At 45.0% G+C, this 1,153,433-nt stretch overlaps 4 protein-coding genes and 1 long non-coding RNA gene across 9 annotated transcripts; 3 read left to right on the top strand and 2 right to left on the bottom strand.

The window, feature by feature from the left end:
- Positions 1–70,249: 70,249 nt before the first annotated feature.
- On the top strand, positions 70,250–88,449 carry MSTN (myostatin). Its single transcript, XM_073647853.1, has 3 exons — positions 70,250–70,785; positions 77,453–77,820; positions 83,476–88,449. The coding sequence occupies exons 1-3, from the start codon at positions 70,425–70,427 to the stop codon at positions 83,854–83,856; spliced, it is 1,110 nt and encodes a 369-aa protein (XP_073503954.1). The 5' UTR covers positions 70,250–70,424; the 3' UTR covers positions 83,857–88,449.
- Positions 88,450–209,243: 120,794 nt separating this feature from the next.
- On the top strand, positions 209,244–384,370 carry LOC141162106 (growth/differentiation factor 8-like). The gene is made up of 3 exons (XM_073647852.1): positions 209,244–209,724; positions 286,661–287,025; positions 371,916–384,370. The coding sequence occupies exons 1-3, from the start codon at positions 209,370–209,372 to the stop codon at positions 372,291–372,293; spliced, it is 1,098 nt and encodes a 365-aa protein (XP_073503953.1). The 5' UTR covers positions 209,244–209,369; the 3' UTR covers positions 372,294–384,370.
- Positions 384,371–654,395: 270,025 nt separating this feature from the next.
- On the bottom strand, positions 654,396–674,399 carry LOC141160955 (uncharacterized). Its single transcript, XR_012250595.1, has 3 exons — positions 674,084–674,399; positions 660,220–660,343; positions 654,396–656,736 (listed from the first exon to the last, which is right to left on the bottom strand). It is a non-coding gene; the product is annotated as an uncharacterized lncRNA (long non-coding RNA).
- An 11,779-nt stretch (positions 674,400–686,178) lies between these two features.
- Positions 686,179–1,068,120, bottom strand: PMS1 (PMS1 homolog 1, mismatch repair system component). 3 transcript variants are annotated; one of them, XM_073647846.1, is made up of 14 exons: positions 1,067,985–1,068,093; positions 1,060,488–1,060,672; positions 1,049,513–1,049,658; positions 1,012,769–1,012,951; positions 1,002,870–1,002,972; positions 975,458–975,621; positions 874,297–874,413; positions 838,496–838,618; positions 806,606–806,743; positions 787,909–788,720; positions 760,548–761,024; positions 739,360–739,490; positions 708,204–708,361; positions 686,179–686,852 (listed from the first exon to the last, which is right to left on the bottom strand). In XM_073647846.1, exons 3-14 carry the CDS (start codon positions 1,049,642–1,049,644, stop codon positions 686,685–686,687), a joined length of 2,706 nt encoding a protein of 901 aa, XP_073503947.1. In that variant the 5' UTR covers positions 1,049,645–1,049,658; positions 1,060,488–1,060,672; positions 1,067,985–1,068,093; the 3' UTR covers positions 686,179–686,684. The 3 variants fall into 3 exon arrangements, with proteins under 3 accessions (XP_073503947.1, XP_073503948.1, XP_073503946.1); XM_073647847.1 differs by lacking the exon at positions 1,060,488–1,060,672 and having other exon boundaries at positions 975,485–975,621; positions 1,067,985–1,068,120; XM_073647845.1 differs by lacking the exon at positions 1,060,488–1,060,672 and having other exon boundaries at positions 686,180–686,852; positions 1,067,985–1,068,120.
- On the top strand, positions 1,068,100–1,151,616 carry ORMDL1 (ORMDL sphingolipid biosynthesis regulator 1). 3 transcript variants are annotated; one of them, XM_073647848.1, is made up of 4 exons: positions 1,068,100–1,068,282; positions 1,089,071–1,089,251; positions 1,129,525–1,129,676; positions 1,144,963–1,151,616. In XM_073647848.1, the coding sequence occupies exons 2-4, from the start codon at positions 1,089,078–1,089,080 to the stop codon at positions 1,145,096–1,145,098; spliced, it is 462 nt and encodes a 153-aa protein (XP_073503949.1). In that variant the 5' UTR covers positions 1,068,100–1,068,282; positions 1,089,071–1,089,077; the 3' UTR covers positions 1,145,099–1,151,616. The 3 variants fall into 3 exon arrangements, with proteins under 3 accessions (XP_073503949.1, XP_073503951.1, XP_073503950.1); XM_073647850.1 differs by lacking the exon at positions 1,068,100–1,068,282 and adding an exon at positions 1,068,365–1,068,464; XM_073647849.1 differs by lacking the exon at positions 1,068,100–1,068,282 and adding an exon at positions 1,068,368–1,068,473.
- Positions 1,151,617–1,153,433: the final 1,817 nt, after the last annotated feature.

The following is a 1,153,433-nucleotide window of genomic DNA, read 5'->3' as shown; positions in this document are numbered from 1 at the left end:
AATAGACCCAATGACGCTGGCCGGCCAGCCAATCACAGTAATGCCAAAACCAAGATGTCTGCGGCATTACTTTGATTGTGTAGCGCCGGCGTCCCTGCCCTCTGCTAGGCAGGGACGCTGTTCCCCTCACCCCTCTGCTCCGAGCCCGGCGTCCTCCTCCCGCTCTGCTGGCAGCGCGCGCTCCCTCCCTCTTAAAGGGGCTGCGCGCGCCGTCCTAAGGAGTCCCCGGCCAATGGCCGGAGGACTTCACCATATATAAGGCACCTCCTCCAAAATGGAGGTGCCCGAGCAATGTTGTTGCACTGTTCACTACTCTGCTTCAGCCCTCAGGTCCCGTTGCCAGTTACCTGCCAGAATCCTGCCAGTTTGCTGTCTGTTTCCTGCCTGACATTCCTCCTACCTGCTTGCTAGCCTGAGGTCCGACGGTCTGCCTTCCTACTCCTGTCAGTCTGTCTATGGACCAGCTTGCCCGCTCACCTGGGAGCGCACATCTGCTACCTGCCTGCTAGCCTACCTGGAGGCCCCGCCATCACGTGCTGTGACCACCTGCCATTCCAGAGACTCCTGCCCGCTCACCTGGGAGCGCTCATCTGCTGCCTGTCTGTTGGCCTACCTGGAGGCTCCGCCGTCACGTGCTGTGACCACCTGCTATTCCAGAGACTCCTGCCCGCTCACCTGGGAGCGCTCATCTGCTGCCTGTCTATTGGCCTACCTGGAGGCTCCGCCGTCACATGCTGTGACCACCCGTTTATCCAGAGACTCTCGCTTGCTCACCTGGGAGCACACATCTACCATCTGCCTGCTAGCCTACCTGGAGGCTCAACCATCACAGGTCGTACCTACCCTTTACCCAGAGACTGCCCCGGTCACTTGCCGTGACCTCCTGCCCGTTCATCCAGAGACTGCCCCGGTCACTTGCCGTGACCTCCTGCCCGTTCATCCAGAGACTGCCCCGGTCACTTGCCGTGACCTCCAGCCCGTTCACTCAGAGACTGTCCCGGTCACCTGCTGTGACTGCCTGCCCGTCTTCCCTGGTCACCACCCGCTCCCTTACAAGGACCGCCCCCTTGTATAGTAGCTCAGAGGTTCCGCCTCCCAGACCCGTTACAGTTTGCTCGGGCCATGGAACCCGGTGGCACCCAAGCTCCCTCACTCTCGGACCTGTGTCATGAACTGTCCCGTCAGAGGTCCCAACAGGAGTCCATCCTGGGTCACCTGCGGAATGTCAATTCTCGCCTGGACACTCTGACTGCTCCACCAGCAACCACCGCCAGTGCCATAACTCGCAATCCGGCAGCTCCGCTGCCCACCAATACTATGGTATCCTACCCCGGACCCCGGCTTTCTGCACCTCCTCGCTTCGGAGGCGACTCCGCTCAGGCTCGGGGCTTTATAAATCAGTGCACCCTGCACTTTGAACTCCTGTCCCACCAGTTTAACTCCGACCGGGCCAAAATTGCCTTCATCATGTCCCATCTCACCGGGGAGGCCCTGGCCTGGCTAAATCCTCTATGGGAGAGAGGAGACCCCCTGGTGTCCGACTTGCCTGCCTTTCTCACGGCTTTCCGGAAAGTCTTCGACGAACCCGGACGGAAGACCTCATCCGCATCATCTCTGCTACGCCTCCGTCAGGGAAGTCTCACCGTGGGCCAATATGCCATACGGTTCCGTACCCTTGCCTCGGAGCTGGCCTGGGATAACGACGCTCTGGTATCTGTCTTCTGGGAGGGTCTGTCCGGCCGTATTAAAGATGAACTCGCCGGTCGAGACATTCCTACCACTCTCGATGACCTAATAACTCTCGCCACCCGGATTGACCTATGGTTCCAGGAGCGTGCCAAAGAAGTCACCCGTGAGAGGAGGTTTCCACGTCTAGCTCCTACTTTTCAGAAACCCGTCACTCCCTCCGTTTCTCCCCAGGTACACTCCCCTGAGCCTATGCAGGTCGACCAGACCAAGATGGTCAAATCCCGTCAGGACTTACGCCGTGCCGAGGGGAGCTGCTTCTACTGTGGCAGTAAGGAGCACCGGATCCGTACCTGCCCGGAGAGGTCGGGAAACGCCTGTGTCTAGGTTCGCTCAGAGAGGTCGACCTAGACAAGAATAAATCCTCTCCATCTCTGCTGCTGTCAGTCTCAATTATCTGTGGGGAGAATCGTTATTTCGAACTAGCCCAACTTGACTCTGGAGCGGCCGGAAATCTGATTTCACAGGCCCTGGTAGAAAAATACCGCATTCCCACCAAACCTCTGGCTATACCTTTATCTGTCGCTGCTGTGGATGGGGGCCTCTTACCACGTCCCATCCAACTCATCACCGAATCCATAACTCTGCAGGTGGGAATGCTGCATTCTGAGAGCATCTCTTTTCATGTTCTGCCTGGACTCTCTCACGCCCTCTTACTAGGTCTACCTTGGCTCCAGATACATGCACCCGTGCTTGACTGGCAGACCGGAGAGGTCCTTCGCTGGGGACAGGACTGTCATAAGACTTGTTTGGTTCCTGTTCATCCCGCCCGTCCTTCTCCTACCCCAACTAATCTACCTGGACTTCCGATTCCCTATTGGTCATTTGCTGATGTCTTTAATAAAAAGGAGGCAGAGACATTACCCCCTCATAGACCATGCGACTGTCCTATCGACCTGTTACCCGGTACTACGCCTCCCCGTGGGCGTATTTACCCATTGTCCGCTGCTGAGACCCGGTCGATGTCCGAATATATTGAGGAGAATTTGGCCAGGGGATTCATCCGGAAATCTACCTCCCCGGCGGGAGCAGGCTTCTTTTTCGTTAAAAAGAAGGACGGCTCTCTCCGTCCCTGTATAGACTATAGAGGTCTTAACCAGATCACGGTGAAGAATAAGTACCCCCTTCCGCTCATTCCAGAATTATTTGATCGTCTGAGGGGGGCTAGAATCTTCACCAAACTGGACCTCCGTGGGGCGTACAACCTGGTCCGTATCCGTCAAGGGGATGAATGGAAGACTGCATTCAACACCCGGGACGGCCACTATGAATATCTGGTAATGCCCTTTGGTCTCTGTAACGCTCCTGCCGTCTTTCAAGAGTTGGTCAATGACATCTTCCGGGACCTTCTCTACTCCTGCGTAGTGGTGTACCTGGACGACATCTTGGTCTTCTCTCCGGATCTCCAGACTCACCGGAGGGATGTTCGTCAGGTCCTGCTCAGGCTCAGGCAGAATCACCTCTTCGCTAAATATGAGAAGTGCCTCTTTGAGCAGACCTCGCTTCCGTTTTTGGGCTACATTATTTCTCAGACCGGCCTACGAATGGATCCAGAGAAACTGTCTGCCATCGAGAAATGGCCCCGACCGGAGGGGTTGAAGGCCATTCAGCGGTTCCTGGGCTTCGCCAACTACTACCGCCTCTTCATACCGCACTTCTCTTCCCGGACTGCCCCAATTTCCCTGCTCACCCGTAAGGGCACTAATCCCAGAGAGTGGCCGCCTGAAGCAGAGGAGGCCTTTCTTTCCTTAAAACAGGCCTTCTCTTCCGCCCCGGTGCTGCATCGCCCAGATGGCAACAAGTAGTTCTTCCTGGAGGTTGACGCCTCCTCCTCTGGAACCGGAGCGGTACTTACCCAAAAATCATCTTCCGGGAGAATGGTAACTTGTGGCTTCTTCTCCAAACTCTTCTCCTCTTCTGAGCGCAACTATTCCATAGGAGATCGAGAGTTATTGGCCATCAAGCTGGCATTGGAGGAGTGGCGTTACCTGCTCGAAGGGGCTCTTCACCCGGTAATAATTTACACTGACCACAAGAACTTGGCTTACCTCCAGCATGCCCAGAGACTTAACCCGCGCCAAGATCGGTGGTCCTTGTTTTTTGCTCGCTTTGATTTTATTCTTCATTTTCTCCCGGCTGACAAAAACATCAAGGCGGACGCCTTGTCCCGATCCTTTCTGGTGTCTGATCTCGAGGAGGAACCGAAACACATCATCGATCCCGCCAGAGTAATGCAGGTGGCTCCCGTGAGTCTAAATCGTCTCCCTCCCGGTAAGACGTTCGTATCAGTACCTGATCGGGAGAAGATCCTACACTGGGGTCACTCGTCTAAACTAGCTGGCCACGCCGGTCAGAAAAAGACCCTCCAGCTTATTACCCGGCACTACTGGTGGCCTACCCTGCACAAGGACGTAATAGACTTTGTTTCTGCCTGTGTGTCCTGCGCTCGCAACAAGGTTCCGAGACATCTGCCAGCCGGTCGCCTCCTTCCGCTTCCAGTACCTGCTGCCCCCTGGCAGCATATAGCAATGGACTTTATAACTGATCTCCCCGTCTCTGCCGGTTGTACGGTCATTTGGGTGGTCGCTGACCGCTTTTCCAAGATGGCTCATTTCGTTCCCCTACCAGGCCTCCCGTCTGCACCCGAGCTGGCTAAAGACTTTATCCGCCACATCTTCCGTCTTCATGGACTGCCACTCCACATAGTGTCGGATCGTGGGGTACAGTTCACCTCACGCTTCTGGAGAGCCACTTGTAAACTGCTAGACATCACCCTGGACTTCTCCTCCGCTTACCACCCACAGTCTAATGGTCAAGTGGAGCGGATCAATCAGAACCTGACCAGTTACCTCCGGCACTTCGTTAATGCCCACCATTCAGACTGGGTGGATCTCCTGCCATGGACCGAATTTTCTTACAACAATCACGAGAGCGAATCTTCCTCCAAATCCCCGTTTTTTGTAGTCTTCGGTCAGCATCCTCGGATCCCATTTCCCGTCTCCACTTCGGTGGACAATCCGGCTGCGGAATCTCTTGTTAACAAATTTTCCTCCATATGGGAGAGCACCCGGTCCGCACTCCTTCTGTCATCCGAGCGTATGAAAAGACATGCTGACAAAAAACGTCTGGATCCTCCTCAATTCCGTCCAGGGGATAAGGTCTGGCTCTCGTCCAAGTATGTCCGGCTCAAGATTCCTTCCTATAAGTTAGGGCCTCGGTTCATCGGTCCTCTGGAGGTCATCAGTCAGATCAACCCGGTGGCCTATAAATTGAAACTCCCGGCCAACTTGCGGATCCCTAACTCCTTCCATGTATCTCTCCTCAAACCTGTGGTACTTAACTCTTTTTCCAAGTCTACAGGTACGCCTCCTGCTCCGGTTTCCGCTGAAAACGAATTTGAGGTAGAGAACATTCTGGCCACCAAAAGGGTAAGAGGGAAGACCTTTTTTCTAGTAGATTGGAAGGGGTTTGGTCCTGAAGAGAGAACGTGGGAGCCCCGGGAGAACATCCATGCCCCTCTCATCCTAGCTAAATTTCTCTCTGACCTAAAAAAGGGGGGGGCCTAAAGGGGGGGGTACTGTAGCGCCGGCGTCCCTGCCCTCTGCTAGGCAGGGACGCTGTTCCCCTCACCCCTCTGCTCCGAGCCCGGCGTCCTCCTCCCGCTCTGCTGGCAGCGCGCGCTCCTTCCCGGCCACTGTGCTTAGGGCGCGCGCGCGCTCCCTCCCTCTTAAAGGGGCCGCGCGCGCCGTCCTAAGGAGTCCCCGGCCAATGGCCGGAGGACTTCACCATATATAAGGCACCTCCTCCAAAATGGAGGTGCCCGAGCAATGTTGTTGCACTGTTCACTACTCTGCTTCAGCCCTCAGGTCCCGTTGCCAGTTACCTGCCAGAATCCTGCCAGTTTGCTGTCTGTTTCCTGCCTGACATTCCTCCTACCTGCTTGCTAGCCTGAGGTCCGACGGTCTGTCTTCCTACTCCTGTCAGTCTGTCTATGGACCAGCTTGCCCGCTCACCTGGGAGCGCACATCTGCTACCTGCCTGCTAGCCTACCTGGAGGCCCCACCGTCACATGCTGTGACCACCTGCCATTCCAGAGACTCCTGCCCGCTCACCTGGGAGCGCTCATCTGCTGCCTGTCTGTTGGCCTACCTGGAGGCTCCGCCGTCACGTGCTGTGACCACCTGCCATTCCAGAGACTCCTGCCCGCTCACCTGGGAGCGCTCATCTGCTGCCTGTCTGTTGGCCTACCTGGAGGCTCCGCCGTCACATGCTGTGACCACCCGTTTATCCAGAGACTCTCGCTTGCTCACCTGGGAGCACACATCTACCATCTGCCTGCTAGCCTACCTGGAGGCTCAGCCATCACAGGTCGTACCTCCTGCCCGTTCATCCAGAGTCTGCCCCGGTCACTTGCCGTGACCTCCAGCCCGTTCACTCAGAGACTGTCCCGGTCACCTGCTGTGACTGCCTGCCCGTCTTCCCTGGTCTCCACCTGCTCCCTTACAAGGACCGCCCCCTTGTATAGTAGCTCAGAGGTTCCGCCTCCCAGACCCGTTACAGATTGGTTAAGAAGGCCAGCATGTTTAGTGGCTGCATAGAAGGCGCCAAAACTGCAGGGCGGGACATCCGAATATAGCGAGCGAGTACACAAATACTCGCAGAATAACGAGTAACCCGAATACCGTACTATCCGTGCAAATAGCGAATAGTAACGAATACACTCGCTCATCACTAGCCCTGATATCTAGGGCTATTGATAGGAGTTCCAGCAGCAGAAAGAATGTGCAATGGACCCTGTTCTGTATCATACAAGGTCTCCACAAACTCTGCCTAACTAGTGCTATCAGCAGGATTAATATTTTCTTCAGAATGAGCCCTTACAAGGACTGTTAGAGTAGATTTATAATAGTGGTGTGGAATCTTTATTTAAAATAACTGACAATTCTCTCCCTCGATCAGCTGCAGCTCACGCTACTCTGTGTCTTTGAACGGTAGACTGTGATGAGCATGGGTTCCCGGGTCTTATATAGACACGATGACGCTATGCGGCCAGTCAATCACTGTAATGCGCCAACCAACATGGCTACAGCATTACAGTGACTGTCAGACAATCCTGGCATGTTAATTGGCTGCCTAACATGTGGCAACAATGCAGGGTGGGGACTCGAGCTCCCGCCCGAACATTCAAAAAATACTCGCTGTGTAACGAGCATCTCGAGCACTCTGATGCTCGGGCGAGTAACGAATAGTGGCGAGCAAGCTCGCTCATCACTAATGGCTATGCAAAGCATAGCCAGCTGATGGCCCTCTAACAATAGTGAGAGCTGACTGCTGGCCCTTTATCAATAGTAACGGCCATCTGATGGCCCTGTAAAATTAGGCTTTGTGACTTTCAGAGTCCCACTTTAATAAATGAAACTTAATGTGTCTGATCATGTCTCACACAGCACATAGAAAGATAAAGTATTAAAATGTTAAAATTACATTTACTGGTGAACGTATTTTTCACCATTGAAAGAAATGCAAAAGTGCAAAAACGTATCAAAAACACTACGTGTGAAAATAGCCCAAGCATTACGATTTACTCAACCCGAGTGATGAGTACCCGTTAATTTTAGTATTTGCTCATCACTAATCAGCAGCAGCAGTAACAGCAGGCACAGAAGCCATGACAAAGATGTCACGGACTGCAATAACGTGAGATCAATGCAGCACACTAAAAACTACTCCATCGCCTAGTCTGCACAGTCTGCAATTGGGGTGCAAAAGTCCTTGAAGATCCATGACTTAATGAAAGTTAGGCGGTCTACACTTTAAGGAGACAGCCGTATGCGCTTATCCATCTGGACACCACCAGCAGCGCTGAAGACGCGTTCTGAGAGGAGAGAGCACTGGCTGCCAGGCATGATAAAACATCCAAGACGTGACAGGCAAGCTCAGGCCACTCTTCCATCTTTGAAGACCAAAATGTAAAAGGGTCCAAACCCTCCATGATGGTAATGGTATTGATATTGGGCTCAAGAAACTCCTGCACCATCCTTTCCAGTCGTTCACTACCGGCTGGTCTAAAAAATGTGTGAAACGACTCACAGAAATTGCTTCTGCCACTTACACTGCTGCTAATGTTTTTTCGTTGACGAATTGAAGTTCCCAGAGTTTGAAGTCTAGAACTGCGATGCACATTGTGTGCCTCACTGCTGTCTTGGGGAAAACACTCTTAATATTGTTTAAAAGTGTGTTTCGATACTCCAGCATGCGCGGGTCCCTTTCCAGGGCGAGAAGCATCTGGCAAAATTTACTCTTCTACTATGGATCTAACACAGTGGCAACCTAGTAGTCAGCACTATTTTGAATCCTAACAATATGGGTATCATTTTGAAGATAGAAGGAGCTCATGTGTCGGGCTCTTCCATGTGGTCCAAGCCCATGGTGTGTTGGTCACTGGGTAACATTGATGCTTGCTTCTTCCGTCCCCGCCCACCAACCATGGAAAACAGAGAGGGGATCATTATGCTCTTTATCTCCTGACTGTTGCTCGTCCATCACCTCCTCCTCCTCCATTTGTTCCTCGGCTCCTGCACCTTCACTACCAGATTGTCTGATACCACAAGCCCCCCTTGATCGCTGTAATCCACCCTAACCTTGTCACCTGCCTGTGTGATGACAGTCTGGAACTTAGCGATATTGATATCCCTTCCGCATCCTTCTCTGCTTCCTCCTCTTCGGACCATTACCTCCTCCCACAAACTATTCAAAGTATGCTCCAGCATGTAGATGACCGGAATAGTGATGTTGATGATGGCACCTGTTAGAACCCTCCTGTTTGTTTTTGTTTCTATCTTGTGTTTTGCGGTCACGTGACCATCTTCCTATATATTCCAGCTCCGCCCTTCTGGCTTTGCTGGACTTCAGTGTTGTTTTGACTGTCTCTCTAGCCAGGTGCTTTTGTGCCTATCTATCTCTAGTTTGCTTGGTCCTCTGGGACCTCTAGTACTTTTGTCAGTTTATCTTTTGCTCTGCAACAACTTCTGTTAGGAGGTGTCCCATTTTTGTCCCAGTCCTTAGTTCTTTTAGGGACCCCTCCCTTTCTCTATAGGTCTCCGTTCAGGCTAGCCGAGGACGAAGGCGGGTCTGTTCACAAGGAACAGGTTGCCCGCTACAACGTAGGGACTCAGCTTAGTCTTACTGTATAGACAGCTCTCCCCTTCTTTCCCTAGTTTATGTTGCAGATCATAACAGCACCGTCAGTACTAATCATATTAGTAGCCATTTCAAAAACTGTGCAGAAGGGTGCAGACGTCCTTAATCTGTGCCCACTCTGCAAACATGATTTGCACCATGTTCATACTCTGTTGGATCCAGCAATGTGACATGAGATACTGCGTCATGGCTTGTCGCTACTGCCACAGTTGCTGCAACATGTGCAGAGTAGAATTCCACCATGTCGGCTCATTGCATATCAACCTATTAACTGATATAACCAAAGACCTCTGTACCGATGCAAGTCGATGACCCACGGGGTGCGAACGACGGAAGTGAGCACATAGTAACAGTGCTTTCTGCAGCAGTGCATCCAGGCCGGGATAGTGGTGTAGAAATTGCTGTACCATCAGGTTGAGAATGTGAGCCATGCAAGGAACATGTGTGAAGTTGCCCCGGCGTAGGGCCGCCACCAGTATCGCACCTTTATCGCACACAGCCTTCCCTGGCTCCAGGTTCATTGGAGACAGCCATAGCTCAAAGTCGGCCTGGATAGCTGTCCACAACTCTTCAGCTGTATGACTGCGTCCAAGGCATATTAATTTTAAGACTGCCTGATTGTGGTGAGCCCTAACTGCGCAGTACAGAGGTGGGGGGGATTCTCTCTGCAGTTTTGGAATGCGTAGCTCATTAAGGCACAGGTTAAGGGCGCAGGTGCAGGCCCTAGAGGAGGGCGCCCACAGCCACCAGAGTCACCCATTGCCCAGTCAGCGAGATGTAATGCCCCTGGCCATGCTTGCTCGTCCAGGTGTCTCTGGTGAAATGCACCCTGGCAGACATAGATATTTTTTTCAAGGAACGGCTTTCTTAGAGAAGTAATGGTGACTGGTCAACTGGTACTGGGGGGCTGCGATGGCCATCAGCTTTCGGATACCGTCTGTATCCACCAGGTGGAAAGGCATAATTTCCGTAGCCAACAGATTGGAGATGGTGGAATTCAACCTCTTAGCTTTGTCATGAGTAGGATGAAACAATCTTTTACATGACCACAACTGCGGGACTGAGGGCTGGCTGCTGTGTTGAGAGAGGGTGGTGTAGGGTGAACACGACAAACTGCTGGACCGTGAGTGAGGTGCAGTCAGAGATGTTACGGTGTATCTAGAAAGATGTGGTGTAATCATTGAAATAAAAACAGCAGGCATGTCCACTCTCATTACAGCTGATGGGCTGTCAGTCACCCTGACTGGAGTGGGTAAACAAGTGGAGATTCTGTGGCCTGTGCGAACACACTTGGCATGGTGATGGAGGAGGAAGAAGCAGCAGATGCAGTGGATGGGGCGGCCGATGGTTGGTGAGACTTGCTGGTCCGCATTTTATCGCAATGAGATTCCCAGACTAATGCATGTTGATCGTGCATGTGCGGGTTCATGCAAGTAATAGTCAAAGTTTTGCTACTTTTCCGTCTTCTGAGTCGTTTTTTGCAAAGTTGAGAGATAACTAGTGATGAGCGAGCATGTTCGCCACTGCTCGGTGCTTGCCGGAGCATCTCACTGCTCGAGATGCTCACCGCTCACTGAATATTTCCGGGGTTGCTTGGGGGGAGCTCGGGTCCCCTCCCTGCATGTTTGGCGCTCTTTAGAGAGCCAATGAACATGCATGGATTGTCTGCCATACACTGTAATGTCGCAGCCATGTTGGTTGCGGCATTACAGTGATTGGCTGGCTGCACAGCATCATCAGGTCTATATCAGACCTGGCGCCGCCATGCTCGTCACAGTCTACTCCGGAATTAGGCAGTGTAGGGAGAGGTGCTGCTGAGATAGGGAGAGATTTGCTTGTTTCTTAGTTAGTGTAGGTATACCACCATATATTATTCACATATCCATCTCAACTAACAGTCCTTCTGAGGACTAATCCAGCTGCATAGATATTAGTTCTAGGCAGACAAGCAGTGTATGTGGCAGACTGCTGTGCATATAGCAAGAGAGTCCATTCCAGTTCTGTCTGCTGGTGCTTTTACAGATATTACTAGAAATAGCTCCAGGTATAAGGGGCCAGGAATAATTTTTTTGGGGATCTTAATCCTGTTTATTTGCTTAAAAAGCAATCCAGAGAAGGCAGTTTTTCTGCTCCATTTGCTTGTTGGCACTGCAGAATACAGCCAGATCCTTTCCATATTACAGCGCTAAAAATCCATCTATTTAAAACTGTGATTTGTCCGTCACACGGATCACATATAAGTGCGCTCCAAATTCAGCCATTTCTGGCCTCCATTTAAATTTTGTTGCAGTGTGTCAGTGAAGTTATTGACACGAGGTCACTGTGAAAAATAGTAACTTACAGGCCAGCTATTTAAAACTGTGGTTTTCCGTCACACGAATCACATATAAGTGCGCTCCAAATTCTGCTATTTCTGGCCTCCATTTAAATTTTGTTGCAGTGTGTCAGTGAAGTTATTGACATGAGGTCGCTGTGAAAAATAGTTACCTACAGGGCAGCTATTTAAAACTGTAGTTTTCCGTCACATGTATAACATATAAGTGTGCTCCAAATTCAGCCATTTCTGGCCTCCATTTAAATTTTGTTGCAGTGTGTCAGTGAAGTTATTAACACGAGGTCGCTGTGAAAAATAGTTACCTACAGGTCAGCTATTTAAAACTGTGGTTTTCCGTCACATGTATCTGACTCGCCCCTGGGCCGTGGGGTACCCGGAACCGGGCTTCTATGCGATGCTGGGGGTAGAAGTGGCAACCCGATCCCGTGGATCAGGGTGGTCAGACCAAATTGTGGCAGTCTATTTATCAGTGTTTTGAATGTCCAACTACGCCACCCGTGGATTGCGGTCAGGGATGACCGCCGCTGCGAGGCAGACCACTGAGGCTGATGTTTGTGTGCAGCACAGGGGTAGGACAACTCCCCACGGGAAGAGTGTAGCCTCAGGGCAGTGTAGGTGAATGCTGGGGGTGATAGTGCAGGCCGCAGTAATAAGAGTTCAGAGTCCGCTTCAAACAGTCCATCGTCTTTATTGTAGGTATTACTACTGACCCAACAGGAGTACCGGACAGGAATGGGCCTGGGTGTCTGAGAGCATTCTGGCGAGCCCCACTGGTCAGGGTGAGTGTGAAGGCCTACCGTGCTCTCTCTGCCCTTGCTGACTATCCCCCTTTTCGTGGTGTAATAGCCCACGTCCCTGAGCTGGCCGTGTACTTCGCCTGTATGGCTTGCGACTCGGGCCTTAGGTACCTTTTGCTTCTCCGTGCTGTACTGGTCCCTCTATGTGGCAGAGCCTCCAGGCTTCTTAGGCCAAGGGACCTGAAATCCCTCGCGGGTTGGTTCTCTGCTGCTGGGCTTACAACCCTGACAGCCTCGGACCCCAATGTCCGGTAGTGTAGTTCTCTCAGCCAGGACCGGCTCTCGTCGCCTCTGTCCCTGGCTCGCAGCTTCTCCTCTGCCTCACGGACTCCTTGGCTACAGCTGAACTGTTTTTAAAACTGTGGTTTTCTGTCACACGAATCACATATAAGTGTGCTCTAAATTCAGCCATTTCTGGCCTCCATTTAAATTTTGTTGCAGTGTGTCAGTGAAGTTATTAACACGAGGTCGCTGTGAAAAATAGTTACCTACAGGTCAGCTATTTAAAACTGTGGTTTTCCGTCACATGTATCTGACTCGCCCCCTGGGCCGTGGGGTACCCGGAACCGGGCTTCTATGCGATGCTGGGGGTAGAAGTGGCAACCCGATCCCGTGGATCAGGGTGGTCAGACCAAATTGTGGCAGTCTATTTATCAGTGTTTTGAATGTCCAACTACGCCACCCGTGGATTGCGGTCAGGGATGACCGCCGCTGCGAGGCAAACCACTGAGGCTGATGTTTGTGTGCAGCACAGGGGTAGGACAACTCCCCACGGGAAGAGTGTAGCCTCAGGGCAGTGTAGGTGAATGCTGGGGGTGATAGTGCAGGCCGCAGTAATAAGAGTTCAGAGTCCGCTTCAAACAGTCCAGGGTCTTTATTGTAGGTATTACTACTGACCCAACAGGAGTACCGGGCAGGAATGGGCCTGGGTGTCTGAGAGCATTCTGGCGAGCCCCACTGGTCAGGGTGAGTGTGAAGGCCTACCGTTCTCTCTCTGCCCTTGCTGACTATCCCCCTTTTCGTGGTGTAATAGCCCACGTCCCTGAGCTGGCCGTGTACTTCGCCTGTATGGCTTGCGACTCGGGCCTTAGGTACCTTTTGCTTCTCCGTGCTGTACTGGTCCCTCTATGTGGCAGAGCCTCCAGGCTTCTTAGGCCAAGGGACCTGAAATCCCTCGCGGGTTGGTTCTCTGCTGCTGGGCTTACAACCCTGACAGCCTCGGACCCCAATGTCCGGTAGTGTAGTTCTCTCAGCCAGGACCGGCTCTCGTCGCCTCTGTCCCTGGCTCGCAGCTTCTCCTCTGCCTCACGGACTCCTTGGCTACAGCTGAACTGTTTTTAAAACTGTGGTTTTCTGTCACACGAATCACATATAAGTGTGCTCTAAATTCAGCCATTTCTGGCCTCCATTTAAATTTTGTTGCAGTGTGTCAGTGAAGTTATTGACACGAGGTCACTGTGAAAAATAGTAACTTACAGGCCAGCTATTTAAAACTGTGGTTTTCCGTCACACAAATCACATATAAGTGTGCTCCAAATTCTGCTATTTCTGGCCTCCATTTAAATTTTGTTGCAGTGTGTCAGTTAAGTTATTGACACCAAGTCGCTGTGAAAAATAGTCACCTACAGGCCCGCTATTTAAAACTGTGGTTTTCCGTCACACGTATCACATATCACTGAGGTTCAAATCCAGCCATTTGTAGTGAACGTGGAAAATATTGTCCTCCATTTAAAATGGGATAATAGAATAACTATAATCTGCTTAACATACGGCAGACAATTTTCCTGTGTTATCAACATATAACAGCCACGAGGTATCTCTTAAAATATAACCTTTAATAATTCTCTAAAAAGAGAGTATTTAGTAAATACCTCCAAAATTTGATACCAGTCCTTAATTACATCCTGTTTATATCCAAATTGACAAATACTACCTCTAAAAATATCAAACAAGAGGCAGAGGATGCCAAGCAAAAGCAAAAATAATTCTAAAACATGTAATGCCTAGACCGCCCTATTAGAATGCAAACACATGACCTACAAAAAAGGCCAATAATTTCCAACCAATCCTGGTCAGTAAATGAAAAAACATACAGTGTTATCAAATATTAGTGACATGTGTGGATCTCACCCATTTCTTGTGCATGTGGGCATCGTTCGGGTTTCTTCATCCCCTTCAGTCCATTGGTTCCTCAGGAGAACATCTACCCTGTCGTGCCTCTGGTGTTAGCTCCCGCCCTAACAAGGGCAGTACCCAAATATGTCCTAACAATGTCACCCACAAAAAAGATCCCTCCCGACGCGTTTCTTCCTCTTTATCCGGGATTCATCAGGGGAGTATATTTGGTATTTTTTGGGGGGGGGCATCGGCCATACAGAAGAGCAAAAAAGTGACTCTGTGCCTTAAAGTGCCAAGTGACTTAAAAAATGTAATGAACCTCACAATGGTGATTACACACAGCCGAGCCTCATCTCATCCCAACGTGGATTGGGTGACAATGAGGAAGAGGAGGAGGAGCTAGTTTCATGCGCTATAGATGGTACTACCTGCACAACTGTCATACCATCTGTATGACAGGGAGGAGGAGGAGGAGAGCATGGTCAGTCGTCCTCTTAGTGAGGACACGGAAGCCTTGCCTGTTAGCAGTCTGGCACGCAGGGCTGAGTTTATGTTACACTGCCTTTCCCATGACCCTCACATTCTCCAAATTTTGGGTGACAGTCATTACTGGTTGGTGACACTTCTACACCCACGCTACAACGAGAACTTTCTATCTCTTATTCCCGAGGCGGACAGGTCTACTAAAATGGGGCAGTACCAGAAGGCCCTTGTTGCGTAATTATCTAAAAAATTCCCATTTGAAAACGTTGGCGGCAGAGGTCACAGTTCGTTGGACAACCAAGGAGTACAGGCAAGAGAGACACAACTCCAATCCAGGAGAGGCAGGGGAACACTGTCAAGGTTCTGGGAGAATTTTCTCAGCCCCTTCCATCGCACAGGCCCTGAGGGGCGGGGTACTCTCACAAGGAGTGCAAAGTTTGAGTAGATGGTGAGGAAGTACCTTGCTGACCGTACCAATGTCCTCCGTGATTCCTCTGTGCATTATAATTATCCAAGCTGGACATGTGGAATGAACTGGCTCTCTACGTCTTGGAGGTCTTGGCTTGCCCTGCCGCTAGCGTTTTATCACAGCGGGTTTTTAGTGCCGCCGGTGGAATTATAACCGATAGGCGCATCTGCCTGTCAACTAAAAATGCTGACAGGCTGACTCTTATAAAAATGAACAAGGGCTGGATTGGGCCAGACTTCTCAACAGCACCGAATGATAGCAGCGTAACCTAAACTCAAAAACAGTGTATTTTTTTGGGAGGTCTAATTCTATTCCCATGCACCTCTGTCTTCACACCCAGACATGGGTATACGCTTCCTGATTTTGTCTATTTGCCCTTGTCCTCCTCTTTCTCCTCATCCTCCATCACCATATCATTCACCACCATATATACCATATCACCTCCTCTACGTGTCTTGCAACCGGCATTGGAGTGCCTCCAAACTATTGGCAGCTTTTGCATTCACTGCATAGGCAAACACTATGGGAGACCCACTTCCTAATAATGGGAACATTGTTTTTAGGAGGCTCTCCGACCTCTACGTGTCTTGCAAGGGGCATTGGAGTGCCTCCAAATTTTTGGCAGCCCTTGCAGTCGCTGCATACGCAATAACAGCATAGGAGACCCACTCGTTAATAATGGGAACAACAAATCATAGCCGGCTGATGGCTCTCTAACAATAGCGAGGGCTGACTGCTGGCCCTTTAAGAATAGTAAGGGCCGCCTGATGGCTCTATAAAAATAGGCTTTGTGACTTTCAGAGTCCCCATCATAAATGAGATAGGATGTGTCTGATGATGTGTCACACACCACATGGCCAGATAAGTTTGAAAAATGTTAAAATTAAATTTCCCAGTGAATGCACTTGTCTTGGTTGAAAGCAATGCAAAAGTGCAAAAACGCATCAAAAACGCTACGTGTGAACATAGTCCAAGGTGTGGAGGAGCATTTTTATTTTTGTATATTTATTTTGCCTTGTGTACAAGTCATTACCCTGGAAAGGATGTTCCTTAACATATTTCCCAGGAAAATCCATTTTGGTTTCATTTTTGTATGTTTTATTTTGAGTCCGTAAAAGTGGCGTAATACCTCTGACAACGTTGTTGACAGCAGTTACCTGGGTGTAATAAATGTTTCCAGTGGTCTTCCCCATGCTGTACCCGTGTCATTTGAGCACTGTTCCCATCAATTTGAGCAATTTTTAGGCCCTCTGCAGACCGCCGGGAGGAGCCGCCTGAAAAATGCTCAAGTTTCCCATAGACTTACATTGGGCTCATTGCTCGGGTCGAGCACCTGAGCATTCCAATTTGCTCGACCCGAGCATCGAGTACCCAAGCATTTTAGTGCTTGCCCATCACTACAGATACCGTGAGATGGGTCATCCTTTGCGGACTCAAAAAAATCCTAGTCTAGGCTACCCTTCCCGCTCCTGCAAACTATAGACCCACAACTGCTGCTAGTCACAGTTGTGGCTGAGGATGCAGTGCTCATTGTGGTTGCATCACTCTGTGTCTGTCGCAACATAACCTTCTCATCTTTCTCCTCCTCCACCTCCTTTGCTGAGCTACTCAGCTGCATGCCTCTGGGTTCACACTAAGTGGGATCTACAACCTCATCACGATCCTCTCTGTTACTCCCACTCCTCGCCCTGAGAGTCACCCTCCTCCTCTTCCTGCCCTGACAGCGCAGTACAGTCCGCCTGTGCCTCAGGTATCTGAGCCTCATCAGGATCACCTCCACCCCCAGGGGTTAATGGCTGGTGACAAGGGTCAGGATTCTGCTCGGACCCTACTTTGACCTGCCCTGGATCCAACAGAAAAAAATTTGGGCACCGGTACAGATACTTTCCGCCTCTTGAATCTGTGAATCTTTGGAGCAGACCTCTGATGCCCATGGCATAGAATGTGTGAACAGCTCTGCAGACTCGCCCATCTGTGGTTCCCTACAGTCAGTTGAGTGGCTACAGAGTTGTGACGCTTGGGGAATCAAGGGTAATTAGGGTGCCACCTCTGAGGACTGTACTGTGTGTGATGTTGAGGTGGAGGAAGAGGAGGAGAGGCCACTTGATGCAGTGCTTGCCATCCACTGGAGCACATGCTCTTTCTGGCCCTCATCTACAAGGCGTACTGCTGTGTGGCTGCCAAAGAAATGGAGTGGAGTAGCCCGACCAGTTGCAGAAGTTGTCAATAGAGATGAGCGAATCTTTTGATGTTCGGGTTCGGCGGCTAAACCCGAACATCAAAAAAAGATGCCCAAACACGAACCCAAACAACTGTAGTTTCCCACGCTGTCATCTGCTGTGATCAGCGGTAATATTGTTACCGCAAGTCACAGCGCTGCGGGATCACACTCTCAGGTGTGAGTATGATCCCACAGCTGAGACTGACCTGTGGTGAAAAGCTTACTGCGGGTCATAGGCGCTAGCTAATGGGACAACAAAGCCCATCATCTGGTGCCTGCTGTCACAGTAAACAGCCAGCGCAAGGGCTGCTGATGAGAGGAGTAATGTCTCATCAGAGGCGCTTGCACAGTGAAAGTGAAATTAAAAAAAAAGTTACAATTAATAATTCTTTAACCCTAGAACGCATACCTGGGGCCTCGCAGGCCCGCCCTGTAAATTGTTTTCTATTTTCTACAAGATTTCTTTAATTAGAATTTTGAAACTCTAGGTATTCCTCAGGTATATAGTTGTTTATCATTTCCAGTTGGTCATTTATTTATTATTTGCACACGGGCCTAAAAGGCCCCAGGTATGTGAAAGTGTAAATTTTTATGGTCATGCGTTCTAGGGTTAAATAAAAATAAAAAACACTATATACTCACTTACACCTTATCCCCAATGCCCTCGTCCCCTGAAAAAAAATAAAAACACCATATACTCACCTTAACACCTAAACCGTGATGCCCTCGTCTCCTGTAATAAAAAAAATAAATAAACCACCATAATCCTCACCTATTTTCCGTAGTCCATATAATAGCGAGCGTCCCACATCGATCTCATGAATAGAACGGCCACATTGTGAAATGTGACCGCTCTATTCAGCAGCCGTGATACACCGACATCACTCCCACAGTGTATCATAATGAGCTGCCGGCAGAGAGGTCAGACGATTTCAATCAGCTGATGAACTCATCTGACCTCAATTGCGGCAGCACTGCTGCGTGAAAAAATTATCACGCAGCAGTGCTGCCGTGAGGTCTCCGGAGCTCTCAGCTGATTGAACTCCGATGACCACTCTGTCAGCAGTGCAGCGCTATACACTAACACAGGAGTGATTACACTTGTTCAGGTGAGTATATGGTGTTTTTTTATTTTTTTCAAGGGATGAGGGCATCGGGGACAAGGTGTAGATGAGTATATGGTGTTTTTTATTTTTATTTAAAGAATTATTAATTGTAACTTTTTTTTACTTTCACTTTTGCATGTGCTGGCTGTTTACTGTGACAGCAGGCACCGACTGATGGGGGTAGTAGTCCCATCAGCCGGCGCCTTCGACCCTTGGTAAGCTGTTTACTGCAGGTCACTGTCACAGCTGTGGGATCATGCTGACACCTGACAGTGTGATCCCGCAGTGCTGTGACTGGCTGAAACTATGTTACCGCAAATTACAGCCCCTGTTTCCCACGCTGTCACGCAGATGACAGCTTGGGAAACCAGGGATATTTGTGTTCGGGCCGAACCTGAACACGAAGGTGTAATCCTGCATGAAGCACAATATCAGCACTACAGAGTTGTATGCTGAAATGTGGCCAGTGTCTCTGTCTGGACAACACTAACAGCAAAAACGATTGATCTGCTGAAAGGTCAATTTCACAGTCACACAGGATCCTATTTATCTAAACTGTCTGACTTACAAGCAACCACTTAGCTAACTATCTCACTCTCTCACTATCCAGTTGTAGCAGCAGGAGCAGCCTCTCTGCGCTTTTATACTAACAAAATGGCACCAAAACAACATGTACGCTCCTTGTGTCTGGACGTTGTGGTTGGTTCCTGCGCTCTGATTGGCTGCCGGAATCTCCACACATTAACTTAAGGAGAAAAAAAAATTAAGAATAACAGTACGCCACTCCTCTGCCTCTCCCCCACCCCTCCCCTCATCAAATACGTCCCTCCTGCTCATCATACTGAACCATTATCCTAGCCAAAGTCCTAAAAAAACACTAGTGGAAATGTGATCATTTAATGCCCTTTGGACGATTTTTGACGATTTTTAGAAAAAGTACTCGGGGGGTCTGTTTTGCCAAGTTTTTGACACTAAGGTTCGGATACGGCTTTAAAGAAGGCAACCACTTGCGATATAACCCAATTTTATTTATAATAGTTAATTTAAAAGATAAAATACACAATTAAAGGAATAGTATGATATTATGATATTGCGTACACTTTTGTATATGTTTACATACAAAGATTAAGGACACATGTACATATACTCATGTCATCACCAAGGAGCTTTTAAACATTGTCAGGGACGCCAGAGAGACACCGGGGAGATCACACAATATCCCACCACTGCTGTCACTTTGTCAAGAATTCCCAGGATTGAGCAGGGATCCGTGCGCACATGATCCCGATTGCTCACTTCATACAGTTAGTTCCATATATATTTGGACAGAGACAACATTTTTCTAATTTTGGTTCTAGACATTACCACAATGAATTTTAAACAAAACAATTCAGATGCAGTTGAAGTTCAGACTTTCAGCTTTCATTTGAGGGTATCCAAATTAAAATTGGATGAAGGGTTTAGGAGTTTCAGCTCCTTAACATGTGCCACCCTGTTTTTAAAGGGACCAAAAGTAATTGGACAGATTAAATAATTGTAAATAAAATGTTCATTTCTAGTACTTGGTTGAAAACCCTTTGTTGGCAATGACTGCCTGAAGTCTTGAACTCATGGACATCACCAGACGCTGTGTTTCCTCCTATTTGATGCTCTGCCAGGTCTTCACTGCGGTGGTTTTCAGTTGCTGTTTGTTTGTGGGCCGGCCTTTCTGTCTGAAGTTTAGTCTTTAACAAGTGAAATGCATGCTCAATTGGGTTGAGATCAGGTGACTGACTTGGCCATTCAAGAATATTCCACTTCTTTGCTTTAATAAACTCCTGGGTTGCTTTGGCTTCATGTTTTGGGTCATTGTCCATCTGAAGTATGAAACGACGACCAATCAGTTTGGCGGCATTTGGCTGGATCTGAGAACACAGTGTGGCTCTGAATACATCAGAATTTATTCGGCTGCTTCTGTCCTGTGTAACATCATCAATAAACACTAGTGACACAGTGCCACTGGCAGCTATGCATGCCCAAGCCATCACACTGCCTCCGCCGTGTTTTACAGATGATGTAGTATGCTTTCGATCATGAGCTGTACCACGCCTTCGCCATACTTTTCTCTTTCCATCATTCTGGTAGAGGTTGATCTTGGTTTCATCTGTCCAAAGAATGTTCTTCCAGAACTGTGCTGGCTTTTTTAGATGTTTTTTAGCAAAGTCCAGTCTAGCCTTTTTATTCTTGATGCTTATGAGTGGCTTGCACCGTGCAGTTAACCCTCTGTATTTACTTTCATGCAGTCTTCTCTTTATGGTAGATTTGGATATTGATACGCCTACCTCCTGGAGAGTGTTGTTCACTTGGTTGGCTGTTGTGAAGGGGTTTCTCTTCACCATGGAGATTATTCTGCGATCATCTACCACTGTTGTCTTCCGTGGGTGCCCAGGTCTTTTTGCATTGATGAGTTCACCAGTGCTTTCTTTCTTTCTCAGGATGTACCGAACTGTAGATTTTGCCACTCCTAATATTGTAGCAATTTCTCGGATGGGTTTTTTCTGTTTTTGCAGTTTAAGGATGGCTTGTTTCACCTGCATGGAGAGCTCCTTTGATCGCATGTTTACTTCACAGCAAAACCTTCCAAATGCAAGCACCACACCTCAAGTCAACTCCAGGCCTTTTATCTGCTTAATTGAGAATGACATAACGAAGGGATTGCCCACACCTGTCCATGAAATAGCCTTGGAGTCAATTGTCCAATTACTTTTGGTCCCTTAAAAACAGGGTGGCACATGTTAAGGATCTGAAACTCCTAAACCCTTCATCCAATTTAAATGTGGATACCCTCAAATGAAAGCTGAAAGTCTGAACTTCAACTGCATCTGAATTGTTTTGTTTAAAATTCATTGTGGTAATGTCTAGAACCAAAATTAGAAAAATGTTGTCTCTGTCCAAATATATATGGACCTAACTGTAGCTATTGGCAAGCGAGCAGAAAGCGTATGGTGTCACACTTCCGATTCCAACGCATGGAATATGTCAATACGCCCCTGTAGGTCACTGCCAGCTTCACAATAGCCCAATTAATATTATTTGCTGCCACCACCGGTCAGTTTGAAATATAATACAGGCATTCTGGTAGCGTATGGCTTCGGGGGAGGGAACGATTACAGGACAAAAGAAACAGATCTATTAAATTTTATATTTAATCCAAAAGGGAGGATAAGGATTAAAGAAGACTTACTATAAGATCACAGAGATGATTCAATATAGCTGGAGGGGGGCACCCCACTTTGATTTGAACATTATTGAACGTGATCCGTTGCTTATAGTCTGTCTCTATGCACCCCGGCAATGAATACTGATCCATCCTTAGTGAGGTCTTTTATGCCAATGGGGAGGATGGCCACACACCCCCTGTGCTGGCATCATGTGGGCTGGGCTCCAGCCTTCACATTTTTATTAAAATCGCTAGCTTCTGGGATAAAGCTTGCAAACGACACCATCATTTCCATTATGAATTTGCCTTTCTTTAGAGACCACACACAACATAGTTGTGGTCTGTTTTTCTGGTACTGTTGCGCCACAGCTCCCCAGAGGGGCTTACAGCTATGGGAAAATAAGCATATGGTTTCTTAGCTGACCCTGTCACTACAAATATGGGCCCCATCATTATCGGACGTATGAAACTTTCGTTATTCCATAGTCTGTGTCGGCTTCGGCACGTCTGCAGACCTCCGTTAAATTCCCTTTGACGTCCTGGGAATACAACCTTCTAAGCTAGATGTAGACTTATCACAAACCTGTGTTAATTGGGTTTGGTAGCACCTTTTGGGCTAGCATTTGCTTACAAGGCATTTTTCATGTGTGTTCATTTGCATACAGACAGATGGTAGATTATCAGCTCTTCTCTCCTGACAAATATTACAGGAGAGGGGGGAGAAGAAGAAGGGTCTGGGAGGGAGAAATTCTCAATATTTTTCTGACAAACATCATCAGTCTGGAATATCAGAGAAGCAATTTCACCAAGATAGAGAAACCCCTGGAAGTCTTACAACACTGCATGGGCAGGTATCACAACACTGTACATATCAGTACAGGTCCAACAGCTTCTGCTCAGTAATTTTTTCTCTGGCCTTATATAGTGAATGTACACTACTAAGTCTAATTCACCTTTGCCCCCACAGTGGCCAGTTATTGGAAGAAAAGGTAAATCAGATAAGACTCTTACATAATAATCGTACACAGTTCAAAAAGCTCTTAGGAATCAAGTAACTAAACTAAACTAAACATAAAAGGTTATGTAAAACTTCATGTTTGCCAACTCCAATTTGCATTAATTCCTGTGTAGTTTGTGAAGGGTTAAAAAATTTACTGACAACAGTTTTAAAGTATATGTGGTGCGGCTTTTAAAATGGTATCACTTTTGGGGAGTTTCCAATATAAAACCACCTCAAGGTCCATTTAAATCTGAATAGGACCCTAAAAAAACAGGTTTTGTAAATTTGTTGAAAATATGAGAAATTGCTGCTAAACCTTTAACCCTTCTAACATCCTAACAAAATAAAATGACGTTTGAAAAATGATGCAGATGTAAAGAAGACATATGGAAAATGTTATTCATTAATTCTTTTCTACAGCATGATTAACTGGTTTATAATCATACTGAGCAAATTTTACCACTACCATGAGGTACAATGTGTCATGAAAAACAATCTCAAAATCACTGGGATCCTGTCACAACTACAGTTGACAGAACTGGCCGCGGAGCGCGGGGTCGTTTCGCTTAGAGTCTATGGACCACCTCTGAAACTCAGAGCAATACTACTCCGCCGGCCGGTCTCCCTGCTGAAGCTGGCATAGCGTGGACTTGGCCAGGGAGATGTAGTTGGGGTCATTGTAAACTTCCCCGCAATCTGGGCTCCTTAGTTTTCCCGTGGATGTTTACGGTGTGGAAAGGGAGGACAAGCACCCACACAATGACTCTCTCCACAGCAGTAAAAACACACTCCACTTTACGCCAAACTACAGTTGGAACCAACAGAACAAGTCGCCGAACCTAACTGCATGGGTTTCTCAGTTGACTCAACCCCCGCGAATTGAAGTGTCTCTTTATGTCTCTGGTGAAGATGGCAATCCACCTGGATAGCCAGAGACATGGCTACCTTAAAGGAAACCGGAGTTTCATACAAAGCAAAGGCATCATTTACTCTTACAGATAGCCCTTGACAAAACTGGCTAGGGAGCGCAACGTCATTCCACTTAGTGTCTGTGGACCACCTCCAAAAGTCAAAGCAATACTCCTCCAGTCGGTCTCCATGCTGAAGCGGATGTAGCGTGGACTCGGCCAGGGAGAAGCAGTCAAAATCGTCGTATATATGACCCAGCACCTGAAAAAAATTCCTCCACCATCTGGAGCAACTGAGAGTCCAATGGGAGAGAAAATGCCCATGCTTGAGGGTCACTCTGAAGGAGTGAAATTACTATCCCTACCCATTCCTACTCGGTTCCTGAGGAGTGAGGAAGTAACTTCACATGTAAAGCGCCATGGAATAAATGGCGGTATAATAATAAATAATAATAATATCAATAACTTAAAGTAAAGCTTACAGGCCTCCCTAAAAACAACAAACTTGTCATCCCCCTAGAAAACCTGTCAGGCAAAGCAATCTTGGGCTCCAACAGGGATTGTCTGACAGGTTAGGGTGCTGCAACACAACAATTCACAGACCTGCAACATCCAGGCTAAGTTGCTGCAGCTGCTCTGCCAAAGCTGTCATTGGATCCATGATGGATAAAAAAAATGGTTACGGCCATAGTTAATGTCACAACTCTCTTTTCAGGTATCCTGGGGCAAGGGGTTCCTTCCCTGTCCCTAGCACTAGCTATCCCTGCTCCCAGGATTACTTCTAATGGCGAAGACACTGGGGCCACGGACCTTGCTCAGCTCCTGAAACCACCCTTATTCTGTTCCCTTTCCCCACTCAGGGAAGAGGGAAAAACTAGTGTATGGCAATACACCAACCAAACTTATAAGGTAATAGGAACAGGGATAAAGGAAAATACCAATCATAAATATATGCTCTCACAAACAACAGAGGGAAACACCGGGGAGTGAATCAAGTGAAAAATAAAAGTAGGAGAAAAAGAGGATTTGCACTCAACCAAAACCAAGCAACAGTCTTTAGATAAATCCATCAAACACATCCTCAAACAACAAAACTCCACCAACTCCTGAACCATGCAGCATGAAGCAAACTCTGGCAATGCCTGCTAGCCAGAGGTGAGTATATATAAGAGAGGGGAGTGACTAACACTAAACAGCTGAGAGCATCAAGGTAGGCAAGGTTCCAGGATCTCTCAACTGAACAGATTAACCCTTGCACATATTAAACCAGCACCGTTTAATATGAAGGCGAAGTGCTTTTAATCAGGAGTAGGAGAAATCAGACAGCATGATCTTCTGGCTGCTCTTTGTGGCGGTAAATCCGTGACAGATCCATTGAAGCATTCCAGAAATATTACCACATAAAGTGACACTTGTCAGATTTCTAAAATTTGGTCTAGTCATTAAGTTCAAAATTAGCTCGGTCACTAAGGGGTTAATAGACCTTTTTATTTATATATATATATATATATATATATATATATATATATACAGTACAGACCAAAAGTTTGGACACACCTTCTCATTTAAAGATTTTTCTGTACTTTTATGACTTTGAAAATTGTACATTCACACTGAAGGCATCAAAACTATGAATTAACACATGTGGAATTATATACTTAATAAAAAAGTGTGAAACAACTGAAAATATGTCTTCTATTCTAGGTTTTTCAAAGTAGCCACCTTTTGTTTTGATGACTGCTTTACACACTCTTGGCATTCTCTTGATGAGCTTCAAGAGGTAGTCACCGGAAATGGTTTTCACTTCACAGGTGTGCCCTGTCAGGTTTAATAAGTGGGATTTCTTGCCTTATAAATGGGGTTGGGACCATCAGTTGTGTTGTGCAGAAGTCAGGTGGATACACAGCTGATAGTCCTACTGAATAGACTTCTAGAATTTGTATTATGGCAAGAAAAAAGCAGCTAAGTAAAGAAAAACGAGTGGCCATCATTACTTTAAGAAATGAAGGTCAGTCAGTCCGAAAAATAGGGCAAACTTTAAATGTGTCCCCAAGTGCAGTTGCAAAAACCATCAAGTGCTACAAAGAAACTGGCTCACATGAGGATTGCCCCAGGAAAGGAAGACCAAGAGTCACCTCTACTTCTGAGTATAAGTTTATCTGAGTCACCAGCCTCAGAAATCGCAGGTTAACAGCAGCTCAGATTAGAGACCAGGTCAATGCTGTAGCGTCGGCGTCCCTGCCCTCTGCTAGGCAGGGACGCTGTTCCCCTCACCCCTCCGCTCCGAGCCCGGCGTCCTCCTCCCGCTCTGCTGGCAGCGCGCGCCCCTTCCCGGCCACGGTGCTTAGGGCGCGTGCGCGCTCCCCCCCTCTTAAAGGGGCCGCGCGCGCAATCCTAAGGAGTCCCCGACCAATGGCCGGAGGACTTCACCATATATAAGGCACCTCCTCCAAAATGGAGGTGCCCGAGCAATGTTGTTGCACTGTTCACTACTCTGCTTCAGCCCTCAGGTCCCGTTGCCTGTTACCTGCCAGTTACCTGCCAGTTGCCTGCCAGTTTCCTGCCAGTTTGCTGCCTGATTCCTGCCTGTCATCCGCTTTCCTGCTTGCTAGCCTGAGGTCCGACGGTCTGCCTTCCGACACCTGTCAGTCTGTCTATGGACCAGCTTGCCCGCTCACCTGCTACCTGTCTGTTAGCCTACCTGGAGGCTCCGCCGTCACATGCTGTGACCACCTGCTTATCCAGAGACTCTCGCCTGCTCACCTGGGAGCACACACCTGCCATCCGCCTGCTAGCCTACCTGGAGGCTCCGCCGTCACAGGTCTTACCAACCCTATACCCAGAGACTGTCCCGGTCACTTGCTGTGACCCCCTGCCCGTTCTCCCAGAGACTGCCGCGGTCACTTGCTGTGACCTCCTGCCCGTTTACCCAGAGACTGTCCCGGTCACTTGCCGTGACCTCCTGCCCGTTTACCCAGAGACTGTCCCGGTCACCTGCTGTGACTACCTGCCCGTCTTCCCTGGTCACCACCCGCTTCCTTACAAGGATCGCCCCCTTGTATAGTTGCTCAGAGGTTCCGCCTCCCAGACCCGTTACAGTTTGCTCGGGCCATGGAACCCGGTGGTACCCAAGCTCCCTCGCTCTCGGACCTATGTCATGAACTGTCCCGTCAGAGGTCCCAACAGGAGTCCATCCTGGGTCACCTGCGGAATGTCAACTCTCGCCTGGACACTCTGACTGCTCCACCAGCAACCACCGCTAGTGTCATGACTCGCAACCCGGCAGCGCCGCTGCCCACCAATACCATGGTATCCTGCCCTGGACCCCGGCTTTCCGCACCTCCTCGCTACGGAGGTGACTCCGCTCAAGCTCGGGGCTTCATAAACCAGTGCACCCTGCACTTCGAACTCTTGTCCCACCAGTTTATCTCCGACCGGTCCAAAGTGGCCTTTATCATGTCCCACCTCACGGGGGAGGCTCTGGCTTGGCTGAATCCTCTATGGGAGAGAGGAGACCCTCTGGTGTCCGACTTGTCAGCCTTTCTCATGGCTTTCCGGAAAGTCTTCGATGAACCCGGACGGAAGACCTCATCCGCATCGTCTCTGCTACGCCTCCGTCAGGGAGATCTCACCGTGGGCCAATATGCCATACGGATCCGTACCCTTGCCTCGGAGCTGGCCTGGGATAACGACGCTCTGGTGTCTGTCTTCTGGGAGGGTCTGTCCGGCCGTATTAAAGATGAACTCGCCGGTCGGGACATTCCTACCACTCTCGGCGACTTAATAACTCTTGCCACCCGGATTGACCTACGGTTCCAGGAGCGCGCCAAAGAGGTCTCTCGTGAGAGAAGGTTTCCACGTCTAGCTCCCATCTTCCAGAAACCCGTTATTCCCTCCGTTTCTCCCCAGGCACACTCTCCTGAGCCTATGCAGGTCGACCAGACCAAGATGGTCAAAACCCGTCAAGACTTACGCCGTGCCGAGGGGAGCTGCTTCTACTGTGGCAGTAAGGAGCACCGGATCCATACCTGCCCAGAGAGGTCGGGAAATGCCTGTGTCTAGGATCGCTCAGAGAGGTCGTCCTAGACAAGAATAAATCCTCTCCATCTCTGCTGTTGTCAGTCTCAATCGTCTGCGGGGAGAACCGTTATTTCGAACTAGCCCAACTTGACTCTGGAGCAGCCGGGAATCTTATTTCACAGTCCCTGGTAGAGAAATACCGCATCCCCACCAAACCTCTGGCTGTACCCTTATCTGTCGCTGCCGTGGATGGGGGCCTCTTACCACGTCCCATCCAACTCATCACCGAATCCATTACTCTGCAGGTGGGAATGCTGCACTCTGAGAGCATCTGCTTCCATGTTCTGCCTGGACTCTCTCATGCCCTCTTGCTAGGCCTACCTTGGCTCCAGAAACATGCACCCGTGCTTGACTGGCAGACCGGAGAAGTCCTTCGCTGGGGACAGGACTGCCATAAGACTTGTTTGGTTCCCGTCCATCCCGTCCGTCCTTCTCCTACCCCAGCTAATCTACCTGGACTACCGATTCCTTATTGGTCATATGCTGATGTCTTTAATAAAAAGGAGGCAGAGACACTACCCCCTCATAGACCATACGACTGCCCTATCGACCTGTTACCCGGTACTACTCCTCCCCGTGGGCGTATTTACCCTTTGTCCGCTGCTGAGACCCGGTCTATGTCCGAATATATTGAGGAGAACCTGGCCCGGGGATTTATCCGGAAATCTACCTCCCCGGCGGGAGCAGGCTTCTTCTTCGTTAAAAAGAAGGACGGCTCTCTCCGTCCCTGCATAGACTATAGAGGCCTAAACCAGATCACGGTGAAGAATAAGTACCCCCTTCCGCTCATTCCGGAATTATTTGATCGTCTGAGGGGGGCTAGAATCTTCACCAAACTGGACCTTCGTGGGGCGTACAACCTGGTCCGTATCCGTCAGGGGGATGAATGGAAGACGGCATTCAACACCCGGGACGGCCACTATGAATATCTGGTAATGCCCTTCGGTCTCTGTAACGCTCCCGCCGTCTTTCAAGAGTTGGTCAATGACATCTTCCGGGACCTTCTCTACTCCTGCGTGGTGGTGTACCTGGACGACATCTTGGTCTTCTCTCCGGATCTCCAGACTCACCGGAGGGATGTTCGTCAGGTCCTGCTCAGGCTCAGGCAGAACCACCTCTTCGCTAAATATGAGAAGTGCCTTTTTGAGCAGACCTCGCTTCCGTTTTTGGGCTACATAATTTCTCAGACCGGCCTACGAATGGATCCTGAGAAACTGTCTGCCATCGAGAAGTGGCCTCGACCGGAGGGGTTGAAGGCCATTCAGCGGTTCCTGGGCTTCGCCAACTACTACCGCCTCTTCATACCGCACTTCTCTTCCCGGACTGCCCCAATTTCTGCGCTCACCCGTAAGGGCACTAATCCCAAAGAGTGGCCGCCCAAAGCAGAGGAGGCCTTTCTTTCCTTAAAACAGGCCTTCTCTTCCGCCCCGGTGCTGCATCGCCCAGATGGCAACAAGCAGTTCTTCCTGGAAGTTGACGCCTCCTCCTCTGGAGCCGGAGCGGTACTTACCCAAAAATCGTCTTCCGGGAGAATGGTAACTTGTGGCTTCTTCTCCAAACTCTTCTCCCCTTCGGAGCGCAACTATTCCATAGGAGATCGAGAGTTATTGGCCATCAAGCTGGCATTGGAGGAGTGGCGTTACCTGCTCGAAGGGGCTCTTCACCCGGTAATAATTTACACTGACCACAAGAACTTGGCTTACCTCCAGCATGCCCAGAGACTTAACCCGCGCCAAGCCCGGTAGTCCTTGTTTTTTGCTCGCTTTGATTTTGTTCTTCATTTTCGCCCGGCTGACAAAAACATCAAGGCGGATGCCTTGTCCCGATCCTTTCTGGTGTCTGATCTCGAGGAGGAACCTAAACACATCATCGATCCCGCCAGAGTAATGCAGGTGGCTCCCGTGAGTCTAAATCGTCTCCCTCCCGGTAAGACGTTCGTATCAGTACCTGATCGGGAGAAGATCCTACACTGGGGTCACTCGTCTAAACTAGCTGGCCACGCCGGTCAGAAAAAGACCCTCCAGCTTATTACCCGGCACTACTGGTGGCCTACCCTGCACAAGGACGTAATTGACTTTGTTTCTGCCTGTGTGTCCTGCGCCCGCAACAAGGTTCCGAGACATCTGCCAGCCGGTCGCCTCCTTCCGCTTCCTGTACCTGCTGCCCCCTGGCAGCATACAGCTATGGACTTCATAACTGATCTCCCCGTCTCTGCTGGTTGTACGGTCATTTGGGTGGTCGCTGACCGCTTTTCCAAGATGGCTCATTTCGTTCCCCTGCCAGGCCTCCCGTCTGCACCCGAGCTAGCTAAAGATTTTATCCGCCACATCTTTCGTCTTCATGGCCTGCCCCTCCACATCGTGTCGGATCGTGGGGTACAGTTCACCTCACGCTTCTGGAGAGCCACTTGTAAACTGCTAGACGTCACCCTGGACTTCTCCTCCGCTTACCACCCACAGTCTAATGGTCAAGTGGAGCGGATCAATCAGAACCTGACCAGTTACCTCCGGCACTTCGTTAATGCCCACCATTCTGACTGGGTGGATCTCCTGCCATGGGCTGAATTCTCGTACAATAACCACGAGAGCGAATCTTCCTCCAAATCCCCGTTTTTTGTAGTCTTCGGTCAGCATCCTCGGATCCCATTTCCCGTCTCCACCTCGGTGGATAATCCGGCTGCGGAATCTCTCGTTAACAAATTTTCCTCTATTTGGGAGAGTACCCGATCCGCACTCCTTCAGTCGTCCGAGTGGATGAAAGGACACGCTGACAAAAAACGTCTGGTTCCTCCACAATTCCGTCCTGGGGATAAAGTCTGGCTCTCGTCCAAGTATGTCCGGCTCAAGATTCCTTCCTATAAGTTAGGGCCTCGGTTCATCGGTCCTCCGGAGGTTATCAGTCAGATCAACCCGGTGGCCTATAAATTGAAACTCCCGGCCAACTTGCGGATCCCTAACTCCTTCCATGTATCTCTCCTCAAACCCGTGGTACTTAACTCTTTTTCCAAGTCTACAGGTACGCCTCCTGCTCCGATTTCTGCTGAAGACGAGTTTGAGGTAGAGAACATTCTGGCCACCAAAATTGTAAGAGGAAAGACCTTTTTTCTAGTAGATTGGAAGGGGTTTGGTCCTGAAGAGAGAACGTGGGAGCCCCGGGAGAACATCCATGCCCCGCTCATCCTTGCTAAATTTCTGTCTGGCCTAAAAAAGGGGGGCCTAAAAGGGGGGGGTACTGTAGCGTCGGCGTCCCTGCCCTCTGCTAGGCAGGGACGCTGTTCCCCTCACCCCTCCGCTCCGAGCCCGGCGTCCTCCTCCCGCTCTGCTGGCAGCGTGCGCTCCTTCCCGGCCACGGTGCTTAGGGCGCGTGCGCGCGCGCTCCCCCCCTCTTAAAGGGGCCGCGCGCGCAATCCTAAGGAGTCCCCGACCAATGGCCGGAGGACTTCACCATATATAAGGCACCTCCTCCAAAATGGAGGTGCCCGAGCAATGTTGTTGCACTGTTCACTACTCTGCTTCAGCCCTCAGGTCCCGTTGCCTGTTACCTGCCAGTTACCTGCCAGTTGCTCCGCCGTCACGTGCTGTGACCATCTGCCAGTCCAGAGACTCTTGCCTGCTCACCTGGGAGCGCTCATCTGCTACCTGCCTGTTAGCCTACCTGGAGGCTCCGCCGTCACATGCCGTCGCATGCTGTGACCACCTGCTTATCCAGAGACTCTCGCCTGCTCACCTGGGAGCACACACCTGCCATCCGCCTGCTAGCCTACCTGGAGGCTCCGCCGTCACAGGTCGTACCAACCCTATACCCAGAGACTGTCCCGGTCACTTGCTGTGACCCCCTGCCCGTTCTCCCAGAGACTGCCCCGGTCACTTGCTGTGACCTCCTGCCCGTTTACCCAGAGACTGTCCCGGTCACTTGCCGTGACCTCCTGCCCGTTTACCCAGAGACTGTCCCGGTCACCTGCTGTGACTACCTGCCCGTCTTCCCTGGTCACCACCCGCTTCCTTACAAGGATCGCCCCCTTGTATAGTTGCTCAGAGGTTCCGCCTCCCAGACCCGTTACAAATGGCACACAGAGTTCTAGCAGCAGACACATCTCTACAACAACTGTTAAGAGGAGACTTTGTGCAGCAGGCCTCCATGGTAAAATAGCTGCTAGGAAACCCCTGCTAAGGACAGGCAGCAAGCAGAAGAGAATTGTTTGGGCTAAAGAACACAAGGAATGGACATTAGACCAGTGGAAATCTGTGCTTTGGTCTGATGAGTCCAAATTTTAAATCTTTGGTTCCAACCACCGTGTCTTTGTGCGACGCAGAAAAGGTGAACGGATGGACTCAACATGCCTGGTTCCCACCGTGAAGCATGGAGGAGGTGTGATGGTGTGGGGGTGCTTTGCTGGTGACACTGTTGGGGATTTATTCAAAATTGAAGGCATACTGAACCAGCATGGCTACCACAGCATCTTGCAGCAGCATGGTATTTCATCCGGTTTGCGTTTAGTTGGACCATCATTTATTTTTCAACAGGACAATGACCCCAAACACACCTCCAGGCTGTGTAAGGGCTATTTGACCAAGAAGGAGAGTGATGGGGTGCAACGCCAGATGACCTGGCCTCCACAGTGATCAGACCTGAACCCAATCGAGTTGGTTTGGGGTGAGCAGGACCGCAGAATGAAGGCAAAAGGGCCAACAAGTGCTAAGCATCTCTGGGAACTCCTTCAAGATTGTTGGAAGACCATTTCCGGTGACTCCTCTTGAAGCTCATCAAGAGAATGCCAAGAGTGTGCAAAGCAGTCATCAAAGCAAAAGGTGGCTACTTTGAAGAACCTAGAATATAAGACATATTTTCAGTTGTTTCACACTTTTTTGTTAAGTATATAATTCCACATGTGTTAATTCATAGTTTTGATGCCTTCAGTGTGAATGTACAATTTTCATAGTCATGAAAATGCAGAAAAATCTTTAAATGAGAAGGTGTGTCCAAACTTTTGGTCTGTACTGTATATATATATATATATATATATATATATATATATATATATATATATATATATGTTTTGTGATACTTTTAAAATGTTCTAATAATTATTGTTTTTATGCTGCTTGGTGGATTATGGCTATTCCAGCATCTGTGTGTTTTTTATCTCCATGTGTCCAGAAAAGTCTAATCTTTCAATAATAAAACTAACTAATATGTTCAGTGAGTGCCATAACATGAAAAAATCTAAAACACCAGAAATGCGTATTTCTGGTCATAACTAGTGTTGAGCCACCCCCGTAGTGTTCGAGTTCGGTTCGGTTCGTCGAACACCCGTGTGTTCGCCGAACTGTTCGCCGAACTGTTCGTCGAACTGTTCGTCGAACACCTTCGAACACCGTTAAAACCAATGGCAGGCAAACAAAAACACATAGAAACACATAGAAAACACCTTCAAAGGTGTCCAGAAGCTGACAAACTGCTCAGAAGACATAACTAACACATGGAAAAGTGACAAGTACATATAGTCATGCGAAAAGAAAAGAGGTGGAGGAGTAAAAGGAGGGGGAGACACAGATATAGGCATGTCATGCCCTTCTAAAATCCAAAAAGTGAGAAGCCGACACGGCCAGTCCGTTCCTGCCCGTGCCACCTCCGTGTCGCCGGGTTTGTGCCAGAGCCGCGGTGGACCCTGACGGCCAGCCCCCCTCTCCCAATACTGGTGCCTGTCCGCTGGTGGGTCGAGCGAGCCCCCCTGTGGTGGAGGCAGCTCTAAGCTTTTTAATTTAAATTGTCTCTCTAATTTGAATGAATACACTTTAAATCCATTTACAAGGATCTATTGGAGGGCAAGTCTCATGCCAGCAGCCGCGTAATTCCAGCTCCAGTAGCGTCCACTAAAGCTGCTGCAGTTAAAAAGCTTTTATAAGGATCGAGCTCGGCTGTCCACCGCAAGGCATCCTACTGCCAGTCCCAGCCCCTATGCCTTGGGGTTCCTCCTGATGCTCTTCACTGAGTATCCCGTGGTCCCGAAGCATTTCCTTTGAAAAAATGAAGTGTCCAAACTACAGGTGGTGTAGCTTGCTTAACAGCCGGGATAATCCGCTGACTAGCAGACCCTGCTACTAGGCACAAAGTATTTCCTGGGCTAGATGCAGTTAAAAATTTGTAATTAGATACTCTCGTTGGATGCTGAGAAAGCATTCCATAGAGTCTCCTGGCACGCCATATATGATTCACTTAAAAAGCTTGGGGTAGGGGTCTAGGGGACCCTTTTATAACCAAAATCACGGCCCTGTATCGCAATACGTCACCTAGGCTGAAGATAAATGGAACTGTAGCACCCTGAGGGCTCGGTTGCTACAGAGGTATTGCACCTCACCCAGAGGTGTGATATTTCACTCTCAGGTAAGGATGTAGTGTGGATCAGGACCCGACACCTGCATGCATTACACCACATTGCCGTGGGGCAGGGCGACCAATATGCCCCTGAGATGGGCACGACAGTCCCTGTCCCTGGCAGGAGTGGGGGGAGGGAACACTGAGGAAGGGGAACCCTGTAGTGCAGGAGCAGGGGGAGTATAAAAGGTGGGCACCATCTTAGTTCAGTGCAGAGAAGTCTGAGCAGAAGTGGCAGGGAGCAGGGGCTCTGCATGAGCTCTGCTCCGGAGGCGGGCCTAGTAACAGAGGCCCAGGCCTGGAAGAGGGAGAAGGAAGGAAGAGGAGCGGAGAAGGCTCCAGGAACGAGGAACGAAGGGATCTCAGGGGTGCGGATGGGCGAGTCGCCACCGCACGCCAGAATCCACCTGCGTGGAGGGGTCAGGCCAAAGGGGGAGACCGGTCCCCGAAACTAGTGGAGGCAGGAAACGACCCTCAGCTAGAAACAGGAGGCTGTGACATTTTATGTGGCGCAGCCCCTCGCTACACCCGCTAGGAAGGCACCACATAGGGTCAGGGAAACTGGCGCCAAGTTTACCAAGAGGAGGCCCGAGGCAGCCGGACAGAAGGGTTGGTAAGAAAGGCCAGACAAAGGACACACAAAGGGGGTCCTGTGAAGCGCTCCAAAGTTATCTGGGAGTTGTCTGAGCCCCTCACCTGGTGAGCACAGTACGACGTGGGCAGCCGTTACCTGCAGACGTGGTCTGGATAATAAGAACTGTGAGTAAAGGCCCTGGACTGCATCACTGACTCCGTGTCATTACTGCTGCTGCCCTGCACCATCACCCCCATCCTCCGCATACACTGCCCTGAGGCTATACTCCTCCCGTGGGGAGTTATGCTACGCTCTGCTGCACCCACAACACCAGCCTCAGCGGTCTGCCCTGGAGCGGCGGTTCACTCTGACCGCAATCCACGGGTGGCGTAGTCGGACATTTAAACATCAAAACCACATAAATAGTTCCGCCACTGGTTTGACCGCCCTGAGCCACGGAACCGGGTTGCCGCCACGGAGACTACAACCACAAGCATCCACCAAAAAGGGTCCGGCTCCGGGTGTCCCAAGGCCCAGGGGGCGCGTCAGAACATTTTCATCACCTTTCACAATCACCAATGGGACAAGGCAGGGATGTTCTCTGTCCCCTCTCTTATACATCCTAGTTACGGAGCACCTGCTCTCATCAATTCGCCATAACCCCAATATTAGATGGATTGAGGTGGGAGGCACCGAGTACAAGTGCTCTCTATTTGCTGATGATGTCCTAGTATATATCACTCAATCACATATATCCATCCATGCTGTTATGGCTGAAATAGATCACTTTGTTACATGGTCAAATTTTAAAATCAATGCAGCGAAGTCTGAGGCCCTCGATGTCTCCCTCCCCAAATCCATATAGGATTCCATCCAGTCCAACTTTCCCTTTGCCTGGCCCTCACAGGGTATCAAATACTTAGGAATTCCTATTCATAGAGACCTCTCCCATCTATGTTATCTTAATTTTGGGCCCTTTATTGAACAACTCCATACAGACCACGGTTGGCAAGTTAGAACTGTAAGATTCACTACGTGAACCACTGGTGTTTTGTGGAAAAGCACATGTACACTGTGTTCCAAATTATTATGCAAAAAGTGTTTAGGAGTGATAAGGGAAGAATTTGTTTGTTTGTCAGTTAAACTCATTGATGGTGATGTGTGTCAGGGCTCTTTATATCACTGTAAGCAATTGCAGACACCAGTGCTAATTAGTTTGTCAGGTGTGTCCAATGAAAGGCAAGACTACTTAAGAAGGCTCTCTCACATTATTCAGCAGCCTACATTTTCTGCCAAAATGGGAAAGAAAAAGGATGTGTCGGCTGCTGAGAAGCAACAAATTGTGGAGTGTTTAGGTCAAGGCATGACTACAATCAACATTGTGCGATGATCAGGATGAAGTGTCTTGGCAATCAAGAAGTATGTAGCTGATTCACAGTACACACGTGTGCGTGCTGATAAGGGCAAATTGAGGACTCTTTTCTACAGGCAATTACGTCAGGTTGAAAGAGCAGCGGCAAAAAAGCCTTGTCATAGCAGCAGACAAGTTTTTGAAGCTGCTTGTGCCTCCAACGTCCCCCGAACAACAAGATGCAGGGTCCTTCAGAGGTTTGCAGCTGTGCATACGCCATCCTGTCGACCTCCTCTATCCACTTCACACAAGCAGAAGCGGCTCCAGTGGGCCAAACATTACATGAAGACTGATTTCAAAACTGTTTTGTTCACGGATGAGTGCCGTGCAGCGCTCGATGGTCCAGATGGATGGAGTGGAGGATGGCTGGTTGATGGACACCCCACGCAAACACGGCTACAGCGCCAACAAGGAGGAGGTGGAGTAATGTTTTGGGCTGGAATCATGGGGAGAGAGATTGTCGGCCCCTTTAGGATCCCTGAAGGCGCTAAAGATGAACTCCATAATGTATGTGGATTTTCTCAAACAGCACTTCCTGCCATGGTTCAAGAAGAAGAACCGTGTATTTCACAGCAAGATCATTTTTCTGCATGATAATGCACCATCTCATGCTGCACATAAAACATCTGCATCTCTGGCTGATATGGGCATAAAAGGGGACAAACTTATGGTGTGACCCCCATGCTCCCCTGACCTCTACCCCATTCAGAACCTTTGGAGCATCATTAAAAGGAGTGTCTATGATGGCGGGAGGCAGCTCACATCTAAGCAACAGCTCTGGGAGGGTATTCTGTCCTCATGCAAAACAATTGAAGCAGAAACCATCCAAAACCTGACAAATTCAATGGACGAGAGAGTTCAGAAGCTCCTTTCGAACAAGGGGTCCTATGTGAAAATGTAACATCACCTAGAATAAAGTTTTGAGTTGAAAACTGTTTGATTTCAGTTTCTAACAACCTGCTAATGCTTATAATTTCAAAAATGACCATTTTTTTGGTCTTTATTAAAATGAAAAGGTTGATCGAAAAGTTTGGGGGATCTAAGAGTGTGGCAACCCAGTAGTCATGATTACTTCGAATTCTGACAATATGAGGGTCATGCTGCAGGTAGTGCAGCAAGAAGGCACTTATGTGTCTTGCGCATCTCGGAGCCCCAAAATTATTTTCCGGGCTAGATGCAGCTAAAAATTATTTTTAATTTTAAATCTGGTGGAGCTTATTATAGATGGCCTAATAGGATCAGTGCTGCACACTGCTACAAAGCCCAAATTATTTTCCAGTCAAGATACAGATAAACATGATTAGTAATTTGAAAGCTTAAAACGGTTGGTAGGGTGATTTTAACCAATCATCAAGCTTTTACTCTCCCCAGGATGACACAGGGGTAGAAAAGTCGTTTCGGATCCATGATTTGTTCATCTTTATGAACGTGAGTCTGTCTACATTATCAGTGGAGAGCCGCGTGCGCTTATCTGTCAGCACACCACCAGCAGCGCTGAACACACGTTCAGACAGAACGCTGGCTGCGGGGCATGACAAGATCTCCAAGGCGTAAGTGGCTAGCTCCAGCCATTTATCCAGATTGGAAGCCCAAAAAGAGCAAGGGTCCAGTGACACAGTCGTGGCTTCAATGTTTACTTGGAGATACTCCTGTACCATCGTCTCTAGGCGTTGACTATGTGTCAGACTTCTTGTCTCCTGTGGCCTTGCAAAGGATGGGCTAAAAAAGTGGTGAAATGATTCCGCAAAATTGATGTTACCACCAGATACTGTGGTTCTGTTACGGTTTGAGTGCTGAACACTTGACGGTCCCACGGTTGGCAAGTTGGAACTGTGAGATTCACTACGTGCACCACTGGTATTTTGTGGAAAAGCACATGTAAGATTCTGCAACAGTCTCTGCTGATACTCCTGCATGCGTGCATCCCTTTCTATGGCAGGAATAATTTCTGCAAATTTACTTTTGTACCGGGGATCTAACAGTGTGGCAACCCAGTAGTCAGGATTATTTCTAATTCTCACAATTCGAGGGTCATGTTGCAGGTAGTGCAGCAAGAAGGCACTCATGTGTGTTGCGCATCCAGGAGCACCAAGTCCCTGTTGTGTTGGTGGCGAGGTAACAATCATGCTTTCTTCCTCTGTCCTCTCCCCCCAACCTCGCACAACAGAAATGTGATCAAGGTCTCCCTCATCTGATGAGTCTTCCATCAGTTCGTCCTCCACTTCTTCCTGGGCTCCTGCACCTTCTTCACTAGTTTGGCTGCTACCATGCGCCCTGGTAAAACCATCTCCCCCACCCTCACATGCCTGCCGCCTTGGTGCTGCCGACCGTCTGGACCTTGCAGATGTTAGCCCTTCCGCATACAACTCCTCCTTCTCTACTTCCTCCACCTCCTCTTGTGCCACCACCTGACTCCGAATTCTGTTTAACATGTGCTCCAGCATGTAAATCACCGGAATAGTCATGCTGATAATGGCATCGTCAGCACTAAACATCTTCGTCGCCATTTCAAAACTGTGCAGAAGGGTGCATAGGTCCCTGATCTGAGACCACTCCTCCAGCGTGATTTGCCCCACCTCTGAATCTCGTTGGCCCAGGCTATACGTCAGAACGTATTGCACCAGGGCTTGTCGGTGCTGCCACAGTCGCTGCAACATGTGCAGAGTTGAATTCCACCGGGTAGGCACATCGCATTTTAGCCGGTGAAGTGGCAGGCCCAATGACTTCTGTAGAGATGTAAGTCGCTGAGCTGCGGGATGCGAACGGCGGAAGTGAGCACACAGCGACCGTGCCCTCTGCAGAAGGCCATCTAGTCTGGGATAGTGGGCTAAAAATTGCTGGACAACCAGGTTCAACACGTGAGCCATACAAGGCACGTGTGTGACATTGCCCCGGCGAAGGGCCACACCCAAGTTTGTAGCATTGTCGCACACGGCCTTCCCTGGTTTCAGGTCCAGTGGAGACAACCATTCATGAAATTGGTTCTCCAGAGCTGACCACAACTCCTCAGCTGTGTGACTCACATTTCCCAGACATTTCAATGTAAAAACCGCCTGATGACGTTGAGCCCTACTGCCAGCATAGTAAGGAGGTGTGCAGGATCCCTTCTGCGCAGTTAGAAAGCTTGTGGCATGACCAGACAGGCTTTGGGTGCAGGTGGAAGACCGAGAGGAGGTTGAGGAGGCAGAAGCAGTGGAGGAACTTTGACATAAAGAGGATTGACGCACAACTCGTGGGGACGGCAAGACTTGGACAGCAGCCCCTTGTCCTGCTGTCACCATAGTTACCCAGTGCCCAGTCAGCGACATGTAACGCCCCTGTCCATGCCTACTCGTCCAAGTGTCTGTGGTGAAATGCACCCTGTCACACACAGAGTTTCTCAAAGAAGCGGTGATGTTGTGTGCGACATGCTGGTGGAGCGCAGGCACACCTTTCTTTGAGAAGTAGTGCCGACTGGGCATCTGGTACTGGGGCACTGCGACAGACATAAGGTCTCGAAAATCCTCTGTGTGTCACGGGTGTGTTGCCACGAAGATCGTCACGAGTACACAGCCTGACTTCTCGCAGCTGACTTGTTGGTGCTTTGTGTTTCTCGGCAGTGAGGGAGTTAATTCTCTCTCTCTCTCTGGGCTAGATGAGGTCCAGCCTCGCCCAGCTGCAATCAATACTTCTGTAGTGAGACTCCTTCATATACCTGCTGGTCTGTCTGGGAGGTGTCGGTGAAAGCATTTCATTCAGACTGACAGAGCGGATCGTGGTGTTTGGAGTTGCTGAGATAAGTGTACTTGGAAGTGTTTTTTCCCTTTCCTCGCTTTATCATTTATCTCCTTTCCCTTTGGTTTTCCCTCTGTTGTAGTTGAGAAGTTGTTTGTATGCAAGGTGGTTTTGGTTTTTCCCTTGTACTGTCTCGTTCGTCTAAATACTGTGTTTGGGCATATTATTTCTTGTTCCCTTTGGTTGTGATCGGGGTCCTTCTCAGGACTAGATTACTGAGGTGCAGGGATCTTCAGGAGGTAGGGGTTACGCTGGCGGCCTGGACCTCTGTACCTTTAACAGTACCTCCAGGTTGAGGGATTAGTCAGGGCCCCAGCTTAGGGTCAGCTTAGGCCCCCTACCTCCAGTATACAGAGACAGCGTGACATTTTCACCGACCATCTTAGTTTTTCTCCAGCTACTATGAATCCAGTAGCCGGTCTAGCCCGGCAATTGCAGAGTTTGTCCATGGAGCTGGCGGACGTTAGGTCCAAGGTTTGGCATCCTCAGGAGCAAGCCGGACCAGAACCTAAAGTAGCTCTCCCTGATAGGTTCACTGGGGGGCGGGACAAGTTTTTTGTTTTCCGGGAGGCATGTAAATTGTACTTTCGGCTGCGGCCTCGGTCATCGGGGAGTGAAGAACAAAGGGTGGGAATTGTCATCTCGCTCCTACAAGGGGACCCACAATCTTGGGCGTTCTCTCTTCCCCCGGGTTCCCCGGCTCTCCAGACAGTGGATAGGTTTTTCGCTGCCCTGGGACTCGTATATGATGACCCAGATCGGATCTCCCTTGCTGAGTCTAAGTTACGTAGGATCCAGCAGGGAGATCGTCCGGCGGAGGAATTCTGTTCGGAGTTCCGTAGGTGGGCCACGGACACCCAGTGGAATGACCCGGCTCTTAGGAGCCAGTTTTGTCATGGTTTATCCGACAAATTACAGGATGTGTTGGCACAGTATGACTCTCCCGTGTCTCTGGAAGCCGCTATGGCCCTCGCTATTCGCGTGGACAGACGGCTTCGGGAGAGGTGCGGGATAACTCTACCCCCTGTGATGACTCCACCTCCTACAAGGTCCCCTCATATGGTGGTTCCCCTGGTCAGTCCAGAGGAGCCTATGCAATTAGGAGGGACATCATTTCGGGGGAGGGGACCGGTGGTGCGCCATAAGGCAGGAAGGTGTTTCTTCTGCGGGAGAAAGGGACATTTTATTGGGGGGTGTCCATCCCGTCCCTTGCAGAGTGAAGAGTCGTCGGAAAACTGTTGATCCCAGGTTGTGTGGTGGACGGCAATCTGGGAGTAGGTATTTCGTCCCTAGGTTCGTCTCAGTTTCTCGTACCGGCGGAGGTGGTGGTGGGTACGAGAACTGAGAGGATATCTGTTCTTCTGGATAGTGGGGCCGGGGCTAATCTGGTTGATGCTCGGTTTGCCCGGGTTCAAGGTATGCGGTTGAGTGAGTTGGCTAAACCCATCCCCATATTCTCGATCGATGCCAGGCCTCTCGGGCAGGGAAGTTTTTTGCAAGTTGTGCATGACGTAAAACTTCAAGTGGGGGCAATACATAAAGAACTGTTGTCTTGCTACGTGTTGGAGGGTCTTCCCACTCCTATTGTGTTGGGCCTTCCTTGGTTAGCTAAGCATAACCCGGTTATTAATTGGCAAACCAGGGAGATAAGCCAATGGAGTAAATTCTGTAATAAAAACTGCATGAACACGGTCATTGGTGCGGTTACTCCTTGGGTCTTACCTCCATTTCTGGCGGACTTTGAGGATGTATTCTCGGAGAAAGGGTGTCAGGAACTACCTCCTCATCGCGTGTATGACTGTTCTGTAAAACTGCTCCCAGAGGCCAAGTTACCTAAAGCTAGGTTGTATAACCTTTCTGGTCCTGAGAGGCAGGCCATGAAGGATTATATCTCAGAAAGTCTGGCTAAGGGGCATATTAGACCTTCATCTTCACCGGTGGCTGCGGGGTTCTTCTTTGTTAAGAAGAAAGATGGAGGCCTACGCCCTTGCCTGGATTTCCGTGAACTTAATCGGATTACGGTCCGAGATCCGTATCCGCTCCCACTTATTCCCGATCTCTTTAATCAGATCGTGGGCGCCAAATGGTTTTCTAAGTTGGATCTCAGGGGGGCGTACAATCTGATTAGGATGAAGGAGGGGGATGAGTGGAAGACGGCGTTTAACACTCCGGAGGGGCATTATGAGAACCTTGTCATGCCATTCGGTCTGACTAATGCCCCGGCGGTGTTCCAACACTTTGTTAATGACATTTTTCGCCGCTTGGTGGGACAGTTTGTTGTCATATATCTGGATGATATCCTAATTTACTCGCCGGATCTGGTGTCTCATCAGGAGCACGTTAGGCAGGTGTTACAGATCTTGCGGGATAATAAACTGTATGCCAAGTGGGAAAAGTGTGTGTTCGCCGTACAGGAACTCCAGTTTTTAGGCTTCCTGGTTTCAGCGTCCGGTTTTCGTATGGACCCTGGGAAAGTGCGGGCAGTTCTTGAGTGGGATCGGCCAGAGAATCTTAAGGCACTACAACGTTTCCTGGGGTTTGCTAATTATTACCGAAAGTTCATTCGTAATTTCTCGTCCATGGTTAAGCCTCTCACTGACATGACTAAAAAGGGGACGGATTTTTCTAGGTGGTCTGACAAGGCTTGTCAAGCATTCTCCTCTTTGAAAAAATGCTTTGCCTCGGCGCCCATACTCATTCAACCTGATGCGTCTCAGCCATTCATTGTAGAGGTAGACGCTTCCGAGGTAGGGGTGGGAGCAGTATTGTCACAAGGTTCGTCCCCTGGTAAGTGGCATCCGTGCGCCTTTTTCTCTAAAAAATTGTCGTCCGCTGAGAGGAATTACGATGTCGGCAATAGGGAACTCTTGGCCATTAAGGTAGCTTTTGAGGAGTGGCGCCATTTTCTGGAGGGGGCAGTTCATCCGGTCACCGTCATCACCGATCACAAGAACCTGCTATATCTGGAGTCCGCGAAACGTCTGAATCCCAGACAAGCTAGGTGGTCATTGTTTTTTACCAGGTTTAATTTTGTCGTTACATATCGTCCTGGGTCAAAAAATGTAAAGGCGGATGCCTTATCTCGTAGTTTCCCGGGGGCCGGGAATACGGACGACCCGATTCCTATCCTTCAGGAGGGGGTGGTGGTTTCGGCAGTATGCTCTGAGCTGGAGGAGGAGGTATTGGAGGCTCAGGGGGACGCCCCTGTTGGACCTCCGGGGAGACTGTTTGTTCCAGATCAGTTGCGACAAAAGGTGATCGAGGCACACCATAACTCAGTTTTTGCAGGACACCCGGGGAGTAAAGCAACTGTGGATCTCCTCTCGCGTCGGTTTTGGTGGCCTAATTTACATAAGGAGGTGGTAACTTTTGTCGCGTCCTGTGGGGTTTGTGCGCGCTCTAAGACCTCACATACCCGTCCGTCTGGGGCCCTCTTACCTTTGAAGATCCCGGAGCGTCCTTGGACTCATCTGTCTATGGACTTTATTACGGACCTCCCTCCGTCTTCGGGTAAAACGGTCATACTCGTTGTAGTGGACAGGTTCAGCAAGATGGCACATTTTATCGCTCTTCCGGCTCTCCCTAATGCTAAAACTCTTGCGCAGGTGTTCATTGGGGAGATTGTGAGGCTTCACGGGGTACCCTCCGAGGTGGTGTCTGATCGGGGGTCTCAGTTTGTGTCTAAGTTCTGGAAGGCGTTTTGTGCACGGCGGGGGATGCAGTTGTCATTCTCATCGGCTTTTCATCCTCAGACCAATGGTCAGACGGAACGTATGAACCAGAGCTTGGAGACATATCTCCGGTGTTTTGTGTCAGAGAACCAGGAGGACTGGGCTTCTTTCTTACCTCTGGCAGAGTTTGCTCTTAATAATAGGCGGAGCGAGTCCACTGGTAAGTCCCCGTTTTTTGGGGCATATGGTTTTCACCCCCAGTTTTGTACTTTCAGTGGGGGGGGCTCTTCGGGGGTTCCTGAGGAGGAACGATTTTCCTCATCACTCGCTTCAGTATGGAGAGGGGTGCTGAAGAATCTGAATACTATGGGGAACCGATACAAACGTATGGCTGATAGGAGGAGAGTGTCTGGTCCGGACCTAAGTGTGAACGATCGGGTATGGTTGTCTACCAGGAATATAAAACTTAAGGTTCCCTCCTGGAAACTGGGTCCCAGGTTCATCGGGCCGTACAGAATCAGTTCTATTATTAATCCGGTGGCATTCCGTCTTGACCTCCCCCCTACGTTTAAAATTCACAACGTGTTTCACAGATCATTGCTTAAGAGGTATGTGGCGCCGGTGGTACCGTCACTTTTACCTCCCCCTCCAGTGGTTGTCAATGGTAACTTGGAGTTCCAGGTATCGAGGGTCATTGATTCACGCTTTAATCGCCGGTCCCTTCAGTACTTGGTTCATTAGAAGGGGTATGGTCCTGAGGAGAGGATGTGGGTTCCTGCGTCGGATATTAACGCAGACCGATTAGTTCGGGCCTTCCACGCGACTCACCCGGATAAACCTGGCCCTGAGGGTCCGGAGGCCCCTCGTAGAAGGGGGGGTACTGTCACGGGTGTGTTGCCACGAAGATCGTCACGAGTACACAGCCTGACTTCTCGCAGCTGACTTGTTGGTGCTTTGTGTTTCTCGGCAGTGAGGGAGTTAATTCTCTCTCTCTCTCTGGGCTAGATGAGGTCCAGCCTCGCCCAGCTGCAATCAATACTTCTGTAGTGAGACTCCTTCATATACCTGCTGGTCTGTCTGGGAGGTGTCGGTGAAAGCATTTCATTCAGACTGACAGAGCGGATCGTGGTGTTTGGAGTTGCTGAGATAAGTGTACTTGGAAGTGTTTTTTCCCTTTCCTCGCTTTATCATTTATCTCCTTTCCCTTTGGTTTTCCCTCTGTTGTAGTTGAGAAGTTGTTTGTATGCAAGGTGGTTTTGGTTTTTCCCTTGTACTGTCTCGTTCGTCTAAATACTGTGTTTGGGCATATTATTTCTTGTTCCCTTTGGTTGTGATCGGGGTCCTTCTCAGGACTAGATTACTGAGGTGCAGGGATCTTCAGGAGGTAGGGGTTACGCTGGCGGCCTGGACCTCTGTACCTTTAACAGTACCTCCAGGTTGAGGGATTAGTCAGGGCCCCAGCTTAGGGTCAGCTTAGGCCCCCTACCTCCAGTATACAGAGACAGCGTGACACTGTGTCCACCAGGCGGAAAGGCAGCATTTCTGTAGCCAAGAGCTTGCAGATGGTGAAATTCAACCTCTTAGCTTTCTCATGGCTAGGAGGAAATGGTCTTTTACTTGTCCACATCTGAGGGACCGAGGGCTGGCTATTGTGCTTAGACGGGGTTGATAAGGGTGTCCCCGGCAAGCTGCCGGTCTGTGAGGAAGATGCAGGCGGACATGTTAGGTTGCCTTGATCCAAAGGTGGTGCTATCGATGTCGGACAGCGCTCAACACCAGCTGGTGTTACCACCTCCAAAGAAAATGATGACCTGCCAATCACGCTGGCTGTTGCGGGTAAAGAGGTGGCAGGTCTGCGCCCCAAAACAGGTTTGACTGCTGTCCCCCCAGTCACAGAGGATGAAGAGGCCGCGGATGCACAAGATATGGCAGACGGTGGTTGGCCCGGCCGGCTAGGCCGCATTGTAGCACACTGAGCTTCCCACTGCAACTTATGCTTCATGTCCATGTGCCGGTTCATGCATGAAGTACTCAAACTATGTATTTTTTGGCCTCTACTTAGCTTTTGCTGACAAATGTTACAGATAACACGAGTTGGGTCATCTTTATCGATCTGAAAAAATGCCCAGGCTATGCAAGGCTTAGCACCCATGCGACCTGAAGAGCCACCACGACTTGTGGTGAGAGGCAGAGTTGTGTTTGAGGATGCAGTTGTTGACGTGCTTCCAGTACTACGTCTCTGTCCAGGAAGGCGCAACCTGACCTCGTCGTCACTAGCATCTTCCTCCACCTCCTCTGCTGACCTCATCTCTTGGCTGACTGTGGGTTGACAGTAAGTGGGATCTCCAACCTCATCATCATCACCCTGTGTGTTATCACACCCGTCGTCCTCAGAGCCAACCTGTTCCTGCCCTGACAAAAAACTAAAGTTGTCGCTCCAATCAGGTATTTGAGTCTTATCATCGTCTTCCTCATTGTCTCCACCAACAGGAGTTACAGTTTGGGAATGAGGGTCTACATTATGGTCAGAACCTTCTGCGTCTGGTCCTGGATCCGACTCATAAAGATTCTGGGCATCAGTGCAGATCATTTCCTCATCTGGATTCACAGAAGCGCTGGAGTCGACCTCTGATTCCCAGGCTATAGTATGAGTAAACAGCTCTGCAGACTCAACCATCTGTTCTACCTCATACTCAGACGGGCAGCTGGAGATTTGGGAGCTGTGAGGAAGCAAGTGCGATTTGGGTGACACCTTTGAGGACTGGAGTATTTGTGATGTTGAAGTTGATGTGGAGGAGAGCCCACTTAAAGGAGCACTTGATATCCGTTGAAGCACCTGCTGTTTTTGTGCCTCATCTGGAATTTGTAGCGATTGGCGTGGCCGTAAGAAAGGGATCTTATCACATTGTCCGCTAAAAGAAGTAGACATTTTAGTTTGGCTGGAAGATGGTCATTCTTCTGCAGATGTTACTGTTGCTTTAACACCTACCCCACGGACACAACCTTTTTTCCCCTTCCCAACACGCCTATTACCCTTTCCACCAGCAGCAGGCCTTTTTCCACTCATTTTGGTGGTTAACTAATTCACAACTCTGGAGTTGTTTGCAAAAAAAACAATGGATGGTAACCGAGCAGAGCTGAGTGGCCAAACTGTGGTATTAGGCCAAAACTATTGGCTGGGTTAGATGCAGAAAAAAATATATTCAGTTTGCAACCTGATGGAGGTCAGTATAGATGGATTAATAGAACAAGACCCACACACAGCTAGAAGCCCAATATTTTTTCAGAGGTAGATGCAGAAAAAATTATATTCAGTTTGCAACCTGATGGAGGTCTGTATAGATGGATTAATAGAACAAGACCCACACACAGCTAGAAGCCCAATATTTTTTCAGAGGTAGATGCAGAAAAAAATATATTCAGTTTGCAACCTGATGGAGGTCAGTATAGATGGACTAATACAACAAGTCCCACACACAGCTAGAAGCCCAAATATTTTTTCAGAGGTAGATGCAGAAAAAAATATATTCAGTTTGCAACCTGATGGAGGTCAGTATAGATGGACTAATACAACAAGTCCCACACACAGCTAGAAGCCCAAGTATTTTTTCAGAGGTACTGTAGATGCAGATACAAATTATTTTTAATTTGCAACCTGATGGAGGTCAGTATAGATGGACTAATACAACAAGTCCCACACACAGCTAGAAGCCCAAATATTTTTTCAGAGGTACTGTAGATGCAGATAAAAATTATTTTTAATTTGCAACCTGATGGAGGTCAGTATAGATGGACTAATAGAGAAAGTCCGACACACTGCTAGAAGGCTAAATATTTTTTCAGAGCTAGATGCAGAAAAAAATTATATTCAGTTTGCAACCTGATGGAGGTCAGTATAGATGGATTAATAGAACAAGACCCACACACAGCTAGAAGCCCAATATTTTTTCAGAGGTAGATGCAGAAAAAAATATATTCAGTTTGCAACCTGATGGAGGTCAGTATAGATGGACTAATACAACAAGTCCCACACACAGCTAGAAGCCCAAATATTTTTTCAGAGGTACTGTAGATGCAGATAAAAATTATTTTTAATTTGCAACCTGATGGAGGTCAGTATAGATGGACTAATACAACAAGTCCCACACACAGCTAGAAGCCCAAATATTTTTTCAGAGGTAGATGCAGAAAAAAATATATTCAGTTTGCAACCTGATGGAGGTCAGTATAGATGGACTAATACAACAAGTCCCACACACAGCTAGAAGCCCAAATATTTTTTCAGAGGTACTGTAGATGCAGATACAAATTATTTTTAATTTGCAACCTGATGGAGGTCAGTATAGATGGACTAATACAACAAGTCCCACACACAGCTAGAAGCCCAAATATTTTTTCAGAGGTACTGTAGATGCAGATAAAAATTATTTTTAATTTGCAACCTGATGGAGGTCAGTATAGATGGACTAATAGAGAAAGTCCGACACACTGCTAGAAGGCCAAATATTTTTTCAGAGCTAGATGCAGAAAAAAATTATATTCAGTTTGCAACCTGATGGAGGTCAGTATAGATGGACTAATACAACAAGTCCCACACACAGCTAGAAGCCCAAATATTTTTTCAGAGGTACTGTAGATGCAGATACAAATTATTTTTAATTTGCAACCTGATGGAGGTCAGTATAGATGAACTAATACAACAAGTCCCACACACAGCTAGAAGCCCAAATATTTTTTCAGAGGTAGATGCAGAAAAAAATATATTCAGTTTGCAACCTGATGGAGGTCAGTATAGATGGACTAATACAACAAATCCCACACACAGCTAGAAGCCCAAATATTTTTTCAGAGGTACTGTAGATGCAGATACAAATTATTTTTAATTTGCAACCTGATGGAGGTCAGTATAGATGGACTAATACAACAAGTCCCACACACAGCTAGAAGCCCAAATATTTTTTCAGAGGTAGATGCAGAAAAAAATATATTCAGTTTGCAACCTGATGGAGGTCAGTATAGATGGACTAATAGAGAAAGTCCGACACACTGCTAGAAGGCCAAATATTTTTTCAGAGCTAGATGCAGAAAAAAATTATATTCAGTTTGCAACCTGATGGAGGTCAGTATAGATGGATTAATAGAACAAGACCCACACACAGCTAGAAGCCCAATATTTTTTCAGAGGTAGATGCAGAAAAAAATATATTCAGTTTGCAACCTGATGGAGGTCAGTATAGATGGACTAATACAACAAGTCCCACACACAGCTAGAAGCCCAAATATTTTTTCAGAGGTACTGTAGATGCAGATAAAAATTATTTTTAATTTGCAACCTGATGGAGGTCAGTACAGATGGACTAATACAACAAGTCCCACACACAGCTAGAAGACCAAATATTTTTTCAGAGGTACTGTAGATGCAGATACAAATTATTTTTAATTTGCAACCTGATGGAGGTCAGTATAGATGGACTAATACAACAAGTCCCACACACAGCTAGAAGCCCAAATATTTTTTCAGAGGTACTGTAGATGCAGATACAAATTATTTTTAATTTGCAACCTGATGGAGGTCAGTATAGATGGACTAATACAACAAGTCCCACACACAGCTAGAAGCCCAAATATTTTTTCAGAGGTACTGTAGATGCAGATAAAAATTATTTTTAATTTGCAACCTGATGGAGGTCAGTATAGATGGACTAATAGAGAAAGTCCGACACACTGCTAGAAGGCCAAATATTTTTTCAGAGCTAGATGCAGAAAAAAATTATATTCAGTTTGCAACCTGATGGAGGTCAGTATAGATGGATTAATAGAACAAGACCCACACACAGCTAGAAGCCCAATATTTTTTCAGAGGTAGATGCAGAAAAAAATATATTCAGTTTGCAACCTGATGGAGGTCAGTATAGATGGACTAATACAACAAGTCCCACACACAGCTAGAAGCCCAATATTTTTTCAGAGGTAGATGCAGAAAAAAATATATTCAGTTTGCAACCTGATGGAGGTCAGTATAGATGGACTAATACAACAAGTCCCACACACAGCTAGATGCCCAAATATTTTTTCAGAGGTACTGTAGATGCAGATACAAATTATTTTTAATTTGCAACCTGATGGAGGTCAGTATAGATGGACTAATACAACAAGTCCCACACACAGCTAGAAGCCCAAATATTTTTTCAGAGGTACTGTAGATGCAGATAAAAATTATTTTTAATTTGCAACCTGATGGAGGTCAGTATAGATGGACTAATAGAGAAAGTCTGACACACAGCTAGAAGCCCAAATATTTTTTCAGAGGTAGATGCAGAAAAAAATATATTCAGTTTGCAACCTGATGGAGGTCAGTATAGATGGACTAATAGAGAAAGTCCGACACACTGCTAGAAGGCCAAATATTTTTTCAGAGCTAGATGCAGAAAAAAATTATATTCAGTTTGCAACCTGATGGAGGTCAGTATAGATGGATTAATAGAACAAGACCCACACACAGCTAGAAGCCCAATATTTTTTCAGAGGTAGATGCAGAAAAAAATATATTCAGTTTGCAACCTGATGGAGGTCAGTATAGATGGACTAATACAACAAGTCCCACACACAGCTAGAAGCCCAAATATTTTTTCAGAGGTACTGTAGATGCAGATAAAAATTATTTTTAATTTGCAACCTGATGGAGGTCAGTACAGATGGACTAATACAACAAGTCCCACACACAGCTAGAAGACCAAATATTTTTTCAGAGGTACTGTAGATGCAGATACAAATTATTTTTAATTTGCAACCTGATGGAGGTCAGTATAGATGGACTAATACAACAAGTCCCACACACAGCTAGAAGCCCAAATATTTTTTCAGAGGTACTGTAGATGCAGATACAAATTATTTTTAATTTGCAACCTGATGGAGGTCAGTATAGATGGACTAATACAACAAGTCCCACACACAGCTAGAAGCCCAAATATTTTTTCAGAGGTACTGTAGATGCAGATAAAAATTATTTTTAATTTGCAACCTGATGGAGGTCAGTATAGATGGACTAATAGAGAAAGTCCGACACACTGCTAGAAGGCCAAATATTTTTTCAGAGCTAGATGCAGAAAAAAATTATATTCAGTTTGCAACCTGATGGAGGTCAGTATAGATGGATTAATAGAACAAGACCCACACACAGCTAGAAGCCCAATATTTTTTCAGAGGTAGATGCAGAAAAAAATATATTCAGTTTGCAACCTGATGGAGGTCAGTATAGATGGACTAATACAACAAGTCCCACACACAGCTAGAAGCCCAATATTTTTTCAGAGGTAGATGCAGAAAAAAATATATTCAGTTTGCAACCTGATGGAGGTCAGTATAGATGGACTAATACAACAAGTCCCACACACAGCTAGATGCCCAAATATTTTTTCAGAGGTACTGTAGATGCAGATACAAATTATTTTTAATTTGCAACCTGATGGAGGTCAGTATAGATGGACTAATACAACAAGTCCCACACACAGCTAGAAGCCCAAATATTTTTTCAGAGGTACTGTAGATGCAGATAAAAATTATTTTTAATTTGCAACCTGATGGAGGTCAGTATAGATGGACTAATAGAGAAAGTCTGACACACTGCTAGAAGGCCAAATATTTTTTCAGAGCTAGATGCAGAAAAAAATTATATTCAGTTTGCAACCTGATGGAGGTCAGTATAGATGGATTAATAGAACAAGACCCACACACAGCTAGAAGCCCAATATTTTTTCAGAGGTAGATGCAGAAAAAAATATATTCAGTTTGCAACCTGATGGAGGTCAGTATAGATGGACTAATACAACAAGTCCCACACACAGCTAGAAGCCCAAATATTTTTTCAGAGGTACTGTAGATGCAGATAAAAATTATTTTTAATTTGCAACCTGATGGAGGTCAGTATAGATGGACTAATACAACAAGTCCCACACACAGCTAGAAGCCCAAATATTTTTTCAGAGGTACTGTAGATGCAGATACAAATTATTTTTAATTTGCAACCTGATGGAGGTCAGTATAGATGGACTAATACAACAAGTCCCACACACAGCTAGAAGCCCAAATATTTTTTCAGAGGTAGATGCAGAAAAAAATATATTCAGTTTGCAACCTGATGGAGGTCAGTATAGATGGACTAATACAACAAGTCCCACACACAGCTAGAAGCCCAAATATTTTTTCAGAGGTACTGTAGATGCAGATACAAATTATTTTTAATTTGCAACCTGATGAAGGTCAGTATAGATGGACTAATACAACAAGTCCCACACACAGCTAGAAGCCAAATATTTTTTCAGAGGTAGATGCAGAAAAAAATATATTCAGTTTGCAACCTGATGGAGGTCAGTATAGATGGACTAATAGAGAAAGTCCGACACACTGCTAGAAGGCCAAATATTTTTTCAGAGCTAGATGCAGAAAGAAATTATATTCAGTTTGCAACCTGATGGAGGTCAGTATAGATGGATTAATAGAACAAGACCCACACACAGCTAGAAGCCCAATATTTTTTCAGAGGTAGATGCAGAAAAAAATATATTCAGTTTGCAACCTGATGGAGGTCAGTATAGATGGACTAATACAACAAGTCCCACACACAGCTAGAAGCCCAAATATTTTTTCAGAGGTACTGTAGATGCAGATAAATATTATTTTTAATTTGCAACCTGATGGAGGTCAGTATAGATGGACTAATACAACAAGTCCCACACACAGCTAGAAGCCCAAATATTTTTTCAGAGGTACTGTAGATGCAGATACAAATTATTTTTAATTTGCAACCTGATGGAGGTCAGTATAGATGGACTAATACAACAAGTCCCACACACAGCTAGAAGCCCAAATATTTTTTCAGAGGTACTGTAGATGCAGATACAAATTATTTTTAATTTGCAACCTGATGGAGGTCAGTATAGATGGACTAATACAACAAGTCCCACACACAGCTAGAAGCCCAAATATTTTTTCAGAGGTACTGTAGATGCAGATAAAAATTATTTTTAATTTGCAACCTGATGGAGGTCAGTATAGATGGACTAATAGAGAAAGTCCGACACACTGCTAGAAGGCCAAATATTTTTTCAGAGCTAGATGCAGAAAAAAATTATATTCAGTTTGCAACCTGATGGAGGTCAGTATAGATGGATTAATAGAACAAGACCCACACACAGCTAGAAGCCCAAAATTTTTTCAGAGGTAGATGCAGAAAAAAATATATTCAGTTTGCAACCTGATGGAGGTCAGTATAGATGGACTAATACAACAAGTCCCACACACAGCTAGAAGCCCAAATATTTTTTCAGAGGTACTGTAGATGCAGATAAAAATTATTTTTAATTTGCAACCTGATGGAGGTCAGTATAGATGGACTAATACAACAAGTCCCACACACAGCTAGAAGCCCAAATATTTTTTCAGAGGTACTGTAGATGCAGATACAAATTATTTTTAATTTGCAACCTGATGGAGGTCAGTGTAGATGGACTAATACAACAAGTCCCACACACAGCTAGAAGCCCAAATATTTTTTCAGAGGTAGATGCAGAAAAAAATATATTCAGTTTGCAACCTGATGGAGGTCAGTATAGATGGACTAATACAACAAGTCCCACACACAGCTAGAAGCCCAAATATTTTTTCAGAGGTACTGTAGATGCAGATATAAATTATTTTTAATTTGCAACCTGATGGAAGTCAGTATAGATGGACTAATACAACAAGTCCCACACACAGCTAGAAGCCCAAATATTTTTTCAGAGGTACTGTAGATGCAGATAAAAATTATTTTTAATTTGCAACCTGATGTAGGTCAGTATAGATGGACTAATAGAGAAAGTCCGACACACTGCTAGAAGGCCAAATATTTTTTCAGAGGTAGATGCAGAAAAAAATTATATTCAGTTTGCAACCTGATGGAGGTCAGTATAGATGGATTAATAGAACAAGACCCACACACAGCTAGAAGCCCAATATTTTTTCAGAGGTAGATGCAGAAAAAAATATATTCAGTTTGCAACCTGATGGAGGTCAGTATAGATGGACTAATACAACAAGTCCCACACACAGCTAGAAGCCCAAATATTTTTTCAGAGGTACTGTAGATGCAGATAAAAATTATTTTTAATTTGCAACCTGATGGAGGTCAGTATAGATGGACTAATACAACAAGTCCCACACACAGCTAGAAGCCCAAATATTTTTTCAGAGGTAGATGCAGAAAAAAATATATTCAGTTTGCAACCTGATGGAGGTCAGTATAGATGGACTAATACAACAAGTCCCACACACAGCTAGAAGCCCAAATATTTTTTCAGAGGTACTGTAGATGCAGATACAAATTATTTTTAATTTGCAACCTGATGGAGGTCAGTATAGATGGACTAATACAACAAGTCCCACACACAGCTAGAAGCCCAAATATTTTTTCAGAGGTACTGTAGATGCAGATAAAAATTATTTTTAATTTGCAACCTGATGGAGGTCAGTATAGATGGACTAATAGAGAAAGTCCGACACACTGCTAGAAGGTCAAATATTTTTTCAGAGCTAGATGCAGAAAAAAATTATATTCAGTTTGCAACCTGATGGAGGTCAGTATAGATGGACTAATACAACAAGTCCCACACACAGCTAGAAGCCCAAATATTTTTTCAGAGGTACTGTAGATGCAGATACAAATTATTTTTAATTTGCAACCTGATGGAGGTCAGTATAGATGAACTAATACAACAAGTCCCACACACAGCTAGAAGCCCAAATATTTTTTCAGAGGTAGATGCAGAAAAAAATATATTCAGTTTGCAACCTGATGGAGGTCAGTATAGATGGACTAATACAACAAATCCCACACACAGCTAGAAGCCCAAATATTTTTTCAGAGGTACTGTAGATGCAGATACAAATTATTTTTAATTTGCAACCTGATGGAGGTCAGTATAGATGGACTAATACAACAAGTCCCACACACAGCTAGAAGCCCAAATATTTTTTCAGAGGTAGATGCAGAAAAAAATATATTCAGTTTGCAACCTGATGGAGGTCAGTATAGATGGACTAATAGAGAAAGTCCGACACACTGCTAGAAGGCCAAATATTTTTTCAGAGCTAGATGCAGAAAAAAATTATATTCAGTTTGCAACCTGATGGAGGTCAGTATAGATGGATTAATAGAACAAGACCCACACACAGCTAGAAGCCCAATATTTTTTCAGAGGTAGATGCAGAAAAAAATATATTCAGTTTGCAACCTGATGGAGGTCAGTATAGATGGACTAATACAACAAGTCCCACACACAGCTAGAAGCCCAAATATTTTTTCAGAGGTACTGTAGATGCAGATAAAAATTATTTTTAATTTGCAACCTGATGGAGGTCAGTACAGATGGACTAATACAACAAGTCCCACACACAGCTAGAAGACCAAATATTTTTTCAGAGGTACTGTAGATGCAGATACAAATTATTTTTAATTTGCAACCTGATGGAGGTCAGTATAGATGGACTAATACAACAAGTCCCACACACAGCTAGAAGCCCAAATATTTTTTCAGAGGTACTGTAGATGCAGATACAAATTATTTTTAATTTGCAACCTGATGGAGGTCAGTATAGATGGACTAATACAACAAGTCCCACACACAGCTAGAAGCCCAAATATTTTTTCAGAGGTACTGTAGATGCAGATAAAAATTATTTTTAATTTGCAACCTGATGGAGGTCAGTATAGATGGACTAATAGAGAAAGTCCGACACACTGCTAGAAGGCCAAATATTTTTTCAGAGCTAGATGCAGAAAAAAATTATATTCAGTTTGCAACCTGATGGAGGTCAGTATAGATGGATTAATAGAACAAGACCCACACACAGCTAGAAGCCCAATATTTTTTCAGAGGTAGATGCAGAAAAAAATATATTCAGTTTGCAACCTGATGGAGGTCAGTATAGATGGACTAATACAACAAGTCCCACACACAGCTAGAAGCCCAATATTTTTTCAGAGGTAGATGCAGAAAAAAATATATTCAGTTTGCAACCTGATGGAGGTCAGTATAGATGGACTAATACAACAAGTCCCACACACAGCTAGATGCCCAAATATTTTTTTCAGAGGTACTGTAGATGCAGATACAAATTATTTTTAATTTGCAACCTGATGGAGGTCAGTATAGATGGACTAATACAACAAGTCCCACACACAGCTAGAAGCCCAAATATTTTTTCAGAGGTACTGTAGATGCAGATAAAAATTATTTTTAATTTGCAACCTGATGGAGGTCAGTATAGATGGACTAATAGAGAAAGTCTGACACACAGCTAGAAGCCCAAATATTTTTTCAGAGGTAGATGCAGAAAAAAATATATTCAGTTTGCAACCTGATGGAGGTCAGTATAGATGGACTAATAGAGAAAGTCCGACACACTGCTAGAAGGCCAAATATTTTTTCAGAGCTAGATGCAGAAAAAAATTATATTCAGTTTGCAACCTGATGGAGGTCAGTATAGATGGATTAATAGAACAAGACCCACACACAGCTAGAAGCCCAATATTTTTTCAGAGGTAGATGCAGAAAAAAATATATTCAGTTTGCAACCTGATGGAGGTCAGTATAGATGGACTAATACAACAAGTCCCACACACAGCTAGAAGCCCAAATATTTTTTCAGAGGTACTGTAGATGCAGATAAAAATTATTTTTAATTTGCAACCTGATGGAGGTCAGTACAGATGGACTAATACAACAAGTCCCACACACAGCTAGAAGACCAAATATTTTTTCAGAGGTACTGTAGATACAGATACAAATTATTTTTAATTTGCAACCTGATGGAGGTCAGTATAGATGGACTAATACAACAAGTCCCACACACAGCTAGAAGCCCAAATATTTTTTCAGAGGTACTGTAGATGCAGATACAAATTATTTTTAATTTGCAACCTGATGGAGGTCAGTATAGATGGACTAATACAACAAGTCCCACACACAGCTAGAAGCCCAAATATTTTTTCAGAGGTACTGTAGATGCAGATAAAAATTATTTTTAATTTGCAACCTGATGGAGGTCAGTATAGATGGACTAATAGAGAAAGTCCGACACACTGCTAGAAGGCCAAATATTTTTTCAGAGCTAGATGCAGAAAAAAATTATATTCAGTTTGCAACCTGATGGAGGTCAGTATAGATGGATTAATAGAACAAGACCCACACACAGCTAGAAGCCCAATATTTTTTCAGAGGTAGATGCAGAAAAAAATATATTCAGTTTGCAACCTGATGGAGGTCAGTATAGATGGACTAATACAACAAGTCCCACACACAGCTAGAAGCCCAATATTTTTTCAGAGGTAGATGCAGAAAAAAATATATTCAGTTTGCAACCTGATGGAGGTCAGTATAGATGGACTAATACAACAAGTCCCACACACAGCTAGATGCCCAAATATTTTTTCAGAGGTACTGTAGATGCAGATACAAATTATTTTTAATTTGCAACCTGATGGAGGTCAGTATAGATGGACTAATACAACAAGTCCCACACACAGCTAGAAGCCCAAATATTTTTTCAGAGGTACTGTAGATGCAGATAAAAATTATTTTTAATTTGCAACCTGATGGAGGTCAGTATAGATGGACTAATAGAGAAAGTCTGACACACTGCTAGAAGGCCAAATATTTTTTCAGAGCTAGATGCAGAAAAAAATTATATTCAGTTTGCAACCTGATGGAGGTCAGTATAGATGGATTAATAGAACAAGACCCACACACAGCTAGAAGCCCAATATTTTTTCAGAGGTAGATGCAGAAAAAAATATATTCAGTTTGCAACCTGATGGAGGTCAGTATAGATGGACTAATACAACAAGTCCCACACACAGCTAGAAGCCCAAATATTTTTTCAGAGGTACTGTAGATGCAGATAAAAATTATTTTTAATTTGCAACCTGATGGAGGTCAGTATAGATGGACTAATACAACAAGTCCCACACACAGCTAGAAGCCCAAATATTTTTTCAGAGGTACTGTAGATGCAGATACAAATTATTTTTAATTTGCAACCTGATGGAGGTCAGTATAGATGGACTAATACAACAAGTCCCACACACAGCTAGAAGCCCAAATATTTTTTCAGAGGTAGATGCAGAAAAAAATATATTCAGTTTGCAACCTGATGGAGGTCAGTATAGATGGACTAATACAACAAGTCCCACACACAGCTAGAAGCCCAAATATTTTTTCAGAGGTACTGTAGATGCAGATACAAATTATTTTTAATTTGCAACCTGATGAAGGTCAGTATAGATGGACTAATACAACAAGTCCCACACACAGCTAGAAGCCAAATATTTTTTCAGAGGTAGATGCAGAAAAAAATATATTCAGTTTGCAACCTGATGGAGGTCAGTATAGATGGACTAATAGAGAAAGTCCGACACACTGCTAGAAGGCCAAATATTTTTTCAGAGCTAGATGCAGAAAGAAATTATATTCAGTTTGCAACCTGATGGAGGTCAGTATAGATGGATTAATAGAACAAGACCCACACACAGCTAGAAGCCCAATATTTTTTCAGAGGTAGATGCAGAAAAAAATATATTCAGTTTGCAACCTGATGGAGGTCAGTATAGATGGACTAATACAACAAGTCCCACACACAGCTAGAAGCCCAAATATTTTTTCAGAGGTACTGTAGATGCAGATAAATATTATTTTTAATTTGCAACCTGATGGAGGTCAGTATAGATGGACTAATACAACAAGTCCCACACACAGCTAGAAGCCCAAATATTTTTTCAGAGGTACTGTAGATGCAGATACAAATTATTTTTAATTTGCAACCTGATGGAGGTCAGTATAGATGGACTAATACAACAAGTCCCACACACAGCTAGAAGCCCAAATATTTTTTCAGAGGTACTGTAGATGCAGATACAAATTATTTTTAATTTGCAACCTGATGGAGGTCAGTATAGATGGACTAATACAACAAGTCCCACACACAGCTAGAAGCCCAAATATTTTTTCAGAGGTACTGTAGATGCAGATAAAAATTATTTTTAATTTGCAACCTGATGGAGGTCAGTATAGATGGACTAATAGAGAAAGTCCGACACACTGCTAGAAGGCCAAATATTTTTTCAGAGCTAGATGCAGAAAAAAATTATATTCAGTTTGCAACCTGATGGAGGTCAGTATAGATGGATTAATAGAACAAGACCCACACACAGCTAGAAGCCCAATATTTTTTCAGAGGTAGATGCAGAAAAAAATATATTCAGTTTGCAACCTGATGGAGTTCAGTATAGATGGACTAATACAACAAGTCCCACACACAGCTAGAAGCCCAATATTTTTTCAGAGGTAGATGCAGAAAAAAATATATTCAGTTTGCAACCTGATGGAGGTCAGTATAGATGGACTAATACAACAAGTCCCACACACAGCTAGAAGCCCAAATATTTTTTCAGAGGTACTGTAGATGCAGATACAAATTATTTTTAATTTGCAACCTGATGGAGGTCAGTATAGATGGACTAATACAACAAGTCCCACACACAGCTAGAAGCCCAAATATTTTTTCAGAGGTACTGTAGATGCAGATAAAAATTATTTTTAATTTGCAACCTGATGGAGGTCAGTATAGATGGACTAATAGAGAAAGTCCGACACACTGCTAGAAGGCCAAATATTTTTTCAGAGCTAGATGCAGAAAAAAATTATATTCAGTTTGCAACCTGATGGAGGTCAGTATAGATGGATTAATAGAACAGGACCCACACACAGCTAGAAGCCCAAAATTTTTTCAGAGGTAGATGCAGAAAAAAATATATTCAGTTTGCAACCTGATGGAGGTCAGTATAGATGGACTAATACAACAAGTCCCACACACAGCTAGAAGCCCAAATATTTTTTCAGAGGTACTGTAGATGCAGATAAAAATTATTTTTAATTTGCAACCTGATGGAGGTCAGTATAGATGGACTAATACAACAAGTCCCACACACAGCTAGAAGCCCAAATATTTTTTCAGAGGTACTGTAGATGCAGATACAAATTATTTTTAATTTGCAACCTGATGGAGGTCAGTGTAGATGGACTAATACAACAAGTCCCACACACAGCTAGAAGCCCAAATATTTTTTCAGAGGTAGATGCAGAAAAAAATATATTCAGTTTGCAACCTGATGGAGGTCAGTATAGATGGACTAATACAACAAGTCCCACACACAGCTAGAAGCCCAAATATTTTTTCAGAGGTACTGTAGATGCAGATATAAATTATTTTTAATTTGCAACCTGATGGAAGTCAGTATAGATGGACTAATACAACAAGTCCCACACACAGCTAGAAGCCCAAATATTTTTTCAGAGGTACTGTAGATGCAGATAAAAATTATTTTTAATTTGCAACCTGATGTAGGTCAGTATAGATGGACTAATAGAGAAAGTCCGACACACTGCTAGAAGGCCAAATATTTTTTCAGAGCTAGATGCAGAAAAAAATTATATTCAGTTTGCAACCTGATGGAGGTCAGTATAGATGGATTAATAGAACAAGACCCACACACAGCTAGAAGCCCAATATTTTTTCAGAGGTAGATGCAGAAAAAAATATATTCAGTTTGCAACCTGATGGAGGTCAGTATAGATGGACTAATACAACAAGTCCCACACACAGCTAGAAGCCCAAATATTTTTTCAGAGGTACTGTAGATGCAGATAAAAATTATTTTTAATTTGCAACCTGATGGAGGTCAGTATAGATGGACTAATACAACAAGTCCCACACACAGCTAGAAGCCCAAATATTTTTTCAGAGGTACTGTAGATGCAGATACAAATTATTTTTAATTTGCAACCTGATGGAGGTCAGTATAGATGGACTAATACAACAAGTCCCACACACAGCTAGAAGTCCAAATATTTTTTCAGAGGTACTGTAGATGCAGATACAAATTATTTTTAATTTGCAACCTGATGGAGGTCAGTATAGATGGACTAATACAACAAGTCCCACACACAGCTAGAAGCCCAAATATTTTTTCAGAGGTAGATGCAGAAAAAAATATATTCAGTTTGCAACCTGATGGAGGTCAGTATAGATGGACTAATACAACAAGTCCCACACACAGCTAGAAGCCCAAATATTTTTTCAGAGGTACTGTAGATGCAGATAAAAATTATTTTTAATTTGCAACCTGATGGAGGTCAGTATAGATGGACTAATAGAGAAAGTCTGACACACAGCTAGAAGCCCAAATATTTTTTCAGAGGTAGATGCAGAAAAAAATATATTCAGTTTGCAACCTGATGGAGGTCAGTATAGATGGACTAATAGAGAAAGTCCGACACACTGCTAGAAGGCCAAATATTTTTTCAGAGCTAGATGCAGAAAAAAATTATATTCAGTTTGCAACCTGATGGAGGTCAGTATAGATGGATTAATAGAACAAGACCCACACACAGCTAGAAGCCCAATATTTTTTCAGAGGTAGATGCAGAAAAAAATATATTCAGTTTGCAACCTGATGGAGGTCAGTATAGATGGACTAATACAACAAGTCCCACACACAGCTAGAAGCCCAAATATTTTTTCAGAGGTACTGTAGATGCAGATAAAAATTATTTTTAATTTGCAACCTGATGGAGGTCAGTACAGATGGACTAATACAACAAGTCCCACACACAGCTAGAAGACCAAATATTTTTTCAGAGGTACTGTAGATGCAGATACAAATTATTTTTAATTTGCAACCTGATGGAGGTCAGTATAGATGGACTAATACAACAAGTCCCACACACAGCTAGAAGCCCAAATATTTTTTCAGAGGTACTGTAGATGCAGATACAAATTATTTTTAATTTGCAACCTGATGGAGGTCAGTATAGATGGACTAATACAACAAGTCCCACACACAGCTAGAAGCCCAAATATTTTTTCAGAGGTACTGTAGATGCAGATAAAAATTATTTTTAATTTGCAACCTGATGGAGGTCAGTATAGATGGACTAATAGAGAAAGTCCGACACACTGCTAGAAGGCCAAATATTTTTTCAGAGCTAGATGCAGAAAAAAATTATATTCAGTTTGCAACCTGATGGAGGTCAGTATAGATGGATTAATAGAACAAGACCCACACACAGCTAGAAGCCCAATATTTTTTCAGAGGTAGATGCAGAAAAAAATATATTCAGTTTGCAACCTGATGGAGGTCAGTATAGATGGACTAATACAACAAGTCCCACACACAGCTAGAAGCCCAATATTTTTTCAGAGGTAGATGCAGAAAAAAATATATTCAGTTTGCAACCTGATGGAGGTCAGTATAGATGGACTAATACAACAAGTCCCACACACAGCTAGATGCCCAAATATTTTTTCAGAGGTACTGTAGATGCAGATACAAATTATTTTTAATTTGCAACCTGATGGAGGTCAGTATAGATGGACTAATACAACAAGTCCCACACACAGCTAGAAGCCCAAATATTTTTTCAGAGGTACTGTAGATGCAGATAAAAATTATTTTTAATTTGCAACCTGATGGAGGTCAGTATAGATGGACTAATAGAGAAAGTCTGACACACTGCTAGAAGGCCAAATATTTTTTCAGAGCTAGATGCAGAAAAAAATTATATTCAGTTTGCAACCTGATGGAGGTCAGTATAGATGGATTAATAGAACAAGACCCACACACAGCTAGAAGCCCAATATTTTTTCAGAGGTAGATGCAGAAAAAAATATATTCAGTTTGCAACCTGATGGAGGTCAGTATAGATGGACTAATACAACAAGTCCCACACACAGCTAGAAGCCCAAATATTTTTTCAGAGGTACTGTAGATGCAGATAAAAATTATTTTTAATTTGCAACCTGATGGAGGTCAGTATAGATGGACTAATACAACAAGTCCCACACACAGCTAGAAGCCCAAATATTTTTTCAGAGGTACTGTAGATGCAGATACAAATTATTTTTAATTTGCAACCTGATGGAGGTCAGTATAGATGGACTAATACAACAAGTCCCACACACAGCTAGAAGCCCAAATATTTTTTCAGAGGTAGATGCAGAAAAAAATATATTCAGTTTGCAACCTGATGGAGGTCAGTATAGATGGACTAATACAACAAGTCCCACACACAGCTAGAAGCCCAAATATTTTTTCAGAGGTACTGTAGATGCAGATACAAATTATTTTTAATTTGCAACCTGATGAAGGTCAGTATAGATGGACTAATACAACAAGTCCCACACACAGCTAGAAGCCAAATATTTTTTCAGAGGTAGATGCAGAAAAAAATATATTCAGTTTGCAACCTGATGGAGGTCAGTATAGATGGACTAATAGAGAAAGTCCGACACACTGCTAGAAGGCCAAATATTTTTTCAGAGCTAGATGCAGAAAGAAATTATATTCAGTTTGCAACCTGATGGAGGTCAGTATAGATGGATTAATAGAACAAGACCCACACACAGCTAGAAGCCCAATATTTTTTCAGAGGTAGATGCAGAAAAAAATATATTCAGTTTGCAACCTGATGGAGGTCAGTATAGATGGACTAATACAACAAGTCCCACACACAGCTAGAAGCCCAAATATTTTTTCAGAGGTACTGTAGATGCAGATAAATATTATTTTTAATTTGCAACCTGATGGAGGTCAGTATAGATGGACTAATACAACAAGTCCCACACACAGCTAGAAGCCCAAATATTTTTTCAGAGGTACTGTAGATGCAGATACAAATTATTTTTAATTTGCAACCTGATGGAGGTCAGTATAGATGGACTAATACAACAAGTCCCACACACAGCTAGAAGCCCAAATATTTTTTCAGAGGTACTGTAGATGCAGATACAAATTATTTTTAATTTGCAACCTGATGGAGGTCAGTATAGATGGACTAATACAACAAGTCCCACACACAGCTAGAAGCCCAAATATTTTTTCAGAGGTACTGTAGATGCAGATAAAAATTATTTTTAATTTGCAACCTGATGGAGGTCAGTATAGATGGACTAATAGAGAAAGTCCGACACACTGCTAGAAGGCCAAATATTTTTTCAGAGCTAGATGCAGAAAAAAATTATATTCAGTTTGCAACCTGATGGAGGTCAGTATAGATGGATTAATAGAACAAGACCCACACACAGCTAGAAGCCCAATATTTTTTCAGAGGTAGATGCAGAAAAAAATATATTCAGTTTGCAACCTGATGGAGGTCAGTATAGATGGACTAATACAACAAGTCCCACACACAGCTAGAAGCCCAATATTTTTTCAGAGGTAGATGCAGAAAAAAATATATTCAGTTTGCAACCTGATGGAGGTCAGTATAGATGGACTAATACAACAAGTCCCACACACAGCTAGAAGCCCAAATATTTTTTCAGAGGTACTGTAGATGCAGATACAAATTATTTTTAATTTGCAACCTGATGGAGGTCAGTATAGATGGACTAATACAACAAGTCCCACACACAGCTAGAAGCCCAAATATTTTTTCAGAGGTACTGTAGATGCAGATAAAAATTATTTTTAATTTGCAACCTGATGGAGGTCAGTATAGATGGACTAATAGAGAAAGTCCGACACACTGCTAGAAGGCCAAATATTTTTTCAGAGCTAGATGCAGAAAAAAATTATATTCAGTTTGCAACCTGATGGAGGTCAGTATAGATGGATTAATAGAACAAGACCCACACACAGCTAGAAGCCCAAAATTTTTTCAGAGGTAGATGCAGAAAAAAATATATTCAGTTTGCAACCTGATGGAGGTCAGTATAGATGGACTAATACAACAAGTCCCACACACAGCTAGAAGCCCAAATATTTTTTCAGAGGTACTGTAGATGCAGATAAAAATTATTTTTAATTTGCAACCTGATGGAGGTCAGTATAGATGGACTAATACAACAAGTCCCACACACAGCTAGAAGCCCAAATATTTTTTCAGAGGTACTGTAGATGCAGATACAAATTATTTTTAATTTGCAACCTGATGGAGGTCAGTGTAGATGGACTAATACAACAAGTCCCACACACAGCTAGAAGCCCAAATATATTTTCAGAGGTAGATGCAGAAAAAAATATATTCAGTTTGCAACCTGATGGAGGTCAGTATAGATGGACTAATACAACAAGTCCCACACACAGCTAGAAGCCCAAATATTTTTTCAGAGGTACTGTAGATGCAGATATAAATTATTTTTAATTTGCAACCTGATGGAAGTCAGTATAGATGGACTAATACAACAAGTCCCACACACAGCTAGAAGCCCAAATATTTTTTCAGAGGTACTGTAGATGCAGATAAAAATTATTTTTAATTTGCAACCTGATGTAGGTCAGTATAGATGGACTAATAGAGAAAGTCCGACACACTGCTAGAAGGCCAAATATTTTTTCAGAGCTAGATGCAGAAAAAAATTATATTCAGTTTGCAACCTGATGGAGGTCAGTATAGATGGATTAATAGAACAAGACCCACACACAGCTAGAAGCCCAATATTTTTTCAGAGGTAGATGCAGAAAAAAATATATTCAGTTTGCAACCTGATGGAGGTCAGTATAGATGGACTAATACAACAAGTCCCACACACAGCTAGAAGCCCAAATATTTTTTCAGAGGTACTGTAGATGCAGATAAAAATTATTTTTAATTTGCAACCTGATGGAGGTCAGTATAGATGGACTAATACAACAAGTCCCACACACAGCTAGAAGCCCAAATATTTTTTCAGAGGTACTGTAGATGCAGATACAAATTATTTTTAATTTGCAACCTGATGGAGGTCAGTATAGATGGACTAATACAACAAGTCCCACACACAGCTAGAAGTCCAAATATTTTTTCAGAGGTACTGTAGATGCAGATACAAATTATTTTTAATTTGCAACCTGATGGAGGTCAGTATAGATGGACTAATACAACAAGTCCCACACACAGCTAGAAGCCCAAATATTTTTTCAGAGGTAGATGCAGAAAAAAATATATTCAGTTTGCAACCTGATGGAGGTCAGTATAGATGGACTAATACAACAAGTCCCACACACAGCTAGAAGCCCAAATATTTTTTCAGAGGTACTGTAGATGCAGATAAAAATTATTTTTAATTTGCAACCTGATGGAGGTCAGTATAGATGGACTAATACAACAAGTCCCACACACAGCTAGAAGCCCAAATATTTTTTCAGAGGTACTGTAGATGCAGATACAAATTATTTTTAATTTGCAACCTGATGGAGGTCAGTATAGATGGACTAATACAACAAGTCCCACACACAGCTAGAAGCCCAAATATTTTTTCAGAGGTACTGTAGATGCAGATAAAAATTAGTTTTAATTTGCAACCTGATGGAGGTCAGTATAGATGGACTAATAGAATGATGCTATGCCCAAAAGATTTTACTTCACTAGGTGCAGTAAAAAAATTGGTATTCTATACACAGGTGGTATATCTTGCAGCACAGATAGGCTACTCCACTGACTAACACACTTTGCAATAGGCCAAAAAGGATTAGCTTTGCTAGATTCAGCCAAATGCTGTGAAAAAAACTTGCACAGCACTGGCACAGACCTGCCTGGCAAAAACTGATAGGAACTGATGTAACCTAGTCCTGAAAAGGACTCCAATTACAATTAGTCTTTACTCCCACAACCTATCTATTTAAGAGCACAGACCTCCCTGATAAAAGTCGTAGGAAATGCTGTAACCTAGTCCTTAAAAGGACTGCAATCACAACTATTCCCTACTCCCAAGCTATCTGTATATTTGTGCGAAAATTGGCTTGAAATTAACAAGGTATAGCGCACACAGCAACAGCGGTGCCGTCTAACACGCAGCTGCAGCAGTGAGAAAATGGTGGCGACGGGGAAAATGGTTTGGTCTTATAGGGCAAGGACATGTGACATACACTGCCAATGACACATGCCCTTGCTTGTGTGAAAAAAAGCACTTCGCTCCGTGTGTGCGCTGCTGATAGGCTGACAGATTGCACCTCCCCACTGCAAATGCGGGAAAGAGAAAAAAAAATGGAGATCTTCATTGTTCCTGCAGAGATCCATCCCCTGCCCCTCCCCCCACCCCGCTGTACACTCAAACTGCGTATTAACATTAATTTTCATCATTACTGAGAAAAAATCCAGTTATGATTTTGGTGCACGAACAGTTATCGAACATAACCTCGAACAGCCGAATTTTTCTCAAATTGTTCGTGTTCGCCGAACGGCTCGAACACCGCCCAAAACAGCTCGAATTTGAGATTGGCGAACAGTTCGAGTAGAACAACGCTCATCTCTAGTCATAACGCTTCCCTGACAAATTTGTAATTAGAGAATATCAAAAACATCATATGTATCGCTAAATGGTATAAAAAATAATCTCAGTCACCACCCAAAATACAAGCCCCTTTACAACTCCATTGACAGAAAAAATATATATAATGTCTCAGAAAATTGCAACACAAATCAATTTGTTTTCATGTTACAATTTTCACAATTTTTTTTACTATATATTAAAAAATACTATGCAAGTTTGGTATCACAGTAATTCATCAATATAGACCTAGAATGTAATGTTAGGTAATTTTTACAGCACAATGAACATCATAAAAACAAAAGAACAAAACCCAATTACAATGGTGGAATTTAATTGTTTTTTCACTGTCTTTAGATTTTCTTTTCCATTTTCAGCATATTACCGTATATTGCACGATGTGTCATTCAAAACTACAATTTGTCTTTCAATAACAAGTCCTCTTGTGGCTATGTAAATGGAAAAAAATAGAAAAAAAAAAGTTTACAAGAAGGAAAAATTACCTGGTCTTGAAAATATTAATATGTAGCAATTGCCCTTGTGAATTTCAAAACTTACTACTGTGATTCATCATCGTGAATCATTTGACGCTTATACTGTCACATTGCAATCCTGTCATATTCAAACTGTTCTGAATGTGTGCATTACATCCACTTCTAAATATACATATTAAAAGGCAAAAAAACATTCTTTAAAAAAAATAACCTATTAAAAATGTTTCTTATAGAAAGTTTTTCTTATTATTAATTTTACTTATATAGTGCCAACATATTCTGCATTGCTGAACAGCGACTGTCTTTACTCATATCTCTCTGTCCTCAATAGGACTCATATACTAAAGCCAATTTCACAAGAAGCCAATCAACCCCTTAGGCCTTGTTTAAATGTCTATTTTTTCATTTATATAATTAATAAAAAAAGAACAGACTCATTTTCATCATTGTTTTGGATCAGATTTTCATCAGTTTTGGGTAATTTTTTTTCTGTTTATACTATCAGTGTTTCATCAGTTTTTCTTGTAAAAAAAAACTGATGAACATTTATCACTCTTCTCCTATCAGTCAAACATTAAAATAGACAGCACTAGGAGGCAGCTTGGATGGGATTAGTGTGCTGTCCGACTTTTTCATAAACTCATAGACTTGAATAGATCACTTTGATCCATGAATAAAATAAAATATTGACATGTCTCTGTCACATAGAATATAATGGGTGCATGCAGGGTCGGCTCCAGGTTTTTCTGGGCCCCGGGCGAAAGAGTCTCAGTGGGCCCTTTTAACACATACACGATTCATGATGCACAGATATGGCGGAGAAATATATAGTACACAGGGCCCAGCCTGCCACCTCATCCTTCACATGTGCAGACATGTGCACGCACACACGGTACGCAGACACGCGCACGCGCACACACGGTACACAGACATATGCGCGCACACACGGTACACAGACATATGCGCGCACACACGGTACCCAGACATATGCGCGCACACACGGTACCCAGACATATGCGCGCACACACGGTACCCAGACATATGCGCGCACACACGGTACCCAGACATATGCGCGCATACACGGTACCCAGACACATGCACGCACACACGGTACCCAGACACATGCGCGCGCACACGGTACCCAGACACATGCGCGCACACACGGTACCCAGACACATGCGCGCACACACGGTACCCAGACACATGCGCGCACACACGGTACCCAGACACATGTGCGCACACACGGTACCCAGACACATGCGCGCACACACGGTACCCAGACACATGCGCGCACACACGGTACCCAGACACATGCGCGCACACACGGTACCCAGACACATGCGCGCACACACGGTACCCAGACACATGCGCGCACACACGGTACCCAGACACATGCGCGCACACACGGTACCCAGACACATGCACGCACACACGGTACCCAGACACATGCACGCACACACGGTACCCAGACACATGCACGCACACACAGTACCCAGACACATGCACGCACACACGGTACCCAGACACATGCACGCATACACGGTACCCAGACACATGCACGCACACAGACATACACATATTTTTACACAAATTCTTAAAGACATATATAAAACAGACAAATATATATACACAGTTATACACACTGACATTCACATACATGCACTCACACAGACCCATTACAAATATTTTTAATATGGGGATAGGGGAAGCCTCACTCACCTGTCCCCGGTCCAGTGTCCTGTCCAGCAGCTCCTCAGGTATGGGGCAGTGCAGGGCCCCCGGCATGTCACAGACATCATGTCCCTGGACCATCAGAGGGGCCCACTTGCGGTCGGGTCCAGGCCGCTTCCCCCCATCTGTGCAGGACCTCCGACGGTGTTTGATTGCCGGCACTCCCCCAGACATGGCCGCGCGCTGTGCGGCTGTGTCTGCTAGTAATGACGCGGCAGGAGCGACACACAAGCACAATTAAAGGTGCAGTGCCGTCGACCCTGCCACGTCATTACTAGCAGACACAGCCGGACAGCGCGCGGCCATGTCTGGGGGAGTGCCGGCAATCAAGCGTCCCTGAACAGGTGCCGAGGAAGCGGCCAGGGCCCCGACAGTGAGTGGGCGGGTGGGTGTGTGGGCCCGGCCCCGACAGTGAGTGGGCGGGTGGGTGTGTGGGCCCGGCCCCGACAGTGAGTGGGCGGGTGGGTGTGTGGGCCCGGCCCCGACAGTGAGTGGGCGGCTGGGCCCGGCCCCGACAGTGAGTGAGCGGTGGGCCCCTCTGATTTTCCAGGGCCCCGGCACTTGCCCGGGTACGCCGGGTGCTGACGCCGGCCCTGGGTGCATGTTCTTTCTGTAAAAAGCATGAATACAACTCATATGTGAAAAACTGACATTTGAATGAGAACTAAAATATTCAGTTTCAGTTCAATAACAAAAATTGAAAAATAAAATTCATATCAGGAACAGATTAATTACTTGACAGGGCGTCAAATGGACTTCACTAATAATGAGGTCTGTCAGGTTTCATTGATAGTGTCTGTCATCTTACTAGAAAAACATTACAACAGGTTTTGATATTACTTTTGAATAAAGTTTTTACATTTTTCGCATGTTAAAGCTGTTAAACCTCTGCATATGTACAGATCATAATTCAAATCCATGTATTTGCATTAAATGAAAAAATAGTATTAGATTAATGAAAAATAAAACTATTTCCAAGCTAATAATGAAAGAAAAATAAACAAAGCATTCTAAAGTGTGAAGAAATAGTGCTGATACAATAGCAAACTTAAGAGACTTAAAGAGACTTTATTTAAATGTGAATTTACATTCATAAAAAATCAAAACTTTCCATGAAAAGCTGAGCAATTTGAAAATCCTTCCTTTGACAGCAATAATATATCTCTTGCCAATAAAATTCTTTGTCTGTGCAGCAGCCAATCACTGGCACTGATGACAAAATCATAGCCCAAGTTGGGAGTATAAAAGTACACCTAAGAAATGCATGATTTAACACTGCAGTTTTTTTTTTATTTTGCAGAATTCTTATTTTTCCGTAAAACATTTATTTTTATAATATAAAAACTAAATATATAGAAAAAATAAATATCTTTTAGTTTTAGAGAGAACATGATAAAGGTACGTGTTTGCAGTTGTATTTACTTAGGTGTTCTTGTAGCACTTACTTCAGTGGATCTGAACAGCAGCAATCAAGCAACAGAAGACACCCTTTGCAGTTCTTGTAACTGGAGGCAGAACACCAAATCCTCAAGGCTAGAAGCCATAAAAATGCAGATACTAAGCAAACTGCGACTGGAACAAGCACCCAACATCAGTAAGGATGCAATAAAACATCTTTTGCCTAAAGCGCCACCATTAGAAGAGCTAATTGATCAGTATGATGTCCAAAGCGATGACAGCAGTGAAGGATCTTTGGAGGATGATGATTATCATGCCACCACTGAAACCATTATCACTATGCCCACAGAGCGTAAGTAAAGAATAACAATGACTAGCAAGAAAACTTCCAGTTCTTTCATTCATTAAAGAATACTAATACTGTGCATTTTCTCACCAAGTACAACTAGGCTGCTTTCCTAACACTGCATCCTTTCACAGTGTTGAGAAAGCATTACATTTTTGAGGATTGTATTACAAATGTGGAACTTGCTGTAAGTGCCCATGTAAAAATCATTATAATCACATGGGAAAAGGTTTAGAAGTAAGGGGATGTAATATATAAGTTGCAGACTAGTTTTGGTTGAAGCAGCTGGCTATTTTAGAAAAAAATATATAGTGTGCACATATCTTCCTATTCTGTTTGTTGCAAACTATCATTCTGTTTTGTGCCTAGTTTATAAATTTACTTCAATGCTATTTAAAAAAGCTCAGAACTATTTTTGTTTGTAAAAAATTGTGTGTTTGTATGAATGGATTTTGTGTCGGATGGAAACAGTTTAGTTATATGATTGAAACTTGTGTAATAATATTTATTTCAGGCAGATTTGTGTGATTTAATACCTCTTTTCACAATACAATATATATAGTTTTTACCATTTAATGGACATTTAGATTGTATTTTTGTAATTTCAAGACATAGAATAGATGAAAGTTGTAAGTCATTTTTGCAACATAGTGCTCTTAAGGGAAAGGTTTTGGCCAACTGTAAACTTAAGAAAACCCATGACAGCTGAAATATGCTAAATGAGTTCTGTGGCTGGAATCAAAGGTGCATATTATAAGCAAAACTTATTAAAGATGCCTATGTCTTGCCATCAAATATTTACTATTTAAATATGCATGTGCTGACCACTAGGAAAATAGACAGTTATGTAAGAGAAACAAGTTTTATCTGAAGGAAGGTGGTCGTTGTAAAGTTCAGTTAGAGAATCCACAGTAGCTCGGACGTCCTATTCTCATGAAATCAACTCTCTGAAAATGTATTATATGAAAGAAAAGGGTGTCCTGGAGAACAGCATTTACATGCTCTCTTTTTTGGAGACAGAAAGTTACTTATAAGTAAACTAAAAACATTTTACAAAATTGCTAACCAGATAACTGTCCAGGCACAAGCAGTGAATGCAAAATATCAGATAACAATTTCACAAATTTCCTTTCTTGTCCTCAATCTGTAGACAAGATTTCTGTATAATTTATGCTTGTAATATAGAATCTAATATATATATATGTATATATCTAATGTAAATATAACTGATGTAGAAAAATAACTGTTACTACAGTACAACTGAATGCTGAAAACTTTTGCCAGTCAGTAGTTGTTCATGCTGATGAATTATTTTACAGACTACTGAAAAGTCGATGAACCAGCTGCCTGCTGTTCACAGCTTCGCTCTGGCGCATAGATCATGGATCATGTCCCAGCTGAGCATATTTCTAAGCCAGAAAAATAGCAATATCCAGCGTTCAGGAGTAAAAAACTTTATTTTTATTGGGACATCATGTGGTCATAAAATCTATTCAACTGTGAGGATAGACACAAGCTTTGAAGTGTTTCTGATGCACCTTGCATCCTTAAACTTGTCATATTGCTATAACTAAGGATATATTGTGCATTTAAAAATGTAAAATACATAAGAGCTGTACATAATCTCTTAGTTTGAAGGATTTTTTGACCATTTTACTTTTAGCTGTATAGAAAATGGCATTTAACCATGCTGTTCAATACAACTGTATTATTAAAAAAAATGTATAAATGCACAAAGATTCATAAGGAGCCATTAACATATCTGTTCTATATTTATATAGCACTTTTGTTCTGTTTCTAACCAACCTTACTTGGTGTACACCAACATCCTCCTCTCTATCATGCATTGATCTTTTACTCATCTTTTAGTTATCTTTAAGGAAAACATAACCCTAAGTTTTAGTATTAATAATAAGGCCTTTATATTTATTTAATCTCAAACACCCAGTATTTCACTTTTATACAGAGAAAAATTATTATAAACAGAGCAATAAAAATGTTTGTTTAATTTCTGTACCTTGCACAACTTTTCAGTTGTTCCATTTTCTTTATTTGTCCATTAACTGAAGCCAAGAAAAGTATTGAATGTAATTATCATGCTGCCTACACATTCAAATAAATGCATTTAAGACTTATTCCTTAAACGTTTAACTTGGAGATAACTTTACTTAAGTATAGTAAAACTTTAACTTACTTAACTTTACTTAGGTAAAGTAAAAAAAAAACATTTTCTCAATTAGCACCAGAATCCTTTTTTCCCAGAGGTAAAATTTCACTTTTCAATCTAATTTTGTCCCAAACATCATTTAGTAAACCCTACATAATGGCCTTGCAACAGATGGAAGACAGATTATGCTACCTAAAATAATTAACTTTCTCATTAATTCTCAAATTCACATATTTTCTGAGCAAAATGCTATCTGTAATTCACTTCACCATATATTTCACTGTCAAATAAATTAGAACTATTTAGAAAGGGCATTCTCTTTTCCATGAACAATGAAAAGTGAAATATTTGAATATAAGTGTGAATTTTGCCTTAAAGGGAATTTGTCATGTTATGTATGCAGTCCGATCTGTGGACAGCATTGTATAGAGGACAAGCTGAGCAGAATGATATGTAGGCTTGTTGGAAAAGATTCAGTATAACCTGTATTTTATTCATTAAAATCCTGCAAATCAGATACATTTTCAACATGACAGGTTCCATTTAAAGGGCTTATCTCAACATGTCAGGAACACACCCTTCTACTGCCTGAACACTTCCTGTGTAATGGAGGCACTGCTGCTCTATTGACAGTTCAGTAGCATCATGATTGAGCCGTTGGCCCATACTGTGCACCCTCCAATGCTTCACGCTTTACATCTTCAGCATTGGAGGAGTGTAGTGACACTGAAACTAGATTGTTCCAGTGATTCGACCTGCTTCAAAGCAGTGCTTACAAGCTCTATAGCAGAGAGCTTGCATGCGCTGTGCACCTTGCCCAGAAGATTGCTACCACTGATAGACTGCAGCACTAACTGGTGACATTGGCAGCAAGCAATACACAATAAAATTAAAAATGTCTCTATTCCTGAGAACATAGAAGATTTTTATTAACAAGTAAATTACAAAGTTTTTACAAGCACTTTTCGCTTTTTCCACACTTAAGAACTTGAGAATAACTAATTAATTGAAAAACTACAATGCACAACAGTGCTACTTATAAAAAAATAATAGTGTAAGCCTTGCAGGACTTCATCCATGGGTCTCTTTAGCTGACATAAAACGAAACCAAGGCTGCACTCCACTTGAAATATTTCTAAATTAATATATTGTTGCAAATATAAGGAGGACCATTAATATTCTTAATACTTATAAACAGTTACGCTCTGCTGAATCTGCTTGTAGATTGTAAGCTCTTAGGAGCAGGCTCATCATTAATTTTGTTTTAATTATTGTATTATCTTTAACTTTGTTACTTATGACTATTGTATATGAACCTCTGAATTGTAAAGTGCTGCAGAATATGTTGGCACTATATAGATAAAGATTATTATTATTATTATTATTAAAAGAAAATCACATACCTCATTATATTTTTACTTTCACTGTATGGCTATGTGCTCCGGATTTTTCCTGAGCGTTTCTGCGTCTCTCTGGCAGAAAAAACGTATGCGGAATTTACATGCGGATTGTACATGCGTTTTTCCTGCCAGGTAGAAGCGTTTGTCCCACGTTTTTCACATGAGATTTCGCATGTGGGTTATCAAGCGCTTTTCCAAGCGATTTTAGCATCACTTGGAAAAGTGCTTGACAACTTGGTCACACTATATAAATCCATGCAAACGGCATGGATTTTATATAGTGTGACCAAGTTAGTTAAAAGAAAGAATAAAAATGGTAAAAAAAAAGAAAAACATACTCACCTTCCGATGGCCCCCGGAGCCAGGACGCATCGCTAAGGAGACCGCGGGCCAGCAGAAGGGGAGTATAATGTTATTTTTTATTTTAGATTCTTTTTTTTACAGGTACTATGGTACCCGGGTCTGGAGGAGAGTCTCCTCTTCTCCAGACCCGGGTGCCATCCGCACATTGAATCGCTTTATATCCGCATGTGCACATGTAGTCATGCGGATATTAAGCGTTTCAATGCAAGTCAATGGCGGCAAAAATGCCGCGCTTACGCAAAATAATTGATAGTGCTGCGGATTTTTCCGTAATGATAATCCGCAGCGGAAATTTCCGCAGCATGCGCACAGCACATGCGGATTATCATTGGGGAACATGGCAGGCCTTCCTTCTACCATGCGTTTTTTAAGTGTTTCTGCGGCGGAATTGCCGCTGTGGAAACGCTTAAAAAACGCATAGTGGGCACACAGCCTTAAGGTCCCCATACAATTATAAATCATAGGTGGATCTCTCCCGACTCCCCCATACACATAGATATTTGCATCAGCCAAATATTCATGCGTTTTCAGTGATGAGAGCAGAGAAAACTGTTGACATACAGCTCTGCCATTGACTTATCTCCTGAGTAAAAAAAGGGTTTGGCATTAAAATTTAAACTGCTTTTTGCATATCTCTCCTGAAATCATCTGTCGGGGGAGAATCTGGAGGCCCCCATACATATTAGCTTGGCATCAGTTAATGCTGACATCTGTGGGTTTTGACAAATTTAATCTGATATGTATGGGGCTCTAATGGGAAAATAGTGGGGCTGTGAGCATTCAACCCTCTGGACACTATAAATCTGTAACCATTCCCACTGATCCTTGATTGACATCCTGCTCAGCAGCTTGTGTGCTAAGCAAGTGCCAGTGAAGGAGCAGGTAGTGATTACAACATGCTCAGTATGTACAGAGCCCTGAATATTCACAGCCCTTGGCCCCACTCATTTGGATGGAGACTGGAAACGAGCGTCTGCATGGAGAATATAGCTGCATTTTCTCCCTGCAGACACACTTTAAAACAGTATTTACCTAAAAATTAACAGTATAGCTGCAGATAAACACTGTTTCATGCCAAATTTTGATTAAATCTTGTGGGCTAAGTTGCACACATATCCTAGCTATTTAACCCAACTTCTGGGGGTTCTCTTTTACCCATATATCTGCAAATACCCACATCTATAATGTAGACTTTGGCATAAGAAAGGGTGTTTATTTGGAAGACATTGTACATAGGGTAAACTAACACTTAAGCAGAAATTATCATTGGCCTCCCTTTGTACATGAAGTGTAATCTTTACCTTAATTGTGTACTATATACAGGGTTAATCAGAATGATAGAACAAAATTATAGCCTTAGTATTTGTTACTAAGAGAACATAACATAAATTTATTAACATAAAAAGACACATTAATGATCTAAGTTTTATCTACACACTTTAATTGTTTAAAGTGATTTCCATTTGTGACAGCAGGTGGCTAGGCGGTGGCTCAGTTCTCTCCAGAGGCATATCCTTGGGCATAGACTCCACTGTTTCAGTAATATGTTGTCTCAGGTCATTCAGATTCAGACAAATACACTGAGTCCTTCATATAACCCACATAAAGAAGTCACAACATTTTATATTTGGTGATTCTAGAGGCTAGTGCCACACTGGTAAATTGACCTGAGCCAATGTATCACTTCACTGAAACAGTGGAGTCCATATCAGGCCTCTGGACAAAATTGGACTAGACATCAGATGGGTCGTCACTTGGCACAGATGCCCTGTTGTAAGACTTATGAAAAGTTTTATGAGCTGAAACTTTGCAACAGTGAAGTTCACTGAAGTAAAACTATTGTGGAACCAAATATAGCACAAGTTTGCACTTACAAAGATATGACTACTCAAGTGCACCACAAAGTATATATTTGTAAATATGAAGCCACACAAGGTCTCCTTGACAAAATTGACCCTTTGGGGAACATTGATTTCATACAATCATAAATTAGCATGGCCTTAAGAGATAAATACATTTTTTTTTACATTTTTTATGTATATTGAAGGGCTAATTTTAATTTTCATCTAGTTAGTATATGTTAAAGGGGTTTTCCACTACTTGGACAACCCCTTCTCAATTCCTATATTTCCCCCATGTAAAATAATAGCAGCTATACTCACCTCCAGTGTGAGCGTCATTTTAGCTATGTCAGTGCCTGGTTTCCCAGGGCTCTTGTGACATTGATATATCACATGAGCCTTACAGACTAATCAGTGGGCACTTCACTTTCACTTCCTTTGGACAAATCTGACACATGGAAGAAGAGCAGTTGTTTCTGACATTCTCCTGATGTCAACTACATTAGAAGGAAGTAAGAGTGAAGTGTTTGCTGATTGGCTGCAGGGCTCACATGGTATTACAATGTCACACAAGCCCCAGGAGACCAGTCACCGACATAGCTGAAACGGCACCTGCATTGGAGGTAAGTATAGCTGCAATTATTTTACATAGGGGAAATATAGTGACTGAGAACGGGTTGTCCAAGTAGTGGAAAACTCTTTTCATAGATACTAACTCGATGAAAATTAAAATTGACCTTTCAGTATACATAGAAAAAAATGTAAAAAAAAAACTGTTAGAAAACATATATAAATCTGTAATATATAAATTGGGAAGCTAATATATTACTAACAATTACTATATGCAGATATTGTAGCATCAATGTATTTTGATAAATATTTGTTCTTCTTTTGTTTTTCAGATGATTTTTTGACACATGAAAAGCAAAAATGCTGTTATTTCAAGTTCAGCTCTATAATGCAATACAATAAAATAGCAAAGGCTCAACTATGGATATATTTGAAACCTGTTCAAAAACGCACAACAATTTTCATACAGACCTTTAGATTACCCAGATATTTGAATGATAATTTACGGTCTACTGGAATAAGGCCACTAAAGCTTGAAATGAACCCTGGGCCTGGGATTTGGAAAAACATTGATGTGAAAAATGCTCTTCAAAACTGGCTTAAACAAGTTGAATCCAATATTGGTATTGAAATTAAAGCTACTGATGAAAACGGAAGAGATATTCCAGTTGGTCATCGTGGTTCAAGTGAAGAAGGTCTGGTAGGTTATAGAAAATGGAAAATCTATGTCACTTATGGTACAAAAAAAAAACTATATTATAATTCTATGGGGGTAGATAAAGAACAAGAGAGCACATCCAGTGCATAGGGTCTTGTTCAGGTGATCTGACTCATAATGGAAATCTAAATTATTGAGTATATCTGAATGTCGAGCTACCTCACCCTAAAAATAACTGGTTGAGTAATTTTTGAAGTAGTGATGACAGAAACCCCAATCCAGTTATATACTTCCTGTACTTCCTGTGCTGCATTAAACTTCCACACTGCCATGAAAATCAATGCCTTCACCGGAGTCCAGGAAGGACCAAATTAGCTGTTGCTCAGATTCCTAACCACAAAGAGAGACACAGATAACAGAGCATCAGATGTGGAACAGCTTTGGAATGTAAGAACAATGCATAAAGTGCATGGGTTTTCCAATGTTTAATCTCTGTTTGGTCCTGTATTTTTCCAAAATATGTCTCATTGTTGCCACATTAAATTATGTCAGAGATATATTTCACAATATATTATACAAAAATATCGATGCACTTTAAAGCATTTTTCAGTATGTGTGCTTTATAATGTACAGTGGGTATGGAAAGTATTCAGACCCCTTTAAATTTTTCACTCTTTGTTTCATTGCAGCCATTTGGTAAATTATAAAAAGTTTTTCTTTTCTAATTAAAGTACACTCTGCACCCCATCTTGACTGAAAAAAAAACAGAAATGTAGAAAGTTTTGCAAACATATTAAAAAAGAAAAACTGAAATATCACATGGTCATAAGTATTCAGACCCTTTGCTCAGTATTGAGTAGAAGCACCCTTTTGAGCAAGTACAGCCACGAGTCTTCTTGGGAATGATGCAACAAATTTTTCACACCAGGATTTGGGGATCCTTTGCCATTCTTCCTTGCAGATCCTCTCCAGGTCCATCAGGTTGGATGGTGAACATTGGTGGACAGCCATTTTCAGGTCTCTCCAGAGATGCTCAATTGGGTTTAAGTCAGGGATCTGGCTGGGCCAGTCAAGAATGGTCACAGAGTTGTTCTGAAGCCACTCCTTTGTTATTTTAGCTGTGTGCTTAGGGTCATTGTCTTGTTGGAAGGTAAACCTTCGGCCAAGTCTGAGGTCCAGAGCACTCTGGAAGAGGTTTTCATCCAGAATGTCTCTGTACTTGGCCGCATTCATGTTTCCTTCAATTGCAACCAGTCATCCTATCCCTTCAGCTGAAAATTACCCCATAGCATGATGCTACCACCACCATGTTTCACTGTTGGGATTGTATTGGGCAGGTGATGAGCAGTGCCTGGTTTTCTCCACACATACCGCTTAGAATTATCACCAAAAAGTTCTATCTTCGTCTCATCAGACCAGAGAACCTTATTTCTCATAGTCTGGGAGTCCTTCATGTGTTTTTGAGCAAACTCTATGCGGGCTTTCATATGTCTTGCACTGAGGAGAGACTTCCGTCGGGCCACTCTGCCATAAAGGCCCGACTGGTGGAGGGCTGCAGTGATAGTTGGCTTTGTGGAACTTTCTCCCATCTCCCTACTGCATCTTTGGAGCTCAGCCACAGTGATCTTGGGGTTCTTCTTTACCTCTCTCACCAAGGCTCTTCTCCCACGAATTCTCAGTTTGGCTGGACGGCCAGGTCTAGGAAGACTTCTGGTGGTCCCAAACTTCTTCCATTTAAGGATTATGAAGGCCACTGTGCTCTTAGGAACCTTGAGTAATACAGAAATTCTTTTGTAACCTTGGCCAGATCTGTGCCTTGCCACAATTCTGTCTCTGAGCTCCGTGGACAGTTCCTTTAAGTTCATGATTTTCATTTGGTCTGACATGCACTGTGAGCTGTGAGGTCTAATAAAGACAGCTATGTGCCTTTCCAAATCAAGTCCTATCAGTTTAATTAAACATAGCTGGACTCTAATGAAGGAGTAGAACCATCTCAAGGAGGATCACAAGGAAATGGACAGCATGTGACTTAAATATGAGAGTCTGAATACTTAAGACCATGTGATATTTCAGTTTTTCTTTTTTAATACATTTGCAAAAATGTCTACATTTCTGTTTTTTTTCAGTCAAGATGGGGTGCAGAGTGTACTTTAATGACAAAAAAAAACTTTTTAGAATTTACCAAATGGCTGCAATGAAACAAAGAGTGAAAAATTTAAAAGGGTCAGAATTCTTTTTGTACCCACTGTATGTACATTGGGGGAAATAAGTATTTGATCCCTTGCTGTTTTTGTAAGTTTGCCCATTGACAAAGACATAAACAGTCTATATTTTAATAGTAGGTTAATTTTAACATTGAGAGATAGAATATCCCCCCAAAAAATCAATAAAATCACATTGTATAAATTACCGTATTTTTCGGACTATAAGACGCATTTTTTTTCCTCCAAAATTTTGGAGGAAATTGTGGGGTGCGTCTTATAGTCGAATACCATATACATGGCTGTGTGCGGTGGTGGGTGTGGGGGAGCGGCAGCGGGGGATCAGCGTGGCACAGGAGGCAGCAGCCACCTGCTGCAGCCTACCCTGTGCCCGCTACTAAAGAAAATGAATATTCCCTGCTCCCCATGCCCATGGGCGTGGAGAGCAATGAATATTCATCTTTCTTAATAGCCGGCACACTGCACCACAGTGCATCTCCTGCTGCCGCTCTGCGGTCTGTGTGCCCGCCATTAAAGCTCATGAATATTCCCTACAACACAATCCTATTGGTTGTAGTGAATATCCATGGTCTTTAATAGCAGGCACACTGAACGCCGGCCGCAGCAGGAGCCGCGCTGCGGTACAGTGTGAACAGACTGAATGGTCACTGCTCCCCACGCACAGAGTCCCGGCATGTGGAGCAGTGACTATTCCAGCACAGCGTCTCACACTGTGTGAGGGCGCATGGCAGGGACGCAATGCGCGCCTTGCCATGCGCGGCTCACACAGTGAGAGTGTCGGCAGCAGAGTGGGACTGCGCTTGGGGAGAGAGGAGGTGAGTATGATTGTTTATTTTTTTTGTAAGCAGCATGATGGGGGCTCAGAGGGTGCCATGCATACCAGGATGGGGGCTCAAGGGGTGCCATGCATAGCAGGATGGGGGCTCAGAGGGAGCCATGCATACCAGGATGGGGGCTCAAGGGGTGCCATGCATACCAGGATGGGGAATCAAGGGGTGCCATGCATACCAGGATGGGGGCTCAGAGGGTGCCATGCATACCAGGATGGGGGTTCAAGGGGTGCCATGCATACCAGGATGGGGGCTCAGAGGGTGCCATGCATACCAGGATGGGGGCTCAAGGGGTGCCATGCATACCAGGATGGGGGCTCTAGGGGTGCCATGCATACCAGGATGGGGGCTCTAGGGGTGCCATGCATACCAGGATGGGGGCTCTAGGGGTGCCATGCATACCAGGATGGGGGCTCAGAGGGTTCCATGCATACCAGGATGGGGATGAGGGCCAGGTATACCAGGATGGGATGGGGGCCACTTATACCAGGAAGGAGGGGCCATACATACCAGGATGGAGGATATTAATAGAATTGGGGGACATTACTCCAATACCAGTGTCAGCAGCAGATCCCTTCCCCCATAACAGGGCATCATGACCACATTTTTTGCTTACATTTTTTTGTCCTATTTTCCTCCTTTAAAATCTAGGTGCGTCTTATGGTCCAGTGTGTCCTATAGTCCGAAAAATACGGTAGATAATTCTTTTGCATTTTGCAGTGAGAAATAAGTATTTGATCTCCTACAAACCATTATGAGTTCTGGCTCCTACAGACCAGTTAGAAGCTCCTAATCAACTTGTTACCTGCATTAAAGGCCACTGTCACCTGTATATAAGACTCCTGTCCACAGACTCAATTAATCAGTCAGACTCTAACCTCTACAACATGGGCAAGACCAAAGAGCTTTCTAAGGATGTCAAGAACAAGATCATAGACCTGCACAAAGCTGGAATTGGCTACAAAACCATAAGTAAGACGCTGGGTGAGAAGGAGACAACTGTTGGTGCAATAGTAAGAAAATGGAAGAAATACAAAATGACTGTCAATCGACATTGATCTGGGACACCATGCAAAATTTCACCTCGTGGGGTATCCTTGATCATGAGGAAAGTGAGAGATCAGCCTAAAACTACACGAGGGGGAACTTGTTAATGATCTCCAGGCAGCTGGGACCACAGTCACCAAGAAAACCATTGGTAACACATTACGCTTTAAAGGTTTAAAATCCTGCAGAGCCCACAAGGTCCCCCTGCTCAAGAAGGCACATGTGCAGGCCCGTCTGAAGTTTGCCAAAGAACCTCTGGATGATTTTGTGAGTTATTGGGAGAAGGTGTTTTGGTTGGATGAGACAAAAATTGAGCTCTTTGGCATTAACTCAACTCGCCGTGTTTGGAGGAAGAAGAACATCGTCCCAACCGTGAAGCATGGTGAAGGAAACATTATACTTTGGGGGTGCTTTTCTGCAAAGGACGACTGCACCGTACTGAAAGGAAGATGGATAGGGTCATGTACTGCGAGATTTTGGCCAACAACCTCCTTCCCTTAGTAAGAGCACTGAAGATGGGTCGTGGCTGGGTCTTCCAGCAAGACAATGACCCAAAACATACAGTCAAGGCTACAAAGGATTGGCTCAAAAAGAAGCACAGTAAGGTCATGGAGTGGCCTAGCCAGTCTCTAGACCTTAATCCCATAGAAAACTTATGGAGGGAGTTGAAGCTCTGAGTTGCCAAGCGACAGACTCAAAATCTGAATGATTTAGAGATGATCTGCAAAGAGGAGTGGACCAAAATTCCTATTGACATGTGCCAAACCTCATCATCAACTATAAAAAACGTCTGACTGCTGTGCTTGTCAACAAGGGTTTTGCCACCAAGTATTAAGTGTTGTTTGCCAGAGGGATCAAATACTTATTTCTCACTGCAAAAAAAATATCTCATTTATACAATGTGATTTTCTTGATTTTTTGGGGGGATATTCTATCTCTCAATGTTAAAATTAACCTACCCTTAAAATTATAGACTGTTCATGTCTTTGTCAGTGGGGAAACTTACAAAAACAGCAAGGGATCAAATGCTTATTTCCCCCACTGTATGTACTATATGACATAAACAAACATTAAAGGGAAACTGGCACCAGGATTTTGCTACCTCATCTGAGAGCAGCATGCTTTAAGCAAAGAGACCCTGCATCCAATGATGTATCACTTAGTTTACTGGGTGCAAGCAGTTGTGAAACAATCAGAGTTTTTAGATGCAGAATGCAGCAGAGTTGAGATAGCTAACCCTGCCCACACCAGGGTGTCTATGCACATAGCCTATAGGTAGTGAGCTGCTTATCACAGGAGGGTGCGTGGTCGGTCTAGCAACCGCGTGCCATGTAGTCTGGACAATGATAATCACCAGGTGATAAAACCTTCATAGTAAGTAAGGAACAAGGAAGTAAGGAACAACACCCAAATTCTATGTTTTAACCTCTACTTCATGCTGCCCTCAGGTTACTTTGCAAAAAACCTGCTGACAAATTCCCTTTAATTATTTTTCAAGTAATAAACAATTTTCTTAAAATCTATGTCTACATTATAGACATTTTTTGTGTGTATGCTAAACTCTAATTAGCATTTTAATCTTTGTTGTTCCTCATCAGAATCCATTCATAGAAGTCAAGGTTATGGATACTCCCAAAAGAACTCGTAGAGATTTTGGCCTAGACTGTGATGAGCACTCTACAGAGTCTCGGTGCTGTCGATATCCACTGACGGTAGATTTTGAAGCTTTTGGATGGGACTGGATTATTGCACCAAAAAGATATAAAGCTAATTACTGCTCTGGGGAATGTGGAGTTGTATTTTTGCAAAAATATCCTCATACACATCTGGTTCAGCAGGTAAACCCTAGGGGATCTGCAGGCCCCTGCTGTACGCCAACAAAAATGTCTCCAATTAACATGTTGTATTTCAATGAAAATGAACAAATTATCTATGGGAAAATTCCAGCAATGGTGGTAGATCGATGTGGTTGTTCATGAGCATTTTACTGATACAATAAGTCATTGCACCTATTTTTTTTGTTTCAAAAGTTAAAGAACTGTGAAAAATGAATATATTAAGTCAGAAACAGTAAAGATGATATAGACTTTAATTGGCTATTCTCATCTGGGATATTTATGGCATTTCCAGAGTGTAGATATGAAACATGGTCACATTGGACCTGCAACTATAATGATGACAAGAGTGCTAAAAACTGTAAAATCAGCATGGTTACCAATTTTTCTAACTCCCATACTGTAGAAGTAAATTGAGAGACATTCCTGGGTATCCTATAAATATTCTAGATAAGACAACTCCTTTAAATTGAAAGGCAATGGTATTGTAGAAAGTCCATCAGGCATAGTTTTTTAGAATCCTGCCAAAATCAGCCCTTTTAAAATCAATATATATATATTTACACAGACATGGGCAAAATAGCTGCTAAAATAATAAAAATCCACAATGGTCACTGAAATAACCTAAAACTGACAAAAGTCATTTTCAATTTAAATTTACAGAATTTCAACTAATGAGAATCAGACATTGCTTTTGAATTGTGGTCCGACAGAAAAATAAAAATAAAACAAACTAATGAAAATGGCCTGGATGAAAGTGATGGTACCATTAATAGCTCACTGCAAACAAACAATTTTTGTAACTGTCAATGAGATTTCTGCTCCTGTACACAAGCATTGTGGTCCATCTCTTATGAGCAAACTGCTCCAGCTTTCTCAGGTGTGAAGGTTGCCTTCTTCAGACTGCATGTTTCAGCTCCTTCCACAAATGTGCAATAGAATTCAGATCAGAGCTCATAGAAGGCCACTTCACAATAGTCCAATGCTTTGCTCTTAGCCATTCTTTGATGGTTTTAGTTGTGCTTTGGGTCATTATCCTGTTCGAGGACTCATGAGTCATGACCTATAAATCAGGCCAAGCTTTCTGACACTGGGCAGCACATTTCACTCCAGAATACCTTGTTAGTCTTGAGATTTCATTGTACCTTAAGAAATTCAAGACCACCTGTGCCAGATGAAGCCATGCAGGTCCAAAACATAACTGAGCTTTCTCCATATTTCACAGTAGGCACGTTCTTTTCTTTGTATGCTTCGTTTTTGCATCTGTGACAACAATGTAACTTGCCAAAAAGCCCCTGTTTTGTCTCATCTCTCCAAAGGACATTCTCCCAGAAGCTTTGTGAGTTGTCAATATATATTTTGACAAATTCCAGACTCGCTTTTTTAGGATTTGCTTCAACAGTAGTTTCCTCATCGGTCATTTTTCATGAAGTTCACTTTGGCCAAGATCACAATTAAGGGTGCAATCTGACACTGATCTACCTTGACCTTGGTCTCTTTGGAAATTGTGATAAGTTCTTTGGTTACCATTTGTATTAACCGTCTTTTCAATTTGTCATCAATTTTCATCTTGCGGCTAGAGAGGTTGGCTACAGTGCCATAGACTTTAAAATACTGAACAGTATATGAAACTGTAGTAACACAAACATCAAGCTGTTTAGAGATGGTCTTATAGCCTTTAACTTTAACTTGTTTCTTTCCAATCTCCTGAGACACCTCTTCTTAGCTTTCTTTGGTCCACTTTCATTGTGGTACACACCATGATACTAAACAGCTCAGAGACTACTTTTCACCCTTCAAATAACAAGAGGGACTGATTACAAGTTTGTAGAAACCCATCATGCTAATTACATGATACACCTTAGTTATCATGTCCCTATGGTGAAATTATTTTCAATCTTTTCAAGGGGTACCATAATTTATGTCCAGGCCATTTTTATTATAGTTTTTTTTGTTGAACCACAATTCAAAATCAATGTCTGATTTTCATTAGTTCAGTAAATTTAAAGTGAAAATTACTTTAGGCAGTTTCAAGTTTTTTCAGTGACCATTGTGGGTTTTTATTACTTTAACAGAAAGGTGCCAACAATTTTATCCATGTTTGTATATATCATGGTATACATTGCCAGCACAGTAATACCTACATCATACAGTGCCCAAGTAAAATACCAAAATAGTGGAAATAAAATTCTGCCAGCCATATTATTATATTTCCAATAATACCGTCTCACCTAATTAGCAGTTATGATGCCCACATAATTCTACTGATCATAGTGTCCATATACTATTACCAGACATAGTGCCCATATGACAATTTCAGACATATTATTCACATCATTATTCCAGCCTTAGTGACCATACAGGTTATCCCCATTGCTCTCCACATGCAGAGAAATACAGAAGATCACATGCAGAATATCAGCTGCTGCTCCATTCTTATTTCATGTGACAGATTTGAGCTCTGATATCAGAGATCACCACAAAAAGCAGCAGTCTTTCATTATTCATTTCCACCTGTGCAGGAATGTTCAGTTCTAAGACGAAACAATAGAGAGTCATTAATGTTTGAAGGACATTATTGCGACAAATTGTAAAAGCTTTAGAGCTAGTAGGAATGGTGCACTGTCCAGATACATCATTAGTCAGAATAATCTAAGGCTCAGTTCACACTAATGATTTATGGAGAGCTCACAGTCTAGCAGAGGGGGAAAAAAAGCTACATATAAGTTGTTTGGGACAAAGAAAAGAAAAGGGAAGAATAATTACCCTCAAATTCAAAGATTACTGTTCAGATTGTGAAAAAGTTTTTAAGAATGTTAAATGGCAATGCATACATTTGGAGCATTAGATTAAGGTGCAAAAGATAAAAAGTTAGTTCTAGTTTTAGGAAGCTGATGTTGTGTGGATCATCTACTCTTTGAATGCCCTGACAATGGTAGGTTTTGAGCTTTCTATTGGAGCATAAGTTTAAGTTAAAAAAGCATATAGCTACCCATCATTGGGACATTAATTTTAGCCTAAGTTAATCAATAGAAAAAAATTACTTCTTAAATTGATATTATTTCAATTGTGATTATTTAAACAGATAATTAACAAACTGCAGAAACTGAAAAATCTTACAGATCTACCTCTGACTGAGGAAGATGCCGTGCCCTTTGGAAACACAATGCATATCCCATTTTGGACTGAGATGAGTTGACATTGAGTCAGTCAAAATAAATAGAAGATGTTTCATATTTTCATAACTCATAACTATTAGATTGGCTGTAAAAGTTAATCTAATAGTCTGAATGTAGGCAACCACCAATTTACAGAGTTGGTATATTCTGAGCTCTGCATGACTGAAAGGTCCAGGCATTTCAGTGCTCTGGAGGAAACATCTAATGTGCTGTGTGTATATGAGCTATTTGAGCAGGTTCAGCTCCACTAACCCCTTCACACCTGTAAAGTTTAGTGTGAAGGGAAAGGGTAAGGGCACTGTAGTTTGCCATATTATGGGCTACTGTAACTGGTGTTGTGTTGGTGCACTGCTGCTGGTATTGCCGTACTGTACAAATGATGCTTCAAACTATAAGTGCATCTTATGGCCCAGTGTGTCCTATACCCTGAAAAATATCATAGATTTTGTGACATATGCTATGACCTATTGGTTTCAAACCTAATGGATACTGTATTAGCAAAATCTTAGATTTTGCAAAAGATTAGGCAATGCACAATTGAAAAAAATACACAAAAATGTCTTCTTTCAGAAGGAAAAAACATGTTTCTAATGTCTTCTACAGATGACGTCCATGAAAATTAATGTCTTAAAAGCTTTTCCACAATATACTTTACAAAATGAAAAGCTTTAAAGGAAAACAACAACCAAAACTAGGGTTTAACTTGGGTTTCATTAAAGAATTCCATATATCAATCTCTTACCTGTTATTTTTTGCTGCTTTCCTCATTAAATATTACACTGGGACCATTGCAAAGCAACTGGCTGAATCAGACTTTGACTACACATTTGAGTCTATGGAGACCAGAGCGGAGCTACCATTGGTGTAACCTGTGCAGCTGCATAGGATACCAAGAAGTAGGGGGTCACTTCCAACATTCAAAGGAGCAAGCCGCTTCTGTCACAGACACATAATGGTGTACATTATGATAAGCTATTCCACTGCATAGGGGCCTTCTTCTGTCTGTGTCAATGCATAGAGATCTGTCAGATACAGGCACCAGAACTTTCTATATGATGACATTGCATGGCCTATTACATACTGTTTCTTCGACAATGGAAAAAAAACTCATGACGATGTTCAGACAGGTACCTTTCACGCACTTAAAATAAAGAAGGTGATGATGATCATCAGCCTGATGATATAATTTTGGTCTCTTAGCCTATTTAGGAGTATAGAAGGGGGAAAAAAATGAGACTGTCCTCCCAGCAGGCAGAGGTTGTACTGCTCCATCTGTCCATGCAATGCTGTGATAATGGATCATAGGAATGATTGCAGAGCACACCGAAAGAGAAAGCAGAGTGAAATATCAATTCAAGAAGTGTCTGATCTGAAGCGGAGTACACTATAGAGAAAATAAACTCAAAATTTGATAGACGATTAGGTAGAAGATATTACTATAGAAAATAGTATTTGCAATGGAGGTTTCAGCAATCCGTAGAGAGTGGAAATAATGAAATATTTATATAAGACAAAAGCACAACATTACTGGTTTCACACTTTAAAATACATTTCAATGTTTGCTTACCTTGTAAATAAAAGAATTAATGCTAAAATTATATTTTTGTATTGTAATCTTTGTCCAGTTTTCCAATCAGCTGCACTGTAGCACATTTAGAGGCAGATTTACTAACTAAAATACACCAATATTATGTCTCAAATTGAGCCACTATTCTAATGAATTTGCCATCTGCCACATTAGGATTATGTCTCCTTGTTATCTATTTAGACAGGTATGGGTTGTAACCTGTCTAAAAAGTGCACAATAAACACTAAAGTGTCTTTTAACTACTTCACATTTCCAAATAAGTGACTAGATCATTCTTCAGGCGGCTTCTGCTCACTAGTTTATTCAGTACAAGTAAAAAAAATGCCGGCGGCAAAGATGTTGCAAAAGACACTGGCGTTTCTTACTTCTATAGAAACTCAGTAGGTACACACATGTCTAAAATACGTAATGTGCACATACACTACTAATGGTTTTATCCGCTTCCCGACCGCCCACTGTACATAAACTTTGGAGCTTGCTGGGCTCTGTGAAGCGCCAACATTTATGAACGGTCGGCGGTCCCACAATGCTCAGGACTAGGCATGAGCTAACATGTCAATGTTCGGTTCGGAAAAGTTCGCCGAACAAATTGATATTCGGCAAATTTATTCACCGAATGTTCGTCGAACATTTTCGAATCCCATAGGAGTCAATGGGGAGACCAAAAAAATGCATATACAACACCTAGAAACGGGACCAAAAGCTGCCAAAACACATCAAATTAGGTGTAGACACCAGGGAAGTGCCATCAATTGACCCAGAGTACAAGTACTAATGTGGCACCCCTGTGGGGGATTACCACAGGATCCATAGGTGCAGGGGGACATGTACGCTTGGGCACACACAACACCTTCCACCCCAGGTCTGAGGGGAGGAGTCAGTTTCCAGGGAGACAGCAAAGTGGCAGTTAGTCTGGAAAACAGGGGTGAAGGAAAGATGAAAAAGAGAGCTGTTGGCTGGGGACCAGTTAAGCCCTGAACTAGGAAACTTGCCTTTGTTGTGAAAGTGTAGTGCCCTGCTGCGCATTGGTGCCACAGATCCTAGAGGGGTGCATGGATGGATTCCTCCACAAGAGGCCCTCGTAGCATTCACACACCTCCACCTTCCACCTCAGACCACCAGAGGGAGCCCGTTAGGGATATAAAAAGGGAAGGTGGAGCTAGGCAGTTCAGTCTGATCTGAAGTCTGAAGTCTGCAAGGAGTCCAGTTACAGTCTGGTCTGGAATCTACAGTCTGTCTGCTGCACCCAGAGAGGTTGGCAGTCCAGCCCAGACTCAGTGAGCTCAGTTAGTGAGCCTAAGGCGTGCCGACGCCATAAGAGCAGTGAAGAGTAGCGAGGCCTACTGCCAGTGTGAAGCCTAGTGAGGGCCCCGAGCGCGGCCGAAGGCAAGTGGAGTAAGTGAGCTACATAGGGGGCAGAGGAGCTAAGTCAGCTCACCCCAAGACCATATACCGGACACCGGGTCCGTGTCTGCAGGGATCTCTACGACCAGCAGAAACAACCAGAACCCCTGGCGAACTATATGTCCCAGGAACACCAAAAGCTGACTGTCATACCAGGGTCAGGAGTCACTGAGGCCCAAGAGACCAGGGAGTGTGATCTCCAACAGAAGGCCATACCACCAGGTCAGCCAGTGCAAGACAGAGACCAAGTTAGGCCTAGCTCCAAGCAGGTCATAAACTTATCAGGAAAAGGCAAGAAACAGGAGGCCTCACACCCGCTCACTGGGGAGAGTCCTGAAATGCACCCTTCACCCTACAGTGCCCTGGATCATGCTTGAAACACCACCAGTAAAGGTACTGAAGTGAACTCCGGTGTGCATGCCTATTCTACTACCCTTATTCCGACCTGGCTGGGTCCCCTCTGTCCTACATCCCTTCTCCTACGCTGCCCTGAGGCCCCGCTCCACCTGTGGGGAGTCGCACCAACTAAGCTGCCTGACCACCGGCCTCAGAGAACTGTAGTAGCGCTGGTGATCCTCACCAGACACCACAGGTGGCGTCACGAACTTTTCCTATCCCATACACCTTTCCCCCACCATTCCTTGCTTTTTAAGAGTGACCCCAGGGTACGGGCCTGGGAGCCGACCACCGCGACATCCCCATAAACCAAAACAGCAAGTCCCCCATCCCTTGGCCATGTCAAAAGCGCCCTAGAGAGAGGGACAGAGGCTAGTAGGAGAAAGAAAGAGATAAAACGATTATCCCTTTAGCTCACCTGGAAACCGGAGTCCGAGATTGCTATTAATTTAGGAATAGCATAGAAAACCCGAACAGATCAGGAGGATCTATTCGCCCTGAAGAAAAAGGGGAGAGTTGCCAAACTTGACCAAGTATAGGACCAGGGGCTTAAAAAGAGAATTGGTAGCCCCAAGGAAAGGTCCTCATTGTCAGCTGTGGAGAAGGACCCCGAAGAAAGTCAAGGTGGCAGGTTCAGCTTAAGACAGAACTGACACCAAACAACGCACACAGTGTTAGAGGAGACCTCACAAATCCCCAAGGTGAATAACTCTACCTGCACCGAAAACCTGGTTACCCTCCTGAACTGTACTTGTTACCGGACATCAGTAAAAAAGGTACTGAAACAAAGACTTAATGTATGTGTGTGTGCCTACTTTGCGATTATTGCCTATAGCGTTCGGACAAGCCGTGTGCCGATCACCTCAGCGACCATTCACAGCGCTGGTAACCGATTTTACCAGCTACCACAGGAGGTGTCTTGACACAGTACTCCCATCATCCTAACCCCCATCACTTCACTGAGGGTCCAGGGCACGGAACCGGGAACTGACCAACCGTGATCCCCACCGAAGTAGCCCATCCATCCCGGTATCTGAGTATCCCTACCCTGTCGACCGAATCACTATAATTATTATTACTGTGACAGCGACATTTATTCAGTTGCGCTTTACATGTCAAAAGGGGTCACCGACTGGTACAACAGGAGAGAGGACCCTGCCTGTGAGGACGCACTGTTACGGACGTGGTTTGTGGAACCACTGTGCCACGGACCCCGGAGAGCTTGGAGGGGCGTGACTAAGCGAGCACCGGACTGTTCACTAGAGCCTCTGATGGTGAGGTTAGACTTGGCTCCCGATTAATGTCTGGTGCCACTCTAGGATAGACCAACGGATGAGCAGCAGCTGGACCCAGTAGGACAGACTAGATGGTGTAGCAGACAGAGTCTGTATCAGGAGTGCAGCAAGCAGAATCTGTATCAGGAGTGCAACATGAAGAGTCTGTATCAGAGTGCAGCAGGCAGAGTCTGTATCAGAGTGCAGCAGGATTAGTCTGTATCAGAGTGCAGCAGGCAGAGTCTGTATCAGGAGTGCAGCAGGCAAAGTCTGTGTCAGAGTGCAGCAGGCAAAGACTGTATCAGGAGTGCAGCAGGAAGAGTCTGTATCAGGAGTGCAGCAGGCAGAGTCTGTATCAGAGTGCAGCAGGCAGAGTCTGTATCAGAGTGCAGCAGGAAGAGTCTGTATCTGGAGTGCAGCAGGCAGAGTCTGTATCAGGAGTGCAGCAAGGACTGGTACACAACCTTACACAACTTAGACTGCAGAACAGGAAGGTTCCACTACAGCCAACCCAATAGATGGAGACCCAATCAGGATTCCCCACATTGAAAAAAATTAGTGGCAGACGCCAGCAAAGTGGCACTGTAGAAATAGTGTAAATAAGACCCACAACTCTTCCAGTATAGCCAACCCAGGAGATGAAGACCTAACCAGGAGTGTTTACATTGCCCTAAATGATGGCCTAACACCACTGAAGTGGCATCAATGTCATCAGACTACAAGTAGTTTAACGCAGACCCAAACCTGGTCTTGGAGATCCATGACTTGTTCATCTTGATGAAAGTTAGGCGGTCTACACTTTCAGGGGACAGCCGGGTGCGCTAATCCGTCAAGACACTACCAGCAGCACTGAAGACACATTCAGAGAGAACGCTGGCTGCTGGGCATGATAAAACCTCCAAGGTGTGAGAGGCGAGCTCAGGCCATTCATCCATTTTTGAATACCAAAATGTAAAAGGGTTAAAATCCTCCCTGATGGTATTCATATTAAGCGCTAGATACTCCTCCACCATCCTCTCCAGTCGTTCACCACGTGTCAGACTTGTACACTGTTGTGATGGTACACGAGCTGGTGCAAAAAATGTGTGAAAGGACTCCCAGAAATTGCTTCTGCCACTTACTCTGCTGCTGCTAATGTTTTGGCATTGACGAACTGACGTGCTGGAGGTTTAAAGACTACAGCTGTGATGCACACTGTGTGCCTCACTGTTATCTTGGGGAAAACCTCTATTAAGGTTGCTTAAAAGCTTGTTTCGATACTCCAACATAAGCTGGTCCCTTTCCAGGGCCGGAAGCATCTGGCAAAATTGACTCTTATAACGTGGATCTAACAGAGTGGCAACCCAGTAGTCAGCATTATTTCGCATCCTAACTATATGGGGATCATGTTGCAGATAGTGCATCAAGAAGGCATTCATATGTCGGGATCTTACAGGAGGTCCAAAGCCAGGCTGTGTTGTGGGCTGCGTAACACTGATGCTGGTTTGCTCTGTCCCCTCCTGCCAACCACAATCAAACAAGAGGGGATGATTATCCTCTTCATCCTCTGACAGCTGCTCGCCCATCACCTCATCCTCCTACATTAGTTCCTTGGCTCTTGCACCTTCACTAACAGCTTGCCTGGTATCACTAAACCCCCTCGATCACTGTAATCCACCGTCACTTGGCATCCGCCTGTGTGACGACAGTATGGAAATTTGAGACATTAGTATCCCTTCTGCATCCTCCTCTTCTTCTAGGGCCACCACCTCCTGCCGCAGGTTATTCAAAGTTTGCTCCAGCATGTATATGACCGGAATAGTGATACTGATGACAGCATTGTCAGCGCTAACCAGTTTAGTAGTCATTTCAAAACTGTGCAGAAGGGTACAGAGGTCCTTAATCTGTTCCCACTCCGCAAACGTGATATGCCCCAAGTTAGTACTGCGTTGCCCCAAGCTATATGTCATGACATACTGCGTCAGAGCTCGTTGCTGCTGGCAAAGTCGCTGCAACATGTGCAGAGTGGAATTTCACCACGTCGGCACATCGCAGATCAACCTGTTAACTGGCATGGAGAAAGACCTCTGTATCGATGCAAGTCAATGTCATGAGGGGTGCGAACGGCGGAAGTGAGCACGCAGGTTCCATACTTTGTGAAGCAGCTCATCCAGGCCAGGATGAAATCGCTGTACCACCAGGTTGAGGGCGTGAGCCATGCAAAGCACATGTGCAAGCTTGCCTCGGCCTAGGGTTCGCACCATTATCGCACACGGCCTTCCCTGGCTCTAGGTTAAGCGGAGACAGCCATTGCTCAAACTGAGCCTGGAGAGCTGCCCACAACTTTTCACCTGTATGACTGCGATCTCCAAGGCATATTAATTTGAAGATTGCCTGATTACGGTGAGCCCTGACTGCGCAGTACGGAGGTGGTGTGTATTCGCTCCGCACCCTTGGATCGCGTGTCTCGTTAAGGCAGAGGTTGAGTGCGCAGGTGGAGGCCCTAGAAGAGGTGGAGGACGCAGAAGCAGAGGAGGAAGTGGAAAATACAGAGGTTTCTTCTGCAAGCCTTGGGGATTACAAGATTTGTGGAGCAGCCCCTTCCCCGCCTGCCCCCACAGCCACCAGAGTCACCCAGTGCCCAGCCAGCGAGATGTAACGCCCTTGGCCATGCTTACTCGACCAGGTGTCTGTGGTGAAATGCACCCTGGCACATGTAGATTTAGACAAGGAACGGGTGATGTTGTCTTTGACATGCTGGTGTATCGCAGGCACAGCTTTCTTAGAGAAGCTGGGCAACTGGTACTGGGGGACTGAGACGGCCATCAGTTTTCGGAAACCGTCTGTATCTACCAGGCGGAAAGGCAGCATTTCTGTGGCCAACAGGTTGGAGTGTTAGAACCCTCCTGTTTGTTTTTTTTCCATCTTCTGTTTTGCGGTCACATGACCATCTGCCTTTATATTCCAGCTCCACCCTTTTGGCTGTGCTGGACTTCAGTGTTTGACTGTCTCTCTAGCCAGGTGCTACTGTGCCTTTCTCTGTCAGTTTGCTTGGTCCTTCTTGGTCCTACCTTTTTGTCAGTTTGTCTTTTTGTGTTCTGCAACAACTTCTCTGTTTATGAGGTATCCCATTTTTGTCCCAGTCCTTAGTTCTTTTAGGGACCCCTCCCCTTATTTTATAGGTCTTCGTTCTGACTACCCGAGGACTAAGGCGGGTCTGTTCGCTAGGAACAGGCAGCCCGCTACATCGTAGGGATTCAGCTTAGTCTTACTGTAGGGACAGCTTTCCCCTATCTTTCCTTAGTACATGTTGCAGATCATAACATGGAGATGGTGGAGTTCAACCTCTTAGCTTTGTCATGCGTAGAATGAAGCAATCTATTATGTGACCACAACTGCGGGACCGAGGGTTTGCTAAGGTGCTGAGATAGGGCGGAGTATGGTGTATTGGAAAAACTGGTGGAGCGTGAGTGAGGTGCAGATGTTATTGTGGCACCCCAGGGGTCTGGTTTCCACAGTAACAGCAATGTTATGTCTGAGAGCAGGTGGGAGGTCTCTTGGTCAGGAATCCTATGCATGCCACACCTCCTGCCCAGTCCTGGGAGGGGAAGGACTTCCCCTATATAAACCTAGTCCTGAGGCAGGGTTAGTGAGTAGAGAAGAAGTAGAGACAGAGAAGAGAAGCAGATATAGGAAAAGAACATCAGGAGCTCTGTGGGCGCAGTGCTACAAGGAGTCAGGGGCTGGCAGCTGCAGAGCTCGCCCTGACTGAGAAGCTATCACCGGACCCGGAGTCCGAGGCTGTGGGGACTAACTCCTATCCAGCAGCAGAAACCGACCGGCAGGGGATTTCAGGTCCTCTGGCCAAGAAACCCGAAGGCACGGTCACACGCGTGGGACCAGCACCGCCGTCGTGGAGCGGAAGCTACTAGAAGACCCCGAGTCACCGGCCATACGGGTGAGCACCACACGGTACACTCAGGGACGTGGGTGTTATGTTCTGCTACCAAAGCTAAGGAAAGAGAGGAGATCTGTCCCTACTATAGGACTCAGCTGAATCCCTACGATGTAACAGGGAACCTGATCCTGCGATCAGACCTGCTAAAGTCCTAATCTAGTCTGTACGGAGACCTATAGATGTGGGGAGGGAATCCCTACAAGTACTAAGGACTGGGAGGAATATGGGACACCTCCTAACAGAAATAGTAGCAGACAGACGAACAAACAAAATAGATAGAACATAGAGGTCCGTAGACCAAGCAAACTAACAGAGCTAGATACAGAGCACAGGCTAGCTAGAAAGTAGATATACAATGAAGTCCAGCAAAGCCAGAAGGGCGGAGCAGGATTAAATAGGCCAACAAGGTCATGTGACCAGCAAAGGAAAAAAAACCTAACAGCAAGGTTCTAACAGTACCCCCCCTTCTAAGAGGATCCTCCGGATCCCCTAGGACCAGGCTTATCAGGAAATCTCCTGTGAAACGCTCTGATAAGTCTGGACGCGGAAACATCATCTGACCTCACCCAAGAGTTATCCTCGGGTCCGAAACCTTTCCAGGCCACAAGATACTGCAAACTACCTCTATACCGTCTAGAGTCAAGGATGCGAGAAATTTCATATTCCCCGTCCTCCACCACCGGAGGAACAGAGGCAGAGGCGTCACCATCCGACACAACAGCTTTTTTTAACAGAGAGACATGAAAGACCGGATTAATTCTCCAGGAGGTAGGAACCTCCAACCTAACAGCAGATTGGTTGACAACCTGAAGCACCTTAAAGGGCCCTACAAACTTGGGACCCAATTTCTTAGAAGGAATCCTCAACCGCAGATTCCTAGAGGACAACCAAACCATGTCACCAACAGCGAACAAAACCTCCTGTCGTTTCCTATCAAAGTAGTCTTTAGATTTTCTGTTGGCCTCCTGAAGATTACCACGCACATCCGTCCAAACTCTTTCCAAATCACCGGAAAAATTCTCCTCCTCAGGCACGGGAGATCCCAACTTGGAGAACGACCCAAACGACGGATGTCTCCCAGAACAACAAAAAAAAGGCGAACAACCAGCAGAAGAAGATGTATGATTGTTCAGAGCAAATTCGGCAAGTGGCAGAAACTCAGACCACCCCTCTTGATTGTCTGCCACAAAACAACGCAAGAACTGCTCAACATCCTGGTTTTTCCTTTCTGTCTGGCCATTAGATTCAGGATGATATCCGGACGAAAACGACAAATGAATTCCCAACCTGTCACAAAAGGCACGCCAAAAACGAGCCACGAACTGAGGACCCCTATCAGAAACAATGTCAGTAGGAACGCCATGAAGTCTGACAATTTCCTTGACAAAGGCCTTAGCGAGAGTTTTAGCGCAGGGCAGTTTGACGAAGGGAACCAAGTGACACATCTTGCTAAAACGGTCCACGACCACCCAGATGACAGTAAAACCCTCAGAGGGGGGAAGGTCAGTTATAAAGTCCATAGCCAAATGTGTCCAAGGAGCACTGGGGACCTCCAAAGGACAAAGTAACCCCGCAGCAGGAGTATGTGAGGACTTAGATCTAGCACATATAGTACATTGGCGCACCCACTTAATGACTTCCTTCTGCCATCCAGGCCACCAAAAACTGCGACCCACCAGTCTCTTGGTCTCAGAGATTCCGGGATGACCTGCCAACTGAGATTCGTGACACTCAACAAACAAATCTCTCCTAAAGGTCCCAGGCACAAACAACCTCCCATGAGGAGTGTTAGATGGGGCATTCTCCTGAGCTTTAAGAATCTCATCTTCCAAAACGGAGTCTAAAGCAGCTATCACAACACCTTCTTGTAAAATGTTTTCCTCTTTCTCAGCACCGACTATGGGAGAAAAACTGCGAGACAAGGCATCCGCCTTAACATTCTTAGTACCAGGGATGTAAGTAACGGAGAAATTAAACCGCGAGAAAAACAGTGCCCACCTAGCCTGACGGGCATTCAGGCGCTTGGCAGCATCAAGATATATCAGATTTTTATGATCCGTAAGAACCTGAACGGGAAATTCCGCACCTTCCAAGAAGTGGCGCCAGTGTTCAAATGCGAGTTTAATAGCCAATAATTCCCGATTACCAATATCATAATTCAATTCAGTCTCCGAAAATTTTTTTGAAAAAAAGGCACAGGGATGTAATCCATCCCCGTTATCCTGAGACAATACTGCGCCAACCCCCACAGAGGAAGCATCAACCTCAACCAAAAACGGCCTAGTAACATCAGGCTGCATAAGGATGGGAGCAGAGGTGAACCTCTCCTTGAGATACACAAAAGCTTCAATGGCCTCAGAAGACCACTGAACCGCATCAGCACCTTTCCTGGTGAGATCAGTCAGAGGTTTGACAATACTAGAAAAATTTTTTATGAATTTTCTATAGTAATTGGCGAAACCCAAAAACCTCTGTATCGATTTCAAACCAATAGGCCTAGGCCATTCCTGCACAGCCTGAACCTTAACCGGATCCATCTCAAAACCTTTGCTGGAGATAATGTAGCCCAAAAAACTAATTCTCTGTACAGCGAACTCACATTTCTCCAGCTTAGCAAAAAGCGAATTATCCATTAATAACTGTAATACCTCACGCACGCTCCGCCAATGAGACTCCAGATCTGGCGAATAAATCAAAATGTCATCCAAATACACAACCACATTTTTACCGATCAAAGGTCTAAGGATGTCATTAATCAGATTCTGAAAAAATGCAGGAGCATTAGTAAGACCAAAAGGCATAACCAGATTCTCAAAATGACCCACAGGAGTGTTAAAAGCAGTCTTCCATTCATCACCCTCCTTCATGCGCAACAGATTGTATGCCCCCTTAAGGTCAATTTTAGAGAACCACTTGGCCCCCAATAACTGGTTAAACAGATCAGGAATCAATGGCAGTGGGTAAGGATTGCGTACCGTAATTTTGTTAATCTCACGAAAATCCAGACAAGGACGTAAACCGCCGTCCTTTTTTTTTACAAAAAAAAATCCAACCGCCACAGGAGACTTAGAGGGCCTAATGTGACCGGCGGCCAAACTTGTCTGTATGTATTCCTCCAAAGCCTTCCTCTCAGGAATAGTAAGGTTAAATAAACGACTTTTAGGAAGAGTCGCTCCAGGGACAAATTCAATAGAACAATCATAGTCTCTATGGGGAGGCAAAACCTGCGATTCCTTCTCAGAAAAAACTCTCCAAAAATCCTGAATAGGAACAGGCAATTCTCCCCTATCCAAAGCTGCAATACGCCCGTTACAACACTTGTCATAACATTTATGGCTCCAGGATTTAATTTCACTGGTAGACCAATCCAGTACAGGATTGTGAAATTTTAACCAGGGCAAACCCAATATTACTGGAGAAGGCAAGTTATTCAACACTACCAAATCCAATTTCTCATGGTGAACACCATTAATAGTGAGAGGAAATTCACTGACCTTGAGAGTAATATTCTTCAAAGGGGAGCCATCCACAGAAACCACAGCAATGGGGGATGATAAAGGTTCAGGTTTTAAATTGAGTTTTTCCACAAATCCCCCATCAATTACATTCAGTGTAGACCCGCAATCAACAAACACCCGAAATTCCATTAATTTTTCCTGAGCAATCGTGGAAGCAGCTAAAAATATACCCTTGGAATTTAAACAGGCAATACGGGCGTGACTGACCATTTTTTTTTCTTTCTTCATACGAAGCTCACAGCCTTTAATCAAATGACCAGATTTTCCGCAATAGAAACACAAGCCTTCCGAAAAACGACGGTCTTTTTCTTGAGAGCGAGGTGCCACCGATCCAATCTCCATCGGTTCACCACTGTTAGTACACACATTCTCATAACCAGAAACTGACATAGCAGAGGATTTGCTCTCATTAACCCTAGCACGCAGTCTTCTATCCACCCGTATAGCTAATTGCATAGCCTGTTGCAAATCCTCAGGTGTAGGATAAGCAATTAGCAGGTCTTTAACCCTTTCACTGAGCCCAGCAAGAAATAGACTTTTCAGAGCAGAATCGTTCCACCCTGTTTGAGTGGACCAACGACGAAAATGAGTACAATATTTTTCCACATTACCTGATCCTTGTTTTAAACGTCTCAACTCAGTCTCAGCTGATGCCACACGGTCAGGATCATCATATAATAATCCTAAAGCAGAAAAAAAACTATCCACTGATCTGAAGCATGTATCACTAGGTTGCAAAGAAAAGGCCCACTCCTGAGGCTCTTTGCGCAAAAGTGACATTATGAACCCTACGCGCTGGGATTCATCCCCAGAGGACTTGGGTCTCAAACGAAAATACAATAAGCAAGCATTTTTAAATGAAAAAAATTCTCGATGTTCACCAAAAAATAAATCCGGCAAACATACCTTAGGCTCCAAGAAATATGCTCCAGGACAGTTACTCACGTGCTGACGGAGCTCGGCCACTTCCAGAGAGAGTCCCTGCAGGTGTTTAGCCAAATCCTGAACCGACACCATGATGGAACAAAAAAAAAAAAAAAATCTTTCCTTAGAGAATTTGCAGGCTGGACTTACTGTTATGTTCTGCTACCAAAGCTAAGGAAAGAGAGGAGATCTGTCCCTACTATAGGACTCAGCTGAATCCCTACGATGTAACAGGGAACCTGATCCTGCGATCAGACCTGCTAAAGTCCTAATCTAGTCTGTACGGGGACCTATAGATGTGGGGAGGGAATCCCTACAAGTACTAAGGACTGGGAGGAATATGGGACACCTCCTAACAGAAATAGTAGCAGACAGACGAACAAACAAAATAGATAGAACATAGAGGTCCGTAGACCAAGCAAACTAACAAGGCTAGATACAGAGCACAGGCTAGCTAGAAAGTAGATATACAATGAAGTCCAGCAAAGCCAGAAGGGCGGAGCAGGATTAAATAGGCCAACAAGGTCATGTGACCAGCAAAGGAAAAAAAACCTAACAGCAAGGTTCTAACAGTGGGCTACTTATACCCGCCTCTAGCAAGGTAGCCAGAAGAGTACAGTTAGTTTGGGAGGCCTACAACTCCGCCTGGCCAGGGGAGATCCCATCTGCTCAAGGACTGACCAGGCCCCAATCGCTAGCAGTACTCCGGGAGGGTCTATCTTTGTCACCAGTAAAGACCCTGAACTACACCGTACCGTCTCCGAGTGGTTCCTGCTACCCCCATCATCCACGTCGGCTGCCCTGAGGCCATACCCCTCCCGTTGGGGGTGATACTATCACGCTGCACAATCCTACCACCGGCCTCAGCGGTCTGCCCTGCAGCGGCAGCTCCTTCGCTGCATTCAACGGGTGGCGTAGTCGTACAACATCTACCGCTAATACAGCGCCACTTAGTCTGACTCCCTGGGCACGGACCGGGTCACCGCCACGAGACTACAACCCTCAACAGATCCGGCTCCGGGTAAGCTCCCGCGTGCGCAACGCTGCGCGACACAAGCCCAGGGGTGCGTCAACTTTTGGCGTAGTCGGCAGGATCTCGTGCCCGCAACCACCGGGTACTGCGTGCCTGAAAAAGACTGTTCGAACTTACCTGTGGTGAAGATTCCCGCCATCCGGCGCCATCTTCCGCTTCCTTCCCGCCATCGGTGGAGTTTTCCCGCCATTCGGCGCCATCTTCGGCCTTCTTCCCGCCAGCCGTGGAGTTTTCCCGCCATTGGACGCCATCTTGAGGACGCCGCGCGGGAAGAAGAGGGGCGTGGACTCCGAAAGCGCGCGAGAACTGAAGCCCCGCCTCACGTCCGGACGTTGCGTAAGGTCCTGGAAGGAGCCCAGCAGACGCCGACGTCACAGGAGCGCGACGGAAGGTCCTCAACCCTGACGATCCACTGCGGAGCCGCGGCCTACGGAAGAGGATCATCGCAAGGTAGGCCACGGTCCACTAGGGGGGAGAAGGATGTCGGATACGGAGGAGAGCTTCACCGCTTCAACCCCCGCCAGCGCCACCGCTGTTGCGGTCATGCCTTTCACCATGCCCTATATCCCGGGGGCAGCCTGGCTACCCCAGTACTCAGGGGAGTCACATACCCTGCATGACTTTAGAGAAAAGCTGGATAGCGTCTTCCAGGTGTATCCCCTCACAGAGGAGCAAAAAGTGAGCATCCTGGTGGCCCAATTAACCGGGGCAGCCCAAAGGGAGGTAAAGTCCTGGCCACCTGGGAGGAGGACTGTCGCAGAGATACTAACCCGGCTGAGGGACACCTTTGATACCCGCACCTCAGCCGAGATCAAGCTTAGATTCTACGGGTGCAAACAGCGGGCACATGAGAGTATAAGGGACTATGCCCTGAACCTACAAGAGGCCCTGAGAGCCATTAAGCAGACCGACCCTGACGGCGTGGGAGACGAGGACAGGCTGTTGACTGAACAATTTATAGAGGGTTTATATTGCAATGCCCACTGAACCCAGTTGCGGGCAATGGCCTTACAGGACCCTCATCTGGGATATGCACAGTTCAAGGACAGAGCCATTCGGGTGCTCCGAGAACCGGCACCAGGTGGCGTTGTGACCCACAGACGCCCCACTACCACTTACTACCAGGAGGCGGCGCCCTTGTCGGCAGGGCCTGTGGGAGCTGATGCGCAGGCTTTGAACAATGACCCGGCTCCAGACCTGCACCATCAGGTCCAAGAGCTAGCTAAAAGCGTTGCCGCGCTAACCCGAACTGTGCAGTCTTTACAGGTTTCCACTCCAGGGAAGATCCAACTGGCATCCGGACCGGAGGACATCCCGTGGCGTCGACCAAGGAGGACCCCACCGGCCAGAGGAAGACCCAGCGACCGATACAACGAGGACGGACAACCCATCTGCCGCCGCTGCAATCAACCCGGACATATGGCAAGGTACTGTCGTTTAAACTGGCACAACCTGGGGTAGAGGGCCAAACCCCAGGAAAAAGATCATCAGGCCCATCGAACTGGCGCGACAAATATGTGGGAGGACGTCCAGTCTTGCCTGTGGTACTGGATGGCATCCCTATGAGTGCCCTACTGGACACCGGGTCACAGGTTACCACTATCCCGTACGTGCTCTTCAAGCAGTACTGGAATGACTCGGATATCACCCGCTACCCTGACGACGATTTGAGTATCATCGCCAGCAATGGTCAGCCCGTGCCACAGATTGGATTTAAAGAGGTGACCATTAAAATCGGTAGGGTTGAACTGGCGGCACAGGGACTGATCATTGTAGACATTGACAAGCACGAGAGTCACCCAAAGATAACTCTAGGAACTAATGTAATTGAAAATTGTCTTGCAGAGGTGATTTTCCTTTTACAGCAGGTTGCCAAGAACGCCAGCTCCGGCCAGCAGCGAGTGCTCCAGAAAGAGATCCGGGCACTGATGCGACGGCAACAGATAGAACTCTCCGGTGGTGAGATTGGTAGCGTAAGAATGTGTGACCCTTTCCCTATTGCCATGCCCCCAAAAAGTGAAATGATGATTTGGTGCCGGGCAGCTATTGGTCTGAGAGGTAGAGATTACCAGGCAATGGTAGAACCAGTTTACTCAGACAGTAGGCCCACCATTTTGACAGCACGGGGGGTGGTCAATGTACGCCATGGGAGGGTGCCCGTTCGCATAATAAATATCGGGAAGAGGGAAGTGTACCTGCCCCGGTATGCCACGCTAGCCAAATTGTATACCATCAATCAAAATTCCATACAGTCCGTAGAACCCTTGCCTCCATCTTCCCCGGAGGAAGGTAACGGCTCTAAGGAAACAATGGAGGACTGGTGTCAGCAACTACATTTGGGTACTGACTCCACTCCCTCACACCAGAAACAGGGAGTCTATCGGGTGGTTCAAGAGTACGAGAGAGTGTTTAGTAAACACCCGTTAGACTTCGGGCGAGTCAAAGGGGTAGAACACCACATCCCCACGGGAGACCATCTTCCCATAAAAGAGAGGTATCGACCCGTACCCCCTGCACACTACCAACACGCCAAGGGGATGCTTAGGGACATGAAGGAGGCTGGGGTGATCAGGGATAGCTGTAGCCCCTGGGCAGCTCCACTAGTCTTAGTCAAAAAGAAAGACAACACCATGAGGATGTGTGTAGATTACCGGAAAATTAACCGTATCACACACAAGGATGCGTACCCCTTACCAAGGATAGAGGAGTCTTTGGCTGCTTTAAGATCTGCTAACTTCTTCTCTACCTTGGATCTCACTAGCGGGTACTGGCAGGTTCCTGTAGCAGAGGCGGACCGGGAGAAGACCGCATTCACCACCCCGATGGGACTTAGCGAGTTTACCTGCATGCCGTTCGGACTCTGCAACGCATCGGGAACCTTCCAACGATTAATGGAGTGCTGTCTGGGCCACAGAAACTTCGAGACGGTCCTGTTGTACCTGGACGATGTCATCGTATATTCCAAGACTTATGAGGACCACCTGAAACACCTGGCGGAAGTGTTCGAAGCTCTGGCAAGCTACGGCTTAAAGGTAAAACCCTCCAAGTGTCACCTCTTGAAACCAAAGGTGCAGTACCTGGGACACGTGGTGAGCGCTGACGGAGTGGCTCCCGACCCTGATAAGATCACCGCAATTAAGGAATGGCCAAGTCCCTCCAGTGTAAAGGAAGTGCGGCAGTTCCTCGGGTTGGTAGGCTATTACCGCAGATTCATCCCCGGTTTCACCAAAAAGGCAGCTCCTATGCAGGACCTCCTGATAGGCCAGTCCCGGAAGGCCAAGAACCAGAAGCCGCCCTTCAAATGGGAGAAGTTAGAAGAAGAGTCCTTCCGCCAGCTGAAGATGGCCCTCACGGGGGATGAAATCCTGGCGTACCCTGATTACAGCCAGCCCTTTATCCTCTACACCGACGCAAGTAACATCGGGCTAGGAGCCGTACTGTCCCAGATCCAGCAGGGGAAAGAACGAGTAATCGCTTACGCTAGCCGAAAACTGCGACCCACCGAAAGAAACCCTGAGAATTACAGCTCATTTAAGCTAGAGTTCCTGGCAGTGGTGTGGGCAGTCACCGAACGCTTTAAGCACTACCTCGCTTCTTCCCGGTTCACCGTGTACACGGATAACAACCCGTTGACACACCTGGACACGGCAAGACTCGGTGTCCTAGAGCAGAGATGGATGGCCCGTCTGTCCAACTACGAGTTCACAATCAAATACCGGGCAGGACGCTCCAATACCAACGCGGTCACCCTGTCCAGGATGCCAAACCTACCGGACGTAGGAGAAGATCCAGAGGGACTGGAAGAAGTCGAACTCCCCGCGTTCCACCGTCATGGGACTATCCAGTATTCCCATCGGGTAAGGAGTAAGCAAGCCGCTACGTTTAACCCCTTGCCTCACTACAACTGGGAGGAAACGCAAGACAGTGACCCTGCCGTCCGGCTGGTAAAGGAGATGCTGACTCGGCCAGAGGCTCGCCTTGACCCAGACGCTCCGGAGGAAGCCAAGCAACTGTGGGCTGAGAGGAGTCGACTGTTCCTTTACAAGGGGAAGTTGTGCCGCAGAATGGTTAACTCCCGGACGCATGAACTAATCTGGCAAGTAGTGGTGCCACGGAGAGACGCAGCCATGGTGATGGAGGCATACCACGACGGGGCTGGACACTTCGGATGGAAGAAGCTGGAGTTCCTGCTGCGTGGGCGGTTCCACTGGGTAGGCATGAGGGGAACCATCGAGAGGTGGTGCAGAGACTGTGGCCCGTGCAACCTAAGAGGGAAGGACCGTGCCAGCCAGAAGACTCCCCTGCAGTCCATCGTCACTCGGCAGCCGTTGGAACTGGTAGCCTTGGATCATGTAAAACTGACCCCAAGCAGAAGTGGCTACGTCTACACGTTAACCATTGTGGATCATTACTCCCGGTTCTTGGTTGTCGTCCCCGTTAAGGACTTAACAGCTCAAACAGCAGCTAGAGCCTTCCAGCAGCACTTCTGCCGTCCACACGGGTACCCGGACAAAGTGCTGACGGACCAGGGACCTGCCTTTGAAGCGGAGGTCTTCCAGGAATTCTGCAATCTGTATGGCTGCCGGAAGATAAGGACGACACCCTATCATCCGCAAACTAATGGACTTTGTGAGAAAATGAACCAGGTGGTAATGGATCTCCTGAAAACGTTGCCCCTGGAAGAACGCAGTCTGTGGCTTGAGAAGCTGCCCGATCTGGTGGACCTATACAACCACATCCCGGTAGGTTCCACCAACTGTACCCCGGCTTACCTAATGAGGGCGAGACCTGGTAAGTTACCTGTTGACCTGGAAATGGGAGTCCTGACACCCGAGGACACTTCACCAGAAGCAGACTGGGACACAGAGGGGCAGCAGCAGTACCGGAAAGTACAGGAGAGCGTGGAGCGAAGTCTCTGTCAGGCTAGGGAAAGACAAGAGAAAACTTACAACCAGTATGCTCCCGCTGTTCCCCTGGTACCCGGAGAGCAGGTCTTGAAGAGGAAAAGACGGCTCCACAAGTTGGACGACCAGTGGGAGAAGGACCCGTACACCGTACTGCCCTCAAGCCACGAGAACCCGAAAGTCTGTACCATCAGTAAAGACGGAGGGGAGACCATAGCCATTGTATCCCGGGATCACCTGAAGAAGTGTCCTGAACAGCTACGGAACCCTGAAGAGGAACAAGAAGACCATCGACCCGTAGAGGAAAGGGAAGATATGGTTAGTACTGTGCTCGGAGACTTCCCTCGGTCCTGGACTCAAGTCAATGGTGCAGTTGTGGTACCCGTCCTCACGTTCCTCCAACCAGCATCCCAAGTGCCTACGGAGCAACAGGTAGAGCTGGAAGAGCAGCCGGTCCAGGAGGCAGAAGACTCCACACAAGCAGAACAGGAGGATCAACCCTCTGCTTATAGTGAGCCTGCCGTACCCCTAGTGAGCCAAAGAGCCGGTAGACAGCTGCCCAGTTTACCCTTGACAGCTCCTACACCCTGTAGTTCAGGGCTAGACAGTCAGCTCCGTAGGTCCACTAGGGCCACTAGAGGCCAGTTACCCGCACGTTGGAGGATTTGAAGTGTATAAATTGTTTTATTTGTGGTTACCTGTTTTTCTTGCTGCTTGTGTATAATTATGTGTTTCTAGTTATTTATAGGAGTCCTTGGTGGATTTACTGGGAATCCTTGTACATGGTTGGAGCGTAACCTAGGAATGGACTAAAGACTGTTAAGGACTCGGGGCAGGACAGACCCCTACCTGGTTACGTCTCCCTGTTTTGGTGAAATGGACACCTTGCTTTTCTTCAAAAACTGCACCCGGTTGCGGACACGCCGTGACCATCTTTATATGTTTTTCTTATTGTACTATTATTGTTTATACCTTGTTATGTTTAAAAAAAATATGTTTAGTCCCGGAGTACTAAATTTCACTAGGGGGGAATGTGGCACCCCAGGGGTCTGGTTTCCACAGTAACAGCAATGTTATGTCTGAGAGCAGGTGGGAGGTCTCTTGGTCAGGAATCCTATGCATGCCACACCTCCTGCCCAGTCCTGGGAGGGGAAGGACTTCCCCTATATAAACCTAGGGCTGAGGCAGGGTTAGTGAGTAGAGAAGAAGTAGAGACAGAGAAGAGAAGCAGATATAGGAAAAGAACATCAGGAGCTCTGTGGGCGCAGTGCTACAAGGAGTCAGGGGCTGGCAGCTGCAGAGCTCGCCCTGACTGAGAAGCTATCACCGGACCCGGAGTCCGAGGCTGTGGGGACTAACTCCTATCCAGCAGCAGAAACCGACCGGCAGGGGATTTCAGGTCCTCTGGCCAAGAAACCCGAAGGCACGGTCACACGCGTGGGACCAGCACCGCCGTCGTGGAGCGGAAGCTACTAGAAGGCCCCGAGTCACCGGCCATACGGGTGAGCACCACACGGTACACTCAGGGACGTGGGCTACTTATACCCGCCTCTAGCAAGGTAGCCAGAAGAGTACAGTTAGTTTGGGAGGCCTACAACTCCGCCTGGCTAGGGGAGATCCCATCTGCTCAAGGACTGACCAGGCCCCAATCGCTAGCAGTACTCCGGGAGGGTCTATCTTTGTCACCAGTAAAGACCCTGAACTACACCGTACCGTCTCCGAGTGGTTCCTGCTACCCCCATCATCCACGTCGGCTGCCCTGAGGCCATACCCCTCCCGTTGGGGGTGATACTATCACGCTGCACAATCCTACCACCGGCCTCAGCGGTCTGCCCTGCAGCGGCAGCTCCTTCGCTGCATTCAACGGGTGGCGTAGTCGTACAACATCTACCGCTAATACAGCGCCACTTAGTCTGACTCCCTGGGCACGGACCGGGTCACCGCCACGAGACTACAACCCTCAACAGATCCGGCTCCGGGTAAGCTCCCGCGTGCGCAACGCTGCGCGACACAGGCCCAGGGGTGCGTCATTATGGTGGATTGAGAAACATGCGATGTACTCAGTGTAACAAACACAGTAGGCATGTCCGCTTCTGTTACAGCTGACAGGCTGTCACTCAGCCTGACTGGAGCGGGTAAAGAACAGAAGTTTCTGCGATGGATCAGGCTAGGGTGAGGTTGTGGCAACTGCACAGAACGTCTGCGGGCTGGAACAGAGTAAAACACGGTATATTGCAGACTTGCAATTTTTAGAATGCATTCGCATATAAGATTATAAACAAAACATTTCTTCCCTTTATGGGAGGCACCTTTTCTTAAACGTTACTGGTTACATTTAGCAAAACATTATAACACTTTTAAATAACATTTTTCTTTATACTTATAAAACATTCTCTTAAAGTTACAGTGAGTCCCAATATCAGGTGTCCATCTCACTCGTAAAGGTGCAAAATGAGCAGCATGAGGGACCTGTCCGAAAACCCTCAACGTAGGCCCTGGGCGTGGCTGCAAGGCTTAAGTGATCCAGGTGTTGGACACCGTCTTCGGCCACGCCAAACGGGGTTTTGTTCTGAGGTCTTTGGTTGCAGATATAAAACCAATAGAGGGCACTTTAATAAGTGCAACTATTTACAAGGGAAAGTTTTTGGCTGCTCACAGTCCTCAACCTACAAGTCTCTATACCCTCACGGGTAACTAAAGGCACACATAATTATTTTTAGTTCACACAGAAAAACAAGTTTTAACTCTTAAACTATCTTTATGTACCCTTATGGGTAACTATTTTACAGTTTGTCCACTCACTTTGGCTTAGTGGTGGTGTCCCCGCCGGGGGTAAGCCTGATTTTTGCCGACTGACCCAGCTGGGTCATCAGCCTCAGGCTGCAGAGGCATGTCCTCCTCCTCCTCGACCACTCGATGCACTTGGAGGGCATACCACCCGCGTTCCCCGTGGTGCCTGGTGTAAGTGATACGGTCACCAGGGTACAAGTTCCGGTCAGGATGGCCCTGTTCCAGGTGGGGCTCGACATCCCGCCAATTTACAAAATTGTCTCTGTCGAACTGGGGGTCGCGGATAAAGCCCCATCCGGCTTCTAAGTCAAACTTGACTATTAATCCCTCTGCACGGGGACTAGGCCGGGCGGACTCCACTTGTCGGACGTGGGCTTTGGCGGCCTTGTTCCTGGCCTCCATCTGTTCCCAGCGCACCCGCCGGGTGCGCCGTTCCCTTGCCAGATGCAGGAGCTACTGTCTGCAGAACTCCTCTCTCTGCAGAGCTTGGGCTTGGGTCTTCTGTGGGAACCCCATCAGGTCCCCCCCCCTGTTTGTCCCACCTATATTCTTCTCCTTCATGGCGGGCAGCCGGGGTCTCTGGTGCGGGGAGTAGAGGGCGTTGTTGCTGGTCCTCGTACTTGGCAGACCAGTCAAACGAGGGAGCTCCATACACCCACTCGGGTTCCGGGGCTGGCGGTTCCGGGAGAGAGCCGAGCAGCAGGTCCGCAGAGTCTGCGTCCGGGGGTGGAGGTTCCAAGCTCAGGAGTTGCTCCAGAGCGTACGCGACCGGGGACGGAGGGTGCTGCAGGAAGCCCAGGAGCAGGTCGGCGCTTTCAGCGCCCGGGACAGGGGAACTTCTCCTTCCTGCTCCTGTGCTGGACACGGCCTCCTGGCGCTCATCAGGCTCCGCCAGGGCTGGGGTGCCGCTGGTGGCATGCAACGCTGACTGCCGCCGGTCTGTGATTTTCACCAACAGCTCCTCCTTCCACAATCCGATCGCTGCTTGCTGGGCCCTCTCTACACGCTGGCTCAGCTCCTGTACTTCACTCTGGAGGAATTCGGCATCCTCCGGGGACAGCTTGCTTGTTGCTCCCTCCTGAGTGAGGGGGGGCACCTGTTGCTGCAGGCCAGAGGCGGAGGCTTGATCCTGGCTTCCTTCCATGCTGGCTGCCAGGTGCGGTCTGTCTAGACTGGTTAAGACCACACCCTGTCTCCACTGCTTTTCTCCTCCTCCTCTCCCCTTTCGGGGTCTGTTCCATGGCAGCCTGTTGTCGGTCACTCCTAGGAAATGCCCCCCCACTTTGACAGACACATCTACATACATGGTCACTGTTGCTTGGGGCGGGCCTTGCTTTTGGCGCCATTCTGGAAGCCGGCCCACGATGGGAGGTGATTCCTTGTTGTCTGAGTACGCACATAATGGCGCCCCTTCTTCTGGGGCGGGCGCCACATTCAGTGAAGAAAAACAGTTCAAATACGGCACACAGTACCCGGTGATAACGGGCACGAAATCCTGTTCGCGACGCCAGGAAGAGCTGACTCGCCCAGGGGGGATATGGGGGACTCAGTACCTGGGCCTTTACCTCCTCGGGATGTCACGGCAGTCGGCTCCTGGGCCCGTACCCTGAGGTCACTCTTTAAAAGGGGGTTTGTTAACAGTTTTTGTCTCGTGACGCCACCTTTCGTTCCCGGTAATGAGTACCAGCACTGCTGCAGACCTCCGGGGGTGATGGGATGGCAGCTGGGATGTTTCTGCTCCCCACAGGCGGAGCGGGCCCCCGGGGCAGGGTAGTTGCAGATGGTGATGCTGGGCGTTGTAGTGCAGGCGTGGTAGCATGGTGGAAATAACTGACAGAGACAGTGGAGTGCAGTCATCCGAGTTTACTCACAGTTCTTAAAGGTTCCTTAGGTACACTGTCCAGGTGCCAGACTCCCGCGTCGTACTGCGTTTGCCAGGCAGGGGTTCAGCACTCCTTCAGTTATATTAGAAGCACTTAACGGGGCTCCCTGTTCCTTCTTTGACCGACTTCCCACGCTGGGTGTTCTCCTTCTTGCCCTGTTCTCCCCCACACACAGTCCCGATCGGGTACTCTGAGATCCCTCTGGGCAACCTGGAGTTCCCGGACCTAGTTGGTGCTTGACTCTGGGTTCACACCAAGTAGGATCTTCAACCTCGTCATCATCCAATGTGTGATGCCATTCCTCACCCTCAGAGTGACCCCTCTCCTCTTGTTGCCCTGACAGCACAGTACAGTTCGCATGAGCCTCAGGTATCTGAGTCTCATCAGGATCACCTTACTCACCTGGGGATAACGTCTAGTGATGAGGGTCAGGAACCTACTGTCACGGGTGTGTCGCCACGAAGATCGTCACGATTACACAGCCTGACTTCTCGCAGCTGACTTTTTGGTGCTTTGTGTTTTTTGGCAGTGAGGGAGTTAATTCTCTCTCTCTCTGTGCTAGACGAGGTCCAGCCTCGCCCAGCTGCAATCAATGCTGCTGTAGTGAGACTCCTTCAAATGCCTGCTGGTCTGTTAGGGAAGTGTCGGTGAAAGCATTTCATGCAGACTAACAGAGCGGATCGTGGTATTTGGAGTTTCAGAGATAAGTGTATTTGGAGCGTTTTTTCCCTTCCTCGCTTTATCATTTATCTCCTTTCCCGTTGGTGTTCCCTCTGTTGTAGTTGTGTAGTTTTTGTATGCAAGGTGGTTTTGGTTTTTCCCTTGTACTGTCTCGTTCGTCTAAGTACTGTGTGTGGGCATATTATTACTTGTCCCCTTTTGTTGTGATCGGGGTCCTTCTCAGGACTAGATTACTTAGGTGCAGGGATCCTCAGGAGGTAGGGGTTACGCTGGCGGCCTGGACCTCTGTACCTTTAACAGTACCTCCAGGTTGAGGGATTAATCAGGGCCCCAGCTTAGGGTCAGCTTAGGCCCCCTACCTCCAGTATACAGAGACAGCGTGACATTTTCACCGACCACTTAGTTTTTCTCCAGCTACCATGGATCCAGTAGCCGGTCTAGCTCGGCAGTTGCAGAGTTTGTCCATGGAGCTGGCGGACGTTAGGTCCAAGGTTTTGTATCCTCAGGAGCAAGCCGGACCAGAACCTAAAGTAGCTCTCCCTGACAGGTTCACTGGGGGGCGGGACAAGTTTTTTGTTTTCCGGGAGGCATGCAAGTTGTACTTTCGGCTGCGGCCTCGCTCATCGGGGAGTGAAGAACAAAGGGTGGGAATTGTCATCTCGCTCCTACAAGGGGACCCACAATCTTGGGAGTTCTCTCTTCCCCCGGGCTCCCCGGCTCTCCAGTCAGTGGATAGGTTTTTCGCTGCTCTGGGACTCGTATATGATGACCCAGATCGGATCTCCCTTGCTGAGTCTAAGTTACGTAGGATTCAGCAGGGAGATCGTCCGGCGGAGGAATTCTGTTCGGAGTTCCGTAGGTGGGCCACGGACACCCAGTGGAATGACCCGGCTCTTAGGAGCCAGTTTTGTCAAGGTTTATCCGACAAATTACAGGATGTGTTGGCACAGTATGACTCTCCCGCGTCACTGGAAGCCGCTATGGCCCTTGCTATTCGCGTTGACAGACGGCTTCGGGAGAGGTGCGGGATAACTCCACCCCCTGTGATGACTCCACCTCCTACAAGGTCCCCTCATATGGTGGTTCCCCTGGTCAGTCCAGAGGAGCCTATGCAATTAGGAGGGACATCATTTCGGGGGAGGGGACCGGTGGTGCGCCATAAGACAGGAAGGTGTTTCTTCTGCGGGAGAAAGGGACATTTTATTGGGGGGTGTCCATCCCGTCCCTTGCAGAGTGAAGAGTCGTCGGAAAACTGTTGATCCCAGGTTGTGTGGTGGACGGCAATCTGGGAGTAGGTATTTCGTCCCTAGGTTCGTCTCAGTTTCTCGTACCGGCGGAGGTGGTGGTGGGTACGAGAACTGAGAGGATATCTGTTCTTCTGGATAGTGGGGCCGGGGCTAATCTGGTTGATGCTCGGTTTGCCCGGGTTCAAGGTATGCGATTGAGTGAGTTGGCTAAACCCATCCCCATATTCTCGATCGATGCCAGGCCTCTCGGTCAGGGAAGTTTTTTGCAAGCTGTGCATGACGTAAAACTTCAAGTGGGGGCGATACATAAAGAACTGTTGTCTTGCTACGTGTTGGAGGGTCTTCCCACTCCTATAGTGTTGGGCCTTCCTTGGTTAACTAAGCATAACCCGGTTATTAATTGGCAAACCAGAGAGATAAGCCAATGGAGTAAATTCTGTAATAAAAACTGCATGAACACGGTCATCGGTGCGGTTACTCCTTGGGTCTTACCTCCATTTCTGGCGGACTTTGAGGATGTATTCTCGGAGAAAGGGTGTCAGGAACTACCTCCTCATCGCGAGTATGACTGTTCTGTAAAACTGCTCCCTGAGGCCAAGTTACCTAAAGCTAGGTTGTATAACCTTTCTGGTCCTGAGAGGCAGGCCATGAAGGATTATATTTCAGAAAGTCTGGCTAAGGGGCATATTAGACCTTCATCTTCACCGGTGGCTGCGGGGTTCTTCTTTGTTAAGAAGAAAGATGGAGGCCTACGCCCTTACCTGGATTTCCGTGAACTTAATCGGATTACGGTCCGAGATCCGTATCCGCTCCCACTTATTCCCGATCTCTTTAATCAGATCGTGGGCGCCAAATGGTTCTCTAAGTTGGATCTCAGGGGGGCGTACAATCTGATTAGGATGAAGGAGGGGGATGAGTGGAAGACGGCGTTTAACACTCCGGAGGGGCATTATGAGAACCTTGTCATGCCATTCGGTCTGACTAATGCCCCGGCGGTGTTCCAACACTTTGTTAATGACATTTTTCGCCGCCTGGTGGGACAGTTTGTTGTCATATATCTGGATGATATCTTAATTTACTCGCCGGATCTGGTGTCTCATCAGGAGCACGTTAGGCAGGTGTTACAGATCTTGCGGGATAATAAACTGTATGCCAAATGGGAAAAGTGTGTGTTCGCCGTACAGGAACTCCAGTTTTTAGGCTTCCTGGTTTCAGCGTCCGGTTTTCGTATGGACCCTGGGAAAGTGCGGGCAGTTCTTGAGTGGGATCGGCCAGAGAATCTTAAGGCACTACAACGTTTCCTGGGGTTTGCTAATTATTACCGGAAGTTCATTCGTAATTTCTCGTCCATGGTTAAGCCTCTCACAGACATGACTAAAAAGGGGACGGATTTTTCTAGGTGGTCTGACAAGGCTTGTCAAGCATTCTCCTCCTTGAAAAAATGTTTTGCCTCGGCACCCATACTCATTCAACCTGATGCGTCACAGCCATTCATTGTAGAGGTAGACGCTTCCGAGGTAGGGGTGGGAGCAGTATTGTCACAAGGTTCGTCCCCTGGTAAGTGGCATCCGTGTGCCTTTTTCTCTAAAAAATTGTCGTCCGCTGAGAGGAATTACGATGTCGGCAATAGGGAACTCTTGGCCATTAAGTTAGCTTTTGAGGAGTGGCGCCATTTTTTGGAGGGGGCAGTCCATCCGGTCACCGTCATCACCGATCACAAGAACCTGCTATATCTGGAGTCCGCGAAACGTCTGAATCCCAGACAAGCTAGGTGGTCATTGTTTTTTACCAGGTTTAATTTTGTCGTTACATATCGTCCTGGGACAAAAAATGTAAAGGCGGATGCCTTATCTCGTAGTTTCCCTGGGGCCGGGAATACGGATGACCCGATTCCTATCCTTCAGGAGGGGGTGGTGGTTTCGGCAGTATGCTCTGAGCTGGAGGAGGAGGTATTGGAGGCTCAGGGGGACGCCCCTGTTGGACCTCCGGGGAGACTGTTTGTTCCAGATCAGTTGCGACAAAAGGTGATCGAGGCACACCATAACTCAGTTTTTGCAGGACACCCGGGGAGTAAAGCAACTGTGGATCTCCTCTCGCGTCGGTTTTGGTGGCCTAACTTACATAAGGAGGTGGTAACTTTTGTCGCGTCCTGTGGGGTTTGTGCGCGCTCTAAGACCTCACATACCCGTCCGTCTGGGGCCCTCTTACCTTTGAAGATCCCGGAGCGTCCTTGGACTCATCTGTCTATGGACTTTATTACAGACCTCCCTCCGTCTTCGGGTAAAACGGTCATACTCGTTGTAGTGGACAGGTTCAGCAAGATGGCACATTTTATCGCTCTTCCTGCTCTCCCTAATGCTAAAACTCTTGCGCAGGTGTTCATTGGGGAGATTGTGAGGCTTCACGGGGTACCCACCGAGGTGGTGTCTGATCGGGGGTCTCAGTTTGTGTCCAAGTTCTGGAAGGCGTTTTGTGCACGGCGGGGGATGCATTTGTCGTTCTCATCGGCTTTTCATCCTCAGACCAATGGTCAGACGGAACGAATGAACCAGAGCTTGGAGACATATCTCCGGTGTTTTGTGTCAGAGAACCAGGAGGACTGGGCTTCTTTCTTACCTCTGGCAGAGTTTGCTCTTAATAATAGGCGGAGCGAGTCCACTGGTAAGTCCCCGTTTTTTGGGGCATATGGTTTTCACCCCCAGTTTTGTACTTTCAGTAGGGGGGGCTCTTCGGGGGTTCCTGAGGAGGAACGATTTTCCTCATCACTCGCTTCAGTATGGAGAGGGGTACTGAATAATCTGAGTACTATGGGGAACCGTTACAAACGTATGGCTGACAGGAGGAGAGTGTCTGGTCCGGACCTAAGTGTGAACGATCGGGTATGGTTGTCTACCAGGAATATAAAACTTAAGGTTCCCTCCTGGAAACTGGGTCCCAGGTTCATCGGGCCGTACAGAATCAGTTCTATAATTAATCCGGTGGCATTCCGTCTTGACCTCCCCCCTAAGTTTAAAATTCACAACGTGTTCCACAGATCGTTGCTTAAGAGGTATGTGGCGCCGGTGGTACCGTCACCTTTACCTCCCCGTCCAGGGGTGGTCAATGGTAACTTGGAGTTCCAGGTATCGAGGGTCATCGATTCACGCTTTAATCGCCGGTCCCTTCAGTACCTGGTTCATTGGAAAGGGTATGGTCCTGAGGAGAGGATGTGGGTTCCTGCGTCGGAAATTAACGCAGACTGATTAGTTCGGGCCTTCCACACGACTCACCCGGATAAACCTGGCCCTGAGGGTCCGGAGGCCCCTCGTAGAAGGGGGGGTACTGTCACGGGTGTGTCGCCACGAAGATCGTCACGATTACACAGCCTGACTTCTCGCAGCTGACTTTTTGGTGCTTTGTGTTTTTCGGCAGTGATGGAGTTAATTCTCTCTCTCTCTGTGCTAGACGAGGTCCAGCCTCGCCCAGCTGCAATCAATGCTGCTGTAGTGAGACTCCTTCAAATGCCTGCTGGTCTGTTAGGGAAGTGTCGGTGAAAGCATTTCATGCAGACTAACAGAGCGGATCGTGGTATTTGGAGTTTCAGAGATAAGTGTATTTGGAGCGTTTTTTCCCTTCCTCGCTTTATCATTTATCTCCTTTCCCGTTGGTGTTCCCTCTGTTGTAGTTGTGTAGTTTTTGTATGCAAGGTGGTTTTGGTTTTTCCCTTGTACTGTCTTGTTCGTCTAAGTACTGTGTGTGGGCATATTATTACTTGTCCTCTTTTGTTGTGATCGGGGTCCTTCTCAGGACTAGATTACTTAGGTGCAGGGATCCTCAGGAGGTAGGGGTTACGCTGGCGGCCTGGACCTCTGTACCTTTAACAGTACCTCCAGGTTGAGGGATTAATCAGGGCCCCAGCTTAGGGTCAGCTTAGGCCCCCTACCTCCAGTATACAGAGACAGCGTGACACCTACTTCGTCCTGCCCCGAATCCAAGCTAAAAAAAATTTGAGCATCGGTGCAGATGCTTTCTTCCCCTTGACTCTGTGACTGTTTGGAGTACACTTCAGATGCCCATGGTGTAGAATGGGTGAAGAGTTCTACAGACTCACCCATCTGTGGTTCGCTACAGTCAGTTGGGCAGTTGGCCAGTTGTGACGCGGGGGGAAGCATGAGTAATTGGGGTGCCACCTCTGTGGACTGTACTGAGTGTGATGTTGAGGTGGAGGAAGAACAGGAGAGGGCACTGGAAGCAGAGCTTGCAATCCACTGGAGCACCTGCTCTTTCTGGGCTTTCTCAACAAGGCATATCGCTGTGCAGCTGCCAAAGGAAGGAAGTGCAGTAGGACGTCCACTAACATAAGTTGTCAGTTGTCTTTAAATAGGACATGTTTGTGTTGGTTCACTAGTGCTTTCACTAACATTACCACGTACTCCACGTTCACCTTGAACACCAAGCCTATTCCCCCTTCCACCACGCCCTCTCTTTTTCCCACTCATGTTGGTCAGATACAGTGGTAGGAGCATGCAATTAACTAAACAAAAATACGCTTTTTTCCTGTGCAATAGCTCAGCACACACCGGAATTTCAGTGACACTAAATGACAAGGTAAGATATGGCCTGCCGTATAACGTTACTAACAGACAAAAGAAATTTGTTAGTGTGCATGAGGCCGATAAAACCTACGAGATATTCTCCAAACAATTTCAAACTGAGATGTCCCCTGCTGTATTACTTTAGGAACAGAAGAAATTTTTTTTTTGAATGTGGATGAGGCCAGTATGACATAGCATATATGCTCCAAACTATTTCAAACTCAGATCTAGCCTGCTGTATCACTTTACTCAGAGCAAAAAATATTTTTGGGTTTCTCTGCATAAGCTCTGCATCCAGCTGACTTTGACCGCCACTGACGTAGTAGCTGGCTTATAGCACTGTATGACTTTTGGCACAGGAAAAAATATTTTTTGGGCTGGGCCTAGTAAGAGAAGTTTTTTTTTTTTTGTAAAAAACCTTTCGTGGACTCTGCCTGCCAACCAAAAATATATATAGGTTTGACTGTGCGTATAAGCTGAATTTGACCGCCACTGACGTAGTAGCTGGCTTATAGCACTGTTAGGACTTTTGGCACAGGAAAAAAATATTTTTTGGACTGGGCATAGCAAGAGAAAAAATGTATTTTTTTTACTCTGAAACCACCTGAAGTTCAACTCCACTAAAATAGTATCTGACACTAAAAAAACCTTTAGTGCACACAGCTTTCAATATCACAATAGCAACATAAGGACAACAATAGCAATGGTGCCATTCCAATGAGATTTATAAAGATGACTGCATGAAGAGAACATTCTAATTTCTACAGTCATTGATGATATGGGGCTGCATGTCAGGTAAAGGCACTGGGGAGATGGCTGTCATTACATCTTCAATAAATGCCCGAGTTTACATTGATATTTTGAACAGTTTTCTTATCCCATCAATTGAAAGGATGTTTAGGGATCAAGACATCATTTTTCAAGTTGATAATGCATCCTGCCATAGAGCAAAAACTGTGAAAACATTCCTTGAAAGAAGACTCATAAAGTCAATGTCATGGCCTATAAATAGTCCGAATCTCAATCCAACTGAAAATCTTTGGTGGAAGTTGAAGAAAATGGTCCATGACAAGGCTTCAACCTGCAAAGCTGATCTGGCAACAGCAATCAGAGAAAGTTGGAGCCAGATTGATGAAGAGTACTGTTAGTCACTCATTAAGTCCATGTCTCAGAGACTGCAAGCTGTTATTAAAGCCAGAAGTGGTGCAACAAAATACTAGTGATGTATTGGAGTGTTCTTTTGTGTGTTTGTTTTTCATGATTCCATCATTTTTTCCTCCGAATGATTCCATAATTTTTTCCCTCTGCTTGGTCTGAAAAAAATTACCCTTACTGAGTACCACATTTTTTATCTTGATTTCTTTTCATGTTTCTTAAAGCCCTAAAGTTGCCATTTGAAATTATTTTAGTTTTGTGCCATGTCTGTGATCTGCTTTTTTTCAACAACATTAAACAACTGAATGAACATCCTCCGAGCCCGGTGATTCCATAATTTTTGCCATGGGTTGTATAAGAAAAAACTCAAAAAACAAATCATGAATTGCTGGTTATTGTTCATTCTACCTCCCAAAAAAATGGAATAGAAAGCGATAAAATAATGTCACGTACCCAAAAATGGTACCAATTAAAATGTCAACTCATCCCGCAAAAAAAAGCCCTTACATGACTCTGTTGGCTGAAATATGGAAAAATTATAGCTCTCAAAACATGACGATACAAAAACTAGATTTTGAAAAACAAAGTATGTGACAGTGAAAGGGACTCAGGGTAGTAGTTGCGGCCAACGGCTGATGTGTTCCCATACCCTGGTCCCATGACAAAGATAAATGTCCCAAATCTCCTGTGTTGTGTGTGTGGTGCAGAACACTCACGTTTTGATTGCAGCTCTCTGTTGTCTTCGGTTCTTTCACCTCAGGAACCGCCGCACACACATTTAGGGATTTCCATTCCGTTTTATAAAAAAGAACTTTACTAGAACACTTGTAATCATCTTCACACAGCATACAGCATTGATCACATACTTTTCCAGGGTTACCGTCTAATACAGCGCACGTATAGATGTTCACTGTCCGTTTGTCCTGAGCTGACCCTTCCATAGCGGACGTTCCTGGTCTATGAGACCCTCGCAGTTTTAAGAATCCCGTACTGACTATTTCCCGTCCGACTTCCCCTTCAATGAAGCCTTTTGGACACACACCTCACTGTGAATCCTGTGGACCGTAGGTCCCGAACGTTCGAAAATGTCTGTATCAGAGTATCTGAATACGGGTCCTTTTCTGCTGGACAGATTGTACCAAAGGTGCCCCCTGGACCACAAACTGTAATCACCTTACATCTCTCTTTGTTCCTCTAGAACTGCCTGCAACCAGGAGTCTCTGTGCTTCACTGAATCTGCTCCTCCCACACTGAGCAGCTCACAAACCGCTTAACTCTTTCCTAACCTGCAACTATATCTGCTTTAAGCTATAGTGCCTCCACTTAGCCTTACTCTTCTACTATTCTAATACCCCATCTGCACTAACCTATACTGACCCTATAACTGACACATCAGGCAATTGATAATAACACATGTTTACATTTAAGACAGGATATAGTGTTATGTGTATATATACAGACAAGGTGCATGACCAGATCCTGGTCACCCTCTTACAACAGCAGCCAAGCATAAAAACACAATATAAATCTGGTATCGCTGTAATCGCACTGACCCAAAGAATAAAGTCGTCTAATCACTTATACTGCATGAGAAACGGCGTAAAAAATAAATAAAACCAATTCTTCACCTGCTGCTAATTTGTTCATTCTGCTTCCCAAAACAACGCAGTAAGGCACGGCACACATTTATTCTGCACTCTACGTTGAGCGCTTACATCGGGGTTTCCGTGTAAATCTCTGAAATACGTGACTCAGACAGAACGATTCCCTGTAATGAGGCAGATGGAGGCACCGTGGACGCCGTCTGGCCTATGATCCCACAGTGTCAGTTTTTTTAGGAGTGCATAAAACTGCCGTCAGCCACAGTTTTGTGCACTTCTGAAAAAAAGGATACCGCTAAACAGAGGCCAGACTGAGTCCAGAGTAACTCTGCTGCCTCATTATAGTGAATGGATCCTGCAGGGGTTTCATCTGAATTACATCACTTGGAGATTTATATGGAAAACCCGATGTAAATGCCTAGAGCACCGGATAAACGTTATGTAAAATGTCCCCAATAAAAGCTTCAACTCAATCTACAAAAAAAGCAAGTCCCCACTCAGGTCTGTCATCTGTTAATGAAAATATAAGGGACTTCCAAGTTACTGGTAGCACAAAGGCTCTGGAAAAGCCAAATAGCCCTTGTCCCCGAAAAGAAATTCAGAAAATTCTGTGCTCCCAAATCCAAATGCCCCCTTTCCTTCTGAGCCCCACAATGTGCCTAAACTACATTTAGGGTCCACGTTTGGTATTCCTGTAGCGATGAGAGCTAATTTACAGGTACATGTCTCCAGAAGCATGAGCAGGGCACAATGTACTAGTCACTATGGCAGTTTGAAATTTTCACTCAGCAACATCCATTACTGCTTGTTTCTGGAAAACACCCATGAAGTCAAAATTGTCACTACACCTGCAGGTAAATTCTCAAAGGGGTATAATTTCCAAAATGGGGTCGCTTGAGGGGGGATTCTGCTCTTCTAGCACTTAGGGTCTATGTATATGGAGTCCTCAAACTATTCTAAAATAATTTGTTCTCCAAGAGCCAAATAGAGCTCTGTCCCTCCCAGGTTTTACCATATGGCTAAGTGGTACTGTACAGCCACATATGGGATATTGCCACGTTTATAAGAAATTGTGTGACACATTTTGGCACCATTTTACCCATTGCCCTGTGTGAAAATGTAAAATCTGAGGCTAAAAATGTTTTTGTGGTAAAACTAAAATTATTTTTTCTTCACTGTCTAATGGTATAAAATTTTGAGAGTCAATTGTGGTGCCAATATGATCACTGCACCCCTAGATGAATTCATTGAGAAGTGTAGTTTACAAAATGGGGCCACTTGTGGGGGTTTCTGCTATTTCGGCATATCAACGACTCTTCAAATGTGACATGGTGTCTGCAACCTATCCCAGCCAACATAGCGCTTCTTTCTCTTCCAAGCCCTGCCGTGCGCCAAAGCAGTAGTTTTCTACCACATATGGGGTATCAGGATAAATTGCACAACAGTTTTGGTCGTCCACTTTCTCCTCTTACTCTTGTGAAAATAAAAAATTTGGGGCTAAGAGATCATTTTTGTGGAAAAAGTTTGATTTTTTGATTTTTACAGCTCTACGTTACAAACTTCTGTGAAGCACCTAGGAGTTCAGGGTGCTCACCACACATCTAGGTAAATTCCTTGAGGGGGTCTAGTTTCCAAAATGGGGTCACTTGTGGGGGGTTTCCACTGTTTAAGCACATCAAGGGCTCCCCAAAATCGACATGGCATCCGCTAATTATTCAAGAAAATTTTGCACCCAAACAGTGAGTTTCCCCCACATATGGGGTATCGGCGCACTCAGAAGAAATTGCACAGCAAATTTCATGGTGCAATTTCTCCTGTTACCCTTATAATAATGCAAAATTGGGGTATGAAAAACATTTTTGTGGGAAAAATGTGAAAATTTTATTTTTACGGCTGAATATTCTAAACTTCTGTGAAGCATCTTGGGGTACAAGGTGCTTACCACACATCTAGATAAGTTTTATTGAGGGGTCTAGTTTCCAAAATGGGGTCACTTGTGTTTTTTTTTCACTGTTTAAGTACATCAGGGGCTTCCCAAACGCGACATGGCGTCCGCCAATTATTCAAGCAAATTTTACATTCAAAAAATCAAATGTCTCTCCTTCCCTTCCGAACCCTGCCGTGCGCCCAAACAGTGGTTTTCTCCCACATATGGGGTATCGACTTACTCAGGAGAAATTGAACAACAAATTTCATTGTGCAATTTCTCCTGTTACATTTTTGTGGGAAAAATTTGAAAATGTTATTTTTATGGCTCAATGTTGTAAACTTCTGTGAAGCACCTGGGGGTTCAAGGTGCTCCCCACACGTCTAGATAAGTTCCTTGAGGGCCCTAGTTTCCAAAATGGTGTCGCTTGTGGGGGTTTCCACTGTTTAAGCATATCAGGGGCTCCCCAAAAGCGACATGAATTATTCAAGCAAATTTTGCATTCAAAAAGTCAAATGGAGCTCCTTCCTTTCCGAGCCCTGCCGTGCGCCCCAACAGTGGTTTTCCCTCACATATAAGGTATCAGCCTGCTCAGGAGAAATTGCACAACAAATTATGTAGTCCATTTTTTTCCTGCTACCCATTTTTGTGAAAAAAAGTTAAATGTTCATTGTTTTCTTCCACATTCCAAAAATTCCTGTGAAGCACCTGAAGGGTTAATAAACTCCTTGAATGTGGTTTTGAGCCCCTTGAGAGGTGCAGTTTTTAGAATGGTGTCACTTTTGGGTAGTTTCTGTCATAAAGGCCCCTCAAAGTCACTTCAAATAATAAATTTGATTACGATAGTCTCGTTTTATATTGTACGGAATCAATCACAGTAAACCCATGAATGACATGTATGCTAGCAAAAAGGAAAGATGTGCATTACATATTCAGTGGCTACTAGTATTCAGACTCCTTTAAATTTGTCACTCTTTGTTTCATTGCAGCCATTTGGTAAATTCTAAAAAGCTCATTTTTTTTCTCATTAAAGTACACTCTGCACCCCATCTTGACTAAAAAAAAACAGAAATGTAGAAATTTTTGCAAATTTCTTAAAAAAGAAAAACTTAAATATCACATGGTCATAAGTATTCAGACCCTTTGCTCAGTATTGAGTAGAAGCACCCTTTTGAGCTAGTACAGCCATGAGTCTTCTTGGGAATGATGCAACAAGTATTTCACACCAGGATTTGGGGATCCTCTGCCATTCTTCCTTGCAGATCCTCGCCAGTTCCCTGTGTATTCTGACTTTGATGCGAGCTGTCACGCCAAGCCTGCATCTTTTCTGGCATGTCATGGCTGATTTAAAAGTTCAAATCACCCCCATTTTGTCCCATTAAAAATAAAACTATTTCAAAAAATAAAAATACACATATTTGGTATTGCTGCGCTCATAAAAGTCCAATCTATTAAAATATAAAATAAAGTAATCCAACCACAAAAACTGCATAATTAGAAAAAAAATCGAAACACCAAAATTATGTTTTTTTTAGCTTCTGCAACATTGCAATAAAATGCAATAAAAGCCATCAAAACATTGTATCTACCCCAAAATTGTACCAGTAAAAATGTCAGGTCAGGGTGTAAAAAATAAGCCACCACACAGCACTATATTCCAAAAAGTTTAAATATTACGGGTTCTGGAAAATGGTGACAAAAGCAGATTATTTTTTTTACAAATTTCCAAACCTTTTTTCAACACTTAAATTATTTTTTTTTACATGTTTAGTATCTATGTACTCTTACTAACCTGGAGAATTATATTGCCAGGTCACTTTTACCATATAGTAAACATGGAAGATAAAAAAAAAACAAAAAAACAATGTGAAACATATCATAGAATATACAGACATGAATAAAATATACCGGCACAATAGAAAACAAAGTTTAGTGAGGACATACCACAACCCCCTCACACCACTCCAAAGTGGATTGTGGTATGTCTGCACTAAACTCTGTTTTCTATTGACATTTATTATCAAGTCCTGTAATCATTTGTCTGTATAGTCTACAAATCCATACAATGTATTGTTGTATTTTCAACTTATATACACCTTTTGATCTCATTAATACATTGTATTCATAGTTTGTTCAATCATGATTCCAGGGACTCTAAATTTCATGAGTTTTCTGATTGCACTAGCACTTTAAATATACAGTTGTGCTCAAACGTTTACATACACCGGCAGAATTTTTCCTTTCTTGGCCTTGTTTCAGAGAATATGAATGATAACAAAAAACCTTTTTCTCCACTCGTGGTTATTGGTTGGATGAAGCCATTTATTGTCAAACTACTGTGTTTTCTCTTTTTAAATCTTAATGACAACCAAAAACATCCAAATGACCCTGATGAAAAGTTCACATACCCCAGTTCTTAATACCTTGTATTGCCCCCTCTAACATCAATGACAGCTTGAAGTCTTTTGTGGTAGTTGTGGATGAGGTTCTTTATTTTCTCAGATGGTAAAGCTGCCCATTCTTCTTGGCAAAAAGCCTCCAGTTCCTGTAAATTCCTGGGCTGTCTAGAATGAACTGCGCGTTTGAGATCTCCCCAGAGTGGCTCAAAGATATTGAGGTCAAGAGACTGAGATGGCCACTCCAGAACCTTCACTTTCTTCTGCTGTAGCTAATGACAGGTCGACTTGGCCTTGTGTTTTGGATCGTTGTCATGTTGGAACATCCAAATGCGTCCCATGCGCAGCTTCCGGGCTGATGAGTGCAAATTTGCCTCCAGTATTTGCTGATAATGTGCTGCATTCATCTTTCCTTCAACTTTTACGAAGTTTCCTGTGCCTTTGAAGCTCACTCATCCCCAAAACATCAACGATCCACCTCCGTGCTTTACTGTAGATATGGTGTTCCTTTAATCACAGGCCTTGTTGACCTCTCTCCAAATGTAACGTTTATGGTTGTGGCCAAAAAGTTCAAGTTTGGACTCATCACTCCAAATTTCCTTGTTCCAGAAGTTTTGAGGCTTGTCTCTGTGCTGTTTGGCTTATTATAGGCTAGATACTTTATGGCATTTGCACAGTAATGGCTTTTTTCTGGTGACTCGACCATGCAGCCCATTTTTCTTCAAGTGCCTCCTTATTGTGCATCTTGAAACAGCCACACCACTAGTTTTCAGAGAGTCCTGAATTTCAGCTGATGGTATTTGTGGGTTTTTCTTTGCATCCCGAACAATTTTCCTGGCAGCTGTGGCCAAATTTTTGTTGGTCTACCTAACTGTGGTTTGGTTTTTACAGAGCCCCTGATTTTCCATTTGTTAATCACAGTTTGAATGCTGCTGACTGACATTATCAATTCCTTGGATATTTTTTTTGTATCCTTTTCCTGTGTTATACAGTTCAACTACCTTTTGCCATAGATCCGTTGACAATGCTTTTGCTTTCCTCATGACTCACAATCCAGAAACGTCAGTGGCTGGATGAAAAATGCAAGAGTCTGTCTGGATCCCAGAAACTCACTCAGCTTTTATGCACACACACTGATTACAAGCAAACAGGTCACAGGTGAGGATGTTACCTTTAGTAGTCATTCAAACCCATTTGTGTCAAATTCTGTGCATGTTATCAGGCCAAAATCACCAGGGTATGTGAACTTTTGATCAGGGTCATTTGGATGTTTTTGGTTATCATTAAGATTTAAAAGAGAAAACACAGTGGTTTGACAATAAATGGCTTCACCCAACCAATAACCATGAGTGGAGAAAAAGTTTTTTTGTTATCATTCATATTCTCTGTAACAAGGCCAAGAAAGAAAAAATCCTGCCCGGGTATGTAAACGTTTGAGCACAACTGTATGTGGATTTCATTGTAATTTCCCTGTAGCATATATTTATAAAACTTTGATTAATTAAAATATATATGTTTTTGTTATGACACTAATGGTAATTGATATAGAACAATCATGTAGATAACATCATTGGAGAAGCAGATACATATGGACAAACTCTGATATTACAATTGTTCAAATGTCATACTAGCATACTGATTTTCTGGCAGGAGTATTATTGTTGTATTTTTTTATTTTTGTTTTTGTATTTTAATATGTCCTTGTCTTGTGTTGGTTTTATATATGATTTAATTAATTAATAAAGTGTATTTACAAGATTGGTTTTGTTCTCTTCAACACCATTTTTTGGTTGTATCTTTGAGTTTTGGTATTTTGGACTTATAGTTGGTATTTCCTTCTGTTTTGTAGGATTTATAGTGCTACTTTGTGGCAGGATGGGAGAGGTTGCGAATCTCTTACCTTCCAGCGCCCCCAGTGTGGCTTTTGATCACGCAGGGCTGGTGGGACGTCATCTGTGCATCCTGCTCATCTCTAGTTCAGACCTGTGGACTTAATTTTTGTTAATTCATTCATAGTCGAAGCCACCAGAACTTTCTTCACTTTATGTAGCGTCACTATTAGTGTTGAGCCACCCCCGTAGTGTTCGAGTTCGGTTCGGTTCGTCGAACACCCGTGTGTTCGCCGAACTGTTCGTCGAACTGTTCGTCGAACACCTTCGAACACCGTTAAAACCAATGGCAGGCAAACAAAAACACATAGAAACACATAGAAAACACCTTCAAAGGTGTCCAAAAGCTGACAAACTGCTCAGAAGACATAACTAACACATGGAAAAGTGACAAGTACATATAGTCATGCGAAAATAAAAGAGGTGGAGGAGTAAAAGGAGGGGGAGACACAGATATAGGCATGTCATGCCCTTCTAAAATCCAAAAAGTGAGAAGCCGACACGGCCAGTCCGCTCCTGCCCGTGCCACCTCCGTGTCGCCGGGTTTGTGCCAGAGCCGCGGTGAACCCTGACGGCCAGCCCCCCTCTCCCAATACTGGTGCCTGTCCGCTGGTGGGTCGAGCGAGCCCCCCTGTGGTGGAGGCAGCTCTAAGCTTTTTAATTTAAATTGTCTCTCTAATTTGAATGAATACACTTTAAATCCATTTACAAGGATCTATTGGAGGGCAAGTCTCATGCCAGCAGCCGCGGTAATTCCAGCTCCAGTAGCGTCCACTAAAGCTGCTGCAGTTAAAAAGCTTTTATAAGGATCGAGCTCGGCTGTCCACCGCAAGGCATCCTACTGCCAGTCCCAGCCCCTATGCCTTGGGGTGCCTCCTGATGCTCTTCACTAAGTATCCCATGGTCCCGAAGCATTTCCTTTGAAAAAATTAAGTGTCTAAACTACAGGTGGTGCAGCTTGCTTAACAGCCGGGATAATCCGCTTACTAGCAGACACTGCTACTAGGCACAAAGTATTTCCTGGGCTAGATGCAGTTAAAAATTTGTAATTAGATACTCTCGTTGGATGCTGAGAAAGCATTCCATAGAGTCTCCTGGCACGCCATATATGATTCTCTTAAAAAGCTTGGGGTAGGGGTCTAGGGGACCCTTTTATAGCCAAAATCACGGCCCTGTATCGCAATACGTCACCTAGGCTGAAGATAAATGGAACTGTAGCACCCTGAGGGCTCGGTTGCTAAAGACGTATTGCACCTCACCCAGAGGTGTGATATCTCACTCTCAGGTAAGGATGGAGTGTGGATCAGGACCCGACACCTGCATGCATTACACCACATTGCCGTGGGGCAGGGCGACCAATATGCCCCTGAGATGGGCACGACAGTCCCTGTCCCTGGCTGGAGTGGGGGGAGGGAACACTGAGGAAGGGGAACCCTGTAGTGCAGGAGCAGGGAGGAAGCAGTTCCTGGGTGCATTGAGAAGGGAGTATAAAAGGTGGGCACCATCTTAGTTCAGTGCAGAGAAGTCTGAGCAGAAGTGGCAGGGAGCAGGGGCTCTGCATGAGCTCTGCTCCGGAGGCGGGCCTAGTAACAGAGGCCCAGGCCTGGAAGAGGGAGAAGGAAGGAAGAGGAGCAGAGAAGGCTCCAGGAACGAGGAATGAAGGGATCCCAGGGGTGCGGACGGGCGAGTCGCCACCGCACGCCCGAATCCACCTGCGTGGAGGGGTCAGGCCAAAGGGGGAGACCGGTCCCCGAACTAGTGGAGGCAGGAAACGACCCTCAGCTAGAAACCGGAGGCTCTGACATTTTATGTGGCGCAGCCCCTCGCTACACCCGCTAGGAAGGCACCACATAGGGTCAGGGAAACTGGCGCCAAGTTTACCAAGAGGAGGCCCGAGGCAGCCGGACAGAAGTGTTGGTAAGAAAGGCCAGACAAAGGACACACAAAGGGGGTCCTGTGAAGTGCTCCAAAGTTATCTGGGAGTTGTCTGAGCCCCTCACCTGGTGAGCACAGTACGACGTGGGCAGCCGTTACCTGCAGACGTGGTCTGGATAATAAGAACTGTGAGTAAAGGCCCTGAACTGCATCACTGACTCCGTGTCGTTACTGCTGCTGCCCTGCACCATCACCCCCATCCTCCGCATACACTGCCCTGAGGCTATACTCCTCCCGTGGGGAGTTATGCTACGCTCTGCTGCACCCACAACACCAGCCTCAGTGGTCTGCCCTGTAGCGGCGGTTCACTCTGACCGCAATCCACGGGTGGCGTAGTCGGACATTTAAACATGAAAACCACATAAATAGTTCTGCCACTGGTTTGACCGCCCTGAGCCACGGAACTGGGTCGCCGCCACGAAGACTACAACCACCAGCATCCACCAAAAAGGGTCCGGCTCCGGGTGTCCCAAGGCCCAGGGGGTGCGTCAGAACATTTTCATCACCTTTCACAATCACCAATGGGACAAGGCAGTGATGTCCTCTGTCCCCTCTCTTATACATCCTAGTGACGGAGCACCTGCTCTCATCAATTCGCCATAACCCCAATATTAGGTGGATTGAGGTGGGAGGCACCGAGTACAAGTGCTCTCTATTTGCTGATGATGTCCTAGTATATATCACTCAATCACATATATCCATCCATGCTGTTATGGCTGAAATAGATCACTTTGTTACATGGTAAAATTTTAAAATCAATGCAGCGAAGTCTGAGGCCCTCGATGTCTCCCTCCCCAAATCCATATAGGATTCCATCCAGTCCAACTTTCCCTTTGCCTGGCCCTCACAGGGTATCAAATACTTAGGAATTCCTATTCATAGAGACCTCTCCCATCTATGTTATCTTAATTTTGGGCCCTTTATTGAACAACTCCATACAGACCACGGTTGGCAAGTTAGAACTGTAAGATTCACTACGTGAACCACTGGTGTTTTGTGGAAAAGCACATGTACACTGCGTTCCAAATTATTATACAAAAAGTGTTTAGGAGTGATAAGGGAAGAATTTGTTTGTTTGTCAGTTAAACTCATTGATGGTGATGTGTGTCAGGGCTCTTTATATCACTGTAAGCAATTGCAGACACCTGTGCTAATTAGTTTGGCAGGTGTGTCCAATGAAAGGCAAGACTACTTAAGAAGGCTCTCTCACATTATTAAGCAGCCTACATTTTCTGCCAAAATGGGAAAGAAAAAGGATGTGTCGGCTGCTGAGAAGCAACAAATTGTGGAGTGTTTAGGTCAAGGCATGACTACAATCAACATTGTGCGATGATCAGGATGAAGTGTCTTGGCAATCAAGAAGTATGTAGCTGATTCACAGTACACACGTGTGCGTGCTGATAAGGGCAAATTGAGGACTCTTTCCTACAGGCAATTACGTCAGGTTGAAAGAGCAGCGGCAAAAAAGCCTTGTCATAGCAGCAGACAAGTTTTTGAAGCTGCTTGTGCCTCCAACGTCCCCCGAACAACAAGATGCAGGGTCCTTCAGAGGTTTGCAGCTGTGCATGCGCCATCCTGTCGACCTCCTCTATCCACTTCACACAAGCAGAAACGGCTCCAGTGGGCCAAACATTACATGAAGACTGATTTCAAAACTGTTTTGTTCACGGATGAGTGCCGTGCAGCGCTCGATGGTCCAGATGGATGGAGTGGAGGATGGCTGGTTGATGGACACCCCACGCAAACACGGCTACAGCGCCAACAAGGAGGAGGTGGAGTAATGTTTTGGGCTGGAATCATGGGGAGAGAGATTGTCGGCCCCTTTAGGCTCCCTGAAGGCGCTAAAGATGAACTCCATAATGTATGTGGATTTTCTCAAACAGCACTTCCTGCCATGGTTCAAGAAGAAGAACCGTGTATTTCACAGCAAGATCATTTTTCTGCATGATAATGCACCATCTCATGCTGCACATAAAACATCTGCATCTCTGGCTGATATGGGCATAAAAGGGGACAAACTTATGGTGTGACCCCCATGCTCCCCTGACCTCTACCCCATTCAGAACCTTTGGAGCATCATTAAAAGGAGTGTCTATGATGGCGGGAGGCAGTTCACATCTAAGCAACAGCTCTGGGAGGGTATTCTGTCCTCATGCAAAACAATTGAAGCAGAAACCATCCAAAACCTGACAAATTCAATGGACGAGAGAGTTCAGAAGCTCCTTTCGAACAAGGGGTCCTATGTGAAAATGTAACATCACCTAGAATAAAGTTTTGAGTTGAAAACTGTTTGATTTCAGTTTCTAACAACCTGCTAATGCTTATAATTTCAAAAATGACCATTTTTTTGGTCTTTATTAAAATGAAAAGGTTGATCGAAAAGTTTGGGGGATCTAAGAGTGTGGCAACCCAGTAGTCATGATTACTTCGAATTCTGACAATATGAGGGTCATGCTGCAGGTAGTGCAGCAAGAAGGCACTTATGTGCCTTGCGCATCTCGGAGCCCCAAAATTATTTTCCGGGCTAGATGCAGCTAAAAATTATTTTTAATTTTAAATCTGGTGAAGCTTTAGTATAGATGGCCTAATAGGATCAGTGCTGCACACTGCTACAAAGCCCAAATTATTTTCCAGTCAAGATACAGATAAACATGATTAGTAATTTGAAAGCTTAAAATGGTTGGTAGGGTGATTTTAACCAATCATCAAGCTTTTACTCTCCCCAGGATGACACAGGGGTAGAAAAGTCGTTTCGGATCCATGATTTGTTCATCTTTATGAACGTGAGTCTGTCTACATTATCAGTGGAGAGCCGCGTGCGCTTATCTGTCAGCACACCACCAGCAGCGCTGAACACACGTTCAGACAGAACGCTGGCTGCGGGGCATGACAAGATCTCCAAGGCGTAAGTGGCTAGCTCCGGCCATTTATCCAGATTGGAAGCCCAAAAAGAGCAAGGGTCCAGTGACACAGTCGTGGCTTCAATGTTTACTTGGAGATACTCCTGTACCATCGTCTCTAGGCGTTGACTATGTGTCAGACTTCTTGTCTCCTGTGGCCTTGCAAAGGATGGGCTAAAAAAGTGGTGAAATGATTCCGCAAAATTGATGTTACCAGCAGATACTGTGGTTCTGTCACGGTTTGAGTGCTGAACACTTGACGGTCACACGGTTGGCAAGTTGGAACTGTGAGATTCACTACGTGCACCACTGGTATTTTGTGGAAAAGCACATGTAAGATTCTGCAACAGTCTCTGCTGATACTCCTGCATGCGTGCATCCCTTTCTATGGCAGGAATAATTTCTGCAAATTTACTTTTGTACCGGGGATCTAACAGTGTGGCAACCCAGTAGTCAGGATTATTTCTAATTCTCACAATTCGAGGGTCATGTTGCAGGTAGTGCAGCAAGAAGGCACTCATGTGTGTTGCGCATCCAGGAGCACCAAGTCCCTGTTGTGTTGGTGGCGAGGTAACAATCATGCTTCCTTCCTCTGTCCTCTCCCCCCAACCTCGCACAACAGAAATGTGATCAAGGTCTCCCTCATCTGATGAGTCTTCCATCAGTTCGTCCTCCACTTCTTCCTGGGCTCCTGCACCTTCCTCACTAGTTTGGCTGCTACCATGCGCCCTGGTAAAACCATCTCCCCCACCCTCACATGCCTGCCGCCTTGGTGCTGCCGACCGTCTGGACCTTGCAGATGTTAGCCCTTCCGCATACAACTCCTCCTCCTCTACTTCCTCCACCTCCTCTTGTGCCACCACCTGACTCCGAATTCTGTTTAACATGTGCTCCAGCATGTAAATCACCGGAATAGTCATGCTGATAATGGCATCGTCAGCACTAAACATCTTCGTCACCATTTCAAAACTGTGCAGAAGGGTGCATAGGTCCCTGATCTGAGACCACTCCTCCAGCGTGATTTGCCCCACCTCTGAATCTCGTTGGCCCAGGCTATACGTCAGAACGTATTGCACCAGGGCTTGTCGGTGCTGCCACAGTCGCTGCAACATGTGCAGAGTTGAATTCCACCGGGTAGGCACATCGCATTTTAGCCGGTGAAGTGGCAGGCCCAACGACTTCTGTAGAGATGTAAGTCGCTGAGCTGCGGGATGCGAACGGCGGAAGTGAGCACACAGCGACCGTGCCCTCTGCAGAAGGCCATCTAGTCTGGGATAGTGGGCTAAAAATTGCTGGACAACCAGGTTCAACACGTGAGCCATACAAGGCACGTGTGTGACATTGTCCCGGCGAAGGGCCGCACCCAGGTTTGCAGCATTGTCGCACACGGCCTTCCCTGGTTTCAGGTCCAGTGGAGACAACCATTCATGAAATTGGTTCTCCAGAGCTGACCACAACTCCTCAGCTGTGTGACTCACATTTCCCAGACATTTCAATGTAAAAACCGCCTGATGACGTTGAGCCCTACTGCCAGCATAGTAAGGAGGTGTGCAGGATCCCTTCTGCGCAGTTAGAAAGCTTGTGGCATGACCAGACAGGCTTTGGGTGCAGGTGGAAGACCGAGAGGAGGTTGAGGAGGCAGAAGCAGTGGTGGAACTTTGACATAAAGAGGATTGACGCACAACTCGTGGGGACGGCAAGACTTGGACAGCAGCCCCTTGTCCTGCTGTCACCATAGTTACCCAGTGCCCAGTCAGCGACATGTAATGCCCCTGTCCATGCCTACTCGTCCAAGTGTCTGTGGTGAAATGCACCCTGTCACACACAGAGTTTCTCAAAGAAGCGGTGATGTTGTGTGCGACATGCTGGTGGAGCGCAGGCACACCTTTCTTTGAGAAGTAGTGCCGACTAGGTATCTGGTACTGGGGCACTGCGACGGACATAAGGTCTCGAAAATCCTCTGTGTCCACCAGGCGGAAAGGCAGCATTTCTGTAGCCAAGAGCTTGCAGATGGTGAAATTCAACCTCTTAGCTTTCTCATGGCTAGGAGGAAATGGTCTTTTACTTGTCCACATCTGAGGGACCGAGGGCTGGCTATTGTGCTTAGACGGGGTTGATAAGGGTGTCCCCGGCAAACTGCCGGTCTGTGAGGAAGATGCAGGCGGACATGTTAGGTTGCCTTGATCCAAAGGTGGTGCTATCGATGTCGGACAGCGCTCAAGACCAGCTGGTGTTACCACCTCCAAAGAAAATGATGACCTGCCAATCACGCTGGCTGTTGCGGGTAAAGAGGTGGCAGGTCTGCGCCCCAAAACAGGTGTGACTGCTGTCCCCCCAGTCACAGAGGATGAAGAGGCCGCGGATGCACAAGATATGGCAGACGGTGGTTGGCCCGGCCGGCTAGACCGCATTGTAGCACACTGAGCTTCCCACTGCAACTTATGCTTCATGTCCATGTGCCGGTTCATGCATGAAGTACTCAAACTATGTATTTTTTGGCCTCTACTTAGCTTTTGCTGACAAATGTTACAGATAACACGAGTTGGGTCATCTTTATCGATCTGAAAAAATGCCCAGGCTATGCAAGGCTTAGCACCCATGCGACCTGAAGAGCCACCACGACTTGTGGTGAGAGGCAGAGTTGTGTTTGAGGATGCAGTTGTTGACGTGCTTCCAGTACTACGTCTCTGTCCAGGAAGGCGCAACCTGACCTCGTCGTCACTAGCATCTTCCTCCACCTCCTCTGCTGACCTCATCTCTTGGCTGACTGTGGGTTGACAGTAAGTGGGATCTCCGACCTCATCATCATCACCCTGTGCGTTATCACACCCGTCGTCCTCAGAGCCAACCTGTTCCTGCCCTGACAAAAAACTAAAGTTGTCGCTCCAATCAGGTATTTGAGTCTTATCATCGTCTTCCTCATTGTCTCCACCAACAGGAGTTACAGTTTGGGAATGAGGGTCTACATTATGGTCAGAACCTTCTGCGTCTGGTCCTGGATCCGACTCATAAAGATTCTGGGCATCAGTGCAGATCATTTCCTCGTCTGGATTCACAGAAGCGCTGGAGTCGACCTCTGATTCCCAGGCTATAGTATGAGTAAACAGCTCTGCAGACTCAACCATCTGTTCTACCTCATACTCAGACGGGCAGCTGGAGATTTGGGAGCTGTGAGGAAGCAAGTGCGATTTGGGTGACACCTTTGAGGACTGGAGTATTTGTGATGTTGAAGTTGATGTGGAGGAGAGCCCACTTAAAGGAGCACTTGATATCCGTTGAAGCACCTGCTGTTTTTGTGCCTCATCTGGAATTTGTAGCGATTGGCGTGGCCGTAAGAAAGGGATCTTATCACATTGTCCGCTAAAAGAAGTAGACATTTTAGTTTGGCTGGAAGATGGTCTTTCTTCTGCACCTACCCCACGGACACAACCTTTTTTCCCCTTCCCAACACGCCTATTCCCCTTTCCACCAGCAGCAGGCCTTTTTCCACTCATTTTGGTGGTTAACTAATTCACAACTCTGGAGTTGTTTGCACAAAAAAACAATGGATGGTAACCGAGCAGAGCTGAGTGGCCAAACTGTGGTATTAGGCCAAAACTATTGGCTGGGTTAGATGCAGAAAAAAATTATTTTTAATTTGCAACCTGATGGAGGTCAGTATAGATGGACTAATAGAACAAGTCCCACACGCTGCTAGAAGCCCAAATATTTTTTCAGAGATAAATGAAGAAAAAAATTATTTTTAATTTGCAACCTGATGGAGGTCAGTATAGATGGACTAATAGACCAAGTCCCACACACTGCTAGAAGCCCAAATATTTTTTCAGAGCTAGATGCAGAAAAAAATTATTTTTAATTTGCAACCTGCTGGAGGTCAGTATAGAAGGACTAATAGAACAAGTCCCACACACTGCTAGAAGCCCAAATATTTTTTCAGAGCTAAATGAAGAAAAAAATTATTTTTAATTTGCAACCTGATGGAGGTCAGTATAGATGGACTAATAGACCAAGTCCCACACACCGCTAGAAGCCCAAATATTTTTTCAGAGCTAGATGCAGAAATTTTTTTTATTCAATTTGCAACCTGATGGAGGTCAGTATAGATGGACTAATAGACCAAGTCCCACACACTGCTAGAAGCCCAAATATTTTTTCAGAGCTAGATGCAGAAAAAAATTATTTTTAATTTGCAACCTGATGGAGGTCAGTATAGATGGACTAATAGACCAAGTCCCACACACTGCTAGAAGCCCAAATATTTTTTCAGAGCTAGATGCAGAAAAAAATTATTTTTATTTGCAACCTGATGGAGGTCAGTATAGATGGACTAATAGAACAAGTCCCACACGCTGCTAGAAGCCCAAATATTTTTTCAGAGATAAATGAAGAAAAAAATTATTTTTAATTTGCAACCTGATGGAGGTCAGTATAGATGGACTAATAGACCAAGTCGCACACACTGCTAGAAGCCCAAATATTTTTTCAGAGCTAGATGCAGAAAAAAATTATTTTTAATTTGCAACCTGCTGGAGGTCAGTATAGAAGGACTAATAGAACAAGTCCCACACACTGCTAGAAGCCCAAATATTTTTTCAGAGCTAAATGAAGAAAAAAATTATTTTTAATTTGCAACCTGATGGAGGTCAGTATAGATGGACTAATAGACCAAGTCCCACACACCGCTAGAAGCCCAAATATTTTTTCAGAGCTAGATGCAGAAATTTTTTTTATTCAATTTGCAACCTGATGGAGGTCAGTATAGATGGACTAATAGACCAAGTCCCACACACTGCTAGAAGCCCAAATATTTTTTCAGAGCTAGATGCAGAAAAAAATTATTTTTAATTTGCAACCTGATGGAGGTCAGTATAGATGGACTAATAGACCAAGTCCCACACACTGCTAGAAGCCCAAATATTTTTTCAGAGCTAGATGCAGAAAAAAATTATTTTTATTTGCAACCTGATGGAGGTCAGTATAGATGGACTAATAGAACAAGTCCCACACGCTGCTAGAAGCCCAAATATTTTTTCAGAGATAAATGAAGAAAAAAATTATTTTTAATTTGCAACCTGATGGAGGTCAGTATAGATGGACTAATAGACCAAGTCCCACACACTGCTAGAAGCCCAAATATTTTTTCAGAGCTAGATGCAGAAAAAAATTATTTTTAATTTGCAACCTGATGGAGGTCAGTATAGATGGACTAATAGACCAAGTCCCACACACCGCTAAAAGCCCAAATATTTTTTCAGAGCTAGATGCAGAAAAAAATTATATTCAATTTGCAACCTGCTGGAGGTCAGTATAGAAGGACTAATAGAACAAGTCCCACACACTGCTAGAAGCCCAAATATTTTTTCAGAGCTAAATGAAGAAAAAAATTATTTTTAATTTGCAACCTGATGGAGGTCAGTATAGATGGACTAATAGACCAAGTCCCACACACCGCTAGAAGCCCAAATATTTTTTCAGAGCTAGATGCAGAAAATTTTTTTATTCAATTTGCAACCTGATGGAGGTCAGTATAGATGGATTAATAGACCAAGTCCCACACACTGCTAGAAGCCCAAATATTTTTTCAGAGCTAGATGCAGAAAAAAATTATTTTTAATTTGCAACCTGATGGAGGTCAGTTTAGATGGACTAATAAACCAAGTCCCACACACTGCTAGAAGCCCAAATATTTTTTCAGAGCTAGATGCAGAAAAAAATTATTTTTAATTTGCAACCTGATGGAGGTCAGTATAGATGGACTAATAGAACAAGTCCCACACGCTGCTAGAAGCCCAAATATTTTTTCAGAGATAAATGAAGAAAAAAATTATTTTTAATTTGCAACCTGATGGAGGTCAGTATAGATGGACTAATAGACCAAGTCCCACACACTGCTAGAAGCCCAAATATTTTTTCAGAGCTAGATGCAGAAAAAAATTATTTTTAATTTGCAACCTGATGGAGGTCAGTATAGATGGACTAATAGACCAAGTCCTACACACCGCTAGAAGCCCAAATATTTTTTCAGAGCTAGATGCAGAAAAAAATTATATTCAATTTGCAACCTGCTGGAGGTCAGTATAGAAGGACTAATAGAACAAGTCCCACACACTGCTAGAAGCCCAAATATTTTTCCAGAGCTAAATGAAGAAAAAAATTATTTTTAATTTGCAACCTGATGGAGGTCAGTATAGATGGACTAATAGACCAAGTCCCACACACTGCTAGAAGCCCAAATATTTTTTCAGAGCTAGATGCAGAAAAAAATTATATTCAGTTTGCAACCTGATGGAGGTCAGTATAGATGGACTAATAGAATGATGCTATGCCCAAAAGATTTTACTTCACTAGGTGCAGTAAAAAAATTGGTATTCTATACACAGGTGGTATATCTTGCAACACAGATAGGCTACTCCACTGACTAACACACTCTGCAATAGGCCAAAAAGGATTAGCTTTGCTAGATTCAGCCAAATGCTGTGAAAAAAACTTGCACAGCACTGGCACAGACCTGCCTGGCAAAAACTGATAGGAACTCATGTAACCTAGTCCTGAAAAGGACTGCAATTACAATTAGTCTTTACTCCCACAACCGATCTATTTAAGAGCACAGACCTGCCTGATAAAAGTCGTAGGAAATGCTGTAACCTAGTCCTTAAAAGGACTGCAATCACAACTATTCCCTACTCCCAAGCTATCTGTATATTTGTGCGAAAATTGGCTTGAAATTAACAAGGTATAGCGCACACAGCAACAGCGGTGCCGTCTAACACGCAGCTGCAGCAGTGAGAAAATGGTGGCGACGGGGAAAATGGCTTGGTCTTATAGGGCAAGGACATGTGACATACACTGCCAATCACACATGCCCTTGCTTGTGTGAAAAAAAGCACTTCGCTCCGTGTGTGCGCTGCTGATAGGCTGACAGATTGCACCTCCCCACTGCAAATGCGGGAAAGAGAAAAAAAAATGGAGATCTTCATTGTTCCTGCAGAGATCCATCCCCTGCCCCTCCCCCCGCCCCGCTGTACACTCAAACTGCGTATTAACATTAATTTTCATCATTACTGAGAAAAAATCCAGTTATGATTTTGGTGCACGAACAGTTATCGAACATAACCTCGAACAGCCGAATTTTTCTCAAATTGTTCGTGTTCGCCGACCGGCTCGAACACCGCCCAAAACAGCTCGAATTTGAGATTGGCGAACAGTTCGAGTAGAACAACGCTCATCTCTAGTCACTATATGACATCAGGCTTTTTTATGCCTGTAAGGCCATGTTCACATGTTGCAGAAATACTGTGGGGGATTTTTCTGCAGATGTCCGCACCGAACTACACAATAACAATCTTCTCTTCCTTATTTGATGCGTTTGTGGTGCAGATGTGAAGCCGCGATTTTACCGTGTTTTTTATAGTACAGAAAAGCTTTGATTCTGCACTTAAAAAAGAAACTGCAGTTTTTTGCATGCATTTTTTTAGGCTCCACATAGAAGGCAAGAGAAAAAAAAAGCATCAAAGCCGCACAGTTCAGCAGCATTTTCGGAAGCACAGCATGCACAGTTCTCATGAAATCACATCCACTTTGCTTGGACAGTAAAACACAGCAGAATTTTTGTGCAAAAAAAAACAACAGAAAATACGCTAGATTTACGCTACATGTGAACAAGGTCTAAATATCTAAGCAAAGTGGGATGTGATTCCATGAAAACTCCGCCCTATGTGGTCTGAAGATGCTGCAGAACTCTGCGGTTTTGGTGCATTTTCTCTCTATAGGCTTCTTCTGAAAAAAACGCATGAAAAAAAAAACACAGTTGCATTTTTAAGAGCAGAATCAAACTTTTCTGTAATATTAAAAAAGCATTACAAACTCTGTTAAACATCTGCAAATCGCATCAAATAGGGGGGAAAATGCATAAAAGAAACACATCAAACACGCATTAATCAGAAAAGATTGTTATTGCATTGTGCGGTAAAGACACCTGCAGAAAAAAAGCAGCAAAAAGAATGCAGCATTTAAGCTACGTGTGAACATTGCCTCAGCATTACAATTTTATTATATTTTTTATGGTTTATTAGAGAAAAATATCAATCACGCCATTTTTTTTACGGCATTTACCGATCCCCGTAAATAATCTGATCGCTGTGTTGTGCGGGTCGTTATGATTACAGGGCCACAAAATAGGTCTGTGTTATTTAAAAAAAAAAAAACACATTAAAAATGACAATATTTTTTTCATTATCAAGTGTTTTTCATTATTATTTAGTAATTTTATAGGATCAATGTTAGGAAACGCCAGTGACGACATCGGGGAGATCACACAATATCTCACCACTGCCATCACTCTATCAAGATTGAGCAGGGATTCGCGCGCTCACGTTCCCGATTACTCTCTACATAGGTATCGGCAAGCGCGCAGCGAGCGTATGGCGTACACACCTCCGGATTCCAACGCATGGAAAATGTGTATACGCCCCAGTACGGCCACTGCCAGCTTCACGATAACCCACTTATTATTATTCGCTGCCACCACCAACCAGCTTTTTAAGATAATACATTCCGGTTCGGACGCCTGCATTCTGGTAGCATATATGGATTCAGGGGAGGTAACAATTACAGAGCAAAAGAAACAGAACTATTAAATTTTATATTTAATCCAAAAGGGAGGCAGTGTTTATGACAATATACAAATATTTTACAAATGGACATTTACAGTACAGAATATACAGATACACTAAAATAAACAGGATTAAAGAAGACTTACGTACTAGACAGATCACAGAGATGATTCAGTATAGCTGGAGAGGGGGTGCTCCACTTGATTTGACCGTTATTGAACGTGATCCTTTGCTTATAGAATCTATACCACCCGGCAATGTACACTGACATTGTGTCTTTTATGCCGAACTAAGAGACCTGGCCACACACCCCCGACGATGACCTCACGTGGGCTGGGCTCCAGCCTTCATATTTTTATTAGAATATCTGGTTTCTGCGATAATTTCTCGCTGGTTGATCGCAGAAGCAAGTAAGTGATACCATATTTTCTATTATGAATTTACCTTTCTGTAGAGACTGCTGCATGGAGTGTCAGTTTTTCTCCTGTGACAAATACTATAAGGGAAGGGGGATGAAGAGGGGCTTGGGGAGAGCGACATTTTCTTAATATTTCCTTAATATTTTCTATGACAATGAAAAAAATAAAAATACATATATTGAACATAGCAGTGTATTTCTATCAGTATAATCTGCCTGTGGAGTCATATCAAGTGCACAAAATTCTCCCCCTGTACATCAACAGAGATTTTGGCTTAGTATCTTAAGTGCCTGTCTGTAATGTTAAGGTTGTGGGTTTGAGACCTGGGGATACTTGAAAAATTACGTTTTTATAAATGCTTTTTATTATTTCTACTACTTTTATAGGAACAAAAGCAATTATTTTTCTTCATCACAGTATACAGGAACCATAAAATTACATTGTTAATTGTTATACACAATGTATTTCTATGGACTTGTATAAGCTGCTTCTGGCTTGTTGCCTGCAATAGAAGTCAAGGTTACTAAATTCTCCTATCTATATCATTGTGGGATGTAGCTCATTGGTAGAGCACCAGCCTGCAAACATGGAGATGTGAATTCAAGTACCAGGCAGACCTGATCACAGGAGGGAGCAGAAGTGAATATATAATTTAATTTATGCACTCAGCGGAGAGAAGCGGCCCTTCACCTAAGGAGGAGGTGCTACGGAGCAATGAAGACTTGGAGAGGTGAGTATAGAAGCCAGGACCAAAGCTGTGATGTGACACGGGACAGTCCCGCTGAATCTGGGATGATTGGGAGCTATGTAACTAGTCACCTCACTCATTTCACACCATACATACTCCAGCACTAGAGTAAATGATTGGATGCAGAGGTCACATATCCATGTATCTGGACCACCATCGCTGCTGTAGGAAAACTGTAGGAGACCGATGGGGAACCAGGCATCATGAGAACAGAAGCCACAGAGAATCAGTGAGATGAGTATTGTTTTTTTAGGCTCTTTCTGAGCCTTTATGCAAAAAAAATGTATTGGCCAGAAAACCCCATTAAGTGTTTCCTGAAGTATACAACACAATAGTCATTCACAGTGCTTTCAGAGGATTTCAAATTGTATCAGAGCTCCCCTATTTCATATTGTACAGACTTGTAATAGTAATATTTACATAACTTAAACATTCTACAGGACAATTAATGAAAACAAACAAAAACAGAAATATACTCTATTAGAGTATTCATATTTATCGGATGTCATAGAAAATATGTGTGATAGACAATTTTTGCAGCTCTGCATCCCCACCAGAGAGGAACATTCTATCCCCTCCCCTCTCTCAGTTGCAGCACCACACAAGAGCTTACAATCAAAGCTGCCTTTATGTAAAATGGCAGTGGACAAAAAAAAGTGACAATCCTAATTAAAATGCATGGAGTCCTTTTGAAGCTGGAGGACTGAAAGAAGATGTCTTTTGTAAGAACAACTGAGATTTACAATTGACCCTGGCATACTAAGGAGAGTGTCCATTGTGTATAGACAAAGAGTACAGATTGGACAAATAGTTAAGACAGGAAAAGGCCTTTTAAGTTTTGAGAGCATTAAAGCAGATACCTCACACCTGCTGTAAAGAGCTATGGTCACCCAGTATACACATTTATTTCATCAGAACAGCTTCACTTAGACTTAATGTCTCCGAAAGGAAATATTGAATATCGAAATTTGTATAAATCCGATTGTGATGAGACATATATTTTTAGCGGCAGGGCTAATAGAGGAAGAAGACACATAATTTTTCATAACTGTGTAACTGTAACTCCTGCCTATGAGCCACAAATCCACAGTGAACAGATAACTGACAAGAGCTATGCCATTTTTAGTATCTATGGAAAGGCAAAATCCCAATGGAAAATATGGCAGCAATCTCGAACTGCTGTGATCATCAGGAGTGAAGTTATCGCATAAGTTGGGGATTTCATAAAATCCTTAAGGCTTGAGGACAGCCCACAACCCTGCCCTCATGAGGTCATCAAGGGGAGGGTGCGTGGGTTGAACTCAAGGGCTGATAAAATATCAAGCCGAAATATGATCTGGGTTCATGTCAAGAGATACATATCGTGTATGCATGAAGCCCATTCTCTGAACGTCCCTAAGCGAAGCACTCTCCTTCTCCTTCCTCTAAGTTTACTCGTCTCTCCACACTTAAAACTGTGGGTATTGGGAATTAATCAAATTGTCTGGGGAAGTGCATTCCTGAAAATTGGTGCAGTACACAAGAAGTCTCAGAGAAGGGAGTGGGAGGTTTGGATTATTAAGGATGTTAGTCTTATGTCATTAGTGGAATGGAGGGCATGGGTAGGGTGATAGACAAATATGAGGGAAGAAATGTAAGGTGGAGCAGAACTGTATTTTATAGCGGATGGGCAACCAGTGCAATGACTGGCACAAGGAGAAGGTTTTGCAATAGCGGTTGAACAGGGATTTGATCCTGGCTACTACATTCAGGATGGATTGGGGAGAGGAGAATTTAGTAAGAGGGAGACCGATTAGTAGAGAGTTGTAATAGTCCAGACAAGATTGAATAAGGCAACAGTAACAGTTTTTGCAGAATCAAACGTAAGAAATGGTCAAATTCTAGACATGTTTTTGAAGTGCAGCTGACATCATTAGATGTAGGGAGGGAAGGAAAGATCTGAGTCAAATATAACCCCAAGACAGCGTGCATGCTGCTTGTCAGTTATGGTAGAACCACACATGGAAGTGGCAATATTGGGTTTAAGAAGGTTAGTAGAGAGAGAAAACACAAGGAGCTCAGTTTGCTACAGATTCATTTTTAGATATGTAATGCAGGTGTCAGAATGCAACGCGCAGAGTCACAAAATGGGGGCAGTCAAATAGCTATAAATAACAATTTATATATGTATATATATTAAACAAAGCTGATAGGGATTGCAACAGGGGTTAGTAATGAGAACAATAACAAATACTTCTAAAATAGAAATAAAATCCTTCTCTAAAATTCTGTATCTAGCCCAAATATGGGATTAATCACTGAAGTCCATTGGTTCTGCAAATGGCCTTAAAGGGGTTTTCCGGTTGTTCCCGCTAGGCCTTTAAGTCTTTTTCTGACAAAGTCAATTAGATCCAGTTTGGCTTGTTCCACCTCACCAGTCCCCTCCCAACCTGATACCCTAAACCCGATTGCTCCCGGTACCGTGAGGGAGTGGTTGAAGTGACAGCCCTGTTCAGTGACGTGATCTCTCTGGCACGACTCGTTTCTATCCTCTCTTAGTCCTGTCAATTGGGGTGGTTTACCACATCGTGGGTAGGAGCGTCTTGTACATTTCCTTAATATCGATCCGGGTGGTGGAACCTCTGTGCTGTGGTGCAAGGAGGGACCCAGAGGGGCGTAACTAAGTATCAAGCCGGACCGACCCTGGTTGTACGGCGGCTAACGACTCCGTGACCAGGGAGGGATCGAGCAGAGGGACCAGGTGTTACTCTGGGAACGACCTTGTAAGAGAGCAGGTGACTCCCACGGGTCAGATGGCTGAGACTGACCGATACTGCAGATGGGTACAGCAGGCAGGCTGACGAGAGGTCCGGGTAGATGAACTGGCAGAGACAGCAGGCGACAGGCGGAAGTCTCTAGGTAGGCTGTCAGGTGGTCACGGCAAGTGACGGGCAGGAGCCTCCGGGTAGGCAGACAGGTGGTCACGGCAAGTGACGGACAGGAGCCTCCGGGTAATAAACCATAAAAATCACTGCGCACGTAAAGAGGTATGGTATGCTTTAGGTGAAACTTTATTTAAAGGGTGATGCTTGAGGCGACTAGTGAACGTTTCGGCCAACACTGTGGCCTTGATCACAGTGTCGCAAGTAGATAGACGCATTCGGGAAAAAAGGGAGAAGAATTACCAGTCAAGAAGAAGTGAGGCCTCCGGGTAGGCAGACAGGTGGTCACGGCAAGTGACAGGCGGGAGCCTCTAGGTAGGCTGTCAGGTGGTCACGGCAAGTGATGGGCAGGAGCCTCCGGGTAGGCAGACACGTGGTCACGGCAAGTGACAGGCGGGAGCCTCCAAGTAGGCTGACAGGTAACAGGCAAGTGCTCCCAGGTAAGCAGGCGGGCGAGGCCCATAGACAGACTGGCGGACTGAACGGAAGACAGACTGTCGGGCTGGAGAGTAGTCAGGCTGGCGGACTGGACTGATAGTCAGGCTGGCGGGCAGGACTAGTAGTCAGGCTAGCAGTGGGGCCTGAGGGCTGAATCAGAGGTAAGTACACTGTGCAACAACTATTGCTCGGGCACCTCCATTTTGGAGGAGGTGCCTTACATATGGGAGGACCTCCGGCAATTGGCTGGGGACTCCTTAGGGTGGCGTGCCCGGCCCATTTAAGAGCAAGGGAGCGCGCGCCCTAAGCACAGTGCCCGGGAAGCTGCGCGCGCCGGCAGCAGAAGCAGGAAGAGGAGCGCTGGAGGATGCTGGGCAGGGAGCGCGGCGGTGAGAGGGACGGCGTCTCTGCCTGGTAGGGGACAGAGACGCCGATTCTACAGTACCCCCTTCCTTACGCCCCCCCTTTTTTAGGCCAGAAAGAAATTTTTCAAGGAGAAGCGGGGCATGAATGTTCTCCCTGGGTTCCAAGTTCTCTCCTCTGGGCCAATCCCCTTCCAATCCACCAGAAAAAAAGGTTTTTCCTCTTACCCTCTTGGTGGCCAGAATGTTCTCTACCTCAAAAACGTCCTCAGCGGAAACCGGAGCAGGGGAAGTACCTGTATTGTTGGAAAAAGAATTAAACACAACTGGTTTGAGGAGAGATACGTGGAAGGAGTTGGGAATCCGTAAGGTGGCCGGGAGTTTTAACTTGTAGGCCACTGGGTTGATTTGTTTGAGGACTTCAAATGGACCGATGAACCGAGGACCCAACTTGTAGGAAGGTATTTTGAGCCGAACATGTTTGGAGGAGAGCCAAACCTTGTCTCCCGGATGGAATTGAGGCGGATCCAGACGTCTCTTGTCAGCATATCTCTTCATCCACTTGGAGGACTGAAGAAGTGCGGACCTAGTATTCTTCCAAATGGTGGAAAATTCGCTGACCAGAGACTCCGCGGCAGGGTTGTCCACAGAAGCGGAGACGGGAAACAGAATCCGGGGATGTTGACCATAGACTACAAAGAACGGGGACTTGGAAGTCGATTCGCTCTCATGGTTGTTGTAGGAGAATTCGGCCCATCGTAGGAGGTCCACCCAATCGGTATGGTGAGCATTAACAAAGTGCCGGAGGTAGCTGGTAAGGATCTGGTTGATACGCTCCACTTGGCCACTGGACTGTGGATGGTAAGGGGAGGAGAAATCCAGGGTGACATCCAGCAGCTTACACGTAGCTCTCCAGAAGTGTGAGGTGAACTGAACCCCTCGATCCGACACAATGTGGAGGGGTATGCCATGGAGACGGAAAATGTGAAGGAAGAAGTCCTTAGCCAGCTCTGATGCAGACGGGAGACCAGGCAGAGGGATGAAGTGGGCCATTTTAGAAAAGCGGTCGGCGACCACCCAAATGACTGTACAGCCGGCAGAAACAGGAAGATCTGTAATAAAGTCCATAGCAATGTGCTGCCAAGGGGCAGCAGGTACGGGAAGAGGCAGGAGGTGACCGGCTGGAAGATGTCTGGGAACTTTGTTGCGGGCACAAGACGAACAGGCTGAGAAGAAGTCTACTACATCCTTGCGCAGGGTGGGCCACCAGTAATGCCGGGTAATGAGCAGGAAAGTCTTCTTCTGACCAGCTAGTTTAGATGAATGACCCCAGTGAAGAATCTTCTCCCCATCTGGAACTGCTACAAACGTCTTACCGGGTGGGAGACGAGTCAGATCTAAGGGGCCATACTCATTACTTTGGAGGGGTCAATGATGTGCGTAGGCTCCTCCTCTAGATCAGAGGACAGGAAGGATCGGGACAAGGCGTCAGCTTTAACATTCTTGACCGCCGGGTGGAAATGTAGAATAAAGTCGAAGCGAGCGAAGAACAAAGACCACCGGGCCAGACGCGGATTAAGTCTTTGGGCATTCTGGAGATTTGCAAGATTTTTGTGATCAGTATAGATGATCACTGGGTATAGAGCCCCTTCAAGCAGGTAACGCCACTCCTCCAGCGCCAATTTGATGGCTAGCAGTTCTCGGTCTCCTATGGAGTAGTTGCGCTCAGACGAGGAGAAGAGTTTGGAGAAGAAGCCGCAGGTTACCTTTCTCCCGGATGAAGATTTTTGGGTGAGCACCGCTCCGGCTCCGGAGGAGGAAGTATCAACCTCCAGGAAGAACTGTTTATTGCAGTCCGGATGGTGCAGCACTGGGGCAGAGGAGAAGGCTTGCTTTAAGGAAAGGAAGGCCTCCTCAGCTTCGGGCGGCCATACCTTGGGATTTGCTCCCTTACAGGTGAGCGTAGAGATGGGAGCAGTCCGGGAAGAGAAGTGCGGAATGAAGAGACGGTAGTAGTTGGCGAAGCCCAGGAATCGCTGAATAGCCTTCAACCCCTCCGGACGGGGCCATTTTAAGACAGCAGAGAGCTTCTCGGGGTCCATTCGTAGACCTGTCTCGGAGATAATATAGCCCAAGAACGGAAGGGAAGTCTGCTCGAAGAGGCACTTCTCAAATTTGGCATAGAGGTGATTCTGCCTGAGCCTAAGCAGGACCTGACGAACATCCCTCCGGTGTGTGGGAAGGTCCGAAGAGAAGACCAAGATGTCGTCCAGGTACACCACCACGCAGGAATATAGAAGATCACGGAAGATGTCCTTGACCAATTCTTGGAAGACGGCGGGAGCATTGCAGAGACCGAAGGGCATAACACGGTATTCATAGTGACCGTCCCGGGTATTAAATGCCGTCTTCCACTCATCTTCTTGACGGATCCGGACCAAGTTATACGCCCCACGTAGATCCAGCTTGGAAAAGATCCTAACGCCTTTAAGGCGGTCAAACAACTCAGAGATGAGTGGCAGGGGGTATTTGTTTTTGACCGTGATTTGGTTGAGTCCTCGATAGTCTATACAGGGGCATAGAGTACCATCTTTCTTCTTAACAAAGAAGAATCCGGCTCCAGCCAGGGAGGTAGATTTCTGGCTGAATCCCCTAGCCAGATTCTCCTTAATGTATTCCGACATGGCCCGGGTTTCGGGTAAATACGGCCACGGGGTGGAGTGGCACCGGGTACTAGGTCGATCGGGCAATCATATGGCCTATGAGGTGGCAGTGTCTCTGCTTCCTTTTTGTCGAAGACATTTGCATAGGACCAGTAAGGTGCCGGTAAATCGGGTAGATTAGCCGGGGTGAGGGGCGGACGAACCGGGCGGACCGGGACCAGGCAGGTCTCATGGCAATTCTGCCCCCAACGGAGAACTTCACCAGATTGCCAGTTCAGCACGGGTTCATGTCTCTGAAGCCAAGGTAGACCTAGCGATAGGGAGTGAGAGAGACCGGAAAGCACATGGAAGGAGATCCTTTCAGAGTGCAACATTCCCACCTGCAGGGTTATAGGTTCTGTGACGAGCAGGATGGTCACCAGAAGGAGTCTTCCATCCACGGAGGCGACTGCCAATAGTTCAGCCAGAGGTTTGGTGGGAATGTGATATTTCTCTACCAGGGACTGGGAAATGAGGTTCCCAGCAGCTCCAGAATCTAGGTGTGCAATTTCAAAGTAGCAGTTCTCTCCCCAGGAGATGGAGACAGACAAAGTCAGGGAAGGAGAGGGTTTACTTTTGCTTAGGACGACCTCTCAGAGCGGCCCTAGGTACTGGCGTTTCCCGGCTTCACCGGGCAGGAACGGATGAAGTGCTCGTTACTGCCACAATAGAAACAGCTCCCTTCGGCTTGGCGAGATTTGACCATCTTAGTCTGGTCAACTTGCATAGGTTCGGGCGAGCATGCCCAGGGAGTAGCTAATTGAGAGACAGATCTCTGGAAAGTCAGAGCAAGGCGAGGAAATCTTCACTCCCGGGTAGTCTCTTTAGCACGTTCCAGGAAACGGATGTCGATCCGGGTAGCTAGCGACACAAGGTCATCCAGGGTGGTAGGAATGTCCCGGCCAGCCAATTCATCCTTAATCCGGCCGGAAAGACCCTCCCAGAAGATGGACACCAGAGCCTCGTTGTCCCAGGCAAGCTCAGAAGCGTGGGTACAGAACTGTATGGCATACTGGCCCACGGTGAGACTCCCTTGGCGGAGACGGAGCAAAGAGGAGGCAGTAGAGGATTTTCATCCTGGTTCATCGAAGACTTTCCGGAAAGCAGCGAGGAAAGATGATAGATCGGACACCAGGGGGTCCCCTCTCTCCCACAGGGGATTTAGCCATGCCAGTGCCTCCCCAGTGAGATGGGACATGATGAATGCCACCTTGGCCCGGTTGGAGATGAACTGATGTGCCAAGAGTTCAAAGTGCAGGGTGCACTGGTTAATGAAACCTCGAGCTAAAGCGGGGTTGCCAGCAAAACGTGGAGGTGCCGAGAGCCGGGGTCCATACCCGGATGCCATAATAGGACTGGGTTGTGGTACCGCGGAAGCAGGCGCTACTTGACCAGAGACGGACACAGACGGGTTGGACAATGCGCCTAGGCGAGAGTTAACAGACCGCAGAAAGGACAGGACCGACTCCTGTTGAGCCCTCTGACGTAAGACCTCCTGTCACACCTGATGAAGGCTCTATGAGCAGAAACGCATTGTGTGATCCTTTTTAAAGACTCCCTTCCCCTTTTGTACATCCATGTCCCTTATGTATATTCACGGTTTTATGTTTTTTTTAATAAACCTACAAATATTAATCCCTCGTGGAATATCCTCCATGTGATTGCACCACAATTGGAAGATTCAACAATTTTTTGGTTACTCTTTAATCCACGGGAGCGCCTCCAGAATCCATTTGTCTCAATTTGACGCATAAACTTATAATGGATGAAATTGTCAACCAAATTGGATTTTCTCCTCAGACAATCAGCATACCTAAAGCACTGCTGGAGAAAATGTGTTTGCAGTTTTTACCAGGTGTGAACAACAAACCACAAGGCCCACACAATGGTCAGTTAATATATTTAGCAAACATCCATTGTTCAATGACCCTGCGTCTCTGTCTTGTAAAGTTAGCAGACAATATGTTGCAGTAAATATCAACTTAAGTGTCAACATCCATGCTTATTCAAACAATAGTGCGTTTTTCTTGACCAACCAAAGAAAAACACATAAATTCAAAAGTCAATATAAAGATAATAGCGTATGTCTCCTGGCCTATGGAATATACGTCTGGATAATTAAGATTAAATGCTGTGTCATCACACCAGGGTTGCCATCATCTTTGAAAAGTTATTCTTTGTGTAGGAAGTGCAGCTTCATCCAGGGCACTTTGCAGTGCTTCCTTATAATGTTTCATTGCAGAGTCAGAACGTGAGAGGGAGGAGATTGGGGCCAATGATGGCTGCAAAGTCTTTATAAGTTTCTGGGTATCAATGGCACATATATTTGTATAAGTGTTGTAAGTGGGTGTGTACAGAAAGGGGTGATCGTTTTTGATAGAGAATGAAAGAAGGTTGTGATCAGAGAGTTGGAAGAGGAGTTAGTAAAATCATGCACTGAGCAGAGCCGGGACTGTTAGCTCCACACATCACACCACTGAGCAACAATCTCCTTCATCTTTTGGCAATATGGAGGTACAGTATCTCAAGTTGTTTGATGGGTAAAATTGCTAAGTACTTTTAAGAACAAGCAACTTTTCAATTTACTTGTTATTAAAAAAACCTCTCAGCTCTCAATAACGGAGGAATTGATTATTTTTTACTTACTGTTCTTTACTTATGTACTAGGCGTCACTGCAGTCTATCAGGGGTAGCTGGGCTCCTACACAATCGCAGAAGTTCTTACAATCTCTTTGCTTAAGAGCTTGTAAGGGCTGGTCTGAAGCCTGCACTGATTCTGAACAACTTGAGTGTCACTATTCTTTTTCGAAGCTGCAGTGGCAAAGTAGCCTTGCCTTTCGGCATTAGAGAACATACAATTCAGGTCAGTAGTGCAACCATGCCACTGGTCTAAACAGGTAATTAATAAGGAGTGCACCATCCCTCAGCTAAACTTGAACAAAATCTGAACAAAAAAAGAAAATTTAGAAATAACATTTCAATTAAAATCAAATGCATTAGAAGCTGACCTATATCCTTGAAAGCTGCACAATGTCCCAGAGTGTAGAAAGCTGTTCTAATTGCATTACTATTGAAAAAAGGATTGGAGCTAGGCCCTGAGGAGTGCTCTAGATTACAGTGAAAATATATATTTTTGTACCGTGTTAGCGAATAGATAGAAAAATATTTAGATTTGAGAGTCCTCAGTGGTTGATACCTTTCAATGGCTAACTGAAAAGATGATAAAAGTTGCAAGCTTTCAAAACTACTCAGGTTTCTTCATCAGGAATAGTATAACACAAAATCTGAAGAGTCACATATTTATACACAACAGGATACAGAAATAATGCAATAGATGAGACAAGTGACGTAAGGCATAACTATTGCTATGAGAAAGGGATAAACAGTTGTAGCTGTAAATATTGGATTAGTTCATAGATAAGGAGTGTGAAAGTTGTATTGTCCTGTGATTGAAGTCTGTTCCGTGGCTGTGATGCCCCCACAGTTCTAAGGATCACATTCCTTAGTTGATGTAGAATGACATAAATACATGCAACACATTCATTCCTGCTCTGAAGGTGTCAAAGGTCATCATGAGTTTATATTCCCAAACTTTTCTGTCTCTCTGAGACTTGAAATTACCTTTTAATACCAGTAATTTATTGTCTGTGATGCTGTAATCAGGGAAACAAAAATGCTTGGCCACAAGTAGATCTATTCTTTTTTCTTTTATTGTGTGGCGATGAGAATTCATCCTTGTTCTAAGTTTTTGCCCTGTCTCCCCTACATAGAGACCCCCAGTTGGACATTTGGTACATATAATTACGTGCACTACATTAGATGTGATACAGCTGTACCTGGGATCTTGTAGTCCTGATTTGAATTGGGGATCTTTATCTTGTCTGTGGTCATTATGAATGAACAGGTTTTACATTTTTTCTGGTTGCAGGAAAAGGTTCCTGTAGCTGGTGGAGATGACAGGGAGCTTCTGACAAGGATGCTTCTTAAATTTGGGGGCTGCCTGAAACACAGAAGTGAGAAATATGTCTAGAAATAGGTCTAGAAATATGGATTGTAATCAGGCATCTTTTTGTAGTGAAGGTTGTAGTTTCCGTGCAGATCTCCTTAGCGTCTCCAGATTTGGATTGTAGGTGATTAAAAGGTATCAACCACTGAGGACTCTCAAGTCTAAATATTTTTCTAGATTACATCACGATCCTGACCAGATTACAGTCATATTTTAAGTGTCATTTGTAAGTCAATGTATGAGTGACATATAAATTGTGAATGGCATGTGACCAATGCATCCAGTTTGATCTTTGTTTGCTGTATCCGACATGTGAGATGTGTATGATATCTGTTCTGAACTTATCTTATGTTTGATGTGTGATGTGAAGAAAAAAAACAACATGATTTATTCCATAGTAAGTATCTTATGCAGTGTTCAAATCAAGTACTAGACTGAATATAATATCTATTATCCAGAACATAAGAAACAATCATAACGCATGAGTGCACATCCACAGCCATTTTCATTCCCCGGTGGCATGTGACTCATTAGTATTACAAGGTCTCAGGTGTGAATGGGGAGCCGGTGTTAAATTTGGTGTTATCGCTCTCACACTTTCTCATACTGGTCACTTGAAGTTCAGCATGGCACCTCATGGCAAAGAACTCTCTAAGGATCTGAAAAAAAGAATTGTTGCTCTACATAAAGATGGCCTAGGCTACAAGAAGATTACCAACACCCTGAAACTGAGCTACAGCACGATGGCCAAAACCATACAGCGGTTTAACAAGACAAGGTCCACTCAGAGCTGGCCTCTCCATGGTCAACCAAAGAAGTTCAATGTACGTGCTCAGCATCATATCCAGGGGTTTTCTTTTCAAAATAGATGTATGGGTACTGCTAGCATTGCTGTGCAGGTTAATGTGGTGAGGGTCAGCATATCCGTGCTGAGAACAATATGCCGCACATTGCATCAAATTGATCTTACATGGCTGTTGTCCCAGAATGAAGCCTCTTCTAAAGATGATGCATGTAGCGTCGGCGTCTCTGCCTCCTGCCCGACAGAGAAGGCGATCTACTCACCACCGCGGCTCCAGTGCGGCGTTCCCCGCTCCTCCCCCTGTCCTCATTGCGGCGTCTGTCCTGGGTGCGCGCACCGAGCGTAGATCCCCGTTCTCTGTACTTAGGGCGTGCACGTTCCCTTCCTCTTAAAGGGGACGCGGGTGCCGTCCTAAAAAGTTCCCCGCCATTGGCTGGAGGACTGCCCCTACTTAAGGCACCTCCTTCATAATGGAGGTGACTGTGCAAAGTTGTTGTTTGTGTGCTAACACTCTCTCCAGCCCTCAGGTTCCAGTGCCCGCCAACCTGTCTATCAGCCGTGCCCGCCTGCCTGTCTATCAGCTGTGCCCATCTGCCTGTCTATCAGCTGTGCCCACCTGCCTGTCTATCTGCCGTGCCCGCCTGCTTGTCTACCCGCATCACCTGCCTGTCTACCAGCTGTGCTCATCAGCTGTGCCTGTCGGCTTCGGCCATCAGTCTAGTGGGAGTCGCCTGCTCTCACAAGAGATTGGTCCCAGAGTGGCACCTGGTTCACCTTCCTGGTCCCTCCTTGGTTCATGGAGTCGACTAAGCCGCCGTGTGGCCAGGATCGGTCCGGGTAGGCACTTAGTTACACCCCTCTGGTCCCTCCCTGTATCCCAGCACATAGGTTCCACCACCCGGATCCATAACAATGCACAAGAAAGCCAGCAGTTTGCTGAAGACAAGCAGACTGGGGACATGGATTACTGGAACCATGTCCTGTGGTTTGATGAGACCAAGATAAACTTATTTGGTTCAGATGGTGTCAAGCGTGTGTGGCGGCAACCAAATGAGAAGTACAAAGACAAGTGTGTCTTTCTTATAGTCAACCATGGTGGTGGGAGTGTCATGCTTTGGCGCTGCACGAGTTCTGCCGGTTGAGGGGAGCTACAGTTCATTGAGGGAACCATGAATGTCAATATGTACTGTGACATACTGAAGCAGAGCATGATCACTTCAATTTGGAAACTGGTCCCCAGGGAGTATTCCAACATGATAATGACCCCAAAAACACCTCCAAGATGACCATTGCCTTGCTAAAGAAACTGAGGGTAAAGGTGCTGGACTGGCTAAGCATGTCTCCAGAGCTAAATCTTATTGAGCATATGTGGGATATCCTGAAATGTAAGGTGGAGTAGAGCAAGGTCTCTAACGTGCTCCTTGATGTAGTTATGGAGAAGTGGAAGAGCTGTGACACTCTACTGAACTCCATTCCCAAGAGAATTAAGGCAGTGCTTGAAAATAATGGTGGCCACACAAAATATTGACACTTCGGGCACAATTTGGCCATTTTCACTTAGGGGTGTACTCACTTTTGTTGCCAGCGGATTAGACATTAATGGCTGTGTGTTGAGCTATTTAAAGAGCACACCAAATTTCCAATGTTATACAAGCTCTACACTGACTACTTTACATTGTATGAAAGTGTCATACCTTCAGTGTTGTCCCATGAAAAGATCTAATAAAATATTTACAAAAATGTGTGGGGTGTACTCAGTTTTGTGATATACTGTACACTGATTCATAATTCACTTTAGAATTCAAAACAAGACTTTGTCCACAAAGATGCGTGTTCCTTCATCTCTTCCCTTCTATCTAGTGTACTCAGGGGTGGATTAAGAGTAGCCAGGGCCCCGGGCAGTTTGGAAGGCATGGGCCCCCCAGGGACCCGATGTATCATGTCACATAATCTCCTTTGATAGCTCATGTGATGGGTCATGTGAGTAACACACAGGTGCTCTAGTTCACATCTGTAGATGGAAAACGACAATTTTTTTCCCTTATGTACAGCACTGTACATAGTGCTACATAAAATAGAACAGAGTGATCAACCTATGGGGGCTCTTATACATGTAAACCATAACCAAAAAAAAAACTTAAAAAAAATCTCTATTTAGTTTAAAAACCCCATACATAAATGCAGACACTTTGCACAGAAAAACAGTGACATAAAATAAGAGCAGAAATGAGGGGAGATAGGGATTCGTTTTGGCCTTCACAATTCTCTTCCTGACAGCGGAGGTTGCCACCCTAACTTGAAACAGTATGGCGCCCCTGCTCCTCGCCGACTGCCCCTATGTAGCCCTACCACTACTCTAACTGACCAGGCATCCTCAGTAGGTGATCAGATAATATGTAATGAACATATACAAATGTATACAGGATAGATACTAGTGGGCTGAGGGGTATGTATCAGAAATAGTATTCAACTATCTGATCAGAAAAAAACCCTAACAAAGTCCAAGAAGAAGTGTATATTATGTCCTTGTCAAACAAAGAATAACCCTTCAGATCATAAATGACCGGTCATGTGGCAGTGCAATTAAAACACCAAAACATCCATATACCTCAGTCACGTTTCTATGGACATTGAATGTTCTATATATGTATATAGCCTGAACACTTGTGTACTTAGCTTATTGGCATTTTCTTCCAACGCGTTTCCCCCCTCTTTTGGTCATTCAGGGATTCATAAGGTTATTCCTTCAATCAGGACAAGAAAAAGAGACCATAAGCTGTACTGCAATGAGGACACAGCCCCCTATATACAGTATGAGCCCGCACATAGCTCCCTAGATACAGTATGAGCCCCACATGCATATATACATTATATACAGTACAGACCAAAAGTTTGGATACACCTCATTTAAAGATTTTTCTGTATTTTCATGACTTTGAAAATTGTACATTCACACTGAAGGCATCAAAACTATGAATTAACACATGTGGAATTATATACTTAACAAAAAAGCGTGAAACAACTGAAAATATGTCTTATGTTCTAGGTTCTTCAAAGTAGCCACCTTTTGCTTTGATGACTGCTTTGCACACTCTTGGCATTCTCTTGATGAGCTTCAAGAGGTAGTCACCGGAAATGGTCTTCCAACAATCTTGAAGGAGTTCCCAGAGATGCTTAGCACTTGTTGGCCCTTTTGCCTTCACTCTGCGGTCCAGCTTACCCCAAACCATCTCGATTGGGTTTAGGTCTAGTGACTGTGGAGGCCAGGTCATCTGGCGCAGCACCCCATCACTTTCCTTCTTAGTCAAATAGCCCTTACACAGCCTGGAGGTGTGTTTGGGGACATTGTCTTGTTGAAAAATAAATGATGGTCCAACTAAACGCAAACCGGATGGAATAGCATGCCGCTGCAAAATGCTGTGGTAGTCATGCTGGTTCAGTATGCCTTCAATTTTGAATAAATCCCCAACAGTGTCACCAGCAAAGCACCCCCACGCCATCACACCTCCTCCTCCATGCTTCACGGTGGGAACCAGGCATGTAGAGTCCATCCGTTCACCTTTTCTGCGTCGCACAAAGACACGCTGGTTGGAACCAAAGATCTCAAATTTGGACTCATCAGACCAAAGCACAGATTTCCACTAGTCTAATGTCCATTTCTTGTGTTCTTTAGCCCAAACAAGTCTCTTCTGCTTGTTGCCTGTCCTTAGCAGTGGTTTCCTAGCAGCTATTTTACCATGAAGGCCTGCTGCACAAAGTCTCCTCTTAACAGTTGTTGTAGAGTTGTGTCTGTTGCTAGAACTCTGTGTGGCATTGACCTGGTCTCTAATCTGAGCTGCTGTTAACCTGCGATTTCTGAGGTTCGTGTGATCCTGATATGGCACACGGACACATGGATATTTCCTGTACCATGTGAATCCTGCCTAATGCTGAGCGCTAGGGTGTGGTTACAGCCATAAAGCCATGCTAGACGCACATCTATGACGGAAAGCCTGAGGCAGCTGAGAGGAATAAATTATAATTACTGCTGGCAGCGGGACTCTTAGTGCACTGGTCACATCGCTTCAGAACGCTATTAACTGCATATTTGCATGTGAAATAGTGACAATGGTATAAATACACAGAAGCAGAATTTGCAGCATTGCAATCTGCACACTGTGCCCTCCACTTTGGCATTTTGCTTGCATCATATATTTATAAACCACATAAACAGATCCCAGCTAATTAAATGAAATATTTTACTGGGCTGCCAGCAGAAATTCCTCTATTACCCATCTCAAATGAAAGGGGTGATCCAGGCTAAGAGGAGAAGCCTGAGGTCACACGGAGACTGAAAACATTACATCTATTTAACTGTGATCTCTTCATGTGCTATATAAATACATGATACAAGCTAATTCCCAAAGAGGAGGGCACATTGTGAGGGGCATCTGCCCCATGTAGTTCAATCACACTCCCATCCCCACACAAGTTTTAGTAATTACAATGGCCCCCAGCTCCCTGCCTTTACATACTGAGCACACTCCCAGTCTGCCACATAGATACTTTACACTCCTTGCGCACACAGGAAGCAGACGGTGATGTGCAGAGGACTGAGAGACCACGCAGGCAGGCACAGCTTCTCCTGACTTCAGGAGCAACGCCATTACATGCTCCTCTCCGGCAGAGAGATGGTAGGTGTGACTTAAACAGACGCGCCCGCGCTCTGTATGCTGGGTACGTCCTGCCAGACGTCATTCAGCAGGGCGGACCCAGCTTTATTCAAACAAGCTGCGGCTGCGGTGGCCGCTGTGTGGATTATAATGGGGGCAATTACTCTGGACAATGGGCCCTTGTGAACGGTCGGGCCCCGGGCGGTAGCCCAGATTGCCCTCATTATAATCTGCCTATGAGTGTACTGTCCAGGTTGTAATCGACTATATGTTCTGCCAATGATTAAAAAAAAATTTATTTTAATAATCTGAAGCTCTCGCGCTATCCATAAGATGTTGGCAATATTATGCCTGCTAGTAGCACAATCACATAATGTGAAAATAGTGCTTCATGCCTCTGGATTGTTTCACTGTTAATTTTATGACTATATTTACATTATAGTACACACTGTATTTTTCTTCTTTCATTAGGTATCATACTAAAAATCAAGCAATTTGGCCTGTTGTGTAACCCCTCATTTCCTCTTAGATTGTAAAATCTTGTGCAGAGGCGTATCTAGGGGGGGCAGGTGGGTGCGTGCCATCGGGCCGCCTGATGCCGCAGTTTGAGGCATCTCCCCTGCGGCTGCATTTTTCTGCTTCCTGTAGTGGGAGTCGGCCGTTCTCTGAGCCAACTGTCAAGCTGACAAGCCGCTCAGAGAAGGTGCTGCGCGCCGACACCCAGAGATCAATTGTACTGATATCTTTCAGAAACAAGTACAATTGAAGCCCTGACCAACGGGTTAGGGCTATGTCAGCAGCATGATCAGGTCATGCGATCGTTATTGCCGGCATGCAAACATGATTGGTGGTAAGTGCGCCAGTGGAGTTGAAGACACTGAAAATTTAGTGAAGTGCGGGGGGGTGGGGATAATTTAGTGAAATGCGGGAGCAAGAGAAATTTGAGGACACAGTATTAGAAGCAAGGTTGGAGATGGGGGCATGTATGAGGAAACAGTATGTGGGAGGATGGCTGTGGACACAGTATGGGGAGTTAAGGGAACAATGCATGCAGACACATTATGGGGAGCGAGGGTGATAGGATGGGTGCGGGCACAATATGGGGAGTTGGGGGGATGTGCAAAGGGGTAAATATATGAGAAAACAGTATAGTTAGCAGGGGGGACGTGAGAGAAGACAGTATGAGGAGGGAGGGGGAAATGTGTGAGGAAACTATTGAAGGGAATACTGTGAGGAGGCAGTATGGGGAGGTGAAAACTGTGAGTGGGCACAGAATAGAGACTAAGTAGTGTGGGGCACAGCCAGGAGGGGACAGTATGCCAATGAGGGGGAGAGGGATATGGGGGCATAGTATAGAGACTGGGCCCTATAGGGGGGACACAGTGTGACAGAACAGTGTGAAGAGGGGGCCACATATGGAAAGGAGAGGGCAGTGTGGACAGCATGTACCACAAGAAGGACAGTGTGTGTGTCATATTTTGTGCAGGGAGCACAGTGAGGGGCAATTATTTAACCAAAGGCTCAGGGTAGGGCAGAAACTTTTTTTCAGGAGGATTATAAAGACACTGCTATCTTTAAGCACATCATGTGGGGATGTACTGCACAAGACCGGAGAAGATGGAAGTCTGCAAAGATAGGATGTAGATGTGAAAAGTCATCATGACGTCTGGACAAGATGAAGAAAAGAAAGAGAACAACTCCAATCAGAGACAACGTCATCTATAAGATACCTGGATGTAAATATTTTTTGTGATACTGACTAATTCTCATCAGTACTGTAGTTCCTGTATGGTCCGCAGTGTGATGATGACTGGTAACAACAACTCTCAGCATCTCTTTATTATAGTTAAAGACGTACTGAAAGTTATAAGTTCATGCGATACAAATGTATATGGGTCTGAACTGACATTACAATTGATGTACCATGAACTGATGGATGTAGTTACGTGATACATGTCTATGTTAATAAAGTTCAAACAGGTTCCAGATAGTATCCAACCGGAAGAATTAGTCTCCCCACCAAACTCTAAATCAATCTAGTAACAACTTGTGTAGGATACATACATCCAAACAACCACAAAGAGTATATTAGGTTAAAATATAATATATTTATTGATATTCTTTAAAAAAGAAGAAATTTAAAAAACAAATAAGTACCCATACCACAGATATAGGGGGTTTTCACCATACATCATTCCAAGAAAATTTATGTATACTTGGCACAATACTTTTGAGGCAAGTAATAACAGGTTTGGCCCTAATATGCATAAAAATATCCTATAAAATAGGTAGGCACATCAATCCACGTCACAGGACATACAAATGCACAGTATATTAAACAGGAGCCATCATTACCTCAAGCTAGTGTTGTGAAGATAGACATATGGGAACCACCCACCACTCCGACGCGCGTTTCGACACCTTTCTCAAGGAGCGCTACATATGGTATGTGCTTGTGTTGATTTATATAGAGGTGATGCCAATGGATTAATGTCATACAGCTGTGTGAGAGGAACTGCAGAGCCGTACGGTGCACATGCATGATGACTGCTTCCTGTCAGGCAGACTTCCTTCCACGGGCGGTGACCAGCAAGCACTCGGTTGCTAAGCAACGTGCGTGCCAGCGATCACATGGTCCGTGTGGGGAAGTGCCGGAAGCCAAAGACATCCTGCATGCGCGACCTGTCTGCTAGAGTATCAGTAAGTGTATTGAGTACATTAGTGAGTGGATGAGAGACATAAGTATATAAGAGGGCTGAATAAATAAACATTAGCGCTGGTGAGTAGAATATGTACGTGTATAAATAGGAAAATAAATAAGAAACAGTTACTTGAGTGCACCTAGCATATATATATATATATATATATATATATATATATATATATACACATCTATATATATGGTGTGTAATACTATTTAATGCATATCAACAAGACCCGCATATAAATACCTAAGCATAAATAAAATAATAAACAACCACATGTGCCCACCATATCTCACTATGCACAAATGCACAATATTACTAATAAATAATAAATCAAAATAAAATGGATAATAAGATATCACAAGGCCAACCATATACATATTCCAAGCGATCTACAAATAATGATTATAAGAGGAATCATAAAATATACTGTGATAAGTGATAATAAGGTTCATAAGTTGCAACATTGAAATAAATATCCAATACTACATAAAGTGCATAGGCGTAAAATAAAACATGTCCAAAATGTGATAAGTGATGAATAAGTAAAAAATGAATCCATAAGGTGCATTGTTGCAATAAAATATAAAAATCACGGAGTAAATAAATAATCATTTGGTCGCAGTGAACAACGAAACCAAACGCGCACATGCGTTCACATATAAATACAATATTAAAATAATACCTAAAAGTGCAATATGTGCATAAAAGTGCGGTATATCGTATTAAATATATAAAATTTGCAGGAACCAAAGTACACTATAATAATTGACCAAAGATAATTAGTATTAGTCCATAGTAAATTATAATAATATCATTATGCTCTTTTTCTTCGCTCTTTTCTCTCCTTTTTTCGTCTTTACTCTCTCACTTTCTCTTTCCTTTTTGTTAATCTCCGATGCTTAATCATTCAACAGATGTTTCAGACAGCCGTATCCATAGAAACCATGTCATCACAGCAACACAAGGTAAGTATAACAACGTCACTAAATAAAAAATAATAAAAAAAATTAAGACCATATAAAAACATGAAGTAAAAAAGTACACTATTGATCTACAAGAAAGAGGCAAACCCCAAATTCTCATTTAATCCATACGGCACAATTGAGTTGAGTTGATAGATCCATCGACTTTCAATACGTGTGTAATGCACACGCCCGGGCTGAGCGACGTGTGCGTGTGTATGTAGTGATTCCACTGTGCCATGAACCGGAGAGTGCCTGGAGGGGCGTAGCTAAGTATCTGCCCGATCCGACCAGGGTCGCACGACGGCATACGACGCCAGTGCACCAAGGAGGAACCGAGCAGAGGGACCAGGTGCTACTCCAGGACAGACCCCAGACACGGCTGTTGACCCACACATGGGGAATACAGGAACAGGCAGGTTAGGCTGGCACACAGACTGGTGGGTATAGGCAGGCACGACTGGTATGCAGGCAGGCGGGTATGCAGGCAGGGGGGTACAGGCAAGCACGGCTAGAGTGCAGACAGGGAGGCACTAGCAGGTAGGAACACAGGCGGGATAGGACCCAGTACACACTGGGACTCAGGAACAGAACCACAAATGTGGCGGACAAACACAGCAGAGTGAGGCCGCCCAGAGTGGTGAGCGAGAGCAGGGCAAGACGAGACCGCCTAGAGCGGTGAGCGAGAGAAGAGCAGGACAAGGCCGCCTGGAGCGGTGAGCGAGAGTAGAGCAGGACGAGGCCACCTGGAGCGGTGAGCAAGAGTAGAGCAAGACGAGACCGCCTGGAGCGGTGAGCAAGAGTAGAGCAGGACGAGACTGCCTGGAGCGGTGAGCAAGAGTAGAGCAGAACGAGACCGCCTGGAGTGGTGAGCAAGAGTAGAGCAGGACGAGGCCGCCTGGAGCGGTGAGCAAGAGTAGAGCAGAACGAGACCGCCTGGAGCGGTGAGCAAGAGTAGAGCAGGACGAGACCGCCTGGAGCGGTGAGCAAGAGTAGAGCAGGATGAGACCGCCTGGAGCAGTGAGCAAGAGTAGAGCAGGACGAGGCCGCCTGAAGCAGCGAGCAAAGGGTCAGAGCAGAGCGAGACTGCCAGAGCAGCGAGCAAAGGGTCAGAGCAGAGCAAGACTGCCGGAGCAGCGAGCAAAGGGTCAGAGCAGAGCGAGACTGCCGGAGCAGCGAGCAAAGGGTCAGAGCAGAGCGAGACTGCCGGAGCAGCGAGCAAAGGGTCAGAGTAGAGCGAGACTGCCGGAGCAGCGAGCAAAGGGTCAGAGCAGAGCGAGACTGCCGGAGCAGCGAGCAAAGGGTCAGAGCAGAGCGAGACTGCCGGAGCAGCGAGCAAAGGGTCAGAGCAGAGCGAGACTGCCGGAGCAGCGAGCAAAGGGTCAGAGCAGAGCGAGACTGCCGGAGCAGCGAGCAAAGGGTCAGAGCAGAGCGAGACTGCCAGAGCAGCGAGCAAAGGGTCAGAGCAGAGCGAGACTGCCGGAGCAGCGAGCAAAGGGTCAGAGCAGAGCGGAAACCGCAGGAGCGGAGAGCGAGGCAGGGCAGAGGGGACAGGGCTCTGTTCACACGGAACAGACAGGAAGGGAAAGACAGAACCAGATACCCACAGGGTACTTGCAGTGAAGTAGCGAGTGGACCACAAACTCACAAACGGAAGTACAGTGACAACGAGCAGGAGTTAGGTACGAGTTCAGACTCTGCAGAAAAAGGAAAGGTTCGGACTTAGAGAAAAACAAGAAACAGGCTAGAAGAGTATTCAGACAAGAACAGACACAGTAGCAAGATACAGGAGCGGGTCTAGGTATGCAGCCCCTAGAAGGCGGAAGGAACAGGCTAGGAGCGTGTTCAGACAGGACAGATGAGATACCGGAGCGGGTATAGGTATGCAGCCCCTAGAAGGCAGAAGGAACAGGCTAGGAGCGAGTTCAGACAGGCCTGGAAATACAGCCTCCAGGAAAGGCAGGCAAGCAAACACAGAAAGGGACCTGGCACATTCAGAGTGAAAGAGCACACTGAATGAAACACAATGCTCAGGCAGGGTTTCCTGGGAGGAACTGGGTTAAATACCAGGTGACAGACAGCAATAAGCTGAGGACGCACAAGGGGTGTGCCCGCAGCAGGTACAAGAAACAGGAAGTGATTGGGCGCCGCCCTTAAGCAGCAGAAACAGAGGCAAGCAAACAGCATGGAGGGAAGCCAGGCTAGCAGACTGGACTGGAGATCAAGTGCGCGCTCTTGCACAGTGGGAGATGGACCACTATGCAAGGACGCCACCAGGTATGTTACAACGTGATAGAGTTTTGAACAGGTCTCCTCCCCTAGCTCCCAAAGATACCTTGTCAATGGCTTTCACCCGCAAGGAAGATGGATCAGAATTATGAAAATATTTAAAGTGTCTAGGGAGGGTCTTCAAGTGGTCAGTGCCCTCAGAATCCTTAGCTTTTTCAATGTCCCGTATATGTTCACTTACACGGACTCTGAATTCTCGGGTAGTCATGCCCACATAAATCTTGTGGCATGGACATTCGGCCACATAAATTACCCCTTTTGTGGAGCATGTAAGAAACTGTCTGATAGTAAATTTACGATTCCTAGAGGAATTAAAGAATTCCTTGGATCTTTCGGTATTCAGACAGGCTTTGCATTGCCCACAAGGACAAAATCCTTGGATCTGTTCGCTAAAAAGTAGTGAATTTTTTCTTACTGGCTTGTATTCGCTACGTACAAGAAAATCCCTCAAATTTCTTGACCTTTTAGCAGTGATGCATGGCTTGTCTGATATAATTTTATTTAATACCGGATCCATTTGCAAGACGTGCCAATGCTTGTGATTAATGTTCGAGAAATTTCTCCACTGAGGGGGGTAATCAACCTAACTTGATCCGAACGGGTTTTCAAGGGTTTAGTGGAGTACAAAAGCTGGTTCCGATTGCTCTCCTTTGCCCTCTGATATCCCCGACAGATTTGCCTGTGACCATACCCACATTCTCTGAATCTTGTATAAAGATCAGAGGCCTGTTGCTCAAAAGTCTCATCCGATGAGCAGATTCTTCTTGCCCTCAGATATTGTCCGACGGGTATACCACGAATGGTAGAGGGCAAATGTGAAGAATCTGCCCTTAAAATTGAGTTAGTGGCAGTAGGTTTGCGAAATATGTTTGTTTGCACCAAGCCTTACGTGGACACTGTAATTTCAATATCCAGGAAATTGACCTTACGCCCATAGGTATAGGTCAATTTGATATTAAGATCATTATTGTTGAGTTGACACATCAATTTTTGGAGATCATCCAGGCTACCATCCCATACAAATAGTATATCATCGATATACCTAATCCAGTTGAAGATGTTCTCACAGCCGGGTATGGGAGAGCTTTGAAAAATCTCTCGCTCCCAGGCCCCAAGGAACAAATTAGCATATGAGGGGGCACAAGCCGCCCCCATTGCTGTCCCTTGTGCCTGTAGGAAAATTTCATCCTTAAACATAAAACAATTATGTGTCAGGATGAACTCAAGTAGTACCATGATCAGATCACTCAATTCAGTGTCCAAATTGCTATTGTATAGGAACCAAGATACAGCTTTCAAACCATGTGTATGCATGATGGAGGTATATAGTGCCTCAACATCAGCTGTTACAATTAACATTTGGTCCTCTAGATGGAGTTGGTCTAAATGTTTCAAAGCTGCAGTAGTATCCTGTATATATGAAGGAAGCGTGGCTACAATGGGTTTAAGGTAAAAATCAATTACACGACAAACCATTTCACACAAACCCCCATTGCCCGACACAATGGGTCTGCCAGGAGGATCATTGATGTCCTTATGTACCTTGGGAATGAGATATAAGGTAGGCATCCGAGGTTTCAATTTTTGTATGTAATCAAGAAATTTTTTGGGAACAATGCCATTTTGATATGCTTGTTCCAAAATTTGAATCAACTCCAATTGAAACCTATCAAATGGGTTGTGGAAAAGTTTCCTGTAACACTGGTGATCAGATAACAATTTGTATGCCTGCTTCTCATAGAGATGATTAGGCCAGATGACCAAATTCCCACCTTTGTCGGCAGCTTTCAGTACACAATCGTCCCACTTCCCAATTTCCTGGATAACCTCTCTGAATCGCCTGCTATCCTGATGTCAAGGACCTATAGTTCTCAACTTTTCGATGTCATGGGTTACGAGTTTGACAAAAGTGTCAACCGCCGAACATGTATTGAGGTTGGGAAATTTACTAGACTTATTCATAAAAGAAATAGGAAAATTATTCGTTGATTCACCTTCCTGATCGGCCAATGTCTCAAGAATTGCCTCAGTATCAAATGTGAATCCAAAATTAGATTTTTCATGTAACCTTTTTAAAATAAGTTTACGTGCAAACAAATGCACATCTTTCACAGCAGTGAAAGTATCAAGAGATTGAGGAGGGGAGAACGTGAGGCCCATTTCCAACAAATACTCCTGCTGAGGTGTAAGAGTATGAGTAGATAAATTGATTACCTTTGGTTGGTTGCTGCGCTTTTGACTGTGATTGGGTCCATCATAATCTCGGAATTTGTTTTTGCCACCAAATCTTGTGCGAGTAGGTCTACTATTCTGAACTTCATGCTCAAGACCTGAAACAGTACTACTGGCTGCAGATGAGATGGATGACATGGAGGAATTCCTCAGCCTAGTGTTCTTGTCATCGGCTTTTTTATATTGCCAGCGAAAAACTCTTTTATTTTCGTAATCACTGATGTCACACTGGTATTTTTTGAATTTAGTTTTACTGATATTTTCCTCCCATTTTTCCATCTCTTTGTCCATATCAGCAAGGAATTTTTCCAGCATTTCAGCTGGAATATCCTTCAGCATCTGTTTATGTATTAAGTCCAGCTCCTGATCAATCTCTCTCAAAACATTAGAATTCCTCTCATTGATGATTTCAATGAAAGTCATTGAACAGGAAGAAGCAGCTACTTCCCATTTTTTATTTAGCTCTACATCCTCCAAACCAAACGAGGGAAAAAGTTGAATACCTAGCCCCCTTGGAATAATTTTTTGCATATAATAATTTTCCAAGGAAGCCTTAGTCCACCAAATTCTTGTTTTTTCTGTAACAGGTTTTTATATTTTTTAAAGAGTTCTTTTTGATCAGTTTGTGTACTAATAAAAACACCTGAGGTACCGGGTTTGAACAATTCAGACGCCTTGTCCTGCCAGGACAACATTCTGGCTTTTAGGTCCATGTTCCGGCACTATATCTGTTATAAAACAGAACATCAACATTAACGATCCAAGCAGGTTCCAGATAGTATCCAACCGGAAGAATTAGTCTCCCCACCAAACTCAATCAATCTAGTAACAAATTGAGGGATTTTCTGTGACGTTGTTATACTTACCTTGTGTTGCTGTGATGACATGGTTTCTATGGATACGGCTGTCTGAAACATCTGTTGAATGATTAAGCATCGGAGATTAACAAAAAGAAAAGAGAAAGTGAGAGAGTAAAGAAGAAGAAAGGAGAGAAAAGAGCGAAGAAAAAGAGCATAATGATATTATTATAATTTACTATGGACTAATACTAATTATCTTTGGTCAATTATTATAGTGTACTTTGGTTCCTGCAAATTTTATATATTTAATACGATATACCGCACTTTTATGCACATATTGCACTTTTAGGTATTATTTTAATATTGTATTTATATGTGAACGCATGTGCGCGTTTGGTTTCGTTGTTCACTGTGACCAAATGATTATTTATTTACTCCGTGATTTTTATATTTTATTGCAACAATGCACCTTATGGATTAATTTTTTACTTATTCATCACTTATCACATTTTGGACATGTTTTATTTTACGCCTATGCACTTTATGTAGTATTGGATATTTATTTCAATGTTGCAACTTATGAACCTTATTATCACTTATCACAGTATATTTTATGATTCCTCTTGTAATCATTATTTGTAGATCGCTTGGAATATGTATATGGTTGGCCTTGTGATATCTTATTATCCATTTTATTTTGATTTATTATTTATTAGTAATATTGTGCATTTGTGCATAGTGAGATATGGTGGGCACATGTGGTTGTTTATTATTTTATTTATGCTTAGGTATTTATATGCGGGTCTTGTTGATATACATTAAATAGTATTACACTCCATATATATAGATGTGTATATATATATATATATATATATATATATATATATATGCTAGATGCACTCAAGTAACTGTTTCTTATTTATTTTCCTATTTATACACGTACATATTCTAGTCACCAGCGCTAATGTTTATTTATTCAGCCCTCTCATATACTTATGTCTCTCATCCACTCACTAATGTACTCAATACACTTACTGATACTCTAGCAGACAGGTCGCGCATGCAGGATGTCTTTGGCTTCCGGCACTTCCCCACATGGACCATGTGACCGCTGGCACGCACGTTGCTTAGCAACCGAGTGCTAGCTGGTCACCGCCCGTGGAAGGAAGTCTGCCTGACAGGAAGCAGTCATCATGCATGTGCGCCGTACGGCTCTGCAGTTCCTCTCACACAGCTGTATGACATTAATCCATTGGCATCACCTCTATATAAATCAACACAAGCACATACCATATGTAGCGCTCCTTGAGAAAGGTGTCGAAACGCGCGTCGGAGCGGTGGGTGGTTCCCATATGTCTATCTTCACAACACTAGCTTGAGGTAATGATGGCTCCTGTTTAATATACTGTGCATTTGTATGTCCTGTGACGTGGATTGATGTTCCTACCTATTTTATAGAATATTTTTATGCATATTAGGGCCAAACCTGTCATTACTTGCCTCAAAAGTATTGTGCCAAGTATACATAAATTTTCTTGGAATGATGTATGGTGAAAACCCCCTATATCTGTGGTATGGGTACTTATTTGTTTTTTAAATTTATTCTTTTTTAAAGAATATCAATAAATATATTATATTTTAACCTAATATACTCTTTGTGGTTGTTTGGATTTATGTATCCTACACAAGTTATTACTATGTTAATAAAGTGTTATGTCGTCTGACAAGTTTAGGGTTACTATGTTTTTATCTATGTTAGAAGCATTAAAGGGGTTGTCCAAGTTTGTGATGAGTCTGCCGTCATTGTATGTGACTTCAGACTTCTGAATTCTCACAGTGCGTACTGCTGTCAGAATTCTCTGGTGTAGGCAGTAGTGTTGAGCCACCTCCGTAGTGTTCGAGTTCGGTTCGGTTCGTCGAACACCCGTGTGTTCGCCGAACTGTTCGTCGAACTGTTCGTCGAACACCTTCGAACACCGTTAAAACCAATGGCAGGCAAACAAAAACACATAGAAACACATAGAAAACACCTTCAAAGGTGTCCAAAAGCTGACAAACTGCTCAGAAGACATAACCCTGACGGCCAGCCCCCCTCTCCCAATACTGGTGCCTGTCCGCTGGTGGGTCGAGCGAGCCCCCCTGTGGTGGAGGCAGCTCTAAGCTTTTTAATTTAAATTGTCTCTCTAATTTGAATGAATACACTTTAAATCCATTTACAAGGATCTATTGGAGGGCAAGTCTCATGCCAGCAGCCGCGGTAATTCCAGCTCCAGTAGCGTCCACTAAAGCTGCTGCAGTTAAAAAGCTTTTATAAGGATCGAGCTCGGCTGTCCACCGCAAGGCATCCTACTGCCAGTCCCAGCCCCTATGCCTTGGGGTGCCTCCTGATGCTCTTCACTAAGTATCCCATGGTCCCGAAGCATTTCCTTTGAAAAAATTAAGTGTCTAAACTACAGGTGGTGCAGCTTGCTTAACAGCCGGGATAATCCGCTTACTAGCAGACACTGCTACTAGGCACAAAGTATTTCCTGGGCTAGATGCAGTTAAAAATTTGTAATTAGATACTCTCGTTGGATGCTGAGAAAGCATTCCATAGAGTCTCCTGGCACGCCATATATGATTCTCTTAAAAAGCTTGGGGTAGGGGTCTAGGGGACCCTTTTATAGCCAGAATCACGGCCCTGTATCGCAATACGTCACCTAGGCTGAAGATAAATGGAACTGTAGCACCCTGAGGGCTCGGTTGCTAAAGACGTATTGCACCTCACCCAGAGGTGTGATATCTCACTCTCAGGTAAGGATGGAGTGTGGATCAGGACCCGACACCTGCATGCATTACACCACATTGCCGTGGGGCAGGGCGACCAATATGCCCCTGAGATGGGCACGACAGTCCCTGTCCCTGGCTGGAGTGGGGGGAGGGAACACTGAGGAAGGGGAACCCTGTAGTGCAGGAGCAGGGAGGAAGCAGTTCCTGGGTGCATTGAGAAGGGAGTATAAAAGGTGGGCACCATCTTAGTTCAGTGCAGAGAAGTCTGAGCAGAAGTGGCAGGGAGCAGGGGCTCTGCATGAGCTCTGCTCCGGAGGCGGGCCTAGTAACAGAGGCCCAGGCCTGGAAGAGGGAGAAGGAAGGAAGAGGAGCGGAGAAGGCTCCAGGAATGAGGAATGAAGGGATCCCAGGGGTGCGGACGGGCGAGTCGCCACCGCACGCCCGAATCCACCTGCGTGGAGGGGTCAGGCCAAAGGGGGAGACCGGTCCCCGAACTAGTGGAGGCAGGAAACGACCCTCAGCTAGAAACCGGAGGCTCTGACATTTTATGTGGCGCAGCCCCTCGCTACACCCGCTAGGAAGGCACCACATAGGGTCAGGGAAACTGGCGCCAAGTTTACCAAGAGGAGGCCCGAGGCAGCCGGACAGAAGTGTTGGTAAGAAAGGCCAGACAAAGGACACACAAAGGGGGTCCTGTGAAGTGCTCCAAAGTTATCTGGGAGTTGTCTGAGCCCCTCACCTGGTGAGCACAGTACGACGTGGGCAGCCGTTACCTGCAGACGTGGTCTGGATAATAAGAACTGTGAGTAAAGGCCCTGAACTGCATTACTGACTCCGTGTCGTTACTGCTGCTGCCCTGCACCATCACCCCCATCCTCCGCATACACTGCCCTGAGGCTATACTCCTCCCGTGGGGAGTTATGCTACGCTCTGCTGCACCCACAACACCAGCCTCAGTGGTCTGCCCTGTAGCGGCGGTTCACTCTGACCGCAATCCACGGGTGGCGTAGTCGGACATTTAAACATGAAAACCACATAAATAGTTCCGCCACTGGTTTGACCGCCCTGAGCCACGGAACTGGGTCGCCGCCACGAAGACTACAACCACCAGCATCCACCAAAAAGGATCCGGCTCCGGGTGTCCCAAGGCCCAGGGGGTGCGTCAGAACATTTTCATCACCTTTCACAATCACCAATGGGACAAGGCAGTGATGTCCTCTGTCCCCTCTCTTATACATCCTAGTGACGGAGCACCTGCTCTCATCAATTCGCCATAACCCCAATATTAGGTGGATTGAGGTGGGAGGCACCGAGTACAAGTGCTCTCTATTTGCTGATGATGTCCTAGTATATATCACTCAATCACATATATCCATCCATGCTGTTATGGCTGAAATAGATCACTTTGTTACATGGTAAAATTTTAAAATCAATGCAGCGAAGTCTGAGGCCCTCGATGTCTCCCTCCCCAAATCCATATAGGATTCCATCCAGTCCAACTTTCCCTTTGCCTGGCCCTCACAGGGTATCAAATACTTAGGAATTCCTATTCATAGAGACCTCTCCCATCTATGTTATCTTAATTTTGGGCCCTTTATTGAACAACTCCATACAGACCACGGTTGGCAAGTTAGAACTGTAAGATTCACTACGTGAACCACTGGTGTTTTGTGGAAAAGCACATGTACACTGCGTTCCAAATTATTATACAAAAAGTGTTTAGGAGTGATAAGGGAAGAATTTGTTTGTTTGTCAGTTAAACTCATTGATGGTGATGTGTGTCAGGGCTCTTTATATCACTGTAAGCAATTGCAGACACCTGTGCTAATTAGTTTGGCAGGTGTGTCCAATGAAAGGCAAGACTACTTAAGAAGGCTCTCTCACATTATTAAGCAGCCTACATTTTCTGCCAAAATGGGAAAGAAAAAGGATGTGTCGGCTGCTGAGAAGCAACAAATTGTGGAGTGTTTAGGTCAAGGCATGACTACAATCAACATTGTGCGATGATCAGGATGAAGTGTCCTGGCAATCAAGAAGTATGTAGCTGATTCACAGTACACACGTGTGCGTGCTGATAAGGGCAAATTGAGGACTCTTTCCTACAGGCAATTACGTCAGGTTGAAAGAGCAGCGGCAAAAAAGCCTTGTCATAGCAGCAGACAAGTTTTTGAAGCTGCTTGTGCCTCCAACGTCCCCCGAACAACAAGATGCAGGGTCCTTCAGAGGTTTGCAGCTGTGCATGCGCCATCCTGTCGACCTCCTCTATCCACTTCACACAAGCAGAAACGGCTCCAGTGGGCCAAACATTACATGAAGACTGATTTCAAAACTGTTTTGTTCACGGATGAGTGCCGTGCAGCGCTCGATGGTCCAGATGGATGGAGTGGAGGATGGCTGGTTGATGGACACCCCACGCAAACACGGCTACAGCGCCAACAAGGAGGAGGTGGAGTAATGTTTTGGGCTGGAATCATGGGGAGAGAGATTGTCGGCCCCTTTAGGATCCCTGAAGGCGCTAAAGATGAACTCCATAATGTATGTGGATTTTCTCAAACAGCACTTCCTGCCATGGTTCAAGAAGAAGAACCGTGTATTTCACAGCAAGATCATTTTTCTGCATGATAATGCACCATCTCATGCTGCACATAAAACATCTGCATCTCTGGCTGATATGGGCATAAAAGGGGACAAACTTATGGTGTGACCCCCATGCTCCCCTGACCTCTACCCCATTCAGAACCTTTGGAGCATCATTAAAAGGAGTGTCTATGATGGCGGGAGGCAGTTCACATCTAAGCAACAGCTCTGGGAGGGTATTCTGTCCTCATGCAAAACAATTGAAGCAGAAACCATCCAAAACCTGACAAATTCAATGGACGAGAGAGTTCAGAAGCTCATTTCGAACAAGGGGTCCTATGTGAAAATGTAACATCACCTAGAATAAAGTTTTGAGTTGAAAACTGTTTGATTTCAGTTTCTAACAACCTGCTAATGCTTATAATTTCAAAAATGACCATTTTTTTGGTCTTTATTAAAATGAAAAGGTTGATCGAAAAGTTTGGGGGATCTAAGAGTGTGGCAACCCAGTAGTCATGATTACTTCGAATTCTGACAATATGAGGGTCATGCTGCAGGTAGTGCAGCAAGAAGGCACTTATGTGCCTTGCGCATCTCGGAGCCCCAAAATTATTTTCCGGGCTAGATGCAGCTAAAAATTATTTTTAATTTTAAATCTGGTGAAGCTTTAGTATAGATGGCCTAATAGGATCACTGTTGCACACTGCTACAAAGCCCAAATTATTTTCCAGTCAAGATACAGATAAACATGATTAGTAATTTGAAAGCTTAAAACGGTTGGTAGGGTGATTATACCAATCATCAAGCTTTTACTCTCCCCAGGATGACACAGGGGTAGAAAAGTCGTTTCGGATCCATGATTTGTTCATCTTTATGAACGTGAGTCTGTCTACATTATCAGTGGAGAGCCGCGTGCGCTTATCTGTCAGCACACCACCAGCAGCGCTGAACACACGTTCAGACAGAACGCTGGCTGCGGGGCATGACAAGATCTCCAAGGCGTAAGTGGCTAGCTCCGGCCATTTATCCAGATTGGAAGCCCAAAAAGAGCAAGGGTCCAGTGACACAGTCGTGGCTTCAATGTTTACTTGGAGATACTCCTGTACCATCGTCTCTAGGCGTTGACTATGTGTCAGACTTCTTGTCTCCTGTGGCCTTGCAAAGGATGGGCTAAAAAAGTGGTGAAATGATTCCGCAAAATTGATGTTACCAGCAGATACTGTGGTTCTGTTACGGTTTGAGTGCTGAACACTTGACGGTCCCACGGTTGGCAAGTTGGAACTGTGAGATTCACTACGTGCACCACTGGTATTTTGTGGAAAAGCACATGTAAGATTCTGCAACAGTCTCTGCTGATACTCCTGCATGCGTGCATCCCTTTCTATGGCAGGAATAATTTCTGCAAATTTACTTTTGTACCGGGGATCTAACAGTGTGGCAACCCAGTAGTCAGGATTATTTCTAATTCTCACAATTCGAGGGTCATGTTGCAGGTAGTGCAGCAAGAAGGCACTCATGTGTGTTGCGCATCCAGGAGTACCAAGTCCCTGTTGTGTTGGTGGCGAGGTAACAATCATGCTTCCTTCCCCTGTCCTCTCCCCCCAACCTCGCACAACAGAAATGTGATCAAGGTCTCCCTCATCTGATGAGTCTTCCATCAGTTCGTCCTCCACTTCTTCCTGGGCTCCTGCACCTTCCTCACTAGTTTGGCTGCTACCATGCGCCCTGGTAAAACCATCTCCCCCACCCTCACATGCCTGCCGCCTTGGTGCTGCCGACCGTCTGGACCTTGCAGATGTTAGCCCTTCCGCATACAACTCCTCCTCCTCTACTTCCTCCACCTCCTCTTGTGCCACCACCTGACTCCGAATTCTGTTTAACATGTGCTCCAGCATGTAAATCACCGGAATAGTCATGCTGATAATGGCATCGTCAGCACTAAACATCTTCGTCGCCATTTCAAAACTGTGCAGAAGGGTGCATAGGTCCCTGATCTGAGACCACTCCTCCAGCGTGATTTGCCCCACCTCTGAATCTCGTTGGCCCAGGCTATACGTCAGAACGTATTGCACCAGGGCTTGTCGGTGCTGCCACAGTCGCTGCAACATGTGCAGAGTTGAATTCCACCGGGTAGGCACATCGCATTTTAGCCGGTGAAGTGGCAGGCCCAACGACTTCTGTAGAGATGTAAGTCGCTGAGCTGCGGGATGCGAACGGCGGAAGTGAGCACACAGCGACCGTGCCCTCTGCAGAAGGCCATCTAGTCTGGGATAGTGGGCTAAAAATTGCTGGACAACCAGGTTCAACACGTGAGCCATACAAGGCACGTGTGTGACATTGCCCCGGCGAAGGGCCGCACCCAGGTTTGCAGCATTGTCGCACACGGCCTTCCCTGGTTTCAGGTCCAGTGGAGACAACCATTCATGAAATTGGTTCTCCAGAGCTGACCACAACTCCTCAGCTGTGTGACTCACATTTCCCAGACATTTCAATGTAAAAACCGCCTGATGACGTTGAGCCCTACTGCCAGCATAGTAAGGAGGTGTGCAGGATCCCTTCTGCGCAGTTAGAAAGCTTGTGGCATGACCAGACAGGCTTTGGGTGCAGGTGGAAGACCGAGAGGAGGTTGAGGAGGCAGAAGCAGTGGAGGAACTTTGACATAAAGAGGATTGACGCACAACTCGTGGGGACGGCAAGACTTGGACAGCAGCCCCTTGTCCTGCTGTCACCATAGTTACCCAGTGCCCAGTCAGCGACATGTAACGCCCCTGTCCATGCCTACTCGTCCAAGTGTCTGTGGTGAAATGCACCCTGTCACACACAGAGTTTCTCAAAGAAGCGGTGATGTTGTGTGCGACATGCTGGTGGAGCGCAGGCACACCTTTCTTTGAGAAGTAGTGCCGACTGGGCATCTGGTACTGGGGCACTGCGACGGACATAAGGTCTCGAAAATCCTCTGTGTCCACCAGGCGGAAAGGCAGCATTTCTGTAGCCAAGAGCTTGCAGATGGTGAAATTCAACCTCTTAGCTTTCTCATGGCTAGGAGGAAATGGTCTTTTACTTGTCCACATCTGAGGGACCGAGGGCTGGCTATTGTGCTTAGACGGGGTTGATAAGGGTGTCCCCGGCAAACTGCCGGTCTGTGAGGAAGATGCAGGCGGACATGTTAGGTTGCCTTGATCCAAAGGTGGTGCTATCGATGTCGGACAGCGCTCAACACCAGCTGGTGTTACCACCTCCAAAGAAAATGATGACCTGCCAATCACGCTGGCTGTTGCGGGTAAAGAGGTGGCAGGTCTGCGCCCCAAAACAGGTGTGACTGCTGTCCCCCCAGTCACAGAGGATGAAGAGGCCGCGGATGCACAAGATATGGCAGACGGTGATTGGCCCGGCCGGCTAGGCCGCATTGTAGCACACTGAGCTTCCCACTGCAACTTATGCTTCATGTCCATGTGCCGGTTCATGCATGAAGTACTCAAACTATGTATTTTTTGGCCTCTACTTAGCTTTTGCTGACAAATGTTACAGATAACACGAGTTGGGTCATCTTTATCGATCTGAAAAAATGCCCAGGCTATGCAAGGCTTAGCACCCATGCGACCTGAAGAGCCACCACGACTTGTGGTGAGAGGCAGAGTTGTGTTTGAGGATGCAGTTGTTGACGTGCTTCCAGTACTACGTCTCTGTCCAGGAAGGCGCAACCTGACCTCGTCGTCACTAGCATCTTCCTCCACCTCCTCTGCTGACCTCATCTCTTGGCTGACTGTGGGTTGACAGTAAGTGGGATCTCCGACCTCATCATCATCACCCTGTGCGTTATCACACCCGTCGTCCTCAGAGCCAACCTGTTCCTGCCCTGACAAAAAACTAAAGTTGTCGCTCCAATCAGGTATTTGAGTCTTATCATCGTCTTCCTCATTGTCTCCACCAACAGGAGTTACAGTTTGGGAATGAGGGTCTACATTATGGTCAGAACCTTCTGCGTCTGGTCCTGGATCCGACTCATAAAGATTCTGGGCATCAGTGCAGATCATTTCCTCGTCTGGATTCACAGAAGCGCTGGAGTCGACCTCTGATTCCCAGGCTATAGTATGAGTAAACAGCTCTGCAGACTCAACCATCTGTTCTACCTCACACTCAGACGGGCAGCTGGAGATTTGGGAGCTGTGAGGAAGCAAGTGCGATTTGGGTGACACCTTTGAGGACTGGAGTATTTGTGATGTTGAAGTTGATGTGGAGGAGAGCCCACTTAAAGGAGCACTTGATATCCGTTGAAGCACCTGCTGTTTTTGTGCCTCATCTGGAATTTGTAGCGATTGGCGTGGCCGTAAGAAAGGGATCTTATCACATTGTCCGCTAAAAGAAGTAGACATTTTAGTTTGGCTGGAAGATGGTCTTTCTTCTGCACCTACCCCACGGACACAACCTTTTTTCCCCTTCCCAACACGCCTATTCCCCTTTCCACCAGCAGCAGGCCTTTTTCCACTCATTTTGGTGGTTAACTAATTCACAACTCTGGAGTTGTTTGCACAAAAAAACAATGGATGGTAACCGAGCAGAGCTGAGTGGCCAAACTGTGGTATTAGGCCAAAACTATTGGCTGGGTTAGATGCAGAAAAAAATTATTTTTAATTTGCAACCTGATGGAGGTCAGTATAGATGGACTAATAGACCAAGTCCCACACACCGCTAGAAGCCCAAATATTTTTTCAGAGCTAGATGCAGAAATTTTTTTTATTCAATTTGCAACCTGATGGAGGTCAGTATAGATGGACTAATAGACCAAGTCCCACACACTGCTAGAAGCCCAAATATTTTTTCAGAGCTAGATGCAGAAAAAAATTATTTTTAATTTGCAACCTGATGGAGGTCAGTATAGATGGACTAATAGACCAAGTCCCACACACTGCTAGAAGCCCAAATATTTTTTCAGAGCTAGATGCAGAAAAAAATTATTTTTAATTTGCAACCTGATGTAGGTCAGTATAGATGGACTAATAGACCAAGTCCCACACACTGCTAGAAGCCCAAATATTTTTTCAGAGCTAGATGCAGAAAAAAATTATTTTTAATTTGCAACCTGATGGAAGTCAGTATAGATGGACTAATAGACCAAGTCCCACACACCGCTAGAAGCCCAAATATTTTTTCAGAGCTAGATGCAGAAAAAAATTATTTTTAATTTGCAACCTGATGTAGGTCAGTATAGATGGACTAATAGACCAAGTCCCACACACTGCTAGAAGCCCAAATATTTTTTCAGAGCTAGATGCAGAAAAAAAATATTTTTAATTTGCAACCTGATGGAGGTCAGTATAGATGGACTAATAGACCAAGTCCCACACACCGCTAGAAGCCCAAATATTTTTTCAGAGCTAGATGCAGAAAAAAATTATTTTTAATTTGCAACCTGATGGAGGTCAGTATAGATGGACTAATAGACCAAGTCCCACACACTGCTAGAAGCCCAAATATTTTTTCAGAGCTAGATGCAGAAAAAAATTATTTTTAATTTGCAACCTGATGGAGGTCAGTATAGATGGACTAATAGACCAAGTCCGACACACCGCTAGAAGCCCAAATATTTTTTCAGAGCTAGATGCAGAAAATTTTTTTATTCAATTTGCAACCTGATGGAGGTCAGTATAGATGGACTAATAGACCAAGTCCCACACACTGCTAGAAGCCCAAATATTTTTTCAGAGCTAGATGCAGAAAAAAATTATTTTTAATTTGCAACCTGATGGAGGTCAGTATAGATGGACTAATAGACCAAGTCCCACACACTGCTAGAAGCCCAAATATTTTTTCAGAGCTAGATGCAGAAAAAAATTATTTTTAATTTGCAACCTGATGTAGGTCAGTATAGATGGACTAATAGACCAAGTCCCACACACTTCTAGAAGCCCAAATATTTTTTCAGAGCTAGATGCAGAAAAAAATTATTTTTAATTTGCAACCTGATGGAGGTCAGTATAGATGGACTAATAGACCAAGTCCCACACACTGCTAGAAGCCCAAATATTTTTTCAGAGCTAGATGCAGAAAAAAATTATTTTTAATTTGCAACCTGATGTAGGTCAGTATAGATGGACTAATAGACCAAGTCCCACACACTGCTAGAAGCCCAAATATTTTTTCAGAGCTAGATGCAGAAAAAAAATATTTTTAATTTGCAACCTGATGGAGGTCAGTATAGATGGACTAATAGACCAAGTCCCACACACCGCTAGAAGCCCAAATATTTTTTCACAGCTAGATGCAGAAAAAAAATATTTTTAATTTGCAACCTGATGTAGGTCAGTATAGATGGACTAATAGACCAAGTCCCACACACTGCTAGAAGCCCAAATATTTTTTCAGAGCTAGATGCAGAAAAAAATTATTTTTAATTTGCAACCTGATGGAGGTCAGTATAGATGGACTAATAGACCAAGTCCCACACACCTCTAGAAGCCCAAATATTTTTTCAGAGCTAGATGCAGAAAAAAAATATTTTTAATTTGCAACCTGATGGAGGTCAGTATAGATGGACTAATAGACCAAGTCCCACACACTGCTAGAAGCCCAAATATTTTTTCAGAGCTAGATGCAGAAAAAAATTATTTTTAATTTGCAACCTGATGGAGGTCAGTATAGATGGACTAATAGACCAAGTCCCACACACCGCTAGAAGCCCAAATATTTTTTCAGAGCTAGATGCAGAAAAAAATTATTTTTAATTTGCAACCTGATGTAGGTCAGTATAGATGGACTAATAGACCAAGTCCCACACACTGCTAGAAGCCCAAATATTTTTTCAGAGCTAGATGCAGAAAAAAATTATTTTTAATTTGCAACCTGATGGAGGTCAGTATAGATGGACTAATAGACCAAGTCCCACACACCGCTAGAAGCCCAAATATTTTTTCAGAGCTAGATGCAGAAAAAAATTATTTTTAATTTGCAACCTGATGGAGGTCAGTATAGATGGACTAATAGACCAAGTCCCACACACTGCTAGAAGCCCAAATATTTTTTCAGAGCTAGATGCAGAAAAAAATTATTTTTAATTTGCAACCTGATGGAGGTCAGTATAGATGGACTAATAGACCAAGTCCCACACACCGCTAGAAGCCCAAATATTTTTTCAGAGCTAGATGCAGAAAATTTTTTTATTCAATTTGCAACCTGATGGAGGTCAGTATAGATGGACTAATAGACCAAGTCCCACACACTGCTAGAAGCCCAAATATTTTTTCAGAGCTAGATGCAGAAAAAAATTATTTTTAATTTGCAACCTGATGGAGGTCAGTATAGATGGACTAATAGACCAAGTCCCACACACTGCTAGAAGCCCAAATATTTTTTCAGAGCTAGATGCAGAAAAAAATTATTTTTAATTTGCAACCTGATGTAGGTCAGTATAGATGGACTAATAGACCAAGTCCCACACACTGCTAGAAGCCCAAATATTTTTTCAGAGCTAGATGCAGAAAAAAATTATTTTTAATTTGCAACCTGATGGAGGTCAGTATAGATGGACTAATAGACCAAGTCCCACACACCGCTAGAAGCCCAAATATTTTTTCAGAGCTAGATGCAGAAAAAAATTATTTTTAATTTGCAACCTGATGTAGGTCAGTATAGATGGACTAATAGACCAAGTCCCACACACTGCTAGAAGCCCAAATATTTTTTCAGAGCTAGATGCAGAAAAAAATTATTTTTAATTTGCAACCTGATGGAGGTCAGTATAGATGGACTAATAGACCAAGTCCCACACACCGCTAGAAGCCCAAATATTTTTTCACAACTAGATGCAGAAAAAAATTATTTTTAATTTGCAACCTGATGTAGGTCAGTATAGATGGACTAATAGACCAAGTCCCACACACTGCTAGAAGCCCAAATATTTTTTCAGAGCTAGATGCAGAAAAAAATTATTTTTAATTTGCAACCTGATGGAGGTCAGTATAGATGGACTAATAGACCAAGTCCCACACACCGCTAGAAGCCCAAATATTTTTTCAGAGCTAGATGCAGAAAAAAATTATTTTTAATTTGCAACCTGATGTAGGTCAGTATAGATGGACTAATAGACCAAGTCCCACACACTGCTAGAAGCCCAAATATTTTTTCAGAGCTAGATGCAGAAAAAAATTATTTTTAATTTGCAACCTGATGGAGGTCAGTATAGATGGACTAATAGACCAAGTCCCACACACCGCTAGAAGCCCAAATATTTTTTCAGAGCTAGATGCAGAAAAAAATTATTTTTAATTTGCAACCTGATGTAGGTCAGTATAGATGGACTAATAGACCAAGTCCCACACACTGCTAGAAGCCCAAATATTTTTTCAGAGCTAGATGCAGAAAAAAATTATTTTAAATTTGCAACCTGATGGAGGTCAGTATAGATGGACTAATAGACCAAGTCCCACACACCGCTAGAAGCCCAAATATTTTTTCAGAGCTAGATGCAGAAAAAAATTATTTTTAATTTGCAACCTGATGGAGGTCAGTATAGATGGACTAATAGACCAAGTCCCACACACCGCTAGAAGCCCAAATATTTTTTCAGAGCTAGATGCAGAAAAAAATTATATTCAGTTTGCAACCTGATGGAGGTCAGTATAGATGGACTAATAGAATGATGCTATGCCCAAAAGATTTTACTTCACTAGGTGCAGTAAAAAAATTGGTATTCTATACACAGGTGTTATATCTTGCAACACAGATAGGCTACTCCACTGACTAACACACTCTGCAATAGGCCAAAAAGGATTAGCTTTGCTATATTCAGCCAAATGCTGTGAAAAAAACTTGCACAGCACTGGCACAGACCTGCCTGGCAAAAACTGATAGGAACTCATGTAACCTAGTCCTGAAAAGGACTCCAATTACAATTAGTCTTTACTCCCACAACCTATCTATTTAAGAGCACAGACCTCCCTGATAAAAGTCGTAGGAAATGCTGTAACCTAGTCCTTAAAAGGACTGCAATCACAACTATTCCCTACTCCCAAGCTATCTGTATATTTGTGCGAAAATTGGCTTGAAATTAACAAGGTATAGCGCACACAGCAACAGCGGTGCCGTCTAACACGCAGCTGCAGCAGTGAGAAAATGGTGGCGACGGGGAAAATGGCTTGGTCTTATAGGGCAAGGACATGTGACATACACTGCCAATCACACATGCCCTTGCTTGTGTGAAAAAAAGCACTTCGCTCCGTGTGTGCGCTGCTGATAGGCTGACAGATTGCACCTCCCCACTGCAAATGCGGGAAAGAGAAAAAAAAATGGAGATCTTCATTGTTCCTGCAGAGATCCATCCCCTGCCCCTCCCCCCGCCCCGCTGTACACTCAAACTGCGTATTAACATTAATTTTCATCATTACTGAGAAAAAATCCAGTTATGATTTTGGTGCACGAACAGTTATCGAACATAACCTCGAACAGCCGAATTTTTCTCAAATTGTTCGTGTTCGCCGACCGGCTCGAACACCGCCCAAAACAGCTCGAATTTGAGATTGGCGAACAGTTCGAGTAGAACAACGCTCATCTCTAGTAGGCAGTGAGAGTGGGAGGTCACAAAACTGCAAATATGCAATTTGCTTACATGTGGTCACGTGGTGACTAGATATGCATGGCCTAACTCAATGAAAATGAATTGAGCAAGATCAGATATGTCTAGTCTGAATATGGCCAGAAATATACAAATCGCATACTTGTGTCCACATGACCGTCAATTCTTGTCACCGTCTAGAGAGAATACTAAAAGTGTGTTTGCAGACTTTCATCTCGAACCTGGAAAAGCCCTTTAATTATAAAATGAAGCACTGTAGAATGCCAATCCTAACAGCGTGTACAGGGTCGGACTGGGGTGTCTGGGGCCCACAGGAGGAATTGATCCTAGGGGCCCACCCTACATCTATATGCAAATACCTGTTATCCGTTACCCCTGTTATAGTGGAGCGTTGACTGTAAATCACAGGAGGCTCCTACACATCTACTGTGCACCACTATAACTGGAATGTACAATTACGAAAGTTTACATCACAGTGGTTCTTTGATGAAAACAAATTATCACCGAATCACAGGTTAGGTAGGAGATATCTTATTGATCGGTGTAATCTGTCCATTGAAAACAGCACTGATCAGAAGAATGTGGAATTTTATACCTGACAGGACACTTTTATCCCCATTTTAAAATGCAGCGGCAGATGGGACGTCTGACCGCAGCCTCATTCATTCTTTTTGGGGCTTCCAGAAAAAACAGGAACAGCCACTGAGGGAATGAATGGATCAGTGGGCAAGTCGCACATGAGCTCCAGTCTAATTGGGAGAAAAGCTCCACATTCTGCAGATAGGTGCAGGTCCCAGCATTCAGACCCCCACTAATCAATAACTTATTCTTAGGTCAGGTTCACATGTTCAGTATTTTACATCACTTATTTGTAAACCAAAACCAGAAGTGGAACAATCAGAGGAATAGTATAATAGAAACACGTCACCAATTCTGCATTTATCACCCACTCCTGGTTTTGGCTTCCAAATACTGATGTAAAGTACTGACCAAATACTGAACGTGTGAATGTGGCCTTAGGATCGGTGATTACTTGTTTTCACTGGAGAACCTCTCTAAGTGCATGTTTGCTAATGTGTAATAGACACAGGACAGGGAGGGGTTAAACGTCAAAGCAATTAATCTCTATTGGACCACATATTAGCATTACATAGTAACCGAATAATACCACATACAAGAAACAAATACCGCCACACCATGACCAGACTACATATTATCACCACATAGTGACCAAATAATACCACATAAAAGGAATAAATACCGCCACACCATGACCAGACCAAATATTACCACTACATAGTGACCGAATCATACCACATACAAGGAATAGATACCGCCACACCATGACTAAACCACATATTACCACCACATAGTGACCAAATAATACCACAAACAAGGAACAAATACCGCCATACCATGACCAGACCACATGTTACCATTACATAGTCAACGAATAATACTACTATAAGGATCATGAATAAAAAACACAATACTAATAACATAAATATTACCACTGGTGATATTATACACAGGAGCTCTGTATATACTGTCAGTGTACAGGTAATACAGGGATCACCAATGACATTATACACAGGAGCTCTGTATATACAGTGTATAGTGTAGCGGTAATGCAGGGATCACCAGTTACATTACACACAGGAGCTTTGTAGACATTGTATAGTGTGCATTTACATGTAATAGACCGACTCACCAGTGACATCTCTAGTTGAAGTCCTTCATCTTCGCTTTTCTTTTTCATCTGGCACAGACCGCCATCACTTCTTCCATCCAGGACTTGTCGCTGCAGAAAATAACACACAGTTATCTATAGCTGATCACTTCTAGAGCACATTCCACACTTATTCCCTGATTTCTACACTACACCAGATAAAGAAAAAAAGCGACATAGTGCCGCCCTGCACAGTAACAGGGGCCTGTCTGTATCCTCCCCACCCATCCTGGGTCTGTACGTATCACCCCTCATCATGGGCCCCCATGTATCATCCTCTTTACCCCCCCATCATTGGCCCCTATGTGTGATCCGCTCTCTCGCCCCCCTCCATCATGGGCCCCTATGTGTGTTTGGCTCTCCCCCTCCTCCATCATGAGCCCCTATGTGTCACCCCCCCTCCATCATGGGCCCCTATGTGTCATATCCCCCCCCTCCATCATAGGCCCCTGTGTGTCATATCCTCTCCCCTCCATCATGGGCCCCTGTGTGCCACCCCCCCATCATGGGCCCCTGTGTGCCATATCCACCCTCCTCCATCATGGGCCACTGTGTGTCATATTCCCCCTCCATCATGGGCCCCTGTGTGTCATATCTCCCCTCCATCATGGGCCCCTGTGTGTCATATCCCCCCCTCCATCCTGGGCCCCTGTGTGTCATATCCCCCCTCTCCCTCTCCATCATGGACCCCTATGTGTCATATCCCCCCCTCCATCATGGGCCCCTGTGTGTCATATCCTCCCCCCCTCCATCATGGGCCCCTGTGTGTCATATCCCGCCCCCTCCATCATGGGCCTCTATGTGCCATCCGCCCCCCTCATTCATATAGGAAAAAAAAACTTCTTACCTTCCTGTGCTCCCCCGGCAGCATCCTCTGCAGCTTCATAACGGCGTGGACGTGTGGTCTGCAACAGGGTCGCCGATCCATCGGAGGCCGCACTCTGTCAGCAGCAGGGGTGGATTAAGAGTAGCAAGGGCCCCGGGCAGTTTAGAAGGCGCGGCCCCCCCCCACACACACCTGATGTATCACATGTCACATGATCCCCTGTGATAGATCATGTGATAGTTCACGTGAAATTAATTTGGCACAATATTATAATATTTTTTTTTAGGCTGTGTGCCCACTATGCGGCAATTCCGCTGCAGAAATGCTTAAAAAACGCTTGGTAGAAGGTCTGCCATGTTCCCCAATGATAATCCGCATGTGCTGTGCACATGCTGCGGAAATTTCCGCTGCAGATTATCATTGCGGAAAAATCCGCAGCACTACCAATTATTTTGCGGAAGCGCGGCGTTTTCACCGCCATTGACTTGCATTGGAACGCATGGAATCAGCATCACTGCATCTGTACATGCGGATTCCATGCGTTTCAATGTGCGGATGGTACCCGGGTGTGGAGGAGAGGAGACTCTCCTCCGGACAGGGGTACAATAGAACCTGTAAAAAAAGAATAAAATAAAAAATAAATATTATATTTACCTTCTGATGGCCCGGTGTCTTTATACGATGCGTCCTGGCTTGCTGGCAGCCTGTGATGGTCTGAAAAGGACCTGCCGTGATGTCATTTAGTCATGTGACGGGTCACGCGACCGCTGACGTCGGCAGGCCATCAGAAGGTAAATATATATTTATTTTTTATTTTTTACCATTCTTTTACCATCACACTATATAAATCCATGCTGGTTGCATGGATTTATATAGTGTGACCAAGTTGTCAAGCACTTTCCAACTGATGCTAAAATCGCTTGGAAAGCTCTTGTCAATCCGCATGCAGAAATGCATGTGAAGAACGCTTCACTTCTGCTTGTTGCTGGCAGGAAAAAACGCATGTAAAATCCACATGCGTTTTTTCTGCCAGGGAGATGCAGAAACGCTCAAAAAAAATCCGGAGCATTTCTGCAACGTGGGCACATAGCCTTACATTAATTGTATGGCTTAATATTGAGCACACGTAGCCATCTATACACGGCGGGAGGCTGCACGGTGCCATCTATACACAGCGCGAGGCCGCACAGCGCCATCTATACACAGCGGGAGGCCGCACGGTGCCATCAATACACAGCAGGAGGCCGCACTTAGCCATCTATACACAGCGGGAGGCCACACGTAGCCATCAATACACAGCAGGAGGCCGCACATAGCCATCTATACACAGCGCGAGGCCTCACGTAGCCATCTAAACACAGCAGTAGGCCGCACGAAGCCATCTATACACAGCAGAAGGCCGCACGTAGCCATCTATACACAGCAGGAGGCTGCACGTAGTCATCTATACACAGCGTGAGGCTGCACGTAGCCATCTATACACAGCGGGAGGCCGCACGTAGCCATCTATACACAGCGGGAAGCCGCACGTGGCCATCTATACACAGCGGGAGGCCACACAGCGCCATCTATACACAGCAGGAGGCTGCACGTAGCCATCTATATACAGCGGGAGGCTGCACGTAGCCTTCTATATACAGCAGGAGGCCGCACGTAGCCATCTATATACAGCAGGAGGCCGCAAGTAGCCATCTATAGACAGCAGCAGGCCTCACGTAGCCATCTATACACAACGGAAGGCCGCACGGCGCCATCTACACACAGCAGGAGGCCACATGTAGCTATCTAAACACAGCAGGAGGCCGCACGGCGCTGTCTATATAAAGCGGGAGGCCACACATAGCCATCTATACACAGCGGGAGGCCGCACGGCACCATCTATACACAGCGGGAGGCCACACGTAGCCATCTATACACAGCAGGAAGCCGCACGTGGCCATCTATACACAGCGGGAGGCCGCGCGTAGCCATCTATACACAGCGGGAGGCCGCACGTAGCCATCTATACACAGCGGGAGGCCGCACAGCGCCGTCTATACACAGCGTGAGGCTGCACGGCGCCATCTATACACAGCAGGAGGCTGCACGTAGCCATCTATATACAGCGGGAGGCTGCACGTAGCCATCTATATACAGCAGGAGGCCGCACGTAGCCATCTATATACAGCAGGAGGCCGCACGTAGCCATCTATAGACAGCAGGAGGCCTCACGTAGCCATCTATACACAGCGGGAGGCCGCACGGCGCCATCTGCACACAGCAGGAGGCCACATGTAGCCATCTATACACAGCAGGAGGCCGCACGGCGCTGTCTATATACAGCGGGAGGCCGCACGTAGCCATCTATACACAGCGGGAGGCTGCACGGTGCCATCTATACACAGCGGGAGGCCACACGTAGCTATCTATACACAGCAGGAGGCCACATGTAGCCATCTATACACAGCAGGAGGCTGCAAGAAGCCATCTATATACAGCAGGAGGCTGCATGTAGCCATCTATATACAGCAGGAGGCCGCACGTAGCCATCTATATACAGCAGGAGGCCGCACGTAGCCATCTATAGACAGCAGGAGGCCTCACGTAGCCATCTATACACAGCGGGAGGCCGCACGGCGCCATCTGCACACAGCAGGAGGCCACATGTAGCCATCTATACACAGCAGGAGGCCGCACGGCGCTGTCTATATACAGCGGGAGGCCGCACGTAGCCATCTATACACAGCGGGAGGCCGCACGGTCTCATCTACACACAGCGGGAGGCCACACGTAGCTATATATACACAGCAGGAGGCCACATGTAGCCATCTATACACAGCAGGAGGCTGCACGAAGCCATCTATATACAGCGGGAGGCTGCACGTAGCCATCTATATACAGCAGGAGGCCGCACGTAGCCATCTATATACAGCAGGAGGCCGCACGTAGCCATCTATAGACAGCAGGAGGCCTCACGTAGCCATCTATACACAGCGGGAGGCCGCACGGCGCCATCTACACACAGCAGGAGGCCACATGTAGCCATCTATACACAGCAAGAGGCCGCACGGCGCTGTCTATATACAGCGGGAGGCCGCACGTAGCCATCTATACACAGTGGGAGGCCACACGGTGCCATCTATACACAGCGGGAGGCCGCACGTAGCCATCTATACACAGCAGGAGGCCACACGTAGCCATCTATATACAGCGGGAGGCCGCACGTAGCCATCTATATACAGCGGGAGGCCGCACGTAGCCATCTATACACAGCGGGAGGCCGCACGTAGCTATCTGTACACAGCAGGAGGCCGCATAAAGCCATCTATACACAGCAGGAGGCCGCACGTAGCCATCTATACACAGCAGGGGGCCGCACGGCGCCATCTATACTCAGCAGGAGGCTGCACGGCACCATCTATACACAGCAGGGGGGGCGCACAATGCCATCTATACACAGCAGTGGGCCGCATGGCGCCATCTATAAACAGCGGGAGGCCGCACGTCGCCCCCCAGATACAGCGGGAGGCCGCACGGTGCCCCCCCAGAGACAGCGGGAGGCCGCACGGCGCCCCCCCAGAGACAGCGGGAGGCCGCACACAGTCACGCACACACACACAAACATATACAGACATATACATGCATACGCGCATAAACACATTGGAAACACAAAAATACATATAAACAGACATCACACAATGATATCTGCCGGCACACACACACACATACTCACACACACACTCTCACACACACTCTCACACACACTCTCACACACACACACTCTCACTGACGCGCCCCCTGGGACATATTCCTTTTTGAGGGGAATACCCGGCACCGGATCAGATGGGGGGGGTTGTAGTCTCCGAGCGGCTGTGACCCGGCCCGTGCCCAGGGCGTCAAGCTCAGTGTTATGTGGCAGTCCTACAGATGTTATTAAGAGTTCTTTTGTGTCGACTACGCCACCCGTTGAGATGCGGTCACTGTGGCCGCCGCTGCAGCAGGGTCCGCTGAGGCTGATGGTGGGTGCGCAGCTTGGTGAGATAACCCCCAACGGGAGGGGTATAGCCTCAGAGGGGACAGGCGCAGAGGATGGGGGTTGTGGTGGTGTAGTGCAGACGGCAGTGAAGACAGAGTCGGGTTGTGCAGTTAAGGGTGTTTACTTACTGCAGATGTTGTACTGGTCACTCCAGCTGCTAGTGAGCACCCGAGCCGTGCTGCGTCCACCAGGTCCTGGATCCAGCCAACCCCCAAACAAGTCCGGAGCGTGGCCCTGAGCTCTCCTTCTGTCCCGTTCTTCAGCCGTCCCCACCAGTGATCCACCTAGGTCCAGCTCCCTCGGGCCTTCTGTTGGGACACCCTTGGCCTTAGGTTCCCTGACCCTTCATGTGGTGTGCCTTCGGGGTGAATGTGGTGGGTGGCCGTGGCAGATGCTGCCCACGGCCTCCGGTCTCTGGCTGGGGATTGTTTTTACCCCCACCAGTTTGGGTTCCGGTACCCTTTTGCTGACTCCTCACCCGGTGCTCTAATTTGGGTTCTTGGGTCCCTTCAGTCTTCCCCCTCTGGGTCTTTCTCTGCTCCACTCTCTCTCACTCAGGGTCTCTCTTCTCCCTTGCTGCAGGCTGACTTCCTCTCTGCTTGCTGTCTGCTCCTCTGCAGCTGTCTTGCTGTCTCCAACTGACTTGTTCTCTGCATCTGACTTGTTCTCTGCATCTGACCCTGATCTTTGATGGTGCCCACCTTATATACACCCTCTATGTGTGAGCTCAGGTGACCAGCACCCAATGAGCTCCTATCTTTACCCAGGCTGCTCCCCCTATCTGCCCCTACACTACTTGGGATGTACCACCCCCCTCCCACTCCAGCCAGGAACAGACTCGGTCGTACCTGCACATTTCTAAGTGGGAGTACCGTCGGCCTGTTCCTCGGAAATGGGATGTGTGTAGTGCATGCAGCCTACCGAGCTCAGTTCCACACTCCATCCTTACCCGGGAGTGGAATATCACACCTCTGGGTTGAGGTGCAATACCCCTGTAGCAGCCGAATCCTCAGGGTGCTACATTCCCCCCTGGTAAATCACAGCACGTCCTCGGGCTGTAAGACATAAAACACCAAACATACATTTTTTTTTATAAACATAAACATATAAAACATCATATAAAACTTTTCATATAAACATTCTCGTAGTCGTTTCTTGTTTCAGGTTCCTCCTCCGGACACTGTGCAACGTGTGTCCGGGAAAAGTGCGACAGTCTCTTAGAAAAACTGGTTTTCCTATAAAACCGGTAGGGGGCGCTTTAGGACGCGCAACTATATACAGGGGAAGTTGGCCGCTCTCAGTCCTCGGCCAGGTAGAGGGAAGGGAATGGCTGCTCACAGTCCTCAGCCTGTGGGATTAAGGGGTTAACGGGTAAACAGTTCACACTTGCTGGTCCCAACGGGGACTATATATATATGTATCAACAGTTTCTTTGGTACCCGGTCGGGTAACTATTTACATCACTTGCTCTGCCGCACTCAACGGCGTCTTCCTCCTGCTCTTTGAACTTCAGACCCGTCCGGGTCCTCTTGCTCCTCCTCCTCGCACCGCAACTCCTCCTCCGTCAGGCGGTGTACGTGGAGGGCGTAAGGTCCTTTGGCACACTTGTGCCGGGTGAAGGTGACCTCGTCTCCGATGTAGAGGTCACGACCTCTGTGCCCCTCCGGCAGATGGGACTCCACGTCTCTGCGCGTGACAAAGATGTCGCCGAGGGTGTTGTTGTCTCTGATAAAGCCCCACCCGTGCTGCTGGTTAAACTTGATTACAGTCCCGGTGGTACGGGGACTGTGCGCTGCACGGGGGTCCCTCCTGGTCCGGCTCTTTTGCTCGGCGCTCCTTATTTGGGCCTGTTGTTCCCGGACCCGCCTCTCTCTCCGCTCCCTCGCGAACTCTTCGAGCTGCTGTCGGCAACACTCAGCGCGCTCTGCTGCAGCTGCCCTAGTTTCCTGAGTGAACCCCATTAGATCTTCTCCGGTGGGGTCCCACTCAAACTGTGCTTCCGCTAGCGGGGGCGAGATCCGTGCCACGGGCTTCGGAGCCGGAATCAGGGGTTCATCCAGGGGTCTTAGTTTCTGCTGCCGTTCCAGCTCATGGTATCCTTCGGGCCAGATGAAGGGCCGCCCGTCCGGCCATGTGAGCTGGCTGAACAAGTCCTTCCCCAGGTGTGGCACCCTTGGTTTTACGGGCGCGGGCGCGGTGGTGGTGGCGCCCGGGTTGCCCAGGCCTTGCGGCCAGGCCTGGGGCACCTGGAAGGTGAAGGGCACCGTTAGGACGGCGGCACCCTGGGCTACCTGGCCTTGCGGCCAGGCCGGAGGCTCCGCGGAGGTAGGGGGCGCTGTTGGTGATGCGGCGCCCGGGGGTACTAGGCCTTGCGACCAGGCTGGTGGTATTTCCTGCTTTGTCACGCTCCGGGTCGAGGCGCGTGACGTCACAGGGGTCGCTGCGGCGGCTTCCGGTCGGGGCCTAGTCCATAGCGGTGACATGGCGGCTACAGGCACAGCAGGGGGACTTTCGGGCTCTGCGACGGGGAACCGGGGCAGGTGGGCGGTCTCTCGGTATGGGGTATAAGCGTCCCCTTTACCTGCCTTCATACGTTCGGCTCCCTTCTCAGCGCCGTCTCCGACCTTGGGTCCTCCCGCGTCATCCGTAGAGGCAGTTGGTGTCCTCTCCCAGGGGAGCATGCTCCGTGGACGGGTTCCAGCTTGCTGGGCCATCTCCCGGCTCCACTCCGTCAGTATCTCACGCTGTACCCGGGCCATCCTCCTTGCGAGGCCCTCCAGGGCAGTTTGTGCACACTCCCGGTCTCGGGGGAGCTGCGCTAAGATCTCCGCTAGACCTAGCGGGGTTGTGGACTCTAGCAGGCTCCTGACCATCGGGTCGGTGCTGCTCTGCTCTTCTTCCGGCAGGCTCCTGGCCAACGGGCCGGTGCTGCTCTGCCCTCCTTCCTCGGTCTCTAGCAGACTCCTGGCCAGCGGGCCGGTGCTGTTCTGCTTTCTCTCCATCTCCGGGTGAGCTCCTCCGCTACTCCTCGTTAGACCTCTTGCCTCCGGGTGCGCTCGCTCCAGACTGCTCCAGGCGGCACCCATCTTCGTTCTTTTCTTTCGTCTCCTCCCACTTCGAGGGCGGTCCCGGGGCAACTCGGTGACTGTCAGCTCCAGGGGCAGTTCTTTCACGCTGACAGACACCTCTAGCATCACAGTCTCTGTTGGTGGGGGCGGTTTCCACTTTTGGCGCCATTTTCTGTCCCGGCCCACGATGGGAGGTGGCCTCTTGCCCTCCTTTGGCACGCCCATAATGGCGTCCGCTGCTCTTCCAAGGCGGGAAATCTGCGGTTTTGGCGGGAAGCGTCGCCCAGTGGCGGGAAACTCTGCAGATGGCGGGAACAAGCTGGAAATGGCGGACAATCGGCGGGAAACGACTGGTGATGGAGTCCGATGGCGTGGACCCTCCGGAACCGGCGGGAGACTTCTTTCTGAGGTAAACTTGCACTTTTCTTCAGGCACGCAGTACCCGGTTGTTGTGGGCACGTAATCCTGCCGACTACGCCAAAGTTGACGCGCCCCCTGGGACATATTCCTTTTTGAGGGGAATACCCGGCACCGGATCAGATGGGGGGGTTGTAGTCTCCGAGCGGCTGTGACCCGGCCCGTGCCCAGGGCGTCAAGCTCAGTGTTATGTGGCAGTCCTACAGATGTTATTAAGAGTTCTTTTGTGTCGACTACGCCACCCGTTGAGATGCGGTCACTGTGGCCGCCGCTGCAGCAGGGTCCGCTGAGGCTGATGGTGGGTGCGCAGCTTGGTGAGATAACCCCCTACGGGAGGGGTATAGCCTCAGAGGGGACAGGCGCAGAGGATGGGGGTTGTGGTGGTGTAGTGCAGACGGCAGTGAAGACAGAGTCGGGTTGTGCAGTTAAGGGTGTTTACTTACTGCAGATGTTGTACTGGTCACTCCAGCTGCTAGTGAGCACCCGAGCCGTGCTGCGTCCACCAGGTCCTGGATCCAGCCAACCCCCAAACAAGTCCGGAGCGTGGCCCTGAGCTCTCCTTCTGTCCCGTTCTTCAGCCGTCCCCACCAGTGATCCACCTAGGTCCAGCTCCCTCGGGCCTTCTGTTGGGACACCCTTGGCCTTAGGTTCCCTGACCCTTCATGTGGTGTGCCTTCGGGGTGAATGTGGTGGGTGGCCGTGGCAGATGCTGCCCACGGCCTCCGGTCTCTGGCTGGGGATTGTTTTTACCCCCACCAGTTTGGGTTCCGGTACCCTTTTGCTGACTCCTCACCCGGTGCTCTAATTTGGGTTCTTGGGTCCCTTCAGTCTTCCCCCTCTGGGTCTTTCTCTGCTCCACTCTCTCTCACTCAGGGTCTCTCTTCTCCCTTGCTGCAGGCTGACTTCCTCTCTGCTTGCTGTCTGCTCCTCTGCAGCTGTCTTGCTGTCTCCAACTGACTTGTTCTCTGCATCTGACTTGTTCTCTGCATCTGACCCTGATCTTTGATGGTGCCCACCTTATATACACCCTCTATGTGTGAGCTCAGGTGACCAGCACCCAATGAGCTCCTATCTTTACCCAGGCTGCTCCCCCTATCTGCCCCTACACTACTTGGGATGTACCACCCCCCTCCCACTCCAGCCAGGAACAGACTCGGTCGTACCTGCACATTTCTAAGTGGGAGTACCGTCGGCCTGTTCCTCGGAAATGGGATGTGTGTAGTGCATGCAGCCTACCGAGCTCAGTTCCACACTCCATCCTTACCCGGGAGTGGAATATCACACCTCTGGGTTGAGGTGCAATACCCCTGTAGCAGCCGAATCCTACACACATACTCACACACACACTCTCACACACACTCTCACACACACTCTCACACACACACACTCTCACCATCCCCCGGCTCCCGTCGTCCAGCTCCTCTCCGATGCAGCAGTGCAGGCCGGGCGCGCACTGGGTGACGTCACAGCTAGGAGACACGGCCGCGCACAGGGCCGTTTCTCCTAGCAGTGACGCGCCCGGGCCAGCACAGGGAAGTTAACAGCTGCAGCGCTTGCCAGGCCGAAGAAGAAGTAGCGGCCGTGCGCCGCTGCTGGGGGAGCGGTCCGGGGGCCCCCCCCGTCACTATCTGCCGGTATGTGCCGCGGCGCCGCACATATAATGAGGGCAATCTGGTAGCCCAGATTGCCCTCATTACAATCAGCCTATGGTCAGCAGCCCGCCGGCTGGAGGGCATCTCCACATCGCTGCTATGTGCTGCGCACTGACGTCAGCGCCCGGTGCGTAGCAGTGACGTTTTATGCCTGCCGGCCTATCAGAGGCCGAACACTGACGTGCGCCGCTTTGATTGACCGGTGGCCTTTGGACGTCACTGCTATGCGCCATCTGTGCGCAGCGCATAGCAGAGAGCAGATGTTCCTGGCGGCGGCAGCAGCCATCAAGAGGTATGCTTTCTGACCACAGGCAATCAGAGGCCGACGCGCAGCGCCCTCTGATGGGCCCATGGTCAGAAAGATCACTGACTGTTTATCGGAGGGCGGGTCCCACTATATCCATCATGGGGGCCCACCGAGGACCCCGGGCCCACCGGGGGATCTCCCGGTGTCCTGGTGGGCCAGTCCGACGCTGAGCGTGTATTATACTCACTGTCAGGATTCAGCTCTACTTGCAGGTTCCAGCAGTCATCACATGGCCACTTCACTCATATGCGATTTTCACACTTAGTCATGTGACAATGAGCTTCTCTTACTGCTTCTCTTGGTTTTTCACTGAACATTGAGAGAATTAGGGAAAGCAGCTCGTCGGCACGTGACTGTAAGTGTACAAATCACATTTGTGCTGGGGGGGGGTGCGCAAACTGAATTGTCTTGTGTGACAGGCCCTCTTCTCTTGTTTGAAATGCTATTTAGTTATTACTGTGTAATGCATGGTTTTCTTTGCATGTGTACCTTATGTGACTCACACTTGTGGGTAATATGATGATGCTATAAAACAAGCAAAGAATATTAATAATAATAATACTAACACCATATAATGAAGGAATACAGTATATTTCTTCAAGCATAATTTATGTCTGATTTGTATATTATTTAATATTCTGCTTCATTCCAGTTCCAGAATCTCATTATCATGCACAGAACATCTTGGTATTTCTTAGCTGTTGATGTATTTAAGTGTTATACAATTATCTGCAAGGTCAACAGTTTTTCTCACTGCAACTCCTGCCAATGTGCTTCCCTCTTCTCAAAGTCACTAAGTAACTTACTTTAGCTATGCTTGCAAAAAATAGTCACAGTATATAGTTACAAATTGTTATCCTAAAATATCTTATCTGTCCGCTACTTGAGCTTTAGATTAAGTTTTAAATACAATATGTTAAAGAAATGTTCTTTGTAAAATATTTTATATTAGTATAAACTAGCATTTAAAAAGGAAAAGGAAGCATATGCACAAAAATAAAAAATGATATCATTTAAACAACCCATCAACTTCATGTACAACACCCTATTCAATATTTTATGAATTTCATACTTTCTCTGTTTTTGCAAAAATACTGACCCTGTCCCTTTCAGGGCTGCCAGGTGCATTAGGAACATTGTGCCTTTAAATCACAGACAGCCGGATTATAATCTGTAAAAGGTTGCAGTGCATCCTCCAGATTGTGATGCAGCCACAAGTGATTGAAAGCAAGGTACCGCAACACTAAAGCACCCAGTGACCCTGGACGCTGGGCGATATATCAGTGCTGTACCTCTGAGTGACCATTTACAGCACCACGCTATATGTGACACACTATTCTCTTACCCGCCGAAGAAGAGCTCTTGTCCTGCGGAGGAGACACAGGCCTAAGCAGATGCCTCTTTGTATGTCATTGGGCCTGGTCGGCAGTGACAGAAGAGCCAGATGAGGACAGATTCATCATGGTAGGGTTGTTGAGCGCTGTTGTCAGTTGGCATCTTGTAGTGTCACACTGGCAGCATAGCTCTGGATCCTTTGTAATGATGGGGGTATGATCACGGGGTTGACTGATTATTTATGCTGTTGGGTATGAGATTATAATTCTATTGGATGGGATAACTACTGTAGTGGGGTATGTGATTAGGATGGTATGATTATTATTGTAAGGGGGTAAATAATTATTGCAAAGAGGTAATTGCCTATAATCCTGAAGGAAGAGGGATGTTGAGGGACTAGGATTACATAAACACTGTAGGGAAATAAAGCGCACCAGACCATAGGGTGATACCTTAATAAAAAGATATATTAAAAGCAGGTAATATGCTTACCTGAATGAGTTGTGTAGGCACAACTCCCGTGAATGCTCAATAACGGTTGCTGCTAACCTGTGGTGAAGGGCTCGCTCTCAATTGCGATTAAATCGGACGAAAGCAATTCGATAAAAAATCAGATTGTATTTGTGCCAATTTAATCCTATGATGGTGTGCTCAGTGGCGTTTTTTTTCCAGCTCCGATCGGATTGTGATAGGGCAGAAAAAAAATCGCAGCATGCTGCGATTGCATGCTGGATTCAAATCGCACGCGTCCATCTAAACCTATGGGTGCTTGTGAAACATCGCACTGCACTCTGACAACACCCAAGTGCATTGCGATTCCCGCCTACACCAGCAACAAAGGAGATGGAGAAATTGATTTCTCCGCCCCCTCTGCAGCCGTGCTGCGATCCTCTCAGTGTGAGAGGATCGAAGAACAGAGCACTGACATTCGGCTCCCGCTCGAAGCAGAGCAGGAACCGAATGTCATTAGCATATTGCATCCAATGACCTCGCATCGGATGCCATACGCTAGTGGGACCCCGCTTTAAGGATGAACTCCACCAGGATGATTGAAGGAAAAGACAATTCACAGCTTTGGGCTGCTCTAATTGAAATGATGATGTTTGTAAGGGTGTGAACTACCCTGTCCCTGCCCCTGAAGACAGCATCATATTATAAGAATAGTGTTTTGCGGTTTTACTGCGTTTTATTGTGATATGTGAAATGTGAACTGTGCCATGCTGTTTTTAGTAATGTAAGGTAACTAATGTATAGTGTTGTGAGGTACTGATGCTGCAGTGTACATACTGTAAAAGTCATGCCTATTGTGAGTAACATGCACTCAGGTCAGGTGTAGGGAAAGTATAGGATATAGTTTAGTGCTTAAGTTAGAGATAGTGACAGCAGTTAAGTAGGTGAAAGGTTAAGTTTGCCCAGCAACAGACTGCCCACAGTGGGAGGGGTTAGGGCCAGTGAAAGGGAACCACTTCCCAGTTTTAGTCAGTGAAAGAGTTCGTTGATATCAGTGACAAAGTCAATTTCAAGGTGCAGTGGGCTGAAAGTATGCTGTGGGCAAAATGTTCCGGCGGTAGCAGGCCTTACTAAACTCCCTGCGGACATTCCTGCAAAGTCTGGAGCTCTAGGCTTAAGTTGGTGACTATGGAGAGCACTGACTACCCTTCCGTACATTTTGGTTAGGGCAGCCCAAAATCGTGAATTGTCTTTTCCTTCGAGGGACTAGGATTATGTAACATCCCTGGCGGCGTTCTTGCATGCCTTACCACCTCCCACCATGCAAAACCGCAATCTTATCTATTAGGCCTGATTCTTAAAGCTGCAGTGTGCGCAGTCCTAATGCGCCCCCAGCCTATTGCTGTGAGTCACTGGATACTTAAACCCCCTCCACCCAGTAGGAGGTGCCTGAGCAACACTTTCACCCAGTTTATCTTTTGCAACTGAGGTGCCAGGTCCTGTCCTGACTCTAGTCTGTCCGCCATCCTGGGGGCTGAGTACCCAGGGCCTTTTCCTGTACCTGTGACTTCCAGTCTGTTTCCACCACCCTGGGGGCCGATTAACCAGGGCCGCTACCTGTATTTCTGACTTCTAGTCTGTTTCCGCCACCCTGAGGGCTGAGTTGCCAGGCTCGTTCCTGTATCTTGTTCCCGGTTCAGTTCCTGTCTGAACAGAGTCCTAGCCCATTACTTGTTTCTCTCTATGTCCATACCTTCCCTTTGCCTGCAGTGTCTGAACCTGCACCTAACTCCAACTCGTTGTCTCTGTACTTCTGTTTGTGAGTTTTGTGTCCACTCGCTACTTCATTGTAAGTACCTTGTGTGTATCTGGTTCCTTGTTTACCACACCTGCGGTTCTGTTCTGCTCTGCTTGGTCACCGCTCCGGCGGTTCCGCTTGTTTACCGCACCTGCGGTTCTGTTCTGCTCTGCTTGTTCACCGCTCCGGCGGTTCCGCTCTGCTTCGCTTGTTTACCGCACCTGCGGTTCTGCTCCGCTCTGCTTGTTCTCCGCACCTGCGGTTTTGCTCTGCTCTGCTTGCTCACCGCACCTGCGGTTTTGCTCCGCTCTGCTTGTTCACCGCCCTTGCGGTTTTGTTCCGCTCTGCTTGCTCACCGCCCTTGCGGTTTTGTTCCGCTCTGCTTGCTCACCGCACCTGCGGTTTTGCTCCGCTCTGCTTGTTCACCGCACCTGCGGTTTTGCTCCGCTCTGCTTGTTCACCGCACCTGCGGTTTTGCTCCGCTCTGCTTGTTCACCGCACCTGCAGTTTTGCTCCGCTCTGCTTGCTCACCGCACCTGTGGTTTTGCTCCGCTCTGCTTGTTCTCCGCACCTGCGGTTTTGCTCCGCTCTGCTTGTTCTCCGCACGTGCGGTTTTGCTCCGCTCTGCTTGTTCACCGCACCTGCGGTTTTGCTCCGCTCTGCTTGTTCATCGCTCCTGCGGTTTTGCTCCGCTCTGCTTGTTCACTGCACCTGCGCTTTTGCTCCGCTATGCTTGTTCACCGCTCCTGTGGTTTTGCTCTGCTAGTCCACCGCACCTGCGGCTCTGTTCCTGTACCCCAGTCTGTACTGGTCCCTATCCAGCCTGCGTTCATACCTGCCAGTATCTGTCTGTCTGCATTCCAGCCGTGCCTGTCAGCACCCGCCTGTCTGCATACCAGCGCACCTGCCACTACCCACCTGTCTACATACCAGCCGTGACTGCTAAGTACCCACCTGTCTGCATACCAGCTAACCTGCTTGTTCCTGCATTCCCCGGTGTGGGTCACCAGCTGTGACCAGGGTCTGACCTGGAGTAGCACCTGGTCCCTCTGCTTGGTTCTTCCCTGGTTCACGGAGTCAACTGAGCCGCCGTGCGACCTTAGTCGGACCGGGTTGATAAATAGTTACGCCCCTCCAGGCACTCCTCGGTTCATGGTTCAGTGAGATCACTAATCACGCTCACGCCAGTCAGTCCGGGCACGAGCGTAACAGTTTGCTCAGGCCATGGTTCCCGTTGAGCGCCACGGCCCTTCGCTCTCAGAGACATTTGAATCCTTGTCTGGCGAATACGTGCACCAAGGAAAAATTTTTTCTTAAGCTGAGGTCCAAGCGATTTACGCACCAGCCCAAATGGAGCTATCAGCACTTGTTCCTGAGGATCCACCACGGTATTATGGGGACCCAAAACAAAGCCGTGCGTTTGTGGAGCAATGCATGCTACATTTCAAATTTTATGCTCACTATTATCCCACTGATCGGGTTAAAGTAGCATTTCTGATGTCCTGCCTTGCGGGTGATTCCTTGAAATGGATCACCCCCCTATGGGAAGCATGGGATCCTATCATCTTGGACCTGCAGGCCTTCCTGGTGGCCTTTCTAATGGTCTTCGATGACCCTAATCCTGAAGCTTCTGCTAAAGCTTCCCTTCCCAATATCTTGGAGCAGCCCCGATGGGTAATGTGAGTAGGTAGCCTACCAGTTCTCCAGCCTGAAGAGACTGCTGCCCACACAGAATCCACACAGGATGACAATGCTCCACAGAATACTTCTCTTCCCAACCTCAAGAGGCAGTCCAGACGTGCAAGGCGTAGAGGTAAACCATCACGCCAGGTCCTGTCCTCCCAAAGACCTCCTGTTCCCCAGCCTGTAGAGGCAGCTATCCGCACAGAATCCATGAAGGATGACTATGTTCGTCAGGCAAAGCAGAGGCCAGAACTCAGTCACAAAATCGGATTGCGGCCCCGCTGCAGTTGTTTGGGACCCCCTGACGGTCTTTGTCCAGCGAAGGTTGGAGAATCCCAAGACGTTAGGCCTGTGGGAGAGGCTGCCCTTGGCGTTAGTGTTTCCTCTCCACAGATGACCATGACTGTCTCCGTGGCAAGTGAAGGCCTCGGATTAACCGGAAATTTCGGGCTTAAAGCCTTGAAGAGTCTGTTTCTGATTCCTGTCCGACAACTCCAGAAGCCGTTTTGGGCATTGTCAGCAGAACGACGAGCCCTACTCAGAAACAGTCAAAATATGTCTGTACAAATTAAGCTCCAGATTGGAGCATTACACATGAAGAAGTTCACATTCCAGGTGCTGTCTGGTTTACCCACAGGTCGTCCAGAGCCGAGAGATCTAGTCCCAGCTCAGGTCTGGAGATCCTGAATGGTGTTTCCTGGGGGACAGCTGAGGTGCAAGGGGTGTCCAGTTCCCATATCTTCAGGAAAGTCAGCAGTTTCTGCTTCTTCTTCACCAGATCTGCTAGTCGCTGACTCGCTGTGCGTTGAAGTCTGAAGGAAGGGATGCGGAGGCAATGTCCCCACACAGTCTCGACGATTGTACCAATGATCTGGCTTCAGGTACCACCCCTCCTCGCAGACGTGTCATCTCCGAAACCAGACTGAAGTTGGTCCCTAAGCAAGGATCCTCTATCTCTAATAAATATGGCAATATGTCCATCAAGGCGGTGGCTACCTCCAAGTCTCTGCACCCCTCCAACCAGGTGGAGGACCTCCTGTTGTCTCCTCAATCCTCCGGGGTTCTACCTGATAACAAATGGAGTGAGACTTTTCTACACCCTGTTCCTGGTACTTCGCCAACTTCATCCAGTAAGCTTGGCAAAGTGTACGTCAAAGCGGTGGTTAACCCCGAGTCTCTGCACCCCTCTAACCTGGTGGAGGACCTCCAGTTGTCCTGTGAATCCTTTGGGGTACTACCCTATATTAACAAATGGAGAGAGACTCTCCTGTGTCCTATTCCTGGTGCTGCACCCACTTCATCTGTTGCTGAGGATGGCTCGATAGGAGGAAGCATCCTAGTCACCAAGATGGTGAGACCACTTTCATTCCCTCTAGTGGACAGAAGAGGTAATCTTCTTGAAGAGAAGGATCGGCCTCCAAATTCTCTGCAGGAAATCCTTGCAGGCTTGAAGAAGAGGGGGTGTAAAGGGGGGGGGGTACTGTAACATCCCTGGCGGCGTGCTTGCATGGCTTACCATCTCCCACCATGAAAGGCCGCACTCTTACCTATCAGGCCAGGCTGCATACTTTGCTCCAGTACCTACTGTTTGTATTTCTCTTGCCTGCTGGCTTAGGGCGGCGGCGCTGTTACTTCCTGATTCTTAAAGCTGCAGTGTGCACAGTCCTAATGTGTCCCCAGCCTATCGCTGTGAGTCATTGGATACTTAAACCCCCTCCACCCAGTAGGAGGTGCCTGAGCAACACTTTCACTCAGTTTGTCTTTTGCAACTGAGGTGCCAGGTCCTGTCCTGACACTAGTCTGTAGGCCACCCTGGGGGCTGAGTACCCAGGGACTTTTCCTGTACCTGTGACTTCTAGTCTGTTTCTGCCACCCTTGGGGCCGAGTACCCAGTGCCGCTACCTGTATCTCTGACTTCTAGTCTGTTTCCGCCACCCTGAGGGCTGAGTTCCCAGGCTCGTTCCTGTATCTTGTTCCCGGCTAAGTTCCTGTCTGAACAGTGTCCTAGCCCATTAATTGTTTCTCTCTATGTCCGTACCTTCCCTTTGCCTGCAGTGTCTGAACCTGCACCTAACTCCAACTCGTTGTCTCTGTACTTCTGTTTGTGAGTTTTGTGTCCACTCGCTACTTCATTGTAAGTACCTTGTGCGTATCTGGTTCTGCTTGTCCCCTTTCGCTGCTTCCGTATCTACCTCCTGTGTTCTAACCATCTTCCTGTATTTTCCAGTCTGCTCCATGTGAACAGAGCCCTGTCCTGTCTGCCTTCACCCTCTGCTCTGTTCTGCTCTGCTTGTTCACCGCTCCGGCGGTTCCGCTCTGCTCCGCTTGTTTACCACACCTGCGGTTCTGTTCTGCTCTGCTTGTTCACCGCTCCGGTGGTTCCGCTCTGTTCCACTTGTTTACCGCACCTGCGGTTCTGTTCTGCTCTGCTTGTTCACCGCTCCGGTGGTTCCGCTCTGCTTCGCTTGTTTACCGCACCTGCGGTTGTGCTCCGCTCTGCTTTTTCTCCGCACCTGCGGTTTTACTCCGCTCTGCTTGTTTACCGCACCTGCGGATTTGCTCTGCTCTGCTTGCTCACCGCACCTGCGGTTTTGCTCCGCTCTGCTTGTTCACCGCACCTGCGGTTTTGCTCCGCTCTGCTTGCTCACTGCACCTGCAGTTTTGCTCCGCTCTGCTTGTTCACCGCATCTGCGGTTTTGCTCCACTCTGCTTGTTCTCCGCACCTGCGGTTTTGCTCCGCTCTGCTTGTTCACCGCTCCTGCGGTTTTGCTCTGCTAGTCCACCGCACCTGCTGCTCTGTTCCTGTATCTCAGTCTGTACTGGTCCCTATCCAGCCTGCGTTCATACCTGCCAGTATCTGCCTGTCTGCATTCCAGCCATGCCTGTCAGCACCCGCCTGTCTGCATATCAGCCGCACCTGCCAGTACCCACCTGCCTACATACCAGCCGTGCCTGCTAAGTACCCACCTGTCTGCATACCAGCTAACCTGCCTGTTCATGCATTCCCCGGTGTGGGTCACCAGCTGTGACCGGGGTCTGACCTGGAGTAGCACCTGGTCCCTCTGCTTGGTTCCTCCCTGGTTCACGGAGTCAACTGAGCAGCCTTGCGACCTTAGTCGGATCGGGTTGATAAATAGTTACGCCCCTCCAGGCACTCCTCGGTTCATGGCTCAGTGAGATCACTAATCACGCTCACGCCAGTCAGTCCGGGTGCGAGCGTAACAGATTATTATACTACTAGCTATTGAACCAGTTCCACGCCCAGGTGGTGAGCATTTTTATTGATACATTTCCGGCACCATTTTTTTTTTAAGACACTGTGTCTGTGAATTCGCATATACAGTGTCTTCAATAAAATGGTGCCGGATAGCGCAGCATGTGCACGCGCTGACTCTGGCACCATTTTATTCAAGTAATGTATATGCGCCAGCCATAGGGATAATGGCAATGGGTGGTGCATGCGTACTGCTATGTTGACTATGGTAAAGCGACTTGCTCGGCTCTCCGGAGTTCGGTCGTCTCCTGGTGCTGCTGCTGGCTTTGCAAGTGCTATTGTTGCATCTGTAGTTGTGGCTCTACACCAGGTGCTTAATGAGCTCCTTCACGTTGCCGGACTTCTCTGGCTGGCGGTCTTCACCCAGGACATCCACCGGTCTCTGTGGCAGGTACACGTGTTCCTGGAATCTTGCATGCACTCTCACACCAACTGTGGTAAAGTGCCGCACAATAGTAGGTCTTCTTAATTCACACAGGAGAGCATCCTGAGTGACATATACCTCCCCTCGCATATAATACCAGTGACTCTGTCACATATTCCCCCCCTCTGCCCAAAGCCGGGGGTTTGGGCACCTTCAGACACCAAGCAGGGAATTCTGGAGAGGGCATCAGCATTAGCATGTAACTTCCCGGGTCTATGTTTCACGTGAAAATTAAAGTCTTGGAGACCTAAGAACCACCTACAACCCCTGGCAAAAATTATGGAATCACCGGGCTCGGAGGATGTTCATTCAGTTGTTTAATGTTGTTGAAAAAAAGCAGATCACAGACATGGCACAAAACTAAAGTCATTTCAAATGGCAACTTTAGGGCTTTAAGAAACATGAAAAGAAATCAAGATAAAAAATGTGGTACTCAGTAAGGGTAATTTTTTTCAGACCAAGGAGTGTGGTAAAATGAACTTCTCCGAAGGTAGACACAGGACACACGGTTTGGGTAAACTTCCTGGAGGTTTATTGTGCGGCATAAACTCCAGCAGCATCCCATAAAAATAAACAGTCCCTCTCGGGGTTAACGGGAAAACAAAAGATGAACTATAACAGAGTCCTCTAGCCAGCAGGGCCTTTGCCGGCTGCAGATAGTCTTGTGAAGTTTCAACAACACCAGTCCTCCGGTGTTGCTCTCTGGCATCAGCCACACACAGCCTGGAGACTTCAAGCTCCAGACCACACACTCTACACAGGAAAACAAACTGACTGAACATTTAAACCCTGTTCAGTCACACCCTGAGGGAGAGGTATGGGGAATGACTTTCCTCCCATCTCTACCTTATTCTCATAAAACCACACCTTTTAAAAGAGCAAACTCCCAGCACATAACATGCTGGCAGAAATTCAGTAGGTCTTAATTCACACAGGAGAGCATCCTGAGTGACACATATCTCCCCTCGCACATAGTACCAGTGACTCTGTCACATGATGTTGTAGTACATTACTTCAATAAAATGGTGCCGGAGTCAGCATGTGCACATACCGCGCTATCTGGTGCCATTTTATTGAAGACTCTGTATATGCGAATTTGCAGACAGAGTGTCTTAAAAGAAATTGCGTCGGATAGAGTGGTATGCGCATGCTCTGACTCCGGCATCATTTTATTGAGGTATTGTACTACAAAATTAAAGGGATCCTGTCATCAGAAATAACAATATTAACCTGCAGATAAGCGGTTAATCTGCAGGTTAACAGCATTATTATGCTGTCCAGTACCTGCATGCAGCCCAATGCAGTGGGGAGAAAATTAACTTTATTCTCTCCACCAGCATTTGGCTTCAGTAATGGAGGCGGGGGTGGTGCCGGTTCAGTCTCCGCTCTGAGTATACAAAGCTGCCGCTGTAATCGCACTCCCGCCCTGACTGACACTGGCTCTACATTGAGGCCGGCTGTCAGTCAGGCCGGGGGCACAGTTAGAGCGCTCGCTCTGTATTCTTAGAGCAATAACTGAACCGATGCCGCCCCCAACCCCATGACTGAATTCGAATGTTCTCTCATCCTGGTCCGCCATCCAATTTTATGTCCCCCCATCTTTGTATATGCTCGCCCATCCTGGTATATGCTTTCCCATCCTGGAATATGCTCCCCCATCCTATTATATGCTCCCCCATCCTGGTATATGCTCCCTCATCCTATTATATGCTCCCCCATCCTGGTATATGCTCCCTCATCCTGGTCCCCAATCCTGGTATATGCTCCTCCATCCTGGTCCCCATCCTATTATATGCTCCTCCATCCTGGTATATGCTCCCTCATCCTTGTATATGCTCTCCCATCCTGGAATATGCTCCCCCCTCCTGGTAGATGCTCACCCATCCTGGTCCCCCATCCTGAAATATACTCCCCCATCCTGGTACTCAATCCTGGTATAAGGTCCCCCATCCTGTTCCCCCATCCTGGTATATGTGCTCCCATCTTGGTATGTGCTTCCCTATCCTTGTATATGCACCCCCATCCTGGTCCCCCATCCTGGAATATGCTCCCCCATCCTGGTCCCCCATGCTGGTATATGCTCCCCCATCCTATGCTCCCACATCCTGGTCCCCCATACGGTATATGCTCCCCCATCCTGGTCCCCCATCCTGGAATATGCTCCCCCATCCTGGTATAAACTCCCCCATCCTGTTACCCCATCCTGGTATATGTGCCCCTATCCTTGCATATGCTCCCCCATCCTGGTCCCCCATCCTGGTATATGCTCGCTCATCCTGGTATATGCTCCCCCATCCTGGTCATTCATCCTGCTCCCTCATCCTGGTATATGCTCACCCATCCTGATCCTCTATCCTGGTATATGCTCCCCCATCCTGGTATATGCTTCCCATCCTGGTCCCCAATCCTGCTCCCCCATCCTGGTAAATGCTCCCGCATCCTGGTCCCCTATCCTGGTATATGCTCCCCCATCCTGGTACAAGCTCCCCATCCAAATACGCTATCATGCTCCCCAATCCTGGTATATGGTCCCCCATCCTGGTTCCCCATCCTGGTATAGGCTCCTCATCCTGGTTCCCCATCTTGCTCCCCCTTCCTGGTATATGCTCCCCCATCCTAGTATATGCTCCCCCATCCTGGTCCCCCATCCTGGTATATGCTCCCCCTTCCTGGTATATTCTCACCCATCCTGATCCTCCATCCTGGTATATGCTCCCCCATCCTGGTATACGCTCCCCATAGTGGTCCCCATCCTGCTCCCCCATCCTGGTATATGCTCCCCCATGCTGGTAAATGCTTCCCATCTTGGTCCCCCATCCTGGTATATGCTCCCCCATCCTGGTTCCCCATCTTGGTATATGCTCCTCATCCTGATCCCACATCCTGGTATATGTACCCCCATCCTGGTATATGCTCCGCATTCTAGTCCCCCATTTTGGTATATGCTTCCCCATCCTGGTCCCCCATCCTGGTATATGCTTCCCATCCTGGTCCCCAATCCTGCTCCCCCATCCTGGTAAATGCTCCTGCATCCTGGTCCCCTATCCTGGTATATGCTCCCCCATCCTGGTACACGCTCCCCATCCTGATACGCTATCCTGCTCCCCAATCCTGGTATATGGTCCCCCATCCTGGTTCCCCATCCTGGTATAGGCTCCTCATCCTGGTTCCCCATCCTGCTCCCCCTTCATGGTATATGCTCCCCCATCCTAGTATATGCTCCTCCATCCTGGTCACCCATCCTGGTATATGCTTCCCCATCCTGGTATATGCTCACGCATCCTGATCCTCCATCCTGGTATATGCTCCCCTATCCTGGTATATGCTCCCCATCGTGGTCCCCATCCTGCTCCCCCATCCTGGTATATGCTCCCCCATGCTGGTAAATGCTTCCCATCCTGGTCCCCCATCCTGGTATATGCTCCCCCATCCTAGTTACCCATCTTGGTATATGCTCTTCATCCTGGTCCCCCATCCTGGTATATGCACCCCCATCCTGGTATATGCTCTCCATTCTGGTCCCCCATTTTGGTATATGCTTCCCCATCCTGGTCCCCCATCCTGATATATGCTCCCCATCCTGGTCCGCCATCCTGCTCCCCAATCCTGGTATATGCTCCTCATCTTGGTCCCCCATCCTGGTATATGCTCCCCCATCCTGGTCCCCCATCCTGGTATATGCTCCCCCATCCTGGTCATTCATCCTGCTCCCTCATCCTGGTATATGCTCCCCCATCCTGGTATATGCTTCCCCATCCTGGTATATGCTTTCCATCCTGGTCCCCAATCCTGCTCCCCCATCCTAGTAAATGCTCCCGCATCCTGGTCCCCTATCTTGGTATATGCTCCCCCATCCTGGTACACGCTCCCCATCCTGATACGCCATCCTGCTCCCCAATCCTGGTATATGGTCCCCCATCCTGGTTCCCAATCCTGGTATAGGCTCCTCATCCTGGTTCCCCATCCTGCTCCCCCTTCCTGGTATATGCTCCCCCATCCTAGTATATGCTCCCCCATCCTGGTATATGCTCACCCATCCTGATCCTCCATCCTGGTATATGCTCCCCCATCCTGGTATATGCTGCCCATCGTGGTCACCATCCTGCTCCCCCACCCTGGTATATGCTCCCCCATGCTGGTAAATGCTTCCCATCCTGGTCCCCCATCCTGGTATATGCTCCCCCATCCTGGTTCCCCATCTTGGTATATGCTCCTTATCCTGGTCCCCCATCCTGGTATATGCTCCCCATTCTGGTCCCCCATTTTGGTATATGCTTCCCCATCCTGGTCCCCCATCCTGGTATATGCTCCCCATCCTGGTCCGCCATCCTGCTCCCCAATCCTGATATATGCTCCTCATCTTGGTCCCCCATCCTGGTATATGCTTCCCCATCCTGGTTCCCCATCCTGGTATATGCTTCTCATCCTGGTTCCCCATCCTGCTGCCCCATCCTGGTATATGCTTCCCCATCCTGGTATATGCTCCCCCATCCTGGTATATGCTCCCCCATCCTGGTCCTTCATACTGCTCCCCATCCTGGTATATGCCCTCCTAACCAGCTCTATGCTCCTCCATCCTGGTCCCCCATCCTTGTATATGCTCCCCCACCTTGGTCCCCCAACCTGGTATATGCTCCCCCATCCTAGTCCCTCATCCTGCTATATGGTCTCCCATCCTGGTCCTTCATCCTGCTCCCTCATCCTGGTATATGCTCACCCATCCTGGTCCTCCATTTTGTTATATGCTCCCCCATCCTGGTATATGCTCCCCCAATCCTGGTATGTATGGCCCCCCTCATCCCTATCCTGGTATGTATGGCCCCTCATCCTTATCCTGGTAAGCATGGTACTCCTCATCCCCCCAACCCTAGTATGCATGACCCATCTTCCCCATCACGCTGCACACACACAAAAAAACAAACACTTCTACTCACCTTTCTTCCCTGTGTTCCAGCGCTGTGTCCCATTCTGCCGGAGGCCAAGATAGGGGTGTGGCGTCGGAGAACGCGCGTGCCCATACCGCGCTGTCCAGCGCCATTTTGTTGCAGACACACTGCAAATGTGTCTTCAGTAAAATGAAATGGCACCAGATAGCGTGCTATGTGCATGCGCCGGTTCCGACGCCACAATCCGTCCAGAACAGAGGCGCCGTGGCAACACTCCATCGGATCAGGTAAGTATGTCCTCATGGCGCCGGAGTTCACGGTATGCATTCAGTGACTACACATACCGCGATCTCCGGCGCCATATGCTCCTCTTACCTGTAACGACTGGATGCGGTCTTCTGTCTGGAGCCAGACTACGCAGGCGCGTGGCACTTGTTCAGTCTATAGAGGCTTCGGACAGAAGGACGCATTTAGCATTATATTATAGATTATACTACGGGGAGGGTTTCTATATGTGATTACACTATTGGGACTCTGTATGTACTTATACTACAGGAGGGGGGGCTCTATATGTGAATATACTATAGAAGTGAGGGGGCTGTATATGTGATTATACTAAAGGAGGGGAGGCTCTATATGTGATTATACTATGGGAGTGAGTATCCTCAATATGTGATTACACAATAAGACTGGGGGGCTTTATACGGGCCTATACTCCAGGAGTGAGGGGGCTCTATATGTGATTATACTATAAAAGTGAAGGGGCTCTATATGTGCTTATACTACAGGACCAGGCTCTGTATGTGATTATTCTACAGGAGGTAGACTACTGTTGGCTAAACCCGCCGATATTGAAGAGTTCAGCCGAAGGTCTAATGTGTATAGTGGTGCCGGCCAACTGATGATCGGGAGAGATGTCGATCAGGCATCATCCAATTTTGGGGTGCTTATAGCTTTTTTCTCTTAGAGATAAGATGCTGCCGGATGTTTTAGTTGGCAACTTTCTCATAGAGAAGACAGAAGCTCTTGGCTGAATGAATGTTCCTGTGTATGGGAGAGTCAGCTGAGATGGTTGTCAGCCGAATGATCAGCCGACAGTCATCTGATGTATATGGGCAGCTTAAGGATGGGCCACACCACTAATGGGCCAGTGCATTGTGCTTACACCTCAGAGTAAAACTTTCCAGCCAATCCCTGTAAACGAAACAATAGCAAAAAACTATTAGAAGTGTCTGATATACTGTGAGTCACAGTGCACCAATATTTCCACACTTGTTGATGCCAGCCAATATATTTTTCTCACAGAGTTTCAAAAAAATGTAAAAAGTGCATTAATCCATCAAAATGGGTATTGTATTCACGTTCTGTGTAATATTGGTTCTGAAAATGACCATATGCATGAGACCCAAGGCTATTATCACAACCATTAGAACTGAGCTCATGAAAACAGAGATGCTAATAATATAATTCTACACTTACCAGAAATATTATTGCTTTATGTCATCTACAGCAGCCAGGAATATTTTCTAACTCACAATAAGAAACAGCTCTTAAATAGTTTCCAACTTTTTGGTTAATTTGAAGCATGAAATTTTGTATGCGACTACTACAGGTGCATCTCACTAAATTAGAATATCATCAAAAAGTTAATTTATTTCAGTTCTTCAATACAAAAAGTGAGACTCATATATTATATAGAGTCATTACAAACAGAGTGATCTATTTCAAGTCTTTATTTCTGTTAATGTTGATGATTATGCCTTACAGCCAATGAAAACACAAAAGTCATTATCTCAGTAAATTAAAATAATTAACAAAAAACACCTGCAAAGACTTCCTAAGCATTTAAAAAGGTCCCTTAGTCTGTTTCAGTAGGCTCCACAATCATGCGGAAGACTGCTGACTTGACAGATGTCCAGAAGGCAATCATTGACACACTCCACAAGGTCCCAGAGTTCCAATTTTCATTTGGAAATCAAGGTCCTAGAGTCTGGTGGAAGAGTGGAGAGGCACACAATCCAAGCTGCTTGAGGTCTAGTGTGATGTTTCCACAATCAGTGATGGTTTGGGGAGCCATGTCATCTGCTGGTGTAGGTCCACTGTGTTTTATCAAGACCAAAGTCAGCGCAGCCGTCTACCAGGAAATTTTAGAGCACTTCATGCTTCCCTCTGCCGACAAGCTTTTTGGAGATGGAAATTTCATTCTCCTGCAGGACTTGGCACCTGTCCACACTGTCAAAAGTACCAATACCTGGTTTAAAAACAACAGTATCACTGTGCTTGGTTGGCCAGCAAACTCGCCTGACCTTAACCCCATAGAGAATCTATGGGGTATTGTCAAGAGGAAGATGAGAGACACCAGACCCAACAATGCAGACAAGCTGAAGGCTGCTGTCAAAGCAACCTGGGCTTCCCTAACTCCTCAGCAGTGCCACAGGCTGCTCGCCCACATGCCATGCCGCATTGATGCAGTAATTGATGTAAAAGGAGTCCCAACCAAGTATTGAGTGCATTTACTGAACATACATTTCAGTAGGCCAACATTTCGGATTTTAAAAACATTTTTCAAGCTATTGTTATAAAGTATTCTAATTTACTGAGATAATGACTTGTGCGTTTTCATTGGCTGTAAGCCATAATCATCAACATTAACAGAAATAAACACTTGAAATAGATCTCTCTGTTTGTAATGACTCTATATAATATATGCATTTCACTTTTTGTATTGAAGAACTGAAATAAATTAACTTTTTGATGATATTCTAATTTAGTGAGATGCACCTGTATATTCAGGTGTCAAAATCTGTGTCAATGGACAAAAAAATAATTTGTGGCTTCTAAAAAGCTGCCATCATACTAACCAACTTAATGTATCTGCCAGCTGAATTAATTGTTTATGTGGCAAGCAATCATTGGTTGTGATGATGCAAGTGAAACTTAAGTTGCAGTATAAAAGTACAGGTTGTCTGAACGTGTTGTATTAGTATGACAGCTTCTTCAAATGGTCTTGACAGAAAAGTTTAGTAATTATATTTTTCAGTTATTACTTAAGACAAAAAGAAAAACTATTTCAGTTTGACTAAATGAGAAGATGACAAAGATATGTGTCTATATTTACATGTGTGTTCTGGTAGTATTTCCCTTTGTGGATTTCAGCAAGTGCAACCAAGCAGATGATAAGGACACTCAATGCACTGCATGTACCTGGAGGGAAAGCACCAAATTGTCAAGATTAGAAGCTATAAAACTTCAGATACTTAGTAAACTTCGACTTGAGCAGGCACCTAACATCAGCAAGAATATAAAACACAGTTTGCCAAATGCTCCACCTGTGCAAGATATAATAGACCAGTATGATGTTCAAAGAGATTCTGGCAGCGATGGCGCACGAGAAGATGATGATTACCATGCCATTACTGAAACAGTCATCATTATGCCCACTGAAAGTAAGTAATAAATAGGGAAATGTTTTCATTTTTAGTGTGTTTAAGTTGTAAGTGATGTGTTTAAGCTATCTTAAACTGCCCATAAAGAACCATTTCACCGGGGGAATTTGTATGGCATTTTACTGCACTTTTTATATTTACACACTCTGTAGCAAATTCCTTGTATTCATTTTTACCCATTATCCATGTCATATAAAACATGACAGTCTTTAAAGTTCACATCCCTTTTAAGTTAAAAAAAATGAAAGTCTTTTTGTTCATGATGGTTAATTGTTCATGCTATTTATTTCATGGTTTCTTAATATTTCTAATAGTATTTTTCTTTGTACCTGAATTATGGACATTTATCTGACATTTGAGTAATTATTATATTCAATTGACTTTTAGTGAATATGGAAAATAATATGAGTACATGCTCTGGGAAGATAATTACAAAGTTTGTGCAGATCATGTAGCATCAACTCTAAAAAGAATGACTGTTAGGTCTACATAAAGAAAAATAATATATATGTAAATTGTGAACCTGTCAGGGACCACCTGGTCAACAAGTCTCCTGGCATATAAAGTATGAAGCATTTCAGAGTCAAACACACCTGGTTGAGATCATACAGCCAGTGCCGGATACCTGCTGCCTGTGAATTGTCAGCTTTCAGGTTCTATTTAATAAAAGGAGATGTATGTATTAAAAATATTATGACAGTAAAAAAATGGCTAATGGCTCTCAATATTTTTACATGCATATGTATAGAGTAGATGTCTAAAAGAGATTTATTACTGTAATAGGAATAAATTGTAGATGAATAAACAATTTTACATTCTGGGTTCTATGGAATAAATTATAGCTACTGTGATAATTGTGTCACATAAAATTATCATATGGAATTTCATGAGGATGATCGTGTCATGTTCTTCATAGAATGTAACCCAACAAAATTTAAGGGCTCTCATAGTAGGGAGCAAGGAAACATTTTTAATATCCCCTTATTCAAATTTTAATTATAAAATTATGACCTTGGCACTCCTATTACTTTCTAATCACCGGATGATCACATGGTACTGTGTTAGCCAGTCAAAAAAAAGTTTTTATAATGTTAACAGTAAGAGATGCAAAATAACAGTGTTTCACATAAGAGACCTTTTAATGGCTAACAAAAATATATGATGTTACAAGCTAGCTGGTGAGACAGCTCTTTATGATATATACACACTGGAGATGAGCAAATTTATATGAGTGGAATTGAATTCTAAAATTTCATATTCCCAGAATATAGATTTTTTTTGCAGTTTGCTCTTCCTGATAGCTAGCATTATGCTGAATCTCAGAGGACCAGCCAGATGGTTTAGAAAAAAATAACAATACTCACTTCATCACTCACCTTACCTTCTGCCCCTAAAGCCCTTCCCCTATTGTGGATAAGTATATATATAAATATATATATATATATATATATATATATTTATATATACAGTGGTGTGAAAAAGTGTCTGCCACCTTCCTGATTTCTTCTTATTTTGCATGTCTGTCACACTTAAATGTTTCAGATCACAAAACAGGTTTAAATATTAGAGAAAGATAACACAAGTAAACAAAAATTGCAGTTTTTAAACGAAGGTCTTTATTATTAAGGGAAAAAAAATCCAAACCTACAGGGTTCTGTGTGAAAAAGTGATTGCCCCCTAAACTTAATAAATGGTTGGGCCACCTTTAGCAGCAACAACTGCAATCAAGCGTTTGCGATAACTGGCAATGAGTCTTTTACAACGCTCTGGAGGAATTTTGGCTCACTCATCTTTGCACAATTGTTGTAATTCAGCCACATTGGAGGGTTTCCGAGCATGAACTGCCTTTTTAAGGTCATGCCACAGCATTTCAATTGGATTAAGGTCAGGAATTTGACTAGGCCACTCCAATGTCTTAATTTTGTTTTTCTTAAGCCATTCAGAGGCGGAGTTGCTGGTGTATTTTGGATCATTGTCCTGCTGCATAACCCAACTGCACTTCAGTTCAAGATCACGAACAGATGGCCGGACATTCTCCTTCAGTATTTTTTGGTAGACAGCAGATCATGGTTCCATTTACGACAGCAAGTCTTTTCAGGTCCTGAAGCAGCAAAACAGCCACAGACCATCACACTAACACCACCATATTTTACTGTTGCAATGATGTTCCTTTTCTGAAATGCTGTGTTACTTCTACGCAGATGTTATGGGACATACATCTTCCAAAAAGTTCAACTTTTGTCTCATCAGTCTGCAGAGCACTCTCCCAAATGTCTTGGCAATCATCAAGATATTTTCTGGCAAAAGTGAGATGAGCCTTTATGTTCATTTCACTCAGCATTGGTTTTCGTCTTTTAAATCTGCCATGCATGCCATTTTTGCCCAGTCTCTTTCTTATGGTCATGAACACTGACCTTAATTGAGGAAAGTGAGGCCTGCAATTCTTTGGATGCTGTTGTGGGGTATTTTGTGACCTATTGGATGAGTCGTCACTGCGCTTTTGGGGTAATTTTGGTCGGCCGGCCACTCCTGGGAAGGTTCACCACTGTTCCATGTTTTCACCATTTGTGTATAATGGCTCTTACTGTGGTTCTCTGGAGTACCAATGCTTTAGAAATGGCTTTATAACCTTTTCCAGACTGATAAATTTCAATTACTTTGTTTCTCATTTGTTCCTGAATTTCTTTTGATTGCAGCATGATGTCTAGCTTTTGAGGATCTGTTGGTCAACTTCTCTTTGTCTAGCAGGTCCTATTTAAGTAATTTCTTGATTATCAGGCCTGTGTGTGCTAGGGAAATTGAACCTCCTTTCCCAAAGATGTGATAAACCATAGTTATTTATGTTTTAAGAGCACTTTTTCACACAGGGCCCTGTAGGTTTGGATTTCTTTTTCCCTTAATAATAAAGACCTTCATTTAAAAACTGCATTTCTGTTTACTTGTGTTATCTTTGTCTAATATTTAAATTTGTTTTAAACATTTAAGTGTGACAAACATGCAAAAGAATAAGAAATCAGGAAGGAGCAAACAGTTTTCCACACCACTGTATATATACAGTAAATATATATTATATACATATATTTTTTTTTCTACATCCTATGTTTGTCATGCTCCGAGGTCTGGAGAGTTCCTGTGGCATTATAAGGAACATTCAATTCACAGAGAATAACTTAACGGCAATTCAAATTTCCTTGTAAAATCCATACGGTTTGGGAAATTCAAATCTTGTCAGATTTGATCATATCTAACACACACACATTGTATATAAATACAGCCACAAGAGAACAAACCTGTTGTATAATAAATCAAAAATTTCACCACGCATTTGCAGACTGCCAATCACTCACCGATAGCTACTTTCCACAAGTGAGTGGGTGCTAAGGGAACTGCTGTCACATCCAAATCTGGTGCTCAGAATGCCACTTGAGCCAGCACACTAGGTCTGTTCACATTTCTTGAGTCGAGAAGTATGTGGTGCGGGGCTCAATGGAATCTTACTGAGAACAGACAGCCAATCAGCCTACTGCTAATCAACAGCTAGGGAGAGTAAAGGGGGATAGCCATTCTGCCAGCTGGCTCACTGTAGTACTCTTATAGAAGTAAGGTGTTAATGCTAGCGGGGACTTTACCAACTAAGTTCACATACTGGAGAGCAGTAGGTGGCAGGTGTCTAGAAGGGGGAAGTAACTGAAAGAAAGAGCTAAATAAATCATACTAGAGCTCTTTATGTTGCATTGAAAACTCCCCTCCTGCTTGATCTTAGGGCAAGGTCCAAGCACTGCTGCTACTGTGGTCTTTTTATCTTCTCACATGCTGCATGCAGGTCAACTTGCTGTGTTGGGGGTGAGAATAAGATGGATCTGGCACTGAGATTGTAACAGAGTCTACTCTCTTTAGACATGTGTTGGGACATACACAATCTTTGATAGACAGTGCCAGCAATTCAGGAGGGCCACACAGAGAAGGAAGTATGTCATTGAGTCCATCTGATGACAGACTCTACCATCATAGGAGAAAGCATTGACTTCCTATGATCAGGAATGGTCAGCGCCATTCACTCCTCATTCACATTCACTTTTCATCCAGATTCTTCCTTCTCCCTCTCTGTGCTCTGAGCACTGTATTCAGAAGAAACTGCTTCTAACTGCTGTAATTTGAGACAAGAAGGTACAAATCAGAGCCCCAATTGCAAAAATAGGGGTCACCCTGCATCAATGCCAACAAAACCACAAAATTTCATCACTCATATGTGCACCTATATAGCGAATGTCCCTTAGTCACAGAGCCCCAATTGCAAAAATAGGGGTCAAACCTGCATCAATGCCAACAAAACCACAAAATTGCATCACTTATACGTGCACCTATATAGTGAACGTCCCTTAGTCATGTTTAAGGTCCTTAGAAGTAATGAATCATGTGTCAGTTCTTTGTGTTGACCACATGTGTACATGTATACTGTATGTGTCTGTGTGTGTAATTTATATGTATTTGTGTAATGTGTATTTATATTTGTATGGGTGCAGTTTATAGTATAGTATAGTGGTACAATTTATGTGTATGTGTAGCAGTAATAACAAATTCAAATAGAGCTATTTTTTAGATGTACAATGTAGTGCTTTATCCACTTGTGTTTTATGTGCCTATAGATATCAGAAATCCAAGTTTTAACACAAAAATAAGCCCCATGGCAATTCAATAAGACTAATTTGTGGCTTCCCCGTGTAGACGATAATGAACATGCCTGGGATTTTAAATAATGTGGCACATTTTTCGGTGTAGACTTTTTCTGCTGCATGTGAGCAGAGTATAAATTAACCCATTCACATACATTTTCTGTTAAGTGTCAGAGGATTCTACCAAATGAAATTAATACCTGTCAGAATCCTAAACATGTAAACACAATCTAATGGTACTATTTACGTGTACGCTTAGCAGTGCTAATTGCGTACTGTGACGCTGAGTCACTTCTCACGGACATGCTGTCAGTCGGCATAGTCGAGGAGTCCAAGGTCAAAAGTCAGGAGGGTATGTCATAAACAGAGGGAAGAGACAAAGTCATAGTCAGGTAAGGGTATGAGGTAAAAATATCAGGAGGATAGCATATCAGAGCAAAAAGGTTGAACGGATGACCAGAATGTCGTCCAAAGTCAGGCAGCGATACATCTGCAAGCAAAATACAAGGCACAGAGTAAACCAACCACACTAAGCTTAAGCTAAGGCTGGCAGATATCTGAGACTGGCAGCTCAGTTAAATAGCTGAACAATTAAGGGAACCGGGAGCACCTGACAAGAGCTCAGCACCTCATAGTCTAAGATTGGACGGCTGAGCTGTCAATAAAAACACAGAAAGCTCAGCACGTCCTTGCACCAAACTGGACAACTGAGCTGTGAACCACCATACAGACAGCTCAGCACTGAGGGGTGGAATCGTTACACGTACATAGTATAGTGCCGCTGTTTATTTAGACTACATAGCTGCATTCTTCACTCGTATTGTATACAGTTGTGCTCAAAAGTTTACATGCCCAGGCAGAATTTTTCCTTTCTTGGCCTTGTTTCAGAGAATATGAATGATAACAAAAAATCTTTTTCTCCACTCATGGTTATTCGTTAGGTGAAGTCATTTATTGTCAAACTACTGTGTTTTCTCTTTTTAAATCTTAATGACAACCAAAAACATCCAAATGACCCTGATCAAAAGTTCACATACCCCAGTTCTTAATACCGTGTATTGCCCCCTCTAACATCAATGACAGCTTGAAATCTTTTGTGGTATTTGTGGGTGAGGTTCTTTAATTTCTCAGATGGTAAAGCTGCCCATTCTTCTTGGCAAAAAGCCTCCAGTTCCTGTAAATTCCTGGGCTGTCTAGCACGAACTGCACGCTTTAGTGGCTCAAAGATATTGAGGTCAGGAGACTGAGATGGCCACTCCAGAACCTTCACTTTGTTCTGCTGTAGCCAATGACAGGTCGACTTGGCCTTGTGTTTTGGATCCTTGTCTTGGAACGTCAAAGTACGTCCCATGCGCAGCTTCCAGACTGATGAGTGCAAATTTACCTCCAGTATTTGTTGATAACGTGCTGCATTCATCTTTCCTTCAACTTTTACCAAGTTTGCTGTGCCTAGCTCACACATCTCCAAAACATCAGTGATCCACCTCCGTGCTTTACTGTAGGAATTGTGTTCCTTTCATTATAGGCCTTGTTGACCTCTCTCCAAATGTAACGTTTATGGTTGTGGCCAAAAAGTTCAATTTTGGTCTTATAACTCAAAATTACCTTGTTCCAGAAGTTTTGAGGCTTGTCTCTGTGATGTTGGGCATATTGTAGGTGAGATACTTTGTGGCATTTGCGCAGTAATGGCTTTCTTCTGGCGACTCGACCATGTAGCCCATTTTTCTTCAAGTGCCTCCTTATTGTGCCTCTTGAAACAGCCACACTGCTAGTTTTCAAAGAGTCCAGAATTTCAGCTGATGTTATCTGTAGGTTTTTCTTTGCATCCCGAACAATTTTCCTGGCAGTTGTGGCTGAAATTTTTGTTGGTCTACCTGACCGTGGTTTGGTTTTTACAGAGCCCCTGATTTTCCATTTGTTAATCACAGTTTGAATGCTGCTGACTGGCATTATCATTTCCCTGGATATTTTTTGTATCCCTTTCCTGTGTTATATAGTTCAACTAGCTTTTCCCGTAGATCTGTTGACAATTCTTTTGCTTTCCCCATGACTCACAATCCAGAAATGTCAGTGGCCGGATGAAAGATGCAAGAGTCTGTCTGGATCCCAGAAACGCACTCAGCTTTTATGCACACACACTGATTACAAGCAAACAGGTCACAGGTGAGGATGTTACCTTTAGTAGCCATTCAAACCCATCTGTGTCAAATTCTGTGCATGTTATCAGGCCAAAATCACCAGGGTATGTGAACTTTTGATCAGGGTCATTTGGATGTTTTTGGTTGTCATTAAGATTTAAAAAGAGAAAACACAGTAGTTTGACAATAAATGGCTTCACCCATCCAATAACCATGAGTGGAAAAAAAGTTTTTTTTTATCATTCATATTCTCTGAAACAAGGCCAAGAAAGGGAAAATTCTGCCAGGGTATGTAAACTTTTGAGCACAACTGTACACTAGGCTTAAACATACAGTATAAAGTTGCATTCATCATATAGAGAATTCAACAAATCTTGCATATTTTACCAGAAAATTTGATTCGCAGCTATTCTCTGCGAATTGAATGTTGTTTATTATGACCCCCGGGGCTCTTCAGTCCCAATACCAACATATGTTCTGCAAAATTACAGAGACATGTTAGTTTTTTATATGAGTCTTGGATAAAAATTACCCATACAAGTCTATGTGTCCATCAAAAATCATTGACAGAACACATTGCAATTGCATTGTAAGGCTATATGGCTATATTCACAAAACCGTATTTTTGATCTGAATGCTCGTGGTTAAAAAAAAAAGACTATTTTTTTAATACACAAGAGGGAATTTAGCCTCATTGGATAGGAGAGATGTTGCGTTTTTTTTTCGTTTCATATAAGAAAAATCACTGATGAAACACTGATGGTAAAAACAGAAAATTACGGCAATACCAAACTTGTGAAATTTATTTTTTATTTAAATGTAGAAAAAAATGGTAAACTCATCAAAAAACTTTTTGGCTTGTGTCGCCATTTTATAAGATCTGTAGCATTCTCTTTTTCATTTGGTGGGGGCTTGTTTTTTGCAGTGCATTTTTAAGTTTTAATTGCCACCATTTTGGGCTACATGCAATGTTTTCATCACTTTTTCTTTCATTTTTGATGGCAGTGACCAAAAAAAATCAACTGGCATCAATTGCAACTGGTGAGCAAGGGGTAAAAGATGATTGGAACATGTAATGGTGGACCACTCAGACCGTTAAACGCTGCTATCAAAGATTAACACATTAAATGCTGCTGTCAAGATTGGCAGCCGCATTTAAGGTATTAACACTTTTGCGCCAGAGCTTGTTTTCACCTTCGTGGCCAGGCCAATTTTTTCAATTCTGACCAGTATCACTTTATGAGGTAATAACTCTAGAACACTTCAACGGATCCCACTGATTCTGAGATAGTTTTCTCTTGGTATATTGTAGTTTATGATAGTGGTAAATTTAGAATGATATTTGTTGCATTTATTTGTGAAAATATTGGAAATTTGGGAAAAATCCTGAAAATTTTGCAATTTTCAAACTTTTAATTTTTATGCCCTTAAATCTGAAAGTTATGTCACACAAAATAGTTAATAAATTACCTTCACGACATGTCTACTTTACATCAGCATCATTTTTGAAACATATTTTTTTTGTTAATAAGTTGGAAGGCTTAAAAGTAGATAAGCAATTTCTAATTTTTCCAACAAAATGTACAAAACCATTTATTTAGGGACCACATCACATTTGAAGTGACTTTGAGGGACCTATATAACAGAAAATCCCCAAAAGTCACACCATTATAAAAACGGTACCACTCAAACTGCTCATAATCACATTCAAGAATTTTATTAACCCTTCAGGTACTTCATAGGGATTAAAGCAATGTGGAAGAAAAAATGAAAAATTTACTTTTTCCCACAAAAATGTAACTTTAGCCCCAACTTTTGCATTTTCACAAGGATAAGAGGAGAAAATGGACCCCAAAATTTGTTGTGCAATTTATCCTGAGTACGTCGATACCCAACATGTGGCAGAAGACTACTGTTTTGTTGTGTAAATTCTCCTGAGTACGCAGATACCATATATGAGGTGGAAAACTACTTTTTGGGCACAGGGCAGGGCTCGGAAGGGAAGGAGCACCTTTTGGCTTTTGGAACGCAAAATTGGCTGGAATCGATAGAGGACAACATGTTATGTTTACCGAGTCCCTAATGTGTCTAAACAGTGGAAACCCCCACAAGTGACCCCACTTCGGAAACTTCACCCCTTGAGGAATTCATCTGCTGATGTGATGAGCATCTTGATACCACAGGTGCATTACAGAATTTTAAAATATTAGGACGTGAAAAATAAATATTACGTTTTTTTCACGAAAAAGTTGATTTAGCCTTAATTTTCTCATTTTCACAATGTTAAAAGAAGAAAATGGACCCCACAATCTATTTTGCAATTTCTCCTGAGTGCGCCAATACTCTATATGTGGGCAGAAACTACATTTCAGCCACAGTGCAAAGCTCAGAAGGGAAGGAGCGCCATATTGGAGAGCAGATTTTGCTGGAATGGTTTGTGGGTGAAATGCCACATTGGAAAAATCTCGAGGTGCCAGAACAGCAGAAACCCCCCAAAAGTGACCACCATTTTACAACCTACTCCCCTGAATTAATTCATCTAGAGGTGCAGTGAGCATACTGACACCATAGCTGTTTCATAGAATTTTATACTATTGAGTGTTGAAAAAAAATTAAAATTTTTACCACTAAAATGTTGTTTTAGCCCCAGATTTTACATTTTTACATGGGAAAATAGGTAAAAATGGCCCCTTAATTTGGCTCACAATTTTTGCAAAACCCCAAATGTGTCTGTGCAGTACTATTTGGCAACATGGCAGGACTGAGGAAGGAAGGAGTGTTATTTGACTATTGGAGCACAGATTTTCCTAGAATAGTTTGCGGACTCCATTCATCTATGGCAGTGATGAGCGAGCACTAAAATGCTCGGGAGCTCGTTGCTCGGGTTTAGCATATTGGAATACTCGGGTGCTCGAATCGCGCAATGAGCCCATTGTAAGTCTATGGGAAACTAGCATTTTTCCGGCAGCCCCCTCGGCGGTCTGCAGAGGCACTGGAAATTGCAGAAATCGATGGGAACAGTGCTCAAATGACATGGGAACAGCATGGGGAAGACCCCTGGAAGCATTTCTGACTCCCAGGTCACTGCTGTGAACAATGTTGTCAGAGGTATTATGGCACTTTTACGGACTCACAATAAAACATGCAAAAACGAAACCAAAATGGATTTTCCTGAGAAATATGTTAAAGAACATCCTTTCCAGGGTAATGACTTGTATGTAAGGCAAAATAAATAACCAAAACCAAAAATACTCCTCCATACCTTGGGCTATGTTCACACGTAGCGTTTTTGATGCGTTTTTGCATTGCTTTCAACCGTGACAAATGCATTCACCGGGAGATGTAATTTTAACATTTTACAACCTTATCTGGCCATGTGATGTGTGAGACATGATCAGACGCATCCTGTTTCATTTATGAAGGAGGGACTCTGAAAGTCACAAAGCCTATTTTTATAGGGCCATCAGGCGGCCTTTACTATTCTTAAAGGGCCAGCAGTCGGCCCTCACTATTCTTAGAGAGCCATCAGCCGGCTATGCTTTGTTGTTCCCATTACTAAAGAGTATGTCTCCAATACTGTTATTGCGTATGGCAGCCCTGCCCAAAATTTGGACGCATCCCAATACCCCTTTGAAAATTTGGATGCACCCCAATACCCCTTTGAAAATTTGGACGCACCCCAATACCCCTTTGAAGAGACTTAGAGGAGGGCATCCTGAAAACAATGTTCCCATTATTAGGAAGTGGGTCTCCCACAGTGTTGGCCTATGCAGTGAGAGCAAGGGCTGCCAAAAATTGGGAGGCATTCCAGTGCCCCTTGGAAGAGACGTGGAGGAGGGCCTCATAAAAAAATGTTCCCATTAGAAAGGAGTGGGTCTCCTATACTTGTAATGCCCATGCACTAAGTGTATGGGCTGACAAACATTTACCCCTGGGGAGTATTCATGAACATACTGTATAAAAAAATGTTTTACGGGCATCATAAACATCCTTTAAAAAAATTATGTGGGTGTTGCATCACGGACCATGGTCACCCTGGTGATATGGTGGTGGAGGATGAGGATGAGGAGAAGGAGGAGGACAAGAGCAAATAGCCAAAATCAGGAAGAGTATACCCATGTGTGGGTGTGAAAAGGTGCATGGGAATACACCTTCCAAAAAACGACACTGTATTTGAGTTTGTTATGTTGCTATCATTCAGTGGCGTTGAGAAGTCTGGCCCAATCCAGACCTTGTTCATTTTTATAAGAGTCAGCATTTTCAGTTGACAGGCGGATGCGCTTATCAGTTATAATTCCACCAGCGGCACTAAAAACCCGCTCTGATAAAACGCTAGCATCAGGGCAGGCCAGGACCTCCAAGGCGTAGAGAGCCAGTTCATTCCATGTATCCAGCTTGGATACCCAATAATTATAAGGCACAGAGGAATCTTGGACGACGTTGGTACTGTCGGCAAGGTACTCCCTCAGCATCTTCCCAAACTTTGCACTCCTTGTGAGAATACCCCGTGCCTCAGGGCCTATGCGATGGGAGGGGCTGAGAAAATTCTCCCAGAACTTTGACAGTGTTCCCCTGTCTCTGCTGGATTGGAGTTGTGTCTTTTTCGCCTGTAGTCCTTGGTTGTCCAACGGACTGTGACCTCTGCCGCCAGCGTTTTCAGATGGGAATTTTTTTAATAGTTCCGCAACAAGGGCTTTTTGGTACTGCCCCATTTTTGTAGACCTGTCCGCCTCAGGAATAAGAGATATAAAGTTCTCCTTGTAGTGTGGGTCTAGAAGTGTCACCAACCAGTATAGAAGTGTCACCAACCAGTAATAACTGTCACCCAAAATTTTGAGAATGCGAGGGTCATGGGAAAGGCAGCGTAACATAAACTCAGCCATGTGTGCCAGACTGCTAACAGGTAAGACTTCTGTGTCCTCACCAAGAGGATGACTGACCATGCTCTCCTCCTCTCTGTCCTCAGGCCATCCATGCTGAACAGGCGGTATGACAGTTGTGCAGGTAGTACCGTCTATAGAGCATGAAACTAGCTCCTGTTCTTCCTCCTCCTCCTCTTCCTCATTGTCACCCAATCCACGTTGGGATGAGATGAGGCTGGGCTGTGTATAATCACCCTGTGTGGTTCCTTGCTCCATCTCATCGTGCTCCGCCTGCAATGCATCCTCTTTGATTGTGAGCAGACAGCATTTCAGAAGTCAGAGAAGTGGGATGGTGATGCTAATTATGGCGTCATCGCCGCTCACCATCTTGGTGGAGTCCTCAAAGTTTTGGAGGATGTTACATATTTCTGACATCCATGTCCACTCCTGAGGTCTTATGTGTGGAGTCTGAACTGAATACCGACGGCCTTGTTGATGCTGGTACTCAACAACTGCCGTCTTCTGCTCAAAAATCCTTCCCAACATCTGCAGTGTAGAGTTCCAACGCGTGGGGACATCACACACCAGTCTGTGAGCTGGAAGCTGCAAATGCTGCACACGGCAAGGGTGTCGGAAGCTGTAGGTGACTTTCTAAAATGGGCACACAAGCGGCGTACTTTAACAAGCAGATCCGGCAGCTCTGGGTAGGATTTGAGATACCGCTGAACCATGAGGTTAAGCACATGGGCCAGGCATGGTACATGTGTGAGCTTGCCTCGCCTCAGAGCCTCCACCAGGTTCCGGCCATTGTCACACACGACCATGCCTGGCTGTAGGTTCAGCGGTGTGAGCCACAGATCTGCCTGCTCTTTCAGAGCTGCCCACAACTCTTTAGCATTGTGCGGTTTGTCACCTAAGCATATTAGCTTAAGCACAGCCTGTTGCCGCTTGGCCGAGGCAGTGCTACAGTGCTTCCAGATTGTGACTGATGTGGTCATTTCGGAGATGGAGGCTGAAGAGCAAGAGGAGGCTGAGGAGGATGAGGTGCAGGAGCTGTAGACTGTGGGGGCAACCCTGATTGACATACTGACTATGTTACTCAGAGATACTTCTGAGAAGCGAGAGCGAAACGATGTTGGGGCGAGGGAGACAGCCCACACCATTTCTCCTGCGGTGGCCTTTACTTTAAAGGTAAAATTGACAGTACTTATGACGCGCCCCCTGGGCCTGTGTTGTGCAGGGGAACCCGGAACCGGGCCTGTTGTAGAATGCTGGGGGTTGTAGTCTCCGTGTGGCGGTGACCCGGTCCGTGCCCAGGGTGGTCAAACTAGTGGCAGTCTTAATGTATAGCAAATGTCCGACTACACCACCCGTGGATTGTGGTCAGTGGGGACCGCCGCTGCGCTGCCGACCGCTGAGGCTGATGTTGTTTGCGCAGCCGAGTATGGGATAACTCCCCAAGGGAGAAGTATTGCCTCAGGGCAGCTAATGTGAGAGATGATGGGAGTGATGGTGTGAGGGTCCCAGTGCTAATGGTGCTGGTGCGGCAAAGGAATCACAGAGACGTGAGGTGCAGTTCAGGGTCTTTACTGATGGTACAAGGCAGACCCTCCCGGGAGTACTGGCTAGTATAAGGGGCCTGGTCAGTCTGCGAGCAAGCAGGAGTTCCCCTGGCCAGGTGGAGTTGTAGGCCTCCCCGTTTATCTGCACTCTTCCTGGCTACCTTGCTGTCAGCGGTTACAAGTAGCCCACGTCCCTGAGTATACCGTGTGGTGCTCACCCGTATGGCTGGTGACTTGGGGCCTTCTGTTAGCCTCCGCTCACAGCCCCTGGCCTTCAGCTGCTGCTCCTACAGAGCTCCTGTTCTCACTTTCCCTCTCCAGGCTCTGACTCACTTAATCCCGCCCCGGACCCAGTTTATAAGGGCAGATTCCTCCCCTCCCAGGTCTGGGCGGGCAGTGTTGCATGCTTAGGGCTCCTGACCAGAGAAACCTCCCACTTGCTCTCAGACATAATATCTCTATTACTGTGGCAACCAGACCCCTGGGGTGTCACATTCCCCCCTAGTAAATTTTAGTACTCTGGGACTAAACACATTTTTAAAACATAATAACATAACAATAAACAATAATACGATAACATATTTACAAGAAGCTGTAGTTCTTTAAAGGTCACGGCGTGTCCGCAACCGGGTGTCCATATCACCCAAGGTGAAGTTTTTGAAACAAGAGGGTGTCCATATCACCCAAGGTGAAACTTTAAGCGAAATAGGGGACCTGTCCAAAGCAAACCCCTTGCGTTGGCCTTGGGCGTGGCTGCAAGGGTAGACTAACTACTTTGGGCCGCAAGGAGGCCACGCCAGACAGGTTTTTCTCTTCTGCGGCCGTCTTTGCAAGAGGCACCAAGGTGCAACTATCTACAAAACTGTTCCGGTTATCCAGCGTCCATGACCTGTTAGTCCATAAAAATCTGCAGGGTAACTGAGAAACATAATTAACAACAGGCAACAAACATAAACCATAAACAGTTAACAGATAAATTCACAGTGCATTAGTTTAGATTCTCCAGCGAGCGGGCATCTGACCTCTAGTGACTCTAGTGGACCTACGGAGCTCACTAACTGGTCCTGCACTACAGGCTGTAGGAGGTGTTATGGGTAAGCTGGGCAGCTGTCTGCGCACTCTTTGGCTCACTAGGGGCACGGCAGGCTCACTACTAGCAGAGGGTTGATCCTCCTGTGCTGCTGGTGTGGACTCTTCTGCCTCTTGGGCCGGCTGCTCTTCCAGCTCTACTGGTTCCTCTGTAGGCACTTGCGGGGCTGGCTGGAGAAAGGTGAGGACGGGTACCACGACAGCGCCGTTTACTTGTGTCCAAGACCGGGGGAAGTCTCCGAGTACGGTACTGATCATTTCTTCCCTTTCCTCTGCGGGTTGAGGGTTTCCTTGATCTTCTTCAGGGCTTTGCAGCTGCTTGGGACACTTCTTCAGGTGGTCTCTGGGGACAATGGCAGTGGTTTCTCCTCCATCCTTACTGATTACGCAGATTTTTGGGTTCTCATGGCTTGATGGCAGTACGGTGTACGGGTCCTTCTCCCACTGGTCGTCCAACTTGTGGAGCCGCCTCTTCCTCTTCAAGACCTGCTCTCCAGGTACCAGGGGAACAGCGGGAGCATACTGGTTATAAGCCTTCTCTTGCCTTTCTCTAGCTTGAGTCAGACTTCGCTCGACGCTCTCCTGTACTTTCCGATACTGCTGCTGCCGTTCTGTATCCCAGTCTGCCTCTGGCGAGGTGTCCTCAGGCGTCAGGACTCCCATATCCAGGTCAATAGGCAGCTTACCAGGTCTTGCTCTCATTAGGTAAGCCGGGGTACAGTTGGTGGAACCTACAGGGATGTGGTTATACAGGTCCACCAGATCGGGCAGTTTCTCAGGCCACAGACTGCGTTCTTCCAGGGGCAATGTTTTTAGCAGATCTATCACCACCTGGTTCATCTTCTCGCAGAGTCCATTGGTTTGAGGGTGATAGGGCGTTGTTCTTATCTTCTTGCAGCCATACAGGTTGCAGAACTCCTGGAAGACCTCCGCTTCGAAGGCTGGTCCTTGGTCTGTCAACACTTGGTCCGGGTACCCGTGTGGACGGCAGAAGTGCTGCTGGAAGGCTCTAGCTGCTGTTTGAGCCATTAAGTCCTTGACCGGGACCACCACCAGGAACCGGGAGTAATGATCTACGATTGTGAGGGCGTAGACATACCCAGATCTGCTTGGAGCCAGTTTCACATGGTCCAGGGCTACCAGTTCCAGTGGCTGTCTGGTGATGATGGGCTGCAGGGGAGTCTTCTGGCTGGCTCGGTCTTTTCTTCTCAGGTGGCACGGGCCACAGTCTCTGCACCACCTCTCAATGGCTCCTCTCATGCCTACCCAGTAGAACCGTTCACGCAACAAGAACTCCAGCTTCTTCCATCCGAAATGCCCTGCTCCGTTGTGGTATGCCTCCAGAACCATAGCCGCGTCTCATCTTGGGACCACTACCTGCCAGGTCAACTCATGTGTTCGAGAGTTAACCATTCTCCGGCACAGCTTCTCCCTGTAGAGGAACAGCTTACTTTTCTCCTTCCACGGTTGCTTGGTCTCCTCCGGAGCATCTGGGTCAAGACGGGCATCGGCCTGGGTCAGCATTTCCTTCACCAAATGGACTGCGGGATCACTGTCTTGCGTCTCCGCCCAGTTGTAGTGGGGCAAGGGATTGAACGTCACGGAGCGCCTGTCCTTCACACGGTGGGAATACAGGGTAATCCCATGACGGTGGAACGCAGGGAGCTCAACTTCTTCCAGATCTTCTGGATCTTCCCCTACGTCCGGTAAGTTCGGCATTTTAGACAGGGCATCCGCGTTGGCATTTGAGCGTCCTGCCCGGTATTTGATGGTGAATTCAAAGTTGGACAGGCGGGCCATCCATCTCTGTTCCAGGGCACCGAGCCTTGCAGTGTCCAGGTGTGTCAACGGGTTGTTATCCGTGTACACGGTGAATTTGGAGGAGGCAAGGTAATGCTTGAAACGTTCGGTCACTGCCCACACTACTGCCAGGAACTCCAGCTTGAATGAGCTATAATTCTCAGGGTTCCTCTCCGTGGGCCATAACTTTCGGCTGGCGTACGCGATTACCCGTTCTTTCCCTTGCTGGATCTGGGACAGTACGGCTCCTAGCCCGATGTTGCTTGCGTCCGTGTGGAGGATAAAGGGCTGGCTGTAGTCTGGATATGCCAGGATTTCATCCCCCGTGAGGGCCATCTTCAGCTGGCAGAAGGACTCCTCTTCCAGCTTTTCCCACCTAAAGGGCGGCTTCTGGTTTTTGGCTTTCCGAGATTGACCTATCAGGAGGTCCTGCATAGGGGCTGCCATTTTGGTGAAACTGGGAATGAATCTTCGGTAGTAGCCTACCAACCCGAGGAACTGCCGCACTTCCTTTATCCTGGAGGGTCTTGGCCAGTCCTTAATCACGGTGATCTTATCAGGGTCAGGAGCCACTCCGTCAGCACTCACCACGTGTCCCAGGTATTGCACCTTTGGTTTCAGGAGGTGACACTTGGAGGGTTTCACCTTTAGGCCGTAGTTTGCCAGAGCTTCGAACACTTCTGCCAGGTGTTTCAGGTGGTCCACGTAGGTCTTGGTATAGACGATGACATCGTCCAGGTATAACAGGACCGTCTCGAAGTTCCGGTGTCCCAGACAGCATTCCATCAACCGTTGGAAGGTTCCTGGTGCGTTGCAGAGCCCGAACGGCATACAGTTAAATTCGCTGAGACCCATCGGGGTGGTGAATGCGGTCTTCTCCCGGTCCGCCTCTGCTACAGGAACCTGCCAGTACCCGCTAGTGAGATCCAAAGTAGAGAAGAAGTTAGCAGATTTTAATGCAGCTAAGGACTCTTCTATCCTTGGTAACGGGTACGCATCTTTGTGTGTGATACGGTTGACCTTCCTGTAGTCTACACACATTCTCATGGTGTTGTCTTTCTTTTTCACTAAGACTAGTGGAGCTGCCCAGGGGCTACAGCTGTCCCTGATTACCCCAGCTTCCTTCATGTCTCTAAGCATCCCCTTGGCGTGTTGGTAGTGTGCCGGGGGTACGGGTCGGTATCTCTCCTTTATGGGAGGATGGTCTCCCGTGGGGATGTGGTGTTCTACCCCTTTTACTCGCCCGAAGTCTAGCGGGTGTTTACTAAACACTCTCTCGTACTCTCGAACCACCCGATAGACTCCCTGTTTCTGGTGTGAGGGAGTGGAGTCAGTACCCAAATGCAGTTGCTGACACCAGTCCTCCATTGGTTTCTTAGAGCCGTTACCTTCCTCTGGTTGAGATGGAGGCAAGGGTTCCACGGCCTGTACAGAGTTCTGGTTGATGGTGAACAATTTGGCTAGCGTGGCATACCGGGGCAGGTGTACTTCTCTCTCCCCGATATTTATGATGCGAACAGGCACCCTCCCATGGCGTACATCGACCACCCCCCGTGCTGTCAAAATGGTGGGCCTACTGTCTGAGTAGACGGGTTCTACCATTGCTTGGTAGTCTCTACCTCTTAGACCAATAGCTGCCCGGCACCAAATCATCATCTCACTTTTTGGGGGCATGGCAATAGGGAACGGGTCACACATTCTCACGCCACCTATCTCACCACCAGATAGTTCCACCTGTTGCCGCTTCATCAGTGCCCGGATCTCTTTTTGGAGCACACGCTGCTGGCCGGAACTGGCGTTCTTGGCAACCTGCTGTAAAATGAGAATCACCTCTGCAAGACAATTTTCAATCACATTAGTTCCCAAGGTTATTCGAGGGTGACTCTCATGACGGTCTATGTCCACTATAATCAGTCCTTGTGCCGCCAGTTCGACTTTACCGATCTTAATGATCACCTCTTTGAATCCCACCTGCGGCACGGGCTAACCATTGCTGGCGATGATACTCGGGTCGTCATCTGGGTAGCGGGTTATGTCCGAGTCATTCCAGTACTGTTTAAAGAGCACGTACGGGATGGTGGTCACCTGTGACCCAGTGTCCAGTAGGGCACTCATAGGAATGCCATCCAGTACCACAGGCAAGATTGGACGTCCCCCTACGTATTTATCACGTCAGTTTGATGGGCCTGATGGTCTTATGCCTAGGGGTTGGCCCTCTACCCCAGGTTGTGCCCGTTTAAATGACAGTACCTTGCCACATGTCCGGGTTGATTGCAGCGGCGGCAGATGGGTCGTCCATCCTCGTTGTATCTGTCGCTGGGTCTTCCTCTGGCCGGTGGGGTCCTCCTCAGTCGGCGCCACGGGACGTCCTCCGGTCCGGATGCCAGCTGGATCTTTACTGGAGAAGAGACCTGTAAAGACTGCACAGTTCTGGTTAGCGCGGCAACGCTCTTAGTCAGCTCTTGGACCTGATGGTGCAGGTCTGTAGCCGGGTCACTGTTTAAAGCCTGCGCATCAGCTCCCACAGGCCCTGCAGACAAGGGCGCCGTCTCCTGGTGGTGAGTGATAGCAGGGCGCCTGTGGGTCACAGCGCCACCTGGTGCCGGTTCTCGGAGCACCCGGATGGCTCTGTCCTTGAACTGTGCAAAGTCCAGGTCAGGGTTCTGTAAGGCCATTGCCCGCAACTGGGTTCGGTGGGCATTGCACAGTAGACCCTCAATAAATTGTTCAGTCAACAGCTTATCTTCATTTCCCACGCTGTCAGGGTCTGCCTGCTTAATGGCTCTCAGGGCCTCTTGTAGGTTTAGAGCATAGTCTCTTATACTCTCATGTGCCCGCTGTTTACACCCGTAAAATCTGAGCTTTATTTCGGCTGAGGTGCGGGTATCAAATGTGTCTTTCAGCCGGGCTAGTATTTCTCTGACAGTCCTCTTCCTCCCAGGTGGCCAGGACTTTACCTCCCTTTGGGCTGCCCCGATTAATTGGGCCACCAGGATGCTCACTTTTTGCTCTTCTGTGAGGGGGTACACCTGGAAGAGGCTATCCAGTCTTTCTCTAAAGTCATTTAGAGTATGTGACTCCCCTGAGTACTGGGGTAGCCAGGTTGCCCCCGGGATATAGGGCATGGTGAATGGCATGACTGCTGCAGCGGTTGCGCTGGCGGTGGCTGTGGCAGTGGAGCTCCCCTCGGTATCCGGCATCCTCCTCCCCCCTAGTGGACCGTGGCCTACCTTGCGATGCTCTTCTTCCGTAGGCCGCGGCTCCGCAGTCGATCGTCGGGGTTGAGGACCTGGCGTCGCGCTCCGATGACGTCAGCGTCGCTCTTCCTCCCTTCCAGGACCTTGCGCAGCGTCAGAGTGTGGGGCGGAGCGTGGGGCGGAGCTTTGGATCTCGCGCGCTTTCGGCGTCCACGCCCCTCTTCTTCCCGTGCGGCGTCCCGAAGATGGCGTCCGAAGGCAGGAAGCAGCTGCGGATGGCGGGAATCGGCTCCGGATGGCGGGAAACTTCACCACAGGTAAGTATAAAAGTCTCTTTTTCAGGCACGCAGTACCCGGTGGTTGCGGGCACGAAATCCTGCCGACTACGCCAAAGTTGACGCGCCCCCTGGGCCTGTGTTGTGCAGGGGAACCCGGAACCGGGCCTGTTGTAGAATGCTGGGGGTTGTAGTCTCCGTGTGGCGGTGACCCGGTCCGTGCCCAGGGTGGTCAAACCAGTGGCAGTCTTAATGTATAGCAAATGTCCGACTACGCCACCCGTGGATTGTGGTCAGTGGGGACCGCCGCTGCGCTGCCGACCGCTGAGGCTGATGTTGTTTGCGCAGCCGAGTATGGGATAACTCCCCACGGGAGAAGTATTGCCTCAGGGCAGCTAATGTGAGAGATGATGGGAGTGATGGTGTGAGGGTCCCAGTGCTAATGGTGCTGGTGCGGCAAGGAATCACAGAGACGTGAGGTGCAGTTCAGGGTCTTTACTGATGGTACAAGGTAGACCCTCCCGGGAGTACTGGCTAGTATAAGGGGCCTGGTCAGTCTGCGAGCAAGCAGGAGTTCCCCTGGCCAGGTGGAGTTGTAGGCCTCCCCGTTTATCTGCACTCTTCCTGGCTACCTTGCTGTCAGCGGTTACAAGTAGCCCACGTCCCTGAGTATACCGTGTGGTGCTCACCCGTATGGCTGGCCTTCTGTTAGCCTCCGCTCCTGGATGGCGGCGCTGGTCCCTTCTTTGTGACTGAGCCTCCAGGCTTCTATGGCCAGAGGACCTGGAATCCCCTGCCGGTTGGTTTCTGCTGCTGGGTATATATCAGTCCCCACAGCCTCGGACTCCTGTGTCCGGTTTTAGTAACTTCAGCCAGGGCGAGCTATATCTCTGCTCACAGGCCCTGGCCTTCAGCTGCTGCTCCTACAGAGCTCCTGTTCTCACTTTCCCTCTCCAGGCTCTGACTCACTTAATCCCGCCCCGGACCCAGTTTACAAGGGCAGATTCCTCCCCTCCCAGGTCTGGGCGGGCAGTGCTGCATGCTTAGGGCTCCTGACCAGAGAAACCTCCCACTTGCTCTCAGACATAATATCTCTATTACTGTGGCAACCAGACCCCTGGGGTGTCACACTTACATCCGATGGATTATCTACTCCATATACAGGGTGGTCCAAAAATAGGTGGCCAGAAAATGATAACATTTGTTTTGATTTATATATAAAATTATATTTACTAACACAAGCATAACATTGACAATTAAATTTTATTCTGAACAATAATACAAAAGCCCTTAAATTTTATCAACGCAGGTGCTCAAACTGTTTTCCATTACAATTTGCGCAGCTTTGAAGTCTGCCTCTTACGCTTCGACAAACTTTTTTGCACAAGTCTCTTTGGGTATTAAATTCTTGAAATGCATCTCTTATGTAATTTTTCAAATCACTGACACTTTTTGGTTTTCGACTATAAACTTTGTCCTTGAGTACTCCCCAAAAGAAAAAATCCATTGTGGTCAAGTCTGGTGAAAGTGCTAGCCAATGAAGTGGGCCTCTTCGGCCAATCCATTTATTAGGAAATGTTTCATCAAGATACTCACGGACTACTCTTGAATAATGTGGAGGGGCCCCATCTTGTTGGAAATAAAGGTCATTTGAATTAGGCTGTTGCTGTAACTGGGGAACAACTTGATTCATTAGAATTTCGAGATACTTATCTCCTGTGACTGTTCCATCAAAAAATTTTGGTCCTAAAACACCAAAACTTGAAATACCACCCCAAACATTGACACCATGCTCATTTAGTTGTTGCGCTAATGTTAAATGCATGTTCTCATTATACCAGTAAATACAATTATGTCTGTTAATATGGCCAGATAATTTGAAAGAAGCTTCATCACTAGTGTTGAGCCACCCCCGTAGTGTTCGAGTTCGGTTCGGTTCGTCGAACACCCGTGTGTTCGTCGAACTGTTCGTCGAACACCTTCGAACACCATTAAAACCAATGGCAGGCAAACAAAAACACATAGAAACACATAGAAAACACCTTCAAAGGTGTCCAAAAGCTGACAAACTGCTCAGAAGACATAACTAACACATGGAAAAGTGACAAGTACATATAGTCATGCGAAAATAAAAGAGGTGGAGGAGTAAAAGGAGGGGGAGACACAGATATAGGCATGTCATGCCCTTCTAAAATCCAAAAAGTGAGAAGCCGACACGGCCAGTCCGCTCCTGCCCGTGCCACCTCCGTGTCGCCGGGTTTGTGCCAGAGCTGCGGTGAACCCTGATGGCCAGCCCCCCTCTCCCAATACTGGTGCCTGTCCGCTGGTGGGTCGAGCGAGCCCCCCTGTGGTGGAGGCAGCTCTAAGCTTTTTAATTTAAATTGTCTCTCTAATTTGAATGAATACACTTTAAATCCATTTACAAGGATCTATTGGAGGGCAAGTCTCATGCCAGCAGCCGCGTAATTCCAGCTCCAGTAGCGTCCACTAAAGCTGCTGCAGTTAAAAAGCTTTTATAAGGATCGAGCTCGGCTGTCCACCGCAAGGAATCCTACTGCCAGTCCCAGCCCCTATGCCTTGGGGTGCCTCCTGATGCTCTTCACTGAGTATCCCGTGGTCCCGAAGCATTTCCTTTGAAAAAATGAAGTGTCCAAACTACAGGTGGTGTAGCTTGCTTAACAGCCGGGATAATCCGCTGACTAGCAGACCCTGCTACTAGGCACAAAGTATTTCCTGGGCTAGATGCAGTTAAAAATTTGTAATTAGATACTCTCGTTGGATGCTGAGAAAGCATTCCATAGAGTCTCCTGGCACGCCATATATGATTCTCTTAAAAAGCTTGGGGTAGGGGTCTAGGGGACCCTTTTATAGCCAAAATCACGGCCCTGTATCGCAATACGTCACCTAGGCTGAAGATAAATGGAACTGTAGCACCCTGAGGGCTCGGTTGCTACAGAGGTATTGCACCTCACCCAGAGGTGTGATATCTCACTCTCAGGTAAGGATGTAGTGTGGATCAGGACCCGACACCTGCATGCATTACACCACATTGCCGTGGGGCAGGGCGACCAATATGCCCCTGAGATGGGCACGACAGTCCCTGTCCCTGGCTGGAGTGGGGGGAGGGAACACTGAGGAAGGGGAACCCTGTAGTGCAGGAGCAGGGAGGAAGCAGTTCCAGGGTGCATTGAGAAGGGAGTATAAAAGGTGGGCACCATCTTAGTTCAGTGCAGAGAAGTCTGAGCAGAAGTGGCAGGGAGCAGGGGCTCTGCATGAGCTCTGCTCCGGAGGCGGGCCTAGTAACAGAGGCCCAGGCCTGGAAGAGGGAGAAGGAAGGAAGAGGAGCGGAGAAGGCTCCAGGAACGAGGAACGAAGGGATCTCAGGGGTGCGGACGGGCGAGTCGCCACCGCACGCCAGAATCCACCTGCGTGGAGGGGTCAGGCCAAAGGGGGAGACCGGTCCCCGAAACTAGTGGAGGCAGGAAACGACCCTCAGCTAGAAACAGGAGGCTGTGACATTTTATGTGGCGCAGCCCCTCGCTACACCCGCTAGGAAGGCACCACATAGGGTCAGGGAAACTGGCGCCAAGTTTACCAAGAGGAGGCCCGAGGCAGCCGGACAGAAGGGTTGATAAGAAAGGCCAGACAAAGGACACACAAAGGGGGTCCTGTGAAGCGCTCCAAAGTTATCTGGGAGTTGTCTGAGCCCCTCACCTGGTGAGCACAGTACGACGTGGGCAGCCGTTACCTGCAGACGTGGTCTGGATAATAAGAACTGTGAGTAAAGGCCCTGGACTGCATCACTGACTCCGTGTCATTACTGCTGCTGCCCTGCACCATCACCCCCATCCTCCGCATACACTGCCCTGAGGCTATACTCCTCCCGTGGGGAGTTATGCTACGCTCTGCTGCACCCACAACACCAGCCTCAGCGGTCTGCCCTGGAGCGGCGGTTCACTCTGACCGCAATCCACAGGTGGCGTAGTCGGACATTTAAACATCAAAACCACATAAATAGTTCCGCTACTGGTTTGACCGCCCTGAGCCACGGAACCGGGTTGCCGCCACGGAGACTACAACCACCAGCATCCACCAAAAAGGGTCCGGCTCCAGGTGTCCCAAGGCCCAGGGGGCGCGTCAGAACATTTTCATCACCTTTCACAATCACCAATGGGACAAGGCAGGGATGTTCTCTGTCCCCTCTCTTATACATCCTAGTGACGGAGCACCTGCTCTCATCAATTCGCCATAACCCCAATATTAGGTGGATTGAGGTGGGAGGCACCGAGTACAAGTGCTCTCTATTTGTTGATGATGTCCTAGTATATATCACTCAATCACATATATCCATCCATGCTGTTATGGCTGAAATAGATCACTTTGTTACATGGTCAAATTTTAAAATCAATGCAGCGAAGTCTGAGGCCCTCGATGTCTCCCTCCCCAAATCCATATAGGATTCCATCCAGTCCAACTTTCCCTTTGCCTGGCCCTCACAGGGTATCAAATACTTAGGAATTCCTATTCATAGAGACCTCTCCCATCTATGTTATCTTAATTTTGGGCCCTTTATTGAACAACTCCATACAGACCACGGTTGGCAAGTTAGAACTGTAAGATTCACTACGTGAACCACTGGTGTTCTGTGGAAAAGCACATGTACACTGTGTTCCAAATTATTATGCAAAAAGTGTTTAGGAGTGATAAGGGAAGAATTTGTTTGTTTGTCAGTTAAACTCATTGATGGTGATGTGTGTCAGGGCTCTTTATATCACTGTAAGCAATTGCAGACACCAGTGCTAATTAGTTTGTCAGGTGTGTCCAATGAAAGGCAAGACTACTTAAGAAGGCTCTCTCACATTATTCAGCAGCCTACATTTTCTGCCAAAATGGGAAAGAAAAAGGATGTGTCGGCTGCTGAGAAGCAACAAATTGTGGAGTGTTTAGGTCAAGGCATGACTACAATCAACATTGTGCGATGATCAGGATGAAGTGTCTTGGCAATCAAGAAGTATGTAGCTGATTCACAGTACACACGTGTGCGTGCTGATAAGGGCAAATTGAGGACTCTTTCCTACAGGCAATTACGTCAGGTTCAAAGAGCAGCGGCAAAAAAGCCTTGTCATAGCAGCAGACAAATTTTTGAAGCTGCTTGTGCCTCCAACGTCCCCCGAACAACAAGATGCAGGGTCCTTCAGAGGTTTGCAGCTGTGCATACGCCATCCTGTCGACCTCCTCTATCCACTTCACACAAGCAGAAACGGCTCCAGTGGGCCAAACATTACATGAAGACTGATTTCAAAACTGTTTTGTTCACGGATGAGTGCCGTGCAGCGCTCGATGGTCCAGATGGATGGAGTGGAGGATGGCTGGTTGATGGACACCCCACGCAAACACGGCTACAGCGCCAACAAGGAGGAGGTGGAGTAATGTTTTGGGCTGGAATCATGGGGAGAGAGATTGTCGGCCCCTTTAGGATCCCTGAAGGCGCTAAAGATGAACTCCATAATGTATGTGGATTTTCTCAAACAGCACTTCCTGCCATGGTTCAAGAAGAAGAACCGTGTATTTCACAGCAAGATCATTTTTCTGCATGATAATGCACCATCTCATGCTGCACATAAAACATCTGCATCTCTGGCTGATATGGGCATAAAAGGGGACAAACTTATGGTGTGACCCCCATGCTCCCCTGACCTCTACCCCATTCAGAACCTTTGGAGCATCATTAAAAGGAGTGTCTATGATGGCGGGAGGCAGTTCACATCTAAGCAACAGCTCTGGGAGGGTATTCTGTCCTCATGCAAAACAATTGAAGCAGAAACCATCCAAAACCTGACAAATTCAATGGACGAGAGAGTTCAGAAGCTCCTTTCGAACAAGGGGTCCTATGTGAAAATGTAACATCACCTAGAATAAAGTTTTGAGTTGAAAACTGTTTGATTTCAGTTTCTAACAACCTGCTAATGCTTATAATTTCAAAAATGACCATTTTTTTGGTCTTTATTAAAATGAAAAGGTTGATCGAAAAGTTTGGGGGATCTAAGAGTGTGGCAACCCAGTAGTCATGATTACTTCGAATTCTGACAATATGAGGGTCATGCTGCAGGTAGTGCAGCAAGAAGGCACTTATGTGTCTTGCGCATCTCGGAGCCCCAAAATTATTTTCCGGGCTAGATGCAGCTAAAAATTATTTTTAATTTTAAATCTGGTGGAGCTTATTATAGATGGCCTAATAGGATCAGTGCTGCACACTGCTACAAAGCCCAAATTATTTTCCAGTCAAGATACAGATAAACATGATTAGTAATTTGAAAGCTTAAAACGGTTGGTAGGGTGATTTTAAACAATCATCAAGCTTTTACTCTCCCCAGGATGACACAGGGGTAGAAAAGTCGTTTCGGATCCATGATTTGTTCATCTTTATGAACGTGAGTCTGTCTACATTATCAGTGGAGAGCCGCGTGCGCTTATCTGTCAGCACACCACCAGCAGCGCTGAACACACGTTCAGACAGAACGCTGGCTGCGGGGCATGACAAGATCTCCAAGGCGTAAGTGGCTAGCTCCGGCCATTTATCCAGATTGGAAGCCCAAAAAGAGCAAGGGTCCAGTGACACAGTCGTGGCTTCAATGTTTACTTGGAGATACTCCTGTACCATCGTCTCTAGGCGTTGACTATGTGTCAGACTTCTTGTCTCCTGTGGCCTTGCAAAGGATGGGCTAAAAAAGTGGTGAAATGATTCCGCAAAATTGATGTTACCACCAGATACTGTGGTTCTGTTACGGTTTGAGTGCTGAACACTTGACGGTCCCACGGTTGGCAAGTTGGAACTGTGAGATTCACTACGTGCACCACTGGTATTTTGTGGAAAAGCACATGTAAGATTCTGCAACAGTCTCTGCTGATACTCCTGCATGCGTGCATCCCTTTCTATGGCAGGAATAATTTCAGCAAATTTACTTTTGTACCGGGGATCTAACAGTGTGGCAACCCAGTAGTCAGGATTATTTCTAATTCTCACAATTCGAGGGTCATGTTGCAGGTAGTGCAGCAAGAAGGCACTCATGTGTGTTGCGCATCCAGGAGCACCAAGTCCCTGTTGTGTTGGTGGCGAGGTAACAATCATGCTTCCTTCCTCTGTCCTCTCCCCCCAACCTCGCACAACAGAAATGTGATCAAGGTCTCCCTCATCTGATGAGTCTTCCATCAGTTCGTCCTCCACTTCTTCCTGGGCTCCTGCACCTTCCTCACTAGTTTGGCTGCTACCATGCGCCCTGGTAAAACCATCTCCCCCATCCTCACATGCCTGCCGCCTTGGTGCTGCCGACCGTCTGGACCTTGCAGATGTTAGCCCTTCCGCATACAACTCCTCCTCCTCTACTTCCTCCACCTCCTCTTGTGCCACCACCTGACTCCGAATTCTGTTTAACATGTGCTCCAGCATGTAAATCACCGGAATAGTCATGCTGATAATGGCATCGTCAGCACTAAACATCTTCGTCGCCATTTCAAAACTGTGCAGAAGGGTGCATAGGTCCCTGATCTGAGACCACTCCTCCAGCGTGATTTGCCCCACCTCTGAATCTCGTTGGCCCAGGCTATACGTCAGAACGTATTGCACCAGGGCTTGTCGGTGCTGCCACAGTCGCTGCAACATGTGCAGAGTTGAATTCCACCGGGTAGGCACATCGCATTTTAGCCGGTGAAGTGGCAGGCCCAACGACTTCTGTAGAGATGTAAGTCGCTGAGCTGCGGGATGCGAACGGCGGAAGTGAGCACACAGCGACCGTGCCCTCTGCAGAAGGCCATCTAGTCTGGGATAGTGGGCTAAAAATTGCTGGACAACCAGGTTCAACACGTGAGCCATACAAGGCACATGTGTGACATTGCCCCGGCGAAGGGCCGCACCCAGGTTTGCAGCATTGTCGCACACGGCCTTCCCTGGTTTCAGGTCCAGTGGAGACAACCATTCATCAAATTGGTTCTCCAGAGCTGACCACAACTCCTCAGCTGTGTGACTCACATTTCCCAGACATTTCAATGTAAAAACCGCCTGATGACGTTGAGCCCTACTGCCAGCATAGTAAGGAGGTGTGCAGGATTCCTTCTGCGCAGTTAGAAAGCTTGTGGCATGACCAGACAGGCTTTGGGTGCAGGTGGAAGACCGAGAGGAGGTTGAGGAGGCAGAAGCAGTGGAGGAACTTTGACATAAAGAGGATTGACGCACAACTCGTGGGGACGGCAAGACTTGGACAGCAGCCCCTTGTCCTGCTGTCACCATAGTTACCCAGTGCCCAGTCAGCGACATGTAACGCCCCTGTCCATGCCTACTCGTACAAGTGTCTGTGGTGAAATGCACCCTGTCACACACAGAGTTTCTCAAAGAAGCGGTGATGTTGTGTGCGACATGCTGGTGGAGCGCAGGCACACCTTTCTTTGAGAAGTAGTGCCGACTGGGCATCTGGTACTGGGGCACTGCGACGGACATAAGGTCTCGAAAATCCTCTGTGTCCACCAGGCGGAAAGGCAGCATTTCTGTAGCCAAGAGCTTGCAGATGGTGAAATTCAACCTCTTAGCTTTCTCATGGCTAGGAGGAAATGGTCTTTTACTTGTCCACATCTGAGGGACCGAGGGCTGGCTATTGTGCTTAGACGGGGTTGATAAGGGTGTCCCCGGCAAACTGCCGGTCTGTGAGGAAGATGCAGGCGGACATGTTAGGTTGCCTTGATCCAAAGGTGGTGCTATCGATGTCGGACAGCGCTCAACACCAGCTGGTGTTACCACCTCCAAAGAAAATGATGACCTGCCAATCACGCTGGCTGTTGCGAGTAAAGAGGTGGCAGGTCTGCGCCCCAAAACAGGTGTGACTGCTGTCCCCCCAGTCACAGAGGATGAAGAGGCCGCGGATGCACAAGATATGGCAGACGGTGGTTGGCCCAGACGGTGGTTGGCCCGGCCGGCTAGGCCGCATTGTAGCACACTGAGCTTCCCACTGCAACTTATGCTTCATGTCCATGTGCCGGTTCATGCATGAAGTACTCAAACTATGTATTTTTTGGCCTCTACTTAGCTTTTGCTGACAAATGTTACAGATAACACGAGTTGGGTCATCTTTATCGATCTGAAAAAATGCCCAGGCTATGCAAGGCTTAGCACCCATGCGACCTGAAGAGCCACCACGACTTGTGGTGAGAGGCAGAGTTGTGTTTGAGGATGCAGTTGTTGACGTGCTTCCAGTACTACGTCTCTGTCCAGGAAGGCGCAACCTGACCTCGTCGTCACTAGCATCTTCCTCCACCTCCTCTGCTGACCTCATCTCTTGGCTGACTGTGGGTTGACAGTAAGTGGGATCTCCAACCTCATCATCATCACCCTGTGTGTTATCACACCCGTCGTCCTCAGAGCCACCCTGTTCCTGCCCTGACAAAAAACTAAAGTTGTCGCTCCAATCAGGTATTTGAGTCTTATCATCGTCTTCCTCATTGTCTCCACCAACAGGAGTTACAGTTTGGGAATGAGGGTCTACATTATGGTCAGAACCTTCTGCGTCTGGTCCTGGATCCGACTCATAAAGATTCTGGGCATCAGTGCAGATCATTTCCTCGTCTGGATTCACAGAAGCGCTGGAGTCGACCTCTGATTCCCAGGCTATAGTATGAGTAAACAGCTCTGCAGACTCAACCATCTGTTCTACCTCATACTCAGACGGGCAGCTGGAGATTTGGGAGCTGTGAGGAAGCAAGTGCGATTTGGGTGACACCTTTGAGGACTGGAGTATTTGTGATGTTGAAGTTGATGTGGAGGAGAGCCCACTTAAAGGAGCACTTGATATCCGTTGAAGCACCTGCTGTTTTTGTGCCTCATCTGGAATTTGTAGCGATTGGCGTGGCCGTAAGAAAGGGATCTTATCACATTGTCCACTAAAAGAAGTAGACATTTTAGTTTGGCTGGAAGATGGTCTTTCTTCTGCAGATGTTACTGTTGCTTTAACACCTACCCCACGGACACAACCTTTTTTCCCCTTCCCAACACGCCTATTCCCTTTTCCACCAGCAGCAGGCCTTTTTCCACTCATTTTGGTGGTTAACTAATTCACAACTCTGGAGTTGTTTGCACAAAAAAACAATGGATGGTAACCGAGCAGAGCTGAGTGGCCAAACTGTGGTATTAGGCCAAAACTATTGGCTGGGTTAGATGCAGAAAAAAATATATTCAGTTTGCAACCTGATGGAGGTCAGTATAGATGGACTAATAGAGAAAGTCCGACACACTGCTACAAGGCCAAATATTTTTTCAGAGGTAGATGCAGAAAAAAATTATATTCAGTTTGCAACCTGATGGAGGTCAGTATAGATGGACTAATACAACAAGTCCCACACACAGCTAGAAGCCCAAATATTTTTTCAGAGGTACTGTAGATGCAGATACAAATTATTTTTAATTTGCAACCTGATGGAGGTCAGTATAGATGGACTAATACAACAAGTCCCACACACAGCTAGAAGCCCAAATATTTTTTCAGAGGTACTGTAGATGCAGATAAAAATTATTTTTAATTTGCAACCTGATGGAGGTCAGTATAGATGGACTAATACAACAAGTCCCACACACAGCTAGAAGCCCAAATATTTTTTCAGAGGTACTGTAGATGCAGATACAAATTATTTTTAATTTGCAACCTGATGGAGGTCAGTATAGATGGACTAATACAACAAGTCCCACACACAGCTAGAAGCCCAAATATTTTTTCAGAGGTAGATGCAGAAAAAAATATATTCAGTTTGCAACCTGATGGAGGTCAGTATAGATGGACTAATACAACAAGTCCCACACACAGCTAGAAGCCCAAATATTTTTTCAGAGGTACTGTAGATGCAGATACAAATTATTTTTAATTTGCAACCTGATGGAGGTCAGTATAGATGGACTAATACAACAAGTCCCACACACAGCTAGAAGCCCAAATATTTTTTCAGAGGTACTGTAGATGCAGATACAAATTATTTTTAATTTGCAACCTGATGGAGGTCAGTATAGATGGACTAATACAACAAGTCCCACACACAGCTAGAAGCCCAAATATTTTTTCAGAGGTACTGTAGATGCAGATACAAATTATTTTTAATTTGCAACCTGATGGAGGTCAGTATAGATGGACTAATACAACAAGTCCCACACACAGCTAGAAGCCCAAATATTTTTTCAGAGGTACTGTAGATGCAGATACAAATTATTTTTAATTTGCAACCTGATGGAGGTCAGTATAGATGGACTAATACAACAAGTCCCACACACAGCTAGAAGCCCAAATATTTTTTCAGAGGTAGATGCAGAAAAAAATATATTCAGTTTGCAACCTGATGGAGGTCAGTATAGATGGACTAATACAACAAGTCCCACACACAGCTAGAAGCCCAAATATTTTTTCAGAGGTACTGTAGATGCAGATACAAATTATTTTTAATTTGCAACCTGATGGAGGTCAGTATAGATGGACTAATACAACAAGTCCCACACACAGCTAGAAGCCCAAATATTTTTTCAGAGGTAGATGCAGAAAAAAATATATTCAGTTTGCAACCTGATGGAGGTCAGTATAGATGGACTAATACAACAAGTCCCACACACAGCTAGAAGCCCAAATATTTTTTCAGAGGTACTGTAGATGCAGATACAAATTATTTTTAATTTGCAACCTGATGGAGGTCAGTATAGATGGACTAATACAACAAGTCCCACACACAGCTAGAAGCCCAAATATTTTTTCAGAGGTACTGTAGATGCAGATAAAAATTATTTTTAATTTGCAACCTGATGGAGGTCAGTATAGATGGACTAATACAACAAGTCCCACACACAGCTAGAAGCCCAAATATTTTTTCAGAGGTACTGTAGATGCAGATACAAATTATTTTTAATTTGCAACCTGATGGAGGTCAGTATAGATGGACTAATACAACAAGTCCCACACACAGCTAGAAGCCCAAATATTTTTTCAGAGGTAGATGCAGAAAAAAATATATTCAGTTTGCAACCTGATGGAGGTCAGTATAGATGGACTAATACAACAAGTCCCACACACAGCTAGAAGCCCAAATATTTTTTCAGAGGTACTGTAGATGCAGATACAAATTATTTTTAATTTGCAACCTGATGGAGGTCAGTATAGATGGACTAATACAACAAGTCCCACACACAGCTAGAAGCCCAAATATTTTTTCAGAGGTACTGTAGATGCAGATACAAATTATTTTTAATTTGCAACCTGATGGAGGTCAGTATAGATGGACTAATACAACAAGTCCCACACACAGCTAGAAGCCCAAATATTTTTTCAGAGGTACTGTAGATGCAGATACAAATTATTTTTAATTTGCAACCTGATGGAGGTCAGTATAGATGGACTAATACAACAAGTCCCACACACAGCTAGAAGCCCAAATATTTTTTCAGAGGTACTGTAGATGCAGATACAAATTATTTTTAATTTGCAACCTGATGGAGGTCAGTATAGATGGACTAATACAACAAGTCCCACACACAGCTAGAAGCCCAAATATTTTTTCAGAGGTAGATGCAGAAAAAAATATATTCAGTTTGCAACCTGATGGAGGTCAGTATAGATGGACTAATACAACAAGTCCCACACACAGCTAGAAGCCCAAATATTTTTTCAGAGGTACTGTAGATGCAGATACAAATTATTTTTAATTTGCAACCTGATGGAGGTCAGTATAGATGGACTAATACAACAAGTCCCACACACAGCTAGAAGCCCAAATATTTTTTCAGAGGTAGATGCAGAAAAAAATATATTCAGTTTGCAACCTGATGGAGGTCAGTATAGATGGACTAATACAACAAGTCCCACACACAGCTAGAAGCCCAAATATTTTTTCAGAGGTACTGTAGATGCAGATACAAATTATTTTTAATTTGCAACCTGATGGAGGTCAGTATAGATGGACTAATACAACAAGTCCCACACACAGCTAGAAGCCCAAATATTTTTTCAGAGGTACTGTAGATGCAGATAAAAATTATTTTTAATTTGCAACCTGATGGAGGTCAGTATAGATGGACTAATACAACAAGTCCCACACACAGCTAGAAGCCCAAATATTTTTTCAGAGGTACTGTAGATGCAGATACAAATTATTTTTAATTTGCAACCTGATGGAGGTCAGTATAGATGGACTAATACAACAAGTCCCACACACAGCTAGAAGCCCAAATATTTTTTCAGAGGTAGATGCAGAAAAAAATATATTCAGTTTGCAACCTGATGGAGGTCAGTATAGATGGACTAATACAACAAGTCCCACACACAGCTAGAAGCCCAAATATTTTTTCAGAGGTACTGTAGATGCAGATACAAATTATTTTTAATTTGCAACCTGATGGAGGTCAGTATAGATGGACTAATACAACAAGTCCCACACACAGCTAGAAGCCCAAATATTTTTTCAGAGGTACTGTAGATGCAGATACAAATTATTTCTAATTTGCAACCTGATGGAGGTCAGTATAGATGGACTAATACAACAAGTCCCACACACAGCTAGAAGCCCAAATATTTTTTCAGAGGTACTGTAGATGCAGATACAAATTATTTTTAATTTGCAACCTGATGGAGGTCAGTATAGATGGACTAATACAACAAGTCCCACACACAGCTAGAAGCCCAAATATTTTTTCAGAGGTACTGTAGATGCAGATACAAATTATTTTTAATTTGCAACCTGGTGGAGGTCAGTATAGATGGACTAATACAACAAGTCCCACATACAGCTAGAAGCCCAAATATTTTTTCAGAGGTAGATGCAGAAAAAAATATATTCAGTTTGCAACCTGATGGAGGTCAGTATAGATGGACTAATACAACAAGTCCCACACACAGCTAGAAGCCCAAATATTTTTTCAGAGGTACTGTAGATGCAGATACAAATTATTTTTAATTTGCAACCTGATGGAGGTCAGTATAGATGGACTAATACAACAAGTCCCACACACAGCTAGAAGCCCAAATATTTTTTCAGAGGTAGATGCAGAAAAAAATATATTCAGTTTGCAACCTGATGGAGGTCAGTATAGATGGACTAATACAACAAGTACCACACACAGCTAGAAGCCCAAATATTTTTTCAGAGGTACTGTAGATGCAGATACAAATTATTTTTAATTTGCAACCTGATGGAGGTCAGTATAGATGGACTAATACAACAAGTCCCACACACAGCTAGAAGCCCAAATATTTTTTCAGAGGTACTGTAGATGCAGATAAAAATTATTTTTAATTTGCAACCTGATGGAGGTCAGTATAGATGGACTAATAGAGAAAGTCCGACACACTGCTAGAAGGCCAAATATTTTTTCAGAGCTAGATGCAGAAAAAAATTATATTCAGTTTGCAACCTGATGGAGGTCAGTATAGATGGATTAATAGAACAAGACCCACACACAGCTAGAAGCCCAATATTTTTTCAGAGGTAGATGCAGAAAAAAATATATTCAGTTTGCAACCTGATGGAGGTCAGTATAGATGGACTAATACAACAAGTCCCACACACAGCTAGAAGCCCAAATATTTTTTCAGAGGTACTGTAGATGCAGATACAAATTATTTTTAATTTGCAACCTGATGGAGGTCAGTATAGATGGACTAATACAACAAGTCCCACACACAGCTAGAAGCCCAAATATTTTTTCAGAGGTACTGTAGATGCAGATACAAATTATTTTTAATTTGCAACCTGATGGAGGTCAGTATAGATGGACTAATACAACAAGTCCCACACACAGCTAGAAGCCCAAATATTTTTTCAGAGGTAGATGCAGAAAAAAATATATTCAGTTTGCAACCTGATGGAGGTCAGTATAGATGGACTAATACAACAAGTCCCACACACAGCTAGAAGCCCAATATTTTTTCAGAGGTACTGTAGATGCAGATACAAATTATTTTTAATTTGCAACCTGATGGAGGTCAGTATAGATGGACTAATACAACAAGTCCCACACACAGCTAGAAGCCCAAATATTTTTTCAGAGGTAGATGCAGAAAAAAATATATTCAGTTGCAACCTGATGGAGGTCAGTATAGATGGACTAATACAACAAGTCCCACACACAGCTAGAAGCCCAAATATTTTTTCAGAGGTACTGTAGATGCAGATACAAATTATTTTTAATTTGCAACCTGATGGAGGTCAGTATAGATGGACTAATACAACAAGTCCCACACACAGCTAGAAGCCCAAATATTTTTTCAGAGGTACTGTAGATGCACATAAAAATTATTTTTAATTTGCAACCTGATGGAGGTCAGTATAGATGGACTAATACAACAAGTCCCACACACAGCTAGAAGCCCAAATATTTTTTCAGAGGTACTGTAGATGCAGATACAAATTATTTTTAATTTGCAACCTGATGGAGGTCAGTATAGATGGACTAATACAACAAGTCCCACACACAGCTAGAAGCCCAAATATTTTTTCAGAGGTAGATGCAGAAAAAAATATATTCAGTTTGCAACCTGATGGAGGTCAGTATAGATGGACTAATACAACAAGTCCCACACACAGCTAGAAGCCCAAATATTTTTTCAGAGGTACTGTAGATGCAGATACAAATTATTTTTAATTTGCAACCTGATGGAGGTCAGTATAGATGGACTAATACAACAAGTCCCACACACAGCTAGAAGCCCAAATATTTTTTCAGAGGTACTGTAGATGCAGATACAAATTATTTTTAATTTGCAACCTGATGGAGGTCAGTATAGATGGACTAATACAACAAGTCCCACACACAGCTAGAAGCCCAAATATTTTTTCAGAGGTACTGTAGATGCAGATACAAATTATTTTTAATTTGCAACCTGATGGAGGTCAGTATAGATGGACTAATACAACAAGTCCCACACACAGCTAGAAGCCCAAATATTTTTTCAGAGGTACTGTAGATGCAGATACAAATTATTTTTAATTTGCAACCTGATGGAGGTCAGTATAGATGGACTAATACAACAAGTCCCACACACAGCTAGAAGCCCAAATATTTTTTCAGAGGTACTGTAGATGCAGATACAAATTATTTTTAATTTGCAACCTGATGGAGGTCAGTATAGATGGACTAATACAACAAGTCCCACACACAGCTAGAAGCCCAAATATTTTTTCAGAGGTAGATGCAGAAAAAAATATATTCAGTTTGCAACCTGATGGAGGTCAGTATAGATGGACTAATACAACAAGTCCCACACACAGCTAGAAGCCCAAATATTTTTTCAGAGGTACTGTAGATGCAGATACAAATTATTTTTAATTTGCAACCTGATGGAGGTCAGTATAGATGGACTAATACAACAAGTCCCACACACAGCTAGAAGCCCAAATATTTTTTCAGAGGTAGATGCAGAAAAAAATATATTCAGTTTGCAACCTGATGGAGGTCAGTATAGATGGACTAATACAACAAGTCCCACACACAGCTAGAAGCCCAAATATTTTTTCAGAGGTACTGTAGATGCAGATACAAATTATTTTTAATTTGCAACCTGATGGAGGTCAGTATAGATGGACTAATACAACAAGTCCCACACACAGCTAGAAGCCCAAATATTTTTTCAGAGGTACTGTAGATGCAGATAAAAATTATTTTTAATTTGCAACCTGATGGAGGTCAGTATAGATGGACTAATACAACAAGTCCCACACACAGCTAGAAGCCCAAATATTTTTTCAGAGGTACTGTAGATGCAGATACAAATTATTTTTAATTTGCAACCTGATGGAGGTCAGTATAGATGGACTAATACAACAAGTCCCACACACAGCTAGAAGCCCAAATATTTTTTCAGAGGTAGATGCAGAAAAAAATATATTCAGTTTGCAACCTGATGGAGGTCAGTATAGATGGACTAATACAACAAGTCCCACACACAGCTAGAAGCCCAAATATTTTTTCAGAGGTACTGTAGATGCAGATACAAATTATTTTTAATTTGCAACCTGATGGAGGTCAGTATAGATGGACTAATACAACAAGTCCCACACACAGCTAGAAGCCCAAATATTTTTTCAGAGGTACTGTAGATGCAGATACAAATTATTTCTAATTTGCAACCTGATGGAGGTCAGTATAGATGGACTAATACAACAAGTCCCACACACAGCTAGAAGCCCAAATATTTTTTCAGAGGTACTGTAGATGCAGATACAAATTATTTTTAATTTGCAACCTGATGGAGGTCAGTATAGATGGACTAATACAACAAGTCCCACACACAGCTAGAAGCCCAAATATTTTTTCAGAGGTACTGTAGATGCAGATACAAATTATTTTTAATTTGCAACCTGGTGGAGGTCAGTATAGATGGACTAATACAACAAGTCCCACATACAGCTAGAAGCCCAAATATTTTTTCAGAGCTAGATGCAGAAAAAAATATATTCAGTTTGCAACCTGATGGAGGTCAGTATAGATGGACTAATACAACAAGTTCCACACACAGCTAGAAGCCCAAATATTTTTTCAGAGGTACTGTAGATGCAGATACAAATTATTTTTAATTTGCAACCTGATGGAGGTCAGTATAGATGGACTAATACAACAAGTCCCACACACAGCTAGAAGCCCAAATATTTTTTTCAGAGGTAGATGCAGAAAAAAATATATTCAGTTTGCAATCTGATGGAGGTCAGTATAGATGGACTAATACAACAAGTACCACACACAGCTAGAAGCCCAAATATTTTTTCAGAGGTACTGTAGATGCAGATACAAATTATTTTTAATTTGCAACCTGATGGAGGTCAGTATAGATGGACTAATACAACAAGTCCCACACACAGCTAGAAGCCCAAATATTTTTTCAGAGGTAGATGCAGAAAAAAATATATTCAGTTTGCAACCTGATGGAGGTCAGTATAGATGGACTAATACAACAAGTCCCACACACAGCTAGAAGCCCAAATATTTTTTCAGAGGTACTGTAGATGCAGATACAAATTATTTTTAATTTGCAACCTGATGGAGGTCAGTATAGATGGACTAATACAACAAGTCCCACACACAGCTAGAAGCCCAAATATTTTTTCAGAGGTACTGTAGATGCAGATACAAATTATTTCTAATTTGCAACCTGATGGAGGTCAGTATAGATGGACTAATACAACAAGTCCCACACACAGCTAGAAGCCCAAATATTTTTTCAGAGGTACTGTAGATGCAGATACAAATTATTTTTAATTTGCAACCTGATGGAGGTCAGTATAGATGGACTAATACAACAAGTCCCACACACAGCTAGAAGCCCAAATATTTTTTCAGAGGTACTGTAGATGCAGATACAAATTATTTTTAATTTGCAACCTGGTGGAGGTCAGTATAGATGGACTAATACAACAAGTTCCACATACAGCTAGAAGCCCAAATATTTTTTCAGAGGTAGATGCAGAAAAAAATATATTCAGTTTGCAACCTGATGGAGGTCAGTATAGATGGACTAATACAACAAGTCCCACACACAGCTAGAAGCCCAAATATTTTTTCAGAGGTACTGTAGATGCAGATACAAATTATTTTTAATTTGCAACCTGATGGAGGTCAGTATAGATGGACTAATACAACAAGTCCCACACACAGCTAGAAGCCCAAATATTTTTTCAGAGGTAGATGCAGAAAAAAATATATTCAGTTTGCAACCTGATGGAGGTCAGTATAGATGGACTAATACAACAAGTACCACACACAGCTAGAAGCCCAAATATTTTTTCAGAGGTACTGTAGATGCAGATACAAATTATTTTTAATTTGCAACCTGATGGAGGTCAGTATAGATGGACTAATACAACAAGTCCCACACACAGCTAGAAGCCCAAATATTTTTTCAGAGGTACTGTAGATGCAGATAAAAATTATTTTTAATTTGCAACCTGATGGAGGTCAGTATAGATGGACTAATAGAGAAAGTCCGACACACTGCTAGAAGGCCAAATATTTTTTCAGAGCTAGATGCAGAAAAAAATTATATTCAGTTTGCAACCTGATGGAGGTCAGTATAGATGGATTAATAGAACAAGACCCACACACAGCTAGAAGCCCAATATTTTTTCAGAGGTAGATGCAGAAAAAAATATATTCAGTTTGCAACCTGATGGAGGTCAGTATAGATGGACTAATACAACAAGTCCCACACACAGCTAGAAGCCCAAATATTTTTTCAGAGGTACTGTAGATGCAGATACAAATTATTTTTAATTTGCAACCTGATGGAGGTCAGTATAGATGGACTAATACAACAAGTACCACACACAGCTAGAAGCCCAAATATTTTTTCAGAGGTACTGTAGATGCAGATACAAATTATTTTTAATTTGCAACCTGATGGAGGTCAGTATAGATGGACTAATACAACAAGTCCCACACACAGCTAGAAGCCCAAATATTTTTTCAGAGGTACTGTAGATGCAGATAAAAATTATTTTTAATTTGCAACCTGATGGAGGTCAGTATAGATGGACTAATAGAGAAAGTCCGACACACTGCTAGAAGGCCAAATATTTTTTCAGAGCTAGATGCAGAAAAAAATTATATTCAGTTTGCAACCTGATGGAGGTCAGTATAGATGGATTAATAGAACAAGACCCACACACAGCTAGAAGCCCAATATTTTTTCAGAGGTAGATGCAGAAAAAAATATATTCAGTTTGCAACCTGATGGAGGTCAGTATAGATGGACTAATACAACAAGTCCCACACACAGCTAGAAGCCCAAATATTTTTTCAGAGGTACTGTAGATGCAGATACAAATTATTTTTAATTTGCAACCTGATGGAGGTCAGTATAGATGGACTAATACAACAAGTCCCACACACAGCTAGAAGCCCAAATATTTTTTCAGAGGTACTGTAGATGCAGATACAAATTATTTTTAATTTGCAACCTGATGGAGGTCAGTATAGATGGACTAATAGAGAAAGTCCGACACACTGCTAGAAGGCCAAATATTTTTTCAGATCTAGATGCAGAAAAAAATTATATTCAGTTTGCAACCTGATGGAGGTCAGTATAGATGGATTAATAGAACAAGACCCACACACAGCTAGAAGCCCAAATATTTTTTCAGAGGTAGATGCAGAAAAAAATATATTCAGTTTGCAACCTGATGGAGGTCAGTATAGATGGACTAATACAACAAGTCCCACACACAGCTAGAAGCCCAAATATTTTTTCAGAGGTACTGTAGATGCAGATAAAAATTAGTTTTAATTTGCAACCTGATGGAGGTCAGTATAGATGGACTAATAGAATGATGCTATGCCCAAAAAATTTTACTTCACTAGGTGCAGTAAAAAAATTGGTATTCTATACACAGGTGGTATATCTTGCAGCACAGATAGGCTACTCCACTGACTAACACACTCTGCAATAGGCCAAAAAGGATTAGCTTTGCTAGATTCAGCCAAATGCTGTGAAAAAAACTTGCACAGCACTGGCACAGACCTGCCTGGCAAAAACTGATAGGAACTGATGTAACCTAGTCCTGAAAAGGACTGCAATTACAATTAGTCTTTACTCCCACAACCTATCTATTTAAGAGCACAGACCTCCCTGATAAAAGTCGTAGGAAATGCTGTAACCTAGTCCTTAAAAGGACTGCAATCACAACTATTCCCTACTCCCAAGCTATCTGTAGATTTGTGCGAAAATTGGCTTGAAATTAACAAGGTATAGCGCGCACAGCAACAGCGGTGCCGTCTAACACGCAGCTGCAGCAGTGAGAAAATGGTGGCGACGGGGAAAATGGCTTGGTCTTATAGGGCAAGGACATGTGACATACACTGCCAATGACACATGCCCTTGCTTGTGTGAAAAAAAGCACTTCGCTCCGTGTGTGCGCTGCTGATAGGCTGACAGATTGCACCTCCCCACTGCAAAAACGGGAAAGAGAAAAAAAAATGGAGATCTTCATTGTTCCTGCAGAGATCCATCCCCTGCCCCTCCCCCCACCCCGCTGTACACTCAAACTGCGTATTAACATTAATTTTCATCATTACTGAGAAAAAATCCAGTTATGATTTTGGTGCACGAACAGTTATCGAACATAACCTCGAACAGCCGAATTTTTATCAAATTGTTCGTGTTCGCCGAACGGCTCGAACACCGCCCAAAACAGCTCGAATTTGAGATTGGCGAACAGTTCGAGTAGAACAACGCTCATCTCTATTCATCACTCCACATAATGTTATCTAAAATTACTGGATTTTCTTCAATTTCGTTAAGCATATTCTCACTAAATTGCAGCCGCCTGTCCGGATCATCCTCCAATGAATTAGACGTGGACGATAAGCTTTCCACCCAATAGATTTCAGGATTCGAATGATAGAAGCTCGTGAAATTCCCAATTCCAAAGAGGCTCTTCTGGTGGACTTTTTTGGACTCTGAACAAATGTTTCAGCAACAAGTTGTTTATTATCTTCTGTACAGACTGTTTTGGGTGGACCAGTTTTTGGAGCATTAAGGATTGAGCCAGTGGCACTGAATTTGTCACGAATGCGGTAAATGGTTTGTCTCTTTGGGGCTTGAGCACCAAATGTTGCAACCCAATTTGCTCTAACTGTACAGCATTTTGAGATTTCCAATACTCTGTTAAAATCCATTTTCTTTGATCTGTATTTAAATTATTTGCCATTATGTGTTATCCGAATTATCCGAATAGAAAACCGATTTGGGGGAGATCTATCTGTGAAAACTAGATCTGTGAAACTGGCTCAGTTGCCCTTAGCAACCAATCAGATTCCACCTTTCATTTTCCAAAGAGTCTGTGAGGAATGAAAAGTGGAATCTGATTGGTTGCTAAGGGCAACTGAGCCAGATTCACTTTACAACATGTTTGATAAATCTCCCCCTTCATAACCTTATTACACTTTCTGTCCACCTACTTTTGGACAATCCTGTATATTGTGCCTTATCATTGGTTGTTTTGCTGATGGACGTAGTGTACACTGTATCATCTCTTTATAGCCCATTTTGGTATTTGGTTGCAGGCAACCCACTAACCATTACATAATAATGACATCTTTTTATGGGGAAGACTTATTATGCACAAAGCACTTTATCTAGAGGGTTTTTTTTATCTACAGTATATCCTTGCATTGATTCACTAGAGGTAGATATTGAATAGACATGCATTATGCACATTACTTAGTCCTGGTGTTTACAATCAAAGATTAGTATAGTTCATGGTTGTTATATATTTTCTTGCTCATTATTTTTTGTCATTGACAACCACCAATAGAATGTATTGTGTGTGTGGACAGCTATGATTTCCCCTCCACAGTGAGGTTCCCTATTTCCTTGTGTGTTTTGTTCAACTTTTTTATCTATTAACAAAAATTGTATTTTTATGGAAAATTTGAGCTGGAGTCTCTTTTATCCTCGGTCCATTATTGGGACTAATGGGGATCTTGGAAAATATAAATTTGATGTAGCATAACAAGATCGTGGATTCTGACTGATAAATTGGGAAGCATATAAATTTGTTTGGAGGACAATATGGTCAAGCAACCTATCTGTCATAAACAAATAAAAAAAAATTAACTGGTCCAAAATCTTCCACCCCTACATTCATACCAGGAATGGCATTAAAATCAGGGATGAATGGGGTAGCTGAATCTGAAGCCTCCCATCTGGGAAATGCTACATCAAGTGGCAAAGCCCCTTGTACATTGGCATGCGCAAATTTACTAGTACTATGGGCATCACTTGTCCTGTGCATTGTTCTCTGATTTGGAGACATTTCTCCAGTAGCGCTATGTGCCTCTCTTGTACTGGTTCTTGTCGTTTTTGAGGATGGACCAGAATGACTGCTTATTTCTGAGCTATCACTATCGCTGAAACTAAAGCCCTCAAAATCATCATCATCAACATTATACTTTCTTCACTGTCAGAACATAAAAATGCATACGTCTCCTCCAGTGGCATAACTAGAGTCTGATGGACCCTGGTGCAAGATTTGGACTGGGCCCCCCCCCATCCTGAGTAAATTTTATATATATATATACTGCTCAAAAAAATAAAGGGAACACTCAAATAACACATCCTAGATCTGAATGAATGAAATATTCTCATTGAATACTTTGTTCTGTACAAAGTTGAATGTGCTGACAACAAAATCACACAAAAATCATCAATGGAAATCAAATTTATTAACCAATGGAGGCCTGGATTTGGCGTCACCCCTAAAATTAAAGTGGAAAAACACACTACAGGCTGATCCAACTTTGATGTAATGTCCTTAAAACAAGTCAAAATGAGGCTCAGTATTGTGTGTGGCCTCCACGTGCCTGTATGACCTCCCTACAATGCCTGGGCATGCTCCTGATGAGGTTGCGGATGGTCTCCTGTGGGATCTCCTCCCAGACCTGGACTAAAGCATCCGCCAACTCCTGGACAGTGTGTGGTGCAACGTAACGTTGGTGGATGGAGCGAGACATGATGTCCCAGATGTGCTCAATCGGATTCAGGTCTAAAACATCCGTCAACTCCTGTACAGTCTGTGGTGCAACGTGACGTTGGTGCATGGAGCGAGACATGATGTCCCAGATGTGCTCAATCGGATTCAGGTCTGGGGAATGGGCGGGCCAGTCCATAGCTTCAATGCCTTCATCTTGCAGGAACTCCATGTAGTATCCTTGTAGTATCCATGTAGTATAATGCCCAGCTCATAGACATCTATATTAGTATAATACACAGCCCACATCCTTCATATAATATAATGCACAGCCCATAGTCATCCATAAAGTATAAAGCACCCCCATAGTCATTCATAAAGTAAAATGCACCCCCTTCGTTATCCGTAAAGTAAAATGCACCCCCCATAGTCATCCATAAAATATAATGCACAACCATAGACATCCATAAAGTATAATGCATCCCCATAGTAATCCATAAAGGATAATGGACAGCCCATAGTCATCCATAAAGTATTATGCACAGCCCATAGTCATCTATAAAGTATAATGCATAACCCATAGTCATCCACGTACTATAACACACCCCCATAGCCATCCATAAAGTATAATGCACCCCCACAGTCATCCATAAAATATAATGCACCCCATAGTCATCCATAAAGTATAATGCACCCCCATAGTCATCCATAAAATAGTGATCCATAAAGTTTAATGCACCCCCATAGTAATCCATAAAGTATAATGAACCCCATAGTCATTCATAAAATATAATGCACTCCCATAGTCATCCATAAAGTATAATGCACCCCATAGTCATCCAAGTACTAGCATGGCCACTGATTTAAAAATATATATAAATAAATAAATACTCACCTTTCCTTTGCTCCCCCGCCACATGGCGGCACCTTGTGAGTTATGAAGCCGCTGGCCTTTGATTGGTCTGCAGCATGTATTGCGGTACATGGACCCGATGGGATGCACATCCAGTGAAATTTCTGCTGGCGTCGGCGGGCCCCTGACCCGCCGGGCTCCAGCGCAGTGGCGACCGCGGTTGTTGCACCCCTGGCCTCCTCTACAGTATAAAACTGGAGTGCCATTTTGACGCGCCCCCTGGGCCTGTGCTGTGCAGGGGGATACCCGAAGCCGGATCGCTGGGGGTTGTAGTTCTCCGTGGCGGTGACCCGGTCCATGCCCAGGGCGGTCAAACCAGTGGCAGTCTTAAGTACTAACAATGTCTGACTACGCCACCCGTGGATTGCGGTCAGTGGGGACCGCCGCTGGGCTGCCGACCGCTGAGGCTGATGTTGTTTGCGCAGCCGAGTATGGGATAACTCCCCACGGGAGAAATATTGCCTCAGGGCAGCTAATGTGGATGATGGGAGTGATGGTGTGAGTGTCCCAGTACTGATGGTGCTGGTGCGGCGATGAACCACAGAGACATGCAGTTGCAGTTTTCAATGCTTTACTCACAGTTCTTTATCAGGTCACTTGTGCGCAGTTAGGACCGCCCGAGTCATGCTGCGTCCACCAGGTGAGGGGCTCGGTCAACTCCCAGGCAACTCCAGAGCGTGGCACAGGGCTCCCTTCCTTTCCTTTCTCTGGCCGTCCCCACCAGTGACCCACCTTTGTCCAGCTCCCTCGGGCCTTCTTTGGGCACGCTGATCTCTGCGTCCCTGACCCTATATGGTATGCCTTCCTGGTGGATGTAGTGAGGGGTCGCACCAAGATGTGGTAACAACCTCCGGTTTTGGCTGAGGATTAGTCGCCTCCACCAATTTGGGTTCCGGTACCCTGCTCTGCCAACCCTTCACCCTGTATCTCCTGGGCATATGGGGTTCCTTCTGTCCTCGTGTCTCTGGGCCTTTCTCTGTGTTCCTTGCTTCCTTTCTCCTCTGTTACAGTTCCTTTCTTACTTTCCTTTCCGTTCCTTCTCCTCTCTCTTTCTGCTGTTTCTGGCCTCCACTCCAGGCCTGCCTCTGGAGCTGGGCCCAGACTGAGCCACAGCTCCCTGTCAGCCCTCTCTGGCTGAGCTCCTGTCTTCTTCTCCTCCTCTCTGAACTGAACACTGTTCTAAGATGGTGCCCACCTTATATACCTCCCTCTATGTGTGAGCCCAGGTGACTAGCAACCAATGGGCTCCTATCTATGCCCAGAGACCCACCCCTATCTGCTCCTACACCACTGGGTATTCCACCCCCTCCCCACTCCAGCCAGGAACAGATGCTGTCGTGCCTGCACTTCTGTCTAGTGGGAGCACCGTTGAGCTGTCCCTCGGAAATGGGGTGTGTGTGATGCATGCAGCCTACTGAGTCCTGGTCCACACTCCATCCTTACCCGGGAGTGGAATATCACACCTCTGGTTTGAGGTGCAATACCCCTGTAGCAGCCGAGCCCTCGGGGTGCTACATTCCCCCCTGGTAAATCACAGCACGCCCTCGGGCTGGAAAAGAGCAAAACAATTTAAAACATACAAATTTTTAAAGTGCACTAGCATATAAGACATTAACCAAAACTCATCCCTTTATGGGAGGTACTCTTTTCTTTTTTTCTTTTACGTTACTGGTATAAAACATTTTACTAATGCCACCGCAACTCTTTTATAAAATACTATATAAAACTTTGGCATTATTATTTTAGCAGCATATTAAACTTTTCAATTTAAGACATTTTCAAGTAAAACATTTTCAAACAGATTCTTGAACTCTGGCCGCTGTGCAACTTGCGACCAGGTAAAGGTGCAACAGTCCATTTAATTCCGAGGTAGACGTTGCAGTTTCGTATAAAACCAGTAGGGGGTGCTTTAAGAATCGCAACTATGTACAGGATGGCCGCTCTCAGTCCTCGGCCAGTGGGGATAAGGGAGTGGCTGCTCACAGTCCTCAGCCTGGTTTGGGATTAGGGGCAATTTTTAAACAGTCAACAGTTCACTATTTGTCCCAACGGGGACCACACTTTCACAAACGGGAACAGTTCCATTTTACCGTTTACTGGTAACGGTGTCCTCCTGATGCTCCTTGCTCTTCCGGGTAGTCTTCTGGTCCGTCCGGGCCCTCTTGGCACTCGGCCTTGCGACCAGGCCGGTGGTCGCTGGTTGGTCGCGCCCGTGGGTGGCACCGCCAAGGTAGGGGGCGCTGGTGAGGCAGCGGCGCCCTGGTGTGCTGGGCCTTGCGTCCCGGCCTGTGACGTCTCCTGCTTTACGGCGCCCGGGTTCAGAGGGCACAGCGCGGGGCGGGGCGTGATGACGGTTCTTGCTGCCTGAGGCCTAGCTGGCGGCGGTGGAGGCGTGGTGTCAGGTATGGTCCCCTGGGCTTCGGGTCCCGCAACGGAGGATGAGGGCAGGCTGGTGTTCCCAGGGCTTGGGGTGGTGGCGTCCCCATTACCTGCCTCGGTCTCCGTGGCCTCCTCCGCGGCGTCTTCTGCAGCTGCCGGTCCCTCTTCTCCGCGCCCAGCGGTAAGCACTCTGCCCGGTCCCGGTGGGGTCCTCCACTGGCTGCCTTCGTGCTGCCGGCCATCTCCTCTCTCCACCCAGCAAACACATCCCGCTGCGCCCGGACCATCCTCCTGTTCAGGTCTTCCAGCGCTGCGCGCGCACTGCCCGGGTCTCTAGGCAGCTGGGCCAGCAATTCTGTCAGGCTGCAAGGTGGCTCCGCTTGCAGCAGGCTGCGGGCCAGGGTGCTGGTGGAGTTCTCTGCTCCCTCCATCTCCGGGTGCAGCAGGTCCAGACTGATCCAGGCCGCACCCAGCCCCTCAGTTTTCTTTCCTATCCACCCCCATGGGGGTTGGTCTTGGGGGCATCTGCTGACAATCACCTTCAGGGGCAGCCCCCCCACGTCGATGGACATCCCCACTGCTGCATTCATTGCTGGTGGGGGCGGACTCCTCCTTTGGCGCCATTCTGGGACCTGGCCCACGATGGGAGGCGGCTTCCTGCTGTCTTTTGGTGCGCACATAATGGCGTCCGCTCTGCCAGGGCGGGAAAAACTGATGAAGATGGCGGGAAACGGTCCAAAATGGCGTCTGATGGCGGGAATCGGCTCCGGATGGCGGGAAACGACTCCGGACGGCGGGAAACTTCTGGAAATGGCGGGAGACTTCCTTTTAAGGTACATGTGCAGTTTTCTTCAGGCACGCAATACCCGCTTGTGGCGGGTTGGTAATGATCCTGCCGACTACGCCAAAGTTGACGCGCCCCCTGGGCCTGTGCTGTGCAGGGGGATACCCGGAGCCGGATCGCTGGGGGTTGTAGTTCTCCGTGGCGGTGACCCGGTCCGTGCCCAGGGCGGTCAAACCAGTGGCAGTCTTAAGTACTAACAATGTCCGACTACGCCACTCGTGGATTGCGGTCAGTGGGGACCGCCGCTGCGCTGCCGACCGCTGAGGCTGATGTTGTTTGCACAGCCGAGTATGGGATAACTCCCCACGGGAGAAGTATTGCCTCAGGGCAGCTAATGTGGATAATGGGAGTGATGGTGTGAGTGTCCCAGTACTGATGGTGCTAGTGCGGCGATGAACCACAGAGACATGCAGTTGCAGTTTTCAATGCTTTACTCACAGTTCTTTATCAGGTCACTTGTGCGCAGTTAGGACCGCCCGAGTCATGCTGCATCCACCAGGTGAGGGGCTCGGTCAACTCCCAGGCAACTCCAGAGCGTGGCACAGGGCTCCCTTCCTTTCCTTTCTCTGGCCGTCCCCACCAGTGACCCACCTTTGTCCAGCTCCCTCGGGCCTTCTCTGGGCACGCTGATCTCTGCGTCCCTGACCCTATATGGTATGCCTTCCTGGTGGATGTAGTGAGGGGTCGCACCAAGATGTGGTAACAACCTCCGGTTTTGGCTGAGGATTAGTCGCCTCCACCAATTTGGGTTCCGGTACCCTGCTCTGCCAACCCTTCACCCTGTATCTCCTGGGCATATGGGGTTCCTTCTGTCCTCGTGTCTCTGGGCCTTTCTCTGTGTTCCTTGCTTCCTTTCTCCTCTGTTCCAGTTCCTTTCTTACTTTCCTTTCCGTTCCTTCTCCTCTCCCTTTCTGCTGTTTCTGGCCTCCACTCCAGGCCTGCCTCTGGAGCTGGGCCCAGACTGAGCCACAGCTCCCTGTCAGCCCTCTCTGGCTGAACTCCTGTCTTCTTCTCCTCCTCTCTGAACTGAACACTGTTCTAAGGTGGTGCCCACCTTATATACCTCCCTCTATGTGTGAGCCCAGGTGACTAGCAACCAATGGGCTCCTATCTATGCCCAGAGACCCACCCCTATCTGCTCCTACACCACTGGGTATTCCACCTCCTCCCCACTCCAGCCAGGAACAGATGCTGTCGTGCCTGCACTTCTGTCTAGTGGGAGCACCGTTGAGCTGTCCCTCGGAAATGGGGTGTGTGTGATGCATGCAGCCTACTGAGTCCTGGTCCACACTCCATCCTTACCCGGGAGTGGAATATCACACCTCTGGTTTGAGGTGCAATACCCCTGTAGCAGCCGAGCCCTCGGGGTGCTACAATTTTATTACTGTTGATGTTTTTTTTTATCTATAAATGTACGCTTTACAGTATTAGTTATATTTTAGTAGAAAACATGTTTCTATCAAATTATGTATATCGTATATATAATTTTGTATATAGTATTTGTATGTGTATATTAGTACAAAAATGAACAAATTGATTAACACAACTAATTGATTAATGCATCTGTAACACTAATGCCTGTGCCCCTGCATGGTTCCCCTACCCCCTCCATGCAGGGATACCAACATATTCACTGCCCAAGCAAGCTCCGCATCTACTGCTTTCCCTTGCCTGTATCCTGTGTACGCCACACAGGCCTATTGGGCACGTGCAGGCACAAGCTCCTTTGTTCTTAAAGGGACAGCACACACCGTGAAAATGCCCCCAGCCAATAGCCTGGAGGTATCTTGTATAAAAGGCACACTCCACAGTAGGGGGGTGTCTGAGCAACCCTTGTAGTTTCCTTACAACTCTTGTGTGTGCAACTCTATGCTGCCAAATCCCCTGTCCTAATCCATTTTAGTTAGTTTGTTATACTGATACTGTTCTTATATTCCTATATTCCTGAATAGTGTGTACATCACTCTGAAGCCGCTCAGGCGGTGCCTGAACCCTGAAGCCGCTCCGAAGGTGCCTGAACCATGAAACCGTTCCGGTGGTACCTGAATCCCTGAATCCTGAAGCCGCCCTGGCTGTACTGAACTTTGTAGCCGCTCCAGTGAACCCTGAACCTAAAGCCGCTCCAGCAGAACCCGAATTCTGAAGCCGCACCTGTCAGAACAGGCATTGAATCCAGACTTGTCTGTGACTCTGAATTCTGCCCATGTCAGCATACCTGCCTCTTTGGGGTCAGCAGCTGCATAGGGACTGCCCAGGAGTAGTACCTGGCGGCAAATCAAACCTGACTCCACCATCAGGAGCTGAGTGATAATCAGGTAGCCGCTTAGCTACGCCCCTCTTAGGTAAGCCCGGCCCCATGGCACAGTGGGTCCATGAACCATGTGCACCACCTGCGGGCGTGAAAACAACCAAATGATTAAAGTAACTGATTAACGTAACTAATTGATTACTGTAACTAATTGATTAACATAACTAATTGATTAACTTAACTTTTTAAAGCAACTAATTGATTATCGTAACTAATTGATTAATGTTACTAATTGATTAACGTCACTAATTGATCAGGTAGGAGTATAATTCATCAGTGTTTTAACTTAAAGTTGCTGCAAAGATGTGGCTACGCCCTTTGCGAAAGCCAAGGCGAAACTGCGGCATCTCGGGGTGGTAGCGGGGTTAGCCACAGGTCTGCAGCAACTGTAAGTTAAAACACTGATGAATGATACTCCTACTTGATCTTGTGCTTCACTGAACTTTCTAATACACAGAAGGTGATTAGACTACAGGATTAATACTGAGTGTTTAAATTAGCATTGGAAATGCTTGGTAACTATAGCCACTTGCACCTTACTCATAACCATAGCATGTCCAGGCTCTAATCCCATTCTAGCATTATGCACTTTAAATTTATATTTTCTTGACACTCTTAAAATACTGAATTCTCAGTAAAACAAGGGAAGTGGACCTCATTTATAAATTTATTAGATCTGTTTTGCGGCCTGTTTGCTAGCCTGTTTGCTACAAAACGATACCTCATGCTTATTTATTTTAATGAATTTAATTTTATATTTATTATACGAATAAAAATCAAATTTTTAACCAATTCACTTGTGCTTCATTAAACGAAGATGTATGACTTTCTATTACTGTTTTTTTGATCACATGAACAATGGTCTATGTCTTCTGACCTACTGAAAAATACTTCTGGCTTAATTAAGAATAAATGCTGTTTCATCACAACTAGTGATGAGTGAGCATGCTCACAACTGCTCGGTACTTGCCCGAGCATCTAAGTGTTTGGTGCTCGGCGAGTACTTCCTGAATACTCGGGTGGGAGCTCAAATACCCGCCCCGCATGTTTGGCGCTGTTTAGACAGCGAATTAACATGTGGGGATTCCCTGCCAGTCGCTGTAATGCCGCATCCATGGTGGTTGTGGCATTACAGTGATTGGCTGGCCGCATAGCGTCATAGGGTCTATATAAGATCCGGTGACCCTATGCTCGTCACAGTCTACCTTCAGACAGGCAGAGTAGGGAGAACTGCAGCTGAGTGAGGGAGAGAATTGGCGGTTGATTTAGTCTAGTATTCCACAGCAATATACATCTAAACTAACAGTCATTCTAAGGACTAATTCAGGTGAATATCAATCCTGGTGATAGGCATAGTTTGTGGACAGTGTATACAACAGAATAGGGTCCATTGCACATTTTGTCTGATGCTGTTACTGATATTCATAGCCCTAGATATCAAGGCTAATATTCTTTTTGCTCTTAATCCTGATTATTTGGTTGAAAAGCAATATAATACACCGTTTTTACTGCTCCATTTGCTTGTCTACAGCATACAGCCAGATTTGTTTGAATTTAATAGCATTGTTGTATTGTAGAAGCAGAGAAACTTGTCCATCATCTCAGGTGATCCTATATTACTGCGGTAATAATACAGACATTTTTGAGAATGTGACAAATATTATACTCCATTTTAAAGTCTGCCAGTTGTGTGTCGTTCAAACCTATTCACACTTGGTCGCTGACCAATACCATACTATTAGGCCACTACCTAAAAAAGTTGTCATCAGATGTGATCCAATGTTACTGCGGTAATAATCCTGACATTTTTCGGAATGTGACAAATATTAAACTCCATTTAAAGCAAGGACAGCAGCACAGAGGGAGGTAGGCATAGCACCACACCAGGCAGAAACAAGCAGTGGGGTAGCCACAGACACAAGGCGGGCAACTCTTCCCCAGAACACTTACACGAGGGAAGTTGCAAGTTCAATTGTTAGGTCTTCCCAAGTCTGGCTAATTTTTAAAGACTGTCAAGTTAATCTCAAAAAGGCCATTTGCAACATCTTCCATGACAGCATTAGCAGGGACAGCAAAACTACCAGCCTGACCACTACCAGCATGCTCAGGCACATGACAGCAAAGCACCTGACTAGTTGGTCTGAATGCCAGGGTCCAGAAACAGTGTCTGCGGGTGACACCACTGCCTGTTGCGCAGGCAAAGATGACTCCCGCCCTGCACCTGTCGTTGCACACTTGCAACCACCACCATCAGCAACCACGTCCTTGTCCCAGCGAGCGCAGCATTCAGTTGTCTCTACCCCAGTCCTTTGAACGCAAGAGCAAATACGCAGCCAAAGCCCCACAGGCCACAATATTAAACTGTCACATTTCTCGAATGCTTGCACTTGAAATGTTGCCTTTTAGGCTTGTGTAGATGGAATCTTTCCACAACCTCATGACGGCGGCCGTAGTCCCCAGCCGCCACTATTTCTCCCGCTGTGCCGTCCCCGCCTTACACACAGGGTTAATATATTGGAAGCCGGGACCCAGTCAGACCCTGGGACGGAGCATGTACTCCCGATGCCGAGGATTGCCCCAAATTCTACAGCTCCTGCACCTCCTCCTCCTCTACCTCTTCAGCCTCCATCTCCGCAATGACCACATTAGTCAGAAGTTGGAACCACTGCAGCACTGTGCAGCCAAGCGACAACAGGCTGTGCTGAAGCTAATGTGCTTAGGTGACAAACCGCACACCGCAGCAGAGTTGGTGAAAGCTGTAACAGAGCAGGCAGATCTGTGGCTGTCACCGCTGAACATACAGCCAGGCATGGTCATGTGTGACAATGGCCAGAACCTGGTGGCGGCTCTGAGGTTTGGCAACCTTGCACATGTACCATGCCTGGCCCATGTGCTCAACTTAGTGATTCTACGGTTTCTCAAAACCTACCCGGATCTGCATGAGCTGCTTGTGAAAGTACGCCATGCGTGTGCCCATTTCAGAAAGTCACCTACAGCTTTCGCCACCCTCGCTGTGCTTCAGCAGCATTTGTAGCTTCCAGCTACCCGACTGGTGTGCGATGTCACCACGCGTTGGAACTTAACGTTGTATATGTTGGGAAGGATTTGTGAGCAGCAGAGGGCAGTTGTTGAGTACCAGCTTCAACACGTCCGTCAGTATTCAGGTCAGCCTCCGCACATAAGAGCTGATGAGTGGGCATGGATGTCTGACATCTGTGCTGTCTTCCAAAACTTTGAGGACTCCACCAAGATGGTGAGCGGCAATTACGCCATAATTAGCATCACTATCCCACTTCTCTGTCTCCTGAAATGCTCGCTGCCCGCAATTAAAGAGGAGGCATTGCAGGTGAGGCACGATGAGATGGAGCAAGGAAGTATACAGGGTGATGCCACACAGTCCAGCCTCATCTCATCTCAATGCGGATTGGGTTTCCTGCGCTACAGGCGGTACTACCCACACAACAGTCATACCATTGGTTCAGCGTGAATGGCCTGAGGAGAGGGAGAATGAGGAGAAGGACCAGGAGGAGGAGGAGGAGAGCATGGACAGTCAGGGAAGTCTTGACTGTTGGCAGTCTGGCACACATGGCTGACTTTATGTTCCGCTGCCTTTCCCGTGACTCTCGCGTTGTATGCATTTTGGCCAACACTAATTACTGGTTGGTCACACTTCTAGACCCATGCTATGAGATCTTTCTATCTCTCCTTCCCGTGGTGAAGAGGTCAAATAAAATATTGCAGTACCAGAAGGGCCTTGTTGAAGAATTATTAAAAAAATTCCCATCTGAAAACGTTGGCGGCAGAGGTCACAGTTTGTTGGACATCCAAGAAGTACAGGCGAGAGAGACACAAATACGATGTGGCAGAGGCAGGAGAACATTATCAAAGGTCTGGGACAGTTTTCTCCAGTGCCCAGGCCCTGATGCTCGGGGTACTCTGACAAGGAGGGAAACATTTTGGAAGATGCTGAAGGAGTACCTTGCCGACCGTACCAACATCCTCCATGATTCCACTGTGCTTTACAACTATTGGGTATCCAAGCTGGACACGTGGCATGAACTGGCTCTCTACGCCTTGGAGGTCCTGGCCAGCCCTGCCACTAGCGTTTTGTCAGAGCGGGTTTTTAGTGCCACCAGGGGTATTACAACTGATAGGCGCATCCTCCTGTCAACTGAAAATGCTGACAGGCTGACTCTTACCAAAATGAAGAAGGGCTGGATTGGGCCAAACTTCTCAACATCACTGGATGATAGCAGCAGAACATAAAGTCAAGTCCAGTGTTTTTTGAGGGGGTCTATTCCCATGCACCTCTTCACACCAAGACATGGGTATATGCTTCCTGATTTTTTCTATTTTATGTCACCCCTCCTTTTTCTCCTTCTCCTCATCCTCCACCACCATATCAACAGGGTGACCATCATGCAACACCCACATAATTTATTTTAAGGGTGTTTATGATGCCCGTAGGAAATATTTTTAGAGGCCTACCTCTAACATTCTGTATGTTATACAGTATGTTCATGTATACCCCCCAGGGTTAAATGTTTTTCAGCCCATGCACTTAGTGCATGGGCATTACAAGTATAGGAGACCCACTCCTTAATAATGTGAACAATTTTTTAAATGAGGCCCTCCTCTAAGTCTCTTCAAAGGGGTATTGGAGAGCGTCAACATTTTTGACAACCCTTGGAGTCACTGCATATGCAATTACAGTATAAGAGACCCACTCCTCTATAATGGGCCAATTTTTTACTGAGGCCCTCCTCTATGTCTCTTCAAAAGGGTATTGGAGTGCGTCCTAATTTTTGCCAGCACTGCCACTCACTGATTACGCAATAACAGTATAGGAGACCCACTCCTTAATAATGGGAACAACAAAGCATAGCCGGCTAATGGCCCTCTAACAATAGTGAGGGACAATTGCTGGCCCTCTAACAATAGTAAGAGCCTTGTAAAAATATTCTTTGTGACTTTCAGAGTCCCTCCTTCATAAATGAAGCAGGATGTGTCTGATCATGTGTCACACACCACATGGCCAGATAAGGTAGTAAAATTACAGGTGAATGTATTTTTCACCGTTGAAAGGAATGTAAAAGTGCAAAAACACATCAAAAACACTACGTGTGAACATAGCTCAAGATGTGGAGGAGCTTTTTTGTTTTTGGTTATTCATTTTGCCTTATACACAAGTCATTATCCTGGAAAGAATGTTCCTTAACATTTTTTCCAGAAAAATGCATTTTGACTTCATTTTTGTATGTTTTATTGTCAGTAGTGTTGAGCCACCCCCGTAGTGTTCGAGTTCGGTTCGGTTCGTCGAACACCCGTGTGTTCGCCGAACTGTTCGTCGAACTGTTCGTCGAACACCTTCGAACACCGTTAAAACCAATGGCAGGCAAACAAAAACACATAGAAACACATAGAAAACACCTTCAAAGGTGTCCAAAAGCTGACAAACTGCTCAGAAGACACAACTAACACATGGAAAAGTGACAAGTACATATAGTCATGCGAAAAGAAAAGAGGTGGAGGAGTAAAAGGAGGGGGAGACACAGATATAGGCATGTCATGCCCTTCTAAAATCCAAAAAGTGAGAAGCCGACACGGCCAGTCCGTTCCTGCCTGTGCCACCTCTGTGTCGCCGGGTTTGTGCCAGAGCCGCGGTGGACCCTGACGGCCAGCCCCCCTATCCCAATACTGGTGCCTGTCCGCCGGTGGGTCGAGGCCCCCCACGGTGGGGGGGGGGGAGTAACATCTGCAGAAGAAAGACCATCTTTCAGCCAAACTAAGATGTCGACTTCTTTTCGTGGACAATGTGATACGATCCCATTCTTACGGACACGCCCATCGCTACAAATTCTAGATGAGGCACAAAAACAGCAGGTGCTTCAACGGATATCAAGTGCTCCTTCAAGTGGGCTCTCCATCACCTCAATTTCAACATCACAAATACTCCAGTCCTCAGAGGTGTCACCCCAATCGCACTTGCTTCCTCACAGCTCCCAAGTCTCCAGCTGCCCGTCTGAGTATGGGGTAACACAGATGGCTGAGTCTGCCCAGCTGTTTACTCATACTATAGCCTGGGAAACGGAGGTCTGCTCCAGAGCTTCTGTTAATCCAGATGAGGAAATGATCTGATCCGATGCCCAGAATCTTTATAAGTTGGATCCAGGACCAGATGAAGAAGGTTCTGAGCATAATGTAGACCCTTGTTCCCAAACTGTAACTCCTGTTGGTGGAGACAATGATGAAGACGATGATGAGACTCAAATACCTGATTGGAGCGACAACTTGACTTTTCGGTCAGGGCAGGAAGAGGTTGGCTCTGAGGGCGACGGGTGTGATAACACACAGGGTGATGATGACGAGGTTGGAGATCCCACTTACTGTCAACCCACAGTCAGACAGTCGATGAGGTCAGCAGAGGAGGTGGAGGAGGATGTGACTAGCCCTGGGGATGGGGATGACTCGGTACCCGGGCATTTGCCTGGCCTTGGGGATGTCGCGGTGGTCGGCTCCCTGGCCCGTACCCTGGGGTCTCTCTTTAAAAGGGTGGATAATTGTTAATTTTATAAGAGTTCATGACGCCACCTGTGGTATCTGGTGACAAGCACCAGCGCTGCAGCAGTCCACTGAGGCCGGTGATAAGGCAGCTCGATGGTATAGCTCCCCACAGGTGGAGCTAGGTCTCAGGGCAGCGTATGCAGGGGGAATGCAGGACAGGCGAGACCCAGCTGGGTCAGAGCAAGAACGGGAACGGACACGGTAGTCACTTCAGTACCTTTTACTGGTGGAAATTCAGGCACATCCCGGAGCACTGTAGGGTGAAGGGTGCATATCAGGATCCTCCCCAATGAGCGGGTGTAGGGCCTCCTGTTTCTTGCCTCTGCGTAGTAAGTTTCTGACCTGCCTGGAGCTAGGCCTAACTTTGTCTCTGTCTTGCGCTGGCTGACCTTGTGGTAGGGCCTTCTCTTGGAGTTCACGCTCCCAGTATGCGGGGCCTAAGCGTCTCCTGGCTCTGTTACATATCAGCACCTTAGCGATCCTGGGACTTGTAGTTCTCCAGGGATTCCGGTTATGCCTTACTGGGTCATAGAGATACCGGTAAGCTCGGATCCTGTGTCCGGTAAATGCTTCGGGGTGAGCTGGTTAAGCTCCTCTGCCCCTTATGTACTAACTCGCCACTCGCCTTCGGCCTACTCGGGCCCTCACTAGGCTATACATACTAACGGCAGCTTGCCGCGCTTCACTGATCTTACGGCAGCGGCACACCTTAAGCTCTATCTGGGCTCCCTGAATCTAGCAAGCAGGAGCCTCGTGCTCCACTGCTGAACTATTAACTGCGTTCTCTAGACTAGACTGAGCTCCACTGCAGACTGACCTCTCTTAGGCTTCTCTACTGCAGGAACTCTTCAGAGGAACTGAACTGCCTAGCTCCACCTTCCCTATTTATATCCCTAACGGGCTCCCTCTGCTGGTCTGAGGTGGAAGGTGGAGATGTGTGAATGTTTATGGGGGCCTCTTGTGGAGGATTCCATCAATGCACTCTTGTAGGATCTGTGATACCAAGCGCAGCGGGGCATCACAGATGCTATTGACGACGAGGTTAGGTTGCGCCTTCCTGAACAGAGACGGAGTACTGGAAGCACGTCAACAACTGCATCCTCAACCACAACTCTGCCTCTGACCACAAGTCGTAGTGGCTCTTCAGGTCACATGGGCTCTAAGCCTTGCATAGCCTGGGCATTTATTCAGATCGATAAGGATGACCCAACTCGTGTTATCTGTAATATTTGTCAGCAAAAGCTAAGTAGAGGCCAAAAAATACATAGTTTGAGTACTTCATGCATGTACCGTCACATGGATATGAAGCATAAGTTGCAGTGGGAAGCTCACTGTGCTACAATGCGGCCTAGCCGGCTGGGCCAACCACCGTCTGCCCCATCTTGTGCATCCGCAGCCTCTTCATCCTCTGTGACTGGGGGGACAGCAGTCACACATGTTTTTGGACGCAGACCTGCCACCTCTTTACCCGCAACAGCCAGTGTGATTGGCAGGTCGTCAGTTCATTGGGAAGTGGAAACACCTGCTAGTGTTGAGCGCTGTCCGACATCGAGAGCACCACCTTTGGATCAAGGCAACCTAACATGTCCGCCTGCATCTTCCTCACAGACCGGCAGTTGCCGGGGACACCCTACTCAACACCGTCTAAGCACAACAGCCAGCCCTCGGTCCCTCAGATGTGGAAAAGTAAAAGACCATTTCCTCCTAGCCATGAGAAAGCTAAGAGGTTGAATTTCACCATCTGCAAGCTGTTGGCTACAGAAATGCTGCCTTTCCACCTGGAGGACACATTGGATTTTCAAGACCTTATGTCCGTCACAGTGCCCCAGTACCAGATGCCCAGTCGGCACTACTTCTCAAAGAAAGGTGTGCCTGCGCTCCACTAGCATGTCGCACACAACATCACCGCTTCTTTGAGAAACTCTGTGTGTGACAGGGTGCACTTCACCACAGACACTTGGACGAGAAGGCATGGACAGGGGCGTTACATGTCGCTGACTGGGCACTGGGTAACTATGGTGACAGCAGGACAAGGGGCTGCTGTCCAAGTCTTACCGTCCCCACGAGTTGTGTGTTAATCCTCTTTATCTCGAACTTCCTCCACTGCTTCTGACGCGCCCCCTGGGCCATATTCTTTAGGGGGAATATCCGGAGCCGGATCAGATGGGAGTTGTAGTCTTCCGAGTGGCGGTGACCCGGTCCGTGCCCAGGGTGTCAAACTCAGTTGTATGTGGCAGTCCTACAGATGTTATTAAGTTCTTTATTGTCGACTACGCCACCCGTTGTATTGCGGTCACTATGGCCGCCGCTGCAGCAGGGTCCGCTGAGGCTGATGGTGTAGGTGCAGCTTTTGGTGGTATAACCCCCAACGGGTGGGGTATAGCCTCAGGGGGTCAGGTGCAGAGGATGGGGGTTGTGGTGGTGCAGCATAGGTGTTAAATGAAGACAGAATCGGGTTGTGCAGTTTAGGGTATTTACTCCCTGCTGATGTTCCGGTCACTCCAGCTTCAAGTGACCACCCGAGCCGTGCTGCGTCCACCAGGTCCTGGATCCAGCCAACCCCCAAGCGAGTCCGGAGCGTGACCCTGAGCTCTCCTTCTGTCCTTTCTCTGGCCGTCCCCACTAGTGATCCACCCAGGTCCAGCTCCCTCGGGCCTTCTGTTGGGACACCCTTGGCCTTGGGTTCCCTGACCCTCCACGTGGTATGCCTTCGGGGTGGATGTGGTGGGTGGCCGTGGCAGACACTGCCCACGGCCTCCGGTCTCTGGCTAGGGTGTGTTTTTGCCCCCACCAGCTTGGGTTCCGGTACCCTAATGCCAACTCTTCACCCGCTGATGGACTTTGGGTTCTCAGAGTTCCTTTTCTGTTTCCCCCTCTGGGTCTTTCTGGCTTTCTCCTCTCTCTCTCTCTGGGTCTGCTCTGCTCCTCTTCCTCTGACTCCTCTGCAAAGGCTGACTGACTGACTGACCCTGTTCTTTGATGGTGCCCACCTTATATACACCCTCTATGTGTGAGCTCAGGTGACCAGCACCCAATGAGCTCCTATCTTTACCCAGGCTGCTCCCCCTATCTGCCCCTACACTACTTGGGATGTTCCACCCCCCTCCCACTCCAGCCAGGAACAGACTCGGTCGTACCTGCACATTTCTAAGTGGGAGTACCGTCGGTCTGCTCCTCGGAAATGGGATGTGTGTAGTGCATGCAGCCTACCGAGCTCAGATCCACGCTCCATCCTTACCCGGGAGTGGAATATCACACCTCTGGGTTGAGGTGCAATACCCCTGTAGCAGCCGAATCCTCAGGGTGCTACACTTCTGCCTCCTCAACCTCCTCTCGGTCCTCCACCTGCACCCAAAGCCTGTCTGGTAATGCCACCTGCTTTCTAACTGCGCAGAAGGAATCCTGCACACCTCCTTACTATGCTGGCAGCAGGGCTCAACGCATCAGTGTTTACTTTGAAATGTCTGGGAAATGTGAGTCACACAGCTGAGGAGTTTTGGTCAGCTCTGGAGACCCAGTTTCATGAAAGGTTGTCTCCACTGGACCTGCAACCAGGGAAGGCCATGTGCGACAATGCTGCAAACCTGGGTGCGGCACTTCACCGGGGCAATGTCACACACGTGCCTTGTATGGCTCACGTGTTGAACCTGGTTGTCCAGCAATTTTTAGCCCACTATCCCGGACTAGATGGCCTTCTGCAGAGTGCACGGTCGCTGTGTGCTCACTTCCGCCGTTCGCATCCCGCAGTTCAACGACTTACATCTCTACAGAAGTCGTTGGGCCTGCCAGTTCACCGGCTGAAATGCGATGTGCCGACACGGTGGAATTCAACTCTGCACATCTTGCAGCGACTGTGGCAGCACCGACAAGCCCTGGTGCAATACGTTCTGACGTATAGCCTGGGCCAACGAGATCCAGAGGTGGGGCAAATCACGCTGGAGGAGTGGTCTCAGATCAGGGACCTATGCACCCTTCTGCACAGTCTTGAAATGGCGACGAAGATGTTTAGTGCTGACGATGCCATTATCAGCATGACTATTACGGTGATTTACATGCTGGAGCACATGTTAAACAGAATTCGGAGTCAGGTGGTGGGACAAGAGGAGGTGGAGGAAGTAGAGGAGGAGTCGTATGCGGAAGGGATAACATCTCCAAGGTCCAGACGGTTGGCAGCACCAAGGCGGCAGGCATGGGAGGGTGGGGGAGAGGGATTAACCAGGGCGCATGGTAGCAGCCAAACTGTTGAGGAAGGTGCAGGAGCCGAGGAAGAAGTGGAGGACGAACTGGCAATGGGCATGGAAGACTCATCAGATGAGGGAGACCTTGATCACATTTCTGTTGTGCGAGGTTGGAGGGAGAGGGCAGAGGAAGGAAGCATGATTCTTACCTCGCTACCAACACAACAAGGACTTGGTCCTTCTGGATGCGCAAGACACATGAGTGCCTTCTTGCTGCACTACCTGCAACATGACCCCCGGATTGTCAGAATTCGAAGTAATCCCGACTACTGGGTTGCCACACTCTTAGATCCCCGGTACAAAAGTATATTTGCCGAACTAATTCCTGCCATAAAAAGGTATTGACGAATGCAGGAGTATCTGTTGCAGAATCTTACATGTGCTTTTCCACAAAACACCAGTGGTGCACGTAGTGAATCTCACAGTTCTAACTTGCCAACGGTGGGACTGTCGAGTCTTCATCACTCAAACAGTAACAGTAACACAGTATCTGCTGGTAACAGCAATTTTGTGGAATCGTTTCACCACTTTTTTAGACCATCCTTTGCAAGGCCACAGGAGACAAGAAGTCTGACACATAGTCAATGCCTAGAGAGGATGGTACAGGAGAATCTCCAAGTGAACATCGAAGCCATGACTGTGTCACTGGACCCTTGCTCATTTTGGTATTCCAATCTTGAAAAATCGCCGGAGCTCGCCACTCACGCCTTGGAGATCTTGTCATGCCATGCAGCCAGCGTTCTCTCTGAACGTGTGTTCAGCGCTGCTGGTGGTGTGCTGACAGATAAGCGCACGCGGCTGTCCACTGAGAATGTAGACAGACTCACGTTCATAAAGATGATCAAATCATGGATTCGCAAGGACATTTCTACCCCTGTGTCATCCTTGGGAGACTAAAAGCTTGGGGATTTGGTAAAATCACCTCACCAACCGTTTTAAGCAACAGTGGGGCAATTGATGCCACTTAACCCTAGAACGCATGACCATAAAAATCTACACTTTCACATACCTGGGGCCCTTTAGGCCTGTGTGCAAATAACATGGAATAACTCAAACTCAAATAACAAACAACTATATACATGAAGAATACCTAGAGTTTCAAAATTCTAACTAAAGCAATCTTGCAGAAAATAGAAAACAATTAACTGGGCGGGCCTGCAAGGCCACAGGTATGCGTTCTAGGGTTAAGTGGTGTCTGTGCCACAATTTTGGGAGTCCCCTTGCTGTGTCTTACGTGATGTTGGCATCGTCAATTCCAGGTGGGTTGGGTCGCACCCCCCCTTTTAACTGTAAGAAACTACATACACTATGGCTTGGGGTAACACAGATGGTTGAGTCTGAAGAGCTGTTTACTCAGAGGTCTGCTCCAAATCTTCAGTGTCTGATAGTCAGCGTAGAATTTTTAACTGCATCTAGCCTAGGCAATACTTTGGGCGTAGTAGCCCAGCTGCGAAGCAAGCTGCACCGCCTGTGTATCTAATAAGAATTTTTAAATTAATCTAGCCTAGGCAGACTGTGGGGACCCCCAACCAAACCCAGATGCTCAGCCCCCCTACCGCCCCCCTTTCATGGACAACCCAATAATGTAACTCTTACAACTGGATGGGTGAGGATCGGTCACAGCTTTATTAACTCTTTATACTCATTCCATTAGAAAGGCATTTTATTTCTAAAATAATTCAGCTTGTTGAAGCATGCCCTGGGTCCCCACTCGGGCAAGTTGGCCAACAAGTGTAACTCTCCAACATGTCCTTTCTATTTCCAGGCCACGGAGGATCCAGCGTACTCGTATGCAGGACTCTGACCCCCACCCATCACTCTTAACGCTTGTTCCACTCCGTCCTGGAGTCCTGACAGGAATATGTCCAGTCCAATATCTATTAAGTGAACACCGTCGGGCCGTATGAGGCCTGCTTTATCTCCTTCCAGTTGTCGGTGTCGTATCACTACACCGCCTCTGTCTTTTCTAAATTTTGCCATCCGAATATTTATTACCCGCCTTGTCCATTCGATGGCCGTGATGTCTCGCGCACCTTGCCATACCGCTATCGGCACAATCTCTGACCATACTATAGCTAATTTTGTGAAAAATTCTCTGAAGCGCTCAGTGTCTAGTTTCATTATTGCCATTAGTTATGTGCTCTTGTGATGACCTAGGTTGTTTCCCCCGGCCTGTATAACTAAGATGACCGGACCTCTTGCCTCTCTCCCTACCTTGATTACCTCCATTAGTACCTGTGGCCATAGCAGGCCTCTAATACCTCTCCAGTTGAAATATGTGTTATGAAACTCTAATTTCCTCCCGCCTGGGCGGACTTTCGCCCTTTTTTGTGCCCAATATATATACGAGTGGCCTATCACTCACATTGTTGGCTTAGCGTCACCTGTAAAAGAAACAAACCACGTTAGGATAACAAGTCCGGTCTTATGTATCTCGCCAAACACGTGGATCGCCATCTCCCTATCCTCTGAACTTCCGTTTCTGACAGTCCTGCTCTTGCTGCTTCCGTGGCCGCACCTATGCGGAATGAGTGTGTCCCGTAATCTTTGGGGTGGTTCCCTGCCGATGTTATGCATTTATTAAATATAGCTTGGAACAGGTATCTTGATAATGGCGTTCCATCAATGTGTGATAGGAAGAAATTACTTTGTGATCTGATGGTTAGATATGTTTTTACTATTGTTACCCGACTCAGTGTACCGTTTGTGGGTTGTAGAAGTACCCAAGTACCCCTGCCCGCTGGAACCGTTTTCGATTGGTGTATGCGTACACGTATTGCATTATTGGCTATGACTACTTCCTGGTGTAATAAGCGTCCACTGGTGGTAATTTTGGATTGAGGGACTAATTCGCTTATACATAGCGCCCCGAAGAAGGCGATCACAAATGCAGTAGACATTAGTGTTGCTTCAAATTGTGAGTGTCATGTTAATGGTGTTAGGGATAAGATGTGAGAAATCAGTTTTAGTGACACGGGACGGGACGTCTACATTCCTGACTTGGCTGACCCCTTTTCCACCCTTTTATGGATTGTCTGATGATGAATCTTTGTCACATCTCCCCAATTCAGTAGTTGGAAGTGAAATGCTACTCCGGTCAGACACCACTGCGCTGACGCCCCTGATATGCCCCTCATCATTAGCTGGTGGAGAAATTCTATGGTGACTTGTGATCTGGCTTGTTCACATTGGTCAACCCGTCTGCCTGCTACTAGTCGTGTCCACTCTTCCCATGCCTTACCGTATGCTTGCCACGTTGACGGGGCAACTGACGCTCTGATTAATGGCATCAACTATTCGCCACTAGATCCCATAGGGAGGGTGGGCAACTGTTGCCCGATGGGTGGGCGTTGTGGAAGAGCTCTGTGAAAATCTGCCAATTGAATTGTTATAAAGCGTTAGCAGCAGCTTTATACCCCTCAGCATAGTGGCTAGCACGGACCCATACATTGTGTTTTAGGCACAGGAATACTAGCCTGCGTAGTAGGCCTAGCACTGGGAGAGACGATGATGCCATCTTATTAATGCAGTGCGCTAGGCTGGTGTTTTGTGTTATGAAGCATATATTTTTGTTAGCCAGGCGCGCGCCCCATATTTCTATTGCTACCACTATTGGGAAAAATTATTTTCAGGGCTAGATGCAGCTAAAAATTATTATTAATTTCAAAGCTGGTGGAGCTTGGTATAGATGGCCTAATACAGTGAGTCCCACACACTGCTAGAAGCCCAAATATTTTTTCAGAGGTAGATGCAGATAAAAATTATTTTTAATTTGCAACCTGATGGAGGTCAGTATAGATGGACTAATAGAGAAAGTCCCACACACTGCTAGAAGGCCAAATATTTTTTCAGAGCTAGATGCAGATAAAAATTATATTCAATTTGCAACCTGATGGAGGTCAGTATAGATGGACTAATAGAGAAAGTCCCACACACTGCTAGAAGGCCAAATTTTTTTTCAGAGCTAGGTGCAGATAAAAATTATATTCAATTTGCAACCTGATGGAGGTCAGTATAGATGGACTAATAGAACAAGTCCCACACACAGCTACAAGCCCAAATATTTTTTCAGAGGTACTGTAGATGCAGATAAAAATTATTTTTAATTTGCAACCTGATGGAGGTCAGTATAGATGGACTAATACAACAAGTCCCACACACAGCTAGATGCCCAATATTTTTTCAGAGCTAGATGCAGACAAAAAATTATTTTGAATTTGCAACCTGATGGAGGTCAGTATAGATGGACTAATAGAGAAAGTCCCACACACTGCTAGAAGGCCCAATATTTTTTCAGAGGTAGATGCAGAAAAAAATATATTCAGTTTGCAACCTGATGGAGGTCAGTATAGATGGACTAATACAACAAGTCCCACACACAGCTAGAAGGCCAATATTTTTTCAGAGGTAGATGCAGAAAAAAATATATTCAGTTTGCAACCTGATGGAGGTCTGTATAGATGGATTAATAGAACAAGTCCCACACACAGCTAGAAGCCCAATATTTTTTCAGAGGTAGATGCAGAAAAAAATATATTCAGTTTGCAACCTGATGGAGGTCTGTATAGATGGATTAATAGAACAAGTCCCACACACAGCTAGAAGCCCAATATTTTTTCAGAGGTAGATGCAGAAAAAAATATATTCAGTTTGCAACCTGATGGAGGTCTGTATAGATGGATTAATAGAACAAGTCCCACACACAGCTAGAAGCCCAATATTTTTTCAGAGGTAGATGCAGAAAAAAATATATTCAGTTTGCAACCTGATGGAGGTCTGTATAGATGGATTAATAGAACAAGTCCCACACACAGCTAGAAGCCCAATATTTTTTCAGAGGTAGATACAGAAAAAAATATATTCAGTTTGCAACCTGATGGAGGTCAGTATAGATGGACTAATAGAGAAAGTCCGACACACTGCTAGAAGGCCAAATATTTTTTCAGAGCTAGATGCAGAAAAAAATTATATTCAGTTTGCAACCTGATGGAGGTCAGTATAGATGGATTAATAGAACAAGACCCACACACAGCTAGAAGCCCAATATTTTTTCAGAGGTAGATGCAGAAAAAAATATATTCAGTTTGCAACCTGATGGAGGTCTGTATAGATGGATTAATAGAACAAGTCCCACACACAGCTAGAAGCCCAATATTTTTTCAGAGGTAGATGCAGAAAAAAATATATTCAGTTTGCAACCTGATGGAGGTCAGTATAGATGGACTAATACAACAAGTCCCACACACAGCTAGAAGCCCAATATTTTTTCAGAGGTAGATGCAGAAAAAAATATATTCAGTTTGCAACCTGATGGAGGTCTGTATAGATGGATTAATAGAACAAGTCCCACACACAGCTAGAAGCCCAAATATTTTTTCAGAGGTAGATGCAGATAAAAATTATTTTTAATTTGCAACCTGATGGAGGTCAGTATAGATGGACTAATAGAGAAAGTCCCACACACTGCTAGAAGGCCAAATATTTTTTCAGAGCTAGATGCAGATAAAAATTATATTCAATTTGCAACCTGATGGAGGTCAGTATAGATGGACTAATAGAACAAGTCCCACACACAGCTAGAAGCCCAAATATTTTTTCAGAGGTACTGTAGATGCAGATAAAAATTATTTCTAATTTGCAACCTGATGGAGGTCAGTATAGATGGACTAATACAACAAGTCCCATACACAGCTAGAAGCCCAATATTTTTTCAGAGCTAGATGCAGACAAAAAATTATTTTGAATTTGCAACCTGATGGAGGTCAGTAAAGATGGACTAATAGAGAAAGTCCCACACACTGCTAGAAGGCCAAATATTTTTTCAGAGCTAGATGCAGATAAAAATTATATTCAATTTGCAACCTGATGGAGGTCAGTATAGATGGACTAATAGAACAAGTCCCACACACAGCTAGAAGCCCAAATATTTTTTCAGAGGTACTGTAGATGCAGATAAAAATTATTTTTAATTTGCAACCTGATGGAGGTCAGTATAGATGGACTAATACAACAAGTCCCACACACAGCTAGAAGCCCAATATTTTTTCAGAGGTAGATGCAGAAAAAAATATATTCAGTTTGCAACCTGATGGAGGTCTGTATAGATGGATTAATAGAACAAGTCCCACACACAGCTAGAAGCCCAATATTTTTTCAGAGGTAGATGCAGAAAAAAATATATTCAGTTTGCAACCTGATGGAGGTCAGTATAGATGGACTAATAGAACAAGTCCCACACACAGCTAGAAGCCCAATATTTTTTCAGAGCTAGATGCAGAAAAAAATTATATTCAATTTGCAACCTGATGGAGGTCAGTATAGATGGACTAATAGAATGATGCTATGCCCAAAAGATTTTACTTCACTAGGTGCAGTAAAAAAATTGGTATTCTATACACAGGTGGTATATCTTGCAACACAGATAGGCTACTCCACTGACTAACACACTCTGCAATAGGCCAAAAAGGATTAGCTTTGCTAGATTCAGCCAAATGCTGTGAAAAAAACTTGCACAGCACTGGCACAGACCTGCCTGGCAAAAACTGATAGGAACTGATGTAACCTAGTCCTGAAAAGGACTCCAATTACAATTAGTCTTTACTCCCACAACCTATCTATTTAAGAGCACAGACCTGCCTGATAAAAGTCATAGGAAATGCTGTAACCTAGTCCTTAAAAGGACTGCAATCACAACTATTCCCTACTCCCAAGCTATCTGTAGATTTGTGCGAAAATTGGCTTGAAATTAACAAGGTATAGCGCACACAGCAACAGCGGTGCCGTCTAACACGCAGCTGCAGCAGTGAGAAAATGGTGGCGACGGGGAAAATGGCTTGGTCTTATAGGGCAAGGACATGTGACATACACTGCCAATGACACATGCCCTTGCTTGTGTGAAAAAAAGCACTTCGCTCCGTGTGTGCGCTGCTGATAGGCTGACAGATTGCACCTCCCCACTGCAAATGCGGGAAAGAGAAAAAAAAATGGAGATCTTCATTGTTCCTGCAGAGATCCATCCCCTGCCCCTCCCCCCACCCCGCTGTACACTCAAACTGCGTATTAACATTAATTTTCATCATTACTCAGAAAAAATCCAGTTATGATTTTGGTGCACGAACAGTTATCGAACATAACCTCGAACAGCCGAATTTTTCTCAAATTGTTCGTGTTCGCCGAATGGCTCGAACACCGCCCAAAACAGCTCGAATTTGAGATTGGCGAACAGTTCGAGTAGAACAACGCTCATCTCTAATTGTCAGTCCGTAAAAGTGGTGTAATACTCTGACAACATTGTTATTTGAGCTCTGTTTCCATTGATTTGACCCATTTTTAGGCTCCCTCCAGACCTCCGGGTAGGCCGCCGGAAAAATGCTTGAGTTCCCCATTGACTTAAATTGAGCTTGTTACTCAGATCGGGCACCCGAGCATTACGATTTGCTAGACCCAAGGAACGAGCACCCAAGCATTTCAGTGCTTGCCCATCACTAGTCACAACTTGTCACACTGTTTCTCCTGTGATCACTCACAGGAGAAACAGTGTGACAGAAGATCACAGCATGATAGTGTGACAGAAGATCACAGGAGAAACAGTGTTTTATATGAGGCAAATCACCTGGAAAAGTTTGTTACTACAACAAACTTTCCCAGCGATTGCTGTCATTGGCTGGCATGTCGGTGATGTCATCAGGACCTGAACCAATCAGGTCTCGATGAGGTCAGGGGTTACAGCTAGCGTTCTGCATTGGAATCCCGGTGCTTGCAGGTATGTAGAAGTCCTGATCTCTACAAGACCGCCAACCATAGACAAACATCAGCACTGCACAAAGCCCAGCAAGTGCCGACATCGTTTATCTACTATCAGCGGTCGCGAAGCGGTTAACATCAGCCCTGACTGCTGCTAATGACAGATGCAGGCTATATGACACAGGCAGCACCTGCTGGGTATTATGCGGAGCTCTGTACCTGGCAGATGCCCCTTAAGGGACTAAATAGTTCATAAAGGAGTACATGTATTGTATTCTTCTGGTTACATGTACACTAGCTGCACTACTGATTTTTGTATAACTGTAAAATGGTGACTTTAGAAAAAAAAAATTCCTGGTGGACCCAATGAACCATACTCTAACAGTGCATATACTAAACAGGGTGCTGAAAAGAGACAAAGTTATTACAAACTACAAATATATTCATTAAATAAAACAGCAATTTGAATATTTTACTAGGTGTACTTATGTATCTATCTATCTTGGTGCAGATTATTTGAACATCTGACTATGCTATTACAGCCTTAAGAAATGGAAGTAGCTTTAAATCATATCTTGTTGGGTAACAGTCTTACAAATGGAATGTAACTGTTATTTTGGCAGGAGAAGCAGCAGCTTATGTATAATACAAGTGGAAGTGATAATGCTTTTCTATCCAAAGCATCTAAAACATCGTGATCCCGTAGCCGGGCATGTGTCAGCAATTTTTAATTTGCAGAAGTTTATGGTCGTAATTCTTTGTATGATTTTATAGGCAGGATAGGCAGCGACAGCTGCAATATAAAGTACTTGTGAATTCAAACTCTGTTTCTTAATGCACTGAACTATGTGTGGTTCTTAGAAACAGGTAACTGTACGAGCCAGCAATGTAAGTGATCCAATGTCCCATGCCTTCTCAGTTTCACTACCAATTATAGACTTGATAAATTATTTTATGAAACTTGTATAAAAAAATCTGTGCTGTTATGTAAATAAGAAAATAGATGATTTATTTTTGCATTTTCTCATGGTCTCTAGGAATGAGCAAATATTTGTAGAATTGTCCCCAAAAGTTACAAGTACAGCAATGCCTCCAATTTCCTGGAAAAGATGTGTAACCCTCTAAAGTCTCCTAGGATTGTATTGAACACTTTGAAGCTCTTTAATGCAAATAGTGTCTTAACAATGTCCAAGTGACCTCAACATATACAGCTACTGGAAAATGGATGATACTTAGTGGCAACCAACAATCTGTTTTATAACACACAGAACTACCAGACTTTTTACACTTTTAAAATGTAAAAATGCTTAAAAAAGTATTCATTTTTGGGGTAGATGCCTGCCGTGATAGTGTTTATACAGAGGCAGTGTACACAGAAGAAGCAAACAGGACCACGCTGCCTGACTCTGAGCAGCAGCGTGGTTTCATTCTTCCCGTGGGCTGGATGTATACTGAGGGTGAGCTGGATTTTTCTCTATTTTTACACAGTAAGTGTTTTTTAAAAAATATTCCTGTTTGGGGAATAGCAACAGGTTTGTTTTTTGGAAACTGGAGGTTTGGCAAGTCAGTAGACCCATGACAAATTTGGCCAGTCCTTGCCACTAATCCAATTTGCTGATCCAGAAGTCTGAGTCAATGCTCAGGGTACCTCTCAGAAAAGGACACATTCCAGGTACGACAGAACCTAATTGTATAGGCAGTGCATTTCTGTTTGCTGATGTACTATTGGTACATCATGTCAAATATGCTGTAACAAATGCTGCTGCATCAGCAACTTGTTTTAGCCCTAGCCAGAGGCATACGTAAGGTAAGGTAAGCTTGGCGAGGACGGACTTCTCATTGGGTGCCTAACCAGGTAACCATGTCTACAGCTACGATGACACACCCTAATAGTGGGTACAGGAGAACCTTAGCAGATGACCATACTGTTACTGAAAATAAATCACCATACAAAGATCAACACCAATTTTACTGCCATATGATGACCATATAGTGGTAGATACCAGTCTTGTAGAACATACGAGTGATTAAAGTACAGTTACAGATAATTACTTACAGCTGATGTTCTTTCTGATGAAGTCATTCAGTTTTCCAGTCTTTTCCATCTGGCCCAGACCAACATGACAGTTTTTCCAGTCATGACTCATCTGCAGAGTTTACAACAAAGACACATTTGACTTGTCATATTTCCAAAACTGTCCCCATCTATTCCAACCTGCATAAACTCCTCATTCTGCTGATACCCCAATGATGAGCTTTTGCTGCTGTTTGTGTCCATATTTCTGCACCTGTTGGGTGGGAAAAAACAGTGTTCTTCTTAGTGCCTCACACAATAATGCCTACCACTTGCCCCTTAGATAGCAAAATGGCTTTGTCTTCTAGATAGTAAAACTGACCCCTAGAATATATGTCCAGTGCCAGTGCCCTAGAAAACAGTGCCCACCTTTTGCTCCCTAAAAAATAAGAATGCCCACTGTGTGCGCTTTTGACTGTCACAATACCCTGAGTGCCATTACAATAAAAAGTGACCATTTAACATTTTATAAATTCCCAAGTCCACCCATGTATAGCTTCCCTATACACAGTATAATGAGTGAAAGAAAAGAAAAAATCCGACCATAAACGTCCCAGTACATCAAAGTAAGTGAAACATAATCATATTTTATTAGAATCAGGTTACAACAGATGGATGACAAACCAACGTTATAAAATATAAAATACATAAAAACAATGGGCGCACGCCCAGGAGGTTTGTTGACCAGTGTGCTAGGGGGGAGTCGTAAAGTCAGAAAGTATGTATGTAAAGTTAATGTGAATTTGCACAGTTAAACTACCATATACAGATTGTGTATAGCTGTGCTATCATATAGGACAGAAGGAATATATAAGGTGGCAGTGCATAAAATAAAGTCCTATATATAATGGATAATATATTGGAAAAACTATATAAAAAATGCTAGTGCATAATTGTATCCGTGTATATGGGGATAGGGTATATATACAAGAAGTACTAGTGCAAAAACAAAATTGTCCTATAAGCTACACAAATAGCTGTATCAAATATATACTATTAGAAAGATAGAGAAAAACATTAACATAGGTACATATGCAGAGCAAATTGCATTGTTCAATAAATGAATTAAGACCTCGTAGTCAATTATTATAGTTCACAATAGTCAATGATATTCTAGTGCCCATTTCTTATAGTGCTCGCCATCATGGCTGTGTAAGGTATATACTTATAAGGTAATAGGAACTTACAATTACTGAACTCCCTCTCCCGAGTGGCTTCCACCCCGATGTGTGTTTCGGCTACCGCCTTTGTCAGGGGGTGGAGTCATCAGGGAGGACAAGAGTATAAAAAGGATTGACATCCAATCAGAATTAGGGGTGTGTGCGCACTGAGCAATAGTCTAAGAGGGGGCGTGGTATGATGCATAGCGAGCACAGATAGCCAGGAGCAACAATGATGACCGCGTCATGTGACCCGCGACGCCACAATCACATGGGGAACCGTGTGACCCAACGTCACAGGGCACATACAGATACAGTCATCAAGGATGGCGAGCACTATAAGAAATGAGTACTAGGCTATACTTGACTATTGTGAAGTATAATAATCACATCACTCCGCAGGGACATGTCGTTCAGCAGGCTGTAGGCCTTAAGTGACCTGCCAATTACAGAATGGGGAGCAGTAGTGTAGGGAGACATGCTCACTGCTCTTCCGCAGAGTTTAACTGTATCAGCATGCTGTGCACTTCGATACAGTCAGAGTGTCAGTCTCTCCAGGTGAGTCCATCCAAGTCAACTATACTACTGGCCTTAGCACTAGCCCAGGTGAAGAAGCATTGCCTCTTCGGTAGAGCTGAGAGGGGTCTCTTGGCTGTGTGGTTGGCAGGCATCTCTCGGCGAATGCTTTGCCAAGCAGTGAACACAGCTTACCCCGGTAATGTGCCAATTAAACTTCCTTTCATAAACCAGAAAAAAAGTGTATGCATGGGTCTAAAAGAATAGCTTTGCTTGCTGTGCTGGCTACACTAGCTAGCTTGACTGAGGGCCTGACTGGTTTAATTTGCACACCCCACTGCAATTATTGCAAACCATAGCCAGTCTCCTCTTTGTCATCATTATTAACTTCACACTGCCTGTTAGCCTCATTCCTTCCCTGTGCCTAAGATAACTCAATGTCAGCCTCCATAATCACTTACTGCTCTTCCTCCTCCTTCACATCCTGCTCCTCCTCCTCTTTCACATTCTGCTGCATGTAACATTATCCTTGAGTGTACCCAAAAACCCAAAAATCTAAGGCAGTGATGAACATATACAAGTTGCTGTTCATCCTCTATCTCCTATTGCATCCTGGTGCATGATTTTTCTAATATAAGGACGATTGATGCCACAATTGTCCCTACTGAGAAATTGATTAACCTCTGTAAAGGGCCTCAGTAGATGACATACCTCCTTCATGAGCTGCCAATCGTAACTTACAATAACCCAAGCTCCAGTTAGCGTGATATAATCAGTTATGACTTTACACTACAAATGTTTGAGTATATGTAATATTGAATTTTAGCATGTTGCAGTATTGCAAATCAGGTGGTGCACAGGCAGACAATTCTCTTTTTACAAATTTTAAAGGGTGTTCTTGCCACATAGGAATGGTCGAAATGCCCAGACCATTTCATGACTATTACAGCCACCTCCTCAGGTGGGTAAATCTCTTTAAGAAGTTTTACACAATTAAATTGAAAGGGAGTCTGTCAGTAGGATCTAACCTCCTAGTCCTTCATAATGGGCATGCAGGTCATAGAAAGTTAAATAATACAGAGACAGAAACTCATGCACTATTAAACAGTAGTAAATGGTTATTGATGCAATATATACTGTACAATAATAAGCATTATTCCAACAATTACAAGTCTAAGACATGTAATGACTGTCAGTCTGCTCTCTTGATCTACATGTCTTACACTGGTAACCCCCCTTTCAGTTACAGTAATAAAAGTTCTGGAGGCAGATTCTCAGGGAAATCTGTGTCCGACCCATAGATCTTAACAGCTTCAAGAAAAACATGGATTTCTCAGCAATAAGACATCAGATCGCAGATATCAGGGTATCATTTTATTCAACTTTCTATAACCTGCACTGTGCCATGAAAGACATATACTGTCCTTGTCCTTAACTGCTGCTCCCCGTGCCGATGGTGCAGTGTTATTTTGAGCTCAATGCCAAGTCTAGAGAGCAGCCCACACTCTCCTGCATGCGAGAGCACAAAATTGGCACAGCATTCTGCAAGAAATGGCTGGGTACCTTTCATCGAGGCTGAGTACATGCCATGATTTCTCAAAAGGGATTGAAATCTACTAAGTGGTATGGATCAACTGCACTACCATCAACTTAAGCAGGTAGCATCTTCTTTACAGCTGCAATTTTATAACACACACTGCAGTTTTGTCCAATTCTTTATGAATTCCTCTCACCAACTGTTGCCTGGCTGTGAGCTCTGATGTCACCTTACGTTTCCAGATCCCCGCTAAAACGGCTGATGCTTTCTCTGCCTTGACTTTTATACAGGTACTATATTCCCTCCTGATTAGAAGTGTTATTCATTTCCATGTGATAACTGCAAGGCATTATGGGGAAACACTTACGGGAGTTCCTGGGGTTAGCATTCTCTCACCAATGCCATCATCCTCTTTGTGTAATGTGGTGGTGTATATTTTTGTGAATTCATGCTAATCAAATTTTAATTCCAGCAAATTTATTAAAATTTAATCAGAAATGACTCGCAAAAAAGCGATTTTCTCATTTCTAGTGGTCCTTTTTACATATTATATCTAAGAATCATACTTATGCAAATTCCTAACATTTGATGGTATGTATTACTGCATGACATTATATATGTGTTTTTAAAGGCACATAACAACCAAAGTGAGTTCAATATTTTGATTTTACAGTTTGTATCATTTTTTATTATAATTCAAGTTGAAAATCTAACTAAATAAAAATATATATGCTTGAGAAAAACTATGTTTTGTTGTAAAGCAATTGATTAGACTATTTTCATTAGTCTGTAAGATATTATTAAAGAAGTTGTCCGGTACTTTTTTTAAATTGCCCAATGTATTCAGCATGTGGGCATAAGTATATTTGTAAATACCTTGTGTTGCTGATAATGCCTGTGAGCGGCGCTATTGGTGGCCGCTCACAGGCATCACGTAACCCCGCGCTGACGCCACGACAAGTGAGGCGTGACTCAGCGCTGGGGTCCCTGCGGTGGCTGCTGGGTTGTGGGCGGGGTTATTCCCCGCCTCACACCCGGCATCCACCGCGCGCTTTCCCAATGAATGGGGAGAGGGAGAGCGCACGGTGGATGCCGGGTGTGACACAGAGGAGTAACCCAACCCACAACCCAGCAGCCACCAGTGGAACGCGGAAGAGGGACCCTCGACTGCAGCCTGAACTAGTCATGACGTCAGCGGATGTCAGCGCCGGCTGCAGCTGGGGGTCACGTGATGCCTGTGAGCGGCCAGTGATAGCGCCGCTCACAGGCATTATCTGCAACACAAGGTATTTACAGAGATACTTATGCCCACATGCTGAATACATTGGGCAACTTAAAAAAAAGTGCCAGACAACCCCTTTAAGCAATCTTACATTTCCAGTCCATTGTTGCTAATAATATTAGTAATTATGTATAACATTTTGATCTTACAATCAGTTATAATTATTAAGCAACAATACCATGCATAAGGAATGAATCAATTTATTCCAACACCATTTTAAATGTGTCCATCTAATAATGTGTACTTTAATCATTTTCATTAGGTTTCTAAATTCACTTTTTAACAGCCAGCATTGAAAATGGATTATGAAAATAAGGAAAGTTAAATCTTATAAATATGTAACTGAACAATATATGTCAACCACTACATTTAGTTACATTAGCTGAATGCTTAAAAGTAAAAAAAGACTAATAAATGTAAAGTTATACAGAGGGGAAAATACGTATTTGATACACTTCTGATTTTTCAAGTTTTCCTACCTACAAAGAACGGAGAGGTCTGTAATTTTCATCGTAGGTACACTTCAACTGTGAGAGACAGAATGTAAAAATAAAAACCAGAAAATCACATTGTATGGTTTTTAAATAATTCAATTGCATTTTATTGCATAAAATAAGTATTTGATCACCTACAAACCAGCAAGAATTCTGTCTCTCACAGACCTGTTAGTTTTTCTTTAAAAATCCCTCCTACTCTGCACTTATTACCTGTATTAATTGCACCTGTTTGAACTCATTACCTGTATAAAAGACACCTGTACACTCACTTAATCAATCACACTCCAATATCTCCACCATGGCAAAAAACAAAGAGCTGTCTAAAGACATCAGGGACAAAATTGTAGACCAGCACAAGGCTGGGATGAGGTAAAGGACAGTAGGCAAGCAGCTTGTTGAGAAGGCAACAACTGTTGGCACAATTATTAGAAAATGGCAGAAACACAAGATGACTATTAATCTTCCTCGATCTGGGGCTCCATGTAAGATTTCATTTTGTGGGGTAAGGATGATTCTGAGAAAGGGCAGGAATCAGTCCAGAATTACACGGGAGGACCTGGTCAATGACCTGAAATGAGCTGGGGCCACAGTCTCAAATATTACTGCTAGTAACACACTACGCCGTCATGGATTAAAATCCTGCAAGGCACGCAAGGTCCCCCTGCTTATGCCAACACATGTCCAGGACAAAATAATAGCTACATAGAGAATCTAGGAGCATGAAGCCAAGTATAAGTTCAATAAATTTTATTAAATACAGAAATCACATACAATGTAAAAATAGAGGATAAAAAATGAGGGGAGATGTAATAACAGAAAACAACTGACCGAGGGTATCAGTAATCGGCTAGTAAGTAAGTATTCACATTAACCAGAAGTATATATTAATTTTGCATGCCACAAACGCATAAAAAGGGTATACAATCACTGTTGTTAAAAGTGCATATAGTGCTCAAGAAGCTCACTGAAAGAGGAGTTCACTTGGCCAAGTAAAACATGGAATGTAAGAAGGGAAGCATACAGCCAGAAAGTAAATATGTGTCACATGTGGATAACCAATCCTACAGGACAGTGCATAAATAAATATACAATCAATAATGTCAATAGAGCATATAGTGCACATGTTCAGGCCCTTTTGAAGTTTGCCAATGGCCATCTGGATGATCTAGAGGATGTATGGGAGAAGGTCCTGTGGTCAGATGACCCCAAAAATAAACTTTTTTGTATCAACTCCACTTGCCGTGTTTGGAGGAAGAAGGGTGTGTACAATCCCAAGAACACCGTCCCAACCGTGAAGCATGGTGGGGGGAACATCATACTTTGGGGTTGCTTTTCTAAAAAGTGGACAGGAAAACTGCACCATATTGAAGGGAGGATGGATGGGGTCATGTATTGCGAGATTTTGGCCAAAAACCTGAAGATGGGTTGTGGCTGGGTCTTCCATTTGTAATAAAATGCAAATTAGTTATGTAAAAATCATACAATGTGATTTTCTGGATTTTTTTTTAGATTCTGTCTTTCACAGTTGAAGTGTACGATAAAAATTACAGACCTCTCCATTCTTTGTATGTGGGAAAATTTGCAAAATCGGCAGTATATCAAATACTTATTTTCCCCACTGTATGAAGTAAACAATGTAAAATATTTAATAGATTAATGTATTATTTCTTGTTTTCCACTGTTTCACTAACAATGGCTTTAATTATAATGTTATGGTATAGCTAAATATAATAAAATAATTTAGAGACAAACATTGAATGGTAAATTTTAGAATTGTAAAAGAACTTTAATGTGATTTATAAACTTTTTCACTTTACAGCTGAATTTGTAGCTGATGTGGCTGAAAAACCGAAATGCTGTTATTTTAAAGTGAGCTCCAAAATTCAGCTAAATAAAATTTCAAAAGCTCAATTATGGATTCATCTAAAGCCTGTCCAAAGGTCTACAACAGTTGTGGTGCAAATCTTAAGACTCATTAAGCCTTTGAAAGATGGTTCAAGACATATTGGAATTCGAGCATTAAAACTTGAGATGAATCCAGGTCCCGGATCCTGGCAAAGTATAGATGTGAAAACTGTGCTTCAAAACTGGCTGAAGAATCCTGAATCCAATCTAGGCATTGAAATTAAAGCATTTGATGGGAATGGAGAAGACCTTGCAGTTACCAACAATGAAAATGGGCTGGTAAATTTTATAGTTTTAATTTTTAGTTGCATGATATGTTTAGTAGTTTTAGGTCAATTTCAGTAAATTCTAGTCATTTGTACCAATATGACTGAATTCCAATCAGTAGAAAACAAGTACACCTCTACGTTATATATCTTAGACTTGCAACAGTATAAAATGTAAACATTAGAAACAAATTAATTTGGGCACTGTTTTTGCATATACCTATACAGGGCTATATTAGTGAAGGTTTGATTATGTTACTCATTTAGACAGAACTTTTTTGTCTCATATCGCTATAATGACCTTGAAATGCCACACTCCACAACTCCTGTTGCCAGATTTCATGCACAGAGAACAAGATAGGTCACCCCCACCTCCTCACTCTTAATTAAAATAGGCTTCCTGAGATGAACAAACTGGTTGTCTGTTCAAAATTTGGTGTAATCAGGCAGTTTATGTAGCGTCAGCGTCCCTGCCTCCTGCTTGGCAGGGACGCTGTTCCCCTCACCTCTCCGCTCCGTGCCCGGCGTCCTCCTCCCGCTCTGCTGGCAGCGCGCGCTGCTTCCCGGCCACTGTGCTTAGGGCGCGCGCACGCTCCCCCTCTCTTAAAGGGGCCGCGCGCGCAGTCCTAAGGAGTCCCCGGCCAATGGCCGGAGGACCTCACCATATATAAGGCACCTCCTCCAAAATGGAGGTGCCCGAGCAATGTTGTTGCAAAGCCTTCACTCTGCTTCAGCCCTCAGGTCCCATTACCAGTTACCTGCCAGTCACCTGCCAGATTCCTGCTTGATACCTGCCTGATATCCGCTTACCTGCTTGCAAGCCTGCGGTCCGACGGTCTGCCTTCCGACACCTGTCAGTCTGTCTATGGACCAGCCTGCCCGCTCACCTGGGAGCACTCACCTGCTACCTGCCTGCTAGCCTACCTGGAGGCTCTGCCATCACTTGCCGTAACCACCTGCCAGTCCAGAGACTCTTGCCCGCTCACCTGGGAGCGCTCACCTGCTACCTGCCTGCTAGCCTACCTGGAGGCTCTGCCGTCACTTGCCGTGACCACCTGCCAGTCCAGAGACTCTTGCCCGCTCACCTGGGAGCGCTCACCTGCTACCTGCCTGCTAGCCTACCTGGAGGCTCTGCCGTCACTTGCCGTGACCACCTGCCTGTCCAGAGACTCTTGCCCGCTCACCTGGGAGCGCTCACCTGCTACCTGCCTGCTAGCCTACCTGGAGGCTCTGCCGTCACTTGCTGTGACCACCTGCCCGTCCAGAGACTCTTGCCCGCTCACCTGGGAGCGTCCCCCTGCTACCCATCTGCTAGTCTACCCAGAGACTGTCCCTGTCACTTGCCGTGACTACCTGCCCTTCTACCCAGAGACTGTCCCTGTCACTTGCCGTAACTACCTGCCCGTCTTCCCTGGGAGCCACCCGCTTCCCTACAAGGACCGCCCCCTTGTATAGTCGCCCAGAGGTTCCGCCTCCCAGACCCGTTACAGTTTATAAACATTTTCCTTATGGTAAATGGTGTATGACACCTTCCAATTAGAGATCTCCTTTATGTCATATGATTCTATAAGTAACAGCAATTCATGTCTGGTGCAAATTGCAGTATAAATAGTTTGCAGCATAAACTTTTCATACAACAGAGGGAAAGGGAAGAGAGTTAGATAATTATCAGTAGTGAGAGCCAGTTTAATATCAGATAAAAAGTCCAACTGGCACAAGTTATAACAATTCCTCTTGAAATGTATACTAATTCTCAAGTTGCAAATATAAAAGTGTACTTGAATAGTGTTGGCACGCCAAATATCCATTTTCTTTTTACAATCTAATACCTTTTATATAAGGACAGAACTAGTGATGAGTGAGCACTAAAATTCTCGGGTGCTAGTTGCTCGGGTCGAGCAAATCGTAATGCTCTGGTGCTCGACCCGACCAACGAGCCCAATGAAAATCAATGGGAAACTCGAGCATTTTTCCGGCGCCTTCCCACCCCACGGATGTCTGGAGGGGGCCTACAAATTGGACAAATCGATGGAAACAGTGCTTATATGATATGGGAACAGCATGGGGAAGACCCCTGGAAGCATCTCTGACTCCCAGGTCACTGCTGTGAACAATGCTGTCAGAGTATTACGCCACTGTTTTGCAGTTTCTTGTTTGAGGAATTTGCGGATCCAGGAGATTTTTTTTTACTTGGAGTTGGCATATTCCTCACCCTGATCCTCCTTCCTCCCACCATGCTGAGTGCCCGGAGACAACCGATCCCACTGTTGGACACTCCAAAGAGCTGTTTTGTTCATCTTTCCATTTATACATGTGCATCTCACTAAATTAGAATATCATCAAAAAGTTAATTTATTTCAGTTCTTCAATACAAAAAGTGAAACTCATATATTATATAGAGTCATTATAAACAGAGTGATCTATTTCAAGTGTTTATTTCTGTTAATGTTGATGATTATGGCTTACAGCCAATGAAAACACAAAAGTCATTATCTCAGTAAATTAGGATACTTTATAGCAACAGCTTGAAAAATGTTTTTAAAATCCAAAATGTATGTTCAGTAAATGCACTCAATACATGGTCGGGGCTCCTTTTGCATCAATTACTGCATCAATGCTGCGTGGCATGGAGGTGATCAGCCTGTGGCACTGCTGTGGTGTTATGGAAGCCCAGGTTGCTTTGATAGCCGCCTTCAGCTCGTCTGCATTGTTAGGTCTGGTGTCTCTCATCTTCCTCTTGACAATACCATATAGATTCTCTATGGGGTTAAGGTCAGGCGAGTTTGCTGGCCAATCAAGCAAAGTGATACTGTTGTTTTTAAACCAGATATTGGTACTTTTAGCAGTGTGGACAGGTTTCAAGTCCTGCTGGAGAATGAAATTTCCATCTCCAAAAAGCTTGTGGGCAGAGGGAAGCATGAAGTGCTCTAAAATTTCCTGGTAGACGGCTGCGCTGACTTTAGTGTTGATAAAACACACTGGACCTACATCAGCAGGTGACATGGCTCCCCAAACCATCACTGATTGTGGAAACTTCACACTAGACCTCAAGCAGCTTGGATTGTGTGTCTCTCCACTCTTCCTCCAGACTCTGGGACCTTGATTTCCAAATGAAAATGGGAACTCTGGGACCTTGTGGAGTGTGTCAATGATTGCCATCTGGACATCTGTCAAGTCAGCAGTTTTCCGCATGATTGTGGAGCCTACTGAAATAGCCTACTGAAACAGACTAAGGAACCTTTTTATACGCGTAGGAAGCCTTTGCAGGTGTTTTTAGTTAATTATTTTAATTTACTGAGATAATGACTTTGTGTTTTCATTGGCTGTAAGCCATAATCATCAACATTAACATAAATAAACACTTGAAATAGATCACTCTGTTTGTAATGACTCTATATAATATATGAGTTTCACTTTTTGTATTGAAGAACTGAAATAAATTATCTTTTTGATGATATTCTAATTTAGTGAGATGCACCTGTAGATTCTGGCCTTTCGCTCAGTCCGCTTCAACAGGAGATCGCATGCAGCGATGGCCAAATATTTGAACAGCCATGGTCACACGAAGGTGACGGTGGCAAAGTGCAATTACTGTCGCAAGAGGTGGATGATGATGAGAGACAATTGAAAAAAAGTCAGGAGGAGGACCAGGGTGTGGAAGTGTAAAACTAGGTGGTGGGTGATGAAATCACTGACCCAACCTGGTACGGTGACATGCATAGCGAGGACAGCAGCACAGAAGTGGAGGGGGGCATAGCAACAGGCAGGAAGAAGCAGTGGGGTGGCCACAGACACAAGGCGGGCAACTAGTCCCCAAAACACCAATACTAGGGACATTGCCAGTCCAACTGCTAGGTCTTCCCTTGTCTGGCTCTTTTTTAAAGACTGTCCAGTTAACCCAAAAAAGGCCATTTTCAACATCTGCCATGCCAGCATCAGCAGGGGCAGCAAAACTACCAGCCTGACAACCACCAGCATGCTCAGGCACATGACAGCAAAGCAGTTGGGCCAAACGTCAGGGTCCAGAGATAGTGTCTGCGGGTGACACCACTGCCTCTTCCCCTGTTGTACGCGCACACCAAGCCTCCGTCCATGATGCATGCGAAGATGCCTCCCACCCTGCACCTATCATTTCCCACTTACAACCATCACAGTCAGCAACCACATCCATGTCCTTGTTCCAGTGCAGCGTTCAGTTCTCCCTACCCCAGTCCTTGGAACGCAAGCGCAAATACGCAGCCACCCACCCACAGGCCACAATACTAAAATGCCACATTTCTCGACTGCTTGCACTAGACATTTTGCCTTTTAGGCTAGTGGAGGCGGAAGCTTTCCGCAACCTCCTGGCGGCGGCCATCCCTCAGTACTCGGTCGGTGCCTTCCCCACCTTATACAAGCACTGGTCCCATTAATCATACCCCCAACAATGCAGTTACTGGGGAGGACCACCTAACCACCTGGCCAGGGACAGTACATCTCACTGACGGCACACTGGGTTAATATAGTGGAAGCTGGGACCCAGTCGGACCTTGGGACGGAACACACCCAGAGGATTGTGGGCACTGGGTCAATCAGGGTTGCCCCCACATTCTACAGATCCTTCACTTCCTCCTCCTCTTCAGCCTCCATCTCCGAAATGACCACATCAGTCGCAAGCAGGAATCACTACAGCACTGCCTCGGCCAAGCGACAACAGGCTGTGCTTAAGATAACATGCTTAGGTGACAAACCGCACACCGCTGCAGAGTTGTTGATCGTTGTAACAGAGAGCAGATCTGTGGCTCTCACTGCTGAACCTACAGCCAGGCATGGACGTGTGTGACAATGGCCGGAAGGTGGTGGCAGCTCTGAGGCTTGGCAACCTCACACACGTACAATGCATAGCCCACAGGCTCAGACCGGTCTGCCGGGGAATCAGGGAATCCCCCGGTGGGCCCCGCACTGCAAGAGTAGGAAGGCTCCTCACCCTCCAAACCTAGCTCAGCTATGCTCTGCTGGGCTAATCCCCATCCATAGCAGCACCCTCCCTCATTCCCCTGCTGTGCTCATGCTAGGTGTCAGAGTCTGACTGACATCAGTGCAGGAGAGGTGCCACTGACAGTAACACCTCTCCTACACAGGTGTCAGCCTGACTCCAACACCAAGCACAAGAACAGCAGGGGAAGGAGGTAGTGTGCAGCTATTGATGCAGATTAGCCCAGCAGTCAGTGCATAGTTTATTAGTGTGGTAAATGACACCTCCCCTGCAGAGGTGTCAGTCTGACCAGCTTTAAGCACCCCTCCCAGCACAATGAGATCCTGTGGCATGGGGAGGGGGAGGTCACCACAGCAGCCGGCCCCTCACTCCTCTCTGGCACCTGAGAGTAGGAGCTGGATGAGGCTGTGCTGCGAATCCGATTGGTGCTGAGTCATTACTAGAGATGAGCGGTGTTCGACTAGAACTGTTCGCCAATCTCAAATTCGAGCTGTTTTGGGCGGTGTTCGAGTTGTTCCACGAACCCGAACGATTTGCAAAAAATTCGGCTGTTCGAGGTTATGTTCGATAACTGTTCGTGCACCAAAAGCGTGTCCTGCATGTCTGGTGCTATTTAGAGCACCAATCATGCAGGGATTGTCTGCCACTCACTGTAATGCCACAGCCATGGTGGTTGTGGCATTACAGTGATTGCCCAAATCGATGGGAACAGTGCCAACAGTGAAACATGAAAAGCCGGCAATTCAGCAGCTGCATACACCGGTACCCGACAATTTAGAACCGAAAGAATAGAGCTTCACACATAGATTAGATAGATATAAACATGTCAGCCACATATATACGAAGTACAGTGAAAGTGCTGCTTACTGTACTTGTCATTTAGCGTAAAGGATTTATCAAAAAAAATAATAGTGTTTTCATGCACCGTCTCTTTAAAAAAGCCGGCCGGCAATTCAGCAGCGGTACCCGACAATTTAGAATAGAAGGAATAGAGAATCACACATAGATTAGATAGATAGAAACATGTCAGTCACATATATATGAAGTACAGTGACAGTGTTGATTACTGTACTTGTCATTTAGTGTAAAGGATTTATCAAAAAAAATAATAGTGTTTTCATGCACCGTCTCTTTAAAAAAGCCGGCCGGCAATTCAGCATCTGTACCCAACAATTTAGAATAGAAGGAATAGAGAATCACACATAGATTAGATAGATAGAAACATGTCAGTCACATATATATGAAGTACAGTGACAGTGTTGCTTACTGTACTTGTCATTTAGTGTAAAGGATTTATTAAAAAAAATAATAGTGTTTTCATGCACCGTCTCTTTAAGAAAGCCGGCCGGCAATTCAGCATCTGTACCCGACAATTTATAACAGACAGAATAGAGCTTCACACATAGATTAGATAGATAGAAACATGTCAGTCACATATATATGAAGTACAGTGATAGTGTTGGTTACTGTACTTGTCATTTAGTATTAAAATAAAGGATTTATTATTAAAAAAATTGGCGTGGGGTTCCCCTTAATTTTAGGCTCTAGCGGAGGTTAAGCAGACAGCTGGGGCAGATGTTTGAAGCCTGGGAAGGGGGTAATACCCACGGAGCTTCCCAGGCTACTAATATCAGCCCCCAGCTGAATACATAGCCTTTACTAGCTATTAAAATGGGGGACCCCCCCAAAAAAATGACGTGGGGTCCCCCCTAATTTAATAGCTAGCAAAGGCTAGGCAGACAGCTGGGGGCTGATATTAATAGCCCAGGAAGGGAGCCATGAATATTGGCCCCCTCCCAGGCTAGAAACACCAGCCGTCAGCCGCCCCAGAAATGGCGCATTCATAGGATGCGCCAATTCTGGCACTTAGCCTCGCTCTTCCACGCTGCCCTGGTGCGGTGGCAGGGGGTAATAGGGCTGGGGTTGATGTCAGCTTATAATGCCAGCTGACATCAAGCCCAGGTTAGTAATGGAGAGGCGTCTATAAGACACCCCCATTACTAACCCCATAGTCAAAGTTAAAAAAAACACAAACACCCAGAATAAAGTCCTTTAATTGAAATAAAGACACAATTCTTTATTGTTCTAAATTAAACCATACTTACCGTCACGCCAATTCCAGCTGAAGCCAACGATCTCCTGTAATAAAAATAAAATAATAAAGCAACCTCATCCTTACCTTTCCATGGTTCCCACGACAGCTTCAGCTCTGCTACATCGAGATGACAGGCTGGACCGCAGCAGAACGCCGCCATCCAGCCTGTCATCCCGCAGACACTGAGAAGAGCAGGCTTGCTTGCGCTCCACATTGTCTCTCTGTGACGGCATAAAGATGAGCCGAGGTCATGTCCAATGAACTCGGCTCACCTCATGCACGTCACTTACAGCGTGGGAGAATTCTCACGCTGAAGCGCTGAGTGCAGGAGAATTTTCCCACGCTGTCAGTGAGGTGCATGAGGTGAGCTGAGTTCATTGGACATGAGCTCACCTCATGCACGTCACTGACAGCGTGGGAGAATTCTCCTGCACTCAGCACTTCAGCGTGAGAATTTTCCCACGCTGTCAGTGACGTGCATGAGGTGAGCCGAGTTCATTGGACATGACCTCGGCTCATCTGGATGCCGTCACAGCGAGACACTGAGGAGCGCAAGCATGCCTGCTCTTCTCAGTGTCTGCGGCATGACAGGCTGGATGGCAGCGTTCTGCTGCGGTCCAGCCTGTCATCTCGATGTAGCAGAGCTGAAGCTGTCGTGGGAACCATGGAAAGGTAAGGATGAGGTTGGTTTATTATTTTTCTTTTATTGCAGGAGATCGTTGGCTTCAGCTGGAATGGGCGTGATGGTAAGTATAGTTTAATTTAGAACAATAAAGAATTGTGTGTTTATTTCAATTAAAGGACTTTATTCTGGGTGTTGTGTTTTTTTTAAATACTTTACTAGAAATTCATGGCGGTCATGTCTAATACTGGCGTGACCCCATGAATTTTGGGCTTGGGGCCAGCTGATAATACCAAGCTGGCCCTAACCCCTTTATTACCCAGTGAGCCACCGCACCAGGGCCCTAGATGAGTTGGGTACAGCGCCAGAAGATGGCGCTTCTATGAACGCGCCATTTTCCGGGGTGGCTGCGGACTGCAATTTGCAGCGGGGGGGGCCCAGAAAGCTTGGGCCTCCCTGCGCTGCAGATTCCAGCCCCCAGCTGCCTAGTTGTACCTGGCTGGACACAAAAATAGGGCGAAGCCCCACGTATTTTTTTTTTAATTATTTCATGAAATTCATGAAATAATTAAGAAAAAAAGGCCTTCCCTATATTGTTGTGTCCGGCCAGGTACAAATAGTCAGCTGGTGGTTGGGGGCAGCCCGTTCCTGCCTGCTGTACCTGGCTGGACACAAATATAGTGCGAAGCCCCACTTCAATTTTTTTTAATTATTTCATGAAATTCATGAAATAATTAAGAAAAAAAGGCCTTCCCTATATTGTTGTGTCCTGCCAGGTACAAATAGGCAGCTGGTGGTTGGGGGCAGCCCATTCCTGCCTGCTGTACCTGGCTGGACACAAATATAGTGCGAAGCCCCACTTCAATTTTTTTAAATTATTTCAGGAAATTCATGAAATAATTAAAAAAAAATTGACGTGGGGCTTCGCACTATATTTGTGTCCAGTCAGGTGCAGCAGGCAGGAACGGGCTGCCCCCAACCACCAGCTGCCTATTTGTACCTGGCCGGACGCAACAATATAGGGAAGCCCTTTTTTTCTTAATTTTTTCATGAAATAATTTAAAGAAAATTGACGTGGGGCTTCGCCCTGTTTTTGTGTCCAGCCAGGTACAACTATGCAGCTGGGGGCTGGAATCCGCAGCGCAGGGAGGCCCAATATTTCTGGGCCACCCCCGCTGCAAATTGCAGTCCGCAGCCACCCCGGAAAATGGCGCGTTCATAGAAGCGCCATCTTCTGGCGCTGTACCCAACTCATCCAGGGCCCTGATGCGGTGGCTCACTGGGTAATAAAGGGGTTAGGGCCAGCTTGGCATTATCAGCTGGCCCTAAGCCCAAAATTCATGGGGTCACGCCAATATTAGACATGACCACCATGAATTTCTAGTAAAGTATTTAAAAAAAACACAACACCCAGAAAAAAGTCCTTTAATTGAAATAAACACACAATTCTTTATTGTTCTAAATTAAACCATACTTACCGTCACGCCCATTCCAGCTGAAGCCAACGATCTCCTGAAATAAAAGAAAAATAATAAAGCAACATCATCCTTACCTTTCCATGGTTCCCATGACAGCTTCAGCTCTGCTACATCGAGATGACAGGCTGGACCGCAGCAGAACGCTGCCATCCAGCCTGTCATCCCGCAGACACTGAGAAGCGCAGGCTTGCTTGCGCTCCACAGTGTCTCTCTGTGAGGGCATCCAGATGAGCCGAGTTAATGTCCAATGAACTCGGCTCACCTCATGCACGTCACTGACAGGGTGGGAAAATTCTCCTGCACTCAGCGCTTCAGCGTGGGAGAATTCTCACACTGAAGCGCTGAGTGCAGGAGAATTCTCCCACGCTGTCAGTGACGTGCAGGAGGTGAGCTGAGTTCATTGGACATGAGCTCACCTTATGCACGTCACTGACAGCGTGGGAAAATTCTCCTGCACTCAGCGCTTCAGCGTGGGAGAATTCTCACGCTGAAGCGCTGAGTGCAGGAGAATTCTCCCACGCTGTCAGTGACGTGCAGGAGGTGAGCTGAGTTCATTGGACATGAGCTCACCTTATGCACGTCACTGACAGCGTGGGAGAATTCTCCTGCACTCAGCGCTTCAGCGTGAGAATTTTCCCACGCTGTCAGTGACGTGCATGAGGTGCGCCGAGTTCATTGGACATGAACTCGTCTCATCTTTATGCCGTCACAGCCAGACACTGCAGAGCGCAAGCATGCCTGCGCTTCTCAGTGTCTGCGGGATGACAGGCTGGATGGCAGCGTTCTGCTGCGGTCCAGCCTGTCATCTCGATGTAGCAGAGCTGAATCTGTCGTGGGAACCATGGAAAGGTAAGGATGATGTTGCTTTATTATTTTTCTTTTATTGCAGGAGATTGTTGGCTTCAGCTGGAATGGGCGTGATGGTAAGTATAGTTTAATTTAGAACAATAAAGGATTGTGTCTTTATTTCAATTAAAGGACTTTATTCTGGGTGTTTGTGTTTTCTTTTAACTTTGACTATGGGGTTAGTAATGGGGGTGTCTTATAGACGCCTCTCCATTACTAACCTGGGCTTGATGTCAGCTGGCATTATAAGCTGACATCAACCCCAGCCCTATTACCCCCTGCCACCGCTACAGGGCAGCGTGGAAGAGCGAGGCTAAGTGCCAGAATTGGCGCATCCTATGAATGCGCCATTTCTGGGGCGGCTGATGGCTGGTGTTTCTAGCCTGGGAGGGGGCCAATATTCATGGCTCCCTTCCTGGGCTATTAATATCAGCCCCCAGCTGTCTGCCTAGCCTTTGCTAGCTATTAAATTAGGGGGGACCCCACGTCATTTTTTGGGGGGGTCCCCCATTTTAATAGCTAGTAAAGGCTATGTATTCAGCTGGGGGCTCATATTAGTTGCCTGGGAAGCTCCGTGGGTATTACCCCCTTCCCAGGCTTCAAACATCTGCCCCAGCTGTCTGCTTAACCTCCGCTAGAGACTAAAATTAAGGGGAACCCCACGCCATTTTTTTTTAATAATAAATCCTTTATTTTAATACTAAATGACAAGTACAGTAACCAACACTATCACTGTACTTCATATATATGTGACTGACATGTTTCTATCTATCTAATCTATGTGTGAAGCTCTATTCTGTCTGTTATAAATTGTCGGGTACAGATGCTGAATTGCCGGCCGGCTTTTTTAAAGAGACGGTGCATGAAAACACTATTATTTTTTTTAATAAATCCTTTACACTAAATGACAAGTACAGTAAGCAACATTGTCACTGTACTTCATATATATGTGACTGACATGTTTCTATCTATCTAATCTATGTGTGAAGCTCTATTCTGTCTGTTATAAATTGTCGGGTACAGATGCTGAATTGCCGGCCGGCTTTTTTAAAGAGACAGTGCATGAAAACACTATTATATTTTTTAATAAATCCTTTACACTAAATGACAAGTACAGTAAGCAACACTGTCACTGTACTTCATATATATGTGACTGACATGTTTCTATCTATCTAATCTATGTGTGAGGCTCTATTCCTTCTTGTCTAAATTGTCGGGTACCGGTGTATGCCGCTGCTGAATTGTCGGCCGGCTTTTTTAAAGAAAGCGTCTTCTGAGCAGTTTGTCAGCTTTTGGACACCTTTGAAGGTGTTTTCTATGTGTTTCTATGTGTTTTTGTTTGCCTGCCATTGGTTTTAACGGTGTTCGACGGTGTTCTAAGGTGTTCGACGAACAGTTCGACGAACAGTTCCTCGAACATCCCGGTGTTCGACGAACCGAACCGAACCCGAACACTACGGGGGTGGCTCAACACTACTTATTACCCAGGTGCAGCAGCTGCCAGATCTCCTCAAGAGGACAGTGACTCCACAAAAGACTGTGTGAGTGGAAGCAGCTTAGTTTATATTATTAAATATTATTTTATGTGCACTTGAGATGTGTAATAGAATAATATATCTGAATGTATCAGTTTTGGTGAAGGGGGACTTGTCTATATACTGTAAGGCTACTCTATGTGGGGGAGGGGGACTTGTCTATACACTGTATGCTATATGTGGGGGAGGGGGGCTTGGCTATATACTTTGTGCTATATGTGGGGCAGGGGGACTTGGCTATATACTGTGTGCTATACATGGGGCAGGGGGATTTGGCTATATACTGTGTGCTATATGTGGGGCAGGGGGACTTGGCTATATACTGTGTGCTATACGTGGGGCAGGGGGATTTGGCTATATACTGTGTGCTATATGTGGGGGAGGGGAACTTGGCTATATACTGTGTGCTATACGTGGGGCAGGAGGATTTGGCTATATACTGTCTGCTATATGTGGGGGAGGGGGACTTGGCTATATACTGTGTGCTATACGTGGGGCAGGGGGATTTGGCTATATACTGTGTGCTATACGTGGGGCAGGGGGATTTGGCTATATACTGTGTGCTATTGTAGCACCCTGAGGATTCGGCTGCTACAGGGGTATTGCACCTCAACCCAGAGGTGTGATATTCCACTCCCGGGTAAGGATGGAGTGTGGAACTGAGCTCGGTAGGCTGCATGCACTACATACATCCCATTTCCGAGGAACAGGCCGACGGTACTCCCACTTAGAAATGTGCAGGTACGACCGAGTCTGTTCCTGGCTGGAGTGGGAGGGGGGGTGGAACATCCCAAGTAGTGTAGGGGCAGATAGGGGGAGCAGCCTGGGTAAAGATAGGAGCTCATTGGGTGCTGGTCACCTGAGCTCACACATAGAGGGTGTATATAAGGTGGGCACCATCAGAGAACAGGGTCAGTCAGTCAGTCTTTGCAGAGAAGTCAGAGGAAGAGGAGCAGAGCAGACCCAGAGAGAGAGAGAGGAGAAAGCCAGAAAGACCCAGAGGGGGAAACAGAAAAGGAACTCTGAGAACCCAAAGTCCATCAGCGGGTGAAGAGTTGGCATTAGGGTACCGGAACCCAAGCTGGTGGGGGCAAAAACACACCCTAGCCAGAGACCGGAGGCCGTGGGCAGCGTCTGCCACGGCCACCCACCACATCCACCCCGAAGGCATACCACGTGGAGGGTCAGGGAACCCAAGGCCAAGGGTCTCCCAACAGAAGGCCCGAGGGAGCTGGACCTGGGTGGATCACTAGTGGGGACGGCCAGAGAAAGGACAGAAGGAGAGCTCAGGGTCACGCTCCGGACTCGCTTGGGGGTTGGCTGGATCCAGGACCTGGTGGACGCAGCACGGCTCGGGTGGTCACTTGAAGCTGGAGTGACCGGAACATCAGCAGTGAGTAAATACCCTAAACTGCACAACCCGATTCTGTCTTCATTTAACACCTATGCTGCACCACCACAACCCCCATCCTCTGCACCTGACCCCCTGAGGCTATACCCCACCCGTTGGGGGTTACACCATCAAAAGCTGCACCTACACCATCAGCCTCAGCGGACCCTGCTGCAGCGGCGGCCATAGTGACCGCAATACAACGGGTGGCGTAGTCGACAATAAAGAACTTAATAACATCTGTAGGACTGCCACATACAACTGAGTTTGACACCCTGGGCACGGACCGGGTCACAGCCACTCGGAAGACTACAACTCCCATCTGATCCGGCTCCGGATATTCCCCCTAAAGAATATGGCCCAGGGGGCGCGTCAACTTTGGCGTAGTCGGCAGGATTACGTGCCCACAACAACCGGGTACTGCGTGCCTGAAGAAAAGAACAAGTTTACCTCAAAAAGAAGTCTCCTGCCGGTTCCGGAGGGTCCCCGCCATCGGACCCCATCACCAGTCGATTCCCGCCGGTTGTCCGCCATTAACAGCTTTTTCCCGCCATCTGCAGAGTTTCCCGCCACTGGGAAGCGATTCCCGCCATTTCCAAAGGTTTCCCGCCTTGGAAGAGCGGACGCCATTATGGGCGTGCCAGAGGGTGGCGAGAGGCCACCTCCCATCGTGGGCCAGGACCGAAAATGGCGCCAAAAGTGGAAACCGCCCCCACCAACAGAGACTGTGATGCTAGAGGTGTCTGTCAGCGTGAAAGAACAGCCCCTGGAGCTGACAGTCACCAAGTGGCCCCGGGACCGCCCTCAAAGTGGGAGGAGACGAAAGGAGAGAACGAAGATGGGTGTCGCTTGGAGCAGTCTAGAGCGAGCGCACCCGGAGGCAAGAAGCCTGGAGAAGAATATCGGAGGAGCTTACCCGGAGATGGCGAGAAAGCAGAGCAGCACCGGCCCGCTGGCCAGGAGCCTGCTGGAGACAACTGAAGGAGAGCAGAGCAGCACCGACCCGTTGGTCAGGAGCCTGCTGGAAACAACGACCCCACTAGGCCTAGTAGAGGTCCTAGCACAGCTTCCCCGAGACCGGGAGTGTGCACAGACCGCTCTGGAGGGCCTCGCAAGGAGGATGGCCCGGGTGCAGCGAGAGACGTTGGCGGAGTGGAGCCGTGAGATGGCCCAGCAGACCGAGACCTGTCAGCGGAGCACGCCACCTGAGACGAGGAGACAGACCGCCTCTGAGGATGGCGCGGGAGGACTGAAGGCCGGAGACGGCGCCGAGAAGGGAGCCGAACGAGGGGAGGCAGGTAAAGGGGACGTCTATACCCCAAACCGGGAAACCGCGTACCTGCCCCAGCTCCCCGTCGCAGAGCCCGAAGTCTATCCTGCCGTGCCCGTCGCTGCAACGTCACCGCCGCAGACTAGGCCTCAAACGGAAGCCGCGACCCCTGTGACGTCACACGCCTCGACCCCGAGCGTGACCAAGCAGGAAGTACCACCAGCCTGGTCGCAAAGCCTAGTACCCCCGGGCGCCGCAATACCAACAGCGCCCCCTACCTCCGCGGAGCCCCCGGCCTGGTCGCAGGGCCAAGTAGCCCAGGGCGCCGCCGTCCTTACGGTGCCCTTTACCTTCCAGATACCCAAGGCCTGGCCGCAAGGCCCGGGCAACCCGGGCGCTAAAACCACCGCGCCCATAAGACCAAGAGTGCCGCATCTGGGAGAGGACCTGTACGCCCAGCATACGTGCCCGGATGGGCAGCCATTTATATGGCCACCGGAGTTTCACCATCCCCGACTCCGGAGAGAGAGACCCCTGGATGAACCCCTGATCCCGGCTCCAAAGCCCGTAAAGAGGATCTCGCCCCCGCTAGCAGAAGCGCAGTTCGAGTGGGACCCCACCGGAGAAGATCTCATGGGGTTCACTCAAGAGACTCGGGCAGCTGCAGCGGAGCGTGCTGAGTGCTGCCGCCAACAGCTCGAGGACTTTGAGAGGGAGCGGAGAGAGAGGCGGGTCCGGGAACAGCAAGCTCAAGTAAGGAGCGCGGAGCAGAAGAGCCGGGCCAGGAGAGACCCCCGTGCAGCGCATAGTCCCCGCACCACCGGGACTGTGATAAAGTTTAACATGCAGCATGGGTGGGGCTTCATCCGAGACCACCGCACCCTAGGCGACGTCTTCGTGACAAGGAGAGACGTTGAGTCCCACCTACCGGAGGGACACAGAGGTCGTGACCTTTACATCGGGGACGAGGTCACCTTCACCCGGCACAAGTGTGCCAAAGGACCCTACGCCCTCCATGTGCATCGCCTGACGGAGGAAGAGCTGCGGTGTGAGGAGGAAGAACAAGAGGACCCGGACGGGTCTGAAGCCAAAGGTAACCATAAAGCAAGAGCAGTAGGACGCCGTCGTTAAGTACAGCGAAGCAGAAGCTGTATATAGTTGCCCGTCGGGGCACCGTGAACTGAAACTGAAACTGTTACTGTTGCTAATGTAGTCCCCGTTGGGACCAGCATGTGTGAACTGTTACCCGTAATTCCCTAAATCCCACTGACCGAGGACTGAGAACGGTCATTCCTCCCCAATACCTGGCCGAGGACTGAGAGCGGCCATAATCCCTGTATATAGTTGCGCGTCCTAAAGCGCCCCCTACCGGTTTTATAGGAAAACCAGTTTTCTAGAGAGACTGTCGCACTTTACCCGGTCACACGTTGCACAGTGACCGGAGGAGGAGCCAGAGGCGACGAGAAAGTTTTATATGAAAAGTTTTATTAATATATATATATATGATGTTTTATATGTTTTATATGTTTATGCAAAAATTTGTATGTTTTGGTGTTTTGTTCTTACAGCCCGAGGACGTGCTGTGATTTACCAGGGGGGAATGTAGCACCCTGAGGATTCGGCTGCTACAGGGGTATTGCACCTCAACCCAGAGGTGTGATATTCCACTCCCGGGTAAGGATGGAGTGTGGAACTGAGCTCGGTAGGCTGCATGCACTACATACATCCCATTTCCGAGGAACAGGCCGACGGTACTCCCACTTAGAAATGTGCAGGTACGACCGAGTCTGTTCCTGGCTGGAGTGGGAGGGGGGTGGAACATCCCAAGTAGTGTAGGGGCAGATAGGGGGAGCAGCCTGGGTAAAGATAGGAGCTCATTGGGTGCTGGTCACCTGAGCTCACACATAGAGGGTGTATATAAGGTGGGCACCATCAGAGAACAGGGTCAGTCAGTCAGCCTTTGCAGAGAAGTCAGAGGAAGAGGAGCAGAGCAGACCCAGAGAGAGAGAGAGGAGAAAGCCAGAAAGACCCAGAGGGGGAAACAGAAAAGGAACTCTGAGAACCCAAAGTCCATCAGCGGGTGAAGAGTTGGCATTAGGGTACCGGAACCCAAGCTGGTGGGGGCAAAAACACACCCTAGCCAGAGACCGGAGGCCGTGGGCAGCGTCTGCCACGGCCACCCACCACATCCACCCCGAAGGCATACCACGTGGAGGGTCAGGGAACCCAAGGCCAAGGGTCTCCCAACAGAAGGCCCGAGGGAGCTGGACCTGGGTGGATCACTAGTGGGGACGGCCAGAGAAAGGACAGAAGGAGAGCTCAGGGTCACGCTCCGGACTCGCTTGGGGGTTGGCTGGATCCAGGACCTGGTGGACGCAGCACGGCTCGGGTGGTCACTTGAAGCTGGAGTGACCGGAACATCAGCAGTGAGTAAATACCCTAAACTGCACAACCCGATTCTGTCTTCATTTAACACCTATGCTGCACCACCACAACCCCCATCCTCTGCACCTGACCCCCTGAGGCTATACCCCACCCGTTGGGGGTTACACCATCAAAAGCTGCACCTACACCATCAGCCTCAGCGGACCCTGCTGCAGCGGCGGCCATAGTGACCGCAATACAACGGGTGGCGTAGTCGACAATAAAGAACTTAATAACATCTGTAGGACTGCCACATACAACTGAGTTTGACACCCTGGGCACGGACCGGGTCACAGCCACTCGGAAGACTACAACTCCCATCTGATCCGGCTCCGGATATTCCCCCTAAAGAATATGGCCCAGGGGGCGCGTCACTATACGTGGGGCAGGGGGACTTGGCTATATACTGTGTGCTATACGTGGGGCAGGGGGATTTGGCTATATACTGTATGCTATATGTGGGGGAGGGGGACTTGGCTATATACTGTGTGCTATATGTGGGGCAGGGGGACTTGGCTATATACTGTGTGCTATACGTGGGGCAGGGGGATTTGGCTATATACTGTATGCTATATGTGGGGGAGAGGGACTTGGCTATATACTGTGTGCTATACGTGGGGCAGGGGGATTTGGTTATATACTGTGTGCTATAAGTGGGGCATGGGGCCTTGGCTATATACTGTATGCTATGTGTAGAGCAGGGGGACTTGGCTTTATACCTTATGCTATATGTGGGAGAAGGGAACTTGGTTATACACTGTATGCTATATGTGGGGGAGGGGGATTTGGCTATATACTGTATACTATATGTGGGGGACTTGGCTATATACTGTATGCTATATGTGGAGCAGGGGTACTTGTCTATATACTGTATGCTATATGTGGGGGAGGGTGGCTTGTCTATATACTGTATGCTATATGTGGGGGAGGGGAACTTGGCTATATACTGTATTCTATATATGGAGGAGGGGAACTTGGCTGTATACACTATGTATGGGGGATGGGGACTTGGCTTTATACCATGTGCTACATGTCAGGAAGGGGGATTTGGTTATATACTGTGGTATACGTGGGGGAGGGGGACTTGGCTATATACTATATGCTATTCTTGGGGCAGGGGGACTTGGCTGTATACTGTGTGCTATACTTGGGGCAGGGGGACTTGGCTATATACTGTGTGCTATACTTGGGGCAGGGGGACTTGGCTATATACTGTGTGCTATACTTGGGGCAGGGGGACTTGGCTATATACTGTGTGCTATACGTGGAGGAGGGGAACTTGGCTGTATACACTATGTAGGGGGGATGTGGACTTGGCTATATGTGGCGAGTGTGGGGCAGTTGTATCCTCTATAAATGGATTTTATGGGAGCAGCTTTATTGTGAATGTATATGTAGGGTGTGCAATGTGTGGTGAGGAGGATACGTTATAGATCACAGAGACATCATGTGTTGATGAGGAGCTTTTCTGTGTATGCTATGTATGGCATGAGAGCTGCACTATTGATAGATGATTTTGTGGAATAGACGTCTCATTCATACGTAGTTTTTTTTACATCTGTATTACATCCATGTTTTTGACAGATAGAATTTGTACCTTTTATCATCTATGGGGCAGTCTACATATCTGTGTACTTTTTTGAAAATCTAGTAACAAACATTGATAAAATTCTGATCCATCCCTTTGATGAAAGTCAGTTTGCTTTTTTCTTCAATGTACCAGAAAACTACAGATGTCTGAATGAGTCCTGAGGATCTGTTCAAATGTAGCAGATTTTTTGTGGAGAATTTCCATAGAAAATCAGAGCAAATTAGCAAGAATCCGCAAGAAGATTCACAACAGCAAATTTGCATTGTGTGATTTTGGTGCAAATCATTCTAGTAAATCACTGTTGAAAACAAGAGTGTGTAAAATAAAAAGAAATAAAGTTGCTGGGAATTGTAGTCTCACCACATAGTGCAGTGCTATTACATAGCTCCCAACCGTCCTGTATTTGGCGGGACTGTACCGTCACGGCTCTGCTGTTCTCCCGGCTCATACTCACCTCTATAACATCTTCGTAGCTCCGCACTGTGAAATGCATGAATAAAAATAAAATCAGGTCTCCCAGGACTCAAACTCGCTCACAGGCGCGAACTCTTCCTTCCCAGGTAGCAGCTCCACGAATGAGCCATAGCTCATAATGGGAGACATAGGAGGTTTTGGTAATCGTGACCTCTATATCAGGCAGTGACTCCAGATGCACATAATTCAAGTACATTGGATACAGCAGTGTATATCTTTGTACTTGTATTCTGAGGTGAAAAAAGTCAGATTTTTGTTCCAATAAAAGATTTTTACTATAAGTAGTGATGATCAAACGTGCTCGCCACTGCTCGGTACTCGCCCGAGCATCATGGTGCTCGACAAGCTTGGCGAGTATTTCCTGGTTGCTCGGGCGGGAACTCGGGTCCCCGCCCTGCATGTTTGGTGCTCTTTAGAGAGCCAATGAACGTGCAGGGATTGCTTGCTACGCACTGTAATGCCGTAGCCATGTTGATTGTGGGCATTACGGTGATTGGCTGGCCACACAGCGTCATCAGGTCTATATAAGACCTGGCGCCTCTATGCTCGTCACAGTCTACCCCGGAAACAGGCAGAGTAGGGTGAGCAGCTGTTGAGTCAGAGAGAGATTTGCTTGTCTATAGTTAGTAAAAGTATTCCACAGCATATCTATATATCCATCTGAACTAACAGTCCTTCTGAGGACTAATCCAGCTGCACATATTCAGTTGTGATAGCAAAAGTTAGACAGGCAGGCAGTGTATGTGGCAGACTGCAGTGCATATAGTGCACAAGAGGGTCCATAGCACGTTCCTGCTGCTATTGTTCTTACAGATATTTGTAGACATAGCCCCATATATCATAGGCCAGGGCAGATTTTTTTTTTAATCTTAATCCTGATTATTTGCTTAAAAACCAAGGCAGGCAGGGTATGTGACAGACTGCAGTGCATGATACAGCACAAAGAGGGTCCATTGCATATTCAACTTCTGAGTGATCCTGCTGTGACAAATATTTGTAGACATAGCCCAAAGTATCGGGGGCCAGGGCAATTTTTTTTTATCTTAATCCTGGTTATTTTCTTAAAAAGCAATCCAGAGAACGCCATTTTTCTGCTCCATTTGCTTGTTAGCACTGCAGAATACAGCCAGATCATTTCCATATTACAGCGATAAAAATCCAGAAATTTGAACAGATGGTGGAAAATATTGGCCTCCTTTTCCATTTTGTTGCAGTGTGTCGGTCAAGCTATTCACATTAGGTCTCCGTGAAGAATAGTATTAGTAAACTACAGGCCTGCTATTTAAAACTGTGGTTCTCTGTCAGACGTATCACATATAACAGCGTTCCAAAATCAGCCATTTCTGCCTTCCATTTTGTTGCAGTATGTCAGTCAAGCTATTCACACTAGGTCTCTGTGAAAAATAGAATTAGTAAACTACAGGCCTGCTATTTAAAACCGTGGTTCTCTGTCAGACGTATCACATATAACAGCGTTCCAAAATCAGCCATTTCTGCCTTCCATTTTGTTGCAGTGTGTCGGTCAAGCTATTCACACTAGGTCTCTGTAAAGAATAGTATTAGTAAACTACAGGCCTGCTATTTAAAACTGTGGTTCTCTGTCAGACGTATCACATATAACTGCGTTCCAAAATCAACCATTTCTCGTGAACGTGGAAAATATTGTCTGCCATTTAAAATGGGCAAGGTGCGTGGCAAGGGACGGGGAAGTGGACGTGATGGTGCATGAAGAAGACGAGGACGTGGCCGTGGGCAAGCTAAAATTGTGCCACACCAAATAGCCACATTTTGTCGCTCGACCTTCCTGTCCCAATTACTAGGGGACTGCAGAACACCACTGTTGAACCCAGAGCAGTGTCGAAAGGTTGTTGGTTGGATAGCAGATAATGCTTCCAGTCACTTTGCCACCACCACCACCATCCTGTCTTCCACACGGTCAAGTCTCAGTAGCCGTGAGTCTGGACCGCATATTCCTCCCCCTGATCCTCCTTCCTCCCACCATGCTGAGTGCCCGGAGACAACTGATCCCACACTTGGACACTCAGAAGAGCTGTTCACTTTTCCATTTGTAGATTCGGGAGTCTCACCCAGCAAGCTTCAAGCAAGTTAAGAGGAGAACGCATGTAGCGATGCCCAAATATTTGAGCAGCCACGGTCACACGAAGGCGATGGTGGGAAAGTGCAATTACTGTTGCAAGAGGTGGATGATGATGATGAGACACAATTGTCAGAAAGTCAAGAGAAGGACCAGGGTGCGGAAGTGGAAGACGAGGTGGTGGATCAGGGGCGGAACTACCGCCCGTGCAGCCGGTTCATTGAACGGGGGCCCCGAGGGAGAGGGGGCCCCTCCAGCCTCCAGCAGGGCCGCCATCAGGGCATGACTGCCCTGACTCCAGTATGGGGCCCAGCCGGTAGGGGCCCCCTTGGGGGCCCCCCTCTTGTGCGTCTCTCTCCTCATGGGGCCCCCGGCCCCATGCTAAGCGCCGGGTCCGGGACATCTCAGCGCTGCGCTGCTGCGGCAGCGCTTTCATGATTCCCCTGACTTCCGGTCATGTGACGGCGCCGTCACATGACCGGAAGTCAGGAGAACCTGGTGTCAGCGATTTGGACGAGCAGGATTCTGCAGGGATCGCATGGGGGTAAGTATAACAATTTTTTTTTTTTTAAAATACAATTTACTAGGAGTGGGGGGAGTGGGAGATGCACATGTGGTGGAGGGGGATGAGAGAGGTGCACATGTGGGGGAGGGGGATGAGAGAGTTGCACATGTGGGGGAGGGGAATGAGAGAGGTGCACATGTGGGGGAGGGGGATGAGAGAGGTGCACATGTGGGGGAGGGGGATGAGAGAGGTGCACATGTGGGGGAGGGGAATGAGAGAGGTGCACATGTGGGGAGGGGGATGAGAGAGGTGCACATGTGGGGGAGGGGGATGAGAGATGTGGACATGTGGGGGAGGGGGATGAGAGATGTGCACATGGGGGGATGAGAGAGGGGCACATGTGGGGGAGGGGGATGAGAGATGTGCACATGGAGGGGTGAGAGCTGCACATGGGGGAATTGGGAGAAAATGAGCTGCACATGGGGGAATTGGGAGTAGGGGGATAATGAGCTGCACATAATGAATGTGGGGTGGGGGACAGTAAATGATAAATGATGATGGGGGGGATGGGGTGGGGAGAGCACAGACATGATATAATGAATTGGGGCAGGGAGTGCATGTAAATAATGAATGCGGGGAGCAGGAAGTATAGAGTAGGGGGCGTTGCGGATGCAGGAGTGTAACTGGTAACAAATTGGCGGAAAGAGTAGAGGTTCTAATTAAATTATATATTAAGTGCCTATTTACAGTTAATGGGGGCACCGTGGTGGATTACAATTTATATTTGCAATGGTAGGTTGCATAATAACTAACCATATATTGATGGTGGATGCACGTCTGTATTCAGCTGCGTAATGTAGAAGTTGGGGAATGTGCTCTAGATAACTGTGTTATTTTATGCAGAGACGAGTCCTGGCTGGAAGACGTGATGGCGGTCTGTGCTGGATGAAGGAGAAAAGCGTAGCTGAAGGACTTCACCTAGAGACGTCACCAGTGAGTCAGTGTATTACATGTACACTTACACTATATACTATGTACCGGGCTCCTGTGTATAATGTCACTGGTGATCACTGTATTACCTGTACACTGACACTATATACAGAGCTCCTGTGTATAATGTCACTGGTGATCACTAGATTACCTGGACACTTACATTATACATACCATGTATAGAGCTCCCGTGTATAATGACACTTATGGTAATATTAGTAATGTGGTGGTAATATTAGTAATGTGGTGGTAATATGTGGTCTGGTCATGGTGTGGCAGTTTTTCCCCCTTCTGTGTGGCATTATTCGGTCACTATGTTGTGGTAATATGTGGTCTGGTCATGGTGTGGCGGAATTCCCTGTATGTGGTATTATTGGTCATTTTAAAAAAAAAATGTATATGACACATTCCCTTAAAGAAAACTAAATAAAAATATATCTAAAAAGAGTATTGGATATTTTAAGAAAATTTTAATAGGTTAGAGTAGGGCCCGGCCAGAAGAGTCTACCTTATCGTGGTGGCGGCTTTAAAAATCTTTTGGCCAAAACAAAAGCTGATGGCTATGCATGTGGCACCGTCACATGGCCGAACATCAGGAGAGCCTGGTGGCAGCGACGTGGACGAGCGCCAGGATTCTGCAGGGATCGCATGGGGGTAAGTATAACAAGTTTTATTTGTTTTAAATACAATTAATTAACTAGGAGTGGGGGGGATGAGAGATGCACATGGGGGGGATGAGAGATGCACATGGGGGGGGTGAGAGATGCACGGGGGGGTGAGAGATGCACGGGGGGGATGGGAGATGCACGGGGGGATGGGAGATGCACGGGGGGGATGAGAGCTGCACATGGGGGGATGAGAGCTGCACATGGGGGGGATGAGAGCTGCACATGGGGGGGATGAGAGCTGCACATGGGGGGGTTATGTTTACATAACTTTGTTGCCTTATGAAGCGCAGGGGGGGGCCCCCAAAAAATTCTTGCACAGGGGCCCACTACAGTCTGTGTCCGCCCCTGTGGTGGATGATATAGTAACTGACCCAACCTGGCAGGGGGACATGCAGAGCAAGGACAGCAGCACACAGGGGGAGGGAGGCATAGCACCACAACAGGCAGGAAGAAGCAGTGTGGTGGCTGCAGACACAAGGTGGGAAAGCGTTCCCCGTAACGCCAACACAATGAAAGTTGTCAGTACAACTGTTAGGTCTTCTCGAGTCTGGTTGTTTCTTAACCCCTTTACCCCCGAGGGTGGTTTGCACGTTAATGACCAGGCCAATTTTTACAATTCTGACCACTGTCAATTTATGAGGTAATAACTCTGGAACGCTTCAATGGATCCCACTAATTTTGAGATTTTTTTTTCGTGACATATTGTACTTCATGACATTGGTAACATTTTTCGATATGACTTGCGTTTATATGTGAAAACATGGGAAATTTGGCGAAAATTTTGCAATTTTCAAACTTTGAATTTTCATGCCCTTAAATCAGAGAGATATGTCACACAAAATAGTTAATAAATAACATTTTCCACATGTCTACTTTTACATCTAGCACAACCCTAACTCTAGCACAACCCTAACCCTATCACAACCCTAACCCTAATCCTAGCACAACCCTAACCCTATCACAACCCTAACACTAGCACAACTGTAGCACAACCCTAACCCTAGCACAACCCTAACACAACAATAACTCTTGCTCAACCCTAACTCTAGCACAACCCTAACTCTAGCATAACCCTAACCCTAGCACAACCCTAACCCTACACAACCCTAACCTAGAGTTTATTTTTTACGCCTTTCTTTGTGCCGTATAAGTGATTAGATGACTTTATTCTTCGGGTCGGTGCGATTACAGCGATACCAGATTTATAGCAGTTTTTTATTATTGACAGCTGTCACACACTAAAAGACGCTTTTTTTTTGCAAGGACTAGTTTTTGCATCGCCATATTTTGAGAGCTATAATTTTTCCATATTTCGGCCGACTGAGTCATGTGACAACTTGTTTTTTGCGGGATGAGTTGGCGTTTTTAATGGTACCATTTTCAGGCACGTGACATATTTTGATCACTTTCTATTCCGATTTTTGGGAGGCAGAATAAACAAAAACCAACAATTCAGAAATGTTTTTTTGTTTTTTTTTTAATGCCTTTCCGCGTGTGGTAAAATTGATAAGGTTCTTCATTCTTCAGGTCAGTACGTTTACAGCGGTACCAAATTTATTTCGTTTTTTTATGTTTTGGTGCTTTTACACAATAAAAACTATTTTATAGAAAAAAGAATATTTTTTGCATCGCTTTATTCTGAGAGCTATAACATTTTTACTTTTTTCGGCTGATGGAGCTGTATGGCGTCTTGTTTTTTGCAGGACAAGATGGCATTTTCAGCGGTACCATTTTTATTTACATTTGTCTTTTTGATCACGTTTTATTCCATTTTTTTTTTGGGCGGTATGATGATAAAGCATAGTTTTTTGCTTTTTTTATTTATTTTTTTACCATGTTCACTAAAGGGGTTAACTAGTGGGACCGTTTTACAGGTCAGGTCGTTCTGGACACGGCGATTCTAGATATGTATACTTTTATTGTTTTGTTTTTTTCATAATACTATTTATTGATGGGTACATTATATTTTTATTTTTTGGGGATTATTTTTTTCATTTTTTTTTTATATTTTTACAAAAAATATATTTTTTTTCATTTCATGATTCTTTTTTAACTTTTACACGTTGTCCCACTATGGGACTTTCACTTTTTGCAGGCTGATCTCCTGTATAGCACAGGAATGCAGCACCATCTCTTTGCTATACAGCCTGTCAGCGCTGCACAGGCAGAAGATACTTTGATTGTGCACTGCGCATGATCAAAGTATCATCATGACGACATCCGGGTCACCATGACAACCACAGGACCCTGCCACAGACAGCGCGGGACGCCGGTGAGGAGGTAAGTAACGGCGCTTACCTCCTCTTGCCACCAGAATGCTGCAATCGACTTCGAAACCACTGCGGAACCACTCCCAGCACATAGCACCGGGTGTCAGCTGTGACAATCAGCTGACACCGGGGCGGAGATTACGCCCGCACAGCCTGTGTGCGGGCAGAATCGCAGATGCGTACTAATACGTATCTGGTCCATAAGGCCTAGGGGACAGATACATATTAGTCAGAAAGGGGCTAAAGACTCTGCAGATTACCCCAAAAAGACCATTTGCACCACCTGCCAGGCCAGCATCAGCAGAGATAGCAAAACTAGCAGCCTGACCACCACCAGCATGATAAGGCGCATGGCAGCAAAGCACCTGACTAAGTGGGTCGAACCCCAGGGTCCAGAAACAGTGTCTGCGGGTGACACCACTGCTTCTTCCACTGTTGTGCGTGCATGTCAATCCCCTGTCCATGGCGCATGCGAAGATGCCTCCCGCCCTGCACCTGTCGTTGCACACTCTCAACTAGCACCATCAGCAAGCACATCCACATCCTTGTCCCAGCGCAGTGATCAGTTGTCCCTACCCCAGTCCTTGGAACGCAAGCTCAAATACGCAGCCAATGCCCCACAGGCCACAGTATCAAATTCACACATTTCGCGAATGCTTGCCCTCGAAATGTAGCCTTTTAGGCTTGTGGAGATGGAAGCTTTCTGCAACCTGATGGCGGCGGCCGTCCCTCGGTACTCGGTCCCCAGCCGCCACTATTTCTCCCGGTGTGCCGTCCCCGCATTACAAGTGTCCCACAACATTAGCCGTGCCCTCAACAGCGCAGATACGGGGAAAGTCCACCTAACCATGGACACAGGATAAATGCTTGTGGGCAGGGACGGTACATCTTGCTGATGGCACACTGGGTTAATATAGCGGAAGCCGGGACCCAGTCAGACCTTGGGACGGAACACGTCCTCTCGACGCCGAGGATTGGGGGCCCTGGGTCAGTCAAGGTTGCCCCCACATTCTACAGCTCCTGCACCTCCTCCTCTTCAGCCTCCATGTCCAAAATGACCACATCAGTCAGAAGCTGGAAGCACTGCCTTGGCCAAGCGGCAACAGGTTGTGACCAACCGCACAACGCTGAAGAGTTTTGGACAGGTCTGAAACACCGCTGACCCTACAGCCAGGCATGGTCGTGTGTGACAATGGCCTTAACCTGGTGGCAGCTCTGAAGCGAGGTGAGCTCACACACACCACGCCTGGCCCATGTGCTTAACCTCGTGGTTCAGCGGTTTTTCAAAACTTACCCGGATCTGCCGGATCTGCTTGTCAAAGTATGCCGCGTGTGTGTCCATTTTAGAAAGTCAGCTACAACTTCCATCGCCCTTTCCGTGCTTCAGCAGCATTAGCAGCTTCCTGCTCACCGACTGGTGTACGATGTCCCCACGCATTGGAACTTTACATTGCAGATGTTGGGAAGGATTTGTGAGCAGAAGTACTCTTGGGGTACTCAGGGTACTCTCACAAGGAGGGAAACGTTTCAGAAGATGCTGGGGGAGTACCTTGCCGACCCTACCAGCGTCCTCCGTGATTCCTCTGTGCCTTATAATTATTGGGTATCCAAGCTGGACACGTGGCATGAACTGGTTCTCTACGCCTTGGAGGTCCTGGCCTGCCTTGCCGTTAGCGTTTTGTCAGAGCGGTTTTTAGTGCCGCTGGTGGAATTATAACGATAGGCGCATCCGTCTGTCAACTGAAAATGCTGACAGGCTGACTCTTATAAAAATGAACAAGGGCTGGATTGGGCCAGACTTCTCAACACCACCGAATGATAGCAGCGTAACATAAACTCAAATACAGTGTCTTTCTTTGGGAGGTCTAACTTTATTCCCATGCACCTCTGTCTTCCCACACAGGCATGGGTATACACTTCCTGATTTTGTCTATTTGCTCTTGTCCTCCTCATTCTCATCCTCCACCACCATATCTCCACCATATCAACCATACCATATCTACGTCTCTTGCAAGGGACGTTTCTGTGGCCTAGCTCTATGTATCTTAAAATTGTTAGTAGGGTTTATCATAAATTTTGGCAGCCATTGGATTAACTGCATACGCTATAACTGTATAGCAGACTCTCTCTTTTCTAATAGGAACATGTCGTTACTGTGGCCCAGCTTTATTTGTCTTTAAATTGTTAGTAGAGTTTTTCATAAATTTTGTCAACCGTTGGACTCACTGCATACCCTATAACTGTATAGCAGACTCTCTCCTTTCTAATGGGAACATGTCGCTACTGTGGTCCCGCTCTATGGGTCTTTAAATTGTTAGTGGGGTTTTTCCCAAATTTTGGCAGCCCTTGCAGTCACTGTATGGGCATTACCACTATAGGAGACCCACTCCTTTATAATGGGAACATTTTTTTTTACTGAGGCCCTCCTCTACAGGTGCTTCTCACAAAATTAGAATATGATCAAAAAGTTAATTTATTTCAGTTCTTTAGTACAAAAAGTTAAACTCATATATTATATAGAGTCATTACAAACAGTGTGATCTATTTCAAGAGTTTATTTCTGTTAATGTTGATGATTATTGATGAAAACACAAAAGTCATTATCTCATTAAATTTGAATAATTAACAAAAAACACCTGCAAAGGCTTCCTACACGTTTAAAAAGGTCCCTTAGCCTGTATCAGTAGGCTCCACAATCATGGGGAAGACTGCTGATTTGACAGATGTCCAGAAGGTAGTCATTGACACACTCCACAAGGAGGGTAAACCACAAAAAGTAAAGAAGCTGGCTGTTTGCAGAGTGCTGTATCCCAGTATACTAATGGAAAATGGAGTGGAGGGAAAAAGTGTGGTAGAAAAAGTTGCACAAGCAACCGGGATAACCGCAGCCATGAAAGGATTGTTATGAAAATTAAAAATTTTAGGGGAGATTCACAAGGAGTGGACTACCGCTTCAAGAGACACCACACACAGACATATCAAGGACATGGGCTACAATTGTTGCATTCCTTTTGTCAAGCCACTCATGACCAATAGACAACACCAGAAGCGTCTTACCTGGGCCAAGGAGAAAAAGACCTGGACTGATGCTCAGTTGTCCAAGGTGTTGTTTTCAGATGAAAGTAAATTTTGCATTTCATTTGGAAATCAAGGTCACAGTCTGGAGGAAGAGTGGAGAGGCACACAATCCAAGCTGCTTGAGGTCTAGTATGAATTTTCCACAATCAGTGATGGTTTGAGGAGCCATGTCATCTGCTGGTGTAGGTCCACTGTGTTTTATCAAGACCAAAGTCAGCGCGGCTGTCTACCAGGAAATGTTAGAGCACTTCATGCTTCCCTCTGCCGACAAGCTTTTTGGAGATGTAAATTTCATTCTCCAGCAGGACTTGGCACCTGTCCACACTGCCAAAAGTACCAATACCTGGTTTAAAAACAACTGTACCACTGTGCTTGATTGGCCAGCAAACTTGCCTGACCTTATTATATTGGTACTGGCATTGTCAAGAGGAAGATGAGAGACATCAGAACCAACAATGCAGACGAGTTGAAGGCTGCTATCTGCAGTGCCATAGGCTGATCACCTCCAAGCCACTCCACATTGATGCAGTAATTGATGCAAAAGGAGCCACGGCCAAATATTGAGTGCATTTACTGAACATACATTTCAGCAGGCCAACATTTCGGATTTTAAAAACATTTTTCAAGCTGGTGTTATAAAGTATTCTAATTTACTGAGATAATGACTTTTGTGTTTTCATTGGCTGTCGTATTCATCAACATTAACAGAAATAAACCCTTGAAATAGATCACTCTGTTTGTAATGACTCTATATAATATCTGAGTTTCACTTTTTGTATTGAAGAACTGAAATAAATTAACTTTTTGATGACATTCTAATTTTGTGAGAATCTCCTGTATGTCTCTTCAAAGGGGTATTGGGGTGCGTCCAAATTTTTGGCAGCCCTTGCAGTCACTGCATACGCAATAATAGCATAGGAGACCAAACTCATTAATAATGGGAACAACAAAGCATGGCCTTCTACCAATAGTGAGGGCCGACTGCTGGCCCTTTAAGAATAGAAAGGGCCGCCTGATGGCCCTATAAAAATAGTGTTTGTGACTTTCAGAGTCCCTCCTTCATAAATGAAACAGGATGTGTCTGATCATGTCTCACACACCACATGGCTAGATAACGTAAAATGTTAAAATCACATTTACTGGTGAATGTATTTTTCACCATTGAAAGCAATGCAAAACTGCAAAAACGTTTAAGGTGTGGAGAAGCATTTTCGGTTTTGGTTATTTATTTTGCCTTATATACAAGTCATTACTTATTGGAAAGGATGTTCCTTAACATTTTTCACAGGAAAATCCATTTTGGTTTAGTTTTTGTATGTTTTATTGTGAGTCTGTAAAAGTGGCGTAATACTCTGACTACATTCTTGACAGCAATGACCTGGGAGCCAGAGATGCTTCCAGGGGTCTTCCCCATTCTGTTCCCATGTAACTTGAACACTGTTCCCATCGATTTGGGCAATTTTTAGGCCCTCTGCAGACCGCCAAAAAAATGCTTGCGTTTCCCATAGAATTACATTGGGCTCGTTACTCGGACCGAGCACTCAAGCATTTCAATTTGCTTGACCCGAGCAATGAGTAACCGAGCATTTTAGTGCTCGCTCATCAGTAATTAGAAGCAATTACAAAATTGTGAGAGCCTCCCTAGGGGATCAAACCCACAGCCCTCTGTATCCCATCGAGGAGCTGAACACATTGATTGAGCTGCAAGCTCAGGTGATGTCATGAGGAGAACTTTCCATACTTGATCTGTTTTAGCAGCTCTGACTGCAGACATTACATAGAGTTACATCACACACAACAGTGGATTTGTATGTAATGTACTCTAGAGGGAGAATAAGAGATTTTTTTTATTCCTATAAAATTAGAAAAAAATAATGAAAAACACTTAAAATATTGTTATTTTTAATGCGCTTTTTAAAAAATAATAAACATCATAAATAGTGATGAGCGAACGTGCTCGTCGCATCATGGTGCTCGACAAGCTCGGCGCTTGGCGAGTATTTCCGAGATACTCGTGCGGGAACTCGGGTCCCCTCCCTGCATGTTTGGCGCTCTTTAGAGAGCCAATGAACATGCAGGGATTGCCTGCCACTCACTGTAATGCCGTAGCCATGTTGGTTGTGGGCATTACATTGATTGGCTGGCCGCACAGCGTCATCAGGTGTATATCAGACCTGGCGCCGCCATGCTCGTCACAATCACTCCGGATCAGACAGTGTAGGGAGAGCTGCTGCTGCGTCAGGGACAGATTTGCTTGTGTATTAGGTAGTGTAGGGAGAAAAACCGTACATTACACATATCCATCTTAACAAACAGTCCTTTTGAGGACTAACTAATCCTTCTGCAGAGATATCAGGCTGGCAGTTTATATAGGCAGGCAGGTAGGCAGGGTATATAGCAGACTGCAGTGCACATAGGACAAGAGGCTCCATTCCAGTTCTGTCGGCTGCTGCTGTTAGATATTTCTGGAAATAGGCCCAGGAATAATTTTTTTTGCATCTTAATCCTCATTATTTGCTTAAAAAGCAATCCAGAGAACACGGTTTTTCTGCGCCATTTGCTTGTTGGCACTGCAGAATACAGCCAGGTCCTTTCCATATTACAGCGCTAAAAATCCATCTATTCAAAACTCTGTTTTCTTCGTCACACGGATCACATATACATTGTCAGAAAATACTGCCATTTCTGGCCTCCATTAAATTTTTTTTTCAGTGTGTCAGCAAAGTTCTTGACACTGGTTTGCTGTTCAAAACAGTTACCTACAGGCCAGGTATTTAAAACTGTGTTTTCTCCGTCACACGGATTACATATACGTTTTCAGAAAATACTGCTATTTCTGGCCTCCATTAAAAAAAAATTTCAGTGTGTCAGCAAAGTTTTTGACACTGGTTTGCTGTTCAAAACAGTTACCAACAGGCCAGGCATTTAAAACTGTGTTTTCTCCTTCACACGGATTACATATACGTTTTCAGAAAATACTGCCATTTCTGGCCTCCATTAAAAATTATTTTCAGTGTGTCAGTGAAGCAATTGACACCAGATTGCTATTCAAAATAGTTACCTACAGGCCAGGTATTTAAAACTGTGTTTTCTCCGTCACACGGATCACATATACGTTTTCAGAACATACTGCCATTTCTGGCCTCCATTAAAAAATTTCTTCAGTGTGTCAGCAAATTTTTTGACACTGGTTTGCTGTTCAAAACAGTTACCTACAGGCCAGATATTTAAAACTCTGTTTTCTCCGTCACACGGATCACATATAAATTCGCTCCAAACTCAGTCATTTGTAGTGAGTGTGGAAGATACTGTCCTCCATTTAAAATGGGCAAGGCAAGTGGCAAGGGACGGGGAACTGGACGTGATGGTAATGGTGCATGCAGAGGCCGAGGTCAAAGCCGTGGGCAAGCTGAAATTGTGCCACAACAAACACCCACATCATCTTCCGCCTGACCTTCCCTGTCCCAATTTCTAGGGGACCGCAGCACACCACTATTGAACCCAGAGCAGTGTCAAAAGGTTGTTGGTTGGATAGTGGATAATGCTTCCAGTCACTTAGCCACCACCACCACCTCCCTGTCTTCCACACGGTCAAGTCTCAGTAGCCGTGAGTCTGGACCACATATTCCTCACCCTGATCCTCCTTCCTCCCACCATGCCGAGTACCCAGAGACAACTGATCCCACACTTGGACACTCAGAAGAGCTGTTCACTTTTCCATTTATAGATTCGGGCCTCTCGGCCGGTCCACTTGAAGCGGGGCAAGAGGACATCGCGTGTAGCGATGCCCAAATATTTGAGCAGCCACGGTCACACGAAGGTGACGGTGGGAAAGTGTCACAAGAGGTGGACGATGATGAGACACAATTGCCAGAAAATCAGGAGGAAGACCAGGGTGCGGAAGTGGAAGACGAGGTGGTGGATGATATAGTAACTGACCCAACTTGGCAGGAGGACATGCAGAGCGAGGACAGCAGCACACAGGGGGAGGGAGGCAGAGCACCCCAACATGCAGGAAGAAGCAGTGTGGTGGCCGCAGACAGAAGGCAGGCAACCGTTCCCCGTAACAACAAAATGAAGGAAGTTGCCAGTACAACTGTTAGGTCTTCCCGAGTCTGGTTGTTTTTTAAAGACTCTGATAACCACAAAAAGGCCATTTGCACCACCTGCCAGGCCAGCATCAGCAACGGTGGCAAAACGACCAGCCTGACCACCACCAGCATGATCAGGCACATGGCAGCAAAGCACTTGACTTTGTGGGCCGAAACCTAGGGTCCAGGAACAGTGTCTGCGGGTGGCACCATTGCTTCTTCCGCTGTAGTGCATGCAAACCAATCCCCTGTCCATGGTGCATGCGAAGATGCCTCCTGCCCTGCACCTGTCGTTGCACACTCTCAAGTAGCAGCATCAGGAAGCACGTCCATGTCCTTGTCCCAGCGCAGCGTTCAGTTGTCAATACCCCAGTCCTTGGAATGCAAGCGCAAATATGCAGCCAACGACCCACAGGCCACACTACTAAATTCTCACATTTCACGACTGCTTGCGCTCAAAATGTTGCCTTTTAGGCTTGTGGAGACGGAAGCATTCCGTAACCTGATGGCGGCGGCCATCCCTCAGTACTCACTGCATACCCTATAACTGTATAGTAAACCCTCTCCTTTCTAATGGGAACATGTCGTACCTTGTTACTTTGGCCCTGCTCTGTGTGTCTTTAAATTCTTAGTGGTGTTTTTACTAAAATTGGTCAGCCGTTGGACTCACTGCATACCCTATAACTGTATAGCCGACCCTCTCCTTTCTAATGGGAACATGTCATACTTGTTACTGTGGCCCTGCTCCATGTGTCATTAAATTGTAAGTGGGGTTTTTCCTAAAATTGTCAGCCGTTGGACTCACTGCATACCCTATAACTGTATAGCAGACCCTCTCCTTTCTAATGGGAACATGTCGTACCTTGTTACTGTGGCTCTGCTCTGTGTGTCTTTAAATTCTTAGTGGGGTTTTTCCCAAATTTTGGCAGCCCTTGCAGTCACAGCATGGGCATTACCACTATAGGAGACCCGCTCCTTTATAATGGGAACATTTTTTTTACTGAGACCCTCCTCTATGTCTCTTCAAAGGGGTATTGGGTTGCGTCCAAATTTTTGGCAGCCCTTGCAGTCACTGGATACACAATAACAGTATAGGAGACCCACTTGTTAATAATGGGAACAACAAAGCATAACCCGCTGATGGCTCTCTAACAATAGCTAGGGCCGACTGCTGGCCTTTTAAGAATTGTAAGGGCCGTCTGATGGTCCTATAAAAATAGGCTTTATGACTTTCAGAGTTCCTCCATCATAAATAAAACAGGATGTGTCTGATGATGTGTCACACACCACATTGCCAGATAAGATTGTAAAATGTTAAAATGACATTTCCCGGTGAATGCATTTGTCTTAAAAAATAACGTAAAAAAAACAAAACAATAGGATCTTTCTTTAGTATAAAAAACAGTGTCACTAATTTAACCTCAATGTAATCACATTGTTCAGCTTCTGCACCTCCTCCTCCATCTCCAAAATGACCACATCAGTCACAAGCTGACAGCACTGCAGCACTGCATTTGCCAAGCGGCAACAGGCTGTGCTGAAGATAACACAGCAGCCTGATCTGTGGCTCTCACCGCTGAACATACAGCCAGGCATGGTCGTGTGTGACAATGGGCGCAACCTGGTGACGGAGAAATGACAGCCGGAGTAGATACGGTTTCCCTCCCTCTATGCCAGTCCTTTCACCGAGCTAAATACAACTCTCAGCAAAAAAAGCTGTGGACTGGCTCCGTACAGTCCCTGGCCACATTCACCTGTCCATGTGTTTGTGGTTAGGCGGTCCTTCCCAGTAAGTGCACTGGGGAGGGCACGGGTAATGTTGTGGGACCCGTGTTTGTGGAAGACGGAGACGATACCGGGAGAAATAGTGGCGGCTGGGAACCGAGCATGGACACCCGGCCGCCGCCGGCATGAGGTTGTGAAAAACATCCACCTCCACAAGGTTAAAAGGCCATATTTCAAGTGCTAGCAGCTGCCCAGAAATCTGGCAGTTTAGTGTTGCGGCCTGTGGGTGGGTGGGTGGGTGGCTGGCTGCATACTTGCACTTGCATTCCAACTAACAGAAAACTAAGCAGATGATGGCCTCTATCATCATCATGGCCTCACCTTGGTACTATGAACTCTCCTGAAGGAGAAGCCAGGGCCCGCCGGAGAAGTCTCCGGTTCTCTGGTGTGCCCGTCCAACCCTGCCGAGAAGCAACCCTGGCTAAGAAAAGTGTGGCGCAAGGTTCCCGGACACTCTATGGCTGCTTTTTAATGTGGATCGGCCATGCTTATGCATGTTATTTCTTAAACCGCATTACAGATCAGGCCATTGTCCAACTCTGCATTCAAGAAATTAAATGCGCAAAGAAAGATGTGTGTGTGTCAAAGCACCACCGACAAGTGCGAGTTGATCTTGGACGGTCTGCCATTGCTTCTGCAACAAGCTCCATTAGAAGACTTCCTGGGAGAAATGACACGCAGGGTAGATGCAGTTTCCCTCTATGCCAGTCCTTTCACCGAACTAAATGCAACTCTCAGCAAAAAAGTTGTGGACTGGCTCCATACCGTCCCTGGCCACATTCACCTGTCCACGTGTTTGTGGTTAGGCGGTCCTTCCCAGTAAGTGCACTGGGGAGGGCACGGGTAATGTTGTGGGACCCGTGCCTGTGGAAGGTGGAGGTGACACCGGGAGAAACAGTGGCGGCTGGAGACCGAGTATGGACACCCCGCCGCCGACGGCATGAGGTTGTGAAAAGCTTCCGCCTCCACGAGCTTAAAAGGCCATATTTCAAGTGCAAGCAGCTGCCCAGAAATATGGCAGTTTAGTGTTGCTGCCTGTGGGTGGGTGGGTGGCTGCATACTTGCAATTGCATTCCAAGTAACAGAAAACTAAGCAGATGATGGCCACTATCATCATCACCACCTGGCTGCATACTTGCACTTGAATTGGGGTAGGGACAACTGAACGCTGCACAGGGACAAGGACGTGGACGGTGATTGTTGCAAGTCTGCACGACAGGTGCATGGCGGGAGGCATCTTCACGTGCACCAAGGATCACTTATGATGGGCACACTTTTAGGCAGTGACCTGGGAGTCAGAAATGCTTTCAGAGGTCTTCCCCATGCTGTTCCCATGACTTTTCAGCACTGTATGCATGTGTCTGATCATGTGTCACACACCACATGGCCAGATAAGGTTGTAAAATGTTAAAATGACCTTTCCCAGTGAATGCATTTGTCTTTGTTGAAAGCAATGCAAAAGTGCAAAAACGCATCAAAAACGCTACGTGTGAACATAGCCCAAGGTGTGGAGGAGTATTTTTGTTTTTGGTTATTTATTTTGCTTTATATACATTGTACATGTCACGGAAAGAATGTTCCTTAACATATTTCCCTGGAAAATCCATTTTGGTTTCGTTTTGGTATGTTTTATTGTGAGTCCGTAAACGTGGCGTAATACCTCTGACAACGTTGTTGACAGAAGTGACCTGGGAGTCAGAAATGCTTCCAGGGGTCTTCCCCATGCTGTCCCCATGTCATTTGAGCACTGTTCCCATCGATTTGGGCAATTTTTAGGCCCTCTGCAGACCGCCGGGGGGAGCCGCCTGAAAAATTCTCGAGTTTCCCATAGACTTACATTGGGCTCGTTGCTCGGGTCGAGCACCCGAGTATTCCAATTTGCTTGACCCGAGCAACGAGTATCCGAGCATTTTAGTGCTCTCTCATCACTAATCATAAATCAGCACACAACATGGACATATCTGGTGTCCCTGTAATCGTAACGACACGCACATCACAGAATTATTTATGGGGATCGGTAAATGGCGTAAAAAAATGGCGTGATTGATATTTCTTCTCTATTAAACCCATATAAAATGTATTAAAAATGTATTGAAAACATAACGCTGAGGCCGTGTTCACACATAGTGTAAATGCTGCTTTTTTTTGGAACATTTTCTGCAGGTTTACACACCACACAACGCAATAACAATCTTCTCTGATTATTGTGTGTTTGCTGCGTTTCTTTTATGCGTTTTCCCGCTTATTTGATGCGGTTTTGGTGCAGATGTGATTCCACATTTTTAATGCTTTTTTATAATACAGAAAAGCTTTGATTCTGCACTTAAAAATGCAACAGGTGGAGATTTCATGGAATTAAATCCACTTTGCTTGGATATTTAGACTGTGTTCATATATAGAGTAAATGCTGCGTTTTTTCTGCTGTTTTTTTGCACAGAAATTCTGCTCTGCTTAACCGTTGAAGCAAAGTGGATGTGATTTCATGAGAACTGCGCCCCCTGTGGTCTAAGGACGCTGCTGAACTGTGCTTTTTTGGTCCTTTTTTTCTTGTTTTCTATTTGGATCCTAAAAAAAACGGAGTAAAAAATTGCAGAATCTTTTTAAGAATCAAAGCTTTTCTGTACTATAAAAGCAATTAAAAAACGCGGCTGTACATCTGCACCAAATATATACCTTGCCATATCATGCATGAGGAAGGGACCTATGTTGTCCCGAAAGCTTGCCTTGTAACATCATTTATTTTATTTTTGTTAGCCATTAAAAGGCATCATAACTAGTGTTGAGCGATACCTTCCGATATCGGGAAATATCGGATCGGATTGGATCGGACCGATACCGAAAAAGTATCGGATATCGCCGATTCCGATACCGGAAACCAATGCAAGTCAATGGGACATAAATATCGGAATTAAAATAAACCCTTTCTTTCCTTGTAGGTTATTTCTACATGAAGGAAAACAACTAAGAATAATGTAGAATGTATTGGGGGAGGTGGGGGAGACAATAAAGGCATAGAGGTTTAGCCCAGTCAAATGGAATAGCAGGAATTAATATTTTTTTATTATGTTCTGAGTTACGGAAATATTAACTATGTTAAGTATTTTTATATTTTGTCAGATATTTATGTTTCACTACTTCCATGCTCTTCACCTTCTTTTTTACTTCTCCCACACTTTCTCCTTCATCATCCTCAGCATCTTTTTCATCCACTTCTTCTTCACCTTCTTCTTCTTCACCTTCTTCGTATTATTCTTTTTTTTACATTCTTCATATTCTACTTCTTCATCTTCTTCATATTCTTCTTCTTCATCATATTCTTATTTGTGACAGGCATTCCTGTAGTTGTTATCTATAAAAGGTTGGACATTACACCTTTCGTTCTGCCCGTCACAAAAGATTTACAACAGGATTTGTCCGCGTTCAGTTTGGCCTGCAGCAGCAGGTCTTTTCCAGGGGCACCACGAGGAGGAACGGACTCACCCCCATACACTGCTTAGTCATCTTCTGCTTATAATTTAGATATTATCTTTTGCTCTGATTTTTAGTCTTATGCTTAATGTTCTTCCGCTTTTTGTTCTGCAGCTTCTTGTATTTCTGCTTCTTGGTTTTCTGTCTCTTGTTTTTCTGTATCTTGGTGCTTGTCTTCTCTTCTTTGTCTTCTTGGTCAACTTCTTCAGGGTCATCTTCTTGGTCTTCTTCGGGGTGGTCTTCAGGGTCGTCGTCTTCGGGGGTCCTCGTCTTCGGGGTCCTCGTCTTCTTCGGGTTGGTCTTCTGGGTCCTCGTCTTCGGGGTCCTCGTCTTCTTCGGGGTGGTCTTCAGGGTCCTCGTCTTCTTCGGGGTGGTCTTCAGGGTCCTCGTCTTCTTCGGGGTGGTCTTCAGGGTCCTCGTCTTCAGGGTCATTGTCTTCGGGGTCCTCGTCTTCTTAGGGTTGGTCTTCAGGGTCCTCGTCTTCAGGGTCCTCGTCAGGGAGATCCAGAGTGATTACCAAGAACCATTTCAAAAAGCTTGAACTTGGAAATGTAGCAGAAGGTACAAGAAAGCTGAGGAACTACCGAGGACCAGCTGACGGTACTGGAACCCGGATGGATAGCAGAAGGTACAAGAGCCAATGGAACTACCGAGGACCAGCTGATGTTACTGGAACTCGGTTACTAAGCAGGAGGTACCTGTGCCAGAAAGCACTACCAAGGACCAGCAGACGTTGGTGGAACTTGGATACCGAGAAGGAGGCACCTAATCCAAAGGCACTGCCGAGAACCAGCTGACGGTACTGGAACCCGGATGGGTAGCAGAAGATACAAGAGCAAATGGAACTACCGAGGACCAGCTGACGGTACTGGAACCCGGATGGGTAGCAGAAGGTACAAGAGCCAATGGAACTACCGAGGACCAGCTGATGTTACTGGAACTCGGTTACTAAGCAGGAGGTACCTGTGCCAGAAAGCACTACCAAGGACCAGCAGACGTTGGTGGAACTTGGATACCGAGAAGGAGGCACCTAATCCAAAGGCACTGCCGAGAACCAGCTGACGGTACTGGAACCCGGATGGGTAGCAGAAGATACAAGAGCAAATGGAACTACCGAGGACCAGCTGACGGTACTGGAACCCGGATGGGTAGCAGAAGATACAAGAGCAAATGGAACTACCGAGGACCAGCTGACGGTACTGGAACCCGGATGGGTAGCAGAAGGTACAAGAGCCAATGGAACTACCGAGGACCAGCTGATGTTACTGGAACTCGGTTACTAAGCAGGAGGTACCTGTGCCAGAAAGCACTACCAAGGACCAGCAGACGTTGGTGGAACTTGGATACCGAGAAGGAGGCACCTAATCCAAAGGCACTGCCGAGAACCAGCTGACGGTACTGGAACCCGGATGGGTAGCAGAAGGTACCCATGTAAAAAAAAAGTTCAAGGCCGCGAGCCGGCCGCAGTTACCAAAACCCACAGTCCTACAGAGGGTGCTTGTCCTATTGGCACTATGGAACCAGCCTTCATTGCCAGATCCCGCAGCCCACATAGGAGTCACCTAAACTGCAGGCACCATAGAGTCGGCTAACCCGACCGCAACACGACAGGACAACGCATTGGAGGCAAAGTGACGTTGACACTACCCGGAAACAGCTGGCGTGCTGGAACCAGGCTGGGCAGGAGGGAGTACCCGTGCCAAAGACACTGCCGAGAACCAGCTGACGGTACTGGAACCCGGATGGGTAGCAGAAGATACAAGAGCAAATGGAACTACCGAGGACCAGCTGACGGTACTGGAACCCGGATGGGTAGCAGAAGGTACAAGAGCCAATGGAACTACCGAGGACCAGCTGATGTTACTGGAACTCGGTTACTAAGCAGGAGGTACCTGTGCCAGAAAGCACTACCAAGGACCAGCAGACGTTGGTGGAACTTGGATACCGAGAAGGAGGCACCTAATCCAAAGGCACTGCCGAGAACCAGCTGACGGTACTGGAACCCGGATGGGTAGCAGAAGGTACCCATGTAAAAAAAAAGTTCAAGGCCGCGAGCCGGCCGCAGTTACCAAAACCCACAGTCCTACAGAGGGTGCTTGTCCTATTGGCACTATGGAACCAGCCTTCATTGCCAGATCCCGCAGCCCACATAGGAGTCACCTAAACTGCAGGCACCATAGAGTCGGCTAACCCGACCGCAACACGACAGGACAACGCATTGGAGGCAAAGTGACGTTGACACTACCCGGAAACAGCTGGCGTGCTGGAACCAGGCTGGGCAGGAGGGAGTACCCGTGCCAAAGACACTGCCGAGAACCAGCTGACGGTACTGGAACCCGGATGGGTAGCAGAAGGTACAAGAGCCAATGGAACTGCCGAGAACCAGCTGGCGGTGCTGGAGCCCAGGGTAAATACTAAAAACAGAAGAGCCAGAGGTGTATTTGGAGGAGGTTTTAAATCCGTACTACAGTGGATGTGGACAAAGCAGGAGAATTTGCCGGACACACAGCTGGGGATCAGCTGACGTTACTGAATCCCAATAACACTGGAGCAAGCGTTGACTGTGCAGACGGCACTTCTGAGCAGCAACTAGCGGTATTGGAGCCCAGGGTAAATACTAAAAACGGAGGAGCCAGAGGTGTAATTGGAGCAAGTTTTAAATAAGTAGCACAGTGAATATGGACAGAGCAGGAGAAATTGCCGTGAACACAGCAGGGGAACAGCTGACGTTACCGAACCCCAATAACACCGCAGCAAGTGTTGACTGTGCAGACGGCACTTCCGAGCGCCAACTGGCGGTGCTGGAGCCCAGGGATAAGAATGAAAACAGAGGAGCCAGAGGTGTAATTGGAGCAACTTTAAAATCTGTAGTAGTGAGAATGTGGACAGAGCAGGAGAAATTGCCGTCCGCACAGCAGGGGAACAGCTGACGTTACTGAACCCCAATAACACGGCAGCAAGTGTTGACTGTGCAGACAGCACTTCCGAGCGCCAACTGGCGGTGTTGGAGCCCAGGGTAAATACTAAAAACGGAGGAGCCAGAGGTGTAATTGGAGCAAGTTTTAAATAAGTAGCACAGTGAATATGGACAGAGCAGGAGAAATTGCCGTGAACACAGCAGGGGAACAGCTGACGTTACTGAACCCCAATAACATGGTAGCAAGTGTTGACTGTGCAGACGGCACTTCCGAGCGCCAACTGGCGGTGCTGGAGCCCAGGGATAAGAATGAAAACAGAGGAGCCAGAGGTGTAATTCGAGCAACTTTAAAATGTGTAGTACAGTGGATTTGGACAAAGCAGGAGAAATTGCCGTCCGCACAGCAGGAGAACAGCTGACGTTACTGAACCCCAATAACACGGCAGCAAGTGTTGACTGTGCAGACGGCACTTCCGTGCGCCAACTGGCGGTGTTGGAGCTCAGGGATAATACTGAAAACAGAGGAGCCAGAGGTGTAATTGGAGCAACTTTAAAATCTGTAGTAGTGAGAATGTGGACAGAGCAGGAGAAATTGCCGTCCGCACAGCAGGGGAACAGCTGACGTTACTGAACCCCAATAACATGGTAGCAAGTGTTGACTGTGCAGACAGCACTTCCGAGCGCCAACTGGCGGTGCTGGAGCCCAGGGATAAGAATGAAAACAGAGGAGCCAGAGGAGTAATTGGAGCAACTTTAAAATGTGTAGTACAGTGGATGTGGACAAATCAGGAGAAATTGCCGTCCGCACAGCAGGAGAACAGCTGACGTTACTGAACCCCAATAACACGGCAGCAAGTGTTGACTGTGCAGACGGCACTTCCGAGCGCCAACTGGCGGTGCTGGAGCCCAGGGATAAGAATGAAAACAGAGGAGCCAGAGGTGTAATTGGAGCAACTTTAAAATCTGTAGTAGTGAGAATGTGGACAGAGCAGGAGAAATTGCCGTCCGCACAGCAGGGGAACAGCTGACGTTACTGAACCCCAATAACATGGTAGCAAGTGTTGACTGTGCAGACAGCACTTCCGAGCGCCAACTGGCGGTGCTGGAGCCCAGGGATAAGAATGAAAACAGAGGAGCCAGAGGTGTAATTGGAGCAACTTTAAAATCTGTAGTAGTGAGAATGTGGACAGAGCAGGAGAAATTGCCGTCCGCACAGCAGGGGAACAGCTGACGTTACTGAACCCCAATAACACGGCAGCAAGTGTTGACTGTGCAGACAGCACTTCCGAGCGCCAACTGGCGGTGTTGGAGCCCAGGGTAAATACTAAAAACGGAGGAGCCAGAGGTGTAATTGGAGCAAGTTTTAAATAAGTAGCACAGTGAATATGGACAGAGCAGGAGAAATTGCCGTGAACACAGCAGGGGAACAGCTGACGTTACTGAACCCCAATAACATGGTAGCAAGTGTTGACTGTGCAGACGGCACTTCCGAGCGCCAACTGGCGGTGCTGGAGCCCAGGGATAAGAATGAAAACAGAGGAGCCAGAGGTGTAATTCGAGCAACTTTAAAATGTGTAGTACAGTGGATGTGGACAAAGCAGGAGAAATTGCCGTCCGCACAGCAGGAGAACAGCTGACGTTACTGAACCCCAATAACACGGCAGCAAGTGTTGACTGTGCAGACGGCACTTCCGAGCGCCAACTGGCGGTGCTGGAGCCCAGGGATAAGAATGAAAACAGAGGAGCCAGAGGTGTAATTCGAGCAACTTTAAAATGTGTAGTACAGTGGATTTGGACAAAGCAGGAGAAATTGCCGTCCGCACAGCAGGAGAACAGCTGACGTTACTGAACCCCAATAACACGGCAGCAAGTGTTGACTGTGCAGACGGCACTTCCGTGCGCCAACTGGCGGTGTTGGAGCTCAGGGATAATACTGAAAACAGAGGAGCCAGAGGTGTAATTGGAGCAACTTTAAAATCTGTAGTAGTGAGAATGTGGACAGAGCAGGAGAAATTGCCGTCCGCACAGCAGGGGAACAGCTGACGTTACTGAACCCCAATAACATGGTAGCAAGTGTTGACTGTGCAGACAGCACTTCCGAGCGCCAACTGGCGGTGCTGGAGCCCAGGGATAAGAATGAAAACAGAGGAGCCAGAGGAGTAATTGGAGCAACTTTAAAATGTGTAGTACAGTGGATGTGGACAAATCAGGAGAAATTGCCGTCCGCACAGCAGGAGAACAGCTGACGTTACTGAACCCCAATAACACGGCAGCAAGTGTTGACTGTGCAGACGGCACTTCCGAGCGCCAACTGGCGGTGTTGGAGCTCAGGGATTACAGTTCAGGTGGTAGAAACATGAACAGAACAGGAGACCTGGATACTGTTGCCAACCAATTATTTATTCTGGAAGAGGACTGGCAAATTCATGAGAGATCCAGGCCTTGTTCATTTTGAGAAAAGTAAGCCGGTCAACGTTATCGGAGGATAGTCGCATGCGACGGTCTGTTAGTACACCACCTGCGGCACTAAAGACGCGTTCCGATAATACACTAGCAGCAGGGCAAGCTAGCACCTCCAGTGCATACTGACTAAGCTCTGGCCATGTATCCAGCTTACAGACCCAAAACTTGAAGGGAGAAGAGCCGTCTGGGAGTACACTAAGAGGGCAAGACATGTAGTCTGTCACCATCTGATGGAAACGTTGCCTCCTGCTGACTGGAGCTGTCTGTGATGGTGTAGACATTTGTGGCGGCGGGGACACAAAACTTTGCCACATTTCGGCCATACTGGTCTTGCCTTGTGCTGAGGCGCTGCTTCTGCTCCCTCTTTGTGCAGAGCTTCCTCCACTGCCTCGACGCACTGAGCTGCTTTGTAAAGCACTAGCAGCACTGCTCTCGGTTGGAATGGAGAACATGATGGAATGCACCAGTGCGTCTTGGTACTCCCGCATTTTACGCTCCCGGTTCAATGGTGTTATGAGGCTTTGTAAGTTGTCCCGGTAGCGAGGATCTAGGAGGGTGGACACCCAATAATCAGCCGTGTTGAGAATGTGGGCGATGCGGCGGTCGTTTCTGAGGCACTGCAGCATGAAATCAACCATGTGCTGCAGACTGCCAACTGGCCAAGAAACGCTGTCCCCTGCTTGAGGCGTGATCTCTGCCTGCTCTGCATCACCCCACCCTCGCTCTAGATACTGACTACTAGAGCATTGTGTACCTCCCTCCTCTGGACAGATGTCTTCCTCATCCATTGACTCCTCCTCATCCTCCTCACAAAGTGTCCCCTGCCTAGGCCTTTGTGAGGAACCACGTTGCGCAGACTGTAGAGAAGCAGATGGCATTTGTGACTCCTCATCCTCCACCTCTTCCAAAACCTCGTCCCTTAGTGCTTGCAGTGTTTTTTCAAGCAGGCAGATAAGGGGGATAGTCATGCTGACTAGTGCATCATCTGCACTCGCCATCCGCGTGGAATAATCGAAGGCACGCAAAACGTGGCAAATGTCCTTCATAGAGGCCCACTCAGTGGTGGTGAAGTGTGAACGGCGCGCACTGCGACTTGTTTGCGCCTGCTGCAGCTGGTACTCCATTACTGCTGCCTGCTGCTCACACAACCTCTCCAACATATGTAACGTTGAATTCCACCTGGTGGGTAGGTCACATATGATGCGATGTTCCGGAAGACATAATCGGCGCTGCAGAGCTGCAATGCGTGATCTTGCATTGCTGGAACGCCGCAAGTGAGCGCACTCTATGCGGACCTTGTGAAGCAGTGCATCAAGATCCGGATAGTCCCTCAAAAAACTCTGCACGACCAAGTTGAGCACATGTGCCAGACATGGGATGTGAGTGAGGTTGCCTAGGCCCAGAGCTGCCACCAGATTTCGGCCATTGTCACACACTACCATGCCTGGCTGGAGATTCGCTGGCACAAACCACACGTCACTCTGCTGCTTGATGGCATTCCAGAGCTCCTGCGCTGTGTGGCTTCGATTCCCCAAAGAAATTAATTTTAATACGGCCTGTTGACGTTTGGCCACGGCTGTGCTCATATCGGTCATCATAACAGGTAACCGTTCACGGGTCGATGTGGAGGTAGACCGTGACGGCTCCTGCAGCGCTGATTCAGAGGAACTGGAGTATGAGGAGGAGTCAATGTGTACAGACTGGATTCCTGCAATCCTTGGAGTTGGCAGAACACGTACAGCGCCACTCTCAAGATCTGTACCCGGCTCCACAACATTTACCCAATGGGCAGTGAGGGAAAGGTATCGTCCCTGTCCATGCTTACTGGTCCACGCATCAGTGGTCAGGTGGACCTTGCTACTGACGGCGTTTTGTAGCGCATGTTTAATTTTTCCCTCCACATGATGTTGCAGGGCAGGGACGGCTTGCCTGCTGAAATAAAAGCGGCTGGGCACGTTGTATTGTGGGACTGCCAATGCCATAAAGTTACGGAATGTGTCAGTCTCCACCAGCCTGAATGATAGCATTTCAAGGGCCAGTAGTTTAGCAATGCCAGCATTCAGAGCCTGTGCTCGGGGGTGGTTTGCCGAGTATGGGCGCCTTTTCTCCCATGCCTGTGCTAACGATGGCTGTAGACTGGCCTGGGAGTGTGAGGATGACTGGGAAAGTGGTGCTGTGGGTGGAATTACACTGTGTCTCTGTACAACAGTGCCAGAGATTCTTCCATGGCGATCCTGTGAGGAAGCCGAACCAGCTGTGTGTGAGCTGGAGGAAGAGGCTACAACACGAGCTGAAGAGGTGGTAGGTGGCGCTGTAGGTTGGCCTAGGTCTTCAGTGTGTTTGTGTAACTCCACCACGTGCTTGGTCCGCACATGTTTCCACATATTTGTGGTATTGAGGTTGCTGACACTTTTCCCTCTTTTCACCTTCTGATTACACAGCTTGCATTTGACAAAGCAAATGTCATCTGCAACTGTGTCAAAAAAGGACCAGGCACTGCAAGTCTTGGGAGCGCCCGCTTTGGATTTTGGAAGAGCCATGCTCCTAATGGGTGCCGAAGTGGAGGCTACAGGCAACCAAGTCTGCCCCCTCCCTCTCCCTCCTTTTTGGGCCGTTCGGGGAATCTCTTCCTCAGAGCTGCTCCCACCACCTTCCTGTCCCTCACGCCATGATGGGTCAAGGACCTCATCATCTACACCACCCTCTTCAAACAACTGCTTCTCCTGGGTAGTCTCGACAGCACAGTACGCACCAGAAAGTGGCACCTGAGTCTCATCATCAGATGCGTACTGAGGTGTGCTGCTGACCATAGGCACTGGCCCACCCGCCTCTTCAGATTCAGAGAGACAAAACGGTTGCGCATCACTGCATACTACCTCTTCTTCAAATTCTCGAATTCTGCTTGGCTGGCCCCCTCTTTCCAAGCCAAGAGATTCAGAGAACAGAAGTAGAGATGGCTCCTGTCCAGGGCTCTCTGACTGCCTGGGCAATTTGGCAGGTGGTGAAGAGACAGATGGGTGCTCTTCAGTGCTCAGGACCTGAGAGGATCTGGAACTAATTGAAGTCGATGCGTTAGCTGCCATCCATCCGACAACGGCTTCAATTTGGTCCTCGCGCAGCAGTGGGGTACGGCTAGCTCCTACAAAGCTGCGCATAAAGGACTGTTCCCTGGTAAAACTGGGGGATGCTGAGTCACTGGTGCCCGCAGCAGGCACAGAATCCCCACGTCCTCTCCCTGCAGGCACAGAATCCTCACGTCCTCTCCCTGCAGAAACTCCACGCCCACGCCCACGACCACGACCACATGCCTTACTCCCTGCCTTCTTCATCTTGGTAGACTGATAAAGATAGGCAGAAAAGTACTAAGGGCTTAGTGTGCTTATTCCTGAACAGCTGCTAACAGGTATAAGAAACACTAATTTTATAAAGTGTGGACTAGACTTTAATATGAGCTAATGTGGCCTACACAACTGTAAAGTGGAGTGTTTGGTGAACTTTATTTAGGTTTTTTTTGTCACAAAAAGACACTGGATGTGCCTAAAGATGTAATAACGATAGTATCACAAACTTTTTGTAGCTATTACAATGTAGGAAGGTAACCTACAATGCAATAGATGAGGCTGCAAAAAATAGGCTAATACTAATCTGGCTGGGGCTGCAGGGCCCAATGCTGCAGAAAGGCTCCTCTATCTACTCCTATATAGTGTGTTTGGAATCAATTTAGCTGAATATGGATGGAACCACCACACTAATAGGAGATATCAGGAAAAATTATGAATTGGCAATAAAGGACAATGTATGAGGCAGTGACACACACTGAGTGCACTACAACCAGACGGGGTTGAAGCACACACTACAGGGTGAGCTGCACTCACACACCAGACCTTGCAGACAGCGGTGAACAGTACAGATGCAGAGCACTGTGCACTAGTGCTGCAAGACGGAAAAAAAATTCTCTATCTACTCCTATATAGTGTGTTTGGAACCAATTTAGCTGAATACAGATGGAACCACCACACTAATAGGAGATATCAGGAAAAATTATGAATTGGCAATAAAGGACAATGTATGAGGCAGTGACACACACTGAGTGCACTACAACCAGACGGGGTTGAAGCACACACTACAGGGTGAGCTGCACTCACACACCAGACCTTGCAGACAGCGGTGAACAGTACAGATGCAGAGCACTGTGCACTAGTGCTGCAAGACGGAAAAAAATTTCTCTATCTACTCCTATATAGTGTGTTTGGAACCAATTTAGCTGAATACAGATGGAACCACCACACTAATAGGAGATATCAGGAAAAATTATGAATTGGCAATAAAGGACAATGTATGAGGCAGTGACACACACTGAGTGCACTACAACCAGACGGGGTTGAAGCACACACTACAGGGTGAGCTGCACTCACACACCAGACCTTGCAGACAGCGGTGAACAGTACAGATGCAGAGCACTGTGCACTAGTGCTGCAAGACGGAAAAAAATTTCTCTATCTACTCCTATATAGTGTGTTTGGAACCAATTTAGCTGAATACAGATGGAACCACCACACTAATAGGAGATATCAGGAAAAATTATGAATTGGCAAAAAAGGACAATGTATGAGGCAGTGACACACACTGAGTGCACTACAACCAGACTTGGCTGAAGCACACACTACAGGGTGAGCTGCACTCACACACACAGACCTTGCAGATAGCGGTGAACAGCACAGGGAACTGTGCACTAGCACTGCAAGGCACAGTGATTTAGAAAGTAGCTTGGGTAAAGCAGTATAGAGCAAATAGGTAGCTAAAACTGTCCCTCAGAACAACAGCGTCCTATCCCTAACTGAATTCACAGCAGAGTGAGCTCAAAATGGCGGCGGTGGCTTTTATAGTGCATCATGACATCATTTCAGCAGCCAATCACAGCCATGCCATTAGTTAAGATGCCTACATGCCTAACAGGATGTGCCCACACTTCTTAGGATCCTCATTGGCTGAATAAAATGAAAATGTCTCATTGCATTATGGGAACTTCCGATTCCGGTATACGATATTGCAATAGTATCGGAATTAAGTATCGGAATTCCGATACCGCGAATATCGGCCGATACCCGATATTTCAGTATCGGAATGCTCAACACTAATCATAACTACAAGATTATCTTGTTTTTCCCACTGAGAGCAATCTGCACCAAAATGCATCAAATAAGGGGAAAGGGCCTAAAAAATTGCAGCAATAATTAGAGAAGATTGTTATTCTGTAGTTTGGTGTGGATCCTGCAGAAAACAAAAAACACAGTATTTCTGCAACGTGTGAACACGGCCTGCAGACACCAAAAAGCCATATGTCGTATAGTGACACAACATAAAGATGAGAAAGTTCTGGCGGCTCCGACTGTGAATGAGGGAACAAAAAATAATCCACAACTAGAGAGGAGCAGGGTGCACAGATTATGTTGCGCTGCCCTGGGTGATCAAAAGCCACCAGGGACTCCGGAAGGGAAGAGATTTGCGGCCTCCCTCCAGCCGCCAGGTAGCACTGACCTGGATGCTGGACTGGAGTCCCCGGAATCCATCCGCTCATCTCTAGTCCCAACTGTCCTGGATACAGCGGACAGTCCTGGATTTGGGTCTAGAACCTGCAGTCTCGGGCATCTGCTGAATTTCCCTCACTGCTAACGCCCCTCTGACAACTCCTCCTGCCAGAGGAGAAATATAATGTTAAATGGGAGTGGAGTAGTGTGGCAAGCGGCGTGGCCAAAATTTGCAGCGGTGTGCGCAGCGCGACGCGACAGCTGCCCCTCTTTCTGTTCTTCAAAAGTTGGGAGGTATGCTATTATGGCACAGTGATGATTTAAAGGGAACCTGTCATGTCCTTTGTACTATCTAAACTGCCCCCATTGTGTTCTTGGTGATGAAATGTCCATCACTAACACACTTTTTTCATTAAAATCTGCGCTAATATAATGCGTAAAAACCACTTTATATGGTTATATCATAACTGCTCGTTTAGTCATAGGGTTGTGATTCATCGCATTTAGTCAGGGTTGGTGCCGCCCGCGCATTTGAATTCTACTCTCGGCTTGCGCTGACATCACTATGCGGCGCTTGCGCAGTAGGTCATGCCCAGCCACGCTTGTATCTCTGGGAATCGCGCATGTGCTGTGACTAGCAGCTTCCCGCACATGTGCAGTGAAGCTGTGTAGGTCCCAGCTTCACTGTGTGCGGCCGGAGCCGCTGATCACAGCGCATGCGCGGCTTCCAGAGATACAAGCGTGGCTGGGCATGACCTACTGCGCAAGCGCCGCATAGTGACGTCAGCGCAAGCAGGAAGCAGAATTTAAATAAGCAGGTATGATATGAACATATTAAGTGTCTTTTACGCATTATATTAGCACCGTTTTCAATGAAAAAAGCATCTTAGTGATGCAATGGGGGCAGTTTAGATAGTACAAAGGACATGACAGATTCCCTTTAATTACATGACCTGGGCCTGCACTGTCACTTGCTGGGAGTTGTAGTCTCTCTCACCTCAAACTGCAGAGCTATTATGATGCAGTGATGGTTTAGTTACACGACCGGTGCCTGCGCTGTCACTTGCTGGTAGTTGTAGTCCTTCACCATATACTGCAGAGCTATTATGACACAGTGATGGTTTAGTTACACGACCGATGCCTGCACTGTCAGTTGTTGGGAGTTGTAGTCTCTCACCAGATACTGCAGAGCTATTATGACTAGTGATGAGTGAGTATGTTCTGTTAACTCTTTCGGCGAGCATGCTCGAGTACTCGCCAAGTATCTTCAGTGGTGCTCGATGTTATGTTTTCGTCACTCAGTGCTCATGATTTGTGACTGTTTGACTGCTTTAATACATGTGAAGAATGCCTAAGAAACAAGCATTCCTCACATGTATTAAAGCTGTCAAACAGTCGCAAATCATGAGCACTGAGTGATGAAAACATAACACCCGAACACGCTGAAGATACTCGGAAAACCTTTGAGCATGCTCGTAAATCTCGAGTAATGAGCATGCTTGCTCATCAATAATTATGACACAGTGATAGTTTAGTTACACAATCGGTGCCTGCACTCAGGGCCGGCCTTAGGGTATATGGCGCCCTGTGCGAAATCCCTCTTGGCGCCCCCCCCCAAAGAAAAAAAATTAAACTCATGTAGGTGAAAACAACAAGTGCATTTTTTATTAATCAAATGATCAAGTAATAACAAGCAACAAAAGTTGAAAAGTTTTAAAGCCGCCACCACGATAAGGTAGACTCTTCTGGCAGGGCCCTACTCTAACCTATTAAAATTTTCTTAAAATATCCAATACTCTTTTTAGATATATTTTTATTTAGTTTTCTTTAAGGGAATGTGTCATATACATTTTTTTTTAAAAATGACCAATAATACCACATACAGGGAATACTGCCACACCATGACCAGACCACATATTACCACAACATAGTGACCGAATAATACCACACAGAAGGGGGAAAAACTGCCACACCATGACCAGACCACATATTACCACCACATTACTAATATTACCACCACATTACTAATATTACCATAAGTGTCATTATGCACGGGAGCTCTATACATGGTATGTATAATGTAAGTGTCCAGGTAATCTAGTGATCACCAGTGACATTATACACAGGAGCTCTGTATATAGTGTCAGTGTACAGGTAATACAGTGATCATCAGTGACATTATACACAGGAGCTCTGTATATAGTGTCAGTGTACAGGTAATACAGTGATCACCAGTGACATTATACACAGGAGCCCGGTACATAGTATATAGTGTAAGTGTACATGTAATACACTGACTCACTGGTGACGTCTCTAGGTGAAGTCCTTCAGCTACGCTTTTCTCCTTCATCCAGCACAGACCGCCATTACGTCTTCCAGCCAGGACTCGTCTCTGCATAAAATAACACAGTTATCTAGAGCACATTCCCCAACTTCTACATTACGCAGCTGAATACAGACGTGTATCCACCATCAATATATGGTTAGTTATTATACAACCTACCATTCCAAATATAAATTGTAATCCACCACGGTGCCCCCATTAACTGTAAATAGGCACTTAATATATAATTTAATTAGAACCTCTACTCTTTCCGCCAATTTGTTACCAGTTACACTCCTGCATCCGCAACGCCCCCTACTCTATACTTCCTGCTCCCCGCATTCATTATTTACATGCACCCCCTGCCCCAATTCATTATATCATGTCCTGCTCTCCCCACCCCATCATCATTTACTGTCCCCCACCCCACATTCATTATGTGCAGCTCATTATCCCCCTACTCCCAATTCCCCCATGTGCAGCTCATTTTCTCCCAATTCCCCCATGTGCAGCTCTCACCCCCCCATGTGCACATCTCTCATCCCCCTCCCCCACATGTGCCCCTCTCTCATCCCCCTCCCCCACATGTGCACCTCTCTCATCCCACTCCCCCACATGTGCACCTCTCTCATCCCCCTCCCCCACATGTGCACCTCTCTCATCCCCCCCATGTGCACATCTCTCATCCCCCTCCCCCACATGTGCACCTCTCTCATCCCCCTCCCCCACATGTGCACCTCTCTCATCCCCCTCCCCCACATGTGCACACCTCTCATCCCCCTCCCCCACATGTGCACCTCTCTCATCCCCCTCCCCCACATGTGCACCTCTCTCATTCCCCTCCCCCACATGTGCACCTCCCATTCCCCCCACTCCTAGTAAATTGTATTTAAAAAAAAAAAAAAACTTGTTATACTTACCCCCATGCGATCCCTGCAGAATCCTCGTCCAAATCGATGACACCAGGTTCTCCTGACTTCCGGTCATGTGACGGTGCCGTCACATGACCGGAAGTCAGAGAAATCATGACAGAGATGTTCCGGCCCCGGCGCTTAGCATGGGGCCGGGGGCCCCATGAGGAGAGAGACACACAAGAGGGGGGCCCCCAAGGGGGCCCCTACCGGCCGGGCCCCATACTGGAGTCAGGGCAGTCATGCCCTGATGGCGGCCCTGCTGGAGGCTGAAGGGGCCCCCTCTCCCTCGGGGCCCCCGTTCAATGAACCGGCTGCACGGGCGGTAGTTCCGCCCCTGTGTGTGAGGAGGAGAGAGTGCAGCGCGCCCGGGTCCCGGCCGGACATTTCAGAGCAGAGAGGGGGCGCCGGCGCCTGAGCACAGAAGAAACGCTGGGCGCTCCCTCTCTGCTCTTCCATAAGAAAAATACCGACGGGGAGGGAGCCAGCGCAGCGCCCCCCTTCACTCTCAAGTTTGAGGCGCCCTGTGCAGTTGCACAGCTGGCACGCCCCAAAGGCCGGCCCTGCCTGCACTGTCACTTGTTGGGAGTTGAAGTCTCTCACCGGATACTGCAGAGCTATTATGACGCAGTGATGGTTTAGTTACACAACCGGTGCCTATGTAGCACCCCGAGGGCTCGGCTGCTACAGAGGTATTGCACCTCAGACCAGAGGTGTGATATTCCACTCCCGGGTAAGGATGGAGTGTGGACCAGGACTCGGTAGGCTGCATGCACCACACACACCCCATTTCCGAGGGACAGCTCAACGGTGCTCCCACAGAAGTGCAGGCACGACAGCATCTGTCCCTGGCTGGAGTGGGGAGGGGAAAGTACACCCAGTGGTGTAGGAGCAGATAGGGGTGGGTCTCTGGGCATAGGTAGGAGCCCATTGGTTGCTAGTCACCTGGGCTCGGGTGTTAGAGAGAGGTATATAAGGTGGGCACCATCTTAGGACAGGAGCCAGTTCAGTCAGGAGGAGAAAAGGAGAGGAGCTCAGCCAGAGAGGGCTGACAGGGAGCTGTGGCTCAGCCAGGGCCCAGCTCCAGAGGCAGGCCTAGAGTGGAGGCCAGAAACAGCAGAAAGAGGGAGGAGAAGGAACGGAAAGGAAAGTAAGAAAGGAACTGGAACAGAGGAGAAAGGAAGCAAGGAACACAGAGAAAGGCCCAGAGACATGAGGACAGAAGGAACCCCATATGCCCAGAGGAGATACAGGGTGAAGGGTTGGCAGAGCAGGGTACCGGAACCCAAATTGGTGGAGGCGACTAATCCTCAGCCAAAAACCGGAGGTTGTGACCACATCTTGGTGCGACCCCTCACTACATCCACCAGGAAAGCATACCACATAGGGTCAGGGAAACCGGAGAGAGTTTTCGCCAACAGAAGGCCCGAGGAAGCTGGACAAAGGTGGATCACTGGTGGGGACGGCCAGAGAAAGGAAAGGAAGGGAGTCCTGTGCCACGCTCTGGAATTGCCTGGGAGTTGGTCGAGTCCCTTGCCTGGTGGACGTAGCATGACTCGGGCGGTCCTAACTGCGCACAAGTGACCTGATAAAGAACTGTGAGTAAAGCATTGAAAACTGCAACTGCACGTCTCTGTGATTCCTCGCCGCACCAGCACCATTAGCACTGGGACGCTCACACCACCACTACCATCATCTACACTAGTTGCCCTGAGGTAATACTTCTCCCGTGGGGAGTTATCCCATTCTTGGCTGTGCATACAACATCAGCCTCAGCGGTCTGCAGCGCAGCGGCGGTCCCCACTGACCGCAATCCACGGGTGGCGTAGTTGGACATTTGTTACAACATTAACACTGCCACTGGTTTGACCACCCTGGGCACGGACCGTGTCACCGCCACACGGAGACTACAACCCCCAGCATCCTACAACAGGCCCGGTTCCGGGTTCCCCTGCACAGCAGAGGCCCAGGGGGCGCGTCACCTACACTGTCACTTGCTGGTGCTTTCCTCTCAGATACCACAGTCAGTCTTTGCCGTGGCACCTTGATATAATAAAGATACGGTGAATGCACGTGCATGAAAAATGGTTATGGATTCACTATTTTTTTCCCATCCTCCCATTTCTCCCTAAAAAAAATGTAACAAGAACTTCTACACTCTGTGACAAAGTCACTGGGAAAGTGCTGGAAGGGAAATATATTTCCCTGAGGCTGTTAGCCTCAGTGAACTAAAACCATTAAGTTTCCTCCAGCATGTTATTTGTTAAGAGGGGTTAAGTCTAGTGATTAGCGAATGTGCTCGTCACTGCTCGGTACTCGCCCGAGCATCACGGTGCTCGATATTCTGCCCTGCATGTTTGGCGCTGTTTAGAGAGCAAGTAAACATGCAGGGATTGCTTGACATGCACTGTAATGCCATAGCCATGTTGGTTGTGGGCATTACAGTGATTGGCTGGCCGCACAGCGTCATCAGGTCTATATAATATCCGGTGATCCTATGCTCGTCACAGTTTACCCTTCAGACAGGCAGAGTAGGGAGAGCTGCAACTGAGTGAGGGAGAGAATTGGCGCAGCATGAAAATGATCTTGCTGCGGAATACACGGTTCTTCTTCTTGAACCATGGAAGGAAGTGCTGTTTGAGAAACTCAACATACTGCATGGAGTATACTACATACATGGAGTATACTACATACATGGAGTTCATCTTTACTCTTTCAGGGATCCTAAAAGGGCCGACAATCTCTCTCCCCATGATTCCAGCCCAAAACATTACTCAACCTCCTCCTTTTTAGCGCCGTAGCCATGTTTGCATGGGGTGTCCATCAACCAGCCATCCTCCACTCCATCCATCTGGACCATCAAGATCATTTCATGCATGATAATGCCCTGTCTCATGCTGCACATAACACATCTGCATCTCTGGCTGATATGGGCATAAAAGGGGACAAACTTATGGTGTGGCACCCATGCTCCCCTGACCTCAACCCCATTGAGAACCTCTGGAGCATCATCAAAAGGAGTGTCTATGATGACGGGAGGCAGTTCACATCTAAGCAACAGCTCTGGGAGGGTATTCTGTCCTCATGCAAAACAATTAAAGCAGAAACCATCCAAAACCTGACAAATTCAATGGACGAGAGAGTTCAGAAGCTCCTTTCGAACAAGGGGTCCTATGTGCAAATGTAACATCACCTAGAATAAAGTTTTGCGTTGAAAACTGTTTGATTTCAGTTTGTAATAACCTGCTAATGCTTATAATTTCAAAAATGACCATTTTTTTGTTCTTTATTAAAATGAAAAGGTTGAAAACTCTGCTGTGCATAATAATTTGGAACATGCATTTTGAGTGCAGTTTGAGTTTTTTATTTTTTTTAAAATATACTGTTATCATAGGCAGTTTGTACAAAAACCTTTCAATTGTACTCTAATAGTTATTTGACTGGAAAATTACAATGACTGCAATTCATATAGGTAATTTGGGAAAATCTGAGAAAATATTATTTGCATAATAATTTGGAACACAGTGTATATTCAGTGGTGATAGCAGGAGTTAGGCTGGCAGGCAGTGTATGTGGCAGACTGCAGTGCATATAGTGCACAAGAGGGTCCATAGCACGTTCCTGCTGCTGCTGTTCTTACAGATATTTGTAGACATAGCCCCAGGTATCTGGGGCGAGGGCAAATTTCTTATCTTAATCCTGATTATTTGCTTAAAAACCAAGGCAGGCAGGGTATGTGACAGACTGCAGTGCATGATACAGCACAAGAGGGTCCATTGCATGTTCAACTTCTGAGTGATCCTGCTGTAATAAATATTTGTAGACATAGCCCCAGGTATCAGGGGCCAGGGCAATTTTTTTATCTTAATCCTGGTTATTTGCTTAAAAAGCAGTCCAAAGTACACCATTTTTCTGCTCCATTTGCTTGTTAGCACTGCTGAATACAGCCAGATCTTTTTCATATTACAGTGATAAAAATCCAGAAATTTGAACAGAACGTGGAAAATATTGGCCTCCTTCTCCATTTTGTTGCACTGTGTCGGTGAAGCTATTTACACTAGGTCTCCGTGGAGAATAGTATTAGTAAACTATAGACCTGCTATTTAAAACCGTGATTCTCTGTCAGACGTATCACATATAACAGCATTCCAAAATCAGCCATTTCTGCCTTCCATTTCCATTTCATTGCAGTGTGTTAGTCAAGCTATTCACACTAGGTCTCTGTGAAAAATTGTATTAGTAAACTACAGGTCTTCTATTTAAAACCGTGGTTCTCTGTCAGACGTATCACATATAACACCATTCCAAAATCAGCCGTTTCTGCCTTCCATTTCCATTTCGTTGTAGTGTGTCGGTCAAGCTATTCACACTAGGTCTCTGTGAAGAACAGTATTAGAAGACTACAGGCCAGCTGCTTAAAACCGTGGTTCTCTGTCAGACGTATCACATATAACAGCGTTCCAAAATCAGCCATTTCTGCCTTCCATTTCATTGCAGTGTGTCAGTCAAGCTATTCACACTAGGTCTCTGTGAAGAATAGTATTAGTAAACTACAGGCCTGCTATTTAAAACCGTGGTTCTCTGTCAGACGTATCACATATAATACCATTCCAAAATCAGCCGTTTCTGCCTTCCATTTCCATTTCGTTGCAGTGTGTCGGTCAAGCTATTCACACTAGGTCTCTGTGAAGAACAGTATTAGAAGACTACAGGCCAGCTGCTTAAAACCGTGGTTCTCTGTCAGACATATCACATTTAACAGCGTTCCAAAATCAGCCATTTCTAGTGAATGTGGAAAATATTATCCTCCATTTAAAATGGGCAAGGTGCGTGGCAAGGGACGGGGAAGTGGACGTTATGGTGATGGTGCATGCAGAGGACGTGGCTGTGGGCAACCTGAAATTGTGCCACAACAAACACCCACATCTTGTCGCTCGACCTTCCATTCCCCAATTACTAGAGGAATGCAGCACACCACTATTGAACCCAGAGCAGTGTCAAAAGGTTGTTGGTTGCATAGCAGATAATGCTTCCAGTCACTTTGCCACCACCACCACCATCCTGTCTTCGACATGGTCAAGTCTCAGTAGCCGTGAATCTGGACCGCATATTCCTCACCCTGATCCTCTTTCCTCCTACCATGCTGAGTGCCCGGAGACAACTGATCCCACACTTGGACACTCAGAAGAGCTGTTCACTTTTCCATTTGTAGATTCGGGCCTCTCTCCCAGCAAACTTCAAGCAAGTCAAGAGGAGAACGGCGCGTGTAGCGATGCCCAAATATTTCAGCAGCCACAGTTTCATGAAGGTAACGGTGGGAAAGTGCAATTACTGTTGCAAGAAGTGGATGATGATGACGAGACTCAATTGCCAGAAAGTCAGAAGGAGGTCCAGGGTGTGGAAGTGGAAGACGAGGTGGTGCATAATATAGTAACTGACCCAACCTGGCAGGGGGACATGCAGAGTGAGTACAGCAGCACACAGGGGAATGAGGCGTAGCACCACAACTGGTAGGAAGAAGCAGTGTGGTGGCCGCAGACACAAGGTGGGAAAGAGTTTCCCACAACGACAACACGACTTAAGTTGCCAGTATAACTGTTAGGTCTTCCCGAGTCTGGTTGTTTTTTAAAGACTCTGCAGATAACCCCAAAAAGGCCATTTGCACCACCTGCCAGGTCAGCATCAGCAGGGGTAGCAAAACTAGCAGCCTGACCACCACCAACATGATCAGGCACAAGGCAGCAAAGCACCCGACTAAGTTCGCCAAACCCCAGGGTCCAGAAATAGTGTCTGCGAATGACACCACTGTCCATGGCACATGCAAAGATGCCTACCGCCCTGCACCTGTCGTTGCACACTCTCAACTAGCACCATCAGCAAGCATGCTCACATCTTTGTCCCAGCGCAGCGCTCAGTTGTCCCTACCCCCAGTCCTTGAAACTCATGCGCAAATACGCAGCCAATGCCCCACAGGCCACACTACTAAATTCACACATTTCGTGAATGCTTTCGCTCCAAATGTTGCCTTTTAGGCTTGTGGAGATGGAAGCTTTCTGCAACCTGATGGCGGCGGCCGTCCCTCGGTACTCGGTCCCCAGCCGCCACTATTTCTCCCGGTGTGCCGTCCCCACGTTACACGAGCATGGGTCCCACAACATTACCCGTGCCCTCAACAATGCAGTTACTGGCAAAGTCATCTAACTATTGACACGTGGACAAGTGCTTGCGGGCAGTGGCGGTACATCTCGCTGACGGCACACTGGGTTAATATAGTGGAAGCCAGGACACAGTCAGACCAAGGGACGGAACACGTCCTCCCGACGCCGAGGATTGCAGGCCCTCCATGATTCCTCTGTGCTTTATAATTATTGGGTATCCAAGCTGGACACGTGGCATGAACTGGCTCTCTACGCCTTGGAGGTCCTGGCCTGCCCTTCCGCTAGTGTTTTGTCAGAGAGGGTTTTTAGTGGAATTATAACCGTTAGGCACATCCGCCTGTCAACTGAAAATGCTGACAGGCTGACTCTTATAAAAATGAACAAGGGCTGGATTGGGCCAGACTTCTCAACACCACCGAATTATAGCAGCGTAACATAAACTCAAATACAAATGTATTTTTTGGGGAGGTCTAACTCTATTCCCATGCACCTCTGTCTTCACACCCAGAAATGGGTATATGCTTGCTTATTTTGTCTATTTCCTCTTGTCCTCCTTCTAATCCTCATCCTCCACGACCATATCAGCACAATATCTACTATATTACCATATCTCCGTCTCTTGCAAGGGGCATTGGAGTTCTTCCAAATTTTTGGCAGCCGTTACATTCACTGCATAGGCAAACAGTATGGGAGACGCACTTCCTATTAATGGGAACATTGTTTTCAGGAGGCTCTCCAACCTCTCCGTCTCTTGCAAGGGGCACTGGAGTTCCTCCAAATTTTTGGCAGCTGTTGCATTCACTGCATAGGCAAACAGTATGGGAGACCCACTTCCTAATAATGGGAACATTGTTTTCAGGAGGCCCACCGACCTCCATGTCTCTTGCAAGGGGCATTGGAGTTCCTCCAAATTTTTGGCAGCTGTTGCAGTCACTGCTTAAGCAATAACAGTATGGGAGACCCACACCTTTCTAATGGGAAAATGTTACTGTGACCCAGCTCTATGTGTCTATAAATTGTTATTAGGGTATTTCCTAAATTTTGGCAGCCGTTGGACTCACTGAATACCCTATAACTGTATAGCAGACCCTCTCCTTTCTCATGGGAACATGTTGTTACTATGGCCCAGCTCTATGTGTCTTTAAATTGTTAGTAGGGTTTTTCCTAAATTTTGGCAGCCCTTGGGCTAACTGCATACCCTGCAACTGTATAGCAGACCCTCTCCTTTCTAATAGGAAGATGTCATTACTGTGGCCCAGCTCTATGTGCCTTTAAATTGTTAGTGGGGTTTTTCCTAAATTTTGGCAGCCGTTGGACTCACTGTATACCCTATAACTGTATAGCACACCCGCTCCTTTCTAATGGGAACATGTCATTACTGAGGCCCAGTTCTATGTGTCTTTAAATTGGTATTGGGGTATTTCCTAAATTTTGGCAGCCGTTGGACTCACTGCATACCCTATAACTGTATAGCAGACCCGCTCCTTTGTAATGGGAACATGTCATTACTGAGGCCCACCTCTATGTGTCTTTAAATTGTTATTGGGGTTTTTCCCAAATTTTGGCAGCCCTTGCAGTCACTGCATGGGCATTACCACTATAGAAGACCCACTCCTTTAAAATGGGAATTTTGTTTTACTGAGGCCCTCCTCTATGTCTCTTCAAAGGGGTATTGGGTCGCGTCCAAATTTTTGTCCGCCATTGCGATCACTGCACACCCAATAACAGTATAGGAGACCCACTCGTTAATAATGGGAACAACAAAGCATAGCCGACTGCTGGCCATTTAAGAATAGTGAGGGCCGCCTGATGGCCCTATAAAAATTGTTTGTAACTTTCAGAGTCCCTCCTTCATAAATGAAATAAGATGTGTCTTATCATGTCTCACACACTACTTGGCAAGATAAGATAGTATAATGTTAAAATGATATTTACCGATGAATGTATTTTTCACTGTTGAAAGCAATGCAAAAGTGCAAAAACGCTACGTGTGAACATAGCCCAAAGTGTGGAGGAGAAGTTTTGTTTTTGTATATTTATTTTGCCTTATATACAAGTCATTACCCTGGAAAGGATGTTCCTTAATATTTCCCAGGAAAATCCATTTTTGTTTCCTTTTTGTATGTTTTATTGTATTGTATTGTTTATTGTATGTTTATTGAGTCCGTAAAAGTGGTGTAATACCTCTGACAACATTGTTGACAGCAGTGGCCTGGGAGTCAGAGATGCTTCCAGGGGTCTTCTACATGCTGTCCCCATGTCTATTGAGTACTGTTCCCATGGAGTTGGGCAATTTTTAGGCCCTCAGCAGACTGCCAGGGGGGGCCGCCGGAAAAATTATCGAGTTTCCTATAGACTTACATTGGGCTCGTTACTCGGACCGAGCACTTAAGCATTTCAGTTTGCTCGACCTGAGCAACGAGTACCCGAGCATTTTAGTGCTCGCTCATGACTATTTAAGTCCATTTGTAAAAGGAAGTGTTTTTTGTGAATGACCATTGTGAAGGGTGGGAGGTCATTCACCATATCTCCACCTTAGAGTGTGGTCTGGGGAAGTTTAAATACTCGGCCAGCTGAGGCATTCAGAGTTCAATGTTTGGGGAAGTAAGCTCCAGAAGGGAGCTTGTGTTTGTTCCTGAATCATGTGGAGTTACTGAACTCTCAGTAGGCGGGTCCCTGCTACTACAAGGACTGTGTTCTTTGTGTGACCGTTTTTGCTTTGTTTTTCTGTTCTGCCCAGTGGTCTGTGTTTTACTAAATGTTGGTTTACGCCACATTACAATAAACCAACCAAAGATTTAAAGAGACAACGTACCTGTGTCTACCTACGTGTGCAGCCGAGTGAGCGATCTACCACAGGTGGTGGTAGAAGTATAGGCAAGATCCCCAGGAAACGGTGACAGACAATATGGAGGACTTGATCAAGCACCTGGTGAAAGCTCAGCAGGAGACAAGAAAGCTGCTTTTACAACAGATCCACCAACAACAGCAGAACAAACAAAACCAGCAGCAGCAGATGGAATTGCTCGCCGAGGCAGTTCGTGTGAGGCCAGCAGCCCCTTCCCCAACTCCAGGTGATGACTCATACGTCTGGAAAGTGGTAAGACGAGCCATGCAAAAAATGACCTCGGGGGATGATGTTGAAGCATTTATGACTGTGTTTGAGCGGGTGGTAGCGCAGAAGAAGCTATCGCTGGAGCAGTGCTTGGAGGTGCTGGCCCCCTATCTGACTGATGAGCCCCAAAAGGCTTATTACAACCTGGCCTTGCAAGATTCCCAGGAGTATATGTCCCGTGACCATAAAAGGAGTGTTAGTGTCGGGACTTCTCAGGAAGTTTGGTGCCCCTGGTAAAGGCTACTCTCCCCCACCAGTTGATCACAGAGAAGTATGTGGGTGTCCGCTGTATCCACAGGAACGCCAAGGACTACCCCGTCGCCCGAGTGATAATACAAACTGACTTTGGGGCTGACTCTTATGAGGTTGTGGTGGTTGAGGGACTGCTACACCCGGTAATAATAGGTCGGGACTTTAGCCTGTTCTGGAACTTATGGCAGAAAGCAGGCGTACCATGTGACGTAGATAAGAGACAGTTCCACCTTGTTGAATCCCCACCGCAGTCAGAGGCAAATGAATTCCCCCTGTGTGTCCATGCCGGTGATGAGACATGGACCCAAGAGGCTGAGATTCCTAAGTTGGGAGTTTCTGGGGGAAATTTTGGGACTGCTCAAATGGAGGACCTTACATTAAAAGGGACATGGGACAATGTGACTGTGATAAATCGAGTTGCCCAAGAGCCGACGGCTGACACCAGGTTTCCTTATTTTCAGTGAATGAGGATTTGCTATATTGGGTCACTAAACAGAGAGGGGAAGTGTTAGAACAGCTGTTGGTACCCGGTCCCTATAGGCTTAGGGTACTAGACCTAGCCCATTCTCATGTCTTAGGTGGGCATCTGGGCGTAGACAAAACCCAGGAGCGGGTCCTTCAAAGATTTTACTGGCCTGGGTGTCACCTGGAGGTGGTCAACTATTGTCGGTCCTGTCCTACGTGTCAGTTAACTGCTTCCATGTCCCACTTCCTTAGTCCCCTGGTCCCATTACCCATTATAGAGGTCCCGTTTGACCAAATTGCTATGGACCTTGTAGGGCCCTTAGTTAAAGGGAATCTGTCACCACTTTGGAGTTATCAGACCTCTACTATTGGCATACAGGGTATAGAAAAGTAAATCTATACATATACCTGTATGGCTCATGGTAGAGGTCTGAATGCAGAGAAATGTAGTTTTATCTCCTAGGTTTTTCACAGGCTTGGCATCCCCTTGGACACCAAGCTATCCCCGCCCATCTGCTTATTATTACACCAATTTCCCACCTATGTACACGTTTACCATATATCCCCCCCTCCCCGTACGTCACAGGTCCCTGTAACGTGCCCTTTTTACCCCCACCTCCCGGCGCAAGCGCAAAGCGCGGCTAACAGGGAGCGCACTTTGTTTCCTCCCGGACCCATTTGGCTGAGCACAGTGCCGCAGTGCTCTATTGCGCAGGCGCTGGGGAGTCACTGTGGACTCCCACAGGGGAAGGGGGGAAGTATGGTAAACGTGTACATAGGCGGGGAAATGGTGGAATAATAAGCAGATGGACGGGGATAGCTTGGCGTCTGGGGGATGCCAAGCCTGTGAAAGACCAGGGAGATAAAACTACATTTCTCTGCATTCAGACCTCGACCATGGGCGGCCATACAGGTATGTATAGATTTACTTTTCTATACCCTGTATGCCCATTGTAGAGGTTTGATAACTCCAAAATGGTGACAGATTCCCTTTAAGTCCGCCAGGGGACACTAATACATCCTAGTGGTGCTGGACTACGTGACACGATACCCGGAGGCGGTACCACTCAGAAACTCCTCTGCCCAGAGTATAGCGCGAGAACTGTTCCATATTTTCTCCCGGACGGGCCTGCAAAAGGAGATCCTGACAGACCAGGGAACTCCGTTCTTGTCGAAGGTGATGAGGGAGTTGTGTAAGGCTCTCCAGATTACACAACTCAGGATGTCCGTGTACCATCCGCAGACGGACGCCCTGGTGGAGAGGTTCAATAAGACGCTAAAGTCCATGCTTAAAAAGGTTGTGGAGAAGGATGGCCGAGACTGGGATTGCCTACTCCCCTACCTGCCCTTCTCCATTACAGAAGTCCCACAGGCCTCTACGGGGTTCTCACCCTTCGAGTTACTATACGGACGGCACCCTCTGGGACTTTTGGACATTGCGAAAGAGACATAGGAAGCCGAGGCAACACTCCACCGGAGCATTATCAAGCATGTGGCCCAAATGCAAGACCGGATCGAGAGGGTGATGCCAATTGTAAGGGAAAGCCTCCTACAAGCACAAGAGGCCCAGACAAGGGTCTACAATTGATCGGCGAAACTGAGACAGTTCAGCCCTGTAGACCGGGTGTTGGTGTTGATCCCAACGGTGAAGAGTAAATTCCTGGCCTAGTGGCAAGGGCCATATGAGGTGGTCAAAACGTTGAGTGACATCAACTACAAGGTCCACAAACCAGGAAGAAAAAAGCCGTATCAGGTATACCACGTTAACCTGCTCAAACCTTGGCGAGACGGGGAACCGGTGGAAGCTACGTGCCTGGGGGCCCTTCCTGAAGCCTAAGTCGAGGATGTCACAGTGGCGGAGACACTGTCACTGGCCCAGAAGCAAAAGTGCCGACAGCAGCTTCAGCGGAACCCGTACCTGTTTTCAGAGCTGCCAGGTTGTACGCTGGTGGTTGAACATGAAATCCTGAATGTTGAGCCTGGACATCATCGAGGAGTCAAAGAGCAGTTGATCCAGCCCCCTTGTCCTGGTGCCGAAGCCGGACGGAGAATGCCGGTTCTGTAATGACTACAGAAAGCTAAATGAGGTGTCAGAGTTCGACATGCATCCGATGCCCTGCGTCGATGAGCTTATTGAGAGGCTAGGGATAGCCAGATACAGGGGCTTCTCACTAAATTAGAATATCATCAAAAAGTAAATTTATTTCAATTCTTCAATACAAAAATTGAAACTCATATATTACATAGAGTCATTACCAACAGAATGATATATTTCAAGTGTTTATTTCTGTTAATGTTGAGGATTATGGCTTACAGTCAATGAAAACACAAAAGTCATTATCTCAGTAAATTAGAATACTTTATAACAACAGCTTGAAAAATTATTTTAAAATTCGAAATGTTGGTCTACTGAAATGTATGTTAAATAAATGCACTCAATACTTGGTCTGGGCTTCTTTTGCATTGAGATGGATGAGGGAAAGAAAGGGGAGAATGCCCGGGTGACTAGGTGGTTTCTAGCACTCTAAGACTTTAATTTTCATGTAGAGCACAGGTCCCGGTAACTAAATGGAAATGCAGATGCCCTGTCCTAATTTCCCTGTTTAGCTAGTGATTGTGCCAAAACCCCTGGCTTTGGGCAGGGGAGGGGAATATGTGACAAAGTCTCTGGTAAAGTGCTGGAGGGGAGATATGTTTCCCTAAGGCTGTTAGCCTCAGTGAACTAAAACTATTAAGTTTCCTCCAGCATGTTAATTGTTCAGAGGGGTTAAGTCTATTTGTAAAAGGGAGTGGTTTTTGTGAATGTGCTGTGTGGGAGGTCATTCACCATATCTCCACCTGAGGGTGTGGTCTGGGGGAGTTTAAATACTAGGCCAGATGAGGCATTCAGAGTTCAATGTCTGGAGAAGTAAGCTCCAGAAGGGAACCATGTGGAGTTACTGAACTCTCAGCAGGCGGATCCCTGCTACTACAAGGACTGTGCTCTTTGTGTGATCGTTTTTGCTTTGTTTTACTGTTTTACCCAGTGGGCTGTGTTTATGTTCCCGGACTAAATGTTGGTTAATGCCAAATTACAATAAACCAACCAAAGATTTAAAGACACAATCTACCACAACTCATAAAGGCTCTGCACACAGTGCAAAGCCAGATAAAATTTATAAGGAGGGTCACCCATAGACCCTTGAAGGCAACAACTGGAGGGCCTCATTCAAATATTAAGAAAGTGTAGTTGTGCTACTTCTACACTCATAAAGGCTCTGCACACAGTGCAAAGCCCAAAAAAATTATCCATAAACACTTAAAGGCAACAAATGGGGGGCCTCATTCAAATATTGAAGATTAAAACACTTTATATGCTGCTGTCATCTGGTGGTGTAGAAAAGTCAAGGCTAATCCAGGTTTTGTTCATTTTTATCAGAGTGAGCCTGTCAGCATTTTCTGTTGACAGGCAAAAATGTCTGTCTGTTATAACCCCTCCGGCGGCACTAAAAACCCGCTGCAGGACTGAATGAACAATACCTCCAAGGCATAGAGAGACAGCTCATGCCAGGTGTCCAGCATTGAGACCCAATAGTTGAAGGTCGCAGAGGAATTAGTGAGTAGGCTTGTTTGGTCGGCCAGGTATTGCTTAACCATCTTTAAAAACTTTCCCCCCTTGTCAAATATACCTGGTCATCAGGGCCTGGACGCTGGAAGGGTGTCATGAAATTGGCCTCTGTCTTTGACAGTGTACCCCTGCCTCTGCTGCACCTAGTGCGTGTCTCCCTCTTCTCTCCTCATTGGTTGGGCAAGGAAGCTTGCCCCATGCTGCTAGTGTTGTCTGATGGGAATTTTTTCAACATATTTTCCACAATGGCCTATTGGTATAGCACCATTTTAGTAGACCTCCCAGCCTCAGGAAGGAGAGATGCAAAGTTCTCATTATGGCGTGGGTCTAGCAGGGTGAACAAGCATATTTTTTGGCCAAGATGAATATAACACGAGGGTCACGGGAAAGGCAGTGGTACATAAAGTCCGCAATATGTGAGAAGCTCCCTACAGCCAACACCTCCCTGTCTCCACCACAATGACAACTCTCCATCTCCTCCTCCTCCCTCTCTTCCTCCTCATTCATCTCCTCAGTCCATCTATGTAAGAGAGACGGGACTAACCTCTGTTGCGATAGTGACCAGCTCCTGTTCCTCCTCCTCCTCAGCCTCCACCTCATCATTATTACCCAATCCACGCTGAGCAGATGAGATGAGGCTCGGTAGTATCTCCCTGTCACATGTTTTCCTCCATCTCCACCAGGTCCTCATGCAAAGTTTCATGCTTAAATGTGAGCAGTGAGCATTTAAGTAGGCACAGAAGCTGGATTGTTGCGATGATTATGGTATCATTGCTGCTCATCATCTTTATGGAGTCCTCAAAGTCTTGGAGACTTTGTGCGGACAAATGTCAGACATACATGCCCACTCTTCAATGTGGGGATGCTAACCAGAATACCGACAGGCGTGTTGGAGCAGTTATTCAACAACTGGCCTCTGCTGCTCACAAAGCCTTGCCAGCATGTGCAGTGTGGAGTTCCAGCGCATGGTCACGTCGCACACCAGTTGGTGAGACGGTGACGCGCCCCTGGGGCCGTGGGGTTACTCGGAAGCTGGTCGGTTCTATTGGGGTAGTCACGGTGGCAGGGCGGTCCGTGGCCCAGGGCGGTCAATAAAAAAGAATAAAGAAAAGAGAGGAATAAAGTTTAGGGGATAAAGTTTCGTGACGCCACCAGTGATATGCGGCTATAGGTGGCCGCCGCTGCTGTTCAGATCCACTGGGGCCGTTGGTGACGCAGCAGAGATGCTTCAGCTCTCCACAGATAGAGCTAGGCCTCAGGGCAGTTAACTAGGTGGGCTTTGATGTTAGTGTTGTATTGTAAGGCAGGAGACGCAGCAATTAAGTCAAGGACACAGCGGGGTGCAGTCTTTAAGTTTTTACTCACAGTTTTTACTGTGCTCAAGGTTACAAATGCCAGCTGGTTATAACAGCCCACCGAGTCCTGTGTCCTCCGGGGAAATGATCCAGCCAACTCTCAGATAACTTGGGTGCACTTGAACGGGACCCTCTTTTTGTGTAACTTTCCAGGTCATCTCTCTGCGCTGGCTCTCGCCCTCCTGCCCTGCGCCTCACACGCAGTGTCCCGAGCCAGTGGCCCCGGGCCTGTCGGGCGACATCCTCTTTGTCCACTTGGTCCTATATAGCCACCTTTTCCGCGAATATGTGTGAATTTTCGCTACGGCACTTAAAGATACCCGAACCTCCGGTTTGCTAGCTGAGTCTTGCAGTCCTCCACTATTCTGGGGCCGGTCCCCTACTGTGACCTGATCCCTTCACAGTCAGCGTGAACTCGGGCGCACGGGTGGACTCCGCACTTCCCTTGCCCCTAGGATCCTTTCTCTCACTCTGGAGCCTTTCTCACTGCTCCGGTCTTCTCTCTTCACTCTCCTACTGGGCCCCTCTGACTAGGCCCTCACTCTCTCTGGACCCTACTCCTCAACAGTCCTCACTTACTGGCCTCTTCTAGACGTTTCTACCTGTCTTTTATACTGTCTGTCATGTGACCTACATCACCAATTGTCACTCTACGTGGTCCCCTCTACTTTCAGTCCTTCCCCCTAAACTGCTTCCTCCACCCACCTCCTCTACCTAGTTCCCTCCTCCAGACAGTTACCGGGTCTGTGCTCTCACTCAGGCGCAATCTTGCCCTTCCCTAAGGGAGTGGTGTAGTGTTGGATGTGAGTGTGTGGGTCCCGGGTAGTTCTCCCTCCTTACCTGAGAGTGGGGTACCACACCTCTGACTGAGATGCAGTACCTCTGTGGCAACTGGACCCGCAGGGGCACCACAATGGCACTTGCATGCACTGCTGCAGCACTGACAGAGTGGCAGCAGCTGTTGCTGACTTGCAGAAATGGGCGCTGACGCGGTGTACCTTGACCAGAATCTCTGGCAAATCTGGGTAGGTTTTCAGAAACTGCTGAATTATCAAGTTTGGCATGTGGGCCAAGTATGGTACGTGTGTGAGCCTGAGAAGCTTAACAGCTGCCACCAGGTTATGGCCATTATCACACACAACCATGCCTGGTTGTAGATTCAGCAGCTAGAGCCACAGATCTGTCTGATCTGTTATTCCTTTCAATAACTCTGCTGCGGTGTGCAGTTTGTCTCCTACACAAATTAGCTTCAGCAGAGCATGTTGCCGCTTCGCTGAGGCAGTGCTCCAGAGCTTCCAGCTGATGTGGACGAAGTGCTCTGAGATAACAAATCAGAGATGGAGGATGAGGAGGAGCAGGAGGGGTGCAGGAACTGATGTAGGAGGTGGAGGAAATCCTGATAGAAGTAGAGCCAGCAATCCTCGGCGTCTGTAGCACATGTGCCGTGCCAGGGTGGGACTCGGCCACAGCCTCCACAATGTTCACCCAGTGTGCCATCAGGGAAATGTGGGGTCCCTGGCCACAAGAGCTTGTCCACATGTCGTTTATTAAGTGTACAATCCCAGTAACTGCGTTGTTAAGGGCACGGGTGATGTTCATTGACATGTGCTGGTACAAGGTGAGGATGCCACACCGTGAGAAATAGTGGCGGCTGAGGACCAAGTACCGAGAGACGGCTGCCGCCATGAGTCGGCAGAAATCCTCCATGTTCACTAGCCTAAACGACAACATTTCCATGGCAAGCGGCCTGGAAATGTGTCAGTTTAGCATTAGGGCCTGTGGGTGGCTTGGAACTTTCTATTTCATTCCAAGGCCTGGGTTAGGAACAGCTGAACGCTATGTTGGGACAAGGATTTGGAAGTGCCTGATGATGGTGCCTCACAATGTGCAAGGACAGGTGCAGGGCGGGAGGCATCTGCACCAGTGTCATGGGACAGGGGATCAGCAAGCATATAGCACGTTTGAAGAGGCAGTGGTGTCACCCAGTGGCACCAATTGTGGACCAGGTGTTTGGCCTACCAAGTCGGGTGCTTAGATGACATGTGCCTGATCATGCTGGTGGTGGTTAGGCTCTTAGTGGTCGGTCCCCTGCTGATCTTGGCATGGGCACAGGTTACAAATGACCATTTTTTGTCTTAGAACTGTCTTTAAAAAAGTCCTAGACTGGGGAACATCTAACTCTTTGACAGAGAAATTCACGAGTGTCGGTGCTCTGCGTAACAGTTGCCCACCTTCTCCCTCTGGTTACCCCACTACCTCTTTCTACATGTTTTGGGCTGCCAATCCCTTCCCCTCAGCGCTGCTGGCCTTGCTCTGCATGTCAGCTTCACAGGTTGGGTCAGTGACTTTGTCATCCACCACATCATCTTCCACCGCCGCACCCTGGTCCTCCTGACTTGGTGATTTAACAACAACCTGACTTATCGGCAACTGTATCTAAACATCATCTACCTCGTTGGACAAAATTTGCAGTTCCCCATCGTTATCTTTTTGTGACCATGGCTACTCCAAGTTTTGGGCATCACTAAACAGCATGTCCTCCAGTCCCTTTTGGAACATGCAGGGTGACCAGCCACAATCAAGAAATGATGATGTAAAGAGCTCCTCGGAGAGTCCTAGTGTGGGATCACTGGTCTCCTGGAACTCAACATGGGGGGAGGAAGGAGGATCAGAATGAGAATTAAGTGATCCAGACTCTTGGATGGTGAGACTTGACCATTTGGAAAACTGGGTAGTTCTGACAAGCATGCTGGAAGCATTATCTGCTATCCAACCTGTTCGCACTGGTGTGGCTTCAGAAATGGTATCCCTTGTCTCCCTGCAAAGTGGGACAGGAAGCTATGTTTCATGGATGGGCATGTTGCTTGTGCTCCTGCAACAGACGCAGTCACACGTGCCCCACGTCCACGCCGTCTGCATGCACCATCATCAGCACTTCCACTTCTCCGTCCCTTACCACACGCCTTACACATTTTATAATTGCTAAGTTTCTGGAATCCAAGTTTCCTTGATTAATTGAAACTAATTTTTTTTATTAAAAATTTTTTTTTAGCACCTATAGCAGGACAAGCAGTTTTTTAAAATTTCAAACCATCGTAATTTCACACAAATAGGTTAAATGGCATAGATGACAATAGTCAATTTCTGGAATAAAAAAAAGGTTCACCTGTAGCAGACAAAGCATTTTTTTTAATTGAAAACCACAGTAATTTCACACAAAGCACGTTAAACTGTATGGATGACAATACTCAATTTTTGGAACAAAAAAATTGTGTCACCTGTAGCAGGCAAAGCGTTTTTTTTTTATATTTCAAACCACCGTAATTTTACATAAAGCAGGCTTCACCCCCCAAAAAAATGTAGTTACCTGCAGCAGCTATATATTTAGCAATGGTCTTCAAAGCCCTAAGCCCTGCCTAGAGGCTTTATTCAGCCACTCTCCCTGCTCCTCAAGGTTCAATATCAGCACCAGTATCACCACTAGAGGACTCTGATTTCTGAAACTGTGCACACACAGGCCTGGACAACTACTCTCTCTCTCCAATCACAACTGTCCCTGAGCTGTGCAGTGGCGTCAGTGTGCCGAGTGTGGAGTCACCAGTCTTTTTATAATTTCTGATAAGGTTATGCGACCAGCCAATAACAGTAATACCACTACCAAGATGTCTACAGCATTACAGTTACTGACAGGCAATACGCGCATGTTTATTGGCTGTGTAACAGGCGCCAAATATGCGGGGAGGGAATTTGAGCATTAAATCCGAGCACCAGTGAATGCTTTTCGAGTGCCGAGCACATCCGTGCACCCAGATACTCGAGTGATATCCGAGTATCACCGAGCACATTCACTCATCACTACTCACCACCTATTCCAAGTGCAGGGGTTTATCGCTGCCACTGAAAACATTCACCCATTGAGCTGTGAAAGTCATGTATTGTCCCTGGCCATAGTTGCTGCTCCAGATAGCTATAATGCAGTAAACTTTGGAGCTCAAACACAAGTCCAGAAAGCAGTCTATATTATCTTGCATGTGATAACAGTGCGCACCCCTTTCTGTGAGAAATAATAGCTGCTTGGTATCTTCCAGTGAGGCTGAGCACATGCCATTATTTCTCGAAAGGCAGCAAAATCCACAAGCTGGTAAAGCAGCGACTACACCAACAGAAACTTGACAAGATGCAAGTTTAGATTCCCCTACAACTAGAATGCACAACAGACAATAATGAAAATCAAAAAGCTTTATTGGATAAAATTAGACAGACAAATATAGAATAGTACAGGATCCAACAGGTGTTTGTATATAGGGTGAAGTGCCAAGATAAATGAATGAATAAATAAGTATACAAAATCATGGGGACATGTATAATATACTATAAATGGCAATTAATGCTAGAGACATGAAAAACCCAAAAAAATGTATTAAAAATTTACACATGGTGGGTAAATGCAGACAAGACCGCAAAATGCATGATCTAAATACCAATAATTAATGATATTCAAAGGCTCAACAAATGGAACTATGAATAAAGAGAGGAAGAGCTCTTCAGAATTTATATAAATCACAAAATTGTGGAATAAGTAATTATGATGTTTCCCCTAGTGGTAACAAGATAAAGTGGCAATGCAAGTAAAGTGCAGATATGCAGAAATAAATAAAGAGGAAACAATTCATAGATTAAGGTAAAATACCCACAATTAGAGCTGTGAGCCCCTCATATAATAAGAAGGGAAGTAGATAAAGAATAAGATGAGATAAGTATGCTTACCACCAGTGTGTTGGCACTGAACCCCACGTATCCCGACGCGCGTTTCGCCTTGCTGGCTTTAACGAGGGATGATAGGAACATGGGTGTGGGGTCATTAAATAGAATCCATTGGCCAATGGAATTGAGGCAAGTGGTTACGGTCCCCCGCAACAGGTGGTCATGCGGGGCCGTCCACAAGCCCTGGCGCCATTTCCGTGTCACGCGACGCGACCAAAACGTCGCGGCACAGGAGCGGAAATGGCGTCAGGGTGCGTTCCACCGTGGGATGCATGTTGAAAGTGAGACAACTGGAGCGGTCAAAAAAGTGAAAGCAGAAATGTAAACAGGTAGTGTACCACCAGGGAGCATGTTGAAGAATATATCCCAATGGAAAGCAATCGGAACTAGGTCCACAGTAATCTCATGAACAGAAAATAACATATATATATACCAAGAGTGACAATTATCCAGTGAAAAAATAAAGAGACCAGATACAAACATAGTGAAAAAAGGAAATGAGAATAAAATGGAATAATGTGAGAATTAGTAAATCATGAATGATACATAGTAATAGTAAAAAAAATAGTGAATGAAGATTATATACAATGACTTTATATCAATAAAAAAGAAACTGTTGTTGAAATTAGGCCCAAAGGAGGAGAAAGTGCAGATGGTGTGTATTCTGTGAAAGAGAGATGACCATCCGTCCAGATGAATAAATTCCGGCCAAAGGAATAAAAATGTCTCGTTGGCGAAAGAACTACAAAATAAACAAAAATTAAAATCTAATCAAGTAAAAAAATAAAACAAATGGATAAAAAACAAATGAAAACAAAGACCATATAATAGAGACCAAAGGCTTAGAGAAAAGGTACAAAACTCACCATTTCATTTAGACCCCTCAGAGTGAGGGTATCCAAGAGAGTAATCCATTTTACTTCCTTCTGTGCAAGAATTTTCTTCCAGTTTCCACCCCTCTGGTCTAAATAAACTCGATCGATGCTCCTGACTAATAACTTAGAACTGTCACAATTGTGGTAATATTTAAAGTGGCGTGGTAACGTCTTTAATTCCGATGAATCAGAACTTCCTTTAGCCACCTCAATGTCTAACACATGTTCTCTAACACGTCTTCTGAGTTCACGTGTAGTTAGACCCACATAATATTTGTTACAGGGACAGTTGGCTAGGTAGATGATGCCAATAGTTTTACAGGAAATAACATGAGTAATTTTGCAGTTCTTTGTCATGGATGAGTCTGTGAAAGAATCCGTTTTAGCAATGTTTGGATAGGCGACGCAGGATCCACAAGGTTTACAACCCCATTTGGGCTTTCCAGTATTGAAGATTGTTTTTTGATCATCTCTTTTGATATAGCTTTGTACTAGTAAATCCTTTAAATTATGTGAACGACGGTAGGTAGTTGCTGGACATTTTGTAACATAATTGACAAGAATGGTATCCAAGGTAAGTATGTTCCAATATTTTTTAAGACTTACCCACACATCCTTATTTCCAGAATTAAATGTAGATATAAATCTAACAATGTCATTATCCTTTCTTGGCTTAGTGTTATACAGAAGTGTATTTCTTTTTGTGAACCTTGCACGACGGTAACCTCGTTGTATAGATTTATTGGAGTAACCACGTTCCCGAAAGCGTTCGATAAGGTCCGGTGATTGTTTCTCAAAATCGTAGTCATTAGAGCAAATCCTGCGCATGCATAAAAATTAACCTATCGGTATGCTGTCGATAAGTTTCCTCGGATGTGAAGAGTCTGCACGCAATAAAGAATTAGCAGCCGTTTCTTTTCTGAAAACATCTGTTTGGATGGTACCCGAGGTGTCAATCTCCAATCGTACATACAAAAAATCAATATTCTTGCGTCCCATCTTGTAAGTTAATTTGATGTTTAGGACATTATTGTTCAAGGATTGCATGAAGACTGAAAGTTCCTCATCCGTACCCTGCCATAGAAACAAAACATCATCTATGAAACGATGCCATGACAAAATCTTTTCCAAATGAGGCAGGGAATCAGATGAAAAAATGTCCTTCTCCCACAGCCCCAGGAACAGGTTGGCATAAGAGGGCGCGCAAGCTGCCCCCATTGCTGTACCCCGAGCTGTAGGTAGAAAGATCCATCAAAAAGAAAAAAGTTATGTGTCAAGGCAAACGCCAAGAGATCAAGAACAAAATTGATGAATGGAATATCATGCTTGGACATTTCTAAAAAATATCTGGACGCTCGCAAACCATCACTGTGATTGATGGATGTGTATAGAGATTCTACGTCACAAACAACAATCACCGTATTGATGTCCACAATTAGTCCATCCATCCTTTTGAGAAAATCAGAGGTATCTTTAAGATACGAAGGCAGTGTCTCGACCAGGGGTCTGAGAGTATGGTCAATGAACCGGCAAATGGGCTCGCACATATTCTCAACTCCTGACACTATAGGTCGACCTGGAGGATGGATCGGGTCCTTGTGGACCTTGGCTAACAAGATGCAAGTTTAGTTAGCAAACCAGCAGATGACTGGGAGTGTACAATTATTTCCTAGCCATACAACCAGTGATAAATATTTGCCATTTGAAGGAGGAGGTATACTTGGAGTGCCACATGCTGTAGAGGAAGGTGACCCTAAACAGGTGCTACCTAAAGGTGTGGCTTGGCTAACAAAAAGAAGAGCATGGTAAAAAGTGTGTGGGGAGGGGCAACTCAAGGCTCGCTCTGATTGCTGGCCAGCTTGATTTTGTCAAATGAGCAGGTGATGTTGCTTTATTTTCTCATGGAGAGCTGTAGTTCCTAGTGTACAAGAGCCAGTATGTCCATAGCTTATTTTCCTTTTGCAGAGCCTGCAGAGTGCCAAATAATCGTCTGACTCCATCGTGCAAAATGACTCCCACATTTGAGAGGCCCGCACCATCACTACCAAACTTTGTAGAGCCTCCTCCACCAACAGAATGTGCGGCATTACCTGCTCCAGAGCTGACTGGAGTAAAAGCTGATTTGGCCCCAGAGGCTGTTTTTAAAGCACAACGCATGCACTGTCTATTGCCAATGTCAGCAACTTCCTCTTGTGATGACATCTTTATCGTCATCCATGATTCATCTGACAGGTGCCACAGTGTAAGAAATGGCAAGCACTCTTTGCCCCCACCTATCCCCACCTGATTTTACCCCAAGGTTTGCCCTGGTTCAGAATGTTACTAAACCTGACAGTTTGCCTCATCTAGCATAGCCTTCAATACAGATTGGTATTAAAATTGTGTTGTCCATCTCCTCCCGCACCATGTCTTACAAGAACAAAGGCTGACTGTTCGAGTCTTCCAAAATAACAACTGGAAAAAGTTCTTCTTGTGTAGTAGGTTCCTTGGCCCCCAGGGTCAGGGTGCAGTGGTTATGAAACTTTGGGGCAGAATAGAGACAGGTGTCATTGAGGGATTAGAAATATAGCTCTGCACAACATTAACCGTTATGATACCAGAGGAGGTGGACTGAGCAGAATTCTGACAGCAATTGATGGTGTCACTGTAAGATGATATATCATCCTGCTGAGATTGAGATAAGTGATGGGACATACACTTCATAACACCTTCCATTTTCTCCTCGAAAATGCTCTTGTCAGAGTTTGCAGAGGAGGCCAAATGTGGCTTGGATTTGGTTTTACTACTGTTGGGACAGTTGCTGCCAGTACTAACCATGGTGATAAATCTGCTGCTAGCGACAGCCATATTCTTATCTGTGATATTAACTTTTTTTTCTATCGCCCTGCTAAGTCCATCACTCGTGCCATGTTTGGGTTTAGTATATACACTGCTCAAAAAAATAAAGGGAACACTTAAACAACAGAATATAACTCCAAGTAAATCAAACTTCTGTGAAATCAAGCTGTCCACTTAGGAAGCAACACTGATTGACATTCAATTTCACATGCTGTTGTGCAAGTGGAATAGACAATAGGTGGAAATTATTGGCAATTATCCAGACACACACAATAAAGGAGTGTTTCTGCAGGTGGGGACCACAGACCACATCTCAGCACCAATGCTTTCTGGTTGATGTTTTGGTCACTTTTGAATGTTGGTTGTGCTTTCACACTCGTGGTAGCATGAGACGGCCTCTACAACCCACAGAAGTTGCTCAGGTAGTGCAGCTCATCCAGGATGGCACATCAATGCGAGCTGTGCCAAGAAGGTTTGCTGTGTCTGTCAGCGTAGTGTTGAGAGGCTGGAGGCACTACCAGGAGACAGGCCAGTACACCAGGAGACGTGGAGGGGGCCGTAGGAGGGCAAAAACCCAGCAGCAGGACCGCTACCTCCGCCTTAGTGCAAGGAGGAACAGGAGGAGCACTGCCAGAGCACTGCAAAATGACCTCCAGCAGCCACAAATGTGCATGTGTCTGCACAAACTGTTAGAAACCGACTCCATGAGGGTGGTATGAGGGCCCGACATCCACAGATGGGGGTTGTGCTCACAGCCCAACACCGTGCAGGACGCTTGGCATTTGCCACAGAACACCAGGATTGGCAAAGTCGCCACTGGCTCCCTGTGCTCTTCACAGATATAAGCAGGTTCACACTGAACACATGTGACAGACGTGGCAGAGTCTGGAGGTGCCGTGGAGAGTGATCTGCTGCCTGCAACATCCTGCAGCTTGACCGGTTTGGCAGCGGGTCAGTAATGGTGTGCGGTGGCATTTCTTTGGAGGGCCGCACAGCCCTCCATGTGCTCGCCAGAGGTAGCCTGGCTGCCATTAGGTACCGAGATGAGATCCTTAGGCCGCTTGTGAGACCATATGTTGGTGCGGTTGGCCCTGGGTTCCTCCTAATGCAGGACAATGCCAGACCTCTTGTGGCTGGAGTGTGTCAGAAGTTCCTGCAAGATGAAGGCATTGAAGCTATGGACTGGCCCGCCCAATCCCCAGACCTGAATCCGATTGAGCACATCTGGGACATGTCTCGCTCCATCCACCAACTTCAGGTTGCACCACAAACTGTCCAGGAGTTGGTGGATGGTTTTGTCCAGGTCTGGGAGGAGATTCCACAGGAGACCATCCGAAACCTCATCAGGAGCATGCAATGTAGTGAGGTCATACAGGCACGTGGAGGCCACACACAATACTGAGCCTCACTTTGACTTGTTTTAAGGACATTACATCAAAGTTAGATCAGCCTGTAGTGTGTTTTTCCACTTTAATTTTGGGGGTGACTCCAAATCCAGGCCTCCATTGGTTAATAAATTTGATTTCCATTGATGATTTTTGTGTGATTTTGTTGTCACCACATTCAGCTTTGCACAGAACAAAGTATTCAATGAGAATATTTCATTCATTCAGATCTAGGATGTGTTATTTGAGTGTTCCCTTTATTTGTTTGAGCAGTGTATATTCAATTAGGTTCACATCTTCACTCTGGCTGGGCCATTCCAAAATTTTGATCTTCTTTTGGCAAAGCCATTCTTTTGTTGATTTGGAGGAATGAAGGTGAAATTTCTCTTCATATTCCATTTGTAGCAGAGGCCTTAAGATTCTGGTACAAAATTGAATGATATTTGAAGCTGTCCATAATTCCTTCCACCTTTAGCAAAGCCTCAGTTCCTGCTACCCACCCCAAAAGAGCCCAAAAGCAAATGCTCCCTCCATCATGCTTAACTGTGGGTATGGTTTTCTTTTGGTGATGTGCAGTGTCAGCTTTGCGCCAAATATATCTTTTGGAATTATGGGCAAAAAGGTCAACCTTGGTTTCAACAGACCATAACACATTTTCCCACATGCGTTTAGAAGACTTGATGTAAATTTTGCCAAAACATAACCAGGCTTAGATGTTTTCCTTTGCAAGAAAAGGTTTCAAATTTTCCACCTTACCCCACAGACCTGATATATGAAGAATACAGGAGATTGTTGTCACATTCAGTACACAACCAGTACTTGTCAGAAATTCCTGCAGCTCCTTTAAGGTTGCTGTAGGCCTCTTGGCAGCCACCCAGATCAGTATTCTACTTATTTTTCAACAATTTTTTGAGAGATGGCCAGCTATAAATAATGTCACTAATTGTGCCAAATTTAAGCCTCTTCTTGATGACAATCTTCACAGTGTTCCATGATATATCTAATGCCTTGGAAACCTTTTTTGCACCCTTTTCCTGACTGATAACTTTCAACAATGAGATCCCTTTGCAGTTTTGTTAGCTGTTTACGGATCATGGTTTTTGCTTACTGTAACTAAGAAAATCCTACTAGAACAACTAAACTTTATATTGGGTAATTAGAATCACTGAAAGTAGCTGATTACTATTTAACATAAATTTAAATGTGACTAGCTGATTCTGAAAGCAATCACATCCTAAAATATTAGAGTGTGTTTGCACATATGCAACAATATTATTTTAGTTGTGTTATTTTATTCCCCTCCCTCAATATTATTTAAAATTTGTTTCTCAATGGATTTGTACACATTATGGATAACATTAAAGGTGGAAAACGTTATGAAATGAATCTTCTTGGTATGTTTTTTTTACATGACAAACATTTGGCATTTTAATAGTGGAGCATAGACTTTTCCCACTGTATTAATAATGCTGTATATGTTTTAGCATGACTGATATCAAATAAGGTGGGCACCACTTCAAAATGTATAGATATAGTGATCAACCTGTTGCATATACATAGTAACATAGTTTTTAAGGAAGGAAGACTAAGTCCATCTAGTTCAACCCATAGCCTAACATGTTGATCCAGAGGAAGGCAAAAAAAAACATGTGGCAAACACTAAGCTCCACATTATGGGAAAAAAATTCCTTCCCGACTGCATACGGCAATCAGACTAGTTCCCTGGATCAACGCCCTATCAAGGAAACTAGTATATATAACCTGTAATATTATACTTTTCAAGAAAGGCATCCATGCCCTTCTTAAATTTTAGTAGTGAATTACTCATTACAACATCATGCGGCAGAGAGTTCCATAGTCTCACTGCTCTTACAGTAAAGACTCCACGTCTGTGATTATGATTAAACCTTCTTTCCGCCAGACGTAGAAGATGCTCCTTGTTCCCGTCTCAGGCCTCAGAGTAAAAAGATCAGTAGAAAGGTCTTTGTACTGTCCCCTCATATACTTGTACATAGTAATAAGATCACCCCTATGCCTTTGTTTTTCCAAACTAAATAACCCCAAGTGTAATAACCTGTCTTGGTATTGCAGACCCCCCAGTCCTCTAATAACCTTGGTCGCTCTTCTCTGCACCTGCTGTAGTTCAGCTATGTCTTTCTTATACACCGGAGACAAGAACTGTACACAGTATTCTAAGTGGTCTCACTAGTGACTTGTATAGAGGTAAAATTATGTTCTCCTCATGAGCATCTGACGCGCCCCCTGGGCCTGTGTTGTGCAGGGGAACCCGGAACCGATTCTGTTGTAGAATGCTGGGGGGTTGTAGTCTCCGTGTGGCGGTGACCCGGTCCGTGCCCAGGGCAGTCAAACCAGTGGCAGTCTAAATGTTGTAATAAGTGTCCGACTACGCCACCCGTGGATTGCGGTCAGTGGGGACCGCCGCTGCGCTGCCGACCGCTGAGGCTGATGTTGGTTGCGCAGCCGAGTATGGGATAACTCCCCACGGGAGGAGTATTGCCTCAGGGCAGCTAATGTGGATGATGGTGGTGATGGTGTGAGCGTCCCAGTACTTATGGTGCTGGTGCGGTGAGGAATCACAGAGACGTGCAGTTGCAGTTTTCAAAGCTTTACTCACGGTTGTTATTCTGGTCACTTGTACACATGAGGGACCGCCTGAGCCGTGCTGCGTTCACCAGGCAAGGGACTCGGTCAACTCCCAGGCAATTCCAGAGTGTGGTTCAGAGCTCCCCTCTCTTCCTTTCTACTGGCCGTCCCCACCAGGGACCCACCTTTATCCAGCTTCCTCGGGCCTTCTGTTGGCGAAACCTCTCTCCGGTTTCCCTGACCCTATACGGTATGCCTTTCTGGTGGATGTAGTGAGGGGTCGCACCAAGATGTGGTCACAACCTCCGGTTTTGGCTGAGGATTAGTTGCCTCCACCAATTCGGGTTCCGGTACCCTGCTCTGCCAACCCTTCACCCTGTATCTCCTGGGCATATGGGGTTCCTTCTGCCTTCGTGTCTCTGGGCCTTTCTCTGTGTTCCTTGCTTCCTTTCTCCTCTGTTCCAGTTCCTTTCCTACTTTCCTTTCTCTTCCTTCTTCTCTCTCTCTCTCTCAGGCTCCAGCCTCCTGACAAGGCCTGCCTGCAGAGCAGAGCCCATGCAGGGGCTCTGCTTCCCGTCTTCTCCTCAGACTGTCTCCACTGAACTGAACTGGACTGGACTGAACTCTGTTCTAAGATGGTGCCCACCTTTTATACCTCCTTCTGACACCCGAGCCCAGGTGACTAGCAACCAATGGGCTCCTACCTATGCCCAGAGACCTACCCCTATCTGCTCCTACACCACTGGGTATTCCACCCCCTCCCCACTCCAGCCAGGAACAGATGCTGTCGTGCCTGCACTTCTGTCTAGTGGGAGCACCGTTGAGCTGTTCCTCGGAAATGGGGTGTGTGTGGTGCATGCAGCCTACCGAGCCCTGGTTCACACTCCATCCTTACCCGGGAGTGGAATATCACACCTCTGGACTGAGGTGCAATACCCCTGTAGCAGCCGAGCCCTCGGGGTGCTACACATCTATGCCTCTTTTAATGCATCCCATTATTTTATTTGCCTTTGCAGCAGCTGCCTGACACTGGCCACCAAACGTGAGCTTGTCGTCCACCAATACACCCAGGTCTTTTTCAATGACAGTTTTGCCCAGTGTTTTACAGCTAAGCATATAATTATACATTTTATTTCCTATTTCCAAGTGCATTACCTTACATGTATCCCCATTAAAGCTCATTTGCCATTTATCAGCCCAAGCTTCTAGTTTACATATATCCTCCTGTAATATAAAATTGTCCTCCTCTGTATTGATTACCCTGCAAAGTTTAGTGTCATCTGCAAATATTGAAATACTACTCTGTATGCCCCCTACAAGGTCATTAATAAATATGTTAAAAAGAAGCGGCCCAATACTGACCCCTGTGGTACCATGGTACCCCACTGTTAACTGAGACCCAGTCTGAGTGTGTTCCCTTAATAACCACCCTTTGTTTCCTATCACTGAGCCAGTTATAAATTGAACCATATAAAAAAAGAAGAGAAAAAGAGTATGCAACACAACGGGATCCCTGTTAAAAATGTATGAATTTTTATTAATGCACAATAAACCAAAAAACACACAACTCAATAAAAACATTTAAAAACCAGAAACAATGTTCAGGCTTATAGCGTGACCCGTAATAGGGTTAAAACGCCCCACACTCCCAAATACATGCACAGTTCAAATGCAATAGCCCCAAATATCCATAACAAAAAATGTATAAGCGATATAGTATTTATCACAAAACTAATCATAGAACAGCACAGAAAGCAAATACAAACAATAGGCATGGAGACACGCCAAGAAGTCACTCTATGTTGAAAGAGATGAAAAAAGGGGAATGTAATATACCGCCATAGACCTAAATCACAAGGGTAACCCCAGGTTAATAGAAAAAATGCTTAAAGTGCTATGGCGTTGAGACATTTCATAATATATTGCACAAATGCCCAGTCAAATAAGTAGCCTAGTGCTATGCAGCTACAGTCACACAACCTAACAATATACTCAATGGGCTTACTGAACCTGTGCCAGCAGTAGAGAAGATGAAAAAGGAAGGGGGGGTTGTAGGGTAAGAAAAGCAGCCCCATGCGTATCACCTCAAAAGTAGCTTCCTCAGGGTAAAGGAATATGCTGCATGTGTTGGCCAAATGTACCGCCATATATTTATATGTATACGCAAGATTTTTAGGGATCATTACCAGCTGGCAGCCGAGCAGTGGGAAGCGGCGTCCCCGGTGTGGTTCAGCGCATGCGTGATGCTCCAGGCCGCACAGCATGCTGGTAGAGTCACATAGACCCATCCATCCAACCAGAGACCTAGAGATGACGAAATCCTCCACGCCTGCTCAATGTGCCTAAAAAAGTGAAGGCTGAACCAGATGGAAATGCGCGCAGCATCGCATACAATATCAAATGTACAATTTTAAAAAATATATATATAAAGTATGGGCAGAATACATGGATATAAGCGGAGTGCGTGGGCAAGGAATGTCCGTGTCCATAAGTGAAACAAGTAGTACATAATCATACACACAATAGGTACAAAATCTCTAAAACATGCAAGTAGAGATATATAATTAATTGCTTCATCGGGGTACATACAGTATATATACAGAACAACCTATGCATAAATCACACAGCTACCGATAATTCCAAAAATTGACATCTTTATTATGTAAGATCCAAAAAACAATAAAAAAGGAGGACAAAATCCAACAGGTGAAATAATAAGAATGGGGCGCAAATATATCATCAGTATATGGAAAATGACTGGTATTAGTAGACTAGATAGTACATCATGATGAAAATAAAAACTACCAATACAGTGGATGATCATTAAATAGATAAATAAATAACTAGCTCGGAGTGTACAACTAGACCAAAAGAATGTAAGGAATATAGTGCTGGTTATCGGTAGCTGTGTGATGTATACATAGGTGTCTCCCATTTGGTGGTTATACAGCCGTTTATTTATTTTTGTGATTTTTTTGCTAATCTACATATATATACAGGCCTCAATGGATTCCTAATGATTCCTAATAATACCCAATAACAGTATAGACCTGCACAATGAAGAATTTAGTTGGCGTAGGGAAACCTTGACACACTGTATCAAAATCCAAAGTCATAGGTGATATAAGAAAAGGTGTCCAGAAGAATAACAAGGTTTTATCACACATCGTATGCGTATGATAAGATGCAGGAGACATGAGACCCATCTATCCCCTGCCTCATACCTAATACTTGATATTTACTGCAGTCGGTTGAAAGTTAGCATCCCCTCAATATGGCCGAGACCCGAGTGGTGAATGAGTGTGAAGGGGGAGGAGGGTAGAGGAGTATGGGGTGGGGGCTGGGAATACCCAGCCCATCCCCTCAAAATACACCGAACTGTATAACCCTCAAATTATGTATGCTTATAGAACCAAGTGAAGAGAAGCTCTTCATTCAAATACCCCGGTGCCATGGTTTGAAGATTGTAAATTCATTTGGATTCCCGTCTAAGTAATTCCAGCAACATTGAGCCTCCCCTGATATTGCTCCTAATACCCTAAATAAACTAGGACGCGTAGTCCACTGTTCGCCCCACTGTGGTACTTGAGAAAGTGGGATACCACCGACGTAATGGATTTGCCCTTTTCCATATCTTTACTCACTGTTCTGATATCATTCTACCGCGTACCTCGTGTGGTCTGACCAATATACAATTTAGGACAACAGCAGATTAGTGCATAAATGACATTTCTTGATCCACAGTTGAAATATGAAGAAGACCTAATCGTCTCGGCACCAGTTGGAAGGGAAATTTGTTCCTCCGCAACCATAAATGGGCAAACAGTGCAATGCCCACAGGGATATGATCCATAAATCCTTCTACGAGTGTTGAGCCTAGGTGTAGGCTTCCTGTAGTGGCTAGAGGTAAATTCATCCTTCAAATTTCTGGCCCTTCTTGCCACCATCCTAGGGGCCGGAGATATCAATATGAACAGTCTAGGTTCACTCTGCAGGACACCCCAGTTTTTCTCCAGAATATTGTGTATATCTGTCCATTGGTTGTTGTATGGTGTAATGAGGCTGATGGTATCCGTTGATTTCTTCTTACATGGTATAAGTAATTCCTGCCGTACACTGCCGTATATATAAGACCTCACAGCTTACAGTACATGTCAGACCAAATGAGAATAATGAGCTCAAAGGAACTGCTTAAGGAGCTCAGAGACAGAATTGTGGCAAGGCACAGATCTGGCCAAGGTTACAAAATAATTTTTGCAGTACTCAAGGTTCCTAAGAGCACAGTGGCCTCCATAATCCTTAAATGGAAGAAGTTTGGGACCACCAGAAGTCTTCCTTGACCTGGCTGTCCAGCCAAACTGAGTAATCGTGGGAGAAGAGCCTTGGTGAGAGAGGTAAAGAAGAACCCCAAGATCACTGTGGCTGAGCTCCAGAGATGCAGTAGGGAGATAGGAGAAAGTTCCACAAAGTCAACTATCACTGCAGCTCTCCACCATTTGGGTCTTAATGGCAGAGTGGCCCGACGGAAGCCTCTCCTCAGTGCAAGACATATGAAAGCCCGCATAGAGTTTGCTCAAAAACCCATGAAGGACTCCCAGACTATGAGAAATAAGATTCTCTGGTCTGATGAGACGAAGATAGAACTTTTTGGTGATAATTCTAAGTGGTATGTGTAGAGAAAAACAGGCACTGCTCATCACCTGCCCAATACAATCCCAACAGTGAAACATGGTGGTGGCAGCATCATGCTATGGGGGTGTTTTTCAGCTGCAGGGACAGGACAACTGGTTGCAATTGAAGGAAACATGAATGAGGCCAAGTACAGAGATATCCTGGATGAAAACCTCTTCCAGAGTGCTCTGGACCTCAGACTTGGCCGAAGGTTCACCTTCCAACAAGCACACAGCTAAACTAACAAAGGAGTGGCTTCAGAACAACTCTGAGACCATTCTTGACTGGCCTAGCCAGAGCCCTGACCTAAATCCAATTGAGCATGTCTGGAGAGACCTGAAAATGGCTGTCCACCAATGTTCACCATCCAACCTGACGAAACTGGAGAGGATCTGCAAGGAAGAATGGCAGAGGATCCCCAAATCCAGGTGTGAAAAACTTGTTGCATCATTCCCAAGAAGACTCATGGCTGTACTAGCTGAAAAGGGTGCTTCTGCTTAGTACTAAGCAAAGGGTCTGAATACTTATGACCATGTGATATTTCAGTTTTTCTTTTTTAATTTGCAAAAATTTCTACATTTCTGTTTTTTTTTCAGTCAAGATGGAGTGCAAAGTGTCCATTAATGAGAAAAAAATGAACTTTTTAGAATTTACCAAATGGCTGCAATGAAACAAAGAGTGAAAAATTTAAAGGGGTCTGAATACTTTCCGCAATATATATTTCCACTATATATTTCTGCAATAAAATTATTCATTTAACCCATATGGTTTTTGGAGGACCTTTTATTCTTCTGTAAGTTGTTGTATTGTACACAGGCCTCCATATTATTAGCTAGGGCACTTTAGGTTCACACTTTATGAGTGGACTTGATGGTCCATCTTATTGTGTGGAAATATTTTTGTTTGTAAAACAGCAAATCCATAGCACGGTCAAAATTCAAATGATAAATTATGTGCAATTTGTATGTATGTAACACAATATTATATTTCCTCACCTGTTTTCTTTTTCTATTTTGCAACAGATGCCTTTTATTGAAGTGAGATTGATAGACATGCCAAAACGATTTAGAAGAGAGTCTGGTATTGACTGTGATGATTCATCTGGATCTCTGTGCTGCCGTTATCCATTTATAGTAGACTTTGAAGATATTGGTTGGGACTGGGTTATTGCACCCAAGAAATATAAAGCAAACTATTGTACAGGAGAATGTGGACTTCAATTTCTGCAAAAATATCCCCACAGCCATGTTATCAACCAGGCAAACCAGGAAGGTCCTACTGGACCTTGCTGCTCTCCAAATAAATTGTCTTCTATTAATATGCTTTATTTTAATGAAGATGCAGAAGTTATTCAAGGTAAAATTCCAGGAATGGTAGTTGACCGTTGTGGGTGTGTATAAGCATTACTTAAAGCATTTTATGATGGCATCCTGACATCTGGACAAATACAGAAAAGATTATAACGAGCGTGTGAAACATAGCAAAAATAAAAACAATATCGCAATAATCCTTTGTTACAATGCAAGTATTTCATAGACTGTAACTTAAAATGTGAAACACTTTTAAAGATTCATTAAAAAAAATCATAATTTTAAATATATATTTTAAATATATGCTCAGCATGAGAAAACTTTACTTGGTTTATGTTCAGGCGAAATAGTCAAAATGTATGGAAAACTTAGTATTTGATATACTATATAATGCCAAGAGCTGGGCATACAGATGTTTACAGAAAGTTACATTGTTTTGTGAACTGGTGCTGAAAGACAGCAACAATCAGCGACAGATATAAGAATAAATGTACATTTTTACTAAGCTAATTTTACTAGCTAATTCAGTACAATGAAAATATTGAGTCCCTTTATATTCAAACATCATTGTCCAGTCCAACGTAATATCGTCATCTAGCCATGTTGTATGTATCTAACTTGTTGCAAAGTTTATGGATATTTACCTTTCTGAAATCATTTCAAGCAGCACGACATCCTTTCTTGAACCTAATGGATATATCTCTTCCTGCATGTACAATTATCAATATATTCCTTTAAGGGAATCTGTCAGCAGGTTTTTGCTATGTAATCTGAAGACAGCAAGAGGTAGAGCTTAAAACACAGATTTTCAGGGATGCCTCTCTTTTCAAGCTCCATGGTTTTCTTTGCTTACAATGATTGTTTTAGCACCAATAGCTTATCATTGCTGTGCCTAGCTGGTCGGGTGAGCCCTTGTCTGACACGCCCCCTCCTGTGACAGACCCCTCACTGTCTATGGACATTGTATATACAGAGCCTGGTGTGGACGGGGTTAGCTTTCTCGGCTGTGCTTCATGCTAAATCTAAAAGCTCTGATTGTGTGAGAATGGCTGCTCCCAGTAATCTGAATGATACATTGTTGGATTCAGGGTCGCTTTGCCGACATCAGGCTGCTCTCAGATGAGGTAGAAAAAACCTGCTGACAGATTCTCTTTAAAGGGGCCATCCCATCTGTTTTCTATTGGTATTATATTATACCTCTGTAGAGCTTGAAGATTGTACGGAGGCATAATATGGGGCTCCATCATTTATTCAGCATTCTCTATATAGCATTTTGCTTACCTACGTTATATCCATATTTCTGTTCATATTCTTATATGGTTTATTAAACTAAAGGTGAAATGGAAAGACTCAAGAGCATAGCTGTGTTTAGGCAGTTTGGTCATTCCTTGCTTCTTCCATGTTCTTTCAATATGAATATTTATATTAAAGGATACTCTAAAACACCAACACAGCCTTAAAGTGTGTATTAATAGCCACCTATAAAGATCCCTATATGTATAATCATTACCTGCATTCTTGGAATAGAACCCATTCATGCAATATAAGCAAATAAGAAGATTTGAGTCATAGAAGTGAAAACGCTTGAGTCAACAGTCACTGTGATTTTTCCCTAATAACGCCCATTTTGAGTGAAACCCATTGGCAGTGATACAGTATCACAAATAGTTCCAAATCCTGAGTATGTGTTATCAAATTTTAACTTGGTGCACAGTACTTGCCCTGGCTTATTCAGCTCCCTTGTCATGCCACTGAAACCAGGATACTGGTAGAAGAGGATTGAGAATGGCATGTGATTATGCATCTGAGACTTCAAGAAAGTCTGAATGGGTGATATTGGGAAATAGCCATCATTACTGTTCACTAGAGCGCCTCCTCTTCCACTCATCTAAGAAACTCATTTTCTATTAGTCTATCAGATTCCCTTTAAGAAATTTCATTAGGAGAATTCTATCAGTTCATCAAACAAGTTCTCCAATTTTCTAGTCTGCTAATATAGTAATAAGACATTTCAGAAAATTAGATCATCGAACATAGAAAAACTGGAACCCCTATTGATTTTAAACTAGGGTGCGATTTTTCATTTGTACTAACCTACAAAGAAGCATCAGGAGTAAAGCAGCCATGAATAAAATTCAGTAAGCTTTATTGAAAACACATAAAAAACAAAATATATAAGACATGATTAAAAATGTTAAAACAGAGGTTGCTTTTACAAAGGGTACCAATATTCCAGAATAATAATATCCATAAGCTAATTTCACATTTGTAAAAACTATGTAAGAGGAAGGGGAAGCGCGTTTTCTTTACCCCTCGGAAGAAGCCATATGTAAAACACGTGTCAGCGGTGTTTTTCTCTGGCTTGACCATCATCTTGGGTTTGCCTCTTTTAGTTACTATGCCTTATAGCTAATGCTTGACTAAATGGATACTTTGTTTTATAGGGATGATTTGATTTTCTCTATGATTAGCCCACTGTGGTCATTTTTATGGTAGGATGGCTCCACCATTTACCTTGGATAGGACTCTATGGGAGGATTTGCCTCTTGCATATATGCATTATGCCTAACAATCAGTGCCTTACACACAGCATGTCTCATATATGATTCACTTGGACTCATTTACCTGTTTTCAAGTCTGCAACTCACTTACTCATTGGACCTGGTTCACAACCTATTGGGATATAAAATAATGTCCTCTTAGAATTAATAAGGGATTATCCTGCTATATGTAACCTTGGGTTTAACAATAATAGTGTGATGTGAGAACTTACCGTATGTATATACATTATTTAATCTGCTTCCCAATATTTGCTCTTTACAGTGGCATGTAAAAGTTTAGGCACCCCTGTTCAAAATGACTGTTATTGTGAACAGACTAATAAACAATGGAGGGCACCATCTAGTAAAGGGATCCTCCTGCGACATGTCAAAAAGAGAACCGATAAATAGAAGAAGAAAAGAAACATGCCATGAATTACAGGGATTAAACACATATATCAATTTTATTAAGACACAAAACAAACAAAACATTTAAAATGTCCTACAATGACATAAAAATCAAAATAGAGTTGTGCAAGCTACAGCTAATGTATACAATAGTATATATTAAGAATTATAAATATATATATATATATATATATATACATATAAATGCATTATCAATGTATAGGTGAAACCTGGAACCTAATAATACAGCCGAAATATATATCGTCAGCACCAAAAAACACAATGAATAGATGAATCAGACTGTGTACATTCATAGAATATACAGGTGCTTCTCACAAAATTAGAATATCAACAAAAAGTTAATTTATTTCAGTTCTTCAATACAAAAAGTGAAACTGATATATTATATAGAGTCATTACAAATAGAGTGATCTATGTCAAGTGTTTATTTCTGTTAATGTTGATGATTATGGCTTACAGCCAATGAAAACACAAAAGTCATTATCTCAGTAAATTAGAATACTTTATAACAACAGCTTGAAAAATGTTTTTAAAATCCGAAATGTTGTCTTACTGAAATGTATGTTGAGTAAATGCACTCAATACTTGGTCGGGGTTCTTTTGCATCAATTACTGCATCAATGTGGCGTGGCATGGAGGCGATCAGCCTGTGACACTGCTGAGGTGTTATGTGTAAGAAAGTCCTTACTGAGAGCTGAAAGAGCCTGGAAAACAGTGTAGATAATTCTTCAAAGCAGAGAATGAAGTTTATTCAGAGGTACGCGGCAGAACAGTTCAGAATACTGGCAGGGAAAATATACTTGACACACACAGGTGTCTAGAACAGCGACACAGTATTGGGATATCTGGCGATGGTCTGGCCATGGTGTGGCTTCGGTCTGGCCATGGTGTGGCCTTGGCGATGGACTGCCTGTAGACTGGCGATAGAATGGCCCCGAACAACAGTATCAGAGCCTTTTTATGCATAGCTTAAACAAAGGAACTACATATTGCGGCAAAAGGCATATACATGATAACATCATACTGCAGGGAAGACATGCATTTTAGAACAACAATGTGATAATCCAACATGACAATATTTATGAGTATTTTAACCAAACTCCATTACAATCTATAAATCCCCATGTCCTTACTTAAGTAATGACAGCTTCCTAATAATTCTATATGGACAACTGTATTGTCCTAATTTCCATACCACAATTACAAGGACATTATTTACGACCCTATAACACCACATTTTTACTCTCACATTGACCTGCAGCTGCTGCTATTAACCTTTGTGTATACTAACCATACCTGCTAATGGCACTGACATCATTTTATGTCTGCATTGTGGGGGGAGCGCAGAGCATGCATCTCATTAGCTGCAAAACTTACTTAGCTCAAACTTCTGAACAAGATGGCTGCTAGGTTTAACATCGCTGTTCAGAATATTAGGACTTCTCATTCTCTTACATTATGGAAGCCCAGGTTGCTTTGATAGCAGCCTTCAGCTCGTCTGCATTGTTGGGTCTGGAGTCTCTCATCTTCCTCTTGACAATACCCCATAGATTCTCTATGCGGTTAAGGACAGGCGAGTTTTCTGGCCAATCAAGCACAATGATACTGTTGTTTTTAAACCAGGTATTGGTACTTTTGGCAGTGTGGACAGGTGCCAAGTCCTGCTGGAGAATGACATTTCCATCTCCAAAAAGCTTGTCAGCAGAGGGAAGCATGAAGTGCTCTAAAATTTCCTGGTAGACGGCTGCTCTGAATTTGGTGCTGATAAAACACAGTGGACCTACACCAGTAGATGATATGGCTCCCCAAACCATCACTGATTGTGGAAATTTCACACTAGACCTCAAGCAGCTTGGATTGTGTTCCTCTCCACTCTTCCTCCAGACTTTGGGACATTGATTTCCAAATGAAAATTGGAACTCTGGGACCTTGTGGTGTGTGTCAATGACTGCCTTCTGGACATCTGTCAAGTCAGCAGTCTTCCCCATGATTGTGGAGCCTACTGAAACAGACTAAGGGACCTTTTTAAATGCTTAGGAAGCTTTTGCAGGTGTTTTTTGTTAATTCTAATTTACTGAGATAATGATTTTTGTGCTTTCATTGGCTGTAAGCCATAATCATCAACATTAACAGAAATAAACACTTGAAATAGATCACTCTGTTTGTAATGACTCTATATAATATATGAGTTTCACTTTTTATATTTGAAGAACTGAAATAAATTAACTTTTTGATAAAATTTTAATTTTGTGAGAAGCACCTGTATGTGTCAGGACCATAATATCACGAAATCTAGTAAGCAGGGAAACAAAGAGGTATCATAACATACCTATGACAGGGCAAATAAGCCCATAGCAATATTATAGAGGGCTCCTATTCCCTATGTCTCCAAAAGAGAGATAAAGTGGCATCCTTATTGCAAGATGATGTATTGTGAGCTGGGCTTTATGGTTGCAAGGTAATACCATGTAAAACCTCAGGGTGTAAAGTGCACCACAAGGTTATGTGGTAAAGCGACTTGCTTGGCTCTCTGGAGGCAGACACAGGACACGGTTTGGGTAAACTTCTTGCGGGTTTCCTGTGCGGCATAAACTCCAGCAGCGTCCCACAAAAATAAACAGTCCCTCTCGGGGTTAACGAGAAAATAAAAGATGATATATAACAGTCCTCTAGCCAACAGGGCCTTTGCCGGCTGCAGATAGTCCTGTGAAGTTTCAGCAACACCAGTCCTCCGGTGTTGCTCTCTGGCGTCAGCCACATACAGCCTGGAAACTTCAATCTCCAGACCACACACTCCACACAGGAAAACAAACTGACTGAACATTTAAACCCTGTTCAGTCACACCCTGAGGAGAAGGTATGGGGAATGACTTCCCTCCCTCTCTATGTCATTCCCATAAAACCACACCCTTTAAAAGAGCAAACTTCCAGCACATAACATGCTGGAAGAAATTCAGTAGGTCTTAATTCACACAGGAGAGCATCCTGAGTGACACATACCTCCCCTCGCATATAATACCAGTGACTGTGTCACATATCCCCCCCCTCTGCCAAAAGCCTGTGTTACTAGTTACTCGGGCATTCTTACCATCAACCATCTCAGAGGGGCATGGTCTGACACCAATTTAAACTTTCTGCTAAGTAGGTAATACCTTAATGTGTCTATGGCCCATTTTATGGCTAGGCATTCTTTCTCTACAATGGCATAATTTTTCTCACAGGACGACAGTTTCCGGCTCATATACAGGATGGGATCCTCTTCCCCATTTATCTCCTGCGACAGCACAGCTCCTAGGCCAACTTCTGAGGCATCTGTCTGGAGCAGAAATTCTTTAGTGAAGTCTGGTGCGTCCAGGACCGGCTGCTTACAGAGTGCCAGCTTCAGCTGTTGGAACGCCATCTCAGTTTCAACCGTCCATTTAGCCATCGTTGCTTTTGTGCCTTTCAGGAGGTCCGTCAGTGGTACGGCAATCATGGCAAAATTTGAGATAAACTGCCGGTAATATCCCACGATTCCAAGAAACGCTCTCACCTGCTTCTTGGAGAGCGGTTGCGGCCAGTTCTGAATTGCCTCGATCTTATTGACCTGTGGCTTAAAATCATATTTCCCAACAACGTAGCCTAAGTACTTGGCCTCCTCCTTCCTAATGGCACATTTTCTCGGATTTATCCTAAATTCTGCCTTCTTTAGAGCATCCAGAATCACCTGTACCTCTGGGAGATGACTAGTCCAGTCTGGGCTAAAGACAACAATGTCATCAAGCTAGGCTGCGGCATACTTCTTATGTGGGCCGAGGATCCGATCAATGGGCCTCTGGAAAGTGGCTGGTGCCCCCTGCAGTCTGAATGGCATTCGGGTGTACTGGAAGCACCCATCAGTTGTTGAGAAAGCTGTTTTCTCCTTGGCCCTCTGGGACATGGGAATCTGCCAGTAGCCCTTCGTCAAGTCGAGGGTGGTAATATATTTCGCAGATCCAAGCCTCTCAATGAGTTCATCGACGCGGGGCATCGGGTATGCGTCACATTTGGAAACCTCATTCAGCCTGCGGTAGTCGTTACAAAATCTCCACTCCCCGTTGGGCTTTGGCATGTGACAATGGGAGTCAACCATCCGCTCTTCGATTCCTCTACACGCCAAGGTCCAGCATCCTCTTCATCTCGGCTGAGATTACCTCACGGCGGGCTTCAGGAACCCTATAGGGTTTGAGGTTTACTCTAACATGCACTTCCGTCAGCACATCATGTTTGCCACCTGCGTACGCCCTGGAAACTCTGAGAACAGGTCACGGTTCTGTTGCAGCAGCTCTTTACATTGTTGCTTTTGAGCCGGCGATAGTCTCTGCTATCGTGACATCCTTGACTTTACATTTCGGACTGGCTCCCAAACAAGGAGATTCCACAGGTTCCCGGTCCCGCCACGGCTTGAGCAAGTTCACATGGTATATTTGGTGTGGCTTTCTTCGGCCAGGCTGACTTTCTCCACCACCTCGTACGGACCTTGCCATTTGGCCAGGAACTTCAGATGTCATCCATACATGAGCTCAAACAGAGAAAAACCGGTAGAGGCTTGTGGAACCTCCCTTACCGAGAAGAGCAGGAAGGGCAGCAGGTAGTCCCAGTCCCGTCCATCCTTCTCTACAACTTTCTTGAGCATTGCTTTCAGGGTCTTGTTAAAGCGCTCTACTAAGCTGTCTGTCTGCAGATGGTAAACAGAGGTTCGCAGCTGGGTAATCTGGAGGACCTTGCACAGCTCCTTCATTACCTTACTCATGAACGGGGTCTCTTGGTCCGTCAGGATTTCCTTCGGCAGACTGGTTCTGGCAAATATATGGACAAGCTCCCTGGCTATGCATTTACTCGACGAGTTCCTGAGCGGCACTGCTTCTGGATACCGGGTCGCATAGTCCATGATCACCAGGATATATTGGTGGCCTCGGGCTTATTTGACTAAGGGCCCTACTAGGTTCATAGCAATCCTCTCAAAGGGGACCTCTATCACCGGTAGTGGAACTAATGGACTACGGAAGTGGGAAGAGGGAGTGGTTATTTGCGGGGCAGAACCAACAATAGTCTACAATTTCTCTGTAACACCCTGGCCAATAAAACCTTCTCAGTATCCTCTCCTGAGTTTTCTCGACCCCTAGGTGTCTCCCCAGAACATGTGAATGAGCCATATCTAGTACTTTCCATCTGTATGGCCCCAGCACTAACAGCTGTTCCGCTATCTCACCGTCCCTTAGTTTGGCCATCCAATATAGCAACTCCCCCTGCACTGCAAAGAGGGGGAGCTTGGTGTCGGCCCCTGGCTCTTGGGCAACCCCATTACATACGGTGACCTGGTAAAACACTCCCTTTAAGCCCAGGTCTTGAACTTGAGCAGTCCCAAAATTTTCTCTGGACATATCTAACTCAGGGAGGTCTGCCTCCTCAGTCACCATCTCGCCCTCATCGCCGGCAAGGATGCACAGTGGGAACTCTCCCATCTGAGACTTCGTCGGGGGTTCTTTTCAAGGGACCTGGCTTTTGCCTGCGCTAATTAGTCTGGTTCCCTTCCCTCACAAGTCCCAAAACAAAGAAAAATCACAGCCCAGTATGACGGGATGTATCAGGTCCCTAACCACCCCGACTTCGTGGGACTGGGCATCACAGTCTGTTCCCACTGTCTGTTCCCACTTACCATGTGATAGTCCTTAGCATCCCCATGGATGCACCGAATGCCCACAGTTTTGAAAGGGATCAACTGGTGAGGAAGGGTTGCTCTGATTAAAGTCCAACAGTCCAAGCACCTTTACCCCATTAACGGACACGGCACACGCTTGCGGCCCCTCGCCTGGTCGACAGTCCACACTGCAGGCTGGATAAGCATAATAGGAAACCCGTCTGCCTAGGCTACAGTCCATGGGCTTGGGAGACATATGACACCTGGCGGCTACATGTCCAGGGTTGTGACACCGCCAACAGACTATATATTTAGCAATAGTCCTTGTAGCACCTTCAGTGGGAGTGGGACGCCTCCCAGTGGTGTCTCTAGACCCCTTCCGTGGTGAACCCGCCCTCTTTTGGGTATCCCAGTAGAAGTGACTATATCCTGAGGGATTTCTCAACCACCTGGTACCTCTCTACCAGGCCAATGAAGTCATCTGCGTTCTGGGGATCACCCTGGGCAACCCATGTCTGTACTGGCTTGGGAAGGGAGTGCATGAACCTATAAATCACAAACCACTTGACCATCTGGGCTGGAGTGGAGGACTGTGGCTGTAACCACTTCTGAACGAGATGCAGTAGGTCAAACATCTGCGAGCGAGGGGGTTGTCGCTGGCATACGCCCAGCGGTGGACTTGTTGGGCTCTCACCACCATATTCACTCTCAGGCTTGCTAAGATCTCTGTCTTTAGCTTGGCATATTCCTTGGCATCCTGCAGTGCCAAGTCGGAATATGCTTTTGGGGTTCCCCCAACAAATATGGTGCCAGAACCTCTGCCCACTATTCTGGTGGAAGTCTCTCCCGATCAGCCACCCTCTCAAAGACTGTGAGACATGCTTCTACATCATCCCCGGGGGTCATCTTCTGCATGGCCCGTCATACCGCCTTCCTGACGTGGGAGTCATCAGTCGGCCCTGGGGTTGGGTCGGCTGCTCTGCCCTATATGGCGTCTGCCAGAAGGTATATCTGCTGTTGCTGCTCCTGCTGGTGCTGCACCTTTTGCTGCACTTGGATCTGTTGAAGCAACAGATTGGTCGTCTCATCTGTTGTTGGCTCTGCACCAGGTGCTTAATGAGCTCCTCCATGTTGCCAGACTTCTCTGGCTGGCGGCCTTCACCCAAGACATCCACCGGTCTCTATGGCAGGTACACGTGTTCCTGGAATCTTGCACGCACTCTCACACCAACTGAGGTAAAGCAACTTGCTTGGCTCTCCGGAGGCAGACACAGGACACACGGTTTGGGTAAGCTTCCTGCAGCTTTATTGTGCGGCATAAACTCCAGCAGCGTCCCATAAAAATAAACAGTCCCTCTCGGGGTTAACGGGAAAACAAAAGATGAAATATAACAGAGTCCTTTAGCCAGCAGAGCCTTTGCCGGCTGCAGATAGTCCTGTGAAATTTCAGCAACACCGGTCCTCCGGTGTTGCTCTCCGGCGTCAGCCACACACAGCTTGGAGACTTCAAACTCCAGACCACACACTCCACACAGGAAAACAAACTGACTGAACATTTAAACCCTGTTCAGTCACACCCTGAGGAGGAGGTATGGGGAATGACTTCCCTCTCTACGTCATTCCCATAAAACCACAACCTTTAAAAGAGCAAACTCCCAGCACACAACATGCTGGCAGAAATTCAGTGGGTCTTAATTCACACAGAAAGCATCCTGAGTGACACATACCTCCCCTCGCATATAATACCTGTGACTCTGTCACAGCTGGTAATTCTCACAAATACAGATGTCAAAATAATACACCACCTAAAAGATTGAAAGGCAAGAGCTGAAAGAAGTTAGGTCCAAGGTTCACAAAGTAAGTCAAGGGGAGCTGTGACACAAATATACCTGACACATGTCGCCAGTAAACAGTGGCTTCCTCAGGGGCCTATGTCATTGTGAACAGTTAGGCAAGTTGAAGATCAAATTATCTCTAAAAGGCCTAAAGTTAAAGATACCACATTTACTTTGTATTTTAGGCAAAAAAGACAAATATATATTGTCATTTTTTTTTTCATTTTAAAAATTACAAAAAGGAAAATGGGCCAATGGAGATTTTGGGCACCCTTGGAGATTTGTGTGCTCAGATAACTTTGACCAAGGTTTCAGACCTTAATTAGCCTGTTAGGGTTATGGCTTGTTCACTATCATTGTTAGGAAAGGCCAGGTGATGCAAATTTCCCACCTTCATAAAATCCCAGCCTCCTCTAACCTTGTACCATAAACAGCTGCCTTGGGTTCTTCTAAGCAGCTGCCTAGCACTCTGAAAATAAAAATGATTAAATCCTACAAAGCAGGAGAAGACTATAAGAAGATAGCAAAGAATTTTCAAGTTGACCTTTCCTCAGTTCAAAATCTTATTAAGAAATGGCAGTTTAAAGGAACAGTGGAGGTCAAGATAAGGTCTGGAAGACCAAGCAAAATTTCATTAAGAGCTGCTCGTAGGATTGCTAGAGAGGCAAATCAGAGCCCCCACTTGACTGCAAAAGACCTTCAGAAAGATTTAGCAGACTCTGAAGTTGTAGTACATTGTTCTACTGTTCAGATACACTTGCACAAGTATGGCCTTCATGAAAGAGTCATCAGAGGAAAACCTCTTCTGCGTACTCACCATAAAATTCAGTGTCAGTATACAAAAGAACATCTAAACAAGCCTCATGCATTTTGGAAAAGTCCTGTGGACCGATGATGTTAAAATAGAACTCGGTACTAAGAAAGAGAGAATAACACACTGATGCTTACAAAGTGCTGGTATAGTAAAGCTGCTGGTAATGGGGCAGGCTCTGTGTGTTAGCCTGTCAGCAAAGTGAATATAAGTGATTCCAGATTATACTACCGTGCTACTAGAGAAAATTGTACACAGTAAGGTTTGAAGTGACTATATATAAATAAAAGCAGAGTTAAAAATTAAATAATATATGTGGAGTGAACACATATGATTAAAATGGACATAAGCTGGTAAACCGAAAAAAGACATGGGCATATTCAGTATACATATGCCGTGGTGTAGTACAACCAAGTGGCACAAGATATCTCCACCAATTATTAAAAAGTAACATGTGCCCAAAATAGATGAAGCTCATAGGATTCAGGGAATCAAATTGTCCGAGGGTGTGCCTCAATGAGCCTCTGAGAAACTGCTTAGGTACGGTAACCCTCAGTAAATGTAACAAAGATAGTTCCAGTGACTGATGTAAGTAGGGTACTTACTGATATCAGTTATTCAGCTTCCAATTTGGTGTTGTGCTTAAAGCAAGGTCTTGTTAGAGGTAAGTCCATTGCTGTAGCATCCTCCCGTGGATGCCCCTCTCATGGGCCTGTCAGAAGATGTTGAAACGTCGCTGTGCTCCGACTGGAAGTGCTGCTGCTAGACTACAGCACCAGCGAGGGGAGGTGTAAGGTGTGACGTCGCTGCCAAAAATGCTAGGGGACCTCGGTGCGGCCACAAACCGCTGAATTTCGAAGCCGTAGTCTAGCACCAGCACTTCTGCCATTTCAGCATATCCTGACAAGCACAGGAGAGTACAGTAGAAATACTGGGGAGAAAAACAAGCACAAATAGGGTCTTAATTGATAAACAGAAAAGGATGGATAAGAAATTATATACGCTCACCTGATATGGTTGCGCAACTGCAACCATTCAATAGCATAGATCAGCTGCTGCAGGACACGAGTCAGCAGACCGAAATAAATGCTGTTCCAAGTAAAATGTGTATAACCTGCGCTGCTGATGGAATTACAGGAAACTATGTGTTCTTGAATAGGGTTTATTGAAGAGGTCATGACTATGAAAATTGTACATTCACACTGAAGGCATCAAAACTATGAATTAACACATGTGGAATTATATACTTAACAAAAAAGTGTGAAACAACTGAAAATATGTCTTATATTCTAGGTTCTTCAAAGTAGCCACCTTTTGCTTTGATGACTGCTTTGCACACTCTTGGCATTCTCTTGATGAGCTTCAAGAGGTAGTCACCGGAAATGGTCTTCCAACAATCTTGAAGGAGTTCCCAGAGATGCTTAGCACTTGTTGGCCCTTATTGGTGACTGTGGAGGCCAGGTCATCTGGCGCAGCACCCCATCCCTCTCCTTCTTGGTCAAATAGCCCTTACACAGCGTGGAGATATGCTTGGGGTCATTGCCCTGTTGAAAAATAAATGATGGTCCAACTAAACGCAAACCGAATGGAATAGCATGCCGCTGCAAGATGCTGTGGTAGCCATGCTGGTTCAGTATGCCTTCAATTTTGAATAAATCCCCAACAGTGTCACCAGCAAAGCACCCCCACACCATCACACCTCCTCCTCCATGCTTCACGGTGAGAACCAGCCATGTAGAGTCCATCCGTTCACCTTTTCTGCGTCGCACAAAGACACGATGGTTGGAACCAAAGATCTCAAATTTGGACTCCTCAGACCAAAGCACAGATTTCCACTGGTCTAATGTCCATTCCTTGTGTTCTTTGGCCCAAACAAGTCTCTTCTGCTTGTTGCCTGTCCTTAGCAGTGGTTTCCTAGCTGCTATTTTACCATGAAGGCCTGCTGCACAAAGTCTCCTCTTAACAGTTGTTGTAGAGATGTGTCTGCTTCTAGAACTCTGTGTGGCATTGACCTGGTCCCTAATCTGAGCTGCTGTTAACCTGTGATTTCTGAGGCTGGTGACTCGGATAAACTTATCCTCAGAAGCAGAGGTGACTCTTGGTCTTCCTTTCCTGGGGCGGTCCTCATGTGAGCCAGTTTCTTTGTAGCGCTTGATGGTTTTTGCAACTGCACTTTGGGACACTTTCAAAGTTTGCCCAATTTTTCGGACTGACTGACCTTCATTTCTTAAAGTATTGATGGCCACTCGTTTTTCTTTACTTAGCTGCTTTTTTCTTGCCATAATACAAATTCTAACAGTCTATTCAGTAGGACTATCAGCTGTGCATCCATCAGACTTCTGCACAACACAACTGATGGTCCCAACCCCATTTATAAGGCAAGAAATCCCAATTATTAAACCTGACAGGGCACACCTGTTAAGTGAAAACCATTTCCGGTGACTACCTCTTGAAGCTCATCAAGAGAATGCCAAGAGTGTGCAAAGCAGTCATCAAAGCAAAAGGTGGCTACTTTGAAGAACCTAGAATATAAGACATATTTTCAGTTGTTTCACACTTTTTTGTTAAGTATATAATTCCACATGTGTTAATTCATAGTTTTGATGCCTTCAGTGTGAATGTACAATTTTCATAGTCATGAAAATACAGAAAAATCTTTAAATGAGAAGGTGTGTCCAAACTTTTGGTCTGTACTATATATATGCAGTATTTTTTAAAAAAATAAAAAAACACGAAACGGGCACATGATGTGTCAAAGTTCAAATGCAAGTCCGTTTAAACAAGGTCAAGTTGAGATGTTAAAAGACAGAAAACACGGAAAATATTAAATGCATTAAAACAGAAATTCATACCATATTTTAATTTAAATTAATTGATTAAAAAAGAAGGAAAAAAACAGTTCATAAAATTTGTATGCCAAAAAATATATATATACATCCACTATGGGATGTGAACTGATACAAGGTTGTTTTATGGAAGCATGAGTGTGGTGTTTCAATACTATGTGCCACCTGAAAGTTCAGTTGATTCACATGGAAATACAAGGTCATTTTATTTCATATAGACAAAAGACGGGGGATATTATCCCGATATATTTATGAACCACTAGCAATCTTTGCGAAAGTTGTGTTACAAAAGAATAAGAATACAATAAAATGACAAATATTGAAAAAAATAAAATAACAAGAGAATGGTGAAAAAGGAAAAGAGGGAAAAGTTGGATGTATGGACAAATAGTTGATTATTTTTTAACGTGGCATTTCTGATGTTCTACATAAAGCTGGTGTTCACTGTCAGAGAAGAGCTGCGTGCGCAGGAGCTAAGTGGCATACATCTACCTTCACTAGGTATTTTACCTGGAACAGCAGGCACAGGAGAGGCACATCTATGCAACAGACTTACCGTTAACAGGAACTTGCTTCAAGAACAACGCCAAATTGAGAGCTGAACGACTGATATCAGTAAGTATCCTACTTACGTCAATCACTGAAAAAAACTTTGTTACACATACTGAGGAGAACTGCCCCTAATCAGTTTCCCTGTGACTAATCGGGGGACACCTTCTTACAATTTGATCCCCTGAATCCTATGAATTTTTAGCTCCGCTTCTATTTATCTATAGTCACTTTAAACCTTACTGTGTATTTTCTCTAGTAGCGCGTTAGTGCAATCTGTTATCACTTAAAATAGAATTCATTGGCCACAATGATCAAAGGTATGTGTGGAGAAAAAAGGCCACAGAATTTCAGGAAAAGAACACTTTGACAACCATTAAGCATGGGGGTGGATCAATCATGCATTGGGGTTGTGTTGCAGGGAAGAATGGATTCAATTAAATTTCAATAAATTCTTGATGCAAACATAACTCCATCTGTAAAAAAGCTGAATTTGAAGAGAAGATGGCTTCTACAAATGGATAATGATCCTAAGCACATGTCAAAATCCACAATAGACTACCTCAAAAGGCGAAGGCTGAAGATTTTATAATGGCTCTCACAGTCCCTTGATCTGAATATCATTGTAAATCTGTGGCTAGACCTCAAAATAGCAGTGCAGGCAAGACAACCCAAGAATCTCACAGAACTGGAAGAATTTTCCAAGGAAGAATGGATGAAAATCCCTCAAACAAGAATTAAAAGACTCTTGGCTGACTACAAAAATCCTTTAGAAGTTGTGATATTTTTAAAAGGGGGTGCTATTAGGTACTAACCATGCAGGGTGCCCAAACTTTTGCATCGGCCCATTCTTATTTTTGTAACTTTTAAAATGTAAAAGATGAAAATATTTTTTTTTTGCCTAAAAGGAAATGTGTCATCTTTAACTTTAGCCCTTTTAGAGATTATTTCATTTTCAACTTGCTTAACTGTTCACAATAATATTAATTTTGACCAGAGGTCCCCAAACGTCTCCATGCTGCTTTATGTTTAACATAAATGTAAAAACTATATTTAGTCTATGTCTAACATTGATCACCAACTGAGTGATATTACTCTATTGTTTAAATTTGACAGTGAGACATAGTTCTTACATATGTCAAATTAGCTTATGGCTATTGTGATTCTGTAATATTGATACCCTTTGTAAAGCCAACCTCTGTTTTAACATCTCCTTTTAATTATGTCTAATTTTTCAGGCGTGCCTTTCATAATTTGGTCTCTATATAGTTTTTACATTTGTACTAGTATAACAACATAAAAAATGTAATCAAATTATTTAAGATTTTTCTGTTTATGCTATTATACTGTATGCTATTATACTGTATATATGTATACTGAATATATGTGTACTGAATAAGAAATTAAAAAACTAAGCAATCATAGCCTTAGGTTATCAGTCATCAAAAATGGCAATACTGTTTCTGTTTTGTAAGAGTGGATGTTTTCTAAGAGTGAAATTACAAACATTTAACATGTTGCCAATATTTAGGAAAACATTTTTAAATCAAAACATTTTTTAAATCAATGCTTTTTTTTCATTGTGGTTGATATATGTATATGTATTAAGTAATAAATGTGCTTATTAGCTAAAGAAACAAGCTTTGTTTAAATTATTAGTATGTAGCTTATCAAGTGAAGATGAAGAACTCGACTATCCACCATGAATAATAAGTGAAACAATTTATTCATGCGCATTCCAGAACAAAAATTGTAGTGCACAAGGTCGACAGTCTGGACCTTCATTTAACAAATTCTATATAAAAACATGAAAAAAAACAAACATATATAAGTAATAATCATAACAAGAGGTTGATTCATCAATGCTTTCACGCTTATATTTTTCTGCCTTTTGTCATTTTCATGCCAGTTTCTTCACAATAGGCAGATCTGGGGTGTGTCGGGGGCATGACACTTCAGCTCACCTACAGTGGTGGCCAAAAAGTATTGGCACCCGTGCAATTCTGTCAGATAATACTCAGTTTCTTCCTGAAAATGATTGCAATCACAAATTCTTTGGTATTATTATCTTCATTTAATTTGCTTGCAAGGAAAAACACAAAAGAGAATGAAGCAAAAATCACATCATTGATCATTTCACACAAAACTCCAAAAATGGGCCAGACAAAAGTATTGGCACCCTCAGCCTAATACTTGGTTGCACAACCTTTAGCCAAAATAACTGCGAACAACTGCTTCCGGTAACCATCAATAAGTTTCTTACAATGCTCTGCTGGAATTGTAGACCATTCTTCTTTGGCAAACTGATCCAGGTCCCTGATATTTGAAGGGTGCCTTCTCCAAACTGCCATTTTGAGATCTCTCCACAGGTGTTTTATGGGATTCAGGTTTGGACTCATTGCTGGCCACCTTAGAAGTCTCCAGTGCTTTCTCTCAAACCATTTTATAGTGCTTTTGGAAGTGTGTTTTGGGTCATTGTCCTGCTGGAAGACCCATGACCTCTGAGAGAGACCCAGCTTTCTCACACTGGGCCCTACATTATGCTGCAAAATTTGTTGATAGTCTTCAGACTTCATAATGCCATGCACACGGTCAAGCAGTCCAGTCCAGAGGCAGCAAAGCAACCCCAAAACATCAGGGAACCTCCGCCATGTTTGACTGTAGGGACCGTGTTCTTTTCTTTGAATGCCTCTTTTTTTTTCCTGTACACTCTATGTTGATGCTTTTTGCCAAAAAGCTCTACTTTTGTCTCATCTGACCAGAGAACATTCTTCCAAAACGTTTTAGGCTTTCTCAGGTAAGTTTTGGCAAACTCCAGCCTGGCTTTTTTATGTCTCGGGGTAAGAAGTCTTCCTGGGTATCCTACCATACAGTCCCTTTTCATTCAGACGCCGACGGATAGTACGGGTTGACACTGTTGTACCCTCGGACTGCAGGGCAGCTTGAACTTGTTTGGATGTTAGTCGAGGTTCTTTATCCACCATCCGCACAATCTTGCGTTGAAATCTCTCGTCAATTTTTCTTTTCCGTCCACATCTAGGGAGGTTAGCCATAGTGCCATGGGCTTTAAACTTCTTGATGACACTGCGCACGGAAGATACAGGAACATTCAGGTCTTTGGAGATGGACTTGTAGCCTTGAGATTGCTCATGCTTCCTCACATTTGGTTTCTCAAGTCCTCAGACAGTTCTTTGGTCTTCTTTCTTTTCTCAATGCTCAATGTGGTACACACAAGGACACAGGACAGAGGTTGAGTCAACTTTAATCCATGTTAACGAGCTGCAAGTGTGATTTAGTTATTGCCAACACCTGTTAGGTGACACAGGTAAGTTACAGGTGCTGTTAATTACAAGAATTAGAGAAGCATCACATGATTTTTCAAACAGTGCCAATACTTTTGTCCACCCCCTTTTTTAGGTTTGGTGTGGAATTATATCCAATTTGGCTTTAGGACAATTCTTTTTGTGTTTTTTCATTGAAGACAAATTAAATGAAGATAATAATACCAAAGAATTTGTGATTGCAATCATTTTCAGGAAGAAACTGAGTATTATCTGACAGAATTGCAGGGGTGCCAATACTTTTGGCCACCACTGTAATTCATGATGAGACTGTGGCGTTCGGTACATCATAAATCTAACGCCAGTTTCTGACTGGAGTGAGATTTATGGCACAGTGCACCTCCTCATGAGCAAGGAGCGTCTGACTCCAGCACACCCCATTATCAAGATCAGTGTGAACTTTGCTGGTCTTGATGAATCAAGCCCAAGGTCTTCAAGCTTATAGATAACGCGTTCCAGGTTTCAATAATGTTTTAGCCCCCAATTTTTTCATTTTCACAAGGATAGCAGGAGAAAATAGACCCCAAGATATATTGTGCAATTTCTCCTGAGTACGCCAATACCCCATATGTGGTTGAAAACTACTTTTAAAGCACAGGGGAAAGTTCAGAAGGGAAGGAGCGCCATATTGGAGTTCAGATTTTGCTGGACTGGTTTGATGGTGCCATGTCACATGTCACAGATGCCAGAACAGCAGAAGCCCCCATAAGAGACCCCATTTTACATACTACACCTCTCAATGAGTTCATCTTGGCAAGCAGTGAGCATGTTGACATCACATGTGCCTCACAGAATTTTATACCATTGGGCGGTGAAGCAAGAATAATTCAATTTTTACCACCAAAGTTTTGTTTTAGCCCAAATTTTACATTTTCACACTGGGAAATTGGTAAAAATGGCACCAAAATTTGTAACATAATTTCTGCTGAATGTAAAAATACCCCATATGTGCCTGTACAGAGCTGATTAGCCACACGGCGAGACTCGGGAGGGACAGAGCGCTATTTGCCTCTTGGAGCGTGGATTTTCCCAGAATAGTTTCTCCAATAGTTGACTCCATATACAGAGCCCCTAAGTTCTAGAAGAGCAGAATCCCCCTTCAAATGACCCCACTTTGGAAATGATATCTCTTTGGGAATTTATCTACAGGTGTAGTGACGATTTTAACTACATGGGTGTTTTCCGGAAAAAGCAGCACTGGATGTTGGTGAGTGAAAATTGCAAACTGCCATTGTAGTGACCAGTACGTTGTAGTGAACAGTACATTGTGCCCAGCTCATGCTTCTGGAGACATGCCCCCATAAATTTGGCAGGCTCTTATCGCTACAGAAATGCCAAACATGTGGACGCTAAGTGTGGTTTAGGCACACTGTGGAGCTCAGAAGGGAGGGGGCATTTGGATTTAGGAGCATAGAATTTGCTCAATTTCTTTTGGGAGCCAAGGAGCCATTTCTCTTTTCCAGAGCTTTTGTGCTACCGGTAATGTGGAAGCCACCTATATTTCCATTAACCGATGACTGACCTAAGTGGGGATTTGCTTTTTTTGAGGATTGAGTTGAAGCTTTTGTTGGGAACATTTTACATAACATTTTTGATCACATTTATCCGGCGCTCTACTCTGAGCACTTATGTCCCCGTTTCCATTTAAATCTCCAAGTGACATGATTCAGATGGAGCCCCCGAGGGATCCATTCACTATAATGTGGCAGCAGAGTTTGGCCATTTGGCCTCTTTTCAGAGGTGTCCTTTTTTCTGAAAAAAAGTGCCTCCATCTGCCTCATTATAGGGAATCTTCTGCCTGGGGTTGCATCTGAATCACGCATTTCAGAGATTTACACCGAAACCCTGGTGTAAGCGCTCAGTGTAGAGCGCAGGATAAATGTGAGCCGAGCCTTACTGTGACCTTTGGGAGGCAGAATGAACAAATCAACAGGAGGTGGTTTTATTTATTTTTTATGCTGTTCCTCGTGCGGTATAAGTGATTAAACGACTTTATTCTTCAGGTTGGTGCAATTTCAGTGATACCCGATTTATATTGGGTTTTTATGTTTAGCAGCTGTCACACACTAAAAGACGCTTTTGTTTTGTTGCAAAAACTAGTTTTTGCATCACCATATTTGAGAGCTATAATTTTTCCATATTTCGGGCAGACTGAGTCATGTGAAGGCTTATTTTTTGCGGGACGAGTTAACGTTTTTATTGGCATCATTTTGGGGCACATGACATTTTTCGATCGCTTTCTATTTCAAATTTTGGGAGGTAGAATGAGCAAAAACCAGCAATTCAGGAATACCAAATATGCGTACTTTTATTGTTTTTTTTTTATCTTTTTGTTTTGGTTTTTTTTTGTGATTTTTTTAAAATATTTGTACAACTTTTTTTCACATTTTTCTTACTCTTTTACTTAGTTACACTATGGGACTTTCACTTTATGCAGTCTAATCACAGTTATAAGACATAGCAATGCACTTCTCATGATCTAACTAACTTGCTAATGCCTGGTAACCCGGATTTCGTCATGATGACTTCGCGGGGGCACCAATCAAAGGGCAGAGGGGCTTTCCTCCCTCTGCCTGCTCGCTAAATTCTGTGATCACCACAATCGCAGCATTTAGGGGGTTAAAATGCTGGTAGCGGTGCAGGCACCGCTCCTGGCACTGATAGCTTTGTGTCAGCTGTCAGAATCAGCTGACACCCGGCTGCGATCGTGTAGAGGTCAACCTACAGAATTTCAATTGGATTCAGGTCAGTGCTCTGGCTGGCTCTAGTTGGATAGAATATGTTAGGTGGGCTGCGCTGCTGGAGTAAACTGATTGTTCAACAATGATGATAATAGGGTTTTTTTATTCACATGTTCCATGTCGTGCATGAAATGAGTGTGTTAAATATGAACCTGAGATACGGTTTTACGCAGTGAATATTACTGTAGAAAGAGGTAAAAATGTAGATATTTTGTTAGTGACTGAGTCATTCTAACGAATGAAGCTTTTTTTAGGGGAGGGAAGGGGGGTAATGTGTGGTATGGAAATTATAAGAGTAGAAAGATAGAAGAGTGAAAAAATGAATTAAGTGGTTAGATTGGCGTGTTGTTTCGACTCAGGATGGGAGAATTGTATGAGAAGAAAATAATTTATAGCACAGATAGAGGAAAATGCTAAAAAGAAAACTTTCAGCTTCTGTGCATAAAACGATGGAATGCACACTAAGGTGCAGTGAGGCTGAGAATGGGAAAGTAAAAAAAGAGTGAAGAAATTCTCAAAAAAAGATTTGCCAGTTGGAGAGAGGTAATAGGGAAGATCCAGTTTAATATACAGGATCCTGTATATTAAATGTTTTTCTTTTTTCTTCAAGGTTTCAATAGGGTTTGGGAGATCAAAAGAAATTTATTCAATTGTTAAGATACCTGTAGTGTTCTTACCATGAACCATCGGGTAATGCTAGGATAAACCAAGCTTCGTGAAATCTTGCACAATATTGACCCCCTACTTTCAAGCTGTAACGCCAGTGGACATCCTGGTAGAGGGTTGTTTCCGTGTCCTAGGACATTACAGGAAAAATGGGGATCCTGACTGGGAGTGTGTGCTGTTGCCTTAGCGATACGTTATTGCAGACACCTTGCTGCTGCTTGACATAGCTGGCCAGAACCCAACAAAGTGGAAATGAATGTGAGAGATCAGAGTTAAAAAATAAGCTTTTCTTTTCTGAATGTACTGGTGAAACATATAGTCATCAGATAGCAGGCATGACACCTAAAGAATACATATTCAGCACAATCTAGAGGCAGGAACTTTCTGGTTACATGTGGTAATACATTTCTTCTGTTACATGTTGCACTAAATCAGCAAACCATCATGAGAGCCTCCATCTACCCTTGAGTAGGCTGCATGATCTTGGTGCGTCACTATGACCCCTCATGACTATTCTCAACTTCCAGTTAATGTGGGCCACATGCCCCTTGGTATGCCACTGTATCTTCAATTCCCCATAGAAGAACACGTGTCCAAGCCTGACCATCTTCTCCTATGACCTTCATGTCTGGCTAAATTTCCACTTGTTATCTAGTATAGGTAACGCTTGCTTGCCGTAGACCCCCAATTACTATAGATAAGGAATTCTTCTGCCACTTGATACTTGTTTACTTCAGAACATGCTAAACATGCTCGAGTATGGTCTCCCTTCTCTGCACACAACACCCTTTTCAATGCAGGTCTGAAAACAATAGATCCTTCCCTTTTAAGTACTTTCCACTAATTGCTTAACAAACACGAAGCTGAATTTCCTATGCCCACTTAAATTATCCCACCATAAGTTGGCCCCAATAGTCAACACCATCCACTGGTTAGCTAAGTACTGCAGGCCACAAAATAGATAAAACAAAATGTAAAACATAAGAAAGCATTTGTAGGGGTTTTACTCACTTGGGTGCGACAGGAGGAAAACAGGGAGCATGTTCCTTTAAGAGTCCATGTCGGTTTATTGCTTCATAAACCCATAAGCAAGAAAAAGAAAACAAACAGCCTTTAGTTTAGGCAAACAAAGTAAAGTGTCCTTAGCTGGTCTCTGCTTAATCAGTCCTGTGGGCACACAGGCTGTGTAATGTTCAGTATCCCGTCTCGGTCTGGAGTCAACCACACACAGGAGGCCTTCTCCCTCCAAAGACACAGACCATGTGTCAAACAACAGTCTCCATTTTATAGGCTGTTAACCACACCCAGAGGTGAGGTATGTGGGTAGCTGGACCTGCCCATTCTCTCCTAGCTACCCATAACTGACTCCGAGGTGCACCAAACGATCCTCTTACTGCTTATGTGCAGTAGAGAAACACTCCGGGCTACATCACAGAGACCAGCCATCTCTGTGATACATACCTCCCATCGACTACGTGACCATTAGCCACCTTACATACCTCCCCCTCTGCCTAAAGCCATGGGGCTTGGCACCTTCTACCACCAGACAGATGATTCTCGAGAGGGCATCAGCATTACCATGTAGCTTCCCTGCTCTATGTGCTACATGGAAGTTGAAGTCCTGTATTGCTAAAAACCAGGGGGTGACCCTGGCATTTTTTCCCTATGCTTCCCTCATCCATCTGGGTGCAGCATGGTGGGATACCAATCTAAATTTCCGACCTAGCAGATAGTACCACAACATGTCCACCACTCACTCATGTCCAGCACTCCTTCTCTATGACCGAATTGTTTTTCTCGCAGGAGGACAGCTTCCTACTCAGGTAAAGGACAGGGTGCATCTCCTGCGTAAGGACTGCTCATAAACCAACATCTGAGGCATCATTCTGGAGTATAAACTCTTTCTTGAAGTTGGGGGCAACCAGGACCAGTTTCCTACACAGAGCCACTTTCATCTCTTGAAAGGCCATCTCCGCCTCTGCAGTCCACTTGGCCATGGCTGATTTTGTCCCTTTAAGGAGGTCAGTCAGGGGTGCGGCCATCATGGAAAAGTTTGGGATGAACCTCCTGTAGTATCACACAATTCCCAGGAAGGCTCTGACTTGTTTTTTCGACAGCGGTCTCGGCCAAGTTTGGATTGTTTCCACTTTAGTAATTTGGGGTTTGATCTCGCCTCTAAACATATCCGAGGTACTTGGCTTCTTCTTTTCCCATGGCACATTTCTTCGGGTTTATTGAAAACCCCGCCTTCCTCAGAGCATCAAACACCTCCTGGACTTTTTCCAGATGACTCTCCCAGTCCGGGCTGAAGATAACAATATCGTCCAGGTATGCTCCGGCAAATTTCTTATGGGGTGAAAGGATGTGATCTATGACTCTCTGGAAGGTTGCAGGGGCACCCTGCAGTCCAAACGGCATCCGGACATACTGGAAGCATCCGTCTGGCGTAGAAAACGCAGTCTTCTCCTTGGCTCCCTGTGCCATGGGGATCTGCCAATATCCCTTCTTCAAATTCAAGGTGGTTATGTATCTTGCTGGCCCAAGCCTCTCTCAACTCATCGACACGTGGCATGGGATATGCGTCGAATTTGGAGACCTCATTCTACTTCCGATAGTCGTTGCAGAATCTCCACTCACCATCGGGCTTTGGGACCAAAACGATCGGGCTCGACTAACCGCTCTTGGATTCTTCAATGACACCGAGTTTCAGCATACGAGCCACCTCTTTGGAGATCAACTCTCGTCGGGGCTCAGCTATCTGATACGGCTTCAAGTTCACCCGCACATGTGGCTCCGTCAGAACCTCGTGTTCTATGACTCTTGTGCAGCCCGGCAATTCCGAGAACAGATCCCAGTTCTTTTGCAGCAACTCTCAACACTGCTGTTTCTGGGCCTTCATTAGCGTTTCTGCTATTGCGACTCATCCAATGTCACCTTCTGGCTTGCCCAGCAAGCATGGAGCTTCCACAGTCTCTCTGGCTTGCCACGGCTTGATGAGGTTGACATGGTATATATGGTACGGCTTACGTCATCTGGGTTGATGAACCTTGTAGTTCACTTCACCAATTTTTTCCACCACCTCATATGGCACTTGCCATTTGGCCAAGAACTTAATCTCTACCATAGGAATTAGCATGAGGACTCGGTCTCCCGGATTGAATTGCCTCACTCTGGCTGACCGGTTGTAGACCCTGGCCTGAGCTTCTTGTGCTTGGAGATGTTCTTTTACAATGGGCATCACTTTCGCAATCCTCTCCTGCATCAGAGCGACATACTCAATGACACTCCTGTGGGATGTGACATCGGCTTCCCAGGATTCCTTTGCGACATCCAGGAGACCCCGCGGGTGTCGGCCATCTAGGAGTTCGAAAGGCGAGAACCCCTTACACATGGTAAGAACTTTTACACATAGTAAGGTGACGCGCCCCCTGGGCCGTGGGGTACCCGGTGCCGGGCCGGTAGATGCTGGGGGATGTCACAGTGGCAGTGACCCGGTCCGTGACCCAGGGCGGTCAATCAAAAGGGGGTTATTTACCGGTGATTTATGCACAAAGTTCGTGACGCCACCTGTGGTATGCGGCTAAAGGGAGCTGCCGCTGCAGAGCAGGTCCTCTGGAGCGGATGTTACTGCAGCAGGGATGGTGTGGCTCTCCACAGGTAGAGCTTAGCTTCAGGGCAGTGTAGATGTTATAGGTTGTGCTGGGCATTGTAGTGCAGGGGGTGATTGCGCAGACAATAATCACAGAGACAGTGGGGTGCAATCTTTCGAGTTTACTCACAGTTGTTAAGTTCCTCAAGTTGCACTGTCCAGCTTACAGCCTCCCACGTCGCGCTGCGTTCACCAAGCAGGGGCTCAGCAATCCTCCGGTTAATTCAGGATCACCTAACGGGACCCCTTTCTGTGTGCCTTTTTCAGTCGTCTTCCTGCACTGGCTCTCACCCTCTGGCCCTGCGCCTCGCAACCAGTGTCCCAATCCGGTAGCCTCGGGTCTTGTCGGGCGACCTGCAGTCCCCTGGACCCTCTGTGGCCACCTTCTCGGCGATATAGTTGCAGATGTGGCCACTGCACCTTGCAAGTACAGCAGCCTCCAGTTCCTAGCTGAGCCTTGTAGTTCTCCACTAGTTAAGGGGTCGGTCCCCTCTGTGGCTCGATTCCCTCCACCGCCTGGCAGATTCGGGCGTACGGGTGGCCTCCAGCACTTCCCATACCCCTGGGATCCCTTCTGTTCCTGGAGCCTTTCTCCTGCTCCCTCTCCTCTTCTCTCTCTCCTTCTCCTCTCTCAGTCGTGGGCCTCTCACTAGGCCCGCTCTGGAGCAGAGCTCTTGCAGAGCCTCTGCCCCCCCTCACTTCTCCTCCTCTGACTGGCTGGACTGACCTAATCTCCCAAGATGGTTCCCCTTTTTATACTCCTTCTGAAGTGCTCCCCTAAACTATTTCCTCCACCCACACCCACTACATGGTTCCCCCTCACTTGGTTCCCCTCCACTCCAGCCAGGGACAAGGGACTGTGCTCTCCCGTAGGAGCAATCTCACCCTGCCCTGCTGAAGTGGACGTATTGGATGCAGGTGTTAGGGTCCCGGGCAGTACTCCATCCTTACCTGAGAGTGAGATACCACACCTCTGGGTGAGATGCAGTACCTCTGTGGTGACTGAACCCTCAGGGGCGCCACATACCCCCTTGGTAAAACACAGCACGTCCGCGGGCTGGAACAGAGTGAAAACAGGGTATGTTACAAACATGCAATTTTTTAGATGCATCACATAGAAGATCATAAACATAACATCTTTTCTTCCCTTTATGGGAGGCACTTTTCTTGAACGTTACTGGTTAAATTTTTTATCAAAACATTACAAGACTTTAAAGAACATTTTTCTTCATACATATAAAACATTTCTTCATATAAAACATTTTTAATCAATTGCAGTGAAATTTATAGACGGATGTCCTTTTCACTGGTAAAGGTGCAACATGATCAGCATGAGGGACCCGTCCGAAAACCCTCATCGTAGGCCCTTGGTTGTGGCGGCAGAGCATAGGTGATCCGGGTGTTGGACCACGTCTTCGGCCACGCCAAACGGGTTTTTGTTCTGAGGTCATTTGTTGATACATAAAACCAATAAGGGGCACTTTAAGAAGTGCAATTATATACAATGGAAAGTTTTTAGGGAGATCTCCGTTCTCTACCTTAATGTCTCTAGACCCTTACCGGGTAACGGGATAAGCAAACAGTAACTCTATTAACTTGCAGTGTCTCTGCCATACCTTTCCAGGTGACTATTTACAGTCTCCATAATACACAGTTCAATAGTGGGGTTCCCGCCGTGGGAACTCCTGATTCTTACCGACTGACCCAGCTGGGTCTTCAGCTTTGTTCAGCGGGGGCATGTCCTTTCTCTCCTTCGCCACCTTGTAGACTTGGAGGGCATACCACCCACGTTCTCCCTTATGACGGGTGAAGGTGACACGGTCACCGGGATAGAGGTCTCGGCCGGGATGCCCCTGTTGGAGGTGGGGTTCTACGTCCCGCCGGTTGATGAAGACGTCTCGATCCGTCTGCGGCTCTCGGATGAAGCCTCACCCGGCATTCAAGTCAAACTTCACTATTATCCCCTCCAGATGGGGACTGGGTGTAGTTGGTCTTGCCTGGCGGGCCCAAGTCTTGGCCGCCATGTTCCGGGCTTCCATGCGCTCCCACCATACCTGCCGGTCATATTGCTCCTTTTCCAGCTGCAGGAGCTCCCTCCTGCAGTGCTCTTCCCTCTGGAGTGCCTGGGCCTGCGTTTCCCTCGGGAACCCCATGAGGTCCCCTTCCCGGTCGTCCCACCGGAACTCCTCTCCTTCTGGGCAGGCAACCGGGGGTGCAGGTGTGGGCGTCAGAGGGAGTCCTCCCTGGTCGGCGTCCCTGGCGGACAAATCATACGTGGGGCCTCCGTAGGCCCACTCAGGTGCGTGGGCTGGTGGCTCCGGTAGGGGGCCAGGAGCAGGTCAGCTGAGCAGGCGCCCAGGTGGTATGGGGATTCCGCCAAGGGATCGAGGAGCGGATCGGTGGAGCTGGACAGGTGATAGGGGGATTCTGCCAGGGGATCGCGGAGCTGGTCGGCGGAACAGGTGCCCGGTGTAGTGGATTCTGGGCCTGGGAGAAAGTCGGGAGCATGCGCGCCCCGGGTATGGAGGCACCGCCAGGGGGCCCAGGAGCAGGTCAGCGCGGTCTGCGCCCGGGACAGGGAAACTCTTCCTACCTGCTCCTGTGGCCGCTCCTTGGCTGCTCTCTGCCTCCTAGTCCTGGTTTGGCTCCTCCGGGGCTGGGGCGCTGTCGGTGGAACACTAGACTCACTGCTACCTGGCCTCTATTTTCTCCAGCACCTCCTCCTTCCAGCCGGCGATGGCTGTCCTCTCAGCCTCTCCTACCCACCGGCTGAGCTCACGTATCTCGGCATGGAGGAACTCCGCATCCTCCAGGGTCAACTTGTAGATCACCTCTGCCAGGGTAAGAGGTGTCTCGCTTGGCTGCAGGCCGGGGTCTCAGGCTCACCTCCCTCCATCTTGCCTGCCGGGTGTGGTCTGTCTGGTCTGCTGGAGACCACACCCTGTTTCCCAGTTTTCTTTTACCCTCTCCCCTTTCTGGGGCGGTCCCATGGCTGCTTGCTGTCGGTCACACCTGGAGGCATCTTCCCCACCTTGATGGACACATCTATGTGTATGGCCACAGTTGCAGGGGGCGGGTTGCGCTTTTGGCGCCATTCTGGGACCCGGCCCATGATGGAAGGTTCTGTATTGTTGTCTTTGATCACGCACATAATGGCGCCCGTTCTTCTGGGGCGGGCGCCACATTCAGTATTAGACACAGTCTCTAGGCACACAACACCCAGTGATAACGGGTGGGTTACATATCCTGGTCGTGACGCCAAGTATGACGCACCCCATGGGCCATGGGGTACCCGGTGCCGGGCCGGTAGATGCTGGGGGATGTCACAGTGGCGGTGACCCGGTCCGTGACCCAGGGCGGTCAATCAAAAGGGGGTTATTTACAGGGGATTTATGTACAAAGTTCGTGACGCCACCTGTGGTATGCGGCTAAAGGGAGCAGGTCCTCTGGAGCGGATGTTACTGCAGCAGGGATGGTGTGGTTCTCCACAGGTAGAGACTAGCTCCAGGGCAATGTAGATGTTATAGGTTGTGCTGGGCGTTGTAGTGCAGGGGGTGATTGCGAAGACAATAATCACAGAGACAGTGGGGTGCAGTCTTCCGAGTTTACTCACAGTTGTTAAGTTCCTCAGGTTGCACTGTCCAGCTTACAGCCTCCCACGTCGTGCTACGTTCACCTAGCAGGGGCTCAGCAATCACCAAGATAATTCAGGAGCACTTAACGGGACCCCTTTCTGTGTGCCTTTCTCAGTCATCTTCCTGCGCTGGCTCTCACCCTCCGGCCCTGCGCCTCACAACCAGTGTCCCAGTCCGGTAGCCTCGGGTCTTGTCAGGCGACCTGCAGTCCCCTGGACCCTCTGTGGCCACCTTCTCGGCGATATAGTTGCGGATGTGGCCACTGCACCTTGCAAGTACAGCAGCCTCCGGTTCCTAGCTAAGCCTTGTAGTTCTCCACTAGTTAAGGGGCCGGTCCCCTCTGCGGCTCGATCCCTCCACCGCCTGGCAGATTCTGGCATACTGGTGGCCTCCAGCACTTCCCGTACCCCTGGGATCCCTTCTGTTCCCGGAGCCTTTCTCCTGCTCCCTCTCCTCTTCTCTCTCTCCTTCTCCTCTCTCAGTCGTGGGCCTCTCACTAGGCCCGCTCTGGAGCAGAGCTCTTGCAGAGCCTCTGCTCCCCCTCACTTCTCCTCCTCTGACTGGCTGGACTGACCTAATCTCCCAAGATGGTTCCCCTTTTTAAACTCCTTCTGAAGTGCTTCCCTAAACTACTTCCTCCACCCACACCCACTACATGGTTCCCCCTCACTTGGTTCCCCTCCACGCCAGCCAGGGACCAGGGACTGTGCTGTCCCGTAGGAGCAATCTCGCCAAGCCCTGCTGAATTGGACGTGTTGGATGCAGGTGTTAGGGTCCCGGGCATTACTCCATCCTTACCTGAGAGTGAGATACCACACGTCTGCATGAGATGCAGTACCTCTGTGGCGACTGAACCCTCAGGGGCGCCACAAAGGTTTTTAATATAAGACAGTGTAGGACCGTCCCGAAGGGGGTTCACCTTGTCGATGGTGGGATTACTTATATACTATTTTTGATCAAAAACAGTGTTACTAAAAACTCTATTTTATTTAAATGCACTTACTTTTTATTTATTTTCAGCCGCATTTATGTTCATTTTGCTTCTTGTAGGTTTTTATGATTCATGGCCATTGTGAAACATGCATTTATGTGCTGCATGTATACCAACTTAAACCAAGCTCAAATTTTGTGTTTTTTCCCCGTAGAGGCCTGTGGAACCTCTCGGATGGAGAACAACAGATAAGGTAGGAGACAGTCCCAGTCTCTACCGTCTTTTTGTATAGCCTTCCTCAGCATACTCTTCTGAGTCTTGTTTAACCTTTCCATAGCAATTCTCTCGAACGGCACTTCAATAATGGGCAATGGCAAGAGGGGACTTTGAAAGTGAGAGGTGGGGGCGGTTAACTGGCACGTAGGGCAAGACCTGCAATACTTTAATATTTCCCGGTGACATCCGGGCCAGTAGAACCTTTGCACGATCCGTTCCTGCATTTTTTCCACTCCTATATGTCCCCCCAAGACATGAGAATGAGCCATGTCCAACACCTTCCGTCTATAGGGGCCCGGCACTATTAACTGCTCCACACGCTCCTCCCTCACTTTCGTGACCCGGTACAACAACTCCCCACTCATCATAAAATGGGGAAACCTTGTGTCAGACCCCGGCTCCTGTGCAACCCCATTTATAACAGTGACATTATTAAAGGCTACCTTCAGAGTTAGGTCCCTATGTTGGGCAGATCAAAAATTCTCGCTGGTCACCTCTAACTCCGAAATGTCAGACTCAGGGACCTCCCTTCTCATCCCCAACAAGAACACAAAAGGGAATCCCGTCTGGCTCTGGGTGTGGTGACAACTCATCAGGGTTAACTGGTTTCTTATCTGAGCAGCAAACCCAGAACCCTTCCCCCACAGATCCCAAAATATACAAAACTTCCGGCCTATAATGATGGGATGCGATAAGTCCTGAACGACGCCGACCTTGTGGGACTCAGTACCGTGGGCAGTTTCAATGTCCACTCTGGCCATTGGATAGTCCTTAGCATCACCATAAATGCTTCGTACGCCGACTTTTTTTCCAGGGATCAGTCGGAGAGGGAGGGTGGCCCTCACAAGGGTCACCTGACTGCCGGAGTCTAGCAGTGCCATTACCTTCCATCCGTTCACCTTGCTGGACATGCTTGAGGCCCCTCGCTGGGTGGACAGTTCACACTGCAGACCAGATAAGCATAATATGAACAACTGCGTTCTATGCTGCAGTCCATCGGCTCGGGGTCAGGGGACAACGGGCAGCTATACGGCCTAGGCCGTGGCACCTCCAGCAAACAATATCACCCGTAGGGACCTTGGGCACCACCTCCCCCGCCCCTTTGGACCTTGGACACCCCACCCCCTTTTTTGGCCTCTACCCCCTGCTGGGACCCCCAGTATGGAGTAGGCTGCCTTCCCAAAGAACCTTCAACCCCCTGGTATCTCTCGACTAGTCCGACCAGTTCATCCACATTCCGGGGATCATCCTGGGCAACCCAAGTCTGTATGGGCCTCGGTAGGGAGTGCACAAACCGGTCCATCACCACCCACTCTACCATGTGCGCAGGCATAAAGGACTCTGGCTGCAGCCACTTCTGGACCAGGTGCAACAGATCGAACATTTGGGAGTGAGGCGGTTTGTCCCAGTGATACACACAGCGGTGAACCCGCTGTGCCCTTATAGACATTGTTACCCCCAAGTGTGCGAGAATCTCAGTTTTTAGCTTTCCATACTCTTTGCATCCTGCAAAGCTAAATCATAGTACACGTTCTGGGCCTCTACCGTCAAGTATGGTGCCAGTATCTCTGCCCACTGCTCTGGCGGAAGTTTCTCTCTCTCCCTTTCAAACATGGTCAGGAAGGTCTCAACGTCATCCCCCGGGATCATTTTCAGCAAAGCCCATCTTACCGCCTTCCGGACGTGGCTGTCATCAGCCGGACTTGGGGTTGGGGCGCTCGTCCTGCCCTGGATGGTGGTTGCCAGAAGCTGCATCTGCTACCGTTGTTCCTGCTGGTGCTGCTGGTTCTGCTGTAACAACAGCCTGCTGGTCTCCTGCTGCTGCTGCGACTGGACCAGAAGTTTCAGCGGGTCCTCCATTTCGTCTAGCGATGCTTGCTGGCTTGCGACTGACTTCACCCAGGACATACAGTCCTTCCTGTAGCAGTCACACGTCATTGCTGGGAATGCTGCCCGCACGTCTAACACCAATTGTAGGGGTTTTACTAACGTGGGTGCGACGGGAGGAAAACAGGGAGCATGTTCCTTTAAGAGTCCATATCGGTTTATTGCTTCATAAACAAACAAGCAAGAAAAAGAAAACAAACAGCCTTTAGTTCAGGCAAACAAAGTAAAGTGTCCTTAGCAGGTCTCTGCTTAATCAGTCCTGTGGGCACACAGGCTGCGTAACGTCCAGTATCCTGGCTCAGTCTGGAGCACACAGACCATGTGCCAAACAACAGCCTCCATTTTATAGGCTGTTAACCATACCCAGAGGTGAGGTATGTGGGTAGCTGGACCCGCCCACTCTCTCCTAGCTACCCGTAACCCGGTCCCAGGAGCACCAAACAATCCTCTCAGTGCTTATGTGCACTAGAGAAACACTCCAGGCTACATCACAGAGACCAGCCATCTCTGTGATAAATACCTCCCATTGACTACGCGACCATTAGCCACCTTACACATTACAGTGGTGGCCAAAAGTATTGGCACCCTTGCAATTCTGTCAGATAATACTCAGTTTCTTCCTGAAAATGATTGCAATCACAAATTCTTTGGTATTATTATCTTCATTTAATTTGCGTGCAAGGAAAAAAACCAAAAGAGAATGAAGCAAAAATCAAATCATTGATCATTTCACACAAAACTCCAAAAATGGGCCAGACAAAAGTATTGGCACCCTCAGCCTAATACTTGGTTGCACAACCTTTAGCCAAAATAACTGCGAACAACCGCTTCTGGTAACCATCAATGAGTTTCTTACAATGCTCTGCTGGAATTGTAGACCATTCTTCTTTCGAAAACTGCTCCAAGTCCCTGATATTTGAAGGGTGCCTTCTCCAAACTGCCATTTTGAGATCTCTCCACAGGTGTTTTATGGGATTCAGGTCTGGACTCATTGCTGGCCACCTTAGAAGTCTCCACCGCTTTCTCTCAAACCATTTTATAGTGCTTTTGGAAGTGTGTTTTGGGTCATTGTCCTGCTGGAAGACCCATGACCTCTGAGGGAGACCCAGCTTTCTCACACTGGGCCCTACATTATGCTGCAAAATTTGTTGGTAGTCTTCAGACTTTATAATGCCATGCACACGGTCAAGCAGTCCAGTGCCAGAGGCAGCAAAGCAACCCCAAAACATCAGGGAACCTCCGCCATGTTTGACTGTAGGGACCGTGTTCTTTTCTTTGAATGCCTCTTTTTTTTCCTGTACACTCTATGTTGATGCTTTTTACCAAAAAGCTCTACTTTTGTCTCATCTGACCAGAGAACATTCTTCCAAAACGTTTTAGGCTTTCTCAGGTAAGTTTTGGCAAACTCCAGCCTGGCTTTTTATGTCTCGGGGTAAGAAGTGGGGTCTTCCTGGGTATCCTACCATACAGACCCTTTTCATTCAGACGCCGACGGATAGTACGGGTTGACACTGTTGTACCCTCGGACTGCAGGGCAGCTTGAACTTGTTTGGATGTTAGTCGAGGTTCTTTATCCACCATCCGCACAATCTTGCGCTGAAATCTCTCATCAATTTTTCTTTTCCGTCCACATCTAGGGAGGTTAGCCATAGTGCCATGGGCTTTAAACTTCTTGATGACACTGCGCACAGAAGACACAGGAACATTCAGGTCTTTGGAGATGGACTTGTAGCCTTGAGATTGCTCATGCTTCCTCACAATTTGGTTTCTCAAGTCCTCAGACAGTTCTTTGGTCTTCTTTCTTTTCTCCATGCTCAATGTGGTACACACAAGGACACAGGACAGAGGTTGAGTCAACTTTAATCCATGTTAACTGGCTGCAAGTGTGATTTAGTTATTGCCAACACCTGTTAGGTGCCACAGGTAAGTTACAGGTGCTGTTAATTACACGAATTAGAGAAGCATCACATGATTTTTCAAACAGTGCCAATACTTTTGTCCACCCCCTTTTTCAGGTTTGGTGTGGAATTATATCCAATTTGGCTTTAGGACAATTCTTTTTGTGTTTTTTCATTGAAGACAAATTAAGTGAAGATAATAATACCAAAGAATTTGTGATTGCAATCATTTTCAGGAAGAAACTGAGTATTATCTGACAGAATTGCAGGGGTGCCAATACTTTTGGCCACCACTGTATATCACAATAACATCGTCAAAGGGGATGTTGACAACTTCTCCACTCCTTTACAAAGCCACCAGTAACACTATTGTTTTGGATAACACCAAATCAGGAAAAACAGGGTAGGTTCTATTTCTACCTCTTATTCACTCTGCTTTGGCACCTGCTAGTTCCCAAAACCTCTATCCAGTAAAAAAAAAAATTCTACCGAAGGCTACAAATAGGAAGAATCTAGGAGGTGTACAAGAGGAAGGAAAAACAATCAAATAAGGAAAAAATTCTCCCAATCAAACCAGAATATTAAAAAAATAGCCCTCCAGCAAATAATATATTAAATGTATCTCATTATTCTCTGAGCACCTATGAAATAACGGTATTGTCCAAAGGGCTTTCTTTCTCTCCCACCAATACGGTTGATGATTTCAACATTTTCCTTGACCTTCATACATTTATCAGAAAATTAACATTGAAAATTCACTTTTCCATCAATAAAAATAAACCACATCCATTAGATGCTTCATCTACAGATTTCCATGTTGATGTTCAGCCCAAGTCAAATTTTGATCATCTCAAAAGTGACTTCCATTTCGTAAATATATTTTAGAGCTAGTACTTGATGATTTTAAAAACATCAAAATTAACACAAATGGAAATTCCAAGAACAATCTCAACAGACACCCATATATGCCAAATATTCCCAACTCATTTCCAAAGATTTTGAACAGGTGTTCAAAATAAGAAAGAAAACAAATTGCTGACTATCAATGATACAAATATTCCATTCATGTATCACCTTCCACAGATACATAAATATGTTGAAAACCCTCCAGGATGACCAATTATATCTGGTATAGGATCTCTTACAAGTACTGTATTTTTCGGACCATAAGACACGCTTTTTTGCCTCCAAATTTGGGAGGAAATGGGGGATGCGTCTTATGGTCCGAACGTAGCTTACCGGATAAGTTGTGGTGGAGCGGGATCGCAGGGTCCTCCGTTCCCTTCCTCCCTCAGGAACACGGCGGTGGCATCAGCGGAAGGAGAATGGGTGAGATGCTGTGGGGATGGTGTCTGGCTGTCGGCGGTGAGGCTGAAGGGCAGAGTGGCATGCGCCGCTTTCCAGTGGCCACGGCCATCTTCCTGGAGCAGTGATCTACAGAAAAATGGCCCCCCGAGCTGGCGCATGCGCAGACTGGGAGCACGGGCGGTCCTTTTCCTGTAGATCTAGGCTTCAGGAAGATGGCCGTGGCCACCGGAAAGCAACACACGCCGCTCTGCCGACAGCCAGACACTGGCCCCGCAGCATCTCACCTCTTCTGCTACCGCCTCCAGGTTCCTGAGGGATGGAACAGAGGGCCCTGCGATCCTGCTCCACCACCACCACACCTTCCTGCTGTTCGGGCACCACCTTCTCACACCAAGGGTCTGCAGCATTCCTCCACTTCCGCCAGCTTGCTGAAGGACCCTGCCTCCTGTGACCCCCGCTCCACCGCCCCCCCCCCCAGGTAAGATACCATACCTATTCAGACTATAAGATGGACCTCCATCTTATAAAAAACATTTTTTTTCCTATTTTCCACCCCAAAATTTGGGTGCGTCTTATGGTCCGGTGCGTCTTATAGTCCGAAATATATCCTATTACCTTGACACCATTCTCCAGATTCATGTTAAGAGCCTATCCAGTCATTTGGATTATTTTTCCCATCTGATTAGGATTTTACAGGGTATAACTTGGGAAGATTAATATTTATTTATTACATTGGATGTATCTTCATTATACACTAATGTCAGACACAACATTGGTTTATATTGCATTCATCTATTTTTGGAGAAAGATGCAAAGCTAAGTGAACCACAAAAAGCTTTTATTCTGCAAGGTTTGGATTTTATTTGACATAATAATTATTTTAAATTCCAAAATAATGTTTACCATCAAACATGTGGAACAGTGATCGGGAGATGGGTAGCCCCAAGCTATGCAGACCTATTTAGGGAGCTTTTGAAGAAAAATGTATATGCAATTCCAAACATAGTGCCAACATTGATCTATATAAAAGATATAAAGATGATCTTTTTATTATTTGGAAAATGGGACTCACAAATAGTTTCATGGTTTATATCTGATCTCAGTTCCACTGATGGGGATTTCCTCTACTTCCCCGATAGGAAAAGATTTTATTAACTTTTTAACTATTACCATCTCTCATCAGGGGCAATGTGAAACTACTAAAACTTTTTTTTAATGATGTAGATGTCAGTTACATCCATTTTTCTAGCCATCACTATAAAAAGTCGCTTGAAAATATTCTTTTTAATTAGTTTCAATGTATAAAATGGAGCTGCAACAATGAGATTGATTTCGAACCACAAGCCAATATCCTGCGTGTACAATATTAAACAGGATCTGGAGAACAGAAAAGTGCGATAGGGTCTTACCCAGTTAAAAATCATAAACACCTACAATTGACTTCTATACATTAGGCCATACAATATACATCATATAGAGAAACCGAAAGACACTTTATATTGAGGCCAAATAAAATACAAAATACTTTATTTAAATATTGATGAATAAAATCAGACAATAAAATAGCAAATATATACCATATTTTTCGGGCTATAAGACGTACCTAGGTTTTAGAGGAGGAAAATGTGGTCATGATGCACTGTTATGGTAGGGAGTATGCTGCTGACACTGTTATAGGGGTAATGTCCCCCAATTCTGTGCCAATATCCCCCATCCTGGTATATATATGTCCCCATCCTGGTATATATGGCCCCTCCATCCTGGTATACATGCTCCCCCATCCTGGTGTTCATGGCCCTCTATCCTGATGTACATGGCCCTCCATTCTGGTATACATGGCCCCCCATCCTGGTATAAATGGTCCCCCCATCCCCATCCTGGTATACATGGTCCCGCAGCCCCATCTTGGTATATATGGTCCCCCATTCTCATCCTGTTATACATGGTCCCCCATCTCCATCCTAGTATAAATGGCCCCTCACACTGGTATATATGGCCCCCATCACTCTGCACATATAAAAAAAAGAAATGATTCTACTCACGATTTCAGTGTGTAAGCAGCCCATGATGTCGCTGCTATGCGCCACCACACGCCAACGTCAGCTGCTGGAATATTCACTGCTCCCCACGCCCGGGACTATGGGAGTGGAGAGCAGTGAATATTCATTCTCTTTAATAGCAATCATGCTGTTAGCCACAGCCTTCTGCAGCGGATGGGCGATCACGTGTGCCCGCTGTTAAAGAGAATGAATATTCACTGCTCCCCATGCCCATGGTCCAACCCACCGCTCGGCACCGGCTTCAGTGCATAGAGGTGGGTGGGACTATGGGCATAGGTAGCAGTGAATATTCATTCTCTTTAATAGCGAGCACATGTGATCACCCAGCCATTGCAGGAGCTGGCGGCTGCAAGTGTGATCGCTATTTAAGAAAATAAGTATTCACTGCTACATGCCCATACTCCCTCCCACCTCTCAACTCCAGTATAGAGGTGGGCGAGACTATGGGCGTGGGGAGCAGTGAATATTCACTTTCCTTAACAGCGGGCACATGTGTTAGCTGCAGTCTCCGGCTCCTGGCTCCTGTGACCCGCTTCTCCACCGCTGCTGCTCCCTCCCCCATCCACAGCCGGGCTATAAGGTACATCCAGATTATAAGGCTATGTGCCCACGATGCAGAAATGAAGCAGAAAATTTCTGCAGCATTTCTGCATCTCCTTGGCAGAAAAAAACGCATGCAGATTGTACATGCGTTTTTCCTGCAGAATACATGCGGATCCACATGCGGATTCACATGCATTTCCGCATGCAGATTGACAAGCACTTTCCAGGTGATAGCATCACTTGGAAAGTGCTTGACAACTAGGTCACACTGTATAAATCCATGCAAACAGCATGGATTTATACAGTGTGAACCGTAAAAATTAAAACAAATAAAGCTATACTCACCCCCGAGGCCCCGGCGTGGCTGCAGCGCTGCTTCCTGGCTGGTTCCCGGCTGCCGGCATATCGCGAGACAGAGCGGTGAAGGGCCTGCGGTCACATGACTGTGACGTCACCGAAGGTCCTTCAGCGCTGCTGGCATTCAGAGAGAAGACGCCGGACAGGTGAGTATAAACTTTATTTGTTATTTTATTCTTTTTTTACAGGTACAATGGCACCCAGATCTGGATGAGAGTCTCCTCTCCTCCAGAACTGGGTACCATCCGCACATAGAGACGCATAGAAGCCGCTTGTAAAAATGTACAGTCGCGGTTTCTGTGCGTCTCAATGCAAGTCAATGGCGGGAGTTCCGCTGCGCTTCCGCAAAATTAAATGACATGCTGCGGATTTTTGTACGCAGCATAAACGCTGTGGAAAAATCCGCAGCATGTGCATAGAACTTGCGGAATCCCCTTGGGGACCATGGGGTGCGGATTACCTAGCGTTTTACAAGCGTTTCCGCTGCGGAAATTCCGCAGCATAAACGCTTGAAAAACGCTACGTGGGCACCCAGCCTAAGACTACCCCTCACTTTCCTCCAAAATTTTGGAGGAAAAAAAGTGCGTCTTATAGTTCGAAAAATACAGTATGTACTAAAAATAAGGGAAAATCATAGATCAGGCAAGTTGTGAGAACACCTGGACATAATTGCATGTACACAAAATATGTATATGATATAGATATCATCTGCTATAAATAACAATGATACATTCCTGCAGATATTATAGAAAGCAAAAACAATGCATAAAAGCCTAAGCACATATGTGTATATATAATGGATCTAAATAATGAGATAATGCAGCCAAAAAAAATTATATGAGTCAAGTATACCACTCACATTACAACCATAAATCTATTTTAATATGAAAGCAGCATTTCTGATATCATGCCATATATAATACACATAGAGATATCTACATGAAAAACCAATGAGTCATATGTATAAAGTTGTTACCTTATAAGATAAAATGTCCAGGAGCCCACCACATCCGACGAGTGTTTTGCGTTTTGAAGTGCACACACTTCTCCCTAGTATATAACCACATGTAGATACATGAATAAGTCAGACAGATTTATAGGGGTTGAATTCAAATAATGGCGCCTAGAATGTGCATAGTATGTCAAAGTTCCCCTATTGTCGTTTGTGCAATTAACTTTTTCATTGTATAAACAACATAAAATCATGAAAAATACAAAAAAGAAATGTTCTGAAAAAATATGCTTGACATTTACATGTAGTGTTAAAAATATGTGTTTGAATAGATAAAATAAAAACTTTTCAAAATTTATCACCAAAACACACGAAAAGCACAAGTTCAAATCAAATTCATATAAATTTGAAAAAAAAAATTTCTATTCAAATACATATATAATTTATATATTTAAATATTTTTAGCGTGTGTATTTCGAAACGCATCGATAATAAAAACCGCATTCAATACAGTTCATGTATCCTGGACCTTATTACGTACTCATCAGCAGAGCGGAAAATCCACAATTTTGTCGATTACATTCATCCCTAATATCCTGTGTGAGCATTTTCATAGGCAAAGTTACCCAAAAGGGCTTAGAAAGTGTGCTTATCAGAAAACTAAAATCTTATCGCAAAAGCAGTGCATCCAACCCAAAAAAGGCCCCAGAGGCTAATGCAAGTGATGATTATACTTGTAATTTTATAGCAACTCTTAATTCGGCACATCAGTCCATTTGTAACTTGCTGCATAGACATTGCTACATTCTTTTAGAAGATCCAATTCTCTGTTTTGTCATTACTAAACAGCCTAAAGTTACCTTAAGACAGGGGTCCTCAAACTTTTTAAACAGGGGGCCAGTTCACGGGCCGGAATATAGTTTTTAAAAAAAACTATGAACAAATTCCTATTTTCACTGCACATATCTTATTTTGAAGTAAAAAAAACAATACAGGAACAAATACAATATTTAAAATGAAGAACAAGTAAAGTTAAATCAACCGGTATTTCAATAGGTAGGTAACTGTACCCAATAGGCAGGTAAATTTACCCAATAGGCAGCATAGGTCCCCAATAAGCAGGTAAATGTCCCCAATAGGCAGGTAAATGTCCCCAACAGGCAGGTAAATATCCCCAATAGGCAGCATAGGTCCCCAATAGGCAGCATAGGTCCCCAATAGGCAGGTAAATGTTCCCAATAGGCAGGCTGTTTCCCCCTTATAATGCCATATGCAGGCTGTTCCCCCCCTTATAATGCCCCATGCAGGCTGTTCCCCCCTTATAATGCCCCATGCTGGATGCCACCCCCCATATAATGCCACATGCAGGATGTCCCTTTCTCACACCATATAATGCCCCATGCAAGATATCACTCCCCTGTCTTTATAATGCCCCATGCAGGATGTCACCCCCCCATATAATGCCCCATGCAGGATGTCACCCCCCCATATAATGCCCCATGCAGGATGTCACCCCCCCATATAATGCCCTTTGCAGGATATCACTCCCCTGTCTTTATAATGCCCCATGCAGCATGTCACCCCCCCATATAATGCCCCATGCAGCATATCACCCCCCCATATAATGCCCCATGCAGCATGTCACCCCCCATATAATGCCCCATGCAGCATGTCACCCCCCATATAATGCCCCATGCAGCATGTCACCCCCCATATAATGCCCCATGCAGCATGTCACCCCCCCATATAATGCCCCATGCAGCATGTCACTCCCCCAATTCATGCCCCATGCAGGATGTCACCCCCCATATAATGACCTATGCCTCCATACATAAAAAAAAAAAAATCCAATACTCACCTCACTTCTCACTTGCTGCCGCTGCTCTACTCTGGTCCGGACTCCAGCGTCGCGGCGGCGTTGTCCCGCTCTGCGCTGCCTGTGACGGCACTCGGGTGTTAGAACTCTCCTGTTAGGTGTTTGCTGGTCACATGACCATTTTTTCCTATTTAACCCGGCTCCGCCCTCCTGGTCTTGCTGGACTTCATTGTATTTACTACTCTTGAGCTAGCTTGGTGCTCTGTTGCCGTTCTCTGTTAGTTTTGCTAGGTCTTCTGACCTCTATGCTTTTTGTTGTGTGTTTGTCTTTCACTGCTATTATTTCTGCTAGGAGGTGTCCAACTTATCCCAGTCCCTAGTTCTTGTAGGGATCCCTCCCTCACATCTATAGGTCTTCGTTCAGACTAGCCGAGGACTTTAGCGGGTCTGATCGCAGGATCAGGTTCCCCGTTACATCGTAGGGATCTAGTTTAGTTCTATTGTAGGGACAGTTCTCCTGTCTTTCCTTAGTCCCTGTAGCAGATCATAACAGTAAGTCCAGCCCTAAAAGAAAAAAAAAAATTTCTCTAAGGAAAGACCTCCAGTTTTCCATCATGGTCTCGGTTCAAGATTTGGCTCAACGCTTGCAGGGACTCTCTCTGGAGGTGGCCAAGCTCCAACAACACGTGAGTAGCTGTTCTGGAGCACATTTTGTGGAACAAAAGGTACGTCTGCCTGATTTATTTTTTGGCGAACAACAAGATTTTTTTTCTTTTAAAAATGCTTGTTTATTGTATTTTCGTTTGAGACCCGGATCCTCTGGTGATGAATCACAGCGCATAGGGTTCATAATGTCACTTTTGCGTAAAGATCCTCAGGGATGGGCCTTTTCTCTCCAACCTAGTGATCCGTGCTTTAGATCAGTGGATAGTTTTTTTTTCTGCTTTGGGTTTGTTGTATGATGATCCTGATCGTGTCTCATCTGCTGAGTCTGAATTGAGACGTTTGAGGCAGGGATCAGGTAATGTGGAAAAATATTGTTCTCACTTCCGTCGGTGATCTGCCCAGGTGGGGTGGAACGATTCAGCTTTGAAAAGCTTGTTTCTTGCAGGGCTAGGTGAAAGGGTTAAGGATTTACTGATTGCTTATCCCACACCTGGAAACTTGCAGGAGGCTATGCAATTAGCTATACGGGTGGACAGGAGACTGCGTGCAAGGGTTAATGAGAGCAAATCCTCTGCTATGTCAGCTCCGAGTCTTGAGAGGGTCTGTGCTGACAATGGAGAGCCGATGGAGATTGGGGCGATGCCACCCCGCTCTCAGGAAAAAGATCGCAGGCTTTCTGAAGGCTTGTGCTTCTATTGCGGAAATTCTGGTCATTTTATTAAGAACTGTGTGCTTCGTTTGAAGAAAGAAAAAAAACTGGTCAGTTATGCCCGTATTGCCTGTTTAAATTCTAAGGGAGTATTCCTATCTGCCACTACTGCTGCTCAGGATGAATTAATTGAATTTCGGGTATTTGTGGATTGTGGTTCTACTCTGAATGTGATTGATGGGGGATTCTTGGAAAAACTTAGATTAGAACCTAAAACTTTGTCATCCCCTATTGCTGTGGTTTCTGTTGATGGCTCTCCCTTGAAGAGTGTTACTCATAAGGTCTGTGAATTTCCCCTCACTATTAATGGTATTCACCAAGAAAATTTGGATTTGGTGGTATTGGATAATTTGCCTTCTCCAGTAATATTGGGGTTACCCTGGTTAAAATTGCACAATCCTGTACTGGATTGGTCTACCAATGAAATTAAGTCCTGGAGCCCTAAGTGTTATGACAAGTGTTGTAACGGACGTATTGCTGCTGTGGATAAAGGGGAATTGCCTGTACCTATTCAGGATTTTTGGAGAGTTTTTTCTGAGGAGGAGTCACAAATTTTGCCTCCCCATAGAGACTATGATTGTACCATTGAATTTGTCCCTGGAGCGACTCTTCCTAAAAGTCGTTTATTTAATCTTACTATTCCTGAGAGAAAGGCTTTGGAGGAATACATACAGACAAGCTTGGCCGCCGGTCACATTAGGCCTTCCAAGTCTCCTGTGGCTGTTGGATTTTTTTTTGTAAAAAAAAAAGATGGCGGTTTACGTCCTTGTCTGGACTTTCGTGAGATTAATAAAATTACTGTACGCAATCCTTACCCACTGCCATTGATTCCTGATTTATTTAACCAGTTAGTGGGGGCCAAGTGGTTCTCTAAAATTGATCTCCGGGGGGCATACAATTTGTTGCGCATGAAGGAGGGTGATGAATGGAAGACTGCTTTTAACACTCCTGTGGGTCATTTTGAGAATCTGGTTATGCCTTTTGGTCTTACCAATGCTCCAGCATTTTTTCAGAATCTTATTAATGACATCCTTAGACCTTTAATCGGCAAAAATGTGGTTGTGTATTTGGATGACATTCTGATTTATTCGCCTGATCTGGAGTCTCATTGGCGGAGCGTACGTGAGGTATTACAGTTATTAATGGACAATTCGCTTTTTGCTAAGCTGGAGAAATGTGAGTTCGCTGTACAGAGAATTAGTTTTTTGGGCTACATTATCTCCAGTGAAGGTTTTGAGATGGACCCGGTGAAGGTTCAGGCGGTTCAGGAATGGCCTAGGCCTATTGGTTTGAAATCGATACAGAGGTTTTTGGGTTTCGCCAATTATTACAGAAAATTCATAAAAAAATTTTCTATTATTGTCAAACCGCTGACCGATCTCACCAGGAAAGGTGCTAATACGGTTCAGTGGACTTCTGAGGCCATTGAAGCTTTTGTGTTTCTAAAGGAGAGGTTCAGCTCTGTTCCCATCCTTATGCAGCCTGATGTGACTAAGCCGTTTTTGGTTGAGGTTGATGCTTCTTCGGTGGGGGTCGGTGCGGTGTTGTCTCAGGAAAACAAGGATGGAGTACATCCCTGTGCCTTTTTTTCAAAAAAATTTTCTGAGACTGAACTTAATTACGATATTGGTAATCGGGAATTGCTGGCGATTAAACTCGCATTTGAACACTGGCGTCACCTCTTGGAAGGTGCTGAATTTCCCATTCAGGTTTTCACTGATCATAAAAATCTGATCTATCTTGATGCTGCCAAGCGCTTGAATGCCCGTCAGGCTAGGTGGGCACTTTTTTTCTCGCGGTTTAATTTTTCCGTTACTTACATCCCGGGTACCAAGAATGTTAAAGCGGATGCTTTGTCTCGCAGCTTTTCTCCCATGGTCGGTGTTGAGGAGGAAGAGGAGAGCATTTTACAAGAAGGTGTTGTGATTGCTGTTTTTGACTCCGTTTTGGAGGATGAGATTCTTAAAGCTCAGGAGAATGCCCCATCTAACACTCCCCATGGGAGGTTGTTTGTGCCTAGGACCTTTAGGAGAGATTTGTTTGTTGAGTGTCATGAGTCTCGGTTGGTAGGTCATCCAGGAATTTCTGAGACTAAGAGACTTGTGGGTCGCAGTTTTTGGTGGCCTGGATGGCAGAAGGAAGTCATTAAGTGGGTGCGCCAATGTACTGTGTGTGCTAGAGCCAAGTCTTCGCATGCTCCTGTTGCGGGGTTGCTTTGCCCTCTGGAGGTTCCTAGTGCACCTTGGACACATCTGGCTATGGACTTTATTACTGACCTTCCCCCCTCTGAAGGTTTCACGGTCATCTGGGTGGTCGTGGACCGTTTTAGCAAGATGTGTCACTTGGTTCCCTTCATCAAACTGCCTTGCGCTAAGACACTCGCTAAGGCCTTTGTCAAGGAAATTGTCAGACTACATGGTGTTCCTACTGACATTGTTTCTGATAGGGGACCTCAGTTCGTGGCTCGTTTTTGGCGTGCCTTTTGTGACAGGTTGGGAGTTCATTTGTCGTTTTCATCTGGATATCATCCTGAGTCTAATGGCCAGACAGAAAGGAAGAACCAGGATGTTGAGCAGTTCTTGCGTTGTTTTGTGGCAGACAATCAAGAGGGGTGGTCTGAGTTTCTGCCACTTGCTGAATTTGCTCTTAACAACCATACATCCTCTTCTGCTGGGTGTTCGCCTTTTTTTTGTTGTTCTGGGAGACATCCGTCTTTTGGGTCATTCTCCAAATTGGTTTCGGCTGTGCCTGAGGAGGAGAGTTTTTCCGGTGATTTGGAGAGAGTTTGGACGGATGTGCGTGGTAATCTTCAGGAGGCTAACAAAAAATCTAAGAGGTACTTTGATAGGAAACGGCAAGAGGTTTTGTTTGCTGTTGGTGACATGGTTTGGTTGTCCTCTAAGAATCTGCGATTGAGGATTCCTTCTAAAAAATTGGGTCCCAAGTTCGTAGGGCCCTTTAAGGTGCATCAGATAGTTAACCAATCTGCTGTTAGGTTGGAGGTTCCTACGTCCTGGAAGATTAATCCGGTGTTTCATGTTTCTCTGTTGAAAAAAGCTGATGTGTCTGATGGTGACGCCTCTGCCACTGTTCCTCCGGTGGTGGTGGACGGGGAATATGAAATTTCCCGCATCCTAAATTCTAGACGGTATAGAGGGAGTTTGCAGTATCTCGTCGCTTGGAAGGGTTTCGGACCTGAGGATAACTCATGGGTGAGGGTGGATGATGTTTCTGCTTCCAGACTTGTCAGAGCGTTTCACAGGAGGTTTCCTGGTAAGCCTGGGCCTAGGGGATCCGGAGGATCCTCTTAGAAGAGGGGGTACTGTTAGAACTCTCCTGTTAGGTTTTTTTTAGTTTGCTGGTCACATGACCATTTTTGCCTATTTAATTCGGCTCCGCCCTCCTGGTCTTGCAGGACTTCATTGTATTTACTACTCTTGAGCTAGCTTGGTGCTCTGTTGCCGTTCTCTGTTAGTTTTGCTAGGTCTTCTGACCTCTATGCTTTTTGTTGTGTGTTTGTCTTTGACTGCTACTATTTCTGCTAGGAGGTGTCCAACTTATCCCAGTCCCTAGTTCTTGTAGGGATCCCTCCCTCACATCTATAGGTCTTCGTTCAGACTAGCCGAGGACTTTAGCGGGTCTGATCGCAGGATCAGGTTCCCCGTTACATCGTAGGGATCTAGTTTAGTTCTATTGTAGGGACAGTTCTCCTGTCTTTCCTTAGTCCCTGTAGCAGATCATAACAGTAAGTCCAGCCCTAAAAGAAAAAAAAAAATTTCTCTAAGGAAAGACCTCCAGTTTTCCATCATGGTCTCGGTTCAAGATTTGGCTCAATGCTTGCAGGGACTCTCTCTGGAGGTGGCCAAGCTCCAACAACACGTGAGTAGCTGTTCTGGAGCACATTTTGTGGAACAAAAGGTACGTCTGCCTGATTTATTTTTTGGCGAACAACAAGATTTTTTTTCTTTTAAAAATGCTTGTTTATTGTATTTTCGTTTGAGACCCGGATCCTCTGGTGATGAATCACAGCGCATAGGGTTCATAATGTCACTTTTGCGTAAAGATCCTCAGGGATGGGCCTTTTCTCTCCAACCTAGTGATCCGTGCTTTAGATCAGTGGATAGTTTTTTTTTCTGCTTTGGGTTTGTTGTATGATGATCCTGATCGTGTCTCATCTGCTGAGTCTGAATTGAGACGTTTGAGGCAGGGATCAGGTAATGTGGAAAAATATTGTTCTCACTTCCGTCGGTGATCTGCCCAGGTGGGGTGGAACGATTCAGCTTTGAAAAGCTTGTTTCTTGCAGGGCTAGGTGAAAGGGTTAAGGATTTACTGATTGCTTATCCCACACCTGGAAACTTGCAGGAGGCTATGCAATTAGCTATACGGGTGGACAGGAGACTGCGTGCAAGGGTTAATGAGAGCAAATCCTCTGCTATGTCAGCTCCGAGTCTTGAGAGGGTCTGTGCTGACAATGGAGAGCCGATGGAGATTGGGGCGATGCCACCCCGCTCTCAGGAAAAAGATCGCAGGCTTTCTGAAGGCTTGTGCTTCTATTGCGGAAATTCTGGTCATTTTATTAAGAACTGTGTGCTTCGTTTGAAGAAAGAAAAAAAAATGGTCAGTTATGCCCATATTGCCTGTTTAAATTCTAAGGGAGTATTCCTATCTGCCACTACTGCTGCTCAGGATGAATTAATTGAATTTCGGGTATTTGTGGATTGTGGTTCTACTCTGAATGTGATTGATGGGGGATTCTTGGAAAAACTTAGATTAGAACCTAAAACTTTGTCATCCCCTATTGCTGTGGTTTCTGTTGATGGCTCTCCCTTGAAGAGTGTTACTCATAAGGTCTGTGAATTTCCCCTCACTATTAATGGTATTCACCAAGAAAATTTGGATTTGGTGGTATTGGATAATTTGCCTTCTCCAGTAATATTGGGGTTACCCTGGTTAAAATTGCACAATCCTGTACTGGATTGGTCTACCAATGAAATTAAGTCCTGGAGCCCTAAGTGTTATGACAAGTGTTGTAACGGACGTATTGCTGCTGTGGATAAAGGGGAATTGCCTGTACCTATTCAGGATTTTTGGAGAGTTTTTTCTGAGGAGGAGTCACAAATTTTGCCTCCCCATAGAGACTATGATTGTACCATTGAATTTGTCCCTGGAGCGACTCTTCCTAAAAGTCGTTTATTTAATCTTACTATTCCTGAGAGAAAGGCTTTGGAGGAATACATACAGACAAGCTTGGCCGCCGGTCACATTAGGCCTTCCAAGTCTCCTGTGGCTGTTGGATTTTTTTTTGTAAAAAAAAAAGATGGCGGTTTACGTCCTTGTCTGGACTTTCGTGAGATTAATAAAATTACTGTACGCAATCCTTACCCACTGCCATTGATTCCTGATTTATTTAACCAGTTAGTGGGGGCCAAGTGGTTCTCTAAAATTGATCTCCGGGGGGCATACAATTTGTTGCGCATGAAGGAGGGTGATGAATGGAAGACTGATTTAACACTCCTGTGGGTCATTTTGAGAATCTGGTTATGCCTTTTGGTCTTACCAATGCTCCAGCATTTTTTCAGAATCTTATTAATGACATCCTTAGATCTTTAATCGGCAAAAATGTGGTTGTGTATTTGGATGACATTCTGATTTATTCGCCTGATCTGGAGTCTCATTGGCGGAGCGTACGTGAGGTATTACAGTTATTAATGGACAATTCGCTTTTTGCTAAGCTGGAGAAATGTGAGTTCGCTGTACAGAGAATTAGTTTTTTGGGCTACATTATCTCCAGTGAAGGTTTTGAGATGGACCCGGTGAAGGTTCAGGCGGTTCAGGAATGGCCTAGGCCTATTGGTTTGAAATCGATACAGAGGTTTTTGGGTTTCGCCAATTATTACAGAAAATTCATAAAAAATGTTTCTATTATTGTCAAACCGCTGACCGATCTCACCAGGAAAGGTGCTAATACGGTTCAGTGGACTTCTGAGGCCATTGAAGCTTTTGTGTTTCTAAAGGAGAGGTTCAGCTCTGTTCCCATCCTTATGCAGCCTGATGTGACTAAGCCGTTTTTGGTTGAGGTTGATGCTTCTTCGGTGGGGGTCGGTGCGGTGTTGTCTCAGGAAAACAAGGATGGAGTACATCCCTGTGCCTTTTTTTCAAAAAAATTTTCTGAGACTGAACTTAATTACGATATTGGTAATCGGGAATTGCTGGCGATTAAACTCGCATTTGAACACTGGCGTCACCTCTTGGAAGGTGCTGAATTTCCCATTCAGGTTTTCACTGATCATAAAAATCTGATCTATCTTGATGCTGCCAAGCGCTTGAATGCCCGTCAGGCTAGGTGGGCACTTTTTTTCTCGCGGTTTAATTTTTCCGTTACTTACATCCCGGGTACCAAGAATGTTAAAGCGGATGCTTTGTCTCGCAGCTTTTCTCCCATGGTCGGTGTTGAGGAGGAAGAGGAGAGCATTTTACAAGAAGGTGTTGTGATTGCTGTTTTGGACTCCGTTTTGGAGGATGAGATTCTTAAAGCTCAGGAGAATGCCCCATCTAACACTCCCAATGGGAGGTTGTTTGTGCCTAGGACCTTTAGGAGAGATTTGTTTGTTGAGTGTCATGAGTCTCGGTTGGTAGGTCATCCAGGAATTTCTGAGACCAAGAGACTTGTGGGTCGCAGTTTTTGGTGGCCTGGATGGCAGAAGGAAGTCATTAAGTGGGTGCGCCAATGTACTGTGTGTGCTAGAGCCAAGTCTTCGCATGCTCCTGTTGCGGGGTTGCTTTGCCCTCTGGAGGTTCCTAGTGCACCTTGGACACATCTGGCTATGGACTTTATTACTGACCTTCCCCCCTCTGAAGGTTTCACGGTCATCTGGGTGGTCGTGGACCGTTTTAGCAAGATGTGTCACTTGGTTCCCTTCATCAAACTGCCTTGCGCTAAGACACTCGCTAAGGCCTTTGTCAATGAAATTGTCAGACTACATGGTGTTCCTACTGACATTGTTTCTGATAGGGGACCTCAGTTCGTGGCTCGTTTTTGGCGTGCCTTTTGTGACAGGTTGGGAGTTCATTTGTCGTTTTCATCTGGATATCATCCTGAGTCTAATGGCCAGACAGAAAGGAAGAACCAGGATGTTGAGCAGTTCTTGCGTTGTTTTGTGGCAGACAATCAAGAGGGGTGGTCTGAGTTTCTGCCACTTGCTGAATTTGCTCTTAACAACCATACATCCTCTTCTGCTGGGTGTTCGCCTTTTTTTTGTTGTTCTGGGAGACATCCGTCTTTTGGGTCATTCTCCAAATTGGTTTCGGCTGTGCCTGAGGAGGAGAGTTTTTCCGGTGATTTGGAGAGAGTTTGGACGGATGTGCGTGGTAATCTTCAGGAGGCTAACAAAAAATCTAAGAGGTACTTTGATAGGAAACGGCAAGAGGTTTTGTTTGCTGTTGGTGACATGGTTTGGTTGTCCTCTAAGAATCTGCGATTGAGGATTCCTTCTAAAAAATTGGGTCCCAAGTTCGTAGGGCCCTTTAAGGTGCATCAGATAGTTAACCAATCTGCTGTTAGGTTGGAGGTTCCTACGTCCTGGAAGATTAATCCGGTGTTTCATGTTTCTCTGTTGAAAAAAGCTGATGTGTCTGATGGTGACACCTCTGCCACTGTTCCTCCGGTGGTGGTGGACGGGGAATATGAAATTTCCCGCATCCTAAATTCTAGACGGTATAGAGGGAGTTTGCAGTATCTCGTCGCTTGGAAGGGTTTCGGACCTGAGGATAACTCATGGGTGAGGGTGGATGATGTTTCTGCTTCCAGACTTGTCAGAGCGTTTCACAGGAGGTTTCCTGGTAAGCCTGGGCCTAGGGGATCCGGAGGATCCTCTTAGAAGAGGGGGTACTGTTAGAACTCTCCTGTTAGGTTTTTTTTAGTTTGCTGGTCACATGACCATTTTTGCCTATTTAATTCGGCTCCGCCCTCCTGGTCTTGCAGGACTTCATTGTATTTACTACTCTTGAGCTAGCTTGGTGCTCTGTTGCCGTTCTCTGTTAGTTTTGCTAGGTCTTCTGACCTCTATGCTTTTTGTTGTGTGTTTGTCTTTGACTGCTACTATTTCTGCTAGGAGGTGTCCAACTTATCCCAGTCCCTAGTTCTTGTAGGGATCCCTCCCTCACATCTATAGGTCTTCGTTCAGACTAGCCGAGGACTTTAGCGGGTCTGATCGCAGGATCAGGTTCCCCGTTACATCGTAGGGATCTAGTTTAGTTCTATTGTAGGGACAGTTCTCCTGTCTTTCCTTAGTCCCTGTAGCAGATCATAACATCGGGAGGGCGCGGTGTAAAGACGTCACCGCGCCCTCTGACCTGAGACGTCACAGGAAGTGCAGAGCAGGAAGACAGCGGATCTGCGGAGGCATGGGGAGAGGTAATTATCCGCCTGCCGGGGCCCTGAGCAAGCGGGGGGAAGGGCGGGCAATGGCACCGCTCTCCTCTCTTCCGCTCATAGCCCGGCGGGCCGGATAAAAGTCCTCCGCGGGCCGCATGTGGCCCGCGGGCCGTAGTTTGAGGACCCCTACCTTAAGATAAGCTCCTACACTGAAAATTTTTTTAGCCCCCAGCTGCATGAACCATACCACCCGTAGAGGTGTGCACATCAATAAGCTTTCACATACAAGTGGGAGTTTTAAATGCTTTACAGAAAAATGCCTGTGCTGTAAAATCATTAAAAATAACCCCCAGACTTTTCAATCTAACCATACAGGTGAAGTTTTTTCTATCACATTGAATATTAACTGTCCATTTCACTTCATTACACACTAGAGTTCTAGTTCTCTTCCTCTCTGAAGAGACAATTTGCATATTTCCCAGAGGAGTATTGCGGCTCGAAAAATCTCCTCACCTTGACATGCTTAGCATGTCGCGCTCCGAAAGGAGAAACGTTACTTCTTAGATACCGGTCTGACGCCTCTCACCCAGCTAAACCAGAACTCACACTTTACAATGAAGGGGTGAAGGGGGGCAGTACCCCGAAACACAGTGTCTGCAAATTGAGTTTCTGGTCTTGGCTTTTATCCTAAGTAGTGTTGAGCCACCCCCGTAGTGTTCGAGTTCGGTTCGGTTCGTCGAACACCCGTATGTTCGCCGAACTGTTCGTCGAACTGTTCGTCGAACACCTTCGAACACCGTTAAAACCAATGGCAGGCAAACAAAAACACATAGAAACACACAGAAAACACCTTCAAAGGTGTCCAAAAGCTGACAAACTGCTCAGAAGACACAACTAACACATGGAAAAGTGACAAGTACATATAGTCATGCAAAAAGAAAAGAGGTGGAGGAGTAAAAGGAGGGGGAGACACAGATATAGGCATGTCATGCCCTTCTAAAACCGAAAAAGTGCGAAGCCGTCACGGCCAGTCCGTTCCTGCCCGTGCGACCTCCGTGTCGCCGGGTTTGTGCCAGAGCTGCGGTGGACCCTGACGGCCAGCCCCCCTCTCCCAATACTGGTGCCTGTCCGCTGGTGGGTCGAGCGAGCCCCCCTGTGGTGGAGGCAGGTCTAAGCTTTTTAATTTAAATTGTCTCTCTAATTTGAATGAATACACTTTAAATCCTTTTACAAGGATCTATTGGAGGGCAAGTCTCATGCCAGCAGCCGCGTAATTCCAGCTCCAGTAGCGTCCACTAAAGCTGCTGCAGTTAAAAAGCTTTTATAAGGATCGAGCTCGGCGGTCCACCGCAAGGCGTCAAATGGAAATTCCAAGAACAATCTCAACAGACACCCATATATGCCAAATATTCCCAACTCATTTCCAAAGATTTTGAACAGGTGTTCAAAATAAGAAAGAAAACAAATTGCTGACTATCAATGATACAAATATTCCATTCATGTATCACCTTCCACAGATACATAAATATGTTGAAAACCCTCCAGGATGACCAATTATATCTGGTATAGGATCTCTTACAAGTACTGTATTTTTCGGACCATAAGACACGCTTTTTTGCCTCCAAATTTGGGAGGAAATGGGGGATGCGTCTTATGGTCCGAACGTAGCTTACCGGATAAGTTGTGGTGGAGCGGGATCGCAGGGTCCTCCGTTCCCTTCCTCCCTCAGGAACACGGCGGTGGCATCAGCGGAAGGAGAATGGGTGAGATGCTGTGGGGATGGTGTCTGGCTGTCGGCGGTGAGGCTGAAGGGCAGAGTGGCATGCGCCGCTTTCCAGTGGCCACGGCCATCTTCCTGGAGCAGTGATCTACAGAAAAATGGCCCCCCGAGCTGGCGCATGCGCAGACTGGGAGCACGGGCGGTCCTTTTCCTGTAGATCTAGGCTTCAGGAAGATGGCCGTGGCCACCGGAAAGCAACACACGCCGCTCTGCCGACAGCCAGACACTGGCCCCGCAGCATCTCACCTCTTCTGCTACCGCCTCCAGGTTCCTGAGGGATGGAACAGAGGGCCCTGCGATCCTGCTCCACCACCACCACACCTTCCTGCTGTTCGGGCACCACCTTCTCACACCAAGGGTCTGCAGCATTCCTCCACTTCCGCCAGCTTGCTGAAGGACCCTGCCTCCTGTGACCCCCGCTCCACCGCCCCCCCCCCCAGGTAAGATACCATACCTATTCAGACTATAAGATGGACCTCCATCTTATAAAAAACATTTTTTTTCCTATTTTCCACCCCAAAATTTGGGTGCGTCTTATGGTCCGGTGCGTCTTATAGTCCGAAATATATCCTATTACCTTGACACCATTCTCCAGATTCATGTTAAGAGCCTATCCAGTCATTTGGATTATTTTTCCCATCTGATTAGGATTTTACAGGGTATAACTTGGGAAGATTAATATTTATTTATTACATTGGATGTATCTTCATTATACACTAATGTCAGACACAACATTGGTTTATATTGCATTCATCTATTTTTGGAGAAAGATGCAAAGCTAAGTGAACCACAAAAAGCTTTTATTCTGCAAGGTTTGGATTTTATTTGACATAATAATTATTTTAAATTCCAAAATAATGTTTACCATCAAACATGTGGAACAGTGATCGGGAGATGGGTAGCCCCAAGCTATGCAGACCTATTTAGGGAGCTTTTGAAGAAAAATGTATATGCAATTCCAAACATAGTGCCAACATTGATCTATATAAAAGATATAAAGATGATCTTTTTATTATTTGGAAAATGGGACTCACAAATAGTTTCATGGTTTATATCTGATCTCAGTTCCACTGATGGGGATTTCCTCTACTTCCCCGATAGGAAAAGATTTTATTAACTTTTTAACTATTACCATCTCTCATCAGGGGCAATGTGAAACTACTAAAACTTTTTTTTAATGATGTAGATGTCAGTTACATCCATTTTTCTAGCCATCACTATAAAAAGTCGCTTGAAAATATTCTTTTTAATTAGTTTCAATGTATAAAATGGAGCTGCAACAATGAGATTGATTTCGAACCACAAGCCAATATCCTGCGTGTACAATATTAAACAGGATCTGGAGAACAGAAAAGTGCGATAGGGTCTTACCCAGTTAAAAATCATAAACACCTACAATTGACTTCTATACATTAGGCCATACAATATACATCATATAGAGAAACCGAAAGACACTTTATATTGAGGCCAAATAAAATACAAAATACTTTATTTAAATATTGATGAATAAAATCAGACAATAAAATAGCAAATATATACCATATTTTTCGGGCTATAAGACGTACCTAGGTTTTAGAGGAGGAAAATGTGGTCATGATGCACTGTTATGGTAGGGAGTATGCTGCTGACACTGTTATAGGGGTAATGTCCCCCAATTCTGTGCCAATATCCCCCATCCTGGTATATATATGTCCCCATCCTGGTATATATGGCCCCTCCATCCTGGTATACATGCTCCCCCATCCTGGTGTTCATGGCCCTCTATCCTGATGTACATGGCCCTCCATTCTGGTATACATGGCCCCCCATCCTGGTATAAATGGTCCCCCCATCCCCATCCTGGTATACATGGTCCCGCAGCCCCATCTTGGTATATATGGTCCCCCATTCTCATCCTGTTATACATGGTCCCCCATCTCCATCCTAGTATAAATGGCCCCTCACACTGGTATATATGGCCCCCATCACTCTGCACATATAAAAAAAAGAAATGATTCTACTCACGATTTCAGTGTGTAAGCAGCCCATGATGTCGCTGCTATGCGCCACCACACGCCAACGTCAGCTGCTGGAATATTCACTGCTCCCCACGCCCGGGACTATGGGAGTGGAGAGCAGTGAATATTCATTCTCTTTAATAGCAATCATGCTGTTAGCCACAGCCTTCTGCAGCGGATGGGCGATCACGTGTGCCCGCTGTTAAAGAGAATGAATATTCACTGCTCCCCATGCCCATGGTCCAACCCACCGCTCGGCACCGGCTTCAGTGCATAGAGGTGGGTGGGACTATGGGCATAGGTAGCAGTGAATATTCATTCTCTTTAATAGCGAGCACATGTGATCACCCAGCCATTGCAGGAGCTGGCGGCTGCAAGTGTGATCGCTATTTAAGAAAATAAGTATTCACTGCTACATGCCCATACTCCCTCCCACCTCTCAACTCCAGTATAGAGGTGGGCGAGACTATGGGCGTGGGGAGCAGTGAATATTCACTTTCCTTAACAGCGGGCACATGTGTTAGCTGCAGTCTCCGGCTCCTGGCTCCTGTGACCCGCTTCTCCACCGCTGCTGCTCCCTCCCCCATCCACAGCCGGGCTATAAGGTACATCCAGATTATAAGGCTATGTGCCCACGATGCAGAAATGAAGCAGAAAATTTCTGCAGCATTTCTGCATCTCCTTGGCAGAAAAAAACGCATGCAGATTGTACATGCGTTTTTCCTGCAGAATACATGCGGATCCACATGCGGATTCACATGCATTTCCGCATGCAGATTGACAAGCACTTTCCAGGTGATAGCATCACTTGGAAAGTGCTTGACAACTAGGTCACACTGTATAAATCCATGCAAACAGCATGGATTTATACAGTGTGAACCGTAAAAATTAAAACAAATAAAGCTATACTCACCCCCGAGGCCCCGGCGTGGCTGCAGCGCTGCTTCCTGGCTGGTTCCCGGCTGCCGGCATATCGCGAGACAGAGCGGTGAAGGGCCTGCGGTCACATGACTGTGACGTCACCGAAGGTCCTTCAGCGCTGCTGGCATTCAGAGAGAAGACGCCGGACAGGTGAGTATAAACTTTATTTGTTATTTTATTCTTTTTTTACAGGTACAATGGCACCCAGATCTGGATGAGAGTCTCCTCTCCTCCAGAACTGGGTACCATCCGCACATAGAGACGCATAGAAGCCGCTTGTAAAAATGTACAGTCGCGGTTTCTGTGCGTCTCAATGCAAGTCAATGGCGGGAGTTCCGCTGCGCTTCCGCAAAATTAAATGACATGCTGCGGATTTTTGTACGCAGCATAAACGCTGTGGAAAAATCCGCAGCATGTGCATAGAACTTGCGGAATCCCCTTGGGGACCATGGGGTGCGGATTACCTAGCGTTTTACAAGCGTTTCCGCTGCGGAAATTCCGCAGCATAAACGCTTGAAAAACGCTACGTGGGCACACAGCCTAAGACTACCCCTCACTTTCCTCCAAAATTTTGGAGGAAAAAAAGTGCGTCTTATAGTTCGAAAAATACAGTATGTACTAAAAATAAGGGAAAATCATAGATCAGGCAAGTTGTGAGAACACCTGGACATAATTGCATGTACACAAAATATGTATATGATATAGATATCATCTGCTATAAATAACAATGATACATTCCTGCAGATATTATAGAAAGCAAAAACAATGCATAAAAGCCTAAGCACATATGTGTATATATAATGGATCTAAATAATGAGATAATGCAGCCAAAAAAAATTATATGAGTCAAGTATACCACTCACATTACAACCATAAATCTATTTTAATATGAAAGCAGCATTTCTGATATCATGCCATATATAATACACATAGAGATATCTACATGAAAAACCAATGAGTCATATGTATAAAGTTGTTACCTTATAAGATAAAATGTCCAGGAGCCCACCACATCCGACGAGTGTTTTGCGTTTTGAAGTGCACACACTTCTCCCTAGTATATAACCACATGTAGATACATGAATAAGTCAGACAGATTTATAGGGGTTGAATTCAAATAATGGCGCCTAGAATGTGCATAGTATGTCAAAGTTCCCCTATTGTCGTTTGTGCAATTAACTTTTTCATTGTATAAACAACATAAAATCATGAAAAATACAAAAAAGAAATGTTCTGAAAAAATATGCTTGACATTTACATGTAGTGTTAAAAATATGTGTTTGAATAGATAAAATAAAAACTTTTCAAAATTTATCACCAAAACACACGAAAAGCACAAGTTCAAATCAAATTCATATAAATTTGAAAAAAAAAATTTCTATTCAAATACATATATAATTTATATATTTAAATATTTTTAGCGTGTGTATTTCGAAACGCATCGATAATAAAAACCGCATTCAATACAGTTCATGTATCCTGGACCTTATTACGTACTCATCAGCAGAGCGGAAAATCCACAATTTTGTCGATTACATTCATCCCTAATATCCTGTGTGAGCATTTTCATAGGCAAAGTTACCCAAAAGGGCTTAGAAAGTGTGCTTATCAGAAAACTAAAATCTTATCGCAAAAGCAGTGCATCCAACCCAAAAAAGGCCCCAGAGGCTAATGCAAGTGATGATTATACTTGTAATTTTATAGCAACTCTTAATTCGGCACATCAGTCCATTTGTAACTTGCTGCATAGACATTGCTACATTCTTTTAGAAGATCCAATTCTCTGTTTTGTCATTACTAAACAGCCTAAAGTTACCTTAAGACAGGGGTCCTCAAACTTTTTAAACAGGGGGCCAGTTCACGGGCCGGAATATAGTTTTTAAAAAAAACTATGAACAAATTCCTATTTTCACTGCACATATCTTATTTTGAAGTAAAAAAAACAATACAGGAACAAATACAATATTTAAAATGAAGAACAAGTAAAGTTAAATCAACCGGTATTTCAATAGGTAGGTAACTGTACCCAATAGGCAGGTAAATTTACCCAATAGGCAGCATAGGTCCCCAATAAGCAGGTAAATGTCCCCAATAGGCAGGTAAATGTCCCCAACAGGCAGGTAAATATCCCCAATAGGCAGCATAGGTCCCCAATAGGCAGCATAGGTCCCCAATAGGCAGGTAAATGTTCCCAATAGGCAGGCTGTTTCCCCCTTATAATGCCATATGCAGGCTGTTCCCCCCCTTATAATGCCCCATGCAGGCTGTTCCCCCCTTATAATGCCCCATGCTGGATGCCACCCCCCATATAATGCCACATGCAGGATGTCCCTTTCTCACACCATATAATGCCCCATGCAAGATATCACTCCCCTGTCTTTATAATGCCCCATGCAGGATGTCACCCCCCCATATAATGCCCCATGCAGGATGTCACCCCCCCATATAATGCCCCATGCAGGATGTCACCCCCCCATATAATGCCCTTTGCAGGATATCACTCCCCTGTCTTTATAATGCCCCATGCAGCATGTCACCCCCCCATATAATGCCCCATGCAGCATATCACCCCCCCATATAATGCCCCATGCAGCATGTCACCCCCCATATAATGCCCCATGCAGCATGTCACCCCCCATATAATGCCCCATGCAGCATGTCACCCCCCATATAATGCCCCATGCAGCATGTCACCCCCCCATATAATGCCCCATGCAGCATGTCACTCCCCCAATTCATGCCCCATGCAGGATGTCACCCCCCATATAATGACCTATGCCTCCATACATAAAAAAAAAAAAATCCAATACTCACCTCACTTCTCACTTGCTGCCGCTGCTCTACTCTGGTCCGGACTCCAGCGTCGCGGCGGCGTTGTCCCGCTCTGCGCTGCCTGTGACGGCACTCGGGTGTTAGAACTCTCCTGTTAGGTGTTTGCTGGTCACATGACCATTTTTTCCTATTTAACCCGGCTCCGCCCTCCTGGTCTTGCTGGACTTCATTGTATTTACTACTCTTGAGCTAGCTTGGTGCTCTGTTGCCGTTCTCTGTTAGTTTTGCTAGGTCTTCTGACCTCTATGCTTTTTGTTGTGTGTTTGTCTTTCACTGCTATTATTTCTGCTAGGAGGTGTCCAACTTATCCCAGTCCCTAGTTCTTGTAGGGATCCCTCCCTCACATCTATAGGTCTTCGTTCAGACTAGCCGAGGACTTTAGCGGGTCTGATCGCAGGATCAGGTTCCCCGTTACATCGTAGGGATCTAGTTTAGTTCTATTGTAGGGACAGTTCTCCTGTCTTTCCTTAGTCCCTGTAGCAGATCATAACAGTAAGTCCAGCCCTAAAAGAAAAAAAAAATTTCTCTAAGGAAAGACCTCCAGTTTTCCATCATGGTCTCGGTTCAAGATTTGGCTCAACGCTTGCAGGGACTCTCTCTGGAGGTGGCCAAGCTCCAACAACACGTGAGTAGCTGTTCTGGAGCACATTTTGTGGAACAAAAGGTACGTCTGCCTGATTTATTTTTTGGCGAACAACAAGATTTTTTTTCTTTTAAAAATGCTTGTTTATTGTATTTTCGTTTGAGACCCGGATCCTCTGGTGATGAATCACAGCGCATAGGGTTCATAATGTCACTTTTGCGTAAAGATCCTCAGGGATGGGCCTTTTCTCTCCAACCTAGTGATCCGTGCTTTAGATCAGTGGATAGTTTTTTTTTCTGCTTTGGGTTTGTTGTATGATGATCCTGATCGTGTCTCATCTGCTGAGTCTGAATTGAGACGTTTGAGGCAGGGATCAGGTAATGTGGAAAAATATTGTTCTCACTTCCGTCGGTGATCTGCCCAGGTGGGGTGGAACGATTCAGCTTTGAAAAGCTTGTTTCTTGCAGGGCTAGGTGAAAGGGTTAAGGATTTACTGATTGCTTATCCCACACCTGGAAACTTGCAGGAGGCTATGCAATTAGCTATACGGGTGGACAGGAGACTGCGTGCAAGGGTTAATGAGAGCAAATCCTCTGCTATGTCAGCTCCGAGTCTTGAGAGGGTCTGTGCTGACAATGGAGAGCCGATGGAGATTGGGGCGATGCCACCCCGCTCTCAGGAAAAAGATCGCAGGCTTTCTGAAGGCTTGTGCTTCTATTGCGGAAATTCTGGTCATTTTATTAAGAACTGTGTGCTTCGTTTGAAGAAAGAAAAAAAACTGGTCAGTTATGCCCGTATTGCCTGTTTAAATTCTAAGGGAGTATTCCTATCTGCCACTACTGCTGCTCAGGATGAATTAATTGAATTTCGGGTATTTGTGGATTGTGGTTCTACTCTGAATGTGATTGATGGGGGATTCTTGGAAAAACTTAGATTAGAACCTAAAACTTTGTCATCCCCTATTGCTGTGGTTTCTGTTGATGGCTCTCCCTTGAAGAGTGTTACTCATAAGGTCTGTGAATTTCCCCTCACTATTAATGGTATTCACCAAGAAAATTTGGATTTGGTGGTATTGGATAATTTGCCTTCTCCAGTAATATTGGGGTTACCCTGGTTAAAATTGCACAATCCTGTACTGGATTGGTCTACCAATGAAATTAAGTCCTGGAGCCCTAAGTGTTATGACAAGTGTTGTAACGGACGTATTGCTGCTGTGGATAAAGGGGAATTGCCTGTACCTATTCAGGATTTTTGGAGAGTTTTTTCTGAGGAGGAGTCACAAATTTTGCCTCCCCATAGAGACTATGATTGTACCATTGAATTTGTCCCTGGAGCGACTCTTCCTAAAAGTCGTTTATTTAATCTTACTATTCCTGAGAGAAAGGCTTTGGAGGAATACATACAGACAAGCTTGGCCGCCGGTCACATTAGGCCTTCCAAGTCTCCTGTGGCTGTTGGATTTTTTTTTGTAAAAAAAAAAGATGGCGGTTTACGTCCTTGTCTGGACTTTCGTGAGATTAATAAAATTACTGTACGCAATCCTTACCCACTGCCATTGATTCCTGATTTATTTAACCAGTTAGTGGGGGCCAAGTGGTTCTCTAAAATTGATCTCCGGGGGGCATACAATTTGTTGCGCATGAAGGAGGGTGATGAATGGAAGACTGCTTTTAACACTCCTGTGGGTCATTTTGAGAATCTGGTTATGCCTTTTGGTCTTACCAATGCTCCAGCATTTTTTCAGAATCTTATTAATGACATCCTTAGACCTTTAATCGGCAAAAATGTGGTTGTGTATTTGGATGACATTCTGATTTATTCGCCTGATCTGGAGTCTCATTGGCGGAGCGTACGTGAGGTATTACAGTTATTAATGGACAATTCGCTTTTTGCTAAGCTGGAGAAATGTGAGTTCGCTGTACAGAGAATTAGTTTTTTGGGCTACATTATCTCCAGTGAAGGTTTTGAGATGGACCCGGTGAAGGTTCAGGCGGTTCAGGAATGGCCTAGGCCTATTGGTTTGAAATCGATACAGAGGTTTTTGGGTTTCGCCAATTATTACAGAAAATTCATAAAAAAATTTTCTATTATTGTCAAACCGCTGACCGATCTCACCAGGAAAGGTGCTAATACGGTTCAGTGGACTTCTGAGGCCATTGAAGCTTTTGTGTTTCTAAAGGAGAGGTTCAGCTCTGTTCCCATCCTTATGCAGCCTGATGTGACTAAGCCGTTTTTGGTTGAGGTTGATGCTTCTTCGGTGGGGGTCGGTGCGGTGTTGTCTCAGGAAAACAAGGATGGAGTACATCCCTGTGCCTTTTTTTCAAAAAAATTTTCTGAGACTGAACTTAATTACGATATTGGTAATCGGGAATTGCTGGCGATTAAACTCGCATTTGAACACTGGCGTCACCTCTTGGAAGGTGCTGAATTTCCCATTCAGGTTTTCACTGATCATAAAAATCTGATCTATCTTGATGCTGCCAAGCGCTTGAATGCCCGTCAGGCTAGGTGGGCACTTTTTTTCTCGCGGTTTAATTTTTCCGTTACTTACATCCCGGGTACCAAGAATGTTAAAGCGGATGCTTTGTCTCGCAGCTTTTCTCCCATGGTCGGTGTTGAGGAGGAAGAGGAGAGCATTTTACAAGAAGGTGTTGTGATTGCTGTTTTTGACTCCGTTTTGGAGGATGAGATTCTTAAAGCTCAGGAGAATGCCCCATCTAACACTCCCCATGGGAGGTTGTTTGTGCCTAGGACCTTTAGGAGAGATTTGTTTGTTGAGTGTCATGAGTCTCGGTTGGTAGGTCATCCAGGAATTTCTGAGACTAAGAGACTTGTGGGTCGCAGTTTTTGGTGGCCTGGATGGCAGAAGGAAGTCATTAAGTGGGTGCGCCAATGTACTGTGTGTGCTAGAGCCAAGTCTTCGCATGCTCCTGTTGCGGGGTTGCTTTGCCCTCTGGAGGTTCCTAGTGCACCTTGGACACATCTGGCTATGGACTTTATTACTGACCTTCCCCCCTCTGAAGGTTTCACGGTCATCTGGGTGGTCGTGGACCGTTTTAGCAAGATGTGTCACTTGGTTCCCTTCATCAAACTGCCTTGCGCTAAGACACTCGCTAAGGCCTTTGTCAAGGAAATTGTCAGACTACATGGTGTTCCTACTGACATTGTTTCTGATAGGGGACCTCAGTTCGTGGCTCGTTTTTGGCGTGCCTTTTGTGACAGGTTGGGAGTTCATTTGTCGTTTTCATCTGGATATCATCCTGAGTCTAATGGCCAGACAGAAAGGAAGAACCAGGATGTTGAGCAGTTCTTGCGTTGTTTTATGGCAGACAATCAAGAGGGGTGGTCTGAGTTTCTGCCACTTGCTGAATTTGCTCTTAACAACCATACATCCTCTTCTGCTGGGTGTTCGCCTTTTTTTTGTTGTTCTGGGAGACATCCGTCTTTTGGGTCATTCTCCAAATTGGTTTCGGCTGTGCCTGAGGAGGAGAGTTTTTCCGGTGATTTGGAGAGAGTTTGGACGGATGTGCGTGGTAATCTTCAGGAGGCTAACAAAAAATCTAAGAGGTACTTTGATAGGAAACGGCAAGAGGTTTTGTTTGCTGTTGGTGACATGGTTTGGTTGTCCTCTAAGAATCTGCGATTGAGGATTCCTTCTAAAAAATTGGGTCCCAAGTTCGTAGGGCCCTTTAAGGTGCATCAGATAGTTAACCAATCTGCTGTTAGGTTGGAGGTTCCTACGTCCTGGAAGATTAATCCGGTGTTTCATGTTTCTCTGTTGAAAAAAGCTGATGTGTCTGATGGTGACGCCTCTGCCACTGTTCCTCCGGTGGTGGTGGACGGGGAATATGAAATTTCCCGCATCCTAAATTCTAGACGGTATAGAGGGAGTTTGCAGTATCTCGTCGCTTGGAAGGGTTTCGGACCTGAGGATAACTCATGGGTGAGGGTGGATGATGTTTCTGCTTCCAGACTTGTCAGAGCGTTTCACAGGAGGTTTCCTGGTAAGCCTGGGCCTAGGGGATCCGGAGGATCCTCTTAGAAGAGGGGGTACTGTTAGAACTCTCCTGTTAGGTTTTTTTTAGTTTGCTGGTCACATGACCATTTTTGCCTATTTAATTCGGCTCCGCCCTCCTGGTCTTGCAGGACTTCATTGTATTTACTACTCTTGAGCTAGCTTGGTGCTCTGTTGCCGTTCTCTGTAAGTTTTGCTAGGTCTTCTGACCTCTATGCTTTTTGTTGTGTGTTTGTCTTTGACTGCTACTATTTCTGCTAGGAGGTGTCCAACTTATCCCAGTCCCTAGTTCTTGTAGGGATCCCTCCCTCACATCTATAGGTCTTCGTTCAGACTAGCCGAGGACTTTAGCGGGTCTGATCGCAGGATCAGGTTCCCCGTTACATCGTAGGGATCTAGTTTAGTTCTATTGTAGGGACAGTTCTCCTGTCTTTCCTTAGTCCCTGTAGCAGATCATAACAGTAAGTCCAGCCCTAAAAGAAAAAAAAAAATTTCTCTAAGGAAAGACCTCCAGTTTTCCATCATGGTCTCGGTTCAAGATTTGGCTCAATGCTTGCAGGGACTCTCTCTGGAGGTGGCCAAGCTCCAACAACACGTGAGTAGCTGTTCTGGAGCACATTTTGTGGAACAAAAGGTACGTCTGCCTGATTTATTTTTTGGCGAACAACAAGATTTTTTTTCTTTTAAAAATGCTTGTTTATTGTATTTTCGTTTGAGACCCGGATCCTCTGGTGATGAATCACAGCGCATAGGGTTCATAATGTCACTTTTGCGTAAAGATCCTCAGGGATGGGCCTTTTCTCTCCAACCTAGTGATCCGTGCTTTAGATCAGTGGATAGTTTTTTTTTCTGCTTTGGGTTTGTTGTATGATGATCCTGATCGTGTCTCATCTGCTGAGTCTGAATTGAGACGTTTGAGGCAGGGATCAGGTAATGTGGAAAAATATTGTTCTCACTTCCGTCGGTGATCTGCCCAGGTGGGGTGGAACGATTCAGCTTTGAAAAGCTTGTTTCTTGCAGGGCTAGGTGAAAGGGTTAAGGATTTACTGATTGCTTATCCCACACCTGGAAACTTGCAGGAGGCTATGCAATTAGCTATACGGGTGGACAGGAGACTGCGTGCAAGGGTTAATGAGAGCAAATCCTCTGCTATGTCAGCTCCGAGTCTTGAGAGGGTCTGTGCTGACAATGGAGAGCCGATGGAGATTGGGGCGATGTCACCCCGCTCTCAGGAAAAAGATCGCAGGCTTTCTGAAGGCTTGTGCTTCTATTGCGGAAATTCTGGTCATTTTATTAAGAACTGTGTGCTTCGTTTGAAGAAAGAAAAAAAAATGGTCAGTTATGCCCGTATTGCCTGTTTAAATTCTAAGGGAGTATTCCTATCTGCCACTACTGCTGCTCAGGATGAATTAATTGAATTTCGGGTATTTGTGGATTGTGGTTCTACTCTGAATGTGATTGATGGGGGATTCTTGGAAAAACTTAGATTAGAACCTAAAACTTTGTCATCCCCTATTGCTGTGGTTTCTGTTGATGGCTCTCCCTTGAAGAGTGTTACTCATAAGGTCTGTGAATTTCCCCTCACTATTAATGGTATTCACCAAGAAAATTTGGATTTGGTGGTATTGGATAATTTGCCTTCTCCAGTAATATTGGGGTTACCCTGGTTAAAATTGCACAATCCTGTACTGGATTGGTCTACCAATGAAATTAAGTCCTGGAGCCCTAAGTGTTATGACAAGTGTTGTAACGGACGTATTGCTGCTGTGGATAAAGGGGAATTGCCTGTACCTATTCAGGATTTTTGGAGAGTTTTTTCTGAGGAGGAGTCACAAATTTTGCCTCCCCATAGAGACTATGATTGTACCATTGAATTTGTCCCTGGAGCGACTCTTCCTAAAAGTCGTTTATTTAATCTTACTATTCCTGAGAGAAAGGCTTTGGAGGAATACATACAGACAAGCTTGGCCGCCGGTCACATTAGGCCTTCCAAGTCTCCTGTGGCTGTTGGATTTTTTTTTGTAAAAAAAAAAGATGGCGGTTTACGTCCTTGTCTGGACTTTCGTGAGATTAATAAAATTACTGTACGCAATCCTTACCCACTGCCATTGATTCCTGATTTATTTAACCAGTTAGTGGGGGCCAAGTGGTTCTCTAAAATTGATCTCCGGGGGGCATACAATTTGTTGCGCATGAAGGAGGGTGATGAATGGAAGACTGATTTAACACTCCTGTGGGTCATTTTGAGAATCTGGTTATGCCTTTTGGTCTTACCAATGCTCCAGCATTTTTTCAGAATCTTATTAATGACATCCTTAGACCTTTAATCGGCAAAAATGTGGTTGTGTATTTGGATGACATTCTGATTTATTCGCCTGATCTGGAGTCTCATTGGCGGAGCGTACGTGAGGTATTACAGTTATTAATGGACAATTCGCTTTTTGCTAAGCTGGAGAAATGTGAGTTCGCTGTACAGAGAATTAGTTTTTTGGGCTACATTATCTCCAGTGAAGGTTTTGAGATGGACCCGGTGAAGGTTCAGGCGGTTCAGGAATGGCCTAGGCCTATTGGTTTGAAATCGATACAGAGGTTTTTGGGTTTCGCCAATTATTACAGAAAATTCATAAAAAAATTTTCTATTATTGTCAAACCGCTGACCGATCTCACCAGGAAAGGTGCTAATACGGTTCAGTGGACTTCTGAGGCCATTGAAGCTTTTGTGTTTCTAAAGGAGAGGTTCAGCTCTGTTCCCATCCTTATGCAGCCTGATGTGACTAAGCCGTTTTTGGTTGAGGTTGATGCTTCTTCGGTGGGGGTCGGTGCGGTGTTGTCTCAGGAAAACAAGGATGGAGTACATCCCTGTGCCTTTTTTTCAAAAAAATTTTCTGAGACTGAACTTAATTACGATATTGGTAATCGGGAATTGCTGGCGATTAAACTCGCATTTGAACACTGGCGTCACCTCTTGGAAGGTGCTGAATTTCCCATTCAGGTTTTCACTGATCATAAAAATCTGATCTATCTTGATGCTGCCAAGCGCTTGAATGCCCGTCAGGCTAGGTGGGCACTTTTTTTCTCGCGGTTTAATTTTTCCGTTACTTACATCCCGGGTACCAAGAATGTTAAAGCGGATGCTTTGTCTCGCAGCTTTTCTCCCATGGTCGGTGTTGAGGAGGAAGAGGAGAGCATTTTACAAGAAGGTGTTGTGATTGCTGTTTTGGACTCCGTTTTGGAGGATGAGATTCTTAAAGCTCAGGAGAATGCCCCATCTAACACTCCCAATGGGAGGTTGTTTGTGCCTAGGACCTTTAGGAGAGATTTGTTTGTTGAGTGTCATGAGTCTCGGTTGGTAGGTCATCCAGGAATTTCTGAGACCAAGAGACTTGTGGGTCGCAGTTTTTGGTGGCCTGGATGGCAGAAGGAAGTCATTAAGTGGGTGCGCCAATGTACTGTGTGTGCTAGAGCCAAGTCTTCGCATGCTCCTGTTGCGGGGTTGCTTTGCCCTCTGGAGGTTCCTAGTGCACCTTGGACACATCTGGCTATGGACTTTATTACTGACCTTCCCCCCTCTGAAGGTTTCACGGTCATCTGGGTGGTCGTGGACCGTTTTAGCAAGATGTGTCACTTGGTTCCCTTCATCAAACTGCCTTGCGCTAAGACACTCGCTAAGGCCTTTGTCAATGAAATTGTCAGACTACATGGTGTTCCTACTGACATTGTTTCTGATAGGGGACCTCAGTTCGTGGCTCGTTTTTGGCGTGCCTTTTGTGACAGGTTGGGAGTTCATTTGTCGTTTTCATCTGGATATCATCCTGAGTCTAATGGCCAGACAGAAAGGAAGAACCAGGATGTTGAGCAGTTCTTGCGTTGTTTTGTGGCAGACAATCAAGAGGGGTGGTCTGAGTTTCTGCCACTTGCTGAATTTGCTCTTAACAACCATACATCCTCTTCTGCTGGGTGTTCGCCTTTTTTTTGTTGTTCTGGGAGACATCCGTCTTTTGGGTCATTCTCCAAATTGGTTTCGGCTGTGCCTGAGGAGGAGAGTTTTTCCGGTGATTTGGAGAGAGTTTGGACGGATGTGCGTGGTAATCTTCAGGAGGCTAACAAAAAATCTAAGAGGTACTTTGATAGGAAACGGCAAGAGGTTTTGTTTGCTGTTGGTGACATGGTTTGGTTGTCCTCTAAGAATCTGCGATTGAGGATTCCTTCTAAAAAATTGGGTCCCAAGTTCGTAGGGCCCTTTAAGGTGCATCAGATAGTTAACCAATCTGCTGTTAGGTTGGAGGTTCCTACGTCCTGGAAGATTAATCCGGTGTTTCATGTTTCTCTGTTGAAAAAAGCTGATGTGTCTGATGGTGACGCCTCTGCCACTGTTCCTCCGGTGGTGGTGGACGGGGAATATGAAATTTCCCGCATCCTAAATTCTAGACGGTATAGAGGGAGTTTGCAGTATCTCGTCGCTTGGAAGGGTTTCGGACCTGAGGATAACTCATGGGTGAGGGTGGATGATGTTTCTGCTTCCAGACTTGTCAGAGCGTTTCACAGGAGGTTTCCTGGTAAGCCTGGGCCTAGGGGATCCGGAGGATCCTCTTAGAAGAGGGGGTACTGTTAGAACTCTCCTGTTAGGTTTTTTTTAGTTTGCTGGTCACATGACCATTTTTGCCTATTTAATTCGGCTCCGCCCTCCTGGTCTTGCAGGACTTCATTGTATTTACTACTCTTGAGCTAGCTTGGTGCTCTGTTGCCGTTCTCTGTTAGTTTTGCTAGGTCTTCTGACCTCTATGCTTTTTGTTGTGTGTTTGTCTTTGACTGCTACTATTTCTGCTAGGAGGTGTCCAACTTATCCCAGTCCCTAGTTCTTGTAGGGATCCCTCCCTCACATCTATAGGTCTTCGTTCAGACTAGCCGAGGACTTTAGCGGGTCTGATCGCAGGATCAGGTTCCCCGTTACATCGTAGGGATCTAGTTTAGTTCTATTGTAGGGACAGTTCTCCTGTCTTTCCTTAGTCCCTGTAGCAGATCATAACATCGGGAGGGCGCGGTGTAAAGACGTCACCGCGCCCTCTGACCTGAGACGTCACAGGAAGTGCAGAGCAGGAAAACAGCGGATCTGCGGAGGCATGGGGAGAGGTAATTATCCGCCTGCCGGGGCCCTGAGCAAGCGGGGGGAAGGGCGGGCAATGGCACCGCTCTCCTCTCTTCCGCTCATAGCCCGGCGGGCCGGATAAAAGTCCTCCGCGGGCCGCATGTGGCCCGCGGGCCGTAGTTTGAGGACCCCTACCTTAAGATAAGCTCCTACACTGAAAATTTTTTTAGCCCCCAGCTGCATGAACCATACCACCCGTAGAGGTGTGCACATCAATAAGCTTTCACATACAAGTGGGAGTTTTAAATGCTTTACAGAAAAATGCCTGTGCTGTAAAATCATTAAAAATAACCCCCAGACTTTTCAATCTAACCATACAGGTGAAGTTTTTTCTATCACATTGAATATTAACTGTCCATTTCACTTCATTACACACTAGAGTTCTAGTTCTCTTCCTCTCTGAAGAGACAATTTGCATATTTCCCAGAGGAGTATTGCGGCTCGAAAAATCTCCTCACCTTGACATGCTTAGCATGTCGCGCTCCGAAAGGAGAAACGCTACTTCTTAGATACCGGTCTGACGCCTCTCACCCAGCTAAACCAGAACTCACACTTTACAATGAAGGGGTGAAGGGGGGCAGTACCCCGAAACACAGTGTCTGCAAATTGAGTTTCTGGTCTTGGCTTTTATCCTAAGTAGTGTTGAGCCACCCCCGTAGTGTTCGAGTTCGGTTCGGTTCGTCGAACACCCGTATGTTCGCCGAACTGTTCGTCGAACTGTTCGTCGAACACCTTCGAACACCGTTAAAACCAATGGCAGGCAAACAAAAACACATAGAAACACACAGAAAACACCTTCAAAGGTGTCCAAAAGCTGACAAACTGCTCAGAAGACACAACTAACACATGGAAAAGTGACAAGTACATATAGTCATGCGAAAAGAAAAGAGGTGGAGGAGTAAAAGGAGGGGGAGACACAGATATAGGCATGTCATGCCCTTCTAAAACCGAAAAAGTGCGAAGCCGTCACGGCCAGTCCGTTCCTGCCCGTGCGACCTCCGTGTCGCCGGGTTTGTGCCAGAGCTGCGGTGGACCCTGACGGCCAGCCCCCCTCTCCCAATACTGGTGCCTGTCCGCTGGTGGGTCGAGCGAGCCCCCCTGTGGTGGAGGCAGGTCTAAGCTTTTTAATTTAAATTGTCTCTCTAATTTGAATGAATACACTTTAAATCCTTTTACAAGGATCTATTGGAGGGCAAGTCTCATGCCAGCAGCCGCGTAATTCCAGCTCCAGTAGCGTCCACTAAAGCTGCTGCAGTTAAAAAGCTTTTATAAGGATCGAGCTCGGCGGTCCACCGCAAGGCGTCAAATGGAAATTCCAAGAACAATCTCAACAGACACCCATATATGCCAAATATTCCCAACTCATTTCCAAAGATTTTGAACAGGTGTTCAAAATAAGAAAGAAAACAAATTGCTGACTATCAATGATACAAATATTCCATTCATGTATCACCTTCCACAGATACATAAATATGTTGAAAACCCTCCAGGATGACCAATTATATCTGGTATAGGATCTCTTACAAGTACTGTATTTTTCGGACCATAAGACACGCTTTTTTGCCTCCAAATTTGGGAGGAAATGGGGGATGCGTCTTATGGTCCGAACGTAGCTTACCGGATAAGTTGTGGTGGAGCGGGATCGCAGGGTCCTCCGTTCCCTTCCTCCCTCAGGAACACGGCGGTGGCATCAGCGGAAGGAGAATGGGTGAGATGCTGTGGGGATGGTGTCTGGCTGTCGGCGGTGAGGCTGAAGGGCAGAGTGGCATGCGCCGCTTTCCAGTGGCCACGGCCATCTTCCTGGAGCAGTGATCTACAGAAAAATGGCCCCCCGAGCTGGCGCATGTGACGCGCCCCCTGGGACATATTCCTTTTTGAGGGGAATACCCGGCACCGGATCAGATGGGGGGTTGTAGTCTCCGAGCGGCTGTGACCCGGTCCCGTGCCCAGGGCGTCAAGCTCAGTGTGATGTGGCAGTTCTACAGATGTTACTAAAGTTCTTTTGTGTCGACTACGCCACCCGTTGTGATGCGGTCACTGTGGCCGCCGCTGCAGCAGGGTCCGCTGAGGCTGATGGTGGGTGCGCAGCTTGGTGGGATAACCCCCAACGGGAGGGGTATAGCCTCAGAGGGGACAGGCGCAGAGGATGGGGGTTGTGGTGGTGCGGTGCAGCCGGCAATGAAGACAGACTCGGGTTGTGCAGTTAAGGGTGTTTACTTACTGCAGATGTTGTACTGGTCACTCCAGCTGCTAGTGACCACCCGAGCCGTGCTGCGTCCACCAGGTCCTGGATCCAGCCAACCCCCAAACAAGTCCGGAGCGTGGCCCTGAGCTCTCCCTCTGTCCTTTCTTCAGCCGTCCCCACCAGTGATTCACCTAGGTCCAGCTCCCTCGGGCCTTCTTTTGGGACACCCTTGGCCCTGGGTTCCCTGACCCTTCATGTGGTGTGCCTTCGGGGTGAATGTGGTGGGTGACCGTGACAGACACTGCCCACGGTCTCCGGTCTCTGGCTGGGGAATGTCTTTGCCCCCACCAGCTTGGGTTCCGGTACCCTCTTGCTGACTCCTCACCCGGTGCTCTAATTTGGGTTCTTGGGTCCCTTCAATCTTCCCCCTCTGGGTCTTTCTCTGCTCCACTCTCTCTCTCTCCAGGGCTGCTGTTTCCTTCTCTCTCCTCTCCAACTGACTTGTTCTCAGCGTCTGACCCTGATCTAAGTTGGTGCCCTCCTTATATATCCCTCTATGTGTGAGCTCAGGTGACCAGCACCCAATGAGCTCCTATCACTACCCAGACTGCTCCCCCTATCTGCCCCTACACTACATGGGATGTACCACCCCCCTCCCACTCCAGCCAGGAACAGGCTCGGTTGTACCTGCACATTTCTAAGTGGGAGTACCGTCGGCCTGCTCCTCTGGAATGGGATGTATGTAGTGCACGCAGTCTATCTGAGCTCAGTTCCACACTCCTTCCTTACCCGGGAGTGGAATATCACACCTCTGGGTTGAGGTGCAATACCCCTGTAGCAGCCGAATCCTCAGGGTGCTACATTCCCCCCTGGTAAATCACAGCACGTCCTCGGGCTGTAAGACATAAAACACCAAAACATACAAAATTTTTATATGAACATATAAAACATATAAACATTATATATATATAAAACTTTTTATATAAACATTCTCGTAGACTTCTCTTGTCTCTGGTTCCTCCTCCGGACACTGTGCAACGTGTGTCCGGGAAAAGTGCGACAGTCTCTTAGAAAAATCTGGTTTTCTTATAAAACCGGTAGGGGGCGCTTTAGGAAGCGCAACTATATACAGGGGAAGTTGGCCGCTCTCAGTCCTCGGCCAGGTAGAGGAAAGGGAATGGCTGCTCACAGTCCTCAGCCTGTAGGATGAAGGGGTTAACGGGTAAACAGTTCACTGGTCCCAACGGGGACTATTTTCGCAGCAACGGTTTCAGTTTCTTTATACCCCGATTGGGTAACTTATTTACAGCACTTCTCTGCCGCACTCAACGGCGTCTTCCTCCTGCTCTTTCTTGATATGGTGTTGCTTCAGACCCGTCCGGGTCCTCTGGCTCCTCCTCTCCGTACCGCAACTCCTCCTCCGTCAAGCGGTGTACGTGGAGGGCGTAAGGTCCTTTGGCACACTTGTGCCGGGTGAAGGTGACCTCGTCTCCGATGTAGAGGTCACGACCTCTGTGCCCCTCCGGCAGATGGGACTCGACGTCTCTGCGGGTCACAAAAACGTCACCGCGGTTGTTACGGTCCCGAATAAAGCCCCACCCATGCTGCGGGTTGAACTTTATCACTGTCCCGATGGTGCGGGGACAATGCGCTGCACGGGGGTTCCTCCTAGTCCGGCTCTTCTGCTCCGCGCTCTGGATTTGGGCCTGTTGTTCTCTGACCCGCCTCTCCTCCCGTTCTCTCTTAAACTCTGCCAGCTGTTGACGGCAACACTCTGTACGTTCAGCTGCGGCTGCCCGAGTTTCTCCGGTGAACCCCATCAAATCTTCTCCCGTGGGGTCCCACACGAATTGGGCTTCTGCTAGAGGAGGCGAGACCCGAGCCACGGGCTTCGGAGCCGGGATTAGGGGCTCACACAAGGGCCCTAGTCTTTGCTGCCGCTCCAGCTCATGGTATCCTTCGGGCCAGATGAAGGGCTGCCCGTCCGGCCATGTGAGCTGGCTGAAGAGGTCCTCCCCCAGGTGTGGCACCCTAGGTATTGCGGGTGCGGGCGCGGTGGTGGTGGCGCCCGGGTTGCCCAGGCCTTGCGGCCAGGCCTGGGGCACCTGGAAGGTGAAGGGCACCGTTAGGACGGCGGCGCCCTGGGCTACCTGGCCTTGCGGCCAGGCCGGAGGCTCCGCAGAGGTAGGGGGCGCTGTTGGTGATGCGGCGCCCGGGGGTACTAGGCCTTGCGACCAGGCTGGTGGTAATTCCTGCTTTGTCACGCTCCGGGTCGAGGCGCGTGACGTCACAGGGGTCGCGGCGGCGGCTTCCGGTCGGGGCCTAGTCCATGGCGGTGACCTGGCGGCTACGGGCACAGCAGGGGGACTTTCGGGCTCTGCGACGGGGAGCTGGGGCAGATAAGCGGTGTCACGGCTTGGGGTATAGGCGTCCCCTTTACCTGCCTCCATGCGTTCGGCTCCCTCCTCGGCGCCGTCTCCGGCCTTGGGTCCTCCCGCGCCATCCTCAGAGGCGGTCTGCTTCCTCTTCCAGGGTAGCGTGCTCCGTTGACTGGTCTCTGCTTGCTGGGCCATCTCCCGGCTCCACTCCGCCAGTATCTCGCGCTGTACCCGGGCCATCCTCCTTGCGAGGCCCTCCAGGGCAGTTTGTGCACACTCCCGGTCTCGGGGGAGCTGCGCTAGGATCTCCGCTAGACCTAGCGGGGTTGTGGACTCTAGCAGGCTCCTGACCATCGGGTCGGTGCTGCTCTGCTCGGCTTCCGGCAGGCTCCTGGCCAGCGGGCCGGTGCTGCTCTGCCCTCCTTCCTCGGTCTCTAGCAGACTCCTGGCCAGCGGGCCGGTGCTGTTCTGCTTTCTCTCCATCTCCGGGTGAGCTCCTCCGCTGCTCCTTGTTAGACCTCTTGCCTCCGGGTGCGCTCGCTCCAGACTGCTCCAAGCGACACCCATCTTTTCTCTTCTCTTTCATCTCCTCCCACCTCGAGGGCGGTCCCGGGGCAACTCGGTGACTGTCAGCTCCAGGGGGAGTTCTTTCACGCTGACAGACACCTCCAGCATCACAGTCTCTGTTGGTGGGGGCGGTTTCCACTTTTGGCGCCATTTTCTGTCCTGGCCCACGATGGGAGGTGGCCTCTTGCCCTCCTTTGGCACGCCCATAATGGCGTCCGCTGCTCTTCCAAGGCGGGAAATCTGCGGTTTTGGCGGGAAGCGTCGCCCAGTGGCGGGAAACTCTGCAGATGGCGGGAACAAGCTGGAAATGGCGGACAATCGGCGGGAAACGACTGGTGATGGAGTCCGATGGCGTGGACCCTCCGGAACCGGCAGGAGTCTTCTTTCTGAGGTAAACTTGCACTTTTCTTCAGGCACGCAGTACCCGGGTGTTGCGGGCACGTAATCCTGCCGACTACGCCAAAGTTGACGCGCCCCTGGGCCTGTGTCCTTTTTGAGGGGAATACCCGGCACCGGATCAGATGGGGGGTTGTAGTCTCCGAGCGGCTGTGACCCGGTCCCGTGCCCAGGGCATCAAGCTCAGTGTGATGTGGCAGTTCTACAGATGTTACTAAAGTTCTTTTGTGTCGACTACGCCACCCGTTGTGATGCGGTCACTGTGGCCGCCGCTGCAGCAGGGTCCGCTGAGGCTGATGGTGGGTGCGCAGCTTGGTGGGATAACCCCCAACGGGAGGGGTATAGCCTCAGAGGGGACAGGCGCAGAGGATGGGGGTTGTGGTGGTGCGGTGCAGCCGGCAATGAAGACAGACTCGGGTTGTGCAGTTAAGGGTGTTTACTTACTGCAGATGTTGTACTGGTCACTCCAGCTGCTAGTGACCACCCGAGCCGTGCTGCGTCCACCAGGTCCTGGATCCAGCCAACCCCCAAACAAGTCCGGAGCGTGGCCCTGAGCTCTCCCTCTGTCCTTTCTTCAGCCGTCCCCACCAGTGATTCACCTAGGTCCAGCTCCCTCGGGCCTTCTTTTGGGACACCCTTGGCCCTGGGTTCCCTGACCCTTCATGTGGTGTGCCTTCGGGGTGAATGTGGTGGGTGACCGTGACAGACACTGCCCACGGTCTCCGGTCTCTGGCTGGGGAATGTCTTTGCCCCCACCAGCTTGGGTTCCGGTACCCTCTTGCTGACTCCTCACCCGGTGCTCTAATTTGGGTTCTTGGGTCCCTTCAATCTTCCCCCTCTGGGTCTTTCTCTGCTCCACTCTCTCTCTCTCCAGGGCTGCTGTTTCCTTCTCTCTCCTCTCCAACTGACTTGTTCTCAGCGTCTGACCCTGATCTAAGTTGGTGCCCTCCTTATATATCCCTCTATGTGTGAGCTCAGGTGACCAGCACCCAATGAGCTCCTATCACTACCCAGACTGCTCCCCCTATCTGCCCCTACACTACATGGGATGTACCACCCCCCTCCCACTCCAGCCAGGAACAGGCTCGGTTGTACCTGCACATTTCTAAGTGGGAGTACCGTCGGCCTGCTCCTCTGGAATGGGATGTATGTAGTGCACGCAGTCTATCTGAGCTCAGTTCCACACTCCTTCCTTACCCGGGAGTGGAATATCACACCTCTGGGTTGAGGTGCAATACCCCTGTAGCAGCCGAATCCTCAGGGTGCTACACATGCGCAGACTGGGAGCACGGGCGGTCCTTTTCCTGTAGATCTAGGCTTCAGGAAGATGGCCGTGGCCACCGGAAAGCAACACACGCCGCTCTGCCGACAGCCAGACACTGGCCCCGCAGCATCTCACCTCTTCTGCTACCGCCTCCAGGTTCCTGAGGGATGGAACAGAGGGCCCTGCGATCCTGCTCCACCACCACCACACCTTCCTGCTGTTCGGGCACCACCTTCTCACACCAAGGGTCTGCAGCATTCCTCCACTTCCGCCAGCTTGCTGAAGGACCCTGCCTCCTGTGACCCCCGCTCCACCGCCCCCCCCCCCAGGTAAGATACCATACCTATTCAGACTATAAGATGGACCTCCATCTTATAAAAAACATTTTTTTTCCTATTTTCCACCCCAAAATTTGGGTGCGTCTTATGGTCCGGTGCGTCTTATAGTCCGAAATATATCCTATTACCTTGACACCATTCTCCAGATTCATGTTAAGAGCCTATCCAGTCATTTGGATTATTTTTCCCATCTGATTAGGATTTTACAGGGTATAACTTGGGAAGATTAATATTTATTTATTACATTGGATGTATCTTCATTATACACTAATGTCAGACACAACATTGGTTTATATTGCATTCATCTATTTTTGGAGAAAGATGCAAAGCTAAGTGAACCACAAAAAGCTTTTATTCTGCAAGGTTTGGATTTTATTTGACATAATAATTATTTTAAATTCCAAAATAATGTTTACCATCAAACATGTGGAACAGTGATCGGGAGATGGGTAGCCCCAAGCTATGCAGACCTATTTAGGGAGCTTTTGAAGAAAAATGTATATGCAATTCCAAACATAGTGCCAACATTGATCTATATAAAAGATATAAAGATGATCTTTTTATTATTTGGAAAATGGGACTCACAAATAGTTTCATGGTTTATATCTGATCTCAGTTCCACTGATGGGGATTTCCTCTACTTCCCCGATAGGAAAAGATTTTATTAACTTTTTAACTATTACCATCTCTCATCAGGGGCAATGTGAAACTACTAAAACTTTTTTTTAATGATGTAGATGTCAGTTACATCCATTTTTCTAGCCATCACTATAAAAAGTCGCTTGAAAATATTCTTTTTAATTAGTTTCAATGTATAAAATGGAGCTGCAACAATGAGATTGATTTCGAACCACAAGCCAATATCCTGCGTGTACAATATTAAACAGGATCTGGAGAACAGAAAAGTGCGATAGGGTCTTACCCAGTTAAAAATCATAAACACCTACAATTGACTTCTATACATTAGGCCATACAATATACATCATATAGAGAAACCGAAAGACACTTTATATTGAGGCCAAATAAAATACAAAATACTTTATTTAAATATTGATGAATAAAATCAGACAATAAAATAGCAAATATATACCATATTTTTCGGGCTATAAGACGTACCTAGGTTTTAGAGGAGGAAAATGTGGTCATGATGCACTGTTATGGTAGGGAGTATGCTGCTGACACTGTTATAGGGGTAATGTCCCCCAATTCTGTGCCAATATCCCCCATCCTGGTATATATATGTCCCCATCCTGGTATATATGGCCCCTCCATCCTGGTATACATGCTCCCCCATCCTGGTGTTCATGGCCCTCTATCCTGATGTACATGGCCCTCCATTCTGGTATACATGGCCCCCCATCCTGGTATAAATGGTCCCCCCATCCCCATCCTGGTATACATGGTCCCGCAGCCCCATCTTGGTATATATGGTCCCCCATTCTCATCCTGTTATACATGGTCCCCCATCTCCATCCTAGTATAAATGGCCCCTCACACTGGTATATATGGCCCCCATCACTCTGCACATATAAAAAAAAGAAATGATTCTACTCACGATTTCAGTGTGTAAGCAGCCCATGATGTCGCTGCTATGCGCCACCACACGCCAACGTCAGCTGCTGGAATATTCACTGCTCCCCACGCCCGGGACTATGGGAGTGGAGAGCAGTGAATATTCATTCTCTTTAATAGCAATCATGCTGTTAGCCACAGCCTTCTGCAGCGGATGGGCGATCACGTGTGCCCGCTGTTAAAGAGAATGAATATTCACTGCTCCCCATGCCCATGGTCCAACCCACCGCTCGGCACCGGCTTCAGTGCATAGAGGTGGGTGGGACTATGGGCATAGGTAGCAGTGAATATTCATTCTCTTTAATAGCGAGCACATGTGATCACCCAGCCATTGCAGGAGCTGGCGGCTGCAAGTGTGATCGCTATTTAAGAAAATAAGTATTCACTGCTACATGCCCATACTCCCTCCCACCTCTCAACTCCAGTATAGAGGTGGGCGAGACTATGGGCGTGGGGAGCAGTGAATATTCACTTTCCTTAACAGCGGGCACATGTGTTAGCTGCAGTCTCCGGCTCCTGGCTCCTGTGACCCGCTTCTCCACCGCTGCTGCTCCCTCCCCCATCCACAGCCGGGCTATAAGGTACATCCAGATTATAAGGCTATGTGCCCACGATGCAGAAATGAAGCAGAAAATTTCTGCAGCATTTCTGCATCTCCTTGGCAGAAAAAAACGCATGCAGATTGTACATGCGTTTTTCCTGCAGAATACATGCGGATCCACATGCGGATTCACATGCATTTCCGCATGCAGATTGACAAGCACTTTCCAGGTGATAGCATCACTTGGAAAGTGCTTGACAACTAGGTCACACTGTATAAATCCATGCAAACAGCATGGATTTATACAGTGTGAACCGTAAAAATTAAAACAAATAAAGCTATACTCACCCCCGAGGCCCCGGCGTGGCTGCAGCGCTGCTTCCTGGCTGGTTCCCGGCTGCCGGCATATCGCGAGACAGAGCGGTGAAGGGCCTGCGGTCACATGACTGTGACGTCACCGAAGGTCCTTCAGCGCTGCTGGCATTCAGAGAGAAGACGCCGGACAGGTGAGTATAAACTTTATTTGTTATTTTATTCTTTTTTTACAGGTACAATGGCACCCAGATCTGGATGAGAGTCTCCTCTCCTCCAGAACTGGGTACCATCCGCACATAGAGACGCATAGAAGCCGCTTGTAAAAATGTACAGTCGCGGTTTCTGTGCGTCTCAATGCAAGTCAATGGCGGGAGTTCCGCTGCGCTTCCGCAAAATTAAATGACATGCTGCGGATTTTTGTACGCAGCATAAACGCTGTGGAAAAATCCGCAGCATGTGCATAGAACTTGCGGAATCCCCTTGGGGACCATGGGGTGCGGATTACCTAGCGTTTTACAAGCGTTTCCGCTGCGGAAATTCCGCAGCATAAACGCTTGAAAAACGCTACGTGGGCACACAGCCTAAGACTACCCCTCACTTTCCTCCAAAATTTTGGAGGAAAAAAAGTGCGTCTTATAGTTCGAAAAATACAGTATGTACTAAAAATAAGGGAAAATCATAGATCAGGCAAGTTGTGAGAACACCTGGACATAATTGCATGTACACAAAATATGTATATGATATAGATATCATCTGCTATAAATAACAATGATACATTCCTGCAGATATTATAGAAAGCAAAAACAATGCATAAAAGCCTAAGCACATATGTGTATATATAATGGATCTAAATAATGAGATAATGCAGCCAAAAAAAATTATATGAGTCAAGTATACCACTCACATTACAACCATAAATCTATTTTAATATGAAAGCAGCATTTCTGATATCATGCCATATATAATACACATAGAGATATCTACATGAAAAACCAATGAGTCATATGTATAAAGTTGTTACCTTATAAGATAAAATGTCCAGGAGCCCACCACATCCGACGAGTGTTTTGCGTTTTGAAGTGCACACACTTCTCCCTAGTATATAACCACATGTAGATACATGAATAAGTCAGACAGATTTATAGGGGTTGAATTCAAATAATGGCGCCTAGAATGTGCATAGTATGTCAAAGTTCCCCTATTGTCGTTTGTGCAATTAACTTTTTCATTGTATAAACAACATAAAATCATGAAAAATACAAAAAAGAAATGTTCTGAAAAAATATGCTTGACATTTACATGTAGTGTTAAAAATATGTGTTTGAATAGATAAAATAAAAACTTTTCAAAATTTATCACCAAAACACACGAAAAGCACAAGTTCAAATCAAATTCATATAAATTTGAAAAAAAAAATTTCTATTCAAATACATATATAATTTATATATTTAAATATTTTTAGCGTGTGTATTTCGAAACGCATCGATAATAAAAACCGCATTCAATACAGTTCATGTATCCTGGACCTTATTACGTACTCATCAGCAGAGCGGAAAATCCACAATTTTGTCGATTACATTCATCCCTAATATCCTGTGTGAGCATTTTCATAGGCAAAGTTACCCAAAAGGGCTTAGAAAGTGTGCTTATCAGAAAACTAAAATCTTATCGCAAAAGCAGTGCATCCAACCCAAAAAAGGCCCCAGAGGCTAATGCAAGTGATGATTATACTTGTAATTTTATAGCAACTCTTAATTCGGCACATCAGTCCATTTGTAACTTGCTGCATAGACATTGCTACATTCTTTTAGAAGATCCAATTCTCTGTTTTGTCATTACTAAACAGCCTAAAGTTACCTTAAGACAGGGGTCCTCAAACTTTTTAAACAGGGGGCCAGTTCACGGGCCGGAATATAGTTTTTAAAAAAAACTATGAACAAATTCCTATTTTCACTGCACATATCTTATTTTGAAGTAAAAAAAACAATACAGGAACAAATACAATATTTAAAATGAAGAACAAGTAAAGTTAAATCAACCGGTATTTCAATAGGTAGGTAACTGTACCCAATAGGCAGGTAAATTTACCCAATAGGCAGCATAGGTCCCCAATAAGCAGGTAAATGTCCCCAATAGGCAGGTAAATGTCCCCAACAGGCAGGTAAATATCCCCAATAGGCAGCATAGGTCCCCAATAGGCAGCATAGGTCCCCAATAGGCAGGTAAATGTTCCCAATAGGCAGGCTGTTTCCCCCTTATAATGCCATATGCAGGCTGTTCCCCCCTTATAATGCCCCATGCAGGCTGTTCCCCCCTTATAATGCCCCATGCTGGATGCCACCCCCCATATAATGCCACATGCAGGATGTCCCTTTCTCACACCATATAATGCCCCATGCAAGATATCACTCCCCTGTCTTTATAATGCCCCATGCAGGATGTCACCCCCCCATATAATGCCCCATGCAGGATGTCACCCCCCCATATAATGCCCCATGCAGGATGTCACCCCCCCATATAATGCCCTTTGCAGGATATCACTCCCCTGTCTTTATAATGCCCCATGCAGCATGTCACCCCCCCATATAATGCCCCATGCAGCATATCACCCCCCCATATAATGCCCCATGCAGCATGTCACCCCCCATATAATGCCCCATGCAGCATGTCACCCCCCATATAATGCCCCATGCAGCATGTCACCCCCCATATAATGCCCCATGCAGCATGTCACCCCCCCATATAATGCCCCATGCAGCATGTCACTCCCCCAATTCATGCCCCATGCAGGATGTCACCCCCCATATAATGACCTATGCCTCCATACATAAAAAAAAAAAAATCCAATACTCACCTCACTTCTCACTTGCTGCCGCTGCTCTACTCTGGTCCGGACTCCAGCGTCGCGGCGGCGTTGTCCCGCTCTGCGCTGCCTGTGACGGCACTCGGGTGTTAGAACTCTCCTGTTAGGTTTTTTTTTAGTTTGCTGGTCACATGACCATTTTTTCCTATTTAACCCGGCTCCGCCCTCCTGGTCTTGCTGGACTTCATTGTATTTACTACTCTTGAGCTAGCTTGGTGCTCTGTTGCCGTTCTCTGTTAGTTTTGCTAGGTCTTCTGACCTCTATGCTTTTTGTTGTGTGTTTGTCTTTGACTGCTATTATTTCTGCTAGGAGGTGTCCAACTTATCCCAGTCCCTAGTTCTTGTAGGGATCCCTCCCTCACATCTATAGGTCTTCGTTCAGACTAGCCGAGGACTTTAGTGGGTCTGATCGCAGGATCAGGTTCCCCGTTACATCGTAGGGATCTAGTTTAGTTCTATTGTAGGGACAGTTCTCCTGTCTTTCCTTAGTCCCTGTAGCAGATCATAACAGTAAGTCCAGCCCTAAAAGAAAAAAAAAAATTTCTCTAAGGAAAGACCTCCAGTTTTCCATCATGGTCTCGGTTCAAGATTTGGCTCAACGCTTGCAGGGACTCTCTCTGGAGGTGGCCAAGCTCCAACAACACGTGAGTAGCTGTTCTGGAGCACATTTTGTGGAACCAAAGGTACGTCTGCCTGATTTATTTTTTGGCGAACAACAAGATTTTTTCTTTTAAAAATGCTTGTTTATTGTATTTTCGTTTGAGACCCGGATCCTCTGGTGATGAATCACAGCGCATAGGGTTCATAATGTCACTTTTGCGTAAAGATCCTCAGGGATGGGCCTTTTCTCTCCAACCTAGTGATCCGTGCTTTAGATCAGTGGATAGTTTTTTTTTCTGCTTTGGGTTTGTTGTATGATGATCCTGATCGTGTCTCATCTGCTGAGTCTGATTGCTTATCCCACACCTGGAAACTTGCAGGAGGCTATGCAATTAGCTATACGGGTGGACAGGAGACTGCGTGCAAGGGTTAATGAGAGCAAATCCTCTGCTATGTCAGCTCCGAGTCTTGAGAGGGTCTGTGCTGACAATGGAGAGCCGATGGAGATTGGGGCGATGCCACCCCGCTCTCAGGAAAAAGATCGCAGGCTTTCTGAATGCTTGTGCTTCTATTGCGGAAATTCTGGTCATTTTATTAAGAACTGTGTGCTTCGTTTGAAGAAAGAAAAAAAAATGGTCAGTTATGCCCGTATTGCCTGTTTAAATTCTAAGGGAGTATTCCTATCTGCCACTACTGCTGCTCAGGATGAATTAATTGAATTTCGGGTATTTGTGGATTGTGGTTCTACTCTGAATGTGATTGATGGGGGATTCTTGGAAAAACTTAGATTAGAACCTAAAACTTTGTCATCCCCTATTGCTGTGGTTTCTGTTGATGGCTCTCCCTTGAAGAGTGTTACTCATAAGGTCTGTGAATTTCCCCTCACTATTAATGGTATTCACCAAGAAAATTTGGATTTGGTGGTATTGGATAATTTGCCTTCTCCAGTAATATTGGGGTTACCCTGGTTAAAATTGCACAATCCTGTACTGGATTGGTCTACCAATGAAATTAAGTCCTGGAGCCCTAAGTGTTATGACAAGTGTTGTAACGGACGTATTGCTGCTGTGGATAAAGGGGAATTGCCTGTACCTATTCAGGATTTTTGGAGAGTTTTTTCTGAGGAGGAGTCACAAATTTTGCCTCCCCATAGAGACTATGATTGTACCATTGAATTTGTCCCTGGAGCGACTCTTCCTAAAAGTCGTTTATTTAATCTTACTATTCCTGAGAGAAAGGCTTTGGAGGAATACATACAGACAAGCTTGGCCGCCGGTCACATTAGGCCTTCCAAGTCTCCTGTGGCTGTTGGATTTTTTTTTGTAAAAAAAAAAGATGGCGGTTTACGTCCTTGTCTGGACTTTCGTGAGATTAATAAAATTACTGTACGCAATCCTTACCCACTGCCATTGATTCCTGATTTATTTAACCAGTTAGTGGGGGCCAAGTGGTTCTCTAAAATTGATCTCCGGGGGGCATACAATTTGTTGCGCATGAAGGAGGGTGATGAATGGAAGACTGCTTTTAACACTCCTGTGGGTCATTTTGAGAATCTGGTTATGCCTTTTGGTCTTACCAATGCTCCAGCATTTTTTCAGAATCTTATTAATGACATCCTTAGACCTTTAATCGGCAAAAATGTGGTTGTGTATTTGGATGACATTTTGATTTATTCGCCTGATCTGGAGTCTCATTGGCGGAGCGTACGTGAGGTATTACAGTTATTAATGGACAATTCGCTTTTTGCTAAGCTGGAGAAATGTGAGTTCGCTGTACAGAGAATTAGTTTTTTGGGCTACATTATCTCCAGTGAAGGTTTTGAGATGGACCCGGTGAAGGTTCAGGCGGTTCAGGAATGGCCTAGGCCTATTGGTTTGAAATCGATACAGAGGTTTTTGGGTTTCGCCAATTATTACAGAAAATTCATAAAAAAAATTTCTATTATTGTCAAACCGCTGACCGATCTCACGAGGAAAGGTAATAATACGGTTCAGTGGACTTCTGAGGCCATTGAAGCTTTTGTGTTTCTAAAGGAGAGGTTCAGCTCTGTTCCCATCCTTATGCAGCCTGATGTGACTAAGCCGTTTTTGGTTGAGGTTGATGCTTCTTCGGTGGGGGTCGGTGCGGTGTTGTCTCAGGAAAACAAGGATGGAGTACATCCCTGTGCCTTTTTTTCAAAAAAATTTTCTGAGACTGAACTTAATTACGATATTGGTAATCGGGAATTGCTGGCGATTAAACTCGCATTTGAACACTGGCGTCACCTCTTGGAAGGTGCTGAATTTCCCATTCAGGTTTTCACTGATCATAAAAATCTGATCTATCTTGATGCTGCCAAGCGCTTGAATGCCCGTCAGGCTAGGTGGGCACTTTTTTTCTCGCGGTTTAATTTTTCCGTTACTTACATCCCGGGTACCAAGAATGTTCAAGCGGATGCTTTGTCTCGCAGCTTTTCTCCCATGGTCGGTGTTGAGGAGGAAGAGGAGAGCATTTTACAAGAAGGTGTTGTGATTGCTGTTTTGGACTCCGTTTTGGAGGATGAGATTCTTAAAGCTCAGGAGAATGCCCCATCTAACACTCCCCATGGGAGGTTGTTTGTGCCTAGGACCTTTAGGAGAGATTTGTTTGTTGAGTGTCATGAGTCTCGGTTGGTAGGTCATCCAGGAATTTCTGAGACCAAGAGACTTGTGGGTCGCAGTTTTTGGTGGCCTGGATGGCAGAAGGAAGTCATTAAGTGGGTGCGCCAATGTACTGTGTGTGCTAGAGCCAAGTCTTCGCATGCTCCTGTTGCGGGGTTGCTTTGCCCTCTGGAGGTTCCTAGTGCACCTTGGACACATCTGGCTATGGACTTTATTACTGACCTTCCCCCCTCTGAAGGTTTCACGGTCATCTGGGTGGTCGTGGACCGTTTTAGCAAGATGTGTCACTTGGTTCCCTTCATCAAACTGCCTTGCGCTAAGACACTCGCTAAGGCCTTTGTCAAGGAAATTGTCAGACTACATGGTGTTCCTACTGACATTGTTTCTGATAGGGGACCTCAGTTCGTGGCTCGTTTTTGGCGTGCCTTTTGTGACAGGTTGGGAGTTCATTTGTCGTTTTCATCTGGATATCATCCTGAGTCTAATGGCCAGACAGAAAGGAAGAACCAGGATGTTGAGCAGTTCTTGCGTTGTTTTGTGGCAGACAATCAAGAGGGGTGGTCTGAGTTTCTGCCACTTGCTGAATTTGCTCTTAACAACCATACATCCTCTTCTGCTGGGTGTTCGCCTTTTTTTTGTTGTTCTGGGAGACATCCGTCTTTTGGGTCATTCTCCAAATTGGTTTCGGCTGTGCCTGAGGAGGAGAGTTTTTCCGGTGATTTGGAGAGAGTTTGGACGGATGTGCGTGGTAATCTTCAGGAGGCTAACAAAAAATCTAAGAGGTACTTTGATAGGAAACGGCAAGAGGTTTTGTTTGCTGTTGGTGACATGGTTTGGTTGTCCTCTAAGAATCTGCGATTGAGGATTCCTTCTAAAAAATTGGGTCCCAAGTTCGTAGGGCCCTTTAAGGTGCATCAGATAGTTAACCAATCTGCTGTTAGGTTGGAGGTTCCTACGTCCTGGAAGATTAATCCGGTGTTTCATGTTTCTCTGTTGAAAAAAGCTGATGTGTCTGATGGTGACGCCTCTGCCACTGTTCCTCCGGTGGTGGTGGACGGGGAATATGAAATTTCCCGCATCCTAAATTCTAGACGGTATAGAGGGAGTTTGCAGTATCTCGTCGCTTGGAAGGGTTTCGGACCTGAGGATAATTCATGGGTGAGGGTGGATGATGTTTCTGCTTCCAGACTTGTCAGAGCGTTTCACAGGAGGTTTCCTGGTAAGCCTGGGCCTAGGGGATCCGGAGGATCCTCTTAGAAGAGGGGGTACTGTTAGAACTCTCCTGTTAGGTTTTTTTTAGTTTGCTGGTCACATGACCATTTTTGCCTATTTAATCCGGCTCCGCCCTCCTGGTCTTGCAGGACTTCATTGTATTTACTACTCTTGAGCTAGCTTGGTGCTCTGTTGCCGTTCTCTGTTAGTTTTGCTAGGTCTTCTGACCTCTATGCTTTTTGTTGTGTGTTTGTCTTTGACTGCTACTGTTTCTGCTAGGAGGTGTCCAACTTATCCCAGTCCCTAGTTCTTGTAGGGATCCCTCCCTCACATCTATAGGTCTTCGTTCAGACTAGCCGAGGACTTTAGCGGGTCTGATCGCAGGATCAGGTTCCCCGTTACATCGTAGGGATCTAGTTTAGTTCTATTGTAGGGACAGTTCTCCTGTCTTTCCTTAGTCCCTGTAGCAGATCATAACATCGGGAGGGCGCGGTGTAAAGACGTCACCGCGCCCTCTGACCTGAGACGTCACAGGAAGTGCAGAGCAGGAAGACAGCGGATCTGCGGAGGCATGGGGAGAGGTAAGTATCCGCCTGCCGGGGCCCTGAGCAAGCAGGGGGAAGGGCGGGCAATGGCACCGCTCTCCTCTCTTCCGCTCATAGCCCGGCGGGCCGGATAAAAGTCCTCCGCGGGCCGCATGTGGCCCGCGGGCCGTAGTTTGAGGACCCCTACCTTAAGATAAGCTCCTACACTGAAAATTTTTTTAGCCCCCAGCTGCATGAACCATTCCACCCGTAGAGGTGTGCACATCAATAAGCTTTCACATACAAGTGGGAGTTTTAAATGCTTTACAGAAAAATGCCTGTGCTGCAAAATCATTAAAAATAACCCCCAGACTTTTCAATCTAACCATACAGGTGAAGTTTTTTCTATCACATTGAATATTAACTGTCCATTTCACTTCATTACACACTAGAGTTCTAGTTCTCTTCCTCTCTGAAGAGACAATTTGCATATTTCCCAGAGGAGTATTGCGGCTCGAAAAATCTCCTCACCTTGACATGCTTAGCATGTCGCGCTCCGAAAGGAGAAACGTTACTTCTTAGATACCGGTCTGACGCCTCTCACCCAGCTAAACCAGAACTCACACTTTACAATGAAGGGGTGAAGGGGGGCAGTACCCCGAAACACAGTGTCTGCAAATTGAGTTTCTGGTCTTGGCTTTTATCCTAAGTAGTGTTGAGCCACCCCCGTAGTGTTCGAGTTCGGTTCGGTTCGTCGAACACCCGTATGTTCGCCGAACTGTTCGTCGAACTGTTCGTCGAACACCTTCGAACACCGTTAAAACCAATGGCAGGCAAACAAAAACACATAGAAACACATAGAAAACACCTTCAAAGGTGTCCAAAAGCTGACAAACTGCTCAGAAGACACAACTAACACATGGAAAAGTGACAAGTACATATAGTCATGCGAAAAGAAAAGAGTGGAGGAGTAAAAGGAGGGGGAGACACAGATATAGGCATGTCATGCCCTTCTAAAACCGAAAAAGTGCGAAGCCGTCACGGCCAGTCCGTTCCTGCCCGTGCGACCTCCGTGTCGCCGGGTTTGTGCCAGAGCTGCGGTGGACCCTGACGGCCAGCCCCCCTCTCCCAATACTGGTGCCTGTCCGCTGGTGGGTCGAGCGAGCCCCCCTGTGGTGGAGGCAGGTCTAAGCTTTTTAATTTAAATTGTCTCTCTAATTTGAATGAATACACTTTAAATCCTTTTACAAGGATCTATTGGAGGGCAAGTCTCATGCCAGCAGCCGCGTAATTCCAGCTCCAGTAGCGTCCACTAAAGCTGCTGCAGTTAAAAAGCTTTTATAAGGATCGAGCTCGGCGGTCCACCGCAAGGCGTCCTACTGCCAGTCCCAGCCCCTATGCCTTGGGGTGCCTCCTGATGCTCTTCACTGAGTATCCCGGGGTCCCGAAGCATTTCCTTTGAAAAAATGAAGTGTCCAAACTACAGGTGGTGTAGCTTGCTTAACAGCTGGGATAATCCACTGACTAGCAGACACTGCTACTAGGCAAAAAGTATTTCCTGGGCTAGATGCAGTTAAAAATTTGTAATTAGATACTCTCGTTGGATGCTGAGAACGCATTCCATAGAGTCTCCTGGCACGCCATATATTATTCTCTTAAAAAGCATGGGGTAGGGGTCTAGGGGACCCTTTTATAGCCAAAATCACGGCCCTGTATCGCAATACATCACCTAGGCTGAAGATAAAGGGAACTGTAGCACCCCGAGGGCTCGGTTGCTACAGAGGTATTGCACCTCACCCAAAGGTGTGATATCTCACTCTCAGGTAAGGATGGAGTGTGGATCAGGACCCCGACACCTGCATGCATTACACCACATTGCCATGGGGCAGGGCGACCAATATGCCCCTGAGATGGGCACGACAGTCCCTGTCCCTGGCTGGAGTGGGGGGAGGGAACACCGAGGAATGGGAACCCTGTAGTGCAGGAGCAGGGAGGAAGCAGTTCCTGGGTGCATTGAGAAGGGAGTATAAAAGGTGGGCACCATCTTAGTTCAGTGCAGAGAAGTCTGAGCAGAAGTGACAGGGAGCAGGGGCTCTGCATGAGCTCTGCTCCGGAGGTGGGCCTAGTAACAGAGGCCCAGGCCTGGAAGAGGGAGAAGGAAGGAAGAGGAGCGGAGAAGGCTCCAGGAACGAGGAATGAAGGGATCCCAGGGGTGCAGACGGGCGAGTCGCCACCGCACGCCCGAATCCACCTGCGTGGAGGGGTCAGGCCAAAGGGGGAGACCGGTCCCCGAAACTAGTGGAGGAGGGGAAACGACCCTCAGCTAGAAACCGGAGGCTGTGACATTTTATGTGGCGCAGCCCCTCGCTACACCCGCTAGGAAGGCACCACATAGGGTCAGGGAAACTGGTGCCAAGTTTACCAAGAGGAGGCCCGAGGCAGCCGGACAGAAGCGTTGGTAAGAAAGGCCACACAAAGGACACACAAAGGGGGTCCTGTGAAGCACTCCAAAGTTATCTGGGAGTTGTCTGAGCCCCTCACCTGGTGAGCACAGTACGACGTGGGCAGCCGTTACCTGCAGAAGTGGTCTGGATAATAAGAACTGTGAGTAAAGGCCCTGGACTGCATCACTGACTTCGTGTCGTTTCTGCTGCTGCCCTGCACCATCACCCCCATCCTCCGCATACACTGCGCTGAGGCTATACTCCTCCTGTGGGAAGTTATACTAAGCTCTGCTGCACCCACAACACCAGCCTCAGCGGTCTGCCCTGCAGCGGCGGTTCACTCTGACCGCAATCCACGGGTGGCGTAGTCGGACATTTAAACATCAAAACCACATAAATAGTTCCGCCACTGGTTTGACCACCCTGAGCCACGGAACCGGGTCGACGCCACGGAGACTACAACCACCAGCATCCACCAAAAAGGGTCCGGCTCCGGGTGTCCCAAGGCCCAGGGGGCGCGTCAGAACATTTTCATCACCTTTCATAATCACCAATGGGACAAGGCAGGGATGTCCTCTGTCCCCTCTCTTATACATCTTAGTGACGAAGCACCTGCTCTCATCAATTCGCCATAAGCCCAATATTAGGTGGATTGAGGTGGGAGGCACCGAGTACAAGTGCTCTGCATTTGCTGATGATGTCCTAGTATATATCACTCAATCACATACAGTATATCCATCCCTGCTGTTATGGCTGAAATAGATCACTTTGTTACATGGTCAAATTTTAAAATCAATGCAGCGAAGTCTGAGGCCCTCGATGTCTCCCTCCCCAAATCCATACAGGATTCCATCCAGTCCAACTTTCCCTCTGCCTGGCCCTCACAGGGTATCAAATACTTAGGAATTCCTATTCATAGAGACCTCTCCCGTCTATGTTATCTTAATTTTGGGCCCTTTATTGAACAACTCCATACAGACCATGGTTGGCAAGATAGAACTGTAAGATTCACTACGTGAACCATTGGTGATTTTTGGAAAAGCACATGTACACTGTGTTCCAAATTATTATGCAAAAAGTGTTTAGGAGTGCTAAGGGAAGAATTTGTTTGTTTGTCAGTTAAACTCATTGATAGTGATGTGTGTCAGGGCTCTTTATATCACTGTAAGCAATTGCAGACACCTGTGCTAATTAGTTTGGCAGGTGTGTCCAATGAAAGGCAAGACTACTTAAGAAGGCTGTCCCACATTATTAAGCAGTAGAGATGAGCGTTGTTCTACTCGAACTGTTCGCCAATCTCAAATTCGAGCTGTTTTGGGCGGTGTTCGAGCCGGTCGGCGAACACGAACAATTTGAGAAAAATTCGGCTGTTCGAGGTTATGTTCGATAACTGTTCGTGCACCAAAATCATAACTGGATTTTTTCTCAGTAATGATGAAAATTAATGTTAATACGCAGTTTGAGTGTACAGCGGGGCGGGGGGAGGGGCAGGGGATGGATCTCTGCAGGAACAATGAAGATCTCCATTTTTTTTTCTCTTTCCCGCATTTGCAGTGGGGAGGTGCAATCTGTCAGCCTATCAGCAGCGCACACACGGAGCGAAGTGCTTTTTTTCACACAAGCAAGGGCATGTGTGATTGGCAGTGTATGTCACATGTCCTTGCCCTATAAGACCAAGCCATTTTCCCCGTCGCCACCATTTTCTCACTGCTGCAGCTACGTGTTAGACGGCACCGCTGTTGCTGTGTGCGCTATACCTTGTTAATTTCAAGCCAATTTTCGCACAAATATACAGATAGCTTGGGAGTAGGGAATAGTTGTGATTGCAGTCCTTTTAAGGACTAGGTTACAGCATTTCCTACGACTTTTATCAGGCAGGTCTGTGCTCTTAAATAGATAGATTGTGGGAGTAAAGACTAATTGTAATTGGAGTCCTTTTCAGGACTAGGTTACATCAGTTCCTATCAGTTTTTGCCAGGCAGGTCTGTGCCAGTGCTGTGCAAGTTTTTTTCACAGCATTTGGCTGAATCTAGCAAAGCTAATCCTTTTTGGCCTATTGCAGAGTGTGTTAGTCAGTGGAGTAGCCTATCTGTGTTGCAAGATATACCACCTGTGTATAGAATACCAATTTTTTTACTGCACCTAGTGAAGTAAAATCTTTTGGGCATAGCATCATTCTATTAGTCCATCTATACTGACCTCCATCAGGTTGCAAACTGAATATAATTTTTTTCTGCATCTAGCTCTGAAAAAATATTTGGGCTTCTAGCAGTGTGTGGGACTTGGTCTATTAGTCCATCTATACTGACCTCCATCAGGTTGCAAATTAAAATTAATTTTTTTCTTCATTTAGCTCTGAAAAAATATTTGGGCTTCTAGCAGTGTGTGGGACTTGTTCTATTAGTCCTTCTATACTGACCTCCAGCAGGTTGCAAATTGAATATAATTTTTTTTTGCATCTAGCTCTGAAAAAATATTTGGGCTTCTAGCGGTGTGTGGGACTTGGTCTATTAGTCCATCTATACTGACCTCCATCAGGTTGCAAATTAAAAATAATTTTTTTCTGCATCTAGCTCTGAAAAAATATTTGGGCTTCTAGCAGTGTGTGGGACTTGGTCTATTAGTCCATCTATACTGACCTCCATCAGGTTGCAAATTAAAAATAATTTTTTTCTTCATTTATCTCTGAAAAAATATTTGGGCTTCTAGCAGCGTGTGGGACTTGTTCTATTAGTCCATCTATACTGACCTCCATCAGGTTGCAAATTAAAAATAATTTTTTTCTGCATCTAGCTCTGAAAAAATATTTGGGCTTCTAGCAGTGTGTGGGACTTGGTCTATTAGTCCATCTATACTGACCTCCATCAGGTTGCAAATTAAAAATAATTTTTTTCTGCATCTAGCTCTGAAAAAATATTTGGGCTTCTAGCAGTGTGTGGGACTTGGTCTATTAGTCCATCTATACTGACCTCCATCAGGTTGCAAATTGAATAAAAAAAATTTCTGCATCTAGCTCTGAAAAAATATTTGGGCTTCTAGCAGTGTGTGGGACTTGGTCTATTAGTCCATCTATACTGACCTCCATCAGGTTGCAAATTAAAAATAATTTTTTTCTGCATCTAACCCAGCCAATAGTTTTGGCCTAATACCACAGTTTGGCCACTCAGCTCTGCTCGGTTACCATCCATTGTTTTTTTGTGCAAACAACTCCAGAGTTGTGAATTAGTTAACCACCAAAATGAGTGGAAAAAGGCCTGCTGCTGGTGGAAAGGGGAATAGGCGTGTTGGGAAGGGGAAAAAAGGTTGTGTCCGTGGGGTAGGTGCAGAAGAAAGACCATCTTCCAGCCAAACTAAAATGTCTACTTCTTTTAGCGGACAATGTGATAAGATCCCTTTCTTACGGCCACGCCAATCGCTACAAATTCCAGATGAGGCACAAAAACAGCAGGTGCTTCAACGGATATCAAGTGCTCCTTTAAGTGGGCTCTCCTCCACATCAACTTCAACATCACAAATACTCCAGTCCTCAAAGGTGTCACCCAAATCGCACTTGCTTCCTCACAGCTCCCAAATCTCCAGCTGCCCGTCTGAGTATGAGGTAGAACAGATGGTTGAGTCTGCAGAGCTGTTTACTCATACTATAGCCTGGGAATCAGAGGTCGACTCCAGCGCTTCTGTGAATCCAGACAAGGAAATGATCTGCACTGATGCCCAGAATCTTTATGAGTCGGATCCAGGACCAGACGCAGAAGGTTCTGACCATAATGTAGACCCTCATTCCCAAACTGTAACTCCTGTTGGTGGAGACAATGAGGAAGACGATGATAAGACTCAAATACCTGATTGGAGCGACAACTTTAGTTTTTTGTCAGGGCAGGAACAGGTTGGCTCTGAGGACGACGGGTGTGATAACGCACAGGGTGATGATGATGAGGTCGGAGATCCCACTTACTGTCAACCCACAGTCAGCCAAGAGATGAGGTCAGCAGAGGAGGTGGAGGAAGATGCTAGTGACGACGAGGTCAGGTTGCGCCTTCCTGGACAGAGACGTAGTACTGGAAGCACGTCAACAACTGCATCCTCAAACACAACTCTGCCTCTCACCACAAGTCGTGGTGGCTCTTCAGGTCGCATGGGTGCTAAGCCTTGCATAGCCTGGGCCTTTTTTCAGATCGATAAAGATGACCCAACTCGTGTTATCTGTAACATTTGTCAGCAAAAGCTAAGTAGAGGCCAAAAAATACATAGTTTGAGTACTTCATGCATGAACCGGCACATGGACATGAAGCATAAGTTGCAGTGGGAAGCTCAGTGTGCTACAATGCGGTCTAGCCGGCCGGGCCAACCACCGTTTGCCATATCTTGTGCATCCGCGGCCTCTTCATCCTCTGTGACTGGGGGGACAGCAGTCACACCTGTTTTGGGGCGCAGACCTGCCACCTCTTTACCCGCAACAGCCAGCGTGATTGGCAGGTCATCATTTTCTTTGGAGGTGGTAACACCAGCTGGTCTTGAGCGCTGTCCGACATCGATAGCACCACCTTTGGATCAAGGCAACCTAACATGTCCGCCTGCATCTTCCTCACAGACCGGCAGTTTGCCGGGGACACCCTTATCAACCCCGTCTAAGCACAATAGCCAGCCCTCGGTCCCTCAGATGTGGACAAGTAAAAGACCATTTCCTCCTAGCCATGAGAAAGCTAAGAGGTTGAATTTCACCATCTGCAAGCTCTTGGCTACAGAAATGCTGCCTTTCCGCCTGGTGGACACAGAGGATTTTCGAGACCTTATGTCCGTCGCAGTGCCCCAGTACCAGATGCCCAGTCGGCACTACTTCTCAAAGAAAGGTGTGCCTGCGCTCCACCAGCATGTCGCACACAACATCACCGCTTCTTTGAGAAACTCTGTGTGTGACAGGGTGCATTTCACCACAGACACTTGGACGAGTAGGCATGGACAGGGGCGTTACATGTCGCTGACTGGGCACTGGGTAACTATGGTGACAGCAGGACAAGGGGCTGCTGTCCAAGTCTTGCCGTCCCCACGAGTTGTGCGTCAATCCTCTTTATGTCATTTTTCCTCCACTGCTTCTGCCTCCTCAACCTCCTCTCGGTCTTCCACCTGCACCCAAAGCCTGTCTGGTCATGCCACAAGCTTTCTAACTGCGCAGAAGGGATCCTGCACACCTCCTTACTATGCTGGCAGTAGGGCTCAACGTCATCAGGCGGTTTTTACATTGAAATGTCTGGGAAATGTGAGTCACACAGCTGAGGAGTTGTGGTCAGCTCTGGAGAACCAATTTCATGAATGGTTGTCTCCACTGGACCTGAAACCAGGGAAGGCCGTGTGCGACAATGCTGCAAACCTGGGTGCGGCCCTTCGCCGGGGCAATGTCACACACGTGCCTTGTATGGCTCACGTGTTGAACCTGGTTGTCCAGCAATTTTTAGCCCACTATCCCAGACTAGATGGCCTTCTGCAGAGGGCACGGTCGCTGTGTGCTCACTTCCGCCGTTCGCATCCCGCAGCTCAGCGACTTACATCTCTACAGAAGTCGTTGGGCCTGCCACTTCACCGGCTAAAATGCGATGTGCCTACCCGGTGGAATTCAACTCTGCACATGTTGCAGCGACTGTGGCAGCACCGACAAGCCCTGGTGCAATACGTTCTGACGTATAGCCTGGGCCAACGAGATTCAGAGGTGGGGCAAATCACGCTGGAGGAGTGGTCTCAGATCAGGGACCTATGCACCCTTCTGCACAGTTTTGAAATGGCGACGAAGATGTTTAGTGCTGACGATGCCATTATCAGCATGACTATTCCGGTGATTTACATGCTGGAGCACATGTTAAACAGAATTCGGAGTCAGGTGGTGGCACAAGAGGAGGTGGAGGAAGTAGAGGAGGAGGAGTTGTATGCGGAAGGGCTAACATCTGCAAGGTCCAGACGGTCGGCAGCACCAGGGCGGCAGGCATGTGAGGGTGGGGGAGATGATTTTACCAGGGCGCATGGTAGCAGCCAAACTAGTGAGGAAGGTGCAGGAGCCCAGGAAGAAGTGGAGGACGAACTGATGGAAGACTCATCAGATGAGGGAGACCTTGATCACATTTCTGTTGTGCGAGGTTGGGGGGAGAGGACAGAGGAAGGAAGCATGATTGTTACCTCGCCACCAACACAACAGGGACTTGGTGCTCCTGGATGCGCAACACACATGAGTGCCTTCTTGCTGCACTACCTGCAACATGACCCTCGAATTGTGAGAATTAGAAATAATCCTGACTACTGGGTTGCCACACTGTTAGATCCCCGGTACAAAAGTAAATTTGCAGAAATTATTCCTGCCATAGAAAGGGATGCACGCATGCAGGAGTATCAGCAGAGACTGTTGCAGAATCTTACATGTGCTTTTCCACAAAATACCAGTGGTGCACGTAGTGAATCTCACAGTTCCAACTTGCCAACCGTGGTCTGTATGGAATTGTTCAATAAAGGGCCCAAAATTAAGATAACATAGATGGGAGAGGTCTCTATGAATAGGAATTCCTAAGTATTTGATACCCTGTGAGGGCCAGGCAAAGGGAAAGTTGGACTGGATGGAATCGTATATGGATTTAGGGAGGGAGACATCGAGGGCCTCAGACTTCGCTGCATTGATTTTAAAATTTTACCATGTAACAAAGTGATCTATTTCAGCCATAACAGCAGGGATGGATATATGTGATTGAGTGATATATACTAGGACATCATCAGCAAATAGAGAGCACTTGTACTCGGTGCCTCCCACCTCAATCCACCTAATATTGGGGTTATGGCGAATTGATGAGAGCAGGTGCTCCGTCACTAGGATGTATAAGAGAGGGGACAGAGGACATCCCTGCCTTGTCCCATTGGTGATTGTGAAAGGTGATGAAAATGTTCTGACGCACCCCCTGGGCCTTGGGACACCCGGAGCCGGACCCTTTTTGGTGGATGCTGGTGGTTGTAGTCTTCGTGGCGGCGATCCGGTTCCGTGGCTCAGGGCGGTCAAACCAGTGGCGGAACTATTTATGTGGTTTTGATGTTTAAATGTCCGACTACGCCACCCGTGGATTGCGGTCAGAGTGAACCGCCGCTACAGGGCAGACCGCTAAGGCTGGTGTTGTGGGTGCAGCAGAGCGTAGCATAACTCCCCACGGGAGGAGTATAGCCTCAGGGCAGTGTATGCGGAGGATGGGGGTGATGGTGCAGGGCAGCAGCAGTAACGACACGGAGTCAGTGATGCAGTTCAGGGCCTTTACTCACAGTTCTTATTATCCAGACCACGTCTGCAGGTAACGGCTGCCCACGTCGTACTGTGCTCACCAGGTGAGGGGCTCAGACAACTCCCAGATAACTTTGGAGCGCTTCACAGGACCCCCTTTGTGTGTCCTTTGTCTGGCCTTTCTTACCAACACTTCTGTCCGGCTGCCTTGGGCCTCCTCTTGGTAAACTTGGCGCCAGTTTCCCTGACCCTATGTGGTGCCTTCCTAGCGGGTGGAGCAAGGGGCTGCGCCACATAAAATGTCAGAGCCTCCGGTTTCTAGCTGAGGGTCGTTTCCTGCCTCCACTAGTTCGGGGACCGGTCTCCCCCTTTGGCCTGACCCCTCCACGCAGGTGGATTCGGGCGTGCGGTGGCGACTCGCCCGTCCGCACCCCTGGGATCCCTTCATTCCTCGTTCCTGGAGCCTTCTCCGCTCCTCTTCCTTCCTTCTCCCTCTTGCAGGCCTGGGCCTCTGTTACTAGGCCCGCCTCCGGAGCAGAGCTCATGCAGAGCCCCTGCTCCCTGCCACTTCTGCTCAGACTTCTCTGCACTGAACTAAGATGGTGCCCACCTTTTATACTCCCTTCTCAATGCACCCAGGAACTGCTTCCTCCCTGCTCCTGCACTGCAGGGTTCCCCTTCCTCAGTGTTCCCTCCCCCCACTCCAGCCAGGGACAGGGACTGTCGTGCCCATCTCAGGGGCATATTGGTCGCCCTGCCCCACGGCAATGTGGTGTAATGCATGCAGGTGTCGGGTCCTGATCCACACTCCATCCTTATCTGAGAGTGAGATATCACACCTCTGGGTGAGGTGCAATACGTCTGTAGCAACCGAGCCCTCGGTGCTACAGTTCCATTTATCTTCAGCCTAGGTGACGTATTGTGATACAGGGCCGTGATTTTGGCTATAAAAGGGTCCCCTAGACCCCTACCCCAAGCTTTTTAAGAGAATCATATATGGCGTGCCAGGAGACTCTATGGAATGCTTTCTCAGCATCCAACGAGAGTATCTACTTACAAATTTTTAACTGCATCTAGCCCAGGAAATACTTTGTGCCTAGTAGCAGTGTCTGCTAGTCAGCGGATTATCCCGGCTGTTAAGCAAGCTACACCACCTGTAGTTTGGACACTTAATTTTTTCAAAGGAAATGCTTCGGGACCACGGGATACTTAGTGAAGAGCATCAGGAGGCACCCCAAGGCATAGGGGCTGGGACTGGCACTAGGATGCCTTGCGGTGGACAGCCGAGCTCGATCCTTATAAAAGCTTTTTAACTGCAGCAGCTTTAGTGGACGCTACTGGAGCTGGAATTACGCGGCTGCTGGCATGAGACTTGCCCTCCAATAGATCCTTGTAAATGGATTTAAAGTGTATTCATTCAAATTAGAGGGACAATTTAAATTAAAAAGCTTAGAGCTGCCTCCACCACAGGGGGGCTCTCTCGACCCACCAGCGGACAGGCACCAGTATTGGGAGAGGGGGGCTGGCCGTCAGGGTTCACCGCAGCTCTGGCACAAACCCGGCGACACGGAGGTGGCACGGGCAGGAGCGGACTGGCCGTCTCGGCTTCTCACTTTTTGGATTTTAGAAGGGCATGACATGCCTATATCTGTGTCTCCCCCTCCTTTTACTCCTCCACCTCTTTTCTTTTCGCATGACTATATGTACTTGTCACTTTTCCATGTGTTAGTTGTGTCTTCTGAGCAGTTTGTCAGCTTTTGGACACCTTTGAAGGTGTTTTCTATGTGTTTCTATGTGTTTTTGTTTGCCTGCCATTGGTTTTAACGGTGTTCGAAGGTGTTCGACGAACAGTTCGACGAACAGTTCGGCGAACACACGGGTGTTCGACGAACCGAACCGAACTCGAACACTACGGGGGTGGCTCAACACTATTAAGCAGCCTACATTTTCTGCCAAAATGGGAAAGAAAAAGGATGTGTCGGCTGCTGAGAAGCAACAAATTGTGGAGTGTTTAGGTCAAGGCATGACTACAATCAACATTGCCAAGACACTTCATCCTGATCATCGCACAATCAAGAAGTATGTAGCTGATTCACAGTACACACGTGTGCGTGCTGATAAGGGAAAATTGAGGACTCTTTCCTACAGGCAAATAATTCAGGTTAAAAGAGCAGCGGCAAAAAAGCCTTGTCATAGCAGCAGACAAGTTTTTGAAGCTGCTGGTGCCTCCAACGTCCCCCGAACAACAAGATGCAGAGTCCTTCAGAGGTTTGCAGCTGTGCATAAGCCATCCTGTCGACCTCCTCTATCCACTGCACACAAGCAGAAACGGCTCCAGTGGGCCAAACAATACATGAAGACTGACTTCAAAACTGTTTTGTTCACCGATGAGTGCCGTGCAACGCTCGATGGTCCAGATGGATGGAGTGGAGGATGGCTGGTTGATGGACACCCCACGCAAACACGGCTACAGCGCCAACAAGGAGGAGGTGGAGTAATGTTTTGGGCTGGAATCATGGGGAGAGAGATTGTCAGCCCCTTTAGGATCTCTGAAGGGGTAAAGATGAACTCCATAATGTATGTGGAGTTTCTCAAACAGCACTTCCTGCCATGGTTCAAGAAGAAGAACCATGTATTCCACAGCAAGATCATTTTCATGCATGATAATGCACCGTCTCATGCTGCACATAACACATCTGCATCTCTGGCTGATATGGGCATAAAAGGGGACCAACTTATGGTGTGACCCTCATGCTCCCCTGACCTCAACCCCATTCAGAACCTCTGGAGCATCATCAAAAGGAGTGTCTATGATGGCGGGAGGCAGTTCACATCTAAGCAACAGCTCTGGAAGGGTATTCTGTCCTCATGCAAAACAATTGAAGCAGAAACCATCCAAAACCTGACAAATTCAATGGACGAGACAGTTCAGAAGCTCCTTTCAAACATGGGGTCCTATGTGCAAATGTAACATCACCTAGAATAAAGTTTTGAGTTGAAAACTGTTTGATTTCAGTTTCTAATAACCTGCTAATGCTTATAATTTCAAAAATGACCATTTTTTTGTTCTTTATTAAAATGAAAAGGTTGATCGAAGAGTGTGGGGGATCTAAGAGTGTGGCAACCCAGTAGTCAGGATTTCTTCGAATTCTGACAATCTGAGGGTCATGTTGCAGGTAGTGCAGCAAGAAGGCACTCATGTGTCTTGCGCATCTAGGAGACCCAAAATTATTTTCCGGGCTAGATGCAGCTAAAAATTATTATTAATTTGAAAGCTGGTGGAGCTTAGTGTAGATGGCCTAATAGAATCAGTACTGCACACTGCTACAAAGCCCAAATTATTTTCCAGCCAAGATACAGATAAACATGATTATTAATTTTAAATCTGGTGGAGCTTAGTATAGATGGCTTAATAGAATCAGTACTGCACACTGCTACAAAGCCCAAATTATTTTCCAGCCAAGATACAGATAAACATGATTAGTAATTTTAAATCTGGTGGAGCTTAGTATAGATGGCCTAATAGAATCAGTGCTGCACACTGCTACAAAGCCCAAATTATTTTCCAGCCAAGATACAGATAAACATGATTAGTAATTTTAAAGCTTAAAACGGTTGGTGAGGTGATTTTAACAAATCATCAAGCTTTTACTCTCCCCAGGATGACACAGGGGTAGAAAAGTCGTTTCGGATCCATGATTTGTTCATCTTTATGAACGTGAGTCTGTCTACATTATCAGTGGAGAGCCGCGTGCACTTATCTGTCAGCACACCACCAGCAGCGCTGAACACACGTTCAGACAGAACGCTGGCTGCAGGGCATGACAAGATCTCCAAGGCGTAAGTGGCGAGCTCCGGCCATTTATCCAGATTGGAAGCCCAAAAAGAGCAAGGGTCTAGTGACACAGTCATGGCTTCAATGTTTACTTGGAGATGCTCCTGTACCATCGTCTCTAGGCGTTGACTATGTGTCAGACTTCTTGTCTCCTGTGGCCTTGCAAAGGATGGGCTAAAAAAGTGGTGAAATGATTCCGCAAAATTGATGTTATTAGCAGATACTGTGTTTCTGTTACGGTTTGAGTGCTGAACACTCGACGGTCCCACAGTTGGCAAGTTGGAACTGTGAGATTCACTACGTGCACCACTGGTGTTTTGTGGAAAAGCACATGTAAGATTCTGCAATAGTCTCTGCTGATACTCCTGCATGCGTGCATCCCTTTCTATGGCAGGAATAATTTCTGCAAATTTACTTTTGTACCGGGGATCTAACAGTGTGGCAACCCAGTAGTCAGGATTATTTCTAATTCTCACAATTCGAGGGTCATGTTGCAGGTAGTGCAGCAAGAAGGCACTCATGTGTCTTGCGCATGCAGGAGCACCAAGTCCCTGTTGTGTTTGTGGCGAGGTAACAATCATGCTTCCTTCCTCTGTCCTCTCCTCCCAACCTCGCACAACAGAAATGTGATCAAGGTCTCCCTCATCTGATGAGTCTTCCATCAGTTCGTCCTCCACTTCTTCCTGGGCTCCTGCACCTTCCTCACTAGTTTGGCTGCTACCATGCGCCCTGGAAAAAACATCTCCCCCACCCTCACATGCCTGCCGCCTTGGTGCTGCCGACCGTGTGGACCTTGCAGATGTTAGCCCTTCCGCATACAACTCCTCCTCCTCTACTTCCTCCACCTCCTCTTGTGCCACCATCTGACTCCGAATTCTGTTTAACATGTGCTCCATCATGTAAATCACCGGAATAGTCATGCTGATAATGGCATCGTCAGCACTAAACATCTTCGTCGCCATTTCAAAACTGTGCAGAAGGGTGCATAGGTCCCTGATCTGAGACCACTCCTCCAGCGTGATTTGCCCCACCTCTGGATCTCGTTGGCCCAGGCTATACGTCAGAACTTATTGCACCAGGGCTTGTCGGAGCTGCCACAGTCGCTGCAAAATGTGCAGAGTTGAATTCCACCGGGTAGGCACATTGCATTTTAGCCGGTGAAGTGGCAGGCCCAACAACTTCTGTAGAGATGTAAGTCGCTGAGCTGTGGGATGCGAATGGCGGAAGTGAGCACACAGCGACCGTGCCCTCTGCAGAAGGCCATCTAGTCCGGGATAGTGGGCTAAAAATTGCTGGACAACCAGGTTCAAAGCGTGAGCCATACAAGGCACGTGTGTGACATTGCCCCGGCGAAGGGCCGCACCCAGGTTTGTAGCACTGGCCCACATGGCCTTCCCTGGTTTCAGGTCCAGTGGAGACAACCATTCATGAATCTGGTTCTCCAGAGCTGACCACAACTCCTCAGCTGTGTGACTCACATTTCCCAGACATTTCAAAGTAAAAACTGCCTGATGAAGTTGAGCCCTGCTGCCAGCATAGTAAGGAGGTGTGCAGGATCCCTTCTGCGCAGTTAGAAAGCTTGTGGCATGACCAGACAGGCTTTGGGTGCAGGTGGAGGACGGAGAGGAGGTTGAGGAGGCAGAAGCAGTGGAGGAACTTTGAGATAAAGAGGATTGACGCACAACTCGTGGGGACGGCAAGACTTGGACAGCAGCCCCTTGTCCTGCTGTCACCATAGTTACCCAGTGCCCAGTCAGCAACATGTAACGCCCCTGTCCATGCCTACTCGTCCAAGTGTCTGTGGTGAAATGCACCCTGTCACACACAGAGTTTCTCAAAGAAGCGGTGATGTTGTGTGCGACATGCTGGTGGAGCGCAGGCACACCTTTCTTTGAGAAGTAGTGCCGACTGGGCATCTGGTACTGGTGCACTGCGACGGACATAAGGTCTCGAAAATCCTCTGTATCCACCAGGCGGAAAGGAAGCATTTCTGTAGCCAAGAGCTTGCAGATGGTGAAATTCATCCTCTTAGCTTGGTCTTTTACTTGTCCACATCTGAGGGACCGAGGGCTGGCTGTTGTGCTTAGACGGGGTTGAGAAGGGTGTCCCCGGCAAACTGCCGGTCTGTGAGGAAGATGCTAGCGGACATGTTAGGTTGCCTTGATCCAAAGGTGGTGCTATCGATGTCGGACAGCGCTCAACACCAGCTGGTGTTACCACCTCCAAAGAAAATGATGACCTGCCAATCACGCTGGCTGTTGCGGGTAAAGAGGTGGCAGGTCTGCGTCCCAGAACAGGTGTGACTGCTGTCCCCCCAGTCACAGAGGATGAAGAGGCCGCGGATGCACAAGATGTGGCAGACGGTGGTTGGCCCGGCCGGCTAGGCCGCATTGTAGCACAGTGAGCTTCCCACTGCAACTTATGCTTCATATCCATGTGCCGGTTCATGCATGAAGTACTCAAACTATGTATTTTTTGGCCTCTACTTAGCTTTTGCTGACAAATGTTACAGATAACACGAGTTGGGTCATCTTTATCGATCTGAAAAAATGCCCAGGCTATGCAAGGCTTAGCACCCATGCGACCTGAAGAGCCACCACGACTTGTGGTCAGAGGCAGAGTTGTGTTTGAGGATGCAGTTGTTGACGTGCTTCCAGTACTACGTCTCTGTACAGGAAGGCGCAACCTGACCTCGTCGTCACTAGCATCCTCCTCCACCTCCTCTGCTGACCTCATCTCTTGGCTGACTGTGGGTTGACAGTAAGTGGGATCTCCAACCTCATCATCATCACCCTGTGTGTTATCACACCCGTCGTCCTCAGAGCCAACCTGTTCCTGCCCTGACAAAAAACTAAAGTTGTCGCTCCAATCAGGTATTTGAGTCTCATCGTCGTCTTCCTCATTGTCTCCACCAACAGGAGTTACAGTTTGGGAACGAGGGTCTACATTATGCTCAGAACCTTCTGCGTCTGGTCCTGGATCCGACTCATAAAGATTCTGGGCATCAGTGCAGATCATTTCCTCGTCTGGATTCACAGAAGCTCTGGAGCCGACCTCTGATTCCCAGGCTATAGTATGAGTAAACAGCTCTGCAGACTCAACCATCTGTTCTACCTCATACTCAGACGGGCAGCTGGAGACTTGGGAGCTGTGAGGAAGCAAATGCGATTGGGGTGACTCCTCTGAGGACTGGAGTATTTGTGATGTTGAAGTTGAGGTGGAGGAGAGCCCACTTAAAGGAGCACTTGATATCCGTTGAAGCACCTGCTGTTTTTGTGCCTCATCTGGAATTTGTAGCGATTGGCGTGGCCGTAAGAAAGGGATCTTATCACATTGTCCGCTAAAAGAAGTAGACATTTTAGTTTGGCTGGAAGATGGTCTTTCTTCTGCAGATGTTACTGTTGCTTTAACACCTACCCCACGGACACAACCTTTTTTCCCCTTCCCAACACGCCTATTCCCCTTTCCACCAGCAGCAGGCCTTTTTCCACTCATTTTGGTGGTTAACTAATTCACAACTCTGGAGTTGTTTGCACAAAAAAAACAATGGATGGGAACCGAGCAGAGCTGAGTGGCCAAACTGTGGTATTAGGCCAAAAGTATTGGCTGGGTTAGATGCAGATAAAAATTATATTGAATTTGCAACCTGATGGAGGTCAGTATAGATGAACTAATAGAACAAGTCCCACACACTGCTAGAAGCTGAAATATTTTTTCAGAGCTAGATGCAGAAAAAAATTATATTGAATTTGCAACCTGATGGAGGTTAGTATAGATGGACTAATAGACCAAGTCCCTCACACTGCTAGAAGCCTAAATATTTTTTCAGAGCTATATGCAGAAAAGAATTATATTGAATTTGCAACCTGATGGAGGTCAGTATAGATGGACTAATAGAACAAGTCCCACCCACTGCTAGAAGCTGAAATATTTTTTCAGAGCTAGATGCAGAAAAATATTATATTGAATTTGCAACCTGGTGGAGGTTAGTATAGATGGACTAATAGAATGATGCTATGCCCAAAAGGTTTTACTTCACTAGGTGCAGTAAAAAAAATTGTATTCTATACACAGGTGGTGTAGCTTGCAACACAGATAGGCTACTCCACTGACTAACACACTCTGCAATAGGCCAAAAAGGATTTACTTTGCTAGATTTAGCCAAATGCTGTGAAAAAAACTTGCACAGCACTGGCACAGACCTGCCTGGCAAAAAGTGATAGGAACTGATGTAACCTAGCCCTGAAAAGGACTGCAATTACAATTAGTCTTTACTCCCAACCTATCTATTTCAGAGCACAGACCTGCCTGATAAAAGTGATAGGAACTGATGTAACCTAGCCCTGAAAAGGACTGCAATTACAATTAGTCTTTACTCCCACAACATATCTATTTAAGAGCACAGACCTGCCTGATAAAAGTCGTAGGAAATGATGTAACCTAGTCCTTAAAAGGACTGCAATCACAACTCTTCCCTACTCCCAAGCTATCTGTAGATTTGTGCGAAAATTGGCTTGAAATTAACACTGAAAGTATAGCGCACACAGCAACAGCGGTGCCGTCTAACACGCAGCTGCAGCAGTGAGAAAATGGTGGCGACGGGGAAAATGGCTGGGTCTTATAGGGCAAGGACATGTGACATACACTGCCAATGACACATGCCCTTGCTTGTGTGAAAAAAAGAAGTTCGCTCCGTGTGTGCGCTGCTGATAGGCTGACAGACTGCACCTCCCCACTGTAAATGCGGGAAAGAGAAAAAAAAATGGAGATCATTATTCCTGCAGAGATCCATCCCCTGCCCCTCCCCCGGCGGCCCCGCTGTACACTCAAACTGCGTATTAACATTAATTTTCAGCATTACTGAGAAAAAATCCAGTTATGATTTTGGTGCACGAACAGTTATCGAACATAACCTCAAACAGCTGAATTTTTTTCAAATCGTTCGTGTTCGCCGAACGGCTCGAACACCGCCCAAAACAGCTCGAATTTGAGATTGGCGAACAGTTCGAGACGAACACCGCTCATCTCTAGTAGAGATGAGGCAAACGTCCAGATGTTCGCCGAACAGTTCGCCAAACATATCCGAACCCCATTGAATTCAATAGGAGGCAAAACCAAATGCATAGACAACACCTTCAAGGGGGCCTAAAAAGCTACCAAAACAGCTCAAATTAGGGACAGACACCAGGAAATTAATTGACCCACAGTACAAATTTTATAACAGTTAGCCATGGGCCATGCATGTGGTATCAGGGTCTGGGCCAGCATTTACAGCTTTGAATTTCAATCTAAGATGAGGTGGGTGAGGGACCAGTGTAGACATGCTGTGCTGAGAGCCCTGATACCTCATGCAATAGCTCAAACTGCTTTTCTGCTCAATCACACTCAGGTGCCAGTAGTTTTGTAGTCTACTATTGGTAGAAAAAATTAAGGATAGGAGTCCTACTGCTACAGGCAACACACATGAAGTAGAAACAACTTGGAGTGTCCACATTTCAAAAAACTATGGGCAGACACCACTAAATTGGCATCAATTTCCCAACAGTATACATATTATAATGAAGCTCTGACAACCCTTCCACTACAGGCAACCCACCAGATGGAGATCCAACTTGGAGTCTCCACATTTCAAAAAATTATGGGCAGACACCACGAAAGTGGCATCGATTTTCCTAGAGTATACATATTATAATGGGGCTCTAACACCCCTTCCACTACAGGCAACCCACCAGAAGACCCAACTTGGAGTCTCCACATTTCAAAAAATTTTTATTAACATCAGCAGCAGGCACAGAAGCTCCGACAAAGTGTCACAGACTGCAATAACGCGAGATCAATACAGCACACTAAAAACTACACCATCACCTAGTCTGCCCATTCTGCGACTGGGGTGCAAAAGTCATTGGAGATCCATGACTTGTTCATCTTTATGAAAGTTAGGCATTCTACACTTTCAGGGGACAGCTGGATGCACTTATCTGTCAGGACACCACGAGCAGCGCTGAAGACACATTCCGAAAGAATGCTGGCTGCCGGGTATGACAAAACCTCCAAGGTGTGACAGGCGAGCTCAAGCCAATCTTCCATTTTTGAAGACCAAAATGCAAAAGGGTCCAAACACACCCTGATGGCATTGCTATTGAGCTCAAGATACTCCTGCACCATCCTCTCCTGTTGTTCACTATGTGTCAGACTTGTACTCTGTTCTGCTGGTGCACAGACTGATCTAAAAAATGTGTGAAACGACTCTCACAGAAATTGCTTCTGCCACTTACACTGCTGCTGGTAATGTTTTTTCGTTGACGACTCTACGTTGGAAGTTTACAACTGTAATGCACACTGTGTGTCTCACTGCTGTCTTGGGGAAAACCACTCTTAAAATTGTCTACAAGCGTGTTGCGAAACCCCAGCATGCGCGCGTTCCTTTCGAGGGGGGGGATGGCGATTAGCAAAATTTACTCTTGTACTGTGGATATAACAGAGTGGCAACCCAGTAGTCTGCACTATTTCTAATCCTAACAACATGGGCATCATGTTGTAGATAGTGCAGCAAAAGGCTTCCACGAGGTCCAAGTCCTTTATGTGTTGGTGGCAGGGTAAAACTCAAGCTTGCTTCTTCTGTCCCCTCCCGCCAACTGCGGACAACAGAGAGGGTATCATTATCCTCTTGATCTATTTTCTGTTTCGCGCCCATCACGTCTTCCTCCTCGTCCTCCTCCATTTGCTCCTCGGCTCCTGCACCTTCACTAACAATTTGTCTGGTACCATGAACCCCTCTCAATCGCTGTAATCCACCCTCCCTTGAAACCCTCCTGTGCGATGACAGTCTGAAACTTAGAAATATTGTTATCCCTTCTGCATGCTCCTCTGCTTCCTCCTCTTCCTCTGGGACCACTACCTCCTCAAAGTGTGCTTTAGCATGTGGATGATCAGAATTGTGTTGAGCCACCCCCGTAGTGTTCGAGTTCGGTTCGGTTCGTCGAACACCCGAACTGCTGAACTATTAACTGAGTTCTCTAGACTAGACTGAGCTCCACTGCAGACTGACCTCTCTTAGGCTTCTCTACTGCAGGAACTCTTCAGAGGAACTGAACTGCCTAGCTCCACATTCCCTAATTATATCCCTAATGGGCTCCCTCTGCTGGTCTGAGGTAGAAGGTGGAGATGTGTGAATGTTTATGGGGGCCTCTTGTGGAGGATTCCATCAATGCACTCTTCTAGAATCTGTGATACCAAGCGCAGCTGGGCGTCACAGATGCTATTGACGACGAGGTTAGGTTGCGCCTTCCTGGACAGAGGCGGAGTACTGGAAGCACGTCAACAACTGCATCCTCAACCACAACTCTGCCTCTGACCACAAGTCGTAGTGGCTCTCCAGGTCGCATGGGCTCTAAGCCTTGCATAGCCTGGGTATTTTTTCAGATCGATAAGGATGACCCAACTCGTGTTATCTGTAATATTTGTCACCAAAAGCTAAGTAGAGGCCAAAAAATACATAGTTTGAGTACTTCATGCATGAACCGTCACATGGATATGAAGCATAAATTGCAGTGGGAAGCTCACTGTGCTACAATGCGGCCTAGCGGGCCGTGCCAACCACCGTCTGCCCCATCTTGTGCATTCGCGGCCTCTTCATCCTCTGTGACTGGGGGGACAGCAGTCACACATGTGTTTGGACGCAGACCTGCCACCTCTTTACCCGCAACAGCCAGTGTGATTGGCAGGTCATCATTTCATTTGGAAGTGGAAACACCAGCTGGTGTTGAGCGCTCTCCGACATCGAGAGCACCACCTTTGGATCAAGGCAACCTAACTTTTCCGCCTGCATCTTCCTCACAGACCGGCAAGTTTGCCGGGGACACCCTACTCAACCCCGTCTAAGCACAACAGCCAGCCCTCGGTCCCTCAGATGTGGACAAGTAAAAGACCATTTCCTCCTAGCCATGACAAAGCTAAGAGGTTGAATTTCACCATCTGCAAGCTCTTGGCTACAGAAATGCTACCTTTCCGCCTGGTGGACACAGAGGATTTTCGAGACCTTATGTCCGTCGCAGTGCCCCAGTACCAGATGCCCAGTCGGCACTACTTCTCAAAGAAAGGTGTGCCTGCGCTCCACCAGCATGTCGCACACATCACCGCTTCTTTGAGAAACTCTGTGTTTGACAGGGTGCATTTCACCACAGACACTTGGGCGAGTAGGCATGGACAGGGGCGTTACATGTCGCTGACTGGGCACTGGGTAACTATGGTGACAGCAGGACAAGGGGCTGCTGTCCAAGTCTTGCCGTCCCCACGAGTTGTACGTTAATCCTCTTTATCTAGAAGTTCCTCCACTGCTTCTGCCTCCTCAACCTCCTCTCGGTCCTCCACCTGCACCCAAAGCCTGTCTGGTAATGCCACCCGCTTTCTAACTGCGCAGAAGGAATCCTGCACACCTCCTTACTATGCTGGCAGCTGGGCTCAACGGCATCAGGCGGTGTTTATTTTGAAATGTCTGGGAAATGTGAGTCACACAGCTGAGAAGTTGTGGTCAGCTCGGAAGACCCAGATTCATGAATGATTGTCTCCACTGGACCTGCAACCAGGGAAGGCCATGTGCGACAATGCTGCAAACCTGGGTGCGGCCCTTCGCCGGGGCAATGTCACACACGTGCCATGTATGGCTCACGTGTTGAACCTGGTTGTCCAGCAATTTTTAGCCCACTATCCCGGACTAGATGGCCTTCTGCAGAGGGCACGGTCGCTGTGTGCTCACTTCCGCCGTTCGCATCCCGCAGCTCAATGACTTACATCTCTACAGAAGTCGTTGGGCCTGCCAGTTCACCGGCTGAAATGCGATGTGCCGACACGGTGGAATTCAACTCTGCACATGTTGCAGCTACTGTGGCAGCACCGACAAGCCCTGGTGCAATATGTTCTGACGTATAGCCTGGGCCAATGAGATCCAGAGGTGGGGCAAATCACGCTGCAAGAGTGGTCTCAGATCAGGGACCTATGAAGTTGACGCGCCCCCTGGGCCGTGGGGTACCCGGAGCCGGGCCGGTAGACGCTGGGGGTTGTAGTCACTGTGGCGGCGACCCGGTCCGTGACCCAGGGTGGTCAATCCAAGGGTAATTTGTATATATGGGTTTTATAATGTCCGACTACGCCACCTGTGGAGTGCGGCCAAAGGGGCCGCCGCTGCGGAACAGTCCTCTGAAGCTGGTGGTTTTGCAGCAATGGTATTATTACTCCCCACAGGAAGAGTGTAGCTTCAGGGCAGTGTGGGTGGATGATGGTGGTTGTAGTGCAGGAAGTCAGTAATGAACACAGAGTCCGTGTGATGCAGTCCCAAGATCTTTACTCACAGTTGTTGCAGTCCAGATTACAGGTACCAGAGCAATCTCCCCCGTCGTGTGCTGTGCGTACTCAGTGAGGGGCTCAGTCCACCCCCAGATAGCTCCGGAGTACTTAGCAGGACACCCTTCTGTGTGTCATTTCTCTGGCCTTCTCCCTGCACCTCACACCCAGTGACACTTCTATCCGGTATTGTCGGGCCTTGGCGGGCGACGTGTGTTCCGTCCCCTGGGTCCTATGTGGCTACCTTCTTAATGAGACTGGTGTGGACTTTGGCCTGCAGTACATGAAATGCTGCAGCCTCCGGTTTCTAGTTGAGCCTTGCTGTTTCTCCGCTAGTTGAGGGACCGGTTCCCCTTATCTGGCCTGACCCCTCTACCTCCTGGTAGCACTGGGCGTACAGGTGGCCTTCTGCACGGCCCGTACCCCTAGGGTCCCTTTGGTTCCAGGAGCCTTCCTGCTCCCACTCCTCTCTTCTCTCCTTCAGTCCTTGGCCTCCCAGGCTAGGCCTCTGCTCCTGTCACTTCTCCTCCTCTGACTGGCTTGCTCTTTCTAAGATGGCTTCCTATTTATACTCTCCCTGTCATGTGCTCCCCTAAGCTGCTTTCTCCACCCACACCCACTACATAGGTCCCTCCCACCAGCTAGGGACCTGGGACTGTGCTCTCCCTTAGGAGCAATCTCGCCCTACCCCCACTGCGGGTATGTGTTGGATGCAGGTGTTAGGGTCCCGAGCGATACTCCTTCCTTACCTGAGGACGATGCCATTATCAGCATGACTATTCTTGTGATTTACATGCTGGAGCACACGTTAAACAGAATTCAGAGTCAGGTGGTGGGACAAGAGGAGGTGGAGGAAGTAGAGGAAGAGTCGTATGCGGAAGGGATAACATCTCCAAGGTCCAGACGGTCGGCAGCACCAAGGCGGCAGGCATAGGAGGGTGAGGGAGAGGGATTAACCAGGGCGCATGGTAGCAGCCAAACTGTTGAGGAAGGTGCAGGAGCCGAGGAAGAAGTGGAGGACGAACTGGCGATGGGCATGTAAGACTCATCAGATGAGGGAGACCTTGATCACATTTCTGTTGTGCGAGGTTGGGGGTGAGAGGGCAGAGGAAGGAAGCATGATTCTTACCTCGCTACCAACACAACAAGGACTTGGTCCTCCTGGATGCGCAAGACACATGAGTTCCTTCTTGCTGCACTACCTGCAACATGACCCTCGGATTGTCAGAATTCAAAGTAATCCCGACTACTGGGTTGCCACACTCTTAGATCCCCGGTACAAAGTAAATTTGCCGAAATAATTCCTGCCATAGAAAGGGATTCACGCATGCAGGAGTATCAGCAGAGGCTGTTGCAGAATCTTACATGTGCTTTTCCACAAAACACCAGTGGTGCACGTAGTGAATCTCACAGTTCTAACTTGCAAACCGTGGGACTGTCGAGTCTTCATCACTCAAACCGTAACAGTAACACAGTATCTGCTGGTAACAGCAATTTTGTGGAATCGTTTCACCACTTTTTTAGACCATCCTTTGCAAGGCCACAGGAGACAAGAAGTCTGACACATAGTCAACGCCTAGAGAGGATGGTTCAGGAGTATCTCCAAGTGAACATCGAAGCTATGACTGTGTCACTGGACCCTTGCTCATTTTGGGCTTCCAATCTGGAAAAATGGCCGGAGCTCGCCACTCACGCCTTGAAGATCTTGCCCTGCAGCCAGCGTTCTCTCTGAACGTGTGTTCAGCGCTGCTGGTGGTGTGCTGACAGATAAGCGCACGCGGCTGTCCACTGAGAATGTAGACAGACTCACGTTCATAAAGATGATCAAATCATGGATCCGCAAGGACTTTTCTACCCCTGTGTCATCCTGTGGAGACTAAAAGCTTGAGGATTTTGAAAAATCACCTCACCAACCGTTTTAAGCAACTCTGGGGCAATTGATGCCACTTAAGTGGTGTCTGTGCCACAATTTTTGGAAAAAATGGAGACTCTTTTTGGAGTCCCCTTGCTGTGTTTTACGTGACGTTGGCATCGTCAATTCCAGGTGGGTTGGGTCGCTCCCCCCCTTTTAACTGTAAGAAACTACATACACTATGGCTTGGGGTAACACAGATGGTTGAGTCTGAAGAGCTGTTTACTCATAGGTCTGCTCTAAAGCTTCAGTGTCTGCTAGTCAGCGTAGAATTTTTAACTGCATCTAGCCTAGGCAATACTTTGGGCGTAGTAGCCTAGCTGCGAACCAAACTGCACCGCCTGTGTATCTAATAAGAATTTTTAAATGCATCTAGCCTAGGCAGACTGTGGGGACCCCCAACCAAACCCAGACGCTCAGCCCCCCTACCAACCCCCTTTCCTTGACAATACAATAATGTAACTCTTACAACTGGATGGGTGAGGATCGGTCACAGCTTTATTAACTCTTTATACTCATTCCATTAGAAAGGCATTTTATTTCTAAAATAATTCAGCTTGTTGCACCATGCCCTGGGTCTCCACACTGGCAAGTTGGCCAACAAGTGTAACTCTCCAACATGTCCTTTCTATTTCCAGGCCACGGAGGATCCTGCGTACTCGTATGCAGTACTCTGACCCCCATCCATCACTCTTAACGCTTGTTCCACTCCGTCCTGGAGTCCTGACAGGAATATGTCCAGTACAATATCCTTTAAGTGAACACCGTCGGGCCGTATGAGGCCTGATTTATCTCCTTACAGTTGTCGGTGTTGTATCACTACACCGCCTCTGTCTCTTCTAAATTTTGCCATCCGAATATTTATTACCCGCCTTGTCCGTTCGATGGCCGTGATGTCTTGCGCACCTTGCCATACCGCTATCGGCACAATCTCTGACCATACTATAGTTAGTTTTGTGAAAAATTCTCTGAAGCGCTCAGTGTCTAGTTTCATTATTGCCATTAGTTATGCGCTCTTGTGATGACCTAGGTCATTTCCCCGGGCCTGTATAACTAAGATGACCGGACCTCTTGCCTCTCTCCCTACCTTGATTACCTCCATTAGTACCTGTGGCCATAGCAGGCCTCTAATACCTCTGCAGTTGAAATATGTGTTATGAAACTCTAATTTCCTCCCGTCTGGGTGGACTTTCGCCCATTTTTCTGCCCAATATATATACGAGTGGCCTATCACCCACACTGTTGGCTTAGTAAAAGAAACAAACCACGTTAGGATAACAAGTCCGGTCTTATGTATCTCGCCAATCACGTGGATCGCCATCTCCCTATCCTCTGAACTTCCGTTTCTGACAGTCCTGCTCTTGCTGCTTCCGTGGCCGCGCCTATGCGGAATGAGTGTGTCCCGTAATCTTTGGGGTGGTTCCCTGCCGATGTTATGCATTTATTAAATATAGCTTGAAACTGGTATCTTGATAATGGCGTTCCATCAATGTGTGATAGGAAGAAATTACTTTGTGATCTGATGGTTATATATGTTTTTACTATTGTTACCCGACTCAGTGTACCGTTTGTGGGTTGTAGAAGTACCCAAGTGCCCCTGCCCGCTGGAACCGTTTTCGATTGGCGTATGCGTAGACGCATTGCATTATTGGCTATGACTACGTCCTGGTGTAATAAGCCTCAACTGGTGGTAATTTTGGATTGAGGGACTAATTTGCTTATGCATAGCGCCCCGAAGAAGTCGATCGCAAATGAAGTAGACAGTAGTGTTGCTTCAAATTGTGAGTGTCATGTTAATGGTGTTAGGGATATGATGTGAGAAATCAGTTTTAGTGACACGGGACGGGACGTCTACACTCCTGACTTGGCTGACCCCTTTTCCACCCTTTTATGGATTGTCTGATGATGAATCTCTTTGTCACATCTCCCCAATTCAGTAGTTGGAAGTGAAGTGCTACTCCGGTCAGACACCACTGCGCTGACGCTCCTGATATGCCCCTCATCATTAGCTGGTGGAGAAATTCTATGGTGACTGGTAATCTGGCTTGTTCACATTGGTCAACCCGTCTGCCTGCTACTAGTCATGTCCACTCTTCCCATACCTTACCGTATGCTTGCCACGTCGACGGGGCAACTAACGCTCTGATTAATGGCATCAACTATTCGCCACTAGATCCCATAGGGAGGGTGGGCAACTGTTGCCCAATGGGTGGGTGTTGGGGAGGAGCTCTGTGAAAATCTGCCAATTGAATTGTGATAAAGCATTAGCAGCAGCTTTAGACCCCTCAGCATCGTGGCTAGCGCAGACCCATGCATTGTGTTTTAGGCACAGGAATGCTAGCCGGCGTAGACGGGAGAGACGATGATGCCATCTTATTAATGCAGTGCGCTAGGCTGGTGTTTTTTTTTTTTAGCCTATATTTTTGTTAGCCAGGAGCGCGCCCCATATTTCTATTGCTACCACTATTGGGAAGAAAAAAAATTTTCCGGGCTAGATGCAGCTAAAAATTATTATTAATTTCAAAGCTGGTGGAGCTTGGTATAGATGGCCTAATACAATGAGTACCACACACTGCTACTATGCCCAAAATTATTTTCCAGGCAAGATGCAGCTAAAAATTATTAGTAATTTCAAAGCTGGTGGAGCTTAGTATAGATGGCCTAATAGAATGAGTACCACACACTGCTAATATGCCCAAAATTAGTTTAAAGGCAAGATGCAGTTAAAAATTATTATTAATTTCAAAGCTGGTGGAGCTTGGTATAGATGGCCTAATACAATCAGTACCACACACTGCTACTAAGCCCAAAATTATTTTCCGGGCTAGATGCAGCTAAAAATTATTTTGAATTTGCAACCTGGTGGAGGTTAGTATACATGGACTAATAGAAGAAATCCCACACACTGCTACAAGCCGAAGCCCAAATATTTTTTCAGAGCTAGATGCAGATAAAAATTATATTGAATTTGCAACCTGGTGGATGTTAGTATAGATGGACTAATAGAACAAGTCCCACATACTGCTACAAGCCGAAATATTTTTTCAGCGCTAGATGCAGATAAAAATTATTTTGAATTTGCAACCTGGTGGAGGTTAGTATAGATGGACTAATAGAACAAGTCCCACACACTGCTACAAGCCGAAGCCCAAATATTTTTTCAGAGCTAGATGCAGATAAAAATTATATTGAATTTGCAACCTGGTGGAGGTTAGTATAGATGGACTAATAGAATAAGTCCCACACACTGCTACAAGCCGAAATATTTTTGCAGAGCTAGATGCAGCTAAAAATTATATTGAATTTGCAACCTGGTGGAGGTTAGTATAGATGGACTAATAGAACAAGTCCCACACACTGCTACAAGCCGAAGCCCAAATATTTTTTCAGAGCTAGATGCAGATAAAAATTATATTGAATTTGCAACCTGGTGGAGGTTAGTATAGATGGACTAATAGAATAAGTCCCACACACTGCTACAAGCCGAAATATTTTTGCAGAGCTAGATGCAGATAAAAATTATTTTGAATTTGCAACCTGGTGGATGTTAGTATAGATGGACTAATAGAACAAGTCCCACACACTGCTACAAGCCGAAGCCCAAATATTTTTTCAGAGCTAGATGCAGATAAAAATTATTTTGAATTTGCAACCTGGTGGAGGTTAGTATAGATGGACTAATAGAACAAGTTCCACACACTGCTACAAGCCGAAGCCCAAATATTTCTTCAGAGCTTGATGCAGATAAAAATTATATTGAATTTGCAACCTGGTGGAGGTTAGTATAGATGGTCTAATAGAACAAGTCCCACACACTGCTACAAGCTGAAGCCCAAATATTTTTTCAGAGATAGATGCAGGTAAAAATTATTTTGAATTTGCAACCTGGTGGAGGTTAGTATTGATGGTGTAGCGCCCCGAGGGTTCGGTTGCTACAGGGGTATTGCACCTCAACCAGAGGTGTGATATTCCACTCCCAGGTAAGGATGGAGTATGGACCAGGGCTCAGTTAGCTTCATACACCACACACACCCCATTTCCGGGGGACAGCTCGACGGTGCTCCCATTTATATATATATGTAGGCACAACTGACCATGTCCCTGGCTGCAGTGGGGAGGGGGGAGAGAACCCTGTGATGTAGGAGCAGATGGGGACGGTTTCTGGAGCATAGGAAGGAGCTCATTGATTGCAGGTCACCTGAGCTCAGACACAGTGAAGCAGATAAAAAGGTGGGGGCCATCTTAGGAGGGAGTTCAGTGTTCTGTGAGAAGAGAAGGCAGGGAGCAGAGCTGCTGCATGGGCTCTGCTCCCTGGGCAGGCCTAGCACAGAGGCTGGAGCCTGAGGGAAGAGAGAAGAAGGAAAGAGGACAGAAAGAGGAGTAGAAAGGCTCCAGAAACAAGAAGGCAGAAGGGACCCTAAGAACCCACGAGATAACGGGTGAAGGGTCGGGCAGAATAAGGGTACCGGATTCCCAAGTTGGTGGAGGTAAATTATCCCTCAGCCAAAGACCGGAGTTCGTGATCATCTATTGGTGCGACCCCCTGCTACACCCACTAGGAAGGCACCACATAGGGTCAGGGAAACCGGCGATAGGTTTCACCAAGAGAAGGCCCGAGGCAGCTGTACAGAAGTGTGGTCACTGGTGGGGCACGAGAGGCCGGAGAAAGGACAGAAGGGGGTCCTGTGCCATACTCCTGAATTGCCTGGGGGTTGACCGAGCTCCTCACCTGGTGGACGCAACACGGCTTGGGCAGTCATTCCCTGCAGAAGTGACTCGGATAACAACTGTGAGTAAAAGACCCTGGACTGTAACACGTTGTCTCTGTGTTTCTTACCGCGCCAGCATTAACGGTACTTGGGACGCCCTGCACCACAACCCCCACCATTATCGCTCACTGCCCTGAGGCTGCACTCCTCCCGTGGGGAGTTATACTATTCTCTGCTGCACCCACAACACCAGCCTCAGCGGTCTGCCCTGCAGCAGCGGTTCACTCTGACCGCAATCCACGGGTGGCGTAGTCGGACATTCATAACTATACTAATAGACTGCCACAGCATTTGGTCTGACCACCCTGAGCCACGGGACCGGGTTGCCACTACTACCCCCATCAGCACCGTACACTAGAAGGCCCGGTTCCAAGTACCCCACGGCCCAGGGGGCAAGTCAATGGACTAATAGAACAAGTCCCACACACTGCTACAAGCCGAAGCCCAAATATTTTTTCAGAGCTAGATGCAGATAAAAATTATATTGAATTTGCAACCTGGTGGAGGTTAGTATAGATGGACTAATAGAATAGGTCCCACACACTGCTACAAGCCGAAGCCCAAATACTTTTTCAGAGCTAGATGCAGATAAAAATTATATTGAATTTGCAACCTGGTGGAGGTTAGTATAGATGGACTAATAGAACAAGTCCCACACACTGCTACAAGCCGAAGCCCAAATATTTTTTCAGAGCTAGATGCAGATAAAAATTATATTGAATTTGCAACCTGGTGGAGGTTAGTATGGACTAATAGAACAAGTCCCACATACTGATACAAGCCGAAGCCCAAATATTTTTTCAGAGCTAGATGCAGATAAAAATTATATTGAATTTGCAACCTGGTGGAGGTTAGTATAGATGGACTAATAGAACAAGTCCCACACACTGCTACAAGCCGAAATATTTTTTCAGAGCTAGATGCAGATAAAAATTATTTTGAATTTGCAACCTGGTGGAGGTTAGTATAGATGGACTAATAGAATAATGCTATGCCCAAAAGGTTTTACTTCACTAGGTGCAGTAAAAAAATTTGTATTCTATACACAGGTGGTGTAGCTTGCAACACAGATACGCTACTCCACCGACTAACACACACTGCAAGAGGCCAAAAAGGATTTGCTTTGCTAGATTTAGCCAAATGCTGTGAAAAAAACTTGCACAGCACTGGCACAGACCTGCCTGGCAAAAAGTGATAGGAACTGATGTAACCTAGCCCTCAAAAGGACTGCAATTACAATTAGTCTTTACTCCCAACCTATCTATTTAAGAGCACAGACCTGCCTGATAAAATTTGTAGGAAATTATGTAACCTAGTCCTCAAAAGGACTGCAATCACAACTATTCCCTACTCCCAAGCTATCTGTAGATTTGTGCGAAAATTGGCTTGAAATTAACACTGAAAGTATAGCGCACACAGCAACAGCGGTGTCGTCTAACACGCAGCTGCAGCAGTGAGAAAATGGTGGCGACAGGGAAAATGGCTGGGTCTTATAGGGCAAGGACATGTGACATACACTGCCAATCACACATGCCCTTGCTTGTGTAAAAAAAAGCAGTTCGCTCCGTGTGTGCGCTGCTGATAGGCTGACAGACTGCACCTCCCCACTGTAAATGCGGGAAAGAGAAAAAAAAATGGAGATCTTCATTATTTCCGCAGAGATCCATCCCCTGCCCCTCCCCCTGCCCCGCTGTACACTCAAACTGCGTATTAACATTAATTTTCAGCATTACTGAGAAAAAATCCAGTTATGATTTTGGTGCACGAACAGTTATCGAACATAACCTCGAACAGCCGAATTTTTTTCAAATTGTTCGTGTTCGCCGAACGGCTCGAACACCGCCCAAAACAGCTCGAATTTGAGATTGGCGAACAGTTCGAGTCGAACACCGCTCATCTCTAGTTGTGATGGCATTGTCAGCGCTAACCACCTTAGTAGCCATTTCAAAACAGTGCAGAAGGGTACAGAGGTCCTTCATCTGTGCCCAATCCGCAAGCATGATTTACACCATGTCTGTACTGCGCTGGCCTAGTCTATGCAAAATTAGATACTGCACCAGGGCTCGTCGCTGCTGCCATATTTGCTGCAACATGTGTAGACTGGAATTCCACTGTGTCGGCACATCGCATATGAACCAGTTAACCCATAAGCCGAAAGACCTCTGTAGCAACGCAAGTCGATGACCCGCGAGGTGCAAATGACAGAAGTGAACACACAGCGACCGAGCTTTCTGAAGGAGCGCATCCAGGCCGGGATAGTGGTGGAGAAATTGCTCTACCACCTGGTTGAGAATGTGAGCCATGCAAGACACGTGTGTCATGTTGCCCCGGCAAAGGGACACCACCAGGTTCACACCGTTATAACACACAGCCTTACCTGGCTCCAGGTTCAGTGGAGACGGCCATTGCTCAAACTTGGCCTGGATTGCTATCCACAACTCTTGGGTAGAGATGAGCGAACAAATTCGGCACGAACATTGCTCATAAGGATTCATGTTCGGACTCCCGAGCATTTTGTACAAAAATCAGCAGAAATTGGCCAAAACCCGAACATCCCTGGTTCCCACGCTGTCATCTGCGTGACAGTACTGGAAACAGGGGCTTTGATCTTCGGTAACATAATTACCGCCGGTCACAGTGCTGTGGGATCACGCTATTGTGACACCCCAGGGGTCTGGTTGCCACAGTGATAGAGATATTACGTCTGAGAGCAGGTGGGAGGTCTCTTGGTCAGGGATCCTATGCATGCCACACCTCCTGCCCAGTCCTGGGAGGGGAAGAACTTCCCCTATATAAACCTAGGGCTGAGGCAGGGTTAGTGAGTAGAGAAGAAGTAGAGAAGAGAAGCAGCATAGGAAGAAACAACAGGAGCTCTGTGGGAGCAGTGCTACAAGGAGTCAGGGGCTGGCAGCTGCAGAGCTCGCCCTGACTGAGAAGTTATCACCGGACCCGGAGTCCGAGGCTGTGGGGACTAACTCCTACCCAGCAGCAGAAACCGACCGGCTGGGGATTGCAGGTCCTCTGGCCCAGAAACCCGAAGGCACGGTCACACGCGTGGGACCAGCACCGCCGTCGTGGAGCGAAAGCTACTAGAAGGCCCCGAGTCACCGGCCATACGGGTGAGCACCACACGGTACACTCAGGGACGTGGGCTACTTATACCCGCCTCTAGCAAGGTAGCCAGAACAGTATCGTTAGTTTGGGAGGCCTACAACTCCGCCTGGCCAGGGGAGATCCCATCTGCTCAAGGACTGACCAGGCCCCAATCGCTAGCCAGTACTCCGGGAGGGTCTATCTTTGTCACCAGTAAAGACCCTGAACTACACCGTACCGTCTCCGAGTGGTTCCTGCTACCCCCATCATCCACGTCGGCTGCCCTGAGGCCATACCCCTCCCGTTGGGAGTTATACTATCACGCTGCACAATCCTACCACCGGCCTCAGCGGTCTGCCCTGCAGCAGCAGCTCCTCAGCTGTACTCAACGGGTGGCGTAGTCGTCCAACATCTATCGCTAATACAGCGCCACTTAGTCTGACTCCCTGGGCACGGACCGGATCACCGCCACGAGACTACAACCCTCAATGATCCGGCTCCGGGTAAGCTCCCGCGTACGCAACGCAGCGCGACACAGGCCCAGGGGCGCGTCACTATCAGATGTCAGCATGATCCCGCAGCTGTGACAGTGACCCTTCGTAAAAACCTTACCGCAGGTCACAGGCATCAGCAGATGAGAGTATTTCTCCCATCAGCCGGCGCCTGCTCTCACTATTAACAGTGAGCATAAGCGCCACTGATGAGAGGAGTAGTCTCTCATCAGCCAACGTCTGTGCTGAAAGTAAAAAAAAAGTTAAAATCACTAAATAATTCTTTAAATAAAAATAAAAAACACATTATACTCACCTACACCTAATTGCCGATTCCCTTGTTTCCTGTAAAAAATAAAAAGATACTCACCTTAACGCCTAATCCCCGATGCCCATGTCATCTGTAATATAGAAAAAATAATAAACCACCATAATCCTCACCCATCCGCCATAATCCCGGTAATCCAGATTATCCCACGGTGATTGAATCATTGACAGAACAGCCACGTCGGGAGATGTGACTGCTCTACCTGGCAGCTGGTGATACACTGACAAGAACGTCATTGCTCCCGCAGTGTATCACGATGAGCTGCCGTGAGAGAAGTCAGACAAGTTCATCAGCTGATGAACTCCTGTGACCTCACTTACGGCACCACTGCTACGTGAGAAAATAAAAAAACACCATGTACTCACCTTAATGCCTAATCCCTTAATGCTGGAACACCTGGAGGCTGCGAACTAAGGTTACCCTGGGTGTGTATTATACTGTACTTGTTAATAAATTAAAAAAATAAATTAAAAAAATTGCGTGGGCTCCTGCGTAATTTTCATAACCAGCAGAGGGAAAGCCGACCACTGGCGGCTGATATTACTAGCCAGGGAAGGGGCTATTAGCCAAAGATGTTCCCTGGCTATTAATAACAGCCCACAGCTGTTTGCTTAGTGTTTTCTGGCTAGATTACAGGAAGACCCCAGAAACAAATTGGCATAGGGTCCTCCTATAAAATCTAACCAGCATAGGCTAAACAGACTGCTGCAAGCTGATATTAATAGCCAGGGAAGGGGCCTTGGATGCTGGCCCCCTCAGAGGCTAATGACATCACTCCTTGTATTTTTTACAAGGGACTCGGCATTTAGGTGAGTATAATGTGTTTTTTATTTAAAGAATTATTTATTAATTTTAACTTATTTTTTTTTACTTTCAGCACAGGCGCCGACTGATGAGAGACTACTCCTGTTAACAGCGGCACTTGCGCTCACTGTTAACATTGAAAGCAGGCGCTGGCTGACGGGGGTAGTAGTCCCATCAGCCAATGCCTGTAACCCTGCGGGATCACGCTGACATCTGACAGCGTGATCCTGCAGCACTGTGACTGTCAGTAACTATGTTACTGCCAATCAAAGCCCCTGTTGCTATCGCTGTAACGCAGATGACAGCATGGCAAACTACTGATGTTCGGGGCCCTGTTCGGGCTCGTGTGCGGACTCGAGTCCCCAAAAACGATCCTTTTTTTATGTTCGGGTTTAGTCAACGAACCTGAACATCAAAACATTTTCTCATCTCTACTCTTGAGCTGTGTGACTGTGATCTCCAAGGCATATTAATTTAAACACTGCCTGATTGTGATTAGCCCTGGCTGCACAGTACGGAGGTGGGGGGTAACGCGTGTCTAATTAAGGCAGAGGTTGAGGCCACAGGTGGAGGCCCTAGAGGAGGTGGGGGAGGCAGAAGCAGTGCAGGAAGTATTTGATACAGAGGATTGTCCTGTAAGCCTTGGGGATTCCAAGACCTGTGGAGCAGCCCCTTCCCCGCAGGCCCACACAGCCACCAGAGTCAGCCAGTGCCCAGTCAGCAAGATGTAACGCACCTAGCCATGCTTTCTCGTCAAGGTGTCAGTGGTGAAATGCACCCTGTCAGACATATATTTTTTCAAGGAATGGGTGATGTTGTCTGTGACATGCTGGTGTAGTGCAGGCACAGCTTTCTTAATGTAATGTAATGGCGACTGGGCAACTGGTACTGGGGGACTGCAATGGTCATCAGCTTTTGGAAACCATCTGTATCCACCAGGCAGAAAGGCAGCAATTGCCATGGCCAATAGATGGGAGATGGTGGAGTTCAAGCTCGTAAGGTGAACACGACAAACTGCTGGACTGTGATTAAGGTGTAGGCGGAGATGTTCTGGTGGTTTGAGAAAGATGTGGTGTGCTTGGTGAAACAAAAACCGCAGGTATGTCCACTTCCATAACAGCTAATTGGGTCTCACTCACCCCAACTGTAGCAGGTAAACAATTGGAGGTTCTGCGTCCGGAGACCTGTATGAGAACACTTGGCTTGGTGACAGAGCAGAATGAAGTAGCAGATGCGGTTGATGGGGTGGCAAGTAGTTGGCGAGGCCCGTTAGTCTGCATTTTAGCGCAGTGAGATTCCCAGACTAAAGCATGTTGATCGCGCATGTGCTGGTTCATGCAGGTAGTAGTCAAATTATTGTAATTTTTGCCTCTACTGAGTCGTTTTTTTACAAACTTGGCAGATAACATGAGTTGGGTCACCCTTTGCAGTCTCAATTAAGGCCCAGGCTAGGCTAACCTTGCCTACCACTGCGAACTGCAAATCCATGACCGCTGCTGGCCACAGCTACAGTTGTGGCTGAGGAAGTAGTGCTTGTCGTGGTTTCATCACTCCGTGTCTGTGCGGGAGGCCGCAACGTAACCTCCCCATCTTCCTCCTCCTCCACCTCCTCTGGTCAGCTACTCAGCTGCATGCCTCTGGGTTCACACCAAATAGGATCTACAACCTTCACCCCCAGGTGTTAATGTCTGGTGACAAGGGTCTGGATTCTGCTCGGACCCTACTTCGGATCCAAATGAAAAAAAATTTGGCCATCGGTGCAGATGCTTTCCTGTGAATCTTCGGAGCAGACCTCTGATACCCATGGAATAGAATGTGTGAACAGCTCTGCAGACTCGCCTATCTATGGTTCCCCACACTCAGTTGGGCGGTTGGAAAGTTGTGACGGACGGGGAAACAGGGGTAATTGGGGTGACATATCTGTACTGTGTGTGATGTTAAGGTGGTGGAGGAAGAGGAGGAGAGGCCACTTGATGCAGAGCTTGCCATCCACTGGAGCACATGCTCTTTCTGTCCCTCATCTACTGTGTGGCTGCCAAAGAAAGAGAGTAGAGTAGCCCGTCCAGTAACAGAAGTTGTCAGTTGTCTTTGAATAGGACGAGACGGTGTTTGCTCAGTAGAGATTTCAGTAACATTAACAAATACCCTATGTACATCTTGAACTCCAAGCCTATTCCCCCTTCCACCACGACCTCACTTTTTCCCCACTCATGTTGGATGTACCCTTCCCCTCTTTTAAGTAGAGGTTTCACAACCCTAGGCCCAGACCTGTCAGTCACCTGTCACTAAATGAACAATAAGTATTTATTTGCTGAGATAGTGTGGCTGGAGCATGCCATTAGAACAAACAATGTCGATAATCAAATGTGAATCAATGGATATGAATAGCGGTACCAGAGCGCCAATAACAGGGCAAAAATATTAAAAGGACTAATTTATTAATACACACACACACAACGCGTTTCGGTGGACACAGCCACCTTCATCAGGTGTGACAAGCAGCAAACAATTGATCCTTATATACATTTGACTAGGTATACAATTACTTAAAAGGGGCGGGGCCAGATACAGAGTAATACTTCTATATTAACCCCTTGAGTTCATATATGCTCAATAGAGTAAAAAGGATTGCTATAAATTAATGCCTAATGAAGCATAAAGGGTTCTTATAAAAAGGATTCACTGTATAAAAACTTGTGAATCCTATAATCATAAATAATAATTTTTACATACAACATAAAACAATATATAAATATAAAATTATAAAATTACAATCAGTTTCTATCATTATAAGAAGGGAAAAGTAGACAAAGAAAGGAAAGGGAAAAAAAATAAATAAAATAAAATAAAAATTTTTGTTTTCCCAAAAAAAAAACCACAGAACAAAGTGAAATTATTAAATGGGACAGCTGGACAGAAAGACAATCCTCGACCTAACAAGGATTGTTCAGCTTCAGATAGCACATAGCTAGAAATATTAAAAATGATGAACTGAACTTCACATTACATATTAACACACAGGAGACATCCCATAGTGGATCTAATATCTCAGAGCTTTCTAGTGCAATACAGACTCCTATTGCTGGGGAGTTATCTGGACAGATCCCGTTAGCAGATACACTGAATATTTTTAATCAAGGGAGACCCTCTGATAAAATAAGTGGTATAAACCACATAAAACCCCCTATAAACAGAATGACATCCTTGGAATTATCTCTGATTTTGAATGAAAATAGTATCTTGATAAATTCTCAAACACAGAATGCAGTTGCATCTCAAACTAATAAAACGAAAATTACACATTTTTTCCACGTGGTCCCCGGACGTTGTCCAAAACTAAAAAGAAATTTAGGGGATGTAGAGGGAGTGGAAAAACCTGAGGCCTCAATAACAAAAATAGTCCAAATGCCGAAATTGAGACACAATCCAAATATAAAGAAAATGAAATCTTGCCAATGAACCAGAATACAAATTCCCTGCAGATAGAAACCCCTATCGGTTGTGGGGGTATTTTTAATATTTCTAGCTATGTGCTATCTGAAGCTGAACAATCCTTGTTAGGTCGAGGATTGTCTTTCTGTCCAGCTGTCCCATTTAATAATTTCACTTTGTTCTGTGGTTTTTTTTTGGGAAAACAAAAATTTTTATTTGTTTTTTTTTTTTTTCAAAAATTTTTTTTTTTTTTTTTTTTTTTTCCCTTTCCTTTCTTTGTCTACTTTTCCCTTCTTATAATGATAGAAACTGATTGTAATTTTATAATTTTATATTTATATATTGTTTTATGTTGTATGTAAAAATTATTATTTATGATTATAGGATTCACAAGTTTTTATACAGTGAATCCTTTTTATAAGAACCCTTTATGCTTCATTAGGCATTAATTTATAGCAATCCTTTTTACTCTATTGAGCATATATGAACTCAAGGGGTTAATATAGAAGTATTACTCTGTATCTGGCCCCGCCCCTTTTAAGTAATTGTATACCTAGTCAAATGTATATAAGGATCAATTGTTTGCTGCTTGTCACACCTGATGAAGGTGGCTGTGTCCACCGAAACGCATTGTGTGTGTGTGTGTGTGTGTGTGTGTGTGTGTGTGTGTGTGTATTAATAAATTAGTCCTTTTAATATTTTTGCCCTGTTATTGGCGCTCTGGTACCGCTATTCATATCCATTGATTGTCTTTTTCCCCCTGTTGGGGTGCGGTAGAGCTGCCTTTAACCTATTGTTTTTTCACCTGTGGGAGCAATTTAATTAGAATCACTACCCTGGTTTTCCAAGCTGCGCTGCCTTAACCCCTCCGTAATGCTGCCGGGGGTGTTGGTGAAGCTGGGCGTCTCTCTCGGCATTACATGCCACTAACCTGACCACGTGATATACCATCAAGAGATCAGGATCTGTGAACGCCGCTGGAAATAGATGACAGCCACCAACAGAGCGCAGCTTGTGGAGCTTTACACTGGGGTTGTGCAGAGGTGCACAACTTCATAAGGTTAGTAGCCATTCCCACACCCCTCTACAATTGCAATACTGAGTCACCCATTGCGCCTTGTTCTCTCCTTTCTTTAGATAATCAAATGTGGACTCCTGGCTAGAGCAAAAAATATTTATATGCAGAGATGTGGTCTGTTTTCAGGACCACACTATTATCACAAAAAAAATTAAAATGTCGACTCCTGGCTGGAGCAAAACTAGTAGCACCAAATATTTATTTACAGAAATGTGGGCTACTTTCTGGAGCACGCTATCAGCACAAAACAATTTAGATTCAGAAATGTGGTCTCCTGGCTCGAGCACAATATTACCACAAAATATTTATATGCAGAAATGTGGCTGCTTTCTGGAGCACGCTATCAGCACAAACAATTTAGATTCAGAAATGTGGACTCCTGGCTGAAGCAAAACTAGTAGCACCAAATTTTTATTTACAGAAATGTGGCCTGCTTTCTGGAGCACGCTATTAGCACAAACAATTTAGGTTCATAAATGTGGACTCCTGGCTGAAGCAAAACTAGTAGCACCAAATATTTATATACAGAAATGTGGCCTTCTTTCTGGAGCATGCTATTAGCACAAAGAATTTAGATTTTCAAATGTTGACTCCTGGCTGGACAAAAATATTAGCAGCACAAAATATGTATATGCTAAAATATGCCCTGCTTTCTGGAGCACGCTATTAGTACAAAGAATTTTGATTCTTAAATGTGGACTCCTACCTGGAGCACAATATTAGCAGCACTAAATAGTTATATTCTAAAATGTGGCCTGGCGCCTCTGGACAACACAATTAGCAAAAGGATTGATCTGCGGGATGGTCGATTTCATAGCCACACAGGATCCTATCTATCTGAACTAGCTGACTGACAATCAACCGCCTAGCTAACTATATTACTATCCTGTAGCAGCAGCAGGAGCAGACTCTCTGCGCTGTTACACTGACAAAATGGCGCCATAACAACATGTCCGCTTTTTATGTGGAGAGGGACATGTGAATTCAGCAGCCAATGACACAAGCCCTTGTGTCTGGACGCTGTGGATGGTTTCTGTGCCCTGATTGGCTGCCAGAATCTCCACACGTTAAGTTAAGAAAAAAGAAGATAAGAATAACAGACTGCCGCTCCTCTGACCTCTTCCCATCCCCTCCCCTTATCAAAAACGTTCTCCCTCGCTCATCATACAGCACTACTATCTAAGCAAAATGTCCTAACAAAAACATTAGTGGAAACGCGATCAGTTACCAAACTATGGCTGAATTTTGAGGAAAATTGCTTGGGGGTCGGAACACGAATCTGAATGTGCAATGTTCGTGCTGACTTTGAGATTGGCAAACATTTTCAGAACAAGTTCGCTCATCTCTAATCACAGGCAAGCATGCTTTTCAGAATGGTGTGATCAAGTGACAAGTAGTATTTAATATTAAGGAAAATATAGTTGTGAGCTTATATGCAAAAGGGTATTTCTGGAGCAACGATAACAATTTATGGACATTACACACTAACATAGGTAAGTAAATTACCAAAAATGCATGTGACATTATGCAAAAAAGAAAGTGCAAGTGCTTCATAGTATGAAATAGCAACTTAAGCAGTCATAATCAATATTAGAAAATAGTTGCTATTTCATACTATGAAGCACTTGCACTTCATTTTTGCATATAGTCACATGCATATTTGGTCATTTACTAACCTACAATGCTGAAAATCAGTATTTAATACACTGCCGATTTTGCAAGTTTTCCCACCTACAAAGAATGAAGAGGTCTGTAATTTTTATTGTAGGTACACTTCACCTGTGAGAGGCAGAATATGTGGTACAGAAACCTTTGTTTGCAATTACAGAGGTCAGATGTTTCCTGTAGTTCTTGACCAAGTTTGCACACACTGCAGCAGGGATTTTGGCCCACTCCGCCACACAGATCTTCTCCAAATCTTTCAGGTTTTCGCGGTTGTCGCTGGGCAACATTGAGTTTCAGCTCACTCCAAAGATTTTCTGTTGGGTTCAGGTCTGGAGACTGGCTAGGTCACTTGGAATGCTTCTTACGGAGCCACTCCTTAGTTGCCCTGGCTGTGTGTTTTGGGTCATTGTCATGCTGGAAGACACAGTGACGTCCCATCTTAAATGCTCTTACTGAGAGAAGGAGGTTGTTGGCCAAAATCTCGCGATACAAGACCCCATCCATCCTCCCTTCAATATAGTGCAGTCCTCCTGTCCCCTTTACAGAAAAGCACCCCCAAAGTGTGATGTTTCCCCCACCATACTTCACGGATGGGAAGGTGTTCTTAGGGTTGTACTCATCCTTCTTCCTCCAAACACGGCGATTGGAGTTGATACTAAAAAGTTCAATTTTGGTCTCATATGACCACATGACCTTCTCCCATGCTTCCTCTGGATCATCCAGATGGTCATTGGCGAACTTCAAACGGGCTTGGACATGTGCTGGCATGAGCAGGGGGAGCTTGCTTGTCCTACAGGATTTTAATCCATGACAGTGTAGTGTGTTACTAATGGTAATGTTTGAGACTCTGGTCCCAAATCTCTTCAAGTCACTGACCAGGTCTTCCAATGTAGTTCTGGGCTGATTCTTGACCTTTCTCAGAATCATCCTTACCCCATGAGGCGAGATCTTGCATGGAGCCCCAGACCGAGGAAGATAGACAGTCATCTTGTGTTTCTTTCATTTTCCAATAATTGTGCCAACTGTTGATGCCTTCTCACCAAGCTGTTTGCCTATTGTCTTGTAGCCCATCCCAGCCTTGCAGAGGTCTACAATTTTGTCCCTGGTGTCCTTAGACATTTCTGGTTTTGGCCATGGTGGAGATGTTGGGAATGTGATTGATTGAGTGTGTGGATAGGTGTCTTTTATACAGGTAACAAATTCAAACAGGTGCAATTAATACAGGTAATGAGTGCAGAGTAGGAGAGTTTCTTAAAGAAAAACTAACAGGTCTGTGAGAGCCAGAATTCCTGCAGGTTGGTAGGTGATCAAATACTTATTTCATGCAATAAAATGCAATTTAATTATGTAAAAATCATACAATGTGATTTTCTGGTTTCTATTTTTAGATTCTGTCTCTCTTACCTACAATAAAAATTACAGACCTCTCCATTCTGTGTAGGTGGGAAAACGAGCAAAATCGGCAGTGTATCAAATATTTATTTTCCCCACTGTATGTTACTGAGTGTAATGTCCATTAATTGGTATGGTTGCCCCAGAAATACCCTTTTGCATGTAAGTTCACCACTATAATTTCCTTAATATTAAAGAGGTTGTCTGACCATGAAATCCAATTTTTTAAGCTAATCTGTGCTGTATTGTAAATTTAGAACACACCTATACATTTTATTTTTTGTTTCTACCTTTCGTTCCTCCTGAATTTCACTTTATGCTCTGCATGCAGTTTGTTTACATCTGGCTCTACCAGACTAAGCAGCTTTCTGGGCTTCTTTTCTAAGTTCACAGACAGAGGTAGCCCCGCCCCTGGCCTGAGTGTCCAGTTCTGCCCTCTGCCGCCCACTGCAATCTTATTGGCTGTTAGTATCTGCCTCAGCACTGACCTGTGTCATTGATTTCAGCTTTGGAAGTGATAAAGGAGCGATTCTGTGTCCTCATCTGTAGTGCAATAATCTGCATCACATCACATCCACAGTGATGACAGAGCCGTCACATGTCCACCCCCCCACACACACATCACCACTGACATAGGAATTCTGTGAAGTGAAAATCTATAGTCATATGTGTGTAAGAGTTTAAGTATATATGTATGTGTGTGTGTGTCTACAGTATGTGCATATACAGTTGAAACCAGAACTTTACATATACTATATAAAAAAAAAACATATGCATGTTTTTCTCAATATCTCACATGTAAACAAAATAAACCTTTCCCGTTTTATGTCAATTAGGATTATCATAATGATTAATATTTGTCAAATGCCAGAATAATGAGAGAGAGAATGTTTTAAGGCATTTTTATTACTTACTGCAAAGTCAAAAGTTTACATACACTAAGATTACTATGCCTTTAAACAATTCTGGACTGCCCATATGATGATGTCATGTGTTTGGAAGCTTCTGGTTTTTGGCAACATCTGAGTTAATTAGAAACACACCTGTGGATCTATTTTAATGCACACCTAAAACACACTGCTTCTTTGTGTAGCATCATGGGAAAGTCTAAAGAAATCAGCCAAGATATCAGGAAGAGAATTGTGGACTTGCACAAGTCTGGCTCATCCTTGGGTGCCTCGTTCATCTGTACAAACAATTATATACAAGTACAAACAAGTTGGGAATGTCCAGCCATCATACCGCTCAGAAAGAAGATGGGTTCTGTGTCCCAGAGATGAATGTGCTTTGGTCCGACATATGCATATCAACCCAAGGACAAAAGCAAAAGACCTTGTGAAGATGATGGCGGAAACTGTGAAACGAGTACTGTATCAACATGGTCTGAAAGGCCACTCTGCCAGGAAGAAGCCATTACTCCAAATAAAAACATAAAAAAGCCAGATTAATGTTTGCAAATGCACACAGGAACAAAGACCTTAATTTTTGGAGACATGCCCTGTGGTCTGATGAAACTAAACTTGAACTTTTTGGGCATAATGACCATCATTACGTTTGGAGGAAAAGGGGAAAGCTTGGAAGTCTAAAAACACCATCCCAACTGTGAAACACTGAGGTGGCAGCATCATTTTGTCAGGTTGTTTTTCTGCAGGAGGGACTGGTGCACTTCACAAAATAGATGGCATCACAAGAAAAGAAGATAATGTGGCAATACTGAAGTAATATCTCAAGACATCAGCCAGGAAGTTAAAGCTTGGGGGGAAATAGGTCTTCCAAATGGACAATGACCCGAAGCATACTGCCAAAATGGTAACAAAGTGGCTTAAGGATAACAAAGTCAATGGTTAGGAGTGGCCATCACAAAGCCTTGATCTCAATCCTATTGGAAATTTATGGGCAAAGATGAAAAGGCAGGTGCGAGCAAGGCGACCTACAAACCTGGATCAGTTACACCAGTTTTGTTAGGAGGAATGGGCCCAAATTCCGACCAACTATTCTGAGAAGCCTGTGGAAGGATATCCCAAAGGTTTGACCAAAGTCATTCAGTTTAAGGGCAATGGTACCAAATACTAATGACATGTATGTAAACTTTTGACTTTGTAGTAAGTAATAAAAATGCCTTAAAACATTCTCTCTCATTATTCTGGCATTTGGCAAATATTAAACATTATGGTAATCCTAATTGACCTAAAATAGGAACGATTTATTCTGATTTCATATCAGATATTGAGAAAAACATGCATATGTGTCTTTTTATGTAGTGTATGTAAAGTTCTGGTTTCAACTGTGTATATACAGTGAAGGAAATAATAATTTGATCCCTTGCTGTTTTTGTAGGTTTGCCCACTGACAAATACATGAACAGTCTATAATTTTAAGGGTAGGCTCATTTTAACAATGAGAGATAGAATATTAAAAAAAATCAAGAAAATCACATTGTATAAATTAGATAAATTTATTTGCATTTGCAGTGAGAAATAAGTATTTGATTCCTTTGGCAAACAACACTTAATACTTGGTGGCAAAACCCTTTTTGGCAAGCACAGCAGTCAGACGTTTTTTGTAGTTGATGATGAGGGTTGCACACATGTCAGAAGGAATTTTGGTCCACTCCTCTTTGCAGATCATCTCTAAATCATTCAGATTTTGAGGCTGTCGCTTGGCAACTCGGAGCTTCAACTCCCTCCATAAGTTTTCTATGGGATTAAGGTCTGGAGACTGTCTAGGCCACTCCATGACCTTAATGTGCTTCTTTTTGAGCCACACCTTTGTTGCCTTGGCTGTATGTTTTTGGTTATTGTCTTGCTGAAAGACCCAGCCATGACCCATTTTTAATGTCCTGATGAAGGGAAGGAGGTTGTCACTCAGGATTTTATGGTACATTGCTCGATCCATTCTCCCATTGATGTGGTGAAGTAGTCCTGTGCCCTTAGCAGAGAACCACCCCCAAAACATGTTTCCACCTCCATGCTTGACAGTGGAGATGGTGTTCTTTGGGTCATAGGCAGCATTTCTCTTCCTCCAAACACGGCGAGTTGAGTTAATGCCAAAGAGCTCAATTTTTGTCTCATCTGACCACAGCACCTTCTCCTAATAACTCACATGATCATCCAGATGTTCATTGACAATCTTCATATGGGCCTGCACATGTGCCTTCTTGAGCAGGGGGACCTTGCGGGCACTGCAGGATTTTAAATCTTTAAGGTGTAATGTGTTACCAATGGTTTTCTTGGTGACTGTGGTTCCAGCTGCCTTGAGATCATTAACAAGTTCCCCCTGTGTAGTTTTAGGCTGATCTCTCACCTTCCTCATGATCAAGGATACCCCCATGAGGTGAGATTTTGCATGGTGCCCGAGATCGATGTCGATTGACAGTCATTTTGTATTTCTTCCATTTTCCTACTATTGCACCAACAGTTGTCTCCTTCTCACCCAGCGTCTTACTTATGTTTTTTGTAGCCCATTCCAGCTTTGTGCAGGTCTATGATCTTGTCCCTGGCATCCTTAGAAAGCTCTTTGGTCTTGACCATGTTGTAGAGGTTAGAGACTGACTGATTAATTGAGTCTGTGGACAGGAGTCTTTTATACAGGTGACTATGTAAGACAGAAAATTAACTTTATTCTCTCTGCCAGCATTTGGCTTCAGACATAAGGGCTTGGGCACTGCAGGTTCAGTCGTTGCTCTAAGAATACAGAGCGGCTGCTGTAACCATGCCCCCCAGCCATGACTGACAGCCAGCCTCAATATAGAGCCAGTGCCAGTCAGGGCCAGGGGCAGACTGAACAGTGCAATTGACGCGCCCCCTGGGCCTGTGCTGCTGCTGCTGTGCAGGGGGAATACCCGGAGCCGGATCGCTGGGGTTTGTAGTTCTCCGTGGCGGTGACCCGGTCCGTGCCCAGGGTGGTCAAACCAGTGGCAGTCTATTTGTATGGTAATAAGTGTCCGACTACGCCACCCGTGGATTGCGGTCAGTGGGGACCGCCGCTGCGCTGCAGACCGCTGAGGCTGATGTTGTTTGCGCAGCTGAGTATGGGATGACTCCCCACGGGAGGAGTATTGCCTCAGGGCAGCTAATGTGAGAGATGATGGGAGTGATGGTGTGAGTGTCCCAGTACTGATGGTGCTGGTGCGGCGATGAAACACAGACTTGTAATTGCAGTTTCCAAAGCTTTACTCACAGTTGTTGCTCCGGTCACTTCGGCCAGCAGTGACCGCCCGAGCCGTGCTGCGTCCACCAGGTGAGGGACTCGGTCAACTCCCAAGCAATTCCAGAGTGTGGCTGAAAGCTCCCCTCTCTTCCTTTCTACTGGCCGTCCCCACCAGTGACCCACCTTTGTCCAGCTTCCTCGGGCCTTCTGTTGGTGAAACCTCTCTCCGGTCTCCCTGACCCTATGCGGTATGCCTTTCTGGTGGATGTAGTGAGGGGTCGCACCAAGATGTGATCACGACCTCCGGTTTTGGCTGAGGATTAGTCGCCTCCACCAATTCGGGTTCCGGTACCCTGCTCTGCCAACCCTTCACCCAGTATCTCCTCTGGGAATATGGGGTTCCTTCTGCCTTCGTGTCTCTGGGCCTTTCTTTGTGTTCCTTGCCTCCTTTCTCCTCCGTTTCAGTTCCTTTCTTACTTTCCTTCCTGTTCCTTCTCCTTTCTCTTTCTGCTGTCTCAGGCCTCCACTCCAGGCTTGCCTCTGGAGCTGGGCCCAGACTGAGCCACAGCTCCCTGTCAGCTCTCTCTGGCTGAGCTCCTCTCTGAACTGAACACTGACCTAAGATGGTGCCCACTTTATATACCTCCTTCTGACACCCGAGCCCAGGTGACTAGCAACCAATGGGCTCCTACCTATGCCCAGAAACCCACCCCTATCTGCTCCTACACCACTGGGTTTTCCTCCCCCTCCCCACTCCAGCCAGGAACAGAAGCTGTCGTGCCTGCACTCTGTCTAGTGGGAGCACCGTTGGTCTGTTCCTCGGAAATGGGGTGTGTGTGGTGCATGCAGCTTACTGAGCCCTGGTCCACACTCCATCCTTACCCGGGAGTGGAATATCACACCTCTGGTTCGAGGTGCAATACCCCTGTAGCAGCCGAGTCCTCGGGGTGCTACATTCCCCCCTGGTAAATCACAGCACGTCCTCGGGCTGGAAAAGAGCAAAGACAATTTAAAACATACAAATTTTTAAAGTGCACTCATATATAAGACATTAACTTTTCACTCATCCCTTTATGGGAGGTACTCTTTTCTTCTTAACGTTACTGGTATAAAACATTTTTCTAATGCCACCGGAACTCTTTTATAAAATACTATATAAAACTTTGGCATTATTATTTTAGCAGCATATTAAACTTTCCATTATAAGACATTTTCAAATAAACATTTTCAAAACATATTCTTGAGCTCTGGCTGCTGTGCAACTTGCGACCAGGTAAAAGTGCAACAGTCCATTTTAATCCGCCTTGAGGTAGACGTTGCGGTTCTTGTATAAAACCAGTAGGGGGCGCTTTAAGAAGCGCAACTATGTACAAGGGTATGGCCGCTCTCAGTCCTCGGCCAGTGGGAATAAGGGAGTGGCTCACAGGTAACAGTTCACACAATCAACAATTTCACAACAGTTCTTGTACCCCGACGGGTAACTATATATAGTTCCACTTTACCATTCTCTAATAATGGTGTCCTCCTTGCTCTTCCGGGTAGTCTTCAGGTCCGTCCGGACCCTCGGTGTACTCTGTTTCTGGGCGGTACTGTAGTTCCTCCTCCGTGAGCCTGTGAACGTGGAGGGCGTACGGTCCCTTGGCACCCTTGTGCCGGGTAAAGGTGACCACATCACCCGGGTAGAGATCACGTCCGCGGTGTCCCTCCGGCAGGTGGCTCTCGACATCCCTGCGGGTGACAAAGACGTCGCCGGGGGTTCGATGGTCTCGGATAAAGCCCCAGCCATGCTCCAGCTGGAACTTTATTACGGTCCCATTGACTCGGGGACCGCGGGCGGCTCGGGGATCTTGTCGGGCCCTGCGCTTCTGCTCCGCGCTCCGGGCCTGCAGCTGTTCTTCTCGGATTCGCCTCTCCCGCCGTTCCCTTTCAAATACCTCCAGCTGTTGACGGCAGCACTCTTCACGCCGGGCTGCGTCCGCCCGGGTCTCCTGGGTGAACCCTATGAGATTCTCACCGGTGGGGTCCCATGCAAACTGAGCATGCTCCAGCAGAAGCGGAGCGATTTTGGCGGGCTCCGGAGCCGGGATCAGAGGCTCACACAGGGGCCGTTCCCTCCGGAGACGGGGGTTGACGTACTCCGGTGGCCACACGAAGGGCAGCCCGTCCGGGCTGGTATGTTGCGCATAGAGATCTGCGCCCAAGGGTGGCACCACGGGCCCCGATCGGGGAGCAGCGCCCCGGGTTACTTGGCCTTGCGACCAGGCCGGGGAACTTCCGGTTGGGTCTGGGGGTGGCACTGTTGAGGAAGAGGGCGCTGGAGGGGCAGCGGCGCCCGGGTTCACCAGGCCTTGCGACCAGGCCGGTGGTACTTCCTCTTTTGCCGCGCCCGGGGTCGAGGGGCGTGGCGCGGAACGGGGCGTGACCGCGGCTCCTGCCGCTTGAGGCCTAGTTGGTAGCAGTGGCGGCGCGGCAACGGGTGTGGTGAGTAGGGCTTCGGGCTCTGCGACGGGAGGCTGGGGCAGTCTTACGGCTGCTGGGCTCGGGGTGATGACGTCCCCATTACCTGCCTCAATCATTGCAGCTCCCTCCGCGGCGTCGTCTCCGGCCTTCGTCCCTCCTGCACCATCCTCAGAGGCAGACGTGCTCCATCTTGTGGGTGGCACCTCCTGCCGGCGGGTTCCAGCCTGCCGGGCCATCTCCCTTCTCCACTCGGCCAGCGCATCCTGCTGTGCCCGGGCCATCCTCCGGTCCAAGTCCTCCAGCGCAGCCTGTGCACGCTCCGGATCTCTGGGGAGCTGTGCCAGGATTTCCACTAGGCTGTCTGGCGGTGCGGCCTGCAGCAGGCTCCGGACCAAGGTATTGGCACTGCTGGACGCTTCCTCCATTCCCGGGTGCGGTCTGTCCAGACTGATCCAGAGCGCGCCCTGCCCCACAGTTTTCTTCACTTCCCGCCCCCATTGGGGGTGGTCCTGGGGCAACTTGGTGACAGTCAGTTTCAAGGGCAGCCCTCCCACGCTGATGGACATCTCCACTGCTGCATTCATGGCTGGTGGGGGCGGGCTCCTTTTTTGGCGCCACTCTGGGACCTGGCTCACGATGGGAGGTGGCTTCCTGCTGTCCTTTGGTGCGCACATAATGGCGTCCGCTCTGCCAGGGCGGGAAAAACTGATGAAGATGGCGGGAATCGGCTCCGGATGGCGGGAAACGACTCCGGACGGCGGGAAACTTCTGGAAATGGCGGGAGACTTCTTTTTAAGGTACATGTGCAGTTTTCTTCAGGCACGCAATACCCGTTTGTGGCGGGTTGGTAAAGATCCTGCCGACTACGCCAAAGTTGACGCGCCCCCTGGGCCTGTGCTGCTGCTGCTGTGCAGGGGGAATACCCGGAGCCGGATCGCTGGGGTTTGTAGTTCTCCGTGGCGGTGACCCGGTCCGTGCCCAGGGTGGTCAAACCAGTGGCAGTCTATTTGTATGGTAATAAGTGTCCGACTACGCCACCCGTGGATTGCGGTCAGTGGGGACCGCCGCTGCGTGGCAGACCGCTGAGGCTGATGTTGTTTGCGCAGCTGAGTATGGGATGACTCCCCACGGGAGGAGTATTGCCTCAGGGCAGCTAATGTGAGAGATGATGGGAGTGATGGTGTGAGTGTCCCAGTACTGATGGTGCTGGTGCGGCGATGAAACACAGAGACTTGTAATTGCAGTTTCCAAAGCTTTACTCACAGTTGTTGCTCCGGTCACTTCGGCCAGCAGTGACCGCCCGAGACGTGCTGCGTCCACCAGGTGAGGGACTCGGTCAACTCCCAAGCAATTCCAGAGTGTGGCTGAAAGCTCCCCTCTCTTCCGTTCTACTGGCCGTCCCCACCAGTGACCCACCTTTGTCCAGCTTCCTCGGGCCTTCTGTTGGTGAAACCTCTCTCCGGTCTCCCTGACCCTATGCGGTATGCCTTTCTGGTGGATGTAGTGAGGGGTCGCACCAAGATGTGATCACGACCTCCGGTTTTGGCTGAGGATTAGTCGCCTCCACCAATTCGGGTTCCGGTACCCTGCTCTGTCAACCCTTCACCCAGTATCTCCTCTGGGAATATGGGGTTCCTTCTGCCTTTGTGTCTCTGGGCCTTTCTTTGTGTTCCTTGCCTCCTTTCTCCTCCGTTTCAGTTCCTTTCTTACTTTCCTTCCTGTTCCTTCTCCTTTCTCTTTCTGCTGTCTCAGGCCTCCACTCCAGGCTTGCCTCTGGAGCTGGGCCCAGACTGAGCCACAGCTCCCTGTCAGCTCTCTCTGGCTGAGCTCCTCTCTGAACTGAACACTGACCTAAGATGGTGCCCACCTTATATACCTCCTTCTGACACCCGAGCCCAGGTGACTAGCAACCAATGGGCTCCTACCTATGCCCAGAAACCCACCCCTATCTGCTCCTACACCACTGGGTTTTCCTCCCCCTCCCCACTCCAGCCAGGAACAGAAGCTGTCGTGCCTGCACTCTGTCTAGTGGGAGCACCGTTGGTCTGTTCCTCGGAAATGGGGTGTGTGTGGTGCATGCAGCTTACTGAGCCCTGGTCCACACTCCATCCTTACCCGGGAGTGGAATAACACACCTCTGGTTCGAGGTGCAATACCCCTGTAGCAGCCGAGTCCTCGGGGTGCTACACAATGACTGAACCAGCGGCACCCTCGCTTCCATAATTGAAACCGAATGTGGTATCAATATGGGCTGAAAGACCACTCTGCCAGGAAGAAGCCATTACTCCAAAAACAAACATAAAAAATCCAGGTGTTCATTGGCAAACTTCAGACGGGCCTGGACATGTGCCTTCTTGAGCAAGGGGACCTTGTGGGCACTGCAGGATTTTAAATCTTTAAGGCGTAATGTGTTACCAATGGTTTTCTTGGTGACTGTGGTCCCAGCTGCCTTGAGATCATTAACAAGTTCCCCCCGTTTAGTTTTAGGCTGATCTCTCACCTTCCTCATGATCAAGGATACCCCACGAGGTGAGATTTTGCATGGTGCCCCAGATCGATGTCAATTGACAGTTATTTTGTATTTCTTCCATTTTCCTACTATTGCACCAACAGTTGTCTCCTTCTCATCCAGCATCTTACTGATGGTTTTGTAGCCCATTCCAGCTTTGTGCAGGTCTATGATCTTGTCCCTGTCATCCTTAGAAAGCTGTTTGGTCTTGCCCATGTTGTAGAGGTTAGAGTCTGACTGATTAATTGAGTCTGTGGACAGGAGTCTTTAATACAGGTGACTATGTAAGACATCTGTTTTAATGCAGGTAACGAGTTGATTAGGAGCGTCTAACTGGTCTGATGGAGCCAAAACTCATAATGGTTTGTAGGGGATCAAATACTTATTTCTCACTGCAAAATGCAAATAAATTATGCAATGTGATTTTCTTGATTTTTTTTGGATATTTTATCTCTCAATGCTAAAATTAACCTACCCTTAAAATTATAGACTGTTCATGTTTTTGTCAGTGGGCAAACTTACAAAAACAGCAAGGGATCAAATAATTATTTCCTTCACTGTATATATATACAGTACAGACCAAAAGTTTGGACACACCTTCTCATTTAAAGATTTTTCTGTATTTTTCATGACTATGAAAATTGTACATTCAAACCGAAGGCATCAAAACTATGAATTAACACATGTGGAATTATATACTTAACAAAAAAGGGTGAAACAACTGAGAATATGTCTTATATTCTAGGTTCTTCAAAGTAGCCACCTTTTGCTTTGATGACTGCTTTGCACACTCTTGGCATTCTCTTGATGAGCTTCAAGAGGTAGTCACCGGAAATGGTCTTCCAACAATCTTGAAGGAGATCCCAGAGATGCTTAGCACTTGTTGGCCCTTTTGCCTTCACTCTGCGGTCCAGCTCACCCGAAACCATCTCGATTGGGTTCAGGTCTGGTGACTGTGGAGGCCAGGTCATCTGGCGTAGCACCCCATCACTCTCCGTCTTGGTCAAATAGCCCTTACACAGCCTGGAGGTGTGTTTGGGGTCATTGTCCTGTTGAAAAATAAATGATGGTCCAACTAAACGCAAACCGGATGGAATAGCATGCCACTGCAAGATGCTGTGGTAGCCATGCTGGTTCAGTATGCCTTCAATATTGAATAAATCCCCAACAGTGTCACCAGCAAAGCACCCCCACACCATCACACCGCAGTGAGATCAGGAAAGCAGAGAGCAGCCATCATTTCTGGAGCCATATTCTCATGCAGATCAGTGTCCGGCCCATAGTCCCAAACAGCTCATTTACATATAAGAAAAATATGGATTTCTCTGGAAAGACATTGGAATGTGATATCAAGGTATCATTTTATTCAGATTTCTATGACCTGGGTGCCCATATAGACAGCTCAGGAGCTGTGATCCTACTGAAAGATTACCTTTAAGGCTTTAACCCATGACCTTAGGGGTGTGTGCTGGTTACTATAGTAAGGAGTATGACGCGCCCCCTAGGGCTGTGGGGTACTCGCCACCCGTTCGGTCGGCTCGTTGGGACAGTCACGGGGGCGTGATCCGGTCCGTGGCCCTAGGCGGTCAATAAAAAGAAAGGAAAGTTTGTTTAGGGGAAAAGTTTTGTGACGCCACCCGTGGTGTGCGGCTATAGGGGGCCGCCGCTGCAATTCAGATCCACTGGGGCTGATGGTGACACAGCTGAGATAGTGCAGCTCTCCACAGGCAGAGCTAGGCCCCAGGGCAGTATATTGGATGGATGTTGGGGTGCAGGACTGAGGGTGCAGATAATGACCAGACGACACAGTAATGGTAGTTTCCTCTACCTTTACTTGAGGTTTGCTGGAGCAGAGCGGGGCACTGGTAACAGAAGGTAATGGAGATCCGGGCGGCCTAGAAGCAATTTGGGGATTCACCTCGCCAGGTGGAGTTGTAGGGCTTCCTTCTGTGCTGTCCTCTTTGGCCCTGCTGCCTAAAGCTATGCTGCAGCCCTCTTTCCTGAGCAATCATTAAATCCTCACCTATATGGCAGGCAGCTCGAGCCTTTTTCAGGCGTCGCTTCATCGTTGCGGCTCCGGGCTCTAGTATGCTACTGAGCCGCCGGGCGTTTGGTGGAGCCAGGAGACCTGCAGTCTCCTGCCCTCCGGATTTAGCTATCGGGACTTCAGTACCGAACAACCTCGGACTCCGGTGTCCGGTTTCTGGCGCTTTTCTTTGGGGCGAGCTTGGTCTCAGCTCCCCTCCTCAGGTTCTCTCTCGTCTCTCTCCTGTCTCCAACTGACTTTTCTCACTCCAACCGACTTTTCTAAACCCCGCCTCCAGGCTCACATTTAAAGGGGAAGCTCCCCTGAAACCGGGTTAGAGCTCCCCCTTCTGGTCTGGAGCCAGGCAATGTGTTGGATGCTGGTGTTACCTGATAAGGGGACCCCTCCTTGCTTCTAGGCATGGCATCACCCCCTGTGAGGGAGGCAATGCCAATGTGGCAACCAGACTCCTGGGGTGCCACAGGAGCATGTTAGTGCTAGAGTAAAACACAGGTTGAATAACACTTTCATGCGATTTTATGGAATCTCAACTGCAATGATGCTATTGTAATATGGAGTGGATTTTGTGACATTAAAATTCACTGCATATGCACCCAGTAGAAACATACCCCTAAATATTTAGTTAGCTTGTTTGAGTGTAAAACCATAACTTTTTCAACAATCATTTTTAATACTTGCCACCAATGACCATTGAATGTATGAACATTTTTCTGCACAGAACAAACAGCATAGCATTAAACTTGGATCATATTTCAGTTCCATTCAAAACTGCAGCACCACTAATGGGTATCCTTTCTTTTATATCATTTATCATCATTTATATTTAAAAGAAGTAATGATTCATAAAAGTTGTAAGGAACATATGAGGCCTAGGAGTTAATTTTCAGTTTACCCCTAAAATTTGTCAAAAATGTTTTGATTTTAAAATTTTCGAGTAATTTAGAAAATAGTATGGAAAGCAATGGAAAGTATGGAGTCTAATAAAAGACGGAGCTCAATACTATTAACTTGTAAGTGGAAATGACCTACACAGCTGGGTTCTTAAAGGATCTGCATGCCTTAGTTTTAAATTACTATTAGCATTCACAGAAGATGGGATACTAATATTTGCAGATGGCTAAAATACTTATATTTGGAAATGTCTAACATAGGCAGAATTGTAGAGGGTGTCGATGGAAACATGAATGTAAAGGAGTGCGTTTGAATCCATTAATGACTCCTTTACCCCTGTACTTTGAGTTTAAATAAGACATATATTCTTCATAAAATAAATAAAAAGTAAATCAGCCATTTGAAAAGTTTCTTAATGCAAAGTGAATGTTCCATATTATGAAGAAGCAAAGGGGCAGCACAGTGGCTCAGTGACTAGCACTGCAGCCTTGCAGCGCTGGAGTCCAGGGTTTAAATCCCACCAAGGACAACATCTGGAAGGAGTTTGTTCTCCCCGTATTTGCTTGGGTTTCCTCCAGATACTCCAGTTTCCTCCCACACTCCAAAGACATACTGATAGGGAATTTAGATTGTGAGCCCCATTGGGGACAGAAATAATAATAATGTATGTACAGCGCTGCGGAATATGATATGCATTTATTATGTATGCATTGCTATATATGGGAAAAGTACTAACCATGCAGATCACCTGTCCCATCACCACAGTATGCCATCCGGTGTTTCTTAGGTCTTATTCAGAGATCTTTATGTGTTCTTCCATATTTCAGGGATCTCATCAGTGATCCTCAGCTGGCACTTGGGTTCAATTGCTGTCTAGTAAGAGCACTCAATCTTATGTTGTCATAACTCACGCTGTCCAAGACCTAGCAAGTGCAAAGGGCAATGTGCTTTGTGAAATCATGGCATCACACTGTGCATCATGATGTCATAACTGTCATAACTGTCTCCAAATTCCATATCACTGTTTCTTGATTTGTTACATCTGGTACTATATGAGAACTTATTTATGTGTGAGGACGACTTTTATGATCAGACCTGTGGGACTGCCATGGGCTCAAATGTAGCACCTCCTTATGCTAATGTATAGATGTCTTGTTTCGAGTATGATTATGTATATACTAACCCATTATTTCAACAGCATGCTATATGTTTTTATAGATTTATTGATGTCTTTTGTATTTGAAACGGGTCTATGGAGAGGACCTCGAATTGTACCATGCCAGCATTTCCTGGGGGAGGTTCCTCAAACAGTAAAAAAGGTAAGTCACAAAAGAGGTGCCGAGTGTGTTCCAAAAGGGGAATACGCAAGGACACCACTTACCAATGCGACACCTGCCCTGACAAACCTGGCTTGTGCATGAAAGAATGCTTCAGAAGGTGCCATAAATCCATGCACTACTAAATTAATTTCTGACATATGACAACCTGACGAACACTACACAACTGATGTAGTGTTCGTCAGGTTGTCATATGTCAGTTCTGTAGTGTTCATCAGGTTGTCCTACACAACTGACGTATAACACTACATTATAAAATTCACAAATCAGGTATCAGTTCCAAAAAGGGGGGGCACTTGTTGGGCTTTTCCACTGTTTAGGCGCATCAGGGGCTCTGAGAACGTGACATGACGCCCATAGACCATTCCATCAAAGTCTGCATTCCAAAGGGTCACTCCTTCCCTTCCAAGCTCTGACATGCACCCAAACAGTAGTTTTCTCCAACACATGGGGTATCAGCGTACTCAGGAGAAATTGGATAACAGATATGATGTCCACTTTCTCCTGTTACCCTTGGAAAATATTTTTTTTTTTACATTTTTGTGGAAAAAATGTTTTTTTTTTTAATTTTCACAAGTCAACATTATAATTTTCTGTGAAGCACCTGGGGGTTCAAGGTGCTCACAACACATCTAGATAAATTCAGTGGGGGTCTAGTTTCCAAAAAGATGCCACTTGTTGGGCATTTCTACTGTTTAGGCACATCAAGTACTCTGCAAACGTGACATGATGCCCACAGACCATTCCATCAAAGTCTGCATTCCAAAGTGTCATTACTTCCCTTCCGTGCCCTGCCATGTGCCCAAACAATGGCTTTCCCCCACATATTCACATATTGGGTATCAGCGTACTCAGGAGAAATTGCACAACAACTTTCGGGGTCCAATTTCTCCTGTTATCCTCGTGAAAATAAAACAATTGCAGCTAAAAGATTGTTTTTGTGAAAAAAAATGATTTTTTTTTTCACGGCTCTACGTTTTAAACTTTTGCGAAACACTGGAGGTTCAAAGTGCTCACCACACATCTAAATAAGTTCCTTAAGGGGTCTAGTTTCCAAAATGGGGGCACTTGTTGGGCATTTCCACTGGTTAGGTGAATCAGGTGCTCTGAGAACGTGACATGACGCCCACAGACCATTCCATCAAAGTCTGCAATCCAAAGCATCACTCCTTCCCTTCCGAGCCCTGACATGCGCCCAAACAGTAGTTTTCTCCAACACATGGAGTATCAGCGTTCTCAGGAGAAATTGGAAAACAGAGTTGAGGTCCACTTTCTCCTGTTACCCTTGTGAAAATATTTTTTTTTAACATTTTTGTGGAAAAAATGTTTTTATTTTATTTTCACAAGTCAACATTATAATTTTCTGTGAAGCTCCTGGGGGTTCAAGGTGCTCACAACACATCTAGATAAATTCAATGGTTGGTCTAATTTCCAAAAAGAGGGCACTTGTTGGGCATTTCTACTGATTAGGCACATAAGGGACTCTGCAAACGCGACATGACGCCCACAGACCATTCCATCAAAGTCGGCATTCCAAAGTGTCACTACTTCCCTTCCGAGCCGTGCCGTGTGCCCAAACAATGTCTTTCCCCCACATATTGGCTATCAGCATACTCAGGAGAAATTGCACAACAACTTTTGGGATCCAATTTCTCCTGTTACCCTTGTGTGAATGAAAAAATTGCAGCTAAAAGATCGTTTTTGTGGAAAAAAGGATTTTTTTTTCACGGCTCTATGTTATAAACTTTTGCAAAACACTTGGGAGTTCAAAGTGCTCACCACACATCTAAATAAGTTCCTTAAGGGGTCTAGTTTCCAAAAAGGGGTCACTTGTTGGGGGTTTCCACTGTTTAGGCACATCAGGGGCTCTCCAAACGCGACATGGCGTCCGCTGTCAATTCCAGCGAGTTTTGCGTTGAAAACGTCAAAGGGTGCTCCTTCCCTTCCGAGCGCTGCTGTGCGCCCAAACAATGGCTTTCCCCCACATATGGGGTATCAGCGTACTCAGGAGAAATTTTGGGGTCCAATTTCTCCTGTTATCCTTGTGAAAATAAAAAAATTGGGGTCTTTAGTAAAATTTTCGTAAAAAAAAGTTAAATGTTAATTTTTTCCTTTCACATTCAATTAATTAGTGTGAAGCACGTGAAGTGTTAATAAACTTCTTGAATGTGGTTTTGAGCACCTTGAGGGGTGCAGTTTTTAGAATGGTGTCACTTTGGGGTATTTTCTGTCATATAGACCCCTCAAAGTGACTTCAAATATGATGTGGTCCCTAAAAAAATAGTTTTGTAAATTTTGTTGTAAAAATGAAAAATCACTGGTCAACTTTTAACCCTTATAGCTCCCTAATAAAAAAAAATGTTAGTTCCAAAATTATGCTGATGTAAAGTAGACATGTGGGAAATTTTATTTATTAAACATTTTGTGTGACATATCTCTCTGATTTAAGGGCATAACAATTCAAATTTTAAAAATTGCGATATTTTCTACATTTTTGCCAAATTTCAGTTTTTTTCACAAATAAACGCAAGTGATATCGAAGAAATTTTACCACTATCATGAAGTACAATATGTCACGAAAAAATATTCTCAGAATCAGTGGGATCTGTTGAAGCATTCCAGAGTAATTATCTCATAAAATGACAGTGGTCAGAATTGTAAAAATTGGCCCGATCATTAACGTGCAAAACACCCTCGGGGATAAAAGGGTTAAGGATAGGATTTCTAGCCATAAATCGACAATTAGATGTATACAAAAATGGCTTCCCATTCCAGAACACTTCCATACTGCTAGGCAGCCTATATCACAACTCAAATTTCAAATTATTGAACAAGTTAAAGAAAGGTGCTAGGAAAGGTGGTAACCATATTAGATTCCTTAAAAAACGCTAATCTTTTAGGATTCACACCTTGCAAACGTTATCTCCAAAAGGACTCAGTAGAGAATACGATTTACTGATTTAGCTCTATCACAGTACTACATTGTATTTAGATTTATTATCTTACGTTTTATCTCAAGAATCGCTGACTGATTGACTTCTACTTATAACATGCACAGGTGTTTCTGTGGTTCTATGGATGCTTTTCTTTTCTCTACACTATATGCCTTCCCCCTCTATCTCTGTTGGTCTTTTTTCTTTTTCTTTATCTGTATATACTTTGTCAGGGATTCAAACAGCGACCACACCGGGGAGATCATGCAATATCTCGTCGTTGCTGTCATGCTGTCAGTATTTCGTCCAGAATCGCGAGCACACGATCCAGACTACTCGCTACGTGGATATCGGCAAGCTACCAGTGAGAGTATGGCGTCACACCTCGGGATTACAACGCATGGAATCCGTGTTTATGCCCCCGTACTGTCACTGTCAGCTTCACGATAGCCCGATTATTATTATTCTCTGCCACCATCGGCCGACTTTGAAATATAATACAGGCCTGGCCGGACACCTGCGTTTTGGTAGCGTATATGGCTTCGGGGAAGGAAATGATTACAGAACAAAAGAAACACAACTATTAAATGGTATATTTAATCCAAAAGGGAGGCAGTGTTTAAGAAAAAAATATATATACAAGGATGTTACAAAGGAGACATTAAAAAACATAAGCAGTTGCATAAAATAAACAGGATAAAAGAAGACAACTTACACTATACGATCGCGGAGACGATTCAATATAGGTGGAGGAGGGGCTCCCCAGTTTGCTATGAGCGTTATCGAACGCGACCCGCTGCATATAATCCTTATACCCCCCTGGCAATGAGTGCTCCTCTAATGTCCATGTGTTCTCTTATACCTAAGGGGAGATTTACCAACTCGCCCCTTGTGGTGACATCATGTGGGCTAGTCTCCAGCCTGTACATTTTTATTAAAAATGCTAACTTCTGCGATAACTCATCGCTCGTTGATCGCAGAAGCTTGCAAACGACGCCATTTTCCCCGTTATGATTTTACCTTCATTTAGAGACCACATATTGCATAGTTGCAGTCGGCTATTCTGGGGTTTTTGTGCTACAGCTCTCCAGAGGGGCCTACGCCTATGAAAAACTGAGCATCTTGTTTGTTAGCTGTCCCTGCCACCAAAAATATGAGTTCCATTATTGTCAGAATTACGGAACATTAGTTATTCCATATTTCATATCGGAATCAACGTGACTGGAGATTTCTTTTTTAAGCTCGGGAAAGCAAACCTTCCCAGTTACAGACAAATTATTGCAATCCTGCCACTAATTACCCCCTGTGTGTGCCAGGGACAAGAGGCTCTCATTCTAAGTGGCTGGATGACACCTCTTGGCTGGCATTTGTTTGTGTAAGCTATTTTGGCTGTGGGTGATAATTTGCAGGAAGACACTGTAGATTGCCATCTCTAGACTGTGTTAATTGGGGCATTGTGCTGATATTTTTATGGAGACAGCTTGATACTGACAAAAGGGAGAAATGGTCAATATCCATGTCAGGGAAATATGGAAGAACATTTTCCTTGCATCAATATCTCCCTGACATCTCTCCCTCCTTGAGGTGGCGTAAGAGGTGATTTACTGATCACCCCTTTAAGCCCACCTCCTGGCCCACCCTTCCTACTGATCTGACAAGCTGGGGATCCAGCTTTCCGATCAAACTGACAGGTTCTGGATACGTTTTCCTCACACCTCTGACAGGCTATGGGTGCCATCCTCCTACCTCGCCTGGTTGTGGGACCTACACTTCCTGCCATCATTTTTGCCTTGGGACCTGTGCTCCCTAGGATGGAGCTACGCCCGGCCATGTCACAGTCCGTCGTGAAGCTGGTCGGCAGCATGGGACCACTTTCCCTATGATCCCCCTGCTTCCCCCCATCCTTCCTCATCACCTCTGGAGCCGTGTTAGTCATGGGGCAGCTACCATTGACCATGCCACTATCCGGCATGACACTGGTCACCTGCACGGAACGACCTGCTCCCTGGTGTCCATGCCCGCTCCCCTTGCCCCTAGCACTTATGCTGGCTCGCTTTAGGGGATCCTTAGCAGCATCACCCCGTGGGGTGAGGTGTCTGAGTTCCCCTTTACCACAACACACATTTTTATTATACATCACATTGACATTTTTGACAGTGGCATTATATGACATATCAGATCTGGGAGGGTTGTCAAGAATGTATCGGGCAACCAACCGTCCCAGATCAGTTCCCAATAGCACATTAGTGGGGAGATTCTCCGACACCCCCACTTCCCTTAACCCCCTCCCTGCACCCCAGTCCAGGAAAACTCGGGCCATCGGTATGGGACGGAAAACACCCCTAAACCCGGTGACAGTCAAGGTCTTCCCAGGAATGAGTTCCTCTGATAACACAAACTCAGGGTGGATGAGGGTACGTTCTGCGCTAGTGTCCTTAAGGCCGACAGTGACGGTGTTGCCCACAATAACAGGTGGTAAGTTCTCCCTGGCCCGGCCAATCGCCCCACCCACAAAAAGAATTGCTGCACTAGGTCCTGGGGCCTCAGGTGTGGTGTCCATCTTTTGCCATTCCGGGAAGACAAGGCTGATGTGACCCGTTCGGTCACAAGTATAGCACTTACGGGAGTCAAATGTAGTCAAGGTGCCGGAAGATGGGGCAGAAACCGCTGAGGGCCGGCTGGCTGGAACACTGGGGATAGTTGTAGACTTACCCTCTTTCCAGCTGGCAGCGGCTGACTTCTGTACCTCTGGTGTGCGGTGGGCCTCATAGGCATCCGCGATCTTTGCTGCTTTGGCGGCTTCCTTTGGCTCCCAGTCCAGTACAAACTGTCTCACCTCCACAGGGCAAAGATAAAGAAACTGGTCTTTCACCATCAGATCTTGCAGGTCCTTAAAGGTGGTAACGGACAGTCCTTGGAGCCACTGCTCAAAGTTGGTTCTGAGCCCATCCACCAAATCACTGTAGCTATCATGGGGTCCACGATGGAGGGCTCTGAACTTTTTCCAGTAAACCTCTGGAGTCAGCTGGTACTGTTTTATCAGGGCCTGCTTGATGGCCTCATAGTCTCCATCTTGCTCTCGAGGGAGGGAAGCAAACACCTCCAGAGCTTTTTCCCGGAGCCTTGGGGTTAAATACCTTGCCCACTGGTCCTTGGGCAGATGATACTGCCTGCAGGCCTTTTCAAAGCCTAGCAGATATGTGTCCAAGTCCCCATCTTTCTCCATTACAGTAAAATGCTCAGGACAGGGTTTAAAGCTGTTGGTGCTGTTGGAATCATAGGTCTGTGTGGTGGAGATCTGCAGCTGCATTTGGGCTAGCTCCAGCTGGTACTGTCACTGCTGCTCAGCAGCCTGTCGGTCAGCTTGGGCATGGCGCTCCAGCAGCCTCTCATTGCACTGCTCGCTCCTGTCGGTCAGCTTGTCACTCTGCTTGCTCCTGAAACTTTAGTATCAGCTGCAGTCATCCGTCACGATCATCTGTGGCGAGCTTCTCCAGGGCCATTTGCAGGTGGGGGTCCACACTACCCTGGCTGCGGGTATGGCTGGCAATCACATGTGGGACCCCTGCAACAGCGCCATCTGGGCCTTGGCTGGCTTCCCATCATCAGGGCTCTGCTTTATGACTGGCTCTGCAGCACTTTGCAACAGTTCAGCAATCATTTGGGCCTTAGTTTTGACCGCGGGGTCAATCTGTCTCAGCTCACAGAGAGCAGTGATAGTATCCTCTGACTGATGGTGATACCTGGGCTCTCCACATATAGTCATTATTGCTAAATAAAAGATAGGATAGAAAAACAAGAGAAGGAGAGGGGATGCAACCACTCACATACAGTAATGTCCTAGATAAAAAATATTAAAACACTGAGTCTGATTTTTTAAAACTCTGCACAGAATTTTTGCAAGAACCGTGCAAGCTTTCAGTGACAGATGATTGCTCAATATAGCCACTGATGTTCTGTAATATCCCACCACTTGCCACCAATTTGTCCGGTATTCCAACAGAGACGACACCGGGGAGATCATGCAATATCTCGCCGTTGCCGTCACGCTGTCAGTATTTTGTCCAGAATCGCGAGCACACGATACAGACTACTCGCTACGTGGATATCGGCAAACGACCAGTGAGAGTAAAGTGTCACACCTCGGGATTCCAAAGCATGGAATCCATATTTACGCCCCCGTACCGTCACTGTCAACTTCACGATAGCCCAATTATTAATATTCTCTACCACCACCGACCGAGTTTGAAATATAATACAGGCCTGGCCGGACGCCTGCATTTTAGTAGCGTATATGGCTTCGGGAAGGGAATGATTACAGGACAAAAGAAACAGAACTATTAAATTTTATATTTAATCCAAAAGGGAGGCAGTGTTTAAAAATATATATATATATACAATGTAACAAAGTAGACATTAAAATACATAAGCAGTTACATAAAATAAACAGGATAAAAGAAGACAACTTACACTATATGATTGCGGAGACGATTCAATGTAGTGCCGGCGTCCCTGCCCTCTGTTAGGCAGGGACGCTGCTCCCCTCACCGCTCTGCCCCGTGCCCGGCGTCCCTCTCCCGCTCTGCTGTCAGCGCGCGCTCCTTCCCGGCGTCCTCCTCCCGCTCTGTTCTCAGCGCGCGCTCCTTCCCGGCCCCGGTGCTTAGGGCGCGCGCGCTCCCCTCCTCTTAAAGGGGCCGCGCGCGCCGTCCTAAGGAGTCCCCGGCCAATGGCCGGAGGACTTCATCATATATAAGGCACCTCCTCCAAAATGGAGGTGCCCGAGCAATGTTGTTTGCACCTGTGTCTCACCTGTGCTTCAGCCCTCAGGTCCCGTTGCCAGTTACCTGCCAGTTACCTGTCAGATTCCTGCCTGATTACTTGCTACCTGTCTGCTAGCCTGAGGTCCGACGGTCTGCCTTACTACTCCTGTCAGTCTGTCTAAGGACCAGCCTGCCCGCTCACCTGGGAGCGCACCTCAGCTACCTGCCTGCTTGCCTGAGGTCCGACGGTCTGCCTTACAACTCCGGTCAGTCTGTCTATGGACCAGCTTGCCCGCTCACCTGGGAGCGCTTCTCCGTTACCTGCCTGCTTGCCTGCCCGGAGGCTCCGCTGTCACGTGCTGTGACCTCCAGCTACTCCAGACTCTTGCCCGCTCACCTGGGAGCGCTTCTCCGCTACCTGCCTGCTTGCCTGCCCGGAGGCTCCGCTGTCACGTGCTGTGACCACCAGCTACTCCAGACTCTTGCCCGCTCACCTGGGAGCGCTTCTCCGCTACCTGCCTGCTTGCCTGTCCGAAGGCTCCGCTGTCACGTGCTGTGACCACCAGCTATTCCTGAGACTCTTGCCCGCTCACCTGGGAGCGCTTCTCCGTTACCTGCCTGCTTGCCTACCTGGAGGCTCCGCCGTCACGTGCTGTGACCACCTGCTATTCCAGAGACTCTCGCTTGCTCACCTGGGAGCACACATTCTTCATCTGCCTTGCTAGCCTACCTGGAGGTTCAGCCATCACAGGTCGTACCTACCCTTTATCCAGAGACTGCCCCGATCACTTGCCGTGTCCTCCTGCCCGTACACCCAAAGACTGTCCTGGTCACCTCCTGTGACTACCTGCCTGGTCGCCACCCGCTCCTTTACAAGGACCGCCCCCTTGTATTGTAGCCCAGAGGTTCCGCCTCCCAGACCCGTTACAGTTTGCTCGGGCCATGGAACCCGGTGGCACCCAAGCTCCCTCGCTCTCGGACCTCTGTCTTGAACTGTCCCGTCAGAGGTCCCAACAGGAGTCCATCCTGGGTCACCTGCGGAATGTCAATACTCGCCTGAACACTCTGTCTGATCCACCAACAACCTCCGCCAGTGCCATATCTTGCAATCCGGCAGCTCCGCTGCCCACTAATACCATGATATCCTACCCCGGACCCCGGCTTTCTGCACCTCCTCGCTTCGGAGGCGACTCCGTCCAGGCTCGGGGCTTCTTAAATCAGTGCACCCTGCACTTTGAACTTTTGTCCCACCAGTTTAACTCCGACCGGGCCAAAATTGCCTTCATCATGTCCCATCTCACCGGGGAGGCCCTGGCCTGGCTAAATCCTCTATGCGAGAGAGGAGACCCCCTGGTGTCCAACTTGCCTGCTTTTCTCACGGCTTTCCGGAAAGTCTTCGACGAACCCGGACGGAAGACCTCATCTGCATCATCGTTGCTACGCCTCCGTCAGGAGAGTCTCACCGTGGGCCAATATGCCATACGGTTCCGTACCCTTGCCTCGGAGCTGGCCTGGGATAACGACGCTCTGGTTTCCGTCTTCTGGGAGGGTCTGTCCGGCCGTATTAAAGATGAACTTGCCGGTCGGGACATTCCTACCACTCTCGATGACTTAATAACTCTTGCCACCCGGATTGACCTACGGTTCCAGGAGCGTGCCAGAGAGGTCACCCGTGAGAGGAGGTTACCACGTCTAGCTCCTACTTTTCAGAAACCCGTCACTCCTTCTGTCTCTAACCAGGTACACCCTCCTGAGCCTATGCAGGTCGACCAGACCAAGATGGTCAAGACCCGTCAGGACTTACGCCGTGCCGAGGGGACCTGCTTCTACTGTGGCAGTAAGGAGCACCGGATCCGTGCCTGCCCGGAGAGGTCGGGAAACGCCTGTGTCTAGGTTCGCTCAGAGAGGTCCACCTAGACAAGAATAAATCCTCTCCATCCCTGCTGTTGTCAGTTTCAATCGTCTACGGGGAGAACCGTTATTTCGAACTAGCCCAACTGGACTCTGGAGCAGCCGGGAATCTTATTTCACAGTCCCTGGTAGAGAAATACCGCATCCCCACCAAACCTCTGGCTGTACCCTTGTCTGTGGCTGCCGTGGATGGGGGGCTCTTACCACGCCCCATCCAACTCATCACCGAATCCATTACTCTGCAGGTGGGAATGCTGCATTCTGAAAGTATCTCCTTTCATGTTCTGCCTGGACTCTCTCACGCCCTCTTGCTAGGTCTGCCTTGGCTCCAGAAACATGCACCCGTGCTTGACTGGCAAACCGGAGAAGTCCTTCGCTGGGGACAAGACTGTCATAAGACCTGCCTGGTTCCCGTCCATCCCGTCCGTCCCTCTCCTACCCCAGCTAATCTACCTGGACTTCCAATTCCTTATTGGTCTTATGCTGATGTCTTTAATAAAAAGGAGGCAGAGACATTACCCCCTCATAGACCATACGACTGTCCCATCGACCTGTTACCCGGTACTACTCCTCCCCGTGGGCGTATTTATCCTTTATCCGCTGCTGAGACCCGGTCGATGTCCGAATATAATGAGGAGAATCTGGCCAGGGGATTCATCCGGAAATCTACCTCCCCGGCGGGAGCAGGCTTCTTTTTCGTCAAAAAGAAGGACGGCTCTCTCCGTCCCTGTATAGACTATAGAGGCCTAAACCAGATCACGGTGAAGAATAAGTACCCCCTTCCGCTCATTCCAGAATTATTTGATCGTCTGAGGGGGGCTAGAATCTTCACCAAACTGGACCTCTGTGGGGCGTACAACCTGGTTCGTATCCGTCAAGGGGATGAATGGAAGACGGCATTCAACACCCGGGACGGCCACTATGAATACCTGGTAATGCCCTTTGGTCTCTGTAACGCTCCTGCCGTCTTTCAAGAGTTGGTCAATGACATCTTCCGGGACCTTCTCTACTCCTGCGTAGTGGTGTACCTGGACGACATCTTGGTCTTCTCTCCGGATCTCCAGACTCACCGGAGGGACGTTCGTCAGGTCCTGCTCAGGCTCAGGCAGAATCACCTCTTCGCTAAATACGAGAAGTGCCTCTTTGAGCAGACCTCGCTTCCGTTTTTGGGCTACATTATTTCTCAGACCGGCCTACGAATGGATCCAGAGAAACTGTCTGCCATCGAGAAATGGCCCCGACCGGAGGGGTTGAAGGCCATTCAGCGGTTCCTGGGCTTCGCCAACTACTACCGCCTCTTCATACCACACTTCTCTTCCCGGACTGCCCCAATTTCCGCGCTCACCCGTAAGGGTACTAATCCCAAAGAGTGGCCGCCCGAAGCAGAAGAAGCCTTTCTTTCCTTAAAACAGGCCTTCTCTTCCGCCCCGGTGCTGCATCGCCCGGACGGCAACAAGCAGTTCTTCCTGGAAGTGGACGCCTCCTCCTCTGGAGCTGGAGCGGTACTTACTCAAAAATCTTCTTCCGGGAGGATGGTAACTTGCGGCTTCTTCTCTAAACTCTTCTCCTCCTCAGAGCGCAATTATTCCATAGGAGATCGAGAGTTATTGGCCATCAAACTGGCATTGGAGGAGTGGCGTTACCTGCTTGAGGGGGCTCTTCACCCGGTAATAATTTACACTGACCACAAGAACTTGGCTTACCTCCAGCATGCCCAGAGACTTAACCCGCGCCAAGCCCGGTGGTCCTTGTTTTTTGCTCGTTTTGATTTTGTCCTTCATTTTCGCCCGGCTGACAAAAACGTCAAGGCGGACGCCTTGTCTCGATCCTTTCTGGTATCTGATCTCGAGGAAGATCCGAAACACATCATCGATCCCGCCAGAGTAATGCAGGTGGCTCCCGTGAGTTTAAATCGTCTCCCTCCCGGAAAGACGTTCGTATCAGTACCTGATCGGGAGAAGATCCTTCACTGGGGTCACTCGTCTAAACTGGCTGGCCACGCTGGTCAGAAGAAGACCCTCCAGCTTATTTCCCGGCACTACTGGTGGCCTACCCTGCACAAGGATGTAATAGACTTTGTTTCTGCCTGTGTGTCCTGCGCCCGCAACAAGGTTCCGAGACATCTGCCAGCCGGTCGCCTCCTTCCGCTCCCAATACCTGCTGCCCCCTGGCAGCATATTGCAATGGACTTCATAACTGACCTCCCACTCTCTGCCGGTTGTACGGTCATTTGGGTGGTCGCTGACCGCTTCTCCAAGATGGCTCATTTCGTTCCCCTGCCAGGCCTTCCGTCTGCACCCGAGCTAGCTAGAGACTTTATTCGTCACATCTTCCGTCTTCATGGCCTGCCCCTCCACATCGTGTCGGATCGTGGGGTACAGTTCACCTCACGCTTCTGGAGAGCCACTTGTAAACTACTAGACGTCACCCTGGACTTCTCTTCCGCTTACCACCCACAGTCCAATGGTCAAGTGGAGCGGATCAATCAGAACCTGACCAGTTACCTCCGGCACTTCGTTAATGCCCACCATTCTGACTGGGTGGATCTCCTACCATGGGCCGAGTTCTCTTACAATAATCACGAGAGCGAATCCTCCTCCAAATCCCCGTTTTTTGTAGTCTTTGGTCAGCATCCTCGGATTCCTTTTCCTGTCTCCACCTCGGTGGACAACCCGGCTGCGGAATCTCTCGTTAGCAAATTTTCCTCCATTTGGGAGAGTACCCGATCCGCACTCCTTCAGTCGTCCGAGCGGATGAAAAGACACGCTGACAAAAAACGCCTGGATCCTCCTCAATTTCGTCCAGGAGATAAGGTCTGGCTCTCATCTAAATATGTTCGACTCAAGATACCCTCTTACAAGTTAGGGCCTCGGTTCATCGGACCTCTGGAGGTCACCAGTCAGATCAACCCGGTGGCCTATAAATTGAAACTCCCGGCCAACTTACGGATCCCTAACTCCTTCCATGTATCTCTCCTCAAACCTGTGGTACTTAACTCTTTTTCCAAGTCTACAGGTACGCCTCCTGCTCTGGTTTCTGCTGAGGACGAGTTTGAGGTAGAGAACATTCTTGCCACCAAAAGGGTAAGAGGAAAGACCTTTTTTCTGGTAGATTGGAAGGGGTTTGGTCCTGAGGAGAGAACGTGGGAGCCCCGGGAGAACATCCATGCCCCTCTCATCCTAGCTAAATTTCTGTCTGGCCTAAAAAAGGGGGGGCCTAAAGGGGGGGGTACTGTAGTGCCGGCGTCCCTGCCCTCTGTTAGGCAGGGACGCTGCTCCCCTCACCGCTCTGCCCCGTGCCCGGCGTCCCTCTCCCTCTCTGCTGTCAGCGCGCGCTCCTTCCCGGCGTCCTCCTCCCGCTCTGCTCTCAGCGCGCGCTCCTTCCCGGCCCCGGTGCTTAGGGCGCGCGCGCGCTCCCCTCCTCTTAAAGGGGCCGCGCGCGCCGTCCTAAGGAGTCCCCGGCCAATGGCCGGAGGACTTCATCATATATAAGGCACCTCCTCCAAAATGGAGGTGCCCGAGCAATGTTGTTTGCACCTGTGTCTCACCTGTGCTTCAGCCCTCAGGTCCCGTTGCCAGTTACCTGCCAGTTACCTGTCAGATTCCTGCCTGATTACTTGCTACCTGTCTGCTAGCCTGAGGTCCGACGGTCTGCCTTACTACTCCTGTCAGTCTGTCTAAGGACCAGCCTGCCCGCTCACCTGGGAGCGCACCTCAGCTACCTGCCTGCTTGCCTGAGGTCCGACGGTCTGCCTTACAACTCCGGTCAGTCTGTCTATGGACCAGCTTGCCCGCTCACCTGGGAGCGCTTCTCCGTTACCTGCCTGCTTGCCTGCCCGGAGGCTCCGCTGTCACGTGCTGTGACCTCCAGCTACTCCAGACTCTTGCCCGCTCACCTGGGAGCGCTTCTCCGCTACCTGCCTGCTTGCCTGCCCGGAGGCTCCGCTGTCACGTGCTGTGACCACCAGCTACTCCAGACTCTTGCCCGCTCACCTGGGAGCGCTTCTCCGCTACCTGCCTGCTTGCCTGTCCGAAGGCTCCGCTGTCACGTGCTGTGACCACCAGCTATTCCTGAGACTCTTGCCCGCTCACCTGGGAGCGCTTCTCCGTTACCTGCCTGCTTGCCTACCTGGAGGCTCCGCCGTCACGTGCTGTGACCACCTGCTATTACAGAGACTCTCGCTTGCTCACCTGGGAGCACACATTCTTCATCTGCCTTGCTAGCCTACCTGGAGGTTCAGCCATCACAGGTCGTACCTACCCTTTATGCAGAGACTGCCCCGATCACTTGCCGTGTCCTCCTGCCCATACACCCAAAGACTGTCCTGGTCACCTCCTGTGACTACCTGCCTGGTCGCCACCCGCTCCTTTACAAGGACCGCCCCCTTGTATTGTAGCCCAGAGGTTCCGCCTCCCAGACCCGTTACATTCAATATAGGTGAAGGAGGGGCTCCCCAGTTTGATTTGAGCATTATCGAACGCAACCCGCTGCATATAATCCTTATACCCCCCTGGCAATGAGTGTGTTATGTTCTGCTACCAGAGCTAAGGAAAGAGAGGAGATCTGTCCCTACGATAGAACTCAGCTTAATCCCTACGATGTAACAGGGGACCTGATCCTGCGATCAGACCTGCTAAAGTCCTAAGCTAGTCTGTACGGAGACCTATAGATGTGGGGAAGGAATCCCTACAAGCACTAAGGACTGGGAGGAAAATGGGACACCTCCTAGCAGAAATAGTAGCAGACAGACGAACAAACAAAACACATAGAACACAGAGGTCCGTAGATCAAGCAAACTAACAGAGTTAGATACAGAGCACAGGCTAGCTAGAAAGTAGTTATACAATGAAGTCCAGCAAAGCCAGAAGGGCGGAGCAGGATTAAATAGGCCAACAAGGTCATGTGACCAGCAAAGGAAAAAACCTAAGAGCAAGGTTCTAACAGTACCCCCCCCTTCTAAGAGGATCCTCCGGATCCCCTAGGACCAGGCTTATCAGGAAATCTGTGAAACGCTCTGATAAGTCTGGACGCGGAAACATCATCCGACCTCACCCAAGAGTTATCCTCGGGACCGAAACCTTTCCAGGCCACAAGATACTGCAAACTACCTCTATACCGTCTAGAGTTAAGGATGCGAGAAATTTCATATTCCCCGTCCTCCACCACCGGAGGAACAGAGGCAGAGGCGTCACAATCCGATACAACAGCTTTTTTCAACAGAGAGACATGAAATACCGGATTAATTCTCCAGGAGGTAGGAACCTCCAACCTAACAGCAGATTGGTTGACAACCTGAAGCACCTTAAAGGGCCCTACAAACTTGGGACCCAATTTCTTTGAAGGAATCCTCAACCGCAGATTCCTAGAGGACAACCAAACCATGTCACCAACAGCGAACAAAACCTCCTGTCGTTTCCTATCAAAGTAGTCTTTAGATTTTCTGTTGGCCTCCTGAAGATTACCACGCACATCCGTCCAAACTCTCTCCAAATCACCGGAAAAATTCTCCTCCTCAGGCACGGCAGATCCCAACTTGGAGAACGACCCAAACGACGGATGTCTCCCAGAACAACAAAAAAAAGGCGAACAACCAGCAGAAGAAGATGTATGATTGTTCAGAGCAAATTCAGCAAGTGGCAGAAACTCAGACCACCTCTCTTGATTGTCTGCCACAAAACAACGCAAGAACTGCTCAACATCCTGGTTTTTCCTTTCTGTCTGGCCATTAGATTCAGGATGATATCCGGACGAGAACGACAAATGAACTCCCAACCTGTCACAAAAGGCACGCCAAAAACGAGCCACGAACTGAGGTCCCCTATCAGAAACAATGTCAGTAGGGACGCCATGAAGTCTGACAATTTCCTTGACAAAGGCCTTAGCGAGAGTTTTAGCGCAGGGCAGTTTGACGAAGGGAACCAAGTGACACATCTTGCTAAAACGGTCCACGACCACCCAGATGACAGTAAAACCCTCAGAGGGGGGAAGGTCAGTTATAAAGTCCATAGCCAAATGTGTCCAAGGAGCACTGGGAACCTCCAAAGGACAAAGCAACCCCGCAGCAGGAGTATGTGAGGACTTAGATCTAGCACATATAGTACATTGACGCACCCACTTAATGACTTCCTTCTGCCATCCAGGCCACCAAAAACTGCGACCCACCAGTCTCTTGGTCTCAGAGATTCCGGGATGACCTGCCAACCGAGATTCGTGACACTCAACAAACAAATCTCTCCTAAAGGTCCCAGGCACAAACAACCTCCCATGAGGAGTGTTAGAAGGGGCATTCTCCTGTGCTTTAAGAATCTCATCTTCCAAAACGGAGTCCAAAGCAGCTATCACAACACCTTCTTGTAAAATGTTCTCCTCTTTCTCAGCACCGACTATGGGAGAAAAACTGCGAGACAAGGCATCCGCCTTAACATTCTTAGTACCAGGGATGTAAGTAACGGAGAAATTAAACCGCGAGAAAAACAGTGCCCACCTAGCCTGACGGGCATTCAGGCGCTTGGCAGCATCAAGATATATCAGATTTTTATGATCCGTAAGAACCTGAACGGGAAATTCCGCACCTTCCAAGAAGTGGCGCCAGTGTTCAAATGCGAGTTTAATAGCCAATAATTCCCGATTACCAATATCGTAATTCAGTTCAGTCTCCGAAAATTTTTTTGAAAAAAAGGCACAGGGATGTAATCCATCCCCGTTATCCTGAGACAATACTGCGCCAACCCCCACAGAGGAAGCATCAACCTCAACCAAAAACGGCTTAGTCACATCAGGCTGCATAAGGATGGGAGCAGAGGTGAACCTCTCCTTGAGATACACAAAAGCTTCAATGGCCTCAGAAGACCACTGAACCGCATCAGCACCTTTCCTGGTGAGATCGGTCAGAGGTTTGACAATACTAGAAAAATTTTTTATGAATTTTCTGTAATAATTGGCGAAACCCAAAAACCTCTGTATCGATTTCAAACCAATAGGCCTAGGCCATTCCTGCACAGCCTGAACCTTAACCGGGTCCATCTCAAAACCTTTGTTGGAGATATTGTAGCCCAAAAAACTAATTCTCTGTACAGCGAACTCACATTTCTCCAGCTTAGCAAAAAGCGAATTGTCCATTAATAACTGTAATACCTCACGTACGCTCCGCCAATGAGACTCCAGATCCGGCAAATAAATCAAAATGTCATCCAAATACACAACCACATTTTTGCCGATCAAAGGTCTAAGGATGTCATTAATAAGATTCTGAAAAAATGCAGGAGCATTAGTAAGACCAAAAGGCATAACCAGATTCTCAAAATGACCCACAGGAGTGTTAAAAGCAGTCTTCCATTCGTCACCCTCCTTCATGCGCAACAGATTGTATGCCCCCTTAAGGTCAATTTTAGAGAACCACTTGGCCCCCATTAACTGGTTAAACAGATCAGGAATCAATGGCAGTGGGTAAGGATTGCGTACAGTAATTTTGTTAATCTCACGAAAATCCAGACAAGGACGTAAAACGCCGTCCTTTTTTTTTACAAAAAAAAATCCAACCGCCACAGGAGACTTAGAGGGCCTAATGTGACCGGCGGCCAAACTTGTCTGTATGTATTCCTCCAAAGCCTTCCTCTCAGGAATAGTAAGGTTAAATAAACGACTTTTAGGAAGATTCGCTCCAGGGACAAATTCAATAGAACAATCATAGTCTCTATGGGGAGGCAAAACCTGCGATTCCTTCTCAGAAAAAACTCTCCAAAAATCCTGAATAGGAACAGGCAATTCTCCCCTATCCAAAGCTGCAATACGCCCGTTACAACACTTGTCATAACATTTATGACTCCAGGATTTAATTTCACTGGTAGACCAATCCAGTACAGGATTGTGAAATTTTAACCAGGGCAATCCCAATATTACTGGAGAAGGCAAGTTATTCAAAACTACCAAATCCAATTTCTCATGGTGAACACCATTAATAGTGAGAGGAAATTCACAGACCTTGAGAGTAATATTCTTCAAAGGGGAACCATCCACAGAAACCACAGCAATGGGGGATGATAAAGGTTCGGGTTTTAAATTGAGTCTTTCCAAGAATCCCCCATCAATTACATTCAGAGTAGACCCACAATCAACAAACACCCGAAATTCCATTAATTTTTCCTGAGCAATCGTGGAAGCAGCTAAAAATACACCCTTGGAATTTAAACAGGCAATACGGGCATGACTGACCATTTTTTTTTCTTTCTTCATACGAAGCTCACAGCCTTTAATCAAATGACCAGATTTTCCGCAATAGAAACACAAGCCTTCAAAAAATCTGCGGTCTTTTTCTTGAGAGCGAGGTGCCACCGATCCAATCTCCATCGGTTCACCACTGTTAGTACACACATTCTCATAACCAGAAACTGACATAGCAGAGGATTTGCTCTCATTAACCCTTGCACGCAGTCTCCTATCCACCCGTATAGCTAATTGCATAGCCTGTTGCAAATCTTCAGGTGTAGGATAAGCAATTAGCAGGTCTTTAACCCTTTCATTGAGCCCAGCAAGAAATAGACTTTTCAGAGCAGAATCGTTCCACCCTGTTTGAGTAGACCAACGACGGAAATGAGTACAATATTTTTCCACATTACCTGATCCCTGTTTCAAACGTCTCAACTCAGATTCAGCTGATGAGACACGGTCAGGATCATCATATAATAGTCCCAAAGCAGAAAAAAAACTATCCACTGATCTGAAGCATGTATCACTAGGTTGCAAAGAAAAGGCCCACTCCTGAGGCTCTTTGCGCAAAAGTGACATTATGAACCCTATGCGCTGGGATTCATCCCCAGAGGACTTGGGTCTCAAACGAAAATACAATAAGCAAGCATTTTTAAATGAAAAAAATTCTCGGTGTTCACCAAAAAATAAATCCGGCAAACATACCTTAGGCTCCAAGAAATGTGCTCCAGGACAGTTACTCACGTGCTGACGGAGCTCGGCCACCTCCAGAGAGAGTCCCTGCAGGCGATGAGCCAAATCCTGAACTGACACCATGATGGAACAGAAAAAATCTTTCCTTAGAGAATTTGCTGGCTGGACTTACTGTTATGTTCTGCTACCAGAGCTAAGGAAAGAGAGGAGATCTGTCCCTACGATAGAACTCAGCTTAATCCCTACGATGTAACAGGGGACCTGATCCTGCGATCAGACCTGCTAAAGTCCTAAGCTAGTCTGTACGGAGACCTATAGATGTGGGGAAGGAATCCCTACAAGCACTAAGGACTGGGAGCAAAATGGGACACCTCCTAACAGAAATAGTAGCAGACAGACGAACAAACAAAACACATAGAACACAGAGGTCCGTAGACCAAGCAAACTAACAGAGTTAGATACAGAGCACAGGCTAGCTAGAAAGTAGTTATACAATGAAGTCCAGCAAAGCCAGAAGGGCGGAGCAGGATTAAATAGGCCAACAAGGTCATGTGACCAGCAAAGGAAAAAACCTAAGAGCAAGGTTCTAACAGAGTGCTTCTCTAATGTCCATGGGTTCTCTTATACCTAAGGGGAGATTTATCCACTCGCCCCTTGTGATGACATCATGTGGGCTGGTCTCCAGCCTGTACATTTTTATTAAAAATGCTAACTTCTGCGATAACTCATCGCTTGTTGATGGCAGAAGCTTGCAAACGACGCCATTTTCCCCCATTATGATTTTACCTTCATTTAGAGACCACACATCGCATAGTTGCAGTCTGCTATTCTGGGTCTTTTGCGCTACAGCTCTACAGAGGGGCCTACGCCTATGAAAAACTTGTTTCTTAGCTGTCCCCGCCACCAAAAATATGGGTGCCGTTATTGTCAGAATTACAGAACATCAGTTATTCCATATTTTATATCGGAGTCAACGTGGCTAGAGATCTCTTTTTAAGCTCGGGAAAGCAAACCTTCCAAGTTACAGACAAATTATTGCAATCCTGCCATTAATTACCCCCTGTGTGTGCCAGGGACAAGAGGCTCTTATTCTAAGTAGCTTGGTGACACCTCTTGGCTGGCATTTGTTTGTGTAAGCTATTTTGGCTGTGGGTGAAAATTTGCAGGAAGACACTGTAGATTGTCATCTCTGGACTGTGTTAATTGGGGCTTTGTGCTGAGATTTTTATGGAGACGGCTTGGTACTGACAAAAGGGAGAAATGGTCAATATCCACGTCAGGGAAATATGAAAGAACATTTTCCTGACATCAATATCTCCCTGACATACTTTCGATCTTTTTATCTCATATTTCCTTCTTTACCATGTTTAGATCACACTATATTTCTTGTGTGATGTTATCAAACGTCTCCTATACAAAATAATCACTTATTGAAGGATCATATTAGATACATTCCTTTGAAACACGGTCAGTTTAACTTACCTTCGCATCCCCTTAAGCTGATGGTACACCATCTGCAATGCAATCCCTGGCATACCAGACCTTTCCGTATCTTTTAGCTATAGATACGCCTACAGTAGATGAGAAGACAACACCTGTCTTAACAATGCATCTCCATTGACGCAATACGCGTCATAACAGACCTCTTCTCATTCATTAACCATTGACACAGCCACAGGTGATGCGATACGCGTCACCGGATATCCACCCTCTCCTGTAATTGTATAGACACACCTCCTTGTCGTGTCATACCCGTGGTTCTTCCTCCTCTGCAGAACCGCCCGTTTATGATGTGATTTGCGTCACTATCACATAGATTGCTCTTTTTTATTCCTCTTTCAATAAAATCATCTTAATGATGTATAACTCACACATCTGGAAGGAGGGGGTGCACAAGTATGATACCAAATCCATCATCAATAATGTAAAAACACTTGCCACTCATTTTGGGGTGTTCAACAGGAAAATTTATTTACAGTGACAAAATCCAGACAGCGCTAAGACTGGAAGCGCTTCCAGTCTTAGTGGTGTATACTTAGTTTCCTACTATCTAGACCACTGATGAAGGTCTTGTAGTGACCGAAACATCTCTATATTGTCTGTCTGGACTTTGCCACTGTAAATAAATTTTCCTGTTGAACACTCGTGCCAAGTGTTTTTATATTACCTGAGCGGACAGCTCTACCCTCTTGCCAGCAGCCCTGATGTTACTGTGGTTTCTTGTAACTTTCTATCACTGGTAAGTCTTCTTATCCTTACCAGGTCCTAGGTTTATACTTACCTTTCTCTATAAGTTTTATATTTGATTCCCTATATAATTTTGTCAGCTTACCAATACTCTTTCGCTTTACTATATGCTTCATACTATTTTAAATTGTATGGGTATAGTTTATTATTCTCTCTATACATGACCATAGATATCATATGAAGAATTATTCATATATATACAGTGGGGAAAATAAGTATTTGATACACTTCCGATTTTGCAAGTTTTCCCACCTACAAAGGATGGAGAGGTCTGTAATTTTTATCGTAGGTACTGTATACTTCAACTGTGAGAAACAGAATCTAAAAAATAAAAACTTGATGGTTTTAGTGCTGTATTCCTATACTGATGGTGGTTTTGGTGCTGAATTCATTCATAGGAGACAGTGATTTTCCCTATATTCTGAAATACTGTGGTATTTATTTATTGCAGTATATAATATGACACCAACAACATCATTGGACTCAAATTTCAGCGAATAGATGTTTGTAGGTTTAAGTTTCTCTCTATAAAGAGTGAGAGCGCGCGTGGGGTGTGAACACTAGTGTTGAGCCACCCCCGTAGTGTTCGAGTTCGGTTCGGTTCGTTGAACACCCGTGTGTTCGCCGAACTGTTCGTCGAACTGTTCGTCGAACACCTTCGAAACCGTTAAAACCAATGGCAGGTAAACAAAAACACATAGAAACACATAGAAAACACCTTCAAAGGTGTCCAAAAGCTGACAAACTGCTCAGAAGACACAACTAACACATGGAAAAGTGACAAGTACATATAGTCATGCAAAAAGAAAAGAGGTGGAGGAGTAAAAGGAGGGGGAGACACAGATATAGGCATGTCATGCCCTTCTAAGATCCAAAAAGTGAGAAGCCGACACCGCCAGTACGCTCCTGCCCGTGCCACCTCCGTGTCGCCGGGTTTGTGCCAGAGCCGCGGTGAACCCTGACGGCCAGCCCCCCTCTCCCAATACTGGTGCCTGTCTGCTGGTGGGTCGAGCGAGCCCCCCTGTGGTGGAGGCAGCTCTAAGCTTTTTAATTCTCTAATTTGAATGAATACACTTTAAATCCATTTACAAGGATCTATTGGAGGGCAAGTCTCATGCCAGCAGCCGCGTAATTCCAGCTCCAGTAGCGTCCACTAAAGCTGCTGCAGTTAAAAAGCTTTTATAAGGATCGAGCTCGGCAGTCCACCGCAAGGCATCCTACTGCCAGTCCCAGCCCCTATGCCTTGGGGTGCCTCCTGATGCTCTTCACTGAGTATCTCGTGGTCCCAAAGCATTTCCTTTGAAAAAATTAAGTGTCCAAACTACAGGTGGTGTAGCTTGCTTAACAGCCAGGATAATCCGCTGACTAGCAGACACTGCTACTAGGCACAAAGTATTTCCTGGGCTAGATGCAGTTAAAAATTTGTAATTAGATACTCTCATTGGATGCTGAGAAAGCATTCCATAGAGTCTCCTGGCACGCCATATATGATTCTCTTAAAAAGCTTGTGGTAGGGGTCTAGGGGACCCTTTTATAGCCAAAATCACGGCCCTGTATCGCAATACGTCACCTAGGCTGAAGATAAATGGAACTGTAGCACCCTGAGGGCTCGGTTGCTACAGAGGTATTGCACCTAACCCAGAGGTGTGATATCTCACTCTCAGGTAAGGATGGAGTGTGGATCAGGACCCAACACCTGCATGCATTACACCACATTGCCGTGGGGCAGGGCGACCAATATGCCCCTGAGATGGGCACGACAGTCCCTGTCCCTGGCTGGAGTGGGGGGAGGGAACACTGAGGAAGGGGAACCCTGTAGTGCAGGAGCAGGGAGGAAGCAGTTCCTGGGTGCATTGAGAAGGGAGTATAAAAGGTGGGCACCATCTTAGTTCAGTGCAGAGAAGTCTGAGCAGAAGTGAAAGGGAGCAGAGGCTCTGCATGAGCTCTGCTCCGGAGGCAGGCCTAGTAACAGAGGCCCAGGCCTGGAAGAGGGAGAAGGAAGGAAGAGGAGCGGAGAAGGCTCCAGGAACGAGGAACGAAGGGATCCCAGGGGTGCGGACGGGCGAGTCGCCACCGCACGCCCGAATCCACCTGCGTGGAGGGGTCAGGCCAAAGGGGGAGACCGGTCCCCGAAACTAGTGGAGGCAGGAAACGACCCTCAGCTAGAAACCGGAGGCTGTGACATTTTATGTGGCGCAGCCCCTCGCTACACCCGCTAGGAAGGCACCACATAGGGTCAGGGAAACTGGCGCCAAGTTTACCAAGAGGAGGCCCGAGGCAGCCGGACAGAAGGGTTGGTAAGAAAGGCCAGACAAAGGACACACAAAGGGGGTCCTGTGAAGCGCTCCAAAGTTATCTGGGAGTTGTCTGAGCCCCTCACCTGGTGAGCACAGTACGACGTGGGCAGCTGTTACCTGCAGACGTGGTCTGGATAATAAGAACTGTGAGTAAAGGCCCTGGACTGCATCACTGACTCCGTGTCGTTACTGCTGCTGCCCTGCACCATCACCCCCATCCTCCGCATACACTGCCCTGAGGCTATACTCCTCCCGTGGGGAGTTATGCTACGCTCTGCTGCACCCACAACACCAGCCTCAGCGGTCTGCCCTGCAGCGGCAGTTCACTCTGACCGCAATCCACGGGTGGCGTAGTCGGACATTTAAACATCAAAACCACATAAATAGTTCCGCCACTGGTTTGACCGCCCTGAGCCACGGAACCGGGTCGCCGCCACGGAGACTACAACCACCAGCATCCACCAAAAAGGGTCCGGCTCCGGGTGTCCCAAGGCCCAGGGGGTGCATCAGAACATTTTCATCACCTTTCACAATCACCAATGGGACAAGGCAGGGATGTCCTCTGTCCCCTCTCTTATACATCCTAGTGATGGAGCACCTGCTCTCATCAATTCGCCATAACCCCAATATTAGGTGGATTGAGGTGGGAGGCATCGAGTACAAGTGCTCTCTATTTGCTGATGATGTCCTAGTATATATCACTCAATCACATATATCCATCCATGCTGTTATGGCTGAAATAGATCACTTTGTTACATGGTCAAATTTTAAAATCAATGCAGCGAAGTCTGAGGCCCTCGATGTCTCCCTCCCCAAATCCATACAGGATTCCATCCAGTCCAACTTTCCCTTTGCCTGGCCCTCACAGGGTATCAAATACTTAGGAATTCCTATTCATAGAGACCTCTCCCATCTATGTTATCTTAGTTTTGGGCCCTTTATTGAACAACTCCATACAGACCACGGTTGGCAAGTTAGAACTGTAAGATTCACTACGTGAACCACTGGTGTTTTGTGGAAAAGCACATGTACACTGTGTTCCAAATTATTATGCAAAAAGTGTTTAGGAGTGATAAGTGAAGAATTTGTTTGTTTGTCAGTTAAACTCATTGATGGTGATGTGTGTCAGGGCTCTTTATATCACTGTAAGCAATTGCAGACACCTGTGCTAATTAGTTTGGCAGGTGTGTCCAATGAAAGGCAAGACTACTTAAGAAGGCTGTCCCACATTATTAAGCAGCCTACATTTTCTGCCAAAATGGGAAAGAAAAAGGATGTGTCGGCTGCTGAGAAGCAACAAATTGTGGAGTGTTTAGGTCAAGGCATGACTACAATCAACATTGTGCGATGATCAGGATGAAGTGTCTTGGCAATCAAGAAGTATGTAGCTGATTCACAGTACACACGTGTGCGTGCTGATAAGGGCAAATTGAGGACTCTTTACTACAGGCAATTACGTCAGGTTAAAAGAGCAGCGGCAAAAAAGCCTTGTCATAGCAGCAGACAAGTTTTTGAAGCTGCTGGTGCCTCCAACGTCCCCCGAACAACAAGATGCAGGGTCCTTCAGAGGTTTGCAGCTGTGCATACGCCATCCTGTCGACCTCCTCTATCCACTTCACACAAGCAGAAACGGCTCCAGTGGGCCAAACATTACATGAAGACTGATTTCAAAACTGTTTTGTTCACGGATGAGTGCCGTGCAACGCTCGATGGTCCAGATGGATGGAGTGGAGGATGGCTGGTTGATGGACACCCCACGCAAACACGGCTACAGCGCCAACAAGGAGCAGGTGGAGTAATGTTTTGGGCTGGAATCATGGGGAGAGAGATTGTCGGCCCCTTTAGGATCCCTGAAGGGGTAAAGATGAACTCCATAATGTATGTGGAGTTTCTCAAACAGCACTTCCTGCCATGGTTCAAGAAGAAGAACCGTGTATTCCACAGCAAGATCATTTTTATGTATGATAATGCACCATCTCATGCTGCACATAAAACATCTGCATCTCTGGCTGATATGGGCATAAAATGGGACCAACTTATAGTGTGACCCCCATGCTCCCCTGACTTGTACCCCATTCAGAACCTCTGGAGCATCATCAAAAGGAGTGTCTATGATGGCGGGAGGCAGTTCACATCTAAGCAACAGCTCTGGGAGGGTATTCTGTCCTCATGCAAAACAATTGAAGCAGAAACCATCCAAAACCTGACAAATTCAATGGACGAGAGAGTTCAGAAGCTCCTTTCGAACAAGGGGTCCTATGTGAAAATGTAACATCACCTAGAATAAAGTTTTGAGTTGAAAACTGTTTGATTTCAGTTTCTAATAACCTGCTAATGCTTATAATTTCAAAAATGACCATTTTTTTGGTCTTTTTTAAAATGAAAAGGTTGATCGAAAAGTTTGGGGGATCTAAGAGTGTGGCAACCCAGTAGTCAGGATTACTTCGAATTCTGACAATATGAGGGTCATGTTGCAGGTAGTGCAGCAAGAAGGCACTTATGTGTCTTGCGCATCTCGGAGCCCCAAAATTATTTTCCGGGCTAGATGCAGCTAAAAATTATTATTAATTTGAAAGCTGGTGGAGCTTAGTATAGATGGCCTAATAGAATCAGTGCTGCACACTGCTACAAAGCCCAAATTATTTTCCAGCCAAGGTACAGATAGACATGATTATTAATTTTAAATCTGGTGGAGCTTAGTATAGATGGCCTAATAGAATCAGTACTGCACACTGCTACAAAGCCCAAATTATTTTCCAGCCAAGATACAGATAAACATGATTGGTAATTTTAAATCTGGTGGAGCTTAGTATAGATGGCCTAATAGAATCAGTGCTGCACACTGCTACAAAGCCCAAATTATTTTCCAGCCAAGATACAGATAAACATGATTAGTAATTTGAAAGCTTAAAACGGTTGGTAGGGTGATTTTAACCAATCATCAAGCTTTTACTCTCCCCAGGATGACACAGGGGTAGAAAAGTCGTTTCGGATCCATGATTTGTTCATCTTTATGAACGTGAGTCTGTCTACATTATCAGTGGAGAGCCGCGTGCGCTTATCTGTCAGCACACCACCAGCAGCGCTGAACACACGTTCAGACAGAATGCTGGCTGCGGGGCATGACAAGATCTCCAAGGCGTAAGTGGCTAGCTCCGGCCATTTATCCAGATTGGAAGCCCAAAAAGAGCAAGGGTCCAGTGACACAGTCATGGCTTCAATGTTTACTTGGAGATACTCCTGTACCATCGTCTCTAGGCGTTGACTATGTGTCAGACTACTTGTCTCCTGTGGCCTTGCAAAGGATGGGCTAAAAAAGTGGTGAAATGATTCTGCAAAATTGATGTTACCAGCAGATACTGTGGTTCTGTTACGGTTTGAGTGCTGAACACTCGACGGTCCCACGGTTGGCAAGTTGGAACTGTGAGATTCACTACGTGCACCACTGGTGTTTTGTTGAAAAGCACATGTAAGATTCTGCAACAGTCTCTGCTGATACTCCTGCATGCGTGCATCCCTTTCTATGGCAGGAATAATTTCTGCAAATTTACTTTTGTACCGGGGATCTAACAGTGTGGCAACCCAGTAGTCAGGATTATTTCTAATTCTCACAATTCGAGGGTCATGTTGCAGGTAGTGCAGCAAGAAGGCACTCATGTGTGTTGCGCATCCAGGAGCAACAAGTCCCTGTTGTGTTGGTGGCGAGGTAACAATCATGCTTCCTTCCTCTGTCCTCTCCCCCCAACCTCGCACAACAGAAATGTGATCAAGGTCTCCCTCATCTGATGAGTCTTCCATCAGTTCGTCCTCCACTTCTTCCTGGGCTCCTGCACCTTCCTCACTAGTTTGGCTGCTACCATGCGCCCTGGTAAAACCATCTCCCCCACCCTCACATGCCTGCCGCCTTGGTGCTGCCGACCGTCTGGACCTTGCAGATGTTAGCCCTTCCGCATACAACTCCTCCTCCTCTACTTCCTCCGCCTCCTCTTGTGCCACCACCTGACTCCGAATTCTGTTTAACATGTGCTCCAGCATGTAAATCACCGGAATAGTCATGCTGATAATGGCATCGTCAGCACTAAACATCTTCGTCGCCATTTCAAAACTGTGCAGAAGGGTGCATAGGTCCCTGATCTGAGACCACTCCTCCAGCGTGATTTGCCCCACCTCTGGTTCTCGTTGGCCCAGACTATACGTCAGAACGTATTGCACCAGGGCTTGTTGGTGCTGCCACAGTCGCTGCAACATGTGCAGAGTTGAATTCCACCGGGTAGGCACATCGCATTTTAGCCGGTGAAGTGGCAGGCCCAACGACTTCTGTAGAGATGTAAGTCGCTGAGCTGCGGGATGCGAACGGCGGAAGTGAGCACACAGCGACCGTGCCCTCTGCAGAAGGCCATCTAGTCTGGGATAGTGGGCTAAAAATTGCTGGACAACCAGGTTCAACACGTGAGCCATACAAGGCACGTGTGTGACATTGCCCCGGCGAAGGGCCGCACCCAGGTTTGCAGCATTGCCGCACACGGCCTTCCCTGGTTTCAGGTCCAGTGGAGACAACCATTCATGAAATTGGTTCTCCAGAGCTGACCACAACTCCTCAGCTGTGTGACTCACATTTCCCAGACATTTCAAAGTAAAAACCGCCTGATGACGTTGAGCCCTACTGCCAGCATAGTAAGGAGGTGTGCAGGATCCCTTCTGCGCAGTTAGAAAGCTTGTGGCATGACCAGACAGGCTTTGGGTGCAGGTGGAGTACCGAGAGGAGGTTGAGGAGGCAGAAGCAGTGGAGGAACTTTGAGATAAAGAGGATTGACGCACAACTCGTGGGGACGGCAAGACTTGGACAGCAGCCCCTTGTCCTGCTGTCACCATAGTTACCCAGTGCCCAGTCAGCGACATGTAACGCCCCTGTCCATGCCTACTCGTCCAAATGTCTGTGGTGAAATGCACCCTGTCACACACAGAGTTTCTCAAAGAAGCGGTGATGTTGTGTGCGACATGCTGGTGGAGCGCAGGCACACATTTCTTTGAGAAGTAGTGCCGACTGGGCATCTGGTACTGGGGCACTGCGACGGACATAAGGTCTCGAAAATCCTCTGTGTCCACCAGGCGGCAAGGCAGTTTTTCTCTAGCCAAGAGCTTGCAGATGGTGAAATTCAACCTCTTAGCTTTCTCATGGCTAGGAGGAAATGGTCTTTTACTTGTCCACATCTGAGGAACCGAGGGCTGGCTATTGTGCTTAGACGGGGTTGATAAGGGTGTCCCCGGCAAACTGCCGGTCTGTGAGGAAGATGCAGGCGGACATGTTAGCTGGTGTTACCACCTCCAAAGAAAATGATGACCTGCCAATCACGCTGGCTGTTGCGGGTAAAGAGGTGGCAGGTCTGCGCCCCAAAACAGGTGTGACTGCTGTCCCCCCAGTCACAGAGGATGAAGAGGCCGCGGATGCACAAGATATGGCAGACGGTGGTTGGCCCGGCCGGCTAGGCCGCATTATAGCACAGTGAGCTTCCCACTGCAACTTATGCTTCATGTCCATGTGCCGGTTCATGCATGAAGTACTCAAACTATGTATTTTTTGGCCTCTACTTAGCTTTTGCTGACAAATGTTACAGATAACACGAGTTGGGTCATCTTTATCGATCTGAAAAAATGCCCAGGCTATGCAAGGCTTAGCACCCATGCGACCTGAAGAGCCACCACGACTTGTGGTCAGAGGCAGAGTTGTGTTTGAGGATGCAGTTGTTGACGTGCTTCCAGTACTACGTCTCTGTACAGGAAGGCGCAACCTGACCTCGTCGTCACTAGCATCCTCCTCCACTTCCTCTGCTGACCTCATCTCTTGGCCGACTGTGGGTTGACAGTAAGTGGGATCTCCAACCTCATCATCACCCTGTGCGTTATCACACCCGTCGTCCTCAGAGCCAACCTGTTCCTGCCCTGACAAAAAACTAAAGTTGTCGCTCCAATCAGGTATTTGAGTCTCATCATCGTCTTCCTCATTGTCTCCACCAACAGGAGTTACAGTTTGGGAATGAGGGTCTACATTATGGTCAGAACCTTCTGCGTCTGGTCCTTGATCCGACTCATAAAGATTCTGGGCATCAGTGCAGATCATTTCCTCGTCTGGATTCACAGAAGCGCTGGAGTCGACCTCTGATTCCCAGGCTATAGTATGAGTAAACAGCTCTGCAGACTCAACCATCTGTTCTACCTCATACTCAGACGGGCAGCTGGAGATTTGGGAGCTGTGAGGAAGCAAGTGCGATTGGGGTGACACCTTTGAGGACTGGAGTATTTGTGATGTTGAAGTTGATGTGGAGGAGAGCCCACTTAAAGGAACACATGATATCCGTTGAAGCACCTGCTGTTTTTGTGCCTCATCTGGAATTTGTAGCGATTGGCGTGGCCGTAAGAAAGGGATCTTATCACATTGTCCGCTAAAAGAAGTAGACATTTTAGTTTGGCTGGAAGATGGTCTTTCTTCTGCAGATGTTACTGTAGCTTTAACACCTACCCCACGGACACAACCTTTTTTCCCCTTCCCAATACGCCTATTCCCCTTTCCACCAGCAGCAGGCCTTTTTCCACTCATTTTGGTGGTTAACTAATTCACAACTCTGGAGTTGTTTGCACAAAAAAACAATGGATGGGAACCGAGCAGAGCTGAGTGGCCAAACTGTGGTATCAGGCCAAAACTATTGGCTGGGTTAGATGCAGAAAAAAATTATATTCAATTTGCAACCTGATGGAGGTCAGTATAGATGGACTAAAAGAACAAGTCCCACACACAGCTAGAGGCCAAAATATTTTTTCAGAGGTAGATGCAGAAAAAAAATATATTCAGTTTGCAACCTGATGGAGGTCAGTATAGATGGACTAATAGAGAAAGTCCCACACACTGCTAGAAGGCCAAATATTTTTTCAGAGCTAGATGCAGATAAAAATTATTTTTAATTTGCAACCTGATGGAGGTCAGTATAGATGGACTAATAGAATGATGCTATGCCCAAAAGATTTTACTTCACTAGGTGCAGTAAAAAAGTTGGTATTCTATACACAGGTGGTATATCTTGCAACACAGATAGGCTACTCCACTGACTAACACACTCTGCAATAGGCCAAAAAGGATTTGCTTTGCTAGATTCAGCCAAATGCTGTGAAAAAAACTTGCACAGCACTGACACAGACCTGCCTGGCAAAAAGTGATAGGAACTGATGTAGCCTAGCCCTGAAAAGGACTGCAATTACAATGTCTTTACTCCCACAACCTATCTATTTAAGAGCACAGACCTGCCTGATAAAAGTCGTAGGAAATGCTGTAACCTAGTCCTTAAAAGGACTGCAATCACAACTATTCCCTACTCCCAAGCTATCTGTAGATTTGTACGAAAATTGGCTTGAAATTAACAAGGTATAGCGCACACAGCAACAGCGGTGCCGTCTAACACGCAGCTGCAGCAGTGAGAAAATGGTGGCGACGGGGAAAATGGCTGGGTCTTATAGGGCAAGGACATGTGACATACACTGCCAATGACACATGCCCTTGCTTGTGTGAAAAAAAGCACTTCGCTCCGTGTGTGCGCTGCTGATAGGCTGACAGATTGCACCTCCCCACTGTAAATGCGGGAAAGAGAAAAAAAAATGGAGATCTTCATTATTCCTGCAGAGATCCATCCCCTGCCCCTCCCCCCACCCCGCTGTACACTCAAACTGCGTATTAACATTAATTTTCATCATTACTGAGAAAAAATCCAGTTATGATTTTGGTGCACGAACAGTTATCGAACATAACCTCGAACAGCCGAATTTCTCTCAAATCGTTCGTGTTCGCCGAACGGCTCGAACACCGCCCAAAACAGCTCGAATTTGAGATTGGCGAACAGTTCGAGTCGAACAACGCTAATCTCTAGTGAACACGTGGGCTGTGGTGTGGCTGTGGTGAGCGGCGTGCGGCGTGGTCCGACTCGGCTCGCAGCCCTCCGGCGAGGGAGCCAGGCGGAGGTGACCGAGTGGACCAGGAGGACCGGTAGGAGGCGACCGGAGGGACGAGCGCAAGAGAGCGCTGTGATAGCGTGCAGCGCCGGCCGGCGGAGGGGGCCAGGTGGTGGTGACCAGGAGTTTACCAGGAGGACCGGTAAGAGGCGACTGGATGGGGCGAGCGCGCTGTGATAGCGTGCAGCGTCCCTAGAGGAGGTGAGTGAGGGGCAGGAGGCCGCGATAAGCGGCCCTACTGAACCCGAGTGTGTACTGTACTGTATTATATTTGTATTTGTATTGTAATTGTATTATATTTAAGTGCTCCCCCCGGCCTTATTTAAATTAATGCCCTGTCCATATTTGATCGATCTCCCCCCTATCCATATTTAATACAACTCCCCAGGCCATCTTTAGTGATCCCCCAGTCCATATTTAATTGATCACCCCCCGTCCATATTTAAATTGATCCCCTGATCACCCCCCATCCATATTTAACTGATCCCCCTGACCACATTTAAATTGACCCCCCCGTCCTCATTTAATTGATCCCCCTGACCACCCCCGTCCATATTAAATTGATCCCCCCGACCACATTTAACTGATTGACTCCCCCAGCCCATAATCAATTGATCCCCCTTGTCCATATTTAATAGATTCCCCCTGTCCACTTTTACTGATCCCCCAGTCCCTATTTATTTGCCTTATCCCCATCCATATTTAATTAACCCCCTGTCCATAACTAATTGATTGATTCCCCAGTCCACAATTAATTATTTCCCCAGCCCATATTTATTGATCCCCAGTCCATAGTTAATTGACACACCCGTCCATACTTAATTAATCCACCTGACCTACTCAGCTGAGTCCAACGTCCATACTTAATTGATTCTTAATTGATCCCCTGTCCATACTTAACTGATCCCCCGCCGATATCTAATTGATACACTTGCACATCCCTAATTGATCCCCGTCCATACACCTATATATAAATAATTGTGTTTTGTACTTGTATATATATACTGACTGTATCCCCATATTTAGAATGGTGTCCATGTTGGCCGGAGCCGTGCAGTGTACATCTTGCGCAATGTATGCATTCCGTGAGCTACCGCTCGAGGATCCATACTGCTGCGAGAGATGTGAGCATATCGTGCACTTGGAAGCCCAAATTCTGGATCTAAGTGCTCAGATAGCGATACTGAGGAGCATCGACAACATGGAACGGAGTTTGCTGCTCACCGAGCAGACACTCAATGGGTCAATACTGGGGGTGGAGCATAGAGGGGAAGTGCAGGCTGAACAGGCAGGGAGCTGGATAACAGTTAGGAGGGATAGAGGGAAGAAGTATAGGAAGGCTGGTTCAGAACCGGCATTATTGGAGCACGACAGATCCTCTGACTGCCGGGGGAGTGTATGCTCCAGTAAAGAGGGGGAGGGGGGAAGTGTAGGGCAGGCAAGACAGGTCCTGGTAGTGGGTGATTCTATTATTAGGGGGACAGACAGGGCAATCTGTCACAAAGACCGGGATCGCCGAACGGTGTGCAGCCTCCCTGGCGCTCGAGTCCGGCACATCGCGGATCGGGTTGACAGGTTACTGGGTGGGGCTGGCAAAGACCCAGCGGTCATGGTCCACATCGGCACCAATGACAAAGTGAGTGGTAGATGGAGGGTCCTTAAAAATGATTTCAGGGACCTAGGTAGGAAGCTTAGGGCAAGGACCTCCAAGGTAGTTTTCTCAGAAATACTACCAATCCCGCGAGCCACACAGGAGCGCCAACGGGAAGTTAGGGAGGTGAATAAGTGGCTAAAGAGTTGGTGCAAGGCTGAAGGGTTTGGGTTCATGGAGAACTGGGCTGACTTCGCGGTCGGCTACAGGCTCTACCGTAGGGACGGGCTGCACCTCAATGGGGAGGGTGCAGCGGTGCTGGGGAAGAAGATGGCTAATAGGTTGGAGGAGTATTTAAACTAGAGACGGGGGGGAAACCAAGGAAATAGGTGGGATGTGAGGCAAGCAAGGGGGAAGGGGAGAAGTGAATATAATGAGGGTGGAGAGGGGGGTGGGGATAGTACAGTTAGATCGTTAGAGAAGAATAGGATGCTAAATAACCCCAAAATTTTATCTTGCATGCTGACCAACGCAAGAAGCCTGACCAATAAGGCGGATGAGCTGCGGGCGCTTATATCGGAGGAGAGGTATGACATTGTAGGTATAACAGAGACTTGGCTAGACGATAGCTACGACTGGGCGGTAAATTTATTAGATTATAGTTTATTTAGAAGAGACAGGAAACAGGGGAAAGGCGGAGGAGTCTGCTTATATGTAAAGTCATGTCTAAAGCCCAGACTAAGGGAAGATATAGGAGAGGGAGAAGAGGGGGTCGAGTCCATGTGGGTAGAGATAGAGGGGGCAAAAAAATAATAATAAAATATTACTGGGGGTCTGCTATAAGCCACCAAATATAACAGAGGAGAATGAGAATCTGCTATTAGGACAAATAGACAAAGTAGCAAAACATAATGAAGTGATTGTAATGGGGGATTTCAACTACCCGGATATTGACTGGGAAACAGAAACCTGTAGATCTCAGAAAGGAGAAAGGTTCTTGACAAATATTAAGGATAATTATCTCTCCCAACTAGTGCAGGAACCAACGAGAGGGAAGGCCGTGTTGGACTTAATATTGACTAATAGGCCTGATAGAATAACTGAGGTACAGATAGGGGGGCACCTAGGTAATAGCGATCATAATATTATCGATTTCAAAATGCCCTTCAGTAGGGTTATCAATAAGGGAACAACAAAATCATTAAACTTTAGGAGGGCGAAGTTTGATCAGCTGATAGAAAACCTTCAACTTATTGACTGGGACAAAGTTCTTAATCAAAGGAATACGAATAGTAAATGGGAAACCTTCAAAAGAATTCTGAATACACAGTGCGAGAGGTATATACCGTATGGGAATAAAAGGGCCAGAAATAAGAGGAAACCAATATGGTTGAACAAGAACGTAAAAGGGGCGTTAAATAGCAAAAAAGAGGCATTCAAGAGATTAAAACAGGAAAACAGTAAGGAGGCACTAATGTGTTACAAGGAAAAAACGAGAACCTGCAAAAAACAAAGAAAAATAGCGAAGGAGGAAACAGAGAGACGTATTGCTAGGGAAAGTAGATCAAATCCCAAACTGTTCTTTACGTATATAAATAGTAAAAGGATTAAATCGGATAATATTGGGCTGATAAAAAGTGATGAAGGCAAAATCATAGAGAAAGATGAGGATAAAGCTAACCTATTAAATAATTTTTTTTCGACAACTTTCACAAAGGAAATAGAGCTAACAGGCGAAATGAGAAGTGACAAGCTTAATCCTCCACTAAGTATGACAAATCTAACCCAAGTTGGGGTACAGAAACGCCTCAGTAACATTAAAATAAACAAATCACCAGCACCTGATGGCATACACCCACGGGCACTAAGGGAACTAAGTAATGTGATAGACAGACCGTTATATCTTATATTTAAGGACTCTGTTGAGACTGGGTCTGTACCACTTGATTGGCGACAGGCGAATGTAGTGCCAATATTCAAAAAGGGAGCAAAAAGTGACGCCAGAAACTATCGGCCGGTGAGTCTGACGTCCGTTGTGGGCAAAATTTTTGAAAGCTTCATTAAAGAGGCAATTACGGAGCATCTTGAGGCTAATAATCTTTTAACCCCAAACCAACATGGATTCATGAGGAATCGCTCCTGCCAAACAAACCTGATTGACTTCTACGAGGAGGTTAGCTCTCGATTAGATCAGGGGGAACCAGTGGATGTCGTGTATCTCGACTTCTCAAAAGCGTTCGATAGCGTGCCACATAATAGGTTGGTATACAAAATGAGAATGATGGGGCTGGGGGAAAATGTTTGCAAGTGGGTAGCAAACTGGCTAAGGGATAGAAGGCAGAGGGTGGTTATAAATGGAATATACTCAGATTGGGTAAGCGTCACTAGTGGGGTACCACAGGGGTCTGTACTAGGCCCAATGTTATTTAATATCTTTATTAACGACATAGTCAACGGGATAAATAGTAAAATGTCAATATTTGCAGATGACACAAAGTTATGTAAAACAATTAATATAAAAGAGAATAGTGCAGACCTACAGAGGGATTTGGATAAGCTGGGTAGGTGGAGCATTAAATGGCAAATGAGGTTTAATGAGGAGAAATGTAAGGTCATACATATGGGAAGGAAAAATGGAAGTCACCAGTACTCACTGAATGGGAAATCATTTGGGAATTCAGAGATGGAGAAGGACTTGGGCATCTTGATTGATAGCAAACTAAATTGGAGTGCCCAAAGTCAGGCCGCTGCTGTAACGGCAAACAGGGTAATGGGATGTATCAGAAGAGGTATAGCTGCAAAGGATGAGAACATTGTTCTTCCACTGTACAAAGCACTGGTCAGACCACACTTGGAATACTGTGCTTAGTTATGGGCCCCAATATATAGAAAGGATATAAATGAGCTTGAAAAGGTACAAAGGAGGGCAACAAAATTAATAAGGGGAATGGAGGGACTGCAATACCCAGAGAGGTTGGCAAAACTAGGACTATTCAGCCTGGAAAAGAGAAGGTTGAGGGGGGACATAATAAACGTGTACAAATATGTTAGGGGACAGTATAGAGATCTTGCCCGGGATTTATTCAAAAGGAGGGATATTACGGTAACAAGAGGGCATTCACTAAGACTGGAAGAGAAAAGGTTTCAGCACCAGCATAGGAAGGGGTTCTTTACGGTAAGAGCAGTGAGAATATGGAATTCACTGAGTGAGGAGACGGTAATGTCGGATTCACTAAACCAGTTCAAGCGGGGACTGGATGCATTTCTAGATACCAGGCAGATTTCAGCGTATACTTAAAAATAAAATAAAATAGTAGGTTGATACAGGGATTTATTCTGACTGCTGGTTTCAGAGTCGGGAGGGAATTTTTCCTCAGGTGAAGATTGGCTAAATCATTTGGGGTTTTTGCCCTCCTCTGGATCAACTTTAACAATTACAGAACTAACAGGCCGAACTTGATGGACGCAAGTCTTTATTCGGCTTTACAAACTATGTTATTATGTTACTATGTAAAACATGACTTTGCTGTGTTCAAGACATGTCAAATCATTGAGTGCATAGAGTTAAAATCATTTCAGAGAAATGTAGCAGAAAAAACGGCAGGATATTATGCTAGAGTATTGTAATGAAGGTATAGGGCTTGAAGGACAACCTATACTAGTTGTAACCCCTTCATCCCCAAGCCTGTTTTCACCTTCCTGACCAGTGTAATTTTATGAGCAAATAACTCCGGAACGCTTCATCGCATCCTAGTGATTCTGAGACTGTTTTCTCGTGACATAGTGTACTTCATGAAAGTAGTAAAATTTGTTCAATACGACTTGCGTTTATTTGTAAAAAATATCAGAAATTTGGCATCAATTTTGAACATTTTGCAATTTTCAAACTTTTCATTTGTATGCCCTTAATACAGAGAGTTATACCATGCAAAATAGTTAATAAATAACATTTACCACATGTCTTCTTTATGTGGCACCCCAGGGGTCTGGTTTCCACAGTAATGCAATGTTATGTCTGAGAGCAGGTGGGAGGTCTCTTGGTCAGGAATCCTATGCATGCCACACCTCCTGCCCAGTCCTGGGAGGGGAAGGACTTCCCCTATATAAACCTGGGGCTGAGGCAGGGTTAGAGAGTTCAGAGGGAGAGTTCAGCCAGGAGGGCTGACAGGGAGCTGTGGCTCCGGCTGGGCCCAGCTCCTGGGCCATGCCAGAAGTAGAGACAGAGAAGAGAAGCAGCTATGGGAAGAAACAACAGGAGCTCTGTGGGAGCAGTGTTACAAGGAGTCAGGGGCTGGCAGCTGCAGAGCTCGCCCTGACTGAGAAGAGTTCTTACCGGACCCGGAGTCCGAGGCTGTGGGGACTAACTCCTACCCAGCAGCAGAATCCGTCAGGCAGGGGATTTCAGGTCCTCTGGCCAAGAAACCCGAAGGCACGGTCACACGCATGGGACCAGCACCGCCGTCGTGGAGCGGAAGCTACTAGAAGGCCCCGAGTCACCGGCCATACGGGTGAGCACCACACGGTACACTCAGGGACGTGGGCTACTTATACCCGCCTCTAGCAAGGTAGCCAGAAGAGTACAGTTAGTTTGGGAGGCCTACAACTCCGCCTGGCCAGGGGAGATCCCATCTGCTCAAGGACTGACCAGGCCCCAATCGCTAGCCAGCACTCCGGGAGGGTCTATCTTTGTCACCAGTAAAGACCCTGAACTACACCGTACCGTCTCCGAGTGGTTCCTGCTACCCCCATCATCCACGTCGGCTGCCCTGAGGCCATACCCCTCCCGTTGGGGGTTATACCATCCACGCTGCACCATCCTTCCACCGGCCTCAGCGGTCTGCCCTGCAGCGGCAGCTCCATAGCTGCGTTCAACGGGTGGCGTAGTCGTCCATCATCTACCGCTGATACAGCGCCACTTAGTCTGACTCCCTGGGCACGGACCGGGTCACCGCCACGAGACTACTACCCTCAACAGATCCGGCTCCGGGTAAGCTCCCGCGTGCGCAACGCAGCGCGACACAGGCCCAGGGGCGCGTCAACTTTTGGCGTAGTCGGCAGGATTTCGTGCCCGCAACCACCGGGTACTGCGTGCCTGAAAAAGACTGTTCAAACTTACCAGTGGTGAAGATTCCCGCCATCCGGCGCCATCTTCTGTCTTCTTCCCGCCATCCGCGAAGTTTTCCCGCCATCCGGCGCCATCTTCTGCCTTCTTCCCGCCATCCGTGGAGTTTTCCCGCCGTTGGACGCCATCTTGAAGACGCCGCGCGGGAAGAAGAGGGGCGTGGACTCCGAAAGCGCGCGAGAACTGAAGCCTCGCCTCACGTCCGGACGTTGCGTAATGTCCTGGAAGGAGCCCAGCAGACGCCGACGTCACAGGAGCGCGACGGAAGGTCCTCAACCCTGACGATCCACTGCGGAGCCGCGGCCTACGGAAGAGGATCATCGCAAGGTAGGCCACGGTCCACTAGGGGGGAGAAGGATGCCGGATACGGAGGAGAGCTTCACCGCTTCAACCCCCGCCAGCGCCAGCGCTGTTGCGGTCATGCCTTTCACCATGCCCTATATCCCGGGGGCAGCCTGGCTACCCCAGTACTCAGGGGAGTCACATACCCTGCATGACTTTAGAGAAAAGCTGGATAGCCTCTTCCAGGTGTACCCCCTCACAGAGGAGCAAAAAGTGAGCATCCTGGTGGCCCAATTAACCGGGGCAGCCCAAAGGGAGGTAAAGTCCTGGCCACCTGGGGGGAGGACTGTCGCAGAGATACTAACCCAGCTAACCGAGGAGGAGCTGCAGTACTACCAATACGAGGAAAGCCAAGAGGACCCGGACGGGTCTGAGGACTACCCTCAGGAGGGAGCACAAAGAGGACATAGCTACTGAAGGGAAGTAGCGTGAATAAAGAGCTGTAAATAGTTACCCGTAAGGGTACAAGGACTGCTGCTAATTAAAATATGGTCCCCGTTGGGATTAGTGAATTGTTCCCCGTGTGTCCCTATCCCTTACCAGGCTGAGGACTGTGAGCAGCCATCCCCTATCCCTTACCAGGCTGAGGACTGTGAGCAGCCAATCCTTATCCCCACTGGCCGAGGACTGAGAGCGGCCATATCCTGTAAATAATTATGTGTTTCTAGTAATTTATAGGAGTCCTTGGTGGATTTACCGGGAATCCTTTGTACAGTTAGTGGAGCGTAACCCAGGATGGACTAAAAGACTGTTAAGGACCCGGGGCAGGACAGACCCCTACCTGGTTACGTCTCCCTGTTTTGGTGAAATGGACACCTTTGTTTCCTTCAAAGACTGCACCCGGTTGCGGACATGCCGTGACCACCTTTATGTGTTTTTCTTATTGTATTATTATTGTTATACCCTGTTATGTCTTTCTAAAAAAAATATGTTTAGTCCCGGAGTACTAAATTTCACTAGGGGGGAATGTGGCACCCCAGGGGTCTGGTTTCCACAGTAATGCAATGTTATGTCTGAGAGCAGGTGGGAGGTCTCTTGGTCAGGAATCCTATGCATGCCACACCTCCTGCCCAGTCCTGGGAGGGGAAGGACTTCCCCTATATAAACCTGGGGCTGAGGCAGGGTTAGAGAGTTCAGAGGGAGAGTTCAGCCAGGAGGGCTGACAGGGAGCTGTGGCTTCGGCTGGGCCCAGCTCCTGGGCCATGCCAGAAGTAGAGACAGAGAAGAGAAGCAGCTATGGGAAGAAACAACAGGAGCTCTGTGGGAGCAGTGTTACAAGGAGTCAGGGGCTGGCAGCTGCAGAGCTCGCCCTGACTGAGAAGAGTTCTTACCGGACCCGGAGTCCGAGGCTGTGGGGACTAACTCCTACCCAGCAGCAGAATCCGTCAGGCAGGGGATTTCAGGTCCTCTGGCCAAGAAACCCGAAGGCACGGTCACACGCATGGGACCAGCACCGCCGTCGTGGAGCGGAAGCTACTAGAAGGCCCCGAGTCACCGGCCATACGGGTGAGCACCACACGGTACACTCAGGGACGTGGGCTACTTATACCCGCCTCTAGCAAGGTAGCCAGAAGAGTACAGTTAGTTTGGGAGGCCTACAACTCCGCCTGGCCAGGGGAGATCCCATCTGCTCAAGGACTGACCAGGCCCCAATCGCTAGCCAGTACTCCGGGAGGGTCTATCTTTGTCACCAGTAAAGACCCTGAACTACACCGTACCGTCTCCGAGTGGTTCCTGCTACCCCCATCATCCACGTCGGCTGCCCTGAGGCCATACCCCTCCCGTTGGGGGTTATACCATCCACGCTGCACCATCCTTCCACCGGCCTCAGCGGTCTGCCCTGCAGCGGCAGCTCCATAGCTGCATTCAACGGGTGGCGTAGTCGTCCATCATCTACCGCTGATACAGCGCCACTTAGTCTGACTCCCTGGGCACGGACCGGGTCACCGCCACGAGACTACTACCCTCAACAGATCCGGCTCCGGGTAAGCTCCCGCGTGCGCAACGCAGCGCGACACAGGCCCAGGGGCGCGTCATTTACATCAGCATAATTTTTGAAACATTATTTTTTTGCTAGGACGTTAGAGGGGTTAAAAGTTGATCATCAATTTCTCATTTTTCCAACAAAATTTAAAAAACCATTACCAAGTCCTCAAAAACACATTCATGAAGTTTATTAACCCTTCAAGTGCTTCACAGGAATTAATGCAATGTGGAAGGAAAAAAATTAACAATTTACTTTTTTTCACAAAAATTTTACTTTAGCCCCAATTTTTAAATTTTCACAAGGTTAACAGGAGAAAATAGACCCCAAAATTAGTTGTGCAATTCCTCCTGAGTATTTCGATACCCCATACTACGGAGAAAATTACTGTTTGGGTGCACGGCAGGGCTTGGAAGGGAAGGAGCGCCAATTGACTTTTGAAACCCAAAATTGGCTGAAGTAGATACACCCCTCACCCCTCAAGAATCTTAACTAGAGTTGTGGGGAGCACCTTTAACCCACAGGTGCTTCACAGAATTTCATATTGTTGAGCTGTGAAAATTAAAAAATATATATTTTTCCCACAAATATGTTGCTTTAACCCCTTAATAACATCTGACGTACTAATACGCGTCTGTGCCCTGGGACTTAAGAGCCAGACCCGTATTAGTACGTCATGGCGATCGCGCGTGCACACAGGCTGTGCGGGCGCGATCGCCGCCGGGTGTCAGCTGATTGTCACAGCTGACACCCGGTACTATGTGCAGGGAGCGGTCCTGCGGGGGCAAGGAGAGGTGATCGGCGATACTCACCTCCTCTTCTGGCTTCCAGCGCAGTCTGCAAAGGCTTCCCGGGTGTTGCCATGACGACCCGATGTCGTCATGACAACATCCGGGTCACCAGAGAGCAGGAAGATTGCTTGGGCATGCGCAGTGCATCTCCAAGCAATCTTCACACTGTGCACTTCTGACAGCCTTCATGGCATAGGGATGGTGCTTCATTCCTGTGCCATGCAGGCGATCAGAAAAAAAAAGTGAAAGTCCCAGAGTGGGACAAAGTAATAAAGTGTATAAACTGTGTGAAAGTGGAAAAAAAAAAAAAAAGGTGCAAAAATATTATAAAAAAAATAATAATAATAATACACCAAAAATAAAAATATAATGTACCCATCAATAAATATTATTATAAAAAAAACAAAAAAAAAAACAATAAAAGTACACATATTTGGTATCGCCGCGTCCAGAACAACCTGACCTATAAAACTGTCCCACTAGTTAACCCCTTCTGTGAACACGGTAAAAAAAAAAAAAAAAAACGAAGCAAAAAACAATGCTTTATCACCATACCGCCAAACAAAAAGTGGAATAACACACGATCAAAAAGACGCATATAAATAAAAATGATACCGCTGAAAATGTCATCTCGTCCCGCAAAAAACAAGCTGCCATACAGCTCCATCATGTTGCATTTGGAGAGTCCCTGTGTGCCCAAACATTGGAGCTCCCCCACAAGTGACTCCATTTTGGAAACTAGACCCCCCAAGGCACCTATCTAGATGCATAGTGAGCACTTGGAACCCCAGGTGTTTCACAAATTGATTCATAAAAATGAAAAAGTGTTTTTTTTTTCACTTTTTCATTTTTACGAATCAATTTGTGAAGCACCTGGGGGTTCCAAGTGCTCACTATGCATCTAGAAAGGTGCCTTGGGGGGTCTAGTTTCCAAAATGGGGTCACTTGTGGGGGAGCTCCAAAGTTTGGGCACAGAGGGGCTCTCCAAACGCAATGTGGTGTCCGCTAACAATTTGAGCCGATTTTCCATTCAATTTGTTAGCGGATACCATGTTGCATTTAGAGAGTCCCTGTGTGCCCAAACATTGGAGCTCCCCCACAAGTGACCCCATTTTGGAAACTAGACCCCCCAAGGCACCTATCTAGATGCATAGTGAGCACTTGGAACCCCCAGGTGCTTCACAAATTGATTCGTAAAAATGAAAAAGTGAAAAAAAAAACACTTTTTCATTTTTACGAATCAATTTGTATAGCACCTGGGGTTCCAAGTGCTCACTATGAATCTAGATAGGTGCCTTGGGGGGTCTAGTTTCCAAAATGGGGTCACTTGTGGGGGAGCTCCAATGTTTGGGCACACAGGGACTCTCCAAATGCAACATGATATCCGCTAACAAATTGTCGGCTCAATTTGTTAGCGGATATCATGTTGCATTTGGAGAGTCCCTGTGTGCCCAAACATTGGAGCTCCCCCACAAGTGACTCCATTTTGGAAACTAGACCCCCCAAGGCACCTATCTAGATGCATAGTGAGCACTTGGAACCCCAGGTGTTTCACAAATTGATTCATAAAAATGAAAAAGTGTTTTTTTTTTCACTTTTTCATTTTTACGAATCAATTTGTGAAGCACCTGGGGGATCAAAGTGCTCACTATGCATCTAGAAAGGTGCCTTGGGGGGTCTAGTTTCCAAAATGGGGTCACTTGTGGGGGAACTCCAAAGTTTGGGCACAGAGGGGCTCTCCAAACGCAATGTGGTGTCCGCTAACAATTTGAGCCGATTTTCCATTCAATTTGTTAGCGGATACCATGTTGTATTTAGAGAGTCCCTGTGTGTCCAAACATTGGAGCTCCCCCACAAGTGACCCCATTTTGGAAACTAGACCCCCCAAGGCACCTATCTAGATGCATAGTGAGCACTTGGAACCCCTAGGTGCTTCACAAATTGATTCGTAAAAATGAAAAAGTGTTTTTTTTTTCACTTTTTCATTTTTACGAATCAATTTGTGAAGCACCTGGGGGTTCCAAGTGCTCACTATGCATCTATAAAGGTGCCTTGGGGGGTCTAGTTTCCAAAATGGGGTCACTTGTGGGGGAGCTCCAAAGTTTGGGCACACAGGGGCTCTCCAAACACAACATGGCGTCCGCTAATTATTCAAGCAAATTTTACAATCAAAAAGTCAAATGGCGCTCCTTCCCTTCCGAGCCCTGCCGTGCGCCCAAACAGTGTTTTTTCCCCAAATATTGGGTATCTGCGTGCCCAGTGGAAATTGCACAACAAATTTTGGGGTCCATTTTTTCTTGTTACCCCTGTGAAAATAAAAAAAATTGGGTCTAAAGTAACATTTTTGTGAAAAAAGTTAAATGTTCATTTTTTTCTTCCACATTCAAAAAATTCCTGTGAAGCACCTGAAGGGTTAATAAAGTTCTTGAATGTGGTTTTGAGCACCTTGAGGGGTGCAGTTTTTAGAATGGTGTCACTTTTGGGTATTTTCTGTCAAAAAGACCTCTCCAAGTCACTTCAAATATGATGTGGTCCCTAAAAAAATGGTTTTGTAAATTTTGTTGGAAAAATGAGAAATCGCTGGTCAACTTTTAACCCTTATAACTCCCTAACAAAAAAAAATTTGGGTTCCAAAATTGTGCTGATGTAAAGTAGACATGTGGGAAATGTTATTTATTAACTCTTTTGTGTGACATATCGCTCTGATTTCAGGGCTTAAAAATTCAAATTTTGAAAATTGCAAAATTTTCAAAATTTTCGCCAAATTTCCATTTTTTTCACAAATAAACGCAAGTGATATCGAAGAAATTTTTCCACAATCATGAAGTACAATATGTCACGAAAAAACAATCTCAGAATCAGGGGGATCCGTTGAAGCGTTCCAGAGTAATTACCTCATAAAATGACAGTGGTCAGAATTGTAAAAATTGGCCCGGTCATTAACGTGCAAACCACCCGCGGGGCATAAGGGGTTAACCCCAAATTTTTCATTTTCACAAGGGTAACAGTAGAAAATGGACCATACAATTTGTTTTACAATTTGTCCTTAGTACACAGATACCACATATGTGGTGGAAAACTACTGTTTAGGCTTGGAAGGGAAGGACCATCAATTGAATTCTGGAGCGCAATTTTGGCTGAAACAGATTGCGTATGGCCCTGACATGCCAAAACAGCAGAAACCCCAGCAAGTAACCCCATTTTGAAAATAACACGTTTTGAGGAATTCATCTATGGGCATAGTGAGCATTTTTAACCCTCAAGCAACTCACAGAATTGTATAACATTGTGTTGAGTGAATGGGAAATTACAATTTTTTTCCACTAAAATGTTACTTTGGCCTCAAGTTTTCAATTTTCAAAAGGGATAATAGGAGAAAATGGACCACAAAATATGTTACACAATTTCTCCTAAGTGCACCAATACCTCATATATGATTTGAGGGTGCCATGTGACATTGGAAGAGCCCCTGAGGTCCCAGAACAGCAGAATCCTCCATAAGTAACACCATTTTTCAAACTACACCTCTCAATGAATTAATCTAGCGGTGCAGTGACACATTGACACCACGGATGTATCACAGAACCTTACACCATTGGGCGGTGAAGAAAAAATAATAACATTTTTATCACAAAAATGTTGTTTTAGCCCCAGATTTTACATTGTCGCACTGGGAAATGGGTAAAAATTAGTGATGAGAGAGCATGCTCATCACTACTCGTTACTCACCTGTGCATCAGGGTGCTCGAGATGCTCATTACTTGACTAGTATTTTTTGAATGTTCGGGAGGGAGCTTGAGTCCCCACCCCGCATGTTTGGTGCATATTAGACAGCCAATTAACATGCAGGGATTGCCTGACAGTCACTGTAATGCCATAGCCATGTTGATTGCGGCATTACAGTGATTGGCTGGCTGCATATCGTTATCGGGTCTATATAAGACCAGGGACCCTATGCTCGTCACAGTCTACCGGTCAAAGAGGCAGAGTAGGGAGTGCTTCAGCTGAGCAAGGGAGAGAATTGGCAGTTATTTTAAACAGAGATTTCACACCACAATTATTAATTTACTCTAACAGTCCTTGTAAGAGCTCATTATAAATGCATCCCCAAAGCTGTGTCTGAATTTATAGGAGAGTTTACTCTTAGATCTATCACTAAATTAGCTCGTTAGCAATCAATGAACTAACTTAAGGGTATGTGCCCACGATGCAGAAATGAAGCAGAAAATTTCTGCAGCATTTCTGCATGGTCTTGGCAGTCAAAAACGCTTGCGGATTTTACATGCGTTTTTGCAGCGCTTTTACATGTGGATTTGACTTGCGTTTTTCAAGTCCATTGGGACCTCAAAACCGCATGCAGAAATGCACAAATAATGGACATGCTGCGGATTTTTCCGCAATGGAAAATCCGCTGCGGAAAAATCCGCAGCATGGGCACAGAACATGCAGATTTTCATTGGGGATCATGGGCCACGGAATACCAAGCGTTTTTAAAGCGTTTCTGCTGCGGAAAATCCACATCAAAAACGCTTGAAAAACGCATAGTGGGCACACAGCCTAAGTCAGCAGGCAGCAATAAATGCATAAATGCACAGAGAAATAAACAGGCTTACAGACCAGCATGGGTCATAAACTAAGGAAAACATCAGGGTACAAATTCAGGAAGATAGATGAACTATATACCAACTTAGTGGTCCAGCAGTTTCTCAAAACGTACCCAGGTCTGCCTGAGCTGCTTGTGAAAGTACATCGCATTTGTGCCCATTTCCGAAAGTCAGCTACAGCTTCCGCCACCCTGGCAGTGCTTCAGCAGTGTTTGCAGCGTTTGCAGCTTCCAGCGCACTGACTGGTGTGTGATTTCACCACGCATTGGAACTGAACGTTGTATATGTTGGGAAGGATTTGTGAGCAGCAGAGGTGACGCGCCCTCTGGGCCGTGTGTGTAGGGGAATACCCGGAGCCGGGCCTCAGTGAGATGCTGGGGGTTGTAGTCTTCGTGGCGGCGACCCGGTCCGTGCCCAGGGCGGTCAAACCAGAGGGGATAGTCTATTCATTCTGAATGTTCGACTACGCCACCCGTGGATTGCGGTCAGAGTGAACCCCCGCTGCAGTGCAGACCGCTGAGGCTGGTGTCGTGGGCGCAGCAGAGTGTAGTATAACTCCCCACAGGCAGAGTATAGCCTCAGGGCAGCAAGTGGGGATGTTGGGAGTGATGGTGCGCGGGAGTAATGACTCAGAGTCTCTGTAATGCAGTTCAGGATCTTTACTCACAGTTCTTTATCCAAGTTACTTCAGCTGGTCATAACGTCCCGCGTCGCACTGTGCTCACCAGGTAAGGGGCTCGGCCAACTCCCAGATAACTTTGGAGCGCTTCACAGGACCCCCTTTGTGTGTCCTTCCTCTGGCCTGTCATACCCCACCAGTGACCACGCTTCTGTCTGGATGCCTCGGGCCTTGGCGGGTAAACGTTGGCCTCCGTTTCCCTGACCCTATGTGGTGCCTTCCTAACGGGTATGGCAAGGGGCTGCGCCACATAAAATGTCACAGCCTCCGGTTTATAGCTGAGGGTAGTTCCCCGCCTCCACTAGTTTCGGGGACCGGTCTCCCCCTTTGGCCTGGCCCCTCCACGCAGGTAGATTCGGGTGTGTGGTGGCTACCAGCCGGTGCACACCCCTGGGGTCCCTTCGTTCCTTGTTCCTGGAGTCTTCTCCGCTCCTCTTCCTTTCTCTTCCTCTCCAGGCTTGGGGCTCAGCTACTAGGCCCGCCTCTGGAGCAGAGCTCATGCAGAGCCTCTGCTCCCGGTCACTTCTCCTCAGACTCTACACTGATCTAAGATGGTGCCCACCTTTTATACCTCCCTCTAGGTGCACCCAGGAACTACTTCCTCCCTGCTCCTGCACTACAGGGTTCCCCCTTCCTTGGTGTTCCCTCCCCCCACTCCAGCCAGGGACAGGGACTGTCGTGCTCTGCTTGGAGCATATCGGCCGCCCTGCCCCCCGGAAATGTGGTGTAATGCATGCAGGTGTCGGGGTCCTGATCCACACTCAATCCTTACCTGAGAGTGAGATATCGCACATCTGGATGAGATGCAATACTTCTGTAGCAACCGAGCCCTCGGGGTGCCACAGAGGGAAGTTGTTGAGTACCATCTTCAACACGCCCATCGGTATTCCAGTCAGCCTCCGCATATAAGAACTGATGGATGGGCATGGATGTCTGACATCTGTGCCATTCTCCAAAACTTTGAGGACTTGACCAAGAGGGTGAGCAGTGATAACACCATAATTAGCATCACCAATCACCATTAAGCTTCTCTGTCTACTAAAACGCTCGCTGCTCACAATTAAACAGGAGGCATTGCAGGCGGAGCATGATGAGATGGAGCAAGGAACTATACAGGGTGATGCTACAAAGCCCAGCCTCATCTCATCTCAACGCGGATTGGGTGATAATGAGGAGGGGGGAGCGGGAGGAGGAGGAGGAACAGGAGCTGGTTTCCTGCACTACAGACGGTATGAATGTGGTGTGGATAGTACCGTCTTCTCAGCATGGATAGCCTGAAGAGGGGGAGGATGAGGAGGACCAAGAGGATGAGGAGGAGAACACGGACAGTTGTCCTCTTGGTGACGACAGGGAAGTCTTGGCTGTTGGTAGACTGGCATACATGGCTGAGTTTATTGTTACGTGTACGCCACTAAGTTTAGATAGGGACGAGACAGGTTTCATGAATTCTTGGAATCCTGGGGGAATTGTTCCTCAGGGTGACCATAAGTTGCAGCTTTCTCAGTAATAAGACGGTATTGACTCCCAGGCACAGACACACTTGACAGAGTCCTTATGAACAGTTCACAGTAGTTTTTAATGTGGATGCATGGCCAATACACAACATCAGTTCTTAAAGCAACAGGCTTAATGGCACAGTCTCTAGAGTAACACAGCTCAGTGCATCCAAGGCAACAGTCTCTTTAGAAACACAATTCAGTGCACCCATCAGCAGTCCCTGTCCACAGTGCCATCTTTACCTTTGCTGCAGTGAGGTACGGGGGGTAGAACAGAAGGATGAGTCCAGTCCTTAGACGTGGTGTTCAATCCTTTCTTCTGCTTGAAAACAGTAAACTCCCACTTCGACTTCCTTACAGTGTAGTTACTCCTAGCAACTATCAGGCAGTCGCAGTCAGCCTGGTGAAGACATCTGCATCCTTCCAAGTTGCTCTCTCCTGCTGCACTGACTCTAACCAGTCCAACTGGGGCAGGCCTGACCACTCCCCTAACCTGTACCATTACCCCCTTTAGTTGCTGGATGCCTAGAAACATCTATGCAGTATCTACCCATCACATTATGTTACTCTGCCTTTCCGGTGACCCTCGCGTTGTACGCATTTTGGGCAGCAGTAATTACTGGTTGGTCACACTTCTAGACCCGCGCTACAAGGAGAACTTTCCATCTCTCCTTCCCGTGGCAGACAGGTCTAATAAAATGTTGCAGTACCAGGAGGCCCTTGCTGAAGAATTATAAAAAAAAATCCCAGCTGACAATGCTGGCGGCAGAGGTCACAGTCCCTTGGACAACCAAGGAGTACAGGCAAGGGAGAAAAACCAAATCCAGCAAAGGCAGGCGAACACTGTAAAAGGTCTTGGACAGTTTTCTCAGACCCTCCCAGCGCCCAGGCCCTGATGCGTGCGGTACTCTGACAAGGAGGGAAAAGTTTTGGAAGATGCTGAAGGAGTACCTTACTGACTGTACCAGAGTCCTCCGTGATTCTTCTGTGCCTTACAACTATTGGATATCCAACCAGGACACGTGACATGAACTGTTTACACCTTGGAGGTCCCGGCCTGCCCTGCCGCTAGCGTTTTGTCAGAGCGGGTTTTTAGTGCCGCTGGAGGGGGTATTATAATTGATAGGTGCATCCGCCTGTCAACTGAAAATGCTCATAGGCTGACTCTTATCAAAATGAGCAAGAGCTGGATTGGGCCAGACTTCTCGACACCACTGGATGATAGCAGCAGAACATAAACTCATATCCAGTGGTTTTTTTTGAAGGGTCTATTCCCATGCACTCCTTCACACCCAGACATGGGTAAACACTTCAGGATTTCGTCTATTTTATGTCGTCTTTAGAGATGAGCGTTGTTCTACTCGAACTGTTCGCCAATCTCAAATTCGAGCTGTTTTGGGCGGTGTTCGAGCCGGTCGGCGAACACGAACAATTTGAGAAAAATTCGGCTGTTCGAGGTTATGTTCGATAACTGTTCGTGCACCAAAATCATAACTGGATTTTTTCTCAGTAATGATGAAAATTAATGTTAATACGCAGTTTGAGTGTACAGCGGGGCGGGGGGAGGGGCGGGGGATGGATCTCTGCAGGAACAATGAAGATCTCCATTTTTTTTTCTCTTTCCCGCATTTGCAGTGGGGAGGTGCAATCTGTCAGCCTATCAGCAGCGCACACACGGAGCGAAGTGCTTTTTTTCACACAAGCAAGGGCATGTGTGATTGGCAGTGTATGTCACATGTCCTTGCCCTATAAGACCAAGCCATTTTCCCCGTCGCCACCATTTTCTCACTGCTGCAGCTGCGTGTTAGACGGCACCGCTGTTGCTGTGTGCGCTATACCTTGTTAATTTCAAGCCAATTTTCGCACAAATATACAGATAGCTTGGGAGTAGGGAATAGTTGTGATTGCAGTCCTTTTAAGGACTAGGTTACAGCATTTCCTACGACTTTTATCAGGCAGGTCTGTGCTCTTAAATAGATAGATTGTGGGAGTAAAGACTAATTGTAATTGGAGTCCTTTTCAGGACTAGGTTACATCAGTTCCTATCAGTTTTTGCCAGGCAGGTCTGTGCCAGTGCTGTGCAAGTTTTTTTCACAGCATTTGGCTGAATCTAGCAAAGCTAATCCTTTTTGGCCTATTGCAGAGTGTGTTAGTCAGTGGAGTAGCCTATCTGTGTTGCAAGATATACCACCTGTGTATAGAATACCAATTTTTTTACTGCACCTAGTGAAGTAAAATCTTTTGGGCATAGCATCATTCTATTAGTCCATCTATACTGACCTCCATCAGGTTGCAAACTGAATATAATTTTTTTCTGCATCTAGCTCTGAAAAAATATTTGGGCTTCTAGCAGTGTGTGGGACTTGGTCTATTAGTCGATCTATACTGACCTCCATCAGGTTGCAAATTAAAAATAATTTTTTTCTTCATTTAGCTCTGAAAAAATATTTGGGCTTCTAGCAGTGTGTGGGACTTGTTCTATTAGTCCTTCTATACTGACCTCCAGCAGGTTGCAAATTGAATATAATTTTTTTCTGCATCTAGCTCTGAAAAAATATTTGGGCTTCTAGCGGTGTGTGTGACTTGGTCTATTAGTCCATCTATACTGACCTCCATCAGGTTGCAAATTAAAAATAATTTTTTTCTGCATCTAGCTCTGAAAAAATATTTGGGCTTCTAGCAGTGTGTGGGACTTGGTCTATTAGTCCATCTATACTGACCTCCATCAGGTTGCAAATTAAAAATAATTTTTTTCTTCATTTATCTCTGAAAAAATATTTGGGCTTCTAGCAGCGTGTGGGACTTGTTCTATTAGTCCATCTATACTGACCTCCATCAGGTTGCAAATTAAAAATAATTTTTTTCTGCATCTAGCTCTGAAAAAATATTTGGGCTTCTAGCAGTGTGTGGGACTTGGTCTATTAGTCCATCTATACTGACCTCCATCAGGTTGCAAATTAAAAATAATTTTTTTCTGCATCTAGCTCTGAAAAAATATTTGGGCTTCTAGCAGTGTGTGGGACTTGGTCTATTAGTCCATCTATACTGACCTCCATCAGGTTGCAAATTGAATAAAAAAAATTTCTGCATCTAGCTCTGAAAAAATATTTGGGCTTCTAGCGGTGTGTGGGACTTGGTCTATTAGTCCATCTATACTGACCTCCATCAGGTTGCAAATTAAAAATAATTTTTTTCTGCATGTAACCCAGCCAATAGTTTTGGCCTAATACCACAGTTTGGCCACTCAGCTCTGCTCGGTTACCATCCATTGTTTTTTTGTGCAAACAACTCCAGAGTTGTGAATTAGTTAACCACCAAAATGAGTGGAAAAAGGCCTGCTGCTGGTGGAAAGGGGAATAGGCGTGTTGGGAAGGGGAAAAAAGGTTGTGTCCGTGGGGTAGGTGCAGAAGAAAGACCATCTTCCAGCCAAACTAAAATGTCTACTTCTTTTAGCGGACAATGTGATAAGATCCCTTTCTTACGGCCACGCCAATCGCTACAAATTCCAGATGAGGCACAAAAACAGCAGGTGCTTCAACGGATATCAAGTGCTCCTTTAAGTGGGCTCTCCTCCACATCAACTTCAACATCACAAATACTCCAGTCCTCAAAGGTGTCACCCAAATCGCACTTGCTTCCTCACAGCTCCCAAATCTCCAGCTGCCCGTCTGAGTATGAGGTAGAACAGATGGTTGAGTCTGCAGAGCTGTTTACTCATACTATAGCCTGGGAATCAGAGGTCGACTCCAGCGCTTCTGTGAATCCAGATGAGGAAATGATCTGCACTGATGCCCAGAATCTTTATGAGTCGGATCCAGGACCAGACGCAGAAGGTTCTGACCATAATGTAGACCCTCATTCCCAAACTGTAACTCCTGTTGGTGGAGACAATGAGGAAGACGATGATAAGACTCAAATACCTGATTGGAGCGACAACTTTAGTTTTTTGTCAGGGCAGGAACAGGTTGGCTCTGAGGACGACGGGTGTGATAACGCACAGGGTGATGATGATGAGGTCGGAGATCCCACTTACTGTCAACCCACAGTCAGCCAAGAGATGAGGTCAGCAGAGGAGGTGGAGGAAGATGCTAGTGACGACGAGGTCAGGTTGCGCCTTCCTGGACAGAGACGTAGTACTGGAAGCACGTCAACAACTGCATCCTCAAACACAACTCTGCCTCTCACCACAAGTCGTGGTGGCTCTTCAGGTCGCATGGGTGCTAAGCCTTGCATAGCCTGGGCATTTTTTCAGATCGATAAAGATGACCCAACTCGTGTTATCTGTAACATTTGTCAGCAAAAGCTAAGTAGAGGCCAAAAAATACATAGTTTGAGTACTTCATGCATGAACCGGCACATGGACATGAAGCATAAGTTGCAGTGGGAAGCTCAGTGTGCTACAATGCGGTCTAGCCGGCCGGGCCAACCACCGTCTGCCATATCTTGTGCATCCGCGGCCTCTTCATCCTCTGTGACTGGGGGGACAGCAGTCACACCTGTTTTGGGGCGCAGACCTGCCACCTCTTTACCCGCAACAGCCAGCGTGATTGGCAGGTCATCATTTTCTTTGGAGGTGGTAACACCAGCTGGTCTTGAGCGCTGTCCGACATCGATAGCACCACCTTTGGATCAAGGCAACCTAACATGTCCGCCTGCATCTTCCTCACAGACCGGCAGTTTGCCGGGGACACCCTTATCAACCCCGTCTAAGCACAATAGCCAGCCCTCGGTCCCTCAGATGTGGACAAGTAAAAGACCATTTCCTCCTAGCCATGAGAAAGCTAAGAGGTTGAATTTCACCATCTGCAAGCTCTTGGCTACAGAAATGCTGCCTTTCCGCCTGGTGGACACAGAGGATTTTCGAGACCTTATGTCCGTCGCAGTGCCCCAGTACCAGATGCCCAGTCGGCACTACTTCTCAAAGAAAGGTGTGCCTGCGCTCCACCAGCATGTCGCACACAACATCACCGCTTCTTTGAGAAACTCTGTGTGTGACAGGGTGCATTTCACCACAGACACTTGGACGAGTAGGCATGGACAGGGGCGTTACATGTCGCTGACTGGGCACTGGGTAACTATGGTGACAGCAGGACAAGGGGCTGCTGTCCAAGTCTTGCCGTCCCCACGAGTTGTGCGTCAATCCTCTTTATGTCATTTTTCCTCCACTGCTTCTGCCTCCTCAACCTCCTCTCGGTCTTCCACCTGCACCCAAAGCCTGTCTGGTCATGCCACAAGCTTTCTAACTGCGCAGAAGGGATCCTGCACACCTCCTTACTATGCTGGCAGTAGGGCTCAACGTCATCAGGCGGTTTTTACATTGAAATGTCTGGGAAATGTGAGTCACACAGCTGAGGAGTTGTGGTCAGCTCTGGAGAACCAATTTCATGAATGGTTGTCTCCACTGGACCTGAAACCAGGGAAGGCCGTGTGCGACAATGCTGCAAACCTGGGTGCGGCCCTTCGCCGGGGCAATGTCACACACGTGCCTTGTATGGCTCACGTGTTGAACCTGGTTGTCCAGCAATTTTTAGCCCACTATCCCAGACTAGATGGCCTTCTGCAGAGGGCACGGTCGCTGTGTGCTCACTTCCGCCGTTCGCATCCCGCAGCTCAGCGACTTACATCTCTACAGAAGTCGTTGGGCCTGCCACTTCACCGGCTAAAATGCGATGTGCCTACCCGGTGGAATTCAACTCTGCACATGTTGCAGCGACTGTGGCAGCACCGACAAGCCCTGGTGCAATACGTTCTGACGTATAGCCTGGGCCAATGAGATTCAGAGGTGGGGCAAATCACGCTGGAGGAGTGGTCTCAGATCAGGGACCTATGCACCCTTCTGCACAGTTTTGAAATGGCGACGAAGATGTTTAGTGCTGACGATGCCATTATCAGCATGACTATTCCGGTGATTTACATGCTGGAGCACATGTTAAACAGAATTCGGAGTCAGGTGGTGGCACAAGAGGAGGTGGAGGAAGTAGAGGAGGAGGAGTTGTATGCGGAAGGGCTAACATCTGCAAGGTCCAGACGGTCGGCAGCACCAGGGCGGCAGGCATGTGAGGGTGGGGGAGATGATTTTACCAGGGCGCATGGTAGCAGCCAAACTAGTGAGGAAGGTGCAGGAGCCCAGGAAGAAGTGGAGGACGAACTGATGGAAGACTCATCAGATGAGGGAGACCTTGATCACATTTCTGTTGTGCGAGGTTGGGGGGAGAGGACAGAGGAAGGAAGCATGATTGTTACCTCGCCACCAACACAACAGGGACTTGGTGCTCCTGGATGCGCAACACACATGAGTGCCTTCTTGCTGCACTACCTGCAACATGACCCTCGAATTGTGAGAATTAGAAATAATCCTGACTACTGGGTTGCCACACTGTTAGATCCCCGGTACAAAAGTAAATTTGCAGAAATTATTCCTGCCATAGAAAGGGATGCACGCATGCAGGAGTATCAGCAGAGACTGTTGCAGAATCTTACATGTGCTTTTCCACAAAATACCAGTGGTGCACGTAGTGAATCTCAAAGTTCCAACTTGCCAACCGTGGTCTGTATGGAATTGTTCAATAAAGGGCCCAAAATTAAGATAACATAGATGGGAGAGGTCTCTATGAATAGGAATTCCTAAGTATTTGATACCCTGTGAGGGCCAGGCAAAGGGAAAGTTGGACTGGATGGAATCCTATATGGATTTAGGGAGGGAGACATCGAGGGCCTCAGACTTCGCTGCATTGATTTTAAAATTTTACCATGTAACAAAGTGATCTATTTCAGCCATAACAGCAGGGATGGATATATGTGATTGAGTGATATATACTAGGACATCATCAGCAAATAGAGAGCACTTGTACTCGGTGCCTCCCACCTCAATCCACCTAATATTGGGGTTATGGCGAATTGATGAGAGCAGGTGCTCCGTCACTAGGATGTATAAGAGAGGGGACAGAGGACATCCCTGCCTTGTCCCATTGGTGATTGTGAAAGGTGATGAAAATGTTCTGACGCACCCCCTGGGCCTTGGGACACCCGGAGCCGGACCCTTTTTGGTGGATGCTGGTGGTTGTAGTCTTCGTGGCGGCGATCCGGTTCCGTGGCTCAGGGCGGTCAAACCAGTGGCGGAACTATTTATGTGGTTTTGATGTTTAAATGTCCGACTACGCCACCCGTGGATTGCGGTCAGAGTGAACCGCCGCTACAGGGCAGACCGCTAAGGCTGGTGTTGTGGGTGCAGCAGAGCGTAGCATAACTCCCCACGGGAGGAGTATAGCCTCAGGGCAGTGTATGCGGAAGATGGGGGTGATGGTGCAGGGCAGCAGCAGTAACGACACGGAGTCAGTGATGCAGTTCAGGGCCTTTACTCACAGTTCTTATTATCCAGACCACGTCTGCAGGTAACGGCTGCCCACGTCGTACTGTGCTCACCAGGTGAGGGGCTCAGACAACTCCCAGATAACTTTGGAGCGCTTCACAGGACCCCCTTTGTGTGTCCTTTGTCTGGCCTTTCTTACCAACACTTCTGTCCGGCTGCCTCGGGCCTCCTCTTGGTAAACTTGGCGCCAGTTTCCCTGACCCTATGTGGTGCCTTCCTAGCGGGTGGAGCAAGGGGCTGCGCCACATAAAATGTCAGAGCCTCCGGTTTCTAGCTGAGGGTCGTTTCCTGCCTCCACTAGTTCGGGGACCGGTCTCCCCCTTTGGCCTGACCCCTCCACGCAGGTGGATTCGGGCGTGCGGTGGCGACTCGCCCGTCCGCACCCCTGGGATCCCTTCATTCCTCGTTCCTGGAGCCTTCTCCGCTCCTCTTCCTTCCTTCTCCCTCTTGCAGGCCTGGGCCTCTGTTACTAGGCCCGCCTCCGGAGCAGAGCTCATGCAGAGCCCCTGCTCCCTGCCACTTCTGCTCAGACTTCTCTGCACTGAACTAAGATGGTGCCCACCTTTTATACTCCCTTCTCAATGCACCCAGGAACTGCTTCCTCCCTGCTCCTGCACTGCAGGGTTCCCCTTCCCCAGTGTTCCCTCCCCCCACTCCAGCCAGGGACAGGGACTGTCGTGCCCATCTCAGGGGCATATTGGTCGCCCTGCCCCACGGCAATGTGGTGTAATGCATGCAGGTGTCGGGTCCTGATCCACACTCCATCCTTATCTGAGAGTGAGATATCACACCTCTGGGTGAGGTGCAATACGTCTGTAGCAACCGAGCCCTCGGTGCTACAGTTCCATTTATCTTCAGCCTAGGTGACGTATTGTGATACAGGGCCGTGATTTTGGCTATAAAAGGGTCCCCTAGACCCCTACCCCAAGCTTTTTAAGAGAATCATATATGGCGTGCCAGGAGACTCTATGGAATGCTTTCTCAGCATCCAACGAGAGTATCTACTTACAAATTTTTAACTGCATCTAGCCCAGGAAATACTTTGTGCCTAGTAGCAGTGTCTGCTAGTCAGCGGATTATCCCGGCTGTTAAGCAAGCTACACCACCTGTAGTTTGGACACTTAATTTTTTCAAAGGAAATGCTTCGGGACCACGGGATACTTAGTGAAGAGCATCAGGAGGCACCCCAAGGCATAGGGGCTGGGACTGGCACTAGGATGCCTTGCGGTGGACAGCCGAGCTCGATCCTTATAAAAGCTTTTTAACTGCAGCAGCTTTAGTGGACGCTACTGGAGCTGGAATTACGCGGCTGCTGGCATGAGACTTGCCCTCCAATAGATCCTTGTAAATGGATTTAAAGTGTATTCATTCAAATTAGAGGGACAATTTAAATTAAAAAGCTTAGAGCTGCCTCCACCACAGGGGGGCTCTCTCGACCCACCAGCGGACAGGCACCAGTATTGGGAGAGGGGGGCTGGCCGTCAGGGTTCACCGCGGCTCTGGCACAAACCCGGCGACACGGAGGTGGCACGGGCAGGAGCGGACTGGCCGTCTCGGCTTCTCACTTTTTGGATTTTAGAAGGGCATGACATGCCTATATCTGTGTCTCCCCCTCCTTTTACTCCTCCACCTCTTTTCTTTTCGCATGACTATATGTACTTGTCACTTTTCCATGTGTTAGTTGTGTCTTCTGAGCAGTTTGTCAGCTTTTGGACACCTTTGAAGGTGTTTTCTATGTGTTTCTATGTGTTTTTGTTTGCCTGCCATTGGTTTTAACGGTGTTCGAAGGTGTTCGACGAACAGTTCGACGAACAGTTCGGCGAACACACGGGTGTTCGACGAACCGAACCGAACTCGAACACTACGGGGGTGGCTCAACACTAGTCGTCTTCCTCCTTATTCTTCTCCTCATCCTCCACCACCACCTCCATCACCAGGGTGACCATCATGCGACACCCACATTTTTTTAAGGGTGTTTATGATGCCCATAGGAACTATTTTTAGTGGTCTACCTCTAACATTTTATATAATATATATGTATACCCCCCTGGGGTAAATGGTTTTTGGCTCATGACCTTAGTGCATGAGCATTACTAGTCTAGGAGATCCACTCCTTAATAATGAGGCCCTCCACTACATTTCTTCAAATTGGTATTGGAGTGCATCCTAATTTTTGGCAGCCCTTGAACTTGCTGCTTACGCAATAACAGTCTAGGAGACTCTCTCCTTAATAATGGAAAATAATTTTTTACGGAGGCACTCCACTATGTCTCTTCAAATTGGTATTGGAGTGCGTCCTAATTTTTGGCAGTCCTTGAACTTGCTGCATATGCATTAACAGTCATGGAGACCCACTCTAAATAAATGGGAAGACTAATTCAAATCGATTCTATATTCTACAATATTAACTGTACAATATTAACTCTTATCTGAAATTCGTGTACAGGTGAGCTATCGCAGTATGGATAGTGTATTACACGGATCCAGTCAGGATTATTGGCTTATACTGCGTGCTGCTGCAAAAAAAATCAATTCTATTCCCTATTGATACCGCTATTAGCTGCTTTTAGAATAGGGACAGGTGCTAGGTATCATCAGCTGGAAATGAGTGTTATGAGTGACATATTCTGGTCACATATATATCTTCCACAGTGCATAACTTGATCAATTTTGTCCATGCACTCGTTGACCGATTCAAAATGTTTAATGGTGATCTTTACTCATGAATTCGTGAAATCAGGCAGGGTTGCTTGCGTTCCTTCACAGTTTGGTGCTGAAACTTACTAAAAAACCTCTATGGTTAAATTCTATTTTCTATTGTACAATATTACTTCTTTTATCTGAGATTCATGTGCGGGTGAGCTATAGCAGTTGGGATAGCGTCTTAGGCTATGTGCCCACAATGCAGAAATGCTCTGGATTTTTCCTGAGCGTTTCTGCATCTCCCTGGCAGAAAAAAACGCATGCGGATTGTACATGCATTTTTCCTGCCAGGGGCAAGCGGAAGTGAAGCGTTTTTCACATGCATTTCCGCATGCGGGTTGTCAAGCGCTTTACAAGCGATTTTAGCATCACTTGGAAAGTGCTTGACAACTTGGTCACACTATATAAATCCATGCAAACGGCATGGATTTATATACTTTGACTGTAAAAGAATCGTCACATGACTAAATGACGTCATGGCAGATCCTTTTTGACCATCGCGAGCTGCCAGCAAGCCAGGATGGATCGGATAAGGACACCGGGGAGCATCAGAAGGTAAGTATAATATTTATTTTTTATTTTATGCTTTTTTTTTACAGGTACTATGGTATCCGGGTCTGGAGGAGAGTCTCCTCTTCTCCAAACCCAGGTACCATCCGCACATTGAACCGCATGATATCCGCATGATATCCGCATGTAGTGATGCGGATTTCATGCGGTCGAATGCAAGTCAATGGCGGCGAAAACGCCACGATTCCGCAAAATAATTGGTAGTGCTGCGGATTTTTCCGCAATGATAATCCACAGCGGAAATTTCCGCAGCATGTGCACAGCACATGCGGATTATCATTGGGGAACATGGCAGACCTTCTACCAAGCGTTTTTTAAGCAATTCTGCAGCGGAATTGCCGCTGCGGAAAAGCTTAAAAAACGCATATTGGGCACACAGCCTTACAGGCATCTAGTCAGGGATTATTGTATTATACTCCGTGCTGAAAAAAAGTTCTATTCCCTATTGATACCGCTGTTAGCTGCTTTTAGAATAGGGACAGGTGCTAGATGGTATCATCAGCTGGAAATAAGTGTTCATATTCTGGTCACACACATCTTCCACAGTGCATAACTTGATTGATGTCTTCCATGAACGATTCATAATTTTTCTGGTGATCTGTACTCAGAAATTAATCAAGGTTGACAGAAATTTATCATAGTTGACAGAAATTCATCGAAGTTGGCAGAAATTTTCCAAATTTGACACAAATGAATAAAAGTTAACAAAATTTACTGATTTAATGTGTCCATTTGCAGTTTCTCTGTAGCTTTGGTATGTAAGAGGTAGTGGTGGGAGACTTGATGCAACTGGAGCTGGCATTACGACTTCAGAGCTCTCCAGTGCTTTGTTTCCATCCATTTCTGGGTGCTTCTTGAAGTATGTTTGGGGTCATTGTCCTGCTGGAAGACCCATGACGTAGGATGAAAACCCAGCTTTATGACACTGGCCAGTACACTGCGACCTAAAATTCTTTGGGAATCTTCACATTTCATGATGCCTTGCACACAGTCAAGGCACCCTGTTCCAGAATCAGCAAAACAACCCTTAAATATCTTTGAACCGCCACCATATTTGACTAGAAGTACTGTGTTCTTTTATTTACAGTAAACAGTTGAATGATGTGCATTACCAAAAAGCTCTGTCTTGGTCTCATCTGTCCCCAAGACACATGCTGGCCCTCTAATAATAGTGGAGGCCGCCTGCTGGCACTCTATAAATTGTGAGGGCCACCTGCTGGACATCCATAAATTGTGAGGGCCAACTGCTGAACATCCAAATTTGAAACTTTACAAAATATATATGAAAAGTAAAATTTGACCACCTCAGATGGATACGTTATATTGTAGTAGCAATATGAGGCTATGAAAAGCATAGCCGGCTGATGGCCCTTTAACAATAGTGAGGGCCAACTGCTGACACTTTAACAATAGTAAGGGCCACCTGATGGCACTGTAAAAATAGGTTTTGTGACTTTCAGAGTCCCTCTTTCATAAATGAAACAGTCTGATCATGTCTCACACACCACATGGCCAGATAAGGTAGTAAAATGTTAAAAATACATTTACTTCTAAATGTATTTTTCACCGTTGAAAGCAATGCAAAAGAGCAAAAATGCATCAAAAACACTTCATGTGAACATAGCCCAAGGTGTGGAGGAGCATTTTTGTTTTTGGTTATTTATTTTGCCTTATACAGTGGTGGCCAAAAGTATTGGCACCCCTGCAATTCTGTCAGCTAATACTCAGTTTCTTCCTGAAAATAATTGCAATCACAAATTCTTTGGTATTATTATCTTTATTTAATTTGCTTTCAAGGAAAAAACACAAAAGAGAATGTAGCAAAAATCAAATCATTGATCATTTCACACAAAACTCCAAAAATGGGCCAGACAAAAGTATTGGCGCCCTCAGCCTAATACTTGGTTGCACAACCTTTAGCCAAAATAACTGCGAACAACCGCTTCCGGTAACCATCAATGAGTTTCTTACAATGCCCTGCTGGAATTGTAGACCATTCTTCTTTGGCAAACTGCTCCAGGTCCCTGATATTTGAAGGGTGCCTTCTCCAAACTGCCATTTTGAGATCTCTCCACAGGTGTTCTATGGGATTCAGGTCTGGACTCAATGCTGGCCACCTTAGAAGTCTCCAGTGCTTTCTCTCAAACCATTTTATAGTGCTTTTGGAAGTGTGTTTTGGGTCATTGTCCTGCTGGAAGACCCATGACCTCTGAGGGAGACCCAGCTTTCTCACACTGGGCCCTACATTATGCTGCAAAATTTGTTGGTAGTCTTCAGACTTCATAATGCCATGCACACGGTCAAGCAGTCCAGTGCCAGAGGCAGCAAAGCAACCCCAAAACATCAGGGAACCTCCGCCATGTTTGACTGTAGGGACCATGTTCTTTTCTTTGAATGCCTCTTTTTTTTCCTGTACACTCTATGTTGATGCTTTTTGCCAAAAAGCTCTACTTTTGTCTCATCTGACCAGAGAACATCCTTCCAAAATGTTTTAGGCTTTCTCAGGTAAGTTTTGGCAAACTCCTTCCTGGCTTTTTTATGTCTCGGGGTAAGAAGTGGGGTCTTCCTGGGTATCCTACCATACAGTCCCTTTTCATTCAGACGCCGACGGATAGTACGCGTTGACACTGTTGTACCCTCGGACTGCAGGGCAGCTTGAACTTGTTTGGATGTTAGTCGAGGTTCTTTATCCACCATCCGCACAATCTTGCGTTGAAATCTCTCGTCAATTTTTCTTTTCCGTCCACATCTAGGGAGGTTAGCCATAGTGCCATGGGCTTTAAACTTCTTGATGACACTGCGCACGGAAGACACAGGAACATTCAGGACTTTGGAGATGGACTTGTAGCCTTGAGATTGCTCATGCTTCCTCACAATTTGGTTTCTCAAGTCCTCAGACAGTTTTTTGGTCTTCTTTCTTTTCTCCATGCTCAATGTGGTACACACAAGGACACAGGACAGAGGTTGAGTCAACTTTAATCCATGTTAACTGGCTGCAAGTGTGATTTAGTTATTGCCAACACCTGTTAGGTGCCACAGGTAAGTTACAGGTGTTGTTAATTACACAAATTAGAGAAGCATCACATGATTTTTCAAACAGTGCCAATACTTTTGTCCACCCCCTTTTTTAGGTTTGGTGTGGAATTGTATCCAATTTGGCTTTAGGACAATTCTTTTTGTGTTTTTTCATTGAAGACAAATTAAATGAAGATAATAATACCAAAGAATTTGTGATTGCAATCATTTTCAGGAAGAAACTGAGTATTATCTGACAAAATTGCAGGGGTGCCAATACTTTTGGCCACCACTGTAAGTCATTACCCTGGAAAGAATGTTTCTTAACATTTTTTCCAGGAAAATGCATTTTAGCTTAGTTTTTGTATGCTTTATTGTCAGTCCATAAAAGTGGCATAATACTCTGACAACATTGTTCACAGCAGTGACCTGGGATTCAGAGATGCTTCCAGGGGTCTTCCCCATGCTGTTCCCAAGTCATTTCAGCACTGTTTCCATCGATTTGACCAATTTTTAGCGCCTTCTAGACCTCGGGGGGGGGGGGGCCTCCGGAAAAATGCTCGGGTTTCCCATTGACTTACATTGCATTCGTTACTCGGGTCGAGCACCCGAGCATTACAATTTCTTCGACCCGAGTAACGAGTGCCCGAGCATTTTAGTGCTCTCTCATCACTAGTAAAAATGGCACCAAAATGAGTCACACAAGTTCTGCTAAACATGGCAATACTCTATATGTGGCTGTACTGTACTGCTTAGTCACACGGCGAGGCTCGGGAGGGACGGAGCGTTAATTGACTCCTTGAGAACAAATTATCGTAGAATAGTTTGGGGGCTCCATATACAAAGCACCTAAGTGCTGGAAGAGCAGAATCTCCCCTCAAGTCACCCCATATTGTAAATTATACCTCTTTGGGAATTTATCTACAAGTTTAGTAATGATTTGACTCCACTGGTGTTTTCCAGAAACAAGCAGCAGTGAATGTTACATACAATTGAAACCAGAAGTTTACATACACTATATAAAAAGACACATATGCATGTTTTTCTCAATATCTGACATGAAATCAGAATAAACTTTTCCCTTTTTAGGTCAATTAGGATTATCATAATTTTTAGTATTTGCCAAATGCCAGAATAACGAGAGAGAAAATGTTTTAAGGCATTTTTATTACTTACTGCAAAGTCAAAAGTTTACATACATTTCATTAGTATTTGGTACCATTGTCCTTAAACTGAATAATTTGGGTCAAACGTTTGGGATATCCTTCCACAAGCTTCTCACAAAATTTGGTCGGTATTTGGGCCCATTCCTCCTGACAAAACTTGTGTAACTGATCCAGGATTGTAGGTCGCCTTGCTCGCACCTGCCTTTTCAGCTTTTCCCATACATTTTCAATAGGATTGAGATCAGGGCTTTGTGATGGCCCCTCCAAAACATTGACTTTGTTATCCTTAAGCCACTTTGTTACCATTTTGGCAGTATGCTTCGGGTCATTGTCCATTTGGAAGATCCATTTCCGCCCAAGCTTTAACTTCCTGGCTGATGTCTTGAGATGTTGCTTCAGTATTGTCACATAATCTTCTTTTCTCATGATGCCATCTATTTTGTAAAGTGCACCAGTCCCTTCTGTAGCAAAACAACCCCATAACATGATGCTGCCACCCCTGTGTTTCACAATTTGGATGGTGTTCTTAGGCTTCCAAGCTTCTCCCTTTTTTCTCTGAACATAACGATGGTCATTATGCGCAAAAAGTTAGATTTTTGTTTCATCAGACCACAGGACATGTCTCCAAAAATTAAGGTCTTTGTTCTTTGTTCCTGTGTGCATTTACAAACATTAATCTGGCTTTTTTATGTTTCTTTCGGAGTAATGGCTTCTTCCTGACAGAGTGACTTTTCAGCCCATGTTGATACAGTACTCGTTTCACTGTGGATATTGACACAATCTTACCTGTTTCCGCCATCATCTACACAAGGTCTTTTGTTTTTGTCCTTGGGTTGATATGTACAGTGTCCATTTTAGGACATGATCTGATATCAAAATCAAACATCAGAATAATGTCAGTCTGAGGCTAAATACCCTGTCTGACAAGTGACAAGTGATCCTGACAAGTGATTTTGACAAGTAATTCTGAGAAGTGATCCTGACAAGTGATTTTGACAAGTGACTTTTACAACTGTAATAATAAAAAAAAGTCACTGTGCGCTGATGAAACTTGAACCCAAAATTCTGTGTCCAAAAGCCAGTGCTCTAACCACTGAGCTATAAACTCAGTTGATGAAACTTAGGAGTTATATTTGGTTATATGATTTTCAGTGGAAACCTGTCAAACTGATTGGGACTTATGCATAGACTGCAAGCAAGCCAAATTCAAATGATGTTTGATTTTGATGTGTGAGTCTGATGTGTGACTTTCTTCAAATATCAGAATGACTTTTAGTCACACTGAGTATTTTCATGGTGAATCTCATAAGACAAGAAAAGCTGCTTGTTACTATGACTTGACTAGATAGGTTAATGGTAAGGCATCAGCCTCTGGGTTTTGGGTTCAAGTCCCATCAGCAAACAGTGACTTTTTTATTATTATCATTACAGTTGTAAAAGTCACTTATCAAAGTCACTTGTCAGGATCACTTGTCAGACAGGGTATTTAGCCTCAAACTGACATCATTCTGATGTTTGATTTTGATATCATGTCCTAAAATGGACACTGTAGATATGCACATGTCGGACCAAAGCAGGTTCATCTCTGGGACACAGAACCCGTCTCCTTCCTGAGCGGTATGATGGCTGGACATTCCCATCTTGTTTGTACTTGCGTATAATTGTTTGCACAGATGAACAAGGCACCTTCAGGTATCTTGAAATCTCCCATGATGCTACACAAAGAAGCAGTGTGTTTCAGGTGTGCATTAAAATACATCCACAGGTGTGTCTCTAATTAACTCAGATGTTGCCAAAAAACTATCAGAATCTTCCAAACACATGACATCATCATATGGGCAGTTCAGAATTGTTTAAAGGCATAGTAATCATAGTGTATGTAAACTTTTGACTTTGCAGTAAGTAATAAAAATGCCTCAAAACATTCTCTCTCACATTATTCTGGCATTTGGCAAATACTACAAATTTTGGTAATCCTAATTGACCTAAAACAAGAAAGGTTTATTCTGATTTCATGTCAGATATTGCAAAAAAAACATGCATATGTGTTTTTTTATAGATAGTGTATGTAAACTTCTGCTTTCAACTGTAGTTACATAGGTTGAAAAAAGACCTAGGTCCATTAAGTTCAACCTTTCTCCACCAATTGTACATTTTATCACTAAATTAACTATAACCCACAATGTTATGTGTATTGAAGAAATCATCCAGCCCTTTTTTAAAAACCCATATAGTGTCTGCCATTACTACCTCTTGTGGTCGGCATTCCACAGTGTGACTGCCCTAACTGTAAAGAACCCTTTTTTATTTAGCTGCCGGAATCGCCTTTCTTCCACCCGTAATGAGTGCCCCCTGTTCCTTAGTATGGATTTTGAAAGGAATAAGTTACAGTGGTGGCCAAAAGTATTGGCACCCCTGCAATTCTGTCAGATACTACTCAGTTTCTTCCTGAAAATGATTGCAATCACAAATTCTTTGGTATTATTATCTTCATTTAATTTGTCTTCAATGAAAAAAACACAAAAAGAATTGTCCTAAAGCCAAATTGGATACAATTCCACACCAAACCTAAAAAAGGGGGTGGACAAAAGTATTGGCACTGTTTGAAAAATCATGTGATGCTTCTCTAATTCGTGTAATTAACAGCACCTGTAACTTACCTGTGGCACCTAACAGGTGTTGGCAATAACTGAATCACACTTGCAGCCAGTTAACATGGATTAAAGTTGACTCAACCTCTGTCCTGTGTCCTTGTGTGTACCACATTGAGCATGGAGAAAAGAAAGAAGACCAAAGAACTGTCTGAGGATTTGAGAAACTAAATTGTGAGGATGCGTGAGCAATCTCAAGGCTACAAGTCCATCTCCAAAGACCTGAATGTTCCCGTGTCTTCCGTGCGCAGTGTCATCAAGAAGTTTAAAGCCCATGGCACTGTGGCTAACCTCCCTAGATGTGGACGGAAAAGAAAAATTGACGAGAGATTTCAACGCAAGATTGTGCGGATGGTGGATAAAGAACCTCGACTAACATCCAAACAAGTTCAAGCTGCCCTGCAGTCCGAGGGTACAACAGTGTCAACGCGTACTATACGTCGGCGTCTGAATGAAAAGGGACTGTATGGTAGGATACCCAGGAAGACCCCACTTCTTACCCCGAGACATAAAAAAGCCAGGCTGGAGTTTGCCAAAACTTACCTGAGAAAGCCTAAAACATTTTGGAAGAATGTTCTCTGGTCAGATGAGACAAAAGTAGAGCTTTATGGGAAAAAGCATCAACATAGAGTGTACAGGAAAAAAAAAGAGGCATTCAAAGAAAAGAACACGGTCCCTACAGTCAAACATGGCGGAGGTTCCCTGATGCTTTGGGGTTGCTTTGCTGCCTCTGGCACTGGACTGCTTGACCGTGTGCATGGCATTATGAAGTCTGAAGACTACCAACAAATTTTGCAGCATAATGTAGGGCCCAGAGTGAGAAAGCTGGGTCTCCCTCAGAAGTCATGGGTCTTCCAGCAGGACAATGACCCAAAACACACTTCCAAAAGCACTATAAAATGGTTTGAGAGAAAGCACTGCAGACTTCTAAGGTGGCCAGCAATGAGTCCAGACCTGAATCCCATAGAACACCTGTGGAGAGATCTCAAAATGGCAGTTTGGAGAAGGCACCCTTCAAATATCAGGGACCTGGAGCAGTTAGCCAAAGAGGAATGGTCTACAATTCCAGCAGAGCATTGTAAGAAACTCATTGATGGTTAGCGGAAGCCGTTGTTCACAGTTATTTTGGCTAAAGGTTGTGCAACCAAGTATTAGGCTGAGGGTGCCAATACTTTTGTCTGGCCCATTTTTGGAGTTTTGTGTGAAATGATCAATGATTTGATTTTTGCTTCATTCTCTTTTGTGTTTTTTCCTTGCAAGCAAATTAAATGAAGATAATAATACCAAAGAATTTGTGATTGCAATCATTTTCAGGAAGAAACTGAGTATTATCTGACAGAATTGCAGGGGTGACAATACTTTTGGCCACCACTGTATGTGCCAGTCCTTTGTATTAACCATACATATACAGTGGGTATGTAAAGTATTCAGACCCCTTTAAAATTTTCACTCTTTGTTTCATTGCAGCCATTTGGTAAATTCTAAAAAGCTCATTTTTTTCTCATTAAAGTACACTCTGCACCCCATCTTGACTGAAAAAAAACAGAAATGTATACATTTTTGCAAATTTTATTAAAAAAGAAAAACTGAAATATCACATGGTCATAAGTATTCAGACTCTTTGCTCAGTATCTACTATATAATTGTCTTATCCCGTCTGTCTGTCTGTCTGTCTGTCTGTCTGTCCAGGAAATCCCGCGTCGCTCATTGGTCCGGCAGCGGCCAATCAGCGCCGCGGGATTTCAGAAAAAAGATGGCGGCCGTTAGCGGCTCATCTGCGGGACGGAGCTCAGCGGCGTTGCAGCCGGGAGATGAGCGCCGCGAGGCGCTCATCTCCCAGTCGGTACCAGCAGAAGGACCCCGACCGCCGGACCCATCTGCGGGACGGAGATGCAGCCGGGAGATGAGCGGCGCGAGGCGCTCATGTCCCGGCCGGCAGCAGCGGAAGGACCGCCGGCGTCGCTGACATCCATGCGGAAGGGAGGACCGGGGAGCGGCGCTGTGGGTCGGGATGCTTCTGCTGCGAGCGCCCGCTCATGTCCCAGGTTCTCGAAGCGGAAGTAGCCGCACAGGCAGCGCCGCTCCCCGGTCCTCACCAAGACAATTCGATGATTGGTCGCGGTCTTCGGACCCGACCAATCACTGATCTTAGCGCAAAAGTTAAATACCGCTGTGCTGATTGGTCATGGACGCTGCCCGCGACCAATCACCGATTTGGGCGCCAGATTTAAATATCAGCCGCGACCAATCAGCACAGTAGTGGTTAACTTTAGCCGCAAGTCCCGGCCCCGGTCCTCCCTTCACACCCTTGCCGCATGGATGTCAGCGGCGCTGCCTGTGCGGATACTTCCGCTGCGAGAACCCGGGACATGAGCGGGCGCTCGCAGCAGAAGTATCCCGACCCGCAGCGCCGCTTCCCGGTCCTCCCTTCACTCCCTAGCCACTGATGTCCCCACAGTATCCGCATGGTGTTACAAAGATCCGGACATTTGTATTAAAAATCGGTGATTGGTCGCTGGCGCTGCCCGCGACCAATCACCGATTTGGGCGCCAAATTTAAATATCGGCCGCGACCAATCACCGATCTTGGCTCCACATTTAAACACCGCTGTACTGATTGGTCGCGGACGCTATTTAAATGTGGCGCCAAAATCGGTGATTGGTCACGCCCAGCATCGGCGACCAATCAGCACAGCGGTGGCGCTGTGGGGACATCAGCGGCTAGGGTGTGAAGGGAGGACCGGGGAGCGGCGCTGCCTGTGCGGATACTTCCACTGTGAGAACCAGGGACATGAGCGGGCGCTCGCAGCAGAAGTATCCCGACCCGCAGCGCCGCTCCCCGGTCCTCCCTTCACTCCCTAGCCGCTGATGTCCCCACAGTATCAGCATGGTGTTAAAAAGGTCCGGACATTTGTGTTAAAAATCGCTGATTGGTCGCTGGCGCTGCCCGCGACCAATCACCGATTTGGGCGCCAAATTTAAATATCGGCCGCGACCAATCACCGATCTTGGCTCCACATTTAAACACCGCTGTACTGATTGGTCGCGGACGCTATTTAAATGTGGCGCCAAAATCGGTGATTGGTCACGCCCAGCATCGGCGACCAATCAGCACAGCGGTGTTTAAATGTGGAGCCAAGATCGGTGATTGGTCGCGGCCGATATTTAAATTTGGCGCCCAAATCGGTGATTGGTCGCGGGCAGCGCCAGCGACCAATCAGCGATTTTTAACACAAATGTCCGGACCTTTGTAACACCATGCGGATACTGTGGGGGAGATCAGCGGCTAGGGTGTGAAGGGAGGACCGGGGAGCGGCGCTGCGGGTCGGGATACTTCTGCTGCGAGCAGTCGCTCATGTCCCGGGTTCTCGCAGCGGAAGTAGCCGCACAGGCAGCGGCGCTCCCCGGTCCTCACTAATACGATTCCGCTCCTCACCAATACGATTCGCTGATTGGTCGCGCTCTCCGCACGCGACCAATCAGTGATCTTGGCGCTAAAGTTAAACACCGCTCTGCTGATTGGTCGCGGCCGCTGCCCGCGACCAATCACCGATTTGGGCGCCACATTTAAATAGCGGCCGCGACCAATCACCGATCTTGCCGCCACATTTAAACACTGCTGTGCTAATTGGTCGCGGATGCCAGACGCGACCAATCAGCGATTTTGGCGCCAAATTTAAACACCACTCTGCTGATTGTTCGCGGTCGGCGACCAATCAGCGATTTTGGCGCCCAATTTAAACCCCGCTCCCCTGATTGGTCGCGGTCGCGACTAATCAGCGATTTTGGTGCCAAATTTAAACACGCTCTCCATTCCTCACTAACACGGTTCGCTGATTGGTCGCGGCCGCCGCCCGCGACCAATCAGCGATTTTGGCGCCAAATTTAAGCACCGCTCTGCTGATTGGTCGCGTACGCCATCCGCGACCAATCAGCGGGATTGGCGCCAAATTTAAACAACGCTCTGCTGATTGGTCGAGGCCGGCGACCGCAACCAATCAGCAGAGCGATGCAGAGCGGGGTTTAAATTTGGCCCCAAAGTCGCTGATTAGTCGCGTCTGACGGCCGCGACCAATCAGCAGAGCGTTGTTTAAATTTTGCGCCAAAATCGCTGATTGGTCGAGGCCGCCGGCCGCGACCAATCAGCGATTTTGGCGCCAAAATTAAATACCGCTCTGCTGATTGGTCGCGGCCGGCGACCAATCAGCGATTTTGGTGCCTAATTTAAACCCCGCTCTGTATCGCTCTGCTGATTGGTCGCGGTCGGCGGCCGCGACCAATCAGCAGTATTGGCGCCAAATTTAAACACCGCTCTGCTGATTGGTCGCGACTAATCAGCAATTTTGGTGCCAAATTTAAACACGCTCTCCAGTCCTCACTAACACGGTTCACAGATTGGTCGCGGCCGCCGCCCTCGACCAATCACCGATATTGCTGCTAAATTTAAACACCGCTTTGCTGATTGGTCGCGGTTGCCTAACGCGACCAATCAGCGATTTGGGCGCCAAATTTAAATGCCGCTCTGCTAATTGCGCCCCGTCGGCCGCATACCTATTCTACAATACCCGATGCGTTCGAATCGGGCCACCATCTAGTTGAGTAGAAGCACCCTTTTGAGCTAGTACAGCCATGAGTCTTCTTGGGAATGATGCAACAAGTTTTTCACATCTGGATTTGGGGATCCTCTGCCATTCTTCCTTGCAGATCCTCTCCAGTTCTGTCAGGTTGGATGGTGAATGTTGGTGGACAGCCATTTTCAGGTCTCTCCAGAGATGCTCAATTGGGTTTAGATCAGGGCTCTGGCTGGGCCAGTCAAGAATGTTCCCAGAGTTGTTCTGAATCCACTCCTTTGTTATTTAAGCTGTGCGCTTAGGGTCATTGTCTTCTTGGAAGGTGAACCTTCGGCCAAGTCTGAGGTCCAGAGCACTCTGAAAGAGGTTTTCATCCAGGATATCTCTGTACTTGGCCACATTCATGTGTCCTTCAGTTGAAACCAGTCGTCCTGTCCCTGCTGATGAAAAACACCCCGATAGCATGATGCTGCCACCACTATGTGTCACTGTTGGGATTGTATTGGGCTGGTGATGAGCAGTGCTTGCTTTTCTCCACACGTACCCTTTAGAATTATCACCAAAAATTCTATCTTCGTCTCATCAGACCAGAGAATCTTATTTCTCATAGTCTAGGAGTCCTTCATGTGTTTTTGAGTAAACTCTATGCGGGCTTTCATATGTCTTGCACTGAGGAGAGGCTTCCGTCGGGACACTCTGCCATAAAGGACCAACTGGTGGAGGGCTGCATTGATAGTTGACTTTGTGGAACTTTCTCCCATCTCCCCTACTGGAGCTCAGCCACAGTGATCTTGGGGTTCTTTACCTCTCTCACCAAGGCTCTTCTCCCACGATTGCTCAGTTTGGCTGGATGGCCAGGTCTAGGAAGTCTTCTGGTGTCCCAAACTTCTTCCATTTAAGGATTATGGAGGCCACTGTGCTCTTTGGAACCTTGAGTAATGCAGAAATTCTTTTGTAACCTTGGCCAGATCTGTGCCTTGCCACAATTCTGTCACTGAGCTCCTTGGGCAGTTCCTTTTAGCTCATGATTCTCATTTGGTCTGACATGCATTTTGAGCTGTGAGGTCTTATATAGACAGGTGTGTGCCTTTCCAAATCAAGTCCTATCAGTTTAATTAAACACAGCTGGACTCCAATGAAGGAGTAGAACAAGCTCAAGGAGGATCACGAGAAAATGGACAGAATGTGATTTAAATATGATTGTTTGAGCAAAGGGTCTGAATACTTATGACCATGTGATATTTCAGTTTTCCTTTTTTAATAGATTTGCAAAAATGTCTACATTTCTGTTTTTTTTCAGTTAAGATGGGGTGCAGCGTGTACTTTAATGAGAAAAAAAAGAACTTGTTAGAATTTAGCAAATGGCTGCAATGAAACAAAGAGTGAAAAATGTAAAGGGGTCTGAATACTTTCCATACCCAAAGTAAATGAGATCTCCTCTGAGGTGTTTTTTTTCTAAGCTAAACAAGCCCAACTTTTCCAACCTATCAACACATGAGAGGCCTTCCATCCCTTGTAATAATATAGTTGTAGTATCGACGTCTCTGCCCCCTGACAGGCAGAGACGCTGTCCCTCTTACCGCCGCGCTCCCGGCCCGGCGTCTTCCGGCTCTCCTGCTGCTGTTGCCAGCACGCGCACCTTCCCGGGCACTGTGCTTAGGGCGCGCGCGCGCTCCCTCCCTCTTAGAGGGGCCGCGTGCGCCTTCCTAAGGAGTCCCCGGTCAATGGCCTGAGGACCTCTCACATAAAAGGCACCTCCTCCAAAATGGAGGTGCCCGTGCAAGGTTGTATCTTTGTGTCCTAAACTCTGTCTGCTTCAGCCCTCAGGTCCCGCTGCTAGCCTGACTACCAGTCCAGTCCGCCAGCCTGACTACCAGTCCAGTCCGCCAGCCTGACTACAAGTCCAGTCTGCCAGCCTGACTACCAGTCCAGTCCGCCAGCCTACCAGTCCAGTCCGCCAGCCTGACTACCAGTCCTGTCCGTCAGCCTGACTACCAGTCCAGTCCGCCAGCCTGACTACCTGTCTCCGCCAGCCAAGTGTACTCTCCAGCCCGACGGTCTGCCTACGATCCAAACCCGCCAGTCTGTCTATGGGCCTGGCTTGCCTGCCTACCTGGAGAACATACCAGTTACCTGCCGTGCCTATCAGTCAGCCTACCTGGAGGCTCCTACCAGTTACCTGCCGTGCCTATCAGTCAGCCTACCTGGAGGCTCCTACCAGTTACCTGCCGTGCCTATCAGTCAGCCTACCTGGAGGCTCCTGTCAGTTACCTGCCGTGCCTACCCGGAGGCTCCTGCCAGTTACCCGTGGGAGTCACCTGCTCTCATACAAGGACAGGCCCAGAGTAGCACCTGGTCCCTCTGCTCGGTCCTTCCCTGGTTCACGGAGTCGATTGAGCCGCCGTGCGACCTTGGTCAGTCCGAGTTGATACCTAGTTACGCCCCTCTGGTCCCTCCTTGCACCACAGCACAGAGGTTCCACCACCCGGATCCGTAACACTAGTTGCCCGACTTTGGACTGACTATCTTCTGAATATCCTTTTTAAAATGTGGAGCCCAAAACAGGATTCCATATTCTAGATGTGGCATCACAAGTGATTTATAAAGGGGTAACAATACGTTGGGAACGCAGGATTTTATCTCTCTTTAATACATCCAAAAATCTTGTTTGTTTTTTGCGGCTGCTGCTTGACATTGAGTGCTGCTGCTCAGCTTACTTGTAACCAGAATACCCAAGTCCTTCTCCTGTTCTGTAGTCCCGAGTATATTCCCATTTAATGTATATGCAGCAATAGGATTACTTCATCCTAGGTGCATTACTCTACATTTATCTACATTAAACCTCATTTGCCAAGTGTTTGACCATTCAGTCATCTTATTCAGATCATTTTGTAATATTGTAATGTCAAGGTCAGATTTTAATATCCTACATATTTTGGTGTCGTCAGCAAAGACTGACACTTTACTCTCAATCCCATCCACAAGGTCATTAATAAAGAGTTTTAAAAAAAATTGGTTCTGGCACAGATCCTTGTGGAGTCCCACTGCTGACTATATCCAATTTAAAGAACGTACCATTCATGACGACTCTTTGTTTCTTGTCATTTAGCCAATTCCTTACCCATCTGCATGTAGCTTCCCCCAGTCCCTGTTTCGGTCGCTTTAGTATAAGGCTGTTATGTAGTACAGTATTAAATGCATTTGCAAAGTCCAGATAAATCATATTAGCCGCATTACTAACATCCAGATTTGCACTTACCTCCTCAAAGAACCCCAATATGTTGGTTAGACATGACTTATCTTTCATGAATCCATGCTGGTTGTCATTTACTATATTATTCTCTGCAATATATCTCTGCAGGTCATCTCTTATAATGCCCTCAAAAACTTTGCACACTACTGATGTCAGACTTACCGTAGTTGCCTGGATCCACTTTCTTATCTTTCTTAAATATTGGTACCACGTAGGCCATCCTCCAATCCTGTGGCACAAACCCTTAGACAAGTGAGTCTAAGAATATAAGATATATCGGTCTGTCAATTACTGAACTCAATTCCCTTAGTATCCGTGGATAAATGCCATCTGGGGATTTGTCAATGTTTAATTTGCTCAGATGCACTGTTGCTGAGTGAAAATTACAAATCTGCTATTGTAGTGCCCAGTACGTTGTAGTGCCCAGTACGCTGTAGTGCCCATACATTGTGCCCAGCTCGTGCTTCTGGAGGCATGCACCCGTAAATTAGGCAGGCTCTCATCGCTACAGAAACGCCAAACATGTGGATGCTAACTGCGATTTAGGCACACTGGGGCTGAGAAGAGAGGGGGGCATTTGGATTTGGGAGCGCAGAATTTGCTGGATTTCTTTTGAGGGACGGGGAGCCATAGCGCTTTTCCGGAGCTTTTGTACTACCAGTAACGTTGAAGCCCCATATATTTCCTTTGACAGATGATGGACCTGAGTGGGGGCTTACTTTTTTGTGGATTGACTTGAAGCTTTTGTTGGGAACATTTTACATAACATTTTGGATCACATTTATCCTGTGCGAGCACTTACTTTGGGGTTTCCATCTAAATCTACAAGTGACGTGATTCAGATGAAACCTACAATTGATCCATTCACTATAATGAGGCAGCAGAGTTACTCTGGACTCCATCTGGCCTCTGTTCAGTGGCGTCCTTCTTTTCAGTGGTGAACAAAACTGTGGCCAACGGCACCTTTATGCACGCCTAGAAAGACAGACATCACCGCATCACAGGTCAGACAGCGTCCACAGAGTTTCCATCTGCCTCATTATAGGGAATTTTCCGTTGGGGGTTCCGTCTGAATTTCGATTTACATGGAAACCCCGGTGGAACTGTAGAGTGGAGGATAAATGTGCGCAGAGCCTCACTGCAATCTTTAGGAGGCAGAATTGTTTTTTTGTGGGGGTTTTTATGCTGTTCATCTTGTGGTAAAAGTGATTAGACAAATTTATTCTTAGGGTCAGTACGATTATAGCGATACCACATTTATATATATTTTTTAATTTTTTGCCGCTTTTACACAATAAAAACTATTTTATATAAAAAAAATTTTTGCATCGCTTTATTCTGAGAGCTATAACTTTTTTATTTTTGCGTTGGAGCTGTACGGCAGCTTTTCTTTTGAGGGACAAGATGACGCTTTCAGCAATTTTTATTTACACTTTGATGGCGTTTTATTCCACTTTTTGTTTAGCGGTTTGATGAAAAAGCATAATTTTTTGCCACGTTTTTTATAAAACGTTCTCTGGGTTAACTAGTGGGACAGTTTTATACGACAGTCGCTCCGGACGTGTCGATACCAAATATGTGTCCTTTATTTGTTTATTTTTGTTTTTACATAAATAAATGTATTTATTGGATTAATATTTTTTAATTGTTTGTGATTTTTATTTTCATATTTTTAAAAAATATATTTTTACTTTTTCATCTTGTCCCAGGGTGGGACATCAACTTTTCCTGCCCTGATTGCTGATCTAGTACTCTAAAATGTTTTTGCATTGCAGGGCATCAGATCGGCATCTCGCAGGCAGGGAGGAGGCATGTTAGCTCCTGATCTTTGCAGGAGCTTACAGGCCACTGTCCCTGGGTGACCCTGAGGCCATCTTTCAGGACAGGATCACCACGGAGACCATCGGCACAACGCAATTGAAATCGCGTTGTGTTGATAGGAGCAGAGAGGGAGCACCCTCTGCGATGCTCCTCGATGTCACTGTCACTATTGACAGTGGCATCAGAGGGGGATAAACATCCACGATCGGCACTAGCACTGATCATGGGCATTGCTGCTACATTTGATTGTGGTGGCACTCGGTGTGAGCCTGCGGGATCATCACGCAGTATCTGTACGGCGGTTTGTGGGAACGCAGCTCCCGTAGCACCATACATATACGGGGTATGTCAGGAAGAGGTTAAAGAATTTTAAAATCTACCTTCTGTATCCTGCTAGCAATTGAAGATTTACAAAGTTGTATTTAGAAATGGACCATTTACTGAGGAGAAACTCAGGTCTATCTCCTAAGTGAGTAGATAAGAATGAACTGTAAAGTCAGTTAAATAAATTAACATCTCATAAAAACCAGACAACACATGCCCAGGGGAATCCTGTCCTGACAGTAACAGGGATCATAACTAGTAATGAGCGAGCACTAAAATGCTTGGGTACTCGTTGCTCGGGTAGAGCAAATTGGAATACTCGGGTGCTCGACCCGAGCAACGAGCCCAATGTAAGTCTATGGGAAACCCGAGCATTTTTCAGGCGGCTCCCCCCGGCGGTCTGCAGAGGGCCTAAAAATTGCCCAAATCGATGGGAACAGTGCTCAAATGACATGGAAACAGCATGGGGAAGACTCCTGGAAGCATTTCTGACTCCCAGGTCACTGCTGTCAACAATGTTGTCAGAGTATTACGCCACTTTTACGGACTCACAATAAAACATACAAAAACAAAAACAAAATGGATTTTCCTGGGAAATATGTTAAGGAACATGTTTTTCAGGGTAATGACTTGTATATAAGGCAAAATAAATGACCAAAATAAAAAATGCTCCTCCACACCTTGAGCTATGTTCACATGTAGCGTTTTTGATGCGTTTTTGCACTTTTGCATTGCTTTCAGCCAAGACAAATGCATTAACCAGGAAATGTAATTTTAACATTTTACAACCTTATCTGGCCATGTGGTGTGTGACACATCATCAGACACACGCATACAGTGCTGAAAAGACATGGGAACAGCATGGTTAAGACCTCTGGAAGCATTTCTGACTCCCAGGTCACTGCCTAAAAGTGTGCCCATCATAAGTGATCTTTGGGGCATGCGAAGATGCCTCCCGCCATTGTAGACTTGCAACAATCACCGTCCACGTCGTTTAGTTGTCTCTACCCCATTCATTGGAATGCAAGCGCAAGTATGCAGCCAGCCACAAACCCACAGGCTGCAATACTATACTGCTAAATTTTTGACAGCTGCTTGCACTTGAAATGTGGCCTTTTAGGCTTGTGGAGGCGGAAGCTTTTCATAACCTCATGCCGGCGGCGGCCGGGTGTCCATACTCGGTCCCCAGCCGCCACTCTTTCTCGCGGTGTTGTCTCCGCCTTCCACAAGCACGGGTCCCACAACATTACCCGTGCCCTCCCCAGTGCACTTACTGGGAAGGACCACCTAACCACAAACACGTGGACAGGTGAATGTGGCCAGGGACGGTACGGAGCCAGTCCACAGCTTTTTTTGCTGAGTTGTATTTCACTACAGCCATATTCTTTAGCTTGGTGAAAGGACTTGGGAAACCATATTTATCCAGCTGTCATTTCTCCCAGGAAGTCCTTTAAAGCTGCTTTCACTTGAAATGTGGCCTTTTAGGCTCGTGGAGGCGGAAGCTTTTCATAACCTCATACCGTTGGCGACCGGGAGTCCATACTCAGTCTCCAGCCGCCACTATTTCTCCCGGTATCATCTCCGCCTTCCACAAGCACGGGTCCCATAACATTACCCGTGCCCTCCCCAGTGCACTTACTCGGAAGGACCGCCTAACCAAAAACACGTGGACAGGTGAATGTGGCCAGGGACGATACGGAGCCGGTCCACAGCTTTTTTTTGCTGAGAGTTGTATTTAGCTCGGTGAAAGGACTGGCATAGAGGGAAACCGTATCTACCCTGGGTGTCATTTCTCCCAGGAAGTCCTCTAATGCAGTTTGTTGCAGAAGCAATGGCAGCCCATCCAACATCAACTCGCACTTGTCGGTGGTGCTTTGACACACAAACATCTTTCTTTGCGCTTTTAATTTCATGAATACAGAGTTGGACAATGGCCTGATCTGCAATGTGGTTTAAGAAATAGCATGCATAAGCATGTCCGATCCACATTAAAAAAGCAGCCATAGAGTGTCCGGCAACATTCCCCCATACTTTTCTTAGCCAGGGCTGCTTCTCGGCAGGGTTAGACGGGCCCACCAGAGATCCGGAGACTCCTCCGGTGGGCCCTGGCTTCTCCTTCAGGAGAGTTCATAGTGCCGAGCTGAGGCCATGATGATGATAGAGGCCACCATCTGCTTAGCTTTCTGTTAATTGGAATGCAAGTGCAAGTATGCAGCCAGCCACCCACCCACCCACGGACCGCAACACTAAACTGCCAGATTTCTGGGCAGCTGCTTGCACTTGAAATGTGGCCTTTTAGGCTCATGGAGGCGGAAGCTGTCCACAATCTTATGGCGATGGCGACCAGGTATCCATACTCGGTCCCCAGCTGCCATTATTTTTCCCGGTATTGTCTCCACCTTCCACAAGCACGGGTCCCACAACATTGCCCGTGCCCTCCCCAGTGCACTTACTGGGAAGGACTGCCTAACCACAAACAAGTGGACAGGTAAATGTGGCCAGGGACGGTACGGAGCCAGTCCACAGCTTTTTTTTTGCTGAGTTGTATCTCACCACAGCCATATTCTTTAGCTTGGTGAAAGGACTTGGGAAACCATATCTACCCAGCTGTCATTTCTCCCAGGAAGTCCTCTAATGCTGCTTTCACTTGAAATGTGGCCTTTCAGGCTTGTGGAGGTGGAAGCTTTTCATAACCTCATGCTGGCGGCGGCAGGGTGTCCATACTCTGTCCCCAGCTGCCATTATTTTTCCCGGTATCGTCTCCGCCTTCCACAAGCACGGGTCCCACAACATTACCCGTACCCTCCCCAGTGCACTTACTGGTAAGGACCGCCATAACACAAACACGTGGACAGGTGAATGTGGTCAGGGAGAGTACGGAGCCAGTCCACAGCTTTTTTTGCTGAGAGTTGTATTTAGTAGAGATGAGCATTGTTCTACTCGAACTGTTCGCCAATCTCAAATTCGAGCTGTTTTGGGCGGTGTTCGAGCCGTTAGGCGAACACGAACGATTTGAGAAAAATTCGGCTGTTCGAGGTTATGTTCGATAACTGTTCGTGCACCAAAATCATAACTGGATTTTTTCTCAGTAATGATGAAAATTAATGTTAATACGCAGTTTGAGTGTACAGCGGGGTGGGGGGAGGGGCAGGGGATGGATCTCTGCAGGAATAATGAAGATCTCCATTTTTTTTTCTCTTTCCCGCATTTGCAGTGGGGAGGTGCAGTCTGTCAGCCTATCAGCAGCGCACACACGGAGCGAACTGCTGTTTTTCACACAAGCAAGGGCATGTGTCATTGGCAGTGTATGTCACATGTCCTTGCCCTATAAGACCAAGCCATTTTCCCCGTCGCCACCATTTTCTCACTGCTGCAGCTGCGTGTTAGACGGCACCGCTGTTGCTGTGTGCGCTATACCTTGTTAATTTCAAGCCAATTTTCGCACAAATCTACAGATAGCTTGGGAGTAGGGAATAGTTGTGATTGCAGTCCTTTTAAGGACTAGGTTACAGCATTTCCTACGACTTTTATCAGGCAGGTCTGTGCTCTTAAATAGATAGATTGTGGGAGTAAAGACTAATTGTAATTGCAGTCCTTTTCAGGACTAGGTTACATCAGTTCCTATCAGTTTTTGCCAGGCAGGTCTGTGCCAGTGCTGTGCAAGTTTTTTTCACAGCATTTGGCTGAATCTAGCAAAGCTAATCCTTTTTGGCCTATTGCAGAGTGTGTTAGTCAGTGGAGTAGCCTATCTGTGTTGCAAGATATACCACCTGTGTATAGAATACCAATTTTTTTACTGCACCTAGTGAAGTAAAATCTTTTGGGCATAGCATCATTCTATTAGTCCATCTATACTAACCTCCATCAGGTTGCAAATTGAATATAATTTTTTTCTGCATCTAGCTCTGAAAAAATATTTGGGCTTCTAGCAGTGTGTGGGACTTGTTCTATTAGTCCATCTATACTGACCTCCATCAGGTTGCAAATTAAAAATAATTTTTATCTGCATCTACCTCTGAAAAAATATTTGGGCTTCTAGCTGTGTGTGGGACTTGTTCTATTAGTCCATCTATACTGACCTCCATCAGGTTGCAAACTGAATATAATTTTTTTCTGCATCTAACTCTGAAAAAATATTTGGCCTTCTAGCAGTGTGTGGGACTTTCTCTATTAGTCCATCTATACTGACCTCCATCAGGTTGCAAACTGAATATATTTTTTTTCTGCATCTACCTCTGAAAAAATATTGGGCTTCTAGCTGTGTGTGGGACTTGTTCTATTAATCCATCTATACAGACCTCCATCAGGTTGCAAACTGAATATATTTTTTTTCTGCATCTAGCTCTGAAAAAATAGTTGGCCTTCTAGCAGTGTGTGGGACTTTCTCTATTAGTCCATCTATACTGACCTCCATCAGGTTGCAAATTAAAAATAATTTTTATCTGCATCTAGCTCTGAAAAAATATTTGGCCTTCTAGCAGTGTGTGGGACTTTCTCTATTAGTCCATCTATACTGACCTCCATCAGGTTGCAAATTAAAAATAATTTTTATCTGCATCTACCTCTGAAAAAAATATTTGAGCTTCTAGCTGTGTGTGGGACTTGTTCTATTAGTCCATCTATACTGACCTCCATCAGGTTGCAAACTGAATATAATTTTTTTCTGCATCTAGCTCTGAAAAAATATTTGGCCTTCTAGTAGTGTGTGGGACTTTCTCTATTAGTCCATCTATACTGACCTCCATCAGGTTGCAAATTAAAAATATTTTTTATCTGCATCTAGCTCTGAAAAAATATTTGGCCTTCTAGCAGTGTGTGGGACTTTCTCTATTAGTCCATCTATACTGACCTCCATCAGGTTGCAAATTAAAAATAATTTTTATCTGCATCTAGCTCTGAAAAAATATTTGGCCTTCTAGCAGTGTGTGAGACTTTCTGTATTAGTCCATCTATACTGACCTCCATCAGGTTGCAAATTAAAAATAATTTTTATCTGCATCTACCTCTGAAAAAATATTTGGGCTTCTAGCTGTGTGTGGGACTTGTTCTATTAGTCCATCTATACTGACCTCCATCAGGTTGCAAACTGAATATAATTTTTTTCTGCATCTAGCTCTGAAAAAATATTTGGCCTTCTAGCAGTGTGTGGGACTTTCTCTATTAGTCCATCTATACTGACCTCCATCAGGTTGCAAATTAAAAATAATTTTTTTTCTGCCTCTACCTCTGAAAAAATATTGGGCTTCTAGCTGTGTGTGGGACTTGTTCTATTAATCCATCTATACAGACCTCCATCAGGTTGCAAACTGAATATAATTTTTTTCTGCATCTACCTCTGAAAAAATATTTGGGCTTCTAGCTGTGTGTGGGACTTGTTCTATTAGTCCATCTATACTGACCTCCATCAGGTTGCAAACTGAATATAATTTTTTTCTGCATCTAGCTCTGAAAAAATATTTGGCCTTCTAGCAGTGTGTGGGACTTGTTCTATTAGTCCACCTATACTGACCTCCATCAGGTTGCAAATTCAAAATAATTTTTTGTCTGCATCTACCTCTGAAAAAATATTTGGCCTTCTAGCAGTGTGTGGGACTTGTTCTATTAGTCCATCTATACTGACCTCCATCAGGTTGCAAATCGAATATAATTTTTTTCTCCATCTAACCCAGCCAATAGTTTTGGCCTAATACCACAGTTTGGCCACTCAGCTCTGCTCGGTTCCCATCCATTGTTTTTTTGTGCAAACAACTCCAGAGTTGTGAATTAGTTAACCACCAAAATGAGTGGAAAAAGGCCTGCTGCTGGTGGAAAGAGGAATAGGCGTGTTGGGAAGGGGAACAAAGGTCGTGTCCGTGGGGTAGGTGTTAAAGCAACAGTAAAATCTGCAGAAGAAAGACCATCTTCCAGCCAAACTAAAATGTCTACTTCTTTTAGCGGACAATGTGATAAGATCCCTTTCTTACGGCCATGCCAATCGCTACAAATTCCAGATGAGGCACAAAAACAGCAGGTGCTTCAACGGATATCAAGTGCTCCTTTTAGTGGGCTCTCCTCCACATCAACTTCAACATCACAAATACTCCAGTCCTCAAAGGTGTCACCCCAATCGCACTTGCTTCCTCACAGCTCCCAAATCTCCAGCTGCCCGTCTGAGTATGAGGTAGAACAGATGGTTGAGTCTGCAGAGCTGTTTACTCATACTATAGCCTGGGAATCAGAGGTCGACTCCAGCGCTTCTGTGAATCCAGATGAGGAAATGATCTGCACTGATGCCCAGAATCTTTATGAGTCGGATCCAGGACCAGACGCAGAAGGTTCTGACCATAATGTAGACCCTCATTCCCAAACTGTAACTCCTGTTGGTGGAGACAATGAGGAAGACGATGATGAGACTCAAATACCTGATTGGAGCGACAACTTTAGTTTTTTGTCAGGGCAGGAACAGGTTGGCTCTGAGGACGACGGGTGTGATAACGCACAGGGTGATGATGATGAGGTTGGAGATCCCACTTACTGTCAACCCACAGTCAGCCAAGAGATGAGGTCAGCAGAGGAGGTGGAGGAAGATGCTAGTGACGACGAGGTCAGGTTGCGCCTTCCTGGACAGAGACGTAGTACTGGAAGCACATCAACAACTGCATCCTCAAACACAACTCTGCCTCTCACCACAAGTCGTGGTGGCTCTTCAGGTCGCATGGGTGCTAAGCCTTGCATAGCCTGGGCATTTTTTCAGATCGATAAAGATGACCCAACTCGTGTTATCTGTAACATTTGTCAGCAAAAGCTAAGTAGAGGCCAAAAAATACATAGTTTGAGTACTTCATGCATGAACCGGCACATGGACATGAAGCATAAGTTGCAATGGGAAGCTCAGTGTGCTACAATGCGGCCTAGCCGGCCGGGCCAACCACCGTCTGCCATATCTTGTGCATCCGCGGCCTCTTCATCCTCTGTGACTGGGGGGACAGCAGTCACACCTGTTTTGGGGCGCAGACCTGCCACCTCTTTACCCGCAACAGCCAGCGTGATTGGCAGGTCATCATTTTCTTTGGAGGTGGTAACACCAGCTGGTGTTGAGCGCTGTCCGACATCGATAGCACCACCTTTGGATCAAGGACACCTAACATTTCTGCCTGCATCTTCCTCACAAACCGGCAGTTTGCCGGGGACACCCTTATCAACCCCGTCTAAGCACAATAGCCAGCCCTCGGTCCCTCAGATGTGGACAAGTAAAAGACCATTTCCTCCTAGCCATGAGAAAGATAAGAGGTTGAATTTCACCATCTGCAAGCTCTTGGCTACAGAAATGCTGCCTTTCCGCCTGGTGGACACAGAGGATTTTCGAGACCTTATGTCCGTCGCAGTGCCCCAGTACCAGATGCCCAGTCGGCACTACTTCTCAAAGAAAGGTGTGCCTGCGCTCCACCAGCATGTCGCACACAACATCACCGCTTCTTTGAGAAACTCTGTGTGTGACAGGGTGCATTTCACCACAGACACTTGGACGAGTAGGCATGGACAGGGGCGTTACATGTCGCTGACTGGGCACTGGGTAACTATGGTGACAGCAGGACAAGGGGCTGCTGTCCAAGTCTTGCCGTCCCCACGAGTTGTGCGTCAATCCTCTTTATGTCAAAGTTCCTCCACTGCTTCTGCCTCCTCAACCTCCTCTCGGTCTTCCACCTGCACCCAAAGCCTGTCTGGTCATGCCACAAGCTTTCTAACTGCGCAGAAGGGATCCTGCACACCTCCTTACTATGCTGGCAGTAGGGCTCAACGTCATCAGGTGGTTTTTACTTTGAAATGTCTGGGAAATGTGAGTCACACAGCTGAGGAGTTGTGGTCAGCTCTGGAGAACCAATTTCATGAATGGTTGTCTCCACTGGACCTGAAACCAGGGAAGGCCGTGTGCGACAATGCTGCAAACCTGGGTGCGGCCCTTCGCCGGGGCAATGTCACACACGTGCCTTGTATGGCTCACGTGTTGAACCTGGTTGTCCAGCAATTTTTAGCCCACTATCCCAGACTAGATGGCCTTCTGCAGAGGGCACGGTCGCTGTGTGCTCACTTCCGCCGTTCGCATCCCGCAGCTCAGCGACTTACATCTCTACAGAAGTCGTTGGGCCTGCCACTTCACCGGCTAAAATGCGATGTGCCTACCCGGTGGAATTCAACTCTGCACATGTTGCAGCGACTGTGGCAGCACCGACAAGCCCTGGTGCAATACGTTCTGACGTATAGCCTGGGCCAACGAGATCCAGAGGTGGGGCAAATCACGCTGGAGGAGTGGTCTCAGATCAGGGACCTATGCACCCTTCTGCACAGTTTTGAAATGGCGACGAAGATGTTTAGTGCTGACGATGCCATTATCAGCATGACTATTCCGGTGATTTACAAGCTGGAGCACATGTTAAACAGAATTCGGAGTCAGGTGGTGGCACAAGAGGAGGTGGAGGAAGTAGAGGAGGAGGAGTTGTATGCGGAAGGGCTAACATCTGCAAGGTCCAGACAGTCGGCAGCACCAAGGCGGCAGGCATGTGAGGGTGGGGGAGATGGTTTTACCAGGGCGCATGGTAGCAGCCAAACTAGTGAGGAAGGTGCAGGAGCCCAGGAAGAAGTGGAGGACGAACTGATGGAAGACTCATCAGATGAGGGAGACCTTGATCACATTTCTGTTGTGCAAGGTTGGGGGCAGAGGACAGAGGAAGGAAGCATGATTGTTACCTCGCCACCAACACAACAGGGACTTGGTGCTCCTGGATGCGCAACACACATGAGTGCCTTCTTGCTGCACTACCTGCAACATGACCCTCGAATTGTGAGAATTAGAAATAATCCTGACTACTGGGTTGCCACACTGTTAGATCCCCGGTACAAAAGTAAATTTGCCGAAATTATTCCTGCCATAGAAAGGGATGCACGCATGCAGGAGTATCAGCAGAGACTGTTGCAGAATCTTACATGCGCTTTTCCACAAAACACCAGTGGTGCACGTAGTGAATCTCACAGTTCCAACTTGCCAACCGTGGGACCGTCAAGTGTTCAGCACTCAAACCGTAACAGAACCACAGTATCTGCTGGTAACATCAATTTTGCGGAATCATTTCACCACTTTTTTAGCCCATCCTTTGCAAGGCCACAGGAGACAAGAAGTCTGACACATAGTCAACGCCTAGAGACGATGGTACAGGAGTATCTCCAAGTAAACATTGAAGCCATGACTGTGTCACTGGACCCTTGCTCTTTTTGGGCTTCCAATCTGGATAAATGGCCGGAGCTAGCCACTTACGCCTTGGAGATCTTGTCATGCCCCGCAGCCAGCGTTCTGTCTGAACCTGTGTTCAGCGCTGCTGGTGGTGTGCTGACAGATAAGCGCACGCGGCTCTCCACTGATAATGTAGACAGACTCACGTTCATAAAGATGAACAAATCATGGATCCGAAACGACTTTTCTACCCCTGTGTCATCCTGGGGAGAGTAAAAGCTTGATGATTGGTTAAAATCACCCTACCAACCGTTTTAAGCTTTCAAATTACTAATCATGTTTATCTGTATCTTGGCTGGAAAATAATTTGGGCTTTGTAGCAGTGTGCAGCACTGATTCTATTAGGCCATCTATAATAAGCTCCACCAGATTTAAAATTACTAATCATGTTTATCTGTATCTTGACTGGAAAATAATTTGGGCTTTGTAGCAGTGTGCAGCACTGATCCTATTAGGCCATCTATACTAAGCTCCACAAGATTTAAAATTAATAATAATTTTTAGCTGCATCTAGCCCGGAAAATAATTTTGGGGCTCCGAGATGCGCAAGACACATAAGTGCCTTCTTGCTGCACTACCTGCAACATGACCCTCATATTGTCAGAATTCGAAGTAATCATGACTACTGGGTTGCCAAACTCTTAGATCCCCCAAACTTTTCGATCAACCTTTTCATTTTAATAAAGACCAAAAAAATGGTCATTTTTGAAATTATAAGCATTAGCAGGTTATTAGAAACTGAAATCAAACAGTTTTCAACTCAAAACTTTATTCTAGGTGATGTTACATTTTCACATAGGACCCCTTGTTCGAAAGGAGCTTCTGAACTCTCTCGTCCATTGAATTTGTCAGGTTTTGGATGGTTTCTGCTTCAATTGTTTTGCATGAGGACAGAATACCCTCCCAGAGGTGTTGCTTAGATGTGAACTGCCTCCCGCCATCATAGACACTCCTTTTGATGATGCTCCAGAGGTTCTGAATGGGGTAGAGGTCAGGGGAGCATGGCGGTCACACCATAAGTTTGTCCCCTTTTATGCCCATATCAGCCAGAGATGCAGATGTTTTATGTGCAGCATGAGATGGTGCATTATCATGCAAAAAAATGATCTTGCTGTGAAATACACGGTTCTTCTTCTTGAACCATGGCAGGAAGTGCTGTTTGAGAAAATCCACATACATTATTGAGTTCATCTTTAGCGCCTTCAGGGATCCTAAAGGGGCCGACAATCTCTCTCCCCATGATTCCAGCCCAAAACATTACTCCACCTCCTCCTTGTTGGCGCTGTAGCCGTGTTTGCGTGGGGTGTCCATCAACCAGCCATCCTCCACTCCATCCATCTGGACCATCGAGCGCTGCACGGCACTCATCCGTGAACAAAACAGTTTTGAAATCAGTCTTCATGTAATGTTTAGCCCACTGGAGCCGTTTCTGCTTGTGTGAAGTGGATAGAGGAGGTCGACAGGATGGCGTATGCACAGCTGCAAACCTCTGAAGGACCCTGCATCTTGTTGTTCGGGGGACGTTGGAGGCACCAGCAGCTTCAAAAACTTGTCTGCTGCTATGACAAGGCTTTTTTGCCGCTGCTCTTTTAACCTGACGTAATTGCCTGTAGGAAAGAGTCCTCAATTTGCCCTTATCAGCACGCACACGTGTGTACTGTGAATCAGCTACATACTTCTTGATTGCCAAGACACTTCATCCTGATCATCGCACAATGTTGATTGTAGTCATGCCTTGACCTAAACACTCCACAATTTGTTGCTTCTCAGCAGCCGACACATCCTTTTTCTTTCCCATTTTGACAGAAAATGTAGGCTGCTTAATAATGTGAGACAGCCTTCTTAAGTAGTCTTGCCTTTCATTGGACACACCTGCCAAACTAATTAGCACAGGTGTCTGCAATTGCTTACAGTGATATAAAGAGCCCTGACACACATCACCATCAATGAGTTTAATTGACAAACAAACAAATTCTTCCCTTATCACTCCTAAACACTTTTTGCATAATAATTTGGAACACAGTGTACATGTGCTTTTCCACAAAACACCAGTGGTTCACGTAGTGAATCTTACAGTTCTAACTTGCCAACCGTGGTCTGTATGGAGTTGTTCAATAAAGGGCCCAAAATTAAGATAACATAGATGGGAGAGGTCTCTATGAATAGGAATTCCTAAGTATTTGATACCCTGTGAGGGCCAGGCAAAGGGAAAGTTGGACTGGATGGAATCCTATATGGATTTGGGGAGGGAGACATCGAGGGCCTCAGACTTCGCTGCATTGATTTTAAAATTTGACCATGTAACAAAGTGATCTATTTCAGCCATAACAGCATGGATGGATATATGTGATTGAGTGATATATACTAGGACATCATCAGCAAATAGAGAGCACTTGTACTCGGTGCCTCCCACCTCAATCCACCTAATATTGGGGTTATGGCGAATTGATGAGAGCAGGTGCTCCGTCACTAGGATGTATAAGAGAGGGGACAGAGGACATCCCTGCCTTGTCCCATTGGTGATTGTGAAAGGTGATGAAAATGTTCTGATGCACCCCCTGGGCCTTGGGACACCCGGAGCCGGACCCTTTTTGGTGGATGCTGGTGGTTTTAGTCTTCGTGGCGGCGACCCGGTTCCGTGGCTCAGGGTGGTCAAACCAGTGGCGGAACTATTTATGTGGTTTTGATGTTTAAATGTCCGACTACGCCACCCGTGGATTGCGGTCAGAGTGAACCGCCGCTGCAGGTCAGACCGCTGAGGCTGGTGTTGTGGGTGCAGCAGAGCGTAGCATAACTCCCCACGGGAGGAGTATAGCCTCAGGGCAGTGTATGCGGAGGATGGGGGTGATGGTGCAGGGCAGCAGCAGTAACGACACGGAGTCAGTGATGCAGTTCAGGGCCTTTACTCACAGTTCTTATTATCCAGACCACGTCTGCAGGTAACGGCTGCCCACGTCGTACTGTGCTCACCAGGGGAGGGGCTCAGACAACTCCCAGATAACTTTGGAGCGCTTCACAGGACCCCCTTTGTGTGTTCTTTGTCTGGCCTTTCTTACCAACCCTTCTGTCCGGCTGCCTCGGGCCTCCTCTTGGTAAACTTGGCGCCAGTTTCCCTGACCCTATGTGGTGCCTTCCTAGCGGGTGTAGCGAGGGGCTGCGCCACATAAAATGTCACAGCCTCCGGTTTCTAGCTGAGGGTCGTTTCCTGCCTCCACTAGTTTCGGGGACCGGTCTCCCCCTTTGGCCTGACCCCTCCACGCAGGTGGATTCGGGCGTGCGGTGGCGACTCGCCCGTCCGCACCCCTGGGATCCCTTCATTCCTCGTTCCTGGAGCCTTCTCCGCTCCTCTTCCTTCCTTCTCCCTCTTCCAGGCCTGGGCTTCTGTTACTAGGCCCGCCTCCGGAGCAGAGCTCATGCAGAGCCCCTGCTCCCTGCCACTTCTGCTCAGACTTCTCTGCACTGAACTAAGATGGTGCCCACCTTTTATACTCCCTTCTCAATGCACCCAGGAACTGCTTCCTCCCTGCTCCTGCACTACAGGGTTCCCCTTCCTCAGTGTTCCCTCCCCCCACTCCAGCCAGGGACAGGGACTGTCGTGCCCATCTCAGAGGCATATTGGTCGCCCTGCCCCACGGCAATGTGGTGTAATGCATGCAGGTGTCGGGTCCTGATCCACACTCCATCCTTACCTGAGAGTGAGATATCACACCTCTGGGTGAGGTGTAATACCTCTGTAGCAACCGAGCCCTCAGGGTGCTACAGTTCCATTTATCTTCAGCCTAGGTGACGTATTGTGATACAGGGCCGTGATTTTGGCTATAAAAGGGTCCCCTAGACCCTACCCCAAGCTTTTTAAGAGAATCATATATGGCGTGCCAGGAGACTCTATGGAATGCTTTCTCAGCATCCAACGAGAGTATCCAATTACAAATTTTTAACTGCATCTAGCCCAGGAAATACTTTGTGCCTAGTAGCAGTGTCTGCTAGTCAGCGGATTATCCCGGCTGTTAAGCAAGCTACACCACCTGTAGTTTGGACACTTAATTTTTTCAAAGGAAATGCTTCGGGACCACGGGATACTCAGTGAAGAGCATCAGGAGGCACCCCAAGGCATAGGGGCTGGGACTGGCAGTAGGATGCCTTGCGGTGGACAGCCGAGCTCGATCCTTATAAAAGCTTTTTAACTGCAGCAGCTTTAGTGGACGCTACTGGAGCTGGAATTACGCGGCTGCTGGCATGAGACTTGCCCTCCAATAGATCCTTGTAAATGGATTTAAAGTGTATTCATTCAAATTAGAGAGACAATTTAAATTAAAAAGCTTAGAGCTGCCTCCACCACAGGGGGGCTCGCTCGACCCACCAGCGGACAGGCACCAGTATTGGGAGAGGGGGGCTGGCCGTCAGAGTTCACCGCGGCTCTGGCACAAACCCGGCGACACGGAGGTGGCACGGGCAGGAGCGGACTGAACGTGTCAGCTTCTCACTTTTTGGATTTTAGAAGGGCATGACATGCCTATATTTGTGTCTCCCCCTCCTTTTACTCCTCCACCTCTTTTCTTTTCGCATGACTATATGTACTTGTCACTTTTCCATGTGTTAGTTGTGTCTTCTGAGCAGTTTGTCAGCTTTTGGACACCTTTGAAGGTGTTTTCTATGTGTTTCTATGTGTTTTTGTTTGCCTGCCATTGGTTCTAACGGTGTTCGAAGGTGTTCGACGAACACACGGGTGTTCGACGAACCGAACTCGAACACTACGGGGGTGGCTCAACACTAGTATTTAGCTCGGTGAAAGGACTGGCATAGAGGGAAACCGTATCTACTCCTGCTGTCATTTCTCCGTCACCAGGTTCCGCCAATTGTCACACACGACCATGCCTAGCTGTATGTTCAGCAGTGAGAGCCACAGATCAGGCTGCTGTGTTACAGCTTTCAACAACTCTGCAACGCTAGGTGGTTTGTCAATTAAGCATTAAGCATGTTATCTTCAGCACAGCCTGTTGCCGCTTGGCCAAGGCAGTGCTGCAGTGCTGTCAGCTTGTGACTGATGTGGTCATTTCGGAGATGGAGGAGGAGGTGCAGGAGCTGAACAATGTGATTACATTGAGGTTAATTTGGTGACGCTGTTTTTTATACTAAAGAAAGATCATATTGTTTTGTTTTTTTACGTTATTTTTTAAGACAAATGCATTCACTGGGAAATGTCATTTTAACATTTTACAACCTTATCTGGCAATGTGGTGTGTGACACATCATCAGACACATCCTGTTTTATTTATGATGGAGGGACTCTGAATGTCATAAAGCGTATTTTTACAGGGCCATCAGACGGCCCTTACTATTCTTAAAAGGCCAGCAGTCGGCTATGCTTTGTTGTTCCCATTATTAACAAGTGGGTTTCCTATACTGTTATTGCATATCCAGTGACTGCAAGGGCTGCCAAAAATTTGGACGCAACCCAATACCCCTTTGAAGAGACATAGAGGAGGGTCTCAGTAAAAAAATGTTCCCATTATAAAGGAGCGAGTCTCCTATAGTGGTAATGCCATGCTGTGACTGCAAGGGCTGCCAAAATTTGGGAAAAACCCCACTAAGAATTTAAAGACACATAGAGCAGGGCCACAGTAACGACAAATTCCCATTAGAAAGGAGAGAGTCTGCTATACAGTTATAGGGTATGCAGTGAGTCAAACGGCTGACCAATTGTAGGAAAAACCCCACTAACAATATAAAGACACACAGAGCCAGGCACAGTAACAAGTGCGACATGTTCCCATTAGAAAGGAGAGGGTCTGCTATACAGTTATAGGGTATGAAGTGAGTCCAATGGCTGACCAAATTTAGGAAAAACCCCACTAAGAAATTAAAGACACATAGAGCAGGGTCACAGTAACAAGGTATGACATGTTCCCATTAGAAAGGAGAGGGTCTGCTATACAGTTATAGGGTATGCAGTGAGTCCAACGGCTGACCAATTTTAGGAAAAACCCCACTAAGAAATTAAAGACACATAGAGCAGGGCCACAGTAACGACAAATTCCCATTAGAAAGGAGAGAGTCTGCTATACAGTTATAGGGAATGCAGTGAGTCCAACGGCTGACCAAATTTAGGAAAAACCCCACTAAGAAATTAAAGACACATAGAGCAGGGCCACAGTAATGACAAATTCCATTTAGAAGGGAGAGAGTCTGCTATACAGTTATAGGGTATGCAGTGAGTCCAACGGCTGACCAAATTTAGGAAAAACCCCACTAAGAATTTAAAGACACATAGAGCAGGGCCACAGTAACGACAAATTCCATTTAGAAAGGATAGATTCTGCTATACAGTTATAGGGTATGCAGTGAGTCCAACGGCTGACCAATTTTAGGAAAAACCCCAATAAGAATTTAAAGACACACATAGCAGGGCCACAGTAACAAGTACGACATGTTCCCATTAGAAAGGAGAGAGTCTGCTTTACAGTTATAGGGTATGCAGTGAGTCCAACGACTGACCAATTTTAGGAAAACGACCCTCTAAGAATTTTAAGACACATAGAGCAGGGTCACAGTAACAAGGTATGACATGTTCCCATTAGAAAGGAGAGGGTCTGCTATACAGTTATAGGGTATGCAGTGAGTCCAACGGCTGACCAATTTTTGGAAAACCTCCACTAAGAAATTAAAGACCCATAGAGCAGGGCCACAGTAACGACAAATTCCCATTAGAAAGGAGAGAGTCTCCCATAGTGTTGGCCTATGCAGTGAATGCAAGGGCTGCCAAAAATTTTGAGGCACTTCAATGCTCCTTGGAAGAGACGTGGAGGAGGGCCTCATAAAAAAATGTTGCCATTAGAAAGGAGCGGGCCTCCTATACTTGTAATGCCCATGCACTAAGTGTATGGGCAGACAAACATTTACCCCTGGGGGGTATACATGAACATACTGTATAAAAAAATGTTTTTTTACGGGCATCATAAACACCCTTTAAAAAAATTACGTGGGTGCAGCATCAAGGACCACGGTCACCCTGGTGATATGGTGGTGGAGGATGAGGAGAAGGAGGAGGACAAGAGCAAATAGCCAAAATCAGGAAGCGTATACCCATGTGTGGGTGTGAAAAAGTGCATGGGAATACACCTCCCAAGAAAAGACACTGGATTTGAGTTTATGTTACGCTGCTATCATTCGGTGGTGTTGAGAAGTCTGGCCCAATCCAGCCCTTGTTCATTTTTATAAGAGTCAGCCTGTCAGCATTTTCAGTTGACAGGCGGATGCGCTTATCAGTTATAATTCCACCAGCGGCACTAAAAACCTGCTCTGATAAAACGCTGGCGGCAGGGCAGGCCAGAACCTCCAAGGCCAGTTCATTCCACGTATCCAGCTTGGATACTCAATAATTATAAGGCACAGCGGAATCGCGGAGGACATTGGTACGGTCAGCAAGGTACTCCCTCAGCATCTTCAGAAACTTTGCACTCCTTGTGAGAGTACCCAGCACCTCAGGGCCTGTGCGATTGGAGGGTCTGAGAAAACTCTACCAAAACTTTGACAGTGTTCCCCTGCCTCTGCTGGATTGAAGTTGTGTCTCTCTCGCCTGTACTCCTTGGCTGTCCAACGAAGTGTGCCCTCTGCCGCCAGCGTTTTCATATGGGAATTTTTTTAAAAGTTCCGCAACAAGGGCCTTCTGCTACAGCCCCATTTTTGTAGACCTGTCCGCCTCAGGAATAAGAGATATAAAATTCTCCTTGTAGCGTGGGTCTAGAAGTGTCACCGACCAGTAATGACTGTCACCCAAAATTTTGAGAACGCGAGGGTCATGGGAAAGGCAGCGTAATATAAACTCAGCCATGCGTGCCACACTACTAACAGGCAAGACTTCTGTGTCCTCACCAAGAGGATGACTGATCATGCTCTCCTCCTCCTCCTCTCTGTCCTCTGGCCATCCATGCTGAACAGACGGTATGACAGCTGTGCAGGTAGTACCGTCTATAGTGCATGAAACTAGCTGCTGTCCTTCCTCCTCCTCTTCCTCATTGTCACCCAATCCACGTTGGGATGAGATGAGGCTTGGCTGTGTGTAATCACCCTGTATGGTTCCTTGCTCCATCTCATCGTGCTTCGTCTGCAATGCATCCTCTTTAATTGTGAGCAGAGAGCGTTTCAGAAGACAGAGAAGCGGGACGCTAATTATGGCTTCATCACCGCTCACCATCTTGGTGGAGTCCTCAAAGTTTTGGAGGATGGTACATATGTCTGACATCCATGTCCACTCCTGAGGTCTTATGTGTGGAGTCTGAACTGAATACCGATGGCCTTGTTGATACTGGTACTAAACAACTGCCCTCTTCTGCTCACAAATCCTTCCCAACATCTGCAGTGTAGAGTGCCAATGCGTGGGGACATCACACACCAGCTGCAAACGCTGCTGAAACACGGCAAGGGCGGCGGAAGCTGTAGCTGATTTTCTAAAATGGGCACACAGGCAGCGTACTTTAACAAGCAGATCCGGCAGCTCCGGGTAGGATTTGAGAAACCGCTGACCCACGAGGTTAAGCACATGGGCCACGCATGGTACGTGTGTGAGCTTGCCTCGCCTCAGAGCCGCCACCAGGTTCCGGCCATTGTCACACACGACCATGCCTGGCTGTAGGTTCAGCGGTGTGAGCCACAGATCTGCCTGCTCTTTCAGAGCTGTCCACAACTCTTCAGCATTGTGCGGTTTGTCACCTAAGAATATTAGCTTCAGCACAGCCTGTTGCCGCTTGGCCGAGGCAGTGCTGCAGTGCTTCCAGCTTGTGACTGATGTGGTCATTTTGGAGATGGAGGCTGAAGAGGAGGAGGAGGCTGAGGAGGATGAGGTGCAGGAGCTGTAGACCGCGGGGTCAACCCTGACTGACCTAGGGCCCGCAATCCTTGGCGTCGGGAGGACGTGTTCCGTCCCAAGGTCCGACTGGGTCCCGCCTTCCACTATGTTAACCCAGTGTGCCATCAGCGAGATGTACCGTCCCTGCCCACAATCAATTGTCCACGTGACCGTGGTTAGGTGGACTTTCCCTGTAACTGCGTTGTTGAGGGCACGGCTAATGTTCTGGGACACGTGCTTGTGTAATGCAGGGATGGCACACCGGGAGAAACAGTGGCGACTGGGGACCGAGTACCGAGGGACGGCCACCGCCATCAGATTGCAGAATGCTTCCGTCTCCACGAGCCTAAAAGGCAACATTTCGAACGCAAGCAGTAGTGAAATGTGAGAATTTAGTAGTGTGGCCTGTGGGGTGTTGGCTGTATATTTGCGCTTGCGTTCCAAGGACTGGGGTATGGACAGCTGAACGCTGCAATGGGACATGGACGTGCTTCCTGATGCTGCTACTTGAGAGTGCGCAATGACAGGTGAAGGGCAGGAGGCATCTATGCATGCACCATGGACAGGGGATTGGCTTGCATGCACAACAGCTGAAGAAGCAATGGTGCCACCTGCAGACACTGTTCCTGGACACTGGGGTTCGGCTCACAAAGTCAGGTCCTTTGCTGCCATGTGCCTAATCATGCTGGTGGTGGTCAGGCTGGTCGTTTTGCCACCCCTGCTGATGCTGGCCTTGCAGGTCGTGCAAATGGCCTTTTTTGCGGTTATCGGCAGAGTCTTTAAAAAACAACCAGACTCGGGAAGACCTAACAGTTGTACTGGCAACTTCCTTCGTGTTGGTGTTACGGGGAACGGTTGCCTGTCTTCTGTCTGCGGCCACCACACTGCTTCTTCCTGCCTGTTGGGGTGCTTTGCCTCCCTCCCCCTGTGTGCTGCTGTACTCGCTCTGCATGTCCTCCTGCCATGTTGGGTCAGTTACTATATCATCCACCACCTTGTCTTCCACTTCCGCACCCGGGACCTCCTCCTGACTTTCTGGCAATTGTGTCTCATCATCGTCCACCTCTTGTGACACTTTCCCACCATCGCCTTCATGTGACCGTGGCTGCTCAAATATTTGGGCATCACTACACGCGTTCTCCTCTCGCCCTGCTTCAAGTGGACCGGGCGAGAGGCCCGAATCTATAAATGGAAAAGTGAACAGCTCTTCAAAGTTTCCAAGTGTGGGATAATTTGTCTCTGGGTACTCGGCATGGTTGGAGGAAGGAGGATCAGGGTGAGGAATATGCGGTCCAGACTCACGGCTACTGAGACTTGACCGTGTGGAAGACAGGGTGGTGATGGTGGTGGCTAAGTGACTGGAAGCATTATCCGCTATCCAACAAACAACCTTTTGACACTGCTCTGGGTTCAATAGTGGTGTGCTGCGGTCCCCTAGGAATTGAGACAGGAAGGTCAGGTGAGAAGATGTGGCACAATTTCAGCTTGCCCACAGCCTTGTCCTCGGCCTCTGCATGCCACGTGCATTGTCCATTTTAAATGGAGGACAGTATCTTCCACGCTCACTACAAATGACTGAGTTTGGCGTGAACTTATATGTGATCCGTGTGACGGAGAAAACAGAGTTTTAAATACCTGACCTGTAGGTAAGTAGTTTGAACAGCAAACTGCTGTGAATTGCTTCACTGACACACTAAAGGAAATTTTTAATGGAGGCCAGAAATGGCAGTATTTTCTGACAACGTATATGTGATCCGTGTGACGGAGAAAACAGAGATTTAAATACCTGACCTGTAGGTAAGTAGTTTGAACAGGAAACTGCTGTGAATTGCTTCACTGACACACTAAAGGAAATTTTTAATGGAGGCCAGAAATGGCAGTATTTTCTGACAATGTATATGTGATCCGTGTGACGGATAAAACAGAGTTTTAAATACCTGCCCTGTAGGTAAGTAATTTGAACAACAAACTGCTGTGAATTGCTTCACTGACACACTAAAGGAAATTTTTAATGGAGGCCAGAAATGGCAGTATTTTCTGACAATGTATATGTGATCCGTGTGACGGATAAAACAGAGTTTTAAATACCTGCCCTGTAGGTAAGTAATTTGAACAACAAACTGCTGTGAATTGCTTCACTGACACACTAAAGGAAATTTTTAATAGAGGCCAGAAATGGCAGTATTTTCTGACAAGTTATATGTGATCCGTGTGGCGGAGAAAACAGAGTTTTAAATAGCTGGATTTCTAGCGCTGTAATATGGAAAGGACCTGGCTGTATTCTGCAGTGCCAACAAGCAAATGGCGCAGAAAAACTGTGTTCTCTGCATTGCTTTTTAAGCAAATAATGAGGATTAAGATCCAAAAAGAAGTATTCCTGGCCCCTGAGACCTGGGCCTTTGTATAGAAATATCTAACAGCAGCAGAAGGCAGAATTGGAATGGAGCCGCTTATGCTATATGCACTGCAGTCTGCTATATACCTTGCCTGCCTGCCTATATACACTGCCTGCCTGATATCTCTGCAGATGGATTAGTTAGTCCTCAAAAGGACTGTTTGTTAAGATGGATATGTGTAATGCACATTTTTTCTCCCTACACTACCTAATACACAAGCAAATCTCTCCCTGACGCAGCAGCACCTCTCCCTACACTGTCTGATTCCAGAGTGACTGTGACAAGCATGGCGGCGCCAGGTCTTATATAGACCCGATGACGCTGTGCGGCCAGCCAATCACTGTAATGCCACAATCAACATGGCTACGGCATTACAGTGACTGGCAGGCAATCCCTGCATGTTGATTGGCACTCTAAAGAGCACCAAACATGCAGGGAGGGGACCCAAGCAGTGAGATGCTTGGGCGAGCACCGAGCAGTAGCAAGCATGCTCGCTCATCACTAATCATAACCCTATTGGCTAGTCCCTTAATACAAATTTAGTACCTGATTATTGAATAATGTGTGATTTTGGCCTGAAAATGCCGTAGGACTTATGAAAATTGAAATCGCCCACCATCTTCATTTCTGTACTGAAACCAAAATCAGCATAGGGCAAGAACAAAAGTTCCCATGTCTCATCTTTTTTTGAGGTCCTTGGCCGCCTGTTCAGGCCAAGTACACTGTAGCATACCTGGCGGCGTTCTTGCATGGTGTTCCATCTCTCATCATGCAAGATCGCAAACTTCATCTCCCACCCAGCTTCCTGGTCTGGCTTCTTTCCTTGTGCTCTGCTCTGCTCCACTTTGGCTGCATAGGGCGACGCCCGCTGAACTTCCTGTTTCTTGTACCTGCTGCGGACACACCCCTGTTGCACCTTCAGCCTATTGCTGTCCATCTTTGGGTATTTATACCACCTTCTTCCTCAAGATGGCGCCTGAGCATTGTTTCTTGTCAGTTGGCTTTTTGTCTCTGACATGCCAGGTCCTATCCTGTTTTCCTGCCTGTTTTCCAGTTCTGTGTCTGAACTGTGGTCTGTTCTTGTGAACACGCCTCTTGCCTGTTCTTTCGCCTTCTAGGGGCCGTATTCCTAGATCTGCCTGTCTGTGCCTTGCGGTATCTGTTCCCGTCTGAACAGAGTCCTGTTTGTGTCTCTGCCTTGCGGTATCAGTTCCCGTCTGAACAGAGTCCTGTTTGTGTCCCTGCCTTGCGGTATCTGTTCCCGTCTGAACAGAGTCCTGTTTGTGTTTCTGCCTTGCGGTATCTGTTCCCGTCTGAACAGAGTCCTGTTTGTGTTCCTGCCTTGCTGTCTCTGTTCCCGTTCCTCTGTTCCCTGTTGTCTGTGCCTCGTTTCTACTTTAACCTTGTCTCCCTTTTCCCTCTATGTCTGTTTTCTGCGTCTTTCTGCAGAGTCTGAACCCGCTCCTAAATTCCTTCTCGTCGTCTCTGTACCTCTGTTGTGAATTTAGTGTACGCTCGCTACTTCTATGTAAGTACTGTGCGTGCTTCTGGTTCTGCCTTTCCTTCTCCGTCTGTTCTTTGTGAACAGAGTCCTATCCCCTTGCCTTGTTTACCGCTCTGCGGTGTCCGCTCTGCTCCTGCTTAGCTTGCCGCTCTTGCGGTTTCTGCTCTGCTCCTGCCTTGTTTACCGCTCTGCGGTGTCCGCTCTGCTCCTGCTTAGCTTGCCGCTCTTGCGGTTTTCACTCTGCTCTTGCCTTGCTTGCCGCTCCTGCGGTTTCTGCTCTGCTCTTATCTTGCTTACTGCTTCTGCGGTTTCCGCCCTGCCCTGCTTCTGCCCGCTGCTCCGGCAGTCCTGTCCTGCCCTGCTTGTGCTCGCTGCTCCTGCAGCCCCGTCCTGCTCTGTTCTTGCCCACAGCTTCGGGCGTTCCCTCTCTGCTGTGGTTGTCTACCGCATCTGCGGTTCTGTGACCCAGTCTGTACTGGGTCTTAACCTCTCTGTGCTCCAGCCCGTCCTTTCGGCCAGTACCTCCCTGCCTGCATACTCGCCTGTATCCACCCATCTGCATACCTGCTGTGTTTGCTTACATCCACCAGTCTGTGCCAGCCTAACCTGCCTGTTCCAGTAATCCTAGTGTGGGTCAACCCCCGTGTCCGGAGTTTGACCTGGAGTAGCACCTGGTCCCTCTGCCCGGTTTCTCCCTGGTGCACTGGCGTCGTATGCCGTCGTGCCACCTTGGTCGGATCGGCCAGATACTTAGTCACGCCCCTCCAGGCACTCTCCGGTCCATGGTCCAGTGGAACCACAACACCCGCACACGCCAGTCAGTCCTGGCGTGTGCATAACATACACAAGGTTTTGACTGAAGCAAGCTTGGGGACATATCTATATATTTGTGTATTTAACGCTGCGGCATTTCAGAAAAAATATGCTTTAAAGGTCTGAACAATAGTAAGGGTCAAGACTAGTCTGACGCCACCCCTTAGCCAGCTACTACCAGGCATGTGGCAAGGCTCATTAAAGAGTCAATATAATTTTTTTTAGGATTTTCAATCCCCAATAGGTGGCACTAGATTTCTAGTCCTCTTCCTCTGAAGAGGATATTTGAGTATCTTTGTAATAAGTGTCAGATATTTTGCGAGGATGATCCTTTTGTAAAAAAAAAAAAAAAGAAGAAAGAGACAATGTAATATGGAAATGCACACCTATGAATCAATAGTGTTAAATCAAAAAATTCCAAAATTTATTAATGTGCACTGACACAAACATGCTAAAACCAATTAAAAACAGAAACCATATAGAAAGACCATGTCCACAAGTAATCAATAACCTGAAGGTACAGATAATGACATAGATCAATTGCTAGGTACTGTACACTCTCCCATAAGAACATGTTACAAGAAACCACCATACATCAAATACTGCAGTTTGGTTGAACAAAATGGCAGGTATAGAGGATCATATAGGCAGAAACATGTAGGTATAAGATAGAGGGAATATATATTTTTTGATGTAATGAGATTGACTCCCTGTCAATTCTATGTAGCAACAGATCAGGATAGGAGAAGCTCTAGCGACATGATATGATCTTCCGGAAGTGTCTTTATTAATAGAGTCCATTACCCAGTGCATATATGCAGTGCAAATTGATTAAGCACCCCAAAGATAATTCATGCCAGTCAGATAAGGCATTACTGTGATGTTGCAACAATTGTCCAGGAGTTTGATTCCCGTTATTTATAGAATAAGGTAGTCCCATCCAAAGAGAAATCCAAAGAAAAGAGCAAGAGGACAACAAAGATGAATGAGGAGGCAGATCCATAGTCCTGATCCAGGTTAACCCAGAAAGCCAGTGTAGAGGAGTTCTTCGTTGAGTCCCAAAGGACTCAAATCTATGGTTAGTCCATCTATTGCCTTAGTACCTGCTGTAAAAATCTTTTTTAACCTCGTTAGGAGGGATATTATGAAAATGTCAGCACGTACATCTTTTCCCTCTAACATTACACCAACCGAGAGGAAGGCATTGCTTGGACTTAAAAATAACAATAGTTTTCTCATCAAAGAGGCAGACAAGGGGGGCAACGTCGTCATCTGGCCCGCACACCTCTATCTGGAGGAGGCATCGAGACAACTCAGCAACCCTCGGTTCTACCAGAGATTGCCCTCGGATCCAACACAGGTATATCTCAAACGATTCCGGGGCCACTAAATCAAGCCTGTGACCTCGGGGTCATCTCCCCAAATGAAAATAAATTTATTGAGGTAGAACATCCTGTAACACCTACCTTTTATCTTTTGCCCAAGGTGCATAAGGATATCAAGCGGCCACCAGGAAGGCCCATCGTTTCTAGCATAGGTAGCCTCTGTTAACATGCTGGTTCTTATGTGGATTTCTTCTTACAGCTTTTGGTCATTTCCTTACCCTCGTATATCAGGGACTCTTCCCACTTTATCAAAATATGCCGTGATATCACCCTTCCAGGCAAATCATTAATCTTTACTTGCGATATAGAATCATTATACTCCAATATTGCTCATAAGGATGGTGTTACAGCTCTCACCTTATTTCTTGATCGAATGGACGAACAAAATTGCATGCATAACTCTTTTACTATTGATTTGCTAAATTTCATACTCTGTCATAACTATTTTTTGTTTGATAGACAATACTACCATCAAATCTCAGGCGTGGCAATGGGCGCACGGTGTGTGCCAGCATACGCAAATATCTTCTTAGGATGGTGGGAGGAAACGGTGGTGTCTCAGATGACGGCCTTTCAACAATGGGTATACCACTGGCACAGGTACATAGACGATGTCTTTTTTGTTTGGTCGGGCACAGAGGAAGATTGCTCACAATTCATCTGTGACTTGAACCATAACACCCATAGCATCTTCTTAACCCACTCTATTTCGTCTAGTACCGCCACGTTTTTGGACCTAAGGATTACCATCTCGGATCAGAAACTGATCACTGATCTTTTTCGCAAACCCACCTCTACCAACAGCTTGCTCAGATATAACAGCTTCCACCCATCACATACTAGGAAAGGGATTCCTGTCGGTCTGTTCCTGCATATCCGACAGAATTGTACCCAAGACGCTGACTTTTATAAACAGGCGAGGGAGCTAACGGAGAGGCTCAAGCAAAGGGGATACCCCAAAAAGATCATATTGAGGGCTTTCCAGAGGGCCAAGATTCAAAACCAGGAATCCCTCTTGACACCACGTCATCGACCATCGGACACTGTCCCCAGGTTCATTACCAGACACAGTACGGGTTGGAATCAGGTGAGGAATATTTTAAATCAACATAAGTCTGTACTCACCTTTGATACACAAACTTCTTCTATTGTTAGTCCTAAACCCCTGATGGCTGCCAGGAGGGCCCCCAATCTTCGTGATTTGCTCACGTCTCGCCATTTTGTTAGACCTACTGTCAGGCTGAACCGTGGTTTCTCCTTGAGGGGTTCCTTTCCTTGTGGTGATTGCAACGTCTGCCCCTACATGCGTCCCACAAGAAATTATTTTTGTAATCCTTTGGACAATCAGCATCAACCACTTAGATCGTACATTAATTGCAAGACTAAAAATGTCGTCTATGCAATTATTTGCTCCTGCCCTAAAGTATATGTGGGCCAAACATCCCAAGAACTGAGGAGGCGGGCTCAGAAACATCTATCTACTATACATTTAGCATCTTCGGATTTTAGGAAAGAAAAAACACTTACCCCTATAGCCTCACACTTCTTGACTGAACATGGTGGCAAACCTCATAATGTTTCTATCTTTGGCTTACAGAAAATCCACAACAACAACAGAGGTGGTAGTAACCACAATTTATTATTACGCATGGAATCCAGGTGGATATTTACACTACGCTCGGTTGCTCTGTTGGGACTCAACGAAGAACTCCTCTACACTGGCTTTCTGGGTTAACCTGGATCAGGACTATGGATCTGCCTCCTCATTCATCTTTGTTGTCCTCTTGCTCTTTTCTATGGATTTCTCTTTGGATGGGACTACCTTATTCTATAAAGAACGGGAATAAAACTCCTGGACAATTGTTGCAACATCACAGTAATGCCTTATCTGACTGGCATGAATTATCTTTGGGGTCCTTAATCAATTCGTACTGCATATATTCACTGGGTAATGGACTCTATTAATAAAGACACTTCCGGAAGATCATATCATGTCGCTAGAGCTTCTCCTATCCTGATCTGTTGCTACATAGAATTGACAGGGAGTCAATTAATGTATATACATACATTACTAAACATATGTGTCCTATTATGTTTTATTGGTGGCTCTTTGTCCTCAGGGATTTAAACATGCACATGTACATAATAACGTCGCTGTGCATGTTACATATTACATTCTCTGATGTGCGCGTCCATGTGCACCTGGATGCGCACATCTTTCTCTTCATATTCAATATTCCCCTTTCCCCCGCCCCCTTCAATATATGGATCTTCAATGATGACTATTTGGGTTAAATATCCCATATCTTATTGGGCTATATATTAGTTATCTCTGATCGTTCTTTCTTCCCCTTCCTTTTCCTCCTTTACTCATTATGCATACTTTCACATCTGTTGGTTTGCATTTAACCTTTACCATCCTGCAGGAGAATCCATGCTCGCATTGACATATGCATTCAGTCCCTTGTTCACCGACGCTCCATATTGTGTGTGGGCGTTTTTGCCCACACTTGTTTTTCCATTGGTCTGTGCAGGCGCTGACAGCGCTTTGCCTTATGGGTAGGTGTCATGTGATACCTCTCATGTGACTTGTTCTTTCACTTACTTCGTCTTCCTGGTTCGGGGATAGTGCGCCCCACACACCAGATTGTGGAACCGGGTAATCACATTGTGTATATATATGTGCATTGACCCTCAAGCACCAGGACTTGCCCTGATGAAGCCATATTGACGGCGATACGCGTGGGCTTTGCTCACTCCTATGGTCCCCTCTCCCATTTTTCCCGCTACATCCACATGCATTCCTCTTCATCCCACCACATGGGGGTCTATATGAGTAACACTGCCTTTGACAGGTTGGAGTGGCTACACTAGTCTGCATTTCAGGTTCTTAGCTCGCACACTGGATTTGTATAGTTATATATGTGTTATATGAGCCATTATACAGGTGCTATACTGAGGTTAAATATTTTCTCCAGGGACGCCCAGTTTTGAGTTCTATATCTTTATTATGCTATATACCTACATGTTTCTGCCTATATGATCCTCTATACCGGCCATTTTGTTCAACCAAACTGCAGTATTTGATGTATGGTGGTTATTTGTAACATGTTCTTATGGGAGGGGGTACCTAGCAATTGATCTAAGTCATTATCTGTACCTTCAGGTTATTGATTACTTGTGGACATGGTCTTTCTGTATGGTTTCTGTTTTTAATTGATATTAGCATGTTTGTGTCAGGGCACATTAATAAATTTTGGAATTTTTTGATTTAACACTATTGACTCATAGGTGTGCGTTTCCATATTACATTGTCTCTCTCTTCTTTTTTTTTTTTTTTTACTTAAGATTATCTTGTCAATGTAGGTATTTTGCAAACGGTCATTTTTTGCCCTATGATTGGCACTGGTGCACCCCCATTTACATACAGTATATCTATCGATGATCCTTTTGTAGTCTCTCTCTGATGTATTGAATTTCCTGTATGGTTAATGTGCAGTATCAAACATTATATAAACATGTACAATCCTTACACTATATTATACTACCAGATTTCAATGTAGGATGCGGATGTTCCACGAGACTGACAGCAAGTAATAATAAAAGGTTATTTCTGGCACTGAACTACACTGCTGACTGAAACATTGTCATCATGAATCAGAGACTGGCTCTATTCAGCCATGTATGTTGCTGCAGAATTTCAGAGATAATATACTTTTATAAGTTAGCAGGCACGATGCAACAAGAATGACTAGTCCAGGAGGCAGATGGCTTCTCCCGGCCTGACTCCAATTGGCTGACAGGTCTCTCCATACACACTCAGTGGGAGAATTCTGTCAATTAATGGGAACAGGCAGGGAGAAGGATGTTTTCTCTGAAATGCTGCTGCAATAATATACATGGTAAATCAGCCTTCGGGTTCCCTTAAAATAATGTTCTAGTGTGTGAATGTGGCAAGATTGAAATATGTAAATGTGTGTGAGATGACAGATTTATCAGCCTGTGAGAAATTGATATAAACGAGATGTGTCAATATTCAATTTTCTTCCTGCCTAAAGTGTTGGCCTCAACAATTTATTAAAGAGAACCTGTCAGCAGGATTTAGCCCTATAAACGAAAGGCATGGCCATAATATTACTGTGTTGCTGATTTATCTGATACCTGATGTTAAGGCTGTTGAAGACTCACCTTGTGAAGCTTTCATAAAATGACATCTTGTGTGCTTCGGAGTGGGACATGGGGACAGGAACTTCTTCTGGTTCTCCACCACTTCCCCCACTAGCTCCCTCTGCTTCTTGTACAGTTCACTGATTATACAGTGACCTGCCTCTTTTTAAAATTCTGCGCCACCATGATTGTTTGGGCGGCACATGTGCAGTGTGATTCCTTGTCCTGTGTGCAGGACTCGAAAAAAATGGCGCCGGAGGCAGCGCATGCGCCGATTGAGATTTCGGCTACATGAATTTATTACTGAGCCGAAATCTCAATCTACACATGTGCCACCTCGGGCGCCATTTTATTGAAGTGCTGGATATAATAAAGTAAAGGTGCCTCATGTAAGCCTTTATGCCAACAAACTTGTCTTCTTGTGAGAAAAGATCTACAATGTGTATGCCATTTTTGAGTGGGGGGCCATTCTACCACCAAGAATCACAATTTCCTATTATAACTAAGGGGCACACCATCTTACATCTCTTCTTATGACGGGGTTCTACCCCCCTGAGCACAACATCAAAATGAAACGAACCTCCCTTTACATGCCGAGGATGTCAGTGTCCCAGTACAGATGGCATCATGAAGTCAATGCATTGTGCTGCCTACTTGGGAACGCAGACATAAGGCAGCAGTAAGAGGTATTATTGTGTGGGGGCATATTATCGGTCTAAGGACAAAGATGAACATTGTTACTCTGTGTGGCCTAAAAGAGATGGGTAAACGGTAGGGAGGGTGGGGGAAAGAGACTAGACTTCTGCAAATTTTGTAGAGACATAACTTGGATTTTTTACATGAACTATGAGGGATAGAAAAAAAGTGTTTATGTTTTTTTATTTATCTTAATCATTGATCTTGGTGATTCAACATTGCATTTTTGTTTCCTTTTTTTAAAAAATTTCATTTAATGTTTATACTGGCATTTGTTCCCCCACATTTTTTTCTGAAAAATGTTCTGGTATGAAATCAAACAATCAAAACCATAACATGCAGAAAACCAGCATCCTTCTTTTTACATTTTTTTTTGCATTTCTTCCAAATGCAGCATTATCTAGGTAGGGCATATTTTCTCGTAGGCTTTTATTTAGTAAAAAATACATGCGTGAGCTACAGCAAAAAAAATTAGGCTAAGAAATAAAAAAAAGGGTTGTGAAAAATATATGAAATAAATTATGTTTTTTTACAGGCTAAAAGAAAAACTCTGCAAAAAATGCACAGAAAGCTAGAATGTATATGGTGTTTTTTAAGCTAATAGAAAAATACTGAAAAAGTGTGATGAAAGCCTGAATGTGTCTTGTGTTATGATAAACTGACAACCCAAAAGGTTTCCCAAAAAGTTGTAAATACTGTGAATATTAATCCTGGATGGACAGAATGACACGTACACATACATTCTCTTTGCAGTTATTTGAGGTCACGTAATGTGTAAGCTGTGTTGTAGAAATAAAGATAATTCAGTTACAGCATCCAGTTTCTGTACTGTCATATTACCCCAGTACAATGTGTTGTATGATTGATAGCAGATATGTGGAGACAATCTATCTCCTGTTAATGTTCTTAAATTAAGTACATGACCACAAATAATTTGAGTGACTAATTTAAAGTAAATATGAAATTTCAAGCTCAATTTTAGTGTGGTACTTAAGCTAAATTGTTGAACACTATGGCAGTGAATGTGATACACTAACTTAATATTATCCTGCCTTCAGCTTGTAAATCTGATATTGAACAGTTGCTGAATTGTCTGACTTAACAGGTTTTAGAAGACATCTGCAACAATTAGCTCAAGATGTGGAAAATCTGATTCATTTGCTTAAATGTAGGCAAAAGCGTGTTCCAGATTTTGAAAAGACACTCTGAGAAAGAGAATCCAAATGTATTGAGAAGGAAGAATGGAGGCAGGAGGTGCAGCATTAAAATACATTAAGTATTTATGGTGCGCAGAAATCCTTTAAAAAGCCATGTAAAGTTTAGCATTCAGCGTGAATAGTTGCCACCTGTTAGTCTCATGCTCAATGCAGCTGCTTTTTTATTGTCAATAAACAGATGCAGAAAGTACAAGAATGTCACAATCCAATCTGCTAATCCAGTCGGCCACAAGGAAATATTCTCACAATACACTGTGCTCTAAGGACTGTTTGCATGTTAACCTTAACAGCTGTTGTTCAGAGGTATTAAACACATTTTATTTGTATTTCTCAAGAATCATTACCTAGAGTATTTATGTGTTGCTTTACAACATGGAAGTCAGTTTTCATTTTTCAACATAGAATAAATGTGAACAGGTAGGTCAAGATCCCATTATCAGGGGGCCCATAATGTAACAGTCACATCTATATTCACAGTCATTTGCTAATAAATATCTGCCGGAATTTGATCTATCTATCCCATAAATCATGAACTGCATCTCTTAATAATGTCCACTACACAGTCAACAGAGCTGTGCTGTTCTGTTCACAGTTTACTTCTCGCTACCGACGGAGCTGCAAAATGTATTCTGGTAGGGGTGTAAGGTGTCGGACCTCTACCTATATGATATTGATGACCTATTCTAGGAATAGGTCATTAATATCATAAGCCTGGAATTAGGTCTAATAGGGCAGTTTGATAATATAATGTTTAACCTATCGTAGCTGGTATGTGGTTATTTAAAGGGAGCCTGTCATGTCATTTGGAGCATGTAAACTTTCCCCAGGTCCTTGTTAGTGATGCAATGTGCATCACTAATGAGTTTTTTTCATGAAAATTGGCGCTATAATCCTTCGCCACATCCACTTTATATACCTATATCTTACTTGCTTGTTTAGTCATAGGGGTGTCCATTCAAAAGAATGAGGCAGCAGAGTTACTCTGGACTCCATCTGGCCTCTGTACAGCGGTGTCCTTCTTTTCAGAAATGCACAAACTGTGGCGGACCGTGCTTTTATGCACGCCTAATAAAAAGACAGACATGACAAGATCATAGGCTAGGTGGAATCCAAGGTGCCTCCATCTGCCTCATTATAGGGAATCTTCTCCGGGGGTTCCATCTGAATGATGTATTTCAGAGATTTACACGGAAACCCTGGTGTTAGCGCTCAGGGCAGAGAGCAGAATAAATGTGAGCAGAGCCTTACTGCGATCTTTGGGAGACAGAATGTACAAATCAACAGCAGATGAAGAATTGGTTTTATTTATTTTTTACACCGTTCCTCGTGCGGTGTAAGTGATTAGACAACTTTATTCTTAGGGTCAGTGCGATTACAGCAATACCAGATTTAAGATTTATATTGTTTTTTTAATGTTTGGCTGCTGTCACACACAAAAGACGCCTTTTTTTTAAAAAAAACAAGGTTTTGCACTGCCATATTTTGAGAGCTATAATCTTTCTATATTTCTGCCAACAGAGACATGTGAGGGCTTGTTTTCTGAGGGAGGAGTTCACATTTTTATTGGTACCATTCTCAGGCACATATTTTTTTTTATCTCTTTCTAGTCTGATTTTTGGGAGGCAGAATGAACAAAACCCAGTAATTCAGGAATTGTTTTTTTGTTTGGTGGGGAAAGTTATGCCATTCCGTGCGTGGTAAAATTGATAAGGCAGTTTTATTTTTCAGGTCAGTACAATTACAGCAATACTACAGTTATAATTTGTTTATGTTTTGCTGCTTTTACACAATAAAACTTTTTTAGGCCATGTTCACAAATTGTGTTTTTGCTACATTTTTTACTGCGATTTTTTATGGAAATTAAAAGCTGCTTTTTACAGTACCAGCAAAAGTTACTAGATTTCAGAAATCTCATGCACGCATTTTTTTTTTTCCTCACTGAATTGGAAAACTGCTGCTTTTTTGAAAACTGCAACATGTCACTTCTTTCAGAGTTTTTATAGCATTATTTCACCCATAGAAAACAATGAGTAAGTGCAAAATAGCAGCAAAAACACTACAAAAAACGTTGCCATCAGTTTTTGCTGAATTCTTTATGAAAAAAAAAAACAATTACAGCAGGATGTGAAACCCATTTATTTTTGTGTTTTTCTCAAGTTTAAACAAAAATGTCTTGATCTCCTCACATGAGAATGGCAGTTAGGATTAGTACAATTTAATTAAATTAGTGATGTGCTAGGTTATGTTCACACACTGCATTTTTGCGTTTTTTTTGCGGCTTTTTTATGTAAATTAAAAGCTGCTTTTTACAATACGAGCAAAAGTTATGAGTTTTCAGAAATCTCATGTAACACAAACTGCATCATTTTTAAAAACTGCAGCATGTCACTTCTTGTAGCATTTTTGAATTTTTTTCACCCATAGAAAACAATGACTAAATGCAAAAAAGCAGCAAAAAATGTTGCCATCAGTTTTTGCTTTGTTTTAGTGAAAAAAAAGGTACAGCAGGATGCAAAACATATTTATTTTTGTGTTTTTCTCAAGTATAAACCAAAATGTCTTTGGTCTCCTCATCTGAGAATGGCAGCTAGGATTAGTACAATTTAATTAGATTAGTAATGTGTTAAAGTAAACCATTGCCTGAGCAATTCAATGGTGGAACAATATGTAAAACTAAACATTGCCTGACCAATGTGTAAAATTGAACAATACCCTAGCAACAAAATGGCCCTGACCAATGTATGAAAGTAAACAGTGTGCACCCTACAAAATGCTCTGCCAATGTCTTAGGTAAACTCTTCCAGACAAATTCAACTCCCCCCGCTATTGTTACATTTGTAATTATGTATTTTTTTCATGAACTCATGAACTTTTTTTGTAAAAGATTAAGATAAGCAGTAGAGAAAAAAACTTGATAGAAAAAAACTAAAAGCAGTTTAGAAATCAGCATGACTATTTTAGTCTAAATCAGCAGAAAAATCAAACGCCACAAAAATTATGTTCAAAATTGTTACCCAGTGTATAATTATTATTATTATAAGAAGTCACATGGAGCACTATTACTATATGGAAGTAAATAGATGGCATTATTACTGTGTAGAGGCACAGAAGGGCATTGTTATTGTCCGGGGCAATTTTTCTGTGCAGGGTACAGAGAAAGCATTGTTACTGTCAAAGTCACTGGTTATAGTACTTTGTGATTTGTGTAGAGGAGAGGGGAATATGAGGACGGTGTTAGAAAAGCGATAAGTCAAAGACGTTTGTTTGTTACATTCTGCACAGATTGGTCTTGAGTAATGGATGGAAGAATGAATAATTGTGGTCTGCTCCAATTGGAAAAGAAAATGGAAATTGAATGACTACAGTCAGTGATATTATCTGCCATTATATGTTCACTGTATGCTTGTAATATCAATCTTAGTACAGATGTCATGATTAACGTTCAGTATAGTGGTGTCACTACTATATTTATTTATTGATTTTGCTTACTTACATGGGGTGAAATAAGTATTGAACATGTCACCAATTTTCTAAGTAAATATATTTCTAAAGGCGCTATTGACATGAAATTCTCACCTGATGTTGGTGACAACCCATCCAATCACAGAGGTAAAAAAAAATCAAACCATTGATGTTCAGAAATTAAGTTATGCGCAATAATGTGAAATGACACAGGGGTAAGGTATTGAACACATGAAGAAAAAGAAGTGTAAAAAGTCATGGAAAGTCATGACACAAGCTGAAATCTATCAGTAATTAGAAAGCAATCCTACTACTTAGTGAAAAATAATATCAGCTGATTCAACTGATGGCCTATAAAAAGGTGTTTCATTACTAAGGTGCCACACAAGAAACATCTCATTATGAGTAAAACCAGTGAGCTACCTCAAGACCTTTGCAACCTTATTGTTACAAAACATTTTGATGGTATTGGTTTAAGAATAATTTCTGAGAAGAATTTCTAAACTACTAAAGATTCCAGTGAGCACTATTGGAGCTATAATCTGGAAATAGGAAGAACATCATTTCACTATAAACCGGCCAAGACCAGATGCTCCTTGCTAGATTTCACACAGAGGAGGGAACAGTTGTCCAAGAGCCAAATACCAACTGTGGTGAGCTACAGAAAGACCTCGAATAAGCAGGTACAATTGTTTCAAAGAAAACTATAAGTAATGCATTCAACCTTCATGGCCTGTATGCATGCTCACCATGCAAGACTCCATTACCGAACAGAAATCATGTTCAAGTGCATTTAAAATTTTCTCAACAACATTTAGACATGCTGGTGAAATAGTGGGAGAATATAGTCTGGTCAGATGAGACCAAAATTGAACTCTTTGGATGTCATAATACACACCATGCTTGGAGGCCAAAAGGCAATGCATATTACCCCAAAACCACCATACCAACAGTGAGGTATGGAGGTGGGAACATCATGGTGTGGGTCTGTTTTTCAGCATATGGCACTGGCAAACATCATATTGTTGAAGGAAAGATGAATGGACAAATGCACAGAGACATTCTTGATAAAAATCAGCTACCATCCTCCAGGGTAAAAATCAGCTACCATCCTCCAGGGTGATGAAGATGAAACAAAGGTAGACATTTCAGCAAGACAATGATCCCAAACACACAGCGAAGCAAACTTTCAATTGGTTTTAGAAAAAAAGAAAATAAAGATGCTAGAATGGCCAAGACAATCATCTGAATGCAATATAAGATTTATGGAAGGAACTAAAGATCAGAGCTCATAGAAGGAGCCCATAGAACCTTCAGGATTTGATGAGTGTTTGTGTGGAAGAATGGGCCAAAATTATACCTGAGCAATGCATACGACTAGTTTCTCCATACAGGAGGCATCTCAAAGCAGTCATCACCAACAAAGGCTTCTGTATGAAATATTAAATAAATTTCAGTAAGTGTGTTCAATACTCTTTCCCCGTGTTATTTCACATACCTTAATTTATGGACATCTATGGTTTGATTTCTTTGCCTGTGTGGATTGAATGAGTTGTTTCCAACATTTGGGGAGAATTCCATGTCAATATCACCTTTAGAAATATATTTACTTAGAAAATTGGTGAAGTGTTCAATACTTACTTCACCCGCTGTACATAGCGCCATTAATTACACAGCGCTTTATAGACCTCATCATCACTGTTCCCATTGAGACTCACAATCTAAATTCCCTATCAGTATGTCTTTGTAGTGTGAGAGAAAAACCCTTTCAAACATGGGGAGAACATACAATACATGCTGGTATTTGTCTCTTATATTGCAGTATCGATGGTAATATTTTTTACAGATGTGTTTGGAAGTGATTAGTATGGTGGCATTACTCCACCTCTATGTGGTGGCATTATGTGGTCATAGCATGACAATATTATTTAACCTTATATGGCAGTATTATTGGTACATTTAGTCTTGCAGTAAATATTGATTTCCTCCAACATCAGGCAGGGTCATATTTGTAATATAGACCTCTATCTGGGGAAGTGGATGTTAGAGGCTGCATGGGCCTTTTTGCTTTAAAATACTAGGGCTGAATTTAAGCCCCAGTCTGGCCCTGCCATACAGTACAACTCCCCATTATCAGGAGCAGCTAAAGTTTTAGGATTTACCCTAGATTAAAAGAACAGCACAGAAGGTACTCCACTACGTCTTACTACAAGGAGAATCTTACACCCTCTAACCTGAACTTTTTTATTAACAATGTCAGACTATTTGCACAGAATGACTAATTAATAATAATAAGTTATTATAGATCGTTCAGTGAGCATAGTTTAGCACAGTCAGAATGTGTAAAAAGGCTTTTAAACGTCCACCAATTGGTCAATAGTTACATATCGACATTCGGCAGTGCCGCTAGTCAGTTCATATTAATTGGATCCTTAGTGTTTGCGTGGGCTACTTAGCTTTTTGCTTAGTCATCCTGCAAATTCCCCACATCTATTAACATATAGATAATATTAAAGGGAGTCTGTCACCCCATGGAACATAACTAACCTATTAATATGGGCATACAGGTGATAGAAATGTAAATCTATGAATATCTGTATGCTTCCTATTAATAGTTTTGATGTTTTGAAATCTTATCATATGACTTTATGGTAATGATTGCTCCAGGCCCGGGGCCCATAAGGAATCCCCGCCTCCTCTCTTTATTATCATGGAACCCCCCTCCCCTGCACATCAGTGTTCTGCTGCGGCGCTGTAATCTCGCGCCTGCGAGTTCATATCCCTTCACAATGCGTCGTCTCTCCCACGAGTCTCAGTGACTCACCAGCACAAAAGATTACAGACTAGTGTATTGCGTGATCTTCTGCCCAGGCACGTCACTGCCCCGGCGCCTGCACAGAAGATCAAGGAGGGAGTATCATGGAGGGATTTCAACGAGTAGGCGTGAGATTACATCGAACTGGGAATTGCAATCTCCTAAATTGAAATGGCATATCCGTTGGAATCAAAGGATTACGAGGAATGAGGACATCTTCACCTTTGAAAGGTCATGTCAAGATGGTTACTTTAATGATATTGCTCATTAATTGTTTCACTGCAAGCCACGTGTCGTAGCAAAGCTTTGTCTGGTTGATATTTCGCAACATGATAATTGACATGCCGAGTGAATTAAAAAATTCTGTTGGATAATTAATCGCTTCATCGTAAAATTGAAAATTTGCAAATCGAAAATGGATCGTAAATCGGAAACATTGAAAATAAATCGTAAATGTTCGTTTGCTCAAGATTTTAAATCTCCGAAAGTTCTTCACCAATTGCTTTAAAATTTTGACACAGTCAGGTGTCAAAATGGAGCTGGTCATGTCAGGGATTGCTAGTTATGCAATTCCCTAGTACAGAGGGAATGTGACTGGAGGGGGTGCAGAGATGAAGCCAGGCGGTGGCAGAGGAGGAGGGGGTGATCCACTTGACATGTCCCGAGCCGGTACCGGCCAGATCACAGCGCCGCTCCCGCTGGTGGCACAGTGGGATTTGCACTCGCTCGCTATCCACCCACTGCTGCGAGGCTCGGGCCCAGCTCAGCTCCCAGAGCATCTCTAAGGATTTCTTAGAGATGCTATTGTAGAATATCTTAATGATAATAACTGTCTAACTCCATATCAACATGGATTCATGAGGGATCGCTCCTGCCAAACAAACCTGATCGCCTTCTACGAGGAGGTGAGCTCACAGCTGGACCGGGGAGAGTCAGTGGATGTTGTATACCTTGACTTCTCCAAAGCGTTTGATACCGTGCCACACAAAAGGTTGGTATATAAAATGAGAATGCTTGGTCTGGGGGATAATGTGTGCAAGTGGGTAAATAGCTGGCTGAGTGATAGAAAGCAGAGGGTGGTTATCAATGGAGTAAGCTCAGGGTGTGTCAGGGTTACTAGCGGGGTGCCTCAAGGGTCTGTCTTGGGCCCTATATTATTTAATATATTTATTAATGATCTAGTGGAAGGGTTGCATAGTATAATAGCAATATTTGCAGATGATACTAAACTTTGTAAAGTAGTTAATACAGATGAGGATAGGGCACAGCTACAGGAGGAGTTAGATAAATTGGGGAGTTGGGCCAAAAAATGGCAAATGGGGTTCAATGCCGATAAATGTAAGGTCATGCACATGGGAAAGAAAAACAGCAGTCACCCATACATATTAAATGGGAAACCGTTGGGGAAATCTGACATGGAGAAGGACCTGGGCGTCTTGGTTAACAGCAAATTAAATTGGAGTGCCCAGTGTCAGGCAGCAGCTGCAAAGGCAAATAGAGTCATGGCATGCATCAGAAGAGGAATAGGGGCATATGATGAGAACATTGTTCTTCCTCTGTATAAAGCGCTGGTAAGGCCGCACTTAGAATATTGTGCACAGTTCTGGGCTCCGGTGCTCAGGAAAGACATATTGGAGCTAGAGAGGGTACAAAGGAGGGTGACTAAGGTAATAAAGGGAATGGAGGGACTAGAATACCCAGAGAGGTTGTCAAAATTAGGCCTATTTACGTTGGAAAAGAGAAGGCTTAGGGGAGACCTCATAAACATGTATAAATACATCAGGGGGCAGTACAGAGATCTCTCCCATGACCTGTTTATACCAAGGATGGTGACAAAGACGAGGGGGCACACTATGCGTCTGGACGAAATGAGGTTCCTGCACCAGCATAGAAGGGGATTCTTTACGGTCAGAGCCGTAAGACTCTGGAACTCTCTGGGAGAGGAAGTGGTGATGTCCAACTCACTTAATGAGTTCAAGAGAGGCCTGGACGCCTTTCTTGAGAACAATAAAATTACATCTTATGCTTAGTGATAGTTAATTAATCCAGGGATTTAATTTGACTGCCAGATTGGAGTCGGGAAGTGAATTTTTCCTCAATGATGTAAATTGGCCTATACCACATGTTTTTTTTTTGCCTTCCCCTGGATCAACGCTGCGGAATAGCTGCAGTGCACAAGAAATAGGCTGAACTGGATGGACGCTTGTCTTTTTTCGGCCTTATAAACTATGTAACTATATGTAACTATGTAAGATCAGCTCACTCAGCTGCACAGTGTGGTAGACACAGGAACGCTGTTGCTTTATAATTCTCAGTAGTTTATTAAGGCACAGCATAAACCACTGTAAAGTCCATCAAAACAAACAGGCCTTTCTTTTCATAATGGGTAAACAAAAAGAAAGATAGATAGCACAGTCCAGTGGCTTGTTGGGATCCACCCGCACAGGAATAGCAAAGACACAAGGTTCAGGTCAGTATAACCACAAAAGCTCCTTTCTCTGGAGCGAGCCTCTCAAGATACACTGAACAAGTAATGCCTCAGCAGGCCGTCTATTTAAACCCAGACCACACCCTGGGGTGGAGATATAGAGAACAACTTCCCACTCACTCTATGGTTGTTCTCAAAACCCAGTCCTTTTATATTGGTTGCTTAACCCCTTGCAACACTTAGTGCGCTGGAGCAAAACTTCTGGGTTTCAAATCACTGAAGCGAATAGCCTTGGTGAAACATACCTCCCCTCCAGCACTCTGCCAGTGACTTTGTCACAATATAAATATTCAGTGGATAAAATAAGTATTGAACACATCACCAATACTCTAAGTAAATATATTTCTAAAGGTGTTATTCATATGAAATTCTCATCAAATGTCGGTAACAATCCATCCGATCCACACAGACAAGGAAATCAAACCATAGATGTCCGAAAAATATGTTATCTTACCACATAAAGAGCTAAATGTTGAGGTGAGTCCGATTTACTCTGGCTCTGCCATTACCAACACAGCTTCTACTGATCTGTTCTTTTCTGATTAACTCAAAACTTAATGCTACAACACAGAATCAATCTGCTTATGAAATACGTATTTAAATGTGGGGAATCCAGAAATGTAATTATTTGTTTTTAAAATTGGAAGTAGTTCCAGAAATATGAAGTTTTATTAAGGGATTTCCATCGTACAATAATGCATGTGCTAGAAATCCAAGCGGCCGAATTAATTCTTTAGCATAAAACACAAATACAATTTTTTTTCATACAGAGAGTTTTCTATGTGATCTGCTCTGGGCAAATCACCTTTTGTATTGGCGAACGTCTCTGTAATCTTATAAATTTTATTTTTGTTTTCCGTAATACCATTTACTAATTTATTATGACAACTTTGTTGTTTTGTCGTGTAAAAAGGCTGAAAGTGAATAGACATGGGTAATTTGAGTTAGTTTTTATTATGTAGAGCACATTTTTCTAGCTTCCGAAACTTATTTGGTTCAGAACTCTGGCTGCTAGTGTGTAATAATGAGAAATTGAAATTGAATTAACACTTTGTACAAAAGCCTTTGTTGGTAATGACAGGTTCAATGTACCTCCTATATGGAGAAATTAGTTGCATGCATTGCTCAGGTGTGATTTTGGCCCATTTTTCCACACAAACACTCTTCAAAACCTGAAGAGTCTGTGGGCTCCTTCTATGAACTTTAGTTCCTTCAATAGATTTTCTATTGGATTCAGGTCAGATGATTGTCTTGGCCATTCTAGCAGCCCTATTTTCTTTCTCAGAAACCAATTGAGAGTTTCCTTGACTGTGTGTTTAGGATCATTGTCTGTCTGAAATGTCCATCCTCATTTCATCTTCATCATTGTCGAAGAGAAAATTTTACATAAAGATATAGCCTTAGAGGAGACATATCACAATCACACTGAGGAATTGAGAAAGAGTTGATACTTCAACCTCCATTGAAGTAGTGGACAGGTAATTACAACACAAGATCTGCTAAGAACCAGCAACAAAGTCTAGGATTTATTTATTTTATTTCGTATACTCAGGGGTGGAGAAGTACAGGGGCTTCTTCTGTTCAAATGAATTATCTCAAGCACTCTGGAGCCAATGAATATTTGAGTTTGCATTGATCCAATATTTATGGTAGATATATTTTTGTCGTCGTAGTGAAGCGATGAACATAACACAATAACTCACATCACCGTAAGGCCGGCTGAACACCTCAAACTTAATATCGTGTCAGATGAATGATGCTATCCATGCCGTTTCAGCTCTATAGAAAGGTAAAATCGTGATAGGAAAGATGACAACAATATCTCCAGGGGCAAAGATATCCTGAAAGTTGGAGATCTCATAATCTTCTAAAGACCTAGAACATCCCACAACCAGCCTCCCATTTGAGCTCACCAAAAGGTGTTATGTTGGCATAACCTTGATCTAATAAAAATCAGAGTTTGGGTTTTTGTCATTTGTCAGTTCTGGAAGACACAGTACTCAATGATTCTATCCTTTGCTTTAAGGAGTTGTTCTAAGGAGTGCTTCCTTCCAGTAATTTCTAAGCCATTTCCGTGACACAGGTTTAATACTTTTTCTTTCTTTATCCCTTTTATGGTATGTGATTGTATATACCGTATTGTTTTGTTCTCATTTTGTAACATTTTTGTTAGTGATGAGTGAGCATGCTCACTAAACCCTTTAAACGAGCACGCTCGGGTACACGCCGTGTAGTTTCAGCATGCTCGGCATTTCAGTAACAGCCGCGGTGGCTTAATGTGTCATATCTGTTAGACAGCTGTGACACATGCAGGGATAGTCCAGGCCGAGTGAGAGGCTGCAGCATGACAAGCCAAGTGAGAGGCTGCTGAGCAACAATCCGAGTGAGAGGCTACAGCAAAAGAGCGACAGTCTGACAGAGAGCACCAGCTGGAGTTAATCCTACTCCAGATGGAGCAATCTAACCCACTGAACAGTGAGTCCAGTAATGGCAACACCTTTAATCCCCATCCCGAGCATTTTCCTGTAATGGACAAGGACGCGGATCTGGACACATTTTTGAGGGGGTTTGAAAATGTCTGCAGACAGTACCAGTTGCCTGATGACCAGTAGGCTTGACACATAACATCAGGGCTATGAGGCAAAGCTCTGGAGTGTTTGACACTCTCCCTCGAAAACAAGATGGAAACTATGAGGCCATCAAACGGGTCTGTTTGATGGCCTCATAGTTTCCATCTTTCCATCATAGTTTCCATCCATAGTTTCCATCATAAGGAAATATCAGCTGACTCCTGAAGTGTACCGAAAAAAGTTCCAGACCATCCAACGTGGACCTTACGACAGATATGGTGATGTGGTGGACAGACTCAGAACCAACTTCAAGCAGTGAGTCCAGGGACTATCATTTACCACCTTCAAGAAGTTTGAAGAACCTAATGGTGAAGGACCAATTTCTTCATCTTTGTCATGATGAGGAGCGACAGTTCTTGGTGGACCAGGAACCAAAGGAGGCTGCCAAGGCAACACAGATCGCAGATACCCATGAAGCCAACCGTACGCCTGAGCTGCTGAAGTCAGCCGTTACCAGCTGGAAAGGTAGTAAACAGACAACCAATGCCTCTGCCAGCTGGTCTTGGGGGGGTCTCGCCCCATCTTCCAGCACCTAGCCTGCATCCGACTCCCGCCGCTGCTATACCTGCAACCGACCTGGACATATTAGCATCACCTGCTGGAGAGGCAGAAGAGGAACCCCATATCTGAGGCCAAAGGCCCTAATGTGTCATTCCTTTTTGTGGGTGAGATGGTTGGGAGGGCTCGTAAAAACTTGCACCCGGTTAATGTGGGCGCCACCGTCACTGTGGGGCTCAAGGATACTGGTGCAGAACTAACCTTCATCCGCCCTGAATTACTGTTCCCTGAAGAACTTATCCCTGAGAAGATCCTGACTTTCACCAGGATTGGGGGTGTTTACCGAACTTTACTGATGGCCCAGGCTTTCCTAGACTGGGGTGCTGGGAGGCAGGGCCGGCGTCAGCACCCGGCGCATCCGGGCAAGTGCCGGGGCCCTGAGCAGGCAGAGGGGCCCACTGACAGTCGCGCACCCCGCTGGGCTATGGGTGGAGGAGAGCGGTGTCCGCGCCCGCCCTTCTTCCCCGCTTGCTCAGGGCCCCGGCAGCGGGATACTTACCTCTCCCCGTGCCTCCGCAGATCCGCTGTCTTCCTGCTCTGCGCTCCCTGTGACATCTCAGGTCAGAGGGCGCGGTGACGTCTTTCCACCGCGCCATCCCCCTGAGCCGTCACTGGGAGCGCAGAGCGGGAAGACACCGACAACGCTGGAGTCCGGACCCGAGCAGCTGCAGCAGGTAGCAGGTGAGGAGGAGGGAGGTGAGTATTTGATTATTTTTTTTTTAATGTATGGAGGCATGGGGCATTATGGAGAGTGGGGGTGACAGCCTGCATGGGGCATTATGGAGAGAGGGGGTGACAGCCTGCATGGGGCATTATGGAGAGAGGGGGTGACAGCCTGCATGGGGCATTATGGAGAGAGGGGGTGACAGCCTGCATGGGGCATTATGGAGAGAGGGGGTGACAGCCTGCATGGGGCATTATGGAGAGAGGGGGTGACAGCCTGCATGGGGCATTATGGAGAGAGGGGGTGACAGCCTGCATGGGGCATTATGGAAAGAGGGGGTGACAGCCTGCATGGGGCATTATGGAGAGAGGGGGTGACAGCCTGCATGGGGCATTATGGAGAGAGGGGGTGACAGCTTGCATGGGGCATTATAGAGAGAGGGGGTGACAGCCTGCATGGGGCATTATAGAGAGAGGGGGTGACAGCCTGCATGGGGCATTATGGAGAGAGGGGGTGACAGCCTGCATGGGGCATTATAGAGAGAGGGGGTGACAGCTTGCATGGGGCATTATAAGGGGGGGAACAGCCTGCATGGGGCATTATAAGGGGGGGGGGGACAGCCTGCATAGTGCATTATGTGGGGGGAATAGCCTGCATGGAGCATTATAAGGGGGGCAGCCTGTATGGGGCATTATGGAGAGAGGGGGTGACAGCCTGCATGGGGCATTATGGAGAGAGGGGGTGACAGCCTGCATGGGGCATTATGGAGAGAGGGGGTGACAGCTTGCATGGGGCATTATAAGGGGGAACAGCCTGCATGGTGCACTATAAGGGGGGGGGGGGACAGCCTGCATAGTGCATTATGTGGGGGGAATAGCCTGCATGGAGCATTATAAGGGGGGGCAGCCTGTATGGGGCATTATGGAGAGAGGGGGTGACAGCCTGCATGGGGCATTATGGAGAGAGGGGGTGACAGCCTGCATGGGGCATTATGGAGAGAGGGGGTGACAGCTTGCATGGGGCATTATAAGGGGGGGAACAGCCTGCATGGGGCATTATAAGGGGGGGGGGGACAGCCCGCATAGTGCATTATGTGGGGGGAATAGCCTGCATGGAGCATTATAAGGGGGGGCAGCCTGTATGGGGCATTATGGAGAGAGGGGGTGACAGCCTGCATGGGGCATTATGGAGGGAGGGGGTGACAGCCTGCATGGGGCATTATGGAGAGAGGGGGTGACAGCCTGCATGGGGCATTATAGAGAGAGGGGGTGACAGCTTGCATGGGGCATTATAAGGGGGGGAACAGCATGCATGGGGCATTATAAGGGGGGGGGGACAGCCTGCATAGTGCATTATGTGGGGGGTAACAGCCTGCATGGAGCATTATAAGGGGGGGGGCAGCCTGTATGGGGCATTATGTGGTGGGTAACAGCCTGCATTCAGCATTATATGGGGACCAGTATCCTGTATGGAGCGTTATATGGGGGCCAGTATCCTGTATGGAGCTTTATAAGGGGGCCAGTATCCTGTATGGAGCGTTATATGGGGGCCAGTATTCTGTATGGAGTCTTATATGGGGGCCAGTATTCCGTATGGAGCCTTATATGCGGGCCAGTATTCCGTATGGAGCCTTATATGGGGGCCAGTATTCCGTATGGAGCCTTATATGGGGGCCAGTATTCCGTATGGAGCCTTATATGGAGGCCAGTATTCCGTATGGAGCCTTATATGGGGGCCAGTATTCCGTATGGGGCCTTATATGGGGGCCAGTATTCCGTATGGGGCCTTATATGGGGGCCAGTATTCCGTATGGGGCCTTATATGGTGGCCAGTATTCCGTATGGGGCCTTATATGGGGGCCAGTATTCCGTATGGGGCCTTATATGGGGCCCAGTATTCCGTATGGGGCCTTATATGGGGCCCAGTATTCCGTATGGGGCCTTATATGGGGCCCAGTATTCCGTATGGGGCCTTATATGGGGGCCAGTATTCTGTGTGGAGCGATTCGCCCGTTTCTGAGCTATTGTGGAATTTACAATAGATATCGCTCATGTAATGTAAGAAGTGAAATCTTTGCATTGTACTATATATATATATATATATATATATATATATTTCTCTGCAGTATCTGTGCATCATGAATCGAGGTATGTATTAAAGGGGCCCACTGAGACTCTTTCGCCCGGGGCCCAGAAAAACCTGGAGCCGGCCCTGCTGGGAGGGTTAAAGGGAAGTGGGGGGATCTGAAAAACTCCCCAAAAATGTTTTATTGGGGACTGATATAGAACGGTTTATGGCTCAATACGTTCCTGACAACCCTCCCAGATCTGGTACTTCATGTGATTCGAATGTGGATAACTTGGATGCATGATGATAATGTGTTTTGTTGTACAGGAGAACTGAGCCATGTCATGCTGCGGGATGATGTTGCTAAGGATCCCCTAAAAGGAGTGAGCATCAGTGCTAAGGGCAATGGGAACAGGCAAAGGGATCATAAAAAAGGTGGTCATGTGCAGCGGACCAGCGTCACGATGGACTGTGGCATGGCTGGTGGTATCTGTCCCATGATTAGCGCTGCTGAGGTATTAGGGGAGGATGGGGACAGGCATGGGGATCATAAATAAGGTGGTTGCATGCAGCTGACCAGTGTCACGATGGACTGTGACATGACCGGTGATAGCTGCCTCATGATGAGCACCACTCCCCTGTATCAGGGGAGACAGGGAAAGTTTTATCGCCAGCCTATCAGAATGGTGGGAAAGTGTGTCCCATAGCCAGTCAGGGTGAGGGAAAGTGTTACCCACAGCTTGTTAGGGTGATGGGAAAGTGGTGCCCATAACCAGTCAGGGTGATGGCAAAGTGTTATCCACAGCCTGTCAAGATTTTGGGAATGTGTTATCTCCTGCGGAGACAGTCTACATAGCTGCTGCAATCTGAGTCAGAGTGCCCAGAACGCAGAACGAACCAGTTACTGATCCCGAGCAGGTTCCAGAGCGTTCCTGTTAGATTGGGGCCTTAATATCGGTTCTGGCTACCTTTAGCCAGGAGTTTCAGACTGCACTACCCGCAGATGCCAATCTTGAGGCACTGAATGACTTCACAGAGAAGCCCATATCCAAGTCAAAGAAGGAGATGGTATTGTGGGATCCAGGCAGGATGTGCCATGAGGTGGGCTTGGGAAATAATCTGCAAATCAGTCTCTATGCCACCTCTAAAAGGGGGCGGTATCGTAGAGAAAATTTGTAAAATCCATAAAGACATCTCTGTAGAAGTAATATCAGCCTCACATTGAACTTATGGGATTAATTATAAATGGGGAAGTATGAACAGGTAATTACAACAGGAAATCTTCTGAGAACCAACCACCAAGTCTAGGATTCATATACTCAGAGGCGGAAAAGTACAGGGGCTTCTTATGTTCAAAATAATTATCTCAGTCATTCTGGATCCAATGGAACGGAACTGCCAGAAATAATCAAGTGCTATACTCGACTTTCTCCAGCAGACAATGAATGAAATGAAGGTCGAGAATGAGCACCTTCACACCTTTCAAGACTGTGCTCTACTGATTGCAGGGGTAAATGTGCACAGAAATATATTGGCTTAATTGAACGATTTGGCATTTTTCTTGTTCAAAAATATCATCAAAATGGCCTTCAAACCCCTAGCTTTCAACAAGCTTTTCTTATTGTTAAGCAACGTCTCTACTCCTTGTTTATGCAAATTGAGTATGGATTCTGTGCAGTGAGGGCAACAACTTGATGTCATGCAAGATAATGCTGTTTACTGCAGTCTGGCATGGAACTATAAGGGTATGTTTCCACGATCAGGACCCGCTGCGGCCCCGACGCTGCAGAACATCCGCCCCACTTCCGCCCTCATTATTCAAATGAGCGGACACATTTTTTTTTTCACATGCGGATTTTCCTCATTGATGCAAGTCTATGGGGAAAATCCACAGGCGTACCAGCAAGAGAAATTGATATGCTGCAGATCTGAAACACACGCCACGTGTTAGTTTCCGTGGGTGATCCGCAGGTGCACAGAGACGCACAGTGGACATGGGATTTCTAGAAATCCCATCCACTATGCTGTATCATCTGGCTACTGCGATTTTGACGCTGCATAAATACGCAGCATCAAAACCGCAGCAAATCCTGAACGTGGAAACACACCCTGAGTGGTTGGGAGAGCAGCATGACACAGAGCAAGGTAAGTCTGTTTTCACCTTTTGTAGCTGCATTTCAATTTTTCATAGTTTTGCTGCTATTTTCCAAAATGGTGTTCCAAACGTAGCAGTCCTACTGCCATTGCAGCAAAAAAAAACATAAGGGGGCTGATTCATCAATGCTTTTACACCACAAAAGTCATGTAAAAGCGTTTAAAATTCTCAAAATTTTTGTGCAACATGGAGCCAAATTAATCATATTTGGTAAGGTTTTCTATGCCAGAAATTCTACTCCACAATTGAAAAAAGCCTGTGAGGGGCTGAAACGTCTTGTTTTAGTTTTCCTACATGTGGAATAAATTAACTGATCGAATACACGTGAGTGCCGGGATTTCTTCATTCTGCTTGCAATCTCTCCACGTGCACCACTATTACTAACGAGGACTACGGAGTGCCGACTATTTCTCTATATTAGAAATTCTACTCCAACTGGAGTAGTATTTCTGGAGCAGTGCACAGAAGCACACGTCGCTTACTAAAGGCACAGAAATCATTAAAGTTGCGTGCGTCTCTTAATGAATTTGGCTCCATGTACTTTGTCAAGACTGGTGTAGTGTGATCTTGCCTCAATTTGTTAGCGCAGCCTAATGCAGACTCCTGCATTCTGGCATTGAAAGACTCTGGCACGGCAGCAATAAAAGAGTGCATCTTTTGGTTATTTAGAGCCTCGCTCATTTTTTTTTACTTGAAATCTCTCACTCATTGTGCAGTGTCAGAATGCAGGACACAATGAGCTGAACAGCAGAGCTCTCAGAGGAGACAAGTCATTGTATTATCTCCCTCAGAAGCAATCACACTCCTGAGGTACAGTCCCTTGTGCAGACTGAATTTGTACTCCAATTACATAGACATTGACACAAATGTTGAAATGCTTACAGTAAGCTGGGGGGTTTGGAGGCTACTAAGTTCATATTTTTTTACTTTTTCTTGAAAAAAATGTTCTGGTGGTCAAATTTTGTGAATTTCAATGAAATTCCCTATCAAGCTCAACTAACGAATTCACTGTTTTGATTATTAGGGTGTGACAATACTAAAATACCGTATTTTACGGACTATAAGAAGCACTAGACAGGGGGCATGGCCAGGCTATGGAGGAGTGAGGACATGCAACAGTTCAGCTCCAGCCTGGGTGATGTCTGCAGACCGAATTATGAAACACTATTTACCCCCAAATGTCAGCTAAGAAGCGTCCCAGCTCTGGCCAAGCTAATAGACGTCCTTCAGTGGTGCCTGCGACTGGTATTTCCCGATATCTGAGGAGTTCTGTGGGCCCTGCACCGGAGCGAGCAAGCTCTCTGACTGGAAAGAAGATAAAGGATGGAGGAGCAGCATTATCTACATCAGGGACTGTGAGTTGCATAAATAATACTGTCGGGACTTACATGATACAGGCTTCTAAAGATGATGGCCAGGGGCGGAGGGAGGCATCTCATGCTTCTTATTCACAAGCAGTGAGCAGCTCCTTGCACAAGCTGAGGGATTTGTCCTGTGGCATTCCTGATAACTCTGGGGGCCTGGCAGGCAATGTATCGATTCTGGCACAGACTGTATGGGATGATCTTAAGGCTCATATACAGGTGCATCTCACTAAATTAGAATATCATCAAAAAGTTAATTTATTTCAATACAAAAAGTGAAACTCATATATTATATAGAGTTATGACAGATTGATCTATTTCAAGTGTTTATTTCAGTTAATGTTGATGATTATGGCTTACAGCCAATGAAAACAAAAATCATTATCTCATTAAGCTACAATAAATAAAAAACTGCAAACGCTTCCTAAGTGTTTAAAAAGGTCCCTTAGTCTGTTTCAGTAGGCTACACAATCATGGGGAAGACTGCTGACTTGACAGATGTCCAGAAGGCAGTCATTGACACACTCCACAAGGTGCCAGAGTTCAAATTTTCATTTGGACATTAAGGTCCCAGAGTCTGGAGGAAGAGTGGAGAGGCCACAATCCAAGCTGCTTGAGGTCTAGTGTGAAGTTTCCACAATCAGTGATGGTTTGGGGAGCCATGTCATCTGCTGGTGTAGGTCCACTGTGTTTTATCAAGACAAAAGTCAGCGCAGCCGTCTACCAGGAAATTTTGGAGCACTTCATGCTGCCCTCTGCCGACAAGTTTTTTGGAGGTGGAAATTTCATTCTCCAGCAGGACTTGGCACCTGTCCACACTGCCAAAACTACCAATACCTGGTTTAAAAGCAACAGTATCACTGTGCTTGATTGGCCAGCAAACTCGTCTGACCTTAACGCCATACAGAATCTATAGGGTATTGTCAAGAGGAAGATGACCCAACAATGTAGACAAGCTGAAGGTGGCTATCAAAGCAACCTGTGCTTCCATAACACCTCAGCAGTGCCACAGGCTGATCGCCTCCGTGCCACGCTACATTGATGCAGTAATTGATGCAAAAGGAGCCCCGACCAAGTATTGAGTGCATTTACTGAATATACATTTCAGTAGACCAACATTTCGGATATAAAAACATTTTTCAAGCTGTTGTTATGAAGTATTCTAATTTACTAAGATAATGTGTTTTCATTGGCTGTAAGCCATAATCATCAACATTAACAGAAATAAACACTTGAAATAGATCACTCTGTATGTAATGACTCTATATAAAATATAAGTTTCACTTTTTGTATTGAAGAACTGAAATAAGTTAACTTTTTGATGATATTCTAATTTTGTGAGATGCACCTGTATGTGCTATTCCTCTTGTTGATTTGACAAAGAAAAGAGACGAATTACAAGAAATTCTAGATAAAAAATATTTGCAATCCAGGAAAAAATCAAAACATTTCTTCTACGATTTTTCAGATAAATGCGGGAGACCATTGGCCAGAATGCTCCACCCATGTATGACAGCTACATTTATCCCAAATGTTAAGTGGAAAGAGGGCAGGGATGAACATAATCCCCCCAAAATTGTAGATCTTTTTCGGTCTTACTATGAGAACTTATATATTATTAAGAATCAATTTGCAGACATGTCCCTCTTAGACCGATCCAATAAGATTAAAGAACATATCCTCTACCCAAGTTGAGCAATTCAATGGTGGAAGCCTTTGAAGAGGTGATATCCATAGATGAAACTGACTCTGCGATACGGGCCTCCCCGTCAGGTAAATGTCCTGGCCCAGATGGCTTTACGCCGGCATTTTACAAACAGTTAAGAGAGCAACTCTCTCCAATAATGGCTAAAACATTTAATGCAATTGATGGAAACACTGGATTTGTCCCCCATCTCTAGATGCACACATAAGCGTACTTCCCAAACCAGGAAAAGACCCCTCAATAATTGATAATTTTACTGTAGACCAATCTCTTTATTAAATATAGATGTTAAACTATTTTCAAAACTACTGGCTGACAGGTTAGCTCCTTTACTCCCCTCTATAGTCAACAATGATCAGGTAGGCTTCGTCAAAGGACGAGAGGCTATGGACAATACCATTAAGATGCTACTCATTATCTCTAAAGCAAGAAGTGGCTCCACTCCATGAGGTTTTCTATCTATAGATGCAGAGAAGACTTTCGATAGAGTTCATTGGGGGTTTATGGAGGAAGCCTTGAAACAGATAGGCTTGGGCCCTTGTTACCTACAGAAAATAGTGGCCTTGTATAAAAACCCATCAGCACAGGTAACAGTAAACAATTCCCTTTCTGCCCCATTTGCAATTAACAATGGAACCAGACAAGAGTGCCCCTTGTCCCCATTGTTATATGTAGTGGTAATGGAGCATTTGGCTAATGCCCTGAGAAACAATAGTAATATTCATGGATACAAAGTGGGATCTAAGTCTTATAAAGCAGCTCTGTATGCAGACGATTTGCTTCTTTACATATCCCAACCACAAATATCATTTCCAATGATCCAAAAGAATTTGATAGATTTGGAGGAGTTAGTAATTTTAAAGTCAATTACTCTAAAACAAAGGCCTTGAATATACTGTATCTATTCCACAGACTGAAATCTCACAAGTTATGGCTAAATTAACATTTAAATGGCAGAAAGAATCATTGAAATATTTAGAAGTTCATATTCTCTCGGACCCTAATAAATTATTTGAGCTTAATCATCAAGCTTTATTGCACAGAACATATGGAGATTTATTGAAATATGGCAAACTGAAGCTATCTTGGTTTGGAAGAATGAATGCCATCAAAATGAATATATTACCTAGTTTTTTATATATTTTTCAAACAGTTCCGATCTCTCCACGTCATAGCTTCTTTCGTAAACTAAGATCAGCTTTAATCAAATTCATTTGGGGTAAAATTAAACCCTGCATAAACATACGTGTTCTCTCTCGTCACAAATTATTAGGAGGAACGGGCTTTCCTAATTTCTATAGGTACTTTCAGGCTTCTGCCTTGATGAGGATTTTAGATTGGCACTTTCATGCAGACTCTAAACAATGGGTAGTGGTGGTACAGGAGGGCTCAGAAGTCCGAGGAGAAGGGTTTGAAGGGGAGGATATAGGTCAACGGGGACGCAGACACACCCTAATACACAATATCATGATCTTGGCAAAAAATGCATTTTACAAAATTGGATATCGGAGAAGGCTCCCTCCGTGAAGGAAGTGGTGTCCAACCTAAAACAGCTGATGCTTTTAGAAAAATTGGAGGCAGAAAGGCATAAGACCAAACTGACCGGGAAATTCTTTGAAAAGTGGAGACAATTCCTAGAAAGGAAATGCTCACAAGAAGAAATCGTGGGAGTAGTTCAGCCATTTGCTCATTCTGAGTGGTACTTATTAAACGACATTCAAGGCACTTTTGGGATCCAGTCAGGTGGTTCCGGGACACTTGTAACCATGTAACATGGACAATAGGGCGGACAAAAATTAAAACGAAACAGAGTTGCTTGGTTAGATGAGAGTTTTATTTCAGGTATGGAGGACGTTATACATTACATAAATTGCTGCATTTTGGGAGGGGAGAAGGGTAGGGGGGATTTTATATCTTTGAGTATTCATGTAAAGCTTTGATGTGAAATTTTTGTACTCATGCTTTATCCAAATGTTAAAACCTTTAATAAAAATGATTGCTCAGAAAAAAAAAAAAATTACATATTTATTTTAATTATTTTTCAATAAAAATTATCTAAAAAACAGGGGAAACCTCAAGAGAGAAACATATATGGTAATTTTGCAAGAGCTAGTATATCAGCTCCTTGTTTCCCAGAAGTAAAAAGCAGAGGATAATATAGGCTTGTGACTCACCCCCAGGGCCGTGGGGTACTCGCAACCGGGCCTTATGGCTGCTCTTGGGGGAAATCACGGTGGCTGGCCCGGTCAGTGACCCAGGGCGGTCAGTGAAAAAAGGGGATATTTATAGGGGATTCGTCGTGACGCCAGCTGTGGTGTCTGGTGAGGATCACCAGCGCTGTGGCAGTCCTCTGAGGCAGATGATAGGGCAGCTTAAGATGGAACGGCTCCCCACAGGTGGAGCAGGCCTCAGGGCAGTATAGAAGAGAATGGAGGAGGTGCGCTGGGCGTTGTAGTGCAGGGAGGGAAAAGGTTCCAGCAAAATGAAGGAGCGGAGGCAGTTCAGTGCAGTCATCCGAGTTTACTCACAGTTCTGTTCAAGTTCCTCAGGTGTACAGTACTGGTGCAAGCCTCCAGCGTCGCACTGCGTTCACCGGCCAGGGGTTTGGTCCTTCCTCAGGCAGCTCGGGTGTACCTGGCAGAACCCCACTTTCAAATGTACCTTCCTAGACCGACTTCACGCTGGATCTTTACTCCCACCTGCCCTGCGCTTCTCACTATGGATCCTATTTGGGTGCTGCGAGGTCCCACCTGTCCGTCGGAGTTGCTCAGACCTGCTCGACCTTACTTTGGATTGAAGTGAGAGTTTGGCTTCTGCTATTGAAGTCAGAAGCCTCCGTTTTTTCCAGCCGAGGCTTGAAGCTGCACGACTGGGCCAGGGGCCGGTCACCTTCTTGCGGCCTAGATCCTCCTGACACCTGGCAGGTTCGGGGTGTACGGGTGCCGCCTGCATTCGCCGTACCCCCTAGGATCCCTTCAGTAGATCGGAGCCTACTCCCTGCTCCCCTCCTGGGCCTCAGTCCTGGGCCCCTGAAATGGAGCAGAGCTCCTAGAGAGCCTCTGCTCCCAAGCTGTTCACCAACTACTAGACTACACTACACTGCCACCCTAAAATGGCTTCCCTACTTTATACCTTTATTGTACGAGTGCTCCCATGAACTTCTTCCTCCACCCACACTCACTACTGGTTCCCCCCTAACTTTGAGTTCCCCCCACCCCAGCCAGGGTCAGGGCTCAGCAGAAAACTACATTGCGTCTTGCCCCTCTTGCTGGCCTGGGGTAGTGTAGTGTTGGATGCCGGTGTTGGTGTTCCGTGCAGCACTCCCTCCTTACCTGAGAGAAAGGGAGACACCACACCTCTGGGTGAGGTGCAGTACCTCTGTGGCGACCAAACCCTCAGGGGCGCCACACTTGTATTACATCAGGATAATACTATATCAGTACAAATAAATCTATTTCCTCTGCATAGTGATGTTAGAGGATAATAGATACAATGAGCATACTAAACAAAAATTGTACATGGCTAGTGCCTAAGTTTATGGATAATAAATAGTTAATTCAAAGCAGTTTTATAATATGTGAACATTTCATTTATAAGTTATGCCAGAAAAAACTTCTTATGCTTATATGTAATGCAGCACAAAGTCTACTATTGGTAACCAAACAATATATTTAAAAAAATAAGGTGCACATGCATATTGTATAGATAGTAAATACAGGTGCTTCTCACTAAATTAGAATATCATCAAAAAGTTAATTTATTTCAGTTCTTCAATGCAAAAAGTGAAACTCATATTATATAAAGTCATTACAAACAGAGTGACAAGGAGCAGATATACTAGCTCTTTCATAATTACCATATGTGTTTCTCCCTTGAAGTTTCCCCTGTTTTTTTAGATATTTTAATTATCTTTCAAAAAAAAAAATGTAATTTTAATACTTTGCATATATCTCTTTTTTGTCCTGGAGATTTACAAGCATCCAGGTTGTGTTGATACAAAATGAGGAAGGTTTCAGCCAAATTCATCAGGTTAAGAGAGCAGCTGTTAAAATACCATTACAAAGCAGCCAACAGGTATTTGAAGCTGCTGGTGTCTCTGGAGTCCAGCAAATCTCAAGGTGTAGGATCCTCCACAGGCTTGCAGTTGTGCATAAACCTGCTATTCAGCCACCCCTAATCTGTGCTCACAAACAGAAACAGTTGCAGTGGGCCCAGACATACAGTACAGACCAAAAATTTGGACACACCTTCTCATTTAAAGATTTTTCTGTATTTTCATGACTATGAATAATGTACATTCACACAGAAGGCATCAAAACTATGAATTAACACATGTGGAATTATATACTTAACAAAAAAGTGTGAAACAACTGAAAATATGTCTTATATTCTAGGTTCTTCAAAGTAGCCACCTTTGGCTTTGATGACTGCTTTGCACACTCTTGGCATTCTCTTGATGAGCTTCAAGAGGTAGTCACCAGAAATGGTTTTCACTTCACAGGTGTGCCCTGTCAGGCTTAATAAGTAGTATAGATAGATTGTGGTCAAATTCGGGCGCCAGGAACTGGATAAAGACGACTGGAAGGATATTTAAAAGAAAACGAACCTCTTTATTCGACAATGTTATGCCCACAACGCGTTTCTGCAGCGATCTGCTGCCTTCATCAGGTGGATTTACAAGGAAAAAGGTAAATTAGGGCACTTTTATACAAAAAAGGAGGAACTAAGTGGGAGGATTTAAAAAATCAATCAATTTACCTTAACCCCTTGATTGCTATTCACCAAAAAGACAATGTGAATTAGCAATCAAGAGAACCAAAAGGGCCCTATAAAAACCAACAATGATACATTAAAAATATACTAATAACAACATCAAAAAAGACGATGGTAACAATCATGATAAAATATAATACTCAATCACAAAAATAATAAAAATAATTAAAAATGTTGAAAAAGGAATAAAAGAACTCATTAATAAATCATACATGTAATATTCTGACAACTTCACTTATTTATAATGCAGATAGTGCACATATATCACCTGCAAACGTTGTCAATCGCTAAATTTAACCCTTCAAGATATAATGTACCTAATTTGAAGATCCAAAAATTTTCTCTTTTCATAAGGTATTTATACCGATTCACCATATTTTCAGAAATTTGTTCCAAAATTGTCACTCTCAGATCACTCGGATCCTTCTAATGAGTAGTCAAAAAATGTTTGGATACACTGTGCTGTAAATAACCATTCTTGATATTGGAACGATGTTTATTGAGGCGGGCATGCATTCTTTGTATAGTCCGGCCCACATATTGCAAACCACATCCACATTGTAACATGTAGATCACGTAATCAGAATGGCAATTCACCCTACAAGAAATATAAAATTGCTCCCCCGTGGTCTGTGAGGTAAAAGAGGTGGCACCATTAGTGATAGCCCTACAACATAAACATCCAGGGGATCCACAGGCAAAACAGCCTATTTCTATCTGTTTTTGTTTCTCATATTTTTGTGTTGAGGCTATAGATTTCAGCGTCGTATTGCTGGGTGATATAAAGGACCTTAGATTCCGATTTTTTCTATAAATAATCCTAGGCTTATTTGGTAGATGCTTATGTAGGATCGGGTCACCCAACAAGACACACCAATAACGATTTATCAATTTCTGTATGTTCATTCTAGATTTATTGAAAGTGGTCACTAGACTCCAATCTCTACATCGTGTGCTGGTGTTCTCACATTCCCGTTCAGAGAACTGTGCCAAACATGATTCTTGACTGAGCAGCTTAGTTCTTTTATACGCATCTCTAATCAGTTTCTTGGGGTATCCCTTCCTCAAAAACCTTTTTTGAAGAACATCAGCCTCATGGACAAAGTCACCATTGTGTGTGCAGTTTTTTCGTATACGCCAATACTGGCCATACGGAATGTTCTTAATCCACCTAGGAAGGTGGCCACTGTCAAATCTGAGATAGCTATTCATGTCAACAGTTTTGAAATGTGTGGACGTGGAAAAATTCCCCATGTCATCCAGTTTCAACATAAGGTCAAGGAACTGTATGGAACTACATGACATGGATACGGAAAACTTGAGACCCCATGGGTTATGGTCCAAGGAAAAAAAGAAATCCCTGGCTGATTTCTCTGTACCCTCCCAAATAAAAATCAAGTCATCAATATAACGGCGGTAGAGTAAAATATGAGCCTGGGCTAAGGGTGAGGACGTGATAAACAAGGATTCAAAGAGTCCCATGAAGAGATTCGCGTAGCTGGGAGCTACCCTCGTCCCCATGGCACAGCCCTTTATTTGCTTATAGAAATTGTCTTCAAACATAAATACATTATTATTTAATATGAATTCAATTGATTTTAAAATGAATTCTTTTTGGGAAAGGGGGATGCTGTTATCCTTCATCAAGTAATGACGTACTGCTCCTATTCCCAAGTCATGGGCGATGTTACTATAGAGAGCCGTAACGTCTGCTGTGATGAGAATACAATTTTTTACAGATGGTAGGCTCCTTATTATGGTAATCAAGGAAGTGGAATCTTTGAGATAAGACTCCAATTCACACACATATTTCTGGAGGAACAGGTCAATGAAGTGGGAAAGGTTGGACGTGATTGAATTGATCCCAGATATAATGGGACGCCCAGGTGGATTACATGGATCCTTGTGCAGCTTAGGTAGGAAATAAAAAACAGGAATCCGGTAACTGGGGATATCTAAAAATTTCTTTTCAGTCCTATTTAAAATGCCTTTCTCATGACCCTCCTTAATCAGGTAATTATAACTTACAAAAATGGAGATGGAGGGATCACTATCCAATTTTTGATAATATTGGTCATCACTCAATATCCTGAGATCCTCGTTCTGATACCAAGATCTGTCCATGACCACAGTGGGATTTCTTGCCTTATAAATGGGTTTGGGACCATCAGTTGTGTTGTGCAGAAGTCTGGTGGATACACAGCTGATAGTCCTACTGAATAGACTGTTAGAATTTGTATTATGGCAAGACAAAAGCAGCTAAGTAAAGAAAAACGAGTGGCCATCATTACTTTAAGAAATGAAAGTCAGTCAGTGCGAAAAATTGGGCAAACTTTGAAAGTGTCCCCAAGAGCAGTTGCAAAAACCATCAAGAACTACAAAGAAACTGGCTCACATGAGGACCGCCCCAGGAAAGGAAGACCAAGAGTCACCTCTGCTTCTGAGGATAAGTTTATCTGAGTCACCAGCCTCAGAAATCGCAGGTTAACAGCAGCTCAGATTAGAGACCAGGTCCATGCCACACAGAGTTCTAGCAACAGACACATCTCTTCAACAGCTGTTAAAAGGAGACTTCATGGTAAAATAGCTGCTAGGAAAACACTGCTAAGGACAGGCAACAAGCAGAAGAGACTTGTTTGGGCTAAAGAACACAAGGAATGGACATTAGACCAGTGGAAATCTGTGCTTTGGTCTGATGAGTCCAAATTTGAGATCTTTGGTTCCAACCACCGTGTCTTTGTGCGACGCAGAAAAGGTGAAGGGATGGACTCTACATGCCTGGTTCCCACCGTGAAGCATGGAGGAGGAGGTGTAATGGGGTAGGGGTGCTTTGCTGGTGACACTGTTGGGGATTTATTCAAAATTGAAGGCATACTGAGCCAGCATGGCTACCACAGCATCTTGCAGTGGCATGCTATTCCATCCGGTTTGCGTTTAGTTGGACCATCATTTATTTTTCAACAGGACAATGACCCCAAACACACCTCCAGGCTGTGTAAGGACTATTTGGCCAAGAAAGAGAGTGAGGTGTGGGGAGGACACCTCCGGTCTCCTGCGTTCCAGGACTCCTTCATACATCAGGTAGTAGCGTTCTCTGCCCCCTACATCTCCCTCCGCAGCACACATCTCACCCAGACTCTTTTTCCATGCTCACTGGTCAACACCGTCCCACATTTTTTTCAGGTACATTTGATAATAGTGTTCATCTCATATAAATATGCCCTTTCATGGTATTCCTGCCACACTAACATCCAGCATTTCTTTATCAACAAGCTATTCTTATTTCTTGTCTGTGTGCTACCACCAGCCTTGATGCACATGAACCTATAATCAGTACCAGCTACACACAGTGGTTGCAGTAGCCTTTTGTTGCTGCTAGTCTTTTGATATTTTGGGTCATTTTGACTAAGTATATGCTATGAATTAGTTCTTTCTGTCACTATATTAGAGTATTATATTCTTTGAATACATATACTTGTCATTGTGTGTTTGAGCGCCATCCTGAGGTATATGATCCTGTTAGCACTACCAACTATATACTGTATACGCAGCGGACCTATGGTGTGTCCATTCCCTGATTTTTGGAGGTTTTTTCCCTTGCCTAATTTTAAAGCTTCTTGTTTTTATATTTATCATTAATAAAAAATTGTCATTTTATTTATTCAATTTTGTCAGAATCTCTTCCTGTCTAGCGGTTACTGGCCGCAATAGACCCTTTATGTGGTATCAATTTTTGAAGTTGTCTGACCTCATGTCTTTTGGACCCCTTTTGGATTTATACTCTAACAATTGTTGATTGAATATTATACTGACTCATTTGCATCGACAACTTAGGAAAATAAGAGAAATATAGAATTTGCATAATAATTTGGAACGCTATATATATGCAATATATGACTGCAATATTCAGCTGGTAATATTCAGCCAATTATCCTTATATATTTTTAAAATTTGATGATTTAGATTTTTGTTCGTCTAATTTAATGGATATATTGTGCAGCAAAAACAGCTATGATACATTAAGGCATTTACTCTACAAGGCATCCCAAGGTGTCAAGTGGTACCTGGCTCCAAGGTATTAGCTCCAGATCTTTTAATTCCTGTAAATTATAAGGCTAGGAATCCATGGATTGGACTTTTTTAACCACAGCCTAGAGATGCTCAATCAGACTAGGATCTGGGAAATTTATGAAAGTCAGCTTCCTGAACTCCATGTCATGTTCTTAAGCATTTCCTGAAAGTTTCTAAGAAGAACATGCATCTCTAATAGTTCCACTTGTGAACCATAAATCATTACTTAGGTACCTTAAATGCCATCTAATAGGCTGTGGGTCTGGAACACTACTATGAAGGTGGCTGTGGGCCTCCTAGCCTTTTGGACCCCTGTGGTCACACATTTGGTATGTCTACCCCTATGCCAATGTACATTCTCCATGCACATGAGTTTCCTATTTGTATGAGACTTTAGGGGTAAAAAATATATATATTAAGAAACATATAAAAACATACAGTTTGAGAAAATGTCTAAAGATTTTTTTTTCTGGCCATTATCAAACCATACTAATCTGCACTGAAGATCACATCATTGGTGAACAATGGTTAGGATCCTGAAACTGTCTTTATGTTGTTAGCACCCTAGGGCTTCTTTGTACATAAATAAAATATTCAGTATGCCACTTATGTGGTGAATTCAAAGTGTCAACTGTTTAACTAGGGAATTATAAATTAAATAGACATACATAATGACATTGACATCTGAGAATCTGAAATGACCTGCATTACATCATGTTATTCAAAACGTGAATATTTATTGTGATTTTTTAGCATTTCCCACATCTCCCTACAAGCAAAATTCTTTTAGCTTCCAAGAGCCTTTCTTACCATTAGACAACATGATTATTATGAAATCTGGGACACATTTTATGCCCGATTAATTAGCTTACATAACTCTGTTTCAGAATCGGAAATACTTTGTATGGAATTACTCATGCATCTCAAATAGAGGAGGTATCAATAGGTCATGCAATTTAAGAGTTGTTTAAAATCATTTTCAGACATTTCAAGGACAAAAAAAGCTAAAATAGAAATTTCTGTATGTAAACTTTAGGAAGAAATTTAAATATATTTTTTGTTAAAAAAACTAAAAACAAAAAATATTTTAAGCAACAGTTACTAATCATGCACATAACTAAACCCTGCAAAAAGTAAATAAAAACTCAATACATAAACATATTTATTCCAATGCAAAGTTTTAGGAAAAAATGCTGCAAAGTAAGAATGCTTTAAAAAATAGAATAGTTCATTTTTGTCAGTAAACAAAATGAAAAGTGAATGAACTAAAGATCTTCTGTGAATGTAGGCTTGTGCAAATTCTTCTATCTCTTCATGTAATCCCACGCAGAGTCGATGATGCACATGCAGGGGCATAACGACCGGGTGAGGAGCCCCCCAACGTCAGCCCGTCCGAAAACACACATCCAGCTGATATGTATTACAGCGCATGAACTCGCTGAGTCCGTTTGTGGCAATACATACTGCCGGACAATCAGCAGCCAGCAGCGGACGTCGGCGTGCATATGACTGGGGGCACATGGCAGTGATGTCATGTGCTCCTGTCGCTTGGACGCTGAACTCATCTGCCAGCTTCAGGAGAGGATGCGGTGGGGGAGTGGAGGTAAGGTGAGTATAATGGTCTATTGTTTGTTTTTCTCTATGAATTGAGCGTCAGCAGAATGGGGGGGGGTATATACAAGGATGGGGGGCAAATGCCAGGATGGCAGACATAAACCAGGATGAGGCACATGTAACAGTATGGAGGACATGTGCCAGGACGGGGGAACATATACCAGGATGGGGAAACATATATCAGGAAGGGGACCATGATGGAGGAAATTACTACATAATGTGGGAGTTGGGGAGGGAACTCGTATGTTCTTATAGGAATTAGAAAACTACAGGGGCCCATACATCTTATCAACCTTTGGGGTGAGGGGCAGGTCCAAATTTGGAACCAGGGACCATTGTATTCTAGCTACCCCACTGAGCACATGAGTGCCACATCATACTTACTTCCCTTTGATATCTAAAGTTGTTTAGCAGTGCCATCAGCTCATAACTGACCACAACCAGTGGGTCCCAGTTATACTCATCTACTGTTTGGAAAAGTCAGGCCAGAAGTGGTCTTCATGAAAGAACTGTGGAGAAAAAACATACCTTTGACAGAAAACAAGGTTAAGTAACTCAACTATGCATGAAAACATAAGTACTGGAGTGCAGAAATTTGGCAGCAAGTGCTATGGACTGATGAGTAAAAATGTGAAATATTTGGCTGTATCAAAAGGCGGTTTGTTTGCCAAGAGGCTGGAGAGTGGTACAAAAATGAGTGTCTGTAGACAGCAGTGAAGGTTCTTTGCAAGTTTGTTATTGCAAAAATGTTATTTTAGCCCCCCAAAAATATTTTCACAAGGGTAACAAGAAAAATTGGACCCCAAAAGTTGTACAATTTCTCCTGAGTACGCTGATACCCCATGTGTTGGACAAAACTATTCTTTGGGTGCACATCAGGGCTCGGAATGGAAGGAGTGAGGCTTTGGAATGCAGACTTTGATGGATTGGTCAGTGGGTGTCATGTCACGTTTTCAGAGCCCTTGATGTGCCTAAACAGTGAAAATGCCCAACAAGTGCCCCCTTTTTGGAACTGATTTACTAATTCCTGATATGTGAATTTTATAATGTAGTGTCATATGTCAGTTGTGTAGTGTTTGTCAGGTTGTCCTACGTCAGTTGTGTAGTGTTCGTCAGGTTGTCATACGTCAGTTGTGCAGTGTTCGTCAGGTTGTCATACGTCAGTTGTGTAGTGTTCGTCAGGTTGTCATACGTCAGTTGTGTAAGTCAGAAATTAATTAGTAGTGCATGGAAATATGGTACCTTCTGAAGCATTCTTTCATGCAAAGGCTAGGTTTGTCGGGGTAGGTGTCACATTGATAAATGGTGTCCTTACATATTCACCTTTTGCAACACACTAGGCGCTTCTTTTGTGACTTACCTTTTTTCCGCTTTGAGGGACTTTCCCCGAAAAATGTTGGCCTGGTACAATTCAAGGTCCTTTAGTTCCGGAAGTACAGGGTCCCGCTCTGTCACCGCTGCCAAATATCAGGGCCTTGATCACTACCTTCTGGAACTGAAGGTACGACGTAGTCTGGCCTGCACATCATGATAGAAGGAAAGCGTTGTGCATTGCCATCTGTACGATGTGCACGGCCAGCTTCTTGTACCACACCTTGGCTTTTTTTAAAGTACTGTACAGCTGGACGACTTGATCAGAGACATCAACTCCCCCCATGTACTTGTTGTACCAAACTACACAGTCTGCTTTGATGACCTGTGTAGAAGAACCTCATACAGTGCTGGGGGTGCTACCATCACCATGTATGGTGGTCAAGAAAAAGACATCCCTCTTGTCCTTGTACTTGATCACCAGCAGGTGGTCGCTTCGTTGGGCTCTGCTCTTACCCCTTCTGAGCATCTGCCCAATTAGCGTCTTCGGGAGGCCTCTCTGATTTTTGCGGACAGTACCGCAGGCTGCGGTATCTCGCGCAGAGAGGGACTTGAAGAGAGAGACACTGGTATAAAAGTTATCCACGTACAGGTGATAACCTTTAGCCAGCAGTGGGGGCACCAAATCCCACACAATTTTCCCACTCACTCCCAGAATAGGGGGGGATTCAGGGGGTTCAATCCGGGAGTCCTTCACTTCATAAGCTCTAAACTTTTGAGTGTACCGTGAGGTACTCTCAAACAGTTTATACAGCTTAATTCCGTATCTGGCCCTCTTACTGGGCAGGTACTGTCGGAATCCAAACCTCCCCTTAAAATGATTTAGGGATTCATCCACTCAGATGTCCCTTTGGGGTACGTACACTTCAGCAAACTTGTTGCTGAAGTGCTTGATGACCGGCAGAACTTTGAAAAGACAATCAAAGTTGGGGTCATCACGTGCTGAACACCGTGCATTGACGTTGTAATGCAAGAACTTGTGGATGGCCTCAAAAAGTGTCCGGGTCATGGCTATTCGGAAAGCTGAGTGTTACACAAAACGTCAACACTTCAGTATTGCCAAACTTCTGGCTTCTTCAGGATCCCCATGTGAAGGACCAGGACCCACAATTTCATCATTCTACTGCATCTACAGTCGTGGCCAAAAGTATTGGCACCCCTGCAATTCTGTCAGATAATACTCAGTTTCTTCCTGAAAATAATTGCAATCACAAATTATTTGGTATTATTATCTTCATTTAATTTGCTTGCAAGGAAAAAACACAAAACAGTATGAAGCAAAAATCAAATCATTGATCATTTCACACAAAACTCCAAAAAAGGGCCGGACAAAAGTATTGGCACCCTCAGCCTAATACTTGGTTGCACAACCTTTAGCCAAAATAACTGCGAACAACCGCTTCCGGTAACCATCAATGAGTTTCTTACAATGCTCTGCTGGAATTGTAGACCATTTTTCTTTGGCAAACTGCTCCAGGTCCCTGATATTTGAAGGGTGCCTTCTCCAAACTGCCATTTTGAGATCTCTCCACAGGTGTTCTATGGGATTTAGGTCTGGACTCATTTCTGGCCACCTTAGAAGTCTCCAGTGCTTTCTCTCAAACCATTTGATAGTGCTTTTGGAAGTGTGTTTTGGGTCATTGTCCTGCTGGAAGACCCATGATATTATGCTGCAAAATTTGTTGGTAGTCTTCAGACTTCATAATGCCATGCACACGGTCAAGCAGTCCAGTGCCATAGGCAGCAAAGCAACCCCAAAACATCAGGGAACGTCCGCCATGTTTGACTGTAGGGACCGTGTTCTTTTCTTTGAATGCCTCTTTTTTTTCCTGTACACTCTATGTTGATGCTTTTTCCCAAAAAGCTCTACTTTTGTCTCATCTGCCAAGAGAACATTCTTCCAAAACTTTTTAGGCTTTCTCAGGTAAGTTTTGGCAAACTCCAGCCTTGCTTTTTTATGTCTCGGGGTAAGAAGTGGGGTCTTCCTGGGTATCCTACCATACAGTCCCTTTTCATTCAGACGCCGACGGATAGTACGGGTTGACACTGTTGTACCCTCGGACTGCAGGGCAGCTTGAACTTGCTTGGATGTTAGTCGAGGTTCTTTATCCACCATCCGCACAATCTTGCGTTGAAATCTCTCGTCAATTTTTCTTTTCCGTCCACATCTAGGGAGGTTAGCCACCGTGCCATGGGCTTTAAACTTCTTGATGACACTGCGCACGGAAGACACAGGAACATTCAGGTCTTTGGAGATGGACTTGTAGCCTTGAGATTGCTCATGCTTCCTCACAATTTGGTTTCTCAAGTCCTCAGACAGTTCTTTGGTCTTCTTTCTTTTCTCCATGCTCAATGTGGTACACACAAGGACACAGGACAGAGGTTGAGTCAACTTTAATCCATGTTAACTGGCTGCAAGTGTGATTTAGTTATTGCCAACACCTGTTAGGTGCCACAGGTAAGTTACAGGTGCTGTTAATTACACGAATTAGAGAAGCATCACATGATTTTTCAAAGGGTGCCAATACTTTTGACCACCCCCCTTTTTAGGTTTGGTGTGGAATTATATCCAATTTGGCTTTAGGACAATTCTTTTTGTGTTTTTTCATTGAAGACAAATTAAATGAAGAGAATAATACCAAAGAATTTGTGATTGCAATCATTTTCAGGAAGAAACTGAGTATTATCTGACAGAATTGCAGGGGTGCCAATACTTTTGGCCAGCACTGTATGTGTACAGACAAAGGTCTATTGTTGACCAAAAAGTGTATTATCATCATGGATTGCTCTTTATAATAAACCTCACCATTGCACCTATCTAGAGTGCCGAATTTATGCCTATTTAGCTACGAGACAGGATTCTATTTGTGCACCCCTCCACAGAAATGCTGTGGTTACCAACTATATTTTCCCACAGGAACTTCCTAGTGAAAAAATATGAATGCCACGTTTTGGACTTTCACCATCCCAGACACACCAAACACGACTATGATTTATCCATAATTCAGGTTGATATTTCTGATCTAATCACAGATATATCTGTGGATTATTTTGACAACAGATTATTATCGATATGACATGGAAATATTGCATTTCCATTGTGCCAGGTGATCTTCCTGGTATGGACTGTAGATGTCCCATCCATCTAGGGGCAATTATCTTCCCCTACATATTATCAACACCTCTTTGCTAGAAAGGAAACACACAAAGAGTTTTTGGTCTTCTTGTAGACCGGATGACTCCTCGCTAATTTAATCATCTCAGAGGACATGCTGCAAAGCGGCCAATGATATTGGATTTTTATTTATCTAATCCATACCCCAATCCATAACAGTATAAAAGGTTCAAAATCTATCACAGATCCAAACTGTAATCAGCATTCTGACGATTTCTTTGTTCATATCAGTGAGGAATATGTCATGCTTGTGGGAAGACTAAAGCTCTGACTAATAGCAGTGCTCTTTGCTATGTATTTACATCTTTTTGATTTGATCTTACTCAGGACAGTTGGAGAAACTACACTTGACACTGCTGCATTTTACATTCTGTAGTTTCTCCTAAACAGAAGGTGGACGAAGTGATGCCTGGCATTCTGGCTCTGCTCCGTAGATATCCATATTAAATCTCTTTTAGTAGGTTTTACTTGAAGCCAGAAACACATAGCTACATTCATTTTTTAATTAAGGCTTTAGCATTATAAGTGCACTTTTATCAATTGCACACTGGTAGCATTTTATTCTTGCACTTTCGTCACTTTATATGCATTTGAATAATGATTTAATTATATATATTATCATCATCTAAACACTTTATGTTATCAACATACCATTAACACTATTATTGTTCTATTTATGCTTAAATGATTTCATTTTTTGTGTTTTTATACACTCTCTTATACAGTGGTGTGAAAAAATGTTTGCCCCCTTCCTGATTTCTTTTGCATGTTTGTCACACTTAAATGTTTCAGATCACAAAACATATTTAAATATTTAACACAAGCAAACACAAAATGCAGTTTTTAAATGTAGGTCTTTATTATTAACAGAAAATGAATCCAAACCTACAGGGCCCTGTGTGAAAAAGTGATTGCAACCCCTCCCCTTGAAATATAACTTAACTGTGGTTTATCACATCTTTGGGAAGCTGAGTTCAATTGCCCTAGAAACACACAGGCCTGATTACTGCCACATCTGTTCTCAATCAAGAAATCACTTAAATAGGACCTACCTGACAAAGTGAAGTAGACCAAAAGATCCTCAAAAGCTAGACATCATGCTGCAATCCAAAGAAATTCAGGAACAAATGAGAAACAAAGTTATTGAGATCTATCAATCTAGAAAAGGTTATGAAACCATTTCTAAAGCTTCGGGACTCCAGCAAACCACAGTGAGAGCCATTATCAACAAATGGCGAAAACATGGAACAGTGGTGAACATTCCCAGGAGTGGACGACCAAAATTACCCCAAAAGAGCAGCGACGACTCATCCAAAAGGTCACAAAAGACCCCACAACAACATCCAAAGAACTGCAGGCCTCACTTGCCTCAGTTAAGGTCAGTGTTCATGAATCCATCATAAGAACGAGACTGGGCAAAAATGGTATGCATGGCAGGGTTCCAAGACGAAAACCACTGCTGAGAAAAAAGAACATAAAGGCTCAACTCAGTTTTGCCAGAAAACATCTTCATAATCACCAAGACTTTTGGGAGAATACTCTGTGGACTGACGAGACAAAATAGGTGAACTTTTTGGAAGGTGTATGTCCCCTTACATCGGGCGTTGAAGTAACACGGCTTTTCAGAAATTGAACATCATACCAACAGTAAAATATGGTGGTGGTAGTGTGATAGTCTGGGGCTGTTTTGCTGCTTCAGGACCTGGAAGACTTGTCGTGGTTAATGGAACCATGAATTCTGCTGTCTACCAAAAAAACCTGAAGGAGAATGTCCGGCCATTTGTTCGTGACCTCAAGCTGAAGCGCAGTTGGGTTATTCATAAAAGAGAGCAGAAAAGGAATAGAAACGAGGGGAGTGCCCTATGTGTTCCTTTAGACTCCCGACTCACAATATATCAAGTCTAGCACTAAGGTGAGTATAATAAAATATAGCTTTTAATAATAACTCTAAAACCAATAAATATTACCAATACCCATAGGCAACAAAAGACATACACATTACCTATCCAACGATAAACACACAGTTAAAATCATGAAGCTGACAATGATTCAGTTTATAGAAGAGAAAATTAATACATCCAGGTGTTGATGTTTTCAGGGTGTGACAGCGGTCACATATATATACCACAATGCATACACATTTAGAATATAGAAAATGGAATGATCTCACCCAGTTGTGCTGTTGAGGGAGAGCATTTTATATTGTTTTGAGTATATCAATAGCCAATCAGCTCTGCAGCCATACTACAGTACTACAGGCTAACCAATGTTAGTACAATTATTATGGAAATACACATATGGTCATATTATCGTTAGTTTGAAGCACGATGGAAATGTACAAGGTCAATCCTGGCCTAAACTAGTTAGATAACAGGAGCGGAGTGTCTGACAAATTACAAAATGTTCTTGTGATAAAAAGTTAGTGTGAGAAAGTTCCATGCAAAGAAGGAAAGAATGTATGTTATGCAAGGAGTGTTAATAACATGATTTTAAAGCAAGCAGACAAAATGGAATTGCTCTAGCATGAGTATCAATATGTCCTTTACATTCCCCCCTAAAAATTATGTTATTATCAACAATAGAGGTGCTTTCCCAGGGTCATGTTTTGAGCCTGAGGGACATTGGTCTTCACCCAATTAGTGCTCTTGTTACCAATTGAGGCAGTCGCGGCATGTCCATCCCCCCTTGTTTGTTGACATAATCATAAAGCTCAGATCTTCAGACGTGAGGTTGGTTGGGGCATGCGGGTAAAGGTCATCATTCCCTTGTCGTTCAGGTCCTCAATGCTGGTTACATCTGGGAGGTCCGTGTATAGTAGCACTGGATGTTGGTTGTCAGTGTCCTCCTTGCTCTTTGATGACTGGCAGGTTTTCCTCATGCAAAATGGGATACAATAAAAGACTAGTTTTAGTAAAACATATATTAACAAGATGCAAGCAGCAATATGCAACACTCCTTGTAATATTCCAGCAATCCATCCACCAATCCCTTTAAACCAATTAGCAGGATTTAAAAAGGAGAACGTATCAGACCACCAACTGTCTTTGATCAATTCATTATGTTTGTTATATTCTTCCCTGAGTTTCCTAATGTCTTCCATTTTAGTCTTTAACCATATGGTAGAGTCGGGGTCGATATAGTGACAACAGGCTGGGCCTATAACCTGACACATCCCTCCTTGAGCTGCTGTCAAATAGTCCAGCACTAAAGTATGTTGATTAGCCACTATGATAAGCTGATTCTGCATCGCAACAGTAGTATTAATTACTTCCAATATACTCCAAATCTGGTCATCTAAGTAATCAGTGACTTCCATTAATTTGTCCCACATTTGTGTTACCATAGGGTAGAGGAAGACAGTACTGGCTATCTTATTGGGCATACTCATTTGTACTAAATGAGGTCTTCCTGATGGGCGTGGGGTGTTGTCCTTGGCACATTTATAGATGGTATGAAGAGGGATGGCTCTCATATCTACTTTACTATGGGGAATAAGATAAGTGGCTGGAGTTAGCCGGGCCAACGTACAAGTCCCCCCTACTCCGACTGGGAGCCATTTATACGCATTATTCCCACAGACCCAATATGTGGCTGATGGTAGATCCCATAAAGCAGAGTGCTGTAATACTAACTTATGTACCAAATCTGGTGGTAATAAACTTGTTATTAAAAGGGTCAGTACTCTGTTGTAGGCTATTCCAGGTAATGACTAGTTTAACCATACATATTATCATAAAACATCTCAGCTGTTGGGGTTGTCAGGAACACTTGTATTGGTCCGTCATACAATGGTTCTAGTCCATATTTCCGAACAAGCTTCTTCACATACACATAATCTCCAGGCTTGAGGGTATGACAACCTTCTGCATTAGCTGGATCTGGAATAGAAGATGATACTAACGCATGGGTGTTAGTGCTTTGGCAAACTGAATCACATATTGCACAACATGATCTGTTTCTTCTGATAATTGTTGTGGGGTAAATCTAGCTATAGCTGGTTGTGACCCAAATAGTATCTCATAGGGTGACAGTTTGTGTTTCCCTATGGGGGTGGTGCGTATGTGATACAGTGCAATGGGAAGGAGCTAAGGCCACTGGGCCGTAGTCTCCTGCATCATTTTGGTTAATTGCCTTTTCAGTGTGCCATTCAATCTCTCCACCTTGCCACTTGACTGTGGATGGTAAGGAATATGTAACGTCACTGTTGATCCGATCATGGTAAGTATTTCTTGATATACACATGAGGAAAAGGCTGGTCCTTGATCACTTTTGATAACTTCTGGGACTCCATACCGGCAAACAACTTCAGAGACCAACTTCTCCTTTGTCACAGGAGAACCTGCAGTCGTGACAAAGCCTCTCCTTGCCCAGATCTCCCCAAAATCATGTGCAATCCCGAAGGCGTATCTCGAGTCAGTAAATATATTCACACATTTTCCTTCGGCCTGTTTACAAGCATCAATCAGGGCTTTGAGCTCTGCTTCCTGTGCTGACATACTGGGGGGTAAGGCTGCAGCCTCTACCAATGTATCTTCAGTTGTGACAGCATATCCAGTATGAAACCTGCCAGAGGTGTCAGCATATCTTGATCCATCCGTATATAACGTAAGTTCTGGGTCATCCAAGGGTACTTCCCACACTAGAACAAGTGGAGTTGACTCCGCAGTAATTTGTTCCAGACAATCATGCGGTGGAGCCTCTTTCCCCTCTCCTTCAGGTGCTGGTAGCAGGGTGACTGGGTTGATGGTGGTGCACCGATGTAATTTCACATTTTCTGGCAAAATCAATGAACACTGCAGCCGCAGGTGTCTTTGTGTAGACAGATGTTTAGGTTGCTGTGTGGCGTGAACCGCTCGTAGACAGCTGGGGGAGGCCCTGGCTACCGGGTCCAGATGCGCTGAGTAATAACCGACCGGGCGCTGCTTTGTACAGCGTCTCTGCGTAGTACCCCGGCTGCATGCCCTCCCGTCTCAGAGACATACAAATGAAAAGGTTGAGCATAGTCCGGATTTCCAAGGGCAGGGGCTGTCATTATCCTTGACTTTAGTTGCTCAAAGGCTTGTTGCAACAGTTCTTGGTGGTCCTTGTTGTTTACATCAGCCAGAGTGTCTTCTTTTAATGCATCATATAAGGGCTGCATCAGACGTGAGGCGTCTGGGATCCATTGTCTGCAATATGTTCATAGTCCGAGGAACCGTTGCAGCTCTATGGGATCTTTTGGGAATGGTAGCAGGTAGATGGCCATCTTCCTTTCTTCTGTGAGATGTCTGGCACCCTGAGTAAGGCAGTGGCCTAAGAAGACCACTTGACCAAGGCAAAACTGAAGTTTCGAGGCTGAGACTCGACAATTCAATTTTGCTAGATGCTTGAGGAGGCTATCACTGGTCCTGATGGACATTTGCTCCATGGGGGCACACACAAGAAGATCATCCACGTATTGTAAAAGTACTACCTCAGAGTTGTCCAGCTGCCACGGCAGCAGACAGCTAGACATGTTCTTTGCAAACTGATTAGGGCTATTCTGCGCACCCTGCGGCATCACCGTCCAAGTCAATTGCCTGCCCCGATATGTAAATGCAAACAGAAACTGAAAGTCTTTGTGTAGTGGAATGCTGAAAAAAACGTTTGCTAAATCAATTACTGTAAACCAGACAACGTGTATGTGCATCTATTAGGAACTTAAGGATATATGACCATCTAGAGAATTAGTTTACATCACCATATTTTAGCCCTAATGTCAAAGTGGACATAAATATGTGCTGTTGACGGTAGTGGATTGATCAGCGAACTTATCCTGAGCCCATATTTTAAGGGCTTGACAGAAGTCAACCCCACTCTCATACGTATTGGTGTCTAATGCTCTGTCACACACTGATCATGATGTTCTTCCTCATACACATTCCGGGTGTAGTGTGTATTGCTGCCTGTATTCCGGGTGTGCCAAGATGGCCGCCACCAGAAGGAAGCACACTACAGGAGGGGTGCGCCAAGATGGCCGCCACCAAAGGGACATCTGGTCAGAGGCCGGAGGTGATGCAATGGGTGTAGCAACATGGCCGCTGCAGGAAGGGTTGGAACTTTGGGCGGACATAGGTATAACAGATGAGGATGGGGCACTAGGAGTGGCTTGGGTAGTAACAAGGGGTGGGCCTCCTGGACAGGGCACGTGACATGCAACACAATAATCTGCTGACTGGAACCCGTTGGCCACAATTAGAACATTCCCAACAATTCATTACGCTGCCATTATCGGAGAGCAGTATCTTTGTAATACACATAACATAGCGTCTTTCCCTTATTGTCTGTATTTTCTTCCTCCATTCACTCTTTTTTTTTTTTCTGCAAATTCTCTGCTGTTCCGTACCAAGCCAAAGTTATTTGTAACAATCCTTTATCTTCTAACTTGCCCTTTTTCTTCTTCAGAATTAACTGGCCCTTATCTGGTAGCTTGCATGTTTTAGTTAACTGTTTAAGATTCTCCACATAACTTTTCTCTTCTTTCAATAAACCCAGCGCAGCATTTTTTCACATCAGCTGCATTTTGTAGCACAAAACAGTCAGAGTGCTAGATAATTCTCCCTTCTTTACATAAAAATAATTAAAACAACCAGGCTTCGTCTCCTCCTCTGCGAGCGAGACGGCGGATGGCAGGCTGAGGTCTCCCTCCCACAGGAAAATTTAACACCTTAAACACTTTTGGTGCATTCTTAAATGATCTTTTCTCTTCTCGACCGATCGTGATATTCATCACATCCTCTCCCTCCTGTCTCTCTCTCACCTCCTGTCTTTCTCTCTCTCACCTCCTGTCTCTCTCTCTCTCTTACCTCCTCCAGGGGAGACAAATTCTTTCTGCTCCACGGAAACATTGATTAATCACTACTGCCACCTCTCAATCTCAACCAACAACAAAGATCCTTAATTTTGTGCACAGCGGAGTTCGGCCGGACCTCCCAGCTGTTCCACTGACTTTTTTTCACCCTCTCCCATCGGGGAAGTCTTTCACACGACTAATGAAAGGAGGAGTGCTTTTGCAGCTTTTCATCGCTCCGGACACTCGATATATGTGCGTGCCCTACCCAATCTTCGATCACCTGCTGCGACTGAAACTAACAATGTCCAGTCTCCTAAGAATCTTTGTCAGAAGTTAAAGAAGGGAAGCTTCACACAATATTCACTTGTCAATCCGAGGTGATACTGCTTTAAAAGTAAATAATATCAGACCCCTAATGGGACTACACCCCTTATAGTCTCACCTTTGACTATATCCAACCAGGACGTCCAGAGATACTGCAAACAACCATGCGCCACGTGGAAACCACACCAAACGGTCAGTAACACTAGTAAAGAACTTGTGCACTTACCGTGGCTTTTTGTGGGGGATGATCAGTCTCAATTCCAGTGGGGGAGGCTGAAGGCAAGTCTCTCTTTGTGAACGTCCAGAGGTGGTGGGGCGTCCCTGGTTAGGGATCCGAGTCATGGCACCAGCTGTTGAGGGAGGGCATTTTATATTGTTTTGAGCATATCAATAGCCAATCAACTCTGCAGCCATACTACAGTACTACAGGCTAACCAATGTTAGTACAATTATTACGGAAATACACATATGGTCATATTATCGTTAGTTTGAAGCACGATGGAAATGTACAAGGTCAATCCTGGCCTAAACTAGTTAGATAACAGGAGCGGAGTGTCTGACAAAATGTTCTTGTGATAAAAAGTTAGTGTGAGAAAGTTCCATGCAAAGAAGGAAAGAATGTATGTTATGCAAGGAGTGATAATAACATGATTTTAAAGCAAGCAGACAAAATGGAGTTGGTCTAGCATGAGTATCAATATTTCCTTTACATTCCCCCCTGGTAGAGAGGGGTGGGCCTCCTGGACGGGGCACGTGACATGCAACACAATAATCTGCTGACTGGAACCCGCTGGCCACAATTAGAACATTCCCAACAATTCATTACGCCGCCATTATCGGAGACCAGTATCTTTGTAATACACATAACATAGCGTCTTTCCCTTATTGTCTGCATTTTCTTCCTCCATTCACTCTTTTTTTTTCTGCAAATTCTCTGCTGTTCCGTACCAAGCCAAAGCTATTTGTAACAATCCTTTATCTTCTAACTTGCCCTTTTTCTTCTTCATAATTAACCGGCCCTTATCTGGTAGCTTGCATGTTTTAGTTAACTGTTTAAGATTCTCCACATAACTTTTCCCTTCTTTCAATAAACCCAGAGATTCTTTTGAATCCTCCCATACAGAGCACACTGCCTCCGTTTGGTTTTCTGTGGATTGCGCAATCAACATAATAATTTAACACTCACTTGGTCAACCGTGAAGGGTTATTGCCCTCCCTCAACAGTTCGTGGTCAAGAATAGAGGTGTGCGATCATCACATCATACACCTTTCTGATGCCAACCAGTTTCTTTAGTCAGGTGGAGCCATCGGGAAGACCTATTAAACCCTAGGTACACTATCATGGCCTTATTTCCCCATAGCTCCTGCCCTGATAAAGGCAGTCCACATCTGGCCCTAGTAGTGGAATGCTCTATGCTATAAACATGCGTCTCCGAAATAGATGGAGAGCTGCGCAGGTGTGCCTCACTGTGCCCTATTAAACAGCCAGTGATTCCACTGCACAGGTGCAAGACTTTGGGCACTACATGGATGATGGAGAGATGGAATCTACTTACCTGAACTTATAAGAGGCAGCATTTGAAGGCAACGGGGCGGCGCTGATCACAAATTGGGGACACCCATCGGACAGGACTGCACAATTTACATACAGCGCAGGACAAGTATAAAACACTTTTTCTGAGGTATGCAGGGGCAGACAAGACACGAGATTCAGGCAGGGACAGAGGAAATACCTAGCCACAGAGTGATGGGGAAAGGCCCGAGGCATGGAAGGAGGAATATTGGGCATGATCTTGGCAAGGCAGTTAGTAGCACAATATGATCCCCATTAAAACAACTGGCTGGTGGATCAACCAACAACCGAATGTCGGCGCATCCATTGGAGACCTAGAAGAACCAAGTTTAGAGACTTAGGTAGCAAGAAAGACATTTTTTCGGAATGCTGAGTTCCGATCTACAGGGCTACTGGCAGTGTGATATAATGAATATGTTCTGCCAGGAGTTGTCCTTCAATGGAGGCAATAGACAGGGGATGATCCAGTGTTGTGTAGGTAGCTGAAGTCAACGGACGAGATCCATATGGATTAACTTGCCGGAAGAGCCGGAATCCAGATGAGCAGCCACGGAGAGGGACCTCTCCTGCCAGGACAGGGTAACTTTGGTCACCAGTTTTGGAGCACAATCTCTCTTATCTAGGGTCACCTCTCTGACCAACCCTAGAAACGAGGGCTCATCAGGCTTCACTGGGCACTGACGATCATAATGTCCTTTGCCAACACAGTCCACGCACACGTTGTCATGATACCTTCACTGTTGCTCTTGTACAGAGAGTTTGGCTTGCCCTACCTGCATTGTCTCTATAGCAGGAGGTGGAGCTTGTGGCAGCAAGAGGTACTGAAAGGTTGGAACTGACCTGGGAGGTTCCCTGAAGAGAGAATACATGCTCCAGTGCTTGTTCATGGAAATGGAGATCAATCCTAGTAGCGAGGTGTATAGGATGGTAGATCTCTGCCTACCAACTCATGCTTAATTCAACTGGACAGACTATGTCAGAAGGTCGCCACCAGGGCCTATTCATTCCTGGCCAGCTCCTTCACCAGGGTGTAGAAGAGTAAGGCATATTGAGCCACGGTATCCATGCCATCTTAGAGTCAGCAGGGACGATGTGGAAGATGAGGTGCAACCAGGTTCCTCGAATGCTGTCTGGAATATCATCAATAATCTCCCAGCATTGCGAGTTTCAGAACCACTGTACTCTCAAATGGAGTTTGCCCAAACCAGGGCTCATCCGGACAGCAGAGGGACCATGAACGCAATTTTGGTCTGGTCCAAAGGAAAAAGATGAGAGTGGAGAGTGAAGTGGATCTGGCACTGGTTTATGAAGGTGCGGCTTTCCTTGAGTTCTCCATCAAAGTGGGACTGAAGTGGAAGCTGAAGCTTAGCTGCAAAACCAGACACTGGAACTCTAGGTGGCTCTTCTGGAAATGATGTCGATGTGGAGGAAGGAGGACCTGTCGTGGTTGAGGTGCGGGACAGGGTGGACATATGCTGTAGCTGAGTTGCCATCAGATTGATCACCTGCATCAGCTGGTCTTAACGCTCAAGTTGTGCACAAACCTGCTCATACAGGACTTGCACAAAAGACTTGTAGTCTCTAAATCCCATCTTTACAGCAGAGTCCATGGCCTGAGCTTACTTTAATGTTGGTGGGAGTGGACACAGCAGGGTTAAATTCCTGCAGGATCTGGTCGCGCCCCCCTATAGCTATGTGGAGACATCAGGCAAATGCAGCAGAGTTAGAAGTGCTGCATGAGGACTAGCGAGGTGGCCAGACATACCGATAAACAAAGCGGCGAGCGCAGTGAGTAGCACAGCGCCGGGAATGCATGCGAGCTACCAACAGGACAATGTATATGCAGCAAAACAATTGCTGTGGCCTAGGTGCAATACCTAATATTTATCAACATGAACCTTCATCTGCCATGTGTTTGCCTATAAACACATCTTATCTAGATCATACTGTAATATTACACATTCTAGTTCAGTTTTTATTATCCTACAAAGCTTTGTGCTATCAGCAAAGTCTGAAGCTTTGTCTCCAATCCCATCCACCATGTCTGATGCTTTGTCTCCAATCCCATCCACCATGTCATTAATAAAGAGATTAAAAAGAATAGGGTCTAACACAGATTGTTGGGTCCCCACTGCTGACTAGAGTGACATGTAAAATTTTGGGCACTCCTGGTCAAAATGACTATTATTGTGAACAGTTAATCAATTTGAAGATGAAATGATCTCTAAAAGGGCTACAGTTAAAGATGACACATTTCCTTTGTATTTTAGGCAAAGAAAATATTGTCATTTTTTACATTTTAAAAATTACAAAAATGAAAATGGGTGATGCAAAAGTTTGGGCAGGCTGCATGTTTACTACCTAGTAGAACCCCGTTTGGCAAGTATCACAGCTGGTAAACACTTTTTGTAGCCAGCCAACAGTGTTTCAGTTCTTGTTTGAGGGACTATGGTCCATTCTTCCTTGGAAAATTCTTCCAGTTCTGTGAGATTCCTAGGTCATCTTGCAAGCACTGCTATTTTGAGGTCTAGCCACAGAGTTTCAATGTTGTTCAGTTCAGGGGACTGTGAGGGCCATTGTAAAACCTTCACCTTGTACCTTTTCATGTAGTCTATTGTGGATTTTGACTTGTGTTTAGGATTAGAGATGAGCGGTGTTCGACTAGAACTGTTCGCCAATCTCAAATTCGAGCTGTTTTGGGCGGTGTTCGAGTTGTTCGACGAACCCGAACGATTTGCAAAAAATTCGGCTGTTCGAGGTTATGTTCGATAACTGTTCGTGCACCAAAAGCGTGTCCTGCATGTCTGGCGCTATTTAGAGCACCAATCATGCAGGGATTGTCTGCCACTCACTGTAATGCCACAGCCATGGTGGTTGTGGCATTACAGTGATTGCCCAAATCGATGGGAACAGTGCCAACAGTGAAACATGAAAAGCCGGCAATTCATCAGCGGCATACACCGGTACCCGACAATTTAGAACCGAAAGAATAGAGCATCACACACAGATTAGATAGATATAAACATGTCAGCCACATATATACGAAGTACAGTGAAAGTGCTGCTTACTGTACTTGTCATTTAGCGTAAAGGATTTATCAAAAAAAATAATAGTGTTTTCATGCACCGTCTCTTTAAAAAAGCCGGCCGGCAATTCAGCAGCGGTACCTGACAATTTATAACAGACAGAATAGAGCTTCACACATAGATTAGATAGATAGAAACATATCAGTCACATATATATGAAGTACAGTGACAGTGTTGCTTACTGTACTTGTCATTTAGTGTTAAAGGATTTATCAAAAAAAATAATAGTGTTTTCATGCACCGTCTCTTTAAAAAAGCCGGCCGGCAATTCAGCTGCGGTACCCGACAATTTATAACAGACAGAATAGAGCTTCACACACAGATTAGATAGATAGAAACATGTCAGTCACATATATATGAAGTACAGTGATAGTGTTGGTTACTGTACTTGTCATTTAGTATTAAAATAAAGGATTTATTATTAAAAAAATTGGCGTGGGGTTCCCCTTAATTTTAGGCTCTAGCGGAGGTTAAGCAGACGGCTGGGGCAGATGTTTGAAGCCTGGGAAGGCGGTAATACCCACGGAGCTTCCCAGGCTACTAATATCAGCCCCCAGCTGAATACATAGCCTTTACTAGCTATTAAAATGGGGGACCCCCCCCAAAAAAATGACGTGGGGTCCCCCCTAATTTAATAGCTAGCAAAGGCTAGGCAGACAGCTGGGGGCTGATATTAATAGCCCAGGAAGGGAGCCATGAATATTGGCCCCCTCCCAGGCTAGAAACACCAGCCGTCAGCCGCCCCAGAAATGGCGCATTCATAGGATGCGCCAATTCTGGCACTTAGCCTCGCTCTTCCACGCTGCCCTGGTGCGGTGGCAGGGGGTAATAGGGTTGGGGTTGATGTCAGCTTATAATGCCAGCTGACATCAAGCCCAGGTTAGTAATGGAGAGGCGTCTATAAGACACCCCCATTACTAACCCCATAGTCAAAGTTAAAAAAAACACAAACACCCAGAATAAAGTCCTTTAATTGAAATAAAGACACAATTCTTTATTGTTCTAAATTAAACCATACTTACCGTCACGCCCATTCCAGCTGAAGCCAACGATCTCCTGCAATAAAAGAAAAATAATAAAGCAACCTCATGCTTACCTTTCCATGGTTCCCACGACAGCTTCAGCTCTGCTACATCGAGATGACAGGCTGGACCGCAGCAGAACGCTGCCATCCAGCCTGTCATCCCGCAGACACTGAGAAGCGCAGGCTTGCTTGCGCTGCTCAGCGTCTCTCTGTGACGACATCCAGATGAGCCGAGTTCATGTCCAATGAACTCGGCTCACCTCATGCACGTCACTGACAGCGTGGGAAAATTCTCACGCTGAAGCGGTGAGTGCAGGAGAATTCTCCCACGCTGTCAGTGACGTGCATAAGGTGAGCTCATGTCCAATGAACTCAGCTCACCTCCTGCACGTCACTGACAGCGTGGGAGAATTCTCCTGCACTCAGCGCTTCAGCGTGAGAATTCTCCCACGCTGAAGCGCTGAGTGCAGGAGAATTTTCCCACGCTGTCAGTGACGTGCATAAGGTGAGCTCATGTCCAATGAACTCAGCTCACCTCCTGCACGTCACTGACAGCGTGGGAGAATTCTCCTGCACTCAGCGGTTCAGTGTGAGAATTCTCCCACGCTGAAGCGCTGAGTGCAGGAGAATTTTCCCACGCTGTCAGTGACGTGCATGAGGTGAGCCGAGTTCATTGGACATTAACTCGGCTCATCTGGATGCCCTCACAGAGAGACGCTGTGGAGCGCAAGCAAGCCTGCGCTTCTCAGTGTCTGCGGGATGACAGGCTGGATGGCAGCGTTCTGCTGCGGTCCAGCCTGTCATCTCGATGTAGCAGAGCTGAAGCTGTCATGGGAACCATGGAAAGGTAAGGATGATGTTGCTTTATTATTTTTCTTTTATTTCAGGAGATCGTTGGCTTCAGCTGGAATGGGCGTGATGGTAAGTATGGTTTAATTTAGAACAATAAAGAATTGTGTGTTTATTTCAATTAAAGGACTTTTTTCTGGGTGTTGTGTTTTTTTTAAATACTTTAGTAGAAATTCATGGTGGTCATGTCTAATATTGGCGTGACCCCATGAATTTCGGGCTTAGGGCCAGCTGATAATGCCAAGCTGGCCCTAACCCCTTTATTACCCAGTGAGCCACCGCATCAGGGCCCTGGATGAGTTGGGTACAGCGCCAGAAGATGGCGCTTCTATGAACGCGCCATTTTCCGGGGTGGCTGCGGACTGCAATTTGCAGCGGGGGTGGCCCAGAAAGCTTGGGTCTCCCTGCGCTGCGGATTCCAGCCCCCAGCTGCCTAGTTGTACCTGGCTGGACACAAAAACAGGGCGAAGCCCCACGTCAATTTTCTTTAAATTATTTCATGAAATAATTAAGAAAAAAAGGGCTTCCCTATATTGTTGTGTCCGGCCAGGTACAAATAGGCAGCTGGTGGTTGGGGGCAGCCCGTTCCTGCCTGCTGCACCTGACTGGACACAAATATAGTGCGAAGCCCCACGTCAATTATTTTTTAATTATTTCATGAATTTCCTGAAATAATTTAAAAAAATTGAAGTGGGGCTTCGCACTATATTTGTGTCCAGCCAGGTACAGCAGGCAGGAACGGGCTGCCCCCAACCACCAGCTGCCTATTTGTACCTGGCCGGACACAACAATATAGAGAAGGCCTTTTTTTCTTAAATATTTCATGAATTTCATGAAATAATTAAAAAAAATTGAAGTGGGGCTTCGCACTATATTTGTGTCCAGCCAGGTACAGCAGGCAGGAACGGGCTGCCCCCAACCACCAGCTGCCTATTTGTACGTGGCCGGACACAACAATATAGGGAAGGCCTTTTTTTCTTAATTATTTCATGAATTTCATGAAATAATCAAAAAAAATTGAAGTGGGGCTTCGCACTATATTTGTGTCCAGCCAGGTACAGCAGGCAGGAACGGGCTGCCCCCAACCACCAGCTGCCTATTTGTACCTGGCCGGACACAACAATATAGGGAAGGCCCTTTTTTCTTAATTATTTAATGAATTTCATGAAATAATTAAAAAAAAAATACGTGGGGCTTCGCCCTATTTTTGTGTCCAGCCAGGTACAACTAGGCAGCTGGGGGCTGGAATCTGCAGTGCAGGGAGGCCCAAGCTTTCTGGGCCCCCCCCCCCCCCCGCTGCAAATTGCAGTCCGCAGCCGCCCCGGAAAATGGCGCGTTCATAGAAGCGCCATCTTCTGGCGCTGTACCCAACTCATCCAGGGCCCTGGTGCGGTGGCTCACTGGGTAATAAAGGGGTTAGGGCCAGCTTGGTATTATCAGCTGGCCCCAAGCCCAAAATTCATGGGGTCACGCCAGTATTAGACATGACCGCCATGAATTTCTAGTAAAGTATTTAAAAAAAACACAACACCCAGAATAAAGTCCTTTAATTGAAATAAAGACACAATTCTTTATTGTTCTAAATTAAACCATACTTACCATCACACCCATTCCAGCTGAAGCCAACGATCTCCTGCAATAAAAGAAAAATAATAAAGCAACCTCATCCTTACCTTTCCATGGTTCCCACGACAGCTTCAGCTCTGCTACATCGAGATGACTGGCTGGACCGCAGCAGAACGCTGCCATCCAGTCTGTCATCCCGCAGACACTGAGAAGCGCAGGCATGCTTGCGCTCCTCACTGTCTCGCTGTGACGGGATCCAGATGAGCCGAGGTCATGTCCAATGAACTCGGCTCACCTCATGCACGTCACTGACAGCGTGGGAAAATTCTCACGCTGAAGTGCTGAGTGCAGGAGAATTCTCCCACGCTGTCAGTGATGTGCATGAGGTGAGCTCATGTCCAATGAACTCAGCTCACCTCCTGCACGTCACTGACAGCGTGGGAAAATTCTCCTGCACTCAGCGCTTCAGCGTGAGAATTTTCCCACGCTGTCAGTGACGTGCATGAGGTGAGCCGAGTTCATTGGACATGAACTCGGCTCATCTGGATGTCGTCACAGAGAGACGCTGAGCAGCGCAAGCAAGCCTGCGCTTCTCAGTGTCTGCGGGATGACAGGCTGGATGGCAGCGTTCTGCTGCGGTCCAGCCAGTCATCTCGATGTAGCAGAGCTGAAGCTGTCGTGGGAACCATGGAAAGGTAAGGATGAGGTTGCTTTATTATTTTTCTTTTATTGCAGGAGATCGTTAGCTTCAGCTGGAATGGGCGTGACGGTAAGTATGGTTTAATTTAGAACAATAAAGGATTGTGTCTTTATTTCAATTAAAGGACTTTATTCTGGGTGTTTGTGTTTTTTTTAACTTTGACTATGGGGTTAGTAATGGGGGTGTCTTATAGACGCCTCTCCATTACTAACCTGGGCTTGATGTCAGCTGGCATTATAAGCTGACATCAACCCCAGTCCTATTACCCCACTGCCACCGCTACAGGGCAGTGGGAAGAGCGAGGCTAAGTGCCAGAATTGGCGCATCCTATGGATGCGCCATTTCTGGGGCGGCTGACGGCTGGTGTTTCTAGCCTGGGAGGGGGCCAATATTCATGGCACCCTTCCTGAGCTATTAATATCAGCCCCCAGCTGTCTGCCTAGCCTTTGCTAGCTATTAAAATAGGGGGGACCCCACGTCATTTTTTTTGGGGGGGTCCCCCATTTTAATAGCTAGTAAAGGCTATGTATTCAGCTGGGGGCTGATATTAGTAGCCTGGGAAGCTCCGTGGGTATTACCCCCTTCCCAGGCTTCAAACATCTGCCCCAGCCATCTGCTTAACCTCCGCTAGAGCCTAAAATTATGGGGGATCCCACGCCAATTTTTATTTTAATAAATCCTTTATTTTAACACTAAATGACAAGTACAGTAATCAACACTGTCACTGTACTTCTTATATGTGTGACTGACATGTTTCTATCTATCTAATCTATGTGTGATTCTCTATTCCTTCCATTCTAAATTGTCGAGTACCGCTGCTGAATTGCCGGCCGGCTTTTTTAAAGAGACAGTGCATGAAAACACTATTATTTTTTTAAATAAATCCTTTACACTAAATGACAAGTACAGTATGCAACACTGTCACTGTACTTATTATATATGTGACTGACATGTTTCTATCTATCTAATCTATGTGTGAAGCTCTATTCTTTCTGTTCTAAATTGTCGGGTACAGATGCTGAATTGCCGGCCGGCTTTTTTAAAGAGACGGTGCATGAAAACACTAATATTTTTTTTAATAAATCCTTTACACTAAATGACAAGTGCAGTAACCAACACTGTCACTGTGCTTCTTATATGTGTGACTGACATGTTTCTATCTATCTAATCTATGTGTGATGCTCTATTCCTTCTTGTCTAAATTGTCGGGTACCGGTGTATGCCGCTGCTGAATTTGCCGGCCGGCTTTTTTAAAGAGAGTGTCTTCTGAGCAGTTTGTCAGCTTTTGGACACCTTTGCAGGTGTTTTCTATGTGTTTCTATGTGTTTTTGTTTGCCTGCCATTGGTTTTAACGGTGTTCGACGGTGTTCTAAGGTGTTTGACGAACAGTTCGACGAACAGTTCCTCGAACATCCCGGTGTTCGACGAACCGAACCGAACCCGAACACTACGGGGGTGGCTCAACACTATTTAGGATCATTATCCATTTGTAGAAGCCATCCTCTTTTCAACTTCAGTTTTTTTACAGATGGTGCTACGTTTGCATCAAGAATTTGTTGAAATTACATTGAATCCATTCTTCTCTCTACTTGTGAAATTTTCCCTGTGTCATTGGCTGCAATACAACCCCAAAGCATGATTGATCCACCCCCATGCTTAATGGTTGCAAAGATGTTCTTTTACTGAAATTCAGTGCCATTTTTCTCCACACATACCTTTGAGCATTATGGCCAAAGAGTTCTATTTTAACCTCATCGGTCCACAAAACTTGTTTCCAAAAGCATCAGGCTTGTTAAGATGTCATTTTGCATACTTCTGACACTGAATTTTATGGTGATGATGCAGGAGAGGTTTTATTCTGATGACTCTTCCATGAAGGCCATATTTGTGCAGGTGTCTTTGAACAGTAGAACAATGTACCACAACTCCAGAGTCTGCTAAACCTTTCTGAAGGTCTTTTGCAGTCAAACGGGGGTTCTGATTTGCCTCTCTAGCAATCCTACGAGTAGCTCTAACTGAAATTTTACTTGGTCTTCCAGACCTTATCTTGACCTACACTGTTCCTGTTAACTGCCAATTCTTAATTACATTTCGAACTGAAGAGAGGGCAACTTGAAAATGCTTTGCTATCTTCTTATACCCTTCTCCTTGTTTCTGAGCCTTCGTCATTTTCATTTTCAGAGTGCTAGGCAGCTGCTTAGAAGAACCCATGGCTGCTGATTTTTGGCACAAGGTTAGAGGAGGCTGTGTTTTTATTTTACGCAGATTTTCTAATGATGATAGTGAACAAGCCATAACCCTGACAGGCTAATTATGGTCTGAAACTTTGGTCAACGTTATCTGAGCACACAAATCTCCAAGAGTGCCCAAATTTTTGCATCAGCCCATTTTCCTTTTTTTTTTAAAATATTCTTAAAATGTAAAAGATGACTATATATATACATATATATATATATGTATATATATACATACACAGTATATGTGTATGTATATATATATATATATATATATATATATATACACACACACACACACACATCATTTTTTGCCTAAAATTCAAAGGAAATATGTTATCTTTAGCCCTTTTAGAGATCATTCCATCATCAACTTGCTTAACTGTTCACAATAAAAGTAATTTTGACCAGGGGTGCCCAAACTTTTACATGCAACTCTATAGCCCATTTAGAGAATATACCATTTACAACGACTTCTTATTTTCGGTCCCTTAACCAGTTTTTGTTTACCCATGTGTATACAGCGTCCCCTAGTCTCTGTTTCTGAAGCTTCAATATAAGGCTGTTGTGTGGTACAGTATCAAATAGCTTTGCAAAGTCCAGTTATACTGTACCATATCAGCCACATAACCAACATTCAGATTTGCACTTATCTCCTTACAGGGGTGTACATAGAAATCATTGGGCAAAAGTTCTAATTGGGCCCCCTCACCCAAAAAAATTTATATATTTGTTGAAGTAGGTGGGGTGTCATGGTGTATATGTACAGTCACAGAAGGGTATATATACCTCCTTACTTTTAAAGACAGGGAGAGGGACACGTATTGTTGCTACATTTACACAATTTTTGTCCCTTTTCGAAGCCCCTTAGTGTAGTCACCCACTACGATAACCCTTTCATGGCCCCCATAGAGTATGATGCCAACAAAAATGCCCCCCACTCACCGAATGATACCCTCACACAGTATGATGGCCCTCGCATACAGTAAAAGGAACCTCACAGCCGATGGCTCCCTGTTGCACCATCGCATTCATCTGTATCTGCATCCTCTGGGTGGGGGCCACGGGGTCAGCCACTATTTGCAGTATACTACTGTATCATAGAATCATTTTTGCTGGCACTAATTTCCTCTCATTAGCATTGCTGAGGTCTATCACTTACTCTGCTTGTGGTCAGGTTAACATCTCAATACAAAAGTGATAAAATAAGCCAAGAAGACTTTTTTTGTGAACATTAAGCCATGGGGGGCTTAATGAAAAGGAAAGGCGCCAAATATTTGGCCAAATTATCGTTTGTACAATAACTCTCTGTTGTATATGGGGATACAACAGAGAGTTATTGTACAAACGATAATTTGGCCAAATATTTGGCGCCTTTCCTTTTCAGTTCGAGATGCTTTGACACTATTATTGCGGGTTTCTGTATTCCAACAGTGGCACATATGTGACCTGGCGTTAGTGAGGTGAGGCATGCCTCTATACAATGAGTGGATGGTGAGGTTGTATGTATGTAAGCTTTTTTGGTGAAAAAGCAGATACGTCCATTAATAAAAACGATATCCTTTATTCAGATCCATAAAAAAACAGTTCTGTCTGCTCATACAGACATCTGACGCGTTTCCAGCGTTGCTGGCCGCCCTTAGTCATAGAGATCTCTGTGACTAAGGGAGGGCAGCAACGCTAGAAAAGCGTCAGAGAGGTCTGTATGAGCAGACAGAACTGTTTTTTACGGATCTAAAGCATATTGTTTTTATAAGTGGACGTACCTGCTTTTTCTCCAAAAAAGTTTTCATGAATGTTACTGCTGGGCAGCAGTCTGAAGCAGGTCCCACATGTGATGTGACATTATACTAAATTTGATGACGGTGAGTTCATTCTTTTTCACTTTGCATTCTTATTGTAGGTTGTATGTACTTGTCATGTACATATGATAGATGCTCAGTTCAGTTTGCTTTGGGAGAAGGATACTTATATAAATAAAAAATATATACATTTTAAAGTCTTCAGGAATATCAGGACTAATTAAGGTATATATGTATATAAAATAATTGAGGCAGCACTATAAAGTACAGAGGAAAAAAGTGTAAGGCCGGGTCACCAGAGTGATGATTCTCTCATGTGAAAGAATCAGCTCAATTATGCTACCGACACTCGGCTCAAATTCTCATCCAAGTTTGATCCAAGTGTAAGCTTAGTGTGATCTGATTCTCTTGGATGAGAGAACCAGAGCACACTAAGAAGACTGAGAACTTTATTTCTCCATATTATCCATTGTCTGAGGCAATGGATGTCAGACTGCACTCAGATGTCATCTGAGTGGAGAGTGATGTTTCACAAGCACCCATAGACTTGAGTGGGTGCGTGTGATCCGAATTCCAGAGCGACTCACAGCATGTTGTGATTTTTTTTCACAGACCATTTTGGTCTGTAGAAAAAATACTAGACCTGCACTGACCCATAGTATAACATTTGTCCGCGTGCTATCTGATAAAACATCAGCTAGCACTCGGCCTTCTTATACGCTCATGTGAGCGAGCCCTTAGAGCCTTTATTCCTACCTGCATATATTCTCCAATTAGCCTCTCTCATGCTGGAGTCCCGCCTCAATTACTTTTTCTTTGTAATACTGTGGAATTCTTGCATATTTCCACATATACTTAACTTTTAATTAGACTAAAATTTAAGAGTTGAAATATTTAAAAAAACAAATAGAGGAGACAACAACGGTTTGTTTCCAAACAGTAGTGTTAACCATATCAGGAGAGGGACCTAGGCCTCCTATTAAACAAATGGGCAGTGGTCGATCGGGGGCCGGGTTGGTGATCTGGTCAAGCAAATGTCCGCTTGCAGCATCCAGTCAATGCTTGGATGGACAAGGTAAGTCACGTTGGTAGACTGTTCTCTAGTATAAAAATGGAAGGAGTGAACAATACTATATGTAGATATAGTCACCAAAAATAGTTACACATGAGAATGTCTGGAGTTAATAATAAAATCTAGAACAAAATTGCACGTTATCTAAATATGCATATAGACTAGAGAAAAGGAACATCCTCACCTGTGAGTTGTGGAGCATACATATGACACTGGGGAGTTCTTCCAGGAGGAAAGGCAGGCAAGAATCCAGGGGAGAGGCGTGTACATCTGCCCCTAACGTCTCCCTATGTGGTCTGCACTGTCCTGACACCCCTTGCTCCTGCCCTAACAGGGGCAGTCCACATCTAGTCACTGCACTGATTAGCCCTGTACCTTTCCTGCAGTCCTGACGCGTTTCTTCCAACCGGAATCATCAGGGGACTTACATCTGCAGTACACTTAGAGCTAGGCTATTATGTCAGTTGCCAAACATGACTGTCTCCACTCATTTTCTGTGAAGCAATGATCAGTCAGAGGGCAGGGTTTAAATAGAGGATAAGCAAACAATCGAAATACACATGGTATAATGGACTCATTGTCCAGTCAAATTGACAGATTAGTAGGAAATATTCCACAACTGTGCGCTATTCAAATAGCTTAATAGGTAAATATTACGCTGAGGGGAAGCGTTTTACACGCTGCTTTGAAAGAACCTGCTTCTCCCCAGCATAACATTTAGCTGGTAAGCAAAAACCCAGCAAGTTGGTTAAACACAATTTTTCTTAATTCAAACCATGCTGGTTGTCAGTTATTATATTGTTCTCTGCAATATACTTTTTGCAGGTCTTCTCTGCAATGCCTTCAAAATTTTGTACTCCACTGATATCAAATGGTAGTTGACTGGATCCACCTTGTTACCTTTCTTAAATACCAGTACCACGTCAGATATCCTCCAGTCTTGTAGCATCAACCCTGTTACAAGATGAAGATCTAAGAAGATGAGCTACAAGCGGTCTGTCAATTACTGAACCTAATTCCCTCAATAACCCTAGAAGAATACCATCTGGCCTGGCGCCTTTGTCAATATTCAATTAGCTCAGATACAGCCTTACCACTTCTCGTGTTAAGTTAGTTACAGTAGTGTTCAAAATAATAGCAGTGTGTTCAAAAATATGAGCTAAGCATAAAACCTTTATACTGGTTTTTATATCCATGCAATGGGAACATTGCACACTGTTTTTCTAATTCAAAACAGGAAGAGAAATGTATATAATTTTAACTACTTTACAGAAAATAACAAAAAATGAACATTGGTCTGTTCTAAAAAATAGCAGTGTCTGCATTTGTCTTTACAAACTCACAATATGTACTCTTTTTTTTGAGGATATAGCATTCCTGTGAATCATTGTAGCATCGGCGTCTCCGCCCCCTGCCAGGCAGAGACGGCGTCCCTCTCACCGCCGCGCTCCCCGCCAGGCGTTCTCCAGCGCTCCTCTGCCGGGGCGCGCAGCTTCCTGGGCACTGTGCTTAGGGCGCGCGTGCTCCCTCCCTCTTAGAGGGGCCGCACGCGCCGCCCTAAGGAGTCCCCGGCCAATTGCCGGAGGTTCTCCCATATATAAGGCACCTCCTCCGGATCCGTAACAGTTTGCTCGGGCCATGGAACCCGGTGGCTCCCAAGCCCCTTCGCTCTCTGACCTGTACCAGGAGGTTTCTCGTCAGAGATCCCAACAGGAAACCATCCTGAACTTCCAGCGGAATGTCAACTCCCTCCTGGACACGCTGTCTGTCCCACCAGTGTCCGCCCCGAGTCATGCGATTCCCGCTCCGGCAGCGCCGCTGCCCACCAATACCACCGCATCCAACCCAGGTCCCCGGCTTTCTGCACCTCCTCGTTTTGGAGGTGACCCCGTCTCATGTCGGGGCTTTCTGAACCAGTGCACACTGCACTTGGAACTTTTGGCACATCAGCTTCCCTCCGACCGGGCCAAGGTGGCGTTCATCATGTCTCACCTCACCGGAGAAGCACTGGCATGGCTAAATCCCCTGTGGGAGAGAGGGGATCCCCTGGTGTCCGATCTATCATCTTTCCTCGCTGCTTTCCGGAGAGTCTTCAATGAACCAGGACGAAAATCCTCTTCTGCCTCCTCTCTGCTACGTCTCCACCAAGGGAGTCTCACTGTGGGCCAATATGCCATACGGTTCCGTACCCTTGCTTCTGAGCTTGCCTGGGACAACGAGGCTCTGGTGTCCGTCTTCTGGGAGGGTCTGTCCGGTCGGATTAAGGACGAGTTAGCCGGTAGGGACATTCCTACCACCCTGGATGACCTGGTGTCACTAGTTACCCGGATTGACATCCGTTTCCAAGAACGCACCAAGGAGGTTGCCCGGGAGAGAAGATTTCCTCGTCTTGCTCCTGTTTTTCAGAAACTGGTTTCACAACCAGCAATTCCCCAGGCACGCTCGCCCGAACCTATGCAGACTGACCAGACCAAGATGGTCAAGTCTCGCCTAGAAACTCGCCGAACCGAGGGGAGCTGTTTCTACTGTGGTAGTAAGGAGCACCTGATCCGTTCCTGCCCGGTGAAGCTGGGAAACTCCAGAGTCTAGGACCACTTGGAGAGGTGGTCCTAGGCAAAAGTAAATCCTCTCCGTCCTTGACTTTATCCATCTCTATCTCCTGGGGAGAGAACCGCTACTTTGTAATTGCACACATGGATTCCGGAGCTGCTGGGAACCTCATTTCCCAGTCCCTGGTAGAGAAATATCACATTCCCACCAAACCTCTGGCTGAACCATTGGCAGTTGCCTCCATGGATGGAAGACTCCTTCCGGTGACCATCCTGCTCGTCACAGAACCTATAACCCTGCTGGTGGGAATGCTGCACTCTGAGAGGATCTCCTTCCATGTGCTTTCCGGTCTCTCTCACTCCCTATTGCTAGGTCTACCCTGGCTTCAGAGACATGAACCCGTGCTGAACTGGCAATCCGGTGAAGCTCTCCATTGGGGGCAGGATTGTCATAAGACCTGCCTGGTCCCGGTCCGCCCGGTTCGTCCGCCACCCACCCCGACTAATCTACCCGGTTTACCGGCACCATACTGGTCCTAAGCAGATGTCTTCGACAAAAAGGAAGCAGAGACACTGCCACCTCATAGGCCATATGATTGCCCGATCAACCTGGTACCCGGTGCCACTCCACAGCGTGGGCGTATTTACCCGTTGTCGTCGTCCGAAACCCGGGCCATGTCGGAATACATTAAGGAGAATCTGGCTAGGGGATTCATCCGGAAATCTACCTCCCCGGCTGGAGCCGGATTCTTCTTCGTCAAGAAGAAGGATGGTTCACTACGTCCCTGTATAGACTATAGAGGACTCAACCAAATCACGGTCAAAAACAAATACCCCCTGCCGCTCATCTCCGAGCTGTTTGACCGCCTTAAGGGCGCTAGGATCTTTTCCAAACTGGATCTATGTGGGGCGTATAACCTGGTCCGGATCCGTCAAGGAGACGAGTGGAAGACGGCATTTAATGCCCAGGACGGTCACTATGAATACCGTGTGATGCCCTTCGGTCTCTGCAATGCTCCCGCTGTCTTCCAAGAATTAGTCAATGACATCTTCCGTGACCTTCTATATTCCTTCGTGGTGGTGTACCTGGACGACATCTTGGTCTTCTCTCCGGACCTTCCCACACACCGGAGGGATGTTCGTCAGGTCCTGCTTAGGCTCAGGCAGAATCACCTCTATGCCAAATTTGAGAAGTGCTCTTCGAGCAGACCTCCCTTCCGTTCCTGGGCTATATTATCTCCCAGATAGGTCTACGAATGGACCCCCGTCCGGAGGGGTTGAAGGCGATTCAGCGATTCCTGGGCTTCGCCAACTACTACCGTCTCTTCATCCCGCACTTCTCTTCCCGGACTGCTCCCATCTCTGAGCTCACCCGTAAGGGAGAAAATCCAAAGGAATGGCCGCCCGAAGCTGAGGAGGCCTTCCTTTCCTTAAAGCAAGCCTTCTCCTCTGCCCCAGTGCTGCACCGTCCGGACTGCGACAAACAGTTCTTCCTGGAGGTTGATGCTTCCTCCTCCGGAGCGGTGCTCACCCAAAAATCTTCATCCGGGAGAATGGTAACCTGCGGCTTCTTCTCCAAACTCTTCTCCTCGTCTGAGAGCAACTACTCCACAGGAGACCGAGAACTACTAGCCATCAAATTGGCGCTGGAGGAGTGGCGCTACCTGATTGAAGGAGCTCTATACCCGGTGATCATCTATACTGATCACAAAAACCTAGTATATCTCCAGAATGCCCAAAGACTCAATCCGCGTCAGGCCCGGTGGTCTTTGTTCTTCGCTCGCTTCGACTTTATCCTACATTACCGCCCGGCGGACAAGAATGTTAAAGCTGACGCCTTGTCCCGATCCTTCCTGTCCTTCGATCTTGAGGAGGAGCCTATGCACATCATCGACCCCTCCAAAGTGATGAGTATGGCCCCCTTGGCTCTGACTCGTCTCCCACCCGGTAAGACGTTTGTAGCAGTTCCAGATCGGGAGAGGATTCTTCACTGGGGTCATTCATCTAAACTAGCCGGCCACGCCGGTCAGAAGAAGACCTTCCTGCTCACTACCCGGCATTACTGGTGGCCTACCCTGCGCAAGGATGTGGTAGACTTCGTCTCGGCCTGTTCGTCTTGTGCCCGCAACAAAGTTCCCAGACATCTTCCAGCCGGTCACCTCTTGCCCCTTCCCGTACCTGCTGCCCCGTGGCAGCACACTGCTATGGACTTTATTACAGATCTCCCTGTTTCTGCCGGTTGTACAGTCATTTGGGTGGTCGCCGACTGCTTTTCTAAAATGGCCCACTTCATCCCCCTGCCTGGTCTCCCGTCTGCATCGGAACTGGCTAAGGATTTCATCCTTTACATCTTCTGTCTCCATGGCCTACCCCTCCACATTTTGTCAGATAGAGGAGTTCAGTTCACCTCACGCTTCTGGAGAGCTACGTGTAAGCTGCTGGATGTCACCCTGGATTTCTCCTCCGCTTACCATCCACAGTCCAATGGCAAAGTGAAGCATATCAACCAGATCCTTACCAGCTACTTCCGGCACTTTGTTAACGCTTACCATACCGATTGGGTGGAGCTCCTACCATGGACCGAGTTCTCCTACAACAACCATGAGAGCGAATCGACTTCCAAGTCCCCGTTCTTTTTAGTCTATGGTCAACATCCCCGGATTCCGTTTCCCGTCTCCGCTTCTGTAGACAACCCTGCCGCAGAGTCTCTGGTCAGCGAATTTTCCACCATTTGGGAGAATACTAGGTCCGCACTTCTTCAGTCCTCCGAGCGGATGAAGAGATATGCTGACAAGAGACGTCTGGATCCGCCTCAATTCCGTCCGGGAGACAAGGTTTGGCTCTCCTCCAAACATGTTCGGCTCAAAATACCCTCCTATAAGTTGGGTCCTCGGTTCATCGGTCCATTTGAAGTCCTCAAACAAATCAACCCAGTGGCATACAAGTTAAAACTCCCAGCCACCTTAGGGATTCCCTACTCCTTCCACGTATCTCTCCTCAAACCAGTTGTGTTTAATTCTTTTTCCAACAATCCAGGTACTCCCCCTGCTCCGGTTTCCGCTGAGGACGTTTTTGAGGTAGAGAACATTCTGGCCACCAAGAGGGTAAGAGGAAAAAACTTTTTTTCTGGTGGATTGGAAGGGGTTTGGCACAGAGGAGAGAACTTGGGAACCCAGGGAGAACATTCATGCCCCGCTTCTCCTTAATAAATGTCTTTCTGGCCTAAAAAAGAGGGGGCGTAAAGGGGGGGGTACTGTAGCATCGGCATCTCTGCCCCCTGCCAGGCAGAGACGCCGTCCCTCTCACTGCCGCGCTCCCCGCCCAGCGTTCTCCAGTGCTCCTCTTCCTGCTGCCGGCGCGCGCAGCTTCCCGGGCACTGTGCTTAGGGCGCGCGTGCTCCCTCTTAAAGGGGCCGTGCGCGCCGCCCTAAGGAGTCCCCGGCCAATTGCCGGAGGTCCTCGCATATATAAGGCACCTCCTCCAAAATGGAGGTGCCCAAGCAATAGTTGATGCACAGTGTACTTACCTCTGCTTCAGCCCTCAGGTCCCGCTGCTAGTCTGTCTAACAGTCCAGTCCGCCAGCCTGACTACTCTCCAGCCCGACAGTCTGTCTTCGGTCCAGTCCGCCAGTCTGTCTATGGGTTTGCCCGCCGGCTTACCTGGAAGCACCTGCCCGCTATCTGCCGTGCCTACCTGGAGGCTCCTGCTTGCTATCTGCCGTGCTTACCTGGAGGCTCCTGCTGTCACTTGCTGTGACCACCTGTCACCCTACCTGGAGGCTTCCGCCCGTCACTTGCCGTGACCACCTGACAGCCTACCTAGAGGCTCCTGCCTGTCACTTGCCGTGACCACCTGTCAGTCTACCTGGAGGCTCCTGCCCGTCACTTGCCGTGACCACCTGACAGCCTACCTAGAGGCTCCTGCCTGTCACCTGCCGTGACCACCTGACAGCCTACCTTGAGGCTCCCGCCTGTCCGCCTGCCATGTCTGCCAGTCCATTCACCTGGATCTCTGGTCTGCCTGCCTGCTGTGCCCATCTGCAATACCAGTCAGTCCCTGCCATCTTTCCCGGGGGAGTCACCTGCTCCCTTACAAGGTCGTCCCCAGAGTAGCACCTGGTCCCTCTGCTCGGATCCTCCCTGGTCACGGAGTCGTTAGCCGCCGTACGACCTAGGTCGCTCCGAGTTGATACCTAGTTACGCCCCTCTGGGTCCCTCCTTGCACCGCAGCACAGAGGTTCCACCATCCGGATCCGTAACAATCACTAACCTAATATTTAGTTGTATACCCACATCTATGTTGCATAGAGTCAACCAACTTCTGGCACCTGTCAACTGTTATTCTAGCCCAGGATGCTTTGACTACATCCCATAATTTTTTGGCATTTGTTGGTTTTGCCTCAGAAACAGCATTTTTGATGTCACCCCACAAGTGTTCTATCGGATTAAGGTTTGGGGATTGGGCTGGCCACTCCATAACCTCAATTTTGTTGGACTGGAACCAAGATTTTGCCATTTACTGGTGTGTTTAGGGTTGTTGTCTTGTTGAAACACCCATTTCAAGGGCATATCCTCTTCAGCGTAAGGCAACATGACCTCTTCAAGTATTTTAATATATGCAAACTGGTCCATGATCTCTGGTATGCGGTAAATAGATCCGACACCATAGTAAGAGAAACATGTCCATATCATGATGCTTGCACCACCATGCTTCACTGTCTTCAGAGTGTACTGTGGTTTAATATAGAGTTTGGGGTCGTCTGATGAACTGTCTGCGGCCCTTGGACCCAAAAAGAACAATTTTACTTTCATCAGTTCCCAAAATGTTTCTCCATTTCTCTTTAGGCCAGATGATGTATTCCTTTGCAAATTGTCTCCGTTTCAGTACATGTCTTTTTTTTAAATTTTTTTATTTTTAACAGTGGGACTTTGTGGGGACTTCTTGCTAAGAGATTAGCTTCACACAGGCGTCTTCTAACTGTCTTAGTACTCACAGGTAACTTGAGACTGTCTTTGATCATCCTGGAGGTGATCATTGGCTGAGCCTTTGCCATTCTGGCTACTCTTCGATCCATTTGAATGGTAGTCTTCCGTTTTCTTCCACGTCTCTCTGGTTTTGCTTTCCATTTTAAAGCACTGCAGATCATTTTAGCTGAACAGCCTGTCATTGTCTGTACTCCTTTATAAGTTTTACCCTCTCCAATCAACTTTTTAATCAAAGTACGCTGTTCTTCCGAACAATGTCTCGATAGACTGATATTTCTCAGGCTTTCAAGAAGAAATGCATGTACAACATTTGCTCGCTTCACACTTAAATAAGGGCCACCTGATTCACACCTGTTTCTTCACAGAATGACTGACCTCACAAATTGAACTCCACACTGCTATTATTTTGAACACACCCCTTTCAATTAATTATTCAAATACACAGATTCAAAAACATGCAGATCATGAATGCGTAGTCTGTTGGTTTTCTTAGAATCTACTGAACCAACTGGTAAATTGTTTGACATGTGGTAATATAATTTATACCAAAAACAGTGATTAATCTGGTTAGCCATATTGAACTGCTATTATGTTAAACACTATCGCAATCATACAAACCTAAACTAAACATGTCACTTAGGCTGAGTTCACACGATGCGTATTTAATGCGTTTCCGCGGCGTTTTTGCAGTTGCGGAAACGCATTAAAAACGCATGGTAGGAGGGCAGCAATGTTCCCCAATTGAAATCCGCATGTGCTGTGCCCATGATGCGGATTTTTCCGCAGCGTAAACGCTGCGCTCAAAAATCCGCACCATGTCATTTAATTTTGCGTAAACGCGGCGTTTTTGCCGCCATTGACTTGCATTAGAACGCTCCAATTCCGCAAGACCGCATCTGTACTTGCGTAATTGGTGCGTTCTAATGTGCAGATGGTACCCGGGTGTGGAGGAGAGGAGAGTCTCATCCACACCCAGGTACCATTAAAAAATCTGTAAAACAAGAATAAAATAAAAAATATATATATACTTACCATCTGTCGGCCCGCGCACCGCTCCTGCTTGGTTCCCGGCACTTGCAGTGAGTTGAAGGACCTGCGCTGACGTCAGAGTCATGTGACTGGTCACGTGACGCTGACGTCGGCAGGTCTTTCAATTCAAAGTTGCCGGCGAGGGAGAACGGATTGAGCAGGACAGCGCGGGCCATCGGAGGTAAGTATATACACTCTCTCGGGTCACACTATATAAATCCATGCTGTTTGCATGGATTTATATAGTGTGACCTAGTTGTCAAGCACTTTCCAGGTGATGCTAAAATCGCCTGGAAAGCGCTTGTCAATCCACATGCGGAAACGCATGTGAATCCGCATGTATTCCGCAGGAAAAACGCATGCACAATCTGCATGCGTTTTTTCTGCCAGGGAGATGCAGAAATTTTCTGCTTCATTTCTGCATCGTGTGCACATACCCTTATACTGCACAGTGAACATCATTAAAAGAAACCCTGTAGAATTGTGATTTCTTACCATTTCACTCCAAATATACATTTTTCCCATTATATATTATTTACAGTACATTAAATGTAGCACAGAATGGAGCCACTAAAAAAATACTATTTGCTCAGAAATAAAAGTCGTTATTTGGCTATGTTGACTGAAAATTTTGACAGCTGTGTAGCTATGTTCTTAAAGGTAATGGTTCAGTTATGGTAAAAAGTAATGGTTTAAATTGCAATGTGCTTGAAAAAAAGCAAGCAACTTTGCAATTTAGTGCTTATTAAAACCCTTAAAAAATAGAGGTATTCCTAATTCTATACCTAACTGCTCAGAATGTCCGGTCTCCTAGGCAAGGAGTGCGCACTTGAAAGTGCCGCTCTAAAGTTGGCTGGATCACACCTTCAGTCCCCCTACACTTCTCCCATGCTGCAGATACAAAGCTGCCTCTGCTTGCAGCATCGGAGAGAACACAGTTCAGACCATTGGCTTGGTTATGCCTCTGGTTTAAACTGTCTATCTTCAGCAGCATCCTACCTCTCGGTAAGCATAAAAAGTGGTGCGCAAAAGAGGTATAGGAGTGGTGTGCTCCTGTAGACAAAAGATGAGCACACCCTTTAAAGCACAAAATAGCTTCATTGTAAAGGTGTAAAAACAGATCTGTCACTAGTAGAGTTAGTGTGAATTGATTCACAATACCCGGTCCATCAATCATGAAAGTAATCGCTGGACGGGAGCCAGAGAAGCGCCTCATTACCTGATGACATCTGCTGCTCTTCTTTTCATTAGCCAACCTGGCACAATGTCATCATTGTGGTGATGCACATGTCACGTCATGGCTGGCCAGCTAATCAAAAGAGTAGCTGAAGTTAGGCAAGAGGTTGTTCTCACTGATCCCGTTCTACAAACATAAGATTACTGTCCTGGCCGATGGACCAAGTCATGCAAATTGATTTTCACTTGTCATCAGATTTCACAATACAAACTGCATACATTGTTATATCTATAGAGCTGATTGGAGGATCAGAAGCAGAACAGGTACAGGAAGTGCCAAGAAGAGGTGAGTATAAGATATGTTTTGTTTTAACCCTCTCCCAATCTCTATAAACAAACAAAATCATGGTCAGCCATCTTTCATCTTTCAAAAAAGAAATATTAAACGATGACAAATTTTTGTTGGAGATAAGAGAGCTCTGTACTCGGCTATCTCAAGTACTCAAATAGACAATAAAGGGAGCAGTAGTAAGCAGGCCTGGCCATTGTTCTATTCAAATTGGGAACTTAGAGCTCTATTTTCTTGATCAGTGGGGGTCCTTACGGTAGGATCACCAGCGATCAGCAAGTTATCACTTATCCTGTAAGTGATATAGTACTAAGTTGGGATAACCCTTTCAAATTAATTATTTTTTGCAATAACTTTCAGATAGGATTTTCTTCCAGACTGTATAGGTATGTGTAAAAATACATATATTGTAACTCTGAAAGCAACTACATCGGGTACATCCTTGGCAACATAAACTATTGAATATATTTGTGGAGGACCTGTTACCTGTCACAGATTTTTAATTGAGGCTCAGGGGGTGGCAAGTTAAGTCTCTACCATTTTGCCAGAAATAATCAAAACTTGGTAATTTGGATTTTTTTTTTTAATATCATTGGGGCACATAATAGAATCTATAATATAACCGAAGATGCGTCCCTCTGTCTGAAGCCTTTATAGACTGCGCAAGCGCGACACGCCTGCGCAGTCTGGCTCCAGATAGAAGAACACATGGAGCCGTTACAGTTAAGAGGAGTGTGTATGGAACCGGAGATCCATGCGTAGGCACTGAATGCGTACCGCAATCTCCGGCGCCATACTTACACGCTTACCTGACCGGGAGGAGCGTTGCCGCGGCGCCTCTCTTCTCGCCGGAGACCGGGGCAGGAGTGAGGCGTCGGATCGGCACATGCGCATAGCGCTATCCGGCACCATTTTACTGAAGACACATTTGCAGTGTGTCTTCAGCAAAATGGCGCCGTACAGCTCTGTATTGGCACGCGCGTACTCTGGCGCCGCACTCCTACCCCGCCCTCCAGCAGAACGGGACACAGCGCTGAAGCACAGGGAAGAAAGGTGAGTATGTGTTTATTTTTTTGTATGTGTGCAGCGTGATAGGGATGAGCGGTGCCATACATACCAGGATTGGGGGGTGAGGGGACCATGCATACCGGGATTGGGGGGTGAGGGGTGCCATACATACCAGGATAGGGATGAGGGGGTACCATGCATACTAGTTTAGGGATGAGGGGGTACCATGCATACCAGAATAGGGATGAGGGGTACCATGCATACCAGGATAAGGGATGGGGTGCCATGTATACCAGGATTGGGCGATGAGGAGTGCCATGCAGGATGGGGTACAGCACATAACAGGATGGGGGAACAGGATTGGGGAGCAAAAATACCAGGATGGGGGCAGCACAAATACCAGAATGGGGGCAGCACAAATACCAGGATGGGGGCAGCACAAATACTAGGATGGGGGCAGCACAAATACAAGGATGGGGGCAGCAGATAGCGGGAGGGGGGCAGCACATAGCAGGATGGGGGAAGCACAAATACCAGGATGGGGGCAGCCCAAATACCAGGATGGGGGCAGCACAAATACCAGGATGGGGGAAGCACAAATACCAGGATGGGGGCAGCACAAATAACAGGATGGGGGCAGCAGATAGCAGGAGTTGGGCAGCACAAATACCAGGATGGGGGCAGCACAAATACCAGGATGGGGGCAGCAGATAGCAGGAAGGGGGCAGAACATAGCAGGAGGGGGTCAGCACATAGCAGGGTGGGGGAAGCACAAATACCAACATGGGGGAAGCACAAATACCAGGATGCGGGAAGCACAAATACCAGGATGGGGGCAGCACAAATACTAGGATGGGGGCAGCACAAATACCAGGATGAGGGCAGCAGGTAGCAGGAGGGGGGAAGCACAAATACCAGGATGGGGGCAGCACAAATACCAGGATGGGGGCAGTACATAGCAGGAGGAGGGCAGCACATACCAGCATGGGAGACCATATACCAATAAAAATGCTCGCCACCCGGGCGTAGAACGGGTTCAATAGCTAGTATAACTATAATGCTATAATTATTTCAAAATAGAACTCCACACTCATTAGTTGCTCTAGACAAATTTTATTTCATGAAACCAGATAAAACAATTTAAGAAAAACATTCTATATTTAAATAAAAAAGAGGTTTCATTTGTGAAACCATTTGCCTTAAGGAGTTAACCCATAAATGATTGTTATATCAAAAGACCTGAAAGACCATTATAAGCTGGTTTAAAGTAACGTTGCAATGTTTCTAATTTACGGAAATACAATTTTTTTTATTTTTTTTGTCTCCATGTGTCCCCCTTAGTACTGCTCTTAATCTGTGGTGCTGGTTACTTCCTATCAGCTGACACTATATTCTTTTTTTACCTTCCTTGCAGTAGTAACCTTCTTAGGCACACTGATACACTTCTGTGGAGACTCTGATCCTTCACTGATTACTATGAAGAGCGTTAGATATGAAGAGAGCGATGGAGAATGCTGATCCCACAGCATTCAGACAATTAGGAGGAGACTCAAGATTTTAAGTGGCACTATATTGTAAAGTAAATTTCATAACTCTTTCTAAGTGGACTCATCTGGTCTGGTTTTATTAAGTAACTTTTACACGCTGGAAATATCCATGGAAAAAAGTCTCAATATTAAAAAAAAAAAGTTAGCCATTTGATTCAGGAATGTCTAAGAGGTGATGAAAAAAAGGCCGACCATGGATGCATCCTGTTTGGTCACTGTTGAGCTGTTTTTTCATACGATGCATAGTGTCCTGGATATCAACTGTAGACAGGTTTAAGGGCAGTTGTCGAGCTAATCTTACAGCTTCCCCCTAAAAAGTAAAAAACAACAATATTCAAAACATTATGTAATATTTTAAAGTTTTAAAAAGTTTAAAGATCTTAATACCAGGTGTTTACATTTGTAAAATCTATTATACTGATCAAAAATGCTGCTGATATCTTAGTGATAGTATGAATGTCTTGTGTTTGGCTAATGTCGGTGTTGGCTTTTACAAGACAGACTGCACTGTGCATGGCTGATATCTTAGTAATAGGATACATGATCTGTGTGTGATAGGATCATTATACATTGGTATGTGTGGATGAAGCATATGAGGCAAACAGACAGTGATGATTGATATTTGATGGTTTAACAGATTCTCAATAAGGATGATCAACGAGGGCAGATCAGTGGGATTTATTTGGGCTTTAAGAGTGGATTAATTTTTTTTTTTTAAATGCAACCCTTTTACCCCCAAAGATGGTAATGACCAGTCTAATTTTTACAACTCTGACAGATTCGGAGACTATTTTTTCGTGACATATTGCACGTCATGATAGTGGCAAAATGTATTAGATATGAAAAAAATTGGAAATTTGGTGAAAATTTAGCAATTTTAAAAATTTGAATTTTCAAACCCTTAAATCAGAGAGATATAGAACACAAAATAGTTAATAAATAATATTTCCAATGTCTACTTTACATCAGAACAATTTTGGAACCAAAATGTTTTTTGTTAGGAAGTTATAAGGCTTAAAAGTTGACCAGCGATTTCTCATTTTTCCAACAAAATTTCCAAAACCATTTTTTTTAGGGACCATATCACATTTGAAGTGACTTTGAAATACCCAAAAGTGACACCATTCTAAAAACGGCACCCCTCAAGGTGCACAAAACCACATTCAAGAAGTTTATTCAGGTGCGTCACAGAAATTTTTGGAATGTTGAAGAAAACAATTAAAATTTAACTTTTTTTCACAAAAATGTTACTTTAGACCCAATTTTTTTTATTTTCGCAATGGTAAAAGGAAAAAATGGACCCCAAAATTTGTTGTGCAATTTCTCTTGAGCACGCCAATACCCCATATGTGGGAGAAAACCACTGTTTGGGCACACGGCAGGGCTTGGTAGGGAAGGAGTGCCATTTGACTTTTTGAATGTAAAATTTGCTTGAATAATTAGAGGACGCCATGTCACGTTTGGGGAGACCCTGATGAGCCTAAACAGTGGAAACCCCCCACAAGTGACACCATTTTAGAAACTAGACCCCTCTGGGAACTTATCTAGATGTGTGGTGAGCACCTTGAACTCCCAAGTGCTTCACAGAAGTTTATAACATTGTGCCGTAAAAATAAAATTTTCACATTTTTCCCACAAAAATGTTTTTCAGCCCCCAATTTTGCATTTTCATAAGGGTAACAGGAGAAATTGCACCATGCAATTTGTTGTGCAATTTCTCCTGAGTAAGCTGATACATCATATGTGGGAGAAAACCACTGTTTGGGCACACGGCAGGGTTCGGAAGGGAGGGAATGACATCGGGTCACTATGGCTACAATTGGGACCCCGTGCTCACAGGATTGGGGATGTCACAGTCTACCCCGGAAACAGGCAGAGTAGGGAGAGCTGCTGCTAAGTCAGGGATAGATTTGCTTGTTTATAGTTAGTATAGGTATTCCACAACATATATATATCCATCTGAACTAACAGTCCTTCTGAGGACTAATCCAGCTGCATATATTCAGTGGTGATAGCAGGAGTTAGGCAGGCAAGCAGGCAGTGTATGTGGCAGACTGCAGTGCATATAGTGCAAGACTGTCTATTGCATGTTCTGACTGATCCTGTAATTACAGATATTTGTAGACATAGCTCCAGGTATCAGGGGCCAGGGCTAATTTTTTTTAAAATCTTAATCCTGATTATTTGCTTAAAACGCAATCCAGAGTACACAATTTTTCTGCTCCATTTGCTTGTTAACACTGCAGAATACAGCCAGATCTTTTCTATATTACAGCGATAAAAATCCAGAAATTTGTAGTGAACGTGGAAAATATTGGCCTCCATTTCCATTTTGTTGGTGTGTCAGCAAAGTTATTCACACAAGGTTGCTGTGAAGAATAGTATTAGTAAACTACAGGCCTGCAATTTAAAACCATGGTTCTCCATCAGACGTATCATATATAACTGCGTTCCAAAATCAGCCATTTCTGGGCTACATTTCCATTTTGTTGCAGTGTGTAAGCAAAGCTATTCACACGAGGTCACTGTGAAGAATAGTAACCTACAGGCCCGCTATTTAAAACCGTGCTTTTCCGTCAGACGTATCACATATAACTGCATTTCAAATCCAGCCATTTGTACTGAACGTGGAAAATATTGTCCTCCATTTAAAATGGGCAAGGTGTGTGGCAAAGGACGGGGAAGTGGACGTGATGGTGGATGCAGAGGCTGAGGCCGTGGGCAAGCTGAAATTGTGCCACAACAAACACCCACATCTTGTCGCTCGACCTTCCTGTCCCAATTACTAGAGACTGCAGAACACCACTATTGAACACAGAGCAGTGTCAAAATGTTGGTTGGATAGCAGATAATGCTTCCAGTCACTTTACCACCACCACCACTCTGTCTTCCACACGGTCAAGTCTCAGTAGCAGTCAGTCTGGACCACATATTCCTCACCCTGATCCTCCTTCCTCCCACCATGCCGAGTGCCTGGAGACAACTGATCCCACACTTGGACACACAGAAGAGCTGTTCACTTTTCCATTTGTAGTTTCGGGCCTCGCGCCAGGCCAGCTTCAAGCGAGTCAAGAGAACGCATGTAGCAGTGCCAAAATATTTGAGCAGCCATGGTCATACGAAGGCGACGGTGGGAAAGTGCAATGACTGTCGCCAGAGGTGGATGATGATGAGACACAATTGCCAGAAAGTCAGGATGAGGACCTGGCTGCGGAAGTGGAAGAGGAGGTGGTGGATGATATAGTAACTGACTCAACCTGGCAGGGGTGCATGCAAAGCAAGGGCAGCAGCACACAGGGGGAGGGAGGCGTAGCACCACAACAGGTAGGAAGAAGCAGTGTGGTGGCCGCAGACACAAGGCAGGAAAGCGTTTCCTGTAACGCCAACACGACGGAATTTGCCAGTACAACTGTTAGGTCTTCCAGAGTCTGGTTGCTTTTTAAAGACTCTGTCGATAACCCCAAAAAGGCCATTGGCACTACCTGCCTGGCCAGCATCACAGGGTAGCAAAGCTAGCAGCCTGACCACCACCAGTATGTCAAGCACATGGCAGCAAAGCACCCGACTAAGTGGGCCGAACCCCAGGGTCCAGAAACTGTCTGCAGATGACACCACTGCTTGTGCTTGTTTCGCTGCTGTGCATGCACGCCAATCCCCTGTCCATGGCACATGTGAAGATGCCTCCCGCCCTGCACGTGTCGTTGCACACTCTCAACTAGCACCATCAGCAAGCATATCCATGTCCTTGTCCTAGCGCAGCGTTCAGTTGTCCCTATCCCAGTCCTTGGAACGCAAGCGCAAATACGCAGCCAATGCCCCACAGACCACACTACTAAATTCACACATTTCGCAAATGCTTGCGCTCGAAATGTTGCCTTTTAGGCTTGTGGAGACGGAAGCTTTCCGCAACCTGATGGCTGCGGCCATCCCTTGGTCCCCAGCCACCACTATTTCTGCTGGTGTGCCATCCCTGCATTACACGAGCACGTGTCCCATAACATTAGCCGTGCCCTCAACAAACGCAGTTACAGGGAAAGTCCACCTAACCAGGGACATGTGGAGAAGTGCTTGTGGGCAGGGATGGTATGTTTCGCTGATGGAACACTGGGTTAATATAGTGGAAGCCGGGACCCAGTCGGACCTTGGGACGGAACACGTCCTCCCGACGCCGAGGATTGCGGGCCCTGGGTCAATCAGGGTTGCACCCACATTCTACAGCTCCTGCACCTCCTACTCCTCCTCTTCAGCCTCCATCTACAAAATGACCATATCAGTCACAAGCTGAAAGCACTGCAGCACTGCCTCGGCCAATCAGCAATAGGCTGTGCTGAAGCTAATATGATTAGGTGACAAAGCGCACAATGCTGAAGAGTTGTGGACAGCTCTGAAAGAGCAGGCAGATCTGTGGCTGATACTGCTGACCCTACAGCTAGGCATGGTTGTGTGTGACAATAGCCGGAACCTGGTGGCGGCTCTGAAGCGAGGCGAGCTCACACATGTACCATGCCTGGCCAATGTGCTTAACCTCGTGGTTCAGCGCTTTCTCAAAACCTACCCAAATCTGCCGGATCTGCTTGTCAAAGTACGCCGCGTGTGTCCCATTTTAGAAAGTCAGCTACAGCTTCCGCCACCCCTTACCGTGCTTCAGCAGCGTTTGCAGCTTCCAGCTCATCGACTGATGTGGATGTTCCCACGCATTGGAACTTTACATTGCAGATGTTGGGAAGGATTTGTGAGCTAAAGAGGGCAGTTGTTGACTACCAGCATCAACTAGGCTGTCAGTATTCACTTCAGTCTCCACACATTAGATCTCTGGAGTGGATATGGATGTCAGACATCTGTACCATCCTTCAAAACTTTGAGGACTCCACCAAGATGGTGAGTGGCGATGACGCCATAATTACCGTCACCATCCCACTTCTCTGTCTTCTGGAACGCTCTTGTTATGTTCTGCAAGTTAGGACTAAGGAATAGGAAGGAAAAGCTGTCCCTGCACGGAGACTCAGCTTAACCCTACGCTGGGGTGGGTGCCCTATTCCTTGTGAATAGACCCACCGAAACTCCTGCACTGAACTCAAATGAAGACCTGAAGGAAGGGGAAAGGGGTCCCTAAAAGATCTAAGGACTGGGAGCAAAAACAGGAAATCTCCTAACAGAAAAGTTAGTTGCAGAAACAAAGATAAAAGGGAACAAAACTGGTGGAACAAGAAGTCCCAGGATATCAATTGTCCAAAGCAAAAAGAACTTAACAAGGCAACTTAGCCAGAGCACAAGTGTAACAAAACTGATGTCCAGCGGGGAATGGGAGACAGGTGCTGAGTAATAAAGAGTGAAGAGATCACGTGACCAAGACACCCAGCACTAGAGGAAAAGACTAGAAGCCAGCAAACCACAACAAGATGGCCGATAGATAAACAACATATATTCTAACAGCTCTCTGCACATAATTAAAGAGGATGAATTGCAGGCAGAGCACGATGAGATGGAGCAAGGAACCATACAGGGTGATTCCACACAGCCCAGCCTTATCTCATCCAAATGTGGATTGGGTGACAATGAGGAAGAGGAGAAAGAGGAACAGGAGCTAGTTTCCTGCGCTATAGACGGTACTACTTGCACAACTGTCATACCGTCTGTTCAGTGTGGATGGCCTGAGGACAGGGAGGAGGAGGAGGAGGATGATGGCATGGTCAGTCGTCCTCTTGGTGAGAACACGGAAGTCTTGCCTGTTCGCAGTCTGGCACACATGGCTGACTTTATGTTAAGCTGCCTTCCCGTGACCCTCGCATTGTTCAAATTTTGGGTGACAATCATTACTGGTTGGTGACACTTCTAGACCCATGCTACTATGAGAACTTTCTGTCTCTTATTCCCGTGCCGGATAGGCCTAATAAAATGGGGCAGTACCAGAAGGTCCTTGTTGCAGAATTCTTAAAAAAATTCCCATCTGAAAACGCTGGCGGCAAAGGTCAAACTTCATTAGACAACCAAAGAGTAAAGGCGAGAGAGACACAAATCCAATCCAGCAGAGCAGGGGAACACTGTCAGAGTTTGGGTACAGTTTTCTCAGACCCTCCCATCGCACAGGCCCTGAGGCGCGGGGTATTCTCACAAGGAGGGAAAAGTTTAGTAAGATGCGGAGGGAGTACCTTGCCGACCGTACCAACGTCCTCCGTGATTCCTCTGTGCCTTATAATTATTGGGTATGCAAGCTGGACACGAGTCATGAACTGGCTCTCTATGCTTTGGAGGTCCTGGTCGGCCCGGCCACTAGCGTTTTGTCAGAGCGGGTTTTTAGTGCCGCTGATGGAATTAAAACCGATCGGCGCATCCGCCTGACAACTGAAAATGCTGACAGGCTGACTCTTATAAAAATGAACAAGGGCTGGATTTGGCCAGACTTCTCAACACTACCGAATGATACCAGCATAACAATCTCAAATACAGTGTCTTTTTTTGGGAGGTCTAACTCTATTCCCATGCACCTCTGTCTTCACACCTAGACATGGGTATACACTTCCTGATTTTGTCAATTTGCTCTTGTCCTCCTCCTTCCCCTCACCCTCCACCACCATATCTACGTCTCTTGCAAAGGGCATTGGAGTTTCTCTAAATTTTTGGAAACCGTTGCATTTACTGCATAGGCAAACAGTATGGGAGACCCACTTCCTAATAATGAGAACATTGTTTTCAGGAGGCCCTCCGACCTCTATGTCTCTTGCAAGGGGCATTAGAATTCCACCAAATTTTTGGCAGGCGTTGCATTCACTGCATACGCAAGAACAGTATGGGAGACCTGCTCCTTTCTAAAGGGAACATGTCATTACTGTGGCCCAGCTATATGTGTCTTTAAATTGTTATTGAGGTTTTTTCTAAATTTTGGCAGCCGTTGGACTCACTGCATACCCTATAACTGAATAGCAGACCCGCTCCTTTCTAGGAACATGTCGTTACTGTGGCCCACCTCTATGTGTCTTTAAATTGTTATTGGGGGGTTTTCCTAAAATTTTGGCAGCCATTGGACTCACTGCATACCCTATAACTGTATAGCAGACCCGCTCCTTTCTAATGGGAACATGTCGTTACTGTGGCCCAGCTTTATGGGTCTTTAAATTGGTATTGGGGTTTTTCCCAAATTTTGGCAGCCCTTGCAGGCACTGCATACCTTATAACTGCATAGCAGACCCGCTCCTTTCTAATGGGAACATGTCATTACTGTGACCCAGCTCTATGTGTCTTTAAACTGTGATTGGGGTTTTTCCCAAATTTTGGAAGCCCTTGCAGTCACTGCATGGGCATTATCACTATAGGAGACCCACTCCTTTATAATGGGAAAACATTTTTTACTGAGGCCCTCCACTATGTCTCTTCAAAGAGGAATTGGGGTGCGTCCAAATTTTTGGCAGCCCTTTCAGTCACTGCATAAGCAATAACAGTATAGGAGACTCACTGTTTAATAAGGGGAAAAACAAAGCATAGACGACTGCTGGCCCTTTAAGAATAGTAAGGGCCACCTGATGGCCCTATAAAAAATAATCTTTGTTACTTTCAGAGTCCCTCCTTCATAAATGAAACAGGATGTGTCTGATCAGGTCTCACCCACCACATGGCAAGATAAGGTAGTAAAATGTTAAAATTACATTTCCCGGTGAATGTATTTTTCACAATTAAAAGCAATGCAAAAGTGCAAAAACACATCAAAAACACTATGTTTGAACATAGCCCAAGGTGTTGTGGAGGATTTTTGTTTTTGGTTATTTATTTTGCCTTATATACAAGTCATTACCCTAGAAAGGATGTTCCATAACATTTTTCCCAGGAAAATCCATTATGGTTTCGTTTTTGTATGTTTTATTGTGAGTCCATAAAAGTGGCTTAATACTCTGACAACATTGTTGACACCAGTGAACTGGGAGTCAGCGATGCTTCCAGGGATCTTCCCCATGCTGGTCCCATGTAATTTGAGCACGGTTCCCATCGATTTGGGCAATTTTTAGGCCCTCTGCAGACCACCGGGGGCGGTGGGGGCGCCAGAAAAATGCTCGCGTTTCCCATTGACTTACATTGGGCTCGTTACTCGGACCGAGCACTCGAGCATTCTAATTTTCTCGACCCGAGTGCTTGCTCATCACTAGTGTTGTCTAATAAAATCGCAATTTTCAACACATCGATTCCTGGATCTCCTTTTTCATCATATGGTGTCTTCGACATTGGAATTAAAAATCCATCCTCCATAGTTTTTCCTCCCAAGTCCTGGAATTGACTGATAACCTGAATTTTTAAGAACATTTGTGGAGTCCACATTATGCAATACACAGACATGGACAAGTGGACAAGAATTTGTCTGAATAATAGTTTTCTATGTGATGATCGTGGCTTGGAATTAATTGTGAAATGGGGTAAAACGTGTTTTACTGATAAAAATATTTTTATTACTTGTCTCATAAAAATTACTGTCTACTGGGGCCCACAAAACAGAAAGTATAAATATGAATTATTTGGAAAAAAAAGACCATACCACACCAGTTGGTGTTATTTATGGTAATTTAAGAATGGGAAGATGTGTGGTAGGTCTCAAAACAGGGGGAGACACAAAGGCATGGTTGTGATGGGCACATGGGGCAATAATAGCGGGGAATGTTTCGTCTACTGCGCTCCCTACACACCTGGCATTTTTTTTCGGGATGGTTTTGAGTGGGAGTGGCGTGGATAAGGCAAATAAAAAGGCGCCATGTAAGTCTCCGGACACCCTCAGGCTCAAAGGCTGCCTTCTGTGCTGTTGAGTCAAATAGGAGACACTTGACAATTTTCTCCTGGAACTGGAGAAAAATGAGTACTCCTTGTAGAGGACAAAGCTGTTATCTGTTTCTTTGTTTTTGTAGAGGACAAAGCAGATGGTAGCTGTTTTTATACCAGATCCTGTTTTTTCGCTTCACCAGATATGGCCAACACCTCCAATAAATTTATTATAATTGTAAAAATATTCAAATAGCACAAATATTTTATGGCTAGGGACATGCTAATATACAGTAGTGTTGAGCCACCCCCGTAGTGTTCGGGTTCGGTTCGGTTCGTCGAACACCGGGATGTTCGAGGAACTGTTCGTCGAACTGTTCGTCGAACACCTTAGAACACCGTCGAACACCGTTAAAACCAATGGCAGGCAAACAAAAACACATAGAAACACATAGAAAACACCTTCAAAGGTGTCCAAAAGCTGACAAACTGCTCAGAAGACGCTTTCTTTAAAAAAGCCGGCCGGCAATTCAGCAGCGGCATACACCGGTACCCGACAATTTAGACATGAAGGAATAGAGCATCACACATAGATTAGATAGATAGAAACATGTCAGTCACATATATATGAAGTACAGTGATAGTGTTGCTTACTGTACTTGTCATTTAGTGTAAAGGATTTATTAAAAAATATAATAGTGTTTTCGTGCACCGTCTCTTTAAAAAAGCCGGCCGGCAATTCAGCAGCGGTACCCGACAATTTATAACAGACAGAATAGAGCTTCACACATAGATTAGATAGATAGAAACATGTCAGTCACATATATATGAAGTACTGTGACAGTGTTGCTTACTGTACTTGTCATTTACTGCAAAGGATTTATTAAAAAAAATAATAGTGTTTTCATGCACCGTCTCTTTAAAAAAGCCGGCCGGCAATTCAGCATCTGTACCCGACAATTTATAACAGACAGAATAGAGCTTCAAACATAGATTAGATAGATAGAAACATGTCAGTCACATATATATGAAGTACAGTGACAGTGTTGGTTACTGTACTTGTCATTTAGTATTAAAATAAAGGATTTATTATTAAAAAAAATTGGCGTGGGGTTCCCCGTAATTTTAGTCTCTAGCGGAGGTTAAGCAGACAGCTGGGGCAGATGGGAAGGGGGTAATACCCACGGAGCTTCCCAGGCTACTAATATCAGCCACCAGCTGAATACCTAGCCTTTACTAGCTATTAAAATGGAGGACCCCCCCCAAAAAAATGACGTGGGGTCCCCCCTAATTTAATAGCTAGCAAAGGCTAGGCAGACAGCTGGGGGCTGATATTAATAGCCCAGGAAGGGAGCCATGAATATTGGCCCCCTCCCAGGCTAGAAACACCAGCCGTCAGCCGCCCCAGAAATGGCGCATCCATAGGATGCGCCAATTCTGGCACTTAGCCTCGCTCTTCCACGCTGCCCTGGTGCGGTGGCAGGGGGTAATAGGGTTGGGGTTGATGTCAGCTTATAATGCCAGCTGACATCAAGCCCAGGTTAGTAATGGAGAGGCGTCTATAAGACACCCCCATTACTAACCCCATAGTCAAAGTTAAAAAAAAAACACAAACACCCAGAATAAAGTCCTTTAATTGAAATAAAGACACAATTCTTTATTGTTCTAAATTAAACCATACTTACCATCACGCCCATTCCAGCTGAAGCCAACGATCTCCTGCAATAAAAGAAAAATAATAAAGCAACCTCATCCTTACCTTTCCATGGTTCCCAGGACAGCTTCAGCTCTGCTACATCGAGATGACAGGCTGGACCGCAGCAGAACGCTGCCATCCAGCCTGTCATCCCGCGGACACTGAGAAGCGCAGGCATGCTTGCGCTCTGCAGTGTCTGACTGTGACGGCATCCAGACGAGCCGACAATGAACTCGGCTCACCTCATGTACGTCACTGACAGCGTGGGAAAATTCTCCTGCACTCAGCGCTTCAGCGTGAGAATTTTCCCACGCTGTCAGTGACGTGCATGAGGTGAGCCGAGTTCATTGGACATGACCTCGGCTCATCTGGATGCCGTCACAGCCAGACACTGAGTAGCGCAAGCAAGCCTGCGCTTCTCAGTGTCTGCGGGATGACAGGCTGGATGGCAGCGTTCTGCTGCGGTCCAGCCTGTCATCTCGATGTAGCAGAGCTGAAGCTGTCGTGGGAGCCATGGAAAGGTAAGGATGATGTTGCTTTATTATTTTACTTTTATTGCAGGAGATCATTGGCTTCAGCTGGAATGGGCGTGGCGGTAAGTATGGTTTAATTTAGAACAATAAAGAATTGTGTGTTTATTTCAATTAAAGGACTTTTTTCTGGGTGTTTGTGTTTTTTTTAAATACTTTACTAGAAATTCATGGTGGTCATGTCTAATATTGGCGTGACCCCATGAATTTCGGGCTTAGGGCCAGCTGATAATGCCAAGCTGGCCTTAACCCCTTTATTACCCAGTGAGCCACCGCACCAGGGCCCTGGATGAGTTGGGTACAGCGCCAGAAGATGGCGCTTCTATGAACGCGCCATTTTCCGGGGCGGCTGCGGACTGCAATTTGCAGAGGGTGGGGCCCAGAAAGCTTGGGCCTCCCTGCGCTGCAGATTCCAGCCTCCAGCTGCCTAGTTGTACCTGGCTGGACACAAAAATAGGGCGAAGCTCCACGTATTTTTTTTTTAAATTCATGAAATTCATGGAATAATTAAGAAAAAAAGGGCTTCCCTATATTGTTGTGTCCGGCTAGGTACAAATAGGCAGCTGGTGGTTGGGAGCAGCCCGTTCCTGCCTGCTGTACCTGACTGGACACAAATATAGGGCGAAGCCCCACATCAATTTTTTTTTCATTATTTCATGAATTTCCTGAAATAATTTAAAAAAAATTGACGTGGGGCTTCGCCCTATATTTGTGTCTAGTCAGGTACAGCAGGCAGGAACGGTCTGCCCCCAACCACCAGCTGCCTATTTGTACCTGGCCAGACACAACAATATAGGGAAGCCCTTTTTTAAAAAAATTATTTCATGAAATAATTTAAAAAAAAATTGACGCGGGGCTTCGCACTATATTTGTGTCCAGCCAGGTACAGCAGGCAGGGACGGGCTGCCCCCAACCACCAGCTGCCTATTTGTACCTGGTTGGACACAACAATATAGGGAAGCCCTTTTTTTCTTAATTATTCCATGAATTTCATGAAATAATTTAAAAAAAAAATGCGTGGGGCTTCGCCCTATTTTTGTGCCCAGCCAGGTACAACTAGGGGGCTGGGAGCTGGAATCCGCAGCGCAGGGAGGCCCAAGCTTTCTGGGCCCCACCCGCTGCAAATTGCAGTCCGCAGCCGCCCCAGAAAATGGCGCGTTCATAGAAGCGCCATCTTCTGGCGCTGTACCCAACTCATCCAGGGCCCTGGTGCGGTGGCTCACTGGGTAATAAAGGGGTTAAGGCCAGCTTGGCATTATCAGCTGGCCCTAAGCCCGAAATTCATGGGGTCACGCCAATATTAGACATGACCACCATGAATTTCTAGTAAAGTATTTAAAATAACACAACACCCAGAATAAAGTCCTTTAATTGAAATAAACACACAATTCTTTATTGTTCTAAATTAAACCATACTTACCGTCACGCCCATTCCAGCTGAAGCCAATGTCTTCTGCAATAAAAGTAAAATAATTAAGCAACCTCATCCTTACCTTTCCATGGTTCCCACGACAGCTTCAGCTCTGCTACATCGAGATGACAGGCTGGACCGCAGCAGAAAGCTGCCATCCAGCCTGTCATCCCGCGGACACTCAGAAGCGCAGGCATGCTTGCGCTCCTCAGTGTCTCGCTGTGACGGCATAAAGATGAGACAAGCTCATGTCCAATGAACTCGGCTCACCTCATGCACGTCACTGACAGCGTGGGAGAATTCTCCTGCTCTCAGCACTTCAGCGTGAGAATTCTCCCACGCTGTCAGTGACGTGCATGAGGTGAGCTCATTCATGTCCAATGAACTCAGCTGACCTCATGCACGTCACTGACAGCGTGGGAGAATTCTCACGCTGAAGTGCTGAGTGCAGGAGAATTTTCCCACGCTGTAAGTGACGTGCATGAGGTGAGCTCATTCATGTCCAATGATCTCAGCTCACCTCATGCACGTCACTTACAGCGTGGGAAAATTCTCCTGCACTCAGCGCTACAGCGTGAGAATTCTCCCACGCTGTCAGTGACGTGCATGAGGTGAGCTCATTCATGTCCAATGAACTCAGCTGACCTCATGCACGTCACTGACAGCGTGGGAGAATTCTCACGCTGAAGTGCTGAGTGCAGGAGAATTCTCCCACGCTGTCAGTGACGTACATGAGGTGAGCCGAGTTCATTGTCGGCTCATCTGGATGCCGTCACAGTCAGACACTGAGGAGCGCAAGCATGCCTGCGCTTCTCAGTGTCTGCGGGATGACAGGCTGGATGGCAGCGTTCTGCTGCGGTCCAGCCTGTTATCTCGATGTAGCAGAGCTGAAGCTGTCGTGGGAACCATGGAAAGGTAAGGATGAGGTTGCTTTATTATTTTTCTTTTATTGCAGGAGATCGTTGGCTTCAGCTGGAATGGGCGTGACGGTAAGTATGGTTTAATTTAGAACAATAAAGGAATGTGTCTTTATTTCAATTAAAGGACTTTATTCTGGGTGTTTCTGTTTTCTTTTAACTTTGACTATGGGGTTAGTAATGGGGGTGTCTTATAGACGCCTCTCCATTACTAACCTGGGCTTGATGTCAGCTGGCATTATAAGCTGACATCAACCCCAACCCTTTTACCCCCTGCCACCGCACCAGGGCAGCGTGGAAGAGCGAGGCTAAGTGCCAGAATTGGCGCATCCTATGGATGCGCCATTTCTGGGGCGGCTGACGGCTGGTGTTTCTAGCCTGGGAGGGGGCCAATATTCATGGCTCCCTTCCTGGGCTATTAGTATCAGCCCCCAGCTGTCTGCCTAGCCTTTGCTAGCTATTAAATTAGGGGGGACCCCACGTCATTTTTTTGGGGGGGGTCCTCCATTTTAATAGCTAGTAAAGGCTAGGTATTCAGCTGGGGGCTGATATTAGTAGCCTGGGAAGCTCCGTGGGTATTACCCCCTTCCCAGGCTTCAAACATCTGCCCCAGCTGTCTGCTTAACCTCCGCTAGAGACTAAAATTACGGGGAACCCCACGCCAATTTTTTTTAATAATAAATCCTTTATTTTAATACTAAATGACAAGTACAGTAACCAACACTGTCACTGTACTTCATATATATGTGACTGACATGTTTCTATCTATCTAATCTATGTGTGAAGCTCTATTCTGTGTTATAAATTGTCAGGTACAGATGCTGAATTGCCGGCCGGCTTTTTTAAAGAGACGGTGCATGAAAACACTATTATTTTTTTTAATAAATCCTTTGCAGTAAATGACAAGTACAGTAAGCAACACTGTCACAGTACTTCATATATATGTGACTGACATGTTTCTATCTATCTAATCTATGTGTGAAGCTCTATTCTGTCTGTTATAAATTGTCGGGTACCGCTGCTGAATTGCCGGCCGGCTTTTTTAAAGAGACGGTGCATGAAAACACTATTATTTTTTTTAATAAATCCTTTGCAGCAAATGACAAGTACAGTAAGCAACACTGTCACAGTACTTCATATATATGTGACTGACATGTTTCTATCTATCTAATCTATGTGTGAAGCTCTATTCTGTCTGTTATAAATTGTCGGGTACCGATGCTGAATTGCCGGCCGGCTTTTTTAAAGAGACGGTGCACGAAAACACTATTATATTTTTTAATAAATCCTTTACACTAAATGACAAGTACAGTAAGCAACACTGTCACTGTACTTTGTATATATGTGGCTGACATGTTTCTATCTATCTAATCTATGTGTGATTCTCTATTCCTTCTATTCTAAATTGTCGGGTACAGATGCTGAATTGCCAGCCGGCTTTTTTAAAGAGACGGTGCATGAAAACACTATTATTTTTTTTGATAAATCCTTTACACTAAATGACAAGTACAGTAAGCAACACTGTCACTGTGCTTCTTATATGTGTGACTGACATGTTTCTATCTATCTAATCTATGTGTGAAGCTCTATTCTTTCGGTTCTAAATTGTCGGGTACCGGTGTATGCCGCTGCTGAATTGCCGGCTTTTCATGTTTCACTGTGAGCACTGTTCCCATCGATTTGGGCAATCACTGTAATGCCACAACCACCATGGCTGTGGCATTACAGTGAGTGGCAGACAATCCCTGCATGATTGGTGCTCTAAATAGCGCCAGACATGCAGGACACGCTTTTGGTGCACGAACAGTTATCGAACATAACCTCGAACAGCCGAATTTTTTGCAAATCGTTCGGGTTCGTCGAACAACTCGAACACCACCCAAAACAGCTCGAATTTGAGATTGGCGAACAGTTCTAGTCGAACACCGCTCATCTCTAATATACAGCTCTGGCAAAAATTAAGAGACCACTGCAAAATTTTCATTTTCTCAGATTTTTCTCTTTATAGGTATATTTTTGAGTAAAATGTACATTGTTGTTTTATTCTTTAAACTGACATCATGTCTCCGAAATTCAAAGCTAAAAATGTTGTATTTATTTGCAGCAAATGAGAAATCGTCAAAATAATAAAAAAGAAACAGTGCTTTCAGACCTCAAATAATGCAAAGAAAACAAGTTCTTATTCATTTAGAAACAATAATACTCATGTTTTAACTCAGGAAGAGTACAGAAATCAATATTTGGTGGAATAACCTTGATTTTTAATCACAGCTTTCATGCGTCTTGACATGGTTTCCGCCAGTCTTTCACACGGCTTTTGGGTGACCTTATGCCACTCCTGACACAAAAATTAAAGCAGTTCTTTGTTTGATGGTTTGTGACTATCCATCTTCCTCTTGATTACATTCCAGAGGTTTTCAATGGGGTTCAGGTCTGGAGATTGGGCTGACCATGACAGGGTCTTGATGTGGTGCTCCTTCATTCACACATTGATTGACCTAGCTGTGTGGCATGGGGCATTGTCCTGCTTGGAAAAACAGTCCTCAGAGTTGGGGAACATTGCATGAGCAGAAGGAAGCAAGTGTTTTTCAAGGATAACCTTGTATGCGGCTTGATTCATACGTTCTTCGCAAAGATTAACCTGCCCAATTCCAGCCTTGCTGAAGAATCCCCAGATCATCGATTCTCCACCAAATTTCAAAGTGGGTGCAATACACTGTGTCTTGCGTGCCTCTCCAGGTCTCCGTCTAACCATTAGACGACTAGGTGTTGGGCAAAGCTGAAAATTAGACTCATCAAAAAGATTACCTTACTCCAGTCCTCTATGGTCCAATCCTTATGGTCTTTGGCAAACTTCAGCCTGGCTCTCCTTTGCTTCTCATTGATGAAAGGCTTTTTTCTAGCTTTACATGACTTGAGGCCTGCCTCTAGGAGCCTGTTATGAACTGTTCTTGCCGTGCACTTCACCCCAGCTGCCATTTGCCATTCCTTTTGTAGGTCACTTGATGTCTTCCTGCGGTTGCTGAGTAACATTTGAATAAGATGACGGTCATCCCGGTCAGTGGAGAATCGCTTTCGCCCTCTGCCGGTCTGTAGCTTTGTTGTCCCCAATGTCTGCTGCTTGACCTTGTTGTAATGGACTGCAGTCTTCGAAATTGTAAGGATGGAGGCAACATGACGCTCACTGTATCCCTCTGCTAGTAAAGACAAAATTGGGCCATTCTTTTCCTCACTCAAGACTTTTCTTTTCAACTCCTTTGGCATGGTTAAAAGTTATTTTTTCATTCAAATTACTTTTGGGCTGTTCCTAGCACTTGTTTTGCCATCCAGCCTGTCCTATTGCAACAGGATTGTCCATGCCCTCCAAACAACCAGCATTTCTCTATTTCTTTATAAATACCCTGACTAACAAACCTGCATAGTGTTTGACATATTGACAGATCTTTAATAAAAGTATTTCTAAAGTCTGTTTTAATATGCAAATAAACCTTTTCACATGCCTCTGTGTCATCACCAGCTCTCTGCAAATATCATGCATGTGCGCAACTTCTTTCTCACAGGTCATTGCGCATCTGAAGCCGGGTGCACACTTCCCAGCTTCAGAGGCGCATTGTGCATGTATGGAAGCAAATAAAAAGCTTGATCTTCAGCTCCTCAGTTGACGTCAGGCTTCTTCTTTTCTTCTGAACATAAGCAGTCTGCCTCTGAACCTGGCGAGCGTAAACCCGGCTTCAGAGGCTCAATGATCTATGGGAAAAAAGTTGCATGCATGCATGAGATTTGCAAATTGCTGGCGATGACAATGTTAACATGCTGAGTGGGACAACTAGAATGGGGAAACAAACGCATCATCAACTAGTCAAAAGGTTAATTTTCATATTAAAAACAGACTTTAAAAATACATTTTTTAAAGATCTGTTAATATGTTAAATACTATGAAAAGGGTTTGCTAGGCAGGATATTTATAAAAGAATACAGAAATGCTGTTAGTTTTGGAGGGCACAGTGGACCTGTCAGGTACCCTTTAAGCACATAAAAAGATTATTATTATTATAGCAGCTGCATAATTGAGGACATTATACTGCAGTACTGAGCTTTCTTGAAATAAATCATGCGCTGATGCGAGGTCAAAGACTTCATATAGCGCCCATCACCATGGTTTTGTGTCTCCCTCTACCTGTTTTCTCTCCCTGCTCCTCACTCCTTCATTAACTTACCTCTATATAGAGGTCTGTGTCACATAATATCACAGTGAGCTTGCAATCGTGTCTCCATAAGACAGGTGTTTTTTCAGAGTGCATGAGAAGGCCAGGAGGTAGGTGGGAGAGGGATAATAGCTTATCAGTGAGCAAGGAGCAGATTACCGACGGGTAATTGCTGTGTGCTACAGCCAGGATATACCACAGCCGCAGGTGGAGGGGAGCCCATGACTGTTAACCTGTTAATTGCTACTGTCAAACTCTGACAGTGGCATTAACAACGTGCTGGCGCGTTATTCTACGCTCCCATCGGCGTGACGTAATCACAGGGAGCTTCAAAGGAGACCATGATTTTTATTATATGCAGCAATACTGTGGAATTGCTATATGCAGTACGAGCAATCAAACAATCACAGGTTCAAGTTCCCTAAGAGGACTAATATATGCAATGTTTGTGAGTTCATATTTGTATGATTGGTATTTTCATTTATCCCTGTATGTCTTCCCTTGTTAGTCTGGTCTGTGCATTCTTATACACTCCAACTTCCCACTTCCCTGGGTGGGGGAGGCACAGGTAAGGGCTGATTTAGGAGCTCAGCAAGGCACATGGCCCTGGCGTCTTCACCATCAGAAGTAACCTGGGGAGCAGGGATAGCTAGGGCTCCCCTAGCTTTAGGGATAGGGAAGAAGCCCCTAGCCCTGGGATAATCTGCAACCGTGCCGTGACAAAAGTAAAATGAATAGTGTCATTCAAAAATACAACTGTTCCTTCAAAAAAAACAAGCGTTCATTGATCTATGTGCACAGAAAAATGAAAAAAAAGTTATGGCTTTTGGAAGAAGGGGAGGAAAAAATGAAAAAACACAAATTGGCCTTGTCGAGAAGGAGTTAAATTCAAACTTTCTCGATCAATTTTCCATTAATTTTTAGTAAATTATTTATAACCCTCAGTTCAAGCATGGTAGTTATTAGAAACTCATCCACCTGTTTTTTAAATGCAGATATGGTATCTGCCAGTACCATCTCATGTGGTAGAGGATTCCACAGTCCGACTTCTCTAACTTCAGGAATTCTTTCCTACATAGATGTCTAAATCACCTTTCCTCTACACATAATGACCGTTCTCTGGTCATTTATAAGGTCTTTGGAAGGAATAAAGAGGCCAATTTAGTAACATATCATTGAACCTGTTATGAACCCACTATAGTTTGAAAACATCCTTTTCAAAATATCGTGCCAAATATTATGTATTAGGCAGGGATCAATAGGCATACAGGTCTAGCACTGCTCTAGCAAGGTTACCATTGGGGCAACATAGGGAGTTTCCTCCCTTTGACAAAAAAACGTTACTGTTAGTGTGGTCACTTTAACAAGATGTCTGCTGTTGTTACTAGAGTCCATTCGCCATAACTGCAACATATGAACATTCAAACATCTATTAAAAAGAGGGCTGTGCAAAATAGCAACGGCCCAGGAAAACAATTCCTCCTTGATAGTTGGTTCTGTGCCCCCAGGGGTGGTGTGGCATACAGGGAAGGTAATTATCATGCTGGCATTGTGACTATTTGCTTTTTCTATCACTTGCATGCAATTACAGGGATGACAGGCGATCTGTACACATATTTCCTATGTCGCGTGAGGTGTTACAGCAACATGATCTCAATATCCACAATTTAACTCTGAACCTGAATACAATGATTTACACTGGAGATATTTTAGCTTGACTCCACACGCGATAATGGAAATGACATATATAAATCAATTTAAACTACCGATCTGCGTTCTTTTTCCAAGTTGGTCTCATATCGCATGTATTGTGAGCCTATATCTAAACCTTTGTAATCACTATCAAGGAGAAATTGTTCTCCTGGGCTGTTGCTATTTTGCACAGCTCTCTTTTTAATAGATGTTTGTATGTTTATTGTTTAATAAAATAATATTTGAATTTTTCATGACAAACTGTTTGGATCTTTCTATGACTCAATGGTGCATTGTAGGATTTATATCAGTATGAGTCTTGATCAATATTGAATTGTGTTGCCCAGAATTTATTTTGTTTCTATCAACATATGAACATTGCAGTTAGTTGGAAATACCTGTAGTTGCAATGCAGAATGAGTGTTAAATACGGTACATATCTCAAAAATGTCTACCTTATTCATGGTGAGATACATTTTATAATCCCTTCCATTCCTCCATATTCTTTCCTCTCTACTTGCTGAGCTTGATGGGCATGTGTCTTTCTTTCAACCATGTCATAGATTAACTACTTCTGGAGTTCCCATAGACTTTTATGTCCAGACAATCCACACTTTACCCTGCACTGGTGTTCTAAAAGTCAATGTAGACCAGCTTTCACAAGATCATGAAGCTGTGGGAGTGGCAAGCTGCCTGTCAAACACAGCCAGACTTCCAAAGGAGAAGATAAACATGGTTTATTGTTAAATTTACCTTCTTAAGGCCCCGTCACACTTAGCGACGCTGCAACTATCCCGACAACGATACGACCTGTCAGGGATCGTTGCTGCGTCGCTATGTGGTCGCTGGTGAGCTGTCAAACAGGCAGGCTCACCAACAATCAGGGGAGCAGCGACATCGTGGAAAGAATCTTTCCACGATGTCCTGCTCCTGGTTACGAGCCTGCTGAAGCAGGAGCAGGCTGGTAACTATGGTAAACATTGGGTTACTAGGGGCACACGCGCTCCTAGTAACCCGTTGTTTATCATGGTTACCACTCTGCTACGGTGAGCGGGAGGTTACCGCTCACTTTAGCAGGCTCGTAACCATGATAAACAACGGGTTACTAGGGGCACGTGTGCCCCTAGTAACCCGATGTTTATCATGGTTACCAGCCTGATCGCTGCTCCCACTGGTCACACACAGCGATGTGTGCTGACCAGCGGGAAGGCAATGACCAAAAAATGGTCCAGGACACTTTGCAGCGATCACAGCAGGGGCCTGATCGTTGCAAAGTGTCACACATAGCGACATCGCTGGTGAGGTCGCTGTTGCGTCACCAAAACCGTGACACAGTGAGACGGGGGCTTTAATCTCTCAATAGACCTCCCTGAGATTAATTACCCTTCCATGATGGCTTCAATAAGATATAATATTAGTTAGATTTTATATTAGCTCAGACTATAAAGATTTTATGTCGTTAATGTTAATTTTGTTCTATGTGCTTTACCAGTTAGTCCTATATATAATACTATTACTATATGCCCAGTCTGCGTACGGGCACCTGATATACTTCTCAAATCTGGATAGTTTATATGTTTTATATGTTTTTTGATAACTCTAATAAAAATGATATATTTAAAAAAAAAAAAAGGTGGCTCAAGCAATTTCATTAATAAGACATTTTTGAATAGGAACTTCACATTTACTATGAAGAAATTAATAATTAAAATGTTAGCGTTTTTAAGAATGCCTTTGGAATTAAAATCTACTGTTCAGAAATTTCCAACATGTCAACATATACAGATCAATTCAGGAAACTTGTAATAAGGTCTAAATATTTATTAAAAAGTTTTCCTGTCACAATATATTGATTGTTCATCCGTAGGATATCAGATCAGTATCAAATCAGAGGAAGCCTGGGACCCTGTATTCTTACTGATGAGTTGTTTCTAGTTATGTCAGTCCCAGGAGCTGCAAAAGCTCAGCTGCGATCAATGGCTATCAACTGCTGTCAGTTACGGCAAAACAGCTCCTTCACAAGAGACTTGAGCTGTTCTGCAGTACCAGGCAGCAGTCGCTACACAGTGAATAGAGATGCACTTCGCAGCTCCATTCAAAGTGTTCACATCAAACAGTCATCAGAGCAATTAAAGCTAACCAGTGGGGGTGCTGGGTATCGGACCCCCAGCCCACCAATCAGAAAATATTAATATGGTATGCATTGAATAGTGCTGGCTTTTTAGAATTTAAGAGATGAAAAACACTTAAATACATGAATACCTTACAATGCTTCTTCCATCACATATTAAACAGTAAAAAAAAGATTTGGGGTTAGGGTTGTGTCATACGGAACCAATTGATGAAAGATTTCTAACACTGTTAAAATTAAAAAGTGAAAAAACCTGTACCATATCCAACCAAAGGGGTATACTCTAATAATAGTAATAATAATAAATCCCCCCTCCAAATAATTTTTTTGTTAACATACTCACCTCTAAATAATTCAGAACTTTCAGGGGTCGACATTCACATAGATTTGTATTTCCATTCATCACAGAGCTTAAAACTTCTTTCAGATCAGATATTCCGTAAAAAGGTAAACTGCCAGTTATACCTTCAATCTCAACATGGTCGACAATGTTTGATGAGCCTAAAAAGCAAATGAGGAGCAAACTTCATCATGTGATTTCATGGGCCTCTCCTATCATTGTTTTAAAGTTGTAAGTTATAAAAGATTTAGGTACTCAAATATGTGTATTATATACACAGTACTTAGAGTAAGTGAGTACACCCCCTGTATTTTCAGTACATTATATATACAGCGCTCAGCTTAAGTGAGTACACCCCCATATTATCAGTACATTATATATACAGCACTCTGCATAAGTGAGTACACTTCCATATTATCAGTACATTATATATACAGAGCTCAGCATAAGTGAGTACACCCCTGAATTATCAGTACATTACATACACAGTGCTCAGAATAAGTGAGTACAACAAAATGGATATCGCGGGATGCGCACACGTTGACTCTGGCATCATTTTATTGAAGAATTCTACTACAACGTCAACATAGCAGTGCGCACACGCCAGCCATCACCATTACCCTTTTGGCCGGCGCCTGCGCACTGCTATGTTGACGTTGTAGTACATTGCTTCAATAAAATAGCACCAGAGTCAGAATACTACAATCTCTGGTGCTATCTTATTGAAGACACAGTATATGCGAATATAGCTGTCAAAATTGACAGCAGCATCGATCTGTTTATAGAGGGAGGGGGCTTCTTATTTTCTCCGATCGGTACAATGTGATTGTGATCATGTTGTGTCAATCGGACCAACGTGATTATGATCACGTCATACAGATGATCTCCAAGGTAGCTCCAGGCCGAATAATGGCCGTTGGTCAACCCAGGAACGGTGGTCTTGAGCATTACCTGCCTGTGCAAAAGCATTGTCAAGTATTAGACCATTGAGCAGAGCAGGGAAAGTTGATGTCCCATACTGGAACAAAGTAAAATAGTTGGAAAAATAAAAAAAATATAGCTCTCAAAATATGGCGATGCAATAACAAATGCATTTTTTGTAAATCAGTGTTTTAGTGTCCAAATTATGAAAATATTTTATCCTTTGTGTCACTGTAATTGTATGGCCCCTAAGAATAAAGTCGTCTAATCATGTTTAAAAAAATTAAAGACAATTCCTGAATTGCTTTTTATTTGTTTATTCTGTTTTTCAAAAAAAAAAATGGAAGAAAAAGCAAATAAAAAATGATATGTAGACCCAAATGACACCAATAAAAATGTGTTCTCATCCCGCAAAAAACAAACCCCTATTGAAATCTGTCAATGGAAAAATAGTAGCTGTCCATGTTCCTAATAGTTCAGAAGCGTTGCAAAAGTGATATCGCTCCCAAAAAAACAATCCAGTAAGATCCATGCTTGGAAAGGCAAACGGCCCCCTCCAAGACTGCTACCAGGAATTTCAGGGCCTCATACTGGCAAAATTTTCGGGCCTACTTGAGACTCCGCCCAGGCTCCACTCCAGCTCCGCCTCCACCCCTCGAACCTTCCACAGTCCTGTGGCCCACTCATGGAAAACTCCACTTCTGCATGCACCACGTCCTCACCAATCACACATTAAGGAGACAGGAATGAGTTGAGAAAAGTTTGGGACAGGCTGAAATGTCCTTGGAGTAATTAAATAATGGAGCAATTATTCACTGAACACGTGAGTGCCAGGAATTACTTCCTTCCTACAATCACACATTAAGGCTATGTCCCCACGTTACGTTTTTGCTGCACTTTTTTCTGCATGCAAAACCTCTCACAGCAGTAAAGAAGCTGCTTACAAAAAGCCGGTTTTGCCGCATTTTTGCCGTGTTTTTCAGGATCCCAAAGTTCAGCTTTGCTTCCACCACAGAAGCATGAACAATAGAAGGTGTTAGGTTACCAATGCAAGATATATGTGAAACCATAAAACCATTTTGGAAAAAAGGGCAATGTGATCAAATTATTTAGTGGAAAAAGATTTTTAGGTCTGAAAAAATAGTGACTATTCTGAACAAAAAAGTTCATATGAGTTCATGAAAAAATACACAATTACAAATGTAACAGCGGGGGGAGGTGAACTGAGAACTGAGCGGGAATAGTTTACCTAAGACATTGGCAGAGCATTGAGTTTGTAGGACACAGTTTACTTTCATACATTGAGTTGGTCAGGTATTGTTCAATTTTACACTTTGGTCAGCCAATGTTTACTTTACATACATCACTAATTTAATTAAACTGTACTAATCCTATCTCCCATTCTCAGTCGAGGAGACCAAGAGATTATGGTTTAAACTTGGGAAAATCACAGAAATAAATGTTTCACATACTACTGTACATGCTTTTTTTCACTAAAAATGCAGCAGAACCTGGATACCTGCGTTTTTGCACTTACTCATTGCTTTCTATTGGTAAAAAACGATGCAGAAACGCTGAAAGAAGTGACATGCTGCAGTTTTCAAAAACGCAGCACTTTTCCAACTCAGTCAGGAAAAAAAAAGTGTGTGTTCATGAGATTTCTGAAATCTCATGGCTTTTGCAGTTACTGTAAAATGCAGCTTAAAATTTGCATAAAAAAAACAGAAAAAAAGCGCAGCAAAAGCGCAACGTGTGAACATAGCCTCACAGTTCCCACTGAACACCAGATCAAATACATAGCCAGTAGCTTTTGTTTTAGCCAAAAGATTTTTTCGGCCCGCCATCACGACAAGATAGACTCTTCTGGCCAGGCCCTACTCTACTCTAATCTATTAAAAATTTCTTAAAGTATCCAATACTCTTTTTAGGTATATTTTTAGTTATTTTTCTTTAATGGAATGTGTCACATACATTTTTTAAAATGACCAATCATACCACATGCAAGGGACAAATACCATCACACCATAACCAGACCACATATTACCACCACATAGTGATCGAATAATACCAAATACAAGGGACAAATATTGCCACACCATGACCAGATCGCATATCACCACCACATGGTAACGGAATTATACCACATACAAGGAATAAATACCGCCACACCATGACCAGACCACATATTAGCACCACATAGTAACCAAATAATACAACATACAAGGGACAAATACCACCACATCATGACCAGACCACATATTACAACCACATAGTAACCGAATAATACCACATACAAAGAATAAATACCACCACACCATGACCAGACCACATATTATCCACACATTGTCCCCTGTATATGGTATTATTTGGTCACTAATACTGCCACACCATGACCAGACCACAAATTACCACCACATAGTGACCGAATAATACCACATACAAGGGATAAATACTGCCACACTATGACCAGACCACATATTACCACCACATAATGACCAAAAACTACAATACTGATCATTAATAAAAACCAATACTAAGTGCCATTATACCCAGGAGCTCTGTATATAGTGTCAGTGTACAGGTAATACAGGGATCACCAGCGACATTATAAGCATGAGCTCTGTACATAGTGTCAGCGTACGGGTAATACAGGGATCACCAGTGACATTATACACAGGAGCTCTGTATATACTGTCAGTGTACAGGTAATAAAGGGATCACTGGTGACTTTATACACAGGAGCTCTGTAAATAGTATACAGTGTATAGTGTCAGTGTACAGGTAATACAGCGATCACCAGTGACATTATTCACAGGAGCTCTGTATATAGTATCAGTGTACAGGTAATACAGTAACTCACCATTGACATTATACACAGGCGCTCTGTATATACTATATAGTGTAAAGGTCATACAGTGATCACCAGTGACATTATACGCAGAAGCTCTGTATATAGTGTCAGTGTACAAGTAATACAAGGATCACCAGTGACATTATAAACCGAAGCCCTGTATATAGTGTACAGGTACTACAGGGATCACCAGTGAAATTATTCACCGGTGCCCTATATATTGTGTCAGTGTACAGGTAATACAGGGATCACCAGTGACATTACACACAGGAGCAAAAAAGGAGGAGGGTAGATGGGCACAGCAAGGTCATATAATGGGGCTCTACAAATACCCTGTAGGGATAAATTATGCCATATAGAGAGAAAAAGATGCAGGGCAAAGAGAAACATGTGAACACCCAATTTAGAAAAACATTAGTATAATTTTATTAGACATAATTCATGGCAAAAACAACACAGACAACAGAATTAAAAGCATTTAAAAAAGATACACACATTACTCTTATGGGGGTTGGATAAAAAAAACAATATTATAAACCCCTGCCACAGGTTCATATCATAGTAAATGGAAAAATCTATATTAGTCCCTGGTATTGTAACAAGAAGTATTAGACTAAATCAATATAAATAAAAAGACAGTAGAAATGCAATACACGTTGCAGGTACCAAACCTACAAATGCCCACATACTAGATGTGTCTAGCGCATAGCACAAAAAACATCAATCAGAAACATCTATAATATAATCAGGGTTGTGTTCTTCTGTCCAAAGCCTTTATAGACTGCGCATGCACAATGAGCCTGCGCAGTCTGGTCAGAAACAGAAGAACACATCCCACACAGGGATGAGGAGCGTGGCGCGGGAGATCGCGGCACGGGTAGGCACTGAACGCATACCGTGATCTCCGGCGCCATAAACACATACCTGCCGGGGAGGAGTGTGGCGCCTCTGTTCGGGCTGGGGAAGGAGTGTGGCGACAGAATCAGCGCCTGCACATAATGCGATATCCGGCGCCATTTTAGTGAAGACACATTTGCAGTGTGTTTTCAACAAAATTGGGAATGAGCGAACTCCGGTGCTATTTTATTGAAGACACTCTGCAGATGTGTCTTCACTAAATTGGTGCTGGATATCGCGCTATGCAAACTGGTTCCATTTTAGTAAAATAACACAGGCGAAGCGCTGCAGGGGAGAGATGGAAAGGTGAGTAGGAGCGTTTTTTTTAATTTAATTTATGGATGGATGGGGGAGCACATAACTGGATGGTGGACCAGGATGGGCGCGCAAATACCAGGATGGGGGGAGAATAGACTGGGATGGGGGAGCACATAAAAGGATGGGGCACCTGGATGGGGGAGCACATAACAGGATGTGAGGGGCATATACCAGGATGGGGGCGCAAATATCAGGATGGGGGAACATATACCAGGATCGGGGAGCATATACCAGGATGGGGAACCAGGATGAGGGAGCATATACCAGAATGGGGGACCAGGAAAGGGGCGCAAATACCAGGATGGGGGAGCATGGACCAGGATGGAAGAGCAAATACCAGGATGGGGAAGCATATACCAGGATGGGGGAGCATATATCAGGATGGGGGAGCATATATCAGGATGGGGGGAGTGCGGATCAGGATGGGGGGAGTGCGGATCAGGATGGGGGGAGTGCGGACCAGGATGGGGGAGCATATACCATTATGGGGGACAAGGATGGGGGAGCATATACTAGGATGGGAGCGCAAATACCAGGATGGGGGAGCAAATACCAGGATGGGGGGACCAAGATTGGGGAGCATATACCAGGATGGAGGACCAGGATTCGGGGGCATATACCAATAAAAATGCTCTACACCCAGATATAGAACGGGTTCAATAGCTAGTCTATAATATAACCAGGGATGTGTCCTTCGGTCCGAAGCCTCTATAGACCGGGCATGCTCAGTGTGGCGCAATAACGACAATATGTCCAGGAAGAGAGAGAGAAAAACAAACAAATTCATAAGTAAGTACACCCCCATTATATCAGTACATTACATATACAGCGCAAAGCATAACTGAGTACACCCCTTGCATTATCAGTACATTATGTATAAAGTGAAGGAAATAATTATTTGATCCCTTGCTGTTTTTGTAGGTTTGCCCACTGACAAAGACATGAACAGTCTATAATTTTAAGGGTAGGTTCATTTTAACATTGAGAGATAGAATATCCAAAAAAATCAAGAAAATCACATTGTAAAAATTAAATAAATTTATTAGCATTTTGCAGTGAGAAATAAGTATTTGATTCCTCTGGCAAACAACACTTAATACTTGGTGGCAAAACCCTTGTTGGCAAGCACAGCAGTAAGACATTTTTTGTAGTTGATTATGAGGGTTGCGCACATGTCAGGAGAAATTTTGGTCCACTCCTCTTTGCATATCATCTCAAAATCATTAAGATTTTGAGGCTGTCGCTTGGCAACTCAGAGCTTCAACTCCCTCCATAAGTTTTCTATGGGATTAAGGTCTAGAGACTGGCTAGGCCACTCCATGACATTAATGTGCTTCTTTTTGAGCCACTCCTTTGTTGCCTTGGCTGTATGTTTTGGGTCATTGTCTTGCTGGAAGACCCAGCCACGACCCATTTTTTAATGTCCGGGCGGAGGGAAGGAAGTTGTCACTCAGGATTTTACGATACATGGCTCCATCCATTCTCCCATTGATGCGGTGAAGTAGTCCTTTGCCCTTAGCAGAGAAACACCCCCAAAACATAATGTTTCCTCCTTTATGCTTGACAGTGGGGACGGTGTTCTTTGGGTCATAGGCTGCATTTCTCTTCCTCCAAACATGTTGAGTTGAGTTAATGCCAAAGAGCTCAATTTTTGTCTCATCTGACCACAGCACCTTCTCCCAATAACTCACAGAATCATCCAGGTGTTCATTGGCAAACTTCAGACGGGCCAAACATGTGCCTTCTTGAGCAGGTAGACCTTGCGGGCACTGCAGGATTTTAAACCTTTAAGGAGTAATGTGTTACCAATGGTTTTCTTGGTGACTGTGGTCCCAGCTGCCTTGAGATCATTAACAAGTTCTCCCCGTGTAGTTTTAGGCTGATCTCTCACCTTCCTCATGATCAAGGATACCCCACGAGGTGAGATTTTGCATGGTGCGCCAGATCGATTTCAACTGACAGTCATTTTGTACTTCTTCCATTTTCTTACTATTGCACCAACAGTTGTCTCCTTCTCACCCAGCGTCTTACTTATGGTTTTGTAGTCCATCCAGCTTTGTGTAGGTCTATGATCTTGTCCCTGACATCCTTAGAAAACTCTTTGATCTTGCCCATGTTGTAGAGGTTAGAGTCTGACTGATTAATTGAGTCTGTGGACAGGAGTCTTTTATACAGGTGACTATGTAAGACAGCTGTCTTTAATGCAGGTAACGAGTTGATTAGGAGCGTCTAACTGGTCTGTAGGAGCCAGAACTCATAATGGTTTTGTAGGGGATCAAATACTTATTTCTTACTACAAAATGCAAATGAATTTATCTAATTTATACAATGTGATTTTCTTGATTTTTTTGGGATATTCTATCTCTCAATGTTAAAATTAACCTACCCTGCGCAAACGTGGGAATTTACAGCAGTTAAGAGTTACGTCGGCGCTTCCAAGACAATCAATCAAATTGAGTGGGCGGTGACGCCTATGACTGAGCGAAAATTAAGCACACCCCTATGACTAAACGAGCAGATACGATATAACTATGTAAAGTGCTTATGGGACATGAAAATAACATGTTAGTGATGCACACTGCATCACTAACAACGCTCTGGGGAACTTCATTGATAGCATGTGTGGTAAATCGGCTCACTTGGCTGCACAAAGAGGTAGACACAGGAACACTGTATCTTTAAATCTTCTGTGGTTTATTAAGGTAACTGTATAAACCACGGCAACATTATCAAAACAAACACGGCCTTCCTGGCCTAACAGGACAAAAACAAAACGTAATGTATGGCACAGTCCTTGTTGCTACGGGTAATCACCAGCTTCAGAAACAAACAATCCAAGGATTAGCTTTCCCTCACATGATAAAAACCACTCCAGAGCTTTCACTTCCAGGCCCACCCCACACCAAATGCTCTAAAAAGCTGGGAATTTATCATCTGACCTCCTCACGCCTACAGGTATTTAATCACCCTAGCACCCATGGCTGATTAACCCCTCATTACTTCGTGTGCTGGAACATGTTTCCTATATTTATATTACTGGAGCTAACAATCTCAGTGCTACATATCTCCCTCCAGTACTTTGCCAATGACTTTGTCACACATGCCAAGGTGTGTAAGTGCATGTATTTTGTATTTCTGAACTGACACTCAATACTGAATAAATCGAGATGTTTTGAAAAAAAATGTTTTGATTTTGCATTGTTTGTGTATCAATAACAGGTCTATCAATTCTGTGATTTTCATAATGCCAAAAGTTTTCCTTCCTGGTGTTGTAATTTCAGTGTTGAGGGAAAATTATACACCATTATAGTGTTCCATATCATATGTTTTGGCACATTGCCTGCAATGAGTTGAACCTCTCCCTTCACCCAATATGTCCCCTGTTCTAATTCCTCCTGTTTTAATGCCCCCTAAGTGAAGCTGTATCACCTGAAAGGGCAAATGATAAGATACACTAAAGGGTGAAAAATGGACTTCTTGAACGTAAGCAAAAGAGACCCTGAGCCCACTACCAAATCGACTCGAGTCAAGGAGTGACGTAAGGATGAGTGACCAGAATATTGCTTAATGTCAGGATCCTTAATGAGCCAAGTATTTACTGACTCCACCTTAGGCGGCATATCAGATAATGATGTAGGGGCCACAGACACAGGGTCTGTATTGTTGTGAAGCTTTTCCCAATGAGGATGTAAATGTTACTGAAATTGCCAAATAATTAAAATAGGAAAATTACCACAGTAGGGTGGTGGAATGTACAAAGCTATAATAGTTTGATTTTGTACACAATACATAATATGGCCACCTTTGCATCAATCTTAGTTTTCTCACTTGTAAAGGGAATATTCCTGATAATCATAACATTAACGTGCCTTACATGAGTTGCATATACAGATTAATATACAATTCTCATCCAAGCCCACCTCAGTCAGTGAAGTCTATCACTGACCATTTGGGTCTCAGAGAGACAAAGGACAGTTGGCTGGAACTGGTGGAGCTAGTAGTAGACTACTACTCTTGGTTGCCTCATCCATGCCATTGACATTCCAGGTTACCATGTTGACATGATGCGTCATACTAAAGAGGGTAAGAATGTTATAGCAGAAGAAAGTGTATAGTTGTACATTGTAAATGCAGACATAACCCACAGTGCTAAAATTGTTCCCTATTTATGAAACCAAGTATTAAAACTGTAACTATAACAAAAACAGACATTCCTCTCTAAGCGAGAGGATGAGGGCAACTCTCATTACTCACAAATAAAGTACCAGAAAAAATAAAAGAGTAGCAACCAGATACCATGTGAACCAGCGACAGTTTGCACCTTCCTGTAAGGAAGACGACACTGGAACACTGTCTCTTTAAATCTTCTGTGGTTTATTAAGGCTCGTGGAGGCGGAAGCTGTCCACAACCTCATGCCGGAAGCGGCCGGGTGTTTATACTCGGTCCCCAGCCACCACTATTTCTCCCGGTATCGTCTCTGCCTTCCTTAAGAAAGGGTCCCTGAACATTACTGCTGGTACTTTTCTGTGGGAATCTGCTTGCCTCCTACCAGCCTGTAATATTTCCAGTGAAGTATGGTACGACGCCACGGTATTAGCACTGCCCCCAGTACCAGTAGTGAAGCCATCCCCAATTTCTTTTTCAGGAATTCTATTTGGTAGACTGAGTGGCTGCCCAAATACATTTGTTTTTCACAAAGGAGCTGAAGATAGAGTGGCAGTAGCTGCAAGTTTCTCTAGCCTGTTAGATATCAGAGGGTGAACGGCAGCACATTGGGTCAGTGGTTAGCACTGAAGCCTTGCAGCGCTGGGATCCTCAGTTCAAATCCCAGCAAGGACAACATCTGCAAGGATTTTGTATGTTCTCTCCGTGTTTGCGTGAGTTTCCACCTCAGTAAAAAAGGAGACATAGAGTGTCCGGGAACCTTCCCACACACTTTTTTAAGCCAGGACTGCTTCTCAGCAGGGTTGGATGGTCCCACCAGAGAATCCTCGGGTGGGCCCTGGCTTCTCCATCAGGAGAGTTCATGATACCGCAAACTTTGCAGCTGCTATGGGGCTCTTGAGCAGGGGAGAAAGGTGAGCTCTCAGAATCAAATCCTCTGGTGAGTCCAATTTTTTTCAGTTTGAAACTGCTTCTCAGTGAGAGTTGTATTTCACCACAGCCATATTCTTTAGCTCGGTGAAAGGACTGGCATAGAGGGAAACCTTATCTACTCTGGCTGTCATTTTGCCGTCACCAGGTTCCATCCATTGTCACACACGACCATGCCTGGCTGTATGTTCAGCGGTGAGAGACACAGATCAGGCTGCTGTGTTACAGCTTTCAACAACTCTGCAGCTATTGTTAGAGAGCCATGAGCCGGTTATGCTTTGTTGTTCCCATTATTAACGAGTGGGTCTCCTATACTATTATTGCGTATGCAGTGACTGCAAGGTCTGCCAAAAACTTGAAGGAACTCTAATGCTCCTTGCAAGAGAAGAAGAGGTCAGAGAGCCTCCTTAAAACAATGTTCCCATTATTAGGAAGTGGGTCTCCCATAGTGTTTGCCTATGCAGTGAAGCAACGGCTGCCAAAAATCTGGAGGAATTCCATTGCCCCTTGCAAGAGGCGTAGAGATCAGAGAGCCTCCTTAAAACAATGTTCCCATTATTAGGAAGTGGGTCTCCTATAGTGTTTGCCTATGCAGTGAAGCAACGGCTGTCAAAAATTTGGAGGAACTCCAATGCCCCTTGCAAGAGACGTAAATATGTTGATATGGTACATATGGTGGTGATATGGTGGTGGAGGATGAGGATGCGGAGAAGGAGGAGGACAAGATCAAATAGACAAAATCAGGAAGTGTATACCCATGTCTGGGTGTGAAGACAGAGGTGCATGGTGTGGTGAGGCCAGGGACTGGAAATTCATATTCCCAGTTATGAAGGTCTCAGCAGGAATGCTAGTCTGTCTGACTTCAAAGGACCCCAGGGGAACTGGTGTATTCCCCACAGTCAGGATATGACTTAATTACCATTACGTTACTATGCCGGCTCCAAAAGGCAATTACCAAAAGGATGCTATTGCCCAGGATGGCGTTCACAGGGTGACAAGCCAGGAGAGGATTGAATACAGGTCAGCTAGGATATATCCCTTTGTAGTGCAAACGACTATTCCTGACAAGAGTATGGGGGAGCTAATTGAATCATGGCAATGAGGAATAGCTAATTGAATTACCTCTGAAGTCAGGGGAAGCTCCTGTGTTAGATCAATTACAATGCGCACGTTACAATGAGAATATTGCTGGGAAATGGATTATGAAATGTCTGATAGAAGGGAAGAGGAGATTACATGTAAATCGCCTATTTTCTGCCCTGCCCAAGTTACGTATAAATGTGTCCCTCTGTGAGAGAGGAGGGGTCTTCTGTTGAGGGTCACCTGTCGATACAGATGTGCAGAAAGACACAAGGAACCGCCCTGGACCCATGACAGCACCCTTCCTACCGTGTCCAGAGACCTTTGATGAAAGTGTGGTATATTCACTTTTATTCCTTTTAATTTTACTGTATCGTATTACTGCTTCCTTACTGTATTTGTCTGACTACTGTATATATTTATCTTGTAACTGCTTGTATATATTGTACCTAGCATCGCTCTTTTGAGTAAATAAATATATAAAATTTATAAGCTCGCTTCACATTATCCTAAACCCGGAACTCACGGAAGTTGTGAGGAAGGATCAGGGGCACGTGGCTCCGATCGGTTTGTGACAATTGGTGGCAGCGGCGGGATTTGGATATCTGTGAACTGAGCTCGGTGCTAGTTAGTAGATCAGACATAGTATACAGTGAAAGCGTGTGCACGATACTGTACCCTTCCCCCTCTTAGTTTTCTGTCCTATCTTTTATTTGGCTACGGTCTCTGGTGGATGGCATACTGCCTCAGAAGCAAAGGTTCCTAGATGAGTGCTACCAGAGGGGACGCTGAGCAGATGGAAGGTGGCAGTGTGGTGCCAGTCGCTGACCAGACTGAGGTGTCAGAGGAGGGTGGAAGTGCCCCCGACACCCACGAAAATCCTGGACATTCTGTTATGCAATCCACAGCTCCAGCTGGAGGGGCCAGTAACCCGGCCTTGGACGCTCTTATGCAGGCCTAGATCCAGGCTCTGAGAGATGGACAGCAGGAGCAGAGCCAGACCGTGCTCCACATGTGGCAAGCTGAGCGAGATGCCCAGGAAAGAAAGGAGGAGAGGCAGTACCAGCTACAGTTAGCCCAGCTCCGGAGCCGGCAGGACCCACAGGCTCAAACAGCACAGACTCCAGCAGCCCCAAAAGGTAAGCTGCGCTCAGAGGATCTGCCTGTCCTGGAATCGGACGGAGACCTGCACCTTTTCCTGAAAAGGTTTGAACAGGTGTGTCTCCAGTACCAGGTACCCAAGGCAGACTGGGCACGCACCCTGTCCACCAGGCTAAGAGGGAGAGCCCTGGACGCTTTCTCATCTCTCCCTGCAGCCCAGCACCAGGACTATGACCTCATTAAAGCTGCGCTGATCCTGAGGTACCGTCTCACGCCTGAGGTATACAGAGTGAAATTCCGCAGCCTGAGGAAACAACCGACTGAGAGCCACCTAGAGACGCTGCTCCAGATGAGTGTCCAGCTTCACAGATGGGCAGAGGGAGAGCTAGATAATTCCGACGAAGCAACCTTCGATCTGTTCCTCAAGGAGCAATTCTTAAACATTTGCTCGGAGGAAGTGCAACAATATGTCCTGGACCGGAAACCCCAAGATGCCAGAACTGCTGTGGAGCTAGCGGATGAGTAAGTCGCGGACACCCGTCAGCACCGGCTGGAGGGGGGGTAAGAACAAACCTGTTGCGGGTAACCCTGCAGTTTCCCCTGAGACTACCCCCGCCCGAAAACCTATGGGCCCCATTGTTCCCCCTTCCAAGCCCCAGGGAGGACCCCCTCGATGTCACGTCTGCAATCAGCCGGGACACATGGGAATAAAGTTAGACTCCCCCAAAAAAGACACTGTATTTGAGTTTATGTTACGCTGCTATCATTCGGTGGTGTTGAGAAGTCTGGCCCAATCCAGCCCTTGTTCATTTTTATAAGAGTCAGCCTGTCAGCATTTTCAGTTGACAGGCGGATGCGCCAATCGGTTATAAGTCCACCAGCAGCACTAAAAACCCGCTCTGACAAAACAGTAGCGGCAGGGCAGGCCAGGACCTCCAAAGCATAGAGAGCCAGGTCATGCCACATGTCCAGCTTGGATAACCAATAATTATAAGGCACAGAAGAATCACAGAGGACGTTTGTACGGTCGGCAAGGCACTCCCTCACCACCTTCTGAAACTTTGCACTCCTTGGGAAAGTACCCCCCCCCCCCCCCCATTTCAGGGCCTGTGCGATGGGAGGGTCTGAGAAAACAGTCCCAGAACTTTGACAGTGTTCCCCTGCCTCGGCTGGATTGCATTTGTGGCTCTCTCGCCTGTACTCCTTGGTTGTCCAACAAACTGTGACCTCTGCCGCCAGCGTTTTTAGATGAGAATTTTTTCAATAATTCCGCAACAAGGGCCTTCTTGTCCCATTTTATTAGGCCTGTCCTGCAAAGGATAAAAAGAGACATAAAGTTCTCCCTGTAGCATGAGTCTAGAAGCGTCACCAACCAGTAATGACTGTCACCCAAAATTTGGACAATGCGAGGGTCACGGGAAAGGCAGCGTAACAAACTCAGCCATGAGTGCCAGACTGCAAAGAGACAAGACTTCCGTGTCCTCACCAAGAGGACGAGTGACCATGCTCTCTTCCTCATCCTCCTCCTCCCTGTCCTTCATCCACGCTAAACACACGGTATGACAATTGTGCAGGTAGTATCGTCTATAGCGCAGGAAACTAGCTCATGTTCTTCCTCCTCCTCATTGTCACCCAATCCACGTTGGGATGAGATGAGGCTGGGCTGTGTGTAATCATCCTGTATGGTTCCTTGCTCCATCTCATCGTGCTCCGCCTGCAGTGCATCCTCTTTAATTGAGAGCAGAGAGCGTTTCAGAAGACAGAGAAGTGGGATGGTGACGCTAATTATGGAGTCATCGCCGCTCATCATCTTGGTGGAGTCCTCAAAGTTTTGGAGGATGGTACATATGTCTGACATCCATGTCCACTCATGATGTTTTGTGTGTGGAGTCTGACCTGAATACCGACGGCCTTGCTGATGCTGATAGTCAACAACTCCCTCTTCTGCTCACAAATCCTTCCCAACATCTGCAATGTAGAGTTCCAATGCGTGGGGACATTGCAGATAAGTTGATGAGCTGGAAGCTGCAAACGCTGATGAAGCATGGAAAGGGTGGCGGAAGCTGTAGGTGATTTTCTAAAATGGCCACACAGGCGGCGTACTTTGACAATCAGATCTGACAGGTTTTGAGAAACCGCTAAACCATGAGGTTAAGCACATAGGCCAGGCATGGTATGTGTGTGAGCTCGCCTCGCCTCAGAGCCGCCACCAGGTTCCGGCCATTGACACACACAACCATGCCTGGCTGTAGGTTCAGCGGTGTCAGCCACAGATCTGCTTGCTCTTTCAGAGCTGTCCACAACTCTTCAGCATTGTGCGGATTGTCACCTAAGCATATTAGCTTCAGCACAGCCTGTTGCCGCTTGGCTGAGGCAGTGCTGCAGTGACACCAGCTTGTGACTGATGTGGTTATTTCGGCGATGGAGGCTGAAGAGGGGGAGGAGGAGGAGGTGCAGGAGCTGCAGAATGTGGGGGCAACCCTGACTGACCCAGGGCCCGCAATCCTCGGCGTCGGAAGGACGTATTCCGTCCCAAGGTCTGACTGGGTCCCGGCTTCCACTATGTTAACCCAGTGTGCCGTCAGCGAGATGCACCGTCCGTGCCCACAAGCACTTGTCCACGTGTCTGTGGTTACATGGGCTTTCCCAGTAACTGCATTGTTGAGGGCACGGCTAATGTTGTGGGACACGTGCTTGTGTAATGCCAGGACGGCACTCCGGTAAAAATAGTGGCAGCTGGGGACCGAGTACCGAGAGACGGCCGCTGCCATCAGGTTGCTGAAAGCTTCCATCTCCATGAGCCTAAAAGGCAACATTTCGAGCACAAGCATTCGCGAAATGTGTGAATTTAGTAGTACGGCCTGTGGGGCGTTAGTTGCGTATTTGCACTTGCATTCCAAGGACTGTGGTAGGGACAACAACGTGCTTGCTGATGGTGCTAGTTGAGTGTTTTCAACGACAGGTGCAGAGCGGGAGGTATCTTGGTATGCGTCATGGACAGGGGATTGGCCTGCACGCACAAAAGCGGAACAAGCAGTGGTGTCACCCGCAGACACTGTTGCTAGACCCTGGGGTTCGGCCCACTTAGTCGGGTGCTTTTCTGCCATGTGCTTGATCATGCTGGTGGTGGTCAGGCTGCTAGTTTTGCTACCCCTGCTGATGTTGACCTGGCAGTTAGTGCAAATGGCCTTTTTGGGGTTATCGGCAGAGTCTTTAAAAAACAACAAGACTCGGGATGACCTAACAGTTGTACTGGCAACTTCCGTCGTGTTGGCGTTACGAGGAACACTTTCCCGCCTTGTGTCTGCGGCCACCACACCGCTTCTTCCTGCCTGTTCTGGTGCTACGCCTCCCTCCTCCTGTGTGCTGCTGTCCTTGCTCTGTGTGTCCCCCTGCCAGGTTGGGTCAGTTACTATATCATCCACCACCTCGTCTTCCACTTCCACACCCTGGTCCTCCTCCTGACTTATTGGCAATTGTGTCTCATCATCATCCACCTCTTGCGACAGTTTCCCACCGTCGCCTTTGTGTGACCGTGGTTGCTCAAATATTTGGGCATGGCTACATGCGATCTCCTCTTCCCCCGCTTGAAGTGGACCGGGCGAGAGGCCCGAATCTATAAATGGAAAAGTGAACAGCTCTTCGGAGTGTCCATGTGTGGGATCAGTTGCCTCCGGGCACTCAGCATGGTGGGAGGAAGGAAAATCAGGGAGAGGAATATGCAGTCCAGACTCACGGCTACTGAGACTTGACCGTGTGGAAGACAGGGTGGTGGTGGTGGTGGCGGCTAAGAGACTGGAAGCATTATCTGCTATCCAACCAATAACCTTTTGACACTGCTCTGTGTTCAGTGATGTTCTGCGGTCCCCTATTAATTGGGACAGGAAGGTCTAGCGAGAAGATGTGGGTGTTTGTTGTGGCACAATTTCAGCTTGCCCACGGCCTCGGCCTCTGCATGCACCATCACTATCACGTCCATTTCCCCTTCCCTTGCCACGTGCCATGCCTATTTTAAATGGAGGACAATATTTTCCACATTCACTACAAATGGCTGGATTTGAACCGCAGTGATATGTGATACGTGTGACGGAAAAAGACAGTTTTAAATAGCTCGCCTGTAGGTTACTATTTTTCACAGCGACCTGGTGTCAATAACTTCACTGACACACTGCAACAAAATTTAAATGGAGGCCAGAAATGGCTGAATTTGGAGCGAACTTATATGTGATACGTGTGACAGTAAACCACAGTTTTAAATAGCTGGCCTGTAGGTTACTATTTTTCACAGTGACCTGGTGTCAACTTCACTAACACACTGCAACAAAATTTAAATGGAGGCCAATATTTTCCACGTTCACTACAAATTTCTGGATTTTTAGCGCTGTAATATGTAAAGGACCTGACTGTATTCTTCAGTGCCAACAAGCAAATGGCGCAGAAAAACGGTGTTCTCTGGATTGCTTTTTAAGCAAATAATCAGGATTAAGATAAAAAAAAAATTATTCCAAGCCCCTGATACGTGGGGCTATTTCTAGAAATATCTGTAACAGCAGCAGCAGCAGCAGAAAGAACTGGAATGGAGCCTCTTGTGCAGTATGCACTGCAGTCAGCCACATACACTGCCTGCCTAGCTCTGATATACACTACCGTTCAAAGGTTTGGGGTCACCCAGACAATTTTGTGTTTTCCATGAAAACTCATACTTTTATTTATCAAATGAGTTGCAAAATCATTAGAAAATACAGTATAGTCCAGCAATTGGCAAGGTTAGAAATAATGATTTTTATTAGAAAGAATAATTTTCTCCTTCAAACTTTGCTTTCGTCAAAGAATGTTCCCTTTGCAGCAATTACAGCATTGCAGACCTTTGGCATTCTAGCTGTTAATTAGCTGAGGTAATCTTGAGAATTTTCACCCCATGCTTCCTGAAGCCCCCCCCCCCACAAGTTGGATTGGCTTGATGGGCACTTTTTGCGTACCATACGGTCAAGCTGCTCCCACAACAGCTCAGTGGGGTTGAGATCTGGTGACTGCGCTGGCCACTCCATTACAGATAGAATACCAGCTGCCTGCTTCTTCCGTAAATAGTTCATGCATAATTTGGAGGTGTGCTTTGGGTCGTTGTCCTGTTGTAGGATGAAATTGGTTCCAATCAAGCGTTGTCCACAGGGTATGGCATGGCGTTGCAAAATGGAGTGATAGCCTTCCCTATTCAAAATCCCATTTACCTTGTACAAACCTCCCACTTTACCAGTACCAAAGCAACCCCAGACCACCACATTACCTCCACCATGCTTGACAGATGGCATCAGGCACTCTTCCAGCATCTTTTCAGTTGTTCTGCGTCTCACAAATGTTCTTCTGTGTGATGTAAACACCTCAAACTTTAATTCGACTGGCAATAAAACTTTTTTCCAATCTTCCTCTGTCCAATGTCTGTGTTCTTTTGCCCATTTAATCTTTTCCTTTTATTAGCCAGTCTCAGATATGGCTTTTTCTTTGCCACTTTGCCCTGAAGGCCAGCATCCCAGAGTCGCCTCTTCACTGTAGATGTTGACAATGGCGTTTTGGGTGTATTATTTAATGAAGCTGCCAGTTGAGGGGCTGTGAGGCATCGATTTCTCAAACTAGAGACTCTAATGTACTTGTCATGTTGCTCAGTTGAGCAGCGGGGCCTCCCAGTTCTCTTTCTACTCTGGTTAGAGCCTGTTTGTGCTCTTCTCTGAAGGGAGTAGTACACACTGTTGTAAGAAATCTTCAGTTTCTTGTCAATTTCTCGCATGGAATAGCCTTCATTTCTAAGGACAAGAATAGACTGTCGAGTTTCACATGAAATTTCTCTTTTTCTGGCCATTTTGAGAGATTCATAGAACAAACAAATGTAATGCTCCAGATTCTCAACTAGCTCAAAGGAAGGTCAATTTTATAGCTCCTCAAATCAGCCAAACTGTTTTCAGCTGCGCTAACATACTTGTGCAAGGGTTTTCTAAACATCCATTAGCCTTCTTACACAGTTAGCAAACACAATGTACCATTAAAACACTGGAGTGGTGGTTGTTGGAAATGGGCCTCTATACACCTATGTAGATATTGCAATAAAAACAAGACATTTGCAGCAAGAATAGTGATTTACCACATTAACAATGTATAGAGTGCATTTTTGATTCATTTATTGTTAGCTTCATTGAAAAAAAATGTGCTTTTCTTTCAAAAATAATGACATTTCTAAATGACCCCAAACTTTTGAACGGTAGCATATATATTGTAATGCAGCGACTTGCTGCATTACTAAAATGTCCAGGGGGTGTGTTCTGGCTGACCACGTACCTCCCCTTCAGGTGACTGATCACATGACTGTGACATCATCACAGGTCCTGTGCGCACAGAAGGATATATAAATCCTGGTGCTTTTGAAACAGTGGAGAGGCAAGAGGCCTGATCCCTGTGTCTGGGACACCATTAGCCTTGGAAGGTAAGAGGCCTAATCCCTGTGTCTGGGACTCCATTAGCCCTGGAAGGCACATGGCCTGGAGACCACGTCTGGTGAGCCTTAAACCACAGCTTTGGCAGAACAGAGCTGATAGATGCAGCCAAGACCCGACAAAGGTAAAAGCGGTGCATTATATGGACATTGATGTTGTTACCTTGCTGAAGTCTGTATCTGAAGCCAAGCGGGCATAGCTGCCACTGAAAAGGCTCTAGGATATTACATGTGTAACATTCCTGCGAGCCACTGAGATGGACTATGTTATAAGCAGTTTATGATGTGTAATAAACTGCTGGACCTCATATTACCGGAAAATGTTGCACGTGTGCTTTAATTGACCTGGTGAAGTGAGTGCCCCTCAACATAATCAATAGCGCTACCTTACAATTGGTTAGAAAATGCGGGCAACTGCAGCCTGGTTGCAGGGGGTAACGGCACAGGACGACGAACGTGGATGCAAGTATCTGGCTGTGGCTCGGTGGGGGCACGAAGATTAAAGCATCTGGCTGTAACTCGGCGGGGTTATGAAAATTGTCGTCGCACTCAAACCTGGTTTGCTGTGGCTCGGCGGGGCCACAAAGATTAAAGCATCTGGCTGTAACTCGGGGTTACGAAAATTGTCGTCGCACTCAAACCCGGTTTGCTGTGGCTCGGTGGGGCCAATTTTTCTGGGGAGAGTTGTGTGAACAGCATAACGCGATGGCTATGAATGGAGCAGTATCCCCAGACGGAATGAAGACGTGGTGGGATGACCAGCTGCAAACGTTCTGCAGCAAAATGGAGTGTCCTGAAGGAATGCAGGAGCTGATAAGGATGGCTCTGAAGGGAGCAGAAAATGAAGCTGAAGCTATTGAGCGATTAAAGTGCCTGTTGCAGCAGCAGCAGGACGTGGTACAGGAACGGCGGGAGCTATTGGCACGTTACAGAATGGCGGCAGCGGACCATTCCTTGAGTTCTCCTGTGGCGCTGGCACTATCCCAGAGTGCCCAGGGAGGTGGTAAGAGATGTTGTGAACTGGGTCCTAAGACTATCGCGTGGGTCTTTTAAAAAAAAAAAACCCTACAGATGTGGTTGTCCAAAAGGGGGCGGAGTCTCAAAAGAGGGTGGAATGTAGAATAGCAAAATTGGTTACTGGTCGTGGGTTGGTACCGCTTAAAAATGACAATTCGACCGTTGATAACTGGTTAGCTCCAGAAGAAGGGGTTAACATCAAAGTGGGAGGTGACTTGTTGGTCCATAACACCATGGGGAGTGACATTAGGAAAGTAGAAAGAGAGTTCAGTCAGGAGGAGTTAAACGAGGTGAGAAAGTCCCTCTCTCGTCGTCGAAGGTGCAAGGACCACAAAAAGGTTGCTCATGTAGCCTTTGCTGAAAGGGTAAATAAAGAAAATGCACTGCTGTGTGCCTTTATTCCGAGTGTGGATCCTCCTTTAGAAGCGGAGGAGATCAGGTGAAAGAGTTGGATGCAGTTCTGCAGATTCGTTACAAGCAGGATGATCTACCGAGACAAAAGGATCAGGAACCGACAGCCCTGAAAGGGGCGTTGAAAGAGGAGGTGGCCAATCATGACTAAGAGCTGGAGCCTATCAGGCAGCAGTATCAGAGTGACGTGCAGCAACTAAGGAAAAACATGGAGAATGTGTCCCAAGACCAGCTGAGCCTGGAATCTGAGCTGCAGAAAATAAAACAGGTTGTGAGGAACTTACAGCGAGAACTGGAGGAAAGCAGCGAGGAAATCAACAAATGGAAGGAAATGTTCCAGAAAAATAAAGAGGAGCTCTGCAAAACCAAAGAGGAGGTTTTTCAGTTGAAGCTTGACAAAGTGGAGTTTGAAGATGAGCTGTATGAGATGAAAGATCGTTTCTCCCTGGTACAGTCAGAGCTGAACCAAGTGAAGAAAGGCTCGGTGGATGCAAAGGAAATGCAGAGATTTCAAGACCAAGTAAAGTCTCTAATGCAGGAGAAGGAGCGGCTGGAGGACTCTCTGTACCAGCAAGACCGGGAGCTGTCTGCCTTAAAAGGGGCGCTGAAGGACGAAGTTTCTGGACATGATTAAGACTTAGAACAACTACGCAAACAGTTCAACGGGGAGCTGTTTGAATCCAAGAAGGAGTATGATGAACACGTGAGGGAACTGCAACAAACCAAGAGAGATTGTGAGGATCTCTTCAAGGTTAAAAAAAACTAGAGGATGATGAGGCTGATGCAGAGCACACGCACCAAGTGATTGAGACCACTGTGCAGGGAACCCGTGATGAGAATGATTATCTAAGCAGGAAGATCCTAGGACTGGAAGCTCAGGTGAAGGAGCTGAAGACGTTCTGTGATGATCTCCAGAGGGCAGAGACGTGCCTTAAGGATAGAATCGGCAGGATGGAAGCTGAGCGGAAAAAGATGGAGGAGTCTATCGGAGAAACCACAGACCAGGGTCAGGAGTTTGCCACTGGAGAAGGGAGGTATGAAGCAAATACCACCTCGAATAATGCGAGCTTGGGTGATTTGGTGGATGTAAAAGCCGAGATCAGGAAGCTCAAGGAGACGCTACAAGCCCATTTGAAGCAAGAGAAGCTTGAGAGACTGGCTGTCGAGAGCCGAGAGGGCGCATTGGAGACAGAGAGGTCTGAGAGAATTCTGCTGATAAAGGAGCTGTTGAAGCAGGTAGAGCTTCAGAGATGGGTTGATGAGGGGCGAGTAGCTGAGCTAGAGGAAAAAGTTTTCGAGCTCAAAGGTCGCCTGGCAAAGTACTAATCAGTGAACGAGGCCGCCTTGGAGAAGGGAAAGGGCAAACAAGTTGCGCTTAATCCTTTATACCATGAGAAGGTGGACCTGAGGAGAATTCTTGAGTTCATAGTTGTAAGTCAGCTAAGGGGAAGCATACAGGGTGAAGAAGCTGAAAGTCAGTTGTCCCTGAAACCTGAGCCAGATGATCGTTTGGAAACTACTGGTGAGACAGAAACGTCTTGGTACAAGTGCCTCATAGATGTACCCAAAGATTTGAGAGAAGAATGCACCAGAGAGTCAGTGCATGAAGAGCTTAAGAAGGCCGTGGGAGCCTGTAAGGTGTACTTGACCTCAGAAGCTAAACAACTCGTGGTCCTGTCCACAACCGAAGTCACAGTGAAGACGGTGGCTATCCTAAGTGACATGCACTGGCGATGTGTTCGCACGAAGCGGTTTGTCCGGTTGCAGACGGAACAAGCCATTAGACAACTGGAGCTTATGATAAAAGCTCAAAGTCTGTGGGAAGAAGTCATCCGGGTGCCTCATGCTCTGGTAAGAAAGCTCATTGGGAGAAATGGCCGAACCATGCAAATGATGGTAAAGAAATCTGGTGTGATAAAAATAAGCAGTCCACGTGATCATCAGGACTGGATACCAGATGAAGATGGCATGGTGTCATTCTCTGCTGTAGGCACGGAAGAAAAGATCCTAGTTACTTACCGGTAATGGGATTTTACAGAGCCCATGACAGCACCACCTGAGAGAGGATATCCGCCCACCAAGGACAGGAACCTACTGAATAAAAAGGCGGTACCTCTCTTCCGCATCAGTTTTTGTTTCAGAGCAAGAGAGGGCCTCCGAAAAATAGGTTAGTACATAACTACCACCTAAACATTTTTTAATAAAACACCCTAAGAAGTGCACACCATAAGTGATAAAGGGGAGGGAATTAATAGGGTGCTGTCATGGGCTATGTAAAATCCCGTTACCGGTAAGTAACTAGGATCTTTTCCCCTTCTCCCATGACAGCACCACTTGAGAGATTTAGAGAGATCAGACACCAGAGGGAGGGATAACCGCTTGTAACACCTTCCTCCCAAAGGACAGATCAGTAGAAGAGGAAAGGTCAAGACGGTAATGTTTGTAAAATGTAGCGGGGGATTACCAGGTTGCCGCCTTACATATGATGTCGATGGGCACATCCGCCTTCTCAGCCCAGGAAGCAGCTACAGTTCTGGTGGAGTGGGCCTTCAGGTTCTCTGGAACTGGCAGATTGCTAGAAGAGTACGCTAAGCCAATGGTGTCCCTGACCCACCTAGATATGGTCCCCCTTGTAACCTTAAGACCTTTCCTTTCCCCCTGAAATGAGATGAATAAGGCATCACTTTTTCTCCAAGCCTTCGTCACCTCCAAATACTGGACTAATACCTTCTTTACATCTAAAGTGTGAAGCTTTTGTTCCTCAGAATCTCTAGGGTCAGGATAGAAGGAAGGGAGAGTAATTAATTGTGTCCTATGGACTTTGGAGGCTACTTTTGGAAGATAGGCAGGGTATGGTCTTAAGATTACGCTATCCATACACACCTGAGTGAACGGATGGTTAACAGACAGCGCGTGCAGATCACTAATCCTACGAGCTGACGTTAGAGCTACCAGCATGGCTGTTTTTAAGGTGAGAATTTTCTCCGAAACTTCCTCTAAGGGCTCAAAGGGAGGCTTGGTTAGCGCTTCTGGAACCAGATTAAGGTCCCAAGGAGGCATCCTTGGAGTAGGAATGGGTCTAGATCTACTGCAAGCTTAAATGAATCTGATGATCCACCTATTTGCTGCCAAGTCGCAATTATATAGTGCCCGCACAGCTGATACTTGTACCTTAAGGGTACTGGTGGCTAACCCCATGCTTAAGCCTTTCTGAAGGAATTCCAGGATGGCCCCAATAGGAACCCTCCCTTAGGCGGACTGACCCGAGGTAGACAGAAATTTAGCCCAGGTTCTGCCATAGATCCTAGCCGTCACCGGCTTCCTACTCGCCAGCAGAGTAGTAACTAGACCTGGAGAAAACCCCTGCTGCGTTAGTAGTGACCTTTCAAAATAAATCCAGGCCGTCAAATGCAGGCGAGATCTTTGGGCCCTGCCTGAGGAGATCTGGGCTGTCCGGAAGAACCCATGTATCCGCTTGGGACATTCTCTTCATCCAAGTGAACCATGGTCTCTTGGGCCAAAACGGGGCGATCGATTTAACCCTCGCCTGTTCTTCTCGGATCTTCCTTAGGATAGTAGGGATCAGCAGTAGAGGGGGAAAGGCATAGGCCAGGGTAAAGTCCCAAGGAATTTGCAGCGCGTCCACTGCAAACGGCTTCTCCTTTGGATTCAGGGAGCAAAAGATTTGGTTTTCCGATTGTGTTTGTTTGCAAACAGATCTATCTCAGGTTGTCCCCATCGGACAAAAATCTGCTGGAATACCACTGGATTCAATTCCCATTCTCTTTGTTTCAAGATGTTTCGACTTAGAAAATCGGCTTTTACGTTCTCCTCCCCTCTTATATGCAGCGCCGAGAGCGTGAATAGATGACTCTCCGCAAAATGAAGGGTCTGATCTGCTACTAACATCAGAGGAAGGGATCTTGTACCCCCCTGACAATTGATATAGGTGACTGTCGTTCAGTTGTACGACATTATTCGGATGTGTTGACCCTGAAGAAGAGAACTGAACTCTACTAGCGCATTTCTGACTGCCAACAGCTCCCTCATGTTGGAGGAGAGACCCGTCTCGCTGTCCGACCAAAGGCCTTGTATTGAATGATCTCTCAGGTGAGCTCCCCAGCCTTCTGCGCTTGCGTCTGTCGTAATCGCATCTGACACCTGGAAAGACCAAGGAACCCCCAGAGATAGATTTACCGGATTCATCCACCAGTCCAGCGAGTTGATTACTAAACTTGAAAGGGATATTCTTCCATCCAGGCGACCTCTGAGCCGTTTGTCTGCTGTCAGGATCTCCTGCTGAAGACGTCTGGAATGGAACTGGACCCACTGAACTGCTGGGATACAGGATGTCATCGTACCCAATAGTGACATTGCATTTCTCAAGGTCATGGATGGATTGCTGATTACGCGTGATATGAGGGAACTGATCTTCAGTTTCTTGTCCTCTGGCAGAAGACAAGTCTGGTTTTCCGAGTCCAAAATGAGACCCAGGAATGATTGAACCTTTTTAGGTTCTAGTCTCGATTTTTCTAAATTTAACATCCAACCCAGGCCATTTAGACTGGTCATGACTTCTGCCAGTGCCAGAGTTTTTTGATCTGCCCACCACTAAAAAATCATCCAGGTAAGGGATGACTAGGATATCTTTCTCCCTTAGATGCGCTGTGACTTCCAGGATAATCTTTGTGAAAACCCTTGGAGCCATGGAGATACCAAAGGGAAGAGCTGCAAATTGAAAATGCCTTATGTGCTTGCCGAACCGTACAGCTAGCCTCAGAAACTGTTGGTGTGCAGGAAAGATTGGGACGTGGTAGTAAGCGTCCTTCAAATCGAGGACGCACATATAACATTCTGGAAACAACGTTTTTATGGCCGATTTTATTGATTCCATCTTGAATGGCCTGTAAATCAAATGGTCGTTCAGCTTCTTCAAGTTGACAATGGCTCTGAAGGAGCCACCCGGCTTCTTTATTAGGAAGAGAGTTGAGTAAAATCCTCTCCCTTGCTCGGGTACTGGTGTTTCTACTAGAACCCCCTTTGCAACTACAGCGAGTACTTCCTGCTGCAGGGCCATCTGCTCCCTTAGGCCTCTGGGGGCTGAAATCCTGACGGTGTCTCTGGGAATGTTTTTGAACTCTAACTTCAGCCCCCTCCTGATTATCCCTAAAATCCAAGCACTGGACGAGATTTTTTACCAGGCAGGAAGTCAGTGGGACAGCCTTCCTCCTACCTGGGGAGGTCCGTCACTTAAGGGCTTTATTATTATCGGAGGATGGTCCCCCGAACATGAAGCCTCTGTTATTCGGCTTCCTGTCTCTCCAACTACTTAGGTCTCTGGGAAACTTGCTCCGATTATATTTCCTCTTTCGAAAGGAGCTCTTATATCGGGGAACAGATACAGTAGGAAACCCATGTTTCTAGCCCGTGGCCTTATCCAGGATGTCATCTAAGGCCTTCCCGAAAAGAAAGTCCCCTTCGCACGGGATTGAGCAGAGTTTAGATTTCGACTGTACATCTCCTGGCCAGCTCTTGAGCCATAATGCCCTACGGGCTGCATTAGAAAGATTTGCTGACCTGGCAGCCAGCCTAACTGAATCTGTCGATGCATCTGCAAGGAATGCAGCTGCCTCATGCAAAAGAGGAAGACCCGACATAATTTTCTCTCTAGAGACATTCCCTTTGATCTGGTCCTCTAACTGCTGAAGCCAGATCATCACAGACCTGGCGGTGCAGGTGGATGCCACTGCCGGTTTCAGAGCCCCGGCTGAGGACTCCCAGGACTGTTTTAGAAAAGACTCCGCCTTTTTATCAAGCGGACCTTTTAGGGTCCCCAAATCCTCAAAGGGCAGTGTGGATCTTTTAGAAGACTTCGCGATGGCCACATCAATTTTAGGGGTTTTGTCCCACTTAGCTGCATCTTCCTCTTCAAAAGGATATCTCCGCTTAGAAGAAGAAGGCAGCTGGCCTTTCCTCTCTGTTTTTTTCCACTCCCTGTCTATAAAAGTCTTGATCCTCTCGTTAACAGGGAATGTGTGTCTCCTCTTCTGATCTAAGCCCCCGAACATGACGTCCTGAATAGGGTTGAGCGAGTATGTTCTGTCCGAGCATGCTCGGGCCGAGCTCCGAGTATTTACAGCTGCTCGGTGATAAGGTTAAATCGCTCCCGTGAGCATGATTTGCAACTGTTTGACAGCTGTATTACATGTGAGGAATGTGTAAGAAATAGACATTCCTCACATGTAATAAAGCTGTCAAACAGTTGCAAATCATGCACACGGGAGCGATTTAACCTTATCACCGAGCAGCTGTAAATACTCGGAGCTCGGCCCGAGCATACTTGGCGAAAGGGTTAACAGAACATACTCGCTCAACACTAGTCCTGAACTGTTCTGGGAGCTTTGGCATCGGCAATACCCATAGTCACTCTAATAGCCTTGACCAATCTTTCAGTATTGTCCATCGAAAAACATGGCCTACCCCCTCCATCATCATCCGAAGACTCTGATGAAGACGATGATGAAGAGAGGTCAGAGGGGAAAGGATATTCCCCTCATGTAACGGGACTGTACTGATTCCTCTGAGTCCGAGGAAACCCGTTTCTGCTTCCTCCTCTTACGAGAGGTCAAGTTCTTTAAGGAATCCCTGACCGCCGTCTGGATTAATGTTTTTAAATCCATAGAAAAACTAGGGGACTCCTCTGCTATAGTTTTCTGGATACAATCAGAGAAGAGGTTCTTAGCGTAGGAGCTGAGAAGGCTAACTTTACATAATGCACACTCTTTATTCTTATTCTTGGAACTACTCTTTTTTGGTTCCTAACAACCAGAAAGAAATGAAAGGAGAGAAAAGAGAAAAAACAGAGAAGAGCACATTACTAAGGTGAACTTTCACGAAGATCACTCACCACACTGCCATTCAGACTAGGGTACCAGAGGCGGTGGTTGCCGTTCACATGAATGCTCCCATCTGGCGGAGGTGGATTCACGAGATTTCTTCTGACCGGTTCTGCCAGCACTCGTACGACCCCCACTGCTATGGCTCTGATGATGGGAAGACTCCCGTTGCTCCGGTTGTCTCACAATTTGATTAGGCTGTTTACGCTGCTTAGGCGCCTGTGGCTGCTGCTGTTCCTCCTGCGGCGGTGACAGCTGCTGCCCAGGTGACGGCGGCTCCTCACTCATGATGACGGGGATGCAGACACCACCATCTTGACTGCTTCCCATCCTTTTAAAGCATAAGGGGGCTCCACCTCCTTTGGGCCCCTCCCCTTCCGGCAGCAGTGTGCTCTCTCTTTCTGTCATTTAACTTTTTTTTTTATTATATATATTTATATATATATATATATATATATATATATATATATATATATATATATATTTTTTTATATATCTTCCACTAAAATATACATTTTTTTTTTTTTTTTACATGCCAGCAGGCGCGCTACGCCGCGGGATCCCTCCCTCACGTGCGCAGACCCAGCGGCTCCCGACGCGCTTGCAAACGGGAATGTCCCTGGAAGTCACAACCCGCTCAAGCGCAGACCCGGACTTCCGGCGCGCTACATCACTGGGCGCGACGCGACCCTACACATGCGCAGCCCGGAAGGCCAGCCTGCCGGCGCGCTCAGCCACGGCCACCGTGCGTGCGCAGACCCGGCCGCAGGACCCAGCGCACGCGGGAGAGGACCCCGGAAGGCGCCCCCCCCCACACGCAGACCCAGGTACCAGCAAGATGGGGCTGGGAACAGAAGACCATCTGCTGCTTCTTCATGGCCTCCAGGCCGCATCGATCCCCGGATCCAACTCCAGATCCCACGAACAGGTAGGTGAGGCACCACCTAGAGAGGCTCCCATCAAGGACAGGAACCAAAACTGACGCGGAAGAGAGGTACCGCCTTTTTATTCAGTAGATTCCTGTCCTTGGTGTGCGGATACCCTCTCTCAAGTGGTGCTGTCATGGGAGAAGGGGAAAATCTTGCATATATACGAATGCTGATGGAGTACCGAGTGACCTACCGGCGAGAGGTAGAACAGTTGAATCTCGCCAGACTGCGAATAGAAAGACAGCGTCGCCTGAGCAGCAGAAGATGGCAGCAGTCTATAAATTGTGAGACCAGACAGAGAAAGGGCCCCCTAAATAATAGAACAGCTACAGCAGAAGTTAGAGACCTTTCAGGATGTCCTGAGGGTAGTGGGCGTGGGTTTAGAGGTAGTGAGACCTCCAGTAACTCAGGTCTGAGAGGCCCATACAAACATCCCAATAGAGTACGAGACAGTATGGAGTTGGACCGGACCTTAGATACAAGCGCAAGTGAGTCGCACTGCTGTATTGACCGCTAGGAGCGGGGAAGGTCTGACAAGGTTACGACTAGGAAATGTGACTTGACAAAGTTGGAGACAATGACGGATGGTAGGTCCCTAAGGAATGGGCTAATGTTGATGACTAATGTTACAGGGGCTGAGCAGCGCAAATGTCAAGTACATGGTCTCTGCATTACTAAAATGTCCAGGGGGTGTGTTCTGGCTGACCACGTACCTCCCCTTCAGGTGACTGATCACATGACTGTGACATCATCACAGGTCCTGTGCGCACAGAAGGATATATAAATCCTGGTGCTTTTGAAACAGTGGAGAGGCAAGAGGCCTGATCCCTGTATCTGGGACACGATTAGCCTTGGAAGGCAAGAGGCCTGATCCCTGTGTCTGGGACTCCATTAGCCCTGGAAGGCACGTGGCCTGGAAACCACGTCTGGTGAGCCTTAAACCACAGCTTTGGCAAAACAGAGCTGATAGATGCAGCCAAGACCCGGCAAAGGTAAAAGCGGTGCGTTATATGGACATTGATGTTGTTACCTTGCTGAAGTCTGTATCTGAAGCCAAGCGGGCATAGCTGCCACTGAAAAGGCTCTAGGATATTACATGTGTAACATTCCTGCGAGCCACTGAGATGGACTATGTTATAAGCAGTTTATGATGTGTAATAAACGGCTGGACTTCATATTACCGGAAAACGTTGCATGTGTGCTTTAATTGACCTGGTGAAGTGAGTGCCCCTCAACATGATCAATAGCGCTACCTTACAATATATATATATGTTGTGGAATACCTAGACTAACAGGACGTTCGATGGACCCTCCTGCTATATGCACTGCAGTCTGCCACATACACTGCCTGCCTAACTCCTGCTGTCACCACTGACTAGATGCAGCTGGATTAGTCCTCAGAAGGACTGTTATTTCCGATGGGTATTATAGATATATGTTGTGGAATACCTATACTAACTCTAACCAAACAAATCTCTCCCTGATGCAGCACCACCTCTCCCTACTCTGCCTGTTTCTGGGGTAGACTGTGACGAGCATGGCGGGGCCCGGTCTTATATACACCTGATGATGCTGTGCGGCCAGCCAAGCACTGATATGCCCACAACCAACATGGCTACGGCATTACAGTGCGTGGCAGGCAACCCCTGCATGTTCATTGGCTCTCTAAAGAGTGCCAAACATGCAGGAAGGAGATCCAAGCTCCCGCCCGAGCAACCCGGAAATACTCGTCGAGCGCTGAGCATCTCGAGCAGTGAGATGCTTGGCCGAGTACCGAGCTGTGGCGAGCACGTTTGCTCATCACTAGTAGATTTCAGGATTATTAGATAGCAGTAACAACAGGATAGATGAAGAATGGGCAAACCACTGCAGTGTGGCCACCATAGCTAAACCAGCTTTTTCCCTTTCTTGGGGTACAGACTGATGCAGCCATGTTCAAAAGGCCTCCATTTCAGACTTTATCTCTGCTGACCTTATGTCTCGTCATAGCTGGCGGGATGTCCTCAAAATCACTGATCAGCATGTGGAGAGTGTTGTAACAAGACAGTAAAGCACAACGCCAGGGATATCTGCGTTGGATGAACAAGATAAAGAAGGATGTAATGTGGGAGCTCAGCTCCATTACTGCCTCCTTACTACATGGTGGTCAGGCCACCCACCACAAGATTTAACCCTTTCATTCACTGCCTACAAAAACACACAATTTCTAGGAGATCAAACGGTTAACCCTTCTGCTTTGTAGAGTCAGCTTTTATAAACAAAGAAAAGTAATAAGGAGACATGGAGTGAGAGGGGGGAAGCCCATGACCTGACTGTACCAGCCAGAATGTGTGCAGGGCATGTAGTCTGCATTTTTATAAAGTGCAGTAAACTTGCTGCTGTTTAGACTTTGGAAGCTGCTTGCCTCCGCCTTCTTTAGCTGGGCTGGCTGTAAACAGCTAATGATGATGCTGATGCCTTTGTGATGCTACCGCCTTCTTCCCTTCATGTGCCTAATGTGGAGAGCAGGAAAAGGAGGTCACAAAGGAGAGGGGTTGGGACCTGATCCGTGAGTAGTAGCATTGTAGGAATCTACATCTTGAACTACTGGAGTGATCAGTGGAGTACTTGAGCAGTCCATTGCCGGTACCTACTGAGTACAATACATGTAACACTGTAATGTACTATAGAGAGGCATCACTATATAAATACTGTATGCAGTTCACTAAATCAGATCAGACAATAGTATCCGACAATAGATCAGACAACAGATCAGACAATAGTAACCATTAGCACTCAATGTGATAAACTGATTAACCGGCATTCTGCAGGTGAAAAGCATACACTGACTGATCAGCACTACCTGTTGCATTGTGACTTGATTATTGTTTCAAGTTACAACAGCCCAGGAAAATATATTATTACATATGGCCATTATAACTCTAAATGCCACTGTAGTGGTATTTTAACAGAATACTTATATTGTATGACTATGTAAATCACAAGACTGAAGTGAAAAATATTATAAAAATGCTGAAAATGTCAATTTATATTAAAATGTAACTTTCAATTGACTATTTTTTAGTGAATCATTTTCCATAGAAAAGCCAATAGCTATTAAAGATCATTGTGATTCCAGGATAAAGAAGTTTTTACTAAAAGACAGAATGCAGATATACATACCTGGTATCATTTTTATCTGAAATCCATTACATGCAAGTCTTAAATCTGAGAAGTAAACATGTCCATTTGGTCTAGGACTATCCCTCTGCATACTTAGTAAAGCTGTGAAATATTCGGGTCCACCAATTAATCTAAAACGAAAGCACAAAACATTTGAGGAGTAGGATAAAATAAGGGAATTGATATAGCTTACAGTAAATATAGATAATTGGAAAATAAGTGGTTATAGAAATTGAAATCTCTATAGCAGAGTAGTACGGAAGGTTATGAGCAAAAATGAAAAGGAAGCTCAGAGAGAAAAGTAGCAATATGTCAAATCATACAATTGAGAGGGGGAGTTTAAATGGTGTGATTGGAGGAACTGTCCCAACAAAATATAGCACTGGTCCCAGTGACAGAATATTCATGACGGTATAAACTGACGCAGTAAGAAAAACAAATGAAAATGTATTCTAAAAGGAAAATACAGTATGTAATAACAAGAACAACAGGAAACAAATATAAGATGATTAACTAATATTATCATAATCTGAAAACTGATATAAGAAAGTGAATGGTATCTATGTAACTATTACTGAAGAGGAGTACAATATACAACAGAGGTCTGCTAATGCTTGACTTCTCATAGATCCCAATGTATGCTCATAGAAAAGGACTGCAAGAGATGCATTTGCTGCATTTTTACCACAAACAGTGCACTTTAAGTCATAACTTCTTTAATAAAGAAATGCTGAAACACTTGAAATCTTATTCCCTATGTCTGAAACTACAACCCTCTTTTAACTAACTTCTTACACAGTCGGTGTCTACCTTAATCAACAGTGACTATAGCAAGCTTTGCAATAGTCCAATCTATCAAAATATGAAAAATATTTAAACTGTACATTAAACAGGACCTTTCACTAGTCTGAACAAACTAACCTGGCTATATCATGGAATAGTGGCCGCAGAGATTTTATTTTTTAATTTCTCATCTCAGTTGTGAAGATATTAGTCTGTAAAGTTTAGATTATAATTTATGTTTATTCCAAAGTTACAAAGTTCTGAATTTTTTGAACCACTAAGACATGAAAACAAGTTTTGTATTGCCGTAATTTTACTGACCTGTAGAATTATATTGCCAGATCATTTTTACAGCACGATGAATGCATAAAAACAAAACCCAACAAGACAATGGCAGAATTGCAATTTTGTTTTCACCACTTCACTACACTTGGACTTGTTATTACCATTTTACAGTACATTACATGATAAATTGAATGCTGTCATTCAAAACTACAACTAGTCCGGCATAAAACAGGCCCTCCTATGGCTATGTTATAAAAAAATAAATAAAACAGTTATGGCTCTTGAAATAAGAGGAGGAGAAACTGAAAGCATAAAAATCTCCAGGTCATGAAGCGGTTATGGGAAAATTACAAACAGAGAAGTCACAATAAAGCAAAAAGCACTTATGGCTCATGAAAATGTATTATATTTTTGTAGACCTCAGTTAGATGTGCTAAGTTGATAATCTAATCATAAGATTACGCCATGTGATTGCACAGGCCTAACATCAAGGGGAAACACTTCATTGAGTGGCCACTGTTCACATCAAGCATTGCTTTTTGCCAAATGAAAGTGGGGAGAAAGTTACCAGTATTCTGTATATGACAAAAACACCTTTAGATTCCTGAAAACTCTAAGGAAATCTACTAGAAAAGATAGATTTAAAAGGAAAGAAAGCTGGAATGTGATTTTTACAAGTTCGAGAAACCTACATTTTTGACAACATGATCTGATTTTTGTATGGAGGTTAGCATTGAAGACCTTTTGCCTGTACAATGCATTTATATATGTCGCAGGGAGGGTAGAGGTTAAGAAGTCAGGGAGTTATTTGTTTACAAACATTATTTGTGTGTAACATTTTGAAGCCAGTATTGTTTTTTTTGTGTGAGAAGTTGTAGATATCTTTGGTTTAATTTGGTGAGATATACAGTACAGACCAAAAGTTTGGACACACCTTCTCATTTAAAGATTTTTCTGTATTTTCATAGCTTTGAAAACTACATTCACACTGAAGGCATCAAAACTATGAATTAACACATGTGGAATTATATACTTAACAAAAAAGTGTGAAACAACTGAAAATATGTCTTATATTCTAGGTTCTTCAAAGTAGCCACCTTTTGCTTTGATGACTGCTTTGCACACTCTTGGCATTCTCTTGATCAGCTTCAAGAGGTAGTCACCGGAAATGGTATTCCAACAATCTTGAAGGAGTTCCCAGAGATGCTTAGCACTTGTTGGCCCTTTTGCCTTCACTCAACGGTCCAGCTCACCCCAAACCATCTCGATTGGATTCAGGTCTGGTGACTGTGGAGGCCACGTCATCTGGAATAGCCCCCCATCACTCTCCTTCTTGGTCAAATAGCCCTTACACAGCCTGGAGGTGTGTTTGGGGTCATTGTCCTGTTGAAAAATAAATGATGGTCCAACTAAACGCAAACAAGATGGAATAGCATGCCGCTGCAAGATGCTGTGGTAGCCATGCTGGTTCAGTATGCCTTCAATTTTGAATAAATCCCCAACAGTGTCACCAGCAAAGCACCCCCCACCATCACACCTCCTCCTCCATGCTTCACGCTGTTAACCAGGCATGTAGAGTCCATCCGTTCACCTTTTCTGCGTCGCACAAAGACACGGTGGTTGGAACCAAAGATCTAAAATTTGGACTCATCAGACCAAAGCACAGATTTTCACTGGTCTAATGTCCATTCCTTGTGTTCTTTAGCCCAAACAAGTCTCTTCTGCTTGTTGACTGTCCTTAGCAGTGGTTTCCTAGCAGCTATTTTACCATGAAGGCCTGCTGCACAAAGTCTCCTCTTAACAGTTGTTGTAGAGATGTGTCTGCTGCTAGAACTCTGTGTGCCATTGGCCTGGTCTCTAATCTGAGCTGCTGTTAACCTGCGATTTCTGAGGCTGGTGACTCGGATAAACTTATCCTCAAAAGCAGAGGTGACTCTTGGTCTTCCTTTCCTGGGGCGGTCCTCATGTGAGCCAGTTTCTTTGTAGCCCTTGATGGTTTTTGCAACTGCACTTGGGGACACTTTCAAAGTTTTCCCAATTTTTCGGACTGACTGACCTTCATTTCTTAAAGTAATGATGGCCACTCGTTTTTCTTTACTTAGCTGCTTTTTCTTGCCATAATACAAATTCTAACAGTCTATTCAGTAGGACTATCAGCTGTGTATCCACCTGACTTCTGCACAACACAACTGATGGTCACAACCCCATTTATAAGGCAAGAAATCCCACGTATTAAACCTGACAGGGTACACCTGTGAAGTGAAATCATTTCCGGTGACTACCTCTTGAAGCTCATTAAGAGAATGCCAAGAGTGTGCAAAGCAGTCATCAAAGCAAAAGGTGGCTACTTTGAAGAACCTAGAATATAAGACATATTTTCAGTTGTTTCACACTTTTTGGTTAAGTATATATTTCCATATGTGTTAATTCATAGTTTTGATGCCTTCAGTGTGAATGTACAATTTTCAAAGTAATGAAAATACAGAAAAATCTTTAAATGAGAAGCTGTGTCCAAACTTTTGGTCTGTACTGTAGAAGTTTACATACAATTCATTTATTTTTTTTTCTCTGTGCAATATCAATAAAAAAGCTATTTTGCATTAGTTCTTTTCTTTCCTTTGTTCACTTTTTACTTTAATCGTATTTTAACTGTGATCTACAGGTAGTTACAAGTGGATACAGATGCCCTAATATGTAGACGACTATGTCTTTTACTATATACAATGTTTTATTTGTATACAACATTTTAAAAAAATATTTATACTGTATATATTTTTCTTTATTTTTGGGGTGGGGAGATTTCTCTACAGTATTCATTTTACTGAATTGTCTAAGCGCTATTCAACGACTAAAGAATTTTTTTCTATTGTCATGTATACCTGGATCTGTTAGGATATACCCATACTATCTTTTCACAGGCAATTATATTTGACAGCCCAGTAAAGTTTAATTGTGCAGGTTTGTCAGTAAATTGTGAGCCTTTGCAATTGCGGTGCTAAAGCTGAAAGTACCATGACAGAGAGTGCTCTTTCCATTTCAAAAAGTTTGTATTAAATTTACACTTACACAAATAAAAAAAATGGGAGTTACAAATGATTGTCAAATCAATACTATTGTGTTTAGCATAAATACAATTTAAACTTAAATTAGTAGATCTTAATGTCTTGCATACCACTTATTATTACAGCCTATACAAAACATATTGATTAAAAACTGGAAAAGAAGGTCATTTAACTAATATGTGCCAATAGCCACGGAGTAACCAACACAAACAGTTCACCTAGAAAAAGGACCACATTTGGGGTGTAGGTCGGACCAGTTTTAGGCAAAGTGGGATCATGGGCAAAATCTAAAAGTGAGGCCTCAAACTGCACCATGACAGAGAAAAAAATTTGTTCCATTTACATGAGCTGATTTCAGACTGTTAAAGACCGTGATGGCTATATTGAAGTCGTTTGTTTAACGGCCTTTTTACACAGGCTGAGAAAGAATGATGGGGAAAGAATGATCTCTAATAGATCATTCTGTCCCAATACAGTATAATGTTATCAGCAGCACCTCTTCAGTTTACACCTGGTGATGTGCTGCTGAGAACAATGACCTTTGTTCTGGTATAAACAATCCAATTACCTGATTTTGAATCATTTTGCTCATTCATTGAGTGATTTCTGACATCTTTACACCTCTGAACTCTCATCTGCACTTCCAGTATTTATAAATGAGGCTACTAGTACACAAACACACTATATGTGACATAAACAGTAACCCACACATATATACAGTCATGGCTGAACGTGTTGGGACCCTTGAAATTTTTCCAGAAAATGAAGTATTCCTCCCAGAAAATTATTGCAATGGCATATCTTTTGTTATACCCATGTTTTTTTCCTTTGTGTGTATTGGAACAACACATAAAAACATAGAAAAAAAAGAGGAATTGGAGATAATTTCACACAAAACTGCAAAAATGGGCTGGACAAAATTGTTGGCACATTTCCAAAAACTGTGGGTAAACAACTTTGTTTTAAACATGTGATGCTCGTTCAAACTCACCTGTGGCAAGTAAAAGTTATGGGCAATATAAAAATCACACCTGAAACCAGATAAAAATAGGAGAAGTTGACTCAATCTTTGGATTGTGTGTCTGTGTGTACCACCCTAAGTATGGAGAACAGAAAGAGGAAAGGAGAACTGTCCGAGTATTTGAGAATCAAAATTGTTGAACAATATCAAGAATCTCAAAGTTACAAGTCCATTTCCAGAGATCTTGATGTTCTTTAGACGACAGTGTGTAACATAATCAAGAAGTTTACAACCCATGGCACTGTAGCTAATCTCCCTGGACATGAATGGCAGAGAAAAATTGATTAAAAGGTTGCAATGCAGGATAGTGGGGGGATAAGCAACCCAAATCAAGTTCCAAAGAAATTCAAGCTGTCCTGCAGGTTCAGGGTGGATCAGTGTCAGTGCGAACAATTGACATTTGAATGCAATGAAACACTATGGTGGAATACCCCAGTGCTGACATAGAGACATAAAAAGCTACACTGTAGCTTGCAAAAATGTAAGTAAGTCAAAATCCTTCTAGGAAAACATCTTGTGGACAGGTGAGACCAAGATATAGCTTTTAGGTAAAGCACATCATTCTAATGTTTAAAGAAAACAGAATCTGGCTTACAAACAAAAGAACACAGTACCTACTGTCAAATATGGTGGAGGTTTAAAGATGTTTTGGGGTTGCTTTGCTGCCTCTAGCACTGGGTGCTTTGACTGTGTGCATGGCATCATGAAGTCTGAAGACTGCCAAAGGATTTTGGGTCACAATATAGTGCCCAGTGTCAGAAAGCTGGGTTGGCGTTCTAGGATATGAGTCTTCCAGCAGGACAATGACCCCAAACATACTTGAAGAAGCACCCAGAAATGGAAGGAAATAAGGCGCTGGAGAGTTCTGAAGTGGCCAGAAACCTGAAGAGTTTGCAAAAGAAGAGTGGTCCAAAATTCCAGTTGAGAGGTGTAAAAAGCTTTTTGATGGTTATAGGAAGCTATTGATTGCAGTTAATTATTTCAAAGCGTGTGCAACCAATTATTAAGTTGAGAGTGCCAACAATTTTGTCCCGCCCATTTTTGGGGTTTTGTGTGAAATTATGTCCAATTTTTTTCTGTTTTTTGTTTTTTTTATGTTGTACACATTAAGGAAATAAATATGTGTATAACAAAACATGTGTAATTGCACTAATTTTCTGGGAGAAATATTTAATTTTCCTTAACAATTTCAAGGGTGACAACACTTTCGGCCATGACTATATATTGTAGTGCGAAGGTGTTCACACAGTGCGATTTAACAGGCAGTGACCAGAGAATGTACAACTTAAAAAGTCTTTATTGTCCAAAAGCTCACACAGTTAAAGGCAGCTTTATCCTCTGGATCGCAGCCGGGTCATCCAATACAGTCTGTACAGAAAAACCCTGCTGCCATGGAAGTCTGCACTGCCATGTCACTCGTGGGTGCATCAGTTATGTTGCCTTCTCAGGCCTGTGTTCAGCCTTCACACAGACTTGCAGTGCACAGAGCTTCCTACTCTGATGCTAACAATCCAACACTGACACACCCAAACCTTTGCTGCAGATTTAAATGAAAACAGTGGCGATGAGCTGCTTGTAAGACCCGGGCTTGGGGGGAGTGACCCCCCCTACTACCATCCTGTAGATCACTCCAAAAATAAAATCCCATGTGACGTTTTCTTAATCTGACTTGGTCAAATAACTTGCTTCGGTCCACACTTACTTTTATTTTGCACTGCAATCACAGCTGTGGCTGTGATTGCAATGCATTCCAGCTGGTTCAATAAGTCTTTACGTGAATCCCAGGGGATACACTGTCTCACAATAAGTAAATATAGGGATAACGGAGTAAAAAAAAAAAAAATCCTAATATTTTGAGTTGTCCAAGTGCATCCCCTGTCAGAAAACAGATGCATCTGGTAGTATTGTTCAAGTAAAATATTCTAAGGTGGCTATCTCTAGGTACAATGTGTTTTCCACCTACACATTTTGACAACATTTGGGAGAGAAAATGAAAGGCTGTGCCATATGTTTGTCCATGCCCCTTTCCTGACAAGCCAAGTAACCCTTTACTATACCATACTCTTTGTTGAACAACTACAACAAGCATCACAGTAAATGACACAGAAAAAAAATCAGGGTCTCCTATGCTTTACCCAGATGGAGTAGCAAAAACTTGGTGATAGACTTATTTTAATAAAAGAACATGTACCCACCTACTAGGGGAGCGCTGGCTTTCAGCATTTAACCCATGTACAGGAATGTGGCTTTGAGTTAAAGCCATAAAATACACTGCTCAAAAAAATAAAGGGAACACTTAAACAACAGAATATAACTCCAAGTAAATCAAACTTCTGTGAAATCAAACTGTCCACTTAGGAAGCAACACTGATTTACAGACAATCAATTTAACATGCTGTTGTGCAAATGGAATAGACAATAGATGGAAATTATTGGCAATTATCAAGACACACTCAATAAAGGAGTGGTTCTGCATGTGGGGACCACAGACCACATCTCAGTACCAATGCTTTCTGGCTGATGTTTTGGTCACTTTTGATTGTTGGTTGTGCTTTCACACTCATGGTAGCATGAGACGGACTCTACAACCCACAGAAGTTGCTCAGGTACTGCAGCTCATCCAGGATGGCACATCAATGCGAGCTGTGGCAAGAAGGTTTTCTTTGTCAGCGTAGGGTCCAGAGGCTGGAGGCGCTACCAGGAGACAGGCCAGTACACCAAGAGACGTAGAGGGGGCCGTAGGAGGGCAACAACCCAGCAGCAGGACTGCTACCTCCGCCTTTGTGCAAGGAGGAACAGGAGGAGCACAGCCAGAGCCCTGCAAAATGACCTCCAGCAGGCCACAAATGTGCATGTGTCTGCAAAAACGGTTAGAAACCGACTCCATGAGGGTGGTATGAGGGCCCGACGTCCACAGATGGGGTTGTGCTCACAGCCCAACACCGTGCAGGACGCTTGGCATTTGCCACAAAACATCAGGATTGGCAAAGTCGCCACTGGCGCCTTGTTCTCTTCACAGGTGAAAGCAGGTTCACACTGAGCACATGTGACAGACGTGACAGAGTCTGAAGACGCCGTGGAGAGCGATCTGCTGCCTGCAACATTCTTCAGCATGACCGGTTTGGCAGTGGGTCAGTAATGGTGTGGGGTGGCATTTCTTTGGAGGGCCACACTGCCATTAGGTACCGAATGCCATTAGGTACTGAGATGAGATCCTCGGACCCCTTGTGAGACCATATGCTGGTGTGGTTGGCCCTGAGTTCCTCCTAATGCAGGACAATGCCAGACCTCATGTGGCTGGAGTGTGTCAGCAGTTCCTGCAAGATGAAGGCATTGAAGCTATGGACTGGCCCGCCCGTTCCCCAGACCTGAATCCAATTGAGCACATCTGGGACATCATGTCTCGCTCCATCCACCAACGTCACGTTGCACCACAGACTGTCCAGGAGTTGGCAGATGCTTTAGTCCAGGTCTGGGAGGAGATCCCACGGGAGACCATCCGCAACCTCATCAGGAGCATGCCCAGGCGTTGCAGGGAGGTCATACAGGCACGTTGAGGCCACACACAATACTGAGCCTCATTTTGACTAATTTTAAGGACATTATATCAAAGTTGGATCAGCCTGTAGTGTGTTTTTCCACTTTAATTTTGGGGGTGACTCTAAATCCAGGCCCCCATTGGTTAATAAATTTGATTTCCATTGATGATTTTTGTGTGATTTTGTTATCAGCACATTCAACTTTGCACAGAACAAAGTATTCAATGAGAATATTTCATTCATTCAGATCTAGGATGTGTTTTTTGAGTGTTCCCTTTATGTTTTTGAGCAGTGTAAGTATGGCTTAGAAAATATACCCCAGGAAGTTTACTTCTCGAACCAGAAAAAATAATTTTTCAGGTTTAGCAAATAAAGAATTAGCTCTTAGAGTTGAGTATAGTACATAGAAGTCAGATGTTGAATCATAATTGGGCAAATAAACCAAGATGTCATCTAGATTGACAACAACATAATGCCCCCTTTTATCTAAGAATATGTCATTAATAGTGTTGAGCCACCCCCGTAGTGTTCGAGTTCGGTTCGGTTCGTCGAACACCTTCGAACACCGTTAAAACCAATGGCAGGCAAACAAAAACACATAGAAACACATAGAAAACACCTTCAAAGGTGTCCAAAAGCTGACAAACTGCTCAGAAGACACAACTAACACATGGAAAAGTGACAAGTACATATAGTCATGCGAAAAGAAAAGAGGTGGAGGAGTAAAAGGAGGGGGAGACACAGATATAGGCATGTCATGCCCTTCTAAAATCCAAAAAGTGAGAAGCCGAGACGGCCAGTCCGCTCCTGCCCGTGCCACCTCCGTGTCGCCGGGTTTGTGCCAGAGCCGCGGTGAACCCTGACGGCCAGCCCCCCTCTCCCAATACTGGTGCCTGTCCGCTGGTGGGTCGAGAGAGCCCCCCTGTGGTGGAGGCAGCTCTAAGCTTTTAATTTAAATTGTCCCTCTAATTTGAATGAATACACTTTAAATCCATTTACAAGGATCTATTGGAGGGCAAGTCTCATGCCAGCAGCCGCGTAATTCCAGCTCCAGTAGCGTCCACTAAAGCTGCTGCAGTTAAAAAGCTTTTATAAGGATCGAGCTCGGCTGTCCACCGCAAGGCATCCTAGTGCCAGTCCCAGCCCCAGCCCCTATGCCTTGGGGTGCCTCCTGATGCTCTTCACTAAGTATCCCGTGGTCCCGAAGCATTTCCTTTGAAAAAATTAAGTGTCCAAACTACAGGTGGTGTAGCTTGCTTAACAGCCGGGATAATCCGCTGACTAGCAGACACTGCTACTAGGCACAAAGTATTTCCTGGGCTAGATGCAGTTAAAAATTTGTAAGTAGATACTCTCGTTGGATGCTGAGAAAGCATTCCATAGAGTCTCCTGGCACGCCATATATGATTCTCTTAAAAAGCTTGGGGTAGGGGTCTAGGGGACCCTTTTATAGCCAAAATCACGGCCCTGTATCACAATACGTCACCTAGGCTGAAGATAAATGGAACTGTAGCACCGAGGGCTCGGTTGCTACAGACGTATTGCACCTCACCCAGAGGTGTGATATCTCACTCTCAGATAAGGATGGAGTGTGGATCAGGACCCGACACCTGCATGCATTACACCACATTGCCGTGGGGCAGGGCGACCAATATGCCCCTGAGATGGGCACGACAGTCCCTGTCCCTGGCTGGAGTGGGGGGAGGGAACACTGAGGAAGGGGAACCCTGCAGTGCAGGAGCAGGGAGGAAGCAGTTCCTGGGTGCATTGAGAAGGGAGTATAAAAGGTGGGCACCATCTTAGTTCAGTGCAGAGAAGTCTGAGCAGAAGTGGCAGGGAGCAGGGGCTCTGCATGAGCTCTGCTCCGGAGGCGGGCCTAGTAACAGAGGCCCAGGCCTGCAAGAGGGAGAAGGAAGGAAGAGGAGCGGAGAAGGCTCCAGGAACGAGGAATGAAGGGATCCCAGGGGTGCGGACGGGCGAGTCGCCACCGCACGCCCGAATCCACCTGCGTGGAGGGGTCAGGCCAAAGGGGGAGACCGGTCCCCGAACTAGTGGAGGCAGGAAACGACCCTCAGCTAGAAACCGGAGGCTCTGACATTTTATGTGGCGCAGCCCCTTGCTCCACCCGCTAGGAAGGCACCACATAGGGTCAGGGAAACTGGCGCCAAGTTTACCAAGAGGAGGCCCGAGGCAGCCGGACAGAAGTGTTGGTAAGAAAGGCCAGACAAAGGACACACAAAGGGGGTCCTGTGAAGCGCTCCAAAGTTATCTGGGAGTTGTCTGAGCCCCTCACCTGGTGAGCACAGTACGACGTGGGCAGCCGTTACCTGCAGACGTGGTCTGGATAATAAGAACTGTGAGTAAAGGCCCTGAACTGCATCACTGACTCCGTGTCGTTACTGCTGCTGCCCTGCACCATCACCCCCATCCTCCGCATACACTGCCCTGAGGCTATACTCCTCCCGTGGGGAGTTATGCTACGCTCTGCTGCACCCACAACACCAGCCTTAGCGGTCTGCCCTGTAGCGGCGGTTCACTCTGACCGCAATCCACGGGTGGCGTAGTCGGACATTTAAACATCAAAACCACATAAATAGTTCCGCCACTGGTTTGACCGCCCTGAGCCACGGAACCGGATCGCCGCCACGAAGACTACAACCACCAGCATCCACCAAAAAGGGTCCGGCTCCGGGTGTCCCAAGGCCCAGGGGGTGCGTCAGAACATTTTCATCACCTTTCACAATCACCAATGGGACAAGGCAGGGATGTCCTCTGTCCCCTCTCTTATACATCCTAGTGACGGAGCACCTGCTCTCATCAATTCGCCATAACCCCAATATTAGGTGGATTGAGGTGGGAGGCACCGAGTACAAGTGCTCTCTATTTGCTGATGATGTCCTAGTATATATCACTCAATCACATATATCCATCCCTGCTGTTATGGCTGAAATAGATCACTTTGTTACATGGTAAAATTTTAAAATCAATGCAGCGAAGTCTGAGGCCCTCGATGTCTCCCTCCCTAAATCCATATAGGATTCCATCCAGTCCAACTTTCCCTTTGCCTGGCCCTCACAGGGTATCAAATACTTAGGAATTCCTATTCATAGAGACCTCTCCCATCTATGTTATCTTAATTTTGGGCCCTTTATTGAACAATTCCATACAGACCACGGTTGGCAAGTTAGAACTGTAAGATTCACTACGTGAACCACTGGTGTTTTGTGGAAAAGCACATGTACACCGCGTTCCAAATTATTATGCAAAAAGTGTTTAGGAGTGATAAGGGAAGAATTTGTTTGTTTGTCAGTTAAACTCATTGATGGTGATGTGTGTCAGGGCTCTTTATATCACTGTAAGCAATTGCAGACACCTGTGCTAATTAGTTTGGCAGGTGTGTCCAATGAAAGGCAAGACTACTTAAGAAGGCTCTCTCACATTATTAAGCAGCCTACATTTTCTGCCAAAATGGGAAAGAAAAAGGATGTGTCGGCTGCTGAGAAGCAACAAATTGTGGAGTGTTTAGGTCAAGGCATGACTACAATCAACATTGTGCGATGATCAGGATGAAGTGTCTTGGCAATCAAGAAGTATGTAGCTGATTCACAGTACACACGTGTGCGTGCTGATAAGGGCAAATTGAGGACTCTTTCCTACAGGCAATTACGTCAGGTTGAAAGAGCAGCGGCAAAAAAGCCTTGTCATAGCAGCAGACAAGTTTTTGAAGCTGCTGGTGCCTCCAACGTCCCCCGAACAACAAGATGCAGGGTCCTTCAGAGGTTTGCAGCTGTGCATACGCCATCCTGTCGACCTCCTCTATCCACTTCACACAAGCAGAAACGGCTCCAGTGGGCCAAACATTACATGAAGACTGATTTCAAAACTGTTTTGTTCACGGATGAGTGCCGTGCAGCGCTCGATGGTCCAGATGAATGGAGTGGAGGATGGCTGGTTGATGGACACCCCACGCAAACACGGCTACAGCGCCAACAAGGAGGAGGTGGAGTAATGTTTTGGGCTGGAATCATGGGGAGAGAGATTGTCGGCCCCTTTAGGATCCCTGAAGGCGCTAAAGATGAACTCCATAATGTATGTGGATTTTCTCAAACAGCACTTCCTGCCATGGTTCAAGAAGAAGAACCGTGTATTTCACAGCAAGATCATTTTTCTGCATGATAATGCACCATCTCATGCTGCACATAAAACATCTGCATCTCTGGCTGATATGGGCATAAAAGGGGACAAACTTATGGTGTGACCCCCATGCTCCCCTGACCTCTACCCCATTCAGAACCTTTGGAGCATCATTAAAAGGAGTGTCTATGATGGCGGGAGGCAGTTCACATCTAAGCAACAGCTCTGGGAGGGTATTCTGTCCTCATGCAAAACAATTGAAGCAGAAACCATGCAAAACCTGACAAATTCAATGGACGAGAGAGTTCAGAAGCTCCTTTCGAACAAGGGGTCCTATGTGAAAATGTAACATCACCTAGAATAAAGTTTTGAGTTGAAAACTGTTTGATTTCAGTTTCTAACAACCTGCTAATGCTTATAATTTCAAAAATGACCATTTTTTTGGTCTTTATTAAAATGAAAAGGTTGATCGAAAAGTTTGGGGGATCTAAGAGTGTGGCAACCCAGTAGTCATGATTACTTCGAATTCTGACAATATGAGGGTCATGCTGCAGGTAGTGCAGCAAGAAGGCACTTATGTGTCTTGCGCATCTCGGAGCCCCAAAATTATTTTCCGGGCTAGATGCAGCTAAAAATTATTTTTAATTTTAAATCTGGTGAAGCTTATTATAGATGGCCTAATAGGATCAGTGCTGCACACTGCTACAAAGCCCAAATTATTTTCCAGTCAAGATACAGATAAACATGATTAGTAATTTGAAAGCTTAAAACGGTTGGTAGGGTGATTTTAACCAATCATCAAGCTTTTACTCTCCCCAGGATGACACAGGGGTAGAAAAGTCGTTTCGGATCCATGATTTGTTCATCTTTATGAACGTGAGTCTGTCTACATTATCAGTGGAGAGCCGCGTGCGCTTATCTGTCAGCACACCACCAGCAGCGCTGAACACACGTTCAGACAGAACGCTGGCTGCGGGGCATGACAAGATCTCCAAGGCGTAAGTGGCTAGCTCCGGCCATTTATCCAGATTGGAAGCCCAAAAAGAGCAAGGGTCCAGTGACACAGTCGTGGCTTCAATGTTTACTTGGAGATACTCCTGTACCATCGTCTCTAGGCGTTGACTATGTGTCAGACTTCTTGTCTCCTGTGGCCTTGCAAAGGATGGGCTAAAAAAGTGGTGAAATGATTCCGCAAAATTGATGTTACCAGCAGATACTGTGGTTCTGTTACGGTTTGAGTGCTGAACACTTGACGGTCCCACGGTTGGCAAGTTGGAACTGTGAGATTCACTACGTGCACCACTGGTATTTTGTGGAAAAGCACATGTAAGATTCTGCAACAGTCTCTGCTGATACTCCTGCATGCGTGCATCCCTTTCTATAGCAGGAATAATTTCTGCAAATTTACTTTTGTACCGGGGATCTAACAGTGTGGCAACCCAGTAGTCAGGATTATTTCTAATTCTCACAATTCGAGGGTCATGTTGCAGGTAGTGCAGCAAGAAGGCACTCATGTGTGTTGCGCATCCAGGAGCACCAAGTCCCTGTTGTGTTGGTGGCGAGGTAACAATCATGCTTCCTTCCTCTGTCCTCTCCCCCCAACCTCGCACAACAGAAATGTGATCAAGGTCTCCCTCATCTGATGAGTCTTCCATCAGTTCGTCCTCCACTTCTTCCTGGGCTCCTGCACCTTCCTCACTAGTTTGGCTGCTACCATGCGCCCTGGTAAAATCATCTCCCCCACCCTCACATGCCTGCCGCCCTGGTGCTGCCGACCGTCTGGACCTTGCAGATGTTAGCCCTTCCGCATACAACTCCTCCTCCTCTACTTCCTCCACCTCCTCTTGTGCCACCACCTGACTCCGAATTCTGTTTAACATGTGCTCCAGCATGTAAATCACCGGAATAGTCATGCTGATAATGGCATCGTCAGCACTAAACATCTTCGTCGCCATTTCAAAACTGTGCAGAAGGGTGCATAGGTCCCTGATCTGAGACCACTCCTCCAGCGTGATTTGCCCCACCTCTGAATCTCGTTGGCCCAGGCTATACGTCAGAACGTATTGCACCAGGGCTTGTCGGTGCTGCCACAGTCGCTGCAACATGTGCAGAGTTGAATTCCACCGGGTAGGCACATCGCATTTTAGCCGGTGAAGTGGCAGGCCCAACGACTTCTGTAGAGATGTAAGTCGCTGAGCTGCGGGATGCGAACGGCGGAAGTGAGCACACAGCGACCGTGCCCTCTGCAGAAGGCCATCTAGTCTGGGATAGTGGGCTAAAAATTGCTGGACAACCAGGTTCAACACGTGAGCCATACAAGGCACGTGTGTGACATTGCCCCGGCGAAGGGCCGCACCCAGGTTTGCAGCATTGTCGCACACGGCTTTCCCTGGTTTCAGGTCCAGTGGAGACAACCATTCATGAAATTGGTTCTCCAGAGCTGACCACAACTCCTCAGCTGTGTGACTCACATTTCCCAGACATTTCAATGTAAAAACCGCCTGATGACGTTGAGCCCTACTGCCAGCATAGTAAGGAGGTGTGCAGGATCCCTTCTGCGCAGTTAGAAAGCTTGTGGCATGACCAGACAGGCTTTGGGTGCAGGTGGAAGACCGAGAGGAGGTTGAGGAGGCAGAAGCAGTGGAGGAAAAATGACATAAAGAGGATTGACGCACAACTCGTGGGGACGGCAAGACTTGGACAGCAGCCCCTTGTCCTGCTGTCACCATAGTTACCCAGTGCCCAGTCAGCGACATGTAACGCCCCTGTCCATGCCTACTCGTCCAAGTGTCTGTGGTGAAATGCACCCTGTCACACACAGTTTCTCAAAGAAGCGGTGATGTTGTGTGCGACATGCTGGTGGAGCGCAGGCACACCTTTCTTTGAGAAGTAGTGCCGACTGGGCATCCGGTACTGGGGCACTGCGACGGACATAAGGTCTCGAAAATCCTCTGTGTCCACCAGGCGGAAAGGCAGCATTTCTGTAGCCAAGAGTTTGCAGATGGTGAAATTCAACCTCTTAGCTTTCTCATGGCTAGGAGGAAATGGTCTTTTACTTGTCCACATCTGAGGGACCGAGGGCTGGCTATTGTGCTTAGACGGGGTTGATAAGGGTGTCCCCGGCAAACTGCCGGTCTGTGAGGAAGATGCAGGCGGACATGTTAGGTTGCCTTGATCCAAAGGTGGTGCTATCGATGTCGGACAGCGCTCAAGACCAGCTGGTGTTACCACCTCCAAAGAAAATGATGACCTGCCAATCACGCTGGCTGTTGCGGGTAAAGAGGTGGCAGGTCTGCGCCCCAAAACAGGTGTGACTGCTGTCCCCCCAGTCACAGAGGATGAAGAGGCCGCGGATGCACAAGATATGGCAGACGGTGGTTGGCCCGGCCGGCTAGACCACATTGTAGCACACTGAGCTTCCCACTGCAACTTATGCTTCATGTCCATGTGCCGGTTCATGCATGAAGTACTCAAACTATGTATTTTTTGGCCTCTACTTAGCTTTTGCTGACAAATGTTACAGATAACACGAGTTGGGTCATCTTTATCGATCTGAAAAAATGCCCAGGCTATGCAAGGCTTAGCACCCATGCGACCTGAAGAGCCACCACGACTTGTGGTGAGAGGCAGAGTTGTGTTTGAGGATGCAGTTGTTGACGTGCTTCCAGTACTACGTCTCTGTCCAGGAAGGCGCAACCTGACCTCGTCGTCACTAGCATCTTCCTCCACCTCCTCTGCTGACCTCATCTCTTGGCTGACTGTGGGTTGACAGTAAGTGGGATCTCCGACCTCATCATCATCACCCTGTGCGTTATCACACCCGTCGTCCTCAGAGCCAACCTGTTCCTGCCCTGACAAAAAACTAAAGTTGTCGCTCCAATCAGGTATTTGAGTCTTATCATCGTCTTCCTCATTGTCTCCACCAACAGGAGTTACAGTTTGGGAATGAGGGTCTACATTATGGTCAGAACCTTCTGCGTCTGGTCCTGGATCCGACTCATAAAGATTCTGGGCATCAGTGCAGATCATTTCCTCGTCTGGATTCACAGAAGCGCTGGAGTCGACCTCTGATTCCCAGGCTATAGTATGAGTAAACAGCTCTGCAGACTCAACCATCTGTTCTACCTCATACTCAGACGGGCAGCTGGAGATTTGGGAGCTGTGAGGAAGCAAGTGCGATTTGGGTGACACCTTTGAGGACTGGAGTATTTGTGATGTTGAAGTTGATGTGGAGGAGAGCCCACTTAAAGGAGCACTTGATATCCGTTGAAGCACCTGCTGTTTTTGTGCCTCATCTGGAATTTGTAGCGATTGGCGTGGCCGTAAGAAAGGGATCTTATCACATTGTCCGCTAAAAGAAGTAGACATTTTAGTTTGGCTGGAAGATGGTCTTTCTTCTGCACCTACCCCACGGACACAACCTTTTTTCCCCTTCCCAACACGCCTATTCCCCTTTCCACCAGCAGCAGGCCTTTTTCCACTCATTTTGGTGGTTAACTAATTCACAACTCTGGAGTTGTTTGCACAAAAAAACAATGGATGGTAACCGAGCAGAGCTGAGTGGCCAAACTGTGGTATTAGGCCAAAACTATTGGCTGGGTTAGATGCAGAAAAAAATTATTTTTAATTTGCAACCTGATGGAGGTCAGTATAGATGGACTAATAGACCAAGTCCCACACACCGCTAGAAGCCCAAATATTTTTTCAGAGCTAGATGCAGAAAATTTTTTTATTCAATTTGCAACCTGATGGAGGTCAGTATAGATGGACTAATAGACCAAGTCCCACACACTGCTAGAAGCCCAAATATTTTTTCAGAGCTAGATGCAGAAAAAAATTATTTTTAATTTGCAACCTGATGGAGGTCAGTATAGATGGACTAATAGACCAAGTCCCACACACCGCTAGAAGCCCAAATATTTTTTCAGAGCTAGATGCAGAAAAAAATTATTTTTAATTTGCAACCTGATGGAGGTCAGTATAGATGGACTAATAGACCAAGTCCCACACACCGCTAGAAGCCCAAATATTTTTTCAGAGCTAGATGCAGAAAAAAATTATATTCAATTTGCAACCTGCTGGAGGTCAGTATAGAAGGACTAATAGAACAAGTCCCACACACTGCTAGAAGCCCAAATATTTTTTCAGAGCTAAATGAAGAAAAAAATTATTTTTAATTTGCAACCTGATGGAGGTCAGTATAGATGGACTAATAGACCAAGTCCCACACACTGCTAGAAGCCCAAATATTTTTTCAGAGCTAGATGCAGAAAAAAATTATTTTTAATTTGCAACCTGATGGAGGTCAGTATAGATGGACTAATAGAACAAGTCCCACACGCTGCTAGAAGCCCAAATATTTTTTCAGAGATAAATGAAGAAAAAAATTATTTTTAATTTGCAACCTGATGGAGGTCAGTATAGATGGACTAATAGACCAAGTCCCACACACTGCTAGAAGCCCAAATATTTTTTCAGAGCTAGATGCAGAAAAAAATTATTTTTAATTTGCAACCTGATGGAGGTCAGTATAGATGGACTAATAGACCAAGTCCCACACACCGCTAGAAGCCCAAATATTTTTTCAGAGCTAGATGCAGAAAAAAATTATATTCAATTTGCAACCTGCTGGAGGTCAGTATAGAAGGACTAATAGAACAAGTCCCACACACTGCTAGAAGCCCAAATATTTTTTCAGAGCTAAATGAAGAAAAAAATTATTTTTAATTTGCAACCTGATGGAGGTCAGTATAGATGGACTAATAGACCAAGTCCCACACACTGCTAGAAGCCCAAATATTTTTTCAGAGCTAGATGCAGAAAAAAATTATATTCAGTTTGCAACCTGATGGAGGTCAGTATAGATGGACTAATAGAATGATGCTATGCCCAAAAGATTTTACTTCACTAGGTGCAGTAAAAAAATTGGTATTCTATACACAGGTGGTATATCTTGCAACACAGATAGGCTACTCCACTGACTAACACACTCTGCAATAGGCCAAAAAGGATTAGCTTTGCTAGATTCAGCCAAATGCTGTGAAAAAAACTTGCACAGCACTGGCACAGACCTGCCTGGCAAAAACTGATAGGAACTGATGTAACCTAGTCCTGAAAAGGACTCCAATTACAATTAGTCTTTACTCCCACAATCTATCTATTTAAGAGCACAGACCTGCCTGATAAAAGTCGTAGGAAATGCTGTAACCTAGTCCTTAAAAGGACTGCAATCACAACTATTCCCTACTCCCAAGCTATCTGTATATTTGTGCGAAAATTGGCTTGAAATTAACAAGGTATAGCGCACACAGCAACAGCGGTGCCGTCTAACACGCAGCTGCAGCAGTGAGAAAATGGTGGCGACGGGGAAAATGGCTTGGTCTTATAGGGCAAGGACATGTGACATACACTGCCAATCACACATGCCCTTGCTTGTGTGAAAAAAAGCACTTCGCTCCGTGTGTGCGCTGCTGATAGGCTGACAGATTGCACCTCCCCACTGCAAATGCGGGAAAGAGAAAAAAAAATGGAGATCTTCATTGTTCCTGCAGAGATCCATCCCCTGCCCCTCCCCCCGCCCCGCTGTACACTCAAACTGCGTATTAACATTAATTTTCATCATTACTGAGAAAAAATCCAGTTATGATTTTGGTGCACGAACAGTTATCGAACATAACCTCGAACAGCCGAATTTTTCTCAAATTGTTCGTGTTCGCCGACCGGCTCGAACACCGCCCAAAACAGCTCGAATTTGAGATTGGCGAACAGTTCGAGTAGAACAACGCTCATCTCTAGTCATTAACAAACCTTGGAAAAACAGCTGGGGCATTGCTTAACTCCGAAGGATATCATAAGTTACTTAGAGACCCTCAGGTGTATTAATCCCTTTACCACCTAGGACGTTCTCATACGTCCTAGGTGGTATCCCTGCACTCCATGCGATCTCCGGCGCTGAGCCTGCATGTTACCGGGCGCATGACAGTTGATCTGTACAGTCTCTGATGGAATCGTGATCCACCTGCGGCTGTTAACTAGTTAAATGCCGCTGTCAATCCCTGACAGTGGCATTTAACATGGCCACGGTGGAAGTCATAAGTCCCGCCCATCGGAGCCCATGTCACATGACGGTGGGTCACTGATGGGTTGCCATGACAACCCGGGGTCTGCAGGAGACCCCTGCAGTTGTCATTGCTAACATGCTAGGAGCGCCGCACAGCGGTTAGCGCTCATAGCAAGTGAGCATTTCTGCTACACACAGGCAATCTGATGACCGCCTGTGTGTTACACAGGCGATCAGACAATCGCAGCTTCTAGTCTCCCATGAAGACTATTGAAGCAAGTGAAAAGTAAAAAAAAATGTTTTTAAAAATACTAAAAAAATATAAAAGTTCAAATCCCCCCCTTTTGCCCCATTCAAAATAAAAGATAAAAAAAAAATCAAATGTACACATATTTGGTATCGCCGTGTTCAGAATTGCCCAATCTATATATAAAAAGAATTATTCCGATGGGTAAACGGCGTAATGAGAAAAAAAATCAAAACGCCAAAATGACGTTTTTTTGATAGCCACAACATTACAATAAAATGCAATATATGGCACAGTGACGTGCATGGAAGGGGAATGGTGCGCAAATTAATATCGGAGGCCAAGTTTTCTTCCAGGCACCGCATGCCCTGAAGCCTGGAAGAACTAATTAACATAAAAGATTAAAAGGTTATTTCTCAGAAACAAGGCAGCAGCTATGAGGAATACAGGTAGGACTATTTTAACAATTCTATCATCTCTATGCCCATAGTAATAGCTTAAAAGCCCTGGCCTTCACATTTCAACGCCTGCAGAGGAATGTGGACTCAAACAGGGGCCTTGAGTCCACGAAGTAGCTGATAGAGCAGACTGCTAAGAAAGTCAGATAACCAGGTTAGAATTAGGAGGTACAGATAAGGGACAAAATCATGATTCAGAAAGTTAGTCAATAAATGGGCCGAGGTCTGAAATAGCAATAAACTACAGAACTACAGAAGCAGAATATAGAGGTGTAGATGAGATAAAGAAGTAATTATAACTGACCGTACTGGATGTATATTTTTTACATCATTCTGTCAAACATTTTTTGTAAGTGGTGCAAGTGGAAGCTACATAGGACAATGTATTAAAACAAAAAAACATTCCATGAGAAGAAAGTGAATTGACAGGAAGTGGTTTCGTTAGAAGTAAACATCAAAGTTAAAGGTTATATGAATCCACACAATTTTTATTTGTGAGACGGCTGAAAAAGAACAAGGGACAGACATTAGAACTTTCAAAAGTTCAGTCTAAGATTTTAGACCTGTACAATAATAAAAGCACTAATTTGTAATTTTACCTTTCATTTAATATAATCGGCAACTCCAACTTTTCCACAGGAATTTTATGGTTTTCCACAAGGCGTTTATACAGCAAGGCTTCTTCCACTCTGTATGGGTTCAGTATAGCTATATCCTTATTTGATGCTACAATCCAAGCACCAGGTAAATTAAGTTTAGTAATTAAGGTAATTTCCTCAAACTCAAGCATTTCTTTTCTTCCAAGCTTGAAAAGTTTTTGCTTTAAGTTGTACAAGCTAAACCCTATTTTCACAGTTTTGATAGTGGGCACCACATTTTTCTTCTCTATTTGAGAATAAAACAAGTTATCTAAAATTTGCTGATTTGACATTGGAGTTTTCAGTTTAACTTTTTGAGCAGGGCTTTTGGCCAGCATCTGTTTCAGTTGTTTTCCTGGCTTATGTATGGCTTCTCCTGTAGCTTTTGCAGTCTGCATCTTGTTCCTTTGCAAGTCTGTAGCTGCTTTTTCTTCATATCTGCAATTAAAAATGCTATGTTAAATAAATGTACATTTAAAAATCACTGTATACACAAATTTACTTTTTAACTCTTCTTTATGTTTTTTTTTCAGAACAATTGGATGAAATTGCATGGATGATTACTTTGTGTAACAAAGTTTATTAGTGACCTCATACTAAAAGCACAATTTTTTATCATGTAAAAAGCTGTTGGAGTGCTTCCCTCACATGATTGACACCCTTTCTAGTTTCTTGCTAACAGTATGTACAGGAACAGCTCTCAATTAGTGATAGCTTTTCTGAAGATCAGTCACTTGGTTTCACAATGCAAACTGCATACATTGTTAAGTAGTTCTCTTACACCTAATGAGCCAGGTGGAATTTCTTTGAAAATCCATGTCAGAATAGCCATATAATCCTTTATAAAGAGAGGTAATTGTATACAAATCTATGTAAACAAATGCATTGGATCCTGTACCTACTTCTATTCATCTAGACGGGTGCACAATCTATTTTGGTCCAAGGGCCACATTGTCATACTGAACCAATCCGGGGGCGCATTAAAAATAAAGCGGTATTACCTTCTGTGACATTTATGGCACATTGAAAGTACGGTATATACCATAAATGTCTGATCTGTGCAGATTCTACTTATAGGACTCAACTCCACCAATCAGGATCACCAATCTCATGGTATATTCAGAGGTTTTTTTACGAGGATTTAAAAATAGATTCTGCTCCTAAATCCACATTACAGGATAGAGATCCATGAAATAAAAGAGGCATTAAAGGATACACATAATACTGCACATTATTGCTCCAATGTGACAGCAACAATATATACACCAAGAATCTGACATTTATATCATTATGGTTAAGGTTATATCTTGCTTTGATTATCATTTAAACAATTTATATTTATATATGTATCTTTAAAAACTTTGTGTTTGTATTAGCTTTTTAGGTTTCAATAAAAAAGCAAAGAGACAGGGTGTTTGCAGTCTTTGTTTAACAGTGTTGCTATATTGAGAGTTTATTTTAGCTAGTTCTTGGGGAAAGCTAGCAGAAACCATAATTTATGGTCCTTTGTCTCTAAACCTAAATATCATTTAGGTAACATACTAAGCCATCCCCCTTTTCTTCCTGTGGGGTGTGACAAAGTCACTGGCATGATATATAAGGAGAGGTATGTGTCACGCAGATTGCTAGCCAGTGTGAACTGAAACCAATAAACTTTCTGCCAGCATGTTATATGCTGGGTGTTAACTCTTTTAAAGTGTGTGGTTTTATGGGAAAGACAGAGATGGGAGGGAAGTCATTCTCCATACCTCCACCTCAGGGTGTGGCTGGTCAAGGTTTAAATGTTCAGTCCTGTTTTTCTTTCCTGTGTTGTGGTTTGGAGAGGCAAGGTCTCCAGACTGGGAGAGCTTCAGCTCAGGACAGAGCTGAAGGCTGGGGCTACAACCTGTGTGGCCGAATCCCATACTGATATAGACTCTGCTATTGTTTATTTTTTTGTTTTGTCGTTTTGCCAGTAAGGCTGTGTTTATTTTGCTGGAGTGCACTGGAGTGCAGAGCTTTATGCCGGTTAATAAAGCCTGCAGAGAAAACCTGGGTTCCTGAGTCTACTTCCAAAAGCAGTTGAGCGAGTCTTTGTGCTACAGTTGGTGTGAGAGTGCATGCAAGATTCCAGGAAAAAATTTATCTGTCACAGAGACCGGTGGATGTCCTGGGTGAAGGCTACCAGCCAGAGAAGTCCGTCAGCCAACCAGAGAAGTCTGGCAGCATGGAGGAGCTCATTAAGCACCAGGTGCAGAGCCAACAACAGATGCACCAGCAGCACTTGCAGAGCCAGCAACAGCACCAGGAGACGACCAAACAGTTGTTTCAACAGATCTAGTTGCAGCAAAAGGCGCAGAGGCAGCACTAGCAGGAGCAGGAACAGCAGACACAGCTTCGGGCGGATGCCATCCAGGACAGGGAAACCACCCCACTCCCAGGGCCGACAGATGACTCCCACGTCAGGAAGGCGGTAAGATGGGCCATGCAGAAGATGAACCCCGGGGATGATGTAGAAGCATTTCAGTCTGTATTTGAGAGGGTGGCTGATCGGGAGAGACTCCCACCAGAACAGTGGGCAGAGGTTCTGTAGCCATATTTGTCTGGTGAACCCCAAAAGGCATCTTACGACTTGGCACTGCAGGATGCCAAGGAATACGCCAAGCTAAAGACAGAGATCTTAGCACGCCTGGGAGTGACTATGGCGGTGAGAGCCCAATGAGTCCACCACTGGGCGTATGCCAGCGACAAACCCCCTCTCTCTCAGATGTTTGACATATTGGTTCTCGTTCAGAAGTGGTTGCAGTCCTCCACTCTGGCCCAAATGTTTGAGCGGGTGGTGATTGATAGATTCGTGCACTCCCTTCCCAAGCCAGTAGAAACTTGGGTTGCCCAGGGCAAATGACTTCATCGGCCTGGTAGCGAGGTACCAGGTGGTTGAGAAATTCCTTGGGACACCGGATATAATCAATTCTCCGTACTGGGATATCCAAAAGGGGACGGGTTCACCACGGAAGGGGTCTAGAGCCACCACTGGGGGGGCGTCCCACTCCCACTGAAGGTGCCACAAGTACTGTTGGTAAAGATTTAGTCTGCTGGCGGTGTCACAACCCTGGACACGTAGCCGCCAGGTGTCATATGCCCCCTGAACCCATGGACTGCAGACTAGGCAGACGGGTCTCCAATTAGGCTTATCCAGCCTGTAGTGTGGACTGTCGACCCGGACAGGAGCCGCAGGCATGTACCGTGTCCGTTAATGGGGTGATGGTGCTTGGACTGTTGGATTCAGAGAGTTTAATGACCCTAATCAGTGTCAACCTTCCCCACCAGCTGATCTCTGCCAAAACTGTGGGCGTTCGCTGCATACATGGGGACGCCAAGGACTACTGTGTGGCCACAGTGACAGTGGGAACAGACTGCGGTGCCCAATCCCATGAGGTCGGGGTGGACCTGATACATCCCGTCATATTGGGACACGATTCTCACTGTTCTGGGATTTGTGGGGGAAAGGAACCGGACTGGGTCGCGTGGACAAAATCCAGGTCCCTAGAGAAATACCGCCATCGACATCTGAAGGGGATGAGTTCCCATTGTGTGTCCTTGCCGGTGATGAGGATGAGGCTGTGACCGAGGAGGCCAACCTCCCTGAGTTAGAGGTGACAGGAGAGAACTTTGGGTCTGCTCAAGTTCGGGACTTGACCTTGAAGGGGGCATGGGACTATGTTACTGTCTGTAATAGAGTTGCTCAAGAGCTGGGGGCAGACACCAGTTACTCAGACACCAGTTACTACTTCGCAGTTCAGGGGGAGTTACTGTATCGGGTGACCAAACCAAGGGGTGATGAGATAGTGGAGCAGCTATTAGTTCCAGGGCCATACCGACAGAGGGTATTAGAGATGGCCCATTCACATATTCTGGGGGGGGGGACCTGGGGGTCGAGAAGACTCAGGATTTTGAGGAGGTTTTATTGGCCAGGGTGTTACCGGGAGATCCTGAACTATTGCAGGTCCTGCCCCATCTGCCAGATAACAGCCCCCTCTTCCCACTTCCGTAGTCCTTTAATCCCCCTACCTGTGATAGAAATCCCATTTAAGAGGATTGCAATGGACTTAGTGGGGCCCTTAGTCAAATCAGCCCGGGGCCACCAATACATCCTGGTGGTCATGGACTATGTAACCTGGTACCCGGAAGCGGTACCACTGAGGAACTCGTCGAGTAGGAGCATAGCCCGAGAACTTGTACATACAGTGGTGGCCAAAAGTATTGAAGACAAATTAAATGAAGATAATAATACCAAAGAATTTGTGATTGCAATCATTTTCAGGAAGAAACTGAGTATTATCTGACAGAATTGCAGGGGTGCCAATACTTTTGGCCACCTCTGTATATTTGCCAGGACCAGACTGCCGAAGGAGATACTAACGGACCAAGGAACCCCGTTTATGAGCAAGGTAATGAAGGAGCTGTGTAAAGTCCTTCAGATTACTCAGCTGTGAACCTGCGTTTACCATCTGCAGACCGACGGCCTGGTGGAGTGCTTTAATAAAACCTTAAAAGCAATGCTCAAAAAGGTTGTAGAGAAGGACGGTCAAGACTGGGACTACCTACAACCGTTCCTGCTCTTCTCGTAAGAGAGGTCCCACAAGCCTATACAGGTTTCTCCCCGTTTGAGCGACTGTATGGACGACATCCGCGAGGGCTCCTGGATATTGCTAAGGAAACCTGGGAAGCAGAGGTTAAGCCCCACTGGAGCATCATAGAACATGTCGCCCAGATGCAGGAGAGAATGGCAAAAGTGATTCCTATCGTGACGGCTTATCTCCTCCAGGCACAAGAGGCCCAGGCAAGGGTCTATAACAGGTCAGCGAGGCTGAGACATTTCCAGCCTGGGGATTGCGTTCTGGTGCTTATTCCCACCGTCGAGAGCAAGTTCCTGGCCGAGTGGCAAGGCCCGTATGAGTTGGTGGAGAAACTCAGCGAAGTGAACTACAAAGTTCACCAGCCTGGCCGAAGAAAGCCGCACCAAGTGTACCATGTGAACTTGCTCAAGCCAATGTGAGATCAGGAAACGTTGGAGGCTTCTTGTTTGGGAGCCAGTCCGAAAGCCGAAGTCGAGGACGTCACAATAGCGGAGACTATCGCCGGCACAGAAGCAACAATGCGTTATAGAGGAATCAAAGAGGGGATGGTCGATTCCCATTGTTCTCGTGCCGAAGCCCAACGGGGAAGTGGAGATTTTGTAATGACTACCGCAGGCTAAATGAGGTATCCAAGTGTGACGCATACCCGATACCCCACGTCGATGAACTCATTGGGAGGCTTGGACCTGCGAGATACATTACCACCCTTGACTTGACGAAGGGCTACTGGCAGATCCCCATGTCCCAGAGGGCCAAGAAGAAAAAAGCTTTCTCAACACCTGATGGGTGCTTCCAATACACCCGAATGCCTTTTGGACTGCAAGGGGCACCAGCCACCTTCCAGAGTGCCATGGATCGGATCCTTGGCCCACATAAGAAGTATGCCACAGCCTACCTTGATGACATTATCGTCTTTAGCCCGGACTGGGCTAGTCATCAGCCGAAGGTACAGGCGATTCTGGATGCTCTAAGGAAGGCAGGATTTACAATAAATCCGAGAAAATGTGCCATTGGGAAGGAGGCTATGTACTTAGGCTATGTTGTCAGGAGAGGCAAAATTAAGCCACAGGTCTAGAAGATTGAGGCAATTCAGAACTGGCCGCAACTGCTCTCCAAGAAGCAGGTGAGAGCGTTTCTTGGAATCATGGTATACTATCGGCGGTTTATCCCACATTTTGCCGCGATTGCCGCACCACTGATGGACCTTCTGAAAGGCACAAAATCAATGATGGCGAAATGGACGGTTGAAACTGAGATGGAGTTGCAACAGCTGAAGCTGGCACTCTGTAAGCAGCCGGTCCTGATCGCACCATACTTTACTAAAGAGTTTGTGCTCCAGACAGATGCTTCAGAAGTTGGCCTAGGAGCTGTGCTGTTGCAGGAGATAAATGGGGAAGAGCATCACATCCTGCGAGAAAAATTATGCCATTGTTGAGAAAAAATGCTTAGCCATAAAATGGGCCATAGACATGCTAAGATATTACCTACTTGGTCGAAAGTTTAAATTGGTGTCAAACCATGCCCCTTTGAGATGGTTGACGGAAAAGAAGGGTCAGGCTGCGTGCCCACGATGCGTTTTTCAAGCATTTTTCAAGAATTTCCGCAGCGGAAACGCTTTTAAAACGCTTGGTAATACGTGCCCCATGGTCCCAATGACAATAAGCATGTTCTGTGCCCATGCTGCGGATTTTTCCCAGCAGATTTTCTGTGCGGAAAAATCCGCAGCATGTCCATTATTTGTGCGTTTCTGCAAGCGGATTTGCCTACTCAATACATTTTAAAAGCGCATGGCAAAACCGTATGTCAAAACGCTTCAAAAACAAGTGTTAAAATCCGCATGCGTTTTCACTGGCAAGGACATGCAGAAATGCTGCAGAAATTTTCTGCTTCAATTCTGCATCGTGGGCACATAGCCTAAGAATGCCCGAGTAACTAGGTGGTTCTTAGGTCTCTAAGACTTTAATTTTCACGTGGAGCATAGACCCGGGAAGTTACTCGAAAAATGCTGATGCCCTCTCCAGAATTCCCTGCTTGGTGTCTGAATGTGCCCAAACCCCCGGCTTTGGGCAGAGGGGGGGAATATGTGACAGAGTCACTGGTATGATATATGAGGGAAGGTATGTGTCACGCAGATTGCTAGCCTGTGTGAACTGAAACCAATAAACTTTCTGCCAGCATGTTATATGCTGGGGGTTAACTCTTTTAAAGGGTGTGGTTTTATGGGAATGACAGAGATGGGAGGGAAGTCATTTCCCATACCTCCACTTCAGGGTGTGGCTGATCAAGGTTTAAATGTTCAGTCCTGTTTTTCTTTCCTGTGTTGTGGTTTGGAGAGGCAAGGTCTCCAGACTGGGAGAGCTTCAACTCAGGACAGAGCTGAAGGCTGGGACTACAACCTTTGTGGCCGAATCCCATACTCATACCCATACTCATATGAACACTGCTATAGTTTATTCTTTTGTTCTGTCACTTTGCCAGTAAGGCTGTGTTTATTTTGCTGGAGTGCAGAGTTTTAAACCGTTTAATAAAGCCTGCAGAGAAAACCCGGGTTCCTGAGTCTAGTTCCGGAAGCGGCCGAGTGAGTCGTCTTGCCACAGGGGGTAATAAAATACTTGTGGCTTGGGATCTAAGAGCAGTCAAGCCTTGTACACTGACATATATTGGCTGTGTGTGTTCTGGTCTCCGATGCATCGCTATTAATTGGACCAACATATGCAGATCTGGAGATCTAGTGTAGCTCACCCCAAATTAGCACTTCCAGGATAAGGGTTTCCAAAACAATATATATAGTAAATAAAGAAGTAATGCAATTTAACACCTTAACGCCCAATGACGGACATAGCAAATCATGAGCGGGTGTCAGTTCCCGCACCATGACATGATTTGCCCGTGTAAAAATGCAGTGACAGTTCAGTGCCGAGTGGCACAAGAAGAGGTACGGGGACCATGCCATCAGTCCCCGCACTCAGAGGGCTGTGATCGGTCAAATGACATTTGGTTTTTATACCTTGAGAAAGGCGCCGGTCCGGCGCAGAAACGCGTTGGTATTAATAAAAACAGTCTTGGAATCCCAAGCCTCTTCATTCCCGCAGCGCAGCCCGCCTAAATGTGCCAGCTTCCAATTTTTGCTAGTATTTTGTATTAACTCCATGCGTTTTAAGTACAACACCAAGTCTTCTATGCATGGAATGAACAAGTTGGCGACATATTGCAACATCTATCTTTTCCATTCCTCCAGAATAACCTCTTTTTAGAGTCAGGATGCAGGATGGAGATTGATGTCTAACTTGTCTCTTCACAATTCCCCATGGGTGGTCGATCTGGTTCAGATCAGGAGACATACTTGGCCACTGAATCACTTTCACCCCGTTCTTCTTCAGAAAGGCAACAGTTACCTTAGATGTGGGTTTTGGATCATTGCCGTGTTGGAAAAGTGCACATCTACCAAGGGCACAGAATGATGGTAGCATGTTTTCTTACAAGGTAGAGCCGTACATCTATGCATTCATTATAATTAAAAGCAAAGCCACAGAAAAAATACAAGTTCCCCCAAAAATTCAATAATTAACACAGCAAAAAAGGCAACAGTATTTGCCAGCCCAGGTCATCAGAATACAGAAAACCTACTTAGTAAAGATTGAGACAACATAGTTGCAAAATACTGATGAGACAACCATTCACAAACTACCAACTAACAGATGGGGTGATTGCTTAGTGTAACGCTGTTGCATCAGAAACTAGAGCCATTGGTGGTTTCCTCAGAGAGGCAGTCTTTCCAGTAATAGGATGGTCAGTCATGGTAGAGGCAGAAGACAGGGAGAACATTACGGTGTTCAGATCCTGCAACTGAATTGCCACAACATTGATAGCCTTCATCAGCTGATCTTGACAGCCTTATTGAAAAAGAACCTCCTCATACAGCACTTGTATAACGCTGTATGTTATATGGCCTGAACTTAGTGTAACGCTGGTGGATGTAGACCCATTGAGCCACGGGCTGCGCTTACCCTGGAGGGGCGTGGCTAAGTGTCTACCTGGTATTCACTAGAGCCTCTAGTGAGAATAGGCTAGGCTACCGGTAGACACATGGTGCAATTTGTCACTGGTGTGTCAGGGTTGACAGACAGTTATACAGTGTCCGGTTGTAGAAGGTCGCTGCATATGGTTTTACAAACATCTCCCTGATCCTTTTATGTTTCCTCTCCCTTTAGGACACAGAGAAGATCCTCACATTGCTTGAGGATAAAACATTTCCCTAGAATTACCTTGGAGTTCCTTCGTGGACTGTTGCCATGCTTTCTCCGGTGTCATCTTGGAGCCAAGTGTATTCCCCTGTGTTTCCCCTGTGTGTACTTTAGTTGGTAGTGGGGCTGACTTACTGCTCACACGTCACGCTCCTTACCTAGGGCTTAGCCTTAGGGTCAGCTAGGTTAGGCTAGATTTCCTGCTCGGCGATAGGTGCAGAACATATTTAGGGTCTATAGGGGAGCCAGGGTTTGTTGTTTAGATATTTTTGGGGGTCTCCACTCTCCATTTACCTTGTTGTAGGGCTCCCTCCCCTTTTTCTCCATCGTTATGCTTCTCTCCATACCTAGCGTGACACTATCACCAGCTTGTTAAAAAAAAAAAAAAAAGAAAGAAAACTGACTTTAGTTTTTTTTTTGTTGTTTTTTGTTCTGTGTTGTTATGGATCCCATTTCAGTGCTGGCGGAGCAGCTTCAGGATTTGTCACTGGAGGTTGCTGACCTTCGATCAGCTGTTCAGCAACAACAGCAGTGGCCGCAGACTGTTAATGTTGGGGATTCTGCAGGTAGGCCGGTCCAGCTTGAGCCCAAAATTGCCCTCTCAGACACGTTTTCAGGAGGAAGAGACAAGTTTTTTGTGTTTAATGAAGCTTGTAAATTATACTTTAAGCTTTGCCTCTGCTGTTCTGGAGATGAGGAGCAGCGAGTGAGGATTGTGATCTCACTGTTATAAGGAGATCCTCAATCCTGGGCTTTCACTTTGCCACAGAGCTCTGCTTGCCTCTGATCGATTTAAGGATTTTTCAGGGCTCTGACCTTCATCTATGATGATCCTGACCGTATCTCCTTGGCTGAATCCAGGCTGCGTCGCCTTCAGCAGGGAAATCGGTCAACGGAGACTTATAGTTCCAAATTTCGCAGATGGGCAACCGATACCAAGTGGAATAACCCAGTTCTTAGAACCCAATTCTGTCAGAGTCTTTCAGAAAGGTTAAAGGATGCTTTGGCAATTTACAAAACCCCTGGGTCCTTGAAGGCTGCATGTCGTTGGCCATACGCGTAGATAGACGCCTTCGGGATAGGAGGGTGAGACCACCTTCTCCGGAGCCCCCTTTTTCGAGCTAACACTCCAGTGTCGGGAGGGCCGTCTGGGGGTGAACCTGTACTCATGGATTTAGATGAGCCCATGTAGTTAGGGGGAGCTGCTGCGTCGCATATTTCCTCTGAAATCCGCAAGAGAAAGGGGGTGTTTTTTTTTGTGGTAAAAAGGGACATTTTATTGGGGTCTGTCTCTCAGTTCCTATACAAAATGATACATCTGGAACTTGATTAACTCTTGGTAGTGTGAGGTTGGACAATCAGGGGATGTGTTTGTCTTCTACATGCAGCTCTCGGTTTGTACTGACGGCAGAGATGGTGCTAGAGAGCAGGACTGAGAAAATTTCTGTGTTTTTGGACAGTGGAGCTTTAGTCAGCATGGTTGATACTGGGTTTGTGAGAACTCATGGGCTTAGTTGCAGTACGTTAACTAAGCCCATCCCGATTGACGCCATAGACTCAGATGTCTGACACAGATTGTACATGATATAAGACGGAGGGTGGGGCCCCTTCATTATGAAATAATTCCTTGTTATGTCCTGGAGGGTCTTCCCACTCCTGTTGTACTGGGTCTATCCTGGTTGGTGAAACATAATCTGGTAGTGGATGGGCAATTCAGGGAAACTGTGAAGTGGGGAGATTACTGTCATGAAAACTGCTTAAGCATTTCTCTTTCTGCGGTCTCTACGGAGACCTTACCTGCATTTTTGTCTGATTTTGAGGACGCATTTTCTGGAAAGGGGTGTCAGAATTTGCCTCCTCATCGTGCGTATGACTGTCCCATTAACCTGATTCACGAAGCTAAACTACTCAAGTCCAGACTGTATAATCTTTCTGGTCCTGAGAGACTTTCATTGCTGAGAGACTGGAGAAGGGACATATCAGACCCTCCTCTTCGCCCGTGGCAGCAGGGTTCTTCTTCGTTAAGAAGAAAGATGGGGGTCTCCGTCCCTGTTTAGATTTCCGGAATTGAATCAAATTACAATCCGAGATCCGTATTCTCTTCCTCTGATTCTTAATTTATTCAACCAGGTTTTGGGAGCTAAGGTGTTCTCTAAGTTAGATATAAGGGCAGCCTGCAATGTGGTTAAAATCAGAGAGGGGCATGACTGGAAAATGGCTTTCAATACCCCTGAGGGGCATATCGAGAGTATGGTTATGCCTTTTGGTCTCACCAATGCACTTGCAGTTTTTCAGCATTTCGTAAACGATATTTTCCACCATTTAGTGGACAGGTTTGTGGTGGTCTATTTGGATAATAATTTGATTTACTCACCTGATTTAGAGACACATCAGGGTCATGTGAAACATGTACTATGGATCTTAAGAGATAAACTATATACCAAGCTGGAGAAATGTGTTTTCGCTGTCCATGAGGTACAATTTTTGGGGCATCTGTTGTCATCATCGGATTTTCGGATGGATTCGGGGAAGATCGCGCTATACTTTATTGAGATCATCCTGAGAACTTGAAGGCATTGCAGCGCTTTCTGGGATTTACTCATTTTTACTGGAAATTTATCCAAAATTATTCGGTAATAGTGAAACCCCACCCCTCACTGACATGACAAAAAGGGGACGGATTTTTCTAATTGGTTGAATGCCGCCCAGCAGGCTTTTTCCTCTTTAAAGAGATGCTTTGCCACGGCATCTATACTCAGTCAACCTGATGTTTTTCAACCTTTTGTGGTTGAAGTTGATGCATCGGAGGTGGGTGTTGGGGCTGTGTTGTCTCAGGGTCTGACCCCTTGTAAATGGCATCCATGTGCTTTCTTTTCCAAGAAGCTATCTTTGGCCGAGAGAAATTATGAAGTGGGTAATATGTAGATTTTGGCGATAAATTTGGCTTTTGAGGAATGGTGACATTGGTTGGAGGTGGCAGTTCATACTATTACTGTTATGATGGACCATAAGAACCTGTCATATCTCCAGTCTGCTAAGCATCTCAACCCTAGGCAGGCTAGATGGTCTTTGTTTTTTACTAGGTTCAATTTTGTTGTGACTTTCCATTCAGGGGTTAAAAACATCAAGGCTGGTGCATTGTTCCGGAGCTTCCCTGGTGGTAATGACCATGAAAACCCTGTCCCTATTTTGTAGAAGGGGGTGGTCATTTCGGCCTTGTATTGTGAGGTTCTGAGACTTTCTATCGTGGTTTTTATGTCATGTTGTGCTTGGATCTTGTGTTTTCCTGCAGCCATCTTGCTTTCTGTTTTGTGCATCCATTTTGCCCTCAGTTGTAATGGAGTCTTCAGCCTCTATGTCTCCACCCTGTTTTTCTACCATTTGCATTTAAACAGCCTCAGCTGTCAGTTCAGTGCTTCTGAATCCTGTCTGCAGCCAGTCTGCAACATTGCTTCCTGAAGCCTCTGGACTAAGCTCTTCAAGTCAGTGTCACTCTGAGGAATCCTCTTTGTTAACCTGCCTGTCTGAGGTTTCCCTTTATGGATCTGAGTCTTCGTACCTGCTGGATCGCTGGACTATTGGTCTACTCAAAGGACTTCTCAGCACCCGTAAGAGAGACTTTGCTTATTGCTTAAAGACTATCTTTTGTTGTTGTGCCTTTCGCAACCCCGGGGAATCCGGGGTTAATCCAGTTACACCAGGAGGTGTTCTCTTTTGCTCAGAGACTTGTATTTTACTGTGCATCTGCTTGTATGACGTAATACAAGAATATCACTTTATCAAGATTTGTGTTTCTCGTACTTCCTTTGCACTCATGCCTAGACTCCATATACACTGAATTCTACACATTAGAAGATTCAGAAGCCACAAGATGGAGTCAGCTTGGTCTGGGAGTATTGATGCCCGCATCAAGAAACTGTATGAGGTGACAAATTCAATTCTCACTGATTTGCAGACTTTAATGGCGAACTTTGCAGGTCTGCAGGATCGTAGCGATCACAGCCTACAGGTGCTTGGTCAAAATTTTCGAGATTTCTGCACACGGACTGAAGCTCTGGAGGAGTTAGTTCGTGCACCGGTTGCTCCCACGGTTTTGGGCCTCCCCAAGTTACCACCTTTTCGCTTTGGCGGAGAACGAGAAAAATTCAGGGGATTCCTCAATCAATGAAAACTGTTTTTTGCCACCCAGGCATCACAATACCCTACTGACCGATCTAAGGTACTAACAATAATCATGCTTCTCACTGACAAGGCCCTAGCGTGGGCGAACCCTTTGATTGAGACTAATGATGCATGTCTGGATGATCTAAATACTTTCATGTTGGCCCTGGGGCAAATGTATGATGATCTCAATCGCAGTGCTACGGCAGAAACTGCCATGCTAACCTTGCGTCAAGGTAAACGCTCAGTAGCGGAATATGCGCTGGATTTTCGGAGATGGGCCCTCGACAATACTTGGAATAGCTCCGCCAAGAAATCCATTTTCCGGAAGGGATTGTCTTCTGAAGTTAAAGATGAACTCGCCCGTGCTGACCCTCCCACTGCTTTAGGAGATTTCATCAATTTCTGCATCCGGATCAATGCCCGTCTTACTGAACGTAGACAGGAGAGATGGTCCGCAATTAATCGTGTTAACAGATACCTTCCTTCCTCTCAAACTAGAGACTTTGTTCCTCGGACTCCTCGAGAAGCTGAACCTGAACCCATGCAAGTGGACTTTCTACAGAAAGAGGGTCAGTGACGCACGCAAGGAGCATCGGTTGAAGAAGAATCTATGTTTCTACTGCGGTAAGTCCGGGCACTTCATTATAAACTGTCCCAGCCATTCCCGTAAGGCTACTGTTGCAGTTATACACTGTGAATGCTGTGAAAAGGGGTCTGTGATGGCGGCTCGGGAACTCTTGTCCGACCCGGCTGCACCTATTGATATTGACTATTCAGACTTAAACTCTGTCACATCTGAGCCCGATTCACTTGTCAATGCTGCAATTTTTCCAGTTTCCTCTGTGTCTCGTCCGAACTGCAACAAGAATAGTTCTCATTGTTTTCTTTCTATTAAACTCTGGATTAATGCTGTTTGGGTGTCCACTTCAGCTATGATTGATTCTGGAGCTAGCGGCAATTTTATGGACATTTCCTTTGCCCAAAGACACGGAATACGTTCTGTGAGGAGGATGACCCCTGTACAGATGGAGACAGTGGATGGCTCTCTGTTAAGTTCAGGACCCGTGGATCAGGAGATGGGACCCCTCAAGGTTTTCATGGGGAAAGGTCATCTAGAGAGACTGTCTTTTATGCTCATCACTTCTCCACATTTACCCATTATTTTAGGATTACCTTGGTTGCAGGTTCAGAACTCTACAATAAATTGGGAAACCAAGGAGCTGCATTTCCCGGAGAAGAAGACAATTCCCGGGTTTATGGTTTGCTCCACTCCGGTAACTTCCACACCATCAGTCTTCAAGCTGCTGCCCATGTATAGTGAGTATGCTGACATCTGTGATAAGAAGAATGCTGATCAGCTTCCTCCCCACCGTCCCTATGACTGCCCAATTGAACTATTGCCAGGTGCAGCAATACCCTTTGGTAATATTTACCCTCTGGCAGGTCCAGAACTAAAGGCGTTGAAAGACTATATCGATGAAAATCTATTTAAGGACTTTATACGTCCCTCTTCTTCCCCTGCAGGTGCACCCATCTATTTTGTAAAGAAAAAGGACGGATCTCTTAGACCCTGTATAGATTATCGGGAGCTTAATAAGGTCACCATCAGGAATCGCTACCCACTACCCTTGATCCCCGAATTGTTGGAGAGGGTACGACAGGCTAAGATTTTTACTAAATTAGATCTTCGTGGGGCCTACAATCTGGTCCTCATTAGGCCAGGTGATGAGTGTAAGACAGCTTTCAGGTCACGTTACGGACATTTTGAATATCAAGTCATGCCGTTCGGCTTATGCAATGAACCAGCAACATTTCAACATTTAGCCAATGACATCTTCAGGGATCTTTTGGATACATTTGTGGTGATTTATTTGGATGATATTTTAATTTTCTCTAATTCCATAGATGAACATCATGAACATGTGAGGACGGTCTTGGGATGTCTAAGAATGCACCACCTCTATATCAAGCCAGAGAAATGCGAGTTTCATGTAACTAAGATCCACTTTTTGGGGTACGTAATTTATCCACAGGGAATAACCATGGACGTGAGGAAGACTCAGGCTATTCAGGACTGGCGAGTGCCCAGAAATGTGAAAGAGGTTCAGCGCTTCATCGGGTTTGCAAGTTTTTACAGGCGTTTTATCAGGAACTTTTCTGAAATAGTGTCACCCATCACACAGCTGACCCGTAAGAAGTCTACCTTTGCCTGGACCTCTCAAACCCAAGAAGCGTTCTCCCATCTTAAGACTAGATTCACGACGGCACCCATCTTGGTACATCCAGATCCTGAACTCGCTTTCATAATAGAGGTGGATGCTTCGGACTGCGCCATTGGAGCTATACTCTCTCAGAGGAGAGGTGAGAGCAGTATCTTACATCCCTGTGCTTTCTTTTCTCAGGGATTGTGGTCAGCAGAAAAGAACTATGACGTAGGGAACAGAGAACTGCTGGCCATTATCGCCGCCTTCAAGGAATGGAAACATCATCTTCAAGGAGCATCTCAGCAGATAGTTGTACTGACGGACCATCGCAATCTGGAATTCATTAGGTCGGCCAAGTACCTGACCCCTCGTCAGGCCCGCTGGAGTCTTTTTCTAAATCAATTTAATTTTGTAATTTCCTATAGGCCTGGTTCCCGCAATGGAAAGGCCGATGCATTATCTAAGATCCACTCAATTGAGACCACACCAATCATGACACCCAAGACCATTCTTCCTGATTCCAAGGTCCTGGGGGTGATCCATAATCAAGATTTATTAGACGACATTAAGGAAGCTTATCAACTGGATTCCTTGTTAGAACAACCTTCTAACGAGGTAAGTCTGACTTATAAGAATGGTATGTGGATGCAGGGGCAACGCTTGTATATACCTGAGACTGTCAGATTGAGAGTACTGCATCTAGTTCATGACTCTAAGATGGCGGGTCACAGAGGAAGTCTAAAGACTAAGGAGTTTCTATCCCATTTCTTCTGGTGGCCCACCTACAGGAAGGATGTCCTAAATTATGTTGCTTCTTGTGAAGTCTGCGCCAGATTCAAAACACCACGTTCCTCACCTACAGGTCTATTGCAGCCCTTGCCCATCCCATCCCGCCCATGAGGCTCAATTTCTATGGATTTCATTGTGGAGATGCCAACCTCTCAGGGGAAAAACACCATTTTGGTGGTGGTGGATCGTTTGACAAAGGCAGCTTACTTTATTGCCTGTACCGGTTTACCTTCTGCCAAACAGACATCCGACTTAATCGTTCAAAATGTGTTTCGCCTACATGGAGTACCAGATGAGGTCATTTCTGATCGAGGGTGCAATTCACTTCAAAATTTTAGCAGAGTTTCTGCGCTGCTTTAGACATTAAAGTTAATCTCTCTTCGGCATTTCACCCCCAGACGAATGGACAGACTGAACGCACCAATCAGACCTAGGAGCAATATCTTCGCTGCTTTATTTGCCATCTGCAGGATGATTGGGTGGATCTTCTCCCATTGGCTGAGTTTTCATATAATAACTCACAGAGCGCTTCCACAAAGCAATCTCCATTTTTTGCCAATTTAGGCTATCATCCTAACATTCTTCCTCGGTTTCCCATAGATACGGCTCTACCAGCTGTGGCCGACAGAATTTCTTCCCTGCAACAGAACCTGGAGGTGTTAAAGGAGAATCTGGAATCAGCTCGGGAAAGGTATAAAAAAGCAGCCGATAAATTTCGAAAGCCAGCACCAGCCTTCAAGGTAGGAGATTTAGTATGGTTGTCAACCAAGAATTTGAACTTAAGAATTCCATCATCTAAACTTGGACAAAAGTACGTAGGTCCTTATAAGATTAACAAGATTATAAGTACAGTGGCTTATCGTCTTCAACTTCCTAAATCTATGAGAATTCACCCAGTATTTCACGTGTCTTTACTTAAGGCAGGAGTTCCTAATATGTTTCTTGGACGGTCTCCTTACCCTCCTGATCCATTGTTGATCGATGGACAGGAAGAATTTGTGGTGGAAAAGATTCTGGACTCTAGGCTGCACAGAAATAGTCTCCAATACTTGATCAAATGGCAGGGCTACTCAGTGGAAGATAACTCTTGGGAACCGATTGACAACATCAATGACCCCCGTTTACTCCGCCAGTTCCATCAGAGGTACCCAGACAAACCTGGTTCGGAGCCGGCCGGAGGCCATCCTCAAGGGGGGAGTAATGTGAGGTTCTGAGACTTTCTATCATGGTTTTTATGTCATGTTGTACTTGGATCTTGTTTTTTCCCTGCAGCCATCTTGCTTTCTGTTTTGTGCATCCATTTTGCCCTCAGTTGTAATGGAGTCTTCAGCCTCTACGTCTCCACCCTGTTTTTCTGCCATTTGCATTTAAGCAGCCTCAGCTGTCAGTTCAGTGCTTCTGAATCCTGTCTGCAGCCAGGATTCCTGAAGCCTCTGGACTAAGCTCTTCAAGTCAGCTTCACTCTCTGAGGAATCCTCCTCGTTAACCTGCCTGTCTGAGGTTTCCCTTTATGGATCTGAGTCTTCGTACCAGCTGGATCACTGGACTATTGGTCTACTCAAAGGACTTCTCAGCACCCGTAAGAGAGACTTTGCTTATTGCTTAAAGACTGTCTTTTCTTGATGTGCCTTTCGCAACCCCGGGGAATCCGGGGTTAATCCAGTTACACCAGGAGGTGTTCTCATTTGCTCAGAGACTTGTATTTTACTGTGCATCTGCTTGTATGACGTAATACAAGAATATCACTTTATCAAGATCTGTGTTTCTCGTACATCCTTTGCACTCATGCCTAGACTCCATATACACTGAATTCTACACATTACATGTACCCTGACTTGGAAGCAGAGGTTTTGGAGGCTCAGAGGGACGCCCCTGTCTCCTGTCCTTCGGGAAGGTTGTTTGTGCTATCCAATTTGTGCCATAATGTAATTAGGGAAGATCACAACTCTGTGCTTGCTGGTCATCCAGGTAGCAAGGCACTGTGGACCTCCTTTCCTGTCGTTTTTGGTGCCAGGGTTGCGTCAGGATGTGGTTGACCATGTGTCTGCTTGCAGTATATGTGCACGTTCTAAAGTATCGCATACTCGTTCGTCTGGTTCTCTTCTGCTGCAGCCTATTCCTAGTAAACCTTGGACACAATTCTCCATGGATTTTATTACTGACCCACCAGTATCTGCAGGCAAGACTCTGGTTTTGGTGGTTGTGGATAGGTTTAGTAAGATGGTACATTTCATCGCATTACCGGCACTTCCGAATGCCAAGATTCTGGCTAAGGTATTCATTAATGAGATTGTGAAGCTCACGGGGTTCCTTCCGATGTGGTGTCAGATCGGGGGACCCAGTTCGTTTCTAAATTCTGGAAAGCTTTTTGTGCTCGACTGAGGGTGCAGTTATCTTTTTCTTCCGCATTCCATCCTCAGTCGAATGGACAGACTGAGTGCATAAATCAAAATTTGGAGACTTACCTCAGGTGTTTTGTCTCATTACCGTTGGCCGAGTTCGCTATAAAAAATCGGCACCAAGTGTCTACTGGCAGGTCACCTTTCTTTGGTGCATGCGGTTTTCATCCGCAGTTTGGTACCTTTAATGGTGGAGGGGCTTCGGGAGTTCCTGAGGAGGAGGGTTTTCCATCGTCGCTCTCTTCTGTGTGGCAGGGGGTTCAGAATAATTTGAAACTCATGGGAGACAGATACAAAGATATGCCTGACATCGCCAGGTCCGGATCTAGGTGTGAATGACTGTGTGGTTGTCTACCAGAAATATCAAATTGAAGGTTCCTTCCTGGAAGCTGGGACCTAGATTTATTGGTCCCTATAAATTAACCGCTGTCATTAACCCAGCAGCGTTTCGTTTGGAGTTACCTCAGGCTCTTAGGATCCACAATGTGTTTCACTGGTCACTGCTCAAGAAGTACGTGGTACCTCCTGAGTCCTCTCCCTTGCCGCCATCCCCAATCATGGTTGATGGCAATTTAGAGTTCCAAATATCAAAGATTGTGGATTCTCATCTTCAGCGTCGTTCCTTTCAGTACTTGGTACACTGGACGTGTTACGGTCCAGAGGAAAGGATGTGGGTTTCAGCATCGGAAGTGAATGCCCCTAGGTTGGTTTGTTCATTCCATGCCTCTCATCCAGATAAACCTGGTCCTGAGTGTTCATGGAACCCTCATAGAAGGGGGGTACTGTCACGTGTGTGTCAGGGTTGACAGACTGTCATACGATGTCTGGCTGTAGAAGGTCGCTTCATTTGGCCTTACAAACATCTCCCTGATCCTTTTATGTTTCCTCTCCCTTTAGGACACAGTGGTGAACCTCACCTTGCTTGGTGATTATACTTTTCCCTTTAGGACCCTGAGACATCCTCACCTTTCTGCTGTTAATCAGCCATTCCTTGCTTGCTGTATCCTTAAATACTCTCAGATTGCTCAGAAAGTTGCTGGTGATAGCGTGTTATTCCTATACAGGCATAGGATTCTAGTAGTCGGCTTAAATTACCTTGGAGTTCCTTTCATGGATTGTTGCCGTGGTTTCTCCGGTGTCATCTTGGAGCTAAGGGTACTCTCGTTTGTTTCCCCTGTGTGTACTTTAGTTGGTAGTGGGGCGGACTCGGTGCTCACCGCTCACGCTCCCTACCTAGGGCCCAGCCTTAGGGTCAGCTAGGGCCAGGTTTCTTGCTTGGCGATAGGTGCAGAACCCTATTTAGGGTCTATAGGGGAGTCAGGGTTTGTTTAAATTTGTTTAGGGTTCTCCACTCTCCCTTTCCCTAGTTGTAGGGCTCCCTCTCCTTTTCCCATCGTTATGCGCTGGGTTCTTTCCATACCTAAGTGACACCACTCCAGGCCAGGGTAAACGGTACAGGAGGGCGAGAGAAAAGCATAGTTAGACGGTCCAAGGTTGGAGCAGGCAGCACAGGTCCCTGCAGGCTAGTAGCGAAGGTTAGGAGGAGAGAGATCAAAATAAACAAGAAGGCAAGTGGGGTCGATAACAGGTGGGACTAAACAGGAATAAGCCAATACAGCAACTAGAGGCAGGGCTACTAAAAAAAAAAAGTTCAAATAAGGAATGGATGATAGAGTCATCTGACATTTCACTTGTTGGCAGGTGATAGGCCAGGGAAGCAGGTCTCTGCAGGACAGAATGGATACACATACCTGCAGAGTTTGATCACGCCCCCCCTATTACTCACAAACAGCAGAGCTAGAAGAGAAGCACCAGGCAGCTCAGATCGATGGTCAGGTAACTGGGTGGAGCAGAGCCAAACACGCAGTGAGTAGGGCATCACCTAGGAGGTGTGCGAGTGGCCGGCGTAACAGTATTATAATTGCACACAGATAAGACTTGTATAGGGTGTTGGTCATACACATGTAGTGCACAGTGTCTGGCTTTAGAGCCTATTAGTGACGCCATACTATTAGATTAGGTGGGCTGTTCAGCACAATATACAGTACAGACCAAAAGTTTGGACACACCTTCTCATTTAAAGATTTTGCTGCATTTTCATGACTTTGAAAATTGTACATTCACACTGAAGGCATCAAAACTATGAATTAACACATGTGGAATTATATACTTAACAAAAAAGTGTGAAACAACTGAAAATATGTCTTATATTCTAGGTTCTTCAAAGTAGCCACCTTTTACTTTGATGACTGCTTTGCACACTCTTGGCATTCTCTTGATGAGCTTCAAGAGGTAGTCACCGGAAAGGGTTTTCACTTCACAGGTGTGCCCTGTCAGGTTTAATAAGTGGGATGTCTTGCCTTATAAATGGGGTTGGGACCATCAGTTGTGTTGTGCAGAAGTCTGTTAGAATTTGTATTATGGCAAGAAAAAAGCAGCTAAGTAAAGAAAAACAAGTGGCCATCATTACTTTAAGAAATGAAGGTCAGTCAGTCTGAAAAATTGGGAAAACTTTGAATGCGTCCCCAAGTGCAGTTGCAAAAACCATCAAGCGCTACAAAGAAACTGGCTCACATGAGGACCGTCCCAGGAAAGGAAGACCAAGAGTCACCTCTGCTTCTGAGGATAAGTTCATCCGAGTCACCAGCCTTAGAAATCGCAGGTTAACAGCAGCTCAGATTAGAGACCAGGTCAATGCCACACAGAGTTCTAGCAGCAGACACATCTCTACAACAGATGTTAAGAGGAGATTTTGTGCAGCTGGCCTTCATGGTAAAATAGCTGCTAGGAAACCACTGCTAAGGACAGGCAACAAGCAGAAGAGACTTGCTTGGGCTAAAGAACACAAGGAATGGACATTAGACCAGTGGAAATCTGTGCTTTGGTCTGATGAGTCCAAATTTGAGATCTTTGGTTCCAACCACAGTGTCTTTGTGCGACCCAGAAAAGGTGTACGGATGGACTCTACATGCCTGGTTCCCACCGTGAAGCATGGAGGAGGAGGTGTGATGGTGTGGGGGTGCTTTGCTGGTGACACTGTTGGGGATTTATGCAAAATTGAAGGCATACTGAACCAGCATGGCTACCACAGCATCTTGTAGCGACATGCTATTCCATCTGGATTGCGTTTAGTTGGACTATCATTTATTTTTCAACTATGTGGGGCTGCATGAGTGCTCCTGTTGTCGGAGAGATCCATTTCATGGATAGTATCATGAATGCATAGAATCAATACAGCAAAAAGGACAACAGAATTTACCTGCCCAGGTCACAGAACTAATGCACTATCAAGATGCGTCAAACCCACAAGGGACCTTTGATGCGGGTTGCAAGCTTGCGTATTTTGGCCAAGATATCGACCAATACCTCACATATCTGAAGTCACTCACCCCTCCCTCCTTTTTCCCCTCTGTCATTTGCAAAGAGATCTGACAATCTTAGTTAACCAGGTTATTAATATGTGAGAGCTCTTGTAGGACACAAAGCTGTACAATTTGCAGGTAATGGAGACTTGGACAGACATACGCACATGTGTTGATGCATAGACACAGCTTAACATATTGGCTAGGGACTGAATGAAGATGTGGATTGCGTAGAGATAAAGAGTACAAAACTTGAATAGATAGGAAACGTCTTGTTAAGGATCGAAGGGAATATATCACACTCTTTAGAATAGCATTGTCCTTCACATTTGCAGATTCCTTTCATCCCAAAGCATCTGATGGACACAGAGGTATAAAAGAAAATATAGAATAGTGGAATTTCTATAAATCAGCTTGGAATGAGACATATTTTTAGCAGCAGGGATAATTGGGGAACAATATGCATATTTTTCATATCCGTGAGCCCCACCGATGAGCTGTAAATCAACAGTACAAGATAACTGACGGCAGCTGTGTCATGTTTGGTCTCTATGGAAAGATAAAATCTGAATAAAAAATATGGCATCAATCTCCAAATTCTAAGACCATCCAGTGAGGAGTTATCGCATAAATTGGGGATTTCATAAAATCATGAAGGGCTGAGACAAACCCACCACCCGGTCCATATGAGGTCATCACAGGGGAGTGTGTGGGTGGTACTCAATTTGGCATAAAAAATTAAGCCAAATGATGATCTGTGTTCGTGCCTGTGAGATACATTTTTCGTGTTTGCAGCCAATCGAAGTGCTCTCCTTCGGCTAAACTGAATTGTCTCTGCGATCGATATAGTAAGTTCTTCTGTTAATTCCTTTTATTTTCTGTGACAGTGTATGCTGTATTGTTTTGTTCCCTTTGTAAAATCTTTTGTATATTTTTTTCAGAAACACTGCCTCCCTTTGGATTAAATATAAAATGTAATAGTTCTGTTTCTTTTGTTCTGTAATCGTGAAAAGTGAAGAAGCAATGGCTTTTTAACAAGTCTTGCAAAACTTATACCTTTTTTGTAAGCAATTTCAGTTTTTTACCTTATACAGTGTAAGGTTACCATCAGAAGTACATTATAGCTGTAGAACGCAACAGACAGGAGATATATGATTGTCTATTGGCAGAGGTTAGAATATGATAAGACAAGAAAAGTCATGTTCAGTGGTGTAGGGCCTGCACTGGCAACTCTGTCAGCAACAACACAGTTTAGTCATAACATAATGGACAAACAGGAGATGACCAGATGCATTTGGGCTTTTGTACTGGCATAATTGACAGACATATGCTACGGCTGATGTAATAATTGGCATCAGCTGTAGGTGAATGAAATTCGGTACTGATCCATGCTTGATTCAAATTCACAAGTGTAAGTTTTTTTACAATTAGCAAGAAAATCTGTTCCGCTCGGGTATGATAAATCCAACTGCTCAGCCAAAAACCCTTTCTGACCATACCATGTAGGTTGAAAAAGACAATACGCTCATGGAAAACAAGTTTGGTTCTTGTCAGTGGTCCAATATGCTGACCCAAAAGCCAAAGGAGTAAGTGTGCAGGGTAGCTGCTGGATAAATGCATAGCCCATGTGTAACTAAGCCTGGCTGTTGAGGTGGTGTGCCTCTTTTTGCTTAAGTGCATCAGACTGGTGCAGTGGCAGTTAAAACATCTGGTCCATTATGTCATATATATTGTAAAAAATGCTGCTGCGGCTTTGACTCCTTGTCATAGCCCTATTAATGGCATAGGCAGAGGAATGTTGGCTCTGTGGGGAGCAGAGAATAAGTTTTAAGGTCAGACCTATGGCGTATGCTTAGAGAAAGCATTGCTGAGCAGAGAACATAGCTTTACCCTGGTAATGTGCCAAACTGTGACTCCCTTTCGGAAGCTGGAAAAAAACATTAAGCTTTTATAGTGAGGGCCTAAAAACATGGCTATCCAATCAAGCATAAGGCTGGCACTACTTGCTAGCATGACCAAGGGCCCTGTTGGTTCACTTTCCACACAACAATACAATGGTAGATCATTAATTTCATACTGATTACTATAGGGAAAATATATATTCTTGTACTGTGTTAGCCAGTAGATAGAAAAATATTTAGATTTGAGAGTCCTCAGTGGTTGATACATTTTAATGGCTAACTGAAAAGATGGTAACAAATTGCAAGCTTTCGAGACTACGCAGGTCTCTTCATCAGGCTGGTATACCACAAAATCTGAAGAGTCACATATTGTGTATAAATATGTGACACTTCAGATTTTGTGGTATACTAGCCTGATGAAGAGACCTGCGTAGTCTCGAAAGCTTGCAATTTGTTACCATCTTTTCAGTTAGCCATTAAAAGGTATCAACCACTGAGGACTCTGATACTGATTACTAGTCACATCCCCTGCCAGTGCCTGTAATAATTCACTGTTCTCTCCGCATCCGCCTGATGCTCTATCAACTCCCTTTCCTCCACATCCTGCAGCATATAACATTGTCCCTGAGGGGTCCTCAACAGCTTGAGGGTGGGAATGAACATGTACAATTTGTTGTTTTTCCTCAATTCCCTTATTGCATCCTTGTGGTTTTTCCAATATACAGTAATGCATAAAAGCTTTAAAAAATATTAAGAATGCTTTGCAGCGTAAGAAAGTCTTGAAAAATATGTGTTAAGACTAGTTTATTATTACAAATTAACACAATGTAAAGTGAATGAACAAAAGAGAAATCTACATCAAATGAATATTTGCTATGATTACCCTTTGTCTTTGACACAGCAACAAAACATCCTTCTAGGTACACTTGCACACAGTTTAAGGAACTTGGCAGTGAATAGTTGAGTCACTTGGCCATGTTTCCATGTTTCTGGACAGACTTCTCTGAACATTAGATGTGTGTAGCTGTGTGCCACTAGTTGCTGCCAGTTCTGAGCTACTGGCACCAATGGACATCTTCCGACTTCAAAAGCAAGTAAGAAAGATGCGTCTTTCATCTACTGGTCTAATTTTCTTATTTTCATTTTGTTTTTCATGAACAATATTATTGGTATGGCAATTAGTAGCTTCTTTTGAACAACTATAACTTTCAATATTATATGCTTCACTATTACATGTTTCAAACAATGTTGGTGTGTTGGCTTAAGAACTACTAGTTTTCTTTGTTAAATCATGTATTTTGTTATATGCATTGACGCTATGTAAAATGTCCAGACCATTTCTTTGGTATTTTTATATGATATGTGTGATTTTCACCTTGGAAATACAACATACCTTAGGTGAATGCATCAAATTTATTACCATTGCTACTTTGTCTTTCCTAGATAGGGTTAATTGTTTAGATTAACTATGGGTGTGATCTCATATCCGCCGTTCATGTTAAGTGCTATAAAAATCATTATGTCCTCACTTACTCCTTGTCAAGACTAAGAGATAGTCATCTCGAAACGCATAGACCAGCTCTCTCATCTTTTGCAAATATTTTTAATCTCCCCTTTGGATTTTTACATACTACAATAAATGTGATGTTTTAATTTACTTATTTTTGTGGCTGCTGGCATTTTTTATTCTTTTTCATGTATGCAATGCTGTTCCTTGTTGCTAATTGGGGGATGGAGTCATATCCATTGAGAAGGTTTGGGAGGAGGATAAATCCTGCTGGTGGGGTGGAACCAAGCTTTAATGCTCAACCATGGAACCTTCACAACCTGTCGTGGTTTTGGAGATGCACTGCTGATGCTTCAAACATTCAGTGGGTCATAAAACATGTACTGTCCATGTTCCCAATTACTGTCCACATGTCAACGATGCAGTGCACTTTAGAGCTCAATGTTTATAGCGTGGTATATGATCCCGTACACTTGAAAGCACAGCATTCAGCACCCATCTCTGTGAGAAATAATGGTGGCTGGGAATCTTCCATTGAGGGTGAATGCACATCTTCATTTACAGAAAGGCAGTGAAATAAACTAAGTGGTACAGCAGCAACTGCACCACTTGTAACTTGACACAAGTGGATGCCTAGGAGCATATGCTTGTTTCCTGACCACAGTGAGGTATGGATATCTGATGGTGCAATGGAGAAGGAGAAGGAAGGGGAGTAGTCAGAGTACACATGCAGCAAATGTGGATTGATGTTACAAACCAGGTACTTCTTGTAAATGTGGACTTGCTACCAGATAGATGAGTGCGAGGAGAATGGTAGGACGGTTTGCTTTCCCCATATGACCAGGAGATGCCACTTCATGTGCTGATGGAGTGTTGTATTTTCTAGTCTATCTGAGCAAGAACATATATGACTTATTTTCCTCTTGCAGAGCCTGCACAATGAATAAGATTCATCAGGCAGTAATGTGATAAAATATTCCCGAACCCGAGATGCTCGCACTAAGGACTCACAATGACCACGGCCAGAGCTTTCAGATGCGCCTGAGCTTCCTCCACCAACAGCAGTTGTGGCATCACCTGCTCCTGAGGTGACTGTAGAAGAAGCTGATCTGCTCCAAGAAGATCTTTTGGCCAGACCTACACACTCACCTTCTGATGACATCACCTCCTCAATACCCATATCTGGTTCACATGCCTTGCCCTCCACAGAATCATCATCGAGCCTAACTTGGCTGACAGTGTTATTAGTGTGGAAAATGTCCTGAGCTCCTTGCGACTCTCCTCATTCCCACCAGACTGAGAGTGCAACTACCAACTTGAATGTCACAAACATAGCTAGGCCTTTGAATCATGTACACCATCTTCTATGGCCCCATTGTATCCAAGTATAAACAGTGACTGTTCATCCCCTCCAATAAATGAACTGGAAGAAGTTGTTCTGAAATATCTTTTTTAGCCTCCAGTACTGTGACTTAGAGGATTAAGGGACACAACAGACAAAAGTGTTATAGACAGTACTGGAAATCTGCAATGTGAAAGATTAACTTTTACAATGACAGAGGAGGAAGACTGTGCAGAACAGTGACACTTGTCACTGTCAGAAGTAACATCATCCTGCTGTGATTCTGAAGACTGGTTTTCCATATGTTAAATAACACTCACCCCTTCCTCCACAGTATTATGCTTGCCAGATGATAAGGAGGCTAATTGCGATTGGTAGTACTACGGCCTTCTCTGGCTGATGCAATCTGCTGCTTTGTGTAAAATGGTGGCTGGCTTTTTGTGGTGATTTGCGCAAACTGAATCGCAAATTGTTTGAATTTGCCAGTCCAATGAATTACCTAAAAGTTGACACAATTTTGATTTACACCAAATCAACTTGCTCATCAATAGAACAAAAATTAGCTGGATTTTACATGTTCTGAATTCATTTTAGAGGCATAAGCCTAATTGAGGTATGTCTGGGTGAAGATTATTATCTAAAGAAAAGACCTTATTAGAGCAAATGGTCTTATACAATTTAGTCTAAATGTGTATAAATAAATAAATCCGCATATATATATGAATACCGCAGTAGAAAATGAATGGGGTTTCTTTCTCATAGGGCTGCGATCAAGTGGTGCAAAACCTTACCTGAGTTTGTCTTCTTCACTAAGTTTTTCCCATAGCTCCAAAATAACTGAAGTAATTTCATCAAATGGAACCTCTGGACTGTCATTGAGCAGCAAAGCTCTGTGCTCCTGGGTAAATATGTCTATTGCAGACACAGGTCTCTTGATCACTCGATTGTTCATGAGATCATAGGCAGTAATAAATCCAGGCTTTTCAGTTATTATATTTGCTGTTTTGTGGTCTGTATTTTCAAGACGGTTCTTACTCAAAGCAGCTTCATTTGACTTCTCACCACAATGGCTTACAGTTGAAGGGGACATTATCGTTACTGGCTGTATATTGTCTATAGCGTTGTTTCTGAAAGCATTCCCTCTGCTCCAAGTATCATCAGTTATTAAAAGATCCTTATTAGATGTTGTATTTCTTAATGCTTGTATCTCCTGAATCTGGGCACCGGTATAAGAACTTCCTTCAGCATCTTTCTGGTTTATTTGATCTGAAGAGGAACTAATTGTAGGTGTACCAAAAAATTGTTTGCCAGCAACTTGCTCCGTGTCAGGTGTAGGTGAATGATCACAGATGGACGACTGATCTTTTACATACAAATATGGTTGCATCTCACTTTTACCATTATTATTTGTAGGCGACAAGGACAAGTTTTCTTCTTCCATATTCTTATTTTCAGTATTAATTTTCTGCTGATCTATACTTGGAGATTCAGTATAATTGATATTGTTATCCTTGGACTGAGCATCTGTTTTGCTAATTGACATAGTTACTGGGTCAGGATACAGTGATTTTAACACCTTCTCCACAGCTTCAAAAATAAATTCCTGTAGGAAAGGAAACATTGACATTAAATTATGGATATGTCATTCCATTGAGGACAATATCTGTAATTCACACTGCCGATTTTGCAAGTTTTCCCACCTAAAAAGAATGGAGAGGTCTGTAATTTTTGTCGTAAGTACACTTCAACTGTGAGAGACAGAATCTAAAAATAAAAACCAGAAAATCACATTGTATGATTTTTAAATAATTAAATTGCAGTTGATTGCGTGAAATAAATATTTGAGCAACCACCAACAAGCAAGAAATCTGGCTCTCACAGACCTGTTAGTCTTTAAAAAGCCTTCCTACTCTGCACTCATTACCTGTATTAACTGCACCTATTTGAAATCGCTACCTGTATAAATGACACCTGACCACATGCTCAATCCATCACACTCCAACCTCTCCACCGTGGCCAACACCAAAGAGCTGTCTAAGGACACCAGGGACAAAATTGTAGACCTGCACAAGGCTGGCATGGGGTACAGGACAATAGGCAAGCAGCTTGGTGAAGAAACAACTGTTGGCACAATTATTAGAAAATGGAAGAAACACAAGATGACTGTCAATCTTCCTCGGTCTGGGGCTTCATGCAAGATCTTGCCTTGTGGGGTAAGGATGATTCTAAGAAAAGTCATGAATCAGCCCAGAACTACAAGGGAGGACCTGGTCAATGACCTGAGAGAGCTGGGACCAGAGTCTCAAACATTACCTTTAGTAACACACACTGCGACGTCATGGATTAAAATCCTGCAGAGCATGCAAGGTCCCCCTTGCTCACGCCAGCACATATCCAGACCCGTTTGAAGTTCACTAGTGTTGAGCGAGTATGTTCTATTAATCCTTTCGCCGAGTATGCTCGGGCCGAGCTCCGAGTATTTATAGCTGCTCGGTGATATGGTTGTATCGCTCCCGTGTGCATGATTTGCAACTGTTTGACAGTTTTATTACATGAGTGGAATGTCTATTTCTTACACATTCCTCACATGTAATAAAACTGTCAAACAGTTGCAAATCATGCACACGGGAGCGATTCAACCATATCACCGAGCAGCTATAAATACTCGGAGCTCGGCCTGAGCATACTCGGACAGAACATACTCGCTCAACACTAAAGTTCACCAATGACCATCTGGATGATCCAGAGGAGGCATGGGAGAAGGTCATGTGGTCAAATGAGACCAAAATAGAACTTTTTGGTATCAACTCTACTTGCCGTGTTTGGAGGAAGAAGGATGAGTACAACCCCAAGAACACCGTCCCAAACGTGAAGCATGGTGGGGGAAACATCGTGCTTTTCTTCAAAGGGGTCAAGACAGCTGCACCATACTGAAGGAAAGATGGATGGGGTCATGTATCGCAAGATTTTGGTCAACAACCTCCTTCCTTCAGTAAGAGCAATGAAGATGGGTCGTGGCTGGGTCTTCCAGCAAGACAATGACCTGAAACACACAGCCAAGGCAACTAAGGAATGGCTCCTTAAGAAGCATTTCAAGGTCCTGGAGTGGCCTAGTCAGTCTCCAGACCTGAACCCAATAGACCATTTTTGGAGGGAGCTGAAACTCAATGTTTCCCAGCGACAGCCCCGAAACCTGAAAGATCTGGAAAATATTTGTATGGAGAGTGGGCCAAAATCCCTGCTGTCTGTGCAAACTTGGTTAAGAACTACAGTAAACGTCTGACCTCTGTAACTGCAAACAAAGGTTTCTGTACCAAATATTGAATTCTGTTTTTCCACTGTATCAAATACTTATTTAATGCAATAGAATGCAAATTAATTATGTAAAAATCATAACATGTGATTTTCTGGATTTTTTTGTAAGATTGTGTCTCTCACAGTTGAAGTTTATCTAAAATAAAAATGGCAGGCCTCTGTATTCTTTGAAGGTGGAAAAGCTTGCAAAATCAACAATGTATCAAATACTTATTTTCCCAACTGTATATATGGATCAGTCAATGACTAGTGATGAGCGAGCACTAAAATGCTCAGATGCTCGTTGCTCGGGTAGAGGAAATCATAATGCTCAGGTGCTCAACCCGAGTAACAAGTCCAATGTAAGTCAATGGGAAACTCGAGCATTTTTCCGTGCCCCCCCAGAAGTCTGGAAGGAGCCTAAAATTGGTCAAATCGATGGAAACAGTGCTCAAAAAACATGGGAACAGAATGGGGAAGACCCCTGGAAACATCTCAGACTCCCAAGTCACTGTTGTGAACAATGTTGTCAGAGTATTACGCGACTTTTACAAACTGACAATAAAACATACAAAAACTAAGCAAAAATAGATTTTCCGGGAAAAAATGATAAGAAACATTCTTTCTAGGGTAATGACTTATATATAAAACAAAATAAATAACCAAAACAAAGCTGCTCCTCCACAGCTTGGGCTATGTTCACAAGTAGAGTGAGACATGATCAGACACATCCAGATGGAACACTCATTTCCAGCTGATAATACAATCAAGCACCTGTCCCTATTTTAAAAGCAGCTAATAGCGTTCTCAATTGGGAATAGATTTTTTTTTTCAGCACGGAGTATAATACAATAATCCCTGACTAGATGCCTGTCAGATGCTATCCCAAATGCTATAGGTCACCCATACACGAATCTCAGATAAGAAAGGTAATATAGTACAATAAAAAATAGAATTTAACCGGCTCTGAAGAGGTTTTTTAGTACGTTGCACCACCAAACTGTGAAGGAACGCAAGCGACCCTGTCAACCTTCATCATTTTCTAATTATGGATCACCGTTAAAAATTATGAATTGGTCAACGAGTGTATGGAAAGGATCAAGTAATGTACTGTGAAAGAGATGTATTCGACGACAATGAACAACACTCATCTCCAGCTTATGATAGCTGTATTTGCAATAGGGACAGGTGCAAGGTAACAGCGGTATCAATAGGGAATAGAATAGATTTTTTTTTTGCAGCAGTACACAGTATAAGGCAATAATACCTGGCTGGATTGGTGTAATATGCTATCCATACTGTTATAGCTCACCCATAACTGAATTTCAGATAAGAGAGGTAATACTGTATGTCATAGAAAAATTTAAAATATTTTATTCTCCCCTGTCATAGATATTAAGAGGATAATAAGAAGTTTCTCTCTCCCAGACCCCTCATTCCATCTCATCCCTCCCCTATAATATTTGTCCAGAGATGACAATCTACAGTGTCTCCTATGCAAATTAACACTCCATGCAGCTGCCTGTATGCAAGTTTCAGCACACAGGAAGTGTGTCTAGGTAGACAAATGCTGGCACAAGAGAGGTGCTACAGAACCCGTTTAGCATGTGAATGTGTTTTCCTCTTACACAGAGAGGAGGACATAGCTTGTTAAGTTCAAAGGCACTCACAAATAATTAAGACAATTCCCCAGCTGCAGACTGCATGATTTTTGGAGCCAATACGAAATATGTAATAACTAAAGTTCCATACGTCCGATAATAACGGGACCTATATTTTTAGTGGCATGGTCAGCCAAGGAACAAGATGCTTATTTTTCCATAGCTGTGAGCCCCTTTGGGGAGCGGTAAAGCAAAAGTACCAGAATAGCAGATCAGAACTACGCCATGTGTGGTCTCTAAATGATGGTAAAATCATAATAGAAAATATGGTATCACTTTTGGGCTTCTGGGATGAACGAGCGATAAGTTATCCCAGAAGTTAGAATTTTTAATAAAAATGTGCAGGCTGGAGACCAGCCCACGTGATGTCATCCCAGAGGGGGTGTGGGCAGGTCTCTCCCTTCAGCATAAAATAGTTTGCTGAGGTTGGAGTAGTACTCATTGTAGGGAATATATGTATCATAAGCAAGGGGTCACGTTCCGCTGAACGGTCATAAGGAGAGCTCTCCTCCGGCTATATTGAGTCGTCTCTGCGACTTATGTAGTAAGTTTCCTCTTTAATCCTTATTATTTTGTGTAACTGTCTATTCTGTATCGTTAATGGCCCTTTGTAAAATCTTTTGTATATTTTTTTCCTAAACACTGCCTCCCTTTTGGATTAAATATAAAATGTAAAAGTTCTGTTTCTTTTGTCCTGTAATTGTTCCCTTCCCTGAAGCCATACGCTACCAGAACGCAGGAGTCAGGCCAGGCTAATATTATATTTCAAACTCGGCCGGTGGTGTCAGTGAATATTATTAATAATCGGGCCATCGTGAAGCTGCCAGTGACCGTACGGAGGGAGTAAACACATATTACATGAGCTGGAATCCAGAGGTGTGACGCCATACGCTCACTGGTCACTTGCCGATACCTCCGTAGTGGGGACCGTGTGCTCGCGGACGTCTGACGAAATCTTGACAGAGTGACGGCAACGGTGAGATATTGTGTGATATCCCTGGTGTCATCTCTGTGGAATACTTGATAAATTGGTGGCAAGAGGTGGGATATTACAGAACATCAGTGACTGGATTGAGCAAACATTCCTGTCACTGAAAACTTGCACAGTTCTTGCGAGAATTCTGTGCAGAGTTTAAAGGGAATCTGTCACCCCCCTGAGCAATATCAGATCACTACTATGGCCATACAGGTGATAGAAAAGTAAATCTATACTTACCCATATGGCCAATAGCAGTGGTCTGATTCCAGAGAAATCTTCCTTTATAAAGTTTCTTCTCCAGAGACCTGGCGTCCTGGGGACGCCAAGCAAATCCCTCCTATCTGCTTATTATGCAGCTAAATCCCCACCTCTGGGCTAAATTATCATCTCCCCCCCTCCCCGGCACGTCACAGAGCCCTGTGACTGCCCTGTGATGTGCCTTGCTGTCTCCCCTGCCGCGCATACGCACAGCGTCGCTCCCAATACAAGGGCTGGGGCGCAGTGCGAGCCGTGGAGAAACAAAGCACGCTCCATGGGAGCGGCGCTTTGCGCATGCACGGCAGGAGCGACAGCAGGGCACGTCACAGTGCAGTCAAAGGGCCCTGTGACGTGCCGGGGAGGGGGGAAGATGATAATTTAGCCCAGAGGCGGGGATTTAGCTGCATAATAAGCAGATGGGAGGGATTTTCTTGGCGTCCCCCGGACGCCAAGCCTCTGGAGAAGAAACTTTATAAAAGAAGATTTCTCTGGAATCAGACCACTGCTATTGGCCATACGGGTAAGTATAAATGTACTTTTCTATCACCTGTATGGCCATAGTAGTGGTCTGATATCGCCCAGGGGGTTGACAGATTCCCTTTAAAGAAAATCAGACTCAGTGTTTTTATATTTTTTTAGCGGGGACATTACTGTACGTATAGCAGTTGCATCCCCTCCCTTCTCTTTTTATTCTGTCCTATCTTTTAATTGGCAATTATGGCTAAGCATAGAGAGTCCTGTTATCAACAGCAGGCGAAGGCCACTATTACTGCCCTCTGTTAGCTGAGGCAGATTGACCACACGGGCAAAAACAAGGCGCAAATGATTGCTGAACTGTTGCAATGTGCCACAGAGCCAGTCCGACAGCAGAGCCCTGATGATGTGGCAGTCAGCCAAGGCCCGGATGGTGCTGCTGCAGGGGTCCCCCCTGTGATTGCCAGCCATAACCGCAGTCAGTGTAGTGTGGACCCCCACCTTCAGATGGCCTTGGAGCAGCTTTCCGCAGACTATCGTGATGGACGACTGCAGCTGATCCTGAAATTCCAGGAGCAAGCAGAGCAACAGGCCAAAGCTGACCGAAAGGAGCGACAAGCTGACCGACAGCACCAGCTGGAGCTAGCCCGGATTCAGAAGGAGTCATCCTCCACACAGACCGGTGAGTCCAACAGTGACAACTGCTTTAAACCCAGTCCTGAGCATTTTACTGTAATGGAGAAAGACGGAGACTTGGACATATTTCTGCAAGGGTTTGAAAAAGCCTGCAGACAGTATCAGCTGCCTGCCGACCAGTGGGCCAGGTATTTAACTCCAGGGCTCAGAGGAAAATCTCTGGAGGTGTTTGTTTCTCTCCCTCGAGAACACAATGGAGACTGAGGCCATCAAGCAGGCCCTGATAAAAAAGTACCAGCTGACTCTGGAGGTTTACCGGAAGAAGTTTAGAGCCCTCCAACGTTGACCACATGATAGCTACAGTGATGTGGTGGATGGGCTCAAGACCAACTTTGAGCAGTGGGTCCAAGGACTGTCGGTCACCATCTTCGAGGACCTGAAAGATCTGATGGTGAAGGACCAGTTTCTTCATCTTTGCCCTGTGGAGGTGAGGCAGTTTGTGCTGGACCGTGAGCCAAAGGAAGCCGCCAAAGCAGCCCAGATCGCGGATGTCTATGAGGCCAACAGCACACCAGAGGTGCAAAAGACAGCCGCCGCCAGCTGGAGAGGGAGTAAGTCGACAACCACCCCCTGTGTTCCAGCCAGCTGGCTCTCAGCGGGTCTTGCCCCATCTTTCAGCACGCGGCCTGCATCTGACTCCAGTAGGTGCTATACCTGTGACAAGACTGATCACATCAGTCTCAACTGCCTGCAGAGGCAGAAGAAGAGCCCCTCACCAAAGGCCCAGGGGCCTACTGCAGCAGTTCTTTTTGTGGGTGGGACGGTTGAGGGGGTCTGTGACAACTTGCAATCAGTCACAGTGGGTGATAAAGTCACTATGGGGCTCAAGGACACCGGATCCGAACGGACCCTCATCCGCCCTGAATTGGTGTCCCATGAAGACCTTATCCCGGAAAAACCCTGTCACCGGCATTAGGGGTGTTCACCGTCCTTTGCCCGTGGCCCAAATTTTCCTAGACTGGGGTGCGGGGAGGGGGTTGCGGGAAATGGGGGTATCTGAAAACCTCCAGACAAATGTGCTATTGGGGACTGATCTGGGACGGTTAATTGCCCAATATGTTCCTGACAACCCTCCCAGATCTGATAATGTCTGTGATGAAAATGCTGACGACATGAACGATAATATGATGTACAAATGATATGTCTTGTGGTAAAGGAGTGGTCAGCCATGTCGCCCTGCGGGGTGATGTTGCTGAGGACCCCCAAAACAGAGCCAGCGTGAGTGCCAAGGGTGATGGGAGCAGGCACGGAGACCTTGAAGCCAGTGGTCACCTGCCGCTGACCAGTGTCATGATGGACTGTGACTTGGCCGATTGTAGCTGTCCCATGATTGGCATGGCTCCTGTGGTATTGGGGGATGAAGGGGAGGTGGTGACCCCAGCCTGTCAGGCTGATGGTAAAGGGTTGTTGTCCTCCGGGGAGATGGCCTATATAGCCGCTGTCACCTGGAGTATGAATACCTAGAACGCACGTGATGCGCTGCCTTCTGGGCCCTCATTTCATGGTGGGACAACAGAACTGGCTGTGGACCCAGAGCTGGTCCCAGACGGTTCCAGAGAGGTTGGGGCCTTAACGTCGCTTCTGGCTACCTCCAGCCAGAAGTTCCAGGTGGCTCTGCGCACAGATGTCAGTCTAGAGACGTTAAGGGACCTCGCAGAGAAGCCCATCTCTGAATCTGATAAGGAGAGGGTATTCTGGGATCAGGGGAGGTTATACCAGGAAACGGTGCCCTGTAACACCCAAAAGGAGTGGATGAGGGAAAGACAGCTGGACGTGCCCTATCAGTTTAGGGAGGAGGTGTTGCGGGTTTCCCATGAGATTCCACTAGTTGGACACTATGGGGTGCGCAAAACCAATGCCCGGCTGTCGCACCACTTCTATTGGACCCAAATGGGGAGAGATGTTGCCAACTACTGCCGCTCCTGTATCACTTGTCAAAGGGTGGGGAAGTTACGGCGTGCCCCCAAGGCTCCCTGATCCCTTTGCCAGTGATAGAGGAGCCATTCCAGAGGATTGCTGTGGACATCATTGGCCCGCTGGTCATCCCCAGCAGCTCTGTTCATCCTTACTGTGGTAGCCTATGCTATCCAGTACACGGAGGCAGTAGCTCTGTCCTCCATTTGGGCTGAAAAGGTTGCAGATGCCCTGCTGGCCATTTTTTCATGAGTAGAATTTCCCAGGGAGATGCTTAAGGACCAGGGGACTAATGGTTAATGGAAGCTCTCTGTAAGAAAATGCAGGTGCAGCACCTGGTATCACGTTCGTATCACCAATTGCTTGTGTGAATGATTCAATGGTACCCTTAAGCAGATGCCTAAGATGCTGGCCGAGTCCCATGGGAGAGACTGGGAGCAGTACCTCCCACACCCGCTCTTTGCTTACAAAGAGGTACCACAGGCCTCAACGGGGCTCTCCCCGTTCAAGCTCCTGCATGGCAGTTGAGTCCGGGGGTCCCTTTGTCTGGTAAGAGAATCCTGTGAAGGGGAACTGAATTCACCCGAAGTGTCCGTCAGAGTATATCATGCGGCTCCGTGACAAAATGCAGGCAATGATCGGCTGGTGCATGACAATATGGTGCAGGCCCAGGCCAGCCAGAAGCTGTTGTATGACAGGAACGCCCGGAAGCAGGTGTATGAAGTGGGTCAGAAGATGTGGGTCCTAGTCCCCTTGATCCAGAACAAGCTTCAGGCGGCCTGGGAAGGCCCATACCCCATATGCCAGCGCCTCAATAATGTGAACTACGTGGTCACCATTGACCATGCCAGGAAGAGGCAGAAGGTCTTCCACGTCAACATGATGAAAGCTCATCATGACCGGGAGGCCTGTACCCTTCCTGTGTGTAGCGTCCCCGAAGAAGGCGAGACAGAAGTCCTGGTGGATTTAATGGCCAACATCCGGGACGGAGGGTCTATTGAGGATGCGGAGTTCAACCCGCAGCTATCCATGGACCAAAAGTCCCCGCTGCGAGAGGTGATCCGGCCTTACTTGACCCTTTTCACGGGTGTAACAGGGAGGACGCAGCCAGCTGTCCACCAGGTGGACACAGGGAGTCACCCCCCAGTCCATCAATCCGCTTACCGTGTCTCTCTAGAGGTGCAGAAAGACATGAAAGCAGAGATAGATGAGATGTTGGGCCTGGGGGTGATCCAAAGGTCAAAGAGTGCGTGGGCCTCGCCTGCAGTCCTGGTCCTGAAAAAGGACCAGACCACCTGGTTCTGCGTGGACTACAGGAGGCTAAATGCCATCACAGCTCCTGATGCGAACCCAATGCCACGCATCGATGAGCTGCTGGACCGCTTAGCCGGGGCCGGGTACTTGACAATTATGGACCTGAGTCGAGGATACTGGCAGATTCCTCTGTCTCAGGAGGCCCAGGAGAGGTCCGCCTTCATTACACCGTTCGGGCTGTATGAATCCCTCGTCATGCCCTTTGGCATGAGGAATGCACCTGCCACTTTCCAGCGATTAGTCAACCAGTGTAGCGTCGGCGTCCCTGCCTCCTGCTAGGCAGGGACGCTGTTCCCCTCACCTCTCCGCTCCGCGTCCTCCTCCCGCTCTGCTGACAGCGCGCGCTGCTTCCCGGCCACTGTGCTTAGGGCGCGCGCTCCCCCTCTCTTAAAGGGGCCGCGCGCGCCGTCCTAAGGAGTCTCCGGCCAATGGCCGGAGGACCTCACCATATATAAGGCACCTCCTCCAAAATGGAGGTGCCTGAGCAATGTTGTTGCAAAGCCTTTCAACTCTGCTTCAGCCCTCAGGTCCCGTTACCAGTTACCTGCCAGATTCCTGCTTGATACCTGCCTGATACTTGTCTATCTACTTGCATTCCTGCGGTCCGACAGTCTGCCTACCAGCCCTGCCAGTCTGTCTATGGATCTGATTGCCCGCTCACCTGGGAGCGCTCATCTGCTACCTGCCTGCTAGCCTACCTGGAGGCTCTGCCGTCACCTGCTGTGACCACCTGCCTGTCCAGAGACTCTTGCCCGCTCACCTGGGAGCGTCCACCTGCTACCCGCCTGCTAGCCTATCTGGAGGCTTCGCCGTCACTTGCCGTGACCACCCGCCTGTCAAGAGACTGTTCCCGTCACTTGCTGTGACCTCCTGCCCTTCTACCCAGAGACTGTTCCCGTCACTTGCCGTGACCTCCTGCCCTTCTACCCAGAGACTGTCCCCGTCACTTGCCGTGACTACTTGCCCGCCTACCCTGGGAGCCACCCGCTTCCTTACAAGGACTGCCCCTTTGTATCGTAGCTCAGAGGTTCCACCTCCCAGACCCGTTACAACCAGCTTCTCGAGGGACTGGAGGGTTTCGCGGTCGCTTACCTGGATGACATTGCCATCTTGAATCCCACCGGGGAGGAACACCTGGCACACCTGGAGCAGGTACTCAGACGGGTCCACGATGCTGGGTTGACTATAAAGCCTGAAAAGTGTCAGGTAGGCATGAAAGAGGTGCAGTACCTTGGACACCGAGTGGGTGGTGGAACTTTGAAGCCCGAGCCTGGGAAGGTTGATGCCATCACCTCCTGGCCTTCCCCCAAAACCAAGAAGCAGGTGATGTCCTTCTTGGGTACGGCAGGGTATTTTAGGAAGTTTGTTCCCAACTATAGTGCCCTGCTAAGCCTCTGACAGACCTCACGAAAAAGAAGCTACCACAGACAGTCGACTGGACAGCTGACTGTGAGCGGTCCTTCACGACGTTGAAAGCTGCCCTGGCCAGTTCCCAAGTTCGGCAGGCCCTGGACTTCACCCGGCAGTTTGTGGTCCAAATGGACGCCAGTGCGTTGGGCCTGGGTGCTGTGCTCAGCCAGGTAAACGGGCAGGAGGAAGAGCATCCGGTGATGTTCCTCAGCCGCAAGCTCTTACCCCAGGAAGTGGCATATGTCACTGTGGAGAAGGAATGCCTTGCTATAGTGTGGGCCCTGTGGAAGCTCCAGCCCTATCTATTTGGGCGCAACTTCACCATGGTGACTGACCACAACCCCCTCAGCTGGCTGTACCGGGTGTCCGGTGACAACGGTAAACTACTGCGGTGGAGCTTGGCTCAACAGCAGTACGATTTCACCCTTCAGCACAAGAAGGGTAATGAACATGCCAACGCCGACGGGCTGTCCCGTCAAGGAGATACCGAGGAGGTGGGCTTCTGAAGAGGGGCGATCTGTAAATCAGCGAATAATATTAATAATTGGGCTATCGTGAAGCTGACAGTGACCGTACGGAAGGCATAAACACATTCCATGCGTTGGAATCCAGAGGTGTGACGCCATATGCTCACTGGTCATTTGCCGATATCTCCATAGTGAGTAGTGGGTACCGTGTGCTCGCGGATCCCTGACAAAATCCTGACAGAGTGATGGCAATGGTGAGATACCCCCAGTGGCACTAAAAACCATCTCTGACAAAACTCTAGCGGCGTAGAGAGACAGTTCATGCCGCGTGTCCAGCTTGGATACCCAATAGTTATAAGGCACAGAGGAATGCTGGTATGGTCGCCAAGGTAGTCCTTCTACATCTTTTAAAACTTTTCCCTCCTTGTTAGAGTAACCCGCGCTTAAGGACCTGGGTGCTGGGAGGGTCTTAGAAAAGTGACCCAGACCTTTGACAGCACTCCCCTGCCTCTGTTGCATCTGCTTTGTTTCTCCCTCGCCTGTGCTCCTTGTTGTCCAAGACACTGTGACCTCTGCCTCCAGCTTTGTCAGATTGGATTTTTTTAAATAATTCTTCAACAAGGACCATACTGCAACATACAACATAGGAGTGGGTCTCCTATACTGTTATCGCATATACAGCAAGTTCAAGGGCTGCTCAAAATTAGGACGCACTCCAATGCCACTTTGAATAGACGCAGTGAAGGGCCTCAGAACTTTTTTTTCCCTTCTTAAGGAGTGGGTTTCCTATACTGCTGTTGCGTATGCAGTGACTGCAACGGCTGCCAAAAATTAGGACGCACTCCAATTCCACTTTGAAGAGACATAGAGGAGGACCTCATTAAATACAATTGTCCCATTAACCCCTTCGCAACCCTGGGATTTTCCGTTTTTGCATTTTCGTTTTTTGCTCCCCTTGTTCCTAGAGCCATAGCGTTTTTATTTTTTGGTCAATATGGCCGTGTGAGGGCTTATTTTTTGCGGGACGAGTTGTACTTTTCAACGCCATTACTAGTTTTACCATATCGTGTACGGGAAAATGGGAAAAAAATTCCAAGTGTGGTGAAATTGCAAAAAAAGTGAAATACCACAGATTTTTTTTTTTTTTAACACGTTCACTGAATACTAAAACTGACCTGCCATTATTATTCTCCAGGTCATTACGAGTTCGTAGACACCAAACATGTATATCTCATTTTTATTTAAGTGGTGAAAAAAAATTCCAAAGTTTGCTAATAAAAAAAAAATGGCGCCATTTTCCAAGATATGGGGCTGGGTGAGGGCTTATTTTTTGCGTGCCGAGCTGAATTTTTTATTGCTACCATTTTGAAGTAGATCCAATGTTTTAATCGCCCGTTATTGCATTTTATTGCAATGTTGCGGCGACCAAAAAACGTAATTCTGGCGTTTAGAATTTTTTTCTCTTACGCCGTTTACCGATCGGATGAATTCTTTTTTTATATTGATAGATCGGGCAATTCTGAACGCGGCGATACCAAATATGTGTATGTGTTTTTTGTTTTTTTTATTATTTTATTTTGAATGAGGCAAAAGGGGGGTGATTTAAACTTTTATTTTTTTTAATTTTTTTAATATTTTTAAAAAACATTTTTTTTCACTTTTTGCTTGCTTCTATAGTCTCCATAGGAGACTAGAAGCAGCAATTACCTGATCGCCTCTGCTACATAGAGGTGATCAGCAGATCACCTCTATGTAGCAGAAATGGTCCTGTGCTATGAGCGCCGACCACTAGGTGGCGCTCATAGCGATCAACTCATGACAACCACTGGAGTCTGCTGCAGACCCAGGGTTGTCATGCTCACGCATCGGTGACCCACGATCACGTGACGGGGTCACTGGTGGGCGGGGTAAATGACGCGCTTCCGGCACGGCGATGTTAAATGCCGCTGTCAGAGATTGACAGCGGCATTTAACATGTTAACAGCCGCGGGTGGATCGCAATTCCACCCGCGGCTGTTGTGGGCACATGTCAGCTGTAAGAATCAACTGACATGTGCCGGGTTCAGTGCGGGCTCAGCGCCGAAGCCCTCACTGAACCGGGGGTTACAGCCTGTTGCGTACAAATACGGCACAGGCTGTAAAGGGGTTAATGTTCCCATTATAAAGGAGTGGGTCTCCTATACTGGTAATACCCATGCACTATGTGCATGGGATGAAAAATATTTACCCTTGGGGTATACATGAACATACTGTATACATGAACATACTGTATAACATACAGAATGTTAGAGGTAGGCCTCAAAAAATGGTTTCTACGGGCATCATAAACACCCTTAAAAAAAATTATGCGCGTGTTGCATGATGGTCACCCTGTTGATGGTGGTGGTGGTGGTGGAGAGCGAGTCGTCTTCTAAATCCCCAATCTTTGTGGTCTACGGTCAACACCCCCGGATTCCGTTTCCCGTCTCCTCTTCAGTGGACAATCCTGCTGGTCAGCGAATTTTCGGCTATATGGGAAGACACTAGATCTGCGCTTCTTCAGTTCTCCGAGCGGATGTAGAAGCATGCTAATAAGAGACGTCTGGATCCGCCTCAATTCCGTCCGGGAGACAAGGTCTGGCTTTCCTCCAAATATGTTTGTCTCAAGATAACTTCTTATAAGTTGGGTCCACGGTTCATCTGTCCGTTCGAGGTTCTGAACCAAATCAATCCCGTGGCTTACAAGCTGAAACTCCCGGGCACCTTACAGATTCCCAACTCCTTTCATGTATCCCTCCTCAAACCTGTTGTCCTTAATTCTTTCTCTGACAATCCAGGTACCGCTCCAGCTCCAGTCTCTGCTGAGGACGTCTTTGAAGTAGAAAACATTTTGGCCACTAAGAGGGTAAGAGGAAAGACTTTGTTTCTTGTGGATTGGAAGGGGTTTGGCCCTGGGGAGAGGTCTTGGGAACCCAGGGAGAACATTCATGCCCCTCATCTTCTTAAAAAATTTCTTGCAGGCCTAAAGAAGAGGGGCCGTAAAGGGGGGGTACTGTAGCATCAGCGTCTCTGCCTCCGGCCGGGCAGAGACGCCTTTCCCCTCACCGCTGCGGTCCAGGTCCAGCGTCATCCCGCACCCCTGCTGCTGTGGAGCGCACCTTCCCGGGCACTGTGCTTAGGGCGCACGAGTGCGCGCGCTCCCTCCCTCTTAAAGGGGCCGCGCGCGCCATCCTATAAAGTCCCCGGCCAATGGCCGGAGGACTTCTCCTATATAAGGCACCTCCTCCAAAATGGAGGTACCTGTTCAAGGTTGTTGTTCCGTGTGCTAAACACCTGCTCCAGCCCTCAGGTCCCGCTGCCTGTCAGTCCAGCCCGCCAGCCTGCCTAACAGTTCTGTTCTCCAGTCTGTCTACAGTTGTGCCCGCCAGCCTGCTTACCTGGAGCACCTGTCTGTAACCTGCCGTGCCTGCCAGTCTGCCTACCTGGAGCACCTGCCTGTTACCTGTCGTGCCCACCAGCCAGTCTACCCGGAGCACCTGCCAGTTACCTGCCGTGCCCGTCTGCTCGCCTACCTGGAGCACCCATCTGGCTATCTGCTGTACCAGCCTGCTTATCTACCCGGTCCACCCATCAGCCTTCCTGCCGTGCTCATCCGCTGTACCGGTCAGTTCCTGCCATCTGACCCGTGGGAGTCACCTGCTCTCACATAAGGTCGGTCCCAGAGTGGCACCTGGTCCACATGCCCGGTTCCTACCTGGTTCACGGAGTCGACTAAGCCGCCGTGTGACCTTGGTCGGTCCGAGTAAGCACTTAGTCACGCGCCTCTGGTCCCTCCTTGCACCGAAGCACAGAGGTTCCACTACCCGGACTCGTAACATCAGGCACTCTTCCAGCATCTTTTCAGTTGTTCTGCGTCTCACAAATGTTCTTCTGTGTGATCCAAACACCTCAAACTTTGATTCGTCTGTCCATAAAACTTTTTTCCAATCTTCCTCTGTCCAATGTCTGTGTCCTTTTGCCCATATTAATCTTTTCATTTTATTAGCCAGTCTCAGATATGGCTTTTTCTTTGCCACTTTGCCCTGAAGGCCAGCATCCCGGAGTCGCCTCTTCACTGTAGACGTTGACACTGGCGTTTTGCGTGTACTATTTAATGAAGCTGCCAGTTGAGGAGCTGTGAGGCGTCGATTTCTCAAACTAGAGACTCTAATGTACTTGTCTTGTTGCTCAGTTGTACAGCTGGGCCTCCCACTTCTCTTTCTACTTTGGTTAGAGCCTGTTTGTGCTCTCCTCTGAAGGGAGTAGTACACACAGTTGTAGGAAATCTTCAGTTTCTTGGCAATTTCTCGCATGGAATAGCTTTCATTTCTAAGAACAAGAATAGACTGTCGAGTTTCACATGAAAGTTCTCTTTTTCTGGCCATTTTGAGGGTTTCATAGAACAAACAAATGTAATGCTCCAGATTCTCAACTAGCTTAAAGGAAGGTCAATTTTAGAGCTTCTCAAATCAGCCAAACTGTTTTCAGCTGGGCTAACATACTTGTGCAAGGGTTTTCTAAACATCCATTAGCCTTCTTACACAGTTAGCAAACACACTGTACCATTAAAACAATGGAGTGGTGGTTGTTGGAAATGGGCCTCTATATACCTACAGTATACAAACAAGACATTTGCAGCTAGAATAGTCATTTACCACATTAACAATGTGTAGAGTGCATTTCTGATTCATTTAATGTTAGCTTCATTGAAAAAAAAAAAGTACTTTTCTTTCAAAAATAATGAAATTTCTAAATGACCCCAAACTTTTGAAAGGTAGTGTATATATATATATATATATATATATATATATATATATATATATATATTCATTCATTCAAAGGAAAGTCTTTACCCATTCAACACTGAATCAAAAAATGGATGGGGTTCTGGTATGTCCAGGTCCTTAACAATGCTCCCAAATGTCTAGAGTACGGTAGGAATTGGCCGTATAGATCCCTATATTTGGCTGATAAATCCTGCAGACCCATTTGCTCCTGCCCTGACAAGGACAGTATACAAATAGCCCTATATAGGTGGCTCTGCACCCTCCCTATATATGTCCCAACGCGCTTCTTCCTTTAAGAATCATCAGGGAACTAATTAGACATGACATAATTAGTACTGAGAGCTTCTTGCGCAAAAAAATCAGCTACTCCTGGTCATGCTATCCCATCAGAAAGAAAGAGGGTGACTGAGTGGCAGGATATATAGCTAGGGGTTAATAAGAACATAATTGCAACAGGTGAGTAACATAATTGAAATGACTCACAGTAAGATGTCCTGCAGAAAGACGTCAGCCCGATATTATTACCCTGTTTGGAAGTGTGAACGGCTCCAATGAGCTTCCAGCACTGTGGTCACATCACTTCCGGTATATTCAGAATACATGCTGCCCCTCACTTCTGGATGCCGTGGAACACATACACATCATAGAGTGATGCAAGCTCCCAGCAACAGAAGGGAACGCTACTCAGACAGAAAAAAAGTCTACTAAGTCACTGAATGGCCCCAAATGATCTGTGGAAGGGCAATATCAACTACCAGGTGCAAATTACATCAATAAATGGGGAAATAAAACCAAACAGGGGTATAAAAATTAATAAATTGGGCAGCATTTCCTCGTCAAGGCCTCTCCAAGGCGTTGCCTCAAGGTCCCCAGACCAATCTCAGTCTATAATTGCATCCAAGACAAGACCTCCATATCAGTTTCCATTGCGGTCTTGCTCTGCACCATGATAGGCATTGAGAGTGATGGCATGAAGACAATGGAACACCTATAGCTGAATGTCTGGCTCATCGCCCAATTTCATGCAAACACCTTTTGATGGTTTGTATAGGCGCAGTTTGAAAACTAATACTAAATTCACATATCCATGTGGCACATCCTAGTGCAGTCCATTTTTTTTTCTTGGGCAGCACACTGACGCATACAGTTTGACTGATCTATAGACACGTCAGTTTTAAAAAACAGATCCGTGTCTTTATTCTGTGAGACTCAGATCATGTCCTATTCTTATCCGTTTTGCAGATCAGAATCGGCAATTAAAGAGATCTGTATAAAATGGATGACACACTAAAGAAATACTTTGTATTTGAGAGTTCAGTCTGAGTTTCAATCAGTTTTTAATAATGAAATGTTAGAAGTCAATGGATAAAAAAAGTTCAGATAGTCTACCTGTTTCAATGCAAAAAAATGGATGAGAAAAAAGCAGAATCAACTAGGATGGAACTGGGAAGACACCTAAGAAAAAAAATTGTTTAGTTTCTCTTGCATGTTACACTCATACTAATGCATGAATTTAGCCTTAGGCGTAGGTATGTGAAGTCTAATTTCACTTGAAGTACAAAATGGATCACTTCATTCTTCGAATCTGACAAGGCCACCTGGGCAACGCCATGCAAAAGGCCTTCATGAGAGCACGTCACACGGATACTACTGCTAGGATTAGCTAAACTCCTCTAGTCTTCATTCTATGTACATTAGCAGCTGATTTTGTTGTGGAACCAACGTTTTTCCAAAGTGTCTCAGGAGCTGTTTTTCAGCTTAACAATGTCAGGCTGCATGTTGCTCTTGCAACTGCGAGCAGCCTGTCTGGCCTAAGCATGCTACCATGGCCTGCAGTTTGTTCTGACTTGTCTCCAATTTATCACATCTAGGATGTCATTGGAAGTCAATTTCAGGAGGAGCTACCAGCAGCGGATCTTAATGATTTGCATGTCCAAGTGCATTCAGCATGGCAGAACATTCCTCAGACAACCACTGATAACATGCCAAGTTCTGTAAGTACATGTATTTCTGGGTATGGCACTCATAGTCGATACAGAATAAATTGAGATGTTTTGAAAATTTTGTTTCCATTTGTTCGCCATTTGCATATCACTAACATGTCTATTGATCTTCTGATCTCCATAATTCCAAGACTTCTCCATTTTGGCATTGCAATTTCAATGATTATACTTTATGTATTATTTACACGAAGCAAAAAATTGTATGTACTGTACCTTATTATGTAGTAACACTTGAGTTTTATCTGGTGTTAAGTTTACATCCACAGATGAGGGTGGAACAAGAATATTCATGAAAAATATTGGATAGAGGCGAGAAGAATCCTTGTTTCGATTAGAATACATGCGAACCATCTATAGTTTAAAAATATTACAAATTTTTTTACGTAAGACAGTGATTAAAGAAAACACATTTTTCTTAATATTCAGCTAAATGCAGAAATCAAGCAAACTATATAAACTTCATCAAGATATGAGAAAAGAGATAAAAAAGGATTAAATGGATACACAAAGGAAGAAGGTAATAAAACAAAAGCTTAGTACTAAACAAGTCATTCAATTAAGCAAAATGTTAACCTGTGATACAAATGTAGCAGAAGCCAACTTTAAGGCTACTTGCATATAACAAACTGCTTAAAGCACCACTCCAGCGTTTTTTATTTTACCGCTGGAATGGTCACTAATCTAAGCTCCATGACCCTAGTATTATACAGTTGTGCTCAAAATTTTACATACCCCAGGCAGAGTTTTTCCTTTCTTGGTCTTGTTTCAGAGAATATGAATGATAACAAAAAAACTTTTTCTCCACTCATGGTTATTGGTTTGGTGAAGCCATTTATTGTCAAACTACTGTGTTTTCTCTTTTTAAATCTTAAAGACAACCAAAAACATCCAACCTTGATCAAAAGTTCACATACTCTGGTGATTTTGGCCTGATAACACACACAGAAATTGACACAAATGGGTTTGAATGGCTACTAAAGGTAACATCCTCACTTGTGACCTGTTTGCTTGTAATCAGCGTGTGTACATAAAAGCTGAGTGAGTTTCTGGGATCCAGACAGACTCTTGCATCTTTCATCCAGCCACTGACGTTACTGGATTGTGAGTAATGGGGAAAGCAAAAGAATTGTCAACTCTGAAAACTAGCAGTGTGGCTGTTTCAAGATGCACCATAAGGAGGCACTTGAAGAAAAATGGGCTGCATGGTCGAGTAGCCAGAAGAAAGTCATTACTGCGCAAATGCCACAAAGTATCTCGCCTACAATACACCAAACAGCACAGAGACAAGCCTCAAATTTTCTGGAACAATGTAATTTGGAGTCATGAGACCAAAATTGAACTTTTTGGCCACAACCATAAACGTTACATTTGGAGAGAGGTCAACAATGCCTGATGAAAGGAACACCATTCCTACTGTAAAGCACAGAGGTGGATTGCTGATGTTTTGGGGATGTGTGAGTAACAAAGGCACAGGAAACTTGGTAAAAGTTGAAGGAAATACTGGAGGCAAATTTTCACTCATCAGCCCGGAAGCTGTGAATGGGATGTACTTGGATGTTTCAACTCGACAACGATCCAAAACACAAGGCCAAGTCAACCTGTTATTGGCTACAGCAGAACAAATTGAAGGTTCTGCAGTGGCCATCTCAGTCTCCTGACCTCAATATCATAAAGCCACTCTGGGGAGATCTCAAGCACGCATCTCAGGCTAGACAGCCCAGGAATTTACAGGAACTCGAGGCTTTTTGCCAAGAAGAATGGGCAGCTTTACCATCTGAGAAAATAAAGAACCTCATCCACAACTACCACAAAAGACTTCAAGCTGTCATTGATGTTAGAGGGGGCAATACACAGTATTAAGAACTGGGGTATGTGAACTTTTGATCAGGGTCATTTGGATGTTTTTGGTTGTCATTAAGATTTAAAAAGAGAAAACACAGTAGTTTGACAATAAATGGCTTCACCCAACCAATAACCATGAGTGGAGAAAAAGTTTTTTTGTCATCATTCATATTCTCTGAAACAAGGCCAAGAAAGGAAAAATTCATCCGGGGTGTGTAAACTTTTGAGCACAACTGTACTTACCAGCCACCATCTTCAGCTGTTCCTGATGCCGCTCCAGTCCCGCAACTAATCAGAGGTAATGGTCACAAGTGCTCAATGTAACTTTATGAGAGCCTTGTTCCCGCTCTCATAGACTTCCGTTGAGTTGTGACTTCCAGATCTCCCATCAAGCACTGGAGCGATCCCTCAGGTCGCAAACTGCTGGAAACCGACTGGAGCGGCGCCAATAAAACATGATGATGGCGGCTGCTAAGTATAAGACTAAGGGCAGGGAACATAGATTAGTAGCACCACTCCAGCTCTGCAATAAAAACAAAATGCTAGAGTAGTGCTTTAAAAAAATTGTACCCAAGAGGCTACATGCACAATTCTCATGCTGTGCTTTTAAAAACCACTGCACACTGTATGACCATTATATTGGTGGTACATTATATTGACAAAAGTATTAGTACTGCTACAAATTACACCTTTAGCATCTTTTATAACATATATTGTAAATCCATAGGCATTACTATGGAGTAGTTTACCCATTTGTAGGTAGACCAGTTTCCACACTCTTTGGAAGGCTTTGGTGTGTGTCTGTGGAAATTTTTACTCAATCACCCAGAAATGCACTTTTGAGGAAAGAAACTGATGTTGGATGACAAGGCCTGGTTCACAATTTCCATACTTAGTAATCCCAAAAGTGTTTGATTGGCTTGAGACCAGGGTCGTCTAGTCAACATCTTCAGCATCAAACTCACCCAACCATGACTTTATGGACTTGCTTGGTGCAACTATTTAAAATTTCTATTTAAAACCAACATTTTGACAGTAAATGGTGTATAGCATCGGGTTAAAAGAATGCAATCATCAGAAAATTACTTATTGCTGAAATCAAGTTTTTGTGTTCCAATGTGTTTTTGTTATTCATTTTGGCATTTTTTTTTCCTATCACAATCTTTATCTTTTTAAAAAATAGTATTCTTGCAATCTTGTAGTGGAGAGAAGATTTCCCTTTTTCGGCGCTTCCAGAGGATAGGGATCGTTACAGATGAATTCTTTTTCTCAAAATCAGATTTATTCGGACACTATATTAAGAACAAACAACGCGTTTCTGCCAGCAACGGCCTTCATCAGGTATAATATGCACTTGTAAGGACTTTAAAGGAAGACAATCTTTATAGACTGGTTACTCTTAGGCTGTGAGCCCATGATGCGTTTTTTAAGCGTTACCGCAGCGGCAAAAACGCTGCAGAAACGCTTAAAAAACGCATGGTAGAAGGTCTGTCATGTTCCCCAATGATAATCCGCATGTGCTGCCTTATACTTGCCTTCTGATGGCCCCCGGTGTCCTTGTCCTCCCTTTCCGGCAGCTCGCGGTGGAGTGAAGGATCTGCGCGGACGTCATGTAGTCATGTGACGGCAGGTCCTTCAGTGTAGTGTACCACGAGCTGCCGGCAAGCCAGGACGGAGCGAAACAAGACTCCGGGGGCCATCGGAAGGTAAGTATAGATTTATTTTTTGACATTCTTTGGGGTCACACTATATAAATCCATGCCGTTTGCATGGATTTATATAGTGTGACCAAGTTGTCAAGCACTTTCCAAGTGATGCTAAAATCGCTTGGAAAGCGCTTGTCAACCCGCATGCAGAAATGCAAGTGAAGAACGCTTCACATCCGCATGTCCCTGGCAGGAAAAAAGCATGTACAATCCACATGCGTTTTTTCTGCCAGGGAGATGCAGAAACGCTCAGGAAAAAATCCAGAGCATATCTGCATCGTGGGCACATAGCCTTAAGATGTCATGTTTTTTTTCCTTTTTTTTTCTCTTTCCCTTAACCCTAGAACGCATGACCATAAAAATCTACTTTTTCACATACCTGGGGCCTTTTAGGCCCGTGTGCAAATAACATGGAATAACTCAAACAAAAATGACAAACAACTATATACCTGAGGAATACCTAGAGTTTCAAAATTCTAACTAAAGTAATCTTGCAGAAAATAGAAAACAATTAACAGGGCGGGCCTGCGAGGCCCCAGGTATGCGTTCTAGGGTTAACTTGGTTAAATTAATTAGGATTGACACCGCACCCCAATTAAGTTAGGAGAGTGGGTAGTTGTTCAACATTACATTCTAACACCATTCTGTGTACTAGAATGGTATATTTTTTGAAATTAGAATGAACATATGTATAATAAAAAATTCCTTTCTCTTTTCATTTCCTTCCCTTTCCCTCCTTTCTTTCTCTTTCTCTTTCAATATATATAATATATAATAGTAATTTTAGAATACATAGTTGTGATTAAAATATACCTGGTGGTGGTTATAAAAAAAAATTGCATGGTACTGATCATAAAAATACATAATAATTGTTGGTCTAGTATATAAAAAATTAATAAAATATGACAGTTATTTTTACAGAAATTAGATCTTACAATAAACAAATATTTTTTCAGTATTGGTAAATAGAGCTGTGCATTAAAAAAAAAGTGTATATTGATTAATGCACAGCCCTATTTACCAATACTGAAAAAATATTTGTTTATTGTAAGATCTAATTTCTGTAAAAATAACTTATATTTTATGATTTTTTTATATACTAGATCAACAATTATTATGTATTTTTATGATCAGTACCATGCAATTTTTTTTATAACCACCACCAGGTATATTTTAATCACAACTATGTATTCTAAAATTACTATTATATATATTGAAAGAGAAAGAAAAAGAAAGGAGGGGAAAGGGAAGGAAATGAAAAGAGAAAGGAATTTTTTATTATACATATGTTCATTCTAATATAAAAAAATATACCATTCTAGTACACAGAATGGTGTTAGAATGTAATGTTGAACTTAATTGGGGTGCAGTGTCAATCCTAATTAATTTAACCAAGTTAAGGGAAAGAAAAGAAAAAGGAAAAAAACCATGACATCTTAAGACTAAAAAGTCTATAAAGATTGTCTTCTTTAAAGTCCTTGCAAGTGCATATTATACCTGATGAAGGTCGTTGCTGGCAGAAACGCGTTGTTTGTTCTTATTATAGTGTCCGAATAAATCTGATTTTGAGAAAAAGAATTCATCTGTAACGATCCTTATCCTCTGGAAGTGCCGAAAAAGGGAAATCTTCTCTCCACTACAATATTCAACATGCAAGTCTTATACCAGGGCTGACCTAGTTTCCGCATTTGTGCTGCAGACCAGAGGATTGCAAAGAGCTGATCCACTATACGGATCATTTGAGTGAAAATACAAGACATCTAAAGGGTGAGGGCAAAAAAACAAATATTGTTGTGGAAAATGCACATATTCATCTACACTGAGGCTGTGTGCCCACGTAGCGTTTTTCAAGCGTATATGCTGCGGAATTTCCGCAGCGTAAACGCTTGAAAAACGCATGTATATCCGCACCCCATGGTCCCCAATGGCATTCCGCAATGTCAATGCCCATGCTGCGGATTTTTCCGCAGCGTATATGCTGCGGTCAAAAATCCGCAGCATGTTCATTAATTTTGCGGAAGCGCAGCGGAATCAATGTGCGGATGATACCCAAGTCTGGATGAGAGGAGACTCTCATCCAGACCTGGGTACCAAAGAACCTGTAAAAAAAAGAATAAAATAAAGTTTATACTTATCTTCTGATGTTTTCCCTCCGTCGCACTGTTGTCTGAAGGACCTGCCACGTCATTGAGTCATGTGACCCACCACATGACTCAATGACGTCACCGCAGGTCCTGCACACAACAGCGTGAGCCGCTCAAGACTCCGGACGGGGCAGAGAATGCATCAGAAGGTGAGTATAAAGTTTATTTTTTTATTTTTTACCATTCTGAACAAGTTGTCAAGCACTTTTCCAAGTGATGCTTGGAGAAGTGCTTGATAACCCGCATGCGGAAATGCATGCAAAGACGCCTCACAAACACTTCTACCTGGCGGGAAAACCGCATGTAATATCCGCATGCGATTTTCCCGCCAGGGAGAAGCGTAAAAAATATGCTTCAGGTCCGCAACGTGGGCACATAGCCTTAGACTCTGCGCCCCTTGTCTCCCCTTTTATCCTTCTTTATATCACTGTGAATTCTTGCAATCTTATATCTTGTCACTGAGACTCTGTTAGATTCATACTTTCTTTACTAATAGGCTCCTCATTATCATAGGCAGGATTACAATGACAGGTAACACCTCTATACACAGCTGCAAACACAAGATCCACTAATCACAATGGGTGAAGTCATAATTGACCCTTCTCCCCCTCCCTTCTCAATGACATTTGCACAAGCTCGTTTGATGCTTCAATACAAAAAGACAGAGTTGGTGTCTGTTCATTGTGTCTAACATATCGTTCATGTGGTGTTGTCTGAAAAATTTTTTTTTACATTACACATGTCATTGGGATTTTTTAAAGACAAACGCTCCGCAAAAAAAACATGAAGTTTCATATAAATAACTAGTGCAAAATAATATTCAAATGCATCTTTTGGCAGCAGAATGACATCATATAGTATAGACAAATAATAGCCCATGTGTATTTCCAAGGAATTTTTCCACATTCCCCATGAGTTTGCAGAGATGCTGAAGTCAAAATAAACTACGTCAGCTGTAGTGACGTTTCGTGACACATCTATTTCTCAAGCTTCTGAATGCAAAGATACAGAAAAACAAAGCAGTAGTTATCCACAGCATTGTAGATATAAAAAAAATTCATCCATTTTTTTTGGCCATGACGGGTTTGGGGAATTGACTCCTTGTCTCCACTATGGGTGAGATTGCTCGAACATACATTATTTGAAATTGTTTGTTGTTATTGGCTCTCATTTCTGTACAAGAGTGTCCTATGTCTTGTATTTATTACCATTCTATAGGATATCATTGTACTTAGAGGTTGTATTACACTCTTGTCGCCAAACACTGCCATGAGAAATTTTGTATACTTTGGTTAGCTGATGAGACACTGAATCCTACTCGTCTTTGATACTGCTTTATAGGCCATTTTCACTGCCTTTGCACTTTACATCTGGAAGGACATTTTTAAACAATTGAAGTTTTGTTTGCGTGTTTTAAGTAATTATATTAAAAGTCATATTTTAAAGGGGTTGTCAACTACTTTATATTCACCCCATGTATCCCCCCCGGGGCCCTTAAGACTTCTTGTAAATACCTTCTGTTGCAGATACTGCCTGTGAGCGGCGCTATCACAGGCCGCTCACAGGCATCACGTGACCCCCGGCTACAGCCGGCTCTGACATCCGCTGATGTCACGGCAAGTGCTGGCAGCAGTCGGGGGTTATGATCTTCCTGGTTCCACGGTGGATGCCAGGCTGTAGGCGGGGTTACCCAGCATCCACCGCACGCTCTGCCTCTCCCCATTCACTGGGAAAGCGCGTGGTGGATGCTGGATGTGATGCGGGGGGTAACCCCGCCCACAACACAGCAGCCACGGTGGGGACTCCAGAGTCACACCTCACTTGTTGTGATGTCAGTGCGGGGTCAAGTGATGCCTGTGAGCGGCCACCGATAGTGCCGCTCACAGGCATTATCAGCAACAGAAGGTATTTACAATAAGTCTTAGGGGCCCCGAGGGGATACATGGGGGGGGGGGGGAATAAAGTAGTGGACAACTTCTTTAAGATGCCACCTATTGCTACTTTACCTTGACACCTAGTGGTTCCACAATATTACCAAATTGCTACTATTATTGCCACAATATTACCCAATTACTATAGTTTGAATTGTGATTCAACAGAAAAAAATATAATGAAAATGGCCTGGACAATAATGATGACACCCATAGAAAAGATTTAAAACAATTTGACCATAGGGACATGTTAAACTAAGGTGTGTCATGTAATCTGCATCACAGGTGTCTACAAACTTGTAATTAGTCAATCTGCCTACTAAAAGGGTTAAAAGTAGTCACTGTGCTGTTTGGTATCATGGTGTGTACCAAGCTAAACATTGAACAAAAAAAAACTAAGGAGAGAGTTGTCTCAGGAGATTAGACCGAAAATTATAGGCAAACATAACAAAAATAAAAGGTAAAGGCTGTAAGACCATTACCAAACAGCCTGATGTTCCTGTTTTTTTTTCATTTCTCGAAAGCCCAAAGTTGTGGTCGAAACCCGAGTGCGCTCAAAAAGTAACAAGTGCCACAAAAAAGTGCACTAGTATGCATTCTATTGTAGCCCTCTCCAACAAGAAAGGGGATCCAACTAACCATTCCCCGTCTCTCCGAGCCATAAGGCCACAGAGAGGGTCAGGGACAAATGGTATCCGCTAGCCGAAGCCAGGTGAGCCCCCAATCTCGCTTCCAGCATCTGCCCGAGTTCCCTCCCAAGCAAGAACTGAGAGCCATAAAGTGTCAGCTCCCCTCCCAAAAAAGGAAAGCCAGGGTTCAAGGTGGAGTGGAACCCAATTGGCACTCGCTCACTTCTAGATCTGCCAAGAGTGGAACCCGTGAGGGAACCGCATCCTGACAAATCCTGGTGACAGTGGACATACGGGCAAAGGGTGACATACAGTGAAAAAAATATATAAAAATAAACAGTGAAGGTTTTACAGTGGTAATACTGACCGGACCTTCAACCGGGAATTAAAAAATTCACCCATCCTAGCCAAAAGGCCAGGAAAGGGGTGTGTGCTGAAAGGATGAAAATGTGAAGTGCTAGTAGAAATGTGCCGAAAACTCAAGTGGGTTTCCCAGGCCCAGTGAGTAAAGGCCCCTCAGGGTCACTTCGGGCATTCAATGTTACCCTGCCTAATGGAGTTGATCTTGTGGGGTCATGCTTTCCACCGGATGACTATATAAGCCACCCAGCGTACTAGAAAGCACACCAAACCCAGTGTGCATTGTATCAATTTACTAGGGCGGCCTTCACTTAGCCAACTTTTCGAAAGATACTACACTTGATCTTAGCAAAAAATCCGAGAACATTCTACACAATATAAATTAATGACAAAAATGTTTTTGACAAAAAATGTTTTTTGACCAGAGGAATCCGCAAAGATTTTGGATTTCATAACATAATTACAGTAAAAGCATCCCACGCATCTATTCATTTCAAGTGGAGGGTCTTTCAAACCAAATGGATTATTATGATTTTTCTTACATACTCACTATTGACAAAGAGGTCACCCAAATTGAGTACCCTCCTTGCAACCAAATTTGGGAAATTCCTACCAAGGATTTAATTTCATCACATAGAGTTAAATATATCCAATTGTTGGAAAGAATGTTATTTAAAAAATTCCAATGAAAAAATTCAGCGGGAATAAACCACACTCCCCAATGGGACTTTCTATTGTTATTTTTTTTTTTCTCAAGATTCTCACATAGAAAGTTTTGTCTGTCAAAATTTCTAGTTTTTTAATCATTTTTTTACTTTAACCCCTTTTCTTGAAACGATTTAACAATTGCTCGCACTCATGGAAAAAAAATCTGCATCAACTGAACAATTCCAGCGTATTTGCAAGAATTGCACTATGGGAATGCCCTTAATTAGAGCATGGGGTGATGACTTTGAGCGAGCAGCCAAGACTTTTCCACAGTGGGTTTTCTGAAGGTATTCTTATACAGTTTGTCTTGTTTCTTAAAAATTTCAAGAATCAAAAGTAATATGGTTTGGACTGTAGGTGAAAGTAAAACCAAGATTTGATTGGTTATCATTTATCCGATCCATAAATTTAAAAAAGTTCTGATTCACCCCTGACTATAAATATGTCATTATGTCATCAATATACCACAGTCATTCCATCATATGGGTGAACAGTCGGCTGCGGTATATGATAATTTCTTCCCACAAGCCCAGATTCAGGCAACCATACGATGGGGCACAAGAACACCCCGTAGCACACCCCTGCACCTGGAGGTAGTGTTTGCCATCAAAAGTGAGGTGATTATGATGTAAGCTAAGGAGATATTTTAAAGAAAATGATAGACACACATAATATAAACAAAAAGGTAAAAGATATAAAACCATCTCCAAACAGCCTGATGTTCCTGTTATTATACAGTTATATGAAAAAGTTTGGGCACCCCTATTAATCTTAAGCTTAATGTTTTCTTAAAATTGGTGTTTTTGCAACAGCTATTTCAGTTTGATATATGTAATAACTGTTGGACACAGTAATGTTTCTGCCTTGAAATGAGGTTTATTGTACTAACAGAAAATGTGCAATCTGCATTCAAACAAAATTTGACAGGTGCATAAGTATGGGCACCTCACCAGAAAAGTGACATTAATATTTAGTAGATCCTCCTTTTGCAAAAATAACAGCCTCTAGTCGCTTCCTGTAGCTTTTAATGAGTTCCTGGATCCTGGATGAAAGTATTTTTGACCATTCCTCTTTACAAAACAATTCCAGTTCAGTGAAGTTTGATGGTCGCCGAGCATGGACAGCCCTCTTCAAATGATCTCACAGATGTTCAATGATATTCAGGTCGGGGGACTGGGATGGCCATTCCAGAACATTGTAATTGTTCCTCTGCATGAATGCCTGAGTAGATTTGGAGCGGTGTTTTGGATCATTGTCTTGCTGAAAGATCCATCCCCTGCGTAACTTCAACTTTATCACTGATTCTTGAACATTATTGTCAAGAATCTGCTGATACTGAGTGGAATCCATGCGCCCCTCAACTTTAACAAGATTCCCAGTGCCGGCATTGGCCACACAGCCCCAAAGCATGATGGAACCTCCACCAAATTTTTCTGTGAGTAGCAAGTGTTTTTCTTGGAATGCTGTGTCTTTTTGATGCCATGCATAACGCCTTTTTGTATGACCAAACAACTCAATCTTGGTTTCATCAGTCCACAGGACCTTCTTCCAAAAAGAAATTGGCTTCTCCAAATGTGCTTTTGCATACCTCAGCCGACTCTGTTTGTGGCGTGCTTGCAGAAACGGCTTCTTTCGCATCACTCTCCCATACAGCTTTTCCTTGTGCAAAGTGCGTTGTATAGTTGACCGATGCACAGTGATGCCATCTGCAGCAAGTTGATGCTGCAGCTCTCTGGAGGTGGTCTGAGGATTGTCCTTGACTGATCTCACCATTCTTCTTCTCTGCCTTTGTGATGTTTTTCTTGGCCTGCCACTTCTGGCCTTAACAAGAACTGTCCCTGTGTTCTTCCATTTCCTTACTATGTTCCTCACAGTGGAAACTGACAGGTTAAATCTCTGAGACAGCTTTTTGTATCCTTCCCCTGAACAACTACGTTGAATAATCTTTGTTTTCAGATCATTTGACAGTTGTTTTGAGGAGCCCATGATGCCACTCTTCAGAGGAGATTCAAACAGGAGAACAACTTGCAAGTGGCCACTTTAAGTAGCTTTTCTCATGATTGCATACACCTGGCTATGAAGTTCAAAGCTCAAGGAGGTTACAAAACCAAAAAAAGTGCTTTAGTAAGTCAGTAAAAAGTAGGTAGGAGTATTTAAAACAAGAAAATGATAAGAGTGCCCATACTTATGCACCTGTCAAATTTTGTTTGAATGCAGATTGCACATTTTCTGTTAGTACAATTAACCTCATTTCAAGGCAGAAACATTACTGTGTCCAACAGTTATTACACATATCAAACTGAAATAGCTGTTGCAAAAACACCAATTTTAAGAACACATTAAGCTTAAGATTAATAGGGGTGCCCAAACTTTTTCATATAACTGTAGTTGTACTTATTATTCAAACATTTAAAGTCTATGGGACTGTAGCCAACCTCAATTGACATGGCTGTAATAGGAAAATTGATGACAAATTGAAGATATGGATAGTACAAATGGTATTGCATCTCTATGTTATCAGATGCAAAAATGAAGCATAGAAAGAAAAGAAATTATAAGATACTTATTTGGCACTCCAAAATATGTAATTGAGTTTTTTATTTCGGCCCCAAGACATGGCCTTCATCAGACACGGCTTTTTATGCTGTTGTGGAAAAAACTCAACTGAATATTTTGGAGTGCCAAGTATCTTATAATTTCTTCATATATATAGAATGGAACCCTTCTTGGGGTGTTCCGTGTATCTATTCCAATACAAAGAAAAGAACATTGTATCTATGGCGAAACATGGAGGAGGCTTGGTTATGTTTTAGGGCTGCTTTGCTGCATCTGGTACATGGTGTCTTGAATCTGTGTAGAGTACAATGAAATCTCAAGACCATCAAGTCATTCTGGAGCCAAATGTGCTGGTGAGTGTCAGAAAACGTGGAAATATCCAGTGCAGAGAAGGCACCCTTCAAACCTGAGACAGCTGGAGCAGATAGCTCATGAGGAGTGGGCCAAAATACCTGTGGACAGGCGCAGAAGTCCCATTGAGAGCTACAGAAATTGTTTGTTTGCAGTTATTGCCTCAAAAGGTTGTGCAAAAAAATTAAGTTAAGAGAACCATCATTTTTCTCTAGGCCATTTTCATTAGTTCGTTTTTTTTTTATTTTTCTGTTGAACCAAAATTCAAAAGCAATGTCTTATTTTATTAGTTGATATCCAGTAAATTTAAATTGAAAATTACTTTTGCTAGTTTCAAGTTATTACAGTGACCATTGTGGGTTTTTCTTATTTCAACAAAATGGTGCAAAAAATTGTCCACGTCTGTATATCTTTAACTTAATACAGAAGCCCTATTGTAATCATGAGACTAGCAAAAAATTACTTTTTCTAAGAATAAAAAAAAAACACAAGATTTTTAATACATGATTGAGTACCGCAAAATTATGTTATTAAAAAAAAAAAAAACCACTAATAAGCAGGGACAGACTAGGAGTAAAATTCAGCTCTGGCATTTCTATGACACAGGCCGATGCTGTCCCTGCCTCTGAGATTGAGGTCTGTATTACTAATATTACCTTGCTATTTACGACTACCTAGATTTCCAATATTACAGCTGTACGAGATTTAACAGTTCAGCAATATTAGTATTGCAATATAAAGTCAAACTTCCACAATGTACTTTTGATGCTACATATCTTCGTTGGGCAAAAAGCACAGTATTTTACAGCTCCAGCAAAGTGGATGGGATTTATAGACATCTCATGCTCACTGTGCTTTTTTTACTCTAAGTAAACTGACCTGTGGTGAGTATTTCAAATCTGGGTTATGTGTGCAGATTTTCCCCAGAGAATTGCATTACATGCTGCTATGGTTACTATTTTATAGTCTTATTTTAATATCAATTAAGGCAAATTATATCTATATGTTAGCTTAATAATTTTGGTTTTTATTTTTGCTCTGCTTTAAGTTTCGTTTTTTAAAAATAACTAGAAATTTTGTAGGTCTTGCTAATTTGGGGAACTGTTTTTATACACTGTTTGATTTCATAAGTGTAAGTTACCAGTATATGACCTAGAACCTTATATGCGGGGTTATGTCTCGGTTGTACAAAACATAATCCTGGTAGGCCTATTTGAGTCCCACAAAAATGCACATCAAAGCCAGGTTACCCATTTCAGAGACTGCAGGTGGACTACATACAGCCACCTAAGATGGGTACTGATGAATATGTCATGCTTTGGACTGACCTCTTGTCTGGGTAACCTGAAGCTTGGGCCGTAATGAAAGCTAACACAAAAATTGAAAAATTAGGTGGTTTGTAGATATGGGGTGCCCTAAAATACAGAGTAATAGAGGCACAAACTTTTCTAGGGAATTGATTAAACAAATCATGGTCACTCTGGGGATAGAAAATATGGAAAGCCTGTTCTATCACCCACATAGCAGTGGAAACATGGAATGCCTCAATGGTACCCTGAAAGTAAAATCCAGAGGAGCATGGAAGAAACACACTTGTGCTGGGTACATTGCTTGCCCATTGTATTGTATTCAGTGAGTACCACTCCAAGGGGTAGAGAGAAGCTGTCCCTGTATGAAATAATGTTTGGTAGTGTACCTATGACAGGGTTGTATTTCCCATGGCAGCTGCAGGCTTCCTATGGTTCCCTCACTGAATATGTCCTGAAGTTGCACAAACATCTGACTGTTAGGCTATGTGCCCATGATGCAGAAATGCTCCAGATTTTTCATGAGCGTTTCTGCATCTCCCTGGTAGAAAAAACGCGTGCGGATTTTACATGCGTTTTTTCAGCCAGGGACAAGCGTTTCTCACACGTTTTGCACATGCGATTTTATAATGCGGGTTGTCAAGCGCTTTCCAAGCAATTTGAGCATCACTTGGAAAGTGCTTGACAACTTGATCACACTATATAAATACATGCAACCGGCATGGATTTTATATAGTGTGACCAAGTTAGTTAAAAAAAAAAATAAAAATGGTAAAAAATTTAAAAAAAACATTATACTCACCTTCCGATGGCCCCCGGTCTCCTTATCCAATGAGTCCAGTCTCCCCGGTGTCTCGCGGTGGTTTAAAAGGATCTTCCATGACGTCTTTAGTCATGTGACTGGTCACGCGACCACCGACTTCAGCGGTCGCATGACCCATCACATGACTAAATGACATCATGGAAGGTCCTTTTAGACCATCGCGAGCCGCCGGGGAGCCAGGAGCATCACTAATGAGACCGGGGACCATCAGAAGGTAAGTAGAATGTATTTTTTTATTTTAAATTCTTTTTTTTTTACAGGTACTATGGTACCCGTGTCTGGAGGAGAGTCTCCTCTTCTCCAGACCTGGGTACCATCCGTACATTGAATCTCTTAATATCCGCATGTGCACATGTAGTCATGCGGATATTAAGCAATTCAATGTGAAAACGCCGCGATTACGCAAAAAATTTGGTAGCGATGCGGATTTTTCCGCAATGATAATCCGCATTGGAAATCTCCGCAGCATGTGCACAGCACATGCGGATTATAATTGGGGAACATTGCAGACCTTCTACCAAGCGTTTAAGTGTTTCTGCTGCAGAATTGCCGCTGCGGAAACACTTAAAAAACGCATAGTGGGCAGACAGCCTTACTTATCATCATGTTGTTTTCTCTATGCCAGACTATGACTGCCTAAGCAGCACCCACACTTTGGAACCAGGAGATTGGGTTGTGGTCAAGAGACATATGAGGAGACCACTGGAACCCAGATACAGTGAGCCATTTCAAGTACAGCTAACCACAGCCACTTCTGTTAAGCTCCAAGGCAAGAACACTTGGATCCATGCCAGCAACTGCAAAAAGGTCTTAAACCCCGGCAGCAACAAAGATGACGACCCTGCTCTTGGACAATGCTGATGGCAGCTGTACCCCTTTCCCTAATTCTCAATGTGGGATTAAAAGAGGACCGGGACAAGAAGCTGATAAAGCATCAACAAGTATTGCTCCGAGACATCGACTCTAACAACCGTCCTAAGAACTGATGGATATGCACCCATAGTCGAATATCCTCTAATAATTTATAATATAATATACTTTGAAAGAAATCCTGCACTTAATTTACCATACTTTTCCTACTAAACTAGAGAATAACAGAAAAGAGAAGGCTGTAGGTCTGCATGTAGCTGCATGGATGACAGAGCCATGGTTGCGGTTTAACAGGAGTGGCCGGCCTCTAAGTCAGACTGAAATGACTTGGGCTTCCAGTTGTGTTGACCTCTCCTGTTAGCTGAACTTCTCCTCTTGCGGTAACATCCAGATAAGATCCAGAGGGTTTCCTTTCTCTAAAGCTAACTATTTAGAGTGTAACAGGTCCACTACCACCATTATACAGTGTGGAGTGGTCGATGCCACTCTCAAAACAAAATCTATTGTCACGTTTTACATGAAATGACACCCAACACCAGAAAAAGATGATGGATTCATTAAGCACCACCTTGTTATCTAAACGGATTGCTAGTCTATTCAACAACACTGTTGTGAGAACACCAGAGAATTTGTATATTGTATGTGGGCATCCTGCAAGGTATTCTACGGATAGGAATGTTCGTACTACTAGTGTATCTAGCCATCAGGACTGGTATATTTGCTATGACGAAACTATGCAAGGATCAAGGAAGATCAAGCATCACAAGCCAGTAAAATATCATAGAACTTCCCCAGTAAACATATGTGATATGATTTACAGGCAAGATGTCCGTTGGTGAATGGGACAAGTTCCCTCCAGGCGATCATTGCCTGGGATAGTAGCTGACAGATAAATTGTCTATCAATAAAGGGAGGAATTGCTATGGTTAATAATTTATAGCTTGATTTTATTATCATTTAAGCCACATTATATCTACAAGTCAGCTTAATAACTTTGGTTTTCATTTTTTGCTTAGGTTAATTTTTTTTTAAATAACCAGTGTGTAGGTTTTGCGAATTTGGGGAACTGTTTTAGACATTGTCTGGTTCCATAAGTGTTGGTATCAGTAATTGGAATATTGACCTTATAATCTATATGCTTGCTACTGCAATGACCTTTTACCCATAAACGCTGTTACCGTTATTCACGTCCTCTTTCCTAAATTGGTAATAAAAGCATGCCTGTTATATGGCCAGCAGACAGGCTTTATACACAGACAGACTCCTGTATATGCTTTGTCTACGCGACCGGTTGACACCCTAATTTGGTCAAACCTGGCAAAGGTGTTGAGATTGGCTTATCAAAGGAAGTACCCGTTAAAATGTAACCTTTATTTCAGTTCTTAAAAATATCCAATATAAACAATAAAATATTTAGTGCCCAACCAAGCACAGTATAACCAAAATGGCTAAGAGAAAATGACATACACAAGAGAACAATAAAAGTTCTCTGCATCAGATCATATACATATAATCAAAGGAGAAAGTGAGTTTCACACTCGATACAAAATCAAGTCAGTGCCTGTCTCACCCTAGTTTTGTCCTGCACAGTATCCCTACCTTGCCACAGAGGTTGGCACCCTAGCTTGAAAGCAAAATGGCGCCCGTGCTCAACGATGGCTGGCCCTAGGAGGCCCTTATAAATCCCTGATCTTAAACATTATAACAATAAAGGGATATAGCAAAACGTGATTAGGCCACAGAGGATTTTAAGACCTACTGAAATCAAGTGCAGGACATCACCTCACTACACAGGCTGCAAAATACCAGAAATATAGGTCAGTGCAAGACTGGGGTTTGGGATGTTGATTTATCTCCTATGGAGATTTTTAAACACCAGTACAACTCCAACCCTATGCAAAAGCTCCAAATAAGTCAGTAATACATACACACAGACATGCATGCACATACATACAGACACATGCATGCACATGCATAGATACTGTATGTACATACACATGCATGTACTGTACATATAGACACATGCATGTACTGTACATATATACACATGCATGTACTGTACACATATACACACATGCATTTACTCTACACATATACACACATGCATTTACTGTACATACACATGAATGCACACATATACATACATGCATGCACATACAGAGTGTGACAGAGTCACTGGTGTTATATACAAGGGGAGGTATGTGTCACTACAGCTGCTAACCTGTGTGAACTGAAACCTCCAAACTTTCTGCCAGCATGTTATATGCTGGGGGTTATCTCACTTAAAGGGTGTGTTTTTTGTGAATGGCAAAGAGGGTGGGAAGCCATTCACACTACCTCCCCTCGCTGAGCGAGTTTAAATGGTCAGTCACTTTTTTTTTCTGAAGTGTGTGGTCTGAAGAGGGAAGTCTCCAGGCTGTGTTTGGTGAAGCCAGAGAGAAACACCGAAGGACTGGTGTTCGGTAAGACTTCACTGTGCTACCCAGAGCAGGCAAAGCCTCGCTCGCTAATGGACTCTGTTATACTTCATCTTTTTGTTTTTCCGTTACCCCCGGAGAGGGCTTGTTTATTTTTGTGGAACCCTGCTGGAGCTTATGCCATCTAAATAAACCAGCAGGAAGTTAACCCGAGAGGTGTGTCCTGCGTCTGCCTCTGGAAGAGCCGAGCAAGTTGCTTTACCACAGTTGGTGTGAGAGTGCTGGCAAGATTCCAGGAACATGTGTACCTGCAACAGAGAATGATGAATGTCCTGGGTGAAGGTCGTCAGCCAGCCAGAGATGTCTAGCAGCATGGAGGAGCTCCTCAAAAACCTGCTTCAAAGCCAACAAGCGCAGCACCAACAACACTTGCAGAGCCAGCAGAGCAAGCAGCAGCATCGGGAGCAGCTACAGCAATACCAGGAGCTACAGCAGCAGCAGATCCTGCAGCAGCAGCAAGATCAACAGGAAACGACCAAACTGTTGCTGCAACAGATCCAGTTGAAACAAAAGATGCAGCAGTAGCACCAGCAGGAGCAGCAACAGCAGATACAGCTTCTGGCAGATGCCATCCAGGGCAGAGCAATCGCCCCACCCCCAGGGCCGACTGATGACTCACACGTCAGGAAGGCGGTAAGACGGGCCATGCAGAAGATGACCCTCGGGGATGATGTAGAAGCCTTTATGACAGTCTTTAAGAGGGTGGCTGATCGGGAGAGACTTCCACAAGAACAGTGGGCATACGTTCTGGTGACATATTTGTCGGGTGAACCCCAAAAGGCATATTATGACTTGGCACTGCAGGATGCCAAGGAATATGCCAAACTAAAGAGAGAGATCTTGGCACGCCTTGGAGTGAATATGGCGGTGATATCCCAACAAGTCCACCACTGGGTGTATGCCGGCGACAAACCCCCTTTGCTCGCAGATGTTTGACCTACTGCATCTCGTTCAGAAGTGGTTGCAGCCAGAGTCCTCCACTCCAGCCCAGAAGGTCGAGCGGGTGGTAATTGATAGATTCATGCACTCCCTTCCCAAGTCGGTACAGACTTGGGTTGCCCAGGACTATCCGCAGAATGCAGACGACTTCATCGGCCTGATAGAAAGGTACCAGGTGGTTGAGAAATCCCAGAGGAAACCGGATATAGCCACTTCCCCATACTGGGATATCCAAAAGGGGGCGGGTTCACCATGGAAAGGGTTTAGAGCCATGACTGGGGGCGTCCCACTCCACTGAAGGTGCCGCAAGGACTGTTAAGGATATAGTCTGTTGGCGGTGTCACAACCCAGGACATGTAGCCGCCCGGTGTCAAATGTCCCCTGAGCCCATGGACTGCAGCCTAGGCAGATGGTGTTCCTATAATGCTTATCCAGCCTGCAGCGTGGACTGTCGACCCGGCGAGGGGTCGCAATCGTGTGCCATATCCATTAATGGAGTAAAGGTGCTTGGATTGTTAGACTCTGGGAGTCTGGTGACCTTAATCAGAGATACCCTTCCCCACCAGTTGGTCCCTTCCAAAACTGTGGGCGTTCGGTGCCTCCATGGGGACACCAAGGACTGCCCCATGGCCACAGTGACAGTGGAAACAGACTGTGGTGCTCAGTCCCACGAGGTCGGGGTGGTTAAGGACGTGATACATCCTGTCATACTGGGCCGTGATTTTGCTTTGTTTTGGGACTTGTGGCGAAAGGGAACCGGACTAAGTAGAGTGGGAAAAAGCCAGGTCCCTGGGGAAGAGCGCAGTCTCAAGTGGATGAGTTCCCTCTGCGTCCTTGCTGGCGATGAGGGAGAGACGGTGACCGAGGAGGCCAACCTCCCTGAGTTAGGTGTGTCTGGAGAGAACTTTGGGACTGCTCAAGTTTGGGAAGTGTCCTTAAAGGGGGCATTTGACCAGGTCACTGTATGTAATGTAGTTGCTCAAAAGCCGGAGGCCGACACCAGGTTCCCCCACTTTGCAGTTCAGGGGGGGTTGTTATATTGGGTGGCCAAACTAAGGGGCGGTGAAATAGTGGAACAGCTGCTAGTGCCAGGGCCATACAGATGGCGGGTACTAGATATGGCCTATTCACATGTTCTGGGGGAACACCTAGGGGTCAAGAAAACTCAGGAGAGGATATTGAGAAAGTTTTATTGGCCAGGGTGTTACCAAGAAATTCTAGACTATTGTTGGTTCTGCCCCACCTGCCAAATAAGCGCTTTAATAAGACCCCGAAAGCGATGCTCAAGAAGGTCGTAGAGAAGGATGGACATGACTGGGACTACCTGCTGCCATCCCTGTTCTTCTCGGTAAGGGAGGTTCCACAAGCCTCTACTGGCTTTTCTCCATTTGAGATACTGTATGGTCCGACATCCACGAGGACTCCTGGATATCGCTAAGGAAACCTGGGAAGCCAAGGTTACGCCACACCGGAGCATCATTGAACATGTTGCCCAGATGCAGGAAAGAATAGTGAAAGTGATGCTGATCGTGAAGGCACATCTCCTCCAAGCGCAGGAAGCCCAGGCAAGGGTCTATAACTGATCGGCGAGACTGAGGCAGTTCCAGCCCGGTGACCGTGTGTTGGTGCTAATCCGCACAGACGAGAGCAAGTTCCTGGCCAAATGGCAAAGTCCGTACGAAGTGGTGGAGAAAGTCAACAAAGTTAATTATAAAGTCCACCAGTCTGGCCAAAGAAAGCCGCACCAAGTGTACCATGTGAACTTGCTCAAGCCGTGGCAGGACCGGGAACATGTGGAAGCTCCTTGCCTGGGCGCCGCTCCCAAAGACAAGGTGGAAGAGGTCACTATAGCAGAGACTATCGCCGGCTCAGAAGCAACAGTGTCAAGAACTGCTATAGCGGAATTGTGACCAGTTCTCAGAGTTACCAGAGCATACATAGGTGGTATAACATGACGTGCTAACAGAGCCACATGTAATCGTGAATCTGAAGCCGTACCGGATTCCTGAAACAGGCTGGGAAGTGATCTCGGACGAGGTGAAGAGGATGTTAGACCTCAGGGTGATAGAGGAGTCAAAGAGTGGCTGGTCGAGCCAAATCATCCTCGTGCCAAAACCCAACGGAGTGTGGAGGTTTTGTAATGACTACTGCCGACTGAATGAGATCTCCACGTGTGACGCATACCCAATGCCTCACGTCAACATGGCAGATCCCCATGTCCCAGACGGCCAAGGAGTAGACTGCTTTCTCGACACCTGATGGATGCCGTTCGGACTACAGGGGGCCCCAGCCACATTCCAGAGGGCTATTGATTGGACCTAGCCCCACATAACAAATATGCTGCAGCCTACCTTGACAACATTGTAGTCTTTAGCCCAGACTGGGCTAGTCATCTACCTAAACTACAGGTAGTTCTGGATGCTCTGAGGAAGGCGGGATTTACTATAAATCTGAAGAAATTTGTCGTTGGAAAAGAGGAGGCCAAGTACTTGGGCTATGTCGTTGGCAGAGGCGAAATAAAGCCGCAAGTCAATAAAGTGGAGGCAATCCAGACCTGGCCGCAACCGCTCTCCAAAAAGCAGGTGAGAGCGTTCCTGGGAATGGTGGCATATTACCGTCGGTTTCTCCCAAATTTTGCCATGATGGCCGCGCCACTGATAGATCTCCTGAAAGGCACCAGATCAATCATGGTGAAGTGGACGGAGGAAACAGAGTCCGCGTTTCAACAGTTGAACCTAGCATTGTGTAAGCAGCCAGTCCTGGTTGCACCAGACTTTAAGAGTTCATGGTCCAGACAGACGCTTCAGAGGTTGGTCTAGGAGCCATACTCTCTCAAGAGATAAATGGGGAAGAACATCCCATTCTCTATCTGAGCTGGAAGCTTTTGTCCTGCGAGAAGAACTACACCATAGTAGAAAAAGAGTGTTTAGCCATAAAGTGGGCCATAGATACACTAAAATATTAGCTACTAGGCCAGAAGTTTAAACTGGTGTCAGACCATGCCCCTTTGAGATGGTTGAGGGAAAAGACTGGTAAAAATGCCAGGGTAACTAGATGGTTCCTAGGTCTTCAGGACTTTAACTTTCACATGGAGCATAGGCCAAGAAAGTTACACGGGAACGTTGATGCCCTCTCTAGAATTCCCTGTATGGTATCCGAAGGTGCCCAAACCACCGGCTTTGGGCAGAGGGGGGAATATGTGACAGAGTCACTGGTGTTATATGTGAGGGGAGGTATGTGTCACTCTGGCTGCTAGCCTGTGTGAACTGAAACCTACAAGCTTTCTACTAGCTTGTTATATGCTGGGGGTTAACTCACTTAAAGAGTGTGTATTTTTGTGAATGGAAGAGCCGAGCAAGTCACTTTACCACAAGAGCTATACGCATGTATGTAATATTATATATATACATATATATATATATATATATATATATATATATATATATATATATGCAGTACAAACCAAAAGTTTGGACACACCTTCTCATTTAAGTATTTTTCTGTCTTTTCATGACTATGAAAATTGTACATTCACACTGAAGGCATCAAAACTATGAATTAACACATGTGGAATTATATACTTAACAAAAAAGTGTGAAACAACTGAAAATATGTCTTATATTCTAGGTTCTTCAAAGTAGCCACCTTTTGTTTTGATGACTGCTTTGCACATTCTTGCCATTCTCTCTTGATGAGCTTCAAGAGGTAGTCACCGGAAATGGTTTTCACTTCACAGGTGTGCCCTGTCAGGTTTAATAAGTGGGATTTCTTGCCTTATAAATGGGGTTGGGACCATCAGTTGTGTTGTGCAGAAGTCTGGTGGATACACAGCTGATAGTCCTACTGAATAGACTGTTAGAATTTGTATTATGGCAAGAAAAAAGCAGCTAAGTAAAGAAAAACGAGTGGCAATCATTACTTTAAGAAATGAAGGTCAGTCAGTGTGAAAAATTGGGAAAACTTTGAAAGTGTCCCCAAGTGCAGTTGCAAAAACCATCAAGCGCTACAAAGAAACTGGCTCACATGAGGACCGCCCCAGGAAAGGAAGACCAAGAGTCACCTCTGCTTCTGAGGATAAGTTTATCCGAGTCACCAGCCTCAGAAATCGAAGTTTAACAGCAGCTCAGATTAGAGACCAGGTCAATGCCACACAGAGTTCTAGCAGCAGACACATCTCTACAACAACTGTTAAGAGGAGACTTTGTGCAGCAGGCCTTCATGGTAAAATAGCTGCTAGGAAACCACTGCTAAGGACAGGCAACAAGCAGAAGAGACTTGTTTGGGCTAAAGAACACAAGGAATGGACATTAGACCAGTGGAAATCTGTGCTTTGGTCTGATGAGTCCAAATTTGAGATCTTTGGTTCCAACCACCGAGTCTTTGTGCGATGCAGAAAGGGTGAACGGATGGACTCTACATACCTGGTCCCCACCGCGAAGCATGGAGGAGGAGGTGTGATGGTGTGGGGGTGCTTTGCTGGTGACACTGTTGGGGATTTATTCAAAATTGAAGGCATACTGAACCAGCATGGCTACCACAGCATCTTGCAGCGGCATGCTATTCCTTCCGGTTTGCATTTAGTTGGACCATCATTTATTTTTCAACAGGACAATGACCCTAAACACACCTCCAGGCTGTCTAAGGGCTATTTGACCAAGAGGGAGAGTGATGGGGTGCTACGCCAGATGACCTGGCCTCCACAGTCACCAGACCTGAACCCAATCGAGATGGTTTGGGGTGAGCTGGACAGCAGAGTGAAGGCAAAAGGGCCAACAAGTGCTAAGCATCTCTGGGAACTCCTTCAAGATTGTTGGAAGACCATTTCTGGTGACTACCTTTTGAAGCTCATCAAGAGAATGCCAAGAGTGTGCAAAGCAGTCATCAAAGCAAAAGGTGGTTACTTTGAAGAACCTAGAATATAAGACATATTTTCAGTTGTTTCACACTTTTTTGTTAAGTATATATTTCCATATGTGTTAATTCATAGTTTTGATGCCTTCAGTGTGAATGTTCAATTTTCATAGTCATGAAAATACAGAAAAATCTTTAAATGAGAAGGTGTGTCCAAACTTTTGGTCTGTACTGTATATATACACACACACACACACACACACAGTTGAAACCAGAAGTTTACATATACTACATAAAAATACACATATGAATGTTTTTCTCAATATCTGACATGAAATCAGAATAAACCTTTCCCGTTTTAGGTCAATTGGGATTACCATAATTTTTAATATTTGCCAAATGCCAGAATAATGAGAGAGAGAGAATGTTTTAAAGGCATTTTTATTACTTACTGCAAAGTCAAAAGTTTACATACATTTCATTAGTATTTGGTACCATTGCCCTTAAACTGAATGACTCAAATGGGTCAAACGTTTGGGATATCCTTCCAAAAGCTTCTCACAATAGTTGGTCTGAATTTGGGCCCATTCCTCCTGACAAAACTGGTGTAACTGATCCTGTAACTGTAGGTCGCCTTGCTGGCACCTGAATTTTCAGCTTTGCCCACAAATTTACAACAGGATTGAGATCAGGGCTTTGTGATGGCCACTCCAAAACATAGACTTTGTTATCCTTAAAGGGGTATTCCCATCTCCAATATCCTATCCCAATATGTAGTAGGTATAATAATAATATTAGCAAATACCTCCAATTAGAAATGTAGTATAGTATTTTTGATTCGCTATGCCACTTACCTCATGTGCAGGCATTGCAGGACCTTAGGTATCCATGGTTACGACCACTAGAAGCTAGCTAACTGTGACTATCAGTGGACGTAACCATGGATACCTAAGGTCCTGCGATGTCTGCACATGAGGTAAGAGAGATAGCGAATCAAAAATACTATACTACATTTCTAATTGGAGGTATTTGCTAATATTACTATTATTACACCTAATACATATTGGGATAGGCTCTTGGAGATGGGAATACCCCTTTAAGCCACTTTGTTACCATTTTGGCAGTATTCTTCGAGTCACAGTCCGTTTGGAAGACCCATTTCCGCCAAAGTTTTAACTTCCTGGCTGATGTCTTGAGATGTTGCTTCATTATTGCCACATATTCTTCTTTTCTCATGATGCCATCTATTTCGTGAAGTGCACCAGTCCCTCCTGCAGCAAAACAACCCCACAACATGATGCTGCCATCCCTGTGTTTCACAGTTGGGGTGGTGTTCTTAGGCTTCCAAGCTTCTCTATTTTTCCTCCAAACGTAATGATGGTCATTATGCCCCAAAAGTTCAATTTATTTTCATCAGACCACAGGACATGTCTCCAAAAATTAAGGTCTTTGCTCCTGTGTGCATTTCCAAACATTAATCTGGCTTTTTTATGCTTCTTTTGGAGTAATAGCTTCTTGCTGGCAGAGAAGCATTTCAGCCCATGTTGATACAGTACTCGTTTCAGTGTGTCATTGACACAATGTTACCAGCTTTCGCCATAATCTTCACAAGGTCTTTTGCTTTTGTCCTTGGGTTGATATGCACATGTCGGAACCAAAGCATGTTCATCTCTGGGACACAGAATCCGTCTTGTTCCTGAGTGGTATGATGGCTGGACATTCCCATCTTGTCTGTACTTGCGTATAATTGTTTGTACAGATGAACGAGGCACCTTCAGATATCTTGACATTATACCCAAGGATGAGCCAGACTTGTGCAAATTCACAATTCTCTTCCTGATATCTTGGCTGATTTCTTTAGACTTTCCCATAATGCTACACAACGAAGCAGTGTGTTTCAGTTGTGCATTAAAATACATCCACAGGTGTGTCAGAAGCTTCCAAACACATGACATCATCATATGGGCAGTCCAGAATCGTTTTAAGGCATAGTAATCTTAGTGTATGTAAACTTTTGACTTTGCAGTAAGTAATAAAAATGCCTTAAAACATTTTCTCTCTCTCAGTACTCTGGCATTTGGCAAATGTTAAAAATTATGGTAATCCTAATTGACATAAAACAGGAAAGGTTTATTCTGATTTCATGTCATATAGAGAAAAACAATCGTATGTGTCTTTTTATACAGTTATATGAAAAAGTTTGGGCACCCCTATTAATCTTAAGCTTATTGTTTTATAAAAATTGGTGTTTTTGCAACAGCTATTTCAGTTTGATATATGCAATAACTGTTGGACACAGTAATGTTTCTGCCTTGAAATGAGGTTTATTGTACTAACAGAAAATGTGCAATCTGCATTCAAACAAAATTTGACAGGTGCATAAGTATGGGCACCTCACCAGAAAAGTGACATTAATATTTAGTAGATCCTCCTTTTGCAAAAATAACAGCCTCTAGTCGCTTCCTGTAGCTTTTCATGAGTTCCTGGATCCTGGATGAAGGTATTTTTGACCTTTCCTCTTTACAATACAATTCCAGTTCAGTTAAGTTTGATGGTCGCCGAGCATGGACAGCCCTCTTCAAATGATCCCACAGATGTTCAATGATATTCAGGTCTGGGGACTGGGATGGCCATTCCAGAACATTGTAATTGTTCCTCTGCATGAATGCCTGAGTAGATTTGGAGCGGTGTTTTGGATCATTGTCTTGCTGAAAGATCCATCCCCTGTGTAACTTCAACTTTATCACTGATTCTTGAACATTATTGTCAAGAATCTGCTGATACTGAGTGGAATCCATGCGTCCCTCAACTTTAACAAGATTCCTGGTGCCGGCATTGGCCACACAGCCCCAAAGCATGATGGAACCTCCACCAAATTTTTCTGTGGGTAGCAAGTGTTTTTCTTGGAATGCTGTGGTTTTTTGACGCCATGCATAATGCATTTTTGTATGACCACAAACAACTCAATCTTGGTTTCATCAGTCCACAGGACCTTCTTCCAAAAAGAAATTGGCTTCTCCAAATGTGCTTTTGCATACCTCAGCCGACTCTGTTTGTGGCGTGCTTGCAGAAACGGCTTCTTTCGCATCACTCTCCCATACAGCTTCTCCTTGTGCAAAGTGCGCTGTATAGTTGACCGATGCACAGTGACAACATCTGCAGCAAGTTGATGCTGCAGCTCTCTGGAGGTGGTCTGAAGATTGTCCTTGACTGATCTCACCATTCTTCTTCTCTGCCTTTCTGATGTTTTTCTTGGCCTGCCACTTCTGGCCTTAACAAGAACTGTCCCTGTGTTCTTCCATTTCCTTACTATGTTCCTCACAGTGGAAACTGACAGGTTAAATCTCTGAGACAGCTTTTTGTATCCTTCCCCTGAACAACTATGTTGAATAATCTTTGTTTTCAGATCATTTGACAGTAGTTTGAGGAGCCCATGATGCCACTCTTCAGAGGAGATTCAAACAGGAGAACAACTTGCAAGTGGCCACTTTAAGTAGCTTTTCTCATGATTGCATACACCTGGCTCTGAAGTTCAAAGGTCAATGAGGTTACAAAACCAAAAAAAGTGCTTTAGTAAGTCAGTAAAAAGTAGGTAGGAGTATTTAAAACAAGAAAATGATAAGGGTGCTCATACTTATGCACCTGTCAAATTTTGTTTGAATGCAGATTGCACATTTTCTGTTAGTACAATAAACCTCATTTCAAGGCAGAAACATTGCTGTGTCCAACAGTTATTACATATATCAAACCGAAATAGCTGTTGCAAAAACACCAATTTTTATAAAACATTAAGCTTAAGATTAATAGGGGTGCCCAAACTTTTTCATATAACTGTATGTTTCAACTGTATATGTGTGTATATATAGATATAGATATATATAATACATAATACACACACAATAGAATACTTACCAATTCCCTTTTCTTCAGTTCCCGCACATTACAGGACCTGTGGTAACATCACGGACACGTGACCGGTCACATGATCATGATGTCACCACAGGTCCTAAAGTCCCCCTAGAGTACAAGACCTGTGGTGAAATCACAGTTACATGACTGTGATGTCACTGAAGTTCCTTAAGCTGTCTCAGCATTGAAAATTAAATTCATATTATCAATCTAATTTTTGCTGTAGACACTGGGGGCCCCTGGGGAGTAGGGGTCCTAGGCAAATGCCTAGTTTGCCTACCCCTAATGCCGGCCCTGACTGTATCAATAAAGTTTGGTCAAAGCCAAATGCCAGTAAGTATCAAAAACAAAGCAGCTTTTTTGACAATATAACGTACCACAAAGAGACAAAAAACACAGCATCAAAAACGCGATAAAAACGCATGTTATAAAAACCCAATTTACCTCATAAGTGTGAAATGCTGCAGAAAATCGGCAACATCAAAAACTTACTAAATACTCATCATGGAAATGTAGCCTATCAAATAACACTATACCACAACCAAATATTACCAACATACACAGTAGTGATAATACCACCATACTGAATATTAACCAAAACTACTGTACTAGTACTGATATTACCACCATATTGAGAAAATATAACCATAATATCAGTTTTACACCAATGCTCCGCAGACAATATGTGTATACAGTGCAGTGATATTCTCGAATTTCATAGTCATTACTTTTCCCCTTTATTTTCCATTCGGACCAAACTGCAATGAACTTGTGAGACATAAATGGGTTATAATTGACTTACTGCTAATCCAGGACCCTCCTCAAATCCCCCCACTTCTACACAAACCATATAGTACTATAACCTGTGATCTAGGATGCAATAATGCCTCTTCTGTGTCCTGCAATTTGATATTACACTCCTTTTGTGCCCCCACACAATAACAGTGCTCCATCTATGCCCCTATATAGTAATAATGTTTCTTCTGTTCTTCCTTTTAGTAATAATGCTACCCTGTGCAGTTACAGTTATACAGCAGGCTTGAGAAAGTGTCCCCCTGTGCCTCCTTATAATAATAATCCTCTTGACTATCTATAATAATAATGTTCTCGTACCACCTTATCACACACAATCACCCCCACCCCTGAATTCTCTTATAACAATAATGCCTCCTATCACCCCACAGTCCTTCATACAGTATGATGGTCACTACAGGCCACAAAGAAAAAAAATTATACTCTTCTTATCCAGGCTCCGTGTCCACTGCAGCCATCATCTCTTCAATTATCCTTGTCTCGCAGCGGTGAAATGCACTACTGCCATTGCGCCGACCCACCATCACCTGCGTGACGCTGGTCTCCATCAGGCAACAGGCTGGAAGGTGCCTGTGTTCTGCTGACGTAAATGATGGAGCCCAGAGTCAGTGGCTCTCTGCGCTGCGACAACTGTTAACAGTAGCAGCATACTGAGAACGCCGATACTGTTAACAGCGTCACAATGGATTTGGAACACTACCGTAACAGCCCATCTGGCATTTGCCAAATGTGCCCGATGGGCAGTCCAGCCCAGCTCATAAGGCTACGTTAATGGTTTCTGAAAGCGGAACTGAAAAAAACAACAACTGTGAACTTAATAGAAATGGGAGTTGCATTTTTCACGTATAAAGGTTTAATCCCAACTAATAGTGCACAGTACGTGTTCAAGAAATCCAGCATTTCCTAACTAATTTTGAATTATCGTTTGGGTGTGAATTGAGCATCACAGACACAATAATAAGCTCCTATAAAACAGAAATCTTAAACTCAATCATAAATTTTAAAAGTAATTATATTAAAAACAATTCTTTGCACACTGATAAGTTTTACAATTCTTATCTGCTAAAACCATAATACTCCATAAGAATAGATAATAAAATACATAAAAAGTGTAATTTTCATATATATGCATATATATATATATATTATATATACATACAGTATATATATGCACTTTTCAGACTATAAGATGCACTTGGAAAAAAAATTTTAAGCAAAAAATGTGTTCTCGATGCACTGTTTAGGGGGGGGGGGGGGGAGTCTTCTGCTGACACTGGTGTAGGGGTAATGTCCCCCAATTCTGACAATATCCCCTATCCTGGTATATATGCCCCTTCTTCCTATTATACGTGGCCCCCATCGCCATCCTGGTATGCATGGAACCCCTCCATCCTGGTATACATGGCACCCCTCATCCTTATTCTGGTATTCATGGCACCCCATCATCCCTATCCTGGTATGCATGGCACCCCTCATCCCTATCCTGGGATGCATGGCACAGCAATCTCCATCCTTGTATGCATGGCGCCCCTCATCCCTGTCCTGGTATGCATGGCACCCCTCATCCCTGTTCTGGTATGCATGGCACCCCTAATTCCTATCCTGGTATGCATGACACCCCTAATCCCTAGTCTGGTATGCATGACATCCCTCATCCTTATCCTGGTATACATGGCCCCTTCATCCTTATCCTGGTATGCATGGCACCCTCATCCCTATCCTGGTATGAATAGCCCCCTCATCCTTATCCTGGTATGTATGGCCTTCTCATCTTCATCCTGTTATGTATGCCCCCCTCATCCTTATCCTTGTATGCATGGTCCCTCTAATACCCATCACGCTGCACATAAAAAAATAAACACTCCTACTCACTTTTCTTCTCTCCTCCAGCGCTGCGTCCTGTCTGCCCGCACTGATCTCGCCATGTGAGCCGCGCATGGTTGTAACTGCCATGTGAGCCGCGCATGGTTGTAACTGCCATGCGCGGCTCACAAGGAGAGATCAGCTGCTGGAAGTCACTGCTCCCCACGCCGGGACTGTGTGCGCGGGGAGTGGTGACTTCATGCTCCTTAATAGCCGGCACACAGCGTAGCTGCAGTGCGGCTCTTGCTGCTGTCGTGTGATCGCGTGTGCCTGCTATTAAAGGGTATGAATATTCACCCCCTCCCCACACCCATGGGCGTGGAGAGAGGTTGGGTGAGCTGAAATCTGGCATTGGGAAAAAGAACTCTGCAAACATTCAAGAGCTTGAACAAACTGCAAAGGAACAGTGGGAGAAAATTCCAGCTGAGAAGTACAGGATGTCTTTTAGATGGCTACAAGAAATGTTTGGAGCCTGCCATCAATGCCAAAGGGTGCGCAACCAACTAATAACTAGAGGTGCCTTTATTACTGCACATGCTGTATATTCTGTTTTTTCTTTGAAATTGCAACAAGAATTTGAAACACAATGTTTTACTGTTGTATTACTTTGGACCACTAATTAAAGAATCCCGAGGATGTAACTCTGGTACATTTCCTTTTATTTCTGAAGATATTGTACAATTGTGAAAAAAATTAAGGAGTGCCAATAATGGCCGAAAGTGCTGGCACCCTTGAAATTGTTACAGAAAATTATTGCAATTACACGTTTTGTTATACACTTTCTTCCCTTTTTATCTGGTTTCAGGTGTGATTTTCATATTGACCACATTTATTTCTTGTCACAGGTGAGTTTGAACGACCATCACATGCTTGAAGCTTGAAACAAAGTTGTTTACTCATAATTTTGTAAGGTACCAACAGTTTTGTCCAGCCCATTTTGGGGATCTTTATGAAATTATATCCAATTAGCATTTTTTACACACAAAGGAAATAATCATGTGAATAACAAAAATTTGTAATTGCAATAATTTTACTGGGAGAAATACCGTATTTTTCGGACTACAAGACGCACCGGACCATAAGACACACTGCAAATTTTGTGGTGGAAAATAGGAAAAACATTTTTTAAAAGATGAGGGTCCTTCTTATAGTTTGAATAGGTATCTTACCTGTGGGGGCGGTGGAACTGGGGTCACAGGAAGCAGGGTCCTTCAGGAAGCCGGCGGAAGTGGAGGCATGATGGTACCTGGAGGCCTGGTGCTAGGGGCCTGGTACCTGGGGGCCTGGTGGCTGAGGGCTTGGTACCTGGGGGCCTGGTGGCTGAGGGCTTGGTACCTGGGGGCCTGGTGCCTGGGGTGCTGGTGGCCTGGTGTTGGTGGCCTGGTACCTGGTGTCTTTGTGCTGGGGGCCTGGTACCTGGGGTGCAGGGGGCCTGGTACCTGGGGTGCTGGGGGCCTGGTGCAGTGTTGGGGTGCTGGGGGCCTGGTGCCGGGTCCGGTGTCTTCTGTGAGTAGAGTGGCAGAGCAGAGTGAGCGGCTTCCGGTGGCCGCGGCCATCTTTCTGTAGCTGTGATCTACAGGAAAATGTCTGCCGGCGCGGAAGAGCGCATGTGCCAGCGGCCATTCTCCTGTAGATCACAGCTTCAGGAACATGGCCGTGGCCACCGGAAAGCAGCTCACTCTGCTCTGCCTCACAGCCAGACACCGACCCCGGTAATTGGCCAGGCCGGCCCCCAGCAAGACACCGGCCCGCCTCACCTCTTCTGCCGCCGCCCTGAGATCCCGCTCCACCACCACCGGTAAGTTGCATTTGGACCATAAGACGCACCCCCCATTTTCCTCCCAATTTTTGGGGAAAAAAAGTGCGTATTATGGTCTGAAAAATACGGTACTTGATTTTATGGAACAATTTCAGGGGTGTCAAAACATTTTTTATTGTAAACAAATTAATATATCAAATAACAGTTAATGGTGATTAGAAAATATATTTGACAATGAGTAATTAGTTGAAGATTTTGATGTTACCTTCAATATGTCTTTAGCATAAACAGGGCGTTGGTTTATGTAAATAAAGCTCTTGTCTGGGCCATGTACACTAGTTAGTGTACTGTCTGCATCTGGTCTTGGAAAATATCCATTGATAACAATCTGTTGTTACAATAAGAATAAAATACAACCTGTTTAAAAGAATCATTCATATTTATGGGGTGCAAAGGCAACTTTTGAAAACATGCTTCTGTAATTGACCACAAAATCTGACATCGGCAGTCTTGGAGATAACCATGCTCAGACTTGTGTTTACTGTATAATTACAGCTGAAAAGTTACCAAGCAGATTCACAGACCCCATTACTTCTTGGGGTAAATATTACTGATTGAGTTAAGCACTTTAAACATTAAAACATTCCTCACCATTGAAATTGCAACGCTAATAAGGAAAAGTTGTGGGATTACAAAAATCACAGGATAGATAAACAAGATATGCAAATGATAAAAAAATTTAAACAGAATTTTCAAGTATGAAAAGTTCTAAGCAGGAGCGCTACGAATAGAAATACATGCACTTACACGCCTTGCTCTTAGAGATCCAAGCTATTAAGTTATTAGTGGTTTTCTGAGGAATGTTCGGTCATGCTGAATGCACTTGGATACACAAATCATCAAGATCTGCTGGCAGCGCCTTTTGCAATTGCCGACCAGTAACATCAGATGTGCTCAATGGGAGACAAGTCAGGGGGTGCTGAAGGCCATGGCAGCATGTTTAGGCTACGCAGTCTGCTCATAGTAGCACGAGCAACACATGGCCTTGCATTGTCATGTTGAAAAATGGAATACTTAGGAGAAATAGCTGTACCACTGGCTCCATGACCAAATCCATGTAGCATCAAGCTGTAAGTGTACCTGAAATGTGTTAGAACCTTGCTCTTAGGTTTTTTCCTTTGCTGGTCACATGACCTTGTTGGCCTATTTAATCCTGCTCCGCCCTTCTGGCTTTGCTGGACTTCATTGTATAACTACTTTCTAGCTAGCCTGTGCTCTGTGTCTTGCTCTGTTAGTTTGCTTGGTCTACTGACCTCTATGTTCTATATATTTTGTTTGTTCGTCTGTCTGCTACTATTTCTGTTAGGAGGTGTCCCATTTTCCTCCCAGTCCTTAGTACTTGTAGGGATTCCTTCCCCACATCTATAGGTCTCCGTACAGACTAGCTTAGGACTTTAGCAGGTCTGATCGCAGGATCAGGTTCCCTGTTACATCATAGGGATTAAGCTGAGTTCTATCGTAGGGACAGATCTCCTCTCTTTCCTTAGCTCTGGTAGCAGAACATAACAAAATGAAGATTAGAGGACTTTGGCTACTAGACATTATGCCACACCACACAATAATCCCGGAAGCAGGCCAAGTGTGACAAGTCTTTGTAAAGGCCTTTTCAAGGCGTTGCCCACGTGGTCTCGTCAGATTAGAAGAATGGTGCTTAGGGAGCCATTCTGTACTGCCACCGGAATTGGACGTCACATACCAAGCCTAAGGCGTCAAACAGTGATGACACAAACCATCAGAAGGCGTTTGTACGACACTGGGCAATGAGCCAGACATCCAGCTACTGGTGTTCTAATGACCACACGCTATCGCTCTCAAAAACTATTTTACAATACTGGCGTAGTACTGCTGGAAACCAGTAGCTGAAGGAACACAAGCAGGAACAGCAAGCGGTAGCAGAAGTTCTTGGAGATAGCAAGGAGTTGTAGGAAACAATCCATAGATAAATTAGAACAGACTGGGTAAGAATGTTCAAGAGCTGGAGACTGAAGCTAAGCTAACAGCTAGACACAATACTCAAGCAATGAGTGAGAGATCAATGCAGCTTTAAGTAGGCCCAAACAGGAAACAATATGGATTCCATAGATTCAGAATCCGCCATTTTGGAAAAGGGCAGTTGTAGACCACAACAGAAGCCTCCAGTGGTAAGGAGTGAAACTTCAGCACAATTATTAAAGTGAACAATAGAGGCCACTAGTGGTCAAACAGTAGAAGGCAACAGAATTCCTGACATTACTCCCCCTTTCATCAGCAGCCGGCGGACGACTCTTGGCTTCATTTGTGTGGGTGTTTTTGGTGAAAATCTTTAAACAGTCGAGGAGCACTGAGATTTTCTACAGGTTCTCAGGAGTTATCTTCAGGGCCCTTGTCACTTTAGTAAGTACTGCAACTTGTTTTTAAATATTCTGCAATCCAGGACCTTTTCAACTGTATAATGTTCTTGCCCATCCACTTCAATAGGATCAGGATGAGGCAGGGGACACCTTGGAAAAGGATTTGGAACAAATGACTTTACTAAGGAGACATGGAACACAGGATGTATCTTTATTTTTCTGGGAAGATGAAGGTGAAAAGATACTGAGCTAACTTGTCCAATTATTTTAAATGGACCAATACATTTTTGACCCAGTTTTGGTGAGGGTATATGGAGTTTCAAATTCTTAGTGGAAAGCCATACTTCATCACCCACTTGGAAGCTTGCAGAAGGTCTGCGAGATTAAACTGTTGCTTCATTATATTTCTCCTGGGCAATTGTTAAAGTGTCTTTTAGTATTTCCAGATTCTGTTGCAGGGATTGTATTCTGTCGGTGACAGCACGGATAGGCATTTCTCTGGGAAAATTATGAATTTGTGAAGAATGGTGTTTGTTTGATCGAAGCATTTTGTGAATTGTATGAAAATTCTGCCATAGGAAGCAAATCAACCCAGTCATCCTGCAGATGACAAATGTAGCATCTGAGATATTGCTCTAACGTTTGGCTTGTGCGTTCAGTCTGACCATTAGATTGGGGATATAATGCAGAAGATAAACGGACATCAATATCCAATGCTGCACAAAAATTCTTCCAGAATCTAGATGTAAATTGTGTTCCACGATCAAAGACGACTTCATCTGGGACCATATGCAAACAAAAAACATTTTGAATTATAAGATGAGCAGTTTCTTTAGCAGATGATAAACCAGTGCAGGGGACAAAATGTAGGAAGATACATATTGTTTAACATCTTTTGGCAATTGGGCCATCAAAAGAAAAGAGACAAATTATTGTGTCTTTTAATGCCTTTGTGTCCTGCTAACTTGGAGTCAAGGGTTAGTTTTAACACTTTGATACCAAGTCTTACAGTTTCTGGAACATAGATGCAATGATTAGGAGTCCAACATTTATTTTGAATGGTATGAGATACAGTACAGACCAAAAGTTTGGACACACCTTCTCATTTAAAGATTTTTCTGTATTTTCATGACTATGAAAATTGTACATTCACACTGAAGGCATCAAAACTATTAATTAACACATGTGGAATTATATACTTAACAAAAAAGTGTGAAACAACTGAAAATATGTCTTATATTCTTCAAAGTAGCCACCTTTTGCTTTGATCACTGCTTTGCACACTCTTGGCATTCTCTTGATGAGCTTCAAGAGGTAGTCACCGGAAATGGTTTTCACTTCACAGGTGTGCCCTCTCAGGTTTAATAAGTGGGATTTCTTGCCTTATAAATGGGGTTGGGACCATCAGTTGTGTTGTGCAGAAGTCTGGTGGATACACAGCTGATAGTCCTACTGAATAGACTGTTAGAATTTGTATTATGGCAAGAAAAAAGCAGCTAAGTAAAGAAAAATGAGTGGCCATCATTACTTTAAGAAATGAAGGACAGTCAGTCCGAAAAATTGGGAAAACTTTGAAAGTGTCCCCAAGTGCAGTTGCAAAAAACATCAAGCGCTACAAAGAAACTGGCTCACATGAGGACCGCCACAGGAAAGGAAGACCAAGAGTCACCTCTGCTTCTGAGGATAAGTTTACCCGAGTCACCAGCCTCAGAAATCGCAGATTAACAGCAGCTCAGACTAGAGACCAGGTCAATGCCACACAGAGTTCTAGCAGCAGACACATCTCTACAACTGTTAAGAGGAGACTTTGTGCAGCAGGCCTTAATGGTAAAATGGCTGCTATGAAACCACTGCTAAGGACAAGCAACAAGCAGAAGAGACTTGTTTGGGCTAAAGAACACAAGGAATGGACATTCGACCAGTGGAAATCTGTGCTTTGGTCTGATGAGTCCAAATTTGAGATCTTTAGTTCCAACCACCGTGTCTTTGTGCAACGCAGAAAAGGTGAACGGATGGACTCTACATGACTGGTTCCCACCGTGAAGCATGGAGGAGGAGGTGTGATGGTGTGGGGGTGCTTTGCTGGTGACACTGTTGGGGATTTATTCAAAATTGAAGGCATACTGAACCAGCATGTCTACCACAGCATCTTGCAGCGGCATGCTATTCCATCCGGTTTGCGTTTAGTTGGACCATCATTTATTTTTCAACAGGACAATGACCCCAAGCACACCTCCAGGCTGTGTAAGGGCTATTTGACCAAGAAGGAGAGTGATGGGGTGCTACGTCAGATGACCTGACCTCCACAGTCACCAGACCTGAACCCAATTGAGATGGTTTGGGGTGAGCTGGACCGCAGAGTGAAGTCAAAAGGGCCAACAAGTGCTAAGCATCTCTGGGAACTCCGTCAAGATTGTTGGAAGACCATTTTCGGTGAATACCTCTTGAAGCTCATCAAGAGAATGCCAAGAGTGTGCAAAGCAGTCATCAAAGCAAAAGGTGGCTGCTTTGAAGAACCTAGAATATAAGACATATTTTCAGTTGTTTCACACTTTTTTGTTAAGTATATAATTCCTCATGTGTTAATTCATAGTTTTGATGCCTTCAGTGTGAATGTACAATTTTCATAGTCAAGAAAATACAGAAAAATCTTTAAATGAGAAGGTGTGTCCAAACTTTTGGTCTGTACTGTATATCATCTGGTGAATGCAGAAGATTTGGGTCTGTCTTGTGGGCTCCCTGTATATCTTCCAGCAAGTCTTTGTTATGGATCACCCCAGGAAGTTGGACTCAGGCAGAATAGTTGTTGGTGGTGGAGCTGAAGAAGTCTCTTTAGAGAAGATCCTAGATAAAGCATCAGCCTTACAGATACAGGAGCCAGGCCTATAAGAAATAAAGTTGAATAGGTTCAGAAAGAGGCTCCATTGAGCCTGGCAGGGGGACAAATATTTGGCAGACCTGATAAATTCAAGGTACGATGGTCAGTTAGAATAACAATTTTTTGAGCTGCTCCTTCTAGATGATGTCTCCATTCCATGAAAGCAGCAATGATAGCTAAGAGCTATTTGTTCGCCACATCATAATTCTTCTCTGACACGGTCAAACTTCTAGAGAAATAAGCACAAGGATGTAGCAAATCTTTTGTTCCTGTTCTTTGTGATAGAATGGCCCCTACTGCACAGTCTGAAGCATCTACTTCTACAATAAAAGCATGTTCGGGATTGGGATGAATTAGTATAGGAACTGTGGTGAACTTCGTCTTCAGGCAAGAAAAAGCATCTTGTGCTTGATGAGACCAAACAAACGATATGCCTTTCTTTGTTAATTCAGTGATTGGTGCAATTATACCTGAAAAATTCTTAATGAAACATCTTTAAAAAATTGTCAAAGCCCACAAATGGATGGACTTTCATGTTTTTTGGCATTGGCCACTGAGTGATAGCTTGAATCTTGCTAGAGTCCATTTACAATCCTTGAGTAGAGATTATATAGCCCAAGAACTGGATCTCTGTTTGATGAAAATCACATTTTTCCAGCTTAATATAAAGATGGTGGGTGGTGGGTAGCTCAAATGCTCTAGAACAGTTTCCACATGATTCTGATGCTCATCTGCACAATTAGAAAAGATTATTATATCATCCAGATAAATGACTACAAATTGCAAGTCTTTGAAAATGTCATTAACAAAATGCTGAAATGTTGCAGGAGCATTGCACAGTCCAAACGACATGACTAATTACTCAAAGTGTCCATAACGTGATCTGAATGCCATTTTCCATTCATCACCTGGTCTAACATGAACCAAGTTGTATGCCCCTCAAAGATCCAGTTTTGTGAACAACTTTGCATGACAAACTCTGTCCAGCAACTCAGGGTTCAAAGGCAGAGGGTAACGATTCTTTACAATAATTTTATTAAATTCTCTGCAATCAACGCAGAGCCTTAAGGAACCATCTTTCTTTTTTGACAAAAATTATAGGCGCACCTGCTGGTGATGAAGATGGATGAATAAACCCTTTGGCTACATTTTCATCTATGTACTCCTTGAGTGTTTTTAATTTCTGCTCGGCCAGTGGGTAAATGCTTCCAAAGGGTATTGCTGCTCCAGGCAATAGATCAATTGGACAATCATATGGTCATTGAGGAGGGAGTTTGTCTGCATTTTCCTTCTCACCTACATCAGCAAATTCCTTATATATAGATGGTAGTTTAGAAGTTTGTTCATGATCCATTACAACTTTTTCATTTGGTGAAGCCTATGGGGAGTGGACAGTAGATGGAAAAGACACTTCCTTGGTTTCCCAATTGATTGTGGGATTGTGAGTCTGTAGCCATGGCAACCCCAGGATTATTGGAAAATGTGGAGATGAGATTAGAGATTAGTAAGAAGGATAAGACCTCATGGTGATTAGGTTCCATAACCTGTCTGCAAGGGTTCAGTATCTTGATTCACTGGTCCCAAATTTAGTGGAGATTCGTCAACAGTTTCCATGATAACAGATGAAAGTCTGTTTTGAATTTTTACCCCATGTTCCTTTGTGAAAGAGATGTCCATAAAACTTCCGTTTGCTCCTGAATAAACCATGGCAGATGTGTAAATCCATTGAGAATCAACTTGAAACTTGATAGAAAGGAAGCAATGAGAGTCCTTGTTTTCTTTTTTAATGTTGGGTGCAATAAAAGAGATAGAATGGATGAATGCATTCACTGGAGGCACTGGTTTAGACAAGACTGATTCTTCGTCTGAAAAGTTGGGATCCACTACCACTGCCACTGTTTTATGTAGTCGAGAACTACAATTGACGAGAAAGTGGTCAGTCTTGCCACAATAAAAACCGTGATTTTCCCAAAGTCTCTGTTCTTTTCTCTCAGCACTTTCACGTTTTAACAGGCTGTCGACCTGCACGGATTCAACTTCAGATATGTGAGGACTCTTTATCTCAAAGTCTCTGGGACTGGTGGTTGAAGCAGGTGGATAACAATTATTGTTGCGGGACCAGTTTGAATTCCACTTTTACAATCTTCTCTCTGATAATCGGTTGTCTATACAAATACAATGGTGAATGAAGTCATCAAAATTTGGTGGAGGATCGGCCCAGGCTAGTTCATCTTTGAGTGCGCTGGAGAGTCCGTTCTTAAAAAAACAATAAATTTGCAGCATTATTCCATTCAGTATCAATCATCCACCGTCTGAATTCTGTGGTGCACTCCGCAACAGAGAGTTTACCCTGATGTAGCGCCATCAGTGTAGCTGAAGCTATTGCACAACGATTAGGGTCATAAAACACTTGGCTCATGGCTCCTAGGAAAGCTTCCAGATCATTAAGTCGATCATCATGAGTTTAAATAAGGGGGCTAGCCCAAGCCAAAGCTTTATGCGTCAGTAGCATAATGATACAAAATACTTTTGATCTGTCAGTATGGAAGTGAGCCGTGTGTGCACCAAAGTACAATCTGCACTGGTTGATGAATCCGCAAAATCTGTCACGATCTCCACAAAATCTGAAAGGTGGCAGTGGAAGGGTGGGTGGAGGGGCCGAAGCAATATGTTGATTTTGTAGCTGCAGTGCAATCTTATTGCTTAGATCTTGCACAAAAATCTGTAGATGCTGTCTAGCTTGTCCAAAAATGTGAACGTTATGAGTTGTCTGATTTTCAAAGTCCATGTATTTTGTTTAAAGTGTTTGAATATGTTGGTAAGAAAACAGTTCATCTTAGTTACACGCACCTCCAATTTTCCTCCCTCGGTGGCGTCCATGATGAAGGCTTGAGTATCCTGTTACGATACTGGCATAGTACTGCTGAAAACCAGTGGCCGAAGGAGCACTAGTAGGAACAGCAAGCGGTAGTAGAAGTTCTTGGAGATAGCAAGGAGATATAGGAAACAATCCGTACATAATTTAGAACAGACTGGTAAGAATGTTCAGAAGCTTGAGACTAAAGCTATGCTAACAGCTAGACACAATACTCAAGCAATGAGTGAGAGATCCATGCGGCTTTAAGTAGGCCCAAATAGGAAACAAGATGAATTCCATGGATTCAAAAGACGTAGTTACTTACCGGTAACGGGATTTCTAAGAGCCCATGACGGCACCACGGAGAGAGGGGATCCGCCCTTCAAGGACAGGAAACCTACAGATAAAAGGGCGGTACCTCTCTCCCGCATCAGTTGTTTACAGAGCATGAGAGGACCACCAGGTTAGTAACACAAAATTTTACAATTTAAGACCTCGCTAGACACACCACGTGGTACAATAATTAACTAATAAGTGTGCGCACCCACACGTGAAGGGAGGGAATGTACGGGTGCCGTCATGGGCTCTGAGAAATCCCGTTACCGGTAAGTAACTACGTCTTTCTCCTTCCCCCATGACGGCACCACGGAGAGAATTGCAGAGAAGTGACTCATTAGGGGGGGACCACAGCTTCCAGAACCCTTCTCCCAAAAGTAAGGTCTGAAGAAGAGGTTAAGTCTAGCCGGTAGTGATTAAAGAAGGTAGAGGGGGAAGACCAGGTTGCTGCTCTACATATCTGCTCTATCGTAGCACCGGCCTTCTCCACCCAGGAGGCTGCCACCGCTCTTGTTGAGTGGGTCTTCAGTTTCTCTGGGGCAGCTTCTCCACGTTAGGAGTAAGATAATGTGATGGCCTCCCTTATCCATCTGGCCAGCGTGCCCTTAGAAGCTTTCTTCCCCTTACGAGGACCCTGAAAGCAGACAAAGAGAGAACTATCCTGCCTACACTCTTGTGTTGCCTCTAGATACTGGATTAGGCACCTTCTGATGTCTAGTGTATGCAGGACCCTCTCTTTCGTGTTCCTAGGGTTAGGGCAGAAAGAAGGGAGGGTGATTTCCTGGGACCTGTAAAATCTTGACGCCACTTTTGGTAGATAGGCAGGGTCAGTTTTCAGAATAACCCTATCCTCCAAGATTTGTGTGAAGGGGGGGGGCCGGCAGATAGGGCCTGAATATCACTAACCCTAAGTGCGGATGTGAGAGCTACCAAGAGTGCTGTTTTTAGGGACGCTTCTGACAGGGGTTCAAAAGGTGCCTCAGTTAGGGCTGAAAGGACCAAGTTCAAATCCCAGGGTGTAGTATTTCAGGATGGGAAAGGGCGGGATCTAGCTGATGCCTTAATAAACCTAGATACCCATCTATCCCTGGCTAGGTGAAAATTATAGAGTGCTCCCAAGGCCGCAACTTGAACTTTTAAGGTACTTGTGGCCAGGCCCTGCTCCAAACCCCTCTGTAAAAATTCCAGGATAGCTGTCAACGGAACCTCCCCACCCAACCTGGAACCTGAGACTGAAAGGAATTTCTTCCAGGTTTTCCCATATAGTTTGGTGGTGACTGGTTTTCTACTTTGAAGTAGTGTGGTGATCAAATTTGGGGAGAAACCTTTCAGAAGAGCCCTCTCAAATTCCAGGCTGTCAAGTGTAAGCTTGACACCTGAGGATGGAGGACCGGACCCTGAGAAAGAAGGTCCGGGAGCTCAGGGAGAACCCATGGATCGGAGATTGGCAACCTCCTGAGCCATGAAAACCATGCTCTCTTTGGCCAAAAGGGGGCTATTAGGATTACCCTCGCTTCCTCTTCTCTGATTTTCCTCAGAAGAGCTGGAATCAGAGCGGTCGGAGGAAAAGCGTAAGCTAGAGGGTAATTCCAAGGGATCATAAAGGCATCCACGGCTAAAGGGTTCCCTTTGGGATCTAAGGAGCAAAAAGAGCGTGTTTTTTAGTTCTGATTGTTGGCAAACAGATCTATGGAGGGACGGCCCCACCTTTGTACAATCTGCCGAAAAAGCGCCTGATTTAATTCCCACTCACCCTGCTTCAACTGAGTCCGACTCAGAAAGTCTGCGGTGCGGTTTTCTACCCCTTTTATGTGTAGAGCGGATAGGGATTGCAAGTTCTCCTCGGCTAAGTGAAAGATGACCTCTGTCGTCTGCATTAGGGAATGGGACCGTGTACCCCCCTGGTGGTTCAGGTATGCCACTACTACTCGGTTGTCTGAGAAGACCCTCACGTGATGTCCTTGTATTGTGTGCATGAACTCCCGGAGTGCCTGCTCTACTGCTAGGAGCTCCTTCATGTTTGAGGACATTAGTTTCAGGCGTTCTGTCCAGACCCCCTGAGCTACCAGGTTGATGAGGTGGGCCCCCCAGCCCCCGGGGCTTGCATCTGTGGTCAGGACTTGCGGTGTCGGGATTGTCCAAGGAATCCCCCGGGCCAGATTGTGTATGTTCCCCCACCACTCTAGGGAAAGTGTGTTTTTTACAGATAGCGTTAATAGCCCTTCTAAACGCCCTTTTAGTGCCTTTTCTGCCTCTAGGATTTCCCACTGAAGGGTCCTGGTATGTATTTGAGCTCATTGAACGGCCGGAAAGCACGCTGTCAGGGAACCTAGCAGGGACATGGCCTTCCGAAGGGACATAGACGGGTGGGATTTTGCCCGTGATATCAGGCTTAAGATTTTTTGAATTTTCCCTGAGGGGAGACGACACTCCTGAATTTTTTAATCCAGTATGACGCCTAGGTACTCCTGTATCTGGCATGGTTCTGTCTTGGACTTTTCCAGATTCAAAAGCCACCCTAAGCGAGTCAAGGAATCCATGACCTTTTCCAGATGGGATTTGCAGTCTAGGAAGGAGCTGCCTATTATCAGGAAGTCGTCCAGGTATGGGACGACCAGGGTGTTCTGCTCCCTTAGATGAGCCATCACCTCTGCAACCACTTTGGTGAAGACCCTTGGGGTTATCGCGGTGCCGAATGGGAGGGCTGTATATTGGTAGTGCTTGACCACTCCACCCATAGGAACAGCTACCCTGAGGAACTTCTGGTAGTCCTTGTGTATCGGGACGTGATAACAAGCGTCTTTTAAGTCCTGGATGGCCATGAAACAACCAGGAAACAGCATTTTTATTGAAGATTTTATTGTTTCCATTTTGAAGGGTTCCACCTTCAACAGCTTGTTCAGCTTTTTCAGATTCACAATCGTCCTGTATGTCCCATCTGTTTTTTTTCTCAGGAATAGTGGAGAATAGAAGCCCATGCCTTCCTCCCCCCCCCCCCCGGACCTCCTGGAGGACTGCTTTCCCTACTAGTCCCCGGATTTCCTGCTCCAAGGCTAGTTGCTCCTCATTTGAAGATCTTTCGGGGGTTATAATAAAGTTTCTCAGAGGGACTTTGAAGAACTGGAGTTTCAGGCCCAATTGAATTGAATCAGAATCCATGAGCTGTTGGATATTAGCTCCCAGGCTTGGAGAAAACTTGATAGCCTTCCCCCCACCCAGGGCAAATCTTCATTGGGGGGCCTTTCTATTATCACTGGAGGGCTTGTTAAATAGGAATCCCTTGGTCTTCCTTCTCCTGTCTTCCCACCTATCCTGCTCTTTGCATAAATCTTCTACTCCGAAAAGGCTTCCTGTAAGCAGCATTAGACGGGACAGGAAACCGTTTCTTATTATGCCCTGCTTTATCCAGGATGTCATCAAGGGCAGGCCCAAATAGAAACTCGCCCTCACAGGGGATGGAGCACAATCTGGATTTAGTTTGTAGGTCCCCGGGCCAACATTTGAGCCAGAGGGCTCGTCTAGCCGCGTTGGCAAGCCCAGCCGCTCAAGCACTTAACCTGACGGAGTCAGCCGAGGCGTCTGCCAGGAAGGCCGCTGCCCCTATCATTATCGGGATGGCTTCAAGGATTGTGTCTCTGGAGGTCTTCTGCCTCAGTTGTGATTCTAGCTGGTCCAACCAGACCATTAGGGATCTGGCCGTACACGTGGCAGCTATCGCCGGTTTTAAGTCCCCCCCCCAGCAGCTTCCCAGGAACCCTTTAAGAAGGTGTCTGCCTTTTTATCCATAGGGTCTTTCAAGACACCCATGTCTTCAAATGGAAGGGAGTATTTTTTTGAGGCTTTGGCTATAGCGACATCCAGTTTTGGTGCTTTCTCCCAAAAGGAGCATACGGGGTCCTCAAACAGGTACTTTCGTTTAGGGGAAAGGAAGCCCTTCCTCTTCAGTCTTTTCCACTCTTTCATAATCAGCGAATGAACATGTTCATTGAGTGGAAAAGATCTCCTTTTTTTCTGTTCTAGGCCGCTAAACATCATGTCTTGTATGGATTTTTTGGGCCGGGGATCTGTTAGACCCATGGTAGACCTGACTGCCTTGATAAGGCTATCTGTTTCCTCAACGGGAAAACAGCTCTGACCTCCTCTAACTGTAGACGAGGAGGAGGAGGAAGAGGTGGAAGTGTCCGAATCCCCGTCATCCTCAGAACTACTAGACGTGGACTCGGGGGATATGTTTTTAGTTTTCTTTAATCTTTTGCCCTGAAAAGATTTAATAGTGTTTTGAACTTGCGACTTAATTAGGTCTCTAAGATCAGAGGCAAATCTCGGGGTTCCCTTGCATATGGTCTGCTCAATGCAGGAGCTGCAGAGTCTCTTTTCCTAAGTAGTGGGCAAGGCCTCAGTGCATAATGCACAAGTCCTATTTTTTGTTTTCCCTTTACTCTTTTTTCCCTATGGGTGACAAAAGAGAGAGAGAGCAAGGGCCCCTAGTTACAAAGTGGACTTTCACGAAGTTCACTTACCAACCAGTTGGAAGAGCAGGTACCGGTTCAGGAGATGGAGCCATCTTTGTAGCCGAAGTCCTCCTAGAAGATGCCGAGGTGGAGTCCTTGCTGCGTTGCGACGATCTGCCAGAGCGCCCGCTTCCACTCCGGTCCTGGCCTTCCGGTCCCTTTTTCCGTTGGGTTGGCGGTGGTGGTGGCGATTGAGGATGTAGCTGCTGCTCCTCAGGTAGGTCCTGGTCACTCATTGTTACAGTTTTTTTTTTTCTCACACAGCGTGCCAGAGCCCAGAAGAGCAAATACTGGTGTCCTCTGCTGTGTTTTAAGGCACCGGGAGTCCCTCCCATAGTGCCTCTCACCAGCAGCAATGGTATAGAATCATGGAATGGTATGGTAAAGTTGGAAGGGACCTCCTGGGTCATCTGGTCCAACCCCCTGCTCAAAGCAGGATTCACTAGATCATCTCAGACAGATGTCTGTCCAGCCTCTGTTTGAAGACGTCCATTGAAGGGGAACTCACCACCTCTCGTGGCAGCCTGTTCCACTCATTAATCACCCTAACTGTCAAAAAGTTTTTTCTAATATCTAATCTGTGTCTCCTCCCATTTAGATTCATCCCATTGCTTCTAGTCTTTCCTTGTGCAAATGAGAATAAAGATGATCCTTCTACAATGTGACAGCCCTTGACATATTTGTAGACAGCTATTTAGTCTCCTCTCAGTCTTCTTTTTTGCAAGCTAAACATTCCCAAATCCTGCAACCGTTCCTCATAGGACATGGTTTGCAGACCAGTCACCATTCTGGTCGCTCTTCTCTGAACTTGCTCCAGTTTGTCTATGTCTTTTTTAAAATGTGGTGCCCAAAACTGTACACAGTATTCCAGATGAGGTCTGACCAAAGAGGAGTAAAGACCGATAATGACTTCACGTGATCTAGACTGTATGCTTCTGTTAATACATCCCAGAATTGTATTTGCCTTTTTTGCTGCTGCATCACACTGTTGACTCATGTTCAGTCTATGATCTATTAGTATACCTAAGTCTTTTTCACAAGTACTGTTGCTTAGCTCTATTCCTCCCATTTTGTATATGCTTTTTTCATTTTTATTGCCCAGATGTAGTACTTTGAATTTTTCCCTGTTAAAAACCATTCTGTTGGTTGCTGCCCACTGCTCCAGTTTATTTAGGTCTTTTTGAATCCTCTCTCTCTCTTCTCTAGTATTAGCTATCCCTCCTAGCTTTGTGTCATCAGCAAATTTAATCAGTTTACCCTCAATTCCTTCATCTAAATCATTGATAAAGATGTTGAACAATACAGGTCCCAGGACGGAGCCCTGTGGTACCCCACTTGAGACATTCATCCAGCTGGATGTGAAGCCATTTACAACCACCCTTTGAGTCCGATCACTAAGCCAGTTATGAATCCACCTAACAGTTGCCTGGTCCATTGCATACTTGGTCATTTTTTCAATAAGGATGGTGTGAGATACTTTTGTCAAATGCTTTGATGAAGTCAAGATATACTATATCTACAGCATTTCCCTGATCCACCCAGTCAGTGATTCTGTCATAGAAGGAAATTAAGTTAGTCTGACATGACTTGTTAGTTACAAACCCATGCTGACTCTGGTTAATCACTTCATTCTTATCCATGTACTTACATACATGTTGTTTAATAATTTGTTCAAAGATCTTTCCTGGTATAGAAGTCAGACTCACCGGCCTATAGTTCCCTGGGTCCACCTTCTTCCCCTTTTTGAAGATAGGAACAACATTTGCTCTTCTCCAGTCTTCTGGGACTTCTCCTGTTCTCCAAGAATTTTCAAAGATTATGGAGAGTGGTTCTAAAATTTCTTCTACGATCTCCTTCAGTACTCTGGGGTGTAATTCATCTGGACCTGGAGACTTGAACTCATTTATGTTAGCTAAATATTCCCTCACAATCTTTCTGTTTACAGATAACTTGGATTCCTGTATTCCTTTAAAAGGACAGTGAAGATCAGTTGATGTTACATTTTCTTTCTGAGAGAAAACAGATGCAAAATAGGAATTAAAAAGTTCGGCCTTCTCAACATCATCTCTTACCATTTCTCCATTTTCATCCTGTAAAAATCCTATAGCATCTTTGACTTTTCTTTTACTTTTGACATACCCCCAAAATCCTTTTTTATTGCTTTTGACATCTCTTGCAAGCCTTAATTCATTGTCAGCTTTAGCTAACCTGATACATGCCCTGCAGGATCTGCAGACTGCATTATAATCTTCTTTAGATAGGCCTCCCTCTTTCCATTTAATAAACATTTCTTTCTTTCTTTTTAGCATGTGTTTAAGTTCTGTGTTCATCCATCCTGGTTTCCTTAAATGCTTCCCATTCTTCCTACTTTTTGGGATTGTTAACAATTGTGCTTTGAGAATCTCATTTTTAAAAATTTCCCATCCTTCCTGGACATTTTTGTCCTTAAGGACATCCAGCCATTGGATCCCTCCTATTCTCTTTCTGAGTCTCTTAAAATCTGCCTTTCTAAAATCTAACCTTGAAGTTTGAGTCTTCACATGTCTTCCTCCTCTAGTTATCCAAAATTCTATAATAGCATGATCGCTGCCTCCTAGGGTCCCAGCCACCTTTACCTCCTCAACCATTTCCTCCCTGTTTATAAGGATTAGATCCAAAGTAGCAGATCCCCTTGTTTTCTCCCCTACCTTTTGGAAGATAAAGTTGTCAGCAAGAGAGGATAAGAATTTGCTTGACCTGTTAGTTTTACTTGAGAGAGATTCCCAACAAATGTCTGGATAGTTGAAATCTCCCATGACCACTACGTCATATTTTTTGGAGAACTTGGCCATTTGATACATAAAGAGTTCATCCATATCTTCAGCTTGCCCAGGTGGCCTGTAGTAAATGCCTACAATGGTGTCCTTTCCGTTGTTCTCTCCTTGTATTCTTACCCAAACAGTTTCCACAGAACTCCCAGTCTCTGAAGCTTCAATCTCTGTGCAGATATACGCTTTTCTAACATACAATGCAACACCTCCTCCTCGTTTATCAAGTCTGTTTCTTGCAAATAAGTTGTATCCTTTTAGCGTTTTATTCCAATCATGTGTATCGTCCCACCAAGTTTCAGTGATTCCAATGACATCATATTCCTTTTCCTGCATTAGTAGTTCCAATTCTCCTTGTTTGTTGCCCATGCTTTGTGCATTTGTATAAAAACATTTTAGTTTGTGATTGGTTTCTCTTCCTCCCATATTTTTATTATTTAAATTGTTTTGTCTTTGTTCTTCCTTTCCACTTCCAGTAGCAGAGATCTCAATAGTATTTGTCAGCTGTCTGGCTTTTTCTGGCCTTTTGCTTCCCTTCCCACATTGTTCTAGTTTAAAGCTCTTCTGATGAGTGTAGCAAGGCGACTTCCAAATACATGTTTTCCAGTCTTCGTAAGGTGCACCCCATCTCTAGCAAGTAGTCCATCGTATAGGTAATTCATTCCGTGATCCAGAAATCCAAATCCTTGTTGACGGCACCATCGACGTAGCCAGTTGTTCACCTGTAGAATCTTATTCCACCTCATTGTTCCATGGCCATCCACTGGGAGGATGGATGAGAAGACCACCTGCGCTCCCAATTCTTTCACTTTCTTGCCTAAGTCTTCAAAGTCACTGCAGATGGTTTCCAGGTCCTTTCTTGCGGTGTCATTTGTCCCCACATGTATTAGCAGGAATGGGTAGTGATCTGTAGGTCTGAAGAGTCTTGATATCCTGTCAGACACATCTTTAATTTTTGCTCCTGGAAGACAGCACATTTCTCTTGAGGTTATGTCTGGTCTGCAGAGAGCGGCCTCTGTTCCTCTTAACAGGGAATCCCCCATGACCACCACTCTCCGTTTTTTCTTCACAACATTCTTCTTTCTCCATCCAGGAGGATTCTGAGGGCTTACAAGGTTATTCATTGCTGGCAAAGTCTTATTTTGCTGTATTTCTTCATGGTTCTCCTGCGTGAGAGCCTGGTACTGACCTGGCCCCCCCCTTCCTCCCCCGCACCCATGGGGGGACGCCCTCGCCTGCACAGACTGGTTACCCAGTCATGCATTGTGGCGCCGCGTCATCCGGGGGCGCCCGCGCATGCGCAGTGAACCCGGAAGCTAAAATGCATGTTGCCGGGCCGCGCGCGTTCTCACCTCCGCAACCAGGGGGGGTCTAGCACAGTCCTGACGGCCTCCTCTTCATCCAGACCCCCCTCCGCACACCCTAAAGGCCCACTGACCTCAGCGGTGGCGCTTCAGGACACCGCACCACCAGGGGGACTCCCGCTGCCTGGATCGGACTGGCCGGGCCTGGCATCCCACGACGTCCATCTTCTGGCACCCCGCAGGTATGCCTCCTCCAGACTGTAGGGTCCTGTCAAGGACAGGAAACCAACTGATGCGGGAGAAAGGTACCGCCCTTTTATCTGTAGGTTTCCTGTCCTTGAAGGGCGGATCCCCTCTCTCCGTGGTGCCGTCATGGGGGAAGGAGAAATCTGCCATTTTGGAAAAGGGCAATTGTAGAACACAACAGATGCCTCTAGTGGTAAGGAGTGAAACTGCAGCACAATTATTAAAGTGAACAATAGCGGCCACTAGTGGTCAAACTGTAGAAGGCAACAGAATTCCTGACACACTATCATAATGCAGAGCACTATAGTAATGTAGGCTGGAATAGAGGGCTATACTCTTCAGCAATGAGGCCCACTTTTGTCTAAGGTGCAATAATAACTGGAGATTAGTCTGGAGGCCAGGTGGGAAAAACCATGTAGAGACCTTCATGAGGGAACATAAGTGTCTCAGGAGCAGTTTCCAACATAACAATGCCAGACTGTATGTTGCTTGTGCTACTATGAGCAGCCTGCATGGCCTAAATGTCTCAACATGGCCTGCAGTGTCTCCAGACTTGTCTTCCATTGAGCATATCTTGTACGTCATTGGATGGCAATTGCAAAAGAAGATGCTAGCAGCGGATCTTGATGATTCGAGAGAAAAGTGCATACAGCGTGGCATAACATTAATTTGATAACCCTTATGAACCACAGTGACAGTACCATACCAGTGCATGTAAGGCTGTGTATTTCTTTGCATGGTGCTCATAGTTGATACTTAACATATTGAGATGTTTTGAAAAACTTGTTTCAATTTTTCATTATTTGTATATCATTAACTTGTCTATTGATCCTGCGATTATCATAACTCCACAACTTTTCCTTATTAGTGCTATAATGTTAATGTTGAGGTGTGTTTAATAAAAATGTAATTTTTCCTTCTTCTAACCATCATTCTTAAGATATGACCAACAAAATAGAAAGGTATCAGTTTCAAAAAAAGAAAGCACTAGTTTCTCCTAAAAAAAGCAGTACTCCAAAAGGTGAAAAGGCTTGTATGTATAAAGCTTAAGTAATGTATAAATGAAAAGCAATATAACTTTGAACATGCTTTGTGTTTAAAATCTTTACCATTTTTAAAGGGTAGCATGAATTAGACACCGGCAGCATTACTGCGCGCATGTAGGTTACTCTTTAATACTCTAATGCTTTAGAGCAAACTTGCTTTGAAATGCTGATTTGGAACTCTGGCCCTGATTAATCAAAACAATTTAGCCAAAATTCTGGAGTAAACTGCTTTGAAAAGTTGTAAAAGTTTGACGCAACCCGGAAGTGTGCGACTTTTGGTGTTTTTACCCCAGTTACGCCAAAATGGGTGCAGCTAGGGTGTGTCAGGGGCACCGCAGTCTAATTCATGACAAGCTGTGGCGTCCCAGTCAGGCGTAACATTTGTGGCAAGAAGCATGCCACTTGTTAGACTCTCCTAATTCATTAAGTGGCATGCACCTCTTCATGAATCAGAAACGTCTAACTCCACCATGCTGCCTCATTAAAGCCGGCGAGAAAATTGATGGTCTTGATGAATCTGTGCATATGTGCTCGGCTTCTAGTCCGAGGCCAGCTTCTCCCTGCTCCAATCTCTTTGACTAGCAGGTCTCTTCCTATGTACGCGCATAAGGAGATACCTGTCTGTCAAGGGAATATGAGCAAGGAGAAGTGGCTGGGGACTGACCCCGGACTAGTCAGCCAAGACACCTATGCCCTGGTTCCTTAAAACACGCATGAACTATACCAATCTTGATGAGGGGGTGTGTTGGAGTTAGACAACCCTGAAGAGGTGCATGCGTCTCACAACAAATCTTACTCCAGTCACAGATGAGAGTAAGATTTCTGGCACAAGTTACTCCATGTCTCATCATGAATTAGACGAACTGTGTCATCACATCCCTTTCCTGCTTCAAATCACCCATTTTGGTGGAGCTGAGTAAAACTAGTTTGAAAATGCCAGAAATCCCAAAATTTAGCAACTTTTCACAGTAATATATACATAGCTGCAAGAATGCAGAAAGTGTCCGATTGATGCTGTCCACAGTTCAAGCAGTGTGTGCCCTTAAGGACATCAGTTTGATGTGACTGACTGAGAACACTGCAGAATTTCTGCTTGCTACAATGTATCAGTCTAGAGTTCAGGTTGTTCACTGTAGAGTAAAGGGCATTGCATAGATGGGTTATAAATGTTGCTCCTGTGAATAAAATTATTGTTACTGAACCCAAATTAATATCTTGAAAATTGCAAAGTATATTACAACACTGTCTTTAAATGGCATCTGTCAGCTTCAAAATCTGTACAAAGGTAAGCACAAGTCCTTGAACGAGACCTCACATTAAGAAGAGCCATACCTTTACTTTAAAAATATGTTTATGGGTTTGGAGATAAGCTCAGAGCACTGGTTCACACATCATGTTTTTTTCAGCGTTTTTTAATGCAGGTTTTATGCACATTTTCAGCTACCTTTTGCAGTACCAGCAAAGTCTATGAGAAACCAGAATTCTCTGTACACACATCATGTTTTTTTTTTGTTCAGGATTTTGTGCCTTGCATGTTTTTTTTGGAAAATAGAGCATGTCACTAATTTCAGTGTTTTTTCACCCTTAGGAAGTAATGGGTGGTGAAAAAAAACGCATCAAAAAAGCACCAAAATTTGTTTCAGCATTTTTTATGCCAAAATAGAATGGGGATCTTTTTATCACAGAACTTTATGTACATGCATAAAAAGAGACAGAAGGACAGTGAAAAAATGCTGAAAAAACACTGAAAAATTGCACCAAAGACGCATCAAAAAAGCACCAAATCTGCAAGAAAAATCCTAAACAAAAATGCCATTGAAGATAAGATTTTGCTGCAGAAAATTGACACCAAAAAACCATAATGTGTGAACATAGCCTTACAGTCTGGTTGACTAGCTTGGCCAAACGCTGACAGTACTGAGCTACCTGGTAGAACTGTCAAAAGAAGTTTATTCCGGACCACATTGCCTCACCCACAGTGAATTGTGCAACTCATTTGAATATGATCATAAAGAAGGTATACATTAAAACCTGTGATATGAAGGTGTAAGCCTGCACCATCTAATAAATGAGCTCTGACCCCACCTGTTATTAATGAGCTCAAAACACTCGATATATGAAGTATAGGTGCTAGCTTTATATGTACAAAAATAATTACAAAAAATGAGAAAAAAGGGAAAAGCTGCACTCACCATTTCATAAAATTCAAAATCCTTTATTTCAACATGCGGTAAAAGCAGTGGGATGCAGGGAGAGCGGGGAGGAAAACAGGACTACAGCTGTTTCACGCACAGTCTTGGCGCTTCTGCGGGTCCATACCAGCTAGAGATGAAAGCCTCATTTCCTTATACAGGTGATAATTAGGCTTACCTGGAAGAAGGTAATTAAAATTAACATACCATGAAAAAAAATTTCATAAAAACATAGAGAAATCGGATCGGTCATTGAGATCTAGGGGACCGGTAGCATTTGTGTAAGAAATCTACTTAGCTTCTTTTTACAATATTAACTTATTTCGATTGCCATCTCTATCAAGCATATTAACCTGTTCCAGTCCCGCAAATCTAAGTACCCAGGAATCAGCATTATGTATATCTCATATGATAAATAAATCTTGGAGATCCCTTTTTGGTTATGATTGAATGGAAGTGTTCCCTTATGCGCACAAATAATGGACGGATCGTCTTACCAATATAATATAATAGAAGCCACAAGGGCAAAAAATGGCATATATGATGTATTTCGATCTACAGGATATAAAGTCTGTGACAGTATGAGTAACCGACCCTAACTGCAAGGGATTAGTGATAAGATGCCGGCTGCAAAAAGAACATGATCCGCATTGAAAATTACCTTTAGGAATAAACTCCTGGAGCCAATTTTTAGATTCGGTTTGTAATCGATGTCTGCTGATAATGTCACCAATGTTGTGACTTCTTTTGTATGAAATTATAGGGTTATTTTTAGCGATATTAAAAGATCCCTATCACTCTCTATTAAATGCCAGTTGTTATAGATGGCTTTTTTGATAATTCTGTCTATTGGACCATGTTTAAAATGGAAAACGAATTTCTGTGGCCTTAGTAAATTAGATTTATTTTTGTTTTTTTGTCTGTCAAGCAACTCTATTTGTGAGAATTTAGATGCCCTTTCAAAAGCATTATTGAGTATCTCTAAAGGATATCCTCTTGATACAAAATCTTATTTTAATTTCTCAGCCTGCTCTCTAAATGTTAAATCACAGTTATTAATTTTCCTAAGTCTTAAGAATTGGGAATAGAGTAATCCATTTTTTGTGTGCAAAGGATGAGCACTATGATAATGAAGATAAGAGTTGGTGGATGTAGGTTTTTTTAAAACCTTTGTATGAATATTATCATTTTCAATTTAAATGGTAACGTCTAAAAAAATTAAGAGTGCAATTATTAAATTCTGAAGTGAATCTGTCCTCTATATAATGAATAAAAAACTTTATAAATTTGAGGAATAGATTTTTTATGGTGGTGATATATTGTAATTCAGTAGTAAGCTATAAATAAATTTGCATAGACACATGCTACAAGGGTACCCGTCGCGGTCCCCGTGTTTTGCGCATACCATTTATCTAAAAATTGAAAATTGCTGTGAGTAAGAATGAATTCTAAACTTTCTGACACAAATTCAATATATTGTTCACTTTTGTTATCATATTTTGCAAAATTCTATGTTGAATGTCCTCAATGCCGAGATTATGAGGAATTCTCGTAGATAGACTGACTACGTCAATCGAGCATAATGAAAAACAGGCTGCCATTCAAAATGTTTTAAAGCCAATAAAAAGTCACCCGTATCCTTCACAAAAGAGGGAACATTTTTCAATAATGGTTTCAGTAACCAATCAAGATATTGAGACAGTGGCTCATTGAGAGAACCTACTTCAGCTATGATGGGTCGGTCTGGAGGGTGTGTAATCCATTTATGAATTTTAGGCATAATATACCAATAAGGCTTAACAGGGTAGTCTTAAATAATTTTTCAGCTTGTTTTTTTGACAGTGAGCCACATTCTACATATTTCCTTAATAGAGCGCGTAATAAATTTTTATGCTTATTTGTAGGATCACTTGATAGTGGGGTATAAGTTGCAGTGTCTGATAATTGTGATAAAGATTCCACGATATAATAATCTTTGTTTAATATAACAAGATTACCCCCTTTATGAGCCCTTCTAATAATTAAGTCAGTCCATGATTTTATATCACTGAGGGCTGCAGTCTCCTGTATAGTTAAATTGGAAATAGCAGGTTTATATATAATAGATTCTATGTCTCTGATGACTCGATCTTGAAAGTTATCAATGATGTTACCCAGAGAAATCGGCGGCATAAATGTGAAGGGGACACCTCCTGTAAAAGGCGAAAAGTCCTCCGACATCGAAATAGAAGAATTTATATCTGATAAGGCAGTGTCTTTTTCAGTGGAGTCCAGAGAATATGATAGGAGTGCATCTTGATGTATTGATTGATCATCAGGATTATGAACAAAAAATCCTATTGAGTCTGATGTACATGGGATATCACATTCTGGAGTCAGTGATGTTACGATGGTATCAGTTTTTTGAGCGAAAGCTTTATATAGATGTATCTTCCTGGTGGCTCAGAACTAATCAATTTTAAATTCTAGTAAATTGAAATTTTCAGGCAGACAAAAATAAAGACCTTTGGAAAGTAAGGCAATATGGTCCTGAGTAAGGATACGATCAGTCAAATTGATAATTCCAATGGGGTCTTATAAGATTTCCAAGACACTTGTTTCCTTTTCACACCATTATGACCTATATTTTTTACCGCCTCTTCTGTTTTTTTCCTAAAGGGATACTTTGTGCTGAGGCAGGTGCAGATGTGGTATTGTCAAACATGTCCATATGATGGGTAGGGTCGTCTGGTAAACTAGAGTCCGAGTCTGTTGTCCACCCATCTTGGGGGCGAGTCCTATTTGAACGATGTTTATTATATCTTGAAAATTGTTTAGTATTGAATAGGGATGTGCGATTTCTATTGTTCCTATGCTGTTTATTCCAGCTGAAGACGAAACCTGCATCAAAATCTTTCTTATCGCTGATAAATTTATCCTTTTTACTGGACTTAATATCAGCCTGAATAGGAACCAATTTCTTATTTAGTTTAGAAAAAAACATAGTAGCTTTTGGATCCGAAAATCGCGTGCGTATTTTTGTCTCAGCTAGATCCAAATCTTCTTTTATGGATTGAGGTTTTGTTTTTTTTTTTCATTTCTTTTCAAAACCAATTTCATTAAATCTGTGGAACATTTTAACCACTTCGCGCCAGAGCCTGTTTTTGCCTTCGTGACCAAGCCAATTTTTTCAATTCTGACCACTGTCACTTTATGAGGTTATAACTCTGGAGTGCTTCAACGGATTCCCCTGATTCTGAGACTGGTTTTTCATGACATATTGTACTTCATGATAGTCATATAATTTCTTCGATATCACTTGGGTTTATTTGTGAAAAAATCGGAAATTTGGTGAAAATTTTGAAAATTTTACAATTTTCAAACTTTGAATTTTCATGCCCTTAAATCAGAGAGATATGTCACACAAAATAGTTAATAAATAACATTTCCCACATGTCTACTTTACATCAGCACAATTTTGGAACCAAATTTTTTTTTCGTTAGGAAGCTATAAGGGTTAAAATTTGACCAGCGATTTCTCATTTTTCCAACAAAATTTACAAAACATTTTTTTTAGGGACCACATCTTATTTGAAGCGACTTTGAGGGGCCTTTATGACAGAAAATACCAAAATGTGACACCATTCTAAAAACTGCACCCCTCAAGGTGCTCAAAACCACATTCAAGAAGTTTATTAACCCTTCAGGTGTTTCACGGGAATTTTTGGAATGTGGAAGAAAACAATGAACATTTAACTTTTTTTCACAAAAATGTTACTTTAGACCCAATTTTTTTATTTTCACAAGGGTAACAGGAAAAAATGGAATACACAATTTTTATAGTGCAATTTCTCATTAGCGCGCTGATACCCCATATGTGAGGGAAAACCACTGTTTGGGCGCACTGCAGGGTTCGGAAGGGAAGGAGCGCCATTAGACTTTTTGAATGTAAAATTTGTTTGAATAATTAGCAGGTGCCATGTTGCATTTGGAGAGCTCCTGATGTGCCTAAACAGTGGAAACCCCCCACAAGTGACACCATTTTGGAAACTAGACCCCTTAGGGAACTTATCTAGATGTGTGGTGAGCACCTTGAACCCCAAGGTGCTTCACAGAAGTTTCTAATATTGAGCTGTAGAATAAAATTTTCACATTTTTCCCACAAAAACATTTTTCATCCCTAATTTTGCATTATCATAAGGGTAATAGGATAAATTGCACCATGAAATTTGTTGTGCAATTTCTCCTGAACATGCTGATACCCCATATGTGGAGGAAAAACACTGTTTGGGCGCACGGAAGGGTTTGGAAGGAGCGCCATTTGACTTTTTGAATGTAAAATTTGCTTGAATAATTAGAGGACGCCATGTTGCATTTGGGGAGCCCCTGATATGCCTAAACAGTGGAAACCCCCCCAAATCCAAATGACACCATTTTGGAAACTAGACCCCTTAGGGAACTTATCTAGATGTGTGGTGAGCACCTTGCACCCCCAGGTGCTTCACAGAAGTTTATAATATTGAGCCGTAAAAATAACATTTTCACATTTTTCCCACAAAAAATGTTTTTCATCCCCTAATTTTGCATTATCATAAGGATAACAGGAGAAATTGCACCACGAAATTTGTTGTGCAATTTCTCCTGAGTACGCCGATACCCCATATGTGGGGGAAAACCACTGCTTTGGTGTACGGCAGGGTTCGGAAGAGAAAAGAGCGCTATGTTGGCTGGTATAGGTTGCAGACACCATGTAACATTTGAAGAGTCGCTGACATGCCGAAACAGCAGAAACCCCCACAAGTGACCCCATTTTGTAAACTACACCTCTCAAGGAATTCATCTAGGGAAGTAGTGAGTATTTTTTAATTTTTAAATTTATACCATTGGGCAGTGAAGAAAACATAATTGTATTTTTACCACAAAAAATGTTTTACCCTCAGATTTTACATTTTCACACAGGGCAATGGGTAAAAATGGTGTCGAAATGTCACACAATTTCTTCTAAAAGTGGAAATACCCCATATATGGCTGTATAGTACCGCTTAGCCATACGGCGAGATCTGGGAGGGACAGAGCTCTATTTGACAATTGGAGAACAAATTATTGTAGAATAGGCATTTGGATTTGGGAGCACAAAATTTTCTGAATTTCTTTTGGGGGGCAAGGGCCATTTCGCTTTTCCAGAGCCTTTCTGCTACCAGTAACTTGGAAGTCCCTTATATTTTTAACAGATGACGGACCTGAGTGGGGACTAGCTTTTTTTGAGGACTGAGTTGAAGCTTTTATTGGGAACATTTTACGTAATATTTATCCGGCGCTCTAGGCTGAGCACTTACATCAGGGTTTCCATCTAAATTTCCAAGTGATGTAATTCAGATGAAACCCCTGCAGGATCCATTCACTATAATGAGGCAGCAGAGTTACTCTGGACTCCATCTGGCCTCTGTTTAGCGGTGTCCTTTTTTTCAGAAGTGCACAAAACTGTGGCCAATTGCACTTTTATGCACGCCGTTAAAAAAACTGACACCGTGGGATCACAGGCCAGATTGCATCCACAGTGGCCTATATCTGCCTCATTATAGGGAATCTTCCGTCATGGGTTCCGTCTGAATCACATACTTCAGAGATTTACACGGAAACTCTGGTGTAAGTGCTCAGCGCAGAGCGCAGGATAAATGTGAGCAGAGCCTTACTGCAATTTTTGGGAGACATAATAAACAATTCAGTAGCAGGTGAAGAATTGGTTTTATTTATTTTTTACGCCGTTCCTCGTGCGGTATAAGTGATGAGATTACTTTATTCTTCGGGTCAGTGCGATTACGGAGATACCAGATTCATATCGGGTTTTTATGACTGACAGCAGTCACACACTAAGAGACGCTTTTTTTTTGCAAAATCTAGTTTTTGCATCGCCATATTTTGAGAGCTATAATTTTTCCATATTTCGGCCGACAGAGTCATGTGACGGCTTGTTTTTTGGGGGACGAGTTGACATTTTTATTGGTACCATTTTTGGGTACGTGACATTTTTTGATCGCTTTCTATTCTGTTTTTTGGAGGTAAAATTAACAAAAACCAACAATTCAGGAATTGTTTTTTGAGGGTTTTTTCATGCCGTTCTGCGTGTGGTAAAAGTGATAAGGCAGCATTATTCTTCGGGTCAGTACGTTTACAGCGATACTACACTTACTGTATATTTTTTTATGTTTTGGCGCTTTTACACAATAAAACAATTTTATAGAAAAAATATTTTTTTTTGCATCGCTTTATTCTGAGAGCTATAACTTTTTTATTTTTCGGCTGATGGAGCTGTATGGCGGCTTTTTTTTTGCGGAACAAGATGACGTTTTCAGCGGTACCATTTTTATTTCCATTTTGCTTTTTGATAGCATTTTTTCCACTTTTTGCTTGGCGATATGATGAAAAAGCATAGTTTTTTGCTCCGTTTTTTATTTATTTTTATTACGGTGTGTACAGAAGGAGTTAATTAGTGTGACAGTTTTATAGATCGGGTTGTTTAAGACGCGGCGAAACCAAATATGTGTACTTTTTTTGTTTTTGCATAAATATACGGATTTATTGGTTTAATATTTTATTTATTTATTTTAATTTATTTTGTGATTTTTTTTAACAGTTTGAAAACATTTTTTAGACTTTTTTTTTTACATTTTTACTTAGTCCTGTATGGGACATTAATTTTTATTTTTCTAATCAATGTTCTCATGCAATGCAATAGACATGTATTGCATTGCATGAGAATTTTGCTGACAGTTTCACACGGTCTGTCTCCTGCTAGAGTTCAGCAGCAGGCTGAGCCTAGCAGGACACCATATATGGCAGATCCGGAGGCAGTCATGTGGCCATAACAACGGCAGGTGCTGGAAGACATCAGGGGCCGTCGGAGAGGTAAGTGGACGACCACCTCTCCTCTCACTATCTTCTATATGCCGCGATCACTATAGATCGCGGCATATAGAAGATAGCAAAGGGTTAACATCATTGGGACCTGATCCAATCAGGTCCCGATGATGTCCCCTGTCAGAGCTGTCGCTCTGAATCGCAACCGCAGAACTTGCAGGACCCTGGGGGTCCTGAGGGCTGCGGGACCACCGACCGTTCATAAACGTCGGCGCTGCACAGAGCCCAGGCAGCGCCGAGGTTTATGTACAGTGGGCGGTCGGGAAGCGGTTAACAAAATCGCATCCCAATTATGTTGAAATTCTACATTGTTCTCAAATAGTGAAATCTCTTTATAGACTCTTAGCCCTCTCGGGACCCTTCCACATTCAACATAAAAGACTTCAGGGAATTAATTGTCCAAAAAAGTCTAATTTCCTTTTCATAAAGTGAAGAAATTTTATATTCCAAAGATTTAAGGCCAAGTACTTGGATGTCATTCTTAAAGTTCCAATCGAAAAAAAAATCCACCACATTTTCTCTCCCTGCAGCAAGCCCACATTGAGTGGTGCCTTATCAGATATAAATTCTTCTATTTCGATGTCGGAGGACTTTTCGCCTTTTACAGGAGGTGTCCCCTCCACATTTATGCCCCCGATTTCTCCGGGTAACATCATTGATAACTTTCAAGATCGAGTCATCAGAGACATAGAATCTATTATATATAAACCTGCTATTTCCAATTTAACTATACGGGAGACTGCAGCCCTCAGTGATATAAAATCATGGACTGACTTAATTATTAGAAGGGCTCATAAAGGGGGTAATCTTGTTATATTAAACAAAGATGATTATATCATGGAATCTTTATCACAATTATCAGACACTGCAACTTATACCCCACTATCAAGTGATCCTACAAATAAGCATAAAAATTTATTACGCGCTCTATTAAGGAAATATGTAGAATGTGGCTCACTGTCAAAAAAACAAGCTGGAAAATGATTTCAAGACTACCCTGTTAAGCCTTATTGGTATATTATACCTAAAATTCATAAATCGATTACACACCCTCCAGGCCGATCCATCATAGCTGAAGTAGGTTCTTTCAATGAGCCACTGTCTCAATATCTTGATTGGTTACTGAAACCATTATTGAAAAATGTTCCCTCTTTTGTGAAGGATACGGGTGACTTTTTATTGGCTTTAAAAAATTTTCAATGGCAGCCTGACTTTTCATTATGTTCGATTGACGTAGTCAGTCTATATACGAGAATTCCTCATAATCTCGGCATTGACGCCATTCAACATATCATATTTTGCAAAATTCTAACAAAAGTGAGCAATATGTTGAATTTTTGTCAGAAAGTTTAGAATTCATTTTTACTCACAACAGTTTTCAATTTTTAGATAAAATGGTATACGCAAAACAAGGGGACCGCGATGGGTACCTGGTAGCATGCGTCTATGCAAATTAATTTATGGCTTACTTTGAAAGCCAATATATCACCACTATAAAAAATCCATTCATCAAATTTATAAAGTTTTTTATTTGTTATATAGATGACATATTCATAGTATGGGCAGGTACAGAAAAAGATTTTTCTGATTTTATATGTTACCTCAACACTTCCAATTCAGCTAATATACAATTCACTTCAGAATTTAATAATTGCACTTTTAATTTTTTAGATGTTACTATTTCAATTGAAAATGATAATATCCATACAAAGGTTTTCAAAAAACCTACATCCACCAACTCTTTATCTTCATTATCATAGTGCTCATCCTTTGCACGCAAAAAATGGATTACTCTATTCCCAATTCTTAAGACTTAGGAAAATTAATAACTGTGATTTAACATTTAGAGAGCAGGCTGAGAAATTAAAACAAGATTTTGTATCAAGAGGATATCCTTTAGAGATACTCAATAATGCTTTTGAAAGGGCATCTAAATTCTCACAAATAGAGTTGCTTGACAGACAAAAAAACAAAAATAAATCTAATTTACTAAGGCCACAGAAATTCGTTTTCCATTTTAAACATGGTCCAATAGACAGGATTATCAAAAAATCCATCTATAACAACTGGCATTTAATAGAGAGTGATAGGGATCTTTTAATATCGCTAAAAATAACCCTATAATTTCATGCAAAAGAAGTCACAACATTGGTGACCTTATCAGCAGACATCGATTACAAACCGAATCTAAAAATTGGCTCCAGGAGTTTATTCCTAAAGGTAATTTTCAATGCGGATCATGTTCTTTTTGCAGCCGGCATCTTATCACTAATCCCTTGCAGTTAGGGTCGGTTACTCATACTGTCACAGACTTTATATCCTGTAGATCGAAATACATCATATATGCCATTTTTTGCCCTTGTGGCTACTATTATATTGGTAAGACGATCCGTCCATTATTTGTGCGCATAAGGGAACACTTCCATTCAATCATAACCAAAAAGGGATCTCCAAGTTTTATGTCTCATATAAGAGATATACATAATGCTGATTCCTGGGTACTTAGATTTGCGGGACTGGAACAGGTTAATATGCCTGATAGACATGGCAATCGAAATAAGTTAATATTGTAAAAAGAAGCTAAGTGGATTTCTTACACAAATGCTACCGGTCCCCTAGGTCTCAATGACCGATCCGATTTCTCTATGTTTTTATGAAAATTTTTTTTCATGGTATGTTAATTTTAATTACCTTCTTCCAGGTAAGCCTAATTATCACCTGTATAAGGAAATGAGGCTTTCATCTCTAGCTTGTATGGACCCGCAGAAGCGCCAAGACTGTGCGTGAAACAGCTGTAGTCCTGTTTTCCTCCCTGCATCCCACTGCTTTTACCGCATGTTGAAATAAAGGATTATGAATTTTATGAAATGGTGAGTGCAGCTTTTCCCTTTTTTCTCATTTTTTGTAATTATACATTAAAACCATTTAGTGGATTTTTCAAGTAAATGAATAACGGCAAACACATGTATGCAGAGTAGCCACGTGTCTGAAATGTATTACCAGATAGAGTCCACAGTAGATGCATGTGTTCTTGGATCCGGAAATAGTTTATCATTGCACTTGGAAGTAGAAATGATCTATTCGTTCCTCAAGGGTAACACAAATAATCTTTATTTTTATATAGCGCTAACATATTCTGCAACGCTTTACATACATTATCGTCGCTGTCCCCATCGGGGCTCACAATCTACATTCCCTATCAGTATGTCTTTGGATATTGGGACAATAAAATATTCACACCAATATCTAAGCTAATGAAGGATTCATTCTCTGAGCTCAGTTTGCTTGTTTTTTTTAAATTTCTATTTACTATGTCATGTCATGCTCTTTTTGTGCATATATTTGTGTTTCTTCAGATACTCTGTTACACCATGCCTGATGAAGAAACCTAAGTAGTCTCAAAAGCTTGCTTTATAACATCACTTGTTTTATTTTTGTTAGCCATTAAAAGGCATCATAACAACAAGATTACTATTTTGTTTCTCAAGATGAGAAAAATTAAACATTAGTGATTATAACACAAGTCTATTCCCTATATATTTCTATAGCTACACTGGATAGACTGCCCCTTATGAAGCTATGATGCAGAAGCTACAGTCATGGCCAAAAGTGTTGGCACCTTTGAAATTGTTCCAGAAAATGAAGTAGTTCTTTTAGAAAATTAGTGCAATTATACACAAAGAAAATAAACATGGGTATAGCAAGACATATGTATTGGAACAACACCAAAAAAACAGAAAAAAGGCAAATTTGACATAATTTCACACAAAATTGAGCCGGACCAAATTATTGGCACATTATCAAAATTGTGGGTAAACAAGTTTGTTTCAGCATTTGATGCTTGTTTAAACTCACCCGTGGCAAGTAACAGGTGTGAGCAATATGAAAATCACACCAGAAACCAGATAAAAAGGGGAGAAGTTGACTCATTTTTCACATTGTGTGTCTGTATGTGCCACATTAAGCAGAACAGAAATAAAAGGAGAGAACTGTTTGAGGACTTGACAACCAAAAAAATGTTGAAAAATATCAACAATCTCAAGGTTGGATGTTCATCTTCAGAGATCCTGATGTCCCTTTGTCCACAGTGTGCAACATATCAAAATGTTTAAACCCCATGGCATTGTAGCTAATCTCCCTGGATGTGGATGGCAGAGAAAAATTTATGAAAAGTTGCAATGCAAGATAGTACAGATGGTGGATTAGCAGCCCCAATCAAGTTCCAAAAAATTCAAGCTGTCCTACAGACTCAGGGTGCATCAGTGTCAGTGCAAACTATTACTCGACAGTTGAATGAAATGAAAAACTGTGGCAGAAGACCCAGGAGGACTCCACTGCTCACACAGAGACATAAAAAGCTCCACTGAAGCTTGCCGAAATGTACGTGAGTAAGCCTAAACCCTTCTGGAAAGCGTCTTGTGGACAGATGAGATCAAGATAAAGCTTTTTGATAAAGAACATCATTCTACTGTTTACCGAAAAAGGAATGAGGCCTACAAAGAAAAGAACGCAGTACCTAGAGTCAAAAATAATGAAGATTCAAAGATGTTTTGCTGTCACTTCCAAACAGAAAACAGGACTGTAAAGGTGCTTACTAAGAGTAGATATCTCCATATATAACTAACAAATAAAGTAGAACTCTGTAGAACATGAAACATATGAAATTTGAACTATGTGCAAGGCATCATGAAATATGAAGTTTACCAAAGGATTTTGGGTCGCAATGTAGTGCCCAGTGTCAGAAAGCTGGGTTTGTATCCTAGGTCATGGGTCTTTCAGCAGGACAATGACGCCAAACTTACTTCTAGAAGCACCCAGAAATGGATGGGAAAAAACACTGGAGAGTTCTCAAGTGGCCAGCAAGGAGTCTGAATCTAAAATCCCATTGAACACTTGTGGAGAGATCTTAAAATTGCTGTTGGGAGAGCGGACCCTTCAAATATGAGAGACCTGGAGCAGTTTGCAAAAGAAGAGTGGTCCAAAATTCCAGCTGAGAGGTGTAAGAAGCTTGTTGACGGTTATAGGAAGTGATTGATTGCAGTTATTTATTAGTGTTGAGCCACCCCCATAGTGTTCGGGTTCGGTTCGGTTCGTCGAACACCGGGATGTTCGAGGAACTGTTCGTCGAACTGTTCGTCGAACACCTTAGAACACCGTCGAACACCGTTAAAACCAATGGCAGGCAAACAAAAACACATAGGAACACATAGAAAACACCTTCAAAGGTGTCCAAAAGCTGACAAACTGCTCAGAAGACGCTTTCTTTAAAAAAGCCGGCCGGCAATTCAGCAGCGGCATACACCGGTACCCGACAATTTAGACATGAAGGAATAGAGCCTCACACATAGATTAGATAGATAGAAACATGTCAGTCACATATATATGAAGTACAGTGACAGTGTTGCTTACTGTACTTGTCATTTAGTGTAAAGGATTTATTAAAAAATATAATAGTGTTTTCGTGCACCGTCTCTTTAAAAAAGCCGGCCGGCAATTCAGCATCTGTACCCAACAATTTTTCCCACGACAGCTTCAGCTCTGCTACATCGAGATGACAGGCTGGACCGCAGCAGAAAGCTGCCATCTAGCCTGTCATCCCGCGGACACTGAGAAGCGCAGGCATGCTTGCGCTCCTCACTGTCTCGCTGTGACGGCATATAGATGAGACAAGCTCATGTCCAATGAACTCGGCGCACCTCATGCACGTCACTGACAGCGTGGGAGAATTCTCCTGCACTCAGCACTTCAGCGTGAAAATTCTCCCACGCTGTCAGTGACGTGCATGAGGTCAGCTGAGTTCATTGGACATGAATGAGCTCACCTCATGCACGTCACTGACAGCGTGGGAGAATTCTCACGCTGTAGCACTGAGTGCAGGAGAATTTTCCCACGCTGTCAGTGACGTGCATGAGGTGCGCCGAGTTCATTGGACATGAACTCGTCTCATCTTTATGCCGTCACAGCCAGACACTGCAGAGCGCAAGCATGCCTGCACTTCTCAGTGTCTGCGGGATGACAAGCTGGATGGCAGCGTTCTGCTGTGGTCCAGCCTGTCATCTCGATGTAGCAGAGCTGAAGCTGTCCTGGGAACCATGGAAAGGTAAGGATGAGGTTGCTTTATTATTTTTCTTTTATTGCAGGAGATCGTTGGCTTCAGCTGGAATGGGCGTGATGGTAAGTATGGTTTAATTTAGAACAATAAAGGAATGTGTCTTTATTTCAATTAAAGGACTTTATTCTGGGTGTTTGTGTTTTCTTTTAACTTTGACTATGGGGTTAGTAATGGGGGTGTCTTATAGACGCCTCTCCATTACTAACCTGGGCTTGATGTCAGCTGGCATTATAAGCTGACATCAACCCCAACCCTATTACCCCCTGCCACCGCACCAGGGCAGCGTGGAAGAGCGAGGCTAAGTGCCAGAATTGGCGCATCCTATGGATGCGCCATTTCTGGGGCGGCTGACGGCTGGTGTTTCTAGCCTGGGAGGGGGCCAATATTCATGGCTCCCTTCCTGGGCTATTAATATCAGCCCCCAGCTGTCTGCCTAGCCTTTGCTAGCTATTAAATTAGGGGGGACCCCACGTCATTTTTTTGGGGGGGTCCTCCATTTTAATAGCTAGTAAAGGCTAGGTATTCAGCTGGGGGCTGATATTAGTAGCCTGGGAAGCTCCGTGGGTATTACCCCCTTCCCAGGCTTCAAACATCTGCCCCAGCTGTCTGCTTAACCTCCGCTAGAGACTAAAATTACGGGGAACCCCACGCCAATTTTTTTTAATAATAAATCCTTTATTTTAATACTAAATGACAAGTACAGTAACCAACACTGTCACTGTACTTCATATATATGTGACTGACATGTTTCTATCTATCTAATCTATGTGTGAAGCTCTATTCTGTCTGTTATAAATTGTCGGGTACAGATGCTGAATTGCCGGCCGGCTTTTTTAAAGAGACAGTGCATGAAAACACTAATATTTTTTTTGATAAATCCTTTACACTAAATGACAAGTACAGCAAGCAACACTGTCACTGTACTTCATATATATGTGACTGACATGTTTCTATCTATCTAATCTATGTGTGAAGCTCTATTCTTTCGGTTCTAAATTGTCGGGTACCGGTGTATGCCGCTGCTGAATTGCCGGCTTTTCATGTTTCACTGTGAGCACTGTTCCCATCGATTTGGGCAATCACTGTAATGCCACAACCACCATGGCTGTTGCATTACAGTGAGTGGCAGACAATCCCTTCATGATTGGTGCTCTAAATAGCGCCAGACATGCAGGACAAGCTTTTGGTGCACGAACAGTTATCGAACATAACCTCGAACAGCCGAATTTTTTGCAAATCGTTCGGGTTCGTCGAACAACTCGAACACCACCCAAAACAGCTCGAATTTGAGATTGGCGAACAGTTCTAGTCGAACACCGCTCATCTCTATTATTTATTTCAAAGGGTGTGCAACCAAATATCAAGATGAGGGTGGCAACAATTTTGTCCGGCTCATTTTTGGGGATTAGTGTGAAATTATGTCCAATTTGCCTTTTTTTCTCTGTTTTTTGTGATGTTCCAATACACACAAAGGAAATAAACATGTGTATAACAAAACGTGTAATTGCAAGAATTTTCAGGGAGAAATACTTCATTTTCTGGAACATTTTCCAGGGTGTCAACATTTGACTGCATATGCATGGGGATCTTGCACCACTGAGCACTTTATCCATGCTCCTTTGATCTTGTGTGGCTGTATTCTGTATCTTACCAGTAGGCTTTATTTTGTATTTTGTTTATAAATGGTTTTGTTTAGGGCTTATTGCCTCTTTTTCTCAATAGGTGTTATTTACCTTTATTGTATTTACATATTTTCTCATTTTTTGTAATTTAATTGCATTCTGCTACATATAGTTTAATTTGGAGGATATAACAATTCTATTAATGCTTGTCTGGTGTTGGGGTTACATTTGGATTATTATATCCACACCCGTGTGTTTTTTGTATATTTTTCTCAGTGTTGTATTGTTGTTTAACAAAAATTATAATCCTTCTTACACATTTTATTATTTGTTGTGTACTAAATTTGTTTCTGTGCAGCTGTTTTCTTCTTTCTTTTTGCATATTTAACTTTTTGCACACATTAGTAGCACCCCATTTTCCTATATTTTTGCTGGGTTAATTGAATTTTTTTTTCTGAACGTGTTAAGAATTACATTTTATTTATATAACACAAGAAAATGTTGTTTTTTTTTAAGGTCAGATGCAATGGAATTGACACAGCTACAATGTAGCCTAAAACCGTCATGGCATGCAAATTTGTAAAGTAATTGTAAATTATTACAATAGGCCTCACAGTTTTGCAGGTGTAACAGTTGTCTGGACAAATCACGCATTCATTTACTAATCAAATTAAAAACCATAGTAGCTGCATGTCGCCATTGTTTCTACCTCCATGATGGCCACATCAGTTCTGCCCTGTCTGTTCTTACCCTTACTGTTAGATGGAACACATCTGGGAAAGCAAAAACACATTTCTTTTAAAAGAGAAAAACATAAAATGGGTAATATTTGGATTAACATTTATTTATTTGCTCAGTAGTAGCATACCTCTGGATTTTCACATTGGTGTTGAATATGTACCATAGCATTCATTACCGTAGTTCCCAAAACTGAAATGAGGGCCAATTTCTGGTCAGATACCTTATTTTTTTGCCAAAGTATCACCTATATCAAAGAAACAAAATGTTCAAACTGACATCCTTATTTGAATATATAAACTATACAGATATAAGTTTTCAATATTTTAAACTATTTTGTTAGGTTTTTCACACATTTTCAGACATACAAAGTAAAAGAACAAGAAGTGAGAGTGTTAAACAGGGAGTATAGCAGCAGTAGGTGAATCTAGGAGTTACGGTGACACAAGATTCACGGTTATGACAATAGAACAGTTACCCACAGCATTGAAATGGCAGGAATGGTGCAATGTGTGACCAAAACAGCAATAGTAACATCAGATGGTAATAAGTGTGATAAGTACTGCAGTAGACTTTTCTACATTTTCTATTGGCAAGTCAATTTACAAAACAATTTTAAAAGCAATATCTCAGGAATTGAACTTCATGAAGATTAAATATGAGAATTTTGTTTTAAAAGAACTACATAATTGTTATTCCCCATTGTATTAGTGTATCATGCACCAAAAGGCATCATTTCATTAGAAAATCTAATAAATATTACTGATTCATTTTCCATTGAAAACAGCAAAAATGTAACAGTGTAAAATAATACCAGGATGCTGGAGTAAAATTTCAGAAGATATAATGCAGTAGCTTGAATGACTATGCATATTTGTATAATTTCAAGAACATTGATCATTAGATTAATCTTCCTTCAATTTGACAAAAAACTGAGCTGTACAGATTTTGACAATCACACCACTCTTTTTTTCCCAATTGTCCAGGACTCAGTCATGTTACTCTCTGAGTACAGTACAGTTGGATAGGAAATGCATTAGTTTCTTCTCACCCAAAATGCCAAATGGCATTGGAGACTGGAACTGAAGTTACATTTTTAAGTGTCTCATCTTGACAATTCATTTTATTTGTTCTAATAGAATTTATAGAGCTTATAAAATAGGGTTACAGGCTGGGATCCTAATCCGTTAGCTAAATTGGAGAGCAGCTTTAAAGATTAGGTCATACACTAGCAGACTGCCATCCATAAAATTAAGTTTGTCACGACTTGAAAAGTTGCTGCTAAGGCTACAATTGCATTTGCTTTAGTCAGACTGAGTGCAGTCTAAGAGATCCTCTAGTTTTCACCATTAGCTGTTGCAAGGGCATATAGATATTGCAACAGAGGATCCCTACAATAGTCACTAGTTGCATAAAGATGTAGTAACGATGATTATACTGGAAAAAGCTTGGAACATTGTTACAGAAAAGGAACAAGAAGCAAGAGTGTGTTCACAAGACAGACTAGAAGCAAGAACCAGGAAACCAGGCAAAGGTTCCAGATACAGGCCAAGATCAGCACAAGCTGAAATTAGAGTTTGTTATTTTCAATCAATGTCATGACCAAGAGTCAAACTGTTGTATTTAAGAAACATGGATCTATCGAAGTCTTAACTCCACAATACGTTTGTAAACCATGGCAAGAACAAAGGAGATTTTTGAGGACCTCTGAAGAAGAGTTGTTGATGTTCATCAGGCTGTACAAAAATTACAAAACCATCTACAGTAGTGTTCAAAATAATAGTCCAATATGACTAACCAGATTAATTACTGTTTTTGGTCTAAATTATATTACCACATGTCAAACAATTTACCAGTTGGTGCAGTAGATTCTAAGAAAACCAACAGACTACGCATTCATGATCTGCATGTTTTTGAGTCTGCGTATTTGAATAATTAATTGAAAGGGGGTGTGTTCAAAATAATAGCAATGTGGAGTTCAATTCGTGAGGTCAATTATTCTGTGAAGAAACAGGTGTGAATCAGGTGGCCCTTATTTAAGGGTGAAGCCAGCACATGTTGTACATGCATTTCTCATTGAAAGCCTGAGAAATATAGGTCATTTTAGACATTGTTCAGAAGAACAGTGTACTTTGAATAAAAAGTTGATTGGAGAGGGTTATACTTATAAAGAAGTTCAGACAATTATTGGCTGTTCAGCTAAAATGATCCCCAATGCTTTAAAATGTAAAGCAAAACTAGAGAGATGTGGAAGAAAACAGAAGACTACCATTAGAATGGATCGAAGAATAGACAGAATGGCAAAGGCTCAGCCAATGATCATCTCCAGGATGATCAAAGACAGTCTCAAGTTACTTGTGAGTACCATAACAGTTAAAAGATGCCTATGTGAAGCTAGTCTCTTAGCAAGAAGTCCCCGCAAAGTCCCACTGTTAAAAAAAGACATGTACTGAAGTGGATACAATTTGCAAAAGAACACATCAACTGGCCTAAAGAGAAATGGAGAAACATTTTGCGGACTGATGAAAGTAAATTTTTTTTTTTGGGGATCCAAAGGCCGCAGACAGTTCATCAGACAACCCCCAAACTCTGCATTCAAGCCACAGTACACTCTGAAGACAGCTAAGCATGGTGGTGCAAGCATCATGATATGGGCATGTTTCCTTTACTATAGTGCTGGACCTATTTACCGCATACCAGGGATCATGGACAAGTTTTCATATATTAAAATACTTGAAGAGGTCATGTTAACTTATGCTGAAAATGATATGCCCTTGAAATGGGTGTTTCAACAAGACAGCAACCCTAAACACATCAGTAAACGAGCAAAATCTTGATTCCAGTCCAACAAAATTGAGGTTATCGAGTGGCCAGCCTAATCCCAGGACCTTAATCCGATAGAACACTAGTGGGGTGACATAAAAAATGCTGTTTCTGAGGCAAAGCCAACAAATTGTGGGATGTATTCAAAGAATCCTGGGCTGGAATAACAGTTGACTCTCTGCAACATAGATGTGAAGCAGTTCTAAAAAACTGTGGGTATGCAACTAAAAATTAGATTAGTGATTCACAGGAATGCTAAATCCTCAAAAAAAAAAAAGAGTACATATTGTCTGTAAAGACAAATGCCAATGCCAACACTGCTATTTTTTAGAACAGCCCAATGTTCATTTTTTGTTATTTTATGCAAAGTAGTTAAAAATTATATATAAGTCTCTTCATATTTGGAATTAGAAAACATTGTTCAATGTTCCCAATGCATGGAAATAAAAACTAGTATAAAGATTTTTTTGCCTAACTCATGTTTTTGAACACACTGCTATTATTTTGAACACTACTGTATAAAGATTTTGGAGAAATTCACAGTCAGATAGTGTACAAATTGAAGAAAGTCATGATGACTATTTCTCTGCCTAGGAATGGTCGACCAACAAAGATCACTCCAAGGTCAAGGAGTAAGACATTCTCCAAGATTACAAAGTAACCCAAGGTACTCTCTAAGCAATTACAGGCCTGTCTAATGATAACTAATGACTGCAGATGTGTTACAATGTTCTTTTTGGAGAGCAGTTTGTTAAAAATCACCTGGACAAGCCATAATCTATTGGATCAATGTTTCATGGATGGATAAGGCCAAAGTAATGCTTTTTAATGAGAATTGTTTTCTTTGGAAAAATGAAAACACTGCTATACAATATAAGCCTTGAACAACTTTTGAAACACGGTGGTGGTAGTATTATAGTTTAGGTCTGTTTTGCTGAATCTGTCAAGACGTCTGTGAGTGAGCAGAATCTGAAGAGAACATGGGTCATGCAACAAGACAATGACTCAAAGCACATGAGTTGTTCTATAAAAGAATAGTTAAAGGGGAATAAAGTAAAAATTTTGGAATGGTCAAGTCAAAGTCAAATATTTTTGACTCATTTATTTTATTTGCTTTTCATTATCTCCTTTTACGATTTGTGTGAAAATGATGTAGCTTTAGGTCAAATTTATGCAGAAATATGAAAAATTATGAAGAACTCACAAAGTTTTAAGCACCACTATATGAACAAAACTTTTGTGACACCTACACATTACATTCTAAATCCATAGACATGAACATACTGTAGGTCTGCAGTGGGAATTTCAGCTCATTCATCCAGAACAGCAATTGCGAGGTTGGACACTGATGTTGGATGAGAGGGCCTGGCTCATAATCTCCATTCAAGCTCATGCTAAAATGTGTTCGATGGTTTAGAGGTTGGGCACTTTGAGGACCAATCAAGTTCTTCTATACCAAATTCACCCAAACATGACTTCATGGACCATGCTTTCGGTTTGGTGCACAGTCATGCTTAAACAGAACAGGGATTTCACCAAAGTTAGAAGAAAACAATCGTCTAAAATGTGTAGGTATTTTGAAGCATTAAGATTTCCCTTCACTGGGGAATGGCTTGGCCGGGCATGTGAGCAGACACACGGCAGAAGAGCTCTGGGGATAGAAAGCTTGCTGGAGGATCTACTGTGTCCCTAACAGCACGAGACCCGATGTTACAGTCTCCCTACATACCCTGGCACTTACCCGCAAACATCGGAGAAGTGATAATGGCTGGAGGAGCGGCGAGGAAGTGCAGAGAGGCAGCGGCGAGAGCGGACAGGGTTATCCAAGCTGCCGCGCCTTCGGCAGGTACAACGGCAGGAAAGTTCGTAGCCACAAGTGCAGAATCAAGATTACCTGGCTTTGCTAGAGCTCCAGGCAAGGGGGCCTGCACTAGCAATGAAGCGCACACACAGGTTATTGAAGTAACTAATCTCTTCTCTGCACTATCAGAGGACTTTAATAACACTGCTGAAAATGACTCTGCCAGCTCTTGTGCCCAGCAACCTGTCAGAAATCACTTTCTCCCACAACCCAGAACAGCCCATAACTGAACCTACGATAAAGGATGTATTTATGGCTCTAACACAGTATAGCTCTGGTTTATCTTCACTTAGCAGCCAGATGGGGAGATTAAAGAGGAACTTTCCTATATGAGACAGGGGTTACAAAAAGTAAAAGACCGCACCACAGCAGCAGAGGGTAGAATTGGTGATTTGGAGGATAACCAGCCTCAAATTATTCAAGACCGCCACAGACATGATTAACAGATTCTGGCCTTGCTATCTAAAACAGATGATTTGGAGAACAGACTTAGACAAAACAACATAAGGGTAGTTGGTATCCATGAAAAAAACTGAGGGCAATAAGCCTACTGAGCATTTTGAGAAGTGGCCGAGTTCTCTGTTTGGGCCAGAATACTTGTCTTCACTCTTTGCTGAAGAGAGGGCACATAGGGTGCCAACCTGGTCATTGCCACCAGGAGCTCCCCTTCGCCCAGTCTTAATGAAGCTGCAGCATTGTAAAGATAGGGATGCCATTCTCAAAGCTGCCCGGGATAAGGGAAATATTTCTATAAACAGCCAGAGAATTTCCTTTTTTCTGAATTACTCTACTGAAGTTTCAAAACACGGGGCAGTTTCTGGATGTAAAACAACGACTACGTAGTTTGCAAAAATCATACGCCATGCTCTACCCTTCAAGACTCATAGTGGCTGCTCTGGGAGAGACCTTTTTCTTTGAACATTCTAAAGACGCACTCCGATGGATTGACCTAAATGAGCAGAGGATCCGTCAAAGTCAGCAACGTTGAACCTGGTTAATTTAAGGTTTATGCCATTGCCAACTAACTGATTGACTGTTGGGGTCATAACCTTTACTAATTAACCCACGGCCCAGTGGACATATTTATCCTGTTTTATATCCTATTATCGCAAGATCCCAAGAAGTGTTTGCTCCCCTTTTTTTTCCCCAGTTTAGGTTGTTCACTTCGGCTACAGGATGGACTGGTGCCTCTCTTCATCGAATTTAAATGGATGGTTAAGTGTTTATATGTTTGAATGTGTTTCCAGGGTTTATGTTCCTATAATGTGCTACTTGGTTTTGCAACTAACAATGGCTATAAAGATATATCGGAAGGGTGGCTTGAAAAGGGAAGTGGAGGGAATAATAGCCTACAAATCATTGATATTTTTCATCTCTATATAATTAGACATAATGGCTTATAAAGTAAAATTAATTTCCTGGAATGTTAGAGGTCTGGCAGACTACTTAAAAAGAGTGGATGCTATGGAGAATATCCGAGATAATTTGCCAGTAGTGTTATGTCGACAGAAAACACATTTTGGAAAAAACAGTGTTGTAGGTATGAAATATTCATGGATTAGCCACAGTTTCCATTCTACCTTTTCAACCTACTCTAGACTGGTTAGCATTTCAGTGCATAGGACTATTCCTTTTAAATTGATTTCATCCGAAATAGATGTGGAAGGCAGACTCATAGGCATTCATTGTAAAATATTTACAAAAGAAACATTACTTATTGCAGTTTACATTCCTCCTCCCAAGAACAATGTCAATATGAAAAATATTGTAACACTTATTAATAAGGTGCCAGGAGTTCCAGTTTTATGCATAGGAGACTTTAATAATTTTGTCCATCCATTTTGGGATAGATTCAAATCAGAAACCGCTAAAAAAAACTGCCTCCATAACTAAGTTTGGCGAAATGCTGTCAGAATTATCATTAGCGGACTTGTGGCGGCTAAAATATCTTAATATTAGACAGTTCTCTTTCTATTCTAAAAAACATAATACACTATCGCGCATTGATCTAGTTAAAGGCACAGAACACACTTTCCCCTTGTTAACAACAGTGGAGAATCTGCCAGAGTAATGTCAGACCGCTCGCCCTTGCAGACTACCCTTTGTCTTCTGCCCAGGCCGCAGATATCTCTGACTATGTGGGCTATGAAACCCTTCTGGCTCCAAATTATGGATATTAAACTGATTGTATCTGCTCTTGAATATTATTTTAAAGAAAACGACAAACAGGTGTCGCAAAATTCATTGTGGGACACTATGAAGTTGTGTTTGAGGAGAGCTTTGATACAAGCCATCAATAGATCTGAAACTAAGACAAAACAGTTGGGGGAGATTTTACAGAATAGAGTTAGATCCACAGGAGAGAAGTTTGTTTTCACTGACAAAAAAGGAAGATATGATGGTCTGGGGGGAGGAACAGAGTATGTTTTCTCAGGCACACTTTTTGAAGGAAGGGGAAAAAGCGGGACATTTGCTGGCAGTAATCGCAAGGGCTCACAAGGGGAATTTTTTCATTGGGGCTCTAAGGGACAAGGAGAGCACAATAGTAAACCAGACTGATCAGATTTCAAATATTTTAATAGAATTTTATAAAGACCTATATAAATCTAGATTACAATTCAATAGAGAACAAATTTTAAACTGTTTAGATCTTCCAACTCTCTCTGATGAAGATTAAATATTTTTGAACAGTCCTTTGCAGTTGGAAGAATTGCAAACAACGGTTTCTTCTATGGCAAATAATAAATTCCCAGGGTTGGACGGGTTCCCCACAAAATATATAAGAAATTTGGAAACATCCCACTCCCTCACTTACTAGCTACCTTTCAGAAGGCAATGGAGGGGCGAACTTTGCCTCACTCAATGCAGGAGGCGGTGATTGCAGTCATACCCAAGCCAGGTAAAGATCCTTTACTTCCTGACTCATACAGACCCATATCTTTGCTATCAACAGATATTAAAATTATAGTGAAAGGTATGGTCTCTAGACTAAATACAATAATATCTACAGTAATCCATATTGATCATTCAGGCTTTATGCCCGCTAGATCCAGAAATATTCGTCGACTATTTATTAATCTTCAGTTACCGGTGGATGATGAAGGAGATAGGGTTATATGCTCACTTGATGGCCCTAAGGCGTTCGACTCTATTGAATGGGAATTTTTATGGGTGATGCTGGAAAATTTGGTATGGGTTCTGGTTTTAGATCATGGGTCAAATTATTATATGGAGGACTGATAGCCAGAATAAGATTAAACGGTAATCTTACTCTGGCCTTTGGGCTGATCAGGGACACACGGCATGGGTGTCTTCTGTCTCCCCTGCTTTTCGCATTAGCCATAGAGCCCTCGGCGGCAATTATCATAGGACACCCAGACATAATTGGATGCCGAAGAGGGAGTAGAGAGGAGATGAGTTGCACTTTACGCTGACGACACCTTGCTGTTCTTGGCCACAGCTTCTGAGTCCCTTCCTATAGCAATGGAGACGATTGAAACATTTGGAAAATATTCAGGTCTGGTGATAAATTGGAACAAATCAGTCATACTCCCATTCGATAATATAGATAAGAATGCCTCTCACTATACTAACTCAGGCTTGCAAGTGGTCTCTGAATTTAAAGTACTTGGGCATTAACATAACGGGCAAAGTAAATGACTATGTGAAATTAAATCTGAATCCACTACTACTGAAGTTTAAGTGTAAATCGAAGGCTTGGTCTAAATTGCCGCTGTCTGTCATGGCCCTACTAACCTGATAAAAAATGATCTGGATGCCACAGTTACTATACGTGTTACACAATTCCCCAATCTGATACTTTTTTAAGGTCAATCAAGAGTTTAGAAACTTAATATGGGGTAGACAAACTTGAGAATAAAAATGGAAATACTACAAAGAAATAAAGCAATGGGCGGCCTAGCATTACCAAATCCTTGGGTTTATTAAATGGCATCTCAGCTTCAACATATTCATGGGTGGGACGATCCTGGGGGAGGAGGAGCTCAGTGTCTCTTACTTCAACACTATCTTCACTCAGTTAAACTTTATGAAGTATTAGAGGCACATAAATTTAAGACACCTATAGGTAAAATCCCAATTATGTTACTAGTTCATAAACTTTGGTGGATGGTGAAAAAATTACAGCAGTTTATCTCATTGTGGAAAACTCCCATGGCTTCCAAATCTACACCATTCGAAGGAGTTTAAAACCTGGAGTTTTAAAGGCCTAAATAGGTTTCATCATGTACTAATAGGAGATTCGATTAAAGAGTTTTCACAATTGCAAAATGAATTTGTAATATCACACTCAGAATTTTATAAATACCTCCAATTAAGTCATGCATACCAGGAGAGGGAGCATAGACTTGGAGGCAAGAGTGCCTCAAAAAACAATAATACAGAGAATAGCTAAATCACACAATTCTTGTGGACTTATTTCACTGCTTTATAATATTGTGCTAGATTTTGTCCTGATTAAACACCCTATGTGTTCCAAGGAAAAATGAGAAGAGAGTAATAGGTCCTATTGAAGAACATCATTGGTTAGATATATTGGAAAGAATTTCACAATTATCCCTAAGCGAATCCCACAGACAGTCTCAAATATATATGCTACATCAGGTGTATAGGACGTCACAATTCCTGTACAACATTGAATTTCGGTCAAGTCCTAATTGTCCTATATGCAAAATACACTTAGCTGATATGATCCATATGATGTGGAGCTGCCCTAATGTGACACCCTTTTGGGGAGGAGTGGTGGCAATTATTAAAAGGGTCTACTCAAATAATGTAGAACTTTCACCAATGGTATGTGTATTAGGATATTTTGATTACCTGAATACTGATGAACATGGTAAAACGGCAGTGGCTCGCATGTTATATATGGCAAGGAAGTAGATAGCTCAGAAGTGTGTACTCGACAAAGAGCCCACGAGGCCAGAATTCGTAGAAAAAATTAACTGGTTAATAAACATGGAGAAAGGTATATATCTTAAAAGAGGCGCTTTCTCTAAATTTGTTAAATTGTGGGATTTGTAGATAGATAGTTCTGGTTTGGCTTCTAGAGAACAACACAGATTTCATTTAGGTTTGTTCTGATTCTATTTTATATACAGTGTCCCAGACCACACATCCCTAATATAAATACAAATTGTAATAAACTTAGATGATTATTGTTAAAATGATCCAGCATAAAGTTTCCTATCTATGGAAAAGAATATCTTTATTTTGTAAAATCAAGAAATGTAACCAATACAGGAAATGTATGTTCATGTTGGGGTAGAGGGTTGTATCCCTCTAATGTATGTATTGTTGTTGTTTAAAAAATCTTTTAAAAATCAATAAAAAAAAATTGAATTAAAAAAAAAAAAAAAAAGATTTCCCTTCACTAGAAATCTTATTGCAGTCACATCTAAATCTTAATGCAGACACAAGGTAGTCAGAAAGGTAAAAAATGTTCTCTTGACACTTCCAACCCCATACTCATCTATTAAACTGCTAGATAGAAAAACATGATTTGTCTCCCCACAGAGTACATTTCCACTGCTCCGGAGTTCAGTTGTGCTTTTTACCTAATGAAGACTTTAGTTCAGTGTCGTAAATGCGTTCCTTTTAGCTCTTTAATTCCCTATATTTTATACAGAAAAGAATTAAGTCCTACACATTCTGATAATGCAAGCTGACAGCGCCTGAAAAATGCCTAATTCTTCTAGTATTCAAATTTACAGGTGCATCTCACAAAATTAGAATATCATCAAAAAAGTCAATTTATTTCAGTTCTTCAATCCAAAAGTGAAACTCATATATTATACAGAGTCTTTACAAACAGAGTGATCTATTTCAAGTGTTTATTTCTGTTAATATTGATGATTATGGCTTACAGCCAATGAAAACACAAAAGTTATTATTTCAGTAAATTAGAATAATTAACAAAAAACAAATGCAAAAGCTTCCTATGCATTTAAAAATGTCCCTTAGTCTGTTTCAGTAGGCTCCACAATCATAGGGAAGACTGCTGACATGACAGATGTCCAGAAGGCAGTCATTGACACATTCCAATTTTCATTGGGAAATCAAGGTCCCAGAGTCTGGAGGAAGAGTGGAGAGACACACAATCCAAGCAGCTTGAGGTCTAGTGTGAAGTTTCCACAATCAGTGATGGCTTGTGGAGCCATGTCATCTGCTGGTGTAGGTCCACTGTGTTTTATCAAGACCCAAGTCAGCGCAGCCGTCTACCAGGAAATTTTAGAGCACTTCATGCTTCCCTCTGCCAACAAGCTTTTTGGAGATGGAAATGTCATTCTCCAGCAGGACTTGGCATGGCACCTGTCCACAGAGACAAAAGTACCAATACCTGGTTTAAAAACAACAGTATTATTGTGCTTGATTGGCCAGCAAACTCGCCTGACCTTAACCCCATAGAGAATCTATGGAGTACTGTCAAGAGGAAGATGAGAGACACCAGACCCAACAATGCAGACGAGATGAAGGCTGCTATTAAAGCAACCTGGGCTTCCATAACACCTCAGCAGTGCCACAGGCTGATCGCCTCCATGCCACGCCACATTGATGCAGTAATTGATGTAAAAGGAGCCCTGACCAAGTATTGAGTGCATTTACTGACCATACATTTCAGTATGCCAACATTTTGGATTTTAAAAACATTTTTCAAGCTGTTGCTATAAAGTATTCTAATTTCTGAGATAATGACTTTTGTGTTTTCATTGGCTGTAAGCCATAATCATCAACATTTACAGAAATAAACACTTGAAATAGATCACTGTTTGTAATGACACTATATAATATATTGTAAAGGACATATTGATATTCATGCTATAGCTATTCCATTTTTAAAGCTTGCTCCTAAAATCATGTTATTATTACTATATACATTCTTTCATTCTTTTATCCTGCTTCACATGCAATTTTCTCACAAGAACTTTTTCACTCAAGAACATTCTATGAGACACCCTGCTCCTGTTATCTAACTAGTCTGAGCCGGGATGTGTAACCTTGTAACTTTCCATCATGCACCGAAATAACGATAATATGACCATATGTTTGTTTCAGTAATAATTGTACTAACATTGGTTGAAGCCTGTAGTATGGCTGTAGGTGATTGGCTATTGATATACTCAAAACAATATATAATGCTAAGTAGAAATAAACGGGGTTAGAGATTCTCAAATCCTCCCATACAAAGCTTTGTCTCTGTCTGGTTTCCTGATTGCAATCAACCTTGTAACATAATAATTTGACACTCACTTGGTCAACTGTGAAGGGTCATTGCTGCCTTCCCTCAACAATATGAGTCTCACTTTTTGTATTGAAGAACTGAAATAAATTAACTTTTTGATGATATTCTAATTTAGTGAGATGTACATGTATGTGCTTTACCCTCTGTACTTTAAACATGGAAATCCTGATAAAGAGGTAGACAGCAGACAGCAAATACAGAATTGTGCAATGCTTTTTTACATAGCTCAAAAGGTGATGACAGACATATACCGACAAGCAAAAGGGTAACAATGTTTTGAACTTTTGACTTTCAGGCTCCATATCTCACCATACACTACTGCTTTGAACGTGAGACTACCATCATTTTATAGACAATCATCTTGGCTATCTCATACATAAAATTGACTTGCAACGATTTTGCATATGATTAGTTATGCAGATTCTTGACATGTCACTGCATTGTTACTGTTTTGCTTCTAAAAATTAAATTAACATTTTCAGTATTTTGTTATTATTTTGTAAATCCACATTTGACTTTCAACACTGCCTGAATCCTTCTGGGCATGCACTCGATTAAATTCAAGCAGGTCTCGACCTAAATCTGATCCCAGGTCTCTTCTACACTTTACCAAAGTTGGTGCATACTGGTCGACTCACTTGGGAGCTTTTTCTTCAACTCTACCCAGAAGTATTCGATTGGGTTGAGGTCTTTGCTTACTTTGTATTCTATATTGTTCAATTAAATAATATATAACCACACTCCAGAGTGGTTAGGGGTTCAGCTTAGGGTGGGAAACCTAAGTCAGGACCTAACCAGGTAACCCTGATTACAATTACAGTTGGGCACCCTAATAGTGGGTAGAAGGGAATGTCAGTCGATGACCATAGTGTTACTGAAAATAAATCTCTACAAAGACCAAAAATGATATTATTGACATATGGTGACCATATGGTAGTAGATATCAGTCCTGCAGAACATGTAAGAGATTACAGACACATGCACATTTGAGGCAGATAGTGACTTATAGCTGACGTTCTTTCTGACGGAGTCGTTCACTTTCCTCATCTTTTCTATCTGGCCTAGACTGACATAACTTCTTTCAGCCACAACTCGTCTGCAGAGATTACTAGAAAGACACATTTGACTTCTTATATTCCCAGCCCCGTTCCCATCAATTCCAAACCTGCATAAACTCCTCATGCTGCTGATACCCCAATAATGAGCCGCTGTCGCACGTGTCTCTATTACTGCATCTGCTGTTTGCCATAATAAGTGCTTCCTTACTGCCCGATATAATAATGCCCACAACTGTGCCGCTTACAAAGTTAAATGCTTACTTTGTGCCTTCCAGATGCTAAAACTGCCCCCTAGAAGAAATTAATGCCCTTTGCAAGTGCCCTAGAAAATAATGCCTCATTTGCACCTTTGACAGTCACAATACCCCGAGTGCCCCGAAAACAATAATGTTTCTTAAAGAAAACCTGACAGGGCCCCCTTTCCCTCCAACCCATTATCATTTGTATATTCCTTTTTAACCCTTTTGCACCAGAGCCTGTTTTTGCCTTCGTGACCAAGCCAATTTTCGCAATTCTGACCACTGTCACTTTATGAGGTAATAACTCTGGAGAGCTTCAACAGACCCCACTGATTTAGAGATTGTTTGTTTTGTGACATATTGTACTTCATGATAGTGGTAAAATTTCTTTATATAACTTGCGTTAATTTCTGAAAATATCAGAAATTTGCTGAAAAAAACATGTTTCTACCTCCGTGCTTGACAGTGGAGATGGTGTTCTTTGGGTCATAGGCATTTCTCTTCCTCCAAACACGGTGAGTTGAGTTAATGCCAAAGAGCTCAATTTTTGTCTCATCTAACCACAGCACCTTCTCCTAATAACTCACAGAATCATCCAGGTGTTCATTGGCAAACTTCAGACGGGCCTGCACATGTGCCTTCTTGAGCAGGGGGACATTGTGGGCACTTCAGGATTTTAAACCTTTAAGGCGTAATGTGTTACCAATGGTTTTCTTGGTGACTGTGGTCTCAGCTGCCTGGAGATCATTAACAAGTTCCCCCTGTGTAGTTTTAGGCTGATCTCTCACCTTCCTCATGATCAAGGATATCCCACGAGGTGAGATTTTGCATGCTGCCCCAGATCGATGTCGATTGACAGTCATTTTGCATTTCTTCCATTTTCCTACTATTGCACCAACAGTTGCCTTCCTCTCACCCAGCGTCTTACTTATGGTTTTGTAGCCCATTCCAGCTTTGGGCAGGTCTATGATCTTGTCCCTGACATCCTTACAAAGCTCTTTGGTCTTGCCCATGTTGTAGAGGCTGGAGTCTGACTGATTAATTGAGTCTGTGGACAGGAGACTTTTATACAGGTGACTATGTAAGACAGCTCTCTTTAATGCAGATAATGAGTTGATTAGGAGCGTCTAACTGATCTGTAGGAGCCAGAACTCATAATGGTTTGTAGGGGATCAAATACTTATTTCTCACTGCAAAATGCAAATAAATCTATCTAATTTATACAATGTGATTTTATTGATTTTTTTGGATATTCTATCCCTCAATGTTAAAATTAACCTACTCTTAAAATTATAAACTGTTCATGTCTTTGTCAGTGGGCAAACCTACAAAAACAGCAAGGGATCAAATTATTATTTCCTTTACTGTGTATATACACTGCTCAAAAAAATAAAGGGAACACTCAAATAACACATCCTAGATCTGAATGAATGAAATATTCTCATTGAATACTTTATTCTGTACAAAGTTGAATGTGCTGACAAGAAAAATCACACAAAAATCATTAATGGAAATCAAATTTATTAACGAATGGAGACCTGGATTTGGAGTCAACCCCAAAATTAAAGTGGAAAAACACACTACAGGCTGATCCAACTTTGATGTAATGTCCTTAAAACAAGTCAAAATGAGACTCAGTATTGTATGTGGCCTTCAAGTGCCTGTATGACTTCCCTACAACGCATGGGCATGCTCCTGATGAGGTTGAGCATGATCTCCTGTGGGATCTCCTCCCAGACCTGAACTAAAGCATCCACCAACTCCTGGACAGTCTGTGGTGCAATGTGAAGTAGGTGGATGGAGCGAGACATGATGTCCCAGATGCGCTCAATCGGATTCAGGTCTGGGGAACGGGCGGGCCAGTCCATAGCTTCAATGCCTTCACCTTGCACGAACTACTGACACACTCCAGCCACATGAGGTCTGGCATTGTCCTGCATTAGGAGGAACCCAGGGCCAACCGCACCAGCTTATGGTCTCACAAGGGGTCTGAGGATCTCATCTCGGTACGTAATGGCAGTCAGGCTACTTCTGGCGAGCACATGGAGGGCTGTGCGGCCCTCCAAAGAAATGCCACCCCACACCATTACTGACCCACTGCCAAACCGGTCATGCTGAAGGATGTTGCAGGCAGCAGATCGCTCTCCATCTGTGGACGTCAGGCCCTCATACCACCCTCATGAAGTCGGTTTCTAACCGTTTGTGCAGACACATGCACATTTGAGGCCTGCTGGAGGTCATTTTGCAGGGCTCTCGCAGTGCTCCTCCTTGCACAAAGGCGGAGGTAGCGGTCCTGGTGCTGGGTTGTTGCCCTCTTCCGGCCCCCTTCAAGTCTCCTGGTGTACTGGCTTGTCTCCTGGTAGTGGCTCCAGCCTCTGGACACTACGCTGACAGACACAGCAAACCTTTTTGCCACAGCTCACACTCATGTGCCATTCTGGATGATCTGCACTACCTGAGCAACTTCTGTTGGTTGTAGAGTTCGTCTCATGCTACCACGAGTGTGAAAGCACAACCGACATTCAAAAGTGACCAAAACATCAGTCAGAAAGCATTGGTACTGAGATGTGGTCTGTGGTCCCCACCTGCAGAACCACTCCTTTATTGAGTGGGTCTTGATAATTGCCAATAATTTCCATCTATTGTCTATTCCATTTGCACAACAGCATGTGAAATTGATTGTCAATCAGTGTTGCTTCTTAGGTGGACAGTTAGATTTCACAGAAGTTTGATTTACTTGGAGTTATATTCAGTTGTTTAAGTGTTCCCTTTATTTTTTTGAGCAGTGTATATATATATATATATATATATATATATATATATATACACTGTACATACACACACAAGATATTGTTTTGTATACGATGTGTAAAACAAATGTTTCATATCCTGTATATTTAATTAAAAAAGATCTGATTAAAAAATATACTGTATATATTAGGTATGGGGGTTTAATGTAATTTTTTATTTTATCATTTACATTTTATTTGTACATGTCAAAACTGTGGAAATTGTCCTGTCTACCAGAAGAACAAAATGTAATAAAAAAAAAAAAACAACAACTAGCATCAAAAGGGTTAGGAAGGAAGACATTTCACATACTGACATCGCCACGGTCACATTTTATTACAGTACCACACTTGAATTCAATGAGGTCTTCAGAATAACCCATTCTTTCACAACTTATTCTTGAAAAGCAAATGTTGGTTCATGAAAACATCATCATTCTTGAAATTAAACGATAAAACTGTATCTTCATGAGAAAATATATTGATTATGTTTTGCTGTTCTATCCTCTTAAAATTAAAAATAAACAATGAAGAAAAAAAAAAAACAATGTTTAATACCATGGTTCTAATGGCTGCAAAAGAGTTAAACATAGTCTCTTCACAAACACATAACCAGCTGACTAGATTACTAGTAGGGTCAACTTGATGTATTGCTTGTAAAGTATTTACCAGAAAGGACATCTGAAAATGCAAGCTCATAAACACTAGCATCTGTTAGGTTTTAGCAGTTCTCATGCTAGAGTCTTGATTTCAGCTCTAGAAGCTTGCTAGATAGATTTCTATCTACGCCTTGACAACTCTAATTGAACTGGACACTCGATACAGTTGCTGCTATTTACTATAAGAGCATTACCTGACCATTCACATTGTGCATTTACCATACTTATCAAGACCACTAAATAAGAATAAACAGTCTTAGATTTGGAAGACTGACATTAATACTGTACAAACATGCAAAAATAATTTGCATTTTGACGTTGACATAAATCCATGTTAACATACTTCACCACTTCAGAAGAAATTAAATACAGTAATGCAGGGTAGATCCTCTAAAGCAAGAGACTCTGTAACCATTCTCCACTTGGGCCAAGACATTAGGATCCTTAAAGGGAATCTGTCACCCAAAAAATGCTATTAACTTGCAGATGCTGGTTAATCTGCAGGTTTATAGCGTTGTGAACCTGCCCGATGCTGGCACTTAAACCCATGCTGCCAGTAGGGAATTAACTCTATTTGCCTCGGCAGCGTTCCAGTTTCAGTAACAGGGGTGGCGCCGGCACGGGTTCAAGTCACTGTTCTGTGTATAGAGCTCGGCAGCTGTAACTGCGTCCCCACACTGACTGACAACTGCCTCTCATGCTGAGCTATTGTCAGTCAGTACCAGGGGCGCGGTTACAGCTGCCGAGCTCTATACACAGAGCGGTGACTGAACCCCCGCCACACCTGTGACTGAAACCGGAATGCTGCCGCATGGTATAAAGTTTGTTTCCTCCTGGAAGCATGGGTCTGAGTGATGGCACAGGGCAGGTTCACAACGCTATTAACCTGCAGATTAACCATATATATGCAAGTTAATAGCGTTTTTTCAGGTGACCGGTTCCCTTTAAAGGACCTCTATTAATTCAGACTTCCCTAGTAGGGTATAGCAAAAACTAGAGATCTCTATTAAAGTATAGGATAGGGCATCAAAGTATGATCGGCCGGGGTCCCGCACCCGGCACCCCCGCCGATCAGCTGCTATCGGTGCCGGCGGCCGCCGGAAGTGCTTACCTGCGGAGCTTGGCCTTCCATCTGTAATGGCCGCTGTGGGGTACTGCACATCCGCCTCCTATTCAATTCAATGGAAGGCGGATGTGCACTACCCCGCGGTGGCCACTACAGACGGACGGCCAAGCTCCGCAGGTAAGCACTTCTGGCCGACGGCACCAATAACAGCTGATCAGCGGGTTTGTCGGGTGCGGGACCCCGGCCGATCATACATTGATCAAAAAGTATAAATGTATTGATCTGCAGTATAAATTTACCAGCACAGCAGATTTAAAAGCAGCATGTGAATTTATGATGTGGCAGTCAGTGTTTATGTTTTGTAATGCAAAAGATGAAATGTGTGCCTTAAAACCGCAACAGCAGGTCCACAGCAGAAATACCACAAGGGAACATACCCTTAATTTGGTGATACCAGTCTTACATTGAAAAGCTTTGCATGGACTTTACACCCTTAACTTCATGCCTCTTTGTTCTTTTTTATACAACTAAAATGCCCATTAAATTCACATACCACTGGATCCCCTTCTATTTCATCTTCTATAAAGAGCAGCAACCAAATTTGCGCAGATGCTTGGACATCACGAATGCTTGTGAGAAGGGTTTTTTCTGTACTACTTCATATGCTGAACTCCAGTGTTGTACCTGATTGCTACACAACCACGCAAGGTGAGCTGCACTGCATCATATTTTTTTTCTTTCCTCAGTCAGTCACTCTCTTATATATCTGGCACACAAGAAGTTAAAAAAGGAAACGAGTAGTGTTGCTTGTAGGGAGTAATACCTTATTATTACAGCATGTGGTAGTGTTATAATTCTAAGTTGTACAGTTTTGAAGCTCCTCCATGTGAAGTAGAATTAGGCTTTGTCCACATGGGCAGTGCATTTCTTAGAACAGTTATGTCCACAGCTCTATATGCCCATTCAGATAAATGCGCTAGTCTGTTCAGTAAAAGAGGAGAGACTAGCTCATGCTGCAATGTTTTACACATGGACATTAGGTCCATGTGAAAGATCGACCATGTGCACTAGTATGTGGGCTAGCACAGTTCCTTGTGCAGTGTGTTAGGCACATGGACTGAAAACACATTTGTGTTAACCCTAAAGCTATAATCACACTAGGCGTTTTTACAGCATTTTTTATGCAAATTTTCAGCTGCGTTTTACGGTACTAGCAAATTCTATGAGATTTCAGAAATCTCATGCACACAGCTTGTTTTTTTTGTCCTCAGCATTTTGTGCTTTGCATGTTTTTTTTGCACAATAGAGCATGTCACTTCTTTCAGCGTTTTTCACCCATTGAAAGCAAAGGGTGGTGCAAAAAACGCTGAAAAAAAGCCTAGTGTGAACGTTTTGCTGCGTTTTTAGTGGGAAAAAAGGAAGCACAGCAGTATGTGAAATGCATTGATTTTCCCAAGTTTACCACATTGTCTTGGTCACCTGAGATGGCAGTTTGGAATAGCACAGTTTAATTAAATTAGTGATGTGTCCAAAGTAAACAATGGCCAACTAATGTGTGAAATTGAACAATACCTGTGGCCAAAGAAGGTGTGAGATTGAACAATGCCTGAGCAACTCAATGGCAGACCAAATTGTGTAAGTAAATAGTGTCCTACAAACTCAATGCTCTGCCAGTGTCTTAGGTAAACTATTCCAGACCACTTCACCTCCCACCACTTACATTTACAATATGCCTGGTGATGCCACACAGATTTTGGATGCAAGTTTTATAGATAAAACCAGCAGTGGATTAAAAAAAATGAGCAGCAGTAACTGTAGAAAGCCAAACAAGGCATCTGCTTGCCTTACCGTTTCACCCACAAATTCACACAGCTGACTGTTTTGGCAGCTTAACTTTGTGGGTGAAATAGCAGTTCCTGCAATTAAATCCAAGAATTGCTTAACTGACAATTTGCCATGTTAACTTAAAGGGAGTCTGTTCGCCTAAACTAACAGGATAAACTAAGCCAGTGGTCCTCAAATTGTGGCTTAGGGCTGTCTGTCTCCTTGGTGCATTAGTATCAGGTCTAACAGCCAAAAAGAGCAGGTCTCCACATGGTGACTTTGGTCAGCAGCCCTACACAAAAGAGCAGATCTGGTTGAGTATCTACTGGCCTTTCTGGTGAAGAAATAAATTAAAGTAAGTAGTGATGGCAGTCAACCTCTTTTTGGAGATCAGGATCATTTGGTTACCCTCAGAAAAAAAGTATGCTAAGGTGTGGACACCTGCAAAATAAATGATATACTAACAACAAAAAAATCAAGTACTACATATATAATTATGCTATAATAGTACATTTATTGTTCAAGTATTCATAAAAATGTACAAGCAAAACAATCGAAGAGTGTTGGTCATGATCCAAATGAAAGTGCAGCAATTAAAGGAAATGTCATGATAGTTATATAGAATTAAAACCTCAAAAGGCCCACAATTATTCAAAATAATGCCATTACAATTAGTGTCAAAAAGAGAAGAGCTCAGCATATCACTGCAAAAAAGGTATCTTTATTTAAACATGTATAGAGAAATAGGTATAAAAACCAGACAAATTGTAGATAAGAAATGACTGGGAAGGAACATACTAATACTCAAATATACGCACTAATAAGACAATAATTATCGCCCTCTGATATAGATAGGATTGCACACTTGCCCGAGGCAGAGCATAGGTCATAAATAGTGGAAATAATGATTGTGCAATATATCACAGAAGTATTCCACTTGTGTCAACTAAAAAGGTACTCTGAATGTAACAAAAAGAAGCATATACATATGTCAAGGGGGCACACCAACATCTACCTAATACCAGGGTCAGGTATATTATGAGAGGTATATTACCTGTAGAAAAGCTCTCCCAATCAAAGTAAAGAGGAGGGGGGGAGATGAAAGGGTGGTGGTAGCACAGAGCCCGACGCGCGTTTCGCGGTAAAACCGCTTTCTCAAGGGCGGTTTTACCGGGAAATGCGCGTCGGGCTCTGTGCTACCACCACCCTTTCATCTCCCCCCCTCCTCTTTACTTTGATTGGGAGAGCTTTTCTACAGGTAATATACCTCTCATAATATACCTGACCCTGGTATTAGGTAGATGTTGGTGTGCCCCCTTGACATATGTATATGCTTCTTTTTGTTACATTCAGAGTACCTTTTTAGTTGACACAAGGGGAATACTTCTGTGATATATTGCACAATCATTATTTCCACTATTTATGACCTATGCTCTGCCTCGGGCAAGTGTGCAATCCTATCTATATCAGAGGGCGATAATTATTGTCTTATTAGTGCGTATATTTGAGTATTAGTATGTTCCTTCCCAGTCATTTCTTATCTACAATTTGTCTGGTTTTTATACCTATTTCTCTATACATGTTTAAATAAAGATACCTTTTTTGCAGTGATATGCTGAGCTCTTCTCCTCTTTTTGATAACATGTTTTCAGCGTGCGCTTGGACGGATGCTCGCCATTTGGCCAGCTATCCGCCCATTCTTTTGTAGCTACTTGTGTGGCCTCTTTTTGTATTATCATTACAATTAGTGTGCAGCATACAAATAATAATGGAAAGTGCTAAGTGCAACAAAAATAATGCCTCTAGTCGGCCACGCCCACTGGATGACCACATCACTAGACGGAGCGCGGCCTTGCTCAATACAAGTGTATAGAATGAGGCTATGCCCACTGGCCAGGAGTATGTCTAACTCATACATATCCACCACTCACTGGTGAGAAACCGGCGAATCCCTGCAGCACTCAGTGCATGCGCTGGGGGGATTCATAAGTCTGCAGCCACACAGAGTGACTGCAAACGTATCGCTTTGGACCGAACAACACCTTTAGTGTGGACTGCAAAGCAGCTTCCAGCACACAGGGCTAACTAGGGAGCTTGCGAAAGAATGTCACAATAGGAGGGGGAGGAAAGGGGAAGAGGAAGTTTCTTTTGTATGCTCCATAGTTAGCTCCAGTTTTGTCTCATCTGTCCAAATTATTATTTATCTATTATGCTAACTTATATAGCACCATTAATTCCACAACTCTTTACAGACATCAGCATCACTGTCCCCGCTGAGGCTCACAATCAAAGTTCCCTATCAGTATGTCTTTAGAGTATGGAAAGAAGCCGGAGAATCGGGAGGAAACCCATGCAAATGACCACAAACAAACCCATTACAGATGTTGTACATGGTGGGATTTGAAACCAGCAAAGCAACTGTGCTAACCACTGCTGCCCACATTCAATAGATGCTTGTTGCTTGTCAATATGTATTTTGTCAATTTGCTTATGTTATTATTTTTTTTCAACAGTAGTTTCCTCTTCATCCACAGTTTGGTACCTTCGGTGGGGGAGGAGTTTCAGGAGTACCTGAGGAGGAACTGTTTGCTTTGACGCTCTCCTCAGTATGGCAGGGTGTTCTGTGTAATTTAAAGACCATAGGTGAAAGGTATAAACGTATGGTTGACAGAAAACGCTTACCAGGTCCGGACCTGAATGTGAATGACTTTGTGTGGTTGTCTACCAAGAATATAAGATTGAAAGTTCCTTCTTGGAAGTTGAGACCTAGGTTTATTGGTCCCTACAAAATAACTGCCGTCATTAACCCAGCAGCGTTTAATCTTCAACTTCCTCGGGCCCTTAAGGTCCATAATGTGTTTCACAGGTCCTTAATCAAAAGGTACGTAGAACCTCTTGAGCCCTCACCTCTATCACCGCCCTCAGTAATGGTTGATGGTAAGCTGGAGTTCGAGATTTCGAGGATTGTAGATTCTCGTCTCCAATGTCATCCTCTACAATACTTGGTGCACTGGAAAGGCTATGGTCCAGAGGAGAGGATGTGGGTTTCAGCATCAGAGGTAAATGCTCCCAGATTGGTTCGCTCTTTTCACACCTCTTTTCCTGAGAAACCGCATTGAGTGTCCGGAGGCCACTCGTAGGGGGGGGGTACTGTCACGGGTGTATCAGAGGTGACAGACAGTCGTCCTGCAGTGGTTTGCAGGAGATCTCCACGTTTGGCAATGCAGACAGCTGCCTAGATAGGAGGCTGTCTTTAGGACCCAGCGACTACCTCCCTCTTGCCTGGGTGTATATATACCTGATCTCTCCAGGTGGTCGTCGCCAGTTATACTCATTTCTATTTGGAACTTGGCTGAAGCAGCATCACGTTCTCTCTGGAGTTTTGAGGCCGTGTGCCCTGTTGGAGTTTCTTCTAAAGCTAAGTTGTTATTCCCCTGTGTTGTCTTCCCTTTTGTCTTTAAAGTGCTAGCGGAGGTTGACTGGTGCTCATATCTAGTGTTGAGTGAGTATGTTCTGTTAACCCTTTCGCCGAGTATACTCGGGCCGAGCTCCGAGTATTTACAGCTGCTCGGTGATATGTTTAAATCGCTCCCGTGTGCATGATTGGCGACTGTTTGACAGATTTAATACATGTGAGGAATGTCTATTTCTTACATGTAATAAAGCTGTCAAACAGTTGCAAATCATGCACACGGGAGCGATTCAAACATATCACCGAGCAGCTGTAAATACTCGGAGCTCGGCCCGAGCATACTCAGAACAGAACATACTCGCTCAACACTACTCATATCCTTCCACCCCCAGCTCTAGCCTTACGCCAGGTATAGTAGGGTGAGGCACGTGATTGGCGACAGCTGTGGAGGCTGTATAGGGACGTTAGGGGGAGATAGGGTGACGCTAGTCCAGATTAGGAGGTCACCTCTTCCCCCTTTCCCTAGTGTCTGGGCTCCCTTTCCCCTCTGTGTTGCACTCACACCTGGCATGACAGTTTTGCCACCTACAAAGAATGGGAAGGTCTGTAATTTTTTTAATCATAGATACACTTCAACTGTGACAGACAAAACCTTAAAAAAAATGCAGAAAATCACATTGTATGATTTTTACATAATTAATTTCCATGTTATTGCATGAAATAAGTATTTGATACAATAGAAAAACAGAACTTAATATTTGCTACAGAAATCTAAGATTGCAATTACAGAGATCAGACATTTCCTTTAGTTCTTGACCAAGTTTGCACACACTGCAGCAGGGATTTTGGCCCACTCCTCCATACAGATCTTCTCCAGAGCTTTTAGGTTTCGGGGCTGTTGCTGGGCAACATTCAGTTTCAGATCCCTCCAAATATTTTCTATTGCATTCAGGTCTGGAGACTGGCTAAGCCATTCCAGGACCTTGAAATGCTTCTTACAGAGCCACTCCTTAGTTGCCCTTTGTGTTTCAGGTCATTGTCACGCTGGAAGACAAAGCCATGACCCATCTTCAATGCTCTTACTGAAGGAATGAGGTTGGCCAAAATGTCGCAATACATGACCCCATCCATCCTCCCTTGAATACAGTGCAGTCCTTGTCCTATCCCCTTTGCAGAAAAACACCCCCAAAGTATGATTTTCCCACCATGCTTCACGGTTGGGACGATGTTCATGGGGTTGTACTCATCCTTCTTCCTCCAAACACGGTGAGTGGAGTTGATACCAAAAAGTTCTAATTTGGTCTCATCTGACCACATGACCTTCTCCCATTCCTTCTCTTGATCATCCAGATGGTCATTGGTGAACTTCAAACGGGCCTGGACATGTGCTGGCGTGAGCAAAGGGACCTTGCGTGACCTGCAGGATTTTAATCCATGACGGCATAGTGTGTTACTAACAGTAATGTTTGAGACTGTGGTTCCAACTCTCTTCAGAGTGATTTTCTGGTTTTTATTTTTAGATTCGGTCTCTCACAGTTGAAGTGTACTTACGATAAAAATTACAGACCTCTCCATTCTTTGTAGGTGGGAAAACATGCAAAATCTGTAGTGTATCAAATACTTATTTTCATCACTGTAGGTACCTATTTTATCAGTGAAAAATACAGATAGGACACACATATAATTCTTGGACATCTGAATGAGGCCACATAATTACTGCAGTAGAGGCAGTCCCCAAGTTACGAACACCCAACTTATGCACAACCTGTAGTTACAATGTAAGATGTTTAAAAAGAAACACAAAAAAAAACACTAATACTCAAGTTAATCGCTAACCTTTCTGGCTGCACCGATGCCTGCCAGTCCTCTTCTTTCGGCGTTGTGCATCGTGTCTCAAGCCTCTTCATTATAGGCTAGGACCTCTGGCCACGTCCAGGTTTCGGAGGTCACTGCATGTCGTAAAGTCCAGATGTTGTGATGTCATAGTGTGACATTACAATGAGCAGTGACCTCCAAGGCTTGGACGTGGCAGAAATTCCTGGCCTGAATTTAAGAGGCGGAAGATGTGCCACGTGATTGTGGAAAGAAGGGAAGCAGGTGGCAATGAACAACTGGGCAGCTGGAGAGATGAGCGATGAGGTATTCGTTGTTATTTAACCATTTGCCGGCTCTGTAACTGTTTTAACTTACATGCAAATTCAACTTAATCTATTTTGTTCGTAACCCAGGGTCTGCCTGTACATCAGTGTATAAGATCAAAGTAAAAAATATTCATGTCCCACAGTGGCACACAGTGAAAAAGTAAAAAAATAAAAAAATACATACACATTATTGGTATCATCGCATCCAGAACGACCCAAACTATAAAACTCTCCGTAACCTGACAAACAGCGCTTACTAGATGTAAAAAAGTATAAACGTATGCACAACTTGCTGTGCATATGATCAGACTTTTCAACTTCTTTTGCTGGAATAGGTTTCAAAATACAAGAATCAGCAATACGAGAAGCAGAAATGACCGGTCCATTCTTGATTTGGGAGCCACTCACTGAATTCTAAAGAAAAGAAGAAAAAAAAAAGACACCGGAGGCAAAGTCGGTGCAAAAATAACTGAAAGGATGTCAATAAATGTATCAAGAAAAGCACAGGGTGCAATTTCCAGAAGCAAAACTCAGCGTTAACTATGGCATCCAAAAGACATTGGGAGTACATACCCTTAGCCTCAGTTCACATTTATCCTGTGCTTTCCGCTGAACATTTACGACAGGGTTTCCGTGTATATCCCCACAAAATGTGATTCAAATGAAACCCCGACAGACCCACTTACTATAATGAAGCAAATTGAGTCACTTTGCACACTGTCCGGCCTCTTTTGCAATGGTGTCTGACCTGTTAGGCATATTTTTTTAGTTCACAAAAGAGTGTTCAACCACAGTATACATGCCTAAAATGCCAGAAAAAACGCAAACTGAAGTCCAAAGTGATTCAATCTTCCACTACAGTGAGTGGTTCCATCAAGGATTTCATTTGAATCTGTTCTAGGACCCCTATTCTTCTCCATCTATCCCCTTGGCCTGGGACAACTCAAAGTCCCATGGCTTCCAGTACAACCTATACGCTGATGACACTCAGATCTACTTCTCTGTCCCAGACGTCACCTTTCTGCTGTCCAGAATCCCGGAGTGTCTATCAGTCATATCCTCCTCCTTCTCCCTCAAGCTCAATATGGATAAATCTGAACTCACCATCTTTCCTCCATCTCTGGTATCTTCCCTATCTGATCTATCACAATAAATGACATAACACTTTCCCCTGTACCGGAAATCCACTGCCTTGGACAAACTCTTGACTCTGCCCTGTCTTCAAACCGCACATCGAAATCTCTAGCCACCTCCAGCTCAAAAATATTTGCAGAATCCGTCCTTTCCTCAACCCTCAATTTACTAAAATGCTTGTGCTTTCCTCCATCCTCCGCTGTGGCCTACCTGCTAACACTCTCACACCTCTACAGTTCGTCCTTAACACTGCTGCCCAACTAGTTCATCTATCTTTGCTACTCCTCCGCTTCTCCCCTTCGCAAAACCCTTCATTGTTTCCAAATTCCCTAGCGCATCCAGTTCAAACTATGAACACTGATCTACAAAGCCATCCATAACCTGTCTCCTCATATCCAAACTAATCACCCAAAATCTTCCCTCATGTAATCTCCGGTCCTCCCTAGTCCTTCATTTATTCGTTCCTCACCCAATCGCTTTCAAGATCCCCCATGAATATCCCCCAACTTCTGAAATTCTGTGCCCCAAAACATCTGGTTAACCCTAGAACGCATGACCATAAAAATCTACACTTTCACATACCTGGGGCCTTTTAGGCCTGTGTGCAAATAACATGGAATAACTCAAACAAAAATGACAAACAACTATATACCTGAGGAATACCTAGAGTTCAAAATTCTAACTAAAGTAATCTTGCAGAAAATAGAAAACAATTAACAGGGCGGGCCTGCGAGGCCCCAGGTATGCGTTCTAGGGTTAAACACCACATTTGGATCCTTCAGACAAAACCTAAAACCCCATCTGTTCAAGAAAGCTTACAACTTGTACTGACCACACTGCCACCTCACCACCGGAGGTACTGCAAGCCCGCAACCTACTGTCTCCTACCCCATCATCCTGTAGAATATTAGCCCGCAAGGGCAGGGCCCTCTTCCCTCTGTACCAGTCTATCATTGTTAGTTTGTTTACTGTAAGTGATATCTGTATTTTGTTTACTGTAAGTGATATCTGTATTTTGCATGTAACCCCTTCTCATATTCACAGTGGAATCAATGGTGCTATATAAATATATAATAATAATATTATAGGGTATCACCACATGCAGGAGAAATTGAATAAAAAAATTGAGTCCATTTCACCCTATTATCCCCTGTGAAAATTACAAACTTTGGACTAAGTCAACATTTACTGGAAACATTTTTTTTTATTTTCACATTTAAATGTTATAAAGTTTTGTGAAGCACTGGTGGGTTAAAATTCCCTAAATTAATTCCTTGAGGGGTCTAGTTTGCAAAATGAGGTCAATTGTGGGGGCTTTCTGCTGTTCTGGCACCTCAGGGGCTCTGCAAATGCAACATGGTGTCCGTAATCTATTCCAGGCCAAATTTGCACTCTAGAAATCAAACACTGCTCTTTACTTTACAAGTTTTGCTATGTTTTCAAACATAAATTGTTATCCACATAAGAGGTATCACAAGCATTAGAGAGAATTTTTTTAACAAATTATGAAGCTTATAATTTTTCATTTTTTTACTTCCACTTAGCCGTAATTCTTGTAGGGTTACAAGTTTCCTGACAACAATTTATAATAATTTGAGAGGTGCCATTTTTAAAATGGTATCGCTTCTGGGGATTTGTGAATTTATAGGCCCCTCAAAGTCACTTCAAAACTGAAAAGCTCCATAAGACATAGGGTTCGTAAATTTAATAGAAACAAATGAGAGATTGCTAATAAATTCGAATCCTTTTAAAATCCTAACAAAGTAACAGGACGTTTGAAAAATTATGCTGACGTAAAGTAGACGTATGAGAAATGTTTGATAAAGGAAATTTGTTATCAGGTATTTGACTTCAAATCTAAGGGCAGCATGATGTAGAGACAGAGACCCCGATTCCAGCTGTGTGTCACATATTGGACTTATTACTGAAAGCTTTGATAAAATCACAGTTTTATCAGCAAGAGATTATCACTAGAGGACTAGTAAAACTGTGGACGTGTAGTCCTCCATATTCGTGAGATCTGTATAATTTTGTGTGAATCCTCACTGTTTGTACAGACTTCTTTAAGCATTCGTTCAAGGACTGTTTTTTACTTTAGGTGGGTGTAGGTTGATTTTTCCCTCTCACTTGATGTGTGGTTATGCCTGCCATTTGTTCTTTTTAGGATACTATGTGAGACCCCTTGTATGGAGGATTGATGGGATCCCACGGCTGAAACTACATATAGCAAAAGTAGCAGCTGCAGGAGGTATATCTCATGTTATATAGAAATATGTGAGAGTGTGAAAACTGAACCAGAATGGACTATCACTTTTAGAGTTGGGAGATAGTTTGAGACCATAAACTCATTCTTTAACAGAATCACGGGCAAATGTGTTAAATGCCTAACCAAGTGTCAGACTGAGATACTGATATGCAAGATTAATATACGTAAAGCTAACTGCTTACATTTTGTTTACTGGGGCTATAAAGAATGAAATCACCTAAAATAACAGTTATGGCACATGAATGTAATGCACAGGGTTTCATGAAGTCAGCTTAGTAAACATGATGTTGTTTATTTAAGAGTACGTTACAGCAGAAGCAGAGGTACAGTAATAAATCTGGGTTGCTGATTAATGCAAGGATGTTATTACACTGCTTGACCTCCTGAGTAGCTGATATACTTAACTGTAAAGAGATCACTTTAGCAAACAGCTTTTTAGAAAGCTGCGAAACATGAGGACTTATTAAATGCAAACTTTGTGATAGTGGATACTGATGATAATTTTCAAACATGTTGAATTATAAACACCGTTTTTTCCCTCTGTATGGAAACCGAGCTCCTAATGTGTATTAGAGGTGTAATGTAAGTTGAGAGGACGGAAAATGCATGGGTTTTAATTACCACCATTTCTGGCATGGTAAGATATGATGAGAAGCAAGTGCAATGGATACCAATAAATGAGGGGATTAACATATAGCAGAACTCCACTGATTCTCAGATGAGTCAAAGAAAACAAACTAATGACAGAAAGTTATAAGAAAACCTACAGCCATAAATGTGTTACATATTGATCATTTTCACATATTTCAAGCAAAAAAAAGTCCTTTCCGAGAAGTGTGTCCATTAGAGAAGGATTAAAAGCAATGAAAGTACATTTCTTGAGCAAATCCCCATTATCATCACATTCAGGCTGAATTCATATGTTCATGAAACTTGGTCTGTGTACAGAATGTGATTTCCAGACCAACCACTAAACGCCACAATCTCACATAAGCCTATGAGGCTTTTGAGTGTGAATCAGAAGACGGCTGCCAGTCCATACATAACCGTGAATTTGGTGTTAGGCTAGCTTCACACAAGTTGTGTTTTTTCTGCAGCTAAAACTGCTGACAACTTTTCTCTGGCAGGAAAAAAGCTGCGTCAAAAATGCAGGTTTTGCTGCGTTTTTTTCATTGTCCTTCTTTCTCTATTCATGCATGTACATAAAGTTCTGTGAAAAAAAAATCTCATTCTGTTTTTGCATAGTGGGGGAGGTGAATTGTTCAGGAATAGTTTAGACACTGGCTGTCCATTGAGTTTGTAGGACTCTATTTGCTTTCACACTATGGGGTCTGCCATTCAGTTTGCACAGGAATTGTTCAATTTCACACCTCACTGGGCCACAGGTATTGTTCAATCTCACATGCAAGTCAGCAAATGTTACATAGTTACATAGTTTATAAGGCCGAAAAAAGACAAGCATCCATCCAGTTCAGCCTATTGCTTGTGCACTGCAGCTATTCCGCAGCGTTGATCCAGGGGAAGGCAAAAAAAAAAAAAACACGCGGTATAGGCCAATTTACATCATTGAGGAAAAATTCACTTCCCGACACCAATCTGGCAGTCAGATTAAATCCCAGGATTAATTAACTAAGCATAAGATGTCATTTTATTGTTCTCAAGAAAGGCGTCCAGGCCTTTCTTGAACTCATTAAGTGAGTTGGACATCACCACTTCCTCTCCCAGAGAGTTCCAGGGTCTCACGGCTCTGACCGTAAAGAATCCCCTTCTATGCTGGTGCAGGAACCTCCTTTCCTCCAGATGCATAGTGTGCCCCCTCGTCTTTGTCACCATCCTTGGTATAAACAGGTCATGGGAGAGATCTCTGTACTGCCCCCTGATGTATTTATACATGTTTATGAGGTCTCCCCTAAGCCTTCTCTTTTCCAATGTAAATAGGCCTAATTTTGACAACCTCTCTGGGTATTCTAGTCCCTCCATTCCCTTTATTACCTTAGTCGCCCTCCTTTGTACCCTCTCTAGCTCCAATATGTCTTTCCTGAGCACCGGAGCCCAGAACTGTGCACAATATTCTAAGTGCGGCCTTACCAGCGCTTTATACAGAGGAAGAACAATGTTCTCATCATATGCCCCTATTCCTCTTCTGATGCATGCCATGACTCTATTTGCCTTCGCAGCTGCAACCTGACACTGGGCACTCCAATTTAATTTGCTATTAACCAAGACGCCCAGGTCCTTCTCCATGTCAGATTTCCCCAACGGTTTCCCATTTAATATGTATGGGTGACTGCTGTTTTTCTTTCCCATGTGCATGACCTTACATTTATCGGCATTGAACCCCATTTGCCATTTTTGGCCCAACTCTCCAATTTATCTAAATCCTCTTGTAGCTGTGCCATATCCTCATCTGTATTAACTACTTTACAAAGTTTAGTATCATCTGCAAATATTGCTATTTTACTATGCAACCCTTCCACTAGATCATAAATAAATATATTAAATAATATAGGGCCAAAGACAGACCCTTGAGGCACCCTGCTAGTAACCCTGACACACCCTGAGCTTACTCCATTGATAACCACCCTCTGCTTTCTATCACTCAGCCAGCTATTTACCCACTTGCACACATTATCCCCCAGACCAAGCATTCTCATTTTATATACCAACCTTTTGTGTGGCACGGTATCAAACGCTTTGGAGAAGTCAAGGTATACAACAAATGTTTACACTGTACACATCACTAATTTATTTAAACTTTCCAAATGCAAACAACTATCTCAGTGACCAAGACAAGATGGTTAATCACAAAATAGAACCCATATTTTGCCATCAAAAACGTTGAAAAAAAAATTAGCTGCGTTTTTTGATTATTTTTTTCAGCTTTTTTGTTTACCACCCATTACTTCCTATGGCTGAAAAAACGCTGAAAGAAGTGACATGCTCTATTTTCCAAAAGCAAGACAGAAAATAAGCAAACAAAAAGCAACATGTGTGAACAGAGAATTCTGGTTTCTCATAGACTTTGCTGGTACTGAAAGATGCAGCTGAAAATTTGCATAACAATCTGCTGCAAAATACGCACCAAAACACAACATGTGTGAACATAGCCTTAGGCATATTGGCAATTTGGCAGATGCCCTGGTAAAAAAAAAATTGGCATGAGAAACCTTGCAATAAATGTTTGCAAAAATGACCCTGGAAATGAATTATCAGCGTAGGCACTGCAAAGAATGTAACTATTTTTTGAAGAAAGGGTTCTGCAAATGTTCGGAGTTCCACACACAATCCATGACATAATAAATTGAAGAATAAGTTATGTTGTGAGATCCTTGAGAACTACCACATTGGTGAATCAATATGCCCAATAAATGTGAGATTTATTTAGCATGTAAAATTGATCTCCCAGGCATAAAAATGCCCATAGCAATGCCAGCAACTAGTAATTTGCAGGTTTTGAGAGGGTGTTCACACCACAGTCAGGTGGGGATCATGCCAATATGCTTCTGAAAAAAAGTGAAAGGGATAGTGTAGGGAAGCCCTAAGTAATCTAGGACTTAATGATTGCACTTACCTAAGCTTTTACCTTTAGCATAATAACCTGCCTACAAATGAGTGTTTTTCTATTCTGCCACTATTTATGTATAAAGTCCTCTTGACACTATGGTCCTACTTGTACAGAATGCCATAGTACAATGTGTGTTGTATGTTCCTTTGAAATATCACTAGAAGGTGTAAATCGGGAACGCATATAGTAGCATACATATAGTTGCATGACAATATCCTTTCTATGTGATTACACAGACGAAGTGCTGCAGTATGCAAAATGGCAGTCATCCTATTGCAATTCTCATCCCAGCTAATGATGATTTTATGCCTTTTGATATGAAATAAAACAATGAAACGTTGGACACTTTTCCCACCCCAAATCACTTCTCATTGGGAGTGTAGCCATACAGTACACCTCAGCCCCATTGTTTTGCTGTTAAAAGGGACTTTGAGCAAATTTTTCATGATGAATTGGGCACATGATGTAATAGTGGTTGCAGAGCAGAATATACATATTTTTTTTAATTTCACCTCTCGATTGCGGAGATATTAGCAATCAAAGTATTTAGTAGCTAATGAGTTGGTTTCTCTTAAGATCAAGTGGGCATTATCAGAGTTTTTACTGGGGGTTTGTACTTCTTTCCCCTGTATGATGTTGACCAATCATAAGCAGGCAGCAAAATTCAGGTAAAAGAACATTTCTTCATAATTTAGAACAGGTTACTCCTGTGTTAGACTTACAATAACAGACAGCTCTGTTCTCACTGTAGAGTGATTACAAGTTGCTGTGAGCACAACAGACGTGTCATTACTAACACCTTTAAGTTTTCATCTCCTGACAGTCAGAGTGGTGGAAGGGGCAGCACAGCTGAGTTTAACTATGTCACACTACAATTCCTTCTATGAACTCTTCTCCTTTCACAGCACTGCCAGCTCAGCTGTGCTGCCTCTATTCCCCACACTACCTGTTCAGAGAGGAGAGCTCAAAGGTGTCAGTAATCACACTTATATCTGTTGTGCTCAACTTGCGTAATCTCACTGCAGAGCAATTAGAAGTTGAGCAAAACAAACATATGACTACTGATATCTTTGAGATCTCATCTAAAAAAAAGCAGATTGGGAAAGGGACCTGACAGTAGAGATGACCATGCTATGAAAGGAGGAAAGCTAATAGAAGGGTTTGTAACATGGCCCTCTAAACTCAGCTGTACTGTCCCTCCCCCACACACTGATTTCTGACTGTGAATGCACAAAGGCGTCAGTAATTACACTTATACCTCCTGTTGTCACAGCAACTTGTAATTACTCTGCAGTGAGAGCAGGCTGTCATTAGATCGCAAACAGAAGTGGGTGGTTCTGAGTGATGGTGGGGGGGTGTACTTCTTTCCCTGGAGTGTTGCTGAGTGCTTATGATTGGTCAATATCATACAGAGGGATAAAGTGCATGCACCCAGTGAAAACTTATGATGCTCACTTCTACATAATGAAAATTAACTGATTAGCCATCAAATATTTGGATTGCAAATACCTCTACATCGGTAAGGGAAAATTAAAAACACATATTAGGCTATGTGCACACTGTGTTTTTGCAATGTTTTTACCGCGCTGAAATGGGCCAAAAACTATAAAGAATCCTTGTACCAGCTAATAAAATGACAATCCTGAAGTGCTGTGCACATGATCAGGAATTTTCCTGCTAGGATTGTCATAAAAATTTAAATCTGTAGCATGTCAATTCTTTGTGCGTTTCTGCAGCATTTTATTACCTATTGACTTCAATTGAGTCAGTCAAATCCACAGCAATAAAGCAGGTATAAAAATATTTTCGCATTTGCTGCAGATTCTTGCTGCGTATTTGACTGATTCAATTCAAGTCAATGAGTCAAAAACGCACAAATAACTGCCCACAGGAGACTACGCCTCCCATCAACCTACAGCCACTCCTGCTGATAATAGTGAGAGCAGGAGCAGCTGAGGCGAAAAGTAGTCTCCTCAGCCGGCGTCTGTGTGCAGTGTAAAAAAAAAAAGTTTAAATAAATCAATATTAAAATAAAAAAAAAATCATACTCACTAGTGTTGACCGAGTATGTTCTATTAACCCTTTCGCCGAGTATGCTCGGGCCGAGCTCCGATTATTTACAGCTGCTCGGTGATATGTTTGAATCGCTCCCCGTGTGCATGATTTGCGACTGTTTGACAGTTTTATTACATGTGAGGAATGTTTATTTCTTACACATTCCTCACATGTAATAAAGCTGTCAAACAGTTCAAATCATGCACACGGGAGCGATTAAACCATATCACCGAGCAGCTGTAAATACTCGGAGCTCGGCCCGAGCATACTTGGACAGAACATACTCGCTCAACCCTAATACTCACCTATCCGCCGCCATCAAGATGTCCCACGGACATCCGATCAGCTGGCAGTGTATAGCGCTCAGCTGCCGGGACTGAGGTCACTTGAGTTCATCAGCTGAAGATCAGCTGAGAGCTCCAATGACCTCACTTAGGGCACCGGTGCTGTGTGAGGATTTTCTCACACAATACTGATGCAGTAAGTGAGGTCACCGGAGCTTGTCAGCTGATCATCAGCTCATTGAACTCCAGTGAACTCACTCCCAGCAGCTCAGCACTATACACTGACAGAAGTGATTACACTCCTGTTAGTGTATACAGTGATGTCCTCTACAACAGTCACATCAGTGGTTGCTGGTTTGACTGTTGTAGAAGTGACCCTGATCTTCATGGGACACTCGGGATTATGTCATCATGGCGGACAGGTGAGGGATATGGTTGTTTTTTATTTTTGCTTTCTTACAGGTGACAATGGCTTCAGCGGAATGGGTGCTAGGTGAGTATACAGTGTTATTTATTTTTAAATAAATGATTAAATCCATGAGTAATTTTATTTAAAATAAAAGACTTTATTCTGGCCGTGTCGTTATTTCAAAAACTTTACTACGGGGTTAGTAATGGGGGCGTCTTATAGAGGCCCTCCATTACTAAGCTGGGCTTCATGTCAGCTGCCAATACAAAGCTGACATGGACCCCAACACTATTACCCCTCTTGCCACCGCACCAGGGCAAGTGGAAAGAGAGGAGGCTAAGCGTCACGTCATTTTTTTAATTTTAAGCTATGTGCCCACGATCCGGACGTAGCATCGCTTTAGACGCAGCATATTTTTGCCACGTCCAAAATGCTGCGTTCTATTGAATGCAGGTAAATCCGCACGTGTTCACTGAACCATGTATATTTACTGCATTCAATACAGTATAGTGGTCAAATGTCTGTTGTGGAGACTAGCGACTCCACAAGTGAATTTCACATGCTGTAGTCCTGAAAGACACGCGGCATGTTCGTGTCTGTGGGTGATCTGCAGCCTCCGATGCACGCATAGTGGACATGGGATTTCTAGAAATACCATCCACTATGCTGCAACATCTGGCCGCTGCAGGTTTGACACTGCATAAATATACAGCGTCAAACACGCAGCATTTCCTGATCATGGGCACATACCCAAACTCACCAGCAGCATGTCAATATTTTGACCGATTGAAATGTCATTACTTTGGTGGACCCGCTTGTACTGACAAAACAAGGACGGCATTAGAACACAGTGTTTTGGATGCATTGAGAATATGCTACGTCCAAATCGCTGCTGGTTGCTAATCGTGGGGATGCAGCGGCTAACCAAATAGCTGTGAGCTGTTAATAATATCCAGGGAATATGTTGGCCTAATGGCCCCTTCGTCGGCTAAAAATACCAGCTCTCAGCTGCCCCAGAAATGACATGAATGGGAATTAGGGCTAATGGGATTAGGGCCTATGGGATTAGGTGTCACTGACATCAAGCCCTTTGTTTAGTGATGAAGAGGTGTCAACCAGACAACCTCATTAAAAAAACTGTAAGTAAAGAGTTAAATAAACACACACAGATAATAAAACACCTTATTTGAAATACAACAGACACATTCTTTAATAATTTAAATTAACCAATATACTCACCCCAGGTCTGAAGGTAATCCAAGGGTTAAAGCGATATCCTACATTTCTTTTTTCAAATATCTTTATTTAGTTCCAAAAAAGCATTCATTGATGTACAAAAACACATCAAAAAACATATGCAAAAACACACTAAATCGCAGCAAAAAGGAGCGCTTTTTCCCGGTGTTTTTGCTGCAAAGAGGTACAGAAACTTTGCCGAAATTTCTGCAAATACTGAACGTGCAAGCATGGAATAAGAAGTCCCTTCATTCTGCACTCATTACCTGTCCACACACTCAATCACACTCCAACCTCTCCACCATGGCCAAGACCAAAGAGCTGTCTAAGGACACCAGGGACAAAATTGTAGACCAGCACAAGGCTGGGATGGGCTACAGGACAATAGGCAAACAGCTTGGTGAGAAAGTAACAACTGTTGGCACAATTATTAGAAAATGGAAGAAAAACAAGATGACTGTCAATCTTCCTTGGTCTGAGGCTCAATGCAAGATCTCACTTCATGGGGTAAGGATGATTCTGAGAAATGTCAGGAATAAGCCCAGAACTACACTGGAGGACCTGGTCAATGACCTAAAGAGAGCTGGAACCAGTTTCAAACATTACCGTTAGTAACACACTATGCTGTCATGGATTAAAATTCTGCACGGCACACAAGGTTCCCCTGCTCACGCCAGCACATGTCCAGGCCCGTTTGAAGTTCACCAATGACCATCTGGATGATCCAGAGGAGGCATGTGAGAAGATCATGTGGTCAGATGAGAAAAAAATAGAACTTTTTAGTATCAACGCCACTCGCTGTGTTTGGAAGAAGAAGGATATGTACAATCCCAAGAACATCGTCCCAACCCGTGAAGCATGGTGGGGGAAACATCATACTGTGGGAATTCTTTTTTGCAAAGGGGACAGGACGACTGCACCATATTGAAGGAAGGATGGATGGGGTCATGTATTGCGAGATTTTGGCCAACAACCTCCTTCCCTCAGTAAAAGCATTGAAGATGGGTCGTGGCTGGGTTTTCCAGCATGGCAATGACCCGAAACACAAAGCCAGGGTAACTAAGGAGTGGCTCTGTAAGAAGAATTTCAAGATCCTGGAGTGGCCAAGCCAGTCTCCAGACCATTTTTGGAGGGAGATGAAACTCAATGTTGCCCAGCAACAGCCCCGAAACCTGAAAGATCTGAAGAAGATCTGTATGCAGGAGTGGACCAAAATCCCTGCTGCAGTGTGTGCAAACTTGGCCAAGAACTACAGAAAACATCTGACCTCTGTAATTGCAAACAAAGGTTTCAATATCATATATTAAGTTCTGTTTTTCTACTGCATCAAATACTTATTTCATGCAATAACATGCAAATTAATTATGTAAAAATCATACAATGTGTGTATGTGTACATACATGTGTAAGTGTATGTGCTGTGTGTATATACATACAGTCACTAATGTGTTGGCACCCTTGAAATTGTTCCAGAAAATTAAGTATTTCTCCCAGAAAATTATTGCAATTACACATGTTTTGTTATACATATGTTTGTTTCCTTTGTGCGTATTGTAACAACACAAAACCAGGAAAAAAAGGCAAATATGACATAATTTTACACAAAACCCCAAAAATGGGCCAGACAAAATTGTTGGCTCTTTTCAAAACTTGTAGGTAAACAACTTTATTTCAAGCATGTGATGCTCGTTGAAACTCACCTGTGGCAAGTAATAGGTGTGGGCAATATGAAAATCACATCTGAAACCCGATAAAAAGCGGAGAAGTTGCTCAATCTTGGAATTGTGTGTGCCACACTAATGATGGAGAACAAAAAGAGAAGATAACTGTCTGAGGACTTGAGAATCAAAGCTGGTGAAAAATATCAACAATCTCAAGGTTAAAAGTCCCCATCTCCAGAGATCTTGATGTTCCTTTGTCCACGGTGCAACATAATCAAAAAGTTTACAACCTATGGACCTGTAGCTAATCTCCCTGGATGTGGACTTCAGAGAAAAATTGATGAAAGGTTGCAACGCAAGATAGTCCGGGTGGTGGATAAGTAACCCCAATCAAGTTCCAAAGAAACTGAAGATGTCCTGTAGGCTCAGGGTGCATCAGTGTCATAAAAAAGCTAGACTGCAGTTTGCCAAAATCTCCGCAAGCCAAAATCCTTATGGGAAATCACCCCGTGGACAGATTAGATTAAAATGGAGCTTTTTGGTAAAGCTCATCATGCTACTGTTTACTGAAAACGGAATGAGGCCTACAAAGAAAAGAACACAGTACCTACAGTGAAATACAGTGGACATTCAAAGATGTATTGGGGTTGTTTTGCTGCCTCTGGCACTGGGTGCAAGTCATCATGAAATCTGAAGATTATCAAAGGATTTTGGGTCGCAATGTAGTGCCCAGTATCAGAAAGCTGGGTATGCATCCTAGGTCATGGGTCTTCCAGAAGGACAATGACCCCAAACATACTTCAAAAAGCACACAGAAATGGATGGAAACAAAGCGCTGGAGAGTTCTGAAGCAGCTAGCAATGACTCTGGTTCTGAATCCCATTGAACACCTGTGGAGAAATATTAAAATTGCTGTTGGGAAAAGACACCCTTAAAATATGAGAGAGCAGTTTGCAAAAGAAGAGTGGTCCAAAATTCCAGTTGAGAGGTGTAAAAAGCTTGTTGATGGTTATAGGAAGCAATGGATTGCAGTTATTTATTCCAAAGAGTGTGCAACCAAATATGAAGTTGAGGGTGTCAACAATTTTGTCTTGCCCATTTTGGGGGTTTTGTGTGAAATTGTGTTTAATTTGCCTTTTTTTTTTTTGTGCTGCTCCAATGTTCCAATACACACAAAGGAAATAAACGTTGACAGAAATTTATCCACAATATCACAGGCCGGGAGTCACACAGAACCACTTGCTGTAATCTTTGTGTCGAACAGCTTTCTGCTGCCCCCTATCATCCGGACAATTATACGATTGGCTGACGATCAATGGAGGAGGCCGCAGACTGTTCACACTAACAGGCTGGTTATGGGAAAACTAACAGTGAGCAAATGGTATATACACCTCCAGATTCTAACGCATGGAATATAAGTATATACCCCCGTACGATCACTGCTAACACCATGATAACCCTAGACTACAGGCCGTCATCATCAATCGTTTATACAGGCCGACTGTATGCCTGATAGGTAATGTATGGCTTTGAGGAGCAGTTACAGAACAAAAGGAACAGAACTATTACATTTTATATTTAATCCAAAGTGATACAGTGAAGATTTTACAAAAGGGACAAAACAATACAGCATATACAGTTACATAAAACAAAAGGGATTAACAAGAGAACTTATTACACCGATCAGAGACGATTCAGTTTAGCCGAAAGAGAGCACTTCAATTGGACGCTCAGTGAATGGGATTCCTGCATACACAATATGTATCTCTCTACATGAACACAGATCATAATTCGGCTTGATCTTTTATCCACTACTGAGTTCCACCCACACACCCTCCCATGATGACCTCACGTGGGCAGGGTTATGGGCTGTCCTCAGCCAATCAGGATTTTATTAATCTCAACTTATGCAATAACTCCTCACCGGTTGATCACAGAAGTTCGAAACTGACGCCATATTTTCCATCGGGATTTTATCTTTACTTAAAATAGTAAACATGGCATAGCTGTTGTCAGTTATCTGGTGAATGTGGATTTGTGGCTCATTGGCAGGGGTTACAGTTATGAAAAATTATGCATCTTCTTTCCCCATTAGCCCTGCAGTTAAAAATATATATTATCACAATCGGATTTATACAAATTTCGATATTCAATATTTCCTTTCAGAGTCATTGAGTCTGGGATGGCTACTGTAAATATAATATTTCCTCCAAGGCAGCCCAGATGTCATTCAGGATGTATTTCCTGGAGACAAAGCCTCTTCCACTTGTTTTTTTTATGTGTAAACACAGGTACCCTTATGGTGTCCAACTCTCTGAAAATAACTTCTGCCTCAATTACCTGTCTATTGTATAGCTCTTTGTCTATGCACAATATACATTCTCATGGCCTTTGTCCTAAAAGAAGCTCTTGCATGTTAATTAAGATGCTTCCCTATTTGGCCACATTCAATTTCTTACTTGTATTAGTCTGAGTCTAGGAGATTGTCAGCTCGTTTCCTTACTGTAAATCCGTGTGATAAGAGAAAGGGGGTTGAGTGACTTCAGAGATTTTTAATATTTTCTATGACAAATGTGTAGAACAAAACGTGTAATTGGAATACTTTTCAGGGAGAAATACTTAATTTTCTGGAACAATTTCAAGGGTGCCAACACTTTCAGCCATGACTTGTATGTGCTAAGTGTATTTATATATGTTCTTGTGTGTGCTGTGTGTGTATGTGCTATGTGTACATACATATGTGCCTGTGTGTGCTGTGTGTATTTATACACTGAGGCTATTAGCTTTAGTGATGTGAAACCTGGAAGTATTTTCCTGCATGATATGTGCTGAGAGGGTTAATCAGCCATATTTAAAAGGCTTGTTTTTTTGTGAATGGCCATAGTGCGGGAGGAAGGCCATTCATCATATCTCCACCCCATGGTGTGGTCTGGGGTTTAAATATTCAGCCTGTAGAGGCATTGGGTATTCAGTGTCTGGAGAAGTTAGCTCCAGAGAGAAGCTTGTGTTTCTTTTTCCTGAACAGTGTCTGCTGTGCCAACCCTGTGAGGGTGGACCTCCACAGGCCTATTGACTGTACTACCTTATTTTCTTCTGTTTACCCATTATGCCAATAAAGTCCTGTTTGTTTAGATGGACTTGATAGTGGTTTATGCCATGTTTTTTAATAAACCACTCAGAAATTTAAAGGAACAGCATTCCTGCGTCTACCTCCATGTGCAGCCGAGTGAACAATCTACCACAGGTGGAGGTAGAAGTGCGTGTAAGATTCCCAGGAGCCAAGTGTAGCAGCTGAGGACAAACCGCATGTCCTGGTAAAGGCAGCCATAAGCCAGGAAACTAAGACAGCTGGTATGAAGGACCTGATCAAGCACCTACTGCTAACCCAGCCAGAGACAATCAAGCTGCTATTGCAATAGATCCACCAACAGCAGCAGCAGCGTCAACAAAATCAGCTCCAACTCTTGAACAGTGTCTGCTGTGCTAACCCTGTGCGGGCGGACCCCCACAGGCTTATGGACTGTACTACCTTATTTTCTTCTTTTTACCCATTATGCCAAGAAAGGCCTGTTTGCTTTGATGGACTTGATAGTGGTTTATCCAGTGTATTTTAAAAAAAACACTCAGAAGTTTAAAGGAACAGCATTCCTGCGTCTACCTCCATGTGCAGTCTAGTGAACGATCTACCACAGTGCATACACATACATGTGTGTGCTATGTAGAGATGCTTCTCACAAAATTAGAATATCAAAAAGTTAATTTATTTCAGTTCAGTTCTTCTCATATTATATAGAGTCATTACAGAGTGACCTATTTCAAGTTTTTATTTCTGTTAATGTTGATGATTATGGCTTACAGTCAATGAGAACACAAAAGTCATTATCTCAGTAAATTAGAATAATTAACAAAAAAGACCAGCAAAGGCTTCCTATGCGTTTAAAAAGGTCCCTTAGTCTGTTTCAGTAGGCTCCACAATCATGGGGAAGACTGCTGACTTGACAGATGTCCAGAAGGCAGTCATTGACACACTCCACAAGGAGGGTAAGCCACAAAAGGTCATTGCTAAAGAAGATGGCTGTTCACAGAGTGCTGTATACAATCATATTAATGGAAAGTTGAGTGGAAAGAAAAACAGTGGTAGAAAAAGGTGCACAAGCAACTGGGATAACCGCAGCCTTGAAAGGATGGATTAGAAAAGGCCATTCAAAAATTTTGGGAAGATTCACATGGAGTGGACTGCTGCTGGAGTCATTGCTTCAAGAGCCACAACACACAGAAGCATCCAGGACATGGGCTACAAGTGTCTCATTCCTTGTGTCAAGGCACTCATGACCAATAGACAACGCCAGAAGCATCTTACCTGGGCCAAGGAGAAAAAGACCTGGACCAGTGGTCCAAGGTGTTGTTTTCAGATGAAAGTAAATTTTGCATTTCATTTGGAAATCAAGGTCTCAGAGTCTGGAGGAAGAGTGGAGAGGCACACAATCCAAGTTGCATGAGGTCTAGTTTGAAGTTTCCACAATCAGTGATGGTTTGGGGAGCCATGTCATCTGCTGGTGTTGGTCCACTGTGTTTTATCAAGACCAAAGTCAGTGCAGCCGTCTAGCAGGAAATTTTAGAGCACTTCATGCTTTCCTCTGCCGACAAGCTGTTTAGAGATGGAAATTTCATTCTCCAGCAGGACTTGGCACCAGTCCACACTGCCAAAAGTACCAATATCTGGCTTAAAAAAAAGTATCACTGTCCTTGATTGGACAGTAAACTCGCCTGACCTTAACCCGATAGAGAATCTATGGGGTATTGTCAAGAGGAAGATGAACGACACAAGACCCAACAATGCAGACGAGCTTAAGGCTGCTATCAAAGCAACTTGGACTTCCATAACACCTCAGCAGTGCAACATTCTGATCGCCTCCATGCAGTGTTGGACTGGAGTACCTTGGGCCCACCAGAGAAAAATCATTCTTGGGGCCCACCATGCAGTTATGTAAAAATACCACACAGGACACATCCTCTATATACTACACCACACAGGAGAGCTGACAGATCCTCTATATACTACACCACACAGGAGAGCTGACAGATCCTCTATATGCTACACCACACAGGAGAGCTGACAGATCCTCTATATACTACACCACACAGGAGAGCTGACACATCCTCTATATACTACACCACACAGGAGAGCTGACGGATCCTCTATATACTACACCACATAGGAGAGCTGACAGATCCTCTATATACTACACAACACAGGAGAGCTGACAGATCCTCTATATACTACACCACACAGGAGAGCTGACACATGCTCTATATACTACACTAGAGAATAGCTGACAGATCCTTTATATACTACACCACACAGGAGAGATGACACATCCTCTATATACTACACTACACAGGAGAGCTGACACATCCTTTATATACTACACCACACAGGAGAGCTGACAGATCCTCTATATACTACACCAGAGGATAGCGGACACATCCTCTATATACTACACCACACAGTAGAGCTGACAGATCCTCTATATACTACAGCACACAGAAGAGCTGACAGATCCTCTATATACTACACCACACAGGAGAGCTGACACATCCTCTATATACTACACCACACAGGAGAGCGGACAGATCCTCTATATACTACACCACACAGGAGAGCTGACACATCCTCTATATACTACACAACACAGGAGAGCTGACACATCCTCTATATACTACACCACACAGAAGAGCTGACAGATCCTCCATATACTACACCACACAGGAGAGCTGACACATCCTCTATATACTACACCACACAGGAGAGCTGACACATCCTCTACATACTATACCACACAGGAGAGCTGATAGATCCTCTATATACTACACCACACAGTAGAGCTGACAGATCCTCTATATACTACACCGCACAGGAGAGCTGACAGATCCTTTATATACTACACCACACAGGAGAGCTGACAGATCCTCTATATACAGTACAGACCAAAAGTTTGGACTCACCTTCTCATTTAAAGATTTTTCTGTATTTTCATGACTATGAAAATTGTACTATCACACTGAAGGCATCAAAACTTTGAAGTAACACATGTGGAATTATATACTTAACAAAAAAAGTGTGAAACAACTGAAAATACAGTATGTCTTATATTCTAGGTTCTTCAAAGTAGCCACCTTTTGCTTTAATGACTGCTTTGCACACTCTTGGTATTCTCTTGATGAGCTTCAAGAGGTAGTCACCGGAAATGGTAAACACTTGAAATAGATCACTGTTTTTGTAATGACTCTATATAATATGTGTTTCACTTTTTGTATTGAAGAACTGAAATAAATTAACTTTTTGATGATATTCTAATTTTGTGAGAAGCACCTGTATATACACATGTGTGTGTGCGCATGTGATTTGTGAAACATACAATGTATGTGTAGTGTCCATATTTAAAAACACTGGCATTACAGTGTAAACATGTCAGAAATCACCCAACAAACGAGCAACAAAATGCTGCTCACTCATCAAGTGATTGGATTGTTTATGGCAGAACAAAAATCCTTGTTCTCTGCAGCACCTTGCCCAGTGTACACTGCAGATGTGCTGCTGATCATGATACCTATGGGGACAAAATATTATATTAGAGATCATCCAACAAACGCTGAACAACTTCAATAGTCGATCTCGCTCGTCTAACGGTCTGAACTCAAGTTGTATAAATAGAACCTAAATGTTTTTGTTTGATGGTGCAATATGTTAGCATTTGAGGCCCCACTGTCTAAAACCAGTCCTGGGTATAGGGGAACTGGTGAGCTGTTTTTCACACTACCACATGAGTTGAATAGGTAGTTAGGGTTACTGCTGCTGTATATTTTGAAATAAGGCTGAAAAACAACAACTTTTCTTAACTTTTATAAATGTAAATGTCACATAGGGAAGCAGCTGCAGCACAGCTGCAGTTTTCCTGTTACAACAAAATAGCACTGTGTTATTTGTTTGTAAGTAAGCAAAACAGATTTTACGTGACAAAACCTCCTTTCCCAAGGAAACAAAGATAAACATAATAGATCTAATCTCTCTTTGTAGGAGATTGTGATTTTCACTATACATCGCAGTGCATCAGTGGTGTTTGGGGTTGCCAGGAGGGACCCACAGGTTGCCTGGAACCCATGGAGACATTCGGAGAAGCCAGATTGTGACTCGCCGGTCATCTGGCCCCATGGAAACTCTCGGAGAAGCCAGGGTGGGACCCTCGAGTCTCCTGGCCTTGTACCGCGAAGGACTGCTAGCTTCCTAAGCTTGCCGCTACTGTTATAGCAGAAGATGGAGTCCCTCAAGTTTAAAGACCCCATCTATGCTATATAAGTCTGACAGTTATTTTAGGTGAAAACAACAGCAAGCTGAAATGTTCCTTCTTGTATCAATAGCGTGTCCTTGCTAAGATGATAACGTGTCCTCCCAGGCCAGATGTTTCTTCTTGTAGCAATAATGTGTTCTTGCAAGAAGATAACGTGGCCTTGCTAGCCAGATACGTCTAATTAAATATTTTAAAGCATACAGAAACTAGCTTTTTCGCTTGTTCAGCTAAACTGTATAATCGAACCATATATGGTAAATCCGTTTCCGGCCTTCAGGGTGTATATCAACCCTGTGTTTTGTAATAAAGTTTAGAGCATGTTTAGACACATACATCCTTGTCCTGTGTCTCATTCTCTCCGATATCGTAATCCAAAGGATAGAAGACCCAGAATGCAGTGACGACAGCTGGCGCCACGAACAGGGACCTTGAGTTAATCTACCCAGGGGTGCTCGACCGGTCCGAGATGTGGGACGAGTGAAGCTCTCTGTTGGTGATATATACAGTGCTGAGGTAAGAATAACTGTTATATTCTACCTAATTATATCACTGCATAGAAGAGACTCCCTCACCCCCGAGCGGTCGGCTCCCCAGGTAATTCACAGATTGTTGTCTGGCTCAGGTCCCTTTGAACCAGTAGAATCCCTCAGATAAATTGACAGTCCTGCCTTCTATCCTTTGGAGAACTTAAGAATGAAAATATGGATCCGATGATTGTGTTGTGGGTGTGTATCAGGATCGGTGTTTTTGGTCTGTTTTTCTGGCTGGCGCATAAGTCCTGGAAGGCTAGTAGTGGAATGGTTCAGAAACCTTTGTGGCCCATTGTCTAAGTGACCATTGAGGAGTCTCTTCTAGGTGAGGAGAACCAAAAGAATGGGGAACCAAAATGCCAAGGAAGGCATTATAGCCAAAGACTTAGTAGTACGCAGAGAAGGGAAACAGGCACTGATTGGAATTGACAAAATATTGTGTAAAGCGGGAATGAATGAGAATGGAGAGATGAATGGAGAGAAATGGAAATCCTTCTTTAACTCCTATCATGGATGGCTGAAAGATAAGGGTCTGTTGAAGACAGTGGATGTATGGATGAATGCATGCGCTTATTTTGAAGGAAAGATTGAAGAACTAGGAGACGGATGTTACAGACTGACAAAAACTGGAATGACAGATTTTCCTCCCTGTCCGCTCCCGACGTCACCCCCACCCCAGTACCAGAATTCCCAGGAACCTAAATGTTGGGTTTGCCCCAGATGTGGACAGCAGAATCCCTTGACAGTAGACATCTGTGTGGCATGTGGAGGACCGAGACCCCACCCAGCTAGACTATTCCCAATGAGGACGGTAGTTGTGCCAGGAGCACCGGGAGCAGTAGCAGCAGCAGGGGGGGATGCAGTGGTTCCAGGTCAGGAAGCTCGTACAATGTTAATATATAGACCATGGAGTCCCTCAGAGCAGTTGGCGTTGATCTCCCAGCTGCCAGATCCGTCCCAGTCCCCTATGGGTTTTGCCAGAATGATAAGAACCATACAGGATACGTACAATGCAACTAGGTTGGATCTACAGGGGTTAATTAAGGGGAAATTGGCAGATGAAGCTCGGTATGACAGACTGACGGACGAAACTTATAAACAATATGACAGTAGAACGGGCCCAGATGTAGCGGAGGCTAATGATGCAGCAGCGGGGGTTCTGTACGTAAAAGCGTTGGAAAAGGCATGTAAAGACAGACAGGCAGAGAGGCAGGTTACACTAGAAGACTGGGTTCAAGGTAAGGAAGAAGACCCCAAAGATTACTTTTGGGCACTAAGGAGAACTTGGTCAGAAATGGGATTTATTCCCAAAAATAAGATTAGTGAGAGGGTATTAGCAAGTGCTTTCATGAATAGACTAAAGAAAGAGATTGCAGAGAAGGTAAAAGCAAGTAGACCAGACTGGAGATCAGTGAAGGCAGAGGATTTGGCTAGAATAGCCCAGGGGGTACAGCATGACATAGCGCAGGCAAAAAGAGCTGCCAGAGTACACATAGTAGAGACTACCCCTAGAAACAACAGAGACAAAGGACGGACTGCAGGAGGGGGACAGAAACTGTGTTAAAGATGTAAAAAGCCAGGACATTTTAGAAAGGACTGTAGGACCAACCCGTATCCAAATGCTCAGAGTACGGGTCCTTCAGCCAACCAAACAATGCCCCCATAGGATGAGGGTAGCTTGCACATGAACCCCCTCATCTCCTTACCCCCAACTCCCAGTTGTATAGTGCAGGTGAACCTACCAGGGGGACATGAAATCGATTTCCAAGTAGTTACGGGGGCCGACAATTCAGTAATTACGCAAGGTGATTGGCCATACACTGACACTGATTTTTCACATCATGTCATTGCCACCCCCTTCAATTCCCCGTCACTAAGAGAATTCCCCTGCAAATTCAAGGAGCTACTGTACATAGCCAGCTCATGGTATCGCCCTAAGGCCAATGTAACCTTTTGGGAAATGATGTGTTGTCCCAATTACAAGCACATATTGAGTATCATCCCGATGGCACTGTCACCATGACCCCAGGTTTAAAACCAAGTACCCTTTGCAAAATTATGTCACTAGATATTGCCAGCATAGAAGAGACAAATGAGTTTCCCCCGATATTAGAGCAGGCTGTGCCACATGATTTTTGGGCCTCAGACAAAACAGATGTTGGTAGGTTAAGAGTTCAACCAGTAATGGTAAAATTAAAACCAGGAGCAATCTTGCCTCAACAGAAGCAGTATCCCCTTAGCTCGGCTCAGGAGAATGCCATAGCCCAGCAAGTCCAAAAATTACTACACAGAGGAGTCCTAGTCAAAACCCAGTCCCCTTGCAACACTCCCGTTCCCAGTAAAGAAAAAGAGTGTGCCAGGACAACCAGCCGCATATAGAATGGTCCATGACCTCCGGTTGGTTAACAAAGCCATAGAACTTCTAACACCAGTTGTGCCCAACCCGCATACTCTCCTGTCACAGATACCTTCTAACTCTCTTTGCTTTTCAGTGATCGATTTGGCAAATGCATTTTTCAGTGTACCATTACATCCTGACTGCCAGTACCTGTTTGCTTTCACATTCCAGGGCAGTCAATATACATGGACAGTGTTGCCACAGGGTGCCCAGAATCCACCCACAATGTACACTGCAAGTCTGCAGGAAATACTGGAGGGATGGTCTGAACCACATATCGTTGTTTTGCAATATGTCGATGACCTGCTCATTTGTGCCCCTTCTAGGAAACAATGTCATAGTGCAACTATATCACTTATGTTGTTTCTCTATCACGCTGGCTGCAAGGCATCGAAAGATAAGCTTCAGTTTTGTAAATCTTCAGTCACCTTTTTGGGACATTGCATTACACCAGGAGCCTGTCATTTGACAAATGCACGTAAACTAGCAGTACAGGCATTCACCGTCCCCATTAATGTTGCAGCCCTCAGAACTTTTCTTGGACTTATTTCCTATTGCAGACAGTGGATTCATGCCGTCTCTGTTTTAATGCAGCCCCTCTATGACTGTCTTACCCCAACACCTTTTGTACTAACACCAGAGGCAATAGACTGTTTTTATTCTCTCAAAAACCGTATTTTGGCCGCTCCAGCTTTGGGTACCCCTAACTATGAGCTCCCATTTACTCTGTACCTTCATGAACAAGCTGGACATGCAGCAGGAGTTTTAACTCAAACACACGGTGATAATCAGAGACCTGTTGCCTATTTTAGTGGCAGATTAGACGCGGTAGCCAGAGGTGCACCATCCTGCATACGTGCTCTGCATGCTGTTGGACTATTACTCCATAAATCCGCAGACATTCTTCTTGACCACCTGCTCACCGTGCTAACACCTCATGATGTCTATACTATATTAAACCAAGTGCAACCCGCTCACCTCTCAGCAGCACGTCATCTTAGGTTACAATGTGAACTGTTAATGCCTCCCAATGTTTCTTTACAGAGGTGTACTACTCTGAATCCAGCAACTTTGTTACCTCTCTCGGATCTGAAGGAGGGGTCAGGTACTGTGCTTTTTAAGGAAGATCCAAGAGAGGATGTTCCTCATGACTGTGTACAAATGATGGCACAAGAAACGGCAGGTTTACCTACTGTATTTGAACATGAATTACAAAATGCAGATTTTGAATTTTTTGTAGATGGATCCCGTCATCAGGACGATTCAGGTACCTTCCATACTGGATATGCAGTTGTCTCCCTCAATGCAGTAATCAAGGCAGAACCAATGCTCCCACACCAATCGGCTCAAGAGGCTGAACTTAGTGCCCTAACCGAGGCCTGTAAACTAGCGGAAGGTAGTATTGTTAACATTTACACGGATTCTAGGTACGCATTCGGTATATCGCATGATTTTGGTCCAATATGGAAGTCAAGAGGTTTCCTGACGGCAGCAGGACACCCCATAAAGAATGCTGATGCGGTCCAGCAGTTAATTGATGCACTACAACTACCCAAAAAAGTAGCCGTCATAAAGGTAAGAGCACATACCAGACACACTGACCAGGTGAGCAGAGGTAACACGATGGCAGATGCAGCGGCAAAAACAGCAGCCTGTAAGCCACAACAAGGGTCAACAGTACGTCGGCTAAGTGCCCCTAAAAACCCCTTTGTGTTGGAGGACATCTTATCCCAAATGCAGGCTCAGGCTCAAAAGGAGGAGGTTGATAAGTGGTTAAAGGAAGGTGCATGCCTGAATGAAGCAAATGGGGTATGGGGGAAAGGGACACGACGATGCCTTCCAAGGGCACTGTACCCAGCAGCTGCCCATATGCTACATGGGCAGACACACCAATCTAAAACGGCTGTGATGAGTGTGATGCAGAAACATTGGGTGGCACCAGGATTCTCCACCTGTATTGAAAGCCTGATACGAGGGTGCATGATATGTGCTACACATAATCAGGGTAGAGTAGTTAAAACACCACTCAAACACACACCCCGGCCCCTCTATCCATTCCAGAGACTGCAAATTGATCATATTCAGCTGCCAAAGTCAGGATCATGGGAATATGTGTTGGTCTGTATTGATTTGTTCTCAGGATGGCCAGAGGCTTTCCCGATTGCCAAAGCCACGGCTGCGGCAACCGCAAAGAAACTGCTTGCGGAGGTGGTCTGCAGGTATGGGGTACCAGAGGTAATGGAGAGTGACAGAGGTACACACTTCACAGGTGAAATAATGAATGAAGTCATGTCAGCTCTAGGAATTCAACAAGCATTCCACACCCCATATCACCCGCAAAGTAGTGGTAAAGTGGAAAGACTGAATGGGACATTGAAATTAAAAATTCAGAAAGCCATGGCTTAGACAGGAAAACCATGGCCAGACTGTTTACCACTTGCTCTGTTTTCAGTAAGATACACGCCTAATAAAAAGACTGGACTCTCTCCATATGAGATATTGTTTGGCAACGTACCCAGCCTAGGGTGTTTCTATATGCAAGCATTAGAAATGAACAACCATGTGCTAAGTTCCTACGTGAGGGCTTTACACAAAAAGATTAAGCAAATACATGATAATGTCTTCAGTTCTCTTCCAGATCCAGATCAAGACTCTAGCAGCCATACGCTGCAACCTGGAGACTGGGTGGTTATAAAAAGACACGTGAGAAAAAGCCTAGATCCACGGTTTGACGGACCCTTTCAAGTTCTGCTGACCACAAGTACAGCCGTTAAGCTAGAGGGAAAAGAGACCTGGATCCACGCATCCCATTGCAAAAAGATACTAGGAGAACCAGCGGACAAAGAATGATGACATTGTTTATACTTACCTGCATACTTACAACCACAGGTGCATGGACTAGGTTGAGCACCACAGATCGAGACGACAATAGATTCATTAGACACCATCTTGGTCTAATCGATGGACTAAAGGAGCAAAACCAGACTACTGCTAATTGTTGGATAGGTACACATGTCCCTGTGACGTCCACTAGCATACCCTTTCTCGCTGTCCCAGTCTCATGGGAAGAGATAAACTTTTGGGTGAACTGTTCAGATACTTTGGCCAATAATTCCACACAGAAATTTTCCTTTCTAACTCCCGCAAATTGGTTTAAAGGTATCGGTGGGTGGTTGGCTGGTATAGTACAAGCTATTTTACAGGTTTTGCTAATGTGTCTTGCGGTTTATTTGGTTTTTAAGCTTTTTCTAATGTGTATTCAGTGTTGTACTAAAAGAAAACATAGAGATTCATATTGATAAATGAAGGAACAAAAGGATGGAATGTTATAGCAGAAGATGGAGTCCCTCAAGTTTAAAGACCCCATCTATGCTATACAAGTCTGACAGTTATTTTAGGTGAAAACAACAGCAAGCTGAAATGTTCCTTCTTGTATCAATAGCGTGTCCTTGCTAAGAAGATAACGTGTCCTCCCTGGCCAGATGTTTCTTCTTGTAGCAATAATGTGTTCTTGCAAGAAGATAACGTGGCCTTGCTAGCCAGATACGTCTAATTAAATATTTTATAGCATACAGAAACTAGCTTTTTCGCTTGTTCAGCTAAACTGTATAATCGAACCATATATGGTAAATCCGTTTCCTGCCTTCAGGGTGTATATCACCCCTGTGTTTTGTAATAAAGTTTAGAGCATGTTTAGACACATACATCCTTGTCCTGTGTCTCATTCTCTCCGATATCGTAATCCAAAGGATAGAAGACCCAGAATGTAGTGACGACACTACCTTCTCTCTGTGTGGGCCCGTCAGAAGTGGGGGACCACCAGTTGAGGTAGTCGGCCCTGGAAGTCTCCAAAGTCGCAGCTGTTCTATCCCAGGAGTGTGGAGAAGGAAGGGTGAGACTCTGTAATGTTGTACCATCTTGGGTATTTGCTGGGACTGTTCTATGTGTTTATTGTCCACTTTGTGGTTCAACAAAGTATTGCCACGCTGTTTTACCATCACCCTGTGTTGTCTGAGTAGAGTTACGCCCACGGAAGACCCGGGTCCTCACATTTTGGTGGCAGCAGTGGGATCTTGTAAATAAACCTTGTTTCAGAATCAAAGAGCAGATAACATTCATGGTTATACAAATAATAGTCTGTGTTAATCAACTAAAGAAGAACACAGGTTAAAAAGTCAACATAAAAATAAAGGTATACTGCTCTTGCCATCAGAAAGTATGTCTGGCATAATTAAGATTTTAAGCTGTATCGTCACAACTATTAAAAATGAATGTGTGTGCAGAATAGTGTTAGAATTTCAGTGGATAAGAGATTCTATCAGTAATTATACAGGTATCAAATGATCACCCCTATACAACTTTAACAAACAGCTCCCATCAAATTCTATCTTGTTGAACCCTTTTAGTTGTGGCATAACTAGATAGACTAATTATGGAGCTAACACTTCACTATCCGCTCAGTATATCGACCAGCACATCATTGTCATTATAAACCTAACGCCACAACCGTCTCAATAAGGCAAATCATTTAGGATCAGTGTATTTACTCCATATATCGTCTATGTTTTTTTTCCCGGAAGCATGAATTTAAAATGCTAATACAAGTTTGTGGGTCCATGAAAAAAACAAACAGCAAACGGATGATATGTGTACAGCTCTCTTCAAGTCAACCTGGATATTTTTAATTGTATTCAGGTCTGGGCTCTGGCTGTGATCTTCGCTTGGTGAAGTCATTCTTTTGCTGATTTGGAGGTATGCTTAGGGTCATTGTCATGCTGAAAGGTAAACTTACTCTTCAGCTTTTTAGCAGAGGCCTGAAGGTTTTGATACAAAATTTACTAAGATTTGAAACTGTTCATGATTTCTTCCACCATGCCTTCAGCCCCAGCTGCCTAAAAACAGTCCCAATGTATAATTCTGCCTCCACCATGCTTCACTGTTACTATGGTGTTCTTTTGGTGATGCACAGTATTGGCTTTATACCAAACATACCTTTTGGAATTATGGACATAAAGTTCAACTTTGGTCTAATCATACAATAACACATTTTCACAGATGCTTTTGGCAGACTTGTTGTAGGTTTTGGGAAAACACAGACAGGCTTGAATATTTTTCTTTGTGCATTTTGTTTTTATACAAATGCACAAAGCATGGGCAACAAACAAGGAGAATTGGAACTACTAACGCAGGAAAAGGTATATGATGTCATTGGAATCACTGAAACTTGGTGGGACGATACACATCATTGGAATACAAGGATAAAAGGATACAACTTATTTGCAAGAAACAGACTTGATAAAAGAGGAGGAGGTGTCACATTGTATGTTAGAAAAGCGTATATCTGCACAGAGATTGAAACAGAGACTGGGAGTTCTGTGGAAACTGTTTGGGTAAGAATACAAGGAGAGAACAACAGAAAGGACACCATTGTAAGCATTTACTACAGGCCACCTGGGCAAGCTGAAGATATGGATGAACTCTTTATGTATCAAATGACCAAGTTCTCCAAAAAATATGATGTAGTGGTCATGGGAGATTTCAACTATCCAGACATTTGTTGGGAATCTCTCTCAAGTAAAACTAACAGGTCAAACAAGTTCTTATCCTCTCTTGCTGACAACTTTATCTTCCAAAAGGTAGGGGAGAAAACAAGGGGATCTGCTACATTGGATCTAATCCTTATAAACAGGGATGAAATGGTTGAGGAGGTAAAAGTGGCTGGGACCCTAGGAGGCAGCGATCATGCTATTATAGAATTTTAGATAACTAGAAGAGGAAGACATGTGAAGACTCAAACTTCAAGGTTAGATTTCAGAAAGGCTGATTTTAAGCGACTCAGAAAGAGAATAGGAGGGATCCAATGGCTGGATGTCCTTAAGGACAAAAATGTCCAGGAAGGATGGGAAATTTTTAAAAATGAGATTCTCAAGGCGCAATCGTTAACAATCCCGAAAAGTAGGAAGAATGGGAAACATTTAAGGAAACCAGGATGGATGAACACAGAACTTAAACACATGCTAAAAAGAAAGAAAGAATTGTTTATCAAATGGAAAGAGGGAGGCATATCTTAAGAAGCTTATAATGCAGTCTGCAGATCCTGCAGGGCACGTATCAGGTTAGCTAAAGCGGACAATGAATTAAGGCTTGAAGAGTTGTCAAAAGCAATAAAAAAGGACTTTGGGGGTATGTCAAAAGTAAAAGAAAAGTCAAAGATGCTATAGGATTTTTACAGGATGAACATGGTGAAATGGTAAGAAAGGATGTTGAGAAGACCGAACTTTTTAATTCCTATTTTGCATCTGTTTTCTGTCAGAAAGAAAATGTAACATCAACTGATCTTCACTGTCCTATTAAAGGAATAGAAGAATCCAAGTTATCTGTAAACAGAGAGATTGTGAGGGAATACTTAGCTAACATAAATGAGTTCAAGTCTCCAGGTCCAGATGAATTACACCCCAGAGTACTGAAGGAGAAAGTAGAAGAAATTTTAGAACCACTCTCCATAATCTTTGAAAATTCTTGGAGAACAGGAGAAGTCCCAGAAGACTGGAGAAGAGCAAATGTTGTTCCTATCTTCAAAAAGGGGAAGAAGGTGGACCCAGGGAACTATAGGCCGGTGAGTCTGACTTCTATACCAGGAAAGATCTTTGAACAAATTATTAAACAACATGTATGTTAAGTACCTGGATAAGAATGAAGTGATTAACTAGAGTCAGCATGGGTTTGTCACTAACAAGTCATGTCAGACTAACTTAATTTCCTTCTATGACAGAATCACTGACTGGGTGGATCAGGGAAATGCTGTAGATATAGTATATCTTGACTTTAGCAAAGCATTTGACAAAGTATCTCACACCATCCTTATTGAAAAAATGACCAAGTATGGAATGGACAAGGCAACTGTTAGGTGGATTCATAACTGGCTTAGTGATCGGACTCAAAGAGTGGTCATAAATAGCTTCACATCCAGTTGGATGAATGTCTCAAGTGGGGTACCACAGGGCTCTGTCCTGGGACCTGTATTGTTCAACATCTTTATCAATGATTTAGATGAAGGAATTGAGGGTAAACGGATTAAATTTGCTGATGACACAAAGCTGGGAGGGATAGCTAACACTAGAGAAGAGAGGGAGAGGATTCAAAAAGACCTAAATAAACTGGAGCAGTGGGTAGTAACTAACAGAATGTTTTTTAACAAGGAAAAATGCAAAGTACTACATCTGGGCAATAAAAATGAAAAAAGCATATACAAAATGGCAGGAATAGAGCTAAGCAACAGTACATGTGAAAAAGACTTAGGTATACTAATAGATCATAGACTGAACATGAGTCAACAGTGTGATGCAGCAGCAAAAAAGGCAAATACAATTCTGCGATGTATTCACAGAAGCATACAGTCTAGATCACGTGAAGTCATTATCGGACTTTACTCCTCTTTGGTTAGACCTCATCTGGAATGCTGCGTCCAGTTTTGGGCACCACATTTTAAAAAAGACATCGACAAACTGGAGCAAGTTCAGAGAAGAGCGACCAGAATGGTGACCAGTCTGCAAACCATGTCCTTTGAGGTACGGTAACAGGATTTGGGAATGTTTAGCTTGCAAAAAAGAAGACTGAGAGGAGACTTAATAGCTGTCTACAAATATCTCAAGGGCTGTCACATTGAAGAAGGATTATCTTTATTCTCATTTGCACAAGGAAAGACTAGAAGCAATGGGATGAAACTGAATGGGAGGAAACACAGATTACATATTAGAAAAAAACTTTTTGACAGGGTGATCAATGAGTGGAACAGGCTGCCACGAGAGGTGGTGAGTTCCCCTTCAATGGACGTCTTCAAACAGAGGCTGGACAGACAACTGTCTGAGATGATTTAGTGAATCCTGCTTTGAGCAGGGGGTTGGACCAGATGACCCAGGAGGTCCCCTCCAACTCTACCATTCTATGATTCTTGCCACCTTGCACCACAGGCTAAACATATGAAGAACACAGGATATTGTTGTCACATTCAGTACTTGTTAGAAATTTCTGAAGCACCTTTAATTTTGCTGAAAGCCTCCTGGTCCAATTTTCTTCTTGGTTTTCGTCAATTTTTTAGGCACATCCAGTTCTAGGTAATGTTAAGGGCGTGCAAAATTTGTCACTTCTTGATGAACATCTTCTCAGTTTCCCACTGCACTTAGGATACTTGGTGTCTAATTTTAGTATCCAAAAAGCCTCCCGCAACATGAGACGCTTTATGAAAAATTAGTCCTTTCGATCTTGAATGATACGAGCACATACAGAAAACTTGAATCTGATTCTACAATTTTTTTTTTAAATATTATCAAACAAACATATTAGATGTCAGGGTCTTTTTGGGCATTATTAATTCTAGGTCCAAAGAATTACTATCTACGGATCAACCTCGGGTTACCAAAGACACATAGAAAAAAGTTTTCCCTCCGCCATTATGCCCTATCATTTCAGGGATTGGTTCCCTAAATGAGAGGCTTAATGAATGGTTGGACAAATATCTACAAACAGTATTGCGCATCTTTGACAAATTTAAATGAAGGCTTGGGTACACTTTTATCACATGTGATGTGGCCAATTTGCACTCCTCCATCCCACATCCATTTGTGGTTAGTGCAATTCAACACCATCTTGATAATTATAGTTCTTACTCTAATGATTTAAAACATTTCATAATTACCACCTTATACTCAAACACAATTTTATTATTTTACGTTTAATTCAAGTCTGTTTGTTTGTTTTCTTTACTGGCAGCTGGAGCACCGATGGGAGCAAAATTCTCAGCCTCCATGGCCATTTTATATATGGCCAGGTGGGAAGAGAAATTTATTTTTAATCCATCTAACCCTTCTGACACCCACCTCATATGGTATGGCCACTATATAGACTACCTCCTCATGGTGTGGCCTGGCAACTCATTAAACATTTCAAATTTCATTATATAACAATAAAAATGAGCTTAATTTGAAGTTTACAGCTAATTTATCATCTACTCATATTCCTTTTTTGGACATTTTTGTTATGGGAGATCACATCAATGAATGAGTTGCTACCTCCCTATATAGTGTAAGGTAGCTAATGGTCGCATAGTCAATGGGAGGTATGTGTCACAGAGATGGCTGGTCTCTGTGATGTAACCCAGAGTGTTTCTCTAGTGCATATAAGCACTAAGAGGATCGTTTGGTGTACCTGGCACCGGGTAGTTTAGAGAGATGGGCGGGTTTAGAGATTAGCTACCCACATACATCACCTCTGGGTGTGGTTAACAGCCTATAAAATGGAGGCTGTTTTTTGGCACATGGTCGATGTGTCTGGAGGGAGAAGGCCTCGTGTGTGTGGTTGTCTCCAGACTGGGCCGCGTACTCGATGCCTACTAGCCTGCGTGACCACAGCACTGTCTAACCAGAGACTTTGCTAAAAGGACTGTTTTCTTTGTTTTTGTCTGCACTAAAGGATGTTTGTTTGCATTTTGCTTCTGACCGGTTTATGAAGCAAATAAACCGTTATGGACATTTAAAGGAACATGCCTCCTGTTTGCCTCCCATCGCACCCAAGTGAGGACGATCCCTACAATTGGTGTTAGACGTGCAAGCAGCATTTCCAGCAGATACATATGACTGCTACAAAACAGAATGCATGTCCTAGGTAGAGTCTGCAACAAGCCAGCATCGCCAGACAAGATGGAGGACCAGCTGAAACACCTGGTCCAGAAGCAGCAGCAGGAGACCAACAGGCTGTTACAGTAGATCCAGCAGAACCAGTAGGAACAGCGGCAGCAGATGCAGCTTCTGGCAAGCGCCATCCAGGGCAGGACGAGCGCTCCAACTCCAAGTCCGCCTGATGACTCCCACGTCCAGAAGGCGGTAAGGCGGGCCTTGCAGTAAATGACCCCGGGGAATGACGTAGAGGCCTTTGAAAGGATTGCCGAGAGGGAGAAACTGCCGCGGGAGCAGTGGGCAGAGGAACTGGCACCAAACTTGCCCAGGGTGATGCCTGAAATGCCAATGAGCTGGTTGGATTGGTCGAGAGATACCAGCGGGTTGAGAGTTCCTTCGGAAGGCAGCCCAATCCATACTATGGTCCAGACAGTGGGTGGAGGCCCAAAAGGGGTTGGGGCGTCCAAGGTCCAAAGGGGCAGGGGAGGTAGTGCCCAAGGTCTCTACGGGTGATGTCATTTGTTGGAGGTGCCACGGCACAGGCCATATAGCCGCCCGTTGTCCCCTGATCCCCGAGCAGATGGACTGCAGCATAGGACGCCGCTGTTCGTATTATGCGTATCCGGCCTGCACGGTGTCCAGCGAAGGGCCCCAAGCATGTCCCGTAAAAGTGAATGGTTCGCAAGTGACAGTACTACAAGACTCCGGGAGTCTTGTGACTCTGGTGAGGGCCAAGCTTCCTCTCCAACTGATCCCGGGGAAAAAAAGTCGGCGTACGGTGCATTCATGGTGATGCTAAGGACAACACCATGGCCAGAGTGGACACTGAAACGGCCAACGGTACCGAGTCCCATGAGGTCGGCGTTCAGGACTTGCACCCCATCATTATAGGCAAAACTTTTGTTTATTTTGGGATCTGTGAGGGAAGGGTTCAGGGATCGCTGGCGCGGTTAAGAAACCTGGTAATCCTGAAGAGGTATCACCACACCCGTCAGACGGGTTTCCCTTTTGTGTCCTTGTGGGGGATGAGGAGGTAGTGCCCCCTGAGTTCGACATTCTGGAGTTAGGGGTGACCAGAGAGAATTTTGAGTCTGCCCAACATAGGGACCTAACTTTGAGGGAAGCCTTTAATAGTGTTAAGGTCATAAATGCGGTCCGCACAGGAGTCTGGGGCTGAAACCAGATTTCCCCATTTTATGATGAGTGGGGAGTTGTTGTACAGTGTTACGAAAGTGAGGGAAGAGCTTGTGGAACAGTTATTGGTGCTGGGGCCTTATAGACGGAAGGTGTTGTACATGGCCCATTCACATATCTTGGGGCGACATCTGGAAGTGGAAAAAACGCAGGAATGGATTGTGCAGAAGGATCTATTGGCCAGGGAGTCACCAGGAAATATTAAAGTATTGCAAGTCCTGCCCTACGTGCTAGTTAACCACCCCCACCTCTCACTTTCGAAGTCCCCTCGTGCCATTGCCGGTTGGTTGGTCCGCCGGGTTAAAATCTGCTAGCGGGCATCAATATATATTGGTCATCTTGGACTATGCCACACTTTATCCTGAAGTGATCCCTCTGAGAAACCCCTCCGCCAAGAGTATAGCTCATGAGTTAGTCCATGTTTTCTCCAGTACGGGGTTGCCAAAGGAGTTCCTGACCCACCAGGGAACACCTTTTATGAGTAAGGTGATGAGGGAGTTGTGCAAGGTCCTGCAAATCTCCCAACTGACAATATCAGTATACCATCCTTAGACAGATGGCCTCGTGGAGAGATTCAACAAAACCCTGAAGAGTATGCTGAGGAAAGCCATAGAAAAGGACGCTGGAGACTGGGACTGTCTCCTGCTGTATCTATTGTTCTCTATCCGAGAGTTGCCACAGGCCTCTACTGGGTTCTCGCCATCTGAACACCTGTATGGCCGATATCCACGGGGTCTCATGGACATAGCAAAGGAAACCTGTGAAGCCAAGGTCACGCCCCACAGGAGTGTCATCGAGCATGTTGCCCTGAGGCAGGAGAGGATTGCGAAGGTGATGCCCATTGTAAAAGTACATCTCCTCCAGGCACAGGAGGCGCAGTCCGGGGTCTGCAACCGTTCAGCCAGAGTGCGGAAGTTCAATCCTGGTGACAGATTCCTCGTTTTGATTCCTACCGTGAAAAGTTATTTTTTTGCCAAGTGACAAGGACCGTATGAAGTGGTGGAAAAGGTTGGTGAAGTGAACTACAAGATTCATCAACAAGGACGATGTAAGCCATACCAGTTATACCACGTCAATCTCATCAAGCCGAGGCAAGACAGAGGCAGTGGAAGCTCTGTGCTTGCTGGTCGAACCAGAAGGTGAGGTTGGAGGAGTCGTAATAGCGGAGACGCTAACAAAGGCCCAAAAACAGCAGTGTCGGGAGTTGCTGCAGAAGAACAGGGATCTGTTCTTGGAATTGCAGGGCTGCACAAGGGTCATAGAACACGAGGTTCTGACGGAGCCACATGTGTGAGTGAACTTGAAGACCTATCGGATACCTGAGGCCCGACGGAATTTGATGTCCAAACAGGTGGCTTGTAAGCTGAAACTAGGAGTAATTGAAGAATCCAAGAGCGGTTGGCCGAGCCTGATTGTCTTGGTCCCAAAGCCCGATGGTGAATGGAGATTCTGCAACGACTATCGGAAGTTGAATGAGGTCTCTAAATTCGACGCATATCCCATGCCACATGTCGATGAGCTGATCAAGAGACTTGGGCCAGCAAGGTACATAACCAACTTGGATTTGATGACGGGATATTGGCAGATCCCCCTGGCACAGGGAGTCAAAGAGAAGACTGCATTTTCTACGCCAGACGGATGCTTCCAATATGTTCGGATGCCATTTGGACTGCAGGGGGCCCCTGCAACCTTCCATAGAGCCATGGATGACTACCAGCCTGTGTGACCACAGCTCTTTCTAACCAAAAACTTTGCTAAAGTGACTGTTTTCTTTGTTTTTGCCTGCACTAAAGGATGTTTGTTTGCATTTTGCTTTTGACCGGTTTATGAAGCAAATGAACCATTATGGATATTTGAAGGAACATGCCTCCTGTTTTCCTTCCATTGTACCCAAGTGAGTACGATTCCTACAATAGAAAGGGTAGCAATACCATTCTACGGTCTATGAACTGTCATCTCAAACACACCACTAAAGCCATTCCATATGGTCAGTTTATGGTGAGTTTATGGGAGCCAGATGCACTTGCTCAGATGATCGGTTTAGATTAGAAAGCACCATTGTACACAACAAATTATGTGAGAGGGGATACAAAATCCAAGCGATTCACAGGGCATTTGATCAAGTCAAAACTAAATCAAGAAATCAGTTACTGTCAAATATCAAAAATATTTCTCAGAAAAATTAAGAATATAAACCCATTACTTTTCCACAGCCTACAGCCTCCATTACAAATAAATTAAATCATTAAAAAAAACTCTATATTGTCAATCAAGATGATACGTTTAGTAAAATTATATCAAGGGGTTGCAGGTATGAGGCAAAGCGCGGACGAAAATAAGGCAATATGCTGTCATCAAGTCATTAAGCCTATTTCAAAGCCCCATTAACAGAACTATCTGGTTAAAGTCAAAGGGCTTCTTCAAGTGTGTGACAAGCTGCTGCAACATGTGCGCTTTTGCTGCTGATGAAGGTAAATGTTTTTCTTTAGTATAGGCTGATAACATAAAATTGATGAATTCACTAATTGTGAAACTCACTGTGTAGTGTATTTCATTCCCCACATAGTCCTCTATACAGTGTAATGGCTTACACATAGTCCTACATACGATATAATGGCCCCCACATAGTCCTCCATACAGTATAATGGCCACGTATAGTCCCTGGAGTTGTCGCGGGCCAAATATAAATCACACTGAGGGCCAGATTTGACTCGCGGACCAGAGTTTGACATGTGTGCTCTAATGTCTGTATACTCTTTTGCTTCCTCCCCTGCCCGGGAGATGTGGTATGATCAGACCGTGTTCCTGCATGGTCAGACACAACCATTACACAGTACACAGCAGGGGCACATTTATAACATTATCTCAGCACAGGAACATTTTTTTTAAACACATCCAATTGTGGAAATTATTATTATTCCAAGATCTATTTATTAAAATGAACATTGTTCGTGGGACAATACCTTTAAATAACACAGTTTTATATGGGCACCTGTTTAATGAATAATTTGACTTACCTGTGGTTGAATGCTTTTTAATAAGAATTTTGTAGTCTATACTTTAGCTTTGCTCCAAAGACTTTAATTAGGGTGTACACATTTTTGCAACATGGTCTTGAATTAAATTGTAAGGAAAAGTATGTATATATATACACATGATATATATATTGTATATATACACATACATACAGTACAGACCAAAAGTTTGGACACACCTTCTCATTTAAAGATTTTTCTGTATTTTCTTGACTATGAAAATTGTACATTCACACTGAATGCATCAAAATTATGAATTAACACATGTGGAATTTTATACTTAAAAAAGTGTGAAACAACTGAAAATATGTCTTATATTTTAGGTTCTTCAAAGTAGCCACCTTTTGCTTTGATGACTGCTTTGCACACTCTTGGCATTCTCTTGATGAGTTTCAAGAGGTAGTCATCGGAAATGGTCTTCCAACAATCTTGAAGGAGTTCCCAGAGATGCTTAGCACTTGTTGGCTCTTTTGCCTTCACTCTGCGGTCCAGCTCACCCCAAACCATCTCGATTGGGTTCAGGTCTGGTGACTGTGGAGGCCAGGTCATCTGGCATATCACCTCATCATTCTCCTTCTTGGTCAAATAGCCCTTACACAGCCTGGAGGTGTGTTTGGGGTCATTGCCCTGTTGAAAAATAAATGATGGTCCAACTAAACGCAAACCGGATGGAATAGCATGCCGCTGCAAGATGCTGTGGTAGCCATGCTGGTTCAGTATGCCTTCAATTTTGAATAAATCCCCAACAGTTTCACAAGCAAAGAGCCCCCACACCGTCACACCTCCTCCTCCATGCTTCCTCCAGGCATGTAGAGTCCATCCGTTCACCTTTTCTGCGTCGCACAAAGACACGGTAGTTGGAACCAAAGATCTCAAATTTGGACTCATCAGACCAAAGCACAGATTTCCACTGGTCTAATGTCCATTCCTTGTGTTCTTTAGCCCAAACAAGTCTCTTCTGCTTGTTGCCTGTCCTTAGCAGTGGTTTACTAGCAGCTATTTTACCATGAAGGCCTGCTGCACAAAGTCTCCTCTTAACAGTTGTTGTAGAGATGTGTCTGCTGCTAAAACTCTGTGTGGCATTGACCTGGTCTCTAATCTGAGCTGCTGTTAACCTGCGTTTTCTGAGGCTGGTGACTCGGAGAAACTTATCCTCAGAAGCAGAGGTGACTCTTGGTCTTCCTTTCCTGGGGCGGTCCTCATGTGAGCCAGTTTCTTTGTAGCGCTTGATGGTTTTTGCAACTGCACTTGGGGACACTTTCAAAGTTTTCCCAATTTTTCGAACTGACTGACCTTCATTTCTTAAAGTAATGATGGCCACTCGTTTTTCTTTACTTAGCTGCTTTTTTCTTGCCATAATACAAATTCTAACAGTCTATTCAGTAGGACTATCAGCTGTGTATCCATCAGACTTCTGCACAACACAACTGATGGTCCCAACCCCATTTATAATGCAAGAAATCCCACTTATTAAACCTGACAGGGCACACCTGTGAAGTGAAAACCATTTCCGGTGACTACCTCTTGAAGCTCATCAAGAGAATGCCAAGAGTGTGCAAAGCAGTCATCAAAGCAAAAGGTGGCTACTTTGAAGAACCTAGAATATAAGACATATTTTCAGTTGTTTCACACTTTTTTGTTAAGTATATAATTCCACATGTGTTAATCCATAGTTTTGATGCCTTCAGTGTGAATGCACAAATTTCAGTCATGAAAATACAGAAAAATCTTTAAATGAGGTGTGTCCAAACTTTTGGTCTGTACTGTATATAAACAGAGAGAAAGAGATAGCTCTATATACATATAGATATAGATCTATAGAGATATATATAAGCACACACATCTCCACAAATACATTGCATATGTATTTTAATTGCAAAGGATTAAAACTGGCAAGAAAGCATGTACAACAAGTAACCAACACCTATAGTGTATTGAACAAATCCCACTATGTCAATAAAATTAAATATGAGTGTTACTTCCTATCCCAGTAAAAGGCAGGTGTCTTCTGTACATGCAAGGATGACCTATGACCTTGCCATGAACTGCACATTTAACTTAGACTATACCGTGAAATAAGCTGAAAATCTCCATGACAAATCCACATGGTAAGTTACTGCTATTCATCATGTCTTCTCTAGTTCTTGCCAAGAATGTGGAAACGACAACACGGACATTGTAAAATAAGATTAAATCTTCACAGAGTAGAATGCAAAATAGCAAAACATAATGGAATAGACACAGGGCTAAGAATTACATGAATGTATTGTATATTTAATAAGAGTATTAATATTAAATGTAAAAATATTAACACCATCTTCAAGCAGTAGAAACATTAGTTAGTAAAACATTCTCTCTCTCTATTCCTTATGTTGAAAAACAGCGATGAAAACATGTGGACAACAGCCTTTCATTGATAAAAGTGCTTCACCTTTACTCTGTACTTCCTATTATTAAATATTTATCACATTGTATGGTTTATCATTTTAACATAGGGAAATATATACACATATATACAATGAGTGAAATTAGCTTTGAACACGTCACCAATTTAAGTAAATATATTTCTAAAGGTGCTAATGACATGAAATTCTCACCAGATGTCGGTAACAACACATCCAATCAACACAGGCAAATAAATTAAGTTGTATGAAACAATGAGAAATGACACAAGGCAAAGAAAGAGGTGCAAAAAGCCATGGGAACTCATGACACCAGCTGAAATCTGTAAGTAATTAGAAATCAATCCTGCTGGTTCAACTGATGGTCTATAAAAAGATGTCTCATTCACAAGTGACACACAAGAAATATCTCATGATGAGTAAAACCAGTGAGCTGTCTCAAAACCTTCGCAAACTTATTGTTGCAAAACATACTGATGGCATTGATTATAGATGCATTTCTAAACTACTTAAGGTTCCAGTGAGCACTGTTGAGGTCATAATCTAGAAGCGGAAAGAACATAATTTCATCATAAAATGGCCATGACCAGGTGCTCCCCACAAGATTTCCGACGGAGGAGCGAAAAGAATCAGAAGATAATGTTCAAGAGCCAAAGACCACCTGTGGAGAGCTACAGAAAGACCTTGAATCAGCAGGTACAATTGGTTTAAAGAAAACAATAAGTAATGCATTCAACCTCGGTGGCCTATATGCACGCTCACCAAACAACACTTCATTGCTGAACAAAAACCATGTTCAAGCGCGCTTAAAGTTTGATCAACAACATTTAGACAAGTTGGTGAAATACTGGGAGAATATAGTCTGGTCAGATGAGAACTAAATTGAACTCTTTGGATGCCATAATACACACCATGTTTGGAGGCGAAAAGGCACTGCATATCACCCCAAAAACACCATACCAACAGTGAAGTTTGAAGGTGGAAACATCATGTCGTGGGGCTGTTTTTCAACATACGTTACCAGAAAACTTTATATTATTGAAGGAAGGATGAATGAACAATTGTACCAAGATATAATAAAAATCTGCTGCCATCTACCAGTATGATGAAGATGAAATAAGGGTGGACATTTTAGCAAGACAATGATCCCAAGCACGCAGCCAATGAAACTCTCAATTGGTTTCAGAGAAAATAAAGCCACTAGAATAGCCCAACCAATCACCTGACCTGAATCCAATAGAAAATTTATGGAAGGGACTAAAGCTCAGATTTCATAGAAGGAGCCCACAAAACCTTCAGGGTTGAAGGGTGTTTGAGTGGAAGAATGGGCCAAAATCACACCTGGGCAATTTCTCCATACAGTAGTCGTATTGAAGCTGTCATCACATACAAAGGCTTTTGGAAAAAGTATTAATTAAATTTTAGTAAGTGTCTTCAATACTTTTTCTCTGTGTCATTTCTCATTATTACACATAACTAAATTTATGAACCATCTATGGTATGATTTCTTCGCCTATGTAGATTGGAAAGGTTGTTACCGACATCTGGTGATAATTTCATGTCAACTGCACCTTTAAAAATATATTTACTGAGAAAACTGGTGACATATACAGAGGGGAAAATAAGTATTTTATACACTGCAGATTTTGCAAGTTTTCCCACCTACAAAGAATGGAGAGGTCTGTGATTTTTATTGTAGGTACACTTCAACTGTGAGAGACAGAATCTAAAAATAAAAAACAGAAAATCACATTGTATGATTTTTAAATAATTAAATTGCATTTTATTGCATGAAATAAGTATTTGATCACCTACCTACCAGCAAGAATTCTGGCTCTCACAGACCCGTTACTTTCTTTAAGAAGCCCTCCTGCTCTGCACTCATTATCTGTATTAATTGCAGCTGTTTGAACTCGTTACCTGTATAAAAGACACCTGTCCACACACTCAATCAATCACACTCCAACCTCTCCACAATAGCCAAGACCAAAGAGCTGTCTAAGGACACCAGGAACAAAATTGTAGACCTGCACAAGGCTGGGCTGGGCTACAGGACAATAGGCAAACAGCTTGGTGAGAAGGCAACAACTGTTGGTACAATTATTAGAAAATGGAAGAAACACAAGATGACTGTCCATCTTCATCGGTCTGGGACTTCATGCAAGATTTCACCTTGAGGGGCAAGGATAATTCTCAGAAAAGTCAGGAATCAGCCCAGAAATTCACGGGAGGACCTGGTCAATGGCCTGAAGAGAGCTGGGACCAAAGTCTCATACATTACCATTAGTAACACACTACGCCGTAAGGGATTAAAATCCTGCAGGGCACGCAAGGTCCCCCTGCTCACGCCAGCACATGTCCATTTGAAGTTCACCAATGACCATCTGGATGATCCAGAGGAGAGGCATGGGAGACTGTTACGTGGTCAGATGAGACCAAAATAAAACTTTTTGGTATCAACTCTACTCGCTGTGTTTGGAGGAAAACGAAGGATGAGTACAACCCAAGAATACCGTTCCAACCGTGAAGAATGGTGGGGGACACATTATATTTTGGGGGTGCTTTTCCGCAAAGGGAACAGGACAACTGCACCGTATTGAAGGGAGGATGTATGGAGTCATGTATTGTGAGATTTTGTCCAACAATCTCTTTCCCTAAGTAAGAGCATTGAAGATGGGTCGTGGCTGGGTCTTCCAGCATGACAATGACCCGCAACACAAAGCCAGGGTAACTAAGGAGTGGCTCCGTAAGAAGGTCCTGGGGTGGCCTAGCTAGTCTCCAGACTTGAAGCAATAGAAAATCTTTGGTGGGAGCTGAAACTCCATGTTGCCCAGTGACAGCACCAAAACATAAAAGATCTGTATGGAAAAGTGGGCCAAAATCCCTGCTGCATTCTGTGCAAACTTGGTCAAGAACTACAGAAAATGTCTGACCTCTGTAATTGAAAACAAAGGTTTCTGTACCAAATATTAAGTTCTGTTTTTCTATTATTTCAAATGCCTATTACATGCAATAAAATGCAAATTAATTAAGTAAAAATCATACAATTTGATTCTCTGGATTTTTTTAAAGATTCTGTCTCTCACAGCTGAAGTGTACCTAAGATACAGGTGCTTCTCACTAAATTAGAATATCATCAAAAAGATAATTTATTTCACTTCTTCAATACAAAAAGTGAAACTCAAAAGAGTCATTACAAACAGAGTGATCTATTTCAAGTGTTTATTTCTGTTAATGTTGATGATTATGGCTTTCAGCCAATGAAAACACAAAAGTCATCATCTCAGTAAATTAGAATACTTTATAACAACAGCTTGAAAAATGATTTTAAAATCCAAAATGTTGGCCTACTGAAATGTATGTTCAGTAAATGCACTCAATACTTGGTTGGGGCTCCTTTTGCATCAATTACTGCATAAATGCGGTGTGGCATGGAGACGATCAGCTTGTGGCACAGCTGAGGTGTTATGGAAGCCCAGGTTGGTTTGTTAGCAGCCTTCAGCTCGTCTGCATTGTTGGGTCTGGTGTCTCTCATCTTCCTCTTGACAATACCCTCTAGATTCTCTATGGTGTTACGGTCAGGCGAGTTTGCTGGCCAATCAAGCACAGTGATACTGTGGTTTTTAAACCAGGTATTGGCACTTTTGGCAGTGTGGACAGGTGCCAAGTCCTGCTGGAGAAAGAGATTTCCATCTCCAAAAAGCTTGTTGGCAGAGGGAAGCATGAAGTGCTCTAAAATTTCCTGGTAGACGGCTGCGCTGACTTTAGTCTTGATAAAACACAGTGGACCTACACCAGCAGATGACATGGCTCCCCAAACCATCACCGATTGTGGAAACTTCACACTAGACCTCAAGCAGCTTGGATTGTGTGCCTCTCCACTCCTCCAGACTCTGGGACCTTGATTTCCAAATGAAATGCAAAATTTACTTTCATCTGAACAACACCTTGCACCACTGAGCAACAGTCCAGGTAAGACGCTTCTGGCTTTGTTTATTGATCATGAGTGGCTTGACACAAGGAATGTGACACTTGTAGCCCATGGAAACGTCTGTGTGTGGTGGCTCTTGAAGCAATGACTCCAGCAGCAGATCACTCCGTGTGAATCTCCCCCAAATTTTTGAATGGCCTTTTCTTAACAATACTTTCAAGGCTGCGGTTATCCCAGTTGCTTGTGCACCTTTTTTTACCACACTTTTTCCTTCCACTCAACCTTCCATTAATATGCTTGTATATAGCACTCTGTGAACAGCCAGCTTCTTTTGCAATGACCTTTTGTGGCTTACCCTCCTTGTGGAGTGTGTCAATGACTGCCTTCTGGACATCTGTCAAGTCAGCAGTCTTCCCCATGATTGAGGAGCTTACTGAAACAGACTAAGGGACCTTTTTAAACGCGTAGGAAACCTTTACAGGTTTTTTTTTGTTAATTATTCTAATTTACTGAGATAATGAGTTTTATGTTTTCATTGGCTGTAAGCCATAATCATCAACAATAATCAACAGCTTTTGTCCAGCACAAGGTATAACATAGTAACAAGTCTATACAATAGTGCAGGTTAGCCCACCTGACTTAGAGTCCAGCTTCCATGTCCTTTAGCAAAGGCATTCAATCGAGGAGACCTGCAACCTCCATACATCCAGCATGTTTGAGACAAACAGCTCTTAATTTACTCAGTGAATCCCACCCAGGGGTGAAGATATGGTGAGCATCCGTTCAGCTGCTTCTAATTAAGCTGTCATGACTGATTATCTCCTTTAAGTCCTCCATGCATTAAATCATTACTTCAAGTTTATGTCCCAACCAGTAGGTGTCTTAACAGCCATGTTACATACCTCCCCCCTGCCTAAAGCCGTGGCTTGGCACCTACTTCTACTGGACACAGGATTCTCGAGAGGGGATCGGCATTACCATGCCATTTAACTCCCGGCTCTATGTTATACATGGAAGCGGAAATCCTGCAGGGCGAGAAACCAGCGGGTAACACAAGCTTTTTTTTCCCATTTTTCTTCCTCATCCACCTGAGTGGGTCATGGTCTGACACTAATTTAAATTCTCGCCCTAAGGCCACGGATCCACTTTCAGTATTTGGTCAGTATTTTTTCTCAGGAGTGGGAGCCAAAACCAGGAGTGGGTGATAAATGCAGAATTGGTGCACTTGTTTCTATTATACCTTTTTTCTCATTGTTAAGTAAGCAAGCACTAATCTTTCTAAAGACTTCATAGCATGCGATGTTAAGGCTACAGTGAGATAGTCATCAAGGGATGCTAGGAAAGTAGTTTTTGGAACCGGAATGAGGAAGGAAGTCTTGCATAACTCCGGTACCCTCTATGATTGTAGGCTCAAGGTAAACTGGTACTGAAAGACAGTACACAACTGGTTTGCACACACTTTAAAAACAAGTGGACTGAGACCGTCTGGCCCTACTGCTTTGCCTATGTTAGTGTTTAAAACTGTCTCCTCACATCATTTTGGGAGACTTTAAAATCAGTCTGTCCATCCCCAATATCAATGTTGCTGATCGTTTACTAGCTCCATCACCCCTCCCTGTTGGTTCTGCGCATGTATTGAAGAATCTGTTGAAAAACTCATTCATTTCGTTAGCCTTGTCCAGTCACTTATCCCCCTGATCTGCCCTCACCTTAAGCCCAGTCATTCGTTTCATTCCATACACCTCTCTGGGGTTATTATGTGACATTTTATTTTCTACTTTTACTCTGAAAGCCCCCGGGCATCTTTAATTCTGTTCTTCAAGTCTCTTTGTATCATTTTAATTTTCTCTTTGTCCCTCATTTTAAATGCCATTTTTTTTCCTATTTAGTAAGTGTTTTAATTCCCTTGTTATCCAGGGCTTGCTATTTGCAAACCACCTAATCTCCTTTACAGGCACCAGCATATCAGTACAAAAGTTAATGTAATCAGTAATTCTACCAACCACCTCATTTACATCAGCTTCATTAACATCCTCTCCCTCAGTTCCACACAAGTTCCAGTCTGTAAGATCTAAGCATTCTTGTAACGCCTCCTCTGCCTCCGGGCACCAAATACGTTTTTTACTAAAGCCCCCGTCTCACATAGCGAGATCGCTAGCGAGATCGCTGCTGTGTCACGGTTTTGGTGACGCAACAGCGACCTCACCAGCGATGTCGCTATGTGTGACACTTTGCAATGATCAGGCCCCTGCTGTGAGGTCGTTGATCACTGCAAAGTGTCCTGGACCATTTTTTGGTCGTTGCTCTCCCGCTGGTCAGCACACATCGCTGTGTGTGACCAGCGGGAGCAGCGATCAGGCTGGTAACTATGGTAAACATCGGGTTACTAGGGGCACACACGCACTTAGTAACCCGCTGTTTATCATGGTTACGAGCCTGCTAAAGTGAGCGGTAACCTCCCGCTCACTGTAGCAGAGTGGTAACCATGATAAACGGGTTACTAGGAGCGCGTGTGCCCCTAGTAACCCGATGTTTACCATAGTTACCAGCCTGCTCCTGCTTCAGCAGGCTCGTAACCAGGAGCAGGACATCGTGGAAAGATTCTTTCCACGATGTCGCTGCTCCCCTGATCGTTGGTGAGCCTGCCTGTTTGACAGCTCACCAGCGACCACATAGCAACGCAGCAACGATCCCTGACAGGTCGTATCGTTGTCGGGAACGTTGCAGCATCGCTAAGTGTGACGGGGCCTTTACAACTGGTTGATAAGCTGGTGACACTAGTATAAGATTGTGGTCGGATTTCCCTAAGGGGGGAAGGGCAGACAATGAATAAGCATTCTTAACATTAGTTTAGAGGAGATCCAATATATTATTGTCACGTGTGGTACATTTGACATATTCATAGAACTTTGGTAAAGCAGTTGAGATCATAGTTCGATTAAATCCCCAGAAAATATAGGTAGAGAATTAGGGTTTTTCATCTGGAGTCAAGCCATAACCCATGACAGCACTACCCCAGCTACCTCATGGTTCGCGGATGGTGGTACATACATCACTAATGCAATTACGAGAGAATTCTCTAGGTAGATAGTAAGGCCTGAGGCAAACAGCTCAAAACTCAATATTTGGGCAGCAATGAAGCTCCTTTACAGTCACATATCCCTGATTACACCATCTGTTTATTAATCTAAAGAATATCAGAACCATTAATGTAAACTAATGTCATGGCTATGCAACCCTATTAGTAAGTTCATTGAACACTATTTACAACCTATTGTGGAAACGCAGCCCTCCCATGTCAGGGACACAATGGATGTCCTCTCGAAAGTGGATGGCATTTTCCTTGAACCTGATATGTACTTGGTCACGGCCGACACGGAGTCCCTCTATAGGAGTATACGCCATGTCGATGGTCAGGAGTCTGTACAATTTTTCCTCACAGTGATCAATCTGGATTCATTCAAACAAGGCACTGCAATGGGCGCGTCGTGCGCTCCATCATATGCAAACCTCTTTCTCGGCTACTGGGAGAGGGAGGTTTTCTGCGGCGGTGCTCACGCCGCTTCCCATGTGCAGGGCTGGTACAGATATATTGAGGACTTGCTTATAATCTGGGAGGGTACAGATTCTGAATAGACATTGGGGTATACTCATGACGAACTCCACGATGGCTGTGACTTTGCCTGATAGACCGCTGGCTACAGCAAGGAGGAATAAAAAAATCAAAGGCATTCTGGTTAGGAGCCATCATGTGGCCAAAGCTATTACCCTGTTTGACATGAGGGGACCAAGATGGGGATGTTTTCCTTGTGGGGACTGTACTGCATGTAGAAATATTGTAATAGAGTTTACTTTTGACTCTGCAGATGGAAAGAAACAATTCAGGATCACTAATTATATTTCATGTAGTTTGACACATGATACTCTGCAACTTGTTTGTGTAATTTGGTATATGTAGGTCTCACTGCCTGTGAACTACGTACATGGACAATAAAGCATGTGAGGGACATTCAGGCAGCGAAAGAAATTGATAATTCCTCAGTGCTTAAGATAATTCCTAGGCATTTTAGATCCTTCCATGACTGTGATCCCTCTACCTTCAAGGTGAGGGGTATTGATAAGTTACACTGTAGCATCAAGGGGGGTGATTAAACACGCCTCCTGGCCCAATTGGAAAGCCGTTGGATTGTGACCCTTGGCACCATGGCACCCAATGGGTTCAATAAAAAGCTCAGTTTTGCATCCTTCAATTAGTGTCTCTTCTGTTATCTGTTTTTTTGAGTCTTTTTATAATTTTTATGTTGTTTATTCTTTTTAGTTTTTAACTCCCCGTACGATATAGTTTTTCCTTTTGTTTCACATTGATAGTTCTAAATTATCTATTTTTATGAATATGTTCCTTTGGGAATATGCATATATTTTTTATATTAATTCTTAGCATCATGTTAGTACACACTTATCACATATAGAAGAATACTATTATTATGTTCTGTTTGGATCTGGTGGGGTCCTGTTTTATATATGTTTCTGTATCCTAACACATCACAATGGTCCTTTTACATGTATGGACTTGATCTTTGCCTATATTACTAATTAGCGTATTGGCACCTTGCACTTTTTTGCATTTATACAATCTACAATGACATGGTATCCTTCTTGAGCTTTATTAAAATGGCGCCGCCTGTGTGCGTGCGCCAAATGCCCGCTTGTGAGTGTGGTGTCTCTAGTGATCACGCAGTGTGTGCGCTCCAACATCACAGGAAGTGCACCCTCTGACCTGCGTGCATTGCCGTGTGGTCCGGAGACATGACGCTGGGTACACGGTGATCTGGGCACCCATGCCGCATTAGGCAGTCCCATTGCATTCACCTGAATTGTGAGTATATATACATGTTCAACATCTACTTTCTCATAGCTCCACCCCCAAGAATCCCTTGCGAAACGTGCTTTGGGGTAAGCCAGAACACACTCAGCAACATGGGTATGAGACTAAGTTTCTACTTTTTACTCTCTCCACTATGACTCTTCTAGTCTTTATCCCGACCCTCCCCCGTGGTCACAACCATCGCCTTACTTAGTAAAATGGGAATTTTTGCACTACCATGTATCAATGTCTAATCCCCAGTCACATAAACTGCCCATTGCACTTTAACATTTATCTATATGGTCCTATGTGATTTTGCTTTACTTCAGCAGTACACTGCTTGATCCTATATTTGATATATCTTGGATAGATGAACTTTCTATGAGCTTTTTCATCAATGTGATATATACTTGGATTGTGGCATGGTGAATTTATGACCTCTGGGTCCAATTTACAGGACTGGAAAATGCTGAATTTCTGGACTGTTATTGATATGTTGTACTAATTAGGGTTGTTCTTTCTTTTTTGAGCTTTCATAGAGAACCTCATTAATTATCACACCTGTATTATGTTACTTATCTGTGGCTATTTTTAAATTTCCTTGCTATTTCTAATTAATCAATAAATATATTGTAAATTTTTATGAATTTTGGAGTTTTGTTGACTTCTTTTTTTGATAAGAGACACCTTTTGCTTATGTAGAGTATCATCCCACCACCCTTCTTCTTGCGGCTCATCATATCTTTATCCGCCCAGACCATGTGAAACCCTGGTACCGGAGACACTTGAATCAGGGACCACCCCATGTAACCAAGTTTCGGTAAAACACATCAGACTGCTTTCTTTGTACTACCTCTGGGTCCGAATCAGTGCCAGCAGTTCATCCAACTTATTTCCAAGTGAGCGTACATTACCCATGATAATGGACGGGACCGCAGGTTTAAACAGTCCTTGACTACTACATATCCAAGGTATTTGGCCTCTTCTTTTCCTATGACAGATTTATTTGGATCTAAAGAGAACCCTGCCTTCCTAAGTACATCAAACACCATCTGGACCTTTCGCATATGGTTTCCCCAATCTGGGGTGAAGATTACATCGTCCAGGTATGCTGCGCGTAATTCTTGTGGGGTTCGAGGATTCGGTCCATGGCCCTTTGGAAGGTGACATGAGCTTCCTGCAGTCCGAATGGGTGCAGAGAATATAAGGGTGTGGCCGCCCTTTGTCTGAGCTGAAAGGTTCATTCTGCCTCTCAGGTCTATGCTTCTACTAGGGGTTCAGTCTCTCTGCCCTTATCCATATGTATGTCACTTGACAAATGGTAAGGTTTTAATATTAGAGTTAGGACTGTCCCATAAGGGTTACCGTGACATGGTGGGATGGCTTTTACATTATTTTGATCAAAATTATGTTAACTAAATACCCTTTATTATTTATCATTATTTTTGCACTGTGCGATTTATCCATTTACTTCCAGTTATTTGGGTATTTTGCTTGTCTTTGGTTTTTCTCTGTCTAGTGGCCTTATGTGAACATGCATTTACATTTTGCATGCACATAAATTTACGTTTTAGTTCAGACTCCCAGGTTTTTTCTTTGTATATAAGGGTGTGGCCGCCCTTTGTCTGAGCTGAAAGGTTCATTCTGCCTCTCAGGTCTATGCTTCTACTAGGGGTTCAGTCTCTCTGCCCTTATCCATATGTATGTCACTTGACAAATGGTAAGGTTTTAATATTAGAGTTAGGACTGTCCCATAAGGGTTACTGTGAAGTGGTGGGATGGCTTTTACATTATATTGATCAAAATTATGTTAACTAAATACCCTTTATTATTTATCATTATTTTTGCACTGTGCAATTTATCCCTTTACTTCCAGTTATTTACTTCCAGTTATGTGGGTATTTTGCTTGTCTTTGGTTTTTCTCTGTCTAGTGGCCTTATGTGAACATGCATTTACATCTTGCATGCACATCAATTTACGTTTCAGTTCAGACTCCCAGGTTTTTTTTTTTTTTTTTTTTTTTACATATCCAAGGTATTTGGCCTCTTCTTTTCCTATGACAGATTTCTTTGGATTTAAAGAGAACCCCACCTTCCTAAGTACATCAAACACCATTTAGACCTTTCTCATATGGTTTCCCCAATCTGGGGTGAAGATTATATCGTCCAGGTATGCTGCGCGTAATTCTTGTGGGGTTCGAGGATTCGGTCCATGGCCCTCTGGAAGGTGGCATGAGCTTCCTGCTGTCCGAACGGGTGTAGAGAAAGCTGTCTTCTCCTTGGTTTCTTGTGACATGGGGATTTGACAATATCCATTTCTTAGATCCAAGGTGGATATGTACCTTGCCGGCCAAAGTGTCTCGATCAGCTCATTGACACAAGGAATCGGAAATGTGCAGAACTTGGAGACTTTGTTCAGCTTCCGATAATCAATATCGAATCTCCCATTCTCCATCGGGTTTTGGAACAAGGACAATCGGGTTAGACCAAACACTCTTAGATTCCTCAATGACACAGAGATTCAGCATACACTTCACTTCCTTGGAAATCTGTTCTCGGTGGGCCTCTGGAATTCTGTAGGGCTTCGAATTCACCTGCACATGGGGTTCTGTCAGAAACTCGTGTTCTATGACATCTGTACACCCTGGAAAATCTGAGAACAGGTTCTCCTGCAGTAATTCCCGACATTTCTGTTTTTGGATCTTTGACAGTCTTTCAGCTACTGGGACATCTTCAATGTCTCCTTCTGGCTTAACCAGCCAACATGGAGTTTCAACAGGGTCCCTCTCTTGCTCGGCCTTGTGGGGAGCGGCACGAGAAGATTTCGGAAGTGAGAGGTGGGAGCGGTTAACTGGCTGGTGGGACAGGACTTGCAATACCTTAGCATTTCACGGTGACATCATGGCCAATAGATCCTCTGCATGACCCGTTCTTCAGTTTTGTCCACCCAAGACATGTGAATGGGCCATGTCCAACACCCCCGTCTATAGGGTCCTGGTATCAACAATTGTTCCACTATCTCATCCTTCACATTAGTAACCCATTACAATAAGTCCCCACTCAGCATGAAATACAGAAACCTGGTGTCAGCCCTCGACTCCTGTGCTTTGCCGTTTATAATGTTAACTTATTGAACGCTTCTTTTAGAGTTAGGTCCCAATATTGGGCAAACCCCAAATTTTCTCTAGTTACTCCTATCTCAGGGGATACTACCTCCCCATCTCCCCCCCCCCCCATTACACAGAAAGGAAACTCGTCAGATTCTGGGGTTGGTGAGACTTTTTTAGGGCCAACCCGTTTCTTACCCAAGAAATCAAGGTCTCCATCCCTCCCCCACAAGTCCCAAAACAACACAAAGTCCCAGCCTATGATAACTGGCTGCAATAAATTTTGGACCACGTCGACCTCATGGGACTCAGTACCTCGGGCCATCTCAATGACCACTCTAGCCACCGGATAGTCTTTAGTATCCCCGTGAATGCAGCGGATACCCACGTTCTTCCCAGGGATCAACTGGAGAGGGAGTGTGGCCCTCACGAGGGTCATCAAACTCCCTGAGTCTAGTAGTCCAGTTATTTGCAGACCATTCACTTTTACAGGACAAGCTTGGGGCCCCTTGCCTGGTGGACAGTCCACGCTGCAAGCTGGATATGTGTAGAATAAACATGCTGCAGTCCATTTGCTCAATGGTCAGGAGACAATGGGCAGCTATATGACCTGGGCTGTGACATCTCCAGCAAATCACATCCCCCGATGAGTCCCTCGACATGACCTTCGCCACCCCCTTGGACTTTGGACGCCCCACCCCTTTTTTAACCTCCACCCCCTAGTATGGAGTGGGTTGCCCCCCCAAGGAACCGTCGACCCCGATACATTTCGACCAAGTCATCGGCGTTTCGGGAATCTCCCTGGGCAACCCAAGTCTGCATCGGGCTCGGAAGGGAGTGCACAGCTCGCTCTATCATCTGCGTTGGGGTAGAGGACTCCGGCTGTAACCACTTTTGGACAAGGTGCAGCAAACCAAACATTTGGGAGCGAGAGGGTTTGTCACACGGTGTTATGCCCAACGGTGGACCCGTTGTGCCTTAACAGACATTGCCACCCCCCCAAGCACACCAAAACTTCTGATTTCAATCTTTCATATTCTTTGGCGTCCTGTAAGGCTAAATCATAGTAGGCCTTTTGTGGCTCCCACATTAATTATGGCGCCAGGACTTCCACCCACTGTTCTGGCGGGAATTTCTCTTTATCTTCAACCCTTTCAAAAACGTTTAAAAAGGCCTCTGTATAGTCCCCCGGGATCATTTTCTGCAAGGCACTCCTAAACGCTTTCTGGATAGAAAAATCATCATCTGACCTTGGAGTTGGAGTGGATGTCGTGCCACGAACTGCCTCTGTGGGTAAATCAATCTGTTGTCTGTGTTGTTGGGAGCTGCTGCTGCTGGAGCTATAGCATAAGCAGCTTACTTGTCTCCTGTGCCGGCTGTTGCTGTAGTTGTCGCTGGTGCTGCTGCTGTTGGGTTTGCACCAGGTGTTTAATCAGGTCCTTCATGCTGTCTGACGCTGCTCCATGGCCTATTGGTGCCTTCACACAGGACATGCAGTACTTCTGTATCAGTCACATGTATTCCCTTTGAACTTCGCCCGCAGTTCTATCACCAAATGAGGTAGGTCAACTCACTCGGCTTCTTAAAGAGGTAGACACAGGAACAGTTTCTATTTAAAGTCCGGCTGGATTACTGCAATCCTTAAACCACATCACGAGAAAACTTAAATACAGCTTTTGTCCAGCACATGGTAAAACAAAGAAACAAGTCCATACAATAGTGCTGGTTATCCCACCTGGCTTAGAGTCCAGATTCCATGTCCTCAAGCAAAGGCATTCAATCCAGGAGACCTGCAAACTCAATACATCCGGCATGTGTGAGACAAACAGCTCTCAATTTACCCAGTGGTGAGCATCCGAGATATGGTAAGCATCCATTCAGCTGCTCCTAATCAACCTGTCATGGCCGATTAACCCCTTTTAGTCCTATATGCATTAAAGCATTACTTCAAGTTCCTCTCCCAACCACTAGGTGTCTAACAGCCATCTTACAGTATATATATATATATATATATATATATATATATATATATATATATATATATATATATATATATATATATATATATATATATCCAGCTCTGCAGGGTTTAACTGCACCTGCCTAGTTTTGTCTTGAACCAGGAAATAGGCTCACTTGGTGTTCAGTGTGCTGGGGAACAGAGCAGTGTGTGGATTTTTCTGGGAGCCATGGAAAGTCCCAAGACTGCTGCACGGGTGAGAGACCATGGTCTGTGTCTGGGAGAGCCATCTGTTTGACGCACGCAGCATTCCATAGAGGTATTGTTGAGCAAATATACCCCTGCTGGTAGTATATCGTCTGCTACTAATTGTTTTTAGTGGGGAATACTATTAAACCTGGAGCCTTAGTTTGAAGCCATATATGCAAAGTAGCACCTCTTGAATTTGCATATAGGAAATATATCCACCTGCATTGCAACTCTGGCTTTGTGTGTGTGCTCTAAAGCCTGACATTTTTAATGAATGAACATTGCCTAATTTTACTCTTGTATGAAGGCACTATAAGGCTATTAATCTATTCTGTGCAGACTGTCACTGTAGGTTGAGGGTTTTCTATACATATTACTCTACAATCCCTTTCTGAGGAAGCACTTAAATAATCCCAATATCTCCTAAACGCAGGTTCACTATTTCATATTTTCTTTCAATTTTTGCGACAAGTGGATTGGTTGGATTACCTGCAGCTGAGTTAGGAGGCTAGTCAGAAGCGCCATTGTGGTCATTGTGCAATGCTGTAGCAGTCTTTACCTAGGACATTCAATCTTTACTCTCCAATCACCTGTGCTCCATGCCTACATTCTCCACCAATTGTAGGGATTCACTCGTTTTAGGTAGCTGGTAGCATTCACATAGGCACGTAGTTTCTTGGTAAAACAGGGAGGTTTATTGAAGTGCATAAACTCCAGCAGAACGGAAAACAAACACCCTTTCTTCAGCATAAAGGAACAAAATAAACAGTCCATATACAGACACATGCAGGTTTACCTGTTTGCGCTTAGTGAGAAAAAAGACAATCTTGCAGTTATGATACCTTTTAATGGCGAACAAAAATAAAATAAATGATGTTACAAGGCTAGCTTTCGCGACAACTTAGGTCCCTTCCTCAGGCATGGTATAACATGATATATGAAGAAAAACAAATATATGCACACAAAGAAAAAAAAAAGAAAAGCAGACGCATGGCATAATAAATTGACATTTAAATAAGCAAACAAACTGAGCTAGGAGAGTGAGTCCTTAATTGGATTAGATCAGTGGAGTGAAGGTTTACCTGTTGTCACCCTAGGTGAGGGGAGAACTAATTGTACGACGATTGAAAAAGGGGGGAAGCCCAATAACTAGGGAAAGGGAGAGTGGAGACCCCTAGGCAGATCTTACAACACTCTGACTCCCCTACCATCCCTAAATAAGTTCCGCACCTATCCCCGAGCAGGATACCTAATCCCTAACTGTCCCTAGAGGTAGGCCCTAGGTAGGGAGGGAAGGGAGTGAGCACTAGTCAGTCCCCACTGCAACTAAAGAAAAACAAGGAAAACAGACAAGGGGATACACTTAGCTTGAGAAGACACGGGGCAGAAGACGACAACAATCCACCAAGAAACTGCAAGAAGAAACTAGCCAACTGTTAGTACACAAGGCCTGAGCAGGGGAAAACAATTCTATCACCGGTGACTCTTTGGAGACACTGAGGGTTTTTAAATATTAAGCAAGGGTGTGTCAATTAGCAGCAGAAGGTGGAGATCACTTCTGGGTCCTAGCAAGAGAAAGATACCACTACACTACAGAGATGCAAGGATCAAGAAGATGCTTGCAAAGTCAAGCGCAGCGACCTACTACAGCCAGATCCCGAACGACTGTCTGCCTAGTGTTGAGACGTTTAGCAAACTGAAGATATGACAGGTTCTTATGGCCTGTGATGACAGTAATAGGATGCACTGCCCCCTCCAACTAATGTTGCCATTCTTTGAATGCCAATTTAATCATCAAAAGCACCCTATTACCCATGTCATAATTTCTCTCAGCTGAAGATAATTTTTTGGAAAAGAAAGCGCATGGACGCCATTTACCAGGGGACGGACCCGGAGATAACTCAGCCCTAACCCTCACCTCCGACACAACTTCTACGATAGAAGATTGAGAAACATCGGGTTGACTGAGTATAGATGCTGTGGCAAAACATCTCTTTAAGGAGGAAAAAGCCAGCTGGGCGGCATTCGACCATTTAGAAAAATCAGGCCCCTTTCTTGTCATGTCAGTAAGGGGTTTCACAATTACTGAATAACTTTGGATACATTTTCGGTAAAAGTTAGTAAAGCCCAGAAAGTGCTGTAATGCCTTAAGGTTGTCGGGACGGTCCCAATCAAGAACTGCACGGATCTTCTCCGGATCCATCCAAAAACCCGATGATGACAACAGGTTACCCCAAAAACTGAACTGAATTGAATTTCTCTAGTTTGGCATATAGTTTGGTATCCCTTAATATCTGTAGTACCTGTTTAACATGCCCTTGATGTGTCTCAAAATCAGGTGAGTAGACCAAAATATCATCCAGATAGACCACCACAAATCTGCCCACTAAGTGATGGAAAATATTGTTTATGAAATGCTGGAACACAGCAGGTGCATTGGCCAGACCAAAAAGAACTTTATGTACTCATATCATACATACTCGTTTAGTCATAGGGGTGTTCATGACTTCATTCAGTCCGGCTTGTCCCTTCCGCCCACTCAATTTGAAATGTCCCCGGGTTTGCGCCGACATCACATGAACATTTATGTTGAAATCCCGCGCTTACGAACTGTGTACTGTCCTCCACGCTTGCGCAATGTGTATTGTAAAGTCACGCGTGCGCCGTGACAATAAGAAAAATCCTTAACTGGGAAAGAACATATGCCATGGGGCTTGTATTATTTCTGGTTATAGTGAAATATTACTTATTTTTAGGTTAAATTTGAAATGTATGTCAGAAGAATGGAAATCATTTCAGCTACAAGAGGTGCAAAATGTCCAGAAACACAAGGTAACAAAATGGTAAACATATGTAAATTTATCCCCAAAAACTACTAACTAAAATAAAGATATCCTAATCAGTGCTAGCATCATACTTTGTCATCCTCTTTGACACAATTGGCGGAATGCGGGCAGCCAGAAGCAGCAGATGGCAGGAAATTATGATGACATGGTTGCTAACTCTCCGCGGCATCTGGAAGAGGTGGCTGAAATATTTCAGATCTATTTTAAAAGTGCTACTATTTTATGGGTTGGATAACAAAGGATTTTTTAGATATTTCTCAGCCAGCCAAGGAAATCATACATCAATCCAGTTAACTAAAACAAATAATTAAAAAAAAAGGTATCTTGCGTCTGAGTGTGTCTAGAAACAGACTTGCTGGTTGTGGTGCAAAAATCAATTTCTACACATCATTTGAATAGGGTAGTTTATTTCCATGACTTGTCAATGATTACCTGGCCAACTTCTCAGCTACCTCATCGTCTTACAGTGATGAGAAACACTACACTGTGCACAAGTATTAGGCAAGTGAATATTTTGACCATATCATTATTATGCAGATTTTACAACTACAAGCTGTATAAACTTGAATGCTTATTGGATGAAGCAGATCAAGTGATGTATATTTGTGTAATGAGGGAGGGTGAGGCCTTAGGATATCACAAAACTTTATCAAGGTGTTCAGAATTATTAGGCAGCTTGTTTCCTCAGGCAAAAGGGCCAAAAAAAAGTTTTAACTGACTCTGAAAAGTCAAAAATTGTGAAAAGTCTTATAGAAGAATGTAGCGCTCTTGAAATTACTGAGACATTGGGGACTGATCACAGAACCATCAAAAATTTTGTTGCAAATAGTCAACAGGCTCGCAAAAACGTGTTGAGAAATTGAGATGCAAAATAACTGCCAAAGATTTGAGAAGAATCAAACATGAAGCAACCAGTAACCTATTATCCTCCAGTGCTATCATATTCCAAAACTGCAGCCTACCTGGAGGCCCAGAAGTACAAGGTGTCCAGTGCTCAGAAACATGGCCAAGATAAGCAAGGCTGAACTCAACCACCACTGAACAAGACACATAAGGTTGAAACGTTAAGACTGGGCCAAGAAATATCTGAAGGCAGATTTTTTTCAAAGGTTTTATGCACTGATGAGATGCAGTGACTTTTGACAGACCAAATGGATGGGCCTGTGGTTGGATCAGTAATAGTAACAGACCTCCACTTCGACTCAAATGCCAGCAAAGTGGGAGTAGGATACTGCTATGGGCTGGCATTATTAAAAATGAGCTAGCTTCCCTCTCCCGGCAGAGACTCCGACTCACTCACGGCCGTGGCCCCCGACCGGAATGTCCCGCTCCTCCTTTGTCTTCCTGCTCGGATGCTGCCCGGGATACGTGCACGGCGCGCAGATTCCTGGGCACTGTGCTTAGGGTGAGCGCTCCCCGTCTCTTAAAAGGGCTGCTCACGCTGTCCTAAAGTGTCCCCAGCCAATTACTGGAGGACACTTAATATTTAAGGCACCTCCTCCAACATGGAGGTGCCTGAGCAGCGTTATAAGTTTGCTCATAACACTTTTGTCAGTTCTCAGGTCCCAGGGTTTGTATTCCTGTATACATGCCTGACTATCAGCTGTGTCCGCCTGCCTGTCAATCAGTCGTGACCACCTGCCTATCAGCTGTATCCTCCTGTCCCTTGGGGGCAAGCTGCCATCCACCCGAGGTCAGTTCCGGAGTAGCGCCTGGTCTCGCTTCCCTCATCTCTCCTCGGATTACGTCAAGCCGCCGTACATCCGAAGTTGGACTTGGTGAGGTCCTAGTTATGCCCCTCCTGGGTCTCCTCGGGCCATGGCACAGTAGTTCCATCATCCAGCCCGTTACAGCGTGTATCAGCAGAAATTTATAACTGTTCCTAATCACAGTATAAACAAACCTATACTATAACAATGCACTCTTATGAAAAGCAGTGGAGTTCTCTGAGTGTTGCAAGCAGGGATTTTATGGGTCATGTGTAGCACACAAATTTAGAGACATTACCACCTGTCTAAACAGGCATGTGTGTTCTGGACGGACAGGTGGACAAATTCAAGATCATATTACACAACAGGTCATAAAAAAAGGTTCAGAACACATTGATGCAGCTTAGCTGAAATGCCAATTTACACAGCTAGAATCTTGCTAACTTTTGACTGTAGAATCTAAGGGTTAACTCTTATGATCAGTTTTAGCAGTTAACAGCAAGTGTCAGCTGTATAACACAGCTAAGACCCACCGTGTACGGATCTTTGTGTTGCTATATGTCTATGCAGGGAATGTAGATCTCTATCAGAAAAAAACATTTAGTCTTAAATAAAAACATATTAAGTACAGTATTCTTAAATTTTTTCGATTAATCCCTAAAAGTAAATATTTGTCACGCCCAGAGCACTTAACATAACTTTGACTTCCTGAGGTTATTTCCAACTTTAACGCCTTTTCACTGTTGAGCCAGCAAGGAAATCCAGCGTCTGCGTAGATCACATCTTTCCTCACATCTGTGCACGAAGGTGCCCAGGCTTCAGTGATATAGTGAGCATTCACTGGACACCACATGCCATTTATTCTCCTTGCACTTCTTTTGGGTATGCAAGATGGCTGGGTGGCGCTTACGCAGTAAAACATTGTAAGACCTACGGTTGCCATAGCAACCCATCAGTACCCCGCAATCAGTTGTGGGTGTATCGGTGGACTGACATAAGGAGCACTCTCTGTCAAACTCCTCATATGCCAATATCACTACTGACAGCAGCATATGAGGGGTTAAACTATTGGGATCGGTGAGATCACTAATCCTAACAGTTACATCAGGATCCCGACTGAGAAGTCAGTCACATGCAGCTGAGCACATTGGTAAAGGAGCTGTACCGTGTAATCAGCATGATGTATATATCCATCATAGAGCACAAAGTGCCATGTGCTCATATAATGAAGAAAAGCTAAAGGGAATCTGTCAACCTAAAGTGACAGTATAAACGAAGCATGTAACTTTGTTGCCAATATAGCCTCTATAAAAATCGCCAGTGCTGTCAATTATCACTGAGGGAAGTGGAAGAGTATAAAACCAGTGGGTGTAATAGTGCACTGAGACTCCTGGCCATGTCAAGGGTGTAATAGTGCACCGAGCCTCCTGGCCATGTGAAAGGTGTAATAGTGCACTGAGCCTCCTGGCTATGTCAAGGGTGTAATACTGCACTGAGCCTCCTGGCTATGTCAAGGGTGTAATAGTGCACCGAGCCTCCTGGCCATGTTAAGGGTGTAATAGTGCACTGAGCCTCCTGGCCATGTCAAGGGTGTAATAGTGCACCGAGCCTCCTGGCCATGTTAAGGGTGTAATAGTGCACTGAGCCTCCTGGCCATGTGAAAGGTGTAATAGTGCACTGAGCCTCCTGGCTATGTCAAGGGTGTAATAGTGCACTGAGCCTCCTGGCTATGTCAAGGGTGTAATAGTGCACCGAGCCTCCTGGCCATGTTAAGGGTGTAATAGTGCACTGAGCCTCCTGGCCATGTCAAGGGTGTAATAGTGCACTGAGCCTCCTGGCCATGTCAAGGGTGTAATAGTGCACCGAGCCTCCTGGCCATGTTAAGGGTGTAATAGTTCACTGAGCCTCCTGGCCATGTGAAAGGTGTAATAGTGCACTGAGCCTCCTGGCTATGTCAAGGGTGTAATAGTGAATTGAGCCTCCTGGCCATGTCAAGGGTGTAATAGTGCACTGAGCCTCCTGGCCATGTCAAGGGTGTAATAGTGCACTGAGCCTCCTGGCCATGTCAAGGGTATAATAGTGCACTGAGCCTCCTGGCCATGTCAAGGGTGTAATAGTGCACTGAGCCTCCTTGCCATGTCAAGGGTGTAATAGTGCACTGAGCCTCCTGGCCATGTCAAGGGTGTAATAGTGCACTGAGCCTCCTGGCCATGTCAAGGGTGTAATAGTGCACTGAGCCTCCTGGCCATGTCAAGGGTGTAATAGTGCACTGAGCCTGCTGGCCATGTCAAAGGTGTAATAGTGCACTGAGCCTCCTGGCCATGTCAAAGGTGTAATAGTGCACTGAGCCTCCTGGCCATGTCATAGGTGTAATAGTGAATTGAGCCTCCTGGCCATGTCAAGGGTGTAATAGTGCACTGAGCCTCCTGGCCATGTCAAAGGTGTAATAGTGAACTGAGCCTACTGGCCATTCCAATGGTGCAATAGAGCACTGAGCCTCCTGGCCATGTCAAAAGGCACCAAGACCACGATTCGAATATTTGATTACACTTTAGTTTCTTTGGAATAGAAAGTGATTAGAACATTAAAGGTGTGATTTTTATAGAAGCTGTATTTCCTACAAGGCACTGTGCTTAGTATATAATGAGAGTTTGGGCTGACATATTCCCTTTAAGATAAACAAAACATTATTTTAGGATGAATAATTACTTTAAAGGGACTCTGTCAGCACAGAATGACTGATCAAATTAAGTCTCGCTGCTTGGTGCTTCATGGTGGAGCTAATCATTTATATACACCTTCCCACCAGCTTCTTTTTCCTGTATCGCCACCATCCTCGTCTTTGATTGACAATTCTAGTCTAACAGAGCCAGAGAAGGGTGAAGATAGATGGAAACCAAGCAGGTGGTGTATATAAATGATTGGCCGCCATTGGAGCACCCAGCGCCTGTACTTGGTTTGAACACTCATTCTCTGCTGACAGTCCCTTTAAAGCAAACAAGCAAACCTGACAGAAGATTCATGCTGCGGGAACTAGACACCGGCTGTATTATTGCGGCAGTGCATGTTTTAGTCTGAATTGATGCACCTGTTCATGCTTGAAAAGCCAGCTGGGGTCTATGAGTATGGAATAACTAGAGCAAGAAGCAGGTCCCCAGAAGCTTCCCATCTCGCCTAGAATACCAGGTCTATATCTTTACGTGTTTGTAAAGGGAGAGACCTGTCAGTTTTGGGGACCAGCCTCTTGGACTTGTTCTTTTAGTTGCATGATCCCTGGCTGTTTTTCCCTGAAAAGCCAAAGCATAAAACATAAGGGACTGCAATGTCTCTAATTTTTGAGGCCTGTAGTTAGGGCAGCATTAATCGTCAGGCTCCCTTTAAGGATAGTACGCTTCATAAATCCAACATCCGTCAAATGATGGACAATAATATCATTTGGTCACCATTACTCTTACAGAAGCACTCTTTGTGAAGTGAATTGGCCTACATTTAATGATTTGGAGATTTTTTTTTCATCACAAATCCCAAACAGCTATAACTTTAAATTATTTTTGCTAACCTACTTGCATGAGGGCTTTTTTAAGTTTTGTAATAAATGTCCTTATAGGAGCATTTCGATTTTATAACAAATTATATAGTGTATATGAAATGATCTATCTCTACCCATTTAGTAATAGTAATTCACGTCATATATTCAGTGTGTAGTGCTAAACTGCACGTACCTGTACCCAGAAATGGAATCATAATCCTGTCTTACATAAATCCAGAGCAGCTTATCTCTGGAGCTATGACCTGCTGACACCATATTCAATCTTCAAGCAAATGCTGACCCGATACAGAGCTGCCAACTTCCCAATCAAGATTCCTATGCCACAGATGGAATAGAAACCCGCTGCTGAACTTTGTGCTCATTCAGCGTGCTGGCACAATTATCCCACACAGCAGCTCCATTTCTACATTGCCTGAAGTTATCATATGATTTATATGACTAATATCCGATTCATCCCCCAGTACTTCTGCCAACATACACATTACAGATTATTCAGTTATCCTTTTTCATACTTCCACCGGTAACTATTTATGTGCTATGAAAATGCAAAACTCAAATCAACTTCTTGTATCCCCGAAATATAAAAACAATATTCTTAATAAATTAACTCATTCAATTATTTAATTTACACTCACTTCTAAACTTAAAAAATGAAGACTTGTTTGCAGATTTATTTTTCTTTGTCTTTTTGTCTATATTCTGAATGAAGACTGGTATTAGGTCCAATGTTATATTTGCAGCTTATGTTAACATGGCAAAAAAGTTTCATGTGAATATACCCTAGGAAGTATTTTTTTACCTTTGAATAACATTTTACATCTTTCACTAAATTAATCATTGCACTTATCCTCAGTTATAGCCTGTAATATATACAGTCATGGCCTAAAGCGTTGGCACCCTTGAAATTGTTCCAGAAAATTAAGTATTTATCCCAGAAAATTGTTGCAATTACACATGTTTTGTTAAACACATGTTTATTTCCTTTGTGTGTATTGGAACAACACAAAAAAACAGAGAAAAAGAGGCAAGTTGGACATAATTTCACACAAAATCCCAAAAATGGGGCGGACAAAATTGTTGGCACCTTTCCAAAATTCTGGGTAAACAACTTTGTTTCAAGCATGTGATGCTCGGTCAAACTCACCTGTGGCAAGTAACAGGTGTGGGAAATATGAAAATCACACCTGAAACTGGATAAAATGGGGAGAATTTGAGTTAATCTTTGCATTGTGTGTCTGTGTGTGTCACACTAAGCATGAAGAACAGAAAGAGGAGAATAGAACTGTCTGAGGACTTGAGAACCAAAATTGTTGAAAATATCAAAAATCTTAAGTTTACAAGTTTAAGTCCAGAGATTTGGATGTTCCTTTGTCCATGGTGCAACATAATCAAGAAGTTTACAAGCCATGGACCTGTAGCTAATCTCCTGGACATGGACAGCAGATAAAAATTGATAAAAGGTTGCAACACGGGATAGTCCAGATCATGGATAAGCAGCCCCAAACAAGTTCCAAAGAAATTCAAGCTGTCCGTATGGCTCAGGGTGCTTCAGTGTTAGCGTGTACAATCCAATGACATTTGAATGAAATGAAATGCTATGGCAGGAGACCCAGGAGAACCCCACTGCTGACACAGAGACATAAAAAAGCTATACTGAAGTTTGCGAAAATGTATCTGAGTAAGCCAAAATCCTTCTGGGAAAGCATCTTGTGGACAGATGAGACCAAGATAGAGCTTTTTGGTAAGGAAAATCATTCTAATGTTTACTGAAAATGGAATGAGGCCTACAAAGAAAATAGCACAGTATCTACAGTCCAATACAGCGGAGGTGTAAATATGTTTTGTTGCTGCCTCTGGCACTGGGTGTGTTGACTGTGTGCAAGGCATCATGAAATCTGAAGATTAGCAAAGGATTTTGGGTCGCAATGTACTGCCCAGTGTGATAAAGCTGGGTTTGCGTCCTAGGTCATGGGTCTTCCAGCAGGACAATGACACAAAAATTATTCAAGAAGCACCAAGAAATGTATGGAAACAAAGCACTGGAGAGTTCTGATGTGGCCAGCAATGAGTCCGGATCTAAATCCCATTGAACACCTTTGGAGAGATCTTACACTTGCTGTTGGGAGAAGGCACCCTTCAAATATGAGAGACCTAGAGCAGTTTGCAAAAGAGGAGTGGTCCAAAATTCCAGTTGAGGGGTGTAAAAAGCTTGTTGATTGTTATAGGAAGCGATTAATTGCAGTTATTTATTTTAAAAGGTGTGCAAGCAAATATTAAGTTGAGAGTGCCAACATCTTAATCCAGCCCATTTTGGGGTTTTTGTGTGAAATTATGTCCAATTTGCCTTTTTTTCTCTTTTTTTGTGTTTTTCCAATACACGCAAAGCAAATAAACAGAAGTATAACAAAATGTGTAATTGCAATAATTATCTGGGAGAAATACTTCATTTTCTGGAACAATTTCAAGAGTGCCAACAATTTTGGCCAATACTGTAACCTGTCTCTCCTGGAAAACTAAAGACAAGATTGTGTTCACACACATCTTCCCAACACAGCTCAGTGTCCATAAAACTATAGAAACAGTATTTATAGAGATTGGCTAAATTCAAAGTTATGCATATAGAGAAAGATGTCTATTTTGCAAAGTTATCATATATGGAATGAAACATAATATGTTGTGCTGGTTTGTACAATATTCAATGCCAAGTCTCTACCACCATATAATATAAAGTAGCAAGTTCATGACACCGATTAGTTTAAAGGGAACCCATCATCTGATTCATGCTGCCCAAACGGTAAGCAGCATAAATCAGAGCCTGGCTGCATGATTGCAGGCAGGTATATTTTTCGCTCAACATTTCTGACTTTAATTTGAAAAGTAGCATGGTCTGGAATAGTAATTTAACCCTATTGTCTAATCTGTATATTTGGGCGTGGGGAGCAGTGAGTATTCATTCTCCTTAATAGTCGACACACAGTGTAGCCGAAGCGCGGCTCCTGCTGCTGCCGGGCGATCGCGTGTGCCTGCTATTAAATAGCATGAATATAAACTACTCCCCATGCCCATGGGAGTGGAGAGTAGTGAATATTCATGCTCTTTAATAGCAGGGACAGGCAATCTCCCAGCAGCAGCAGGAGCCGCGCTGTAGCTACACTGTGTGCCGGCTATTAGGGTGAGTGAAGTCACTACTCCACACCGTCCAGGCGGGGGGAGCATTGACTATTCCTGCAGCTGATCCCACCTTGTGAGGGCCCATGGCAGTGACGCCATGCGCGGCTCACATGTTGAGATCAGTGCTGGCAGCAGAGCAGGACGCAGCCCTGGAGGAGAGAGAAGGGAGGTGAGTAGAAGTGTTTATTTTTTTATGTGCAGCGTGATGGGGATTAGGGGTGCCATGCATACCAGGATGGGGATTGCTGTGCCATGCATACCAGGATAAGGATGAGGGGTGCCATGCATACCAGGATAAGGATGCCATACATACCAGGAAGAGGGATGAAGGAGGCCATACATACCAGGATAAGGATGAGGGATGCCATGCATACCTGGATAAGGATGAGGGGTGCCATGCATACCAGGTTAAGGATGAGGGATGCCATGCATATCAGGATAAGGATGAGGGATGCCATGCATACCAGGATGAGGGGAGCCTTGCATACCAGGATGAGGGGAGCCTTGCATACCAGGATGAGGGGAGCCTTGCATACCAGGAGGTAGATCAGGGGGGCCATGCATACTAGGATGGAGGGGTGCCATGCATACCAGGATGAGGGGTGCCGTGCATACCAGGATTGAGGGGTGCCGTGCATACCAGGATTGAGGGGTGCCGTGCATACCAGGATCAGGGGTACCATGCATACAAGGATGGAGATCAGGGGTGCCATGCATGCCAGGATGGGGATGGGGGCCACGTATAATAGGAAGGGGGGCATATATACCAGGATAGGGGATATGAACAGAATTGGGGGACATTACCCATATACCAGTGTCAGCAGCAGGCCCCCTCGACCTTAACAGTGCATCATGAGAACATTTTTTGCTTACATTTATTTTTTCTATTTTGCTCCTCTAAAACCTAGGTGCGTCTTATGGTCCGAAAAATACTGTACAGTGCTGGCCAAAAGTATTGGCACCCCTGCGATTCTGTCAGATAATGCTCAGTTTCTTCCTGAAAATGATTGCAATCACAAATTCTTTGGTATTATTATCTTCATTTAATTTGTCTTCAATGAAAAAACACAAAAAGAATTGTCCTAAAGCCAAATTGGATATAATTCCACACCAAACCTAAAAAAGGAGGAGGACAAAAGTATTGGCACCATTTGAAAAATCATGTGATGCTTCTCTAATTCGTGTAATTAACAGTACCTGTAACTTACCTGTGGCACCTAACAGGTGTTGGCAATAACTAAATCACACTTGCAGCCAGTTAACATGGATTAAAGTTGACTCAACCTCTGTCCTTGTGTGTACCATGGACTTGTGTGTATCATGGAGAAAAGAAAGAAGACCAAAGAACTGTCTGAGGACTTGAGAAACCAAATTGTGAGGAAGCATGAGCAATCTCAAGGCTACAAGTCCATCTCCAAAGACCTGAATGTTCCTGTGTCTTCCGTGCGCAGTGTCATCAAGAAGTTTAAAGCCCATGGCACTGTGGCTAACCTCCCTAGATGTGGACGGAAAAGAAAAATTGACGAGAGATTTCAACGCAAGATTGTGCGGATGGTGGATAAAGAACCTCGACTAACATCCAAACAAGTTCAAGCTGCCCTGCAGTCCGAGGGTACAACAGTGTCAACCCGTACTATCCGTCGGCGTCTGAATGAAAAGGGACTGTATGGTAGGATACCCAGGAAGACCCCACTTCTTACCCCGAGACATAAAAAAGCCAGGCTGGAGTTTGCCAAAACTTACCGGAGAAAGCCTAAAAAGTTTTGGAAGAACGTTCTCTGGTCAGATGAGACAAAAGTAGAGCTTTTGGGAAAAAGCATCAACATAGAGTGTACAGGGGAAAAAAAGAGGCATTCAAGGAAAAGAACACGGTCCCTACAGTCAAACATGGCAGAGGTTCCCTGATGTTTTGGGGTTGCTTTGCTGCCTCTGGCACTGGACTGCTTGACCGTGTGCATGGCATTATGAAGTCTGAAGACTACCAACAAATTTTGCAGCATAATGTAGGGCCCAGTGTGAGAAAGCTGGGACTCCCTCAGAGGTCATGGGTCTTCCAGCAGGACAATGACCCAAAACACACTTCCAAAAGCACTATAAAATGGCTTTAGAGAAAGCACTGGAGACTTCTAAGGTGGCCAGCAATGAGTCCAGACCTGAATCCCATAGAACACCTGTGGAAAGATCTCAAAATGGCAGTTTGGAGAAGGCACCCTTCAAATCTCAGGGACCTGGAGCAGTTTGCCAAAGAAGAATGGTCTACAATTCCAGCAGAGCATTGGAAGAAACTCATTGATGGTTACCGGAAGTGGTTGTTCGCAGTTATTTTGGCTAAAGGTTGTGCAACCAAGTATTAGGCTGAGGGTGCCAATACTTTTGTCTGGCCCTTTTTTGGAGTTTTGTGTGAAATGATCAATGATTTGATTTTTGCTTCATTCTCTTTTGTATTTTTTCCTTGCAAGCAAATTAAATGAAGAGAATAATACCAAAGAATTTGTGATTGCAATCATTTTCAGGAAGAAACTGAGTATTATCTGACAGAATTGCAGGGGTGCCAATACTTTTGGCCAGCACTGTGTGTGTGTATATATATTTATATATATATTACAGACCAAAAGTTTGGACACACCTTCTCATTTAAAGATTTTTCTGTATTTTCATGACTTTGAAAATTGTACATTCACACAGAAGGCATCAAGACTATGAATTAACACATGTGGAATTATATACTTAACAAAAAAAAGTGTGAAACAACTGAAAATATGTCTTATATTCTAGGTTCTTAAAAGTAGCCAACTTTTGCTTTGATGACTGCTTTGCACACTCTTGGCATTCTTTTGATGAGCTTCAAGAGGTAGTCACCGGAAATGGTTTTCACTTCACAGGTGTGCCCTGTCAGGTTTAATAAGTGGGATTTCTTGCCTTATAAATGGGGTTGGGACCATCAGTTGTGTTGTGCAGAAGTCAGGTGGATACACAGCTGATAGTCCTACTGAATAGACTGTTAGAATTTGTATTATGGCAAGAAAAAAGCAGCTAAGTAAAGAAAAACGAGTGGCCATCATTACTTTAAGAAATGAAGGTCAGTCAGTCTGAAAAATTGGGCAAACTTTGAAAGTGTCCCCAAGTGCAGTTGCAAAAACCATCAAGCGCTACAAAGAAACTGGCTCACATGAGGACCGCCCCAGGAAAGGAAGACCAAGAGTCACCTCTGCTTCTGAGGATAAGTTTATCCGAGTCACCAGCCTCAGAAATCGCAGGTTAACAGCAGCTCAGATTAGAGACCAGGTCAATGCCACACAGAGTCCTAGCAGCAGACACATCTCTACAACAACTGTTAAAAGGAGACTTTGTGCAGCAGGCCTTCATGGTAAAATAGCTGCTAGGAAACCACTGCTAAAGACAGGCAACAAGCAGAAGAGACAAGTTTGGGCTAAAGAACACAAGGAATGGACATTAGACCAGTGGAAATCTGTGCTTTGGTCTGATGAGTCCAAATTTGAGATCTTTGGTTCCAACCACCGTGTCTTTGTGCGACGCAGAAAAGGTGAATGGATGGCCTGTACATGCATGGAGGAGGAGGTGTGATGGTGAGGGAGTGCTTTGCTGGTGACACTGTTGGGGATTTATTCAAAACTGAAGGCATACTGAACCAGCATGGCTACGACAGCATCTCGCAGCGGCATGCTATTCCATCCGGTTTGCATTTAGTTGGACCATCATTTATTTGTCAACAGAACAATGACCCCAAACAAAACCTCCAGGTTGGGTAAGGGCTATTTGACCAAGAAGGAGAGTGATGGGGTGCTATGCCAGATGACCTGGCCTCCACAGTCACCAGACCTGAACCCAATCGAGATGGTTTGGGGTGAGCTGGACCGCAGAGTGAAGGCAAAAGGGCCAACAAGTGCTAAGCATCTCTGGGAACTCCTTCAAGATTGTTGGAAGACCATTTCCAGTGACTACTTCTTGAAGCTCATCAAGAAAATGCCAAGAGTGTGCAAAGCAGTCATCAAAGCAAAAGGTGGCTACTTTGAAAAACCTAGAATATAAAGACATATTTTCGGTTGTTTCACACTTTTTTGTTAAGTATATAATTCCACATGTGTTAATTCATAGTTTTGATGCCTTCAGTGTGAATGTACAATTTTCATAGTCATGAAAATACAGAAAAATCTTTAAATGAGAAGGTGTGTCCAAACTTTTGGTCTGTACTATATATATGTAATCGATATTACATAGTGTATTACATATTTACAATTTATTACAGTTTTTCGTGTTCTAAAGTTGTATTCCAATAAATATATATTATGTTCTATCTAAATATCTTGATTATTGTATCACAAAAATGATTAAATGTTTGATGTTCACATGGTACTACAATAAATTTTTCGCTTAAATATAAGCAATATATGTGGGAGTCGTGGAGTCGGTGTCGGTGTAAAGGAAATTGAGGAGTTGGAGTCGGAGTTGCAGGTTTGGCTTACCGACTCCACAGCCCTGGTATTTTTGATGATAAATTTTATTATAGAATAATCACAGTGCTGTCAGTCAATCAAAAAGGTGCTTCTACCCTAAAGCATTCAATGTTATACAGCATGTAAAGCGCTGCGGAATATGTTGGCGCTATATAAAAAATAAAGATTATTATATTATTATTATACAGGTTGGAGTTGGAAAATTTGCATAAAAATAATGCAATGATCAAAAAAAATCACTTGGTTTATAACACAGTGCACACAGTGTAAAACCTTCCGAACGCAGTGATATCAAACATGCACTATTTTTGTTTATTTTTATTTTCAAATAATAAATGCATTATAGGACAAATTCAGAGATCTATGAAGTATGAACCGTGATGTATGAACTGATCTTGGGTCAGGAGGCTTAAACTCTACACCATAAAGGCATATTTGAGGCTGTCAAGTTTGGTTACAAAAATCCTCACCAAGTCCATGCATCACAGACCGTTTTACAGAATGTGTTTCACGGATATCTGAATTCAGCCTTAACCCTTTTGCGCCAGAGCTCGTTTTTACCTTCCAGACCAGGCAAACTTTTTCAATTTTGACCAGAGTCAGTTTATGAGGTAATAACTCAGGAACGCGCCAGGGTATCCCAGTGATTCTGAGACTCTTTTTTCGTAACATATGGTGCTTCATGTTATTGGTAAATTTAGGTCTATTTTTTGCATTTGTGAAAATATCGGAATTTTGGCAAAAACTTTTGATTTTTATGCCATTAAACCAGATGATAGTTATACCACATCAAATAGTTAATAACTAACATTTACTTTACAACAGAATAATTTTGTAAACATTTTTTTTTCGTTAGGAAGTTAGAAGGATTAAAAGTTTATCAGCAAGTTTTCATTTTTCCAACAAAATTTACAAAAACAATTTGTTAGGGACCACATCACATTTGAAGTGACTTTGAGGGGCTTATGTGACAGAAAATACCCACAAGGTACATCATTTTAAAAACTGCACCCCTTAAAGTGCTCAAAAACACATTCAATAAGTTTATTAACCCTTCAGGTGCTTCACAGGAATTAAAGCAATGTGAAAGGAAAAATTGAAAATGGAACTTTTTCCTCACGGAAATGCTACCCAAATTGTGCATTTTCTCAAGAGTAATAGGAGAAAATGGACCACAATTTGCAATTTCTCTTGAGTATGTCAATACCCATATTTGGTGGAAACTACTGTTTGGATGCACAGCAGGGCTTGGAAGGGAAGGAGCGACATTTGACTTTTGGAACGCAAAATTGGCTGGAATATATAGCGGATGCCATGTCGAGTTTTAACAGCTCTTGATGTGCTTAAAGAGTTGAAATGGACCCAACCTAAGGGATAATGTGATTAAAACTTGACTTTTATTGTAATGAACTAATATCGTCTAACAAATAAAGATTAAAATAACTCAGATGGTATTGCTATGTTGCATTTCTTTGGGAGGCTATGAGTGAATTTTAATCAGCTGTAGTGGTCTTGCAACTGACATCTATAATTGTCCTTAGAAAAGCTATCCTACCTAGCAGTCTGCCGCCATTAATCAAGGTAGGAGATATATTAGCTTTAGGAGAGTGATATCCCATAGAGAAGTCCCAAAGAAATGCTACACAGCAATACCACCTGAGTTATTTTAATCTTTATTTGTTAAACTATATTAATTCATTACAATAAAAGTCAAGTTTTAATCACATTATCCCTTAAGTTGGGTCCATTTACTCTACTCATCAGTATAGAGTTTTGTTAGACACTCAGTTCTATAAACAGTGAAAATTCCCCATAAGTGACCCCTTCAGGAATTTATTTAAATGGGTGGAGAGCACCTTCAACCCACAGGTGCTTCACAGAATTTTAGAACGTTGAGCCGTGAAAATAAAAAATCTGATTTCTCCCACAATAATTGTCCCACAATTTTTTAATTGTCACAAGGGTAAAAGGAGAAAATGGACAATACAATTTGTTGTGCAATTTCTCCTGAGTACCCTACATGTGGTGGAAAACTCCTGTTTGGGTGTATGGCAAGGCTCAGAAGGGAAGGAGCGCCATTTGACTTTTGGAACGCAAAATTGGCTGGAATAGATAGCTGACCCCATGTCACATTTGAAGAGCCCCTGATATGTCAAAACAGCAGAAACTCCCACAAATGACACCATTTTCGAAACTAAACTTTTCGAGGAGTTCACCTAGGGAAGTAGTGAGAATTTTTAATCCTCAGGCGATTCACAGAATTGTATAAAATTGGGCTGAGTAAATGATTTTTTCCATTAAAATGTTGGTTTGGCCCAACATTTTTAATTTTCAAAAGGGGTAATAGAAGAAATTGCGCAAAAAATTGTATTGTTCATTATCTCCGGAGTACACCAATACCCCCCATAAGTGGTTGAAAACTACATTTGAGGTACAGTGCAAAGCTTAGAAGGGAAGGAGTGCCATATTGTACTGCAGATTTTGCTTTAATGGTTAATGGGTGTCATGTCACATTGGCAGAGCCCCTGACGTCCCAGAACAGTGGAATCCACTATAAGTAACCCCGTTTACCAAACTACACCAGTCAATTAATGGGGTTGTCCACTACTAGGACTACCCCTTCTTAAACTCAATTTTCGGCCCCGATAAATTGAAAACAACTATACTCACCTCCCGCGCTGGCTCCGTTCCAGAGGTGTCGGCACTCGTGGTCCCGGGGCTGTGATGCGGTGGAATAAAACGTGATGCCTGGCGCCAAATCAGCGCTGGCATCACTGTCCCCGCCTGGCTTCCTCTTCATGTTCAGTTCGTACAAAGGCAGAACAGTGACGCCAGTGCGTATTAGGCGCCTGGCATTACGCGTCAGTCCACCGCATCACAGCCCTGGGGCTGCAAGTGCCGACACCTCTGGAACGGAGCCTGCACGGGAAGGGAGTATAGGTGTGTATTTTATTAGGGTCGAATACTTAATTTAAGTAGGGGTTGTCCTAGCAGTGGACAACCCCTTTAATTCATGTAGGGGTGCAGTGATGATATTGACACCACAGGTGTGTCACAGAATTTTATACCATTGGGAGGTGAAGAAAAAATAATTACATTTTTACCACAAAAAAATATGGTTTTAGCCCCTAGATTTTACATAGATTTTCACAAGGGGAAATGAGTAAAACTTGCACCAAAATGTGTCACACAATTTCTGTTAAATGTTGCTTTACCCCATATGTGGCAGTACAGTACTGATTAGCCACACGGCAAGAATCGGGAGGGAAGGAGGGCTATTTGACTCTCGGAGAACAAATTTTCCTAGAATAGTTTACAGACTCAATACATAGAGCCACTAAGTGTCAGAAGAGCAGAATTCCCCCTCACGTGACTCCATTTGGAAAATTAAACCCCTCTGGGAATTAATCTACAGGTGTATTGACAATTTTCACTCCATGGGTGTTTTCCAGAAACAAGCAAAAATGGATGCTGCTGAGTGAAAATTGCAAATCTGCCATTGTAGTGCCCAGTACGTTGTACCCAGGTCGTGCTTCTGGAGACACGCACCCTGCAAATTAGGCGGCCTCTCATTGCTACAGAGATGCCAAACATGTGGACATGAAATGTGGTTTAGACACACTGTGGGGTCCAGAAGGGAGGGGAGCATTTGGATTTGGGAGAGCAGATTTTGTTGGATTTCATTTTTTTGGGAAGGGGGGATGGGCATAGCGCTTTCACAGAGTCTTTGAGCTACTTGTAACATGGAAGCCCCCAATATTTCCGTTAACAGATGAAGGACCTGAGTGGGGACTCGTTTTTTTTTGTGTATTGAGTTGAAGTTTTTATTGGGAACATTTTACACAAAACTTTGGATCACATTTATCCTGTGCTCTACGCTGAGCACTTATATTGAGGTTTCCATCCAAGTCTCCGAATGACGCGATTCAGATGAAACCCCTGAGGGATTCACTATAATGAGCAGCAGAGTTACTCTGGACTCTGTTTGACCTCTGTTCAGCATTGTCCTTCTTTTCAGAAGTGCACAAAACTGTGGTTGACCATGCTTTTAAGCACACTTAATAAGACGGACATGGACGGATCATAAGCCAGATGGCACCCACAGTCTCATTGTGGCTTATTACAGGGAATCTTCTGTCGGGGTTTCGTCTGAATCACGTCTTTCAGAGATTTACACAGAAACCCCAGTGTAAGCGCTCAGCGTAGAGGGGGGAGAGCACTGGTCAGTCCCCACTGAAACTAACGATAACAAGGGAGACAAACATAAGGGGAAGAAACTTAGCTTGAGGCGACTTCAGAGAGATTACACCAAACGTCCTCCAAGCACCACAGAGGAAGTAAGCCGACAGCAATAGCTCCTAGCCTTCACAAGGGAACATGTGAATATCACCGGCCCCTCCCTGCAGCAAACTGAAAGTATTTAAACACCCAGGCCAGATCCTTGCATGACTTCTGGCTGCCATGATAACCATTGGCACCCAAGCTATTGCGGCACAGAGATGCTGATTAGGTTCGAGAGATAGTTCTCTCCCTCTCACTACAATCTGGATGTATTAGTTCTATTGACCTCGGCATCTAAAATGTTAAAGGAAACCTGTCACCAGAAAAAATGCTATCATAGTGCAGATATGGGGTTAATCTGCAGGCTAAAAGTGTTACTAACCTGCCCGGCGCCCAAATTTAGCTAAATGCGGTGAGGAGAAAATTAACTTTATTCCCCCAGCAGCGTTACGATTTAAGTCACGGAGTGGCGCTGGCGCAGGTTAGTCACCGCTTTGAGAATACAGAGCGGCGGCTGTATCCGCTGCCCCGGCCCTGACTGACACTGGCTCTGCAGTAGGTCGGCTGTCAGTCAGGGTGGGAGGCGCGGTTAGAGCCGCCGCTCTCTATTCTCAGAGTGGCAACTGAATTAGCGCTGGCGCCGACCCTGTGACTGAAACTCGAACGCTGCCTGGGGATATAAAGTTCATTTTTTCATCGCAGCGTTCGCTAAATGCGGGTGCCGGGCAGGTTAATAATTGCAATAGGGATTGAATAATATTGATTGCAAATTAATTACTATGATACGAATCAATGTACAAAATACTCTAGAGTCAGAGAATGACATGTCCACAGCTAAAGCACTGTTTTGCAGTCTATATAAACAGGTGCGCTGTCTAAAGTCTACCTACTGGACAAGTAGAGAGTAATAATAAAAAGGAGAATTACAGATACAGAAAACATGCATAGTAATGTCTCACCATGCCATCATACCCATGGAAAACCATAGATAACATATTGTGAAATCTAAGGGCGTTGTGCCATACACCAAGCTCAGTTCTTCTACATTTTTTGTTATTATAGCACATGGTGGAAGGTTATTGTATTAGTGTACTAACTTAAACATAATATAGCATACAATAAATCAAAAACATACTAACTGAAATAAGTTCAGATATCCAAGTCTGAACAAATGTAATCATTTTACTTTATAGAATAACATTTGCAGAATAATATACAGTAAAAAAAACTAGGTTTTTCTAATAATTCATCTATATAAATACGTTAATCTTTCTAAAGAGCAAAAAACGCGTTGCTGTTCTTTATCAATCTATATCAATATACACTGCTCAAAAAAATAAAGGGAACACTGAAATAACACATCCTAGATCTGAATGAATGAAATATTCTCATTGAATACTTTGCTCTGTACAAAGTTGAATGTGCTGACAACAGAATCACACAAAAATCATCAATGGAAATCAAATTGATTAACCAATGGAGGCCTGGATTTGGAGTCACCCCCAAAATTAAAGTGGAAAAACACACTACAGGCTGATCCAACTTTGATGTAATGACCTTAAAACAAGTCGAAATGAGGCATCCGCCAACTCCTGGACAGTCTGTGGTGCAACATGACGTTGGTGGATGGAGCGAGACATGATGTCCCAGATGTGCTCAATCGGATTCCGGTCTGGGGAACGGGCGAGCCAGTCCATAGCTTCAATGCCTTCATCTTGCAGGAACTGCTGACACTCCAGCCACATGAGGTCTGGCATTGTCCTGCATTAGGAGGAACCCAGGGCCAACCGCACCAGCATATGGTCTCACAAGGGGTCTGAGGATGTCATCTCGGTACCTAATGGCAGTCAGGCTACCTCTGGCGAGCACATGCAGGGCTGTGCAGCCCTCCAAAGAAATGCCACCCCACACCATTACTGACCCACTGCCAAACCGGTCATGCTAAAGGATGTTGCAGGCAGCAGATCGCTCTCCACAGCATCTCCAGACTCGGTCACGTCTGTCACATGTGCTCAGTGTGAACCTGCTTTCATCTGTGAAGAGCACAGGGTGCCAGTGGCGACTTTGCCAACTCTGGTGTTCTGTGGCAAATGCCAAGCGTTCTACACGGTGTTGGGCTGTGAGCACAACCCCCATCTGTGGACGTCGGGACCTCATAACACCCTCATGGAGTTGGCTTCTAACCGTTTGTGCAGACACATGCACATATGTGGCCTGCTGGAGGTCATTTTGCAGGGCTCTGGCAGTGCTCCTCCTGTTCCTCCTTGCACAAAGGCGGAGGTAGCGGTCCTGCTGCTGGATTGTTGCCCTCCTACGGCCCCCTCCACGTCTCCTGGTGTACTGGCCTGTCTCCTGGTAGCGCCTCCAGCCTCTCAACACTACGCTGACAGAGACAGCAGACCTTCTTGCCACAGCTCGCATTGATGTGCCATCCTGGATGAGATGCACTACCTGAGCAACTTCTGTGGGTTGTAGAGTCCATCTCATGCTACCACAAGTGTGAAAGCACAACCAACATTCAAAAGTGACCAAAACATCAGCCAGAAAGCATTGGTACTGAGATGTGGTCTGTGGTCCCCACCTGCAGAACCACTCCTTTATTGAGTGTGTCTTGATAATTGCCAATAATTTCCATCTATTGTCTATTCCATTTGCACAACAGCATGTGAAATTGATTGTCAATCAGTGTTGCTTCCTAAGTGGACAGTTTGATTTCACAGAAGTTTCATTTACTTGGAGTTATATTCTGTTCTTTAAGTGTTCCCTTTATTTTTTTGAGCAGTGTATATTTTATTCATATATTGATGAATAAAATGTGCAGAAATACCTTATTGTGTACAAGTGCAATCCTTACATCTGGTTTAATAAGTCCATAGGAAATAAGTAGATCCTGAACCTTCTTGAGCTCTTCTTTGCACTTCTTTTCAGTGGAATAATACTGCTTTCTAACAGGTACATTTTTAAATAATTTCATTACAGTGACCGTAGTGCCTAGAGCAGACAAAAGGATAGGTTAATCAGGTTGAAATCAGACTGTTCAAACATTAATTATTAAAAGCATTTATCCCACCACTAACATTTGAACATGGTTTTAGGGTTAAGTTCATACGTTTGGTCAAACTATGTTTCTCGCAAATGACTAAAAAGTGTAAACTTGGTATTAGGGTACGTGCCCACGATCAGTATTCGCTGCGGATTGGACTCAGCACACCTGCACTGCATGCAATCCTCAGCGGCCAGATGTTACAGCATAGTGGATGGGATTTTAAGAAATCCCATGCCCACTATTCGTCTCCGTGAATCTGTGAATCACTCGTGGACACGGACATGCGACTCGTCTTTACCAGACCTCAGCATGTCAATTTCTCTTGCGGAGACACTAGTTTCCACAAGAGAAATTAGATCTTTGTAATGTATAGGATGTGGCGAATCCGCATGGTTCAATGAACACATGCTGATTCAATTGCGTGCAGCGCCTTGGATGCAGCATAAAGTATGCTGCGTTCAAAGCACTGCCAATACTGATCGTGTGCACATACCCTTACTGTGTCCCAAGAACCACAGACGTTTTGAGCTACATTAATCTATAATTATGGCTGAACACAAAATAATTCGTTTAGATTTTAATACATCTACGCTCCTTCATTCTGCCAGACCGAAATCACTAGTTAAAGGAGAAAGCCCAAGAATTGTTTTATTAGGGAATAACCCTTAATCCTGTGTAAATGGGCATGTAATATAGTGCAGAAATATACTCATCGATTGCCGGCTTTCCCGGTTTCCAGCACCACTCCCATCTTATTCTCATTCCTGTGGTTGCAATGTGAACTCGCCGGATCACATGGTGGTTTGTGTGTGGACCGGAAGAAGCTATTACAATGTGGTCCAGAGTCTCGTTCTGAAGTGACAAAGACTTCCCGTACATGGCAGAAGCAACTTTCGGCTCACACACAAATTCCAGTATGATCCAGCAAGCCGGAATTAGAGTTATGTGAGCGAGAAGAGCGCTGGAAATCAGGGAAGATGGTGATCAGTAAGGATATTAACACATTTATAATTACATACTGTACATATTTAGATAATTTTGGGGAATAAAACAATCCTTGGGAGTGCTTCTTGAAAGAGAACCTGTCACTATGAAAATGCAGTCTAATCTGCAGACACCATGTTATAAAGCAGGAAAACCTGAGCGGATTAATATATAGTTTTATAGTGAGAAAAGATTCAGTACAACCTATGTTTTCATCATTTAATCCTCTGCGCTTTCTGAGATCTTGGGTCCAGTGGGCATTTCTATCAGTGACTGACAGCTTTCTTTGTATAAGTGTGCATATAGAGACATATGTCAGTCACTAGTAGGAATGCCCACTGGGCCGAAAATCCCCAAATGAGCAGCGTTTATACAAAAAAAAACACAGGTTATACTGAATCATTTATCACAAAACTATTATATATGTATATCTCAATCTACTCAGCTTTCTCTGCTCTAAAACACGATGCCCACAAATTAGATGGCTTTTTCACGGTGACAGCTTCCCTTAAAGTAATTTGATTTAATTGTGTATTCTGAATAAACATGCTTTGTGTAAAATTCACATTCATTTTCATTAGTGACTAGTGCCATCTAGTGTACATCTAAGCAAAGGAAAGCATTGAACACAATCAAAGTGTTCTTTCCTTCAGGATATGTTCATGTATTCAGGATTTGATCTGGATTTAGATGTAGATTGTACAATTAAAAATTCTCCCTAAATGTGGTCACATTATGCATCTGGTGCAAGTGAATGGGGTTTGTTTGCCTCTTTGAGGCCTTATTCAGACAAAATAATAAAACTAAGTATCCTACCCTCATCAGTGTGCAGTACTGTGCTCACTAGCTGGATCTGAGGAGAAGCTTGGGAAAACTCCATCCTCCTTTTCTCTGGCAAGATAATTTCATATATTCACTTTAACTATTGTTTTATACTTAATTCTTACCTACTGAATGTAAAAGAAAAAGTTAAAGCGCACTTGTCAGCAGGATTGTGCTCAGTATTCCACATACACTGTCAGGTGGACGACATTACAGATTAATATGATACCTTGGTTGATGAAATCTGTCCTGTGGTTCTTGTGTAATCTTTACTTTCATTTTGGAGATAATAATATGCTCGTGTTTCGGGGCGGCCTGTGTGGGCGCTCTATCTGGTGCTCTGCTTACATATTCATCTGTAAGCTCTTATGACAGCTCACTATGCCTTCACTGACCTGCCTCCTATGTTACATAATGCATCTAGTAGTGCGGGGCTAGGTAAATTAGGAGGCAGGTCAGTGAACGATCAGTGAGCTGTCATAAGAGCATACAGATGAATATGTAAGCAGAGCACCAGATAGAGCGCCCCCCACAGGCTACCCCAGAGCACGAGCATATCATTATCTCCAAACTGAAAGTAAAGATTACACAAGAACCACTGGACGGATGTAATAAACCAAGGTATCATATTAATCAGTGTAATGTCGCCCACCTGACAGTGTATGTAGTTTCCTGAGCACAATCCTGCTGACAGGTGCACTTTAAACATATTGATGGTCCTAACCTGAAATTGCTGCCTGTAATGATTGAGAAAAGACTGGATTTGGTGGTGTTGTAAAATCTAAGATTTCTCCCACTTTGCTGCTAGGCGGATGATTGTAATTGTTTCTCACTTAAAGAGTAACCATCGTTTTACTTTTAACTTCATAAATCTATAGTTCATAGGAAAATAAGCAACTTTGTAATAAGAAATGTGCTTCTTTCTCAGCCAGAATTGTTCAGTCATTAGCAAAATTCTCATTTCGGAGGTAAAATCTGTATTCAGTGAAGGCCGACTTTCCCATTACTGAGATAGATGAGAGCTGCTATGGATACAATTCTATGTAAACGGGAGGAGGTAGGACCTAGAGACAGAGCTGTTCTCTCCTCCTCCTCCCCCATCTATCTACATAGAATCTTATCAGTAGCAGCCGCCATCTTCTATCTGAGTGATGGGAAAGTCTGTCTTCACTGAATACAGATTTTACCTCAGAACTGAGAGTTTTGATAATGACTGATCAATTCTGGCAGAGAAAGAAGCAAATCTCTCTGATAAGATATGTTGCATAGTTTCTTATTTTCATGTGTACGATTGATTTATAAAATGAAAATTAAAACGACGGTTACTCTTTAAGTTATAAAGGCAAGCATTACTGTATTTCTTGCCTGAATCTAATTTGAATGGAAAAAGGAACAAACAATTATTGGAATGGCTACAGTCCTTGGAATATATTAAAACCAAAGAAAAGGTCCATAGACACATAAAGTATCACTGGCAATAGTGAAAATCAAAGTTGCCACTCAAGAAAACCCTATACCAAGAGGACCAGGTAGGCAACGTGAACACTTAAAGAGTGTCAGAAACACAGTATTTTATTACACAATCAGAAATATAACAAAACACAATTATATTTAAAAACAGGTGCCTCTTGTGTGAGGAACAGAAAAATAACAGATCAGTGCATACAGAAACAATGCATCCATGAAACCACAACATACTAGGTAAGTATAGATAAATCTCATTAAAGTGCAACTATGCATATACAGTTGTGCTCAAAAGTTTACATACCCCGTCAGAATATTTCCTTTCTTGGCCTTGTTTCAGAGAATATGAATGAGAACAAAAAAAATTTTCTCCACTCATGGTTATTGGTTGGGTGAAGCCATTTATTGTCAAACTACTGTGTTTTCTCTTTATAAACCTTAATGACAACCAAAAACATCCAAATGACCCTGATCAAAGTTCACATACCCCAGTTCTTAATACCGTGTATTGCCCCCAATAACATCAATGACAGCTTGAAGTCTTTTGTGGTAGTTGTGGATGAGGTTCTTTAATTTCTCAGATGGTAAAGCTGCCCATTCTTCTTGGCAAAAATCCTCCAGTTCCTGTAAATTTCTGGGCTGTCTATCATGAACTGCGCGCTTGAGATCTCCTGAGAGTGGCTCGATGATATTGAGGTCAGGAGACTGAGATGGCCACTCCAGAACCTTCACTTTGTTCTGCTGTAGTCAATGACAGGTCGACTTGGCCTTCTGTTTTGGATCGTTGTCATGTTGGAATGTGTAAGTACGTCCCATGCACAGCTTCCAGGCTGATGAGTGCAAATTTGCCTCCAGTATTTGCTGATAATGTGCTGCATTCATCTTTCCTTCAACTTTTACCAAGTTTCCTGTGCCTTTGTAACTCACACATCCCCAAAACATCAGTGATCCACCTCCATGCTTTACTGTAGGAATGGTGTTCCTTTCATCATAGGCCTTGTTGACTTCTCTCCAAATGCAACGTTTATGGTTGTGGCCAATAAGTTAAATTTTGGTCTCATCAGTCCAAATTACCTTGTTCCAGAAGTTTTGAGGCTTGTCTCTGTGCTGTTTGGCGCATTGTAAGAGAGATACTTTGTGGCATTTGCGCAGTAATGGCTTTCTTCTGGTGACTCGACCATGCAGCCCATTTTTCTTCAAGTGCCTTTTTATTGTGCATCTTGAAACAGCCAAACCGCTAGTTTTCAGAGAGTCCTGAATTTCAGTTGATGTTATTTGTGGGTTTTTCTTTGCATCCCGAACAATTTTCCTGGCAGTTGTGTCCGAAACTTTTGTTGGTCGACCTGACCGTGGTTTGGTTTTTACAGAGCCCCTGATTTTCCATTTGTTAATCACAGTTTGAACGCTGCTGACTGGCATTATCAATTCCTTAGATATTTTTTTGTATCCCTTTCCTGTGTTATACAGTTCAACTACCTTTTCCCGTAGATCCGTTGACAATTCTTTTGCTTTCTCCATGACTCACAATCCAGAAACGTCAGTGGCTGGATGAAAGATGCTAGAGTCTGTCTGGATCCCAGAAACTCACTCAGCTTTTATGCACACACACTGATTACAAGCAAACAGGTCACAAGTAAGGATGTTACCTTCAGTAGCCATTCAAACCCATTTGTGTCAAATTCTGTGCATGTTATCAGGCCAAAATCACCAGGATATGTGAACTTTTGATCAGGGTCATTTGGATGTTTTTGGTTGTCATTAAGATAAATGGCTTCAGCCAACCAATAACCATGAGTGGAGAAAAAGTTTTTTTGTTATCATCCATATCCTCTAAAACAAGGCCAAGAAAGGAAAAATTCTGCCGGGGTATGTAAACTTTTGAGCACAACTGTAAGTAAATCTACTTCTATTCCTCTATATTATAATGAACAGTGCTAAATAGGACAGAGAGTAATATCATACAATAAGTATAAACCCCACTGTAACAGAATCTATCAGATGTCAAGGTAAGTACTGTTAAAGTGCAAATGCTTGTAAGCTATAGCAACATTCTTATCTTGTAGGAGCCAAAAATGGCTATTAAAAGTATTAGTGCGGTAAAGAGCTATATCATGGCATAAGACAGTGTTTACCTAAGATATGGAGCTTTTAAGGTGCAAGCTGTAGCAGAATCTGTCATGCGTCCGTCTGTCCCGATGCGCATTTTGTGACCACTTCCTCAGGGAACGTGTCACGAAGGGGGATGCCAGACATTAAAAATGGTTACATATCCAATGGATGTTTGCGGTGGTGTGACATGTGACCAGAATCAGGTGGATATAGTTTGCCAAAGTTCAGATAGGTATGATGCGGCGAACCATGTCATGTGCCAGTCCCCATCACGTGACTCACGGCTTCTGGTAGTTGACCCACAAGCCAGCAGTGCAGTCAAGGGGATGGACTGCAAAGCATGCCAGCTGAGTTTTGATACCGGAGGGCATTGAAGTCAGGTGGCAGCCGTGCAGTAAATCAGACCGCTGCCATCTTTGTGCAGGCAGATAGCGGTCACATTAAAACTGCGCATGCGCTCCTCCAGTACAAAGATGGCGGCTGTCAGTGAATCATTCGGCTGATCCCGGCGGCGGCGTGTATGGCATGTTCGCGACGGTGTTCCGCTGGTGGTACCGCGCAAGAGGCTGCATACGGCGGATAGTGTGTGTGTTGCGTACGGCGTATACAGCGAGTGTGTGTGTGTGGTGCGTACGGCGTATACAGTGTGTATGGGGTGCATACAGCATATACAGTGCGTATGTATGTGGTGCATACGGCATTTACAGTGTGGGTGTGGTGCGTAAGGCGTATACAGTGTGTGCCGAGCGTACAGCGTATACAGTGTGTGTGTGGTGCGTATGGCGTATACAGTGTGTGTGGTGCGTACGGCGTATACAGTGTGTGGTGTGTACGGCGTATACAGTGTGTGTGTGTGTGGTGCGTACGGCGTATACAGTGTGTGTGTGTGTGTGTGTGTGTGTGTGTGTGTGTGTGTGTGTGTGTGTGGTGGGTTTGGCATATACAGAGTGTGTGTGTGGTGGTGCGTACGGCGTATACAGTGTGTGTGTGGTGCGTACGGCGTATACAGTGTGTGTGTGGTGCGTGCGGCGTATACAGAGTGTGTGTGTGGTGCGTGCGTACTGCGTATACAGTGTGTGTGTGGTGCGTATGGTGTATACAGAGTGTGTGTGTGGTGGTGCGTACGGCGTATACAGTGTGTGTGCCGTGCGTACGGTGTATACAGTGTGTGTGTGGTGCGTTCGGCGTATACAGTGTGTGTGTGTGTGTGGTGCGTAAGGCGTATACAGTGTGTGTGTAGCGCACAGCGTATACAGAGTGTGTGTGTGGTGGTGCGCACGGCGTATACAGTGTGTGTGTGGTGCATACGGCGTATACAGTGTGTGTGTGGTGGTGCGCACGGCGTATACAGTGTGTGTGTGGTGCATACGGCGTATACAGTGTGTGTGTGTGCCGTGCGTACGGCGTATACAGTGTGTGTGTGGTGCGTAAGGCGTATACAGTGTGTGTGTGGTACGTACGGCGTATACAGTGTGTGTGTGTGTGCGCCATGCATTCTGTGCAATTTAAGGGTGTGGCATGCCCTTTGTTGAGCTGATTGGTATATATGTAGCTTACCACGGGCCTAGGTGGTCTGGAGTTGGGACCCGGTCCTATTTGTCTACCCTTTTATATGCATTACTTCAACTTTGATATACAGTAAGGTTTTTAATATAGGCAGTATAGGTACCGTCCCAATTTAGGGTCACCTTGCCGCTGGTGGGACGGCTTGTATACTTTTTTTGATCAAAAATAGTTCACTAAGTACCCTATATTTATTATGCAATTTTGCTTTACATTTATATATAATTATGGTAGGGTATGAGATATATTTTTGTCTTGCTTCTTTTTTGCTAGTGTGAACATGCCTCTGTTTCTTGTATGTCTGCCATCTTAGACCTCAGTTCACATTGTCTGGTTTTTTGACTTGTTTGCATTCTGTGCAATTTAAGGGTGTGGCATGCCCTTTGTTGAGCTGATTGGTATATATGTAGCTTACCACGGGCCTAGGTGGTCTGGAGTTGGGACCCGGTCCTATTTGTCTACCCTTTTATATGCATTACTTCAACTTTGATATACAGTAAGGTTTTTAATATAGGCAGTATAGGTACCGTCCCAATTTAGGGTCACCTTGCCGCTGGTGGGACGGCTTGTATACTTTTTTTGATCAAAAATAGTTCACTAAGTACCCTATATTTATTATGCAATTTTGCTTTACATTTATATATAATTATGGTAGGGTATGAGATATATTTTTGTCTTGCTTCTTTTTTGCTAGTGCGAACATGCCTCTGTTTCTTGTATGTCTGCCATCTTAGACCTCAGTTCACATTGTCTGGTTTTTTGACTTGTTTGCATTCTGTGCAATTTAAGGGTGTGGCATGCCCTTTGTTGAGCTGATTGGTATATATGTAGCTTACCACGGGCCTAGGTGGTCTGGAGTTGGGACCCGGTCCTATTTGTCTACCCTTTTATATGCATTACTTCAACTTTGATATACAGTAAGGTTTTTAATATAGGCAGTATAGGTACCGTCCCAATTTAGGGTCACCTTGCCGCTGGTGGGACGGCTTGTATACTTTTTTTGATCAAAAATAGTTCACTAAGTACCCTATATTTATTATGCAATTTTGCTTTACATTTATATATAATTATGGTAGGGTATGAGATATATTTTTGTCTTGCTTCTTTTTTGCTAGTGTGAACATGCCTCTGTTTCTTGTATGTCTGCCATCTTAGACCTCAGTTCACATTGTCTGGTTTTTTGACTTGTTTGCATTCTGTGCAATTTAAGGGTGTGGCATGCCCTTTGTTGAGCTGATTGGTATATATGTAGCTTACCACGGGCCTAGGTGGTCTGGAGTTGGGACCCGGTCCTATTTGTCTACCCTTTTATATGCATTACTTCAACTTTGATATACAGTAAGGTTTTTAATATAGGCAGTATAGGTACCGTCCCAATTTAGGGTCACCTTGCCGCTGGTGGGATGGCTTGTATACTTTTTTTGATCAAAAATAGTTCACCAAGTACCCTATATTTATTATGCAATTTTGCTTTACATTTATATATAATTATGGTAGGGTATGAGATATATTTTTGTCTTGCTTCTTTTTTGCCATGCGTACGGCGTATACAGTGTGTGTGTGTGCCATGCGTACGGCGTATACAGTGTGTGTGTGTGCCGTGCGTACGGAGTATACAGTGTGTGTTGAATACGGCGTATACAGTGTGTGTGGTGCGTGTGTGTGTGTGTGTGTGGTGCGACGGAGTTCTGCTGGCAGTACCGCGCAAGAGGCTGGTACAACCAGCGGTTTACATATTGAGACACCAATCACTTGGGTGTCCCAATATGGCAGCCGACGAACTTCCGCCACTTGGAATTCAGGGATCCGGACACATCTTACAAGGTAAGTATATATTAAGATTGATTACTATTTACTATGACCACCTTGATTTATCAATTTCATATGTATTAGGATCTATATATTTGCTTATTATTTTCTATACATTGCCATTGCTGTTTGTTGATGCCACTCATGGTTTGTTGATGCCACACATGGTTTGTTGATGCCACTCATGGTTTGTTGATGCCACTCATTGCTGTTTGTTGATGCCACTGTTTTGTCCATTTATAATCATTTCTAATAAAGTTTCATATTATTAATTTTGTATTTGTATTTTTTTTCCACACCTTTCTGTCACGGGTGTATCAGAGGTGACAGACAGTCGCCCTGCAGTTGGTTGCAGGAGATCTCTACGTTTGGCATTACAGACATCTTCTTAGATGAGAGGCTGTCTCTAGGACTTAGCGGCTACCTCCCTCTGGCTAATTAGCACTCTGGCCTGGGTGTATAAATACATGGTGTGTCTGAGAGGGAGGTGCCGGCTATACTCATTACTACTTGTGAAGGCTTAGCAAGAGCAGTACTTCATCCTCGTGTGCACATTTGTCTGGAGTTCGTCTAAAGCTAAGCATTCTCCCCCTGTTTGTCTACCCTTGTTGTCTATAGAGTTTAGTGAGATTGACTAGGGCTCATCTCCTCCCGTCCCTAGCCATAGCCATACGCCAGGGAAAGTCAGGGCGAGGCACGCGTGCAGCAATTGGCGAGGAGCCAATATAGGGACTGTAGTTGAGACAGGGTGACCAGACCAGACTAGGAGGTCTCGACTCCCCCCTTTCCCTAGTGTCTGGGCTCCCTTTCCTTCTTCCCTCTGTATTCAAGTCTTTCCCACACCTTGGCATGACACTCTCTCTCTATATAATTACCTCAGCAAACTTGTTGCTGAAGTGATTAATGACCGACCAAACTTTGAAAAGTCAGTCAAAGTTGGGGTCATCTCGGGGAGGATACTTGCATTATTGTTGTGCAGCAAAAATTTGTGGATGGCCTCAAATCATTTACGGGTCATAGCCATGCGGAACACTGGAGTGTTATATAAAATGTCAACAATCCAATATTGCCAAAGTTCTGGCTTCTTCATTATCCTCATGTGAAGAACAAGGCTCCAAAACGTCATCATTTCTACTGCATCTATGGGAGTGCAGTTAGAAAATGAGTAAATGGGGTTTTGGGCCAAAAACTGTTGGGCATACAAATTTGTCTCGGCTACCATGAGGTTTAAACCATGAGGTTTACTTTGAAAAAGTCTATCTCTGTGAAGCTGACAGTGTCCAATTGGATTCCTAATTGCACTACAAAATCAGGAATCTGTGGCTCAATCTTTTGGATGTGATGTTCATAGGGGTCACAAACAGTGGGCACTGGCTCATTTGCTGTTCTGGGGCATCTACATGGCAGTTTGGTATAACTTGAAAAAAAAGAAGGAGGGGGAAAAATAAAAGGAAGGTGGCATCCTCTCAATCATTATCAGTACAAGAGGCAAGGAAGGCATATGTCTCCTCGGCTGAATACCTTGATTGGGACGAAAGGGACATTTTTTCATGTGTGTGGTGTGTGTGTAAAATAACCACATTTTATTTAGTTTGTGTGTGTGTGTTTGGTATAAACTTTTTTTTATTTATTAGAATAGAAGAAAGAGAATAAAAATAGAACAAAATATTCTAAAAAGAAAAAGATAAAAATAAAATAAAAATATGAAAATTAGTTAAAATAAAAAACAAAACGTACTAATCGGATTACTTACTTACTAAAATTACTGAGTGCCTGCAGCTAATACTAATCAATACAAAAATGTTCAAAAGACACATTATTGATCCAGGCTGGGGAAAAGAACAATGTATATTCCACCCTAAATAATTATATAGAGAACATAGTGGAGTACTCCCATAATGATTAGAAACCAAAAAGCTAAGAAAATGGAGGAACTGAAAACTACCAGACAAAAGAATGAATAAAAAAAATCACCATTTATTAATTAAATTTGCAAAAAATTAATCACCAAAAATACACAGATTTTTTGGTTTCTTATCTAATACTAATCCTGACTATATTAAGTAAAAAATACTGTAGTAGATGCCGATTACTACAGCATGTTTTTACTGTCCCTAATCTAGCCCTATCAATTAATCTAAATTTATTTATTTTTTTAACACTTTACTATCTGACACTAACCCTGTATTCAGTATAAAATACTGCAGTAGATGCTGATTACAACAGTATATTTTTACTGTCAATAATCTATCAACTAATCTAAATTTTTTTTATTTGATTCTTTTTTCACCAAAAAAAAACCTACAAACAGGAGCCGATCTATGATGTGTGTCACTGATCAGTGCACGGCAGCTGTAGGATGCACACATAGATGTGGTGCAAAACAGGGGAAAAAAATGAACAGGAAAAGAAAATCCTGGCCAAAAGCAAGCATGGTCACTGATCAGCAGCTCAGTGGCTGTAGGACGCACGCATGGAGATGATGCAAAGGGTGGGGGGAAATGGACAGGAAAAAAAAGTCCTGCTCAAAAGCAAGCCTAGAGGCTGATCAGTGATGTTCATCACTGATCAGATGCTCAGTGGCTGCAGGACGCACGCACGGAGGAGGTGAAAGGGGGAAGGGGTGGACAGAAAAGTCCTGGCCAAAAGTGAGCACAGACGCTGATCAGTGATGTGCGTCACTGATCAGTGCTGCAGGACGCATGAAAAACCTGCTAAGAAAGGATCGATCAAGTACTGATCTGCGCTCAGCGGCAGAAGGAGGGGTGGGAAAGGGATTAGGGAGGGGGGAGGTCTCAGAAGTTAAAAATGTTTGTAGAGCAGAAATGAACTCTATACGTCAAGATGTCAAGCTCCTTGCAGACAGAGTGGATTCTCTTGAATCTGAGCATGATGTCACTAGACAGTACATTTCTAAACTACAGAGACATGTCACCACCTACGCTAAAGCTCTGGGTGAAACAAACAAACATCTTGAAGACCTGGATAATGGAAGTTGTCGCAATAATATTAGGGTGAGAGGCATTCCTGAGGCATCAGGTCAACAGGACCTTCGTGCAGTACTTGAGACGGGTTTCAATTCTATCTTGGGCCAAAATCTCACAAAATAAAATTAGACAGGACACACAGAGCACTCCGCCCCAAAGGATCCCAAACTCAACCATGTGATGTGATTTGTTGTGTACGTGCTTTCCAACTAAAAGAAGAAATATTGGTGCTTCTCACTAAATTAGAATATCATTAAAAATTTTATTTCAGTTCTTCAATACAAAAAGTGAACCTCATATATTATATGGAGTCATTACAAACAGAGTGATCTATTTCAAGTGTTTATTTCTGTTAATGTTGATGATTATGGCTTACAGCCAATGAAAACACACAAGTCATTATCTCAGTAAATTAGAATAATTAATAACAGCTTTAACCCCTTAATAATTGGAGCATTTTTCGTTTTTGCGTTTTAATTTTTTGCTCCCCTTCTTTCCAGAGCCATAACCTTTTTATTTTTCGTTCTATATGGCCATGTGAGGGCTTATTTTTTGCGGGAAAAGTTATACTTTTAAATGTCATCACTGGTTTTACCATATCTTGTACTGGAAAACGGGAAAAAAATTCCAAGTGCGGTGAAATTACAAAAATAATGCATATCTACGGTGTTATTTTGGGTTTTTTTTTTTTACCACGTTCACTGAATGCTAAAACTGACATGTCAATAATTATTCTCCAGGTCATTACGAGTTCATAGACACCAAACATGTATAGGTTCTTTTTTATTTAAGTGGTGAAAAAAAATCCAAAAGTTTGCTAAAAAAAATGGCGCCATTTTCCGAGACCCAAAGCGTCTCCATTTTTCGGGATCTGGGGTAAAGTGAGGGCTTAATTTTTGCGTGTCGAGCTTCCATTTTTATTGATACTATTTTGGGGTAGATGTGATGTTTTGATCGCCCGTTATTGAATTTTATTTCAATGTTGGATGACCAAAAAACGTAATTCTGGCGTTTACAATTTTTTTCTCGTTACGCCGTTTACCAATCGAATTAATTCTTTTTTATATTGATAGATCGGGCGATTTTGAACGCGGCGATACCAAATATGTATATGTGGTTTTTTTTTTATTATTATTTTATTTTGAATGGGGCGAAAGGGGGGTGATTTAAACTTTTCTATTTTTTTTATTCTTTTCATATTTTTAAAAACATTTTTTTTTCACTTTCTGCATGCTTCAATAGTCTCCAGAGGAGACTAGAAGCTGCAATTATCTGATCGGCTCTGCTACACAGAGGCGATGAGCAGATCGCCTCTGTGTAGTAGAAATGCTCATGTGCTATGAACGCCGACCACTAGGTGGCGCTCATAGCAAGCGAGACATGACAACCACAGGAGTCTGCTGCAGACCCCGGGTTGTCATGCCCACGCATCGGTGAACCGCGGGAGTCACCGATGGGTGGGGCTAATGCCGCACTTCCAGCGTGGCGATGTTAAATGCCACTGTCAGAGATTGACAGCGGCATTTAACTGGCTAACAGCCGCGGGTGGATCGCGATTCCACCAGCGGCTGTTGCGGGCACATGTCAGCTGTAATAATCAGCTGACGTGCCCGGTTCAGTGCGGGCTCAGCGCCGGAGCCCTCACTGAACCGGGGGTGATGGCCTGGGGCGTACTATTACGCCCTCAGACCAGTAAGGGATTAAAAATTATTTTAAAATCCAAAAGTGTTGGTCTACTGAAATGTATGTTCAGTAAATGCACTCAATACTTGGTCGGGGCTCCTTTTGTATCAATTACTGCATCAATGCAACGTGGCATGGGGGCGATCAGCCTGTGGCACTGCTGAGGTGTTATGGAAGCCCAGGTTGCTTTGATAGCAGCCTTCAGCTCGTCTGCAATGTTGGGTCTGGTGTCTCTCATCTTCCTCTTGACAAACACTTGAAATAGATCACTCTGTTTGTAATGACTCTATATAACATATGAGTTTCACTTTTTGTATTGAAGAACTGAAATAAATTAACTTTTTGATGATATTCTAATTTAGTAAGAAGCACCTGTATTTCTTCTTGAGTGATTTCTTTGTTAAGGAAAGCTATGGCCTCCTCAGGAAGGGTAGGAAGTCTACATTGCTGGAGGGAGGTTTGAATGATTGCTTTCCCCTCTTCTGGTTTGATAGAAGGGTTGCCATTATGAGTGTATAGTTTGGATAGATAACCGTGGAAAATCTTAGAAATTTTAGTAGGGTTATAAAGGGTTGTCCCCTTATTATCTTTAAGTGCATATATACATGATTTCCCTCTATCTTCTCTAAGTTGTCTTGCCAGAAGAGAGTGAGATTTATACCCTCTTTCATAATATTTTTCTTTTTTATAAAGTAGTAGTTAATGGAGAAGGCGGAGTAGATGGAAGCTCCAATTCCCAGTCCGTTAGGTTAAGAAGCGGGATCTCTAGGTCAGAGCAAAAGGAAGGAAGGTCTCCGAAGGAACGTAAAGCTGTAGTGCATCGATCTCTTATAAATATAAAAGTGAATGGTGACTGTCATGGTACATAGTTTTCCCTGTCCTGCATTTCTGTATAAAATGTCATGATGTGATGTAAGTACCCATGGCCTTTCCCAGATCTTTGTTCCTCAACCATAATTTAACTTGGGCTTGTGTCAACACCACTAGAGGACTCCCCATTGTTCTCTTAAGCAGGGGGAGAACTCACAGTACACATCTTTATAGACACATCTGAGCCATGCCATGGACTAAACCATCGACTAGGAGGGGGAAACCTCTCCGCCCCTACCCTTGGGCTGTTCCCGGTAGCCCAAGACAATGGACTTATGCGTGACCAGTGTTATATTGGGAGATCTCTGGAGGAAGAAGAGTGGGGGCTCTTAGCTGCGGCAAGACCTCACGCCCGTTGGTGATTGTGGACTTATTATGGACCTTAGGAATAACATGGATTTTTGATTTGGTATGCTGCCTGCCTTAATAAACCCCGTTGGATCGTTCTTAGTCCGGTGGTCTCTTCTTGCTCTGCCGCATACCCCATCACAAACTGGTTGGCAGCGGTGAGATCAGAGCAGAAGGAATGGAGGACAACGGCCCATCAACTGCTGGAACCAGAGCCTCAGAGTACAAGAACTGGACTGTGGTGAGCTTACAAACAAAGGCCCGTGAACTGGGGGTCAGCTACAAGGGACTCTCAAAGGAGCAGCTAACTGAGGCTTTGGAAGGAGTTCGCCTGCAAGAGGACGCTGAGGAAGCACCTCCGCGGCCAATGGAGGAAAGGCGACAGGCAGAGGTAAATACCCAAAAAAGTCAGTGGGTTGTGTGGTACGAGGAGGAGATGGCAATGATGGGAGAGGAGGTCTCCATAGACTATAAGATGGAGGTCATGCGAGGAGCTAAGGAGATGGCATTGCTGGAGAGGCAGATAGCTTTGGAAGCAGCTAGAAGCACCAGACAGACTGTAACCCCAGCACCCACCATGAGGGAACTCCCCAGAGTGTCCCGCAAAGATTTCAAGCCGTTCCAGGAGGCTGCAGGTGACATTGAGGGCTTCTTCCAGGACTTTGAGCATCAGTGTCGATTAATGGAAGTCCCAGAAAGGGAGCGAGTCCGACATCTGGTGGGGCTCTTAGAGGGTGGAGCTGCCGCAGCCTATAGAGCTATGGACCCTCGGGGGGACTGTGAGTATGCAGACATTAAACTGGACTATTCTGGAACACTACGCTGTGACTCCAGACACTTATAGGACCCAGTTTCGTACTTTGGCCTGTGATGAGGAGGTGTCCTTCAAGATGTATGCCCACAGACTCAAACAAATATGTCATCGCTGGCTGGACGGAGAGGAGGCCTTAACTTGGGGGGCCTTCCTCCAGGTCATCTTGAAAGAGCAGTTTTACTTCAAGTGTCCCGCTGAGATCCGAGAATGGGTGTGTGAAAGGAGACCAGCCACGGTGGAGGAAGCTGCAGCTCTAGCGGATGAGGCACTCACCATCAAGCCTCAATGGAAAAAACTACTACTCAGTGAGAAAAGAACTACCAGCCCCCCGACGATGGCGGCCTCTGGTCCTTCGGCCTCCCATACTCACCATCCCAATAGACCATCCACTCATGGTGACCTTCGTGTGACAGTGCCTCGCATTACTCCTGCTCCGCCTTCGGGACTACAACGTGGAGGAAGAGTCCCAGAGCGCAGATGTTATAGATGTGGGCAGCCTGGGCATCTGCAATTCCAATGTCCAGGTGTTCGGAGGCAGGACAGCTACAGACCGCCTTTGCCGGTTCATTATCTACAGACACCCTCACCAGGAGAAGAGCTGTATTCAGTCCCTGACGACTTGCCAAGTGACTCAGATACCCTGGCTCCCATACCAGGAGTCTATGGGGTGCGAGCCCCAGCCACCTGTTCTTCTGACCATTAGCACAAACATCTACAGGAGGTCGTGCTGGATGGCTAAAAGGCTGTCGGCTTCCGTGACACTGGGGCTTTTCTCACCATAGCCGATCCCCGCGTACTTCAGCCAGAAGCAATTCAAAAGGGACCAGGAATTGCCATTGAATTGGCTGGAGGCACCCAGAGATATATTCCAAGAGCGAGGGTGACCCTGGATTATGGCTTTGGGGCCAAACAATGCATGGTCGGTGTGATGAGCGGCCTCCCCGCAGACGTTCTTTTAGGAAATGATGTGGGACATCTGCATTGCCACTTCGTCGGTGCGGTAACCAGAAGCCAAGCCAAGAGAGCAACAGATGGGGATGCATACAACTCATCCATGGAAATGAGGCCACCAGAACCGTCGACACCGCCGGTGAGTGATTCTTCTTGTGGGGACAATGTGAGTGATACCTGGGATAGAGTTCAGTTTCGACAAGAGGTCGATACTGACCCCACTCTAGCTAGTTTTAGAGCACGAGCTGAGACAGGGCAATTAGGGGAGAACAGGGCAAGGATTATCCGAGAAAATGGACTTTTGTATAGGGTTACCAATGCTGCCTCCCCAGATAAGCCCTGGACTTGTAACAAACAGATGATTGTTCCTCAGAAACACAGGATTCCCCTACTACACCTTGCTCATGATATCCCTACTGCTGGCCATCAAGGCAAAACCCGCACCGAGAGACGATTGACTCAAACCTTCTATTGGCCAGGGATTTCTCAGGCAGTGGCGCATTTCTGCCAAACTTGCGATATATGTCAGCGTAGAGGGCGACCCGGAGATCACCCAAAGGCCCCTCTGCAACCACTCCCTATCATAGAAGAGCCATTTCAAAGAGTAGCTGTCGATATCATTGGGCCTCTAGCTAAGCCAAGTAGATCAGGAAAGCAGTACATTCTCACTGTTGTGGACTACGCCACCGAATATCCGGAAGCGGTGGCCTTGTCCAGTATTTCTGCAGCCAAGGTGGCCGAGGCCCTGGTTACCATTTTCACCAGAGTAGGATTTCCCAGTGAGATCTTGTCGGACCAAGGCTCCCAGTTCATGTCAGAACAAGTCCAGTGTCTGTGGCGCACCTGTGAAGTACGAGCGATTCGAACGACACCGTATCATCCACAAACAAATGGACTTTGTGAACGATTTAACGGCACTCTGAAGAATATGCTGAGGGCCTTCACGGACAGAGATTCAGACTGGGAGAAGTACCTGCCCCATCTCTTGTTTGCATATCGGGAAGTTCCTCTGGAGTCCACCGGGTTTTCCCCCTTTGAACTCCTCTATGGAAGAAAGGTCCGAGGACCCTTAACTCTGCTCAATGAATACTGGGTGGGGCAAGTTGAAGATACAGGAGCCCCTGTTGTCCCTTATGTCCTAAAGCTGCGAGAAACCCTGGCTCAACTTGCTAGTTTCGCCCAGAGTCATGTGCATATAGCTCAAACCCGACAGAAGACCTGGTATGACCGTAAAGCACGCTATCGGGAGTTTGTAGAAGGACAACCGGTCTTAATGATTATTCCCCATCCACAAAATAAACTGCAGACCACGTGGGAGGGTCCCTTCCGGGTTCTCAAGAAACTAAATGACACCAATTACCTTCTTGCTCTAGATGATCAGGGACTAAGACAAAAGACTGTCCATGTGAACATGATTAAGGAATACCACGACCGGAACCTTCCAATGATAGCAAGCTGTTGGCTAGCTTCAGAAGACGGTCCCGAGGAAGAGGACTCCCTACCGGATCTCGTGGAAGCCACGATAGCCCCGTCCACTGTGGAACAGGTTCCTCTGGGAGATCACCTGGACCCCTTACAGAAAGACCAGATGCTGGGAGTGCTTCAACAGAGACGGGCTGCTTTCTCATCTCAACCAGGTCGAACCACCGTCACCCAACATCATGTAGACACTCAGGGTATCCGTCCCATACAACAGGCTCCTTACCGGGTACCTGAATCAGTTCGAAACACCATGCAGCACGAACTAGAGGAGATGTTACAGCTGGGGGTAATCCAGGCCTCTCATAGCCCTTGGGCCTCTCCTGTGGTGTTAGTACCAAAGAAGGATGGGAGTACTCGATTTTGTGTGGATTACATACGACTTAATGACCATACTGTCAGTGATCCTTACCCAATGCCCCGTATTGACGAACTTCTAAACCGAATGGCTGGATCCCGATATGTCACTACCTTAGATCTCAGTAAGGGCTACTGGCAAATTCCTCTGACAGAAGAAGGGAGAGGACGGTCCGCTTTTATAACCCCCTTTGGTCTGTATGAATTTCTAAGCATGCCTTTTGGAATGAAAAATGCCCCGGCAACCTTCCAGAGAATGGTAGATCAGATCCTCAGGGGATGTGGGGACTTTGCTTGTGCCTACTTAGATGATATCGCCGTCTTCAGCAAGACGCGGGAGGAACATCTGAATCAAGTAGCCGTTATTCTTGACCTGATTCTTGCAGCCGGCCTAACCATTCGACCCGATAAATGTCAATTGGGGATGGGTGAAGTCCAGTACCTAGGGCATAGAGTAGGGGGAGGGAAGCTCCGTCCAGAACCTGCAAAAATCCAGGCTATTAGAGACTGGCCTGTACCCCAAACTAAGAAACAAGTTATGGCTTTTTTGGGCACTGCTAGCTACTACCGAAAATTTGTTTCTCATTTTAGCACTGTGGCCAAGCCTCTTACCGACCTGACCAAGAAAACGATGCCCAGGCTGGTAATCTGGACTCCAGCCTGTGAGGAGGCTTTTAACCGGCTGAAGGACGCCCTGGTCTGTGACCCTGTTCTGGCTGCTCCGGACTACAAGAGGCGATTCATTGTGCAGACAGACGCCTCTGCTTATGGATTGGGAGCTGTACTCAGTCAGGTGAATGCAGCGGGGGACGAGCACCCCGTCGCCTACCTCAGCAGGAAACTGCTGGACCGAGAAGTGGCCTATGCAACTGTGGAAAAAGAATGTCTGGCTATAGTGTGGGCCCTCCGGAAACTAAAGCCGTATCTGTATGGACGAGAATTCACTGTGGTTACTGATCACAATCCCCTCACTTGGCTGAACAGAGCCTCTGGGGACAATGGACGCTTACTACGATGGAGCCTGGCTCCGCAGCCCTATAACTTTACAGTACAGTATAGAAGAGGCAGCCAACACCAAAATGCAGATGGACTGTCCAGGCAGGAGGAGCCCTGAGTCCGGTCAGCCCTGCCTGTGTGTACTTAACAAGCGACCTGTAGAGGTCCCTAGTACGTACACAAAATTGGAGGGGAAGGAATTGTCATGGTACATAGTTTTCCCTGTCCTGCATTTCTGTATAAAATGTTATGATGTGATATAAGTACCCATGGCCTTTCCCAGATCTTTGTTCCTCAACCATAATTTAACTTGGGCTTGTGTCAACACCTCTAGAGGACTCCCCATTGTTCTCTTAAGCAGGGGGAGAACTCACAGTACACATCTTTATAGACACATCGGAGCCATGCCATTGACTAAACCATCGACTAGGAGGGGGGAAACCTCTCCTCCCCTACCCTTGGGCTGTTCCCGGTAGCCCAAGACAATGGACTTTTGCGTGACCAGTGATGTGTTGGGAGATCTCTGGAGGAAGAAGAGTGGGGGCTCTTAGCTGCGGCAAGACCTCACGCCCGTTGGTGATTGTGGACTTATTATGGACCTTAGGAATAACATGGATTTTTGATTTGGTATGCTGCCTGCCTTAATAAACCCCGTTGGATCGTTCTTAGTCCGGTGGTCTCTTCTTGCTCTGCCGCATACCCCGTCACAGTGACCCTAACGATATCTAAGGCCCTTGTTTTTTAAGGAAAGAAGGGAGCGGTTTTAGATGTCTTTTTCTCCGGAGGGTAATCCATGAGAGGTTGGGGTACAGTTGAATGGGAATCCATTCGAACTCAATCCTGAGGAGTGTGCGAGCTTTAGATATTACAAGTGCATCTCACAAAATTAGAATATCATCAAAAAGTTGATACTTTATAACAAACAAAAATATTATGATAGAGGGAATAAATCTCACGCTCTTCTGGCAAGACAACTTAGAGAAAATAGAGGGAAATAATCTCTATATGCAACTAAACACTCTTAATGGCAACCCTTCTATCAAACCAAAAAGAGAGGAAAGCAATCATTCAAACCTTCCTCCAGCAATGTAGACTTCCTATCCTTTCTGAGGAGGCCATAGCTTTCCTTAAAAAATAAATCACTCAAGAAGAAATACAAGTGCTTCTCACTAAATTAGAATATAATCAAAAAGTTAATTTATTTCAGCTCTTCAATACAAAAAGTGAAACTCATAATATATAGAGTCATTACAAACAGAGTGATCTATTTCAAGGGTTTATTTCTGTTAATATTGATGATTATGGCTTACAGCCAATAAAAACACAAAGTCATTATCTCAGTAAATTAGAATAATTTACAAAAAAACACCTGCAAAGGCTTCCTACGCATTTAAAAAGGTCCCTTAGTCTGTTTCAGTAGGCTCCACAATCATGGGGAAGACTGCTGACTTGAAAGATGTCCAAAAGGCAGTCATTGACACTTCACAAGGAGGGTAAGCCACAAAAGGTCATTGCTAAAGAAGCTGGCTGCTCACAGAGTGCAGTATCCAAGCATATTAATGGAAAGTTGAGTGGAAGGAAAAATTGTGGTAGAAAAAGGTGCACAAACAACAGCAGCCTTGAAAGGATTGTTAAGAAAAAGCCATTCAAACATTTGGGGGAGATTCACACGGAGTGGACTGCTGCTGGAGTCATTGCTTCAAGAGCCACCACACACAGACGTATCCAGGACATTGGCTACAAGTGTCACATTCTTTGTGTCAAGCCACTCATGACCAATAGACAACGCCAGGAGCGTCTTACCTGTACCAAAGAGAAAAAGACCTGGACTGTTGCTCAGTGGTCCAAGGTGTTGTTTTCAGATGAAAGTAAATTTTGCCATTTCATTTGGAAATCAAGGTCCCAGAGTCTGAAGGAAGAGCAGAGAGGCACACAATCCAAGCTGCTTGAGGTCTAGTGTGAAGTTTCCACAATCAGTGATGGTTTGGGGAGCCATGTCATCTGCTGGTGTAGGTCCACTGTGTTTTATCAAGACCAAAGTCAGCGCAGCCGTCTAGCAGGAAATTTTTAGAGCACTTCATGCTTCCCTCTGCCGGCAAGCTTTTTGGAGATGGAAATTTCATTCTCCAGCAGGACTCGGCACCTGTCCACACTGCCAAAAGTACCAATACTTGGTTTTAAAACAACAGTATCACTGTGCTTGAGTGGCCAGCAAACTCGTCTGACCTTAACCCCATAGAGAATCTATGGGGTATTGTCAAGAGGAAGATGAGAGACACCAGACCCAACAATGCAGACGAGCTGAAGGCTGCTAACAAAGCAACCTGGGCTTCCATAACAACTCAGCAGTGTCACAGGCTGATCTCCTCCATGCCACGCTGCACTGATGCAGTAATTGATGTAAAAGGAGCCCCGACCAAGCATTGAGTGCATTTACTAAACATACATTTCAGTAGGCCAACATTTCGGATTTTAAAATCATTTTTCAAGCTGTTGTTATAAAGTATTCTAATTTACTGAGATAATGACTATTGTGCTTTCATTGGCTGTAAGCCATAATCGTCAACATTAACAGAAATAAACACTTGAAATAGATCACTCTGTTTGTAATGATTCTATACAATATGAGTTTCACTTTTTATATTGAAGAACTGAAATGAATTAACTTTAAATAATGTGCTTTTCTTGATTTTTTTGGATATTCTATCTCTCAATGTTAAAATTAACCAACCCTTAAAATTATAGACTGTTCATGTCTTTGTCAATGGGCAAACTTACAAAAATAGCAAGGGATCAAATAATTAATTCCTTCACTGTACATGGAACCCCTCATCCAAGTATGCATGGCTCCCCTCATCCTGGTATGCATGGCCCCCCTCATCCCCAATCCTGGTATGTATGGCCCCCTCTTTCCCAATCCTGCTATGCATTGCCCCCTCATCCTCCAATCCTGGTATGTATGGCACCCCTCATCCCTCTTCCTGGTATGCTTGGCACCCCTCAGTTGTTAATTAACTGATGTTGCTATATCTATTTTTGACAACAGGGGCACAACATTGATCATTGTGACCTCAATATAACTTATTAGCACATAGGTCCCTATAGAGTTGTTGAATTAGCACGGTGCACTTTACTCTAATCATCCCTATATACCTTACTATTTATGTATTTATTCAATTATTTTTTTTCTATTTAGTGGGTCACATTATACCGCTCAGCCCCCTTTTTTTATATGATCTATGGTATACATTATGTCATATGTATGATATTTTGCTATTGTCTAATATTGCGGACCTCCCGTTGTCTGGTCTCTTTTCTGTCATCTTTTCCCTTTATTTTATCTATTTGATTTTATATCTTTAATAAATGTTATATTTTATTGAATATGCCTCAAAACTACTGGAACAGCATGTCCATTTTGAACTGTCCTCCCACCTCTCCTCCGGCTCCCTCTTTGACCGCTTGCAATCTGGCTTCCGACCGCATCACTCCACTGAAACTGCCTTGACTAAAGTCACCAATGACATACTAACCGCCAAATTTAAACGACACACTACTCAGTCCGCCTCCTCCTGGACCGATCATCTGCCTTTCACATGGTAGACCATTCCCTCTTACTACATACTCTCTCATCTCTCGGCATCACAGACTTGGCCCTATCTTGGATCTCTTCATACCTAACAGACAGGACATTCAGTGTCTCCCTCTCACACACCACCTCCTCATCTCGCCCCCTATCTGTCGGTGTCCCCTAAGGTTTTGTCCTAGGGCCCCTACTCTTCTCCATCTATACCTTTGGCCTGGGACAGCTCGTAGAGCTCCATGGCTTTTAATATCACCTCTATGCTGATGACACACAGATCTACCTCTCTGGACCGGATATCACCTCCTTACTAACTAGAATCCCACAATTTCTGTCTGCTATTTCATCCTTCTTCTCTGACAGATTTCTAAAACTTAACATGGATAAAACTAAATTCATCATCTTTCAATTCATGCAATCTCTTTACTCAACCACTGGGGTCTCCCTTCCTACTCCTTTTGAAAGATTATGCAGGGCTTGGGTTTCAACTAGGGTCCTGATATCAGATATCTATCAAATTTTACTTAATCCCAAACCAGATGACCATCCAAATTATCCTTACATGAATAACTGAAGATTTTGGGGGGGATATCTCTTTCCCTACGTTTGCCAATTGACGAGACATCTACAGTACAGACCAAAAGCTTGGACACACATTCTCATTTAAAGATTTTTCTGTATTTTCATGACTATGAAAATTGTACATTCACACTGAAGGCATCAAAACTATGAATTAACACATGTGGAATTATATACTTAAAGAAAAAGTGTGAAACAACTCAAAATATGTCTTATATTCCAGATTCTTCAAAGTAGCCACCTTTTTCTTTGATGACTGCTTTGCACACTCTTGGCATTCTCTTGATGAGCGTCAAGAGGTAGTCACTGGAAATGGTCTTCCAACAATCTTGAAGGAGTTCCCAGAGATGCTTAGCACTTGTTGGCCCTTTTGCCTTCACTCTGCGGTCCAGCTCACCCAAAACCATCTCGATTGGGTTCAGGTCTGGTGACTGTGGAGGCCAGGTCATCTGGCGTAGCACCCCATCACTCGCCTTCTTGGTCAAATAGCCCTTACACAGCCTGGAGGTGAGTTTGGGGTCATTGTCCTGTTGAAAAATAAATGATGGTCCAACGAAACGCAAACAGGATGGAATAGCATGCCGCTGCAAGATGCTGTGGCAGCCATGCTGGTTCAGTATGCCTTCAATTTTGAATAAATCCCCAACAGTGTCACCAGCAAAGCACCCCCACACCAGCAAAGCACCCCCACACCATTACACCTCCTCCTCCATGTTACACGGTGGGAACCAGGCATGTAAAGTCCATCCGTTCACCTTTTCTGCATCGCACAAAGAGACGGTGGTTGGAACCGAAAATCTAAAATTTGGACTCATCAGACCAAAGCACAGATTTCCACTGGTCTAATGTCCATTCCTTGTGTTCTTTAGCCCAAACAAGTCTCTTCTGCTTGTTGCCTGTCCTTAGCAGTGGTTTCCTAGCAGCTATTTTACCATGAAGGCCTGCTGCACAAAGTCTCCTCTTAACAGTTGTTGTAGAGATGTGTCTGCTGCTAGAACTCTGTGTGGCATTGATCTCGTCTCTATTCTGAGCTGCTATTAACCTGCGATTTCTGAGGCTGGTGACTCAGATAAACTTATCCTCAGAAGCAGAGGTGACTCTTGGTCTTCCTTTCCTGGGGCGGTCCTGATGTGAGCCAGTTTCTTTGTAGCGCTTGATGGTTTTTGCAACTGCACTTGGGGATACTTTCAAAGTTTTCCCAATTTTTCGCACTGACTGACGTTCATTTCTTAAAGTAATGATGGCCACTCGTTTTTCTTTACTTTTTTCTTGCCATAATACAAATTCTAACAGTCTATTCAGTAGGACTATCAGCTGTGTATCCACCAGACTTCTGCACAACACAACTGATGGTCCCAACCCCATTTATAAGGCAAGAAATCGCACTTATTAAACCTGACAGGGCACACCTGTGAAGTGAAAACCATTTCCAGTGACTACCTCTTGAAGCTCATCAAGAGAATGCCAAGAGTGTGCAAAGCAGTCATCAAAGCAAAAGGTGGCTACTTTGAAGAACCTAGAATATAAGACATATTTTCAGTTGTTTCACACTTTTTTGTTAAGTATATAATTCCACATGTGTTAATTCATAGTTTTGATGCCTTCAGTGTGAATGTACAATTTTCATAGTCATGAAAATACAGAAAAATCTTTAATTGAGACGGTGTGTCCAAACTTTTGGTCTGTACTGTACATGTTATACTTACAGACAAAACCAACACAAGCTATTTATGTTCTGGTACCGCACTCCCTCTCTCTTGCACAAGTTTAATCCCACAATCACTAGTCACTGTTGGAGGTGTGGAACATCAGTCCTTACTGATTTACCCCATATGTTTTGGTCATGCCTAATTCTCCAAGGCAAGTCCCTTATTTATAAAGTTACAGGCCTTAGGATCCCTTTGGATCCAAAATTTTATTCACTGAATGTTCCACCGTTTCAACTAGGTAATAAAATTAAACAATGTCTATTGCATATGGCGACTGCTGCTAGGTGTCTGGTTGCATGTAAGTGGAAATCAACTCAATCCCCTTCATTCAGTGAACTTCAATTGCGAGTACAAAATGTTAGACGTATGGCATATTTGATGGCATTATTAAATAACACTTTGGAACATTATCAAGAAGTGTGGAACTTGTGGGACACATATTGTGTCCAAAGAGACTCTTCGAGACAGTGATGGTAGAAGGTGAAATAGGTGAGTCAATTGGAATATGTATGGTTCTTTATCTACCCTTTCTTTCCCATCCTCATGTGTCCATGTCTCGTCAAGTTTGTTTATTAGTTTTTGCAATATTTCAAAAGACTAAGATTTGTTACATATATTTCATTTTTTTTCTTCTGTTTGATAACAATGTAACTGTCTTGGCTAATGGAACTGGAATATATTGTTATTATTACTGGTTGTGTTTTGAACTATATATTTTTGTAATTCTTATATGTAATATTATATGTAATATTATATGAAAACTTAATAAAAATTCAGTTATAAAAAAAAAAAAAGAATTAAGGAATATATAACGTAGTACAAAAGGGGTAACTAACTTTGATGTGGGCTTGCACGCTGAGCCCACACTTTCCCTGGAGATGATGACAGATGTAATCAGCCATCATGTGACTAACAGCCGTGGGTGGAGCCTAGCTGTTAACCTGTTAAATCTCTGACAGCGGCATTTAACACGCACTGGCAGGAGGTGGATCATTCCACCTGCCCAAAGGCATGCCCATGATGTGATCGCGGGGAATCAATGGGTTGCTATGACAGCCGGGGGTCTGTTGAAGACCGCCGTGCCTGTCATTACGATACTCCTGTGAAAGCCAGCCTGTAGCTGGTGTTCATAGGAGATCATGATTTTCTCTAAACAAAGCAGTGTTGATGCACAGCGATCAGACGATCACAGCTTAAAGTCCCCCTAAGGGGACTAGTAAATACAGTAAAAAGTGAAAAAAGTTTTTAAAAATATGAAATAATAAAAAAAAAATACACATATTTGGTATCACTGCGTTCGTAAAAATCCGATCAAAATATAATATAAATTAATCTGATCGGTAACAAGATAAAAATTTGAAAAGCCAGAATTTTTTGGCCGCTGCAACATTGCAATAAAAGACCATCAAAACATTTCATGTACCCCAAAATGGTATCAGTAAAAATGACAGCTCAGGACACAAAAAATAAGACATCACATACCACTATATCCCGAAAATTTTAAATGTTTCGGGTCTCGGAAAATGGCAACCCAAGCAAAATTTCCATTTTTTTTTCCACCACTTACATACCTGGAGAATCATATTGCCAGGTCAGTTCAACCATATAGTGAACATGGTAAATTTAAAAAGAAAAAGGAAAAAAAAAAGCACAATTATGGAATTGCACTTTTTTTGCAATTTCAACGCACTTAGGATTTTTTTGATGCTTTCCAGTGCATCACTTGATAAAATTAATGATTTATTTAAAAGTACAACTTGTCCCGCAAAAAACAAGCCCTCATATGCCTATGTGGACGGAAAAAAAAAAGTTATGGCTCGTGGAAAAAGGGGAGGGAAAAACTAAATAGAAAAAATGGAAAATAGCCATGTTTATACATCTATCCCATATGCGTCAATAGTTACGGTAATAAATTTTTTATGGTTTTATACTCTTATGCACATTTTGGTAGCTTAATGCGATATCGAGCTGCAATAGGATATTGAAATAGGAGCGTCCAGTGATAATTTTAAATTTACTTCATTATAAACCGGTCCTTAGACTTATGTATTAGGTAAGCATGACTAACATTGTCAGTGGCAATTACCTTGTCCAAGGTGTGAAGGTTTCTGGGATACAACATGTCCATTATTATCCAAATAATACTGAGTGCTAATTGGCTCAGTAGCTGTCTTTGTTGTAATCTGTACCTAAAATCGTATGGAAACAAACATTTTAAAAAACAAACAAACACTTTTAGTCACTGTACTGTACTGTGTTAAAATCGTTACAAAAACTAATAACAGCGCAACTTAATTACAGCATTACTAAGCAGCGGTTAGGATACTTAGAAACTTTGGTGAAAACAATTGAGTAAAAGAAATGGAAGCCATTTTCTATTGTCACTTTTGAAAAATAGTGAGGAAAAAAATAAGTTAGCAACTTTTTTTGCAATGACATACACCAAGCCGAAGTATGATTACCGGTAATTCAACTATTAAATTCTTGAGGTTACAACCAGTTTTTGTTTTTTCCATACCCGCCGCCTATTAAGATCCATAACTTTTCATTTTTTTAACTTCAACAGACATATGGGTCTTGTTTTTTAAGGGACAATTTATATTTCTAAAGGTACCATTCAAAAGGAGTTTTTCAGTATTGAGGTTTTTTTTTTTTTTTTTGTTATCTCATAGGCTTCCCATAGGTGAAAATTACAAATCAAAGCTTTACTTGCCCTCCCCTGCTCCAGTAACGGTTCTTCAATGGTGCTTCTATTTTACAGAAGTTGTCCAGTCTAACATCACTGTCACTGTGTAACTGCAGACTTGTGAATCCTCGCACGGTGTGCTGTGAGGATTCACGGTCTCTGCCCTGGGAACGGCGGTCAGGTATGCAATATGCATACTCCTGGACAGAACCCGTCTAGGATTTGCAGTTCTCTGCCTCAGGAATGGCGGTCAGATAGGAAGAACTGCTCTAGTGGGTGTGACCTCGCTCAATACATTGAGCCTCCCATCAAGCACTGGTATATCTTTGGACAGCAATTACAGAGGGATGTGATTTTGGGAGCCAAGTGCATTTAGCATGGCAGAACATTTCTCAGACAACCATTAAAAGCCTCACTGATAGCATGCTGTTATGGTAAATATTTATACTTTGCTTTATTACTTAGACAATTAAATCTACCTATCGTATACAGTACAGACCAAAAGTTTGGACACACCTTCTCATTTAAAGATTTTTCTGTATTTTCATGACTATGAAAATTGTACATTCACACTGAAGGCATCAAAACTATGAATTAACACATGTGGAATTATATACTTAACAAAAAAGTGTGAAGCAACTGAAAATATGTCTTATATTCTAGGTTCTTCAAAGTAGCCACCTTTTGCTTTGATGACAGCTTTGTACACTCTTGGCATTCTCTTGATGAGCTTCAAGAGGTAGCCACCGGAAATGGTCTTTCAACAATCTTGAAGGAGTTCCCAGAGATGCTTAGCACTTGTTGGCCCTTTTGCCTTCACTCTGCGGTCCAGCTCACCCCAAACCATCTCGATATGGTTCAGGTCTGGTGACTGTGGAGGCCAGGTCATCTGGTGTAGCACCCCATCACTCTCCTTCTTGGTCAAATAGCCCTTGGGGTCATTGTCCTGTTGAAAAATAAATGATGGTCCAACTAAAAGCAAACCGGATGGAATAGCATGCCGCTGCAAGATGCTGTGGTAGCCATGCTGGTTCTGTATGCCTTCAATTTTGAATAAATCCCCAACAGAGTAACCAGCAAAGCACCCCCACACCATCACACCTCCTCCTCCATGCTTCATGGTGGGAACCAGGCATGTAGAGTCCATCTGTTCACCTTTTCTGCCTCACAAAGACACAGTGGTTGGAACCAAAGATCTCAAATTAGGACTCATCAGACCAAAGCACAGATTTCCACTGGTCTAATGTCCATTCCTTGTGTTATTTAGCCCAAACAAGTCTCTTCTGCTTGTTGCCTGTCTTTAGCAGTGGTTTCCTAGCAGCTATTTTACCATGAAGGCCTGCTGCACAAAGTCTCCTCTTAACGGTTGTTTAAGAGATGTGTCTGCTGCTAGAACTCTGTGTGGCATTGACTCGGTCTCTAATCTGAGCTGCTGTTAACCTGCGATTTCTGAGGCTGGTGACTCGGATAAACTTATCCTCAGAAGCAGAGGTGACTCTTGGTCTTCCTTTCCTGGGGCGGTCCTCATGTGAGCCAGTTTCTTTGTAGCGCTTGATGGTTTTTGCAACTGCACTTGGGAACACTTTCAAAGTTTCCCAATTTTTCGGACTGACTGACCTTGATTTCTTAAAGTAATGATGGCCACTCATTTTTCTTTACTTAGCTGCTTTTTACTTGCCATAATACCAATTCTAACAGTCCATTCAGTAGGACTGTTAGCTGTGTATCCACCAGACTTCGGCACAACACAACTGATGGTCTCAACCCCATTTATAAGGCAAGAAATCCCACTTATTAAGTGAAAACCATTTCCGGTGACTACCTCTTGAAGCTCATCAAGAGAATGCCAAGAGTGTGCAAAGCAGTCATCAAAGCAAAAGGTGGCTACTTTGAAGAACCTAGAATATAAGACATATTTTCAGTTGTTTCACATTTTTTTGTTAAGTATATAATTCCACATGTGTTAATTCATAGTTTTGATGCCTTCAGTGTGAATGTACAATTTTCATAGTCATAAAAATACAGAAAAATCTTTAAATGAGAAGGTGTGTCCAAACTTTTGGTCTGTACTGTATATCTTTGATAATTTTGCATTTTAGTATTAGCTTTATAAGTGTTATTCATAAAAGCAATAACACAGGGTGTAGTATCTGATATAGAGGAGTCTTTGTGTTAAGCTTTCCTTTGTTTCTAAGAGTAAAGTAAAGTGGACAGACCCAGTTTCAAGGAATTCAGCCGTTTGCATAACTTACAACTTTGTTATTCCCAATTAAAATACTTTTTTTCCCCCAATTAAAATATCTTCTTCCTTAAGTAATGTAAAGTCATACCCCTTTCATATCTTTGTAGTTGTAATAAAAACTTGTGACCGGTCCTCTGAGCTCAGACAAGCCCGGTACACTAACAGACACTGGTTGTGTGCCCTTGCCTCCAATCGATTGACTCTCTGATTTGAGCAAAACTGGCAAACGTGTGAAACCTTTTGAGTTACTCCTAAAGCTTTCCATACAGGTTTCCACATCATTATATGGTGCAGAAAACGGTCAGAACTGGTCCTCCTTTGAACCCGACTGCAAGGATCTTTCTAAGAAACACTGAATAAGCCGTGGTGAGTAACCCATTGGGTTACTAATAATCCAGTGTTACCTAGAGGGCTCCAGGACGGGTAATTGGTGGTCTGAGCAAGACTATCTCTATTTAACCTTTGCCAGTGTTTGAATTTTGTATATATGATTTGTGGTCTATTATATGTTTCAATGTGTCTTTAGATATATGACCGATAACTGTCTAATTAAATAAGATGAAGTGACTAATATAATATTTCCGGAGTCAAAGGATTGTAACAAGTCGTCTTCAGTGTCTATATGACTGTTATGTCTGGAATGATATTGTTGTAAACTATGAGAATCATTGAATGTTGGACTAAATGATTTTTGAGAGACCAATAAAGGCACTGTGCCAGCGACTGTGCAGTGTGGATTGAGTGACTGACGCATTGTGAACTACTTCTGATGAATCATCGTCCTATTATAACAGCCAGTATATCCAGACCGGGAAACATAAAAGCCAGAGAGGGGAGAAGTAATACAGATTTCATTGTCAAGCTGAGCCTCCCGCAGGATGTTGAACGGAACTTCTTGATTAAGTAGTTAAAACCTGCCATTATGCTCTGATCTAGGTAAACCCTCCTCTTTTGTGCAAGATGTAATCTGTTTGAGTCAGGGGAGGTGGATAAATGATTTGTAGAAAAATAACTTATTCCCCCATGACATGTTATTTTGATTACTGGAAGTAATTGCAATAACTATTGGTAGTATAGTTTTTGGATTCTTATTTGTTTGTTGTGTACCAAAGTTGAAAGGGTACAAAAGGGCTGATTACCTGATGTTGATATTTCCTAGAAATTCATCTCTTGCGAGAACAGTGGTTCTGGGAGTTGAAATCTTTCTCTTGAGAGCAAATTGATGCTGGGAGAAGAGTAGAGTCTTCTGCGAATAAAATTCTATGGGTCCATTCACTTATTCGGATAACTGCGGGCATTAAAGTTGCAGTCATTAGGACTGGCAACTGCAAGAAAGGAAGCAACCTCAGAGGTACCACCCTTGAATCTGCATGTGATAAGACTACGAGGAATGGGAGAAGTGTATTTGCAATTGGGAAGGATTACTGGAAGACAGATAAGAACAGACTTGAGCTGGATAGGATGTGGTTAGAAGTAGTCAAAGCATCTCTCAATCAGTGAACCTAAACCAGTGAAAATAGACATAGAACTGTGTATGTAATCCAAGATAGTATAAAAACGCAGAGACCCCTGTAGTCTCTGTACTTGATGTAAAACTAACATCCTTTTGACAACCCTGCCTTATGCAGGAAAGATGGGATGGAACTGCAGACATTATGGTCAACAGAATCCCCATGGGGTGAATTACTATGTCCAGTGGGTCCCGACACCCATGAATGACGCCCAAGGTGCCTCTGCTCCCCATGAGATAATGAAGTCATGTACTTTATACCTCCTAGGAGAGAAAATAACCTGCTGGTACATGATCAGCCCCAGGAATGGCCAATAGCAACACATTGACCCTAGTCCCCTAGTGAGCTCACTGCTCTCGCTACCCACCTCACAGACCCTCTAACATTTATAATGGTGTCCAGGAGGCATATCGGGCCACATGGGATGATCTAGTCTCCGTCATGTTACAGTGACAACTTACTATTGCAACAGTGTTTCATTAACGGCCTTAGACCTATAGACCAGACTGTAGTACAAACTAGTCGCCCGGAGTGGCGCAATATGCAATGGGTTGATATGAAGGAAATAGTTTGGTGTGCTGAACTAGATAGCATGTCAAAGAAAGAGTTAATTAGGACCCGTGCAGCTCAGAAAGAGAAGAGGGAGGTGAAGAGGGGGAAGTAACCATAAAAAAGAAGAAATATAGGCTGCAGCAAAGTAGAATGTTGGTCTTGTGGACAAAAAGACTTTTTTCGGCCAAATGTCCTACAAAATCATCAGCTACTATCCTGAACCTCCCATAGGAAACTGGCATTCTGGATGTCTCCCTGTGCCCCTTTGTCACCCCCTAGGGACCTACACTCACTGTCCCCATTTCCCTGGGAGGGACGATCTGTTTCATTCATGATAGACACTTGAGCAGCCTGTGCAGTATTAATGCAAAAACACATCTCCGAGGACATACTGTCCCCCGAATATGTAACTTGTGAAGGGTTATAGGAATGATCTACTAAATTACAAATGGTGACCCAGGTTTTAGTTTCCCCTGATGTAACTTTTAATTTGTTAGGGGCAGATGTGTTGCAAAAAATTGGAGCCGGCATAGCATTCACTTCAAATGACCCCAATATGACTACCCTCTTAGACGAAGGCAACCTGTGTAGTCTCTTGTCTCTGATGCTTCCTACAGCCCTGGACAGTACATGCTCCGAACCCCATTCCCTACATACTTAATTTGAGAATATACCCAGCCAGCTGTTGGCATGTTACAAACTTGATTTTGGGAGAACTACCTATTCCCCAGTGACAGTAAAACTTAAATCAGGTGTACAACCCCCTGTATAAAGTAGTACCATATAAGTACTGTTGAGAATGCAGTGATAAATTATAACATCCCTGAGCTTCAGACAGGAGGTCCTATTGTCCCGATAACCTCCCTGTTTAATATCCCCCCATATAACTATCAAATGCTGCAGTGTTCTAAATCCAGCTACACTATTACCAGTGGATTTAGAAAAGGGGGAGAATATCAAGGTGGGGAAAAGGGAGAGACTGTGAGCCAAAACCTGCCCCTGCTTTTCAAACTCGTAGATGAGGAAGCTCAGTTTGACACATGAACATGACTGTCAGGCATTGATGGAGACAGAAACATAGGGCTTGTTAAATATCACTGATGTACCCCTTACTAACCCCCTGCTGAGTATTTTGTAGATGGTTCCAGAGCTTGGTATAAAGTTCAACGACGATTCATCACCGGGTATGCAGTAGTCCACAATGGTAAGGCAGTAATACAAAAACCATTCTCCTCCAGCTGCTCTACGCCAGAGGCTGAGCTGAAGGTACTGGCTGCAGCATGCAATCTGGGAAAAGGTAAAGAGATGAATGTATTTTTGGACTCAAGATATGTTTTACAGGGTCGCATATGACTTTGGCGCCATTTGGCAGAGCCGTAATTTTCTGGCCTCTGCTGCCAAACCTATGAGGTGGTAGAGCAGCTACTCACAGCACTCACCCTGCCCCGAAGGGCAGCTCTCGGCGCACACACGGGGACAAACTCCCCTTGCAGTAGGGATTGCATTGGCCGACCAGGCAGCTAAGGAAGCAGCACGACTACCTCTGACTGGAATATTGGCCATAGCAGACACTAGGAGACACAGTGACCGAAAGTGCGGGAAGCCCCATTTTGACAGAGGAGACTGTCACTGCACTGGCCCCAGTGGCCGTTGATCGTGAACTACTGCAGGTTTTTCAGACCCAGGCTCCCTCACACGAACAGGACACATGGGCCAAAGCGGGTGCTGTATGGCCAGAGTCAGGGGTATGGCAGGTAAACACCAGGATTTTCCCCCTACGCTGCTTGTTCCCCATGATGGCTGCCTAGCACATTTTCCCGGTGCACAAGTCAAAGGGAGTTATGTGTGCAGTGGTGCTACAAAACTGGTGCGCCCCAGGGTTCCCGAATGCAGCTACAAAGTATTTGTGTTTGTGCGAAACATAATCCCGGAAGACCTATTCAAGTCCCGCAAAAATGCAACCAAATCCAGGTTACCCGTTTCAGAGACTGCAGGTGGACTACAAACAGCTGGCTAAGGTGGGTACTTATGAATATGTCCTGGTATCCATCGATCTCTTCCTTTGGTTGCCTGAAGATTGGGCCGAGAACACAAAAGAAAAAAATTGATAAGGGAGGTGGTTTACAGATATGGGGTACCCGAAACCAGAGAGTGACAGAGGCACTCACTTCACTGGAGAACTGATGAAACAGATCATGGCCACTCTGATGATAGAGCAGGCTTTCTATGTCCATTACACCCACAAAGTAATGGGAAGGTGGAATGCCTTAATGGTACTCTGAAATTAAAAATCCAGAAGCGCATGGAGGAAACACACTTGTCCTGGGTAGATTACTTGCCCATTGCATTGTATTCAGTGAGGACAGCCCCAAGGGTAGAGATAAGCTGTTGCCGTATGAAATACTGTTTGGTATTGTCCCTAAGACAGGGTTGTATTTCCAGCAGCACCTGCAGGCCTCCTACAGTTCCCTCACTGAATAGGTCTTGGAGTGGACAAACATTTGACTGTTACTCATAACTGTTCTTTCCTCCATCCCAGACCCCAATTGTATAAGCGGCACACACACATTAGTACCAGGAGACTGGGTCGTGGTCAAGAGACATATGAGAAGACCACTGGAACCCAGATACAATGATCCATTTCAAGTACTACTGGCCACTGCCACTTATGTCAAGCGCCAAGGCAAAAACACTTGGATCCATGCCAGCCACTGCAAAAAGGTTCTGAACCCTGGCAGCAGCAAAGATGATGATCCTGACCCTCTGGTCTGTGCTGATGGCAATTGCATCCCTTGCCTTAAATCTCAATAAGTGTCCCTAACACTAATATGAGACTTTCAACTACAGCTGTTTCCACGAAGAGACTTATAATTCTGCCCATTATGATGGAGGACACCTCACCGGCAGCCATGTGGTTCTAGTCCAGATTGTGGGGTGGGTGGAGAGTCCATGGTTACAGATAAATATTACGGGTAGCTTAAAATATTGGTATGAGCTAGACCTAGTACAAGGTAAATTTATAACACACAGGGCTAAGAAGTTTCCAGTAGTTGAGATTCCAGTAAAATAACTTAAGTCTGCAATGCCCACACTCCAAGGACTAGGAAAGGTGTGAGAGCACTTCTATGATTTGTGATGATAGATGTTTTCAGAAAAATAACCATGGAAATTTGGACAATATTGAGTTGTGGTTTACAGATACTGCCCAGCTTTGTGAATGATTTGACCCATTTAATTACCCTTCTGAGTCTAAGACATGCTTAAGGAATGAGGTTGGTTTCCAAAACAACCAAACTTGGTGTGCCAAACCTCCGATGCAAGGACTTTTGACTTATATATGTTGTCTTGGGAAACCCGCTGACATCATACCCTGCATACTGCCTAAGGATTTATATCTAGTATGTGGTCACCAGAACTATAAATGGCTTCTCTTGGGTGCAGAAGAAACCTGCGCCTAAGCACACCTTATGCCTGCAACCTTCATACTTCCACATGGTGAACTAGATATAAATGCTGTCCCCAAACATTCCCTGTATAAAAGAGTTGCAGACAATTGCCTCAGACCGACTGGTAGACCTCATACAGTGGAAATGGGGATAGGGAATAAGAGTATATTCATTACCCTTTTATTACATAAATGCAGATATTACTAGTGAATGTAACTGCTAGAACCGGTATATTTGCTATGAAGACACTATGTAAAGAAACACGCAACATCAGACATCATAGACCGTCAGTTAATACATCCGCAAAATATCACAGTGCTCCTCCAGTAAACATATATGACGAGATTTCCAAACAAGGTATCTGTTGGTGAATGGGATTTGTCCCCTCCAGGCTCTCATAGCATGGGGAAGTAGCAGCGGACAGATGCAACACATGAAGGGATTGCCTAAAACACAGGCAATCCTCGCACGCGTTGGGTCTGTCTACCGCCGGAAAACATGCAAACGGCGGGAGGCAAACATATTAGACAAGCATGCTGAAGATACTCGGATAAGACTGAGCATACTTGGATAACATGTTATTCGAGCTCGTTCGCTCACACTAGTTGGGATATAAGACCAAAAGCACAAAAAATGTGGAATTTCATTGATAGCATTTAGCTAAAGGGGTATTCTCAAGTAGTCTTTGAGTAGCTCAAAGCAATGAAGTCTCAATACTTTCTGATTTCTGGCAGGGCGGGCTCTGCTCCTTCAGTGACAGTTCTGGGGGACAGAGCTGTAATATTAGGCCACGTTCACATGTTCAGTATTTGGTTAGTATTTTACATCAGTACTTGTAAGCCAAAGTTAAGAGCGGGTTTCGATTATATTTTTCCTCAGAATGTTCCACTCCTAATTTAGGCTTACAAATACTGAGGTAAAATACTGACCAAATACTGAATGTGTGAAGATGGCCTTAGTGGAACTTTAAAAATCTGTATTTTTAATAGGGCAGTTGTACAGGCACACAGCTCAGGAAAGTGAGAGCTGTGATTAGGAGAACTGCTCTGGAAGAAGCCGATGCTGGGGGCTGGTGATTTTGCAAGATTTTTAACAGCAGCTTGTCAGAAGCTGAGAGGTAGGGGGAGGGAGAAGGAGGCGAGCATGCAAATCAATGAATTCGAGAGATATTAGGAGTGAACTCTTCTCCTGGAATGCAACTACCGTGTATTCTCCGCCAGCATCTGGGCAGGCACTAATGGCCGAGCTCCGTGGAAATCATCTGTACACTATGAACATCAAAAGCTTTCATTGCAGGAAAATGACAACAGACAAAAAGAGCAAGTAAATTGTAATTTTGAATATTTTCATGCTGACCAACTAATTAAGGAATTTAATATGTTGAGAATACCTCTTTAACGATTGATGGACATTTTGTGTATCAGCAGATACAAAGCAGCTGGGAGGTCTGAAGAGAAGGATTTGCTATACTCATGAGTACATCTGACTCCTACAATCGAAAAACATGTTGAAACTGAACCTTTTTTACAACTAATTTCCACAGCTTACCTCAGCAATTGAGCAGATTGAACCCAGGGCTTCCCCACGAAACCCATACGTTTGTAATGTTTCTAAATCTTCATAACTGGATATTTTAGAGGTATAATGCTTGATGCCCATAACAGGTGTGTCTGCTGCTTTAATTCCAATTCCATTATCTCTGACCTCAATTTTATCAAAGCCAAAGTTTTCCTAAAAATTACAAACAGAAAATGTCAGAGGGTTTAATCAGAATCACTTGTCAGAAAACACAGACCAAAACATATCTCATGGTTAATAATAAATGTCACCCTGAAAGATGTGCTTAGAGCCCATGATTCAGAAAATGTGGGAGATTTATCAGAAAAGTCCTAAATTCAGACAGCTTAGAAGTAGACCTAGCAGGCTGAAGGTGCATTTATTAGTGGTACGAGTTACATGCTGTATTATAGCTTTAATGTATTTTTGCTAGACATGTTTTTCCGAAAGCCATCTCATACATAGCTTACTTTACAGAACAATTTTGCACAGTACTTGGGGTGCAGGACTCCACATAACTACACCTACACCCCTTTTCAAATCAGTCAAGAGAGGCCCAGAAAGTGTCTAAAGGCATAATAAATCTGACGCACGGCAAGTAATTTCTTAATTGTTTTTTAATTATTTATGTCAGTTGCATTATTTTAATTTCTCAATTTACATTCATAACTAAATTCTAAAGCAGGGGTCGGGAACCTATGGCTCGCGAGCTAGATGTGGCTCTTTCGAAGTCTGCATTTGGCTCGCTCTACCTGCCACTGACAGCTTAAAATGGCGCCATCGCTTCTGATCCGCACCACAGGAAGCCGTCACCCGGGATATAAGGTGCCCGCCCTCCTGACAGCTAGAGCGGCGCTTGAGTGAGTGGAGCTCATTTGCTGCTACGCTGGGGTGAGTCATCATTAAGCGCAGACTGGAGGCGAGCTCACCAGCAGGTATAGGGAGTTCCCTCGCTGTCAGCTATCGTTCTCCTCACCCCAGCGTAGAAGCAACTGAGCTCCGCTCGCTCAAGCGCTGCTCTAGCTGTCAGGAGAGCGGGCGCCTTATAGGGGTGACGGATTCCTGTGGTGCAGATCAGAAGCAGCGGCGCCATTTTAAACTCCACTGGCAAGAATCAGCAGCTGCATCAGTCAGTCAGAGAGTGCCTGAATACAGGTAACGCTCTTACTTCATACCACCAATCAATTAGGGGAACGCCAGTTACCTATATACACAGTACTGCGGGGGTAGAGTTTGCACTTCCCCTTAAGAGCAAAGACACAATCTCTGTTCCCCACATGGAATCAGCCAGGGACACCTCCAGCATATGGAAGTAAACTTCCCTCCTTTTAATCAAGTACTCAGCTAGCTTAATGCAGAAACCCTTTTATTGAAGAAGATGGATAAAAGAAAAAAAGTTGAGGAGTATCGTAGTTTTCAGCAGGAATGGACAGAAGAATTCGCCTTTGTAGAGAGTGCAGGTTCTGCAGTGTGTCTAATATGCAATGATAAAATTGCATTGATGAAACGGTCAAACATAAAGCGTCACTTCGACACAGGCCATACTACATTTGCATCGAAATATCCTGCTGGGGACAGCAGGAAGAAAGCATGTCAAGAGCTACTGTGCAGAGTGCAAGCTAGTCAGCAGCAACTCCGTGTTTGGAACCAACAAGGTGACTGGAATTCGGCTAGCTTTGCTGGTGCTTTAGCAACTGTGAGAAACGGAAAGCCATTCACAGATGGAGAGTATGCCAAAACATTCATGCTTGATGTTGCCAATTAACTTTTTGATGACTTTTCGGATAAAGACAAGATAATCAAACAAATAAAAGACATGCCTCTGTCGGCAAGAACTGTTCAAGATCGTACCATCATGATGGTAAATCAAATTGAGGCAACACAAATGAAAAGACATAAATGCAGCACCATTCTTTTCTCTCGCTTTGGATGAGTCAACAGACGTAAGCCATTTATCCCAGTTCAGCGTGATTGCAAGGTATGCTGCCGATGACACACTACGTGAGGAAAGTCTTGCTGTTTTGCCTATGAAAGGGACAACAAGAGGGGAGGATTTATTCAAGTCTTTCACTGAGCTCGCTAAAGAAAAAAATCTACCAATGGATAAACTTATTTCGGTGTGTATTGATGGTGCTCCGTGCATGGTGGGGAAAAACAGAGGATTCATAGCGCTTCTTCGTGAACATGAAAAGAGACCTATCCTAAGTTTTCACTGCATCCTACATCAGGAGGCGGTTTGTGCTCAGATGTGTGGCGAGCAGGTTAGTGAAGTGATGTCGCTGGTCATTCAGGTGGTCAACTTTATTGTTGCCGGAGCTTTAAATGATCGCCAGTTTAAAACACTGCTGGATGAAGTTGGGAATAATTATCCTGGTCTGCTTCTGCACAGTAATGTGCGTTGGTTGTCAAGAGGGAAGGTGCTCAGCCGTTTTGCGACCTGTCTGAGCGAAATCCGGACTATTCTTGAAATGAAAAACGTCGAGCATCCTGAGTTAGCTAACACTGAGTGGCTCCTGAAGTTCTACTATCTCGTGGACATGACTGAACATCTGAACCAGCTCAATGTGAAAATGCAAGGCGTTGGAAATACAGTCTTATCCCTTCAGCAAGCAGTGTTTGCATTTGAAAACAAGCTAGAACTCTTCATCTCAGACATTGAAACAGGTCGTTTACTACACTTTGAAAAACTGGGAGAGTTTAAAGATTCATGCACAGCAAGTGACCCTGCTCAACATCTTGCTCTTCCGCAGCTAGCGGGCTTCACATCTAATCGCCTGCAGTCATTCAAAGCGATCTTTGGAGAATTTTGTGAGCGCACTCGTCTTTTTAAGTTCATCACCCATCCACACGAGTGTGCAGTGGACAGCGCCGACCTGAGTTACATCCCCGGTGTCTCCGTCAGAGATTTTGAGCTGCAAGCTGCTGACCTGAAGGCCTCGGACATGTGGGTGAATAAGTTCAAGTCACTGAATGAAGATTTGGAAAGACTTGCACGACAGCAAGCAGAGTTGGTGAGCAAACACAAGTGGCGAGAAATGAAAAAACTTCAACCCGCGGACCAGCTGATTGTCAAAACTTGGAAAGTACTTCCCATCACATACCACACACTGCAGAGTGTGAGTATTTCTGTACTGACAATGTTTGGCTCTACTTATGCATGTGAGCAGTCTTTCTCATATCTAAAAACATTAAGACCAACCTACGATCACGTTTAACGGATGGAAGTCTCAACGCTTGCATGAAGCTCAACCTCACCACGTATCAACCAGACTACAAAGCCATCAGCAAAACCATGCAGCACCAGAAGTCACATTAATGATAAGAAGTACTTTATTCATCATTGGTTAGCAACAGCATAACAACGTTATTAAAAAGAATTCAGAGACTTATTGTACTTTAAAAGTGTTGGTCTTGCATAAAATGCACACATTTACTTGTATTTAGTTTTAAAAATATTGTATGTCTCTCATGGAATTACATTTTAAAATATGTAGAATTCATGGCTCTCTCAGCCAAAAAGGTTCCTGACCCCTGTTCTAAAGAGTTGCAGAATATGTTAGTGCCATATAAAGACTATTATTATTATTATTTAACTCCCTTTTACTAGCAGAGCCTTCTTCTGATCTCCTGGCACTCTTGATAAATACACTGCTCCAAAAAATAAAGGGAACACTTAAACAACAGAATATAACTTCAAGTAAATCAAACTTGTGTGAAATCAAACTGTCCACTTAGGAAGCAACACTGATTGACAATCAATTTCACATGCTGTTGTGCAAATGGAATATAGACAATAGATGGAAATTATTGGCAATTATCAAGACACCGTCAATAAAGGAGTGGTTCTGCAGGTGGTGACCACAGACCACATCTCAGTACCAATGCTTTCTGGCTGATGTTTTGGTCACTTTTGAATGTTGGTTGCGCTGTCACACTCATGGTAGCTTGAGACGAACTCTACAACCCACAGAAGTTGCTGTTAGTGCAGCTCATCCAGAATGGCACATCAATGCAAGCTGTGCCAAGAAGGTTTGCTGTGTCTGTCAGCGTAGTGTCGAGGGGCTGGAGGCACTACCAGGAGACAGGCCAGTACTCCAGGAGACGTGGAGGGGGCCGTAGGAGGGCAACAACCCAGCAGCAGGACCGCTACCTCCGCCTTTTTTCAAGGAGGAACAGGAGGAGCACTGCCAGAGCCCTGCAAAATGACCTTCAGCAGGCCACAAATGTGCATGTGTCTGCACAAATGGTTAGAAACTGACTCCATGAGGGTGGTATGAGGGCCCGACGTCCACAGATGGGGGTTGTGCTCACAGCCCAACACAGTACAGGATGCTTGCCATTTGCCACAGAACACCAGGATTGGCAAAGTCGCCACTGGCATCCTGTGCTCTTCACAGATGAAAGCAGGTTGACATTGAGGACAAGTGACAGACGTGACAGAGTCTGGAGATGCCGTGGAGAGCGATCTGCTGCCTGCAAACATCCTTCAGCATGACCAGTTTGGCAGTGGGTCAGTAATGGTGTGGGGTGGCATTTCTTTGGAGGGCCGCACAGCCCTCCATGTGCTCGCCAGAGGTAGCCTGACTGCCATTAGGTACCGAGATGAGATCCTCAGACCCTTTGTGAGATCATATGCTGGTGTGGCTGGCCCTGGGTTCCTCCTAATGCAGGACAATGCCAGACCTCATGTGGCTGGAGTGTGTCAGCAGTTCCTGCAAGATGAAGGCATTGAAGCTATGGACTGGCCCGCCCGTTCCCCAGACTTGAATCCGATTGAGCACATCTGGGACTTCATGTCTCGCTTGATCCACCAATGTTACGTTGCACCACAGACTGTCCAGGAGTTGGCAGATACTTTACTCCAGGTCTGGGAGGAGATCCCACAGGAGACCATCTGCAACCTCATCAGGAGTATGCCCAGGCATTGTAGGGAGGTCATACAGGCACGTGGAAGCCACACACAATATTGAGCCTCATTTTGACTTGTTTTAAGGACATTACATCAAAGTTGGATCAGCCTGTAGTGTGTTTTTCCACTTTAATTTTGGGGGTGACTCCAAATCCAGGCCTCCATTGGTTAATAAATTTGATTTCCATTGATGATTTTTGTGTGATTTTGTTGTCAGCACATTCAACTTTGTACAGAACAAAGTATTCAATGAGAATATTTCATTCATTCAGATGTAGGATGTGTTATTTGAGTGTTCCCTTTATTTTTTTGAGCAGTGTACATTTACTAACTTACAGATTACTATTATACATCCGATTGAGCATCCTGAGGCATTCCAAAGTTAAGTTTGTCATTCTGTGTATATGCCACAGATGCCAGCCTATTAAGGTCCAGCACCAGGAGGGGTGATTAGAAACAGCAAGATTGGGAGCTTCCTTCAGCGCACAATGTGCAAAACTGGAGAAGATGTCCCAGAGTGAAAACCAGTGTGAGAATATTATCCACCTCGTATTAAGGATCTAAAAAAGCATAATGCAATTTTTAAAGCAACTGTCAATCTAAGGGATGTTGCTCACTAAGTAAGCTGCTAGCGAGTAGATAAGTAGTAGTCACTAAGTGAGTACTACTAAGTGACTAGTGCGGAGATTGGCAAAATAGGTCAAGAGGAACAGGCAAATAGTGAAGTTATATAGTTCGGGGATGTAGAAAAGGGTATAAAAAAAAGAGATGGACATTTTTGTTTCTGTGCTTTAAAAAATTAACACTTTGACTGCTGATACAACTTTGTGAATTTTAGAAGTGCCAACCCTAGTGGATACTACTTTGGCTAACAGTTTGGTAGAACAGCCAGGTTTGTACTAATGTACTTGGCAATGCAGGTAGGACAAGCCATTTGGTAAGTATTGGGCAATTCTAGAAACAGGAAGCCAGATAGCCACAAAAGCTCAATAGCTTGCTGACCTGGAGCTACCGCTACCCTTAACTGTATCGGTGTGCACAGTGTGCCGATACAGTTAAACTCTGTGGCAGAGCAGCGACAAAATGGTCTCCCTGCACTGCCGCTCTCCTTCTGTAGGTTGCAAATCGCATTAGGCCTGAGCCCTATGGAACGGTAGGTCCAGGGAAGAGTGACGCGATGACGTCATTGCACCGCGCACCGAATGTCAGAGTCCCGGAGCGGTGACATCACAGCGGCAGACTGCGTGGGACCTGCCATTGTCTGTTGGACTTGCAGAGTTTAGGTGAGTATATGATTTTTGTTTTTTTATTTTAAGATTGTGTTAGTATGTATGGAGGCTACTAAGGGTATATTAGTGTGGTGGCTACTATAAAGGGGGCCATAATAGTGTGGGGGCTGCTACTAAGGGGGCCACTGTACTAGTGTGGGGGCTACTACTAAAAAGGCCATCATAATAGTGTGGGGGCTACTACTAAAGGGGCCATCATACAGCGTGGGGACTACTGTGGAGTCATCAGTTTTTGGGGCATTATACTCTTTAGTGGAGCTGTGGGGACATCATACTGTATAGAGGGGAACAGTGGAGACACCATACTGTAAATAAGCAAGTTGTGGTGACATTGGGTACAGTTAAGCTGTACAAGGAAATCTCAGGGGACATTTGTGACGATACAGCTTATAACCTTAAGCCAGACGATTAGATTAGTTAAGCCTAGAGAAATACACTGTTGTGTTCATGTTGATTTATAATTGTATGCGTATTTCTATGGCTCAAGATGGACATACGATTATTTGTATAGCCCTGAATGTTGTCTCCTCTTTGATTCTGGAACAATGAATGTTTTCTAATTATGTTAAATAACGCTTGTAGACCATGCAGCTTATTGACTCACAAGACAGGAGGACAAACTAAGCAAATTCATTAAATGCTCAAACAATGAGACATGAGGCTGCCCTTTCCCCACTTGACCTATGGATGGGTACTTGGGACAGAGAATCAAGGAGAAGAAAGAGGACACTTAGACTCTCTGAGAACATCAGCTTGGAAGTATGGCTTTACCCAAAGAGACACAGATTTGGATTCTACATGATTCTAGTCTAAGGGTATTGGCCCTGACAGGAAAGATATGGATCTGTTCCATTTGACCATCAGAGAGACCATACGTTTAGATATGTTTGGGGAGACCAGGTTGGGATGATGAAGTCACCTGGCCCCATGGATATGTTGTTTGGGGTTGCCAAGAGTGACCCACTGGTCTCCTGGAACCCATGTAGACATTCGGAGAAGCCAAATTGGGACTAGCCGGTCATCTGGCCCCATGGAAACTCTCGGGGAGGCCAGGGTGGGACTCTTGGGTCTCCTGGCCTTGTACCTCGAAGGACTGCTAGCTTCCTAAGCTTGCCAATACCTTCTCTCTGTGGGGGCCAGCCAGAAGCGGGGGGCCATTGGACGAGGCAGTTGGCCCTGGAAGTCCCAAAGTCGCAGCTGTTCTATCCCAGGTGGGCGGAGCGGAAGGGTGAGACTGTGTAATGTTGTACCATATTGGGTATTTGCTGGGACTGTTCTATGTATTTTTTGTCCTCTTTGTGGTTCAATAAAGTATTGCCACGCTGTTTTACCCTCACCTTGTGTTGTCTGAGTAGTGTTACGTCCACGGAAGACCCCGGGTCTTCACAACATTATTAATGTTATTAATGTTAACTGGACACTTATTGCTATAGGGGCACGGAAAGTATTGTGACTGTCAAAGTGCCACACAGGGGACAGAGTCTGGGCACTGTTTTGTAGGGCACTTGCACAGGGTATTAATATATTCTAGAGGTCTGTTTTACCATCTAGAGGGCATAAAGAAGGCATTTTACTTTATAAGTGACACAGTTGTAGCATTACTGTTGGGGACGGTGCAAGAAATGTGAGAAGTCAAATGTGTCTTTGTTGTAATTTCTGTAGATGAGTTGTGGCTGAATGTTAGAATAGCGCCGGCACCCCTGCACATATCCCCTTCAACCTCACTGAGGGACACCGGCGTGTTAACTTACCCCTCCGAGCTCCCTTGGCGTCTGTTTCCTCCCAGTACCTGCACATAAAGTCCATTTATGATATGTAAATGAGGCCTTTGACTAGTCAAGGGGGCGTTGGTTTCCCCAAACTAGTCGGTCCACGTAGCATGTTATCTGTAGGCGTGTAATGACTTACAAGCGCCGGCATCACTAGGGCTATACTTACCTTGTGCATGCGCGCAGCTTCTTTCTCTCACTGCATAGATCCTCTGAAGCCGGGTGCAACTGGCACTGCGCATGATCGGATGTGTAGAAGACTTCCGGTCATGCGCAGTGCGCCTCTCTGAAGCCGGTACGTGTACACCCAGCTTCAGAGTATCAATGCAGTGAGAAAAAGAAACTTCGCACATATACGAGGTATACAGAGCAATGGCGATGACGTCGGCGCTTGTGAGTCATGTTATCACACCCTCAGGGACGTGATGACATGCTAAGAGGGCCAACTAGTCTGGGGACTCATACGCCCCATTCACTGCTCAAAGGCATCATTTACATATCATAAAAGGACCTTATACAGATATATTACACACAAACAGATCTTTAGAAAAAGTAATAAAGGGATTGTTAGGCAGGGTATTTATATATGTAGACACAACTGCTGGTGGTTCTGGGGCAAGGGGGGGGAGGCGGGCTGACAGGTTCCCTTTAAATCCTTAGATGCCTCGGTCAATATTGACCACAAAATCTAAGCAGTTATATGTATTCTTTGAGATTCGATTATTTTGCCTGGAGTCTTCATCTTCCTCCCTGTCCGACAATTAGTCACAGGAAGAAGTGCTTTGTTTGCTGATGTAAGGGGAATTGTTTTTTTCTATTGTTTTGCAAGGTTTCAAAGGATAATTGTTTTTTGTAGTTTTCCCCCCTCTAAACTTTTTTTGGAGTCTTTGTAGTTTTTAGTTTATTCATGTTGTATTTTTAAAGGTTTGCCCATTATATATTCTGGTCTTGAAAGAACTTCACTGGGAGAGAATGTTGGGATAAAATAATTTCATTGTTAACAGCATTCATTCTTGAGCTCAAAATGACCTTAAAGCGCACCTGTCAGCAGGATTGTGCTCAGCAAACTACATACACTGTCAGATTGGCGACATCACCCTGATTAAAATGATACTTTGGTTGATTGACAATCCTGCTGATAGGTAAGCTTTAACCCATTCACACCAGTCAATTTCCATTTTTCTTCCCTTTTTCCAAGAGCCATAACTTTTTTATTGCTCCATACACATAGCTGTACGAGGGCTTGTTTTTGCTAGACAAATTGTACTTTTGAATGACACCATTCATTTTATCATATGATGCACTAAAAATTCCAAGTGCATTGACATTGCAAAAAATTTGCAATTCCACAATGGTTTGGGGTTTTTTAAATTTACCATATTCAGTATACGGTAAAACGGACCTAGCAATATCATTACGCAGATACTAAACATATATAGTTTGTTTTGTTTCATTCAGTGTTGAAAAAAAATTAGGAAATTTGTAAAAAAAAAAAAAAAAAACACATTTGCTTGTGTGGCCATTTTCCAAGACTCACAGCTTTTCAGTTTTTGGCATATGGGACTGTGTGAGGGCTTATTTCTTGCACCCTGAGCTGATGTTTTTTGATACCATATTGGGATAGATACAATGTTTTGGTCGCCTTTTATTGCAAGGTTAGGTCGGCCAAAAAAAAACGTAATTCTGGCATTTATATATTTTTTCTCGTTTTTCACTGTTTACCCATTGGATACATTTATTTTCGATTTTGATAGATCGGAATTTTATGAACGCAGCGATATCAAATATATGTATGTTTTTGGGGCTTCTTTCATTGCTTTATTTTTAATAGGGCCAAAGGGAGGAGATTGTAACTTATTTTTTTTTCCCTATTTTTAAAAACATTTCTTTCCACTTTTTACTGTATTTTTTAAGTCCTTCTAGGGGACTTGAACCTGTGATTACCCAACGCTTGTACAGTACACAGCAGTATTACAGTACTGTATAGCGAAAATCACTGGCTCATATGAATGCCAGCTACAGGCTGGAATTCACAGGAGTACCATAATGGCAGACGCAGGGGTCTTCTATAGACCCCCGGCGGTCATGACAACTTGTCGTCACCCCGTGATCACAGTCACCGGTGCGTTGATGGGCACAAACAATGGTGCGCCACCCTGCAAGCATGAATTAAAGATTGACAGCGGTGTTTAAAGGGAATTTGTCAGCAGGTTTTTGCTATGTAATCTGAGGACAGCATGAGGTAGGGGTTAAAACACAGATTGTAACGATGTGTGCTGGTATTTTCTTACAGTGAAGGTTTTATCCCCTGGTGATTATCATTGCCTGGACAACAGCAGCTACAGCAGCGCCCCTCCTGTGATAAGAAACTCAATGTCTATAGAGTATGTACACACAGAGCTTGATGTTGGCAGGGTCAGTTTTCTCAGCTCTGCTGTTTTGCTAAATCTAAGAACTCTGTGTCAGAACCGCTGCACCCAGTAAACTAAGTGATAAATAGTTGAATTCAGGATATTTCTGCCTACATCATGCTGCTCACAGGTGATGTAGCAAATGCCTGCTGACAGATTTTGTCATGGGTGTGTCAGAAGTGACAGACAGTCACCCTGCAGTTGTTTGCAGGAGATCTCTACGTTTGCATTACAGACACATTCCTCTGGCTAATTAACACCCTGGTCTGGGTGTATAAATACCTGTTGTGTTCCAGAAGGAGGTGCAGGTGATATTCATTACTCCTTGTGAAGGCTTGAGCAAGAGCAGTACTTCTTCCTCTCTTGTGTTGAGGACGTGTGCGCAGTTGTCTGGAGTCGTCTAAAGCTAAGCTATTCCCCTTTGTTTGTCCCCCCTTGTTGTTTTTAGTGTCAGTGGGGATCGACTAGTGATCATCTCCTCCCTTCCCTAGCCTTAGCCAAACGCCAGGGAAAGACAGGGCGGGGAAAGCGTGCGGCGATTGGTGAAGAGCCAATATAAGGACGTTAGGGTAGACAGGGTGATATTCTATTAGGCAGGAGGTCTCCACTCCGCCCTTTCCCTATTCCCTTTGTGTTGCACTAAGTCTTTTCCACACCTTGCATGACATTATCACCGGCCAAGCACATTTTGAAAAGGAAAAAATAGAAAAAAAAAAGATATCTGACACTTTTTTTTATTTTTTTCTCTGTGTGTTTTTGGGTGTCGACCTTTTTTTTTCCCTTTTTTCCTTGGTATGGGTTCAGTTGCAGAGCTCGCAGAGAGGCAGCACAGGCTGTCTCTGGAGGTGAATGACCTCCACTGTGAGGTTCAGCAGCATCAGCGGCTACAGGTCGCCAATGTAGGGGTCACTGCAGGTAGGCCTGTCCAGCCTGAACCCAAGGTTGCCCTCCCGGACAGGTTTTCAGGAGGTAGGGACAAGTTTTTTGTATTCAAGGAGGCCTGCAAACTGTATTTTAAACTTCGTCCGTCCTTACTCCTCCGGAAATGAGGAGCAACGGGTTGGAATTGTGATCTCTACTGCAGGGAGATCCTCAGTCGTTGACGTTTTCTTTACCGTAGGACTCGGTTTGTCTCCAGTCTGTGGAGGGGTCTTTCGAGGCTTTGGCACTCATCTATGATAACCCTGACTGAGTTGCCTTGGCTGAGTCTAGGCTACGTCTCCTTCAGCAGGGGAATCGTCAGTGCAGACGTACAGTTTGGAATTCCGTAGATGGGCAACGGATTCCAAATGGAATGACAGCCCTTAGAAGTCAATTTTGTGAGGGGCCTACTGAAAGATGCCTTGGCAGTATATGAAACCCCTCAGTCCTTGGAGGCCGCCATGTCGTTGGCCATATGTCTTGATAGATGCCTTTGGGATAGACGGGTGAAACCAACTTCTCCAGTCTGGGGGTGGACCAGTACTGGGGGAGGTGGAGGAACCTATGCAGTCAGGGGGTGTCTCTGCATCATACATCTTCCCAGAGTTTAGCAAGAAAAAGGCGTATTTTTTGTGTGGGTAGAAGAGACATTTTGTTGGGACCTGTCCTTTAATTCCTAAACAAAAGGAGACTCTATTTACTCTTGGTAGTCTGGAGTTGGATAAACAAGGGGTGCATTTGTTGCCAACCTGCAGTTCCCGCTTTGTCCTGACAGCAGATGTGGTGCTAGAGAGCAAAACCGAGAAAATTTCTATGTTTGCTGACAGTGGAGCCAAAATCAGCATGGTTGATGCTGAGTTTGTAAAAACTCATGGTCTTGCTTGCTGTACTTTAGATAAACCTATTTTCATATTCGCCATTGACTAGGCACCACTTGCACAGAAAGCATTTACTCAGATTGTACATAATGTAAAACTGAGGGTGGGGTCAGTTCATTATGAAATAATCCCTTGCTATTTCCTGGACAATCTTCCCACATCGATTGTTTTGGGTATTCCTTGTTAAACATATTCCGTTGGTGGACTGGCAAGCCGGGGAGATTATTGAATGGGGAGAGTACTGCCATGAGAACTGTTTAGATATTTCCCTTGCTACTGTCTTTACGGAAATACTACCTGCTTTTCTGTCTGGTTTTGAGGACGTTTTTTTCTGAGAGGGGGTGTCAAGATTTGCCTCCTCATCGTGCTTATAACTGTCCTATTAACCTGACCCATGGAACTAAACTACCGAAAGTCCAGATTGCATAATCTTTATGGCCCTGAGAGACAAGCCATGAATGATTTCCTAGCGGAAAGTCTGGAGAAGGGACATATCAGACCCTCATCTTCGCCCGTGGCGGCAGGGTTCTTCTTTGTGAATTAAATTAAATTACCATCCGTGATCCATACCCTCTTCCTCTGATTCCTGATTTGTTCAGCCAGGTTGTAGGAGCTAAGGTATTCTCAAAGTTGGATTTAAGGAGAGCCTAAAATCTGGTTAGAATCACAGAAGAGGATGAATTGAAAATAGCGTTCAATACCCCGGAAGGACATTTCAAGAGTCTGGTTATGACTTCAGCTTTGATCAATGCACCTGCGGTATTCCAGCATTTCATAAATTATATTTTCCATCATTTGGTGGGGAGATTTGTGGTTGTCTATCTGGACGATATTTTAGTTTACTCACCTGATTTTGTGACACATTGGGGGCATGTTAAGCAGGTGCTCCAGATATTAAGGGATAACAAACTACAGTGCCTACAAGTAGTATTCAACCCCCTGCAGATTTAGCTGGTTTGATAAGATGCAAATAAGTTAGAGCCTTCAAACTGCAAACGAGAGTAGGTTTTATGAACAGAAGCATAAATCTTACAAACCAAAAAGTTATGTTGCTCAGTTGAATTTTATTAATTTTTAAACATAAAAGTGTGCGTCAATTATTATTCAACCCCTATGTTTAATATTTTGTGGAATAACCCTTGTTTGCAATTACAGCTAATAATCGTCTTTTATAAGACCTGATCAGGCCGGCACAGGTCTCTGAGTTATCTTGGCCCACTCCGCCATGCAGATCTTCTCCAAGTTATCTAGGTTCTTTGGGTGTCTCATGTGGACTTTATTCTTGAGCTCCTTCCACAAGTTTTCAATTGGGTTAAGGTCAGGAGACTGACTAGGCCACTCCAACACCTTGACTTTTTCCCTCTTGAACCAGGCCTTGGTTTTCTTGGCTGTGTGCTTTGGGTCGTTGTCTTGTTGGAAGATGAAATTACGACCCATCTTAAGATCCCTGATGGAGGAGCGGAGGTTCTTGGCCAAAATCTCCAGGTAGGCCGTGCTATCCATCTTCCCATGGATGCGGACCAGATGGCCAGGCCCCTTGGCAGAGAAACAGCCCCACAGCATGATGCTGCCACCACCATGCTTGACTGTAGGGATGGTATTCTTGGGGTCGTATGCAGTGCCATCCAGTCTCCAAACGTCATGTGTGTGGTTGGCACCAAAGATCTCGATCTTGGTCTCATCAGACCATAGAACCTTGAACCAGTCTGTCTCAGAGTCCTCCAAGTGATCATGAGCAAACTGTAGACGAGCCTTGACATGACGCTTTGAAAGTAAAGGTACCTTACGGGCTCGTCTGGAACGGAGACCATTGCGGTGGAGTACGTTACTTATGGTATTGACTGAAACCAATGTCCCCACTGCCATGAGATCTTCCCGGAGCTCCTTCCTTGTTGTCCTTGGGTTAGCCTTGACTCTTCGGACAAGCCTGGCCTCGGCATGGGAGGACACTTTCAAAGGCTGTCCAGGCCGTGGAAGGCTAACAGTAGTTCCATAAGCCTTCCACTTACGGATGATGCTCCCAACAGTGGAGACAGGTAGGCCCAACTCCTTGGAAAGGGTTTTGTACCCCTTGCCAGCCTTGTGACCCTCCACGATCTTGTCTCTGATGGCCTTGGAATGCTCCTTTGTCTTTCCCATGTTGACCATGTCTGAGTGCTGTTCACAAGTTTGGGGAGGGTCTTAAATAGTCAGAAAAGGCTGGCAAAAGAGATCTTTAATCCACACATGTGAAGCTCATTATTCTTGGTGCCTGAACTACTTCTTAATACTTTAGGGGGACCAAACAGAATTCTTGTGGTTTGAGGGGTTGAATAATAAATGACACTCTGAATTAACTTTTAACGTTTTAAAAAAAAAAAAAAAAAGCAAAAACAAAATTTACTGCAGTGCATTTCCCACTTCCAGGCTGATCTACAGTACAAATGTCACAATGCCAAGTTAATTCCGCATGTGTCAACCAGCTAAATCTGCAGGGGGTTGAATACTACTTGTAGGCACTGTATATGCCAAACTGGAAAAATGTGTTTTCACTGTTCAGGAGGTGCAGTTTTTGGGGTACTTGTTGTCATCTTCGGGCTTTCGGATGGATCCGGAGAAAATCCATGCAGTCCTTGATTGGGAACGTCCCGAGAACCTGAAGGCTCTACAATGTTTTCTGGGCTTTACTAATTTTTACCGGCAATTCATTCAAAATTACTCTGTAATTGTGGGACCCCTCACTGACAAGACTGAGAAGGGGTCTGATTTTTCCAAATGGTCGGATGCCTCCCACCAGGCTTTTTCTTCCTTAAAGAATCAGTTTGCCACTGCACCTATACTCAGTTAACCCGACGTTACCCAACCCTTTATTGTGGAGGTTGATGCGTCGGATGTCGGGGTTGGGGCTGTGTTGTTTTAGGGTCCGTCCCCTGGTAAATGGCATCCATGCGCCTTCTTTTCTAAATAACTGTCTTCGGCTGAAAGAAATTATGACGTGGGTAATAGAGAACTTTTGGCGATCAAATTGGCGTTCGAAGGATGGCGACATTGGTTGGAGGGGGCTGTCCATCCTATTACTGTTATTACTGACCATAAGAACCTGTCATATCTCCAGTCAGCTAAACATCTCAACCCTAGGCAAGCCAGATTGCTCCCTGTTTCTTACTAGGTTAAATTTTGTTGTCACTTTTCGTCCAGGGGTCAAAAATGTCAAGGCTGATGCTTTGTCCCAGAGCTTCCCTGGTGGTGGTAACCATGAGAACCCTGCCCCGATATTACAGAAAGGTGTAGTCATTTCGGGACTGTATCCTGAACTCGAGAGTGAGGTGTTGAAAATTATATGTAACATCTAATTTGCGCTACAAAGTAATTAAGGAACATCATAACTCTGTGCTTGCAGGTCATCCAGGTGGTAAGATAACTGCGGACCTCCTCTCTCGTCGTTTTTGGTGGCCCGGGTTGCATTGGGATGTGATTGAATACATAGCTGCTTGCAGTATTTGTGCGCGTTCTAAGTTTTTGCATACCCATCCGTCTGGTGCTCTTATTCCGCTACCTATCCCTAGTAGGCCATGGTTTTTAATTACTAACCTACTGGTTAAGATGTCGGAGCAAAGGTGGAGTCCTACATATCTTTTTGTGGAGGCCTTCCAGCCCCTGAATGCTCGGACAATCCACTGAGATATAAGTTCAACTGGAGCCCTCTGGGTGTTCTCCTAAACACAATACAGCCTGCCACTTATTTAAAGAATGGAAAGGTTAGTGAAATGCCATTTTTAAGAGATAAAATGCTATGTAACATACAATTATATTTTTTGATCTTCTATCATTTTTGAAAATGCATGGAGGATATTGCAGTAGATCTTATTAAGCATTAGAAGGTTTGAGTGGCGCAAACCTTTTCATACAAGGCCTCATGGACATCCCATGTTATTGTTTTACATGTTGTAAGATGGACCCATAGTGGTGCAAAAACCTCTCTTGTACGTCCAATATGTGACTGAGTTTATAACCCCAGATGAAGCTGCACTTTACAGCGATACACATGGGGTACCTTCTACTGATACACCCTTGTTGCTTTTGGCAGCGCTCCCTCAGGGTTATTCCCCACTTCCGTAGATGCCTGTAAGTTAGCTCCTGCCATGCTCCTTACACGTCTTCAGCATTAACCCTACCTTTTGGGTCCTTATAAGATTAATCTCCTGACCAAATCCCCTTCTTCCTTTTCAAATATAGTGCTATGCATCCCTTTTTCTGCTGTGATCCACATGACTTAACTGACATAGCATTTCAAGTTTTTTAGGGGCTTCATGTTCTCCATTCCTTTAATTTTACATGGGTATTATCTCATGATACTATATATGTTGGGAGGCACGGTGGCTCAGTGGTTAGCACTGCAGCCTTGCAGCTATGGGGTCCTGTGTTCTAATCCTACCAAGGACAACATCTGCAAGGAGTTTGTATGTTCTCCCCGAGTTTGCGTGGGTTTCCGCCAGGTTCTCCGGTTTCCTCCCACACTCCAAAGACATACTGATAGGGGATGTAGATTGTGAGCCCCAATGGGGACAGCGATGATAATGTATGCAAAGCGCTGCGGAATATGTTGGCGCTATATAAAAATAAAACATTATTATTATTATTTCTGCAGGCAAAACGGTGGTAGTAGATAGGTTCAATAAAATGGTTCACTTCGTTGCATTACCTGCACTTCCAAATGCCAAGAAACTTGCTCAGGAGTTCATACAGTGGGGAAAAAAGTATTTAGTCAGCCACCAATTGTGCAAGTTCTCCCACTTAAAAAGATGAGAGAGGCCTGTAATTGACATCTACTAAAATGAGAAAACAAATCCTGAAAATCACATTGTCTGATCTGGAAAGAAATTTTTTTCAAATTTTGGTAGAAAATAAGTATTTGGTCAATTACAAAAGTTCATCTCAATACTTTGTTATATATCCTTTGTTGGCAATAACAGAGGTCAAACGTTTTCTATAAGTCTTCACAAGGTTGGCACACGCTGTTGCTGGTATGTTGGCCCATTCCTCCATGCAGATCTCCTCTACAGCAGTGATGTTTGGGGGCTGTCGCTGGGCAACATGGACTTTCAACTCCCTCCAAAGGTTTTCTATAGGGCTTAGATCTGGAGACTAGCTAGGCCACTCCAGGACCTTGACATGCTTCTTACGAAGCCACTCCTTCGTTGCTCTGGCGGTGTGCTTGGGATCACTGTCATGCTGAAAGACCCAGCCACGTTTCAACTTCAATGCCTTTGCTGATGGAAAGAGGTTTGCACTCAAAATCTCACGATACATGGCCCCATTCATTCTTTCATGTAGACGGCTCAGTCGTCCTGGTCCCTTGGCAGAGAAACAGCCCCAAAGCATGATGTTGCCTCCGCCATGCTTCACAGTAGGTATGGTGTTCTTTGGATGCAACTCAGCATTCTTTCTCCTCCAAACATGACGAGTTGTGTTTCTACCAAACAGTTCTACTTTGGTTTCATCTGACCATATGACATTCTCCCAATACGCTTCTGGATCATCCAAATGCTCTCTAGCAAACTTCTAGCAAACTTCAGATGGGCCCGGACATGTAATGGCTTAAGTAGGGGGACACGTCTGCCACTGTAGGATCTGAGTCCCTGGCGGCGTAGATTGTTACTAATGGTAGCCTGTGTAATGTTGGCCCCAGCTCTCTGCAGGTCATTCACTAGGTCCCACTGTGTGGTTCTGGAATTTTTGCTCACTGTTTTTGAGATCATTTTGATGCCACGGGGTGAGATCTTGTGTGGAGCCCCAGATCGAGGGAGATTATCAGTGGTCTTGTATGTCTTCCATTTTCTAATTATTGCTCCCACAGTTGATTTCTTCACACCAAGCTGCTTGCCTATTGCACATTCAGTCTTCCCAGACTGGTGCAGGGCTACAATTTTGTTTCTGGTGTCCTTCGACAGCTCTTTGGTCTTCACCATAGTGGAGTTTGGAGTATGATTGTTTGAGGTTGCGGACAAGTGTCTTTTATACTGATAACAAGATCAAACAGGTGCCAGTACTACAGGTAGTGAGTGGAGGACAGAGGAGCCTCTTAAAGAAGAAGTTACAGGTCTGTGATAGGCTGAAATCGTGCTTGTCTGTAATTGACAAAATACTTATTTTCCACCAAAATTTGAAAAAAAAATTCTTTCTAAATCAGACAATGTGATTTTCAGGATTTGTTTTCTCATTTTGTCTCTCATAGTTGAGATCTACCTATCATGTCAATTACAGGCCTCTCTCATCTTTTTAAGTGTGAAAACTTGCACAATTGGTGGCTGACTAAATACTTTTTTCCCCCACTGTAAATGAGATTGTGAAGCTTCACAGGGTTCCCTCCGATGTGGTGTCATATCGGGGGACCCAGTTTGTTTCCAAGTTTTGGAAGGCATTCTGTTCTCGACTAGGGGTGCAGCTGTCCTTTTCCTTTGCCTTTGCCTTCCACCCACTGAGCATGTCAATCAGAATTTGGAGCTAACAGTGGTTAGAGGAAAATAATGGCTGAAAAATTCAGCCAACATCTGCCAGGAAGGATGCTGGCTTGCCTTGCGAGCCCACATCAAAATCAGGAAACCGACATAAGACGTAGCTGTACGTCGTAGCCGGGAATGGGTTGAATGTAAAGGAGGTAAATTTATATACATAAATAATATGTTTCAGAACAGGAAGAAGTTGATTTATTTGTTGTTAATTAGTTTTAAAGTTCACCTGTGAAGAGGAAAGTCTCTTTTATTCAAGGGATATCAGTATACTTGCTGAATAATGGGATGTTTAGCTGTAATTCTCTTTTAAGACACTAGATGGCGGCAACGCTCTGTTTATAGGTGACTCTTATTGTCTTAATAGAAATAGGTATTTTATATTGGTAGAAAATTAAGTTTCTATTATAATGGCCAGTTAGACTGGGCATGTCATACTATAGATGATGAAGATAGGCATCAGAATGTCCAGAAAGTCTGGTCATGTTATTGATGATAGGCTTCATATTTCAGAGACTTTGTCAGTCTTTTCCTTCTCTCCTCTCATCTTCCTTCTTTTTCCCTTTCCGTCTGTCTCTTAACTCTCCTTTCCCTCTCTATCTCTTCACCTTTCCTTTTCGCTCTCTCTCTCTCCTCTTTTCTTCTTCCCCTTCTGTTACTCCTCTTTTCTCTCTACTTCCTTTCTTTCTCTCTGTCTTCTTTCCTTCCTTTCTCTTATTTTTTCTTTACTCTCACTTTTCCTTTTTTCCACCTTTTCTATTCTTCTCCTCTCCTTCCCTCTCTTTTCTTATTATTTTAGTTTATATAGAGGTCTGCGCATAAGGTTAAGGTCGTATCTTCTGTAGTAAAAAAGTGAAGCTGGCTATCTCTATTCTCCAAGATTGGGCAAAGCCCTCCACGGCATCTAAGATGGCACCAAGCTGCAAGGTCCCAGTGCACTTAAAATGTGAGGCCACGTCCCAACAGGTTCTGTCACTTAGCTGGGACCACAGAAATAGCGTGACGGGGGAGCATGTTCTCTCTGAGCAAGGCAGCCCAAGAGAGGGCGGTAAGGAACAGGTAGGAGGACATTCCTGCTTTTCCCCGGCATATGTCTCCTTTATTCCTTTCTCTGTGGACTCACTTTGTCCTCTCTCTTTCCAACAGCATCTGGTAGTGATCTGCTGTAAGGGATGCAGACAGAGGGAGGATTCAGTCTCAGATTCTCCTCCTCACACCTTAAATTTATTCCAAGGCTTCAGTGGATGGGGTAGGCCTCACGTCTTAAAACCAAGTGGAAGGGGCTGTGCCAGCGGTGGTATACTTCCGGGTGTCTCTGGGAGTGCCCCTGATAACTCTAAGGGCTTGATGAAGCTGGCTGGCTTCAGAATCTAAACTTTTATAAAGTCTTACGGACCTCTAAGAAACACTGACTTCTGGCTGCCACATCCCCAGCATTCATATATTGAAATATGTTTCTTTTCATCTTAATTCCTTTGTAGCTGGGGCTGGTCTATTACGTCCAGTTACAAGAGAAATGCAGTCTCCTGGCTGAATAACAGAGCTGTTTGGGCCTCCTATGATCCAGAAGATCCTGCTCCCTCATTACATACAGCAATCACGTGACTGCTGTGTATGGAGCAGGATGCACTATCAGCACCTCCTATTACTGTGTGCACAGCTATTCTACAGTGCTGTGTATACAGTGATGGAGAAGGCACAGATAGTAACATAGCATCTGTGCCTCCTCTATGGGGACTCCGGCTGTCTCTAACAGACAGATAACAGCTACTCCAGCTACATGATCAAATGTAGCTGCACTACTATGCAATGACGTTTCAGAATGTCACTGCAGAGAAGGAGCCAGGACGTTTAAAATGTGGCACCCCAGGAGTCCGGTTGCCATATTCTCATTGCCTCCCTCACAGGGGGTGATGCCAAGCCTGGAAGCAAGGAGGGGTCCCCTTATCAGGTAACACCAGTGACGCGCCCCTGGGCCTGTGTCGCGCTGCGTTGCGCACGCGGGAGCTTACCCGGAGCCGGATCTCTTGAGGGTTGTAGTCTCGTGGCGGTGATCCGGTCCGTGCCCAGGGAGTCAGACTAAGTGGCGCTGTATCAGCGGTAGATGATGGACGACTACGCCACCCGTTGAATGCAGCTATGGAGCTGCCGCTGCAGGGCAGACCGCTGAGGCCGGTGGAAGGATGGTGCAGCGTGGATGGTATAACCCCCAACGGGAGGGGTATGGCCTCAGGGCAGCCGACGTGGATGATGGGGGTAGCAGGAACCACTCAGAGACGATGCGGTGTAGTTCAGGGTCTTTACTGGTGACAAAGATAGACCCTCCCGGAGTACTGGCTAGCGGTTGGGGCCTGGTCAGTCCTTGAGCAGATGGGATCTCCCCTGGCCAGGCGGAGTTGTAGGCCTCCCAAACTAACGATACTCTTCTGGCTACCTTGCTAGAAGCGAGTATAAGTAGCCCACGTCCCTGAGTGTACCGTGTGGTGCTCACCCGTATGGCCGGTGACTCGGGGCCTTCTAGTAGCTTCCGCTCCACGACGGCGGTGCTGGTCCCATGCGTGTGACCGTGCCTTCGGGTTTCTTGGCCAGAGGACCTGAAATCCCCTGCCTGACGGATTCTGCTGCTGGGTAGGAGTTAGTCCCCACAGCCTCGGACTCCGGGTCCGGTAAGAAATCTTCTCAGTCAGGGCGAGCTCTGCAGCTGCCAGCCCCTGACTCTTTGTAACACTGCTCCCACAGAGCTCCTGTTGTTTCTTCCTATGCTGCTTCTCTTCTCTACTTCTGGCATGGCCCAGGAGCTGGGCCCAGCCGGAGCCACAGCTCCCTGTCAGCCCTCCTGGCTGAACTCTCCCTCTCAACTCTCTAACCCTGCCTCAGCCCCAGGTTTATACAGGGGAAGTTCTTCCCCTCCCAGGACTGGGCAGGAGGTGTGGCATGCACAGGATCCCTGACCAAGAGACCTCCCACCTGCTCTCAGACATAACATTGCTGTTACTGTGGAAACCAGACCCCTGGGGTGCCACACCAGCATCCAACACTTTTCCTGGCTCCAGACCAGAAGGGGGAGCTCTAACCCGGTTTCAGGGGAGCTTCCCCTTTAAATTGGGGCCCGGAGGCAGGGGTTAGGAGAGTCAGCTGGAGACGGAGGACAGTCAGTTGGGGATGGAGGAGAGTGAGTGAGAGATGAGGGAGAACCTGGGGAGGGGAGCTGTGACCAAGCTCGCCCCAGAGAAAAGCGCCAGAAACCAGACACCGGTGTTCATGGTTGCTCGGGTACTGAAGTCCCGCCAGCTAAATCCGGAGGGCAGGAGACTGCAGGTCTCCTGGCCCCACCAAACACCCGGCGGCTCAGCAGCATACTAGAGCCCGGAGCCGCCACCTGTAAAAGGCTCGAGCTGCCTGCCATATGGGCTAAGATTTAACGATCACTCAGGAAAGAGGGCCGCAGCATAGCTTTAGGCAGCAGGGCCAAAGAGGACAGCACAGAAGGAAGGCCTACAACCCCATCTGGTGAGGTGGATCCCAAATTGCTTCTAGGCTGCCCGGATCTCCATTGCCTTCTGTTACCAGTGCCCCAGTCAGCACCATCAAACATCAAGTAAAGGTAGAGGAAACCACCATTCCTGTGTCGTCTGGTCATTATCTGCACCCTCAGTCCTGCACTCCAACATCCACAATCCCCTACATAAACCGTACCGGTAGCCCTGGGGCCACGCTCTAACCGTGGGGAGCAAATCCATCCCAGCTGCATCACCAATGCCCCAGCGGTCTCTTTCAGCAGCGGCGGCCACCTATAGCCGCATACCACTGGTGGGGTCACAAAATTTTCCCCTAAATAAACTGTCCTTTATATTGACCACCCAGGGCCCCGGACCGGGTCACGCCCCCATGACTATCCCAAGGAGCTGACCGACCCGATGGCGAGTACCCCACGGTCCTAGGGGGGCGCTTCATTTTTGGCGTCACGAACAGGATTGTCGTAGCCCAGTATAACCGGGTACTGTGTGCCATATACTTTGTTGAACTGTATAATCACGTCATTTGACGTCAGCCGGGGGAAGCAGGAGGCCCCAATCCGGAACCGCCGGGTAAGCGATACCTCTCGCCCCAATCCGGACCTGGCTGAGGTTCACTAGGGGGGAAAGAAGATGCCCAACCTAAAAGAGGGTCCAACTGCGGGCGCGGCAACTGTAATGCCTTTATCCATGGCGTATATCCCAGGGGCAGCGGGGTGCCTCAGTACTCAGGGGAGTCGCACACTGATCTAGACTTTGCGCAATTTAAAGACCGGGCCATCCGGATGCTGCGAGAATCAACCTCAAGTGGCACTGCACCCCTCCGGCGCCCAGCTATCACATACCACCAGGAGGCGGCGTCCTTTTCCCCGGCACCTGTGGAGGCTGATGCGCAGACCATAGATAATGACCCCTCTGCAGACCTACGCCTTCAGGTCCAGGAGCTGATCAAAAGTGTGGCTACACTAACCAAAACCGTGCAGGCCATGCAAGTGTCTCCAAAGGAAAGGGTCCAGCTGGCTTCCAGTCCAGATGACGTCCCGTGGCGACGGCAGAAAATAATTCTACCGACCAGAGGGAGAGACAGCGATCGCTACAACCAGAACAGAGAAGCCATCTGCCGCCGCTGTCAAAAGGCGGGGCACATCGCAAGATTCTGCGATTTAAACGATCAACCCCTGGGGCAGAGGGTCAACCCTCAGGAGTAAGACGACTAGGCCCACAAAGCTGGCGAGACAAGTACGTTGGAGGGCGACCGGTCCTGCCTGTCGTGCTTGATGGCATCCCGGTGAACGCGTTACTGGACACCGGTTCCCAGGTGACAACGATGCCATATATCCTTTTTAAACGGTACTGGGCTGATTCCAACATTACCCGCAGTCCAGATGAACACTTTAACATCTTTGCCAGCAATGTTCAGCCCTTGCCTTAGGTGGGGTATGAAGAGGTGAACATAAAGGTTGGCCGAGTAGAATTGCCATCACAAGGGTTGATTATTGTAGATATTGATCGCCGAGAAATCCATCCTACGATAACCTTAGGCACCAATGTGATAGAGAATTGTCTTGGGGAAATTATTGTTTTGTCGCAACAGGTCACAGACTGCCAGTACTAGTCAGCAGCGAGTTCTGCAGAAGGAGATCAAAGCCCTGATGCAGAGACAACAGGTAGAGCTGTCTGGTGGAGAAGTCGGCAGTGTCACAGTGAGTGATCCATTCCCCATTGCAATACCGACCAGGAGTGAAATGTTAATATGGTGTCGGGCAGCAATAGGTCTCAGAGGTCAAGATTATCAGGCCCTGGAAGAACCTGTGTACTCTGATAGTAGGCCCACCATCTTGACGACCAGGGGGGTAGTCGATGTCCGCAAGGGGAGAGTACCGATACGCATCTTGAATTGTGGGGAGAAAGAGGTATGCCAGCCTTGCTAAGCCATTCACTGTCAGTAACAAAGCAATAAAGGCAGTGGAACCCTTGCCTCCGTCCGAACAGGCGGAGGACAATGGCTCCAAGGGGCAGATGGAGGATTGGTGTCAGAAGCTACAAGTAGGCACTGACTCCACCTCTTCGCACCAAAAGCATGGGGTGTACCGGGTGGTCCAAGAATATGAGAGAGTCTTTAGCAAACACCCACTAGACTTTGGGAAGGTAAAAGGGGTCCAGCATCATATCTCCACAGGAGATCAGCCGCCCATTAAAGAGAAGTATCGGCCAGTACCCCCAGCTCACTATTAATGTGCCAAGGGAATGTTACGGGAGATGAAGGAGGCTGGGGTGATTAGAGATAGTTGTAGCCCCTGGGCAGCTCCATTAGTTCTCATTAGAAAGAAAGATGGTACAATGAGGATGTGTGTTGATTATAGGCAGATTAACCGCATTACACATAAGGAAACCTACCCATTACCCAGAATTGAGGAATCATTAGCTGCACTGAGATCCGCTAACTATTTCTCCACTTTAGATCTCACCAGTGGGTATTGGCAGGTTCGGGTGGCACAGGTGGACAGAGAGAAGACCGCGTTTACGACACCAATGGGCCTCTGCGAGTTCAACTGCATGCCATTCGGGCTCTGCAAAGCCCTGAGAACATTCCAGAGGTTAATGGAGTGTTGCCTAGGACACAAAAACTTCAAAACCGTTCTATTGTACCTGGAAAACATAATCGTCTACTCAAAGACGTACGAAGACCACCTGGAGCACCTGGCCGAGGTGTTCGAGGCCTTATCCGGTTTTGGCCTGAAAGTAAAGCCGTCCAAGTGCCACCTGTTGAAGCCTAAGGTGCAGTACTTAGGCCATGTGGTAAGCGCCGAAGGTGTAGCACCAGACCCTGAAAAAGTCACCATGATCAAGGACTGGCCAAGACCCTCCACTATCAAGGAAGTGCGCCAGTTCCTCAGGCTGGTAGGCTCTTACAGGAGATTCATCAAGGGTTTCACCAAGATAGTGGCACCCATGCAGGACCTCTTAGTGGGCCAGTCCAAGAAGGCCAAGAACCCGAATCCTCCGTTCAAGTGGGGTAAAAAAGAAGAAGAATCCTTCATTCGACTGAAGGTGGCTCTTATGGGAGACAAAGTCCTGGCCTACCAAGACTATGTGCAACCCTTTATACTCTATACGGATGCCAGCAACATGGAATTGGGATCGGTGCTGTCCCAGGTACAGCAAGGCAGATAGAGAGTGATTGCCTACACCAGCAGGAAGCTCCGTCCCACGGAAAGGAACCCCGACAACTATAGTTCCTTTAAGTTGAAGTTTCTAGCCATAGTCTGGGCTGTAACGGATCGCTTCAAACACTATCTGGCTGCAGTGAAGTTTACCATTTTCACAGACAATAATCCGCTGACCCACCTTGAAACGGCGAAGCTAGGTGCGCTGGAGCAGCGATGGATGGCCCGGCTGTCCAACTATGAGTTTACCATCAAGTATCGGGCGGGGCATAAAAACGCTAATACATATGCGCTGTCCAGGATGCCAGATGGGGGAGAAGACCCGAAAGAGCTGGAGGAGATAGAGCTACTGGCATTCCATCGTCAGGGGGTGACCCAGTGCTCCTACTGTGTGAGGGACAAGCGCTCTGCCAACAGAGAGGCCATGTTTAACCCACTGCCTCACCATGGATGGGCAGAGATGCAGGATAGTGACCCGGCTGTCTACCTAGTAAAGGAGTTGCTGACACAGGCTGACTCGCACCCTGGTCCAGATGCTCCACAGACCAAACCATTGTGGAAGGAGAAGGGCAAGCTGTTCATCTACGAGGGAAAGCTGTTTTGGAGAAGCATCAACTCCCGGACACACTAACTGGTCTGGCAGGTGGTAGAACAGAAGCGGAATGCGCCAATGGTCTTGGAGGCGGACCACGATGGAGCAGGACACTTCGGGTGGAAGAAGCTGGAAGTCCTGCTATGTGAGCGATTCTACTGGGTTGGCATGAGGAAAGCAATAGAGAGATGGTGTCAAGAATGTGGTCCATGCAACCTGAGACGGAAAGACTGTGATAGCCAGAGGGCTCCCCTGCAGCGCATAGTCACCAAACAACCATTTGAACTGGTAGCCTTGGACGACGTGAAGCTAGCCCCAAGCCGGTCAGGCTATGTCTATGCTCTCACCATAGTAGACCACTACTCCCGGTTCCTGGTAGTAGCTCCAGTGAAGGATCAGACGGCTAAGACGGCAGCAGCACGGTTACCCTGAACGAGTGCTTACCGACCAAGGCACAGCCTTTGAAGCAGGAGTGTTTCAGGAGTTCTGTAACTTGTACGGCTGAAAGAAAATAAGGACAACGGCGTATCATCCCCAGACCAACGGGTTGTGCGAGAAAATGTACCAGGTAGTAATAGACCTGTTAAAGATGCTGCCACTTGAAGAGCGTAGCCTGTGGGCAGAGAAGTTACCGGATTTGGTAGACCTATATAACCACATCCCGGTGAACACCACCAACTGTTCACCCGCCTACCTGATGAGAGCAAGACCTGGCAAGTTACCTATTGACTTAGACATGGGAGTTTTAACACCTGAGACGACATCATCAGATGCAGACTGGGATATGGAGCGGCAGCAACAATACTGCAAGGTGCAAGAATGTGTAGAGAGAAGTTTGTCCCAGGTGAGACAGACACCTGGAGAACAGGTACTTAAAAGGAAGAGACAAGTTCACAAATTAGACTATCAGTGGGAGGTTGAGCCATACACCGTCTTACCTTCAAATTTTGACAACACCAAGGTATGCCTCATCAGTAAAGACGGAGGAGAGACTTCGGTGGCAGTCTCAAGAGACCACCTAAAGATATGCCCTGATCAATTGAGACACCAAGAGAAAGACCAAAAGAAGACCCCAGCACACAGAAAAAGTTGGAAGAGATGGTCCAAACCATCCTTGGAGAATTTCCCCGGTCTTGGACGCAGGTGAACTAAGCAATCGTGGTACCTGTCCTGACCTTTCCCAACCTTTCCCAAAATAGCCTTACCAGAAGCTGCAGAGACTCCAGAACAGCTGGGAGACCAGAGGGCCCCAGCAACAGATGCCACAACCGCAGTGGAACGAGTGAATCTACCCCCTGCTAGCAGTGAATCTGTCAGTCCCATGGTGAGTTTAGGAGTTCGCAGAAGGCAATCTGATATACCAGTACAACGTAGGTCCACAAGTAGCGTAGTGAATAGTGCACCCACCACACCAGCGGTAGACACTAGAGACCCGGGTAGGTCATTAGCAATAACTGTACTGAGTAGATCAACCCGTAGTACCAGAGGTCAGCTCCCTGCCCGTTATAGGGACTAAGGTGTAATAAGATAATAGTGTATAGAATATACAACCTCTGGCAGAAATTATGGAATCACCGGGCTCGGAGGATGTTCATTCAGTTGTTTAATGTTGTTGAAAAAAAGCAGATCACAGACATGGCACAAAACTAAAGTCATTTAAAATGGCAACTTTAGGGCTTTAAGAAACATTAAAAGAAATCAAGATTAAAAATGTGGTACTCAGTAAGGTTTTTTTTTTTCAGACCAAGCAGAGGGAAAAAATTATGGAATCACTCAATTCTGAGGAAAAAATTATGGAATCACCCTGTAAATTTTCATTTCCAAAACTAACACCTGCATCACATTAGATCTGCTTGTTAGTCTGCATCTAAAAAGGAGTGATCACACCTTGGAGAGCTGTTGCACCAAGTGGACTGACATGAATCATGGCTCCAACACGAGAGATGTCAATTGAAACAAAGGAGAGGATTATCAAACTCTTAAAAGAAGGTAAATCATCACGCAATGTTGCAAAAGATGTTGGTTGTTTAGTTGGTTGTGTCTAAAATCTAAACCAAATACAAACAACATGGGAAGGTTGTTAAAGGCAAACATACTGGTAGACCAAGGAAGACATCAAAGCGTCAAGAACGGAAAACTTAAAGCAATATGTCTCCAAAACAGGAAATGCACAACAAAACAAATGAGGAACGAATGGGAGGAAACTGGAGTCAATATCTGTGACCGAACTGTAAGAAACTGCCTAAAGGAAATGGGATTTACATACAAAAAAGCTAAACATAAGCCATCATTAACACCTAAACAGAAAAAACAAGGTAACAATAGGCTAAGGAAAAGCAATCGTGGACTGTGGATGACTGGATGAAAGTCATATTCACTGATGAATCGCGAATCTGCATTGGGCAAGGTGATGAAGCTGGAACTTTTGTTTGGTGCCGTTCCAATGAGATTTATAAAGATGACTGCATGAAGAGAACATGCAAATTTCCACAGTCATTGATGATATGGGCTGCATATCAGGTAAATGCACTGGGGAGATGGCTGTCATTACATTTTCAATAAATGCCCAAGTTTACATTGATATTTTGGACAGTTTTCTTATCCCATCAATTGAAAGGATGTTTGGGGATTGGACATCATTTTTCAAGATAATAATGCATCCTGCCATAGAGCAAAAACTGAAAACATTCCTTGAAAGAAGACACATAAGGTCAATGTCATAGCCTGCAAATAGTCCAGATCTCAATCCAATTGAAAATCTTTGGTGGAAGTTGAAGAAAATGGTCCATGACAAGGCTCCAACCTGCAAAGCTGATCTGGCAACAGCAATTAGACAAAGTTGGAGCCAGATTGATGAAGAGTACTGTTTATCACTCATTAAGTCCATGCCTCAGAGACTGCAAGCTGTTATTAAAGCCAGAGGTGGTGCAACAAAATACTAATGATGTATTGGAGTGCTCTTTTGTGTGTTAGTTTTTCATGATTCCATAATTTTTTCCTCAGAATTGAGTGATTCCATAATTTTTTCCCTCTGCTTGGTCTGAAAAAAATTACTGAGTACCACATTTTTAATCTTGATTTCTTTTAGTGTTTCTTAACCCCTTTAAAGCCCTTGACGTATTAATACGCGTCTGTGCCCTGGGATTTAAGAACCTGACCCGTATTAGTACGTCATATCTTTAATGCGGCACCGCGACCGAAGTCGCGGTGATCGCATTAAATTTCCGGCGCCATCTTACCTCTGGGTAGACGGCGCCGTCATCCCGAGGGGTGTCGCAACCCCCCAGCACCAGCAATCGCTGTGATTGGCTGTTCAAATCTGAACAGCCAATCACAGCATTTCTCACTGTTTCCGGCAATGTGATTGCCGGAAACAGTGATCTGCAGCCTAGGATCGGTGCGCCTAAGGGCACCGATCCTAGGATGTTGCTAGGACACCCCAGCCCTGGCCCCAGACTGCTATGATCAGTGCGATCGCCGATCGTATTGATCGCACCGATCGTAGCGCGACCGCGCGGTGACAGGGCGGTCATGGGGCGGTGACCGGCTTGTGACCTGCCTGTCACCGTCCCATGACCCCCTGTAATGTGATCCAAGCCCCCAGACGGCTGTGATTGGAGCGATCGATGATGACATCGATCGCTCCAATCAGAGTACCTGAATACAGGTGACCGGGCAGTCACAGGAAGGTGTCACCTCCCTGTGACCCCCTGTGGTGCGTGCTCTGCCCCAGCCATGTCTGATTGGTGCAATGAATGTCACCAATCAGATGGCTGGGGCACAGCATGCACCATAGGGGATCACACAAGAGGTGACACCTCTCTGTGACCGCCCGGTCACCTGTATTCAGGTACTCTGATTGGAGCAATCGATATCATCAATGATTGCTCCAATCAGATTACCTGACCGGGAGGTGACTGGGTGGTGACCTCCACCTGTCACCACCCTATCACCCCCCTGTGACTGCCCTGCAGACCCTCACACTTGGTGAGGATTTCTACAGAGCGGTCACATCTGATGTGTCTGTGCTGGGCCTTGTAGTGCCACAAGACCATCTACTCACCTGCTCCAGTCGCTGCTGCTGCTGCTGCTGCTCCTGGATCTTCTGCTCCAGCGTCCTGGGTATCCTGCTCCTGACCTGCTGTGGTTCCTGCTCCAGAGCCTGCTGCTGATCCTGCAGAGAAGACTTTGGTAAGTCTGTTCTCCCCTCATCCACCCGAATCCCCCCTCCCCCCTCTTTTTACCCCCACCCCCCTTACCACCATTTTTTTTCTGCGTCCTGCAGCGGTCTCCTGCTTCAGTCCCGGTCTCCAGCACCGCTCCTGGTCACCAGCGCCGGGCTCCTGCTCCGGGCTCCCGGTCACCAGCGCCGGGCTCCTGCTGCTGAAAGAAGTACAGAGAGGACTTTGGTAAGTCATCTCTGATCTCCCCTCATCCACCCAAATTCCCCTCTTCCCAACTCCCCACACATCCGTGCGCACATCCAGCAGCCGCCGAGTGTTGATCGGTGACATAGTTCACCAATCCACACTCGTGCTCGCTGTTTGCACCACATACAGTATTTCCTTTTTCCACACACTCTAAATAAAGTACTGACACACACACACTCTAATAAAGTATTGACACACACGCACCACATACATAACAAAATATGTCCCGCTCATCCCAAACTCACTATTCAGCGGAGGAGGCATACGCTTTTCTTGCCTCCGACACTGACAGCGAGGGCGAGGATCCAACATTTCTTTGTTTTTCCGACTCCTCATCGTCTTCCTCTACCTCTTCTTCCTCCTTTTTCCACTTCTTCCTCCTCTTCCTCAGGTGCTGCTGGACCGCCCCGCAGTCGTCGCAGGAGATAAGATGATCCAGCGCTCCCCACTACTTATCCCATATGGACCTCGCCCCCCAAAAATTATGAGCCACTGATTCCTGATTTCGTGGCGGAATCAGGAATCAAGTTTGACACCACCGGCCTCACAGAACTAGACTTTTTCAAAGTCTTTTTCTCTGAGGATTTTGTAAACCTCATGGTGGGCCAAACTAATTTATACGCTCATCAATTTGTGGAACAAAACCCCATCTTCATCATTTTCTAACTGGTCTCCTGTAGACGCAGTAGAAATGATGACGTTTTGCAGCCTGGTCCTTCTTATGGGGATCCTGAAGAAGCCAGAGCTTCGGCAATACTGGAGTGTTGATGTTTTGTATAACACTCCAGTGTTCCGAATGGTCATGATCCGGAGACGCTTTCAGGCCATCCACAAGTTCTTGCATTACCAAGATAATACAAGGTGTCTGGCACGCGATGACCCGAACTTTGATTGTCTTTTCAAAGTTCGGCCGGTCATCGAACACTTCAACAACAAGTTTGTTGAAGTGTACGTGCCCCAAAGGGACATCTACATGGATGAGTCCTTAATTGCTTTCAAGGGGCGGCTTGGATTCCGGCAGTACCTGCCCAGTCAGAGGGTAAGGTACGGGATCAAGCTGTATAAACTTTGTGAGAGTATCTCAGGGTACACTCACAAGTTTAGAGTTTATGAAGGGAAGGACTCCCGGATTGAACCCCCTGAATGCCCCCCTGTTCTGCAAGTGAGTGGGAAAATTGTGTGGGACATGGTGCACCCACTGCTGGATAAAGGTTATCACCTCTACGTGGATAACTTTTATACAAGTATCCCGCTCTTCAAGTCCCTCTCTGTGCGACGTACCGCAGCCTGCGGTACTGTCCGCAAAAATCAGAGAGGCATCCCAAAGATGCTAATTAGGCAGCTGCTCAGAAGGGGTGAGAGCAGAGCCCAATGTAGCGACCACCTGCTGATGGTCAAGTACAAGGACAAAAGGGATGTCCTTTTCTTGACCACCATACATGGTGATGGCAGCACCCTCAGCACTGTACGAGGTACCACTATACAGGTCGCCAAACCAGACTATGTAGTGATGTACAACAAGTACAAGGGGGGAGTTGATCTCTCTGATCAAGTACTCCAGCCGTACAGTGCTTTGAGAAATGCCAAGGTATGGTATAAGAACCTGGCCGTGCACATTGAACAGATGGCAATGCACAATGCTTTCCTTCTGTCACAATGTGCAGGCCAGACTTCTACGTCATATCTTCACTTCCAGGAGACCGTTATCAAGGCCCTGATATTTGGCAGCGGTGATGGAGCAAGCCCCAGTACTTCTGGAACTGAAGGACCTCGAATTGTACCAGGCCAGCATTTCCCAGGGGAGATCCCTCACAGCGGAAAAAAAGAGGTGCAGAGTATGTTATAAAAGGGGAATACACAAGGACACCATTTATCAATGTGACACCTGCCCTGACAAACTTGGCCTGTGTATGAAAGACTGCTTCAAAAGGTACCATACTTCCATGGACTATTAAATTAATTTCTGACGTATGACAACCTGACGAACACTACACAGTTGACGTAGTGTTCGTCAGGTTGTCATACGTCAGTTGTGTAGTGTTCGTCAGGTTGTCCTACACAACTGACGTATGACACTACATTATAAGATTCAAAAATCAGCTACCACTTCCAAAAAGGGGGCACTTGTTGGGCATTTCCACTGTTTAGGCACATCAGGGGCTCTGAGAACGTGACATGACGCCCGCAGACCATTCCATCAAAGTCTGCATTCAAAAGCGTCACTCCTTCCCTTTCAAGCCCAGACATGCGCCCAAACAGTAGTTTTCTCCAACACACGGGGTATCTGCGTACTCAGGAGAAATTGCACAACAACTTATGGGGTGCAATTTCTCCTGGTACCCTTGTGAAAATATTTTTTTTTGCATTTTTGTGGAAAAAATGTTTTGTTTTTTTTATTTTCACAAGTCAACATTATAATTTTCTGTGAAGCACCTGGGGGTTCAATGGGCTCACCACACATCTAGATAAATTCATTGGGGGTCTAGTTTCCAAAAAGGGGGCACTTGTTGGGCATTTCCACTGTTTAGGCACATCAGGGGTTCTGAGAACGTGACATGACGCCAGCAGATCATTCCATCAAAGTCTGCATTCAAAAGCGTCACTCCTTCCCTTCCCAGCCCTGCCGTGCGCCCAAACAATGGTTTACCCCCACATATGAGGTATGGGTGTACTCAGTAGAAATTGTACAACAACTTTTGGAGTCCAATTTCTCCTAGTACCCTCGTGAAAATAAAAATATTGCGGCTAAAAGATTTTTTTTCCACAAAAACAATGTTTGTTTTTTTCACGGCTCTACGTCATAAACCTTTGCAAAACACTTGGGGGTTCAAAGTGCTCACCACACATCTAAATAAGTTCCCTGAGGGGTCTAGTTTCCAAAATGGGGTCACTTGTGGGGGGTTTCCACTGTTTAGGCACATCAGGGACTCTCCAAACGCAACATTGGGTCCGCTGTCAATTCCAGCGACTTTTACATTGAAAACGTCAATTGGCACTCCTTCCCTTCCGAGCCCTGCCGTGCACCCAAACAATGGCTTTCCCTCACATATGAGGCATCAGCGTACTCAGGAGAAATTGGAGAACAACTTTTGGTGTCCAATTTCTCCTAATGCCCTTGTGAAAATAAAAATATTGCAGCTAAAAGATCGTTTTTGTGGAAAAAAAAATGATTTGGCTCTACGTCATAAACTTTTGCAAAACACTTGGGGGTTCAAAGTGCTCACCACACATCTAAATAAGTTCCTTAAGGGGTCTAGTTTCCAAAATGGGGTCACTTGTGGGGGGTTTACACTTGTTTAGGCACATCAGGGGCTCTCCAAACGTGACATGGGGTCCGCTGTGAATTCCAGCGAGTTTTACATTGAAAACGTCAATTGGCGCTCCTTCCCTTCCGAGCCCTGCTGTGTGCTCAAACAATGGCTTTCCCCGACATATCGGCTAACTCAGTAGAAATTGCACAACAACTTTTGGGGTCCAATTTCTCCTGGTACCCTTGTAAAAATAAAAAAATTGGGGTCTAAAATAAAATGTTAGTGAAAAAAAGTTAAATGTTCATTTTTTCCTTTCACGTTCAATTAATTGGTGTGAAGCACCTGAAGGGTTAATAAAGTTCTTGAATGTGGTTTTGAGCACCTTGAGGGGTGTAGTTTTTAGAATGGTGTCACTTTTGGGTATTTTATGTCATATAGACCTCTCAAAGTGACTTCAAATGTGATGTGGTCCCTAAAAAAAATGGTTTTGTAAATTTTGTTGTAAAAGTGAGAAATCGCTGGTCAACTTTTAACCCTTAGAGCTCCCCAATAAAAAAAAATGTTGGTTCCAAAATTGTGCTGATGTAAAGTAGACATGTGGGAAATGTTATTTATTAACTATTTTGTGTGACATATCTCTCTGATTTAAGGGCATAAAAATTCAAATTTTGAAAATTGCAAAATTTTCGCCAAATTTCCGTTTTTTTCACAAATAAACGCAAGTGATATCGAAGAAATTTTACCACAATCATGAAGTACAATATGTCACAAAAAATACAATCTCAGAATCAGGGGGATCCGTTGAAGCGTTCCAGAGTAATTAACTCATAAATTGACAGTGGTCAGAATTGTAAAAATTGGCCTGGTCATTATCGTGCAAACCACCTTGGGTTGTAAAGGGGTTAAAGCCCTAACGTTGCCATTTGAAATTACTTTAGTTTTGTGCCATGTCTGTGATCTGCTTTTTTTCAACAACATTAAACAACTGAATGAACATCCTCCGAGCCCGGTGATTCTATAATTGTAATTGCAACCGTTAAGCATGAGAGCCTACCTGTAAGAACTTTTAAGCAATCGTGAGTGCATATAGTTATTATATTTATGGACAAATGGACCACAGGACTAGATGTGGTCAGAACAATATTGAGTAAAGTTAATTGTTAGTCTTGAAAATAAACCGCAAGCGTGGCCGAAAACCATGCCCACCAACAGAGTGCCCTGAAGCCACGCCCAGGGACAATACACAAAGTGGGTTAAGGCGGTTCCCACCAACCAACCTTCAGGTACCCGGAAAAAGACAATCCCCGGATAGCGGCGTAAAGAATAAGCGTCGTAATGACTGCTCCCAATTTTTTTCTTTTTTTTTGTGTTCTGTAATAGCCTTTTTGAGAATTTGTAAATTTTTGAAAATATAAATAGTTATTGTTGTTAATTGTTTAACTATAAAAGTGTCCTCAGTCCGGGAGTACTGAATTTAACTATGGGGGAATGTGGCACCCCAGGAGTCTGGTTGCCACATTGGCATTGCCTCTCTCACAGGGGGTGATGCCATGCCTGGAAGCAAGGAGGGGTCCCCTTATCAAGTAACACCAGCATCCAACACTTTTCCTGGCTCCAGGCCAGAAGAGGGAGCTCTAACCCGGTTTCAGGGGAGCTTCCCCTTTAAATTGGGGCCCGGAGGCAGGGGTTAGGAGAGTCAGCTGGAGAAGGAGGAGAGTCAGTTGGGGACAGAGGAGAGTGAGTGAGAGACGAGGGAGAACCTGGGGAGGGGAGCTGTGACCAAGCTCGCCCCAGAGAAAAGCGCCAGAAACCAGACACCGGAGTCCGTGGTTGCTCGCGGTACTGAAGTCCAGGCAGCTAAATCCGGAGGGCAGGAGACTGCAGGTCTCCTGGCCCCATCAAACACCCGGCGGCTCAGCAGCATACTAGAGCCCGGAGCCGCAACGAAGGAGCGACACCTGTAAAAGGCTCGAGCTGCCTGCCATATGGGCTAGGATTTAACGATCACTCAGGAAAGAGGGTCGCAGCATAGCTTTAGGCAGCCTGGCCAAAGAGGACAGCGCAGAAGGAAGGCCTACAACCCCACCTGGCGAGGTGGATCCCAAATTGCTTCTAGGCTGCCAGGATCTCCATTACCTTCTGCTACCAGTGCCCCCGTCTGCACCATCAAACATCAAGTAAAGGTAGAGGAAACCACCATTCCTGTGTCGTCTGGTCATTATCTGCACCCTCAGTCCTGCACTCCAACATCCACAATCCCCTACATAAACCGTACCGGTAGCCCTGGGGCCCCGTTCTACCCGTGGGGAGCAAATCCATCCCAGCTGCGTCACCAATAGCCCCAGTGGTCTCTTTCAGCAGTGGCGGCCACCTATAGCTGCATATCACTGGTGGCATCACAAAACTTTTCCCCTAAATAAACTGTCCTTTTTATTGACCGCCCAAGGCCCCGGACCGGGTCACGCCCCCGTGACTATCCCAGGGAACCGACCGACCTGGTGGCGAGTACCCCACGGCTCTAGGGGGTGCGTCAAAAGTGTACGGACGAACCTGAAGAAATTTAAGGGAATTTGTCAGCAGGATATCACCCCCCAAACTATTTATGTGCATGTTGCTGTTTCAAAGCTAAGTGCCGGGATACCTTTACATGGCCAGTCTGTTCCGGAAAAATCAGCATTTGAATTGATATGCAAATGAGGTTGTAGATCTGAAGCCTTTTTCACTGCACTTCTATTCTCCACTTCTATTCTCCACCAGCACTACCTCCTCCTGTAATAGAGCTGGAGTGACAAAAGCTTCAGATCTTCAGCCTCATTTGCATATCAATTCAAACACTGATTTTTCAGTAACAGATTACCATGTAAAGGTATTGTTGAACTTGTCTTTAAAATAGCTACATGCATATATAAATAGTTTGGGGTGAGAAAGCATATTGACAAATTCCCTTTAATGGACCCAATTAAAGATGGGTAATGTCTGGCATATAGTGAGCCCATTATGAGACACTGTAAGAATGTAAGTTCAGTGTGAACCCAGAAAAACATGCCAGCCAGGTATAAACATCAGAATATAATTTCTTTTCATGTAAGTACAAAGCAAAAAGAAAATAACATACCAGTTTCACCTCAATATTTGTAGCAAGTGCATCTAATGCATTCTCTACGAGTTCTTTTACAACACTGACCACCGCAGTTATCACTTGGGAGCTAGACAGCAGGCGCACTGTAGACGAAGACAACTGGTGCATCTTGAGAAGAAGAACTGAAAAGCAAAAGCATACAAAGTTAACCAAATATCTTACACTGAACAATAACATTTTAGATTAGAAACTTAGTGTTGTAATCTTAAATGGGTAAAAACAGCAATTTTGCAATTTACATCTTATGAAAAGTCTTCTTTGTTCTCAAGAACAAACAGATTTTTAACGGTAATTTCTACTTGTTGCCTAGGTTACTGTTGCCAGTGCTGTCTATCTGGGGTTATTAGTATCTAAAGCAAAGAGTGCAGTGCTTACAAGCCTTCCGCTATAGAGATTGTAAGCGATACTGAAGCTGGCCAGAATGCTGGGTTCAGCCAGCTTCAGTGTCCCTGCTTGTAGCATCGGAGAGTGCACAGATAAGGCCACTGGTCCAAACAGTTGATCATCAAGAGTGCCCCGTCGCATGGCAAGCAGGAAACCAGGAGGCAGGAGAGAGGTGCACTCCTGAACAATAAAGAATTAAGGCTATGTGCCCACGATGCAGAAATGCTCAGGATTTTTTCCTGAGCGTTTCTGAATCTCCCTGGCAGAAAAAAAACGCATGCGGATTGTACATGCGTTTTCCTGCCAGGGACATGCGGATGTGAAGTGACGCGCCCCCTGGGCCATATTCTTTAGGGGAATATCCGGAGCCGGATCAGATGGGGGTTGTAGTCTCCGAGTGGCTATGACCCGGTCCGTGCCCAGGGTGTCAAACTCAGTTGTATGTGGCAGTCCTACAGATGTTACTAAGTTCTTAGTGTCGACTACGCCACCCGTTGTGTTGCGGTCACTGTGGCCGCCGCTGCAGCAGGGTCCGCTGAGGCTGGTGGTGCAGGTGCAGCTTTGGTGATATAACCCCCAACGGGTGGGGTATGGCCTCAGGGGGATCAGGTGCAGAGGATGGGAGTTGTGGTGATGCAGTGTAGACGGCAATCAGAGACAGAGTCGGGTTATGCAGTTTAGGATGTTTACTCACTGCTGATGTTCTGGTCACTCCAGCTTCGAGTGACCTCCCGAGCCGTGCTGCGTCCACCAGGTTCTGGATCCAGCCAACTCCCAAATAAGTCCGAAGCGTGACCCTGAGCTCTCCTTCTGTCCTTTCTCTGGCCGTCCCCACTATTGATCCACCCAGGTCCAGCTCCCTCGGGCCTTCTGTTGGGAGACCCTTGGCCTCGGGTTCCCTGACCCTCCACGTGGTATGCCTTCGTGGTGGATGTGGTGGGTGACCGTGGCAAACGCTGCCCACGGTCTCCGGTCTCTGGCTGGGGAGTGTTTTTGCCCCCACCAGCTTGGGTTCCGGTACCCTGTGCCGACTCTTCACCCGGGGATTTAGTTTGGGGTCTTGGAGTCCTTTTCTTCTGTTGCCCCCTCTGGGTCTCTCTTTCTCCTCTCTCACTCTGGGTCTCTCTTCTCCTCTGCTCGCTGACTTCCTCTCTGCAACTGACCCTGTTCTTAGTTGGTGCCCACCTTATATACACCCTCTATGTGTGAGCTCAGGTGACCAGCACCCAATGAGCTCCTATCTTTACCCAGGCTGCTCCCCCTATCTGCCCCTACACTACTTGGGATGTACCACCCCCCTCCCACTCCAGCCAGGAACAGACTCGGTCGTACCTGCACATTTCTAAGTGGGAGTACCGTCGGTCTGCTCCTCGGAAATGGGATGTGTGTAGTGCATGCAGCCTACCGAGCTCAGTTCCACTCTCCATCCTTACCCGGGAGTGGAATATCACACCTCTGGGTTGAGGTGCAATACCCCTGTAGCAGCCGAATCCTCAGGGTGCTACAGAAGCGTTCTTCACTTGCATTTCCGCATGCGGGTTGACAAGCGCTTTCCAAGCTATTTTAGCATCACTTGGAAAGTGCTTGACAACTTGGTCACACTATATAAATCCATGCAAACGGCATGGATTTATATAGTGTGACCCGAGAAAATTTCAAAAAATAAATGTATACTTACCCTCCGATGGCCCGCGCTGTCTTGCTTCACCGTCCCGGCTGCTGGCAGCGGTGGATTGAAGGACCTGCCGACGTCAGCGGCGCGTGACCCGTCACATGACTATGACATCTGCGCAGGTCCTTCATTCCATCACAAACTGCAGCCAAGCAAGGAGGAGCGCACCGCGGGCCGCCGGAAGGTAAGTATATATTTATTTTTTATTTTATTCTTTTTTTTACAGTTTTCAATGGTACCCGGGTCCGGAGGAGAGTCTCCTCTCCTCCAGAACTGGGTACCATCCGCACATTAGAACGCGCCAATTACACAAGTACAGATGCAGTCTTGTGGAATTGGCGCGTTCTAATGCAAGTCAATGGCGGCGAAAACGCAGCACTTCCGCAAAATAATTGGTAGTGCTGCGTTTTTTCCCGCAATGATAATCCGCAGCGGAAATTTCTGCAGCATGTGCACAGCACATGCGGATTATCATTGGGGAACATGGCAGGCCTTCTACCAAGCGTTTTTAAGCGTTTCTGCAGCGTTTTTGCCGCTGTGGAAACGCTTAAAAAACGCATCGTGGGCACACAGCCTAAATTTTGAAATTCTTAACATTTTAATTTTTATGCCCTTAAGCTGCTCAAAACCACATTCAAGAAGTTTGTTAACCCTTCAAGTAGTTCACAGGAATTAATGGAATTTGGAAGGAAAAAATAAACATTTAACTTTTTTTCACAAAATCTTATTTTACACACAAGTTTTTTACTTTCACAAGGGTAACAGGAAAAAATGGCCCCCAAAATTTCTTGTGCAATTCCTTCTGAGCACGCCAATACTCCATATGTGGCGTTTAGGCGCACGGCAGGGCTCAGAAGGGAAGGAGCGCCATTTGACTTTTTAAATGTAAAATGTGCTGAAATAATTAGCGGATGCAATGTCGCTTTTGAAGAACCCCTGATGTGAGTAAACAGTGGAAACCCCACACAAGTGACACTATTCTGGAAACTAGACTTATCCAGATGTGTGGGGAGCACCTTGAACCCCGAGGTGCTTCACAGAAGTTTATAACGTTGAGCTGTGAAAATGAAAAGAAAAAAAAAAAATCACCTTTTTCCCACAAAAATGACTTTTACCCCAAACTTTGCATTTTCATAAGGGTAAAAGTAAAAATTGCACTGACTAATTTGTTGTGTAAATTCTCCTGAGTATGCCAATAACCAATATGTGGAGGAAAACTACTGTTTGGGCGCACAGCAGGGTTTGGAAGGGAAGGAGCGCCATTTGACTTTTTGAACGCAAAATTTGCTGGAATAATTAGCGGACATCATGTCACATTTTCAGAGCTACTGCTGGGCCTAAACAGTGGAATCTACCAACAAGTCTCACAATTTTAGAAATTAAACCCCTGGGGGAACTTATCTAGATGTGTAGTGAGCACCTTGAACCCCTAGGTGTTTCCCAGAAGTTTATAAGGTAGAGCTGTGAGAATAAAAAAAAAAAAAAATCATATTTTTCCCACAAAAATATTCATTTAGTCCCAAATTTTTTATTTTCACAGGGATAACCGGAGAAAAAAGACACCAAATTTTGTTGTGCAATTTCTCTTGAGTACACAGATACCCCATAAGTAGGGGAAAAATACTGTTTGGGCTCATGGCAGGGCTCAGAAAGGAAGGAGTGACGTTTTGGAACGCAGACTTTGATGGAATTGTCTGGTGGCGTCATTTTGCATCTGCAAAGCCCCTAATGTGCCTAAACAGTAGAAACCTCCAACAAGTGACTCCATTTTGGAAACTAGACCCCTCATGGAATTTATCTAGATGTGTCGTGGTGAGCAGCGCACCTTGAATCCACAGGTGCTTCACAGAATTTTACATTGATCTGTGAAAATGAAAAAAATATGTACTTTCCCCACTAAAATATTGTTTTTGCCCCAATTTTTTTTAATTTTCACGAAGATAGCAGTAGAAAACGTACCCCAAAATGTGTTGTGCAATTTCTTCTGAGTACACCGATACCCCATATGTGGTCACAAACAACTTTTGAACCACAGTACAAAGCTCAGAAGGGTAAGAAGCTCTATATTGGAGTTCAGATTTAGCTGGACTGGTTTGAGGCTGCCAAGTCACATTGGCAAAACCCATGAGGAGCCAGAACAGCAGAACCCCCATAAGAGACCCCATTTTACAAACTACACCTCTTAATTTATTCATTTAGGGGTGCAGTGATCATATTGATAATATTATATTATATAAGATAATTAATTCATAATCCACCAACTAGAGATTGGATATTACAAAACACCAAATGAATAGATGTTCTGAAAGTGGACCAATCATTTTTAAGAGTGACCAAACAAACGGATATTTCTGGCTGATGCTGAAAATCATCCTTTGGGTGGTCTTCATCTTTTTTGAGACGTGATTTTATATTTGTATTGTCTGCATTATTATTGTCCTGTCACTTCATTTCAAGCACTTTATGTTGTATATATTTAGGGCATAATAGGGCCAGGGAGGGAAAGACAACAAGGAGCGGGGGCCCCAGAATGCAATACTCGACTGTCTGTCATACCTGACACACCCGTAACAGCTATTTGCCTCCTGGAGAGCAGATTTTTCTAGAATAGTTTGCAGACTCCATAAGTGCTAGAAGAGCAGAATCCTCCCCCTCAAGTGACCGAATTTTGGAAATTATACCCCTTTGGGAATTTATCTACAGGTGTAGCAACTGTTTTGGCTCCATCGGTGTTTTCCAGAAACAAGCAGCACCGAATGTTGCCGAGTTAAAATTGCAAACTGCAGTTGTAGTGACCAGTACGTTTTAGTGACCAGTAAGTTGTTATGACCAGCTCATGCTTCTGGAAACATGCACCCGTAAATTAGGCGGGCTCTCATGGCTACAGAATTGCCAAACATGTAGACGCTAAGGCTAAGTGCTCACAATGCAGAAATGCTGCAGATTTTTTCCGCATCTCCCTGGCAGGAAAAATGCATGCGGATTTAAGATGCGTTTTACCTGCCAGGTAGAAGCGTTTGTCAAGCGTTTTTGCATGCATTTCTGCATGCGGGTTATCAAGCGCTTTTCCAAGCGATTTTAGAATCACTTGGAAAAGTGCTTGACAACTTGGTCACACTATATAAATCCATGCAACGTCAGCGGTCGTATGACCTGTCACATGACTAAATGACGTCATGGAAGGTCCTTTTAGACCATCGCGAGCCGTACAAGAGACCGGACGCATCGTACAGGAGACCGGGGGCCATCGGAAGGTAAGTATAATGTTTATTTTTTATTTTAAATTCTTTTTTTTAACAGGTACTATGGTACCCGGGTCTGGAGGAGAGTCTCCTCTTCTCTAGACCCGGGTACCATCCGCACATTGAATAGCTTAATATCCGCATGTGCACATGTAGTCATGCGGATAATAAGCGATTCAATGCAAGTCAATGGCGGCAATTACACTGCGTGTCCGCAAAATTAATGGACATGCTGCGTATTTTTCCGCAATGATAATCCTTAGCGGAAATTTCCGTAGCATGTGCGGATTGTCATTGGGGACCATGGGGCACATATTACCAAGCGTTTTCGCTGTGGAAATTTCAAGGCAAAAACGCTTGAAAAACGCATAGTGGGCATGCATCCTAAATGTGGTTCAGGCACACTAGGGCTCAGAAGAGAGGGGACATTTGGATTTGAGAGTGCAGAATTTGCTGAATTTCTTTTGCTTGGCGAGGAGCCATTTTGCTTTTCCAGAGCCTTTGTGCTACCAGTAATGTGAAAGCCCCTAAATTTCCGATAACAGATGATGGACCTGAGTGGGGGCTTTTTATGTGGATTGAGATGAAGCTTTTATTAGGAACATTTTGCATCACATTTATCCCGCGCTCTACACTGAGCACTTATATCGGGGTTTCCATCTAAGTCTCTGAGTGACGTGATTCAGATGAAACCCCCGAGGGATTCATTCACTATAATGTGCAGCAAAGTTACTCTGGACTCCGTCTGGCCTCTGTTTTGCGTTGTCCTTTTTTCCAGTGGTGCACAAAACTGTGGCCAACAACGCTTTTATGCACGCTGTGACAGAGTCACTGGTATGATTTATGAGGGGAGGTATGTGTCGCACAAGTTGCTAGCCTGTGTGAACTGAAGCCAATGGACTTTTCTGCCAGCATTTATTTGCTGGTGGGTTAACTCACTTAAAGGGCGTGGTTTTATGGGAATGACATAGTGATGTGAGGGACGTCATTCCCCATACCTCCACCTCCGGGTGTGGCTGAGCAACGTTTAAATGTTCAGTCCTGTTTTTTTTTTCTGTGTGTTGTGTTTGGAGAGGCAAGGTCTCTAGATTGGACAGCCATAGCTCAGGAGGGAGCTGAAGGAAGGAAGCTGAAGGCTGGACATAACCTGTTTGAGTGAACCGCACACACATATATGGACTCTGCTACAGTTTATCTTTTGTTTTGTTGTTTTGCCAAGTAAGGCTTTGTTTATTTTGCTGGAGTGCAGAGCTTTTTCTGTTAATAAAGCCTGCAAAGAAACCCGGGTTCCTGAGTCTACTTCTGGAAGTGGCCGAGTGAGTCGTCTTGCCACAGTTGGTGTGAGTGTGCTGGCAAGGTTCCAGGAACACGTGTACCTGCCACAGAGACCGGTGGATGACCTGGGTGCAGGCCGCCAGCAAACCAGAGAAATCCAGCAACATGGAGAAGCTCATTAAGCACCTGGTTCAGAGCCAACAACAGATGCACCAGCAGCTCTTGCAGAACCAGCAGCAGCATCAGGAGACAACCAAATGTTGCTGCAACAGATCCAGTTGCAGCAAAAGTCACAGCAGCAGCACCAGCAGGAGCAGCAACAGCAGATACAGCTTCTGGTGGATGCCATCCAGGGCAAAGCAACCGCCCCACCCCCAGGGCCGATTGATGACTCCCACGTCAGGAAGGCGGTAAGACGGGCCATGCAGAAAATGACCCCCGGGGATGATGTAGAAGCATTTCAGTCTGTCTTTGAGAGGGTGGCTGATCAGGAGAGACTTCCACCAGAACAGTGGGCAGAGGTTCTGGCGCCATATTTGTCGGGTGAACCCCAAAAGGCATATTACGACTTGGCACAGCAGGATGCCAAGGAATACGCGAAGCTAAAGACAGAGATCTTAGCACGCCCGGGAGTGAATATGGCGGTGAGAGCCCAACGAGTAAACCACTGGCCGTATGTCAGCCTGGTGTCATATGTCCCCTGAGCCCATGGACTGCAGACTAGGAAGACGGGGTTCCTATTATGTTTATCCACCTGCAGTGCGGACTGTCGACCCGGCGAGCGGCATGTGCCGTATCCATTAATGGAGTAAAGGCGCTTGGACTGTTGGACTCTGGTGACCTTAATCAGAGCTACCCTTCCCTACCAGTTGATCCCTTCCAAAACTGTGGGAGTTCGGTGCATCCATGGCGATGCCAAGGACTATCCCGTGGTCGCAGTGACAGTGGGAACAGACTGTGGTGCCCACTCCCACAAGGTTGGGTTGGTTAAGGACCTGATACATCCCGTCATACAGGGCCGTGATTTTTCTTTATTTTGGTACTTGTGGGGGAAGGGAACCGGACTAAGTAGCATGGGGAAAAGCCAGGTCCCTGGAGAAGAACCCCTGACGAAGTCTCAAGTGGATGAGTTCCCACTGTGAGTCCTTGCCGGCGATCAGGGAGAGACGGTGACCGAGGAGGCCGACCTCCCAGAGTTAGATGTGTCTGGAGAAAACGTTGGGACTGCGCAAGTTCGGGACCTGACCTTAAAGGGGGCATTTGACCAGGTTACTGTATGTAATGGGGTTGCCCAAGAGCCGGGGGCCGATACCAGGTTCCCCCACTTTGCAGTTCAGGGGGAGTTGCTATATCGGGTGGCTAAACTAAGGGGCGGTGAGACAGTGGAACAGCTGTTACTGCCGAGACCATACCGACGGAAGGTACTGGATATGGCACACTCACATATTCTGGGGGGACACCTAGGGGTGGAAAAAATTCAGGAGAGAATAGGGGGGAGGTTTTATTGGTCAGGATGTTACCGGGAGATCTTAAACTATTGTAGGTCCTGCCCCACCTGCCAGATAACCGCGCCCACCTCCCACTTCCGTAGCCCCTTAGTTCCCCTACCTGTGATAGAAGTTCCCTTGAGAGAATTGCCATGGACCTCGTGGGCCCCATAGTTAAATCGGCCCGGGGCCACCAATATCTTGGTCATCATGGACTATGTGACCCGGTACCCTGAAGCGGTACCCTTAGGGAACTCATACAGTAGGAGCATAGCTCGGGAACTTGTCCACATCTTTGCCAGGACCGACCTGTCAAAGGAAATCCTGACGGACCAAGGAACCCCATTCATGAGCAAGGTAATGAAGGAGCTGTGTAAAGTGCAGCGAATTACCCAGCTGCGAACCTCCGTTTATTATCCGCAGACCAAAGGCCTGGTGGAGCGCTTTAATAAGACTCTGAAAGCAATGCTCAAAAAAGGTCGTTGAGAAGGATGGTCAATATTGGAACTACCTGCTTCTGTTTCTACTTTTATCCCTCAGGGAAGTTCCCCAAGCCTCCACTGGCTTCTCTGCATTTGAGCTTCTGTATGGCCGGCATCCAAGGAGTCTCCTAGATATCGGCAAGGAAACCTGGGAGGCCGAGGTCACCCTCCATAGGAGCATCATCGTACATGTCGCCCAGTTACAGGAGAGAATGGCGAAAGTGATGCCCATCGTGAAGGAACATTTCCTCGGGGTGCAGGAAGCCCAGACGAAGGTGTATAACCGGTCGGCAAGACTGAGACAGTTCCAGCATGGGGATCGCAGACTGGTTCTCATTCCCACTGTCGAAAGTAAATTCCTGGCCATGTGGCAAGGCCCGTATGAGGTGGTGGAGAAACTCAGTTAAGTAAACTACAGAGTCCACCAGCCTGGCTGAAGAAAGCCACACCAAGTATACCATGTGAACTTGCTGAAGCCGTGGCGGGACCGGGAACCGGTGGTAACTCCTTGCCTGGGAGCCGCTCCTGAAGGCAAAGTGAAAGGAGTCACTACAGCAGAGACTCTATCGCCGACCCAGAAGCAACAATAACGAGAACTACTACAGCGAAATCGGGAGTTGTTCTCACCAGGGCATACTCAGGTGGTAGAGCATGACGTATTTACAGAGCCACATGTAAGAGTGAATCTGAAGCCGTACCGGAAGCACGCCGGAAGGTGATCTCTGAAGAGGTAAAGAGGATGTTAGACCTCGGGGTAATAGAGGAGTCAAAGAGTGTGACGCATACCCGATGCCCAGCGTCGACCAACTCATCGAGAGGCTTGGACCGGCGAGGTACATCACCACTCTTGACCTGACGAAGGGCTACTGTCAGATCCCCATGTCCCAGACAGCCAAGGAGAAGACGGCTTTCTCGACACCTGATGGGTGCTTTCAATATACTCGGATACCATTCGGACTACAGGGGGTTCCAGCCACCTTCCAGGGGGCTTTGGATTGGATCCTAACCCCACATAAGAAGTATGCCGCAGCCTATCTTGACGACATTGTTGTCTTTAGCCCACACTGGGCTAGTCATCTACCTAAGCTACAGGCTGTTCTGGATGCTCTAAGGAAGGCGGAATTTACTATAAATCCGAAAACATGTGCCGTCGGAAAAGAGGAGGCCAAGTACTTGGGCTATGTCGTCGGGAGAGGCGAAATAAAGCCGCAAGTTAATAAAGTGGAGGCAATCCAGACCTGGCCGAAACCGTTCTCCAAGAAGCAAGTGGCAAGTGAGCGCATTCCTGGGAATGATGGGATATTACCGGTGGTGTATCCCAAATTTTGCCATGATGGCCGCGCCACTGATGGATCTCCTAAAAGGCACAAGATCAACCATGGTGAAGTGAACTGAGGAAACAGAGACCGCATTTCAACTGTTGAAGTCAGCACTGTGTAAACAGCCGGTCCTGGTCGCATCAGACTTCAAGAAAGAGTTTGTGGTCCAGACAGACGCTTCAGAGGTTGGTCTAGGAGCCATACTCTCTCAAGCGATAAATGGGGGAGAGCATCCCATTCTCTATCTGAGTCGGAAGCTTTCGTCCTGTGAGAAAAACTACGCAATAGTTAGAAGAAGAGTGTTTAGCCATAAAGTGGGCCGTAGATACACTAAGATACTACCTGCTAGGCCGGAAGTTTAAGTTGGTGTCAGACCATGCCCCGTTGAGATGGTTGAGGGAAAAGAGGGGTAAAAATGCCAGGTTAACTAGATGGTTCCTAGCTCTTCAGGACTTCAATTTTCACGTAGAGCATAGGCCCGGGAGGTTATACGGGAACGCTGATGCCCTTTCTAGAATTCCCTGTCTGGTATCGGAAGGTGCCCAAACCCCTGGCTTTGGGCAGAAGGGGGGAATATGTGACAGAGTCACTGGTGTGACTTATGAGGGGGGGTATGTGTCGCACAGGTTGATAGCCTGCGTGAACTGAGACCAATGGACTTTTCTGCCAGCATGTTATATGCTGGTGGGTTAACTCACTTAAAGGGCGTGGTTTTAGGGGAATGACATAGAGATAGGAGGGACGTCATTCCTCATACCTCCAACTCTGGGTGTGGCTGAGCAAGGTTTAAATTTTCAGTCCTGTTTTTTTTTCTGTGTGTTGTGTTTGGAGAGGCAAGGTCTCCAGACTGGACAGCTATAGCTCAGGAGGGAGCTGAAGGAAGGAAGTTGAGGGAGCTGAAGGCTGGACATATATGTGTGTGCAGTTCGCCCACATAGGTTATGGACTCTGCTACAGTTTATCTTTTGTTTTGCCAAGTAAGGCTGTGTTTATTTTGCTGGAGTGCAGAGCTTTATGCTGTTAATTTAGCCTGCAAAGAAACCCGGGTTCCTGAGTCTACTTCTGGAAGTGGCCGAGTGAGTCGTCTTACCATAATGCCTAAACAGATGGACATCGCCAGATCAAAGACCAGATAGCATCCACGGTGCCTCATTATAGGGAATCTTCTGCCGGGGGTTCGGTCTGAATCACGTATTTCAGAGATTTACATGGAAATCCCGATGTAAGCGATCAGCGTAGAGTGCAGGATAAATATGAGCTGAGCCTGACTGCGATCTTTGGGAGACAGAAAAAAATCAGCAGCACATGAAGAATTGATTCCATTTATTTTTTACGTTGTTCCTCGTGCAGTATAAGTGATTAGACGACTTTATTCTTTGGGTCCGTGCGATAAAAAAACAATATAAATCTGGTATCGCTGTTATGTTTGGCTGCTGTCACACACTAAAAGACGCTTCTTCTTGTGCATCTCCAAATTTTGAAAGCTATAATTTTTCCATATTTCGGTGGACAAAGTCATGCGAAAGCTTGTTTTTTTGCGAACAAGTTGACGTAAAGGCAAAATTAACATAAAACAGAAATTCAGGAATTTGCTTTTTTTGGGGGGAGGGGGTGGTATGTCGTTTCGCGTAGTAAAATTGATAAGGCAGCTTTATTCTTCGGGTCAGTATGATTACAGAGATACCATATTTATATAGTTTTTTTTAATGTTTTGGCGCTTTTACACAATAAGAACTATTTTATAGAAAAAATATTTTTGATTTCTTTATTCTGAGAGCTGTAATTTTTTTACTTTTCCATTGATGGAGCTGTATGGCGGTTTGTTTTTTGCGGGACAAGATGACTTTTCAGTGGTACCGTTTTTATCTTTTTGATTGCGTTTTATTCCACTTTTTGTTCGGCGTTTTTTGCCTCGCTTTCTTTTTTTTTTACGATGTTCACTGAAGGGGTTATCTAATGGGACAGTTTTATAGGTTGGGTCGTTCCGGATGCGGCATTACCAAAATATATGTACTTTTTCTGTTTATTTTTATTTTCATAAAAATGTTTATTTATGGGTACAATACATCTTTATTATTTATTACCGTTTAATTATTTTTTTACCTTTTCACTGTGTCCCACTACGGGACTTTAACTTTTTGCAAATTGATCGCTTGTATAGCAGGAGTATTCCTATGCTTTACAAACTGTCAGCGCTGCACTGACAGAAAAGCTTGTGTAACATGGACGCATGACATGTCCTTGAGGGGAGATATGCATCGCTAATGTTGGTAGCTTCAGTGATGTAAAACCGGGAAAGCATGCTTCAGAACACATAGTGCTGAGAGGGTTAATAGGGCGTATCAGGGCCGGTTTTTAAGAGCAGTCATAAGAGACGGGTGGGATTGGATGCTCTCATATCCCCACCCCAGGGTGTGTGTATAAAATGGAGACCGAATGTCTCATTCAGTGGCTGTGTCTGGAGACATGTGGTCTGTGTTAGGACCTAAGGACTGGACTGGAGCGGACGAACCCGCAACCTTGTATGGACATTTTACTTTGTGTTTACACTTTGTGCCAGGAAAGGCTGTGTTTTTTGTTTTGCTTCCTGAGCGGTTTATGCTATTTAATAAACCAGCCTGGATTTCCCTAAAAACACTTCTGTGCCTACCTCAACCGCAGCAGAGTGAGTACCAAACCCTACAATTGGTGCTAGAGGCACAGGCACGAATCCAATGGGGCAGTGTGACTACTACAGAAAACTGTTTATGTCCTGCGTGAAGGCCGCCAGCCAGCAAGGGACGTCCGGCAGCATGGAGGAGCTGATTAAGCAACTGGTACAAGCTAACCTCCAGCAGCATCAACAGCAGCAGTGGCAACAACAGCATCAACAGCAGCAGAGGCAACAGCAGATGCAGCAACTACAGCACAAGCAGCAGATGGAGCTCCTGGCCGAGGTGACCCGTAGCAGAGCAAGCGCCCCACCCCCTACTCCAGGTGATGACTCTCATGTGAGGAAGACGGTAAAGAGAGCATTGCAAAAGATGACCCCAGGTGATGACATCGAGGCGTTCCTGACAGTCTTTGAGAGGGTGGCAGAGCGCGAGAAGTTGCCTCCGGAGCATTGGGCGAAGGTTTTGGCGCCATATTTAGCGGGTGAGCAGCAGAAAGCTTATTATGACTTGGCCTTGCAGGACGCAAAAGAGTATCCCAAATTAAAAATGGAGATCTTGGCGCGCTTGGGAGTGATTGACTGTCAGGGCACAACGGGTGCACCACTGGGCCTATTGAAGTGACAAACCTCCCTGGTCCCAAATGTTCTACTTCTTACATCTGGTCCAAAAGTGGTTACAACCTGAATCGTCCTCCCCAGCACAGATGATGGAGAGGGGCGTCATGGACAGTTTCATACAATCCTTCCGAGGTTGGTGCAATCCTGGGTTGCCTAGGGGGATCCCCGCATTGCCAATAACCTGGTGGGGTTGGTGGAAAGGTACCAGGCGGTAGAGAGTTCATTGGGGAAACCAGAGGTTGTAGCGTGTCCATACTGGGGTTCCCAATAGGGGGCGGACAACCAAAAGAGGGGGATTAGCTCAAGTGGTAGAGCCACATCTGGGGAGTGTACTAGAACCCAGGAGGGATCTGAGTTGCTGCCCAAGGTCCCACCTCCATAACGTAGTATGTTGGAGATGTCATACCCCAGGTCACATAGCCGCCTGTTGCCCCATGACCAACGAGCCAATGGACTGTTGCGCAGGACAGCGCTGTTCATACTTTGCCTATCCAGCCTGCAGTGCTGTTACTCAAACAGGTGAGGAACCGCAGACATGCCTTGTATCAGTGAATGGAGTGCAAGTGACTGCTCGGTTAGACTCAGGGAGTTTTGTAACCCTAGTAAGGGCCACAGTTCCTCATCGGCTAGTTCCGGGGAAAAAGATGGGCGTCCGTTGTATCCATGGGGACGCTAAGGACTACCCGGTGGCCCAAATGGTCATAAACACAAACTGTGGCGCCGAGTCCCATGAGGTGGGCATAGTCAAGGACCTATTGCATCCTGTTATAATAGGGCGGGACTTTGCCTTGTTTTGGGACTTGTGGGAGAAAGGGAGGAAACCAGGTTGTCCGGACAACAACCAGGTCACTCCTGAAGAAACCTCATCACATACACTATTCTGTCCTTCTCCTCCTGGATCTGTCATCTGCCTTTGACACAGTGGACCATTTCCTCTTACAACAGACTCTCATCTCTTGGTATCAAAGATTTGTCCCTCTCTTGGATCTCCTCATACTTAACCGACAGGACCTTCGGTGTTTGTCACTCACACACCACCTCTTCATCTCGGCCACTATCTGTCAGTGTCCCCCAAGGACCCCTGCTCTTCTCCATCTGCACCTTCGGCCTGGGACAGCTCAGAGTCCCACGGCTTTCAGTAAAATCTCTATGCTGACGACACACAGATTTACCTCTCTGGACCTGATATCACCTCCTTACTAACTAGAATCCCGCAATGTATGTCAGGTATCTCATCCTTCTTCTCTGCTAGATTTGTAAAACTTAACATGGATAAAACAGAATTCATCATCTTTCACCCATCTCACTCAGCACCCCCATCTGACCTATCCATCAAAATCAATGGCTGTCCACTTTCCCCAGTCCCACAAGCGCACTGCCTCGGGGTAACCCTGGACTCTAACCTCTCCATCAAACCACATATTCAAGCCCTTTCCACTTCCTGCCGACTCCAACTCAAAAACATCTCCCGGATCCGCACATTCCTCAACAACGAATCTGCAAAAACACTAGTGCACGCCCTCATCATCTCCCACCTCAACTACTGCAACCACCTGCTCTGTGGCCTTCCCTCTAAAAACTCTTGCACCCCTCCAATCTATCCTAAACTCTGCTGCCCGACTAATCCATCTGTCCCCCGGCTATTCCCTGGCTTCTCCTATCTGTCAAACGCTTCACTGGTTCCCCATTGCCCAGAGACTCCAGTTCAAAACCCTAACCATGGCATATAAAGCCATCCACAACCTGTCTCCTCCATACATCTGTGACATAGTCTCCCAGTACACACCTACACACAGCCTACGATCCTCACAAGATCTCCTTCTCTACTCCCTTCTTATCTCATCTTCCCAAGATCGCATACAAGATTTCTCCCGTGCATCCCCCCTACTCTGGAACTCTCTACCCCAAAGCATCAGACTCTTGCCTACCGTTGAAACCTTCAAAAGGAACCTAAAGACCCACCTCTTCCGACAAGCCTACAACCTGCAGTAACCATCGCTCCACCACACCGCTGCACGATCAGCTCTAACCTCACCTACTGTATCCTCACCCATCCCTTACAGACTGTGAGCCCTCACGGGCAGGGTCCTCTCTCCTCCTGTACCAGCTTGCAGTTGCATTTTTGTTCAAGATTCTTGTAATTGTTTTTGATATGTATACCCCTTTTTTTCACATGTAAAGCGCCATGGAATAAATGACGCTATAATAATTAATAATAATAATCTACAGCCAGGATTGGGGTAGCCATCTGAGCAAAGTTCAGGCGATATTCGATGCTCTACGGAAGGTGAGGTTTTCCATCAACCCGAAGAAATGTGCCATGGGCATGGAGGAGGCCAGATATTTGGGGTATGTCGTAGGTAGAGGCGTGATAAAGCACCAAGCAAATAAAATTGATGCGATCTGGGGTTGGCCACAACCTCTCAAGAAAAAGCAGATAAGAGCATTCCTGGGCATCATGGGCTACTACTGCCGGTTCATCCCCAACTTCGCCATGACAGCCGTCCCTATGACAGACCTCCTTAAAGGGACAAAATAGGATATGGTTAAGTGGTCTCCAGAAACCAAGACGGCCTTCCAAGAACTCAAGCAAGCTCTGTGTAAACAGCCGGTGTTGGTGGCACCGGATTTCTCAAAGGAGTTTGTGGTCCAGACGGACACATCAGATGTCGGGCTGGATGCTGTCCTTTCACAAGAGATGAACGGCAAACAGCACTTCATAATGTATTGAAGCCAGAAGCTGAAGTCTTGTGAGAGAAATTACTCCATAGTGGAAAAGGAATGTTTGGTCATCAAGTGGGCGCTTGACACCCTAAGATACTACCTCTTAGGCAGGAAGTTCAGGCTGGTGTCAGACCATGCCCCACTAAGGTGGATGAGCGAGAAGAAGTGGAACAATGCTCGAGTGACCAGGTGGTTCAGCGCTCTTCAGGAGTTCAGCTTCCAGGTAGAGCATAGGCCTGAGAAACTGCATGGCAATGCTGACGCATTGTTAAGGGTCCACTGTATGTTCGCGGAAGGTGCCAAGCCCCCCGGCTTTGGCAGAGAGGGGGTATGTAACATGGCCGCCAGACATGTCCTTGAGAAGAGATATGTATCGCTGAGCTTGGTAGCTTCAGTGATGTAAAACCAGGAAAGCATGCTCCAGCACACATAGTGCTGAGAGGGCTAATAGGGCGTACCAGGGCCGGTTTTGACAAGCAGTCATAAGAGACGGGTGGGATTGGCTGCTCACATATCCCCACCCCAGGGTGTGTATATAAAATGAAGACCGTGTGTCTCATTCAGTGGCTGTGTCTGGAGATGTGTGGATCTCCAGAGTGTTGGTCTGTGTTAGGACCTAAGGACTGGACTGTAACCTGAGCGGGGGAACACGCAACCTTGTATAAACATTTTACTTTGTATTTACACTTTGTGCCGGGAAAGGCTGTGTTTTGGTTTTGCTTCCTGAGCATTTTATGCTATTTAATAAACCAGCCTGGATTTCCCTGAAAACGCTTCTGTGCCTACCTCAACCGCAGCCGAATGAGTACCAAACCCTACACTTGCTACATCATGCACTGAGCACATGCGCATGTAACGTCACGTACAGCACAGCAGGGGCAGCTCCCGGATATCGTCAAGTACAGCACAGCAGGGGGCAGCTACTCGGGTACCGTCACGTACAGCACAGCAGGGGGCAGCTACTCGGGTACCGTCACGTACAGCACAGCAGGGGGCAGCTACTCGGGTACCGTCACGTACAGCACAGCAGGGGGCAGCTACTCGGGTACCGTCACGTACAGCACAGCAGGGGGCAGCTCCCGGGTACCGTCACGTACAGCACAGCAGGGGGCAGCTCCCGGGTACCGTCACGTACAGCACAGCAGGGGGCAGCTCCCGGGTACTGTCACGTACAGCACAGAAGGGGGCAGCTCCCGGGTACCGTCACGTACAGCACAGAAGGGGGCAGCTCCCGGGTACCGTCACGTACAGCACAGAAGGGGGCAGCTCCCGGGTAGCGTCAAGTACAGCACAGAAGGGGGCAGCTCCCGGGTACCGTCACGTACAGCACAGCAGGGGGCAGCTCCCGGGTACCGTCACGTACAGCACAACAGGGAGAAGATCTTGGGTACCGTCACGTGCAGCACAGAAGCTGCCAGGCACCGTCATGTACAGCACAGCAGGGGGCAGCTACTCGGGTACCGTCACGTACAGCACAGCAGGGGGCAGCTACTCGGGTACCGTCACGTACAGCACAGCAGGGGGCAGCTACTCGGGTACCGTCACGTACAGCACAGCAGGGGGCAGCTACTCGGGTACCGTCACGTACAGCACAGCAGGGGGCAGCTACTCGGGTACCGTCACATACAGCACAGCAGGGGGCAGCTCCCGGGTACCGTCACGTACAGCACAGCAGGGGGCAGCTCCCGGGTACAATCATGTATAGCACAGCAGGGGCCAGCTCCCAGGTACAATCATGTATAGCACAGCAGGGGCCAGCGCCAAGGTACACTCATGTACAGCACAGCAGGGGGAAGCTCCTGTGTACCGTCATAGTCAGCACAGCAGGGGGGAAGCTCCTGTGTATTCTCATGTGCTGCAAAGCAGGGGGAAGCCTCCCAGGTACCCTCATGTGCAGCACAGCAGGGGACAGCCTCCCAGGCACCCTCATGTGCAGCACAGCAGGGGGCAGCCTCCCAGGTACCATCATGTGCAGCACAGCAGGAGACAGCCTCCCAGGTACCATCATGTGCGGCACAGCAGGGGGCAGCTCCCAGGTACCATCATGTGTGGCACAGCAGGGGGCAGCTAACAGGTACCCTCATGTGTGGCACAGCAGGGGGCAGCTAACAGGCACCCTCATGTGCGGCACAGCAGGGGGCAGCCTCCCAGGCACCCCCATGTGCAGCAAAGCAGGGGGCAGCCTCCCAGGCACCCTCGTGCAGCACAGCAGGGGGCAGCTCCAAGGTACCATCATGTGCAGCACAGCAGCTCCCAGATACCATCATGTTCATGTACAGCAGAGCAGGGGGCAGACTCCCAGGTACCCTCATGTGCAGCACAGCAAGGGGCAGCTCCAAGGTACCATCATGTGCAGCACAGCAGGGTGCAGCTGCCAGGTACCGTCATGTACAGCAGAGCAGGGGGCAGCTCCCAGGTACCGTCATGTACAGCAGAGCAGGGGGCAGCTCCCAGGTACCGTCATGTACAGCAGAGCAGGGGGCAGCTCTCATTGAGAGCATTGGTGTATAAGTAAGCAGCTGGCATTCCGCCTGCCTCTTACATAACGCTCAGAGTACACAGCCGTGTGCAGCAGCTCACAGTCACATCTACCTGTTTTAGTGTCCTCGCCAAACACAGGGCAAGTTTCCCATCCATCCACTGAGTTCTGTAACACGAGAGCGGAAGACCCGCCCCAATGACGTCACTAGGACGTCCCCGCAGCCTCAGTGGATGAGCCTTGCGTCAGTCAGACGCGTCGATTCTTCCGTTCTGTGCGTTCCAGAGGAATAGTGGCCAATGTTCTAGAACCTCTGTGGGGAATAGTCCGATTCCAGCCTCACCAGAAACCGGTGTTGATCACCAGACTATCCAGCCACCGGCGCCTGACAGAACGGTTCAGTCACAGTTGGTAAGGACATCGGTAACTTGCGTAGTCCAGATAACAAAATGGCCAAAGCTCCATGGCTGACTGCTGTGGGAGTGGAGGGGTTAAAATCCGCGGGGACAGGAGCATTGCAGTCACTGCGTAATCAACTGGTGTCCGTGATGGTGCAAACAGCTGGTGTTTACCGAGGCTGCACGTCCTGTGCTGTGAGTGACGTGAGTGTCGTGGCCCCGTGTATTCCTGCGGGTCACAGTCACGTCCCAGGGAAGTTTCTGTTTTGCAGAGTGGAGAACCATAAGACAGTCCTCCGTGTGTGCGGGGACCCCTCCTGCTCCCAGGGCACGGCTCATCCCCCACAGGTTGTCCCCTCACCGGCTACACAGCGGCCATCTCCCTAGTGCTGCTGTATCCCTGACCCGGCTGTGAGGTGATGAGATCCTGCACACCATGGACACTGCTGCTGTATCCCTGACCCGGCTGTGAGGTGATGGGACCCTGCACACCATGGACACTGCTGCTGTATCCCTGACCCGGCTGTGAGGTGATGGGACCCTGCACACCATGGACACTGCTGCTGTATCCCTGACCCGGCTGTGAGGTGATGAGATCCTGCACACCATGGACACTGCTGCTGTATCCCTGACCCGGCTGTGAGGTGATGGGACCCTGCACATCATGGTCACTGCTGCTGTATCCCTGACCCGGCTGTGAGGTGATGAGATCCTGCACACCATGGACACTGCTGCTGTATCCCTGACCCGGCTGTGAGGTGATGGGACCCTGCACACCATGGTCACTGCTGCTGTATCCCTGACCCGGCTGTGAGGTGATGGGATCCTGCACACCATGGACACTGCTGCTGTATCCCTGACCCGGCTGTGAGGTGATGGGACCCTGCACACCATGGTCACTGCTGCTGTATCCCTGACCCGGCTGTGAGGTGATGAGATCCTGCACACCATGGACACTGCTGCTGTATCCCTGACCCGGCTGTGAGGTGATGGGACCCTGCACATCATGGTCACTGCTGCTGTATCCCTGACCCGGCTGTGAGGTGATGAGATCCTGCACACCATGGACACTGCTGCTGTATCCCTGACCCGGCTGTGAGGTGATGGGACCCTGCACACCATGGTCACTGCTGCTGTATCCCTGACCCGGCTGTGAGGTGATGGGATCCTGCACACCATGGACACTGCTGCTGTATCCCTGACCCGGCTGTGAGGTGATGAGATCCTGCACACCATGGACACTGCTGCTGTATCCCTGACCCGGCTGTGAGGTGATGGGATCCTGCACACCATGGACACTGCTGCTGTATCCCTGACCCGGCTGTGAGGTGATGAGATCCTGCACACCATGGACACTGCTGCTGTATCCCTGACCCGGCTGTGAGGTGATGGGACCCTGCACACCATGGTCACTGCTGCTGTATCCCTGACCTGGCTGTGAGGTGATGGGATCCTGCACGCCATGGACACTGCTGCTGTATCCCTGACCCGGCTGTGAGGTGATGGGATCCTGCACGCCATGGACACTGCTGCTGTATCCCTGACCCGGCTGTGAGGTGATGGGATCCTGCACACCATGGTCACCGCTGCTGTATCCCTGACCCGGCTGTGAGGTGATGGGACCCTGCACACCATGGTCACTGCTGCTGTATCCCTGACCCGGCTGTGAGGTGATGGAACCCTGCACGCCATGGTCACCGCTGCTGTATCCCTGACCTGGCTGTGAGGTGATGGGATCCTGCACACCATGGACACTGCTGCTGTATCCCTGACCCGGCTGTGAGATGATGGGATCCTGCACGCCATGGTCACCGCTGCTGTATCCCTGACCCGGCTGTGAGGTGATGGGATCCTGCACACCATGGACACTGCTGCTGTATCCCTGACCCGGCTGTGAGGTGATGGGACCCTGCACACCATGGTCACTGCTGCTGTATCCCTGACCTGGCTGTGAGGTGATGGGATCCTGCACACCATGGACACTGCTGCTGTATCCCTGACCCGGCTGTGAGGTGATGGGATCCTGCACACCATGGTCACTGCTGCTGTATCCCTGACCCGCCTGTGAGGTGATGGGACCCTGCACACCATGGTCACCGCTGCTGTATCCCTGACCCAGCTGTGAGGTGATGGATCCTGCACACCATGGTCACCGCTGCTGTATCCCTGACCCGGCTGTGAGGTGATGGATCCTGCACACCATGGTCACCGCTGCTGTATCCCTGACCCGGCTGTGAGGTGATGGATCCTGCACACCATGGTCACCGCTGCTGTATCCCTGACCCTCCTGTGAGGTGATGGATCCTGCACTCCGCGGACGCTGCTGCTGTATCCCTGACTCGGCTGTAAGGAGATGGAACCCTGCACACCATGGACACTGCTGCTGTGGCTCTGACCTGGCTGTAAGGTGATGGGATCCTGCACTGTGCTGACGCTCCTGCTGTGGCGCTGACTAGGCTGTGATGTGATGAATCCTGCACTCCGCGGACACTGTTGCTGTGGCGCTAACTCGGCTATGAGGTGATGGGATCCTGCTCCTGCTGTGGCACTGACCCAGCTGTGAGGTGATGGGATCCTGCACTCTGCTCCTGCTGTGGCACTGACCCAGCCGTGAGGTGATGGGATCCTGCACTCTGCTCCTGCTGTGGCACTGACCCAGCTGTGAGGTGATGGGATCCTGCACTCTGCTCCTGCTGTGGCACTGACCCAGCTGTGAGGTGATGGGATCCTGCACTCTGCTCCTGCTGTGGCACTGACCCAGCTGTGAGGTGATGGGATCCTGCACTCTGCTCCTGCTGTGGCACTGACCCAGCTGTGAGGTGATGGGATCCTGCACTCTGCTCCTGCTGTGGCACTGACCCAGCTGTGAGGTGATGGATCCTGCACTCTGCTCCTGCTGTGGCACTGACCCTCCTGTGAGGTGATGGATCCTGCACTCCGCGGACGCTGCTGCTGTATCCCTGACCCGGCTGTAAGGAGATGGAACCCTGCACACCATGGACACTGCTGCTGTGGCTCTGACCTGGCTGTAAGGTGATGGGATCCTGCACTGTGCTGACGCTCCTGCTGTGGCGCTGACCAGGCTGTGATGTGATGAATCCTGCACTCCGCGGACACTGTTGCTGTGGCGCTAACTCGGCTATGAGGTGATGGGATCCTGCTCCTGCTGTGGCACTGACCCAGCTGTGAGGTGATGGGATCCTGCACTCTGCTCCTGCTGTGGCACTGACCCAGCTGTGAGGTGATGGGATCCTGCACTCTGCTCCTGCTGTGGCACTGACCCAGCTGTGAGGTGATGGGATCCTGCACTCTGCTCCTGCTGTGACACTGACCCAGCTGTGAGGTGATGGGATCCTGCACTCTGCTCCTGCTGTGGCACTGACCCAGCTGTGAGGTGATGGGATCCTGCACTCTGCTCCTGCTGTGGCACTGACCCAGCTGTGAGGTGATGGGATCCTGCACTCTGCTCCTGCTGTGGCACTGACCCAGCTGTGAGGTGATGGGATCCTGCACTCTGCTCCTGCTGTGGCACTGACCCAGCTGTGAGGTGATGGGATCCTGCACTCTGCTCCTGCTGTGGCACTGACCCAGCTGTGAGGTGATGGGATCCTGCACTCTGCTCCTGCTGTGGCACTGACCCAGCTGTGAGGTGATGGGATCCTGCACTCTGCTCCTGCTGTGGCACTGACCCAGCTGTGAGGTGATGGGATCCTGCACTCTGCTCCTGCTGTGGCACTGACCCAGCTGTGAGGTGATGGGATCCTGCACTCTGCTCCTGCTGTGGCACTGACCCAGCTGTGAGGTGATGGGATCCTGCACTCTGCTCCTGCTGTGGCACTGACCCAGCTGTGAGGTGATGGGATCCTGCACTCTGCTCCTGCTGTGGCACTGATCCAGCTGTGAGGTGATGGGATCCTGCACTCTGCTCCTGCTGTGGCACTGACCCAGCTGTGAGGTGATGGGATCCTGCACTCTGCTCCTGCTGTGGCACTGACCCAGCTGTGAGGTGATGGGATCCTGCACTCTGCTCCTGCTGTGGCACTGACCCAGCTGTGAGGTGATGGGATCCTGCACTCTGCTCCTGCTGTGGCACTGACCCAGCTGTGAGGTGATGGGATCCTGCACTCTGCTCCTGCTGTGGCACTGACCCAGCTGTGAGGTGATGGGATCCTGCACTCTGCTCCTGCTGTGGCACTGACCCAGCTGTGAGGTGATGGGATCCTGCACTCTGCTCCTGCTGTGGCACTGACCCAGCTGTGAGGTGATGGGATCCTGCACTCTGCTCCTGCTGTGGCACTGACCCAGCTGTGAGGTGATGGGATCCTGCACTCTGCTCCTGCTGTGGCACTGACCCAGCTGTGAGGTGATGGGATCCTGCACTCTGCTCCTGCTGTGGCACTGACCCAGCTGTGAGGTGATGGGATCCTGCACTCTGCTCCTGCTGTGGCACTGACCCAGCTGTGAGGTGATGGGATCCTGCACTCTGCTCCTGCTGTGGCACTGACCCAGCTGTGAGGTGATGGGATCCTGCACTCTGCTCCTGCTGTGGCACTGACCCAGCTGTGAGGTGATGGATCCTGCACTCTGCTCCTGCTGTGGCACTGACCCTCCTGTGAGGTGATGGATCCTGCACTCCGCGGACGCTGCTGCTGTATCCCTGACCCGGCTGTAAGGAGATGGAACCCTGCACACCATGGACACTGCTGCTGTGGCTCTGACCTGGCTGTAAGGTGATGGGATCCTGCACTGTGCTGACGCTCCTGCTGTGGCGCTGACCAGGCTGTGATGTGATGAATCCTGCACTCCGCGGACACTGTTGCTGTGGCGCTAACTCGGCTATGAGGTGATGGGATCCTGCTCCTGCTGTGGCACTGACCCAGCTGTGAGGTGATGGGATCCTGCACTCTGCTCCTGCTGTGGCACTGACCCAGCTGTGAGGTGATGGGATCCTGCACTCTGCTCCTGCTGTGGCACTGACCCAGCTGTGAGGTGATGGGATCCTGCACTCTGCTCCTGCTGTGGCACTGACCCAGCTGTGAGGTGATGGGATCCTGCACTCTGCTCCTGCTGTGGCACTGACCCAGCTGTGAGGTGATGGGATCCTGCACTCTGCTCCTGCTGTGGCACTGACCCAGCTGTGAGGTGATGGGATCCTGCACTCTGCTCCTGCTGTGGCACTGACCCAGCTGTGAGGTGATGGGATCCTGCACTCTGCTCCTGCTGTGGCACTGACCGAGCTGTGAGGTGATGGGATCCTGCACTCTGCTCCTGCTGTGGCACTGACCCAGCTGTGAGGTGATGGGATCCTGCATTCTGCTCCTGCTGTGGCACTGACCCAGCTGTGAGGTGATGGGATCCTGCATTCTGCTCCTGCTGTGGCACTGACCCAGCTGTGAGGTGATGGGATCCTGCACTCTGCTCCTGCTGTGGCACTGACCCAGCTGTGAGGTGATGGGATCCTGCACTCTGCTCCTGCTGTGGCACTGACCCAGCTGTGAGGTGATGGGATCCTGCACTCTGCAGACGTTGCTGCTTGACTCATCCCACGGATGAACGCTTCTCACAGATGTCAGCAACTGTTTTCTTTGCAAGACTATGAAATATATTTATTTCTAACCTTTTTTTACTTCCTAGTCCAGCAATACTGGCTTTCTTTTTCTTGGTTATTCACTATTCTGATTACAGACTTTTTTTTCCAGTTTCAGAGACCCCCTGTGCCTTTGCAGTTTTTTATAATAAACTGCGCTTTATCCCCTTTCCCCTTGTCAAGCACTGAGTCTCTGCCGCTGCTCCCAGTATCTGTTATTGTCTACAGCGCTGCAGACAATCTGTGAGCTGTACAGCTCTCAGTGGCTTGTGCCGTCTACTCAGGCAGCGCCACTGAGCTTTGTGTATTTTCCACATATATCAGAACCTGATGCATTCAGAGCTATTGGCACCTCACGAGCCTGCTTGCTCTGGATTGATAGGTCTTTGCCTACGTGTGCGTATAGGAGGAGACCTGGCATCGCAGTGCAGCAGGCGGGGAGAAGCCGCTGGGGACCCGCTTTCAGACTAGTCTACAGCACGGTCTCGGTCCCTGGCTTCTATTACAGTATGTCTCTCTCTGAGAAATGACAGCGTTTGAGAGTCAAACATAAGGTCTGGCTGAGATCATACAGCCAGTGCCTGACACATGCTGCCCGTGGATGGGCAGCATGTGTCAGCTGTCTGGTTTCCTTTAAGTTTGTAGATGAGTGATGTCCCCTTGAGTCTTAGGCTAAGTTCACATGTGCGTATAAAACATTTTCCAGTTTTCATCCAGAAAAATTGATCACTTTTTTTCAGCTTTCCACCAGTAGAGAGTATGGTCGGCACTATCACTATCAGCTAGGACAACTCCCAGTGATGAGGGCAGTTTCTACACATGTAGTGCTCAATAAAGTCCAACCTGGCATGCACAAAGTTGGCATTCATCGCATGGATGTAAAATAAAGACAACTACAGTACAGACCAAAAGTTTGGACACACCTTCTCATTTAAAGATTTTTCTGTATTTTCTTGACTATGAAAATTGTACATTCACACTGAAGGCATCAAAACTATGAATTAACACATGTGGAATTATATACTTAACAAAAAAGTGTGAAACAACTGAAAATATGTCTTAGGCTGTGTGCCCACGTAGCGTTTTTCAAGCGTTTATGCTGCGGAATTTCCGCAGCGGAAACACTTGTTAAACGCTAGGTAATCCGTACCCCATGGTCCCCAAGGGGATTCCGCATGTTCTATGCACATGCTGCGGATTTTTCCGCAGCGTTTATGCAGCGTACAAAAATCCGCAGCATGTCATTTAATTTTGCGAAAGCGCAGCGGAACTCCCGCCATTGACTTGCATTGAGACGCATAGAAACCGCGACTGTACATTTTTACAAGCGGCTTCTATGCGTCTCTATGTGCGGATGGTACCCAGTTCTGGAGGAGAGGAGACTCTCATCCAGACCTGGGTACCATTGTACCTGTAAAAAAAGAATAAAATAACAAATAAAGTTTATATTCACCTGTCCGGCGGCTTGTCTCTGAATGCTGGCATCGCTTGAGGACCTGCGGTGACGTCACAGTCATGTGACCGCAGGCCCTTCACCGCTCTGTCTCGCGAGATGCCGGCAGCCAGGAACCAGACAGTAACGAGCGCTGCAGCCACGCCGGGGCCTCCGGGGTGAGTATAGCTTTATTTGTTTTAATTTTTACGGTCACACTATATAAATCCATGCTGTTTGCATGGATTTATATAGTGTGACCTAGTTGTCAAGCACTTTCCAGGTGATGCTATCGCCTGGAAAGCGCTTGTCAATCTGCATGCAGAAACGCATGTGAATCCGCATGTGGATCCGCATTTATTCTGCAGGAAAAACGCATGCACAATCTGCATGCGTTTTTTTCTGCCAGGGAGATGCAGAAATGCTGCAGAAATTTTCTGCTTCATTTCTGCATCGTGGGCACATAGCCTTATATTCTAGGTTCTTCAAAGTAGCCACCTTTTGCTTTGATGACTGCTTTGCACACTCTTGGCATTCTCTTGATGAGCTTCAAGATCTGTGTGTCATCAGTGTGGGACATTTTGCAGCCAAGTACACACGGTCCGTGGAAACACTGACGTGCACAGACGCATTCATTTTAATGGGTCAGTGTGTTGTGGTAAAGCGACTTGCTCGGCTCTCCTGAGGCAGACACAGGACACACGGTTTGGGTAAACTTCTTGCTGGTTTATTGTGCGGCATAAATTCCAGCAGCGTCCCATAAAAATAAACAGTCCCTCTTGGGATTAACGGGAAAACAAAAGGTGAAATATAACAGAGTCCTCTAGCTAGCAAGGCCTTTGCCGGCTGCAGATAGTCCTGTGAAGTTTCAGCAACACCAGTCCTCCAGTGTTGCTCTCTGGCATCAGCCACACACAGCCTGGAGACTTCAAATCTCCAGACCACACACTCCACACAGGAAAACAAACTGACTGAATATTTAAACCGTGTTCTGCCACACCCTGATGGGGAGGTATGGGGAATGACTTCCCTCCCATCTCTACGTCATTCCCATAAAACCACACCCTTTTAAAGCGGTAACCCCCAGCATATAACAAGCTGGCAGAAATTCCATAGGTTATAGTTCAGACAAGAGAGCATCCTGAGTGACACATATCTCCTCTCGCATATAAAACCAGTGACTCTGTCACAGTGTGTATGTGTGTCCGATACGTGTGGAAATTGTCACCACACGTAACGGACACACTGATGTGTGAAAGAGGCCTAACTCTGCAGCTTCATTATAGTGAATGGATCCCTCGGGGATTCATCTGAATTGCGTCACTCGGAGATTTAAATGGAAACCACAATATCAGTGCTCAGCGTAGAGCACAGGATAAATGGGAACATTTTACATAACATTTTGGATCACAATAAAAGTTTCGGCTCAATCCACAAAAAAAGCAAATCCCCACTCAGGTACGTCATCTGTTAATGGAAATATAGGGGGCTTCCACGTTATTAGTAGCACAAAGGCTCTGAAGAAGCAAAATGACCCTTGCCCCTCAAAAGAAATTCAGTAAATTCTGTGCTCCCAAATACTAATGCCCACCTCCCTTTTGAGCCCCACAGTGTGCCTAAACTGCAGTCAACGTCCATATGTTTGGCATTTCTGTAGTGATGAGAGCCCGCCTAATTTACGGGTGTATGTCTCCTGAAGCTCGAGCTGGGCACAACGTACTTGTCACTACAACGGCAGTTTGCAATTTTCATTCGGCAACATCCACTGCTGCTTGTTTCTGGAAAATACCCATGTAGTTGAAATCCTCACCATACCTGTAGATAAATTCCAAAAGGGGTATAATTCCAAAATGGGGTCACTTGAGAAGGAATTCTGTTATTCTAGCATTTAGGAGCAGTGTATATGGAGTCTGCATACTATTCTAGGAAAATCTGCGCTCTAGGAGGCAAATAGCGCTCCGTCCCGCCGGAGTCTCGCCATGTCAGTACTGTGTACCCATATTTGGGGTATTTCTACATTTAGCAAAAATTGTGGGACAAATTTTGGTGCTATTTTTACCCATTTCCCAGTGTGAAAATGTAAAATCTAGGGCTAACAAAACTTTGGTGCTGAAAATGTAATTATTCTTTCTTCACCTCTCAATGGTGTAAAATTCTATGAGGCACATGTGGTGTCAACATGCTCACTGCACCCCTAGATGAATTCTTTGAGGGGTATAGTTTGTAAAATGGGGTCTCTTATGGGGGGATTCTGCTGTTATTGCACCTTACGGCTCTGCCAGTGTGATATGGCACCGTCAAACCAGCCCAGCAAAATATGAACTCCAATATGGCGCTTCTTCCCTATTGAAATTTACATTGTACCTCAAAAGTAGTTTTCGACCACATATGGGATATCTGCATGCTCAGGAGAAATTGCAAAACCACTTTTGGGGTCAAATTTCTCCTTTTACCCTTGTGAAAATTAAAAAAAATAGGGCTAAAAGATCATTTTTGTGGGAAAAAAGTGGTGGTTTTTTTTTTTTAGATTTTTAAGGTGCTTATCTAGATAAGTTCCCTGAGGGGTCTAGTTTCCAAAATGGTGTCACTTGTAGGGGGTTTCCACTGTTTAGGCACATCAGGGGCTCTCCAAACACGACATGGCGTCCGCTAATTATGCAAGCAAATTTTACATTCAAAAAGTTAAATGGCTCCTTCCCTTCTAAGCCTTGCCGTGTGCCCAATCAGTGGTTTTCCCCCACATATAGGGTATTGGCGTGCTCAGGAGAAACTGCGCAACAAATTATGAACTCCATTTTTTCCCGTTACACTTGCGAAAATAAAAAAAAAATTGTGTCTAAAGTGAGATTTTTATGAAAAAAAAGTTAAAAGTTCATTGTTTTCTTCCACATTTCAAAAATTCCTGTGATGCACCTGAAGGGCTAATAAACTTTTTGAATGGTTTTGAGCACCTTGGGGTGCAGTTTTTAGAATGATGTCACTTTGGGCACTTTCTGTCATAAAGGCCCCTCAAAGTGATTTCAAATGTGATGTGGTCCTTTAATAAACCTGTTTTTTTTTTTTTTTTTTTTAAATTTTGTTGGAAAAGTTAGAAATTGCTGGTCGACTTTTAACTCTTATAACTTCCTAACAAAAAAAAAAAATGTAAAGTAGACATGTGGGAAATGTTATTTATTAACTATTTAATGTGACCTATCTCTCTGATTTAAGGGCTTGAAAATGGTGACATTTTTGCCAAATTTCAGATTTTTTTTCAGAAATAAACGCTAGTCATATTAAATAAATTGTACCACTGTCATGAAGTACAATATGTCACGAAAAAGCAGTCTCAGAATCAGTGGGATCCGTTAAAGCGTTCCAGAGTTATTGCCTCATAAAGTGACAGTGGTCAGAATTGTAAAAATTGACCTGGTCATTAACGTGCAAACAGCCTTCGGGGGTAAAGGGGTTAATCATGGACTAGTGGCTGCAGATATGAGTAAAACACAGCTGTTATTTTGTAATTTCTCCTCTCCGTTGTGGAGATATTGGCTTGTAAAATTTAGATGATCTTACTACATAAAGAGCTTAATTTTGAGGTTAGTCCAAGAAAAACATCAGCTGACGTTGGAGCGATGACTCTGTTGTTGTAGATGACGACGATGAAAGGGAACATTTTCCTATTGAATTTTTAAAAAGGGTAACCCCATCAGGCATGCCAAGTCATTGCCCTAGACTTAAGGTGGGCAGCATTATGTTAAGAAATTTGAATACAAAACGAGGACTCTGCAAATGGTACACTGTTAGTTGTAACATCATTGAATAGAAATGTTCTTGAGGCAGAGATTTTAACAAAATCAGCTGAAGTTGGTAAGGCATACAGAGAGATTTCCACGTGATCTGCCGTGGGCAATTCACTTTTTGAATTGGCGAACGTCTCTGTAATCTTCTAAATTTTATTTTTGTTTTCCTTAATGCCATTTACTAATTTATGAATTATGACAACTTTGTTGTTTATCGTGTAAAAAGGCTGAAAGTAAGTAGAAATGGGTAATTTGAGTTAGTTTTTATTATGTAGAGCACACTTTTCTAGCTTCCGAAACGTATTTGTTTCGGAACTCGGGCTGCTAGTAATTAATGTTGAGAGATTTCTCTTTTGGGTGCATGTACTTCTTCCTGTTCATGAGCAGCAAGCAGCATGCAGAGGAGAAAAGAACATGCCATCCTCTCCTCACTTAGATCTACAGCTACTGTGCAAAAAACACAGAATCTTAGAGTTTGGACAGAAGTTAAGCATTTGCAGTGATTTTTTTTTAATGTAAAAAAAAATGCTGCGTTTTACAGTACCAACAAAGAGAATGAGATTTCTAGTTATTTTTATCTTTTTTAACAATCAATGCGTTTTTTTAAATCTGCAGCATGTCAATTCTTTCAGCTTTTTTGCAATGTTTTACCCCCATTGAAATGAATGCATAAAAATGCTTGGCAATCTCCAGCACTTCCATTAAGAATGATTGGAGTGTTAGTTCGCATGATCAGCCTCCTCTCCATTCAGTTGAGGCTCGTCAGAGCCCCATTTCTCAGGATCGGTTTGGGCCATGGCGGTCAGAGCCCTAGCAATTAGAAATTTATCCCCTGTCCTGTGTATAGGGATAACTTTTAAACTTGAACGTCCATTTTATGAGTTCTGATAGACTTTATTCTTGTCGATCAGCACTTGATTACTTGCCTGTTTGTACAGGCTGACTAGTACTAATGGGAATAGAAAAATAGTTAGAGAACCCATCAGTTCCCCCATGCTCTCCAACCCAACAGCATTCACCTATGTATGATTAAACTCCCTGCCTAACCAGCCCTGTATAGCGTAAATCAGTTAAATAAATGCATTAAAAAACATTTATATTGTCCCCATTTTTTATGCTAATGATTTCTTTGACTAGTCGATGGGGCGTTTGTTGCCCCAGTCTAGTCAGCCCTCTTTCCATGTGTCACGCTGTCACAGCGTACAGGGGGGTCAGGGGCCTGAGCTGACCCTAGACGGGGGCCCTGACTAATCCCTCAACCTGGAGGTACTGTTAATGGTACAGAGGTCCAGGCCGCCAGCGTAACCCTAAACTCCTGAATATCCCTGAACCTAAGTAATCTAGTCCTGAGAAGGACCCCGATCACAACAAAGGGGAACAGGATAGAAAATGCCCAAAACACAGTACTAGACAAACGAGACAGTACAAGGGGAAAACCAAAAAACCAACTTGCATACAAAAACTAACACCACAATTACAGAGGGAACAACAACAGGTTAGGAGATAAATGATAAAGGGAGAAAGGGAACAAACCACACTGCATACTCCTCGCTCCGAACTCCACCAAACAATGATCCACTCTGAAGGTCTGCAAGAAATGCTTTCACCGACAACTTCCCTATCAGACCAGCTGGTGTTTGAAGGAATCCCAATACTGAAGCATTAACTGCAGCTGGGCGAGGCTGAGCCTCGTCAAGCACAGAGAGAGAGAATTAACTCCCTCACAACCAAAAAACACAAAGCACCAAAAACTCAGCTGCGAGAAGTCAGGCTGTGTAGTCGCGACGATCTTCGTGGCGACACACCCATGACATTACCCCCCTTCTACGAGGGGCCTCCGGACCCTCAGGGCCAGGTTTATCCGGGTGAGTCGTGTGGAGGGCCCGAATTAACCGGTCTGCGTTAATATCTGACGCAGGAACCCACATTCTCTCCTCAGGACCATACCCTTTCCAATGAACCAGGTACTGAAGGGACCGGCGACTAAAACGTGAATCGATGACTTTCGATACCTGAAACTCCAAATTTCCATTGACCACCACTGGAGGAGGAGGTAAAGGTGACGGTATCATTGGCGCCACATACCTCTTAAGCAAAGATCTGTGGAACACGTTATGAATTTTAAACGTAGGAGGGAGGTCAAGACGGAATGCCACCGGATTAATTATAGAACTGATCCTGTACGGCCCGATGAACCTGGGACCCAGTTTCCAGGAGGGAACCTTGAGTTTTATATTCTTGGTAGACAACCATACCCGATCGTTCACACTTAGGTCCGGACCAGACACTCTCCTCCTATCAGCCATACGTTTGTATCGGTTCCCCATAGTACTCAGATTATTCAGTACCCCTCTCCATACTGAAGCGAGTGATGACGAAAAACGTTCCTCCTCAGGAACCCCCGAAGAGCCCCCTCTACTGAAAGTACAAAACTGGGGGTGAAAACCATATGCCCCTAAAAACGGGGACTTACCAGTGGATTCGCTCCGCCTATTATTAAGAGCAAACTCCACCAGAGGTAAGAAAGAAGCCCAGTCCTCCTGGTTCTCTGACACAAAACACCAGAGATATGTCTCCAAACTCTGGTTCAGACGTTCCGTCTGACCATTGGTCTGAGGATGAAAAGCCGATGAGAACGATAAATGCATCCCCCGCCGAGTACAAAAAGCCTTCCAGAATTTGGACACAAACTGAGACCCCCGATCCGACACCACATCGGAGGGTACCCCGTGAAGCCTCACAATCTCTCCAATGAACACCTGCGCAAGAGTTATAGCATTAGGAAGAGCGATAAAATGTGCCATCTTGCTGAAGCTGTCTACTACAACGAGTATGACAGTTTTACCCGAGGACGGCGGGAGGTCCGTAATAAAGTCCATAGACAGATGAGTCCAAGGACGCTCCGGGATCTTCAAAGGTAAGAGGGCCCCAGATGGACTGGTATGTGGGGTCTTAGAGCGCGCACAAACCCCACAGGACGCAACAAAAGTTACCACCTCCTTATGTAAATTAGGCCACCAAAACCGACGCGAGAGGAGATCCACAGTTGCTTTACTCCCTGGGTGTCCTGCCAAAGCTGAGTTATGGTGTGCCTCGATCACCTTTTGTCGTAGCTGATCTGGAACAAACAGTCTCCCAGGAGGTCCAACAGGGGCATCCCCCTGAGCCTCCAATACCTCCTCCTCAAGCTCAGAGCATACTGCCGACACCACCACCCCCTCTTGAAGGATAGAAACCGGATCATCCGTATTCCCGGCCCCAGGGAAACTACGAGATAAGGCATCCGCCTTCACATTTTTTGACCCAGGACGATATGTAACGACAAAATTAAACCTGGTAAAAAACAACGACCACCTGGCTTGTCTGGGATTCAGACGTTTTGCGGACTCCAGATAAAGCAGGTTCTTGTGATCAGTGATGACGGTGACCGGATGGACTGCCCCCTCCAAAAAATGGCGCCACTCTTCGAAAGCTAACAATAGCCAAGAGTTCCCTATTGCCGACATCGTAATTCCTCTCAGCGGACGACAATTTTTTGGAGAAAAAAGCGCACGGACGCCACTTACCAGGGGACGAACCTTGTGACAAAACTGCTCCCACCCCTACCTCAGAAGCGTCTACCTCTACAATGAACGGCTGTGACGCATCAGGTTGAATGAGTATGGGTGCTGAGGCAAAACATTTTTTCAAGGAGGAGAATGCTTGACAAGCCTTGTCAGACCACCTAGAAAAATCTGTCCCCTTTTTTGTCATGTCTGTGAGAGGTTTAACCATGGATGAGAAATTACGAATGAATTTCCGGTAATAATTAGCAAACCCCAGGAAACGTTGTAATGCCTTAAGATTCTCTGGCAGATCCCACTCAAGAACTGCCCGCACTTTCCCTGGGTCCATACGAAAACCGGACGCTGACACCAGGAAACCTAAAAACTGGAGTTCCTGTACGGCGAACACATACTTCTCCCATTTGGCGTACAGTTTATTATCCCGCAAGATCTGTAACACCTGCCTAACATGCTCCTGATGAGACACAAGATCAGGCGAGTAAATTAAGATGTCATCCAGATATATGACCACAAACTGACCCACCAGGCGGCGAAAAATGTCATTAACAAAGTGTTGGAACACCGCCGGGGCATTAGTCAGACCGAATGGCATGACAAGGTTCTCATAATGCCACTCCGGAGTGTTAAACGCCGTCTTCCACTCATCCCCCTCCTGTATCCTAATCAGATTGTACGCCCCCCTGAGATCCAACTTAGAGAACCATTTGGCGCCCACGATTTGATTAAAGAGATCGGGGATAAGTGGGAGTGGACACGGATCTCGGACCGTAATCTGATTAAGTTCACGGAAATCCAGGCAAGGGCGTAGGCCTCCATCTTTCTTCTTCACAAAGAAGAACCCCGCGGCCACCGGGGAAGATGAAGGTCTAATATGCCCCTTAGCCAGACTCTCAGAAATATAATCCTTCATGGCCTGCCTCTCCGGACCAGATAGGTTATACAACCTAGATTTAGGTAACTTGGCCCCAGGGAGCAATTTTACAGAACAGTCATACACGCGATGAGGAGGTAGTTCCTGACACCCTTTCTCCGAGAATACATCCTCAAAGTCCGCCAGAAATGGAGGTAAGACCCTAGGAGTGACAGCACCGATGACCGTATTCATGCAGTTTTTATTACAGAATTCACTCCATTGGCTTATCTCCCTGGATTGCCAATTAATAACCGGATTATGCTTAGTTAACCAAGGAAGGCCCAACACAATAGGAGTGGGAAGACCCTCCAACACGTAACAAGACAACTGTTCTTTATGTATCGCCCCCACTTGAAGATTTACGTTATGCACCACTTGCAAAAAACTTCCCTGACCGAGAGGCCTGGCGTCGATCGAAAATATGGGGATGGGTTTAGCCAACATATTCAATAGCATACCTTGAACCCGGGCAAACCGAGCGTCCACCAGATTAGCCCCGGCCCCACTATCTAGAAGAACAGATATCCTCTCAGTTCTCGTACCCACCACCACCTCCGCTGGTACGAGAAACTGAGACGAACCTAGGGACGAAATACCTACTCCCAGATTGCCGTCCACCACACAACCTGGGATCAATAGTTTTCCGACGACTCTTTACTCTGCAAAGGACGGGATGGACACCCCCCAATAAAATGTCCCTTTCTCCCGCAGAAGAAGCACCTTCCAGTCTTGTGGTGCACCGCCGGTCCCCTCCCCCGGGAAGATGTCCCTCCAAACTGCATAGGCTCCTCTGGACTGACCAGGGGAACCTCCATATGAGGGGACCTTGTAGGAGGTGGAGTCATCCCAGGCGGCGGAGTTATCCCGCACCTCTCCCGAAGCAGTCTGTCAGTGCGAATAGCAAGGGCCATAGCGGCTTCCAGTGAGGCGGGAGGGTCATACTGTGCCAACACATCCTTTAATTTGTCAGATAACCCTTGACAAAACTGGCTCCTAAGAGCCGGGTCATTCCACTGGGTGTCCGTGGCCCACCTACGGAACTCCGAACATAATTCCTCCGCCGGACGATCTCCCTGATGGATCCTACGTAACTTATATTCAGCAAGGGAGATCCGATCTGGGTCATCATATACGAGTCCCAGAGCAGCGAAGAACCTATCCACTGACTGGAGAGCCGGGGAGCCCGGGGGAAGAGAGAACGCCCAAGATTGTGGGTCCCCTTGTAGGAGCGAGATGACAATTCCCACCCTTTGCTCCTCACTCCCCGATGACCGAGGCCGCAGCTGAAAGTAAAACTTGCATGCCTCCCGGAAAGCAAAAAACTTGTCCCGCCCCCCAGTGAACCTGTCAGGGAGAGCTACTTTAGGTTCTGGTCCGGCTTGCTCCAGAGGACACAAAACCTTGGACTTAACGTCCGCCAACTCCATGGACAAACTCTGCAACTGCCGAGCTAGACTGGCTACTGGATCCATGGTGGTTGGGAAAAAAAAAATATTTATTTTTTTTTTTGTCGGTCGGTGAAAATGTCACGCTGTCTCAGCGTACAGGGGGGGTCAGGGGCCTGAGCTGACCCTAGACGGGGGCCCTGACTAATCCCTCAACCTGGAGGTACTGTTAATGGTACAGAGGTCCAGGCCGCCAGCGTAACCCTAAACTCCTGAATATCCCTGAACCTAAGTAATCTAGTCCTGAGAAGCACCCCGATCACAACAAAGGGGAACAGGATAGAAAATGCCCAAAACACAGTACTAGACAAACGAGACAGTACAAGGGGAAAACCAAAAAACCAACTTGCATACAAAAACTAACACCACAATTACAGAGGGAACAACAACAGGTTAGGAGATAAATGATAAAGGGAGGAAGGGAACAAACCACACCGCATACTCCTCGCTCCGAACTCCACCAAACAATGATCCACTCTGAAGGTCTGCAAGAAATGCTTTCACCGACAACTTCCCTATCAGACCAGCTGGTATTTGAAGGAATCCCAATACTGAAGCATTAACTGCAGCTGGGCGAGGCTGCCTCGTCAAGCACAGAGAGAGAGAATTAACTCCCTCACAACCAAAAAACACAAAGCACCAAAAACTCAGCTGCGAGAAGTCAGGCTGTGTAGTCGCGACGATCTTCATGGCGACACACCCATGACACCATGTTATCACGCCCCTGTGGTTGGATACAATAATTTGCATGATTCCGCCTCATCGCCATTCACGCAAATCTTGCGCATGCGCGACGCTCATTTCGGCAGCATCAATGAGTTTCTGAATCCAGGTGTACGCTTCGTGGCTTCAGAGGCGTGCTGCGCATGACCGGAAACTATCTTCTGAACTTCCGGTCATGCGCAGTGCGTCTCTGAAGCCGGAGAAGCGTACACCTGGCTTCAGAGATGCAGTGACTCTGCCGAAATGAGCGACGCACGTGCGCAAGATTTGCATGAGCTGGCGATGAGGCTGGCTCTTGTAAATTATGTTATCACGCCCACACGGGCATGATAACATGGAAAACAAACCTGGGAAACAAGCTCCCCATTGACTAGTCAAAGCCCTCATTAGCATAGGAAACTGTGACATTATAAATTAATTTAGAAGCATTTATTTAACTGAATTACGTCATACAGGGCTGGTTAGGCAGGGAGTTTAATCATACATAGGTGAATGCTGCTGTTTTGGAGAGCATGGGGGACCTGACAGGTTCCCTTTAATACTGTTAGTACAACATTGTGTTAGCAGCAGTACTTCACCTGGGGTGATGAGCTGCTGGTTAATGGTGGTTTTTCTGCCTGAATAAATGATCCAATACCCAGTGAACGAGCTGTTGTAAAGTGATTGCTGTCATGTTTACACAGGCTAATAATTGGGAATGAGAATTCTTTTGAACACTAGTTCAAGGTTTCTCATCTATTCTAAATTCACCTTTAGTCATTGCATAAGGCAAAAGAAGGGTAAAGTGCCATCTGATAAGAAGCATTTTCCTTAATAAGATTACATAAGTAACTAGAATTTTAAAGTTTATTATCTAGGCTACAGGGAAAAAATATAAGGCTTGCACTGCTGATTTTATAGTTGAAGTAGCAGTTATTCTTCAAGCCTTTACGTTCTCATTCTAAGGCCACAGTCACATGTTTAGTATTTGGTCAGTATTTTGCATCAGTATTTGTAAACCAAAATCAAGAGTGGAACAATCCGAGGAAAAGTATAATACAGGGTGGGCCATTTATATGGATACACCTAAATAAAATGGGAATGGTTGGTGATATCAACTTTCTTTTTGTGGCACATTAGTATATGGGAGGAGGAAAACTTTTCTAGATGGGTGGTGACCATGGTGGCCATTTTGAAGTCGGCCATTTTGGATCCAACTTTATTTTTTCAATGGGAAGAGGGTCATATGACACATAAAGCTTATTGAGAATTTCATAAGAAAAACAATGATGTGCTTGGTTTTAACGTAACTTTATTCTTTCATGAGTTTTTTACAAGTTTATGACCACTTATAAAATGTGTTCAAAGTGCTGCCCGTTGTGTTGGATTGTCATCGCAACCCTCTTCTCCCACTCTTGACACACTGATAGCAACACTGCAGAGGAAATGCTATCACAGGCTTCCAGTATCCGTTGTTTCAGATGCTGCACACCTCGTATCTTCACAGCATAGACAATTGCCTTCAGATGACCCCAAAGATAAAAGTCTAAGGGGGTCAGATCGGGAGACCTTGGTGGCCATTCAACTGGCCCACGACGACCAATCCACTTTCCAGGAAACTTTTCATGTAGGAATGGTCGGACCTGACACCCATAATGTAGTGGTGCACCATCTTGTTGGGAAAACTCAGGGAACGTGGTATCTTCAGTGCATAAAGAGGGCAACACATCATCATGTAGCAATTTCAGATATCCAGTGGCATTGATGTTTTCATTGATGAAGAATGGCCCCACTATCTTTGTACCCCATATACCACACCATACCATCAATTCTTGTGTTCCAACAGTCTTGGAGGGATCTATCCACTGTGGGATAGTGTCAGACCAATAGCGGTGGTTTTGTTTGTTAACTTAACCATTCACCAAAACGTTTGCCTCATCACTGAACATAATATTCTGTGTAAACCGAGGGTCCTGTTCAAATTTTTGTTTTGCCCATTCTGCAAATTCAGTGCGCTGATCTGGGTCATCCTCTTTGAGATGAACCTGTTTCACGAAATTTGGCAAGCAGTTTGCTAACTGTAGCATGGGAGATGGCTGGTCTCGTAGGGTGTCTTGCATTGAAATCTGCTGCAATGACCCAGGTAGTGCGTTCACCAGACATCAGCACAATTTCTATCTGCTCCTCACGTGTTAACCTCTGTGACATGTCAATGGCTGTAAACAAAGAGAAACTTGTAAATAACTCATGAAAGAATAAAGTTACGTTAAAACCAAGCACATCATTGTTTTTGTTATGAAATTCTCAATAAGTTTGATGTGTCACATGACCCTCTTCCTATTGAAAAAAATAAAGTTGGATCCAAAATGGCCGACTTCAAAATGGCCACCATGGTCACCACCCATCTGGAAAAGTTTTCCCCCTCCCATATACTAATGTGCCACAAACAGGAAGTTAATATCCCCAACCATTCCCATTTAATTTAGGTGTATCCATATAAATGGCCCACCCTGTAGAAACACGTCACCACTTCTGTATTTTTTTTCCACCCTCTCCTAATTTTGGCTTACAAATACTGATGTAAAATACTGAACTTGGGAACATGACCTAACTGTAGAGATGTCTCAATCTACAGAATATGCCATAAATGTCTAATAGATGTCGACCTCGCCTCTGAGGCCTGCAGTAGACTCAAGAACAGGGCCCCATCTACTTCAGCGGGAACGCAGCAGTGGCATGCCCTGGTCTCATCAGATTCTACGGGAATTGACAAAACTAGACAAGCAAGCCTGGCATAGTTATTTTTTTAACTCCTCTAAAAGTAAATTGGGATATTCCATCAATGTTTGGGAATATGCTTTTTAAATGGGTTTTCCATTTTCAGAAAACTCCTGGCCCCAGACACAGTTAAGAAAACAAACTGGTCTTTACTCCTCCCTCCCCGGGTCCAGAGCGGGGTTTCTCCAGCGCTGCTCCCGGGTGTCTCCAGCGCTGCTCCCGGGTCCTTTGTGTCTTTGAGGCTGTTCATTTGGGTCAGGAGATCTGAAGTCAGTTCGGGCATTGCGGTCTGAATATGGACCATGAAAAATTCATGAACCCAGCCTTACAAAGAGAACAAGATGGTTTCTATACTAAAATTAAAAAGTGATTTGTAATCAGATTTCTCAACACAAACTGCATACATTATGAAATGGCCTTCGCTCTGATAAGATTGGTGTACTTCTTTAAATACTTGTCAAAATGGCTCTATAATCCTTTTTGAAAATTTGTTTGAGTAATATAAATCCTCTTCAATTATAGCGTGATTGTGCTTGTATAACAAAACATGAACATTTACCAGTTTTCTTTTAACTCCCCTTTTTTACTTTTTACAGAACAAAAATGAATGTGGGTGTAGCACACAGTGAGGTGAACCCAAATACGAGGGTAATGAATAGTCGTGGAATGTGGCTGACGTACGCCCTGGGAGTCGGTATGCTACACATCGTCCTCCTCAGCATTCCCTTCTTTAGTGTGCCCGTTGCTTGGACTTTGACTAATGTCATTCATAACTTGGTAAGTTCTTGATACAGTTGTTTGGACCATTTCTCTTAGGATTCTCAGTCCGAGATCTTCTCCGTGTCGTGTGTAGACACAAATAAGACATACTGTATTACAAACTCTGAAAAATTAACCATGGCATGCGCAGAAAGAAACCTGAGAAATTCTTTTGAAGTTTGGAGCCCAGGATGAGAATTAATAGTAATCATCATCATGCAGGATAGTAAATAAAGATTTCTTTAATTAGTATACTTGCCAAGTGTTGTACCCCAAACTAAATATGCCCTCTCAGCAGTTCCACATTATGCAGCTTACTGTAATCACTGTAAATTATAATGAATGCCCAGCACATTGCCATAAAGTGACTTACTAGCCTTTCACCACATTTACTCTGTTTTAGACAGTTTTTTTCCAAGTCACTCAACAATGCAGCATAACCTAGCAGAGACAATGTATCGAGCAGCATTAGCAAGCTTAATAGATTGGGTGCGTTTTTACATATATATGACTCCCAGATGGGCGATAGCAGCGCTGTTTCTCCTGGCGGTGACATCCTTAGTCCACATGAGCATTACCGCCCTTCAGCAGCTGCTGGTGGGTTGCAGCTCTCACAGTTCCATCAGACGTAACTGTTATCTGAAGGAAGTATGAAGACTGCAGCCAATCATCAACCATTGATTGGCTGCAACTGTCACTTAATATTATGATGTCACGTTACCTTTGGCTGGGAGAGACCGCACTGACATTGCTGGAGAGGTGACTGTTTTTATTGTATCTGGAAAATATTAGCATTTAAAAAGTGGTCGTCCATTAGTGGACAACCCCTTTTAAGTAATGCCTAATGAATATGCATGATGACTCATTAATTACACATACCTTCTTATTTGCTGCTTTCTACTTTAAAACATTGTGCTGCTTTGATACATGTATGGTAAAGAGAATCTGTCAGCAGGATTAACCCGCCCTCAGCCGTCTATATGGGCATGCAGGTTATAGAAAGTTGAATAAAATAATACCTTGATATACTAGAGAAATCCATGTTTTTCTTAATATGTAACTGAGCTGTTAAGATCTCCCTGAGAATCTGCCTCAAGAGATTACATTAAAATAAAAGGGGCGTTACTAGTGTGAGTCATGTAGCTCTGGTGAGCACACTGTCAGTCATTACATGTCTTACACTGGTAACTCCACCTTTTATTTAAAATAATCTCTGGAGGCAGATTATTATTCAGATCCGTGTCTGGCCCATCGTCTTCAACAGTTCAATTACATATAAGAAAAATGTGGACTTATCTGGAATAAGACATTAGATTGCAGATATCAAGGTATCATTGTATTCAGCTTCTTATAACCTGCATGCCCATATAGACGGATTAGGAGGGGTGATCCTACTGATAGATTCCCTTTGATCGTTTGGGCTTTCCACTGTGTCCTTACTCCTAACAATTCCTGTACATGCGCTTTGGTTTGTGATTTTCAATAATTGAAATAAAGGCTGCTGGGCACAGTCCATTTCTTCCTATATTGCCTACATGCCTGTCTCTGACTGTAATCAAATTATTCGGCTTTTACTCTGAGTAGGAATTGGATTTTGGCTAGAATGCACCTTCACGCAGAATTGTTATTTCTGTATACTAGTGTATATTTGCTTCAGAAATAAAATACTTAAGCGACTTTCTAACTAGCCTTAATGGGAATCTGTCACCACATTTGAGTGATCTGACCTTTTAATATGGGCAAACAGGTTATAGACTGCTGAGGAGAGTGATACCTGTATCCCTCGAGGATGATTCCTTATGGATGATGCCTTGTGGAAAATGTATCTTTTATCACTTTATGTAAATTACCTTTTCCAGGCTACGGGGAGGACGCTGCCTGGAAGATGACGCTGTCTCCTCGCTCATTATCCTATCTCTCTCCTTCCACATAGTCCCTCTGTCTCTGTGACTCAGCTAGAAATCCCACACCAGCCCATTCTGACTGCCGTCGCTCCTCTTCAGTGTTCCGCCCTTCTATTGGCATTGGCTTCACATAGCTCCTTCGCCGGCGAGTCACTAGTGCTACATTTTAAAGTCTCACACTTAATATTGTCAGGGAAAGATGAATTCCTGGACATCCACCAAGTACAACTCCTTTTTTCGGAGATTGTCATTAAGTTTCCCAGTCCACTTCCTCCCTTGCCAGACCCAAAGTACTCCATACAACGGAGCATGGTCTGGCCAAAGAAACCCATCTGTTGTGCAGCCAGGATTGCTATCTCAACAGATCATGTGAGATAGAGGTGGTCTAGTCTAGAGTGACTTATGGGCTAAGGAATGATAACCACTATAATCCTTGACACCCAGGTGAAACACCCTCCTCAAGTCCACCAGCTTCAGAGACATCAAGTCTTTTTTTTTTCTTTTTAAAGCAATAAGCAAAATGAGCTTAGGGTCTGTATGGTCCTGGAACCAAAGTTTACCTGCGACAGGTTTGTGAAAATACATTTTGGTATATATAGTGATGTGAAAAAGTGTTTGCCCCCTTCCTGATTTCTTATTGTTCTGCATGTTTGTCACACTTAAATTATTATTTATTCTTATAGCGCCATTAATTCTATGGCACTTTACATGTGAAAAAGGGGTATATACATAGCAAACAACAAGTACAATAGTTTAAACAAAAACAAGTCGCCGACTGGTACAGGAGGAGAGAGGACACTGCCTGCGAGGGCTCACAATCTAATGTTTCAGATCACAAAACAAATTTAAATAGTACACAAAGATAACTCGCGTAAACACAAAATGCAGTTTTTGGATATGTGCACACGATACGGTTTTTGTGCGTTTCCGCAGCAGTTTTTCCACCGTGGAAACACGTTAAAACCGCATGTTAATAGGTCTGCCATGTATAGCGATGGTAATCCACATGTGCTGTGCACATGATGCGGAAATTTCCGCTCCGGATTACCATTGCAGTAAAATCCACAGCATTACCATTTCTAACGCGATTCCGCGGCGAATTTGCGCCCATTGAATCGCAGCAAATCCGCAGGTAGAATATCTATACCTGTGGAATTGCTTTGTTTTGGTGAAAATCAATAGGCATGAAATCGCAGCGGAATCGCACTGTGGGTGGTACCCAGGTTGGGAGAGGAGGCTGCTCTGGCTGATAACAGCGAGAGCAGCTTGGATGGGAGGAGCAGAAGTCTGCTCTTCCCAGTCCGCGTGGCTGCGGTAGTAAAAAATAAAATAAAATAAACCTTTATACTCACCTGTCCGGCGGCCTCCGGTGTCCTCCTGGTCCCCGGCTGCGATGCTGTCTCCCCGGCGGCCAGTGGCACACTGCAGGACGCGGGCTCGCGCCATGCAGTGTACAGAGCTGCCAGGACCTGCAGTGACGTCTTGAATCAGCTGCTTATCAGCAGATGGTCACGTGATTAGCAAGAATGTTCCCACGGTGGTTAGCTCACTGGGGCTGATCTTCAGATGATCAACCCCAGTGCCTTCCCGCAGCAGCATGTATACTGACAGGGGGTGATTTTACCCCCCTATCAGTATACATTGCTGTCTTCTACAGCAGTGACATTAGTGATGGCTGATGTCACTGCTGTAGAAGTGACCCAGATCCCCATGGGACACTCAGCGGTATGTGGACTTCGTCGTTGACGGCGGACAGGTGAGGGATATGTTTGTTTGTTTGTTTTGTTTTTTTCCGTTTTTTCCAGAGATCGAGGGATTCGCTGAGGCGTGTAATAAAAAAAAATTGTAGAACTGTGTGTGTTTTATTTCATTAAAATACTTTATTCTGTCCGTGTCTTTTATTGAAAAGGCGGCGACTATTTTACTACGTGGTTAGTAATGGGGTCATCTTATAAACGCCCTCCATTACTAACCTGGGCTTCACGTCAGCCGCCAATACAAGGCTGACGTGAACCCCAACCCCATTACCCCACTGCCACCGCTACAGGATAGTGGAAAGTGCGAGGCTAAGCGCCAGATTTGGCGCATCTTATGTATGCGCCATTTCTGGGACTGCTGAGGGGTGATATTAATAGCCGCAGAGGGGACTAGTATCCATTGCCCCTTCCCTGGCTATTAATATCAGCCCGCAACTGTCTAATTTAGACTTTGCTGGTTAGATTTTATAGGGGGACCCCCACTTCAATTTTTTTCTGGGTTTCACCTGTAATCTACCGGGAAAGGCTAAGCAAACAGCTATAGGCTGGTATTAATAGCCAGGGAACATTTTTGGCTAATGACCCCTTCCGCGGCTACTAATACCAGCCCCCAGCCGGTCGGCTTTCCCTCTTCTGGTTATAAAAATGACACGGGAGCCCACGCCATTTTTTTTATTTTAGGCTCTGTGCCCACGATCCGGAAATAGCAGCGCTTTGGGAGCAATTTTTTCTGCATCCAAAACTTATTTTATTGAACGCAGGTAAATCCACATTTGTTCACTATACCATGCGTAATTACCGCATTGAATACTTTCTAGTGGTCAAATTTCTGTTGCGCTGACTAGCGACTCCGCAAGAGAATTTCACATGCTGCGGTCCTGAAAGACGCGCTGCATGTCAGTGTCCACGGGTGATTCGCTGCCTCTGATGCACGCATAGTGGACATGGGATTTCTTGAGATCCCAACCACTATGCTGTAACATCTGGGCGCTGCGGGTTTGACGCGTGTTTATACCTGCAGCGGCTCCTAATCGTGGCCACGTACCCAAACCGAGACGCAGCATGTCAATTTCTGTAGCGAACACGCTAGTCTCTGCTGCTGATTTTGACTGATTTGAAGTGTCATTATATGCGGTGGATTCACATGTACCGACAACAAAAATGTGGCATTAGAACACTGCGTTTTGGATGCAACATAAATACTTTGTGTCCAAAGCGCTACTGAGTGCTGATTGGGGGATGTAGTGGCTAATGAACCAGCTGTGAAATGTTAATTATGGCCAGGGAAAATGTTTGCCTAATGGCACCTTCCCAGGCTAAAAATAACAGCTCGCAGCAGTCGCATAAATTACATGAATAGAAATGCTAATGAAGATTGGGTGATTGGGACTAGCTGACACCTAGCTCTTTTGTTTGGTTATGTCAAGATGTCAATCAGACCTTTTCATGACCAAACTTAAAGTAAAGTAAAGAGTTAAATAAACACACAGAGACAGTGTAAACACTTTATTTGAATTACAGCAGACACATTCTTTAAACATTTAAATGAACCAATATACTCTCCTCAGTTCTATGGTAATCCAAGGGTTTAAGCAATGTCCCACCAAATAACTTTATTTAGCTCCAGAAAGTATTCATTGATGTACAGAAACACATGTAAAAATGCGTCAGAAGCGCATGTAAATCCGCATGCTTTTTTTCTGCCAGGTAGAGGCAAAAACGCACAGGAAATTTCTGCTTCAAATCTGCATCGTGCGCACATACCCTTTAGGTAAAGGTCTTTATTGTTAAGGGAAAAATAAATCCATACCTACCGGGCCCTGTGTGAAAAAGTGATTGCCCCCCCCCCCCATTTAAAACACAAAAAACACAAATTACCTGTGGTTTATCAAATCTTTAGGAAGCAGAGTTCAATTTCCCCAGCCTTACATAGGTCTGATTACTGCCACACCTGTTCTCAATCAAGATATCACTTAAAGGGGTTGTCTGGTCAAAAGTGTTCAGTCTGCAGTCAGTCTGTGAGACTGCAGACTTATGAATCCCCCCAGCGCAGGCGCTGTGAGAAATTGCCGTCATGCAACCTGATTAGAGAGGGTAAGAATGTGATGTACATATCCCCGGCCAGTGGGCGCTCTCCATACACTTGTATTGAGCGAGGCCGAGCCTTCTAGTCAGACTGGCTGTCTGTGTTACTAGAAGGGGCGTGCCCTCTCGCCATACAAGTGTATGGAGTGAGGTGGTCTGAATGTCCGGGGGTATGTATAACATATATATATATATATATATATCCCGGGTCTCATACCGGCGAATCCCCGGGGCTCACAGTGCCTGTGCTAAGGGGATTCATAAGTCTGCAGTCACCCACAGTGACTGCAGACTTATTGCTTTTGACTGGACAACCCCTTTAAATAGGAGAGGTGTATGTCCTATTATATCTGCGAAGACACACAGAATTTCAGAAAAGGAACATCATTTACCAACAGTAAAATATGGTGGTGGTAGTGTCTGGGGCTGTTTTGCTGTTTCAAGACCTGGAAGACTTGCTGTGGTAAATGGAATCATGAATTCTGCTGTCTACCAAAAAATCCTGAAGTAGAATGTCCAGCTCAAGCTGGAGTGCACTTATGCAGCAGGACAATGATCCAAAACACAACAGCAAGTCCACCTCTGAATGGCTTAAGAAAAACAAAATTAAGGCATTGGAGTGGCCTAGTCAAAGTCCTGACCTTAATCCGATTGATATTCTGTGGCATGACCTTAAAACTGCGGTTCATGCTCGGAAACGCTCCAATGTGGCTGAATTACAACAATTTTGCAAAGCTGAGTGGGCCAGAGAGTTTTAAAAGACTCATTGCCAGTTATCGCAAACGCTTGATAGCAGATGTTGATGTTAAGGGCGGCCCAAACAGTTATTAGGTTTAGGGGGTAATCAGTTTTTCACACAGGGCCCTGTAGGTTTGGATTTCTTTTTCCATTAATAATAAAGACCTTCATTTAAAAACTGCATTTTTTGTTAGTTGTGTTATCTTTGTCTAAGATTTACATTTATTTTGTGATCTGAAAAATTTAAGTATGATAAACGTGCAAAAGAAAAAGAAATCAGGAAACACTTTTTTCACACCACTGTATATATTATATTATATTTTGGTCTGACAGTATTTACTGTTGCACCTGGTGGTGGTGGAGTCAATAACAAGAGTTTCCTCAAAACATAACTTTCATAATCTTATTTTTATGGAAAGAATATTAAACTTTGCTCCTCATTATTAATGGAATACATAACTTTGTAGTGGAGGGGCACAGATGAAAAAGAAACCCCGATCCAGAATCAGTATAGCAGCTCAAATTTTAGGCGAAGCCCCGTTTAAATAAAAAAATCAAGTAAAAAGTGCTACTTAACCGGTTCCCGACCGCCCACTGTAGATAAACGTCGGCGCTTGCCGGGCTCTGTGCAGCGCCGACGTTTAAAAACGGTGGGTGGTCTCGCAGCGCTCAGGACCCCTAGGGTCCTGCAAGCGCTGCGATTCCGGTGCAGAGCGTTAGCTCTGACAGGGAACATCATCGGGACCTGATTAGATCAGGTCCCAGTGATGTTAACCCTTAGCTGTCTTCTATATGCTGTGATCTATAGTGATCACGGCATATAGGAGACAGCAGGAGGAGAGGGGGTCGTCAACTTACCTCTCCGAAGACCTCCGTGTCCTTCCAGGACCTGGGGTTGCTATGGCAGCTGGAGGTCACATGACCGCCTCCAGCTCTGCCATATATGGTGTCCTGTCTGGCTCAGCTGCAGCTGTAGCCAGACAGGAGACTCTGACTGAAACAGTCAGGGAAGATCTCATGTAATGTAATATATGTCTATTACATTACATGAGATCAGAGATCAGAAAAATAAAGATTAATGTCCCATACAGGGACTAAGTAAAAATGTGAAAAAAAGTAAAAAAAAAGTTTTTAAACTATTAATAAAAAAATCACAAAATAAATAAAAATAAATAAATAAAATATTAAACCAATAAATCCGTATATTTTTACAAAACCAAAAAAAGTACACATATTTGGTATCGCCGCGTCCGAAACAACCCGAGCTATAAAACTGTCACACTAATTAACTCCTTCTGTGCACACCGTAATAAAAATAAATAAAAAACGGAGCAAAAACATATGCTTTTTCATCATATTGCCAAACAAAAAGTGGAAAAAAATGCGATCAAAAAACAAAATAGAAATAAAAATGGTACCACTGAAAACGTCATCTTGTTATGCAAAAAAAAGCCGCCATACAGCTCCATCAGCCGAAAAATAAAAAAGTTATAGCGCTCAGAATAAAGCAATGCAAAAAAAATATTTTTTTCTATAAAATAGTTTTATTGTGTTAAAACGCCAAAACATAAAAAAAATACAGTAAGTGTAGTATCGCTGTAAACGTACTGACCCGAAGAATAACGCTGCCTGATCACTTTTACCACACGCAGAACGGCATAAAAAAAAAAACTCAAAAAACAATTCCTGAATTGTTTGTTTTTGTTAATTTTACCTCCCAAAAAACGGAATAGAAAGCGATCAAAAAATGTCACGTCCCCAAAAATGGTACCAATAAAAATGTCAACTCGTCCCGCAAAAAACAAGCCGTCACATGACTGTCGGCCGAAATATGGAAAAATTATAGCTCTCAAAATATGGTGATGCAAAAACTAGATTTTGCAAAAAAAGCGTCTTTTAGTGTGTGACAGCTGTCAGTCATAAAAACCCGATATCAATCTGGTATCTCTGTAATCACACCGACCCGAAGAATAAAGTAATCTAATCAGTTATATCACACTAGGAACGGCGTAAAAAATAAATAAAACCAATTCTTCACCTGCTACTGATTTGTTTATTATGTCCCCAAAGATCCCAGTAAGGCTCTGCCCACATTTATCCTGTGCTCTGCGCTGAGCACTTACACCAGAGTTTCCGTGTAAATCTCTGAAATACATGATTCAGCCGGAACCCATGACGGAAGATTCCCTGTAATGAGACAGATATAGGCCACTGTGGACGCCGTCTAGCCTGGGATCCCACGGTGTCATTTGTTTTAGGCGTGCATAAAAGTGCGGTTGGCCACAGTTTTGTGCACTTCTGAAAAAAAGGACACCGCTACACAGAGGCCAGACAGTGTCCAGAGTAACTCTGCTGCCTCATTACAGTGAATGGATCCTGCAGGGGTTTCATCTGAATTACATCACTTGGAAATTTAGATGGAAACCCCGATGTAAGTGCTCAGCCTAGAGCGCCGGATAAATGTTACGTAAAATGTTCCCAATAAAAGCTTCAACTCAGTCCTCAAAAAAAGCTAGTCCCCACTCAGGTCCGTCATCTGTTAAAAATATAAGGGACTTCCAAGTTACTGGTAGCAGAAAGGCTCTGGAAAAGCAAAATGACCCTTGCCCCCCAAAAGAAATTCAGAAAATTTTGTGCTCCCAAATCCAAATGCCTATTCTACAATAATTTGTTCTCCAATTGTCAAATAGCACTCCGTCCCCCCCAGATCTCACCGTATGGCTAAGCGGTACGATACAGCCACATATGGGGTATTGACACTTTTAGAAGAAATTGTGTGACACATTTCGGCACCATTTTTACCCATTGCCCTGTGTGAAAATGTAAAATCTGAGGGTAAAACATTTTTTTGTGGTAAAAATATAATTATGATTTTTTCACTGCCCAATGGTATAAATTTAAAAATTAAAAAATACTCACTACTTCCCTAGATGAATTCCTTGAGAGGTGTAGTTTACAAAATGGGGTCATTTGTGGAGGTTTCTGCTGTTTTGGCATGTCAGCGACTCTTCAAATGTGACATGGTGTCTGCTGCCTATCCCAGCCAACATAGCGCTCCTTTCTCTTCCGAACCCTGCCGTACACCAAAGCAGTGGTTTTCCCCCACATATGGGGTATCGGCGTACTCAGGAGAAATTGTACAACAAATTTCATGGTGCAATTTCTCCGGTTATCCTTATGATAATGCAAAATTAGGGGATGAAAAACATTTTTTATGGGAAAAATGTGAAAATTTTATTTTCACGGCTCAATATTATAAACTTCTGTGAAGCAGCTGGGGGTGCAAGGTGCTCACCACACATCTAGATAAGTTCCCTAAGGGGTCTAGTTTCCAAAATGGTGGCACTTGTGGGGGGTTTCCGCTGTTTAGACACATTAGGGGCTCCACAAATGTGACATGGCGTCCGCTAATTATTCAAATAAATTTTACATTCAAAAAGTCAAATGGCGCTCCTTCCCTTTCAAACCCTGCCGTGCGCCCAAACAGTGGTTTTCCCTCACATATGGGGTATCGGCGTGTTCAGGAGAAATTGCACAACAAACTTCATGGTGCAATTTATCCTGTTACCCTTATGATAATACAAAATTAGAGAATGAAAAAGATTTTTTGTGGGAAAAATGTGAAAATTTTATTTTTACGGCTCAATATTATAAACTTCTGTGAAGCAGCTGGGGGTGCGAGGTGCTCACCACACATCTAGATAAGTTCCCTAAGGGGTCTAGTTTCCAAAATGGTGGCACTTGTGGGGGGTTTCCACTGTTTAGTCACATTAGGGGCTCCCCAAATGCGACATGGCGTCAGCTAATTATTCAAACAAATTTTACATTCAAAAAGTCAAATGGCGCTCCTTCCCTTTCAAACCCTGCCATGCGCCCAAACAGTAATTTGCCTCCGCATATGGGGTATCAGCGTGTTCAGGAGAAATTGCACAACAAATTTCATGGTGCAATTTATCCTATTACCCTTATGATAATGCAAAATTAAGGGATGAAAAACGGTTTTGTGGGAAAAATGGGAAAATTTTATTTTTACAGCTCAATATTATAAACTTCTGTGAAGCACCTTGGGGTTCAAGGTGCTCACCACACATCTAGATAAGTTCCCTAAGGGGTCTAGTTTCCAAAATGGTGTCACTTGTGGGGGGTTTCCACTGTTTAGGCACATCAGGAGCTCTCCAAACGCAAAATGGCGTCTGCTAATTATTCAGACAAATTTTACATTCAAAAAGTCTAATGGCGCTCCTTCCCTTCCGAGCCCTGCCGTGCGCCCAAACAGTGGTTTTCCCTCACATATGGGGTATCAGCACGCTCAAGAGAAATTGCACAAAAAATTTTGGGGTCCATTTTTTTCCTGTTACCCCTGTGAAAATAAAAAAAATTGGGTCTAAAGTAACATTTTTGTGAAAAAAGTTAAATGTTAATTTTTTTCTTCCACATTCCAAAAATTTCTGTGAAGCACCTGAAGGGTTAATAAAGTTCTTGAATGTGGTTTTGAGCACCTTGAGGGGTGCAGTTTTTAGAACGGTGTCACTTTTGGGTATTTTCTGTCATAAAGACCCCTCAAAGTGACTTCAAATATGATGTGGTCCCTAAAAAAATGTTTTTGTAAATTTTGTTGGAAAAATGAGAAATCGCTGGTCAACTTTTAACCCTTATAGCTCCCTAACAAAAAAAAATTTTGGTTCCAAAATTGTGCTGATGTAAAGTAGACATGTGGGAAATGTTATTTATTAAGTATTTTGTGTGACATATCTCTCTGATTTAAGGGCTTAAAAATTCAAAGTTTGAAAATTGCAAAATTTTCAAAATTTTCGCCAAATTTCCGATTTTTTCACAAATAAACGCATGTGATATCAAAGAAATTTTACCACTATCATGAAGTACAATATGTCACGAAAAAACAATCTCAGAATCAGGGGGATCCGTTGAAGCGTTCCAGAGTAATTGCTTCATAAAGTGACAGTGGTCAGAATTGAAAAAATTGGCCCGGTCACGAAGGCAAAAACAGGCTCTGGTGCGAAGTGGTTAAATGAATGGCTGTTTTACACAGCTGGCATCCGCAGTGTGTGGAGCCTACTCCATACACCCACACCCATCAGAAAGGGGTTAAAGAGTGTTTTCCCATTTCTCCTGAACTGATGTAACTGAAACTATCTGTTCGAAATGACCAAGGGCCTGCAATACAGCTCAATGCCGAAGGCTAACTTTCTTCATTTGGGCTGCTGCCAAGGAAACCTGTTACCATGGCCTCATGGGCTTCCAACAGTCAGATTGGGGGAGGAACATGTTGAGAAAATATATTGTATTTCCTCACCAGGGCCGACTCCAGGTTTTTGTGGGCCCTGGGCGAAAGAGTCTCAATGGGCCCTTTTAACACATACCACCATTCATGATGCACAGATACCACAGAGAAATATAGCTATAGTACAAGGCCAAAGATTTCACTTCTTACATTACATGAGTGATATCTATTGTGAATTCCACAATAGCTCAGAAACCTGCGAATCCTCGCAGTGCACAGTTCACACTGGATAATGTAGTCCTCCATACAGTATTATGGTACCACTACAGTATTATGAGCCCCATATAATGCTTCATACAGCATAATGGGCCCCATATAATGCCCCATGCAGGCTGGGAATCCATAAAATGCCCCATTCCTGCTGGGCCCCCATATAATGCTGCAGGTTGGGCCAGCATATAATGCCTCATGCCTCCATACATAAAAAAAATAAAATAAATCAAATACTCACCTCTCCTTACCTGCTGCCGCTGCTCTCATCGCTGCTGCTGCTCTCATCGCTGCTGCTGCTCTCATCGCTGACGCTGCTCTCATCGCTGACGCTGCTCTGCTCCGGACTCCTCAGCCGCGTCGCCGTCTTCCCGCTCTGCACTGTGACTGCTCAGCAGAGGGCTCGGTGGAAAGACGTCATCACGCCCTCTGACCTGAGATGTCACAGTGCAGCAGCCGCGAAAGATACAGGACCTGCTGCGGAGGCACGGGGAGAGGTAAGTATTGTGCAGGGGCCCTGAGCAAGTGGGTGGGGGCCCAGTCGCGGGCGCTGGCATCGGACTCCTCCGCTCATGGGCCCCATAGCACGCCGGGGTGCCCGACGGCGAGTGGACCCCAGCACTTGCCCGGGTGCTGACGTCGGGCCTGGTCCTCACAACAATCCTCTGTGAGCAGAGCACTGCTAATCCCTCCTGATGGCCAGCATGCATTAAGTCACTGATCTGCACAAATATGGATTCAGCAAATCCACTCATCTCTGCCTCCTCCAGACACAGAAAAACCTGTTTGTTTTTCTGTTTTTACAAAAAAATATAAAGGCAGGTTAATTACACAGGACAGGTATTTGGGCTAATATCCAAGTGCTCACCCTAATTAGATTTCAGAGAAAAAATGTAACACTTGTTTTTGTTCACACATTTGACTTTTTACAATTTTGTCAACTCTCTCAGCAGGTCCTTGTCTCTCCTGTTACATAGTAACAGTGACAGGAGGGTCATGGAGCTGCTGGAGAGCTGGGCCGGCAATTTACATTTAGTGGGGCTGTAAAAGGCCCACATGTACTGTGACAGTGAATGGGAATGTCACTTCACTGCCTGCACAACGCCGGATGGGACTAAATGAGGGCTATCTTCTTTTAGCACTGTGTGGTGTCGCGCATTTGGCATCACTATGCGCGACTGGTGTATAAAAAATTGATCCCACTATTATCAAGGAGAGTGGGACGATTTTTTCCTCACTTGTGATCCTTATACAATATGTTTTTTTACTGGGCCATTTACAGTTTCCCATCTTACAGACTGGAATATATCCGTAAAAATCGGATATTCTACTGATGGTCCGTATGACATCCGATTATTTTTTTTTTCCTCACACCCATCAGGTTTTGGAGTGGTATTGCAGCTTGCTGCATTTTTTTTCTCATGTTGAATACAGCTGAAAAAAATGCGCAGATCTGCTTTGCTGTTTTTTTTTTATTATTGCACTCATCCAATTTATTCACTTGTGTGAGTGAACCCTTAAGAGTGTAGAATTCTCAGGGTAGTAGTAGGAATAAAATTAGGGGAAAAACTGAACATTTGTGACCTATTGATAGGTCCTCCCAGCCTGTTTGGGCCTTAACCAACCGTTCATCTCTAAAAAGGCTCCCATTAATGACCAACTACTATTCCATCAAATAATTCTGCAGATCTTATGTACCACCAAACAATTTTGGTACTGCTTTTTTTTTTTCCTACATGTACGGTACTTTCTGTTCATGATAAAATTAATGTGTTTTGAATTTAACTATGGAAAATCATGAACAATTTTTAAAAAATAAATTAAAAATGATTTTTTTTTAAATTCTAATATGTAAACACTATGCAAATCTCACAATAAATACTTTGATGTTATCTTCATTTTTTTACATCAAGCACTTTAAAAATCGTTTACGTTTTGTGCAGATTTTATCCCCTTTCTGTAGAATGACGTAACTGCAGGTGAAGACTGCAGATGATTTTCCTCAACCGACATAGTTAGGTAAGAGGGATGGCACAAGGGTTGTGCCCATGCCGTCTACGGCAGGAGTCAGCTGTAATACACAAAGCACTGTGAAGCCGGCACGTGACGACTTTTATCACCCTATTGGCACATCCGCAGCACGATTGTGGGATGCCGACGGTTTGCTATAGTAACCTTTGGCGTGAAAGTGTCCTCTGTGTCTTCCATATCCCTCAGCCATTCACATCCCGCCTGGGAGGGGCCTGCAGGGCTGGCTGTCATTCACACACTGCACTATACAACATGGGTTGTACATTCTGTCCCTGGTCACAGCTTTGATCTGTTCAACACTATTCTTGATATAAATATAATTGTTTGTTTGCTTGTTGCAAGGAGGCATTTATTTGATGGGAATAGAATTTTTTTTAAGCCCTAATTACTCCAGTAATATATTCAGAGTTTAATGAATTTGAAAGATTATCCTTTGCTGAACAGAATACCATTGTAGTTCTAAATCAAATGGATGAGAATTGTAATTTGGAAGAATTTGTGGGGGATCATGATGAAAAGCCAAAGGTCTCAAACCCTCATTATTATCCAGTAAAATCTTGCATACCATCATTAGAAATGTTCTAGAATTTGGCAGAAAAGGACCTGCTCTGCACCGTGATGTCTCCACCAATAAAAAAAAATAAAAAAAGATGTAATTTAACTTAGTATCAAAATAATGCCATTTGTAAACTGAAAAATAACTACAATTTGGTTCTACATAAGTCAGACAAGGTGGGATGCATTGTGCTGTTGGGTGCCTCCTTATGTAAAAAATGAGTGACATTTTGCAGCTCAATCTAACTGATGTCTTTTCTAAAGCGTTGTACTATATTTTGGATGAAGATTTGAAAATGGGAATTTTAAATAAACGTACAGTAGAATTACTTTTCAATGAACACCCTTTTGCACCCATTTTTCATGGCCTCCCTAAAATGCACAACAAAAACATATTAACCCCCCACCCCTCCGTCCTATCTCCTCAGACATAGGGTCCCTTAATGAGTGCAAGGGTTGATGAACAGTTGCAATCACTAGCATCCAGATTGCCAGGTTTTTTAAAGGACAGCAGTTCAGTATTGAAAGCCATGAACCGTTTAAAATGGCAAAAAAAAAGATAGATTGTTGGGGGGGGGGGGGTTTCCACCTGCGTTGGGGTCCTGTTTCTCCCCATCACTTGCAATTTTATTTGTAGGATAGTGGGAGGAACTGTTAATTTTTTTTCTGTAGACAATCCATTTGCAACTTAGTGAAAAATAATATCACTAAGTGGTAGGATTGCTTTCTAATTACTTATAGATTTTAGCTGGTGTCATGACTTTCTATAACTTTTTGCCAGGGCTGTGGAGTCGGTAAGCCAAACCTCCGACTCCTCAATTTCCATGACTCCGACTCCCTCATGCATGGCTCATGTTTAAGTGATAAATTTACTGTAGCACAGATTCATCTCAGCTGAAAGTCTAGACCCTTAGATCAGGAATAGGACAGACATTTATAGAATACTAGATGGTGGCCCGATTCTAACGCATCGGGTATTCTAGAATATGTATGCGGCCGACCGGGCGCAATCAGCAGAACGTTGTTTAAATTTGCCGCCAAAATCGCTGATTGGTCGCGGCCGGCAACCGCGACCAAGCAGCAAAACGGTGTTTAAATTTGGCGGCAATATCGGTGATTGGTCGCGGGTGGCGGCCGCGACCAATCAGCGAACTGTGTTAGTGAGGACCGGAGAGCTTGTTTAAATTTGGCGATAGAATCGCTGATTAGTCGCGACCGCGACCAATCAGCAGAGCTGTGTTTAAATTTGGCGCCAATAATGATAATGCTGATTGGTCGCGGCCGGCGACCGCAACCAATTAGCAGAGGGGTGTTTAAATTTGGCGCCAATATCGCTGATTGGTCCAATCAGCAGAGCGGTGTTTAAACTTGGCGCCAATCTCGCTGATTGGTCGCGGCCGGCCGCGACCAATCAGCAGAGCGGCGTTTAAATTTTCCGCCCATATCGCTGATTGGTCGCGGGCGTCGACCGCGACCAATCAGCGTCATATTAGTGAGGACCGGGGAGCGTCGCTGCCTGTGCGGCTACTTCCGCTGCGAGAAGCCAGGAGATGAGCGGCTACTCGCAGCAGAAGCATCCCGACCGGCGGCGGCGCTGCCCGGTCCTCCGTTCACACTTGCCCTCCGGAGATCAGCGGGCCAAGCTGCTGATCTGCTGACGTTAGCCGCATGGAGGTGAGCGGCGCCGCCTTATCTCCCGGCTGCATCACCGCTGACCTCCGTCCTGCAGATGAGCCGCTAACGGACGCCATTTTTTTCTGAAATCCCGCGTCGCTGATTGGCCGCGGCCGGACCAATCAGCGACGCGGGATTTCCTGGACAGACAGACAGACAGAAAGACAGACTGACGGGATAAGACGATTATATATAGATTTCATAACTTTCCCAAATTCTTATGAAAAAATATTCCCCACAAACTGCATTGAATTACTGTACCCAATTTCTTATATATTTTAGGAGTCCATTTTATACCGACTCAGACTCCACCAAAATGGGCTCCGACTCCACAGCCCTACTTTTTGCACCACTCTTTCTTCATATGTTCAATACTTTTTCCCTAGATCATTTTATCATTATTACACATACTGTATTTTGCGGACTATAATAGACACCCCAAATTTTGAGGAGGAAAATAGGACAAAAATGTTTTTTTAAATAAAATGGTGGTGCGTCTTATAATCCGTTTTAATGATAGTTTACCGGGGGGCACGGTGGTGGTGGAGCGGGGTCATAAGAGGCAGGGTCGCTGCTTCAGAAGGCGGCGGCTGCAGGCCCCGGGCTTGGAGGAGGGGGCGTCGAGGCGAGGCTGTGGGCCCTGGGCTCTCATAAGATGTCAGTGCTATTGAGCGGAGTCCCCATTCCCAGTGATTTCCCTGCAGTGGGCTTCGGGAAAATGGCCGCTAGAGGCGATGCATGCGCAGATTGAGATCTCAATACTATGAGAGCCCAGGGCCCAAAGCATCGCAGCTCCGATCTTGCCTCCTGTGACCCCACTCCACTGCAGCCCCCCACGGGAAGCTACCTTTGGATTATAAGACTGGGCAGAAAAAAGTGCGTATTATAATCCAAAAAATATAGTAACTTAATTTATGGACATCTATGGTTTGATCTATTTGGACAAACTGCCCAGGAAGCTCCCACCGCCCACATAGAGTGCGCCCTAATCTTAAATCAAGCCGCCCTAGCTCTATAGGCATGGATAATAGCAGTCTTGATCCAGCGGGCAATGGTTGCTTTAGAAGCGGACTTTTATGAGGGCCCTGTGGTATAACAAACAAGGAATCAGATCGATTAAATGAGGCAGTAGCCGATAAACAATATCTTACGGTTCTAACAACGTCCAACCTGTGCAGAGCCTTCTCCCTAGGATGAGATGGTGCTGGACAAAAGGAAGGTAAAACAATATCTTTATTAAGGTGAAAACTCAATACCACCATCAGGAGAAAAGACTGAACCGGCTTCAACACTGTCTTATCCTGAAGAAGAAGGGGCAAAACAAGACAGAGGGCCACAAACTGAAAGACTCTCCTAATAGAAGTAATGGCTGTAAGGAAAGCTACCTTTTTATAAGAAAGAAAAAGCGCAGAAATCTCTCTGATTGGCTCAGAAGGCTGAGACTGAAGAGCATCCAAAACATACAGGTCCCAATCGTCCAAAGGAGCCCGATAGGGTGGCTTAACATGTGCCCCAGTTTTAACCTGGGGTATAGATGCTAAATCCCTCTGAAATAGAATAGCCAGGGAGGACACGTTACCCTTGAGTGAGCTAAGCGCAAGCCCTGCTCCCAATACAGACTGTAAGGAGCAGCATGGGCAAGGAAAAACCTATAGGTGAAGTACTAGATGACTCACACCATCGAAAATAAGCCCTACAAGTGCGATGGTAGACTCGCAATGAGGACGGCTTCCGAGCTCTAATCATAATCTGGATGACTGACTCGGACAAACCTGTTATCCTCAAAATTGCGGCTTCAGCAGCCACACCATCCAATTGAGCACCCGTAAATTCGGATGGAAGAGCTACCCTGGGAAAGAAGGTCGAGGCGGTCCGGAAGAGCCCAAGGGACATCCGCCAAGAGATTCATCACATCCAATACCTGGCCCTCCGAGGCCAACCTGAGCAATGAATGACTGGAACACACTCTGCCCTCAACTTCTTGAGACGTCTGGGTCAGAGGTAAGGCAAAGTGAACTGAGACCAAGAAATTACTAGGTCATCGACTGCAAACACATGAGGGTCCTGGGACCTTGTCACAAATTTCAGTACTGGATTCAGTCTGGATTCCAGTAGATCTGCATCCCGGTATACCCCACCTCCGACAGATCTGGCTGAAGAGCCCACTCACCTGCGGGTAGCTGATGGCGACTTAAAAAATCTGCCTCCCAGTTACCTACCTCTGGTATATCTGGCATCCATGGTGAGCCCCTGCCACTGAATGGGGCGAAAAGAGCGACCTTGAGTTAACAGGGGTGATGGCGAGAGACTGGCGACAGAGAGGGGGAGATGAATAGGCCGATCCAGGGACTGTATTGATCTATTCCAAGAGGCTATCAGCATCTTCTTTAGAGGACTTGACTGAAATTGAGCAAATGGTACCGCCTCTAACGTCGCAGCGATCTTTCCCAGAACCCTCCTGCAAAAACTAAGGGAATGACTGCCAGGTCGTTTTAAAGTCCTGATGGAAGACTGAAGAGATGATCTCCTCTCCTCCGGACGAAATACAGATGACTGAACGGTGTTGAGCACCATTCCCAGAAACTGTATCTGTTGTGTTCAAGCTAAAACAGACTTAGTCCTCTTGTCAATCCAACCTAATCGCTCAAGGGCCTGAAGAACAATCTGTAGGCTCTCTAGATTTTGCGCAAAGGATGGCACATTGACAAGAATGTCATCCAGATTGGGGAAAACAAACAGGGGACTGTATCCATGCCATAACCAGGGCAAAGATCTTTGTAAATACCCCGTGCGCTGTGGTAAGCCCAAATGGGAGAGTCCTGAACTGATAGTGATGCTGATTGACCGCAAAGCGAAAAAATCACTGATTGGCACATACAAATAAGCATCTCGAATATGTTCTGAAGAAAGAAGAAACTTTCTGGTTTCCACGGATGCACTATACACCTGTCTGAGGGATCCTTAAGCGCCACAATCTCGGCAAGAGGAAGAGCTCTCCATACGGCTACGCTTCTGAAAGTGTCTGTCTGGGTGTTTCCATGCCTTTTGCAGCATTTCTGTAAACTCCATGGTTTACGGAAAATGGTTAACAAAGGATCTAGCCACGTGCTTACTCCTCCTAAAGAAACCTGTTTCAGTAACTGGAGGGGGCTGTGCAACTGTCACTCCCAGAGAGGCGTCCACCGCGGACACCAAACTATCCACCATTTCCCTTAGTTTTCCCAGCTGATATGGATCCAGGACTGATTCTGAACTGGACTGAGTGCTGAGGAGAGTGAATCCCCTGGGAAGGGGAAAAGGAATCTCTGCACCTCCCCTGTGAAGGTGAACGGACAATGACGTATCATGCGGCCGCCTGGCCCGCTTTCATGAACAGCCATATTAATACAGGGGGACTGGAGGATCCGACTCACTGACAGCGGTGATCGGAGCTCCCGGGGTGGCAGTAGTCACTGGCAATCGTTCCACAACAGTTACCAGTGTCCTGGACACCCTGGTTAGTTTGGCTACAGACTGAGCTAAATCATGAACCCAGGCAGGGAGGGCCACATTGTCCTCAGCTGTCATAGAGATCCCCCTGTGCTTCTACCAGCAAGGAAGCAGGAGGGGTACAAGTGGTACAATAATCCACAAACTGACCAGGGTAAAACTTAATTACAAGTCACACAAGCATAATAAGTGACAAGTGTAGACTGTGCTAATGGGCGTGCAAGGTCCTCTCTAAACTCCGACATTGTGAGTGATAGAGAAAAGACAGAACAAAAAAATAGAAGACTCCACTAAACAGTGACATAGAAAACTTAGACTGCCTAGAATCAGCCAAGAGCCCACATCCACTTTGCGGGAATCTGTGCTCCCTGTGAACTTGCTATTCCACAAGTAGAAAGACGCCTCTCGTGCTTCTGTGCCCCACACCATTTTATAGTGTTATGCTGAGAAAAGGAAGGGGCGAGAACCCGGCGCGCTGAGACACTGCCGCTGATAGGCTGCAAGACCGGCCCGGCCACGGATAGGCCGGGAGGAGCACGACCGCCGATTTGACTGGAAACATGCAGCCCAGTGATTTGGCCCAAACCTCCCTCCCGCAAAATGGCCGAACGCTCCCATGGCCATGCCACATTCCAGGACCGCACCTACACTAGCTACTACAGTCCAGACGCCGCCTCTGCGATGGCCCATTCCTGCCCACCGCTAGTCTAACCCTGACCTGCTAAGGCCGAGAGACCAGCTGGACAAGTAGGACCACCAGCAGCAGCACCTGCCTACTGCACAGCTCCTGGTAATCACCAACCTAAAAATTATGAAAGGGGTAAACGGGCTTAACAAAAGGGATATACTTGCCTATCTGGAAGCTCTCGATCCCCTTATCTTCTGCTCTGTGCACGCGGCTATGTGGGGCGGTGGCAAGAGTTAGTTGGCTTAAGAACCTCCGCCCTAGTATCTGCTCCAGCTGTGTCAAGGTACGTTGGTCCGGCCACAACGACGCAAGAGGATATGGACTGAACAGTTACAACCTGTACTCTCCGTCGCTACATGGGTGAAACAGAGTGCACAATTACACTCTGTTACCCTTAGGTATCCATCTGAAAAACAAAGTGGTCAGCGCCTAACTTAAGACAGGTCTGAGACAGACCTTGCATCCAACTGACACTACATTAAACTGATGAAGCCTGCTCCAGCAGGCAAGATATAGTCTGCTAGGAAGGAGCCAATTTTATTTAATTGCAATAATAGTGTTGGCCTCCAGGTGGCAGCAGACTATCCCATGGTTCTGTGTCTCCCAATAAGATGAACAAGAAATTCCGTTTTGTTTCTTTTCGGAGTCCTCTGAAGCTGATCTCTGCGAATGGCTTTGTAATTCCTGGTGGTCATGTCCTTTTTTTGGACAGAGAAGGTGACTACAGATTAGAGCACCAGATGTTGAGGACATTTCTTTTTTTAATTTTACCACTATCTAATACACCGGTACTTTAGGCCCTTCTATGGCTAATATGGTTATTGATTGGTCATCTGACCACAGTTTGGGATCATCTTTTTTTCATAACCACAGTCTCTGAAACTCTGCTCTGCCTTCATTTCCTTGCTTCTTCCTTATCAGTACTTCGTAGTTGTGATCTCTAAGCAAAGGACCAAGACATTACCTCTTCATTAGCCGTTTGACTGCGATAATAAGCTTCTTTCAGGTACTGAACCCCCCAAATGAAGAGTTTATCCCCTGCATCTCCCAGGGGCCTGACACAATGTCTGCTTACATTAAAGAAAATCTGGAAAGGGGATTCTTCTGAAAATCTTCATCTATGGCTGGTGCAGGCTCCTACTTTGTTAAAAAAAAAAACCTGGAAAGATGGATGCCCAAGAGCAAGCATAGAATACCTGGATTAAAATAAAATCCTGCTAAGAGACAGTTCTCCTCATCTCCAAATTATTTTGCAGGATTCAAGATGGTACTATTTTCATCAAATTACACCTGCATAGAGCTTTTAACCGAATACGCATTTAAAAATGGTGAGGAATGTAAGACAGCATTCAACACCCGCGGTGGTCATTCTGAATATATAGTTATGCTGTTCAGATTATGCAAAACAGAGGCTGTGTTTCAGCATTTTGTCAATGAGATCTTTCATGACTTTCTCTACCTATATGACCTAGGTTATCTGGATGACATCCTAATCTTCTACAGAGTTTTACTGGCCGTTTCGTTAAGACTGGCATTGCACATGCCTGCCTTAATTACATGCTTGCTGGAGTATGATGTAACAAATTCTTCTCAATAGCATGCACCTCAACAGGAATAGTACACCAGTTAGGGACTAGAATAGCATTTCTAGAATAAGAATCGCTTTAACTTTCCTGAATTTTACAGGAAAGCATAGCCACGCACCAACTCTTCCTTAGATTCGCCCATTTTGGTGGAGCTGCTTCAAACTGGCGTGAAAATGACAAAGGTCTCAAAAATTTTGCGCAACCTAGAGTTGTGCAAAAATTTTGCTATTTCTCAAAACATTTTTCTGCATTTTAAAAACTTTGCTGCTTTTCAAAGCTTCAATGAAGCCAGCACTACTGCTATGCAGTTGGTCGTGCTTAGGGACAGGATAATGATCCTATAATATATTTAACGAAAAACCTCAGCACTAAGGGAGATAAGGATAGTGATTATTTGTCTTGGATAATTTTTTTCAAATTTATGAAGGGATTTCGGTGATCAAACCAGAGTTTTTGGTGGAGGCCACTAAAAATGTGGTCATTGGGCACCGATGAAGTATGGTAGTGGCCATTGAACATTCAGTCACTTCTCCATCACACCCTTCAAACAGCACTTCACCAAGGGACAGAAACTGTGGTAAGTGACTGCAGCACTGTCTCCTAATAACGATGGTCTGTTGTGGGGGGGAAGAGGAAGACTGATAGAAGCTATGGAGAAGTGACAGCAAGCCCATCCTCCTGTGATGTTCTGTTTGAGACTCCCCTCAAATGAAATGTCACAGTAAGTAATGTTTAAAAAAAAATTAGCTGCTGAGGGAGAATTTTATAATAAACCAAATTACAAAAGTGGTTATAGCTTAACGATATATATTTATAAAGGGCATTATAGATATTGTACAACCCCTTTTAAAGAGAATCTGTCAGGTTCAACCCAGCTGCGTTCACCTATGTATGATTAAACTCCCTGCCTAACCAGCCCTGTATGACGTAATTCAGCTAAATAAATGCTTTAAAAAAGCATTTATAACCTCCTCTTTTCCTATTCTAATGAGGGCTTTGACTAGTCGATGGGGCGTTAGTTTCCCCAGACTAGTCAGCCCTCTTTCCATGCTATGTTCCATATATAATTTTACATATACCTTAGCAACATTCAGTAAAGCCTAAGCTTTTCGCAATTTCTGACTTTTACTATTAATTTTGCGCCACTATGTTCTGCAATGCTTTACAGACGTTATCATCACTGTGCCCATTGGGGCTGACAATCTAAGTTTCCTATCAGTATGTCCTTGGAGTGTGGGAGGAAATCTGATTTCCCGGAGGAAACCCACACAAATATGAGGATAAACTCCTTGCAGATGTTGTTCTTGGCGACAGTTCTAACCACAGAGCTTCCATGCTACCATTTAATCCTAGCATATGTTTCCTCTCAGGTCAGTTAGCATTAATGCTGTAGCTCAAAAATGTTAAAATAATTCTAAAGCTGTTGATTTATTTTACATTTTTTTATTACATTCCCAGTGGTTCAGAAGTTTACATACACATGGTTAGTATTTGGTAGCATTGCCTTTAAATTGTCTAACTTGGGTCAAATGTTTCAGCCTCATTTGAAACGCGAGTTGGAGTTTGAGGCGGCAGGAACACATCCGCATGAATTTAGGTCAGTAATTCTTCCCTCCTTGTCACTGTATATCCATGGCTTCCATCATAATACAATGATTATTGCCTTCTACTTCTGTCACTTACACTAACCACTATATTGTGTATGGTTTAAGTGTTTCTGATCCCACATTCGATGAGTTATTATATGTACCACCATATTTTAACTGTTTCTTTTTTTCCCACCTTTTAAATATGCATTTTCTAATTCCATATCTGAAGGAAATAGTTTATATTGTTGTTTGACACTGGATTCACACTTTTCTAATTCATTATTGTAACTACTCAGTTCTCATCCCATACTTACACATTTTCTAATTCCAAGTCAGAGGGAGTAGTTTCTATTATTATTTTTTCATTGGATTTATAAGGTAATTTTTTAATTCCTTATTGGAAGGAGTCTGTTCTATCTTTACGTATTTTGCTTATATTCACACTAATTCATTTAGTTGTACAGACCTCTCTAGTATATTTAATATATTTGTCCATTCCCTTTTTGGGAAGGTCTGTATGTATGTGTTCATATAGATGGATAGATACTTTTTATCCCTAATTGGAACGGTTTTGTGATTTTTCTTTTTTTTTTTTTTTTTTTTTTATAATACTTATCAGAAGGATTTTCTTTTAACCATTTCCATTTAATTTTTGTAAGCCTATTTTTCCTATCAGTTACAGTTTAGTCGGGAATGACTTATTATTTGTTTCAGATATTAAAGTCCGGGTCCCCGATTCATGAAGACTGTCAATGTTCACACTGGTTTTAATGAGGGGACGATTTGAAGTCAGGCACTCCTGATTCATAAAGAGGCACACACCTCTTAATAAATCAGGCTCATCTGAAAAGTGGCATGCGCCTCACCACAAATCTTACTTCTGTCAGAGACTGGAGTAAGTTTTCTGTTATAAGGTATGCTGCAGCTGGTCATAAATTAGATGAGTTGTGACATCATGCCCCCATCCTGCCCCAAATCTGTCCATTTTGAAGACACCACAAGTCGCAAAAATTTTGCAACTCATCTGTGTTTTTTATGACCGGTTTCTATTTAAAATACTTTGATAAATTGGGGCCATAGTGTTTATGCTAATCAGAAAACATGCTTACTTTTGTGTTTAGAACGTGTTTGTAATTTTTTTGTTCCTCTTCCATTTATTTTATGTATTTTTTTAATGTCTTGTGTGCAGCTTGTATGTGTTTAAATGTCTGTTAATATTTGTGTGCAAATAAAGTGTTAATAAAAACTTAGAGTAAACTTTTTTTTAGAATTAAAGGGATTGACCACTACTAGGAGAACCCCTTCTTGATCAAAATGTTTGACCCCCATAAAATAATAAAACTTATACTCACCTCCCGTGCCTGTGCCATTCCCGCGGTGTCGGCACTCTCTTGTCCCCTTGGCTCCCGAGCTGTTGTGACGCCGGCGCCCAATCAGCACTGGTGTCGCTGTCCCTACTTACGTATGGCTTGAACATAAAGAAGGAGTCCGAGATCAGCTGCAGCCCTGACTTCCTCTTCATGTGCAATCCGTATGTAGGCGGGGACAGTGACGCCAGCGCTGATTGGGCGCCAGCGTCACGTGTTACAACAAAAGCACAGGAGCCCCAGCGAGTACCTACACCGTGGGAACGGCACAGGCATGGGAGGTGAGTATAAGTGTTTTAATTTTATCGGGGCCAAGCAAGGGGTATGAACAGGGGTTGTCCACGTAGTGAACCACTTCCTTAATTCAGGGATTTCTAGGTACTACATTTTTCAGCCAGCCTTCCGCAAGTTTTTCACAGTAAGTTACTGGAATTTTGGCCCATTTTGCCTGTATAAAATTGGTGTAACGGAGTCAGGTTTGTAGGTCTACTTGCTTGCGCATGCTTTTTCGTTTCTGCATATAATTTTTATTATTGGTTTTAGGTCAGGGCTTTGTATAGGCCACTTCTTCACTTTGTTGTCATTTAAAACATTTTGCTCCAACTTTGGAAATATGCTTGGCTTTAGGGAAAAATACTACGACAGTTAGATCTCCTCCAATTTAGGTCAGTTTCACACATCCGTGCTCCGACTGGCTTATCGGGCCCGGCTGCCGGATCTCCTGGCCAGAGCTAGTTTCCTCATATTTATTACATTTGCATATGAAGAAGATGGCCTTGTGTCAGGAGACCTGGCGTCTGTGTCTAGTATTCCCATCCGAGCACGGAATCTGTTTCACAGACTTTTAAAGCCAGTCTAAATCAAATGATGGTAAATAGCCCATTCTAATTAGAAGCTTCTAAAGCCATGACAGTTTTCTGGAGTTTTCCAAGCTTCTACAGTCCTCTGACCACTGGAATATTGATATAGTGAATAAATGGGATGATCTGTTTATACATGACGCAAGCAATTTTTCCAACAAATTTTAAGAAGGTAAACCTCATTTAACAGTTTGCGACAGATACGAGTTTTAATTACTTCAACCTAACTGTGTGTAAACTCATGACTTCATTGTGTTCAAATCCTCTTGTGGGAATAATAATGTAGAAAAAAAATTATGAAGGCGAAAAAACGATAAAAAAAAAAGAACATTTTTACACCAAGACATCCTAAATTATATATAACAAGAAAAAACAATCAGAAAATAATCTAAACATAATTGGTACAGCTGCATCTGTAACAACCAAAACTTTACAAGTATTTGTTTTATCCAACATGGTACTGTGTCCAATTAAACACCTAATAGAAAAAAAAACACAAGTCTTATGTTCACCAAAATTATACCAATGGAAAATGTCTTAAAATTAAAAAAAAAAAAAACTCTGCTGCTACATTTCTAGTATGAGTATTTGAGTTTTTGATGTTGCAGATTTTTTCTGGTATTTCTGCCCATATTATGTGAATTGTGTTTTTGGTTTGTTTTTTTTGTTTGTTTTTTTTCCATTACGTTTGAGTGCGGGTTTTTTTTACATGTGTTTTTATCGCACTTTTGTTGTTGATTTTTATCTTTTTTTCTGCCATGTTTTACATAAAATATAAGTAAAAACACTGGCACGTTATCTGTAAGCCTGGGAGATAGAGTTTTAGGTGGTATATACAGTGAAGGAAATAAGTATTTTATCCCTTGCTGTTTTTGTAAGTTTGCCCACTGACAAAGACAAATACAAAATGACTGTCAATCGACATCGATCTGGGGCACCATGCAAAATCTCACCTTGTGGGGTATCCTTGATCATTAGGAAGGTGAGAGATCAGCCTAAAACTACACGGGGGGTAACATGTTATTGATCTCAAGGCAGCTGGGACCACAGTCACCAAGAAAACCATTGGTAACACATAACTCTTTAAAGGTTTAAAATCCTGCAATGCCCACAAGGTCCCCCTGCTCAAAAGGCACATGTGCAGGCCCGTCTGAAGTTTGCCAATGAACACCTGGATGATTCTGTGAGTTATTGGAAGAAGGTGCTGTGGTCAGATGAGACAAAAATTGAGCTCTTTGGCATTAACTCAACTTGCCGTGTTTGGGGGAAGAAGAAGGATGAGTACAACCCTAAGAACATCGTCCCAACCGTGAAGCATGGTGGAGGAAACATTATACTTTGGGGGTGCTTTTCAGCAAAGGGGACATGACGACTGCACCGTACTGAAGGGAAGATGGATAGGGTCATGTATCGAGAGATTTTGGCCAACAACCTCCTTCCCTCAGTAAGAGCATTGAAGATGGGTCGTGGCTGGGTCTTCCAGCAAGACAATGACCCAAAACATACAGCCAAGGCAACAAAGGAGTGGCTCAAAATTAAGCATGGTAAGGTCATGGAGTGGCCCAGCCAGTCTCCAGACCTTAATCCCATAGAAAACTTATGGCGGGAGTTGAAACTCCGAGTTGCCAAGCGACAGCCTCAAAATCTGAATGATTTAGAGATGATCTGCAAAGAGGAGTGGACCAAAATTCCTCCTGACATGTGCGCAAACCTCATCATCAACTACAAAAAACATCTGATTGCTGTGCTTGCTAACAAGGGTTTTGCCACCAAGTATTAAGTGGTGTTTGCCAGAGGGATCAAATACTTATTTCTCACTGCAAAATGCAAAAAACGTATCTTACATAGTTTATAAGGCCGAAAAAAAGACAAGCGTCCATCCAGTTCAGCCTATTTCTTGTGCACTGCAGCTCTTCCGCAGCGTTGATCCAGGGGAAGACAAAAAAAAAACATGCGGTATAGGCCAATTTACATCATTGAGGAAAAATTCACTTCCCGACTCCAATCTGGCAGTCAGATTAAATCCCAGGATTAATTAACTATCACTAAGCATAAGATGTAATTTTATTGTTCTCAAGAAAGGCGTCCAGGCCTCTCTTGAACTCATTAAGTGAGTTGGACATCACCACTTCCTCTCCCAGAGAGTTCCAGAGTCTCACGGCTCTGACCGTAAAGAATCCCCTTCTATGCTGGTGCAGGAACCTCCTTTCCTCCAGACGCATAGTGTGCCCCCTCGTCTTTGTCACCATCCTTGGTATAAACAGGCCATGGAAGAGATCTCTGTACTGCCCCCTGATGTATTTATACATGTTTATGAGGTCTCCCCTAAGCCTTCTCTTTTCCAACGTAAATGGGCCTAATTTTGACAACCTCTCTGGGTATTCTAGTCCCTCCATTCCCTTTATTACCTTAGTCGCCCTCCTTTGCACCCGCTCTAGCTCCAATATGTCTTTCCTGAGCACCGGAGCCCAGAACTGTGCACAATATTCTAAGTGCGGCCTTACCAGCGCTTTATACAGAGGAAGAACAATGTTCTCATCATATGCCCCTATTCCTCTTCTGATGCATGCCATGACTCTATTTGCCTTTGCAGCTGCTGCCTGACACTGGGCACTCCAATTTAATTTGCTGTTAACCAAGACGCCCAGGTCCTTCTCCATGTCAGATTTCCCCAACGGTTTCCCATTTAATATGTATGGGTGACTGCTGTTTTTCTTTCCCATGTGCATGACCTTACATTTATCGGCATTGAACCCCATTTACCATTTTTTGGCCCAACTCCCCAATCTATCTAAATCCTCCTGTAGTTGTGCCCTATCCTCATCAGTATTAACTACTTTACAAAGTTTAGTATCATCTGCAAATATTGCTATTTTACTATGCAACCCTTCCACTAGATCATTAATAAATATATTAAATAATATAGGGCCCAAGACAGACCCTTGAGGCACCCCGCTAGTAACCCTGACACACCCTGAGCTTACTCCATTGATAACCACCCTCTGCTTTCTATCACTCAGCCAGCTATTTACCCACTTGCACACATTATCCCCCAGACCAAGCATTCTCATTTTATATACCAACCTTTTGTGTGGCACGGTATCAAACGCTTTGGAGAAGTCAAGGTATACAACATCCACTGACTCTCCCCGGTCCAGCTGTGAGCTCACCTCCTCGTAGAAGGCGATCAGGTTTGTTTGGCAGGAGCGATCCCTCATGAATCCATGTTGATATGGAGTTAGACAGTTATTATCATTAAGATATTCTACAATAGAATCTCTAAGAAATCCTTCAAACAATTTACCCACAACAGACGTTAAGCTTACTGGTCTATAGTTCCCAGGGTCACTTTTAGACCCCTTTTTGAATATTGGTACCACATTTGCTTGGCGCCAGTCTAGTGGGACAGTCCCTGTCCATAAAGAGTGCTTGAATATAAGATACAGCGGCCTGTCTATCACATTACTTAATTCTTTTAGTACCCGGGGGTGTATGTCATCTGGGCCTGGTGACTTGTCTATTTTGATATTATTTAGGCGTTTCTGAACTTCCTCCTGGGTTAGGTGGGTGATATTTAGCGGAGGGTTTACTTTATCACTCTGCATTTCCTCCGATACATTGTTTTCTTTTGTGAAAACAGTGGAGAAGAAGCTATTGAGTAGGTTTGCTTTACCCTCATCGCCCTCTATGATTTTACCCAGGTTATTTTTCAATGGGCCAACTCCATCAGTTTTAATCCTTTTACTGTTTATATAGTTAAAGAACAGTTTGGGATTCGTTTTACTTTCCTTGGCAATTAGTCTCTCTGTCTCCTCTTTTGCTATTCTTATTTGTTTCTTACAGATTTTGTTTTTTTCCCTATAAGATATTAGCGCTTCCTCGCTGCCTTCTTGTTTAAGTTTACCGAAAGCCCTTTTTTTGTTTTTCATTGCCCTCTTGACTTCCTTATTTAGCCACATTGGCTTCCTCCTATTCCTAGCCCTTTTATTCCCATAAGGTATGTACCTTCTACAGTGACTATGTAGGACTGTTTTGAAAATTTCCCATTTTCTATCCGTTCTCCTGTTACTGAAGATACTATCCCAGTCTATAAGGTGAAGGGCATCTCTTAGCTGATCAAACTTTGCCCTCCTGAAGTTCAGTGTTTTTGTGACTGCCTTGCTGGGCACCCTACTGAAGCACATGTGGAATTGTATAATGTTGTGGTCACTATTTCCCAGGTGCCCCCCGACCTGCACCTCAGTTATTCTGTCTGGCCTGTTAATATTAAGTCTAAAAGGGCCGTCCCTCTAGTTGGTTCCTGCACAAGTTGTGACAAATAATTGTCTTTGATAATTGACAGAAACCTGTTTCCTTTCTGAGATCTACAGCTTTCGGTTACTCAGTCTATATCTGGGTAGTTGAAGTCCCCCATAATAATCGCCTCGTTATTTTTTGCTACTTCATCTATTTGTCTCATTAATAGACTTTCCGTGGCTTCTGCTATATTTGGTGGTTTATAACAGGCTCATATGATAATTTTATTATTGTTTTTTTGCCCCATGTATCTCCACCCATAAGGACTCGACCTCCTCATTTCCCTCCCATACATCCTCCCGTATTGTAGGCTTTAGACACGTCTTTACATATAGACAGACTCCACCCCCTTTCCGATTTCTTCGATCCCTTCTAAACAGACTGTAACCCTGTAAGTTAACTGCCCAGTCATAGCTTTCATCTAACCATGTCTCGGTTATTCCCACTATGTCATAGTTACCTGTAGATATTTCTGCTTCTAGTTCATCCATCTTGTTTGTCAGGCTTCTGGCATTTGCTAGCACGCAGTTTACACAATTTTGTTTTGTTCCAATCTTCTCCCTGTGGATTGTATTAGAAATTTTCTTACCTCCCTTCCAAGTATCTTGTCTTGGACCTTCTTTGTCGCACTTCATATCTTTCATATGTTCTCTGGTTTCATGTTCGTGTCCGGCGTTTTTCTTCCCATCCCCTCTTCTTCTAGTTTAACCCCCTCCTGATGAGTGCTGTGAGTCTCCTGGCGAATGTGTGTTTCCCGGGTTTGTTGCGGTGTAGTCCGTCTCTGGCAAGGAGTCCGTCATAGAGGTAATTCACACTGTGGTCCAGGAATCCAAATCCTTGTTGTCTACACCATCGTCTCAGCCAGTTGTTCACATCAAGGATCCTGTTCCATCTCCTGACGCCATGCCGTCTACTGGAAGAATAGAAGGAAAAACTACCTGCTCATCCAGTTCTTTTACTTTCTTCCCCAATGCTTTAAAGTCCTTGCAGATTGTCGGTAGGTCCTTCCTTGCCGTGTCATTGGTGCCAACATGTATCAGAAGAAATGGGTGGACATCCTTGGAACTGATGAGCTTTTCTATCCTATCGGTAACATCCTTGATCTTCGCACCTGGGAGGCAGCATACTTCTCTTGCGGTTATGTCCGGTCTGCAGATAGCTGCTTCTGTTCCTCTCAGTAGAGAGTCTCCCACCACCACCACTCTTCTTCCCTTCTTGGCTGTCCTTTTTCTTGTCGCTTCTGGGTGTTTCCGGGTGCTCTTTTCCTTTTTGCTTGCTGGTAGTTCCTCATCCTTAGGTGTGCCATCTTCGTCCTCCACAAGTCCTTGGAATCTGTTTCTCAGTTGTGTGGTTGGTGGTGTCTCCATGGTCTTCTTGCTTCTTTTGGTCACTTGCCTCCACTTGTCTGCCTCTGGAGGTTCTCTGTCGCTTCCTTCACTTTCCGTGACCAGTAGTGACGCTTCTGTTCTGTCCAGGAAGTCTTCATTTTCCTTGATGAGTTTTAATGTCGCAATTCTTTCTTCCAGTCCCCGCACCTTTTCTTCTAAAAGAGCCAGTAGTCTACACTTCTGGCTGGTGAAGTTCGTTTCATCTTCTGGTCGATCTGTGAACATGTAGCACATGTTGCAGCTCACCATGTAGGTTGTCACATCTGCCATGCTGCTCCTTGTCCCTGCTGATTTGATGTCTGTCTTCTTTCTTGAGATACCCTAGGATAAACGAATTGCTTTCCAAGCAGCTGGTCCCGGCTGTACCCAACGAACTTCTAGCTGAGGGAGACTCTTCGCTTTTCCCAGAAGGCACCTGGAATATGCAAATTGTCCTCTTAATACAATGTGATTTTCTTGATTTTTTGTTTTTGGATATTCTATCTCTCAATGTTAAAATTAACCTACCCTTAAAATTATAGACTGTTCATGTTTTTGTCAGTGGGCAAACTTACAAAAACAGCAAGGGATCAAATACTTATTTCCTTCACTGTAGCTGCTTATAGAGAAAACAGAACTGTGTGCTGGTCTGTTGAAATGTATAAAAATCGAGCTGTATGTCCACTACCGCCCTAATGCAGATAAACTATATTAGCCTTCACGCTCAGCCATCTTTTCTATTTGTGGTGCCAATAACTAGATATAGTGTGTATAGAAGAGTAGCTATTCACGATTAGCTTCACACCAACTCATAAAGTAGACTGAAGGTGCCGTGCCGGTACTAATGGTGCTGCGTGTGCGCTAAATACTGTAATGTGCCAGGTATGCCACAAAAAAGAAATAAGGTCTGTGAACCTTTGAAACGTTTCAGTTTTTGTGGCACATCACAGTACATGAAGTGACGTCACATGCCAGATTCACAAGGACTTAATAGCACAGCTGGCCAGAGTGCCCCACACAGTAAAGAATTAGTTAAGTGATTAAAACGGGAGTGCGGAGGGGACGCTCCTGAAATATACTTCATCCTTCTTTCTGACAGCAGGACGAATCATCCTGGATTTCCCTTTGAGGCAAGTTTGTCAGTAAGGCAACTTTTGGGGAACTGTTCTTAATGGACAAGATGTTACAAGTACTTCTATTTAATATCCTCATGGGACAATTATTAAGCAGTGCAGCTACACACAGCAATTTAACCAATACTGTTTTGTCATGTTTATTTAGTATGTGCATGTAACAGGTTCATTTTAAACCTTTATATAATAAAGCAAAACATGGTATTGTTATTAAGCTTTTAAGCGCACATCCAGTGCAATTAGTACGGGGCACAGCAGCTACAGTCTACTTGCACTATCATTCTGGTGCATACATGAATTATAGGCATTGCACATTACTTAATGGCTATGCAGAGGTTTTATAAAATATTTAGAATAGCCTAAGTTACTGTGGGGAAAATAAGTATCTGCTACGCTGACTATTTTGCAAGTTTTCCCACCTACAAAGAATGGAAAGGTCTGTAATTTTTATCTCTCTGTGACAGACATAATCTAAAAAAAAACTCCAGAAAATCACATTGTATGATTTTTACATAATTCAATTGCATTTTATTGTATAAAATAAACATTTGATCACCTCCCAACCAGCAAGAATTCTGGCTCTCAGACCTGTTGGTTTTTCTTTAAGAAGCCCTCCTATTCTGCACTTATTACTTGTATTAATTGCACCTGTTTAAACTCGTTGCCCGTATAAAAGACACCTGTCCACACACTCAATAACACTCCAACCTCTCCACCATGGCCATGGCCAAAGACCTGTCTAAGGACCCCATGGACAAAATTGTAAACCTGCACAAGGCTGGGGTGGGCTACTGGACAATAGGCCAACAGCTTGGTGAGAAGGCAACAACTGTTGGCACAATTATATATACCGATTAGACTACTGTACATATAACCACTAACAAAAAAATACAGGAGGTAAAATACAATATAAATAAATCTTTATTAAGGTACAATAGATAAAAACACTAAAAGCGACAAACCGCAGGAAGATATCATAAATCAAGTAAGTATATATATACTGATCAGGACAATAGAAAAATTTCAATATAGGCTTCACTATATACAGGTACAAATCATATAAAAAGTGCATCAGTGCTGAAGATCATAACCAGATTAGTTATAAAGTGGCTATTGAGAAGTCAAAAGAGATCAAAATAAGGTTAAAAAAAAGTGCATCAGTGCTATTGCCCATGTATGTATGTATGTATATATGTATGTGTGTGTATGTATATATATGTATGTATGTGTATATGTATGTATGTATATATATATATGTATGTGTGTGTGTGTGTGTATGTATGTATGTGTATATATATGTATATAATATATATATATATATATATATATATATACAGTGCCACCAAGTAGTATTCAACCCCCTGCAGATTTAGCTGGTTTGGTAAGATGCAAATAAGTTAGAGCCTTCAAACTGCAAACGAGAGTAGGTTTTATGAACAGAAGCATAAATCTTACAAACCAAAAAGTTATGTTGCTCAGTTGAATTTTATTAAATTTTAAACCTAAAAGTGTGGGTCAATTATTATACAACCCCTATGTTTAATATTTTGTGGAATAACCCTTGTTTGCAATTACAGATAATAATCGTCTTTTATAAGACCTGATCAGGCCGGCACAGGTCTGTGGAGTTATCTTGGCCCACTCCTCCATGCAGATCTTCTCCAAGTTATCTAGGTTCTTTGGGTGTCTCATGTGGACTTTATTCTTGAGCTCCTTCCACAAGTTTTCAATTGGGTTAAGGTCAGGAGACTGACTAGGCCACTCCAACACCTTGACTTTTTCCCTCTTGAACCAGGCCTTGGTTTTCTTGGCTGTGTGCTTTGGGTCGTTGTCTTGTTGGAAGATGAAATTACGACCCATCTTAAGATCCTTGATGGAGGAGCGGAGGTTCTTGGCCAAAATCTCCAGGTAGGCCGTGCTATCCATCTTCCCATGGATGCGGACCAGATGGCCAGGCCCCTTGGCAGAGAAACAGCCCCACAGCATGATGCTGCCACCTTGCTTGACTGTAGGGATGGTATTCTTGGGGTCGTATGCAGTGCCATCCAGTCTCCAAACGTCACGTGTGTGGTTGGCACCAAAGATCTCGATCTTGGTCTCATCAGACCATAGAACCTTGAAACAGTCTGTCTCAGAGTCCTCCAAGTGATCATGAGCAAACTGTAGACGAGCCTTGACATGACGCTTTGAAAGTAATGGTACCTTACGGGCTCGTCTGGAACGGAGACCATTGCGGTGGAGTACGTTACTTATGGTATTGACTGAAACCAATGTCCCCACTGCCATGAGATCTTCCCGGAGCTCCTTCTTTGTTGTCCTTGGGTTAGCCTTGACTCTTCGGACAAGCCTGGCCTCGGCACGGGAGGACACTTTCAAAGGCTGTCCTGGCCGTGGAAGGCTAACAGTAGTTCCATAAGCCTTCCACTTACGGATGATGCTCCCAACAGTGGAGACAGGTAGGCCCAACTCCTTGGAAAGGGTTTTGTACCCCTTGCCAGCCTTGTGACCCTCCACGATCTTGTCTCTGATGGCCTTGGAATGCTCCTTTGTCTTTCCCATGTTGACCATGTCTGAGTGCTGTTCACAAGTTTGGGGAGGGTCTTAAATAGTCAGAAAAGGCTGGCAAAAGAGATCTTTAATCCACACATGTGAAGCTCATTATTCTTGGTGCCTGAACTACTACTTAATACTTTTGGGGGACCAAACAGAATTCTTGTGGTTTGAGGGGTTGAATAATAAATGACACTCTGAATTAACTTTTAACGTTTTTAAAAAAAAAAAAAAAAAAATTTGCTGCAGTGCATTTCCCACTTCCAGGCTGATCTACAGTACAAATGTCACAATGCCAAGTTAATTCCGCATGTGTCAACCAGCTAAATCTGCAGGGGGTTGAATACTACCTGTAGGCACTGTGTGTGTGTGTGTGTGTGTGTGTGTGTGTGTGTGTGTGTGTGTGTGTGTGTGTGTGTGTGTGTGTGTGTATATATATATATATATATATATATATATATATATATATATATACACAAATGTTTTTAAGTATCAGAAAATGTAAGGGGAAATAGCCCATGCTCACATATGTGTATATAGAGATCTAGTCAGATGGAAAATCCCTCTGTACAAGGCTGGGGTGGGCTACAGGACAATAGGCAAACAGCTTGGTGAGAAGGCAACAACTGTTGGCACAATTATTAGAAAATGGAAGAAATACAATATGACTGCCAATCTTCCTCGGTCTGCGGCTCCATGCAAGATCTTGCCTCGTGGGGTAAAGATGATTCTGAGGAATGTCCGGAATCGGCCCAGAACTACACGGGAGGACCTGATCAATGACCTGAAGAGAGCTGGGACCACAGTCTCAAACATTACTGTTCATAACACACTACGCCGTCATGGATTAAAATCCTGCAGGCCACACAAGGTCCCCCTGCTCATGCCAGCACATGTCCAGGCCCGTTTGAAGTTCGCCAGTGACCATCTGGATGATCCAGAGGAGGCATGGGAGAAGGTCATGTGGTCAGATGAACCCAAAATAGAAGTTTTTGGCATCAACTCCACTTGCAGTGTTTGGAGGAGGAAGGATGAGTACAACCCCAAGAACACCGTCCCAACCGTGAAGCATGGTGGGGGAAACATCATACTTTGGGAGTGCTTCTCTGCAAAAGGGACTGGACGACTGCATCGTATTGAAGGGAGGATGGATGGGGTGAAATATCGCAAGATTTTGGCCAACGACCTCCTTCCCTCAATAAGAGCATTGAAGATGGGTCGTGGCTGGGTCTTGCAGCATGACAATGACCCGAAACACACAGCCAGGGTAACTTAAGGAGTGGCTCTGTAAGAAGCATTTCAAGGTCCTGTAGTGGCCTTTCCAGTCTCTAGACCTAAACCCAATAGAAAATCTTTGGAGGGAGCTGAAACTCAATGTTGCCTAGTGACAGCCCCAAAACCTGAAAGATCTGGAGAAGATCTGTATGGAGGAGTGGGCCAAAATCCCTGCTGCAGTGTGTGCAAACTTGGTCAAGAACTACAGGAAACGTCTGACCTCTTTAATTGCAAACAAAGGTTTCTGTACCAAATATTAAGTTCTGTTTTTCTGTTGTATAAAATACTTATTTCATTCAATAAAAATGCAAATTAATTATGTAGAAATGATACCATGTGATTTTCTAGATTTTTTTTTTAAGATTATGTTTCTCACATTTGGTGTTCCGACGATATAAATGACAGACCTCTCATTCTTTGTAGGTGGGAAAACTTGCAAAATCGGCAGTGTATCAAATACTTATTTTCCCCGCTGTATCTCCACACTCTTTGATTTTTATGTTCCTACCTTACCTCAGTTTTAATTTTTACCTCATCGTGGGAATAACACCACAGACCTGTATTATTATAAGTGTATCATCGACACTAACCACAAATACTTTATGCATTTGGTGTGAAGCCAATCGTGAATAGCTACTCTTCTATATACACAATATATACTGTAGTTACTGGCACCACAAATAGCCTTTACTTTCAGCCATCTTTTCTAATATTTTCATCGGCTTTAATGTGGTAGCGGACATACAACTCTAGATTTTAAATAAAGCTGCTTTATTTTTTTTATACTTTCTGGTATTTGAATTTGACAAAACTATTGATAGTCATGAGCACATTACATGTTTTTTTTTTTATCTGCGGATTTTCCCGCATCGAATACAATTCTATTTAGAAAATCTGCGCACAACTCAATGTACCTGCAAGAGAAATTGACATGTGGATTTCATACAGTTTACGCTGCGTTAAAAAAACTAATAAAAAAAAAATAATTAAAAACACAGTAAACTTGAGATTTCTATTAAACCCTTCCACTTTCCTGGAATCGTAATATCCTGCGTGTTTTGCGCAGAGAAGATGGGCAGAGTCAGAAACTTATCATAGGAACTTAACTTTTTTCTTGAGAGAGCTGTAAGGTTATGGTTCTCAGAAGAAAGCAAGACAAAACTGAAGGTTTTTTGTTTTTTTTTCTATGATAAAGTTGTAAAGCACAAAAAAAAGATGTTAGGTATCCACTACAGTTACGTAAGCTGCAGCATAAAGTAAATGTCACCTAAATGTTAACACGGAACACTGTATAGAAGAAAGCTCAAAGACCATCACTAAATTGTTGATTTTTTTTAGTTTGTTTTTTCCTTCGTGCTGCCTCTCAAAAAATGACTAAAAATCGTTCATAGGTCAAGTTCCTAAAATTAGAACTAATGAAATCCACATATTGTATCACACAGCAATGTTTACTGAAAAGTGAAAAAAAATTTATGGCGCTCAAGGTTTTGTATTTTTCAAGTAATTTTATTGTGAAAATTAGTTAGGGCTCATTTAGACATTCTACAAAAAAAAAAGTCATAGTTTCGTCAGTGTTTTGGATCCGATTTTCATCAGTTTGTTCAGTGTCAGTTTTTACCATCAGCTTCATCAGTTTTTCTTATATGCAAAAAAAAAATGGAGGTTTCTCAAGCTTCTCCTAATAGTGAAAATCTAATACGGATGGCAACTGAATGCTGTCCGATATTTTTTATTTATCATTATAATAAAATTTTTTATCTATTTAGCATCAACATATTCCGCTGCACTTTACAATTAAGTAGGGACATATACAGACAATAGAAACAATACAATGTATCACATTTCAACAGTTACATGAGGAGTGAGGGCCCTGCTTGCAAGCTTACAATCTACATGGAAATGGGGGGATACAATAGGTAGAACATGGTCGTCAGCCAGTATCTGTCTGAGAGCAGTTACCGTGTGCTATTTGGTGCATGGAGAATGTGGAGACAGATGAATATGCAACAGCAAATTAAGATTAACATTTAGGAGGGGTCAGGGGAGAGTTAGGTTGGTGAGTTGAGGTGATAGGCTTGTATAAACAGATGTTTTTTAAAGCGCGTTTGAAGACATTGGGGTTAGATATTAGTTGGATCTTTTAGGGCAGTGCATTCCAGAAAACTGTAGCGGCGCGAGAGAAGTCTTGGAGACGGAGGTGTGAGGTTTGGATTAAGGAGGATGTTAGTCTTAGATCAGTTGCAGAACTGAGGTCACGGGAGGGACGATAGACAGAAATGAGGGATGAGATATAGGGCGGTGCAGAACTGTTGAGAGTGTATTGTGGGTGAGAGAGATGAGTTTGTATTGTATTCTGTGGTGAATGGGTAACCAGTGTAATGACTGGCACAGGGTAGAAGCGTCGGTGAAGCGGTCTGATCAAAATACTACCCTGGCTGCTGCATTCAGAATGGATTGGAGAGGGGAAAGTTTGTTTAGAGGGAGACCGATCAGAAGAGAGTTGCAGTAGTCCAGACCAGAGTGAATAAGAGCCACAGTAAGAGTTTTTGCAGTATCAAAGGTGAGAAAAGGTTTGATTCTGGAGATGTTTTTGAAGTGCAGGTGACATGAGCGAGTGAGTGATTGAATATGGGGAATAAAGGAAAGTTGTGTGTCAAATATGACTTCAAGACAGCGAGCTTGCTGCTTGAGAGTTATGGTGGCACGACCCAAGGAAATTGAAAAGTCAGGTATAGGTAGGTTAGTAGAGGGAGGAAAAGCAAGGAGTTCAGTTTTGGAGAGATTTAGTTTCAGATAGAGGGAGGACATGATGTTAGAGACAACAGACAGGCAATCACTGGTATTTTGTATTAGAGTGGGGGTGATGTCAGGTGAAGAGGTGTATAGTTGGGTGTCATCAGCATAGAGATAATACCGGAAACCAAATATGCTGATTACTTGTTTTTATGGACCCACATTGGAGAGTTTGATCTGTGACCCGGATTAAAATCTGTATAGTCTCCATGAATTAGTTCAGTCCACAAAAATACACAACTATTTGGAAGAGCCCCCTAGACCATAATAGGTACAAGTTCTATCCGTGGAAAACACGGATCATACTCATATGTGAAAAACTGTTTCTTTTCTAAAACAGAAAAGAAACACACTGAATAAAGTACACAAATCAGTTATACCCTGTGGTTAATTCTGTGAAAAAAATCCATGTGACCGCTCATGCCGAGGAGTCGGGAAGAATGATGCTCTGCAGCGAACGGGCCACGGAGCTGCGCTCACTGAGTGACAGGACACCGCTCGCTGAGCGCAGATTCGGGGCCCGCTTGCTGCAGCGCGTCATTCTCATCGGCATGAGCCTTAGCATGGATTACAGCAGGGGACGCTTAGGACAGGTAAGTATAAGGATTTTTTTATCTTATTCATATTTTTACAGTTGGAGACAGCGGGAGCAGGCTACTACTCCCAACATTGTCCCCTGCTGATGCTGATCGCAGCGCCGGCAGGGGACAATGATGAGGGCAGCTTTCAGCACCCGGCGCTTGGGAACAGCACAGCTGTTTCCCAGGCGCCGGTATGTGTGATCCTGATGCGGCACATGGTTGCCACATGGATATCTCCAGTACCAGTTTTTCCAAAACTCTGTACTGCAAACTATGTGAAAACCAAAATTTGTATTGGCCTCAAAACTTTTGGCCATGACTGTACATTGATAAATCTTCAAAAGCATATTACCATGTAGTACGATTTTTGTTTTCATTTAGAATTGTGATAATGGGACACATTAAAGTGTTTCTATTGGTTTGTTAACTGCTTGATTACATCTGTCTTATTTCCTTAACAGGGAATGTATGTGTTTTTACATGCAGTAAAAGGCACACCGTTTGAAACGCCAGACCAGGGCAAAGCACGGCTACTAACTCACTGGGAACAGCTAGATTATGGGGTGCAGTTCACTGCATCACGGAAGTTCTTCACAATCTCTCCAATTATTCTGTAAGTCATGTGTTTTTAATGAGCCTGAGTCTTTAGAAGGTATTTGTGTGGTCTCTACAGCTATGGATGTAGGCTTGCACACAAACTTCTTTTTCTTCATGTAATCCCACACTTACTCAATAATGAGATCAGTGCACTGTGGGGGCCATGTTATCATTTCCAGGACTCCTTGTTCTTCTCTAACCCCTTAAGTCAAAATTACATGCATGTATATCGGGGGATGCGATCCCTTCCATTTTGCCATACATGTACAGTGGGGGAAATAAGTATTTGATCCCTTGCTGGTTTTGTAAAGACATGACTGACAAAGACATGAACAGTCTATAATTTTAAGGGTAGGTTAATTTTAACATTGCGCGATAGAATATCCCAAAAATAATCAAGAAAATCACATTGTTTAAATTAGATAAATGTATTTGCATTTTGCAGTGAGAAATGAGTATTTGATCCCCCTACAAACCATTATGAGTTCTGGCTCCTACAGATCAGTTAGACGCTCCTAATCAACTCGTTACCTGCATTAAAGAGAGCTGTCTTACATAGTCATTGATTCATCGGTCTTAAGTTTGAAGGCTGTCTTGCTACACAATGGCAATGTCTACCCGTCGATATCTTATCGAAGAACAGGTTGAAAGTCTTCTTCAGGCTTACAAGTCAATTAAGTGCAACATGTCACTTAAAATACATTTCCTTCATTCACACATTGACTTTTTCCCACCAAACCTCGGCACTGTAAGTGATGAACATGGTGAAAGGTTTCATCAAGACATTTCCCAGATGGAGAAACCGTACCAGGGGAGGTGGAGTCCCTCGATACTGGGTGACTATTGTTGGAATCTTGTCCATGAATCATCGGACAGTGATTACAAACAAAAATCAATGGCAAAAAATTTCTAAACTTGATCACTGTTGCTGACTTTTGCATTCGGAATATCACATGCCACTGCGAATTTGACAGTATTCAATGCATACATATAATTGCATTTTTCTCACAAATCTTACGTGATAGAGCAATTCTGAAGTCATTTCTAAACTCGGCATAACAATTACGATAACATTCACCCAATTTCATGCAGGAACAGTGTAATTGGGCAATTATATCAAAAGCTCTTTAAAGGGCTGTGTAGGCTATTCCCTCATTAATCCATGATCAGTTAAGCAGGTAAAATGTATGGAGCTGACACCAGATGTAGCATTTGCAAGCGGAGGCCGTTGCTGTGAACTCACAGCATGCGGTTAAAGGAGCTCTCAATGAAAGAGAAACAGACTATCATTAGGATGAAAAAAAGAAGAGCGCAGAAATGTTAAGTAGCCAAATCAACATTTTGGTACATTCTGCAAAAAAAAACTTACTGGTGAGCTTGTCTATTTTCCTCATATTAGATGCTTTGTTGTTGATAAATCATCTTTTATTGCTTTATGTAAATCACCTCTTCCACACTATGGGGAGGATATTTCCTGGAAGATAACTCCACCTCCAGAGCTTATTTTAAATAAAAGGGGGAGTTGCCAGTGTGAAACAAGTAACTAACACAGAACAGGACAAATTAAATTGTGTCTTCTTGCAAACACATTTTTTGCAGTTATACAGCTCTGCTGTATTGCAATTATAGTGCAACCCTGTCTGCCTGTAAGATGGAAGCTGAGAGGAGCCTGCAGATGTGTCTGGTATAATCACACACAGCTCTGCAGTGAGATCAAGAGAGCAGAGAGCGGCCATTACATGTCACACTGGTAACTCCCCTTCAAGTAAAATAAGCTCAGGAGGCAGAATTATCTTCCAGGCAGCGTCCTCCCCATAGCCTGGAAGAGCTCATTTACATAAAGTGATAAAAGATGATTTCTCAACAACAAGGCTTCTGATATGAGGCATACAGGGATCACTCTCCTCAGCAGTCTATAACCTGTATAACCCATATTAATAGTTTATATAGGTCAGAACAGGGTAGACAAACGCCCCACTCCTTTCGCCACTTTCTCAAGGGTAAGGTACTAATGCTTAGAAAATATATATATGTATATGTGTATATATACAGTACAGACCAAAAGTTTGGACACTCCTTCTCATTTTAAGATTTTTCTGCATTTTCATGACTATGAAAATTGTACATTCACACTGAAGCAATCAAAACTATGAATTAACACATGTGGTATTATATACTTAACAAAAAAGTGTGAAACAACTGAAAATATGTCTTATATTCTAAGTTCTTCAAAGTAGCCACCTTTTGCTTTGATGACTGCTTTGCACACTCTTGGCATTCTCTTGATGAGCTTCAAGAGGTAGTCACCGGAAATGGTCTTCCAACAATCTTGAAGGAGCTCCCAGAGATGCTTAGCACTTGTTGGCCCTTTTGCCTTCACTCTGCGGTCCAGATCACCCCAAACCATCTCGATTGGGTTCAGGTCCGGTGACTGTGGAGGCCAGGTCATCTGGCGTAGCACCTCATCACTCTCCTTCTTGGTCAAATAGCCCTTACACAGCCTGGAGGTGTGTTTGGGGTCATTGTCCTGTTGAAAAATAAATGATGGTCCAACTAAACGCAAACCGGATGGAATAGCATGCCGCTGCAAGATGCTGTGGTAGCCATGCTGGTTCAGTATGCCTTCAATTTTGAATAAATCCCCAACAGTGTCACCAGCAAAGCACCCCCACACCATCAAACCTCCTCCTCCATGCTTCACGGTGGGAACCAGGCATGTAGAGTCCATCCGTTCACCTTTTCTGCGTCGCACAAAGACACGGTGGTTGGAACCAAAGATCTCAAATTTGGACTTATCAGACCAAAGCACAGATTTCCACTGGTCTAATGTCCATTCCTTGTGTTCTTTAGCCCAAACAAGTCTCTTCTGCTTGTTCCCTGTCCTTAGCAGTGGTTTCCTAGCAGTTATTTTACCATGAAGGCCTGCTGCACAAAGTCTCCTCTTAACAGTTGTTGTAGAGATGTGTCTGCTGCTAGAACTCTGTGTGGCATTGACCTGGTCTCTAATCTGAGCTGCTGTTAACCTGTGATTTCTGAGGCTGGGGACTCGAATAAACTTATCCTCAGAAGCAGAGGTGACTCTTGGTCTTCCTTTCCTGGCGCGGTCCTCATGTGATACAGTTTCTTTGTAGTGCTTGATGGTTTTTGCAACTGCACTTGGGGACACTTTCAATGTTTTCCCAATTTTTCGGACTGACCGACCTTCATTTCTTAAAGTAATGATGGCCACTTGTTTTTCTTTACTTAGCTGCTTTTTTCTTGCCATAATACAAATTCTAACAGTTTATTTAATAGGACTATCAGCTGTGTAACCACCAGACTTCTGCACAATACAACTGATCGTCCCAACCCATTTATACGGCAAGAAATCCCACTTATTAAACCTGACAGGGCACACCTGTGAAGTGAAAACCATTTCCGGTGACTACCTCTTGAAGCTCATCAAGAGAATGCCAAGAGTGTGCAAAGCAGTCAAAGCAAAAGTTGGCTACTTTGAAGAACCTAGAATATAAGACATATTTTCAGTTGTTTCACACTTTTTTGTTAAGTATATAATTCCACATGTGTTAATTCATAGTTTTGATTGCTTCAGTGTGAATGTACAATTTTCATAGTCATGAAAATACAGAAAAATCTTTAAATGAGAAGGTGTGTCCAAACTTTTGGTCTGTACTGTACATTTTTTAAAATGACCAATAATATCACATACAAGTATCAAATACCACCACACCATGACCGGACCACATATTACCACCACAGTGACCGAATAATACCACATATAAGGGACAAAAACTGCCACACCATGACCAGACCACATTTTACCACCACATAGTGACCGAATAATACCACATAGAAGGGAGAAAAACCGCCACATCATGACCAGACCACATTTTGCCACCACATAGTGACCGAATAATACATGCAAAGGACAAAAACCGTCACACCTTGACTGGATCACATATTACCACCACATAGTGACCGAATACTACAATACTGATCATTAATAAAAACACAATACTAATATTACCATAAGTGCCATTATACATGGGAGCTCTGTACATAGTATACAGTGTATAATGTAAGTGTACAGGTAATACAGTGATCACCCGTGACATTATACACAGTAACTCTTTATATAGTGTCAGTATACAGGTAATACAGTGATCACCAGTAACATTATACACAGGAGCTCTGTATATAGTGTACAGTTAATACAGTGATCACCAGTGACATTATACACAGGAACTCTGTATATAGTGTACAGTTAATACAGTGATCACCAGTGACATTATACACAGGAGCTCTGTACATAGTGTATAGTGTCAGTGTACAAGTAACACACTGACTCACCTGTGACGTCTCTACGTGAAGTCTTTCATCTTCGCTTTTCTCCTTCATCCAGCACAGACCGCCATCACCTCTTCCAGCCAGGACTCATCTCCGCATAAAATAACACTGTTATCTTGAATACATTCCCCAACTTTTACGTTACCCAGCTGAATACATATGTACACCCACCATTAATATATTTAGTTATTATGCAACCCACCATTCCAAATATAAATTGTAATCCACTACTGTGCCCCCAGTAACTGTAAATAGCCACTTCCCCACTTAATAAATATATAAATTAATTAGAACCTGTACTCTTTCCCCCAATTTATTACCAGTCACACTCCTGCATCCTCAACGCCCCCTACTCTGTACCTCCTGCTCCACCGAATCATTATATTTACATGCCCCCTCAGCCCCAATTCATATATGTCATGTCCGTGCTCTACCCAACTCCACCCTCTTCATCATTTACTCCCCCTCACTCCCAATTCATCGTGTGCTCTCCCCACCCTCAATTCACCATTTTCTCTCCCCATTTTCTCTCCCCACCCTCCTCTCTCAATTCCCCACGTGCTCTCCCCACACTCCAAATTCCCCACGCGCTCCTTCCACCCTCCACTCCCAATACCCCACGTGCTCTCCCCACCCTCCACTCCCAATTCCCCACGTGCTCTCCCCACCCTCCACTCCCAATTCCCCACGTGCTCTCCCCACACTCCAAATTCCCCACGCACTCTTCCCACCCTCCACTCCCAATTCCCCCTACACTTTTTCCACCCTCCACTCCCAATTCCCCATGCGCTCTTCCCGCCCTCCACTCCAAATTCCCCATGTGCTCTTCCCACCCTTCATGTGCTCATCCCCAAGAAATTAAATTCTATCTAAAAAAATAAAGTTGTCATACTTACCTCTCATACTATCCCTGCAGCTGTGCTGTCATCCTGGCGCGGCTTCCGCTCTCTGCAGACGCGTATGCGATGAGTCATCGCATATGCACCTTCACCAGCACATCAGAGGGGAGGAGGGACCCCCTTGGAGCTGTTGTACTGCCGTTCAGTTGAAGGCTGTGAGCGCTCCTAGGGCCCCTGCGCCAGGAGAGGTACGCCGCCGGCTTCTCCTGACTTCTATCAGGTGATGACGCGTACGCGCTGTCACCTGACCAGAAGTCAGGAGAAGTTGTAGGGAGCTGCGTGGCTGCACAGCTCCAGCAAGTCACCTAGCGCCAAGGTGTGCTCCACATTCGGCGGCACCTCGGCACTTTGCTACAGCATTGGGCCCCGTGAGCAGAAGCACAAGAGGGGGGCCCTGACTGGGCCCGGGTCCCCTCTCTACTGCTGCTCATGTGGCCCCATACAGCAGTGATGCTCTGATATATTCATCCTCAAGCTTGTCCCCACAAGTTAGGTTGTGTTATGTGGTTTTCATATTTGCCATTTTGGATTTATGGATAAGAGATGATATAGACACTATACTGATAGGGCCCGGCCCTGGCTACAGGTCTAAATCACGTCAGGGTGCTTTCACATTGCGCTTTTCTCCATATTCGTGGGTTCTCTCAGGGGACTTGCGTCCGGATCTCCCAGCAAAACAGGATTTATACGTATGCGCTGACGGACCCATAGACTGGTACCGTTAGAGCTAGCGTGCGCTCTGATGTACATCATTTTCCGGTGTATACACCTACTGGAGGCAAACACTCAGATGCAGTCTACTACGTCTGAGTGTCCACCTCCAGGAGGTATACACGCTCGAAAATGATGCATGAAAGAGCACACATTATAGTCTAGGCCCCATCGGCGCATGCGTCCAAATTCTGTTTTGCTGGGAGGTCTGGACGTAAGCCCCAAGAGAACCCACGAACGGGGTGAAAAGGGCTATGTGAAAGCACCCTTATATATATTACAAGAGAGAAAGAGACATAAATTGTAATCTGTGGTGTCCTGCAGCCGGGGTCACGTCTATCAGTTTTGTGCACGTTACTGACCAGTCATGTCTATATATTTGAGGCACTGAGATTCATGGCATCTGCTTTGAATTCTCATACAGATCAGGTGATGCTCGGGCGACTGGCACTGACAGTGACCCAATTGTTTGAAAGTTCAAGCAGCTGCCATAACTCTCATTGTGCCTCAGATAGAGGGCCATAAACAACACAGGAACGCCTGGACTTGTCAGAAGGTGAGCAGCATCCTGCCATCTCTTCACTCCACATTGTAGAAACCTCAGGCCCCAGGTTCAGGTAGTAAGTAACCGGAACATATACTTACAGCACCATCCTGTCCCGTCCTGCTCCTCTCTTCGATGTGACGTCTATTCAGCATGCAAATTGTCTCTTCAGAGAGGAAGAGAACTAAAACTCTAGTGCCACCTATTGGAAGTAACAATCCTAAAAGTCAACATCGACCCTTTAATGAGCCTTGCCACATGACTTAGGATAAAAGCCAAACCAGAATCTCAGTTTCAAAGAGAAACATTACCTCTTGGATCCCGGTTAGACGCCTCTCACCCAGCCAAACCAGATCTCACACTTTGCACTGACGAGGGGCAATACCCCGAAACACACTGTCTGCAAATTGAGATTCTGGTTTGATTTTTATGTGGCAAGGCTCGTTAAAGGGTCGATATTAACTTTTAGGATTGCTACTTCCAATAGATGGTGCTAGAGTTCTACTTCTCTTCCTCTCTGAAGAGACAATTTGCATATTTAATTTCCCAGGAGCATTGCAAGGCTCTCCACAAGGAGAAACATTACCCCTCGGATCCCGGTCTCTTTAGCAGTCATGCCCACACAGCATGCAGTATAGGCGTGCCTGCAACACTGGACATGCTGGAGGCAGCTGTCCACACATTTACTGTGTCAGCACCCAATGGGCCCCCCACACAGCTACTTGGGGAGCAGCCCAAGGGGCATATGCCCCTCTGGCCCAGCCTGCCCCTGACAATTATTCACATAGATCTTTGTCAAGAAACTCTACAGAAGACATGGAAAAGTAAGACACAAGAAAAGTATTCCAAGGATTGATGTTAAGTGTTGAGACAGAATTTTAGCATTCTGTCAAATCGTAACGTTTCCAGAAAATCTGGCACTCCTTAAAATCAACTTCTTTATTTGAAAAAAAATATATATGTATATTTCACATTTGACATGTATCTATTTTATTTATTTTTATAAATAAAGAAGTTAATTTTATGGAGTGCCGGATTGATTTGATTCGGAGCCAGCGAAGAATCCAGAACACCCATTCCACAAAGGACACAGTTACCGTACATGCAGTGATAAGTTTCTTTTTCTTATGTGTTTATTCTGTCAGAATGCCAGTCCACAGAAAAAAAAATATTGTCAATTTAATAATATCATTGAGAGTCCAAAATGGTCACTACACCCCTAGATTAATTTTTTGAGAAGTATAGATTCCAAAATGGGGTCACTTGTGTGGGGGGTGGACGGGGTTATGCTGTTTTGGCACCTCAGGGCACTGCAAATGCGAGTTGGTGTCTGCAATTTATTCCAGCCAAAATTTCTCTCCAAAAATCAAATAATGCCCATTCTCTTCGAAGTCCTGCCCCATGCCAAAACAGTATTTTTCGACAACTAATGGGGTATAGCCACATTTGGGAGAAATTGCGTAAAAAATTGGTGTTCTTTTTCTCCTTCTACCCTTTGTGAACATGAAAGATGTAGGGATAAAGTAATATTTTAGTGGAAAAAAATATGTATAAATTTGCATTTTTTTTCCATTTTGGATTAATTTCCATGAAACACTTGAATGGTGCAGTTGTTAAAATGTTATCATTTTTGTGGGTTTCCAATAAATTGGCCCCTCAAAGTCACTTCAAACCTGAATAGGTCCTTTAAAAACATAGGTTTGTAAGGGTTTTTCTTGTTTTTCAATGTAAATTTGCTGCTAAACTTTTAGGCTGTGTGCCCACGATGCGTTTTTTAAGCGTTTCCGCAGCGGCAAAAACGCTGCAGAAACGCTTAAAAAACGCATGCTAGAAGGCCTGCCATGTCCCCCAATGATAGTCCGCATGTGCTGTGCATATGCTGCAGAAATTTCCACTGCGGATTATCATTGCGGAAAAAAACGCAGCACTACCAATTATTTTGCGGAAGTGCTGCGTTTTCGCCGCCATTGACTTGCATTAGAACGCGCCAATTCCGCAAGACTGCATCTGTACTTGCGTAATTGGCGCCTTCTAATGTGCGGATGGTACCCGGGTGTAGAGGAGAGGAGAGTCTCATCCACACCCAGGTACCATTAAAAAAAGCTGTAAAAAAAGAATAAAATAAAAAATAAATGTATACTTACCTTCTGACGGCCCACGGTGCGCTCCTCCTTGCTTCCCGGCACTTCGCGATGGAATGAAGGACCTGCGCTGACGTCAGAGTCATGTGACGGGTCACGCGACGCTGACGTCAGCAGGTCCTTCAGTGTACGGCAGCCGGGACCGAGCGAAGCAAGACAGCGCGGGCCATCGGAGGGTAAGTATATATTTATTTTTTGACATTCTCTCGGGTCACACTATATAAATCCATGCTGTTTGCATGGATTTATATAGTGTGACCAAGTTGACTAGCACTTTCCAAGTGATGCTAAAATCGCTTGGAAAGCGCTTGTCAACCCACATGCGGAAATGCAAGTGAAGAACGCTTCACATCCGCATGTCCCTGGCAGGAAAACGTATGTACAATCCGCATGTACAATCCGCATGCGTTTTTTTCTGCCAGGGAGATGCAAAAACGCTCAGGAAAAAATCCTGAGCATTTCTGCATCGTGGGCACATAGCCTTAAACTTTCTAACATCCTAACAAAATAAAAGATCGCTGGAAAAATTGTGTTGACATAAAAAAATACGGGAAATATTATTTATTAACCATTATCTACACTACCTGGGCACACTGTATTGGGCCCTGAAATGGTATATTTGCATTTTTATTCTGCAACATCCACTGTGCACTACTTTCTGGAAAATGCCAGTGGGGTAAAATTAATCACTATATCTATAGATGATTACCCTGAGTGCAATTTGAAAAATAGGGTCACTTTTAGGGGATTTCTGCTGTTCTTTCACTTTAAGGGCTTAGCAAATGGAAACCACAAACTTAAAGAAAATTTCTCAGCAGGTTTTCACCATTTAATATGAAGACAGCATGAGGTGGGGGTTAAAACACAGAATTCAAGGATGTGTCACATGTCAGGCTGTGTGCTGTTGATTACTTACACTGAAGGTTTTATCGTCCGGTGATTATCATTGCTGTGGCTAGCGGGCGCCCTGGCACTTGTCTGACTCCGCCCTCTCCTTTGATAAGCAGCTCAATGTCTATTTGCAAAGTGCATACAGAGCCTGGTGTGGGTGGGGTTAGCTTTCTCAGCTCTGCTACATTGCTAAATCTAAAAGCTCTGATTGTATCAGAACTGCAGCACCCAGTAAACAAAGTGATACAGCCTTGAATTCAGGGTCTCTTTGACTACATCAGGCTGCTCTCAGATGAGTTAGCAAAAACCTGCTGACAAATTCCCTTTAAGGAACAATCTGTGCCTTGAAATGTCACTCCTTGCCTTCTGAGCCCTGCAGTAGTGTATAATCACATAATAGGGTATTGCCTTACTTGGGAGGAAAGGAGTACTTTTTTCCTTATTAGCCTTGGTAAAAATGAAACCTTTTGAGCTATATATATTTATTATTGTAAAATATAGAATTTTTCATTCGGTGAATTACCTGTGGAGTAAAAATGCTTATGGCACCCTGAAAGGTAACATGTCCCTTGAAAAAACGCTATTAAACTGAACGGAGGTAATTTATACCCCCAGCAACGTTTGGCTTTTAGTCATGGGGGCAGTGCCAGTGTGGGTTCAGTCTCCACTCTGTGTATAGAGAACGGCGGCTGTAACTGCACTCTTGGCTCTGACTGACAGCAGGCTCAGCATTAGACCCGACTGTCAGTCAGTGCCGGGGACGCAATTACAGCTGCCGATCTCTATACAGACAGCAATGACTGAACCGTTGCCTCCCCCCCCAACTGAAACCTAAACGCTACCGGGAGGAATAAAGTTAATTTCCTCAAACCGCTATTAACCTGCAGCTTAACCCAATATCTGCAGGTTAATATGTTATTTTTACATGAAAGTTTCCCTTTAACTGAATATCCTGAGTGGTGTAGTTTTCCGAAATGAGGTCACTTTGGAGGTTTTCTGCTACTCCGCCACCTCTGAGGCTCAGCTAGTGGCACCCGCAAAATGTTCCATCCTGAAAGACAAATCGCATTTATTCATTTCCAAGACCTGCTGAGTGTCCTAACAGAAGTACTCTACCACATGTTGGGTATTGGGAGAACTTGCTTTTCAAATTGTGGTGACTACCGCTTGGGAAAATTTTAAATTTGGGGCTAAAGCCGATAAGTGGAAAAGGTCATTTTTTCGTTTTTGTATCCCAAGATTATACATGTTTGTAAACCACTTGTGGGTCCAAAATTGTCAACTCACCCCTAGATGAATTCCGTGATGGATGTAGCTTCTAAAATGGGGTCAATTATGAGAGTGTTTATGCTGTTTTAGCTTTTCAGTGGCTCTGCAAATGCACCATGGTCCCCACAATCTATTCCAATCAAATTTATACTCAAAAAGTCGAAAAACACTTCTTCTCTTCTGTGTCATGACGTGTGCCCAAACAGCAGATTTCAACCACACATGGGGGGGGAAGTATTGCTACGTTTGGGAGAAATTGCTTAACACGTTTTTAGGCATTTTTTCTCTCATTAACCCTTATGAAAATCAAAAAATGTGTAGCTAAAGCAATATTTTAGTTCAAAGCATATAATTGTTCATTACATTTAGCATTAATCCTATGAAGCACCTGAAGGGTTAACAAAATTTCTTTGATGGGTGCAGTTTTTAAAATTATTTCACTCATGGGTTTCTGACATATAGGTCAAAGTCTTTTCTAAATATTTTGGAAAAATTGCTGCTAACTTTTTAAGCCTTTTAACATAAAATATAAGGACGTTTCATGATTCCAAGATAAAATGGACATATTGGAAAAATTATATAACTACTAGGGAACACTTAAACAACAGAATATAACTCCAAGTAAATCAAACTTCTGTGAAATCAAACTGTCCACTTAGGAAGCAACACTGATTGACAATCAATTTCACATGCTGTTGTGCAAATGGGATAGACAATAGATGGAAATTATTGGCAATTATCAAGACACCCTCAATAAAAGAGTGGTTCTGCAGGTGGGGACCACAGACCACATCTCAGTACCAATGCTTTCTGGCTGATGTTTTGGTCACTTTTGAATGCTGGTTGTGCTGTCACACTCGTGGTAGCATGAGACGGACTCTACAACCCACAGAAGTTGCTCAGGTAGTGCAGCTCATCCAGGATGGCACATCAATGCCAGCTGCAGCAAGAAGGTTTGCTGTGTCTGTCAGCATAGTGTCCAGAGACTGGAGGCGATACCAGGAGACGTGGAGGGAGCTGTAGGAGGGCAACAACCCTACCTCCGCCTTTGTGCAAGGAGGAACAGGAGGAGCACTGCCAGAGCCCTGCAAAATGACCTCCAGCAGGCCACAAATGTGCATGTGTCTGCACAAATGGTTAGAAACCAACTCCATGAGAGTGGTATGAGGGCCCGACATACACAGATGGGGGTTGTTCTCACACTGTGCTCTTCACAGATGAAAGCTGGTTCACACTGAGCACATGTGACAGACGTGACCGAGTCTGGAGACGCCGTGGAGAGCGATCTGCTGCCTGCAACATCCTTCAGCATGACCAGTTTGGCAGTGGGTCAGCAATGGTGTGGGGTGGCATTTCTTTGGAGGGCCACACAGCCCTCCATGTGCTCGCCAGAGGTAGCCTGACTGCCATTAGGTACCGAGATGCGATCCTCAGACCACTTGTGAGACTATATGCTGGTGCGGTTGGCCCTGAGTTCCTCCTAATGCAGGACAATGCCAGACCTCATGTGGCTGTAGTGTGTCAGCAGTTCCTGCAAGATAAAGGCATTGAAGCTATGGACTTGCCCGTCCGTTCCCCAGACCTTAATCCTATTGAGCACATCTGGGACATCATCCACCAACGTCACGTTGCACCACAGACTGTCCAGGAGTTGGCGGATACTTTAGTCCAGGTCTGGGAGGAGGTCCTACAGGAGACCATCTGCAACCTCATTAGGAGCATGCCCAGGAGTGGTAGGGAGGTCATACAGGCACGTGGAGGCCACACACAATAATGAGCCTCATTTTGACTTGTTTTAAGGACATTACATCAAAGTTGGATCAGCCTGTAGTGTGTTTTTCCACTTTAATTTTGGGGGTGACTTCAAATCCAGGCTTCCATTGGTTAATAAATTTGATTTCCATTGATGATTTGTGTGTGATTTTGTTGTCAGCACATTCAACTTTGTGCTGAACAAAGTATTCAATGAGAATATTTCATTCATTCAGATCTAGGATGTGTTATTTGAGCGTTCCCTTTATTTTTTTGAGCAGTGTAGTTAAAAAAACAGATGGTGTAGTTAGGGAATGATAAGGAATTTTTAACTTGAGTATATTAGAAATTAGTTTAGCTTATAGCATTAAATAGGTTTAGAATGAAAATGACTTTGCATGTCAGACCACCCCTTTAAATTATTTGTCCACTTATCAGACAACCCCTTCTTTAATACTTTATTTTCCCTTCTAAAATTAAAATAATCCTATACTTTCCTTTCCGGGACCATTACAATCAGCTCTTTTTATGCCACCTGAGCTCTGTAGCCAATTAGCCACTGCTAAAGGACTGCAGTGCTCATGCCTCTCCCGGACATCCGAGGTTCGACATAAGGAAATAAGAGCACAGCAGCTCAATAACAACCGTTGATTGACTGCATTGCATAACAGTGTCATGCAAGCCTTGGGAGACGCCTTAGCGACATCGCTGGTACAGGAGGTGAATATAGGGCATTTTTATTTCACAAGGGGGGATATAGTATGTGAGGGGAGCTTTGTCTGAGTAGTGGACAATCACTTTAGCTATATTTGGTTATACTGCAATAGTACAGCTTTTTCCGAGGACTCCAGAAACCAATTTTTCCTTATTAGTAAGTTCCTTCCCTCATTTGACAGAAAGTAGAGAGACTTGTGGGAGTTAACATTTTAGTAACTATATACAGTGGCATGTAAAAGTTTGGGCACCCCTGGTCAAAATTACTGTTGTTGTGAACAGTTAAGCAAGTTGAAAATTAAATGATCTCTAAAAGGCCTAAAGTTAAAGATGACCAATTTTCTCTGTATTTTAGGCAAATAATTAGCCATTTTTTACATTTTAAAAATTACAAAAAGGAAAATGGGCCAATGCAAAAGTTTGTGCATCCTTGGAGATTTGTGTGCACAGATAACTTTGACCAAGGTTTCAGACCTTAATTAGCTTGTTAGGATTATGGCTTCTTTACTATCATAATTTGTTAAGACCAGGTGATGCAAATTTCCCTGCTTTATAAAAAAACAGCTTCCTCTAAACTTGTGCCAAAAACCAGCAGCCATGGGTTCTTCTAAGCAGCTGCCTAGCACTTTGAAAATGAAAATAGTGGAGGCTCACAAAGCAGGAGAAGCCTATAAGAAGATGGCAAAGCGTTTTAAAGTTGCCCTTTCCTCAGTTCGAAATGTAATTAAGAAATGGCAGTTAACAGGAACAGTAAAGGTCAAGATAAGGTCTGGAAAACCAAGCAAAATTTCAGTGAGAGATGCTCATAGGATTGCTAGAGAAGCAAATCAGAACCCCCCCCCCCCCGCTTGACTGCAAAAGTCCTTAAAGATTTATCAGTTTCTGGAGTTTTGGTACATTGTTCTACTATTCAGTCATACCTATACAAATATGGCCTTCATGGAAGAGTCATCAGAAGAAAACCTATACCGCGTCCTCACCATAAAATTCAGCATCAGAAGTATGCAAAAGAACAACATTATCAAGCCTGATGCATTTTGGAAACAAGTCCTGTGGACCGATAAGGTTAAAATAGGACTCTTTGGCCACAATGATCAAAAGGTATGTGAAGAGAAAAAAGGGCACAGAACTTTCTGGAAAAGAACATCTCGCCAACCATTAAACATGGGGATGGATCAATCATGTTTTGGGGTTGTGTTGCAGCCTGTGGCATGGGGAACATTTCACAGGTAGAGGGAAGAATGGATTCAATGTAACACCATCTGTAAAAAGCTGAAGTTGAAAAGAGGATAGCATGTGCAAATGGATAATGATCCTAAACACACATCAAAATGCACAATAAACTATCTCAAAAGACGCAAGCTGAAGGTTTTACAATGGCCCTCACAATCCCTGATCTGAACTTCATTGAAAATCTGTGGCTAGACCTCAAAATAGCAGTGCATACAAGATGACCCAGGAATTTCACAGAACTAGAAGAATTTTCCAAGGAAGAATGGATGAATATTCCTTTGAAAGACTCTTGGCTGGCTACAAAAAGCATTAAAAAGCTGTGATACTTTCAAGAGGGGGTGCTACTAGGTATTAACCATGCAGGGAGCCCAAACTTTTGCATTGGCCAATTTTCATTTTTGGAATTTTTAAAATGTAAAAAAAAAATTGTTTTGCCTAAAATCCAAAGGAAATGTGTCATCTTTAACTTTAGCCCTTTTAGAGATCATTTCATCTTCAATTTGCTTAACTGTTCACAATAACAGTAATTTTGGCCACGGGTGACTAAACTGCTATATGTCACTATTATCCAGAGCAGTTTATGTTGGTGCCCATAGAGTGTGTAACGTTGGCTCCCTATTTGCTGTAAAAATAAGTTATAAGACCTTTCAGATTATCACAGGATGCACAGGACTATTTTTTACAGAACCCTGTCATTTCAAATACAATTCAGTATTATCTATTGTATTACTTGAGATGATGGTTTGCAGATGGTTGTTCATGTTAAATTTCTATTTTTTCTTTCCTCTTTTCTTTTTGCAGGTACTTCCTAACGAGTTTCTATACAAAGTATGATCCAACACATTTCTTCATCAATACAGCTTCCCTTCTCAGTGTTCTGATTCCTAAATTACCTCAGCTCCATGGAGTCAGGATCTTTGGCATTAATAAATACTGAACAGGAATCCTGCAACATCTATCATTTTGAGCGCACAAATCCTTGGCTGTGGCTCTTTCTGGTGGAAGAAAGAATAGCCAGCTAAGCCATTTTAACAATTTATACAGTAAAATCCTGACTCTCCTCTTTGCAGGTCTTAAAGAAGGAACCTCTCCCAGAATCCTGTGAGAGCAGGCGGTCTTATGTAAAGATTAACCTTTACATGCTGGGCTGGCCCAGCTATGACCCGAAGTTTGGAAATGCACAAACAAGACTGACAAGAAAGGTGGAAAGTAATCGCACCATGAGAATAGATGATTATACTGCAAACGCCATTGGTTAAGAACAAACCATGCGCCATATGTTTATTTAATAAATGAACAAGTATCATGATCCAGTTTGTAACCAGCAACAGCATTCACTAGCTGACATAATGGTTGGCTGCATGCTGTGTTGATAATGATATGCACTAGTGCGTTGTTTTGTTTTTTGTTTGTTTTTTACTTTGTTTATTGATCCTTGCTTGATCCTTTGTTTTACCTGGTGGCTGAACATACTTTCAGTTGTTATGTATCCTCTGTAGTCATCTGCTAGCATACATAATCATTATAGGACATGCTTCAGTTTTCTGAGTATTTGATAATGTGCTACTATAATTTAATTTAATGTAAGTTTGCTTTCTAATTTTTCTGTATTTGTGAATCATCTATTCAGTGCATTGAATAGTTCTATAATGAGTGGCATAATTTCAATAGTATCTTGTTATATGAAGAATGTGGTAGCGTGGTGTTATTTTATTTAATATTTTATAGTGTGATTACTGGCTTTGAATCAAAAATGTTAATAGCCAGTGTTCTGCAAGATGTGATCATTAGGATGAAATGCAATCGGTACAAAACTAGTCAGATCCATGACTCATTTGTAAAAATAAACTGATCAAGAGTAGCAATAAGAAGTCTTTACAGCTTGCCTTTAAAAAAAAATAAAGTAAATGCTTCCTGAATTTTTCATGTACTATGCCAACTCATAGTGCTATGGGATTCATCAGTTATTTACTATTACATCATGAGAAAAACAACTCCTGTCAGTCCCAAATTAGACTCGGATTGAAAGACATCTGACAGGTTTTCTCCCAACTGGAGTGAAGTGTGTGTGATATGCATATTTTATGTTTGTATGTATATAAAAATACGATATATAGGTGCAGCACCAGCAAGGCAAAAAGATTTTATAGATGGGTGCAAAACCTACCAGGCAAAACCAAACCTCAATGCATATCCAAAAAAGATGAAGGCAGCACTTCAGATATTCAAGTATCAATGGTTTATTGACCCATTTGAATAAGGTGAAGTTTCGTTGTTCAAGCGTGTATGTGTGTATGTACAGTATATAATATATATATGCAAAATCTTCACACATTAGTTATATGTGATAATGAGAAATGACACCGGGAAAAAGTATTGAACTGAAATTTATTTAATACTTCATACAAAAGCCTTTGTTGGTGATGACAGCTCCAAGACTCCTCCTGTATGGAGAAACTGGTCTGTGTATTGCTCAGGAGTGATCTTGGCCCATTCTTCCACACAAACACACTTCAAATCGTTTTAAGCCTGTTTGGGATCATTGTCTTGCTGAAATGTCCACCTTTGTTTCATCTTCATCATCCTGGTAGATGGCTGCAGATTTTTATGCAAAAGGCCTCTGTACATTTGTGCATTCATTCTTCCTTCAATTATATGAATTTTGCCAGTGTCGTATGCTGAAAAACTGACCTACTCCATGATGTTCCCATCTCCAAACATCACTGTTGGTATGGTGTGCTTGTCGGTGATATGCAGTGCCTTTTGGCCTCCAGACATGGTGTGTACTACGGCATCCAAAGAGTTAAATTTTGATCTTATTCTCCCAGTATTTTGCATACTTGTATAAATGGTGTTAAGCAAACTTTAAAGAGGCTTTAATATGCTCTTTTTCCAGCAGTGGAGTCTTGCGAGGTGAGCATGATTACAGGTTATGGAGGTTGAGTGCATTACTTATTGTTTTCTTTGAAACAATCATACCTGCTGATTCCAGGTATTTCTGCAGCTCTCCACAGGTCGTCCTTTGCTCATGGACAACTCTTCTGATAATTCTTTTCACTGCTCTGTCCTCGGTCTTAAAAACTATGGACCGCACAGCTGGTCTTGGCTAGTTTATGATGAAATTATGTTCTTTCCACTTCTGGATTATAGCCCCAATAGTGCTCACTGTAACATTCAGTAGTTTAGAAATTCTTCTGTAATCCATGCCATCAGTATGTTTTGGAACAATAAGGTTGCAAAGGTCTTGAGACAGCTCACTGGTTTTACCTATCATGAGATGTTTGTTGTGTGGCGCCTTGGTAATGAGGCAAATTTTATAGGCAATCAGCTGAAGCAGCTGATATTTTTCACTAAGTGCTTTCTAATTACTGATAGGTTTCAGCTGGTGTCATGACTTTCCATGGCTTTTTGCACCTATCGTTCCTATATTCAATACTTTTTCCCTGTGTCATTTCTCATTATTACAGATAACTTAATTTATGGATATCTATGGCTTGATTTCTTTGCCTGTGTGGAATGGATGGGGGTGCTGCCGACCTCTAGTGAGAAATGCATGTCAATAGCACCTTTAGAAATATATTTACTTAGAAATATGAGGACGTGTTCAATACTTACTTCACCTGCTGTGTGTACGTGTGTGTGTGTGTGTACGGGCAGCACAGTGGCTCAGTGGTTAGCACTGCTGCCTTGCAGCGCTGGGGTCCTGCAACAACTTTGTATGTTCTCCCCGTGTTTGCGTGGGTTTCCTCTGGGTTCTCCGGTTTCCTCCCACATTCCCACGTTGATAGGGAATTTAGATTGTGAGCCCCAATGGGGACAGTGCCCATAATGTCTGTAAAGCGCTGTGGAATTAATGGCGCTATGTAAGTGAGTAAAATAAATAAATAAAATATATATAGGAGCTTCTCACAAAATTAGAATATCATCAAAAAGTTAATTTATTTCAGTTCTTCAATACAAAAAGTGAAACTCACATATAGAGTCATTACAAACAGAGTGATCTATTTCAAGTATTTATTTTTGTTAATGTTGATGATTATGGCTTACAGCCAATGAAAACACAAAAATCATTATCTCAGTAAATTAGAATACTTTATAACAACAGCTTGAAAAGTGTTTTTAAAATCTGAAATGTTGGCCTACTGAAATGTATGTTCAGTAAATGCACGCAATACTTGGTCGGGGCTTCTTTTGCATCAATTACTGCATCAGTGCAGCATGGCATGGTGGCAATCAGCCTGTGGCACTGCTGGAAGTGTTATGGAAGCCCAGGTTGCTTTGATAGCAGCCTTCAGTTCGTCTGCATTGTTGGGTCTGGTGTCTCTTATCTTCCTCTTGACAATAAGGTCAGGCGAGTTTGCTGGCCACTCAAGCACAGTGATACTGTTGTTTTTAAACCAGGTATTGGTACTTTTGGCAGTGTGGACAGGTGCCAAGTCCTGCTGGAGAATGAAATTTCCATCTCCAAAAAGCTTGTCGGCAGAGGGAAGCATGAAGTGCTCTAAAATTTCCTGGTAGATGACTGCTCTGACTTTGGTCTTGATAAAACACAGTGGACCTACACCAGCAGATGACATGACTCCCCAAACCATCACTGATTGTGGAAACTTCACACTAGACCTCAAGCAGCTTGGATTGTGTGTCTCCACTCTTCCTCCAGACTGTGGGACCTTGATTTCCAAATGAAATGCAAAATTTACTTTCATCTGAAAGCAACACATTGGACAACTGAGCAACAGTCCAGGTCTTTTTCTCCTTGGCCCAGGTAAGACGCTTCTGGCGTTGTCTATTGGTCATAAGTGGCTTAACACAAGGAATGCAAGGACACTTGTAGCCCATATCCTGGATACGTCTGTGTGTGGTAGCTCTTGAAGCAATGACTCCAGCAGCAGTCCACTCCTTGTGAACCTTCCCCAAATTTTTGATTGGCCTTTTTTGTTTAACAATCCTTTCAAGGCTGCGGTTATCCCAGTTGCTTGTGCACCTTTTTCTACCACAATTTTTCCTTCCACTCAACCTTCCATTAATATGCTTGGATACAGCACTCTGTGAACAACCAGCTTCTATAGCAATAATCTTTTGTGGCTTACCCTCCTTGTGGAGTGCGTCATTGACTGCCTTCTGGACATCTGTCAAGTCAGCAGTCTTCCCCATGATTGTGGAGCCTACTGAAACAGACTAAGGGACACTAAACGCGGAGTAAGCCTCTGCCTCTGCAGGTACTGCGATAATGACTTTTGTGTTTTCATTGGCTGTAAGTCATAATCACCAACATTAACCGAAAAAAAAACACTTGAAATAGATCATTCTGTTTGTAATGACTCTATATAATTATGAGTTTCAATTTTTGTATTGAAGAACTGAAATAAATTAAATTAACTTTTTGATGATATTCTAATTTTGTGAGAAGCACCTGTATCTATATTCACGCAAGCACACACGCACAGCGGGGAAAATAAGTATTTGACACACTGCCGATTTTGCAAGTTTTCCCACCTACAAAGAATGGAAACGTTTGTAATTTTATCGTAGGTACACTTCAACTGTGAGAGACATAATCTTAAAGAAAAAATATAGAAAATCACATTGTATGATTTTTACATAGTTTGCATTTTATTGCATGAAATAAGTATTTGATACTGTAGAAAAACGGAGCTAAATATTTGGTACAGAAACCTTTGTTTGTAATTACAGAGGTCAGACGTTTCCTGTAGTTCTTGACCAAGTTTGCACACACGGCAGCAGGGATTTTGGCCCAGTCCTCCATTCAGATCTTCTCCAGATCTTTCAGGTTTCGGGGCTGTCACTGAGCAACATTGAGTTTCAGCTCCCTCCAAAGATTTTCTACTAGGTTTACATCTGGAGACTGGCTAGGCCACTCCACGACCTTGAAATGCTTCTTACGGAGCCACTCCTTAGTTGCACTGGCTGTGTGTTTCAGGTCATTCTCATGCTGGAAGTCCCAGCCACGACCCATCTTCAATGTTCTTTCTGAGGGAAGGAAGCTGTTGGCCAAAATCTCGCAATACATGACCCCATACATCCTCACTTCAATACGGTGCAGTTGTCCTGTCCCCTTTGCAGAAAAGCACACCACAAAGTGCTTGATTCCCCCACCAAGCTTCACGGTTGGGACGGTGTTCTTGGGGTTGTACTCATCCGTCTTCCTCCAAACGCGGCGAGTGAAGTTGATATCAAAAAGTTCTGTTTTCGTCTCATTTGACCACATCACCTCCCATGCCTCCTCTGGATCGTCCAGATGGTCATTGGCGAACTTTGAATGGGCCTATACATGCGCTGGTGAGAGCAAGGGGACATTGCATGCCCTGCAGGATTTTAATCCATGACGACGTAGTGTGTTACTTGCAGTAAAGTTTGAGACTGTGGTCCCAGATCTCTTCAGGTCATTGACCAGGTCCTCCCATGTATGTCTGGGCTGATTCCTGACCCTTCTCAGAATCATCCCTACCCCACGAGGCGAGATCTTGCATGGATCCCCAGACCGAGGAAGATTGACAGTCATCTTGTGTTTCTTCCATTTTCTAATAATTGTTGCCTTCTCACCAAGCTGCTTGCCTATTGTCCTGTAGCCTATCCCAGCCTTGTAGCGGTCTACAATTTTTTCCCTGATGTCCTTACACAACTCTTTGGTCTTGGCCATGGTGGAGTGGTTGGAGTGTGATTGATCCAGTGTGTGAACAGGTGTCTTTAATACAAGTAATGATTTCAAGCAGGTGCAATTAACCCCTTTACCCCCGAGGGTGGTTTGCACGTTAATGACCAGGCCAATTTTTACAATTCGAACCACTGTCACTTTATGAGGTAATTACTCTGGAACGCTTCAACGGATCCCCCTGATTCTGAGACTGTTTTTTCGTGACATATTGTACTTCATGATAGTGGTAAAATTTCTTTAATATCACTTGCGTTTATTTGTGAAAAAAACGGAAATTTGGCGAAAATTTTGCAATTTTCAAACTTTGAATTTCCATGTCCTTAAATCAGATATATGTCACAAAAAATAGTTAATAAATAACATTTCCCACATGTCTACTTTGCATCAGCACAGTTTTGGAACCAACATTTTTTTTTATTGGAGAGCTATAGGGGTTAAAAATTGACCAGCAATTTCTCATTTTTACAACAAAATTTACAAAAATATTTTTCTAGGGACCACATCACATTTGGAGTGACTTTGAGGGGCCTTTATGACAGAAAATACCCAAAAGTGACACCAATCTAAAAACTGCACCCCTCAAGGTGCTCAAAACCACATTCAAGAAGTTTATGAACCCTTCAGATACTTCACAGGAATTTTTGGAATGTGGAAGAAAACAATTAACTTTTTTTTCGCAAAAATGTGACTTTAGACCCCAATTTTTATATTTTTGCTAGGGTGTCATTAAAAAATGAACTCCATAATTTGTTGTGCAATTTCTCCTGAGTAAATCGATACCCCATATGTGGGAGAAAACCACTGTTTGGGCGCTCGGAAGGGAAGGAGCACCGTTTGACTTTTTGAATGTAAAATTTTCTTGAATAATTAGTGGACCCCATGTTGCGCTTGGAGAGCCCCTGATGTGCCTAAACAATGGAAACCGCCCCCACAAGTGACACCATTTTGGAAACTAGACCCCTCAGGGAACTTATCTAGATGTGTGGTGAGCACCCTGAACCCAGAGGTGCTTCACAGAAGTTTATAACATTGAGCTGTGAAAATAAAAAAATCAAACTTTTTCCTCAAAAATGAAGTTTGACCCAAATTTTTTATTTTCACAACGGTAAGAGGAGAAAATGGACCACTAAAAATGTTTGTGCCATTTCTCCTGAGTATGCCGAAACCCCATATGTGGGGAAAGTACACTGTTTGGGCACACGGCAGGGTTCAGAAGGGAAGGAGCACGGTGTGACTTTTTGAATGCAAAATTGGCTTCAATTGAGAGCGGATGCCATGTCGCGTTAGGAGAGCCCCTGATGCACCTAAATAGTGGAAACCCCCCACAAGTGACCTCATTTTGGAAACTAGACCCCTCAAGGATTTTATCAAGGGTTAGAGTGAACATTTTGCACCCAGAGGTACGACACAGAATTTGATAACATTAGATCATCATATTGAATAAGTTGTCATTAGTCTTCAACGCAAGTGCTCGCTACTTGAGTTTGCATCGGCTACTCTGGTATGCACCATGTATCGCAGGTGCTCAAGTGACATGCTCGAGTCCCCGCCACCCATGTTTCACAGTTGTTAGACACCCAAAAAAAAAAACATGCAGGGATCGCTCGTGCATGGCAGGCAATCCCAGTGAGGTTTTCTTTGGCCCTGAAGCATATGGGGCGGAGACTCGAGCATGTCACACGAGCACGCGGGATACTCGGTGAATAGCCGACCACCCCATGCAAACTCAAGTAGCGAGCACTTGCGCTCAACACTAGTCGCCATATTGTCATCATTTTTTTTCTTTGTTTTCGAAAAAATCCTAACCCTAGCACAACCCTAACCCTAGAGTTTATTTTTTACGCCGTTCCTCGTGCGGTATATGTGATTAGACGACTTTATTCTTCGGGTCGGTGCAATTACAGCGATACCAGATTTATAGCAGGTTTTTTATTATTGACAGCTGTCACACACTAAGGCTGTGTGCCCACTATGCGTTTTTTAAGCATTTCCGCAGCGGCAAAAGCGCTGCAGAAACGCTTAAAAAATGCATGGTAGAAGGCCTGCCATGTCCTCCAATGATAATCCGCATGTGCTGTGCACATGCTGCGGAAATTTCCGCTGCGGATTATCATTGCGGAAAAAAACACAGCACTACCAATTATTTTTCAGAAGTGCTGCGTTTTCGCCGCCATTGACTTGCATTAGAACGCGCCAATTCCGCAAGACTGCATCTGTACTTGCGTAATTGGCGCGTTCTAATGTGCGGATGGTTCCCGGGTGTAGAGGAGAGGAGAGTCTCATCCACACCCAGGTGCCATTAAAAAAAGCTGTAAAAAAGAATAAAATAAATATATACTTACCTTCTGGCGGCCCGCGGTGCGCTCCTCCTTGCATCCCGGCACTTCGCCATGGAATGAAGGACCTGCGCTGACGTCAGACTCATGTGACGGGTCACGCGACGCTGACTTCGGCAGGTCCTTCAATCCACCGCTGCCGGCAGCCGGGACGGTGAAGCAAGACAGCGCGGGCCATCGGAGGGTAAGTATACATTAATTTTTTTGTTTTTTTGACATTCTCTCGGTCACACTATATAAATCCATGCTGTTTACATGGA

Source organism: Phyllobates terribilis, unplaced genomic scaffold, assembly GCF_046119375.1.
Source record: "Phyllobates terribilis strain yellow unplaced genomic scaffold, ASM4611937v1 Scaffold_9__5_contigs__length_417890890, whole genome shotgun sequence".
NCBI classification, from domain to species: Eukaryota; Metazoa; Chordata; class Amphibia; order Anura; family Dendrobatidae; genus Phyllobates; species Phyllobates terribilis.
Note: the sequence above shows the minus strand (reverse complement) of the source record. Positions and strands in the feature narration are given on the sequence as shown.

Coding starts and splice junctions, on each gene's coding strand:
- ORMDL1 (XM_073647848.1), top strand. CDS start 1,089,078: ATGAATGTGGGTGTAGCACACAGTGAGGTGAACCCAAATACGAGGGTA. Junction 1,089,252..1,129,524: donor CTAATGTCATTCATAACTTG/GTAAGTTCTTGA, acceptor TTTCCTTAACAG/GGAATGTATGTGTTTTTACA. Junction 1,129,677..1,144,962: donor ACAATCTCTCCAATTATTCT/GTAAGTCATGTG, acceptor TTCTTTTTGCAG/GTACTTCCTAACGAGTTTCT.
- MSTN (XM_073647853.1), top strand. CDS start 70,425: ATGATAAAGGTACGTGTTTGCAGTTGTATTTACTTAGGTGTTCTTGTA. Junction 70,786..77,452: donor TATCACTATGCCCACAGAGC/GTAAGTAAAGAA, acceptor TTTGTTTTTCAG/ATGATTTTTTGACACATGAA. Junction 77,821..83,475: donor GTTCAAGTGAAGAAGGTCTG/GTAGGTTATAGA, acceptor GTTCCTCATCAG/AATCCATTCATAGAAGTCAA.
- LOC141162106 (XM_073647852.1), top strand. CDS start 209,370: ATGACAAAGATATGTGTCTATATTTACATGTGTGTTCTGGTAGTATTT. Junction 209,725..286,660: donor CATCATTATGCCCACTGAAA/GTAAGTAATAAA, acceptor TTCACTTTACAG/CTGAATTTGTAGCTGATGTG. Junction 287,026..371,915: donor CCAACAATGAAAATGGGCTG/GTAAATTTTATA, acceptor ATTTTGCAACAG/ATGCCTTTTATTGAAGTGAG.
- PMS1 (XM_073647845.1), bottom strand. CDS start 1,049,644: ATGCACCAGTTGTCTTCGTCTACAGTGCGCCTGCTGTCTAGCTCCCAA. Junction 1,002,973..1,012,768: donor CAATCTGCTCAATTGCTGAG/GTAAGCTGTGGA, acceptor ATACGATTTTAG/GTACAGATTACAACAAAGAC. Junction 975,622..1,002,869: donor ACCTTCACACCTTGGACAAG/GTAATTGCCACT, acceptor TGTCTGCTCTAG/GCACTACGGTCACTGTAATG.